The 1,153,433-nt window shown below is 43.7% G+C and overlaps 3 protein-coding genes and 1 non-coding gene across 4 annotated transcripts; all 4 read right to left on the bottom strand.

The window, feature by feature from the left end:
* Nucleotides 1-445,147: 445,147 nt before the first annotated feature.
* Nucleotides 445,148-689,225, bottom strand: LOC124787950 (collagen alpha-1(XV) chain-like). Its single transcript, XM_047254949.1, has 10 exons — nucleotides 689,184-689,225; nucleotides 679,992-680,078; nucleotides 654,429-654,581; nucleotides 650,184-650,289; nucleotides 645,451-645,611; nucleotides 573,196-573,288; nucleotides 536,264-536,377; nucleotides 464,561-464,755; nucleotides 456,460-456,575; nucleotides 445,148-448,602 (listed from the first exon to the last, which is right to left on the bottom strand). The coding sequence occupies exons 4-10, from the start codon at nucleotides 650,266-650,268 to the stop codon at nucleotides 448,293-448,295; spliced, it is 1,074 nt and encodes a 357-aa protein (XP_047110905.1). The 5' UTR covers nucleotides 650,269-650,289; nucleotides 654,429-654,581; nucleotides 679,992-680,078; nucleotides 689,184-689,225; the 3' UTR covers nucleotides 445,148-448,292.
* LOC124788369 (collagen alpha-4(IV) chain-like) lies at nucleotides 654,366-683,513 on the bottom strand. The gene is made up of 3 exons (XM_047255634.1): nucleotides 683,400-683,513; nucleotides 679,992-680,078; nucleotides 654,366-654,581 (listed from the first exon to the last, which is right to left on the bottom strand). Exons 1-3 carry the CDS (start codon nucleotides 683,511-683,513, stop codon nucleotides 654,366-654,368), a joined length of 417 nt encoding a protein of 138 aa, XP_047111590.1.
* Nucleotides 689,076-995,009, bottom strand: LOC124788368 (collagen alpha-1(I) chain-like). Its single transcript, XM_047255632.1, has 14 exons — nucleotides 994,834-995,009; nucleotides 994,099-994,292; nucleotides 984,207-984,418; nucleotides 964,019-964,097; nucleotides 920,636-920,685; nucleotides 910,836-910,946; nucleotides 831,147-831,215; nucleotides 770,379-770,463; nucleotides 747,575-747,663; nucleotides 739,262-739,411; nucleotides 730,656-730,773; nucleotides 725,857-725,943; nucleotides 703,441-703,571; nucleotides 689,076-689,429 (listed from the first exon to the last, which is right to left on the bottom strand). Exons 1-14 carry the CDS (start codon nucleotides 995,007-995,009, stop codon nucleotides 689,076-689,078), a joined length of 1,905 nt encoding a protein of 634 aa, XP_047111588.1.
* Nucleotides 995,010-1,026,664: 31,655 nt separating this feature from the next.
* Trnas-cga lies at nucleotides 1,026,665-1,026,739 on the bottom strand. The gene has a single exon. It is a non-coding gene; the product is annotated as a tRNA-Ser (tRNA).
* Nucleotides 1,026,740-1,153,433: the final 126,694 nt, after the last annotated feature.

Here is a 1,153,433-nt window from a genome sequence, read left to right as displayed (position 1 = left end):
CCATGCGAATTAGTTACACAGTTCATAAATGGTCACCAGTGTTTCCAGTAAATCTAACTGAACTCTTAAGTGTTGCTATCACTGGCATCGTAATACAAGTTACAAAAATAATGTTATAAACGTTTTGGAACTAGTAGTATCACAGGGAAAACCGATTCAATCAGTATGCAGCTCAGACAGAAAAAATAATAAACAGTTGCTGCACAATATTAACTGAATATGAAAAGAAATCTATTACATTTATGAATAAACGGAAACCAGAACTGAGAGATTATCCAGACGTGCATAAACACTGATTTCTATACGCCCCATAATAAACAGCCCAACATACAATAAAACCAAAACATTTACAATCAAATATTATAGAATAAGAGCAAACAAGTAAAAGAACATAAAAATTTGAAACACTGCTATATTTGTATCCATCGACGTTAGAAATGTTACACCAACACCACTAGACAAGAGACAATAGGTGTCATACAACAAAATCTCCTAAAACACAGAAAGTCAACTAGCATAGGTACACAAGAAATAGCAGAGCTTAAAACAAATTTTTCAAATTTAAAAAAGAAACCTGTATATAAGCAGATGGTGGAATAGCCGGTGCTACTACAAGTTCTCACCATCTGTGCCGGCCAGTTTGTAATGCTGACGCAATAATGTGACTTATATTTTCAATTATTCTCTGAAATCAAATAAGATCTCTTACAGTCTCTTGCAAAGATAAGGTCCAAAGCATGTTGTTCGATACGTCAAATTCCATATAATAACTAGATTAACTGTTTCCCAAGTCTCTGAATTTATGAAATGCACCGTTAATGGATGTGTTTCAATTAACAGAATGTCATAAGCAGCATCCCATTCTGCAGATGAAACTTTCACTCTGTTAATTTCAGCAGCCACCGTAGCCTTCAGGCTATAATTGGTGCATCTCAGCTTCCTCTTCAATAGATTTTATTGGATCATCTTGCGAATTATTGCCATCCCTTAATGAATATATTTCAACTGACGGATGTTATAAGCAACATCCCATTCTGCAAATAAAACTGTTACTTTATTATTTTCAGTAGCCATAATAATTTTAAGGGGGCTAGAACGTCAAATGGGCCGACTTGGAGCTGGAGAGGCATGACAGGACATTTTAATTTCAACTGTCTATACCTTTACAAATAAATTCATACAATTTAGTCGGCATGACCAGGAAGGATTCACGATTCACACTCATAGGAGTGGAAGTTCAAAACCATAACTAAATAAATAAATTTCACCATTTTTTCACTTACTGTTGGCTGCATTTGTTGCTATAGGTACGCTTTTTTTCATAAGTAAGAAAGATTCTTAGTTAGATGAATTTTGCACAACATACAAACCATTCTTACTGGTATCCAGAATGAGATTTTCACTCTGCAGCGGAGTGTGCGCTGATATGAAACTTCCTGGCAGATTAAAACTGTGTGCCCGACCGAGACTCGAACTCGGGACCTTTGCCTTTCGCGGGCAAGTGCTCTACCAACTGAGCTACCGAAGCACGACTCACGCCCGGTACTCACAGCTTTACTTCTGCCAGTTTCATTCTTACTGGTGTTTGAAACTCTATAATTTATTAAATTTATGAAAAAATGATTTATCTGTTACATTTTAAACTTCATGTTTAGAAAAAACTCAAATTTTATAGTTAATTATTTCAATTTTTACCACTGTTTTTAACAGATTAGGATAGTTCTAGAGTTTGCGTTAAGGAGGTTGTGTTTAATAAGTATACCAAGTTTGAAAGTAGTAGTGTATTTATTCTGGATTTTACATGTACATAAGTACAGAAATTTGTGTTTTGCAAAAAATGGCCGTTAAAGTTTCTACTTGTATTTGGCATTCTTTTAGAACTGTCCAGCGCCATAAACAGGTTCTTTTTCATTTTCTAAATCAGTTTTCTTCCTTTTCACATCGCTACTATGCACTCTTCTTGTTTTTATCACCTCCAAACACTATTTATTTGCTTTCGCTACACGCTCTCTGTCTATGCAGTTCACCGTGGCCTTAATTCCCATTTTCTCAAAAACATACTTCCTGTTTTGCACACCATCATTAAAATATGAAATTGTATTATAAATACCAACAGTAAGTGCATTTCTTCGCACAAAACTAGTTTTTGGCAATCTTTCCCATACACATTGGTTAAAACTTTCGTTTGAATTTTGGGTACCACCATGAAGACATTTCTTCAGTATGTTTTCATTTGCAAACTCCCTCAATATAGGTTTGATGGTTTCCATTACAGCAGTTGGTAGAAAATTCCTGTGATAACATTTTTCACTTACGTATGATAGAAGAATGCTGTGCAAAGGGGAGTGATGCTGCATCTTCGTACACATAAGACCAATTAACAAGTCTTATAATCTCTCCAGTATATGTGTTTTATACATCAAATTATTCAGGGAGATGTGTGCCACAAAATAGGCATATTTTTCAAAAATCGAATTTTTTATAATTTTTTTACGTCCTACCACCTTAAAGCAATAATCGATGTACCTCACACATCCTCTTCAAAAGATTTTATCTGTATAGGCTGCGATTTATTGCCTATTGTTTTCAAAGGTAGCAAGGAAACGTACCATTCTACCCATTCATTTGCGTCATTCCAAGAGCCATAGTCGTCATCTGTTCGTGATCTTTTGGAGACCTTCTCCTGCTCCTCATCTTTCTCTTCTTCGTTATCATCATCATCGTATTCACTCTCTTCATCAACATCCTCATAGTAATTATTTTCCCTTTCTTCCCCTCTAACATCTCCACCTTATGCTTTAATAAACAGTTTGTGTGCTATGGCATCAATGTCTTCACCTGATTCCTCACAGTCTTTCTTCTTTTTCCTGTTTCACAATTTGCCGTCCTAAACTTTGTAGCTGTTCAGAAACTGATCTGGTGGGAAATTAAAGTGTATACTCCTTGACGAAAATCTGATGAGTTTTTATCTATCTTACTTCAGGCACAGCTGAATTAAGGACATCATTCCTCAACAACTAATTTGTCATTTTTGTCTAATGCAGGCCGAATGACTTGTGTTTAACTATAGCTTTGGTTCCAGATCAGTCCATGTATCTGCTATAATTTTCTTTAGCCACTCTTTACCTCCATGATGACGATGATGATGATGATGATCATCATCATCATCACCACCACCACCGCCGCCTCCACGACCATAACCACTTACCGCCACCACCACCACCACCATCATCACTATCATCTCACACGTTGTCATTCATCTTCTTCTTCTCCTCCTCTTTCCCATCCACATAAACCTCTGCCATCCGCCTTCGTAAATACATTGTTTTCTTTGCCTTGACTGTCTTCATTTTCTTTCTGAGTAGCTGTCCCACTCTGCATAGCGGTTGAGTATCGGATTTAAGTACGTTTTCCAGTGCAGAGTCAGCCTCGGTTAGCACGGCAGTGGTGCGTTTCCTCCGAATATTTTGTCGAGAATTTAACACCCGTCTTTTCAGAGTAAGCTTTCGTAAAATGGAACAGAGAGGCATGTGGACAGCTGGAATGCTCAATAACAGATGCACGGCTGAAACGTTTGTCAGCCGAAATATAACACGAGAATTAATAATATCGGGATGCACGACCTAGAAATGGTGGAACATGTGAACCAAATTGTAAAGCGATTTCCCGGACTTGTGATTAGGCTGAGGCGTAACAGTGCATCTTAGATTACTGTGAGTGATGTTTTCTCCCTTGATGAAGGCTGTACTACACACAGCTGGATTAAGGAATGAAACCGTGTTTCCTCCTGCATTGCTATTGGTAAAGGGTAAATGATATAAGGTAAGTGAAACAGTGCATCCCAAACCAGACAGAGTTGCCAGCTACCAGAAAATAGTCTTCTAACACCAGAATAACAACAAAAACAGTGTGCGTGTGTGTGTGTGTGTGTGTGTGTGTGTGTGTGTGTGTGTGTCGGCCAGTGAGTTTTAAATAGTGTTCTAACATCAGACGCTGACTCTATAATGTGCCGTGGGTGTTAGCTACTGGATTTTAAACCTATAAGATCACTCAATCAGATTTATTGTCACATGAAGAGATGCGTTACGTGGTGATTTAGTGGGGAGGGGGGGGGGGGAGGGACGTTACAGTGGAATAGGGTGTTTAAGCATTTCTATAGCTCCTGTTTGTTTGTAATACATCAAACGAGAAAACGTTAATTTCCATACATAAGTATCGCAAATATCTCATTATCGTTATGAAACTGGTAAGAGTAGTTTTATTTGTTGACCAATATCGACACGAAGGATTAATACCGTAGGGGAAACGCACGTGACTGTGTAGTCTTATACACTGGTGTCAGAAATTAAAGCAAAAATACTTAAATTTTGTAAGGTTGCTTTTATTTTGCCACAAAACAGTATCAACAGATAATAGGAAAGTAGAAACAATATAAATAACACAGATCGTAAGCAACTGCAACGTGCATAACAGTAGATAAAAGTGTTCTTCGTTTTTTCCAAGTTAACGGATTTTGCACTCACATTCTGAAACTGGTTAATATCCTTAGTATGGGGTGCAACCACCTCTGGCAGTTGATATGAGCATACAGCATTGTGGGCCGGAAGGCCCCCATTCGGGGAAGTTCGGCCGCCGCATGTACTTACTGCATTCGACTCCACATTGGGCGACTTGCACGTCGGAGTTGGGGATGAATGATGATGAGGGCAACAAAACACCCGGTCCCTGAGCGGAGAAAATCTCCTGCCCCAGACGGGAATCGAACCCTGGCCCATTGGCGTGGCATTCTGCGGCGATGACCACTCCGCAAACGGGAGCGGACACCTCTTGCAGTGATAAGGCCTGACAACAACGGGGCACGTTGTGAATGCTGTCATGAGTCTCCTGTTGAGGCAATAATGCCCCTTCTTCCTGCAGAGCTGCTCGCAGTCAGAGTGGATGGTGGATGCTGACTTGATGTAAGCCGTCTCCCTACTGCATCCCAGACATGCTCTATGGGATTTAAATCGGCAGGGGGAGCAGGTCGCGCCATGCATGCAATATTTTCCGTTTCCAAGAAAACATCAGTACCAGTGGTCTATGAGATCGAGCGTTATCGTCCATCAGTACGAAGTCCCGGCCCACGACACCTCGTAACAATCGCCAATGAAGTCCCAAGACCTCGTCACCACACCTGACAGCAATTGAACCTTGCTAATTCACCCGTACAATTTTATCCGAGAGGTTCGGGTGGTTAACATAATTCATGCCCACACTATAAGAAATTCTCCTCGATATCGGTCTCTTTCCACAATGATTTTGTCCCAAAATCGTTTTCCACGTTCCCTCCACATGCCATTCCGAAGACAATCACAATTCCGACGAAATACTGATTCATATGTAAGAACAACATTCGCCTACTGTTCGACTGTTCAGGTGGCATCTTCGTGACTTCACTCTAGACGTTCCCTTCTGTGAAGATGCGTTAGGGCTAGACATACAGCAGGTCTCCGGCAGTGAAAGCCACCCTGCCGAAGCACACCGTTTGCCTCGGTGCAACACGTCCAGTGGATGCTGCGAGCTCACATGCCAGTTGCTGTGCTGTACGAAGGCGGTACTGTCGTGCCCTTACAGCCAAATAACGGACCTCTTCTGAAGTCACACGTGGTCAGCCCTGCCCTGGTCTTCGGGATACGGTTTCGGTCTTTGTAAACTGTCGCCACACCCAAGAAACAACAGAACGATTCACATTAACCCATCGGGCCACATCAGTCTGGGACTCTCCTGCTTCCTTTCTTTCTTTCTATGGCCCTTCACCGTAGAGAGTCTGGTAGGCATCTTCTCTGTGTCGTACTGCACCGTCTGTGACTGTGTCATAGCGATTGTCGATGTGGGGCTACCCGGCAAACATTACGTCTTTTCATAGGTGTCTTGACGTCATCGTTCGCATGGTTGTCCGTTGCCCGGAATGCCATCTTCCGTGCAGAAGACAATCATACTGATACATTGTTGACAGTTTGTATGAGTAAATCGTGACTCAGACACAGGAAGGAGAAACAGCGGTTTGTTGCCTTAATTTTAGGCACCAGTGTATTTTTACGACAGCTGGTGTCTAGACAAATTTGCGAATCAACGCATTATATGTATACACTTTTCGAGCAGTTTTCAACTGAAGCAAAGATTTACATATGACAGTGCAAGGCGTGTCCTCAAGATTATATACATCATCAAATCATAATACTTATTTGAAAGTAGCAGCGATAGGAAACTTTACGCCTAGTCGCTATGATGTCGAGAATGGTTATATACAAATGATATTTTTTTGGCTACAACCGTACATAATAAACAAATGCATCAGAAAATAAGAAAATGGATTGATGTCACCTCTGAAAAATATTCCAAAGTGTAGTAAATCACAAATTTGTTTCGACGTCGTAGATCCAAGTACATTTTCGAAGGTGCTTTCACTATGACATATTGTGAAGCTTTATTGCAATATAGTCCGCATCAGAGTTTAGTGACACGGAAACTCGGCAAAATGATTTAGTGCAATACAACACTAAATCTATCTATTCTTATCCTGTATCATAAAAATACGTTATACTTAATTACGCTTACAGTCAGCTGTACTTCACTACGGTCTTGTGGTGTTCTCACCTTCCTACAGATAACAGTTTTAGACCATCAAGGAAATGTTCCCCATGTTTCGTTATTTGCAGCTACCACGTTTCAAAATGGGGATTATATCTTCCGTGTACATAAAGAATATCATAATTAATTTAATAGGAACAGACTGACACGAACGAAAGGTTAAAACAAAACAAGTTTCCAGTAATATGTGTCCGTAAACTTGATGTTACTGATATGACTGCCAACGCAACGTTAGGAGGCGCCACTGATTTCAGTATGTAGTATTGTCCTAACTAGTACAGATGAATGTGAAATGTAGGCTTTTCTATCTATTTGCTATCGAACTGTGACCTACCTAAGAGAAAAAATACACTGCTGCTTCTTCCGATTAAGATCCATATGCAGTCAGTGAAATGATTTTATGAGGTACTCTTGACAAAAATTTTCTTACATCAGTAGCATTTTCGGTGTACGTGAAAGACTGCACGAGGTGCATGCCTGTTGGTGGCTTTCAAACGAGAGAACTGACATGCTCAATTCAGATTATGCATGTTGCAATCATACAGAGACCACCGCTGCAGATAAGCCAACAAGGAGTTAGTGACTTTACTTTATTTAACGAAATGAACGACAGTACAAAGGATGTAGGTTAACGATTTGATTGGTATCTGACAAAATAAAGCTTAATGTTTCTATAAACAACTTCATTTCGTTACAAGGCTAGCACTTTTCCGCCGACGCATTTGACTCTCACGTTGGAATAATATGACATGCATGCCGATTCTTGCGAACAGTAATTGACAGGCCAGAACTGAATGAAAAAATATTTTCTGTGATTCACGTTTTATCTGAGAAAGCAGACATGCATTTCTGTCATGTCGACGACATGTGTCGTACTTAGAGGTTCCAGAAGTTTTGATTTGCCTTTTGCTTGTTGGAAAAAGTCCTAACGTGTCTGAACAACTGTTCTGAAAATCAGCAAAAGTGTGTGTAAAATTAATAGTTCACAGGTGCTATAGCAGGCCAAAAATATGCGCCAGAAATACAACCAAAATCACAAGTGTTGTTTCATCTAAAACTAGATTTAGAATTACACCTACAAAAAGATATAGCTCAGAAGTACAGTGTGAATAGGAAATTAAGCAGTCAATTGCTATTACTACTACTGCTACTTCTACTACTTCGATATCAGATTAAGAACGAGTTCTTAGTGAGAAGAAACTTAAAACTAGGATTGAAGGCAGAACGTGATTGTAAATAATGTGACTGTCACTAATGCATATAAAGGAAGGGTAGTAGTGCTGATAAGAAAAACAAATTGTACAATCAGAGTAGGAGAAGAATTCTTCCAGACAATTCAGACGACGAGGACAACAAAAAGATCAATGTGCTAAATATAATTATCAAATTAAGTAATTAGATTTTTTCTGAATATGTTGCTAAGAATGTCATTCAAATGTATCGTAGCGCTCCGCAGCTGTATGTCTTACTCAAACTCCACAAACCACAAGGGCCAGTCCGACTAGTGGGATCTGCGATATAGCCGCCAGTGGACAATATTGCCAGGAGGATTAACATTGAAATGAAAAAAAAACAAAAAAACGAATTCCATATGGAAATACAGCGTTAAGTACATTTTAGATTAGGTAAACAGATCTTCAGATTTCAACAATAGCAAAATAAGTTTATTTTAATAAACAAAGCTTGCTCTCAAGCATTCCTTTGAGAGATTGTGTAGATATTGTGGCACAATCGTTGTATTTACAAAATATAAATCCAAGAGAATGGCTGACCATCGTTAGTACAGAAGAGTGTTACTTAAAACAAAATAATTATTTGTACTTACAAGGGAGCTTTTACAAGCAGGTAGTTGCTCCAGCGATGGTGTCATTCCTATGCCCCTTGCTAACAGAATTGTTACTGGAAGTTGTACACTTAGGAATGAACCACAGGCATGACATGTTGTGTATTGGCACAGTCATGTCGATGATACTCTCTGTGTGTGGGAAAGCTCCAACTGACAATTCCAGAACTTCTTGGAGAATATGAATCAGTGGCATACTCCCGAAAAATTCAGTATTGAGCTATGTGGCTCCACCATTAATTTCCTTGACATCAACTTCTGCATAGAAAATAGCAACCATAAATTTAAAAACTATCAGGAAGGCTCATAACCGACACATCCATCCCAGTTCCCATTAAGATATGCAGCATTCCACAACATTATTTGTTGTCTTCGTGTACAAGAAGATTATGACCAGGACTTTAATAGAATAATCACGATTGCTACAAAAAATGAAAATTCAATCTCATATCATTGCCAACAGTCTCAATTTAAAGCTGAAGAAGCTAGCCGGTTCCCTACCGTATGCAGTGTACAATGTAGATAGGTTGGAAAGCAAAGGGAACAGCTTACCTTTTACACGTAAAAAAACTTATAGAATAGGTAACATTTCAAAATCGAAGTGTTCCTCTGTAATTTTGCAAGTTCCGCACACTTTAGGCAGATGCTGCTTCAATTCGAAAGATATCCAATAAGCCATCATAAAAAAGTGGATTAATATATTTATGTACAAAGAGTGTCAGTCATCAGTACGGGAAAGGCTGCGAGGTTAGTATATACTAGGCACAAAAAGCACCATAGAAGCTGAGATTAAGGAAGCAAGATTCATCCTTTTCTGGACACTGCTTAAACAAAAACCACAGACATGAAATAGATGTATATGTCCTACACCCAAACTGAAAGGGTGAAAAACATATGCAACTAAAAAGGAAATGTGTACATCCCCACATCTGCTTTTGAGCAAACAGCCTCTACATAGGAGAAAAACATGGGTGCCTTCGTTTGTAAACAGTGAATGACACAAATTCCTGTGCATTCAGCTCTACTCCAGTGCATGTTACTCATAGTTACTGTAAATGATGTTATAACAAACATTTTAGACAACAGCAGTAACTGTTTCAAAACTGTCATCAGAGATAACCTTAACACACATCAAAAAAAGATTTGCATCTCCATAGTTTCCAGAACTCCTGAAGATAGCCGTTGATTGTGAATATCGTATCATAGACACAGTTCCTTTGACCGTTCAGAGATGTCACTAAACCGGCCCAAAGAGGTTGACAACCATCCAAGAGCAGCGCCTATTAGACGTAGGGGGTGCATCAGCCGATCAGCTCCAGTCATTCCACCAGCAAAAGGTACACGGCTCGTGTTGTCTGTAGGTCACCTATGCATAGACGGTCAATACCGCGGTTCGATAGTGTCCGCATTATTTCTACGTGCCAGGAAGGGCTCTCAACAAGAGAAGTGTCCTGGCGTCTCGGAGTGAACCAAAGCGATGTTGTTCGGACATGGAGAGATACAGAGGGACAGGGAACAGTCGATGACATGCGTTGCTCAGGCTGCTGTAGGGCTACTACTGCAGCGGATGACCGCTACCTACGGATTATGGCTTGGAGGAACCCTGACAGCAACGCCACCATGTTGAATAATGCTTTTTGTGCAGCCACAGGACGTCGTGTTACGACTCGAACCGTGCGCAATAGGCTGCATGATGCGCAACTTCACTCCGGACGTCCACGGCGAGGCCCATCTTTGCAACCACGACACGATGCAGCGCGGTACAGATGGGACCAACAACATGCCGAATGGACCGCTCAGGATTGGCATCACTTTCTCTTCACCGATGTGTGTCGCATGTGCCTTTAAACAGATAAACGATGGTGACATGTTTGGAGGCAATCCAGTCAGGCTGAACGCGATTGCAGCGAGGCCAAGGTTCCCTGCTGTTTAAGGGTGGCATTATGTGGAGCCGATGTACACCGCTGGTTGTTATGGAATGCCCCGTAACGCCTGTAAGATTCGTAAATGCCATCCTCCGACCGATAGTGCGACCGCATCGGCAGTATATTGGCGACGCATTCTTCTTAATGGACGACAATTCACGCCCCCCTCGTGCATTTCTTGCGAATGACTTGCTGGACCAACAGTGCTTTGATGAACTTGTGGATAGTATGCCACGACGAATACAGGCACGCATAAATGCAACAGGACGTACTATTGGGTATTAGAGGTACTGGTGTGTACAGCAATCTGGACCACCACCTCTGAAGATCTCGCTGTATGGTGCTACAACACGCAATCCGTGGTTTTCATGACCAATAAAAAGGGTGGAAATGATGTTTATGTTGATCCCTATTGCAGTTTTCTGTGAAGGTTCCAGAACTCTCGGTAGCGAGGTGATGCAAAACTTTTTTTGATTCGTGTACTTTAAGTCAGTAATCGATAAATTAAAAAGTTTATGTGTTTATCTTTGCTTGGTTGTTATCTTTGCGATCATTGCGTACTACACAATGGCTTATAATCAGAATCCTCCGTTGCATAATGCCAATGAAGTTTGTGAAATTAGGCTAAGTCATTGTTTCCTTTAGTGAACATATTACGCAATATTTCACCAGAAATCCACATTAGAATAAATTAAAAATATAAAATTAACATTCACCTCACGCTCCTCGTAGTGGTGTCCTCTCTGTACATCAAATTGCGTCAAATTATAAAAAGTGTAATTTGCATACCACCACTACGATTAGATTGTTCATCGCTATTTTTCTTTTCTTCCTGAACCATGTATAACACCCTCTTTGACTTCATACGTTTCTACACCACACACAACTGATTTGTTCCAAACGACCTTACATTTCGATGTTGTGTGTTACTTAAAGTAGAATAATTGCATATGAGAATTTCATGCTGGAGTAGACAATGCGGTACTGTGATCTGGATACAACTTCAGCAAAGTGGTTGATGGAAAATAATATCACAGTAGTGACTTAACTGGTGTGTCATTGGAAGTGGTGCTGAATGGTATATGCTCAGTTATTCCATGGAAGTTAGGTGTCTTTATGAAAGGTTAGGAGACAGTGAAGTGAATCAACGACTTTTTGCCAGAACATTACTGACCGAAAATGTGTGTTCCTAAATGCAGACCATTGCTGCTAAACTGAATGTGAAGTTGTTTGATCAAGGATTGTGTGATAGTCATTTGCTAGATTTTCTGCATGACACAAATGAACGGAACGGACTTTCTTACTGAACAAAAACTGTTATTTTTTTATAATAAAACTTTTGTCTAAAGTACTTTTGTTTCTTTATTAGGTTTTCCTCCCTCCCTTCTCGAATATATTTTATTATACTAAACAGTATTTAAACTGAAGAAGTGAACAATAATAATTGGTATATACTCCTAATATGCACGAGTCATTGATGTAAAAACGACTGAAACTGTTACCCAGATAGAAAACGCACATACAAGGGTATATGAAAACAGCAGTACTAGGATTGTGAATCATTTACAAACGGAATTAGACAAGGATCATCTTCTTCAGTTGAATAGGACGTGGATCATTAATCTAACAATGGAATTTAATGATTTGGCAGTACAGAATTTGAACATAAACTTTTTCGTTGTCTGTAAAACAGAGAAATAAAGATAAAATAACTTGCTGATGAGACAGAATATTAGGTGCTTGCATTGGAAATATTGTTAAACACAGTACCTTTGAACACGGAATAGAAATTAGCGGTGTGGGTGCGTAAAAGGCTGTAGTTTAATTGTATATTTCTGAAAGTGGCATGCTGCATATCGATTGGCTGTTCCATTTACGCAAAAGAATACTGTTTTATTACTGGTGATTTCCGTGTTATGTATGCTACTTTTTTAATTTTTCCCTCAGCACAGTCTTTATTTCGTTTTAATATCTAACAAAAGTACTGTATCTTACTGATTGTTTCATTTACAAAGATGTTAAAAATATACATTTTCAAAAATTTTCCCACTACTGCGATCATGCGTGTAAGAGGCTGTGACTTATTGTTTTACTTTCAATGGATGAAAAAGTCCGGTAAATGCCACATAGAAATCTTTAAATTTGCCACCATCTTGGATTTTTAAGTGAAGTGGCGTGCTTGCCTTTTTAAATATCCCACCATCTGCCATCTTCATTTTTTTTTAATTTCCCGCTCTCTCCCATTTTCATCTTTTAAATTTCCTGTCATCAATCACCTTCAATTTTTAAATTTGCCTCTAACGTAACACCTCTGAAAAAAGGGCCGTGGCTTGTGATGTAATGATGATGACCTCGTTGTAACGTGGGTGTGGCTTGTGACGTCAGAGATTTAAGCAGCTTAAAACTTCTTGTCTTGTGGGCAAAGTGTTCCATGTTCCTCATAGATATACCGCTATTATACGTGCAACATTAACAAGAAGAACGCTTTAAGGTGGTGGTTGGTGGTTGTTGGGATGTTTAAGGGGGACTAAACTGCTAAGGTCATCAGTCCCCCATTCCAAAAACAGGCGTGACATAAGTGCACGAAGCAGGTAAAACCCCAAGGGGAAGGAGACACCCCCCCAGGCCCTAAAAGAACACAAATGCGGTAACGAACACTACAGACACGAAGAGTACAGATGAACACCAGACAAAGGGAAACAGAAGAAAAGAAGATGGCCGGAGACTGGTTGACTGACCACGACAACAAAAAAGGGAAAGAGTCAACCAACCGACTACACACTAAAATCTGCAACCAAATATGAGAGACTCGAGGACAAGAGACACACAAAGGGAAAGGAGCAGGACCTCCCTAAATGGAACCATAAAAAGGACTACCACGGATAAAATGTAAAACATTGTCAGCCATGGAGGCATCGTCGCATAAAATCAAAGGCAAAGTGCCCAGGAGATTAAAAGACTGCCGGAGGGTGCGCAGTCGGGGACACTCCAATAAAATGTGGGCGACCGTCAGCCGGGACCCACACCAACACTGGGGGGGATCCTCCTGACGCAAAAGATAGCCGTGCGTCAGGTAGGTATGGCCGATGCGCAGCCGACACAGGATTACAGAGTCCCTGCCAGAAGACTGCAGGGAGGAGCGCCACACATCGGTCGTCTCCTTGACAGCCCGCAGTTTATTCGGGGCTGTCATGCCACGCCACTCAACAGACCACATCCCAAGCACCTTACGGCGCAACACCAGCTGCTGATCGCGAGCCGTAAGGCCGATCTCCAAAGCTGGGGCGTCGATCGCCCCTTTGGCCAGCCTGTCAACACGTTCGTTCCCCGGGATGCCAACGTGACCTGGCGTCCAAACAAAGACCACCGAACGACCAGAGCGGATAATGGTGGAAACAGACTCCCGAATAGAGGACACCAGAGGAGAAGAGGGATAGCAGCGGTCGATGGCCTGGAGGCTGCTCAGGGAGTCACTGCAGATGACGATGGATGGACCTGAGCAGGAACGCATATGCAATATGGCCACCAGCTCTGCAGTAAAAGTACCGCAGCCAGCCGGCAAGGAGCGCTGTTCAACATGGGCAGCGTGAGCAAAAGCGTAGGCAGTGCGACCATCAACCAGGGAACCATTAGTGTAGACAGGCTCACAGCCCGGAAATGAGGCGAGGAGCGCAAGAAAACGGCGATGGAGGGCCACAGGCGGAACCGAGTCCTTGGGTCCCTGTGCCAAGTCCAGACGGATGGACGACTTGGGCAAACACCAGGGAGGCGTAGGTGCACAGACCCGGAAGGGAGGCAGAAGAGGGAATGAGCCCAGTTCCGACAGCAGGGACTGGACGCGGACAGCTATGGAAAGCCCAGACCTAGGTCGCCGTTTGGGCAGATGGAGGACCACGGCAGAGAAAAGCAGGTGATGATTGGGATGGCGAGGCGAGCAATGCACGTGGACAGCATAGTCGGCGAGCAGTCGATGGCGGCGAATCCACAGTGGGGGAACCCCGGCCTCCACCAGTAGACTATCCACAGGGCTCGTACGGAAGGCGCCAGTTGCAAGCCGAACCCCACAGTGGTGTATGGGGTCTAACAACTTCAACACTGAGGGTGATGCAGACCCATAGGCCAGGCTCCCATAATCAAGCCGGGACTGCACAAGGGCTCTGTACAATCGCAGCAGCGTGCAGCGATCTGCACCCCAAGACGTGTGGCTAAGGCAGCGGAGGGCGTTGAGGTGCCGCCAGCATTTTTGCTTCAGCTGAGTAATATGAGGAACCTATGTGAGCCGGGCATCAAACACGAGTCCCAAGAAGCGGCAAGTGTCCACCACTTCAAGCATGTGGCCGTTGAGGTAAAGTTCAGGATGAGGGTGGACCGTCCGACGCCTGCAGAAGTGCATAACTCGAGTCTTGGCAGCAGAGAACTGAAAACTATGAGTCAGAGCCCATGATGCTGCCTTGCGAACGGCGACTTGCAGCCTGCGTTCGGCGACTCCCGTAGTCGTGGAGCTAAATGAGATGCAGAAGTCGTCAGCATACAAAGAAGGAGACACCGACGACCCCACGGCTGCAGCCAGACCATTAATGGCCACTAGAAATAAGGAGACGCTCAACACCGAGCCCTGCGGGACCCCATTTTCCTGTATATAAAATGAACTAGAGGCGGCACCGACTTGCACCCGGAAAGAGCCGTGCAATAAAAAGGTTTGAAGGAAAGCCGGGAGCCGACCACGAAGACCCCACTCATGCAACGTGGCGAGGATGTGATGCCTCCATGTCGTGTCATACGCCTTCCGCAGATCGAAAAATACAGCAACGAGATGCTGACGTTGGGCAAAGGCCATACGAATAGCAGATTCCAGCCACACCAAATTGTCCGTGGCAGACCGGCCCCAACGGAAGCCACCCTGGGATGGAGCGAGGAGACCGCACGACTCAAGGACCCAACACAAACGCCGCCCCACCATACGTTCGAGCAATTTGCACAAAACGTTGGTGAGGGTAATGGGACGATAGCTGTCCACTGCCAGTGGGTCCGCACCGGGCTTCAAGATGGGGACAATAACACCCTCTCGCCATTGCGATGGGAACACGCCCTCGCTCCAAATGCGGTTAAAGATGGTGAGGATGTGTCTCTGGCAGTCCCTGGGGAGATGCTTCAGCATCTGCGCGTGGATGCAGTCTGATCCTGGTGCTGTATCAGGGCAATCGGCAAGGGCAGTGAGGAATTCCCTCTCGCTGAAAGGAGCATTGTATTTTTCATAACGATGCGTGTGGAAAGAGAACGACGTCCGCTCGGCTCGCTCCTTTAGAGAGCGAAAGGCGGGGGGATAAGATGCAGTCGCAGAGCTCTTAGCAAAGTGCGTGGCAAGCCGTTCAGCAATGGCGGCAGCGTCCGTGCAGAGAGCGCCGTCCAAGGAGACCCCAGGGACACCCATAGGGGTCTGGTATCCATAAATCCGCCGGATCCGGGACCACACGAGCGAGGGGGATACATGGGAGCCCAAGGATGAGACATACCCCTCCCAGCACTCCTGCATACGCCGTGCAATAAGACGACGGGCCAAGGCACGGAGCCTCTTAAAGGCGATGAGGGTCTCGAGAGACGGGTGCCGCCTGTGACGCTGGAGAGCCCGCCGACGGTTGCGAATAGCCTCAGCAATCTCCAGCGACCACCAGGGTACAGCCTTCCTCCGAGGGAGGCCCAAAGAACGGGGAATGGTAGCCTCGGCCGCTGAAATGATGGACGTGGTTAAAACACGGACCACCTCGTCAATGTCACCCTGTGGGGGAGATTCAATGGTAGCAGCGGAAGTAAAAGCCGGCCAGTCAGCCCTGTGGAGAGCCCAGCGGGGCAGGCGCCCAGAAGAATGACACTGGGGCAGTGACAAATAGATGGGAAAATGGTCACTACCACACAGGTCAGGATGCACACTCCAGTGGAGGGATGGGACAAGTCCAGGGCTGCAAATAGAGAGATCGATGGCCGAGAACGAGCCATGGGCCACACTGAAATGCGTGGGAGCACCGGTGTTCAAGAGGCTAAGGTCGAGCTGAGCCAACACATTCTCCATGGCCCGACCGCGGTCATCGGACACAGTCCCACCCCAGAGAGGGTTGTGGGCATTGAAATCGCCCAGCAACAAGAAGGGTGGCGGCAGTTGGGATATCAGAGCAGCCAGGACATGCTGTGCGACAGCACCATCCGGTGGAAGGTAAATACTGCAGATGGTAACAGCCTGTGGCGTCCACACCCGAACAGCGACAGCCTCTAAAGCTGTTTGTAGAGGTACAAACTCGCTGTGAAGAGAGTTAAGGACATATATGCAGACGCCACCGGACACCCTTTCAATAGCTGCCCAGTTCTTATAATAACCCCGATAGCCACGGAGGGTGGGGGTTCGCATTGCTGGAAACCAAGTTTCCTGCAGAGCAATGCAAAGGAAAGGATGAAGGCTGATAAGTTGGCGGAGCTCAGCTAGATGGTGGAAGAAACCGCTGCAGTTCCACTGGAGGATGGTATTGGCCATGGATGGGAAAGGCGTGAATGGACTGGGGAGGCAGATTACGCCTCCGTTGCCCCTGCTGCTATTGAATCACCACCTGTACAACAGCCATCCATCGCTTCCGAGGGACTGGCGAGATCCAGGTCCTCAGTGGACGCCAGAATCTCCACCTCATCTTCGGACGCAGAGGGAGAAGGTTGCGGTGGGACAGGTGCCACCGCAATTTCAGGATGCTTGAGAGCCTTGTTCTTCGACTGCTTTGCGCGCTGTGCCTTAGGTGGGTCTGGCTGGGAGGGCCTCACTGGTTCAGTCTCAGGGACTGAAGACGACCGTGACGCCCTATGACCAGCGACCGGTGGTTGTTTGACAAACTTGCGGGTGTCCGCTTTGGCACTGGGCAAAGCCTGGGATGGGAGGGCCCCAAGGGACCCCTTCCGGGCGAGAGGAGCCGAAGAAGGCTCTCACTTCTCCGGCTGTGAAGGGGGAACTGATGTCCCCGGTGGTTGGGGTGGTGTTGCTCCTGAAGTAGATAGAGCAGGAGCAACAGGGAGTGAAGTGCCCCCGCAACCAAGGGGGTCGGTGAATTCTGACAGAGCTGAGAGCGAACTGGTTTTGCAGCAGCGGCATAGGTAGACGTCATGGGCACAGGATGTAGCCGCTCATATTTCCGCCTTGCCTCGGTGTAGGTCATGCGGTCCAGGGTCTTATATTCCATTATCCTCCTTTCCTTCTGGAAGATCCGACAGTCTGGTGAGCAGGGGGAATGGTGTTCTCCACAGTTAACACAGATGGGAGGCGGAGCACATGGAGTATCAGGATGCGAAGGACGTCCACAATCCCGACACGTGATGCTGGAAGTACAGCGAGATGACATGTGCCCGAACTTCCAGCATTTAAAACACCGCATCGGAGGAGGGATATATGGTTTCACATCACAACGGTAAACCATCACCTTAACCTTTTCGGGTAAGACATCACCCTCAAAGGCCAAGATGAAGGCACTGGTGGCTACCTGATTATCCCTCGGACCCCGATGGACGCGCCGGACGAAGTGAACACCTCGTCGTTCGAGGTTGGCGCGTAATTCATCGTCGGACTGCAGAAGAAGATCCCTGTGGAATATAACACCCTGGACCATGTTGAGACTCTTATGCGGCGTGATGCTAACTGAAACATCCCCCAACTTGTCACAATTGAGCAACCTGCGTGACTGGGCAGAGGATGCCGTTTTGATGAGCACAGAACCAGAGCACATCTTGGACAAACCCTCCACCTCCCCGAACTTGTCCTCTAAATGCTCCACAAAAAACTGGGGCTTGGTTGACATAAACGATTCCCCATCAACTCGCGTACACACAAGGAACCGGTGGGAATATTCTCCACCACCTTCTTTTGCCATACGTTCCTCCCATGGAGTGGCCAGGGAGGGAAATGAACGTGGTTCGTATTTCCTGCCGTTGAGGTTAGATCTCGATCGCTTAGAGACTGCTGGTGGAGGCCCACCAGCGAGAGATGATGTACCACGCTTCATTGCGGGTCATCTGCCCTGATGCCACCTACTCCGACCAAGGGCCCTCCCCACAGGCGCCACCCAGCCACAGCAATAGCCACCTGGCAGGATGGCCATTGCCGGGAGTCCCGATGCCCCAGGGAGATGGGCATCTACTCCTTGGCATACGTGGGGAGTTAACGGCGCAGGCATCAGTAGAGCGATCCCTGTGTTGTCAGGGGGCTACAACCAAAAGGGTACATGGCGGCCCCACCACAACGGACTGGCTACCGTGCTGGATCTTAGGTGCAAAAATGTCCAAGGTCGTCGTCGCAGTTAAAAGCAACACTGCAGAGTGCAGCGTGGTAATCGCACCCAGGGACGTTTCCTCGCCCAAGAGATGGAAAACGAGCGGGACACCATTGCAACGACAAAAAAGCCTGCTGAAGGTCGTAATGCACGACGGATTCAGTGCACCATGTAAGGCGCCCTTCCCCAATTGGCTCGCTCTTCGGAATAATTTAGAAAGATGGAGGTCAAACCCGAGAGGGGACCATCATATAAGGCCGAAACATTTGAGACTCCTTTTCGTCGCCTCTTACGACAGGCAGGACTACCGCGGGCCTATTCTAACCCCCGAACCCGCAGGGGGGAACGCTTTAAGCAACATCATTCCGCAGTTATGTGGCGTGAAAATTCTTTATGGAATGTTTAGTATTTTAAAATGAACTAACCGTTTATTTGGGATTATTGTAGCAAGTATGTGGCGTCGCAGTGTGTAAAACTAGCAGTCTAGAAAAAGAAATCGAGAGATGACTTTCATTATGCGATAAGCCTAGTGTTCTCGAGGGTAGAAGAGGAACTTCTATATAGATTGTAGTGCACTGACAAAGAAATAATACGTCAGGCTTATGGGCCAGTTTTACGAGAAACGTAATTATGTTACAAAAGGTACGAAATTAAAAAAAGGAGAGCTTTAATCAGAACAATGCAAGGAAACAGTCGTTTGCTAGGGTAGGCATTAGCATGTAAAACAAAGAAAAGAAGGACTCTAAGATAAAACCATGGGTAGAGTTCCAGCTGAACAGAGAAGGCTGCTAGAACGTCGAAAGAATTCTGTATAACATGTGACATTCCTCAGATACATGTATAGAAGGAATAAAAATACACAACCTGAACAGATATTCCGCAGTCTCTGAAGGAAAGAAAAAAAAAGTAAAATAAACACACTGAGGGAACACAGAATACTAAATATTAGAGCGAAGCATATTTTGGAACAAAGTGGAAAATCTGAAAGGGGTTGTGAGTACCTAAGAGAAGTGGACTAACTTGGACGAAAAGAAATAAAGGAAGCCTGCGAGTGAAACCACAAAAGACGACTGCAATGGATAAAAAAGTTGTACCATGACCAGAAGATGTGAACTCGCATGTAATATAACCAATAATAACAGAGGTACTTTGAGAAATGGATGATCCGGTATTCGAATTTCCGTAACATACTCTATGTTTACCTGATGTGGACTTTTCAGACTTTCTTTTATTCCCATACCGTTGCAGCTTTGATACCAGAAGATTTATTGAGTCCAGTGAAAAAGCTCTGGCTGCCGTACGTGAATATTTAGCAGACATTGTAAAATGGTGAAACTTCCTGGCAGATTAAAACTGTGTGCTCGACCGAGGCTCGAACTCGGGTAAAATGGTAGTGTACTAATGGAATTTAGACACTGATAAGTCGTTGGACATAGTAATTAGAACTAAATGCGTGTTTGCGCTAACATCGTTTTTGGCTAACGAACACAGTGTTTCACTGCCAAGTCGAGAAATTATCGTCTCACTCTCGTGTGTACAGAAGAAGGAACATGCAAATTCAACAACACAGACGCAGCAATAGTAGTAGATGTAATATACACACTGAGAGGAATATTTTTTAGCGACTAATGGCACTCAATTATCTTGTACCCTAATAAATGTCAGCGTATTTTAATTATTTTAATCTGTATCATGCGTGACACACAGTTCATAATAAATAATGATTTATCCATATTTCCTCATTTTCGAATGTCTGCTGAAACGTATGAAACGTTCCTCATCAAATGGATGCGTATTTTTAATTAGGAATTTCACTGAAGCATGTATGACACTTCCACGAACATTACAAGGGGTGTCCTACTTTAATAAATCAATTATATTGACGCTAAAAGCTTTTCTGAGGACAAAGTATGTAACATGTAATTGCATTTGGAATGTCTGGTTCCATTACAAAGACCCAGTGTAATGACATTAGGACAAATGAATCCCCCGATTGTTAAGGCAGACGCACGTAGATGAGACGGAAAATACAATTATAAAACTCTGCAGCTGTAGTTGTAGGGGAGCATGTGAACAAACCGGTTTGTGCGTAATTCGGCAGCGTACGACGTTTGGTGCATCACAGAGGTACATTGACGTTGTTAAGAGGTGTGGCAAGAAATCGATAATTAAAGAATATCTGGCGATCAAGCCATAACAACGGCCTCAAATATAGTGGAAAACATGTAGTAAATAATTCCTTGTGGAGCGTAAAATAAAGATATTCAACATAATCTCAAGCAATTTCGTGCGTTAATTCCAGCTAGGTGACAGTCTTCTGATTGGCCCACGGAATAGATTTGACACTGGATAATACATACTAATCAGCCGGAACATTATGCCCACGTATGTAATGGCCTGAATAACCACCTTTAGCATGGGTAACAGCGACGACCCGTCGTGGAATGAAAGCAATGAGGCCTTCGTAGGTCGCTGGAGGGACGTAACACGACATCTCCACACACAAGTCACCTAATTCCCGTAAATTTCGGTGCGAGGGGCAATGAGTTCTAATGCCATGTTCAATCACAACCCAGATGTTTTTGATCCGAATCGGATCAGGCGCGTTGCAGGGGAGAGCACATGAACTGGCCACTGTGTTCCTCGGACCACTCCGTCACAGTCCTGGCCCTCTAACACTGCGCATTACCTTGCTGAAAGATGCCACTGCCGTCGAGAGGGATGATCGTCATGAAGTGGTGTACGTGGTGTGCAGCCAGTGTACGATACTCCTTGGCCGTCATGGTGCTTTGTACGATGTCCACAGTACCTTTGCCGCTTCCAGAGTAAAATGGAGTCGCCGCCAGCTTGTCTCCGGCCCGCAGTAAAGATGTCTGGGAACTGTTCTCCTGGAAAACCACAGGTTCGCGCCCTCTTATCGGCATGATGCAGAAGGTATCGGGATTCATCAGACCGTGCAACGCTCCGACAATGCGCCAACGACCATTGGCGACGGTCACCCGCCCAGATCAGTCGTAAGTCTCTTCGGGTTTGCTGACGGATCCTAAAATCAACTTCACTCGATATTTCGGCGATCTAACTGGTGGCCATCTTCAGGAAAATGCTGCTTCTGCTGATGAGTCCCGCTGAGAACTGACGCCAGGTTGCAAATCGACGTCCTATATAGGCCACCGTTCATTACACGGCGCATGCGTCGCCCATCACGGTTTCTGCCTTCCAAAACAGGGAGGTGGCGCCGCCCTTAGTGAAACACTGCTCAGTGCTGGCAACGATATATCGCAATCAAGGCCGCACCGAAGAACGTTCAGTTTTGATCCGAGATAATAGAGGATTCCACGTCTTGCTAAGAGGAAACCCATTGTCTCTGTTGATTAAATTATCAGCCAACTTAATTTCAATCTCCTCTTTGTAGACACTGTTCCAAAAACCGGAAATGTTGGCAACCACCACAGCACAGTTTCCTCAAATTTCGTATTGTGTCCCTCATTTAGGCAGTGTTCTGCTACCGCCGATTTTTCCGGCTGTTGTAGCCTCGTATGACGGTGATGTTCCACACACCTGTCATGCATTGTGCGAATAGAACGGACAATGTAAGCTTTCCCACAATGGCACGGAATTTTTTACACCCCGGGTTTCCTAAGCCCCAAATCATCCTTCACAGAGCCGAACAGAGCCCTAATCCTAGAAGGTGGACGGAACACGCTCTTAATGTTAAAATTCCTCAAAATTCGTCCAATCTTAAACGATAAGCCTCCAGCATAAGGAAGAAAGGCCACAGATCTATGTTCCTCTTCGTACTCCATAGCCCGACGAATCTGCTTCTCGATGTATGCATTTTCCTTAAAAACAGTCATCAAATGCTCAAGTTTTTGGGTTAAGCTGTCTGCGTCGGAAATGGCATATGTTCTCCGTACCAAAGTCCTAAGGACGCCATTGCGTTGGAGTGGTGGATGACAAGTCTTAGGATGCAGATATGTGTGTGTGTCGGCTTTCGGTGTACACTGTGTCCCAAAGTTCCATCTGGTTTTTTATAAACCATTACGTCTAAAAATGGAAGCATCCCATCATTTTCAACCTCCGTAGTAAATTAAATTTGATACGGGGATGAAGGCAGTTGAAGCGGTCCAAAAATCTGTTAAGAACATCACGTCCATGCGGCCAGACGAAGAAGGTATCGTGCACGTTGGTTGCAAAGCTGAAGTCGTCGGAGCCATGTCCTCGAAGTCCTCTGCGGGACTTATCAGCAGAAGCAGCATTTTCCTGAAGATGGCGACCAGTTGGATCGCCGAAATATCGAGTCAAGTTGATTTTCGGATCCGGCAGCAAACCCGAAGAGACTTTCAAGACTTATTACGCCGGGAAAGCCTACGTAATCACAGATCAGTCGTAGTTTCCGATGTCGTGGTGTTAACATTAGCACATGGTTGAGTTGTCGGCTGCGGAGTCCCATCTTTAGGAGTGTTCACTGTGTGTTCAGACACATTTGTACTGTGACCAGCATTAATCACAGATGTTAGTTCCACTACAGTTCGCCGCCTGTCCTGTTTTGCCAGTCTGCCCTGCCTACGACGGCCGACATCGGTTACGAGGGGTGGCCACCCAACCCCACGGCGTCTCGACACGGTTGCACCTTAATGTCGCCACGTGTTGAAGACACTCACCACAGCGCTCTTGAGACACCAGAAAAGGAATGCACTTTCCGAACTACTAGTGCCGAGCGTCTGGGAGATCACTATCTGCCCTCCGTCAGGTAGATCGAGCGCCTTCCCATTCTATGCACGGACAGATCACTCACTGGTACTACATCCATCGTCCGTCTGTCTCACTAGCGGTCATTCCTTGCCAGCAGACGCGGCTATTGTCTGGATGGATGTATATAGTGGTATAGTAGGATGTATATAGTAGGTCGGTGGCCGTAACGTTCTGGCAGATCTGTGTAAATTTCTTCTTTGCCGACTTACATCACTTATTACAGAAAACGAAGAGAAAGCACTCATAAATGGCCTCCAGTATTGGGAACAAGATGGGTGACTGTTTCTCAGTTCAACCCGTGTGGTTTTACTACCGCAACAGCCAAGGTGTGCCATGACAGTACAGGGGCGGTTGCCTGTTACACGACAGATCATTTCTAATTTGTGTGATCTTTGCCGCTTTTGGTTGAGTTCATTATCAAATGGTTCAAATGGCTCTGAGCACTATGGGACTTAACATCTGAGGTCATCAGTCCCCTAGAACTTATAACTACTTAAACCTAACTAACCTAAGGACGTCACACACATCCATGCCCGGGTTGGATTCGAACCTGCGACCGTAGCTGTAGCTCGGTTCCAGACTGAAGCGCCTAGAACCGCTCGGCCACACCGGCCGGCAGTTCGTTATCAAACTGGATCAACACGTGTACGCAATAACAGTAAATAACTGTCGTACTTGTGACAATACTACCCCGGCAAGATGCGCACTGATTTCACAACTATAGACGTGGGCTGCGTGCGCCGTCCAAGTTGCCATATAGACTGTGGGCGCTGCGCGGAGGGAGGCTGCTGGCCGCAGGTGCGCCGACCTACTCTTCTGGGGTGAGCTGCGCGCCAGCAGACACCGACTGCTGTCCTAGCGGGTTCTCGGTAAGTTTCCGCCGCGGGCCGAGGGGTCGCGGAGTCGCACCGACAGGCTGGACTTGTTAAAATCAAGCCGCGTCCGGTCGGTATCGATCTGCGCCACATCGAAAATGTTGCATGAAGTCAGAGCTCTTGTGTCCTTGAGGGACCCGTGTTCGTTCGGTTGCTTATTAGTTCTGAAGGTGATTGCACTGGTGAGCCAAAACATTGTGACCACGTGCTTAATAGTTTCTTTGCCTTTCTTTGGAACGAAATACATCACTGATTCTGCGTATCGCGGATATGAAACTTTCTTGTTAGGTTTGTGGAGGTCTGTGACAAAAAAATGGTTGCAATGGCTCTGAGCACTATGGGACTTAACTTCTTAGGTCATCAGTCCGCTAGAACTTATAACTACTTAAATGTAATTAACCTAAGGACATCACACACATCCATGCCCGAGACAGGATTCGAATCTGCGACCGTGGCGGTCGCGCAGTTCCAGACTGTAGCGCCTAGAACCACTCGGCCACCCCCGCCGGCGAAGCGCAGGAGAATTGAGCCGTGGTACAAATTGCTGTTTTGAAGAGCGCGCTGCAGCAGGTAGTGTGAAGCAGTCGCCCTCCATTTCTGGCGGTGGCGCCGCTGTGGCAGTCGCAGCTTTGGTGTCTCCCTTTGGTGGGAAAGGGGAAAGGTTGCCTGTTCACGTGCAATCCATGGGCGCTATGAGCTCGCCAGTCGGTCAGTCTGGGTCAGTCTCTCATACCCAGCTTTGCCTCTCGTCCGCATTTGTTAGGCAGTTAGTGTCTGTCTATCGTTCGGAGTGCTAGTACGTCTGTCGTTCGGATAAACCTTTAAAGCCGGCAAAATGTCTTTCCACTCCGCCAGTAAGAGAACTCAGCGAGTGGTCGCCCGGTCGGGGCTTAGTTCCTGCATCTGAGTCTGCGCGTTAGGCCGCCAGTCTGCTCTAGTTTGCTCAGGCAATGGTAATTGGCGGTTGGATCGATCGGTTGGTCGGTCGCGCACTGAGACACAGGATAACTTGTCCGTCATGAGCGTCGGCGCGTGTGAGGTCACCACGTGAGTCCAGTGGGCCGCGCCGTATAGCGAGGGGTAGTGGCTTCGCGGTCGACACGAGAGCAACAGGAGTCAACCCACGACATCAGTTGGCCGGTGCGAGCTGCGACGCCGTGAGACGCGCCTTCCTTCGTCTGTTGAAGCAGCTGGCAGCGGACGGTTTGGAAGAGCGATTTAGGGTGCTGCGCCAGGTCTTCTCGAGAAATCTCAGTTTATTAGAAGTTAAGCGATTGGTGATATGTTGTTTGATTTACTCTTGTTAAAATCTACTTGTTTTCTTGGTGAGGTCACCAGCTGTTTTGCTTTGGGGTCGTCCCACCATTCTTCTCCGTTTGCCTACCCACGGGAAGGTGGTTGTTTATAAATTGGGTGGTCCGTTTTTCCCTTTTGGAGTAGGGTCGGGTTAGAGCAACCTGCGGTTCGGGTTGTTCGGTAATTTCCATATCAATCTACCGTACGTTAGTAGCTGCCTCTGTCATGTTTGTCAGATTTGGTGTGTTATTGCTTGGAGTTTAACGGCGTAATACCTGAAATATGTTTTGATCTTTGGAAACCTTGATATTACTGCCTATGATCTTGAGAGGCGGTATCTGTGTACTGTAGAGCATCTTAACTATCGTCAGGCCGACCTTGTAGAATTTTATATAAGAATACATTTCATGGGCTTTTATTTAAATGGTCAATCTAGTATATAAAGTTGCCACGCTCTCGCCGTAAGACTTTTCTTAGTAGTTAAAATCAAGTTGCACCTTCGGTGGCAAGGTTAATAGTTTAATTGTTAGTGTTTTGTACCATTTCGATACTTCATACGGGGGGTGCATAGTTTGAGTGCTTGTGTAAATTGTTAAAACTCTTAGTTTAAAGTTATCTGATGTGTTGCAGATTTGCACCAGTGTAGTCTTTCAGAGGCTGTTGTGAGCGGTCGTAACTACGACCGTGTCAAAAGGCAGCGGCAAGGTTCTCTGCCCAAAAGCTCATACAGTCAAAACTTATTTCTTTCTGCCTGTGGATAAATTGTAACTTTGATATTTAGAGGCTGCTCTCTGATTATAATTTTAAATCTGTTTCTTTCAAAAAATGCTTTTAAGCACTATTAAAGTGAATAAAATTCCCATTTGTTAAAATGAATTTGGTTATGATTTCATCAGTTACTCCCTGGCAACTACTTCCATGCTTACATTGTGTGATTAAATGTGTTAATGTTCTTGATGAATCGCTAGTAAATAAAATAAATTCTTAAGAACATTCTTTGAAAATAAATCACGGTTGAGGAATGTCTCCCGCAGTGTGATGCTGCTCCCACCAGCCTGAGTCTGTGCGCGTTGAACGTTTCGAGCAGCCGTTCACCTCCATGACTGCGTTTATGGAGTAGGAAGGAGGAGCGAATTACTGTTTAATGTCCCATCGAAAACGAGGTTTTTAGGGACAGACCACAGCCTCGGATTACGGAAGGATGGGGAAGGAAATCGGCCGCCCCGTTACGGCATTGGCCATCACGGAAAACCTAAATCAGAATGGCCGTACATGGGTTTGAAGCGACGTCCTCCTGAATGAGAGACCAGTGTGCTCACCACTGTGCTATCCCGTTCAATGGCGACGACCATCGACCTACTGTACCAAAAATGTGATTCATCCGAAGAGACGACACTTTTCCGTTGATGGAGGGTCGAATGCCGATGGTCTCGTGCCCACTGCAGTCGTAATTGACGATGTCGTTGGGTCAACATGTGATCCGGTAAGGGTGGTCTGCTGTGGAGCTCCGTTGCTCAAAAATGTACGACGAATTGTGTGCTCCAAAACACTTGTGCGTGAACCAGAATTGTGTTCCACACACAATGCCACAAATCACCGTCTATACCGCTTTACAGAGCATACAAGCCTCCGAACCCCACATTCTGTGAATAGTCGTGGAAGTGCAACAAATTAGCCCCTAGTGGTAGCTTCACTGACTTTCTTACTCTTTCCGTAGATGCTCACGACAATAAATAGCACTTAAACATTCGTCCCGCTTCGCCGCTTTCGAGATACTCGTTCACAGCCCCTACGTAATAATAACCCGTTGCAACAAGAAACGTGACTCATCCGTCCAGACGACAGCCTTCCATTTAGCTACTGTCCAATGCCGTGTTCACTGCAATCGTAACTGACGGTTCCGTTGGGTGAACGAGGTGTCGTCAGCTGTGGAGCCACAAGTTCAACACTGTGCTCCGAACTGCGTGCTCCGAAGTACTTGCGGCCGCGTCAGCACTGTGCTCTGTCGTCAGACCTACAACTGACGATCGCCTGTCGTGCTTTACAGAACGGTCAGCCCCACGTTCTCTGATGAGTCGCGGTCGTCCACAGTCTCGTCACCTACTCGCGACTTCACTGTGCATCGACTGCTTTCCACAACTGCTAACGACAGCTGCACGCCAACAGGGTATCAGCTTCATCACTTCCCTGATGCTCGTTTCAAAACGTCGGTACTTAACCATCAACCACACTGGCGTTAATATTTGGGCAATGTCTTTCAGATATTCGCTATAAAGTCTGTCAGTACGTTGTCGAAGTGCGTCTCTCATATTTTCATGTCTATGTAATGTGTTTTCTAGGTCGTAGCACAATATATGGGTCTTTTAAGGCTTCCTCCACTAGTTTATTTCCTTCTTGTGCCCTGAATGATCTCTTCTTTTCCTTTAGAGTTTTCTTATAGATGCTTCGTTTTTCGGCGTAATTCCTGAGGAGTATAGAGTTCTCTGCGCACTGTTTTAGTTGATGTACGCTTCCTAGTACATCTTTTCTTAGACTTTTTACTGTGTGTCGAACTATTTTTTCGCTGTTCTTATGTATCTGGGGTTGGCGGCTTGAGTTCTCCTATCGCTTCTGTTGCTTCTACTAGTCCCGAATTGTCTATTAACATTTCGATTTGTTATATATGATCGGATTCTGCTTCCACTTTCCCGACGTCCATTGTTTTCGAGAGTGCTTCCTCCTCCTTTTCTTGCGTTATTCGCCATGCTCCTTGAATATTTATTTCCAGAGGGATGTGTTTCCGAAGTGGTGTGTGGTCTGCAGTTCAGAGAGGTGATATATTACCCCTGATTGGTACCCTTATGAACACAATATCTATTGTACTTTTGCCGCTGTGGGAAATATATGTAGATATGTTGGGATTGTTTAACAGGATAAACCCTTCTTCCTGCAATGTTTCCAATGTTACTTTTGCTTTGTAATTTTGTACATCCATTGTGCAATTTAAGTCTCCAGCAATAATTAGTGGCTTATTATGTTATACTCTGCTGATCTCTGAGTGATCAGCTGGCCTGTTTCATCTATTATATCAATGCATGTTTTGTTCGGTTGGAAGTATGCTGATATTATGCAAGCAATAATGGCAATACATGAAATGCAATACATCAGATCCCTTAGCCTAGAGACAGCAATGGCACTATTCAGAATCAAAATCTTCCCAATACTGACGTACGGCATAGAAATTATTGAACCACATCTCACAGTCAACAACCTAACAACACTAGGAAGAGTGAAGGACACCTATATAAAGAAAGCAATAGGAGTGTCCAAAACAACACGATCAAGACTTGTATACCTGCTGGCGAGGGAACCCCTCCTCATTGAAGGCCTTCGGACAATCCTGATGCTACCCAATAGCAGCGCCTTAGAAAGTCTTCTTAAAACGTTGAAGAAAAAAAGGGAAGACATACCTCCAGAATTTTACAGCACAGGTGCCATGATTGACCGAACATGTACAAAGGGAAACTTCGAAATGAGACACGTGGGCGCCAGATTGTCAGTCCATGGTTTCCACCACCTTATTTGCAACAACACGTCATATCATGAACCAAACGAAATGTGTGAGTGAAACGTTACCATATAGAGCTCTGTACCAAAAGGACACGAACAATATGTGAAATTTCTAATTTATCTTATTATTATCACTGTACATTGAATTTGTATTTCTATTTGGCTGCAATAAACTTATTATTATTAACTATTATTATTAACTATCAACCGTTTTCCAAAGTCGCTTGTGTACGTAGGTTTCCTCATTTGCGGTCAGCGTTATTTCCATAATGATTCCATGTGAGCCATGTGCTTCCTTCACCACGTCACGTGCCTGCAACGTCGTTTTCAAAACAATAATGAGTATAATGTTTTGGCTTATTAGTGTAGACTATCCATATGAGAAGATATTATTACATTCAAAAGGTGATTTTCCTTTAAATTTTGTTGTGGTCTCATGTATGCACAAATGAAAGAGAAATGTATTCATTCATTTAAAACCTGTCTGGAGTTCCTGGTCTCCTTCCTATCTTTTCTCACTGTACGATGATCGTAAAATTTTACATCGAAGTGTGATATTCCTTTGTGAAATGCACGTCAAGGGGGCTATCGTTCGATTTGTGGCATTTGCTAAAGGCTGTTTCACTAATTACTAAAATGGGACTGCCAGAGTCAAGTACTGCCATAAATTTTACGTCATTTACTGTAATGTGAATCATAGGATACGCAATGTTGTTATGTTTTACGTCGTGCTCCTGTAGTAAGATGTCCCTAATTTCTTCCATTTTTACGTAATTACTAGCTACGGCAGCTGCGTCGTCAGTTTCAGAAGTACGTTTTGTGGCTGCCAGCGGTATGAGTCATTGCCTATTGTCTCTTTGTTGGCGCGCGTCGTTATTGGGATTTGGAGACCTAACTTCTACAAATTCACCTTGTCGAGAGGGCCCCGCCTTGCTTGAATCCCGCCAGTTCTGATGCAATTCAGGTCTGTCGTTACCATCATGTCGTCTGTCGTCATGTCGGTAGATTCCATAGTTTCTTTCTTGTCGGTCACGTGGTGGAGAATTTCTCCCTGAATCGTAACTCCGCGCTGGACCGTTGCGTCTAACGTTATTCTGTCTCCCTTGATAATAATTATTTTGGTTCACGTATTGTCTGTTTCTCTGATTGTCTCTGTGATAGTCACTACCGCGGAGAGGTGATCTTTCCCTGTAATTATTACTACTCTGCCAATGGTTGTCATATGCGTGGTGTCTGTTTTGGTCACGATTTGTGTTGTGAGAATAGCCTTGTCGTGTCCAGTTATTATTTCTTTCATCGCGGAATTGTGACGGATGTGACCTGTAATTGTTGTGTTCCTGTTTTCGCGTTCCGCGACTGTCTGTGTCAATTTCTATTTCTTGTAAGAGTCCCTCAAAAGCTCCAATGTCGTCTTTGCAACGTCCTGCCAAACTAATATTTCTTAAATGTTCAGGCAATTTCATTAAGTAAATGCAGATGAGTTCCGAAGGGCTGTATGGGTTTGAAAGATATTGATTCTTATGCAACATGTCTTCAAAATATTTGACAAGACTGGAAAATTCAGATTCTTCGAAATGTTTCATCATTATGATGCTATGTTTTACTCGGTCTTGTGTAGCTTGAGACCAATATGCTGAGAGGAAGGCATGATAAAATTCTCCTTCACTGTGACAATCGTGAATGACCGATCACATTCTTTCAGCTGGTTCATTCTCTAAGTAGCCACACATAAATTCTAATCTGTGCTCTAATGACCAGTTGCGAGGAAAACAATGAGAGAATTGCTGGAGCCACGCTTTTGGATGAATGTCGTTGCCAGAATTCTTAAATGTTTTGAATTTATGTGTAGTAAGGAACAGCTTATAGTCAAAATCATCGTGTCGGCGAGTAACATATCGGTCATTGTTACGTCGTGTCGGCGGTTCCATCTCAAAATTCGCTGCACTTTGCCAATTTCTTTTCATAATTTCCGAAATGCCCTGTGTTATTATTTTGTGCCTTTTCCGTATTTCTAAGTTCCTCTTCCCGTGTTGGAGCGCGAGTGTCCTCTGAAATATGTAATTTCTGTATTACTTGTGCCAACTGATCTTGTACTTCCCGGATTTCTCTTTTGTATTGCGTATTAATTTGATTCTGATTTTGTTTGAATTTCTTAGTTTGTTCATATTCTTCTGTGTCAGTGATGGCTACAGGTCTTGTGTCATTCAGATCATCGTCTTCCTTTGTAGATAAGTTAGTGAACTGATCTGAAAGTTCTGCTACTTTATCCGATAGTGAAATTATTTCCTCTGTGTGTTTTTCTGAACCAAGTTTCAGAGTGTCCATTTGTGCTGAAATCGTATCTACTGTGTCCTTTAAGTTTCCCTGAGTTTTTGCAAGTTGCGTAACAGAATCGGTAGATGCAACTGAGTTAATTTTAGCTTGCAAGGTGTCGTGATTTTCATGAACAATGGTTTGCAGTTCTTTTATGGCTGCTTCGTGATTCTGTACAGCATTTTCATGACGCGAAAAAATAGGTTGAAAATGCTCACAAATTTGTATTTTTACGTCATTACAGACTTTTTGACATTTCGATTCAATGTTATGTAACTCAGTAGTTAAATCTTCACGTGTTTGTTCAAGTGTGATGTCTAACTTCCGAAGATTTTGTTCCATTGCGTCTAACTTTTGAAGCTTTTGCTGTGTTTGTCTCTGATTTTGTTCCATTCTGTCTAACTGTTGCTGTGTTTGTCTCTGGTGTTGTTCCATTGTGTCTAACTTTTGAAGATTTTGTTCCATTGTGTCTAACTTTTGAAGATTTTGTTCCATTTGTTTCTGATTTTGTTAAAGCGTTGTGTCTAACTTTTGTAGCCTTTGTCCCATTTGTTGCATTAACTGTAATAACAGTGCACTGGTGTCTGAAACATGTTCCTCAGTGGTATTCGGGAGTGCATTTTAACCGGCAATATTCGCATTTTGAAAAGCAGAAAATGTGTCTTGACTTATTTGAGAAAACTGTGAGGACGCAAAACCTGAATGTACAGTATTTGCAAGATTGTGTCCTGTCATTTCGAAATCCTGAGGCAAGCTATTGCCGACCGATCGATCGATAATTCTTCCCTGTTCACTAATTGTTTCACTGCCTACACCATTATTTGCAGCCCGTTCCATTACCCTATGCACAATTACCAAATTACTACTTTGAACATTAGTTATTTCATTACATGGTGGCGCTGACACACTGCTTTCGTCTTCACTGTCATTTCTCAGTTACTTTGGAGCCTAGTATTACGTTTTTCACACGCCATTATTGTCACAATATTTCACACGACAACACAGAAAAACACAATTTGAAGAGCAAAAATAGGAGAACACATTAACATAGCACTGAAAATAATATCTAGTTAATTGCAAGCGCAGCAGCGAAATACTTGGTGCAAATCTACATGCATGCCACAACTGTTTTACTGTACAACAATAAAACACTACAACTACAAAGGAGATTCTCTCTACAATTACGCGCTAGCAATAAACAATAGCTACATTAATTACACAAACTACAAGAAAAAAATCAGAAGATTCCAGTGAGGTATCCTCGGCTAAGGGTCGACATATGTAACGTCCCCTTAGAAAAATTATACATGTCTGTGCTTAAACTGACATACAATTTTTTAGCGCAACGCAATCTGACTTTCAAAAAATCCCTACAAAAGAATGACCCTGACTAACATTAACCTATACGTTTCACAAATCACTTACCTCACAAAAATCTTGGTTACTCGAACTACTGCAATACAGCGAGCGCCACTACTGCCAGCTAAATAAAAGATTCAAACTAAGGAAGGCACTAACTACTGATAGGCATAGTTAGCAAATGAAAGATTTTGATAGAGAACAAACAATGTATTTACCTTAATAGTGTTCAAAGGTCATAATATATAGCAGTTGATGACATGCAGTCTTACAAATTTACTGTCTTTGATGGACACACGTCCAGATCATCCGCTCTCAAAACTCCGCCATCTCTCTCTCCACATCCACCACTGCTGGCGGCTTACCTCCAACTGCGCAACGCTACGCGCTGTTCACATCCAGCTGCCCAACACTACAATGGCAAACAACAATGCGAAGTAGCCACAGACTGCACACAGCGCAGCCAGTGATTTTCATACAGAGCGCTACGTAACGTTGCCAATAAGAAAACATAAACAGCCTACTTACAAAGTCTGTCGTAACCTTCAGCCTTTCCAACCTCCAAACAAATGAAAATCTATGACTCTGCCCGAGTGACTCACATATAATCTTCCTCACTACTTGCAGGTCACCTTGTACATCTCAGTTCGTGACAAGGCTTTCTTAATAAATTCACTCTCGAATAAGTTTCTACTTACGCTATTATTATTATGAAATGGAAAACTTTTATTTGTAAGAGTCTCTGAAATTTCGTCAAGAGTTTCCATACTATTGCCAAATTCATGTTTACTGACTTGTTTGACTTGTTAAGTCTTATCGCTCATAGAGCAGATATTGTGGCTGCTACGAGCCGATGTTCCATGAAGTTGCGTGTTTTGGAATTAGAGGGTGCTCGAAGCTTGCTGGGATAAAAATTGTAGTGAAAGTCACCTGTCTCAGGCATCTCCCATGCAAGGATTATCTTTTTAAACGAATATCTTTTCAAACAATCAATGAAATTCATTTCGTGATATGTAAAGCATTGTCCTAAATCTTATGTTCTCTTACCGACATCAGACGACATTGCACTCAGTGGAACTTACTAATAGAGGTGCATTACGTGCTCTTGATAAGAAACACAGTAGCTTCATAAAGCCCATTACACAGTATCGGAAGATCAAAAGCCTGACTGCATAAGATTATGGAAGGAACAGCGGACACATTTTAGTCGTATATTTTTGTTTTTTTCAAATATTGAAAGGGTGTTGTGTTCATTAAAGGCCAGGAATTAATAGAAGTGCCACACTGACACAGCACCTGGCAACCGCCGCTGACGCTGGACCAGATGGCGGAGATGACAGGGAGGCAGCAAGAACGGGAGTGGCAATGAACACCGCTGAGACGATTTCCGAAGCAAAGGAGGAACGGTTGGGAGACAGTGTTCCCTCAGTACCAGTACGTACCGACGTCATACTCGCTGCATTCTCTAACTAAGTCAGGCGGATTTGCAAAGCTGCGGTAACCCTTAACACTAACTGCGCTTCATTTGCTGGTATAATCTGGTTTTTTACGTTTCCGCTTCAGTAAGAGAAAAGTGATGGGACTTGTTAAGCTGAATTTCCAGCCCCTGCGTGAGCGTTTGTGCAAAGGACATAGCTACAGTGGCGAAGAGTCAGCGGCCGTATTCGGTTGTGTCTTCTTTTGTGCTGTATCGACTGCTGAAGAGCAATTTCTTAACAGCAAATATACATTAACAAAATGTTTGAATCACCTCTACATGCTGGGGAGGTGTGCCGCTACTGCGAATGTATAATACCCATCGGAAGGTCACCCCTGACCGTGTCTGTAAACGTGGATACAGTTATTATGAGCGCCGCCTGCATTTAGGATGCAGCATTCGAAAGGATTGCAGCATTTTAGTTGAAAGTAAAGCACCAGTAGGTATGCATTAGGGACGTCTATGGAACAGTAGCGTGAACATCGGCCGCGCCACGAAGGTCATTCGCGACTAGTGATCGGTTTCCCATCGTCTCGTTATGCGAACAAGGAGGCTTGTCCATCAGGGAAGTTGCTCCACGCGTACACCGGAGTCAAAACGATGTGGTGCAGACGTGGAATCGGTTCCAATTGACGGGTAGTATTGAGGCCTTACTCGCACAGGCTACCCTCGTTTGATAAGTGGACAGGAATATTTATATGAGTTGTGAAACAAAGAAATGATAGGATGAATATTCCACAACTGAATTCATCGTTCAAAGAGGCTACAGGACGTCACACATCGCACTAAACCGTTAGGAGACGATCACAGTAGGCGAATGTCCATTCTCGACGTACATGTCGAGCATTACAACGTACACCAAAACGCCATGGACTCCGTAACAGATAGTGGACGGCCTATGATTCGGGTCAGGTGTTGTTAATATATTGAAAAAACCCGCCTCAGTTGCGAAAATGTTCTGGTCTTTACCCAGGTTTCGGCTCGAATTATCTAGCCTTCATCAGAGGCATAAAATTACTGTAACATGCCAGAGTAAGGCACAGTTGCCGCTGCCAACCGCGTGGTGAAGTGATGTTGGGGCTCCAATTCAGTTAAGTAGCTTTAATTCGACATGGTACCACGTTGCTATAGGTCCTAATTTTAATGTTGACTGTGCCTTACTCAGGCATGTTATAGTAATTTTATGCTTCTAATGAAGGCTTGATTATTCGAGCCGAAACCTGGGTAAAGACCAGAACATTTTCGCAACTGAGGTGGATTTTTCAATATATTACTCTATCACAGATGCTGACGGGTCTGCAACATGCTCCGAACGAAACTCGGATCTATTTGTCCCCTGATAACCCCAGACAACATGAATGGAAACAATCTGGTAATTCGATTGCAGCCAACTCTGTCTTCCAGATGTACAACAAGGTGGGACGTTCTGGAATGGCATTACATAGGCCAGCATACACCTTGTAACGGAACTGAAATGATGGTGGGCTGACAGTAATTTGGAGCCCGTGCGTCGGAAACGGGCGCGCTGGTGTGAGACTGCCAGGGAGTGCACCCTGATGCCATCTATTGGCGAAACTGGGAATTAGCGCTGCCTCTCAGACAATGCACTAAGCTCTCGGAGTCAAATGTATTCTTTTTCTTGGTAATTATAAGCTACTACTGTATGATTTAATGTTATAAAGCGCTAGTAGTAAATTATTATGACTGGTATGAACTCCAGGGTAATAAATATAAATATTCTTAAATACTAAATGATTTCGGTGAAAAGGTAGTAGGGGAACGCCCCCACTCTTGGTGATACGAGCGTAGCTAGAGGTAGCTGGAGACACAGGGACTGAACAAGGAAATGGCCTGGGGAGTGTTGACGTGACCGGACGTGCGTAACTGTGCTCACGCAAAAGTGATTGTGCAACAGCGAAGAGGAGAATATCGTCGCCGTTTGTGGAGTAGAACGCGACGAATGGTTGTCGAAGCCGTCTCTATGCCACTGGGGCTGATTGTAAGAGTTCCTGCGCCCAGATTTTATGGCGGGCGTGCAGCAGCTTATACGAGTGCTACAGCTCGTAGTTCCAGCCGCCATTGAGGGCATGAGGCGTGAAGAGCTGCGGTAGCCACATGCATCTCACCACCAGCACCGACACGTCTACCCAAGGCAAGACTGCTTGCAATTGTTAAGTCGAACTTTGTATACATGTAAAAGGAGAATACCAGTTTCTTTTGTGCAAGTGCAGAAGACAGAATACAGTAATGAGTAAAATTACGACGCATGTTGTTCATTGTAAAGTGTAGTAACCTGAAACATAGTGTAGTGAAATCAGACTGAGGCCACCATCGCCTCTTTCATTTACAATTCTTTTGGGTGTAGAATACTTTAGCGTATAAGAATGTTGAAAAGAGCAATGGTCACACCAGAATGAGTCGCCTATTTATAGTTACTTAAATTTTTCTGAGTAACCTTTCAAGTAAAGTCACTTAACTAATTCTATATCAATTGTCCAAAGAGTAATATCCAAAATCATCAAATAAGTTGAAGGATAGAATTTTGTTAACCTAAGTTGCATAAGTTGTCTTGGTGGTAATTACCAAGCCAACTCACAGAAATTGAGAGAGTATTTGCTTTGTGGAATCACCTAGAATGATCAGAAATAGTAACATTCAGAATTAAGTTTAAATTCAACTCAAACCGTTTCACTTTGAAACGAACCAAAAAACTGATTTATTCTTTTGCTCCTTCAGAGCTGGCGACCGTAGTTATAAGTATTTTCAGGAAGATTCGACGGTAAGTCTGCTGCTCTCGTCGTGCTGATAGGATTACCCACTGCTGCTAGCAGTGGTGATTGGATACATAAGCTCACTACTAAGTTAAGCGGGTCAGGTAGGCAGTGTTACCGTGTGAACTGTGGGGCACTGTAGGCCGTGGATCGAACCCGTTCAATCATCACAGCTCTTTGGGAAATAGTCCGGTTAGGAGTGTACTAATCATTAGGTAAATACTGGCGAGTAACGGTCAAAAATGTATACGCAAGTGAATTTAGCAAGGTCCATGTAGCACCTAATTAATGTGGTGCAATGGCGAGGGTAGGAGTGGAGTAAAAGTGAGCTGAGCTTGTGGCAGCTGTGCTGTCTTCAAAGATTAATAACGTGAATTCACTACTACCTCTTACCATTAGGGCTGAGCTATTTACGGTTAAAATACGTAGCAGTAAGCGCAAAGGCGTGACAGCTACAAGTCCGTATTGGCTTTATACATACGGAAGTAGGAAGCGGGTCATTCCGTCAGTGGAGGGGTTAAAACAACCGAGTCAGTTGAGAACATACCCCATTTACTGATGGAAAGATTCGGCGGTTCGGTCGCAACCTCTCTTGATTGTTCAAGAAAATCTCAATGCTTAACGGTACAGGGAAGAGATTCTGCGAAGAACAGTGCCACTGTATCGTCAACATTTTAGGAGTAATATAACCTTGACGGACTCTAACTCGTGTGCTCATCGTGCTGCTCTCGTGACCACGATCCTTCACCATCCTAGGATCACCATAGTCGAGTCGTATCCTGTTGCCCCGAAATGAACCGTATCAAACATGTGTGGGATCGATTAAATGAGCTATTTTTGGACGTCGACGTGGTAACGTACTGTCCGCAAACTACGTACAATTCAAGTGGCCCAGCATTTGTTTGATGAGTATGGGCTTGCCGATCCCAGGATTCCTGAGCTGGGGACTAGTAAGTGCCGTCAGTCCTTTGTCACTGTAAACTCTGGGCTTGCTTTAGCGACCACCGTGCGGCATAGCGGTGTAACGTTGTGAGTCACACAGATCAGGGATCTTGGCTTGATCGGCTGGATCACGAAGATGGTAAAGACCTGTGTAAAAAGAAGCCTTCAGTCTCAAGCTGTGCTACTCGCCGATGAGACACGTGGCAGTAGAGGTGGAACAGTTATTAGCAGGCTAACTCTGCGCATCCTGCGACACCTCAGTTGTCTAACGCTTTCCTAGGCACAAGGGGCTCTGTGTATGTAACGTTTATGTGCCTAGCTGCTCGTGGGACCAAAATGGAACCCTAGAAATTCTCTCCTCCCTCCTATTGTAAAGAGTTGGCCGCTGCTAGGCACCAACACCCAACCAACGAGGGTAGCTTTGTGAAGGTTTCACCTGTTTATATTCAAAAAGGTTTAGAGGGCAACACAGATACACTGAAATCAGTCATGAGATTGAGAAATGGCATACTGGTGGTTTAAACGGCCTTTGAGGAATATTTCGCAGCAATGCAACTCCAAAACACCTTCACCTATGGCAAAGTTGTTGTCTTATGTAGTGATGTGATTCACACTCCCAAGGATGAAAGAAAAGATGAGTGGGCTCAGAAGAGATCGTTGATGTGCAAAATATATTGAAAAGGATGAAGGGGTTCCCATACTATCTTAGTCCTCCAGTCTTACCTTGAATAGCACAAAACATATCACGGCAGCTTGTTTTTCGTCTAGGACTTTGGTCATACCTATACAACCCAATGCATTAATTTAAATGTCAGCGCTTTGGGCAGACCAGCTTACGCTGTTTCGACGAAGGCACTTGCGGCAAACGTAGTGTGGCTGCCCATGACGGAGTTGGTTGCACCTCCCCTCCAAAGTGTGTAAATTTCTCCAGGGACAATACTGTCTGGAGTAGGGACTGCAGTGTATTCCTTCAAGGAAGGATGCTACAGAAGATTAAACAATGTATCCCATATAGTGAGGCTAAGAGGATCTATAACGCCTTGAAAACTCCCACATTCACTACATCATTCGCTTTGGTCCTTAAAAAGCCTATTTCGGCAGACAGTGCCTGTATCAAAATGAAGCTCTCTAATGTCAGCACAATGGCCTGCGTTTGTCAGGCACCCAGCAAGCTGCAACTGTTTCAGAGCCCATGGTCCTTCTGAGACTGTGATAAAGCGACAGTTTCCACCATTGTTGATCTCCCAGTAACTCCAAAGGCTGAGCCCAGTGAAAGATAAGGCACTGCCTCCATCACCCCTGCAGTAGTACCTACAAAGCTTTCCCAGACGAAAATAACGAATTGGAAGCTCCCACATTAGGCAAAAACAGGCGGTATCATCAGATATCTTTCGAGTTGACGGATCTGCTACTTCTGCTTCAGAGACAATGGACTCTGAAGTCAGCCCAGGACAATCATCTTCCCCAAAAGCTGAACCTCCACCTGCTGCAGCCTCCTAACTCTTACGGAGAGAAAGGGTGAAAGTGCGACCCCCACAACAAATGTTTCCCATACTACAGTGGAAAATAAATGGGCCCAGAATTCGTGAGTGGGAACTGAAGCCTCTGGCACGGGGAAACCTTTTTACTTTTATTTATACGAAACACATTTCAAAGCCAGTGGTATCCCACTGGTACAGGCATATGTTATAAAAAGGTTGACTTGACTGGGAAGAGAACCAAAAGAGGAGTTTCCATGTTTGTCGGTGGCTCTCCCGCTCTCATTAGAATACTGACCGATAAGCTGTAGCCATTGCTGTTCATGTCGAATATCACTGCTTTTTCTCTCTATTTACCTCCCCTGGATGCAATAGACTCTGAGGCTATTGTAGATTTTACAGCACAACTCCACCGCCTATTTATCCTACTGGCTGATTTCAGTGACCTAATGTATTGTGGGGAATGACCTATACTTTCCCAGGGGTCGAATCTTGGAGAACTTATAGTTTCTCAGGAGCTGTGTATCCTCCACTCGTTTCTCAGATGCTAATGGGTCTTCCTCAACCATTGACCTCTCTTTCCTGTCTCTAGCCATAGTAGACTCAGCAAAGTGGGAAGCAGATATTGAGCTTCAGTCCAGTGACCCATTTATACTCCCAAATCAAACATCTTTCGGCCTTCTGTTTTCAACCTTATTTTCTCAGGCAGCCAGTTTGAGTGCTTTATTATACCATCTTCATGCCCCTACCTCGCTTGTGATCGAAGCAAGGGCCAGCAATACTGGCCTTAGTAGATATCTACTTGCTACAGCGATCACTTCAAACATCAACCGCCGACTGTTAGATAAACAGTGAACTGTTTATTTAACAGTCCGCTGTATCTTATAGTCGTCGACAATATGTACTAAATTATCCACAACGAATTAAAATATGTTTTTCGCCATTTATAGTGAGTGTCCCATCTCTCAGCAAACACTTTAATACGTCAAAAAATTCCATGTATTAGTTTAAAATTGTGCCTGTGGATGGAAAGGATAATTTAGTCGCACCATTACATTAACCCCACGTAGACGAAAGGAAATAGAGCTCAATTTTATGAGTCAGTGGAACAGGCTAGCATGTTAGGTGGTCGTCAATAATTCACAATAGAACTCATTACCCCTGCCAGGCTGCAGTGAAATATCTGTACGTCTCTTCGAAAGTAGGCTCTGTTCCTCTGTATTTTTCTTTCACTGATGACGACAGTTGTTTCGGAGGTATTAGGCACTCGTTACTGTGTGACTGATACCCATTACGGAATTTTGTTAGGTAGAAACATATGTTTGACGTTCTTAAAGTGCAGTCAGCCACTGGCTGTAGAGCACCTTGCGTGACATCGCGCTGAGCCAACGCCTGATGCTTGACAGCACACGAGGGCAGCTCTGTGGCATCAGTTACTGTTGCAGAACAAGAATTCTGGTTTTCGTGTACTAAACAGGGTTCATTGAAACCATGCAGAGAAATTTTGAAAGTTTCTACAGTGCGTCGAAAGGCACAACTTGAGGATAGGAACTAATCCCCGGAAACGCCATCTGACAATGCCACACAGCATCGAAACTATACAAGGAAATGCCAACGTCCGCACCACTTCGGTAGCGAATTAAGTTAGTACAGAGTGACAATTGTTGAACTATATAAAAAAACGCTAATTAGTTACAAACTACGGCGTGCACACTCTTTATTCTTGATGTAAACGTCACTACAGATATTACGATTTAGGTTATGACATTTTCGATATGCCTGTCATTATTGGCGATGATGTGGTGCAGACGGATAGCGAAATTCTGCATGAGTAGCTGAAGTGTCGGAACATCGGTACTGACGATCTCCAGAATGGCTGTTTTCAGCTCAGCAGTGGTTTTGTGGTTTTGCTCTACACATTGTTTCTAATATAGCCCAACAAAAAAGGAGTCGCATATGTTGAGATACGGATAATATGCCGGCCAATCGAGACCCATGCTAGTTGGGTCTAGGTACCTCAGAATGCGGCCCCAAAGTGCTCCTTCAGGACATCACTCTCCTGCTTCAACGGGGTCGAGCACCGTCTTGCACGAATCACATCTATTCGAAATCAAGGTCACATTGGATAATGGGGAGTAAATCATCTTCCAAAACGCTCATGTACCGTTCGGTAATCACCGTGTCATCAAGGAATAATGCACCGATGTTCCGTGACTGGACACTGCACACCACACAGTCACCCGTTCAGGGTGAAGAGACTTCTTGATCGCGAAATGCTGATTCTCAGTCCACCAAATGTCTCAATTTTGCTTATTGTCGAACCCATCCAAATGAAAGTTGCCTTCGTCGCTAAACCAAACCATACAGCGCATACTAATTCCCATTATCCTCCCCGGCCAACCGTGCAGTTGAACGTTCTAACCCACCGTTCAGAAGTTATGACCATTTTATTTAATATAGTTTAATAGTTGTTACGCTGCATGTTCCAAAGCGCAAGCGGAAATTAGCGTTATATATCTGACAACATTTGGAAACTTAAACCTCGTTGAGAGGTGACTGCGTAAAGGGGGTGGGTGGTGGAGCGTAATCATGACGAAAAGGTTGAAAAAACAAACGGGAGAGGGGAGGGGGTTCTATAAGTAGCACGGTGGAACGTACCTTCAACACTGCGAAGGCTCAGTCTAGATATAGCGGCGTACCGTGGAGTGCAATGGAATGATGATATGTATCCCTTGTCACGCGAAAATAGGGTAATATCAACAGCAGCAGAAAGAGAGTAGGATTTGTTACGAACAGGAAGCTAGCGCAGATAGTGAGTTACTATGAACAGTTCAGTGATAGTGTCGGGCTGGCCGGAGTGGTCGTGCGGTTCTAGGCGCTATAGTCTGGAACCGCGCTACCGCTACGGTCGCAGGTTCGAGTCCTGCCTCGGGCATGGATGTGTGTGATGTCCTTAGGTTAGTTAGGTTTAATTAGTTCTAAGTTCTAGGCGACTGATGACCTCAGAAGTTAAGTCGCATAGTGCTCAGACCCATTTGATATTTTCTGAGACGCCTGCTAAACCCGCAGGACAGGACATGTAGTTTCAGTTGTGGAAAGGGGCCAAAATAAGCGGCTGTCAGCTATACTCGGACATACAACCTATTATTTAAACAAAAATTACAAGAACCAAGCGAAATTAAAAAAAAAAAAAAAAAAAAAAAACAGCAGACAGCTTTAGCTTTGGAACTTAACTAGCGGCTGAATGCGCCGTACAACCTCACACCTTAAGGGTAAGACCACTTTAATTTAAAAACGGCTGGAAGCCAATAACTTAAAGCTCAACCAAAATCTGGAATTTAAAAGGCAAAACCTTGTCTCAAAACAGTTCATTAATTAGGCTGAAGGCCTCAAGAATCTGACGGTTCAAGAACAAACAACTAAAATTCAAAATCGGCTGAAGGCCCAACACTTAAGACTCAATAACATTAATTTAAAAAAGTGCCAAATGCTTTACGAAAAACAATTCTTAAATTAGGCTGAAGACCTAAACCATCTGACGCCTTATAGGCAAAACAACTTTAATATAAGCAAACAACAAGAACCACCAAGAAAAGGGCACTCAGAAGTTCCGAGGGTCGGAGTCGAATTCAATCACTAACGCTCGCTTATTTGAGACAGGCAGTCGGCCCAACCATTGTCGATCCGACGACAACTCAACCGACAGACAGTCAACGGACGCACCAACAAGACAACCTCCGCTTCACCCGACCATAACACAGCAGGGAGTTCAACGGAATAACGTAGAAGGTATTGGCGCCCACAACCAATTATACATTTAGCTGTCAAAGTACACACCGTGCTGGACAATGATAACACAATGAGGAAAATACACTGCCTGAATTTATGTCAACGGCCAGGGCAGGTAACCGGAACGTTAACGGCCACAAGGAAGAAGATTGAACTGGTGTACTTCAATTACAATAACCAAGTACAGTTAATCTCCACCGGAGGGTGGCTATAATTTGCCAACTTGAAAACACACGTTGTTGCTCGCGGGAATATCCCAACAGCCGACAACGAACTCCAAACGACACAATGTGAACAGTCGTGACTTCCTGGTAGATTAAGTCGAAACTAAACTCTCATGTCCATGATCGGTAAGCCACGAACCTCGTAGCAATCAGAACAGCCCCACACCCTGCGACACCGCATAGAGGCCGCCATAGAGCCCGGCGAAACTACGCGCCGCGGAGATTTCCTCGCTACTCGAAGCCAACCGACCAACTGCCTGCACACAACCCAGCCGGAAACTATAAGCGCCAGGCCAAAGATAGTCCAAGGTGCGAATATCGATACACACTGCTGCTGCACCCGAGGAAAGAGAGGATAACAGCATAATTGCGATAACCCCCGGAGACTAAACAGAGAATAGCAACCAAAGTTTAATCCAACGCATAGCATGAGCCAGCGACGACTCAGTGTCGTTATGATGAAAATCGACAGCAAGTGTATGCTAACAGTAATAATTCAGGTGTATATCCTTGCATCGCAACCGGAAGATTAGCACATTGATAAGTATACGAGAATGTTGAACAGGTAATTCAGTATTTGAAGATCGATGGGAATCAAAGAATCATGGGAGATAGGAACTCGGTAGTGGAGGAAAAAATAGAAGAAAGAGTTATTGAAAAATATGAGCTTGGTTGTAGAAATGAGAGAGGAAGAAGATTAATCGAGTTCTGAAATACATTTCAGTTAGTAATTGAAAATACACTCTTCAAAAGTCACAACAGGAGGAGATATAATTGGAAAATGATATGGACTGAAAGGAAACCGAAGAAAGACGAACGTACCTTCAACACTGCGGACGAATAAGGTGAAGAACTGAAGCAATTCTGCTACTTCGGAAGCAGAACAACACATGACGGACAAGGCAACGAGAACAGGGAAAGTAGCACAGGCAAGAGCGTATTCCTGGCCAAAGAATGCGTACTTGTGTTAAATACCTGACGCAATCTGATAAAGTCTCTGGGACTGTACGTTTGGAGCACAGCATTGCAGGAAACTGAGTTAGGGACTGCGGTAAAAACGGAAAAGGAGAGAATCGAAGCGTTTGAGATAAGGCGTTGTAGACGGATGATAAAAATTATGTAGACCGATAAAATAAGTAAGGAAGACGTTCTCCGAAGAATCTTCAGAGAAAGGAAGATATGGATATTGGTGACAAGATGAATGGGTGATAGAACATGTGTTGAAACAAAGGTGAATAACTTCCATGGTACTATAGGGAAGCGCAGACTGTAAAAAATGTAGCGGCACGCAGACATGGGAGTACACCCATGAAATAAATAAGTACGTAGGGTGCAAGTGCTACTCTGAAATGAAGGGGGTGACATACGAGAGGAATTCGTCGAGCGCCACATCAAACACGTCGGAAGGCTGATGACTCAAAAAACAAAAAAAAAAAAAAACAAAAAAACAGAAAGTGGACTCGAACTCGTCCACGTATGTAACAACAGCACTGCAGATCGTACAATAACATGTTTGCTTCAAGGGACGACCGAGTGACAGGTGTTGGCTGCTACATCTTTGGTGCTCTGTGGAAGACGTTTCCAAACGTGTGTTCCCATCCTTAACTCATTCCCCATGACGTGTTTCACATAGCCCTCACAGTTGGTCTGTGTGCGCCTGTTCTCTCTCACCGTATTATTTTGACACCCAGACAAGATACACAATGGCGGCAGCAGAACACCGACACAAATTTCCTCCTAATACCGGTTCTCTTAATACGCCCTCCAGTTTTCTCCAAAGATTCCGATTTAACTTCTCCAAGCATCTCTGTTACACTTTCCATGCTACACATACCTGTCACGACGCTAGATTTGCGTTTACGTGTTCACTATATGCCGGACGTCGTGTCTATTGGATAACGAATCCAAACACTGCGGCAATATTTTAGCACTGCTCACACTAACATTCGCTGTCCAGTATGACGTAAAGTGTGGTACTGGTCAAGAATTCGTTGAGACCATTGCACACCCGCAAAATACTTCGGATTGCTCGAAGCAGGAACCGTTGTTGAATTACTTTCGGTAATCCAGGGAGACAGAATCTACTTGTTAGTGTGTGTGGCTAGTGTTAGCAGTGTTGGCTGCTGTCGTCTGAAGCTCTAGTGTCGTGGAAGGCAGCTCAAACCGGGAACCAGGTCGCAGCCACGGTCACAACACCCAACGCTGATGCCGCAGTTCAGTAGACGCCAACACTTCCGCTAATCGCCGCATCTGCGTGGCAGTCACCTGGGCATAGACCCCCATTCCAGAAGTTTACAGGTGACGCTGAAAAACGAATTTTCGGCAAATTTGGCGCTGGGCCGCGATGTTTAAGCCAGTCCTGGATCGATCCAGCTGAGCTCCGCTGTCACGCACATTCCGTGCCAGTCGTCGCCGAACGTGTGGCGACGTACACGAAACTACAGGGTGATTGTAATTAAACTTTCAAAATACTGTAGAAATAACACCACTGGTCAGAATGACGTCAAATTGCAACGGAATATTATCGGAGAAGGGAAAAACGTATGGCAGAAGAAAAAAAAATTGTGAAAATTGATAATAGATGGCGCTGTATGTGTCAGAATACGCGAAGGAAAACACCTGTGATCTGCACGCCCCTTTGAAACGTTATGGCGTAAACACGTCGGGTACACGGCTTCTCCTCCTTTCGCGCCTGTGACATTCGCCATGACTGTTCTAAATCCGGATCGCACTCTGCTTGTAAAGCTGTATTGGAAGAATGGCGACTGTGCACACGTCGCTCGGCAAAAGTTTCGGACACTGAAGAGTTTGAAAAAGGCGTTGGTCCGATGACTGCCGTGGGTCTGGAGAAAATGATTCGGAAATTCGAAAAGGTGGGTTCCTTTGGTGTGCAACTTGGTAGAAGGAAGAAATGAATTGATTCCACGTCAGTGGAAGCAGTGGCCACAGCAATGCAGGAGGAGACGAGTGGTGGTGTGCAAACGTGTAGTGCGCGGAGAATTCCCTGAACATTGGTCATTCCCGTGAGCACGGTGGGTAAAATCCTGCGAAACATCCTTTTTTGCTATCCATTCAAAATTACCCGTGCGTGCGAGTTGCGTCCTCTTGACATGCCAGCGAAACAGACCTTTGCTTTAGAATTTCATGCTCGACTGGAAGTGGACAGTGATCGGCAGTGGAAGATTTTGGGGACAGACGAAGCCCACTTAGATCTGACAGAATTGTCGAATATGGGCAACAACGGAAAATCCGTACGCACATCAACCAGTACCACTTCATGCTGAAAAGGTCACTGTGTGGTGCGTGTTTACGGCATTTTTTTCGAAGAGACAAGTGCTTCATATCCTGTTACCTGTAGCGTCACTGGTAAGCGCTATTAGTGTCATTTGCACAGCCGCGTCATTCCAGCTCCCCAACAGCGTGGATGTGATCACTTTTATGCAAGATGGAGCACCTCCACACAGTGCAAATACAGTAAAGCGGCTGCTGAAGTGCCATTTCCGAAATGCTAGAATTATCAGCCGCCATTTCCTTACAGCACGGCCGTCCCAATTACCTGATCTTATCCGTTTGACTTCTGCCAGTGAGACCAACTGAAAGATGTTGCGTTCAGTATTCCGACTGCAAACTTAGCCGCTTTGAAGGCAAGCATTCCGCAACACATTGTGAACGTCACCCCGGAAACACTTCGATTAATTGTGGAACATGCTGTTTCTCGATTTCAACTTGTTGCAGAAAACGGTGGAGAGCATACTGAACACGGTTTGCGCCAATCACACGGAAATTAATAATCCGATTTGATTTTGATTGATGCTTTTATGCGGTTTTTGGCCTCAGGATAATTAGAAACCGATTTTTCTCATCTGATGAGATACGGCTTCGCCGCGCTTGATTGGCTTACGTAACTGACAGTATCACATCTGTGCACCCACGCACCCTGAGTAGTACAGTTTGTTTAAAGTCAAACGTACACCTTAAGCGTTGTGGTACGATTCATTTGTCATTTGTCGTTGACCACAACTAAATTATGTTGCTTACAGCGCCATGTGTTGCTATATTTTCTTTTTCTTTTTCTTCGCCCGTACGTTTTCCCCCTTCTCCGACAATATTCCGTTGGAATTTGACATCATCTGACCAGTGCTGTTATTTCTACAGCCGTTTGAAAGTTTAATTATAACCAGCCTGTAGAACGGTGCAGTGGTGACGAGCCAGATGGTTGTCATTGTTAGGCAGGCGAGCTGACAAAAACTACCAGGGTGAAGAGCTCGGGACCGCAAGCTGGAGACCAGCCTCGGGCGACATCTGGACCATGAAGGTGTGACAGGCGGTTGTGGTAGCTGCTTCACGGCCCGAAGGCGGCAAATGCAGCGTCGCCACTGGTATACCGACGACGTCACTGTGGAGCCCGGCTGTGCCGATCCACGACTCTGGAGGTTTAAACACCGCGACCCAGCGCTGACTTTGCTGAAGAGCCGTGTTTCAGCGTCGGCTGTAAACCTCTGAAATAGAGGTCGATCCGGGAGGTCCAGGTGTTTTCATGCATCAGTCGCTCAAAGTGCAGAAGCATTCTGGTGGCTGTTCCATACCCAGGTGGCTGGCACGCAGACCCGGCGGTTAGAGAAGTGTTGACGTCTGTTGAAGGACAGCATCAGCTTTGGTGTTGTCTGGCAGGCTTACTGTGGCTGCAGGCTGGTTTCAGTTCTCGACTGATTTCGCGGGAAATATACAGGGTTATTACAAATGATTGAAGCGATTTCACAGCTCTACAATGACTTTACTATTTGAGATATTTTCACAATGCTTTGCACGCACATACAAAAACTCAAAAAGTTTTTTTAGGCATTCACAAATGTTCGATATGTGCCCCTTTAGTGATTCGGCAGACATCAAGCCGATAATCAAGTCTCTCCCACACTCGGCGCAGCATGTCCCCATCAATGAGTTCGAAAGCATTGTTGATGCGAGCTCTCAGTTCTGGCACGTTTCGTGGTAGAGGAGGTTTAAACACTGAATCTTTCACATCACTATGCGTGAAACTTGCCAGCACGCGTTCAACCGTTTCTTCGCTCACTGCAGGCCGACCCGTTGATTTCCCCTTACAGAGGCATCCAGAAGCTTTAAACTGCGCATACCATCGCCGAATGGAGTTAGCAGTTGGTGGATCTTTGTTGAACTTCGTCCTGAAGTGTCGTTGCACTGTTATGACTGACTGATGTGAGTGCATTTCAAGCACTACATACGCTTTCTCGGCTCCTGTCGCCATTTTGTCTCACTGCGCTCACGAGCGCTCTGGCAGCAGAAACCTGAAGTGCGGCTTCAGCCGAACAAAACTTTATGAGTTTTTCTACGTATCTGTAGTGTGTCGTGAGCGTATGTCAATGAATGGAGCTACAGTGAATTTATGAAATCGCTTTAATCATTTGTAATAGCCCTGTATTTTGGTGACAGTACGATTGTTCTCTAGTCTCTTGAAAATGCCGGTTCCCTACATTTTCTTGGTAATGTTTCATGAAATGAATATGTTCTTTCCTCCCTGGATTCGGATTAAAATTTAAGGATGCATGTCGATCGAACCAGTCTTTGACTTGCTTCGATGTGTTCCTTTCGTTCACTGTGAGGGATCCAAAACACTCGAGCAGTATTCAAGAATGGGTCGCACAACTGTTTTGTATGTGGTCTCTTTTATACATCAGCTACACTTTGCTAGAATTCTCGCAATAAAGCGAAATCGACAACTCACCATGCCTGTACTTACCTTATGTGATTGTTGCATTGCATGTCGCTTTGCTGTATTACGCCTAGATAATCAATAGACCTGGCCTACTCGACACAACGCTATACTTCGAAGTGAAATGTTCAAGTGTCGCAGGTGAGAGGGTCGCCACCACACATACACATAGACATATACATTTAAACACAAAATGTAACACGGTCAGAGTCAGAATCCGTAGTGCTTACAAGTTATGCGGTTCGTTAACAAGATGAATGGCAACTATAACAGATTGTCTGCTAATTGCATCTTTCTTCACCGCTGATTTTTAATAGGTTGACGCTGTGGGTAGTATTTTGACTTCCATGGAATGGCAAGCGGAAACACAGCATTCAGCCACTGCAGACTTTTTGGGCAGACGGAGGCAAGTACGTCGGTGGTGTTCTTGTACACTACCTATTGTACAGTACCTATTGTTTGTCTTCTGTCCCTCTTATCTCACTTGACAAAGGATTTCAACAATACCCGCTTATCGTGTCAGATCATTTTTCACAGATCCCAGAAAAGATGCGATGTTGAGCAGTGGGTGGAAGATAATGTGCACTTTTTGCTACATGTTTATTCTACCAGTTTTCTGATAAATATTTCCCACGTACAGAAGGAAGGCCCCAGACTTTAGAATTTTTTGAGAAGTATTTCCCACATACGGATGAAAGGCTCTCTACCTTTCCTCTCCGTCTCCCCTTGCCTGGTCTGTGGTTGTCGCGTGCAGTGCTTTTTAGTTTGATGTTTTGTACAACCATTTTTACTAAATATTTCTTCCAATTGTCTTACTTCACGGCAGGCTGCAAGTGTCACGCACTACTTTGGCCCAAGTACTAAGATTTACGTACTGTTATAGTCCGCGAAAGACGGTGGCAGCTCGACGCCTGCAGGTAGAATCTGGTACGTTTGGCATTTTGGTACACGTGATACACACGAAAAGAATCCTCCTTACGTCGAAATAGTTCATCGAAAACCTCCCGCTCCACGGAAGCGTGATATTCATAAACTAAGTTAAGATGCTCAAGAAACTTCATAAACTTATACTCGCAGTGACACCAAACTATGAATGTGTCATTTACTTAGCTCCAGAAAACTGTCGCTTTTAAAATTTCAGAGGTGCCTGCTGTTTGTTAAAAATTTGTCATAAACAAATTGCATACCAGGAGTGAGAGAGGTCTACCCATGGCGACATTGTCGACCTACTCAAAATATTAGTTATGATATAATAAGGAAGAACCACGTAAATAATGTTGTTGCGTCACTCTTAAACTTGCTACTGATCAATGGTAAAAGAGTCAACAGTACGTACTTTAAAAACAAAATAACATAAAGCCTTATCAGTGTATGAGAGTTGCTAAGTTTCTAAGACTATTACCTACTAATAGAACCTGTCGAATTGCACACAATATGGTCACACTTCATGATGTTTAAACAATGATGATAATTATTTGGCCTTCCGGTAAGTAGGTGTACCTTGTTACCCACTGTTGGACTAAAAATGGTTCAAATGGCACTGAGAACTATGGGACTTAACATCTCCGGTCATCAGTCCCCTCGAACTTAGAACTACTTGAACCTAACTAACCTAAGGACAGCACACAACACCCAGTCATCACGAGGCAGAGAAAATCCCTGACCCCGCCGGGAATCGAACGCAGGAACCCGGGCGTGGGAAGCGAGAACGCTACCGCACGACCACGAGCTGCGGACTGCTTATCGTATCTGCTCCAAGAATGCTTTACAACTTTCGTGTTCTTCAGAACCCACTTCTTGTTTCCGTATAAGACTGTGGATCTTGCGAAGGCCTCATAATTCTGGAAGCATAATGTTGTCCTGCATGCACGCAAGAAAAAGGAAAGGATGTTCTATCGGCGATGCTGATTACCTTGACTAACAGCGGAACAATAAAATATGAAAGAAATACAACAACAAAAAAACATGGAGAAAAGCCTGGAGACCTTCACGCAGTGGTGTTATTCACTCTGTCAATACAAGGAAGTGGTTGCGGCCGTAAGGTAGCTTACACCCACAGATGCGCCTGCGCCCTGGCAGTCTCATGAACACGAAGCTGTATTCCTACCAGAACTCATCTCGTGAACCGCTGAGCGTAGATACGGTCTGTGTGTTTAGTCCTCTCCTCCGGTGTACTCACGCAGAACTGGAGGCAAACATTCTAGACGCGGGTCGGAACTCGTTGTGCGGTCCGTGGTGCAGGCCTGCGCTCGCCGCCTCTGGCCTAGAGTCGGAGACTCGGCGGCTGCCCCCGCCACTGCCTTTGGATGGCTCGCTGCATTTTCCTGCGCCAACCACTGACGAGAGAGAGAGGGACAGAGAGAGAGAGAGACAGAGAGAGAGACAGAGAGAGAGAGAGAGAGGGAGGGAGAGAGAGAAACTTCACAACACCATGAAATAAAGTAATTAGTATTGGCCGCTCCCATGTCGCCTACGCCTCGAAACTTAATGAATTATTTTCGGCAATTCGTTAAAAGCGTCGTCGTGCGAAAAAAAGGCAGCACAGTTGGTAGGGAGCGCCCCTGGCGTGCCTGAATGGTGACAGAGTGACGATACGCCGCTGTTTTTGCGGTACATGCAAAATAGCCGCAGGCGCGACGTTAAAAAGTTAATAAGTGTTCGCACATCTGTAGCAAGCGAATTGGTAGGTTATACGAGTCATTCTCTGCAATCTGGTGGAACACCGACACTCCCCAAAAAGATACATAGGGTGTTGTACCACGTCTATCTTCTGTGAGCAATGGTAAGCACTTCATTATCCAATGTCTTTCAGCTAATGGTGATATATTAATCTGTTTCCTCAATTTCTTCTTCTTCTTGCGTCGAGCAGGATTTGTGCACAACCCGATACTTGGGAAGGAGTAGTTGTTCTGCTGGGTGCGCGGAAACGTGGGTAGTGTAGGGAATGAAAAGGCGGATGTAGCAGTCGAGCAGGCGCGTCGCGCTCTTCAGTTAGTGGGGTGTGCCGTCCCTCTTCACCCTATCGCCTCGCTTTTAACATACGAATTTTTGTGTCGATGGCAGGATGAGTGATTGGAAGTGACAGGCAATAATCCCCGTCTAGTGAAGCCCACAACGCGCCGTGGATTATCTCCTCCCAGCCACGTTGACGAGGTCCTTCTTACTCACCTTCGTATAGGTCACAGCTCTGTGACGCATGGCTTCTTGCTGCAGCCAGAGAATCCTCCAATGCGCGGTGTATGCGGCCTACAGATCACTGTGCACCACTTTTTATTAGAGAGTGTTTCATTTTCAGACTAGAGTTTAGCGTCAGATTTGCCGACATACCTGCCATCTATTTTAAGTGGGTCTCCAATGAGTGTCGTCACAGCTTTAAAGTTTTGTGATTTGTTCAACACTTTTCCCAAGATTTTAGGAATAAGGTCTTAACGTGTTAGTAGTATGACTAGCTCACCCATGTTTTCTGTAAGTGGTCAGCCGGTCACATTTACCTGTGCCGCTTTTTTAGCTCTCTGACGTTTTACTTGTGTTTTAATCCCTAGAATAGCACCTTTCATCCTTTCTCCGTTCTTTTATCGCGTGTGAGATGTTGTGACTGACTGCGAGTAAGGTGAAAGTGAGAGCGCGAGTCTCGTTTTCTGGGTTTCATCCTCAATGTGTGGAGCAATTTTGGCGATTTTATACACACTCGTTCCTTTAAAATGTGTCGGGCCGCTGATAACCTCGCCGTTGAGAGCCCGTACAGTCAAACCACACACATGCACACACACACACACACACACACACACACACACACACACACACACACACTATCTGACACTTGCTGAGAAACAATACATTGTACATGTTTTGTATATAGAGTGTCTTGCAGCCTTCACGCTGTTCATAAAGCAATTACTTCCATAAATATAAGGACTAGGTTGCTTGACGTTTATATCTTAATTTTCCGGACCGGTATTGACCCATACGTTCATCGTCAGCAGTTGTGTATTTAAATTTTGTGCACTCATGTAACTTTTTGCAGATGTTTATTGAGATATTGCATTAATTTCACGTGCTTTCCAGCATCTCTTGTACTGCACAAGACGAATTGGTGTACAAAAGTTAATGAACAAATGTTAGAAGACAACATAGGACAAACAAAGAAATTGTGTCGGGCAAAAGAGAGGTAGTCCCTTTGTCGACAAAATGTTGTTGTCACCTTTCCGACAAGTGGTTCTCGTGCCTGCTTAACATTTGAGCGCAGCCTACAAACCTGTGTACAAGCGAAGCGAATAAATGTGGTGGAAAGTCTAACCTGAGAAGAACAACTATTGTTGTCGATCGACAAGAAACTGGTGAAGACTCTGTTTAAAGGATGAATCAGATTACTGTTGTTTAATGCCTTTGAGAACGATTATGTTGACTAGACTAAACTGACAAACTTCGTAAAGGGCTCTACTGTATAAGTCTACTGGCAACGATGCGATAGTAAATTACCAGAGGGAATGACAATTACATATTGAAGTCAAGGAAAATCTGACAAGATGGTCTTTCTGTCCATTTATGTTGTCGTCAGTCCCAATGATTTTCCTGAATATCATGAAACCGGTACTCTATTCCCTTTGATAATTCTGGTTCTCGTGCATTACAGGGTAAATCTTGGTTCAAAGTTTCCACTGCAGCAGCTACATTCAAAGCACTTTTTTGTTTCATAATCGCTTTCACAATTACAAAACCATATTCGAATGAATATTCAACAAATATGCAGCGACTAACAAATTTCGGTGTACAATCGTTGTTGGTTAATGAAGCTACAGTTCGGAAGTCAGTAATGAAAGAAGGAAGCTTGTTTGAATGTAGCTTTGATGGAACCTACTAATTATGTTAAGCGTACAACGGAAAATTACACTTACATCTGCACAGACATCGGGCACACGTAGTCTTGTTCGACAGTGACGCACAATGGGCAATGACGTTTTAATAGGTGCTGACACACCTGTGTTCATATATTTCTACCACAACCCAGTACTAAACTCGTTTCTGCTATTCCACTAGGTAGACAGAAAAACATTAGCGAAGACAAAAATGAGAAGAAACTGCATTATGACAAACCGTCCTCAGTAGGGGATCAAGGAGAGAAAGAGCCCAGAATGTGCAGCAGCAGCAGCAGCAGCATTGCTGCATTTGACGAGATCAATATTCGGTACTCAGACAGTTGTGCTTGTTATATTTCGCTGATATCAGCATCAACATTTCGTGAATTCCTTCCTCCCCCTGGGCCAATAGTGTTGTGTGTGCATTTACATCATTGTGCTGTCTGCCAGTGATGTGCAGACTCGATCCTCCCCACCCCCCTCCGCACCATTTGAGCAATTTTAATTTTTCTAATTCAGTTACGTGAGTGCTGTGACTTTCTGCCGGCACTTTATCCTGTAATAAATGCAACCAGCAGCAGCAACGATCACCTGGTGAAAGTATGACTATCGGCAAGTATTTTGTCTTTCCATCTCTAATTATTACTATGTGTGTGTGTGTTTTGCTGAACCTAGGTTTTATTTTTGTTATAGACGAGCATATGCTGATGGTCCTGCCTGAAGCACCAGCTCAGAAGCAACATATGTAACTGGCCACAGGATGTATTCCCAAATTCCGGGACCTACTGTCATTCGACTATGTCTTAGCACAGCCACAGCAGCTACTAGAACTTTAGTCTTAGCTAAGTCCTGGTAGAATACTGCTATTAGCCATTACAGTAATTCGGCTGCCAGTAGCCTAAGAAGTGTGGGTGTTGGCCTACCATCCAACAGTGACTTTGATGCGATGTTTGAGACAGAGAACGTTCAACATTTTTATACTAGACTGCACAATGTATGGTATGAATTGGTCTACCTGTCTAGTATGATAGTGTTCATGCGGGGGAAGCTAATAACAGAATATAAAACACCACATATTCATATTAACATTAGCATGTTAAAGGGTGAGCTGTCAATTGTCGATGTCTGTGAACAGGCAGTGTTTGAGTTAACAACTGAAGGTCCAATCACATACATCAAATATTCAAATACAGTAAATTTAAATAACATGTAAAATACTTTACTGATTGCAGCAAACGGATCAAGATACTAGTATTCTAATAATAGAGATGCATACTGTGACTTTATTATTTGTGTGTACGCACTGTGAATATAAAACAATTAGAGCAGTGTATAAATCTCATTATTCATCCAATACCAAAATATGCATCTAAAAACCCTAAAAGCACAAAATCTCTGCAGGGTGAAATTAATGGAGGTTTGCCTTTGTATGTAATTGCAATTACAGGCTTGAATGCAGGCCAGATCAAGCAGTTTAGAAAATGATTATTTGGATAATACTGTAAAACTGAGTGATTGTGTGCTTGTAAATGTGTAAATACATAAATGTTCCACAAAAAATATTGGTTTTGTTTCTTTCTACACTAACATTCATGGTGAAAGGATTAAGATCCTTCATAAAGAATGACACGCTCAGAACAAATTAATTCGTGGTTTATTGTTATTAACAATCCATTTTCAAAGTTATTTATTTTAATAATTATTGTTTTCCCAAGAAAAAGATTTCTTATATTCAGAGACATGTGACACTAATAGAATTTAATGTTTTGAACATGACAGGCAGCAGCTGGTTGCTTATATACAATATACCAATGCTATGTGAGGATGAAAATGATTTTATATGCATTTCATCATTTTACACATGACCAGAACTACCTGAATGGCAGTATGCCAAGATATGTAACTCTATTTATACAATAATTACGTGAGTAACAACTGCAGCTTTACTTCTGCCAGTACCTCGCCTCCTACCTTCCAAACTTTACAGAAGCTCTCCTGCGGACCTTGCAGAACTAGCACTGCTGAAAGAAAGGATATTGCGGAGACATGGCTTAGCCACAGCCTGGGGGACGTTTCCAGAATGCGATTTTCACTCTGCAGCTGAGAGTGCGCAGATATGAAACTTCCTGGCAGATTAAAACTGTGTGCCGGACCGAGACTCGAACTTGGGAACTTTACCTTTCGCGGGCAAGTGCTCTACCAACTGAGCTACCCAAGCACGACTCACGCCCCGTCCTCACAGCTTTACTTCTGCCAGTACCTCGCCTCCTACGTTCCAAACTTTACAGAAGCTCTCCTGCGGACCATGCAGAACTAGCACTCCTGAAAGAAAGGATATTGCGGAGACACGGCTTAGCCACAGCCTGGGGGATGTTTCCAGAATGCTATTTTCACTCTGCAGCGGAGTGTGCGCCGATATGAAACTTCCTGGCAGATTAAAACTGTGTGCCGGACCGAGACTCGAACTCGGGAACTTTGCCTTTCGCGGGAAAGTGCTCTACCAACTCAGCCACCCAAGCACGACTCACGCCCCGTCCTCACAGCTTTACTCCTGCCAGTACCTCGCCTCCTACCTTCCAAACTTTACAGAAGCTCTCCTGTGGACCTTGCAGAACTAGCACTCCTGAAAGAAAGGATATTGCGGAGACATGGCTTAGCCACAGCCTGGGGGATGTTTCCAGAATGCGATTTTCACTCTGGCAGATTAAAACTGTGTGCCGGACCGAGACTCGAACTCGGGACCTTTGTCTTTCGAGGGATGTGCTCTACCAACTGAGCTACCCAAGCACGACCCACGCCCCTTCCTCACAGCTTTACTTCTGCCAGTACCTCGCCTCCTACCTTCCAAACTTTACAGAAGCTCTCCTGCGGACCTTGCAGAACTAGCACTCCTGAAAAAAAGGATATTGCGGAGACACGGCTTAGTCACAGCCTGGGGGATGTTTCCAGAATGCGATTTTCACTCTGCAGCGGAGTGTGCGCCGATATAAAACTTCCTGGCAGATTAAAACTGTGTGCCGGACCGAGATTCGAACTCGGGGACCTTTGCCTTTCACGGGCAAGTGCTCTACCAACTGAGCTACCCAAGCACGACTCACGCCCCGTCCTCACAGCATTGCTTCTGCCAGTACCTCGCCTCCTACCTTCCAAACTTTACAGAAGCTCTCCTCCAGACCTTGCAGAACTAGCACTCCTGAAAGAAAGGATATTGCGGAGACATGGCTTAGCCACAGCCTGCGGGATGTTTCCAGAATGCGATTTTCAATATGCAGTGGAGTGTGCGCCTATATGAAACTTCCTGGCAGATTAAAACTGTGTGCCGGACCGAGACTCGAACTCGGGACCTTTGCCTTTCGCGGGCGAGTGCTCTACCAACCTTTTTTTTTTTATTTTTTTTTTAAATATATTTTCCTGGACCTCTTCCACTTCAGGCGTTGGCCCCTATCATCCATATCACCCCCAAAATCCTATCTAACCTAAAAAATTTAAAAAAAGAAAATAATGATATAAAAAAAGAAATCTGTTGCCACCGCCACTTTCACCCTAATTTAACCTACTCTTTTTTATTGATTTTTTCCATTATTTTTTTTTAACTAATATATAAAGGAACTGAATAAATCTTCTTGCCGTGACAATCTGTCCAACACCCGTGAAACAGAAGAACACGAAATCAATCAAGCACTTCTGATATGTTTTATGTTACGGCTTCTGGCAAAGTTAATTTTCCTGAGGCACTTTCACCTGTTGTACTACAAAAATAAATAAATAAATAAATGCCAACTTAATTATAATGAAGCACAATTAGTATCGACTCGCTGTAGTGTTGTGTACCGACCAAAAAAAAAAAAATTACCGCTTCATTATGGCAAAGTGTGAAGTAAGAAATTTTGAAACAAAGCTTTGTATTTCCGACTCGTTTTAAGGTTGTGGTGCTCTTCCATTATATACTGTATGTACTCGTCTATACTCGCATGTGTATTCGTAACTGCAAAATATGCAAACTGGCCGATAATCCAAGCATAGCTATTGTGCTTTGTTGCAGGAAAGAAATGCCAGTCTGGTTGAAGTACATCTTTAAGTGTTATAGCAGAGTCTGTGGTTCTAGTAATTATTGCGAGTTTTTTCTAGTCCAGTTCCATATGTGGTATTGGTCGCGGCAGATGAGAATGTGTGCCAAGGTATCTACAGTATGGCAATGATCGCAGTAAGGACTCTGCTTCATTTTGATATTGTGCAACTTTTCACCTGTGGGGACCTTCTCGTTCACAATGCCATACCACGTGGACACTACTTTGGAGTGGAGGATGGGATTGTTAATGTTTTTCCAGACGTTACTCCAGTTGACCGCTGGATATTTTGCTTCAATTGGGTTTTGCCTATGGTGTCTCGTGAGGTGGTAATAGGTCCTTCTGGTGTTATGCAGCTGTGAAGTATCTTGAATATAGCTCATTTCCAGGTAGTAAGTCCGGACGTGATCGAGTTGAGCGCTGATGCGACCGACATCGACTGGGGCCTTTTTGCTCGTTGGGGCTAACCTGTTGAATAACGTTTTTGTAATTGTCGGATGGGGTGACTGCAGTATTTTGCGGATTCGGTCCATATATACGGCAGTGCATTGGTTCCTGATGTCTTTGACGCCCAAACCACCAGCGGCGCGGGTTAACACTATGGTTGGCATGGCGACTTTAAAGATGTTTCCGCTCCATATGAACCAATACGCTGCAGCTAAAAGCTTTTGCGCTGTATCCTTGGGTACTGGTAACACTGCTGCGATGTGATATATTTTGCTTAGCGCATAGCTGTTAATCAATAGAGCTCTCTGTATCCTATTGAGCGTTCTAGTTTTGTGTTCACGGAGAGTAGCCCTGAATATATGTAGTTTACGGTCCCAGTTGGCTACTGTCATCTCTCTTGGGTTGGCCATTAGAATCATACCTAAGTGGTTCGTCTTCTCTGTTCTTTGTAGCCATGTTCTTTGAATGGTCTCCATATGGGGTCCGACAGGTAAAATTTTCGATTTTTGTTCATTGAGTTTGGCTCCAGAAGAAGTGGCGTAAGCGTGGATTATTTGTTGAACGACTTCCATTTCTGAGTGCGTGTTAATTACTACACTGACGTCATCAGCATAAGCGTGACACACGGTTTTTGTACCCAACACCTGTAGACCTTGTAACCTGTGATGCAGGTTTAACAGTAACGGTTCTACGGCGATTGCGTATAGTGCCATAGAAAGAGGGCAGCCTTGTCTCACTGAATGCTTGATCGGGACTGGTGAACTTAGCTGACCATTAATTTTGATTCGAGAGGAAGTGCCGACTATACATTTGCGTATGATCTGAATAAAATGAGCACTGAATCCCATCCGTTGCATTACAGTTAGTAGAAAGTGGTGGTTGATGCGGTCAAAAGCCTTATCGAAGTCTAAAAACATGAGACCAACATTGCATTTGCATAGCCACGACAAATATATTATGTCTCTATATTCACATAATGCATTCGACATTGATCTCCCTGGGACAGCACTCATTTGATAAGGGCCAAGTACTTTCGGCAGTACCGTCTTCAGTCTACAGTTTATGAAGCGGGTGAAGGTTTTATAGTCGGAATTGAGGAGTGTTAGTGGTCGAAAATCCTTCAGCGTAGCGCTACGTGGTTTTTTGGGGATCAGTACAATCATTCCTTCGGTAAACTGAGATGGCATCTGCACGTCTCCCAATAATTCATTGCATATTTTGGTGAATTCCGGTCCTATGATGTGCCAAAAACAAGCATAAAATTCTATGGGTAGGCCATCTAAACCAGCAGATTTCTTTGTAGGCGAGTCTTTGATTATGGCACATACTTCTTCCTCAGTTATGTGGACTACAAGGTCGGCGTTGTCAGTCGGATGGACCGTGGATTGAATGTTGGATAAAAGCAGCTCACCTGCCGTCGCGTCAGTCGCCGATGCGGAGTAAAAATCTGTATAATGTTGCACCACGTAGTTTTTTACTGTGACCTGTTGATCGTATTCGTTCCCCTGTTCATCACTGAGAGTGTGGATTAACTTTTGTTTACCTCTCTTGGCTTCCCGTATCACGTGATATACGGACGTATTCTCCTGCGTCAGTTCAATCGGAGGACGCGATCGAACTTTTTTCCCCTCTAGTGATTGTCGTACCAACGCCGTTATTCTTGCTTTAGTGCGTTTTATTCTAGAGCTGTTTGCTACTAATCCCATGGGGTCATCATATAGGTCGCGGAGGCAAAGAAAGTGATACTCCAAGGTGCGTTTTCGCCAGTACGCTTTCATGCGACCATATCGTGCGATGCATTTTTTTATCTGCGGTTTCGCAGACTGTAGCCACCACATGATGCGTGTTGGATATCTGGATTGCATCCAAAGACAACGCTGCCATGTAGCATGGACCTCCTGTTTCAGTACTGCGTCCTCCAAAAGTGACACGTTTAGCTGCCATACGCCCCTTCCCAGGAATGTTTTTTGTTTAGTATGCTCCGCGGTTATATGAAATGCGCAGTGATCCGAGAAGTTAAGAGGCCAAATTTCACAGTCAGTTACATTATGGATAAAACCTTTCGTTGCATACAGCCTGTCTAGTCTGCTTGCTGAAGTACTGGAAACGTACGTGTATCCTCGGGTGTGCGGGCGAAGGTGGCACCAAGCATCTATCATATCTAGCCCGTTAATTAACAGCAACAGCTCCTCACAAAAGTTGAAGTTCGGGATTTGATCTTCTGGATGCAATACGCAGTTAAAATCTCCACCCAAAATTATGTGCAGTCGAGGATCCGTTATTAATGGGACAATTTCGTCCCGGAACAGGTTGTCCCTAGCTCGTTTTCCGCTGGATCCAGAGGGAGCATATATATTAACAAGAAGCAGATCATATATTTGTGCAGTTATGCCTCGTCCAGATTCAAGTATTGCTTTTGCTGTACATGGTATGCCGTGTTTGAACAGTATTCCTGTTCCACATTCATTGCCTATGTTTAAGATCGCCTCATATCCGTACACATCCGCTATTTTGGTCGTAACTACCTCTTGTAACATCGCTATGTCAATGTCGGCGGCATATAAGTAGTCCTTCACAGATTGTAACTTTACGTCCGAAACTATTCTGTTTACATTGAGCGTGGCGATTTTATACGCCTGCGTCATTCGGTAGTCCGAACTAAGCGCATTCAGTGTCGTCAGACCATGCTGTCCCCATATCAGTTCCGCAGCGGTCAACAGTGTCCATTGGTTCTTCAATTGGAGGGGCGAGGTTCATCTGTACGTCCTCATTCGGGTTGGGGATGTCTGGTTTTCCGATGTCTACCACGCCTTGCTTTCCGCTTCGATCTGTTTTAAGAATTTTTTTGGTACGAGAGAGTTTTTTCTCCAGTTCTTGAATCTCTTCAGGGCTCTGTTTTCGTGTTTGCCGTTTAGGTTTCACCGGCTGCTGTCTGATGTTGTCTTCCTCAGGATTCTTCAAATCTTCTAAGCGGGTGGTGTTTCGAGCTAAATTGTCGACCGTGCTCTTGGTGGATGATGGTGTCAATAGAGAAATCGGTTCACTATGAGGTTGCTCATTCCGGGATGGTTCTTGCATGTCATTCTCAACAGCGGAGAAATCGGAGAATTTGCTGTGGCTCCCAATATCTTTCGGTGTCTGTTGTGTTGAAACCGTTGCAGCTGTCACGATTTCCTTAGGTTCGGGTGGTCTAGCTTCTGTTGTGTCAGTAGTGGCAGTCTGGGCTTTTTCTCGGGTTGGATGGTTCTCCGAATTCACATCAGGGCTTGTGGTCAGGACTTGGCCGCGGGCAGCCGTAGCGTAAGTCGCCGGCAGCGCAGTCATAGCCGGCGGTCGCGGCGCCTCGCCAGCCGGCAGCTGCGCCACTCGCCGCTGTAAACACTCAGCGCGGACGTGGCCGGGAGAGTTGCACGCCGCGCACGTCCTCGGCTGGCCGTCGTATATAACGATGCCTCGGTATCCGCAGACGCTGATGTATGACGGTACATGTTTGTGCAAATCGACCTTTAATTGCCTCACTCCGTTGAGAACTTGGAATTTGCGCGCGTTGGACCTTGCAGAACTAGCACTCCTGAAAAAAAGGATATTGCGGAGACACGGCTTAGTCACAGCCTGGGGGATGTTTCCAGAATGCGATTTTCACTCTGCAGCGGAGTGTGCGCCGATATAAAACTTCCTGGCAGATTAAAACTGTGTGCCGGACCGAGATTCGAACTCGGGGACCTTTGCCTTTCACGGGCAAGTGCTCTACCAACTGAGCTACCCAAGCACGACTCACGCCCGGTCCTCACAACTTTACTTCTGCCAGTACCTCGCCTCCTACCTTCCAAACTTTACATCTCATTCTGGAAACACCCCCTATGCTGTGGCTAAGCCATGTCTCTGCAATATCCTTTCTTTCAGGAGTGCTAGTCCCGAAAGTTTCGCAGGAGAGCTTCTGTAAAATTTGTAAGGTAGGAGGCGAGGTACTGGCAGAAGTGAAGCTGTGAGGACGGGGCGTGAGTCGTGCTTGGGTAGTTCAGTTGGTAGAGCACTTGCCCGCGAAAGGCAAAGGTCCCGAGTTGGAGTCTCGGTCCGGCACACAGTTTTAATATGCCAGGAAGTTTCATATCGGCGCACACTCCGCTGCAGAGTGAAAATCTCATTCTGGAAGCAGCTAATTGCTCAGACAAATCACACTAATGCTACTCCTGTGGATTTTCGTACAGGGTGTTTACACTGTATAAAGGATAGAAGCCCACCGTGCAGAAGAAACAAACGCACATTCATATGTATACAAAACATACGTCAGCATATATAGTGTACAAAAAATGTATACATACTATACATATTAATAATATATACAATACGAAAGGCACGCATACTGTGCAGTCATCCACATGTATGCACACTCACCCACAAATATGCAAATGTTCCAACCACTGTTACACACACAGACGGACACACACACACACACACACACACACACACACACACACACACACACACACACACACATTCATTCTTGAGCAAATGGTGTGAGAATAGAAAGATCCCACATTCCATCTCTGCCGATGAAGCATCTGTGGGCCACACGTCCACATGAGTTCAGTTTGTCGTCCTTTTATCTAACTACTTCATATGGATTGCAGCCTTCTACCGAGAAAATGAAACTATTTTTGGCCATATAAAGTAACTTGGTATCAACGAAGTTTGATTTTGCAAACTCGTAGTTTAACCAGTGCATGTGGAGTCTTGAGAGAATGGAGGCGTGATACTGGCAGGCTTCATGAACTCCACCGAAACCTCGGCCATCTTCACAGTGACTAGTTCTTCACTGAAGAGCGTAGTCCACTTAAAAAATTTGACTTCGTTATGTAATCTCTTGCCCCATAATAGCTATTCCCACGGTAAAGTAAATGGGTTTAACGATAGTTTCTAACAATCTCCATAGTTTTGCCAAAAACTGAAGTACTCATTCATTTACAAATATCTTTTTCCAATTCACACATAATTAGAGCCTCCTTTTCAGTATAAACCCCAATGTACTACTTCAACCAGGAACACTGATTGAAGCAGATGCTGCCAGTGATTATAGTAGGTTGCATCCCAATCTGAAATGTTGCTGGACATCTCTACAGAGAAGAATCTATTTCTGATTGCTCGTCGGCGTTGTCATCATCTTGGGGAAGAAACCATGTAGCCGAACTACGCGCTTCCGACACAGCAGCAGGCCACTCTGCACATCACATGACTTGGCAGGATCTTCCGCGTCTGCCTCCACGACATAGCACACACCTGTGTCAGCTGCTACATCTTGTATCTCACATTCAGTTGACGGTTTCTTCTCTGGACAGCCATCAGAACCGTGCAAGCAGCAGAGACTGTTGGATGGCATGCTTGTAGACACTAAAGGATGTAGCTCAATCATTAAATGGCCTCTATTTCCCCTAACTCTCCTGCCGGTTATTTGCCTTGGCGTATTAGTGCACATATTCTCAAATTCCCTTGCCAATTCTGCACCAGAAAAAGAGCAACAAATCAAAATAATTCACCCATTTGATCTTTACACATGTTCTCGCCACTGCGTCCCATGAAAGTCCTGGTGCAATGCAGTAGAAGGCAGGACCCAGAGAGTATCTGTCTAGGCATACACTCTAGATTTTCTCAAAAACGTTTGTGTTATCATCCAGCACATTCCCTCAAAATCAGTGACGTCGATCTCCTACCAGTCATTCACCACATGCTTGTTCTCTGCATCCATTATAGCAGTGCCTGTATGTTTGCTAATAAATGCGGTTGTACAAGAAAATATGATTTTGTAGAGTCCCTCCATCTAATCAAGGTATTTATATAGGAAGCTCAAACTTTACATCAACTTCGTTTGCATCTCTGGTGATGTCCATAGGCCTCAGGAAGTTTCTCAAGAGGTGTGTGCTACCATCGTAATGAACCTAGAAAGTAAATGCTATTTTTGACACCATGAATTTTTCTAAGTTTTCGAGTATGACATTGACAAAGTCGTCAACAAGAAAGTGGGAAACATGTCTACTCAAATTATAGAAGAAGAGTGGGGTTTATCGTGGCAGTTAGTATTTCAAGTTACATGCATTGTGAGACATTCAACTGCCTGCTCTTGTAAGCCATCTTTCTCCTCCGATTTAGTCATTGTAACGTTTTTGTCGTTAAGAGCATAAACACGTAGTAAAACTTTTTCAAGCCCAAAGAATAGCTGTCAAGCAGTATTGTTCCTTAGGTTTATTGATATTGGCATCATATGAGCATACATCTTGATACATGTCACATGTGGTATGCACAGTTCTGTGAAAGTAGTGTACCACTTTGTGGGATGGTATTCACAATGCACGACACGAACTGGTAAGCACTCAGACTCGCCATGTACAACAAAGGAACAGCGTTTCTGGTGATGGGCATTCTTAACCCTTAGAACTTTTCATTCCCATTGGGTATTTCCACACATGCTGGCTCCTGGCTCATGTAACCAATTACAACGTTGTTGACTTCCTACATACTTGCTCATAATGAAAAAGTTGAGGCATCTGTAGCAAAAACGTCTTGTCCCACTTTTTTCTGATAATCTGGGGGAAAGTAGGTGACACATATTCTTGATCCTGACATAGCGATGCTTCTGTCCTTCGGAGAATAGTAGAAAACCTGTGTTTGAGACTCTGAGTGCCTGCTTTGGGAAATTAGATAGGTTCAACTGCTTTATACATCTCATCCCCTTGCTTGCTTTTTTCCTCATCTACAGCCAGGCCATAAATGTGAATCAAATAATATCTGTTTTTACATCTCAAATTTTAGTATGTTTGTGGTTAGAAATTATAATGGTTCCAGATGTTAGATGTCTTCTGTGTATCTGTACAATATGCAGTTTTCAGGTAATTTCTATCTCAAACCAGAAGCGACCATGTGAAGCTATACTCTCCATCTCATCTGAATGCTTGACATAAGTACATGCCTGACTAGTAGACTATTGTTTGGAAGAGGGGTAAAACTGGACCATGCATAAACACTTTGCAAATGAGTGACATTGATCCTACGTCGCACTGATTTACTTCCAATAAGGTGAACAATAAGAATCTATGTCAGACATTTCTCAGCTTTCTAAATGCATTCCAACTTTTGTTTTACGTTTATCGTCTGCATAAAAGTATTCTATTATGTTCGTACTACCGTGAGAAATACAGTTGACAGCATCTGTCACTCGTCTGGCAGGAAAGGCACGAGACTTTCCCTGTGGTGTTCTGATTCATCTCACAGCCATGCACAAGGTTACACGTCAAGCATAGGGTCTCTATTGTTGTGTGTGTTGTTAGCTTCATGCTTTGTATCTGTCCTCAAGATGGAGTTACGTGATAATGAAACAGAGTTAGTGCTGAATAATAGTAGTTCAGAGCTGGTGGGAAATATTTCGGTTTCCAAAGCAGTGATGATGAGCTGTTTGCTTCGTCACATAACTTGTGTGACTGTACATACTGCCAACCCTACATCAGAAAGCTGATGTGTCAGCGAGCCCTCAAGGTGAAGCTTTTGATGTTCGTACTGTATCAGAGATCCCTCTATCAATCTGTCTCTATAGACTGGGCAGTGGACGTATGAAGACACTTTCTCTTCACACCTTCCAATGTTTGATGAACCACACAGAATTCAAATTCAAATTGACCAGATCTCTTCTTTGTTTGAGTGTCCCACTAACACTCTTGAAAAAGAACTGCTGAAGATGGTAAAACGAGAGACAAACCGCTATGCTAGAACAACTATTGAGAAGCTAAAAGTCTGATACAACCCCCGAGCTCAGTGGTTGTAATATGTCTTAAGGAGCAAATTGAGCTCAAGCATAAAAATCTCCTGCATAACTTTGTACAAGCTTTCAACAGCCAGTCTGCCTTCTCTGCTTCTGTTTCATAACCATCGCATACCTCCTTAATCGGCGGCCTGTATCTCTAATAACATCAGATGGTCAGTTACTGTAAAATTGTTCATTTATTTTTCAGTCTTTAGCTTCTTGTAAAGTTTAAATTTTTTATCTTGTAAATGCAATAGCTTTCCATTTCACTGATTCACAAGCTGCCATTTGTTACGTTAGGTCTTGTCTGCGATTGGATATTAAGTTGGCCTTTCTGTATTTTAAATGTTTAAGCATTAATTTCACTGGTTTATAACCCATTATTTATTATGTTAGGACTTTTCTGCTATCTGATGCAGGTTTTGGCAGTTGTATGTGTTTCTGGATTTGGCTTATGCCATTATTTATGTTATCTTTCAGTGTCACGTGTGTGTTGCTTTGTTCCACTTACTCTGGTATTTAGTCATGCTGCTTTTTCTTATTTGTTTGTTAATGTGAACATTTAGCTTAATGGACTGCCATTACTTCCAGTTATTATCTATACTGAATCTGCATGTTTTCGGCCTTCGTACATGCTTGAACCTTAGTTCGTGTTCTGCGCCCCCTTCGTGGTGTTTAACACGAAAACGGACAACAGCTTTACTGCTCAGTCTAATTGCTATAACCACATGAGTCAGAAAGGTACCCTGTATCAGTGTTTGCTTAAGTGTTGGTTCCGAATGTAGGCGGTTTCGCGTTGTTCGTCATATCAGAATGAAAGCTGACAAGAGCTTCCAGCAGACGTCATTTAGCTTAACTTTGATTTAGCACATGACTTTCCCTAATATCCTTCGGTGACCACATCGTTATAGGCTGCATGATTTCCAGGTGCTAATTTTCGGACAAGAGTAAGGTACCCTGTATCAGTGTTTGCTTAAGTGTTGGTTCCGAATGTAGGCGGTTTCGCGTTGTTCGTCATATCAGAATGAAAGCTGACAAGAGCTTCCAGCAGACGTCATTTAGCTTAACTTTGGTTTAGCACATGACTTTCCCTAATATCCTTCGGTGACCACATCGTTATAGGCTGCATGATTTCCAGGTGCTAATTTTCGGACAAGAGTAAAGTTCCCAGGACACGATCGGAAGTTGGAGATCTTTGCAGCCACAATTTAACGGTAGTAATCTACCCCTCCTTTTTAATTCTTGTTATTGTCCATAATAAGGAAAGTTTTTTATGAAAAATTTGAGAGGTGCCAATATTATAATAAACTATCTAGTTTACTTAGCTTTTTGTGTAGAGTTGACTCCAGTTCTTCTTGTCTAGTGGTCTGAGTCCTGATGCTGAAATTCTCACATTTTAGGTCCTCATGGTTGAACTGATCTAAATAAATTTGAAACTTTTTCTCGCAGAATTTTTTTATTACGTTAATATATTTTCTCACATTTTAGTATATCATATAGTATTTTGAATTTTCACGTTAATAAAGCCGAAATTACATTGTACGCCCCAAATACAAATATACGTCCGACCACATTAGAGGCATGCTTACTACTACTTTACTCTGCTGTAATAACCATATTCGAAAGGGTTTACAATTTCTCTAGAGTAATGAATTTCTATTACTTTCGATTATTATTTCATAAATGAATCCAGAAATAAACATAGTAAACAGTACTAGATTTCTTGATGAATAATAGAAATTTTAAGTGTGCCAAATGTTCTAAAAAAATAATTTTAACTGTTCATTCAGAGCTAGTACATCGAAAATAAAGTAATTCCTTTTCATAAATCTTAGCTTGAAATATAACCTATTGTGTATGAAATTACATGAAAGTTTTCAGAAAAGCCGCTGAGATAATACTGACCTGTCCAAAATTTGAAAAATAATACTGGTATCGACAACTACTGTTGAGGGAAAGCAATACAAGATAATGATGTCCAGCTACACGGTCCACATACGGTAAATATTTGGTTATTAGTTGTTAGGACGTGGGCATGAGGTCCTATAACTGCTAGGTTGTTTAATTATTTCAGTTTCTAAATGTCAGTCTTCAATTGCTTAAATATTTCTTAATTGTTCCTAGGAATAGGCTACACTATTCTTTTACCTTAGGTTTCAGATATACATGATGATCGGGCTAAGACCCCGATACCACGTTAGTGTATAGTGACTTCAGTCGTGCAAGGCTTCAGTCAGTAGTCTTTTACAATTGCGTGCAGAGTTGCTTACCATGAACATACTTAACTAAAGCCTTGTTTCCTTGAAGTCTGGTAACATGATCTATGAGAGACGCATAAGGTTCAGAGATTTTCTGTAATTATGTAAAAACTTCCAACAGTTTGTCCACTGTCATTGACCTTTAAGGTATAAGTTACCGGGTTTGTGCATTGCAGTTTGGGAACTATGAATATCTTCATTGACCGGTTCAGCGGATAAGACTTCTTAAAAGCAGATTAATGTTTTGAAATACGTACCAAATCACCTACATTATATTTCTGCTTGTCAAGATTCACTAGCATAGTACGACTGTACTCTGTATGTAGGAGCCCATATTACATACCTCATTACGTTTCATTTTAATCGTACTGTGTCCAGTTTGATTATACTGCTCACGTATCTGTAGAACACTGTCTAACAATTTATAAGATCATCAAAGGTTACATTTCATCCCCTTCAGGTTGCATCTCTTATAATAATAGCGTTTTATTAGTCGTTTTAGGTTGTTCTCTTCTTATGTGAGTTAGTCATACCTAATATTTTAGCATGTGTTTGCTTCTGTTTTGGTAGATACTTGTCAGAATTTGAATTTTTCGAAATATTAGCTCAACTAAACACTGTGTTCTCTCAAATTTCGTATTCCCGCCCTGTAATACATACTTCATTAAATGCATAGAGTGTCTACCTAGCATATACCTTTCATTCTTGCTGACCACATATATACGGTCTAACTCTCTATCACTGTATTCATTAATGTAATCGGAAATAAGTTTTTTCATATTCTTCCAATTCTGCCTAGATCCATAGTTTACAAGAGCGTTTTTAGACATTTTGACTCTGGTTTAAATGTTTCTGAGACAGACTGTTCTCGCTAAAGCTGTCCTAATTTTAGGAATCTTAATTTCCAATGAATAGCTTTCTGCACTTCAGCAACTGTATTGTTTATCGTTGACATGCTGCTGCATACTGAGCCAGTTTTATAATGACACACAACTTTCTGAAATCGTTCATTCAGATTAATAATGGAGGCAAAGAATATTAAAAGAAATATATTTAGCTATGGTACATGCGGCACCCGTGTAGTGTCGGCAGAAGAGCCAACACTGTTTTTCTTGAGGAGGCCGAAATGCACGCGTTTAATTACACGCTGACTTGCGTGAGGTCTGGAACAGGACAATATCTTGAGAATTGTAAATAAAGTACGTAGATGATGTAATACTTAACTTTAATCCACAATTGTGGAACATCTCTCGTTACGGTACATGCTTCCTAATATTAATTATCAATTGAATACGGCGCCTTGCTAGGTCGTCGCAAATGTAGCTGAAGGCTATGCTAACTATCGTCTCGGCAAATGAGAGCATATTTGTCAGTAATCCATCTCTGGCAAAGTCGGCTGTACAACTGGGGCGAGTGACAGTACGTCTCTCTAGACCTGCCGTGTGGTGGCGCTCGGTCTGCTATCACTGACAGTGGCGACATGCGGGTCCGGCGTATACTAATGGACCGCGGCCGATTTAAAGGCTACCACCTATTAAGTGTGGTGTCTGGCGGTGACACCACAATCTGTTGACAATTTCTGATGTTACAGACGACTTCCACAGAAGGTAGTGCAGCACACTAATTACAGCAGTGGCATTCACAGAAACTGCTCGAATGCGTGACCATTAGCCAGTAATAGCGCAGTACATCATTGGTCGGACCATTCTTTATCATCTCTGATCGACGTTTCCAGGCATGTTCGCAACTGTAACAGCAATGATGGCATTTCTAGCGACGAGGTCTTCGTCTGTTTCTACACAATTTCTTGCATCAGCTCCGTCATATGACCCCAGAGGAAGACACCGAGGTACATGAGGTAAGGTAACCGGATTGACCAGGTTTAAGATCCGCCTTATCCAGCGCACCGTTTCCCAAACGTGGCTCTCAGATGGTTCCTCACAGCAACGCTTAATGGACTGGTGCCTATGTTTAGCACTGCTGCTATTGGAAAACAACGGTGTCTACCGGAAATCCTCTAGGTGGCATCCCGTACTTTTATAGAACAAAAGGAACGGTAAATGGAGTCCAGAAACGCTTGTCATGACCTTTTCTTGCTCCTCATAAATTTTGCGTCGAGCCTTGGCTCTCGTGATTCCTAAGGATGTGAAGTTGTCAGCTGTGATTGCAGACTTTCTCGGAGTATTCCATTGATGAACTTTTCTCAGGTGATCAGCCATCATCCTCGGCGAGGGTGATGGGTACGAAACTCATCGAAACGTTACGACAAGTCGACGCCACCACTCAGATGATAACCCGGGAAGCTGTTGGGTGGCATTAAACCCTTCAAGAGCGACAAGCCTGTCACTCATTGCTGAACGACACTCACGGGTCCCCCAAGGTACAGCCTGCCTCCTAACATTAGTTGAAGACTTCAGGATGGATGAGTGAGCGGCATGATGGATCACTCGCGTGATGTGGTCCACCCATTCCTGAACGCTGTCGATCCTTGGATCTCTGAACTCGAAACGCTGTGAGGCTGTGTGCTGTTCGGTCGTATTTAAACCGTTGAAGAGCTGTACAACTGCCTTGGATTGCTGAACAGTATTCATCAGTCCACCAAGGTGAAGGTCGCGTCCTAAGAGGGCCTGAAGACTTTGGGATCGAAAAGTCAGTAGCTTGATAGATCACTCACGTCATGTGGTTGGCCACTCCTGGACGCTGTCACAGTGTTTAAACACAGCCAGCTGCCTGAATAGCGTCCAGTTAGCCCTGCATACCACCTATTTCAGTGTATTCCATTCAGGTTATATTACATCCAGTAGGTTGATCTACAGTAGTGTCACTGGAATGAATGTCACCAGCTGTTTCCCACTAAGTTGAGTGAACCAGAGTGAGAGAGCATAAAGAGAGGTCAGTGGCTGAAGACGATCTAGTAGGATCCAAGAAATCAGTGACACTGACTGTTTTATGGATCACATCTCCTGAGACATCATTAGGTTCTCCAAGTTTCGACCCCTGGGGTAAGTGTAACTTGAACCCCAGGTATACTCAGGGCATTTAAATCACCTACTAGGAGAAATGGGCGGAGGAGTTATTCAGTAAGACCTGTGAGAGCCTATCACATCATGAGGAGATAAATATAGTGACCAGATAGTGTTCTACTGACCCACAAGAACTGCAACAGCTACTCGTACTGCTTGCAAGTCAGTAATCCAGGAAAGAGCAGAGGAGTAGTGTGTTATTGACAAACATGGGAATCACTCCCTTGGTTCTGTCCCCAGTCAGGTCGTTCTCTTGTTGAAACCAATATCCGCATAGAAAGGGTAGTTTGTGGCTTAAAAATGTATTTCTTGTAAACATAGGCACAGGAGGCTATCCTGTGGAACAGTTTCAGATCCTCTACATGTGTTCTGAACCCATTAATGTTCCATTGAAATATGGGAGCCATACAGCACAGGGCTTGCACTTTCAGCCTGTCTTTCTGCTGGGGAGGGGAGCTCGTAATGGGTGGAGGCTCAGTCTTGGTGCGAGATGATTGCCCCAGTCGGAAATCAAGGTCTATTACCTCTACAGAAGAATCTTAAAAGACATCGGAGAGGATGATGTTCACATCGTCAGACAGTTACTTCCTGACTTCGTCGATGGTGGGCGTTTGAACTTTTATGTTTTGCCCTGGGTAGGAGTTCGAGCCACAGTCCCAGCTGTGGCAGGTGCATCACTGGACGCCCGACCAGACTGCATTATTGTAGGGGCAATGTAATCTGCAGCATATTCCAGAATTTGAAACACGAAGAGCTGCTAGCATGAGTTTCTTAGAAGTAGATACCTTAGGGGTTGCGAAGCAACTCAAATCGCTTGATACGGGCAAGTCTTCAGGTCCAGATTGTATACCGATTAGGTTCCTTTCAGATTACGCTGATACAATAGCTCCCTACTTAGCAATCATATACAACCGCTCGCTCACCGATAGATCTGTACCTAGTGACTGGAAAATTGTGCAGGTCGCACCAGTGTTTAAGAAGGGTAGTAGGAGTAATCCATCGAACTACAGACCTATATCATTGACGTCGGTTTGCAGTAGGGTTTTGGAGCATATACTGTATTCAAACATTATGAATCACCTCGAAGAGAACGATCTATTGACACGTAATCAGCATGGTTTCAGAAAACATCGTTCTTGTGCAACGCAGGTTGCTCTTTATTCGCACGAAATAATGGCCGCTATCGACAGGGGATCTCAAGTTGATCCCGTATTTCTACATTTCCGGAAAGCTTTTGACACCGTTCCTCACAAGCTACTTCTAATCAAACTGCGGGCCTATGGGGTATCGTCTCAGTTGTGCGACTGGATTCGTGATTTCCTGTCAGAAAGGTCGCAGTTCCTAGTAATAGATGGCAAATCGTCGAGTAAAACTGAAGTTATATCAGGTGATCTCCAGGGAAGCGTCCTGGGACCTCTGCTGTTCCTGATCTATATAAATGACCTGGGTGACAATCTGAGCAGTTCTATTAGGTTGTTCGCAGATGTTGCAATAATTTACCGTCTAGTAAGGTCATCCGATAACCAGTATCGGTTGCAAAGCGATTTAGAAATGATTGCTGTATGGTGTGTCAGGTGGCAGTTGACGCTAAATAACGAAAAGTGTGATGTGATCCACATGAGTTCCAAAAGAAATCCGTTGGAATTCGATTACTCGATAAATAGTGCAATTCTCAAGGCTGTCAATTCAACTAAGTACCTGGGTGTTAAAATTACGAACAACTTCAGTTGGAAAGACCACATAGATAATATTGTGGGGAAGACTAGCCAAAGGTTGCGTTTCATTGGCAGGACACTTACAAGATGCAACAAGTCCACTAAAGAGACAGCTTACACTACACTCGTTGGTCCTCTGGTAGAATATTGCTGCGCGGTGTGGGATCCTTACCAGGTGGGATTGACGGGGAACATCGAAAGGGTGCTACAAAGGGCAGCTTGTTTTGTATTATCACGTAATAGGGGAGAGAGTGTGGCAGATATGATACGCGAGTTGGGATAGAAGTCATTAAAGCAAATACGTTTTTCGTCGCGGCGAGAGTATTTACGAAATTTCAGTCACCAATTTTCTCTTCAGAATGCGAAAATATTTTGTTGAGCCCAACCTACATAGGTAGGAATGATCATTAAAATAAAATAAGAGAAATCAGAGCTCGAACAGAAAGGTTTAGGTGTTCGTTTTTCCCGAGTGCTGTTCGGGAGTGGAATGGTAGAGAGATAGTATGATTGTGGTTCGACGAACCCTCTGCCAAGCACTTAAATGTGAATTGCAGAGTAATCATGTAGATGTAGATGTAGATGTAGATTGTCAACTACAACTTTCCCTGTTGTTCTTGTGGGAGGAAAGGCGTCGAAATAACTGCAGCAGCACAAGTGCATTAACAAACATGCATGCTAATGCTGACACAAGCAACCTCCATTTGTGTAGCATCACTGGCTTTTCGGAGTGGCTGTTTAAGAACTGAGGCAGAGGAGATAGCGAACGTTGGGGGTAGGATAGCTTTATATATCTTTTCGGCCCTTCCATTCTTCAAGATATATGTGGCAGTTCCAACTCCAGACAGGGTGAGCCCTTGAGCAATTCTAACACTCCAAAGGAGATTAAGAAGCGACTCTTTCATGCGTGGCCTTACCACATTTGCGACAAGTGCCATTGCATCCAAGAGTAGTATGTCCAAAGTACTGGCATTTGAAACAACGCATTGCGGTGGGATGATAAGGCTGCCTGCTCAGGCGAAGGTAACCTGCCATAAAGTGCTCTATAAGTATTATGCTGCTTAAAGTCAGTATAAACGAGTAGGGTTTGAAGAGGTCGCCATCCACCATTCTCATGACACTGTGCACATCAGCTGTTCCTTCTTTGGCCCACCCAACTTTCAGTTCTTCATGCACGTCACAACACCTCTGCTGCATTCACTGTGGTACGGAGACCAGTGACGGTAGCATAGTCCCCAAGGCACTTCGTTTTCTGCAGGTTCCTCGCCAGCTACTGATTAGATTTACCCAATATTATCCCATTACGCAACCGCCTGACTTATTTTAATGTACCTGTCATGCCCTCTAAACCCTTTCCAGCATAAAAACGAGAGACAGTCGCAAAAGTGCCCTCTGTTCTTTAGACTAACAGATTCTGACCTGCAGCATACATTCCGTTCCTAAATATCGAAGTACTCCTAACAACTCCAGAATCTGGTTGGCTCGTCAAACGACGCCTTTGTGGAGTTGGATGCTGGTACCTCCAAGTGTCCGCCCCCCCCCCCCCCCCCCCCATTTTCCGCTCCGAGGAGGAGAAGAAGATTTCGAGGGGCCCCATGAGGTAGCTAGGGAAATACTAGTCTACTTAGGGAGAGATCCATGTGCATGGGTAAGCCTTATGGAACTGAAGTGTGTCAGATTCCTCAGAAGTAACCCGCTGACGACTATTCCATCTCAGCAATCATGCATCTTATCAGTGTGCAATACACCTCGAAACTGAGGAGCTTTTATTGAATTTTTTACCATTCTCGCTAACCGGAAGGTCAAGCCAGGATTCCCATACTCTGTGACGCATAACGTTCCACTGCCGCGCCATACAGTGGTCGCTGGGGCATGCTGAGAGCTTACGATGATAAGGCGATGCTTACCGTTCCCCAGCTCAGGATCCACTGGATCGTCTAGCCCGAACTCAGCAAACGAATGCTGAGCCCCTGATCCCATTAGGCAACGGTAATGTAAAAATGGCTGTCAGATAAGCACACTCTTCTTTCTTGTGCAACAGATCCCTGAAACAACAATTTTTACCTAACATATTCTGTTCAGCGAACAGTACGTGAAATGAAATCTGCCGGCAGATGTGGAGATGCATAACGTCGTGCCCTTTCAAATGGAAATGGAACTGCTGTTGAAAGCTAATATTGGTTTCCTCTTTCACAACAATACAACTGCTAAATTAATACATTAATAAAGTAAACGTCTCTTTTAAGTTAATTCTCAAGTTTCAGACTGACCCAGTATTCTCCAAAATCTCTCTTTCCTCAAGAAAATTGTGCAGTCTCACTCACTGCGCGCTGCCAGTGTAACCAAAGATCATTTGTAGTTAATAATATGCCCATGGCGTGTTTCATTCTTTCCAACTACTGCTGATACTATTATTAACGTGATACAGTTACGTGAGAAATACTTTTTATATAAACATTGTACACTATATTCTGTTCTGCTGTTTCCATTGAAGTATTACTAATTCTACGTGCATGCCACATGTATCAGTGACCTGCTGCTACCCCTAATTTTCACAAATTCTCGCCTCTACCGTCTGGGAATTGATTATTCTATACAAAATCTATTTACCTGATTCGAAACACCTTTCTACAGAAACATGTTTACATAACTTTTGACATATTTCTTTCATTTTTAATCATCTTCCTTTTTCTGTCCTGTGGTTGAAGAGCTCTTCAGGTTTTTTTCTTCTCAAGAGATACGTGCTCCTTGTCAGACACACGACCATTTCTTTTAGAGGGTCATCTACTGAGATCCTTCGTATGACACAGTTCCACTCTCCCGCCACTTCTGCTCAGTGCTTGTAATAATGAAGATTCCGCTGCCACAGCAGTCCGTTCGATTCCGACCTTATTGATTCGTGTAGGCGCATGACAAATGCAAATACGTCACTTGAAACACAAATTTTCATTACACACCATGTCAGTAGATCCAGAATATGTACATACTGATGAGGAATTATTTCAACACGGCTCCCGTTTGCCCTAGTGGAAAATCTGTTCTCCGTCGCTGGGCCATATTGTTGTCGCTCTCAGCAAAACCACGTCTTGTAGATAGTCTATTTTGTGCTAGGGAAAAACTAAATACATATAGCTAAACTACATCATGATCGGCTGTTACCTAATTACTTCTTCTCCAATTTGGTTATTATTAAACAGTTTTTGAAACTTTGTAGAGTTTCAGATAGACCCAATATTCTATAAAATCTTTCTTTTCCCACGAAAATTGTACAGTCTTATTCTTTGCGCGGTCCCACTACGACCAATGATCTGTTGTACTTAATAATCTGCCGCTGACGTATTTCATTCTTTCCAGCTACTGCTGATTACTAATTAGGCTGCATTGTTAGGGTACGGTACATCCATTTGTTCCGGGAGGAAAAGTAGATATTGTGACCACGTGTTCATCACAAAAAGCGAATGTAGCTAGAGCTTGAAACGATACATCTGTTTCAAAGCACTCGTGTGGTACTGATTTAATGCGTTCTTCGGCAAAACACTGATTGAGCAAGGTAAATTCGATGTGTTTCAACACACACCCCTAAGTCTGCATTTGAACTTTTAAATATTTTTCCAAAGGAACTTCTAACCATCAGATAGTAAATTCAGATTTGCTTTACTTTATCGAATGGTTGGAGCGACCGATACTAGACGAAGGATTTAACCCGTGACCTACCGAAGTGTTGCGTGCCATAATGTGCTGCCGGAGATGGAGACAGAACAGAAAACTGAGAGTAATCGTGTTGCTTCTGCAATATTTTTTCAGATAGAGACAGACTGATTGGCAGCGTAGCCCGACGTCTACGTAGGTTGAGGGATGCCTGCGTTTGCATTAGCGTTTCGCACGTGCGTAGGATAGGTGATATCTCAAGATTCCGTGTAATGCTTCTTCTCTATATCTCGGTGTAATATGGAGTGAATGTACGAATGTAATTCTATATTCATAATAAACACGTGAGTGATTGTTATATAATATATTGTACGGCATCCTAGGTATCAAGCTACATGTAAGTTTCCGATAGACAGGCGAATTCTTCAAAAGTTTGTTGTTTCGTATTGTTCACTATTTCTGTTAGTGTTTGTTGTAAATAAAACAGACATGTGACTAACTGTACATCCCTCCTCCATGCTTATCTGATACCATGTAACTGTACATATTCTAATATCTGTAAATATAAAATAAAGCCTGGTCCTAGCATTACCAATAGCTGCAACATTGTAACTGCTCAGTTCAGTTTTACGGCACGTTATTACCACTAGTATCAGAAACAGACTGTAGTTATGTTCAAGTCTGAAAAGATATGCTACCATTTCTCCACGGAAAGCTGTGCTGCTTACATGAATGGAGCTTTTCCTGTGGAAAAGGGAATACGAAATAATAAAGAACAAGACACATACAGGTAAAGCAACAGACTGAAACGGCCTGCAGTAGATCGGTTACTAGTTAATGATATAATAAACCATATCACATTCAGAAAATGACTGATTTCACATTGCACATACGTAAAGGTTCATGTAAAACACAGTTGCACGAGTGCAGGGGATATTTATTGTTACAAGCATTCCACATTGTAACATTATAACGGTTTGAATAACAAGTTTCCTTGAGTTAATTATATTCTCCAAGAACCCTATGAAATATTCTGCAAGTGTCCAGAACAACTGCCATCTGTAGTTGGCATCAGGCAAGAGATGCAATAACAGTCACAACCGGTCGAAGTGAAAGAACATATAAACTGAACATAACAGTTTACTAAAACAGTAATAAGACATTTATTTGATCATTACATCACCAGTCCGTCCTCATTCCTTTCTCATTTATTGCAAACAATAACTTTCATGAAAATTACAGTCCTCAGAATAGTAATAATATTTTCAAAGATTATAATGTTTCAGAACTCAGTACTAACAATGAAGTTCATTTAAACAGCAAGTTTAAGGGTCTGTGCGTTGGTGACCTTTGTTAATCCATTTGCTGATTTAAATTTTAAAAACTGAATTTTCATATTTCAGTTAACAACTTTCAGTAATTACGAAGGCTGTTCGGAAAGTAACGAATGATAGGTCGTGAAATGGAAACCACAGTGAAAATCAAAACTGTTTTATTTGCAACGATTAGCTACATCTTCCAGCTACTTCTCTACACAGACGCCGCTCAGACTTAGACATCTGTCGTAGCGTTGTACCAAATTTTCAATTTTCTCGTTGTAGAAACCAGCAGCGAGTGCTTTTCTACAATTTTCTACTCTGCACTGCAGCTCGTTGTCTGCGTCAAAATATTGTCTTCATAGTCAGTGGTTCATTTGAGCAGAGATGAACCTCAGGGGCAGCCAATTATGGGCTGTATTGTGGGAGATGAAACACTTCCCATCGAAAACGCTGCAGGAGCATCTACATTGCCCCTGAAGAGTGCGGCCGAGAATCGTCGTGTAGAACGAACTGCATGACAGTTATGTGGATTGCACAGCTTCATGCGAAATCTTACATGAGGCCCTCATACTTGGTGGAAGACGCTAATTTCGAGCCATCTTTACGTTCTCACTGTGAGCTCAGGACTGAGAAGAGCATCATGATGCTATCGACGGGCGTACTAGACACAGTGCCCAACGTTTCTGGACAAAGCTTTATCAGATTTTTCACTGTATTTTCCATTTTGCGACCGATCGTTCCTTACTTTCCGAAGAACCCTCGTAATTACGTCAGACAGTTCGAATGTGGCTCCCAGAACATAGCATTAGAATCAGTTTGGCTTGCTTACATCTTAGACTTTCAAGAAGAAAATACGGTTAACAACTTCGCTTTTAATTCCACAGTAAATTCAAAATCAATTAAAATTATGTGAGCGTAGTGGCTTTACTAGATCACCTTTCTTTTTTTTAATTTTATTTATTTATTTTTTTACTTCCAGCCACTCGTCTTCAAGTTGGCGCATGCCTCTGTACCTCAACAGCGAGGAGATAAGGATGGCACTCTGAAATAACAGATAATCATGACATGCCTTTTTGGCTGCCCTGTCTGCCCTTTCGTTCCCCACAATGCTCTGTTACCCAGCAGACTGACAGTTCCTTTCCCAGAGGCTGTAGCTGAAGGAGGGTATCGTGGATATTCTAGAATACTTCGTATGAGAGTTGTGGAGTGTGAGGGGCACTTAGACCGGAACAGACAAGGAATTTAGCACCTAAATCGCATTTCACCTGCTCCAGTGCCCTCAAGACGGTATATAATTCTGCGTCGTAAACTGTAAAGTCGCAAGGCGGTTGGACTTGGACCTTGGAGACACATTCTGGTGAAACAACAGAGCAACCAAGAGAGTCTCAAATTAATAAAATAATGTATTAAAACAAGTGCAGTAGTCCAGTAGCTCTCGTACTACACCAAATCTAAAATTAAGCTGTGTCTTTCTAGTAACATGGTTGCAGGCGGTTAAAGCCCTGGACCTGGAGTTGTATGTGCTCCATACCAAGTACTCCAGAAACTGCCGAACGCGGATCCCAAATGACCTTGTTGATGGTGAACAATTGGAGAAAATACGTATGGTATGTAGATGAAGTCAGAGCTGCGAGGAACTTACAGGCCTGATGCACCATGAGGAGTTGCCGCTGTGTGGCGAGTGGTGGTTCACCAGCCTCAGCACAGACTCGGTATGGGGCTCGTCCTGTAAGCACCCTTGGCCAGCCTGATATCCTCATGGAGGATAACGGCAATAATCTTCAGATAGGAAGGCCTCATTGACCAGTACACTGTACATCCATATTCTAGCTACGAACGCAAGAAAGTCAAGCAGCCGCGCCATGTCTTCCCCCCCGAGGCCTGTGGCCTAACATATTCAGTGCCCTCTGAGTTCTGGCTTTCAGGTCTCTCAGGTGTGGTAACCATGAAAGACCGGAAGCCTAGTAACCTTACTGAGTCTTTAATTGTGGAATTGTAACCCTCATATGCAAGACAGGTAAATTATAAATATTACGAGAACATTTAAAATGAATTCACACGCACACCTATCTGTGGATGACTAAAAACATCTCAGCACACTCCTCTAACATCTGAACAGTATGATGCATCCGACAGGTCTCTGCTAGAATATTGGAGGGGGAATGGAAAATGGTAAAATCACAAAATTCAAATGGTTCAAATGGCTCTGAGCACTATGGGACTCAACTTCTGAGGTCGTTAGTCCCCGAGAACTTAGAACAACTTAAACCTAACTAACCTAAGGACATCACACACATCCATGCCCGAGGCAGGATTCGAACCTGCGACCGTAGCGGTCGCGCAGTTCCAGACTGTAGTGCCTAGAACCGCTCGGCCACTCTGGCCGGCAATAGTTCACAAATAAGGGGCATCGTACGAGATTCCTGACGGTAGATGTGATACCATTTAAAACACTTCCGTAAGGAACACCATCTTCCCGCTCAAAATGATCTGACGGCGTTTGATCAAGTTGTAACCTACAAAGCTGCTGAAACAAGAAGGACTCCATAAAGATGGCGAGATGGCCACGACAGCTCCATTGTGTTGCGCAAGAATACTGTATCTCCAAGTAGTATCGTGTCCCATGCTGATATCAAAGCATATTCCAAGATAGAGAATAGCCGCCCCTAGCAGGGTCAGGTTGTCAGCAGTGGAACGAAATCTCTGGAATCCATGCAGATAGGAGGTAAGCAGTGGGTGGGTCCCTAACAACCAGACCAGATGATCGTTAACCATTCACCCCAGGGTCGTTTCTACACAGCTCGTTAAGGCGAAGCTCTGATAACTGTGGGGACATGGGCAGTCCTTTCCTAGTTTGAATTACCTCTCTCTACGAGTTGTGAGTGCTGTCTGTCTGCCACATAAGATTACAACATTCGAGTATATTTCTTTTGACGCTACTGCAAATGTAGAAGCGTGCAGCACCAGATTTCATCATGTCTGGATGCAGTACCAATTCCAGCTCCCACATGGTGGAAAGACGGGTGTAAGACAGAGTTATATGATCTGAAGTTCCATTTGCCCCACCCTGTAATCACACAGTGGCGGCAAAACGCTGGCTCCTGGCTGGCATCGGCAGGCTTGCTGGAAAATGCTCTGTCATTGTCTGACCAATGTTTCTAGCCCTTGTTTGGAGACTCCCCTCTTTCAGTACTGCTGCTATTGTTAAACGACTTTGTTACTGGAAATCCAGATGGCTTCCCACATTTTTGTAGAGCAAATGGAACGGATGATGGCGTTCAGAAATGCTTGCCGTGACGTTTTCTCACTCTCTGTGATCAATCATTGAGCCTTCGCTCTTGTGACGTGAAATGATTTGAGGTTCACTGGTGTTGGGTGCTGCTTAAACCGTCAGAGAGCGACAAGTCTGTCCTGGATTGCTGAGTGGCACTCACTGGCCCACCAAGAAAGAGGTTGCCTCCTAAGATAACCTGATAATTGGGATGGATAAGTCAGCGGCATGTTGGATCACTCACGTAATGTGATCCACAGTCATGTTGTTTGGTGTTCAAACACAGCTAGCTGGGTGAACAACGTCCAGGTAGTGGTGCTGTCTACCGATTTTCATGGTTTTTCTTCAGATAGTGCTCCGCTCAGTAACTGAATGCGGAGTAGGAAATGGTGACTGGAATAAAGGCCGTTAGCGACATTCCACTGAATGGATCCTGCAGGCATTGGAGAGAAGAGAGTCGGTGGCTGAGAATGAACCAGTGGTAGCACAGATGTTAGTGGGAGTACCAGTGTTTAGGATGCACAGCTCGTAAGACATCATGATGCAGTCCAAGTCACGACCCCAATGGCAAACAGAGGTCGAGCTAGACTGAGGTCCCCCAGTGGGAGAAATCGTCGTGGGAGTTGTTCTATGAGATCTGTGAGAACCTCTGTTGCATCTTGCGGAGGCAGATACAGTGAGAAAACTGTGACACTCTGACACAAATGGATTTCAGCAGCAACTGCATGCAAATCAGTAACCAGGTGGAGAGCAGAGGAGAGGTGTTCACACTATTGACAAGCGATGACACCCTCCCTCGGCCTTTTCCCCAGTCAGATCATCCTTGTGATACAGCGTGCAGTAAAGGGCATCAGACGCTTTAAAATGCATTTCCTGTAAACAGAAGCACAGTGGGCGTGCCTTTCTTAGGAGTTAAAGTTCCATGTGTCCTGAAATTTTTAATAATTCAGTGTCGGATGGGATCCAACTATCATGGAGATAGTAGTTTCTGCCGGGAGAGAGCCAGCAATGGGTGGAGACATAGTTTTGTGGCGAGATGATTGCCCCAGTCTGACACCGACGTCCATCGCCTCTGAAGATGTTTCGAAACAGGTCAGAGAGGATGACATCGATTTCATCAGACCGTGTACTTCTCATCACCGTCAGTGGGCGATTTTTCGCCTTTGAGTTAGATTTTTTTGCTCTGAGGTGGATTAAGAGCCAAAACTGTGGAAGTGGTAGTAACATTGCTCAATGGTTGACGTGATTGGAAATTTAGAGGGTCAGGAGTTCCACGCTGTCAGCAACCATGGTTTTTCCTAATGTGCTGGAGGAAGTGACAGGCTCTGAATTAACTGTAGCAGCACGAGTCATTGACAAATGCAAATACTAGCGCTGAGATTAGCATCATCCGTTTGAGTAATGGTATTTGTTTTCTCGACTGGCTGTTTTGAGAACGGAAACAAAGTAGGCAGCGAACGTGGCTAGCTGCATTGTCTTGTATATCTTGTTGCCTTCACCATATGCACCTCAAAGGAAGACACTGCAGTCTCTATTCCAGATAGGGTGATCCCCAGAGCAGCCGACACACTTTGCAGGAAAGGAACAATAAACTTCATTGTAGGTGGCTTTACCACGTTTGCTACAAGCAACTTCTCCCTCACAACCAATAGTAGTGCGCGCAGTGTGCTGTGTGGTGTGCGTACTGTAAGAACTTCGGTACGCGCTGACTACGCAGAACTATGTACACAACATGCTGGCATTTAAACAGCACATTGGGGTCAGGAAATGGGCCATATGCTCAGGCGAAGGAAACCTGCCTTGAAATGCTCCTGAAATTGGTGCTGTTAAAAGGAAGGGTGCAAGACTCTGATTTGACAACGTCGCCATCCACCGTTTTCATAATATTTTGCACGTCCAGAATGCCTTTCTGGGAGCACTCAGCAATCTTCTTGAGGAACGTCAACCAGATCCTTGCAAGTCATAAAAGCTTTCCTATAATTCAAAGTCTGTGCAGGTAAGTTTCAGTTGTCTACTCCCCGAGGCATTGAGCTTTCTGGCTTTCTGGAGGTTTTTCACATGCAGGAAACTATACATTTCGTCCAACGAGGTCCCACTGCTCAAGTATTTGACAGATTTCAATGTTCCAAGAATGCCTTCTACATTTTTCTGTACCTAAAATGGGGAAACGTTACAATACTTGAAAGAAAAGAAGGCAGTATCGATAAACGCATTCTGACAAAAAATATGCATTCTGTCATCATTTACTGAGTCATAAGGACTGGTTACCCGATCCAGCAGCCTACCCTTTCCACGGGGAAAGAAAGGAAAAATCTCGAAGGCTCCATCTCTTTCCATGAGCAGCTAGGGAAATTAAAGTCCACCTAGGACGAGCCGTGTGCCTAAGTAAGCCTTATACAACTGAGATTCGGGAATTTCCCGAGAGGTTGAGGTTCCATAGTGATGAAGTAGTGCAAGCAGATTGTAACGGGCATTATTTCATTTTTCTAAATGGTTCAAATGGCTCTGAGCACTATGGGACTTATCTTCTAAGGTCATCAGTCCCCTAGAACTTAGAACTACTTAAACCTGACTAACCTAAGGACATCACACACATCCATGCCCGAGGCAGGATTCGAACCTGCGACCGTAGCGGAGGCGCGGTTCCAGACTGTAGCGCCTTTAACCGCTTGGTCACCACGGCCGGCTCATTTTTCTAACGTACATCCTCCAGCAGCAGGTGTGATATCCATGTGTTGAGGCGGAATAGAGGAAAGTACAGTCCAGTCAACCTATCACCGAGAATGCTGGCATACATGAACACAGAATCGATGTTGGTAAGTACGAGGTCGAGTCCTAGTCGATTCACATGCTCCCAAACATGTGAAATGTAGATGTTGAACAGAATTGGCGGTGTGCAGGACCTCAGCCACAAATGAGTGTAGGGCAGTCTGCTGTAGAAATCGTTGTGCGAACTGCACGTCGGTGGAGAAAATCTTTAGCTGTTAATACTAACAAATACGCATAATGGAAACTTTAACAGCAATGCATATCTGCGCACTGCACACCTTGAGGTTGAGAGGTTTTTTATAAATATTTTTATCATTCCCGCGATACGAGCTTTGAAGCAAGATCCCCATTCCCTGTGACAAACAAACTTCTCCCGATACCGTGTGTGCTTGGTTGGACCGTACTTTGCTCCATTCTCCCTCAACGCGTGGAGATATCACACCATCATGAAAAATGTGTTGCCAGAGCTGCTGGAACGTTAGACAAAATGAAACAACGTTAAGCTTTGCCTGTTACAATCTGTTTGCACTATTTCATCAACGTAGAAGTGAAATCCTAGAAGATGCTCTTTAAGGTTTGGAAACAGATGAAAACTAGATGAAGCCAACTCAGAACTCTACGGAAGATGAATGATCATAGTGAACCGAAGGTGTCGGATTGTTGTCCAACATCGCAGCACTCACAGCACTCGTGTGTCTTCTGGCACTGTGATACTGAAAATTCTTTGAATTCGATATTGCATTACAGAAAGCTGTTCCTTACGCACCGACAGTATCATGTTACGAACCGCCATCTTACATTCCACAATTCGGAGACCTGAAACGGCAGAGGGTTGCAACTTGCTTCAACGAGGCGGGAAAGTCAACTGAGTAACAATCATAACATATAATATGGTCCAAATGGCTCTGAGCACTATGGGACTTAACTGCTGAGGTCATCAGTCCCCTAAAAATTAGAACTACTTAAACCTAACTAACCTAAGGACATCACACACATCAATGCCCGAAGCAGGATTCGAACCTGCGACCGTAGCGGTCGCGCAGTTCCAGACTGTAGCCGCCAGAACCACTCGGCATTAATTTTCAGCACTGCCTCGTAATAACTGATATTTAATCCTTAAGATATAATAGTTACTGTGATCACATGTCGTACCTTTCGTGCAAGAATTCGTGGGTCTGCACGTGTGCAGTTCCCGATGTCGAGCCACCCACATGTCGGAATCCTAAGGGCACTTCCAGCACCTGCGAACACAATCACGGAGTGTTTTTCTTATCGTGTTAATGAAGTTTGAATTTACTTCCACAGGAACCGTCCTCCAATTGGGAGCCATCATGCTCCACACGTTTCACTAGTCTCTACGTTATTTTATCACGGAAGCAGCAAAATTGTGTTGTAAAGCAGCAAACTTTGATCACTAGCTCAGAATCTATTTATGTTCGCCGCTAATTACCTTTCTCACAGAATGTTAATGACTAGAAAAATCATCGTCACTTGGATCTTACTAAAGACGCATCATCATTTTAAAAGAGAAGAAGTAATAATTCAGATTGGATGCAGAATCATCAAGCGTTATTATAGAAAACTCACAGTCGATGCTGATACTTTGAAATGCTGTCCTGCACAGCATATTACATTTTCTCCACTGTGCAATGTGAAACCAAACCATAATGTCTTCTGTCCCCACGCCTTTCCCACCTCACCACCCACACGTATTTCACTTAGGCAGTCCAGCGTCCAATCAGGCTCTCTCCGCCTTCTGAAAACAGTTGATATGCTCACTGTTTTTATTTCTTAAACAAATATCGGTTCAGTTACGTCCATGTCCACCGACTTCGAGATTTTGTACCCATGTCAGAGTTAACTCACAGGTTTCCCGATCAACACATCCCTAATTTAACTGATACGAAATCCCTTTGTGTAAATGCGGTGAAATTTATAGAAAACAGATGTTATTACCTAGAGATTTGCAGTTTCCACTTTTTATTGTCAAGGAAAATTGTAGTTTTGTACCTGAAGTGTTCAAAGTACAACAAGTGATGATATGTTTTAGACGGAAATTCTCAAAACTACTATGTTTTATTGGTTGTTATAACGTGGATGTTATCATATCGCTTTGACAATGAGACGGGTTTGTAACACAAAGCCAGACAGTGGCTGCCAAATCCCAGCTAGTTGGCCGTGCGCGAGTTGGACTCACAGACAAACTTTGCTCTCCCAATTCCGGGCGTGTGTCCCGCTAGTTGAGAGTAGGTGCAGTTCGCGGCTGGAGGGCGGAGCCAGCCGGATAGTTTTCTGACAGCAGCGCCCGGGGCGGCCAACTGCGCCGGTCGCCCCACCTGCATTATTCAGCACCTCGCGCTGTGCTGTTGTGCTGCGGCCGTAGTTCGCCCTGTGGCGGGGACCTCCACACCGGGCAGCGCTTCATTCACTGCGACGGCCGCATGCAGATCTGAAAACTGACCAGGGAGGACAGCGCATTACGAACGGCACTCTACAGGTGCGCGGACAGCCTCAGTTCTGCTGGCGTTATCTGAAAGTAAAGATAAAAAACACTGAAGAAATTTCTAATAGGTATACTTTATCTAGCAATAAGATGTCTTTAGTTTCGTGTCTAATCCGAGCTCATTTTGGATCTACAGCCCAATGTGCACACTATGCAGGGTGTTACAAAAAGGTACGGCCAAACTTTCAGGAAACATTCCTCACACACAAAGAAAGAAAATATGTTATGTGGACATGTGTCCGGAAACGTTTACTTTAGATGTTAGAGCTCATGTTACAGGAAATGTTCAAAATGTCCTCCGTTAGCGAGGATACATGCATCCAGCCTCCGTCGCATGGAATCCCTGATGCGCTGGTGCAGGCGTATTGTATCACAGCCGTCCACAATACGAGTACGAAGAGTCTCCACATTTGGTACCGGGGTTGCGTAGACACGAGCTTTCAAATGCCCCCGTAAATGAAAGTCAAGAGGGTTGAGGTCAGGAGAGCGTGGAGGCCATGGAATTGGTCCACCTCTACCAATCCATTGATCACGGAATCTGTTGTTGAGAAGCGTATGAACACTTCGACTGAAATGTGCAGCAACTCCATCGTGCACCAACCACATGTTGTGTCTTGCTTGTAAAGCCACATGTTCTAGCAGCACAGGTAGAGTATCCTGTATGAAATCATGGCGGTGAATCGAGGAAGTACAGTACATACTGACGAAACTAAAATGAGCTCTAACATGGAAATTAAGCGTCTCCGGACATGTCCACATAACATCTTTTTGTGTGTGAGGAATGATTCCTGAACGTTTGGCTGTACCTTTTTGTAACACCCTGTATATTGTCCGCGGCATTGATCCCCCTCACCCTTTCCTCTCCACCCCAGCCCGTTGCCACATCTTTACCATTGTGTCCCATCCTCTCTCCATCTCCACACCCTCCACCTCCTTTCCCAACACAACTTCCACCATCTACCCCTCTCAGATGATGAGCTTCGCCCTGACATCTACCCTTCCTACCAACTCTAACCCCGTCTCCCTGCCTCCTCCTCAGGGCTCTCTATCCTCCCCCTCCCTTCCCCTGATCGGCTTCCCCCTCCGACTCCCCCTCCTTCTCTTGTGCCCCCTTTCAGTGTCTCTGCACTCCCTCCTGCCCTGTCTTCCCTCTTCTCCTACCCCACCAGTCTCTTGCCTCTTAGTGTACCCGCTGACGCCCTTACTCTCTTCATCCCGCCGACTCCCCTGCTGCCCCTTGCTCTCCCCTTTTCCATCCTCTCTGACCTCTCCCTCGCGGGTCCAACGTAGCAGTTTTATTCTTCATCGTGTGTGCTCCAAATGGGTTTTAAGTGTGTTGTTGTGTTTTTAATACTGTGGCCGACTTTTAACATGTGCATGTGCATTCAGTGTCTTCTTTGTGTTTTAAGAATGGCCAGCTGTGCTTTTTAACTTTCTGGTGACATTTTTAACTGTCCCCACATGAACGTCTCCATGTCAGTGTATTTTTACCTGCATTTTCTCCCCTAACTCTGTCTTACGTTCCCCTTTTTTATCGCCTTATATATGTAACATATATGTAACATTTTATTCTTGTCACTCGGCTGAAGAGCGGGGCAGGGGAATTAAATCACAATAAAGAAAAAGAAAAAAAATCACCTATCACGAAACGAATCACACAATTGTCTTTTCATTAGCAAAGCATTAAAGGGGACAAAAGAATTTTTAATGATTACCTTCATTTGAGCAGGAAATATTAATCATTCGAATCAGTCAAAGGGTTTCAGAAATTGAATAGATTGTAAAACGTGCTTTTGGCTATACGGCATTATATACATTGCCGTATTTAACATGTGTGTCTAGACTGTATTAAATAACCAGATTTATTTACATTTGCGTAAACTTATATGATAAAATAAAATAATTCAGAATGTAGGTTGTTAATGTATTATTACTTTCATACGTCCTTACACATTTTCACTGCACAAAATTTTACACGTTAATAAACTAGTATGAAGTCGAATGTCTTGGACAAACAAAATAAAAGAAATAGACTGAGGGCAGTGGTATTCCATATTCAGCAACGTCTACAAAAATTGGTACCGTTCGCAGTCAAATTTGAGACATCGTTTACATCAGCTTCCGTTTCAGAACTACACTAACATGCAGGATGACTGCAAATGTTTGTTCGATGTAGGTGCACAGGAAAAGATGCGTAGTCGAAGCGGAGTCGAATGATGGCAGGTGTTATTGATCGGTCCGTATGCGTTCCCATAAACTACGGCGCGAATTAATTCGTGGTTGTAACACCGTATAATTACCAAGCTTGATTTGTTGAGACAAATTACATATCAATTGCTCATGTTTTCCGTAGCTCCTGATCTCACATATCTAGTCTGTATATGGCACTTCGACATGAAGGAGAGACCTCCATAGGCGGCTTGCTTCACTAAGATATCAGCTTCCTCATTATGGCGGATGCAAACGTGGGAATACGCCTGCACTAAGTAGATAATTGGTTCCATCCGTTTACTGTGAAAATGTCCCAAGGCCACATCTAATATACACACATCAAAAAAAGTTTTGCATCACCTCGGTTCGCAAAACTCCTTTATATAAACGTTGACAGTTGGTATTGTATCACAGAGTCCGTTTTGACTGTTCAGAGATGTCCCTAAAACCGCCCAAAGATGTAAACAACCATGCAAGAGCAGCGCACATTAGACGTAGGGGGTCCGACAGCCGGTCAGTTCCAGTCATTCCACCAGGAAGGAGGTACACGACCTGTGCTGTCTGTAGTTCAACCATGCCTAGACGGTCAATACCGCGGTTCGATCGCGTCCGCATTATTACTTTGTGCCAGGAAGGGCTCTCAGCAACGGAAATGTCAAAGCGTCTCGGAGTGAAACAAAGCGATGTTGTTCAGACATGGAGGAGACACAGATAGACAGGATCTGCCGATGACATACCTCGCTTAGGCCGCCCAAGGGCTACTACTACTGTTGATGACCAATGCCTACGGATTATGGCTCCGAGGAACTCTGACAGCAACGCCACCATGTTGAATTATGCTTCTCGTGCAACCACAGGACGTCGTGTTACGACTCAATTTGTGCGCAGTAGGCTGCATAATGCGTAACTTCACTCCCGACGTCCACGGCGATGTCCATCTTTGCAACTACGACACCATACAGCGCGGTACAGATGGGCCAAACAGCATGCCGAATGGACCGCTCAGGACTGGTATCACGTTCTCTTCAACCAGACAATCGTTGGAGACGAGTTTGGAGGCAACCCGGTCCGTCTGAACGCCTTAGACACACTGTCCAGCGAGAATTGCAATGGGATGGCATTATGTAGAGCCGACGAATGCCGCTAGTGGTCGTGGAATGCACCGTAACGGCTGTACAACACGTGAATGTCATCCTCCGACAGACAGTACAACCATATCGGTAACATAATGGCTAGTCATTCGTCTTCATGGACGTAAATTCGCACCCCCATCTTGCACATCTTGTGAATGACTTCCTTGAGGATAACGACATCGCTCGACTAAAGTGCCAGCATGTTCTCCAGACATGACGCCTATCGAACGTGCCTGGGATATATTGAAAACGGCTGTTTATGGACGACGTGAACCACCAACCTCTGAGAGATCTACGCCGAATCGCCGTTGAGGAATGGGACAGTCTGGACAAACAGTGCCCTGATGAACTTGTGAAAGCATGCCACGACGAATACAGGCATGCATCAATGCAAGAGGACGTGCTACTGGGTACTAGGGGTCCCGATGTGTAAAGCAATCTGGACCACAACCTCTGGAGGTCTCGCTCTACTGTGGTACAACATGCAATGTGTGGTTTTCATGAGCAATAAAAAGGGCGGAAATAATGTTCATGTTGAACTCTATTCCACTTTTCTGTACAAGTTCCGGAACTCTGAAACCGAGGTGATGCGATTTTTGTGTGTGTGTGTGTGTGTGTATAACGCTTGGTTGTTTTATCCCGCCTCCGGTGTTGAATATTTTTAAGGAAGCTCGACGATATTTCTGGGAAAACAACTAAATAAACACACTTGGTTGCTTCCAAAAACTCCACTTTCTCCGCCGTATAAACAGAAGCGGTAGTCGGCAGTTTGAAGGCTCTTCTAACTTGTAGCTGAGGCCGCAGAAGAGCGCAACTGGCGTACTCATGGTGTGGAATCTTGGATCCATCGGTATAAATACATTGAAATGGGGTCACTGAGCTGGAACGAGATGATTGAAGCTTCAGTTGACTTCAGCACTGACCGTGTCAAAATAGCAGTGTGCAATCTGGCAGCCAAATGCGAAGAATATCAAATAGAACGTATTAAGGAGACCAGCTTTCAAAGCTGATCGGTAAAAGTTTATGTCATCTTTTGAGGGTAATCCATAATCCGTAAAGCAGTCTCCACTTTTAAGGACAGAACTGCCGTGAAAGCGATTCTTTGAATGTAAAATGTATCTGACAACATTTAGCGTCTAATACTAAATGGTATCTCCGCTGTCTCCACTAAAAGACCGTAAGATACCGTGATGTACTCCCCATGACATATGGCATATGGTTGAATTACATTCAAACCTTGTTAACGTTTAGTACTGGTACACCGAATGTGAGGCGCCCAGCCTGACCGAGAGTCAAATTTCATTCCTAGGAATCCAGCGTACTTTCCAAACGAGCCGCGGCAAGTAGTGTGAACAGCATGGATTTGTAAATTGGGCCGGTTATCGAGTTCTCAGATGGACCTTCAGTCCGTTACTAGACAGTCATTCGTCGATGCGTGCTGTAGCATCAGCGAGTAATGCCCCTTGTTCTTAATCTCCCTTATCGTCAAGAAAAGCGGCGACTACTATTTGTTTTACCGGAAAGGCAGAACTGATATGCGTAGCGGCACAATAAATTCAGAGTGTGTCTAGTCATTTTGCCTTTTCTGAATTCATTTTGACTCCGAGGTATTGCATTAGGATTTTCAATCCATCATTCAAGTCTCCATTTTACCATTGGGTCCAAAGTTTGTGCAACATATGCAATATATGACGACAATGCGATCGGTCGATTGTTAGAGGCCGTATTTGGATCCTTCCCACTTTTTTAGAATTTGAATCATGAGCTACGTCGCCGGCCGCGGTGGCCGTGCGGTTCTGGCGCTGCAGTCCGGAACCGCGGGACTGCTACGGTCGCAGGTTCGAATCCTGCCTCGGGCATGGATGTGTGTGATGTCCTTAGGTTAGTTAGGTTTAAGTAGTTCTAAGTTCTAGGGGACTGATGACCTAAGATGTTAAGTCCCATAGTGCTCAGAGCCATTTTTTTTTTTTTTTTTTGAGCTACGTCGTCCATGTCCCTACGTGCTCTTGCTACACCCAATACCCATTACAAACGTACAAGAATAATTATTTCGCTTCCATGGAGAAGTTCGCGAGCCTTGAGTAATAAATAAAATCAATAACACGACTGCTGTGTGTTATCGTAAATACAGACCTGGGAATGTTAACTGACAACCTAAGTGTGCTACTGAGCTCAATGGCACATCACTTACATGAAATTGAAAAGAATGCTATGTGTGTGAAAAACGATCTTATTCACAAGCAAATAAATAAGAAAACAACAATTTCACGCTCAGTACACTTGTTCAGTGCGAACTGTTGAAAAAAACGTAACTGCATAAAAAACCGAACTGTAATCTCGACCAGTATAAGAATGTGATCTGAAACAGAGGAAGAAGAAACTGACAGGACCTACATTGCCTAAAGGAAACGGAACAAACACGAATAATGAATCTCAACTGCAAAATGAAGTACTGGTGGAAGCAGCAACAGCTAAAAAGTACTGCTAAAAACTATGAGGGTCACTACAAAGAAATGCACGCTATTTTTGTAAAAATACAGTTTTCATTCTGCATGTGTGACAGTTTTACAGTGTGTAGATACATCTTTCCCGTTTGTTTTCAGACTTAGTTCAACCTGTTCCCACGAGTGGCGCCGTCACAGCATGTCTTCAAGGTGGCTGCTACACTTGACGTTCGTCAGAAGCAACTTGCTGTCATAGAATTCCTGTGCTGTAAAAACGAGACAGTGGGAAACATCCACAAGAGGTTGAAAAAGGTGTATGGAGATGCTGCTGTCGATCGCAGTACAGTTAGTCGGTGGGCAAGCAGGTTACGTGATGAACGCGGACACGGCAATATTGAGGATTGTCCTTGCAGCGGCAGGCCTCGTACTACCCACACTCCAGTCAATGCGCAGAGAGTTAACGAATTGGTGACTGCTGACAGACGCATCACAGTTAACGAATTGTCGCGCTACTTTGGGATAGGGGAAGGATGGGTTTGCAGAATACTGAAAGTGTTAGCTTTAAAAAAGGTTTGTGCCAGGTGGGTTCCAGGGATGCTGACAGTGGCTCACAAAGAAACAAGAGAAACGGTATGCAGCGAACTTTTGGAACCGTACGAGAATAGTGGAGATGAATTTGTTGGAAGAATTTTGACAGGGTATTCCACGGTCCTACTGCAATTGCTCAAGTCCGTCGGAATGCACAATGGACATGAATGGATGCACGTGATCAGAAAGGATACTTACGTTCGTGTCAACTGTCAGAGTCGTATCTAAACGTAGCAGGAGTCCCATATCACTCCAACTGCACACGCCCCACACCATAACCGAGTCTCCACCAGCTTGAATAGTCCCCTGTTGACATGCAGGGTCCATGGTTCAAAAGGCTCTGGGCACTATGGGACTTAACGTCTGAGGTCATCAGTCCCCTAGAACTTAGAACTACTTAAACATAACTAACTTAGGGACATCACACACATCCATGCCCGAGGCAGGATTCGAACCTGCGACCGTATCGGTCACGCGGTTCCAGACTGAAGCGTCTAGAACTGCACGGCCACACCGGCCGGCGCAGTGTCCATGAATTCAGGAGGTAGTCTCCACACCAGTGCACGTTCATCCGCTCGATACAATCCGAAACGAAACATGTCCGACCAGGCAACATGTTTCCAGTGATCAACAGTCCCTTGTCTGTGTTGACGGGCCCAGACGTGCCGTAAAGCTTTGTGTCGTGCAGTCATCAAGGGTACTCGAGTTGACCTTTCTCTACGAAAGCCCATGTCAATGATGTTTCGTTGAATGGTTCACACGCTGTCATTTGTTGATGGACCAACATTGAAATCTGAAGTAATTTGAGGAAGGGTTGCACTTCCTTCACCTTGAAAGATTCTCTTCAGCCCTGGTTGGTCCCGTTCTTGCAGAATCTTTTTCAGGCCGAAGCGTTGTTGAGAATGTGATGTTTTACCTGATTCCTGATATTCACGGTACGCACGTGAAATGGTCGCACGGGAAAATCCCCACTTCATTGCTTCGTCGGAGATGCTGTCTCCTCGCTCGTGCGACGACTAACGTTCAAGCTCACTTAAATCTTAATAACCCGTCATTGTAGCAGCAGTGGTCGATCTAACAACTCCTCCAGACACTTGTTGTCTTATACAGGCGTTGCCGACCTCAGCGCTGTGTTTCGCCTGTTTACATATCTCTGTATTTGAATACGCATGCCTATACCAATTTCATCGGCGCTTCAGTATATAAAACACGTCTTGGCTGAGACAGAAATACCAGTTGCATCTCGATACTCGCTGACAAGTATCTACCACACCTCTGCAGTGCCCTTTCTCAGAAATGAGATCGACTGCCCACCGTCTGCTGCCCCTAAAAACCCTGTAAAACACAGTATCATGTGACCCGAAGCTATACTTGTTTGTGACGTGAATAACACCGAGTGCATGACTTAATTCCGTTCGCCTGTGTAGCCGCTTGTTTATCGAACTGCTTATGCAGCGTAAAATTGTTTACGTGGCGTGGCATGCACAAGCTGTTGATTAATGAGCCGTTCGCGAGCAAGGTACGACTCCACCCGACAAATTGCTAACTGCTCAAAATTGTCGGTCAACAAGGTACCTGAATCTTACTGATCTAGGATTTGCACTACTTGCTGAAATGATGGATCGGACTGTTTCAAAAGCTGTTCTCTGAGCTTAACATCAGTTAAATTGTACTCGATCGCATCACGCAACATAACATCTGAATAAAAAGCACCACAAGCACATCTGAATATGTATTTTCTCGTCATACCCTGCTAGTCTGTTATCCATTCGCGATAACTTTGTTCTGTACTTTTCTCGCAATTAAAGAATTGGTACGTAGCCACTACCACATCCACTTGTTGGTCATAAAAGTGAGCGAATCCACAACCTGATCATACGAAAGTTCAGCCAGAGTGGCGTTAGGAAAGAGCTTTTGAATGAGGCAGAACACTGTCCTTCCTACCATGGACAATAAATAAGGCAATCTCACAGAATCTGGTACGTTGTGAGCAAGAGCATGGGCTTCAAACTGTTGCAACCACTCGAGCCTTCCTCTTCTTGTTCATGAAACTGGCGAAAAGGCGGTATAGGACTTGGAGCTGGTGCAGGTGTTACATCTGTTGCATTAGTAGTTTGGTTTGCCAGGATCTGCTGTACCGTGTTTAGCAGCGAGGTATTTGCCGCCTCTGAAACTGAAACATCTGCATTAGCTGCTTGCTTCTAATGCTTGCAGCTGTGGCGCCTGAGTAGGAGGTGGGATAGATGGGGTGGGTATGTTGAAAGAGAGAAATGCAATAAACAGACAAGGCAAGCAAGGAAATCAGTACAAAAGCAAAGAAAATATGTGCAACGCCCACCTAAAAACTCTGATTAGCAAAAAGACACTGTTTAACAAGAGAGAATTACGGCGCCAGAAAAGCAAACCCTATGAAAAGTCAAAACCCTGGAAGCGGTGGTGGCTCTCGGCTCGTGGTTCGGGTTACACCTAGTCTCCAACGTTGTGTTCTGCCCACTTGTGTAATACAGAGTGCCTGGGAAAGCTGCTTTCTCGGATCGCTAGACAACAATTCAAGCAAATCGTACTAATGGAGTTTATTACAAAAGGAAATGATTGCAATACTTAACTTTGTGAGACACAGGCATGTCGCAAGCAAGGGACGAGAGACAAACATCAGCAAGTTCTTCGGCGTATACAATTCGTAATACAAGTAAACCAATGCAGTTTCTAAGTGACTGGTGTAGCGTTCGTAGGTCGGATCGACTTCAACTCCGCCCGCCGGTAGGTGGCTCGGCGCTTATATTCTCTTCGTGTAGAGGCCGTTCCTGCCTCGGTATCGTCCTAGAGAGGGGTCCGTCAGCGTAGTATTGGCTGACATCGTCTCGCAGCCGTCTCTGCGTAACGTTCCTGGTCGACTTGCCGGCGTTTCACGTTACGCTGGAAGAGCTTTGGAGATCAGTCTCATAGAATGCGAGCGGTTATCACACTGGCCTCGCATTCGGGAGAACGACAGCTCAGACCCGCGCCTGCGATTTCCTTAAATTGGCCCAGGCGAGTGCCAGAATGGTTCCATTGAGAGGCCACCCCGATTTACTTTCCTGTTGTGGAAACAATTCAATCTTGCTAATGACATCTCTGTCCGCTGGCCGTTAACCCATAATTTTCCTTACTATCATCCTTCAAAGAATACGAAGTTGGTGCCTGCGAAAACTATGAGTAACGATTTTCCTGGTTAAATTTTTGTTGTTAAGAAAGAAATTTTATTTTATGTTACTTATTTTAATCTGCGCTGATACGCGAGAACGTTATGATCATATGCTTGATTGCATTTTGGTCGACTTTGGGAACATAGTCAGCAGCGTTTCTGGTTATCACCGTCTCATCAGGTATTTGGTTGGTGCGTGGCAGTGGATGACTATGTATAACTCACTGAATTACCGTAAATTACTGGTTGCAGGTTGGTGACTGTCGCTATGGCTGCCCGGTTGTGACACAGACGGGTTCAGGTGTTGCGAATGAGGTGTCCAAAGAAACGAGGCGGATTCACTATCCTGCTCCTCGCAGCACTACAGGACGAGTCGTGGATTCTGACTCGGAGAGCTATCCTGCTGGAAGGTGGCATCGCTGCTCGGAGAACATCAAGCTTGTATGGTGGCTACTGGCGGTCAGGAATAACGCTCAGGTGTTCCACAGCTTTCGCTGTGTCAACCGATGTTGACACCACGGGACACATCGCATCTCACAACATAATACAGACCCGACCGCCGTGCGTTAGTGGCGCGCAGTGCGTGCTCGAGCAGCTGTTCGCCTTAATGACGGCGTATCCGGGCACGACCATCGACCTGGTGTAACAACAAATATAATTCATCCCACCGGGCACCATATTTTTTTTTTATGACCTACTGTTCAAGCTCGATTATGCCGTGTTTACTGCAGTCGTAATTTGCTACGTTACTGAATTAACACGGGAAGACGTGAGGTTGACCCTTGCAGAGTCACTTGTTCTAAATGTGCTTTGAAAGTCGTGTGGTACCCCTGTGCCTGCAACAGCATTGTAAGTTTTCGTCAGATCTGCTCTTCCGTAGATCGCTGTCCATCCTGCTTCAAAGATCGGACAAGCCACTGACCCCGCAAGTTCTGTGATGTGTCGTGGACGTCCAACGGTATGTCGCCTTCTCGATGTTTCGACCGTTTTCCCCACTTGGGATACCCCCCACACCCAGGTGCCAGCCCATAACAACTTGTCACTCTGCGGCCCGTATCGTTGCCACGGTGAATCGCCTCTGCTTCGGTTATGTATCTGCCTCACCACGTCACTCGCCCTCAGCACCGCCAGGTGACGTTCGTTCTCGCAGTGGACTGTGGGGACAACGTTGTGTTCAGGACTGTTCGACTTACGTAACTTCAAATTGTTTTTACGTGAACTGTCTTGCAATTGACATATATCTTAGAATGTATGCATTCCTAAATCCTCGGAGAAACTATGATCCCATTTTATAATTAGGAAGGCCTATGGAACCTAGTGTACTTTTCCTTTATATTTTGATGCCTTAACCTATCTTAGAGTGTATGCTGTTAGTAGTCACCTATGTTTAGTTTCTACGGAGGATTCGAAAAATTACAGAAACATTCAAAGGCACTACTAAGTGTTAAGAGATAGGTTGCTGCACCAGCCCTGGAATTTTCAAACGGTGCAGGCTATGAGTTTGTTTCAATAAAACACACGGCTCTCGAATCAGGTTTAGTGCTGGACTTGGCCATTTGACAGCCCCTGTACTCTCTGAATATTCTTCAATGGTCTTCGTGAAATGTATTGTAACAGTGATGTTGGACTGTTCCGTTTACTACGTTAAATTCTGATTGTATACTGTGGAGCTCTGTGACGGACGTTCGACAGGTGTAGTTTCGTTTTGAGACCAGGCGAAATGTGACGCTGGCAGAAGCCGCAGTCGACCACCTGACCCTTACAAAGAACGTAACACCATCTTACTCCAAGACATAGTGCGTAGAGGCTTCGAATTTTTAACACAACGGACTTACTTTAAAAAACAATTGTCTGCCATTCCTTTGGCGGAAAATTGCAGGTTGTGAATTGCTTTACAGGCTACAAGTTCAAACTTTTATTCTGAAGTGGGTTCGCTGTTACAAAGGAAGTTACAATATGAAGTAACCGACAAACTTCCCTCGAATAGCTGGAAAATTTAGATGCACTTTACAAACGTATTCGTACAGGTGAAACAGCACGACTCTCGAGTACTAGAGGAAATCAATGGAGGGAAAGTCTAGTGACTGCTACTAAAAAGCCAAGTGATGGGGTGGTCGACCTTTCAGTTCGCGGTCGCTCTCCGACTGCAGGTAACTGCTGCGTCTTCCGTAGTCTTCCGTAGCGGTGTTGTATCTGCGCACATTACTGAGGTATTACCTGATATCTTGTACCTGAGTATTACCTCGCTTCTGTCAGTGATTGTGCGACTGTGGAATTTGGCTGCACTACAACTCAGTGTTTACCCACCGCTACATGCTGTACAGGAAGATGGTCACAAACTATATCCTTTACTTTTTGGTATATGGATATTACTTGGGGCCAAATCATAAAATGTGTTGTGGACTGACAAGACAGCCAGTCCACAGTGACGGGTAACCAAAAGGCACGCACTTAAACTCACGCAGGATGGCGTGAGGTCTGAAACAGGATACGTAATGAATGCTATAAAGAAAAGTACGTAGCTGCTGGAATACTTAACTTTAATCCATCATTTGTATACATCGTTCTTGATGAGACATGCTTCAGACGATAACTATCAATTGCTATGGCGCCTTGCTAGGTCCAAGCCATTGACTTAGCTGAAGGCTATTCTATCTTTTCTGCAAATAAACAAGGCTTCGTCACTGTTGCATCGCTAGCTAAGTCGTCCGTACAACTGGTGCGAGTGCTAGTAAGTCTCTCGAGACCTGCCTTGTGGTGGCGCTCGTTCTGCGATCACTGACAGTGGCGACACGCGGGTCTGACATGTACTAATGGACCGCGGCCGATTTAAAGCTACCACCTAGCAAGTGTGGTGTCTGGCGGTGACACCACATTCCTCCCCCGCAAATCGGCGAACGGTCGTGTTATAAGCCTTCCGCCCGCCGTGGGGAGGACCCCATGTTGGCGTATCGATGAGGTGGGGAGCCTAACAACAGGCGAGGCTGTGCCACCCGCACCCGGCCATTCGGTCCGAGGGGAGCTAGGAAACGCCTGAAAGCCTAGTCCAGGGTGCACGCCAATATGCGGTGTATGCGCGCGTAAAGAGACAGGAGGGGCCGAAGGGTCGACCTCCATCGCGTCGGGGTACCCGACGCGCGAAGACGCCATGTGGTCCGGAGCGGGCAAGAGTTCCATGGCGGAGGACTGCTGGTCGCGGGAAGCGATCGGCGGCGCTTGACCCAGGGAGGCGCTTGGCGGCTGCAGCGACGCGTCCACTGCGGGCGGCGCCGGCAGGAGAACAGGCGGCTGCGGCGGCGCGTCGCCATGTGGCAAAATGGAAGGCAGCGTCGGTAAAATCTGGGGATGAGGCGAGCCAGTAGATGGGTCCCCAGGGCGCTGACCGGACGGCACCGTCGCTGAAAGCAGATGGGAAGCGGCAGAACCCAGGCGACAACAGAGGCGCAGCTGATTGAGATGCCGACGCACCTCACCAGTGGCCCCCAAAACCAGATACATAGCGCGGCCGAGGCAGCGAAGAATGCGCCCTGCGAGCCAACGCTGTGAACCGCGATAGTTGCGATAGAATACAACGTCGCCTGGAGCAAAAGCAGGAGTCTGCCGCTGCACAGGAACCTGATGCGGCGGGTGCAGCATAGACACCAAGGTTCGATGAGGACGACCGTGGAGCAACTCAGCCGGCGAGCGACCATCTCGGGGCTGAGAGCGATACGATGACAAAAAGAGCAATAACGCGTCCTCCCGCGAATGCGACTCTTTCAACTTCAACATTTGTGACTTGAAAGTCCGGACCAATCGTTCAGCGGCACCGTTTGACTGAGGCGAAAACGGCGCGGATGTCAGATGTTGAATTCCATTGGCCTTGCAGAATGACTGAAATTCTGTGGACATGAATTGTGGGCCATTGTCGGAAACAATAGTCTGTGGAAGACCTTCAATGCAAAAGATAGCGGATAACGCTTGGATGGTGGCAGATGACGTCATGGAAGACATCCGCACAACAAAAGGAAAATTACTGAAAGAATCGACCACAACCAACCATCGAGCATTCCAGAATGGACCAGCAAAATCTATGTGCAAGCGTTGCCAAGGGGAAGTGGCTTTTGGCCACGCAAAGAATTTCCGCGGCGGTGCGGATTGTTGTTCGGCACACGCCATGCAAGAAGAACACATATTCGTAATCGCAGCATCGATTCCGAACCAAGTACAGTGCTGACGAGCAAGCTGTTTCGTTCGCACTATAATCCAATGTGCTTTGCACGCGTGTGTTCGAATCCCATCCTCGTCGCCAAAAATGTTGTGGACTGACAAGACAGCCAATCCACAGCGACGGGTAACCAAAAGGCACGTTTGCATTTCCACGCAGGATGGCGTGAGGTCTGAAACAGGATACGTAATGAATGCTATAAAGAAAAGTACGTAGCTTCTGGAATACTTAACTTTAATCTATCCTTGTTGTATACATCGTTCTTGATGAGACATGCTTCATACGATAACTATCAATTGCTATGGCGCCTTGCTAGGTCGTAGCCATTCACTTAGCTGAAGGCTATTCTAACTATCTTCTCTGCAAATAAACGAGGCTTCGTCAGTGTTGCATCGCTAGCTAAGTCGTCCGTACAACTGGGGCGAGTGCTAGTAAGTCTCTCGAGACCTGCCGTGTGGTGGCGCTCGGTTTGCGATCACTGACAGTGGCGACACGCGGGTCCGTCATGTACCAATGGACCGCGGCCGATTTAAAGCTACCACCTAGCAAGTGTGGTGTCTGGCGGTGACGCCACAAAATGTAATGGTAGTGCCGCACAGAAGCTCTCATCCGCACACGACGTCCTCGCGAAGACCACTTTCGACAAATAGGGGGCTACCTGAACGCGCAAGTGGTTTCAGCTCTTACTTCTTGTGTCAAAGTAGGCTTGCTTTCTCCTGTCAGAAAAATGAATCCCCAGTGATGTCTGCGCGAAGTGGAAGCACAAACATTTTATAAAATGGCTGAGCCACAAAACAGTGTTCGAATATTCTGACGACAACGTAACCGCTTACACAGAAAACATATAGGACAGTGGAGACTGTAAAAGAATTAATTTATACATGTAGCCTCTCCCATTTTATAGTTTATAGTGTTCAGTATTGTGACATCTTCTGAGAGTAAAGGCTAGACCGAAACTAGGGATCGATTGATAGAACATATCCTTGGGCATGAACGAACAGTCAGTTTGGCAACGGAAGGAGGTGTTTGAGATAAAAATCTAATAGAGAGACAAAGGCCTGAGTGAATTTAGGTTGCGGCAGTTCTGCAGACATAAGGCGGCTTGCACGGGATAGACTAGAAGCTGCATTAAAACTGTCTTCTGAATGGAGACCGCAAAAACAACAACATATTTAGCTAGCTTAACTATTTTTAACTTAGTTGCCATTCTGATTTAAACAACTCTCGTACTGCTCCACAATGCCTTTTGGATACAAAATTTTAGCCACATTTTGGGCCAGGTACTAACGTGGTCTTCCAGTTCGTTGTCACTTACATTCTGATTTCTCCCGAAAAATTTCTTCTATGTGCGAAAAAAATGTTAATCACTTCCGGCCCAGTAGCGTCTATAATACGGATGTTCAGAATCCCCCCATTTAAACTGTCTAAGCAAATCCAGCGTCAACGCAACAAACTGCGGACGAGTGTTATCGTGAAGAAACATACGCTTCCGCTGCAGAATCCACAGGGTTTCTTTTGATCGGTGTGGCGTCGTTCTTGAAGTATGCCGCCGCTTTTCCATAGGCTTAAAGTCGATGAGTAGCATGTCCATTCGATCCCAAAGAACTCCAGCCATAACCGGTTTGGTTTCTTTTGGGATGCATTCCACTGAATGGTGATTTGTTTCTGGACTTTTATGTGAGACATAAGTCTATTCGTAACTATGAATGATGTGCAGAGCTTCATCGCCATCCTTGTACCGACTGAGAAAAATCAGTTTGTGTTTTTTTTTTTATTCTTTTGTCAAAGGTCTAGGAAACTTATCGAAAAACTTGAGAAGAACAGAAGCTCAGTTAGTCAATATTGAAACGGTTATAGTTTTGAATTTTTCCTCAGTGCTTCCTTTGAGTTTTTCAGTGTCAACTGAAGTCGATCGGATCGTTCTTCACCATAAATATTCGTTCGTCTGCCATTAAACGTAATGAACCATATTCTAACTAAAATTTCATTTCGCACATTTTCACAAAATTTGCTAAGTTCACACAAAATTTAGTGATGGGGGACGTTTATTTTCACTTTATTTATCCGTTTTAATTTTTCCTTTCTTTCCATTGAGAATAGTATTCCTCTACGAACTAGGATCGTTAATTTTGTCACTTGTTTTCGAATAACACAAATAAGTAATAAACGACCATTTGTGCTCGTTTCTAGCGCCAAACTACCGCCGACTATTAAGGAGCTCTTTGATAGCCGTGATCTAGGGGTAGCGTCTTTGATTAATCAAAACGCCCACGCTCCCGGGTTCGAAACCCGCTACCACTTAAATTTTGAATAGTAATCAGCATTTGGCGCCCGAAGACTTCCAGCATAAGAAGTCACCCTCATTCTGCCAACGGCCTTGTCAGAGGGCGAAGGAGAGGACAGGTTCAGGGCACTCCTACTGTCCTTGGGATGGGAAAGTGCCCTTCATGGAAGAAGGATGAGCAACGGTCAACGGCATGTGGATACAGAAGGCAATGGAAACCACTGCACTGCAACCACATAACGTGTTTCAACTGGATGTGTGGCCAGTAAATGAAAAAGTCACATGATGATCCCATTGGCAAAAGGTTCCGGAATAGTCCGACAATCGGATCTCCTGGAGGGGACCGCCAAGGGAAGAAAACCATGAGAAAAAGATTGGATAATCAACTAAAGGATAACGTCGTGGCGTGAAATCTCAGAATCTCGAATGTGGTAGGGATGCTAGAAAATCTGAAAAGGAATATGCAAAGGCTCAATCTAGATGTAGTAGGAGTCAGTGAAGTTAAATGGAAAGAAGACAAGGATTTCTAGTCAGATGAGTACAAAGTAATATCAACAGTAGCAGAAAATGTTGTAGGATTCGTAATGAATAGCAGAGAGTGTGTTACTGCGAGCAGTTCAGTGATAGGATTATTCTTGTCAGAATCTGAGACAAACCAACAGCGACAACGATAGTTCATGTCACAAGCTGAAGATGAAGACGTAGAGAAAGTATATGGGGGTATTGAAAAGATAATACTTTACGTGAAGGGAGAAGAAAATCTAACAGTCATGGGGGACTGAAATGCAGGCTAAGTGAGTCCTGTAATAAATTTCAGCTCGTAAAAGCGAATACTCTGTTCAACAATCACAGGAGGAAGAGGTGATATGGGAAGATTTCAGTTAGATTACAGCATGCTCAGACATAGATTCCGAAATCAGAGGACTGTACGGCTTGCCAAGCGGCAGATACAGACTCAGATCACAATGTAGTAGTGATGAAGAGTAGGCTGAAGTTCAACTCATTAATCAGGAAGAACCAATACGCAGAGAAGTGGTATACAGATGTACTAAGGAATGACGAGACAAGCTCTAAATCCTCTAAGGCTAGATACAGCAGTAAGGAATAGTTCAGTAGGCAGTACAGTTGAAGAGGAATGGACATCTCTAAAAAGGGCAATCATAGAAGTTGGAAAGGAAAACTTAGGTACAAAGAAATTAACTGATAATGGACTATGGCTAACAGAAGAAATACTTCAGTTGATTAATGAACGAAGGAAATAGAAAAATATTCAGGGAAATTCAGGAATACAGAAATACAAGTGTCTGAGGAAGAAAATAAATAGAAAGTGCACGGAAGCGAAGACGAAATGACTGCATTAAAAATGTGTAGAAATCGAAAAAGAAATGACTGTCGGAAGGACTGACTCAGCATACAAGAAAGTCAAAAGAAACATCTGTGACACAAAAAGTAAGGGTGGTAACTTTAGGACTGCAACGGTAATTCCACTGTTAAATGCTGAGGAGAGAGCGGATAGGTGGAAAGAGTACACTGAAGGCCTCTATAAGGGGGAAGATTTATCTGATGTGATAGAAGAACAAACAGGAGTCGATATAGAAGAGATAGGGGATCCAATAGTAGAAGAAGATAGAGCATTGGAAGTCTTAAGATCAAATAAGGGATAGATAACATTCCATTAGAATGTCTATAATCATTGGGAGAAGTGGCAACAAAACGACATTCACGCTGGTGTGTAGAATGTATCAGTCTGGGGACATACCATCTGACTTTCGGAAAAATACCATCCACACAATTCCGAAGAATGCAAGATCCGACAAGTGCGAGAATTATCGCATAATCAGCGCAACAGCTCATGCATCCAAGTTGCTTACAAGACTAAGATACAAAAGAATGGAAAACAAAATTGAGGATGTGCTAAACGACGATCATTTGGCTTTAGAAAAGGTAAAGGCACCAGCGAGGCAATTCTGACGTTGCGGTTGATAACGGAAGCAAGATTAAAGAAAAATCAAGACACGTTCATAGGATTTATCTTCCTGGGAAAGTGTTCGACAGTGTAAATGGTGCAAGACGTTCGAAATTCTGAGAAAATAGGGGTAAGGTATAGAGAGAGACGGTTAATATACAGTATGTACAAGAGCCAAGAAGGAACAATAAGAGCGGACGACCAAGAACGAAGTGCTCGGATCGAAAAGGATGTAAGACAGGGATGTAGTTTTTCCCCCCTCCTGTTCAATCTGTACATTGAGGAAGCAATGATGGAAACAAAAATTCAGGAGTCGAATTAAAATTCAAGAAGAAAGGATGTCATTCATGCGATCCGTTGATGACATTGCTACCCTGAGTGAAACTGAAGAAGAATTACATAATTTGCTGAATTGGAATGAACAATCTAATGAGTACAGAATATGAATTGACATTAAATTGAAGAAAGACGTATGTAATGAGGAGTATAAGAAATGAGAACAGCGAGAAACATAGCAAATTAAGGAGTTCTGGTACCTGGACAGCAAAATACCCAAAGACAGATGGAGCAAGGAGGACATCAGAAACACAATATCCCTGGCAAACAGGATATTTCTAGCGACGAGAAATCTACTAATATCAAATATCTTCCTTAATTTGAGGAAGAAACTTAGGAGAATGTACATCTGGAGTACAGCATTGTATGGTAGTGAAACATGGACTGTGGGAAACCCGGAACAGAAGAGAATCGAAGCATTCGAGATGTGGTGCTACAGACGAATGTTGAAAATTAGGTGCACTGACAAGGTAAGGAGTGAGGAGGTTCTGCGCTGGATCGGAGAGGAAAGGAATATGTGGAAAACACTGACAAGGAGAAGGGACAGGATGATGGGGCATCTGTTATGACATCACGGAATGGCTTCCACGATGCTAGAGGGAGCTGTAGAGGGCAGAATCTGTAGAGGAAGTCAGAGATTGGAATGCATACAGCAAATAATTGATGACGTAGGTTGCCCGTGGTGGGCCGCAATAAACCAGTCAAAAGACTGATGAAAAAAAAAATACGACAATGGGCCTGGGGGAAGCGGCTCATCTGATCAAAACGTTCTTTACATTTGGAATGGCCCTCGCAGAAAATCAACTCCTAGGAGCATTTATCATTATTCAACAGATTCGATACATTAAATGTTTGTGGCTGCAAGTGTCGCTATATATATATGAAGATTACTAAACTACCATATATTAACACTTCAACACAACTTCCAGCATAATAAAACACAAATGACAATCATAGCTACACGCAGATGGCAAGGTCTTTTATGTAGTTATCAGACCAATCGTCACTGTCCAGAAACTTTTGAATGGGTTTTGGCAGTGCCCTCTTGCAATGTTTCGTGTCTTCTGGCTGGATGAGGAGAGGATGATGTAGGTGGATGGCCAGTTTCTTCCCACTACAACCCAAAATGCACACTTGGTTAAATTACACTTTACTACAGGAACCAACTGAGTACTGAACTTCAATGAGGTCCAGTCTGAAGTTCTGTAGTTAACAGCAATCAAATATGAGGTACTAATTCTTGAATCTTGGACATGTCCATATCACAACTACATACGATCATCAACGTACTCTCACAGCTGCCAAAGCTGCGGGGCAACGACTATCACTGTGGAAGACTAGAGCACAGTGCGACGTACTGAGGTGCAATGCGAATTGAGTCCCGAAGCGAATTGTTGAGATACTGAGATGGAGGGACTGAGCAGTTAGGTCGGGTGTGGCGGCCTATATGCGCGCTGCCCAGGGGTGTTATTGGCGCGTAGCCTGGGGGTGTGTCTTGGTCTCATACGGTCATAGGCGCCTTAGTTCACCGCCTGCTATACAATGTTTCCTAGTGCCGAGCTGTGGGCTGGCGAAGGTGTACGCCAGCAAAAAAAAAGAACCTTTGTAGCCACCTTCGGTATATGCTCATACAAGATGAGCAGCTGTCTCTCGTTCAGCACCACCATCATTAGGTTGCAAGACTGCACTGGACTTGCTATATGTTGTGAAATGCTACGGGCGACTATAAGCTTATGCCCTGACAGCAAGCACTTTAGCTAGTAACCCATTTGACTACCTGGCCCGTGTGTCTGCTAAATTGATGCTTCCCTTTGACTTTCTTTGCGAGTCGTTGATGGGTGATTAATTCATCAACATGGGATTCATCTTTTATGAAAGTTATGGCACCAGTTTATTGATTAAAAAAATATGACAAACAATACATGTTAGCATGATGACAAACCATGTACTTTTGGCAATACAAGTAGATGTAACAAATAGTAAACATTCCACTGGGTGGTCACTGGTTGGCAGAGACTAAGGATTGTCTGACTAAACTATTTACGCGAGCTCACAACCTGGATAAATCGTTAACACTGAATAGACTTTGAGGGATTTATACTACGCAGAAGTAATACTACGTTGGTACAGCTGAGAACAAGTGCCGAGACTGTGATCCTGTTTGCCCTAACAAGCCGGAACAGCAGTACTATACACTTTTCCCGGCGAGTGGCGCTGTTAGAGCAGCGATATGGGGTACCTGTAATTCGCTATCGCGGGCTCGAAATAAGCAAAATCGCTTCTGGCGATCTTCTAGACGGATCACAATTAGTCTCTAATGAAACCTTGAAATCTCCACAGATTCCGGCGTGTGACATTCCCGTTCGCCGGTCATACCATGGACCAATTTGACTCACTTATATGGCAGCGCCCACAAGGAGGTCAAACATCAAGGTGCCATACCTATCACGAATAAGACTGCCCTGGGCATAACGAGTTGTCCGAGATGACTGACGTCTAAACTGTTGGTACAGCTGAGTCCTCACCTCAGGCTACCCAGACAAGAGCATGCCAATGCGGAGTCTCCCTCAGGACAAATGTCAAGACTGGATCTTCTCCTGATTGAATTAGGAGACCAATCCAGACTGAAGTCTGAATCAGAAGACACTCCAGACTGGACTCTGAATCGGAAGACCCATTCCAGACCAGTTTCTTTACGAGTAATGTCCGGAATCACGTTACCATTCTGTGGATTTTTCAGCATTCTCTGCCTCCATGATTTACACCTGCTCAGTCACACACCAGGTTTCATTGATCCATAATGGAGAAATGAACAATAATTATAAATTAAAAACCAACTTCATTCTCAAAATCTAAAAAATTAAGTAACGTTTCTCATCTGTTTTTCTTATTTCTTACGGCTGCCTAATATTGTTTCTTCGGCCTACAAAATATTTGACAATTCACTCCCTTCAAGTCCAATCAACATAAATGCTTGACAAAGTATCTGCGCCTGATCTGTTGTATAAAAATATTAAATCAGCTCCACAAGAAAATATACAGGATTACATGAAAATCTGAATCATGAATCACCCTATCGCTCCCTCCACAATGGCCCCTGGGGAGACACTTAGGTAGTTACTTCGCACTAAAGACATACAGAATGGTTCTGGACTGGTTGAAGCATCGGAGGTTGCGCCAGACTGAGGTTCGATCTGCACTCAGTACTTAGCCGATAGCCCTGATCGCCCACGTTGTCCATGACTATGAGTAAGGCAGCTGGGCTGTTGGCATCTTCTAGTCCTGGTAGCTGTTGGCAATTTAGCCCGCTGCCAGGCGTGACAGACGTGACATCTGGTGGGAGGGAATGAGACACCTGTGTTCTTGCACAGCACACAACACCTATAGCTCAGTGACGACGCTGCCCTGTCTCTCGATCCAGTAGCTGAAAGAGTGGAGTCCTGCCTTGGATTATGTGGTGATACAGCTTTGCATTTGGTGTGCAACCCATCTTCCAGTGAGGATTTTCTCTCTCTCACTGTGCCAAGGGGTGACTCGTGATGTCTCTTCCATCGCCAGTGACAGTCAGCGTCATAGTACACGACTGCAGGAGCGACTCGTCCAGATCATGGCCACCTGGTTCTGCACACCGCACGTACATTCTCTAGGCCCTGCTGTTGTGCCTACTCATATGCTGGTCATTCCAAAGCGTGGCAAGATGTCAGGAATGATCCTCCAGTCTGGCGGTCCTGTTCACAGCCACTCAATGGGTGGTTGCTGTTGTCTGTCACTTATTCGGTGCCAGACCCGTGTGCCAGGCTGTCTAGGAAGTGACGTGGTATCAGTGGCGGTCCACCCTTCTACGACAGGTCGCTTCCATTCACAGCCGCCCGCGGCCAGCTGGTTTATCTCAGCCGCAGAACGTGGTGCAGTTCTCCCTCCGCTTTCACCTTCGCTGGGGTGCCATGGCGGCAGGCAGACCACCCCTGTAACACCAGTCATTGAGCGCTGACGACGAGCTCCCCACGCAGCAGATCTCTGGGCTGCCCACTGTGGGCCTTCTCCTTCAAGCTGCCTTGTGGTCGTTGTCGCCAGCTGCAGGGGCTTGACAGATCCCAAAATCTGCACTATCCTCGTACTATGTTTCAGTGTAATTTTTTATCACAACATAGATACATAGTTTCTTATGAACGAAACAACAACCCAAAAAATGATCTCTAAATAAATGCATTATGAGCACGTATACAATTACTTGAGTGATCATAAAATGAATGACATCTTTAACGTTTTGCTTGACTTTAAATATATGGTGTGAAGTGTCTCTGGTCTATTGGTTGGTCGGTTGGTTAGTTTGGAGAGAAAGGGACCAAATTATAGGGTCATCAGTCCTCTTTTCCACATTCAGACATGTCTCACAGTAAAACTAGTCCCAAAAAGAGTCTGGAAAGTAAAAAAAAGCGTGAAACGAACAGCGAAACACACTGAAAGACAAAACAAAAGAGGCAAGACAAAAGGAGTGAATGTGCACAAAAAAAGTAGTAGGAGGTATTAAAATAAGAGAGCAGGGGGCCGGGCCTGGATGGTCGCAAGAGGAAAAATGGATGAGCCAGCTGCTCTGCAACACACTTAAATCTCCAGGCTACAATACACAGCTGTAGGAACACAGATACGGGACAGACGAACATCAAGGCCGACAAACAGCAAAGAAAGAGTGAGGAAGAGTTCAAATGGAGGGAGGGTGGAGTCCTGGCAGAGGGGGCAGATGCCCGGATGATTGTGTGATAAAAAACTCCCCTCATGAATAAAAACGTAAAACTAAATCAGCTGTTGGGGCGTTGTCTCCCAATACCGTTTACATTGTGGTGGGGAAATTAAAAGTCCGCAACAGAGCGGCTAAACTTGGGCAGTCCAACAAAATGTGGATAACAGTCAAGTGGGAACCAGCGACACCTCGGTGGGTCCTTGTGATGGACAAGGTGACCATCAGTTAGCCAAGTATGGTCAATGCTGAGCCGGAAAGAACAACAGATTCCCTGTGAGAGGTTCACATGGATGTCTGCCACAAATTCATTGTCTCCTTGAAACATGTAGTTTATTTAGTGTACAGAGGGTGCACCATTCAGTATCACAGATCCTGAAGTCTTTACAGCATAAGACCAATCATAGATTAGTCTCTGGTGGGCTGATCTCCAGATATGGTTTACCGGTGGCCTGTTTGACCAATCCGCCAGAAAGTTCATTGCCGGGGGTCCCGATAAGTCCTGGAGTCCTAATGAAGGACACTGAATGTCCACTGTTTTCGAGGGCGTAAAGAGAGTCCTGGATAGTCATTACTATAGGATGGCGATGGTACCACTCGTCGAGTGCTTGTAGGCTGCTTAAGGTGTCACTGCAGATGACGAAGGGCTAACCTGTGCGAAGTGGATATGCTGAAGACCGCGAAAGATGGTAAGCAACTCTGTAGTGAAAACACTGCAGTCATACGGTAAGGAACACTGCTCAGTATGTCGAACGAGAGCATAAATGAAGCCAATGCAAACACCAACCACTGAGCTATGGGCGTAGACCATTTCTGAGCCCTGTAACTTGCCGAGGATAGAGAAAAATTGCTGGTGGATGGTTTCAGGTAGAATTGAGCCTTCTGGGCCTTGCGAGACGTCCAGATGAAGCCGTGGCTGGGATGTATGTTAGTGGACCGATAGCAAATGTGATAGAGGGAAAGTGTCGAGTTCAATAAGAAGCAGTCTGTTACGAACAGCAACTGGAATCCCCAATCTGTACCGCCGTTACATGGAAAATGAGACAGTAATTTGAATGGTGAGGCGAACTCTGAATGTGGGCGGTACAATTCGTGAGTAGTTGCTGTCGCCTGATCTGCGATGGAGGAATGCCAGCTTCTACAAGGAGGCTGTTCACTGGGCTCACTCGGAAAGCTCCAACCACAAGCCGAACTCCACAGTGGGGACAGGGTCCAGCAGCCGCAACGCTGAGGTCGACGCTGAACCATACACCAGATTCGCGTAGTCAAGACGGAACTGCACAAGGGCTTTGTACAGCTGCAGCAGGGTTACCCGCACCCTAGTCCAGGTGGCTTAGGCATCTGTTAAGATGCCGCCAGCACCTTTCCTTAAGCTGATGAAGATGTGGAAGCCAAGTTAATCGAAGACAAGTTACAAAAAGCAGTAGGTCTCCACCACGTGAAGGGGTTGGCCATTGACATAAAGCTCCGGATGTGGTGGACACTACGACGACAACAGAAGTGCATGACGCAGCTGAAATCTGAAAGTCATGAGTGAGGGCCCATTAATGCGGCTTTCTTACGGCTCCCTGCAGACGACGTTGAGCCACACCAATACAAGAGGAACAGAAGGAAATAAAAAAGTGCGAGACCATTAGCAGCAAGTAAAAAGAATGGGACGCTCAGGACGGAGCCCTGTGGGAAACCATTCTCTTGGATATGGATGAACTCATAGTCGTTCCGCACAACACTTAGTATTATTTTCTTTATTCATCACCTCTCAACCTTAGTTCTAAGCCCTGTCTTATATTGTGGCTATACTCCTCCTGTTCTTGGTATTTCTGGTGGCGTTGTCACCCAATGCCGAAGTGGTCTGATACCTTGCTGCCATTCGTCTGCATGGATGCTCCTGCACTCACAGTTCTGAAACTTACAAACGTCATTAGTGCCCTCCAACAATGTAGGTCGGTCCTCATCGTCACAAATGGTCTCCCTTACTGCTTCCGTTCTTTTTCTGAATCTGAGGTACGCCACACCACCGTGACTGTATGTCCTCATGCGTTATTTTATTCGATTATAGTGCTCAGATGTCGCTAGCAAAATACAAAGACCTCGAGGAAGGCTTCATCGCATGACTGGAGATGGCCCAAAATCCCGGAAGACTTAGCGTCACCGCCCACCTAATGTAGGCAGCTAATACCACTCATAACACACCCGGAAAACGAGACAAACATGCGCAGTGACAATCTCGTTATCGCTAAACAGCGGAAAGCAACGTACACTCGCCTCTTGGACATTGCATAAGATACCACGGAAAAGAAAAAGAAATACTCTCGCAGGCCATAGCGATGTTATAGAAGACAAAACTACGAATCTATGCAGCTGGATTTGGTGTTTGTGATACGATCGCTTCTTGACTAACGTTCTTATACTCCTTGGCACGTGGTAATGGACAGTCACAGTATAGTCCGAAGACATAGTAGACACTTGTCACAAAGATAAATGCTAGTTGGACCCTGAGCTCAGTTAAGTCAACGTGCAGAAATTATCAAACGACAGAAAGGTGTCAGTTTCTACGAAGAGCGGTCACTTGTGACGAATTTCTATTCGATTCTGACTGATTTTCAAGCAGGTAGTGAACGCTTTGATACAATGATGTAATAAACACGCCACTCACTTAACTACGTTACTGAGTCGTACAGTAGCATAATAAATGACAGTTACAAATATAACAATAACAGAAATTCAATGAATGGATAATGTAGAAAGCGGTACATAATATGACCTACAATTTGCTAATCCATTGAAGTTCTGTCTACTAACTGATTCTAACCTATTCCATAACTCTTGTGCCTCCGTAGTCTAGCACATTGATTATAAACAACTATTCCATAATTCTTGTGTCTTCGTATTCTAGCACACTGATGTTGCTCGTTCCGATAGTTTCTGCGGCCTTGTCTTGAGCTACGTCCACATCGGCTGAGCATCAGTTTATTTTTAGACTTCTGCTACGTTTCCTCTGTGACGGATTGAGGGTTTGGTGGCCTAATCTGGATATTATAATCTTGCTGGTTTCCTTGCGCCATTAATCGTTGTTCTCCCAGTTGCTTCTTTGGCACTGTTGTTCTTCATCACCCCATTCTGGAACTGGTTTGAATTTCGTTGTTCTCTCCAATTTCCGTTTTGCCATCCGTCGTAATTATTGTTATAATTGCCTCGTCTACCTCTGTTCTCCAACGGCTGCTGGCTACTCACTCTAGTTCGACCGGTTGTTTTCCAGTAATCGACAATGCCCCCAATTTCGTCTGCTGTCGTTCCTTCCTGACATAGTCTAATTCGCGTAGCGAGCTCTTGAATCGTTGCACTTTCCTATGAGGAGTTGTCGGTAATGCACAGTTAATTTGAACTAACAGTGCCTCATGATTTCCTTGGGACTGTACAGCTTGTCCAAAAACCGATTCTGCTTAATTGGCGACTCAAAGAACTTCACCGGACTACGGAATCCTGACGCTTGTATGTCTTTGGCCAGCATAATCTCCTGCTTGATTCTTTCTTGCGTGTCTAGCGATCAATATGTGTTAACGGACGCGTCCCTCAACTCCGTATATGAGCAACAGCTTTCAGCAGTGCTGCTCATAAGTACCGCGATCGACCCCTCTAAAAATCATCTGATAAATTCCGGTTTGCGTTTAAGTGGTCACGATTCCGGTAGCACTTTATCGCACTGGGCTGTCCAACTTTTCGGATGTAAGTTACTGTTATTCTTTTTGAACACTGTGAAATTGTGAATGGATAAGAAATGTTGAAACACGTATGTAACGCAGCAGCGATGGCGAGGCATTGCAGCGTCTCTGACCAGAGAGTATGCGCTTGACCGCGCGAGTGTTGCGAGCAGTTCGCTAGTTGTCGCTATGCAGAGCAGTACTCTGTCAGTAGTCGTTGCGAGTCTGTAGCTCGATTTAGTTACGAGCTGTTCGCTACTAGTAGTCGTGGCGTGCAGTACGCTAATAGTCGTCATGCAGAGCGGTCGGTCAGTAGTAGCAGCCCAGTGCGCTTGTGTGATGTAGGCGGTCGACAACACTGGTCAAGATGCTGAATGAGGTATACTGTTAATTAATATAATCATTAGATAATGTAAAAATTTATTTATTGTAATTAATTTCCAACAAATGCCCCAATAATAATTTTTATTTCAAAAGCATTTTTTTCAAAAATTTTATTTTTTATTGAACTAAAGATTTCGTTGCACTTCCCATTTCACTCCACTTTTTTTTAAAGAAAAATTTCAGTAAAATCACAAAAAAAAGGAATATTATTATTTGCAATGCAGTTCCTCCAAGCCGTGCGCACGAAAAAGAGCAGAAATTTGACATCCAGTTATTCATTGCGAATTTCACATTTTTGTTGCCATTGTCAGTACCTCTCATTGTGGGCAGGTTACGCTTAGCACAATGTCCATTAGGATTTCTAAATAATATTGACATTATATTTAAAATTTTTGTGGGGAGGTTACACTCGGCTCCCATTCATAATTAAATATTGTCATTACTTTAAAATTTCGGTGGGAAGGTTACACTCGGCTCCCATTTGTATTAAGTATTGTCTTTCATTTTCCTTTTAAATTCGGTGGGGAGGTTACACTTGGCGACACCCAGTCCAGGATCGTATTTCTTTGAGAGTCTTTTGAGGAACAGTCAGATATCTGCTCTTATTTGTTTAGATATAATTAGGATTTGGCGCAACGCTTTTATTAATCTTGTGACTTTCTTTCTACAGGTCAACGGCAATTCGTTGCTCTGTTGTATTTGTGTGTTGCTTTAGCATTGTGCTTATTTATTTTCTGAAAAATTGTGACTATTGTAAAAATGCCGCGAAAGACTGTGAATAGTGTATCGCGAGGTATTATGAACGAAATAAGCGAATTAAATAACTTCACCAATAGTACTAGTGACACGCAGTGTAATGATGACAATCCTGCGTTCACTGACAATCAGTGCGTTCCAACCATTAATAATGATGTAGACCTTAATGATGAACAAACGAACTCTATTGTGTCTTGTGTTGATTTGACGACAATTGATGACGCGGGTCGCACTATTGTAATGAGCGCTGCCCAGCATAATACACCCGGTTTGGAAAATTCAAGTAACGTACCGACAAATTTTTCGAATGAAAATGGTCAGTGTACTGAAAATTCGACGGATTCATTTAACGCGACAATTGTAGGTACGCAATCAAACAGCACAGATAATGGAGTAGGTAATGTTACTTTGGAACAATTTATGGCAATAATGCTACAGTTTAAGAACGAATTTAGTGTAAATTGCAAACAACAGAGTGAAGATCTCAAAAAACTTAGTGAGCAGTATAAACAACTTAATAAAAAACTTGATGAGCAGAACAAACGACTGGAAGAAGAAAACAAACAATTTAGAGAACGGAACAAACAATTTTCTGAAAGTATTAAACAGCCGAGAGAAAAACACGATAATGTTAATGAACAGAACAAACAAGTTAGGGAAGAGATTACAGCTGTTACCGTTCAATGTCAGGACAGTAAAGAACAATTACGTGAGGATACTAAGGCTTGTGCTAATAACAGTAATGAAGAAGTTGGCACTGTTGCACAAGAATTAAGTAGCACACGTGTAGGCACAACAGAATCACATAAAGACGAAGTTAATGCAGTCACTGAACAATGCCCTAAAAACGAAGTACAGATTCGCGACGAAATTAATTTAAAGTCAGTGGAAGTTTCACACACTCCGAATACGGAAGCTGACGAGAAATTTGAACGTCAGAACAACCAAATTGACGAAAGTAGTAAAGTAACAGAATTAACAATTATTTCAGTCACCAATACGTCACAGAACCCGTCACGTTGCGAAGATTTGTCAGACTTACGCAGCGCGTATAATGTGAGCAATTTAAAGCAACTACGCGACTTAAAATCCGAAAAGCCACGCGACTTAAAATCTGAAAAGCTACGCGACTTGAAGTACGAAATGACACAGACGAACAGATTCACTCACAAACCCGAACGTGTTTTCAAATTCAGTGGCGAGAACATAGATTACGAGCAATTTTTATCCGCCAGAAAATGTAAGGAATTTAATAATGGCAGAACACAGATATACAATTTGCACTGTATACGACAATTTATTTTTGTACTTTCACCGCTATTACCTGTAATGGAGAAACTAGCTTTGAACCTGAGGCGACAATTTATTTTTGTATTTTCATCAGCATTACGTATTATGCAGAAACTGGAATTAGCAAGAATACAGCGATTTACTTTTGGAATTTTACCGCCATTGTCTGTAACGCAAAAGCTAAAATTTATTTGCAGTGCGTAATTGACCTCAGGGGATTCATTTCGCTTTAATGAATATGTGCCGCAGCGAGCATAGGGCCCCGAGCTGTAGTAGTGCTGTTTCATCTTTAGTTTTCTGCACTGCTGCCTTTTCTTCTACTATCCTTTATATCTATCAAAACTGCTCTTTAACTATTGCTCTTTGTAGAATTAAGAAACGTTGTAATGAAAACCGGACATGACAAATATTTTACCGAATGTGACAATTTTCAGTAGGCACTCCAGAACCGCCGTAAATTTAATAACAGATAAAATTGTAATCATCAGTATCGTCAAAATTTTCAGCAATAGGAACCATATTTTTGTAACAATAGATGTTTTTCACCACAACAGCATGAAAGTCAGCCGCTTAGTATACGTAACCAACAATGGAATACACAAGGTCAACCAGGCTTTAATGTTTCGCCGCATGCACGTATAGTCCCAGCTCCAACAAATAGTAACGCATGGCAGCAAAGAAATAACTACGTACAGACAACACACTATTTCAACTCGTATCGCAATGCGCTGTATAGAAATTACTATCATGACAGACGTAAAAAAAAAAAATGATGAGCACAATTTTCAGCGTACATTTAATAACAGTCGATCTTATGAGCAGCAACAACATCAGCAACAACAAATAATCATGAATGAAACAGACAATAGGTGTCATCCACAGCGTAATACGTCAGGAAGAGTTAACAGAACAGTTCAAATAGTGGATATGCCACAACATTCTCCCGTAAATAATAACACGTACGATATATTTTAACCAGATGCAGCACAGATTGCATATTACAGTAACGCAAACATTACTTTTGACACGCAGAATTTTGTTTACAAGAATGTTATTTGAAACATGCTTTGTTGAATGCTCCACTTTTATCGCACCCAGATCTTACCAGAAATTTTTCCATTGCTACCGACAGTTCCAACACCGCTTTAGGCGTACACATTTTACAGGAAATTGAAGAAGATGGCTCTACAGTAATTAAAAACATCGCATTTGCCAGCCGCATTCTGTCACCTGCTGAACGAAATTATTCTGTTACAGAACTTGAAACATTATGTGTTGTATGGGCTTTTACGAGATTTCGGCATTTTCTTTATGGCAGACATACCACAGTTTACACAGACCACAGAGCCATACAATTTTTACTTTCGGCTAAATTTACTCACGATAGATTAAGTAGATGGAAACTGTATTTACAGGAGTTTAATTTTACAATAGTTCACATTCCCGGCACGCAAAATGTTATAGCAGACGCACTATCGCGTTCTCTCGGCAACAATCAGCAAGACGTAGCAACCAACTTCTGCAAAACAAATTTCAGTGTCATGTACATTCAGCAAGTTGCATTTGAAAACTTTATTTCATCGTCATTACAGGACATAGCACAAGAACAAAACAAAGACAACGTGTGGAAAGAAATTAAACAGCTTTGGCTAGATAAGAATAATGTTACGATTAGGAACCACTACACTGTACGCAATGACATTCTGTTTCGCCGCTCTCATCCAGACAGCAACAATTGGTTATTATGCATTCCTGACGAAGTGGTCAACAAATTAATTTGGTACACTCATTTAAGCTACGCACATTACGGAACACGAAAATGTTTTCTTATACTGAGACAGAACTGTTATTTTACCAACATGGAGAAACGTATACGACGAGTTTTAGCGTCTTGTAAAATTTGCCAGAAAGCTAAATCAGACACCACTTCACATATTCCTCCATTATATCCCATTATACCTGTTAAATTAAGACACATGGCCGCTGTAGACATTTTTGGTCCGATTCCGAGAACTAACAGAGGTTTTTGCTACATCTTTGTCGCTGTTGAACTCACTTCAAAATTTGTTACTTTCACTCCATTACGCAAAGCTACTGCTAAAACTGTTTCGAAAGCATTTGTAAAACATTTTCTATTTCATGTAGGGCATGTGATGAAAGTAATTTCTGACAATGGATCTCAATTTCGTAGTAGCGTATGGACACGCATGTTACGAGCCAGAAACATTTCTCCGATCTATATATCCAAGTACCACGCTTCTTCGAACCCCTGTGAACGGTTAATGAAAGAAATTGGTAAGCTGTGCCGAATATACTGCCACAAAAGACATATTGATTGGGATACATACATACTCTCATTCCAAGATGTAATTAATTCCATACCAAATGAATCCACTATGCTATCTCCGTCTGTTATATTGAAAAACGTTGAACCACCAAACAAAATTAAAGAATTAGTAAAATTCCCCAAAAGTCGTCGCGTACGACACCACGAAATAATTAACATTGCGCTGAACAACATCAAACGTGCCGCAGAGCGCCGGAGAAGACAGCAAAAACAAGTTTGTACACGCCGCGACTTTCACGTTGGACAGAAGATATTAATACGTACACACTATTTATCCAGTAAATTAAAAGGTAAGTGCAGTAAATTTGAACTTCTATACGCAGGTCCATATTGGATTCGCAGCATTCCTCACCCCAATGTTGTACACGTCGAAACTTTGAGAACCAGAAAATCGAAAGGCAATCACCGTATCTCAAACATTAAACCGTTTATTGAGTGAAACCACTGTATGATTCAACATACTATGATGCCATTTACTAATGCAATTATTTCACCTGACTAATTACTGATGATTATCGTATTTTTTCTTGGCAAGTGCCCGACAAGGTAAGGTTAGCAGGTCGCTTTTCTTGTCGTTACACATCAGACCGTGCATACTTTTCCAGACGAACTTACGTATTTTATGAATAATTATGCAATTCCATGTAATGACGTATTAATTTTATCAAATTCTCTCCCCATTAAAGACTTTAATTCTCGCCTCTATTAACTACACTACATACAAGCTGAACACAACGAACGTCACATTTGTCTTTTTATGTACGATTGTATTCCAGTTTTGTTTGTATGCACTGTGAAATGGTTAAGATATACCACACACCAGTCGACTTTGACATTTTTTTTGCCCTATGATATCTCAACATCGTGACTGTTTTACATTTTTTGCTGCTGCATTGTATTATTCTGTGTACATTTTGCATCTGAACACTGTCAATGTCTTTGACATATTACGTTTTCTGTCATGTTGTGCTGTATGCTTAATTGTGTAACCATAAACCAGTCAGTATTTAGTGGGTATAGGATTTAAATGCAAGACATTAATCTTTGTTCATGAATTTCAGAAAGAAATGATGCATGTAAGAAATAAATTCAACAGAAATGGGAATTTCACCTACGAAATAAACGAAAGAAGATGCAATAACTTTATGAGGAAGAGTAAATGGATCAGGATTAACAAACATTAACAAGAATATACTATACTCATCACAGAATAGCAGTCTTAGCTAATTTTTTTCTTTCAGAATACAAGGTGATTGATGCAGGCTGTCAGACTGAACTACACATCTTAGTTTTAGTGATGAAATATGCTAGAGATAAGGAATAGTTGTATAATGAGTAATGAAGTGATTTTCTTTTTTTGCAGATGATAATGAATGCTGATGAATAATGATGGAGGATATGATGTTATGAATAATGAAGTTTTCTTTACAGATGAGGATAATGTTGAAGTTATGTATTTATGCTACGTAGTTATTTAAGTATTTGTTGCAGTTTGTTTTGACAGCAGGTGTTACATTGCATAGTAGGATGACAGAAAGTTTTGGAAAGGACAGCTATGGAACACATTTTTATGCACATTTCACTACCTGTTAATTCGAAGTTCACTACTTTTCAGCATAGTGTGCGTTTCTTCTTTCAGGTCAATAATCCATTTTGTATTTTTCCCAGGAGAAGCTTTTCATGATACTTACTAAACCTGTTACTTATTATACCTGTTCTAGTACTTGCATTTTTATTATTTTTTAACCATTTGTGTTTATCATTTATAAATGTGATCACATATACTGCCTTGTTACATAATCTTGCTACAGCTGACTCATGACGAATGACGTTACCTATCCTCATTTGCAGCAATAGGTCAAAAACAAATAGTGTTATGCCTCAGCAATTAATTATCGATCCCAACACAATGCATTGCTAACAAAAAAAAAAAATGTATTACCAGTCCCACATAATGTCACTAGTTTATGATAATTCTGAATAATACTGATTAGCTCTGAATAGTATGTCACTTGAGTAATGACTTCTTAATGAGACAAAAAAAAAGGTATATATTTAAAATAATGCTTTGTCACTAGCCAATAACTGCCACTGTTTATTGTAATGAGACTACTTATAATGCCCATGATTATTAATGCTATGACTCTAATTAACTGATTTTTAATAATGACTTTGTAATGATCTGAATACTACTGAATGAGGAACACTGTTTATTGTAATGAGACTACTTAAAATGCCCATGATTATTAACGCTATGACTGTAATTAACTGATTTTTAATAATGACTTTGTAATGATCTAAATAATACTGAATGATGAACTATGTTTTATTCTATTCAATACTTGCTGGCCACTGAGTGCCAATAATTAATGTCACTCGATGAATTGTTATTAATTATGCCATTAATTAGCTCTTGTTTTCTATGTTCATACTTTGTAATTGGAAATGAATGTGACTGTATAATAATGCTTTGTAATTAGGAAAAGGCTAATGATTGTTACTATATTGGAATGACAAATGATTAATTAACTGTAATTAGGAAAAGGCTAATGATTATTATTGGAATGACAAATGATTAATTATCTGACAAATAATTAATTAACTATGCTATACTTTGTAACTGAAAAGAATGCGATTATTTCATAATGCTTTGTAACTAGGAAAAGAAGGCTACTGATTCTATGTAAAACAATTAATGAACATTTTTCTGTAATACTACATACTTGGTACAGGAATGTTCAATAACTGGGCTATGAATGCCACAAACTACTAATTAAGTCTGTAATTGTCAATATTATGTGACTTGATGTCCTTCACCTCATGAGCTAACTACCCTGAATTACTGCAATGTCCATTTGTCCTGTTTATCCTAGTGATCATAGAGCACTATATTTGGTTTTGCACTAATTCTACGTTGGTGTGCCTTGTAAGAGCGTGGTGTTGACACGACATGCTGTCCACCACCGTGAGCGATGAAGACGTTATTATGGTCCCACTGTTTGGTGTACCTAGTGTACTGCCAAAATGAAAACATGGAACATTACTACGACAGTTCAGTGTCTTGGCTACACTGATAAATTTGATGGGAAAAGAACTTCAAGTTGTGTCACTTGGTGTTGTACTTCTGTGGAAAGATATGGACTTTCAGAACAGCTGTGTGCAATCTAAAGTGCTACAACCATGATGCAATCCTTCCCTTTCCTATCCTAATTCTTGTCACATAGTGAAAATCATTTTTTGCTAACATTATTTATGTTCATGGCTATACATTTTTTTTCAATTCGCTGAACTCCAGTGCGAGTACACTTATGTCACTGGTCGACATGATTTTTTGCTATTATGTTTATTTATTGCCAAAATGCTAAAGACATTTTTTTCGATTTGTTCTGAAGTACGGTATATGTACCCTCTTGTCTTTTATATTGTATATACATTTTTATTTTAATGATATGTTCTGAACTACAGTACATGTGCACTTATGTTAGGTGTTAATATGTTTTCTATTGAACTTCAGTGCCTGTGCATTTTTCTCATTTTTCAATATGATTTGTACTCATTCTGTATAGTCAATACTTCAGTGCATATGCACTTATAACATTTGTTACTAATTGTATATACGTTTCATGATTTACTGATATGTTCTCAACTGCAGTGCATGTGCACTGCTGTCACTTGTCAACATAATATTTTTTGCCAGTCTGTTTATTTGTTCTGAATATGCTAAAGAATTTTTTCAGTGCCTGTGCACTTTGTTTTCTGTCAAATAATTTGTATATACATTTTTCTGATTTGCTACTATGTTTTGTACTCACATCTTGTCTTTGTCTTATATATATTTTGTACTTAGTGCGTGTGCACAACATTTAATTCATGTACTACATCTAAATATTCTGTAAATTGTAGAAGTTTATTAATTAATTAAAAATTTTGCCGCGATTGGCAAGTCCAAATGACTCACCATCGCTGCCAAATTTTTGCCCCCCCAGTGGAGGGTTATGAAACACGTATGTAACGCAGCAGCGATGGCGAGGCATTGCAGCGTCTCTGACCAGAGAGTATGCGCTTGACCGCGCGAGTGTTGCGAGCAGTTCGCTAGTTGTCGCTATGCAGAGCAGTACTCTGTCAGTAGTCGTTGCGAGTCTGTAGCTCGATTTAGTTACGAGCTGTTCGCTACTAGTAGTCGTGGCGTGCAGTACGCTAATAGTCGTCATGCAGAGCGGTCGGTCAGTTGTAGCAGCCCAGTGCGCTTGTGTGATGTAGGCGGTCGGCAACACTGGTCAAGATGCTGAATGAGGTATACTGTTAATTAATATAATCATTAGATAATGTAAAAATTTATTTATTGTAATTAATTTCCAACAAATGCCCCAATAATAATTTTTATTTCAAAAGCATTTTTTCAAAAATTTTATTTTTTATTGAACTAAAGATTTCATTGCACTTCCCATTTCACTCCACTTTTTTTTAAAGAAAAATTTCAGTAAAATCACAAAAAAAAGGAATATTATTATTTGCAATGCAGTTCCTCCAAGCCGTGCGCACGAAAAAGAGCAGAAATTTGACATCCAGTTATTCATTGCGAATTTCACATTTTTGTTGCCATTGTCAGTACATCTCATTGTGGGCAGGTTACGCTTAGCACAATGTCCATTAGGATTTCTAAATAATATTGATATTATGTTTAAAATTTTTGTGGTGAGGTTACACTCGGCTCCCATTCATAATTAAATATTGTCATTACTTTAAAATTTCGATGGGAAGGTTACACTCGGCTCCCATTTGTATTAAGTATTGTCTTTCATTTTCCTTTTAAATTCGGTGGGGAGGTTACAATGTTTGTGGTCGAATGGTGCGAGATTTCGTGCGAACGAATTTCCCCTTGTGTCTGCGCATGCGTCACCATAAATCGGTATCCAAACCATCGTTGTGCACTGTTGGGGCCTCCTATTGTGTCGTCAGATTCACGGAGTAATGTTTCCGTCCGCCTGAGTCGTACACAACTGTGTTCCGGTTCTGTTTCTGCCACACTTCGCGTCACCGACGGCGCACGCTCTGTCGTGCGCCCTACGGCGGCTGGTGTGCTCTCCTGGGGCATTCGCTGTTGATGTCGCATCGAGATGTCGTAATACGTGCTCTTCCCTCGTTCCCGGATCCTGCAGGAGTACAGACGTACAAGTCCGTGACTCTAACTGCGCAACCTGCTGACGAGCTTGTTGCACGTCTTTTGTGTGGTATCGATAGTTCCGATGCCACAGCTAGGCTGGTACTACGAGAGCGGAAGATCTTCGCCGACCGCAGCGCCCTCTAGCAGGCGCTGTGCAGCTCTACGAGCGCCGCTCCAATTTCGCCCAGTTCATGAAGAGCAGATGGCCGAGAACCATCGGTTTAGCTTAGCTTGCTATTGAGACTTTCTTATCTGGACTTTGGCTGCACACCTACGTGGTCGTATGTACAAAGATACATTTTCAGTTGTATATGGTCATACACCAGTAAGAAACCTCTTTTACTTTACCTCACCTGCTCCTACTCGCTTCCTTTCATTCGACTTCTTTGTCAGATTACAGGGGCAACCCACGTGCCGCCTTCCAGGCGGGATACAAAACATTTTGCAACTTTGTTATGCTGTGAAATTATCCGCCTCTGCTCTTCTATAACCTCTGATATTTCTATCTGTTCTCTATCTGTCCCATGTAATTTACGTCATCGCTACTTTCTTCTCGGAAGATTCTTTCTTCCCGTTTTTGGACCGTGCCAAGAACCTTTCTGGTTTCTACATTTCGTTTTTGGGCACGTTTTAGTTGTTCTTTAGCTAAGAGGGCGTCTTTGCGTGCGCCTTGGGCTACTAATCTTGCAGCCCTGACATCGCCTTTTGCCTCGTTCGCGAACTCTCACGTCTCCTGTTGATATTTTACTGACGCTTTCTACCTCTTCTTTAACACCCGCGACTTCCTTCTTAACATGCTCTACACTTTCAACAACCTCTTCAGCTACCATCCGTTTCTCATTCGTCTCCTTACCGATTAATTCACCAGCTGCTTCACGGGTATCTTCTCTCTCTCTCTCTCTCCTCCCTCTTTCTCTCTGCTTCTTGCATCTTCTTCACCGCATCTTGTCTCTTCCACTCCGCTTCCCGCTTGAATCGCATGAAGGCTTCGAATTGAGACCCTGCGCTAATATCGCCAGAGCAAGACGAACGCGATTTCAGTGCTGTGCGACGTTTTTTTCGACAGTCTGGTATGCCGCCCTCACTAAAGGTACATCTTACCATGCCTGCAAGTATCACATGGCGTTCTGCAGTGATTTCATCTTTATGCTTATTGTCCGACTGAATTACATCGTCATAATCAGAAAATTGTGCGTTTTACATGTCCGCCATGTCAGCTACTACATTTGACATTGAATTCTCAGCAACTTCCTCATGCTCAGTGCTACCAGTCTGAAACTGATCCATTTGTGACAAGATTCCAATATCTATTTTGGAGCAAACGTACTGAGCTGTGCACGGCTCGTGTTCATTCCATTAATAGTTGGTCATCCTCTATTACGGTAGTGCCGCCTCGATTTCTTATTCCATTTACTGGCGTCACTGACTTCCTGCCTTAGGTGGCCGTGAGTAGCAGCAACATCGCGTATCGGTATGCGCACTGTCGTACCATCTCTGGAGTGACCGATAGTATATCCCGGTCGTCGTGTGTCAGGTGATCGGTGAGTGGCAGACGCACCAGCAGTGCAGTCGATACGGAGCAGCAGTCTTGGACGGACGTGCAGTCCAGTCGGTCGGTTGGCGTGGAGCAGCAAGCAAGCCCCCGTCGCGTGGAATCGGGCTGGAGACTCTGGCGGCGTGCACACGCAGTTGGAGTGTGACGTGGTGCTTGCGAGTGCTACGAAATTCGTCGCCCACCGATCTTGGACATGAAAGTTGAGTCCTCACTTAACTTACTATGGAGCCTCAACTGTTTACATTTATTCGCTTGATCCTGGTCGTCGCTTCTGGGGCACTGAAGCGAGCAACAACGTGTGTGTATTTAAGTTGGCTAAGATTCCAGCCGTCTTCCTGTGAAATTTAACTTAATTTATTCTCTGTTATTGAGTGGCCGTTGATGCTCCGGTTACCTGCCCTCCTCGTTGACGTAATTTTAGGCAGTGTGTTTTACTCGTCGTGTTGTTGCTGCCCAGTGCGGCGTGTAGTTCGACAGCTGAGATGTTGCTGGTCGTTGTGGGTGCCAATGTTCTGTGTGTCGTGTATTGAAATCTTGTGGTCGTTTTGCTGGTTCCGTGGAGCGGAATCAATTTGGTTCATTGGTCGGTCATCTGCTGTCGTTTGGGTTGCCTTCCGATTTAGAACTTGTTGGTCAGGCTTCCTGTCTCGCCTAAACGGACGTTGGGCTTACAATTCCAGGCCGACCTTTCGAAACTTCTGGGCGCCATTCCATGTCTGTTGCATAGTAATTTCCCTGTTTGAGCTTTAATTATTTGGTTGGTGTGTGGCCTTCTGCCGAGTTTTTATGTATCCTGAATTAATGTTCCTGTCTTGCCCTTTAGACATAAGATTGTTATTCCTCATATGGGGCCTTCAGCCGAATTTTACGTCAAATCTTTTAAGGGATTAAGCCGTTAAGTTATTGTGTTGGTGTGTGGCCTTCAGCCTAGTTTTAATATCTCTCAAATTAATGTTCCTGTCTTGAACATGAAATGTTTTAAGATAAGGCCTTCTGCCTTTTAAATTGAAATTTTTCTTTCTAGGCCTAAGCCGTTAAATTATTGACCAATAGCCGGCTTTCAGCCAAGTTCCACTAAAATTAAATTGCTAAAGCCTTCAGCCTGTTTAGATTGAAGATTAAAAGAAATGTTTTTGGGCTTTAAAGGTAAAAGCTCCAGAAGAGCCTTGTATTTTAATTTCTTGCTTAGGCCTTGCGCCTTGGATTTTGAATGTGGCTTTCATCCCATCTAATGTCAATCAAAGGGGATCCATTAAAACTTTGAGTGTTTTGCATCCTTCTGTAATACTGTGTGTGGAAAAAGAAAGTTTGTATGTTGAGTGCAACTGACAGGAACTTATTTTGGCCGTTTTCACAACCTAATCCGCTCTGTCCTACTAGCCCAGGCATTTCACTGGTAACAGAGCGTAGTTAGATTTGTGTTTGGCATTCCAGTCGCTGTCAGTTTTACCTTGTTTCTGTTCTGTGCCACGGTATTGTTTTGGTGGTTGATTGTTGCAAGTGTATTGTAATGGCGGTCAGACAGTGTCCAGGGATCGGCCTGCTCAGGAAGGACCATCCAGTTTACGAGGTGGCAGTAAGGCACCAACCTATTGAGGGCAGTGTTCCGGATTTAGTGACTCGTTTGCGAGCAGCCGTTCTTCATCCGGTTGACGTCGGTAGTGGGTGAGACAGGAGTGGCCATCGAATTTTTGTTTAAGGCTCTTAGAGGCCTTGAGGACACTATTTGTGTTTTGGAAGGAACCCAACCTAGTGATAGTTCAAAAATGGTTCAAATGGTTCTGAGCACTATGGGACTTAACATCTGTGGTCATCAGTCCCCTAGAACTTAGAACTACTTAAACCTAACTAACCTAAGGACATCACACACATCCATGCCCGAGGCAGGATTCGAACCTGCGACCGTAGCAGTCGCGCGGTTCCGGACTGCGCGCCTAGAACCGCTAGACCACCGTGGCTGGCCTAGTGATAGTTAGCTGGATAGGGTGCGGGAGCAGTTAATGCATTTAACAGATCGGATAAGGGATCTGTGCATGTTAGCCTCGGAAGACCATCATAAAAAACTAGCAGTTGAATTGAGAGCTTTAGTTATACATTCCATTTTAAGCTTACGTGTTTAGAGTTGGATAGGGAGAGGATTGAAGAGCGGGGCTTGCTGTGTTAGGGATAGGGCGAGAGCCAGCCCGGGGGTGGTACTGTTACATCCTCTATCAAGTTAGACGCAATATTGCCAAGTTGCCTAATCCTCTGGCGTATGTCGTCCAAGATATTACTGAATTAGTTGTGGAGTGACTTGATCATATCGAGAAATTACTGTGGTTGTTGTTTCGCCTTGAACAACACGCGGCTGCTTATCACGTTCGGCACCATGTAATGTTGTCACTGTTGTGCCAGCTGGCTAGAGTTGAGCTGCAGAACCTCCTCTCGTGAGCCTTGGCCGAAGGGTTCTCCTTACAGCTATTTAGGGAGCTCGTGATTAGGCAGAGGATGACCACCGGAGGTCGAAAAACAGCTTGAGTGTCGTTACATTTGGGAAGTGCAGCGCGATAAGGAGCAGTTACATCAGTATGTCGATAGAGTTCAGACGGCCTCTTTGGCCTTGCCTGAACAAGAATCGGTGTCTATTGTTCTTAGGGGAATACGCGCGGCGGATAAGTCGCATTTTGTCTTCCATAAGCAGCGTTCAACCTGGGAAAAGCTCCGTAATGTGGTTGTAGCAGTGTCGGCATTGACACTTAGGAACGATGTACGACGCGAGGTTAAGGGGCACGCTGTCGGTACTGGTTCCCTAGTTCCTACATCCACTGAAGTCATTGGAAGGGAACCCCGACGTTGTTTCCGGTGCGGCAGTACGGATCATTTGGTGCGCTCTTGCGTCAGCCTCGCGCACCCAGAGCCAATAAAAGACGCCGAGCTACGCACTGACCCCGCGATAGAGCCATTAGACGCTGGCGTACCCGTGTTGCCGCTCCCTCGTCACCACCCTTGCCTTACGTTTGTTCTCGAGTAGGTGGCGAACCGATTTGTGCTCTTTTGGAATCTCGTTGCTCCTTTTCAATATTGAGCTTCGAGTGGTTTTTGGAATTTGGGCATCTTACGAAACATCTGTCGGTTCATTCTCCAGTGCAGAGATGTCGGGTCCCCAATGGCCAAGTGTTGCCTTTGAACGGTTGGATCCGAGGGAGTGTTTCGGTGGAGGATTTTTCCTGGCCTATGGCTTTGGTTAAGGAACTGACGGTTGATCTAATTTTGGGGTGTGATTTCATCAACAAGACTGCGATTATACTTGGCACACATTTCTCTTTAGCGTCACTCCTGTAGAGAAGTTTGGTCTCTGTGGGTGCGCTAAACATATCGGAATGTCGGTGCATTGGCCTTTGAGACGCTTTCAAATGAGTTTGATCTTACCCATCTCTCGCCGCATCAGGCTTCTCAATTACGGGATTTGTTACACGGTTTTCCTAAGCTTCTTAGTGATAACTTTGGGGTAACTAATGTTCTTAATTATCATAACGGTCAATCTGACGATTTTCTGGTCTGGCAGTCCCCATATCGCCTCTCAACCCCTAAGGAGAAGATACTCAAGGCTAAAATATCGCAAATGCTCCAACAAGGAGACATTAGGCCTTCTACATCTGCTTATTCTTCCTCCTTGTTCATAAGGATCAGGGACTACCGCCGTTTGAACACTAAGGTGGTCCACGACTGATCTGCATTATTCTTTCACTTTATTTGCTGGCACTAATTAGTTTACTATTCTTGATTTGATCCAGGCTTACTATCAGATTCCATTAGCTGAAGAGCTGAAGTGTTACTGAGCCGTGTATCGACTCGCGCTACACCTTGTGTTTAGATTGCATTGGTTTTCCTTTTCTTCCCCTGACATGTTTGTTTGATATGTTGTCTGTCATTAAGTGGCTGCTTCTTTGTGTTTTCTCTCTGCTATCGATATCTGCGTTTTTGCGTCCGGGAAACTGCTATGGAGGAATTGAGATCTCTGACCGGTGGTAACCTCGTGTGGTGGCGCGGAAGTAGAGGTGGTGCGGTCAGAGAGTGTGGTGGAGACGGGAGGGCAGTGTGGCTCGCCAGCGCGGACCAGGCGTGGTCGGTTGTACCGAGTCGCCACGTGATGTATATCGGTTATGTGTAACGAGCGGGTCGGGTTGACGGAAGAGCTCATCGCGGGTTGGTTGTATGCAAAATCGCCCCACGAGTAGTTGCTGTTCATTTAACTTTGGTGGGACGTTAACAAGCTTCTTTAAGCCCTCCGTTTCAACACTGGAGTTTAAAAAGGAGGCACTTAACATGAAGGAGCGGTCACTACCCGTCAACGTTGCAAAGAAGACGTGAACTCCGGTGACAGAGCGTGTTGTCGCGTGAACGTGGCGTGTTGACGGGTTCACTGGCGACGCGTGCGCGGTCGGATGTGTGGATCCTTGCCGTCGGAGGTCGTGTACTGCCTGTTCGAGCATAATTGCAAGTTAAGTTATTGGAAGGTTTAATCATCAAGTAATAAGTCTGCGTAACCAGTGTCTCTTCTGCCTTGTGGCCTCCGGCGATCGGGTTTCCTGTCCCCGCCACCGGTGTAATTGAAGACAGTGATCTTTACTCCTCCTCTCGTTACTGCCCGATGGGAGGTGTAGTTTTGACAATTTAATTGTTTCGCTATTCTGTTTTGTGTTATGAGTAAATTCATGCTTCTTGTTGGTTGATCATGTGGTCGCTCATTCAGGACTGCGTGGTGTAATGGTTCCCTGCACGAGGTTAGCTCTAATTCTGTCAGCAAGTTAAGCCATCTTATTTCAATTTTTCGCTGGCGAAAAGTCGGTGCAGTGACCAGCCTGTGAGTGGCAATTGCGTTTTACGGGCGTATTTAAGTTGGTCAGTATTCTGCCTACCCTGAGCATCCCTGAGTGGGTGATTTGTGGCCGCCTTACACGTCCGTCATATCTGTTATGTTCTAATGATATTTCAGGACACTTTTGTTTAAAACCTTTTTTAAATTCCTCCATTCCTTTAATGCCAGTAATCATGTGTTTGCTGAGACTTTTAACTGTTGTATTGCTATAAATTACTCGATTGCCGTTAGTGGCGTGTTTTGAAAGACTGTTATTGCCGTACTGCTAGCTTGTGTGTTTTTTTAAAAAGAAATTTTTAAATTGTGGTATTGCTCTAAATTACTTAATTGCCGTTATCGGCGTGTTTTGAAAGGCTGTTATTGCAGTACTGTTAGCTTCTGTGTGTGTGTGTGTGTGTGTGTGTGTGTTTTTTTTTTAATTTTAATTTTTAAGTTGCTGTATTGCTATAAAGTACTTGGTGACGTTTTTAAAAGAAATTTTTGAACTGTTGCATTGCTGTAAATTACTTGATTGCCGTTAGCGGCGTGTTTAAAAGGCTCCTTATTGCCGTACTGCTAGTTTCTATAAGATATACACTCCTGGAAATGGAAAAAAGAACACATTGACACCGGTGTGTCAGACCCACCATACTTGCTCCGGACACTGCGAGAGGGCTGTACAAGCAATGATCACACGCACGGCACAGCGGACACACCAGGAACCGCGGTGTTGGCCGTCGAATGGCGCTAGCTGCGCAGCATTTGTGCACCGCCGCCGTCAGTGTCAGCCAGTTTGCCGTGGCATACGGAGCTCCATCGCAGTCTTTAACACTGGTAGCATGCCGCGACAGCGTGGACGTGAACCGTATGTGCAGTTGACGGACTTTGAGCGAGGGCGTATAGTGGGCATGCGGGAGGCCGGGTGGACGTACCGCCGAATTGCTCAACACGTGGGGCGTGAGGTCTCCACAGTACATCGATGTTGTCGCCAGTGGTCGGCGGAAGGTGCACGTGCCCGTCAACCTGGGTCCGGACCGCAGCGACGCACGGATGCACGCCAAGACCGTAGGATCCTACGCAGTGCCGTAGGGGACCGCACCGCCACATCCCAGCCAATTAGGGACACTGTTGCTCCTGGGGTATCGGCGAGGACCATTCGCAACCGTCTCCATGAAGCTGGGCTACGGTCCCGCACACCGTTAGGCCGTCTTCCGCTCACGCCCCAACATCTTGCAGCCCGCCTCCAGTGGTGTCGCGACAGGCGTGAATGGAGGGACGAATGGAGACGTGTCGTCTTCAGCGATGAGAGTCGCTTCTGCCTTGGTGCCAATGATGGTCGTATGCGTGTTTGGCGCCGTGCAGGTGAGCGCCACAATCAGGACTGCATACGACCGAGGCACACAGGGCCAACACCCGGCATCATGGTGAGGGGAGCGATCTCCTACACTGGCCGTACACCATTGGTGATCGTCGAGGGGACACTGAATAGTGCACGGTACATCCAAACCGTCATCGAACCCATCGTTCTACCATTCCTAGACCGGGAAGGGAACTTGCTGTTCCAACAGGACAATGCACGTCCGCATGTATCCCGTACCACCCAACGTGCTCTAGAAGGTGTAAGTCAACTACCCTGGCCAGCAAGATCTCCGGATCTGTCCCCCATTGAGCATGTTTGGGACTGGATGAAGCGTCGTCTCACGCTGTCTGCACGTCCAGCACGAACGCTGGTCCAACTGAGGCGCCAGGTGGAAATGGCATGGCAAGCCGTTCCACAGGACTACATCCAGCATCTCTACGATCGTCTCCATGGGAGAATAGCAGCCTGCATTGCTGCGAAAGGTGGACATACACTGTACTAGTGCCGACATTGTGCATGCTCTGTTGCCTGTGTCTATGTGCCTGTGGTTCTGTCAATGTGATCATGTGATGTATCTGACCCCAGGAATGTGTCAATAAAGTTTCCCCTTCCTGGGACAATGAATTCACGGTGTTCTTATTTCAATTTCCAGGAGTGTAAATAAAACATTTGTGTGTGAAAATGTCAATTCGACAGTAAACTACTAGAAATTTGGCCCCGTTTCCAAACTTGTCGTATGGCTTGTAGTAACCGTAACCACTGTGTGTCTCAGTTACCGCATTTTGTACTGATTGGAATTTGTTTAACAGAGTTCCCATTGTCTAGCGATCGATGCTGCTGTTCTCACTCTTTTGCTGGATAATATTCTTGGCGACTTGAAGTTAATTTGTGTGTGACGACTTACTTGTCTATAGCCGTTCGTTTTAGGACCATTTGGATCACATCCAGACGGCCGGGTTGGCCGAGCGGTTCGCGGTCGCGGGTTGCGGTCGCGGGTTCGAATCCTGCCTCGGGCATGGATGTGTGTGCTGTCCTTAGGTTAGTCAGGTTGAAGTAGTTCTAAGTTCTAGGAGACTGAAGACCTCCGATGTTAAGTTCCATAGTGCTCAGAGCCATTTGAAACATTTGTATCATATCCAGCAAGTTCTTGTGAGATTACAGGGAGCCGGGTTGACTGTTAAACCTAGTAAGATGACGTTAGCCAGGCAGCAGGTCACATAGTGTCGGATCAGAGTATTCGCATCGACCAAGAGCGCACTAAGACCTTATGTGCTTTGCCTCCACCAACTGACAAGCGCGGAGTTGCTAGGTTCATGGGCATGGCGAAATATTTTAGGCGTTTTGTCCCAAATTTTGCTCAGCTGACAGCACCCTTGAACGAATTGCGCCGGAAGGGCGTGCGTTTTGAATGGGGACCCGCCCAGGAAGCTGCGTTCCGGCACATTAAGGCAGCCATATCCAGTCCTCCGGTTTTCGGAGTACCAGACTTTAATAAAAGATTTATTGTCCAATCTGACGCATCTAATCCTGGTATTTAAGGAGTTCGAAGGACAGAGGCAGCCATTAGCTTACGCGTCTCGTCGGTTAACTGGTGCCGAACATAAGTACTCCGTATACGAGTGCGAGGCGCTGGTCATTTTATTCGTATTGGAGAAGTAACCGCCTCTACCTTGAACATCGGGTTTTTCAGCTAGAAACCGACAATCAGGCTTTGAGCTGGGTGTTGGCTAGGCTACGTAAAACTGGCCGCATTGCCAGCTGGGCGGTATGCATTTCAGCTTTGAATTGGAAGTTAAACACGTGAGAGGCTCTGAAAACATGCTTGCGGATGTCCTCAGTCGGATATTCGCCGAATCGACTCCTAGTGAGGGAACCCGGCAGATAGAAGGAGACAGTCTAAATTGTATTGTGTTGGGTAAAATTCACCTCTTGTTCTATGATGTCGCTCATCATCAGGATCAGGGTCCTATTTGGGGCCCGATTAAGCAAAGCCTGTTTGCGGAGAGTTGTCGGATGAGTATGTTGTTAGGAGTTGTATTCTCTGTAAGAGGGTGGGGGATGCTAAGGAGTGCAAGATCTGTTTGCCAGTAGCTTTGGCGCGGCCTGGTCTTCCGTTACTTTCATGATTCGTTGGTGGGAGGGCACTTAGGAACTTAAAACACTCTCCAAAAATCAAGGAGCATTTAACTTGGCCCTTTATGAACCGGGATGTGAGAGAGGTGGTATCCCAATGTCCTGAATTACTGTTCCTGTCCTGCCCTTTCACCCGAATTTTACATCGAATCCTTTAAGGCCTTAAGCCGTTAAATTATTGTGCTGATGTGTGGCCTTCAGCCGATTTTTAATATCTCTTAAATTAATGTTCCTGTCTTGAACATGAAATGTTTTAAGATAAGGCCTTCTGCCTTTTAAATTGAAATTCTTCTTTCTAGGCTTAAGCCATTAAATTATTGATTAATAGCCGGCCTTGAGCCACTAAAATTAAATTTCTAAGGCCTGTTTAGATTGAAGAATTTAAAAAAAAAATTGGGCTTTAAAGGTGAAACCTCCAGAAGAACATTTTATTTTAATTTCTTGCGTAGGCCTCGTGCCTTGGATTTTGTATGTGGCTGAACTGTGATTTTACTTTCAAAACCTTTTCTTAAAGAATTTACTTTATTTACTATCGATTCATCAAGAACATTAACACAAAATCACACTAGGTGAGCGTGGAAGTAGTTTCCAGGGAGTGAATGATGAAAATGAAATTACCTTTAACAAATGGGAATTTTATTCATAAAAACCATTTCAAAAACAGATTTAAAATGTATAAGCAGAAAAGCACCCTCGACATATCAAGTTACAATTTTATTTAGAGGCAGAAATAACAGTATTGATAGTAGGAGCCTTCGGGCTGAGAAGCTTGCCCCTCCCTTTGAACACGGCCGTAGTCACGACCGCTCACAACAACCTCTGAAAGACTACACTGGTGCAAATCTGCAGCACACCAGAATACTTCAAACTAAAAATTTTAACAACTCACACAAACACATTAACTATGCACCCCTTAACAAGAATGGAAATGGTACAAACACTCACACTTAGAAATTATTTGCCACCGAAACTGCAATTTGTTTTTAAAAGGACTCTTACGGTGGACAGGTGCAACTTTATAAATTTATAAAAATGACTATTTAAATAAAACCCATGAAATTCAGACTTACATAAAATGTACAACACGCTCTACATTACAAATATGATGTATGATAGGCAAAATAAAAAACATATTTCAGGAATTCGGCCTTTACACTTTAATTCTATAAATTCGTTAGCAACGAATCCGACAAACATGACAGAGGCAACTATTAACGTATAGCAGATTGACAGAGGGATTACGGAACATCCCGAACCGCAGATTGCTCTAACCCTCCCCAACTCCACAGGTAGGAAACTGAGTACCCAATTCACAAATAACGACCTCCCCGGGGGTGGGAAAATGGAGAAGAATGGTGGGACGACCCCCCCCCCCCCCAAAAAAAAAGCGGCTGTTGACCTCACCAAGAAAACTAGTAGAATTTAACAAGTAAATGAAACAACATATCTCTAATCACTTAACTGCTAATAAACTGCTATTTCTGGCGAAGACCTGGCGCAGCACCCCCAACGCGCTCCCGAACCGACCGCTGCCAGCCGCTTCAACGGACGCAGTAAGGCGCGCCGATCTCCCGTCTCACGGCGTCGCAGCTAGCCCCGGACAGCCCGATGTCGTGGTTTCACTCCTGTTGCTCTCGTGTGAACCGCGAAGCCACTACCCCTTTCTATACGGCGCGGCCCACTGGAGTCACGTGGGGACCTCACATACACCGACGCTCAAGGTGGCAAGTCATCTTGTGTCTCAGTGCGCGACCGACCAACCGATCGATCCAACCGCCAATGACCGTTGCCCGAGAACTCGAGCAGACTGGCGGCCTAACGCGCAGACTCAGATGCAGGAACTCGGCCCCGACCGGGCGACCACTAGCTGAGTTCTGTTACTGGAGGAGTGGCAAGACTCTCATTTTCTGGCTTAAAGTTTGATCCAAACGACAGACTCGGACGACAGACAGACACTAACTGCCGCACAAATGCAAACGAGAGACAGACCAGCAACTGGTGACGCGAGACTGACCTAGCCTCACTCCGACTGACCAACTGACCAGACTCGCCCGACTGACGGACTGACCCCTTTGCCGAGCTCATAGCGCCCCTTAAATGCACGTGAACAGGCAACCTTTCTCCTTTCCCACCAGAGGGAGACACCAAAGCTGCGATTGCCACAGCGGCGCCCCCGCCAGAAACGGAAGGCCACTGCTTTACACTACGCGCTGCGGCGCGCTCTTCGAAACAGCAAATTTTACCACGGCTCAGTGGCCTTTAACCAATCTAAAATTAATCAAAGGAGATCGATTATAACTTCGAGTGTTTTGCATCTTTGTGTAATACCATGTGTGGACAAATAAAGTTTGCATGTTGAGTGCAACTGACAACTCCACCAACACAAAAGCAAGGGTGAGATTCAGAGGAGCACTGTCAGAAGAATTTGAGATCAAGACTGGTGTTAAACAGGGAGATGGATTGTCAGCATTGTTGTTCAGTATGGCACTGGACGAAGTGATCAGGCAGTGGAGAGCAATAAACAAGGAAATGGGAATACCAAAGACCCAAGTCGGGGACAAAGAGGACAACAGGGCTCAAGTGGACTGCCTTGTCTTTGCAGACGACATAGCAATAGTAAGTGAGACGGAAGAAGACGCAAAGACACAACTCAACAACTTAAGTAAGGTAGCCATAGTAGTGGGACTGAGGATAGCCCATAACAAGACAAAGACATTAAATACCACTACAGACTGGGAAACACTGGAAGGCACTCCGTAAACGGTGGACAAATTTAAATACCTAGGAGAATTTATAACAGGAAGGAACAGGAGCAAGGAGGAAATAACAGAGAGGATAAAGAAGATGAGGTCAGCCTTCTGCATGACGAGAGAGATATGCAATAAAAAGAATCTATCCATAGAGACAAAGATAAGCCTCCACAAGGCAACGGTGAGGAATGCATTATTATATGCTGCTGAGACGATGACACTAGGAAGAAATGGGGCAGAACAACTAGAGAAAGAAGAGAGAAAAATACTAGGCCCAAAAAGAGGTGGAGAGAGGTGGATGTGAAGACCTAGGGAAGAATTGTACCGGAACAAGAGAACAAACTGGGGAAATCAGACTCAAAAGGGCAAGGTTTGCTGTACATGTAGTTAGGATGGGTATAGACAGAATGACGAAGAGAGTGTGGGGAACAACAGGAAGGACAAGGGGAAAGACAGGAACCAAGTGGGTTGTTGAACTCCGGAAGGACTGGTTGGAATTGGAGATCAAGGTCGAAGGAAAGGAAAATTGGAGAAACGAATATACACAGACCAATATGACGGAGATCAATGACAGAGAAGAATACAGGAAAATATTAGAGTGTCACCAGTGGAGCCAATAGGAGAAACGGAAACTGAAGACCTCGGAAGAAAAGCGGGAGAGAAGAAGAGAAAGAATGAACAGGTCCTGGGAGAAGAAGAGGAAAACACAGTCTACGAAGGGGCTACCCATGGTCCTACAGAGGCCGTAACGCAAGAACAAGAAGAGCAACTGACAGGAACTTATTTCGGCCCCTTTCCACAACCTAATCCGCTTTGTCCTGCTATCCCAGGCATTTCAATGTTTTGCTTGTATTGAGTATGCATTCAGGTTTCTACTCCCGAAAGGATTCTAATGCTCCATCTTGCAATGACACACAATTCTACCCTGGAATTTGCTCTGGCGAGCTACTAATTCTAAATCTCTGATGGTGCATATGAAATAAAAACAACCCTAATCTACGATAAAATGCAAGAGCCACAGATAATATACCATCCCACTCGTTGACACAACGCAGTTCCACGTGAAGTACAGTTAACAAGTGAAACAGGAATGACAACAACAAATGAATAAAAATTCAAACAACCAACACACACAGATTTACGTATCATCAATGCACTTAGCGGTAGCAGTTCTTATGGCTACACTAAACAAATCTACCTCAGTGCACCAACTGAATTTTTGCATGGGAAAACAGAAAACTTATAATGGAAATCGCGTTTGACGGTCACAGAAGATGTCATCAACTCATCGCCAAATTGCAAGACTAGACTGAACTTGCAGTATGTTTTGAAAGGCTACAGGTGACTATGAGCTTACACTCTGACAGCAGTCACTTCAATTAGTCAGCCTTCCACTTGACTACCTAGCCCTTGCGCCTGCTGAACCATATTTTCCTCTTGAATTTGTTTGTTGTTGTTAGCTTGCATTTGAGATTATCACATTTAGCAGAATCTATATGAGCTTGAGTGGTGAAATGATATCAATGACATGGTGGCCCTGCCACCATAATAATAGGACAAACAATACTTGTTGACGAATAAAACATGAACCCTTGGCAACACAAATATGCGCAAAAAATAGTTAACACTCCACTGGGTGGTAACTGGTTGACAAAGACTAAGGTTTGTCTGAGTTAACTATTTTCTTTGGCTCAAAATACGGATAACGCAATCTGAAATTACCTAACAATGAGTAGGCTTTGACAGATTTGTTCTACACAGAAGTTGTACGGTACGTTGGTGCAACTCAGAAAAAGTGGCGAGACACTGACACTTTTTGTCCTAACATGCCGAGGCACCAACATGACACCCCTTTTTCGGTATGTAGCGCTGTCTCACGTGTCGGTCGTGGTTCAAGCGTCTGCACAGCAGGGACGTGGGCGCCTGTAATTCGCTGTCGTTGGCACGAAATATGCAAAGTCGCGACTGAAAATCCGTTAGACGGGTCGCAATTACTCTCTAATGGAGTCCTAAAATCTCGACAGAGTCCAGCTTGTGACGATCCCGTTCGCCGGCCATACCGTGGACCAATTTGACTCACTTGTACGGCACTGCACACAAGGAAATCAAACATCAAGGCGGCAGACCTGTCACTAATAGATTTCCCTCATCACAGCGAGTCATCTGAGGTGACTGAGGTCTAAACTGTCGGTACACCTAAGTCCTCAGCACAGGCTCTCCAGTCAAGACCAGTTATAGTGGCAGAGCATGCTCAGGACAAGTGTTCAAAGTGCAGCAGAATTCTGTCAAGACTGGACTCTGATTCAGAAGACCAGAACGAAGTCTCAATCTAAAGACCCACTCCAGACCAGCGTCTGAATCAGAAGACCTAGTTCTCCTCTCCTCACTTTCCATCAAGTCCAAAAGGAATCCCGCAACTGCCTCCGCATGGGTTTCGTGCGAATTGCAAGGCTCTATAAGCTCCATGTCACCTCTCTAACTCGTCTCCTCTACCCATTGGCCAATCGTAATCAAAGTTAACAAGTTACTCCTGTTTTCTGGAGAAGCAGCCAACCCGCGACTCGCAAAAATTCCCGCGAAGGTAGGAGAAGATGCTGTGCTCCCGAGTTGTTTCCTCTCGTGGCCACTTTAAACAGTGTGTTTTGAGTTTCCGTATAGCAAGACATTTATCACAGAGATCATTATCTGAACTGCCAGAGCCGGCCGGAGTGGCCGAGCGGTTCTTGGCGCTACAGTCTGGAACCGCGTGACCGCTACGGTCGCAGGTTCGAATCCTGCCTCGGGCATGGCTGTGTTTGATGTCCCTAGGTCAGTTAGGTTTAAGGAGTTCTAAGTTCTAGGGGACTGATGACCCCAGAAGTTAAGTCCCATAGTGCTCAGAACCATTTGAATCATTTTTTGAACTGCCAGAACATTACGGCATGTCCGTCCAGGGGACTCGGCTAAACTAACAGATGTACTTTAGCGTCCCCATATAGATTATTTCATTGCCGCCTTAAACGCGTTCCTTCACAGAGGGCATTATGATGCTGTCCAAATACTTTGGCTGGGTGACCTAAGTTTCTCTCGCGCCCCTGGCCCATCTGTGGCTAGAGACTCCTAACAGGTATCTACAGCAGGTAGGCAGTTTTATCGCCTCTTTGTCCGAACGCATTGTCTACACGACGATGGGAGAAATTCTTGGGACCAGCATTCTGTCTCTGGTAAGTGCTTCAAGATATTCCTTTCCCTAATAGCTGCATGTGGCTTCCAATCCCCAAACGTCCACTGCAGTATTTACTGTTAGATGGTAAAACTATATGCACGTTCTCAACTCCATAAAATAAAAATAAAAATGAGAGCCAGTATGCATTAACAATGTACATATTATCATCAATGCTGCTCATGCTTATAACTTTCTGTCATCTCACAAAAACGATATTTTGGGTGTAAAATCAATAGTAAAGAGTAGCCTAGAATATGGAGAACAGTGAGAGAGTGACTCGTCCTCTCTCGAGGTGGTAATGAGGATTTGCCCCATTTGTGGGGAATGTCTGCACATCTTCCAAGGCTCATTCGAATGGGGTTCAGAGTAGTCCAAATTGACTGAGGCTGGTCAAATCTAGGGGCTTCTCGTTTATGTAGAGCAATTTCACTCATTGTGGAGGACACTTCTGCTGCCAGCATCGTTTCCACTCATCTACGGTATTGAATTCAATAGTCTTTTGATATTCACGTGACACTGCACTTTTCCGTCAGATACGAGGAGGTGGAGTGTGGCTCAAGATGGGTAACCAGTATGTGGGAATAGAACATAGTCAAACACTAATAGGGCGAACGGACTCAGTACATTCTGCAGATATCTTCACACATATACACTGATCAGCCAGAACACTATGACCACCGAACTACTATCGATATATACCTTTCAAGTCGATAGCTACGTCACTGCTAATCAGATACATGCAAGCAACATGTAGCGTCAGTGAGCTTGCCGTCCGTGTGCAGAATGCGGAAGGTGGGCTATCTATATGAGTTAGACTGACGACAGACTGTGATGGGCCAGATTCTCGGCCTGAGCATGAAAACTGTGTCATGTTGGGTGTTCGAGGAGTGCTGTGGTGAGTGTCCTCAACATGTGGCGAAACCAACGTGAAACAATATCCAGACATCATGGGTTTGGGTGGACATCCCTCATTACAGATGTCAGATGGTAGACTGGGCAGACTGGTAAGGCAGCGAACTGTGGCGGAACGAACATCAAACTTTAGTGCTGGACAAAGTACATGTGTGTCTGAAGACACAGTGAACCGAACACTCCTAAGCAGCCCATTGACACATGTACTGTGGCATGTGGAGAAGCTGGCGGCGGCTCCAGTATGCTCTGGGGAACATTCAAGTGGGCGTTCATGGGTGCTGCGGAGCTCGTGCAAGGCACCATGACGGCCAAGGAGTATCGCACACTGGTTCCAGACCACGTACACCCCTTCATGACGACCATGTTTCCCGACGGCAGTGCTATTTTTGAGCAACATAGTGCGCCATGACACAAGCCCAGGAATGTGACGGAGTGATTCGAGGAACACTGTGGCCATTTCCACGAGATGCGCTGCCCCCTCCACCCCAACTCGCTAGATGTGGACCCTATCAAAAGCATCTGGGACGTGACTGAACGTGGCGTCAGAACGCATCGCCCCCTATCTGAAATTTGCGGAAATTAGCTGACGTCTGTGTGCAGATGTGGTTCTCCCTCCAGCGACATACCAACTCCTCATAGCTTCCATGCCACGACGCGTCGCTGCTGTTATACGTCCTGACAGATCAAACTGCTGAGGTCATCGGTCCCTAAACTTACACGCTGCTTAAACTAACTTAAACTACCATATGCTGTGAACAATACAAACACCCATGCCCGAGGGAGGACTCGAACCTCCGGCGGCAGAGGCCGCCCAATCCGTGACATGGCGTCTCAAACCCCGCGGCCACTCTGCCAAAGTAGACGTAGCGGCTATTACAAACGGTAGGCAAAATAATGTGAACGGTGGTAGTAATGGGATGGCTGTGTTTGATGGTCAACAATGCTGGTAAGGCATGTGTCGCACTGGACTGTGGGTGTTCAGTACCTGCTAGGCATAAGTGCATGTTGTTTATGAGTAGTGCACACTTCGTATTTGCATTCAGAAGCCGAAGATGACACGCAATGAAAGATCTAGCGGGGCAGATTATGAGGGCCCAATTAGCTGATCATGAGGCCTAGTGCATAGGGAAAGGCAGGATTCGCTGTGGGCAGGGGCCGTAATCGGTTACCGTTGGTTGCTGAGTATTTCTTTTTTAACCACGTACACTTTATTTGGAAACAATTGCAAATAAAGTTGACAATAAGGAACAACTATCAAATTTGACTGTTAAGAGACAAGGTCTAATTAAAAAAATTCTTAAGCATGTTGCACTCACGGCTGAAAGCCTTATTCAACAGAAATTGAAATTATTTGTCGGGTGAAGGCCCCAACAGTAATAATTCAAAAAACAATTTGACGGATGAAGGCAAGGATAGCAAATTCTTAAGAAACAGTTAAGCTTCTCCAAGAGATACTAAAAGATTTTTAAAAAGGACAATCATCATAATTTCACTGTTAAGAGACAATATCTAAATAAAAATTGCATTCACAGCTGAAGGCCTTAATGACAGGAAATTCAAATTATTTGTCAGCTGAAGGCCCCAGTAGTAATGACTCAGAAAAGAGTTGGACGGCTGAAGGCCTGGATAGCAAATTTTTGGGAAGCAACTGAACTTCTTCGAGAGATATTTAAAGAAAAGTCATCAACATTTCAGTGTTAAGATACTTTGTCTAATTATAATTCTTGAGACATGTTACACTCACGGCTGAAGGCCTTATCAACAAGAAATCCAAACTCTTTGTCGGCTTAATGACCAAACAGTAATATTTCAAAATTAAAATATTTAAGAGAAATCATCAGTATCTGACCAAATCAAGAGAGAAGTTGGCCTCGGACAGTGCTCCAAGGATCGACCTGGGAAAGTCGCTCAAATTCGTAAACGATGTGACAGGCAGCCAAGAGTTGTATTCACTTAACCGGATGGCAACTCAAACTAGTGACGGTTTAGACCCACACCAATACTCTTGCAAAATCTGCCTAACGTCTGATAACCAATACAACGATGGAACAGCTTGGGCAAGACGGAATCGGCTGCCAGCACAGCGTCTTCAGAATCCGGTGTCAAGAACATCCTGAAGCAGAAGGAACCACTACAACCAAGGTAGTCCAGAAGAACAAAATATCTGAACCACAATCAAGGAGGCTTTGCTTTCGAACTACACGTCTTACCGGACAGCAGTGGCAAGGCGAGGAAAGGTACACCCCCGCGAAAATACGCTAACCTCCAAGGCAGGTAACTGTGGCAAGGCAGAAAAATACCGCTGGTTGAACTTCGCCAATAATAACACAAGGAATCCAATTGGTACGTGGCCCTTTTAATACGACATTGCACAACCGAGACCACAGCTATTATCAGAACGGGAACGGGATGCCGAATCATGGGTGGTAGTCATACTTTGATTTACAAATACTTAACTTCTTAACATAAGGTTCCTTCAGATAATTCCCCACAATCTTCAGTACGATGGAGCAGTTACATAGTATAAATTCTTATTGAAACAAGACAGTTATGAGAACCCAACAAGAAATATGATATCAATTAAGAAACAACTAGCAAACAAAGTATTGCTGTGGCTTCGCCACACTTAACAAAGGCTTACAATTGTCAGTATAGTTCCTATCAGAGTGGGCCAGCCACTTAATTGCGTTTGATTACTACGCAATTCACTAGAATATGGATGTGTAATAGAAGCAAGAAAGATTGCCATGAAACAAACCCAGATTACACTTTACGTGACTACACTATGTAACTTAAATAGACATGTGACATCGACTCAACAAGCACAGTGGACTGTCTATTACTACAGAGACAGATCGCAGCAATTAGCCCAAAATTACATGACAATCGATAGAATTTAATTACTTTTCACCTGCTCCAATTGCTAACGTTTACTTAGTTGTAGGTCTATCTTTATGTAACCCAAAGAACATTTGTTCAAACATCAGAAAATCACAATCAAATTACAAAACGCTTTTTACCGCTTTGGCGGAAAAGAAAGATATACTAAACTTTTGGTATGGGTCTTCACTCAAAGCAACCCAGTCAAGTCAGGGTTACGTAAACACAGCAGGACCTAGGCTGCAGGTTACACGTCACTCCCCGCCAAGGCGTTGGCACTTACAGCGGCTTTTGACAAAGCTCAATTGCAACTCTATGAAACACACAAAAACTACAAGGCAGAACCCTAGCACCAGACATATGTGCATCAGTCTACAAAATGTTCCGTCCACAGCAATCACTGACCTTTAAATTGAAACCATTTAAGGACGGTTCACTGATAATAGAAACATCAGGTGCAGTTTTCAGTCACTTAATACCCTTAATAATCAATTAGAGAGTAACCAGAACAGTTATAACTAAGATTTCACTGCGAAGCCAATAGTTAACCAGCTCTCACGGAGCTCTTCCACATACTTTTCGATTAAGGACTGTGTAAGTTCTACATACTTTTCGATTAAGGGCTGTGTAAGTTCTACAATCATATAGCTAGTGAAATGCCTCTTAACTGTGGCTCAGCCACATACACTAACGGCCAACTTACTTGATGTTTGCACAAAGCCCAACTCAGCGGCTCAAGCAGCTTAACCACTTTACTTCAAGGACCTTTCTCTTGATAGAAATAACGAAACTTGGATCTGGATATCACGCCAATAGGGCACACCCGGTTGCAGTCGACACTCCTTTCTCCAGAGACGTCCCAAGTCTCTCAACGTTTTCCTTTCGAAAGCTGATTCCCGACCCTTGAAACCCGTCAACCTGGAAGAAGGCCACACGATATCCAAAGATCACATATAACCTCCAAAATCGATCTCAACGATGTAACGAGAGTATCCAGTGCTGGCGCCAGTCCGGCACAGCACACCAATGATTAATAATAAGAAGTGGATAAGGACTAATTAATTTCGTCAACTCCAAACACTCAACTCGTTGCTCTTCATCTAAGCGACCCTGAGTGCAGCAACACGTGAACTAAAGGCTTCATCTCAAAATAGTGGAGGTTTCAATACTGGGTTAATGTTCACTCAACTCAAACGTCCTGGGTCTGGTGGACAACAAGGTTTGTGGGCCTCGCAAGAACAGCCCCTCGATCCGGCAGTGCCTGCGTGCCGCCAGCGGTCCTGGCATGCCCTCACGCTGCAGTGCCTCCCTGCTGCTCCGTCCCAACCGAACTCTCCAACACACTCTGACCCGGAAAACCCTTGACCTCCCTACCAATGTACTAGATATCGATAACTGCTGCTTCTGCCATTTGCAGACAGACAATGCTAGCAAACGTAGTGGTACCAGTAAACACAAGAAAACGAGACGCCACTATCCCTATAACACGATGCCAATCTGCCAACGGCTCCAATACGAGCCGCAAAACGGCTCAACCTTCCGCCCTCAATCACATACCTGGGGTAACCCAACAAGTGCCCTAGTGAAACCTAATTTGATTAAGATGGACCCGGTATTGCTTACTGGTGCGGTTGTCCTTAACCATAAATTTAACTGGGCCTAAAACTCATAATAGTATAGGGACCCAGGAAACGGGGAGTGAACTTACCAAGGTTTCCAACACGCACCTCCCTCCCTGGAGAACTACGGACATACACCTGGTCTCCTGGCTTACCCCTAAAGACTCGTCGATTATGGTCGTAACGGTCAGCTTGTTTGTTCTGGGCCCTGAAAACATTGCGCCTGGCACGATTCCAGTTTTCTTTGACGATCTGAGGGGTAATGTCAGCAGGGATTAGATCTTAAATGCCCCATAAGTTCGAAAGGGGGAAAATAAAAGAATAAGCAAAGATCGAGGTAACTGGAGTACCCTTCAAAGCCTCATGGCTGGCGGAATTGAAGGAAAAACTAAGCCAAGGGACACTAGATTCCCAGTTACTGGGCGTCTTCTGATGGAAGATTTGAGATTACGATTGACCCTCTCCGTGAAAGAGCCCGCGGGTAATACAGGTTGGTAGTCACGTGCTTCACACCGCTTTGAAAACAGAAAGCCCTGAAGGGAGCCGGAAGAAAGGCCTGCGCATTATCACTAACGATTTGCTTAGGCGGCCCAAATCACTAAATACGTTAGTTAAACGCGCAATAGTAGTAGCAGCGCTCACGTTACGACTTGAAAAAAGCCAGGTAATCCTCGGAAACGCGTCAATAATAATCAATACTTACCGATGGCCCCTTTTGGTGCGAGATAAGGGCCCCACATAATCGGTATAGAGTTTGTCCATGAGGCAAGATTCGCGCTGGGGATTCAAGTAGCCCTGTTGAAGAGCTTTCTTAGGCTTGGCCACACGACACACCCGACACCGAGAAACGACCTCTCTAACGTCTCTGTCCATAGACGGCCAATTCCTTAATTTTCTGCAAGGTCTTATAGGTTTCTTAATGCCCGCCAGTCAACGAGATGTGAAAGTAATTGAAAACGGGCCGTACCAGGGTGGCTGGTAGACAGATCTTCAACTCCTTGGCGCGTCTCACCCTTTTATGAAAAATGCCTTTCCTGATGACGTATCCATACCAGGGTTTCCGCGCCAACAGCCGTTCCTTAACCGGTACCCAAGTGGGGTCCTGATACTGATGGTCGTCAACGCAACTAAACAAATGAGGAATACCACTTTTTTTTTTTTTTTTTTTTTTTTTTTTTGTCATCAGTCTACTGACTGGTTTGATGTGGCCCGCCACGAATTCCTTTCCTGTGCTAACCTCTTCATCTCAGAGTAGCACTTGCAACCTACGTCCTCAATTATTTGCTTGACGTATTCCAGTCTCTGTCTTCCTGTACAGTTTTTGCCCTCTACAGCTCCCTCTAGTACCACGGAAGTCATTCCCTCATGTCTTAGCAGATGTCCTATCATCCTGTCCGTTCTCCTTATCAGTGTTTTCCACATATTCCTTTCCTCTCCGATTCTGCGTAGAACCTCCTCGTTCCTTACCTTATCAGTCCACCTGATTTTCAACATTCGTCTATAACACCACATCTCAAATGCTTCGATTCTCTTCTGTTCCGGTTTTCCCACAGTCCATGTTTCACTACCATACGATGCTATACTCCAGACATACATCCTCAGAAATTTCTTCCTCAAATTAAGGCCGGTATTTGATATTAGTAGACTTCTCTTGGCTAGAAATGCCTTTTTTGCCATAGCGAGACTGCTTTTGATGTCCTCCTTACTCCGTCCGTCATTGGTTATTTTACTGCCTAGGTAGCAGAATTCCTTAACTTCATTGACTTCGTGACCATCAATCCTGATGTTAAGTTTCTCGCTGTTCTCATTTCTACTACTTCTCATTACCTTCGTCTTTCTCCGATTTACTCTCAAACCATACTGTGTACTCATTAGACTGTTCATTCCGTTCAGCAGATCATTTAATTCTTCTTCACTTTCACTCAGGATAGCAATGTCATCAGCGAATCGTATCATTGATATCCTTTCACCTTGCATTTTAATTCCACTCCTGAACCCTTCTTTTATTTCCATCATTGCTTCCTCGATGTACAGATTGAAGAGTAGGGGCGAAAGGCTACAGCCTTGTCTTACACCCTTCTTAATACGAGAACTTCGTTCTTGATCGTCCACTCTTATTATTCCCTCTTGGTTGTTGTACATATTGTATATGACCCGTCTCTCCCTATAGCTTACCCCTACTTTTTTCAGAATCTCGAACAGCTTGCACCATTTTATATTGTCGAACGCTTTTTCCAGGTCGACAAATCCTATGAAAGTGTCTTGATTTTTCTTTAGCCTTGCTTCCATTATTAGCCGTAACATCAGAATTGCCTCTATCGTCCCTTTAGTTTTCCTAAAGCCAAACTGATCGTCACCTAGCGCATTCTCAATTTTCTTTTCCATTCTTCTGTATATTATTCTTGTAAGCAGCTTCGATGCATGAGCTGTTAAGCTGATTGTGCGATAATTCTCGCAATTGTCAGCTCTTGCCGTCTTCGGAATTGTGTGGATGATGCTTCTTCCGAAAGTCAGATGGTATGTCGCCAGACTCATATATTCTACACACCAACGTGAATAGTCGTTTTGTTGCCACTTCCCCCAATGATTTTAGAAATTCTGATGGAATGTTATGTATCCCTTCTGCCTTATTTGACCGTAAGTCCTCCAAAGCTCTTTCAAATTCCGATTCTAATACTAGATCCCCATCCTCTTCTAAATCGACTCCTGTTTCTTCTTCTATCACATCAGACAAATCTTCACCCTCATAGAGGCTTTCAATGTATTCTTTCCACCTATCTGCTCTCTCCTCTGCATTTAACAGTGGAATTCCCGTTGCACTCTTAATGTTACCACCGTTGCTTTTAATGTCACAAAGGTTGTTTTGACTTTCCTGTATGCTGAGTCTGTCCTTCCGACAATCGTATCTTTTTCGATGTCTTCACATTTTTCCTGCAGCCATTTCGTCTTAGCTTCCCTGCACTTCCTATTTATTTCATTCCTCAGCGACTTGTATTTCTGTATTCCTGATTTTCCCGGAACGTGTTTGTACTTCCTCCTTTCATCAATCAACTGAAGTATTTCTTCTGTTACCCATGGTTTCTTCGCAGCTATCTTCTTTGTACCTATGTTTTCCTTCCCAACTTCTGTGATGGCCCTTTTTAGAGATGTCCATTCCTCTTCAACTGTACTGCCTACTGCGCTATTCCTTATTGCTGTATCTATAGCGTTAGAGAACTTCAAACGTATCTCGTCATTCCTTAGTACTACCGTATCCCACCTCTTTGCGTTTTGATTCTTCCTGACTAATGTCTTGAACTTCAGCCTACTCTTCATCACTACTATATTATGATCTGAGTCTATATCTGCTCCTGGGTACGCCTTACAATCCAGTATCTGATTTCGGAATCTCTGTCTGACCATGATGTAATCTAATTGAAATCTTCCCGTATCTGCCGGCCTTTTCCAAGTATACCTCCTCCTCTTGTGATTCTTGAACAGGGTATTCGCTATTACTAGCTGAAACTTGTTACAGAACTCAATTAGTCTTTCTCCTCTTTCATTCCTCGTCCCAAGCCCATATTCTCCTGTAACCTTTTCTTCAACTCCTTCACCTACAACTGCAGTCGCCCATTACTATTAGATTTTCGTCCCCCTTTACATACTGCATTACCCTTTCAATATCCTCATCCACTTTCTCTATCTGTTCATCTTCAGCTTGCGACGTCGGCATGTATACCTGAACTATCGTTGTCGGTGTTGGTCTGCTGTCGATTCTGATTAGAACAACCCGGTCACTGAACTGTTCACAGTAACACACCCTCTGCCCTACCTTCCTATTCATAACGAATCCTACACCTGTTATAGTATTTTCGGCTGCTGTTGATATTATCCGATACTCATCTGACCAGAAATCCTTCGTTGCACTTCACTTCACTGACCCCTACTATATCTAGATTGAGCCTTTGCATTTCCCTTTTCAGATTTTCTAGTTTCCCTACCACGTTCAAGCTTCTGACATTCCACGCCCCGACTCGTAGAACGTTATCCTTTCGTTGATTATTCAATCTTTTTCTCATGGTAACCTCCCCCTTGGCAGTCCCCTCCCGGAGATCCGAATGGGGGACTATTCCGGAATCTTTTGCCAATGGAGAGATCATCATGACACTTCTTCAATTACAGGCCATACGTCCTGTGGATACACGTTACGTGTCTTTAATGCAGTGGTTTCCATTGGCTTCTGCATCCTCATGTCGTTGATCATTGCTGATTCTTCCGCCTTTCGGGGCAATTTCCCACCCCTAGGACAAGAGAGTGCCTTGAACCTCTATCCGCTTCTCCTCCCTCTTTGACAAGACCGTTGGCAGAATGAGGCTGACTTCTTATGCCGGAAGTCTTCGGCCGCCAATGCTGATTATTTATCAAAATTTAGGCAGTGGTGGGGATCGAACCCCGGACCGAAGACGTTTTGATTATGAGTCAAAGACGCTACCCCTAGACCACCTAATACGACACAACTAAGATATCCTTCCTCCGTTTGTTGGGTACGCTCACTAGATGGATGTTCAGTGAACATACAACTGAGGACGTCCGCAAGCACATTCTCAGTCCTCTTAACGTGTTTAAATTCGAATTGAAACGCTTACTGCCCACCTGGCGATACGGCCAGTTTTACGCGGCCTGGCTAGCACCCTGATTAATGCTTGAGTGTCGGTTTCTAGCTGAACTACTCTATGCTCGAGATAAAAGCGATACTCCTCCAGTGCGAACAAGACGGCCATTTTCTCAAATTCGTTAACGGAATTTTTAAGTACGGCACTGATTAACCGACGAGAAGCGTACGCTGATGGCTGCTTTTGACCCTCGAAGGACGGCCGAAATTCCCGCATTAGATGCGTCGGTTTGTAGAATAATTTGTTTATTAAAATCAGGCACTCGGAGAAACGGAGGGTTGGCTATAGCTGCTTTAATGTGCTCAAACGCGGCCTCTTGGGCAGGTACCCATTCTAAACGCACCCCTTTTCGATGCAATTCATTTAAAGGAGCCGCCAACTGAGCGAAATTAGGGACAAAGCACCTAAAATAATTCACCATGCCTATGAACCTGGCAATCCCGCGTTTATCAGCAAGCAGCGGGAGAGCTGTCAGTGCCTTAGTCCGCTTCTGGACAATGCGAATGCTCCCGCCTGATACTAGGTGACCTAAGAAGGATACCTGCTGCCTGGCTAGTGTCACCTTCCTGGGTTTAACAGTCAAACCGGCCCCCTGCAACCTAGCAGAAACTTGCTGGACATGTTCCAAATGCTCCTGAAACGAACGGCTATAAATCACCAAGTCGTCCAAGTAATTATAAATACAGAGTAATTTCAAGTCTCCAATAATATTATCCAGCTAACGAGTAAGAACGGCTGCACCAGTAGGCAAACCAAAGCGAATCCTGTTAAACTCAGATTCTAATCAGTACGAAATACTGTAACGTGTTTACATTCTTCGGCTAAGGGAATATGATAATAGGCTTGATTCAGATCGAGCACAGTGAACCAGTTAGCCCCGGCAAACCAAGTAAAAGTGTTACAAACATCAGGTAAAGGAACTGATTCGAGGACAACCTTGGTGTTCAGATGCCGGTAACAACAGGTGAAAATCCCGCCCCTGATCCTTAGGAACAAGCAATATGGAGGAAGTATAAGCAGATGTAGAAGGCCTTGCTCGAGCATTTTAGAGATCTTTCCTCATAGTATCTTCATCTTAGGCGGTGAGAGACGATATGGGGACTGCCTGACCGGAATAAGGTCAGATAGACGAATATGGTAGCCAAGAACATTAGTAGTCCCCAGTCTATCAGAGAGAAGCTCGGGGAACCTCTACAACAAATGCCCTAGTTCAGAGGCCTTCTGTGAAGACAGATGGGTGAGATAAAACTCATTAACCTTAGCATCAACAGCCAGCATGCCGGCATTTCGATGCATCTTACGCTTAGCACATTCACAGAACGCAAACTTCTGAGCAGAAGCGAACTTAAAGAAGAAGATGTACACAGAAAAATACAAGACAAGACCAGTTTTACTGATAAAATCACATCCCAAAATCAAATCGACCGGCAGCTTCTTAACCAAGGCCAAAGACAAGGGCCAGGAGAAATCACCAACCGAGATACTCCGTCGGACCCAGTCATGCAGAGGCAACACCTGCCCATTGGCAACCCGACACCTCTGCACCGACGAAAGGACCGACCTAAGTCTCGTAAGATGACCAAATTCAAGAAACCATTCCAAGCTCAACAACGAAAACGAGCTACCAGAATCCAAAATGGCGCAAATAGTTTCGCCACCTACTCGAGAATAAATATAACGTTGGGGAGGTGATGATCGAGCAGCGACACGGGCACACCAAGGTTTAAAGGCTCGATCCCGAGGTCGTTGCCCAGCTCGGCAACATTTAATGACTCTGGGTGCGCGCGGTCGAACGCAAGAACGAACTAAATAACCTGTTCGACCGCACCTGAGGCAACGCGACGGTTCCCTTCTAGCAGACTCAGCCGATGTGGATAATACGGAGTTCTCCTGGATAACGCCCGCGGTTGGAACCTTAACTTCACGGCATGGATCGTCCGCGCGCAGTAACGCAGATATCGCTACAACGCTGGCACGAAATTCTTCCCAGATGGGGGGGGGGGGGGGGGGGGAACCAAGGAAAACAAGGTGCAACTTATCAGCCGCTCGCATTCCCCTCAGGGCAATAGAAACTAACTCCCGTTCTGGCAAGTCGACTAACAACGGCAAGCAGGCCGTCTTGACTCTGTCCACATATTGATGTAACTGCTCCTTATCTTGCTGCATCTGCCAAATATAGCGACACTCGAGCTGTTTGCGAACTCCCATGGCCAATCTTTCATTAATTACAAGCTCCTTCAACCTCTGGAAGGAAAACCCCTCTGCCATCGCGCTGGATACGAGGGTCCTCAATTCGCCTCTAGCTAACGGATACAATAGCAACAAAACTACTTGATGCGAAACGCTAAAGGCATCAGCGTGTTGCTCAGGGAGAAACAACAACCATAACAACCTTTCAATTTGCTCTATAACTAATTCTGTGATGTCCCGAAAGAGATGCACCAGAGGATTAGGCAATTTAGCAAACGCTGCGTCTAACCTGTCGGGGGACATAAGTGCATTATTACCGGGCTGGCTCGAGCGCCATCCTGAAGACAGCAAGTCCTGCTGCCTAATCTTCTACCCATCAAACTCTAAACATGTATTCTTAAACTGCAATTCATTAATCATGGGCCCCAATTCAGCGGTTGATTCCTTATAACGATCCTCCAACTTTAATGTCCTTAAATTCGCTATCCGGTTGGTTAAATGTATTATATGTGCCCACACTCTTGTCTAACTGACTGCCACTACGTTGAGTGCCCTCCAAAAATCCGATGGTGCCCTCAAGATTCCTAACAGCCTTAAACAAAAACTCAATGGCTGCTTCTGTCTCACGCACAACATCCGGTGTGACGTCAACTGGCTGAAGAACGATAGCAGGCAAACGCGAGGCTAAGTCCGGGACACTACCCTCAATAGGCTGGCGCCTTATCGCCAGCTCATAAATCAGGTGGTCCTTCCTCAACAGGCCGATCCCGGGGCACTGCCTGACCGCCATCAGAATTGATCACCTGAAATAACAATTCAAACCTACGGTAACAGTAATGGTAATATTACAAACGTAAACACGCTCTGCTACCACTGAGACCTGGTACTTAGGGAAACGCAGGATTCGCGCCGTAATCAGTTACCGTTCGTTTCTCAGTTTTTTTAATCACTTACACTTTATTTGGAAAGAATTGCAATTAAAGCTGACAATAAGGAACAATTATCAAATTAGACTGTTAAGATACAGTGTCTAATTAAAAAAATTCTTAAGCAAGTTGCACTCACTCCTGAAGACCTTGTTGACCAGAAATTCGAATTATTTGTTATCTAAAGGCCCCAATAGTAATAACTCAAAAACCAATTTGACGGCTCAAGGCCTAGATAGCAAATTTTTGAGAAGCAACTGAACTTCTTCGAGAGATATTTAAAGAACAATCATCAACATTTCAGTGTTAAGATACTTTGTCTGATTAAAATTCTTAAGACAATTTACACTCACGGCTGAAGGCCTTATTAACTAGAAATTCAGACTATTTGTCGGCTGACTCCCCAAACAGTAATAATTCAAATTTAAAGTATTTTTTGTTAAAAACCAATCATCACAATGTGACCAAATCAAGATAGAAGTGGGCGTTGGAGAGTGGTCCAAGGAACGACTTGGGAAAGTCGGTCAACTTCGTAAACGATGAGACAGGCAGCCAAGAGTTGCATTCACATAATCGGATGGCAACTCAAACTAGTGATAGTTTAAATGCAGACCAATACTCTTGCAAAATCGACCTAACATCTGATAACCAATACAACGATGGAATAACACAGGCAAGGAAGAACTGGCAGACAGCACTGCGTCCTCAGAATCCGGTGTTTAGAACATCCTGAAGTAGAAGGAACCACTACGACCAAAGAAGTCCAAAAGAAACAAAATATCCGAACTACAGCCAAGGAGGCTGTCGAACTACACGCCTTACCGGACAGCAGCAGCAAGACGAGGAAAGGTACACTGCCGCGAAAATACTCTAACCTCCAGGCCAGGTAACTAGGGCGTCAGTGGCCACTAGGCAGAAAAATAATCCTGGTTGAACTTCGCCAATACCAAGGAATACAATGATTGATAATAAGAAATGGAGGACGACGAATTAATTTCGCGAACTCCAAACACTCCACTCGTTGCTCTTAGTCTTAGCGACCCTGCGGGCAGCTATACACAAATGAATGGCGTCATATCAAAGTAGTGGGGGTTTCACTACTGGGTTAATGTTCAATCAACTCAAACATCCTGGGTCCGGTGGACAACAAGGTTGTGGCCCTCGCAACGATAGCCCCTCGATCCGGCAGCGCCTGCGTGCCGCCAGTGGTCTAGGCGTATCCTCGCGCTGTCGGCCGTCCCTGCTGCTCCGTCCCAACCGAACTTCCAACACACTCTGACCCGGAAAACTTTTGATGTCACTCCAAAGATAGTACCACCATAATAGATATCGATAACCGCTGCTTCTGTGATATGCAGACTGACAACGCTAGGAAACGTAGTGGCGCCACTAAACACAAGAAGAAAACGAGACGCCACTATCCCTATTACACGATGCCAACCTACCAATGTCACCAACGCGAGCAGCAACACGGCTCAGATCAGTAACCAAGACAGTCAACTTATTGAGTATTTCAAGAGCAACTGTTTCAAAAGTTGTGACAGTTACACAAAACTTGGAAAAACATTATCGTGTAAATGTAATAGTGGGAGCACATCGAAACTAAATATCAGAGATCGTCGTATGATAACACGATTTGTTTCGAAATAATACAAAACCAGCTTGGCTGAAGTGACTGCAAAGCTCGATAACCATCTTCGAGACCCCATATCTATCGACATTGTCTGTAGAGAACTCCGTAATGGGAATATTCCTGGGTGAGCTGGTATACCGAAATCACTAGTGACGACAACCAACGCAAAGTAAGTTAAAGTACGACGTCAGGGGCATAAATCCTGGACGGCTGATCAGTGGGTATGGTCCGACGAGTCAACGTTTTCGTTTATTTCCAACATCAGGCCATGTTTACGTCTGGCTCAAATGGCTCTGAGCACTATGGGACTTAACTTCTAAGGTCATCAGTCCCCTAGAACTTAGAACTACTTAAACCTAACTAACCTAAGGACGTCACACACATCCATGCCCCAGGCAGGATTCGAACCTGCGACCGTAGCGGTGGCGTGGTTCCAGACTGTAGCGCCTAGAACCGCTCGGCCACCCCGGCCGGCTTTAAGTCTGGAGAACGCCATAAAAAGCCTACAATCGTGTTTACTCGATTCGAATGGTTAAGAATGGAGGTAGATATGTGATGGTGTGGGCAGCCATATCATTGTATTCTGCTGGTCCCATCTTTATTCTCAAAGGCCGTGTTACAGCCAACGATTATGCGAACATTTTAGGTGATCAGGTGCACTCCATGATTCAAATGTTTCTCCGCTACAATGATGCTATATTTCAGGAGGATACTGCACCATTTCGCACAGCCAGGACAGTAAGATCGTGGTGAGAGGAGCATGCAACTACAGCGTCTTCGCTGGCCTGGACAGTCCCCAGACTTGAACATTATTGAACTCTTCTGGGCAGTATTGGAGTGCAGACTCTGTGGCAGATTTCCACCACCCTCGTCGCTACAGGAGTTAGCAGAGCTTCTCATCGAAGAGTGGCATAACATTCCACTATAGACTGTATAATCATCATATGCCAGTATTCCAAGAAGAATCGCAGCTGCATACCGGCAAGTGGGGGTCCAATCCCTTATTAATGAATCATTCCCAAGTAAGCAAAGGTGTTCACATTATTTTGCCTATCCCCTGGATGTAGGTGGCGATAATGTTCCAGCTAATCAGTATAGACTACTAAGCCAGACACACATTATCCTGGTATTCAGTACAGCAGCCAAGGGCTAGTTCTGCAGACGATCCTCAGCTAGTGCACAGAGCTTATGAAGAACTTTGCAAATGTTCGTGTCGAGTGCTCCTTAAAAGGAAGTGTCCTAGCTAACGAGGTCTCAAAGTACTTCGGAGCATGTTGTGATGAAATTTGCTTTAGTCAAAACAGAAGCCAAACTTTCTGTTTGCTAATCTATTGCACTAATGAAAATGTGCAGTGTCTCTTCTATTTGAGTTAGGATCTAAGCTCCATGTAAGGAACTACAGGCTTCAGATGTCTAGATCAGAAGTTAAGATTTCTTTAGGTGTTTCTAAGGTTTTGTGGTTTTGCCTGCCTGTGTGGCCGAGCGGTTCTAGGCGCTTCAGTCTGGAACCGCGTGACCGCTACGGTCGCAGGTTCGAATCCTGCCGCGGGCATGGATGTGTGAGATGTCCTTAGGTTAGTTAGGTTTAAGTAGTTCTACGTTCTAGGGGACTGATGACCTCAGAAGTTAAGTCCCATAGTGCTCAGAGCCATTTGAACCTTTTTTTTGTGGTTTTTTGTCCAGTCATTCAGGTAGCTAAAGCGTCTGGAGAGTTTTGGAGAAAAATAAATAAAGACGTATCCCTCCACAAGCCATTATTCAATACTGTAGCTACAATAAATGTAATATTCTATAATTTACGTCTATGGTCACAATCTTCTTTGTTTAACAGATTACCGGTTTCGGTCATTAATGACCATCATCAGATCTGCAGCAAAAATTGGAACAATATAAATACACTCGCAAAGTGTATACAGCTTAAGAACAATACATAGAGCAAATTGAAAAGTAATACTGACAAAATTTATATTTGTGCGCTTTAAATATGTAGAGGCATTCCTGTTTCATAAAAACAAAGTCCTAATGTACTGAAGCAACAGTGGCATCGTCAAATGTTAAATGCGGAATCAACACCAGCATCGTCAAATACATATAAATAATGTCACATGCACGAGTCATGTTGTCAGTAAAACTACTGTTTGAAACAAGCTGCCGTACAGTAGCCACAAGATGTTTGTGTTGCAAGTTGACCAGATGTCGCCAATGTTGGCATACACTAGTTTTCAATAATTAATTGAAACAGCGAAAATAAAAGGGGCATACAATAGCTAAAGTGTGTGATAAGCGAATAAAGTATAAAAGGTGTTATAGTAATAAAAAGCAATAAAAAGAAGAACACGACAAAAGTAGTATCGTTAAAAAGACGAAGAGTTAAAAAAACAGTGGTGTTAAACAAAAAAGTTTGTGACCATAGACGTAAATTAAAGAATCTTATTACATATACGGGTCACTGTGTTTTTTCGCGACTATGTCGCAGCTTGTGAAATGTAATCTTCTTGCATGGTTCCCACAACGCAGAAATAATGTGTGATTGATTCCACGGTGTCTTTTCAGATTTTAGAGTTTTAAGACCATCTGATATTTGAGATACAGGTGAAGTTCTTGAGAACTGTGATTGTTCATTAACGTTCTTATCGAGCAATGTAAGTTTGTGTCTTATGTATCTTGTGTGAGCTTTATCCCTCGGTGCTCTGCATTTGTGTCTACACCCAAAGGGTCAAGGGATACTGCTCACGCGAGATACGTAAGGCGCAAACTTACATTGCTCGATAAGAACGCTAATGAGCAATCCGAGTTCTCAAGAACTTTATGTGTATCTGGTCGTACGGGATGCTTAGAACTGTCACATGAAAGATCCGCCGCGCTGGCACACGTGTGCGGCAGAGGAAGATCGAGGCCCCGCCGCAGGGGTCCCCACGTGGTCCGTCTCGCCAGATGGACGCCTGATCCAGAGTGACCGGCAGACGGAGTGTCCCGCTATCGATTGCGGTCGCGCGGCCACAGACTGGTCCCGTCAGGGCAACCGTGGGCAGCCGGAGATGACGTCCCCACAGGTGGTGTCTGACCTCAGGGCTGCGGCCCGCGTCGGCGCCTACTGGGATCCAGCGGCAGCGGGCGACGCCAAAGCGTATCGGTGGCTGGGTTACCAGTAGTCAAGGTTTTCGGTTCTTTTCTTTGTATTCATTTCCATTTACCAGGAGTTCTAGGGTATGCAGCGGAAAACTCAGCTCTCGTATATCTACACCTACACTGATGAACAAAACTAACTTTCACCAGTGGCAAGTACACTACTGGTGATTAAAATTGCTACATCACGAAGATGTCGGGCTACAGACGCGAAAATTAACCGACAGGAAGAAGATGCTGTGTAATGCAAATGATTAGCTTTTCAGAGCATTCACACGAGGTTGGCGCCGGTGGCGACACCTACAACGTGCTGACATGGTAAAAGTTTCCATCCGATTTCTCATACAAACAGTAGTTGACCGGCGTCGCCTGGTGAAACGTTGTTGTGATGACTCCTGTAAGGAGGGGAAATGCTTACCATCACGTTTCCGACTTTGATAAAGGTCGGATTGTAGCCTATCGCCATTGCGGTTTATCGTATCGCGACATTGCTGGTCGAGATCCAATGACTGTCTGCAGAATATGGAATCGGTGTGTTCAGAAGGGTAATACGGAACGCCGTGCTGAATCCCAACGGCCTCGTATCACTAACAGTCGAGATGAAAGGCATCTTATACGATTCGCTGTAACGGATCGTGCAGCCACGTCTCGATCCCTGAGTCAACAGATGGGGACGTTTTCAAGACGGCAACCATCTGCACGAACAGTTCGATGACGTTTGCAAGCCAGCCGGTGTGGCCGTGCGGTTCTAGGCGCTTCAGTCTGGAACCGCGTGACCGCTACGGTCGCAGGTTCGAATCCTGCCTCGGGCATGGATGTGTGCGATGTCCTTGGGTTAGGTTTAAGTAGTTCTAAGTTCTAGGGGACTGATGACCACAGCAGTTAAGTCCCATAGTGCTCAGAGCTATTTGAACAGTTTGACGTTTGCAACAGAACGGACTATCATTCCGAGACCGTGGCTGTGGTTACCCTTTGATGCTGCATGACAGACAGGGGTGCCTGCGATGGTGTACTCGACGACGAACCTGGGTGCACGAATGGCAAAACGTCATTTTTTCGGACGAATCCAGGTTCTGTTTACAGCATCACGATGGTCGCATCCGTGTTTGGTGACATCGTGGTGAACGCACATTGGAAGCGTGTATTCGTCATTGCCATACTGGCGTATCACCCGACGTGGAGGTATAGCGTGCCATTGGTTACACGCTTTGGTCACCTCTGTCTGCAGAATATGGAATCGGTGTGTTCAGAAGGGTAATACGGAACGCCGTGCTGAATCCCAACGGCCTCGTATCACTAACAGTCGAGATGAAAGGCATCTTATACGATTCGCTGTAACGGATCGTGCAGCCACGTCTCGATCCCTGAGTCAACAGATGGGGACGTTTTCAAGACGGCAACCATCTGCACGAACAGTTCGATGACGTTTGCAAGCCAGCCGGTGTGGCCGTGCGGTTCTAGGCGCTTCAGTCTGGAACCGCGTGACCGCTACGGTCGCAGGTTCGAATCCTGCCTCGGGCATGGATGTGTGCGATGTCCTTGGGTTAGGTTTAAGTAGTTCTAAGTTCTAGGGGACTGATGACCACAGCAGTTAAGTCCCATAGTGCTCAGAGCCATTTGAACAGTTTGACGTTTGCAACAGAACGGACTATCATTCCGAGACCGTGGCTGTGGTTACCCTTTGATGCTGCATGACAGACAGGGGTGCCTGCGATGGTGTACTCGACGACGAACCTGGGTGCACGAATGGCAAAACGTCATTTTTTCGGACGAATCCAGGTTCTGTTTACAGTATCACGATGGTCGCATCCGTGTTTGGTGACATCGTGGTGAACGCACATTGGAAGCGTGTATTCGTCATTGCCATACTGGCGTATCACCCGACGTGGAGGTATAGCGTGCCATTGGTTACACGCTTTGGTCACCTCTGGTTCGCATTGACGGCACTTTGAAGAGTGGACGTTATATTTCAGATGTGTTACGACCGGTTACTCCACCCTTGATTCGATCCCTGTGAAACCCAACATTTTAGGAGTATAATGCACGACCGCATGTTGCAGGTCCTGTACGGGCCTTTCTGGATATAGAAAATGTTCGACTGCTACCCTGGGCAGCACATTCTCCAGATCTCTCACCAACTGAAAACGTCTGGTCAATGGTGGCCGAGAAACTGGCTCGTCACGATACGCCAGTCACTACTCTTGATGGACTGTGGTATTGTGTTGAAGCTGCATGGGCAGCTGTACCTGTACACGACATCCAAGCTCTGTTTGACTCAATTCCCAGGCGTATCAAGGCCGTTATTACGGCCAGAGGTGGTTGTTCTTGGTACTGATTTTTTTTAGGATCTATGCTCCAAAATTGCGTCAAAATGTAATCACATGTCAGTTCTAGTATAATATACTTGTCCAATGAGTACCCGTTTATCATCTGCATTTATTCTTGGTGTAGCAATTTTAATGGCCAGTAGTGTAAAATACCTCGATGATACTTGGACCATACATGGAAAGAACTGCTACAGTATAGTACAAACGAACAGAAACAATACTTTTATTCGAAGACAATAAATGCACTGAAGTCACCTGGATTTATGATGTACCCCAGGACACTAAAAGAAGTGGCGCGTTGTTCATAACAGGGACAGCAGTGCCGGCTCTGCAGCGTGGCCCCATACTGACGACGAGGTTGATGAGGAGTTCTCGTGGTAGGGCGTTACGTCCCTCCACCAGCGCGGGTGAGAGCTGCTGGTCGGTCGTTGTTGCACGTGGATCTGCTGCTGTACGTGTCCCCAACGTATCCCACACGTGCTCTGTGCTGCTTAAATCGTGGGAGCTGGCAGCCCAGTCCATTCGCAGAATATCCTCTCGTCCAGACAACTCCTCCATCTGTGCCGTTCGATCTGGTTACGTACTGTCGAGCACAAAAATGAAATCAGGGCCGAATGCACCCCTGAAAAGACTTACAGGGGTAAGGAGTAAGCAGTGACAATAATGTTGGCCGGGGAGTGTAACGTGTCTGATGGACATCACTACGGCCATGCAACATCGTGCCTCCCGATATCATAACCCCTCCATCATCAAGCACAAGGAATGAGCAAGAAATATATAGATCCGACACGTGGTATGGTGCACTGTATTACGGGACATTGACCATACCCACAACATCTCCATCGTGTTGGACTAAGTGACACAGACATATACACATGTGGAGAAACGGGCACAGCGGGACACATGATATTATACTGCGACATGTTTAGATAAATACGACCGCAGCAGCACGACAGTGACGACAAGTGATAAGGCAACCAGGTGACTGTTCAGAGCTTAACACCATCATTGTCAAAATTTGATTGACAAGCACTCCACACAGCATACAGATAGGAGGGACCGTACATGAGACAGAGAATAGGGGATCAGCCCACGAGACAACAAAACACATGGAACGATTCCGACAACAACACAACCACTGACTCTGTTGCCTCAAGAAACTCAGAAAAACACAACATGGATTTATAGAATAAAATAAAAAATAAGAATAACGAAAAAAGTATCTATTGAAGATTATTCTGCGATAGAAAATGTATAAAATGTATAATGTTTATAACTATAGGTAAGTAACACGTAAATAATTCCTAACTTCATGACGGCGTACATTACAGAAATACATTGAGAGCTGAAACTTTCTGGGTAGGCGAGGCATGACGAACTTCGAGGACTCTTTTCCGACAGGAGAAGCCATGACATTGCCAGTAATTAACATTAAAATTGATATAAGAGATGTATACTAATCTGTTATTTTTAATGAAACATTGTAAATAACATATAAATATCATCTGTACTTAGATGCAAGCAAATTGCTGCTCCATCTGGGACCGGCTCGAAGTTGTTCCGACGCCCTCCCACCGGGAACAGCCAGCTGGTGTGACACTTTCTTCCATCTCTGCTGTCATCTATCAGCTTCTTCTTAAATTTTTAAAATTTTCTGTTTCCTTTTCCTCAGTTTATGTTCATCTTTTCCCTGTACCAACTCATTATTGTTACTCTTGTTTTATTGCTCGAGACAATAAAAATAGTAGAAATGTAGAACAACGTATTGTAACATGCAAAATCGTAAAATAGAAGACCCGCTTTTTAAAACAGGTAGCAGGTCTTTCAATATGCAATAAATGAAATGAAACAAGCCGATCATGTTCGAAAATGTCAGATTTACTCTCATACGGCGACAGGTGGGAACATGTAGTGCACCGAGTGGCATTGTAGAACATGATCATTATGGCGGTCGAGGTGTTCTGGTGAGGGGAGCCAAAATGATGCACGGGTGTGCTGATGTCCGTCTCCCTGAACACGGCACACTCACTGGTCAACGCTGTCGCGTCACACTTCCTCGTATGTGTTTGTCTGGGGTGCGTTCTGGCCGGACTTCCTCTTTAGGAATGGCAACACGCGACCACACCACACAGCAGAGACGGAGGAGCAGTTGGGACGAGAGGGCAAAAGGGCCGGCCTATCTGTTCTTCGCAGTGAATTCCATCTCATGCAGGTGTGGAATGTATTGAGGAGACGTACTCCAGCACGTCAACACGCACAGAAGACCACCCAGAAGTTCTCAACAGTGTTAGTGGAGGAATGGAACAACTCCTCAACAACATTGTCGCCAACTTGGGAAAACTCTGCAGAAGATGCAATGGTGTTCGTGCTGATCACATGCCCCATTAAGAACATATCCCTCCGGCGTAATGTCCAGGGGACCATCACGAATCGCGGTAGCTTCACTGTAATTATAGTCTTTGAATGAACATTTCATTTTTATTCGTCTGATTTCGTATTTCTTTGAGTTACCTCCTGTTCTGTATTGTAGCACTGCTTTTTATGTGTTGTCCAAGTTACTTGCGCGTGATACATCATGTGTTTGTCCTAACTACACAAATCACTGTGAAGTGCATGGCAGTAATGCTGTCTCTTGCCATAACATTTTGTTGCGGAGTGGGACTAGATGACTGCTTAAATGTCACTAGGCTCGCTGTTCTTGGTGTAGCCTATGGCTTTGCGGCTGGCGGAGGAACGATACGTAGGGAGAGATACACAGTATGTTCCTGACCCTTCAGTCAACGATTTTGCGTTTAAAACTGATGCAGATTTGAAAAATAAAGCGAGCGCTGTAAGGCGCTGCAGTCATGGAATGTGCGACTGGTCCCAGGGGAGGTTCGAGTCCTCCCTCGGGCATGGATGTGTGTGTTTGTACTTAGGAAAATTTACGTTAAGTAGTGTGTAAGCTTAGGGACTGATGACCTTAGCAGTTAAGTCCCATAAGATTTCACACACATTTGAACATTATTTTTTGAAAAATAAAGGGTCGAAAATAGTCTTCCTTCATGATTAATAATTACGTATTGACTGTCAAAATAGTTCAGAACCATGCCACCGAAATTAACTGATCAGGGGACGTACGAAAACACCGACAGAACATGAGACCAACTACGGACTAAATAAAATGGAAACATAGAATTATGGAAGTGGCCCAACTCTATAGTCATTTGGGAACAGGGAAGTATTCCCATTCCTTTGTTTCACTAAATCGAAGAAAATAAACTACCGTCTCAGTATGCAAAGAAAGAGAGAAAATCAGCACCTTACTGGTTATAGCGAGTTTTGTACGTGAAAGAGCACATATTTACAACCTTATCTGTACCCTGCAGATCGCCCCACAGTATGCGTATGGCGACGGGGAAGGTCTTGTAGCACTGGCGTTTCCCACTTTCCTCTTCAATTCGCGAATTGTGTGTGCAACGTATCACTATCGGGAAACCTAAATATAACATCCGATTTTCCTGATTTTCACGTCGTTGAAGTTTTTTGAGACGTATGTGGGAGGAAGTAATATGTTGCCTGATTCTTCGTTGAAACAACGCTATCGGAAACTGAATGCTAAAAATCTTTTGTAGCGTCTGCCTCTTGCATTTGTTGAGCAAGCCGATAACGTACTCATATTTACCGTACGGTCCAGCGAACGAATGCGTCGCTCTTCATTGGATCTTCTTTAGCTTTTGTGTTAATCTGACCCGGTAACTGTCCCAAACTGATGGTCAGTGCTCAAGACTTGTTTCGTAAGCCACGTCTTTCGTAGGTTCCTCGAATAAATCTCAGCCTGGCCTCTTATTTTCGTAACATTTCTCTTACGTTCATAGTTCTCTTTAGGTCGCTCCTCATGGTTACTGCTCGAACTTTTACGATTGTTATTATTTCCAATGACTTACTGTCGACATTTTAGTTCACTATCGCAAGAAAATGAAACGACTACAGCCATATGATCTTATTTATTGTGTAGCTGCCAGCTCCGGCGCATCAATGAGCCATCTTCACGCCTATATGCGTAAACAGTACTGATAGGATTATCAACTTATTATCACATAAGTATACAATACTAATTTCTATTCTATACATTGTAAAATTATATTATTTATAAATAACGTATTACTAAATAATATAATTGTACAATGTATAAACTGGAAACTCGTTATGTTTTGCTTCAGGTATGTGACAATGGGTGTATCTGTTCGTTCTATCAATTGATTAATCAAAATTCACTTGTAGAGTCTTATCCTTGTTCTCATTCCGTTTCCAATCTTTGTGTTGCGTGATTGGTAAGTTCATAATGATGTAATTACCGTTTATGCATACGGGCCTGAATACAGCGCATTGAAACACTTGATACTGGTAGCTAAACGATAAATAAGATCATGGCGTTTCGTTTTCTTTCAATAGTCAAAGGCCTTGGTCCTCAAGGCCTCCAGTCAAACGGATGGACGTACAAAAACTTTTAGTTCAACAGTGACGGATCTCTTCGGCTTTATATCCCGAATAAGTTACATTCATTGATGTTCATTTCCACTAATCGTGTGTTGGTTATCACGCAAGTCACCAAAGATTCCAGCTTAAATGTGCCGTTAGAGATAGTTCATTTCTAGACTTTTTTTCCATGTGTACATCAGTTTATTCGCATTTCTTTTATTTTTTAGATGCCTGTCCTCAGTATACGAGTGACTATCAGAGCAGTAACTATCAATTGTTGTCATTGCTGAGGTACTTACTACGTATTTTGGAAGCTTCTGTAAGATTAGTAGAATTATTTCCCAGTTCACATATTAATTGGACTTTGACGAAAATAAAGAAAAAATCACGCAAATACTCGTAACATACAACGGTAATTACTTAATACAACTGTCGTATTTATGGCTCTGTGTCCCGCGGAGAATCTGTATGCATAAATGATCCGAATAATAATACCAGTGAATCGAAGAGAGCAAATAATTTATTCACCATAAGCAGGGAAAACCGTCCAGGAGATCAAGAATTATTTACGAGTAGCTCCTAATGGCAGCAGAAAGAAACAGCTACCAGTACAATTGCCGCTAATGACACAGACAATTCCAGTCACTCTTATGAATACCGAGGGCAGTGTGTTTCTAAGCTAATCACTGATGAGGGATCAGTCTGAGTATACCTCCTACAGTAAAATGAGTTTGCTATTTTGGGCGTTGTTTTTCCGGCACGATAATGGTAACTAAATATTGTTGGTAATAAGCCTCGTTTCTCTGAAGTTGGTGACATAGGAAAACGTGTAACGGATGAAACTATAGTTTTGTTGGTGTCTTATGACAAGGAATGTAACGCCACACTCGAATTACCATTATTCTTCGAGTTTAAACGTGTCACTCTCAACACATGTCTCAGAGGCGTTTCGTGCGTGACAGAAACCAGACCATCTTGCTGTAAGCGTATTTCTACTTTCAGAAAACCGACTTTCCGAATTCTCTAACTTCAGAGGAGCTCTGCCTGAACTTGGACAGCAACGACCTGTGAATTAACCCTTAAATTCACGATTTTTTATTTCAAGCTGTAAAAATTACCACGTTTAGTTTATAGTGCCTACATTACGAAAAAAATATTGAAAACACTTTTTAATATAATTAATTAAGCATTATTGTTGACAATCGATACAAACACAAAAACAGACCTAATTTCAAATCTATCGTAAAGACACTCGAATTAACCGCCTACACCATATCTACTTACGTTTTCAAAATAAAAAAGTAGTTTTCAAACACACAAATCAGTGCACAAACACCAAAAAAAGTCTCTACTTCCCGAAAAAACACACGCGCAGCAGTACATCCACACAGCTGATTGTCGAACTGATTCAGTTCATCCTGTAATTTACAGTCGCTATGAAGAATTACTAGCAGCTTAGCAGCTGCAGTAGAGCGTATACACTTAACTACATAACGAATGCTGGCCTGTGTGACCGAGCGGATCTAGGCGCTTCAGTCTGGAACCGCGCGACCGCTACGGTCGCAGGTTCGAACACTGCCTCGGCCGTGGATGTGTATGATGTCCTTAGGTTAGTTAGGTTTAAGTAGTTATAAGTTCTAGGGGACCAATAACCTCAGATGTTAAGTCCCATAGGGCTCAGAGCCATTTGAACATAACGAATCTGTTAAAAATGTTTCTCAGTATAGGATACATCGAAGAAATGAAGTCTGTAGTTGATCAGCTACAGTATGCATTAAAGGGTTAATTACGTATCACAATTTTAAACAAAAAAACTGGATAATCTGCCGTAAATTCGTCTTCTCTTGCTCCTCCTTTACATCTACATCTACACAGATACCCCGCAAGCCATCTAACGATGCTTGGCGGACGATTCCCTTTACCACAGCTAGTCATCTCCTTTCCTGTTCCACTCGCAGAAAGAGCGAGGGAAAAACGACTATCTACATGCCTCCATAAGAGACCTAATTTCTCTTACCTTACCGTCGCACTTCCTACGTGAAATGTATGTTGGCGCCAGTATGATCTCTCTGCAGTCAGCTTCTGATGTCGGTTCTCTAAACTTTCTCCGTAGTGGTTTTCGAAATGAATGTCTTCTCCCCTCCATGGATTCCCACTTGAGCTTCCGAAGCATATCCGTAACACTTACATGCTGATTGAACCTACCGGTAACAAATCTAGCAGCTCGCGTCGAAATTGCTTCGATGTCTTCTTTCAATCCGAACTGGTGCGGATCCCAAATACTCGAGCAGTACTCAAGAACAGCTCGCACTAGCGTGCTATATGAGGCCTCCTTTACGGATGAAACATACTTTCCTAAAATTCTCCTTATAAACCGAGTCTAACATTCGCCTTCTCTACCACAATCCTCACAAGCTTGTTCCATTTCATATCGCTTCGTAGCGCTACCCCCAGGTATTTAAACGACTTGACGCTGTCAAGCAGGATATTACTAATGCTACATCTGAACGTTACGGGTTAGTTTTTCCTACTCATCCGGATTACCTTACATTTTTCTACATTAAGAGGTAGCTGCCATTCGTTACACCAACTAGAAATTTAGTTTACGGCATCTTGTATCAACTTACAGCCACTAATCTTCGACGCCTTCCTATATACCACAGCATCATCAGCGACCAACCGCAGATTGCTGCCACCGTGTCTGACAGATCATTTATATCTATGTAAAATAGCAACTGTCCTAACACCCTTCCCTGAGACACTCCTGATCTACAGCTACATATATACTCCGATTGCCACCAAGCGGTGTGTGACGGAGGGCACAATTCGCGCCAAAGTCATATTTACCCCCCACCCCCTGTTCCACTCGCGGATCATGGGAGGGAAAAACGATTGTCTGAACGCCTCAGTACGAGGTCCAATTTCCCTTATCTTTGAATTGTGATTATAGCGCAATTTGAAAGTTGGAGGTAGTAATATATGCTCTACATCCTCCGTGAAGATCGGATTTCGGAATTTAGTGAGCAGCCCCTTCTGTTTTGCGCGCTGTCTATCTGCAAGTGTGTCCCACTTCAAACTTTCTATGAGATTTTTAACGCTCTCGCGATGGTTAAATGTACCAGTCACGAATCTTGCAGCTCTTCTTTGGACCTACTCAATCTCTTGAATCATACCCAACTTGTAAGGGTCCCATACAGACGAACAATACTCTAAAACTGGACGAACTAACGTATTGTAAGCTATTTCCTTTGTTGAAGAACTGCATCGCTCCATGATTCTACCGGTAAACCGCAATCTAGAGTTTGCGTCACCAGTTACTTGTGTAATCTGATCATTACATTTGAGATCATTTCGAATAGTCACACCCAGATACTTGACGGATGTTACCGCTTCCAAAGACTGGGCATTTATTTTGTACTCGTAAATTAATGTTATTATTGGTATACGCAGTAGGTTACACTTACTAATATTGAGAGATAACTGCCAGTCATTACACCACACATTTATTTTCTGCAAATCCTCATTGATTTGTTCACAAATTTCGTGTGATACTACTTTCCTGTAGACTACAGCATCATCGGGAAACAGTCTATTGCCGGTGTCAATACCATCAACCAGATCGTTTATGTAAATCGTAAAAAGCAGTGGATCTACTACGCTGCCCTGGGGCACACTTGAATTTACGCTTGTTTCTGTCGAAGTCAACCCGTTTAGGTCGACATACTGTTCCCTGTCAGTTATAAAACTTTCTATCCAACCGCATATGTCATCGGATAGACCGTAAGGGCGCACTTTTTGGAGGAAGCGACAGTGCGTAACTGAGTCGGAAGCCTTTCGAAAGTCGAGAAATATGGCATCAACCTGGGAGCCGGTATCTGGAGCCTGTTGTATATCATGCAGAAAGAACGCAAGCTGTGTTTCGCATGACCGCTGTTTCCTAAAATCGTGCTGGTTTCTGCAGATGACCTTCTCAGAGTCTAAGAAGGTTATTATGTCTGAACTCAAAATATGTTCCATGATTTTACAACAGATCAATGTCAGTGAAATTGCCCAGTAATTATGTGCATCCTTTTTATAGATTGCTATGAGCTGGGCCTCATTTGACCAGTGTCTCCGATGAGCACTTGCCATCGGTGACAACATAACGGATTCTATCACTTAAGAAGTCTTCGAGTCAGTCACATATCTGGGAGCCTGTTCCGTTAACAGTCTGCAGTGCGATCCATGTCGAATGATTTTCGAAAATCTAAAAATGTGGAATCTGCCTGTTGCCCTTCATCCATACTTCGCAGTATATTAGGTGAGAAAAGAGCGAACTGTATGTCCCATGAGCGATGCTTTCTAAAGCATGAGCTTCTCGATCTTCAGGACTTCCTGTCGTCGCAGAGATATTTGTGACTTAGCAAGTGGGGTGAGGGGTACACCTAGGATGGAAGGTCAAGGCCCCTGTAATGTCACTCCTTAAACAACAACTACCAAATTCATTGTTTATTCAAAACCGGCAAGAGACAATCAACGTGGACATCTATTATAAAATACTACAGATATCTAGCAGGTAACGATTACGAACAGACTTAAAGAGATGACCCGCAGAGATTTCAAATAAATTGTAGTCTGAAGCTGATACAAACAAATGGCACAGCACAAAATTAAAAAAAAAAGATTTACAATATTAAGCTGATTTCAGTTCGTTTAGAACCCCCAAAAACCCAACCAGCACAACACATGACTATAATTACAATTTACATTCAACAAATTTAAATTTTTTTTTTTTTTTTTTTTTTTTTTTTTTTTTTTTTTTTTTTTTTTTTAGAACAAAGCAATACAAGAAATAGGTTACGTTTGTCAACGGGCAGTGACCCCAGGCTGACCTGGGCACAGGTGACTTAACTTAAATGGCGGAAGCAGCAGACCAACCGTCCAAAAAACTCCCTAACGCCGGGGCCCAACCATAAGTCACTTCCAATTAGACACCACGTCACACCTTCTGTGCAACGAAGCGTGACGTGGCGCCGCTCCCACGCACCCCAACTCGCAGAAAACTGGAACACAAACAGACCACAGAACACACGGCAAACACCAACCAAACACCAATCAATATACGTTAAGAAATTGATGAACAATAAAATTCACAAACCAATTACTGTTGAGTGAGTGCATTCAATAAGTGTACATGTATAAGAAAGTACTTCGCTTGATGATAGTAACCCAATATCACACTCACGCCTTCGTGCTGATCTGCCTTTTAATAGTCATCCAACCAACGGATTTTAAGGCAAATAACAACTGCTGATCTGCATACAGTCACACAAACTCTGCCGGCTGCTCTTACTTCGACAACAGGAACATTAGATTCAACCGACCAACAAATACACTCGCTGCAACGCAAATTGTTTGGCGAAACGAAAGCACCAAAACCAGTTTCACGTACGATGGAGAGCGTTGTTGGAGATGGTCTCGAGGGATGGGTCTCTCAGAGAAAACAGACCCCAAAGCAATGCGACGAGCAGCGCCCGAAGTTGACACCGGACGGGTCCACCACAAACTCGCGACCGTCTTGCAAGGTAGACCGGCCGCGCCACCGCCCCGTCGTCCCCTCAAGCACGCCCTAGCGCCTCGTAGCAAGTGCGACGACCAACCTCCCTACCGCATATACCCGCCGGCAGCCCACAACAGGGGCAAAGATCGTAGTGCAGGCTGGTAATCTATATTCGTGCCAAAGAGCTGGTGTGCCAGAAAAGGTGCACCACTGCTCAATGTTATAATCATCTTATCTTATTTAATGCATTACTGTCTTCATTACTCTTTAATGCCACAGGTAATTAAATTATATCTGCGGTGTTGCTTCTATACGAACGGAATGAAATAACAGGATTCTAAAAGGGCAGTGTGCTTCAATATTATCTGGTAAGTACCAAACGTGCATTTCGGCGTAGTCATTTCTTACTTTTTAATAAGTATCTTTTTTGCCCATTTATTACCTTAATTTGAAGACGATACAGTATTGCAGTGGCTGTGTTATTGTGCTTACGAAGCAGAGTTCATTTGGACATGCATCGTAATCAGAATAACACAGGCGCTACAGTATTGTATTTATCTGCCGATACCGGGCAAGCGACTATCAAGTGCAGAGTCTGACCTGTACATAACGTATGTACGAGTACAGATCGTAGACTCTTGGCTGAAGACGTATGGAAGTTTGGGTATGGCTTTGAGTCGTGCACGGATAGCCAGATGGTAAGGCGACCGCTCGCCATAACAGCGAAATCCAGGTTCCAGTCCCTGTCCGGCACAAGTTTTCATTGTCGTCATTCAATTGCGAATTCATTTGCTATGTTAATTTGGACTGGACATTACAGTTAATAGTTCTTAATAATTCCACTAATATGTGGATTTAAATTTGTAGCTGCAAATTTTCGTGATGTTTTACTTTATATCAGCTTTTGTCGTAGGCCCGCTGGACGATGAGTTCACAGTGTTGGTGACGATTGGCTTAGGAATCCATCGAAAAACCTGACTGGTCAATTAACGCTGGGAGTGATATCTAACCTCTTGGTGGAAGATTTACGGGCAGTGAATGAGACACTCTATCGCGCAGTTAGGACATTAACTATTATGAGCTGTACGGAGGGCTTTCAAGGATCTATGAGTTCCGAGGATATTCTTCTGGAGTACCCTTTGTACTTTTCCGGCTGCAAAATGGTGGATTCCATAAAATATCGACAGCTGGGGGCAAGGAAAGTCTTTTGCGAGTCGTTAGTGAGCCGATTGGACACCCTCGGTAAGCGTGCCGCTGAGCAAACCGGCCACACCTGTCCAGCCGTTGGTTGTCGATGCACGAATAATGTTGCGACTTCATCAAACAGCTATTATAAAGCGTATTCCTTCCTTTCGTAATTCTAGAATCACTCCTTTTCCTGATCTAACCTAAGGAATCGTCACCTGCGGATACAACCATGGCACAACAAGAGAAAGAGCTGGAGAAAGCTAGTTGCTGATTGCGTAGTTGATGTCACCCACGTGTCGCTCGGTACAAACTGTGAGCGTCCTTACTTTTAATGACTTCGACAAGCATATCTCGCAGGCCATTACACAGCGCACGACAGGTGGTTCTTTATGCCAGTGTTAGTGACTATGCTTCCTGTTCTGTTCGCAAGGGCGAATGACTGCATATATCCCTCACTCAGCACTCTAAGAACGTGTTCTCGAGGTCTCTACATTAGTTGTGAGACAGTAATATCAGAATTGTAGTAGAGTCTTCCTGGATTATCGCTTTATAATTACCCAATAAGTTTTCTAAGCAAAAACGATTATACTTCGATGTGGAACAGCATAGCAGGACGTCTTTCAGTCCTGTTCGGTAAGGTCTCCCAGTTCCAAAAAATTGTTCGTATGTGTATACGAGTTCTGTTAGAAACAAGTCCGATGTAGTTTCCCAGAACTTTTTCCACAAATCCTTCATTTGCTTTTGTCTGTTCACTAAATTCCATATACACTACTGGTCATTAAAATTTCTGCACCACGAACATGACGTGCCACATACGCGAAATTTAACCGACAGGAAGAAGATGCTGTGAAATGTAAATGATCAGCTTTTCAGACCATTCACCCAAGATTGGCGCCGGTGGCGACACCTACAACGTGCTGACATGAGCAAAGGTTCCAATCGATTTCTCATACACAAACAGCAGTTAACCGGCGTTGGCTGGTGAAACGTTGTTATGATGCCTCGTGTAAAGAGGAGAAATGCGTACCATCACGTTTCCGACTTTTTGATAAAGGTCGGATTCTAGCCTATCGCGATTGCGGTTTATCGTATCGCGACATTGGTGCTCGCGTTGGTCGAGATCCAATGAGTGTTAGCAGAATATGCAATCTGTGGGTTCAGGAGGGTAATACGGAACGCCGTGCTGGATCCCAACGGCCTCCTATCACTAGCAGTCGAGATGACAGGCATCTTATCCGCATGGCTCTAATGGATCGTGCAGTCACGTTTCGATCCCTGAGTCAACAGATGGGGACGTTTGCAAGACAACAACCATCTGCACGAACAGTTCGACGACGTTTGCAGCAGCATGGACTATCAGCTCGTAAACCATTGCTGTGGTTGCCCTTGACGCTGCATCACAGACAGGAGCGCCTGCGATGGTGTACTCAACGACGAACCACGGTGCACGAATGGCAAAACGTCATTTTTTCGGATGAATCCAGGTTCTGTTTACACCATCATGATGGTCACATCCGTGTTTGGCGACATCGCGGTGAACACACATTGGAAGCGTGTATTCGTCATCGCCATACTGGCGTATCACCCGGCGTGATGGTATGGGGTGCCATTGGTTACATGTTTCGGTCACCTCTTGATCACATCGACGGCATTTTGAACAGTGGACGTTACATTTCAGATGTGTTGCGACCCATGGCTCTACCCTTCATTCGATCCCTGCGAAACCCTACATTTCAGCAGGATAATGCAAGACCGCATGTCGCAGGTCCTGTACGGGCCTTTCTGGCTACAGAAAATGTTCGACTGCTACCCTGGCCAGCGCATTCTCCAGATCTCTCACCGATTGAAAACGTCTGGTCAATGGTGGCCGAGCAACTGGCTCGTCGCAATACGCCAGTCACTACTCTTGATGAACTGTGGTATCGTGTTGAAGCTGCATGGGCAGCTGTACCTGTACACGCCATCCAAGCTCTGTTTGACTCAATGCCCAGGCGTATCAAGGCCGTTATTACGGCCAGAGGTGGTTGTTCTGGGTAGTGATTTCTCACGATCTATGCACCCAAATTGCGTGAAAATCACATATCAGTTCTAGTATAATAGTATATTTGTGGAATGAATACCCGTTTATCATCTGCATTTCTTCTTGGTGTACCAATTTTAATGGCCAGTAATGTAGTTTCGTACTGTTGCTCATAAGTACGCGAACGGTTTGTTGATTTAGAAAAAAATGTCTCCCACGTTTCTTGTAATCGGATACAGTTGAGTTCTTCCTCTTTGTTGTCGGCGTAACGCTGCACTCAGCAAACTTTTCAAGGCATCGGCCATCAGAGACGTGGGTTTGTCACCATGACCCGTCCGGGCAAGCCTGCGGTCGAACGCTCCTTTCTGTGGCACGCACTGCGGGTAGTCGAACTCGGAAGGAGACGAGGCTCTCTGAAGTGGGGTACTTGCGGAACGTCAGTTGCGCGGCAAACGGGCGCACTGCATCGGCGCACCTGCTGGATTCGGCAGTCCACATAGGGCGGAACGTCTGTGGCTGAGGAATTTCGCCGTATCGGCCGTAGATCGCGCGGCTGCAACCACAGTGCTTTGTGCCACGTGAATCAGTGGAGCGGTTCACTTGGGTGGTGCGGCAGATGCGAGAGTGGGGCCAGCCGACAACAGTCAGCCTGTGCTGGTAGCGGGGCGCGGTGGTCAGCTCACAGGGGCCGGGCAGTGCCTTGTTCTCGCCACACTGTGTGGAGCTGCAGAGTGTCTTCCATAATGTGCATTCTAGAGACTGACCAAATCGGCACCGATATTTCAAGAAAGGAAGGCTGATGAATACAAGGATAGAACCTAAAAAGACATGGCGTGGCATACTAGCTGACGATTTTTTCTAGATTTAGCAGAGACAATTTGAGGGAGACTATCTGTTGGTATTTATTTCATTTCATCCTTATTGTAATGATACTCTGGGTTACAACATTAGACGGAATGACAACAGAATTAGCGATCTAGTTACCACAATCGTTAGCCATTTATAAGTAGAACTTTGTCAACAGCGAGTAGTTTTGAGAAACTACTCTATATTTCTCTTATTGTTACCGTGTTACACAATGCTTGTTTCGACACAATACAGAAAAACATTGTGATTCAGCCGCAGTTATTATGAAGTCCAATTACGTCGTTAAATGATGTAAAATTACCTCGGCCAAGGTAGACCAAATAGTTACGAAAATTCACAATGATGTGACTTCTGAGGTACTGGTCGATGGTTAGATACAGGGAAGTTTGAATAATATACTTACTGTTTGCATGAACGAATAATATATTTATATATACTTTATATTATATCATATACTTTATATTACATCTTATACTTTATATTATATAATTATACTTAATATTATCTCGGGGTGGTTAGTAGACCCGCAACCGAGCGGCTCCCCAGGTGGCGGATAGGGGAATGCCCCCTAGATATAGGTGGTACCGAGGAAATGATATACTCGGTGTGGGCGGACCAAAACTACTAGTAGCGTCTGTTCCCACAGTGGGTGGCTACAAAAGGCGTCTACTCCACATGTCAGTGGAGGCCTCAACCAACCTCCTGATCTGGAAAGTCAGGTTCTACTCCGCAGCATGCCGTATATCCAGCTACTAAACATCATGATGGTACAACGAGAAAAATCTCACTACCCCGGGCCGCAGTCAATAGACTGGGATCGTCGTGAGCATCGGATTCCGGGGGCTCACGGACATCATGAGACCCCCCAGGGGCTCAGCATTCATTTGCTGAGTACGGGCTTGGCGACCCCGGGGTCCTGAGCTGGGGACTGGTCTGCGCCGCCAGTCTCCTGTCACCGTAACCCCCGGACATGCTTCAGCGACCACCGTGTGGCGCGGCGGTGGAATGTTGTGTGCTGCGGGGAATGGTAATCTTGGCTTGACCGCCTGGATTGCGAGGAAGGCCTACCTCTATAAAAACCCCTCAATCTTACGGTGTGCTCCGCGCCTATGAGATGCATGGCTGCTGGGGTGGAACAGTCGCAAGCAGGCAACCTCTGAGGCACCTGCCGCATCCCAGTTGTATAAGGCTTACTCAGGCACGCGGGGCTCTGTCTGAGCGGACCTTTAGTTCCCTAACTCTTCGTGGGACCGCAATGGACCCTTCGACCTCTACATTTCCCCCTACCAGTGGATTGGGTGGGCCACTGGTAGGAAAACACACCCCATCGAAAAAACGACTTCGTGCTGCGAGTCCTCCAGCTCCTGGTGTTGCTAGAGATTTATCAGACTGTCGTAAAGGAGCACATGCTGATAATCAGATTGTGTTTTTGATTATTAAACGGAAGGAGGGTAGCTTTGAGAGGGTTTCTCCCTTTTACATCCACAGAGGTCTTGAGGGAATTGCAGGTACACTGAAATCTGTTAAGCGACTGCGCAATGGTATTCTGTTAGTTGAGACTTCTAGTTCCCGTCAAGTCGCTTCTTTTCTGAAAGCAACCTGTCTCGGAGAGTACACTATCGAGACTGAGCTCCACTCCACTTTGAACTATAGTAAGGGTGTTGTGACATGTAGAGACTTGGTGGATATCCCCACAGACGAGTTAAAATCTGAGTGGGCTGACGAAGGTATTGTTGACATGCAGCATATTATGAAACGAGTCGATGGGGACCTAGTCAAATCCGACTCGTTTATTCTCACGTTCAGTTGCCCGAGACTCCCAGAGAATGTTAAAGCGGGGTTCTTACGTTTGCCAGTACGACCATATTTCCTCAACCCAATGCGCTGTTTTAAATGCCAGCGCTTTGGGCATACTACGTTGGGGTGCTATGTGATAGCCACTTGTGGTAAATGTGGTCAGCCTGCCCATGAAGGTGCCGATTGTTCATCGCCTTTGAAGTGCATGAATTGCTCTGAGAGTCACCCTGTCTGGAGCCGGGTCTGCCCCGTCTATCTCGACGAACGGAAGATCCAGGAAATCAAAACATCTAAGCGCATCCCCTATGGTGAGGCCAAGAAGCTCTTTACGGCCATGCAACCTCCTGTATTTACGACATCTTTCGCTTCCGCTCTGAAAAAACCGGTACAAATGGCCACTGTTGCTACGCAAACGGAGGTTGCTAGTGTTAGCACTAATACCTGCGTTTGCCAGTGCACTTGTGCTGCTGCGGTTGTTTTGAAACCTGCGGCTCTCCCCGCAACGTCGGACAAGGCCGTGGTTGCTGACATTGGGGTACTTCCTGCCTCTTCCCATATGGCGCCTTCTGCCCAGTCGAGTAAAGCTCCACCTGCTGACAAGGCTCTGCATTCTAAGCCCCCCAAGACAAAGACGCCGACGGTGAAGGTTTTGCCACCTGAGGAGACTGCTCAGGGTCGGTCCGATGACGAGGCCATCGTACTGTCTGACACCTCCCGTGGGTCGTCATCGGAGCTGATGGACATTGATGTCGACCGGGGGCGATCTTCTCGCCCCAGGAATAAATCTCCGGCCAGTACGGGCTCTCCTCCAAAACACAGAGGCAGGGTGAAAGTTCAGCCACCCTGATCACTGGCTCCCATATTACAGTGGAACCTGAATGGGTTCAGGACGCATGTGGCCGAATTACAACTCCTTGTACGAGAGTGCCCTTTGTGCTTATGTCTCCAAGAGACACATTTTCGGGCCACTGATGTTCCTTCTTTACGGGGCTGTACTGTATATCGGAAAGATGATCTGACGGGGGAAAGGGCAAAGGGTGGTGTTGCGGTTTTTGTCCGTGACATGCACCCCTCATCTGAGCTCCCTCTCGTTACAGATTTGCAAGCAGTTGCAGTTGACCTTCTTGTGGGTCGGAGGCTCACAGTCTGTTCACTTTACTTACCACCTCAGGATGCGATAGACTCTGAGGCTCTCACAGACCTTATTAGCCAACTCCCCCGCCCATTTCTTCTTCTGGGGGACTTCATTGCTCATAATGTCTTATGGGGCTCTTCGACTACTTGCCCCAGGGGTCGCATTCTGGAAAGCCTCATGATGTCTGAAGAACTGTGCATCCTCAACTCTGGTGCTTCCACTCATTTCTGTACTGCTTCTGGTTCTTCATCAGCTATTGACCTTTCCTTTTGCTCTCCAGCACTCGCGGATTCTGCTCTGTGGGAGGTTGCTGCTGACCTCCATTCTAGTGACCACTTCCCCCTTTGGATTCGCCTCCTGGATGAGGCTATGGCATTACCAGTGCCGCCCCGGTGGCACCTCTGCCGAGCTGACTGGACACTTTTCAGCCAACTGGCTGTTTTGGAACACCGTGCCAGCGTCCACGAATGGGTAGACCATGTTACAGCCGTGATCTCCCATGCTGCTGAATTGTCAATCTCACGGTCATCCGGTCATCCCAAGAGGCGTCCTGTCCCTTGGTGGACCACTGAGTGCTGCTCAGCCATCCGAGCCCGCCGTGCAGCTCTGCGCCGCTTCAAGTGCCGTCCCTCAGCTGACAATCTTGCGGCCTTTCCGGTGGCAAGGGCCAAAGCGCGGCGAGTCATTAAAGAGGGCAAACGACGGTCATGGCAATCGTTATTGAACTCCATCTCCCGCTCCACTAGTTCTACGAAAGTATGGGAAGCCATCAGGAGGATTTCCGGGAAACTCGGCCAGCTACCTGTCACGGCATTGCTCATCAGGGAAGTCTTCTCACGGTGACGAGAGACATTGCCCAGACACTGGCCATGCATTTTGTGGCATCTACCGCCACTATTAACTGTGATCCAGATTTCTGCCGCTACCGCAGTGCCATCGAGAGGGGTCACTTGAACTTCCGGTCTCCAAATTCTGAACCCTACAACTGCCCCTTCACAATGTGGGAACTGCGCCTGGTCATGATCAAATCCGGTACAGCATGCTGCAGCACTTGTTACTGCCTTCCAAAGAAGTTCTCCTGAATTGTTTTAATATGATGTGGTTATGCGGCACGTACCCTGAATCGTGGAGGGAGGCGATTTTGACTCCCCTCCTCAAACCGGGGAGGACCGAACGCATCCCAGTATTTATCGGAGTATTGCTTTGACGAGCTGTGTCGGGAAGACGTTGGAACGCATGGTCAACCGTCGCCTGGTTTGGCTGCTCGAGACCAGGCAGCTCCTTAGCCCCTCTCAGTGTGGCTTTCGGGGATGTCGTTCCACTATCGACAACTTGACCCTGCTTGAGGCGGCCATCCAGCAGGCCTTCCTACGTAACCAGCATTATCTAGGTGTATTCTTTGATATTAATAAGGCGTATGACACTACTTGGCGCCGCCTTATCCTCAATCAACTCCATCTGTGGGGCTTTCGTGGCCGTCTCCCCATCTTCATTCGGTCCTTTCTTTCCCACCGCCTCTTTCGATACCGGGTTGGTACTGTGCTTTCTGATTTGTACGTGCAGGAGATTGGTGTTCCTCAGGGAAGCGGTTTTTGTGTCACCCTCTTTGCCGTCGCCATTAACAGTATCGCGTCCACTATCCGGAGTCCTGCCCAATGCTCCTTGTTTGTGCACGATTTTGCTGTTTTCTGTTCTTCCTCCAGTCTTGTCACTGCTAGTCGGCAGTTGCAGCTTACGATACAGCAGTTAGAGGCATGGACTGCGAAGACGGGTTTTACCTTTTCTGCAGACAAATGTGTGTGTGTTCATTTTAATCGTTCTCGACGTCTTTTTACCTCCCCTGAATTGCGTCTGAGGGACACCATTCTTCCTTTTAGAGACACTGTGAGGTTCCTGGGCCTGACTTTTGATTCCAAGTTGTCGTGGTTGCCTCACCTTAAAGACCTCAAGGTGTGGGCCCTGAAGGCACTGAATATTTTGAAGTGTCTGAGCCATCGGTCCTGGGGAGCAGATCGGGCGTCTGCTGCAATTTTATAGGGCTTTCGTCCGATCGCGTCTTGACTATGGTTGCACCGTGTATGGGTGCGCAAGGCCTTCGTATCTGAAGATTCTTGACGCAGTACACCATGAGGGTATCAGGCTGGCCACTGGTGCCTTCCGTACTAGTCCCATCCCCAGCCTGTGTGCTGAGGCAGGGGAACTGCCGCTCGCCATCCGGCGGAAACTCCTCATGGTGCGACTGGTGTGTCAATTCCTTGCCTGTCCTACCTCCCCTGCGTACCCTACCGTTGCCCGACCACCTATGGAACGTCTCTTTTCCAGTCGTCCCAGGGCAACGAGAACATTTGGGATTCGTGCCAAGCATTTGCTTGCGTCCCTTGGTGTGGAGTGTGTGGCCCCCCAACGACTGGGTTTTACTCGTCTCCCTCCCTGGTTGCTCCAGAGGCCCAGCGTCCTTTTAGACTTGTCGGAGTACCGGAGGAGCTGCACTCCTGCGTTTGTTTTTACCTCCTTATTTTCCGATATTTTACACCAGCATCCGGGCCATGTACCAGTATTTACGGATGGCTCTAAACAGGGGGACTCTGTTGGGTGTGCTGTTGTTTTCCCTGATCGAGTCGTCAAGTTACGGCTTCCTGCAGCGTTTACCATCTATGATGCCGAATTGTTTGCGATCCTGCGGGCATTGGAGCAGATGAGATGTGTTCCCAGCCGTAAGTTCCTCATCTGTTCTGACTCCCTGAGTGCCCTTCAGACCATTCAACACTTGTACCCAGCGGATACGGTCGTCCAGAACATCCATGATGCCCTACTCCACCTGCAACGGCAGGGGAAGGAGGTTTCTTTCTGCTGGGTGCCGGGGCACGTGGGTATTAGGGGAAACGAACTGGCGGATGTGGCTGCCAAAGATGCATGTTCCTTCCCTCACGTTGTTGAATGTGTCGTCCCCCTCCATGCTGTTACCTCCCTCCTGCGTTTTCGTGTTATGCGTCAATGGGAAGAGGAGTGGCTGGCAGTCGGTGACAATAAGCTGCGTCTGGTCAAGGCCCCCACGCGGCCATGGCATACGTCCTACCAGTCATGCAGGCGGGATGAGGTTCTCCTCACTCGCCTCCGCATCGGGCACAGTCCCTTCACGCATGGGTTTTTAATCCGGCGGGAGGATCCCCCAATCTGCAGTGCTTGTGGCGTCCAGATTACTGTCCGCCACATTTTACTTGACTGTCTTTTTTTCTCTGACCAGAGGGCGGTGGTTTCTTTGCCACCGGATTTGCCCTCTATTTTGCAAGACGACGCAACGTCTGTGGTTAAGGTTTTACGGTTTTGTGTCCTGTCCAATTTGTTGCCTCGGATTTTAGGGAGAGGGTTTTAATGTGCTGCTGGATGACTGGCTCACCCAGATTTTAGGTAAGAGGACCGCCAGTCACGAATACCTCCTTGTTTCCCTTCGGTTTCTGTCCTCCCTTCCTTGTGTTTCCTTTCCTTTTTTAGTGCATTCCTTCTCCTCTTGTTTTGCCTCTGTATGTGAGGATTTGGGACTGCGTCAGGTCTGTGTCTTTTAGCTGTTCCCCTTGTTCGCTGTCCGTCTTAGTCCCTTCACTGCATGTGTTCCTGTTTTTATGCGTTTGGGCGCTGATGACCCCGCTGTTTAGCGCCCGTAAACCTCAAAAACACACACACACATTATGAGAAGAATCGGAGCTTCTCAAACTCCCTCAAGACCAAACGCAAACACTACATCGGCACACTCAACGAGAACACACTGATGAAGACAGAAAATATGAAACAACACACACTCTCGAAAAATTTCAAATCAAAATATGTGCACTGCAAGAAACATAATTCACAGACGAAGAGCATTTCAACATGGAGAACTTTAGAACATACCAAGAAAACCGTCTAGACAACTGAAAAACCTACAGCTATTTGGCACAGGATTTGCAGTACACAGGTCCATCATGGACAGCATAATCGACTTTTCGTCACCAAACGAAAAAATCAGCACCGCCACAGTGAAATCAGCCAACAAATCGTACACAATAATCAACGCACATTCACCGTCTAATGACTAAAACAGGAAAAACTCGGACGGAATCGATGACTTCTGGACGACAATGGAAGAAACTATCAGGAAAATTCTTGCACTTAGAGTCAAAAAAATACTGGGAGACTTTAACGCTAAACGTTCATTTAAAATATGACTTGATACCAACCACAATTTGTACTTCAGAAGACGGGATGTAACCCTAGAAACCAATACCAAAAATAATTGTGACATTCTGGCAAAGTACTTTGAAAACTCCTCAACACGGACACCCCTATGGAAGAAATGGTGATAGATACAAGAACGTCCAATCCAGATAGTGAACCTCCAACTCTAGAAGAAGTTAAAGTAATAATTAGTTCACTCAAGAGAATCGTAGAGCATCAGGAGAAGACGGCATCACCACGGAAATCTGGAATTTACAAGGCCCAGAACTCACCAAAGACATCCACAGGATCTTGGAAGGTATCTGGAAGACCATGAAAATTCCTGACGGTTGGAAAACTACCCTGATACACCCACTACACAAAAAAGGTGACAAGACTGACCCGAACAACTCTTGAGGAATATCCCTACTACCGGTCCCATACAAGATCTTCTCTAAAGCTTTATGTTGTGGATTGGCTGGAAAGCCAACCCACGGAGTTTGGAGGAAGCCGAAATGCACGCGTTTTAGCTCACGCAGGCTAGCGTGAGGTCTAGAACAGGACAAGGAATTTAGAAAAAAAAGGATGTAGCTGGTGGAATACTTAACTTTAATCCATTAATGTTGAACGTAGCTCTTGTCTGTACATTCTTTACAATATCAACAGCAACTGATAATGGCGCCTTGCTAGGTCGTAGCAAATGACGTAGCTGAAGGCTATGCTAACTATCGTCTCGGCAAATGACAGCGTAATTTGTCAGTGAACCATCGCTAGCAAATTCGGCTGTACAATTGGGGCGAGTGCTAGGAAGTCTCTCTAGACCTGCCGTGTGGCGGCGCTCGGTCTGCAATCACTGATAGTGGCGACACGCGGGTCCGACCCGAACAACTCTTGAGGAATATCCCTACTACCGGTCCCATACAAGATCTTCTCTAAAGCTTTATGTTGTGGATTGGCTGGAAAGCCAACCCACGGAGTTTGGAGGAAGCCGAAATGCACGCGTTTTAGCTCACGCAGGCTGGCGTGAGGTCTAGAACAGGACAAGGAATTTGGAAAAAAAAGGATGTAGCTGGTGGAATACTTAACTTTAATCCATTAATGTTGAACGTAGCTCTTGTCTGTACATTCTTTACAATATCAATAGCAACTGATAATGGCGCCTTGCTAGGTCGTAGCAAATGACGTAGCTGAAGGCTATGCTAACTATCGTCTCGGCAAATGAGAGCGTATTTTGTCAGTGAACCATCGCTAGCAAAGTCGGCTGTACAACTGGGGCGAGTGCTAGGAAGTCTCTCTAGACCTGCCGTGTGGCGGCGCTCGGTCTGCAATCACTGATAGTGGCGACACGCGGGTCCGACGTATACTAACGGACCGCGGCCGATTTAAAGGCTACCACCTAGCAAGTGTGGTGTCTGGCAGTGACACCACACTTTACTAAACAGACCAGAATGCCAGACCGACCACTTGATTGGGGAATACCAAGCAGGCTTCCGTAAAGGTCGGTCTTGTGCGGAACAAATTTGGAACCTGAAAATGATTTAACAACACAAACAGAACCTGATCATTACCTTTGTCGACTTCCAAAAGGAGTACGACTCTATCGACAGGAAAACTCTCTTCAAAATTCTACCAGAATACAAGGTAGATATCAAAACACGGAGTATCACAGAGCAAATCTTGACCAACACGACCTCCAAAATAAAGTTCTTTGGGGAACTATCAGAGCCCTTCGAAATTCGCACCGGTGTCTGACAAGGCGATGGCTTCTCACTTCTTCTTTTCAGTCTAGTATTATATATGGTAATAAAAGAATGGGAAACATCACAACAGGGGACAACCTTAGGAAACCTACAGATTAAATGCCTGGCTTTTGCAGACGATTTGGCGATTGTCACGAAAGGTATAAACGAAACAAAAAATGCTATTGAAAAACTACACGAAATCGCTTCCAAAATTGGACTACAGATCTCTTACGAAAAAACACAGTTTATGAGCACAAAGAAACTCTCATCTCTGAACACAAAGTACGGCACGATTTACAAAACGGCAAACTTCAAATACCTCGATGGAACACTACAAATGAGTGGACACAAGAAACTCAAACGAAGAAAGAAAAACTGAACTGGACAAGGCATACAAAGTAGTGTGGAATCATTACAACAAGACGTATATCTCACAAAAAGCCTAATTACGCCACTACGACACGGTGGTGCTCCCAGAGACACTATATGCAGCAGATACCACACTAATCCTAGGGCATACACGTATCAGACAACTAGAAAAAGTAGATCGGAAAATACTTAGGAAAATATTTGGCGCAACTAATAACAATGGAATATGGATCAAGAATCCTACAGAGGAACTATACAAACATACGGAGACAATCACAGGAAAGATGAGAAAAGGCAAACTACAATTCTATGGCCACCTATACAGAATGCCATCACACAGACTGACCAAACAAATGGCTCTGAGCACTATGGGACTCAACTGCTGTGGTCATAAGTCCCCTAGAACTTAGAACTACTTAAACCTAACTAACCTAAGGACATCACACACATCCATGCCTGAGGCACGATTCGAACCTGCGACCGTAGCGGTCGTGTGGTTCCAGACTGTAGCGCCTTTAACTGCTCGGCCACTCCGACCGGCTGACCAAACAGATCCACTGGGTAACCACTAGAAACTACAAATGGATGGCAGAGGTAAAAAACGACCTGAACCAACTCAATAGCAGACACAATAAACGACAGAATAAAATTCAGTAACATCATTAAGAAAAGTAAACTACATGAGATACACTGTAACAAACGAGCAGGAGTAAAATGGACCGAAGAACGCAAGCAAGATCACAGCCGGAAGATGAAAGAAATATGGGCAACCAGAAAGGCAATCAAGATGAAGCCGAAGACACGAAGCCGACGGGAAGCATGGACAGAGGACCGGAAACAGAAACACAGCGAGAGAATGAGGTAAGTTTAGGCAGCAAGGAAGGCAGCAAAAGGAATTGGCCATGTAGTTTAGTCCAACTGCGCTCTTTAAGGGCAAAACACCAATAATAATAATAATAATAATAATAATAATAATACTTCATATTATGTAATAAAATACTTAGTGAGAGATTATATATAAAATTCGTTAGTTATTTTGTTGTAAATATGCACACCATAGCAGTTCATGACCTACGAGAATAAGGCATGGACTGCGGTATGCATTACAATTCCTTACAAGGTGTACAATAGGATACTTTATCCACTCTCGGTTCGTCAAGAATCGGCAATAATGGTGCCGATTCCTTTGCATCTGGTGAATTGAGCCACAATTTAGTTTTGAACAACCACGCCATTGGAGAGACTGATACATCCCTAAAAACAGTACATTAAACATTCCACTTTCAGTAGGTACTGCTCTGAAACGAGGATGGTATGAGAGAGAGTCAGAAGTCTTAGATTAGTTTTTTTACTATATCTGATTCAAATTTGCAGGTACAACTACCTTGTTTTTTTTTAATTCCCATCACTGCCTCTCCGCTGTATAGCTTGAATAGCAGGGCAAAAGACTACATCGTTTTCTTACACTCATCCTACTCCGAGCACTTCGTTCTTGGTCTTCCACTCCTATTATTCCCTCTTGTTTCTTCACTGAGTTGTATTTTAAGAGTGGAATTCCTATTGCACTCTTAATGCTACCACTCCTACTTTTAATTTCTCCGCTGATTGTTTTGACTTTTCTATATGCTGGGTCAGTCCTCCTTACAATCATTTCTTTTTCGATCTCTTCACAATTTTCATCCACCTATTTCCTATTAACTTCCCTGCACTTCCTATTTATTTCATTCCTCAATGACTTTTATTACGTTATTCCTCAATTTCCCTGAACGTTTTCGTATTTCCTCCCTTCGTCGATCAACAAAATTATTTCTTCTGTTACCCATGGTTTCTTTGCAGTTACCTTCTTTGCATCTGTGTTTTAGTTTCCAACTTCAGTGATTGTCATTTTCAAAGATACCTCCGTACCTAACTTCTTTGTGCATTGATTCTGCCTGACTAATATCTTAAACATCAGCCTATTCTTTATCACTACTAAATTGTAAACTGTATCTGTTCTTGGGTATCAAATTTCGAAATATCTGCCTAACCATGAAGCATCTGACCGAAATGCTCCCGGATCTCACGTCCTTTTCTAAGTATACCACCTCCTCTTGTGATTCTTGAACTGAGTATTCGCTATTATTACGTGAAATATATAGCAGAACTCAATTAGTCTTTCTCCTCTGTCATTCCTAGTACCAAGCCCATACTCTCCAGTGAGCCTTTCTTCTACTTCTTTTCCTAACTGAGTTTCAGTCCCAAATGACTACTAGATTATCATCTCCCTTGACGTACTGAATTACGCGTTCAGTAACCTCGTATGGTTTCTCCACCTCTTCATTTTCAGCCTGCGGCGTTAGCTGACTAACAAATGAAAAAAGGAAAAAAACAGTTTACCTGAATAGACTCCTCGTGGGTACAAAGGGAACCACCATCGTAATTCTAAGAATGTTCCTTACTGTGCTAAAATGAACAGTGTATACTCCCTTTCATGTCTTCAGTACCTTTTGTCACTTATACTTTTTTAACACATTGTTAACAGTGACAGATACTACATGATTCGTTAATAAAACAATGATAACAAGAAAATGTATACATCATGTAGTTAACTCGGCCCCTGGATCTACGGATTTCTATCATATATTTTAAAATGAATGCGCCACTGGCTGGTTAGCATGCTGTTGGTATACTGAAGGGGAAAGTGGTCAGTGGATAGTGGAAAGGGCTTGATGGAGCTGAGGTGTGTATGTTTAAGTTAGCCTAATCCACATAAGCACTTGAAGACCCTGAGAATGTAATAAGAGCTTCTGATTTACACTTAAAATCATCAACGAGGACAACAGCGACGCAATGAATGCTCGGTTGTCGCCTTCCTCTTTTTCCTTGCTATCTTTTAATAATGTGAGCAAATTATCTTCAGATGTTGTGTTCTTGGTACTTCTCTCTCACTTGAAGGACTGTTTTTCGGGGTTTACATTCGGTCGGGTGTCATCAATTTGTTCTTCAGAGTTTTCGTGTCGACTGGTATCTCCGAGTACATCGTTGTTATAATTTTCATATTGCACGACCAATTGTGTGTCAAAGTTACTCTCTGTTGCTGCTTTACAGAGACGGTCATGAAAATGTACTTCATCACGGCAGATGTATTTTGGTCTATTAGTTGATCCTGATCCACACCGCCTATTATTTATTATTCGACGGCCTTTAAAACAGACATCCCGTGGAGTTTCCCTTCTCGTCTGGGCCTTGTCAACTGAAATAACAAGTACAAGGCGATAAAGCTTTTATTACTGAGAATACATACATCTCGTATTTTAAGGAAGATTACATCTAAGGTTTTATGTCAGCTTAGCCCATTTAACATCTAAAACGAAGTATACTTTCCTCTGTGAATGTACATAAGTATCAAATACGAGTATATGCTTTACACGTTATAGGTACCTTGGAAGCGGAAACACATTTAACCATCTGTACTACTCTCATTTAATGGGTGCATCAACAATTGAACAGATTACTTGGGAAGAGTGAGCCACTATTTGAACTACGCTAATGGACAGAGCCCTCAACAGACAAATGGAACAATATTAGCAATGGTTCCCTAAATGACGCCAGCTTTCCTTGTTGTATCAGAGCCCTTGATGGAAAACCTATCAAAAGTGGGTCACTCTTCTTCAGGTAAAAGAATTATTCCTGCACTGTTCTCAAGAAAATCTGTCTCTCTAACTACGATTTGACATTAATTGATGTAGGAGGATATGAAGGAGCCGTGCTTTAAATATATTTAAAACCAGATTTTGGGGGAAAATCGAACAAAGTACATTAGCAATACCCCCACCAAAGCCGCCACCTGATACATACGACTCCCCACTACCACATTTTCTTGTGGCCGATTGAAGCTTCGCATTAACACAACATGCATTCTGGCCGTATGTGCGAAAAATCATGACTCGCAAGTAGAAGGTTTCTAATTACCGCTTTACCCGAACCCGGAGGTTTACTGAATGAACTTTCGGAATGAGATGCTAGTCTTGATCTAGCAGTATCTGCCGTCAAAACGTGCTGCACTTCGCACAATTTTGTTGGAGTAGGAGACCCGTACAGCAGTGAGGACTCCTGTTTTGAAAATGTGGCAAAAACTGCACCTGTCAGTAGGTTGGGTAATACTGTACGAGATAAGTTTGCACAATATTTAGTTGGTACAGGAGCTGTGCCCTGGCAGGAATAAAGGATTCACTGAACAGACGACTCCTGTCTCAAAGACAGGCAATTGTGGATGTGTAAAACTCTTCTACATAATTATCCACTGTGCTGTGCAGAAACTGAACTTGTGAATGTAATTCTTTAATTGTAATACTTTGTATTTCCTATAGAAAGACAATAAAAATGCAAGGAAAATACCGGTTTCGGCTATTACGAACACAGTGTTAGCAGTAGAGATTCAAATTCCGCCTGTGTGCTTCCTTTTTCTGGAAACATCCCCCAGGCTGTGGCTAAGCCATGTCTCCGCAATATCCTTTCTTCCAGGAGTGCTAGTTCTGCAAGGTTCGGAGGAGAGCTTCTCTGAAGTTTGGAAAGTAGGAGACGAGGTACTAGCAGAAGTAAAGTTGTGAGGACGAGGCGTGAGTCATGCTTGGGTAGCTCTGATGGTAGAGCACTTGCCCGCGAAAGGCAAAGGTCCAGAGTTCGAGTCTCGGTCCGGCATACAGTTTTAATGTACCAGGAAGATTCATATCAGCGCACACTCCGCTGCAGGGTGAAAATCTCATTCTGGACTGAATGCTGCGTTGGCGGGTATAGGTCTACTGATAAAACCTTGCTTCCGCCACCAGTTGCCGTTTTCCTTTCCGCAAGAAAACGCCATGTCGGCAAGCTCTCGATTCGAATACGGAACCATTGTGTATGGCGCTGAATCACGTGAGCTCCAAGGTGAGTCAGCAAGAGAAGTGAATCGGACCCAACATTACCAATTATGCAGAAGAGGGCGCTAGAGCACGACGTATGAAGAGCAGTACCACCCTCTAGAAGGAAACAATTCATGAGCAACTGATATCACTCAACAGAGGAAAGTCCACTGGATCTGACGGGATACCAATTCGATTCAACACAGAGTACGCGAAGGCACTTGCCCCCCTTCTAATAGCCGTGTACCACAAGTATCTAGAGGAACGGAAGGTTCCAAATGATTTTGAAAAGAACACAGGTAGTTCCAGTTTTGAAGAAGGGTCATCGAGCAGATGAGCAAAACTATAGGCCTATAATTCTGACATCGATCTGTTCTAGAATTTTAGAACATGTTTTTTGCTCGCGTATCATGTCATTTTTGGAACCCCAGAATCTCCTCTGTACGAATCAACATGGATTCCGGAAACAGCGATCACGTGAGACCCAACTCGCTTTATTTGTTCATGAGACCCAGAAAATATTAGATACATTTTGCTAGGTAGATGCTATATTCCTTGACTTCCGGGAGGCGTTCGATACAGTTCCGCACTGTCGCCTGATAAACAAACTAAGAGCCTACGGAATATCAGACGAGCTGTGTGGCTGGATTGAAGAGTTTTTAGTAAACAGAACACATGTTGTTCTCAATGGAGAGACGTCTACAGACGTTAAAGTAACCTCTGGCGTGCCACAGGGAAGTGTTATAGGACCATTGCTTTTCACAACATATATAAATGACCTAGTAGATAGTGTCGGAAGTCCCATGCGGCTTTTCGCGGATGATGCTGGAGTATACAGAGACGTTGCAGCATTAGAAAATTGCTGTGCAATGCAGGAAGATCTGCAGCGGATAGGAACTTGGTGCAGGGAGTGGAAAATGACCCTAACATAGACAAATGTAATGTATTGCGAATACATAGAAAGAAGGAGCCTTTATTGTAAGATTATATGATAGCAGAACAAACACTGGTAGCATTTACTTCTGCAAAATATCTGCGAGTATGCGTACGGAACGATTTGAAGTGTAATGATCATATAAAATTAATTGCTGGTTAGGTGAGTGCCAGGTTGAGATTCATTGGGGAGTCCTTAGAAAATGTAGTCTATCAACAGAGGAGGTGGCTTACAAAACACTCGTTCTACCTATACTTGAGTATTGATCATCAGTGTGGGATCCGTACCAGGTTGGATTGACAGAGGAGATAGAGAAGATCCAAAGAAGAGCGGCGCGTTTCGTCACGGGGTTATCTGATAAGCGTGAGAGTGTTACGGAGATGTTTAGCAAACTCAAGTGGCAGACTCTGCAAGACAGGTTCTCTGCATCGCGGTGTAACTTGCTGTCCAGGTTTCGAGAGGGTGCGTTTCTGGATGAGGTGTCGAATATATTGCTTCCCCCTACTTATAGCTCCCGAGGAGATCACGAATGTAAAATTACACAGATTCGAGGGTGCACGGAGGCTTTCCGGCAGTCGTTCTTCCCGCCAACCATTCGCGACTGGAACAGGAAGTGGAGGTAGTGGCACGTAAAGTGCCCTCCGCCACACACCGTTGGGTGGCCTGCGGAATATAAATGTAGATGTAGATCTAGATGTAGATCTGTCTGTGGCTGCATGGTAAAACGCTTATTAGCTCAAAGTTTCTGTAACAAAGTACGATTGTATAAATTGTCTGTAGCATGGAAACCATACATTTCAAGACGTAAGTCCAATGGACCATGTGGCTTCGTGTTCTCTCATTGACCAGTCCCTAAAGATTGTACACGGTGGAAGAAATCACCCTATGTTTGTGTGTGTGATTTTCTGTGTGTGTGTTTGTGTGTGTGTGAAATACCCAAACGCACAATTAAATATTTCCTTATTTAAAAATATAACTTCACTCTACTGAGAAATGAATTAAAAGTTCTAATAGCTCTTTGCTAACAGAGCACAGCTCATACTAATAATATAACGTTCGTAAAGCAAACACATTGGAATGCTGGGTTTAATAACTTAGTAAGTCAAATGGCTTTCAATCTCTTTTGACGAATCCTACCTTTCTCCTACTACTTTACGTTTTATCAGAAATATATATATGTAGTCAACAATAATAAAAACGACGATCTGGAAGGATGGAATCGTTACTGGAAATGTAGGAAAAATGTCCTATGAACATGTGTCTGGAAATGCATCATTGCCGTTGTAGAGGCGATTATGAATGGCAGTTCCTCGGACCACGCGCCGTGTGTTCATTGTATCTCGCAGACTGTGTGATGGACTTAGCGTACTGTAAGTAGGAGAGCGGAAACGACCTGATATAATTTTTGTATCCGGGCAAGCAAATGGACATGCTCGAAAGGCAGCACAGTTATACCAAGACAAATACCCTCACAGACGCCCACCACATAAAAACATTTCAAGCTGGTGATAGGCGTTGTAGGATACATGTAATCGTACTTTGGCTTACGCTGTGTTGGTGGGCCACTTCGAAAGAGATTGTACTAGGGTTTTCCTCAATTCCACGTATAACCCGGCCCTTCAAATCTGGTGTACGCTCAACCCGCCATCTCCCTGCACGTTCGCCTGTCTGAAACGACCCACGCTCAGAAATGGGTATATATAAATGGCTCACTTTTATTATGAGGAAACCTTTCTTGCTTGATGGAATACTATTGGTATAAAGGCCTCCTGAAAAGAAAATTATGTACATGAAATTGAAAAATTAGTAAATGTGTATCCAGAACAAATGAAAATACGAGCCAATTTAAGGTCCTCTTTAAAAAATTTCGCCTACCCCCCCTTCTTTGACAAAATCTTGGCTACGTCTTTGGCCACGGAGACTTCGTTTCGTGCCGCAACAGTGTGGTGGCTGGTGGGCGGCCGATCTGGCGAGCGGCAGTGCCCAACCACACACCCGGCAACAGCGAACTCCGGCAGTGCGTGAGGCTGCGCCGCGGCCCCCCCCCCCCCCCCCCCCAGGCTGACCGGGCGGCGCGGCGGCACGCGAGCCCTCTAGGCACGAGCCGCGCAGGTTCGTTGCAGGCCTCCCTCTGCGTACGGCTGATCACATTCGGTGCAAATTCTCTGTATGTCTTCCTGCATTTCCTTACAACCACATAGTGCTGATACTGTCTAGTTACCACAGCGTCGACAGGAAGCCATCTGAGAGCGCTGCTGAAGGATTGCACAGTCAAAGAGCGTCAGCTTAATATGTAACGATAAAGCATACGATTCTCACTTTCATTCTTATCAGTCTCTTTAGTCACAGCTCTGCATATAAAATCATACTGGCAGGGAAATAGCAATGTGAAACTTGGAAACTATCTACTTCATTATGGTTCCTTTCAGAAGTAACCTGCCACCAAGTAATTTATAGATCGTCCGAGACAAAGACCCTAATGCCGCACGTGGCGGTACTGCTGGATAGCCAGCTGCAAAGAACATTTAGTGCGAAATTTTCACTAGGCTTTCATATTACGATGGCTATTCGGAAAGTAAGGAACGATAAGTCGCGAAATGGAAATAATAGTGAAAATCAAAGCTGTTTTATTAGCAACAGGTAGCTACAACTTCCAGCTACTTATCTCCACAGTCGCCTATCCGACTTAGACGTTTGTCGTAGTGTTGTACCAACATTCCAATACCCCTGTTTTAGAAGGCAGGCGCCAGTGCTTTCGGCTAATTCGGCCAACAGCTCGTTGTCTGTGCCAATGTGTTTTCATAGTCAGCGGTTCATGTGAGCAGAGATGAAACTCAGAGGGAGACAGTTAGGGGCTGTATTGTGGGTAATCAAACATTTTCAATTGAAAACGATGCAGGAATATCTTCATCCCCCCTGTAGAATGCGGCTAAGAATTGTCTTGAAGAAGAAAACGCATGACAGTTATGTAATGTAGGCTGCATAGCTCCAGGCGAAATTTCTCCCAACGCCCAAGTACTTGGCGGGAGACACTACTGTTCTAGGTATCTTTATGTGCTCCCTGTGAGCTCAGAACTAAAAGGAACGACGTAACGCGGTCGACGGCCACACTACAGACAGTGCCCAACACACCTGTGCAAAACTTCATCTGATTTTCACTGTGGTTTCCATTTCGTGACCGATCGGTCCTTACTTTCCGATTAACCCTCGTATTTATTCAATTGTTATTTTATTCCTTGTTTTTGTGTAGAAACGCAGGTGTACGTTACTTGTCAATAGTACTATCGGTTTCAAAGGCGTTTCGATGCATTCTGAGGCACACAGAGTGAGAATATGTGTATTAGACGCCCACAAATTCATCATTTGACCTCGAGGCACCATACATTAGCGAATGGGAGATGGGTTACAGAGTATATTCCCCGAATTGGTCATTCTTCTGACTGACGACAGGTACACGTTAGAAAACGCGAATCATCTAATGGGCATACTCTAAAATATCTGCAACGACTTCCAGATATTAAAATGTTACATGCGAAAATGAAAAAAAAAATGAGTTCACAAAAATCCCCCATGAGGACAGAATAACGGCAGAAATATTAAAGGTAGCAGGCCGAAAGCTGCGCAGAAAACTGTGTATTTGGTTTCAATGCATTTATCAGAACATTTGGAATCATCTGTTATTATCCCCATACACAACAAATGTTGTGAAGTGGACTGTGATAACTAGAGAGCGGACAAAATAAAACTGATGAAGTAAAGGTTACTGCGATTAACACGGAATAGACCCTTGCTAGAGAACAGAGGGAGACCATAGGAGCAATTCAGTATGTAGATTCAAATAAACATAGATTACTGTAGTTTTTAGAAAATGAAGAAGGATGCACAGTGCACAGCAGCGTACAGAGCTCCATCAAGCCTTTGGACTGAAGACCAAGCGTATTTGCGTGTTCACACAGTTTCAACTGACAAACTGTCCAACTCAGTACAGTGGCTTACCGCTGACGGTGGACACCTCGAATCTCCTTTCTGGACGAGCAGTGAGGGACGAGCCGCGGCAGACAGGGGCGGCGGCGCCGGCAGTGGCTGGCGCTGCCTGGTGACAGGCGGCCGCTCTGTACCCCTGGCAGCGATGCCGGGCCACCAGTCAGTCAGCGCTGCCGCCGACTGCAGCCCACCGGCCGCCAGCTGCTGCACGTGGGCGGCGCCGCCCCGATGGAAGTTCCGCGTCACGCTCCATAATGCAGCCGGCCGCGGTCGGCTGTCCGTCTGCCGCGAGACGAGTGGCCGGGCCCCGCCGGTGTAGGCCACCCGCGCCGCACACCTCTCCCGCTTGCCGTGTCAGCCCGCACGGAGCGATCCCTCCCCTGTTTACCGACCGGTACGGCGGGTAACAACGTTATAGCTCGCAAGCCCCTTTGCAGCCTTGAGCAGCGGTCAGTAGGCTGCAGTTATAAATTGCCGCATCAACGGCAGTAAATGTGGTAGAGCTTTTAGACGAGATAACTGTGAAAAATGCAAAGCTCTGATGAATCGGAAAAGTGGTTGTGAACACCGTAGGCGATTAGTCCTGATGTTGCAGTTGGTATACCATTGCGTTTTCCGAGCTTACTACTGACTTACATAGCCAGTTACAAGGGGAACTATACTTTATCGTGGCCCCTGGACATCCACGAACCTCGGCGTTTTACACATCAGGGAACATTGTCACAGGTAAAAAGGAACACATCAGTTTCATGTGATTCAGCGCGTACTGAACCCAAAACATTTAGATCTGGCGGCTGGAATTTTATCGCAACGTACTAAGCCACGCAGACCTGTGGATCTGTATCTAGTAAAGATATAATATTACAGAGGAAAGTTGCTACTCACCATATAGCAGAGATGCTGATTCGCAGATACGCACAACAAAACAACTGTCACAAATAAGCTCTCGGCCAGTAAGACCTTCGTCAAAATGAGGGCAGTGACACACACACAGACACACACTAACGCAAACGCAACTCACAAACACAAGATAAAAATAATAAAGAAACCTATTTCTGTGTGTACGTATGCATGTTCATTCAACATCTCCTCCTAAAGTACTGCGTCGATTTAATCCTAACTTGTTACACATACCATTTGCCATCTGGAAAGAAGAACCGTAGGGTTAAGTACGTCCAACACCCCACAGGGCTGGGAGTGAAAATTGGGTAACATTGAAATGTAACTCAGGAACCCCTGTAGCAATGTCAAACAAATTTGTTGGGTGCAGGACTTATTATTTGTACAAAATTACTGTGGGAGTAACATTCTTCACTATCATTAGAAAATGGGATGTGTATGAGAGAGAGTGACGTAAAAATGTTCAAAAGAAACCTATTGATACTTATTTCCTTATTTACTTGACTTGAAATGCAATTAAAATATGAAGTGCAATTACTCTCATTTGCGCTGTTCATTATGGCAACCAATTCCTGGGAATGTGCACTATAGACAGCCAATAATTTTGTCATCGTGTTTCGAGACCTAAGATCAAGGTACACAACTCAATACCGCAGATGAATTTTGTGGTTTCACGTATCAGTGTCACAACATGGGCATCATTACATTGGCCTGTACGTTTCTGTTCGACACCGATAGGTGTCGCGTGCTATCGGGTGGAGCAGATAAATGGTGCACACGCGCTGAGCCTCGCCTCCAGTGGAGTATAGGAGCCCAGCATCAGGGACTCAGCCCACTTCGGCTCGGAGCCACTTCGTCACGTGACACTACGCACATGCCAAATACAGCCTCCACTAGCCGAAGTCACCCTATCGCCACATCGTCCTAGGGATTCGTGTGAAACTAGATTTTTGGTGGTAAAGAAAGACCACTTGGGCTGTCTGTACTAACCTAACTCACCCAACAGCCACCTCCTCCTAGGGATTGGCGAGAAAATGACTCAGCTGCGCTGGACTGCTGGAGAGAGGAAGGAGTGTACTTTATTTATTTTGGAACATTTTATTTACAGATGGATTTTGAAAGATACTATATTTATCGCAATGATACGGAACACACGCTCTGACATGCCACACAGCCTACAGACTTACAAACCAATCATAAATAATGTAATCTGTTTACGTCCAGAGAGCCAAACAACTCGTAAATCGTCAAATTAATAATCCATCTAAGACTCTGCAAACATGCTTGCTAATTGTCAACTATCTAAATCAGGCACAAGTCTTTATTTAAACAATTTGAGGCACTGCCACCATCCAGTGTGTCCACCACAAGGTCGAGAGTCCAACTGACTTAGTACACATTACCACCACCAGAGGGAACTGTCCTCCGTTCTGTGATGTAATCCAAGATGGCAGCAATTATGTCAGCTGATGACACAAGTATCGTTATACAAGATGGCGGGAAACAGTGTGTCCACCACAAGGTCTGGACCTAGTACACAGTACTGCCACCAGAATGCACAGACTTTGATCCTGTGATGAAACCTAGGATGGTGGGAAAATGGCGGGAAACTGTGTGGTCGACACGAGGTCTGCACGTAGTAAGTAGTACTATCACGAGAGTGTGCTGTCGTCCATTCAATGACATAATCTAATATGATTGTCTGGAGGGGGAAATGACATAGCGTGCACTGGTCTGTTGGAGAGAGGAAGTAGTGTACTTTATTTATTTCGAAAGAATTTACTTAGGGAGCTGTTTGAGATAGTATATTTATCAAACTGATACAAAACATACGCTCTGACATGATTGCAGTGATTCCAGACAGCCCACAGACCTGTAAACAACTCTTAAATATCGCTCTGCAGACACGCAAACAACTCCTAAATTACCGAAATAATTTCAGTACAGACATGCAACCTCCTCCTAAATAAACAGTACACAGACGTGCAGACACGAAATCAACTGTCAAACTGTCCAAATAATGCATACCACAGCCTACAAACCTGCATGCAGAATAATGGAACAGACACACAAACAACATATGCAGGCACCACCTACCACCCCTGTCCACTGAACCGCACAGGATGCTAGTGCCAGCCGCAACGAAGTGTCACAGCTGTCAACTACCAAGCCTTGCACAGGTGGCCCATTTGGGGCCCTCATGCATGAGGTGGCGGCGTACTTGACACCTGAGACACTCTTCTCGAAGTACATGATCACCTAAGCAGCATTGATGACACAAGTGGACGGGAGTGGAGACCTATTTACAGACACTCCTAGGCGGGCATCGCGCATGTGTTCGCCACTGCTCTTGTGAACCCTCCCTCTACCTCAGTCCGGTGAAGAGCTAATCGCCGAGCGACGCAACAGAAATTCGTTACAGAATAGCATAAGCGATTCTAATGGACCATGCATGACATGTAGCTGATGCAGAGCTGCATGTAGCTACATACCATCACAAGTGCATCTAGCAAACTTTGTCATTGTTATAATGAAGCCACATGGCTATCTAAAATAATAACCAAGTCGAACTCTAGTAAATTGCATAGTGTCCCAGAAATACTTAATGTGCACTTTTGTAGGAGAATTCGTGATGTCTCAGCTTGTATGAACGGAAATTCTTGCCGTAACAAAACCTGTTTACGAAAATAGGGCAGAATAACATCAAACGCAGACTTCCTATCGGTCTTAACGTGATACCCCATCCATCATGTTTTATCCTTCCTGCTTTCAACACACAAAAACGTTGCCACCACCATGTAGAGACTCCTATATCCCAGCACAAAGGATGTCTTGTGAATGAATCGAGCATTGTGATTGGCTCTTATCGAATTTACCCGCCGAATTACTGATGACCCGGTATCGAAGCACCATCCACCGTTTCTTTCTTTCTGCAGATGAGACTTTCAGAGATAGTGCTATTTTACACAGATCGCAATATTGCACCGACAATTAAACCCTGCAAAGTGCCTTTACACATTGCCAAATATGGAAAGAATCTTTTCAATTACACAGCTCTCCCACCGAGGACAGGAGCTTGAATTTTAGAATGTGAAACCGACCTGTGACCCAACAATGTACCACCGTGTACCTTACATATCGTCAAATATGGAAAGACTCCTACTCAATTATACTGCTCTCCCACCGAGGACAGAGTTTGGATATTATAGTGTGAAACCTATTTCCAACCCAACAATATAACACAGCCTACCGTCTCAATGTAGTAAACATACAATTCGTATCCTGCACCATACAAAATCAGCCCTTTTACATCACTCGTACATATATCACGAAGGCAGACAGCGCTGTATATACCCCTCCCAGCACTAGATTATTTACCGTGAGGTCAGGTGAGCATCCACCCCCAATGTGTGACCAGAGCACCCTCAGCATATCGAAGTCACTCTCAGAACTGTTCTACAAATTCGGGCTCTATTCCCCTTGACACAGACGCATTACTGTTTCTGATCAGGACATGATTGCTTGCTTGCTTTTCTGCAACCATCCCCAGACTCTGGGATTACAAGAACAGATGTATTACCACATGGTTTGCAATAATATTAGACCATTTTCGCGGTACTTCAGGATATAAACCACACAGCACCACCCTACCGATCACTCATGCAACACAATTCCCAAGATATAGACTGGGCATTATTTCTCTACGAACTCCAAACTTTAGCGAGGTGAAGCGCGCTCTAGACCACTGAGAAACTAGAAACTTATTCCTTGTGCAAGGACCTTCACGTGAAAATTTCGACAATAGAAAAAAGGAGGAAACTGATTTTTCCACTCGCTAATACCGATGTCGGTGTTGTAACAGATTCTAAATCATCCCTTTAATTTACAAAGTCAAAAAAAGTGTTTCTGATGTCTACAGAACCAGCAAACATGTCTTCCACCTGCTAGATGGACACACCACAATCCATGTTTCCTCAACTAAATAAAGGTGTGAAATGCGCAGAAGCAACGAACTGAGCAATTTACATAGGCCGGAAGAATGGTCCAGCACAAACACACCTCCGTTTCCAATCTTCTCAATTTACCACTCGTTCACGAAAGCTATCCAACAAATACTAACTAATAGTTCGCTATTCGATCATCTACTGGATACCACAGTTAAGTCATTTACATTCGGATGGCTTCTACCATTAACGGGAAACGTGAATCATTCGCGCACAAGTCACCTACGCTGCACGCATAGACGGAATCATCATCCTAAGAAACCACCCTCGTACGTATTTTATGCCCGCACTTACAAGTGTCTCAATTGAATGAAATTCGACAATTATCGAAGTATCGGAAATACACCCTGCTGATAGCAGTGGCTCATGAAATAGAAATATCTGTACCATTCTTATGGCTTGACATACTCGTCCCTCTGCTATCACAGTATTCTACAGTCATCTCCTTTGACCATGTCGGAACACAAACCCGTACTTTATAAGCCTGATGCTCAAGGTGAACTTATCACGCATCCCCTACTACTACTAAATATAATACTTGGCTAATAAATGAATCCACACGAAAATAATACTGAGAGAAAATCTGCGATGGTTGGACATGTCTCATAAGTTTTTCTTGCAGGTGTTTCCACTGTGTCTTAGAAGGAGAGGTGTAATTGGCCAGATGTTAAGAAACCCGAATGCCACAACTACTGTATTTTACTGTCACAAGCGATCTTGCTTCTACAGGTGCACACAACTATCCATGTTAAACGCTATACTGGCTTTATAAACCGAGGTATGCCATTACCCCTGAATGAATTGGTTTCTCTGGAAAAGTACCGAGACGGTGGTCATAGGAGTGTGTATTATCAGACCAGCAGTCCAATTTCACGTAACCCACAATGCAAACTCGTCACAAAATCGCACAATTTTGAAAGTTTTTCGACTAAGGGACTTGGTACGAAACTGCTTTCTGCAACTCCCTCACGCCGCTAGATATTTCTCCAGTATGGGTAACGTGTTCGGTGATATATCCACTGAGTTATAGACTGTGACTTATTGAGAAGGATCACAAACAGTAGTAGATGGTGAGTCGATAGGGTTTGTAAGAAATGTACAGTAGCTTTTCAGATCTCTAGTGTTACGCTATCCGCTAGAAATGATGTCCGTGATTTGAAATTATGTCCTTCCTTTCACAAGATACTTGCGAAGGATCACAGCCTCAAGTGAATCATATTTCTGTCACTCTCATATCTCGAAACGAGCCACCTTTATCGAACCTATCTGGTGCTACAGTAAAATTCCAACGTGCTTTTAGTCACTGTACGCATCCTGCAGTTGCTCCCATTTCTGCAGCTTTGCGCATGTGATCGTTGCAAATTAAGGCGGAACTGAGAAGAAGTCGGAGAAAGCCTTATCCAGCACCTTTTGCAACTCGTGTAGAAACAGAACGACCATTCAGTGGAAATGCGCGCATTGTGGTACGTTGCGAACTAGATACCGATACTACAGTCTGAAGCAGATCTGCATCCATTCTCATCCATCCGCCCAACACGCAATCTTCGTTATTCTTTACCATCCAACAGAGAAAAATCAAGTACTATGAAAGCTCCACTGACTTCATCCGATATAGAACTCACCTAGGTGTCGTTGCAACAGTGATGACGCATAGCTGCGATGTGGATCTGCCGCAGAGAGAGGGTTGTTGCGATGCTTCCCAGAATAGTATTCCTAACGGGACACCCATCCGTCACCAAATTTACCTGTCAAACTGCTGCTGCTGCCGATGTGGGACGATCCTATTAAATATACAGCTTTTGATCAATTGCAGAGGACAGTTTAAGGTTTCATCGCTCATACTGTAGGAGGATGACCGTATCCCACAGACTATATTGTAAGTCGCAACAGATGCTCCCTGTGACCCTGTGTCATGGTTTGAAACATTGTTTTCTAACACGCTTTGTACACTGCCATACATTTTGTTTTTCTGCCATGACTTCAAGGTCTGTGTCACGTTCTAAACTGTGATTAAGACGTTCTGATCCACAGCATCTCGCAGAAAAATAAACGTCACCCCATGTAAATCGTTTTATTGCTGATGATGCCATAAAACGCTACACACACATAAACACCGGATGGCTTTCAATAAAAGAGAGTTACAACATAAACCAATTTGGGGAGTTTTTTCAGGGTTGTGGATGGTTTTCGAACCACAGTCCGAAAGTGATTCATGAGGTCTACATTTAAACTCGTCTGTCATACTCACGGAATAGCTGAGGACTCTATGGTCCGTGATACTGCAGTCATGTATGCGATCACTGTTTCGGTGCTATCCACCCCAGAAGGTGCTGTCCATCCACCAAAACTCTTTCTCCGTCTCAATCAAGCGATATCAGTCAATCATTATGTGGTAGCCACCAGTGTGCCTGTGCACAGATGGAATGGAAAAGACACCATGGATGCACTCTAATCCTAAGCATGACAGTTGATAGTGCGAACAATTTTACAGTAATTTCAACACCGACCAGTGATGTGACAGCATGTTTCTCAGTTTCAGTATCATAGCTAAACCACCCCTCCTCCACTTTGCGAGTATGATTGCGAATGTGGATCGATGACTGTGTACTATGTCCATTCATTGTTAATTCTGGAACACATACACCATCAAAGTATATGAGACAGCACTCTACATATTTCTAACACCTCGAGCATAGTGCTTATTTTACGATCTATCTCTCTGCATACGGGAGTCAGAGCATTCTCGCTGACTTAGGGTAAAATTAGAGAGAGAGAGAAAATTAGAGAGTGAAAGACCATCCTTCTCACAATGTCATTGACGAACCCGCCCTCCAGCACACTTACTGATTTAATCTGCAACCGACCAGGAGAAGACCGCTGCATTCCACATCTCGTAAATGAATGCAGCTTGCCAAGTGCTCAGCCATCCAAGTGCACAAGTTTTCTCGAGATGTCCCCATGCCGAGGACTTTAGCACTCATTATCGATGTATAGTAACAGACTGAAAGTGTCGTGATGTAATATCAGACGTATAAGAATAACAAGGAACGTATAATTTTTATGCTTGATGCAGCTCCAGACGGACAGAGTTCGAAGCATTTTTTACGTAAATCAAACAAGCTATCAATTTTATAGTATTATCCCAGAGTCTAGGTTCAGGACCTGGAAGGTATAAGTAAGAGAGAACATTAACACACACATTTATAAAGCTACAACGTTCTGCATTTAAAACGAGGTATAATGTTAATTGCTTGCGTTTACGATCTAACAGGCATATGGAGTGTAGCCTATTAATATTCCGATGTAAGAAATATATTTGAAGTGCACCACATACATCCTTCTTTCCGGTTTCTTTATGATAAACCGTGTTATCGAACAATAAAACGAAAAAACTACTTCTGTAAAATATTTGCTCTGCGTGATAAGAGCACAATATAGCTTTCCGGAGACGCATAGCATCCACTATTCACATCCGATCACGGTTCAGTAATTATATGATGTCTGCATCAGTCCTATATAAAATGATCGTTAGTAACGGGGGATACCTCTTACAACGATACAGATAAAGACACAGCAGCAGCGCTTTAATGTCAGTTTAGAACCTGACATAGACCTCAAAGTCGTGGCGACAAAACAAAATGTATGGCAGTGTACAAAGCGCGTTAGAAAATAATGTTTCAAACAATGACTGGGGGTCACAGTTAGCGTCTCTTGCAACTTACATTATAGTCTGTGAGATTCGGTCATCCCCCTATTGTCCGCAGCTCGTGTTCGTGCTGTAGCGTTCTCGCTTCCCACGCCCGGGTTCCCGGGTTCGATTCCCGGCAGGGTCAGGGATTTTCTCTGCCACGTGATGACTGGGTGTTGAGTGATGTCCTTAGGTTAGTTAGGTTTAAGTAGTTCTAAGTTCTAGGGGACTGATGATCATAGATGTTAAGTCCCATAGTGCTCAGAGCCATCCCCCTACAGTACGCATGATGAAACCGTAAACTGCCCTCTGCAATGGATTAAAAGCTGTACATTTAATAGGAGCATCCCACATGGGTAGCAGCAGCAGTTTGACAGGTAAATTATATGACGTGTCCCTTTAGGAATGCTATTCTGGGAAACATCGCAACAACACTCTCTCTGCACCAGATCAACATCGCAATAATGTGTCATCACACCTGCAACAACACCTAGGTGAGATCTATATCGCATGAAGTTAGTGAAGCTTACATAGTTCGTAAAGTTCCTGTGCTGGATGGTAAAGACTAACGATGATAGCATGTTGGGCGGATGGATGAGAATGGATGCAGATCTGCTTCGGACTGTAGTATCTGTATCTAGCTTGGAAGTATACCACAATGTGCGCATTTCCACCAAATGGTCGAAACACTGACCTGTTCCACAAACACACGTCGTTCTGTTGCTATACGGATTGCAGAGGGTGGTGGATATGTCTTTCTCCGACTTCTGCTCAGTTCTGACTTAATTTGGAAGGATTACATGCGCAAAGCTGCAGAAATGGGACTAGCTGCTGGATGCGTAGGGTCTGACTAAAAGCATGTTGGAATTTTACTTTAGTAGTTAGGTTCGATGAAGTGACAGAAATATGGTTCACTTATGGCTGTGATCCTATCCAACTATGTAGTGAATGGAAGGACTTGATTTCAGATCATAGACATCTTTCCTAGCGGATAGCGTAACACTAGAGATCTGAAAAGCTACTGTACATTTCTAAAGGACCTCAATTGGCACACCATCTACCACCGTTTGTGATCCTTCTCAATCAGTCATCGCCTATAACTCAGTGGATATATTGCAGAACTTCTGATATGGTACTGAGACAGGACATGTTATACGTGCTGGAGAAATATCTAGTGGCATGAGAGAGTTGCAGATAGCAGTTTCGTACCAAGTCCCTTAGCCGAAACACTTTCAAAAGTGTGCAATGTTATTACGAGGTTGCTTTGTGGGTTACTTGTAAGTGGACTGCTGATCTGATAATACACACTCCTATGATCACTGTCTCGGTATCTGTCCGGAAAAACCAATTCATTCGGGGATAATGCCATACCTCGATTTACAAAGCCAGTATAGCGTTTAACATGAATAGTTGTGTGCACCTGTAGAACCAAGACCGCATGTGACAATAAGATACAGTAGTTTTGGTGATCGGGTTTTTTAACATCTGGCCAATTACACCTCTCCTTCTAAGACACAATGGAAACACCTGCAAGAAAAACTTATGAGACATGTCCAACCATCGCTGTTTTCTCTCAGTACTATTTTGTATCGTATGGAATCATTTATTACGCAAGTATTATATTTAGTAGTAGTAGCGGATGTGTGCTGTCCTTGATGGGAGAGCAGTGTAATTGAGTAGGAGTCTTTCCGTATTTGACGATATGTAGGGTACATGGTGATATATTGATGGGTTGCACATCGGTTTCAGGTTCTAATACTCAATCTCCTCCCCTCAGTGGGAGAGCCACGTAACTGTGTAGGAGTCTTTCCGTGTTTGACGATATGTAGGGTACACAGTGGTACTTTGATGGATTGCAGGTTGGTTTCACATTCTAATATTCTAGATCCTGTCCACGGTGGGAGAGCAGTGTAATTGTGTAATATTCTTTCCGTATTTGACAATACGTAGGGGCACTTTGCAGGGTTTCATTGTCAGTGCAATATGGCAATTTGTTTAAAACCATTTTTACCCCTGAAAGTTTCATCTGCAGAAAGAAAGAAAATGTGGATGGTGCTTCAATATCGGCAGCGTCAGTAAGTCGGCGGGTAAATTCAGTAAGAGCCAATCATATGCTGGTCTCATTCACAAGACATTCTTTGTGCTGGGATACAGAAGACTTTATACAGCTGTGGGAACATTTGTGTGTGTTGGAAGCAGGAAGGGTAACAAGTGATGGACGGGGTATCACGTTAGGACCACTAGTAAGACTGCATTCGATATTATTTTGCGCTATTTTCGTAAACAGTTTCCGTTAGGGCATGGATTTCAGTGCCTACATGCTGAGACAATACGAAAACTCTTACAAAAGTGCACGTTAAGTATTTCTGGGACACTATGCAATTTACTAGAGTTCGACTTGGTTATTATTTTAGATAGCCATGTGGCTTCAGTATAACAATCACAAAGGTGCTAGAAGCGCTTGCGATGTTATGTAGCTACATGCTACTATGGGTCAGCCCCATGACTTGCATGGTCCGTTGGGCCGCGCAAATGTGTGTTCGCTGCTGCTGGTGTGAACCATCCTTCTAGATGCACTCCAGCGAAAAGCTAATTGCCGAGCGACGCAGTACAAGCGGCTTTCTCCCTAGCGAGCGTCTGTGCTCTGTAAAAAGGTTTTCACTCCCGTCCAGTAGCGTCATCAATGGCATGTAGGTGATCACGTATTTTGAGAGGAATTTCTCAGGTGTCAAGAATGAAGGGGATGCCGCCACCTCGTGCTTGACGGAACCAATTGCGCCACCTGTGCATGCCTTGGCAGTTGACATTTGCATTACTTCATGGAAGCTGCCGCTAGCCTCCTGTGTGGTCTAGTGGACAGTGGGCGATGGACCATACCTCTGTACATTGTTTGTGTGTCTGTTGCATCAATTTGTGTGCAGGTATGTACCCTGTGCTGTGCATAATTTGGACACTTTAAGAGCTGATTTCGTGTCTGCACATCTGTGCACTGCATTATTCAGGAGGAGGTTGCGCGACTGTACTGAAATTATTTCAGTAATTTAGGAGTTGTTCGTGTGTCTGCAGAGCGATTTTAGGGAGTAGTTTACAGGTCTGTGAGCTGTGTGGCGTGACCCCAAGCATTTCAGAGTTTTGTATCAATGTGATAAATATACTATCTCAGGTCGCTCCCTAAATAAATTCTTCCAAAATAAATAAAGTACACTCTTTCCTCTCTCCAACAGCCCAGACAGGCTGTGCAATTTTCCCTCGAGACTGTCATCTCTGATTATGTCACAGAACAGACGACTGCCCCCTCTGGTGACAGTTCTGTGTACTAGCTTGAGACCTCATGGCGACCACACAGATTCCTGCCATTTTCCCACCATCTTGGTTTACATCATGGGACAGATAACCGTGCTCTCTGGTGGCAGTACTGTGTGCTATGTTGAGACCTTATGACGGACACACTGTTTAGCGCCATCTTGGATAATGGTACTTGGGTCATCAGCTGACATCATTGCCGCCATCTTCGATTACATCACGGAATGTATGACAGCGCCTTGTGGTGGTGGTACTGTGTAGTAGGTCAGGTGGACTCTGGACCTTGTGGAAAACACAGTGGATCATGGTAGTGCCTCAAAGTGTTTAAATAAAGACTAGTGCATGTTTTCGATAGTTGATGATTGGAGAGCATGTTTGCAGAGTCTTTTAGATGGATTATTATTTTGATAATTTACTTGTTGTTTGGCTCTCTGGACATAAATTTAGTGCATTGTTTACGAGTGGTTTGCAGGTCTTTAGGCTGTGTGCAATGTCAGAGTCTGTGTTCTGTATCACTGTGATAAATATACTGTCTTTTAAAATCCATCCCTAAGTAAATTGTTCCAAAACAAATAAACTCCTTTCTCTCTCCAGCAGTCCAGCACAGCCTGAGTCATTTTTCCGCCCATCCCTAGGAAGAGGTTGTAGTTGGGTGACTTAGGTTAGTGGAGGTAGTCCAAATGGCCTTTCTTTCTCGCCATTTTCTTATGTTAGTAGAGATATTCATGGTATGATGCATTATCCTGTTGGAATCTGGTCTTCCTGTCATTTTTCTGGTTTAGATGAGGGGAGTTTGGTTAGTGGATGTAACCAAATTGACCTACTTTCCCGCCAAAATTCAAACTTCCCATCAAAATCCGCCATCTTTGATGATGTCACAGCTTCCATCTTGGATGACGTCATCACTGCCATCTTGGATTATGTCATCGTTGCAATCCTGGATAACAGTACTTTGGCGTAGAGCCCCCTTTGCTCCAGTACTGACAGCAACACAACCTTTCAGTCATGATCTCCAAGGTTCGCTGTGTGGTTAGGAAGAGTGAGAAAAGACCATGGAAAGTGTTCCTTGACTGTATCAACCGTTCCACTTGTTCTACAGAAGTATTGGAGGCCATCCAGAAGATTTCCAGTAAACGCAGTCGTTCAAAAGTAGCAACAGTGCTGAAACGGGTGTGTATCTATTTTTTGTAGACCAGGAAACTCCTTAGCCGCACTCAGTCTGAATTCTTGTGATTTCGGTCCACTGTTGACAACCCGACCCAGTTAGAGGGGGCTATTTATCGGACTTTCCTACTAAAACATCACTGTCTCAGCATATTATTTAATAGCAGTAAGATGTACCTTTACGATACTGTTTAGAGATACAGTATTCTTCCGCAACTCCATCAATGAGGTTTTCGCTGCCATCTCCCCATCTTCATACAGTCTCTCCTGTCTCAACGGTTTTATATGACCGGAACTGGTGTCAGCTCGTTTTGAGCAGGAGAATAGAGATCCTCAAGGCAGTGTTTCAAGTATTACCTTCCTTGCCATAGCCATAAACAGTACCACATCTATGGTAAGGATTTCTGTAGAATGCTCGTTTGTGGATGATTTTGCTGTTTCTCCTCGAGTGTTGCAACAGCGATCTGTCAATTGCAACTTATAGTGTGGAGGTTAGAGGAGTGGGTTGCAAAGACTTGCTTTTAGTTTTCTGCGGGTAAGTGTGTGTGTTTTCACCTTAATAATTCTCCTTGTATTTTTAATTTACCTGGTTCTCATGTGTGGGACACCATTCTATATTTTGGGGACTCGGTGAGACTTCTCGACCTCATTTTCGATTCCAAATTACCTTCGTTACCACACCTAAGGAACCTGAAAGCCAGAACCCTGAAAACACTGAACACCATAAAGTGCCCTAGCCACAGGTCCTAGGGATCGCACGTCTTCTCTGATTTTTGTAGGGCTTTCTTGCGTTCGCAGCTAGACTAGGGGTGCACAGTGTATGGACTGGTCCACCACGAGGGGCCATGGGTACTTATAGGACCAGCCCCATAACCAGTCTCTTTGCTGCGGCTAGTGATCCGCCACTTGCAATTGGACAGCAGCTCTTCATGTGCTCGAGGCATATAAGTTGTCCTCGGTTCCGACTTCACCTGCATGCCGTACTGTTGCTCGCCCACCTCTGAAAAACCGTTTCTCCAACCGTCCACGAGCAACAAGGCCATTCGCTATCTTTGTGTGGCGTGTGCTGAAGTCACTTGGAGTGGAGTAAGTACAGCCCCAAATCCACAGTTTTAGCTGTCTGCCTACCTGGTTACTGCAGAAGCGCTAATTTTCTATTTGATGCAGTACTGGAGAGATTGTGCTAATGAATATGCTTTTAAAATACTATTTTACGTAATTTTAAACGAGCGCTAGAACTCCGCTGTTTTCTTTACGAATGGGTCGAAACAGGGGCACTAACTCGATTTATCCTTCGTTTTCTTTGATCGTGTCCTCCGACTTCCTCCGGATTTTAATGTCTTTGACACCGAATTATATGCGCTCTTGTGTGCACTGGTGCAAATTAGATGTGCTCCTATCTCTTGCGAGTCTCTGAGTGACCTTGACTCTGTCCAACACTTGTGCCCAGCAAATAAAGTAGTCCATCTACAACGGTTGAGGAGGGAGGTGTCTTTCTACTGGGAACCAGGGCACATAGGGATTGTGAGGAATGGAAGGGGGGTCGTAGCAACCAATGTGGCGTGTTGTTATTCTCAATTGTTTCAGTGTGTCATCCCCCTGCATGCTATCACCTCGCTGCTGAGGTACAGTCATGCGTCGATGGGAGCCGAGTGGCTGGAAACGTCTCGTCACGTTCACTACACGGTCGTGGCGTACCTCCTTTCAGCCGCAATGACGGGATGAGATCCCCCTCACTCGTCTTCGCATAGGCCACCGCCCTCTGACGCACGGCTTTTAGCTCCGGCGAGAAGACCCTTCAATTTATAGTGTTTGAGACGTACTCATAACTGAACGCCACATTTTACCAGACTGTGTTTCCGTTTCGGGCGAGACAGCAGCGGCAGATTTGCCGGCGGACCTACCCTCTATTTTAAGTGATGATCAAACGCGTGTGGTGCAGGTTTTACGGTTTAATTGGCCTAATATGTCCAACTTGTTTCCCAAAATTTTCGGGAGAGGTTTTCAATGTGTTAACATGGCGGCAGGGTCATCCATGTTTTTCTGTGCTTTGCAGCTAGATACATTTCCCTGGGTATTCCTTTCAGCCCTTCTACAGTTTCCCACGTTTAGCACATTCCACCCTTTCTCAGTTGTCTTCAGGTGTGTAAGATAGATTGACTGTGTAGCTCAACGCGAGTGAGGTGAAAGTGAGTGAATGAATGTCCTTTTATAGATTTCATCCCCACTGCGTACAACACTCTAAAAGATTTTATCCATATTAGTTTGTTTAATGGATGTAATGACCCTAATAACCTCACTGTTGAGCTCCCATAAGCTCAAAACGCCCACCCACCCACCCAACCACCCACTCGCCCTAATACCCACCCATCCACCTACCCACACACACGCACACACACACACACACACACACACACACACACACACACACACACACACACACACTCACACATACACAACTTGTAGTCATTGATGAGCTATTCTCTGTATCTTGCTGCATTATTTGTACTGAATCTTCGCACAATTGGAGGAATACGAGTTAAGTAAACCTTTTGTTTGTTGTGTTGACTTTTCCACCCATCATTTCTGCTTCGCTCCAGCTCTTCTACAACGACAGCTGCCACACTACTCCTTTTCTTCCCGTCGCGTACGACGTCGTGCACAAAAAAACCTGGCGACGCGGAATGGATTCGAACGCATGCGTGAAAAGCACTGTGAATATCACTGTCTTCGTCAAATTTGATGAAGTTACAGGATAGCTAAAACAGGAATGGCTTGCCCATTGCAAACCGTCAGCGTGTGGCGCGATGTGCACAATTTAGATTGGCCAAGTAATTCGTAAATGCTATGGTTGAGCAAAGTCACTGAAGCTCCAGTGTCAAGTTGAAAATGAAACACCCTCTCTGGAGTCGTATGGTGTAAAACAAGTAATCAAACATTTGCGTGTAAAATAGGTGTCATTTATGTGTATGTTCCACATTTCTTTCGAAGTCCCTGGATTCACTTCAACCAAACTTCATACACAGCTACTCGCTCTCTGTAAATATTGTTGTGGGGGTAAAAAAAACTAACGTACCATTGGAGTGGGGGTGAGGGGGATAAAGTGATGATGGACAAAGAGGGTAGGAAGAGATGGACAGAGAAAGGGTGCAAGAGAAGTTGACAGAATGAGGTCAGAACGGGGTAGGTAGGGAGAGGCGGAGGGAGTGATGGACAGGGAAAGAGCGAAAGAAAATGGAGAGAGAGAGAGAGATGGGTAGGTGGAGATAAGATGGACATACAGAGGGAGGGGAGGAAGAGTTGGGCAGATACAGGGAGATGAACAGAGAGAAAGGTGAGGAAGAGATGGATGAGAATGTGGGAGAAGGACATCTAAACCTAGTGGAGGGGACAAGAGGGGAACAGGAAATCTCACATATGGCGATAGAGGGAGGTAAATGAAGGAGATAGAGGGTGGAGGAGGTGATGGGCTGAGAGAGATGGAAGAGGGATGGAGAGGGGAGGGAGAAGGTGATGGACTAATAACAGGTTGGAATAAATAAATGTCTGGGAAAAGCCAAGTTTCAGAGCTATAATCCGATTAATATTATGTGATAGTTGGAACTTGTCACTTGCTGCTGCAGTGTTGCCACATCAGCTGCCATTCAGTTAAAGGTGAGATGCAAACATGACGGGTCACTGCACAAGTGCTGTTACGCGTAACACGGAGGAGTGTTGGAAGAGGGTGCCGTTAGATATGACGGGATTGCAAGATGTTCTGTCTACAGTTGATATGAAGTAAATTACTGAGCTGCGCCAGAGGACCTGTTTCGTAGCCCTGAATGTACATTCGTCTCCTAAGCTAACCACAACCTCGAGATGTGAAATGTATCCAACAAAATGGCGTTTAGCAAACTGTAACAGATTTATTAATCTTTCTCGGTATGTTCATGGCGATTAGAGCTGTCCCTACAAGCATTCTGATGACAGAAAAACTTCAGATTTAGCACTAAATGTGAACTGTAATTTCCCGTTTTCATTTGTTACCTGAAACTATCCTCACACTGGCTATACGAGCTAACGTGGCACCAGCCGACGAGCAGTCCTGGTTGGCAGTCGGTTACAGATTGTAGGCGAAACAGGCCGATTGCAAGCGAAGAAAGGATGTTGGGAAGAGAAAAAAGGAGAATGATGAAAATCAAGTAACAGAGGATTAAGAACGAAAAAATACATTTAAAACAATTGATTGAATACAAATTAATAAATATTTAAGAAATCTGAGAAATATTTAAGAATGTACACACATCAAAAAAAGACTTGCATCATCTCGGTTCCGAGAGTTCCGGAACCTGTGCAGAAAATTGGAATAGAGATCAACATAAACATTATTTCCGCCCTGTTTATTGCTCATGAAAACCACACACTGCATACTGTACCACCATACAGTGAGACCTTCAGAGGTGGTGGTCCAGATTGCTGTACATACCGGTACCTCTAATGCCCTGCAGCACGTCCTCTTGCACTCATGCATGCCTGTATTCGTCGTGGCATACTATACACAGTTTCATCAAGGCACTTCTGGTCCAGATTGTCCCACTCCTCAACAGCGATTCTCCGTGGATCCCTCAGAGTGGTTTGTGGGTCACGTCGTCCATAAACAGCCCTTTTAATTCTATCCCAGGCGTATTCGATACGGTTCAGGTCTGGAGAACATGCTGCCCACTCTAGTCAAGCGATGTCGTTATCCTGAAGGATGTACACGATGGGGGCGTGAATTGTCGCCCATGAAGACGAATGCTTCGCCAATATGCTGCCGATATGGTTGCACTATCGGTCTGAGGATGGCATTCACTTATCGTACAGCCGCTACAGCACGTTTCAAGATCACCAGCGGAGTACGTCGGCCCCACATAATGCCACCCCCAAACAGCAGGGAACCTCCACCTTGCTGCACCCGCTGGACAGTGTGTCTAAGGTGTTCAGCCTAGCCGAGTTGCCTCCAAACACGTCTCCGACGTCTGCTTGATGTCATCTGCGACACACATCGCTGAAGAGAACCTGATGCCAAACCTGAGCGGTCCATTCGGCATGTTCCTGGGACCTTCTGTTCCGCGCTGCCTGGTGTCGTGGTTGCGCATCTCACAGTTTTAGTCGTAACACGACGTCCTGTGGGTGCACAAAAAGCATTATTCAACATTGTGGCGTTGCTGTCAGGGTTCCTCCGAACCGTAATCCGTAGGTAGCGGTTATCCAATGCAGTAGTAGCCCTTGGGAGGCCTGAGCGAGGCATGTCGTGGACAGGTCCTGTGTCTCTGAATCTCCTCTGTGTCCCAAAATCATCGCTTTGGTTCACTCCGAGACTCCTGGAAACCTCCCTTGTTGAGAGCCCTTCCTGGTACAAAGTAACAATGCGGACGCAATCGAACCGCGGTATTGATCGTCTAGGCATGAGTGAGCTGCCTGAATCTAGTAACACACACAACTGTTCATGCCCTCTAGCCACACAAACAAATGGTAAGGTACTCGTGGTGGGTGCCTGTATAGGACTACACCACCTCTGCCTCCGACGATGTGACCCCGCCCCGCCTGGCGTCGTTTCTCAGCGCGAGTCACCCTTGGAACCGTGCATCCTCGTACTAAATGGTTACGTGCTCCGCGTTTAAAACAAGCCCCTGATTTCATTGAACCGCGCGCTCTACCTATCATGTTACCCTCGGGACCGGATTTAAATAAGTTTTGATGTCCACCGATTAACTCATTTCGCTGGTTGCCGGCACAGGGCAAATTCATAACAGAGTTAACAAAATTCTCTAACCCACTAAGAGTGGGCGGACGAGGAAAGAGTGCCATCCGAGGGCTATCTTCAGGCCGGATCTCTTCCAAGACATTAGCAACTGAATTCGCCACGTAAACATCCCTACGTTGTGCCGATACTGCCTCCTGAACCCGTTCTACATTTTCAAACAACGATTCGTGGGAGACCCGCACGCGCCAATAATTTCTACACTGTATCATTGTGCATACGGTCCGATAACGTAACCTCCACGATCGATTGCCTCAGTTGGCCCATCATCTTACCCTGCTGTAAGGTTTCGGGTAGCAGATTACTTAAGCTATCGCGTGCTAACGGGAAGAGTGCCATAACTACTAGATGATGGGGGAGCCTTAATGCGCCAGCTTGCGACTCAAACGTAGCTAGCAGCCACAAGCCATTTTCTATGGTTTCAGTTGAGAATTCCCGAATACTATTTAAGAGACACGGCATTGGGTTAAGGAGGTGGGATAAATGTTCCTCAGGTTGATCACTTAGAGCTCGGACGACGGATCCACATCCGGCTATTGGATTGTCAGAAACACGTTCAATATTATTTTCATCAACCCTACTGAAATCTGGTTTCCCAGGGTAGAGCGGATCAGGTTATGGCTGTGGAGGGGGCAGTAATCAGTTACTGTCAGTTGCACAGAAAACAAAATCTTTATTTTCGTAGCAACCACTTAGTTACACATTGCCTTAAAAGGATCAAAATAAAACAATATGGCTGAAGGCCTTGTTAAGAAAACTTGAGATACCTCCTGGGCTGATGACCCAAAACCACACCAAAAACAAAAACAGCTGAAGGTCTGAAAACATAAAAAATGCTTTAAAGAATACACGTGGCTGAAGGGCTTACTTAAAAAATATTTCACTTAAATACTCGGCTGAAGGCCAAACACAAGATATTGAACAACTCAGAGCTTAGGGCCTGGATAACAAAAATTTAAGACACAGAAAATTTTTTAAAAAATTCGTTTTAAACAAATGAATCTACAACTTTTAATTTAAGACGGCTGAGGGCCTTACCTTAAAAATATTTCACGTAAAAGCTCGGCTGAAGGCCACACACTGAACAATGAACAACTCAGGGCTTAAGGCCTGGATAACAAGAATTTGAGATAGAAGAAACTTTCAAACAAATTAATCTTAAAATTTTAATCTAAGTCGGCTGAAGGCTTTATTTTAAAATTAAAACAAAATAAGTAAATAGACGGTTGAAAGCCTCTTACAGTACTTCAGACTAAAATGAAAATCACAATCTTAAACCAACAGAAGAGTGGTGCTCAGAAGTGTTCCAAGGGTCGGCCTGAGGAGGAAGCTTTAACGTAAGGTGAGGTGAGACAGGCAGCCAAGAGTAAGGTTAAATAATCGGATGGTAACCCTCCTAGGGACGGCCGAAGGACCGACCAACAACCTAATCAATTCCCTTCCGCCCGACCAACAGCATGACAACGGAAAGTATCAGCCGAGGACGAAGATACCAGCAGCACTACGTCTTCAAAATTGGCGTCTAAAAACAGCCAAGGCACAATAACCACTCTAAGAAAAAATATGAACAAACAGCTGAAAGTCTGTCAAACTACACGCCGTGCCGGACAGCATCAACACGACGAGGGAAAACGCACTGCCGGAAAACTACGCTAACGACCAGGGCAGGTAACTGGAGCGTTAACGGCCCAAAGGCAGAAAATACCGCTGGTGCACTTCACCGATAAGTAACAACAGCTTTAACAGTTAAAGACCATACAGGAACAAGGCTGCGAAATTTCGCCGACTCCAACATACCATACGTTGCTGCTAGCCGGAACGGCCCAGGAAACAACAACCGGCAAGTAACGAAGAGATGTCACAGCAGCTGAGGTTTCATTACAGATTAACTGATCACTCAGCTTCAGTGTCCAGGTTCGGTGGGCAACGAACTTTGCAGCTGTCGCAGCTAGCGCCTCACACTGTGACCGCGCATGCACTCCGCCAGTGTCTCGGCCTGAGCCCGCGATGCGGAGACTTCCTCGCTGCTCTGTCCCAACCGACCGACTGTCACACAAACCCCACCACACGGAAAAATAGCGGTCACACCAAAGAAGGTACAGCAATACTGGTATCGATAAGCACTGCTGCTGCCACTGATGGAGGCAAGTCAGCTTCTCATTATGGTAGTAACTGAGGGAGAAATGAGACGCCACTCGACTGTGACAAAATGCCAAAGAACAAACGGTATCAACGCGAGCCTGCCACGGATCACCCACTTCAAATGCTAAATCTGCCATTTGGATTTCAAATCAAACGAAAGAGTATTTAAATGAATGACAGGTGCTAACTGCTCAGGGCTCGGTTCTAGAAGTCGAAGATCCTTTACTCTGTTGCTCACGTTGACTGACTGTGCACGAATGCTCTTCACCTGCCTCCCGGTTGGCTTATTACTTTGGAGAAAAGACAGATTTTTCTTGTTAATGACTCATTCCTACTGTGATCGTCTATAAATTTTGGCTCACCTCGCCGACCGTGCTGACAGTAACGAAGAGTGGCTCCGAGAAAGACTCCCGTAGCCTGGACGCCAGCCCCCCCACCGTTCAGTAACCATTTTGTTGCCTAATAACCAGTTCATACTCGAGCCGATCCCGAAATGCCGGGGCACTGACATGGACGCATGGTGCGGCTGCGGACAAAAGAGAATAACTGCGTGAAATGAGACTCGTGACAACCGCCCGCTAACGGATCGGGAACCACGCTCTCGTACCAGTAAGACGTGGTATTTACTGGTATTAAGGGAAACGTCGAAGGGGGACCCACACAACCTGTTTGTTTAACAATATATAATAATAAATTTGTGTCCTTTACAAATTAACAAATTTGTGAAATGAATAACCTTTTGCAAGAGAAATCGAAACAAGAAAAGCATAACAAGAATTAAAAGGTTCCGGAGCTGCAGCCAGCCCGTTATCGGGTGAAACAGCGGTGTTTACTACCGCGCTGGACACAGTTTCTCTTATGAAATGCCCTTATGCAACACATGAAAACATATAAGTAATATTAATGACAAGAGTTTTTCAACAACTTGGTTCTTCTTTTTCTTTTTTTAATTTGGAAACTGTGTGTCGGGAGGTTCGGGGTTAAGGTGCGCACTTATCCTTAAAGATTAAACAAATTAGGAAACAATTATGGCAATGATAAGGCTTGCTTTAAAGCGAGCAGCGTTTTCATTTCAATCAGCAACGAAGGTGCGACTGGATCCCAACGCGTCCTTTTTCACAAACTTATTCTGACTAAAACTCGGGTGACAGTTGGTTGTTAATATGTCAAAAGTTAAACAGCTTGTCAGTTATGGAGGTAACTTTGGAGGAATGTTTTAAAACATCACGTATGAGCATATTACAAGAGAACTCACTCGGTGGAATCACAAAAGACAGGAACGCACAGCTTGTATTGTATATCGAACTGGGGACCTAGAAACGGAGGCTTTGTCCCAGCGTAGCCCTCAGTGGTTCACAACCCAACACCTGGCCGCAGCAGTCCACCCACTTCACCGCCGCCCCACTCAGAACCCAGGGTTATTGTGCCGCTCGGCCCCCGGTGCACCCCTCCCGGGGACGTCTCACACCAGACGAGTGTAACCCTAATGTTTGCGTGGTAGACTAATTATGCTGTACACGTGCGTGGAGACAGTGTTTGCTCAGCAATCGCCGACATAGTGTAACGGAAGCGGGATAAGGGGAATAGCGCGCACTCGCCGAGGCAGATGGAAAACCGCGTTAAAAGCAGGCTGGTCGGTAATCGGTACTACTCTTGAGCTAGAACAGTCTACTAACTTAATAGCGTCGCGTCTCACTGTCTCTACAATTTATTACCGCTACGCCGGACAACCAGTTCGGCCACAGCTAAGTACTCGCAGTAGCGCTATTCGCTCAAAGCCGGTGCGAGTCGCTAGCAGCTATATATCTTATTTAATATTCTCCTAAAACACTTATTTCAATGAAATTAATTTTCAAAATTTACTCTTTTAATTTAAAGTATTTTAATAACTTGCAGTCCGAAGCCCTACGCAAAAGAGTTTCGGCTAAGCAACGCCTTATACCTGTGAGACTTTCTCGAGTGGTGTTCCTAAATGGGCGTCCAGTTCGAAGACTGACAGCTGAGCGGTGCTACGAAGTCCACAATTTGCCAAGACACTGGATAACATACATTGAGACCTGCCGTGAAATTACATTCTTATCGGTGGTTCAGTGATGCAGAGAATTGACACCTGGAAACGCGAGGACAAGTTTCTAAGCAAAATCTGAAATTTTAAACACCATTCTTGTGTTGTTCTTGCAACAGGAAGGCGATGTGTTGTTCCAAGAGGACAATGCTCGCCCAGACACTGCCTGTGGTACTCAACGTGCTCTGAGAGACGTGCAGGAACTTTCCTGGCCAGCACGATCTCCACTCGAGCGCGTGTGGGATATGGTGCGTGCGGCTGGTACGACCCGTCAACCAACACGTCTTACAGAACTTCGTCAACAGGTAGCAGGAGTGGAATAACGTATCCCAGGACAGTATTTGCCATCTGTACGATCGAACTGATGCCATATTCAGCACCTTCACTACTACCTGTGGAGGCTACAACACCTACTAATATTGAAGTTTCAGCAAATTGCCTCATAACAACTTGTGCTATTGATCTGTAAATGTAATCATTCCATGCACTGTTGCAATCTTGAGTGAACTGGAAGGCTCTAAAAGGGTGTACTAATTTTTTTCCGGCAGTGTCTAAAAGTCACGTAAGTGTTTCAGTAGGTACACTTAGAAACAAAACCCCAAGAATTATCATGATGCTAGCTAGCAGTTACTACAGAGGGAGAAATCTGTCCTCCTCTACGCACCCCCCCCCCTCCCACACCCTCCCACCACCGTGTTATTATGAAGTTTAACACCTTGCCCCAAGAAAGTTTCGGTACAAGCTTAATGCATATTGTATTATATTATGTAGTTCCATGTGGGCACAACGGTTTCATTATGTAACTACGTAGATCTGCAGATGATGGAAACTAGTCATTTCACCCACAAAAGGTACGAATGACAAGGCATAATAAACCATATATATTTTAAATGTTACTGGTTTTCGCCCTTAATCAAGACAGAAGATCTGTTTTATCTGCTTGGTGAAATAATTCACACGGATACGCGTTTTTATAAGTAACTTAATAATTCATACATTGTTCCAAGTTCATGTGATTGAAACGTGTGGACAAGGTAGCAGTGCACAGTTAACACTCATCATTGATACGGTACAGGGTCGACACATGGGAACATTGTAATGTTGAGGTTACAGTTTATGCTCTCAGTTTCGCAATAATGAACGTACACTTCTTCTCTTATTCAGACCTATATGTCCATTGCAGAATTATGTTCAAACCGAGTTCTAGGATAGTTAACCGCAAGCGCAATCACACCGCAACCTCAGTTCCACTACGAAGGTACCCTTCTGCCCATTGCTACATGGTGACTCGTATTCGCATGCTGTGCATCAACGATGACTGATTTAAAATTTTTAATATTATTTGACTGCTTCTACAGATACAAAAATATGTACACAGCTTTCAGTGACATTAGAAGTATCTTGCATCGACATCTATAAGGACAATACAAATAGCGCATCTTTTGCAATTTACTATTCCAAACTGCCAGGCAGATTGAACCTGTATTCCAGACCGGGATTCGAACCTGGAAGCTATGACTCTTGTGGGCATGTGCTCTACGGACTGAGATGCCCAACCATGACTCAATAACGCCCCTTGACAGGTAAATTTCAGTCGGTACCACGTCTCCTACCTTCCAGTCTTCACGGAAGACGTCGTGCACACCTTCCATGTCTAGCAGCGCCCGAAGTAAAGCTGTGAGTGTTGGTCGTGGGTCGTGCTTGGATTGCTCAGGCGGTAGAGCACTTAGCCACGAATGGGAAACATTATAGGTACGACTCCGGTTCCATCACACAGTTTTAATACATCAGGAAGTTTGAAATCAGTACACAATCTGCTGCAACATGAAATTCACTGTGGAATTTACTACTTATTTAGAAACCAACAACTCCTTCATCAAAGAAATTAGAAATTATAAACAGTATAGAAGCTGGTAATGTATGGTAACTTTAGAACACTGCACTAAAAACCATATAAACAAAAGAGAAATTGATTGTCTGTAGCTTTTGTGTTAAAAACTCAGATTCCGACCACATACACTCCTTTTATCGCCTACTGACACTGCAGGTGATCGGCAACAACAGCAACATACATTGCCTCAGTGTTCAGGGACTTGTCAGAATCCTTTGACGAATGCTGTCATGTATTGATGACTTATGGACTTTCATTTTTGTTAAGCTTACGGCTGTTGGAAGCCAGCGTAGGGGCTTCGAGATAGGAAATCGGTCACACGATGCACAGAGCAAACAGAAGTGTTAGGTATAGATTTATTATAGTGCTGGTAGAAGCCTGCGAACTTGCAGATGCTCAGACCAGATGTCCCGGGCTAGAGCTTTCATTTCCGAGAATTAAGTGGTAACTTCACACACCGCCTAGGTGCTGATTTGAAGTGTCACAGTTGACAGTAGTCACAAACGGACACAGTTTAGCATAGATAACAAGAGTGATACTAGATGCTAAGAATCGAAACGTCATCGGATCTGCACAGGATAGAGTGAGGCAAATGGGCAAATCTGCTCGTACGGCGGTCCTGAGAAGGGGACGCTTCTGCTTGGGGTTGGCCAGAGGCATCCGGGAGTCACAGATCCAGAATCAGATTGGCCGATGCTCTTAAAGAACCGGTGGACTAGCGAACCGACCACAGGCAGAGACAAACAGACTTGCCACATTCATTAGAAAACCCTCGATTGTCGTATTCAGGAGGTTTCTTACTCATATCGTCGGGACACCCACTCTGCGTCCCTCGTCGTCAGACTTGGGTAAGCTCCATCAAGTCCATTTTGCTACTTCTGTCAGTGTTTACCCCAAGGATCAGATACTGACTTCTGTCGTGCGACCAGTTGCACCCCTTGGTATTTTAGTGCTTCGACTTATGCTTCAGTGTAGTAATTACTCTTTAGAAAATAAGTTCATTCCAATCCTTGAGTCCCATGTGCCCACTGCGAGAATCCTTACTGAACCCCAAACCCCTGCCTCTTTTACTGTCCTGCACAGAGTAAACTACTTATGTGTGAATTTTCTTCCACATGAGAAGAAGTAAGAACTATTTTGTTAGATAGTTACGCATGTAAACATGCTTTAGATTTCTGCACCTGTAGAATGTTCCCCAGAATGCAGTCAGTGGGAGATCTAATTCTATATTGGGACAATAAGGTAAGTTCGCTTCACAATCAATTCCGTGAAGCTGTCCACGGTGCAATATCCGCGACATAACTGGTGAGATCATTGACGTTAGTAGGAAAGTTAAGTTGAGCACTATTTATTCAGAGACGGTATGTTGAGTGCGTACAGACAACTGCGCATGCAAAGTATCTATTACGCAGCAATAGCCAATTATGCAGTTATGTTCACCAAAAAAATAAATTAAACATAAAAATCCTCAGGGCAAAATGGCAAAAGTTACCATTAAGTGTTTCTCATGCTGACGTTTAGGGAATACCTCTAAGGATCACAGAAAAATATTATGTGCAAAATGGGTGGTAAATTGCAGCATTCAACGTGAGACTGCCGACTTGAGAAAATAATTTGTAAGTTGTTGTTGTTGTTGTGGTCTTCAGTCCTAAGACTGGTTTGATGCAGCTCTCCATGCTACTCTATCCTGTGTAATCTTCTTCATCTCCCAGTACCTACTGCTGCCTACATCCTTCTGAATCTGCTTAGTGTATTCATCTGTTGGTCGCCCTCTACGATTTTTACCCTCCACCCTGCCCTCCAGTACTAAATTGGTGATCCCTTGATGCCTCAGAACATGTCCTACCAACCGATCCCTTCTTCTAGTCAAGTTGTGCCACAAACTCCTCTTCTCCCCAATTCTATTCAATACCTCCTCATTAGTTATGTGATCTACCCATGTGACCTTCAGCATTCTTCTGTAGCAGCACATTTCGAAAGCTTCTATTCTCTTCTTGTCCAAACTAGTTATCGTCCACGTTTCTCTTCCATACAGACTAAACTCCATACAAATACTTTCACAAACGACTTCGTGACACTTAAATCAATACCCTATATTAACAAATTTCTCTTCTTCAGAAACGCTTTCCTTGCCATTGCTAGTCTACAGTTTATATCTTCTCAACTTCGACCATCATCAGTTACTTTGCTCCCCAAATAGCAAAACTCCTTTACTACTTTAAGTGTCTCATTTCCTAATCTAATTCCCCCAGCATCACCCGACTTAATTCGACTACATTCCATTATCCTCGTTTTGCTTTTGTTGATGTTAATCTTATACCCTCCTTTCAAGACACTGTCCTTTCCGTTCAACTGCTCTTCCAAGTTCTTTGCTGTCTCTGACAGAATTAGAATGTCATCGGCGAACCTCGAAGATTTTATTTCTTCTCCATAGATTTTAATACCTACTCCGAACTTTTCTTTTGTTTCTTTTACTGCTTGCTCAGTATACAGTAAATTCGAAAAGCAGATTAACTGTGTCGAGGGTCAGATCTGAAAGTTGGAGCTTTGTGGGGCCTACATGTAACTGTAAGAAAGCGAAACAACTTGTATATTTCACGTGTCGTAAGCCAGAACACATGGCTAGAGACAGTACTGAGAACACAGCGTAGTCTATGAAAAATAAGAAGCAGGGAAATGACGGATAAGGAAAGATCACAGTTGCCGTAAGCTGAATTGGGAAAAATTTTCAAACACGAATGTGAAATTAAAAATGGGTTTGTAGAAGTGGTTTGCCCACAGAACACAGAAATTCAATTAAAATTGCTTCTAGGTAAAGGAACATAGATTAGGTTGTTTAATATGAGGTATTTGCGGAGCCAGGTCGGGTATAGCGCCGTAGAAAGTATAAAATTAATTACTAGTCCAGTCACACATACACGTCAGATGGCAGTTTTAGATCTTGGAATAAGTGTGATGTGGTAGTATGGGAGATGGATATTCCCTGTGCTGCCGTAATCGATAGAGGCATTTTTTTATGAAGCATAGTGTAGTAATCGATTATTCTGTGGATCCTACTCGGGCCCGTTAAACTGCAAAAGGTGAGAGGAGTGCAAGGTGCAAATGTACAGCGGCAGCAGCTCAGAAAGCCACAAACGGATTCTGAAACTGCAATATGTGAATGCAGTCACTGAGTTGCTCAGAGGAACCAGTAATAAAATTACACCGAAGAAATGGCATAGTAAACAAACTACTGGTAGGTGGGCGCTACACAGTTTAAGACAGATCAGGTAGCTAAAATAATGTTATTCTTCGCGACGAGAAGATTTTGAGGGTAAAGGTTGCTGACGTTAGACTAAAAGAAATTATTGTTGAGAAATAAGAGTTGCAGGAAGGTGTGTACGTCCAGAGGTGCTGGTGACAGAATGAAAAAGCTCTCCTTTAATTAACCTGTTACATAAACGAGAGGGTGCGGTTTCTATTGTGTTGCCACGACGTAAAGTGGAAGAGTTTCCGCAGTTTAGCACAAGGTCGAAGCAGAGTGCGCATAAAGTAGACAAAGTCTCTAATGAGAAAAAAATCTAGGCTCACTTTATTAAAAAGAATACTTACGGTTAGATGGTTTAAATATTGTAGCTAAGCAGTCCATAATAAAGGTGGATTGAGCGTATATATTTAAGAAGATAAATTGACATATAAAGATAGAATTTATATAAAATGAAATTGATTACCGGAGCAGAAGGACGAGTAATTTGTCTCACCCTTACAGAATACTCGAAGCACAGAAAGAAGTGTTACATAGGAGGTAATTTACATGTTGGACGATGATATTCAACTAGGTCCGTTAATAATGCTTTTCAAATAGATAGATACATCTGGTGAAATGAATGGAGGGTATTACCTGATAACAGGAAACTGAGTGATATTATTGTTACGAGTTGGCTTCCGCTTATCTCCCACAAGCGTCCGTGGCGGAAGCAGTGATTTGTTCCTGGCTGTGAGCTCCATCTAGACGATGACAGGTTGGAACTCTTCGTGGGGCAACTGCGTGAAGAACGTCATCCCGATGTCGCCGTCGCTGAGTACTGAACCGCAGTGGGTATAGCCGGATTCCAGCGATCTGCTGGTCATCATTTTATGTAATTTTGGTGATCTGCTGATTGAAAATTAATAATAGGCTGATCATCATCATCATGAGTAATGACACTAACAAAATATATAAATGTATAAATCGAATCCCAGGATGTTGTATGAAATTCATTTTAAAACTACTTGTAAATCTTTCTTCAATCTGCAAACGAACACTGATACGAAGAAGAATACTAACAAGAGCCGGAATGTAGGTCAGTAAGATAACGAGAAGTGACTCGGGGAATACCGCAAACGAGAACGAGAACGGCAGCAAACTTCCGCCCTAGACAGTTAATTAAGCTTTTAATGTAATTAGAGTCTTCCCTGGAAAGCGGTATAATGGGGATTAGCTTTTCTCCCGAGTTTCTGGAAACGAAACCCCACAATTTCGGAGAACCACTTCTTTTCTTGTCCGGCATACCCGCCACAACCTTGAGGAGGGTTTACCGCCCACATTCCACGACTGATGAGTGAGCGGAAGCAACTGTGTGACCCACATTGTTCTCTTACTTACGCTACAAAATGTGCTATAATCGGCCAGCAAAACACAAGATGCAATTTCATCCCATACTTTTTACCTTCAGCCGAAAACATTCTAGAGGCTGTCCCACTTAGCCACCAGTAGTTCCACTGCACTCGATCGAACGAACGACCACGTATGTGTTGGTGTACTCCTATTTACAACTGAATCCAGAGAATAGGCATTTGTGTTAGACCCGTCCGCTTGTGAACCATTTTTCAGATTAACATGCAGAGATATCTCTCGCGCATGAGACGATAATAGGATAACTGTTTAATCAGAACGGACTTTTGTCGAAACTCTACTGAAATAAGCAATACCGATATAACCCACCGGCGAAAAAATAACGAGACAATAGACTTCCAATTCTTTTCTGATTTCTACTCACTACTCTGGGATATTTAGAGAATGTGCGACGAACAGCGTTGAATATGAAGCCTTTTGTACTGCATTTCATTCGTTATCTGGTTATCTTCGCTTGAGAAGAACTCAAAATCAGAGAATTAACATGCAGAGTACAGTCAAATTATCTGCAACTGGTACTCCTTAATAGGAATGTCGCCATTTCGTCGTTACTGCACTATATTTGCGGTTGGGTAACAACACGCAATGTGCATGTGGCATAGGTAAATGTAGTACTCTCTTGTATGCATTATCAAATACTTTATAGCTCACAATAAAAATACTGTACTTTAAATTTCAAAGTTCAGTATCTAGATCTTAGGTTCATTATGGTAGGGATGGTATTATAAAAACAGCGCAAAGGAAAAGAAGAGCATTCTTACCTTTCGGATTTAAAAACTTCGAAATATCACTATTTAGTTTAATTTATATTATTAATATGAAGATTAATAAATGGTTGAAAAAACTGAACAGAGGTTGTTAATTCTGGTCACACAGACAACTGTGCAGTACATTACATCCCATTTACAACACCAACTTTAATAAGATAAATAAACGGGAAAAAGTGACACATGTGATTAAATTCCTCCAGTAGTATGAAGACAGATACGTTTAGAGGCTATAGGGATGATCTAACAATTTTTTTGTATTTTTTGAGAACGAAGTAGAGCGGGGAAGTGAAGAGAAAGAAAGTCAGCTGTAGTAATGACGGTAAAATAAATTGCTATAACACATATAATGTAGGACCATCCATGTCTAAATGATTTTGGTAATCATTTGACGTATGCAATCAAGTGTACGAAATTTTGTAGTCCCTATGCTGTCTCAGAATAAATTGACATAACTAAATTTCGGACATGGTTTCTATGTCAGTGAGCTTTCAGTGTTACTTGTAGCAGTTCACTCTAGCAGCACACCACGGCATAGTTCGCAGTAGATTCAACCAGATTAGAGCTGACGTAGTGACAGATTGCATAGACAAGTAATACTTGTATACTGGCCGCTAAGATAAAATTTCTGTCAGTTCTGTGTTTTTTCTTTTTCTTTGTGCTTCTGAAGTGTTTGAATTTGATTTGTTTTCCATGTGGGGTAGTTTTCTGTGATGCAATTTAACTACAGTTTACGCAAGTAAGAGGGAGATAGTGCATGTTGTTGTTGTGGTCTTCAGTGCTGAGACTGGTTTGATGCAGCTCTCCATGCTACTCTATCCTGTGCAAGCTTCTTCATCTCCCAGTACCTACTGCAACCTACATCCTTCTGAATCTGCTTAGTGTATTCATCTCTTGGTCTACCTCTACGAATTTTACCCTCCACGCTGCCCTCCAGTACTAAATAGGTGATCCTTTGATGCCTCAGAACATGTCCTACCAACCGATCCCTTCTTCTGGTCAAGTTGTGCCACAAACTTCCCTTCTACCCAATACTACTCAATACTTCCTCATTAGTTGTGTGATCTACCCATCTAATCTTCAGCATTCTTCTGTAGCACCACATTTCGAAAGCTTCTATTCTCTTCTTGTCCAAACTATTTATCGTCCATGTTTCACTTCCATACATGGCTATACTCCATACAAATACTTTCAGAAATGACTTCCTGACACTTAAATCTATACTCGATGTTAACAACTTTCTCTTCTTCAGAAACGCTTTCCTTTCCATTGCCAGTCTACATTTTATATCCTCTCTACTTCGACCATCATCAGTTATTTTGCTCCCCAAATGGCAAAACTCCTTTACTACTTTAAGTGTCTCATTTCCTAATCTAATTCCCTCAGCATCACTCGACTTAATTCGACTACATTCGATTATCCTCGTTTTGCTTTTGATGATATATCCTCCTTTCAAGACACTGTCCATTCCGTTCAACTGCCGTGCATAGCAAGGCCATATTTGCATTTTGTAGTTAACAAACCCACTTCGGTAACTTTTCACTTATTTCTTCTGACAAGAGACAGTGTAGCCCACTCTGATTATGAGCTACTTTATTTTTTCGATCAGATTATCAGTGCTTTGCCGATTTCATTTACTAAGCCCTATCATTATGTTTTGAATTTTATTTTATCATATCTATACACAGAGTGTTCTGCATGTCACTGAATTGCGGGTGTTGTTGGCTGCGATTTGTTTTGCCGCATACATGCGATCACTAACTGATACTGTGACGTCCTTAATTCAGTTATAGAACACCAAGTAAATAATTACATTCAAGATGCTAAATGAGAAAAGCAACTGAGAATTTTGCTTGTCTGACTGACACTAACTCAAACTGCGAACTGAGTATATGAGGCTTGTCTTTGGCAAATAAATATAGTCTGTATACCAAATTACCTAAACTTTGACCTTGTTACAGAATTAAGTCCGTATATTCCCTGTGAAGATAAACTCCAAGTCTTTACTCTCCTCTATCTCCTCCCCCTTTGCTGATTGTGCTGACTGTTGAGAGGATCAGGGTGAGTTGACCCTTGTGCAAAAATTAAACTGATCGGAGTAATAAAAACTGAATCATTTATGTTCTTTCATTTATTGGGCCGTAAATAATGAGGTATAATCGTATACTCTGTCGACATTAATCATAGCAATAAGTAAGAGGAAGCGAATGATCAAAGAACAAATAACTATCAGACTGCTATGCAATAAACAATTATTTGCCAATGAATACAATTAAAATTAATTTATTAAATAGAAGGTATTTCTGGTTAACAATTGTAAATTCGACGACGACCAATAAAATGGTAGGTTTGCAAAATCAGTACTTAATATTAACAATACCACCGATTCACTCCTGTTTCAGACGAACGCAGTAAGTGGAGAAAAATTTTTCCTGTTCCGACACTCTGCAGGTCGTGAATTGCTGAATTATCATAAATAATTTTATACTTCCGGTCATTACCTCTAAATTAATTTATTGTTATAAGAACATTAAAACAACCATTACGAATGGCGCTCAGATTTCATTACTCTCATTTTAATCAACTTCAATTAAAACGTTCTGAAAGCGATTACCAAGTGCTGTTATTTATTTATGCTTAGCAAGCAGGTGTACTGATGCAGGAATGTGCTCTTGTCACCTATGAAGCAACCGAACACTTAACGAAACTTAAATAAGGTCTAAGAAAAAAATAAAGACGCATCACGAAGGAATTATCCGAATGGGAAGGAAACCGACAGATGGGATTCACATGTACAAAGAACAAAGATTAAAATGTCAGAGAAGTTGGCTGACATATTCAAGAGAAAGGGTTTCACAAAATGAGTACGTCAGTCACGAGTTGGTCTAACTCGGTCCCTTATGCAACGAGTTATTGATAAACTGCTTGCAGAAACTCTTTACTGACTTGCTCAATTTGTGAAGTTGTTTCTCTCGAATATATCATCCGATTTTTCTTAAATTTTAATCATTTGTTTGTCTGTACATGTGCAGCACGCCTGCCGATTTGGATAATTCCGTCGTCGTACTTCTTTTTTTGTCTTGTTTTACACTGCATTTATCTTAAATTTGTCCAATGATATGTCAGATGCCAGTTATTTTCAAATTAATCATTTTTTAAGGATCTTCAAATTTTACTCAACAGTTCAATTTAAAAGTTATATACTTTTATTTTTTCCTACCTACCTATATCAATCGTTGACTATCTCTGTTAGAATACATTTTACTGTATTTCATTGTTCTTTTGACAGTGGTAAGTTAAATTCTATCAGAATATTAAGGAATTTGGGTTGGTGCGAGAAGGACTCGCACGTTGAAAGTTCCTTACAAACTTCTTTATGTCTGTAGGGAGTTTTTACATTCCGTGAATTGAGAATCTCGATTATTTTAGTTCGTTATCGAAGTTGGTACTGACATGGTCCCAGTGATTTCAAGATTTTCAGAATGTTTCTGTGATATAGATGTGACAAAGTTATGCAGGATGCAGGCGACTATTAATATAACAATCAGTAATTCTCCATTCAGGCTGACTGTATCGCAGTTATAAAAGTAAAATATAGGGCAAGGAATGACTTTGTTGCTCACACGAGACACACTAGTGTGCGAATGTTTGTTTCACATACAACTTGAAACTCTGTATCTACATGCAACAATCGATCCTGGATATCAGGTGATGGATAAATTCGGAAAGGAGTCATGAGCAATAAATTCGTTCCTTGCCTAATATCTTTCCCACCCTGTCAGCTTGAATGCAGAGCTGCTGATTGCTTTGATGCGTCGTGTATGAGATAAAGACACCTTGCTTCTTACACAAATTTCACGATTTTAGGTCATCGGGAAGTACCATATAGATTTTGGTGTACGAGTTTGCGAGTATCAATATATGAGACATAAATAGCCGTACCTTTCAACTGCAGTTAACGTTTGTCGTACTGCCAAAAGACCATAGATCTTAGTGCGTGCCATACTTGATATGTCTGCTCATTCCTAAGATAAAAGAATCTTAAAAAGACGGACGAATGGACAAACAGTCGGAAAAAATGAGAAAGAATTTTTTTATGTGATATGATTACGAGTTAACTGTTTCCGGATTTTGTTCTTCGACTGTACGGTGAGACCATTCTTATTGCCAAATTTCTTGATTTCTGACCAACGAGAAGTATAGTTTCTGATGAGTGAATAGCGGTTATTAAAATACGTGACATAAATTGCCGTATCTTTTGATCATATAGACTTAAAATCTTCAATTTCCAACAACGCCAAAGACCACAGACCTCAAAATGTGACATAAATTTCAACTGCATACATCTACCGATTCCTGAGCCAAAATTTGTTTTTAATTGTCGGATTGAACGACGCACAGACGGATGACAAAATTATCATATAAGGTTTTGCCTTTACCAATTGAGTTGTGGAACCAACAAAAACAAACAATATATGTTGGTCCATTAACTTTTGCAATTCTAATAAAACCAGTACTTTGACTGCTGGTGGTGATGGGGAGTTCTGCATCACTGTCGACGAGTAATGTGCACATATAAACACACCAGTTTCATGCCTCGCTGATGGCTATCCTTCCAGTTACCAGTTGCCATTAGGCATAATTTGGGCATTTCACGTCATTTATAAACGCATCCTTATGAGCCTCCAGCTTCAGTTTCACACTAGGTGACGAATGGGTTGATGCTGTGGACCAGGAGGTACTTTCTTCTCAGGTGCCACAATCTCTTACTTTCTTACCCTTCTTACTCTGGCATGAATTTTCCCTCCTTAACACAGAGTGATTATTGCCCACCCTTTCCTATTCTATCGCCACGATTCTAACTGTAGGCCCCATAATGGGACCGAGCGAGGTGGCGCAGCGGTTACACACTAGATTCGCATTCGGAAGGACGACGGTTCAATCCCGCGTCCGGCCATCCTGATTTAGGTTTTCCGTGATTTCCCTAAATCACTCCAGGCAAATGCCGGGATGGTTCCTCTGCAAGGGCACGGCCGACTTCCTTCCCCATCCTTCCTTAATCCGATGACACCGATGACCACGCTGTCTGGTCTCCTTCCCCAAACCAATCAACCAACCCCATAATGGACCAGTAAACTCCACCGCCTGACAAACAAGGGAAGTCCCAGAAGGAGAAGAGGAAACAGAATCAAACTTCACATACTGAGATGGTATGTGATGTTATTTCAGATATCACAAAATTGAAAAAAAAAAATATCAATAACTTGTCAATATTACCCCATCTGTCTGTTTGACAGTAGTGTCTTATTAAAGTAAGCACAGATAACAATCTTATATCAAGGTTACTAATAACGACTTTCGGTGTCAGGTTGCACACTTGGGAGACATTTGAGGCCACCCTCATTTTCCTCGTACGGGACATGAGCAGCACATGTTCGTGGTACACTGAAGTTGATCCACGGAGACCCCATACCCTCCTTACCTTTCGCTTGTGCTTGGTGACCGAGGGGTTTCTGCACTGGAGTCTGGTAAGCTCCGCCAGTCTTCTGTCATCGTTAGTCCAAGGCATGCTTCAGGGACCACCCTGCGACGTGGCGGTGAAACGTTGTGTGTCACAGGAAACGGGGATCTTGGCTTGACTGTCCAGATAACGAAGATGGTAAAAACCTCTATAAAATAAAATAAACTCAATCTCACAATGTGCTGTGTGCTGATGAGGTGCATGGTGTCGAGGTGGAGCACTCATTAGCGACTAACCCCTGGGGCCTGCCGCGCCTTAGTTGTGTAACAGTCCGCAGCTTGTGGCCTAGTAACTAGCGTTGCTGCCTCTGGATCACGGGGTCTCGGGTTCGACTCCCGGCCGTCACTCGTCCATGGAGTCTCATGTTTCATTAGTGGATGAAGTCTCATTTAAATAATTGTTCGTGAAAGGATGATGCTTAGTCAGTAGAGTCTTAGATATTTGCTAAATCACCATGTCTAACACACACATTATTATTATTTGAAAAAATACACTGAGTAGGAAAAATCGGTTATTATTTTCTGTTTTACAAACAACAGAGTGCAGTTTAATTGTAGGAGGCCCATAGTCTAGCGTCATGCATTCATATTACATTGTTATTGCAGGGTTCATAGATGGAAAGCAGATATTATTTTTAAGCCCTAGAACTAGCAACTTAAATGTGTGAAATGTCACATAGGAGAGTTATGAGTTGTGCTGGAAAGTAGTAATACTGTACTGCATTCGAATCGTTTAAGCTGTCTGTAAGTTTCCCATAAATGTCGAAAAGCACTTAACAAATGCTATGTTATTTCAGTCTTGAAACACACAGTAGCAGTAGTAACTTACCAGTCGTCTTTATGAAAGTCACAATCATCCAGATATACCGTAACATGTTCAGGAACATCCATAATGCCTGGATTAAGTCATTTTCTTTAACACGTCAAATGTACGCAGTCACTGTTCTTCCTGAATTGTTAAGTATTGGTCGATGCATCAGCGGACCTGACTCGCAGTATATATTCACAGTCCTCACTTAGGTTAACAATGAGCACAGTCATTCCACAGAGGAACACACCATTGTTCATTCTGGTAATGTACTGTCAGTAGAGGCCAGCGTATTCGTCCTTTTTACATTGATTTTTTTTGTAAAGTTGCTTACACTGCTGCAATTAATGCATACAAACAGCAATCAATGAATAGCTCATTGAGTCGTGAGAGAACTGGTAAAGGGATAAGATGGTGAGGTGCATAGCAGCAGGTGAGATGAAGAAGGATCAGTAATGTAATATGGTAATTATGTTGATTAATGTCAGATACAGTTGAAACAATACTGGTTGTACACGCTTCCGTGTCGGTTTGAGATCTGAGTGGGAGTTTCAGCCACTGCTTTCATTAGAAGTTTCTCAATTTTGTCAAACTGGTGTTATCCATATATAAATGGAATCGACTGTGTGGTACATCAATGCATATTTCTGCATTATTGCACAACCACGGCCAGTAATGTCTGGAGAGCATATTGTCAGAAGAGGTGACTTCCCAGGAAAAATTAATGTATTTAACAGCAGAGAGTACGTGCATCTACAGGAATACGCGTTTTAAGAATCTAACGTACGCAAGTTACTCCATAAAGTATACTGCAAAACTGTCAACAAAGGCGGCAATTGTACGTCCGCCAATACTACGAGACATTGTGGAGTAAACTGTTGGAGGCCTCTCGCTAAACTATGCACCCATCGAAATAAACTGTCACTAAGCTGTGTGATTCATATTGTGCCGGTATGGAACCAGAAACGTATCAGCTAAGTGTGTCAGATGCAGGGACAGAACTGCAATCATATTTTAAGTCTGTCAATGTACACTACAATGCGTGTTTATAAATAAAAAAATTTAGGAGTTATACATGTGTGTGTTCTCAATAAAAAAACACTGTGTGCCAATGTGAGTACTTAGTCATCATCAGGAACGAGAAGATGAAATATTATTACCACAAGAGTCTTGTGGCAACCGGCCAGTCCTGCAATGATTACGTTGGAAACTGATACAAGAAGAATGGCTTGTTAGTTCTCGATAACATACGTGCCTTAATTATAGGTCCTTATGATTGTGGGAAAACTAATCTTGTTCTAACATTTCACGGATCCCGAATGGGGCTTATTCGAAGAAGTATACACATATGGTATTAAAAAACACTGTTTTGGCCAAAATATCAACTCTTAGTTGAGATATTACATGACATTGATGGGATAATGTACCAGGTTTTCGAAAAGGAAATAAAAAGAATGTATTCATAGTTGATGATATTACTGTGGAAAACCAGGATGTAATCCACGAATACTATTGCCTTAGACGCCAAACGCAAGTCGACATATTTTATCTGTCTTTGACATACTCAAGAATCACAAAGCAGTTGACTTGGAATAATGCAAACCTTATTATCGCTTTCAAACAAGAGCCGGCCGGAGTGGCCGAGCGGTTAAGGGCGCTACAGTCTGGAACCGCACGACCGCTACGGTCGCAGGTTCGAATCCTGCCTCGGGCATGGATGTGTGTGATGTCCTTAGGTTAGTTAGGTTTAAGTAGTTCTAAGTTCTAGGGGACTTATGACCACAGCAGTTGAGTCCCATAGTGCTCAGAGCCATTTGAACCATTTTTTTCAAACAAGACGATCTGAACACAAAGAATTTCTACCAAGCACACGTAGGAATCAATGTAACATTCAACAAAATTTTTCACCACCAGGGATTACTGGAATAACTTAAAGTATCGCATTCTGGTTATTAAATGTAAATGTCGTGCGAGTAGGGCCTCCCGTCGGCTAAACAAGTTCACCGGGAGCGAGTCTTTCGATTTGACGCCACTTCGGCGACTTGCGCGTCTATGGGGATGGGATGATGATGATTACGATAACACAACACCCAGTCCCTGAGCGGAGAATATCTCCGACCCGGTCGGGAATCGAATCCGGACCGTTAGGATTGACATTCTGTCGCGCTGACCACTCAGCTACCGGGGCGGACTGTTCTGGTTATTGACAAAACCAAGAAACTGAATGGGGGCAATAAGGACGAAACTTTGATAATATTCTGTTCAAAAAGTAGTGTGCCAAAACGTAATTGTGTCAGAATATTGGTCTGTTGATAAATTCGCATGCATGAAATATCCTGATGAGAGGAAGCATAAGCCAAACATACACGACAGAAAAATCGAGATAATCAACGCAAGAGTAACAGAATTGGATAGTTGTATGGCTGCAAAAGGGAAATCTCAGCCAAATGATACAATCCAGTGAAGTGAGCAAGCAATCAACACAAAATTAACGGAATTGGATAGCTATTTCAAGGCAGCAGTTACAAAAAGTGAATATCAGCTGAATGACAAAATCTAGCTAGCTGAGCAAGCTATAAGCACATGGTTAAATGAATTGGATAGCATTATGAATACAGTAGTTACGAAAGTTGAACAGTTGAGTGAGAGAATCCAGCTACATGAGGCACATGTAAAGGTAGAAGCTGAAGCAGTCAATGGGCGTGCCAATGCACGGGTTTTCAACAGAATAGCTATACTGCACGAATCTCTGAGTTGGGAGACCAATTAAGGAGTCCACTGACATGAATCGGAGACAGAAGGTGAAACACCCATCACCAGAACTAGCCCCTGCCCCACACCTTTGCCTCCCATAGTATTTTCTGAAAGGAAAGGGATCATAAGCTTGAAGATTACATATGACAAACACGCACATGTGAGACAATGTTGCAACAGGAAGATTACACATCCAAAACAGTAGGATATACTTAAACATTACTAGATCAGTGTTAAGGTTTGAACATAGCGAAGACCAAGGCACTGGCACTAACCTTGTAAAGCTGAACACAGTAGCTCTGGAATTTACATATTATGATGACCCTAACAAAGTCCCCCACCAACGTTGGAAAGATATGATATAAGCCTGTCAGTAGGGAAGCAGTGACTAATTCATCCACTTCCAGCAATGTAGTGGAGAATGAGGAACATGCATAACTGTACACAATTGTCAAGCACATTTTGGAAAGTCATTAGGTGTGGACTAGGCACTAAAGCCCGAACAGCTGCCAACACAATACTTCATCAGATTTTCTTAAATCCCAGCGAAGGGCCCCATCCACCAACAGAAGGAAATACTATCAACTGGCTAAAAGAACACACAGTACTTTACATCCTACAGAGGGTTTCCACCTGTACTTCAACATACAGTGTTACATCATGAACATAAGAAGCTACAAAAATGTATATGTCAGCTTCCTAAGAAAGATAATTATGTGATATGTTGACATATGACAATGAATGAAAGTCAACCAGACTAAATGAAGAACGATAGAATCATTAAGAATATTTTTACATCATAATTTCAATTTCAAGTTCATGTCAGTGGGGAATTCAGACGTTACTTCCAATACAACAGAGAAGAGGTTCCTTTATTTGGTTGTAACGAATGAATGAAGGAAACATTCTCTTTTTACTAACGAACAATGAGTTAATTTGAATTTTATTCGTATATAAAAAGTCTATAAATATCTTTAATTTAATTTTTATCCAGGAAAAGCGATTTGTTTCCCATGACGCATTGAAGGTTTAATCATAAGAAGAATTCAGCTTATTTTCAAATTGTGAACCCCATGAATGGAAAGAAAAAACTCCTTGGAACGTAAATTAAAAGAAAAAAATTTACAAGTTATATGGCGGATAAAGCCACCGCCGATGAAGGCCAATGATAAAGAGTGGAAAGATCGGTTGTAGAGGGGAAAAAATTAGTCTGCTTGGCTCGATTCCCACTTCAATCATCATTCTTTCCTTCATTTTACTTCATTCCTCACAATGTTAACAGTTTAATTTTAAAATTTAAATGAAATAAGCAATGCAGCTTATGTACATAAAATCATTACTGTAAGATGGCAAGAACTATGCCCCTTACATGAAGTCATTAAAGATCACCTAACTCACGTTGCGCGAACAGTAGGGCTGAACAAAAATGACTGACAAGGCACAATGCATCTTGTAGAGGGTATAGTATGGACGTATTGGAATAATTAATGTCGGGTGATGGTTTTAAAGTAATTCACACAAACTGAAAAACTTTATGGAAACACGTCGATTTACTGGAGGCTAGTATATCCCAGGGAAGTATACACAGTTGACCGTGGTGCGCGGCTGGGGAGCGGAGAAAGGATGTGACAATAGGCAGCTTAGGTGGCTCAAGCTCTGAGAAAGCGGTAACAGGGCATGGCCTCCAGCTGCCTTAAGATGAGTGACAGTGAGTGGGTGGTTGACCCCATGCTGGTGTACTGGGAAGCAGACGGAGAACTTGTACGCCTGTTGATAAATTTCTGTCGTCCCGTTTTCAGTGGAACATGCGAGTAAGCCGTGAAAAGCTATGGTGGAGCGGTCAACAGAGGCCAAAATATGCGTGTTCGTGACTATAGCAACTTCACGCTGAATTCACAGACCGCAGAGTCTGAGGTAAATCAGGTGAAGAGTGACAGGATGAAAAACGCCTGCTTCCGATGGGAACATAGGACCAAGGAATTTGAAGTACTCTCCTGGGAGTCAGAATTCCGGAAAAATTTGTGTTTTGTGCAGACGTTAACCTTGATGGGTGGCCTGGGTGGAGCTAAACAGCAGAAGTTGAGAGGAAGGGAAATTTTGTGGGAATTCGTTCACTTCCCAGGCATTGGTCGGCACTGGGAAGCAACGCATAATTAACGCGACTTGCGCTGCAATTGGCATAAGTGATTTGGCTGGATGGGAAACTGAGGTGAAGAGCGGACTGTGAGAAGTCTCCATAGAGGTCTTCCGTTCCCAGCTTGCCTAGAGTGCGGACGTGGCGTTCTTTACTCAGCTTGCCTGAGAAAGAGTGAGCATCTCTGCAGTTTAGGACTTAGCAAATGGAACGATTGAGCTTGGAGATAGGAAGTTTTGGTTCAGCTATGTACTGAGCAAGATAGCTAGGAGTGAATAGACGAGCACAGCCTTGCAGCACCACGAGGTCGACATATGTCTGCACAACGACACCACTCTGCCACACTGAATTCAGTGATATTGTGCCCGATCCGGCCACTGATTAATTTGTTGGATCATGTCGGCAAAGTTTCCACAAGGGTTTCATGGGCCGTGTATTGCAGAATTCTTCTCGCACTTTGCATTATGCCTGGGTCAGTCGATAGGAATTACTTTTGATTTATCATGCCTTACTCTACGTAAACGCAATTTAATACCACTGCCTGTTAGGAGAGTCATGTGATGTGATGATTGAAGGTCTTTCTTTGCGTTACCTGACATTGCGGCAGTTTTGCACTCTCTGTTGATCTGTCAGTCAATTACCTGGGGTGAACACACACCAAAACCAGATAAGTGATGGGTGAGGTGTTACATTATATTAAATTAAGTTATGATTGCTACCCCAAGTTAAAATACCAGCTGCTGAGAAAAAAGAGTATATGAGGAAACTTATCATGAAAGTGTATGAAAAAAGATGGGTGTGTGGGTATGATGTCACCGTGCACTTTTTTGCTTTCCATGTTCCTCATTTGGGAACAGTGATGTGTGTAGTAGAGAATGAGTGAAAAATCTATGAGATATTAATGCATTAATAGAAAAAAATATAGCAAAACATACTTGATCTTAGGTGAAGCTAATCTGGCCTGTTATGACAACACAGTCAAACATTATTTCTGTGATACTGTAGCACATTGGTAAAATTTTCCACTAGCCACCACAGTATTTTATATTTGTTTTATTTGTGACTGAGTATGTGCATGTGGAATTAACTCACCAGCTATAGGCACGAGCAGAAGTGTGATTAGATGCGATCAGATTTTGTGAAGAAAATGTCTTGTATTCACTTATTTAGACGCAACAGCAACAGGCTTCGAGGAGACATTTTGAGGGTTGGTTACTGAGTGACAGCTAGCAGTCCTTCAATCATATCCTCAGATATTTGGGTATGAGAGAGAGGTATTCAGGCTTACTACAGTGGTAGTCCAGTGTTATTTTGGCAGCGGGTCAGGCGTATTAAATACGCTGAAGAGCCAAAGAAACTGGTAAACATACCTAATATTGTGTAGGGCCTCCTGGAGCACGCAGAACTGCCTCAGCACGACGTGGCATGGAGTCAACTAATGTCTGAAATAGTGTTGGAGGGAACTGACGCCATGAATCATGCAGGGCTTTCCATAAATCCATTAGAGTATGAGGGAGTGGAGATCTCTTCTGAACAACAACTTGCAAGTCATCCCAGATGTGCTCAATAATGTTCATGTATTGAGAGTTTGGAGGCCAGCGGGAAATTTTTAAACTCAGAAGAGTATTCCCGAAACCACTACGTAGCATTTCTGAACGTGTGATGTGTCGCATTGTCTTGCTAGAATTACCCAAGTCTGTCGGAATGCACAATGGAGATGAATGGATGCAGGTCATCAAACAAGGATTCTTACTTACGGGTCACCTGTCAGAGATCTATCTAGACGTATCAGCGGTCCCATATCAGTCCAACTGCACACGCCCCACACCATTACCGAGCCTCCACCAGCTTAAACAATCCCCTGCTGACATAAAGGGACCTTGGATTCCTGAGGCTGTCTCCACACACGTACACATCCATCCCCTCCATATAATTTGAAACGAGTCTCGTCCGACTAGGCAACACGTTTCCAGTCATCAACAGTCCAATGTCGGTGTTGACGAGCTCAGGTGAGGCGTAAAGCTTTGTGTCGTGTAATCATCAAGTGCACACGAGTTGGCCGTCGCCTCCGAAAGCCCATACCGATGATATTTAGTTGAAAGGTTAGCACCCTCACACTTGCTGATGGTCCAGCATTGAAATCTGCAGCAATTTGCGGAACGGCTGCAATACTGTCACGTTGAACGATTCTCTTCAGTCGTCGTTGGTCCCATTCTTGCAGGATCCTTTTCCGGACACATCGATGACGATGTTTTACCGGATTCCAGATATTCACGGTTGTTGTTGTTGTGTGCTTCATTCCAGAGACTGGTTTGATGCAGCTCTCCATGCTGCTCTATCGTGTGCAAGCTGCATCATCTCCCAGTACCTACTGCAACCTACATCCATCTGAATCTGTTTAGTGTATTCAGTTATTGGTCTCCCTCTACGATTTTTACCCTCTACGCTGCCCTCCAACACTAAATTGGCGATCCCTTGATGCCTCAGAATATGCCCTACCAACTGATCCCTTCTTCTAGCCAAGTTGTGCCACAAATTTCTCTTCTCACCAGTTCTATTCAATACCTCCTCATTAGTTATGTGATCTACCCATCTAATCTTCAGCATTCTTCTCTACCAGCACATTTTGAAAGCTTCTATTCTCTTCTTCTCTAAACTATTTATCGTCCACGTTTCACATCCATACATGACTACACGCCATACAACTACTTTCACGAACGACTTTCTCACACTCAAATCTACACTTAATGTCAACAAGTTTGTCTTCTTCAGAAATGCTTTCCTTGCCATTGACAGTCTACATTTTATATCGTCTCTACTTCGACCATCATCAGTTATTTTGCTCCCCAAATAGCAAAACTCATTTACTACTGTAAGCGTCACATTTCGTAATCTAATTCCCGCAGCATCAACCGATTTAATTCGACTACATTCCATTATCCTCGTTTTGCTTTTGTTGATGTTCATCTTATATTCTCCTTTCAAGACACTGCCCATTCCGTTCAACTGCTCTTCCAAGTCCTTTGCTGCCTCTGACAGAATTTCTCGTGAAATGGTCGCAGGGGGAAATCCTCACTCCATCGCTGCCTCAGAGATGCTGTGTCCCATCGCACATATCGAGAGACATAAATGTCAATATTGATCTCATGGGGAAACTGTCGGTTCGGAAGTGGAGAGAGCTCAAGTTATTTTTTAAAGAAATCACACTGTTAGCAGTGACAGCGTCTTGCTCTTTACGTTCCCCCTTCTGTGCCGCGCTCAGGAGGCGAGTAACCGAACCACCGCCTGCGGGCTCTCTACTCCGCAGCACAGAGCCACCCACCTCCAGGGATTTGCTGCAGGGGGCGGTCTGCCTCTCGACTCTCGACTCTCGGTGGCTCTCCAGATGACCCCCCTCGGGTCCCCCCGGCCGCGGTCGCGCCTCGCTGGGCAGCCAGAGCCCTGATTAACGACACTTGTCCGTACCGCTCGTGCGTTAATTAATAAAACGCGGAAGCCGCACTGACAGACGCTGGGCGCGGGGTCCCCCCTGAGTCCCGGAATAACGCATCAAGCTGGCCGCACTGTACTTGCCCCGGGGAAGCGCAGCCCGCTTCATTAATACTTGTCGTCTTGTGAGGCGCGGGAGTGCTCACAGTCCTGTGGCAGAGACTTCTAAAGGAGTGCTGAATTTGTGAGGTGTCTTAAACTGCATGACGAATGAGGCGCAGTTCCGACACCAGATGGACAGTAAATTATGTCCTCGCGTTAACATGCGGTCTGTTTCGATACGGGAAGTTGCAACCAAACAATCTCAGTGTCGCCGGCCGAAGTGGCCGAGCGGTTCTAGGAGCTGCAGTCTGGAACCGCGCGACCGCTACGGTCGCAGGTTCGAATCCTGCCTCGGGCATGGATGTGTGTGATGTCCTTAGGTTAGTTAGGTTTAAGTAGTTCTAAGTTCTAGGGGACTGATGACCTCCGCACTTAAGTCCCATAGTGCTCAGAGCCATTTGAACCAATCTGAGTGACGCTCCCAGTTCACACCACCTCGCACTGCTCCGCGTGTTGTGGCCACTATAGGAGAAAGTCGGGTGATTTCGGAAGAGTAAGCCTTTGCAAACCGGAATTTTTCTTATGGTTGTATTGGCGCATTCTTCACACTGAACAATACTATGATACGTTACTTAATGAGATTTATAAAACGAAATGTCATAAGAATATAAACGTTTTCCAGCCTTTGCATTTTGATCGTTTAAAGCCTTAGGGAGCTGCATCCAGCATGATATGGTAACGTGTAAAAAACTCATTTTTCGCATAAAAAACGTTTTAATTTGAGGTATATGGTTACAGACATAATTAAAGTAAGTAAGAGTTATTCACCTTAGTAATAACATTCATGCTGCGAGAGAGGTTAATCAAGTAAGTAAAAATTGATGATAAAGTTATTAAGTTTATGTTTTGAACAGACAGACCTTCATCAGGACATTACTTTTACTTTGCAGTGAAGCATTTGTCTCACGTATTGGAAACGTCAGTGAGCTGTGTATGGACATATTTCTCTTGAGACGACAGCTTAAAAAGGTGGCATTGATTTCAGCCTTCAACGGACGTTTCATTGATGTTAAAACACTATTTCCTGTTCAGCACTGACTGATCTCGGAAAAAACTTATTATTTCGTAAAACAGGTTTTAATACCATTCTTTGCTTCCCCGGTAAACCTTCAAGTTTATAACCTAACATACTTATTAGAAATCAGTATTTCTTCCTATTTGTGATTTCAAGCAGTTTGAGATTTCTTCGACTTTATCCATGTTATTTTCGTCCCACTTGTGGGTGACATCTCCTTATTTGTCCGCTAAAGAAGAAACAGCCGTACAAAATTTATATTTTTTTCGTATCCTTTTTTTCCGCTACTATCTGACGTTGTTTTGTACGATACAACCGTCGCGTACCACTGTGGTAGCCTAACGCTCCCATTGGTATCATTTGGAATGGACTTTGCCACATTCTACAACATAACTTGTATCTAAAGATACAATAAAAACATAGTGCTTCACTACTTACTTGAAAACAATACACAGCATTAAAAGGTCCGAAAGCAATCTTGTATTGACTCAGAATCGTGTGAGCGGTCTTATTACTGCGTAGCTGACTCTGCAGTCGTGCTTCGCGTGCTTACACCAGCGCTGTGGTTTAGAAATACCTTGTCTCCGATACAGTCCATTGTCCAATAGGACGCGAACGTTCTCTTAAAAGCGGTACGATGACTAGAGTATTGCACACTTACACATGTTTTATAAAATATAAGGCACTACAGACTCTGATGGTTATTCGCAAGTGATGAAATTTATTCATTAGTATCAACAATTCAATGTTAATTCATCATGAAATAATAACGTACAGTGGAATCGAATTAATGCGGAAGACTATAGCAACTGGCAGATTAACAAGACACGTGTACCAGGTATTACTTGGCAGAAAGCTAAACAGTTTCTTGAAACAGTGTATGTTAGCACATTTAGTACTTACAGAGCTAAGTCTACAAAACAGAAGTCACAGAACACAGCATATTGCAACAGTTCGTTGGAGATATCTAAAGAGCGATATACCCATGCATTACGTAGAAGTCTACACGCTACCTTTGACAGGTATCTATAATGTCACAGTCACCATGTTTTAATCATGTCACTGGAACTTCACAAGGACTCCTCGAATGACGGAAGAGTGTACGACAACATAGTAACTCCTAAGGTGCGAAATATAGCTCTGTAATTAGTTGCTGTCCTTAGTTTTTAGATGGATTAACATTCAAATATCGATTGTACAGAAATCCAGAGGTTCTTACACACATGAGGGTTTTAGGATACATGCACGAATTTCATGTGCTCGTTCCCATTTACGCGAGCTCATCACTTTATCCAGGTATAGTACACTGACAAGCCATTAAAATTAAGACTGCCAGCGTGTTCGCCCTGTTTTGAAACGCAATACAGGAGCGATCGTGGTGACATGGTTCAAATGGCTCTAAGCACTATGATGTCATCAGTCGTCTAGACTTAGAACTACTTAAACCTAACCAACCTAAGGACATCCCACACATCCATGCCGGAGTCAAGATTCGAACCTGCGACCTTAGCAGCAGCGCGGTTCCGTACTGAAGTGCCTAGAATCGCCCGGCCACAGCAGCCGGCTGTGGTGACACGGATTTGGCAAGGCTTTGGTAGGTTTTCTAACACTTGTGTCACAATATGTCAACGTACAGGTCACGCAATTCCCATAAGGAGCAGGTGGTTTGTGGGCGGGCGCGGGGATAGCGCCCGTTATCCTTCGGGGACGGATAAGGAGAATTTATTGGTCGTCAATGTGGGTTCACTGTCACGCTCCGTAGACTACTGTAGCACGGTTGTGGCCCTGTGACAGGGACATTTATCCTGCTAAAACCTGACATTTCCGTCAGGGAAAACAAGCATGACGGTATACAGGTGGTTCGGAGTTGTCAGTGTGTCTTCCATTACTACCACAGATCCTATGGAAGCACAGGAGAATGCCTCCCATACCAAAATACTGCCTCCACCAACCAGCGTCCGTGGCGCGCTACACGTTTCGAGCCGCCGTTCACCTCGATGACTTCATTTATTGAGACGACCATCGACCTAGTATAGCAGAAATGTGGTTCATCCGAATGCCGACACGGTTCCATTGATCGACGGTCGAATCCCAACGGTATCCTCCCACTGAAATAGTAACTGACGATGTCGCTGAGGCAACATGTGAACACGTAGGGGTGGTCTGTTGCGTAGCTCCCTGTTCAACAATGTACGATGAACGGTGCGTTTCGAAACACTTGAGCGTGCATCAGCATTCGGCTCTTTCGGCAGAGATGCCATAGATCGCATTCTGTTCTATTTTTCAGAGCAGACAAGCATCCGAACCACACGTTCTTGCCGGCCGCGGTGGTCTAGTGGTTCTGGCGCTGCAGTCCGGAACCGCGGGACTGCTACGGTCGCAGGTTCGAATCCTGCCTCGGGCATGGGTGTGTGTGATGTCCTTAGGTTAGTTAGGTTTAAGTAGTTCTAAGTTCTAGGGGACTTGTGACCTAAGATGTTGAGTCCCATAGTGCTCAGAGCCATTTGAACCAGCCACACGTTCTTTGAGTCTCGTGGATATCCAAACATTTCGCGCCTAGAGGTAGTTTCACTATCGTTCTACGTCTTTCCGTAGATGCTTACAAGAGTAGCACGTAAACTTTCCGTCAGCTTCGCCGTTTTGGATTTACCCGTTCACAGGCTCTACGTAATAACAGTCTGCCCTTTGTCAAAGTAGCTTATCTCAATGTATTTCCCCATTTGCAGCCCATATATTCGCTAGGGTGATCCCCCGTCCGTGTATGCTCCGCCCACATACTTTCGTTACAGCGTCACTTGCCAGCATCCACTTCGCAGTGAGCAGTGGTGCTAATGTTTTGGCTTATCAGTGTATCTACCGACAAGAATTGTGAGGGATGGAAAAGACCCATTGTGGTTTGGAAACAGCGTTAGGAACGTGTAACGAAAGCAAAAGGAGCTTCACTGTCGAAGGCTCACAGACATACAAAAACTTAACGAAGCCAAAACTAATGTTTGGAGGGCTACACGTGAAACGTTCAACGAGTACGCAGGTAAAACTCTATCAGCTTGACAGAAATTTCTAAGACGTTCTGGTCCTACTTTAAATCAATAAAACCGTCGAAGTCACCAGTCCAAGGCAGTAAACCAATGCATGATACAAAAAAGGCCGAAAGCGTTCTAATGGTTCAAATGGCTCTGAGCACTATGCGACTCAACTTCTGAGGTCATCAGTCGCCTAGAACTTAGACCTAATTAAACCTAACCAACCCAAGGACATCACACACATCCATGCCCGAGGCATGATTCGAACCTGCGACCGCAGCGGTCGCTCGGCTCCAGACTGTAGCGCCTAAAACCGCACGGCCACTCCGGCCGGAAAAGACCTAAATACTACACGTCTTTTTTCCAAAAGTGTTGCATAGGAGAAGATCACTCTTTGTTTTCTCGGTTAAATCGTTACACGAACGAGAGAATGACGGACATCGAAATAAGTGAGTACGGAACAGAAAATCAACTGAGGAAGGACAGCATAAAAAAAAAGTTAGATATGATGGGATGCCAGTTTGATTCTACACTGAGGACGCGAACGAAATTGTATACTAATTATTATTTCACTATGTTACAAGGAATTGTACATACATGTTAATTACTATGTGCAAGACTGTAAGGATAACAGAATGTGGTGATTAAGTCTACTGTCACCGCAACATCCGGCGATTCCCTCATCTACAGCTTCCGCCCATTCCAGGAATGGCCTTACATTGGAGATGTGGTGCAGACCTTTCAATTGTTTGAATCGAAGTGTTTCCTCTTCCAGTGCGTCGGGATGTGGAATGCCCCGCACCCGATATGGTCCACGAATAACACTGAGAAACTTTTTGCAGAGGGCATAACGTTTATTTGAGAGCTTGTGGTTTCTGACGAGGATCTTTTGTCAATCTGAAATGCAATCGTTCTAACACCCTTCTTATATGCCTTTTTTCTAGCCTCCCTTTTTGATGTTCTTTAATGCTAAGTCTATTATTACTTGAGTCACCGTTCGTTTGGCCAGGTGCCTCTTTTATCTTACATGGCCGTTCCTTGTGTTTTAGTACCAAGATCGGGGGTAACCTTATCGATGAATGCGGCAGTTCGTTTAGTATGTCCTGAAATGATTGAAGATGCTTGTCCCACGTTCTGTGGTTACTGTGGCCATAGACCTTGCATAACTTTACGAGTTCTCGTATCACGCCTTCCGCGGGATTACAGCTCGCTTGGTAGACTGAAATGAATGTGGGCATTGCTCTCCCACGCCTCAGCATTTGTAACCATTCTTAGAACAAAACTGCAGACCATCGTCGGACATCAACCTCTTCACAGGTCCCACTTGTAGCAAGAAGTTGTTTGCGAACGCCTTTGCCACAGTCTTGCCGGTTACTCTACTCAGTGGCGTGAGGGAAACAAAATTGTACGTTAGTTCCACAGCCTCTAGTACGCGGACAAAGCCTGATCTAGTACGGAGTACTGGTCCGAACAAGTCAACTGCGGCAATGTCACATAATTTCGTGGGGATTACTGGGTGGAGAGGTGCAGTGTACGTCATTGCGACTGGTTTAGCTCGCTGGTATGGTCCGCCTACTCTAAAGACGCGACGTATTCACCTGAGCCTGTCATTAAAGTAACAGGCCTCATGTAGCTTCTCGAAGAGTTTCCTCGCGCCAATATGCCCATACCTCAACTGTATGTACCACACTAATTTGTCCACAAGTACATTGGGAATTGCTAGCATCCAGCGCGTATCGTCTGGAACACGTCTTTTGAATAGAACACCGAATTTTATTAAACAAAACTGACGAATCGCCGGGTTATCGCGATCGCGCCATTTTTCTTTGATATCCCTCAACACCTCATCTCTGCCCTTCTCGTGTGCGATGTCCCTTAGCGAAGTTGTGGAATTTTCAGATATAGCACGCTGAAGTTGATCTCTCCATGATCACCATCTTCTGCTTGTACGAATCCTACAGGTACACTTGAGACAGCTTCTGCAGTGATGTTTTTATCCCCGGGGATGTACACCACCGTAAACCGGAGTTCTTGGAGGTACAACGCCCACCTTGTTAGTCTCTTGTGGGACAGTTTAGCGATCATCAGAAACTGCAGAACCCGGTGGTCGATTAACATCCTTGTCGTTCGACCAAAAAGGTAGTACCGGAATTTGGTAAACGACCACATGATAGCGATCGCCTCCAGTACTGTAACCGAATAATTTCTTTCAGTGCGAGTGAGCACCCGACGTGCGAAACAAATTGTTTTCCAAGAGGATAGGTCGTTGATATCCTCTGCTTTGCCTGCTGGTCCCAGACTCATAGAGCGTTCTTCCCAGTCAGGACACAAACTCGTGGTGTGGAGGTCAAGTTTACGTTCATAAAACGCTTGTAGAAATTTCAGAGTCCTAAAATACATCTGAATTGTTTTTTGCTAGTTGGAGTTACGCATTCCGCAATCGCACTAATTTTGTAATATTCCAGTAGCTCTACTGAAGCCACAGAACGAATCGTTTGCTTCGCTACCACTTTGGGAAGAGGGAATATTGTTTTCCGGTTCCCTAGGCGACATTTCTCCGGAAGGCACGGTATTTTCTGTTTCGTTGCGTCTCGAGTTTCTCTTAGAGCGGATACGCGCGTCCATTATTTATAGCTGACTAATTTCGTACGCCAGTCATTTACTACAAGAATACTGCTTGGTATGAGAAATTTCTCATATGCTCCTAGCACCAAAATTACCGTACGTTACGCGCGGACAAGAACGAGATTGCAACAGCCTAACACAAGTAATATCTTTCGCACGCAGGACAATAACAAATTACCTGTACTTACTTAAAATACGTCCCCGGAAATTGATACTGTCACACGATCCTACTATCGGACTATGAATTAACACACCAGAAACACACACATAAAATCAGAAATAAAACGAAAGGAACAACGGCGTATAGATCACAACGCTGTTTCCTCGCTGCCATTTGAATCAACTAAGAAAATGTTCAAGAGCTAAAGGAAAAAATTTCTGAATAGTTAGTGCAGTGACACATCCTACGAAACCTGAATTTTTTACAGAAAATTCCTAGGAAGAACGCACTCAGAGATCATGGTCGTCACATGACAGGTATCTTTACAGTTATGGAGTATCTTTACAATTAATATGAATGTGGGGGGAGGGGGTAAAGTGTAGGCTCAATGCAACTGTTGGGCAAACGGAATGCAGTAGGATGTGCCGTACATCAGAGGTGGATGAAGCATGGAGTCGAAATTTAGTGGTGGGAGCGTACACAAAAATTCTAGCGAAAGAACATTTATTAGATCGCTAAATTTAATTACACACATGAACGTGTAGAGTGATTAATATGATGGTTGCTGTTGCTTGCAATCTATTACGAAGCATAGAACTTTACGAGTACTTCGGAGTCCCCTGCAGGGCCTATCATCTATGGAAGAGGAAAGATCAAAGGACCACGAACACTTACATTCACACGTAAATGAGAGACTAACAGGAAGGAAAAGAGCTAAAAACCTTCACCACAACCACACGTGGGTAGCAAGAGGTTCGTCCAAGGCAAACAGAAACCTCTTCGCTACCTGGTACCTGTTTACTACAGCTGGCTGTTTTGACACATCGGCAAAATACTAAACTCCCATGGATATACGCACTGAAATCCTTCCACACTCTCATTCATACATTCAACTGATCGGACGAGAAGAGAAAAGAATAGATACATTGAAATATGGCACTTAAATGTATCAGATTTGCGTGTGGGCTCTAACAGTACCAATAACCTTAAAACGAAATTCGGATAATATACCGTGGCCACCACAAACACACTCAGGTGCTCAGTCTTTCCCTTTTCTTCTTTACACCTAGGGAAACAGATTATTTGCACCAACAATTAAGGTGCCAGAGGCAAACAGATGAAGCTGTGTAGTATGGCAAAATCATGAAGAGGCTCATGCAGAGGCCTTTCAACACATCTTTGGAGTACTGCGAAAATAAATTGGAGCAATAGACGTAGATTTTCTTTTGTAAAGGTATATTTGAAAGCGGAGTTCAGCGTTCTTGCTTTTGCTTTGCTACCCTCAATTTCAATATCTATCTCGTCAATAAGCGACTAGACACTACCTTTTGCACCACTAACACCTTGTACACGTGATCAGAATTCTATTGGGTTATGTGAGAGATCCCTGCATGACATTCTTTCAGTATCTCCTATCTATAGCCCTATGCTCTTTTTTTACACCTGTTACGCAGTAGTCTTCAGTAGAAGATTCTTTACAAAGACTTATCCTGCCGACGCTGTAACAGGACTCGACTAGGTTTCAGGAACGCCAGATTCACTAGGCTGTCCTAGTTACGTGTCTTCCGTAGTTACGAAAAGTGTGATTTTTTTTCTGTAGTAGCAATGACCTTTTGGTTAACCGTCTCTTGCACTTTGCCTTGTTGACAACGCCGGTCCGTGGCTTCGTGGGTCCTGCAGCACACCCGAAACCTGCCACCAGTTCAAATGGCTCTGAGCACTATGCGACTTAACTTCTGAGGTCATCAGTCGCCTAGAACTTAGAACTAATTAAACCCAACTAACCTAAGGACATCACACACATCCATGCCCGAGGCAGGATTCGAACCTGCGACCGTAGCGGTCGCTCGGCTCCAGACTGTAGCGCCTCCTGCCACCAGTTATTACCAACTAAAATCTGGACTGATCTGAGCATGACACGGATTTCCAGTCGTCTAGCGTCCAACCGACATGATCACAAACTCAGGATAGGCGCTGCAGGCGATGTCTGGCTGTTGGCAGCGGCAGTAGCGTCGTTCGTCTGCTGCCATAGCCCATTAACGCCGAATTTTGCCGTACTGACCTAGCCTGTATCTTCGTTTCACGTTGATTTCTGTGGTTATTTCACGCAATGTTGCTTGTGTGTTAGCACTGACAACTCTACACGTACGCCTCTGCTCTCGGTCGTTAAGTGAAAGCTGTAGGTCGCGCCATCATCTATGGTGAGAGACAATGACTAAAATTAGGTATTGTCGGCACACTTGACACTGTGGATTTCGGAATACTGAATTTCTTAACGATTTCCGAAATGAAATGTCCTATGCAAACCACCATTCGACGTTCGAAGTCTGTAAGTTTCCGTCGATAACCTTTTCACATGAATCACCTATGTACAAATTACAGCTCCGCCAACGCACGGTCTTTTTATACCCTGTGTACTCGATACTACCGCCATCTGTATAACTGCATATCGCTGTCCCATGACTTTCGTCACCTCAGTGTATACTTTAGGTGGCAAATGAATTTCCATATCCAATTTTTAATCCAGATTTTTTTTTGGGTCATCAGTCTTCTGACTGGTTTGATGTGCCAACGTCTTCATCTCAGAGTAGCACTTCCCCAGTCATTTGTTGGAAGTATTTCAATCTCTGTCTCCCTCTATAGTTTTTTTCCCCCTACAGTTCCCTCTAGTACCATGGAAGTAATGCCCTGATGTCTTAACAGATATCAGATCAACCTGTCACTTCTTCTTGTCAGTGTTTTCCACATATTTCTTTCCTCTCCGATTCTACATAGACCCTCCTCATTCTTTACCCTATCAGTCCACCTGATTTTCATCAATCGTATGTAGCACCACATGTCAAATGCTTCGATTCTCTCCTGTTCCGGTTTTCCTACAGTCCACGTTTTAATACCATACAATGCTGTGCTCCGAATGAACTTTTTCCGAAATTTCTTCCTCGAAGTATGGCCAATGTTTGATACTAGTAGACTTCTCTTGGCCATGAATGACCTTTTTGCCAATGATTGGATGTCCTCCTTGCTCTGTCCGTCATTGGTTATTTTGCTGGCTAGGTAGCAGAATTCCTTAACTTCATCTACTTCGTGATCATCGTTAATTTTATCGCTCATCTCATTTCTGCTACTTCTCGTTACTTTCGTCTTTTTTCGATTTACTCTCAATCCATACTCTTCACTTATTAGACTGTTCATTTCATTCAATACATCATGCAAATCTTTTCCACTTTTAGTCTGGATAGCAGCGTCTTCTGCGGATAGTATCATTGATAACCTCTAGCTGAGTGGCCAGTCTATCGCCGGCAGTGCTGCGAGGCGGTCACGCGCCAGAGCGCTGCAGGCGAGGCGCGCACCGTGTGTTTGTGTTTACTTCGGCCGCTGTAAGTCTTTTTCCTTCTAGACCACCATGGCGTACAACTATCGGAAGAAGACATTACAACTTTTGGTCAGACTTCGCCCGACCCATGGCCCTGGAAGTAGAAAGATCTAATTAGTATCCACCTGTCCATAATTAGCAGTACCGTATACTTCAAAATGATCAACGATGTGCGGCTGGTCCCGGCGGAGGTTAGATTCCTCTCTCGGGCATGAGTGTATGTGTTTGTCCTTAGGATAATTTAGGTTAAGTAGTGTGAAAGCTTAGGGACTGATGACCTTAGTACGTTTGAAGACTTTTTTGATCAACGATGCGGCGTGCAAGGTGCTTCAAGAGGCAAAACGTCGATTGCGTTTCTGTCATTCCTACGACAACGTCGGACCTGTTACCGTCGATCACGTAGGTCTCGGCACACGAACGGTAAGGATCTTCGAACTGCCGTTCGAACTACCTGCAGGCGTCGTCATAGCGGCGCTACGTCCCTGTGGTAACGTTCTGGAACATGTCGCCGAACGATGGGTACAATTTCAAACCTATCCCGCTTTAAACGGTGTCAGACAGGTCCGCATCGAGTTGCAGAAACATGTGCCTTCCTACCTACGTATCGGGGGCTGCCGTGCCATTATAATGTACGATGGACAACTTCGCACCTGTTCCGGTTGCGGGAAAGGTCATTTATGGTTTGAATGCATTCAACGGCGTGTCGCGCAGCTCCCGTTGTCGGAAGAGTCCGTCACACCCATGATGACCGCCCTACCGGTCACTTACGCAGCGGCTCTCACCAGGTCTACAGTTTCGTCCAGCCCTTCTCCCGGTCCCTCCGATCGGCACGTCCCACAGTCCCAGTCACCAACGGACGGTGCAGACGTCCCACCTGACAAACAGGCTTCCGCGCCGGACGCTGAGGAGACCAATATTTCTTCGTAACACCTGTTTTACAATGTCATTGTATCCACCGACGCCTTCGAACAAGGTCGACGCTCCTCCTTGCTGTCGTCCGACACTGAGAAACACGTGCGCAAACAGCGCTCGCCACGTAGGCGCAAACGCTGCCGCCGTTCACCCACGTGCTCTCAAAAGGTCGCCACCCCAGCCGACGAAGACGACAGCCAACCAGCCGACATTTCCACGCAGAGGTCGGCGGACACCTTTCGCGATGAACAAGACGTTCAGCAGATCGAGACCACCATGGAGGTAGCCACGCACAATGAAACTGTCGGCGAGCAGCTTGAGACGCCTGTCTCCCCGCCGACAGCTCCAGATCTCTCTTACTACGATGCCAGTCCCACGGACATTGAACAGACTCACGGCACCGGAGCATGGGCCGACGACGTTGAGGAAGGTACGCCCCCTCCTCCGGATGAGTTGCGTACCCTGGTCGAGGCTGCCTGTTAACATCAATGATTGGAGGCACTGCAGCAGACGGGACGGAACTTCCTGTCGGTGCCCTCCTCATATTCCCCCTATTGATAGTAGATGCACGTCCACCACCACTGAAACAAACGTACCGTTTCGCCACACTGAACGTCAACAGGATCGGCACTGCACCCAAGCTGCAGCTCCTATGTGACATGCTTCGGGCCTCTGACGTTAACGTCGCCCTTCTTCAGGAAGTTCGCGTTGCCACACTACCACCGGTCTACGGCTACGACTCATACACGTCCACATGTGATCAATCGCATCTCCGACACGCGCATCATCGATATCTACGCTCCGTCTGGCTCTACGAACCATCGGCAGCGGTCCACTTTTTTCGGACATGACGTGGCTACCCTGTTTTCTTGGCGGTATGATCACCTTATCATGGGAGCCGATTACAACTACGTCCTCTATCCGCAGCACGAAATGCCTGGTTATTCGCCATGCCCAGCGGTGCTCGCTTAATCGAATATTTTCGTCTAGTGGATGTTTGGGAGAAAACTCATGGCAATACCCCCGGTTTTATCCATTATACAGCACATTCTGCGAGCAGACTGGACCGGTTTTATGTCTCTGCCCACCTTGGCAACGAAGTCTCCCACGCAGAACGATGGCCCCTTGAATTTTCGGACCATTGTGCTGTCATTTGCTCCATGACTTTGCCACAGTCAGTATGGCGCAGAATACGTTACTGGAAGCTTAATACCTCCCTCCTTAATGATCCACACTGCCGACAATGTGTTGCCACTACAAGGGCGTCTAGCGAACGACGCCTCCCGCAGTACACATCCACGTTCCATTGGTGGCTCGAATGTGCCAAACTTGCTATCAGAAAGGTGTTCATACAGTGTGGCAAGGAAGCAGCAGCATGGCATCGAGACATCACAAATTTTCACTACGCCGTCCACCGTGAGCTCGATGCCCTCCCTCCACCACCTGACACCCACAGGGGACAACAGCGTATTAAAGCTCGTCCTCTCTCTCTGCAACCTGTACGACTGTATGGTGTTGTGGTGCGTTCCCGACGACAGGACCTCCTCCACGACGAAACGCAATCCATAATCCATGCCACATTCGATCATCGTCGTCGAAGTCGACTTTTCGTCCCCAGCATCACGAGCTCCGACGGTGTTCACCACACAACATAGGCGACAGTGGTGTCTGCCTTTGCTGAACATTTTATGACGACGAACCGATGGCAACACCGTTTCCTGATGATCTCCATCCTCCCCCTGATCGGACCCTCACCGTAACGGAGTCAACGTCCATAATGTCTGCAATCACCGCAGAATAGGTGGTAGATGCGATCAACAAGAGGGCCAGGAACAAATCACCAGGACCGTATGGTCTTACGGTGGAGTTTTACCGGGCGTTCACCACGTTAATGCTTCCTCGCTGGAAACTCCGTCCTTAACAATTCCACCTGAATTCGTCACTGGTATTCTTCTACTTGTGCCTAAGCCGAATGGAGGGTCTCATCTATCTGTATATCGCCCCCTTACGTTAATGAATACAGACTATAAAATCTATGCACGCCCCTTAGCAGCGCGCATACGCACTGTCTAACCTAAGGTCCTTTAACCGTAGCAGACTGCACGTGGTTGTGTTGCCACCCTACAAACAGCCCTAGGAGAAATGCCGTAACCTCATCGCGCTGGCAGCAGTTTGCCGCCTTCATGCAGCACTGGTATCCATCGATTTCATGAGTACCTTTGATCGCGTTCGACACCCATTCCTTCTCTTGGATTCCCATTACCCCTTGTCGACGCCACTCGTCGCTTACTACTTCCGGGGTTACTCCTTGTCGTTGCCATTCGTCGCTTACTACTTCCGCGGTTTTGATGTTACAAGTAAATGGGAGGCTTGTAGGACCGATTCCCATAAGTGCGTCAACGATGTCCTATGTCTACTTTACTATACGCCATTGCTCTTGAGCCCCTCATCACTCTCCTTACCTCTAGACTGCAGGGTCTCACATTACGTGACTGCACCTTTCACTGCAGGGCTTATGCGGACGACCTCCTCTTTCTCACCTGCTCTTCCGCGGAACTCAATGATGCCATCCAATGGATCCACCAGTATGGACGTATTCTTAGTGTCCGCAAATCGACTATGATGTACATTGGGCGTGGCCTCCTTGTTATGGTGCCGACCTCACTCCCAGTCCGTACCACTCTTCGTTACTTGGGTATCGAATTTACGAGGTCCTCACACCGCACAGTGGCCCTCGCTTACCGGCGGCTTTTGCAGTCGATTCGGTACCATGTTCGCCGTCAAGTGCACCGTAATTTAAAGCACTTCCAGCGTGTGTCCTATGTCAACAGGTATGTCGCCCCTAAGCTGGTAAACGTAACCCAGAGCCTCACAGTGCCATTACACTTTGGCTACCGCATACAAACAGCCTTTGGATATTTCGTGTCAGCAGGGACAGTTTTCAAAGTCCGCTACAACACTCTAACACTGCCTCCTGCTAAATGTGGCCTAGGACTCGTCAACGTGCGGGCACGATCTTCTGCACTCTTTGTCCATACTATTTTGCGCCACTGACAGGGGCCGGTCCCGTCCTTAACACGCAGTCTCTTAGATATCGTCCGACCAGCTCATCTCGATCCACCGATCACTGTGGCACCTATTTCTCCATTATTTTACGATGTCGCCAAGTGTTTCATAGAGAGCATTTTTCTTTCGTAGCTTACTGCAATCTTCTCAGGAACACGCGCTTTTGTTGGCGCAAATGAGGCTACCGGCGAGCCGTGGTCGGCCAGTTAGGTGGTAGGGGCAGGGCCTCCGGACAGCCTGGAACTTGTCAACCCGCTGCCGGGCAACAACAAGTCCGGCGCAGAATCATTGTGCCGCCGTGAGTCGAACGCCGATGCCACAGCCGGCCATTGCCGACGGCGTCGTCGACGGTGACGACGACGACGTCGACGACGTTGAAGCAGCCGTCAGAGCCGCACGAGGAGCCGGCTTACGCAGTCGCAGCGCGGGACACGCACGATGAGGCAACTGTCGCACGGGCCTCACCCCCGGTATTTACTCACGTAGATCCACAAAAAGAAAGCAATGATACGCAGACAGCTGTTGCCGCTGACGGGACGGAGACTATAATGAGTCAGTTGCTGGCCACAGTGAAAGCTGAAACTTATCCAATGAGAGTATCAAATTTCCGTGTTAGCAGAAAAACTTGGTCAACAGACGCAGGCTTTATATGCCCTTAAGGCACAGAGAGCCGAATTATTTAGTCGCCAAAAATTTTCAGAATTTAGATTTGCAGAGACAGGAAGAAGTGCTGAGTCAAGTGCTGTTGAATCTAAGCTGGGTACGGTGAACGAAATTTTCGAAGGAAAAAGCGAGCAAAAGGTTAAGCTGGATTTACTGAACGATCCAGTAGGAGAGACCAGCAGGGTTCTTTCAGGTCACACTGAGTTGTTTAGTGCCGTTCACACTCGGTTAGAAGAGACCGAAGAAAAGTGGAAGAAATTCAGGCTAGTGTGACTGAAAAGATTGCGGCGCAGTACACAGTTATTAGCCAATTGATATACTGTGTCGAAGATCAGAGGTTCGAATCTCGTCACATATCGTGAAAGTGTTTTATTTCTAAATCTAATCAAAAGAGTTTTATTATACTTTTTTAATTAATTGGTTTAAATGTAATTTTCTTATTTGTTATTCTTTGACACGTCATTTTCATCTATATATTGACCTTTGCTTGTGCACTTATTTTGCTTCCTATCATTCTTTTTTCATCTAATCCACAGAGTTATACTGGATGTTAAGGCTGGTGAAAAGTAGGATTGGGCAAGAAATCGCGCATCTGTTATAAATAACAGTGACTGAGAAGTCACAGACATCAAAACAACTACTTTACAAAATCTAACTGCAATTTCAGTCACAACTAGGAGTCGCAAGTAGCCTTTAACTTTCACCGTGTGCCATTTCTTTCTTCTTCCTGTGAACCTATTATCTGGCTGTGATTTCAGCGACAAGTCGCAAGTAGAAGTCGCAAGCAGCAACTAGAAATCGCAGTTAACATTAGATTCCGTATGCGATCTGTTGCTCTACATCCGTACTTTGTTCTGAGAGCATTGTGTCTCACGATGTGGATGTATTACTTGCTTATGGTCGATGAAATGAATGAAGAAGCTAATTTGCTCTGAGAACAATTTTATACTCGGTTGAGAACTGGTGCAGCCAAGTAATGTGAAGGCCAAGTAAAGGTTGTGCTAACAAGTCCTCTGTTAGGCCAGTGTTGCCTGGATCTCTGCACCCACCTGCTTTTACAATGCCCTCCATATCCTCGAACGCCATGCACTCCGCCTTGCGTTCTGTATCCGCCTTCCTTCCCCCACATGGCTCCTGTATGAACTCATCCCCTTCCCCCACCTCCTCCTGTTCCTCCAACATCTCCGCATCCTTTACATTGTCTGCAGGATTGATCCCCCCCCCCACCCCCTGGTTTCCTCCTTCCTCTCCACCCACCGCCAGTTGCCGCTCCTCGCTGTATTCCTCCCTCTCTCCATCTCCACACCCTCCATCTCCTTCATCAGGGCAATTTCTACTGCCTCCCACTCCCAGATGATCGCTCTGACATATACCCTACCTTCCAACTATAACCTGACGTTGTTCCCTCCCTCTCCAGGGCCCCCTTTTTCCTCTCCACTCCTTCTCCCAGAGCGGATTTTCCTCCTTCCCCCCCCCCCCCCCTGAGACCCTGCACCCCACCCTTGCCTCTTTCTCTCCCACATCCCTCCCTACCTGGCCCGCTTTAGCGTGCCCCCCCACCCATCTCCCCCCTGTCTTACCCTCCCTCCCCTCTTCCATTCTCCCTAATCTCCTTGCACCTGGCAGATCCTCCGATTTCATCATCATCAGTTTGCCATGTCAGTGTTGTGTTTAGTGCTGTCTCTCCTGTGCATCGAGAGGTGTGATTTTAATTGTGTGTGGCCTTGTACTTAGTGTTATTGTCAGTGTTTGTTATGTGCTACGCCATCCGTCGATACTTTTATGCTCCGGTCATACTGCGCCTTGTGTTCTTTTAATTGTCCCTGTGTGTGGTTTTTTTACGGTTTTATCTCCATTTTACAGTCGCTCCTTTTTTGTCTATTGTCTTCCATGATGTTCCTCCCTTTTTTATATCTCTGTTCACCATGTTTTCTCCTTTGTTATTTTTAAATGTCTTCTATTGTTTGTTCTATGTTTTTCGGGTGAAGAGCAGTGCATATGCTGCTGCCAGCCCACCCCGATTGGAAACTGAAGTACAATAAAGGAAAAAAAAAGTTATGCTAACAGAGATATTTATAGCTTAGCGTGAAATTTTCGTGACATATTTAAACACACTCTTCATCGTAAAAACTAAAACTTCATGGTAGTTTTAAAAACAGTTAGTGGATAAGTCTCCAATGAGTATTTTGATGCGTATTGCACAAACATACATCGTACAAAAACTACAAAAAATGCATTGTGGCTTCTATTATGTAATTTTTACCAAATGTTTAACAGCTGTATTCACAAGAGGGATATTTTTTCCGACAGCAGTACTATACACAGTTAAACTTTTGTCTGTATTTTAAAATTTTGCATTAGTACTACTCCAAATTTCAAATTGGAAATGTAAGATCAGTGCTTTTCACTGTTTTCCCTTGCACATTATTAATCTTAAGACACGCGACCTTCCACCCTAACCTTGACCATGGCCTACGCTACAGGTCTGTCTGTCATCACAGCCAACATTCAAGGTGGGAGGGACAGACGGATCAGTATCACACTCTAGCAAGTCTTCATCATGAAATACACGGCAGATAATTTTGGGCTATGGGATTAGAGGTGAGAATGGAATTTTCATTATTCACTCACAGTATAGTTCACATTTATTTATCATCCCTTTCAAATCACATAATAACTTCAATGACACACTGTACCAATACTCATTTTGCACACTTATGTCATCAATTATGGCTCTTTTACGCTGCGAACTCTTCAAGAGTCGTTTTGAGTCCTCACAGTTACCTCTTCTAGATGTTGATGGGTACATAGAGCAGTCAGTAATCGAAATGGGAACTGCGTCTGGAAAATGACAACAATTACTAAAATTGTATACTGCTGCTAATAACTAGCAATATAATTCACATTATACAATTGCTAATACTTCTGGTAAGGAAAGGACATGAGTGGGGGAAGGTTTCAAATTTTGTATAAACGATGCCCTGCGTTCATTCACATACTTAGAAACTAACGTTACTTCTGACGAAGACGGTGTGAAGACACTGTGGCAACTTTTCCAGTTCTGCTGTCGCTTATATTTTCAATTATCGCTGCATCGAGTGACTAATAATGTGGTTCAGATACTTGTGAACGTAACAACGTGGATAGCATCCGTATTGTAAACATGAACTCCTATGGTACTGTGTGGTGATTCGTATTATGATTCTCAACGTCACTATCAATATTTTAATACTGCATCCATTAATTTAAACTAAAGCCAAAGGAAGAACACAGGTAAAACATACTTAATAGTGATTGTTTCGTTGAGATGAAATGTTGTCTGTGGGCAAGCGTATCTTTCGTATATCATGTAATAACTCAAGAACAATCGTTAGAAATATTAATAATACCATTTCAGGTAATTTTTTGTCAGTTTGGTTGCTGAAACGTTACAGATAATCGCCTATACAGGCAAGAACATATTTGTGGGTTTAACTGACACAGTTCATTTCTCACTAGCGACTTGAGACAGTGTAACATCTATGGTGATATAACGCAGAAATCGTGTAAAGCGCAGAAGTCACAGAAATCTCAGATGTCACAGAAATTGCAGTAGTCCCAGAAATCGAGTAAATCGCAGTAGTAGCAAAAATCGCAGAAATAGAGGAGGGATACAAGTTGTGAATTCCTTAACTGCGATTTGTCGCAGTTTTCAAAAAGTAGCACTCACAGAACTCACTGGTATCGGGAAAGCGCAGTTTAGTCCATACCTAGTGACAACGGCTAGACTGCTACGGCTGCCCTGCGGCGTTATTAACGGTACAGGCGGTCAGTCAAAGGTCACGGCTCCACGCGCCACCCTTCTGCCAGTCGCCGACGTTTGTTCAGGGCCAATCCGGCTTGTGTCAGCAGCTGAGTCGGATAACTTGGGACACTCTGCCCTAGTAACTGGTGGAGTAGACAGGACAGTTCAAGAATGGACGTGCGCTGCGTCAGAGCCTCAACTGTTTCTGACGGAGCAAACTCACAAAATATTATCAAGAAAGAGTCGACCAGGTCATTAGTAGGGAATTAAGCACGGTAACCACCTGTTCCATTCACTCACCTTGACTGGGGACGGTTTAGAGGGATCAAGAGCAGACTCCACCTGACAGATTTTTTTCACAGAACAGTCAGTATCAGTCACAGGCAGCTAATAAGTGCTATCGGGTGACACCTCGTTTTCGAGGCGAGACTGTGGTGGCAGAGCAACGGACGCTACTTTGCACCCCTGAGCAGAGAATCCGTAACAAAGTACGGGCACGTCAGCAGAGAGTTAGACGCTCTCTAAGAACGGGCGCTTGGTGGAGGCCTTCGAGATTTTTTCTATTTTATTTTCTTATCTTTTTTTTTGTTGAAGTGCCCATCGCCTGACACTAGGAGCCATCTGTAGACCTCGCCGAGATGATCCCGCTAATTTATCACCGGGTACCGGAATGGGTGAGCAGACAATTGTTGACTGTATCTGTCGTCAGCATGGAGTACTCGCTACACAAACTGGCGATTTTAAGAAGAGAAACAGCGCGACTCCCACAACTTGAAGGATTTAGTCGCAGCAACGGCCAGATACAAAATACACTGATGAGTCAAAACAAGATGAGCACCCTCTTAAAATTGTTTTGCCGGCCGGAGTGGCCGTGCGGTTCTGGGCGCTTCAGTCTGGAACCGCGTGACCGCTACGGTCGCAGGTTCGAATCCTGCCTCGGGCATGGATGTGTGTGATGTCCTTATGTTAGTTAGGTTTAAGTAGTTCTAAGTTCTAGGGGACTGATGACCTCAGATGTTAAGTCCCATAGTGCTCAGAGTCATTTGAACGATTTAAAAGCGTTTTGGTCCACTTCTGGGAAGCAATTCAGCAGTGATTGTGCTCGTTTTGGATTCGACAAGTACTTGATAGGTTTAGAGAGGTTTGTGACACCAGATGCCTAAGCACAGGTCACACATTTCCCATAATTTATGGGCAGTTGGTTTGTTGGCACAGAGCTGGCGTCCGATAGCATCCCAGTTGGGTCCCATCGGATTCAGATCAGCAGAACTTTATGGACAAGACGTCAAAGTGAGTTCACTGTCATGGTCCTCAAGTCATGGCAGCACGTGTGTTGCCTTGTGACACTCGCACTTACCCTGCAGGAAGATGCCATCACTGTCGGGGAAGACATCAAGCATAACGGGTTACAGGTGGGCCCTAATAATGTATAGATATTCCACAGCTGTCATGGTGCCTTCGATTACTACCACAGGTCCCACGGAAAATCCAATGAATGTCCCCTATAACATAATGCTGCTCCCACCGGTCTGCGTCCGTGCGGCACTGCATGTTTCCAGCAGCAGTTCGCCTGGATGACAGCGTATCTGGACACAACCATCGACCTGGTTTTGCAATAAACGAAATTCATCCGACCAGGCGACACGGTTCCAATGATCTGAGGTTTAATCTCGATGACCCCGTGCCCACATCATAACTGACGATGTTGGTGAGCCAACACGGGTGCAAGTCGGAGCACATTGCTGCGAAACACCATGCTCAATACTGTGCACTAAACGGTGTGTTCCAGAACACCTGTGACAGCGCCAGCACTGTACACTGTCGTCAGATATGCCACAGAGCGCCACCTGTCTTGCTTCAGGGAGCAGGCAGGCCTCCAATCCCCGTTCTGTGATGAGGTATGGACGTCCATCTTCTTGCCATCCACTTGTGGTTTAGCGCTCTTCAGTGACTTTCCATAGATGCTCACGATTTTAGCAGGCGAACAGACGACCAGCTTCGCCGTTTCTGAAATTCTCGCTTCCAGACACTGGGCCACAGCAATCTGGCTTTTGTCAAAGGCTGCAACGTGGCAGAATAAATGAAGGTCAACTTCGCACCTTTCATAAGAGTTTTATACATCATAACGGGAAGGTGAATATGACACCTAACTTACCTCGGTGGTAATGAGCAGATTTGCCTATAAGTATGTAAAGCAAACGGGATGGCACTCAATCGACAATATTAACACACTATTCCTATATAATGCATCTCAATGACCAGAAGGTGAAACAAGCAGTGAGAGGAAACGTTTTGTGTGGAAGCAAGTGTGGGCAGAAGCAGAGGCTGCACCACGGGAGGCACCATGCAAACCTCTTAGGGGGCGTCCCGTGGATGGAACCAGTGACCAGACAGATGACGAATACTAGAGAGCAAGTAACGGGCCACCAGAAGTAGGACAGAGAGAAGCTTTAGAAAACTGCATTTCACAATTCTAAATGGATACAAACAAAACCAGTGATGCAGTTCATCACGTGAACAGCAAGTGGTACACACGTGATATACGCATGTAACTTTTAGGCGTCTGGAGCGGGCACAAAACGTCCGATTGGCGGAAACGAACTAGGGAGGAGTAAAGTGCTGAGATTTCGACGCAGTTTAATGGTAGGGCCATTGCAATTGGCAGAGAGAGTTTACACAAAATAAGAGGAACGCTCCTATTGGTCGAAAAAAGCCGTGACGTGGAGAACGAAAGAACCCAGGTGGGGAAACAGTTCGGCTACGAGAAAGACAAGAGCGAAAGTTTCGAGGACTTTTCTCTGAACTGGCGTCAAGTGCAGAAGGAGGCACATAACGCTCTAAACGACACAGACGAGAAATTTGTGTGAACACTGCGTTCACTGCAGCTGACATTCAGCTGGGTATTAGCTCTAGCGTCGTTGAGCTCCGACTGTGGAGAAACGAACCAGGCAGTTGGTTAATTGTTCTTGTCATGACTGAGAGGGCATTTTGATATACACGCTGCTCTAGCCATGTCTGCGACATGCGTCTTTTATCGTTCAAAAATGTTCAAATGTGTGTAAAATCTTATGGGACTTAACTGCTAAGGTCATCAGTCCCTAAGCTTACACACTACTTAACCTAAATTATCCTAAAGACTAACACACACACCAATGCCGGAGGGAGGACTAGAACCCCCGCCTGGACCAGCCATACAGTCCATGATTGCAGCGCCTCAGACCGCTCGGCTAATCTCCCTCGGCCCGCCAGAGTGTTCCCTCCATTCCCTCGCTGAGAAGACAGCTGGTCGCCCAGCGAGGCTCCACCGTGCAGAAAGTCAATCTCAAAACCCCGAAGCCCGGCCCAAGGACTACGCGAACACGCCCAGCGTGGCGTAGCCGGTAGTATGTAACACAAAAAGCCTCAAAGAGTAATCCCTTTTCAGTGGCTCCTGAAATTACAATAGTGTCAGCGTAGCTTAGTTATTATTTAAGGGTCCCTGCCGTTACCACCAGTGGCGGCTAGCCAGTATACGTTCTGTACGTACCAAAATTTTTAGATTCAGATAAATTTACGAATGTGAAATTAATAGCATCTGCTGTAAAGCAGTTATGATACGACTACAGCCACTGCCAATAATAATAACAACAGTAATAATAATAATAATAATAATAATAAACCCCGTGGAGGCCCGGGAAAAGAATAGGCCTCCGGTATGTTCTGCCAGTCGTAAAAGGCGACGTAAAGAACAAACCACTAATAGGGCTAACCCCCCTTTTAGTGTGATTAGTTGGTTCAGGACAGAACTAAAGAAGCCTCGGACAAGCGCCGTCATGGTCGGGGACGACGCTTGAACCCTATGCCCGCCCACAATGGTAACGACACTGCTAGCCAACTGGAAAATGATTTAAATCCAAATAGAGGTGTTTTGCAGGATATGCTTCCTGCAACCACCCTAGAAGGAAAACAAAGACGGTGGATGAGATGGTCAGATGAAGTTAATCGACACCTCATGTTCTGTTATTACCAAGCAACAAACCTAGGAACCAGATCACAAGTATACACAACATTTATTACCAGATACCCAGAATTAAAATTTTTAACAGAACGACGACTAGCTGATCAGATCTGTGTAGTAATCAAAAATAACAGGATACCCCAGTCAGAATTAGGAAACATCAAACAAGAAGTACAACAAATACTGGAACAAAATAATGTGCAATCAGAAGAAGAAGAAAATACAGTAATGGACTCAAACATCCCAAAGCAAACAAACAAAGAACAACACGCATCAATTAAACAATCAGAGCAAAACGAAATCTTAAGGCAGCCACCAGAACAAGCACAAATAGAACACGAAGTGACACACATGTTAGATATAGAAGAAAAATTTCAGCTGACATATATAGAATACAAAGATACAAATACAGACATTAGACCATTCTTGCATAGACCGCCAAATAACCCACAAGTCGAAACAACAATAAAAACTATCAACACAATCATACACAACAAAATAAATGAAAACACAACTATGGAAGAGTTACAACTACTGGTTTATATAGGAGCACTCACTACACACTAGGCATAGCTCAGAACCAACCAACACACAGAAGAAACCCACAAAACCAGCATGGCAACACAGGTTACAGATCAGAATAGAAAAACTGAGAAAAGACATCAGACAGCTAACACAATTTATAAGAAATGAAATGTCAGAAAAAAACGAAAAAGGTTAGGTAAAATCTCACAACAAGAAGCGATAGAGCAATTAGATGAAAAGAAGCAGAAATTACAAGCATTGGTCAAACGACTTAGAAGATACAAAAAAAGTGAAAATAGAAGAAAACAAAACCAAACATTCAACACAAACCTAAAGAAATGTTACCAGACAATAGATAACACACACATTAAAATAGACAATTCACCAAACATAACAGACATGGAACACTTCTGGAGCAACATATGGTCAAACCCGGTACAACATAACAGGCATGCACGGTGGATACAAGCAGAAACAGACACATACAAGATGATACCACAAATGCCTGAAGTGATAATTTGGCAACATGAAGTCACCCAAGCAATTAATTCTACTCACAATTGGAAAGCCCCTGGAAAAGATAAAATAGCAAATTTCTGGCTAAAGAAGTTAACCTCAACACATTCACATCTAACTAAATTATTTAACAGTTACATTGCAGACCCATACACATTCCCTGATACACTTACATATGGAATAACTTATCTGAAACCTAAAGATCAAGCAGGCACAGCAAACCCAGCTAAATATCGCCCTATAACATGCCTACCAACAATATACAAAATATTAACTTCAGTCATTACACAGAAATTAATGACACATACAACACAGAACAAAATTATAAATGAAGAAGAAAAAGGCTGTTGCAAAGGAGCACAAGGACGTAAAGAGCAACTGATAATAGATGCAGAGGTGACATATCAAGCTAAAACTAAACAAAGGTCGCTGCACTACGCATACATTGATTACCAAAAAGCTTTTGATAGTGTACCCCACTCATGGTTACTACAAATATGCGAAATATACAAAGTAGATCCTAAATTGATACAGTTCCTAAACATAGTAACGAAAAATTGGAAAACCACACTTAATATCCAAACAAATCCAAATAATATCACATCACAGCCAATACAGATTAAGCGTGGAATATACCAACGAGACTCATTAAGTCCTTTCTGGTTCTGCCTTGCTCTGAACCCACTATCCAACGTGCTAAATGATACAAATTATGGATACAATATTACTGGAACATACCCACACAAAACCACACATTTGCTATACATGGATGATCTAAAACTACTGGCAGCAACGAATCAACAACTCAACCAATTACTAAAGATAACAGAAATATTCAGCAATGATATAAATATGGCTTTTGGAACATACAAATGTAAGAAAAATAGCATTGTCAAGGGAAAACACACTAAACAAGAAGATTACATATTGGATAACCACAGCAACTGCATAGAAGCGATGGAAAAAACAGATGCCTATAAATATCTAGGATACAGACAAATAATAGGAATAGATAATACAAATATTAAAGAAGAACTAAAAGAAAAATATAGACAAAGACTAACAAAAATACTGAAAACAGAATTGACAGCAAGAAGCAAGACAAAAGCTATAAATACTTATGCTATACCAATACTGACCTACTCATTTGGAGTAGTGAAATGGAGTAACACAGGCCTAGAAGCACTCAATACACTTACACGATCACAATGCCACAAATATAGAATACATCACATACATTCAGCAACAGAAAGATTCACATTAAGCAGAAAGGAAGGAGGAAGGGGATTCATCGACATAAAAAACCTACATTATGGGCAGGTAGACAATTTAAGAAAATTCTTTCCAGAACGAGCAGAAACTAGCAAAATACACAAAGCAATCACTCATATAAATACATCGGCTACACCACTGCAACTTCATAACCACTTCTACAACCCTTTAGATCACATAACATCAACGGATACAAAGAAAGTAAATTGGAAAAAGAAAACACTACATGGCAAGCACCCGTATCATCTAACACAGCCACACATTGATCAAGACGCATCCAACACATGGCAAAGAAAAGGCAATATATACAGTGAGACGGAAGGATTCATGATTGCAATACAGGATCAAACAATAAACACCAGATATTACAGCAAGCATATTATTAAAGATCCCAATTCCACAACAGATAAATGCAGACTTTGCAAACAAAAAATAGAAACAGTAGATCACATCACAAGCGGATGTACAATATTAGCAAACGCAGAATACCCCAGAAGACATGACAATGTAGCAAAAATAATTCACCAACAACTTGCCATACAATACAAACTAATAAAACAACACGTTCCCACATACAAGTATGCACCACAAAATGTACTGGAGAATGATGAATACAAATTATACTGGAACAGAACCATTATAACAGATAAAACAACACCACATAACAAACCTGACATCATACTCACCAATAAAAAGAAGAAATTAACACAACTAATCGAAATATCCGTACCCAATACAACAAATATACAAAAGAAAACAGGAGAAAAAATTGAAAAATACATCCAACTGGCTGATGAAGTCAAGGACATGTGGCATCAGGATAAAGTTGACATTATACCAATTATACTATCAACTACAGGAGTCATACCACACAATATCCACCAGTACATCAATGCAATACAGCTACATCCAAACTTGTATATACAACTACAGAAATCCGTAATTATTGATACATGTTCAATTACCCAAAAGTTCCTAAATGCAATATAACATATACCGTACAGTTAAAAGGAAGTCACGCTTGATCAAGGTCCGCGTCACTTTCCATTTTTAACCAGACATAACGTCTGAGAAAAGGATGATAATAATAATAATAATAATGTTAAGTGTTTCGCTTTCGCAGATGACCTTGTAATCCTCCCAAATAATAGAAAAGAAGCCACTAACACCATAGAGAAGTTACATGAAATTGCACAAAGCACTGGCCTTCAAATTTCGTATGAGAAAACCCATTAGATAGAAAGAGTGCCACAAGACAAATTGCCTATTGTGACAACCCATGGGAAAATCGTACAAGTACCACATTTGAAGTACCTGGGAGAAATCATCCAGCCATCAGGGATCAACCTATTGGTCAATGAGGAAAGAATAAAAAAAACTACAGAAAGCATATAAACTCACGTGGAACTATTATAACAAAAAGTCCATATCCATTAAAGCAAAATTAAGGCACTACAACACTGTCGTACTTCCGGAGGCATTGTATACATCTGAAACAACACAAATAGGTGGGAAAACGAAAATCAAAGAAATAGAGAAACAAGAAAGGAAAATTCTCATGAAAATTTTTGGCCTGATACAAGAGCAAGGAATCTGGAAGAAGAGACCAACATCAGCTTTATATAAATACATATATAAGATTACGGATACAATAAGGAAAAGAAGAATGCAGTTCTACGGACATATCCACAGGATGAATGAAAACAGAATTTCAAAGCGAATTCTTAGAGTCATCAACTCAGGCAGGGGAAAAAGAAAATGAAAAAAAGAAGTTGAAGAGGATCTCAGACAGGCACACATAACAGTAAACGATACAGAAAATAGAACTGAATTCAGGCATATCATCAAAAAACATAAATTTGACACCACAACACAGAAGAGACCAGGATGCAAATGGAGAGCTGAGCGAAAGGAACAACTCAGTGAACACATGAAGAAAATTTGGGCTCAGAAAAAACACAAACAATCATCATAAAGGAATTCAAGTTCAAACGCTCTCTTTAAATGGGAATAATCGAAAATAATAATAATAATAAGATACATAATTTATATGGCGAAAGAAATAATTCATTTTGTGGAATTTTGTTGTTTTGTACATGATTAAGTACAGTTTAGGGCAATCAGGAAATAATGTGTAAACTTTTGCAACTCTCAGTTTCATATTTTTGTGGAAGTTGGAGTTTTCGTGCTTCTCCAATGTACAAGATCCTACCAGATATATTAGTTCACGAATTTACTTCCGGGCTGAAAATCAGGTATTCTTACGCTGCACCTGCACAACAAATTGTGATATCTGTACATGTCCCTTGTGAAATTTTCGCTTGTAGACACGCTTATTTGATTTCGTCACTCTATCAATCAAAGGATCTGTTCTCGGAGGCACTAGTTCCTTTGCGGCTAACTTTTCCTGATAATTTAGTTTTCACATTTTCACTCTGTATTTATGGACTGAGGTAGTTCTGAAAGACTCGTAGATTTTTGTTTATGTGGCTTGTGTATTTAAAATTTTGTGCCTGTTTGGATGTTGCCCGTGTATGACCTGTAGACAAGGATCTCGGTTTCCAGAGCGGACAGCAGTTTTCCCAAATCCGTAACCTTGAGGGGACTGTTGTAACACAGAGACTTTTTGAGGGCATACAACGACCAGGGCGCGTCCACAACGGCTGTACTGGCCAATTCCCATCAGAAAGAAAGAGAGCCATAGAGAATTTGGAAATTACAACCACAGAATACCCACAAAATTTCAAACTCAATGGTAATAATCGGAATCTCGACGGATCTTTAAGTAGCAATTCATAAGATTAAATAGCTCAGTTCGTGAAATTAGAGTAGCTTTCCACAGACAACATGCATCAGCGAATGATTGTTTACATGGACCACAGTCAAATGGAGGGGAAGGAGTGGGTTTCACAGTCCCCGTTTCGTTAAGGTACAAAATGCTCAAAATGGTGAATTTCCTTAACGATTCCTGGCCGTTACGTTTGAATGTAAGCTGAAGCCACGTGGCGGCGCAGGCATACCTGTTTTCCCTCGTTCGGAGATTCACGCACGTACAGTTACACCCCGAGGTGTTGTAGTGTAGATGTCGCGTGTGTGCTTGTGGCTGTCTCATGTTGCGTCTGCAAAGGAAATATCACCCCTATTAATGAGTCCGAAACAGTCCTGCCACTTACAACTTACATCTAGAGCAATACATTAGATGAGGTGTCTAGATCTACTGATGTTCTACCCCTAACTTAATTAGTAGCTCGACAAGGTAGAATAGTATCAAACTAGAATGACTATAATGAGATACCGTAAAATTATTTATTTTCAAATAACAAAAACATGCAGAAATACAGAATGTTAAATCCTACACCTACTTTATCTTTGAGATTGAAAGAACACCTGTGAATTTCCTCAAAAATCCCGCTCCCTTTAATTAGACGGGCACACTAACTTCGATGATACTGCTGATCCCAGCCGGCCGAAGTGGCCGCGCGGTTCTGGCGCTGCAGTCTGGAACCGCGAGACCGCTGCGGTCGCAGGTTCGAATCCTGCCTCGGGCATGGATGTGTGTGATGTCTTTAGGTTAGTTAGGTTTAACTAGTTCTAAGTTCTAGGGAACTAATGACCTCAGCAGTTGAGTCCCATAGTGCTCAGAACCATTTGAACTGATTATCCCAATGAAACAGAAGACGTCCACCCCGAATGGCACTGATAGTAAACAGCTCAGCGAACGAGCAAATGGAAGTCAAAACAACTGCTGTGATACTTTTCCGATCGGCATGTATCACCGATTACAGTGCTGTGATGAATTGTACATCAGCATCGATCTGCTTGGTGCAGTTTGTCGCAATGCAGAGCCTGTACGTGGCTTCTCGATAAACTCTCTCTATGCAGTGGATGTATAATACAACCTGTAAATCTCTAGAGCTGAAACTACTTCAGTACAACACAGAAAACGAATCAAGCTTTCTGTTTGAGCATAAGGCAGGAATGGAAACTCAGCTCAAACGTTAGTTCATACAGAAGCACTTCAGTACCCTCAGACTCCATAGAGAAGCAATGAATCATCACTCTGCTTACAGAGAGGATTCACAGTGTCAAGTGTGTGCTGAGAATACCAAATTTGAGACGTTATCTCTCACCACGCACAACGCAGTGGCCGGCGGAATTAATTTAACGACGGCGAGCAGCTGCATTTGCGTGGAGTTGTCATTGCTAACAGACAAGCAACACTAACTGAAATAACAGCAGAAATCAATGTGGGGCGCACGACGAACGTATACGTTAGCAGAGTGGTGCGGTTTGGCGTCGATGGGTGATGGCAGCAGGCGAACGACGCGAGTGCGTTTGCTAACAGCGGGACTACTGGGCTACTGAACATATCAGTTGGACCCCAAACGACTGGAGAACCGTGACTTGATCAGACGAGTCCCGATTTCAGCTGGTAAGACCCGATGGTGGGGTTCCAGTGTGGCTCAGACTTCACGAAGCCATGGATCCAAGTAGTCAACAAGGCACTGTGCAAGCTGGTGGTGGCTCCATAATGGAGATCATTTATAGCCATTCACGCAGTTCGTGTTCTCAAACAACAATGCGAGATGTCACCGGGCCACAGCTGCTCGAGACTGGTCTGAAGAACAGTCTGGACAGTTCGAGAGAATGTTTTGGCCAACCAGATCGAGCACCACGAATCGCGTCGAACATTAGTGAGACATAATCGAGAGGTCTGCTACGCACAAAATCCTGCACCTGTAACACTTCCGCAGTTATCTATGGCTGTAGAGGCAACACAATTGAACATTCCTGCATGAGAATTCCAACGACTTGTTGAGTTGCTGCACTACACCTGGGAAAAGAACGTATGACACAGTATTAGGTGGTATCCCGTAATTTTTGTCTAGTGAGGGTATACACACTCAGCAAATGATCAGCAGTCATGAGCACGTGTCAAATCAGAAAGCTACGTCATCATATTACCCTCCTTTTTTGGCAAGGCGAGAGGGGATAAATACGTCTCCGTTGGGGCACCCACATTGCGTATGTGCTATAAGATGTTCACTCAGCCTTAGCCATCTCGCTTGGCTGTGTAACGGCGGCGGTGTTGATTGTACAGCGGTAGCCCGGACTTATTAGTCTGTGCCAGCGTCGTGAACAGTGTGGTATGCCGCCTTACGGGACTTGTGCACCGTAGTCCGTTTGCAGATGTGCTTCTACACGGCATGTCAATCTGTAGCCTCTTCGACGAGGAGGTGGTGCTAGCTAACTTACGTAACTGTAATCTGCAATTGTAGCTCTTTCAGGTAACTGGTGTTTTTCTCGTTATAAGCGCCTAAGCGGCCATTTATTATGTAACACTGTGGTACCCCTTGTTTTAAAAGTATAATATGTTTTTTTTATTCTTTTTTTTTAAATTGGGCGAGTTTTTGTAATTTGTATGGGGAGCTATTCCTGTTGTAAACTATTCACACTTTTGGTTTCGTAATTTATGTAATGTGGCTAGAACGGCCCTGGCTTTGGACGCTTCGCAATTGGTTTGGGCACACTTGACTGTATTTAGTAGACGCGGTGCCTAGATGCAAACAAATTATTCTTAGTTATTCCTTACACTGCCAGGTTATCACCCTGTTGGGTTATACAGGGTGTTACAAAAAGGTACGGCCAAACTTTCAGGAAACATTCCTCACACACAAAGAAAGAAAATATGTGATGTGGACATGTGTCCGGAAACGCTTACTTTGCATGTTAGAGCTCATTTTATTACTTCTCATCAAATCACATTAATTATGGATTGCAAACACACAGCAACAGAACGTACCAGCGTGACTTCAAACACTTTGTTACAGGAAATGTTCAAAATGTCCTCCGTTAGCGAGGATACATGCATCCACCCTCCGTCGCATGGAATCCTTGATGCGCTGATGCAGCCCTGGAGAATGGCGTATTGTATCACAGCCGTCCACAATACGAGCACGAAGAGTCTCTACATTTGGTACCGGGGTTGCGTAGACAAGAGCTTTCAAATGCTCCCATAAATGAAAGTCAAGAGGGTTGAGGTCAGGAGAGCGTGGAGGCCATGGAATTGGTCCGCCTCTACCAATCCGTCAGTCACCGAATCTGTTGTTGAGAAGCGTACGAACACTTCGACTGAAATGTGCAGGAGCTCCATCGTGCATGAACCACATGTTGTGTCGTACTTGTAAAGGCACATGTTCAAGCAGCACAAATAGAGTATCCTGTATGAAATCATGATAACGTGCTCCATTGAGCGTAGGTGGAAGAACATGGGGCCCAATCAAGACATCACCAACAATGCCTGCCCAAACGTTCACAGAAAATCTGTGTTGATGACGTGATTGCACAATTGCGTGCGGATTCTCGTCAGCCCACACATGTTGATTGTGAAAATTTACAGTTTGATCACTTTGGAATGAAGCCTCATCCGTAAAGAGAACATTTGCACTGAAATGAGGATTGACACATTGTTGGATGAACCATTCGCAGAAGTGTACCCGTGGAGGCCAATCAGCTGCTGATAGTGCCTGCACACGGTGTACATGGCACGGAAACAACTGGTTCTCCCGTAGCACTCTCCATACAGTGACGTGGTCAACGTTACCTTGTTCAGCAGCAACTTCTCTGACGCTGGCATTAGGGTTATCGTCAACTGCACGAAGAATTGCCTCGTCCATTTGAGGTGTCCTCGTCGTTCTAGGTCTTCCCCAGTCGCAAGTCATAAGCTGGAATGTTCCGTGCTGCCTAAGACGCCGATCAATTGCTTCGAACGTCTTCCTGTCGGAACACCTTCCTTCTGGAAATCTGTCTCGACGCAAACGTACCGCGCCACGGCTATTGCCCCGTGCTAATCCATACATCAAATGGGCATCTGCCAACTCCGCATTTGTAAACATTGCACTGACTGCAAAACCACGTTCGTGATGAACACTAACCTGTTGATGCTACATACTGATGTGCTAGATGCTAGTACTGTAGAGCAATGAGTCGCATGTCAACACACAAGCACCGAAGTCAACATTGCCTTCCTTCAATTGGGCCAACTGGCGGGGAATCGAGGAAGTATACTACATACTGACGAAACTAAAATATTCTCTAACAGGGAAATTAAGCGTTTCCGGACACATGTCCACATAACATCTTTTCTTTATTTGTGTGTGAGGAATGTTTCCTAAAAGTTTGGCCGTACCTTTTTGTAACACCTTGTATTTACTGTGTTTCGTGTTGCCAGTCAAATCTTGTAAGAGGAGAAGGATTTAATTCGCATTACATGGTTTAAGCCTTGTGCTGAAGGGTTTTATCTCTGCTGGGTTTCCTTGATATTGAACGTTAAAGAAAATCGTGGTGGGGATGGGGGTGGGTGAGGGGGGAAGAGAGATCCAGCACCAAATATTAAATTTGTTTTGACACTCATTGAATTCTGAGGTTAGCTGAGGCGCTGGAATTTGTTTCTCAGTGGAGATATGGACGCAGCGTCTAGTCCTGACGTTTCGTATTTGTTATTTCTTTAAATTCTAAAATTCAGGCCGTTGTTCCTAAGTTTAATGGTTGTTAAGTATTGAATCAGCGCAGTGGGACAGGTGTGTAATGTCCTTGTGAAATATTATGGAAAATTGTATTTGACTCTGATGCGCCCGCTAACGTTCTAGTAAGCTGTATTCTTTGTTAAAGTGTATATAGTCCGATAGTAAAATTTGACATTAGAGGTTTCCAGGTTTAGGGGCTCGTCTATAAAGAGTTATAATTTGATAAATAGCACTGTGTCATTTTGTATCTGTTGCCGGTATCCAAACTCTCGATTAATGTTTTTGTAGCTGGTCTCAGAAATTTTCTCATGATATATATAGCGTCTTCTTAAATGGAAATAAAGTTTATCAAATGGTAAATGATGTGTACTTAAAATCCCGGCCCAATCCTTTCACGTGTTTGATTTAGTTAAGCCGCACTCTGAAAGGTCAGATTTCAATGGTCGTTCAGAGCGTCATTTTCTGGCTTAAGATTAGATGACTGTCCCTATGCATCGATGACCATTTCCTGGGTTTTTATTTTCAGTCACTGCAGTTTTTTTATTGTGTTATCTTATTGTTGTGATCAATTCTGTTCCATTTGCAGGAGTACTGCCAAGCATGGTGTCGTGCCTTTGTCCTGGTATTTTCCTTCATAAGGAAGATCACATAGCCCATGATGCCAGGATACGACGACTCCCGCCTGATGGAAGTGTCACCGAGTTAGTGGATCGTCTGCGTACGGCCTTGGACAGCCCGATGTCTCTCACCTTGACGCCGTAGGCGTGGTGGGCACCGCACTAGCTGACTGCGCCGCTGTCGCATCGGCCTTAAGGCAAAAATGTAGACCTTTCAGAAACTAGTCAACCTACCCGTGAATAATTTTATAGGATCCAAGCCGAAGTAATTCAATGGGGCAATCGTTCCTGCGCTGTTCGGCAGTTTAGTTCCGAAGAGGGTAGACTCGCTGAAATTTTGAATGCGCAGGTGCGGGATTTACAGGCTAGTGTATGCCGTCTTGGTTTAGATGACTTGGGAACGGCGAGTGGCGAGCGTTAATCCTCACCTGAACTAGTAACGCTCGAAACCTGTGATCAAGTCGTAGGGCGGTTACAGCAGCCAGCTGGGTGTACCTTTGGTAAATCGCCTCACTCTATGAGCTTTTTGCTCCAACTCTCAGTGAAGAATATCAGCGACGTAGAATCCGTTTCGTGTCTTACTGTTAAGTGTGAACTCCATGTTAACACTTCGATGGGTTACATGATACTGCACTTCAGTTATCGTATCCTTTGCCATGTGGTGTGTTAAGTGGTATATTTTACGAAATTTTGTAAGAGATATGGAGGCTGAAGGGTCTGCAAAAGCGTATTATTTAGTTTAAGTGTTCGTCCCGTATTAAAAATCAACTCGAACGAAAACACTTTCGAGAGTTCAGGCCACCAATGAGACTTGGATCATTATATTAAGCAAATTTGGACTGTAGTCTCAGCCTTGGAGTTCCAGGTTGCTGAAACACAAATAGTTAATAAAATGTTGGAGGTCGTGAGGTCGGCCGACCGCTCGCGCCTTCCCTTCGCTAAAAGCCTTCCTCCATCCTTGAATTGGGTGCCTTGGTTTCCGCGATTGAGGGTTAGGTTTCACATACCAGGAGCATTGTGGTATGGAGCGTCATTGTCTGGACGTCCATGTGTATTCTAAAGAATAACAAGGCGATTCCTTAAAAAGGGGCACGCTTAGGGCACGTTTTTAGCGCCATGAAACGGGGCATGTGGTACGTGAGGGTCCTGTCCAACACAGGGAAAGACCGAACAATTGACGCCATCGGAAATAGAAGGGAGTAGGATACCCGCACCCGGAATGCTATTGCCACAATAAAGCTGTGGTGGAGGAGCCCTTACCCCTTATATTTTCGCTCAGATTAACGAAGAGCCTATATTCGCAGTTTTTGATTCTGGCAGTTCAGTTTTCTTCCTTGACTAGCGGTGGTATTTACTGGACTATATATAAATTACGTTGCTTGCTCCCTTCCTCCCGGAAATGGGTTGCTGATGGCCAGGTGTTGACTCTGGTTGCGGAATTGTCAGGCAAGTTAATCGTTGGTAACTTTTCATTCCCGACCTATTTGCTGGTGGTCAAGAACTTACTTGTCAATTTAAATTTGGCATGCAATTTTATGCAGAATACTGGGTTAACTGTGAATTATCGGGATAGCGTAATTTATTTGAAATTTCGCCCTGTTGTGAGGATTACCTTGTGTTCCTCTCATAGCTCTTTGAAAGTTTGTAGTGTGTTGTGCCCCTTCGGAATATTTGAAGTCAGCCCCTGGTTCCGAACGAGGCTAATAAATTGTTGCAGATTCTTAGGCGTTTCGAACAGGCTTAACTGACAAGCTGCAAATAATGAATAAGTTTCAGTATGTTTGATCATCCGTTCTGATGAGGCGTCAGTTTGGCAAACTCCACATAGGCTACTCCTTCCAAAAATGAATAACTTACGTTCTTTTCTAGGTACGTGTTACGTGAAGCAGTGATCAGACCCTCTACACCGCCTTATATATCGCCCACATTCCCGGTACCTAATGGCAAATGTGGGGAGTTGAGTCCGGTGGTTGACTATAGATTAGTTAATCATATGGTTGTTTTAGATTCTGTGCTCTTGTCCGATTTACGTAATTGTTTTAGGTGGTTCGCTACGGAAAAGGTCTTTACGGTTCTTGATCTTACTCGGGCATATTATTAGATCCATTTATCAGAGTATTCTAAACATATTACCGCCTTCTGTACCGACTGGAGCCTTTAGAGTTCAACAGGGTCCCTTTTGGCTTGTCCACTGGTGCGGCTGTTTTGTCCCAACTTTTAGAGTGTCCCTTGGGTGTTCTGAAGTTTAAATGTGTGCGTAACTGTCTTCACGATATAGTGGCTTATGGCGCTACCATCGCTGATCATTTGCAACATCTGGCTGTTCCCGATTCTGAGCGCCCGTTTGTTGTCCAAACGGGTGGTTCTACTTGTAGAACAGCGGCCGTTCTTCTCCGAGAACAATACCGGAGCGGGGTTCCATAGCTTACGCTCCAAGGGAATTGTTATTCCCTGATACTAAATATTCCGTTTAGGAGTGGGAAGCATCGGCACTCCTCTTTACCTTCGAGAAACTTAAGTTTTACCTTAAGCGCAGGGAGTTTGTTCTAGAAACGTATAACCAGGCTCTGTGTTGGGTTCTGTTACATCCCAGGAAGACTAGGGGAACAGCGTGTTGGGAGATTCCAATTTCCGCCTTTCGTTTGAAAGTCAGATATGCTAGGGGCCCTTACAATTAGTTGGCAGTTGTCTTAAGCTGCATGTTAGAAGGCGGGGTCCAGGTTCACGAGGAGCAGGGGGTATTCCAAGGATGGGGCTACAGGGGTGTTGACGGAGGTCCCTGAACACGTTACTAACTTGAAGAGGAAGCAAAATTTTCACCCAAGAATTGCTGGGATCAAACGGAAGTTATTGAGAGGGGAACAAGTCTCTGGGTATAGCCTGCACAAATGTCCTACTTCACTATAGCCGACGCGGAGCACGCATACGTAAGATTTATTTATAGCGCTCAGAGCCATTTTACAAGGATATTCGGAGACTGGTGGGGGAGTGTGAAAACTGCCAGAGCGCTAAGCGCACGTCTCACTCATGTAAGGGGCTCTTGCAGTCCAATAGGGAGGCTTGTCCTATGAAGAAACTTTTTATGTCCTGGTGGTTATTGATGGCTTTCCCCGTTTCTGATGGTTGATTCCGAGCAGCGGGGCTAAGGCTCCTTCAACATTCAGCACCTTCTGTGAAATTTTCCCACTTTTGGTCCACCTAGGTCTGTTGTGAGTGACAATTCTCCATCTTTCACTTCCAAAGTGTTTAAAAGGTTTTGTTTTAAGAATGCCGTTAACCGTATCCCCACCACTCCGTACTATCAACGACAATCCTCTGCGGAGCGACTCAGCAGTAATTTGATGGCATCACTGATCATTTTTCTTGCGAGTTCTCAGAAGAAGTGGGATCTTTCCATACGCTGGCTCATTTTCGCGTCCAATTAGTGGCAGCATGAGTTTCTTATATTTTCTTATGAGGTGAATTCACCTTTAGCGAACTGCAGCAGATTTATCCGGAAATCATTCAGCGGAAATGGAGGAGGGCGAGACACAACATCCACAACGACGATCAGAAGTTACACTCATGCATGTAAGGAGTTTAAAGAAAAAGCACGGGGCCTAGTAAACGTCGCCTTAAAATAGGAGGCAGGTTACGCTAGTAAATTGGCTCTACAGATTCTCAGTCACTATTGGATAGTGAGCATAACAAGTTCTGTTAATTTTCTTTTGCGGAACATCCAAAAAGGAATATTGTTGCAGACTCAAGTGATCCTAGTCAAGTAGAAATAGTTAATTCTATCGAAAAGCAAAAAGAGGGTGCAGGATGCCCCCTTTTTCTGTTTTTTGTGGTGGTTGGGAGGGGGGGGGGGGAGGGAATTTGAGCCGTATAAGATCCCTTCCCTATTTCACCTCGTCCACATGAGATTGTGACCGTGGTATAAGTGCGCTGTTCATGTAGGGGACGTGGTGAGGGTCTCGCGATCGGGGAAGCGAGGCGTTGTCGCACGGAGTAGTGAGCTGGGACTCCTCTCTCGGTATGAAGGCGGTCACACGGCTCGAGAAACTTGCGGTGAAGTATACTGACTTTGAGCATTGGGAAGTTTATGTGTAATGACTTTCTGGGATAACGACCTTTCTTCGTGTAGAGCTCACTCAGTTCTTCCTCACTTGATTAATCTGCTGCGTATTAATGTAGTTTCACATGGTAGCTGATTCGTGACCGTGGCTTTATGCCCCCTTGCAGCTTGTTCGCCTAGTGTAGTCTCGTTACCAGTACCTTCGTAAATCGGAGAAGAACCGAGGTGAGTTGCAAATTTCTGGCTGTTTAGGTTTCTTAGTCCATACTCGGCAGTACTTCTGGAACTTTTTTTCTCTCCTACCAAGTTGTTTTACGATACGCACAGTGCATGGGTACTTTAACTTGTTTACTCACCTATAGTCATCAAATGGTTCAAATGTCTCGAAGCACTATGGGACTCTACGTCTCAGGTCATCAGTTGCCTAGACTTAGAACTACTTAGACCTAACGTGAGGACATCATACACATACACGCCCGAGGCAGGATTCGAACCTGCGTCCGTAGCAGGCTCGCGGTTCCAGACTGAAGCGCCTAGAACCGCTCGGCCACAGAGTCCGGGCTATAGCCATCTCGCTCATGGTGTAATTGCGGCAGTGTTAAGCATGCAGTGCTGGCATGAACATAGACGCACCGTTAGTCTGTTCCAGCATCACAGAAAGTGTGGTATGCCACCTTACGGGTCTCTTGGACCGTAGTCCCTTTGCAGCTGTACTTCTACATGTACGCCAGCCTGCACCATCTTCGTGGTTCTATTGTTTCATGTAAATATTTCTTTCTTCATTCTAAAGGCGTAAGCGACCAGTGGAGGTCGTGACTCGATAACTTATGTAACTGTAATCTAGTGTCTCCTTCCTGTACCTGCTGTTTTTCTCATTTTAAAGGTCTAAGCGGTCATTATTCTACGCCAGTTTTGTACCCCTTGTTTTAAAAGTGTAATTTTTATTTCGCGTTTATGGTCACAAACTTTTAGGTCCTCAGCAATGGGCATCTTCAGGTCTGTTTCATAAAAACATGTCGTGATGCAATGGAGCGATAGTGGCATCGTCAAACGCTAAACACAAATGAAATGAAATGATCGAATGGCATTGTTGGCCGGGAGGCGCCATGCGGGGAGTTCGGCCGCCATATTGCAAGTCCTTTTTAGTTGACGCCACTTCGGCGACTTGTGGGTGAATGATGATGAAAATGAAGATGTACACACAAAACACAGTCCTGCGCCGGGAATCGAACCCGGGCCTCCTGCGCGGCGAGCGGAAACGCTACCGCTACGCTACAGAGGCGGGCAATCAGCGTCAACCAGGCCTTTGTTTATTTCGCCATTCGACGATGCCACTATGACCCCAGATATTAGGACATGTTTCGATAAAACAGATGACCAAAACCAGTAGTTTGACAATCTACAAGCCGGTGACCATAGACGTAAAAACAAAGAAATATACTCTACATTTTCGGATCACTCTTGCATTCGAGACCATGTCGCTGCTTGCTAAATTGTAATATGTTTTCAAACGGCCAAGATTTTTTAAAATTAGTGTTGGAAGCTGCTCCAGTTGTAAAGTGCTTGTTCTTTTGGTTTATTAGTTCGTTTAATGTGGCAGTCTCATCTCTTTCTTTTAATGTCGAAGCTGAACGGCATTGGCTTTTGATGCCTCTCCTTTCGCTTGGCCACAATTAACGTATTTCGTAGACGCGGTGGCCAGATGCAAAAGCACTGTTTCTAGTTTTTTCTTATTTTGTCAGGTCATTGACCCGTTGTGGTCAATATTTTGTGTTTTGTGATACCAGTGCAATCTTGTAAAGAGAAAAGCACATCATCTGCATTACGTGGCTTAAGCCTTGTGCTAAGGGTCTTGCGCGGGGCAGACTTCCTTGATACTGAACTTTTTTTTTTTTTTTTGTAAGAAAACGGCATGTGGGGAAGTGGGCAAGAGAAAGCTGCATCGCCAAATTATTAAATCTGTTTTGCCATTCGTTGAATACTAAAGCTAGAAAAAGCGTCGGAATTTGCTTCTCGCTGCAGATATACGGTGGGTCCAACGCTAAGTCCTCACAAATTATGTTCTTCATCTTTTCTTTTTTAATTCTAAAATTCAAGACGTTGCGCCTTAGTTTCATTGTTGTTGAAATACTGAGTCAGCTCAGTGTGGCAAATCTGCAACGTTCTTTTCAAACGTTATGAAGTATGTATTTGACTTTTTTGCGCCTATTACTGTTCTCGCAAGCTGTGCCCTTTGTTAAAATAAATGCAGTCTGTGGTTTAAGTCATAACCACATTTGGTCGTAATGCAAGACGTCGTTCGATTTAATTATAAATATAGGACTGAATGAAGCTAAATGTTATTATCTTCATATAAAGAAATGTATTAGCTTATCACTAACCTACAAATCATATGATACTCACATGAGTGTCCCATATGAATTAGCGAATATACGCATGGAACTTTTGCTTCCCTGTGCGTGTAATCACTTTCATGAAGTCAAACTAATAATCAAATTAAGTAATTTAATAATACTGAAATTTCAATTGCTGAAGTACGCGCTTACTACCGCAATAAAATAGGAACAGTGGGTAGTAGAGGGAGTATGAATGAGAACAGTGGCATATTTCAGATTACAAAATAATGACAATTTCTTAAACCTTTAGTAACAATAAATTTATGGAGAACAATCTGATAAATCTTACACAGAAATGATAAAAGAATTCAGTTAAGGACTGGTGTTCGATAATCAAAGCATACATCGGGGTGGAAGCTACACAAATTCTCCCCTGAATTAATCCCTTTTACAACGCTGTCTGGCTAGGTTTACACGAGTCCACTGTGAGGCCTAACTGTATTAAAATGGAATCAACTACGACAGAAGTGTGCGACAAATTATGGTTCACCTGAGAACAGGGTGCTGTGGACATCATTTAACAACCCTACGCTACTGCCGCAGTACTTTACCCTTTCACTTTGACTCAGGCGGCAGCAGAAAACGGCGCGCTGTGGCCGAGGAGCGGTCGCTGCGGCAGCAGTGATGTTCTGACGCGTGACGAAAATTTTGCGAACTACGCGGCCTGGCGTTCTGAATATTAGAACGCGAGAAACTTCCCTATCAGAGCCCTGAAAACCCGGAAAATGTCAGTGTGACGTGCACCTGTTCGCTGATCTGGACAAACCAGTTTGACTCACAGTCACTAGAGTGCGTGCTCGAGGTATCAAATGTCAGAGGGCCAACTAAGGGCGAATAAGTTCACTCTTGTGGCACACGGTATATTCTAGATGACATGCAGTTCCACTATCAGTTCAACTCGAAACTCCCGCAGTCTCTTAGCCCACAGTAAGACACAGACCTTAAATCTCACCTACCTACGGAAAGACCTGAAGTTCTGCATCGGGTGAGGACCAGAAGACGAAGTTCCCGAAAAATCACAACCGAACTACACTCTTCTCATTGAATCTTCGCTCTTGATTTTTCGTTGGCCTGGTAGCCAATCCAGACACAGCACCTGGGTTCCCTCCCTGGGGGAGCGTGCCTCTAATTTGCTTATCTAGAGGGGAGCCATTCAGCACCTCCAAATCTCTCTTGTCCGAAAACATTTTAGACCAGGGAGGCGTCGTTCTCACGGTAAGCATGGCCATGTTTTCGCAAAAAACATGTTACCTATATTGGACCACCATCCCTAATTTACAGATTAGCTAACAGCTAGTACAGCTAGTACACGCCCCCCCCCCCCCCCCCTCGTCGGCTCTAACCCCCTCTCTCTCTCACACACTCATAGACACACACGGTATAAACATCACAAATAGAAGTTAGTCTCGAACATATACTTCGTTAGGTTGGCAACAAATAGGTAAACATACCAAAGAAGATGAAACACGTAATGGAGTCGCAATATTTACGTTGTGAAAAACAGTGTACGATGAAATAGTTGTATCAAGTGGAAAAAGAACAACAATCCATCACAAAGAAGAGTGAGAAACATGGTGAACAGTGTGTGGAAGACGAGAACACAATGAAGTGACTATATGGCAGTGATAAAAGTGGTAGTGCGACCTCCAGACCACATGTGAGGAAACGCACATCAGCAAATCGGAAGTAATTACTTTCTTACAAAAAAATCGCGAAGTGAACTGTTTGATAATCTAAAACTAACAATACTGTATATTTGTGGATCCCACTGTTGATTCCTTAGAACAGGAGAAGGCGAAAAACTTATGGCATAAATAAAGTAACTAGCAGCAGGAGAAGGCAATTTTATTTACAAAACAAATATTTATATGCTTGCTGCGGAGGATGGCCACACAAACAAACTTGTTATTTTGGAATTTGTTTTGATCTTCTGAAGAGTTTACTAAACGATAAACGACAGTATCATCTGGAACAACCTAACACGTTTGCTCAGATTGTCTCCTAAATTATTTATATAGGTAAGGAACAGCAGATGGCCTATAACACAATCTCTGAGAACGCCAGAAATCGCTTCTGTTTTACTCGATGACTTTCCCTCAGTTATCACCATCTGTGTGTAACCTCTCTGAAAGGAAATCACGAATCCCGTCACATAACTGAGGCAATATTCCATAAGCACTCAGTATCAACACAAGCCTTCTGGAGATCAATAAATACGGAATCAATTTGAAATCGCTTATCAATAGCACTCAACATTTCTTGTGTGTACAGCGTTACTTGTCCATCGTTTTTAATTTACAGCTCCTTATATTGGCCGTGTTTGCAGTTAAAATTTTTTTGGATTTGAGGTCCACCAGTTTTGCAAAATACCATTTTTTTCAGTACTCAAACACGTTTCGGCACCACCGTGCCATCACCAGTGGGTTTTAGTTTTTATTTATTCTGCAATGTTAACATTTTTGTTACATGATTATAAAATTATGTGTATTTTTTGTTCAAACAACGGATCGTTTCTTATCGTAAATACCTTTACATTTGGTGAGCATGAATTTTCTGGACAACTTGTGTGTTAATTATTACAGGTAGCTTGTCACTAGCAACCAAACGATGTTGATGAGAAGGTTTTTTTGTGAGAGTTAACCTATCTTCTAGAGAGTAATTTAGTTTTTCGCGATGTTTTCGCGCCGATTTTCGTATTTACTTACGTTTTCGTGTGGCAAGCACTTCCATTCTCCGCATCATGCTGAGATGTGATGCATACGTAGCTATAACAAGCATTTTCCACAAATAACGTAGTAAAACGATTTTCACTACACCAGAACACAGTGTGATTGTGGTTTGTTATGTGTCCCAGCCCAGTTAGTGTTCATTTGTTCACCAGAGAGTTCGGCGCCAAATTTGAATTTTATTTGCATTTTATCTTTGTGTGTGTGTGTGTGTGTGTGTGTGTGTGTTACACTGCCAAAGTAACAAGAGCAGACAAAGGGAATATTACTGTTATTATGGATGAAAAGAAATACATAGAGAAAACACTAGCTTTTCTCAAAGACAACAACATCGCAAAACTGATCAGTGACCCAACAGCAAGATACCAGAAAAACATTCAAGAGACACTGAAAAATATCAATAATATATTTTCAAAAGTCCAGATAAAGAGTATGACACAGAAAAGTGCAAAAGCACCCACCCTAAATGCCCTACCAAAGGTTCACAAGGATAAAATCCCATTAAGACCCGTCATTAACTTCCGAAATGCTCCATCCTACCATCTAGCCCAACAAACACACACACTACTGAAAAAACTGTACACTTTTGATAACAACAGGTATCTGGAAAACTCACAGCAATTAATAGACAGAACCAAGAACATACACATACCAGACACAGCAACTCTCATATCATTCGACGTCACATCAATGTACACTTGCATTCCGATAAATGAAACGATCAACATTATCACACAAATATTAAAACAACAAGGAAACATACCAGACACACAAATCAATGAAATAACAAACATACTCAAGACCATAACATCACAAAATTATTTTGTATTCAACAAATAATTTTATTCTCAACATGAAGGACTGCCAATGGGATCACCATCAGTGGCCTCCTAGCTAACATATTCATGAACAACCTGGAGAACATGATCTTCAGAAACATAATAAAACCTAAGAACTACAAAGTTATATACTGGTACCGTTATGTCGATGACATAATATGCTTGATTGATGATCCACATACACACACAGAAAGGCTACACAATGAAATAAACAACTTACACCCAAAAATTAGCGTCACGTTAGAAACAGAAACCAACAACACACTACACTTTCTAGAGCTCAACATACAAAAAACAAACAACACACACAACTTCACAATATTCAGGAAACCGACAACCACAAGCACCACCATTCACAACCCATCAAACCACCCATTCACACATAAGCATGCTAACTTTGGAATCATGCTCCACAGATGAAACAGAACACCCATGAACAAACAGAACTAAGCACAATAAAACAAAGAGCAGTATAAAATTATTATACTATCCATATGGTAGACGAGTTAAATACAAAAAATATGCAAACAGTACAAAAATGAACACACCATTCACACACAATCACCCAGCACAGAACAACTCAAAACACATGCAATGATCACACACAAGACACAACAGAGCAACAACACACACACAAAACGAAATGGTACATACTCACCTACAATAACAAGATTGCTCACAAAATAGGCAACATATTAAATAAACAGGGACTCCAAATAGTATACAGGATGGAGCATACACAGAAAAAGATCAGAGCAATACTTGCCAGTCAGTATGCGTAGGACAAACATGCAGAAACTTCAAAACAAGATATTCGTAACATATCAGAGCTTTAAAAAGCAACAGGTGCCACAGCACATTTGCTGAGCACCTTATAGCCAACAACCACCAGACTTGTTGTTGTTGTTGTGGTCTTCAGTCCTGAGACTGGTTTGATGCAGCTCTCCATGCTACCCCATCCTGTGCAAGCTTCTTCATCTCCCAGTACTTACTGCAACACACACTCTTCTGAATCTGCTTAGTGTATTCATCTCTTGATCTCCCTCTACGATTTTTTCCCTCCACACTGCCCTCCAATGCTAAATTTGTGATCCGTTGATGCCTCAGAACATGTCGTACTAACCGGTCCCTTCTTCTAGTCAAGTTGTGCCACAAACTCCTCTTCTCCGCAGTTCTATTCAATACTTCATCACTAGTTATGTGATCTACCCATCTAATCTTCAACATTCTTCTGTATCACCATATTTCGAAAGCTTCTATTCTCTTCTTGCCCAAACTATTTATCGTCCATGTTTCACTTCCATACATGGCTACACTCCATATGCATACTTTCAGAAACGACTTCCTTACACTTAAATCTATACTCGATGTTAACAAATATTTCTTCTTCAGAAACGCTTGCCTTTCCATTGCCAGTCTACATTTTATATCTTCTCTACTTCGACCATCATCAGTTATTTTGCTCCCCAAACAGCAAAACTCCTTTACTACTTTAAGTGTCTGATTTCCTAATCTAATTCTCTCACAGACTTAAGAATACTAAAACCCAGCCACTTCCTATACAGCAAACTGGCCATTGAGGAAAACTTCCATTATACAGAAGGCAATAGCGGAAGGAAAACAGGTCTTAAACGAATGCACTACACTCTGCAAGGGCACACTATTAAACACGTTAAAGGAACTTTACAATTAAAAACAGCACAAACAGCAGATAAAGTCTACACAGACACACACACACACACACACACACACACACACACACACACACAGACACACACGAAAAATAAATACACTATAATCTGCAAAGAAGCACCATTTACCCACAAATAGGAATACCATATAATAGACAACACACACAGCTAAGAAGCACACAGAAAACACACACCGATGCGCGCGCGCGGGCGCGCGCACACACACACACACACACACATAAAATTCATATTCGCCGCCGAACTCTCTCGTGAAGAAATGAACACTGTTTGGGCTGGGACACACAACAAACCACGATCACACTGTGTTCTGGTGTAGTGAAAATCGTTTTACTACGTTATTTGTGGATAATACTTGTTATAGCTACGTATGTATCACATCTTAGCATGATGCGGAGAATGGAAGTGCTTGTCACACGAAAACGTTAGTCAATACGAAAATAGGCGCGAAAACATCGCGAAAAGTTAAATTACACTCTAGAAGATAAGAAACTTCTCATCAACATCGTTTGGTTGCATATGAAATGCTACCTGTAGTAATTAACACACAAGTGGTCCAGCGAATACATGCTCACCAAATGTAATGGTATTTACAATAAGAAACGATCTATTGTTTGATAAAAATTCACATAATTTTATAATCATGTCACAAAAATGTTCACAATGCTGAATAAATAAAAACGAAAACCCACTGATGATGGCACAGTGGTGCTGAAACATGTTTGGATACTGAGAAAAACGGTGTTTCGTATAACTGGCGGACCTCAAATACAAAAAAGCGTTACTTGTGTTTAAGGAGGACGCTGTTTTCTACATATGCCTTGACTGTGTGTCAACAGACAGTTCTCTTCGAGATAATACCGGAGAACACTGATATCACGTCCTAAAATAATGGATTTTAATCTGGTTGACAATATTTTTAAGATGAGAGAATTGCTTTCCACCTCTAAGTAAATTGAAATTAGCGTCTTCCAGTTTAATGGGCTTGTCTATAAAGAGTTATAATTTGATAAATCACCAAGTGTCATTTTATACCTGTGGGTGGTATCAAAACTCCTTTTAATGTATGTGTCGCTGATTTCTGAAATGTTTCTCTTAGTACAAGCAGGGTGAACATTAATAAAACCGACAAAATGCAGAGAGAGATTCCTGAGTGGAAATGAAGGAAAAGATGGTCTTGTGAAAATATGTTCAGAAATGTATTGCTACCAGGGTAGATGGTGTTGATCAATGACAGCTCCTCTGACCACGTACCGCGTGTCCTTGTGCGTCGCAGGTGATAGGGATAGTAGCCGTTGTCATGCAGGATAAATGTAGTTGCACTTTGACTTTCACCGTGTTGGTGGGCCACTGGCCTGGACCATGTACGAGGGTTCGTCTCATTATCCTGTATAACTGGGACGTCCAAATCTGGGGTACGTACAGTCCGCCGCCTTCCAGCACATTCTGGAACGACCCATGACCACACAAACGCCCAAAAAGGACGTGACTTTGGTTGGTGTCTACGAAGATACTTGTTTAGCTATAGCTGTGCTGTCTCTCAACCGTTTCCATGTGCTTGTCCGTATACAGACTGTCTCTGCTTGTTCCCCGGCTGAATACCAGACCATTCTGTTGCATACAGTACGATGCGTCAATTACACGGCCTGCAACACACTAGGAACACAAGGGCCGTGGTCAACGGAACTGTCATTCGTTGGCGCCACCTGCCGTAGCAATGACACATTTCCGGTCATGTGTTCATAGGACCTTTTTTCGTTCAATTCCAGTCAGGAGTCCGTTCCTGCAGTGTGTCGGTTTTATTAATGTTCACCCTGAATGGCGTTTCTTTTTTTAATGCTAATGAAGTCTGTCAAATGGTGAATGATGTCTTCTTATAACCTTGTCCCAGTCCTTTCAAGTGTTTGATTTTGGTTCACCCACGCACTGTCCTCGTGTGACTAGGGCCGCCCGTCGGTAGACCTTCGGCCCGGTGCAAGTCTTTCGATTTGACGCCACTTCGGGTACTTGCGCATCGATAGGGACGAAATGATGATGATTAGGACAACACAACACCCAGCGGAGAAAATCTCCGACCCAACCGGGAATCGAACCCGGGCCCTTAGGATTGACATTCTGTCGCGCTCACCACTCAGATATCGGGGGCGGACTGCCACGCACTGAAAGGTCAGATGTCACACGCATATTCTTGCTGCCTGTGCCAAGGTGGAGGATCAAGGAGCTTGATTGTGGTTCTTTGACCATGAAGAGTTTCTTTTAATATTAGTTAAAGTGTTCGTGTCAGTTGTATTTGATGCTGCGGAACGAACTGAGTGGTCGAGCCACTGACACAGAAAGAAGCCAGTTTGCTTTTGCGTAGCAGGAGGAATAGTTCCTCTTCCATCTTTCATCCTCCGTGTTTGGAAAGGGGTACTTTTGGCAGATAGGATTTACTCTCAGAGTCCCAGCGCCCCAGAATAATACAAAATTACAACAGTAATTTGCGTAATAGAATAACACACTAAAATTATTAAAGCGCTCTCGTCGCACATTTCCGGGAGACTTCTCGTCAAGCTGTGGGACGCCAGCCATCTTGTTGCCAACGAGCGCCATTCGGACGTTGATTAAAGCCTGTGTTACCGTGGGAGTAAGCACTGCTATTTCTGTCGTATGCTGAATTTCATTTGTTCCTTTCTTCTTAATGACGTTGGTGAGGCGGTCTTTTAGTGATGCTGTGGTCTTTGATGTTTAAAGATTTTCTTTCTGGTCATTGGTTGTTGTCTGGGTTTCTTCGTTTTATGCATTTGTCTCCTAGACAAAAGGAGAAAAACCAGCTGTTATTAAGTCGTAGCCGTATCTGTAGAATACGGGAGTAGGAGATGTCTTACAAACAAGCCAAACAAACGTAACAGCTAATACTTCTGTTTTCTCGGATCGCTAGACAAACAAGCCAAACAAACGTAACAGCTAATACTAACCTTCAGCGTGTATACACGGTTAGGAAAATCCTCTACTTGATCCATTAAGATTTTCAAAATATCTTATGTTTATTTTAAGTATGTGATATAAAACCTTTCCTTTTTCCAAAAAACGAAAAGAAAGGAAAACAGCAGCTGTTATATTGTGCAACTCGTTTCACGTTTGCAGTTTATATTTTTAAATCTCAAAGGAAAATTAATTAGACAGAGTCGAAGAGTGTTTATATTTTAAGACTGTTTTGTTACATTAAAATCTCATAAGTTCGTTGCCACAGAAAGTGTAAATGCTAATAAAATTGTGTTAAACATCTGATATTAAGCTATTAAAGTTGTGTTAAAGGTCGGATATTATTTATTAAAACGGAGTTGGACACGGTAATACAGTTATTCTAAATTAGAAATTTTGCGTCTGCCCACTCGTTTAACATAGAGTGCCTAGGAAGCTGTTTTCTCGGGTCGCTAGACCACAATTCAAGCAAATCGCATTAATAGAGTTTATTACAGTAAGTCAAATTGACAATACTTAACTTTTCGTATTCACAAAGGTCTCTCGCAAGCAAATGGCGACATGCAAATAATCAATGTCCTTCGGTATATACAATTTCATTGCAAGCAAAACAACACAGTTGATAAGTCACTGCTGTGGTGTTGTATGACGGCTCGTCTTCCACTACGGCCTCGGCTAGACAGCGCGGCGCTTACATTCTCTTCGTGTAGAGGCCGCTCCTGTCTTCTTTTCGTCAGCGTACTGTTGGCTGACGTCGTCTCGCAGCCGCCTCTACATTTCCGTTCTTGATCGTCGTGCCGGCGCTTGTCGGTACGCCGGAAAATAAACTTTTGTCCAGCAAGTTCTACGAGGCCTATTCGGAAAGCAAGATCCCATCGGTCGCAAATTGAAAACAGCGTGAAAATCCAAAGTCTTTTACTTAACAACAGTTAGCTACACCTTCCAGCTACTTGTCTAAATAGTCGCCACTCCGACTTAGACACTTTCTGTAGCGTTGTACCAACTTCCCCAAATCCTTCGTCATAGAAGGAAGCCGTCTGTGCTTCTTGCCAATTCTCTAAGGTGGTCTACAGCTCGTTGTTTGTGCCAGAACGTTGTCTTCATATTCAGTGGTTCATATGAGCAGAGATGAAACAGAGGGAGAGTCAATTACGGGCTTCATTGTGGGTGATCAAACACTTCCCATCGAAAACGCTGCAGGAGCGTCTTCATTGTCCCTTTAGACTGCGGCCGAGAATTGTCGTGCAGAAGGAAACGTATGACAGCTATGTGTCCTCGGAGTCTTTCGCGACGGCATACATGAATAAAACGTTCTCGGTTTTCCAGCCGCGTCAATTCGAATAAAATGCTCGAGGTTTCGATGGCCATCTCCACCATCGTTGTCGGGAGTTCACTGACTGCCGAGGCTCTTACGGTCTCTCGCTTATACAGGGTGTTACAAAAAGGTACGGCCAAACTTTCAGGAAACATTCCTCACACACAAAGAAAGAAAATATGTTATGTGGACATGTGTCCGGAAACGCCTACTTTCCATGTTAGAGCTCATTTTTTTACTTCTTTTCAAATCACATTAATCATGGAATGGAAACACACAGCAACAGAACGTACCAGCGTGACTTCAAACACTTTGTTACAGGAAATGTTCAAAATGTCCTCCGTTAGCGAGGATACATGCATCCACCCTCCGTCGCATGGAATCCCTGATGCGCTGATGCAGCCCTGGGGGAATGGCGTATTTTATCACAGCCGTCCACAATACGAGCACGAAGAGTCTGCACATTTGGTACCGGGGTTGCGTAGACAAGAGCTTTCAAATGCCCACCGAGCGAGGTGGCGCAGTGGTTAGCACACTGGACTCGCAATCGGGGGGACGACGGTTCAATCCCGCGTCCGGCCATCCTGATTTAGGTTTTCCGTGATTTCCCTAGATCACTTCAGGCCAATGCCGGGATGGTTCCTTTGAAAGGGCACGGCCTATTTCCTTCCCCATCCTTCCCTAATTCGAGCTTGGCTCCGTCTTAATGACCTCGTTGTCGACGGGACGTTAAACACTAACTTCCTCCTCAAATGCCCCCGTAAATGAAAGTCAAGAGGGTTGAGGTCAGGAGAGCTTGGAGGCCATGGAATTGGTCCGCCTCTACCAATCCATCGGTCACCGAATCTTTTGTTGAGAAGCGTACGAACACTTCGACTGAAATGTGCAGGAGCTCCATCGTGCATGAACCACATGTTGTGTCGTACTTGTAAAGGCACATGTTCTAGCAGCACAGGTAGAGTATCCCGTATGAAATCATGATAACGTGCTCCATTGAGCGTAGGTGGTAGAACATGGGGCCCAATCAAGACATCACCAACAGTGCCTGACCAAACGTTCACAGAAAATCAGTGTTGATGACGTGATTGCACAATTGCGTGCGGATTCTCGACAGCCCACACATGTAGATTGTGAAAATTTAGAATTTGATTACGTTGGAATGAAGCCTCATCCGTAAAGAGAACATTTGCACTGAAATGAGGATTGACACATTGTTGGATGAACCATACGCAGAAATATACCCGTGGAGGCCAATCAGCTGCTGATAGTGCCTGCACACGCTGTTCATGGTACGGAAACAACTGGTTCTACCGTAGCACTCTCCATACAGTGACGTGGTCAACGTTACCTTGTACAGAAGCAACTTCTCTGACGCTGACATTAGGGTTATCGTCAACTGCACGAAGAATTGCCTCGTCCATTGCAGGTGTCCTCGTCGTTCTAGATCTTCCCCAGTCGCAAGTCATAAGCTGGAATGTTCCGTGCTCCCTAAGGCGCCGATCAACTGCTTCGAACGTCTTCCTGTCGGGACACCTTCGTTCTGGAAATCTGTCACGATACAAACGTACCGCGCCACCGCTATTGCCCCGTGCTAATCCATACATCAAATGGGTATCTGCCAACTCCGCATTTGTAAACATTGCACTGACTGCAAAACCACGTTCGTGATGAACACTAACCTGTTGATGCTACGTACTGATGTGTGTGAGGAATGTTTCCTAAAAGTTTGGCCCTAGCTTTTTGTAACACCCTGTATAGGCATGATGACATCATCAGCAGCCAATCAGATCGATCCAATGTGGCGCGAGCGCGTAAATCGTACCGGTGAGCTAGCGGAGCTATTGGCCGTGGCAACTTGCTTCTACGATACGTTGATGACACCTTCCTGATATGGCCTCATGGTGAAGATACACTACAGCAGTTCGGCGATCATATGAATGGTGTCCATCCCAACATTAAATTTACTGTCGAGATGGAGAAGCACGGCAAGCTACCATTCTTGGATGTTTTTGTTGAGCGGAAGGCAGGAGGCCACCAGCTTGGTCATCCAGTGTACCGGAAACCAACACATACTGATCGGTACTTGAACCCCAATATTTTCCACCACCCTGTACACAAGAAAGCTGTGATGAACACGTTGGTTCATAGAGCCAAGATTATCTCTGACGACGACCACCTACAGTCTGAATTGCAGAACTTAAGAATTGTTTTCGGTGAAAATGGATACAGCAAAAGAGACATCGCAAACGCTTTCAAGGGCCGCCGACGAAAGACACCTGGTGAATCTGAAGGACGCCAAACGGACTGTATTCTTGCTATACTGTGGAGCAAGTAGCAGTAAGTTAGGACGTCTGCTGCAGAAACATGGGCTGAGATCAGTGTTCCGGCCCGCCCCCAAGATACGAGATATGTTGCGCCCTGTTAAGGACGACGTTGCTCTTCGAGTGTCCCGTGTGTATGGTGTACCCTGTGAATGTGGCAGCATGTACATTGGACAGACAATTCGCACGGTTGCGGAGCGTTGTACTGAGCACAAGCGCCATATAAAACAAAGGGAGCTTGACAAGTCGGCCATAGAGGAGCATTGCCTACAAAACGGACATAAAGTACAGTTCGAAAATACAAAAGTGTCGGCTCATCCGTCCACATATTGGGACTCCGTTATAAAGGAAGCGGCCGAGATTCACTTAAACAACAACAATGTCAACAGAGACCAGGGCTACACACTCGGCAGGGCATGGGGACAGGCGTTGGACATCGAAACAGATGCGCGACGCGGGAGCGGCAGTTTCAAACGTGGCGCCTGCCTCTGGCGCCACCTAACGTCACCGGTGCCGCCATGCGCAATAGCTCCGCTAGCTGCCCGGGTCGACTTATGCGCGCGCGCCACATTGGATCGATCTGATTGGCTGCTGATGATGTCATCATGCCTATATAACCGGGAGACCGTAGCAGCCCCGGTCCCCGACGATCCCCAGTTCGATTACTCGCTCTTCCCGGATGTCCGCGATCGAACTGACACCTCTGTCCCTCCCCTCGCTCCTGGTTTCCAGTACTTGGACAACATTGCACACACGGAACTCAATGCCCCTATCACTACACAGGATCTCATTGCTACACTCCGCACGAAACGCAACACCGCTCCTGGTCACGGTAGTGTCTCCTACCGCCACCTCCGTGAGGCTCCTGTCTCTTTCCTCTCCACCCTGGCCAGGCTCTACAATGTAGTCCTGTCCACCGGATACTACCCCGACCTGTGGAAAACCTCCCATATCCTGATGTTCCTTAAACCCGGTAAACCGCCGACCGCCGTCTCCTCCCATCGTCCCATCAGTCTTACCTCGGTCTTCAGCAAGGTCCTGGAATCCATCCTCACCCGACGCATCCACCAGCATCTCCGCCAGCACCGCCTCCATCCCGTTACCCAGTGTGGCTTTCGACCGTCCTGCTCTTTGGATGACCTTCTCCTCCACCTCAATCATCTCCTTTCCGAATAGCTAAATTCCCGTCGCTCCGCAATCTTCCTCTCCCTGGACCTCGAACGTGCTTATGACCATGTATGGCATTCTGGTCTCCTCTTCAAGCTCCAAACCTTCGCCCTTCCCATTAACTACATCCGTCTGATTGGCTCCTTTCTTTCCCACCGTCCTTCCTACGTCACCATCCATAACACGGATTCCTACACCTTATTTCCCTCCGCCGGTGTGCCCCAAGGCTCCGTCTTCTCCCCCCTTCTGTACCTTTTGTGTATGGCGGACATGCCGCCGCCATCACCCCCTATCTCCAGTTTGGCGATGACACCGCCTTCCTTGCCCTCACTCCCACCCTGCAGCGTTCCCAACACCTTCTCCAATCCCATCTTGACCGGTTCACTGCTTGGTGCAACCAGTGGTTGCTCAAGGTCAATCCCTCCAAAACCTAGGCGATCATTGTAGGCAAAACCACCCCTTCCTTCCACCTCCTTGATTTCTATCTCACCATCTATGGCCGTCCTATCGCCCTCACCCCAAGCCTTAAGTATCTTGGCGTCACCTCTCCTGGACCCCCCATCTCCAGATGATCCAAGCCAAGGCACACTCCCGACTCCGTCTCCTCGAGCTCCTTTCCGGCCGTACGTGGGGTCTGGACCCCCTCCACCATACTCCACACCTATAAATCCCTCATCCGCCCTATCCTCTGTTACACCCATCCTGCCTGGATCTCCGCCCCCCTACCTTTTACATATCCTTTCAGATCCTTGAACGCCATGCTCTTTGCCTCGCCTATCGCATCCGTCTCCCCTCCCCCATGCGGATCCTGTACGACCTCATTCCATCCCCCCACCTCCTCCTTTTCCTTGAACAGATATGGATCCTGTACACCTCCCAAAAACTCGATCCTCCTCACCCACTTGTCTCCCCCAACCTCTCCCATCCCCACCCGCTGCTGCGCCTGTATTCCCACGTCCCACCCAGTCTCCATCTCTCCACCCTCCTTACCCTCTCCCAAGGTGGCTTCCGCCAGCTGCCTCTCCCTGATGATGCCCTGCTCTCCTCCATCTACCCTTCCTACCAACTTTGATCCTCCCTCCCTCTTCCTGTGTTTGCTCCTTTGGGCACCCTCCCTCCCTTCTCTCCCTCTTCCCTCCCCACTCCTCCCCCGGGCTTGCCCTCCCCTGTCCCTCTACTCCTCCCCCCATCTCCTCAGCCATTGGCATCTTTGTTCTCCCCTCTCCCCCCCCCCCTCACCCTTCTTCCCTTCTTGGCAGATCCCCAGACTCGCACACGCTACGTGGACACTCGTGCGTCGCAGATCATCGCCATCAGTGTCTCGTGCGTGCCGTCGTGTTTAGTGTTCAGTGTTCACCGTCGCACTCCATCTGTGCCATCGCCATCTTCAGTGTTTGTGCATAGTGGCAACAGTTTGTAGTGTGGATTATCGTCGAGTGTGAACGGCTCCATGTTTGTCTATATGTGTCTACTGTTTTATTATCCACTGTTATGTCACTTATGTGTCTTCTTTCTGTTGTTTATTTATCTATTCTATGGCTGAAGAGCGGCGTAACATGCTGCTGACAGCCTGCCTATTTGTACGGGTTTAAGAATAACAATAAAGAAAAAAAAAGCAGTCCCGGCAGTCAGTGAACTCCTAACGAAAGCTCGAGCATTTTTTTCAAACTGATGCGGCTGGAAAACCGAGAACATATTATGTATCACAGCTATGTTTTGTAGACTGCATGCCATCATGCGAAATCCCACACCAGACCGTCATACTTAGCGTCAGACTCTATTATTCTAATCATCTTTACTTGCTCACTGTGCGCTCAGAGCTGAAAAGAGTGACGTGCCGCGATCAACGGGCATACTAGAGACACTGCCCAACACATCTGTACAAAGCTTCATCGTATTTTCACTGTGGTTTCCATTTCGCTCCCCATCACATCTTACTTTCCGAATAGCCCTCGTATTTATTGTTGTAATAAATCGCTAGTGAAAAATGATAGTTAAATATTGTAACACAGGAACAGGAACAATTGTAGCAAGTTCCAATTCACAAACCGTTGTACCTGCCGCCGCTATATTCTCCATCTATGTGGCACGCACTAAAGAGACGAAACAGAGCGAGGCGACACCTGGCGACTTGGCAGACGGTGCTGCCTCGGCGAGGGGCGCGCAGGTCCCCGAACAGCGCGCATGCCGCGGGCGCAATCAGCGGGCGGGACGCTCGCGCGCTCACCACGATGACGTCGACGCGGCCCGCGGGGGCGCGAGGGCGGCCGAGCGGCGCCGACGCGCTCCGGGATGAGCCCTTTTTAAGTAATTGAATTACAGATGGCGGCCGCTATCTCGGTGGCTAGACCGGCGTCCGCCTTCCTCTCGCCAGCCTCTTTCTTTCTCCTCCGCTTCGCGCCACTTTTCTGCCGTCAGTCGCCACTTACCCTCCCCCCCCTTCTCTCTCTCTCTCTCTCTCTCGTTCCACCCCGTATTTCACGTGGAGGGGGTGGCGAGTGGTTCTCAGCGGCGACGCTCGCGCTATCTACCGGAACGCGCAAACAGGCGGGCGCAGCTAATCGCGTAATTTACGCCCCCCACTCGGTAAATGTCGCGGATTAACGCCGTAAAAAACGATTGCGTCTGGAGAGGAGAAGAGGGGGGGGGGCTTGGGAGAGCGGGGGTACAGAAATGTGTGGAGGGAGAGGGGGATGAAGAACAGTCCTCACCTGAAGGGGTTTAGGGGACGTCGGGTGGAACTCAGTCCGTACGCTACCCCAGGATCCGCCACCACACCGGTGTGACTGCTAATCCGGCGTATTCTTGCCGTCATATTCTGCACAGTATTCGTCGCTTATGAGTCGGTCAAACTCTGCCTACCTGGTTTTGTTATAAAAAAAGGAGAAGGAAAAATACGAGTGTGGAAGAGCTGCGGCGGAAACCGGAGAACAGGAAATTAAGCGGAGCGTGCTGCATAAAAATTAGCTGTCCCGCTGCGAATGTCCCCAAGTCGACGCGACGCGCGAATGAACACTGGCTGGGCGTGTGTACACAGCGCACTTGGTATCGTCTGCAGTTTACGCTCTGCTGAACGTGAAGCTACCACAAAAATGCGTTAATGCTTTCTGTCTGCTCTATTTTCCTGCGCAAGGACTGAGTGCTTTTTGTTTTGCGTACTCTATCCGTGCTGCAGTACCCTCAGTGTCCACGGTGCACCACAGTATTATAACGTTGTTCTGTGGATAACAAAAAAAGGGTACAAAGCAAACATAATGGACAATGACGTACCGATATCCACCAAAATTTTTTCCTAATCCAGGGCCGGCCGCGGTGGTCTCGCGGTTCTAGGCGCTCAGTCCGGAACAGCGCGACTGCTACGGTCGCAGGTTCGAATCCTGCCTCGGGCATGGATGTGTGTGATGTCCTTAGTTTGGTTTAAGTAGTTCTAAGTTGTAGGGGACTGATGACCTCAGCAGTTAAGTCCCATAGTGCTCAGAGCCATTTGAACCATTTCCTAATCCAAAACCCAAAAATAGGCAGTATACTGAAGTTAAAATCTTCTCGGTTATTAGGCCGCGTCATGTTTCTTCTAAAATGTTCGACTTTTCGACCCCTCTGCTGGGATCTTCCTCAGGATCTTTTGATTTATACTACTACTGTGTTCCAGCAGTAGTGGACACCAAAAGACCCTGAAACGTCCCTTAGAAAAAATTATGAATTACTGTGCTGATAAAACTCTTACGCTATTTGGTTTTCAAACAGCTGAGCACAACTGAACGTATTCAGACATTTCGCTCTTTACCTATTCCGATCAACACTAAACTGACACAATATTTTTAGCGAAACGCAATCTGACTTTCAGTAACCCCTACAACAGAATGGCCCTGACTAGTATTAACCTATACCTTTCACAAATCACTTACCTCACAAAAATCTTCGTTACTCGAACTACTGCAGTACAGCGAGCGCCACTACTGCCAGCTAAATAAAAGATTCAAACTACTGAAGGCACTAACTACTGATAGGCATAGTCAGCAAATGAGAGATTTTGATAGAGAACAAACAATGTATTTACCTTAATAGTGTTCAAAAGTCATAATATATATATCAGTTTATGACATACAGTCTTACAAATTTACTGTCTCTGATGGACACACGTCCAGATCATCCGCTCTCAAAACTCCGCTATCTCTCTCCCCACATCCACCACTGCCGGCGGCTCACCTCCAACTGCGCAACGCTACGCACTGTTAACAGCCAACTGCCCAACACTACAATAGCGACTGTTCCAACAATGCCACACAGCCACAGACTGCACACAGCACAGCCAGTGATTTTCATACAGAGCGCTACGTGGCATTGCCAATATAAAAACCTAAACAGCCTACTTACAACTCTGAGGAAGATCCCAGCAGAGGGGTCGAAAAGTCGAACATTTTAGAAGAAACATGACGCGACCTAATAACCCAGAAGATTTTAACTTCAGCGACAACGCCCACGAAAGCGTTACATAGGCAGTATACATCACAACATAGTGCACAAACGAGTATCTATATGCCATCGACAATGAAGTGCTAATTGATGCCATATTTCTAGATTTTCAGAAGGCGTTTGACGCCGCTCTGTACCAGCGACAACTAATCAGATTATGCGCCTATGGTGTACCCCCTCAGCTGTATGACTGGGATTGTGGTTTCCTGTCAGAAATGCCACAGTACGTAGTAATCGACGGAACGTCATGGAGTAAGACAGAAACAATATACGGTGTAAGTCAAGGTAGTGTTATAGTCTCTCTGTTCTTCTCAATTTTTATAAACGAATGAAGAGAAAATCTGAACAACCCTCTTAGATTCTTTGAGGAAATGCTATCATTTACCATCTACTGAAGTCATCAGAAGACCTAAAGCAGTTGCAAAATAGTTCACACACTGAATTTGTTTGGTGAGAAAAGTGGCGATTGACTCTAAATAAAGAAGAGACTAAGATCAACCACATGATTACTAAAAGAAATCAGTAACATTCCACTTACACGATACACACCACATATTTAAAGGCTGTCAATTCAACTAAATTTCCGGGCATTACAATCATGAAAAACTTAAACTGAATGGATCACATAATTAAGTTGTGGGGAAGGTTCAGGGAGACTTCTGGACCGAGAGTTGCTGGCATCAGCATCAGCATTTCTGGAATTGAGAACATTTGCTGACACTGGCATCCAGCTATCGGGCAGGAGCAGTTTTCCCAAACACCCCCGCCCCCTCCTCTTGTGGCCAACGACGTTACGCCGAAAGGCCCAGGGGCGCCAATGGACTGCAAGCTTGGTGCCCCAACACATCGGGCGATTGCAATTTTTATAATTCAGTTGCGAACACATCGTCTTTTCTTTTCTACCTCTATGTGTCTTGTGATGCGTTTAACCGAGGAGACGCTTATATTGAACGAAGAATACTTTAACAAGTGTTTTAGTTGTAAACATATATCAGAGAATGTGCTCACATCTTTCTTCATCAACAATGGAAAGGAATGGTAACAGAGGAGTCTGTGACTGTAGACAAGAGTAATATTGCCCAACAAATAATGGCAAAGTAACAGAATCATAAGAAGGTCTACAAAAACGACATGATGTTTTTGCTGTAATTACATACTCTTTTTAAAATATATATCCAGGTCCAGCCATGGAAGAAGCGGCTGTGAACTTTGTGTCCATCTCTAAAATATTATTATCATTACTATTGTGTGTGTGTGTGTGTGTGTGTGTGTGTGTGTGTGTGTGTGTGCGTGTGTGTGTGTGTGTGTAGCCTTATATACTTAGAGTTTTGTTATTACTATTATTATTATTGTTGTTATTATTACAGTTTTAGCTTAACTAGTATTACCTGAACCATAACAACAGTGGCAATTGACCACAGAGCGAAGGGTAATATCAGAGTGTTCCTGGTATTGGCCCTCTACATTTTGTTCATTTGAATTGTCAAGCATGACAAAGATTGGCTATTACTGTAATTGCTAGTTCTGGAAGAATGTATTCCACAAAAAGTGTTTTATTTTAAAATATGTGTGGTATATTATGAAGTGGAATTTTGTCAGCAGCAGCAGTCCGTCTCCACAAGGTGCGTTCCTGGCTTACCAGAACTGTTATCTCTCCCCTATGATACAGACCACAGCCCCAGCAGCAACTGCCTGCAGATGAAAAAGGACTTAATATAATGTTGGCAGGATTACTGTACCAGAACACAGAGGTGTTCCCTGAGGCACATCACCTATCTTCTACTTCGAGCCAGCCGAATTGGCCGTGCGGTTAAAGGCGCTGCAGTCTAGAACCGCAAGACCGCTACGGTCGCAGGTTCGAATCCTGCCTTGGACATGGGTGTTTGTGATGTCCTAGGTTAGTTAGGTTTAACTAGTTCTTAGTTCTAGGGGACTAATGACCTCAGCAGTTGAGTCCCATACTGCTCAGAGCCATTTGAACCATAGCCATTCTACTTGAACGTGGTGTTGTAGTCAGCCCACGAACGTTGGGACACAGCATCTCCGAGGTAGCGATAACATGGGGATTTTCCTGTACGACCCTTTTACGAGGGTACCGTGAATATCCGGAATCCTGTAAAACATCATATCTCCGACATCGCTGCGGCCGGAAAAAGATCCTGCAAGAACGAGGCCAACGGCGACAGAAGAGGATCGTTCAACGTGACAGAAGTGCAACCCTTCCTGCAGATTTCAATGCTGGGCCATCACAAGTGTCAGCCTGCGAACCATTCAACGATACATCATCGATGAGGGCTTTCAGAACCGAGAGCCCACTCGGGCACTCTTGATGACTGCGCTACACAAAACTTTACTCCTCGCCTGGTCCCGTAAACACCGACATTGGATTGTTGTTAACTGCAAACATGTTGCCAGGTCGGACGATTCTCGTTTCAAATTGTTTCTAGTGGATGGACGTGTACGGGTATGTCAGCAGGTGACTTTTTAAGCTGGTGGAGGTCCTGCGATGCTATGGGGCGTGTGCAGTAGGAGTGATATGGGCCCCTGATACCTCTAGATACGACAGGTATCACGTACATAAGCATCCTGTCTGATCACCTGCATCCGTTCATGCACACTGCGCATTCCGACAGACTTGAGAAATTCCGGCAAGACAATGCGACACCCCATACGTCCAGAATTGCTACAGAGTAGCTCCACGAACACTCTTCTGATTTTAAACAGGTCCGATATCCTACAAACTCCTCATTATTGAGCCTAGCTTTGACGCCCTGCAACGTGCTGTTGAGATGTCATCTCCACCCCCTCGTACTCTTACGGATTTATGGACAGTCGTGCAGTGTTCATGGTGTTAGCTCCCTCCAGCACTACTTCTGACATTAGTCGAGTCCATGCCACGTCATGTTGCGGCACTTTTGCATGCTCACAGGGTCCCTACAAGATGTTGGGCAGCTGTACCAGTTTCTTAGGTCCTTCAGTATAAGAAAAGCCATAAATAACGTAGTTTACAGAAAAAGTACATTTTTGTATTGGAGAAAAGACCTTTTCTGTACATATGAACTAACTGCCTGGAGAAAGAAATATATGATTGAGATGTAGATTTAAGTAACAAGTTAAAATTATCTTGAATGTTATTAAAATTACATCATTCATAGGTATATTATGGTTTGGTCTCTCTGTATAATTACAAATGGCAAAATTCAATCAATATTTTATACCAAAATATTTTCTTCCCTTTTCTCGCTACCACACCACATATCCTAGAATTTTACAACACGAATATCTGTAGTGTTTGTGCTGATCGGTGATTAGCAACCGCACATTGATTCTTCTGTATTATTACCACCAAGAAAGTAAAGTATCTCGTGAGGTATAGTTATTCTTGCAGTCCTCTACCGGATTATGTCGTTATTCTTAATGCTAGCAGAGAAAAACGCGCTTGGAAGGTGGTATTTTGTCAGCCACAGAAACACAAATAATAAACCTGTTCCTCCAGCTATATGGCATAAGAATTGGTAGCAGTCCACAGCAGCCTGCTGTCATATTCCAATGGGGAGCTTCTGTACATGCAGTAAAAGGAAAGGCTATGTATGGGTGTTGTTATGTAGTTTGTCTACAGGAGTAATAAGCATGAGTAATGTGTTATGTATAAGAAAAGAAAGCTAAAAGTGTTGACTAGTTACTTTTACAAGCCCCAGTTTGTCAACACGAACATTTGATCTGTTGTTCAAATCGGATGTCATGTGTGAATCAGTGCCTATGTCACAGCACAAGTATTATATTAAAGTAGCAGGAGAAATTTTTTTTTCACCACACCACTACCAAGCAATGTTATTTTGTAGATCTTAGGAAAACAGAAACAGTGTATCATATACAAATGATTATTTACCTGTCTATAGTTTTAATGATATTACTATGAAAAGTATAGACTGCCACTCACAATATAGCGCAGATTTTGAGTCACACAGATGCACAATAAAATGACTGCTAAATAAATAAGCTTTCTCCCAGATGGCCTTGTTCTGAAATAGACAACTTACACGCATACATTCACACAAACGCAGCTCACACAAACATGACTACTGTCTCTCGCTGTCGTGGCCACACTACTAGCAAATGTGCATAATAGTAGAAGCAGGCTGAGTGGTATGGAGAAAGTGGTGGTGGGGATGTGATGACCTCAACCCACAGGAAAAATAATTATCAAAATCTGAACTGTGAAGTCATCCAAAATTCTAGTTGGAAAACCACACTCTCTGTTATACTTCTCAATTGGTCACGATCCCACTTTGTTTATGAACTGAAAACTCTAATATTCACGAGAAATTGCTCTGAAATTAACCTGAACCGACAAAATTGTGTATATATTCTCTGAAACTTCAAAGACATCTATGACAATATCTGAAAGGAATTAGAAAAAGTGACAAAATTTCGTGAATCTCACACAATACTGTAAATAATTGCATGAACACTCGGGGGGTTCACCATCTACCCACTTTTGAGTATAACAAGTGTCTCTTAATACTGCGACTCGTAGCAATACAATTTCAAAAACTTTTATTACTGGGTAAACAGTCCCTACGTGATTTGACAGCTGACATTTATAATTCACGCTCACGTCAGGAAATGCACCAATACGGGAATAGCACCTTTCACGTTATTGATCAGAACGCAAGCAATTATGGCGGTCGCCGTAATTTTCGAGCGACTCCATATTTCGCGACAAAATACTCTTATTAGTCACTGCCATATATATATAGTTCCATAACAATACATAAAACTACATAAAATGACTACAATAATTTTGACATGCAAGGAGAATTAGTTCTAATGAGAGGAAGAAGTTTATATTTACTGGTGTTTCAACAATGACTACCAGACAACTTTTAATTCACTGATTGTAATTTTGTTTTCGTTAGCAGAAAGAAATCATAAACTAAACAAAGAATTTATTTGAATAGAGTCTCTGATTCTTATACTTTTAATAGAGAAAGAAAGTTTCTAGGTCAGGGTATAGCGTTCGGCGAAATCTCTTAACTTCTTGTTACATACGAAGCGTTGCGTTGGGCAGCACGATGTCGGCGGGTTACGATGAAGAGAGCAGGATACAGGCAGTTCCGCTGGTTAATCTTCTCCGGCGAAACGCAAATAAAGTTGCGGCACAGATGTATCATTAACCCCGAGGTGATTAACAAACCACAAGACTCCAGTATACGACCGTTGTTGACATGTCCTCTCTTTCAAAGTACATTACGTAGCCATCCCTCGTTTTTACACTTTATGCACTGTCCGTGACGCTATCGTCCATAATTACACAGTTCGTCACATTCATGCAGTCTTAGCCACAAATACACAGTTCATAGAATTGTGCTTGTGTGTGAAGCACACCGTAAACAATGTCCACTCTGTTCTCGGATTTCAAACTTCGACAACGTCACTTAAAGTCATTTATATTGCACAGTAATTAAAGTCTTCACTTCCACGGCTTGACAGAATGTGATAGACAACAGTTCCACCACCATAAACCAATACCAGTAAAGTTCATTCGCATAAAAGCACTGTTCTTGTCGGCCACAACAAAGTATTGTTAGCGACACTTTCACAGTCCGGTTTATTTGCTCTTAAAGTTCGCTGGCGATGGCATTATATACCGCAGTGGTAAAGAGAATTAATAATCTGATAGTTCGGTATAACTGTCCATACAATTACGTATGTTTTTCATAAAACACATAACTCTTTTTCCGCGCACGCTTCACAGACACACTATCCACCACCCCCTCTACTACACAACCTATCGACTATCGATACCACTATCGCTGTCCCCTGTCTATAGAAGTTACACCGTTATCGTAAATTACATACATCTTTATAAATGTTATTGACTGCATTTTTCACAATTAATGGCATTCCAAAAGAGAACTTTACAAACTTTACCACAGGTACAAAGCAAGAAACATATTTATCCATTGGCAAACGAAATAATCACAATTATATCCTTATATTTAATAACCACAGTAGAATGTTACATAATCACAATTAGAAATGGTCATATGAACAAAAGAAAAAGAATAGAAATCTAAAGAAAATCACGAAAAAAAATTTTATATGCGCAATCAGCAATGCTTGCACAGGGAGTGGTTGGGAAAGTAGAGTACGGTGGAGCCCAGTATGGTGCTGTTTGTGGGAGTATACAGGGATGAGGTGGAGAGAGTGTAGGGTAGCAAGGTCAGGTGGTTAAATAGCGGGTGTTAGGGGAGGAGGCAGAAATGGAGGTAAGTAATAGGCCGGTGAGAGCGTTTGTGAATAGAAGGCTGTGGAGGTGGAAGAGGGAAGGGGGATAGGTGGGTAAAAGGCAATCGCTAATGAAGGTAGAAGCCAGGAAGGCCACCGAACATAGCCTATATTGTAAGGAGAGTTCTCACTTGTGCAGTTCAGGAAAGGTGATATTGGTAGGAAGGATGCACTACCGCAGGTTGTGAAGCAGTCATTAAAATGAAGAACGTTGTTTTGGGCAGCATCCTTATCAACTGAGTGGTCCAGCTCTTTCTTGGCCATGGCAATTTTTCAAGAATATGTATTAGATGAGCTAATAGCGTACACCCAGGAGTATGTGGAGCGTTAACAGCGGCCTTATGCAGTAGATGCTCTGCATGGTGTGTTTAGTATGGACGCTGAGGAGTGACTGGGCCGCAGCCACTTGAGAGCACACTGTGAGAACTCAGTTCTGAGTGCTGTGTCACGATCGAGTTATCGAACTTGCGCATATGCATGTAGCTAGCAATACTGAATGCTCCGCACTTTTAATGATACGAGCCGGCCGGTGTGACCGTGCTGTTCTAGGCGCTTCACTTTGGAACTGCGTGACCGCTACGGTCGCAGGTTCTTATCTTACCTCGGGCATGGATGTGTGTGATGTCCTTAGACTAGTTAGGTATAAGTAGTTCTAAGTTCTAGGGGACTGATGACCACAGATGTTAAGTCCCATAGTGCTCAGAGCCATTTGAACCAATCTTAATGATACGAAAGTGGCGTGATTTGAGTTCCTAAAGTTTTGTGTATGTGTGCTGACTACTGCTGATGCCAGATATAAATAAGTTTGTCTGAGAAGGGTTTCTTCAGTCAATTATCGTTGTTGATTATTGTAGCGCAAATATGAAGTCTGGGAGCGAGGATGACAATGGTGTGGATAAATATCATCTTTTATTAAGTGATGACAACGTATGATCACTGCTCTTTAATGAACCAAGTATGGCTTTCCTGTATATACACTGTAAGTTTATATACTCATGAATTTTTTTAAATGCTTTAAGCAGTATATTCAAGATGCTTTTTCTCTCGGTTTTCTGAGCTCTGTCATACAAATGTGTGAGTAGGACAGTAACATGTCATCTCTATTGCTTTCCTAATGCATAATTTGAAGGAGGGCACATACAAATATACTCTTACCTATTCTATATATTTGTTTCTTACTTGTTTCTCATGTGCTCCTATTTTCTTCCGTAGCTGCTACCGACATGAACTGCCACAGGCCAAGATGACTTTTTGTATCGTGGGAAATGTCATCGACCACTTATGTCCAGATATATGAGTATTACTACTTATTCCGCCAATAATAATAGTAATAATAATAATAATAATAACAATAATTATTCACATTTGAATGAAGGGATTGTGTGCTTATTTTTCTTTTAGACACCCTTGGCAGTAACATAGCCACCAAGGTGGGTGTTTTACTGAATGAAAAAACAATCTGTTTATATGCCCACTATCCCAAATGCCGGAAATAGAAAATGGTTAAATTCACTTAGTAACAATGGAGAACCACAGCAAATGTATAATGTATTATTATTTATGGATGTCTATTACTTTTGAATGTCCGCATGCATAATACTTATCAGTCACAGCCGCGAGGGGTAGCCGCATGGTCTAAGGCACGTTGCCACAGTCCGCGCGGCTCCCCCGTCGGAGGTTCGAGTCCTCCCTCGAGCATGGGTGTGTGTGTTGTCCTTAGCGTAACTACTTCTTCTGTTGTTCCTTAGTGAGATATGGTGATAGTCCAACTAGGAGATCTTGTAGTGGTAGCGCTAATTTCTTCCACAGACTCGGCATGGGAGGTTTTTATGACACTCAGCTGTTCGACAATTAACGGCTGAGCGTTGCTACGCACTTACGTCTTGGAAGGATCTGCGGTTCTCGGCGACAGTTAACTATCCACAGTTCACCGAATCCATTCTTAAGTGAGAGGACGGAGGCTGGGATTCAGTAGTATGCTTCTCTTACATTCCCCTACAAGATCCATGGGTTGATTCGTGGCATGACATGTGACAGTTACCTTTCTCCACACACTCGGATGTGCATCTTCCTGTCCACAATACCTCATCTCGTCTAGCAGAATCTTCGAGCGACCACAATTTGTAATTGCCTGAGAATCTATCAGAAAGTCCCATCCGAGAATGAGGTCATGGCTAGAGTCTTGTAAGACGCTGAAGTCCAAGGGCTTCGTATGGCCCCTTATATCCACACGAAAGGTACATCTTTCCGTAGGTTTTACATATTTCTCATTATCCACCTTCAGCAGACATGTTTTGAGCGGTGCGCGACTCGTGTTCGCGCCGTTTATTACTTGACATCTTGTCTTTGCGGTACTGCCGTCCCGTTCCTTATTCGATTTACTGTCATCACTAAGTTGCTGGTCTGCCTGCCCGTGAGTGGCAGCAGCAACGCTATCGATAGAGCACTGTCGTACTACCTTTGGAGCGACCGCTAGTACTTCCGGGTCGTGGAGTGCGGTGAGTGAAGTCGGGGACGGAGCGCCAGTGAGGCGCGGACAGTCAGAACTTGCCGACCGCTGGCCACACACGTGGACTGTCCGACGGAAGGAATTGGAGCTTGAACGACCGCCGGTTGGCCGTTCGTTCGGTCGTCTCATCGGGCGACGTGTATCTGGTCTTTTGACCGTTCCTGGGCCTCGTCAGTTGGTCACCTTGCGGGACGGGGTGGGTTCCTTCCTCGTGCAGAGATGTAGTCACCGATGGGCAGGTGTTACCTCTGCATGGTTGGGTCCGAGCCAGTGTGCCCGGGTCGCCGTGTATCCGAGTTCCGAACGGACATAGAGTTGAGTCGGGGTGGAGCTGCAGTGAGCTCCAGACAGCCATGACACGCCCGACTGTTGCCGACACACATAATTTGAGTGGGAACGACCTTGGTTGGTCTTTCAGTCGGTCGTCACATCGGACGACGTGTATTTGGTCGCCGACCGCTTATGTTAACTCTGTGTGTGTCGACTGGTCATTTCTCCCTGTTGTTACACGGTGATTGGTTTTAGGATTGTCGGAGTTTTTGGTGCAAGTGTTTTTATGGAACTGTGTGTAGCTTCTTTTCGGTTATCGTGCCGTTGGTCGGGTGGAAGGGAATTGATTAGGTTGTTGTTTGGTTCGTCAGCCGTCCCTAGGTCGTGCTGCCACCCGATTATTTAGTGTTACGCTTGGCTGCCTGTCTCACCTAAACTGTTGTTAGAGTTTCCTTCCCAGGACGACTCTTGGAACACTTCTGAGCACCAATGTTCTGTTGTTAGTGATTGTGATTTTCCTTTGCCGCAAGTACTGTGCCAGGCCTTCAGCCGTGTATTAATTTTGTCTGTTCTATGTTCAATATTTGTCCTTCAGCCGAATCTTACGTGAGTTATTTTAAGATTAGGCCTTCAGCTGTGTTTTATTTAAAATTCTTGTTTGCTCAGTATTTAGCCTTCAGCGTCGTTTGTTTTAAAATTTGTGGCTTTCAGCCGTAATGTATAAATTCCTGTCTGCAAGGCTTCTCTTTAATTATCTTGGATTCTTAAAGTGGCCTTCATCTCTACTGTGTAAATGCTTATCTTAGGGTTTCTATTTGAATAATTGTTTTGGCCTTCAGCCGTCAAGATATTTCTAGTTTTCTTAAGATGGTTTTCTGTTGTACTGTGTAATTGCTTGACTTTAAAGGTTTCCTTTTATTATGTTGAAATATTATTGGGCTTTCAGCCGAGGAATTAATTTAAATTTTGCCAGCCGGAGTGGCCGAGAGGTGCTACGCGCAAAAGTCTGGAACCGCGCGACCGCTACGGGCATGGATGTGTGCGATGTCCTTAGGTTGGTTAGATTTAAGTAGTTCTAAGTTCTAGGGGACTGATAACCTCAGAAATTAAGTCCCATAGTGTTTAGATCCATTTTTTTAATTTAAATTTTCCTTAATATGGCTTTAAGCCGAAATTGGTAAATGCTTCCCTTTTAAAGAATTTCCTTTGCTCATATGAAATATTATTTGGGCCTTTAACGGAGAAGATATTTTAATTTAGTTACGTAAGGACTTCAGCCGTTTGTTTAAATTCTTGTGCCACAAAAGGAATTATTTAAGGATATTTAAATTTTACTTAAGTAAAGCCTTCAGCTGTTTCTCTAAATCCTGTTGTTGTAAAAGAAGTTATTTAAACTTTACTATTGAGAAGTTACTTGGGCCCTCAGCCGTGAGTTGATCCTTGTGTTTTGAATAGAAAACTATGCATTGGTTTTCGAGGAATAAAGTTGTGTGTATATCCATAAGGATATCGACGTAGTGCCCTATCATTTTTGTAGTTATCGACGGCGGAGAATTTTTCTCTTCGGCGACCTCACCTCCAAGGAAGGTCGACACTTTAGTTTTCCAGGTTGAGGTGGCTAGGTGATCGGATGGAGCTCCTAAAAGGCGATGGAGACTTTGATCGGCGTGTTGGGGAGCGTCCTCTCCAGCGGCTAGCTTGCGGCGATGGTGACCTACGTCGTCCTGCACCCACATGTTGTTCACCTTCGTCGTCGCGGAGTTGGCGTCGGCTAAGATCGGTCTGCTGTCTTTTGGCGCGGGCGTCATCAAATACCCGCCGCGTTTCTCGACAATAACGCATCACATGTCCCTGTCGTCCACAGTGGAAATATACTGGTTGGTTATCCCGGGTCCTCCAGACGTCAGTCCCCCTTCGTGTCCAAACAGATTCCTCATGCGGCATTGTAGGAACGTAACTCCGCCTGGGTTTGACCTACCGCCTGGGTTTCACAATTTTAGAGGGAAATATAGGACGATAGGTTAGGTTCAATGTCTGTTCCACTTCCTCCGTTATGACCTCTTGAAGCATCTTGGTTTTTTGCTTGCCGTGCAATCCAAGTGCCTTCTGAACTTCCTCCTTCACTATCTGACGAAGCGAAATCAGTTGCTTCCTCCATCAGAGACATGGATACGACGTTCGGAAGTCGTTCAAACTCCTTGCGTGTAATACTTTTTTGATGCATTGTCTCGATATACTGGCAGCAGTTTATGAAGTCGTCTGCTGTCGAAATCTCCCTTAGGAGTAGTGCTTGGTACATGTCCTCAGCAACACCCTTCATGAGATATGCAACCTTGTCTTCCTCCTTCATCCTAGGATCCACTCTTTTACACAGTTTCAGGACGTCTTGAATGTAGGATGCTGTAGTTTCTCCTGGACGCTGTGCCCTGCACTTTAATTTATCTTCAGCCTTCCACTTTTGTCGATGCGTGTCACCGAAATACTTGCGCTCTTCCGCCTGGAACACTTCCCAGCTTGTGAACTTCTCCTCGTCGTTCTCATACCATTGCATGGCCGTGCCCTCCAAGTAGAAAAATACGTTAACCAAGCACGGGGTGTCATCCCATTTGTTAAATTTGGTTATACGCTCATATATCTTCAGCCATTTGTTTAATCTTGGCCATCGTCACCAGAGAACCCGGGCGGATGTCTCATGTTGTGGCACACAGTCGCTGTCATCTTAGCGTCCTCTTCTTCTTCTGTCTCCGATAGATTGAGATCTGCTGCATACGGGTCGAACTCGGGTTTCTCGCCACGTAAACGGCGGCTCTGTCGTGGCCTGACGGGAGCCTCTGTGTCGTAGATAATGTGCGGGATCACAAGTTCCAATGCCCGGCGCCTCCACCAGAAAAAAAAGTTATTGTAGAAGAGGGTGTAATTAGATGGATGACGAACACTAACTTCACTTAACGAAGGTTTATTTAGCTCTTGCACATACAAGAGCGCGGAGCGAACTGCCTCCGTCCAGAAAACATACAGTATATACAGGGTGGTCCATTGACCGTGACTGGGATAAATATCTCACGAAATAAGCGTCATATATTAAAAAAACAAAGAACGAAACTTGTCTAGCTTGAATAGGGAAACCAGATGGTGCTTTTGTTGGCCCACTAGATGGCGCTGCTATAGGTCAAACGGATATCAACTGCGTTTTCTTTAAATATGTATTCGTGTAGTACGTAAATAAATATGAATGTTTTAGTTGGACCACTTTTTTCGCTTTGTGATAGATGGCGCTGTAATAGCCACAAACATATAGCTCACCATTTTAGATGAAAATTTGGTAACACGTAGGTTTTTTAAATTGAAATACAGAACATAGTTACGTTTGAACGTTTTATTTCGGTTGTTCCAATTTGATACATGTACCTTTGTGAACGTATCATTTCTGAGAACCCATGATGTTACAGCGTGATTACCTGAAAATACCACATTAATACAATAAATGTTCAAAATGATGTCCATCAACCTCAATGCATTTGACAATGCGTGTACCGACATTCCTCTCAACAGCGAGTAGTTCGCCTTTGGTAATGTTCGCACATGCATTGACAACGCGCTGACGCATGTTGTCAGGCGTTGTCGGTGGATCACGACATGAAATATCCTTCAACTTTCCCACAGAAAGAAATCCGTGGACGTCAGATCTGGCGAACGCGCGGGCTATGGTACGGTCCTTGGACGACCAATCCACCTGTCATGAAATATGCTATTCAGTACCGCTTCAACCGCACGCGAGCTATGCGCCGGACATCCATCATGTTGGAAGTACATCGCCATTCTGTAATGCAGTGAAACATCTTGTAGTAACATAGGTAGAACATTACTTAGGAAATCAGCATACATTGCACCATTTAGATTGCTATCGACAAGATGGAGGCCAATTATCCTTCCTCTCATAACGCTGCACCATACATTAACCCGCTGAGGTCGCTTATGTTCCACTTGTCGCGGCCATCGTGGATTTTCCGTTGCCCAATAGATCATGTTATGCCGGTTTACGTTACCGCCGTTGGTGAATGACGCTTCGTCCCATTATTTCTCTTATGCCCAGTGGCAGAACTGCACACGACGTTCAATGTCGTCGCCATGCAGTTCCTGGTGCAGAGAAATATGGTACGCGTGCAATCGATGTTGATGTAGCATTCTCAACACCGACGTTTTCGAGATTCCCGATTCTCGCGCAGTTTGTCTGCTACTGATGCTTGGATTAGCCTCGACAACAGCTAAAACACCTACTTTGGCATCATAATTTGTTGCAGTTCGTGGTTCACGTTTCACATGTGGCTCAACACTTCCTCTTTCCTTAAATAACGTAACTATCCGGCGAACGATCCAGACACTTGGATGATGTCGTCCAGGATACCGAGCAGCATACATAGCACACGCCCATTGGGCATTTTGATCACAATAGCCATACATCAACACGATGTCGACCTTTTCTGAAATTGGTAAACGGTCCATTTTAACACGGGTAATGTATCACGAAGCAAAGACCGTCCGCACTGGCGGAATGTTACGTGATACCATCTACTTAGACGTTTGTGACTATTACAGCGCCATCTATCACAAAGCGAAAAAAGTGGTCCAACTAAAACATTCATATTTCTTTACGAACTACACGAATATGTAATAAAAAATGGGGGTTCCTATTTTAAAAAACGCAGTTGATATCCGTTTGACCTATGGCAGCGCCATCTAGCGGGCGAACCATAGCGCCATCTGGTTTCCCCCTTCAAGCAAGTCGAGTTTCGTTCCTTGTAGTTTTTTCGTTTGATGATTATTTCGTGAGATATTTGGCCCGGTCACTATCATTGGACCACCCTGTATACAGCTACAGAACATTCCAGTACAATGATTCTTGACATTTGTGGATACTCCTAGAATGTACTCGAACCGAATACAGAAATTAGAATTGTACAGTCCAGGTGAGTTTAGTATCATAACCACTACACCGCAGTGCTACTCAGCTTCAAATGGCTCCGAGCAGTATGAGACAGAACATCTGAGGTCATCAGTCCCCTAGAGCTTAGAACTACTTAAACCTAACTGACATCACACACACCCATGCCAGAGGCAGGATTCGAACCTGCGATCGTAGCGGTCGCGCGGTACGAGACTGAAGCGTCTAGAACTGCTCGGCCACACCGGCCGGCTACTCAGCTTCTTCTGCGACAATATCATACCTGTATAATGACACTTGCTGTAGTTTCCATGTTGTTTTTGCTTTTTATTGCAGTTGTTTTCCTTCACAATTCGTCATCTACGACACCATATAGAACTTAATGTAGAACAGTTATTTACTTCGAAATTTCACGACTGGGTATGTTGTGGTTATGCCTCACTAACTAATTCTATGTGGACGATTATGTGAGTGTGTATGTGCATGTGTGTGTGTTTATGTGTGTGTGTTTCAGTATGTTTCACTTAGTTTTCCTGGTTGGAAATCACCTTTACACGAATTGTCAACTCAATAATACATTTTGATTACGCTCTTTTATGAACATGCTACAGAACTTCAGAAAGTAGTAGTAACCACAGATATTTTGCAACTGATGCAGTTACCGCCTGAAACAAGTTGATCAAACCTTACGAAACCAAGATCAGATTTCAGAGTGGTGCTAAGATTTCCAACATGCGTTAAATGTTCAGAAGTGTAAACTCGTAGATTTTACAAAACGTATTATCCTATGTCTACAGTCACAATGAGTCAGAAATGAAATCCGTCAGTTTATAGAAATATCATAGTATGACCATTTGTAGAGAGATATAATGGAAAGATGACATATGCTAAGTCGTAAACAAAGTAGGAGACATATTTCGCTTCATTAGTAAAATACTACAAAACTGAAATGATTTCGAAAAGGAAATTGCTTACAAGCCACTCGTGCGACAAATTCTAAAATACTGCGAGAGTAAGTTGAACCTGTGCCAGACAGGACTATCGATGGATATTGAACGTAAACAAAGGAAAAAAGCCTACATGGAAAGAAAAGAAGCATTTACGGGTGCAGATTTTCACGGAGATGCTGAGAAATTTCAACTGGTAGAAATTTAATGTTAGATGCGAACAACACCTACATCGATACCCAGCAATTCATCTTATGACGCTTGGCGGAGGGTACCGCGTACCACTACTTTTCATTTGCTTTCCTGTTCCACTCGCTTACAGAACGAGCGAAATTTGACTGTCTGTATATCTGCATATGAGCCCTGATCTCTCTAACCTTATCCTCGTGGTACTTAACGCTCTATGAACGTTTAAAGCAATAGAATCGTTCTGCAGTCAGCTTCAAATGCCAATTCTCTCAATTTTGCCAATAGTGTTCCTAGAAAAGAATGCCGCATTCCCTCCAGCGATTCTAGTTTGAGTTCCCGAACTATATACGTAGCACTTGCGGGTTGTTCGAAGCTACCAATGACGAATGTGCCACTCACCTCTGAATTGCTTCGATTCCTTCCTTTAATCCTATCTGGTACGGACCACAACCACTCGAGCAGTACTCAAGAATAGGTCGCACCAGCGTCCGATATGCGGTCTTCTTTACAGATGAGCGACACTTTCCTACAATTCTCACAATAAACCGAAGTCGACCATTCGCCTTTCCTACTACACTCTTTACATACTCGTCCCATTTCATGTCGCTTTGCAACGTTACCCCCAGGTAGTTAAACAACGTGATTATTTCAAGCAGTTCACTTGTAACGCTTTATCCGAATATTAAATGTGTTTTTATTTTCTGTTCATGCGAATTAACTTACATTTATGTACATGTGGTGCTAGCTGCCATTGATCACATTAATAAGAAATTCTGTCTAAGTCATCTAGTACACGTCTACAGTCGCTCAACTTCGACACCTCATCGAAAGCACAAAATCATCAGCAAACAAACTCAGATTGCTGCTCACCCTGTCCGCGAAATGATTTACGTATGTAGAGAATAAGAACGGTCCTATCACACTTCGCTGGGGCACTCCAGATGATACCCTTCTCTCTGATGAACACTCGCCATCGTGAACAACTGGGTTCTATAGCCAAAAAGTCTCCGAGACACCTATTCCATAAGCTTGTAGCTTGTTTAACAGTCTGCTGTGGATTTTCTCCAGAAGTCGAGAAATATGGAATCTGCCCGTTGCCCATGATCCATAGTTCGCCGAATTCATGAGAGAAAACGGCAAGATGATTTTCGCAAGAGCGATGTTTTTTGAAACCACACTGATTCTTTGACATAAGTTTCTCGATCTCAAGAAAATTTATTATATTCTAAGAAAGAATGTGTTCGAGGATTCTGCAGGAAAACGATGTCAGGGATATTGGTCTGTAATTATGCGAGTATGTTCTTTTAGCCTTTTTGGGACTTCGTGCTGTGCATGAGATTCGTTATGAATGGAAGCTGAGTAAGCGGCCAGTGCTGTAGAGTACTCTTTGAAAAATCAAATTGGGATTGCATTCGGACAGGGTGACTTATCTGTTTTCAACTCCTTTAGTTGTTCTCTACGCCGAGGATGCTTATTGCTTTATCGTCCATACGGTAGTCTGTTCGATAGTCGATATTTGTACGGTTGTCCTGCGTGAACGATTTCTTGTAATGAAATTTCAAGCTTCGTTTTGCTATCTTAACTGCCGCACCAGACTGGTCAACAAGCGACTGCGAAGCCTTAGCCCCACTTAGCGATTTCACACAGGACCAAAGTGAAAATGTGCAAAAATGTGCCAAGAAGTAGGAAAAAGTGATGAATCCGGGAGTACTGTACATCTTGACATGTGTCGCTCCCCTAGGGACGGCGAAGTCAAGATTAGAGTAATCGCAGCAAGGACAGAGACATCTGAGCTATCTTTCTGTCTACGCTCGATACGGGAACGGAGCGCTGAAACAACCCTACTACACGGTACAGCGGTAAGAACCCTGTGCACCGAGAGCCAGTACCGCGGGTGGGTCCTGAGTGAGCCCGGCAGTGCAGCAGATGCTATTGGATTGTGGCTGCGGCGCAGCGAGCACTCTGCTCGCCCTTTCATCTTCGCGAGAACTCCTCTGCAGGGAGGCCGGACTGTCGCCGGCTCCGCCTCCTGGCGGTTACTCCGCCACGCCCGCAAACCGCGTCCGACAGCGGATGCTTCATCTAGAAATCATTTGTGGAGGACCCTACCAGAAACCTAGTAGAGTGGGTTACAAATTAGAAAAGACTCGGGCCAGATTCCGGTGAGGAGGAGCATTCGTCAAGACACTAGATTCGTATTCTAAGGAAGCGAGGTGACGCAGAGGGACGAGGCAAAACATTATGAGCACTTGTCACGTGTTGATGACTTACTGAGAGAAAAACCGAGACAGGAAACCAGAGACACAAAGCAGGTAGCGTTTAGCTTCCAAGAGGTAAACAGTAACGGTAGAGGCCTGCCAACCGCAGACGCTGCGCGTATGTGTTTCAGGGTGGAAGGTTCACTTCAGAGAAATATCTGGCAACTCCAAATATCGCCTCGAGATTGTTGTAAGCTGGCGTAGTAGATGATGATTGCAAATAGACACGTCTTCCTATACGCAGCAAAACTTATACTTGTGCTCCTCAGAACACGAACGTCAGTAGAGTCATACAGGTTAGAGTGACATGGGAAACGAGTGAAAATGCTAGAACAGCCGTTCCCACTACCGAGAGAGAAGTCACATGTGCTGGAGGCAAAGTGACATAAGACTCTGTTGTCGCTGGTCGTGTAGGGAAGGGGCTGGCCAGAGGCTCAAGGGAGATACGCAGACGCACGTCAGGTTGGCCTACGCCTGTAAGTTGACGACTACAGTCGGAGACGATACGTGTGTCGGCACGATCGTAAAAAACCTAAGTTTCCCATTGAGAAGAGTTCTCTGTCAGATCCTTGGGACGCCCGCTGGGTGTCGCTCAACGCCGGCCTTGCCTAAGCTCCGATGCAAGTCTGCTTCCTCAGTTGACGTGCCGCTCTCAAATGTCAGTACTTTGCTATGCTGCTGCTAGTGATTGCTACTTCACCTAGCTCTCACTCCACTGACTCAGACACCGATTTCTTATGTGCCAACAGTCAAACTGTTTGCTTGTCCTAATGCTCAGAAACACCCTTCAAGGTAGTAGTAAGTCTGAAATCTCCCTGAACAAATGTGTTTCACACCCTTGAGGTCCTTGAGTCTCACCTCTCGTAGCTGTCAGTGTTCGGAGCTGATACAAGCAGTCACCTGCCATCATGTGTTTCTGCATTTGCTCCAAACAGATTGGAAACTGCAGACTGACCTACACTCCAATTTAAACCCTCATACGCATCCTCTGTCCGTTGCCAGGACACGACACACTGTCGATCGCGACACTGAATCCCGCATGGATGCACCACCGCCTTATGACGCTGTAAGGAAACTGTCAGAGTGGCGCAGAGATCATTGCTGAGCCATTCAAACAATAACAGCGCCCGCAAGTGCGGATGCTCACTGAGGGGAAGGGACTAGTAGGTGACAACGTGTCGGACGTCCACGCCTCGGCACAGAGCGCGGAGGTCGGAGCCCCGCCCGCTCTGTAAAGTGGCCTCGCCTGGCGTCAGAGCAAAGTGCTTGTGCAGCCAAAAGTGTTCCGGAGCTCGTCACTCAGTGCACACAGTCGAAGACTGAATTCGGCAGCAGACCACTCCTACGCGTTCCCATATTCAGCCGACGACACTGTCAGTTGCGACTGCAGATGGGCACGGGTTCATCGAGACAGGACCTTTGATCTATGGCCACGTGACGCCTAGGCGCCTCAGTCACGTTTCTTGTTACACCAGATCGATGGACATCTCATGATATTCCGATATCCAGGATAACTACTGCCCCAAACATGCACCGTTCCAGTAACATGCAGTGCCGACATTAAGCTGGGCTCAGAATGAAATTTTCACTCTGCAGCGGAGTGTGCGCTGATATGAAACTTCCTCTCAGATTAAAACTGTATGCCGGATCGAGACTCGAACTCGGGACCTTTGCCTTTCGCGGGCAAGTGCTCTACCAACTGAGCTACCCAAGCACGACTCACACCCTGTCCTCACAGCTTTACTTCTGCCAGTACTTCGTCTCCTACCTTCCAAACTTTACAGAAGCTCTCCCGCGAACCTTACAGAACTAGCACTCCTGAAAGAAAGCATATTGCGGGGACATGGTTTAGCCACAGCCTGAGGGATGTTTCCAGAATGGGATTTTCACTCTGCAGCGGAGTGTGAGCTGATATGAAACTTCCTGGCAGATTAAAACTGTGTGCCGGACCGATACTCGAACCCGGAAACCTTTGCCTTTCGCGGGCAAGTGCTCTTTGGAAGGTAGGAGACGAGGTACTGGCAGAAGTAAAGCTGTGAGGACGGGGTGTGAGTCGTGCTTGGGCAGCTCAGTTGGTAGAGAACTTGCTCGCGAAAGGCAAAGGTCCCGAGTTCGAGTCTCGGTCCGGCACACACTTTTATTCTGCCAGGAAGTTTCATTAACCTGGGCTTTTAACGGACCTGTGGCAGTAATCGAATGCGCCGTGACAGCTGGGGACTACCCTAGCGCTACTGACGACCGCCTGTGCCCCACCTCCTTGGGGTCTTCCCCAACGGCGATGGCGTCCTACAGCGGGGTAACGGTTGGTGACACAAAGCCATGATCAAGCTACAGTGGTTTGAGGCGAATCGTACTGCGTTCACACTGACGTCTTAGTCATAAAAATCACCTGATCTGAAGCTGATGGAAGACATCTGGAATGCTAACAGGTACCAACGACACGCCCACGAAGTACTGGGCCCCTATTTAAGGGAAATGTGTGCATTATGCGTAGAGATCTGGTACCACATACTCCTGAAACCACAACAGTTGTTGTATCCTTTCCGTGCAGATTCGTCGCTGTCCTGCTTTCCAAAGGTGCACGAAGAAGGTATTCAGCAGGTGGTCGTAATGTTTTGCTCCGGCAGTTTAACCCGCGACGCACTCGGTCGCTTACCGTCCTTCACTGTTTCTTGGGAACTTGTATGACTGGTCGCCTCTCGAAATATTTAAAGCTAGCGAAATTCAGTTGTTCAAGGAAGCAGGAAATATTTCAAAATCTTGTGCACTACATGGAATTTCATTCATCAATATCGCTAACTATATCTTCAATCAAGGTCCACTGTTTACATAGAGCTTTAGCCTCTTGGTACTCAACATTGAAACAATCACAATGAATTCTGGAATATTATTTAACGCTACAAAGGCGAACGAACTGAGAGATGATGGTTAGATTACAAGGGAATTCCTCTTTACTAAGTTGCTGCAACATTGATGGCACTCGGCCATCAAGCAATTACAAACGGCGTGATCGGTACGGGAAACGACGGCCGTACAGTCTGAGTCTACGGCAGACGGCCAGCTCTTTCCTGCGCTCTTCCCATCAGCAGGTGGGTGGCCTGGAACGGCGGTTAGCGGAGACAAGACGTGGCATGGACGACGACGATTCAGTAGTGCAATCAAAATCTTAGCTACTTAGATCGTTATCTCCCCAAGTAATATTTCGATTTCCCTGACTACCGTGCCGCAACAAAGAGACGTAGGAGGCACTATCTATGGGCACATAATGGAAACGTCCCCTTTGAACAATTATACAAGATTGTGCTTAAACTGACACACAATATTTTGTTAGCGCAACGCAATCTGACTTTCAAAATTCCCTACAAAAGAATGGCCCTGACTAACATTAAACTATACCTTTCACAAATCACTTACCTCACAAAAATTTTCGCTGCTCAAGCTACTGCAATACAGCGAGCGCCACTACTGCCAGCTAAATAAAAGATTCAAACTATGAAAGGCACTAACTACTGATAGGGATAGTTAGCAAATGAAAGATATTAATAGAGACAAACAATGTATTTACCTTGATATCATCATATATAAATATAGCAGTTCATGACAAATTTCAAAACTCCGCCATCTCTCTCTCCACATCCACAACTGCTGGCGGCTCACCTCCAACTGCGCAACGCTACGCGCTGTTCCAGCCAGCTGCCAAACACTACAATGGCGAGTATTACAACAATGCAAAGCAGACACAGACTGCCCACAGCACAGCCAGTGATTTTCATACAGAGGTGGCGTTACCAATAAAAAAACCTAAACAGCCTACTTACATAGAGAAAACATAAACAGCCTACTTACATAGAGAAAACATAAACAGCCTACTTACATAGAGAAAACATAAACTGCCTACTTACATAGAGAAAACATAAACAGCCTACTTACATAGCCCCCATGCTCCCCACAAAAAATTTTACAAAATATTTTTGGGCAGTGGCCAATAATGATTTGATAAAATTTTTTCATAATTACAATAACAAACATATCAAATGCACACACTTATTGATACAATGTTGGTCAAAAGCTAAAATTTTCTCACAGTCTATAAAGACAGTCCTGATTCATCACAGTAAAATAGTAGTGTTTTTCTCAAAGTCTGAGCAGTAGAAGAAAATGCACATGGTAGTAGTGGATTTCCATGCAGTCTTGACTCTTGACATGCTGACAGGTAATGGGCCACAACAGAGCAAACCCACAGCAGAGTCATTCAACGGTTTGAAGAAGATTGGTAGGTAGGTCATCACAGAGCAGACCCACCGTAGTCCTGGTAGAGAGTATGGTATTGGTGGGGCACCAGAGGTGCAGACCCACTGCAGTCCTTGTAGAAAGTGTGGACAGGCCCACTGTAGTCCTGGTAGAGATGACCAGCAGCCATCTGTTGTGATTGTGCAGGTGCACAATCACCAGTGAAGAGTCTTGCAGTTAATATAGCAAGTCCATAACCACCACTTGTGCACTCACAAAGTTTTTTGAAATTGTCCTTAGAACGAGCAATGCTGTTATCCAGTCCCTTGCTGAATTATCAACACACGTGCAAACACTAACAGTCCCTACTTCTTACATATTGTCCATATACTATGACCAACAGAAACGTGTGCAGTGAAATGGAACTAACAAGTTAATAATATCATGAACTGGTGACAATTACAATTTTATAACATAAGAATACAATAACAAAGGTACAAAATACATCATTAAAAACATAACAATACAGATAATATTTGTAGTACAGGCTTTACAAAAGAATCGAACTAACATATACATCAGTGGAATTATGACATGAGTACATACATAAAAGATCACAATAACTTTTGAAACATCACCTTCACATGTGAGCAACAAACCAGAATAAATAATGTCTAAGCATATTTACAAGGTAAATAACATATTATTAATGCAAATTATATTTGAGGATAACAGTATTCCTCATCATAGTGAATGTAGCTTAATATTAAAAGAAAAAAAATTCTATGAAACTACACAGAGACAGGAAGAAAACAAATACAGAAGGGTACACAAACATATAGTGGGATAACACAAAAGGGAAAGGACAGGGTTTGTTTTACTGCAGTATTTTGCATGGAGATCTCCCTTTGTTCATCATTATTCCCAAAAAGTCCTATCTAAGCCTGATTTCTGTATTCTGTTCATATTTCTTTCAAAATAATTATTTCTGATTGTACAATACTCATTTGGGTCCAAAACGTTTTCATATAACTTTCAAAACATTCTTTCCCTATTCTCCATAGTTAGGTTCTTATATAGTCTACCCCCTCTTAAGCTAACTTAAATCTACTGAGCTCAGATGCTAAACTAAGGGACGAGGCAATGCAGCAGCACATAAAACAGTTAATATAAACAGCAATAAAAAAAACGCAGATTTGCGAAGCAAGCAGCATTAAGAAATTAGCAAAAGTCAAATTCAATAACACTACGCCTGGCAAACAGCAGCAGCAGAAGTATTAACTTATATCTATACATGACATAGCTCAAGCAGGAAAAATATTACAATAAAAACAACAATGCAGACAAGAGAAATGTCTATTCACATCTTAATGTCTATGTAATTAAAGTGGAGCACCACAACAACTTATTGTAAAAAGAAATATTACCATGTACTTGAAAAGAAAATTATTTGTTACTGTTACTAGTTCCTTCTTATTGTTCTTTCCTCTCCAAGTGCTCATTTTTTAAAGAATGTGGATCATAACATAATTATTTAATAGATCTGTTGACAGAAAGTGTTCACATTAGCAAATGCATTTTATTTTATAAAAGCAATGCTGCAACACAGCTGGAAACCAGATATCAAATGAAATAAGCAATTACGCAAACCAAAGCATAAAAACATCATTCAATAGCTATGTGGCATTTCATAAGTTAGTAGAAAAATCTCTCAACTAGAGAGACAGTAGTCATAATCAGGTGTATAGACATAAAAATATTTCTCGTCATTTCATTAGGAATCCAGTGTAATCATATGTTTTCAAGTTCGACCGTGTCGTTTTTGCGATGCTTTCTACAAAGGAATGTCAGAAGCGAGGTTAATGGCGTCTTTTTTTTATTTATTTTTTTTCTACCTGTGCCGCTGAAAAGGGCTCGCAATAATGGCTTTCCCTCCAGGCAACTGGCACACCTGTCCGCTCGCAACGCATTACGTCAGGGTCACTTACCTTTCTTACCGACATATTTACGACAGCAGTTTCCGCTACAGTGACAGTCTCATATAAACATTTCACAGGTCGAAAATTTGCGTAACAAATGTGTAGAAAAAAATCCTGTAAATATAACAGTGTTCAAAAAATTTTCGCCAGCATTGTGATACATTCACGCATATACACACATTTCATAACTCTTAAAGTACGATTCTTGGTTTCCAACATCCAGTTTCACAAGTCAAGAGTCCCTACCCACTACTCATTACTCCTTACCTTATTACACATATATATATTCGTCGACACGTCAATCTTGCGACGACACTTCAATATTTCATCATAATAAATACATAGCATAACCAAATTCCTCATATAGCATCATCTTATTGATCATAAACATATCTCAACAGCATAATACACATTGTCATCGTAATAATAACATCATAACACCTCAGTCAACTCTCAAAATCGTCGTAGCTTCCTCCAATAATTTCAAAACCTAAAAAAATTCTCTGCTCATTTCAATAGTGTCATCTACCTCAAACGTACTTTAAAAATCATGATCTCACACCAAATACATCATTCAAAGCTCTCATAGCATCACAATGTGTCCGAAAAAATATGATCAGTTTACAAAGTACAGACAAAATACAGTTTCATAAGTGTGAAGTTACCCAACTGTGTAATTGCGTAAACATGTGTCACTGATGTAATAAAAAAAGTTTATCTCTCAGTTAAATGATCAGATAGCTGTGTAATTTGTGTGTTAGAGAAATATGGTACCGATGTCTAAAGTTGTATAAGCAAATACCATATTAGCTAGGGTTCCTTGTGGTTGTCACACACATGGTACACAAAGTAAGCGTGTACTCCCCTGAGGATTAATGTAATTATACCCTCAGGTGTTACAGATTACAGCAATAGAATGAAATATATCACGGAAAACTTTCTTTGTAATTCAAAAATCTTGAAAAATAAATGGCTTAAGTACAAAATCTCTCAAATGCGTGTCCTGTAGCGCTAAATGTGCGTCTTGCTGTAAGATAATTCTGTGGAAGTGTCGTACTTATCGTCCTCCGAAAGCCAAGTTCTGCAGAAGTCAATGTACTTACCTCATGATAAACAAAAGTGAAATGCGTTATGTATATATATCTTAGTTATTACGCTCATTGCCGTGATGAAGAAAGTACTGTGCTGTAACGTATTGTTGTGCTACAGAAAAGACAATCTCATTGTTGCTGTACCACAAAAGTTACTACTAAAACATGTTTTACTTTCCAGAAGAATTCAGAAAAACTGTGCAGATATAAAACAGAAACACTGCAAAAGCAACATTGTAAATTGTCACTCATTAGTAGCGTCGTGATAAAATCGTGTAGCTGTCACATAAACTAACCACTGTGCCATCTGGTATCTCACTGAAAGTACTTTAAATCCAGAATATATTTTCAAGTAAACCAAAATGTTGCATTAAAATCTCATTAGCAGTACTGGTAAATGTTCTAAGTATGTAAGCCTTATAGTCGTTCCATAATCGTGCAACTAACAAGCAAGAATGTACACACACAATAACACTGTGACGTCTGTTCACTATAACAATGCATTCGTCATTTCTGTTTAAGTAAGTTCTCTTGGTTCTTGATTGGATATTTAACTTCAAACATTGTTGTATGTTAACAGATTCTAAGTCTGACAATGCATATTAGTAATGTGAAGCGAAAAATTTTATGGCAAAGACTAAGTTAAAAAGCAGATTATCTTTCAATAAATGGTTTTACATGTGAAATGTGGTGTAAACCTTTACTCTTCCTAGTACGCAGAGTTTCAACTTCAACGCAATTATCATGTGGTATACGTTGGATTCTGTAAGGTCCATTGTAAACTAGAAAGAATTTGTGACTCAAGTGTTTCTTCTTATGTGACAATGAATGAGCTTTAATGAGAACTTTCTGACCAATATACAACTTCTTTGCATTTGCTTTACCGTGTAGTTTTCTCCTTTTGTCTACTGCAGATTTTATATTTTTAAGAGCCAAATCAAGTATGTCTTTGTGTCGAAGTTTACGTGTATTCGGGAAAGGTACAAGCTCTCTGATTCTGTTTGGTGGTTCTTCATTCTTCAGTACAAGAGTAGGTGGTAAAGTAGTGGAGTCGTGAGGCATTTCATTCAGCACGTTTTGAAATAAGTGTAAATATCTGTCCCAATGCTGATGCTTTCTGTGACAATAAAGTCTGCAAAGCTTATTGATTTCTTTCATAATCCGTTCAGACGGATTGCAATGTGGTGAGTACAATGAAATAAAAACGGGTTTGATTTTATGGTTGCGAAGCATGCGTGACCAAACAGCAGATCTGAATTGCGGTCCGTTATCTGAAATGACTTTACTAACGTGTCCAACTTCACGTAAGAAATTTTTAACAAAGGCGTTGGATACAGATCGTCCAGTGGCTTTACGTAACGGAGTGAAAGAAACAAATTTTGAAGTAAGTTCAACAGCGACTAGAACGTACGAAAATCCATTAGATGTTCTGACAAGCGGTCCCAAGAGATCAACAGCAGCAAATTCTTTTAATTTAGAAGGAATGATAGGAAACAACGGAGCACGATGTGAGACAGTAGATGGTTTCGCCTTTTGACAAAGTTTACAAATAGACAAGACTCTTCGAATTCGCTTTTCCATATTGTTAAAATAACAAGTCGTTCGAAGAATATGATAACATTTTCGTGGGCCAAAATGTTGGTAGCTGAAATGAATGTACCAAATGAGCTTATTAACAAAATCGTCTGGAATGCAAAGTACCCATAGCTTGTCATCAACAGTGCAGCGTTTGAAGAGTATGTTGTTTCTAACCAGGTAATAATGCCGAATCTGTGTGTGTGTTTTTTCATGCCATTTGCTCTTGATGTCTTTCCAAATCGGATCTTTATCTTGTTCATGAGCAATGTCTTTTAAAGATGTGGTGATGAAGTTTTCAAAGGCGACTTTCTGAATGTAAAGAATACTGAAATTTTTCTCAATGTTGCCTTCTGTGTTACTTTTCTCAAGCCCAGCCGGTGCGCGTGACAGTGCGTCCGCAACAATGTTCTCCTTGCCGGGAATGTAGACTATTGTGAAGCGGAATTCTTGCAGAAACAATGCCCAACGTTTTAACCTGTCATGATTTAATTTTGAAGACATAAGAAATTGTAATGCACGATGATCACTGTATACTTTTACGTGCTTACCAGAAAGAAAGAAACGGAATTTGTTAAATGCCCAAACGATTGCTAAAGCTTCTAATTCAGTAACGGAATAATTTTTTTCAGATTTTGTTAGCACTCGGCTAGCAAAAGCAATGGTTTTCTGAACAGTAATGTCATTTTCTATGGCTTCTTGAAATAAATGGGCACCAAGACCGACTTTAGAAGAATCCGTGCTAAGGCAGAAATCTTGTGATAGATCTGGATGAGCTAATATTGGCGCATGAAGTAACGCTTCTTTTAAAGAATCGAATTCCAACTGTGCTTGTTCGTCCCAGTTCCAAATAGTATTTTTTCCAGTGAGAGAACAAAGTTTTGGTGTAACAAGAATTTGAATATTCAGAAAACGACGGTAAAAATTTACGAGACCTAGAAAACTGCGGACTTGTCTTTTTGTGGATGGAACTGGAATGGCTCTGATTGCTTCTAACTTTTCAGGATCCGGCTGAATGCCTTTAGAAGAAATAATATGTCCCAAAAACTTCACCTTTGTCCGACCGAATTCAGACTTTTCCAAGTTAACTGTAATTCCAGATTCTGCAAAAATACGTAACAAACTGTTGAGGATGCGATTATGTTGTTCCCATGAAGCTTCTGCTATTAGAATATCGTCCACATATAAGGTGATGTGACGTTTTAAGAACTCATGAAACGTCCCCTTTGAACAATTTATACTGGACTGTGCTTAACCTGACACACAATATTTTGTTAGCGCAACGCAATCTGACTTTCAAAATTCCCTACAAAAGAATGGCCCTGACTAACATTAAACTATACCCTTCACAAATCACTTACCTCACAAAAATCTTCGCTGCTCAAGCTACTGCAATACAGCGAGCGCCACTACTGCCAGCTAAATAAAAGATTCAAACTATGGAAGGCACTAACTACTGATAGGGATAGTTAGCAAATGAAAGATATTAATAGAGAACAAACAATGTATTTACCTTGATATCATCATATATAAATATAGCAGTTCATGACAAATTTCAAAACTCCGCCATCTCTCTCCCCACATCCACAACTGCTGGCGGCTCACCTCCAACTGCGCAACGCTACACGCTGTTCACAGCCAGCTGCCTAACACTACAATGGCGAGTATTACAACAATGCAAAGCAGACACAGACTGCCCATAGCACAGCCAGTGATTTTCATACAGAGGTGGCGTTACCATAAAAAAACCTAAACAGCCTACTTACATAGATAAAACATAAACAGCCTACTTACATAGCCCCCATGCTCCCCACAAAAAATTTTACAAAATATTTTTGGGCAGTGGCCAATAATGATTTGAAAAAATTTTTCATAATTACAATAACAAAGATATCAAATGCACACACTTATTGATACAATGTTGGTCAAAAGCTAAAATTGTCTCACAGTCCATAAAGACAGTCCTAATCGTACATAACAGGAGAATAGCAGTGTTTTTCTCAAACTCTGAGCAGTAAAAGAAAATGCACACGGAAGTTGTGGATTTCCATGCAGTCTTGAAGAAGTAGTGTTGTCCTTCCAACGGAAAGACAGTGCTGACTCTCGACATGCAGACAAGTATTGGGTCACAACAGAGCAAACCCACTGCAGAGTCAGTCGAAGTTTTGATGAATATTGGTAGGTCATCACAGAGCAGACCCACTGTAGTCCTGGTAGAGATTACGATATTGGTGGGCCACCAGAGGTGCAGACCCACTGAGGCCTTGTAGAAATAATGGTACTGGTGAGTCAGCAAAGATGTAGATCCAGTGCAGTCCTTGTAGAGATAATGGTATTGGTGGGCCACCAGAGGTGCAGACCCACTGTAGTCCTTGTAAAGATGACCAGCAGCCATCTGTTGCGATTATGCAGGTGCACATTCACCATCGAAGAGTCTTGCGGAGAATATAGCAAGTCCATAAACCACCACTTGTGCACTCACAAAGTTTTTGGAATTGTCCTTAGAACCAGCAATGCTGTTATCCAGTCCCTTGCTGAATCATTAACACACGTGCAAACACTATCAGTCCCTACTTCTCACATATTGTCCATATACTATGACCAACAGAAACGTGTGCCGTGAAATGTAACTTAATTTGAAGAACTGGTGTCTGTACAATTATAAAATTACAACATGAAAATACAATTACAAAGGTACAAAATACATCATTAAAGAACATAACAATACAGATAACATTTGTAGTAACACATGCTTTACAAAAGAATAGAAATAAACATATACATCAGTGGAATTATGACATGAGTACATACATAAAGGATCACAATAACTTTTGAAACATCAACTTCACACATGAGCATTGAACAGAACAGAATTAATAATGTCTAACATCTTTACAAAGTAAATAACACAGTATCAGAAAAATTCTACAATGTAACTCATATCCGCTAAACACAGAAAGACAGGAAAAACACAAATATACAAGAGTACACAAACACATAGCAGAATAACACAAGAGGAAAGGGCAGGGTTTGTTTTCAGTGTAACATTTGGTACTGCAGTCCAACCTAAAACTTCATTCCATAGATCTTTCGTCTTATTTCAAAATTTGTTTCCACCAAAAAAATCCTATCAAATCATGCTTTCTGTATTTATATGTTCACATATTTCTTACCTCATTATTTATTTCCAAGAAAATCCTATGTAAACCTGTTGTCCCTAAACCCTACTTTTTTGCTCATATCCTCTTTCAAAATACTTTTTTTTTTGGCCAAACCATTTTCTTATAGCTTCTCAATGCATTTCTTCCAATTCATCACACCTCGTTCTCTTATATAGCCTACCCCATCTTAAGCTAACTTAAATCTACTGAGCTCAGATGCTAAACTAAGGGACGAGGCAATGCAGCAGCACAAAACAATTAACACAAGCAGCAATGACAAAAAATACAGATTGGCAAAGCTAGCAGCAGCAAATGTAATAACTTATATCAAAACATGACATAGCTCAAGCAGAAAAAAATATTACACTAAAAATGGCCGTGTCTAATACCTATGTCACATCTTAACACTAGAGTGATGCATCACAATTTATTCTACAAAAGAAATTACCAAGTACTTGAAAAGAAAATTATGAATGCAGTTCCTGTGAAGGTAAATGTCGCTTTGTGCTCCTTCATTTTTTGAAAAAAATTATTATATACTCGATCTGTAGACAGAAAATATTTATATTAGTACATCTATAAAATTTTATTTGAACCAATGCAGCAGTGCAGCTAGAAACTAGATATCAAATGAAATAAGCAACTATGTACACAGCAAAGCATAAGAACATCGTTCAATAGCCATGTGACATTTCATAAGTTAGTAGAAAAATCTCTCAACTAGAGAGACAGTAGTCATAATCAGGTGTATAGACATAAAAATATTTCTCGTCATTTCATTAGGCATTTCAGTAAATATCAGAAAGTACGATATGTTTCCAAGTAATTAGCGTGTCGGATTTGCGATGCTTTCTCTAAAGGAATGACAATGGCCAGGATAATGGCCTCCCTTTTTTTTCCCCTTCCTGTGCTCTGAAAGGCACGCGCCAATGGCCCTCTCTCCAGGCATCCGACACAGCTGGGTGCCCACGACGCATTACGTTCAGGTGGTCACTTAACTTTCTTACGGAAATATTTACGACAGCAGTTTCCGCTACAGTGACAGTCTCACATAAAAATATTTCACAGGTCAAGAATTAGCGTTGCAAATCTGTAGAAAGAAAATCCTATAAATATAAGTGTCCAAATAAAATATTCGTCAGCATTGTGATACAGTCACGCATTTACGCACATATTTCATAACTCTTAAAGTACGATTCTCGGTTTCCAACATCCTTTTTCACAAGTCAGCGTCCCTAACCACTATTCATTACTCCTTACCTTATTCGTCGACACTTCTTCAATATTGCATCATAACAGATAAGTATCATAATCAAATAACTCATATAGCATCAGCCTATTAATCATAAACATACCTCAGCAGCATAATACACATCGTCGTCGTAAAAATAACATCATAACACCACAGTCAAATCTCAAAATCGTCGTAGCTTCCTCCAATAATTAAAAAAATTCTCTGCTCATGTCAAAAGTGTCATCTGCCTCAAACGTACTTTAAAAATCATGAATCCATACCAAATACATCATTCAAAGCTCTCATAGTATCACAATGGTTCCAAAAAATATATGAACAGTTCACACAGTACAGACAAAATACAATTTCGTAAGTGTGAAGTAATCCAACTCCGTAATTGCGTAAACATATGTCACTGATGTAATAAAAAGTTTATCTCTCAGTTACATGATCAGATAGCTGTGTAATTTGTGTGTTAGAGAAATATGGTACCGATGTGTAAAATTGTATAAGCAAATACCATATTAGCTAGGGTTCCTTGTGGTTGCCACACACATGGTACACAAAGTAAGTGTGTACCCCCCTGAGGATAAATGTAATTATACTCCCAGGTGTTACAAATTACAGCAATGGAATGAAATGTATCACGGAAAACTTTCTTTGTAATTAAAAAAATATTTAAAAATAAGTGTTTTAAGTATAAGATTAATCACTCAAATGCGTGTACTGTAGCGCTAAACTGTGCATCTTGTCGCAACATAATCTCTGTGGAAGTGTCGTAGTTATCGTCCTCCGAAAGCTAAGTTCTGCAGAAGTCAATGTACTTACCTCATAATACACAAAAGTGAAATGCTTTGCGTATAAATGTCTTAGTTATTACGCTTATTGCCGTGATGAGGAAAGTACTGTGCTGTAATGTATTGTTGTGCTACGGAAAAGGCAGTCTCATTGTAGCTATACCACAAAAGTTACTACTAAAACCTGTTTTACTTTCCAGAATAAAACAGAAAACTGCGCAGATATAAAACAGAAACACTACAAAAGCAACATCGTAAATTGTCACTCATTAGTAGCGTCGTGATAAAATCGTGTAACTGTCACATAAACTAACACTGAGTCATCTGGTATCTCACAGAAAGTACTTTAAATCCAGAATATATTTTCAAGTCAACCAAAATGTTGCATTAAAGTCTCATTAGCAGCACTGGTAAATGTTCTAAATATGTAAGCCTGATAGTCGTTACGTAATCGTGCAACTAACAAGCAAGAATGTACACACACAATAACACTGTGACGTCTGTTCACTATAACAATGCATTTATAATTACTGTTTAAATAAGTTCTCTTGGTTCTTGATTGGATATTTAACTTCAAACATTGTTGCATGGTAACAGTTTCTAAGTCTGACAATGCATATTAGTAATGTGAAGCGAAAAATTTTATGACAAAGACTAAGTTAAAAAGCAGATTAACTTTCAATAAACGGTTTTACATGTGAAATGTGGTGTAAACCTTTACTCTTTCTAGTACGCAGAGTTTCAACTGAAAAGCAATTGTCATGTTTTATATGTCGGTAAGGAATGTTAAATCTTTTCTCTAGGTTAGCGTCTGTGTTATTTTTCTCTGAGCCAGCCGGCGCAGGTGGCTGCCTGCGGTGCGAGTCATTGTCTGTTCCTTTGTTGGCGCGCGTCGTTATTGGGATTAGGAGACCTAACTTCTACAAATTCACCGTGACGAGAGGGCCCTGCTCTGTTTGAATCCCGCCAGTTCTGATGCAATTCAGGTCTGTCGTTACGATCATATCGTCTGTCGTCATGTCGGTAGATTCCATAGTTTCTTTCTTGTCGGTCACATGGTGGAGAATTTCTCCTTGAATCGTAACTGCGCGCTGCTCCGTTGCGTCTAAAGTTATTCTGTCTCCCTTGATAGTATTTATTTTGGTTCCCATATTGTCTGTTTCTCTTATTGTCTTTATGATAGTCATTACCACGGAGAGGTGGTCTTTCCCTGTAGTTATTACTACTCTGCCAACGGTTGTCATACGGGTGGTGTCTGTTTTGGTCACGATTTGTGTTGTGAGAATAGCCTTGTCGCGTCCAGTTATCATTTCTGTCGTCACGGAATTGTGACGGATGTGACCTGTAGTGATTGTTTCCCTGTTTTCGCATCCCACGACTGTCTGAGTCAATTTCTAATTCTTGTAACAGTCCCTGAAAAGCTTCAATGTCGTCTTTGCAACGTCCTGCTAAAATAATATGTCGTAAATGTTCAGGTAATTTGAGTAAGCAAATGCGGATGAGTTCTGAGGGGCTGTATGGGTTTGCAAGATACTGATTCTTATGCAACATGTCTTCAAAATATTTCACAAGACTGGAAAATTCAGATTGTTCGAAACGTTTCATCATTATGATGCTATGTTTTACTCGATCTTGTGTGGCTTGAGACCAATATGCTGAGAGGAAGGCATGGTAAAACTCTCCTTCACTGTGGCAATCGTGAATGACCGACCGCATTCTTACAGCTGGTTCATTCTCCAAGTAGCCACGCATAAATTCTAACCTGTGCTCCAATGACCAGTTGGGAGGAAAACAATGAGAGAACTGATGGAGCCACGCTTATGGATGAATGTCGTTGCCGGAATTCTTAAATGTTTTGAATTTACGTGTAGTAATGAACAGCTTATAGTCAAAATCATCATGTCGGCGAGTCACATATCGGTCATTGTTACGTCGTGTCGGCTGTTCAATCTCAAAATTCGGTGCACATTGCCAATTTCTTTCATAATTTCCGAAATGCGCTGTGTTATTATTTTGTGGCTGTTCCGTATTTCTATGTCCCTCTTCCCGTATTGGGGCGCGAGTGTCCTCTGAAATACGTAGTTCTTGTACTACTTGTGCCAACTGATCTTGCACTTCCCGGATTTCTCTTTTGTACTGTGTATTGATTTGATTTTGATTTTGTTTGAATTTTCTAATTTCTACATACTCTTCAGTGTCAGTGAAGGCTACAGGTGTTGTGTTATTCAGATCATCATCTACCTTTGTAGATAAGTTAGTGAACTGATCTGAAAGTTCAGCTACTTTATCCGATAGTGAAATTATTTCCTCTGTATGTTTTTCTGAACCAAGTTTCAGAGTATCTACTGTGTCCTTTAAGTTTTCCTGAGTTTTTGCAAGTTGCGTAACCGAATCGATAGATGCAACTGAGTCAATTTTAGCTTGCAAGGTGTCGTGATTTTCATGAACAATGGTTTGCAGTTCTTTTATGGCTGCTTCGTGATTCTGTAATACATTTTCATGCCGCGAAAAAATAGGTTGAAAATGCTCACAAATTTGTGTTTTTACGTCATTACAGACCTTTTGACATTTCGATTCGATGTTATGTAACTCAGTGGTTAAATCTTCACGTGTTTGTTCAAGTGTAGTGTCTAACTTTTGAAGATTTTGTTCCATTGTGTCTAACTTTTTGAGATTTTGTTCCACTGTGTCTAACTTTTTGAGATTTTGTCCCATTTGTCTCTGATTTTGTTCAAGTGTTGTGTCTAACTTTTGTAGTTTTTGTCCCATTTGTTGCATTAACTGTAATAACAATGCACTGGTGTCTGAAACATGTTCCTCAGTGCTTTTCGGCAGTGAAGTTGCACCGGCAACATTCACATTTTGACAAGCGGAAAATGTGTCTTGACTCATTTGGGAAAACGGTGTGGACGCAAAACCTGAATCTACAGTATTTGCAAAATTGTGTCCTGTCATTTCGGATTCCTGAGGCGAGCTGTTGCCGACCGATCGATCGATAATGCTTCCCTGTTCACTACCTGTTTCACTGTCTACACCATTATTTGCAGCCCGCTCCATTTCCCTATGCACAATTACCAAATTACTACTTTGAACATCAGTTAATTCATTACTCGGTGGCGCTAACACACTGCTTTCATTTTCACTGTCATTTCTCAGTTTACTTTGGAGCCTAGTATTACGTTTTTCACACGCCATTATTGTCACAATATTTCACACGACAACACAGAAAAGCACAATTTGAAGAGCAAAAATAAGAGAACACATTAACATAACACTGAAAATAATATCTAGTTAATTGCAGCTGCGAAATACTTGGTGCAAATCTACATGCATGCCACAACTGTTTTACTGTACAACAATGAAAGACTGCAACTACAAAGGAGATTTTCTCTACAATTACGAGCTAGCAATAAACAAAATCTACACTAATTACACAAACTACAACAAAAAATCAGAAGATTCCAGTGAGGTATCCTCGTCTAAGGGTCGACATATGAAACGTCCCCTTTGAACAATTTATACTGGACTGTGCTTAACCTGACACACAATATTTTGTTAGCGCAACGCAATCTGACTTTCAAAATTCCCTACAAAAGAATGGCCCTGACTAACATTAAACTATACCCTTCACAAAACACTTACCTCACAAAAATCTTCGCTGCTCAAGCTACTGCAATACAGCGAGCGCCACTACTGCCAGCTAAATAAAAGATTCAAACTATGGATGGCACTAACTACTGATAGGGATAGTTAGCAAATGAAAGATATTAATAGAGAACAAACAATGTATTTACCTTGATATCATCATATATAAATATAGCAGTTCATGACAAATTTCAAAACTCCGCCATCTCTCTCCCCACATCCACCACTGCTGGCGGCTCACCTCCAACTGCGCAACGCTACGCGCTGTTCACAGCCAGCTGCCTAACACTACAATGGCGAGTATTACAACAATGCGAAGCAGACACAGACTGCCCATAGCACAGCCAGTGATTTTCATACAGAGGTGGCGTTACCATAAAAAAACCTAAACAGCCTACTTACATAGAGAAAACATAAACAGCCTACTTACAGCTACTTAGATCGTTATCTCCCCAAGTAATATTTCGATTTCCCTGACTACCGTGCCGCAACAAAGAGACGTAGGAGGCACTATCTATGGGCACATAATGGACTCATGTTTCCTAGAGCGTATCCTGGCAGAGAGACGACGCAGTATTTTCCTCTCCATCTCGTATCTTTCCGCTTCAGATGAAGCCTCCAGCGCCATAAATTTACCAACTTAACATGATTTTGTACCCTCGGACTGCTCTTCCATTGTTAATAATAAAGACTGATCCATAAAATAATACCTAAATATATCCACTTTGTCCACTAACGTGGTTATCTTCAGTACTGCACAATTTTAAAATTATAACAGTCCTCATATTTCAATTAACCTACTGGGCAAAAAGATCATACCGTAAGCTAGACTACAATAATAACGAATCACCTCAACATCTTTCATAATAACATTTAGTTGACTGTATAAATAAATTTGGCTGTATAAATAAAATTGACTGTATAAATAAAGTTCACTGTATAAATAAATAAAGATATTCGAGACATTTTCGTTGATGTTGAAAAGCACTAGAAGAATGTACAAACACAACTCACCTTTGTAAATGAGTACGGCTGTTGTTGAAAGGGGCAACTTGAAGACGTTAGGCAGCCAGGATACCCAAACGTACCACTAGATCACCAGGCTCGACAAGAAGAAGATAGATCAGTGGAGTGTAGGACAGGATTGCTCATTCCCAACAGTTAATTCGTACATTTATGAAACAATAAGGTACTGACTACCTAAATGTAAGGATTTGCGCAAAAGACTTTTGAAGAGGTGGATGAGCTGTTGTCTGGTAACTAGAAAAATAAGCAACGCAAATGCAAGAAAGTCGCAGTAGCACGGACTGAAAAAATTTTATCATGTTAAGAACCATGTAAGATGCTATTGTGTAAAGTCTTTCACCTTGAGATCAGAGGAGAAGGTGAGAGCTCGCATGTAGAGAACAGAGAGATGCACGAATGTGATGCATGGACTCTGGGGAAGAGAGATGAAACTGTTAGAATGTCATGTTACAAGATAATTCTGGCTATCTGAATGATAGAGTTAGGAACAAGGACGTCCTGTAACGAGTCACGCAGAATAAATTCCTAAGAATGTAATGAATCTTTGTGGCAGAATGGGTGGACAAAAATTATCTATAGTTGAGTGATTTGTGGCAAGAAAGAATTTCCAGAATATTTGTAGATATGAGTACGTACGACAGACTTTGGTAATGTACATCGCAGCAGTTTCATAGAAACTTACAAAAAGCGAGAGGAATGGAGAACTGCATTAAACCAACATTACAGTTGATGACGGAAACCACATCCTTGGGCAAAGAGGATTTGACTAGCAGTTAGAGTTTAACATTCGTTGTCCAGAATCAATACTGCGTATCATCCGATTTGCACAATAGGAAACATTTTGTTCCCAAAGATGGGTTTCAGATCAAATATGTATGAGAAGTTCGTGAAGTTTCCATTGCATAATGGCTGAAGTTCAGTTTTGCATTAATCTTGTCGTTCCTAATGTTTGTTAGATCACAGCGCGGAGATGGGAACCGTTTATTGAGCACAGTACAAATGACAGAATTCACCAGACGAACGACCCTCCCTCTTATGCAAACTCATTTCTTCACCCGAAACCACACTTCACTACATTAACGCACTCCCTGGTCCAATACTGATCGTACGCACACTGCGAAATGAGACAGTGAAACCGGCCGAAGCGACCGAGTGGTTCTAGGAGCTTCAGTCTGGAACCGCGCGGCCGCTACGGTCGCAGGTTCGAATCCTGCCTCCGGCATGAATGTGTGCGATGTCCTTACGTTAGTTTGGTGTGCTGTCCTCTGACATCCTGGAGGCGTGCAGAGTGATGGACCCCTTGGTGGGGCCGACTCCATCCCCGCCACAGTGATGTACTCTTCAACAGAGGCCTAACAGGGATTTCCCTGTGGTCCCCGTAATTGAATCGCCCATCCTCATGGTTACTGCAGTTTCCCAGACTTATCGCATAGCCACGGTCAGTGTCAATACCATTCGCGTACGCCACAAATTGGCCTTACTCCGTGATACGCTCCATGCTGCGGACGTTGACATTGCACTTGTTTAGGAGGTACACGTCACAACTGTATGTGCTCCTCATGGTTTTACAGCACATGTCTCGCATGCGTAACCTACTAGTAGTGGGGTGGCGATCCTCTTACGTGACGGTATCCTCGCGAATGCTGTTGCCTATCTCCCTGATGTCAGAGATATGGCTCTTACGTTTGGTAACGTCAGGATCGACAATATCTACGCGCAGCCGTGAGGGTTCCACCTTCTTCACAGAGACCATCATGCCTCTTTCCCAGTCATCTCAATCGTGCTTACGTCTCCCACAATATTGTCAGTGAATTGCTGCTGAAGTCTGGCTCGTTGACTCCTCTGACCATGACGCATATATCTGCTCCATCCACCTCTGCCGCCAGATGGTATGACGCGGCTGTGAACCATAGAAACTGAACGCGATCCACTTTACTTGACCCGACTGCCGGCAGCTCATCGAGAACACCATTATGCTTATCGGTCTGCCCTGTCTTGGTGAGTGGTCTGTGCAAGGCCTGCCCTCCGCATTAGCCGAGCGGACTGAGGCGCTGCAGTCATGGACTGTGCGGCTGGTCCCGGCGGAGGTTCGAGTCCTCCCTTGGGCATGTGTGTGTGTGTTTGTCCTTAGGATAATTTAGGTTAAGTAGTGTGTAAGCTTAGGGACTGATGACCTTAGCAGTTAAGTCCCGTAAGATTTCACACACATTTGAACATTTGCCCTCCGCAAGGCCTTGACTGGTTACGGAAGCGAGGCTGCTGCGTGGCGGCGAGGGCTCAGGAATTCGATTTTACCATTCACTGGGAATGTATTTGCCAGAGCGCCAGGCGGTAGTGAATCGTGGTAAGGCACAGCTCACGTCCCCCCCTCACCGTCACCCTCGAGGAGCTACGGTCAGGTCACACACACGACGGGTTAGTGCAGGAGCGTCCATCTATGTATCATGTCATAGCGGGACGACGTCACCGTCTTTAATTAGTGTTCTTACGACCGATGATGGGCGGCGTTTTGATACACAAAGCGATGTAGGGTCTGCCGTCCATGCATATTATATTAGGCTGTACTCTGAACAACGTCACAGCCCGGCTAACATTACGGCGGTTCCAGACTCTCCTTTGGCTCGGTTCCTGTGGACGCAGCGATGGATCTGCATGCTAACGCCACAGAGGACGAAATAGATGATGCTAACTTTGTGGGTTCTACGAGCAGGTCGCCCCTGACGGCCTCCCACTGGAGTTTTACCGGACATTTCGTCCCCTTCTGTCACCAGTGTGGACGGAAATCCGCCAGGACCTTATATCACCTTTCATGGATATTCCTCGATCGTTTCCTCATACCCATCCACAACACTCTTGACGCCTCACGGATATGCGATTACCGCCCCTTGATGTTACTCAACAGTGACACAGCGGCTGTGGGCTGCGTGGCTTAAACGGACGGCTCGGTACATGATTTCCTTCAATCAAACATCTTTCTGAGATGCCAATAACATTTCCACTGCCCTCTGTCGACATCGAGACATAATCGCTCTTTCTCACGCCCTTCGCATGCCTGGAAAATTGGCAGCCCTTGAACTCAGCCAGGCGTTCCGTCAGGTCGATTACGACTACCTGGAAGGAATATTCCGGAGATTGGGGTACCTGATATTACCGTCAACGTCGTAATGCGTCTCCTTCTTGGAGCTACGTTTCATGTATTCTACAACGGCCTCTCACTCCTCCTGTCTCGATCCGTCGATCAGTGCGTCAATGCTGCATTGATGTAAGCTTTCGCCTTGGAACAGTTGCTATGCGGCCTCCGACAACGTCTCCCTGGGATGTCTCTTTGTGACCACGTGTTCAGCTGCACTGCTTAATGCAGTCGATCTTTTCATTGTTCTTCGAAGCGGTGCTGAGGTAAGGGAGTCACTGGAATGGGTTACCACCGGCGGCGAAGCTTCTGGTATCTGCCTTTACGTCAGCAAATCTTCCGTCACGGCTGCAGGTGTGCGGCTTCTCGCGGACAGCGCTGCTCCTTTGCGTGCAGCTGATACTATCAGATGTTTAGGACACGATTTCTCAGGTGATCTGCGGCACACGATTGCCCTCAACTGCCGGCGCCTACTTTGCCAACTATTAGATCACATTAATATCACAAATTGAGTCCGCCTTGATGCAAAACAACATGTTATTTCTTTATTTCTTTATTATCCCAAACTAGCTTCGGCGACAAATATCACCATCATCAGTGGGGTTTTTAATCTAAACATGCAGGAAATGGTATGGTTGTACAAACACAATAAAACATTATTACATTTTTACAAATCGTCTCTTGAAATATAGTTTTACATTGATACTTTAATACTACCTTATTTATTGTATGCTGCAGCATGTTTTAAGCTATTATTGGCGCTGTTTGTGACATATTTTCAGTGCTCATTTTTTCTGTTGCCATCTTTTTACTTAGCGAACATCATGTCACCTGCAACCATGTGAGCGGCTGTTAGTAAACAAATACTCAAAGGTGAACTTCGTATGTCAGCAGTATGTACTTGGGGTTGTGGTAGTGTTGAGGAAGCCAGTTATTTTGGTGTGTATTTAGCTGTTGCTTAGCTATTCGTGCACACACGTTCGTTGGATGGCGTGTGGCTGCTTTTTACACAGAAAATCCAAACTTTAGCACTTTGTTTCTGCTCCAGAATGTTACGCCATCTTGCTGAACGCGTGTGTCGCGAGAGGCGTATCGCAAGTGGCGAGAAAGGGTATGAAAAACTGTAGCGCGAATTGTAACGACTTCTGTTCATTGTTTATGTCTCTGTGTGTGATGGGGAAGTGGTTCTTCTGCGTGTGTGTGCTTTCCGTTCTGTGTCCTTGGTCAGTTCTCTCAGAGCGGTAAAGAGTGTGTTGTTGCAGAGTGTTGTGGTTTCATTTATTACATTTTTCCCCTCGACAGTAGCCTTTTGTATGTGGTAATTTTCTTCTATCGTTAGTTGTCGGTATAGACTGTTGCTGTTTCTCAGAATGCGTAGATCGTTTTCGATATTAGTGTGGCTATGGTTTTTGTTCATTAGATGTTCTGCAAAAGTTGAATGTGTGCTGTCACTTCTTAGAGCTCTTATGTGCTCTGTGTACCTCGTTCGGGAATTTCTGCTTGTTTGTCCTATGTAGTGGGCCTGACAAGAGTTGCAGGTGAGTTGGTATATTCCAGCGTTGCTGAATTTGGTTCAAATGGCTCTGAGCACTATGCGACTTAACTTCTGAGGTTATCAGTCGCCTAGAACTTAGAACTACTTAAACCTAACTAACTTAAGGACATCACACACATCCATTCCCGAGGCAAAATTCGAACCTGCGACCGTAGCGGTCGCTCGGCTCCAGGCTGTAGCGCCTAGAACCGCACGTCCACTCCAGCTGGCGTTGCCGAATTTGTCTGAGGTTTTTCTGACTGGTCTTAGTCTTTTCTGAACTGTGTTGTTTGTTCTGAATGTTATTGGGATCCCTTGCTTCTTTAAGATGTTTCCTATTCTATGTGATATTTTGTTAATGTATGTTAGTGTGTACCATCTCTCTGTTTTTTCTGACGTAATGTGGTCTGCTGTGTTGTCTTTTTGTACTGCATGTTTCCGTTTTACCTTGTTGTTGAGTTTGTTTATGATGTCTGTTTTGTAGTCATTTTCAACAGCAATTTGTTTGATTATGTTTAGTTCCTGGGTGTAGTTTCCTGGTTTAAGAGGTGTTCTGTTTATCCTCTGGAGCATGTGTGTGAAACTGGCATATTTATGCACTGTTGGGCGGTTGGATGAGCTGTGGATAACAGTGCTTGTGGATGTGGGTTTTTTTGTAGATGGAGAATTCATGTTGGTGGTTGTTTCTTGTGATTATGAGACCCAAGAAATTTAGTTTCTTGTTGTTTTCCATTTCCACTGTGAACTCGATTTGTGGGTGTACTGTGTTGATGTTACTGTGGAGCTCTTCTATCCTGCTATGTGTTTCATCTACAATACAGATTATGTCATCCACATATCGGTACCAGTAGATTATTTTGTACCCTCCTTGTTTTACAATGTTATTGAATATTGTGTTCTCTATATGGTCCAAGAAAATGTTGGCTAAGATTCCACTGATGGGGGACCTCATGGGAAGCCCCGCTTGTTGCAAGTAGAAGTTGTTGTTGAAAGTGAAGTAGTTTTGTTCTGTGATTAGCCTAAGGATGGATGAGATTTCATTTATATCTACATCTGGGAATTTCTTGCATTTTAGCTGTTGTTCTATAATGTTTATAGTTTCTTCTGTGGGTATGTTTGTGTACATGGATGTTATGTCAAAAGATACCAGTTTTGCCGTTGGGGGGATGTTGACATTCCTAATTTTCTCTATCATGTCTCCTGTGTTTTTGATGCTTCTGTTGTTAGTGTATGTGTATGTCTTCTGTAGGTATGTGTGCATGTGTCTCCCTAGTAAGTAAGATGTGGCTTTTCTGAAGTCAATCACTGGTCTGACTGGGATGAGGGGTTTGTGGACCTTTGGTAGGCTTGTTAAGAGTGGAGCTGTAGGGTTCTTTCGTGTCATTCTTTTTGTCTGGTTCTGTGTCAAGGCGAGTGTGATGTTTTTAAAGAGGCTACGGTTTTTCTATGCAAACACAGACGAATTGGAAGAGTTCCAACATAATTAGATCACAGTTTACGAGCACTCAATCCTTTGCAATGGACACAACATGTAAATGTATATTTGGCGTCACGCGTCCGCCACTTCCTATTCCGCCATCCACTGCCCGCCGCACCCTGCTAGCGGCATTGGTTCCATTTGTTTGCTGTGGCTTGCTGATGAATGTAAGGTACGAGAGCCTCACCCTCCCGCGGTGCAGGGGCAGTTTAGGTCTGTGTCATGTGCCTGACAGAGCGATAGCCACTTTCATTAGCTCTGACAAGGCGCTGTGGCGCCGTTGTCCTACGTGCCTTACCAGCCTACTGCTGGAGGCCCTTGCACCACACTTTCTCTCAATACCTGTCCCACTTTCGGACGTCCCAACGCCTTTATGTTACTTCCGTTACTTTTTCCTCGAACTAGTCTACGTCCGTACTGTGATAATGCCAGCGCACATGACACCCACGAAGGCAATTTATGACTTTCTTCAGTAGCACAGGTTACAATTTGATTGAGGGTAAGGATCTCCACGTCGACCGGCGTGCCGTTTTGCGACCGGTGTTGTTGTTGTGGTCTTCAGTCCTGAGACTGGTTTGATGCAGCTCTCCATGCTACTCTATCCTGCGCAAGCTTCTTCATCTCCCAGTACCTACCGCAGCCTACATCCTTCTGAATCTGCTTAGTGTATTCATCTCTTGGTCTCCCTCTACGTATTTTACCCTCCACGCTGCCCTCCAATACTAATTTGGTGATCCCTTGATGCCTCAGAATATGTCCTACCAACCGATCCCTTCTTCTAGTCAAGTTGTGCCACAAACTCTTCTTCTCCCCAGTCCTATTCAACACCTCCTCATTAGTTATGTGATCTACCCATCTAATCTTCAGCATTGTTCTGCAGCAACACATTTCGAAAGCTTCTATTCTCTTCTTGTCTAAACTATTTATCGTCCATGTTTCACTTCCATACATGGCTACACTCCATACAAATACTTTCAGAAACGAATTCCTGACACTTAAATCTATACTCGCTGTTAACAAATTTCTCTTCTTCAGGAACGCTTTCCTTGCCATTGCTAGTCTACATTTTACAGTATATCCTCTCTACTTCGACCATCATCAGTTATTTTGCTCCCCAAATAGCAAAACTCCTTTACTACTTTAAGTGTCTCATTTCCTAATCTAATTCCCTCAGCATCACCCGACTTAATTCGACTACATTCCATTTTGCTTTTGTTGATGTTCATCTTATATCCTCCTTTCAAGACACTGTCCATTCCGTTCAACTGCTCTTCCAAGTCCTTTGCTATCTCTGACAGAATTACAATGTCATCGGCGAACCTCAAAGTTTTTATTTCTTCTTCATGGACTTTAATACCTACTCCGAATTTTTCTTTTGTTTCCTTCACTGCTTGCTCAATATACAAATTGAATAACATCGGGGAGAGGCTACAACCCTGTCTCACTCCCTTCCCAATCACAGCTTACCTTTCATGCCCCTCAACTCTTATAACTGCCATTTGGTTTCTATACAAATTGTAAATAGACTTTCGCTCCCTGTATTTTACCCCCACCACTTTCAGGATTTGAAAGAGAGTATTCCAGTCAACATTGCCAAAAGCTTTCTCTAAGTCTACAAATGCTAGAAACGTAGGTTTGTATTTTGGTTGGCAGGAGAGCCAACACCGGGTTACTAGAGGAGGCCGAAAGGCACGCGTTTTAGCTCACGCAGGCTGGCGTGAGGTCTGGAACAGCACAAGGAAATTAGAATTTGGAAAAACGGACGTAGCTGGTGGAATACTTAACTTTAATCCATTAATGGTGAACGTCGGTCTTGACGGTGTATGAATCAGTATCAATAGTAACCGATAATGGCGCCTTGCTAAGTCGGAGCAACTGACGTAGCTGAAGGCTATGCTAAACTATCGTCTCGGCAAATGAGAGCGTAGTTTGTCAGTGAACCATCGCTAGCAAAGTCGGCTGTACAACTGGGGCGAGTGCTAGGAAGTCTCTCTAGACCTGCCGTGTGGCGGCACTCGGTCTGCAATCACTGATAGTGGCGACACGCGGGTCCGACGTATACTAACGGACCGCGGCCGATTTAAAGGCTACCACCTAGCAAGTGTGGTGTCTGGCGGTGACACCACAGTTTGCCTTTCCTTAATCTAGCTTCTTTTGATAAGCCGTAGGGTCAGTATTGCCTCACGTGTTCCAATATTTCTACGGAATCCAAATTGATCTTCCCCAAGGTCGGCTTCTACTAGTTTTTCCAATCGTCTGTAAGGAATCCGCGTTAGTATTTTGCAGCCGTGACTTATTAAACTGATAGTTCGGTAATTTTCACATCTGTCAACACCTGCTTTCTTTGGGATTGGAGTTATTATATTCTCCTTGAAGTCTGAGGGTATTTCCCCTGTCTCATACATCATTTTCACCAGATGGTATTGTCAGGACTGGCTCTCCCGAGGCCGTCAGTAGTTCTAATGAAATGTAGTCTACTCCCGGGGTCTTGTTTCGACTCAAGTTTTTCAGTGCTTTGTCAAACTCTTCACGCAATATCGTACCTCCCATTTCATGTTCATCTACATCCTCTTCCATTTTCATAATATTGTCCTCAAGTACATCGCCCTTGTATAGACCCTCTATATACGCCTTGCACATTTCTGGTTTCCCTTCTTTGCTTAGAACTGGGTTTCCATCTGAGCTCTTGATATTCATAGAAGTGGTTCTCTTTTCTCCAAAGGTCTCTTTAATTTTCCTGTAGGCAGTATCTATCTTACCCCTAGTGAGATAAGCCTCTACATCCTCACATTTATCCTCTACCCATCTCTACTTAGCCATTTTGCACTTCCTGTCTATCTCATTTTTGAGACGTTTATATTCCTTTTTGCCTGCTTCATTTACTGCTTTTTTATATTTTCTCCTTTCATCAATTAAATTCAATATTTCTTCTGTTACCCAAGGATTTCTACTAGCCCTCGCCTTTGTACCTACTTGATCCTGTGCTGCCTTCACTACTTCATCCCTCAAAGCTACCCATTCTTCTTCTTCTGTATTTCTTTCCGTCATTCCTGCCATTTGTTCCCTTACGCTCTCCCTGAAACTCTGTACAACCTATGGTTTAGTCAGTTTATCCATGTCCCGGTATGCACTCCTTATCTTGCCACTGACGTCCGGTTTACACCATACTTTACTGTCAATGGGAAGCAAATATTCACGCTTTCAAGGGATTCGTCTTGCAATCACCCGATTGTGTGTCACCTGTGATGTTTTGGACGCTGACGAGCATTACCTGGTGTGCATAACTTCAAGAGCTGTCTAGTTATTGGTGCGACAGATATTGTCTCTAATTACCCGTACGACGTCTACTCAACGCTCCTCATTTGGGACGTCTGATATTTCCCGCAGTCGAAGACGATCTTTGTAAAGTGGGTTTGTAGACACGCAGCTCACTACTTGTTTTCTGATGGTGAGAAAATTATCCTTGATTTTTGGCAGTTCCTTAAAGAACGCCAACGTGCAGGTGTTCGCAATTTTTCTCCAATTTCCTTTTGCAGTGTCTTCCTTAATCCACCCCAGAATTGAGGTGTTCCTGTCATGAAACGTTGATCCTCACCTCTTCCCGACTTACAAACAACACATTCTCTGGTCATCGGAATGTTCTTCTCGCAAAAACTATACGTCGACAGTCTCAAGGATTCTGACGTCTTGCTGCGCCCTCCTCCTCGCGATGCCAATTTCCTGCTATTCTCGATAGTATTAATGTAAGAAAAAAATGGAATAAAAATACATAAACCATTGATGTCCATTGTATCTCTACTCCACGTTCCCTATGCTTTCCTTGGTTCCTCAAGGGCGGAACCGGATGTGATGGCTACGCCTCGGTTTGCGATCCCTGCCCACTTTACCTCGTAACTCCCTATGGGCGTTAGGAAGTTGCAGCCGTGACTTATTAAACTGACAGTTCGGTAATTTTCACATCTGTCAACACCTGCTTTCTTTGGGATTGGAGTTATTATATTCTTCTTGAAGTCTGAGGTACAGAATTTGCCCTGGAAAGTCCCTAGTTCGAATCTCGGTCAGGCACACAGCCTAAGAAAAAGAAAATGGCACAGGGGTTAACGCTACGGCTTACTAAGCAAGAAATTCCGGGTTCGAATCGCAGTCTGACACCCATCTTCGGTCGTCGCCGATGATGCCGCGCGACGTGCTGTTGCAGCCGACAGCAATAGTCCTGTCCCTTTTCGTTTCCCTCCCCATCCTCCTTTAGTTTACGTAATATGTATCACAGCTGCGGATTCCACGTGGGTGTCTCCTCTTTCGGACATGATCAAAACAGTACACACCAAGCATTCATACAAAGCAAGGGTTTTCTCGCTTCGTGGCTTGCAGTGCTTTTGCAGCCCCAGTCGCATTTCTATGATAGGTGGGTGGTTCTTACAAACATAGTGATTCTTTCCAGGCAGTGATGATACATGTACGAAGATTAGTTGAAATCATTCCAGTGATTTCGGATGAGATGTACAACATACATACATAATTTTTTTATATCTCGCATGGGCTCCTCTCCACAATAAACAAATTTTACTGTTTCCACATTAAACCATTAGAATTTAGCTAGGTAGGAGAGACTTCAGTGTGTTTCCCGAATTTCGGAGTCATATATTCTCGCGATCGGTTCTCTCACGTGTCCGCCACTAGCTGTAGGATATTAGGTTTGCTCAGCGCCACTTCCCACTTGTTGAATGTGGCTCGATATTTTTAATCCCTCTTCACAGACGAATGTAGTTCCACTAGATGAATGGGTTTACACGCTAGAACGGAACTTAACCCGTTAGTACCACTCTGATGTTTGAAACTTAGGGGAAAACTGCAAAAAATTCAGTGTCACACCATTTGCACATGAAATAGAAGAAAGGTAATGTGTGACTGGAACCGGCCCACGGAATACGTGACATTTGTCAGACGTGGTGTAAGATATCGACGGAACTCGACAGTCAGTAAGAGTATTACGTAGGCGCTGTATTGCGTTTATATGTTGCCTCTTGGACACCCAGTAGCTTTCCTCCTACTCGTCGTTTTACCGCCCTGCAACCGCTTTCCAGAGATGCCCAAGTTGGTGGCAGTTTTATATCCACTCAGCTTTGCCATTGTCGAGATTCTCGTTCGCATGCGTCGGGCTACAACTGTTGTATTCTCCAATAGTTTATTGAACGTAACTTCTACAATACAATAGCTGGCTGCACAACATATGTAGACGTCCGTCGATCTAGCCGGAGATGTGGTTCCTCTCGGTCGGCTGGTACTTCGATCGGCGGTGCAGTACAGCGGCTTCGGTGATATCTTCTGGGAGACTCTGGAATAGCGGTTGCCATTAGCAGCGGACGAAGACTGGTCTGCCTCCGACCGGACGGGCCTATACAGGGTGTTACAAAAAGGTACGGCCAAACTTTCAGGAGACATTTCTCACACACAAAGAAAGAAAATATGTGATGTGGACATGTGTCCGGAAACGCTTACTTTCCATGTTAGAGCTCATTTTATTACTTCTCTTGAAATCACATTAATCATGGAATGGAAACACACAGCAACAGAACGTATCAGCGTGACTTCAAACACTTTGTTACAGGAAATGTTCAAAATGTCCTCCGTTAGCGCTGGATACATGCGTCCACCCTCCGTCGCATGGAATCCCTGATGCGCTGATGCAGCCCTGGAGAATGGCGTATTGTATCACAGCCGTCCACAATACGAGCACGAAGAGTCTCTACATTTGGTACCGGGGTTGCGTAGACAAGAGCTTTCAAATGCCCCCATAAATGAAAGTCAAGAGGGTTGAGGTCAGGAGCGTGTCGAGGCCATGGAATTGGTCCGCCTCTACCAATCCATCGGTCACCGAATCTGTTGTTGAGAAGCGTACGAACACTTCGACTGAAATGTGCAGGAGCTGTATTGCGCATGAACCACATGTTGTGTTGTACTTGTAAAGGCACATGTTCTAGCAGCACAGGTAGAGTATCCCGTATGAAATCATGATAACGTGGCTCCATTGAGCGTAGATGAACGAAACTAAAATGAGCTCTAACATGGAAATTAAGCGTTTTGGGACGCATGTCCACATAATATCTTTTCTTTATTTGTGTGTGAGGAATGTTTCCTGAAAGTTTGGCCGTACCTTTTTGTAACACCCTGTATAGTGAGCTGGAGCCAATAGAAATCCGGCGTAGGAATGCTTGGCGGGATATGTCGCGGTGACCTCTGCTAGGAAAGGTTCCTATTAATCGACTGGAGTCTTCGGCGTGTTTACCTGATGTCTTCGCCTGTTTGGCTGTTGGTTTATTTCCCTCATAGCGTGGCTGTTTTGCGGTGCCGCCTGCCATTTAGGGGAACCCGATGGCAGACAGTACAATAGCCACCTGCTCTTTGTCAAAGTGAATTATGACCCTGGATCTCCGCATTTATCGTCCGTATAGTCGAAAGAATGTTCGCCGTCCACTTACACCGCCTCATGTACCTGAAACTCATCACACGGCATATGCTCTGTGGTGGTGGACATTGCTCCTAATGTCTTGGCTCACCATTGCGGGTGTGCTTCGTCAGCGGAAAGAGAAAGTCGAATACGAATCCGTTCACTTTTCTTAAAGTTTGGTGATCATGTATTTTCAATAGCCAGCAAATTTCTAGCACGTATACATACAAATAAATGAAACGTGTATATACTGATGAACCGAAACATTATGACAACCTGCTTAAGAAGTTATTTTTCTCTCTTTGGAACGAAGCTCATACTCTACGTATCAGAGATTATGTAATTCGCTTAAATAAAGGTCCGATGATTTACTTACGTGATGATGACGCCCGATAATGGTTCAAATGGCTCTGAGCACTATGGGACTTAACTTCTGAGGTGATCAGTCCCCTAGAACAGAACTACTTAAACCTAACTAACCTAAGGACATCACACACATCCACGCCCGAGGCAGGATTCGAACCTGCGACCGTAGCGATCGCGCGGATCCAGACTGTAGCGCCCGATAACTACCCAGATGCGTTTCATAGGATTTGTATCAGGCGAATTCGATCGCCGAGACATCAACGTGAGTTCACTATAATGCTCCTTAAACCACTGTAGCACGGTTCTGGCTCCGAAACACGGACAGTTGTACTGCTGAAACTGAAAGATGACGTCGCCATAGTGGAAGACATCAAGCATAAAGGAATACAGGTGGTTCCCAGCTGTCAGCGTATCTTCGGTTACTACGCCAGGTCTCATGAGACCGCAGAAGAATGTCTCCCATAGCTTAATACTGCTCTAACCAGCTTGTATCCTTCGCGCTGCGCGCTTCGAGCCGCCGTTCACCTCGATGGTGGCGTTTGTGGAGAAGACCATTGACCTAGTACAGCAAAAATATGGTGTACCCTAAGACCCGACGCTTTCCATTAATCGACGGTCGATTCCTATGGTCCCGTGCCCACTGCAATCGTAATTGACGATGTCTTTGGGTCAACACATAAACACGTAGGGGTGGTCTGCTGCGGAGCTCCGTGTTCAGCAATGGACGATAATTGGTGTGCTCTGAAACATTTACGCATGAACCAGCATTATTCTATTTTGGCAGAGATGCCACATGTCACCGTCCTTCTTTAGAAAGCAGACAAGTCTCCCCACATTCTGTGAAGAGTTGTCGACGTCCAACCATCCAGCGCCTAGTGGTAGTTTCACTGTCCTTGTAGCTCTTCCCGTAGATGCTCACGCCGGTTTCGGAAATGCTTCCAACCTTTGCCCTAACGCCAATGATCATGCCGGTTTGGCCTTCAGGTACATCCCTTCACTTCCGTATTACAACAACGACTGCACTTCTGGCTGCGTGCTTCTGGAGCGTGTATGTGTATGCACAAATGTCGCGTCACGGCACAGGTCCCGGATACCAATATAGAGTTGGTGGAGCCTGCGTGGCGCAATTGGGGCGTTGACGAAAATTATGGGTTTGTGGTTCCCTTTAACTGGCCTTTATTACGGAGGTGAGAGGGAGTAGAATCTCCTAGACTGTCTAAGGGCGTGCGGGAGGTGTAGATACATCAGATAATACTTTCAATAGGTAGCGGGTACAAGGGGGGAATTGGCAGCACTGAACTGTCAAAACAGTAAGGTGAGATTTCTCTTTTAACGCAATTTATTGAACTAATACCACAAAGGACATGTGAGATGTCAGACCCTACCCCTTACGCTGTACACTTCTATAGATTCAGCCAGAATCTCCACTTCTCACTCTATGTCGGAAACGACTATTCACGAGAACTACCACCTTTGAATTCACTCTTCGTTTAAATAATGGACCCTTGTCCTATCTCACAGGAGACAAGCACCAGCCAGTGGCTTGTACCTTCTATTGCCGAAACTAACTTTAGAGGCTACTTGAAACAGAGACAAACTGTCCCTGTTCAAAACTATTCCAATGCAAAACTTCTACAGTTGTAGTTGCGTCCACCAGAGCATCACCGTATTCTCGTAGTTGCGGTTCCTACAGACTCATCAGAAGCGGCTGCTACCTTCTCGATGCTGCCGGGCCTCGTCTGCTTGTGTCCTCTTTAACTTCTGCGGTGACTCTGCTTCTTGCTGCTTGTGGATGCCCTTTAATAGCCATCTTGAACGTGTGCCCTGCTCGGATGCAGCCCTCGCATCCGCTTTCTTGGTCTTCCCGGACATTTCGTCGCTGTGGACCTGTATTGGTTTCGATATTTCCGGCAGAGTCCCGGGGAAGCAAGTTCCTTCTCGCCCTTCAAGATCCGGGAGACGCACTGTCCGTATCCTCGACGTGTTTACTAGCTCAGGCTGTTTGTACTGTGTGACACTTTCCCTTCCGAGTCTGCGGTACTGCGTGGCGTCCGCGTAAGAAATACTGGCTGAACCTTTACATTATGAATAGCTATGTCATTTTGTTGAGTAATCTGTAACCGATATAAGCTAAATCTTAGGAAGATATGAGTTCAGTAACAGGAAATTTAACCAGCGGCTAATATTACATTATTTCACTTATCAAATATAACGTCCGTTGCACTGTTTCAGTGTGTGTGCCTAAGGGTGATAGCTGAGAACAGAAAGGCTGCGTTGTATAATAGGAACCGTATACATTTTTGTAGCATGCACAACCTTTATGTTGAAGTTAATGAACACCGAGTGTTGCGCTTTCAAATCAAGGAGAAATTTTCAAATTTTCAGTACACAGGAACTATACAAGGTTAAAAGTTCTTGTATTGTATGTGCTCTAAACAAAATAAAATTATTTTCGCCCAGGAAAGTTTTCTAGTTGTTAGGGAAAAGAAAGAGCCTCGTTTGTGTAGGGTGGAGCAGTTTATTGTGGAAGTTCCTCTAATATCCGCACGCCGCCCGTTATAGTCGGCGGGTCACGGCGGGCGGTCGCGTTGTTTTGTGCTCCCCTGAAAGGCCGCCCCTATCACCGACCTCGCTATTGTGTGGCGGCGGCCCGCGATAACAAACGAGAAACGGCGTTACGGCGTTTCGCATTCACCGGCGTCCACCTACTGTCCCCGTATTCTCCTTCCTCTTCGAACAACTACAATATCCTCTCATACAGGATCCCCGACCCAACCAACCCCTATCCCATCCTCGCTCTGTAGTCAGTTATATGCCTGGACGTGCGCCAGTACATGCGTCCGCATAAGTGTGTGTCTGTCTGTGTGCCTGGGTGAGAAAGAGAGAGTGAGAGAGAGAAAGAGAGACCCGTGTCCAAGGCGAAGCACATCTGCTTCCAACAAGACCGTGCCTACTTCTCACCACCTATTTCGTCCAAATTTATGGTATATTGGTGGCCTGACCAGAAGTGAAAGTGACAGACGTGGGACTTCAAATAGCCAGGCACTCAAAAGTAATAAAAATAAAATAAGACTTTTGACATGGGTCAGTGAGGTACGTTAGCGTGATTTCCAGGCTCGGTTGACGCAGAGGAAATACACACATCAAAAAAAGGTTTGCATGACCCTGGTTCCCAGAACTCCTGAAGATAGACCTTGACTGAGGATATTGTATCACAGACACAGCCCTTGGATTGTTCGGAGATGTCACTAAACCCGCCCAAAGGTGTAAACAACCATGCATGAGCAGCACCTATTAGACGGTGGGGGTCCGACAGCCGATCAGTTCCAGTCATTCCACCAGGAAGGAGGTACACGACTCGTGTTTTCTGTAGTTTAACCATGCCATACGGTAAATGAGAACAGCGAGAAACTTAACATCAGGATTGATGGTCACGAAGTCAATGAAGTTAAGGAATTCTGCTACCTAGGCAGTAAAATAACCAATGACGGACGGAGCAAGGAGGACATCAGAAGCAGACTCGCTATGGCAAAAAAGGCATTTCTGGCCAAGAGAAGTCTACTAATATCAAATTCCGGCCTTAATTTGAGGAAGAAATTTCTGAGGATGTATGTCTGGAGTACAGCATTGTATGGCAGTGAAACATGGACTGTGGGAAAACTGGAACAGAAGAGAATCGAAGCATTTGAGAAGTGGTGCTATAGACGAATGTTGAAAATTATGTGGACTGATAAGGTAAGAAATGAGGAGGTTCAGCGCAGAATTGGAGAGGAAAGGAATATGTGGAAAACACTGATAAGGAGAAGGGACAGGATGAGAGGACATCTGCTGAGACATGAGGGAATGACTTCCATAGTACTAGAGGGAGCTGTAGAGGGCAAAAACTGTAGAGGAAGAAAGGAGAAGGGACAGGATGATAGGACATCTGCTAAGACATGAGGGAATGACTTCCATAGTACCAGAGGGAGCTGTAGAGGGCAAAAACTGTAGAGGAAGACAGAGATTGGAATATGTCAAGCAAATAATTGAGGACGTAGGTTGCAAGTGCTACTCTGAGATGAAGAGGTTAGCACAGGAAAGGAATTCGTGGCGGGCCGCATCAAACCAGTCAGTAGACTGATGATCAAAAAAATAACGGTCAATACCGCGGTGCTATCGCGGCCGCATTGTTACTTTGTGCCAGGAAGGGCTCTCAACAAGGGAAGTGTCCAGGCTCCTTGGAGTGAACCAAAGCGATGCTGTTAGGACATGGAGGAGATACAGAGAGAGAGGAACCGTCGATGAAATGTCTCGCTCATGGCGCCAAAGAATTACAACTGCAGTGGATGACCGCTACCTACGGGTTATGACTCGGAAGAACCCTCTCAGCAACGCCACCATGTTGAAAGATGCTTTTCGTGCAGTCACGGGACGTCGTGTTACGACTCAAACTGTGTGCAATAAGCTGCATGAAGCGCAACTTCACTCCTGACGTCCGTGGCGAGGTGTATCTTTGCAATCACGACACCATGCAGCGCGGTACAGATGGGCCCAATAACATGCCGAATGGACCGCTCAGGATTAGCATCACGTTCTCTTCACTGATGAGTGGCGCATATGCCTTCAACCAGACAATCGTCGGAGACGTGTTTGGAAGCAGTCCAGTCAGGTTGAACGCCTTAGACACACTGTCCAGCGAGAGCACCAAGGTGGAGGTTCCCTGCTGTTTTGAGGTGGCATTATATGGGGCCGACGTACGCCGCTGGTGGTCATGGAAGGCGCCGTAACGGCTGTACCATAGGTGAGTGCCATCGTCCGGCCGATAGTGCAACCATAGCGGCAGCATATTGGCAAGGCATTCGTCTTCATGGACGACAATTTGCGCCGCCATATTGCACATCTTGTGAATTATTTCCTTCGGGATAACGAGATGACTCGGCTAGAGTGGGCAGCATGTTCTCCAAACGTGAACCCTATCGAACATGAATGGGATCGACTGAAAAGGGCTGTTTATGGACGACGTGACCCACCAACCACTCTGAAGGACCTACGCCGAATCGCTATTGAGGAGTGGGACAACCTGGACCAACAGTGCCTTGATGAACTTGTGGATAGTATGCCACGACGATTAGAGGCATGCATCAGTGCAAGAGGACATGCTACTGGGTGTTAGAGGCACCGGTTTGTACAGCAATCTGGACCACGATCTCTGAAGGTCTCGCTGTATAGTGGTACAATGACCAATTTGTGTTTTTCGTGAGCAATAAAAAGGGCGGAAATGATATGTATGTTGATCTCTATTCCAGTTTTTTTTTGTACAGGTTCCGGAATTCTCGGAAACGAGGTGATGCAAAACTTTTTTTGATGTGTGTAGTACAGAATAGTAATCTGAGGGTTGTAAAGTCGAATTCGTATTCAGAAACGTTTTTATTCTCAATTTTCGACAACAGTCGCTCTGTGAATAAACCGAAATAATTCTCAATACATCGTTTTTGTTGTGTACGACTTCATACACAACGGGAAGAAGAGTTGTCTACAGAGCGTGTTAACGTTTTAAAAGTAAAACGAATTGCTCATTTGACTTAGTATTAAGAAAACAGTCTCAATCGTGATTTGTTTTTATCTAGTGCCGACCAGTTTGAGCCCATCGCAGAGGCCATCTTCAGGGCGAGCATATGGTCCACTGTTGGTGGTGTCACGTCTACCGTGGTGTGGCAAGAAACTGCCAGGAGACTGAGTTAATTTATAGCAATCGCTGTTCCTCCACAAAAATGTTGTCCAAATCGCTCATTTGCTTAAAGTAAATTCAGTTCAATCTTTCATTAATCAAAAGTAATTTTTTTGCCATTTCCTAAATTTTGCATTACGTTACACTGACGGTACTGATAGTACATAGACACAACAGAGTTTAAGTTAAGCCAGTCTTTCATTTAACGCTACCTGCAAAATTTAGTATTTCAGAATAAGTAACTGCAAACTCAGCGGTTTCTGATTCATTTATTTTCCCGTGAACTGTTGCGCTGTGGAAAAGCGTGTAAATCTTCTGTTGTTACGATCTTCTCATATTTTTTAAAATAGACCTTGCTTCTGTTTTTGTTTCTGGTGTTGAGAATTTGTAAGTTTCAATTTTTTCCAGAGTGTTTACAACTTTATGAAAGTTGCTTTAATTTTCTTTGCCATTATCTTTGCCAAGATTGTGGAGAGTCATTGCCCTAGCTGGCTGGTGACCTTATAATTATCCCTTTTTGCCTAATCAATGTTTTCTTTGTGTTATCAGTGATTTTTGTAGTAAATATTACTTGGTACCATACCCCCCTCCCTCCTGCCCCCCCCCCCTCCCTGAGCGGTTCGTGAGCGATTGTACAAAATTCCACCCATTTCAAAATTATCATCTGAATTTACCTTAAGTGTAGAATACTTGGGAAGGCAGGGGAACCAGATCTATCATTGACTATATAATAACAGATCAGGAGTTCAGGAAGGCTTTGAGGGAGACACGTGTATTCAGGGGATTCTTTGATGACACTAATCACTATTTAATCTGCAGTGAAATTGGGATTGTGAGGCCGAAAGTGCAGGAGGTCAGGTCCATACGTAGGAGGATAAGAGTGGAGAAACTTCAGGATAAGGAAATCAGGGACAAGTACATAACAGCGATCTCAGAAAGGTACCAGTTAGTTGAATGTAGTCAATTACAGTCATTGGAAAAGGAATGGACAAGGTACAGGGACACTGTACTAGAAGTGGCCAAAGAATGTCTTGGAACAGCAGTGTGTAACGGTAGGATGAAGCAAACAGCTTGGTGGAATGACACAGTCAAGGCAGCCTGTAAAAGGAAAAAGAAGGCGTATCAAAAAGTCTACATACTAGAACTCAGGTAGACAGAGAAAGTTATGTTGAAGAAAGAAACAAAGCCAAACAGATAATTGCAGCATCCAAGAAGAAATCTTGGGAAGACTTTGGAAACAGGTTGGAGACTTTGGGTCAAGCTGCTGGAAAACCATTCTGGAGTGTAATTAGCAGTCTTCGCAAGGGAGGTAAGAAGAAAATGACAAGTATTTTGGACAGGTCAGGAAAACAGCTGGTGAATCCTGTTGATGCCTTGGGCAGATAGAGGGAATATTTTGAAGAGTTGCTCAATGTAGGTGAAAATACGATCAGTAATGTTTGCAATAAAGCGACCAGGGTGGATGAAATTAAGTCGGAACTCATCAAATACAGTGGAATGTCAGGTCTTACATGGCTACACAGGATAACTGAAATGGCGTGGGAATCGGGATAGGTTCCATCAGACCGGACGAAAGCAGTAATCACACCAATCTTTAAACATGGAAACAGAAAAGACTGTAACAACTACAGAGGTATCTCTTTAATCTGCGTTGTGGGTAAAATCTTCTCAGTTATTGTTGAAAGGAAAGTGTGAGTATTAGTTGAGGACAAATTGGATGAAGATCAGTGTGGGTTTAGGCCTCTTAGAGGTTGTCAGGACCAGATCTTTAGCTTACGGCAAATAATGGAGAAGTGTTACGAGTGGAACAGGGAATTGTATCTATGCTTTATAGATCTAGAGAAGGCATATGACCGGGTTCCTAGAAGGAAGTTATTGTCTGTTCTACGAGATTATGGGAGGCAAACTTTTGCAAGCAATTAAAGGTCTTTACATGGACAGTCAGGCAGCAGTTAGAGTTAACGGTAAATTGAGTTCATGGTTCAGAGTAGTTTCAGGGGCAAGACAAGGCTGCAACCTGTCTCCACTGTTGTTCATATTATTTATGGATCATATGTTGAAAACAATAGACTGGCTGGGTGAGATTAAGATATGTGAACACAAAATAAGCAGTCTTGCATATGCCGATGACTTAGTTGTGATGGCAGATTCGATTGAAAGTTTGCAAAGTAATATTTCAGAGCTAGATGAGAAATTAAAGGACTGTGGTATGAAGAGTAGCATCTCCAAAACAGAGGTAATGTCAGATGGAAAGAGATATAAATGAATTGAGCGCCAAATAGGAGGAACAAAGTTAGAACATGTGGACGGTTTCAAGTACTTAGGATGCGTATTCTCACAGGATGGCAACATAGTGAAAGAACTGAAAGCGAGGTGTAGAAAAGCTAATGCAGTGATCGCTCAGCTACGATCTACTCTCTTCTGCAAGAAGGAAGTCAGTACCAAGACTAAGTTATCTGTGCACCGTTCAATCTTTCGACCAACTTTGTTGTACGGGAGCGAAAGCTGGGTGGATCCAGGCTACCTTATCAATAAGGTTAAGGGTACAGATACGAAAGCAGTTAGGATGATTGCAGGTACTAGTAGATGGGAACAATGGCAGGAGGGTGTCCACAATGAGGAAATAAAAGAAAAACTGGGAATGAACTCTATAGATGTAGCAGTCAGGGCGAACAGGTTTAGATGGTGAGGTCATGTTACACGAATGGGAGTAGCAAGGTTACCCAAGAGACTCATGGGTTCAGCAGTAGAGGGTAGAAGGAGTCGGGGTAGACCAAGGAGAAGGTACCTGGATTCGGGTAAGAATGATTTTGAAGTAATAGGCTTAACATCAGAAGAGGCACCAATGTTAGCACTGAATAGGGGATCATGGAGGAATTTTATAAGGGGGACTATGCTCCAGACTGTACGCTGAAAGGCATAATCAGTCTTAAATGAGGATGATGATGATGATGATGATGTAAAATAGATTCTTCTTTCAGAATAGTCTGTTGTACACTTTCCTCCAACTAGCCGGCGTTATTTTCCTTCGGTAACGATAGCCTTACTAGCTGTAAAATTTCATTAGGCACATGCGATCACGGTCAGTTATATCGTAATGAAGTAGGCAAACAACGGAGGGGGAGGTTACACGCGGTGTGACAACTGTCATCGTAGGAAGCCTGGACAGGAGCAGAAATGTTAGCACACATGTTAATGCAGTAATGAGAAAGTTTATTTAACTTATATTTCTCCAAGCATACGAAGACTCATTACAATTAACGTAGCAAAAATTGGAGTAGAGGTGATAGAATAGCAACTAGGATGAGGCTCGCTGTACTGAGCACGTGTTATGGTATTGTAATGAAGGTCCAGATGCCGACCGTCCTATGCTGCGCCAACAGAGGGCGCTCGTGGTACCGAGCTGCTGGGAGCGTGGTTCCCCAGGTGTGCACCATTGGGTCTGCCACATACCGCGTGACTGTTGTCAGTGTCAGAAGGAAACTTGTTGCTATGAGACCTATGGGGTGGGATCGGTAAATGATACCACGTCCCTCTCTCCCCTATCTCCTCACCATTGTCGTGCAGTGTAGTTGAGAGAACGACGGTGAAGGCAGAGCTGAATTCGTGTGGCAGTGAGGAGATGGAAGCTGAGACCGCTGCCGAGTCCCCAGCCGCGCCACGAAATACTCTCTGAGTCCCCCCTGAGCACCAGCAAAATCCAGGCAGAGACGCAACAGAAAACGAAGACGGAGGCATCTCGATGACTTCAGAATGACCCGAAACAGCATGTAGGGTAGCCGCCGTTAAGAGAGACCCACCTCCAGACGACCTATGATGTCGAGGGGGCGGTGAATGTGGAAGGGCGCCGACTTCCATAGGCTCCAGGACTCGCGTCGACGGCACGGGGCCCACGGCAACGTATGCTAAGGGTGGAGCCGAGTCCAGGTAGGCACGGAATCTGAAAGCACCAAGTCTATGGCAGGATCATGCAACTAACAAAGACGAATCTAATTCTGATGGTGCCGCAGGAATCCTCTCAGTCCCATAGTGTGACGTGAAGCACGTCATACAGTGCTGCCTCACTCCCAGCGTCTCCATCCACCATACAATCTGTAAAAGGACCAGATCGTTAGTTTGATACTTTGCCTGTATGGGCAGAGTGGTCGCGGCCCACCGTGGCGGGTACAGCCACTGAGCAAGGTATGGTGACGCCGTCCGTTTAACAATTCCACTGGCGATGGTCCGTCAAGTGGCTAGGAGCGGTCGGAAAACAAGGATACCAACAGAGCTTGACACCGTGTGTTTGAACCACGAAGTTCGTCCATACAAGGAGCTCAGCTTCGCCATTGGATTGCGTATGATGCAAACTCGGCGGCAACAAATTGATGCCCATTGTCACCCTTTATCACTTCAAATCTCTGAGGCAAAATATCGACGACAAGGCATGAGTTGTGGAACGAGCTATAGTAGAGTGCGTAGGCATCAGAAGGGGAAATTTGCTGAAAGCTTACAACGACGATGTACAGTGAGGACCTAAGAAATCCAAATGCAAATGCTGCCAAGGTACCTGCTTTTTGGACCATGCAAAGAACTCCTGAGGTGGGGCTGACTGACGTTCAGGAGAGGCCTGGCACTGGGAAGACAACTGTTTTTTTTTTATTGTGGTAAGATCTTATGGGACCAAAATGGTCATCAGTCACTAAGCCTACACACTACGTGGTGCATTCAAGTTCTAAGGCCTCCGATTTTTTTTTCTCCAGACTGGAAAGAGATAGAAACATGAGCATTGTTTTAAAATGAGGCCGTGTTCATTGTCAATACGTCCCAGAGGTGACAGCACCGTACGGCAGATGGAATTTTACCGCCAGCGGCGAGAATGAGAACTGTTTTAAATACTTAAAATGGCGACGTTTTCCTTACTCGAACAGCGTGCAATCATTCGATTTCTGAATTTGCGTGGTGTGAAATCAATTGAAATTCATCGACAGTTGAAGGAGACATGTGGTGATGGAGTTATGGATGTGTCGAAAGTGCGTTCGTGGGTGCGACAGTTTAATGAAGGCAGAACATCATGTGACAACAAACCGAAACAACCTCGGGCTCACACAAGCCGGTCTGACGACATGATTGAGAAAGTGAATTGTTTTGGGGGATCGCCGAATGACTGTTGAACAGATCGCCTCCAGAATTGGCATTTCTGTGGGTTCTGTGCACAAAATCCTGCATGACGACCTGAAAATGCGAAAAGTGTCATCCAGGTGGGTGCCACGAATGCTGACGGACGACCACATGGCTGCCAATGTGGCATGTTGCCAAGAAATGTTGACGTGCAACGACAGCATGAATGGGACTTTCTTTTCGTCGGTTGGGACAATGGGTGAGACGTAGATGCCATTTTTCAATCCAGAAACAAAGCGCCAGTCAGCTCAATGGAAGCACACAGATTCACCGCCACCAAAAAAATTTCGGGTAACCGCCAGTGCTGAAAAAACGATGGTGTCCATGTTCTGGCACAGCGAGGGCGTAATCCTTACCCATTGCGTTCCAAAGGGCACTACGGTAACAGGTGCATCCTACGAAAATATTTTGAAGAACAAATTCCTTCCTGCACTGCAACAAAAACGTCCGGGAAGGGCTGCGCGTGTGCTGTTTCACCAAGACAACGCACCCGCACATCGAGCTAACGTTACACAACAGTTTCTTCGTGATAACAACTTTGAAGTGATTCCTCATGCTCCCTACTCACCTGACCTGGCTCCTAGTGACTTTTGGCTTTTTCCAACAATGAAAGACACTCTCCGTGGCCGCACATTCACCAGCCGTGCTGCTATTGCCTCAGCGATTTTCCAGTGGTCAAAACAGACTCCTAAAGAAGCATTCGCCGCTGCCATGGAATCATGGCGTCAGCGTTGTGAAAAATGTGTACGTCTGCAGGGTGATTACGTCGAGAAGTAACGCCAGTTTCATCGATTTCGGGTGAGTAGTTAATTAGAAAAAAAAATCGGAGGCCTTAGAACTTGAATGCACCTAACTTACACTATGGGCAACACAAACACCCACGCACGAGGGAGGACTCGAACCTCCGATGGGGGGGGGGGGGGGGGGAGCCGCAAGACAACGGTTCAGTTGGAACATCCAGGCTGTGGCAACCGTAATGACTATACACCAACTGCTAGTGCGAACGACGCCCCAGTGACCTTGGTGTAAAAAATGAAACATGTCATGCTGGAGATCCTGGAGAACGACAACAGTTTACAGGTCATTATCGGTGTGAATCAAAATGATCACTTGGTGAAAAGTAAGGGCATGCCGATAGGCAGTATATCAGCGAACCATAGAGCTACGAATGTGTCTGGCCGAATACAAACAACCAGTGGGGATGTAGCGCAATAAAATCTGCGAATCGGAATCCGCTGCTGTAGCCTAGGAAAGTTTTCGCTGATTAAATGAAAAGTCATTGAGCCGTGGTAAAAAACTGCTGATCGAAGAGCGCGCAGCAGCGCGTTGTGTGAAGTAGTCGCCCTCCGTTTCTGGCGGTGGCGTCGCTGTGGTAATCGCAGCTTTGGTGTTTGCCTCTGGTGAAAAAGCAGAAAGGTTGCCTGTTCACGTGCATTTAAGGGGCGCTATCAGGTCATCGGGGGTCAGTCGGAGTGAGGCTAGGTCAGTCTCGCGTCACCAGTTGCTGGCCTGTCTCTCGTTTGCATTTGTACAGCAGTTAGTGTCTGTCTGTCGTTGGAGTGCTAGTATGTCTGTCGTTTGGATCAAACTTTAAAGCCAGAAAATGAGAGTCTTGCCACTCCACCAGTAACAGAACTTAGCTAGTGGTCGCCTGGTCGGGGCCGAGTTCCTGCGTCTGTCTGCGCGTTAGGCCACCAGTCTGCTCGAGTTGCTCGGGCAACGGTCGTCGGCGGTTGGATCGATCGGTTGGTCGGTCGCGCACTGAGACACGAGATGTGAGGTCCACACGTGAGTCCAGTTGGCAGCGCCGAATAGAAAGGGGTAGTGGCTTCGCGGTCGACATGAGAGCAACAGGAGTGAAACCACGACATCGGGCTGGCCGGTGCGAGCTGCGATGCCGTAAGACGGGAGATCGGCGCGACATCCTGCGTCCGTTGAAGTGGCTGGCAGCGGACGGTTCGGGAGAGCATTGGGGGTGCTGCGTCAGGTCTTCGCCAGAAATGGCAGTTTATTAGAAGTTAAGTGATTGGAGATATGTTGTTTCGTTTACTAGTTAAATTCTACTTGTTTTCTTGGTGAGGTCACCAGCCGCTTCGTTGTGGGGTCGTCCCACCATTCTTCTCCGTTTTCCCAGCCACGGGAACGTGGTTATTGTGAATTGTGTGGTCCGTTTTCCCTTGTCGAATTGGGGAGGTGCAAAGCAATCTATGGTTCGGGTTGTTTAGTAACCCCCCCACCGTCAATCTGCCGTACGTTAATAGCTGCCTCTGTCATGGTTGTCGGATTCTGTGTTGACGAAGTTATTGCTTAAAGGCCGAATTCTTGAAATATGTTTCTATCTTGCTTATCATTTTGGTTCAAATGGTGCAAATGGCTCTGAGCACTATGGGACTTAACGCCTATGGCCATCAGTCCCCTAGAAGTTAGAACTACTTAAACCTAACTAACCAAAGGACAGCACACAACACCCAGTCATCACGAGGCAGAGAAAATCCCTGACCCCGCCGGGAATCGAACCCGGGAACCCGGGCGTGGCTTATGATTTTGCGAGGTGGTATATGTGTAATGTAGAGCATGTTGTACATTTTATGTAAGTCTGCATTTTATGGGTTTTATTTAAATAGTTATCTAAGGTTATAAGCTAGACACCCTTCCACCGCAAGAGTCCTTAAAAAAATGCGCTTTCGGTGGCAAATAATTTGAGGGTTGTAGCATTTCCATTCCTCTTACGGGGTGCATAGTTTACATGTTTGTGTGAGTTGTTGAAAATTTTTTGTTTAAAGTAATCTGATGAGTTGCAGATTTGCACCAGTGTACTCTTTCAGAGATTGTTGTGAGCGGTCATGACTACGGCCGTGTTGAAAGGGAGCAGGCAAGCTTCTCAGCCCGAAGGCTCCTACTGTTAATATTGTTTTTTGCCTCTAAATAAAACTGTAACTTGATATTTCGAAGGTGCTTTCTGCTTATAATTTTAAATCTTTTTTGAAAAGGCTTTTAGGGATAAAATTCACAATTGTGACTTGATATTTCGAGTGTGCTTTTCTGCTTATAATTTTAAATCTGTTTTGAAAAGGCTTTTAGGAATAAATTCGCATTTGATAAAAGTAATTTCCCATCAGTTACTTCCTGGCAACTACATCCACGCTCTCCTAGTGTGAAAATGTGTCAATGTTCTTGATGATTCGCCAGTAAATTAAGTAAGTTCTAAAAAAAAAAATTTGAAAGTAAATTCACGGTTCAGTCTTGAAAAGCATCAAGAAGCAGAATACTCATCAGATGTCGAATATTGGAACGTTGTTACTTAGCACCTGCTATGTTTAACCTTTAGATCTAAAGGGAGTGGAAGGGCTGACTGAATGAAGTGAACATTTCAATTCCAACGTGTTTATTAACTACCAAATACAATCTCACATAAAAAAATTGACATAAAAGATTATTTACGAAACACTCTTCACATAAAATCATAAGCAAGTTGATAAATCATTAACCAAAATCTCCCATAAACATTGAGAAACGTCACTCTCTCATTGCATAAAATCATTAATAAACTAATAAACCATTAGCAACGATCTCATACAAAAATTAACAGAAGCCACTAAGGCTGAATCTGGCCATTACTTTAACAAAATAACTCTAGTTAAGACACGTAATTTAAGACCCTTTCAATTCCAATATTTTTACATTACATATAAAATAACAGTGGACGCACAGCCTCAATTTTAACACGAATACTCAGAACATATTTATTAAAATGTAACTTGAGCAATCTTCCAAATTACTGAACCACAAAATTATTCAAATGCCCATTGGCTTGCAAGATGGGCTTTTAGGGCACAGAAAGTTAGACTTTGTACAATCACAAACGAGTAACAACAGAAGTAAGGCCCAAGCTTGTAAGGCCGAAGTTTAACTATAAACGGTGGAGCCGACTGAGGGAAGCAATACGTAACTTCGAAGCAAGACGTGGCTCAGTTTGCAACCCCACATCGAGTAGGCCACCGGAATGTGAACTCAGCAAACGCTACCGAAGAGGAACACACGAGCTCAGGCGAAGTCCATAACCCGTAATCCAAACTTGTAATCTAAACGGAAGCTCTGCAATTCGGTTGCCCCCGCCTTAGCTCACTGAAACACACACGACAACAGGAGGCCAAAAAACTTTCTTAACATTCAAGACTGACCAGTAAATTACCATTATAAAATCAAGGATAAACAACAACTAATTTTACTTGCAATTCTTTCTTTATGTGAAACAGTACGTGATAAACAAACGCTAGTAGTGGGAAATGAACTCGCTCACGAGAACCGACACTCACTAGAACTTAATGACACACATGTTTGCCACCTTAAGTGGCCCTGCAAAGCTCAACACGGTAGCCTTTAAAAATAAAAAGTCAGATCGCCCGCAGAGGACATATTGACATGGATAAACAGATGTCGTAAGCAAATTAAACACTTGCAAATAATAGCTAATGAACTAACATTCTGCAAATACATCAATATTACGTGGAAGCAGAGCACACGCTCAGTAAGAGGCATCAAATGAAATCGAACACACATAACATCACGAGTCCAGCAACGTGTTACTGTCGCAAGAGCGATCACAATCACAGTTACTCAGCACTCTTATTAATTAGAGCACTTAAATAGGTGTCCTGATGCTGGGCGTTTTCACCAAGATGTTAGACCATCACTTCGCAAGACCTTAATAAAGTATCCCTCCAAGAAAGCGGGCACATCCACAGCTCATGGGGTGGCCAGAGAATACACAGCGCTGGCCAACTCCCGCCGCCTTCAGTATAACCACGTGATAACCGCCGCCAGGCCTCAGGCACGCCGTCAGTATTGTGGCAATAGGGGTTCTGAGCCACTCTGCATTGTTGCAAGATGTATCCAAGACGGCCAGAATGACGTAATCATAGATGGCGGATTTTGGCAGGAAGATAGGTCAATTGAGCTACCCCCACTAACCTAACCCCCTCCCCCAGAAAATGGCGGGATGTTCAAATTCCAACAGGATAATGCATCACACCGCTGTTACCTCTACTAACCTAAGAAAATCATGGGAAGATAGGGCAATTGAGCTACCTCCACTAACCTAACCCCCCCCCTCCCCTTCCATACCCCTGAGAAATGGCTGGAAGTTCAAATTTCAACATTATAATGCATCACACCTCCACTAACCTAAGAAAACCGCAGGAAAAAAGATAACCTGGCCTACCTCCACTAACATAAGTCACCCGAAAACCACCTCTTCCTAGGAACTCGCGTCAAATTTGATTTTTTTCGGGAAAGAAAGGATACTAAGCTAAGAAAATTGCGGGAAACAAAGCTCACCTCCACTAACCTAAGTCACCTGACAGCCACCTCTTCCTAGGGATTGGTGGGAAAAGGACCCACACTGCACTGGGCTGTTGGAGAGGAAGGATTGTACTTTATTTAATTTGGAACAATTTAGTTAGGGGTGGGGTTTATTTATCACAGTGATATGGAACACATGCTCTGACATGTCACATAGCATACAGATCTGCAAACTACTCCTAAATAACTCATGTGTAATACTCGACACACGTTCCTGCTAATTTTAAACTGTCAAAATAATGCATTTCACAGTCTACAGACTTCAAACCACTCGTAAATAATGCAACACATTTACTTCCAGAGAGCCAAACCACTCGTAAATGGTCAAAATAATAATCCATCTAAAAGACTCTCCAAACATGCTTGCTAATTGTCAATTTAATTTAAACAATTAGAGGCAGGACCACCATCCAGTGTGTTCTCCAGGAGGTCTGCACTCTAACTGACCTAGCACACAGTACCACTACCAGAGGGCGCTGTCATCCATTCTGTGACATAACCCAAGCAGGCAGCCATGACGTCAGCTGATAACGTAAGTACCGTTATCCAAGATGGCGGCAAACAGTGTGTTCACCACGAGGTCTTGACCTAGTACTTACTACCACCACCAGAGGGTGCTGTCGTACGTTTCGTGATGTAATCCAAGATGGTGGGGGGAAATGGTGGGAAAATGACTCTGCGTGTACTGGACGTAAGTTTTTATTTTGCACACAATGTCTCCACCACGAGATCTAGACTCCAACTTACCTAGTATACAATTCTGCCACCAGAGGGTGCTGTCTTCCCTCCTGTGATGTAATCCAAGACGGTGGTCCGGAGGGGGAAAATGGTGCAAAATGACTCAGCCTGCACTGTGATGCTTTATAGAGTAGGGAAGGATTGTACTTTATTTATTTTGGAACAATTTATTTAGGGTTGGAGTATATTTATCACACAGATACAAAACATATGCTTGGGGTCACGACACACAGCCAACAGACCTGTAAACTACTCCTAAATAACACTTTGCAGACACAAAAACAACTCCTAATTTACCAAAATAATTTCAGTGCAGACATGCAGACTGTGTAGCATTACATGAGTATGTCCAATATAGTTGGATCTGCTTTGCATCACATGAGAGTAGGGGAGTCGAAACAAGTAGTGGCTTATGACATCATATGAACTTGAGATTTTTTTATACATGTAATTTATTTCTAAATTTTATTGATTATTTGTAGAGTAAAGAAATTAATTATGTACAACATTTAATAGGTAATGAGTTTTAATGAGATAGATATAAATAAGTTTTGACATAGCAAATCACCTTGTTGCATTATGCATGATATGTTTTCTCTTTGTAAGGAAAAAAAAAAAAACCTTCCGTGTTGCTTGAGTGTGCGTTCACGTAATCGTCGAGTGCGGATCTCCTGTAACTTTCATGAATGGGAATAGAATTGTTAATTTACAACCCAGAGTTGATTTAAAGATTATTCTAGGGAACCATGGCCCAACTTTGGTGCAAACAAATAGAGCGCGAATTCTCAAATATCGGCGCGGAATTTAAAATAGGCGGTTGGATAGCGGGCGTTATCGTCGCGTGTAGGATTCAGTAACATCAACCGCAATTTACGTACATTAGCTTGATAATAACAATCAAAGACTTATATGAGCGGCACAGTAATCGACTTGATGCTTAAAACAAGCGAGGAGCGATTTACTGTCGGGATACGACAAATATTAATCATTGCATAGTCGGCTTGTTGATACGTTGCTTAACAACTCATAAACGGACAGTGACAGAATTACTGAAACGATATTTTAAGTATGAATAACCACTACACACACATCAGAAATTAATTACTCTAGCTGTGAGTGACTCCTGGATTGGATGAGTTTTTCTTTTATTTCAGCTAATTGGTATTGAACTTTATAAATGCTGTCGCGCTCATTCAGTTTAGTAGAACGATAGATAAGACTTAATGCGCTACTATTTATAATTTTAAAAGAAAAGACAGCAAATACCTGTTTTTCTTTTGAGAAATGTTCGTACTTCAGTCCTCAGTCTTCTCAAACCAGAGGCACTAATGACGTTCCCTCACGGCACTAGAATATCGTGAACAGCCACACAAATGTCCCCCCTTCTCACTACATTCCTCCATTGAAAACCCTGAGATATAGCCGCGGTACGAAGAAGGAAGAAAGAAGAGGAAAGATCAGCGAAATAAACGGAGCAAAGAGAGAAGGGGAGGTCACATTTGGCGCCCAACAACTCGGCCTGAGTTCGACGCATCGCAGGAGACATCTGGCCGCAGCGTGTAACTTCGCACGGACCGACTGAATTAGTACTCGCTATTGAAATGCGAGACACGCAGGTATGAGTAGAGCAGCGAATTAAAACTTGTTATCGTTTCCTTTTGTGTGTGTCGTAACGACATCAGTAGCAGTAGTGTGTTGGGCGATTTAATACTCGAGGAAAAAGTGATTTTAATAAGAGTACGATAAATATGGAGGCAGGGAGTAGTGATAAGGAAAAAGAACCTGAGCCTCAGGGAGGGGCGTTTCAGGAATTAAATGTGGCACATACATTGCTTAGGCTAAGGGAGGAGAGCCATGAAATGTCACATGTGAGAGAGATAGAATCACAAACACCAGGTTTGGGTGAAAGTGATGTACACGTTACTGAAACAGATAGGGAGATAGGTGCCACAGCCCGTGGCCCAAGTGAGGTAGAGATGTCCACTAGCGTGATAACGGACAGAGACACCAAGATATTGGATTTGTTGGTGGCATTGAAAACAGACATACATTCACTGAACACAGACATGGGTTCAATGGAAACGGAAATGGGTCCCCTAAATGAGAAATTACAACTTAACTGGGAGGAACAATTGAATGCTAACAAGGGAACCTCCCTATCGCACCCCCCTCAGATTTAGTTATACGTTGGCACAGTGGATAGGCCTTGATAAACTGAACATAGATTAATCGAGAAAACAGGAAGAAGTAGTGTGGAACCGTGAAAAAAATTAGTAAAATATACAAACTGATTAGTCCATGTGCAAGATACGTAACATCAAGAACAATGTAACCTCAGGAGCGCCGTGGTCCCGTGGTTAGCGTGAGTAGCTACACAACGAGAGGTCCTTGGTTCAAGTCTTCCCTCGACTGAAAATTTTACTTTCTTTATTTTCGCAAAGTTATGGTCTGTCCGTTCGTTCATTGACGTCTCTGTTCACTGCAATAAGTTTAGTGTGTGTTTTGCGACCGCACCGCAAAACCGTGCGATTAGTAGACGAAAGGGGAACCGAAAACATTTGATCGCAAGGTCATAGGTCAACCGATTCCTCCACAGGAAAACACGTCTGATATATTCTATACGACACTGGCGATGGCATGTGCGTCACATGACAGGAATATGTTGTCGACCCACCATTAGCGAATGGGTAAAAAGGTTCTTCTAGCTTGCCCCATTTAGGTTTTCTTGTGGATGTGATAATCACTCCCAAAAAAGTGATGAAAACATATGAGTTTGTGATATAAACTGAAAATAAAAAATTAAGCCTTTCACTCGAGGGAGGACTTGAACCTAGGACCTCCCGTTCCGTAGCTGCTCTCGCAAACCACGGGACCACGGCGCTCCTTGACTCCCAGTGTCCTTGATGATGCCTATCTTGGCATGGACTACTCAGTTTGTATATTTTACTAATTTTTTTTCATAGTTCCACACAACTTCTTCCTGTTTCCTCGATTGATCTGCGTTCAGTTTTTCAAGGTCTATCCACTGTGCCAACTTATAACTAAATCTGAGGGGGGTGCGATGGGGAGGTTCCCTTGTAAGTTCGAAGAATTTGAAACAAAAGTATATAAGGATTTTAACATTTTACATTCTGAACTTACAAGAAAAATAAATGAAGCATACAGTAAACGTGATATTATTTCACAAGGGCATATCGATTTATCAAACAGACTCACTAGTTGTGAAAGTAGTTGTCTGAAAACCGGTGTGCAGATCGAGGATCTGTCCACAAAACTGACAGATTTCGAAATGGATACGTGTAAAGGTACTGAGAAGTATTTAAAGGAACAAACTTCAAAATTGGAGGAAGATCTTAACGAATGGTTTAAGGTTAAGAAGAAGAAGGTTGAGGAGAAATTTAATAACGCTCTCGAAGTGAAACGATCCGAAAATATCGGAAGGAAACTGTCGGAACACGACAAACTTGTCAAATTGTTTATTGATGAATTTCAGGCAATTGAAGAAACGATAACTGAAGAACTGCCGAAGTGGCAAAGCAACACGAATTTTAAAATGTCTGATGTAGGTCGGAGGTCATTGAAAAATGTTTTGACTGACGATAATCATTCAATGGACAAATCGGAAAACAGTAGACAATTTCCAAATGGTTCAAATGACTCTAAGCACTATGGGACTTAACATCTGAGGTCATCAGTCTCCTAGACTTAGAACTACTTAAACCTAAGTAACCTAAGGACATCACACACATCCAGGCAGGATTCGAACCTGCGACCGTAGCAGCAGCGCGGTGACGGACTGTAGCGCCTCGAGCCGCTCGGCCACCGTGGCCGGCGTAGACACTGTAGAGAGAGTAAATGTAACTACGGTACCACGTTACCTGATAAATCTTATGATCGTTCGGAGAATAAACATGATCCGTTTCTACTGAGAGGGTATCTATAGTCTCTAAAAGTTGAAACTAGCATATTTAAAAGGAGGCAATTTCCGACATTTTCGTCAGAGAAGTACAACATCCATCCCAAAATTTTCATAATAACTTCAAGCATATTTTTCCACATAGTTGGTCAGAACAAGGTAAGCTTCAGTTCATCGTATCCTAAATTACAGGTGAAGCAGCACTGTGGGATGTAGAAGCAAGTGGGAATTGTAGTACTTGTGCAGAATTTGAGCAGCTTTCTCTGTCAAGATACTGGTCTAAGAGCAAACAGGAACAGTTGCGTAAGGAACTCTACCACCCCGAAAATTATAACAGTAAGCGAAGTTCACTGCGACAGTATTTCGAAAAATTAATTAACGAAACGAGATACTGGAGCGAGCCCATTTCTCATCGGGAAGTAATGCGCATTCTAAAGGGAAGATTGCCAATTCATATTCGCGAAAAACTTATATATGTACCTGATTGTGATGTGGAGCAGTTCTTGTCTGTAGTTGATTCTATTGATCTGATTATGTAAGATGCCAGAATTTGGAATAACAATCAATGGTCTATCACACAGCGTAATGATGCGGATATTAATAATCGTGGTGGTGGTTCTAATGACGACAACAGAGATAGAAATATTAAACCTACACTAACAGAAGGAAAGGAAACGACGTACTATGAATATCATAAAACTAACAATGAAAGAGATCAATATAAACACGATGCTTATTATACTGAGAAAACCTAAGGGAATAATACTAATCGCGTAAATTGTGTCAACACGGGAAACCCTAATCGTAAACGCAAATATGATAGATATCCGGAAGAAGATCCTGTTAGGATACAACCGTGGGTAGATTATCCCCAAGGTAGAGCCCCAGCATTACAGCTGCAAGGACGGATACCACTGAGTGACAAACCAATACCGAACTCTGAACACAATATTCGTATAGTGGAAGTTCATGAACCAACGTTGAAGACATCCAATGAAAGGTTAAACTAAAAACCGTCTCCAACAGCCTTCGTAGGATGACCGGGGATGGAAAGGAGGGCAGGCGTCATTTTTCAGTAGATGTATTGAGATATAATAATGATGTGGACAAGGGAAGAGTTGAGTGAAGAAGTGCCGAATATTTCCGATAATGTGGACGAATTTTACAAGCTGTCGTGCAAGCAGTAGTAAATGGTATCGATATTGAGATCTTGATCGTCACAGGCACAAACATTAGCGTAATAACGCAAGATTGCTATAAACAGATCACGAAAGGAGGGAGAGTATTAATGATTCCTTTTACTGGGTGCACTGTATCCTGCCCATTTGGTGTGAAAGCACAGAGAATCTCAAAACATGCACGAGTCGACATTACAATGCGAGGGACTACTATAGATAGTACCTTCCTGATTGTTTCGAAAATGGCCGTACCCTGTGTTTGGGGTCTTGATTTTTTGTGTAGAGCCGGAGCAGTAATTAATTTGAAAGAAGGGACGTGCACTTTCAACTCCGGAAGCGAGGTTGTGACAAATTCCTACGATGAAGGGCCAAGTAGCCCCAGAACAATGTTGTGTAAAGCTAATGGTTAGCTATATTGGTGTTAAGTGCAGTTCAGGAAATGAAATTTATTTTATCGAATCTTCTGAAGAAGAGATAGATCAAGACACAATACGAGACAAAGTCTTTGAATCCGAATATATGACATCACATCAAAGGGAAGACTTACTATGTTTGTTAACTAATCATGCACCAGTATTTAGTAAACGTCCAGGAATCATCAAAGAGTTCGTTTAATATTCAGACCTATACTCGTGAACCCTTTTGTCGCACTTCATACTCTATTCCGTGGTCTACGAGATAGGCAGTGAAAAAAGAAATCACTTAGATGTTAGAGTGGGGAATAATAGAACACTCTAATTCTCAATATTCAAGCCCTATCTTGGCTGTCATAAAATCGAACGGTGATGTAAGACTAGTTTTTGACGCTAGGGAAATTAACAAAATTATTAATCGAGTACAAGCGAGACCCGAGAATTTAGGAGAACTTATTCTGAAGTTTAATTGTGCCCGCTTTTTGACATCCCTGGATATGAGGAGCTCCTATTGGCAGACGAGGATCTCACCCGAATCACGGAAGTACACTGCTTTCATCTTTCTTGGGAGAAGCTATCAATTCACGGTTACACCACTCGGCTTCAACATCAGCGGAGGAGTGTTTACTTCCGCATTACATATCGTACTAGGACGAGATCTCCTTGACAAAGTTACCTTGTGTGTAGACGACCTTTTGATCGTGACTACGACGTGGGAGGAGCATCTCGATTTGTTAGAGAGAGTATTAATGACATTCTCAGACTAGGGGTTGACAGTGAATCTGACGAAGTCAGAATCCGACAAGAATCAAATAAAGTTTCTTGGACACATAATTACGCCGAACGGAATTATGCCCAAGAAGATGAATGTCATCAAAACGTGCTCGTACCCTCGGTGTAAAAAAGAATTGAAGTCTTTATTGGGGCTTGCTTCATTCTTCCGTCGATTTCTACCTGACCAATTAATTAGTCAAGAGTGTTTACTGAAACTATTGCGAAAGAACATTACTTGGTAATGGACCCAGACATGCGGCCAAGCATTTGATAAAATCCGGCATTCTTTGATTAATGCGCAACTTCTGCAGCATCCGAATCTTGAACAAGACTTTTGCATTGCAATGGATGCTTCAGAAACTGGTTTAGGTGTCACATTGGTTCAAATAGATGATCCGCGTGACTTGAATACCATCAAAATTATTATAGGGTTTGCAAGCAGAACATTGTCTAAATGCGAGAGAGCATATTGTACCACTGAATTAGAGCTTTTATCTGTTATTAGAGGACTCAAGAAGTTCAGATATTTTGTTTATAGCAAGAGAATTACGATATACTGTGATCCTAAGGTTTTATCATATATCGTGACAGGTCGAATGTTTCATTCACGGTTAACCCAATGGGCCCTGTTGTTACAAGAATACAACGTTTCGATGTAATACATAAGGAGAAAAGACAACGTAATTCCTGATGAAGAGGATGAACACCTATCTTTAAATTTTAAAGTAAGACATATCAGTAAATTATTATTAAGAACAAGTTTCAGAGCTGTGTCAAAAGGTGCCACAGTTGCAAGAAGAATTTCTACATTGGAATCCTATTAGGGACGAGATTAAGCACAAAAATCCTCCTAATACTAAATATCAATATACTGTACAATATGAGGTATTATTTAGGACAGAAAGTACCAATACCAACTGGAAAGTTTTTGTCCCACAGGGTTATATAGAGCTATTACTTTGGTATACTCATTTGAAATGGGGACATTTTGGGCCTTCTAAATGTAAAGCCAAGTTGGGTGAATATTGCTACCATCCGAACCTAGAACGAGTAGCGAATAATATTCTGAAGAAATGCAAAATATGCCAACAGACTAAATCCATAAATTATTGTCGAAGAATCGAACTACATCCTAAAATTCCTCACCAACCTTTAACACTAATAGCTTGCGATGTGTGTGGTCCGTGTCCTACTGTATGAGGAAGATTGAGTATATACTGCCTGTTACGACATTTTTTCAAAATATGTCAAATTATATCCATTACGGAGTCTACATGTCCGACCAGTGTTAGAGAGATTTATCAAAAGTTACATTACTGATTATAGGAAACCGAAAATGATTCTGACAGACAATGCAGCATATTTTACTAGTGGATTGTGGAAAAGAACTATGATGGAACATAACATCAAATATGTATATACATATCCCGGTTTTATCCTTGTGGGAATCCGGTAGAGGGGCTATTTCGGGAATTAAAACGCTTCCTAAGGGCACATACACCACAGCGACGATACCAAGGGATTGATTGGTTGCCAGAATTCGAGAAGATCTACAATAACCTACCACATGGTTCTACTGGGTATTCACCGAATTAGATAATGCGTGGGAGAAACCAATTTCAAAACTGATTAGGGAATTGGCCCAGAATTCAAGAAGGTGATCGTACACAAGGGGATATTCCGCAAAAAGTTTACGAGAACGTACAACATCAGGCTAAACTACGGAAAGCAAAGTTTGCAAAAGTGTAAAGAAAGTCATCACATATACAGTTGGTGAGAAAATACTATTAAGAATCATCCAAAACTATCTATCAAGAAGAAACTTAACAAAAAGTGGCAGTGTTTGTATACTGGGCCTTACAACATAATTCAAATACCACATGAAGGAAGTTACATATTAGGTGATTGTGACTCACATATCATAAAGGTATTGTTTTGCCATACAGAAATTAAGAAATACTTTCAGTAAGAGGGGAAGGAGAATAATATGGAAATAAACTGCAAGGAAGGAAAACAAAGAAGAAATTTGATATTGAGACACCATTAATGGAATGAAGCCTTATGAATGATACAAAGGCATATCGTGAATGCTGTTGTGTGTTGGTAATATGCAGTTAAGAACAGTATTTTGTTTTGTTTTTGTTATGAAAATAGCAATGTGCATAGTAGAAAGTATTATGTGTGTGTGTGTGTGTGTGTGTGTGTGTGTGTGTGTGTGTGTGTGTGTATGTGTGTGTGTGCGTGTGTGTGTGTTAATAGGAGATGGATTGAAGAAAATCATAAGAAGCAAAAAGAGGTATTCGAATTGGAAAAATAATTGGATAACAGATTTTCAGTTAGAGAGGGAATGCTAACGGTTTCCAGAAGTGTTATTCAGGGAAATGAAGAATTCATTTAAGATTTGTAAATATTTTTCTTACATTTTTATATGTTATGAAGAATATATCATTAATAATAGTATTAAGATGAAAAATAATTTCAAGTGTGCGTGTGTAGTGGGTATGAGAAAGAAAAGGACAGGACTTGATGAGAAGGAACATGTATATGGAAAAGGAAAAGGAGATCATCATCGCCGAGAAGATGACCTGCAACAGATCACATCGGAGAATTCTTGTCAATTAGAGTCAATCTGAACACGAGATATATTAAAATAATTTTATGACTATTATCGCAAAATAATCATCAGTAAGGTACGAAATGGCAGAACGAATATCGTGTAAACACGAAAATGATCGAAACACTGGAATGGTTCACCGAAGTAGTTGAGAAACAACGACAGTAGCAAAGGATTTTAATATAAAATGGAAGAATGTTATGACACAAAGTAAAAACACAATATGAAGGATAAACCAATTAAACACTGGAGAGAACTCACAACAGATTCGTAGAATGCATCTCACGACAGTGAAGTCTGTATTCAACAATAAACAAATTGAGTATAGTAAATACTCACAAGTGCTAAGATGTATTATTAATCTTCATATCTCTTATTAAAGTAAAGTTTAAAATCATTCGCCGTATAATTGTAGCTGAAAGCTGAAACAGATTACGTTACCACATGCAACGTCGTGTTGATAAACATGAAATGTCAAGGATGCGATGCTGACACCAAAGAAACTCGGTAGACGCACTGCTGGGAAACAGAGATAACCCTATCAGCTGAACTATTAAATAATCCGGCAGTATGAGCGACCTGTTTAAAAGCTGCAATCGACAAGCAGCAGTACCGGGATCGTCGCACAACACAGAGCCGAAGAAGATGACCGAGCTGCCTTTAGCAGCCTGAACAGCTCGGTGGCAGCCACTGCCTGGTCATTTTTCCATCGGATCTGGCTGCAATCCCTGCTTTGTGCAGTCAGTTAAAGAAGGGTTTCTCAGCTAATAGTGTTGTGAAAAAGTGCTTAAAAATGTTGGAAAAATATTATGACATTTGTGGTCTATTTAATTAGCAGATCCTGTTAGGCCCCACGTCTAATCAATGCTGTAAAGATCGATGTACGATGTTCATTTTTTTTCGTTTTTCGGCCACGACTTTGAGGCCTGTGTCAGGTTCTAAACTGACATTAAGAAGTTCTGATCGACGGCCTTTCGCAGGAAACTAGACACTGCACAGTGTAAATCATGTTCTTACGGCGGGTGCCATAACACATCGGCTGATTTTAAATAAAAGACAGATACAAAATAAGGGAACCGGAAGAGTTTGCTCGCATTGTGTAGAGTCTCCAAACTACATTCCACGTCTCATCAATGAATGGAGGTTACCGAGTCCTCACCGATCCATGTGCACAAGACTTCTCGAGATGCGCCCATGTCGAGGAGCTTAGCACTCCTTATCGATGTATAGTAACAGATTTCAAAGTGTCGTGATGTTATGTCAGACGGTTAAGAAGAACAAGAAACGAATGACTTTTATGCGCGATGGAGCTCCAGATGGATGGAGTTCGACTCATTTTTACGTTAATCAACCAAGCTATCAACTCTAAGGTATTGCTCTAGTGAGTAGGATCGGTACCTGGAAGGTATTGGCAAGAGAGAACATAAACACACACACTCATAAGACTACAGTGTTCTGCACTTAAAACGGGCTTTAATGTTAGATCGCCTGTGCCTCCTACCTATGAGTCGTATGTAATGTAGCACTGTTAACATTCCAATGTGAGAAATATATTTCAAGCACATGACATACATCCTTCTTTCCAGTTTCTCTACGATAAACTGCGGTATATATACGTAAAACGAGAAAACTACTTCCTTAAAACACTGGCTATGCGTGATACGTCCACAATATAACTTTCCAGAGATGTATAGCATCCAGTGTTCACATCCGATCACGGTGCAGAAATTATATGATGCCTGCATCAGGTCCATATAAAACGATCATTGGTAGCAGGGCATACATCCTACAAGGAAACAGATAAACGCATAGCAGCAGCGTCCGACATGTGAAAATTACAAGTCATGCCTCTGTAAACGGCACTTCTGCCAGGAAGATGTGTACACGGGGATGGTAGCGCCTCACAACCACCTATCGCTAACTTTGTTATGACGCTGAAGTCTCGATTTTACACCCAAGATGCGACAGGGAGGATGGAGTACATGGCGTAATTCAATGTTCGTTTAGAGGAATGTGTCAAGTTTCATCACACATGAGATGGAAGTCCTCTGACGACCGACAAATTTACCGTTAACGATCGCAAGTAGACAGTGCTTTAAACCACATACAAAACACGTGGCTGTATACGAGTAAAACTTATGTCACGCGACTAATGCGTCCGGACAGAACAGTGGAAAAATTGACCTGCAGCAACTTCTCCATCTCCAGTCAACCATTAAATCGTACCTCGTTACAGCTCCATCTCAATCGATCACCCCGTCCACTCTCTGTTACCCTTTAACGCAGATGCAAGTAAGTTTAGCGGTGAATTGTCCTCTGTCTTCCTGAAAAGCATCAAAACCAGTAATCAACTCGCGTGTATCACTGGTACCTCAATAGACGGACAGTATAATGCTGCCTCCCTGATTCCCTTCGTTTCGATGTCGACGTTTTCTCGTATTCCTCTTGATGATGCATACTTATTCCCATGTACAAATAGTTCGGCGCGAACCAGAAGGTACGCAAGTACTTCCTCAATTTCCCCCCATTTCGGTGTACATTCTGTCAATTTATACCTATTCCCACGTCATTTTTCGCAGTTTTATCGATTTTATGTCAGATCCATCCATGTTATCATGAGACAACCTCTCGTTCTGTGTTCTAAAATTGCTTGTAAATGTAGCACAGCTGCCAACACCTAGCCCAAATGCACTGATCGGGAGGCTCAATATAGCATTGTACTCGACTGTGTCCAGTCACATCCACATTCGGAGAGCTTTTTCTCCGTTTTCTGTATGTCTGTGTATATGCATGCCTCACAGACAGCCCCCAGGACCTAGTGCACTGCCCCCCCCCCCCCCCCACAGCTGATGGACCAAACTTCGAACACAAAATACATGTGCAGATGTAACGCACGGTTGGTCCACCCGCGAACCCTATCGCAGATGTGACGTGTGGTGGATCCGTTTCCGAACATAGGTCCAGGTATATAGTATATGGCAGATCCACACCCGAACGCTACATCAGATGTCGTATATTGTGGATCTGCACTCCAACACCGCTTTGAAAATTGCGAGTGGCGGATTCACCTTCAAACCCTGTCCCGTGCGTGGCATATTGTGGATCCGCATCTCAACATCGAACCGGATATAATGCGCAGTGGATCCACATTCGGATGCTAACTTGGGTCTACTGAGGCTTGCATCGTCAATGCGCAGTGGATCCACATTCGGATGCTAACTTGGGTCTACTGAGGCTTGCATCGTCAATGTGAGGTTGCGAGGGTTACAGTAAACTGGCAGTGGTGCACGGGAAACAAGCTACTCGACTATGAGAAGAAGTTGCATATGCTGACCGTAGTTGCGTTAGTTGCCTGGAGAGAAATCCACATGGAGCCTGCAGCATTCAGTCAGGACGCAATGTCTGTGTTGCATAGTCTTTGTAACGTTCCGAGGGTTACAGTAAACTCCCAGTGGTGCATCGGAAACAAGCAATTTGACCTCCTGGAGATATTAAATACGGTTACGGTAACCCCGTTTGTCACTTGGTGAGCAGTCTGCATTCAGCCAGTAGTAGACAATCACGACGCAACTTCTATGTTGCACCTTAAATGTGAGAAAGCGAGCGTTCCAGTAAACTGGCTGTGGTTAGTCGGAAAACACCTACTTGACTACCAGGAGAAGTTCAATTCGGTGACCGCAGCCGCGTTAGTTGCCTGGAGTGAAGTGACATGGAGTCTACAGTATACAATCGCGACGCAACTTCTGTATTGCATCGTCAATGTAAAGGTGCGAGGGTTACAAAGAACCAGAAGTGATGCATTGAAAACAAGCTATTTGACTCCAAGGAGAAGTTCGATACGGTGATCCTATCTGCGGTTGTCTGTTGGAGAGAAGTCGACATGGGAAGCATCCAATCGCGACGCAATTCTGTTATCCATTGTCAATGTAAAGGTGCAAGAGTTACAAAAAACTGGAAGTGGTGCATCGGAATCAAGATATTTGACCCCGAGGAGAAGTTGCATAGAGCTACCGTATATGCGAAATGTTTCTAGGAGAGAAGTCGGCTTGGACCCAGTGGTATTGAATAGCATAACAACTTGTGAGTCACATCGTCAATGTGACGGTGCGAGGGTTACAGTAAACTAGCAGTGGTGCTCGGAAACAAGCTACTTGACTCCGAGGCAAAGTTACTTACCTTGACTGTTGCCACGTTAGTCGCTTGGAGAGAAGTCGGCATGGAGCCTGTAGTATTCAATCGAAGGCAGTTTCGGAGATGCATCGTCAATGTGAGGGTACGAGGGTTACAGTAAACTAATAGTGCTAGTAGTGATGCATCGGAAACAAGCTACTTGACTTTTTGGAGATGTTCCATACAGTTATAGTAACCCTATCCGTCGCTTGGAGAGAAACCAGCATGGAGTTTGTAGTTTTCAATCGCGTCGCAATTTGTGTGTGTTATACCCAATGTGAGGGTGTGAGTTCTACAGTAAACTGGCAGTGGTGCAACGGAAACAAGTTACTTGACCCCCAGGAGAAGCTCCATATGGTGGTAGCAGCCGAGTTAGTCGCCTCGAGAGAAGTCGAATGGGGCCGATAGATACAATTGCAGTGCAAATTCTGTGATGCATCGTCAATGTGGATGTGTGAGTTCTACAGTAAAATGGCAGTGGTGCATCGGAAACAAGTTACTTGTCTCCGACGAGTAGTTCCACACAGTGTTCTTACCCGCGTTAATCGCTTCGAAATAATACGGCATGGAGCCTGTAGTATTCAATCGCGAAACAATTTTTGTGTTACATCGTCACTTTGAATGTGCGATGGTTGCAGTAAACTAGTAGTGGTGTACCGGAAACCAGCTACTTGACTCCTAGGAGATGTTCTTTTTGGTGACCATGACCTTGTTAGTCTCTTGGCGTGAGGTTTGCATTCAGCCTGTAGTATAACATCGTAACGCAATTTCTGTGTTTCATCATCAATGTCAGGGTGTGGAGGTAACAGTAAACTAGCAGTGGTGCATCGGAAAGAAGCTATTTGACTCCGAGAAGAAGTTGCACACAGTGACCGTAGGCGTATTTGTCTCTTCAAGAGAAGCCAGTTTGGAGCCGGTGGTAATCAATCGCGTAGCAATTTGTGTATCGCATTGTCAATTTGACGGTGCGAGGGTTACAGTAAACTACCAATGGTGCTCCGAAAGAAGCTACTTTATTTTTTTTATTTTTTTATTTTTTATTTTTTTAATAAAAGAAATCTTTATTAATAACATCTATAATATTTATACAAAATCAACCCACCACCTTAGTGATTAGTCGGTCGTAATATTACTACAGTGTTATATATTTCAGCAGCTATTATTATTGTTATTACAATGATACAATGTTTATTATTATGAGCTACAAACAGCGTAACAGTACCGGTTAATAGGCAGACTACAGTTATTAATCTACACTACTAGCTAATTGTTAGTTTTCCTACCTACTTGTTAATTCCTAACTGACTGCAGCATTACAGGTGTGTCAGGCTACATATAACCCTACTTCAAGGCCCTGCTCATCGAGCCAATCCCGATGAGCGTGCCTCTGACACTGGGCAGGCCAAAATTGCTTGTCGCTGCAGGTTCCTAACATTATATCTAATGCTACAACTACTGTACTAACCTAAGTCAATTCCGGTGCTATTTTGCTCTAGATTAGTGTACCCCGGTCCCCCTAGTCCTGCACGTGGCGGATTGAAACTAAAAGTCGACCTGTCCACGCACAGGCGGTACAGGATCAGGGTAATAGGACGCGTTCAGTGTTTGTCTCTAGTCATGAAAGTCCCTCAAGTATGCTGTCAGTACTTTCCGTGATACCTCGTTTGCCAAACTATTTAGAGTTTCAAAAGTCTCTTCATGTCTTAATAGGTCATATGTATTCTTATGTGGAAGTTGTTGTAGGGGGCACTCGTAAGTCACATGGTCAGGAGTGCCCTCCGAAGCGCCTCAGTCACACTCGGGTGTAGCCTTTTTCCCAAACCGACAGAAGTATGTCGGGTAGGGCCCATGACCAGTGAGAAAGTGTATTAGACCCCGTGTTGGCTCGAAGTGCTTCATCCCTAACCTTTCTTTAACATTTGGCAGGAACCTAAAGGTTCTTCTGCCAGTTTCATCCGTTTCCCAAGATTCCTGCCAGAAGTCCTCACCCCTTCTGCGTATTTCTCCTTTGTCCCTCACTAGAGCTCCCAGGATATTTTCTGTTTTCATGTTGTTCCCCTTCTTAACCCAATACCATGCTGCTTGTTCTCGTATTTTTATATATAAACCCATTATTATTAATAGGGCACTTCCTGGGGATGTTCTGTACGCCCCTATAGATCTTAACAGCATGTTTCTCTGCACTCTTCTCACTGCCATGGCAGGCACCACCCTTGTGAGCCTGTGTGCCCAGACTCCCGATCTGTAACCCACTACTGAAGTTAGTATACTATTGTGATACAGCTTGATTAGGTGTGGTGAAAGGTGAAATCGTTTGTGCCCTATGGGAATAAGGTTGCTGAGTACTTGTAGTGCTTTTTGGGTTACGGGCTCAATGTGCCTTCCGAAGTTCCACCTTTCATCGATGATGACGCCCAAGTAGCGTGTCTCTTGTCCTCTTATAACTGGTGAGCCTCCGATTCTGACTGTAGGGTTCCTTACCAGCTGTCCCTTCAGCAATAAGTACGTTGATTTTGTTGGTGAAATCGACATCTTAGTATTTGTACACCACAGTTGCAATTTGGTCATAGCTCTGTCTATTTTTGGCTCGATGTCTTCGCGGCTCCGGCCGCCGATCAGCAGAAGGAGGTCATCTGCGTAGGCTATCACCTCTAACACTTCTTCACTCTGCTGCAAACTATCTAAAAGTGGTTCCATATGGATGTCCCAGGACAGGCGACCTAAGACGGAACCCTGGGGACATCCCTTAGTTATAGTTTTTCCAACTCTGCCGCTAAGGGATGAGAGCCAGACCTCCCGCCCTTCACAATAGCTCCTCAGGCAGGCAACCAAATAGCGACCCTGGCCAGTCTTTCTCCCGCAAGCAGGAGAAGAGCGAAGCCCACCACAGGTTGTCGAAGGCGCCACTGATGTCAACCATGATGCCAACAACGTACTTGTACGGGGTAGAGCTGCAGACCTAGGCCGCCAGAGCGATCGCATCGGTTGCCGACCGCCCAGGCCTGAAGCCGAACTGCCTGCCACTCATCCCACACAGCACTCGGTGTGCAGTCAGTCTGTCAGCTAGCAATTTCTCGAGTAATTTCCCAAAAATGTCTAATAGGCAGATCGGTCTATAGGACTTGACATCCGCTGGGTCCTTGTTGGGTCCTTTTTTGATGATCACTACATTTACCACTTTCCAAATTTTTGGGAATTTTTCCTGTCTTAGGCACTCGTTGTGTAGCTGAGTCAGTGGAGCTACCAGTTGGGGTGCCAGGAACTGCACCACCTCCGCCACAATGTCGTCTGGGCCGGGGGCTTTCCCTGGTTTTAATGCTTTGATGTGGCCAGCCACCTCCTCTTCGGAGAAGGGGTAGACCGCCCTGTTGTTTACTGTTCTGTCCGGATCTTCATTACGTAACTGGGACTGGTTTTTGGCGTCGCTAGCCACATCGTCATCAGGCAGCAGGGACCGGAGAAGGACCTCTTCAGTCTCCTGCCAGGAATCCGTCATCCCATCCCCGTGCCTGACCGTTGATAGCATCATTGGGGATCGCATCTTTTCCCTAACTAGTTTGTAGGGTACACCCACGGGTCCAAGGCCAACTGGTCCATTACAAATTTCCCAAGTTCGAATTCTAACTTCTTTTAGTTCTTTTTGGAATTCCTCCTTTGCCTCCAGGTACTGCAGTAACCATCTTTGCTTTTCCCACCAGACGGCACTGCGCTTGTAGTGCCTCCTCAGCCTTCTGACAGACTGACGCTTTTCCTCCAGTTCAGCTGACCATGGTGAGGGGGAGGCCGCCATGGCCCTCCTCCTGGTTGGAACAGCTGCCTTCACCGCTCTGGTAACTGCGCTCACCAGTTCTTCAGCCCACTTGTCTATGTCCAGGTCCTCTTGTGCGTCACCTTCTGGCAATGGAGGAATGTCGCACTCTCTCGCAAGTCTTTCCCAATCAGCTTTCTTGAAATTCAGTTGCAGCTCCGACCCCATGGCCCAGTGGCTAAAAGTAATAAGATTGTGGTCACTTGTTGTAGCGTTCTCTTTAACTTCCCAGTTCTGGATGATGTTGGCAGTATTTGGTGTAACTAGCGTCACGTCTATGTTGGTGCCAAGGCCCCCTCCCGCCGCATAGGTGGGAGGGTTTCCAGGTCTATTTGCCACTACAAGTTGTAACGCCATGATCATATCCTCCACTTTTCCGCCATTTTCATCTCTTGTGCCACTGTACCAGAGGGGGGATTTTGCATTTATGTCAGCTATTATGACCAGTTTTCGTCCCCGCAACGCCGTGGCTACTTTTGTCAGGGGATCTAAGTGTTGTTCTATGTTGTCTCCATATTGGAAGTACATATTTATGAGGGTTATAATTCCCGCGGGAGCGTGTATCTCCACGACGTTGCAGTAACTGGTGGAAAATTGTGTGAGTGTTGTTACTCGTAGAGACTGGTTCGCAATGACAGTTGCCGCTTTGGCGGCATCCCCACTACTAGCTACACTCCTGGAAATGGAAAAAAGAACACATTGACACCGGTGTGTCAGAGCCACCATACTTGCTCCGGACACTGCGAGAGGGCTGTACAAGCAATGATCACACGCACGGCACAGCGGACACACCAGGAACCGCGGTGTTGGCCGTCGAATGGTGCTAGCTGTGCAGCATTTGTGCACCGCCGCCGTCAGTGTCAGCCAGTTTGCCGTGGCATACGGAGCTCCATCGCAGTCTTTAACACTGGTAGCATGCCGCGACAGCCTGGACGTGAACCGTATGTGCAGTTGACGGACTTTGAGCGAGGGCGTATAGTGGGCATGCGGGAGGCCGGGTGGACGTACCGCCGAATTGCTCAACACGTGGGGCGTGAGGTCTCCACAGTACATTGATGTTGTCGCCAGTGGTCGGCGGAAGGTGCACGTGCCCGTCGACCTGGGACCGGACCGCAGCGACGCACGGATACACGCCAAGACCGTAGGATCCTACGCAGTGTCGTAGGGGACCGCATCGCCACTTCCCAGCAAATTAGGGACACTGTTGCTCCTGGGGTATCGGCGAGGACCATTCGCAACCGTCTCCATGAAGCTGGGCTACGGTCCCGCACACCGTTAGGCCGTCTTCCGCTCACGCCCCAACATCGTGCAGCCCGCCTCCAGTGGTGTCGCGACAGGCGTGAATGGAGGGACGAATGGAGACGTGTCGTCTTCAGCGATGAGAGTCGCTTCTGCCTTGGTGCCAATGATGGTCGTATGCGTGTTTGGCGCCGTGCAGGTGAGCGCCACAATCAGGACTGCATACGACCGAGGCACACAGGGCCAACACCCGGCATCATGGTGTGGGGAGCGATCTCCTACACTGGCCGTACACCACTGGTGATCGTCGAGGGGACACTGAATAGTGCACGGTACATCCAAACCATCATCGAACTCATCGTTCTACCATTCCTAGACCGGCAAGGGAACTTGCTGTTCCAACAGGACAATGCACGTCCGCATGTATCCCGTGCCACCCAACGTGCTCTAGAAGGTGTAAGTCAACTACCCTGGCCAGCAAGATCTCCGGATCTGTCCCCCATTGAGCATGTTTGGGACTGGATGAAGCGTCGTCTCACGCCGTCTGCACGTCCAGCACGAACGCTGGTCCAACTGAGGCGCCAGGTGGAAATGGCATGGCAAGCCGTTCCACAGGACTACATCCAGCATCTCTACGATCGTCTCCATGGGAGAATAGCAGCCTGCATTGCTGCGAAAGGTGGATATACACTGTAGTAGTGCCAACATTGTGCAAGCTCTGTTGCCTGTGTCTATGTGCCTGTGGTTCTGTCAGTGTGATCATGTGATGTATCTAACCCCAGGAATGTGTCAATAAAGTTTCCCCTTCCTGGGACAATGAATTCACGGTGTTCTTATTTCAATTTCCAGGAGTGTATTTGCCATGTAGCGGCTGCAAATGAAAGTTTCCCAGCTTGAGAGTACGGCTCCTGTAGGCAGAGTACGTCAAGCCTCCTCTCCTCCACCTCCCTTCGAAGCTCCTGCATCACAAGTCTGCTGATATGCGTGTTTAGTTGTCCGACAGTTAGTTTAGTCATTGTGGGAAGTAAGTATGCATTCTATCGTCAGGCCAGGTCTTACTCCAGTCAAAGGCGATTCGACCGTGAGCTAGGACTGACTGGGTGCAGATGTCGTCTAGGTAAAATTTCTCCCTACGTCTTTCAAATACTTTCTTGAGTAAGTCTCGCAGGGCTCCGAAGTCAGTGGGAAGGTTCACTGACTTTAGTTGTATTCTATCTACAGCCTCCATTACCTAGAAGGTGACCTTTCTTCCATTCTCATGTCCTACCCGGACCACATGTCGTAAGGCAGTGGTCAGGATAGTCGGCCGCTCCAATCTTGCCAATTGCATCGTATATTCAATGTTAGGATACACCCTAACCGGGTCTACAGGCGGTAGCCTGACTACTGGGGTATCTGCCACAGTTGGATGTGCACTGGTGCTAGTCACTATGCTCTCTTGGAGTGGCTGTCGTTCAGTTTGTTTAGGTTCTTGGGTCGGGGCCAGGGAGGCCGCCACCACCACAGGATGCTTTTGCCGCGGTTGACCTTTATTCGGCCTCATTCCCCGGTTTTGGGAGGGGGGAGCTGTGATCTTTTCCGGGAAATCAGTTTGTATGCATCTGTCCACCATAGGGGGATATGTTTGAATTTCTTTCTCTACTGTCATAACTTTTACGGTGCCCGAAAGCTGAGCAGCAAGTCGTATACTCCTAGCTCACTCATTTGTTACATAGTTTAATTCTTAATTTCTTTGCGTGTTTTTGGTACTTGCATTGTTTAATTCGTAAATTTCGGGCGTATTATAGTATTTGAGAGTGTAGCATCGCCTTTCAGTACCTGAATAGTGTAAATTCGCGTAGTCTCCTTCCGCCGCCGAGCAGTGTCAGCAGTGCGCAAGTAGCAGCATTACTGCATTTACTAGGCAATCTTGTATTTTAATAACCGTTTAAATTTTGTTGATTTGTTTGCGCTCTCTGTAGATTAGTTCAGACGTTCTTTGCAAAACAGTTTTTAGCATGGATAGGGACTGCAACTGCTGTGTTCGGATGCAGGCTGAGTTGGCATCCCTTCGCTCCCAGCTTCAGGCAGTGTTGGCTTCGGTCACACAGCTTGAGGCTGTTGCCAATGGGCATCACTGTGGGGGTCCGGATGGGGGTTTGTCGGGGACGGCCAGCTCGTCTCACGCATCCCCTGATCGGACTACGACTGTGGTTGCCCGGGATACTGCCCGCATTGAGGCTGATCCCTCACCTGTGGTAGAGTGGGAGGTCGTCTCAAGGTGTGGCAGGGGGCGAAAGACATTCCAGAGGGCTGAATGGAAAGCCTCTCCAGTTTGTCTGACGAACCGGTTCAGGCTCTGTCTCAGGCTGATACTGATCTTCGGCCTGACATGGCTGCTTGTCCTGTTCCAGAGGTTGCCCCTCAGTCTGCAAGATCCGGGCAGTCGCAGAGGGTGGGCTTACTGGTAGTTGGGAGCTCCAACGTCAGGCGCGTAATGGGGCCCCTTAGGGAAATGGCAGCAAGAGAGGGGAAGAAAACCAATGTGCACTCCGTGTGCATACCGGGGGGAGTCATTCCAGATGTGGAAAGGGTCTTTCCGGATGCAATGAAGGGTACAGGGTGCACCCATCTGAAGGTGGTCGCTCATGTCGGCACCAATGATGTGTGTCGCTATGGATCGGAGGAAATCCTCTATGGCTTCCGGCGGCTATCTGATTTGGTGAAGACTGTCAGTCTCGCTAGCGGGATGAAAGCAGAGCTCACCATCTGCAGCACCGTCGACAGGACTGACTGCGGACCTTTGGTACAGAGCCGAGTGGCGGGTCTGAATCAGAGGCTGAGACGGTTCTGCGACCGTGTGGGCTGCAGATTCCTCGACTTGCGCCATAGGGTGGTGGGGTTTCGGGTTCCGCTGGATAGATCAGGAGTCCACTACACGCAACAAGCGGCTACACGGGTAGCAGGGGTTGTGTGGCGTGGGCTGGGCGGTTTTTTAGGTTAGATGGCCTTGGGAAAGTACAGAAAGGGCAACAGCCTCAACGGGTGCGGGGCAAAGTCAGGACATGCGGGGACCAAGCAGCAATCGGTATTGTAATTGTCAACTGTCGAAGCTGCGTTGGTAAAGTACCAGAACTTCAAGCGCTGATAGAAAGCACCGAAGCTGAAATCGTTATAGGCACAGAAAGCTGGCTTAAGCCAGAGATAAATTCTGCCGAAATTTTTACAAAGGTACAGACGGTGTTTAGAAAGGATACATTGCATGCAACCGGTGGTGGAGTGTTCGTCGCTGTTAGTAGTAGTTTATCCTGTAGTGAAATAGAAGTGGATAGTTCCTGTGAATTATTATGGGTGGAGGTTACACTCAACAACCGAACTAGGTTAATAATTGGCTCCTTTTACCGACCTCCCGACTCAGCAGCATTAGTGGCAGAACAACTGAGAGAAAATTTGGAATACATTTCACATAAATTTTCTCAGCATGTTATAGTCTTAGATGGAGGTTTCAATTTACCAGATATAGACTGGGACACTCAGATGTTTGGGACGGGTGGTAGGGACAGAGCATCGAGTGACATTATACTGGGTGCACTATCCGAAAATTACCTCGAGCAATTAAACAGAGAACCGACTCGTGGAGATAACATCTAGGACCTACTGATAATAAACAGACCCGAACTTTTCGACTCTGTATGTACAGAACAGGGAATCAGTGACCATAAGGCCGTTGCAGCATACATGAATATGGAAGTTAATAGGAATATAAAAAAAGGGAGGAAGGTTTATCTGTTTGGCAAGAGTAATAGAAGGCAGATTTCAGACTACCTAACAGATCAAAACGAAAATTTCTGTTCCGACACTGACAATGTTGAGTGTCTATGGAAAAAGTTCAAGGCAATCATAAAATGCGTTTTACACAGGTACGTGCCGAGTAAAACTGTGAGGGACGGGAAAAACCCACCGTGGTACAACAACAAAGTTAGGAAACTACTGCGAAAGCAAAGAGAGCTCCACTCCAAGTTTAAACGCAGCCAAAACCTCTCAGACAAACAGAAGCTAAACGATGTCAAAGTTAGCGTGAGGAGGGCTATGCGTGAAGCGTGTAGTGAATTCGAAAGTAAAATTCTATGTACCGACTTGATAGAAAATCCTAGGAAGTTCTGGTCTTACGTTAAATCAGTAAGTGGCTCGAAACAGCATATCCAGACACTACGGGATGATGATGGCATTGAAACAGAGGATGACTCGCGTAAAGCTGAAATACTAAACACCTTTTTCCAAAGCTGTTTCACGGAGGAAGACCGCACTGCAGTTCCTTCTCTAAATCCTCGCACAAACGAAAAAATGGCTGACATCGAAATAAGTGTCCAAGGAATAGAGAAGCAAGTGGAATCACTCAATAGAGGAAAGTCCACTGGACCTGACGGGATACCAATTCGATTCTACACAGAGTTCGCGAAAGAACTTGCCCCCCTTCTAACAGCCGTGTACCGCAAGTCTCTAGAGGAACGGAGGGTTCCAAATGATTGGAAAAGAGCACAGATAGTCCCAGTCTTCAAGAAGGGTCGTCGAGCAGATGCGCAAAACTATAGACCTATATCTCTGACGTCGATCTGTTGTAGAATTTTAGAACATGTTTTTTGCTCGAGTATCATGTCGTTTTTGGAAACCCAGAATCTACTATGTAGGAATCAACATGGATTCCGGAAACAGCGATCGTGTGAGATCCAACTCGCTTTATTTGTTCATGAGACCCAGAAAATATTAGATACAGGCTCCCAGGTAGATGCTATTTTTCTTGACTTCCGGAAGGCGTTCGATACTGTTCCGCACTGTCGCCTGATAAACAAAGTAAGAGCCTACCGAATATCAGACCAGCTGTGTGGCTGGATTGAAGAGTTTTTAGCAAACAGAACACAGCATGTTGTTATCAATGGAGAGACGTCTACAGACGTTAATGTAACCTCTGGCGTGCCACAGGGAAGTGTTATGGGACCATTGCTTTTCACAATATATATAAATGGCCTAGTAGATAGTGTCGGAAGTTCCATGCGGCTTTTCGCGGATGATGCTGTAGTATACAGAGAAGTTGCAGCATTAGAAAATTGTAGCGAAATGCAGGAAGATCGGCAGCGGATAGGTACTTGGTGCAGGGAGTGGCAACTGACCCTTAACATAGACAAGTGTAATGTATTGCGAATACATAGAAAGAAGGATCCTTTATTGTATGATTATATGATAGCGGAACAAACACTGGTAGCAGTTACTTCTGTAAAATATCTGGGAGTATGCGTGCGGAACGATTTGAAGTGGAATGATCATATAAAATTAATTGTTTGTAAGGCGGGTACCAGGTTGAGATTCATTGGGAGAGTGCTTAGAAAATGTAGTCCATCAACAAAGGAGGTGGCTTACAAAACACTCGTTCGACCTATACTTGAGTATTGCTCATCAGTGTGGGATCCGTACCAGATTGGTCTGACGAAGAAGATAGAGAAGATCCAAAGAAGAGCGGCGCGTTTCGTCACAGGGTTATTTGGTAACCGTGATAGTGTTACGGAGATGTTTAATAAACTCAAGTGGCAGACTCTGCAAGAGAGGCGCTCTGCATCGTGGTGTAGCTTGCTCGCCAGGTTTCGAGAGGGTGCGTTTCTGGATGAGGTATCGAATATATTGCTTCCCCCTACTTATACCTCCCGAGGAGATCACGAATGTAAAATTAGAGAGATTAGAGCGCGCACGGAGGCTTTCAGACAGTCGTTCTTCCCGCGAACCATACGCGACTGGAACAGGAAAGGGAGGTAATGACAGTGGCACGTAAAGTGCCCCCCGCCACACACAGTTGGGTGGCTTGCGGAGTATAAATGTAGATGTAGATGTTAATTCTTAAAAATTCTTTGAATCTGTTGGCCCTCACAGCATCCCTCCTCCTTTTACTCGGGGACTTGCGTTTAAGCATCCTGTTAACTGAGCCGTGCTCAGCCATAGTCGATTCTAGAAATGATGTATTGTTCTAGAATCCGGTAAGAAATTACTTGCCTCCGATCAGATGTTCCATACGGGGACCGTACCCACGGCAGTCACCTGGAGAGAAGTCCTCATTGAGCCTGTAGTGTTCAATCGCGACGCGATTTCTGTGTGGCATCGTCAACGCGAGTGTGCGAGGGTTAAAGTAAAGCCGTGGATCGGAAACAAGCTACTTAACTCGTAGGAGAATTTCCAAATGGTGACTGCAGCCGCAACAGTCGTTTGGAGAGAAATCAGCATGGAGCTTCTAGTATTCAATCCCGACGAAATTTCTGTGTGGCATGCAGAATGAGAGGGTAGGAGTTTTACGGTAAACTGGCAGCGGTGCATCGGAAATCAGCTACTTGACTCCCAGGAGAAGTTCCATTCGGTGACCATAGCCGCGTTACTCCCTTGGAGAGAAGTGGGCATGGAGCCTGTAGTATTCAATCGCGACACAATTTCTGTGTGTCATCCCCAGTGTGAGGGTGCGAGTTTTACAGTAAACTGACAGCGGTGCGTCGGAAACAAGTTATTTGAGATGCCCTATAGTGTGACCATAGCTGCCTTAGTCACTTGGTGAGAAGTCTGCCTTCAGCCTGTAGTATTCAATCGCGACGCTATTTCTGTGTTGCATCGTAAATGGGAGGATGCGAGTGTTAAAGGAAACTGGCTGTGGTGCATTCGAAAATACCTACTTGACTCCCAGGAGAAGTTTCATTCGTTGACCGTAAACGCGTTAGTCCCTTGGGGAAAATTCAGCAAGGAGCTTATAGTATTCAATCGCGATGCTGTGTGGCACCTCCAGTCTGAGGGTGCGACTTTTACAGTAAACTGGCAGTGGTGCATCGGAAGCAAGCTACATGACTCCCAGGAGAAGTTCCATACTGTGAACAATAAAGATGGCAGAATAAATTAAGGTCAGATTTGCACCTTTATACATCGCAACGGGATAGTGAATACGACTCCTAACTTAATTCGGCGGTAATGAGCAAATTTTTGTAGCAGTACGTAATGCAAAAAGGGATGACACTCAATCGACGGCAATTAACACACCATTCGTATAACGCATGTTTCAGTGGAAGGTGAAACAACCAGCGAGATTCATCATAGATTGTACTTGACCGGGATGAGGGCCGAGGCAAGGCTGCGCTACAGTGGGTACAACGGACACTTCTTAAAGGGTTGTCCCAGGTGGAAAGTCGACAACCGACCAGGTGACTCAGACGTGGAGAGTGAGTATAATGGCCCATCTGAAAGAGGACAGGACAGAAAGCTTTTAAAAAACTGCATTTCGTAATTCCAATTGGATACGAAACAAGACCAAGGACACATTTTCGATCACGTTTCCAGCTAGTGGTACACACGTGTGAGTGCCAATGTACGTATTTAGGCGTCTGGAACGGGCAGAAAACTTCCGGTTGGCGGAAAAGCGCTCGGAAGGAGAAAAGAGCCAAACTTTCGACGCAATTTAATGGTAGGGCCTTGTGATTGGTAATGAGAGTTTCCAGAAAATAAGAGGAACGCTCCTATTGGTCGAAAAAAGCCGTGTTATGAAGAACGAAAGAACTGAGGTGGGGTTCGACTATGAGGAATACAAGATAGAAAGTTGGTGGACTCTTCTCTGAAGTGGTGTATAGTGCAGAACAGTGCGCATAATGCTTTGTATGACTCAGAGGAGTAATTTGTGTGAACACTGCGTTCACAACGGCTGATATCCAGCTAAAAATAAGCTGTAGCATCGTTTAGCTCAAACTGTGGGGAAGCGAACCAGCCAATTAGTCAACTGTTCTTGCGTGAACTGACAGGGTGTTATAATATGCACGCTGCTCCAACAATGCACGTGTATATAGCCACATTCTAAAACTAGAAATGAGTACATGTTCTGTCTCCTAACAAGAAACATTGGGAAAGTTTCTGCTCTAAAATTCAGTAAAGGTGTAATTAGGTTGATAAGAATTTCAGTGGAAGAAAGTGACCTATCAGATGACAGCTCATCTCAGCTTAAGGTTAATACCGCGTGCAGAGGCGTAAACTTTTTTCTTCACCAGCTTCCATCCACTGTAAACTCGAGCAGCCTTAGGTAATCTTTTGCTCAATTTGTCACGTAACTAACCATCCACTGTACACTTCATTTTCATCTTAAAACTAGTACCGAACTTTGAACCATTATCTGACGATTTTCGTAGTGCTGACCCACATCATAACTTAAGTGTAGGAACAATACTGTAAAGAATCTGCTAGTTAAACTTTAATATTGTTGTGTTTAAGAGAATTTAAACTTCTGACAGTTAGTATTTAATATTGTTGTGTTTAGGATTATTTCAGTTTCCGATTTTGACGAGACGCATTATCCTGACAACAGGATTTTTTTTTTTTTTTTACATTTGAAACTGTGCGAAAGCGTGTATTTTTGTGTTATTTCAACTTACACAGTTGTCTTCAGTCCTAGAATAAGTAAACCAAAAATATTGCACATTACAAATGGCGACCCTGCCAGGATGGCAGTTGGTGAAATTAGTAAGAAAATATTTTGAATCTTGGAAAAAAATTTTTGTTGTTGCTTTGTGACGAGGTTACCCAATGTATGTAAATGTATAGTGGGCAGAATGCAGGAAATGTGTGATCCAAAGTGTAGGAAAGTTGTATTAGCAAGTAGAAAAACATTTGTCATTGTGTAGAAATATCTTGTGTATGACCTCGCTGGCGTGCGCGAAGTTATTCACGGCGTTGTTGGGTTGGGTTTCAAAATACACATACAGCGAACTGTGTTGCTAATGATGTGTACATTATCTAAGAAACTCTCTATGATATTTTGGAAACTTGTAAGATCATATAACTTGATGCTGACGAGAGTGCAAGCTCGCGCAGTTCGAGAAAGGCAAAGGTTAGCGAGACGATTAGAGATGGCGGAAGAACGGAGAATGTCGCAGATAGGTCATACTGAAGATCTTGGCAAGACAGAGATAGACTTAGAACAAAAAGTATCGAGTGCGTGTCGCGGAAGGGAACGTAGTGATAGTGCAGATTGAATGGTGGAAGCTTAGCGATTGGTATCACAGTATGAGAATGCAAGAAAACAAACAAATGACGGATCTAGTGGGTCAGAAATAGAATCAGAGGATGAGCAACTTCGGTATGTTGAACCAAATACAGTAATTTTGAACCAAACGGCACAGTTTCCAACGGAAGGAATGTGTGTAAGTGCGTCCGCACTGTGCACAGAAGTCGGTGAAACGCCACGTGAAAGACGCGAACGGCAAAATTTACATCAAATAGTGACAGCTGTCGACGGCGAAGAGTCAGATAGTGTGTTTGCATTATTTAAGCAACTCACTATGGTCGTAAAGCAAACGGGTGAAACAACAAATGCAAGGTTAGAAGACTTAAAAATGGAAATGAAAATTTGAAAACAGCAACACATGCAGGGTTATCGGCAACCAATGGTACCTTAAGTATTCTCCAATTTGAATCTTACGCGGGGTTCGAAAAAGATGCCGAAGATCAGCAAAAACTAGGAACTGGGTTTAATGAACAGTTTATTGAAATCTGGGGAGATGCGAGAGACTCACGCTAGCTTATACAATCGTTAATGGCTGACCAGAAAAAGATGCGTTCTGACATTGACCAGGTGAAGGATGCAGTGTCTAACGTTAATCAAAGAATGGATAAGTTAGCACGTGAGACATGTGGTAAGGCGCAACAAATCGTGGAAGAGCTCAATCTCAGATGACGTGTAACGCGAGCCGCATTAAAGCGATTCGACACACGGGCTGAAAACATAGTCTCGAAAATTCAGAAACAGTATGAAGACCTTCGTACAGATTTGATACAGTGTATCGAGAATCGTATGGAAAACAGTGGTGAGGTGATGGGATCGGTAGTATCATGCGACATAGTGATGGACAGAAATCCAGAAATATACAAGTCAGTTGTGCAATCCTCCGTAGCAGTAGCGGAAACACAAAAACGTCATGAAAGTCCAGTCGTATATCCACAATAGGTTGCGTCCATAATTACGGAAGCAAAAGAAAAGCAAATAGGAAAAGAATAGTTAACACGGGTGAGCGAAGCAGTTAACGTGCGGTCACAGCAGACAAGGGAGCGAGAAACGGTAAACGCGCGCATTCCAACAGAGCAGCAGCCGACCCTCCGAATGTACGCGAGTGACGCGAGAACAGAGCAAGTTGCGGCGACACATGTACCAATTGCCCAATTTCCAAGTTACAGTACAACAGGTTATAGACCCAAGACAATATGAATATAATGCAAAGGCAAAACACTGAACCATTAAAGGGAAATGTAAACGAATCTTTCTGTCCGATACACGAGGAATAGCACGGTGTGGGTAACTGGACACCAATGCATACGTAAGATGCTAGATGGGACATAAATACGTCATATCAAGACCCAAATGTGGTAGAACTAGTACAAGAAAACATGACACAGTCGAAGGGGACGAGTAATGTTGTGAAAACACATACGCCGTATGGTGAAGAGAAAAATTTGACAATGATCACATTTCGACAGTCAAAAAATTCAAACATTACAAAGAAAGCGGGAACGGCTTACATCGACACACATTTATAAATCAATTTCAGATCGGTTCACCAGAGCATTGGCCACTTATCCATAAACTTGACTTCATTTGTGGGAATACGGACAGCGCAATAGCGGAATCCATGCAAAGAATAGCTGTAAACTGTCAATCGTATGAGCAATTTAAATCCTTATCTTGGAGTGATACTGGTCCACAGTACCACAAAATAGAATAAAGTATAGCAATTACAGAAATATTTGTTCGAAAATTCAGGTGAAAAAGCCTGTTAGATTTTTCGAGGAAATGACAAAAAAGGATCAGTGTTTAGGTAATCCATACAAAGATGGGGAACTGATATGGATGTGCACAATGAAGTTACCGTTACGTTATCAGCAGTCACTGGTTGGTAGGGCAGGAGATAATATACAAGCATTTAAAGGAATGTAAAGAGAACTTGGATTCATTTTCAGTGAAGATTACGCAAAGAAACAACGTGCAATCAGAGAAAACAGTAATTGGTGGCATAACAGCAACCTGTCAGGTTTAAATAATAATTCCAATGGCAGTAATAACGTAGAAAAAGGTTAATGGTTTTGGAAGGAGTGGTTGTCGCCCATGGGATAACAATAATAATTATGGTTTTGAAACGCATGGATTGCAAATAACAACTATGGTTTTGGTGGGCCGCGGAATTACAATGGTGGATTTGATCCTAGAAACTACGGTGGTAACTATGATCCGAGATACAGTCCCCGTGCAAGCGAAGATGGAATGTTTAGAGGTTTTCAGCAGCAAATTCCAGGTTATTCAGGTGGTAATGGAATGGCCAGAACGGAGAAAGGCTGGGAAAATCAAGCTTAACCGGGACAAAACACTTGAAATGAAACGGTAGAGGAGGTCGAGTTGAGGCCACCAAACCCAGGTAAAAGACAGAATTGAAGAAATGAACAGTACGGAGATCAATAGTAATACCCAAATTAGAAGTGAAGTCCTTCCAGTCCCTAAAGTAAAACATCGACATTTTGTAAAATTAGCACCAAGCAATAGGAAGGTTACAGCGTTGAAAACAAATTCTTTTCTATTTACAAAGGCCCCGTGGAAGTAAATAAAGTAGTACATGATAATGCAGTCGAAATGATTAATCCAAAAACAGGGAAATCATTAGATTTGCACCACATGAGTCATTTAAGAGTATATAAAGGTTAAACAAAAGAAAAACGAGTAGCTCCAGACTATAATTTAGTTGTGTTAAATGTCCAGAAATCAAAGAGTATGAAAGATACCAAAATGCACACAGATAACATTTTTTACTTGTGCTTATTTCAGTTAAATGGTTCAAATGGCTCTGAGCACTATGGGACTTAACATCTATGGTCATCAGTCCCCTAGAACTTAGAACTACTTAAACCTAACTAACCTAAGGACAGCACACAACACCCAGCCCTCACGAGGCAGAGAAAATCCCTGACCCCGCCGGGAATCGAACCCGGGAACCCGGGCGTGGGAAGCGAGAACGCTACCGCACGACCACGAGATGCGGGCTTTTAGTTAAATAAATAAAATAAATGTTGTTAGGAAGGTAAATGGAGAGTGATGAAGAAATGACAGGAAAATACAACTAAAGCAACTCTGCTACAAATGAAATGTTTCTGGGAAAGAGTTGAAAGTTAGGAGAAAAATAGAGATAAGCATGTGGACAGTTTGACGAAATAGTAGCAGATTCTCTCTTAAAGACGTAGAAGGAGGAGGAAACTGATTTTTGTAGACGAAAGGAAGTGAAGAAGTAGGAAGGAAATAGATAATTATGTGGGAAGGAGATAGGCATTTTTAATTTGTTCCATCGAGGACGGTGAACAAATAAATGAGGATATGTTTTGGGGGAATATGTGAAGCATATATGATTTGTGGAAAGTACCACAATCTCATACTAAAGGAGAGATATGAGGGAATAAATATAAGAAGTCGTTTGGAGGTAATAATTAGGAAAGAGAATTGAAGCATTCAGTTAAGCAAGAAACATGTTACCTCATGGAAGGAGGTAAACAGTAGGAAGGAAAACTAACCCAGAAAAGATTTCAATAAGTAAGAGTATGATGAGGGAAGAATGGAATATAAAAGTTTACTATCGAGAAGAAAGGAGAAAGGGATAAGTACAAATGAGAAGGATAAATTTTAAGCCTTAAAAAACAACGCAGTTGAACAATAGAGAAAATTTTTGAAAGGGAAAATATCAATAAGACAGAGATAAAGTGTACTTTGAAGTTCTGTTACAGCTACGGAAAAAAAGAAGAGATTGCTCAGAAAAGGACGCTGGAGTCGGAGTCATGGTGCGAAGTTTTCAAAATAACATAATATACATCTAGCTAGAAAACTAAAAAAGAACTAAAATTTGAAAGTCACTAACTTACTAACCGTCATCACCATCAATTTCACCCTTACTAAACATCGTGATGAAGATGAAACCATGACCTCTATATCAAGAAAAGAAAATGGGGAAATAATTGAAAAAAGTATAGGGATAAGAAAAACTGTTTTTGGATAGAGTAATACTACTTTTTGTAAAGTCATGAAGAGAAGTTTAATGTTTGTAAAGTTTTAACGTAATTCAAGAGAGAAAGATTGTATTAGATATGAAGTCAGCAGACAGCGTGCGGCATCATTGCGGCCAGATCGACGACAAGACTGAGGAGAGCGGTTAGGCGTGAGAGGAAGGGACACTGATTGTGAGTGCCTGGGACGTCAGCTACTAGGTGACGAAAGAAGAGGCCTTGGTAGAAGCAACGTTCCTAGAGAATAACTCCTCTTTGGAAAAGTTTGGAGAGCTACATCGCATCCTGGATACAATCAACATGTACCATGACATGAGCTTTATTCATATGAAAGCCACCAAAGATTTATAACAATGGTTTTGCGAAAGTATTCGATAGGTGGCACTTTTATCGCAGACTATTCAAAGCAGCATATGAAGAGGAAATGGATGGCCACCGAACCGGAACGGAGGCGGTCATATTACGATGAGGACGAGCGGAGGCTTAGATTCACCACAGGAAGAAGAAGAAACGTATTTCTGCAACTCAATGTGCAGAATTGCGGAAACTGTTATCTGACCATACGAAATTCGACAATTGAGAAACACTCTGTGGATGGGACAAGAAAACAATGGAAGGCTGTGCAACTTATCTAGATGAACAACCGATTACAATGAAGAATACACAACAATAGCAAAGAAGACGTCATAAAAACGGATTAAACGAGAATGAGGTTAAACAGGTCTTCAATCCTAATTCCCGGTCCAGAGAAGAGCGAAGATACAAGTGAGAAGACAGCAAAATGCACCAAGAACCGAAGATGCAACGCAGAAGATTTGGAAGAAGAAAGAGCCTGGACCAGAAGAGATCAGGAAACCTTTACAAATCCGTTCCCACACACGACCATTATTGCATTTAACTACCAAGAAGAATCCAATTTAACTGTTCTAGCGATATAAACGTCCGATATTCATTGCGGAAAATATCAACACCTTCAGATGTCATGCCGAAAAATGGGAGATAATACTTCGTATGGAAACCTAGAGACAAAGTGACCAATGATGAACCGGAAACGCGGCGAGACGCATACCAAGTGTCGTTCCATGCTCAACAGAGACACCACGAGGCACACGACCGACAGTCATCCATGTTCGACGGAGATACGGAGAGACACCCAAGAAAAACAAAAAGACAATTTTAATAAACCATGTTAGAGATGTAGGAGAAAGAACTGTCTGTGACAGACTACTATCCGAAAAATGGGGGATTTTTCATTGTGTTTAAAAATACGTGAATCTGAAGATTTTAGGTGTTAGCAATAGATCTTTATTAACAATGTTATTTTTATTTTATCTTGACTGTCAATAATATTTTCTTGTTGTTGTTGTGGTCTTCAGTCCTGAGACTGGTTTGATGCAGCTCTCCATGCCCCTCTATCCTGTGCAAGCTTTTTCATCTCCCAGTACCTACTGCAACCTACATCCTTCTGAATCTGCTTAGTGTATTCATCTCTTGGTCTCCCTCTACGATTTTTACCCTCCACGCTGCCCTCCAATACTAAATTGGTGATCCCTTGATGCCTAAGAACATGTCCTACCAACCGATCCCTTCTTCTGGTCAAGTTGTGCCACAAACTTCTCTTCTCCCTAATCCTATTCAATACTTCCTCATTAGTTATGTGATATACCCATCTAATCTTCAGCATTCTTCTGTAGCACCACATTTCGAAAGCTTCTATTCTCTTCTTGTCCAAACTATTTATCGTCCATGTTTCACTTCCATACATGGCTACACTCCATACGAATACTTTCAGAAATGACTTCCTGACACTTAAATCTATACTCGATGTTAACAAATTTCTCTTCTTCAGAAACGCTTTCCTTGCCATTGCCAGCCTACATTTTATATCCTCTCTACTTCGACCATCATCAGTTATTTTGCTCCCCAAATAGCAAAACTCCTTTACTACTTTAAGTGCCTCATTTCCTAATCTAATTCCCTCAGCATTACCTGACTTAATTAGACTACATTCCATTATCCTCGTTTTGCTTTTGTTGATGTTCATCTTATATCCTCCTTTCAAGACACTGTCCATTCCATTCAACTGCTCTTCCAAGTCCTTTGCTGTCTCTGACAGAATTACAATGTCATCGGCGAACCTCAAAGTTTTTATTTCTTCTCCATGAATTTTAATACCTACCCCGAATTTTTCTTTTGTTTCCTTTACTGCTTGCTCAATATACAGATTGAACAACATCGGGGAGAGGCTACAACCCTGTCTTACTCCCTTCCCAACCACTGCTTCCCTTTCATGTCCTTCGACTCTTATAACTGCCATCTGGTTTCTGTACAAATTGTAAATAGCCTTTCGCTCCCTGTATTTTACCCAAGCCACCTTCAGAATTTGAAAGAGAGTATTCCAGTCAACATTGTCAAAAGCTTTCTCTAAGTCTACAAATGCTAGAAACGTAGGTTTGCCTTTCCTTAATCTTTCTTCTAAGATAAGTCGTAAGGTCAATATTGCCTCACGTGTTCCAGTGTTTCTACGGAATCCAAACTGATCTTCCCCGAGGTTGGCTTCTACTAGTTTTTCCATTCGTCTGTAAAGAATTCGTGTTAGTATTTTGCAGCTGTGACTTATTAAGCTGATAGTTCGGTAATTTTCACATCTGTCAACACCTGCTTTCTTTGGGATTGGAATTATTATATTCTTCTTGAAGGCTGAGGGTATTTCGCCTGTTTCATACATCTTGCTCACCAGATGGTAGAGTTTTGTCAGGACTGGCTCTCCCACGGCCGTCAGTAGTTCCAATGGAATATTGTCTACTCCAGGGGCCTTGTTTCGACTCAGGTCTTTCAGTGCTCTGTCAAACTCTTCACGCAGTATCGTATCTCCCATTTCATCTTCATCTACATCCTCTTCCATTTCCATAATATTGTCCTCAAGTACATCGCCCTTGTATAGACCCTCTATATACTCCTTCCACCTTTCTGCTTTCCCTTCTTTGATTAGAACTGGGTTTCCATCTGAGCTCTTGATATTCATACCAGTCGTTCTCTTATCTCCAAAGGTCTCTTTAATTTTCCTGTAGGCGGTATCTATCTCACCCCTAGTGAGATAGGCCTCTACATCCTTACATTTGTCCTCTAGCCATCCCTGCTTAGTCATTTTGCACTTCCTGTCGATCTCATTTTTGAGACGTTTGTATTCCTTTTTGCCTGTTTCACTTACTGCATTTTTATATTTTCTCCTTTCATCAATTAAATTCAATATTTCTTCTGTTACCCAAGGATTTCTACTAGCCCTCGTCTTTTTACCTACTTGATCCTCTGCTGCCTTCACTACTTCATCCCTCAAAGCTACCCATTCTTCTTCTACTGTATTTATTTCCTCCATTCCTGTCAATTGCTCCCTTATGCTCTCCCTGAACCTCTGTACAACCTCTGGTTCTTTCAGTTTATCCAGGTCCCATCTCCTTAAATTCCCACTTTTTGCAGTTTCTTCAGTTTTAATCTACAGGTCATAACCAATAGATTGTGGTCAGAGTTCACATCTGCCCCTGGAAATGTCTTACAATTTAAAACCTGGTTCCTAAATCTCTGTCTTACCATTATATAATCTATCTGATACCTTTTAGTATCTCCAGGGTTCTTCCATGTATACAACCTTCTTTCATGATTCTTAAACCAAGTGTTAGTTATGATTATGTTGTGCTCTGTGCAAAATTCTACCAGGCGGCTTCCTCTTTCATTTCTGTCCCCCAATCCATATTCACCTACTATGTTTCCTTCTCTCCCTTTTCCTACACTCGAATTTCAGTCACCCATGACTATTAAATTTTCGTCTCCCTTCACAATCTGAATAATTTCTTTTATTTCATCATACATTTCTTCAATTTCTTCGTCATCTGCAGAGCTAGTTGGCATATAAACTTGTACTACTGTAGTATGTGTGAGCTTCGTATCTATCTTGGCCACAATAATGCGTTCACTATGCTGTTTGTAGTAGCTTACCCGCATTCCTATTTTCCTATTCATTATTAAACCTACTCCTGCATTCCCCCTATTTGATTTTGTGTTTATAACCCTGTAGTCACCTGACCAGAAGTCTTGTTCCTCCTGCCACCGAACTTCACTAATTCCCACTATATCTAACTTCAACCTATCCATTTCCCTTTTTAAATTTTCTAACCTACCTGCCCGATTAAGGGATCTGACATTCCACGCTCCGATCCGTAGAACGCCAGTTTTCTTTCTCCTGATAACGACATCCTCTTGAGTAGTCCCCGCCCGGAGATCCGAATGGGGGACTATTTTACCTCCGGAATATTTTACCCAAGAGGACGCCATCATCATGTAATCATACAGTAAAGCTGCATGCCCTCGGGAAAAATTACGGCTGTAGTATCCCCTTGCTTTCAGCCGTTCGCAGTGCCAGCACAGCAAGGCCGTTTTGGTTATTGTTACAAGGCCAGATCAGTCAATCATCCAGACTGTTGCCCTTGCAACTACTGAAAAGGCTGCTGCCCCTCTTCAGGAACCACACGTTTGTCTGGCCTCTCAACAGATACCCCTCCGTTGTGGTTGCACCTACGGTACGGCTATCTGTATCGCTGAGGCACACAAGCCTCCCCACCAACGGCAGGGTCCATTGCATATTTTTTTCAACATGTTTAAGAAAACGTAATGTTAACATTTTTGAAGGGTTAAGATTCTAGTGTAATGTGTTCATTAAAAATATAGGATAAATAAGTATGAAGGGGTTTAGCTATTCCATGATGCCAGTTTAAATTTTGTCAAGTAATTAGTAGTATTAAAAATTCTGTATGTTTGTAAAAGTCAAATCTGAAAATTTTTGTAAAGTCGTAATCCATAGAATTAAGACTTTTGGGGAATATAACAGTGTTAATGTATACAAGTATGCCTGTAAAGAAATCAATAGGTCTTCAGTTAGGATTAGTATGAAAGCTAGAGAACAGTAACACTTACTATAAAAGGGGACGATAATATTAAATGAAGGTTTCCGCAACTTCAATACATATCCATCATCATTTAACATAAGTAACATCAACAACAAAAAAATATGTCAGTGTCCGAAAGTGAAAAATTTTGAGATGATAGAAACTTTTAATTTTACAAAATATTAAAATAGGAAGTTTTTCAGTAAATACAATTGCCATAGTGAGCAGTTGCAACCAATTTTGTACTGACTTCAATCTATTTCTCAACCACTGATTGACCCAACACAAAATTCAACACAGAAGGAGGTGGATATGTAAAGTGGCTGAATAAATGGTCAGATTTGCACCTTACATGACAGCTTTATACATCACAATGGGAAGGTAAATATGACATCTAACTTAATTTGGCAGTAATGACAGATTTGCCTAGCAGTATGTAATGCAGAATGGGATGATACTCAATCAACAGTAAATGACAAACCGTTCTTATATTGCATGTTTGAGCAGAAAGTGAAACAACCAGCGAGAGGTATCTTAGTTTGAAACTCTGAGGGATGAAGGCAGAGGTAAGGCCGCACTACAGGGGGTACCATGGAAACCACTTAAAGGGCTGCCCAAATGGAGTGTCAACGACCGACCAAGTGACTCAGTCGGTGAGAGCGAGTATAATGGTCCATCTGAGGGAGGACAGGAAAGAAAGCTCTTAGAAAACTACATTTAGGAGTTCCAAATCAATACGAAACAAGACCAAGGACGCATTTTCCATCACGTGTCCAGCGAGTGAGACACACTTGAGAGAGATGAGGTACATATTTAGAAGCCTGAAACAGGCCCGAATGTGCGATTGGGGGAAAAGCGCTAGGAAGGAGGAAAGAGCCAAACTTTTGACGTAGTTTAAAGGTAGTGACCTGGCGATTGGTAGAGAGACTTTCCAGAAAAAAAGAGGAACGCCACTATTGGCGGAAAAAAGCCGTGACGGCAAGAACAAACCAACCCAAGTCAGGAGAGTGTTCGACTATGAGTAAGACAAGACGAAAATTTTGTGATAGAAGACATAAATTGCATCGCGATCAATACATTAGTCTCCAGCTGACTTCACACTAAGGGACTAACCCTTCCGTGGCCAATGGTTGGACGTGCTCCAGAGAGTCAAGTATCTTACTTCCGACGAAAACTGACACTTAATTGTAACCATCGCACTCTCGTACTGTACATCAGTCTGCACCCGACTTCCTTCCAGTAGCCATTGTCACAGGATGGACGTTATCCTGGGAGTCAAGTTTCTTCATTCCGACGCAGATTTGACAGATACTTGTAAGCCTCGCAGCGACGTAATGAGGATGAAACACACAAATTGCGTCGTTATAAATAAGTCAGTCTCCAGCCCACTTCTCACCAAGGGTTTACGGAGCGCGGTCAATGGTAGGAAGTTCTGCAGAGAGTCAAGTATGTTATATCCGACGCAAAACTGACACCTAATTGTAACCCTCGCAAACTCGTATTGTTGATGAAACGCACAAATTGCGTCGCGATTAAGTACATCAGTCTCCAACCGAATTCTCTCCAAGGATCTAACGCAGCCATTGTCACCAGAATGACGTTTTCCTCGGAGTCAAGTTTCTTGATTCCGACGTAAAACTGACACTTAATTGTCTCTCTGGCACTGTCGTATTGGCGGTGAAACACACATACTGCGTCGCGATTCAATACTTAAACTGCACCCGACGTCCCTCCAAGGATCTGAAGCAGCCATTGTCATAGGATGGACGTTCTCCTGGGAGTCACGTTTCTTCATTCTGACGCAAATTTGACAGATATTTCTAAGCCCCCAGCGTCGTAATGACAATGGAACACACAAATTGCGTCACGATCAATACATCAGTCCCCAGCCGACTTCTCACCAAATGTCTAAAACAGCCGCGGTCAACGGTTGGACGTTCTATAGGGATTCAACATCTTATTTACGACGCAAAACTGAAATTCGATTCTAAGCGTCGCAGTCTCGTATTGATGATGAAACCCACTAATTGCGTCGGGATTCAATACATCAGTCTGCACCCGACTTCCCTCAAAGGATCTAATGCAGCCATTGTCACATGGTGGACGGTGTCCTGGGAGTCAAGTTTCTTCATTCCGACGCAAAATTGACAGACGTTTGTAAGCCTCGCAGCGTCGTAAAGAGGATGAAACACACAAATTGCGTCGCGATCAATACATCAGCCTCCAGCCGACTTCTCACGAAAGGTTGACGATACCGCGGTCAATGGTTGCACGTTCTGCAGAGAGGCAAAATTGTTATATCCGACGCAAAGCCGGCCGCGGTTGTCTAGCGGTTCTAGGCGCTCAGTCCGGAGCCGCACGACTGCTACGGTCGCAGGTTCGAATCCTGCCTCGGGCATGGATGTGTGTGACGTCCTTAGGTTAGTTAGGTTTAAGTAATTCTAAGTTCTAGGTGACTGATGACCATAGATGTTAAGTCCCATAGTGCTCAGAGCCATTTGAACCATTTATCCGACGCAAAACTGACACCTAATTGTAATACGCGCACTCTCCTATTGACGATGAAACACACAAATTGCGTTGTGATTCAATACATCAGTCTCCAGCAGGCTTTTTTCTAAGGGACTAAGGCAGCCATTGTCAGCATATTAACATTTTCCTGGAAGGCAAGTCTCTTGATCCCGACCCGAAACTGACAATTGTATCTCTCGCACTCTCGTATTGGCGATGAAACACACATATTGCGTCATGATTCAATACATCAGTCTGCACACGACTTCCCTCCAAGGACCTCATGCAGCCATTGTCACAGTATGGACGTTCTCCCAGGAGTCAAGTTTCTTCATTCCGACGCAAAATTGGCAGATATTTGAAAGCATCGCAGAGTCGTAATAAGACTGAAACACGGAAATTGCGTCGCAGTAAATACATCAGTCCCCAGCCGACTTCTCACCAAGGGTCTAACACAGCCGCGGTCAACGGTTGGACGTTCTTTAGGGAGTCAATATCTTATTTGCGACGCAAAACTGAAATTTAATTGTAACAGTCGCAGTCTCCTATTGACGATGAAACCCGCAAATTACGTCGGGATTCAATACATCAGTCTCTAGCCGTCTTCTCTCCAAGGGTCTAACGAAGCCGTGGTCACTTGATGGACGTTCTCCTGGGAGTCAACTTTCTTCATTCTGACGTAAAAATGACATATATTTGTAAGCGTCGCTGCGTCGTAATGAGGATGAAACACACAAGTTGCGTTGTGATCAATGCATCAGGTTCCAGCCGACTTCTCACCAAACATTAACGGAGCCGGTGTCAATGGTTGGACGTTCTGCAGGGAGGCAAGTATGTTATATTCGACGCAAAACCGACACCTAATTGTAATCCTCGTACTCTCATATTAACGATGAAATACACAAATTGCGTTGCGATTGCATACATCAGTGTCCAGCAGACTCTTCTCCAAGCGTCTAACGAAGCCATTGTCAGCATATTGACATTTTCCTGGGAGGCAAGTTTCTTGATTCCGACCCGAAACTTACAATTGTACCTCTCGCACTCTCGTATTGGCGATGAAACACACATATTGCAAAGTATGGACGTTCTCCTGCAAGTCAACTTTCTTCATTCCGACGCAAAATTGACAGATAGCTGTAGGCCTCTCAGAGTCGTAATGAGGTTGTAACACACATATTGCGTCGCGATAAATACATGTCTCCAGCCTACTTCTCACCTAGGGTCTAACACAGCCGCGGTCAACGGTTGGACGTTCTTTCGGGAGTCAATATCTTAATTCTGACGCAAATCTGATATTTAATTGTAACCGTCACAGTGTCGTATTGACCATGACACCCACAAATTGCTACGGGATTCAATACATCAGCCTCCAGCCGACTTCTCTCCAAGGCTCTAACGCAGCCATGGTCACCGGATCGATCTTCTCCTGGGAGTTAAGTTTCTCATTCCGACACAAAATTGAAAGATATTTGTAATCCTTGAAGCGTCGTAATGAGGACGAAACATACAATTTGCGCCGCGATTAATACATTAGTCTCCAGCCAGCTTCTCACTAAGGGTCTGACGCAGCCATGGTCAACGTTTGGAAGTTCTATAGGGAGTCAATATCTTATTTGCGACGCAAAACTGAAATATAATTGTAAACGTTGCAGTGTCGTATTGACGATGTACCCACAAAATGCGTCGGGATACAATACATCAGTCCCCAGCCGACTTCTCTCCAAGGGTCTAAAGCAGCCATTGTGACCGGATGGACGTTCTCCTGGGAGTCACGTTTCTTCATTCCGACGCAAAAATGACAGATATTTCTAAGCCTTGAAGCGTCGTAATGAGGATGTAACACACAAATCGCGTCACGATCAATACATCAGTCTCCAGTCGACTTCTCTCCAACGGATGGACGTTCTCCTGGAAGTCAACTTTCTTCATTCCTACGGAAAATTGACAGACGCCTCGCAGCGTCGTAATGAGGATGAAACACACAATTTGCGTCGTGATCAATACATTAGTCGCCAGCCGCGGTCAACGTTTGGAAGTTCTATACGGAGTCAATATCTTATTTCCGAAATTTGTAAACGTCGCAGTGTCGTATTGACGATGTAACCCACAAATTGCGTCGGGATTCAATACATTAGTCTCCAGCCGACATCTCTCCAAGGGTCTAAAGCAGCCATTGTTACCGGATGGACGTTCTCCTCGGAGTCACATTTCTTCATTCCGACGAAAAAATGACACATATTATAAGCCTCGCAGTGTCATAATGAGGATGAAACCCACAAATTGCGTCGCAATCAATACGTTAGTCTCCAGCCGACTTCTCACTAAGGGTCTGACGCAGCCGCGGTCAGCGTTTGGAAGTTCCATAGGGAGTCAATATCTTATTTCCGATGCAAAACTGAAATTTAATTGTAAACGTTGCAGTGTCGTATTGACTTCTCTCCAAGGGTCTAACGCAGCTATGGTCACCGGATGGACGTTGTCCTGGGTGTCAACATTCCGACGCAAAATTGAAAGATATTTTTAAGCCTCGCAGGATGAAACACACAAATTGCGTCGCGATGAATACATCAGTATCCAGCCGACTTCTCACCAAGGGGCTATCACAGCCGCGGTCAACGGTTGGACGTTCTATAGGAATTCAATAACTTATTTTCGACGCAAAACTGTCACTTAATTGTAACCGTCGCAGTCTCGTATTGACGACAAAACCCACTAATTGCGTCGGCATTCAATACATCAGTCTCCACCCGACTTCCCTCCTAGGACCTAATGCAGCCATAGTTGCATGAAGGATGTTGTACTTGGAAGTCAAGTTTCTTCATTCCGACCCAAAATAGACATATTTGTAAGCCTCACAGCGTCGTAATAAGGATGAAACACACAAGTTTCGTTGCGATCAATACATCACGCTCCAGCCGACTTCTCACCAAGGGTTAACCGAGCCGCGGTCAATGGTTGGACGTTCTGTAGAGAGACAAGTATGTTATATCCGGCGCAAAACTGACACCTAATTGTAATACTCCTATTGACAATGAAACACAAAAATTGCGTCGCGGTTCAATACATCAGTCTCCAGCAGAATTTTCTCCAAGTGTCTAACGCAGCGATTGTCACCAGATGAACGTTTTCCTGGGAGGCAAGTTTCTTGATTCCGACCCAAAACTAACACTTAATTGTATCTTTCGCACTCTCGTATTGGCGATGAAACACACATATTGCGTCGCGATTCAATTAATCAGTCTGCACACGACTTCCATCGAAGGATCTCATGCAGCCATTGTCACAGGATGGACGTTCTCCTATTAGTTCAGTTTCTTCATACCGACGCAAAATTGACAGATACTTGTAAGCCTCGCAGAGTCGTAATGAGGATGTTGGACACAAATTGCGTCGCGATGAATACATCAGTCTCCAGCCGACTTCTCACCAAGAGTCTAACACAGACGCGGTCAACGGTTGGACGGTCTTTAGGGAGTCAACATCTCATTTCCGACGCAAAACTGAAATTTAATTGTAACCGTAACTGTGTCGTATTGACGATGAAACCCATAAATTGCGTCGGGATTGAATACATCACTCTCCAGCCGACTTCTAACTAATGGTCTGACGCAGCCGCGGTCAACGGTTGGGCGTTCTATAGGGAGTCCATATCTTATTTCCTACGCAAAACTGAAATTTAATTGTAACCGTGGCAGTGTCGTATTTACGATGAAACCCACAAATTGCGTAGGGATTCAATACATCAGTCTCCAGCCGACTTCTCTTCAAGGGTCTAACGCAGCCTTGGTCACTGGGTGGAGGTTCTCCTGGGAGTCACCTTCTTCATTCCGACGGAAAATTGACATATATTTGTAAGCCTCGCGGCGTCGTAATGAGGATGAAACACACAAATTGCATCGTGATTAATATATCAGTCTGCACCTGACTTCCCTCCAAGGATCAAATGCAGCCATTGTAACATGAGGGACGTTGTCCTGGGAGTCAAGTTTCTTCATTCCGATGCAAAATTGACAGGTATTTGTATGCCTCGCAGAGTCGTAATGAGGATGTAACACACAAATTGCGTTGCGTTTAATACTGCAGTCTCCAGCCGACTTCTCACCAAGGGTTTAACACAGCCGCGGTCAACGGTTAGACGTTCTATAGGGATAGTCCAGTGAAACTGTCAGAAAAAAGGCTGTACCTTGCAAAAGGTGGGGTAGAAGATTTTATTTTTTTAACTCGTTCATATTGTTGGAAATGTTAGAAAACCAAGTTTTGCCAAAAAATTTCTCTTGGGAAAACTTTCTGCAGTCAATAAACTTCGAAAATTTCGGCCTTTTTTCAGTTTTTTAAAAATACCTCAGTTTCATTTGCTCCTATCGCTTTGACGTCTATTTTCTTTTTTAGAGAGCAAAAAATTCTCTACAAATTTGAATCTTACCATTTTTTTCTACTCCCAGTATCTAAGGCGCTACAGCGCGTCAAAAAATGCCAATTTTTCAAATTTTGAACAAAGTGGCAAATTACCTAATTTTTAACACTGTTATTTCAGTTTCTATTTGTGTAGTGTAAATATATTACTTATCATGTTATTCATTGGAATTTACCATCTCACTCTGCTGCAGGGCCAGGACAAACAGCGTCATATTCAGTAACTACGAAACCATTCACGTCGGATTGCGTGAAGTTTATTTATGTCACAATATGTAATACGATTGCATGCTGGTGCGGTACATTTTCTACAGATGATTGACGTTAATGATCAGTTATAAGAAAAAGTATGTAGGAATTGTTCTTTAGCGGACAAAAGCGTATTTATTCTTTGGCGGGCGGAAGGCGATTATCTCTGGTGATGGTTCACAGCGCGCTGACAGCTATTAGCACACAACAATAAGGGTCCTACAGTTTGGAGTCGCTTCCATTCAGCATATGTTGTGGTGCTGCAAATGAGTATGTCTGACATGAATTTGTGTTTCATTTGCAAAAAAACTGTGGTGAGTGGTGGACGCAATGTGAAAAAGAAAGTCCGCAGCTGGTGGTCGAGCGGTAGCGTTCTCGCTTTCCAAGCTCGGGTTTTCGGGTTCGATTCCCGGCGGGGACAGGGATTTTCTCTGCCTCGTGATGACTGGGTGTTGTGTGATGTCCTTAGGTTAGTTAGGTTTAAGTAGTTCTACATTCTAGGGGACTGATGACATAGATTTTAAGTCCCATAGTGCTCAGAGCCATTTGATTTTTGAGAGAGAAAGGACTGAGCACACTTATCGATTGTAGTGCTAAACGCAGGGAGTCATCTCACACCCGTTTTTTGAAAACGCTCAGTGAAGTGATGGTGCATGAAGCATGCTACAAGAAGTACATTAATGAGAGAATGATAGCAGCTAGCCTTCGACATCCTCAGGAACCAACAGGCGTGCTACGTCTGTCGCAGGAAAAAGGTCAGTTCAATTTCAAAGAGAAATGCTTCTTATGTGCAAAAGGGAACTCTGATGGCTTTTTAACCAAGCAGTTAAGATATGCCAAACGAAATTTTGTTTACAAAGTAATGAAATTGGAAGTGAAATCGACAGTATTAGAACAGGCTAAACGACCTGGTGATGAATTTGGTCAACAAGTGATAGAGCGGATTCAAAATGTAAATGATTTGGTTGCTGCAGATGAGTGGTACCACAGATTTTGCTACAGAAAGTTCTTTCACCGTGTTTCAACTACTGGACAGAAACGAGGTTACCGACCTGCAACACAAGTAGATGAAGGCATGGGGGCTATATTTTTATTTATTTACATTTTATGTACGCTAAAAGTGGTTTTATCTCTATTAATGGATTTATCAGTATATGAGAAGTTCACAACGAAAGGACATTTTACAATCCTGCGGTCAGAAAAGTATTGGTCAGGGGTTCCTTCTGACGTGGCTATAGAACAAACATTGATGAGCACCATGAAGAGCTCTGGAGGACTTACTTCTGGCCGAGGAATTACGTATAGTGTACTAACCAGATGGACATTGGGTATGATTCACATGTAGAACATTTGTGAGGAAATTGAGTCGTATTGCGAAGTGAGCGCAGTAACATCAGAACAGCATGTAGATGCAAGAAGTTGTCGCATCGAACGAGACGGCATAGACTTGCGTAAGCTGCGTGATAGGTTTTCAGTGCACCCTCCCTTCCCTGAAAGTGATTTTATAATTTCTATCAGCAGTGGTGTTGTCGAAACGGAGGATGTTAATTGACATATGTGTCACGAAGAGGGGTAACAAGCCATGAAAAGAATAGTTGGTGACAATTTCCACGATGTAAAGTTCCGCAGAAAAGATAAAGTTGTGACTCTCCTTTCTGCATTCAATTCTGTAAATGCTGGGACACTAAAGTTACTCCTGTTGATCCTTTGACTCTTTTCCAAAGGATTTGTTTAATGAAACAAAGTGAAGAAGAGTTAAAAGCCTTTCTGAAATATGAACTTGCTCCTTACCCTATGTCTCTATTTTCAGAAAAACGCATGCGAAAAGGAACAAAATGATCATTCTACAATGCCTTCGTTCCAGTGGAAAATGTGAAGTCAGGCGGACCGAGTAAATTTTTTGTCATTGATAGAGGGTACCTTATCCACAAAGTGACTTGGACTCGAAATGTTTGCTTCAAGTCAATAGCCCATTGGATCTCAATTTGCTGTTGTATTTGATGGGTATCCATGTGAGGGAGACAAATGTAGCACAAATAGTGCTGAGAGGATTCGTAGGTCCAAAAAACATTCTTCGGTTGACGTTGTGGTTGAATCAGAGACGGTGAACCAAGTCCCACAGGACAAGTTCTTGTACAATGAACGAAACAGATGCGTTTGATCACACTTTTTAAAAAGGAATTTCTGGAGTGTAGCACTGAAGTGCAAGTGCACCAGGCACAAGAAGATGCTGACGTTATGATTGTAACATCTGCCATTTCAAGAACCAAAGATTTTGGAAGTATTGTCATTGTTGGAGAAGATGTTGACCTGCTTGTGCTCGTGACCTGTTTGGGGCAAGGCATTGAAAACTTATTTGTCTTAAAGCCAGGAAGAGGAATCGCAGAAAACAAGTGGTTTTCCACTGAATCTTACAAGTTTGACAGTAAATATATTCTGTCCACTCACACCTTTAGCGGATGTGATACAACATCTGCTTTTGTTGGTCAAGGAAAAATTAAGTGCTGCAGTATTGTTGCGAAAAATGAACACCTAACCTCAGCGCTTTGCACGTTCAATAAACCACATGCTACCCGTGAAGAAATAATAACAGCAGGAGAACAGGTTACTGTCGCATTGTATAGTGGAGGTGTCAGCAGTTTCCACACACTAGACCATTTGCGGTACCAGCTATTCGCCAAGTCTGCCACAAAAAGCAAACTGAATCTTGCACGGTTGCCACGTACACAAGATGCTGCACAACATCATTCGTTGCGGGCTTACCAACAAGACCAAAGTTGGATGGGAAACTGGAAACCTCCTGAGAAATGGGACTGGAATCACAGTGACCACGGTCCAATACCCGTTATAATGAGCCAAGATCCAGCATTGTTTCATGCTCATGCAAGCTGAACTGTGACGGAGCGTGCTCCTGCAGAAAAGCGGGTTTGAAACGTTCTTCAATTTGACAGAAATGTATTGGGGTCAACTGTGAAAACGTGCCAAAATTATTTATATGAAGACAGTGAAGAAGATGTTATGGAGGATGTTGAGGAAACCGCTGACGAAATCAACGAACTTGCTGAGGCTGACTCGCTGTTTAAAGAAGAGGTCAATCTGGGATCATGTACAGACCCTTAATCCGTAACTCAAGGTATTTCTGGTGACACTCAGGAACCTGGCACATCAAAACGTTGGAAGTGATGCTCATATCTGTCTCAAGTGCGCTGAGGTGCCATATTACGCGTATTACACAGCCAGAACTGTCAACATTTTTAGTAACTGACAATGCATTTTAATTGTAATAATGCTACTTATTTTTAATGTCAACTGTGTGGCTTTTATGAACAAGAATAATTACCTACCTAATTAGGTTGCCTATTGCAGCTAATAATAGTTCAGTTTCCTGAGACAATTTATTTTGTGTGTGCGCGCGCGTGTGTGTGTGTGTGCGTGCGTGCGTGTGTGTGTGTGTGTGTGTGTGTGTGTGTGTGTGTGTGTGTGTGTATGTCTCTTAATGAAGTTTTTTGATATTTATAGTTTTACAAATACCAGGGCTGAGGTGGCCTATAGTGAACTTCAGGTAGTGATGTTAGAATCACGATAGTTGGGTGCCCAGCAATCCTCATGTTGCATAAAGAGAGACTGAATACCTGAAAGTGAGGTGGTAAATTCCAACATATAACATGATGTATAATGTATTTATACTACACAAACAGAAACTGAAAAAATAGAGTTCAAAAATAAGGTATCATGCCACTATGCTCAAAATTAGAAAAATTGGTATTTTTTGAGGAGCTGTAGCGCCTTAGATATTGGGAGTAGAAAAAAATGGCAACAGTCGAATTAGAGAATTTTGTGCTCTTTAAAAAAGAAAATAGATGTTAAAGCGATAGGAGCAAAAAAAGAACTGGGATATTTTGAAAAAATTGAAAAAAGGCCGAAATTTTCCACGTTTTTCGACTGCAGCAAGTTTTCCCAAGCGAAATTTTGTTGGCAAAACTCGGTTTTCTAATCTCTCCAACCATATGAACGAATTGAAAAAAATAAACTCTTCTACCCCACCTTTTGCAAGGTATATCTACTGTTTGACTGGACTAGGAGTCAGTATCTTATTTCCGACGAATAACTGAAATTTAATTGTAACCGTCGCAGTGTCGTATTGACGATGAAACCCACAAATTGCGTCGGGAGTCAATACGTCAGTCTGCACCCGACTTCCCTCCTAGAATCTAATGCAGCCATTGTCACAGAATGGACTTTCTCCGGGAGTCAACTTTCTTTATTCCGACGCAAATTGACAGATATTTGTAAGCCTCGCAGCGTCGTAATGAGGATGAAACATACAAATTGCGTCGAAATTCAATACATCAGACTCCAGACGACTTCTATTCCAAGGGTCTAAGGCAGCCACAGTCATAGGATGGACGTTTTCCTGGGAGTCAAGTTTCTTTTATTTATGGTAATACTGACAGTTAACTATAACACTCGCACCCTCGTAATGAGGATGAAACACACGAATTGCAAAGCGATTCAATACATCAGCCTCCAGCCAACTCCTCTCCAAACGACTAACGCAACCACGGTCACCGGATGGACGAACTTCTGTGAATCAAGTCACTTGATTCCAACCCAAAACTGATAGTTAATTGTAACCCTAGCAACCTCATAATGACGAGGGAACATGCAATTTGTGTCGCGATTTAACACGTCAGTCTCCAGCCGACTTCTCTCAAAGGGTCTAACGCAACTATGGTCGACGGATGGACGAACTCCTGAAATTCAAGATTATTTGTTTCCGGTGCTAAACTGACAGTTAACTCTCACCCTGTAATGACAATGAAACACACAAATTGCGTCACCCATTCTGTGGCTCTGAGCACTATGGGACTCAACTTCTGAGGTCATTAGTCCTCTAGAACTTAGAACTAGTTAAACCTAACTAACCTAAGGACATCATACACATCCATGCCCGGTGCAGGATTCGAACCTGCGACCGTAGCTCCAGACTGCAGCGCCTAGAACCGCACAGCCACTTAGGCCGGCTACTGTGATCAAAGTCTCTTGTTTCCGACGCAAAATTGACAGTTAATTGAAACCCTCCCAGCATCCTAATGACGAGGGAACACTCAAATTGCGACGCGATTCAATAAATTAGTTCCAGCAGACTTCTCTCCAAGGGTCTAACGCTGCCACAGTCACTGGACGCACGTTCTCCTGGGAGTCTAGTTACTTGTTTCCAACGCAAAGTTGACAGTTAATTCTAATCGTCCCACCCTCGTAGTTACGAGGGAACACACATATTGCGTCGCAATTCAACACATCAACCTCCAGCCGACTTTTCTCCAAGAGACCAACACAGTAACTGTTACCGGCTGGTCGTTTTCCTGGGAGTAAAGTTTCTTGTTCCCGACGTAAAACTGATTTTTAATGGTAACCCTCCCACGCTCGTATTAACGATAGATCGCACAAATTGCGTCGCCATTCAATACATCAGACCTCACCCCACTTCTCTCCATTCGACCAACGAAGTCACGGTCACCGGATGGACGAACTCGTGGGATTCAAGTTTCTTACTTCCGACGCAAAACTGACAGTTAATTGTAGCCCTCCCTCCATCCCAATGACAAGAGAACACACAAATTGCGTCACGATTCAATACATCAGTCTCCAACGTATTTTCTCCAAGGGTCTAACGCCGCCACGGCCACCTAATGGACGTTCTCCTGGAAGTCAAGTTTATTGTGAGCGATGCAATTCTGACAGATAATTGTAGCCCTCCCACCCTCGTAATGTGATTGGAACATACACATTGCGTCGCGAATCAAGATATAACTCTCCAGCCGACTTTTCTCCAAGTGCCAAACGGGTGGACATTCCCCGGGAGTCAAGTTTCTGGTTTTCTACGCTAAACTGACAGTTATTTCTAACCGCCCCACCCTCGAATTGACGATGGAACACACAAATTGCGTCGAGAATCAATACATCAGTCTCCAGACGACTTCTCTCCAAGCGACTAACGTAGAAACGGGTACCTTATGGACGGACACCTGGGATTCTAGTTTATTGTATCCGACGCAAAACTGACAGTTAATTGTAACCCTCGCACCCTCGTAATAACAATGGGAAACACATCAGTTCTCAGCAGATTTCTCTCCAAGCGACTAACGCAGCAACGGTCACCGCATGGACGTGCTGCTGGGATCTAATTTCTTGTTTTCGATACAAAACTGACAGTTAATTGTAAACCTCATACCCTCGGAATGAGGATAGAAGACACAAACTGCGGAGCAATTCAATACATTAGTCTCTTACTGACATGTCTACAAACGACTAACGCAGCGGCGGTTACCTTATGGACTTGCTCCTGAGAGTCATGTTTCATGTTTCCAACAAAAAACCCAGATGTAATTGTTCCTCTCGCACCCAAGTATTGACGATTTAACACAGAAATAGCGTCGCGAATTAATACAACAGTCTCTAGCCGACTTCTTTCCACGAGACGGACGCGGCCACCGTCAACGTATGGATGTACTCGTGGAAGTTAACTTTCTTGTTTCCGACGCAAAACAGATATTTAATTGTAACCCTCGTAACTTCGTAATGAGGATGGAACACACAAATTACGTCGTGATTCTATACATCTGTCTCCAGCCGACTTTTCTCCAAGCGACTATCGCAGTCACTGTCACGGGATAGACTTCTGGGCGTCATGTTTCGAATGGCTCTGAGCGCTATGCGACTTAACTTCTGAGGTCATCAGTCCCCTAGAACTTAGAACTACTTAAACCTAACTAACCTAAGGACATCACACACATCCATGCCCGAGGCAGGGTTCGAACCTGCGACCGCAGCGGTCGCACGGTTCCGGGCTGCAGCGCCTAGAACCGCTCGGCCACTCCGGCCGGCTCAAGTTTCTTTATTCCGACGCAAAACTGACAGCTATTTGTAACACTCACAGCGTCGTAATGAGGACTGAACACACAAATTGTGTCGCGATCAAGACATCAGTCTCCAGCCGACTTCTCTCCAAGCGACTAATGCAGCAACGGTCAACGGATGGAGTTTCTCCTGGGAGTCAAGTATCTTGATTCCGACCAAAACTGACAGATATTTGTAACCCTCGTAATGGGGATGGAACACACAAATTACGTCGCAACTGTATACATCAATCTCCAGCCGAATTCTCTCCGAGCGACAAAGGCAGCCACGGACACCGTTTGGACGTTCTCCTGGGAGTCAAGTTTCTTGGTTCCAACGCAAACCTGACATTTAATTCTAACCCACACACCCTCTTAATGACGATGGAACATACAAATTGCGTCGCGATCTATACATAAGTCTCAAGCCGACTTCTCACCATGGGTCTACCACAGCCGCGGTAATCGGTTTGACGTTTTCGAGGTAGTCAAGTATCTTATTTCCGACGCAAAACTGTAACCTTCGTACTCTTGTGTTGACGATGAATCACACAAACTGTATCGTGATTCTATACATTAGTCTCCAGCCGACTTTTATATGAGCAACTATAGCAGCCACGGTCACCGGATGGACGTTCTCCTGGGAGTGAAGTTTCTTGATTCCGACGCAAAACTGACAGTTTGTTGTAAACCTCGTACCCTCGTAATGAGGATGGAAGACACAAATTGCGAAGCAGTTCAATACATAAGTCTCTAACAGACTTGTCTACAAACGACTAATGCAGCGGCGGTCACCGGATGGTCGTGCTCCTGAGAGTCATGTTTCTTGTTTCCAACAAAAAACCAGATGTAATGTATTGTCGATTTAACACAGAAATTGCGTCGCTAATTAATACAACAGTCTCCAGCCGACTTCTTTCCAAGAGGCGAACGCAGCCACCGTCAACGGATGGATGTACTCCTGGGGGTTAAGTTTCGTGTTGCCGACGCAAAACTGTTGATTATCTCCCTCCCACCCTCGTAATGACGAAGAAACACAAACTGCATCGCGACTTAATGAATAAGACTCCAGCCGATTTCTCTTCAAGCGACGAACGCAGCCACGGTAACCGTATGTACGTTCTTCTGAGAGTCAAGTTTCTTGATTCCGACGCAAAACTGACATTTAATTGTAACCCTCGTAACTTCTTAATGATGATGGAACACACATATTACGTCGTGATTCTATACATCTGTCTCCAGTCGAATTTTCTCCAAGCAAGTAATGCAGTCATGGTCACCGGATGGACGTTCTCCTGGGCGTCAAGTTTCTTTATTCCGACGAAAAATGGCAGTTACTTATAACACTCGCAGCGTCGTAATGAGGATTGAACACACAAATTGTGTCGAGATCAATACATCAGTCTCCAGCCGACTACTCTCCAAGGGTCTAACGCTGCCACGGTTATCTGATGTTCTCCTGGTTGTCAAGTTATTACGACGAAGACGAAGCCCTCGCACTCTCGTAATGACGACGGAACACAAACTGCCTCGCGATTCAGTACATATGCCTCCAGTCGAATTCTCTACAAACGACTAACGCAGCCACGCTCACCATATGGATGATTCAACTGGAGTCATGTTTCTTGATTCCGACACTAAACTGACATTTAATTGTATTCTGCGTACCCTCGTAATCAGAATGGAACACACAAATTACGTCGCGATTCTATACATTAGTCCCCAGCCGACTTCTCTCCAAGTGAGTAACACAGCTACTGTCACGGAATGAACGTTCTCCTTGGACTCGTGTTTCTTGTTCCCGGCGCAAAACTGACATATAATTGTAACCCTCACACTCTCGTAATGTGTATGAGACCAATTTCGTCACTATTCAATACATCAGTCTCCAGGAGACTTGTTTCCAAGCGTTTAACGCAGTCACGGTCACCGGATTGACGTTCTCTTGGAACTCAAGTTTCTTGTTTCCGATTTCTTGTTTCCGACGCAATACTGACAGTTAATTGTAACCCTCTATATTTTGGTCATCAGTCTACTGACTGATTTGATGCGGCCCGCCACGAATTCCTTTCCTGTGCTAACCTCTTCATCTCAGAGTAGCACTTGCAACCTACGTCCTCAATTATTTGTTTGACGTATTCCAATCTCTGTCTTCCTCTACAGTTTTTGCCCTCTACAGCTCCCTCTAGTACCATGGAAGTCATTCCCTCATGTCTTAGCAGATGTCCTATCATCCTATCCCTTCTCCTTATCAGTGTTTTCCACATATTCCTTTCCTCTCCGATTCTGCATAGAACCTCCTCATTCCTTACCTCATTAGTCCACCTAATTTTCAACATTCGTCTATAGCACCACATCTCAAATGCTTCGATTCTCTTCTGTTCCGGTTTTCCCACAGTCCATGTTTCACTACCATACAATACTGACTAAAGACGTACATCCTCAGAAATTTCTTCCTCAAATTAAGGCCGGTATTTGATATTAGTAGACTTCTCTTGGCCAGAAATGCCTTTTCTGCCATAGCGAGTCTGCTTTTGATGTCCTCCCTGCTCCGTCCGTTATTGGTTATTTTACTGCCTAGGATGCAGAATTCCTTAACTTCATTTACTTCGTGACCATCAATCCTAATGTTAAGTTTCTCGCTGTTCTCATTTCTACTACTTCTCATTACCTTCGTCTTTCTCCGATTTACTCTCAAACCATACTGTGTACTCATTAGACTGTTCATTCCGTTCAGCAGTTCATTTAATTCTTCTTCACTTTCACTCAGGATGGCAATGTCATCAGCGAATCGTATCATTGATATCCTTTCACCTTGTATTTTAATTCCACTCCTGAACCTTTCTTTTATTTCCATCATTGCTTCCTCGATATACAGAGCAGGGGCGAAAGGCTACAGCCTTATCTTACACCCTTCTTAATACGAGCACTTCGTTCTTGATCGTCCACTCTTATTATTCCCTCTTGGTTGTTGTACATATTGTATAAGACCCGTCTCTCCCTATAGCTTACCCCTACTTTTTTCAGAATCTCGAACAGCTTGCACCATTTTATATTGCCGAACGCTTTTTCCAGGTCGACAAATCCTATGAAAGTGTCTTGATCTTTCTTTAGCCTTGCTTCCATTATTATCCGTAACGTCAGAATTGCCTCTCTCGTCCCTTTACTTTTCCTAAAGCCAAACTGATCGTCACCTAGCGCATTCTCAATTTTCTTTTCCATTCTTCTGTATATTATTCTTGTAAGCAGCTTCAACGCATGATCTGTTAAGCTGATTGTGCGATAATTCTCGCACTTGTCAGCTCTTGCGTCTTCGGAATTGTGTGGATGATGCTTTTCCGAAAGTCAGATGGTATATCGCCAGACTCATATATTTTACACACCAACGTGAATAGTCGTTTTGTTGCCACTTCCCCCAATTATTTTAGAAAATCTGATGGAATGTTATCTATCCCTTCTGCCTTATTTGACCGTAAGTCCTCCAAAGCTCATTTAAATTCCGATTCTAATACTGGATGCCCTATCTCTTCTAAATCGACTCCTGTTTCTTCTTCTATCACATCAGACAAATCTTCACCCTCATAGAGGCTTTCAATGTGTTCTTCCCACCTATCTGCTCTCTCCTCTGCATTTAAAAGTGGAATTCCCGTTGCACTCTTAATGTTACCACCGTTGCTTTTAATGTCACCAAAGGTTGTTTTGACTTTCCTGTATGCTGGGTCTGTCCTTCCGACAATCACATCTTTTTCGATGTCTTCACATTTTTCCTGCAGCCATTTCGTCTTAGCTTCCCTGCACTTCCTATTTATTTCGTTCCTCAGCGACTTGTATTTCTGTATTCCTGATTTTCCCGGAACATGTTTGTACTTCCTCCTTCCATCAATCAACTGAAGTATTTCTTCTGTTACCCATGGATTCTTCGCAGCTACCTTCTTTGTACCTATGTTTTCCTTCCCAACTTCTGTGATGGCCCTTTTTAGAGATGTCCATTCCTCTTCAACTGTACTGCCTACTGCGCTATTCCTTATTGCTGTATCTATAGCGTTAGAGAACTTCAAACGTATCTCGTCATTCCTTAGTACTTCCGTATCCCACTTCTTTGCGTATTGATTCTTCCTGACTAATGTCTTGAACTTCAGCCTACTCTTCATCACTACTTTATTGTGATCTGAGTCTATATCTGCTCCTGGGTACGCCTTACAATGCAGAATCTGATTTCGGAATCTCTCTCTGACCATGATGTAATCTAATTGAAATCTTCCCGTATCTGCCGGCCTTTTCCAAGTATACCTCCTCCTCTTGTGATTCTTGAACAGGGTATTCGGTATTACTAGCTGAAACTTGTTACAGAACTCAATTAGTCTTTCTCCTCTTTCATTCCTTGTCCCAAGCCCATATTCTCCTGTAACCTTTTCTTCTACTTCTTCCCCTACAACTGCATTCCAGTCGCCCATGACTATTAGATTTTCTTCCCCCTTCACATACTGCATTATCCTTTCAGTATCCTCATACACTTCCTCTATCTGCTCATCTTCAGCTTGCGACCTCGGCATGTATACCTGAACTATCGTTGTCGGTGTTGGTCTGCTGTCGATTCTGATTAGAACAACCTGGTCATTGAACTGTTCACAGTAACACACCCTCTGCCCTACCTTCCTATTCATAACGAATCCTACATCTGTTATAGTATTTTCTGCTGCTGTTGATATTATCCGATACTCATCTGACCAGAAATCCTTCGTTGCACTTCACTTCACTGACCCCTACTATATCTAGATTGAGCCTTTGCATTTCCCTTTTCAGATTTTCTAGTTTCCCTACCACGTTCAAGCTTCTGACATTCCACGCCCCGACTCGTAGAACGTTATCCTTTCGTTGATTATTCAATCTTTTTCTCATGGTAACCTCCCCCTTGGCAGTCCTTTCCCGGAGATCCGAGTGGGGGACTATTCCGGAATCTTTTGCCAATGGAGAGATCATCATGACACTTCTTCAATTACAGGCCACATGTCCTGAGGATACACGTTACGTGTCTTTAATGCAGTGGTTTCCATTGCCTTCTGCATCCTCATGTCGTTGATCATTGCTGATTCTTCCGCCCTTAGGGGCAATTTCCCACCCCTAGGTCAAGAGAGTGCCCTAAACCTCTATCCGCTCCTCCGCCCTCTTTGACAAGGCCGTTGGCAGAATGAGGCTGACTTGTTATGCCGGAAGTCTTCGGCCGCCAAGCTGATCATTTATCAAAATTTAGGCATTGGCGGGGATCGAACCTGGGACCGAAGACGTTTTGAATCAAGGACGCTACCCCTAGACCACGGGTACTTGTAACCCTCACACCCTCGTAATGCGGATGGCATACACAAATTGCGTCGCGATTCAGTAAATCAGTCTTCAGCCGACTTTTCTCCAAGCGACTAACGCAATCTCGGTCACCGGTTCGTCGTGCTCCTGGGAGTTAAGTTAACTTCATCCGACGCAAACCTGAGATTTAATTGTAACCCTCGCACCATCGTCATGCGGATGGAACACACTAATTGCGTCGCGATTCAATACATCTGTCTCGAGCTGCCGTGTCACCAAGGTTCTAACGCAGCCACGGTCATCGGATTGTCGTGCTCCTGGGAGTTAAGTTTCTTAATTCCGTCGCAAAACTAACAGATAACTGTACCCCTCGCACCGTTGTATTGACGTTAGTTCACAAAATTTGAGACGCGATTCAATACATCAGCCTCTAGCCGACTTTTCTAGAAGCTACTAAAGCAGCCACGGTCACCGACATCTCTCCACGTGTCTAACGCAGCCGCCGTCACCTGATGGCCGTTCTCCTGGGAGTCAAGGTTGTAGTTTCAGGCGCAAAATTGATATTTAATTGTAACATTCGCACCCTCGTAATGAGGATAGAACACACAAATTAACTCGTGATTCAACCATCAATCTCCAGCCGACTTCTATCCAAAACTCTAACGCAGAAATGTTCACCGGATGGACGTCCCCCTGGGAGTCAAGTTTCTTGTTTCAGACGCAAAACTGACAGTTAATTGTACTCTAGCACCCTCGTCTTGGCAATGGAATACACTAATTGCATTGTCATTCAATACATCACTCTCTAGCCGACTTCAATCCGAGCGACGAAAACAGCCGCGGTCACCGAATGGACGTTCTCCTGTAAGTTAAGTTACTTGTTTCCGACGCAAAACTGACAGTTATTTGTAACCTTCGCACCCTCATAATGATTATGGAACACACAAACCGTGTCGCGATTGAATACATGACTCTCCAGCAACATCTCTCCAAGCGACTAACGCAGCCACTCTCACCAGATGGACGTTCTCCTGGGAGTCAAGTTGTTCCGACGTAAAACTGACTGTTAATTGTAACTCTCGCAGCGACGTAATGTGAATGGAACACAGAAATTGCGTCATGATTCAATGCATCGGGATCTACCCGACTTCTCTCCAGAAGACTGAAGAAGTCACGGTCACCGGATGGACGTTCTCCTTGGAGTCATGTTTCTTGGTTCCGACGCAAAAATGACATTTATTTGTAACCCTCGCACCCGCGTAATGACGATGGAACACACAAATTGCATCGTGTTTCATTACATCAGTTTCCAGACGACTTCTCTCCGACAGTGTAACGCAGCCACAGTCACCTGATGCGCGTCCTCCTGGTACAGAAGTGCCTTGTTTCCGGCACAGAACTGACATTTAATTGTTAACCTCGCACCTTCATAATTAGGATGAAACACACATATTGCGCCGCGACTCAATACATCATTCTCCAGCCAACTTCTCTCCTACCTAATAACGCAGCCACGGTCACCGGATTGGAGTGCTCCTGGGAGTCAATTTTCTTGTTTCCGACCCCAAAACTGACAGATAATTGTAACCCTCGCACCCTCGTAATGCGGACGGAATACACAAATTGCGTCGCGATTCAATACATCGGTCTCCTGCCGACTTCTCTCTAAGCGACTAACACAGCCACGGTCACTGGAGGGACGTTCTCCTGGGAGCCAAGTTTCTTGTTTCCGGCGCAAAACTGTGAGTTAATTGTAACCCTCGCAGCCTCGTATTGACTTTAGTTCACACAAAATGCGTCGTGATTCAGTACATCAGCCTCCAACAGAGTACTCTATAAGCGACTGAAGCAGCTACGGTCACAAAATGGACGTTCTACTGGGGGTCAAGTTTCATCTACATCTACATCTACATTGATACTCCGCAAGCCACCCAACGGTGTGTGGCGGAGGGCACTTTACGTGCCACTGTCATTACCTCCCTTTCCTGTTCCAGTCGCGTATGGTTCGCGGGAAGAACGACTGTCTGAAAGCCTCCGTGCGCGCTCTAATCTCTCTAATTTTACATTCGTGATCTCCTCGGGAGGTATAAGTAGGGGGAAGCAATATATTCGATACCTCATCCAGAAACGCACCCTCTCGAAACCTGGCGAGCAAGCTACACCGCGATGCAGAGCGCCTCTCTTGCAGAGTCTGCCACTTGAGTTTATTAAACGTCTCCGTAACGCTATCACGGTTACCAAATAACCCTGTGACGAAACGCGCGGCTCTTCTTTGGATCTTCTCTATCTCCTCCGTCAGACCGATCTGGTACGGATCCCACATTGATGAGCAATACTCAAGTATGGGTCGAACGAGTGTTTTGTAAGCCACCTCCTTTGTTGATGGACTACATTTTCTAAGCACTCTCCCAATGAATCTCAACCTGGTACCCGCCTTACCAACAATTAATTTTATATGATCATTCCACTTCAAATCGTTCCGCACGCATACTCCCAGATATTTTACAGAAGTAACTGCTACCAGTGTTTGTTCCGCTATCATATAATCATACAATAAAGGATCCTTCTTTCGATGTATTCGCAATACATTACATTTGTCTATGTTAAGGGTCAGTTGCCACTCCCTGCACCAAGTGCCTATCCGCTGCAGATCTTCCTGCATTTCGCTACAATTTTCTAATGCTGCAACTTCTCTGTATACTACAGCATCATCCGCGAAAAGCCGGATGGAACTTCCGACACTATCTACAAAGTCATTTATATATATTGTGAAAAGCAATGGTCCCATAACACTCCCCTGTGACACGCCAGAGGTTACTTTAACGCCTGTAGACGTCTCTCCATTGATAACAACATGCTGTGTTCTGCTTGCTAAAAACTCTTCAATCCAGCCACACAGCTGGTCTGATATTCCGTAGGCTCTTACTTTGTTTATCAGGCGACAGTGCGGAACTGTATCGAACGCCTTCCGGAAGTCAAGAAAAATAGCATCTACCTGGGAGCCTGTATCTAATATTTTCTGGGTCTCATGAACAAATAAGGCGAGTTGGGTCTCACACGATCGCTGTTTCCGGAATCCATGTTGATTCCTACATAGTAGATTCTGGGTTTCCAGAAATGACATGATACGCGAGCAAAAAACATGTTCTAAAATTCTACAACAGATCGACGTAAGAGATATAGGTCTATAGTTTTGCGCATCTGCCCGACGACCCTTCTTGAAGACTGGGACTATCTGCGCTCTTTTCCAATCATTTGGAACCCTCCGTTCCTCTAGAGACTTGCGGTACACGGCTGTTAGAAGGGGGGCAAGTTCTTTCGCGTACTCTGTGTAGAATCGAATTGGTATCCCGTCAGGTCCAGTGGACTTTCCTCTATTGAGTGATTCCAGTTGCTTTTCTATTCCTTGGACACTTATTTCGATGTCAGCCATTTTTTCGTTTGTGCGAGGATTTAGAGAAGGAACTGCAGTGCGGTCTTCCTCTGTGAAACAGCTTTGGAAAAAGGTGTTTAGTATTTCAGCTTTACGCGAGTCATCCTCTGTTTCAATGCCATCATCATCCCGTAGTGTCTGGATATGCTGTTTCGAGCCACTTACTGATTTAACGTAAGACCAGAACTTCCTAGGATTTTCTGTCAAGTCGGTACATAGAATTTTACTTTCGAATTCAATGAACGCTTCACGCATAGCCCTCCTTACGCTAACTTTGACATCGTTTAGCTTCTGTTTGTCTGAGAGGTTTTGGCTGCGTTTAAACTTGGAGTGGAACTCTCTTTGCTTTCGCAGTAGTTTCCTAACTTTGCTGTTGTACCACGGTGGGTTTTTCCCGTCCCTCACAGTTTTACTCGGCACGTACCTGTCTAAAACGCATTTTACGATTGCCTTGAACTTTTTCCATAAACACTCAGCATTGTCAGTGTCGGAACAGAAATTTTCGTTTTGATCTGTTAGGTAGTCTGAAATTGCCTTCTATTACTCTTGCTAAACAGATAAACCTTCCTCCCTTCTTTTATATTCCTATTAACTTCCATATTCAGGGATGCTGCAACGGCCTTATGATCACTGATTCCCTGTTCTGTACATACAGAGTCGAAAAGTTCGGGTCTGTTTGTTATCAGTAGGTCCAAGATGTTATTTCCACGAGTCGGTTCTCTGTTTAATTGCTCGAGGTAATTTTCGGATAGTGCACTCAGTATAATGTCACTCGATGCTCTGTCCCTACCACCCGTCCTAAACATCTGAGTGTCCCAGTCTATATCTGGTAAATTGAAATCTCCACCTAAGACTATAACATGCTGAGAAAATTTATGTGAAATGTATTCCAAATTTTCTCTCAGTTGTTCTGCCACTAATGCTGCTGAGTCGGGAGGTCGGTAAAAGGAGCCAATTATTAACCTAGTTCGGTTGTTTAGTGTAACCTCCACCCATAATAATTCACAGGAACTATCCACTTCTACTTCACTACAGGATAAACTACTACTAACAGCGACGAACACTCCACCACCGGTTGCATGCAATCTATCCTTTCTAAACACCGTCTGTACCTTTGTAAAAATTTCGGCAGAATTTATCTCTGGCTTAAGCCAGCTTTCTGTACCTATAACGATTTCAGCTTCGGTGCTTTCTATCAGCGCTTGAAGTTCCGGTACTTTACCAACGCAGCTTGGACAGTTGACATTTACAATACCGATTGCTGCTTGGTCCCCGCATGTCCTGACTTTGCCCCGCACCCGTTGAGGCTGTTGCCCTTTCTGTACTTTCCCAAGGCCATCTAACCTAAAAAACCGCCCAGCCCACGCCACACAACCCCTGCTACCCGTGTAGCCGCTTGTTGCGTGTAGTGGACTCCTGATCTATCCAGCGGAACCCGAAACCCCACCACCCTATGGCGCAAGTCGAGGAATCTGCAGCCCACACGGTCGCAGAACCGTCTCAGCCTCTGATTCAGACCCTCGGCTCTGTACCAAAGGTCCGCAGTCAGTCCTGTCGACGATGCTGCAGATGGTGAGCTCTGCTTTCATCCCGCTAGCGAGACTGGCAGTCTTCACCAAATCAGATAGCCGCAGGAAGCCAGAGAGGATTTCCTCCGATCCATAGCGACACACATCATTGGTGCCGACATGAGCGACCACCTGCAGATGGGTGCACCCTGTACCCATCATGGCATCAGGAAGGACCCTTTCCACATCTGGAATGACTCCCCCCGGTATGCACACGGAGTGCACATTGGTTTTCTTCCCCTCTCTTGCTGCCATTTCCCTAAGGGGCCCCATTAAGCAAAACTGTCAGTTAACTGTAACCCTCTTACCCTCGTAATGAGGTTGGTTAGAGGGTACGAGGTTAATAGTAAACAGGCAGGGATGCATCAGAAACAAGCCACTTGACTCCCAGGAGAACTTATAAACGGGGACGAGAGACGGGTTAGCCACATGCAGAGAATTCAGCCTGGAGTCTGTAATATTCAGTTACGACGCAATATGTGTGTTGGATTGTCAGTGTGAAGGGTTACAGTAAACTGGCAGTGGTACATTAAAAACAAGCTACTTGACTTCCACGAGCAGTTCCATACAGCGATAATTAACTCTTTAGACGCTTCGAGAAAAGTCGTCATAGAGCCTGTACCATTCAGTCGCGACATAACCTCTGTGAGGGTACCACGTTTATAGTAAGCAGCAGAGGTGCATCGGAAACAAACTACTTCACTCCCACGTCGCATACATTAACCGTAGGCGCGATAGTCACTTGCAGAGAAGTCAGCCTGGAGACTTTAATAAACAATGATGACGAAATATGTGTGTTGGATAGTGAATATGATGCTGCTAGGGTTACATCAAACTGGCAGTGGAGCATCGGAATCAAGCTACCTGACTCCCAGCAGAAGTTCCATGCGGTGACCGTAAACTCTTTAGACGCCTGAAAAAATTTGCCAAGCAGCCTGTGTCATTCAGTTACAACGGAACTTCTATGATTCATCGTCAATGTGAGGGTACTAGGTATATAGTAAACTTTCAGGGGTGCATCCGAAAGCTAGCTATCTCACTCCCAGGAGAAGTTCTATATGGTGGCCGTTGCCGCGTTAGTCACTTGGAGAGAAATAACCCTGGTGTCTGTAATTTTCAATGACGACGCAATATATGTGTTGGATCGTCAATGTGAAGCTGCGAGGGTTACAGAGAATTGCTAGCGGTGCATTGAGATCAAGCTACTTGACTCCCAGGAGAATTTCTATATGGTGACAGTGCTGCGAGGGTTACAGAGAACTGCTAGTGGTGCATTGAGATCAAGCTACTTGACTCCCAGGAGAATTTCTATATGGTGACAGTAGACTCTTTAGACCCCTGGAAAAAAATTCGGCATGGAGCCTGTAGCATACAGTCACGACCCAACTTCTGTATTTCATCGTCAGTGTGAGGGTACAAATTTTATAGTAAAGCGGCAGGCGTGCATGGGTTAGAACGTACTTGACATCCCCGGAGATGCTCCATTCTCTGACCGTAGATGCGTTAGACACTTGCAGAGAACTCATCCTGGAATCTGCAATATTCAGTGACGAAGGAATATATGTGTTGGAACATCATTGGGAAGCTGCGGGGGTACCGCAAACTGGAAGTGGTGCATCACAAGCTTGCTACTTGACTCCAAGGACAAGTTCAATACGGTGAGAGTAAACTACGTAGTTCCTTGGTAGAAAGTAGGCATGGAGCCTATGTGTGTTTCATCGTAAATGTGAGTTTCTGAGATTTCTACTTAACTATCAGGGTCTCATTGGAAAAAAACTACTTGACTTCAAGGAGAAGATGCATACGGTGACCGTAGCCGCGTTAGTCACTTGCAGAAAAGTGAGAGTGGCGTCTGTAATATTCAATGACGACGCAATATGTGTGATTGTGAAATGTGAAGCTGCGAGGTTACAGTTAACTGGCAGTGGTGCATCGGAAACAAGTTATTTTTCTCCTAAAAGAATTTCCGTACGGTGACAGGAAAACTCTTTAGATGTTTGGAAAAAAAGTCGGCATAGATCCTGCAGCATTCAGTCACGACGCAACTTCTGTGTTCCATCGTCAGTGTAATAGTACGAGGCTTATAGTAAACAATCAGACGTGCATCGGAGACATGCTACTTGACTCATAGGAGAAGTTTCATTCGGTGACTGTAGACGCGTTAGTCGCTTTCAGGGAAGTCAGCCTGGAGCCTGTAATGTTCAATGACTACGAAATATATGTGCTGCATCGTCAATGAGAAGCTGTGAGGGTTACAGTAAACTGGCAGTGGTGCATCGGAAAGAAGCTACTTTACTCCCAAGAGAAGTTCCATACGGTGACATTAAACTCTTTGGACGCTTGGAAGGATGTCGACATGGAGTCTGTATCATTCAGTCGCTACGCTAATTCTGTGTTTCGTCGTCAATGTGCTGGTACGAAGTTAATAATAATCTGGCAGTGGTGCAATGTATACAAGCTACTTGACTCCCAGGAGAAGTTCTTTTCGATGACCGTGGACCCGTTAGTCTCTTGGTGACAAGTCAGCCGGGAGTCATTAATATTCAATAACGAGGGAATGTATGTGTTGGATCGTTAATGGCAAGTTGCGAGTGATACAGTAAACTGGCAGTGGTGCACCGCAAACAAGCTAATAGGCTAACAAAAGAAGTTCCATACGGTGACAGTAATCTCTTTAGACGCTGGAAAAAAGGGTCGACATGGAGCCTGCAGCATTTAGTGACGACGCAGCGTCTGTGTTTCATCGTCAATGTGATGGTACAATGTTTATAGTAATCTGTCAGGGAAGCAGCGCAAGCAATATTTTAGACTTTCAGGAGAAGTTCCATACGGCAACCGTAACTGCGTTAGTCATTTGCAGAGAAGTGACCCTGGAGTCTGTAATAATCAATGATGACGCAATATGTATTTTGGATTGACAATGTGAAGTGTCGAGGGTTACAGTCAACATGCTGCGGTGCATCGGAAGTAAGCTACATGACTCCCAGGAGATATTCTGTGCAGTGTCAGTAAACTCTTAAAGCCCTTGCAAAAAAAGGTCAGTGTGGATCCTGTAGTATTCAGTCGCGATGCAACTTCAATGTTTCATCGTCAGTGTGAGAGTACTTGGCTTACAGTAAATTTGGAGGGGAGCATCGGAAACAAGCCACCTGACTCGTAGGAAGAACTACATTCGTTGACCATAGACACGTTATTCAATTACAGAATTTTTTACATGGAGAGTGTAGTAAACAAACGCGACACAATATCTGTGTCGGCTCATCAATGTGAGGGTATTAAAGACACAGTAAACTGCCAGTGGTGTCTCATAAACAAGTCGGTTGACTCCCAGGAGAAGTTCAATACGTTGACCATAGCGACGTCAGTCGCTTGCAGAGACGTCCGTCTGGAGACTGTAATGTTAAATTGTGACGCAGTATGAGTGTTTAATCGCGAATGCGAAGCTATGAGGTTTACAGTAAACAGACTGTTGAACATTAGAAACAAGTTACTTGACTCCCACGAGGAGTTCCATACGGTGACAATTAACTATTTAGTCCTTGAAAAGAAGTCAGCATGGATTCTGTAGGATTCAGACGCGACGCAAGTTCTGTGTTTCATCGTCAATGTTAGAGTACGAGGCTTATAGTAAACAATCAGGGTGCATCGGAAACAAGCCCCTCGACTCCCAGGAGAAGGTCCATTCGGTGACCGTAGACGCTTTAGTCGCTTGTAGGGAAGTCAGCCTGGAGTCTGTAATGTTCAATGATGATGGAATATATGTGATGGATCGTCAATGAGAAGGTTACAGTAAACTGGCAGTGTTGCATCGGAAACAAGCTACTTGACTCCCAGGAGCCGTTCCATGCAGTGTTAGTAAACTCTTTAGAAGCTTTAAAAGAGTCGACATAGAGCCCGTAGCATTCAGCAGTGACGCAACTTCTGTGTTTTTATCGTCCATGACAGGGTACGAGGATTGAAGTAAAATGTCATGGGTGCATCGGAAACAAGCTACTTGACTCCCAGGGAAGTTCCATACAGTTATTGTTTACGAGTTAGACGCGTGCAGAGAAGTCAGCCTTGAGTCTATGATATTCAATGACGGCGCAATATGTGTGTTGGATCGCCAATGTGAAGCTTCACGTGTTGACAGTAAACTGGTAGTGGTGCATCGGAAGCATGCTACGTGACTCCCACCGAGGTTTCATACAGTGGCAGTAAACTCTTTAGACGCTTGCAGAAAAGATGGAATGTAGCGAGTAGCATTCAGTTGCGACGCAACTTCTGTGTTTCATCATCAATGTGACGTTACGGTGATTGCAGGGGTGCACTGGAAACAAGTTACTTGAGTCCCAGGAAGGGTTGCATACACACACGGTAGCCGTGTTAGTCGTTTGAAGAGAGGGTCTGCAATATTCAATGACGACGGAATACTTATGTTGGATCGCAAATGAGGGGCGGCATGGGATACAGTAAGCTGGCTGTGGTGCATCGGAAGCAAGCTTCTTAATTCCCAGGAGATGTTCTACACGGTGGCAGTAAACTCTTGAGCCGCTTGGAAAATGGTCAGCATGGACCCTGATATTCAGTCTCATCAAATCTTTCTTTGATACATTGTTAATGTATGTGTGCGTGGTTTATAGTAAACTGTCATCTACTTGACTCCGCAAAGGGCGTCCCATAAGGTGGCCGTAGCCGCGATAGTTGAAATATTCAGACTACGCAATATATGCATTGGGTCGTCAATGTGAAGCTGCGAGAGTTACAATAAACTGGCAGTAGTGAATCGGAAACAAGCTACTTGACTCCCAGGAGTAGTGTCATACGGTGGGAGTACACTCTTTACATACTTGGAAGTGCGTATAGCATTCATTCACGAAGTAACTTCTGTGTTTCATCGTCAGTGTGAGGGTACTACTTTTAAAGTAAACTGGCAGGGATGCATCTGAAGCTAGCTACTTGACTCCCAGGAGAAGCTCCATACTGTGACAGTAAACTCTTTAGGCGCTGGAAAAGAAATCGACTTGAAGCCTGTAGCATTCAGTGGCGACGCAGCTTCTGTGTTTCATCGCCAATGTGAGAGTCCGATGTTTATAGTAAACTGGCAGGTATGCATCGGAAACAGTGTACTTGACTCTCAGGAGAAGTTCCATACGTCGACCGCAGCCGCGTTAGTCATTTTCAGAGAAGTGATCCTGGAGTCTGTAATATTCAATGATGTGGCAATAAGTATGTGTGATCGTCAATGTGAAGTTGCGAGGGTTACAGTAAACGTGCAGTGGTGCATCAGAATCAAGCTACTTACCTCCAAGGAGATATTCTGTACAGTGTCAGTAAACTCTTAAAACCTTTGGAAATAATTCGACATGGAGCCGGTAGCATTCAGTCGCGATGCAACTTCAGTGTTTCATCGTCTATGTTAGAGTACGAGGCTTATAGCAATCTTGCAGAGGTACATTGGAAACAATCTACTTCACTCCAGGAAAAATTACATTCAGTGACCTTGGCCCCGTTATTCAATTAGAGAGTATTTGTCATCAAGAGTGTAGTATTGAAACGCGAAACAATGGCTGTGTTGGATCATCAATGTGAGGGTGCGCTACAGGAAACTGGCAGTGGTGCTTCATAACCAAGTTAATAGACACCCAGGACAAGTTCAATACGGGAACCATAGTCGCGTTACTCGCTTGCAGAGAAGTCCATCTGGAGTCTGTAATTTTCAATGACAACGCAATATGTGTGTTTAACTGCGAAAGAGAGGCTGTGAGTTTTACAGTAAACATGTAGTGGTGCATCGGAAGCAAGCTACGTGACTCCCAGGAGATACTCTGCACAGTGTCAGTAAACTCTTAAAACCCTTGGAAAGAAGTCGGCACGGAGCCTCTAGCATTCAGTGGCGACGCAACTTCTGTGCTTCATCGTCAATCTGAGAGTACGAGGCTTATAGCAAGCAAACAGGTGTGCATCACAAATAAGCTACTTGACTCCCAGGACAAGTTCAGTTCGGTGACCATAGACACGTTAATCTCTTGCAGAAAAGTCAGCCTGGAGTCTGTAATATTCAACAAAGAAGCAATATATGTCTCGGATCGTCAGAGTGAAGCTGCGAGTGCTACAGTAAAGTGGTAGAGGTGCATCGGAAACAAACTACTTGAATCCCCGGATACAATCCTTTCGGTGACCATAGCCATATTTTTTAATTACAGAGAATTAATCATGGAGACTGTAGTATACAAACGTGATACAATGCCTGTGTCGGATGTTCATGTGAGGCTGCGTGGGTTACAATAAAACTGGCAGTGGTACACTTGAAACAAGTTACTTGATTCCCAGGGGAAGTTCTATACCGTGACAGTAAACTCTTTGGGCGCTTGGAAAAGCGTCGGCTCATGTAGTGAGACGCAAAATTGAAGCGTCACCCATCCACCAGTGTCAGCCCAGTTTGCAGTTAATTTAGTGTTTTCTGTTTATGTATTTTTGTAATATTTGTAATGGTTGGGAATTGTCTAAAGTTTTGTATTTATTTTTTATGTTTCATGTACGGAGAGGGCGGCGCAACGAACGGAGACAGCATCTTCACTGCCGGGACCAGAGAGAAATTTGCTGGCCACTACACGTCGCGGGTCGACAGCCAAAGAGCAACAGAAGATCCTGAAACCGAATTGTTGCGTCGTGCTTCTAAAAATTGAAAATTAAGAATTTGTAATGTTTCTACAACAATGACGTCATAGAAAGTTTGAATCATGTTGTAAATGTTCAGTTCTGTCTTGTCAAGGCTCAGGTTCTCGTCTATATGTAGGAAGATAATAAACTAGTGGATGCTACTAAAGTTTAAATATGTGTTCCGAAAATTTATTTATGAAGAATTATGTTACGTAATTTATTTGACAAGGTTATTAATTTTTGACAACGTTCATCGCGAGTGTGATTCTTCAAAGTTTATTCAATGTGGTTCTAATATTTATTAAAGCAGATCACTTGCATTAATATAATTTCTGAGGAGAAACAAACGACAGCTAAATTGAAAAAGTTTGCGCAAACCAATTGGCCTGAGTGACGTAATTCTGCGCATACGACTCAAATGATGTTTTACAGTTTCGTTCAAGAACCATTCAGAGACAATTTAAAAATGAATTTAAATAATTTTGAAGTGTGTTGTAACTGACGTAGGTGAGGAAGTCTGTACATGGTCATATGTCCAAAGAAGATCATTTATACAAAACTTACGTCGTTACACAACACCGTGGCGACTGTGACAGGACTTGTGTGCAACTAAGACACACAGGTACGAAACAAAACATCAAGAGTCCTTCGGAAGTCAACGCGAGTTTCGTGGAGCCTTCACCAGCCACCGGCAACTTCGCGGCTGTGGGCATCTAACGGAGCGCAGCCAAGCAGTACGGTCACGCAGTTGTTCCACGAGAAGGCGCATCTGTTGGGCAGCAGCTGAACGCTGCAAACCCCGACAACCTTTTTTCTTCCTAAACTAACAGGCCCAGTACGTCAGCTGGGGGGCGTTCCTCCGGCTGGTATTAGAGGTGTTGCTGAGGGCTTCGCCTGTCTACGGTGGGGCCGGGCGTGGTTGCAGCCAGTGACGTCTCCGGTATTAGACTCAGCGTCCTGCCGGTTGCGGAAGCGGGGTCGCAGCATCTCAGCGGCTGCATCGACGGCTGTTACTTCTGCAGCCCATAGCAGCACACTGATCATCGAGAACTACAAAGTAAAATAATAGTGTCCGGCGAGTCTGTTTTAAGTTGGAAGTGGAGTGTTGTACATAGGGAGCGTGCTTTAATAGGATTGTTGATTGCAAGTCTGCGTGTGTAACTAGTTAATATCTTACAATAATGTCGGGAAGTGAAATGTCAGACGAAGAGCAATCTGTGTCCGATAGGAGCATGAGATCCCTTTTTAGGGCGATCGCCAAATTAAAACAGTCTAACGAAGAATCCACTGCTAGATTGAAAGAGGAACTAAAACAGGAATTAAAACAGTCTAACGGAGAATCTACTACTAGATTAAAACAGTCTAACGAAGAATCTACTGCTAGATTAAAACAGGAATTAAAACAATCTAACGAAGAATGTACTGTTAGATTAAAAGAGGAACTAAAACAGGAATTAAAACAGTCTAACGAAGAATCTACTGCTAGATTAAAACAGGAATTAAAACAGTCTAACGAGGAATCTACCGCTAGATTAAAAGGGGAGCTAACAAAATCTACAGACAGGTTACAGGAACATCTTAATGAAACCAGTCGAGAGTTAAGTGATAAAATAGAGGCTTCTAAAGTTGAAATGCAGGAAAAACTAGTAGGACTTAGTAATAAGACTGCTGATAATCGTAAACGGTTAGAAGAACATATCCAGGAATCGCGTGAGGAAAAAGCTCGCATGCGAAATGATATTACTGACTTAACCGAGAGACAAGATAATGTCAATATCTTAGTTGTAAACGAAATAGAGAAAAACAACGATAAGTTACTAGATGAATTTTCTATGCAAACGGAAACTGTTCGTAGAGAATTATTAGAATCTATTAAAGAGGTTTCTACCAAACCTGTAGAGATTTCTTCAATAGATAATGTAGAATTAGAGACATTAACTCATCGAGTAGAAAAACATCATACCGAAATAAAAAACATGAAATTTTTAATTACTGAAATATGCAGTAACCTTGAGACTGCCAAAGATTATAACATTGACGAAGGTACAGAGCGTTCACATCGTGAACACAGTGAAGAATCGATGTTAGCTAATCGCGTATCCAATACAGAAATGCGAATACAGGAAATTACTAAACGGTTATCGGAATTAGATAATAATGAAAACATTTCATGTAGTAGAAGTAATAACGTAATCAGAGACAACAGTCGCATCGTGTTTGCTAGCTCGGACGACAACAATACGAATAAAGAAATCACGGCAAACCAATCCGATGTAACTCCGTCTCTGCAATCTAAACAAAATCCAACTATGTCTCTCGCAAAATGTTGGGATGATATAACGGCAAATTCAAATGTAGCAAGTCGATTTCCTGTATTCAAACCAGGAGGCGAACTTTACCTTATAATCTTTATAAAAGCGTTTGAAACTTCATTATATCCTAAATGGAGTAATGAAAAACGGATTCAATTTTTAATAGGACATTTAAAAGCAGAAGCTGCGGAATGGGCAGTACTGCATAGAACTGAATTTAGGGACTGGGATGATTCCGTTAAGCAGTTTAAACAAAATTATTGGTTAAGAGGAAAACAACAACACTTAACTTTAGAGTTGTTAGACCCTCCTCCTTATTCTAAACGGTGGAGAGGTTATAGGAATTATTTCAAATGGCATTTAAACCGTGATAAATTAGTTGAAGAACCAATTATTGAAAGTCAGCTAATACGAGTCCTAATTAGTAGGTTACCGTATTATGTAAAGGAAAGAGAAATGTTATTCTACGAATTGTCCATCCGAACAGGAAAAGGAAGACCTTGTATTAGTATGATCTCATCCTAAGAATTCGAAGATCAATAAGGAATGAAGAAAATTCTTCTTTATCTTTGAAGGTCCGTATGTTGTTCATAAGATTGTACATCCCAAAGCGTTACTTCTTATGGAACCTTCATCAGGTGTAATTAAAAGATTATATATTGTTGATCAAATGAAACCCTTCATTCCTAAATAAGTTAATATTTAGTATATGTTACATACGGAAGAGCGTTCATAGTTTATTCATGCGAAGTTTTTCGTGATAGTTACGTGTTATTTTAAAGAAATAACAGAAAGTTTAAACAAGTGTTCTACAATAATCTACCGGTACTTCAAAAGGAGAAAGATAACTAAAAGGGGATTTATATGGAAGAAATTTTGTTATTAGGTCAGAAGGAATTTTGTATATTTTATATTTACTCGGATAGTAGGAACCAAAGGGGATGGTTAATAATTTTAAGGACCATGCGCGTCCAGAGCTGAATGGCTGACGAGAACATAGCAGAGTGCCTTTAATAGAGATTTGTAATAGTGTTAATATAGAACACACCAAACGAGGCTCTCTCGCTTGTTTCTCCTAAATAAATCGCCATTACCCAATAAAGTGTCCGAAGGTAAAGAAAGCCGTGACGAGATTCTAAAGAAAGTTCTGCTTGATTTCTTCTTGACCTCAGGTATAAATAAAGCATTAGGGAAAGAAACGACGTAATGTAAATAGTACTATTAGTTATTGTGAGAAACTTATTAGTAATATATATACTGGAAAGAATGACTCTAGTAAATGAATAAAACGGACACTAACCTATCACAATTTGAAAGCTCTGTCCTAATGTAACAACGTTAATGAACGTACTAAATTATTATTTACTAGCAACTATTAAATGAAAAGGAGTAATCTCCATATATTCGGTTATGAATTACCATAATAGCACAATTAAAAGTAAATGACAAATAGTCACAACAATATCGTCATAAAAGGATTGAATCTATCTACGAGCAAGGACTTGAGATTACGGAAAATGTGAGAAACATGTATAATATTGACAGTTAAATATTGTATAAAGAAGAAGTTTTATTTTCGGTTAAAACCTGACAAACTGAGCTTGTGAGTGGGGTATGTAGCGGAACGCAAAATTGAAGCGTCACCCATCCACCAGTGTCAGCCCAGTTTGCAGGTGAATATAAGTTAATTTAGTGTTTTCTGTTTATGTATTTTTTGTAATATTTGTAATGGTTGGGAATTGTCTAAAGTTTTGTATTTATTTTTTATGTTTCATGTACGGAGAGGGCGGCGCAACGAACGGAGACAGCATCTCCACGGCCGGGACCAGAGAGAAATTTGCTGGCCACTACACGTCGCGGGTCGACAGCCAAAGAGCAACAGAAGATCCTGAAACCGAATTGTTGCGTCGTGATTCTAAAAATTGAAAAATTAAGAATTTGTAATGTTTCTGCAACAATGACGTCATAGAAAGTTTGGATCATGTTGTAAATGTTCAGTTCTGTCTTGTCAAGGCTCAGGTTCACGTCTATATGTAGGAAGATAATAAACTAGTGGATGCTACTAAAGTTTAAATATGTGTTAAGAGAATTTATTTATGAAGAACTATGTTACGTAATTTATTTGAGACGATTATTAATTTTTGACAACGTTCATCGCGAGTGTGAGTCTTGAAAGTTTATTCAATGTGGTTCTAATATTTATTAAAGCAGATCACTTGCATTAATATAATTTCTGAGGAGAAACAAACGACAGCTAAATTGAAAAAGTTTGCGCAAACCAATTGGACTGAGTGACGTAATTCTGCGCATACGACTCAAATGATGTTTTACAGTTTCGTTCAAGAACCATTCAGAGACATTTTAAAAAAGAATTTAAATAATTTTGAAGTGTGTTGTAACTGACGTAGGTGACGAAGTCTGCACATGGTCATATGTCCAAAGAAGACCATTTATACAAAACTTACGTCGTTACACAACACTTAGAGCCATTAGCATTCAGTCGCGACGCAACTTCTGTATTTCATCGTCAGTGTGACTTTACGAGGTTTATAGTAAACTGGCAAGAGTGCATCGGAAAAAATCAGGAATGCATCGGAATCAAGCTGCTTGAGTATAACCAGAAGTTCCGTTTATTGACCGTAGACGCGTTAGTCGCATGCTGAGAAGTCAGCCTGCAGTCCGTAATATTCAATGACGATGAAATATTTGTGTTGGATCGTCAAACCGAAGCTGCGAGTGTTACAGTAAAGGGCAGTGGTACATCGGCAACAAGCTACTTGACACCCAGGAGAAGTTCCATACGGTGACAGTAAACTCTATAGACCCTTGGAACAAAGTCGTCATGGGGCCTGTTGCATTCAGTCGCGGCGCAGCTTCTGTGTTTCATCTTCAATGTGAGGTTACGCTGTTTATAGTAAACTGGCATGGGTGCATTGGAAACAAGTTACTTGACTCCCGAAAGAGGTTCCATACGGTGACCGCAGCCGTGTTAGTTGCTTGCTGAAATGTTAGTCGTCAGTGTGACGGTACGATTTTTATAGTAAGCTGGCAGGGGTGCATTGGATACAAGCTACTTGAGTCCCAGGGGAAGTTCCATACGGTGACAGTAGGTGCGTTAGTCACTTGCAGTGAAGTGAGCCCAAATGTGTAATATTCAATGACGACGCAATATGTGTGTTGGATCGTCTATGTGAAGCTGTGGGGTTACCGTAAACTGGAAGTGGGGCTTCGGAAGCAAGGTACTTGACTCATAGGAGAAGTTCCATACGGTGACAGTAAACCCTTTAGACGCTTCGAGAAACGTCGTCATGGAGCTTGTAGCATTCAGTAACGGCGCAAAGTCCATGTTTCGTCGTCAATGTGAGGGTACGAGGTTTATAGTAACGTGTCAGGGTGCAGCAGAATCATGCTACTTGACTCCCTGGAGCAGTTGCATGCAGCTATGTTACACGCTTGGAGAGAAGACCGCCTGGAGTCCGTATATTCAATGACGACGCAATATGCGTATTCTATCGTCAATGTGAAGCTGCGAAGTTCACAGTAATCTGGCATTGGTGCACCGGAAACAAGCTACCTTACTCATAAGAGAAGTTCCATACGGTAGCAATCAATGAAACTCATGTATCAGAAATGTATTAAGTTTTTAAGGAATAAAGCATTCAATTAACAATTAACTATTTTCTGTTTCAATTACAAGTTTCAAACATAAGTGTATTTCTCATGTGAAGCTAAAATACATGTATTACATGTATGAAGTGCTCAATTAGCACTTAATCTGTATAATACGTGTAAACATACATTAGTGCAAACCATTTGAGACGAGACCTTCTCATCTGAAATGGATAGAAAAACGCCATTACTAACCAGCATGCTACTTAGACTGCATTACGCATCCTAATAAAGCACATCACTTCCCTTTATATATTACAAATTATCCTTAACCACAGTCATTGTGTAACATCGACTTTTTTCGTTTTTCATTGAATTATAAAATATAAATTAAATTATATTCTCATCAACTAGGTTGTAACAAATTATATGGAAACATTTCAACAATTGTTAAGCATTCAATTCGCTGTAACCTCAGAGAAATCTTTATATATTAGGTTCTTCATATTATTTTAAAAACTCATTAACAACTGTATACCAGTAAGACAGTAACAATGAGAAGTCTTTGCTATTAGATTCTGAAGCGTCGACCCACCTTACATATCAATGCAGTGAGTTACTCTGTACTGTTAATGACTTAATAAATAAATAAAATAAATAAATAAACTCATAGAAGAAGTTACATTCGGGAATGTAGACGCGTTAGTCGATTGTAGAGAGGTCAGAATGGAGTCTGTATTATTCAGTGACAACGCAATAAGTGTGTTGAATCGTCAATGTGAAGCTGCGCGTGTTACAGTAAACTGGCAGCGGTGCATCGGAAGAAAAGGTACTTCACTCCCGAGAGAATTTCCATACAGTGTCAGTAAACTTTTTAGACGTCTGGAAGAAAGTCGTCATGGAGTCTGTACCATTCAGTCGCGACGAAACTTCTATGTTTCATCGTAAATGTGAGGGTCCAGATTGATAGTAAACTGGCAGAGGTGCATCGGAAACAAGCTACTTGACTCCCACAGAAGATCCATTCCGTGAGCGTAGACGGGTTAGTTACCTACAGAGAAGTCAGCCTGAAGTCTGTAATATTCAAATACGACGCAATGTATGTGTTGCAACATCGGTATCAAGCTGCGGGGGGTACATTAAACTGGCAGTGGTGCATCAGAAACAAGGTACTTGTCTAACAGTAAAAAGTTCATTTGGTGACCATAGCCGCGTTACTCAATTACAGAGAATCGGAAATGGAGACTGTGGTATTCAAACGGTATGCAATGTCTGTGTCGGATCATCAATATGAGGGTGCGAGGGTTACAGTAAACTGGCCGCAGTACATCGGAATTAAGCTACTTGGCTCCCAGAAAAATTTCCATAAGGTGACTGATGTGGCATTGGACGCTTGGAGAGAAGTCGGCATAGGGCCTGTAGTATACAATCGCGACCCAATTTCAGTGTTGCAACCCAAACGTCAAGGTGCAAGGATTACAGTAAACTTGGTTTGGTACATCGGAATCTAGCTACTTTAGTCCTATGAAAAGATCCATATAGTTACAGTAGTCACTTTAGTCGCTCGCAGAGAAGTCGGCATGGATCCTGTAGTATTCAAATGCGATTCAATGTCTGTGTTTCACCCACAACGCGATGGTTACAGTGAACTAGCAGTGGTTCATCGGAAACAAGCTACTTGACTCCCAGGAGAAGTTCCAAATGGCGACCGTTCGCATTAGTCGCATGGGTAGAAGTTGGCATGGAGCGTGTGGTATTCAACCACGATGCAATTTCTGCATTGCATCTTCATTGTGAGGGTAAAAGGGTTACAGTAAAATGGTAATGTTGCATCGGAAACAAGCTACTTGACTCCCAGGAGAAGTTCCATTCAGTGACCGTAGACGCGATAGTCGCTTGCAGATAAGTCAGCCTGGAGTATGTAATGTTCAATGACGACACAATATGTGCGTTAAATCATCAATGTGAATCTGTGCGGCTCATAGTAAACTGCCAGTAATGCATTGGAAACAAGCTACTTGACTGATAGGAAAAATTCCCTTCGATTACCACAGCCTCGTAATTCAAATACAGAGAATTTGGCATGGAGCCTATGGTACTCAAACGCAACGCAGTGTCTGTGTCAGATCACCAATGTGAGGGTGCGAGGGTTACAGTTAACTGAGATTGGTGCACTGGCATCAAGCTACTTGAGTACCAGCAGAAGTTCCATATGGTGACCAGAGCCGCGTTAGTCACTTGGGGTGAAGTTGGTATGCGGCCTGTAGTGATTAATCGCAATGCAATATCTGTGTTGCATCGACAATGTGAGGGTGTGAAGGTTACAGTTAATTGGCAGTGGTGCATCGAAATAAAGCTTCTTGATACTCAGGAGAAGTTTCATATAGTGACAGTATCTGTGATTGTCACTACGAGAGAACTCGGCGTGGATCCTATAGTGTTCAATCGCGACACAATTTGTTTGTCGCATCGTTAATGTCAGAGAGCGATTCTTACAGTCTGAGGAGATATTCCATTCGGTGACCGTAGCAGTATGAGATGCTTGAAGAGAAGTTGGGATAGCCCCTGTAACATTCAATCGCCTCGCAGTTTAAGTGTTGCATCGTCGATGTTATAGTGTGAAGATTACAGTAAACAGGCAGTGGTGCATCGGAAACAAGCTACTTGAATACCAGTAGAAGTTCCATACAATGACCGTAGCAGCCTTAGTCACTTGGTGATAAGACAGTACGTTGATTGTTGTATAGTTGTACTAAATCGCGGCGCAATTTCGGTGTTGCGTCATGGATGTGAGGGTGCGTGGATTACAGTGAACAGGCGGTGGTACAACGGAAACAAGTTACTGGTCTCCCAGGAGATATTCCATATGGTGACCATTGCGACGTTAGTAGCTTCTTAGAGAAATCCGCATGGGGCCTGTAATATTCAATCATGAAGCTATTTGTGATCCATCATCCATGTAAGGGTGCGTTGGTAACAGGAAACGAGCAGTGGTGCATTGCAAACAAGCTATTTGACCCTCAGGAGAAAATCCATACTTCGACCATACCCGCAATATACGCTTGGACATCAGTCAGCATGCAGACTCTAGCCTTTAATAGAGACGCAATTTCTGAGTTGCATCGTCAACGTGAGGGTGCGAGAGTTGCAATAAACTGTCAGGGACACTTCGGTAACAAGGTACGCGACGACAAGTAGAAGTTCCACCCAATGACCGTAGCCGCGTTAGTCGCTTGCAGAGAAGTCAGCATGGAGTCTGTAGTATTGAATGGAGATGCAATTTGTGTGTTGGATCGTGAATGTGAAGGTGCGAGGGTTACAGTAAACTGGCAGTGGTGCATCAGAAACAAGCATCTTGACTCCCAGATGTTCCATACTTTGACAGTAGCCGCGTTAGTCACTTTCATAGAAGTAAGTATGGACTCTGTAGTATTCAATGGCGACGCAATTTCAGTCTTGCATCGCCAATGTGAGGGTGCAAGTATTATAGTGGACAGGCTGTGGTGCATCGAAAGCAAGCTACTTGTCTCGCAGGAGAAGTTCCATTCGGTGACCGTTGCCACATTAGTCGTTTGCAGATAAGTCAGCATGAAGTCTGTAGTGTTCAATGGTAACGCAATTTGATGGTGGATGGTCAATGTGAAGGTGCGAGGGTTACAGTAAACTGGCAGTATCGCATCGGAAACAAGATACTTGAATCTGAGGAGATATTCCATTCGGTGACAGTAGCGGTATTAGACGCTTGAAGAGAAGTTGGGACAGACCGTGTAACATTCAATCGCCCCCCATTTTAAGTGTGGCATCGACAATGTGACAAAGTGATGGTTATGGTAAACTTGTAGTGTTGCATCAGAAACAAGTTACGTGACTACCAGTAGAAGTTCCATGCGGTCACAGTAGCCGCATTAGTCAGTTAGAGATAAGTCATTACCGTGATTTTTGCATTGAATCGCGACGCCACTTCTGTGTTGCATCCTCGATGTGAGGGTGCGACTGTTGCAGTGAACAGGAAGTAGAACATCGGACGCAAGCTACTTCTCTCCCAGGAGAAGTTCCATATGATGACCATACACACCTTAGACACTTGCAGACAAGTCATCATGGAGTCTGTAGTAGAAAATGGCAACGCAATTTAATGGTGGACCATCAATGTGGATGTGTGAGCGTTGCAGAAGACTGGCAGTGATGCATTGGAAACAGGCTACAAATCTCCCAGGAGAAGTTCCATACGGTGACAGTAGCTAAGTTAGTCACTTGGAGATAAGTCAGCATGGAGTCTGCAGCATTCAATGGCAACGCTAATTGATGGTGGATCGTCAATGTGAAGGTGTGAGGGTGACAGTAAACTGGCAGCGGTGCATCGGAAACAACCTACTTCACTCCCAGAAGAAATTCCATATGGTGACCGTATCTGCACTTGCTTTGAGAGAAGGCGGTATGCAGCCTGCAGTGTTTAATCGTGACGCATTTTCTGTGTTGCATTTTCAAAGTGAGGGTGTGAGCGTTATAGTTAAATGTCTGTGGTGCATGAGAAACAAGATACTTGAGTCCGAGGAGAAATTCCATGTGGTGACCGTATTCTCGTTATTCGATTACAGAGAAGTTTGGATGCAGCCTTTCATATTCAATTGCGACGCAATGTCTGTGTTGGATTGTCAACGTGAGGGTCCGATTGTGACACTAAACTGGCAGTGGTGCATCGGAAACAAGCTTCTTGATTGCCAGGAGTGGTTCCATACAGTGACCGTAGTCAAGTTAGGCGCTTGGAGAGAAGTCAGTATCGAGCCTGTGGTATTCAAATGCGACACAATTTCAGCATTGCATCCCCAATGTTAGGATGCGAAGATTAAACTGACAGTGGATAATCGGAAACAAGCCGCTTGTGACCAAGAGAAATTCCATACAGTAACTGTATCTGCCCTTCGCTGCGAGGGAAGTCGACATGAGGCCTGTATTGTTTAATCGTGACGCAATTAGTGTGTTGCATCGACAATGTGAGGGTCCGAGGGTTACGGTAAACTGGCAGCGGTGCGTCGAAACAAGCTACTTTACTATTTGGAGAAGTTCCATACAGTGACCATAGCTGCGTTCGTCGGAGTCAAGTCGGCAAGAAGCATGTAGCATTGAACCGCGATGCAATTTTAGTGTTGCACCTTCAATGTGAGGGTTACAGTAAATCTGCAGTGGAGCATCGGAAACAACTACTTGACACACCGTAGAAGTTCCATACGGTGACCGTATCTGTGCTTGCTTCGAGAGAAGTCGGCATGGAGCCTATGGTATTCAATCGAGACAAAATTCCTGTGTTGTATCGTAATTGTGAGGGTACGAGGATTACAGCAACTGGGAATGGCGTATCGGAAACAGGCTGCTTGACTCTGACGAGAAGTTCCATTCGGTGACCAGTCGCTTGGAGAGAAGTCGTCATGGAGGCTGTAGTATTCAACTGCGACTCAATTTTTGCGTTGCATTGTCAATGGGAGGGTGCGAAGGTTCCAGTAAACAGGCAGTGGTGCATTGGAAATAAGCTACTTGACTCCCAGCAGAAGTTCCAGATGGACACCCTTGCCATATTAGACGCCTAGAGAGAAGATGGCGTGGAGCCTATTCCATTCAATCACGAAGCAATTTCTGTGGTACATCGCCAAGCTGTTGGTGCAAGGATTGCAGTGAACCTGCAGTGGTGCATCTGACATAAGGTACTTCTAGTGGATGTTCTATATGGTGACTGTAGTCGATTTAGTCGCTTGGAGAGAAGTCAGCGTGGATCCTGTAGTGTTCAATCGCGACGCAAATTGTGTGTTGCATCGTCAATGTGAGGGTGCGAGGGTTACAGAAAACTGGCCGTAGTACATCGGAAACCAACTACTTGGGTCCCCTAGAACTTAGAACTACTTAAACCTAACTAATCTAAGGACATCACACACATCCATGCCCGAGGCAGGATTCGAACCTGCGACCGTAGCGGTCGCGCGGTTCCAGACTGTAGCGCCTAGAACCGCTCGGCCCCCCCGGCCGGCCTGTGTGTCAATAGACAGTTTTCTTCGAGGTAATTCATAATGTTTGAACACAATATATGTTCCAAAATCTTGTTGCATATCGGCGTTATCGATAAAGGCCTGCAATTTAGTGGATTACTCCTACTACCTTTCTTTAATATTGGTATGACCAGTGCAACTTTCCAGTCGAGCGAACGGTTGTATACGACTGTTAAAAATGGAGATGATGCATCAGCATACTCCGAAAGGAACCTAATTGGTACACATTCTGGACCAGAAGACTTGCTTTTATTAAGTGATTTAAGTTGATTCACTACTCCGAGGATATTTACTTCTGCGTTAAGCATGTTGGCAGCTGTTCTCGTTTCGAATTCTGGAATATTTATTTCGTCTTCTTTTGTGAAGGCATTTCGGAAGGCTGTGTTTAGTAACTCTGCTTTGGCATAACTGTCTTCGATAGTATCTCCATTGCTATCGCGCAAGGAAGGCACTGATTGTTTCGACACAGAGATTCGTTGTGGAAACTGTTATAAGCATCTCGCATCGAAGTCCGCGCTAAATTTCGAGCTTCTATAAAGGATAGCCAATCTTGGGGATTTTGCGTGTTTAAATTTGGCATGTTTGTTTCTGCAACAGTGTTCTAACCCGTTTTGTGTACCAAGGAGGATCAGCTCCGTCGTTTGTTAATCTATTTGGTAAAAATTGCTGCCGATACTATTTCTTTGAATTCAAGCCACATCTGGTCTACACTTATATTACTAATTTGGAATGAGTGCAGATTGTCTCTCAGGAAGACGTCAAGTCTGCTTTTTGGAATAGGTATATTTTTCGGTTATTTTTGGAGAATTTCGGGATTACAATATTCAGTCTCTATCCCTGCGTCGGTTTTGATGCCTGTTATTAACTCAGGATTATTTGTTGCTTGGAAGTCAGGTGTGTTTTCACAACCGTTTACTATTCGCGTGGTCTCATGAACTAACTGCTCGAAATAATTTTTAGAGAATGCTTTTAGCACAATTTCGGATGATATTTTATGCATACCTCCGGAATTAAACATTTATTTTCGCCAACATTTCTAGGGTAAATTAAAGTCAAAAATGGCTCTGAGCACTATGGGACTTAACTTCTGAGGTCCTCAGTCCCCTAGAACTTAGAACTACTTAAACCTAACTAACCTAAGGACACCACACACACATCCATGCCCGAGGCAGGATTCGAACCTGCGACCGTAGCGGCCGCGCAGCTCCAGACTAAAGCGCCTAGAACCACTCGGCCACTCCGGTCGGCTATTAAAGTCACCACCAACTATTATCGTATGTGTTTGAAATCAAACTCAAGTTTTCTTTGAACCTTTCAGCAACTGTATCACCTGAATTGGGAGGTCGGTAAAAGGATCGTTTTATTGTTTTATTCCGGTTGCCATGAAGCACTCTATGAAGTACCGGGTGGTTATAATCAAAATTTCCCTACTTAACACGTTCTAATACGGAAACTAATCACTCTACGAGGACCAGGCTTGGTAACCTTAATGTCAAGGACGTGGGGAAGAGAAATAATGCAGAATAAATTCAACTGAAACACTTTTAATGTGCTGCTACGGTACATCATACCATTACATACTGGTACCATTTGTGCTACAAAAGTGGTTCAATATCGTGCCGCTCAGTGTCCAGAAGAGTCTGAAAGTGCAGGATTGCAACGAAGCATGTCCGTAAATATGCTGGCTACCTCTCTTGATATGCTGCGCTTCACATGTGTGAATGTTTCACTGGTAAACCCAATCCTTCAGGTAGCCCCACAACCAGAAATTACAGGGAGCGAGATCATATGATCGTGCCGGCCAAGCAATTGGAAACGATCGGTTGATAATTCGATTGTTTCCATATGTATTTCGGAGATGCAGATGAACTTCACGAGCGATGTGCGGTGGGGTCCCATCTTGCATATGAACTGTTGAATTCAACGCGTCTCTTTCCTGTAGAGCGGGTATGACATGCAAGCGAAGCATTCCAGTATCACTGGCAAGTCATCACTGCTCATCTTTGATCCTTCAGCACTAACCGGGGCCACGCCATACGGTGACACCTTCACCATACAGACTAACTTCATGCATAGTGACGGAAGATCCCCACACTCAGCAGTTCTTTGTGTTCACCTCAACCGTGTCCGCAGTTCGTGGTCTAGTGGCTAGCATTGCTCCCTCTGGGTCATAAGCTCCCAAGTTCGATCCCCGACCAGGTTGGGAATTTTTCTCTGCCTGGGGGCTGGGTGTCTGTGTTCTCCTCATCATTTCATCATCATCATTCGTAACGGTGGTTAGACTGGACAGTGCACAAAAATTGGGCTGTGTAAAAATTGGTACTTCGTGCAGGCGCTGGTTACCCCGCAGTTGACCGTCCCACGAACCTAACATCATCATCACCTCATCCATCAGGGAAAATGAGCTTCGTTTGTCCATAGGATGGTCTAGGGCCGGCGTTTGGTAACTTCAGTCCTTGCGAGAAAGTGGAGAGCGAAGTCAACACGTCGTTGTGCCTTCTGTGGTGCAAGCTGCTGTACGATATGGATCTTGTATGGACACCATTTGAGAATGGTTCAAAGCATCTTCTGCACAGAGGACCACGAGATGTTCAACTGTCGTGACGCAGCACGATCACTGCGTGGCCATCGGGAACTGCACACAGGACTGTCAGCCATAGCAACAGCGATTGCACCTGCGGTGCAACCTGTCATCGGCTTCTTCCCGGAGCGACGCCCAGTTCTCCAGATGATCCGAATTTCTTTCATAACTCCACACAGCAGGTGGAGAAATAAGACCCTTCTGTAATCATTTCAGCCGGCGATATTTTCGAATTGCAGCTGCAGCATTTCTGTAGTTTTGATAATAGAGCATTACCAATAATGCCCTGCTCCTCTCGCTGACACGTCAACAAGCGCACTGCGACTGGTCAGGTGTGTGAGACTATGAATCACGATGACTGATCACAGCACCTGGAGGCCATTATTGGAACTGGACGGTGGCGCTGTGTCGCATGGAAACCATGCACCACATACTCTGGACATTAAAGTTACTAAGTATGGTACTTGTACGGTAGTTAGTTTCTGTATTACAACGTGTTAAATAGGGAAAATTTAATTATAACCCCGGTATAAAGCAGAGGTTATTTTCCGTTGTACCGAGTATTGGCATGTTCCTCATCGCATTGTGTACGGAATGTGGAAGGCTGACGGCAGAAATGCCTCTGAGCGCCTTTTAATTAGGCTTAGCTTGCCTTCACAGCGCATATGTGAACGATAATTTGGGTTTTCCAGTATATTCTTATGTTACCATTTTAATACTGACGCCCTAGAGTTTGAAAATACACTCCTACTGAATTTTTGGTACCTATTTTCAAGTACATGACATTAGCGAGGGTCGAGCCTAACTTCCTCCATACGTGTAGCCTTCTTTGTATACACACCTTCAGTGTTTTCTGTTAATCCTGTTTAGGTCCCACACATTAGAGCAATATTCTAGTATGAGCCCCCCAGTGTTTCGTAAATAACGTCCCTTCAGGGACATCGTTTTTTCGGAATATTGTACCAATAGTCCCTAGTCTACATCCAGCTGATTCTTTGTGAGCATACCACTTCTTGTCACCACAAACTGTTACACCTAGGTGTTATCAAAAATCGACTGATTCTAATTATAACTCAGTGATACTGTAGCCTCATAGGATACTACTTTTTAGATTATGTGAAGTGCACTGTTTTAAGTTTCTCAACATTATTAGGAATTTTTCAATCCTTGCACCAGTTTGACAACTTATCAAAATTTGACTGTGTAATGCGTGCTCTTTCTTTCAGACAGCACTTCATTCTACATAAATGCATCATCTCCAAAATTGTCTTAGGTTACTGTTAATATTGACAGGCAGGCAAGTGAAAGCAGACAAGAGATGGCGGAGTGAATAATCATAGGCATTTGGACAAGAGTAATGACTAAATAATCACTCTTAAAACCATTCTATATATCTCACTTTTAGAGTGGAAACTGGGCGTTTTCTTTGGTCTCTTAAGCATCGACACCGGAAACGTCTTGGAGATTGAAGTACACTCCTACAGGTGTTGGAAGAAATATTATTCCCGCTCTCCACTGTTGACTGGAACGAAAATAACCGTAATAAATCCAGTTTTTTAAATATTTCGATGGGAACGTTAAACACTTCACATTCGATATGATCCCAGCGAGAAAAAAATTCCAGAGTATTGCGATCGGGTTGTCTTGGAGGCCAAGCTACAGGCTCATTTCGACCTGTTCACCTTGAACCACATTCGTGAGTTGAATATCGTTCAAAATATGGTGCAGTTAATTTTACAGCCTTGTTCAGCGTTACGAGGTGTTTTGGGGCCGTTAAGTATATGTAACTCACGGCAGAGTTAGTGTTGTATCCAAGTGAGAGGACGACATGTGAAAAACCTCCTCCAGCGGGCAAGAGGGTGCAGCAAATTGTAACACCTAACGTGCTGAAGGTGTATTTCATCCCTTTGTTAATGTTTGCCATAGGTGTAATTTGAGCCGTCAGATGGAACTTAATAGAAAATTTTACATTTTAAATGGTTTGTGCTAAGTGAGGCACTAATTCATAATGGATTCAGCGGCGTATCATGACCACACGTTAGCAGTTACCTCACAAGCAGCTACTTCGCGGACCTATGGTAACAGAGTGCTTATCCTGCTGTGTCGTGTATTTAGTTTCTGTGTTAACTATGATACAGTCTGTATAGATGGAATGCTCACAGTCTAGAAAACTCACCTTATTTCTCACAAAACTTCTGCAAACACCGTATCTCGAAGAAATTTCACCACTCCATGAGTTACATTACTGCTGAATAATGAGTATCACACACTTTGGAAAATGGAATGACTTATGATGGGAAGTAACGGGACTACTTGTAGGAACAATACCACACGTAAACACTCGACATAGATTTATTTCTCATACCAGTGTAACTGAAATCATAATTGATCTACACAGCTTCTAAACATCAACAATGTTATTCTTAACTAGACAAAAATGTATACGTTACGGAAGGAAGGATGTTGTTTAACAGTTAGACAACATTTAAGAACTTCCATTCTTACATGAAGTTTCAGACATTTTAAGTTTCCTAGGTTTTATCCGTGGTTTTAACGTCCCTTTTGCAAAAATGAGAAAGTAAGGTAGGCAGCCGAATGACTGCACACGCCAGAACGTATAACGATTTCAGTTGCATGAAAATGTTAAGTAACACTTTAGCTTCATTGTTCATTGAACAGATATGCATCACATTTCCACTTTTTTGAAACAATAATAAAATCTTTTGCAAATCTTTGAAGTACGAAGAAGAAATGTTAAATAGTCATGGATATGTAAAATTAATTAGAGAAAAAAATGTCTAACAGTTCGACTGTAAGTACACCTTATATTACGGCAAATATCAAACAATACATGGCAGTGGAATTGTTCGCCTTGTCAAGGGATATTTTATATCTGTTCTATAAGTAGAAAGTGATCCCTGAATAGAAACATTACTTGTCGACGCGAATAGTGTAAGAGAAGGAGAGGAATTAAACAGTATCAGTGAAACCATGGTCAGACATTTGCTCATTCACAACTTTACAAATATTCATGTTATGCAGACGGTAGATAGTATATCTGCAGTTATGGTACGTTTATAAGTAAGGAAGGCTCTCAAGTTTGTACAAAAATTAAAGCGGCCGGATTCTGAACAGGGCTCAGTATTGCATCGCCACATATAAGCTGGCTACCGCGCACAACACAGTCGATCTTCTACCTTAAAAATCACTCAACTCTTCCATTCCTACAGCTCTACATCTCTTACAGCGACTTTAAAATAGGTGTCTGGTGAAAGCACTAAACAACATTCTGTACACACATATGAACTTGCCAGTCTTTGGGAATATTTGTGCCAATATTGCCTCGTGTAGCACACTAACGCGTTGAAAAATAAAGTCACTCTTATTATTCTCTGTAAATGTAACACGTTTGTTATATACACTCCCAACTAATGTACAATCTATCTTCAGTGACACAAGTTAAAATTACACCTTTTTCTTCTTGAATTATTAAGTATTATAAACTCTTTTCAAGTTTAAGGTAGCTTTAATAGAGTCTGTCCTAACAAATATTAGGTTTAAATATACCCCAGGAAACTGAGAACCTGGTATTGTCCAATTAAGTAACATGTAGATGAGCATTCAGTGTAAGCTTATAAAATTAAGGACGGTAATTCTTGTTGTTGATAAATGCACTACATGTCTCAGAGTTGACAAATGTGTTGTCTCTGTCAGTACATTTAAGTATGTTTCGAAAATTAAATCATTTCATCATCATCCCTGAAATAGTAATCAAATGCAGAATGAAAATATTATTTTGACATTGTTTGATTAAAACGCTATATAAGTATAAACAGTTAATATTTAAGTAAAAAAGAATTTTTATGGGAAGTTATGTTGAAATAAATTTACTGTACATGTTATTTCTATTCAAAGGACAAATCGAACCTACATATTATTTTTGTTATGATGGGAAGTCTATCAAAATTATCCCAAGTAACATTTACTGTATTCTAAAACATTTAGGATGCGTTCCCAAGGTGAGGAAGTATAGTTCAAGAAATTTATGTTCTAAACATCACGTAACATTTTGTCATCTGGGAAAGTGCATTATATATCACTGCAGCATTCATACCATTGACAGTGATAGAAGAAAATATAGGAAGTACCAGTTCTAAAAATTCACATTGTATGTATATCAAACTTAATGGACAGATATAGGTAAACATATAGAGAGCAATTCTTGTTTTCACCACATTGACATAGAGCAGTATATATTAAAACTCTGCAAATTTTGTTGCAAGGAATGTCTATCAAAAACTGAATTCATTAGATAAAGAGATATTCATTAATATACAGTAGAATCGTAATAATAGAAAGATGAATCAAATATAATTCCTCTATCTGTGCAGACTTACAGCTGCTTGAGAAAAAGGGTAAGATATTTATGGTAGCAGATAGAACCATACCTGTAGTATTTCTACAGGTTAACAGTTTCATATGAACTTAACTGACAAGGTCTTGGATGACTAGTGATCACATACATTGTCATGAGATACATCTTATGACAGGTGAATTAGAAAAGTATCACACATACATCAACAAAGATAAAAAATGTATTGAGTATCCGTATGATACTTGAAGTACTGTTGTCCATATTATGTGTCATTAATTATCACTAGATATTACAAGTGTCATTAAGATGTATGGGCACAATTATTTGTCACTCTGTGAAGTGAGGGAATATTGCACACCATTTTGCCACAATCATAGTGCATGGATCCTTGTGGGATACATAGATAGGTAGATAACAATGTATATTAACTGCCTAGATTATAAAATCAAAACTGCAGTAATCATATTTACTGGAAAGAGACAAGTGAAGAACAACGTTGTTAACGAGTTTTTCAGTGTTAAGAGGTGTCATGTTCACATTTTTACCTCGCTCAGGGCACTTATGAAAAAAATAGAAACCACAACAAATTAGACGGAAGAGGGGATCTATCTTTCAAAAAGGGGAAGTCGGAAACGGAAAAGTGAAGAACAGTTTTCAGTTTTTTATGTAAGTTGTTAGTAGGTGTAATGTTCATAGTAATTTTTACCTCAGTCAGGGTACTTGTGAAAAAAATTGAAACATCAACTGATTAGATCGAAGGAGGGAATTACATGTAAGAAATAAAATGAAGATTTCATACTTTTTTCTATTTGTAGAGCGGTATCATGTGAGCCAGTCACAGAAAGGATCTGTAATAGTTTGTAAGTGCAATGGGCGTTTTATGCAAGAGTGTACGAAAGATGTTAAAATTGACTATTTCCGTGGTGAACACATACTATCTGATATTCACGGGTGGAAGCCTACGCAAGTACACAAGAGTCAGACGATTATGGGGGGTTGTGCTTCATCCGCAGTTGTCCAAAACTCCCAGCACACACTCTTGTCTGCTCTGTATTGACCGTTCATCTGCAGGTGAGACTCGGTGGACCAGCTCGCCACCCGCTCTCACTGGTGCTCGTCGTCCAGCGGCCGGTACTCTCCCGCGTCGTCGTCGTCTTCGTCGTCGTCGCCGCCACCGCCGCCGCCGCCGCCCCCGGCGCCGCGGCGCCGCCTCCTGGCCGGCAGCTGGCTGCTGGCCTCGATGCAGAGCACGGCGAGCCGCGCGCCGCACGCGAACCGCTCCTGCGCCAGCAGCCGTCCCGACGCTAAGGGCGACGCCAGGCCCTCGCCGCTCGTCGACTGCCACGCGTCGCAGTAGGCGTCCATCTTGCGCTCCCCCTCAGGTGTCGAGCCGTGCCACACCAGCTTCTTCGACCTGCAACAGCCGTCTCTGCGTCGGCCCGCTTCCTCGGTTCCTACCGCTCTCACAGCCTGTCACAGGAGGTACGCTCATCGCAAATATCGTCACGCATTTTGATGAGGATGGAGTGTCTATGCAACATACCGGGACGTAATGAATCTACCCTTTGTAATGTCCCTCTCAATGTGAACGGACGGTTCTTTTGTGTATATTAATATTCTACATCTACATCTACATCTACATGACTACTCTGCAATTCACATTTAAGTGCTTGGCAGAGGGTTCATCGAACCACAATCATACTATCTCTCTGCCATTCCACTCCCGAACAGCGCGCGGGAAAAACGAACACCTAAACCTTTCTGTTCGAGCTCTAATTTCTCTTATTTTATTTTGAAGATCATTCCTACCTATGTAGGTTCGGCTCAACAAAATATTTCCGCTTTCGGAAGATAAGGTTGGTGACTGAAATTTCGTAAATAGATCTCGCCGCGACGAAAACCGTATTTGCTATAATGACTTCCATCGCAACTCGCGTATCATATCTGCCACACTCTCTCCCCTATTACGTGACAATACAAAACGAGCTGCCCTTTTTTGCACCTTTTCGATGTCCTCCGTCAGTCCCACCAAGTAAGGATCCCACACCGCGCAGCAATATTCTAACAGAGGACCAACGAGTGTAGTGTAAGTTGTCTCTTTAGTGGACTTGTTGCATCTTCTAAGTGTCCTGCCAATGAAACGTAACCTTTGGCTCGCCTTCCCCACAATTTTATCTATGTGGTCTTTCCAAATGAAGTTGTTCGTAATTTTAACACCCAGGTACTCAGTTGAATTGACAGCTTTGAGAATTGTACTATTTATCGAGTAATCGAATTCCAACGGATTTCTTTTGGAACTCGCGTGGGTCACCTCACACTTTTCGTTATTTAGCGTCAACTGCCACCTAACACACCATCCTGCAATCTTTTCTAAATCGCTTAGGAACTGATACCGGACTTCGGGTGACCTTACTAGACGGTAAATTACAGCATCATATGCGAACAACCCAAGAGAACTGCTCAGATTGTCACCCAGGTCATTTACATACATCAGGAACAGCAGAGGTCGCAGGACGCTTCCCTGGGGAACACCTGATATCACTTCAGTTTTACTCGATGATTTGCCGTCTATTACTACGAACCGCGACCTTCCTGACAGGAAATCACGAATCCAGTCGCACAACTGAGACGATACCCCATAGGCCCGCATCTTCATTAGAAGTCGCTTGCGAGGAACGGTGTCAAAAGCTTTCCGGAAATCCAGAATGCTATTTGCGTCATATCTGTTACGTGAAGAGAAAAGGACGCTTGCTTTTATTGAATGTGCGTATGCAACACACTCATATTTTCTTAACTTTTGTGAGTGAAATAAAAACGTAAATAGTAATAACGTAGCGGAGCTCGTAACTAATACACTACTGGCCATTAAAATTTCTACATCAAGAAGAAATGCAGATGATAAACGGGTATCCATTGGGCAAATATATTATACTAGAACTGACATCTGATTACATTTTCACGCAATTTGGGTGCATGGACCCTGAGAAATCAGTGCCCTGAACAACCACCTCTGGCCGTAATAACGGCCTTGATACGCCTGGGCATTGAGTCAAACAGAGTATGGATGGCGGATATAGGTACAGCTGCCCATGCAGCTTCAACACGATACCACAGTTCATCACGAGTAGTGACTGACATATTGTGACGAGCCAGTTGCTCGGCCACTATTGACCAGACGTTTACAATTGATGAGATATCTGGAGAATGTGCTAGCCAGGGCAGCAGTCGAACATTTTCTGTATCCAGAAAGGCCTGTACAGGACTTGCAACATGCGATCGTGCATTATCCTGCTGAAATGTAGGGTTTCGCAGGGATCGAATGAAGTGTAGGGCCACGGGTCGTAACAAATCTGAAATGTAACGTCCACTGTTCAAAGTGCCGCCAATGCGAACAAGAGGTGACCGAGACGTGTAACCAATGGCACCCCATACCATCACGCCGGGTGATACGCCAGTATGGCGATGACGAATACACGCTCCCAATGGGCGTTCACCGCGATGTCGCCAAACACGGATGTGACCATCATGATGCTGTACACAGAACCTGGATTCATCCGCAAAAATGACGTTTTGCCATTCGTGCATCCAGGTTCGTCGTTGAGTACACCATCGCAGGGGCTCCTGTCTGTGATGCAACATCAAAGGTAACCGCATCCACGGTCTCCGAGCTCATAGTCCATGCTGCTCCAAACGTCGTCGAACTGTTCGTACAGATGGTTGTTGTCTTGCAAACGTCCCCACCTGCGCCCGTAGCGGTCGCGCGGCTCCATACTGTAGCGTCTAGAACCGCTCGGCTACCCGGCCCGCTGAGATGCAACATTCCACTGTCAGCTGGTGTGTTAAAGACGTTGCCTAAGCAACCAGTTTGTTAGTAAGAAGATATCATACTGACACTGTTGTTCAACCTTCTCATTCTGATAGTGTTTACAGAAAATCTTACTTCAGCTGCCACGAGAGACGGAGTTTTCACTGCGAGTTGTAACGGATTTCCCCGACTGGTGTTCAGTGAGAACCGGACAAAAAGGAAACCTCCGATCGCCATCTCATCCTGTACCTAACCCGTCCTCTCCTTACAGCAGCTACGGAGGTAACATATTCATCTATAGGCAATATTTTTTCACAAATTTTTATGTTATACAGGTCAAAATTTTAAAATCTCTGCACCTAGAAAAAAAAAGAGAGTTTAAACCCAGTAACTGTCTTATATGTGTCAAAGTCAAAAGTCAAGTTAATTAATTTTTCTTTACGACGTAGCAGTTCATTATACATACATAGGATTCCTTTTATAACTATGCTCTCTGATCGCAGTGAAATAGCAGAAGGAACGGGAATAATTATTACAAATGTGTCTCGGTTACTCAGTATTTCTATATAGACTGCAGAGTGGTATTCAGAAGACTGACGTGCTCTACACACAAAACTTATTAGAAAATCGAAGTGTGGCAGCACGCTATCTTTGAATGCATTCAACTTTGTGAAATGCGTCACTTCATTGCTAGACTGGCGCATCTCGTATTTCATTGTGTTTCACTCAGTTCATGTCAGTATGAGTCATAGTCCTGCCAGTTAACAATAATGACGGGCTCATAGCGCTTAATGGCAGTGGCTATAAGCATTAAGCCAATAACTGCTACCTAAATTAAGAATTAACTCGCAAAATGTGATTATGGTTCCGCTTTCGCTGTAGAATATCTCAGTACAAATGTAAATTTTTGACGGATCGGGACTAGAACCCGGACCGAGCGAGGTGGCGCAGTGGTTGGACACTGGACTCGCATTCGGGAGGACGACGGTTCAATCCCGCGTCCGGCCATCCTGATTTAGGTTTTCCGTGATTTCCCTAAATCACTCCAGGCAAATGCCGGGATGGTTCCTCTGAAAGGGCACGACCGACTTCCTTCCCCATCCTTCCCTAATCCGATGAGACCGATGACCACGCTGTCTGGTCTCCTTCCCCAAACCAACCAACCAACTAGAACCCGGATTTCCTATAAGTGGAGAGCGGTCACGTTAACCGCTTCGGCTATCGGAGCACACTTACAGATGCAGCCAAGGACGAACGGAAATTTGGACCCGGTAGCACATCACTTATTCCCTCGTATTTATACAGTAGTGCGCCGCTGCTGTTCCCTAATTTCAGCTGTCGCACAAGTCACAGTTACGTCCATTAAAATGAGTACGAACTAAGCAGATATACCTTTACGAGTCCAGTTTAAACAGAGGACTCCTTTATTACTGAATATTTTAAATAAACTTATTGTTTGGCCACAGTGGTCGTATTCTCTTTGGCAGCTGCCCCATTCTCACCGATGCGTCTCCTGCCCACTGCTATACAGATACAGACGAGGTCCGCATAGCGGGGCCGAGTTCCTGACATCGCTCTTCCTGCAACATTCTTTTCTCTTTTACTATCATCGGAGAGAGAAATTTCCGCCGGTATGGACCGTACTTATCTTCTCAGATGGCACTACATAAAACATCCGCAGATAACTAGGGCTGGGTAATGAAGTAAACTATAAGTGGGCCATTACTAAACACAGTATAAAACTATTCACCAAACAAAACAAAAAATGTAAATTAATTGAGAACAACATAAGTGAGACATGGAATAATACGAGGGACGCTCAGTAAGTAATGTAACACAATTTTTCCTCAAAGCAGTTTGGTTTTATTCAGGATTACAGTGCACCATGTTATTCCCCTTGCAGCTACAAAACCGAACATAATCTCCGTCCAATTCGACGGCCTTACGGTGAGGGCCTGTAATCCCGCACGCTACCATTCTAGTGGTCAACGTCAGAGCCACCGGGAACATAACCTCCCTGTCATCCACGTATTGCTTCCAGCTGAGGGCATCCTTCATTGCGCCAAACAGGTGGAAGTCGGAAGGTCGCGAGGTCCAGGCTGTAGGGAAAGTGAGCAGGAACAGTCCAGTGAAGTTTCGCTGTCTCTTTTCTGGTGCGCAGAATTGTAATAGATATTGAGTTCTCATGGGGAATTTCGCTTCCTTTTTGTGGTGACGAACACGCAGAAGTCGTTTCTTCAATTTTTTGAGCGTAGCACAATATACCGGGTGATCAAAAAGTCGGTATAAATTTGAAAACTGAATAAATCACGGAATAATGTAGATAGAGAGGTACAAATTGACACATACGCTTCGAATGACATTGGGTTTTATTAGAATCAAAAAAACACAAAAGTCCAAAAATTGTCCTACAGATGGCGCTTCATCTGGCCTGAATAGCAATAATTAGCATAACAAAATACGACAGAGCAAAGATGATGTTCTTTACAGGAAATGCTCAATATGCCAAATGGTTCAAATGGCTCTGACCACTATGAGACTTAACTTCTGAGGTCATCAGTCCCCTAGAATTTAGAACTACTTAAACCTAACTAACCTAAGGACAGCATACACATCCATGCCCGAGACAGGATTCCAACCTGCGACCGTAGCAGTCGTGCGGTTCCAGACTGTAGCGCCTAGAACCGCTCGACCACAGCGGCCGGCTCAATATGTCCACCATCATTCCTCAACAATAGCTGTAGTCGAGGAATAATGCTGTGAAGAGCACTGTAAAGCATGTCCGGAGTTATGGTGAGGCATTGGCGTCGGATGTCTTTCAGCATCTCTAGTGATGTCGGTCGATCACGATACACTTACGACTTCAGGTAACCCCAAAGCCAACAATCGCACGGACTGAAGTCTGGGGACCTGGGAGGCCGAGCATGACGAAAGTGGCGGCTGAGCACACGATCATCACTAAATGAGGCGCGCAGGAGAGCTTTCACGCGTTTAGCGATATCGGATGGGGCGCCATCCTGCATAAACACCGTACGTTCCAGCAGGTGTTTATCAGCCAGGCTGGGGATGATGCGATTCTGTAACATATCGGCGTACCTCTCACCCGTCACGGTAGCAGTTATAAAACCAGAATCACGCACGTTCTCGAAGAAGAAAGGCCCGATAACGATAGATGTGGTAGATCCAACCCATACCGTGACTTTCTCGTCTAAGATTTTCGGTAGCCCAAATTCTGCAGTTGTGGGCGTTGACAGACCCTCGGAGCGTGAATTGAGCTTCGTTGGTCCACGACACGTTACTCAACCAATCGTCTTCTTCCGCCATCTTTCGAAACGCCCACACCGCAAATGCCCTCCGCTTCACTAAATCGCCAGGTAGCAGTTCATGATGCCGATTGATTTTGTACGGATAGCATTGGAGGGTACGCCTCAGTGCCAACCAAACAGTAGTGTATGGAATGCCGGTGCGGCGTGCGACTGCACGAGCGCTGACTTCACCGTGCATAGACGAACCCGCTAGTCTCCATTTCTTCCTGAACTGTCTCAGCAACATTACGCCTTGCGCTCGGTCGGCCACTACGGGGTCTATCGTCTAAACAACCCGTGGCTTCGAACTTCGAAATCATTCTCTCCACAGTTGCATTTGTCAACGGACCTTTACCGTTCGAATCCCCTTCCTATGGCGATAGGATCGTTACGCTGAAGTAGCACATTCCCCATTCTGATAATACAGCTTCACTAAAAGCGCCTTTTCACGTAACGTCAACATGCTGCAACTGCTGGCGCATCTGATTCTCTTTTTTTTTTTTTTTTTACTTTATTGTTATTTTAAAGCCTGTACAACAGGCAGGCTGTCAGCAGCACACTACGCTGCTCTTCAGCCATAGAATATACACGCAGCAAAAACAGGAGAAGACACAGAAGTTACAGAACGGTGGGCAATAAAACAGGAGACACATAGAGACAAACACGGAGCCGTTCACACTCGTCGATAATCCACACTGCTAACTGATGAGACGACGCACAAACACTGAAGATGACGATGGCACTGGTGAACGAGGGAGTGTGACGGTGAACACTGAACACTAAATACGACGGCACACACGAAACACTGATGGCGGTGATCTCCGGTCTGATTCTCTCTCTCATTACAGCTCCTTTTATACACGACTGTCATGCGCAGTCACTGACGTTTTGCTGTCCAGCGCCATCTGTCGGACATTTTGTGGACTTTTTTTGGGTTCTTATAAAACCCCATGTCTTTCCAAGCATGTCTGTCAATTTTCACCTCTCTATCTACATTATTCCGTGGTTTATTATGTTTTCAAATGTTGCACCATGAGAGAGGTCATCAAACAGAATAACCCCTCCTGAGTTCCAGAAGACGGTCGTCACGCCTTTACCGTCTGAGGGTGCAACTTCGAACTTTTTCTTCAGACGAGAGGTGGTGCGGCGCCACACCATGGTTCACTGGTTTGTTTACGATCCGAAGTGATGGACCAACGTTCGACATAAAACTGCCACCATCAGTCTCGTAACGCGCAAGCAATTCCGCACAGATGGTCCTCCGTTGCTTTTTATGTTCTTCTGCGAGGAACACAGCGGGCACTTTTGAGTATCCCAAGTAATGGACGAGAGTGCCTAGCGACAGAGACGTCCAGCTGTGCAGCGATGTGTTTGATGGTGATAGTCAGTAACCTCCAGTGAGAGTGTCCTCACGTTCCAACATCGCAGGTGTCACAGATGTGTGCGGTCGGCCGGCACGCGGGAGATCGGATAGGTTTACGCGAACTTGTTGCCATGGTGTCACCCTCGCCCAACGACTCACCGTGCTTTTGTTCACAGTCTCGTCTCCGTAGTCACTCTGCAAGCGACTGCAATGCTCTTCTTTTCAACTAAAAGACAGCTCTCTGCTTGGGACGCACCTCCGTCAAGATGCCATTTTAAAGTCTATGTATAGCACCGCCACTTATAGGAAATTCGTGAAACTATAGGGGTTGAAGCAGGAATGCTGCACGACGTCCCACAACAAATTCTTCTTTTATCAATCGAAATTAGTCAAGAAGAAACATTTGTTGCGTTACTTATCGAGCGCCCGTCGTATGTGCAGAAGGCAAATGCTGCTATATAAGAAAAGAAAGAAACAAAAAAAAAAAACGTTCAAATGTGTGTGAAATCTTATGGGACGTAACTGCTAAGGTCATCAGTCCCTAAGCTTACACACTACTTAACCTAAACTATCCTAAGGACAAACACAAACACACGCATGCCTGAGAGAGGACTCGAACCTCCGCCGGGACCAGCCGCACAGTACACGACTGCAGCGCCTTCTATCGCTTGACTAATCCCGCTCGGCCAAAGAAAGAAGCAGCTTATCTAGGTGCCCACAGGCACTTAACGTCTGTCGCTTTCATAAAGCACAGCCAAAGAGCTGTGTTACCGATTAGACCTCAACAAATGGACTTACCAGCCGTAGTCGGTCATGATGTTCTTGCCGTTGAAGCTGAAAATTCTCGCTGCTCTCGGGAAGGGTGCTTCGTCGCCGTTGAACATATCTCTCCACGAAGTGAACAAGATTTCGCCCTGCAAACAGAGAAACATATTGTAAGTACAATGAGATACACAGCACAGATCGCTCGTCTGGGGAAGATTTATGACCCCTTCATTAAGCTCTTTATAGTATTTTCGTGGAGTAGAGTAAATCGTAACTTACCGAGTGAAAAACATAAATTACAGTCAGCTTAGAGGACGCAATTGTCGTCCTTTGCCGAGGTCGCTAACGCATTGTGGTGGCGCTCGCAGTTAGTTGCTTCGAATCCTACCCCCGCATGTAGAGGTGATGGCCTACACTACTGGCCATTAAAGTTGCTACACCACGAAGATGACGCGTCAGGCGCGAAATTTAACCGACAGGAAGAAGATGCTGTGTTATGCAAATGATTAGCTTTTCAGAGCATTCACACAAGATTGGAGCCGGTGGCGACACCTAAAACCTGCTGAAATGAGGAAAGTTTCCAACCGATTTCTCATACACAAACAGCATTTGACCGGTGTTGCCTGGTGAAACGTTGTTGTGATGCCTCGTGTAACGAGGAGAAATGCGTACCATCAGGTTTCCGACTTTGTTAAAGGTCGGATTGTAGCATATCGCGAATGCGGTTTATTGTATCGCGACACTGCTGCTCGCGTTGGTCGAAATCCAGTGACTGTTAGCAGAATATGGAAACGGTGGGTTCAGGAGGGTAATACGGAACGCTGTGCTGAATTCCAACGGCCCCGTATCACTAGCAGTCTAGATGACTGGCATCTTATCCACATGGCTGTAGCGGATCGTGCAGCCACGTCTCGATCCCTGAGTCAACAGCTGGGGACGTTTGCAAGACAACAACCATCTGTACGAACAGTTCGACGACGTTCGCAGCAGCATGGACTATCAGCGGTTACCCTTGACGCTGCACCACAGACAGGAGTGCCTACGAGGGTGTACTCAACAACGAACCTGGGTGCACGAATGGCAAAACGCCATTTCTTCGGATGAATCCAGGTTCTGTTTACAGCATCATGATGGTCGCATCCGTGTTGGGCGACATCGCGTTGAACGCACATTGGAAGCGTGTATTCGTCATCTCCATACTGGCGTATCACCCGGCGTGGTGGTATGGGGTGCCATTGGTTACACGTCTCGGTCACCTCTTGTTCGCATTGACGGCACTTTTAACGTGGAAGTTACATTTCAGATGTGTTACGACCTGTGGCTCTACCCTTCATTCGATCCCTGCGAAACCCTACACTTCAGCAGGATAATATACGACCGCATGTTGCAGTTCCTGTACGGGCCTTTCTAGATACAGAAAATTTTCGACTGCTGCCCTGGCCAGCACATTCTCCACATCTCTCACCAATTGGATACGTCTGGTCAATTGTGGCCTAGTAACTGGCTCGTCACAATACGCCAGTCACTACTCGTCATGAACTGTGGTATCGCGTTGAAGCTGCATGGGCAGCTGTACCTGTATCCGCCATCCATACTCTGTTTGAGTCAATGCCCAGGCGTATCTAGGCCGTTATTACGGCCAGAGCTGGTTGTTCTGGGTACTGATTTCTCAGGATCTATGCACCCAAATTGCGTGAAAATGTAATCACATGTCAGTTGTGGTATAACATATTTGTCCAATGAATACCCGTTTATCATCTGCATTTCTTCTTGGTGTAGCAATTTTAATGGCCAGTAGTGTGATTACCTGGCGGTGTGCCAGCGTCCTGGGTGGAATTCCAGGCGCCTAGACCACCCCCCCCCTCCCGTTTGTATTAATTAGAGAGGAGTCGGCTCTGTGCCGGCACACCGAGCTACAACCCCTCTCTCCCCTCTCTTTCTGTCTGATCGCAATAAATAGGACAAACACAATGCAAAAGTTACTATTCAGGCACAAATCACGCATCGCGAAGTAAGGATTTCATTATGCGCGAAGAGCAAAAACATTTCGAACTGCGTGGCCGAACCAACCGGTCGGGGCTTCTTAGTCAAGAATGCCATCCAACGCTCCCATTAGACGAGTTTTTCCTTCAGATGTTCGTTTGTCCTTTGTGCAGAAATCTTTCCCGGAAAACTGCGTTTATATGTTGACGGGATGGGCATCAGTTCTCAAACGTGAGCACTGCTCTTTAATGGGTGCTATTTATTCGTGAATTTGAGTTCACGCGGATGTAGTCGAGGGCTATGCGTAATTAAAGCAAAATTTTTTCTGCACCGGTAATTTTTCGCGCGAATATTGTAGGTGTATTTTCTCATGTTATAGTTACTGTTTTCTACTGAAAGCACCTTTCATATATTTAGCATGGACAATCTGCATCCACGTTTTTCATCATCACGGACTGATCCAAATAACCCTATGATTGCTTTTTTTTATTGAGCCTGCAAAGCATCGTAGGCTGTCTAAAGATATAGCACCTTAAAAAGTACTAAAGAGACTGGTGCAGTTTTTAATTCATCCATTAAATAACCGTAATGTGTCCAATGAACAGTGGGAGGGCCAGATAATAAGCATCGCAATGAAGGTAGAAGCTGGACTCAAAGTCACTGGAAGAGTACTCAGGAATCCTCCGCATAAGGGAAAAATCTAATTCGAGCGATTCCTGTCTCAACGTGTGTCCGCTACTGGGTACTGTTTACGGTAAACACAGAAGACTCAAAGAAGAGCAGTATATTTCGTCACGGATTCATTTAGTAAGAACGAGAAAGGAGTCAAGGATAGCAGCCCAAGTCAAGTGGCAAACGCTGCAAGATAGGTGCTCTATACCGCGATGTGGTCCACTGTCGACATTGCGAGAAGAACTACCTAACATATTTTTTCTCGTATATCTCACAAAGGACGGTGAAAGAAAATCATTTCTCGACTGGAACAAGGAAAGGAAGCGGGGTGGTTGCGGAGCCTGGTACGGGAAATGGGGGAGGTGAAGCGAAGACAGTACACAAAGTGGAAGCGAAGACAGTACACAAAGTTCCCTCTGCCACACAACTTAAAATGGATAGCGGAGATAAATCTAGATTTTTGCGTATGCTTCTACACAGTTATCGCAATGTTTAGCCCCTAATAAAATAAGGCAATAACACGCGTCGGTCGTGTTAACCGGTTCTCCTAATACCACACAGTGCTACCAATTTTGGTTACATACTATAAGTGTTTTCGTACTGAGGACGGGCCAAACTCCTCACGTACTCGAGGAACAACCTTTTACCCGTTTAGCAATGTCACAGAGGTCTGAATCTGCCGTTTATGCTCGATGCACGTGGTTTCGTTAAAGTCCGGCAGACGTCAAATTTTCGGTCGACTTGCATCACGCTCATTCAAGCGTTCCCTGCTCGAACGGTCCGACTGTCCACTCTGCGAAAGGAGGAAAACCCAATTTTCCGACTTTCACGCTGTGAAACTTGTCATAGCGTAAATACTCATTCCTAGATCGATATAAAAGTCGCACACTAATGCACGATGAGAAATAGTTCATCTGTATTGCAAGCAGTGTTTTACCACTTCTGTCAAAAGCTCACGATACATTATCTATGTTTACTTAACGTAATAGTTCATGAAAACGTGTAAACTTTCAGTGCTATAATAAATTCACGACTACTCAGTGGGGTATGAATGGTTGAAATTACTACTAGGGGTAGAAGAGTACACAAAACGATAAAGAAACCGTATGAAGTGGGAGAGGGAATTAGGCTGGGAATGAAAAGAAAAGGAGAAGGGAGAGGCATGTAGTCATGCGAACGAGTGTTATATCTACATCTACATCTACATCCATACTCCGCAAGCCACCTGACGGTTTGTGGCGGAGGGTACCCTGAGTACCTCTGTCGGTTCTCCCTTCTATTCCAGTCTCGTATTGCTCGTGGAAAGAAGGATTGTCGGTACGCCTCTGTGTGGGCTCTAATCTCTCTGATTCTATCCTCATGGTCTCTTCGCGAGATATACGTAGGAGGGAGCAATATACTGCTTGACTCCTCGGTGAAGGTATGTTCTCGAAACTTCAGCAAAAGCCCGTACCTAGCTACTGAGCGTCTCTCCCGCAGTCTTCCACTGGAGTTTATCTATCATCTCCGTAACGCTTTCGCGATTACTAAATGATCCTGTAACGAAGCGCGCTGCTCTCCGTTGGATCTTCTCAATCTCTTCTATCAACCCTATCTGGTACGGATCCCACACTGCTGAGCAGTATTCAAGCAGTGGGCGAACAAGCTTACTGTAACCTATTTCCTTTGTTTTCGGATGGCATTTCCTTAGGATTCTTCCAATGAATATCAGACTGGCATCTGCTTTACCGACGATCAACTTCATATGATCATTCCATTTTAAATCACTCCTAATGCGTACTCCCATATAATTTATGACATTAACTGCTTCCAGTTGCTGACCTGCTATATTGTAGCTAAATGATAAGGGATCTTTCTTTCTATATATTCGCAGCACATTACACTTGTCTACATTGAGATTCAATTGCCATTCCTTGCACCATGCGTCAATTCGCTGCAGATCATCCTGCATATCAGTACAATTTTCCATTGTTACAACCTCTCGATATATCACAGCATCATCCGCAAAAGCCTCAGTGAACTTCCGATGTCATCCACAAGGTCATTTATGTATATTTTGAATAGCAACAGTCCTACGACACTCCCCTGCGGCACACCTGAAATCACTCTTACTTCGGAAGACTTCTCTCCATTTAGAATGACATGCTGCGTTCTGTTAGCTAGGAACTCTTCAATCCAATCTCACAATTGATCTGATAGTCCATATGCTCTTACTTCGTTCATTAAACGACTGTGGGGAACTGTATCGAACGCCTTGTGGGAGTCAAGAAACACGGCATCTACCTGGGAGTCCGTGTCTACGGCCCTCTGAGTCTCGTGGACGAATAGCGCGAACTGGGTTTCACACGATCTTCTTTTTCGAAACTCATGCTGATTCCTACAGAGTAGATTTCTAGTCTCCAGAACATAATACGTGTTCCAAAATTCTACAACAGATCGACGTTAGAGATATAGGTGTATAATTCTGCACATCTGTTCGACGTCCCTTCTTGAAAACGGGAATGACCTGTGCCCTTTTCCAATCCTTTGGCACGCTACGCTCTTCTAGAGACCTACGGTACACCGCTGCAAGAAAGGGGGGCAAGTTCCTTCGCGTGCTCTGTGTAAAATCGAACTTGTATCCCATCAGGTCCAGCGGCCTTTCCTCTTTTGAGCGATTTTAATTGTTTCTCTATCCCTCTGTCATCTATTTCGATATCTACCATTTTGTCATCTGTGCGACAATCTAGAGAAGGAACTACAGTGCAGTCTTCCTCTGTGAAACAGCTTTGGAAAAATACATTTAGTATATCGGCCTTTAGTCTGTCATCCTCTGTTTCAGTACCATTTTGGTCACAGAATGTCTGGACATTTTGTTTTGATCCACCTACCGCTTTGACATAAGACCAAAATTTCTTAGGATTTTCTTCCGAGTCAGTACATACAACTTTACCTTCGAATTCATTGAACGCCTCTCGCATAGCCCTCCTCACACTACATTTTGTAAGTAGGCTGTTTAGGTTTTTATGTTGGTAACGCCACGTAGCCCTCTTATGAAAATCACTGACTGTGGTGTGTGCAGTCTATGGCTGATTTGCACTTTTGGAACATTGTTATTGTAGTGTTGGGCAGTTAGATTTGAACAGCGCGTAGCGTTGCGCAGTTGGAGGTGAGCCGCCAGCAGTGGTGGATGTGGGGAGAGAGATGGCAGAATTTTGAGAGCGGACGATCTGGACGTGTGTCCATCAGAAAGAGTAAATTTGCAAGACTGGATGTCATGAACTGATATATATATATTATGACTTTTGAACACTATTAAGGTAAATAAATTGTCCGTTCTCCATCAAAATCTTTCATTTGCTAACTATGCCTATGACTAGTTAGTGCCTTCAGTAGTTAGAATCTTTTATTCAGCTGGCAGTATTGGCGCACGCTGTATTGCAGTAGTTTGAGTAACGAAGATTTTTGTGAGGTAAGTGATTCATGAAAGGTATAGGTTATTGTAAGCCAGGGCCATTCGTTTGTAGGGATTTTTGAAAAACAGACAGCGTTGCGCTAAAAATATTGTGTGTCAGTTTAAGCAGAGTCATTTATAATTTTTCTAAGGGGACGTTTCAATTTCGCTTCGCGTAATTTTTGTTTGTCAGCAAGGCTTTGGCTATGTTTATGTTTGCTGTGAAGTTCCCTTTGCTTCCGCAGCAGTTTTCTAACTCGGTTGTTGTACCACGGTGGCTCTTTTCCATCTCTTACGATCTTGCTTGGCACATACTCATCTAACGCATATTGTAAGATGGTTTTGAACTTTGTCCACTGATCCTCAACACTATCTGTACTTGAGACAAAACTTTTGTGTTGAGCCGTCAGGTACTCTGAAATCTGTTTTTTGTCACTTTTGCTAAACAGAAAAATCTTCCTACCTCTTTTAATATTTCTATTTACAGCTGAAATCATCGACGCACTAACCGCTTTATGATCGGTGATACCCTGTTCTGCGTTAACTGTTTCAAATAGTTCGAGTCTATTTGTCACCAGAAGGTCTAATGTGTTATCGCCACAAGGAACGATTTACGAACTTATTTTTTCATCAGTAGATTTACGTTCATTGTTAGAAAAGAATAATGATAATTTTCATTTCGCTTGATTTGTGATTTATATAACGTTTCTCGGTTGATTTTGATCTAAATAGGCAGTTCAAAAATAATATTTTTTTAACACTGTAGTAGTGTGAAATCCTAGCTTCTCAATAAACCATTTACCTTTGCGTAAGTCGTAAAAGTCATAGTGAATAGACACTATTTGTCAGCAATGGACGGGGCAGGATTATTTCTCCGATTTTGTCGCTACAGTCATTTCGCGAAACGTGTGTGAACTGGTAGAATGTTGCTCCACAGTTCTTAGAGTATACGCTCCCACAAACCCAGTAGCAAACATTTCCCTAATGCACAACGCCTCTCTTTTAACGTCTGGCAGAAGAGTTTGTGAAGCATCTCTCTAACGGACTCGCGCTTACGATCAGGTGGAGAACATGCCGCTCTTCTTTGGTTCTTGTCTATGTCCTTTATTAATACAAGCAAGAATCTTTTAAAGTAACACTTATTAAGCCGCTATTTTTCGTGCATGGGTTACGTTACTTCGTTATTTTACCAGTGCATCTGAACCTGGGGTCTGCACTTCGTACAATACGTTTTATGTGGCCATTCCAATTTATGGCTCTCTGAAGTATTATTCCCAGATCCTTTACGATTGCTACTGTTTCCAGTGATTTATTGCGTACAGTAGACTCGAACGGTAATTGATCTCGTACGTTGTTCATACGCTATTTCTTGCGTTCTCTACGTTCGGTGTCAACTGCCTACCGCCGGTCCTCTACAAGACTTCCCAGACTTCGCTGTAGTTTTGTGGCATCTACCATTTTAGAAAAAACAGCATCGTTTGCTAACAGTCACACTGAGCTTCAGCTGTTACTCACTGGAAGACGTCTACATATACTGTGAACAGAAACGGCCCCATGACACTCCGCTGAACTACTCCCGGGAGAGATACATACTACACTTTAGTAATGCGGTCACACATTACGACTGTTTGTATTATTTTCACCAATCTCAGTTCTGATGACCATAGTTAGGCGATATGAGAGCTTTCCATCGCCAGCACTCTGCTACAGGCGCAATTAAGATAGTTAAATTAAACGTAAAAGGCTTTCCATTCTTGTTCACAGCACTTATCTGATTTTTGGTATGTTTATCAATCCATCCCTTGTGTTGCAATGATTAACAACAATTCGAAGCTAAAAATAAAATATTTTCCATGCTCTGTAACAATAGTGACAATGGGTTAATCAGATGCTTGTTAAATGTTAACTGCCAGTTGCATGAAGTCGACAATTTGTTTATAGCCGCTATAGGAAACACAGCTTCCAACAGCAATGTCATTTGATGAATATTATTAGATTTGCACGGCACGTTAGACCTGCTGTAACAGAGAGAGCAGAGCGCGGTACCTTGGTGTTGACGACGGGCAGCGAGCGGTCTGCGGGCCGCACTATGGAGTCTGCGTTCTGGACGCGCGACGCCAGCAGCGCCCGGAAGGTGCCCCGGAAGCCGGCCCTGCGCGCCTGCCGGTAGCACGCGTTGTCCGCGCCCCGGATGCCGTGCATGTCGCCCGACAGCGGCTCGTTCAGCGCCGCCAGCCGAAGCTGCGGGCACAGGAGAGCTCCGTTTTGGTGTCCCACAAGGTTCCATCTTAGGTCCATTATTTTTATCTATTTTTTCCATACGGTGTAAACTTCCAAACAAACGTTACTTTTCATTTTGGTATCCCACAAGGTTCAATCTTAGGTCCCTTGTGTTTATCTATTCTATCCGTACTGTGTCAACTACTACACAAACGTTACTCGGACCATAGAAACACATTTACTGATTCAGATAACAGCCAGCTGTGTTAGGTCCTGTCAAAAGCGTATCTTTATTCCTATTCTTAAAGTTGTTTGTGATACACTGTTCTATATCCTGACAAAATACAGGGACCCACACAAAGCCAGATCACCGCGGTTGCTGCAAACAGAGCGGAACCTCTTTTTGCATTAGAATCATCATTGACGAAACCTGCTTTGCTATAAGTTAAAATAACGGATGAACCTCACAAATGCTTAAGAGTCCACAGGAAAGTAAGGTGTACTAACTTCATCAGAATATTACAGGACTGAACAATTAAATAAAAAAGCTTTTTGTTCTCTGAAAAGGTAGATATTCTGTGCCTATTTCAACTCCACAAAACCACAGGTGATAGAGACATTAAATATGAAGGTTTTCACTCTAGCATCTTACCAATGTATAACTAATATGGGAAAAGGAGGAATCGTATTTCCTCGGGCATGGATGTGTGTGATGTCTTTAGGTTAGTTAGGTTTAAGTAGTTCTAAGTTCTAGGGAACTGACGACCACAGATGTTAAGTCCCATAGTGCTCGGAACCAAATAGATTTTGTGATGACCACTACAGAGAAGTGTGTGCTTGTAGGTTAGTGCTGAAAATTAGTTCGGTTTCGATTGTAACTCTATTTGCCCATTGGGAAATTTTGAACTGTTTGTCAGTAATTTGGATTCCTTAGCAAGCTATCTGCCAGACAGCAGTTAATAGTTTATGGTGATTTCAACGTAGATTTTCTAAAGGATTTACACAGGAAAAAAAATCTGGAAACCCTATTTGCATCCTAAATTTCAACTAAGTATCTCAGTAATAAACATTCCAACAAAGGTGGATAAAGACAGTATGATTGTGATTCACAATTTTTTTTATTTTGAAGCTGAAAGCAAGAAAATAATTGTATAACAACTGTATAAGGAGTAACAAACATTGTTTTTGATTATGATGCACAGTAAATAAGGTAGTCTTACAGTATTGATACTGCTACGCAAAAATCATCTGCAATAATTAGTCACCCTAGAACAAGTGTTTCTAAGAATAGTTTACAAGAGATGAAGTGGGATGAAATTTACAGTGAACCACATGCTCACATGAAATTTAATCTATTCCATGATAAATTCATACCATGTTTTGATAATACGTTTCTGCGTAAGCTAATCGGGAAGGACATTAAACTGCCATGTAAAAAATCTTGGCTCACTAGGGGATGTGAAGTATCAGTAGTATCTCGTCAAAGGAAAAGATACCTTCATCTGTTAGCAAGAACAAGCACACATCCTTAAGTATTGTACAGTACAAATAAAATTACTAAGAATTTAAAAAGAAAAGTTAAGACACATGCACATATATCACATATCAGTAATTCCGATCACATACTTAAAGACTACATAGAATGTACTGAAACGAAAGACAGGACAACTGGACACAGAACAGGGTAACCTCACTACCGAATTAAATGGAAAAGCTATAAATGATGAGTCACAGATAGCAAATACGTTCAATTATAATTTTAGAAATACAGTGGAAAATTATGAACAAACAGACAAACAGGAAAATCACAGCAGTATGCTGAAAATGCAAGTGTCATAAAATTCTGTTATATAATGTGTTACCAACTTTTTCTTTTGAAATTAAGAACATTGCATATTCTCTCAAAAATAAAAGCTCATTTCATTCAGATTACACTTCCAACAGAGTACTAAAGATATGTTCCTGTATAAGAAGCCGTCCCTTGTCTGAAAAAGGTAATTCATCACTTATCTCAAGCCATTTTTCCAAAGATATTGGAATTTGTCATTGTTGAAGCGCTCTGCAAAATACGTTAGAGATGTCAATAGCTTCTTGCCTCTCCTCAACAGACTGCATTTTATGCGATTGATGATATAGCCAACCAATATATAATGTCATATCGAACAAAAGAATACAGAAGCTGTATTAAGTAGCTCAAGCAACATAATCAGCGGAGATTCTATTGACTGGGGAGAAATAAGTTATGGTATTCCCACGGCTCAATTTTAGTTCTACTACTGTTCCTCATACATATAAACACTCTTCCATCTAACATACAAGCGTATACAGCAACAGAAGGTATGGTAAGCAATGGTCTTAAAAGTGCTGCTAACTGATTTATTGTGAATGACCTCACTTTCAATTTTAAAAATCATAAAATATTCTGTTCTCCACATAGAGACACACTACACAAATGATAAATGTAGCACATTATGAGAAAATATAATGAATACTTAGCTGCCCCTATTGATGAGAATTTGAAATGGAAAAACCACGTTTTGAAATTCCTAAAACTATTTAGTTCAGCCACATTTGCACTTCGGATCGTTGAAAATCTTGGAAAGAGACACACAGTAAGTTGACATATTTTGCATCTATTCATTCAGTTATGTGGGGTAACTCAGCTTAAAGAAAGAAAGTCTTCATTGTTCAAACACGTGCTATTACAATAATATATGGTGTTCACACACAATCACCTTCTAGACATGTTTAAGGAGTTAAGCATTTTGAATACTGCTTCGCAGCGCATTTATCCCCCCCCCCCCCCCGCCAATGAAGTATGTTGTAAATAATCCACAGCTGTGCAAAGGGAACAATGATGTACATAAATACAATACCACAAGAGAAATGACATTCATTACTCCACAATGGGATTTGTCGTTAGCGCGAAACAGGGGGCACAAAGCTGCAACCAAAAATTTTGATCACTTATGCGGTGATTTAAAATGTTTGATACACAGCAAAGCAAAATTAGTCAAACTGAAAAGTTTCTCCATCACAACATTCCATTCTGTAGAGGAATTTCTATTATTGGAACATGTAAAAGGTGGTGGGTTGCTATTACTATCTCACATCATCATATTAAAAAAATAAAATAAAAAAATTAAAATTTTGAATCAGCTTAGTCACATTTACAAATAAATTTGTGATGTGAATGTAAAATGACTCGCTCCACATCATTACCATTTATCGTGCAAATGAGCCATAGGACATTGAATTGATTACTTAACCAAATGTTAGTTGTAACTTCAGCTGAAACCATACTGAAATTATGAGTGTGGAAAGACTTCAAAATGGGGCAGTGCTTCTGATGGGAGCGAAACAAAGTTGTATCCTATACTCAGTTTATAGGTTGAGTAAGCAGTAAAGGAAACCAAAGATAATGTTCGAAACGTTATTGACGTTCAGGAAGAAGAAATAAAAACTTTAAGGTTTGTTGATGACATTGTAGTTCTTTCAGGGGAGAGAGAGCATCTGGAGTACCATTTGAGTGGAATGGACTGTATCTTAAAGACAGCATATAAAACGACCATCGACAAAAATAAAAGTAATAGAATGAAGTTGAATAAAACTATCGTTAAAAACCACTCAAAGCCAAGGTCGCACAAAAGGCAACCAGTTTCAAAGTCTTTACTGCCGTCTTCAGGTGTTAAATATTTTTTTGTAGTAAAAAAGTTCATTTTACGCTGAACCTGATGCACAAGATGTCAAGTGGAGAAAACTCAGCACATAATAAACTTCTGTCATTGCTGAAATGTTTAAAAACGCACAGCACCTAGTCTAAAAGGCCGTGTACCGTATTTGTTTCACGTAACAAGCGTCTGTGAACAATATGTAAATGAACAGTGCCTTTTGGACAAGATGCTGTTTGTTTTTAAATATTTCAGCGATGAGAAACGTTTGTAAGTGCTGAGTTCTAGCCAGTCGACATCTTGTACACGATGTTCAGCGTAAAATCAATATGTCACACAACAAAAAAACGCTTATGGCCTAAAAATGACAGCTAAGACTGAGAAAAATCGGTTGTCTCCAATAAAATATATTTTGTGCGATCTTGGCTTTTGAATGGTTTTTAACAATTAGAAGAGATCGCCCTTCAGTACTCTTGTAATAAAAAATTAGGTCTAATAAAAGGACATGATAAAGAAATGGAACATTGAACGCAGCAACTAATTTCGCTATTTGGGGATTTGAATAATATGATAGCAGAAATGAAGAACATACAAAATGCAGAGTTGAAACAAGAAGAAAAAAACGTTTGCTGGAAAAGATATATATACGCTGAATATAAATTTATATTGTAGGAAGATTTTCTGAAACTATTTGTGCGGAGCCTAGCCCTGTACCGAAACGAAACATGGAGGATAAACAGTACAATAGGAAGGGAACAGCATCTTTTTACAATTTATGCTACAGAAAACTGTTGAAAATGGGAGTGTAGATCTAAAGACATCCTCCTGAAACAAAGTGGAAATAAAAGAATTTTATGGAAGAAACTGATTTAAAAAAATCTGTTATTAGAACACATCCCAAGACATGAATATATAATTAATGTCGTCATGAATATAAGAATGAAGGCTCCACTACAATAAGCAGATTAAGTGTATGTAGGAAGCTACAGTTATGCAGAGATGGATAGGTATGCACAGGCGAGACTAAGGTGGAAAGCTGTATGTAACATGTCTGTGGACTAAAGACACCAGCAGCAAGATCTTTATTGTTATGTTTAAGTTATAAAGCTGCTCTAAAGGACGTAATTTTACAATTGTAGCCAGTACAACTATAGCAAAAGCAGAGCTGTGTCGAAGCATTCTACAAATCATAGAGGACCCCTGTCACGCCAAATTTTCAGTGTACGTAACTTGTGGAATGGTCCAGAGAGTAACAGAAGCAATTCGTCAGTCAGAAAGATGACGTAGTAATTCTCTATGTCTGACGGAAGGTTTCAGTTACTTAATGGTCGATACCACAACCAACGACGTGTTCGTAAGCATTGTCCGTGGAACCCAACATTCGACATGTCAGGCGCTCTGTGCCAACTTGGGAGCATGAAGGGTATTTGTGTTACAATGAACGTCTATTACTGCAAGATTTATGACTGAGTAAAATATTGTCAGTAGGAATACGTAGATACATCGTTGCTCCATCTACATTATCTGATCAAAAGTATACGGCCATTATTACCTGGGCAGACTACACTGTTTCAGGAATATTACTGTATTCAAAGAACTGCCTCACAGACGCTGCTTCATGACAGGGTAAATTGTTATTCTGATACAACCATCGTCTCCGAATTGTTCCTCTTCTCTACACATTGTATAACGCTGTGAAATGTGAACATGTCCTTCCTTATTTAGCATTTTCTTAAGCACTCTGTGGGGACCGCATTCTAACTACGAACACCACCCACACACCATAACATCACCTCTTCCCAATTTCACTGTCGACACAGTCGATGTGGGTAGCCTTAGAATTGCTGAAATGTCCGCGGTACATTTGTTACTCTGGGGACATCCAGTGCTTTGTTGACGTTCGAAGTCTCGAAGTTCTCCTGACCGATACGCTGTGCTTTTACTGCTAACCGTCGGACTGCCACAGGATACAGCGTGACTACCACTGCACTCACATCACTCTTTGCGCCATTTCAAGAGACTCATATCATTCACTGCAGGAATGTACGGTTTATGAGGACCTACTCGACCACTGCACGCCAGTCTTTTTAACTCCCTATGCACACTCATTGTGCTAGCTGTACTACTTACGGCACTGTGGAACTCATGAGTGATTCTTTCTGTTGATTTTTAGTATTTTGTACTTCAGTCCGTTAGAAGGGAACCATTGCATGTACCACTTTTTCTGAGGAACAGGTAGAGGAATCAAGTTGAAATTTATGTCACATACTAAGGTGTACATTTCCTTAGCAGTGTGAAATATTTAAACTCCTAAGTCAATGCAATCAAAAGATACGGCCCTTTATGTCCATATTTCGGTACCCGCAAGCTCACTCATCAAAAACTGTTGGTCGCATTGACAACAAGCAAGGTTTCACGGTACAAATAAAGGAAAAAAATCTGAAGATTGGTAATTTGTAACTATATCTCATGAAAAAACATTTTCTTGCCATTTGTTGCCCAACTGTCTGCCTGTCAGTCTGTTAATACCGCTTTCTCTCACGAACGAGTGTAGGCATCGAGTTGAAACTTATGTGAGATGCTAGGGTCAACGGTCCCCTGGCGGTGTAAGAAATTTTAAGCGTATTTTGATATGCGCTATCTACCTTCATAATGGGCCTGGCAGTCAGTTCTGCTTGGAGCGCCGAATGGGCCGGACATGTTTACTCTTCCATAGCGATTCGAGTTGTACCAGTTCGCTGTTTACGTGACGTGTTGTGACATTTGTGAGTGGTTATTCGTCATTGTATCACCTACTGTCTTAATTGTGTTTCTGGCAGCGATTCATACCGCTTTGTTGATGTCATGTTGTCCACTTTGATCCTATGTAAAAGTACTGTTAGTTTTGCTTTTGACGAGTCTACTCGTAATGCGCAGCCAAGTTCCCTCCAAATTCATGATTGGTTAGTGGAAACGTTTGATGTTACTTCAGATCAGTACTGCGTATTTTGACACTAAGCTTTATGTTCTCCTTGTAAAATTCGTGAACTCTCTCCAAGTACAACGGCTGTACTTAAAAACGGCAATCAGGTCTCTTTCCGTCATAGAGATGGGTGAGCCGGTGTTGTACTCCTTGCCGATGCTGATGTTGAGTATACCAATGTGCCGGTTTTCAGCTTCCCGTCTAAAGTTGATGATCAGCATCTTAAAAACGTGATGCTTAAATCTGGCGATGAAAGGGCATTTACTGGGTTCAAATGGCTCTGAGCACTGTGGGACTTAACATGTGATGTCATCAGTCCCTTAAAACTTAGAACTACTTAAACCGAACTAACCTAAGTACATCACACACATCCATGTCCTAGGCAGGATTCTAACCTGCGACCGTAGGGGCCGCGCGGTTCCAGACTGAAGCGCCTAGAACCCCTTGGCCACACCGGCCGGCCATTTGCTGGGAGAGCTTGTCGAGTAAACATTGCCTTCAATGGTATAGTGGTACATGTTACGTCGACATACAAGGTGAAAAGTATTTAACCCGACAAACTCTGGGAGGTTGTAGGGGACATCAAAACAAATATTTTTCCCTAATGTCATTTTTTTCCTATGAGGAGTATTTAAACTGGTAGAGGAACTGTGCTCTGGGTGGACAATCAACTGGTTCCAGATTGTGGACACACTGTAAGTGAAATGGACGTAACAATTGCTCTCGCAGGCCTGTTCTTACATCCGTGTGATTCGTCCTCATGTTACGTGCAATTGCACGAGTGCTAATTGAAGGATCCCGCTCCACATGCTGCAAGACAGCTCCCTCAAATTGCAGCGTTCTTATCGTGCGACGGCGTCCCTGTCCAGGTAATCTGCTAAATGACCCGGTCTCAAGCAGACGTTGATACACAGCAGCAAAGGTCGTATGAACCGGGATACGGCAATTAGGCTATTGTTGTTGATAAACCCGCTATGCAGATCGTTCGTTGTGGTGCGCTACGTAGTACGCACTAACCATATCAGCCGGCCGAAGTGGCCGTGCGGTTAAAGGCACTGCAGTCTGGAACCGCAAGACCGCTACGGTCGCAGGTTCGAATCCTGCCTCGGGCATGGATGTTTGTGATGTCCTTAGGTTAGTTAGATTTAACTAGTTCTAAGTTCTAGGGGACTAATGACGTCAGCAGTTGAGTCCCATAGTGCTCAGAGCCATTTTTGAACTAACCATATCAGTGTACTCATTCCAGGTGTATCGCTCCATTAGTAAACAGATACAATGCACTACTACATTGGTGGACAACAGTTGCCTACAACTGAAGAGCGTAATATGCCCTCTAACGACTGAACATCGTAATACGGCCTCTAAAAATTGAAGAGCGTAATACGCCCTCCACCCGTTTAAATAATCCTCATAGGAAAAAATGACATTAGGGAAAAATATTTGTTTTGATGTCCCCTGCAACCTCCCAGAGTTTGTCGGTTTAAATACTTTTCACCCTGTATACATTAAACAGAACATCCCACCACATCTCGAGATTTGAGGTTATCAGATCCATGTTACATGATCAGGTGGGAGCAAGCTTCTTATGTAATGAGAGTGGTCACCAACGTCTCAATTCCCCGAAGCGAGCTTTTGCTCTCAGAAATTCTATTCAACCGTGACATGAATTGACGGTAGTAGATTTCTCTCCACCTCGTGCTCTGATGCCGATTCTAGAGCAATCCATTGCCCGATTTCACTTTAGCCGCTGGCAGTTTTCCCCTGTTAAAATCTATGACGGAGTTTGCGCCCTCTGCTCCCAGTGCCGAAGCTCAGTTGCTGCAAGTGTTGCCCTGCTGCGTCGAGTGTCTGTCTCTTTGGTAGTAGCCTGCCGTCCTGCTCTGGAGGCTGTGGAGGGCGGCGGATTTGGGCGTTCGTTCGGCCAGTGGCGTGGATCTTCCTCCTCACCGCCTGTCCAGATGTCGCAGTCTGGCGAACACTGGAGCCTCCCCTTCCCGCGTCGACCGCCATCGACGCTGCTTCGGTTACGCAACGTTCGGAGCTCCGCCGTTGAGTCTTCCACTGCAAGAGTCGCCCCAGGTTGTTTCAGTCCTGCCGCCTGCTGCGCCTGTTGTTCAGTCCCTGTCTGTCATGCTAGACAGTTTCTCTGCGAAGTGGGTTACTTTTCCTGGTCCGCCACGGGCAGATTCAGACCTAATGCTTCATCTCCATACTCCTCAGGCGATTTTGCCTCACAGCGAGTCCAACCGTAGCGCGCTGTCTCGCGTCATAAGGGATCTGCCGGGCGTGTGACTAGTCGCCTTCCCTCGGAGTCGTCTGTGCACTCGGCAGTGGACTGATGGTCGGAATCTGGGATAGACGGATTTTGCTTTTGTCCGTCTTTCGTAGATGACTCAGGCATACACCTTTGATACTTTGAATGTCAATCGTATTGAATCTCAGTTACGTCTCGCTGTTCGCAGTCAGTTTGTTTACGATTGTAGTGCAGACATCCGGCCGCGGTGGCCGAGCGGTTCTAGGCGCTTCAGTCCGAAACAGCGCGACTACAACTGACGCAGGTTCGAATCCTGCCTCAGGCATGGATGTGTGTGATATCCTTAGGTTAGTTAGGTTTAAGTAGTTCTAAGTTCTAGGGGAGTGATGACCTCAGATGTTGTCCCATAGTGCTCAGAGCCATTTGAAGCATTTGTAGTGCAGACATTACGTCATTGCAGAAACTATTGTTTACTATCTTTTCTCTTCCCGGGTTTCAGATCTTTCTTAATACAGCACCTAAAGGTTCGACAAGTAGTGCTCTGTTTTATCGGAAAGGTATTTCCATCAATTCTCGAGTCTGGCCGCGGGACTAGTTCTCATCTCTTTGTCCTTATCCCGATTGTGCTTCATTCACCACCTGACACGTATCAAACGGTGGCACGGTTGAAATTTTGCAGAGAGGAGCTTCCTTATGTTTCTCACAGGAATTCCCTGAAGGATTTGCTTGTTCGTCATTTCAGCTGCGTGTTGCATCCCGTTGATCAGTCCTCATATTTTTAGTCATGATATCCATCAAGCGGTTCGTGCTAAGGGTTTGAGATGTATCAGAACATAAATTTCCACCGTTGGTGGAATGTAAGTTTCTTACTGCACCGTCTAGCAGAATTCACAGTTTTTATTGCTTCGAAGTTCACCCCCCGTAGCTGAGTGGTCAGCGCGACAGAATGTCAATTCTAAGGTCCCGGGTTCGATTCCCGGCTGGGCCGGAGATTTTCTCTGCTGAGGGCTGGGTGTTGTGTTGTCCTAATCATCATTATTTCATCCCCATCGACGCGCAAGTCGCCGAAGTGGCGTCAAATCGAAAGTCTCGCACCAGGCGAACGGTCTACCCAACAGGAGGCTCTAGCCACACAACATTTTTTTTATTGCTTTGATATTTTGCGTCATCATATTCTTGCAGTCGACACAATTCCTGAACCTTTCACTGATTACCACGCTGTTGCAGGGGCTATCAACCTCGCCCGACAACCCATGAAATACTGTCATGCTCAATGGATGGCCATAGTTTCCCACCTAGCTGATGCAGTGACTAGTCCTGAGTGGGAGTTTCGCGTCCGCTCGGTAGAGCGATACGTTTCGTTATTCGCATGGCGGTCTGAGTAGGCGAAGCCACGAATTCGAAAAACGCTGATAAGCTATTGTGCTGCAAGGCCCAGAGACATTCGGAGCACGTATGACTCTTATTATTGCGTTCTTCCTTAATTACGTGCACGACCAGGTGACGCCTCTATCAGGATCGCTGAAGTTCGGTGGGTCAAGGCCAAGTTGCTGCTGAGTAAGAAGCAACAGGTGGAAGGGTCGGCGGTGAAGTCTAAGACACGGCCTCTTGTTAACGAGAAGCAGACATCCTCGTATCACATGTTTCACCACTACACTCATCGTTGTCGCTGTCGTATTACCTGCCTCACCGCACATGATGGCCGTCAGCTGGCTCTCAGGGTGAGGTACCTGAAGCTTTACATCAATGTTACGCACAGTTGTAAGCAGCACATGATGCCTTAGACCCCCTTCCGATGCTAGTTTTGCTACCGTCTGTGAGATGACTACGCCCGATCACATTGTTGAGTTTCTTGCGGATTTTCAGCAGAATGATGTGTGTGGTTTTATTGCTGATTGCCCCTCTCATAAATCCCCTGTTCAGATCGGATTTCCGAAACAATTTTATTTACATTTTTGGCATCTCTTGGGTCCTACTTTAACTTACATTTTAAACAGGACGGATTTCCGATAGAATTTTATTTACATTTTTATCATCCCTTGCGTTCTACATTTACTTCGATTTTAGACTATATTTTGGGCCGCACTGTTGTGCCTACGTGCTTCAAGGTGGGGAAAATTGCTCTCATTCCGAATTAATTGTGGCCGTTTAACAGTGGCTGATTACCGTTCCTGCATGCTACGCAGTTCTGAGTACAAAACTGTTGCAGTGGCTCTGAACAGCTAATTGTCCATATTGATTGGATGTATGATTGGTGCACACCAACGTTGACTCCGGGAGCCGAATATAGGGATGTGGTTTCGGTTGCGGTGTTTCATCTATTCACTGTGCTTTTGCCTTCTTTTTCTAAGGTATCTCATCGCGTTAGTCAAGCTATCTCGATCGTATACTGGAGAATATTTGCCTCACAGCTTCTGCAGGCGTCATTCTTTCTAACTTGTATGAAGAACATTGCAACGTCACTGCAGATCAATGGACAGCTAACGCCGCCGGTTGTTCTCTGTACGGGAGTGCCTCAGGGCAGTCCCCTCTCTATGTATTTGTTTGCCCTGTATCTTGAATCGTTGTTGTGACAAGTTCGTGATCGGCGTGATCGGCCGACAGGTCTAAAACCGTGAGGGGAATACCTCACAGTTAAGGCGTACGCCGATGACGTATTGGTCCTCCTCCGTCGAAGAAAGCCAGTCCCTTTGTTAAAAGTAATAATTGATGGTTGTCGTACTTCAGGTGCGCGCATAAATGCAGATGAATGCCTACGCGTCATCGAGGATCCTGTCCTTCCTTGCGCACGTTTTGTGAATCGCGACACGTATTTGGTGGTTGTCGGTGATCGACATTATCCACCGTTCGGATTTTTCCTTTCTTATACATAATCCGTTTTTCTTTTCTCAGCATGGTTGTGTTGTTTCGTGTGTATGGTATCTGTGGTGTAGTCAAGGGAAAAAAAACTTAATAAGGCATCTGGGTAGAGACTTAAAGAACCGAATTCCGGCTGGGTCTCTTTTTCTTTTTTTGCACTCTGCCTCCAACCTAGCCAAAAAATGGTGATAAATCGCGTGCCTGGAAACCGAGAGGATGGTGCATAGAATTTCAGTCGGCCAACGGATTTCTCAGTATTGATTTTAAACCAGCCTTCATCTCTGTGAGGAGTCAACGTTATACCGCAGGTCCCCTTTCCTCCATCGCGTAACTGAGGTTGGCGACAAAATGGCGTCCAATAGAAAGATCAACACCAGGTCATTCATCCACAGGAAATAATTTTCTGTATACCCAACTATGTTTGTACAGAACACTGGGAGTGTGAGTGCTACTCAAACTTGGCCGATTCTTTTTTTTCATATCCACGCCATACAGTGCTCGATGGTCCCTTTTAGCGAACGTGTGGTAGCCGCTTGTAGTGAAATCTACGTAACAGTCGATTGGTAGTTCCAGTTGTATACAAGCTAATTCGGAAATTCTAGTCTCCTTTCTCCTTTATCATGCTATTTTGATTTTCGTTTAATTTTTGTTTCTTCTCATTTATTTACAAATTTTGAATGAATCACCCCTTTTAAGTGCTGTTGAGTAGCATTTGGGTACATGTCGGATTGAGAGCTTTATCGATTCACCGTTAGTGCACTGGACACTCACTGTACTTGCTGCTGTTTCTCAATAAACTGTTTCAAGCATGGTTCTCAGTGACTGATTAGTACAATGCAAGTACAACTTTTAACACTTCCCCGCAGACCATGAAGTCATAATTATAGCCTGTGGAGCAGATTGTGTACGATCTACATTGAAAAACACATAAATGTGTTTCAGCTGTTAAGGTAGGTGCTGTCTGAAGACAGATCCACGAGTAGCAGAACTCGTGAACAGAGGCGTTCCGTTGCGCAGAACGGTATCGTTGGCAGATTAGTAGAGTCACCCATTTCAGGGAGAATTTTCATTAACATAGGTTGCCAAGACACTCTTCTTATGGGGTTCATCCGCTGGTAAAGGTTAGCACCTACTTTCAGTAACATGCGGTATATTATCTAGGAAGTTTCTGCATGTATTTTGAACGCAAATAAGTATACGTACTTAAAAGTGCAGTCTCTCCCATGCAGCTGTGTGACTTCGATTCTAAAATTATGTCCAGTAAAACATCAGCACAAATAAAACTTAATACAATATTATGACGATACTTCACATGGCCAGCAGGGAGTTTAGTTTTTCTTTTGTGGAACACTGTGGCGGTGTGATATTATTGTTACGTGTCGCTGTGTGCCATGTATTCATATCACGCACAGTTTTCCGCCATAACGTTTTTGACACTAGGACGATGTATCAGAAGAGTAAGGTGTGCATCCTGCTGGCGTTTTCAGATTGGGTTGGGTGTCCTTCCCTTGGTCTAGAGCCCATAGGTAAGTCTCACTGTGTCTACCACGCCTCCGTGCGGGCAGGCTAAGTAGGGCATAAGTCACGTTGGCAAGCGAGCTGCGGAAGTCTGGGTGGTGGACATAGTGTCTGCGTCGCCGATCACTTTAGTACCAACAATGTGAGTACACAAAGAGGGGGAAGTTCTTCGTCTTTTCCTCGATTTTTCGAAAATTTTATATCAGTTCTCAGCTGTCACATTGACAATGGTGCAGAGCCTGCTGTCCCTCCCCCTCCCCCCCCTCCCACCACACCACTTGGTATTTTTTAGAAGTAAGTTGTGCAGGAAGAAGGAACTTTTGAGGGATTCGAGGACAGCTTCGAGGGAAGTGGTCGGTGATCGAGGGAGGTGACAGCTGACGACCGGCTGGGGCTGTTTCGCTGATCTGGAGCAGACGTAAGTTTTCTAGTTCACAGAAGCGCGACCCCTTCTCTGAGCAGTTCGCCTCTCGTATGTTTTGGATGTGCAACCTGAGGTGCTGACCTAATTTCGAGTCTGATCTTGGGTTCATTAATGTTGCATGACTAGGCTGCACAGATAAGATAATCTTGGTGCTGCAGCCCCCATACGGTTCCTCACACAGATTACGTTTGATCAAACTTTGTTTTATTCAAAACAGAAGAGAAATTCTGTTAAAGGCAAATAACTTTTGATCTATATTTGTTCACATTTAGAATAAATAAAAAATTATGTTAAAATCAGACTTTACTTCCACTACAAGACCATTAACTTGTCCTATAGCTTTACTGGTTAGCGAGTATTAAGACAACCTGGTACACTATCAAGCTGTGCGTTGTTAAGTTCCTGTTGTCCTTCGAATACAGTGATCAGATTAGATGATACGACAGTATTATATCACACGCCGTGAAAGAAGCAGCTTGAGCTCTCACGCTCTATCACAGATACAGAACCAAATTTAAGACTACCCCCCTGCCCTTCATGTGGAGTTGTAGAAAGTATTTTCGCCCATTCTGAGTGAGAACTATGCTGCAGCAGCAAAGTATGCTTACATTCTGCATGTGAATGTTGTGTTTTGCAACAAATTATTGTATTCTCGGTTTTGTATAGAAAATTAATGTGTGAGTGAAGATTTCACTTTGTGTATTTCATGTGACGATTCATTGTATTGCGGGTGACGTTACTTTTCGTGTCTAGGGTCATTAGTTTGAGCTGAATTTTGTGGGGTAGTTCTTTTAATTTCAGCTGTTGTATACATAGAGAGGCCCAGTCGGTCACAATCGAGACAAGACAGAAAGGTTTTAGGGCTAGAGGATTCTATGGAAACAGAACAGTCCGCTTCGGAATTTTCAGTAGGAAAGCGCCACCAACAACTTCCTTGCCTGAAACCAAGGATATCGAAGTTAGAGCTGAATTCGCGAGAGAGAATCGACTGTGGCACATGGCAGTACAAACTTTGAAAACGTGGGAGGCATTCTCTAGGGGAAAACAAATGCTAGATATAGCGAAAGCAGACAGAAGAAAGGCAGAAGAAGACAGGAAAAGGGCAGAAGAGAGAGGGAGGATAACAGACGAAGGCAGGAGAAAGGCGGCAGCAGATACAAGGAAGGCGCAGGTGAGAGAGGCAAAGGCCGAAGATGATGGGAGGTAAGCAGAAGCAGACAAAAAACTGTTAGACAAGAGATGCCAGCGCTGCACGGAGAAACTGATAAGAGAAGCAAGTCCTTTGACGAAAAGGTGGCAATAAGTAAGCAATGTGAGCAGTCTGGTCCAGGCTGAGACACGTCTCAAGAAAGTTAAGGAGGTAAATGCTTGCTTATACAGATAATACAGATTCTACAAGAGGCTTGCACCACATTTTCTGCGAGAATGCAAGTTCTGGAGGAACGAACTGATTCTCAAGGTAGAGAACCAGTGTGATTCTCCAAAACTGAGAAATCTGTGTCACTAAAACTAACTTTGGAGAATATATGAATAGAAATAGTGGTGCCACGAGCCATGGGCCATTAATGTTTCTAGCAGAGATTAGTATATAGATTGTTAATGAACGGCATAGTTGTACGAATTCAGAATCTAGTGGTGTGCAGTCAGCGACCAGCATGGGGTGATCACGAGAGAATCGTTTCGGTCATAGAGAACCGTGTTCGTCAACAGACAGGACTTTGATGAAAATCATTATTTCATTTATGCATAGGCAGACACTTCCACGTGGAAATCTGGTTAGGCCAATTTAGAGGTAGTCTGTTGAATTCTTGGCCAATACACAGATAATTAGAGGACATGATTAATAATATCAGTGAAGAGGTTATAGCGAAAGGTAAATCTACCACACTCGCATGACTTGGATAAGAAATTTTTGAAAATGTATTGGTCGGCCACAAAGTATAATAAGTATAATAAGAGCAGCACGGTGCCAATCTTATTCTCAATACCTTGACGAAACCTGGAAGAGGAATCAGTATGTCGACCATCTATACCATACAGTCGTGGAGAAATCATCCCACATTTCATTAGTCGGCTTTGCACTGAGAAGAGTGATCTGGAGGTGTTTAAGATGGTCGTAAACGATTTAGATGATTTCGTACAAGAAGAATTGAAAATCAGCTCTACTTCCAACAGGAATCAGTATGGAAAATCGCAGAAGAAGCACTGCACACTTGGGAACGGCAGCTGGCCCCAAGAACGGAATTCTAATGGAATAATCAGATGCCACAGCAGTACAAGGAGAGTCTCCATCAGGGAGGTGACGAGGAAAGACCATCGGATCATAGAAACAAGACGGTGGTACAAATTACTGAAATAAGGATGCATGTCACGGATCATTATCAATTAGTTTAATACTGTAACGAGCAGAAATGGGGTGCAGGTAAAAGCTATTCCTTCGGTCGAAGTTTAATTAAGTACTATTAGCAATTATCATTAAGCTTACTTTGTTTCTCTTTCTTGTTTATTAACCTGTCTTCTCGTAGTTACTATTTCTTATGCAGATGTGTGTAGCTTTCTTCGTGGCAAGTGATGAGTAGCTAGTTGCGTGGGGCATCGGAGATAGATGCACCTGCCTCAATTACCTCTCCTTATAAATTAAATGTAAAGATTGAAGTCTGCCCATCAAAACGGCATAGCACCACAATATACTGCGTAAGGATAACACCATTTTTTTATGTGATCTAGAGGTGTAGTGTTGTCATCATCAGCGAGAATTATGAGCAGATCCTCACGAAATACAAAGCTTTTTTTTTAAGATGTTTATGCAATGTAACAACGTACTGTATCGTTCCTGCAAGGGTGTTTCTTTTTCGGGATGCTTCGACTCATTGTCTTGACATCTGGCCAACGTCTTGTGCAATTCTAACTTAAATGGCGAGATAGTACATTTTCTACAGGGAAAAACTTCAGCTTCTGCCCTTGTCTTTGGGTTTAGGTGAGTGTAACGATCTGTTATGCGACATTGGAGGATTCTGAAGTGGGCAGGAGCAGCAAATGTAGTATTCTTGTATTCGCGCATGGACAGTATGCACTGCACGTGTGATTAAGAGTTATTCGACTTAGGAGAGCCCTGCAGTATTGCGTGGGATGCCAGTTTTCCAGTTCCGGCGCTGAGCGGTCCTAACTGTGTTTCTGTTAGATGTTGTGTTCTCCTCAGCGTATCTTTTTTATGTGTTTGCTTGCCTGAGAGACATCATAAAAGTGATAATCTGAGGCGGGAAACCCACTCTACTCCAAACAAATGGATAGCGCAAATCTCTCGTTCAGCCAGCGTATGGACAGATGTATAGTAGTGCACCAATGTAATTGTTTGGGTTAAGACCTTTAGTGGGTAACTAGACCGTTTAGTATGGGGACTTGAAATTAATTTTTTGCTGTGCGAAACATGTTTGTTTGAGATCATTCAAAACTAAAGAACTTAAGGAAAGCATACCATGGTCGTACAGCTCACTTCATGGGGCTATCTTGCACCGTGTTGAGCACGTTACACGGACGCAAAACTCACCGAAGCTTTCACCTGTTATAGAAAGACGACTAAGGAGAATATTACTTAATAATTTACAATGAACAGTTTTTCATCACAACTACGATTTGCCGCAATGATACGTCCATTCTAGTAATGATAATCTCAGAGTAACTTCCCACAGCGTTCATTCTGAGTTTTACATTGAACAGGACACGGGCTGGCGTCATTCTGCACACGCATCAGTGCGCCTCATAAGCAGGCAGTCTGTGATCGACGTGTCAGCAGCAAACGCTGCCACGCTTTTCGCGTGAGACTGGAGGAAGCAGCTGTTGTATGCATTGCTTCACCCTGGCGAGGCCTCACCGTAGTTCTGACACCACTGCCTGTGACATGGTCAGCGCTGCCACAACTACACTCGTCAGCTACCTTCCAACAGGTTACAGAGCAACGTCTTGCATATGAGATGTATTCTCTGCCTCTGATGGTCACACAGATTACTTGCTAACAGCTTTTGTAGCTTCATAGCAAGGAAACATACACTTTCCTAAAATGATCGATGTAAGAATATTTACTAGTAATGCTTAGCTTGTTCCCAGAATGTAGAAAACTCCACGTCCAAAAGCCCATAAAGTTTATAGCATCTAGTAAGTGATATGGTCCATTAAGTGAACTGCCGGGAACCTTACGTACCGTGAGATATCAACATGCTGTTATTTCTCACTATTTCCAGTTATTAAATTATCAATTCTTTAGGCATCATACTTCGACACAACCCTCACAGGCGTCTCAAAGTTGGCAACGGAAACGCATGTTTCCGCCAGCTGCGGGAGCAGTCGCACAGGACCCGGCGGATCCAGTGGTGAGTACCTGCTGAACCACACCTCTAGTGACACCGATTACGAGCGCCCTCTGCCGCCGCAATATACAGTAGGACGGCCGACGGCAGCCACACATCCAGACTCAGCCACCATTGGAAAGTCTGCTGTCGGTAACCTTCAACAGTTCGCTCATGCACTATTAGCAGCAGCCTCACACTGCACAATACTCTCTTGCTTCTTGTAACAGCTGGACTTTATTGCTCTTTGTTCTTTTGTAAAGTTTTTTGCAGCGCTTGGAGATACCTACAAGCTACGTAAAACTTCCGTTCATTATATTTACGTGTTCGCTGATCATTTCTGTGGTGTCACCGCCAGACACCACACTTGCTAGGTGGTAGTTTAAATCGGCCGCGGTCCATGTAGTACATGTCGGACCCGCGTGTCGCCACTGTGATCGCAGACCTAGCGCCACCACCAAGGCAGGTCTCGTGATACGAGAGTGGACTCGACCCCAGTTGTACGAGAACCAAGCTACCGCCCAGTTGTACGCGAACCTAGCTATCGCCCAGTGGTACGAAGCCTTTCTCTCTCATTAGCCGAGAGACAGAATAGCCATCAGAAGTTAATGGCTACGAACTAGCAAGGAGCCATTTGTATCAGTGCCTATAGCTTACGAGTATTCAAGAGAAATAAAAGTTAAGTAAAAAGCATCTACATACTTTTCTTCTTATTCATTCATAAGTTCTCATGTTCCAGACTTCACGCCCGTCTGCATAATGCCGAGCGTGCACTATCGGCTACCGCGTTAGTCTAGCTTTCTTTTTCAGCAATCCACTTCACAGTGTCGGTCCAGTTACCGACACTACATATGGCGACGAGTAAAAACTTCTTTCTGATTGCTTACATTTAATTGTGTCATGGCTTCGCCACATTCTCCAGATGTACTGTCCGAATTTTATCGCTTGCAGAATCAGCAGACGCAGGCGTTACTGGATGCCCTTGGACAGTTCGTCCAGGGTCAACGTGCGCTGCACACCGATGCGGCCGCAGCCGCTTCACCGCTACCGCAGCCACAACCTGCCGTTGCACCGCCTTTTAGGCACTACGACCCGAACCACGAGTCCTGGCAAGAGTGGTCTCGTCAGTTCGCCTTTCACATGGCTGCCTACAGAATTCAAGGTAATGAGCGGCAGCCGTTTTTGCTTTCTTGTGTCGGTGTGTCCACATACCGTGTGATAGTGAAATTGTTTCCCCGGCGCGACGTAGCAACTCTGTCCTACGAGGAAATTTTGTCTGCATTAGATGCCTATTTTAAAGAAACAGTTAATGTGGTTGCAAAACGGTATACGTTCTTTCGTACAAAACGTACGGCCGGTCAAACTAATAGGGAGTGGGTAGCAACATTGCAAGGACTTACTAGGGACTGTGCCTTTGAATGTGACTGTGGTCTTTCTTATTCAGATACAATGGTGCGTGATGCAATTGCACAGAACGTTTCTGATGTTCGCATACGGGAGCAAATTTTGAAACTAGTTAATCCCTCCCTTCAACAAGTGATAGACATATTGGATAGACAGGACACACTTGACTGTGCTCAGGAATCTTTTGAAACTTCGCCAGCTGTGTGTAACATTAACCGGCCCGCTGGACGCGCTACGCGGCCCGGTAACCGGGCCTCGCGCACGGACACACAGCGACCGCAGCGTGCTAAGCCAGGTGTGCCGCGCCAGCCCGCAAATGCAGTGAAATCATGCCCGCGGTGTGCTACTAGACATTCGCGTGAACATTGCCCGTCACGCCAAGCTATTTGCTTTTTCTGCAATAAGAAAGGACATGTTCAAAGTGTTTGCCAGAAAAAGCTCAGATCAGACAATCACAATCGTTCCAGGCCCTTTGCTTCGCGCCGGAATCGAACCAAGGACACTCAGGCTCGTGGACCTTCGCCTATGGACATTAATGTCGTTAATTCCACTTCGTCCAGTGACACTTTCTCTAACAGTGACTGTGATCGTCCCACAAAAACTGTGCGTCGACGTCGCCGGACATCACGTCAATTAGCAAGTGATTCTGTCCCAGTGTCTGTTCCAATTGCACAAAACAGTCGCTCTTGTCGTCCGCAGGACAATAAACTTTTTGTGGACTTAGACTTTGAAGGCAAAGTGATACCATTCCAGCTCGATACCGGAGCTGCAGTTTCATTGCTCAATCACGGCACGTACAAACAACTGGGCGCACCTCCGTTGCGTGCCGCAAATGTTAAGCTAACTACATATTCCGGACAGAAAATTCCTGTGTTAGGACAGTGCAGCCTGCTTGCAACATTCAAGGGACAATCAAAACTTGTGTCATTTTACGTTCTTCGTTCTTCTTCTGCAGTGAACTTATTTGGTCTAGATTTATTTAAGTTGTTTAACATGTCTATTGTAAATCAGGTCCTATCAGTGAATCAGACTGTGCCTACAGACAGTGTTTCTCGGCTGTGTGACGAATTTGCAGACATTTTTGCACCGGGCTTAGGTTGCGCTAAAAACTATGAAGCACATTTAGAACTGAAGGTAAACGCGCAACCGAAATTTTTCAGAGCGCGCAATGTTCCCCACGCATTGCGTCAGGAGGTCGCAAGAACATTGAACAATGTAGACTCACAAGGTGTGAGTGAATGTGCGCAATGCCTCTTTCATTTCAGCTCCGCTTCATCGCTTACGCCGTACAGGTGTTCCGTTTCTCTGGACGACGGAATGCGAACGCGCCTTTCGCCAGTTGCAATCGGCGTTGCTTTCTAATACTTGCCTTACGCCATTCGATCCCCAGCAACCCCTTTTGTTGATGGTAGATGCATCGGATTTCGGGATCGGTGCTGTGCTTGCGCACAAAGTTGGCTCCCATGATCGCCCTATTGCCTTTGCGTCCAAATTGCTCTCGTCTGCGCAAAGAAATTATTCACAGATAGAGAAAGAAGCTTTGGCTCTCGTGTTTGGTGTTACTAAGTTTCATGATTTCTTGTATGGTCGTCACTTTACCATCATCACAGACCACAAACCTTTGACATCGCTTTTTCATCCGACCAAGCCTGTACCTCCACGTACAGCGCAGAAATTCATTCGCTGGTCTATTTTCCTCTCGCAGTACCGCTACGATATCTTGTATCGGTCCACTGCTAAGCACGGAAACGCCGATGCGTTGTCCCGTTTGCCTGTTGCTGCGGATGAAGCATTCGATTCTTCCGAACTTGCTTGCATGTTCATTGATTCGGAAACCGATGAAGTGGTCGAATCGTTTCCGATTGATTTTCGTCGTGTCGCTACAGCCACAGCTGCTGACCCTGTCCTTGCTACTGTTTTACGTTTTGTTGCTACGCAATGGCCTTTGTCAAAGTCGGATCGAGGATCCGTTGGTTCGCCGCTTTTTTGCTCACAAGGAGAGACTTTTTGTTCGACGTGGTGTTTTGTTGTTGCGTTCTGATAATGATCAGTCCAGAGTCGTGGTCCCACGTTCGTTACAGTCCTCTGTTTTACGGCTTCTTCACCAAGGACATTGGGGTATAGTGCGAACGAAACAACTTGCTCGTCAGCACTGTACTTGGTTCGGAATCGATGCTGCGATTACGAATATGTGTTCTTCGTGCCCGGCGTGTGCCGAACAACAGTCCGCACCGCCGCGGAAAGTCTTTGCGTGGCCAAAAGCCACTTCCCCTTGGCAACGCTTGCACATTGATTTTGCTGGTCCATTCTGGAATGCTCGATGGTTGGTTCTGGTCGACGCCTTCAGTAATTTTCCTTTTGTTGTTCGGATGTCTTCCACGACGTCCTCCGCCACCATCCAAGCGTTGTCTGCTATCTTTTGCATTGAAGGTCTTCCGCAGACTATTGTTTCCGACAATGGCCCACAATTCATGTCCGCAGAATTTCAGTCATTCTGCCAGGCCAATGGTATTCAACATCTGACATCCGCGCCGTTTTCGCCTCAGTCCAACGGTGCCGCTGAACGATTGGTCCGGACTTTCAAGTCGCAGATGTTGAAATTGAAAGAGTCGCATTCTCGGGAGGACGCATTGTTGCTCTTTTTGTCTTCGTATCGCTCTCAGCCCCGAGATGGTCGCTCGCCGGCTGAGTTGCTCCACGGTCGTCCTCATCGCACCTTGATGTCTTTGCTGCATCCGCCACATCAGGTTCCTGCGCAGCGGCAGACTCCTGCTTTTGCTCCAGGCGACGTTGTATTTTATCGCAACTATCGAGGTTCACGGCGTTGGCTCGCAGGGCGCATTCTTCGCTGCCTCGGCCGCGCGATGTATTTGGTTTTGGGGGCCTCTGGTGAGGTGCGTCGGCATCTCAATCAGCTGCGCCTCTGTCGTCGCTCGGGTTCTGCCGCTCCCCGTCTGCTTTCAGCGACGGTGCCGTCCGGTCAGCGCCCTGGGGACCCATCTACTGGCTCGCCTCATCCCCAGGTGTTACCGACGATGCCTTCCATTTTGCCCCATGGCGACGCGCCGCCGCCGCCGCCGCCGCCGCCGCCGCAGCAGCAGCAGCAGCAGCCGCCGCCGCCGCCGACCGCATTCGACGCTTCGTTGCAGCCGCCAGGCGCCTCCCAGGGTCACGCGCCGCCGATCGCTTCCCGTGACCAGCTGTCCTCCGCCATGGACCTCCCGACCGCTCCGGACCACATGACGTCTTCGCGCGTCGGCTACCCCGACGCAATGGAGGTCGACCCTTCACTCCCTCCTGTCTCTTTACGGGCGCATACACCGCATGTTGGCGTGCACCCTGGACTAGTTTTGCAGGCGTTTCCTAGCTCCCCTCGGACCGGATGGCCGGGTGCGGGTGGCACAGCCTCGCCTGTTGTTAGGCTCCCCACCTCATCGCATACGTCAACATGTGGTCCTCCCCACGGCGGGCGGAAGCCTTATTACACGACCGTTCGCCGATTTGCGGGGGAGGAATGTGGTGTCACCGCCAGACACCACACTTGCTAGGTGGTAGTTTAAATCGGCCGCGGTCCATGTAGTACATGTCGGACCCGCGTGTCGCCACTGTGATCGCAGACCTAGCGCCACCACCAAGGCAGGTCTCGTGATACGAGAGTGGACTCGACCCCAGTTGTACGAGAACCAAGCTACCGCCCAGTTGTACGCGAACCTAGCTATCGCCCAGTGGTACGAAGCCTTTCTCTCTCATTAGCCGAGAGACAGAATAGCCATCAGAAGTTAATGGCTACGAACTAGCAAGGAGCCATTTGTATCAGTGCCTATAGCTTACGAGTATTCAAGAGAAATAAAAGTTAAGTAAAAAGCATCTACATACTTTTCTTCTTATTCATTCATAAGTTCTCATGTTCCAGACTTCACGCCCGTCTGCATAATGCCGAGCGTGCACTATCGGCTACCGCGTTAGTCTAGCTTTCTTTTTCAGCAATCCACTTCACAGTGTCGGTCCAGTTACCGACACTACAATTTCTGCTTCGGTGCAGCTTCCAAACGACAACAGCTGCTACACCACTCTATAGTCCAGCTCTCCTTACCATTACGTATGAAGGTGTACCCAACAATTCTTATCATTTCTGGAGCGATGTGCAACGCACGCGCAGCTTTGTTCATCTTAGGTAACACGTGCTTTCCAACAGCTGGTCCTACGCTTAGTCTCGATTTCACCCAGGTAATCTTTAAAGCAAGATACTCTCCCCATTTTCGGATGAGAACTAATGCGCGAATTGCACACGCTCATCAACGTGTTGTCTCGGTTGTGTTGTTTCTGTGGCTCTCTCCCCCTCCCCATGTATCAAAGCTTCTTTCCTGAATGTATTTGTCTGTCTGCAAAAATAAACGCTTGAACTGAAATTTTTTAGCAGCCCTAGTCTCTTTCATTTGAATCTTTCCACCCTCGTTGTGAAGTGCAATGAACATTGGCACGCACTGGTGGTTCATCAGAGTGTTCGGGTCGTGGAATGCATTACCATTACCCGTTGCGCACATCAGACAGTCCGCTTGTTTACTGAGCAAGAATAGGATTATTTCTGAATGGCAGTCAAAATTATACATTCGTGTTCTAACAGGACACCCTTCTCTAGCATTACGTTTCCTCAACTGTACTTATAGATACCAGTATTTTTTTCCGAGTGTTGGACAGGTCAATATTGCCTTAGTTGCTTTTTGGAAAACTTTCATATAATTTTATACACAGTATGTTATATTTCAAGCTAAAATTTATGAAGTGCAAGTTCTGAATGTACAAAAAACTTTTTTTTAGAAACATTTGATATTACGAATTACTTGCGCACTTAAAACTTCTTTTATTAATTTACGCAATCCTGTACCGTTTACTATATTTATTTCTGGATTCATTTATGAAATAATAATCGAAATTAACAACGCAACGAAAGCTAGTAGGAATTCGTTTGTTAAGAAAAATTGTAAACCCTTGGGAATATTGTTATTTCCGCAGGGTCATAAGCTTGCCTCCGATGTGATCGAACGTAGTTTTGTATAGTAAGTGCGAACAATGTCAATTGGTCTTTGTTAATGCAAAACATCAAAATGTTGTATGAGGTTCTAAAATGTAAGAAAATCAGTAGAAAATAAATTTATGTAAAAAATTCTGCAACAACAATCTTTCAGTTTATTTAGTTCGAACCAACCGTGAGGACCAGACGTTAGATTTTCATCTTCAAGAATCAGACCCCTAGACAAGAAGAACTGGAGCCATCTCAATATGACAAGCTAAGTAAACTCGAAGGAATACTGTAATATTCACGCCTCACTAATCTTCATGAAAGATTTTCTTTATTAATTACTTGGACTGGGCATTGTTTAATGTGGACAATAGATGGAAAAAGGAAGGCAGAGGGAGATTACAGTGCGCAAAACGTAAGGACGGAAGCGACTTTTGCATGATGTGTCATTCCCAAGCAACATAGCTCGAAGAAACTTGGACCTTACATAGAAAGAACTGCCACAGTGTACTACACAAAATGGTACTCAGTGTGTTGTGTGAGCACCAATGGCGGCAACAGATGCTCTGCAACCTGATTCCCGCTCCCAACTGGGGAGTTATTCGGGTACGGTGTTCCATTCCTCCGCCAGCCAATTTGACAATCGATGAGAGGTTGTTCATGCATGTGGAACTCCAACAATACGTCTGTATTGGAACAACACCGCTACTATTCCAAAGTGCCGTTATCCAAGATGGTGGCCATGACGTCACCCAAGATGGCGGCTATGACAGCATTCAAGATGGTGGATTTTGGTGGGAAGTTTGAATTTTGGCCAGGTAAGTGCCACGCCATCCTAGCCCAGAAAAGTGGCGGCAAATTCAAATTTCAGTAGATAATGGTGGGAAAAAAGGACTTTATTATTTAAGCAATTTGAAGCACATCTGTCCACCACTAGCAACAGAGCCCAACTGGCTTAGTTAATATCATCGTCACAAGGGAGCGTCACCGTGATGTCAGATCATGACGCAAGATGGCTGCACCCTGTGCATCCTACACAAGCTGCAGAGCCCAACTGGCTGAGTTCATATCGGTGCCACCAGAGGACGCCACTGCGACGTCGGGTGATGACACAATTACCGGTATTCTAGATGTCTGTATACAGTGTGTTCACCGTGAGCTCCAGAGACGAACTGGCTTAATTCATATCGTGGCCACCAGACATTGCTACCGTGACGTCAGCTGACGACACAAGATCATCTGCACTCTCTCACGCCGTGGAACCGGCCTGCGGGAGCCCGACCACTTACATCAAACACCCTCGGCCGCCACATCCATACACGCACCATACATAGCGTTCTGTAAATATGGTAACTAAAGTAACACCCACATCGCCCATCTAATCTATCAATTACCTAAGTACTTAATTCCATTTCAATTTTAATCATATTCAATAAATGAATTTAAAATTTCAATATTTACCACTATCAGCGCAGTTTTCACTCATTACGTAGCACCCCCACCCCAACCCCTAGAATGCTGCAATCCTATTGGCTGCTGCATTAGTCACGTGATTCAACTTCATAGAACCTAGGACTTTTAATCAATTTTCACCAATGCCACACCCACCTGGACTTGGAATCAAATAGTTAAACTCTCCACCACGATCCTCAACCCAGTACCACACCCCCTTACCGACCCATGTCGGCGGGCTAACGTGTACTAATGTGTTCTAATGTGCACAGCGCATGACGTCATCCAAGATGGTGGGGCGAAATGCCTAGAAAACAGATCTTAACACAAGTCTTTATTCTGCAGGCCGTGTCTCCACAACGAGATTTACTGCCCAACTGACATAGTGCACATTACTGCCATCAAATCACACTGTTATCCCTCCTAAGGCCTAATCCCAGATGGTGGTCTGTAGGGGCGAGAATTATGCTAAAATTACTCAGGCTGCACTACGTTACTGGGGAGAGTAAGGAAGGAGTCCACTCTATTTACTTTCGAACATTTTATTTACAGATCTAATATATTTATCACACTTCGGCAAAACACTCTCCATCTTATGCTTGCACCCATAATACACACTCTACAGACATGCAAACAACTCCTAATTTATGCAAATAATTTAATTACAGACATTCATACTACACCTAAATAATTCAGCACACTTATGTCTAGACACGCTTAGTATTCATAAACTGTCCTTATAACTCATAGCACAGCCTACACACCTGCTCGCAAAATAATTCAATCAACGCCTGCAAGCACCCTCAACCAACCCTGTCCACAGTCCTAACGAGGTAGCGCAGCTGTCAGCTGTCAAACCACGAACAGAACACTGCCTGGGTCCCGCAAGCGGCGACATCTCATTCATACTGCATTTCTGAGAAATTCCTATCCAAATACGTGTTCACCTAGACACACACGCTGACGAGATCTGGCGGCAGCGCAACCGCGAGTTGCAGCCGAACGCTGGCGAAAGTTGTACGTAGGCGCCGTCGAGGGCTGGGGGCTTATTTACGTAGTGTGCAGTCGAAGCAAGACCACGCTAGTGGAGCGTTCCTCGCTAACCTCACTCTAACTATCGTCAGGCGAAGACGCCGCAGAATTCCATTCCACAATATCAGAACCTGCTTTCCCCTTAGCGATTCTAACAGACAGTAAGTGACGTTTGACTGACGCATCACCGCGCATAGCTACATACCACCCCAAATACGTCTAGAAATGTTACCAATCTTATACAGAATTCACATTGCTATCTAAAATAATAACCTAATCTAACTCAAGTAAATTCCATAGCCCCCAGAAATACTTAACTTGCGCTTTAGTACTAGTTTTCGTCTTCTCTCAGGTTTTATGCATGGAAATCATGCATTAACAGAAGCTCGTTATGAAAATAACGCAGAATAACGTCGAATGCAGTCTTTCTCACGGGCTAACCCCATCACGTTATACCAGTGCTGCTCTCAACATACGCAAATGTTCGGACAACTACGTAGCGGCTCCCATATCCCAGCACAAAGCATGTTAATGAGTCCAACATTATCATTTGCTCTAATCCAATTTACTCGACGAATTACTGATGCCGCCGGTATTGAAGCACCATCCACCGACTCTTTCTTGGGCTTCCAGCAGTTATTTTACACAGATTGCTAAATAGCATTGACACTTAAACCCGCAAAATTCTCTCGACATTCTCAAATACATACCACACTCACAAGAATATTGGAAACCAGGAACATATTTACCAGTCTAACTACAATTATATATTACGATTGCTGCTACACTCTGACACCAATCAATGCACAGGTAACCTCTCCTCTTGACAACTGCGCTTCAGTATCTATAACGCATATAATTATCCACCTGTACGTCCCTCACGATAGAACACGCACTCATACTCTCTAGTCATCCCACAACATAAACCATACTATCTTTACAATGCAATAAATACACAGTTTACACACTGAAAGCCACATGAACTTTACAATACAATACATACACATACCAGACTCGCAAGAATATTTGAGTGTCAAGCCGCTCACCATCCCATCAACATATCACCGAGTACTGTGTCGATCTAGTAAACATACAGTTCACATCCCCCACCATACAAAATCACCCCTTTACATCAGCGATCAGAATTCACTCTCGGAACTGTTCTACAAATTCGCGATCGTTTCCCCGTGACACAAACGCATTATTGTCTCTGCTTCCTTGCCTGCTTGCTTTTCTATGCACATCTCCAGACTCGGGGATTACAAGACCACACGTATTTTCGCCATAATATTATACCATTTTCGCCGTACTTCTCGATGTCAAGTACGCAGCAGTAGCCTCCCGATAGCTAAAGCAACAGAATTCCCGACATACAGACTCGAAATCATTTCTCTACAAACACGAAACTTTAGCTACATGGAGCGTCCTCTAGACCACTGTCTAACTAGAAACAAACTCATGAAAAATGCTATTTCCACCCGCGAATACCGATCTCGCTGATCTAATATACTCCAAATCATCCATATAATTTACAAGCCAACTAAGGTCTTTCCCATGTCTAGAGAACAGGCAAACGCATCTTGCACACACCACATGCGATCTTCTCTCAGCTAAATAAAGACCCAAAATGTGCACAAACAGTCAACCGAACAATTTACATGGGACCGAATAACACTCCATCACAATCAGACCATCTTCTCAAAGTTCCACTTGATCACGAAAGCCGCCCAAGCCATACTAAGTATTACTTCGCTATCTGCCCGTCTAGACAAGGGCAAAGTTAATTCATATACATTCCTACAAACCAACAGGCCTCAGCATTCACACGGATGCTGCTGTTAACAGGATACGTCAGTTATTACCACCATGGACTTTGCAAACACGGAATCATACCGGAAAACCGGTCGTATGTGCGTTTATCATTATACTTACAATTAAACGTTACGATCGCGCTCTCAATTGAACAGCATTCGAGAATGAGCGAAGTATCGGAAATACACCCTCTTGTCGGCAGTGGCTCTGGAAATAGCTGCACCGTCCTTACAACTGTACATTCTCCCCACCCCCTCCCCACCCCACCACATTGCTATCACAGTACTCCAAGTCAAATCCTTACCTCCCCTACAACAGGGCATTCTCATCTCCTTCCCACAAGCACACATACTTTATAAACCTGATGCTCAAATGCGAAAATATCACGAACCCACTAAGTATGTTACTTCGTCAGTAACTGATTGCCTACCATACACATAATACTGATCGAAAATCAGCGATGGGCATGCTTGTCTGTTAAGTTCTTCTTTCGAGTCCTACCACTGTGTCCTACAAAGAGACACGTAATCGGCGAGATGTTAAAGAAAAAACCGATCCCAACAACTAGCGCATTTTACTTTCACAATCAGTCTTGGTTCTACAGGTGCACACAAGTATCAATGTTAAAACCTACACACTCATTACGAATCGATGTACGACGTTGCCTCTCAATGAGGTGGTTTCTTCTGGACAAATACCGTGACGGTGATCGTAGGAATACGTATTATCAGCCAACGATGCAGCCTAGGGATAAAATCACTGAACTTTGAAAGTGATTCGGCTAAGGAACGTGGTATGCAAGCGCTGTTTGCGACTCCATCACACCGCACCCAACTAGTTAATTCATTAGTTTTTGCAACGCATTCTGTCTCGAGACCCTATCAGAGGGTCCGCGCTTTATCTGCTGAGCTATAAGCAATGACAGACAGTAGTAGTAGATGATGTGGATTGATGTCGTAAGAAGAAAAGAAATATACACTAACTTCTCAGATCTCTAACGTTACGCTATATGTTAGAAATTACCTCCATTTAAGCACATACTTGCATAGGCTCACACCCACAAGTCAATCATATTTCACGCACTCTCGTACGTCTAAACGAGTCACCTTCCCCGAACCTGTCTGCTACAGTAAAATTACAACCTGGTTTTAATCACACCCTACACATCTTCCAGTCGAATGCATTTCTACAGCTTTCCACTAGTGGTTGTTCCAATTTAAGTCCGACCTGAGCAGAAGTCTGAGAAAGAAATATCCAACACCTTCTGCAACTTGTGTAGAACCAGATCGAGCTGAGTTACTGCAACAGGACCGTGTTTTGAGCAGTTGGTTGAAATGGGCGCAATGTGGTACGTCCCCAAACTAGATACAAGTACTACAGATCCCAAACATGCTATCTTCGTTATTCTGTACCCACCCCAACATAGAAAAATTACGAACTATAAAAGCTCGTTCTATTTACAAGTCACCTAGGCGTCGACGCGGGCGTAATGACGTATAGCTATAGTGGGCCTCAAGTGAGAAGAAAGAGATTTCACAATACTTCCCCAGAATAGAGTAGCGTGCAGCCATCCACACATTCCTAACGATTCACCAAGTCCGACACCTCAAACTGCAGCTGCCTATGTGGACACGATCATAATGTACATACACCGCAGAAACCACTTTAAAGTTTCATCACCTATACTCTAAGCGAATTATTGTATGAGACGCTCCCTCTGGTCCTGATTCAAAGACTGTTTTCTAAGAAGCTTTTGCACATTGCCAAACATTTCATTTTCTGCCACGACTTCGCGATCTGTGTCAGATTCTAAACTGATATTTGGACGCTCTGATCCACGACCTCTCACAGAAAACCAGACATCGCAGAGTGTAAATAATATTCCTACCGTTGATAGCATAACAATGGATTATTTTTTAAATAAAACACACTTACAACGTAAGGAAAATAGAAGAGTTTGGCAGCGTTGTGGAGAGTTTCCAAACTACCGTACGAAAGTGATTGCGACCTCTACAACTCATACGTCACAGTGACGGAATAGATGATGTCTCCGCGTTCCATTTCGACTCATTCCTCATATTGCACTCATGTACGCGATCAGTGTTTCGCTGCTAGCAACCCCCGGAATTTGCCGTCCATCCACAAAAACTTTTTCCCATACTCAAACAAACCATATAAGTCAATCATTATCTGCTAACCAATTCGCGGATGGTATGGAAAAGACACCATCCATGTACTCTAATAATAAACATGAAACTTGATAGCGCGAACAGTTCTACACTAACTTCAACACTGGTCAATCATGTGACAGCATGTTTTCTCAATTTTAGTATCATAGCTAAACCATCCGTTCTCTAGTCGGCGAGTATCATTGCGAATAACGGTACTTGCGTCATGATCTGACGTCACGGTGACGCTCTTTGGTGGCAATGATATGAACTAAGCCAGTTGGACTCTGGAGCTAGTGGTGGACACATGTGCTGCAAATTGGTTGAATAATAAAGTCCTTTATTCCCGCTATTATCATATTGGAATTTGAACTTGCCGCCACTTTTCTGGGCGAGGGGATCATGGCACTTTCCCACCAAAATTCAAACTGCCCGCCAAAATCCGCCATCTTGAATGACGTCATAGCCGCAATCTTGGATGACGTCAATGGCGCCATCTTGGATAACGGCACTTTGGAATGGTAGCTGTGTTGTTCAAATACTTACATCTCACAAACGATTCCCACAAGTGCTCGATGACATTTAAGCCAGGGGAACAGAGAGGCCATTCTGTTCGTCGAATATCCAAGAGCTTCTCGATCTGCGCTGTTTGATGTGGTCGCTCATTATCATTAATAAAAATGAAGTAATAGCCGAATTCCACCCTGAAAAGACGCAGTTGTTGAAGGAGTGCAGTGTTAAAATAACGTCCATCAATGTTCAAAGACTTGGAGGCCAGTGTGCCTATGCAACATTATGCCTCCCCACATCATAACAACTGGTCCCTCATATGGCGAGACGCAAACACGTAATGCACCCAGGAACACTACCGAACACGATCGTTTAGGTGGCGCAGATGTTACGTTGTAGGGATATATAATGTGGCTTGGGCGATCTGACTCCCAAATCCTTGTAAACGATTTTGTGATACTGTATTTCCTGGTACTTGAGCTCTTGAACGAATGAACTGGCTTTCGGGTTCCCCCAGCTGAAACATGGTCGAAAACGTGTGGGATAAGTTGGAGATTCATACTGCAGACACGTCTGCATGCACCAACGGCCATCCACCAGTGGTGAACGACGCTGGTGGAGGAAGAACTCCACACCAGGCTTGTGGGCGGCGTGGGAGCGCGCTGCTGAGCATGCACTGCCGTCCCTGGTGATCACACGCCCTATTAAGGACCATGCCCCGCCTTCTGTACTGTGAAACGGGCCATAAGGAATAGCGGAGACTTCAGTATAGTTACCATCTTTGAACAGAAGTATAATTTCTGTTCGTCTCACTGCGCATTTTTTTCAGTTATCTTTTGCACTATACTGTGGCAGCTCTTTCTATAGATGATCCAAGCTTCATCGACCTACGTTATTTGGGAGTGACATCTCATGCGAAAGTTACTTTCCCACTGAAGTTTTGCATACCAGTGTATTTAACTCCCCAATCATTGGATTGCTCAGTGAGCAGGAGCAAGTTTAACAACGAACTGTAATACAGAAAGTAGTCACTGACTATCGTTATAATTAACTCAAACTGAAAGCAAGTTGTTGTAACTATACTGTTTGAAATTATACGAAATTCTTGGAGTTAGTGTGCCTTACACAGGACCTTACGGAAAGTCCAAAATAGACCAGGCTTAGTTTCCTTTCTCCTTATTATTTTTCATGAGTTTTTAATAAACACTTCTTTTCACTACAATAAAGGCCACATACGGTCTGCTTCTCCACTGACGCGCCACAGAAACTGGTATACGCATGCGTATTCAGATACAGGCTGAATATGCCGCTGCGGTCGGCAACGTCTATATAAGACTGCAAGTGTCTGGCGCAGTTTTTAGATCGGTTACTGATGCGACAATGGAAGGTTATCACGATTTAATTGAGTCAGAACATCGTGTTATAGACAGCGCACAAGCGATGGGACACGGTATCTCCGGGGTAGCGATGAAGTGGGGATTTTCCCGTACGACCATTTCATGAGTGTGCCGTGAATATAAGGAATCCGGTAAAACATCAAATCTTGACATCACTGCCCCAGAAAAATATCCTGCAAGAACGGGACAAACGACGACTGAAGAGAATTGTTCAACGTGACAGAAGTGCAACCCTTCCGCAAATTGCTGCAGATTTCAATTCTGAGCCATCAACAAAACAGTTTCGATATGGGCTTTCAGAGCCGAAGGCCCACTCGTTTAGCCTTGATGACTGCAAAGCACAAAACTTTACGCCTTGGCTAGGCCCGTCAATACCGACATTGGACTGTTGATGACTGGAAACATGTTCCTTGGTCGGACGAGTCTCGTTTCGAATTGTATCGAGCGGATGGACATGTACGGCTTTGGGGACAACCTCATGGACCCTGCATGTCAGCAGAGGACTATTCAAACTGTTGGAGGGTTTGTAATTGTGTGGGGCGTGTGCAGTTGGAGTAATATGGGACCTCTAATACGTCTAGATATGAGTCTGATAGGTGATAGGTACGTAAGCATTGTGCATTCCGCCGGACTTTGGCAGTCCCAGCAGAACAATGCAACATTACATACGCCGAGAATTGCTACAGAGTGGTTCCAGGAACACTTCTGAGTTTAAATTCGTCAGTTGTCCACCAAACTCCCGACACGTGATCATTGGTGAGCATATCTGGATTGCCTTGCGTTGGTCGCGGTGGCCGTGCGGTTCTAGGCGCGTCAGTCCGGAACCACGCGACTTCTACGGTCGCAGGTTCGAATCCTGCCTCGGGCATGGATGTGTGTGATGTCTGTAGGTTAGTTAGGTTTAAGTAGTTTTAAGTTCAAGGGACTGATGACCATAGATGTTAAGTCCCAAAGTGCTCAGAGCCATTTGAACCATTTGATTGCCTTGCCACATGCTGTTCAGAAGCGATCTCCACCCCCTCTTAGTCTTATAGATTTATGGACAGCCCTACGGGTTTCATGGTGTCAATTTTCTCCAGCCCTACTTCAGATATTAGTCGAGTCCATGCAACGTCGTGTTGCGGCGCTTGTGCGTGCTCGCGGGGGTGCTACACGATATTACGTAGGTGCACCAGCTTCTTTGGCTCGTCAGTGCAGTTACTGTTAAAGATGGCTTATTTAATAAGGTTTTCGTGGACGCATCGTTACTTCGAACCATCACAAATCATTTTTTCGCCAGCAAGGAAACCAGCGGAATGTTAAACTGGGCCGGCCACGGTGGCCGAGCGGTTGTAGGCGCTTCAGTCCGGAACCGCGCGACTGCTACGGTCGTAGGTCCGAATCCTGCCTCGGGCATGGATGTATGTGATGTTCTTAGGTTAGTTTGGTTTAAGTAGTTCTAAGTTCTAGGGGACTGATGACCTCTGCTGTTAAGTCCCATAGTGACCAGAGCCATTTGAACCATTTTGTTAAACTGTGACGTAACCTCCCACACTACTGGTCAATGCGGCCATTCTCAGAACTGACACAAAATGTCGTAAAGTGCCAGCCGTCTCATACAACAGACATATTCTACGTCTCTGACAGATGCATAATCGAATTTCGCTGTGAGCGGCTGTAGCATTCAATTGCTGTGGTAAGGCACTTGTTTTCTGTATTACCGACCACTAAAGATTACGATTACCTGCCAGCTGTGACCTAGCAGGATGATAAGCTCATTTCCTGACAGTTGACACAGTTTTGTGATAAATGGCAAATTAACAACGATTTCCCCAAGGCAATTAAATTTCAAATACGTTTGGGGGCTGCAGCTGGTCGTTGTTTACTTGGCGGCGCAGTGTTTCAGCTGGACGTCTGTCACTCCGCGCCGTACATCAGTGACGGACATCGTTTACTGGAGTGCTCTGCGCATTTTTCGTGCATGTGTAAAGTAGTAGAGTAACGCTTAAAACTTAAGGACGAAAGAAACTTTCGCATTCCGTAAGTATTCGACGAGATTTAAGTCAGGGGGGACGGGCAGAGAGGTACATTCGCGGAACATCGAAAATCCTCTTATTGCAAGAGCTCTGATGGAAGACCTGCGCTGTTCAATGCGGTCGCACGTTGTCATCCATTAAAATGAAGTCAGCAGCGAATGCGCCATTAGAAACAGTGGAAGGAGTACAGTTTCATAACAGTGTTGACGGTGACGATGATGATGATGTTTGGTTTGTGGGGCGCTCAACTGCACGGTTATCAGCGCCTGTACAATTTCCCAACCTTTGCTCAGTCCAATTTCGCCACTTTCCTGGATGATGATGAAATGATGAGGACAACACAAACACCGAGTCATCTCGCGACAGGTGAAAATTCCTGACCCCGCCGGGAATCGTTGACGGTGAGTATATTCTTCAGGTGTTTGAAGGTCCGTACCGCAAACGGTCACGTCCGACATTGCTGGACGTACCCTCAGAGGCTTGAACGCGTAATACACTCTGTCAGACATGATTGGCTCGGTGAAGGAGGTGTTATGGTGTGGGGAGCCATAATGTTGCTTAGGCGTACTGAGTGCCAAATCTTGAAACACGGTACACTCAACGGCTAATTTTACTGTTGCTCCTTCCCCATGTGCGGTTTCTCAGGAGTGCATTAGCCCCTGACTTCATTTTTATGGATGGCAGTGCGCGGCCGAATCGTACAACGTTGGCGAAGGTGATTTGGGAATGAGAAACGAAAGAATATTCGACGACTAGACCGGTTGCCCGTTCCCGCGATTTAAACCCCATAGAGAACGTGTGGGAAGAGCTGGGCAAACGTACTGGAGTCCGTCCACATGCACCTACAACCATCCAGCAGCTGCCAGCCACACTGGGGGAGGACTGGAGAACCCCGCCACAGGAAGTCCTCAGCAGAATTGTGGCCGGGATCGGAGCACACAGGTATTGCCGTCTATTGTAATCACACTCCTATCGAAACTTCAAACGCCGACCGGGCATTTTCGTCCCACAGAAAAAGGTTTAAACACCCCCATGCTTCTAATTGTTTTAGAAGATGGACGAGGGTTCATTTGTTAGTCCTATAATTTTCGAGAAAATGTAATAAATAATTAAAACCGTTCGATACAACACTTTTTTCCCAGTGAATAAACTAAGTGCTGTTGATTGTTATACACTGTTGGTTGCCTTTATTGTGTCTGCTGCTGCACTACAGATATGAGACTGTAAGTGAGGTGACTTTGAAAAATAAAAATTTATATGAGCAGAATAAACAATCACTGTGATGGAGTGGAGCATGCTTCGTCGTTGTGGTCTCACAATGGAGAACTTGAACCAGAGGGAGAATATGCAGACGGTATTTCAACCGATTCTGATTATGATGCAGAAACTGCCGCGAAATTCAGGTACAGAGATCCTGATAGGACGGGATGGAAAGTAGTTCCCGCCAGTAGCGGAACACGTGGTAGGTTTCCACAGAATAATGCTCTGCGGGAGAACTATTATCCTCCTCCATACGTGAAAACTTGGGTGATGAGCGACTTTTCGTCCAGTTTTTGACGTTCTCTTATTGATGAATATATACCGAGCGAGGTGGCGCAGTGGTTAGACACTGGACTCGCATTCGGAAGGACGACGGTTCAATCCCGCGTCCGCCCATCCTGATTTAGGTTTTCCGTGATTTCCCTTAATCACTCCAGGCAAATGCGGGGATGGTTCCTCTGAAAGGGCACGGCCGACTTCCTTCCCCATCCTTCCCTAATCCGATGAGACCGATGACCACGCTGTATGGTCTCCTTCCCCAAACCATCCATCCATCCATTGATGAATATATTCTCAATTACATTAAAAAATGCATTGAAGCACAGAGCTTGATACATTTCTCCCTACTCTATGCGTCCGGCGTACCACTGAATCGAAAGGAATGGAAGTGGATGTTCTTTGGTCAAAGAAGTGGGGAATACAGTTTTTGCGAATCTGTGATGTCGCATAGCTGCTTCAGGAAAATCACGAGGTTCCTCGAATTTGATCAGAGGTCGATACGATCGGAGTGACCAAACAATGACAAGTTTGCTCTTACGTCAAACGTATGGGAGAGAAAAACAGCAAAGTGTCAATCGTGTACATTCCACGTCCACATATTTGTGTTGATGAGCAGTTGTTTCAGTTGGTGCACACACTTGAAGGCCTCAGAACTGGACAGCTATAGACAGAAGTACTGGACGGTTGTCGATTACGTTTCCCGTAACTTGGCGACAATGTAGTGAAGCAACTTGTAGATGCATACCTAAATAATGGAAGAAATGTATGGAATATTCCGTCGGTTCTTGGAGGAACGTAGACATATTAATGAATACAATCTATTGATGTTCCACAATAATATTTATTAGTTGGTTACGAACCAGCTTTCGGCTTCTTAGGCAATCGTCACATAAATTAATGATGAACAGATAGTCCAGACAACTTCAGCGAGAATTATAGCTTTACAAGGATATATGTCATTTTATGACGATGTCGAATCAAAATACAAGCGTGATGTAGTACCTAAACAGAGAAAGAAAAAAACAGGCTTATATTAATATTCAAGTATTGAAACTATGTGAGTGTATAAAACAGAAAAAATGAAATGAGCTTTTGGCGTCGTTGGCTGAGAGGGCCCTTACGGAACAGGTGCGGCCGCCTTGGTGCAGGTCTTACTACATTCGACGTCACACTGGGCGACCTGCGTGCAGGATGGGGATGAAGACAACACAACACCCAGTCCCTGAGAGGAGAAAATCCCCGACCCAGCCGGCAATCGAACCCGGGCCCGTAAGACGGCAATCCGTCACGCTGACCACATTTTTTTCTTTTCTTCACTTTGTTCGTTGCTGATCGTTGTCTTTGATCGTTTAGAACGTCACATGACAACCGTTAAAGTTCGTTTGTTGATCCTTCCACTCAGTTTTTTATTACAGATGCCAAACAGCTCTCTGACCGAACACGCTGAGCTACCGTGCCGGCGACCACTCAGCTATCGCGGCGGACTGTAAAAAGGAAACATTGTACAAGTGAGAAATGAGAGAGACTACTGTGTCATATGGACAAACTGGTGAATGTGATGAACAGACCGAATAAAGGGAGCGGAAGGAAGACGTCTATGGAAGGTGGGTAACGGTGAGACGAACAACGACTGGCTGCTACTTTAATAAGGGTGAGTAGTGGAACCGTGGTTGGTCATTAAGGACCAGATCACCATTCTTTGATTGGTGTTCATTAGTAGAAAGAATTTCAAGTAACGTTAGTTTTCTCGTTTGTGAAGAACATCACATTCACATCATTTGAATGACATTCATTCAGAGCATGTTCAGCAGAGGTCTAATCTTTGTCAGTCTGCAGCTCCTTTCACTCTCAATCAGTCTAGAAGTTATAGCCCTACCTGATTGACCTACATATAATTTGCCACATAAATTGCAAGAAATTCTGTAAATTTCACTCTGTTGTGAAGGTAGAATCTTATCTTAGCAGTAGGTGGGCAACAGTATTCCTAGTGTAAAACGTTGGGGTACATTTCTTGGATTTTAATTTACTGGCAAGTACCTGTTAGGTCCTACCCAGAAATAGCTTGGGGGCCCACTTGCTATCGCTGTCTGAGGTGGATAACGGAGAGCTGTTATCCTCTGTCTCTTCCTTTTGCTATGTATAGTACTATAACGATTACTCTATGCTATTTGTTTAGTTATTTTCAATTCATTTTCAAAATCTGGTTTGATTTGCGGCACAGATAGTAGGCGGTGCACCATCGAGTGGAAGGCTGCTCGTTTACGTGTTATTGGGTGCAGGGTACAGGCTGTCGAGGCTAATTTTCTGTATGTCTTAAATAAATGCTCTTACTTACAGTTGTCAATGGAGTGAGGCAAATTACACGTAGATTAATCAGGTAGGGCTGTAACTACTAGACTCACCAATTGACTAGACTGACTGAGAGTCTACCTGACCTATGAGGCATCAGTGGTTGGATATTTACAAAGGAGTAACAAAACCAGCTTTCCTTCTCAAGCTCCCGGAGAAACTTGCCGACGACTATTCAGAAGGCAGGGTCAGAGTCCTAGGCATTCACAATGAATCATCAGACGTAGGTGGAAGTCATAGCCTGTACTGCGTGTGAAAATCTTGCAGGGAAGGGAAAGGTTCACATAAATGTGCATCGCGTAACAAGCCAGTTTGCAGAATGTGCTTTTCTAGCGTCTGTGAAGATTGCAAAATCGTGTCTACAGACAACGACGATGTGAAGGTATCGAAAAATTTTGCTCTATAACAGACATAAGTAATATATTTACTGTGCATTATCGGTTCTTGCTTATTTGTAGAAAATGTCACTGTGTACTAAAACTTGTTGGATTTAATTTTTTTTTTAAATACAAGGTGTCTTCATGAGATTACGAATAGCTTTCAAGTATTTGCATATTTAAGTTGTTCTGGAAAAAAGATGAGGTAATATTCAATTTTTACTTCGTTACATGAAAATATTTTGTAAAAACTATGAATTTCTGGTATGACGGTACTTAATATTTAGAATTAAAGCAAAACAACGGATAATTAGTATGATTATTTGTTACAGAAGAACTCAACCCATAAAATAAACAGATTTAGAACAAGCTATTAGCGCACTGACTGGAGATGGTACATTTCTCTTTCGACGTCCGCCTCCGTATCGTAGCGGTATCGTTGCCGCCTACCACGCAGGGGGCCCGGGCTCGATTCCAGGCAGGGGACTGTGTGTTGTGTGTCCTTCATCGTCGCTGACTCGCAAGTCGCCGATGTGGTGTCAACTGAAGAGGACTTGCAATACCGCGGCCGAACTCCCCTGAATGGGGCCTCCCGACCAACAACGCAATACGATCATTTCCATTTTTTCTGTTTCGACGGCGATTTTAGAGGGTTCGCAAGCCACAGCGGTTGTAGTGTCTACAACCACGTCCCATCTTCTCCGGTGTCCAAGGGACCATCATAAATCTTGTGATTAGAGCGTAATTATTGTCTTGCGTATTTGTTTAACATGGCTTCTGCACTATAGTGTAGCAGTAATTTCGACGTGTGGTCCAAGTTTCATGGAGCTATATTATTTGGCATTGACAGATCAGCCGTAAGTTAGTTTCGTCCTTAAGTTCCCGACACTGGTGTATTAGCAAGACTGCACGCACTACCGTGTAAAACGGACAACGCCACTGATGATGAGAGTTCAGTGTGAGATGGAGACGCCTAGTGGCTTGCCGCTTGCCGTGGCAGTAGGCGTACTCCGCTGTCTTCGCTGACAGTGGGAACAGCTATTCGAAACGACGTGACCCGTCCGCGCATTATCCATTGATGCCTACTAGTACGTCCTCAGTTGCTGGGAGCATTACGTCAATCTTCGACACTTCACCTAGACGCTATCTCGTCGAAAGCAGGCACTGTGAGAACCGCGACTGTAGTGTAAATTTAAAATTCGTAGTTTGAAACAACAATAAATTAAAAATATGGTTCCAAAAAATTTATTTAAATCAATCCATTACTGGTTTCGGATTTCTTAATAATCTATCTTTATAAGCCATAATAGCAGGCCTAGTTACGGTACAGAATTTAACTTATTGTTCAGTATCAATACACAATTTTTTACAAACAAAACGAATACAATATTGTGCTCAGGTATTGCACACAGTTTAGGACCGTATATAATTTTAAAACTTTCAATAAATTTCATCATTTTAGGGAAGTCATATTTAACCGCGTCCGTGTATTCTACAAACCGTTTGAAACAACATATTTACTACTTTAGCACCACTGAAACCAACGCTTTTGTTACTTATGTGAAACACGGCCACGTTATGTAAACTTGGAGCGTGTTTACTGCCATAAAGAGTAGGATACTGTGCATTCGCCCGCATCTCGTGGTCGTGCGGTAGCGTTCTCGCTTCCCACGCCCGGGTTCCCGGGTTCGATTCCCGGCGGGGTCAGGGATTTTCTCTGCCTCGTGATGGCTGGGTGTTGTGTGCTGTCCTTAGGTTAGTTAGGTTTAAGTAGTTCTAAGTTCTAGGGGACTTATGACCACAGCAGTTGAGTCCCATAGTGCTCAGAGCCATTTGAACCATACTGTGCATTCAACCAGGTTTCCGATAATATAACAGCACTCACGTTGTGCACGTGCCAAAATGTGCAATTTTCAAAATGTGTAACAGAAACACACGAAGAAACAGAAATGTACGGCACAATAGTTGTCCCCCCATCTCACATTTTATTAACCTTAGGAGCTTTTCGCATATATTTTTCTGCATAGTACAAAAAGAACCTAATTCCTGGTACATTTACCGATTTTTGAACGAAGAACTTTTTTTTAATCTCTGTGTACAGAACCATAACACCTAACCAGCAAAAGTTCAGTAGGAAAACAGAAAAAACTGAACCAAATCTGAAACCCAAAACGATTTCATTCACATGCACTTCTCCAAACCGTACTCCTGGGTGATATGAACATTATAGTTCCTTTAAAGGCGGCCAGCAGGTGTCTAGTAGAGACCCAGTTCTGCGAAGTCAAGGACGGCCAGCTGTTCAATGAAATTTCCATTTAAATTAATACATGAGTAGTTGCCGATTGTTTGTTCTTAAATGTTGAAGAGATTCGTTACAGTCAGCCTTTGGCGGCCATATCGAACCATATTGAGGATAAAGGTACGAATAACGTATGACGGCTCGCTTATACAGGGTGCGGAGCATAAATCAGGACAAATGAACCTTTTTTTAAAGCAAATTTATTAAAACAAAATAAAAATAAAAACGAAAGTCAGCTGTTCAAATGTGTGTGAAGTCCTAAGGGACCAAACTGCTTAGGTCATCGGTCCCTAGACTTACACACTACTTTAACTTATGCTAAGAAGAGCACACACACCCATGCCCGAGGGAGGACTCGAATCCCCGGCGGGAGCGGTTGCGCAATCCGTGACACTGCACCTCAAACCACGTGGCCACTCCGCGCGGCAAATTGAAAATCCTTTTACATATAACTAGTGGTTCCTTTCAAGAGTAACGTTACTCGATGTAACCCCCTCCCCCCTCTCCTTCAGCCACAATGACCGCTTCCAATCTTGTCCTGAAGCGATCGCACGCACTCTTTAAAACAACGCTGTCCATAGCCGCCAATACTGCTTCGATAGCGGTGCGTAGATATGAGACATTACGGTGCCTCGTCTTACTGGTAACTCTTTCGACTACGCTCCAAACATAGTAGATAGTAGTCCTGTGGCCGAGCGGTTCTAGGCGCCTCAGTCTGGAACCACGCTGCTGCTGCGGTCGCAGGTTTGAATGCTGCCTCGGGCATGGATGTGTGTGATGTCCTTAGGTTAGTTAGGTTTAAGTAGTTCTAAGTCTAGGGCACTGATGACCTCAGCTGTTAAGTCTCATAGTGCTTAGAGCTATTTGAACTATTTGAGATAGTAGTCGAGCGGTTTGATATACGGGCTATTCGTGGGCCAGAATTCCTTTGACCCGAACATGTCAACGATATCCGAGAGCCATAACTGGACTAAATGGCTCGTCTGAGGTCCTAATCTGTCACCCGAAGCATTGTTCGCTCTCTGACACTCAATACTGACGCCAGTTTCCTCAGCGGTTCCCCGGGTCCTCCGAAATCAACGACGGAGCCTTTTCGAGGAGCGGCGCGGTTCGTGACACGCGTTTCCTCGAATGAGCTTTCCTCGCAGGGTCAGCGGAACCTGCCCCAGACTTCTCCGACGCATTGTACTTGGCGACAATATCGTAAACAGTTTCTCGGGTACCCGAATAATCAAACTATTTCAGTGGGAAAACGCCCAGCGCGAAGACTTTCGATAACCGCGGCTCTTCGGTTGTCTTGCACTATCTTGTCAAGAGAGATGTCCTGTATTCTTTTGTCAAGAGAGGTATCTTCTATTGCCTGTACGTGTCAGGTTAGGTTAACTGTCATTAAATTTGAACCGCAGTTGGGGAATAACGGCGCGATATATGTATAAGAATAAGATATACTGATTTAAAGAGAGTCTTGACTTGGTGTTTAGCGTAAGAAGGAAAAATCGAGATGAGAGGTTGTTTATTCCTTTAAACTGCAGTAGATTCAGCGGAAGTGGAAATTTTTTAGCAGTCGTGACAGTTCTGATTTCCTCTCACATTCAATAAGAAGGCAGAGAAGTGGGAAGGATATCCAGAGCTGGTTAGCTGGAATATTTAACAAATTACCAGGGGATGTCCCGTACTTATAGACCCCTTTGTGTAGCGTCCACATGGATCGATAACTCTGACTAGGCGCATCCAAGTTCGTACGGGCCATGGAGGTACAGCAAGGGGAGGTGGAGCCACACACTTAACGCTGTGCTTTGCTTTGAGCCCATGTTCGTAGGCTCTAAACATTAATGGACTACTGTTTACATTTGCTTCTTGTTCTTAACTTCTGTCGCGTCCGCGCAACGGTTGTTTTACAGTGAATTCGTGAATAACAATGTCTCAGGAAGGCATTTTTCAGACGTTTTTAAGATCGTAAAGGTATATTTGAACCGGTAATATGACGCTTTTGCCCTCTTGAAAAATAAATTCCTTGTTGTTACACGTTTCGTACAATCTGGAAGCGAAGTATGTGATGTGAAAAGGCTGATTTCGTAATCCAACGTTCTTCTTAATACGGAATGAGGAAAGTGGTGTTCTGTCTGTGTTCTCTTCCCGAAAATGCTGAGAACATATTTCACTATGTCTGGACGGTTTCTAACAGTTCCTCCTCGCAGCGTTCAACCAGAGCGCTCTTAGAATCGCGTTGATACGAAATCTAAAGTTAAATTACAGAAATCAAACTACTACAGCAAAAATAGGCAGGGCAACTGCAACTCATATGTATATACTGGGAAAGAAAATGTCGCTCGATCGAGTCCACTTTCGAATGAAATGCGATACCTTTTCGTTTTGGACAATCACGCCGGTTAATCATGCGAGCTGGCAAGTTTTTATCAAAAAACTTCAATCAAAAGCTAGTTGTTTGGGGTTACTAACGTGGTGAACGTCAGGTTAAAGTATGTGGCGCCATTATAACTGCGCGTATTATACCTCTATTGCGCGGGGAGTTAGAAAGTTAAGGTTCAAATGGCTCTGAGCACACTATGGGACTTAACATCTGTGGTCATCAGTCCCCTAGAACTTAGAACTACTTAAATCTAACTAAGCTAAGGACATCACACACATCCATGCCCGAGGCAGGATTCGAACCTGCGACCGTAGCAGTCGCGCGGTTCCGGACTGAGCGCCTAGAACCGCTAGACCACCGCGGCCGGCTAGAAAGTTAAGTTCGAAGCGCTAAGTATAGCTCCCAGCCTAACGATAGCTGGTACGGCACTAACCGTGAGCCGCACTGAAGTAACTCTCGAGAGCTTCGAGGCGCGTGAGTTCGTTGAAATGGCTCTATGTGTCTTCTGTCCACCTTCGTCATAAGACGACAATAGTGACCGGAACATCGATCCATTTCGACTAACTGACCCGCTTGGAAACGTGAGAGGCTTATATTAGTTCAGCTCGCAGAGAAAAACAACCATCTCACATAAACTGTGCTGTTTCTGGTACGAACTTGTTTGTTTTGAAATTACTTGATCATGATTCTCGCTTGTTTTTTTCTTCCACAATTTCACAAGACCCGCAAGATAATCGTGTACATAAAAGCTGTAATTGCAAGCTATGCCAGGCGTTCTGTTTCCTCCGCATTTTTGATAGTACACCTTGAGGAAGTAAGAATGGAATGTCGTGGAATACATCGTTGGCACAAATTTCTGTGAATGACGGCGCGTTTCGATTGCACTTACCGTAATCAGAGAAATTTTATTCGTTTCATGTAGCATCACCTGACGGCTTGATGTCGTCCGAACATCCTCCCGCGAGTTACATCAGACGGCGCTTGTATTAAACTTTTAATCTAAAGAAGATACAAACCGATGAGTACATTTTTATACATGTGGATGTGTGCTACGAGACATATAATAACAGGCAGCGCATTCAGAACAACGTTTCGCAGGGAAGTAGATAAGAAAAGGAGGTTTAAACAAGATGCAGCACTGAAAATGATTCTTTAACCGCAAAAAGGGCCTTAAAGAATCTGTTCATGTTTACAGTAATAGGTGTATCGTTTGTAGATTAAAGCCATTATATTGCCAGATTCTATCGTGATTGTTGAATAGATATACTGATACATCATCCATACTTCAGTAGTACAACAGCTTTTAGTTTATCTCACTGTAACCAGTTTCGTCCGTAAGATCGTGTGAAAACTGCGCTGTTCTCCATCTCCAACGACTCGTAAACCGTCAACAGATGTTGTCTAGAAAGGAATGACCGTGACGTAGATTTTCAGCACGAGATGGTGAACGTATTTGCCATTGTGACTGAAACTGCGGCTCCCACTCACTTCGGTAACAGCGAAATTTTAAATGGTTTCCAGTTGTCTGAAGAACTTACAATTGAGAATTATTGTTTACGGTGAAAAAAAATCGTTTTGATTCCACTGTGCCGTCCGTGCCAGGGAAAATCTCTTTCCCAGAACTCTGGAACTGCTGAAACAACGCAGCTTGTTTCCATTGCGCTTTTACACCAGCTGCTCTTTATCTGTTCTGCGCCGTCGCTCGCTGTTTGTGTCGTACGGGAAAGAAACAATGGTACTTCTTGGGTATACCTCATATTTTTGTTTTCTTCAAATAGAAAACATTTTGTTTTTCTCTTCTAACACATGATCTGCCAGTAGCAGGAATGAAGTAATTGTATGTTTTCAAGTTCCTTACCAATTTCAATCTCTCTCATTTGAGGATAAAATTCTTGTCCTGTATGCAGTCACCTTCCTTGTCCTTTGCTCCTCCCATCCTCATCTTTCCCCAAAGCTGACATATTCAGTTACGAAAAGTAGATTTCCATCATTTTAATCCTGTTGGAACGAAAGAGATAACTGCGACTTTAGCCACTCCTCGTAACTTCTGCGTCATCAGAAATCTTCTCTGCTTAACCACATAACACACACACACACACACACACACACACACACACACACACACACACATAAAACCACAAACACACACACACGGGGGAAGACAAGGAGCGCGCGAGAATTAGGTGAACAATCTGTGCGTATGTAAACATGTTTAGGACCTGTAAAATTATCTTCCAAAACAGTTTTAAGTGTTGTCCACGATGCCGACAATATACGACAGAAACAGAGAAATTTTATTTAAATTAATGATACCTAATTAACACTAATCCAGTTTTTCAAAAAAAATTTCGAGGGCAACATTTTTTACTGAACTGGAGTGTTAACGAGGGTGATGGCGTGAAGACCTTTCATAAGCCCAGTTAATGTGCGGTCCATTGCTGGCTGGCGTCTGGCGTGCAGACAGATACGCGGCCGAAATGCGGATCAGTGGTATCCCCCTCCCCCACCCAAAAAAGTAAAAAAAGTACTGGAAAAAGAAGGAAATAATAAAAAAAAGCGACGAGCAAAATGGGCTCTGTCTGTTTCGCAGCCGCGACTGACAATGGAAATGGAACTGAATAGTCAATTTCTTTGTTATTTGTGCCATTATCTGAGCATCGGCGGCCTAGAAAGCGCTAATTAAAATTAACGATTCATAAATATGCTAAAATCATAGCTAATTGTCGTTTTGTATGCGTCTCGCCCAACATATCTGCTGCGTGCAGTTTCATATTCATCGGACTCGACCACTGCTCCACCGTCGCTATAAAAGATCGCTTGCCCGCTGCAATTACTGCGCAGTTTTTGAGCGCGCTGCCATTCACCACTTCGTCCAATTCACGTCAACATAGACTCCGAAATGTCTGTGTGAATAAACCCGAAACAACCGCCTGTTTTAACTCCGCTGCTCAGTGCAAACGTGCTGAATGACAATCAAGCAACGCGTAGATCAGTCCTCGAAATTTGCATCCACATCGCCCGAACGCCGGAAACATTCGCAGATTGCTGAGCAAGATATTATCACTTTACTTAGATGTTTTAATCGAATAAGTGCGGTCCATAAACATTTTTACACCATGCTACAAAAGGAAAACATTGGAAAAACAATGGGAGAGAGTCTCTTACATCCAACATTTAAGGTTGGACATTATATGGGCTGTTAAAAACACATCTACATGATTAATCTTCAGTACACATTCAAGTGTTTGGCATAGCGTTCACAGAACGACTTTCAGACTATTTCTCGGGAGTTCAACTCTCGAACCGCAAGTGGGAGAAATAGACACCTAAATGTGTGGGCTCTGATTTTTCTTATTTTATTCCTGTGACAATTTCTCCCCGTGTAAGAGGGAGTCAATAAAATATTTTTGTGTCCAGAGGAAAATGTTGGCGTGGAAATTTCGTGAAAAAATCGCACCACAAAAAAAAAACGCCTTTCTTCTAGGCAATACCCTTTCTTGGCCTTCATACAAAACGAGCTGCCCTTCTTTTGAATTTTTCGAATGTTCTCCATCAATCCTTTTGCCGTGCACTAAGAGGACGGACATGCATAGTGTAGGCAGTCTCTTTAAAGATTTGTTGCATCGTCTCAGTATGCTCCCAATAAAACGCAGTCTGTGGCTCGCTTGCTGCACAACCTCTTCTGTCTCATGGTGCCAATTTCAGTTCTTAGTAATTGCAATCCCTAGCTATTTAGTTAAATCGACAACCTTTAAATTTGTGTTACATATCGTGTAACCTAGTACTCATGTGAAGGCCTTCACACCTCTTACTGTACTCTTGAAGGACAACAGCTACTGATATTTAAGGGCAACAGCTACATTTCTCACCATGCAGATATTTTGTCTAAATAACTCTGCAATTCGTTTTGATTTTTTGATGACAGATTCTCTCCTACATCTTTCATATAGAGTCTGAACAACATAGCGCCTATTACACTCCCATTCGGAACCGTGGACATCGATTTATGACTTCCCGTCAGCTATTATGAGCTCTCGACACTCTGGTAGAAAATAACAAATCGAGACTCGCACCTGACACAGTATTCCATAGCCAGCCGATATCATTGGACGCTACTTGTGAGGAACAATGTCAAGAACCTTCTGGAAATCTAGAAATATCAGATTAATATGAGACCCTTTGTCGGTAGCAATCGATACTTCGTGTGAATAAAGAACCATTTGTGTTTCATAAGGACCCTGTTTTCGAAATCCCTGCTGACAATGAGTCAACAAGTTGTTTCCGTCGAGGTATGTCATAATGTTTAACGCAGTATACATTCTAAAATCCTCCTGTAGACCAATGTTAAGGATTTCATTTTGTAATCCTGCGGTGGTAATTACATATCCTATCTCGCCTATAGGTTTCACCCGTGAATATTTCCAGTCTCGAGGTACTGAGGAACTGATTTTTCACCGAGCGAGTGATTGTATATGAGTGAGGATATAGAAACTGTTTCATCTGCATTTTCTGAAAGCAAACTAGTAAGTATAAAATGTGGCCCGGAAGATTTCCCTTTATTAAATGACTTTATTATGTAAACTGAATTTGTATAGTTGCGAGGGGGAAGGAAAGGAAAGGGAAGGAACTGGTGATATCATCTGCACCGCCGGGACTTTATGCGAAATCAGCCGCAACGACCGACACTGTGTGCCCGACCAATAGTAGAACCCGGGTTCTCCTGACCACTCTTTTTTTCCGCCATTGGACAGAAAAGGGAACTACAAAACAGAGATCTACTTGCCACCGCCACTTGTGTGATTAGAAAAGAAGAACTGCATCTCTTCACGCGTTGGTGCCTATCTACGCCTATCCTTAAACAACTGACCTGTTACTAAAAGGGGGGAGGGGTAGGAATGGAACAAAGTAAGGGGAGAGAACACACAGGGCGGCGATGAAAATAAGAGTAGTTGCGTAGGGACTTTCATATCATTTATTTTATTTTTTACAATGATTTATTTTTTATTTATTTTATTATGTACGAAGGTTCCGGGAGTCCTCGCGCCTTCAGATGGTGGAGCATTCACACGTCTTCTCGAAATTGTAATGGATATTCCGTTCCCAGTTCGTGCAGGGCATCAGGTCGGCAAAATAAGCATCAGCATTTATTTCACGGCTAGGACGTTTCAGCTGGAACGCGGGTCGTGAAACGCGCTCGATAGAAAATTTGAAAAAATTGCTTGTATCTGAGGTTGCGAACAAGTGCACAGTGTCGGTCATTAAGGTACGTCCAATAACCCAGATCTGATTCCTGATCAGGGCCAATACGGTAGCGGACCACAGGATAATGAATCACGTCCAGGAATAAAAGGGTCTGGAAAGTGACCTGATCAGTTGTCTGTCGGATAAGGGAATCTGCGCGAGTTTCGAGATTTCAGACTACGGATCTCATGAGAATCATTGAGCGTCTGTGCTGACCACACCACAGTGAACACATATGGGTGCGTCAGCGAGGAGGATGCAGTGCAAACGAAACTGGTTGCTCAGTTTTCCATTGATGGTGATACACGAGGCGGACTGGACTCTGGAGTCGAGAAAGCCCGTTTTCCATACACGACTCCATGTAATCTGGGGAAACTTGTGTTCGTTGGGATTGGGGGGCCGGTGCACTTGTAATACGTCATGTACAGCCTTTGTCCGGAGTATTTGTGGAAGTGGTAAGGTGTTCGTCAGGATAGAGGTCAGGAGCGGTGGTCGTTGTAAAATGAAAAGTAATGAATTTGGTTGGAATGGACCCAATTTATTCCTGTAACGATGGTACATGGGTGCATACGTAGGGCTGAGAAGCCCCAACAGGGGTTGCCGTCTGCTCATCAGGAGGGTTGAGGAGAGAGGCAGACGCTAGAGGAGCGACTACTCGGGGCCGAGGTCTGAAGCTAAGACGGCGCGGAGCTGTTTCCAAGCCGCCCTCGCCGCTCCCGGCCGCGTCCCCACGTGATCACACGACTAGTCTCTGATTGGAGGGTCGATTCCGCCAACGCGCCTTGCTAGTAGCGTACCCTCGTCAGCGCAACCAACCCGTGGGACTAGAGTCTGACCGAGGAGCACGTGGTGGGAATGTGGCGAGCACGGTCTTCCGGCGAGCACCTTCCACCACAGTGTACCCAAGCCGGCTACGGCCGTACATTATGAATGGAAAAATTATTTAATAAAATTTTGTCGGCAATGATCCCACTTGGGGGAGGGGGGGGGGTCTCCTCCCTGCACAAAGGCTTGGAGGACGCAACTCAGTTCTGCAAAGAAATGCCGGAAGTGATAAACGTGGGTGGCATGTGTGATAACATGACTGGGGCTGACATGGAGTTCAGTGCACATTCATGTAAAGGCAGACCAGTGAGGCTCGTCGGAAAACGGCGCAAGACTTTCAGTTGTGAGCTAACGAAACTGTAATAACTCTGGCCGGCAGGTGGACAAAGCCAACCCAACCATGCCGCCGTGGGAGGGTGAGGGAGGCACATTGAACTTTCAATAACATCCTGGTACAGACAAAGATCCCATCACCATAAACATACGACGGATGAGGGTAATCGGGACCAGGAACACTTCTGCTACATGAGGGATGCGAGTGGCATAGTACAATATCGAGGGGTCCAGGTCAGCTATCGACAAAGCCAACCCTGACCGTTTGGAGGAGGCATCTGCTGTTTGTTGCCACAGAACTTTTTCTTCTTCTTCTTCTTTATCGTCGCCTTGCCCCACGTCACGTAGGGTCAGCGTTGCTCTTCGGGATCCTTCTCCTCCATAGTACTCTATCCATTGCCTCTTCCTTCTTCCATCCTTTCTCCCTTAGTCCCCGGATATCTTATCCTTCCACCTCATCTTCGGTCTTCCTCTCCTTCTCGCTCCTTCAGTCTTTATATCTTCAACTCTGTTTCCGATATACTCTTCCCATTTTCTTTGTAAGTGTTCATACCACCTTAATCTGTTCTCTTGTATCTTTTTCCCCATGGGTCCCACTTTCACAGCTCCTCTAACAAATTCATTTCTAATCCTGTCCTTTCTTGTTACCCCACACATCCACCTCAGCATCCTCATTTCCGCCACTTCCATCTTCCTTTCCTGGGCTACTGTTATTGGCCATGTCTCTGCCCCGTATATCATAGCAGGCCTTACCACCGACTTGTACAATTTCCCTTTCAACCCAGTGCTCACCTTCTTGTCAAACAACACTCCACTCATTTTCCTCCAGTTGTTCCAACGGTAATTTATTCGGTGTTGTATCTCGCTTTCCAGTCCTCCGTCCATCTGCATGTACGAACCCAGGTATTTAAATTTGCAGACCGATTTCAGCTCGTCATCCTGGATCTTGCAAGACCTCATCTGTACATCCTTCAGTGCTAAATATTCTGACTTTGTCCTGCTAATTTTCATCCCTCTTTCTTCTAGTGCCTTCATCCAATCTTCCAGCTTTTCCTCAAGTCTGTCGATGCTCTGCTCACAAAGAACCACATCATCCGAAAACATCATATTCCACGGCGCTTCCTTCTTCACATCTTTCACCAGAACATCCATAATCAGGTCAAAGAGGTAGGGACTAAGCGTAGACCCTTGATGTAACCCTACTTTTACTGGGAACTCCTTTGTCATGCCCACACTACTTCTCACCTGTGTCATTGCTCCTCTGTACATTTCCTTTACTACCCTCACATACTTATTTGCCACGCACTGCTCTCTCATGCATCTCCATATTTCGTTCCTTGGGACTCTGTCATATGCTTTCTCCAAATCAATGAAAGCCACAGAACGACAGAGATTATTCATAAAAACAATGTCCAAGCAGCGGAAGGTGGCGATCACACTTACAGGAGCGGTACATCTCTCAGGTAGACCCTCACCAATAAGCAGAACCTGCACTTTGGAAACTTTACGAAAACTGCCCGGTGCCTCCCCCGTATGTGGCCACCCATGTCCTCTGAAGTTCGTAAGCCACGTCCTCCGGTATGGTGTTTACAGTCCCTCCTCTGTTAAAGTCACGTGATGAGGAACAGCAGCGAACATCCGCGCGAAATGGGAATGGAACGCTTTAGTAATGGCACACTGCGTACCACATCGTCGTCCTTACGCATCAGTGAGGTTATGTATATGAGCTGGACGATGACGCCGGCGTCTTTGTGGAGATGGTACGTCAAAAGCGTTTCGTGAGGCATATGGTCATGGGTGCAGGACCTGACACACATCCCTTCCAAGTGTCGTCGTTTGAGTGAAGCAATCCACGCTTTAGCATGATACACTATCACTGATGGAAGGGAGACAATGCCATCGAATTGCAGTTATGTAGTGTAACGGAAGTCCATGGTGCTCACATGCAAACATTGGCGTGTCTGCCATACCCATCAACGTCCTACCATAGAGCTGGTTTCATCCAGGATAGACACCAGAATGGTAGAAAGTCTAGGTGGGGTGACGTCGACGACAGAGGACCCATTCAGCCTCAACAATCCATAGGCAGTAACAGACAGTCAGGTGGCCAACATTTAATTTCCACAGGCCACGACTGTGTCACACCTGTCGGCGAGCGAGGGCGACATTGCATATGTAGGCCTCATGGATGGAGAAAGTCAATAAGGTGAACTCGGTCAGTGATGACAGCGGCACTTTGGGAAAATTAGGGGAGTTGATCAATGGGTCCTTGTGACTTGAAGTCCCCACTGAGGACCAGATCATTCTGGGAACATCTAAAAATTACGTTAACCCATCAGCAAAGGAGGTGTGTCGTTCGCGATGTTGACTGCAACTCGATGGTGCATTTACATTTAGGATGTGGATGCCAAAGGGCATGGTGGCCATACCGCCAGCAAGGTACACAATTCCAGCGAGGAGCCCCACACAGAGATGAATGGCCACTGGGCTACCATTTCAGAGGCATGAGAGATGTGGCCCATGTAGCTGGTTGGAGTATAGAAATCACTGATGATCACTACTTGGAGAAGGGCAGTGTCTGTATCAGCAGCATAAATGATATATCTGACGATTGCTAGCTCATATAAAGTCCGAATAGTAGCCAGATTCATTGTCACAAATGCCATAGTATTGTGGATGAGCTGCCCCTATTGGCATGGAGGGTCCTGTGGAGATGTCCGACTGGTATGAAACACCTCGTGCAAGCACTGTGGTTGCAATCACTGGGTGAAAGATGGGTTGAGCCAGCAACCTGATCTGTTCCGTTGGCAGCATCAACAGCCCTTGAGGCTGAAACAGGGGCAGGTGACTGTTGCACACATTGAGGGCTAGGGACGGTGATCTACAGAAACTTCTTCTACGCGATCCCTCATTGTTAGACAGGATCACAGCCAGAGGAAAGGCCAATTCTGTCATCAGGGCGCTCGAACAGAGATCACTGTTCAGTACTCGATCCACTAACCGTGATGCCATTTGAACGCATGTCTCATTGGAGGACGTTCTTCCGTTTTCAGGGCGACCACACATTCGGAGATGCTGTTCATGTCAGAATGTGGCAGTTCGGCGTCCAAAGTCATGCCCATCTGAAGGAAATCTGAGGTAGGCACCAGACTCGATCTCTATCGCGGTAGGCGGGTCATTCATTAAGCTCTGTAGGGTTGTTTGTCTCGTCGCCATCACAGGGGATGGTGCCAGTGAGGTCTCGATCGCAACATAGTTCCTGAGGGGAGTACCAGCAGAAGAACAGGCGCTTCCTGAAGTGATGTGTCCAGGTTGCGAATGGTCGGGACATAGGTGTCTGGTAAAGAAGTAACTTTGACAGCTGTGTCACTAATAGGAATCTGGAGCAAACAGCGGCAGAGACAACCGACCCTAACATGACCCTCTTGTCCACAGGCTGCACATGTCCTTGCTTGTCCACCATGCATGATGATGGCTCTATCAGAAGATAGAATGGTACATTTCTGGACTGTTCGATTCTGATCTGCCAGATACCATTTAACACGTGGTGCATCGTGAATGCTAATTTTCAGCTATGTGTCCCACAACGTTGCCATAGAGTTGGAAGGGTTCAGAGACCACCTCTTGTAGCACCTGAAAAGGGATCACAAACAGCCGAATTGTTCAAAGATTGAAACCAGCGTGGCATACCGTTACCTCCCGAATATGCCCGTCAGAATGTTTAATCTTTAGTCCAGCTACGTCAGCACACGATTCCTCCAATACTGCCGGTGACAAGTAAAAACCTTTCATTTGGAGTCCAGCCGTAGCTCTTTGCGAATGAGGTTTTCAATTTCATCAGCTCGTGTGCATGTCTGGCTTGGATTCTAACTTTAAATGTTGTTCGGCGGTAAGACCGCGCCATGGGATACAATACTGATAGACGCGATACAACACAAATATCGCGACGCAGAAGTAAACATCTCCGTTAGCGGAGCGCTGCTCAGTGATTGGAGCTCGTACGCACGTGACCACGGACGAAAGCCGATTGATCTCTAGGCAGCCGGGTTAACCACTGCGCCACTCAGACGCAATGTTAGTCGTGAATGCGCGGACCGTCTCGGCACACTCCTCTGCCGACTCACACTCCCATTACCTGCAGTCGCTGTCCGTGTCCTCCATGCTCGCTGAGTTTAGATTTCGGCATCTGACATGTCCAAAAGAACAGACAGGACGCATTCACATAAATGACTTAAACTGCATCAGTACACCAAGGTATCTAAGATTCCTCGTGTTGGTGGTTCTTCTTTATTCGAATTCTCGAATATTTACGGCATCTTCTTTGGTGAGGTGAAAGAAGTTCATAAAACCATTTTAGAAACTCCTCTTAAGTGGCCGTGTTGTCGGTAACATTACCATTGCCATTCAGAGGACGAAATGGTTGATTGTGCCATGCCTCCAGGGTACTTTACACTCTACCAGAATCTGTTCAGATTGTGTGCCAAAGGATGAGACAGAGTTTCGATGTAGTAGCTACTAAAAGCATACCGCACTGAAGCTCACAATCAGCTTCGAGCATTCTTTTAAGCCACCATGCTCTTTTTCGTTGCTTCTGCAACAGCAGTTGTTTTGTTTATCATGGCGGCCAGTTCCGTCTCTTATCAATTCACTAGGTATGAATGTCTCTATCGCTATTTCTTCCAATTCAATCTACATGTGGTCGACGCTTGCATAGTTAATAGTTATCATAATGCTAATTATGTTTATCAAGAGATTCGAATAATTAACGACACTGAGAAGTATAGCCGAGTGATTTATATTAATATATGCCACAACTTTCGACAGAATAATTTTGACACCCTCAGCCACTAATTAAATGGTTTATCCAATCAGTTTTTTTGTAGTTTCACAAGTAGAATGAAAATTTGTATCAGATGTTCTCGGTACACTTGTCACGTTAATTCTAAATGAAAATACGTGCTTTCGACAGTTCCTTTCACTGTCTAGTCACGAAAGCAACAGATTGTCGAAAAATTAACAGCATCACAGAGATGTAAAATTATTATTTATTTGTTTGGCCTTCGCTATTACTGCAGTGGACAAGCAAAGTATATACAGTAGTGGTGTGTAGAACCTCGAGTAGACCCTCCACGGATTGCACTGTCCTTTTCTGTTCCTAGTTCCCTTTGATGCCTTCTCTTCTTCTCTCCCGCTCTGCTTCCGATGTCTTCGGTAACCGTTTCTCTTGTCTGCTCGACTATGATTGCGTACCCTTTGTTACATCTTCCTCTGTCGTTGATCTCTGGCGTATTAGTGGGTGTATACTTCCTTCCCTTGCTTCGCATGCATCTCTTTTAGGGCAAAGTATTTTCTCTCTTCTACCTCTTGTTGTTCTGCACCCTTCTTCCCAATGTAATCGTCTCAACCGCATACACAGGGCGAACCAGAACTATACGGACAAAATTGTTCGTGGATATTTTCTAATTTGGAATAAGGGTCGCGCTGTCAGCCAGAACATTATGACCAACGACATACTATCCATCCAGATGATAGCAGCGTCAACTGGAGGGGAGTGAGTGCTAGTCAGACGCATGCACGGTGCATGTGGTATAAACGAGCGTGTTATCTATGTGTAGAATAGGAAAGGCGTGGGATCTATCTGAGTTTGACTGAGGGCAGGTTATGATGATTTGGGAAATTGCACGACTTGCCAGGTTCGAGAGCTAATGTGGTGAGTGTCCTCAACACGGGGCGAAACTAAGATGTACCCACGACCAGACGTCGTGGGGATGGGCGGCCACACCTCATTACAGACTGGTAAAAAAGAACAAGCAGCGAACTTTGGCGGCACTAACATCAGACTTTAATGCTGGGCAGAATACAAGTGCGTCTGAACACAGTGCACCGAACGCCTCTAACGATAAGCTCCCGCAGCTTATGACCCATGCACGTATCAATGTTAACACCACGACAGCAGCAACTACGGCTGAAATGGGCATGTGACCATCGTCACTGGACACTGGCGCAGTGGCAGAGTGTTGTATAGTCTGATGAATCCCGATAAATTCTTCACAATGCCGATGGAAGATCGCGAATCCGTAGTCTTCCAAGGGAACATCTCCTTGACACCTGTACTGCAGGAGGGAGACTAGCTGGTGGCGGCTTTGGGGAACATTCACGTGGGCATCCGTGAGCCCAGCGGACTCGTTTAAGGCACAATGACGGCCAAGGAGTACCGTGCACCAGTTGCAGACCGCCTTCACCCCTTTATGATGATCACGTTACCCATCAGTAGCGGCATTTTTCAGCAAGATAATGCCCCATGTCACAAGGCCAGGAGTGTGATGCAGTGCTTCGAGGAAAATAGTGTGGAGTTCCAATTTACCTAATGACCAAGATGATCGCCAGAGTGTGATTGAACATGGTATCAGAGTTCATCGCCCTCTCCCTGGAATTTATCGTAATTAGGTGAGTTGTGTAAGCAGATACGGTGCTAACATCCTCCGGCGACGTACCAAGGCCTCAATGCTTCCACGCCAACGGCACCTCGCCTGTGCCAAAGGTGGGTATACCGGCTAGTAGTTAGGTGGTCGTAATGTTCTGGCTGATCAGTGTAACAAGGTACTGTTTGACTGAGAGCAGTCTGCACCGACACAAGCACAAAACGACACACAGAGTCAGGAATGAAACAGAGAAGAACAATCGTAACTGCGAAAACACCTGAGAGAGACTGCTGAAACGACACACAGAGTCAGGAATGATCCAGAGAAGAACAATCGTAACTGCGAAAACACCTGAGAGAGACTGCTGAACCATGACAACCACGCTTTGCGTGAGATGTCCTTCCACAAAGCTGTGACTGCTGGTAGCCATACGCTGCAAGTCGGTACCCGTCTTCTCTTCAAATGGCTCTAAGCACTACGGGACTTAACATCTGATGTCATCAGCCCCCTAGAACTTAGAACTACTTAAACCCACATCCATGCCCGAGGCAGGATTCGAACCGTAGCAGCAGCGCGGTTCCGGACTGAAGAGCCTAGAACCGCTCGGCCACAACGGCCGGCCCCGTCTTCTCTATTCACGTCGTCGTGTCGCTTGGTTATTTCTATAGCCTCTCTAATCTTCCTCCTCAAACTAAACGGCTGTTTCGTCAGTACGCCGGCCTCTGGAAATTCGATCTTCATCCTGCACTGTTCCTGGTGTTCTGCCACCGCTGATTTGTTGTATTGTTTAAGACGGATATATCTCTCGTGTTGCTTATTGGACGCCTTGTGCTTATTGGACGCCCAGTCTCAGCTACATACACCAATCCACATTCGCACCCGGTTTCATAAACTACAGCGGCATGAAAGTTGTCAATTCTATCTTTCGTCTAGCCCAGAACGTCTTTTATTTTGTTGTTGCTACGAAAATTCGGCTTAATACCTACCCGGCAGAGAATTTCGCCCAGACATTCAGTAACCCATTGTACGGTGTTCCGTGCTTCGTTCTGTATCTCCCTATTGCCCTCCTCCCTTGGCTCCATAGTTTTATGTATCATCTTCACGTCGTAGCCTTTAGTTCCAAAAATGGGCCTGAGATTCTGTAGTTCATCTTTCAGATTGGGTTCGTCTCTGATGCTGTAGGATCTCTTACTGAAAGTTTGCAGGGCCGATTTCTTTGCATAGCATGGTGGTGGGAGGATGCATGCAGGTTCCTGTCCGTGTTGGTGGCTTCCTGTAAACTCTGTGTCCATGCTTACCGTCAGGCTTTAAAAAATAGTGTGGTGGGTCCGGGCCGGGAGGGGCCACAAACTTGTACTAACCTCACCGTACGGCTGTTGCTGCTGCTATGTCGTGGTACAGCGAAATACTCGCGATCGGCAGAAGACCGAAACGGCGAATGTATTCGAGCGACATTGCTAAACTCTGTCCAAAGTAATGAAGAGTTAATGCCCATTACAGCATCGCGGTGAGTACCGAGCGGGGGTAGCCGCGCGGTCTAGGGCGTCTAGTCACGGTCCGCACGGCTCCCGCAGGCGGAGGTTCGAGTCCTCCCTCGGGCATGTGTGTGTGTGTTGTCCTTAGAGTAAGTTAGTTTAAGCTAGATTAAGTAGTGCGTAAGCTTATGGACCGATGACCTAAGCAGTTTGGTCACATAGGAACTTACCACAAATTTCCAATTTCCAATTCCTTATTACGAAGACGTGGTTGCAAGCGAGATGGCAACTGCTGGTCCTCCCAAGGAATGAGCTGGAGCTATAAGCAGTTCTCGGCTGTTGTTGTTTTGGGAGGTAATAATTCGTTCTAGATGACGGCGACCGTTATAAAGATTCAGGTTTGAACAGATGTGGTAGTGGGAGGCGCAGGGATACAGAAAACCCCTCCGTTCTGGAGGTTGTGTCGGCGCCAGGACAGGCAACCCCTGTTGAAGAAAGGAAGCCGCCAGTTCTACGGCCCAGCACGCGAGAACCAGCCGTCGGCGCTCCCTACAAGTTGCCACAAATCCCATTTTTCGAAGGTGCAGGCGTATACCATCCACCCAGCTGGTGAAAGCTCCGACCGCCGCCATAGCGGCAAATTCCTGCAGCTGCCAAAACTAGTCATCTTACTTTTATTGTTCGCAAATGCTACACTTATGGACACTGATTATAATTAAAAAAATTTATTCACATACATTGGCTTCTAAAGCTAGGTAACGGAATAAATCCATCATTACATAAATATCTCCCTCAAGAGCAGTTAAAAAAATCAGTACCTACGACTCACAGTTTGTCGAAAACCATCGCATTCTGTATGGCATCACAAGACTCGTACCCATGTCACGAAGTGAGTAAGCCGGCCGGAGTGGCCGTGCGGTTCTAGGCGCTATAGTCTGGAGCCGAGCGACCTCTACGGTCGCAGGTTCGAATCCTGCCTCCGCCATGGATGTGTGTGATGTCCTTAGGTTAGTTAGGTTTAATTAGTTCTAAGTTATAGGCGACTGATGACCTCAGGAGTTAAGTCGCATAGTGCTCAGAGCCATTTGAACCACTTGAAGTGAGTAATTATTTTCTGTAAACAACATCTATTCTGCGGCGTTTGTACTTATGTGCATCCAACTCTTTAGCTGTCCCATAGGAAATAGATGAAGGGCCCTATATCAGAGGAACGTGACTGTACCACAAAAGGCCCTGTCCTACAGGTCATATCCAATTCCCCTTAAAGTGTAAAACTGCCTGTGTTCACAAATCAACAATATGCCGGAGGTCTTGCCCGTATTGCTCTAGGCGGTGCTCAGCAGTTCCACGAGTGTAGTGTCGGGAAACGGGTGTTTAACTGCACCCCGCGAGCCATATGACAACATCCTAGCTTGATGTTTGTATTGTGGGGCGCTCAACTGCGCGGACATCAGCGCCCGTACACATTCCCTATCTGTTCACAGATAAATCCACTCACTTTTCATGAATGATGATGGAATGATAAGGGCAACACAAAAACCCAGTCACCAGACAGAGAAAAATCCCCAACTCGGCCGGGAATCGGAACCGGGACCTTGTGATCCAGAACTAGCAACACTAGAACCTAGAGGACTCCTAGCTTCGACATTATCGCTATGTTATTAAGTTGCATAAAATTATGACGCTGTCGCCTAAATATTTGCAGTCAGATGAAAACTGTTTCTTTCGTATTCTGCTACATAACATCAGTATCCACGATTCTTTAAAAGCATCGGAAACTTGTGATCAAAACAGTTTCAAACGTCTTATTTCTTTAAAAATGTGTTACTGTGTTGAATGTTAGGCGATAGGGATATAATACCTTTATGACTGAAGTCGGAAAACCCCATTTGTCTTGGATTTATTAGTTTCGGGTCATCCAGTGGACGAATATGGTCTGGATAATTTGTGCTCCGTTTTAAGAAAAGCTGGTTTTCCACGTATATCTGTGGTGTCACCGCCAGACACCACACTTGCTAGGTGGTAGCCTTTAAATCGGCCGCGGTCCATTAGTATACGCCGGACCGGCGTGTCGCCACTGTCAGTGATAGCAGACCGAGCGCCACCACACGGCAGGTCTAGAGAGACGTACTAGCACTCGCCCCAGTTGTACAGCCGACGTTCTTAGCAATGGTTCACTGACAACTACGCTCTCATTTGCCGAGACGATAGTTAGCCTAGCCTTCAGCTACAATTGCTACGACCTAGCAAGGAGCCATAATCCTTTGCTATATATATTGTGGTTATAAATGTATCATCAAGAGCGATGTTCTACAAATGTGGATTAAAGTTAAGTATTCCAGAAGCTACGTACTTTTCTTTATAGCATTCATTACGTATCCTGTTCCAGACCTCACGCCAGCCTGCGTGAGTTTAAGCGCGTGCCTTTCGGCTTCGTCTCATTGTGTCTAGGCTGTCTTGTCTAGACACAACAATATCCATGTTTATGACATATCTGCTGATCTGTGTGCTGCACAATGATATAGTTTTTCAAGTACATTCGGTGCTGTATGTGGATACTGTCTGCAAAATATGTTTCGAATAGAGTTAGTGGTAACAAAGTAATAAATTAAAATGTCATGCCTGATGTTGAAGTTTTAGTAAATGACCAGAGAGAATGTAGCAAGGGCGTTCATTGTTTTGTGCGGAGCAGGGGTGGTGACAACGAGAAAAAGTTTTGAAACTATGTGTAAAGTTCTCTCTTCGTCAAGTGCTGGTTACGTAACTTGCGTGCGGCGAGTTACGCTGCCTCAGAACATGGTTCCTAACTTTAATACTGGGTTTATTGTTTCAAACCTGCAACGTAAGATTATATTTCTTAATCATAAGACCATGGCAGATTTTAAAGTTTTACATTCTATAAGTATTATAAATAAAGAAAAACTAATAATCAAACTTTTGTGGGCCCCGGCAGCCGTTAGAAGGGCAACCTGCAAGCAGGATTGGATGATTGTTTAGCTGATTAGAAATATACGAGGGTTGCCCAGAGAGTAATGTACCGCATTTTTTCCTTAGCCGAAAACAATGCTACGACTGCGAAACGTTACGTATGTTTCATTTGAAGTATCCTTACTGGCCGCGCCAAGTTCCCGTCGCCTCCGACAGTTGGCGTAGCTGCAGGACAGTTTCAAATTGGCGTCTGTAGGTGATGTACATTACAAGCAACGTGCCGTCACTGAATTTCTCACTGCAGAGAAGAAAACTGTGGGGGATATTCACATACGCTTGTGTACGGTCTACGGAGCATTTTCTGTCGACAGAAGTACAGTTAGTCGCTGAGCACGGAGGGCGAGATCATTAGAAGGCGGTTCGGTGGAGCTCCACGATTTGCAGCGGTCGTGGAGACCATACACGGCTGTCACACCTGACATGTTCCTGCGAGCTGATATCATCCGCGAAGAGACACGCATTACGACTCGGCTGTTTGTGCTGCATCTGTCACTCAGCGAAGGAAGTGTGGATGCAATTATCCGCACTCTTGGATATTCAAAAGTGTTTGCAACATCGGTCCCGGAGTGTCTACCGGTCGATCACAAATCACACAGAAAAAACATTTGTCTCGATTTGTTGCAACGTTATGAAACTGTGGGGGGAGGCCTTCTTGTCCTGGATTGTGACATGTGATGAAACCTGGGTTCAACATTTTGAGCCCGAAACAAAACGACAGTCGATGGAATGGCGCTTTCCCCACTCCTCACAGAAGAAAAAATTCAGAGCAACTGCTTCCGCCGGTAAGGTCAAGATAACCGTGAAGTGAAGGTGTGATTCTCATTGATGGGATGCCAAAAGACGGTATCATTAATTCAGAAGCATATGTCAACACATTAAGAAACTCTAGACGCGCTTCCGGCGACGTCGGCGTCACAGCAACCCAGGAGATGTTTTACTGCAACAAGACAATGCTCGGTCCCACGCAAGTTTGAGGTTGCTGAACACATCGAAAAACAGGGTTGGACAGTGTCATCCCATCCACCCTACAGCCCTGACCTAGCCCCTTCGGACTTCCTCTCGTTTGGGTGACTACAGGATGCCATTCGTGGAAGACGTTTTGAGGAGAATGAGGAGGTGATTCACACAGTGAAACACCAGCTCCGCCACCAGGAAAAGATTGGTACCGACAGGTCACACACGCCGTTGTTTCGTGCACACCGTTCTTGTGTGCGTTACTTGCGGTGCGTTACTTTCTGGGGAACCCTTGTAGCCAAGTGGCATGTAGTAACCAGAGCTCAAGAATGAACTACTTAGCCTGGTATCTCTTTTCAGACATCTTCTTCAATGATAATTAAATCATGAGCTTAAGCTGTCGACAGGCGTTGATATACATCAACGGGGCAGTTGAAAATTTGTGCCTCGACCGGAACTCGAACCCGGGATCTCCTGCTTACATGACAGACGCTCTATCCATCTGAGCCACCGAGGGCACAGACATATCAGAAAGAACAGATACCATCTTCATATATGAGCCGTGGTAGAATTTGCTGTTTTGAAGAGCGCGCCGCCGTTTCTGGCGGTGGCGCCGCCGTGGCAATCGCAGCTTTGGTGTCTCCCTCTGGTAGGAAAGGGGAAAAGTTGCCTGTTCTCGTGCATTTAAAGGGCGCTATAAGCTCGGCAAGTGGGCAGTCTTGAGTTTCGGCGAGTCTGGTCAGTTGGCCAGCCGGGTCAGTGTGGGTCAGTTAGTGTCTGTCTGTCGTCCGGAATGCTAGTGTGTGTCAGGCCGCCAATCTGCTCGAGTCTGTTCAGACAGTGGCGATTGGCAGCTGGATCGATCGGTTGGTCGGTCGCGCACTGAGACACAAGATGACTTGGCCGTCTGGAGCGTCGGCGCATGTGAGGTAGCCACGTCACTCCAGTGGCCGTGCCGTATAGCGAGGCGTAGTGGCTTCGCGGCCGACACGAGAGCAGCAGGAGTCAAACCACGACATCGGGCTGGCCGGTGCGAGCTGCGACGCCGTGAGACGGGAGAAGCGGCTGGCAGCGGACGGTTCGGAGAGCGTTTTGGGGATGCTGCACCAGGTCTTCGCCAGACATCGCAGTTTATTAGAAGTTAAGTGATTCGAGATATGTTGTTTCATTTCACTTCTTAAATTCCACTTGTTTTCTTGGTCAGTCTCTCGTCCCCAGCTTGCTTGTCTGTCTCTCGTCAGCATGTGTTAGGTAGTTAGTGTCTGTCTGTCTGTCGGTCTGCCGTACGTTAATAGCTGCCTCTGTCATGTTTGTCGGATTCGGTGTTAACGAATTTACTGGCTAAAGTGTAAAGGCCGAATTCCTGAAATATGTTTTTATCTTGCCTATCATCTTGAGAGGCGGTATATGTGTAATGTAGAGCATGTTTGCACATTTTATGTAAGACTGCATTTCATGGGTTTTTATTTAAAAGGGTCATTTTAGTATATAAAGTTGCCACCCTTCCATCGTAAGAGTTTTCTTTTAAAAACAAGTTGCACTTTCGGTGGCAAGTACCTTTTAATGTGAGTGTTTTGTAACATTTCCATCCCTCCTACCGGGTGCATAGTTTATGTGTTTTGTGAGTTGTTAAAAATTTTAGTTTAAAGTAGTCTGGTGTGTTGCAGATTTGCACCAATGTAGTCTTTCAGAGATTGTTGTGAGCGGTTGTGACTACGGCCGTGTCAAAAGGGAGCGGCAAGCTTCTCAGCCCGAAGGCTCCTACTGCCATAATAAAAAAATGGTTATTTCTGCCTCTGAATAATTGTAACTACCGTAACTTGATATTTGGAGGATGCTTTCTGATTGTAATTTTAAATCTGTTTCATTTACTGTTTCAAAAAAAAGAAAAAAAGGGGTTTTAGGAATAAAATTTCAATTTTTTGTAAGAAATGTGATTTTTTTTCCATCAGTTACTCCCTGGCAACTACTTCCACGCTCACATAGTGTGATGAAATGTGTTAATGTTCTACATGAATCGCTAGTAAATAAAGTAAATTCTTAAGAAAATGTTTTGAAACTAAGTTTACGGTTCAATATAGTTAAGGATAACCGGCCATTGACCTTCTTCTTCTGTGTGGATGCACACGCATTGCCCGAACTTTTACGGGAACCGGTAAGATTGTCTGCCACGAGTAATGAGTGTAATGGGCAGGGGAACTACGAAGGTAGTGTGTGGACGTTAAGATGGGAATGTGGGTCTCACGGGGAGCGTGTAAGGGATAAGTCCCTGCAGTCGCTCTGTGCCCTCATTGGCTCATATGGATAGAACATCTGCCATTTAAGCAGGAGATGACGGGTTCGAGTCCCGGTCAGACCACACATTTTTAGCTGTTCCCGTTGATGTATATAAACGCCTATCGACAGCTTAATGTCTTGATTTAATTATCATTTCATTTTAGAGAGCTGCACGGTCACCCATGGCATCTGTTCTTTCGGATATGAAAATGGTTTCTGTCCTTTCGGACATGTCCGAAAGAACAGATACCATTTTCATATCTTTTAACAATGTCTAGATCCGTTTTCTGTTGACCTGACGCTAGTTCAGTGGCCTCTGAGGAGTAAAATCAAATTTCCGTTATGGCTTGCAAAATATTTGATTCATTTTTTAAAAAATTACCTGCAAGTAGCATGAACATAAAAAGGATATTAAAATTTCCAAAGAAAGCCCACAACATACTGCACAAGAGCACTAAAATTCTGGAAAACCATAACCATACATTTATCTTAAGAAAACTACGAGTTCGTCGAGCTAAAAACTAGAAGTTACGTATTTTAAGCAGTTTCGTACCGATGAACACGACACTGCAGCTCTGCAGAAGGGCCAAAAAAATCCTCACGAAAATTCAGTATTAGTCTGGTAATTTCAGTGGTTCAAAAAAATAAGACTGCACAAAGTCAGCCCTCAAAAATCATACTACACTGGTAATTCTGGAAAAGTGCAAAACATTCCCACCAACGCGTGAGGTTTTCTGCGTCTCCTACCATGCCGTGCATAGTTCTGGCACGAACACCTGTCTCCGAACTGACAGAGCGCTCCATTGATTCGGGCTGAGACACGCATCCTTGCTGGACAGCTGGAAGACCCGCCATGGGCTGTACAGCGGCGAGGGTATACAGGCGGACGCCCACGCACGGAACAGTTTCTGTCAACCTGCAGGCTATAGAGCCCGTCATCATGCAGAATATTTCCAATCAACGTCTGGTGCTGGAAAATATTTGAAAACTCCTATATACCGGGTGATCAAAAAGGCAGTATAAATTTGAAAACTGAATAAATCATGGAATAATGTAGATAACAAAGGTACAAATTGACACACATGCTTGGAATGACATGGGGTTTTATTAGAACCAAAAAGTACAAGAGTTCATAAAATATCCTACAGATGGCGCTTCATCTGATCAGAATAGCAATAATTAGCATAAAAAAGTAAGGCGAAGCAAACATGACGTTCTCTACAGGAAATGCTCAATATGTCCACCATCATTCTTCAACAACAGCTATAGTCGAGGAATAATGTCGTGGACAGCACTGTAAGGCATGTCCGGAGTTATGGTGAAGCATTGGCGTCGGATGTTGTCTTTCAGCATCCCTATAAATGTCGGTCGATGACGATACACTTGCGACTTCAGGTAACCCCAAAGCCAATAATCGCACGGACTGAGGTCTGGGGACCTGGGCGGCCAAGCATGACGAAGGTGGCGGCTGAGCACACGATCATCACCAAACGACGCGAGCAAGAGATCTTTCATGCGTCTAGAAATACTTTTTTTTGGTTCTAATAAAACCCCATGTCATTCCAAGCCTGTGTGTCAATTTTTACCTCTCTATCTACATTATTCTGTGGTTTATTAAGTTTTCAAATTTACACTGACTTTTTGATCAGCCTATATATTCAAAGCTATGGTCGAGAACATTTCTCATATTTCTTTCACTTTTCTCTGTAAGCCAATGGAAATGTTAACAAACCTTCAGAAGTAACTTTCACACTAAACTGAATTGAATTCTGTGTGTTTTAAGAAAAGTGAGTTGGCACTATTTAGACCAGGCCTAGCCAAATAGCGTTCCGGCCGCGCTCCTGTCCAGCGCTCTGAGCGCTTTTTCCGTCGAGTGGTGCTGAGGGACGAGGAGGGACAGGAGAAGAAAAGCACGGCTCCAGCCGGAACGCCGCTGGAGCGAGGCAGTCGGATTGTCACAGTTTGCTGACAATAACAACCGTGTTAAATTAGAGTTCTGTTCTGAAGTAGGAACACCGTTGTCTCACGCAGTTGTTCAAAAACAAGGAAAAAGTGGAGAAAACACATCACTTAATGCTGAATGGGAATTGCTTTTCGAACACAATGCAAAAGTGCTTAATACACCATCACGCCGTTACGAGCTGTAGAAACATTCACTGGAACATTGTTACAACACTGGGCGCAGAGATGGCGTGATTAGGGAAGAAACTGAGTTGAGGAAAAGCAGAGAAGTGACATGCGCTGCTAGACGTGCAGTGTAACACTCCGCTATATGACCTATTAGCCGATCCAAGAATTTACAAAAATCTTATAGAATGTTGCCCCAAGAAACGTATCCTAGACTGAACGGACAAGTTGGTAAAGTTAGTTCAGTGTTTGTTTCAACGTATGAGTGTGAACCTTTTTTCTGTTATGAAACTGAAAACGTCATCCCAACTTTCGGGTTTAACAGATTTTAGTCTGCGTACTACTATCTATTTGTATCACGAACCGTAGTTCGGAATCTATTACATACTAGCTTAGCACTGCTGTTTTGCTTTCTTAGTCTGTATGCTCTGCAATTTTTTTCTTTCATAACACTTTTACGCTGTTCAAAAATTGCAAAGCTTTATAAGGCAACAGAGACATGGTCTTTCCGAATGTACTTCTCACCAAGAAGTAATTCTGGTAGATGGAATCCAAGGTTTTTGTAATTCATGCCTTTCGTGGTTTTGTGGTGATATTTCAGTAGGAACATTTATCCCCTAACACTCTATATCTAACTAACAAGTCAAATATCACTTTTCATAGACTTAGCTCTAAAAATTTTTTCACAATCAAATGCTTTCATAAAACATTTCACCTCCTATATCACCCCCCTAGGACTGAATTTCAAAAAACAGTTACATGTACAATATTTTTTGTTTTTACCAAAGAACCCAAATACAACTTTTCATAGCCGTAGCGTCAAAAATACTTGCATGACGAAAGATTTCCAGCAAGTATATCGTGCCCTATTTTACCCTCATAGGGGCTGAATTCCGATAAACAGTATTTCGTATCATAACTGAGAGGCCAAATACAAATTTTCATAGATTTAGCTTTGAAAAGGCGCTCGTAACGTAATATTTCATAAACCATTTCGTGTCCTACTTCACATCATTGTTGATCTTGCGTTCTTCAGTCCTGAGACTGGTTTGATGCAGCTCTCCATGCTACTCTATCCTGTGCAAGCTTCTTCATCTCCCAGTACCTGCTGCAGCCTACATCCTTCTGAATCTGCTTGGTGTATTCATCTCTTGGTCTCCCTCTACGATTTTTACCCTCCACGCTGCCCTCCAAAACAAAATTGGTGATCCCTCGATGTCTCACAACATGTCCTACCAACCGATCCCTTCTTCTAGTCAAGTTGTGCCACAAGTTCCCCTTCTCCCCAATTCTATTCAATACCTCCTCATTAGGTATGTGATCTACCCATCTAATCTTCAGCATTCTTCTGCAGCACCACATTTCGAAAGCTTCTATTCTCTTCTTGTCTATCGTCCACGTTTCACTTCCATACATGGCTACACTCCATACAAATGCTTTCAGAAACGACTTCCTGACACTTAAATCTATATTCGATGTTAACAAATTTCTCTTCTTCAGAAACGCTTTCCTTGCCATTGCCAGTCTACATTTTATATCCTCTCTACTTCGACCATCATCAGTTATTTTGCTCCCCAAATAGCAAAACTCCTTTACTACTTTAAGTGTCTCATTTCCTAATATAATTCCCTCAGCATCACCCGACTTAGTACGACTACATTCCATTATCCTCGTTTTGCTTTTGTTGATGTTCATCTTATACTCTCCTTTCAAGACACTGGCCATTCCTTTTCAACTGCTCTTCCAAGTCCTTTGCTGTCTCTGACAGAATTACAATGTCATCGGCTAACCTCAAAGTTTTTATTCCTTTCCCACGGATTTTAATACCTACTTCGAACTTTTCTTTTGTTTCCTTTATTGCTTGCCCAATATACAGATTGAATAACATCGTGGATAGGCTACAACCCTGTCTCACTCCCTTCCCAACCACTGCTTCCCTTTCATACCGCTCGACTCTTATAACTGCCATTTGGTTTCTGTACAAATTGTAAATAGCCTTTCGCTCCCTGTATTTTATCCATGCCATCTTTAGAATTTGAAAGAGAGTATTCCAGTCAACATTGTCAAATGCTTTCTCCAAGTCTACAAATGGTAGAAACGTAGGTTTGCCTTTCCTTAATCCAGCTTCTAAGGTAAGTCGTAGGGTCAGTATTGCCTCACGTGTTCCAGTATTTCTACGGAATCCAAACTGATCTTCCCCGAGGTCGGCCTCTATCAGTTTTTCCATTCGTCTGTAAAGAATTCGCGTTAGTATTTTGCAGCTGTGACTTATTAAACTGATAGTTCGGTAATTCTCACATCTGTCAACACCTGCTTTCTTTGGGATTGGAATTATTATATTTTTCTTGAAGTCTGAGGGTATTTCGCCTGTCTCATACATCTTGCTCGCCAGATGGTAGAGTTTTGTCAGCACTGGCTCTCCCAAGGCCGTCAGTAGTTCTAATGGAATGTTGTCTACTCCAGGGACCTTGTTTCGACTCAGGTCGTTCAGTGCTCTGTCAAACTCTTCACGCAGTATCACATTTCCCATTTCATCTTCATCTACATCCTCTTCCATTTCCATAATATTGTCTTCAAGTACATCGCCCTTGTATAGACCCTCTATATAGTCCTTCCACCTTTCTGCTTTCCCATCTTTACTTAGAACTAGGTTTCCCTGAAAGCTCTTGATATTCATGCAAGTGGTTCTCCTTTCTCCAAAGGTCTGTTTAATTTTCCTATACGCAGTATCTATCTTACCCCTAGTAAGATAAGCCTCTACATCCTTACATTTGTCCTCTAGCCAACCCCGCTTCGCCATTTTTCACTTCCTGTCGATCTCATTTTTGAGACGTTTGTATTCCCTTTTGCCTACTTTATTTACTGCATTTTTATATTTTCTCCTTTCATCAATTAAATTCAATATTTCTTCTGTTACCCAAGAGTTTCTACTAGCCCTCATCTTTTTGCCTATTTGATCCTCTGCTGCCTTCACTATTTCACCCCTCAAATTTACCCATTCTTCTTCTACTGTATTTCTTTCCCCCATTCCTGTCAATTGTTCCCTTATGCTCTTCCTGAATCTCTGTACAACCTCTGGTTCGTTCAGTTTATCATGGTCCCATCTCCTTAAATTCCCACCTTTTTGCAGTTTCTTCAGTTTTAATCTACAGTTCATAACCAATAGATTGTGGTCAGAGTCCACATCTGCCCCTGGAAATGTCTTACAATTTAAAATCTGGTTCCTAAATATCTGTATTACCATTATATAATCTATCTGAAACCTTTTAGTATCTCCAGGGTTCTTCCATGTATACAACCTTCTTTCATGATTCTTAAACCAAGTGTTAGCTATGATTAAGTTATGCTCTGCGTAAAATTCTACCAGGCGGCTTCCTCTTTCATTTCTTAGCCCCAATCCATATTCACCAACTATGTTTCCTTCTCTCCCTTTTCCTACGCTTGAATTCCAGTCACCCATGAGTATTAAATTACGTCTCCCTTCACTACCTGAATAATTTCTTTTATCTCATCATACATTTCATCCATTTCTTCGTCATCTGCAGAGCTAGTTGGCATATAAACTTGTACTACTGTAGTAGGCGCGGGCTTTGTATCTATCTTGGCCACAATAATGCGTTCACTATGCTGTTTGTAGTAGCTTACCCGTACTCCTATTTTTTTATTCATTATTAAACCCACTCCAGCATTACCCCTATTTGATTTTGTATTTATAACCCTCTATTCACATGACCAAAAATCTCGTTCCTCCTGCCACCGAACTTCACTAATTGCCACTATATCTAACTTTAACCTATCCATTTCCTTTTTAAATTTTCTAACATACCTGGCCGATTAAGGGATCTGGCATGCCACGCTCCGATCAGTAGAACGCCAGTTTTCTTTCTCCTGATAACATCGTCCTCCTGAGTATTCCCCGCCCGGAGATCCGAATGGGGGACTATTTTACCTCCGGAATATTTTACCCAAGAGGACGCCATCATCATTTAATCATACAGTAAAGCTGCATGCCCTCGGGAAAAATTACGGCTGTAGTTTCCCCTTGCTTTCAGCCGTTCGCAGTACCAGAACAGCAAGGCTATTTTGGTTGGTGTTAGAAGGCCAGATCAGTCAATCATCCAGACTGTTGCCCCTGCAACTACTGAAAAGGCTGCTGCCCCTCTTCAGGAACCACACGTTTGTCTGGCCTCTCAGCAGATACCCCTTCATTGTGGTTGCACCTACGGCACGGCTATTATTAGGGACTTAATATCCAAACATACTGAAACGTATTTCTTTATTTTTAACTGAAAAGTTAAGTATAATTATCAGAGATGTAGCTTAAAAATGTTTTAGAAGTTCTTTAATAACTATTTATTTTCAAAAAAGTGTCACCCACTATTTCACCCCCCATAGGGGTTAGATTTCCACACATGCTGAAACACGTATTTCTATATTTTTGATCGAGAAAACAAATACCAATTTTCCGTAGCTGTCGCTTAAAAATTGCCTTAACAAAGAAATATTTTCAAGAGATATTTCATCCCCATTTCAGCCCCTTAGGGGTGGAATTACGAAACATCACTTCTGAAAAGACTTCTTAAAAGATGCCTACAATATAAAATCAACATCCTACTCAACTTTCATGTCTCTATCCTTAGCTGTTCGGCCTGGGCGATGATGAGCCAGTGAGTGAGTGAGTCAGTCGGAACGTCGCCTTTTGTATGCAGAGATGGTGAAAATCAATATCACTGGGACCGTGTGAGAGCTTTACGCGTTTACTAGTGTGGGTACACCTGGCGGTCCAGACTGTTGCGGATGGTGTGCTGGCATTTCAATTTCGGGTGGTGTGCTGGCATTTCAGTCACAAAATATGTTTAGTATCCTCTATTACGTTCTCTATCCTTCGAACACGGTACTAAACACGTTATCGAGTTCTGTGTAGTGAGGTAAATCATAGTACAGGCTAAATTAACATAAAAGAACATGTACGGCGAGAATTGTTACTCACCATTCCGGGAAACCACTGTGGCAGCGTGAGGGGCAGAAAGGATTAATGCTGGTTAGTACGAGCAAGTTGGGCACGACACAGCAGAGGCAGTGCAGCAGGAGTGTGGTCGGAGTGTACTTACACTGGGCTCGTTGACGACGTTGAAGGCCTCGATGGGCAGGGCGCGCGTCGACGGGCGCTCCGTCGTCGTCGTGGTGGGCGGCGGCTGCGTCGACACCGCCATCAGCGACCCCAGCTGTGAGCACAGCAGCGCGGTGAGTGCGTGGCCGCCACAGTTCTGAGACTACAAAAACTTGCAACTCGCGATTCAACACAACACCAAACCCGGTGAAGATCTACAGCGTGGTCAAAATAAAAACGAGAAGGAAAATATTTCATGCACCATAAGGTAGGCAACCCAAGTTACATCGTCCATGCCCAGGGCTAATGGTGCAAAATGGGCTGCCTATCTTGGGGTGCGTGATATATTTTTCTGGGCAGTTTTATTTTGCCCACGCTCTACATCTAGATCTATATCCACACTCCTCAAACCACTGTGAAGAACATGGATGAGGCTGTTTCTCACTTATCTGTCATTATGGCCTTTTCTGGGTGTGTTCACGAATGGAGCACGGGAAGAATGATTACTTAAATGCTTCTGTACGAGTTGTGATTGTCATAGCCGTCCCTACAGCAGCGATGAGCAAAAGAGCTGTAATATATTCCTAGATGGATTACTTAAAAGTTAGACCTTCAAACTGAATAATTAGATTTCTCTCGGGAAAGTCGGCGATTGTCTTGAAGCGTCTTCCAATTCGGTTCTATCAGTATCTTTATGACACTCTTCTATTGTTCAAACAAACCTCTGATCATTCGTCCTATCTCCTGTCAAATCCTCACGGGTACAAGTCGCGCACACGTCAGTAATGTTCTAGGATGATTACGCTAATGTTTTGTAACCAAATTCCTTTATAGAATTACTGCGTTTCCCTTGCATACCATCAACTTCAATCTGCCACCTGCATTATCTACGACCAAGCCGATGTGATGGTTCCATTTTATGCCCCTATGAATGCTTACACCCAGACATTTGCGTGACTTGACCAATTCTGGCTGTAACTCATTGATTCTGTAGTCACAGTATACTTTTCATTTTCTGCAATGCAAAATTTTTATTACTGAACATTTAAAGCAAGATTCATGATTTGCTCCCCTCTGAAATCTTCTTTATCAAGAGCGAATATGTGTTTCAATACCAAGCCTGAATATTTGTGCAGTTTTTTTCCACATAGCGCTTCATCATACATAACTTTAGGATTCCCAAAGAGTCTAATGTTACTATTAATATTCTCTCAAAGGTCATTAACATGCAACATGAAAAACAAGAATCCCAACACCTCCTTCTGAACCACACAAGCTACTTCTACCTCTTTCGATGACTCTACATCCAAAATAACGTGCTGCGTCCTTCCTTGCCAAGATATCTCCTATCAACTAACAAATTTCCGCTGTCACTCATGTTTATAATAAGCTTACGTGTGGCGCTGAGTCAAATGTTTTACGGTAATTAAAAAAAAATACTGTACACGTAGGCTTCCGCGGCCGTTGACACAGTCAATGAAATTCTTCTGGGTTTCAGGCCTAATTGTCAACTATAAAATTTCGACGTTTCAGCGCCTATTGCAAAACGCCTTCATCAGGGCGTATGGCTAGTGGGTAGTATTAACTCACCGACCTACAAACCAGCGAAAGAATTGCCTCCGAAGCTTAGACGTCCAGTAAGCCACACAGATTCAAACGTCAAGGGCTCCGTCGGCTTTGTAGCACTTTTGTAAGTCTCGGGTACGGATCTGATGGTTAGTTTTGACGTGAAGTCTTTATTTACGCATGTACCTGTGACGGACACCACGAACATCTTAGAGGAACGCATGGCACTTGGTATACGCGAGCTAGTGCGCCACTGTTGGACGACCATCTCTTTCAGGTGGAAAGAGGATTTCTATGAGCAGACGGACGATGTAGTTATGGGTTTCCCTCTATCGCCTGTCGCAGCAGACATTTTTATGCAAGCGTTCGAAGAAACACTACTCCAGTCCGCACCATTACGCCCAGAATCCTGGCTACGAGACGCTGACGACAGCTTTGCCATCTGGCCACACGGATAAGAAGAGCTTCAGAACTTCCACCAACATCTCAATCAGCAGCACAGCAAAACTCACTTTAACACGGAGATAGAAAAGAACGGGATATTGCTTTTTCTCGACGTGGAAGTTTACTGTAGGCGTGACGGGAAGCTTAGAGTTTACAGGAATCCACCAACACGGACAAGAACCTGCATGCATCCTCCCACCACCATGCTATGCAAAGAAATCGGCCCTGCAAACTTTCAGTAAGAGAGCCTACAGGATCAGCGACCAACCCAATCTGAAAGTTGAACTACAGAACCTCAGCCTCATTTTTGGAGCTAAAGGCTACGACATGAAGATGATACATAAAACTATGGCGCGAAAGGAGGAGGGCAATAGGGACATACAGAACGAAGCACGGAACACCGTCCTGTTATCATACGTACAAGGAGTTACTGAATCTCTGGGCGAAATTCTCTGTACAATAAATCAGCGGTGCCAGAACACCAGGAACAGAGCAGGATGAAGATCGAATTTCGAGAGGCCCGTGTACTGACGAAACAGCCGTTTAGTTTGAGGCGGAACATTAGAGAGGCTAAAGAAATAATCAAGCCACCCGACAACGTGAATAGAGAAGACGGGGCCGGCCGGTGTTGCCGAGCGGTTCTAGGCGCTTCACTCCGGAACTGGGCTGCTGCTACGGTTCGAATCCTGCCTCGGGCATGGACGTGGGTGAGATGTTAAGTCCCGTACTGCTTAGAGCCATTTGAAGAGAAGACGGGTACCGACTTGCATCGTATGGCTACCAGCAGTCACAGCTTTGTGGAAGGACAGCTCTAGCAGAGCAACAGGCGCGCGGTAGGCCACAGCGGGGGAGTGTCTACACACAGAGTGCTGACGGTACTGGGCAGTTAGTATACAACGCTACGCTGCAGTTGCCGCTCTGTTTCCCATTCGCCGGTTTCTACCAATGGCAAGTAATAAAGGAAACTCCAATGGAAAATGCCTATTTCTGCCAATGATATCACGTAATGCAAAGACCAATAAATGAACACCTAATAGCCTTCCTCCTCACCCTCATATCCTATGACAGTCTCCTCCATAGTGTATAAGTAACCAAACTAGTGCTCATTCAGCAGTTAGCAGTGCACCCTGAGAAAGGCGTCTTGCAATGGTCGACGAAACGTCGGAATTTAATAGTTCACAATGCGGCCTTAAACCCAAAAGAATTTTATTGAATAAAAAAGTGCTGCATGAGAAACGATTTCCTTGATCCACGACTTATAGGATGTCATGTGAGAACAATGAGGGTAGAGTTTCAAATGATTCAGGTTTCCCTCATCCGTGGAGGAAATGACTCTCGTTCGAGACACCTTATTGTTACAATTTAGCTCAAAATATGTTCCTACATTCTCCAACAATTGCTTTTAGGGGAATTGTGAACTGGTGTAACATACGTTTTCATGCAACCACTGGGTGCGGTATTTTATTGAAGTAACGTACCGTATATTATGGTTATTAAGGAAGGGTCTAGTACAACAGCAAACTAGGAACAGAATCCGGTAGGGATACGACCGGACGTTGGAGCTTTGTTCAGTTTTAACGATATCAACACGACTGGCCCTGAAATGTGTTTCACTCATCTTTCGAGTAATATATGAACTGAACTGGGACAATATACAGAAACTTCCATTCAGTGATTTCTGTGCCTTTCGGGGGAAGTCATTTTGTCTCATCCAGAAGTCGTTCGTCCCCATATCATCCATACACTGACACACATTCGACATACAGTGATACGCCAAAATATTATGACCACTGCCGACGGCGACGGCGGATGCCGCCGGGTGACGTTTCGGGCACGGGACGCGCTATGAAAAGTATGTAAGCGCAGCAGAGGTGGATGGGAATCAACCCAACGAAGATATGGGCTCAAGGTAGGGAAGTCCTCTGAGGTAAGAGTTTTTGTCAAAGGACGGATTATTACCAGAATGAGATTTTCACTATGAAGCGAAGTATGCGCTGATATGAAACTTCGTGGCAGATTAAAACTGTGTGCCGGACCGAGACTCGAACTCGGGACCTTTACCTTCCGCGGGCAAGTGCTCTACCAACTGAGCTACCCAAGCACGACTCACGCCCCGTCATCACAGCTTTACTTCTGCCAGTGCCTCGTCTCCTACTTTCCAAATTTTACAGAAGCTCTGGCAAAGGTCACGAGTTCGAGTCTCGGTCCGGCACACAGTTTTAATCTGCCAGGAAGTTTGATTGGCAGATTATTAATACGATAATCTTCTGAACGAGTATCTAGAAAACGGCGAAGCTGGTCGAATGTTCACGTGCTACTGTCGTGTTCACCTATGCAAGAAGATAGGGGAGCGATACTACCACTACGCGCTAAATGGTTCGACGTCCAAATTCTTCAGAGGACGTGGTGTGCAGAGGCTTGTCTGCTCTGTGAAGTAGGATAGATGGCGATCTGTGGCATCTCTGCCGAAAGGGCACAACGCTGGGGCGTGCACCAGTGTTTCGGAAAAAGCGTTAATCGTACATTGGTGTACACGGACCTCCGCAGCAGACATGTACACATGTTGACCCAACGAAATCGTGAATAACGATTGTAGTGCACACGGAACCCTCGGGATTCGCCCGTCGAGCAATGGGAACTTGGCTCTTTTGATGAATCACATGGTTGTTTCACTAGGTCGCTGATCGTCACCACAAACGCCGTCATAGGGTGAACGGTGGCTTGAAACGTGCAGCGTGCCACGGTTGCAGGCTGCTGGGAGCAGTATTGCGCTGTGGCAGACATTCTTCTGCTTTTGCTTTGGACCTGTGGTAGTAATGGAAGACACATTGGCAGCTGTGAACCTCCTGCATCCCTTCTTGAGTGAAGTCTTCCCCGATGGCGACGTCATCTTTCATCAGTATAACTCTCCGTGTCGCGGAGCCAGAATCGAGCTACAGACGTTTTCGGTGCATTGTAGTGAACTCACGTCGATGTCTCGAGGACAAAATTTGCTTAATGCAAATGCTAGGGGAGCCATCTGGGTCACAATCTGTCGCAATATGCAAATCAACGGCGCTTTATTTACGGAAATTACGAGAGCTTTGCACAGACATGTAATGCCCAGTACCTTCACAAACCTAACAACGATCTTTCGGATCCTTGATACACAGAATCAGTGGTGTACGTCTTTCCAAGGACAGGCGAACAATTTGTTAAGCAGGTGGTCATAATGATTTGTTTCATCAGTGCATACTAGAAAGAGTTCGATAAAACTAGAGGTAAAGTGTAGCTTTATGTCGAATGCGCCATTAATCACAGGGATCGCGGAAACCAGGCATACTAACTGAAGCCGTCATTGTTTTGAAACGTCGCTTTCACTGCTTCACAGCGGTTAGAGGATTTTCTCTACACCCGGACTCAGTCACACTACGTACATAAGGTGATCAGAACGTGTAGGCAGTCTCAAATATTTCAAAGTGAACGTTTTTTTTAAACTATAATGTTATAGAAGAATTACATAAGGAAATCGTAATGTATTCGTATATTTGATGTTATATGTTTCCGAACTGAGTTATTCTTGTCAGATCATACAGCGCTATGAAACAATTAAGTCTACGGCTCCTGTACGTTTCCCATAGCAAGCAGAGCTCTAAGAGTTCGAATACATAACTGGAGGCCGTAGCTGAGAACGAAGTGGAACTAGATTGTAGCCTGTGCCCCTGTTATTCAATATGAACATCGAGTGAGCACCAAGGAAAGCAAGGATATATTTTGCAGAAGGAGTAAAGTCTCAGAAAGGGACGAAACGTTGGCTTTCACCAAGAAATTATTGTAATATTTTAATACGGTTGACTTCGCAGACGTTTACGTTTTACAACTTTCTGTTTCCGTCTGCGTGTCTAGATGAGTGTCTGTTTGGAGCTGTTTGGAACTGAAGGACAAGACGGCGTGGGTAACAAAGACAGATGACAGACTGAGAGCCGTAAGCAAATTAACTTCACCCAGGAAGGAGGCAGCTTACAAAACAGCGATTCGTCCTGTTAGTGAATGATACTCGCTATTCTGGGAGGCTTTCGAGGTGGAATTAACAGAGGATCCTAGCAAAATGAGCGCGTCGCGACGCTGTTTATTTTATTCTGAGGAAAGCAGAAAGAACCTCTCTCGAGCCCCTTCTGGTGCAGTTTCTGACTGAGTGTATATACCGAGAGTCACCGCGCTGCTGTCACCACCCTTTTTGTTGCAAGTCACTTTGGGAGGAACCTGGTGTTCACCGAGCTGCGATCTGTTCGCCACGGTTTGCTTTGGGAGGCGCGCCGCAGCTGCTGTGGATAGGACTGTGCTGCCACGAGGTATCGGCGTTGCACGTCCACATGTCGCGACGCGGTAATCTTTACAGTCCACCACCTGTATTATGTGATAGTATCCGTTACCAGTGGCTGCCTTCTTTCCTTACCGTGTTTCAGTTGGATTTACGTTTCGTATTTTCTTTCTACGGACTTGACTTTGTTCTGCTACTGTAAGTACTTACGGAACTACCTGTAACCCCTAACTTGTCCTACAGCAAGTCAGTTTCTCTCCGCGTGGCTATTACCTGCTTGAGTTAGCTTTTGACTGGGCTACCTCGTATTTGTGTTTCTTAATTTATGAAAATATGATTCCATTACGAGAATCTACAAACTTGCAGTAGTCTGTAGCTTTCCTGCTGTCCCTCCTGGCCGGCCGAAGTGGCCGTGCGGTTAAAGGCGCTGCAGTCTGGAACCGCCAGACCGCTACGGTCGCAGGTTCGAATCCTGCCTCGGGCATGGATGTTTGTGATGTCCTTAGGTTAGTTAGGTTTAACTAGTTCTAAGTTCTAGGGGACTAATGACCTCAGCAGTTGAGTCCCATAGTGCTCCGAGCCATTTGAACCATTTGTCCCTCCTGTCTTTAAGTCATTACTAGGTGATGGAACAATGTAGTAGGAGCGAACCACGCACGCTCCGGGACAGAACATTACCAAGTGGATGATCTGTTAGTCACCAATGACATTTAGTACATCTCTGAAAGCCATTTATTCCATATTTCCATAGTCTACGTAACAACAGACAGCTAGAAAACTGAAAGGCCGAGTGGAGACATGGACATGACTGAAACTTTTTACACTTTACAGAGCGTTTGGACCATGTGACAAAATCCTAGAGATTTGCGATGGTTGTCTTCGGCCTTGGAATGATGTGTGCGACTTACCGCCGAGGCAGTATAATATTACGACAATACTACACTTGCTAATTAAGAAAATGAAAGAAAGGAGGGAGCGAATCATGGTACTGGCACCTAAGTCAGCATCAAGGAGGCTGTCGGACATCACATTCGTGGAAGAGGTCTCAGTATTGCGAAGTGTGGAAAGCAGCTGTGAAGGAGAGTAATCGATCAGCATTTAGGGGCATTTTCCTCTACTGTCCGACAATGAGTCTCCGTCTTAACCTGCTAGGGCGGCTCACTATATCAAAATTCCTGTTGCTGAATGAATGGTTAATTCCAGAATCAACACTTAGACTGTGGAAGTTTGTCCCCAATATCCATTTTCCTATACTCCACTTCACTTTCTGGTGTTTAAGGTCCAACGTTGCAATGTTGTCATGACAAATACTGTATATAGGCAGCGGTAAAATCGCCTTGAAGTCCATGCTTTCTACAAAAATCAAGTGAAAAATCTGAAATTTACGTATGGATCTATAGGATCTGTAAACATGTCGAAAATCTGTTCTCAACTAAAGGATTTTCATCAGAATGAAAGTGTCGTAAAAAAAAACTGCGTCAAACGATTGATGTGGTTTGCTTAGGAGAACGATACGCGACAGTTTCATCAACAACAGACTGCTTTCCATTCGTGTCACGCGTTTTCGGTTCTGATAAAATTAAGAATGTATATAAGTAGAGGACAGACAGATACCGCATACAGGAAAATTAAAGAAACGTTTGGAAGAAAGCAGCTGTGTGATATTACGAGCTCAGATGAAAAACCAGTACTAAGCAAGGTTGAAGAAGTGTATATGTGGGCTATAGAAGGGAAATGGTATGTTATGGAAAGGGAAGAGGACGTAGTTGAAGTTGAGACAGGAGAATTTGTCAGACCACTGAAAGACCTAAGTCAAAACAAATTCCCTGGAGTAGACGACATCCCCTAAAAGCTATCCACATTTTTGGGACACCATGTCATGACGAAGCTATTCCGTCTGGTTTGCAAGATTTATGAGACAGGCAAAATACCCTGAGACTTCAAGAATAATGTAATAACTTCAACCCCAAGGAAAGCAGATGCTGACAGGTGTGAATGTTACCGAATAATCAGTTTGATAACTCGTAGTCGCAAAATGTTAATACGAATTATTTGCAGAAGAACGGAAACACTGGTAGAAGCCGATCTCGAGAAGAATCAGTTTGGATTCCGAAGAAATCTAGGAGCACTCGAGGCAATACTGACCGCGGGCTTGTTTCAGAAGACAGGTTAAGAGAAGGCAAATCTACGTTTGTAGCATTTGTAGACGTAGGAAAAAATATTTTGACTGGAAAACTCTCTTAAGTTAGCATGGGTAAAAAACAGGGATCGAAAGGTTATTTACAACTTGTACAGAAAACAAGACGGAAGTTATAAGACTCGAGGACCACGAAAGGGAACCAGGGACTGAGAAGGGAGTGAGAGAGGATTGTAGCCTATCGTCGATGTTATCCAATCGGGACACTCAGCAAGTAGTACAAGAAATCAAACAAAATTATGACGCATGAATTAAAGTTCAGGTAGAAGAAATAAAAAGTTTAAAGTCTGTCGATGGCATTGTAATTATGTCAGAGACAGAAAACGACCCGAATGGATAGTTGAATGTAACGGTTAGCGTCTCGAAAGGAGGACATGAGGTGAACATCAACAGAAGCATAACAACTCTAATGAAATATAGTCGAATTAAATCAGGCGATGCGGAGGAAATTACATTACGAAACGAGTGGCGGATGAGTTTTTCTATTTCAGCGGTAAAACAGTTTGTGATGGCCGAAGTAGAGAGCATATAAAATGTGGACTGGCTATGGCAAGAATAGTGCTTCAGAAGAAGAGAAATTTATTAATATCGAATACGTTAAGCGTTAGGAAGTCGTTTCTGAATGTGTTTTCCGGAGCATTGCCTTATGTGAATACTAACGTGGACGATAAACAATTCAAGCAAGAAGATATTAGAGGCTTTTGAAATGTGTTGCTGCAGAAAAATGCTGAAGATTGGATGGGTAGATCGCGTTACTAATGATAACATATTGGACAGAATTTGACAGAAAAGAAATCTGTTATACAGTTTGACTAAAAGAAGGGATCGGCTGATAGGGCACATTGTGAGACATAAAGGTACCATCAATGCAGTATCAGAGGAGAGTGCTGGTGGTAAAAACCGTAGAGGGAAATTGAGAGATGAATACGTAAATAGATTTACAAGAATGTAGGTTGCAGCAGTTATTCGGAGATGAAGTGGTTTGTACAGTATTGAGTAGCATTGAAAGCTGCATCAAACCACTCTTTGGACTGTAGGCCACAACATCAACAACAAAAATAACACAATTAAAAGAATTATGGATCTACTGATGGGGAAGAAGTAACTCCTAGCTACGATGGTGCAAACAGCAATCGTATTCCTGTTCAAAAAAGCGGCACGTTTTGAAACGTGTGACGAGGTAGAATGTGCAAATAGACGACGAAAGATTAAAAGCAAGGCGTACAAAACCGTAAGTGAAAAAGATGAACTGTGAATAGTTATTGTCTGCGCACGTTTAAGCAACAATGTTTCAGGTATGTGTGACTAACAGTGTTTCAGTAAAATTACTGCTCATAAAACGTGCGCCTAATACATTCTTTAAATGAAGTGTGTGAAGAGAAGAATGAGTAATTTCAACGCAGGTCTTCCCGCATAGTATATTTTTTGTGTCGTTGTAAAGAAGGACAAGTTTGGAAGACGTTTTTGAAAAATGTTGTTGAGCGCCTTGAGGTGCTGGTATGTTAGGCGAAACATAAAATTGTCAGATGATAAAATTATGAATACTCCACTGCCATCGTATCATAAAAACTGTGGTGTGGAGTGTACACATTCACGTTAAAACTATCATCGGCATTAACGATGTGAAAGATAAAGCGTTAACGTGAATGTGTACAGTCCATTACACAGTTTTTATAGACTGACGAGGTAAGTTGTATTAACACAGTTGAAAGAATTATGAATCCACTGATGGGGAAGAAATAACAGCTAGCTTAATGGTGCTAACAGTAATCGCATTTCTGTTCGAAAAAAGCGGCAAATGTATTTTTCATGGTTTTATCATCTGACGATAACGATCTTGCATTGACACTGTAAATACTTTGATGAACCTGACGTTGATCAGACGACTGAAACTGGTCATAGGAATAAAGTATTTTGCCAGCAGCTCAGGGCGGTAATATGACGTTTTTAAAGTATATAACTATGGCGCACACCCCTTCCGAAAATATATTTAAAAAAGTAATTTGAATTAGTTTATGGTATAAAATATTGTTACTAGATTATTTTATTTTATGAATTCTGTTCTATAAAAGTGGGCAGAAAAGCTGTTAAGGAGGAGAAAGACGTTCTGTCAAGAATGAGACCTGTGCCATAAAATCTGGAAGATACATCTTTGGGTAAAATTACTGAGCCTAATTTCTAACAACCATTACGGGAATCATTGGTGTTTTTTTCATATAAATTAGAGTTCTGGCTCATAAAAGAAGTTGTTTTCATTTTCTTCGCCACTGGAGCACCGTCTGCCGATACGGAACCTCATTCATTAATTGAGTATCGGATGCGAATATTAGTCCCACCAAGAATCTGGTTGAACTGGTACAGCACTGCCTAGCCTCACCAACCTCATATGTTATTAGCTTTTCCGTCCTGAGTCTTCTACCTGATTCAATGCAGCCCATCACGATTTCCTATCCTGTGCGAACACCCACATCTCTGAGTAGCAACGAATTTTCTTAGTTACATTCTGGGTATATGTCTTTTTTTCACTTCTGAGGTTCCTTCCCGTAACATGGAATTTATTCCCTGATGGCTTAATACAGATAGGGGTCATTGTATCCATTCTTCTTTTCCATACATTCTTTCCCCTGGCGGTGCTCCAGACGATTCAATCGCTTCTGATCGGACCAGACCACTTCATTTTCAGATTTTCGGCGACCATCTCGGGCACTTGGTTTGTCTTCTTTTCCTGTTTTCAAAATGGTTCAAATGGCTCTGAGCACTATGGGACTTGACTTCTGAGGCCATCAGTCCCCTAGAACGTAGAACTACTTAAACCTAACTAACCTAAGGACATCACACACAGCCATGTCCGAGGCAGGATTCGAACCCGCGACTGTAGCGGTCGCGCGGTTCCAGACTGTAGCGCCTAGAACAGCTCGGCCACTCCGGCCGGCTTCTGGTTTTCTCTGAGTCCATTGTACATTTGGTCCCTAAGTTTTATGTTAAGTTTATGACTAATATCGTTTATAGAATGAAATTTTCACTCTGGAACCGAGTTTGTGATGATATGAAATTTCGTGGTGGATTAAAATTGTGTGCCGTCCTCACAGCTTCACTTCTGCCAGGCAAATGTCCTGAGCTCGAGTCTCGGTCAAGCTCTCACTTTCAATCCTCCAGGAAGTTTCAATATTGTTTTTGATCTGATTACTTTCGCCTGTCTTTGGTCTACCGTCAATACACGTTCTGTGCACGTTAGTCTGTCCAATCTATTCAAAAAGTGATGTATTTCTTCCTCACTCTTTTAGAGGATAGCTGAGTCAACAACGAAACCTATCGCTCATCTACCTTACCCCTGAATTTTAGTCCCACTGCTGAACGTTTATTTTCTTCGTTGATCGATCGGTGCAGAGGTTGAACAGTAAGAGTGAACACTCCGTCTGTGTTTTAAGTCCTTTGAATCGGATCATCCTTTCTTCTCTCTCGGTTACTACGTATTCATCCCATTCATCCCGACTGATGAAGTGAGTTAAGGCGTAGTTGTGTACCAGTACACAGCGGATATTAGTAGGTATGCAGTATTCGAAGGTTACGATAAGCATGATGACTTCCGACTACCGCTGCACTCTTCTGATTCCAGTAACAAACAGGAACAAAAATACAGGCGCGATATCAGATGTAAAAGGTGTAAATGGGAGGCATTTACTTTTACCTGAACTTGTTATTAAAATCTGTAATTCATCGTACCATTGCGTGGACCTGCTTTGTAAATGTAACACATTCACACATATGACCGCGTTATTGTGCAACGGCAGACTGAAGAAAATATGCGCTAAAAGAGAACAGCAATGAAGCATGAACTGAGGCTTGAGAAGCAACAGACTGACCTGAAAACAGAACGGGAAGACTAAACGTGGGTGCTTTACTTGAGCAACTAAGAAACGAGAAATGGGGAACCAGGAGGAAGGAAGAAACGCCAAAGTCATTGGAGGTATCGGATGTTTCCAGTGTTTGTGATGATGACGATGTCTACGATAACCGGTTTACTAACACACTGAAATCACTGCCTACACGTACGTGTGATCCACCTGTGGAGAACTGACTGAAGACAAAGAACTGTGTAGTTGGGTGCTTTGTTAGGAATAATATTGCATGTACCAGAGAAAACTTCCGGAGAGAACTTCTGGGAGAATTGTTTAAGCACGAAATGAACATTCTAAAACTATTTTCACTGCTGAATATTCAATATACGAGCAGCCTCCCAATCGCAAGATTGCCCAACTGCAACAGGTAATTAGCGTATAGGGTGAGGAATCGCGTGCAGTGGCACCCTTGTGACTTTCCCAGTTTAGCTTCATTGAACCATTTCTTTACGTTTAAGCTCACTCAGTACAGTAAATGTAGAGAACCTACAGAAATCTTAAATACGGTTCATCTCAGGTTACTTATTACGGATGTGTTAAAAAAAAAACGATTTTAGCCTCATCACTACCATTAGGATGAGCGTGTATCCGACGATAGGTTATCAAAGGAACAGTGAGAATGTGCTGCATATTGTCGTTATTGAAGGGAGCATTATAACGGTCTCTTGAATTCTCGTAATTACATCTGGCACTGTAGGCTGTGCTGCTTCAGGTCTCACTGTTGACCCTCTGCTGCTGACTTCTCAGTTTCGCATCGGATTGCGCGCCTGCAGGTGGGTAACCAAATGAGCAGATTTCCAAAGCGAACCGCCGACGCGCACTTCCGGGACAAAGCGTGTCGACCAACTGCACGCACATACTGACGTTTGCCGCGCTGCAAATGGCGTGCTATTGAGCGCCTGTAATGTGAGTTAAAAACCAGGAGAAAGACTCTGTCCACAGATGTGTATCTGTTTTCTGTGCGTTTTGTAGTTTCTGCAGAGTGCTCTTCCCAAACCGCGATGGTACTTACGAATAACCTTTTATGTCCCACGTTGGAAAACGAAACTGTGTGAAACATTTTTTTCATATTGTTACTTCCGAGTAAGTCGTTTATTAAAATAGTAATACATTAACGTGTTTCACTCCAAAACTGTGTAAACTGCGCACTATTCCTGTACTTCGCTTTACACGTGGTCGAGTCACATTAGTGTGACCAGCGCCTACGTTCGACGTAAACGTGCATCAATAGCTTGGGGCAGCACTAGCAGTGGATGTGGGGGACAAGGAAAACAGTGCAGTCATTTATACAATGTAGGCTTTCACGGCCGGTGTTGTCATCAGTTAAAACTTTCCGGCTGAGAGGCCGTGTTCGATGTATAAAATTTCCACCTAACGTTTCGTCTCCATCTGCGGGAGACACCTTCTGAGGTCGTAGCCGGACGACCTCAGAAGATGTCTCCCGCAGATGGAGACGAAACGTTAGGTGGAAATTTTATACATCGACCACGGCCTCTGAGCCCGTAAGTTTTAACTTACGGAAAGCAGTCATTGCCGTTATACGGAAACGGAGTGAATTATCTGATGTCTAAGAGGAAATGATCATTGGCTTTTGCGGCAAGGATTGAAACATTTCCGAAAGATGAGGTTCTTAAACTGCTCGCGTCCGAGCATGGTTGAAATATACTGTGTGTGGCAGAATGATGAGATCGAAACCCAGCGCCGAGACAACTGAGGGCCATCACGGGCCGCTGATGACATGGACGAATGACGGCAACGGAGATGTGTGCTGTTGAGCAACTTGCGACCTAGCTAAACCGAGGGAGTACCAACAGTGCCACGACAACAATCGTTCAACGAATGTTGCTGCGTACGGGCCTCCGCAGTAGGCTGTAATTTGCGCACCAGTACACCAACTGGACGTCTGCTGAGTGCAAACAGGTGACTTTCGCAGATGTATCACGTTTTATTCTGGATCAGACACATGTCCGTTGGCGTGTAAGGCGAGAAACGTCTGAAACCAATCACCCTGCAATTAGGAGGGTACGTTAAGCATTGAGGAATGTTTTCGTCGCGTTCCGTGGGTGATCTCGTCATTCTGGAAGGCACAATGGACCAACAAAAGTATGCATCTAACCCTAGGGACGATGTCCACCCTATACATGCAGTTTGTTTTTCCTCCGCGCAGTGGCATCTACCAGCAGGACAATGAAACTTTCCACACAGCTTGCAGTGTAGATGTGTAGTTTGAAGATCACCAGGATGAGTTCCTGTAATATCTTGGCGGCTAAGCCACCCGGATTTAAGCCCAAGGAAGAACCTGGTGGGACGACCTCCACCGAGCTGCTCGCATCATGGATTCACAAATGAGAAACGTAGTTCACCTGGCCAGAGCACTAGAGTTAGCATGACTCCACATCACTGTGGGTACGTTGCATAACCTCGAGGAATCTCTTTGCTTCATGTCTCGCACTGCAAAATGTGATAGGTTGCCATATAAATCTGACTGGACAGTTTATCTGTACCGACACAAAAATTGAGATTTGCTGGATTCACTGACGGTACATTAGACACACATAGAGAAAGCGTTATAAGCGTCATTTAATACCATGCAATTCCGCCCCTGGATTGGCTACCGGCCTGAATTCGACTAGGAACTCAGTCCACAGGGCTGCGGAGTTGATAGGGCAGTTCCACAAAACGGTGGGGCTGCTGATTACCCGCTGATTCAACGTGTCACACAGATTGTCTATGGGATTCAGGTCAGTTGACATTGCAGACCATTCGAGATATAATTAGATAACGATGATCAAGTTCCATACTCCTTGATAGAGCGTAGGGGACGATTCGGGACACCCGCACCACTGTACTAGGCAAGGTCATGGTGGAGTCATGGTGGAGGTGGTTTGCCATTGCCTTCCTCCGACCGTAATGGTGATGAATGATGATGATGAAGACGACACAACAACACCCAGTCATCTCGACGCAGTAAAAATTTCTGACCCTGCCGGGAATCGAACACGAGACCCCGTGCGCGGGAAGCGAGAACGCTACCAAAGACCACGAGCTGCGGACTAATTAGACGAGGGAGTGTTCACAAAACCAGCGCACATATTGTTCCAGCCCGATCAATTTTGCTGTCGCGGTCTTTATGTGACTGCGTGATTAATGTCCACTTGGAGGTGACCGACCCCAAATGTTCATTTTTCGCCGTTCCCGTCGCAATGATCTGTCACTAACAGGAGGGACAGAGCTACATTCACTGCCTGCAGCTGCTGCTATCGTGTTTGGAAGCGATTTTGATTCACAAGGCGTGAAACGGGTCTCCGGTCCCTCTCAGTCAGGCTCTTTTTCCAAACACAATGTTGACGGAGTGGTTTGCGGTCAAGCTCTTCCAGACTTTTCGAACAGTCTGCCGTGGAATACCGACAAATCGATCAACTACACAACTCGTGTGGGTATGGGCACGGCCAAATACCATTGCCCCTATTCGCCATTCTGCCATGTAATTACGTTTCCCATGTTTACGTAGTTTGGCCGCTAAAGACCCAAAGAAACTGGTAACCTGCCTAATATACGGTATGGCCCCCGCGAGCAGGCAGAAATGCCGCAACACGAAGTGGAATGGACTCGACTAATGTCTGAAGTCGTGCTGGAGGCAACTGACACTGTGAATCGTGCTGGGCTCTGCGTAAATCGATAAGGCGTCTCAAGTATGCTACATAATGTTCATGTCTGGGGAGTTTGGTGGCCATCGGAAGTGTTTAAACTCAGAAGAGTGTTCCTGGAGCCGGTCCGTTGCAATTGCGTACGTGTATGGTGTCGCACTGTTCTGCTGCAATTGCCCAAGTTTGTCGGAATATACAATGGACATGAATGTATGCAAGTAATCAGACAGGACGTTTACGTACGTGCCACCTGTCAGACTCGAATCTAGACGTATCAGAAGATCAATATCACTCCAACTGCACACGCCCCACCCCATTTCAGAGCCTCCGCCAGCTTGAACAGTTCCCGGCTGACTTGCAGGGTAAATGGATTCATGAGGTTGTCTCCATACTCGTGCACGTCCATCCGCTCGATAAAATTTGGAACGAGATTCGTCCGACCAGGAAGCGTGTTTACAGTCGTAAACAGTACAATGTTGATGCTGACGAGCCTAGAAGAGGATTGGTTGGTTGGTTGGTTGTTTCGGGGAAGGAGACCAGACAGCGAGGTCATCGGTCTCATCGGATTAGGGAAGGAAGGGGAAGGAAGTCGGCCGTGCCCTTTGAAAGGAACCATCCCGGCATTTGCCTGGAGCGATTTAGGGAAATCACGGAAAACCTAAATCAGGATGGCCGGACGCGGCATTGAACCATCGTCCTCCCGAATGCGAGTCCCGGCCTAGGCGAGGAGTAAGGTTTTGTGTCGTGCAATTATCAAAGATGTTTCGTTCAATGGTTCGCACGCTGACACTTGTTGATGGCCCAGCATTGAAATCTGCAGTTATTGGCGGAAGTGTTGCACTTCTGTTACGTTGACGATACTCTTCAGTCGATGTTGGTCCCGTTCCTTTTCCGGCCGCAGCGATGTGGGAGTTTCGACATTTTACCAGATTCCTGATATTCACTGCACACTTGTGAAATGGTCGTACGGGAAAATTCCCACTTTTGGCTACCTCGCAGATGCTGTGTCCTATCGCCCGTGCGCCGGCTATAAACCACGTTCAAATTCAGTTAAATCTTGAAACCAGCTATTGTAGCAGCAGTAGCCGATCTGAACCAGACACTCGTTGTCTTACACCGATTGCTGTGGCGTATTGTGCCTGTTTCGATGTCTCTGTATTTGAATACGCATGCCTACACCAGTTTCTTTGGCGCTTCAGTGTACATGTAGTGCGCGGGAGGCCGTTCGCTGGTCCATCTGTAACGACTTATCGAGTCATCTGTCTGGGCGGACTGCGATGACAATTTTTTTGTCGTGTCGGCTTATTTATGAAGATGGCCTCTGAACATGACGTCGGGCTAGTTTATCGGAGGCGGCGATTTTTCCTGTCGAAAGCAAAGAGCAATAAACGTAAAACGCCAATCCTACCAACTGGGTCGCAGTGATACAGCTTGTGCTATACTCACATGCCGGCCCCGGGTCGCGTATTTCGCGACGTAACACTCGTAAAGAGTTATCGCGGGATCCGGGGCGTTCTGGAAGCCCCCGCGGCAGAGCGGCGGCGCCCCACTTGCCGCGGCGCAGCACAGTGGCCGCAGCGCCGGCACTCCATAACGCGGCGGTCGTAAAGCGGCCTGGAACGGGGGCACGTCTGTCTGCGAGGGCCCGGCGGCGTTTATTCGCTCGCTGAGCGCTTTATTCGGGCCGGCAAGAGGTTGCCGCCTACCCGGCGGTTCGCCGGCGCTGGCAGCTGGACCGGGCCGAGGCGAGGGCCGCTCGGCGGCAATCACAGTTTACGGCGGGCGGCCTGCGACCCGGGCCGGGGCCGCGACTGCGCCTCCAGTCCCGTCCAGCGGCGGCGCGGCGCGGCTGCGCCAGGTGGCGCGCAAAGCCTTGTTTACGACTCGCCGCCGCGCTAAATCTCGCGAGATGGCACCGTGAACGTTATCCCCTCAGAACGCTCTTCACACGGCCTCCGCCGCGACCGCGACGCTGTACCACTTTGCTGCGGCTACGACTCGCCCTCCGTTGTCCCGTGGTGGGATCTTCTCCAGGAGCAGGTCTTCCTGAGTGGTTGAACGACCTTCATTGCAATGTGTGAGGTTCCAGTGCTCCCATTCCGGCGATGATACGTTTTCATGAGTGCGTAATGTACAATGTAGAGATGGGCAAACTGAAACACGTAGCTGTTTCGAAACAAATGAAACAGTACAATGTAATGTTTCGATACGCTGTTTCGAAACGGACAGTTATAGCTTGATTTTGTACTGAATTTCGTATCAGGAGAGTCCTAAAACTGCACTGGACTTAAAGCACGTAATAAAACAAAACATCTACAGCTGCCTTATTGACGTTATTTTATTATATTGTAACTGGTTTCGGTGAATCAGTACTTCATCTTCAGGACTTAACTGAAGCTGAGGTGGTGAACTCCAATCGTATCCACGATTCCACCAGTGGCCAACATCTATGAACTGGCGCCGGCCGCGGTGATCTAGCGGTTCTAGGCGCTCAGTCCGGTGCCGCGCGACTGTTACGGTAGCAGGTTCGAATCCTGCCTCGGGCATGGATGTGTGTGATGTCCTTAGGTTAGTTAGGTTTAAGTAGTTCTAAGTTCTAGGGGACTGATGACCACAGATGTTAAGTCCCATAGTGCTCAGAGCCATCTATGAACTGGCTTTGTTGAGTATTGTAAAAGTGATGTGTCTGCAACTATCAACTACCAACTGACGTACTTGGTAGTTGATCCGTTGTCCCATGGTGGGATCTTCTCCAGGAGCAGGTCTTCCTGAGTGGTTGAACGATCTAAATTCCAATGTGTGAGGTTCCAGTGCTCCCATCCTGCCATGATACGTTTTCATGAATGCGTAATGTACAATGTAGAGATGGGCAAACTGAAACACGTAGCTGTTTCGAAACAAATGAAACAGTACAATGTAATGTTTCGATACGCTGTTTCGAAACAGTGAAACAGTTTGTGTTTTGTAATCTAATATCCCTACACATTTTACCATCTTGAATGTCTACCGTATAAGTATGTCTATATAAACACAAATGAGGTGCGAGAGCGCTAATCATATCGCAGGAAGTATGAAACTATCACTTAGGTGTCTTGGCAGTTTCGTATTTCCTGCAGCAAATGCGCTGCTTTCGTGTCGTGAGACTTTCATACTTTTCAATTGGTTGAGGACAGCCATAGCTGAAGACAGAAGAACCACCACGAACGTGAGGTGGGAGCAAACTGCAGAAACAACGGATATGCAGCTGGGATTCCCACATTCCGTTAGAATGGGCAATATACCCATCCCGCTAATTTCCATGCACACAAAGGTGTTTCGAACCGTTACTATAAATTCACCATGCTTCCCAGCCCTTCCCGTTCACCATTACACTATCAGTTATATATCAAACAGATTCCTTGCAATTATACATACATCAAATTTATGTATATGTCTAATAACTGTCACTCTACGCCTTTTTTTTATTCAAAATGTTGTAGGCTTACTTTCGTTCCTTAAGATGATTACTGCACATGAACAGAGAAGCGTATGTTATTAAAAAAGTTTAATTTAACTAAATGGTTTTCACATACTTATTATTTTGAATGTGAATAGTATACGTTGTTTTATTGTTTGGTTAGTGTTTATGAAGCAGATGTTATGCCATTTCTGTGTAGGACAGTCAGCTAGAAACGAAGCTTCATTTTCGGATATCTTAAGCCTCATGCTATTGCTTGTCAAAAAGATTTCGATACTCTTGAAAGTGTTTCATGAAGTGGTATGTTGTGCTTCAGTACCTGTGCCGAGCCCGAATCTCGTCCGACACAGAGCGGAATGAAACATCGCTGTTTCGATGCAATTAGTCCGTTCCAAGCACAGGTGGACTGAAACAGCCTTATTTTGAAACAACGATACAGCTTCTGTGTCTGGCTCGAGATCGAATCTGGTCCGGTTATCCGAGACAGGGGCGGAATGAAACACCACTGTTTCGAAACAGTGAACCATAGCCGTTCCGAAACGCTAACAGTTCCACGTATCGATACATTGTATCGAAACATAGAAACAGTGGCCAAGTCTAGTACAATGTGTATGACAACGAGGAGCGAAAAACAAGAACGGAAAACCGAGAACGAATTGCTCAGATTGGAAAGAACATAACACAGGACTGCAGTCTCTCATTCCTCACTGTTCAATATACGGGGTGATTCAAAACTGACGTCTGCCTACATGCTCTCAAATGCAACCTTAAGATCTACGATTTCTTACTGAGTAGGAGAGTCTGTTTCTCCGTAGTGAAGATAAAGAAAGGTTCATAGCTTATAACGTATGCAATTTACAGTTTACAAATGAAAAAGATCGGTTCAGTAGTGGGATTAAAATACAGGTTGAAAAGATATCAAAGATTCATTGACGACATTGCTATTGTCATGGCGTAAAGTCAACCACCTGCACGCCAGTAGGGAAAGTCAATGAATAGAAGGCTGTGAGAAGTGGGCCAGTCGCACGCAGATCGACCACCTTCCAGGATGACAACGTGACAGCAGCAGCCGCTATGTGAAAAGGACATAAGCCCAGTGCCCGACTGGTGGCGGTCCACTTCAATAGCGGCTTCAAGATGATCAACTTCGACAGCAGCATCAACGTTTGCGACTTCGTTAGGAATCTCTATGTAGCACAGACTTCAATTTGTCTATTCTGAAGAAGACGTTGTTTCCTATGTCGCCATTTGCCTGTGACACTTCTTTCAAGGATAGGTACTGTAGTTTTCTTATTGTACGTAATAAAACTCATTAATACGAGTAATTTGATTGTTTGTCTAGAGAACCGAGTAGGCAGGATTCCAAGACACAACAGCTATCATCGGTGAAACTGAGCAAGATGTTGAATGAAATGAACAGTCTAATCAGCACAGTAGTATCAGAGATCGTCTTTAATCTGTGGAAGAAATGTCAGGGAACGTATGTTTCGAGGACAGATTTGTATGCACGTGAATCATGGACAGTCGATGCTGCTTCAGACGGATGTTTAAAATTTGATGCACTGACAACATAAGGAATGTGAAGGTTCTCCGCTGAAACGAAGAGGGTGCAACATGGCGAAAACCCTGACAAAAAACAGCGGCAGGACCCTGGGACATGTGTCCCTGCATCAAGGAATAGTGACTGTGGCACTAGAGGGAGCTGTAGGTCACAAAAACTGCAGCCGAGGGTCGGAATGTGCGCGAAAGTAATTGATGACGTGCAAGTGCTACTCCGAGAATAAAGGATTGGCAGAGGAGAGGAACTCGTGGCGAGCCGAAAATGGTTCAAATGGCTCTGAGTACTATGGGATTTAACTTCTGAAGTCATGAGTCCCCTAGAACTTAGAACTAATTAAACCTAACTAACCTAAGGACATCACACACATCCACGCCCGAGGCAGGATTCGAACTTGCGACCGTAGCGGTCGCTCGGTTCCAGACTGTAGCGCCTAGAACCGAACGGCCACTACGGTCGGCGAGCCGAAAAAGAGGAGACAAAAGACTGATGATACGGACAGATCTACGCATAGTGTTAAACAATTGTAAATGAACGAAGTTAAATGCATCGTTATAGTCGTCCTCATAATAATGTAACCGAAAACCACAGCGCGTGTGCGAGAGTCAGTTTGGCTTGGAAGGTCGTAATTGTGAAGCGCATTCTCGCGTTATGCACTACAAGACCATTTCGTCCTTTGAGATAAACAAAGAGAAATATCGAAAAAGGTAAGATCAATGAACAGTTATGTCATATGAGTTTAGCTATATGAATGACTCGCGCGTCCCCCGTGTTTACCATGTTTTTGACAAATCGTCGTACTCATTGCTGACCTTCGTGACGGCACGAACCAAGCGTCTCCATTCCCGACGGTTACCACCAGCTTCTCTCAAGCCGTGCTGAGCAGGAAGAAGGGGAATCTTCGTGTGCTCACCCCTTCACCTGCTAGGCTCTCTCCCCCTCGCTGTCTTCCGCTGGATCTACCCACCCGGGATTATATTTTCTAGATTTTCTCCATCTCTTCTCACGATGTGGCCAAGGAACTGAAGAGTTATTTGCTTGCCAAGAGAAGAAACGTAGCTGGTGACGATGAATTTCTCAATGATACACTTACTACTTCTTCTTTCGACCCATTTTAGGTGCAGAATCCTGCGCAAGCACCAAAGCCCAAATATGGCAACAAACTCTGGCTTTCAGGATCCACGTTTCGCAACCGTAAAAGATGACAGGAAAGACCAGTGTTTCAACACGACTGATCCCTGTACTGTTCGTTGTCGCTCTGTTCCGCCAGATGTCGTTGATCTTCTTCACGGCCTCCCGCCCTAGCGTGACTCGTCTTCGATCTTATCTTCACACTTCACGTGTTCAGATGGTTGACTCAAGGTAGATGAAAGAATGCACGATTTCCCGTTCTTTTAATAGACCTGTGAGTTGGACCTGTGCTCCCGATCATTTATCATAAGTTTGGACTTGCCGAGACTCTTGTTAACCTGTGCTTTACTCAACAACTACACAAGTTCATCTTCGCTACTGACTAAGAGCGCGATGTCATCCGTAATTCAGAGATTGTTAATAGTTCTTTCAGCATTTCTGACGCCTTTACTCCAGCCACTAAGACATATGTTACATTCGAAACCAAGTAAACGGTATATACATGGACCGGTGATCCCAAAGTTAGTCACATTGCACCAGCCAACGAGGACCACCTTGGTTACATGGCGCGCAGTACCTGTAATTCTATTTGTTTACGCAACCGACTAGGTGGAAATGTGCCTCATGCAACATCAGCGCCTTGTTTCGCACCTAGGGTCGGTTACTAAAATTTCCAGAAAGTGCAAGGCGAAGGTTTGTCGGGCAATTTTGTGTTGTTCGTTTGATTGCTGTTCGACCCGCAATTTGTAGTGGTGAGAGTGCAACTTATCACTGATGATGCGCCGCGGGGAAGGATCTGAAACTGTTGGCGCCAGGACACGTCAGACAGCGGAATGGCGGGGGCTTCCGACACAGCTTCACGCGCCTCCTGCGCTCGCTCCGCTGTCCACTGTGTTCTCCATCGCTCTGGACTTCTCTTTCGGACAAAATGCAGTAGTCCTAAATCATCACACCCACCGTACAACCGTTAGTTGCAAAACCGGGACTGTCACATACTTTCAGCTCGAAATGGTAGCGAGAGAGTCGCTAAAGTGTGGTTGGGAGACCTTATTTCAGAAGTACGCTTCGACAGCGAATGTTCGATACGATGAACTCCACTATGCTGCAATTACAAATGGCAGTCCTGCCTCAATGCATCACGCGCATACTTATTTCGCGCAGTTAGAACAGCGGCGCTTCATTCTGCCGGACCCTGCACAGCGCTCCCGGTTTTCCGACATTCTCGTTGTATATGCGTTTGATGCATTTATCGTGATGTTGCCTGTTAGATGGTAAATTCAGCTCTTCACAATCAACACTCCCTCTAGCGTATCCATTATTATGCTGTCTCCTCTCATCCAGTCTTATAGCCCATTTCTTGTCCGCTATAACAGTTTCCAGTATTTGTCTTTTCTCGTTAATACAACCTCACTCATTACTTTATCTGTGCATTACACAACATCCGGTTTCTCTAGATTCACATATCAGAAGTCCTTTAGGATTTATCCTCTCTCAATGCTTCTGAACCATACGGGCCGACACTCCGTAGAAAACACTTCGCAAATCTTTCACTTAATTTTTAATCTGACAGACCAGAGAAAATACTCCTCCTTTTGTAATAGACACCCCTCTTTTTCTTTCTTGATTACATGTTACTGGCAATTTTGCAACCTAGGTGTCTAGATTTATTAACCTGTTACATTAACTTATCTTTAAGTGAGTAACCGAGAAATACGTAAGGGGAAAGCAGAAACTTTCGAGACTAGCTCTATTAACCCTCCAGCAGATCACAGTACAAGTCTGCCAGCAAAGGCACATGGAGCACCGACCTTGACAAGATGGTCACCTGACACGAGGCATCGAGTTGTAGCTGATGCTATTTTGACAACGTTTGTTAACACTCCTGTGATCTCAGAGTCGGCAGCAAGTTGTAACAAGGAGCGAACGTGATATTCTGTATTAAACTGGGGAAATCCGCTACAGAGGTGCATGTCACGATTCGGCAAGTACACATCGATTTCGTAACGTGTAGTACGAGGTTTCTTGAGCGGCACGCCCTCTTCTCGAGCGGAAGAACGTCTTCGGAAGATAACGAGACCTTGCACAAGCGAGATACGAGGAAATGTCGAAAGTAGTCAGCATCTTGTTCACGAGGACCGTCTGTGAACGATCCGTAACATTGCCGCCCATGTGGGCGTGTCGTACGGAACAGTGCACGCAATACATAAGCGGAATATCAAGATGCGGCGTATTGCCACGAAGTACGTCGCCACGACTAGGGTGATGAGGCCCTGAGCGAAAGCAACAGACTATACAGAGAAGGAGCCTATCTTCTTCACTACCGAAAGAGGCGAGGCATGTCTGCTGCGCGGCCAAGAATATGCTCATGATCTTTCTCGACAATGGGAGCGTTTCGCGTCACGAATTCATATCCAGAGGCCAGACTGTGAGTAGAGAGTTCTACCGGAGTTATGCCTCGCGAAAGAGTGGCTCCTCCACGACTACTACACGCCCTGTCACCGCGCACTCTTCACAGGCGAGGTTCTCGTCAGAAACAAGATTATCGCACTTCCGTTCCCACACTACTCGCCAGATTTGGCCCCTGCGGACTTGGCCACATTCGCGAAGCAAAGATACAGCACAAAGGTCGCCGTTTTGCTACCACTGTGCAAGTCCAGCTCGGCTTCCGGAGGGCGTTTGGTATAATATTTTGGGGTAAATCTTCAAGTCAAACAAAAGTTTTCAGAGTCCAAAAGCGTGCAATATTATTTGTGGAGTAAATTCACGGACGTCTTGTGGAAACCTCTTCAAAGAACTGGGTGTACTAACTACTGCCTCTCAGTATATTCACTCACTTCATACATACAATACCAGGAACAAAAATTATCTGCACAAGGACTTAAAAGCACTTACTTTAGTTCAAAAAGGGGTCCACTACTCTGGAACACTGATCTTCAATCATTTTCCAGCAAACATAAAAAATTTAGTTACAAATAAAGATCAGTTTAAAAGGAGCCTGAAAGACTTACTAGTGGCCAACTCCTTCTACTCTATTGACGAATTTTTTTAATAGAAACAAATTATATATTGTATATATTCATACTATTAGTATTGTTATTTCAGCTTTAAAAAATTTGACATGTTCCATATCCATGAGGATCTCCTTAGCGTGGATCTATGGAACGAAAAAGTAATCTAATCTAATCTAATCTAAACGCTTCGCAAAGGAGATTTCGAGGACAAGTTTCAGCTGAGAACTCTGTATTGCAGCACAAGGTGACCATTTGGAAGATGAGAGCGTGTAAACGTAGATATGTAAATGAAGTACTTTGTTATAAACGGAGACAGCCTAGAAAGTCCGTACGTATCACTCTCTTAACTGCCGCGAAAACAGGATTAGACTAAAGACAAATCGCACAGAAGCATCTGGGCAGTCAATTTTGACCGTGGAGGAACCCTAATATCCTGTACAGAGGCAAGTATATACTGCCACGCACATCACAACTGTTTGTGGCCGTAGTTGTTGAGAAACTTTCTGTAGTCTGAAGGAGACGGGAGTTTGAATAATATGTGTAATTATCATACAGAAGTACGTACGCCGCTGGACAGAGCGGAAGTGACAGTAGGATGTGAGAAATCTCACAGCTAGTAACACGAAGTAAAGAGCGAGAGCGACTGCAACAGAATGTACAGTGGCGGGATGCGCTGCAGCGGGTTAGGCTGCGAGAAACGGCGCCGACGGAATTTTTCCGCCGTCTCCCACCAGCTCAGTTATTAGTCGCAATTACGAGAGTATTAATTTCCCTCGCCGCCGAAAGCGGGCGAAATTCATTAGCGGCCGTTGGCACCCGGCTGAGCGCCTGCTAGCCCGAGTCGCCCGACAGTCGAGCTCCGCGGGTAAACTGTAATGGTGAATTATGGCCCTCAAAAGGCAAAAATTCAGTCGTTAATTTAATGGCCGCCCTGGTCCCCAAGGCGGCGCCGCAGACGGAGCGATACATTTTTTAAAAAGCCGCGTGCGATCTTGTATAATTATGCGTACGTACGCAATGCACTTGTCCCCTCTCCCTGTCTCGCCACCAGGCCGCCTCTTTCGCCATTTGTCTTCCTCATATTCTCTCTCTCTCTCTCCCTCAGCGTTGGTACTTTCGAGAGCATTCGACGTCGTTTGCGCGACGGCCACATTAAGCAGATACGCTCTCCAATGAGGACAGTAATTATGAGGCGAGGTCGTTGGCGTAACTTCGCACCTCGGTCAAAATTTTCTTTCCCTCTGTCGGCAATAATTTTGAGTGCTCAGCCACAGACCTACCTCGCAGAAAGAGTAAACCTTGTTCGTCGTCGATACACTTACAAACACTAACACACAGACACCCACATGCAGAAGACACGCATGTATACACACACACACACACACACACACACACACAGACACACACACACACAAACACACACACACGTATGCACTCTTGGAAATGGATGATCCGTCATCAGGTAACGGTCCTCATTTGCTGAAAGTGCTGGAGGATTTTTTTTTTTTTTTCGTCTACGGTGGTATTCCTCGGAGACCAAGATTCGCCGACGAGGAACTAGGTCACTAGTGGTGTGGCTGTCACATTACCGGCACGCGCAGTTTCTGACGTGTTGCACCGCTGGGACACCGACTCCCACGCGCGCCGGAACAGAAGTAACAGAATGTCTGCGCTCCGGAAGTGACTCTCTATTATGTAAGCCCAATCCTCAACGGAGATAATCTCGAAAAAATAATCCGGTACGTATTGAGATTGAGCAAAAATGAGTTTTTAGTGTAATTAAGGAGCTGCAGTGTAGCGCTGCTTCACAACTTCAGTGACCGATGAGATGGCACGCCTCAAACTGCTGCCAAGCGGTTAAAAGTGAGTACTTTGAACGTAGTCGGGAGGGAGTGCAGAAAGAGGTTTCTGCCAATTTCGGTACTGCTATGTTCCTGTTAGCAACGTGAGTGCAGCTTTGGATGAGTGTCTCAGCAGGGCACAAAACATCGTCGCGACTTGTGCTCGTCTCCATGCTCTCTTCATGCTTCCAAACATATTTACAGAAGATGTCAAGTGCAAATTTGTACAGTCGTTATCTCAGCATAATCTCTGCTCCTGCAATCGAACCCAACACGGAACGGGTAGTGAAAATTCTGGTCGGGTGGAACTGACTGTAAACGCTCGTGTGCGTTACACCTACAGCACTCTTTTGTTTGATATTCAGCGTACGTGACTGTCACACGGAACGCCTACTTCACCTCAGCGCGCGTGTGCCGCAGTACTTGTGACAGACAGCGCGTACCATTTCACTGAGCGCACCATAATCGCAACACAAGATAACGCTCGCTGTTACCTTTCTTAAAACAGAAACATACCGACTACCTGCTGCTGCTGCTCGCTCTCGAACAAGGTAATCCTGTACGCAGAATTATATTACATCTACATCATACTCCGCAAGCCACTTATTGGTGTGTGGAGGAGGGTACTTTCGGTACCACTGTCTGATCCCTCCACCCTGTTCCACTCGCGAATAGTGCGTGGGAAGAATGATTGCCGGTAAGCCTCTGTATTGGCTCTAATTCTCGAGTTTTCTCCTCATGATCAACACGCGAGATGTACGTGGGGGCAAGTATTATATTGTCCGACGCCTCCTGAAAAGTGCTGTCCCGAAATTTCAGTAGTAATCTCTCCCCAATGCACAACGCCTCTCTAGTAACGTCTGCCAGTGCAGTTTGTTTAGCGTCTCCGTAACACTCTCTCGCCAGCTAACCGATCCCGTGACGAAACGCCGCTCTTCGTTGGATCTTCTCTGTCTCCTAGATGAACAATACTCAATAATCGGGCGAACAAGCGCCTTATAAGCCACTTCTTTCGTGGATGAGTTCCTTAAGGTTCTTCGGATCTGCTTTTCCCACTATCTGTTTTATGTAGTCAATCCACTTAAGGTCGCTCTGGATAGTTACGCCTAGATATTTTGCGCCAGACGCCGTCTCTATTTCTACATCTACATCCATACTCCGCAAGCCAACTGACGGTGTGTGGCGGAGGGTACCTTGAGTACCTCTATCGGTTCTCCCTTCTATTCCAGTCTTGTATTGTTCGTGGAAAGAAAGATTGTCGGTATGCCTCTATGTGTACTCTAATATCTCTGATTTTATCCTCATGGTCTCTTCGCGAGAGATACGTAGGAGGGAGCAATATACTGCTTGACTCCTCGGTGAAGGTATGTTCTCGAAGCTTCAACAAAAGCCCGTACCGAGCTACTGAGCGTCTCTCTTGCAGAGTCTTCCACTGGAGTTTCTCTATCATCTCCGTAACGGTTTCGCGATTACTAAATGATCCTGTAACGAAGCTGGCAGCTCTCCGTTGGATCTTCTCTTTCTATCAACCCAACCTGATACGGATCCCATACTGGTGAGCAGTACTCAAGAAGTCTCCATTTGTTTAACATCAATACTGTAGCTGTACAGTAATGGATTTCTTTTCCTATGTATGCGCAATGCGTTACATTTATTTACGTTCAGGCTCAACTACCAGACCCTGTACCACTCATCGATTCTCTGCAGGTCGTTCTGTAAATTCTCACTAACTTCTGGCGTTGCTACTTTGGTATAGACAACTGCATCATCTACAACTAGCCTTATAGAGCGTCCTACGCATTCTACTAGAACCTTTTATTTATATATCGTAAACAGCAACGGTCCTATCACACTTCCCTGTGGTACTCCAGGTATTACCTTTACATCGGTCGATGTTTGTTTCCGTAAAGAGCGGCGTGTCGAGTGCTGTCTGCAAGAAAGTCTTGAATCCAATCGCAAGTCTGCTCCGATACTCCGTAAGCTCGTATTTTTTTCCCATTAAACGGCAATGTGGGACAGTGTCAAACGCCTTACTGAAATCAAGGAACAAGCACCAACATCAGAGCAGTTGTTTATTGTGCTCTGGGTCTCATGGAGGAACAGAGCGAGCTGAGTTTCGCAGGATCTCTTTTTGTGGAATCCATGTTGATTTTTGTAGTGGAGATGTTCATTTTCCAAGAATTTCATAATTCTTCCGCATAAAACATGTTCCATAATTCTGCAACAGATTGACTTCAACGATAGATCCCATACTGGTGAGCAGTACTCAAGAAGTCTCCATTTGTTTAACATCAATACTGTAGCTGTACAGTAATGGATTTCTTTTCCTATGTATGCGCAATGCGTTACATTTATTTACGTTCAGGCTCAACTACCAGACCCTGTACCACTCATCGATTCTCTGCAGGTCGTTCTGTAAATTCTCACTAACTTCTGGCGTTGCTACTTTGGTATAGACAACTGCATCATCTACAACTAGCCTTATAGAGCGTCCTACGCATTCTACTAGAACCTTTTATTTATATATCGTAAACAGCAACGGTCCTATCACACTTCCCTGTGGTACTCCAGGTATTACCTTTACATCGGTCGATGTTTGTTTCCGTAAAGAGCGGCGTGTCGAGTGCTGTCTGCAAGAAAGTCTTGAATCCAATCGCAAGTCTGCTCTGATACTCCGTAAGCTCGTATTTTTTTCCCATTAAACGGCAATGTGGGACAGTGTCAAACGCCTTACTGAAATCAAGGAACAAGCACCAACATCAGAGCAGTTGTTTATTGTGCTCTGGGTCTCATGGAGGAACAGAGCGAGCTGAGTTTCGCAGGATCTCTTTTTGTGGAATCCATGTTGATTTTTGTAGTGGAGATGTTCATTTTCCAAGAATTTCATAATTCTTCCGCATAAAACATGTTCCATAATTCTGCAACAGATTGACTTCAACGATAGAAGTCTATAATTGTGTGGATCTGTCTTACGGCCTTTCTTAAAGACGAGAATGACCTGCGCTTTTTTCCTATCGTTAGGTACCTTCTGTTGCTCAAGCGATCTACGATAAATTACTGCTAGAAGGGCTGCAAGTTATTTCGTATTATCTTTATAGAATTTTATAGGCATCTCATCTGGTCTTCACTACTTTCCACTACTAAGCGATTGTAGTTGCTTTTCAATTCCGCCATCGTTTATCTCAGTATGTACCATTTCGACGTTCATACGACGGTTGAGTAGGGATAGTGTTACGATCTTCCGCGGTGAAACAACTTCGGAGGACCGAATTCAGTATTTCGGCCTTCTCTCTGTTTCTTTGCCAGTGTGGTCGCTGAGAGAATGAATAGCTGATTTTGACCCACATACTGATTCTTTTTGGGTTTTTATTCGGGTCGGTTGACAACGTCTTACTTTCAAAATCATTGAACGCTTCTCTCACCGCTCTCCTTACGCTCATTTTCGCTTCGTTCAGGTTTAGTTTGGCAGCTAGGTTTTTACTTCTCTTGAATCTGAGATGAAGTGCTCTTTATTTACGTAGCGCTTTTCTAACACGGCTATCAAACCATGGTGGATATTTCCTATCCCTTAAAACCTTACCCGGAACATACTTGTCTAGGGCATATTGAACGATGTCTTTGTATTTTTTCCATTTGTTCTCCACATCTTTGTCCATATCACCGAATATCTGATGCTGACTGGTGAGATATTCAGAAATTGTATCCTATTATCCTTGCTAAGCAAATATATCTTTCCTGTCTTTCTTAACATTCCCTGTAAGACCTGTCGACATAGATACTGTCACAGCCTTACGATCACTGATACCTTCCTCTACGTCGACTGCTTCGTTAAGTTCAGGTGTGTTCGTTACCAGGATGTCTAAGACGTTACCGTCACGATTTGGTTGTCTAACTTCCTGTTCAAGTCAATTTTCGAACAAGACATCCAGAACAATGCCATACGAATCGCTGTTTCTGTCACCAGTTTTGGTGGCATAACACTCCCAGTCTGTACCTGGCAAGTTGAAGTCATCCCCTATTACAACGGTATGATCTGGAAAATTACTAATGATATTCTGCAAGTTCGCTCTACAACTACAGGTCCTGACCCAGGTAGTCTATAAAAGCATCCTATCACCATTTATGACCGTTCTTTGATACTCAGTTTCACCCAGATTAATTCACATTCGAAATCCGTGATAACGTCGCTAGATTTTATCGAATTTTTTACTGCCATAAATTAGGTGTTATGTTGATAAACACAAAGATGAAGTACTTTTGTCACCCTCGTAACTGTTTCCTTAAAACTTCTGTGAAAGAGTTAAGCATATTCCACCTTCTCCTAGGTGCAGTGATTTTTCTTTCCGTGTCTCGGTCACGGCCCTTTCTCTCCCCAACTCGTTATCATTACTGTTCTGTCACATAGCTCTTCTCCCACCCCCCCTTTCCTATTATATGTACAGTGTAGTCAGGAAGAGTGTTGCAGGGTAGCTTCGGATGAGAAATAACTGTTAAGAAAAAATTCGAATCATTGCCCCATTTCCGAGTTAATTAGCATTCAGGTTGGCCGATCTGCCCGTTGCGCGCGCATATTCCAGCGGCCCGCCGGAAATGGTGTTCGCCAAACGTGTTATTCCTTGGGTTCCCTACGACCAAACAATAGAGCGATACGAAAATTGGACATGGGACGATAGTAAGGAACGAACCCGAGGCAAATACTGGGCATTTGATCCTGCTTATTGTATTCGAGCCTTGGGCTCCCTCTACAATTCCTACCCTGTACATTTCGCTCCATTCACTGACGTCGTAGGAGGTGTCCTATCAACCGATCATTTCTCTTGGGTAATCTGTGTCACAAATCCCTCAACTCTTTTTTCCCCAGTTCAAATTAGTACCGCCTCCTCATTCTTCTGTAGCATAACTAACAAAAATTTATATTCTCTTCTCGTCTGAGATGCCTATCGTCCACGTTTCTGTTCCAGTCAGGGCTACACTCCATACAAGTACCTTCAGTAAAGATGACCTGACTTTTAAATTTATATTCATTGTTAAGAAATTTCTCTTTTTCATGAACCCTTGTCTTGCAGCCGCTAGTATGCATTTTACGCCTCCGTAATTCGGCTATTTTTAGCTATTTTGCTGTCCTAGTAGCAAAAGTTATCGACTGATTTTACTGTCTCACTTCATCTGATTTAAGCCGACTGTATTTCATTAGGTTTGTTTAACTTTTGTTGGTGTTAATCTCATAATCTCTTTTTCAAGCCGCTATAAGCTCCGTTCAACTGTTCTTGTAAGTCCTTCTCTGGCTCTGACAGAGTGACAATGCCATCAGCAGACCTCCAAATTTTTATACCGTATCCGTGAACTGCAATTCTCCTTCCAAATTTCCCCGTGGTTTCCATGCTGCTTGCACAATGTGCAGACTCAACAACATTAGAGAGAAGCTATAGCCCAGTCTCAATCGTTTCTCAACTACTACTTCCCTTTCACGTTCTTCGATTCTTGTAACTGCAGTCTTTTCTGATCAAGTTGTAGGTAACTTTTCGCTCCTTGTATTTTTCCTCTGCTACTTTCATAAATTTAAAAATTAAATTTTGGAAAAATAGTCAAATTTCTATGGAATGAATTTTTTGAAAGTAATAAATAAAAAGAATCATTGAAACATTTGACATACCTTTGAAATAGCTCGAGATCATGGAACAATTACCATATGCACCCTACAAAATTTTGCGGTTCTAGGTTAAACATTGACTTTCATAGTCTCAGCTGGCATCTCATTTGTTGTACATGTGCACATGATTTCGAGCATCATTCAAAGGCGTGTCAGATATTTCTCAAATGTATTTCATTATTTAAATGCAGATAAATCGTTTCATTATTATTAAGAGCATACAGATCAAGAGAAAGCGGAGAAGTGTCAGTTTGTGCTGTAATTTGACATCCATTTCATTTTTTTCAATACGAAAGAAAGAATTCCGCGATTTCTACACCAATACAACTTTTTATGTGTAATAAAGTTCTAGAAGAGATGAATTTCCTTAATATTTGATTTAAATAGCTAGTAGAATCTGTTAATGAGCTACTTCAATTTTCCCTTATACGCTGCTCAGTTTAGTTCTCCATTTGTCCGTTTGCGACTCTTCGTTCGTCTATGAAAATTCCTGTGGTAATTTTCCTTCTTATCACTAATTAAATTCTCCTCAGTTCCCTGACTGCTTCCAAGCAATTAAACGCACTTTGCGAAACTGGACCTCACACTGGTCAATGTGGTACCAAATTTATCGATTGCTGGCTATGAAAATTCCAAAAAAGTCCATTGTGTAATTTGTAGTGAGTCTTTTTCTCGCTCCGTTCAAACATTCAAAGAGAAAAGACATTATAGTACTAAGTCGTGATATATTATTTTGAAAACACTGTCTTATTTTATTACTTAGGAAACTATATGCTGCAATTAACATTTATTAAGGCAATGCACTTTTCATTTATTGAAAATTCATATGATTGCCACATGTATAGGATGTGGAAAAACCACTTATACACAACTTATTGTTTAGGAGAGATAAAAGGGAACACTTTACAACGTGATGAAAATGGCTCCCCGCTAGCGGCCGAGGAAGATCTTGACAGTGACGTTTACATTCGGTGTTCAAACTTCCGTGTGATGAACGATACTTTGAAGGTGTTGTTACTCTTTTCTGGTTTTCCATTAATGTTCAAATGGAATCTGCGTGGTAATGATTGTCTAACACGGTCAAAACACCTACATCTTCGTGGATACTCTGCAATTCACACTTAAGTGCCAGGCAGCGGGCTCATAGAATCGCTTTCGCGTGATTTGTTTCTGTTCCACTTTCGAACACCACACGGGGAAAACTATCACTCATATCTTTCCGAGCGAACTCTGATTTCTAAGATCATTTCTCGCTATGTTGTTGGGCATTAACAAAATATTTTCGCATTCTGGGAAAATGTCGGAGATTGAAATTTTGTGAAACGATCTCGTCGCAATACTGTTTTAGTAATTGCCGCCCCAAATCGCGTATTATATTCCTCACACTCTCTCCCCTATTCCGCGATAATACAATCCGAGCTTCACTTCTGTGAAGTTATTCGATGTACTGCGTTAATCCTAGCTGGTACGAAACCCATTCCGCACAGCAAAACTTTCGTAGAAAACGAATAAACGTAGTGTAGGCACCGTATTTAGCGGATTTGTTCCATTTTCTAAGTATTCTGCTAATGAAATGTAGTCTTCGTTTTTCCTTGTTCACAACGTTATCTATGTGATAGTTACAATCTAAGTCCCTCGTAATTGCTGAATTGATAGTCTTTAGATTCGTGTGATTTATCATGCAACAGAAATTTAAGAGATTCCTCTTAGCACTGATGCGAACGACCTGCTCTCTTCGTTATTTAGGGATAATTGTTAATTTATGTGAGATACAACTTTTGTTCTGCTCTATTATTTTCCGTCAGTTACTATGAAGAGTAACATTTCTGCAGGAAAGCACGAATCTAGTTGCACGCAGTGACTTGTGACTTGTGACGAACGATATCAACAGACGTCTGAAAATCTACAGAAATGTAATGAGTTTGAGTGCCCTGGCGATAGCACTCATTACTTCGTTGTGTTTCACAAGGGCGATATTTTCTGAATCCGTGCTATGTGTCAATAGATTGTTACTTTCGAGCTAATTCACAATGTTCGACCACAGAGTATGTTCCAAAATCCTACTGCAGGTCAACGTGGATGATAATGGTCTATAATTCAGCAACTCACTCATGTTTCATTGCTCGAGTATTGGTGTGACTTATGCCACTTTCCAGCCTTTAGGCACGGGTCTTCCGTCGAGTGAAGAATTTTCTATGATTCCTAAACAGGAGTCAAACATATGTTTCACGAATAACGGCTTCAGCTTCAGCCAAACGTGCAGGAATCTCTTCTGGAGTATATGTCAGTGACTAGTACACCAAGTGCTTCAGCTCACACCACACGAAGAAATCCTTACGATGTGAGCAACACATATGAAACAATAATCATCGTCAGCCTTTGATGGGGACACACTGCACGTGTAACTACAGTGTTACAAATAGGAAACCTCTCTTGTTGTCTTCTCTAAAAACTTTCAACTTCCGTTGTTGTTATTGTTGTGGTCTTCAGTCCTGAGACTGGTTTGATGCAGCTCTCCATGCTACTCTATCCTGTGCAAGCTTCTTCATCTCCCAGTACCTACTGCAGCCTACATCCTTCTGAATGTGCTTAGTGTATTCATCTCTTGGTCTCCCTCTACGATTTTTACCCTCCAGGCTGCCATCCAGTGCTAAATTGGTGATCCCTTGATGCCTCAGAACATGTCCTACCAACCGGTCCCTTCTTCTAGTCAAGTTGTGCCACAAAGTTCTCCCTAATCCTATTCAATACCTCCTCATTAGTTATATGATCTACCCATCTAATCTTCAGCATTCTTCTATAGTCCAACATTTCGAAAGCTTCTATTCTCTTCTTGTCCAAACTAGTTTTCGTCCATGTTTCACTTCCATACATGGCTACACTCCATACAAATACTTTCAGAAACGACTTACTGACACTTAAATCTATACTCGATGTTGACAAATTTCTCTGCTTCAGAAACGCTTCCCTTGCCATTGCCAGTCTGCATTTTCTATCCTCTCTACTTCGACCATCATCAGTTAATTTGTGCCGGCCGGAGTGGCCGTGCAGTTCTAGGCGCTACAGTCTGGAGCCGCGAGACCGCTACGGTCGCACGCATGGATGTGTGTGTTGTCCTTAGTTTAGTTGTGTTTAAGTAGTTCTAAGTTCTAGGGGACTGATGACCTCAGAAGTTGAGTCCCATAGTGCTCAGAGCCATTTGAACCATTTGTCAGTTAATCTGCTCCCCAAAATAGCAAAACTCCTTTACTACTTTAAGTATCTCATTTCCTAATCTAATTCCCTCAGCATCACCCAACTTAATTCGACTACATTCCATTATCCACGTTTTGCTTTTGTTGATGTTCGTCTTATATCCTCCTTTCAAGACACCATCCATTCCGTTCAACTGCTCTTCTACGTCCTTTGCTGTCTCTGACAGAATTACAATGTCATCGGCGAACCTTAAAGTTTTTATTTCTTCTCCATGGATTTTAATACCTACTCAGAATTTTTCTTTTGTTTCCTTTACTGTCTGCTCAATATACAGATTGAATAACATCGGGGAGAGGCTACAACCCTGTGTCACTCCATTCCCAACCACTGCTACCCTTTCATGCCCCTCGACTCTTATAACTGCCATTCGGTTTCTGTAAAATTGTAAATAGCCTTTCGCTCCCTGTATTTTATCCATGCCATCTTTAGAATTTGAAAGAGAGTATTCCAGTCAACATTGTCAAATGCTTTCTCTAAGTCTACAAATGGTAGAAACGTAGGTTTGCCTTTCCTTAATCCAGCTTCTAAGGTAAGTCGTAGGGTCAGTATTGCCTCAGGTGTTCCAATATTTCTACGGAATCCAAACTGATCAACTTTTGTATAAGTAACTTTTTTCCGCACTCTACATATTTGGCAGTAAAACATATTGTGATAGTAGGTAAGCTACTGTGTGGGCGGGGGCGGGGGGGGGGGCGGGGGGGGGCTGAACTTGGCTTAAACTGCTCTAGCAGTTCCAGAGCTGTGCTGGAGCGTATACGCACACACACATACTTACACACACACACACACACACACACACACACACACAAATACGTTATTTTGTGCATAGTATTGTAAACAAACATAAGGCAGAGTGAAGTGAAGTGTGTAGAGCGTAAGTGGTTGTGGGACATAGGAGAGATGGGAGACAATTGGTAGGGCGCGCGGCAGCAGATGGACAGCCGTGGAGTGCGGCGGCGCGCCAGCTGGGTACCGACCGCGACGTACTGCCAGCCTGCGGCGACGCGCACCAGCAGCGCCTGCTCGTCCATCACGTACGCCAGCGTGCCCACGGGGCTGGCCGCCGTCATCTGCAACACGGACACGGACACGCGGTCACCACACACTGCCCTTCTTTCGCGCCGCCACGATGTAAACACTGCACCCTGCAGTCCGCCGACTGCGTGTACACACAGAGTACAGAGCTGCTCTGCTATACCGCAACGTCCCTACACTGTATTACAACTCATCGTCCACTTTCCACGATTGCTGCGGAAAGGAAGCTCTGCAATAAGGAAAGGCATAAAATCCCCGAATTTTTTAAAAAGTGACAACAACGGAAAAACGCTAAATGTGAACATTTATTGTTAGCCCTTACCGAGAATTATCGAATGAAACAACAAGCTTAGTACGATAATGATGCAAAATAATGAAATGAATTAAAATTTGTATCACAGTCGAGACTCGAACCCGCATCCCCTCGTTTACCGAGCCAGAAATACTGACCACTACTCCACCAGATTACTACGGTTAGCATCGCCACACGAACTATCCAAGTCTAGTGCCGTCCCCAACACAAACTTCAATTCATATCTTCAGTTTATTTTCTTCCTGAATCGTCACTATTACCAGGGCTCTCCGGTATTGCAATCGCAATCCAACGTTGGACGTAATGGCGTAATGGGGAAGTCCTGTACCTTGGGTGATATAATAGATATACAGGGGTGAGTCGCGTAATACGTAACACCCCCTTTATTCCGGGGGCGATTGCACGTATCGGCATTCGGTTTTCGGCGAATCATAACGGGCTCTGCGGCACATACGCTGGCACATGCACAATAATCACAACGTTTATATTGACCGAGATAATGAGGCAAGTACATGTTTTTTTAATGGGACGCTATACTTTTTTTACCGTCATTCGAACGCTTTGGGAAAGGCGCGTATATTGATGTAATGCATGTTGCTATTGTGATTCAAACTTTCCTTAAAAGAGGGCGGATGAAGATGTACCTCCGTAGCGTAGGCCGTGCGTGCTGCACAGAGCACGGAAACTCGGCCTGCGGGTCGCCCGAGGCGTGTTTACAGTCTGCAGCCGCTTTCGACCGCCTCGACCTTCAATCGTACAATATTTCCCAGCGTCTTTTAAGCGAAGTTTGAATCACAATTGATGGGTTACATCGCTATACGCGCCTTTTTTTCCAGAGCGTTCGAATGATGGTAAAAAATGTATAGCGTCCCATTTAAAAAACATGTACTTGGCTCATTATCTCGGTCGATACAAACGTTGTGATTATTGTGCATGTACTAACGCATGTGCCCCATAGTCCGTTATGATTCGCGGAACACCGCTTGTCGATATGTGCAATCGCCCCCGGAATAATGGGGGGGGGGATGTTACGTCTTCCGCGAGTCACCCTGTATATAGATATATAGCGTCCAGTGCTGGGGTGCCATTCAAATGCCGGAGAGCCCTCGAAATTGTGACGATTTACGGGGAAAGTAAGCTGAAGATATGAAGCGAACTCTGAGTCGGAGTGGGAACCCCATAAGCAGGACTGTTACGCCTAGTGCTATGGTAGTGTAATGGTCAGCATTTCTGTCAAATAAGCAAAAGGAACCGGGTTTGAGTCCCGGCAGTCGCACAAATTTTAGTATATTTTTTCAGTTTCCATCAATATCCTAGATAAAGATGAGACTTAAATGTCTCGGGAAAAATTAATTCTAACAAGTTTACTGCTGCCTCTCACTTATTTCTATGACACGTTTCAGGGATTTAAGCTTCCATCATCAGGAGGATTAATGTGGCTTGCATTTGTCGTTTTGTAACTTTCGCGTTATCTCCGACAATGGTCTACGAAAAGTGTGATGGTACACGCGGTGTAGCACGACAGATAAATAATTCTGTGAGCACTGGAAACAGTGCAACATGTTACCCAAGGGTCATTTTATAACACAGACAAGGCACATTAATCCACAAGATGATGGAGGTTTAAACTTTCGAAATACATGACTAGTAACAGTAAACCTGTTTTATCATTCGATAAAATGTAATAACTAAATGTTTTGTCATATTATTGTATTGGCTAATACTAACTACAAAATAAACTTGAAGCATTAATTTGAAGAGTTTCTGCGCAGACACTCTTCAGTGGTATGGTGTAGAAGGTGGTGCACGAAAGGAGGTTCTTCATTTCCTTCTTGAACTGTAGTACATTACCTTCTAAATATTAATATATATATACAATTACTGAGCACATAATAAACACTTTAAATGATAAAATACCGTCAGTCACGATCTTCAGTGGCCGAGCGAAGGCATTTGACTTCATCTGTTGTAATTTTGTTTTAGAAAATTTAAGCTTTTTGTCGATTACATGCTTCAGCACACGCCAAATATAGTTCTTATTTGAGAAACAGAAAGCAGAAATCTGCTCTAGACCCTACTAACATGCAGAATAACATGTAGCACAATTAATTGCACCCTAATTGTTGGGAGTACCATACAAGCAACAGCCAGCATCAGCACGTGTACTGGGAGGAGGGCTCGGTCACGCAAGGTGGTGTGATGGTGTGCGTAATGCTGTCGATGCACGTTTAATGACGGCCACACACTATCATGGGCAATACAAGTGTCACAGTTAAAATTTAAAAAACAATTTCCAAAAGTGTCACAGTTAAAATTTGAAAAACAATTTCCAAAAGTGCGTCTAATATTAAGAAAGAGTGATGACCCAAAAACAGACAAATGTTATAAAAAATATTGTGCTATATTAAGGAAAGTTATTAAAGGTCCAGAAGTATGTGTATTATGTCTGAGATTAGCTACTGTGATGATAAAATTGAAACAAACTGGAATATTATTGAAAGAGAAACAAGCCAATGAAGAACACAGAAAGACCGTATGAAAACTTTATTAACGGAAATCAGAGGTTGAAAATAGTTTAACAATCATTTTTAAATGTTGTGTAGAGAATAGGATTCAGATGGTTATTAGAAAAGGCAAAGCTACATATGCAAGAGGCAATACCCATGGAATTTGATAAAACTGAAATTCTATCCACCTTCTGAAGTTAGGAAAATAATAAACTAAGTCAAAATTAAAACTTGCATACAATTATTGGCATCTCTGACAAAGTACTAAAAGCTTGTTCCTTACGGATAAGCAGGACTCCCAGCCACATGTGTAACAGTCCACTGAAGTACGTCATTTTTCCTGATAGATTGGAATATCCTATAGTTAAACCATTTTAGAATACGTAGGACAGGTCTGATGCCAACAGCTACTGCCCAATCTCACATCTGACAGCTTTGTCCAAAACTCTAGAATAAGTGATGTATTCAGGAGTAGCTTGACATACTTGTGTAAAAATATAGTATTAACAAAAAGCTAATTTGGTTTTCAGAAAGGCTTTTCAACAGAAAATGCTATATACGCCTTCACTGATCAAATACGAAATGTTCTGAATACTCGAATATCACTAGTCCGGATTTTCTGTGATCTTTCAAAGGGTTTTGGTTGGGTACGTCATGGAACCGATATCGACAAGCTTAGGTGTTGTGGTATGACTGGGACAGTGGACAAATGGTTCAATTCAAATTTAAGTAGAAGGGTACAGAAGTTTGAAATAGACAACTCATATAATGCGCAAAATCAGCAGATTTCTGAAATTAGGGATATACCGAGAATCGGGCCCCATAAACTTTAATCTTGGGTCTTAATATGTACACTATGAGATCAAAAGTGTCCGGACACAAGGCTGAAAGTGACTTACAAGTTCGTGGCGCCCTCCTTCGGTAATACTGGAATTCAGTATGATGTTGGCCCACCCTTAGCCTTGACGACAGCTTCCACTCTCGTAGGCTTACGTTTAATAAGGTGCTGGAAGGTTTCTTGTGGAATGGCAGCCCATTCTTCACGTAGCGCTGCACTGAGGAGAGGTATCGATGTCGGTCGGTGAGGCCTGGCACGAAGTCGGCGTTCCAAAACATCCCAAAGGTGTTCTATAGGATGCGGGTCAGGACTCTGTGCAGGCCAGTCATTACAGGGGTTTTATCGTTGTGCAACCACTCCGCCACAGGCCGTGCATTATGAAAAGGTGGTCGGTCTTGTAAAAAGATGTAATCGCCATCCTCGAACTTCTCTTCAACAATGGGAAGCAAGAACGTGCTTGAAACATCAATGTATGCCTGTGCCACTGCCATGCAAAGCAACAAGGGGTGAAAAACACGACCACACCATAACACCAACGTCTCCGAACTTTACTGTTGACACTACACGCGCTGGCAGATGACGTTCACCTGGCATTCGCCATACCCACACACTACCATAGGATCGCCACGTTGTGTAACGTGAAACGTCACTCCACACAGCGTTTTCCACTGTTCAGTCGTCCAATAATTATGCTTCTTACACCAGGCGAGGCGTCGTTTGGCATTTACCGTCGTGATGAGTGGCTTATGAGCGGCCGCTCGACCATAAAATGCGTTTCCTCACATGTCGCCTAACTGTCACAGTACTTGCAATGGATACTGATGGAGTTTGGAATTCCTGTGTGATGGTCTGGATGGATGTCTGCCTACTACACATTACGACCCTCTACAACTGTCGGCGGTCTCTCTCAGTCAACAGACGGGGTCGGCCTGTACGCTTTTGTGCTGTACGTGTCCCTTCACGTTTCCACATCGGAAACAGTGGACCTAGGAAGCTTTAGGAGTGTGGAAATCTCGCGTACAGGCGTATGACACAAGTGACACCCTATCACCTGACCACGTTCGAAGTCCGTGAGTTCCGCGGAGCGTTCCATTCTGCTCTCTCACGGTGTCTAATAAGTACCGAGGTCGCTGATGTGGAGTACTTACAGTACTCTTTTTTTACTAGTCCTGTAATCTGACACCTTATAATTTTTCTAGGTTGTTTTGAAAATAACATGCCAGTGTATGTTGGCAAGATGTGCATTTCCCCCTTCCATTTTGCTATGCGTTTTTAATGTACAATTTTCACGTGTCACATGTCACATAGTGGGCGTTCCAAGCCCCAGTCACACCGAGGTCTGCTTTATAGATGAATGTAAACAGCGGCTTCAGTTATTGTGATCGTTTCATAGCTTCTGTTACTGGTAATAACTAGACACCAGCGCCTACGAGCTTTAATTTGTATGCTACAGGTGTGTTCTTACCAACAGTTGGTTTATACACAGGTGTATTTGTGGTCTTTTGTTTCTTATTCACTGATCGCTGTGTGAAAATTTTTAACTTCCAGCACTGAAGATGATCATTATGTGATCGAAAATCGATTTTGCTGTTAGTAAATCATCAAAATTACGGCCAACACTGACTTTTCTTCTAATTTTATCTAACAAATATAGAGTTTGGACAGAAATTTGTAGTTAGGGCAGAATATTCCAAATTTTTGAGTGTGCTCTTTGATGAGAGACTGAATTGTAAGAAACACATTGATGATCTACTGAAGCCTACATTATTACTGTTATCGCAAATTTTGTCAATAAACATGAAAGAAAATTAGCTTACTATGCCTATTTTCATTCACTTCTTTTGTATGTCATCATATTCTGGCGTAATTCATCATTAATTAAAAAGTATTCATTGCACAAAAGTTTGTAATAAGAACAATAGCTGGTGCCTAGCCAAGATCATCTTGCAGAAACTTATTTCAGGATCTAGGGATATCAGTAATAGCTTTGCAGCATATATATTCGTTTATGAAATTTGTTATTAGTAACCCATCACAACTCAAATGCGATAGCAGTGTACATAGCTTCAAAACTAGGATAGAGGCTGATATTCACTAATCTCTCTAACTTTGGCACAGAAGATCTTTGTTCACTTAGCAAATAGCATAAAAAAATCTGACAGATAGCTAATTAATATTTAAACACAAATTGCAAGAACTTCTTAATGACAATAACTTCTACTCAACAGATGGATTCTTTGATATAAATGAGTAATATTAGAACTAAAAAACTTTGAATTATGCCATGTAAAGAAACTGTTCGTTAAACTGAGATAGTCAAAACGATTATGAAGCTCTGAGGATCCCTCCGAGCACATATGGTGGTGCTGGTCATTGCTTCTATGATACTTCAACAGTTAGGGGCTATCAGTGCTAATGATATTACCTGCTATTTCATATGTTAGTAATGACAGTATATTATATCTACATCAAAGTTTCATTTATTTGTATCTAAATTGGTATGTATTTGCGTCTAGATAACCATTTTGTTCTTGAATATTATTGGTATAGAACTGGCTTTTATAAGAAATTTGTGTTTCTATAAAACTTGCAATAAAATATTTGTTACCTTTGTGTGTTTGTAACAGGTCATCAGATGATGTATTAAACCCAAAGCATATTATGACACTTAATAAACAAGTTAAGAGAAAACTGTTTTTAAGCAACCACACAGCCTTAGTGGTTACATGCCTCTAATAGGAATTTCAGTCTCATTTAGAATTTAAACTGCATTATCCTACAATGAAGAATACTTTGCCACAGAAAGGGGTGACATATCTATGGAAGCAAATAAAATATATGAAAAAACACAGAAACGTTTCCAAATACAGATTAAAGATGTTTGTCCTTAACAGCTACTATACCATAGAGGAATTCTTGAACAGAAATAATTAGTCACTTACACAAAAAGGAAAAACCTGTAAAACCTGTAAAACGCCAGCATGTAGCACATAAATTTTGTGGAAAATTTAGTACATCTACCAGAGACAGCAAAAACAAGAAGACATGATGTGTTGCTGATTCGAATAGTGTGTTGCAATTTGCATGTTATAAAAATGGAATAAGATAAAACGCGTCAACATCTCACCTCTACTGTTCAACATTGTTTATGTTTTCCTTTTTCACCATGGTTTACACAGTCAGAAGTTTCAGTCAAGTCACATTTTATTTTCGCTAGCACTAATTCCTGATTAATTGACTACCATTTGCAGAGGTATCTATAGCACTTTTATCTGATACTTGTTTATCAAGGAAAATTGCCAAACACCAGTATCTTTTGAGAAGTTATTTTATTTAGATGACCAGCATCTCATTAACGCCTCTGCATGTTAAAAACGAGTGTATGTGCAGTGATTATCAAGGTATAGCACAGTTGACATTACAGAAAATGAAGCATAATAATAAAAGCCCTTAAGACCTACAAAACACCATTAGCTGCTTTAAGAAAAGTACCTGTACACACAGAGCACAACAAAGCACAATATGTGCACATACTGGTTAGCATCGAATCAATTTGGAATCACAAAGATAGAAAAGAACATGCCAAACATTACAAAAACCCAAAAATACACAATATACAAAATCAGAAGCAGAAACAAATAAAGCTTGCCTAGTTTCTTTTGTTTTTATTATTAGTTTTTACACTTTCTATTGTTTTATTTTTATTTTTTGCATACTTTTTAGTGTAAGAAACCTATGTTCTACCCTTAAATGATAAACACACTAGTTCTTAGGAAAACCTATACTTATTTATTTGACAGTTGCACTTAAAATTCAAGCTGATAATCACGAGGTTTTGAGGTATTACTTCCTTGTAAATTCTGTTATCAATGAATTTATCGATGGTTTTTTAAATACTGGAAATAATGAGATGTTAAAGTAATTACTAATAACTTCTTACCTCTCTTTTTGTTAAGTAGTTGTCAATATCATATTATCAGGAAATACATCTATGAATTACATAAGCACCAGTACATTAAAATGTGCACCTGAACAACATTTATGTCTTCCATGAATGATTTTCTCGTAATTAATTCAATACTCATCTTAAGAGAGCTGATAACTTTGAAAGCTTTCGAAGATGTAGGATGTAGGTGGGTTTAATAAAACTTCTTTTGAAACATTTGTTAGATTCTATAGGCACTCTACTAAGGAAATGTTCATATTAAATTATATGCTACTGGCAGAAAGACATCATTGAAAGTGTCAACGTTACTAAATTATATTTGACTAATAAAATTACATAAAAAGACCTATGACTGCATGAGAAAATGCTGAAAATGGTAACTGGCATCACGGAAGGCGTGAAGTGCATAGTGACGTGGTGAGAAGACGTTTATGTTTTCCATCAGCCTGTAAACAGGAATATAATGGTTGAAGTCACTTATAAGGCTGTCTGGTTGCTTATCGTACCCGTAATGTCACATATGAAGCAAACTTACCAGCAGTGTAGATGTTCAAGTTCGAAACCCAGTCTAACACTAAAGTCAAACTATCCACAGTGTATTTATTCCTTTTCAGTTTCTAAAAAGATATCACTCATGTCACTTCCTTCATTTAATTCACATGAATTCCCTTTATTTCAAAGAACTGAATTCAAATGTTTCCTATACATAATTCCTTAGGCAGAGCAAGCAGAATTTTTCCACAGAATCCGTTTCCCCAGCGGCACTGTTCCAATGCGTTCCGTGACTCAGGAAACGACGAGACGAAACGTCAGTGACAAGATTTTAGTTGTACGCAGAGACGAGCCCAGCAAATCGTCGTTTCATTACCTCCTGGACACAAAGTTAACGCAGGGCTTTACAGTTTATAAAGGTTCATGCTCGTCAATAAAAGACGATTGTTATGTTACTGAACCCCGAGGAAATCGGTACGAACTAAAAGAGAACAATTATGTAATTCCACCTGCATATCCAGAAGAAATCATTTGTTTTATTTTCCTCTCGTGGAATGAGTTCACACAATGAAGATGTGACAGGCAAGGCTAAATACGAAGAAGTGTCATGCAAATTCAAGGAATTTCAATTATATATTCCTAAATTTGTGATAACAGCATGCGATTTATAGTGCAAAATACTTTATTTACAATTTTACTAATTAAAAGTTAAAAAGTAATTTAATTTGTAACTCCACTTTCAAGACACGAATCAGTAAACCGTAGCTGAACTCGTTCTTCACCAAGCAAACGTGCTATGTTGCGGGTTGAATACGTCAGTCCAGACCCCACTCCACAGTACGTAACAGACCGCTCATGTGACTCGTTGGTCCTGATTGAAACGCTGTTATTAAACATAATAGCATAAACTTACGGATTTAAAAATTACTTCACTTTTGTTCATTGCGATTTCAGTTTCTAGAAAAACCCAGAAATTTCACACACAAATACGACGCTGGCACGGCCGATAGTCCAAACATCAAGCAAGTATGAAATGTCCAAGACATAGACTTCGCAGATAGACACAAAAACAGGGAAAACCAATGACAGTAACATATTTCTTACGTTCGTATGGTTCCGTTTGGATAACATTTGCTCTTCGCTAACAATATAATTAGTAATGATGTTATACTTACACACGGGGTGGATCAGGTACCATCTTTTTCATCTGATATTAAAGGGAAAAAAGATGATAGGGAGGTAATTTCATCGAAAAGAGAAGATGAATCAGAGACATGATGTGAAAGGAAACGGTTAAATATTAGTCAAGCATGGAAGGCTTACATGAAAATGATCCAGAGCGAAAGCCAAGTGAGAAGAAGAAAGTTTTTTCCTCCTTTCTTTTTTAGTTGAGAGGTGGAGGAATCAAGGAGGAAGAGAAAATCAAAGTGGACCTCGGACACTGTTGCAACTCTGGTGGAGCGAGGATACTGAGAGCGGGCGACAGCGAACGAAATATTCCTCATGAATCACAGACACCACGACCCGCTCGTGTGTCGTAAAGCGCATGCGGCTTGTTTGCAAGACTGCAAGTCTCAACCGGTCCCGATCCGCGTGGCGGATTAACGACTCCCGACCGCAACTGATGCATAGGCCGGTCTGTGAGCAATATCTAGACGGTTTCGCGCGCTCTTTTAAAGAAATTCTGCACTGGTTGCCAATACCCACATCAGAAAGTGCAATACATGGACAGTTAAAACACGATCGCAGGCAGAACAGAGTTCGTACAGTACAATGACAGGTCGTGCGCACGACTTCCCTGCCTTCGGAAACTGACAACTGCGGCTACAGGAAGGGCATTCGAAAAAAAAAAACAGTTAAAGAAATCATTTTGCCAAATGTTGAATACTAGAAGGATTTGACGCTAAGAAGAAGCAGAATCACACACTCGAAACACTTCATTTATGACAGCTACAATTAAAATACTTCGCACAGAATAAACATGTCAGTTCTTTTAATCTGTTGTGTTTACTTGCAGCAGCAACCTCCAAGCTCCTTCCATTGCAACGCAGCAGATGGGACTCGGGAGGCGAACATTCACATCGAGCCCATTATGGCATGGCGTCTGTGACACGACACTGATTACAGCTGCGCCGTGACAAGGCGCATCTGATACTGGATTTTTACACTGCTTCCCCGTCTCACAACCCTGCTGAGCATGAAATGAGATTCTGGAGCAGCGGCGGAGAGATGACGAGAAGAGACAGTGAGGGAGATGCAGTTGTCTCAGGGATGATGAACGAGGCGGTACGACGTGACGGTCGAGAGAACTAACGGCTTGACGAAACCATACTATCTACTGGGATGTAACGTCTTGCAACACCTGACAAATGTTTGCACATCATTATTTTATTACGTGGCATCTGGTGGCATAACATTTCCACCCACGCAGGTACTCTGCAGGCCACCGTACAGCAGGCGGTACCCTGTACCACTACTTGTCATTTCCCCTCTTGTTGCACTCGCAAATAGAGCGATGGGAAAACCACTGTCTACATGCCTCCGTATGAGACCTAATTTCTTGTATCGTGGTTTCTTTACGCGTAATGTATGTTAGCGGCGGCAGAATCGTTCGCCAGTCAGCTTCAAATGCCGGTTCTCAGGTAATAGTGTACCTCGAAAATAACGTCGCCTTCCCTCCAGGGATTCCTATTTGAGTTCCCGAATCATCACTGTAATACTCACATGTTGTTCGAGCCTACCGGTAGCAAATCTAGCAGCCCGTCTCTCAACTGCTTCTACATCCTGCTTCAATCTGACCCCATACGGGTCCCAAACACTCGAGCAGTACTCAAGAATAGGTCGCACTAGTGTCCTATATGTGACCTCTTTCACGAATGAACGAATCTTTCCTAAAATTCTCTCAATGAACAGAAGTCGACCATTTGCCTTACTTATCACAGTTTTCACGTGGTCGTTCCGTCTCGTATCGCTCTGGAACTTACGCCCATATATTTAAAAAAACTTGGCTATGTCAAGTAGGGCACTAGCAATACTGTATGGGAACAGCAGTGGATGACGAAGGGCTGAACCTGAGGATCACGGGCGATCTGAACTTACCTACCGTTAAAACTGAATGAAAACGCGATCTGCATGGGAAACTGACAGATTTTGTGACAGATTTGGACTTGAAGAGACGCGAAGGATACGTCAATAAATTATTTTGCCGTTGGGGACTCAGTTCAAAACGGGATAAAAATAGGCGCGGAGTGCCAAATACAAGAGGCAGAATGTAGTCTTTAAACAATATTTTTAAGGTTTATCTCTTTCATTTATTTATTTATTCATTTATCAGGTTTCGTGACACTGTGCAAACCTAAGTATCTTCGTGACGGAACGTATCGGTATATAGTACATAACGCTGATTAAAAAACTTATAAACAAAGAAGTAGCTAAAAAATAAATCTCGAAAAAACTGCGACTATGGCAATAAATAAGAAATTACAAAAAAACGTTCTCAGGTACTGCGAGGAAATCTACAGAATTGATGGGGTGTGCCACAAGAAAACCCTTCAACTCGGATCTGAATATTTGGGATTTATCCCTAATTTTTGTCAGTTCTGGTAGAAACCTGTTTAAAATAAAACCTGCTGAATACTTCAGACTTTTCAGTACAATGCTCAACGAAGTGTTAGCCACGTCTATATCGTTTAACCGTCCAGTGTTCACTGAATAAGTGTCTAAGTTTCTTCTGAATGCATCAGTATCGTCAGTAACAAATCCTGCCTTGGGATGTATGTACAGGGACGTCAGGGTCAGAATTCGAAGACACCGAAAGAGCTAAACAGCCTACACGAAATTCGCGAGCTGATGCCACAGTTCTATATCACCACACTTTTCTGGGACAAGAACATTCCTCGTGTGCACGCTCAGTTGCCCCAAAATACAACAGCATACGAGATAAAAGGAAGCAGCAGAGTTAAAACTGTATGTAGAGGAGACACAAATTTACACACTGTGTGGTGACATAAGCCTGCTAACACACTATGCCAACACGACAGTGGAAGCGCTACGTGGGCAACACGTTGTTTCACGTGACATACGTGTTTGATCACGTGACATACGTTGGTACAGCGATCGGACGAAATATGGAAACATGGCGAGAAATACATGTTAGCCAAGTATGCTGGTTGCGCTGTCGTATGTGACCACCTGTGCCATGTCCTGATTGGTGCTGGTATGGTGATTGGTTGCGAAGTCTTTGGTGTTTCATAAGGCACCGTATCGGAAATTTTTGCAGCATACAGGGAGAGCTGAAAACATCAACCAGTAAGTCACAACGAGAACGAAACAGTATGCTGAGTGATCGTGAAGGGCGGCCATTGAAGAGGATTGTGACGAAAGTTTACAGGAAGTCGCTGCAAAAGTCCCTGCAGAACTGTATCTCGCATTGGCGAACTCTGTCAGCGCCAAAACGACGGGAGTTCCATGAACAGGGAATTGTAGGAAAAGCTGGAATTCCAAAACCACCCATCACCGATGCAAATGCCTATAACAGGAAAGTGTGGAGTCGAAACCGTAAAACCCGCTCTATGGAGCAATGCAAAGCTCAAATGGCTCAGATGGCTCTGAACACTATGGGACTTAACTTCTGAGGTCATCAGTCCCCTAGAACTTAGAACTACTTAAACCTAACTACCTTAATGATATCACACGCATCCATGCCCGAGGCAGCATTCGAACCTGCGACCGTAGCGGTAGCGTGCTGCCAGACTGTAGCGCTTAAAGCCGCTCGGCCACTCCGGCCGGCGGAGCAATGCAACGAAGCCATTTTGTCGGATGTGTCTTCCTTCATATTGTTTACAAATTCTGCCAGAGTTTACGTCCTAAGACTTCAAAAAGCCAGGGTTTCCATGATGATTTGGGCAGCTACATCGTGATATACCAGGGGCGCCAAGATCGCATTACTGCCATTGCTTGTCAGGCCGATCCCGTGGTGTGACGTTTGTTCCCCAGTGGTGATTCTACGTTCCAAGACGACAAGGCCATTCCTCACACGGCTCACACAGTCAATGACTGGTTCAGTTAGTTTTTATCGCAACTCCCCAGGCCACCACAGCCAGTATCTTTGAACCTTTGGAGAGAACGCTGTGTGATCTTGCCCCCCCCCCCCCCCCGCCCCCCCGCCCCATCCCTGTTTCCTAAACGTATCACTATTTTGCAAGAAGAATGGTATGAGATTCCCTTTAAAACCATACAGGATCTTTAATTATACATTTAAAGACGACTAGAAAGTATTTTGGAAGGTCAAGGGTTGTTTCTACGAGTTATAGCAATGCATTTTGATTGTGGTGTTTCCATACATTGGCTACCCCTTGTAGGTTTTACAGCTCGTTACATGAAAGTGCTGTGGGTTGTATGTACACGTTCTGAGTTATTCGTGTAAAGCAGACCCTAAGGCTTATTATGTCAATCAAATGGTTTGTGTAGTTAAAGCTGAGGGAATTAGATTAGGAAATGAGACACTTAAAGTAGTAAAGGAGTTTTGCTATTTGGGAAGCAAAATAAATGATGATGATCGAAGTAGAGAGGATATAAAATGTAGACTGGCAATGACAAGGAAAGTGTTTCTGAAGAAGAGAAATGTGTTAACATCGAGTATTGATTTAAGTGTTAGGAAGTCGTTTCTGAAAGTATTTGTATGGAGTGTAGCCATGTATGGAAGTGAAACGTGGACGATAAATAGTTTAGACAATGTGGTGCTACAGAGGAATGCTGAAGATCAGATGGGTAGATCACATAACTAATGAGGAGGTATTGAATAGAATTGGGGAGAAGAGGAGTTTGTGGCACAACTTGACTAGAAGAAGGGATCGGTTGGTAGGACATGTTCTGAGGCATCAAGGTATCACCAATTTAGTACTGGAGGGCAGCGTGGAGGGTAAAAATCGTAGAGGGAGACCAAGAGATGAATACACTAAGCAGATTCAGAAGGATGTAAGCTGCAGTAGGTACTGGGAGATGAAGAAGCTTGCACAAGATAGAGTAGCATGGAGAGCTGCATCAAACCAGTCTCAGGACTGAAGACCACAACAACAACAGTTAAAGCTTGCATCTTCTTTCATTTGCGAAATTTTCCATGAGAAATTGCTAAAGTCCAGTGTTATAGCATAAAAGTAGTTCGGAATCTATTGCAAACATTTTGCACAAATCTGCTGCTACTCCGAAAAAAAATATGTCTGACTTTCGTGACAGGCGGATGTTCAATATTTGTCAATCTGTACTTAACTCTATAACTGAATCAACGTATTACTGACGAGGGATGTTTAATCTTGGACATACTGAATAAGAGCGTAATGTTATTGGACAGTAGAAGTGTCACTCAATGATCAGAACGAACACAGAAGAACTTACTTTGAACCTAACAGTTTGCTATCATGTCAACATTCTTACTTTTGCATTATAGAATAACTGCATACCTCAATTTCTCTTTTCATTATGTTAGACAAGCGAGAGATTAATTTTGTAGGGCATGAGCTGTAACGAGGAATGAAACAAATTATAGTGAAATCAATAGGCAGGTTGTGAAGCGAGGTCGCTATCATTCGGGAGTGGATCGCTCTAGAAATTTGTTGTTCCGGTACTGCCAGCCAAATACTACGAGTAGAAGCAGGAAAGTGACACTCTAGTAACAACATGTCAGTTACTTTACTACTGTGACGGACCCCTGCTCATAACGATTTGGCTATGGAAAACCTATGTAGTCGTTTCTTATATTTTGTTATATAATATTTTGTTGTTTGTGCAATCGTTGTTATAAACTGCAGATGTGTCTTTAAGACAATGGAATTTCCATGTATGGATAGCTAATATTTATTATGAGAGCTTGTGTGTAAGTGGAGAATCAACCACCAATAATGTAGAGACGCGCGAGTTCTTGACCATATCGAGTGGATGCTGGAGGCTATTTGTGTGCTAAACTGTCGAAAATGCCATGTGAACTGTGTTAATAGGGAGAGGAGGAAGTCAGTAAGTGACACTTAATAACCAGTGGGGAATCCACCAACACAATTACTCGAAAACCAGGGACTAACTTCACGTGTGGCGCGTGGGTGTGCATTGAAACTCTTTCTGTTCATGCTGTATGTTAATTACCTTGCAGACACTATCAACAGGCACGTCAGAACTTTCGTAAATAATGCGGTAATGTATAATGAAGTCTTATCTGAAAAATATTCGGCCGTATCTTGATAACATTTCAAAGTGTTGCAAAGATAAGCAACACGCTTAAAATATTCATGACTAAAACATAAATAGTCACAACAAACAACGTTCAAGTCACACAAGTACCCAGGTGTAACACTTCTGGAATTTGAAATGGAACAATCACACAGATTCAAACGTCAGTAAAGCAGGTGACAGACTGTTCATAGCTATGAAATTGGATAAACGGAGTTGGTCTACAAAGAAGGCTTACAAAATTCTTGTTCGAACACGAATGGTGCTCAACGTACAGTACATGACTAACAAGGGATACTGCACGGATACAAACAAGGGCAGCAGCAATGATCGCACGTTTGTTTGACCCACGGATTCGCGTAATGGAAATACTGAAGGCAATTGAAGTAGCAGACGCCTGAAGATCCGGTGAAGACGACTTTAAAAATTTCAAGAGCCATCTTTTACGTACTGAATCTAGCAGTACACTAGAATCCCGTGTGTGTTGCTCGTGTATGGATCGTGAAGAACAGTTTTAGGCTAATTACAGCGCACACACATGCGTTTCAGGAATCACTGTTATCGGCCTGCATGCATGACTGGTACTGGAGGAAGTCCTAACAACTGGTACATTGGGAAGTACTCTCTGCTGTGTGCGTGTGTATGTATGTGTGTGTGTGTGTGTGTGTGTGTGTATGTGTGTGTGTGTGTGTGTGTGTATGTGTGTGTGAGAGAGAGAGAGAGAGAGAGAGAGAGCGCACTCAGCGATGTATACTTGCAGTCAAAACCGTCTGCCCGGCATTGATATCAAGAGTACGAGAACGGTGAGAAGGTTTTCCTTCACACGCAAAAGTACGCAAAGGATTAAGTTTTGTGTTTGAGGATAAATTCTCATCTGTCTTACGTAAATGTACAAGCAAATTCAATTTAGTCAATAGTATGGAATAGGACCGTGTTCGTGTAATTACACTTCATAATTCATGACTTGGTGCGTGTTCACGATAAACACGTCTGATGATTACAACGCTACGATGTTTAAGCTTGGACGATAAAACCCAGAGGAAAGCAACGGGAAAACTGTTCAAAACGTACGGAGCCATTACCTTCGAATACAAGATCTCCGAATGCCAGCACCAGCAACCATTGTCGATCTAGAAGAATGGAATCCAGCAATGAAATCGTGTGAGACACAAACGGTGAAACTTTTGAGGCAGAGTGTTATCGTAAGTAGGTTCTCATACGCGCAAATCATGTATTAGCTGCTGTCTATTTAAAATTTAAAAATGTATATTTTTTATCAAATCGAAAGTAATGTATGCAGACGTTGATGGGTCCGTAATTAACAACATCCCTTTTATATTCCCTTTTCTGCACTAAGTATCTATTGCCACTGAAACTTACGTAATTTACCACTCAGCCATGTAGATAAATTTGGCTATAAAATTACTTCCTTTTTGTATAGTCAAACCGGCCAATATTAATTTTGCGAGTATGTCAACGTATTCCCATCAATAGTGAAAACGAATAAATGTTCAGAATTAACATGAGATTGTATCAAAACATTATTTAAAAATGATTCTATACCGCAAACAGATGCCAAACATCAACTGATAAATTGCGGTCGCAGTCATTAAAGTGCATATTATTGCGCACTTCATCAACAGAGCCCAACACAAAGCTCACATTTCCTCTCATTCGCATATTACAGTTATATCTGTAAATGATTATAGTAGTACACACACACACACGCACACACAAACCAAAAATCATTTCATGTATGTTACAAAACCGTTGAGCTATAATTCACCACATAATTTCTATTTTTTTTCAATTTCCAAGTGTCTCTGAAAAATAAAACTGATTATATCATCAAAAAGTAAAAAGGTAAAAAAACTTCATGCTGTTGCTGTCTTCAGTCAGAAGACAGGATTGATGCAGATCTCCATGCTACTCTATTGTTTTTGTAAGCCTCTTGATCTACGAATAATCTCTGCAACCTGCATCTTTTTGAATCTGCTTGCGGTGTTCATCTCTTGATCTCCCTCTGCGATTTTTACAGCCCCCAACATACACACATTTCTACTACATCTACATTTACATCCATACTACGCAAACCACCATGAAGTGCGTGGCAGAGAGTACGTCACATTGTACCAGTTACTGGGGTTTCTTCGCGTTCCTTTCACGTACGGAATGCGGGAAGATGATTGTATGAATGCCTCTGTGCGCGCAGTAATTATTCTAATCTCATCTTCACGATAGCTACGTGAGAGAGACGTAGGGGGTTGTAGTATATTTCTAGGGTCATCATTTAAAGCCGGTTCTTGAAACGTTCTTAACAGACTTACTCGGCATAGTTTAAGCCTATCTACAAGCAAATGAAGCAGTAAATGAAGCAGGCAAAAACAAATACAAACGTCTCAAAAATGAGATCAGCAGGAAGTGCAAAATGGCTAGAGGACAAATGTAAGGATGTAGAGGTTTATCTCACTACGGGTAAGATAGATACTGCCTACAGGAAAATTAAAGAGACCTATGAAGTAAACAGAACCACTTGTATGAATATCAAGAGCTCAGATGGAAACCCAGTTCCAAGCAAACAACGGAAAGCAGAAAGGTGGAAGAAGTATATAGAGGGTCTATACGGGGGCGATGTTGTTGAGGACAACATCATGGAAATGGAAGAGGATGTGGATGAAGATGAAATGGGAGATACGATACTGCGTGAAGAGTTTGACAGAGCACTGAAAAACCTGATTCGAAACAAGGCCCCGGTAGTAGACCAGCTGGTGAACAAGATGTATGAGACAGGCGAAATTCCCTCAGACTTCAAGAAGAATGCAATAATTCCAATCCCAAAGAAAGAAGGTGTTGACAGATGTGAAAATTACCAAACTATCAGTTTAGTAAGTCACAGCTGCAAAATACTTACGGGAATTCTTTACCGACGAATGGAAAAACTGGTAGAAGCCGACCTCGAGGAAGACCAGTTTGGATTCCGTAGAAATGTTGGAACACGTGAGGCAAAACTGACCATACGACTTATCTTAGAAAATAGGTTAAGGAAAGGCAAACCTACGTTTCTAGCATTTGTACACTTAGAGAAAGTTTTTGACAATGTTGACTGGAAATCCTCTCTTTCAAATTCTGAAGGCGGCAGGGGTAAAATACAGGGAGCGAAAGACTATTTACAATTTGTACAGAAACCATATGGCAGTTATAAGAGTCGAGGGACATGAAAGGGAATCAGTCGTTGGGAAGGGAGTAAGGGTTGTAGCCTCTCCCCGATGCTATTCAATTTGTATATTGAGCAAGCAGTAAAGGAAACAGAAAAATTCGGAGTAGGTATTAAAATCCATGGAGGAGAAATAAAAACTTTGGGGTTCGCCGATGACATTGTAATGCTGTCAGAGACAGCAAAGGACTTGGAAGAGCAGTTGAACGGAATGGACAGTGTCTTGAAAGGTGGGTATAAGATGAACATCAACAAAAGCAAAACGATGATAATGGAATTTAGTCGAATTAAGTCAGGTGATGCGGAGGGAATTAGATTAGGAAATGAGACACTTAACGTAGTAAAGTAGTTTTGCTATTTGGGGAGCAAAATAACTGATGATTGTCGAAGTAGAGAGGATATAAAATGTAGACTGGCAATGGCAAGGAAAGCGTTTCTGAAGAAGAAAAATTTGCTAACATCGAGTGTAGATTTAAATGTCAGGAAGTCGTTTCTGAAAGTATTTGTACAGAGTGTAGGCATGTATGGAAGTGAAACATGGACGATAAATAGTTTGGACAAGAAATGTGGTGCTACAGAAGAATGCTGAAGATTAGATGGGTAGATCACATAACTAATGAGGAGGTATTGAATAGAATTGGGGAGAAGAGGAGTTTGTGGCATAACATGTATAGAAGAAGGGACCGGTTGGTAGGACATGTTCTGAGGCATCAAGGGATCACCAATTTAGTATTGGAGGGCAGCGTGGAGGGTAAAAATCATAGAGGGAGACCAAGAAATGAATACACTAAGCAGATTCAGAAGGACGTAGGCTGCATTAGGTACTGGGAGATGAAGATGCTTGCACAGGATAGAGTAGCATGGAGAGCTGCATCAAACCAGTCTCAGGACTGAAGACCACAATAACAACAACAATCTACAAGTGTCTTCCTGTTCAGTTCCTCCAGTATGTCTGTGAGACTCTCGCATGGGTGAAACAAACCTACGACTATTCGAGCTCCCCTCCTCTGTATACATTCAATATCCCCTGTTAGTCATATCTGGTACGGGTACTACACACCTGAGCAATATTCTAGAACAGGTCCCACGAAAGATTTGCAAGCGATCTCCTTTGTAGAGTGATTGCGCTTCCCCAGTATTCAACAAATAAATCGAAGTCTACCACCCACCTTATCGACGACTCAGCTTACGTGATCACTTACATTTCCTATCCCTACAAAATGTGACACTTAGGTATTTGTATGCCTTGGCTGATTCCAACAGTGAATAACTGATATTATAGTCGTAGCATAGTACAAGTTTTCATTCTGCGAAGTGCACCATTTTACATTTCTAAGCACTTAAAACAGGTTTCTATTATTTGCACCACTAAGAAATCTTATCATGATCAGACGGAATATTTATGCAGCAGATAGTACTTCATTGCAGATAGCTCCATCACCGGTAAAAAGTCTGAGTTAACTATTAATATTGTGTGAAAGTCATTAATATACATCATGAACAACAAGGGTCCCAGCACACGTCCCTGGGCACACCCGAAGATACTTCTACATCTGACAATGACTCTCCATCCAAGATAACAGGCTGCGCGCTCCCTACCAAAAAGTCGTCAATCCATTCACAAGTTTCACTTGAGACCCCATGTGTTGGTACTTCTGGCAATAAGCGTAGGCGTGGCACTGAGTCAAATACTTATCGGAAATAAAAAAAAAATATTGCGACTACCTTGATCTAAAGTTTTCAGCATGTCATGTGAGGAAAGTACAAGTTGACATGATCGATGTTTCCGGAATCCATACCGGTTGGCACTGAGCATATCATTCTGTTCGAGAGACATTATGTTTGAGCTCAGAATATGTTCCAAGATTCTACGTAACAAATCGATGACAAGGCTTTTGGACGGTAGTATTGTGGATCACTTTTACTACCCTCCATGTAGACGGGTGGGACCTGCGCTTTTTTCCGAGAACTGGGCACATTTTTTGGATCGAGAGGTCCACGATAGATTTTAGAGGAGTGACTAGCTCAGCTACAAATTCAGTACAGAATCCAACAGGATTCCATCGGGACCTGAAGCTTTGTTCAGTTTTAATTATTTCAGCTGTTTCTAAACATAACTGACGCTTATACTGATTTCTTTCATCTTTTCAGTGGTACGGGGATTAAATTGGGGCAATTCTCCTGGGTTTTCGTCTGTACAGGAAAATTTTAAAACGTTCACCATTTCAACTTTTGCTTCGCTAGCCTCAATATCAGTTCTTGTCTCATTCGCTAGGTGCTGAACACTAACTTCGATGCCACTAACAGCCTTTACATATGCCCATAATTTCTTCGGATTTTGTGTAATATCTTTTGACAGTATTCTGTTACGGTGGTTATTGAAGGTTTCAAGCATTGCTCCTTTGACAGCCAAACGTGTTTCACTCAGCATGTTTCTACCTATAGCCCTACGCTCTGTTTTACATCTATTATGCAGTAATATCGGTTTCTTTAGACGTTTCTTTACAGTGACTGTATACCATGGAAGTTCCGTCCCATTATGAACTCTTCTACTGGGTACATATCTATTTATTGGATGATCAACAATTCTGTTGACCTTGACATAGTAAACTATTCTTTCAAACTTCAGCCATAGTTCATCCACATGCTCCTCTCCTGTGCTGAAAGTTTCAAGTTCCTTGTGTCTCTTCGTCTAGTCTACTGAACATATGTATCTTTCTGCTTGGTTTAGTTGTCCTTTGTACTTTAGTTATAATCAGTGTTGCCACAACCGTGTCATCGTCACTAAACCAGTATCGATATGGACGTCCTCCAAAAGATCAGGTCTATTTTTTCTCATTACATTCAATATATTTCCATCATGAGAGGGGTTGATAACTATCTGTTCTACACTCCTGGAAATGGAAAAAAGAACACATTCACACCGGTGTGTCAGACCCACCATACTTGCTCCGCACACTGCGAGAGGGCTGTACAAGCAATGATCACACGCACGGCACAGCGGACACACCAGGAACCGCGGTGTTGGCCGTCGAATGGCGCTAGCTGCGCAGCATTTGTGCACCGCCGCCGTCAGTGTCAGCCAGTTTGCCGTGGCATACGGAGCTCCATCGCAGTCTTTAACACTGGTAGCATGCCGCGACAGCGTGGACGTGAACCGTATGTGCAGTTGACGGACTTTGAGCGAGGGCGTATAGTGGGCATGCGGGAGGCCGGGTGGACGTACCGCCGAATTGCTCAACACGTGGGGCGTGAGGTCTCCACAGTACATCGATGTTGTCGCCAGTGGTCGGCGGAAGGTGCACGTGCCCGTCGACCTGGGACCGGACCGCAGCGACGCACGGATGCACGCCAAGACCGTAGGATCCTACGCAGTGCCGTAGGGGACCGCACCGCCACTTCCCAGCAAATTAGGGACACTGTTGCTCCTGGGGTTTCGGCGAGGACCATTCGCAACCGTCTCCATGAAGCTGGGCTACGGTCCCGCACGCCGTTAGGCCGTCTTCCGCTCACGCCCCAACATCGTGCAGCCCACTTCCAGTGGTGTCGCGACAGGCGTGAATGGAGGGACGAATGGAGACGTGTCGTCTTCAGCGATGAGAGTCGCTTCTGCCTTGGTGCCAATGATGGTCGTATGCGTGTTTGGCGCCGTGCAGGTGAGCGCCACAATCAGGACTGCATACGACCGAGGCACACAGGCCCAACACCCGGCATCATGGTGTGGGGAGCGATCTCCTACACTGGCCGTACACCACTGGTGATCGTCGAGGGGACACTGAATAGTGCACGGTACATCCAAACCGTCATCGAACCCATCGTTCTACCATTCCTAGACCGGCAAGGGAACTTGCTGTTCCAACAGGACAATGCACGTCCGCATGTATCCTGTGCCACCCAACGTGCTCTAGAAGGTGTAAGTCAACTACCCTGTCCAGCAAGATCTCCGGATCTGTCCCCCATTGAGCATGTTTGGGACTGGATGAAGCGTCGTCTCACGCGGTCTGCACGTCCAGCACGAACGCTGGTCCAACTGAGGCGCCAGGTGGAAATGGCATGGCAAGCCGTTCCACAGGACTACATCCAGCATCTCTACGATCGTCTCCATGGGAGAATAGCAGCCTGCATTGCTGCGAAAGGTGGATATACACTGTACTAGTGCCGACATTGTGCCTGCTCTGTTGCCTGTGTCTATGTGCCTGTGGTTCTGTCAGTGTGATCATGTGATGTATCTGACCCCAGGAATGTGTCAATAAAGTTTCCCCTTCCTGGGACAATGAATTCACGGTGTTCTTATTTCAATTTCCACGAGTGTAGGTAGCTTTCAGAGAAGGCGTTTACTCATGGTTTGCAGGATGCCTTAGCCACCACTAATAAAATTGTAATTTTCCCGATTAATTGTTGGATGTCTAAAGTCTCCAACGATGATTACAGTATGATTCTGGAATTTACATGCAAGTAAGCTAAGGATTTCACTTAAGTTTACGGTTTCATCAGGAGATGAGTTCCGTGGGTGATAGAATGATCCAGTTACTTTATGGTGAGACGTGCACAGACAACTGTACATGCAGCTTCAATTTCTGCCTTGATGGATCTGAGTTCCTTGTCTACTGCGACAAATGTACCATCTCCGTTTTTCATTTGCCTATCTTTTTGATATACACTTACATATTCCCCAAAAATGTCACTGCTATCAATTTCAACGAGCTCTGTGCACCTGGTGTTATGTGAGCTTCACTGCTTTTCAGAAGCTCTTTAAACTCGGGCGCTTTCTTGTGAATGTTTCGGCAGTTAACCATTAGAATTTTAATATTCTCTTCTTTGGGAGGACTATTAATCATATACAGATACTTTTGGGTTTCCTACAACTATAGTTATCTGGATTCGATGGAGATTCACCCTATCTATAAAACCTTCGTGTGCACCCCGCACTCAGGCCGCTACCTGATTAGCTGCCTCTGATGTGTAGTGCATACGCCCAGGAAGTCGCAGCCTCGCTTTTCACAGAACATTTGAAATCTCTTGTTCAGAACTTCCACTAGACTCAGAGCCAAAGGTCCATGCTCAATTCTGGGGACAATGCTGCAAACTGTCAGCTTCGTTGAATCTCCGTGCACAAGGCTGGTCTTCTCAACCCTGTCTACCAGTCGCTGGAATGACCCAAGTTTGAACTCGGAGCCCAGACGACAGGCATCATTTGGTCCAATGTGCGCCCCAATCTGCGATTGGTTGCACCCTCAATGGCCGTTGGAATGGCCTCTTCAACATGTTGGATGCGGCCCACACGCATACAAACTGAGTGCACCTGGTGTCCTTTCCCGTCCCTTGCTGCCATTTCTCTAAAATCTACCATCATTCGCCATACGTTTCAACTACTGACGATTCACGGGTCACCAGTGTTTTGCGTTTGGCTTGACACCAGACCGAACAGGATTCCCAAAAACAGGTGAGGTGAGTCACACTGGCTGAGTTTCAGTTTCAGTGAAGGACAGCACCCCAAACTTTTTGTGTTGGGCGATGAGTACAACGCCCTGAGTCCTCTGTGGTCCCCACCCAGCCTGTGCGGGACGCCTAGATCTACCATTGACAGGCCACTCGCAGTCAGTTGCACGAGTAATGACAGATGCTGTGCCTTTTGCAGAGGAGACCAGATCCACAGCAGAGCACAGTACTTGTGGTACCCCTGGTATCAGTATCACAGGTACACAACTCTCGGGAGCAACTCCAACACACCGACTCTTAGCAGCTGCCAACAGCTTGACAGTAGTCAGGTCGATTTCCAGCTGCTTACGAACATCAAAAACTTATCCCGTGTCCGAACACAGAATTCACATTGTATTACGAGTGAACAAATAACTTTAAATTAAACCTGCTGATTATCTTTTAATCTCTTGAGCTCATAATTCATTATAGGAATCGAAGCAAATATACAAAACGAGTTTTCTATTAAGGCAATACAAAAGACTGTGGCAAAAATTACTAGTTTCCTAAAACGTTTTGAGGTTAATAAAGTTGTTAGAAATTTGAAAACATTTATTTTACAATAAATTTAGATAATATAAGGAACCAATCGCATTTAAGGGACACTGGATGTAACACAATACGTTAGTTAGAATATCTGCTACAATAAGATAATGACAAAACGCCGAACTACTCGTAGATTCTGCAAAGGACAATTGTTGTCTCCGTAAATTCTCATTATCGGAAGTTTACTTGCGTTTATATACAACGAAATTCAGGAGTAATGTATTCTTTGAGAGTAATTGTGAACCACAAACTCTGATTTGCTACGAAATCCGTTACGTATCTAAAACACTCGTACTGGGGTAATCTACTCACGCTACGGTCGCAGGTTCGAATCCTGCCTCGAGCATGGATGTGTGTGGTGTCCTTAGGTTAGTTAGGTTAACTAGTTCTACGTTATAGGGGACTAATGAACTCAGAAGTTGAGTCCCATGTGCTCAGAGCCATTTGAACCATTTAATCTACGCAAATATAGTTTTGTAATCGTCCGAAAATTGTCAAAAATAACCTATTTCTCACATAATTTTATAGTGAAAGAAAGGACGATTCTTTCGAACGACGATAGGCCTAATGTTCTCAAAACTTTTAAAGAGCACAATTAAATTTAAGCCTACAACTGAAGATAAAGTGCGAGTTTAACGCGGCACACACGAATACACTAAATTTCACGATATATCACAAAAGAAACGCGCATTGATACAATCAATGAAATATTACGCAGTACCGACGATAACAGTAAAATATACGAATCTAGAACTTCATATCAGTATACTACTCTTGTATCCATGGTCTCACACAAAGGAAAATTCCGAAGTCGGCTTTTATATGTGAATAGTGCGTACTACACGTATTTTTCACTTAGCTGTTTCTGTGCACACTTCTACACTGGCGTGCCAAAGAAGAAGTCTGAAGTACTAAATTGGCGATCCCTTGATGTCACAGAATGTGTCCTACCAACCGATCCCTTATTTTTCTTATGTGGCTGTCTTTTAATGTAGTTTCGTCTGCTCCTCCAGCTTTAATGGAAGTAGAGAGGGAGAAAGATCTAGCTTGGTCATCAGAGTTGGTACAACAGCAAACAAAAGGTTTAGGTTGACAGGTACAAGTCTTTATCTTTAATGGATTCCCACCAGGGGGATAGCGGAAGATGCAGCCTGGGGTTTGGAGGGACTGTTCTGTTGGAGCATGGTGAGTACGGACTGATATGTGGGCAGCCCAAGGATGGAAGTGTTTGAATTAGGTAGTGCGTGAAATTCAATCACTTTTACTTCTGTTCCTTTGGTAGTCATGAGATTTTCAGTAAGAATACCTTGTGTTTAAGTGAGCAAGCCTCGTTATGTAAGACAGAATAAAAATGACTTTGGCTTCCCAGGCGGGAAGTGTAGCAGATTCGTTCTCAGTTCATAAAGTAAGTTCATTAAATGGAAATACGAGAGATGCGGGATTGCATTTTAGAATTTTTTTATTTATTTATTTGAAGGTCGGTGGTTTTGTGCAAGCACACTGCCTTAGGATCGATGGCAGAGTCTAAGCCCATTCTTTGTTATCCTACAGTAAATGTGTGCACTTTCAGTGCGTGAGTATTGTATGAAATGCATTCCCAATTTCTACCGAATTTTTCTGTTGCAAATCTATGCTTTGCAATGTGGTAATTTGAATTTCTCAACCACGCACGAGCAACAGTAAAGCGATTACATGCTGTGGTGTGGAATATGTATTTGCTTAACCAAGTCTCTTTGTAATTCAAGTATTGAGCACTTCAGAGCACTTCCGCTGTTTGTGGAACTTGATTGCATTTAGTTCGTCCTTTTATTATTTGTCTAACTACTGCTCACGCCTTCAGCATTCGTGTGTCGTTTGTACGATTTACTATATTTCTGTACATTTTTTCGAAGCTATAACCGGGGATTTTCTATGTATTGTACCACGTTCTATCTCACGACTCTAGTCAAGATACTCTCTGCTGAGTAGTCATTGTGTTTTGTGGTAGTTTTGGTAGTAATTGTAGTGGACTGACAAGGCAGCCAGTCCACAGTGACGGGGAGCCGAAAGAAAGGCACGCGTACACACACGCCGACTGGCGTGAAGTCTGGAACAGGCTAACTATTGAATGCTAATAAGAAAAGTATGCAGCTCCTCGAATACTTAACTTTTATTTATCCTTGTTGTATACATCGTTCTTCTTGTTGAGACATTTCATACGATAACTATCAAACTATGTAAGGCTAATGGCGCCTTGCGAGGTCGTAGCCATGGACTTAGCTGAAGACTATTCTAACTGTCTCTCGGCAAATGAGAGAAAGGCTTCGTCCGTATAGTCGCTAGCAAAGTCGTCGTACAACTGGAGCGAGTGCTCGTCCGTATCTCGAGACCTGCCTTGTGGTGGCGCTCGGCCTGCGATCACACAGTGGCGACACGCGGGTCCGACATGTACTAATGGACCGCGGCTGATTTAAGCTACCACCTAGCAAGTGTGGTGTCTGGCGGTGACACCACAGTAACAATACGGTGATTATTTCGATGTGTTGGTGCGTTGTGGTGTGAGTGAGTGCACGAGCACATTATTCCTAATTCCTGTTCTATTTGGTTTCCTAACCAATCTACATTATTGTTCGGTTTGGGGGCTGGTGTACTTCATTGAATCTTCACGTAAAGTAAGGAACTATACCAGCCCTTTCCTCTAAAGTACTTGTGGAAGAATGAACTGAGAACCTAATTATTTAATCAGAAGTTCTGCTCTGTCTCTTTGGATAACAGGTTAGATATAAAAGACATTTTTCCATATTGCTTTCTCTGTAAATGATTATGAGAAGAAAGCTGTGAGTGGGCCTACAGTTAGATCTTAAAGGTAAAGAGATCTCTCGAAACTGAAATAACTATTTTTATCTATCCTCGACTTGCAGGTTTTAATAGTACCAGATAAGTTTCAACTTGTAAAATGTCACAAAATTGGTTACTTCCCGACACAAAGGAAAACGCGAGGACTGTGTCTAGTAAATATTGTATTACCAAGGAAAATTCAAAAGCTAAACTATCAAAGCACACAGTTTAAGCGCTCGTGGTTTGAAACCGGCAAAATGTCACAAAATCGGTTTTCTTACCTGTTGCCGCTGTTCTCGGCCGGCGGCTGCTGTCAGATTGGAATCAGGGGACATGTCCGAAAGTCAAATGCTAACCAGTTTCATTGAGGGCGACTGAACGACGATGGCACATAGCAGAAGGATGTCGCAGACTGCGTTAGCAGCGGCGTGGAGGGGTCGGTCGGTGCTCCGTAAGTTAATGTAACTACGAGTCGCGATTGTACTTCCGAATCATCTTACTGTCATAGCCAGCGAGCAACAAGATTATTAACTGAATGAAATTTTCACTCTGCAGCGGAGTGTGCGCTGATATGAAACTTCCTGACACACTAAAACTGGGTGCCGGACCGTGTCTCGAAGAGAGAGTTTCTGTGAAATTTGGAATGTAGGAGACGAGCTACTGCCAGAATTGAAGCTGTTAGGGCGGGTCGTGAGTCCTGCTTGGGTAACTCAGACGGTGGAGCACTTGCCCGCGAAAGGAAAAGATCCCGAGGTTGAATCTCGGTTCGGCACACAGTTTGCCAGGAAGCTTCAAGATTATTAAACAGTTAGTCGGAGAAACAACTAATGGTCTTGTTGCTCGCTGGCTATGACAGCTAGCGAGGCAGAGCTCTTGCTGTGAGGGTTGTTCAAAATCCTCGATTTCAATGAGAAAGGGACACTGCGCAACGGCTCTGTTTCTGATATCAGACCTAACTGCACCAGCGTGCGGGATTCTCAGATATGTTATGGCGGCCGAAAGTGGCTTCTTCTGGCGGCTAGCCTCTCTATACTCATTCGTCACCATAGAGCATAGAAGTAAACAGAGGTGCTTCCGTGCCACGAGAGGTATGTCAAACACCCCCCCCCCAACCCCCCACCAACTCCCCCCCCCTGCATGTGGGCAACAGCCACAACTGAGACGCAGCTCGCTCCAAGCAGGATGCACGAGGGGTGAAATTTCAGGTTACTCCGATTTGCCTAGAAAACTTGTTTTATGCAGATGATGCAAAATTCATAGGCGTACGTCTTTGTAGTTAGTTTCACAGTAAATCTTTCAATTTTCGTAAAAAAAAAAATAAAAATCAGTATTTTTCGATTCGCGTCAGTTCTCCACTATGCAGTCGTTTTCATTCTATTTTGAGCAAACTACTCGGTAAGAAAATACTATTTTTCGTCATCTTATAGCCACAAATTGCATCTTGGTAATAATTCTTTCCGTTATGGCCCATAGTTATTGTGATACAAAACCGCGTACATTTTCAAAAGTTTGGAGCAGAAAATGTAGTCGCTAACCTGTTTACGTCTGGTGTGTCTTAGGTCATAGGCTGCTGTATACGAAATGTAGCTAAAATATCGAAATTGTTTTTAATCGTGGAGGGGAAGTTACATCTCTTTTCGTTATCGAGAAAATACTTGAGATATATTAGAGATTATTCGCGATGAGGTTGGCAGTTGCCGCTTGCTATGGCCTACTATACGAAGTGCGGAGCTGCCCTCTTCATGTACTATAGATACAAAACGATGCTGGAAAATGAAATAGAAACTTGGTTAAATAAAAAGACACAAGGGAATTATCAGCTCATGACGATGGCTGTATGTTTTTTCAGTCCATGCTGCCTGATTTCAGGAAAAAACCTGTATTTTTTTTCACGTTACCTATATCATTTTGTTCACAACGATACCTACATTATTGAATTTGTTCGTTCATTTATTTGTACAGGTTGTTCACATTACAACTGCCGTTTCAGCTAATCCCGCTGCGAACTGTCGACATTTTATGTATTGGTTGTTCCGGATGACGCACGAGGGATATAACTGCGCTCACTCATAATGTAACACGGTTCCTGAATTGCACTTGCTAAAGTGCAGAAAATAGATCAGTCATTCTGCTAACACAAGTTCACAGGAATATAATCGAAATTAACAATAGGAAAATAAAAAATTTTCGCAGTGGAAAATGCACCTGTGCGTGTAGGAGACAACGGTATTTTCGCTTTTAATATATTTTACAGGAAAGCGGGGAAATGAAAAAAGAAAAAACAAATAACATTAAGCTGGCGTTACAGTCTAATAAGTGAAGCGAATGTGGCATACAACTGCTATCAATACGTTCTTCTAGAAACAAATGTACGAAACTAAAATAAAACTGTTGTTTTACGATCTAATAACTACAGTTGTCGCTCAGCTCATAGTTTTAAGTTTCTTCGAACCTTTCTCGTTTTCTCTCATTGTTCTAAGAATGTGTGTAGGTCATGCTACAACGTCCTCCCTTTCAACCAGAAATATCCTACATCACTTTTTTTTAAGCGAAGAAAACCTTTCGGTTCTTCTTCTCGATAGAATTGAGCAACGTTACTTATCAACACTTTTCCATCTGGGCACATTATTCGATAACGTATATTTACGCTATAACTATCCATTTCAGCAGACGCTTACACAGATGTAGTAATGCACTGTGACTATAACAATAATATAACAGTAACTACGACTGTACAATGCCGAGATGAGTGCGTCAGCCGTGTACTGCCAAGTACTGCCGGACGACTTTGCTCCCGCCTATACGTAAGCAACGACTAGTTCCACGTTCTGCCGTCGGGCCGGCCTGAATGGCCGAGCGGTTCTAGGCGCTACAGTCTGGAACCGCGCGACCGCTACGGTCGCAGGTTCGAATCCTGCCTCGGGCATGGATGTGTGTCATGGCCTTAGGTTAGTTAGGTTTAAGTAGTTCTCAATTCTAGGGAACTGATGACCTCAGGAGTTAAGTCCCATGGTGCTCAGAGCCATTTCTGCTGTCGGCAGTTGTAAAATGAACAAGCTATAGTTAACTTGAAAACTAACAAATCAAAAGCAAATCCAACAGGATTGCGACAGAGTAAACAGCAGTGCGCTGTAGGTACCCAAGGGGTGGGGGCATGGGGCGCACGCCCTCAGATCCCTCGTCTCGGGGAAGACCCCTCTACTTACTTCTATCCTTAGATTAGATTAGATTAATACTAGTTCCATGGATCATGAATACGATATTTCGTAATGATGTGGAACGAGTCAAATTTTCCAATACATGACATAATTAAGTTAATTTAACAACATAATTAAGTTAATATAACAACTTTTTTATTTTTTTAAATTCTTTTATAATTTTTTGTTTGTTTTTTTTTCTTTTTTTCTTAATTTATATCTAAAAATTCCTCTACGGAGTAGAAGGAGTTGTCATTCAGAAATTATTTTAATTTCTTCTTAAATACTTGTTGGTTATCTGTCAGACTTTTGATACTATTTGGTAATTGACCCAAGACTTTAGTGGCAGTATAATTCACCCCTTTCTGTGCCAAAGTTAGATGTAATCTTGAATAGTGAAGATCATCCTTTCTCCTAGTATTGTAGTTATGCACACTGCTATTACTTTTGAATTGGGTTTGGCTGTTAATAACAAATTTCATAAGAGAGTATATATACTGAGAAGCTACTGTGAATATCCCTAGATCCTTAAATAAATGTCTGCAGGATGATCTTGGGTGGACTCCAGCTATTATTCTGATTACACGCTTTTGTGCAATAAATACTTTATTCCTCAGTGATGAATTACCCCAAAATATGATGCCATATGCAAGAAATGAGTGAAAATAGGCGTAGCAAGCTAATTTACTAAGATGTTTATCACCAAAATTTGCAATGACCCTTATTGCATAAGTAGCTGAACTCAAACGTTTCAGCAGATCATCAATGTGTTTCTTCCAGTTTAATCTCTCATCAATGGACACACCTAACAATTTTGAATATTCCACCTTAGCTATATTCTTCTGATTAAGGTCTATATTTAGTAATGGCGTCATACCATTTACTGTACGGAACTGTATGTACTGTGTCTTAACAAAATTCAGTGAGAGTCCGTTTACAAGGAACCACTTAGTAATTTTCTGAAAGACATTATGCGCGACTGCCGTATTGCTGTTCTTTGCCTAGAGTACGGATGTCCAAACCTCGGTCCGCGTGTCGCATGCTGCTCAAAGAAAGTATCAATGCTGCCCAAGAAGTGAGCATCAATCACACGATCATTAAAATCCATAATATTCGTTTATATAAAGTTATGTTAAACTCAATACTATCATTTAGAAAGTACCGGCACACGATGCCATTAGTCCGTCTCATTCCACCCCCTTCTCTCCCTCTCTCGTTTTTTTTCTCTCATTAGTTATTGTTAAGTATATTATGTGCGGCCAAAGACTGCTCGTCGTCTTCCAAGCTAAAAGCTTGGACACCCCTGGTCTAGAGAAAATTGGCCATGTTGATGAGACATAATTAATCATTCCCCTCCAAAATAATGAATAGGGTAGTCTTTAGCTAAGAAATTAGGCAGGAATCACAGTTAATCGAGTTTACTACATTGAAAGCGAGCGATAAAGAACAGCTGCAATGGGTGACAAATTAAATCTAATACCTTGGCAAGATTAACTAGAGCTGAGTCTAACAAACGTGCACCGGTACAAACCAATAATACTCGCGATGTTGTACCATGGTTGCGGAGATGTCTGTATTAAAATGGAGATATCCCGGAACATCCTAACTACACTTTCGCGGGGCAGTTAAGATCTATCATAAAGGGTCTACAAATTCAGTTTCTTCAGCATCTCTGTGACAGTCTGCCATGAATCAAAACAGACATAAACATTTGCGCCGTCCATGTTTGTCAACATTCAGTACCTTTCGTTAGTCCTACATGGTATGGCTCCGACACAACGGAGCAATATTCTATGATGTGTCGGACTAGCGTTTTGTAATAAATCTCCCTTGTAGACTAATTGCATTTTCTTAGTAACCTACCAGTCATCGCTCCATTTCCTACCTCTAAGCGTCAATACATCTAGACCTCTGCACGAGTTGAAAGATTCGATTTGGGACTAATAGGTAGTGTAGGTACCAACAGAATACTAGAATTATCGTTCTGCGAATTGCAGTGTGATACATTACTGAACATTTAAAGCAGAATCGCCGTCATTGCATCAATTAGAAATTTTATCAGTATCTGACTAAAAATTTGTCCTCCTTCCTTTTCACTTGATGTAGCAGGGGAACTGCATGTTACGAGAACTCACCTCTTGTATGGCCTTTTTACGTCCTTTCTTCCACTACGTTTGTAACTGCGAACCCTTACCGGGGGTCTTTCCCAATCCATAAGGTTTACATGTTCCAACCATTTCCTCCTATTTTCCTTGATTTTTCAGCTCAGGCTGTATATTCCTAACGCTTTCCTTCTATCCTGGTAGCTTTTACAATCTTCTCGTGCACATCCTTACAGTCTTTGTTCCGGCATAAAGTGAAGCGCCGGCACGCCAGTCAGGAAAGACAGAGCAGGGTGAGCTGTGAGAAGACGTCAGCCAATCGCACGCTGACCGACCCCTCTCCAGGACGACAACGCAACAGCAGCGGCCTCTAAGCGAAGAGACATAAGCGCCACTCCCGACTGGTCGCGGGGAGTTCTACAGAAGCGCCAAGACCAGCGACCTGGATAGAAGCATCCACTGTGTGACTTCATTTGTATTGGAAACGTTATACTGAAGGACATTGATTATATTGCATGTCACCCTTGCTTGCGACACATCTATGTATTTTTCAAAGCTAAGTATTGTAATTGATTCATTTCGTAATAAGACTCTTCTAGACTATTTGCCTGAATTGTTGTCTAGCGGTCAGAGAAGCAGGATTCCTAGACACCCAATCTTTGACAGCTAGGCAGGGTACAACACTCTCCTTGGAAAAATCATTCCTTGAGCCTAATTCTACTGTCATGACGTCTTCTTGTCACCCATGCCTAATTTCCAAGTTAGGATTAGTACCGCTTTGGTTCTTGGTAACTTTCCTGTCCTTAACCTGTAAATGTGATGCGATCGTTCCACATATCGAAGTTTAATTTTTAAATTTTTTATGCTAGTCATGAGTACATTGATATGTCTTATCCTAGTTATTCAAAATACTTAGCTCCCTCTAATCTTTTAGCATTGAAGACTTGATCTTACTGGTTGTATGCCCGGAAAGGCTGTAACCTTCGTTTTATCTACACACAATTTACGGTTGCAGCCTGAGGCTAGCAGCTGTAATTTGTGGGTCATCTTCGTTCTCTGCAAACAGAGTTAAGTCATCCGCATATACACTACAGACCATTAAAATTGCTACACGACGAATATGATGTGCTACAGACGCGAAATTTAACCAACAAGAAGAAGATGCTGTGATATGCAAATGATTAGCTTTTCAGAGCATTCACACAAGGTTGGCATCGGTGGCGACACCTACAAGATGCTGACATGAGGAAAGTTTCCAACCGATTTCTCATACAGAAACAGCAGTTGACCGGCGTTGCCTGGTGAAACGCTGTTGTGATGCCTCGTGTAATAGGGAGAAATGCGTACCATCACATTTCCGACTTTGATAAAGGTCGGATTGTTGCCTATCGCGACTGCGGTTTATCGCATCGCGACATTGCTGCTCGCGTTGTTCGAGGTCCAATGACTGTTAGCAGCTGCCCTTGCCAGCACATTCTCCAGATCTAGCACCAACTAAAAACGTCTGGTCAATTGTGGCCTAGCAACTGGCTCGTCACAATACGCCAGTCACTACTCGTGATGAACTATGGTATCGTGTTAAAGCTGCATGAGCAGCTGTACCTGTACACACCATCCAAGCTCTGTTTGACTCAATGCCCAGGCGTATCAAGGCCGTTATTACGACCAGAGGTGGTTGTTCTTGGTACTGATTTCTCGGGATTTATGCACCCAAATTGCGTGAAAAGGTAATCACATGTCAGTTCTAGTATAATATATTTGTCCAATGAATACCCGTGTATCATCTGCATTTGTTCTTGGTGTAGCAATTTTAATGGCCAGTAGTGTAAAACGGTCGAAAAGTGCTCCTTTTTTATTCAACATTTTGCATTTTCTGACCACTTCACCAACGGGTATACTAAAGAGCGTCGCAAAATACGGCATCTTTGTCTTCCCCTTTGTTTGCGTTCAATGGCTTTGTGATTGTATTTCCCTTATCTATAAGAAGTTTGGTGTTTGTGTAAAGCCTACGAGAAGCTGGATGTTCCTCCTGCGATATTGTAGAAACACTTGCAAAGAATGTAGCCACTGTACACGATTCTTGGCAGCGGAGACACGGAAATGTAAAGTAGCTGTGCTCTGGATGGCCATGTGGCTCCGCCGAGAGGGAGGGAGAGTGCGTTTGGCGTACGGCTCTGGTCCATCGTACTGCATCTCCAGCAGCTATGTGAGTAGCGGTTAACACCGCAGTGACACAACGAACTGTTACAAATCGGGTATTTCGAGGACAGCTCCGATCTACACTGCCTGTCTGATGAAATCTGTTTCTTCCTCGGTGACAGTGAAGGCCATGTGTCGGTTAGAAGAGGGCCAATTGAAGGCCTGCGAACAACCTGTCTACGTGCTACACACACTGCAGCTAAACCTGGAGTTACGGTCTGGGATGCGAGTTCCTACGACAGCAAAAACACTCTCGCGGCTATACGACGCACTGCAGCTTCCAATCTGTACGTCGGTCTAATAATTTGACTTGTTGCAATTCACGGATCGCGTTCCAGTTTTCCATCAGGATAACACTCGCCAAAGTACCGTTGTAATCCAACACGTTCTACCGAGGCCTACCAGAAAGACAGGCCGCGGCGCGTACGTCAGGAAAGTAGGCCTGAGCCAATGCCTTCTAGATACAAGGCCTACGCACAGCGGCCATATTGGCACGTGACGTCACAAACTGTTGGCCATCTTATCTTCAGTCGTCAGTCCTGTTGGCGTGTATGTTGTGTTGAAAGTGTGTGACACGTGAAAGTGATATATATTTCATACAGTATTCGCCTACAGTCCTGCGAAGTATGGGATACAAGTGCTGCGTTTCCTTTTGCCAGGGAAATTATAAATCCCAAAAAGGCATGAAAGTGCACATATTTCGATTTCCCAAAGGTGTGAAGTTGAGAAATCGCTGGATTGCAGCTATTCCCAGACAGGAATTTGTGTCTACGCATCATTCAAGCGTAAGTAAATAACAAAAAAATTGTAGCGTGTTATTTGTTTCCATTGCACCACACTTGCCAATTGCTTTTAAAAGCAGTCATTTATCATGTACCAGTATCATTTGTTTCTTAATTCTGGACCATTGTTGCGAGGTTAATACGAAGCTGGCTGTGAAATGTCTCTCATATTTGCAACTATTGTCACACAGAATAGTTATATTAATTAATATGACTCGAAAATGTTTAGTATTCCTATCATTCCTTCCAGATTATTGAGTTTCCAGTGCTTTTATTTGGAAGAGCTACAGAATGATTTTGTTCAGTTTTACATATACAACCTCGGAAATAATTTCAATTTGAGTAAACTACCTTAGAAAATTGCTTTAATGAATTCAGTGTTCGACAGATTAAGCAGTATAGAAAGCAGAATTTCGAGGTAAGTGCATTATGATTAAATTAACAGCACTCTGTGACACGAATTTCAATCAAGGATATAGGAGAAACAATCTTTTCATGTTTAACGTTCTAAAGTCCTGGAGAAACAGGGAAATAAAATATTTTTTCGGGTTTATTTTATTTATTGAACATTATGTCAGGAGGAGCCCCATTTCGTCGAATGATTTGAGTTTCGTGTGAGGTCGGCAAATTTTGAAGTGGAGGGGAAAATTTACGAAAAAACCAAGGAAACAAATTCTGAAATTCTGTAGGAGCTCCAGCTGCTTTATTTAAAACCGAAATTGTCTGCTTGTTGTTGCATATTGCCGATTTTTTACTGCAAGAAAGCATAGCTCCTGAGGTAAACGACAAAATTTAAAAGTACAGTTTGTATTCAAGCGTAGAAACACGTATTTAAGACAAATCGTCAAAATAATTTTACATCTTGAAATAACATAGGGCAGCTTTGTTCAGTTACTTTACACAATCATATAAATTTCCATACTTTCATTACAAGGACATGTAGAAGAGGAAAGCACGAGGATCGCTATGCGGTCTCAGCTCTGAAACTTGTAAAGTCCGTATAGTTGCAGATTGCTTATCAGGAGCGTTCCGATACAGACCCGGCCATCAGTATGTGACGTCACAAGTGTGCGCGCAGGCCTGCAGTCTAGGTGGTGTTGCCCGAGCTTGCTCGCTCGCTCAACTCAGCAGACAAAACGCGTTTTTACGCCTGTTAACTCGTAACTAGATTTTTACGTACAAACGAGAATTGCATCTACTACTGGAATCAGCCATTATGGAGTCTTACTCCTACGATGGAGTCTTAGTCCTACAATGATCGGAAGTAGATAGGCCTACTTGTAATTTGTTACGGCTGTACTTCGGTTCAAAAAAATTAAAATCATGTCAAAATAATTCTCATTTGCATAAGCCACCACTTCTTGTATGAAATGACGACTGCTAAGCAGAAGAGACTAAATGCTATAAACAAACCTTTATACCATTTAGATCGAGAATTGATCTTAGATTAAATTTTGTTGTAGCACTGTTAATCAGTAAGACCTCATAATAGCAGATTACCGTAGAAGATTCAACTCTCGTTAGAACGTACACGCCCAGCTGCGAGTTAACTGGTTAAAAACGAATTTTGTATGCCGAGCCGCGCGAGCGAGCAAGTCCAGGCCTACCTTGGTGACGTACGCGCAGCGGCCTCTCGTTCTCGTAGGCTTCGTTCAAATGGTACAGATGCCTCTGAGCACTATGGGACTTAACATCTGAGGTCATCAGTCCGCTAGACTTAGAACCACTTAAAACTAACTAACCTAAGGACATCACACACATCCATGCCCGAGGCAGGATTCGGACCTGCTACTGTAGCAGGCGCGCGGTTTCGGACTGAAGTGCCTAGAACCGCTCGGCCACAGCGGCGGGCTGTAGGCTTCGTGCTCTACGGGGTGACGTCATGTCGCCTTGGCTTGATCGATCAAGAAATGGCTCTGAGCACTATGGGACTTGACATCGAAGGTCATCAGTCCCCTAGAACTTAGAATTACTTAAACCTAACTAACCTAAAGACATCACACACATCCATGCCCGAGGCAGGATTCGAACCTGCGACCGTAGCGGTCGCGCGGTTCCGGACTGAAGCGTCTAGGACCGCTCGGTCACAACGGTCGGCTCGACATCTCAGCATGCCTCCAATGTCCCCCTTCATTTACCAGCAGGATGGGGCACCGCGAGACTGGCATCTGCAAGTGCGGGAATTTTTAAATCCAGGGAGTACTGAACGATGGATCGGTCTCACTGTACCAAATGATTCAGCCTTACATTACTGGCCTCCAAGCTCACCGGACTAGACTGCATGTGACTATTACTTGCGGGGGTCGATAAAAGACTACGTTTATGTGCGTCCGTTACAAACAACAGTGAATGAACTGAGACATCGCATAACAGCAGCTGTGGAAGCTGTCACTCAAGACATGCTCGCTGCAGTGTGGCAACAATCTGAATATCGCGTTTGCATATGCTGTGCATCTCAAGGGGGCGTATAGAACACCTAGGAAAAGGTATGAAAAAAAAAACTTTTTGAGTTCTCCGCTCATCAGAAAACAAATTTCATTGCGTATGTTTATTAGTTTCAGAAATACAGGGTGTTACAAAAAGGTACGGCCAAACTTTCAGGAAACATTCCTCACACACAAAGAAAGAAAATACGTTATGTGGACACGTGTCCGGAAACGCTTACTTTCCATGTAAGAGCTCATTTTATTACTTCTCTTCAAATCACATTAATCATGGAATGGGAACCCACAGCAACAGAACGTACCAACTTGACTTCAAACACTTTGTTACAGAAAATGTTCAAAATGTCCTCCGTTAGCGAGGATACATGCATCCACCCTCCGTCGCGTGGAATCCCTGATGCGCTGATGCAGCCCTGGAGACTGGCGTATTGTATCACGGCAGCCCACAATACGAGCACCAAGAGTCTCTACATTTGGTACCAGGGTTGCGTAGACAAGAGCTTTCAAATGCCCCCATAAATGAAAGTCAAGAGGGTTGAGGTCAGGAGATCGTGGAGGCCATGGAATTGGTCCGCCTCTACCAATCCATCGGTCACCGAATCTGTTGTTGAGAAGCGTACGAACACTTCGACTGAAATGTGCAGGAGCTCCATCGTGCATGAACCACATGTTGTGTCGTACTTGTAAAGGCACATGTTCTAGCAGCACAGGTAGAGTATCTTGTATGAAATCATGATAACGTGCTCCATTGAGCGTAGGTGGAAGAACATGGGGCCCAATCGAGACATCACCAACAATGCCTGCCCAAACGTTCACAGAAAATCCGTGTTGATGACGTGATTGCACAATTGCGTGCGGATTCTCGTCAGCCCACACATGATGATTGTGAAAATTTACAATTTGATCACGTTGGAATGAAGCCTCATCTGTAAAGAGAAAATTTGCACTGAAATCAGGATTGACACATTGTTGGATGAACCATTCGCAGAAGTGTACCCGTGGAGGCCAATCAGCTGCTGATAGTGCCTGCACACGCTGTACATGGTACGGAAACAACTGGTTCTCCCGTAGCACTCTCCATACAGTGACGTGGTCAACGTTACCTTCTACAGCACCAACTTCTCTGACACTGACATTAGGGTTATCGTCAACTGCCTCGTCCATTACAGGTGTCCTCGTCGTTCTAGGTCTTCCCCAGTCGCGAGTCATAGGCTGGAATGTTCCGTGCACCCTAAGACGCCGATCAATTGCTTCGAACGTCTTCCTGTCGGGACACCTTCGTTCTGGAAATCTGTCTCGATACAAACGTACAGCGCCACGGCTATTGCCCCGTGCTAATCCATACATCAAATGGACATCTGCCAACTCTGCCTTTGTAAAAACATTTCACTGACTGAAAAACCACGTTCGTGATGAACACTCACCTGTTGATGCTATGTACTGATGTGCATGATGCCAGTACTATAGAGCAATGAATCGCATGTCAACACAAGCACCGAAGTCAACATTACCTTCCTTCAATTGGGCCAACTGGCGGTGACTCGAGGAAGTACAGTACAAACTAACGAAACTAAAATGAGCTCTAACATGGAAATTAAGCGTTTCCGGACACATGTCCACATAACATCTTTTCTTTATTTGTGTGTGAGGAATATTTCATGAACGTTTGGCGGTACCTTTTTGTAACACCCTGTATAGGTGTGCAAAATGGGATGATTCTTTTTGACGCGCCCTGAAAGTGACGAGTAACACCGGTGATGGCGACGCCTGCCTGCCACGGTCACAGCGACGAGCGCGGCGCCTCCCCCGCCCCCGCCTCCCCCACCCGCGCCGCTACTGCCGGGCCACTTTGCGCCGCGGGCCGTGTCGCAGCTCTTGCGAACGGCGCGGCGCCCGCATCGGCCGGAAGCTCGTAGCGGGGCGGGATTGGCTGTTAACAGCGCCAGCGCCGCTCTCCCGCGTCCACTGTGCCGCCGGCAGCCACTCCGCCGGCCGATCACCGCGCAAAACCTGGCCGGCCCGTATCGCCGCGAGCGGGTCGAGTGCGGCGTGTTTTCCGACCCTCTGCTCTATCGCGCTCATAACACTGCTCTGTGCGCCCTTATCGTAGCAACGGCGCCCGTCTGACAGCTTGCGTCCTTACCGGCACCGACGCGATGGTAACGTCTGGGGGGGGGGGGGGGGGAGGATGACGGGCTGCTCTAGCACCGCAGTCCCTGTAAACGGGCCAACGCCCCGCGGATACGGCGCCAGCAGATACCTGGCGACATGTTGGTCGCCCATTGGCGTTGTTGTTGTTGAGGTCTTCAGTCCTGAGACTGGTTTGATGCAGCTCTCCATGCTACTCTCTCCTGTGCAAGCCTCTTCATCTCCCAGTACCTACTGCAGCCTACATCCTTCTGAATCTGCACAGTGTATTCATCTCTTCGTCTCCCTCTACGATTTTTACCCTCCATGCTGCCCTCCAATAATAAATTGGTGATCCGTCGATGGCTCAGAACATGTCCTACCAACCGATCCCTTCTTCTTGTCAAGTTGTGCCACAAACTTCTCTTCTCCCCAATTCTATTCAATACCACCTCATTAGTTATGTGATCTACCCATATAATCTTCAGCATTCTTCTGTAGTACCACGTTTCGAAAGCTTCTATTCTCTTCTTGTCCAAAGTATTTATCGTCCACGTTTCAGTTCCATACATGGCTACACTCCATCCAAATGCTTTCAGAAACGACTTCCTGACACTTAAATCTATACTCGTTGTTAACAAATTTTTCTTCTTCAGAAACGCTTTCCTTGCCATTGCCAGTCTACATTTATATCCTCTCTACTTCGAACATCATCAGTTATTTTGCTTCCCAAATAGCAAAACTCCTTTACTACTTTCAGTGTCTTATTTCCTAATCTAATTCCCTCAGCATCACCCGACTTAATTCGTCTACATTCCATTATCCTCCTCGTTTTGCTTTTGTTGATGTTCATCTTATACCCTCCTTTCAAGACGCTGTCCATTCCGTTCAACTGCTCTTCGAAGTCCTTTGCTGTCTCTGACAGAATTACAATGACATCGGCGAACCTCAAAGTTTTTTTTTATATATCTTCTCCATGTATTGTAACTTTTCTCTTGTTTCCTTTACTGCTTGCTCAATATACAGATTGAATAACATCGGAGAGAGACTACAACCCTGTCTTACTCCCTTCCCAACCACTGCTTCCCTTTCATACCCCTCGACACTTATAAATGCCATCTGGTTTCTGTACAAATTGTAAATAGCTTTTCGCTCCCTGTATTTTATTCCTGCCACCTGCAGAATTTGAAAGAGAGTATTCCAATCAATATTGTCAAAAGCTTTCTCTAAGTCTACAAATGCTAGAAACGTAGGTTTGCCTTTCCTTAATCTTTCTTCTAACATAAGTCGTAAGGTCAGTATTGCCTCACGTGTTCCAGTATTTCTACGGAATCCAAACTGATCTTCCCCGAGGCCGGCTTCTACGAGTTTTTCCATTCGTTTGTAAAGAATTCGCGTTAGTATTTTGCAGCTGTGACTTATTAAACTGATAGTTCGGTAATTTTCACATCTGTCAACACCTTCTTTCTTTGGGATTGGAATTATTATATTCTTCTTGAAGTCTGAGAGTGTTTCGCCTGTCTCATACATCTTGCTCACCAGACGGTAGAGTTTTGTGAGGACTGGCTCTCCCAAAGCTGTCAGTAGTTCTAATGGAATGTTGTCTACTCCCGGGGCCATGTTTCGACTCAGGTCTTTCAGTTCTCTTTCAAACTCTTCACGCGGTATCATATCTCCCATTGGCGTAGGGTTCGCAATATATTGCACTAGAATAGTTTCCAACAGTTTAAGAGGGTTTCCCACAAAGTAATGCACCGCATTTTTTGTTTCTCTGCCAAAAAAAAAAAGCTACGAATGAGAAACGTAACGTACGTGTTATTTGAAATCTTTTGTGTGAAAGCGCCAAGTTTCCGTCAGTACCGACAGATAGCGTACCTGCAGGACAGTTTCAAAATGGTGATGTATGTTACAAGCAACATGCCGTCACCGAATTTCTCACTGCAGCGGAAGAAATTGTGGGGAATATTCACAAACGCCCACTGCAGAGGAAGAAATTGTGGGTAATATTCACAAACGCTTGTGCAAAGTCCATGGAGCATCTGCTGTCGACAGTTAGTCGCTGGGCAAGGAGGGTGAGGTCATCAGAAGGCGGTTCGGTGGAGCTCCACGATTTGCAGCGGTCGGGCAGACCATCCGCGGCTGTCACACCTGACATACTGCAGCGAGCTGCTGTTGTCAGTCGCGAGGACAGACGCATTACGACACGGCAGTTGGCGCTGCATCTGTCAGTCAACAAATGGAGTGTGGCTGCAATCATCCACAGTCTTGGATATTCCAAAGTGTGTGCAAGATGGGTCCTACGGTGTCTAACGGTAGCTCACAAATCGCGCGGAAGAAACATTTGTCTTGATTGGTTGCAACGTTTGGAACCTAATGGAGAGACCATCTTGAACCGGATTGTTGACAGGTGATGAAAGCTGGGTTCACCACTTTGAACCTGAAACACGGCTGTCGATGGAATGGCGTCATTGTGATCACCGTGTTCTGGGACTCTGAAAGTGTGATTCTCATTCGTGTGATGTCGACAGACGGTACAAATAATTCATAAGCATATGTCAACACATTAACTAGACGCGCTTCCGGCGACTTCTGCGCCACGACAACCCAGGAGACGTGTTGCTGCAACATAATAACCCTTGGCCCTACACAAGTCTGAGGACTGCTGAACACATCGAAAAACAGGGATGAAGAGTGTTACACCATCCAGACCGATATGCCTGCGTAAGCAGAAGAAACTAACGATCAAAGTCCGAAAACAATTTATTGGACTTTTCAATTATCCAAAACAAATTCTCCACGTATAACACCAACACAAAATAGTGATCCGTCTTCGAATCACAACTACCTACAAGAATAATATAGAAAACAACTGAAATAATTTCCTACTTGATTTCTCCGATATACCAAGCCTAATCCAGAGATAAGCGAGATGATCCAAGCCGGACTGCCGGGGCGGCAGCTATCCACGTCTGCTGGCAGTCGATGAACTGCCGATGTGGAGCCGAGCACCGGCCATTATAGCGCTTCGGCGGATGAGTACCTCGGAACTATTCTTTATCACATGTTTTGACTTGTGACAATAGTTCCGGGATCTGCAGCGACTTCTTCCTTATGTTTATGTGGGCCGGTAGTGGCCCCTGGTGGCCGCTGGTGTCTTTGCTGTGTTGTTGTTGTTGTTGTTGTTGCGGCCGTTCATCAATATTGCCTGTCGGTTGTGTAGTGCTTCGGTGTGCCTGCGAAGCGGCAACCCGCGGCTGCAGGCTGTCAGTTTGGTTGCTGATACTCTAGGAGCCGTGATGTCTGGTGGAGAAGGCCACAGCACAGACCACAGCCTTGACCTAGCCCCTTGGACATCTGCTGGTTCGGGCCATTAAATAATGACCTTCGTGGAACACATTTTGATGAGGTAATTCATACAGTAAATCACTGGCTCCACCACCAGGACAAGGACTGGTACCGACAGGGCACACAAGCCGTTGTTTCGCACTGGAGGAAGGCCGTAGAACGGGATGCAGATTACGTGGAAAAATAGGGTGTATAGATAAAACACCATTCTTTTGTGTGTATAATTCTCATTATGATCAATAAAGAAGTGGAGAAAAAAAAATGCGGTGCATTACATACTGAGCAACACTCGTACATTAAACTGTAAAACGTGTGGCACTACAGGGACATAAGAAGCTTTCATGTAAGGCCTCAACTTGTAGCTCCTTACAGGGAGTGGACAAAAATACTAAAAACATAATACCTTACCGTGCCTAATAGTGTCTAGGAAAACCATTGGCATCCAAATCAGCTGCTAGTCGTTTCAGAATGGATAAGTATAGGTGCTGTATCGTTTAAATGGAATACTCTACCATTTTCCCTACAAAGACCTGATGAGAGAAAATGGTCATACAGTCATTGGAAGTAATGCTGTCTTGCTGAGTACCAATGGGACCCATGGAAAAACACGAGATCGCTGCCCAAATCATCACCGATGACCGCTACGTTTCACTCATGCGACGAAAAGTCGGCAAGAAATTGGAAAGAGTGCGAAACAAGACGCATTCGACTGAATGAAGTTCTTCCATTGCTCCCTGATCTAGGGTTTGTGACCTTGGCGTCCCTCGCTTCCCACGCCCGGGTTCCTGGGTTCGATTCCCGGCGGGGTCAGGGATTTTCTCTGCCTCGTGATGGCTGGGTGTTGTGTGATGTCCTTAAGTTAGTTAGGTTTAAGTAGTTCTAAGTTCTAGGGGACTGATGACCATAGATGTTAAGTCCCATAGTGCTCAGAGCCATTTGAACCATTTGAACCTTGGCGTCCTCCTGTGACAGTCATTTACCTCACTGATGAGTCGTTTAGGAAACTCATTAAGCAAATCATAGCGTGGTGCTGACGGGATTCGCGAGTGCCACATTGAGCTCTGCGGTTGCTTCTGCAGCTGATTTCCTCGTAATTTTCATCACAATCTTCTTCAATGACCATCCGTCACAATGACTCAACGTACAGTTTCGCAGTCGTTGTGACTTGGCAGATGATGTTTCCACCTTTCCTTGTATGCAAAATCAAATGGCTCTGAGCACTATGGGATTAACAACTGAGGTCATCAGTCCCCTAGAACGTAGAACTACTCAAACTAACCTAAGGACGTCACACACATCCCTGCCCGAGGCCTTTTCAGACACGAAACACTACTGTTCCCTTACTAACGGAAGCAACCACTATTTGGGTACCAACAGTTTGCCTGTTAGCTCCGACGTAACGGACGCGCAGTCACACAGGATACTGTTCTGACCACGGGAGACACTTCTGCCTTAGTGAGGACCATGCGCACACGATGTTCGTGGTCAACAACGGCGCCACTTGCCGCTGGCCAGCATCTGCATTCATGTTCAAGCACGCGTTTTCCAGAAAAATCGCATTCCAGTGAAGAGTGTTGCAGCCCACGCTCTCGTCGATGGACCATGTGTGTTTCTTGGATGTACTCTTAATTTTAGTTTGGACATTAACGACACCTTCTCTCAAGGTGAATGGATGGTTGACAGTTGCCATAGTAAGAGGTGGTAGCGGAGTTGCAAGTGTACCTGGACTCGAAAGTTTTTATGATAGAGACGTAATTTCTGTGGTGTCACCGCCAGACACCACACTTGCTAGGTGGTAGCTTTTAAATCGGCCGCGGTCCGTTAGTATACGTCGGACCCGCGTGTCGCCACTGTCAGTGATCGCAGACCGAGCGCCACCACACGGCAGGTCTAGAGAGACGTACTAGCACTCGCCCCAGTTGTACAGACGACTTTGTCAGAAGGGGATCACTGACAATTACGCTCTCAATTGCCGAGACGATAGTTGGCCTAGCCTTCAGCTACATTTGCTACGACCTAGCAAGGCGCCGTATTCAATTGCTAATTAATATTATGAAGCATGTATCATCAAGAGCGATGTTCTACAATTATGGATTAAAGTTAAGTATTCCAGAAGCTCCGTACTTTTCTTTATAGCATTCATTACGTATCCTGTTTCAGACCTCACGCCAGCCTGCGTGAGTTTAAGCGCGTGCCTTTCGGCTTCCTCTCATTGTGTCTAGGCTGTCTTGTCTAGACACAACAATTTCTTTTCGCACTTATCATATATTTGATATTGCCAATAAAGGCTTTGGTAAATCTGCTTATGACTCTACGTCTCCACTTGTATTGTATACACATCCTGAAGTAACCTACGCATATTGTCCCACGGTAAGACAACAGAACAACACGAGTAGCACATTGTCAGAAGAGAATAAATATTCAGGCTCTCCTGCAGACACAGTTGTGCCGCAGTGCTGATATCAGGTGCAGGACACCGTGCGCGGCGCTGGAAATATACTCGACACTTGAAGTTCGCAGGACAGTAAGATTGTGAGCGAAACGTCCGAATTGTACACAGATCCGCCACAAAATTGTGGCGGTATATGGACCCAATGCAGTGTCTCGTCCAGCCATAACGAAACGGCGCCATCAACTGGATCGCGGACGCACAGTCGTGGGCGATGCTAGTCGCGATAGAGGACATCGACATCGACCACAGGTGACAATGGGGGATGTGTTTCGCAGCATCGTACACGTCGTGCACAGTACAAGCTTTGCTCCAATGTATTCGATGTAAGGTATGGAAGCATGCGTCATACATTCCAGATCTCGCACCACCACGCAATTTCCATCTTCTCGGCAAGCTGAATGGCTCTGTGAGCGAAGAGTGGATTCCTGTTGTTCAGGAACTGAACGACTGGCAGAACCTTCCGACAGCTGTGTACAGACACTTGCTGGCTCTGTTGAGAAACGTACAGTCCGACGTGTCTGCGTCGCCTTGAAGCGTACTGCAGCATTCGGTGCAGTTTACTTGGCCTACAACACTGCGTAAGCATGGGCTGAAGCCGAGCGTGCAGCAGCGGTTGTCCGTCACGCAGCATCCACGCAGATACCTGTCACTAGCACGCCTTCACACGGACGAGCCCTCGCAGAGTGCCAACGTAAGAGGCGCGTGGGCCTTTCCACACTGCTGTCAGTCGAAAACTGGCAGTTAGCTACGTCACAACGCTGCTCGCGAGGCCCGCTCGAAAGACAGGTCGTCGCGCGTGCGTCACAGCACGCCGTACTGCAGGTCTTACGGAGGGACAGCAGCCGTCATCGGCGGGGAGCGAGTAACTGTTTCAGGAAAGTTTCATTATTCTCGGCTGCGTGTTTAAATGCATGCAAGTTTTCAATAGCACACGAAAAAATTCAATTAATTACTTATTTCCCGTGGGCCCTGCACGGAGCCGAACGTGCGCGAAGTGTGGCGGACAATCCGATTAGTGTAGCCGGCGGGGTCTGTATACCTCTTTCGCCCCAGCAGCACGGGTACTAGGGGATGGTTACACCCTTCGCGGTCTACGTGCACGCTCGTGATCTCCGAGTGCATATGCGAGCCGCGCAAGAGGGGATATCATCACGTGAACTAGGCTCGGACGTCCGTGGAAACTTCCGCCGAACGATACTAAGTTTACTATCCCTCTCTGTAGCAGACGGTAGCTGAGCGAATTCCTCGCGGATCGGGGCGTTATCCAACAGCGCCCGTCCTCCTCCACTCGTGATGGCAGCTTTGGAAAAACGACTGTCGATAAACTTCCGACCAACATCCGTTAGTCTGAGTAACGCATAACGGTAATTTCCTGAGGTCTATGACGGAGGAAGCAATACTTACCTCGATTCTTCTTAAAATGCACGCTTTCAAAATTTCAACAGCCAACGTTTCTGCGGTGCACAATGCCTCTGTATCTCTGTAACACCCTACTCCTACTAAACGATTGCATCCCGAAACGCTGCGTTCTTACAAGGGAACCTCCTCATCGCACCCCCCTCAGATTTAGTTATAAGTTGGCACAGGGATAGGCCTTGAAAAACTGTACACAGATCAATCGAGAAAACAGGAAGAAGTTGTGTGGAACTAGGAAAAAAATAAGCTAAATATACAAACTGAGTAGTCGATGTGTAAGCTAGGCAACATTAAGGAGCGTGTTAGCTTACGAGCGCCGTGGTCCCGTGGTTAGCGTGAGCAGCTGCGGAACGATAGATCCTAGGTTCAAATCTTCTCTCGACTGAGAAGTTTAATTTTTTATTTTCAGATAATTATCAAAGTTCAGGCACTCACACATAATCAACTTCGCTCTCCAAAATTCCAGGACATGTTCAGATTTGCTTGGACATATACAGGATTTGACGGTCTACGCACGGAAACATTTGAAAACGTAAAAAAACATATGTTTTGACAGAGCACAGGGAAAACTGTGCGACTGTGAAACTGTTGCATTCATTTGATGCAGTTTATGTGACAAACTCTTATGTTTTCATCACTTTTTTGGGAGTGATTATCACATCCACAAGAAAACCTAAATCGGGTAAGTTAGAAGAATCTTTTTACCCATTCGCCAAGTGTGCAAGTTAGGTGGGTCGACAACATGCCGTCACCAGTGTCGTAAAGAATATATCAGACGTGTTTTCCTGTGGAGGAATCGGTTGACCTATGACCTTGCGATCAAATGTTTTCGGTTCCTATTGGAGAGGCACGTCCTTTCGTCTACTAATCGCACGGTTTTGCGGTGCGGTCGCAAAACACAGACACTACACTTATTACAGTGAACAGAGACCTCAATGAATGAACGGACAGATCGTAACTTTGCGAAAATAAAGAAAGTAAAATTTTTACTCGAGGGAGGATTCGAACCAAGGACCTTGCGTTCCGCAGTTGTTCACTCTAACCACGAGACCACGGCGCTCATCAGCTAACTTCGTCCATATGTTGCCTATCTTGACCATGGACTACTCAGTTTGTATATTTTGCTGATTTTTTCGTAGTTCCACACAACTTCTTCCTGTTTTCTCGATTGATCTGTGTTCAATTTTTCAAGGCCTATCCACTGTGTCAATTTATAACTAAATCTGAGGGGGGTGCGATGGGGAGGTTCCCTTGTTAGTAAGATCCCCTCTACGTGTTCTACAGACTACGGCTAATAAGAGTGGCCTGGAGAACGGAGTTACTGGTTACAAAGAAACACAGCAAAGGAAATAAATAAGTACTATCCTGGCCATAGAAGTTGTTGAAACTGAGCACCATTCGTCTCTTGGCACGTTTGGGCCCTGGTGTGGAATGTTTTTCGACACGTTCAAAACTCATCTTGTGTGACGCCGTTTTCCGACTAAGCGTTGCATGAGACTCTTTGCTGGCACTTTGACAGGTTTAAAGTTCTCAGCAAACAACTGGCATCGCGTTTCCACGACTTTCTTGTCACGTAACTTTCCACAACGAACACCAGCCACTCCACAGTGAGAGACACCGTCTCCCCTGTCCTGCTCCACCCACACTGACGCAGCCCGCACTACGGTCTGAACTAGTGACGATCACGTGGCAGGCGCACACGTAGTGTGCGCGTCACGGTGTGTGGTTATACACAAACATTCACGTCCAATCGTATCTACTCGTCCGCGCCACTTTTATTTGCCCCATCCTGTATTAATATCACGTGCTAATACTCCCATAGTGATGAATAATATTCAGGATCTTAGAAGAGTTTTGCAAATAGCAGCAGAGAAATGACAGCACGTGAAAATCGACTGTTGTAACTTTAAAGTGGCTGCTCTAGTGGCGTATCACAGTACTATGGAGCGGCAGCTCCAGAGTGTACCACAAATATGGACAAGTATCCGCAAAAACAGTTGCGAAAGTTACAACTTTATGCCTGCCCAGTGAACCTCTTCTCTGCTCACCGTAGCGTATCCCACCTCCGTTTCAGTCTCAGTCTAACTACACTACGTGATCAAAAATATCCAGACTTCTGGCTGAAAATTACTTACAAATTCGTGGCGCCCCCCATCGGTAATGCTGGAATTAAGTACGGCATTAGCGCACCCTTAGCCTTGATGACAGCTTCCACTATCGCATTCATACATTGAATAAGGTGCTGCAAGATATCTTTGGGAATGCCGGCCTATTCTTAACGGAGTGCTGCACTGAGGAGAGGTATCGATGTCGTTCGGTGGGGCCTGTCACGAACTCGGCATTCCAAAACATCTCAAAGATGTTCTATAGGATTCAGGTCAGCACTCTGTGCAGACCATTTCATTACAGGGATGTTATTGTCGTGTAACCGCTCCGCCACAAGCCGTGCATTATCAACAGGTGATCGATCGTGTTGAAAGATGCAGTCGCCATCTCCGTATTCTCTTCAACAGTGGGAATCAAGAAGGTGCTTAAAACATTAATGTAGGCCTGTGCTGTGATAGTGCCACACAAAACAACAAGCCCCCTCCATGAAAAACACAGCCACATTATAACACCATCGCCTCCGAATTTTACTATTGGAACTACACACGCTGGCAGATGAAGTTCACCGGGCATTCGCCATACCTACAACTTGCCATCCGATCGCCACCTTGTGTGCCGTGATTCGTTACTCTACACAATGTTTTTCCACTGTTGAATCGTCCAATGTTTACGCTCTTTACACCAAGCGAGGTGTCGTTTGGCATTTACCGACGTGTTGTGTGGCTTATGAGCAGCCGATCAACCATGAAATCCAAGTTTTCTCACCTCCCACGTAACTGTCATAGTACTTGCAGTGGATCCTGATACAGTTTGGCATTCGTGTGTGATGGTTTGGACAGATGTCTGCCAATTACACATTAGGACCCTCTTCAACTGTCGGCGGTCTCTATCAGTCAACAGACGGGCTCGGCCTGTACGCTTTTGTGCTGTACTGGTCCCTTCACGTTTCCACTTCGCTATCACATGGGAAACAGTGAACCTAGGGATGTTTAGGAGTGTGGAAATCTCGCGTACAGACGTATGGCACAAGTGACGCCCAATCACCTGACCACGTTCGAATTCCTTGAGTTCCGCGGAGCGCCCCATTCTGCTATCTCGCGACGTCTAATAACTACTGAAGTCGCTGATATGAGGTACCTGGCAGTATGTTGTAGCACAATGCACATAATATGAAAAACGTATGTTTTTGGGGGTGTCCGGATACTTTTGATCACATAACATATGGGAGTGGGAGATGATTCCAGTACAAAGGGCGGGGGAGGGAACGGTTAATTTAGACTAAAATAAGCGCTTGAGAACGAGGTGCATACCCAGAATCGGGAGCGATTAAATAAAAAAAACATAAAATTAAAAACTGTAGGTGCTGAAATATTATTCCCAGGAAACTACCTTATGAGGTACAGACACACAGATAAAAATTCTTCTTGTAAATTATTGCAGAGGATTCACTGTGTTTTACTAAATCTGTGTGGCAAATGCTAGGATGCTACCTTTCAGTCAGGCAGCACCAGCCGGTCGAGACACAGGCAGCAACAAGGAAGTAACCGATTTTGTGATATTTTACGAGCTCCTAACCAGGAGCGAATTGTATAGTTTCACCTGTGCGATTTTGTAGTTTAGTTTCTTCAGTTTCTGCGTGTTACTTTAATATTTAATAGACACAGTTCTCACGTTTTCGATTGCGTCGGAAAGTAAACCGATTTTGTGACTTATTACAAATTTCTAATCAGGAGCGAATTATTTAGTCTCTCCAGTGTGCTTTGGTAGTTCAGTTTCTGAATCTCTGCGTGTTATTGGACACAGATATAGCGTTTTCTTCAATGTCCACAAAAGAGTTCCATAGTGCGTGTCGATGTTTGTCTATATCATGAATATTTCCATTGGATAGGGACTGTGACGGTTGTGTGTCAGTGCGAGCCGAGTTGGTGAAGCTTTGTTCTCAGCTCCAGGCTGTGGTGGCTTCGGTTACCCAACTTGAAACTGCAGTGGATTAGCATCGCTGTTGTAGCCAGCTGTGAGGATCCAACGGACGTTCAGGACGTCCGAGTACTCTGATCGGTCCCCACCGGTGGCCAGCCCAGTTACTGCTCGCACTGAGGTTGACCACTCACCTGTGATCGACTATGAGGTCGCCTCAGGATGTGGCAGGTGGTGAAGGCTTCCTAGGGGACCCCACGTAAAGCCTCTACCTTTGGTCTGATAAACAGCTTCAATGTGCTATCTGTGGCTGACACTGTCCCTCAGCCAGATATAGTCACTTGTCCTGTGTCAGTCTGCAAGATCCGGGCAATCACAGAGGGTGGAATTATTGATAGTTGGGAGCTCCAACACTAGGTGCGCTATGCGGCCCCTTGGGGTCATGGCTGCCAAAAAGGGGAGAAAGACAATGAGCACTCTGTGTGCATACTGGGTGGAGTCGTCCCAGACGTGGAGCAGGTCCTTCCAGATATCATGAAGAGCACCGGGTGCAGCCAGTTGCAGGTGGTGGCTCACGTTGGTATCAATGATGTGTGTCACTTTCGATCGGAAGCGATTCTCTCAGGTTTCAAGTGGCTAAATAGTGAAGGCTGCCAGTTTTGCTTGCGAGATGAAAGCTGGGCTCACCATTTGCAGCATAGTCGTCAGGACCGATTGAGCTGTGGAGGGTCTGAATTAGAGGCTCAGACGGTTCTGTGACCGTGTAGGCTGCAGATTCCTCCACTTGCGCAATAGAGTAGTTGGGTTTCGGGCCCCACTGAATAGGTCAGGAGTCCACTACACGCAGGACGTGGCTACACGGATAGCAGTTGCTGTGCGGCTTGGACTGGGCGATTTTTCGGGTTATAAGGTCTCGGGAAAATATAAAAAGAGCTTCAGTCTCAAAGGGAATTGGTCGAACAGAAGAATAACGTAGATACAGGAACCATCGGTATAACAGTTGTAAATTGTCCTAGCTGTGTTGAGAAAGTACCAGAGGTCACAGCACTAAGAGACAGCACTGATGATCAAACTGTTATAGGCCTAAGGGCGGAGATAAGATCAGTAGAAATTTTTGCGAAGAACCTAACGGTGTTCCGAAAGGATGGATAAAACACAGATGGCTGTGGCGTGTATGTTACTGTTAGCAGTAGTTCATCTTCCAGCGAAATTAAAGTAGTTAGTTCCTATAAGTTCGTATGGACAGAGGTCATTCTTGGCCATCGGAATATCATAATAATTTTGCGACCTCCCAACTCGGATGGTACAATTGCTGAAAGTTTTAAAGATAATTTGGATTTAATTTGAAACACATACCCGATTCAAATAATTATAGTTGGTGGTGACTTTAATTTACCCTCGATATTTTGGCGAAAATACATGTTTAAACCCGGAGGTACGCATAAAACATAATCCTAAATTGGGCTAAATGCAATTTCGGAAAATTATTTCAAGCAGTTAGTTCATGAGCCCACGCGAATAGTAGACGGTTCTGAAAACACACTTGACCTCGTAGCAAAAAATGATCCAGAGCTAATAACGAGCATCAAAATTGACACAGGGATTAGTGAATACAGGATTGTCGTAGCGAGACTGAATATTGTAACCAACAAATCCTGCAAAAATAAAGAAGAAATATACCTACTAAAAAGCAGAAAAAAATCAATTGACACCTTCTGAGAGACAACTTTCACTCCTTCCAAATTAACTGCGTAAGTGCACTATTCAAAGAAACAGCGTGGACAGCAGTTGAGAGATTTACACCAAAAAAATTACAAATGACGTAGCTGTTCCTCCATGATACACAAAAGGGGTTGGAACACTGTTGCAGAAACAACGAAATAAGCATGTCAAATTCAAACGATCTCAAAATCCCCAAGACTGGCGATCTTTTACAGAAGCTCGAAATTTAGCGCTGACTTGAATGCGAGATACTTATAATAGTTTCCACAAATGAAACTTTGTCTCGAAACTTGGCAGAAAATACAAAGAGATTGTGTCCTTATGTGAAGTAAGCTAGCGGCAAGACACAATCAATGCCTTCTCTGCACGATAGCAATGGAAGTGCCATCGACAATAGTGCTTCCAAAGTAGAGTTAGTAAACACAGCCTTCCAAAATTCCTTCACCGGAGAAGACGAAGTAAATATTCAGAAACAGAATCAAGAACAGCTGGCACACGAGTAACATAGAAGTAGATATCCTCGGAGTGGTGATGCAACTTAAATCACTTAATAAAAGCAAGTCTTCCGGTCAAGACTGTTCACCAATTAGGTTCCTTTCAGAGTATGCTCACGCAATAGCTCCATTACTTAACAATCATATACAACCGGTCGCGCAACGAAAGATCCGCACCCAAAGATTGGAAAGTTGTACAAGTCAAACGGATATTCATGGAAGGTAGGAGAAGTATGTCTAAATGACGAGCTCATATCATTATCGTCGATATGCAGTAGGATTTGGAGCAGATATTGTATTCGAACAATATGAATTACCCCGAAGAGAACAGTATACTGGCACACAGTCAACACGGATTGAGGAATTATCGGTCTTATGAAACACAAGTAGCCCTTTACACATGAAGTGTTGAGTGGTATTGACAAGGGATTTCAAACTGAATCCGCATTTCTAGTTTCCCAGAAGGCTTCTGACACTGTAGTACAAAAATAGCTTGTAGTGAAATTGCGTGCTTATGAAATATCGTCTCAATTATGTAGCTGTATTCGTGATTTCCTGTCAGAGAGATCACAGTTCGCAGTAATTGACGGAAAGTCATCGAAACAAAGTGAATCTAGCGTTCGCCAAGGTACTATTATAGCCCCTCTGCTTTTCGTTATATATATAAATGATTTGGGAGACAATCTGAGCAGCCGTCTTACAACGTTTTGCAGATGATACTGTCATTTACCGTCTAGTAAAGTCATGAGAAGATCAAAACAAATTGCATAATGCGCTACAAAAGATATCTGTATAGTGCGAAAATTGGCGATTGACCCTATATAATGAAAAATATGAAGTCATCCAGATCATTGTCTAAGAAATCCGCGAAACTTCGGTTACACGATAAATCAGTCAAATCTTGGGGCGATGAATTCAGCTAAATACATAGGAAATACAATTACGGACAACTTAAATTGTCGTGGGGAAGGCTAACCAAGGACTGCGCTTTATTGGCAGAACACTTAGAAAATGTAACAGGTCTACTAAAGAGACAGCCTACACTACGCTTGTCCGTCCTCTTCTCGAGCACGCCTTCGCAGAGTGGGATCTTCACCAAATGGGATTGACGGAGTACATCGAGAAAGTTCAAAGAAGAGCAGCACGTTTTGAACTATCGCGAAATAGGGGAGACATATTTCAGGATTTGAGGTGGACTTCAGTAAAACAACGGCGTTTTTCGTTGCGGCGGAATCCTCTCACGAAATCACAATCACCAACTTTCTCCTTCGAATACGAAAATATTTTGTTGACGCCGACCTAAATAGGGAGAAACAATCATAACAAAATAAGGCAAATCAGAGCTCGCACGGAAAGATGAAGGTGTTCGTTTTTTCCTCGAGCAATTCGTGATTGGAATGATAGATAATTTTGTGAAGGTGGTTCGATGAGTCATCTAGCAGGCATTTATATGTGATTTGCGGAGTATGCATGAAGATGTAGATGCAAAAGAATTCCGTGGTTAATACCACAGCAAGCTTTCTTCCTGTTCGAATTCGTAATCGACAGGACATTAAATCCTAAAAATTCTTCCTTCCATAGCCTTGAAAAACATTAAAGGGTGAAGCGATATAGACTGGATCATTTCCCACTATGTGTGTTTCCTTTGAATGTAACGTGTTTACTCTATGTCTAACTGACTGTGGAATGTTCTCATAAACGAAGAGTTGTGATCATGGGGTGAGACAGTTAGTGTCAATCCGGTTGCACTGCACAGCCTACTCGATTTGATTATCACCAAAGCAGCGGTACTCAGTTTCTGGATATCGTTGTACTGACGGCGTCTTGTTGTCACGTCTTCGAAGGACTTGTTTTCTATCTCCATAAATGATCTTTTGGATAGGGTGGATAGCAATGAGCAGCTGTTCGCTGATGATGCTGTGGTGTACTGGAAGGTGTCGTCGTTGAGTGACTGTAGGAGGATACAAGATGACGTGGACATGATTTGTGAGTGGTGTAAAGAACGGCAGCTTACTTATAAATATAGATAAATTAATGCAGATGAATAGGAAAAAGAATTATGTAATATTTGAATACTCGATTAGTAGTGTAGCGCTTGACACAGTCACGTCGATTAAATATTTGGGCGTAACATTGCAGAGCGATATGAAGTGGGACAAGAATGTAATGGCAGTTGTGGGGAAGGCGGATTGTCGTCTTTGGTTCATTGCTAGAATTTTGGGAAGATGTGGTTCATCTGTAAAGGAGACGCGTATAGAACGCTGGTGCGACCTATTCTTGAGTACTGCTCGTGCTTTTGAGATCCCTATCACGTCGGATTGAGGGAGGACATAGAAGCAAGAGGCGGTCTGCTAGATTTGTTACTGGTAGGTTTTATCATCACGCGAGTATTACGGAAATGCTTCAGGAACTCGGGTGGGTCTCTCTAGAGGAAAGGAGGCGTTCTTTTCGTGAATCGCTACTGAGGAAATTTAGAGAACCAGCATTTTAGGCTGACTGCAGTACAATTTTACTGCCGCCAACTTACATTTCGCGGACAGACCACAAATATAAGATAACAGAGATTAGGGCTCGTACATAGGCATGTAGGCAGTCATTTTTCCCTCGTTCTGTTTGGGAGTGGAACAGGGAGAGAAGATTCTAGTTGTGGTACGAGGTACCCTCCGCGACCCACCGTATGGTTGATTGCGGAGTATGTATGTAGTGGTAGATGTAGATGAAGCACTCGAATAACGAGTTCACGGTATCCAGACACTGTGGCTCCAGTATGACAATATCGATACATCTGAATGCCTATACATGAAGTGCATATAGGGTCTGAAATGGAGTACTGAAATACCGAAAATGGTTGTCAAAATAAAATAAACTATCTTCTCAAAACGTACGTTGAATTTCCGTTGAGGAAAACATATTGATCTCCTGTTTAAATATTTGTTACTAGCAGCTACACTTTTCCGATTGTTCGGGCTCGATGTCTTCAGAGGTATCTAAGATTTTTGAACTTTTGGGTCGAGCATTATTATTTGACTGTCTGAGGACGATTGCATTGCCTTGCGTGCGGCAGGACGCCGATCAATTTCCCGTCATCCTCTCGTCCTTGTGAGACAGGGAAGTCTGTAGTGGGGCCACAGCCTCGAGACGCCAGATGAGGAGCTGGTTGATTAAAGGAGGAACCTCAGGAATCAGCTACCGTCAATAGCAGCTGGAGGCCCAAGCCACACGCTGGTCACATGTTCCAGGATTAAAGAACGCTTCTCGTACTGCCTTGTAGCCAGCATTTGGTTTAATGGGTGAATGCTGTTCATGTGAAGTACGAATGGCTGCAAGCATTAAGCATTCTTCATTTAGGATTGAGCTTAGAAAATTAGCTACATCTCTTAGATAAGAAGTACTTAGGTTCGCAAAGCACCCCCTGTCTTTACTAACAAAACTTAACAACACAGCAAAGTAGTAAATTTGCCATGCCGACGCGATGTGCGCATTGGTAAAGCGAATTGGCCGTTCCTGCAGCCGCGTATTATCAAATGCACAGCAGAACCTATTTCGTACAGCTTCGTTGCTCTTTGCTGCAAGAGCATTGATTTTCCCTGGGCCCAAATTATGCCGACGGAAGCATTAATCCGGTTATTCGAAACCAGCTGAAATTGTGGCGGTGGGAACGGAGCGGCGAGACACGGCAGCGGCCGGTGCTGACAGCGAGGCAGCCGAGACTGGCCTAACGCGGGCGATATTTCGCTAATCGGATACGCGCGGCTGTCGGCCGCTCCCAAACAGCCGGATTAACGCTGAACGAGGACTTTCCCCCGCCAGAGGGAAATGGAAAACGCGCCAGCGCCCGGCCTCCGCGGGGGATCAAACGGCAGGTCCAGCGATGGCGCGTGCGCACTAAGAGGCTGGTGCCATTGCTACGAGCCCAGTGCAGTTTCGGGTCCTTCAGGTCGCCACATGCAACTTCTACCGACCACTCAGAATCTGCGCTGATGAGCCAAAATAATATCACCACCTGCTTAATAGCTTCTTTGTCCGTCATCATCGAGTCTGTGTATCAGGGATCCGACAGTTTGTTGGTAGCTATGTGGACGTATGTGACATTAGATGTCCATGAACAGGTCATGTGATTCGCGTAGATACCAGGCCACTGACTTGAGTATGCGGTGATGGGTCCTATAGCGCCACGCATGGGTTCCATAGGATTTACATCACGAGTATTTGGTCGCCGAGCCATCAAACAACTGTAGCACGGTTCTGGCTCCGAGAGACAGACAGCTCTAGTGCTGAAAGATGACGTCAGGCATGAAGGATCGAGGCCTACGAGAAAGACAGGTCGGGGCGCGTACGTCCCGAAGGTAGTCCTGCGTTCGCTCGCTCGCTCAAATCAGCATAAAAACCACTTTTTTACACGTGTTAACTCCTAACTAGGCGTGTCCGTACAAAACAAAACTGGATCTTCTACTGGAATCTGTTATTATGGAATCTTACTGTTATTAGTCGTATAATGATGGGAAGACCATGGGCCTGCTTATAATTTGTTACGGCTGTAGTGGCGGACAATAAAATAAAATCATGCTACAATCATAATCACTTCCAGCATGTAATCAGTGGTCTTAAGCAGAAGAGATTAAGTGCTATAAACAAGCCATTATGCCATTTATATCGAGTGTTGATCTTAAAATAAATTTTGCTGTAGTACTGTCAATCAGTAAGACTTCATAACAGCAGATTCCAGTGGAAGATGCAATTCTCTTTAGTACTTACACGCCCAGCTGCGAGTTGACGGGTTAAGAAACGCATTTTGTCTGCTGAGCTGAGCGAGCGAGCGAGTTCAGGACTACCTTCGTGACGTACGCGCCGCGGCCTTTCTTTCTCGTGGGCCTCGTGAAGGATGTAGGCGGTCCACAGCTGTCAGCGTGTATTCGATTATTACCACAGCCCAATGCAATCGCAGGAGAATGTCTTCCACAGAATAATACTGCTTCCACCAGCCTGCGCCCGTGGCGCGCTGCACGTTTCGAGCCACCGTTCACCTCGGTGACGGAGTTTGTGAAGATCACCAGCAACCTGGTGTAACAGACATGTGATTCCCCCGAAGAGGCGACACGTTTCCACCGATAGACGGTCGAATGCCAATGGTCCTGTACCCACTGCTGTCGTAACTGACGGTGTTGAGTCAACTTGTGGACACGTAGGGGTGGTCTGCAGCGAAGCTCCGTGTTCAACAGTGTGCAGTGAACGGTGTGCTACGAAAAACTAGTGGGTGCACCAGCGTTGTGCACTTTAGCAGGGCTGCCACAGATCACCATTTCTCCTACGTTACAGGGCACACAAGCCTCCAACTCCAGAATCTGTGAAGAGTCGTGGACGTCCAACCATTAAGCGCCTAGTTGTAGTTTCGCCGTCATCTACCTCTTTCCGTAAACGCTCCCTACAGTAGCACGTGAACATTCGATCAGCTTCGCCGTTTTCGAGACATTAGTTCACAGGCTCTGCGTAATAATAATCTTCCCGCTGTCAAAGTCCCTTACCTCAATGGATTCCCCATTTGCAGCCCAAGTCTACACCAGAGTGATACCTCGCCCATGTCCGTTCCGCTTGCATTCCGTTTGGTTATAATTAAACCTTCCGTATTTAACATGTTGTAACATAGAAAGTAATTACCGAGCGCGGCCCAAATTTGGTGGCATTATTGTCAAGGACATGGGGAAGAGAAACAATGCAGAATCAGTTTAGTAGAAGCTCTTTTAATGTTCAGCTACGGTATATCATACCATTACATATCTGTACCATTACTGCTACAAAAGGGGCACAATACTGCGCTCATCAGTGCTCAGAACAGTCTGAAAGCGCAGGACTGCATTATGCACAGCAGAACTAAGCATGTTCGCAGGTATATTGGCTAGCTAATTTGATATGCTGCGCTTCAGATCAGCACATGTGTGATTGTTCCCCTAATAAACCCTGCCCTTCAGGTAGTCCCACAACCAGAAATCACAGGGAGTGAGATCAGGTGATCGTGCCGGTCAAGCATTTGGAAGCGATAGGCTAATATTTCGATCGTTTTGAAGTGTCTTTCGGAGAAGCAAGTGAACTTCACTAGCCATGTGCGTAGGGACCCAAGCTGCATGAAAACTTTTCGAGTTCAATACGTCTCTCACCTTCGGGACGGGTATGATAATTTGGCGAAGCATATCGCAGTAACGCTGGCCAGTCACACTGCACGTCTTTTCGTACTTGAGCACCAAATTGTTCAATAAAGCATTGACCAATGACGAACGTAGCCGTGACGTGTTCACCATACAGAGAAATTCATGCAGAGCGACTGAAAGTGAAGATCCCAACACTCAGCAATTCTGTGCGTTCACGTTATACGTCAGTAAAACATGAGATTCATCTGTCCATAGGATGGTCCAGTCAACTTCAATACTTGCGAGAAAATGGAGAGCGAAGTTAACACGTCGCTGTGTGTCCCGTGCTGCAAGTGTCTTGTACGGATGCCATCTGAGATGCTTCTAAGTACCTTCCGTACAGTGGACCACTGGATGTTCAACTGTCGTGACACAGCGCGTGCACTGCCTGACGATAGGGGATTGCGCGCAGCGTTGTCTGCCATAGCAACAGCAATTTCATCAACCACCGGTCGTCGTCCTGTTCCCGGAGCGATGATTCTAACTTCTTCATCATTTTCTGCACAGCAGGAAGAGAAAGAGGACCCTTCAACAATTAATCCTTTCAGCCGGAGATATTGTCGAAGGGCAGCTGCTGCGCTACTGTTGTTTCGATAATAGAGGTTTGCCAATAATGCTCTATACGTTTTGTCCAAGCTCATGTTGACACCTCAACAAGTAGACTGCGACTGGTGAGGTGTGTGAGACCATGAATCACGATGACTCATCACGGCACCTGCTGGCCGTAGTTGGAACAGCTTCTCACAGTTTTGGCCCTTCCCACCCCTCAGTTCTGAAATATACGCTGCTGTCACGCTCACAGACGATTACAATAATAATTACAACTTTTTCAGGAAGCATTTCAGTCATCAGTTGCAAATATATTTTGTTGTGCTCTACAGCTTTCGACAAACTGATTTGTCATCTTCAGAAGCTTTAGACTTTGGCTATACATTTATGTGAAGTACGAAAAGTATATCACAGAAACCTACCACAACTGATATGGTGATTCATGCCTCTTCTTGTCACCTCTTTAAGCACAAACTGGCATTATTTCTCGCTATGATCGAACATATCACTGAGATGCCGCTGACCCCTTCTGCTATTGGTACAGAACTTAATAACTTAAAGTATATAGCGGTCAAAACGGATATGAAGCAAACCTTGTACAAAAACTTTACAATAATAAAAGAAACAAGAATATAAATTCCTCTACACTTAATAAGAATGGCCTTATTATTAGACATATACTACAATTCCATTTCTAGGTAACATTTGATATCGTATAGCCAATTTATTTAAAAAATATGACATCATCAATGCCACTAAGTTGCTCTTTATACATAATCAGAAACCTCCAGCTGACAAATTTTTCAAATCTGGAATATATAAAATACAGTGTTATATATATCCCAGTTTTATATGGGACAGACAAGGGGGGCATTTAAGACCCGCTTTCGTGAGCACTTGCTCAACAAAGATGCCGAGAATCCATGTAAGTCAAAACAAAGAAACAAGCACTCCCTCCTCGTCCTTGCTTAACATAGAAATTTTATATGTCATTGACAAGGCTTACAACATGAACCTTTTAGAAGAATTTAAAATACACAAACATTATCACCCAAATTCAAAACACTTGTTGAATAATCAGCTTGCATTAAAAAATAGACTCTAGTTTGATTGCATATCATCTCTTATAAAATGTAGAAATTGGCCCTTCTCTTCGATTTATTAGAATTATGCGTTATGTTTTTAGGTGTAATATATATAATTTCTTTATATGCCTTGGTTATATTTTTCATATGTGCTTTTATACATGTTCCTCTCTGCTAACATAACACATACATAGATGTGATTCAGTTATTGTTAACTGTCAAATTATGTTTAAAATAATCACGTACAGTAAGTAAATTTCCAATATGTAAATTTCTGAGCATATCATGCCATCATCCTTCTAAGAAGAACATACTGACCATCTGCTAAATTAAATGAGCTTCTGTAGTATACTTTTTATACTTCATGTAAATGTATAGCCGAGGTCTAAAGATTTATATCTCTAGATTTGTAGGCTTCTGAAGATAGCTAGATAGATATATAGAGTAATTTCTCGAAGCCGGTAAAAGATAATAAAATTTATTTGCAACTGATGACTGAAATTTGTTCTGAAAAAATAATACTATAGGTACTCGAAATTCCAGCCATGAATATAATAATAATAATAATAAAATCTAAGCGAAATAATAAACCGAAAGCTCTCGGCAAGAAGCAAACATTGCAATGGCAAGACAAATGGTAGCGGATTTTCAATTAGCAAAAAACTTCTACAACAAAAATTCCATATCCGTAATTGCAAAACTCTGGTGCTACTACACTGTTATGAGACCACAATGCCTTTATGCTGCAGATTGGCTTTCTTTAAAGGCAGCCAAACAATTTGGTGCAACAAAAGAAAAGAAGGAGAAGAGCCCAGAAACTACTGGGACCACAATCTGACAACAGGAAGTGAAGGTTAAAAAATAATAAAGAACTTTACGAAAAAACAGAATGAACTGAACAACATACTGTGGAAGAGAATAGTTGCATAAACATGTAAAATGGCTGCATGAGAACACTATAACAAAGGAATTTTTAACGTCTTGATAGAAACTCAGAGACATTAATAACGTGGATCAAATGAGTTAGAGCGGTCCCGAACGAAATGGAAATGACGGAAGAAGTAAAAAGAGAAGGACAAAAGTTCGCAGCAGAAGTATGAAGAGAAAAAGATAAGTGTCATGTGCATGAACAAAGGAAAGGACGGTGGTGTGAAAGAATGAAACACTAGTTACAGAAAGAAAAGAATATTGAGAACGCGTAAGCTGCTTTGCGTGGTTCTCAGTAGCACAAACCAGTACAAACTGTTTTAATGCCATAATAATAATCTGTTGAGACAGGTATACCGCATTAGTATAACATCCCAACAAATTGAAATTTCGAGAAACGCGCCATTTGAAATGCATTTGTCCGAAAATTTGAAGAGTGCCTATATATGTGTCATTCACTTGATTTAAGAACTATAACTGCAACAAACTCTCACATTTGTGGTAAAATTTAAATTCAAATAGTGCACAGTCGAACTGTGCACTGACGACTGTCGGTATTTTCTTGACCCGCTCCGGTTTTCAACACTGGTCTGCATGCTGCGGGTACGCGATCCTCTAAATATGAGCATTGTTATTTCTCACAGTCGCTTAAGCCTGCGTTCCGGAAGTCGGTGTTACTCTCCTCGCCGTTAAGCGGTCCTGCCTGAGGACTAAGAAACCATGACGGATTTGTCGTAGACAGCAAGTACGGCAGGACACAAGTCCTGCCACGTGGGCTGTAAGCTAACAAGTTTCTCGTGTCAAAGATGATTTGCACTTTACTACAGTTCCTCATCATTTTCGATATTCTCAGTTTTCGTGCTACTGTACCCACCCAAAATTTTCTGAGAAAATTGGAAACTGACGTAAGTACAAATGAAAACACTTCAACAAAAATGTTTTCTATTACGGGTGGCGGTCGGTCATGACCCCCTTTACACTTCTCCATTGAATCCACTGTTGCCAAGTAGGAAATCACATGTGTGCTGAAAACCGTGCCATGGACTCCCAAATACCCCCTCTTACAGGGGTGTTAAGTGTCTCAGACCAAAAATACTTTTCTAATTAGTAAGTCGTTATGTTCCAAATTGAGGTGTAACTTGTGCAATCATTCCATAGCAGTATGTGGTATCAAGTGCCGATGACAATGCAAAGTATATGAAAATAATATTATTATGTCTGTTATGTACTTCATATTGCCAAGTTTCTGCCACGGAATTAATGTGTCTCGTTTGAGACTAGTTCAGCCAAAATACACATACCGTCATTCCTACAGAGGAAAATAAATGTTGTGAATTAAATTTATATTGTAGTAAATTTAAAGTTTCCATTCTTCAATCTGCCGGCTGTTCTTATAGTTCTAACACACGCTAATGCAACTACTCTGAATTTATACAGTGGGTACTGCACAACAGAACACTGTGAAGTATAATCAACCTAACAACGCCAGACAGTACGGTGTAAGGGTATGTACGGCCCGTTTGTGCACCCAGCGACATTGCCTACTCTAGCAAACACCACGATCTGACAGAAGGAGGCGTGGTCGCCGGGCGCAGGCTTGGTCGGCAACAGTCTGTTCCACCTGCAGTCGACACAACTCGTCACGTGTCACTCCAAACAGGTTTGCCGATAGGGGTGTTTGCTGACGGAGAAGGGTAGGAGGTGGCTGAGTCTGACCAAAAACAAGCGGTGCGTGGTCCCTTGAGCCTCACTGTGAAAGCATGCGGCCGTCTAACGGATAATATGAAAAAAATGGTTCAAATGGCTCTGAGCACTATGGGACTTAACATCCGAGGTCATTAGTCCCCTAGAACTTAGAACTACTTAAACCTAACCTAAGGACATCACACACATCCATGCCCGAGGCAGGATTCGAACCTACGAGCGTAGCAGTCGCGCGGTTCCGGACTGAAGCGCCTAGAACCGCTCGGCCACCGTGGCCGGCAGATAATTTGAAACCACAGTCACAACAGAAAGTGCACTAAGCCACATAGCTATGTAAGCATACCGGATTGAAGGTCTCGGCGACACGAAACAGAACCCACGCAGAACCTTGTAATGCAATTTGTTTTAAGGAGCTGCAGAGCCATAAAGTAATACGAATTATTAGAATATGTTATCTTTTGTTGTACGTAACGATGGTTCAAAGTACGCGAAGTTCAAAATATTGTCACAGTTTCGATTTCACAAGGAATCACTTATCTACTCAGTTTCACGAGGATTTTTGAGTACGCCTTCTGTACTCTGCAGTGACATTGAGTTTGGTCCTGAGCTTGTTGAAGGAATGCAGACGTTTCTGCCATCATGAAACAACCCGATCCTTAGGTGGTTTGCAGATCTCTCCCACACAACAGCTTCTTGCAAACCTAGCGACTGGGAAGCCGCTGTACCAAAAGATGGGAAATTGTATTTTTTTTATTAGAACTTTCCCATATTTTGATCATAATTATAGAACAAACATTGTTAATGTTGATTTAAAAATAAAAGAACCAGTGCTACCTGATGAAGCAGAGCCAAAGGTGAGTCGACTGACATGTTGCGTCCTAAGGTGCACTCAATCTGACCCGAGAAACCGTCATTAAGGCGTTGAAAAAGCGCGACTGCTATCGTCCAAAACCTCACCAAAAGGTAGAAACCCCTTCCAAAAACAACGACCACGTGAAAGCTGGTGATTTACCCGTGATCAGCATACCACGCTGTAAAAACCACCTGTCTTTGTGTAAATTTTAAATTACGTAGAATTTTTTCGGTACTGTACAGATCATATAGGGGAGATATTACTCACAGAGAATTTGTGAACATCATACTATATGCACGCCTTAAAGATGTGAAACCGGACATGTATAACGCTTTTGCAACTAGAGAAACTTCTATTTAGAGAAGTAACTTGTAATTTCAGTGGCTACGATGAACGCTCCCTTCCACTGTAAATAGTCCAACACGGGCGCTTTTCCAGGCAGTCTTTTGCTGGCCAACGCTGAAAACGGCCATGATAGCGAGCGACGGTATGGAGGTGAGCGATGAAACGGCCTCATTTGGCACTTGGAGATGTTCTGCAGATTTCCTAAGGTGTGAAACTTAGAAATATTACGGCTAGTATTAGACTTTTTCGGCATTCTTTGGACGAAGAAGTTCTGCTAACTACGATGTTGTGGGACTTACAAAAATATTTCTACTGAGCTTTGAATATTGTCGAATATCGTCGGAATTTGATATATTTTTAGCAGTCATCGAACTTCGAGCCACTGAAAGTGGTGGGTATTTTCATTTTATCAAGGCACCTTTGGATTCTGGAATATTTCGGACGACGAACATGGCACGAATATAAACATTCAGGCTGTGATCAGAACCCATTCATATTACATATGACGCGCATTGTGTTCTCAACGCCTACGCCGAGGGACGGAAATAAAGACAGGGTTGAGGATAAGGATTAATACTACGGGTGAATAGGTCTTTATGATAAGACTTGCTAATGACGTTGCTACACTCTGTGAAAGTGAGAACTACAGGACCCATAAAAATACTCTTGCCTTTCAAGAAAAATAACACATGACGGGCGACGTAAGGACGATATAGGGAGCATACTGACGTCCACATAGTGGTCCTATGAACTATGTGTCTAATGCGTACAGCTGTCATGACCTAATCGTGATTCAGTGCACTGAAATGTCTAGTTAATCCAGTCATAATGACCTGATTGCGATCCAGTGAACTGATACATGTAATATGTCCAGCAACCATGACCAAATCATTATCCAGTAAGCAGATATGTCTAATACATTGGGCCAAATTGAGCAAATTGTGAACCAGTGCACTGACATATCTGATAACCCAATTATGATCCAAGCACTGATGTGTCTAATGTGTCCAGCCAATACGACCAGATCTTGATCCAGGACACTGATGTGGCTAACATGTAGGACCGCCACGACTTGTATGTGATGCAGTGCACTGACACCACGACTTTATCTTGATCCGCTACACTAACAAATCTAACATGTAGGGCCACAATGACCTGATAGTAATCCTTTGCACTAATATGCCTAATGTATCTTCCACCTATGTGATCGTGACCCACTGTGCTGATATTTCTGATGCATCAAGCCACCATGGCTTGATCATGATCCACTGTACTGATTCGTCTAATACGTCCAATCACACTCACCTGATGGTGATCCAGCACAGTGACATACCTAATGCATATGGCCATTAGGACCTGATCGTAGTTTAATGTGATGATACATCTAATGCATCTGGCCACCATGACTCGATTGTGATCCATTATGCTGATATGTCTAATGCATCCAGCTACCACAAACTGTTCATGATCCAACATGCTGATATGTCAAATGCATCCAGCCAACACAACCAGATCATGATCTGGTGCACTGATATGTCTAATGTGTAGGGTCACAGCGACCAGATAGTGATCTGATGCGCTACGTCTAATGCATCCAGCTACTATGACATTATTGTCGAGTACACTGATAGCATGGCTCGCACGACATGATCATAACCCAATGTGCCTATATTTCTAATGTGTCTGGCTGCCAAGACCTGATAATGATTTGATGGTCTGATATATCAAATGTATCCAGCCACCATACCCTGATCGTGATCGAATGCACTGATATGACTAATGCGTCTGGCCGCCACGTTCTGACCATGATGTAAAGCACTGATTTGCCTAACGCACTTGGCCACCAAGACATGATCATCTTGCAGTGCAGTTATATGTTTAACGTATCCAGTCACCACGATCTGATCGTGATACAATGGGCTTATGCTGTTGTCCTGTCAGTCCTGCTTCAAATTGTCTTGCTAGCGACTGACACCAAATCTGCTGACAAGTGACACCCTGTCATTAGCGGTTCTGCTCAAACATACCTGCGCCGGCTGGTGTGGCCGAGCGGTTCTAGGCGCTTCAGTCTGAACCGCGCGACTGCTACGTTCGCAGGTTCGAATCCTGTCTCGGGCATGGATGTGTGATGTCCTTAGGTTAGTTAGGTAGTTAGGTTTAAGTAGTTCTACGTTCAAGGGGACTGATCACCTCAGATGTTAAGTCCCATAGTGCTCAGAGCCATTTGAACCATTTTTCAAACATACATGCTGTCTCTAAAGTACAATGAGGTGACAAAAGTCATGGAATACCTCCAAACATCGGGTCAGACCGCCTTTTTTCCAGCGTAGTGCAGCAAATCTATGTGACTTGGACTCAACAAGTCGCTGGAAGCACCGTACAGAAATACACTACTGGTCATTAAAATTGCTACACCACGAAGATGACGAGCTACAGACGCGAAATTTAACCGACAGGAAGAAGATGCTGTGTATGCAAATGACTAGCTTTTCAGAGCATTCACACAAGGTTGGCGCCGGTGGCGACACCTACAACGTGCTAACATGAGGAAAGTTTCCAACCGATTTCTCATAGGTTTCCAACGGATTTATCATACACAAACGACAATTGACCGGCAATGCCTGGTGGAACGTTGTTGTGATGCCTCGTGTAAGGAGGAGAAATGCGTACCATCACGTTTCCGACTTTGCCTATCGCGATTGAGGTTTAGCATATCGCTACAGTGCTGCTCGCATTGGTCGAGATCCAATGACTGTTATCAGAATATGATATCGGTGGGTTCAGGAGGGTAATACGGAACTAGCAGTCGAGATGACAGGCATCTTATCCGCAGCCACGTCTCGATCCCTGAGTCAACAGATGGGGACGTTTGCAAGACAACCACCATCTGTACGAACAGTTCGTCTACGTTTGCAGCAGCATGGGCTATCAGCTCGGAGACCATGGCTGCGGTTACCCTTGATGCTGCATCACAGACAGGAGCGCCTGCGATGGTGTACTCAACGACGAACCTGGGTGCACAAATGGCAACACGTTCTTTTTTCGGATGAATCCAGGTTCTGTTTACAGCATCATGATGGTCGCATCCGTGTTTGGCGTCATCGGGGTGAACGCACATTGCAAGCGTGTATTCGTCATCGCCATAGTGGCGTATCACCCGGCGTGATGGTATGGGGTTCTTGTTCAAATGGCTCTGAGCACTATGGGACTCACCTGCTGAGGTCATTAGTCCCCTAGAACTTAGAACTAGTTAAACCTAACTAACCTAAGGACATCACAAACATCCATGCCCGAGGCAGGATTCGAACCTGCGACCGTAGCGGTCTTGCGGTTCCAGACTGCAGCGCCTTTAACCGCACGGCCACTTCGGCCAGCAGGGGTTCTTGTTCGCATTGACGGCACTTTGTACAGTGGACGTTACATTTCAGATGTGTTACGTTCCGTGGGTCTGCCCTTCATTCGATCCCTGCCAGACCCTACATTTCGGCAGGATAATGCACGACCGCATGTTGCAGGTCCTGTACGGGCCTTTCTGGATACAGAAAATGTTCGACTGCTGCCTTGGCCAGCACATTCTCCAAATCTCTCACCAATTGAAAACGTCTGTTCAACGGCGGCCGTGCAACTGGCTCCTCACAATACGCCAGTCATTACTCTTGATCAACAGTGGTATCATGTTGAAGCTGCATGGGCAGCTGTACATGTACACGCCATCCAAGCTCTGTCTGGCTCAATGCCCAGACTTATCAAGGCCGTCATTACGGCCAGAGGTGGTTGTTCTCGGTACTGATTTCTCAGGATCTATGCACCCAAATTGCGTGAAAATGTAATCACATGTGAGTTGTAGTGTAATTTATTTGTCCAATGAATACTCGTTTATAATCTGCATTTCTTCTTGGTGTATCAGTTTTAATGGCTAGTAGTGTATTAATCCATACTGAATCTATAGCTACCCATAGTTGCGAAAGTGTTGCCAGTGCAATATTTTGTGCAAGAGTTGACCTCTAGAATATGTCCCGTAATTGTTGCACGGGATTCACGTCGGGGAACTGTGTGGCCAAATCATTCGCACGAACTGTCCTGAATGTTCTTCAAACCAGTCGTGAACAGATGTGGTACAGTGACGTGGGCACTGTCATTGGTTCCTTCTGCCCATTACTGCCTACACTATTATGGAGCCACCACCAAGTTGCACAGTGCCTTGTTGACAATTGCGGTCCATGGCTTCGGGGGCGTCTGCGCCACACTCGAACACTGTCATCTGCTCTTACCGACTGCAATCGGGACTCATCTGACCAAGCCAGGTTTTTCTAGTCGCGTATTGTCCAACTGATACGGTCGCGAGCCCAGTAAAGGCGCTGAAGGCGATGTCGTGCTGTTAATGAAGGCACTCGCGTTGGTCGTCTGCTATCGGAGCCCATTAGCGTCAGATTTCGCCGCACTGACCTAACGGGTACATTCGTCGTACGACCCACACTGATTTTTGAGTTTATTGTTTCTTGACTGTTATCACTGACAACTTTACGCAAACGCCACTGCCCTAGGTCGTTATGTGACGGTCGTTGGACACTGCGTTGTCCGTGGTGAAAAGCAGTGCCTCAAATTTGGTGTTCTCGGCACAATATTGACACTGTGGATCTCGGAATATCGATTTCCCAAACGATTTGCGAAATGGAATGTCCCATTCGTCTAGCCCCAACGACCATTCCGCGTTCAGAGTATTCTAATTCCCTCCGTACGGCCGTAATGACGACGGAAATCTTCCCACATGAATCACCTGGATACAAATGACAGCTGCGACAATGCACTGCCCTCTTATACCTCCTGTACGCGATATTACCACCATCTGTATACATGGATATCGCTATCTCTGTCACCTGGGTGTAATTTCTTGTGGGTGTATATAAAAAGTAACAAACATACAAAAGTATATTACCGTGACTCCCCCTTTTGATCGTCATAATGATATGGGCGCCAGAACTAGATTGTGTATTGTCTTATCATTCCACAGTAACTCTTTTGAAGTAATTATTTGAATGGAGACCCAATGCTCTGTTGAGCTCTGAAGTCACAAGTAGGCACGCCGTGCAGTCCCCATTTGTATACATATGTCCTGGCCCATCAGTAAGGTTTCATTCACAAATTGGTGCCCAAACTCAGGTTCAATAGTGCATCGGGCTGGGGGATGGTGGACGGGGGGGAGGGGACGGGGATGAGGTGGACGGGCAGGGAGTTTGACACCTTGTTGATTAGTTGGTGAGTTCGATATCTGGCATATCTGGCATTGTCCTTGATACCTCGCCATATAGAACTGTTGGGTACAAGTAAGTTCACAGAAAAAGCCGTCTAAACCCTCATGGGTTGGAAAATGAGGTGTATAGTTAGTAATATTGAATCCATCGTCAAGATGGCGAACAAATTTAAAGTGAGACCTTGGTGTTCAGCAGCTTGATGCAACCCTTATGACTGAAAATTCTTGCTATGCAAAACTTACACGTATTTCTTAAATATCAAGTACAAATAATACCCATCTCGAGCTGTGGACATGCCTTGCATGTAGTTGTTTGGTGTGGGTGTCTGATACCTAATATAAACCCTACAATACGCATTATGCTTTATTCATATTAAAGTAGAAATGGTAATTTCATCTAACAATATATCTTCGGTTAAGTCCTCCACTAATCATTTGGATTTTCCTTGCCCATCTCGTTGGACAAAAGTACCCAAGATTCATCAACGGTTGTTGTTGTTGTTGTGGTCTTCAGTCCAGAGAATGGTTTGATGCAGCTCTCCATACTATATCCTGTGCAAGCTTTTTCATCTCCCAGTACCTACTGCAACCTACATCTTTCTGAATCTGCTTAGTGTATTCATCTCTTGGTCTCCCTCAACGATTTTTACTCTCTACGCTGCCCTCCAATGCTAAATTGGTGATCCCTTGATGCCTCAGAACATGTGCTACCAACCGATCACTTCTTCTAGTCAACTTGTGCCACCAACTCCTCTTCTCCCCAACTCTATTCAATACCTCCTCATTAGTCACGTGTTCTACCCATCTAATTTTCAGAATTCTTCTGTAGCACCACATTTAGAAAGCTTCTGTTCTCTTCTTGTCCAAACTATTTATCGTCCATGTTTCACTTCCATACATGGCTACACTCCATACAAATACTTCCAGAAACAACTTCATGACACTTAAATCTATACTCGATGTTAACAAATTTCTCATCTTCAGAAACGCTTTCCTTGCTATTGCCAGTCTACATTTTATATCTTTCCTACTTCGAGCATCATCAGTTATTTTGCTCCCCATATAGCAAAACTCCTATACTACTTTAACTGTAGTATGTAGCAAATGTATATATGATAATTTTCGATTCCTATTGTTTATTCGTAAATGGGCTACGCGTCCTGCTTCATTTTCAGTCCTGTAGGGAGACTATTCACACAAACGAGATCTGGAAGAGAAAGCATTGTCTGTTGTTGGTCGCTACTGCAGTTCCGTTTGGAATTAATTATTTTCCCAGAGGCTCACCATAGGTCTATAGGTCTATTTACACGATGACACACCAACGAAATAAGCCAGTTACTTGTCTGGGTGACGTTTGGCGGACCCAGGCCACTCTGACATACTAACACACACACACACACACACACACACACACACACACACACACACACACACTAGAGAATATGAACAATCAGTTATCTCGTTATACGTCTTGCAAAACACTGCCGCAACACACGAAACGTAACTTTGAAGTGTAACGTAAATAAAAGTTTGTTCTGTGATCTTCTGTTTAAAGTGTCAGCATGTCGTTGGGACAGTACGTACTATTAAGTTATCACCGAAATTTTGTGTCAGTCAGCGGCTACTGACCCTGGTCATGGCGTCTGTGGTGTCGAAGGTGACGGCGCCCGGGACGATCTTCACGTTCCGGTCCTCTTCCTCTTCGTAGCCGGCCTTCTCACCCCTGAAGCGCTCTTCGAACGCCGTCCGGTGGGTGTGGCCGCTCCCATTGTACTCCTGGGCCGCCGGACCTGCGAAAGTGCGATCATGTGTTACACGCTGCAATCACCGACACGAACGCGAAGCTATAGCTAACTACGGACAACGAAACGAACTTATCGACTGATGCACTTCTCATTAAGCGAAAGGATACTGTAGTATATTTCATTATGTTCAAATGTTTCTTTCCAAATTAGTTACTCTACATCTGCGGGTATATACATGTCTGCAGGCCACCGCGTGATACGTGGCGGAGAGTACACTGTAAACTTTCCTGTTCAACACATAAACAGAGCCGAAATTTCAACAGAAGGAAATGAAGTGAAAATTTTTCGTAACATAAATAGAAAAAGGAAAGGAAAAATGGTGTGCAGAGTTGTTAACACATCTGCAGTAATTTTCTCAGTAACGCATTTTTTCTGAACTCGTGACTGTGCACTTTTTTCTTCATAAAAGTCTTACAGCGAGAAACTAATACCTCTCTTTGTTACTCCACGCTTCCTGAAACGTAAACCACATGTCAAGTGCCAACAGTCAGAATACTGCTGCACCTTTTATAACGACATTAGTATGAAAAGTAAAGATACTGTGAGACGGAGATACAGCAGTGCGGTTCTAATGCGTAGTCATTTTGCATGTGAAAAAATTACGCAGTATTTGCGTTTTACGTAGAAACTATTTTTTCATTTTAGTAAAATAAACATCAAATTGTAAATACCTTTTAACAAGAATTGAAACACGTCTCATCAAAAAAATCGGAATATAATACGTTAAGATCAATTTTTTAGTAGGCCACTGGTTTCCCGGGTAGGACGTACAAATACAAAATTATCTCAATACTGATCAAAAACAGAAGTATTCGATTCACGGAGCTACACTCTCAGTATCAGATTTTGATCGACTACGGTCATTATCGTCCTCGATTAACTGAGGAGTCTACAAAAAGCCTAGAAACTAAGCTATAATTTTACAATATCGACCGTTGTCTTCTTCTAAAAACGTCTTCCTGCTCTTACGTTTCTTCTACGTCTATATCATCCGCTGTTCATCCACTCAGTTGCTTCCAGCGTAAACAAAATCTTCCACGTTGTGCGAAATGTCTCTTTCAGAAACACTGGTCTGGGATTGTCACCTCAATGCATACATCCACCCATAGAAAGAGATCCGTTTAACTAAAAAAACACTATTTTTTTCTTGTTTCACAATTTTATTTCTAATGTTACTGCACAACCCAGGATTCGGGTTATAAGCCCATTTACAAGAACATTACTGGTTCCCAAAGACTATAATGCACAGATGACAAGACAAAGATAATCATCTCAACTTCTTTAAGTATCAAACCATAGTTTAATGTAAAATTACGGCAAAGACCATTTTTAACAACTTACTTGATCATTGACGTGATTTTGCATTAAGCTATGGATCGATAACTTAAGAAGTTGAGATGATTATCTTTGCCTTGTCATCATGTTTATCTGTGCATTATAACCTTTTGTAAACAGTAATGTTCTTCAAAATGGGCTTATAACACGAAACATAGGTTGTGCAGTAACACCAATAACGAAATTGTGAAATAAGGCAAAAATACTGTTTGTTTAGATCATTTACAATGTTCCAACAAGAGCCCACAGTTGATTCAATTAAAATGAGATCGCTTTTTTTAATTTAAAAACTAAAAAGCAATTCTGAATTGAAAATATTTTACTTACAGTGCGTTAACAATGTAATGACATTAAAAATGTTGCAAAGTTACTAACACTACTTGTGATTTCGTTACAATTGAAAACAAACTTTTCAGGATTAAAGACAGTCACGTACCCGTATCCTCAAGGGAATGCCTGAGTTCCTCCAGGTATGCCAACTCTTCAAGTGCCCTAATCTCTTCCAAACGTCGTCGTCGTCCTTATGAGAATCCACAAGGGAGCAGCGTGTAACAAAATAAATTTCCTTTTTTTTTACCGTAAACAACTTGTGTAGAGTAGCTTTTCAGTTACGGGCTTCCACATTACGCTGTACGATAATACATTGCCTTTCATTAACTACACATAATTGAGACAAATACCGAATATTTTACTACAGTCGTAGTTGTGCAAAATGTTAACACTCAGTAAGATTTCGCTTGAGTCATATTTGTATACGAACAGTTGTGATTAAGAGGTGATGCAACTATCGCAGAAAGCTTTGTTGAAATAGTATCTCCGAAATTGTCTCACTGAGGAAGATTGTAACGACAAGATAGGAAATCAGGTCAAATCACTCAAAGGGGGAAAGGCCACTGGACTTCATGTGATACCAATTCGATTCTACATAGAGTACGTGAAAGAGCGTGCGTCTTTTCTAGCACCAGTCTACCGTAGATCGTTGGAGGAGCCAGTCTTTCTCAGCGGTTGCAATAACGTGCACGCAGTTACCGTCTACAAGAAGGGACGTCGAACAAACGAACAAAACTATGGGTTTATATCGCTGACGTCGGAGAACGAAAAAATCTCCTCCGTAGGAATCAAGACGGGTTCCGCAAACGACAGTCGCGCGGTAACAGCTTCCTCTGTCTGTCCACGAGACCCAGCAGGAAGCCTTATGTATTTTAAACTTCCAGAAGGCATTCGAAAGAGTTCAGCACTGCTGCGTAATGAATAAAATACGAGTGTACGGAAAACAAGACCAAATGTGGGACTGGGCTGAGCAGTTCCTAACAAACACACCGCAGCGTGTCATTCTTAACATCCTAAAACGTTAATGTAATTTCAGACCACTGGACGACTATTGGATGGCTAGATCGCTTTATATTCCAGTACGCTATATAATAGAGGAATTTGATTCCTACTGCCCTGTTTTCAAACTTCTGTGGGACATGGCAGATTTTCTATTCACAAATTGTTCCATTGCAAAATAGGTAGGCATAGATAGAGGCATACATGTGAGGACAGAAACGTTGCTGAAGAATTGACCGAGGTTTAATTGATGGTCAGACAAAAAAAAGGCTTTAAACTCAGGAACAGCAAGAGGCATCGACAGTAACCGTTGTGCTTCAACATTTGCGAAATATGAAATTATGGAGCTCCGCACAGAGTGGAAGTTTCTCTTGTGTCATTGGACAGCAAACTTTTGTTTCAATTCCTATTGCTACAGGTCTACGATGTTCATTCAACTCAAAGTACAAACAACTATCTGTGGAGGGCAACCACAGATCAGGACAATTGTGAATAACAATAACAAGACACAGCTCCCAAAAACCATTTAAATATCACAAAAATTACAACAATTAAAAAGTCAAGAATGAGGAGGTGTTTCCAAAAGCCGCATTGCTGTGTGAAGGTGCTTTATTCGCAGTTGCCGTTTTCTCGTTTTTGTAGACGCATCTGTAGGTTTATAATGGAAATACAGGGTGCTACAAAAAGGTACGGCCAAACTTTCAGGAAACATTCCTCGCACACAAATAAAGAAAAGATGTTATGTGGACATGTGTCCGGAAACGCTTAATTTCCATGTTAGAGCTCATTTTAGTTTCGTCACTATGTTCTTCCACCTACACTCAATGGAGCACGTTGTTATGATTTCATACGGGATACTCTACCTGTGCTGCTAGAACATGTGCCTTTACAAGTATGACACAACATGTGGTTCATGCACGATGGAGCTCCTACACATTTCAGTCGAAGTGTTCGTACGCTTCTTAGCAACAGATTCGGTGACCGATGGATTGGTAGAGGCGGACCAATTCCATAGCCTCCACGCTCTCCTGACCTCAACCTTCTCGACTGTCATTTATGGGGGCATTTGAAAGCTCTTGTCTACGCAACCCCGGTACCAAATGTAGAGACTCTTCGTGCTCGTATTGTGGACGGCTATGATACAATACGCCATTCTCCAGGGCTGCGTCAGCGCATCAGGGATTCCATGCGACGGAGGGTGGATGTATGTATCCTCGCTAACGGAGGACATTTTGAACATTTCCTGTAACAAAGTGTTTGAAGTCACGCTGGTACCTTCTGTTGCTGTGTGTTTCCATTCCATGATTAATGTGATTTGAAGAGAAGTAATAAAATGAGCTCTAACATGGAAAGTAAGCGTTTCCGGACACATGTCCACATATTTCCTTTCTTTGTGTGTGAGGAATATTTCCTGAAAGTTTGGCCGTACCTTTTTGTAACTCCCTGTATAACCATTGTAAAATTGAAGATGCGTCTATAATTGTGTGAAAGCGGTAGTTGCAAATAAAGCACTTTCATGCAGTTACGCAGCTTCTGGAAACACCTCACCGTTCTTGACTTTTTAGTTGTGATAACTTGAATGTTTATTGAGTGTCGTTATTGTTGTTCATAAACTCGAAGTTTCTCTAGTGGTGCAAACTTTTTCAATGTGACGGACAGCCACGAAATGGTTGCAAAAATAGCTTATAAATTAGACAGACTATATTCAAGAAGAAAAGGGTGCAGGCAGTGAGAGAGGCAATCATCAATTTTAAAAACGTTTTTCCTCAGACGTGACTATGACGCTAGAAACTTTAAACAGGTCAGTCATTAAAATTTTTGAAGGTAGCTTGTATACACTATGATGGAAGACGTGAAGTAAAAGAAGTTAAGTGACGGCATGTTGGCACGTACCTGTCCTGCCGGCGTTCGGGTCGTCGTACTGCAGGAAGCGGAAGCTGGCCGCCCCCGGCTGTCCGGGCTCGCCCTTCTGGCCCATCACGGACACACCCGGAGGACCCTGCAAAAGCCACGGTCGATGGCAGCTGCTTAGCAAAGTTCTGTGTCAGGCACATCAATACTTCAGATTAAAATTAATCAATAGTAGCAAGTTACTTATACTGTTCACGTCATATTACCAATATTTTGCTAACAGCGCTTCATTAGCTTTCTCTTGAACAGTAGCAAGCAAAACGTCTTGCTTCAGACACGAGTGCGAGACTAATAGGTTCACATGAATTCCTCAAAAATTATTTCTACAAAACAAACTATGATTAGACTAATCTCCTTGAAGGTCTACAGTTTTCCACAGTTCACAATTGACGTATGTCTTTCGCTCAACTCTTTAACATCGTAGTTCCTTTAACCCAAGTGGCACGCGGCACATTTTCGCCTACAGTGCACCGTGGATGCCAGGTGCAAATAGCTCTTTAGAGGGAATTTCCACCAGCGGTGAGTGTTCTGGTTCCTGGCTTTTGGCAGCCGTTATATGCGAGGAATCACTGGGAAATTTCCAATAACTGTGTGCTCGTGGATTCGTGCTGGTCAAAGCTGCGATGCTAGACGACCCAAAAATAGGTCAAGATACGATATTGCAGACCTGTGTTGCTGAGAAGAACAATGGAGTGTTCCTTCGAATGTCAGAAGGAACAGGCACTGTGGCGACTACAACCGTTACGAATTACACGAGGTACATTTGCAGTTGCGAATACGAAGAGGGAATGAGGGAATGACGACAATCAAAATTTACGCTGTATGTGTTTCATGACGGCTGTAGTCGTCGTAGTGCCTGTTCCTACGGACATGCATGCGTGCCGCAAGGTTCAAATGGTTCAAATGGCTCTGAGCACTATGGGACTTAACATCTATGCTCATCAGTCCCCTAGAACTACTTAAACCTAACTAACCTAAGGACAGCACACAACACGGGCCGCAAGGAACATTGCACTGTTCTTCTCAAGAATACAGGCACTGAAATGTCGTATTTATACAGCGATACCACGCACCGACTCTCAATTAAAATATCCTGTATGACAATTACGTACATAATGTGTGTAGGGAGTACAGGTTGTGACTCTGGAACGACGACATACGGGAGTTTGGTTCTGGCCGTGCGTCGCGCACGGACACCCAAAGCGGTTAACGCGATCGCTCGCTTTGAGCGGGAAATACACGTTCGAGTCCCAGCCAGGCACAGATTTTCACTGTCGTCATTTCCTCATACAGCAGATGCTTGTTCGCATTCGCAACTGCGATTATATTTCATGTGTAGCTCAAAGTGTAGTATGGTTTATGATTGTTATCAATATAATCCATACAGATTGTGTATTACGGAAAGGGACGACTGGGAGATTTGCGAAATAACTTGCAACTCAAATCTTAGTAATAATAACTACACAGGAAAGTGCTCTTAGGCATCTTTTTCGTAATCTGCTCACTGAAGGTATATAGAGGTCCCCAGATTTATAATCAGTGACACAAAATCCATGTTATTGACTAGCAGATAACATTCTCAGCAGGTTCTGTTCTGTGGACTGTTTTTATACAAAAACAAATGTGCAGAGAATTCTCGGTCAATTAACAGCATTACTGACGTTCTTGGATGGTACTGGGATTGGGCTGAACCATACCTAGCGCGGCTGAGTGGCTCAGTGATCGGTCATCCCCAGAGAGATTCAGCGATAGATTCGTTGTTAGCCACAAGCTGGGAAACTATTTTATATGACGACGGATTTATGATACTGTCCAGCATTATATTAACGGAATTTATAAACCATAGAAATTGGACCTGAGTGCAACATTCACAATATGTAATCAAATAGGGAGGTACGCCACGTGCAATGTACTTTACGTATACTATAATTGCTTTTCTTTCCAGAATGTCTATCGTATTCTGTATAAGAGCTAAAATGATTGCGGTTGCCTGCCGCGGTGGTCTCGCGGTTCTAGGCGCTCAGTCCGGAACCGCGAGACTGCTACGGTCGCAGGTTCGAATCCTGCTTCGGGCATGGATGTGTGTGATGTCCTTAGGCTAGTTAGGTTTAAGTAGTTCTAAGTTCTAGGGGACCGATGACCACAGATGTTAAGTCCCATAGTGCTCAGAGCCATTTTCTTGATTGCGGTTAACCGCAGTCAGCAATGCTTTATCGCACTCTGTGATTAAAATCCAAATGCTAATATGCCTATCGTATTGACGGAAATCTGAGGGAAGTTTGAGGCGAACTGCGGGAGCGTATGGCTGATGTGTTGACGTGGTAAGACTCCTGTACACGCGAGGCAGCTACACATCCTGGCGTCGGACGATGCGGTAGTGGCCGACGTGAACTGTGCCAGGAGTCTCGACCAGTTGCTCGCATTGCTCACTCTCTGAGCCAAAGCCTTCAGCGACATCTCAAACTACGCCACTGAGAGTACTGGGTTCTTACGACTTATCTAAGCAATTTCACAGTTATCTTCACACATTCTGTAAAAGAAAAATACTGCACTGAGAAACAAAGTGCAGAGAGTGGGCAAATATACTGGCCCAGAAAATGTTTCATACACATTATGAGAGACAAACCAATCACAAAGTCTACACGGATTGTGGAACATTGAAATTGGGTTGAATGTCTTAAGGTGCCAGTTCTGTTTTGTCTGCGGTGTACGATAACAAATCAGCTGTTGTATTACAGATCGAAACTGTCGTCGGCAGCTGACTGGTGACCGACACAGAACATAGAAGGATATAGAGCGGCCTTCGGCCGGCGCGGGATGTGCCAGGTAACCCCGCCTCCCTGGGCACCTACCGTGCTGGGGCCCTGCGCTGCCGTTCCCGCCTGGGTTCCGTTAATTCCTTCCTTTATGAGAACAGGTATGCAGTCTAGAGCTTTTCGTTGTTCAGTCCAGTGGTGGTTCGGTGTAGAGTCGGAGAAGAGTTGTTATTGTGTGAGATTTTGCTGTTGTGCGCGAAAATTTTCCTGCTTTTGAATGGGTATGTGTGTGGCGTACGGTTGTAATAACCGCAGAAAAAAAAAGAAAATATATATATGTATCGAGAGGAGAAGAATTTCTTTCACCGCTTTCCTAACAATCCAGAACTGAAGGAGAAATGGATTCGAGCGATCAGATGACACGAGTGGAAACCTTCAACTCACAGCCGTATCTGCAGCTGTCATTTCAGCGAGAAAGACTTCGAGAATTCTTCTCCTTTTCGAAGATATTTGAAAAAAGATGCAGTTCCATCGATATTTAGTTCACAACCACCACATCTACAGCCATCAACATCAGCTTCAAAGGTAAGAAGAGTTCTCAAACGTGTTACTTCGCCTATTCTATCGTCAGTGCCAGAAAAAGTACCAAAAACTGATTTAACGATAACTAAAGAAAAACTAGAAAAGACCCAACAAAAAGTAAATGAATCTAGAAAAAAACTGCGGAATATGACACTGAAACAAAAGAGACTGCAATTAAAAGTAACTAGTGTAATAAGACATTACAGCTGAATTATGCTAAGATTAAAAAAACAGCTTTCCCGTTATGATTTCTAGGAAGAGAATGGTGCAGAGAGACAATGAAAAAGAATTGTGCACAACCTATTTGCTTTTTCCGTTATTTCTTTTGTGAATATATTAAACATAACAATAATCTAAAGGTAATTTTGGAAACATATTGCCATGCGAAAGTAATAAAATTAGCAAGCAATTATAGTATGTCTTAAAAAAGGTAAGTTTTTCAGTGAAAGTAATGTCATGCAATTTGATTTTTTTTATTTTTTTTTAAGTTTTTTAATCTCGCCACCTATATTTTTTAGTTTATTTGTTCATCTCCATGAATACGTTAATAACTAACAACTAGAGACCAGAAAATCAGGTGAGCTAAGGTAGTAAGCAAAACATTAGGAAGGAAACTGGAGCGCGGGCTGTGCCCAGACGGCCAGGTAGGTGCCCAAAGGGGCGAGGGAGGCGAGCACATGCCGGCCGGGCCTCCGCCGTGGGGAAGGCCGCTCTATATCCTTCTGTGCTCTATGGTGACCGACATCTGAGACAGCAGAGCGATTAGCAGGTATGACTCAGAGCGTGCTCTCGCTGGTTGTTGCTGTGACAGCTGGTGGTTACTTTGTTATTCTGACCCAGGTACAGTGGGAGGGTTGAGTGGTGCTCTACTGTACTTTGGTGTACTCACCGGCGGCCCAGGTAGACCCGGCGGTCCCGGGACGGGTATGTAGCCGACGCGGCCCTGCGACGTGGGACCGGAGGGTCCCGGGGGGCCAGGGGCGCCGGGGGGGCCGGGGGGGCCGGGGGGGCCGACGGCAGGCTCGCCCTTCTCGCCCTTCAGCTGAAACACCAACATATACACACAACAGTCTTAAGAGTACACATGAACACAGTATATAAGTGGGTCAAGTACTAAATGTACAGCCATCACTTGCAAATAATGTTAGCTGAATATCAAGATTTCTGTCACTGTGGGCGCATCTTCTACAAATAAGTCATTAATTTACATTTACTGCTCCGGAGATGGTCATACAGTGACTGAACTCTGGATGTGCAATAAACATTAACTGCGACAGATAGCTGTACGATTCACTGTCTGAAATAAATACAGCCGCTGGGCACAACTGCTTCCCAAATGAATCAAGCCCGATAGTACATGCGTCTTTTCGACCTACACCAGTATCGTTATTCCGGTACCGCGCGCTGCGGAATTTGAATTCCCGCCAGACGTCATAGACGTCGAAGACCCATGGAGGTCTCTGTACCATTGCGCCGTAAGCTGTGGCGGCGCGCGCCTCCTGGCCCGCATTTAGTGTGAGGGCGCCACAGTGGAACACGTGGTTCCAGCGGCCTATAGCGGTGTCCCCGATCGAGTACTTAAGCGCCTGCCTGTTGCTCAGCCGCCCCATCCCCGCCCCCTGCCACGTCTTCACTGTTGTATCCCCCCTACCCTCCATCTCTACACCCTTCATCTCCTTCCCCAAGGTGGCTTCCATCAACTCCCCCTCCCGGATGATGCCCTCCCTCCCTCCATTTATCTATCCTATCAACTCTGATCCTCACTCCCCCTCCTTTCCTCTGTCCTTTTCCCGGGCTCCCTCTCCTCCCCCTTCCGTCCTCTTTTTCCCCCCTCTCTCTGCCCCCTTCCGAGTCCTTTTGCATTTCCCTCCTCTGCCTCTTCTCATTCCCTCTCGCGTCTGCCCTGCCCCTCTCCCCCCTTATGAGTCCTATACCTCCTCGGTTCCCCCCCCCCTTTTCGTTTTTTCCTCTCCTCCCTCCTTGTTTTTCCCCCTCCTCCAGGTGCCCCCCCCCCATCTGCCTTTGGCTCGGGAGTGTCATCTTTGTGCCGCCATTTTCGTACAGTGTTTTACAGTGAGTGTTCCGTGTTGTGTCTTTTGGGAAGTGTTGCGAACGGCCATCATATTGTCGCTGGGTGTGATTTTTTTATCTCTTGCGAACAGAAACCAGACTATCGCCATGTTTTTTATTTGTGTGTCTACTATATTACTGGTCTTATTCCTGTGTCTTTTATTAACATTGCCAATCCCTTTTGCTTTCTGTTTTAACTTTCCGCATTTTTCAGCCATTTTACACTTTAAGTCACCGTTTTATCGCCTGTTTCTCTTGTTTCTTTTCTTCTTCCGTTTTAAAAAAGTCTGTAGGCTGTAGAGCATAATACTACGCTGCTGCCAGCCCGCCCCCTTCGGGAGGAATTGAAAATCAATAAAGAAAAGAAAAAAGCTCACCCACCAGCCTAACCTCGCGTGTGTCTCAGGACATATCGCCTCAGACAGCGTATTGACTTTCGTGTTTCTATACGAGTGGACGTGGTAGTCTAGTTAGGTTTTCTCGACTCTGTTGTCTGTTCTTGCTGTGTCGTAAGGTCCTACGCTGGTCGTGTCCGTCCTCTCCCGTTGCGTTGTTGTTCGCGGGCCTCCCCGCGGGCGGGTCCCGCCACGTTTCCGTCACTTCAACCCCGCGACCGTTCCGGTCGCCATTACAACAATTACCATTATTATGACTTTGAAATCCCCAGCTAGATAGGCTCCCCATGTCAATTTGCCACAAACAGGAATTTTCAGATACACACATCGATTTACAGTGGTTCTCACATGTTTCGCTACAACTTCAATGCGTTATGGCACCCAAAATAATTAAGACATTCATACACATTTAGCTTATGTGACACACAAACTGACAAAATTTTTTTGTGTGTGTTCCAGATTATCGAGATTGGAGCATAATGACAACGATTCAAGAACAGGCTCCGTGTGTGGAATGGTTTAATCAGGCCGAGCAGGACATGTAGGTTCAAAGGAACTCCCAAAGATGGTATAGGAAGCATACGCGATCGAGGACGTCGATAAGCCATTGGTAAAAAAATTTCATGCAGACAGGAAGCGTGGATGTGAAACCGACACATAAAGATTTCATGAAATCTACGAGTATTTGAACTTGCGAGTATGGACAACCATTACCTGTATAAAGGAATGACGACAATGAAAATTAGTGTCGAACTGGGAATCGAACTCGGATTTTCGGCATGTCTGGAGAGGTCGCCTTACAATTTGGCAATCCGAACAGGATTCACGGCCATACCCAAACTTCCACATTTCGTCAACGATGTTGTCTCCAACCTGTACTCGTACGTCCATTATGTATACTTCCATATAGGGGAACAGATTTTCGCCGGCCGCTGTGGCCGAGGGGTTCTAGGCGCTTCAGTCCGGAACCGCGCTGCTGGTACAGTCGCAGGTTCGAATCCTGCCTAAGGCATGGATGTGTTTGATGTCCTTAGGTTAGTTAGGTTTAAGTAGTTCTAAGTCTAGGGGACTGATGACCTCAGATGTTAAGTCCCATAGTGCTCAGAGCCATCTGAACCATTTTCATCCATCTAGGGTACTGATGACCACAGATGTTAAGTCCCATAGTGCTTCGAGCCATTTGAACAATTTTGAATCGTTTTTCAAGTAAGGCACAGACGAGGGCTTCGGTTGCCACAAGATAGGGGAGAGCTACGAATGTGCTTTTGTGGTCTTTTCTTGCCAACTGATCAAGGACAGATAAACCTGATGTAAACATTGCACTGTGTATTCTTCTGCGTTTGTTGGAGCCCCGTTACATTTCCGTTCCACTTGGGACTGCAGCCATGCTGTCTCGAGTACTGTCACTGTCGACTTAGCGATAGTACGGGACAACAGCCGTACCGGCGCATTTAACTTGGACAGCAGTGGCCCGTCAGCTGGTACAGGTAGCCTGCAGTGACGTGGCTACCTGAAATTAACACGTAAAAGGAGAGCAGCAGAGGAGCAGTACAGCTTCGAATGTCATTTAATTTTTAAGCAGAATGAAATAATGCACTGCAAAAAAATGACTCTGAGCACTATGCCACTCAACTTCTGAGGTCATCAGTCCCCTAGAACTTAGAACTACTTAAACCTAACTAACCTAAGGACATCACACACATCCGTGCCCGAGGCAGGATTCGAACCTGCGACCGTTGCGGTCACGCGGTTCCAGACTGAAGCGCCTTTAACCGCACGGCCACACCGGCCGGCAATGCACTGTAAATCTCCCACAATACGCTCCTTAGACGACTACACGAAAACCGAAACACGTTATCGTTTTTAACTAACGTACTACTGTCATTAAAAACAAGAACCATGAAAATTCCTGACTTAACCACAGGTAATTTTTCAGCATACGCTGTGTGTAACGTAAGAGAGATTGAAGGATTTCACGGTGTACTTAAATACTGAAGCCACTGAAGGTATTACTTACAATCAGTCGTCTGGTAATCCCTTAGTTCCTTCCTTATCCGAATCCGAGAAATACATTTCAGTTCTGGAGGTGTCACCTGCTAAGTTGATAACGAGCCTAACAACAACAGAATCCACGAAGCAACCAGGAGCAGCATTTTCTCCTCTTCTTTTATGACGAGCCGTTCTATATCCCGCCAGCGTTCGGCAGTGACGTGTGAAAAAGCTGCATGCGTTAGTTCCAGTACGTCTGGCAGCGTTAACAGTCTTGTTACTCCACGCGCCAAATCCCACAGCTTGGCTCCAGATCAGTTCTGTTGGGTTCATATACAGGGTGAGGCAGTGAAACGGCACGATTTTGTAAAACCACCAAAGATTTATTTACAAGTTAAATCATAATAGTTGAACATGGATCTCAAGTGCAAGAGTGGAAATTAAAGATTTAACTTAAAAACAATCATTTTTTAAATATGGTGTCAGTGAGGTGTCGTCCTTGGTTTTGCACACATTGTCTAAGCCTGAGATGAAATTGTCCCATGACGTTTCGTAGCATCTGTACTGGAATGTTGTTAATTTCCTGTCGAATTCGCTCCTTCAGGTCTTCTTTTGTTCTTGGTGGATTTTTCTGGAAGACTTTGCACTTGAGGTAGCCCCAAAGAAAAACGTCTGGTGCCGTCAGATCTGGTGAACAGGCAGGCCAGGGGAAATCGCCATTCCTGCTGATTAGACATCGTGAAAATGCAAGTCTGAACAATTCCATTGAGACATTAGCAGTATGGCTTGTTGCACCATCTTGCTGGAAGAGTGTTTCAGCATCTGGATCATGTCGATCAATTCCAGGCAGACCAAAAATGGTCAACATGTCAGCATAACGTCCAGAGGTTACCGTCACTGTGTTGCCATCTTCATCTTCAAAAAAATAGGGCCCCACGATTCCACGAGATGACATTGCGCACCAGACTGTTACTTTTTCAGAATGGAGAGGTTTTTCATGAAGTTCGTGCGGGTTATCTGAGGACCAATATCTGAAGTTTTGCTTATTTACGTACCCACTAAGATGAAAGTGGGCTTCATCACTCATCCACAAGTTATGCACTCTTTCTTCATTTCGTTCAATAACGTTAAGCATTGAGTGGCAAAAGCGTATACGGTTATTGTAGTCATTAGGTTTAAGGGCTTGCACTACCTGAATTTTGTATGGATGATAGTGAAGGTCACTCTTCAAAATCCGTCTTACTGATCGATTGCTGAGACCAAGTTCTGCGCTGTGCCGTCTCGCGGATTTTCGCGGACTTCGTCCCAACGCTTCGCGCACACGATTAATGTTCTCGGGTGTCCGGATTGTTTTTGTGCTGCCGCCTCTTTTCTTTGTTGTGCTAGCAGTAGCTTCAAAGGTTTTAACCCAAAGGAGAATGGCTTTCCTTGATGGCACGGGAGCCCGTGGCGGCAGGTTGAATTCACGACGAAAGGCGCGTTGAGCACCAACCACACTATCCGCGTTTTTGTAATATGCCTTTACGGCATATGCACGTTGCGCACTCGACCAACGCTCCATGGCTACTGAAACTTCCACCACTCTAGACGCCCAAGGTCACTTCCCCCACACTCGCAACCCCTCTCCGCGCCCGACAACCACTATCGAAATCGTGCCGTTTCACTGCCTCACCCTGTAGTAATGGTACAGTAGCAAATGTAAAAATGCAGCATTCGTATGATGTACTCGATGCTGTGAAATGATTGTTTTTCATATTTCTAAGATACTTATCTACCTCTGTGGTATAAATCGAGAGACACAGTCCAAATAAAGAGGATCTGGTTCCTCATTTTCGCCTTAAAAACTAAATTGTTGTGTTTTCTTAATTTAAACAACTTTTATGAAGTCTTTCATGAAACATGTATACTTAAGAATTTGTTTTTGAAAAGAAAACAGGAAATTCGCCGTCAAATATGTAATTAGAAACAAGAAGACATGCATTACTGATAAAAGGGATGAATCGTTTCATAATTAAGAGATGTAGGTATTTCATACTGACCGAGAAAAAAATGACAATGTAGAGATTTGAACCAGCGCACGAAAAACCTCCGTTTTGTTTATGTTCCATTAGGCTACCAACTGCGCTACACGTTCAATCAAGTTCTGATAATCGACTGCAGTATACAAAGGATGGGAAAACTTCATATAAACGCTGAAACAACTTCAAAACCGATTATCTGCGAATTTATGAAAAACATTAAGGACAGCCCATTTCTCGACACTTTTTACCGTGTTTCACGCGCGAGTTACACCACGGAACAGCAAGCAGCCTCAGCCATTTTCATAATGCGCATTTACAGCGCGAGAATCAGAGCACAACGCTGCAAATGCTGTGACTGTACACGATTTTTTAAATAAAAACTACGTAGCTAAAGCGTGATCAAGAAAAACTTTGATGGCTTTACACGTCTTAAAGTTTCATTTAACGTAACTTAATAATGATATATCTAATACATAAGTAGGACCTACTTCAAAGAGTGTAACACCAGTGTACGTGTGCTGCAGATTCTGACCAATCATCGCGTTTGTGTTTGTTTACATGAGGTTTATTCTTAGGATGAACGGATTATAGTGATCGCACCTTGTAAGGGACGGTTCATGGCAGGTATAAGTCGGACAGCGTGGCTGTGAGTTCAGTATTGTGGTTTTAACTATTACTCTTCTTACAAACTGTAAATGTGTGATTGAGCACCTCGACACGAGAGGTCTGTGAAGCTTCGCATTGTGATTATTACGCTGTGAGCGTGGTTAAGATTGCACAAATATTTGCAAAGAGATTAGTGTGCTTTAATGTTGAGTAGGTGGAATACTAGGATTTTGAGAATATTGTTTTTGCCGTGAGTTAAGTCTTATGTATGGTTGAAACTGCACCGTACATTACATAGTCTGCTTCACAGCACCTAGTTGAAGAAGTGCTATTGTTATTGCCAGTGAATTGGTTTTTCTCCAGTCAGTACGTACGTCGTAACTCGTACGTCGTAACTCGTACGTCGTAACTGTACCAAGTTGATATTCAGCGAGTAATAAAATGAAACAGACCAGGTTCTAACAATTATAAAGGCCTCCCTGAGGAACAAATGGAGGACAGGTGCTCTTGCCGGCCGGGGTGGCCGAGCGGTTCTAGGCGCTACAGTCTGGAACCGCACGACTGCTACGGTCGCGGGTTCGAATCCTGCCTCGGGCATGGATGTGTGTGATGTCCTTAGGTTGGTTAGGAGTAAGTAGTTCTAAGTTCTAGGGGACTGATGACCGCAGATGTTAAGTTCCATAGTGCTCAGAGCCATTTGAACCATTTTTTGAGAATGAGGAGGGGGAAGAGGGGAAAACTGCGAATGTGCAACATGTAAATGGCATTGAAGTCACACTACGTACGACACGGGTTTATATTTCACATTTCTCAACAACATAAGTCACAAGCAAAACAAAATTCGATATTATCTGGTACAAACTTCCGGCATACGGAGAGAGGCAGAAAATTTCTCAGAGTTTCGCACTCCAATTGCCATATAATCGTGACTTACTTAGTTTCATAATAGAAAAAGTTTTTCACACAAATATGTAGCTCAAAGTTGTGTAAAAGTTTTGCAACCTCATTATGGAACTTGGAAACTACTTGAGGAAAGCAATGTAGACGTCCTGGCCTGTTTTAACATATAAGGATTTGTCATTAAAACTTTAATTATCTTATAAGTCAGTCAGCTTCACCTGCAGGTTCTCAGACGAACTTTCAACTGAAACGGCAAAAGATCTTAAAAATATATTCGCAAAAGGTGTATAATTGACAGTGTCTTCAAAATATTTAGGGAACTGCCCTTGCAATTCTTTCAAGGCCAGTGAATTCCTTGTAAGTAGGCTGTTTATGTTTTCTTATTGGCAACGTTACGTAGCGCTCTGTATGAAAATCACTGGCTGTGCTGTGTGCAGCTGGATGTGAACAGCGCATAGCGTTGCGCAGTTGGAGGTGAGCCACCAGCAGTGGGGAGAGAAATGGCGGAGTTTTGAAATTTGGAAGACTGGATGTCATGAACTGCTATGTATATTATGATTTTTCAACACTATTAAGGTAAATACATTGTTTGTTTAATATCAAAATCTTTCATTTGCTAACTATGCCTATTAGTAGTTAGTGCCTTCAGTAGTTTGAATCTTTTATTTAGCTGGCAGTAGTGGCGCTCGCTGTATTGCAGTAGTTCGAGTAACGAAGATTTTGGGTGAGGTAAGTGATTTGTGAAGGTATAGGTTAATGTTAGTCAGGGCCATTCTTTTGTAGGGATTTTTGAAAGATTGCGTTGCCCTAAAAATATTGTGTGTCAGTTTAAGCACAGTCTTGTATAATATTTCAAAGGGGACGTTTCATCCTGAAACTTTGCATTTCCTTTAATGGCAGTGGACGTAGGGAACTGGGCTTTGTCAAAATGTGTCCCTTGTACAACGCGATTTACTTTTTGAATGCATGCCCATCAAACCAGAAAGAAGTTATCTAGGAATGTCTTACTGTGGGTAGTGTGCAGTCAACTCCAATTAAAATGTGAAGTCTCCACTCCATTTCGGAAGTTTTAATTTTTGTTTGTGATCTCCTTTTTCGTTCAGGGATTCAAGAGTAGCGAGTTGTAAATAGCAAAATCATTCCAGGCATACCCTTTGAGTTAACCTACGGAGTTTACAGTAACATATCAAATCTCCATGCTCGTCATTCAGCTCCACTGAAAAATGTTGCAACTACCAATGGAATAACGTGTTCGAACCCTATCTGGTACAGATCCCACACTGCTGAGCAGTATTCAAGCAGCGGGCGAACAAGCGTACTGTAACCTACTTCCTTTGTTTTCGGATTGCATTTCCTTAGGATTCTTCCAATGAATCTCAGTGTGGCGCCTGCTTTACCGACGATCAACTTTATATGATCATTCCATTTTAAATCACTCCTAATGCGTACTCCCATATAATTCATGGCATTAACTGCTTCCAGTTGCTGACCTGCTATATTGTAGCTAAATGATAAGGGATCTTTCTTTCTATGTATTCGCAGCACATTACACTTGTCTACATTGAGATTCAATTGCCATTCCTTGCACAATGCGTCAATTCGCTGCAGATCATCCTGCATTTCAGTACAATTTTCCATTGTTACAACCTCTCGATATCATCCGCAAAAAGCCTCAGTGAACTTCCGATGTCATCCACAAGGTCATTTATGTATATTGTGAATAGCAACGGTCCTACGACACTCCCCTGCGGCACACCTGAAATCACTCTTACTTCGGAAGGCTTCTCTCCATTGAGAATGACATGCTGCGTTCTGTTATCTAGGAACTCTTCAATCCAATCACACAATTGGTCTGATAGTCCATATGCTCTTACTTTGTTCATTAAACGACTGTAGGGAACTGTATCGAACGCCTTGCGGAAGTCAAGAAACACGGCATCTACCTGTGAACCCGTGTCTATGGCCCTCTGAGTATCGTGGACGAATAGCGCGAGCTGAGTTTCACACGACCGTGTTTTTCGAAACCCATGCTGATTCCTACAGAGTATATTTCTAGTCTCCAGAAAAGTCATTGTACTCGAACATAATACGTGTTCCAAAATTCTACAACTGATCGACGTTTGAGATGTAGGTCTATAGTTTTGCACATCTGTTTGACGTCCGTTCTTGTAAACGGTGATGACCTGTGCCCCTTTCCAATCCTTTGGAACGCTACGCTCTTCTAGAGACCTACGGTGCACCGCTGCAAGAAGGGGGGCTATTTGTAATACCGATTTCTTCACGTGCCCCAGGCCTGCAAATTACGCACAAAAGGCACTTGTTCTTTCATTGTCAACTAAATCTTTAAATTCTTTCTGCACAGTATTGTAATACCGTTTCATAGCAACTACATTGATCGGCCAGAACATCACCGACTACCATCGATATAAACCAAGCTGTAGCAGCGCACATTGTGAGGAATGGCTGCTAGTCAGACACAGGCACAGTGAATGCAGTACCAAAAACTGGAAACGGTGTGCGGCTAGGGCCTCCTGTCGGGTACACCGGTCGCCTCGTGCAAGTCTTTTGAGCTGACGCCACTTCGGCGACTTGCCCGTCGTTGTGGATGAGATGATGATGATCAAGACAACATAACACCCATTCCTTGAGCGGAGAAAATCTCCGAGCCCGCCAGGTATCGAAACCGGGCCCATTGGCATGACAATCTGTCACACTGATCATTCAGCTACCGGGACGGACATGCAGTATCAATAAGCGTGCTGTCCGTGTGTAGAATGGGAAAGGCGCGCCATCTATCTGAGTTTGAGCGAGGTCAGATCCTGATGGCCCGGACGCTCGACAAGATCATTTAGGAAACTACACGATTTCTCAAGTGTTGGAGGAGTGTCGTGGTGCGTGTCTTGATCACGTGTAGAAACCGAGGTGAAACTACGTCCAAATATCGTGGTCTTGGGCGGCCACCCCTCATTACAGATGTCGGAAGTCGTGGAGTGGGCACACTAGTAAAAGAGGACTCAAGAGTCTGTGTCACCTGGCCACCAAGAACTGTTGCAGGACGATTTGATTCACGGATCCAATTATATGGCTACTTCCGTGTATTGCGATTTTACGACTATGACCAGTGGGGCCTGAAGATGGCATCAATGTAATGCCGAAACTGGTAGCACATAGAAGTTCATAAAATAAAATAAATTTCTACAATACATACGGCTGTTGGTAAATTATTGCATCAAGAATTTCGTATGGTGGTCTTGAGTACAAAGGCTGGTTTGGTGCAGTTCTTACCACTTGTCTAACGTATCCAGGACTCTCGATGTCTGCACAGTCTTTATCCATTAGAACCAGCTTAATGTAGTGAAGCCTTGAGCTGCTTCTGCAGGTTTCAATTCTTACCCATCATACAGCCTTGCAGCGCCAAAGTAACAATTTCTTGGTGCCCCAGGATGTGTCCCATCAAGCGCCCCCTTCGTTTAGCGAGGTTCAAGCATAAAGTTCCTTTCGCCAATTACATTCAGTAACTCTTCATTAGTTCCTCTGTCTACCAATCTCATCTTCAGCATTACTCTGTAACACCACATTTCAAAAGTTTCTGTTCTTACCCAGTCTGAACTGCTTATCCTTCACGTTTGACTTCCATACAGGAGTACACTATAGCCGCCCGGAGTGGCTGCGCGGTTCTAGGCGCTACAGTCTGAAACCGAGCGACCGCTACGGTCGCAGGTTCGAATCTTGCCTCGGGCATGGAGGTGTGTGATGTCCTTAGGTTAATTAGGTTTAATTAGCTCTAAGTTCTAGGCGACTGGTGACCTCAGAAGTTAAGTCGCATAGTGCTCAGACCCATTTGAAATTTTGAACTACACTATAGACAAATACGTTAAGAAAAGATTTCCTAACATTTAAATTTATATTAGATGTTAACAAATTCCTCCTTTCCATAAACGATTTTGATGCTGTTGCTAGTCTGCATTTTACATTCTTCATACATCTGACATCATTAGTTAGTTCGCTCTCCAAAAAGCAAAATTGATCGACTACTTTCAGACTCTCTTTCTAACAGCATCGCCTGACTTAATTCGACTAGACTGCATAACCTTTGCTTTACTTTTATTGATATCAGTCTTATAGACTGTTTTCAAGCCGGTATCAATTCTATTCCACTTATGTTCCACATCCTTCGATGCCCCTGACAGAAAATCAAATCATTAGGAAAGCTTAAAAATTTTATATTCTTCTCCCTGATCTTATATTTCCTTATTTATCCTTGGTTCGCATTACTGTTTGCTGAATGTGCAAATTGAATAATGTAGCTTACCTCTCGTTTATATTTTCCCATTAATGTCCTGAGTATACGGAAAGCTCCCTTGACAAGGGGTGTTATTTCTCGAAACTTGTCGCGAAGTAAATAAGTAACGTTGAATCGCAAGTGGTAGCAGCAATTGCCAGTGTACAAGAAACGAAAACATGATGAACAAGCTTGCACTTCAGAACAGAACAAGGAAAAAATTGTCACTTATTTCGTGTGGAGCGTTTTACGCTGTGACTGCGATTCGTGGACTTGGTAAACAGGGATGGAGAGAATCAGAAGTAGTAGTGATATGGATGTGGAGAAGAGCAAAAAACTTTGAAGTGCCGAAAAAGAGTGCTTGGTCGGTGGCTATTCACGTCGGAAACGAGGGTTTTGTGTGTGTGTGTGTGTGTGTGTGTGTGTGTGTGTGTGTGTGTCGCATACTGATTGCAGCTGCTTATACTTATTTCGTGAACGTTCATAGCCAGATCGGTTTCTTCCACCTGAACTAAATTTCCAACTCCAAACAATCCTCTTTCGATGGACAGTGGGCACTTATACAAGAATCATAATCGGAGTATACAATACAAGTAGCAGCTGCGAGCTGTAATGATCCCTAATTCTGATTCATATATTTCAACCAATATGAATACACGGAGTGACTGGCCATAGATAGTTTTTCGAGTAGCAAGGTAATCAACATTGCTGAAATTGAAGAAAAAAACTGGATGAACGTCGTTTATGTGGCGCAACAATCTGCCGAAGTGAAAGACATCGGACAGTTCGTAAAAGCCAGTGTTTAGGGCGGCAATTAAGGTCCATTAAGAGTCGCGGCGGTTTCGCAAGAGTCCAGCGGGAGGCAACGGCAAGCATACGGCTGCTCTGCCGGTTATTACGAGCGATCAGCAGCCGCGGCTCGGTACGCCCTGCCCAGGTGCTTCCGCGCAGGAATTACGCCGGTGCCGGCGGCGTCAGCGCGGCGAGCGAGCGAGCGCTAATCTGCAAGGCTGCAGGCGCCATAAAACCCGGCGGCCGCACCTGCAGGCGACGCGGACAAGGACGCCCTCCGCGCCGCGCCGCCGACGCACACGACGCCTGGCGTCGCGGCGCCGCCTTCTCCGCTACAGAGAGGCTCCTCTGCCTGGGGCCACTTCAGCCTTAGGCCCCAGCACAAATGAAACTCGTTATCGACGCGAGCTGACGATTGGTCTCTCACGTCGTAGTTCCTGTGTAGCTCGACAAGACTTCGCAGTCGGCGCGACTGCATAGCAACTCACCACTAAACAGTCCACAGTGTCGTACCGACCATCTGCAGCCCTATTCTGTATCTTGGTGTGGGGACATTTGCCACGCCGGACACTTGCCACGATTTTACCTGCTCCGGATGGTTGGGTCCCTTGTCTCCCCCTCCTCCTCCTCCTCCTCCTCCTCATCGCTCACTGAGCCTTTCCGCTGGCTTACTTAACATAGAACCAAAATCTCTTTGGACTTACCGCCACATGTCTAGAGAGAGTTTTGTTGAGGAAACTACTGAATGCATTTCGCATTGAAATCTGCACCAAATTTCGAGCCTCAGTAAAACTTCGCCAATCTTGGAGATTTTGCGTTCGTATAAATTATACTTGCCTTTTTCGGTTCTCCTGCAGCAGCTTTCTGTCGTGTTTTGTGTATATGGGGCATCAGTTCCGCCTCTTATTAATTTCTTTGGTATGAATCTCTCGAGTGCTGTTGATACTATTTCTTTGTACTTAAGCCACATATTCTCTTCACTTACGTTCACTTGTGTTAACGTGCCACAGCAATGCCTCGGCGACGTGCATGGCGACGTCGCGGGCGGCGCAGCTTTCCTGTGTATCACAGCTTGAAAGCTATTGACATTGATTTGGCTGGACAGTTCAATAAACAACAGTTGATTGGAGGTCCAAATGTCTTTCGTGGACTGCATTTAAACTTTACATGTGATGTACAAGCTGTTTTTGGAGGTAGTACATGGCTTACGCTTGCAGTCGTATGGGGCAACCATGCAGATTATGGTGGCCTTGAAGCCTTTCCAGATGGAAATATTTTAACATGGAAGACATGGAGTATAGCAGAGACATCAGTCTTAGAAAGACGTCAACCCAATTTTTAGTTGCTTTTATAAATAGGTAATACTTCGCGTTGAGTTTTGGTGAATTTCTTTGTTACGGAATTGAACCTCGCTACGACTGTATGTTCGCTGATCCCTGTATCCGTCGTGATGCTCAGGATTATTTGTGGCTAAGAGGTCAAGTATGTTTTCGTAACCATTTACAATTTGAATGGCCTCGTGAACTAATTCTTGAAAATAATTAAAAAAAAAAAGCATTTAGAACAATTACGGAAGCTGTTTTCTATCTACAATAGGGTCTGAAAATGTATTTTTGTCAACATACGGAGGGTAGACTCAAGTCACTGCCAGCTATAATTGTATGAGTAGGGGTACCTATTTGTGATGAGAGTCAAGTTTTCTTTCAACTGTTCAGCAACTGTTTCATCTGAGACTGGCGGTCGGTAAAAGCAGCCAGTTATTAATTTATTCCGGTTGTCGAATATAATCTCTGCCCATACTAAGTCACAGGAACTATCTGCTTCAATGTGGCTTGTGAGCTGGAACACACATTACATTATTTTTCATTAAGTTGTGCTTCCTATTTCTGTTGTAGTACAGATCATTACAATTACGGCTTTTCTCTATGAAACCTAGGATGCTTTCTCTGTGACCCTCCAAATACCAGAGCTAAACAATGTTTAACAACAACGTACGTTACAGGCATAGCATTCTGTATTACTTCATTTCCTTATTTCTAACATTTTAAAATTGTACGTCGACTTTAGATGACATGTCAGTCATAGATGTTCTTATCTCTATTTAGAGAACGTATTTTCAGTCATGTTTTGAACATTGTCCCGCTACACTTTATTAACTAATGTTTCGCCGCAAGGGATATCGCACGTTAGAGAGTAAATTAAAATGGAGTATGTCGTTCTTCTTTTCAAACATTCATATACCCATTTCTTCTTTCCTTGTTTTCTTTTGGGCATGCAGTTGTAGTAATTAAAGTAGACACAAATGTAGTGATCAAAAAGAAATGCTTAGCGTACATTCGCATTCTCATTACATCATTCCTTTCTTGTTGCTCCCATGGCGATGGACTGTTCCTATCGCAATCAGTAAACGTGAAAGGAAGCTACCATACAGACAGAGGAATCTATATTTATACTTGGCAGAGCTAATTACATACTGACATAATCGTCGGTATTGCTTTCGTTTCCCAAAAGTTATAAATATTTCGATTTCGGAAAAGAAGCTCCGTATTTGGCCAAGACGTCGAAGAAGAAGGTCCTTACGTACTGGTTGTATCGAGGAAGATGTGGAGACGGCGGTTTGAAAGGAGACAGAAGAACGAGGAAGGGCGTCCCTTACCCAAGGGTTCGCTACCTGACGAAGGGCCAAGTGTGGCAAATGTCCCGCATGGCAAATGTCCAGTGTGGCACATGTCCGGCATTCGTATCTCGGAGTTGCTTTGCCTATCGGTTCGGTATTTGAGCGCAAGGAGCGGTACAGTTACGGTGACAGAGCCTCCGTGTAATTCCCTAAGAAGTTCGGTAGCGAGTCCGTACGGAACCCGTGGCACTGAGGTGGGCCTGTGCCGTGTTGCCATCTCTTGTCGTGCCAGCCGATCAAAAACGAGTGAACACAGCTGCAGGCATGTTCATCTGACGACTGTACACCCGGCGTGGCGCACTGCAATGCGTTCAACGCCACACACCCGAAACTGCCAGCTGACAAAACTACGAGTCGCACTATTCTCATTATTGTTTTCGAAAATGTGTTAAGGAGCTCCGGAACGCCCTATACTTGCAATGTTAAAATAACGCTTATAAATTACATCTTTCCTCACAAAGTATTTGAGGTAGGAAGTTGAACTTTTTACAGATTATTTATTGGAATATGGGCTACAACTTAACACAGGGATTTTACAAAATTTTAGTTCAGTTATTAAAGATGATTTTTTTTCAATTGTAATGAAAATTCACAACATTTTTTTGCAATTCTTTATCTATATATTCAAAAATATACAGTTTTTTGGAAAAAGGCTGTGTTAAATTATGCAGAAGGTACTGTGTAACATTTACTGAAAGTTTGAAACAAATATGTTTGGAAGATCCTTAGAAAACATGTAATTAGTATGAGAAAATAAAAGTTTTGGGAATCGAGCGACAAAGATTGGATTAACTTTTTAGTGCATTCCAGGTCCATAGGATGGATTATCTTCATCCTCTGCAAACTCCTCCTCCAGCTTCCTCTTGTTCCTCCTCCTGTTTACTCTTGCTTGTATTTCTAGACTCTTTACAGCCCTGTCTGCAGCCCGAAGGCGTTCCTTGTCTAAAGCAAGCATCGCTCGTTGTTGTGTTCGTAGATTTTGCTACCATTTTCTTCAGTTGCAGTTACTGCAACACTGTTCCAAAAGGTGGTCATGTATGAACACTTATCACATTTCAGTTGTATTTCACTAGCAAGTCCTACGTGCTTTATTATGGAGAGTTCCAGACCAATTTCACTACAATGAATACATCTTACACAGTTTGAAAAAATTCCTTTGAGAACCGACATATCAAATATTTCATTCACATCCGATTCGCCCATAAAACATTCATAGTTTTCACTCATTGAACCAAGCTTCTTCTGTGAAGTATTTTCTTTCCCACTTTGACTGCTATGGGCAGGTGTACTTGAGAGGTTAGGTTCACTCACTTGGTTATCGTCTTTATTGTTTACAGTAATAACACATACCTTTGGCTTTCCAACATTTCTCCTTTTCTTAAAAGCCTTCAGGGGATTTCTAATAACTTCACTTTTACTCATTATTATACTTCAACAAAACAGAGACTCAAGAAACAGAATTAATTACGAATATTTTCGAGATAACGACAGAGTAAATAAACATGAAACAATCGACAATCACACCAGCGATATATATTGAACCATCACAGGTTAGCCACAACACATACTTTATCTCACATCACTAAAATGTACCTGATGAACACGGACGTTAATAATAACACCATTTGAGAGCAGTTTAACAGCGCCACAGTGGGTCACGCCCATGTAGAACACACTTCAAAAAAAAATTAAAAATAGTTGTAGTCTTCGGTATTGAATGAATTATATATCTATTAAAAGGTAATAGTCTGCAGATTCAGAAAACGAAAAAACGTAAAAATTGAACTTTTCATGATTTTGAGCCTTTCCGGAGCCCCTTAACAGTGAATAGTGGTGGTCATGTAAGATACCAGTGGGAAGAGTCAAAGAAAATGAAAAGGTTAGCACATTCAGGTGCGACGGGTTGGCTGTATCTCTATGATGGGCTTTCAAGTATGAACTTATTTCCTCAACCAAATAATGGGCCGCCTTCCTACTCACTCGGTACACAAGGATGCTCTCGTGCATTTCAAAAGAGTTCGTCTCGGCGGCGGTTCGAGAAAGGTAGTCTCTCTTCTCTCGTCATCATCATCATCATCATCATCATCATCACCGCACAACACAAAAAGAACACCACACTACACATACATCCAGTACACCCACGTTTTTTTTTTTTTGGTCATCAGTCTACTGACTGGTTTGATGCGGCCCGCCACGAATTCCTTTCCTGTGCTAACCTCTTCATCTCAGAGTAGCACTTGCAACCTATGTCCTCAATTATCTGCTTGACGTATTCCAATCTCTGTCTTCCTCTACAGTTTTTGCCCTCTACAGCTCCCTCTAGTACCGTGGAAGTCATTCCCTCATGTCTTAGCAGATGTCCTATCATCCTGTCCCTTCTCCTTATCAGTGTTTTCCACATATTCCTTTCCTCTCCGATTCTGCGTAGAACCTTCTCATTCCTTACCCTATCAGTCCACCTAATTTTCATCATTTGTCTATAGCACCACATCTCAAATGCTTCGATTCTCTTCTGCTCCGGTTTTCCCACAGTCCATGTATCACTACCATACAATGCTGTACTCCAGATGTACATCCTCAGACATTTCTTCCTCAAATTAAGGCCGGTATTTGATATTAGTAGACTTCTCTTGGCCAGAAATGCCTTTTTTTGCCATAGCGAGTCTGCTTTTGATGTTCTCCTTGCTCCGTCCGTCATTGGTTATTTTACTGCCTAGGTAGCAGAATTCCTTAACTTCATTGACTTCGTGACCATCAATCCTGATGTTAAGTTTCTCGCTGTTCTCATTTCTACTACTTCTCATTACCTTCGTCTTTCTCCGATTTACTCTCAAACCATACTGTGTACTAATTAGATTGTTCATTCCGTTCAGCAGATCATTTAATTCTTCTTCACTTTCACTCAGGATAGCAATGTCATCAGCGAATCGTATCATTGATATCCTTTCACCTTGTATTTTAATTCCACTCCTGAACCTTTCTTTTATTAACATCATTGCTTCCTCGACGTACAGATTGAAGAGTAGGGGCGAAAGGCTACAGCCTTGTCTTACACCCTTCTTAATACGAGCACTTTGTTCTTGATCGTCCACTCTTATTATTCCCTCTTGGTTGTTGTACATATTGTATATGACCTGTCTCTCCCTATAGCTTACTCTACTTTTTTCAGAATCTCGAACAGCTTGCACCATTTTATATTGTCGTACAGTCCACAAATACAGAGATGAAACAGCTCTCGTATGGCAGAACAGGAAGATTCTTCCCGATTCTCGTGGGATATCCCAGCCAACTATGCCATATGACTGTACTTCTGTTCTGGTAGAAAACTAGCTGCTTCACTCTCGTGGAATCTACGGTCTGCAAATATTTTTGTTTTGTTTTCTTGTTTTCTGCAATCGAATTTTGACGTTGTTACAAACTGCAACATCCTCTTCACTTTTAAAGCTATTTAAGGCCATAGAAGTATGGTCTTCCCCGAACGTACTTCTCACCAAAAGCGATTCTGGTAGCTGGAGTCCATCATTTATGTTAATCATGCCTTTTGGGTTCTTGTGGTGGTATTTTCACAGAAACTTTCACCCCGTACACGTATTTTTTATAACTAACCGAGAAAGGAAACACAGTTTTCACAGATGCAGCTTTAATTTTTTTAATACATGGAAATATTTTCTTAAGAATTTTATTCCAGTCTTTTACCACCTTACGGGTTGACTTACTAAGAACATTGAAATATGTATTTCTTTATTTGTGACAGAGAAGTTACAAATCTTCATAGATTTAACCTTTCATCCCCTATTTCATCCCCTTTACAGTTGAACTTCCAGAAACACTGAAACACGATGGTTTTTTATTTGTAACCGATAAGACAAAAACCAAATTTCATAGATGTAGCTTTAAAAAAACTTGTAGTTCATTAATAATTAATTATTTTCTATAAAGCTTTCACCCACAATTTCACCGCCACAGTAGTTACATGCTCCAACACGTATTTGTTTATTTCTGACAGAAAAACCAAATACCAGTTTTCGTAGTTTCAGCTTCAAAAATAACTTAATAGCGACATATTTTCAAAAAACCTCTTACCCACTATTTAAGTCTCTTATAAGTGCAATCCCGAAAAATCCTTTCTTAAACGGTATCTACAGCATAAGATCAACACCCTCTCCAAATTTCAAATTTCTGTCCTTATCTATATCTTGAAATGGCTCTGAGCACTATGGGACTTAACATCTGAGGTCATTAGTCCCCTATATCTTAGAACTACTTAAACCTAAGTAACCTAAGACATCACACACATCCATGCCCGAGGCAGGATTCGAACCTGCGACCGTAACGGTCTCGCGGTTCCAGACTGAAGCTCCTAGAACCGCTCGGTCACATCAGCCGGCTAGCGATATGTGCTGGCCGAAGATGAGTCATATACTCACGACACTGCCTCATATATACGAACACTGTTTCCTTACTATTTTGTTAGATATCACCAGTACCCTCGTTTCACAGTGCATCGGATTCCACACGGTTTCAACAGTCTGATTACTTTACATAAGAGTTAATTTGTTCAATATGAACAAAAGTGTATAACCCTGTTTGTGTGGGTCTTATTAGATTCGCATCATCCACTGTATGAGTCTAGTTTTCACGCATATCAGTGTTTTTGATGTATCTCCGGAACTCTATGTAATGCAGTGATATAATTTTTCATGTACATATTAGTGGTATATGTGGATGCTGTCTGCAAGATGTGTTCCAAATAGAGTTAGTACACTGAACCGCCAAAGAAACTGGTATAGGCATGCGTATTGCATACAGTGATTTGTAAACAGGCAGAATATGGTGCTGCGGTCGGCAACGCCTATATAAGGCAACAAGTGTCTGGCGCAGTTGAAAGATCGGTTACAGCTGCTACAAAGGCAGTTTGTCAGGATTCAAGAGAGTTTGAACGTGATGTTATAGTCGGTGCAGGACCGATGGGACACAACATTTCCGGGGTAGTGACGCAGTGGGGATTTCCCCGTACGACCATTTCACGAGTGTACCGTGAACATCAGGAATCCGGTGAAACAACATCAAATCTTCGACATCGTGGCAGCCGGAAAAAGATCCTGCAAGAACGGGACCAACAACGACAGAAGAGTATCGTTCAACGTGACAAAAGTGTAACCCTTCCGCAGATTGATGCAGATTTCAATGTTGGGCCATCAGCAAGTGTCACCGTGTGAACCGTTCAACGAAACACCACCGATATGGGTTTTCGGAGCGGAAGACCAATTCATGTACTCTTGATGACTTCACGACACAAATCTTTACGCCCCGTCTGAGCCCGTCAGTACTGACATTGGACTGCTGATGACCGGAAACATGTTGGCTTGTCGGACAAGTCTCGTTTCAAATTGTATCGAGCGGATGGATGTGAAGGGGTATGGAGACAAGTTCATCAATCCACGAACCCCGCATGTCACCAGAGGATTGTTGAAGCTGGTGGAGGCTCTGTAATGGTATGGGGCGCGTGCAGTTTGAGTGATATGAGACCCCTCATACGTCTAGATGCGACTCTGGCGGCTGACACGTACGTAAGTGCCCTATCTGACCACCTATATCCATTCATGTCCGCTGTGCATTCCGAAGGACTTGGGCAATTTCAGCATGGCAGTGCGACACCCCGCTCGTCCACAATTTCCGCAGATTGGCTCCAGGAACACTGTTCTGAGTTTAAACACTTCCGCTGGCCAACAAACTCCCCAGACATGAACACAGCATATCTGGGATGCCTTGCAACATGCTGTTCAGAAGAGAACTCTACCCCCTCGGATTTATGGACAGCCCTACAGGAGTCATGGTTTGTGTCCCCTCCAGTACCACTTGAGTCAATGCCACGTCGTGTTGCGGCACTTCTGAGTGCTAGCGGAGGCCCTACACTATTAGGCAGGTGTACCAGCTTCTTTGGCTGTTCAGTATAGTAGCAAAGTACTAAATTAAAACGTCATGCCTGATGTTGAAGTTATACTAAATGATCAGTGAAAATGTAGTAAGGGACTTCATTATTTTGTAGGGGGTGACAGGGAGAAAAGTGTTTTGAAGTTATTTGAAATTTTTTGTGAAGTTCTCTCATTGTTTGGGTAATTTGCACGCGGTGAGTTATGCTACCTCACGACATGTACATCGTTTCTAACTGTAATACTTCGCTTATTGAGTTCAGTATGTAATGCAAGATTATACCTCTTAATCTTTAGACTACGGTAGCATTTGCAGTTAAAAGGGATAACTGCTCGTTTTATCCGCTTAGAGTGGCTCGTAGTTGCTAGAACACGAGACTTCACATCTTAGTACTTATTGGACATCTTGCCTCAATATCTCGATCCGTTTTCTGTCTCTTTAACATTATTCCAGTGGTCTTTGAGAATTAATCTCGAAACTGGTTCCATTATGGCTCTAAGATATTTGACATTTTAAAAAATGATTTGCAAATAGCGTAAATACAAGAAGCATATTAACATTCACAAAATAGAGCCCACGCATGTTACGTAAGAGCACTCAAATGCTAAGAAAAACCTTCATCAATAGTTTACGCCGGGAAAGACTACAGACACATAAACGAGTTTTTAGTTTATGGAGCAATAACATAAAAAGTTATGCACTTAGTGCATTCCGGTACTGATGAAAATGAAAACGTCAGATGTGTAGAAGGACCAAAAAATTCTCATGAAAATTCAGTATTAGTCTGATAATTTCAATGGTTCAAAATAACAAGGCTGCACACAGTCACCCCTCAAAAACCATATTAGACTGGTAATTCTCGCAACAGCGGAAAACTTTAATTTCCATTCTCTGGAAAAGTACAAGACATCCCCAGCAACGCCTGAGGTTTCCTGGTCTTCCAACCGCGCCGTTCGTCAGCGCCGGAACGGACACCTGTCTCTCAATTAACAGGGCTCCCCATTGATTCGGGGTAAGCCCTGCCTCCTTGCTCTAGGACAGCTGCAAGATCCACCCGAGGCAGCCGACGAGTCTTACGGAGGTGAGGACGTGGATATTTTATAAAATAGGAGAGCCTCCACTGGCGGAACAGTTTCTGTCAACCTGCACACTATAGCGCTTCTCAAGATGCAAGATACATCCAGTCAGCGTTTTTTTTTTATCATAAGGAAAGTCTATTTGCATACCGCCACTTTCACCTTTAAGAAAGAAAAAAACAACTGCGCCATTTCAGACGTTTGCCCCTAACTACGCCTGTCCCAATAGTTCTACTTATACTATGAAAGGTTGAAATAAATGGGGCAGAGTATCACATTTATCACATGTATGTAACAGAGAAGAAATTTTTTCCAGGAGTACTTATGGTGTGTCTGCGAAGCCGCTCTAGGCAGTCGAGAAATCCATGCGTGTATTCTCGAAAATATAGAGGAATACCATTGCGGATCATAGCACGAAAATCCAAAAACAGTGCATCAGATCAAATCAACTGCTTATTGCAGGGACATTCCAACTACATGGCGGATCGTAGAAAGCACTCCAAAGTAAGTTGGAGATCTATTACCCGTATTTCGGATTACAGACATCAGGTATGGTGTAATTCTATCAGAAGTCGCACGAGTGAAGACGGCCAGAATTCGTTGGACCAACTGCCCGACATCTACTGCTGGGCCAAAGAAGAAGCGATAATCATCCGTGTCCGGCAGGTTGCATGCGAGGCAGAGTGGAGAATTAGCAACATAAAAAAAACAGCGTGTGACTAGGGTCTCCCGTTAGGTAGACGGTTCGCCGGGTACAAGTCTTTCGATTTGACGTCACTTCGGTGACTTCCGCGTCGATGGGGATGAAATGATGATGATTAAGACAGCACAACTCCCTGAGCAGAGAAAATCTCCGACTCAGCAGGGAATCGAACCCCGGCCCTGAGGATTGACATTCTGTCGCTCTGACCATCCAGCTACCGGGGGCGGACATTTGCAAGGTGAACTTGGTGGAGACATACCACATGGAGCGTGCAGTAGTGCGAAGAAAAGGAGCACTCATCGCCCGCCATATATTGTGCCCCTGCAGTGCAGGTACTTGCGTCACATTTTGGGTGAGAGACACTTGCATCTCCGTCGACAGAGAGCATACAGGCGGCAAAGCGGCAGAAAGACAGCTGTGCTCCAGGAAAAAAAAGAAGAGTTCAATATGATAAGAGCGCTGGGTTGTCCAACAACATCACCTGAGGGGCCAAAAGTGATTCTGATATTGGTTTGTGGGGCGCTCAACATCGTTGTCATCAGCGCTCGTACAACTTCCAAATATTTCCATTTCCGGTCTCGGCACTTCCCGAATGATGATGAGATGATGAGGACAACACAAACACCCAGTCCATCGGTGAAAATGCCCGACCCGATTGGGACTCGAACCCGGGACCCCGTGATCCTGAGGCAGCAATGCTAGCGACTAGACCACGAGCTGCGGGCAGGGCCAACGAGGCTGGGGCATATAACTAAAAAAATAAGCTGGTGAAGCACATCAGGCAGCACCGCCACATCACCGATACGGTGGCCTGATAAAAAGGGGCCCGTGCTCGATCCAGAATATGGTATAGACCCACACCCCCCGGAACCTGGGGAATAGTGAGGTTCTGACTAACATCATAGCTAACGTGTGGCGAGCCAGGGTGTGCAGAACTGGAAGGGTTTGCGCCATGTGAGTGATCAACGATGCCATGTGAATACTGACATAGCATTTACATTGCAGCACTCATCCGCAGTTGAGGGCCGCAGTGCGCTGCAGGTCAGCCATACCAAGACAACATAAAGTATCTATCAAGTTGAGTGCATCAACATTCCCCTCAGACAGGCCTGTACCGATAGACATTGCCTGTGATTTACCTACATTACGCGAGCTGTGTGAAACTTCGCCGGAGGTCGCCACCCACGGAAACGCTGCCTACTTTGGCACTTCGAAGGTAGAGGACCAAAACGTCCACATATTCGGTGCAGCAAAATCGACGTTCACCAGCGACCTCCTGCCAGTCATTGTTGTACGCCCCAAAACAACGATTCTAGAGTGAAGGTTGTAAGGTGAGTAGCATCTTGGAAAGTGTACAGCAGCGCCGACAGGGGTACTGCTGTCTCACCAAGCACCTGATCAGGATCGGTTGTGTGAGCCTATCACTACACAACACACTGTATTTCGCTCCATACAGGAGACGTATCACCGCCTAAACAATAGTTTCTGGGTATCCCTTACAGCGGAAGACAGCTGTAAGTAAAGAATGATTGAGCCTATCAAATGTCTGGAATAGTCTAAAGACGTCAAAGGGCTATCAGATCCCTATAGCGGCAGAGCACTGTCTGAATGTCGTACGGTCCGACTAGCGATACCTGATCAGAGCTCATGAGGTGATGGGCAGGCCTCATAAGTCGCACCGTCAAAAGACGAGTAAAGACTTCCATGTCTCTATTTAGCAGGGTCAAGGGGCGATAATCACTGATATGCAGACCTCGTGTTTAGAGCTGAAAAATCTTTGAAACTTCATATATACAGTCCATGTTCAAAATTATGTGTGAAAACATTAATAGTTTTTTCATTATTCTTTGTAAAACAAAGAAAATATTTACACCACTTTACGAAGTCATTTTTGCACTAAATTGAAGAAAGATGTTGACTGAATTCTGTATGTCCTAAGAGATGTGAGTAGGTTGGCGCTACTAAGACCAGGCGAGCGCTCCGAATGCCACGGCGAGTGTTGCCGATGGTGGGGGGGAAATAGCAGAGGAAAAGCGAGGCCGCAGCCGGACGCCGCTAGGGTGAGCAAGTCTGCCTGTCGCAGCTTGCCAGCAGTACTAGCTATGCTAAATCAGATCTACGTTCTGAACTAGGAACACGACTGTGAAGCCGCACCTGTTCAAAAAAAGAGAAATTAGGCAAGTCACATCATTCAATGCCGAATGGGAATTGCTATTTGAACACCAGGCAAAGTGATTAACACACCATCGCCCTAAAGAGCAGAATTTTCAAAAACAGTGACAAACGTGTCTTTTAATTTTTAATTGAGAAGCTAAATACAAACGCTCGTACATTTAGCTTTAAAATGTTTTTATAATGAAATAATTTCGTAAAACTTTTCATCCCCAATTCCACTCTCTTAGGGAGCTGAAGTTCCAAAAACATAGAACGATGTACTTTTCTTATGTCTAACTGAGAGGTCAACTACCAACTTTTATACACGTAGTTTTAAAACACTTTAGTAGTTCTTTAATAATGAATCATTTACAAAACAATTTTCACCCACTGTTTCACCCCCTTAAAGATTGAATTTCGAAAAATACTGAAACATATATTTTTTTTATTTGTGACTGAGAGGCTAAATATTAATTTTCGCAGATCTACCTTCGAAACTGCCTTAATAACGACAGATTTTTAAAAAGCCTTTCATCCTCTGTTTAGCCCCCTCAGGATGGTAAATTCCAAAAATCCCTCTCCAGTATTCACGTTCCTATCCTTAGCGGTTTGAGCTGGGCGTGAGGAGTCCGTGGCCGAATCAGTCAGTCAGGACATTCCCTTTTATATATGAATATTATGGTATTCCACTGCAGAATGATGGTTATTTCCGACTGCCATCTTTGCATCACGCCAAAACCGAGATACCCTACATATCTGAATGTTGTTATACATGTATCGGCTTTGCAAGCACATACCATGAGATCCTTGTGTATAAGGCCCTTTTGTACAGAAGAGTCATACGTAGACGTACCTTGGTGGCGTCACAGCAGTCTCCTTTCTCTCCTTTGAGCCCAGGTTTCCCAGGTGGCCCAGGTTCTCCAGGGAGACCAGGCAGACCCTGTAACAACAGCGCTTGGAATTACATTAATGCCCACAATGTGTTTTGTTGACATTAAAATTTTCAGTTCTGTGGAAGAGTCATTTATATAACCGTAGGCTGAACCTTTCTCAACGAACTTTGTAATCGCTTTGAGATAACTCTAAATAATCTTTTGCAATATTTATCAGTTAACTATGTTTTTAAGAACCTGCTTACACTGTACCATTAAGGATAATTAATTAACTGAAAGTTCTAAGAATCCTTCGAGCAAAATAGAACTACATCATATTTCATCATCAACCGCTGACAGCAATTAGAGGTGTTGTATATATGCAGACTGAAGCAATGAATGAAAATTTGTATCAAGCCCAGGATTCGAACCCTGTTCTTCTGCTCCCGAGGCAAATAGGCCAAACTACACCACCTTGGCATAACGTCTTTGCACAATTTCACGGACTGTCCTAGCACACATCCCTCCCCATCCAGATTCTCATTCATGCCTCAGCCCACATCGTATTCCTCTAGTCTGCACATCTATATCATAGTTATGTGGGGCTTGAAAACTTACCTGGAACCATACAGTTTGAATTGGATGTGTACCATATGACAAGAACAATATAAAAGGTATTCTGATCAAGAAAAGTTTAATTTTTTAAAGTAACAATTTATTTTATTTACTTTTCTTTGCCCCTCTTGTTTGAAGTCTGTCATCTTCAAAATCAATAATACGGAATAAAATATGGCTTAAATTAGTGTGAGAGCAACTCAAGTACTTGTAAACTACGGCAAAGATCCTGTTACAATATCTGTACAGTTACATGCTTCTGTTTTTACTTATGGTATATCGTGATAAGAAATATGGCCTTGTAGGTTCCTCAGTTTACTCAGGTTTCCTCAGTTTACTCAGGACTGAGTGTCGTTTGACAGCGCAAAAGTCACAATTTTACCTTAGTATACCAACAAGATCAAAAGACCCCGCGCGGTTTGGGCGTCCTGTCACGGTTCGCGCCACTCACCGCGTCGGAGGTGTGTGTTGTCCTTAGCGAAGGTTTGTTTAAGTTAGATTAATTAGAGTGTAAGTCTAGGGACCGTTGATCTCAGCAGTGTGGTCCCATAGAAGCTTACCACAAATTTCCAAATTTCATCGATTAATTCTGTTAATCAAGGAGCTAACGTTATGCTGATTCTGATAACACCCGGTACATGTTGTGTAACGAACAGTTTTAACGATCAAACTTTTACCAATGCCCCTGCCCTCGTTTGTAAGACTTTTGGCAAGGAGCATTCAACATTTCTTCACAACATTCAGCTTGAGCACAGTTCGCTGCTGGGCTACACAGACATATGATGCCTTTTAGTGCCAGTCTGTGCCGCTACTAGCTACATTCAGGAGGTTCACATGGACTACAGCAGAACTGTCAGACATACCACAACAATTGCGATTCGAGACTGCACCTTCTTGAAACTCTACAGGGACAGATTTGTACTTCATTGGAACACTGTTCCGTGTTCTCTCTCACAATGTGTGTCCAGGTCCACTGGAAGCCATAATTGGGTACTAGAATGTCACTGACCCTTCTATATGCAGTCTATCGCTTGTGGGCATCGACAAAGTGGCTGCTCAAAAATCGACTTCTCACAGATGAACTTCTGCATATACCTTGCTGGGAATTCTGCATCATAGCTGCTAAACATCTAAACCGACGTCATCTGATGGAATGTTAATTCTTTTGTTGTTATGCTACTATCTCTGGAGATCATTTTAGCATCCACAGGGCATAATATCCCAGTTCATCCTTCACACGTGGAATGAGACATATTTTCTCACAGGGGCCGTGCACTCCTCACACCTGCAGGATCTCACAGGCTGAAACTATGACAAGTATACTTTTCTGTTATCACTGACAGTCTTGGCTGAAGCCTCAGTTGTTGCTCTATAACGGCTTTGTCTGAGATTTGCACCCTTCGTCCTATCTCTTCATTCTATGTTTATTCAGTCTCCACGATCGTCTGCGCTGGTGCAAAATTCCACACTACTCACGATATCAAATATCATCGTTCTTCATCACTAACATCACACTTCCGTGATACTTTGAAGTTATTGGCTCCCATATGCACTCTCAGTGTAACCAGTAGTTTTAAACCACAGCTTGCAGATCCCAAACTTATCATTTCTTTAAAACACTTATCTACTCATTCTCTCCACATCGCTTCTACTCTCACACGACACACTTTCGCAACGGTGTTCTCTGGTTCATAGCCTAGATGTGAGCATTGCTCAACACTTCAAAGAACAAGTGAGACACTGATATTTCCTACTTAGCTGCAACCTGCTATTGACAAGCCAGTTCAGTACACATCACCATATGAGCTCACAGACTTTCTCGTGACGATTTCATCTTTTAAGCCATCACCCATTAGTCAGACAAGGACCATGCCATGCTGCTCCATCTCAACAACGCCACATTATTGTTTGCCACCTGCAATCATACACCCACGTTCATCCCCTGACAACAACTGTGTGTTCTTGGACTCAGTTCTCTCTCATCCATCTCCAGCAACACCAGCACTATCACCAACTTTCACTTTGATTTTTATTCAGAGTCTTCGCACGCCCAGTACCCAGACATTAAATGAACTTTCCTAAACGCAGTCGTTTTTGTCTTTGTCGTGCACCCCAGGACCATGGTGATGGTGCTGATGGAGATGACAGTCTACACATCATTTAGCATCAGACTTGCGGCATCCACGTCTCCACATGAGTGACAAGTGCCTGTGACTACTCTGGTTTCCAAGACAGCTGTTGTGTGTATAGATGCTTCCAAATTTGATAGGCCAGGAGCTCCCACAACAGGGAATCTCTGTGCAACCCCATGTTCCCAGGAGTTATCATGAGGTAAGCGATTTCTGTCATCACCTCACGATCTGTTTTCCCTAGAGACTTCCTGCCTCTGGTGAGGACCAGCTTGTCTGAAATCAACTCGTGACTTTACATTCGCCAGAGGCTGTACTTTGTACATACTATGTGGCTGGTCACAGCCAAGTCACCAAGTGGAAGATGTTCCCCAAGAAAACTCCAGCCCATCGTATTTACTGTGAGGCTAGATGATCCAGCACCACCAAACAATCCCAGCCTCCATGTCCCCCACACTTACTATGAAACCTGCTGCCACAACATTACCACATGGCACTAGTATCCCTGGATGTTCTGGTACTTACTATGACACCACCTGGCCCACGCCACCAAGTGGTCAATATTCCTATGATGTGCATTGGCTTTAGTCCAGTGCATCAGCGCCATGTGCTACCTGATTTACTCTAGGCCGCCTCTGTACATACCGTGGGGCCAATTGGTCCAACATCACCAGAGGACCTCGTCTTCCTCAGAAGCCTCCCTATGAAAGGCATAACAATGTGGGCCCATAAAGCTCCTAGAGGTTTCCAACACCTCATATTACTAAGTTTGCTGGGTGTCCTCTAAACACTCCCAGCCAATGAAACTTACTAGTATAAGGTTGAACATTTTTTTGTCATCACAGGTTTCTCACCTTCCTGGAGAATCCCAGCCTCCAGTTCTTACAGAAATGCTGAGTGTTGTGAAGGCATTGCTAATTATGCATGTTGTTGTTGTTGTTGTGGTCTTCAGTCCTGAGACTGGTTTGATGCAGCTCTCCATGCTACTCTATCCTGTGCAAGCTTTTTCATCTCCCAGTACCTACTGCAACCTACATCCTTCTGAATCTGCTTAGTGTATTCATCTCTTGGTCTCCCTCTACGATTTTTACCCTCCACGCTGCACTCCAATACTAAATTGGTGATCCCTTGATGCCTCAGAACATGTCCTACCAACCGATCCCTTCTTCTGGTCAAGTTGTGCCACAAACTTCTCTTCTCCCCAATCCTATTCAATACTTCCTCATTAGTTATGTGATCTACCCATCTAATCTTCAGCATTCTTCTGTAGCACAACATTTCGAAAGCTTCTATTCTCTTCTTGTCCAAACTATTTATCGTCCATGTTTCACTTCCATACATGGCTACACTCCATACGAATACTTTCAGAAATGACTTCCTGACACTTAAATCTATACTGGATGTTAACAAATTTCTCTTCTTCAGAAACGCTTTCCTTGCCATTGCCAGCCTACATTTTATATCCTCTCTACTTCGACCATCATCAGTTATTTTGCTCCCCAAATAGCAAAACTCCTTTACTACTTTAAGTGCCTCATTTCCTAATCTAATTCCCTCAGCATCACCCGAATTGATTAGACTACATTCCATTATCCTTGTTTTGCTTTTGTTGATGTTCATCTTATATCCTCCTTTCAAGACACTGTCCATTCCATTCAACTGCTCTTCCAAGTCCTTTGCTGTCTCTGACAGAATTACAATGTCATCGGCGAAATTCAATGTTTTTATTTCTTCTCCATGAATTTTAATACCTACTCCGAATTTTTCTTTTGTTTCCTTTACTGCTTGCTCAATATACAGATTGAACAACATCGGGGAGAGGCTACAACTCTGTCTCACACCCTTCCCAACCACTGCTTCCCTTTCGTGTCCCTCGACTCTTATAACTGCCATCTGGTTTCTGTACAAATTGTAAATAGCCTTTCGCTCCCTGTATTTTACCCCTGCCACCTTTAGAATTTGAAAGAGAGTATTCCAGTCAACATTGTCAAAAGCTTTCTCTAAGTCTACAAATGCTAGAAACGTAGGTTTGTCTTTCCTTAATCTTTCTTCTAAGATAAGTCGTAAGGTCAGTATTGCCTCACGTGTTCCAGTGTTTCTACGGAATCCAAACTGATCTTCCCCGAGGTTGGCTTCTACTAGTTTTTCCATTCGTCTGTAAAGAATTCGTGTTAGTATTTTGCAGCTGTGACTTATTAAGCTGATAGTTCGGTAATTTTCACATCTGTCAACACCTGCTTTCTTTGGGATTGGAATTATTATATTCTTCTTGAAGTCTGAGGGTATTTCGCCTGTTTCATACATCTTGCTCACCAGATGGTAGAGTTTTGTCAGGACTGGCTCTCCCACGGCCGTCAGTAGTTCCAATGGAATATTGTCTACTCCGGGAGCCTTGTTTCGACTCAGGTCTTTCAGTGCTCTGTCAAACTCTTCACGCAGTATCATATCTCCCATTTCATCTTCATCTACATCCTCTTCCATTTCCATAATATTGTCCTCAAGTACATCGCCCTTGTATAGACCCTCTATATACTCCTTCCACCTTTCTGCTTTCCCTTCTTTGCTTAGAACTGGGTTTCCATCTGAGCTCTTGATATTCATACAAGTCGTTCTCTTATCTCCAAAGGTCTCTTTAATTTTCCTGTAGGCGGTATCTATCTTACCCCTAGTGAGATAGGCCTCTACATCCTTACATTTGTCCTCTAGCCATCCCTGCTTAGCCATTTTGCACTTCCTGTCGATCTCATTTTTGAGACGTTTGTATTCCTTTTTGCCTGTTTCACTTACTGCATTTTTATATTTTCTCCTTTCATCAATTAAATTCAATATTTCTTCTGTTACCCAAGGATTTCTACTAGCCCTCGTCTTTTTACCTACTTGATCCTCTGCTGCCTTCACTACTTCATCCCTCAAAGCTACCCATTCTTCTTCTACTGTATTTATTTCCCCCATTCCTGTCAATTGCTCCCTTATGCTCTCCCTGAATCTCTGTACAACCTCTGGTTCTTTTAGTTTATCCAGGTCCCATCTCCTTAAATTCCCACCTTTTTGCAGTTTCTTCAGTTTTAATCTACAGGTCATAACCAATAGATTGTGGTCAGAGTCCACATCTGCCCCTGGAAATGTCTTACAATTTAAAACCTGGTTCCTAAATCTCTGTCTTACCATTATATAATCTATCTGATACCTTTTAGTATCTCCAGGGTTCTTCCATGTATACAACCTTCTTTCATGATTCTTAAACCAAGTGTTAGTTATGATTATGTTGTGCTCTGTGCAAAATTCGACCAGGCGGCTTCCTCTTTCATTTCTGTCCCCCAATCCATATTCACCTACTATGTTTCCTTCTCTCCCTTTTCCTACACTCGAATTCCAGTCACCCATGACTATTAAATTTTCGTCTCCCTTCACAATCTGAATAATTTCTTTTATTTCATCATACATTTCTTCAGTTTCTTCGTCATCTGCAGAGCTAGTTGGCATATAAACTTGTACTACTGTAGTAGGCGTGGGATTCGTATCTATCTTGGCCACAATAATGCGTTCACTATGCTGTTTGTAGTAGCTTACCCGCATTCCTATTTTCCTATTCATTATTAAACCTACTCCTGCATTACCCCTATTTGATTTTGTGTTTATAAGCCTGTAGTCACCTGACCAGAAGTCTTGTTCCTCCTGCCACCGAACTTCACTAATTCCCACTATATCTAACTTCAACCTATCCATTTCCCTTTTTAAATTTTCTAACCTACCTGCCCGATTAAGGGATCTGACATTCCACGCTCCGATCCGTAGTACACCAGTTTTCTGTCTCCTGATAACGACATCCTCCTGAGTAGTCCCCGCCCGGAGATCCGAATGGGGGACTATTTTACCTCCGGAATATTTTACCCAAGAGAACGCCATCATCATGTAATCATACAGTAAAGCTGCATGCCCTCGGGAAAAATTACGGCTGTAGTTTCCCCTTGCTTTCAGCCGTTCGCAGTACCAGCACAGCAAGGCCGTTTTGGTTATTGTTACAAGGCCAGATCAGTCAATCATCCAGACTGTTGCCCTTGCAACTACTGAAAAGGCTGCTGCCCCTCTTCAGGAACCACACGTTTGTCTGGCCTCTCAACAGATACCCCTCCGTTGTGGTTGCACCTACGGTACGGCTATCTGTATCGCTGAGGCACGCAAGCCTCCCCACCAACGGCAAGGTCCATGGTTCATGGTTTATGCATATAAAATTTTTTTCGTGATTTTGTTTAGATTTGTATTCTTTTTCTTTTGTTCATATGGGCATTTCCAATTGTGATTATGTAACATTCTACTGTGGGTCTTAAATGTAAACATGTAATTGTGATTATTTCGTTTGCCAATGGATAAATATGTTTCTTGCTTTGCACCTGTGGTAAAGTTTATAAAGTTCTCTTTTGGAATATTATTAATTGCGAAAAATGCAGTCAATAACATTTATAAAGATTTATGTAATTTACGATAACGATACAACATCCATAGACAGGGGACAGCGATAGTGATATCGATAGATGAAAGGTTGTTGTGTAGTAGAGGGGATGGTGGATGGTATGTCTGTGAAGCATGCGCGGAAAAATAGTATTGTGTTTTATGGAAAGCATACGTAATTGTATGGACAGTGATACCGAACTATCAGATTGTTAATTCTCTTTACCACTGCGGTATGTAATGCCATCGACAGCGAAGTTTAGGAGCAAATAAACCGGACTGTGAAAGTGTCGCTAACATTACTTTGTTGTGGCCGACAAGAACAGTGCTTTTATGCGAATGAACTTTACTGGTATTGGTTTTGGGTGGTGGAATTGTTGTCTATCACATTCTATCAGGCCGTGAAAGTTAATACTTTAAATAACTGTGCAATATAAATGACTTTCAGTGACGTTGTCGTAGTTTGAAATGCGAGAACAGAGAGGACATTGTTTACGGTGTGCTTCACACACAAGAACAATTCTATGAACTGTGTATTTGTGGCTAAGACTATATGAATGTGACAAACTGTGTAATTATGGTCGATAGCGTCACGGACAGTGCATAAAGTGTAAAAACGAGCGATGTCTACGTAATGTACTTTGAAAGAGAGGATATGTCAACAATGGTTGTATACTGGCGTCTTGTGGATTGTTAATCACCACGGGGTTAATGATACAGCTGTGCCGGAACTTTATTTGCGTTTCACCGGAGAAGATTAACCAGCGGAACTGCCTGTATCCTGCTCTCATCATCGTAACCCGCCGACATCGTGCTGCCCAACGCAACGCTTCGCATGCAACAAAAAGTTAAGAGAGTTCGCCGAACTCTATTCCCCTACCTAGAAACTTTATTTCTCTATTAAAAGTATAGGAATTGCAGACTCTATTCAAATATATTCTTTGTTTAGCTTGTGTTTGCTTTCTGCTAACGAAAATTAAAATTACGATCAGTGAATTAAAAGTTGCCTGATAGTCATTGTTGACAGACCAGTAAATATAAACTTCTTCCTCTCATTAGAACTAATTCTCCTTGCATGTCAAAATCATTGTAGTTATTTTATGTAGTTTTAGGTATTGTTATGAGATTAGATATATGACAGTGACTAATAAGAGTACTTTGTCGCAAAATATGGCGTCGCGCGAAAATTACGGCGACCGCCATAATTGCTTGCGTTGTGACCAATAACGTAAAAGCTGCTATTCCCGTATTGGTGCATTTCCTAACGTGAGAGTGAATTATAAATGTCAGCTGTCAAATCACGTAGGGGCTGTTTACCCAGTAATAAAAGTTTTTGATATTGTATTGCTACGAGTCGTAGTATTAAGAGACACTTGTTATACTCAAAAGTGGGTAGATGTATGGTGAACCCCCTCAGTGTTCATGCAATTATTAACAGTATTGTGTGTGATTCACGAAATTTTGTCGCATTTTCTAATTCCTTTCAGATATTGTCTTAGACGTTTTTGAAGTTTCGGAGAATATATACACAATTTTGTCGATTCAAGTTAATTTCAGAGCAGTTTCTCGTGAATGTTAGAGTTTTCAGTTCATAAACAAAGTGAGATCGTGACCAGTTGAGAAGTATAACAAAGAGTGTGGTTTTCCAACTAAAATTTTGGATGACTTCACAGTTCAGACTTTGATAATTATTTTTCCTGTTGGTTGAGGTCATCACAGTGTCCTCATGTTGCCAAATATTCTCATCTTCATTTCAGGCCATCTGCACCTAGCACATACCACGAATCTGGCTGGTGGCACATTCCCTAGTGGCCCAATCCGTGGGTACTTACTATGAGGCCAGCTGACCCGCACGGCCACAGGATACTGTCTTCACTGGAGACTCCCTGGATTTTCCTTGAGGCCAGCGTACGACACTGGCCCCTGAACGCCCCTTCCCCGCTGCCGTGATGCTGTCGCCCCCCACAGCCCCTTGCTCACCGTGAGGCCGGCCGCCCCCAGGTCGCCCCGCGGCCCCGGCTTGCCCGGCGGCCCCACGGGCCCCCGCGGCCCCCGCCGCCCCCGCCGCCCCGGGTCGCCCTTGTCGCCCTTCTGCAGCACCAGCGGCGTGCCGGCGCCCACCTCCACGCGGGGTCCTGGAGGACCGCGCTCTCCTTTCGGTCCCGGCGCCCCGGTAGCTCCAGGAAGGCCGCGCTCGCCGCGGTCGCCCTGTGGACCTCGTGGGCCCTGCAACAACAAAAAGGAATTAAGGCTGGAGTTAATCGAGGTCATTTGAGCACCAAATCAAAGTAACACACAGATGGCAAAGGAAACTGACAGAGGTACAATAACAGCTGTCGAAATGACTGATATCAAACATTAAAGCAAGCATAAAGGTGGATGATTTGATTTAGATTTCAATGGAATCCCAAGTTCTAGTCCAGTGATTTTATAAATATGTCCCCTCTCTTGGTCCTACAAGAAAGCTATGCTTCATACTTAAGAAATATTGTAATAGTTTTGTACTGTAGGTACCTGATCCACGTAGTATCCTCTGTAACGTTCTATGTAGAAATGATTGCAGATACACTTCACTTATCGTTATCATCGTCGTGCTTACGCCCTGAAATTAAAAGTTGTAGCCACATAGAACATTCCACAAACATAATTGTGTTTGGAAAGCCCATAGCGTGAACACCTTTTGGCTTGTATTTGACGCCATTTAACGAGAAGTCTTGGTAAATCCTTTTACAGAGATGGACACACTGACGTAACATTAAGCGCTTTTTTCTTTATTCCGCAACTCTGAGTTCCTTCTGTACGCTGATATTAAGCTAAAACTTTCTGCTGCAACTCCTGTTGCAGCCTTATTTGAAATTAGTCATGTCTCCCTTCCTTGAAGTAGTATGGATCACCCTAAGGAATTAAAGATATAGTTTCGAAAGACATCGGAAGTAGCAGTTTTTGAAGTTTTCGTAATGTATCGAGTATTACAGGGTGGCACACGAAATGTGGTACCAATTGTTTCTTCCACAATTTACGACGCACATTAGATATCCCGCTGGGATCTCTGCAGCAGTACCAGGAGACCTTGGAAAAACAAATGAGTTACGAAATGACGTGTAATTCACGATACTACCGGTAGGAGACTAGTAAGCTGACAATGGAAGACTGACGACACAGCAACGATCGGCAATTGTGCTACTTTTTCCTGGAACGAAAAGCCTTGTTGTGACTCAGGCGTTTTCGACAACAGTTTAACACACGATGGGTCCCTTGCGAGAAGGTCATCCACAGGTTGTACGATGAATTTGTACATGAAGGAACAGTACTGGAAGCGAAGCGACCTCGGATTAAGCCTGTTTGTTCCCGGAGAATAATGAAGTGGTACGAGTTGCTGTACAGAGAAGTCCCGGGAAATCGTGTAGAAAGGCAACAGTGCAACTGGGAATATCCAGACGCTCCATTCAACGCATTCTTAAATGTGACCTCCATACGTACCCATACAAGATGACCTGTGCACAGAAGCTCACTTGAAGAACACAACCAGCAGAGGCTACTGTTCGCTGAGTGGGCGGAGGATGGGGAAGAAACTCTTAACAACGTTTGGTTTTCAGACGAGGAGTATTTTCATTTAGACGGTGTGCTTAACAAACAAAATGTACCCTTTTGGGCCACTGAAAACCCACAAGTGCTTCATGAACGACAACATTATGCTCCGAGGATTACAGCGTGGGCAGAAATTTCCAGTCACGGACTTATTGGACCCCTTTTCTTTGAAGAAACTGTGAACAGCGAGCGTTATTTGAGCATGCTTCGCAATAGCTTCATTCCACAGCTTCTTGCTACTGCCTTGCCCTTCAACACGCAGTGGTTCATGCAAGATGGAGCAAGGCCACATACTGCAAAAACTGTGTTGGAGTTTTCACACGAGCATTTCGACAATCGGATCATTTCACTCAGGTTTCCAGGTCGCTTCAATGACGGACAAAATTGGCCCCCCAATAGTCCAGACCTCAATCCATGTGACTTTTTTCTTTGGGGGTACCTAAAGGAAAAAAATTTATCGAAACGTCTACGTGATTTAATGGAGCTCATAGGACTTGTTCTTCAATCTTGCAGTGAAATTACGGCAGACATGTGCCGTAGGGTAATCACTAACTTCAGTGTTCGTTCGAAGGAAGTCAGGACACGAAATGGTGGACGTATTGAGCATGTGCTGAGTTAGAACAAATCTGAATGGACGTCTCTTCATTGTACTATATGTTCCTTCCACATTGTATTGACAATAAATTTTATATTCAAAAACAAAATGATAACACATTTCGTGCGCCACCCTGTATATAACCCTTCGCGCGTGCTTTCAACACAATATTTGAACTTCTTAACTGTTCAGGTCAGTCAGCGACGGAATTAAAATCACTTGACGCAGACATTGCGGAATAAAATGCACCATAATTAAGACAGTCACCAGAACAGTGCCAGAAGTACAACTAATATTTCTATGAGTAAAATATAACAAAGTAAATCCAGGTGCTTGCAAATTCTGTGGATAATTGCTAAAATGCGTGCCAGTTGTTGGAATGCCAGGTGGCGAAACGTCAGAACAACAACGCCTCTGAGCTCACAGACGTGAAATGATTGGTTTCCATTAATTATAAAGCTGGAAATTCTCGTATTGTTTAAGTAGGTCGGCTGCTAGTCGCATTTCCACAGTTTCCTCGACCGCTGAATCCCAGAAGAATGAGGCTTCACGCAGTCCATTGAACGGCCAGTGAAAGTACAGTGTTCAGCCACTGCACTTCCGTTAGGCTGAGTTCGATGCAGCGGTCTTGTGGAGTAGTGTTGTTTGTTCCATACTATTTTTGACACACTAACTGGCTGTGTTGTGATAAATGTCTGTGACAAATGCGCACTGTACTCTACAGTGTGAGTTGGTTCTAACTCAGCCACCGACTCATCTTGAAGATTGTTGTGGGCTTCAAAGACGATATATAGGAAGGTAACATATTGCTGTTCGTCTCTGTTATCAACAGAAGACATTAAGCAAAATACCTACACTTAACGGTTTTACTTCAACAGCGCAATCGATATGCTCCACATTTCCTTAGTCATTTTGAGAACATTTCTCTTGGAGAACAGCGATTTTTTTAATACTTAAAAATGCACATGAACAGTCACAACAGCAAGAAACTTCTTATATCTATGAGGTTACCGGTTTCGGTCTGTTATGGACCACCTTCAGACGTATCACCATGATGGTAAACGGTGACGGTAAACGGAGCACGCGCTACGACTCCACGAGCGCTAATTCCTTAGTCGTCATATACAGTGGTATAAAACACTTATGCAACGGATTACTGACCTAGAAGCATATTAACGAGTACGCCACGTGGGTAATACCACAGTCAATGTGACTGACTCTTTTTGTCATTGTTGTTGTTGTTGTGGTCTTCAGTTCTGAGACTGGTTTGATGCAGCTCTCCATGCTACTCTATCCTGTGCAAGCTTCTTCATCTCCCAGTACCTACTGCTAATTACATCCTTCTGAATCTGCTTAGTGTACTCATCTCTTTGTCTCCCTCTACGACTTATACCCTCCACGGTGTCCTGCAATGCTAAATTTGTGATCTCTTTATGCCTCAGAACATGTTCTACCAACCGGACCCTTCTTCTTGTCAAGTTGTGCCACAAACTCCTCTTCTCCGCAATTATATTCAATACCTCCTCATTAGTTATGTGATCCATCCCCCATGAACCATGGACCTTGCCGTTGGTGGGGAGGCTTGCGTGCTTCAGCGATACACATAACCGTACCGTAGGTGCAACCACAACGGAGGGGTATCTGTTGAGAGGCCAGACAAACGTGTGGTTCCTGAAGAGGGGCAGCAGCTTTTTCAATAGATGCAGGGGCAACTGATGATTGACTGATCTGGCCTTGTAACACTAACCGAAAGGGCCTTGCTGTGCTGGTACTGCGAACGGTTGAAAGCAAGGGGAAACGACAGCCGTAATTTTTCCCGAGGGTATGCAGCTTTACTGTATGGTTAATGATGATGACGTCCGCTTGGATAAAATATTCCGGAATTAAAATAGTCCCCCATTCGAATCTCCGGGCGGGGACTACTCAAGAGGACGTGGTTATCAGGAGAAAGAAAACTGGCGTTCTACGGATCGGAGCGTGGAATGTCAGATCCCTTAATCGGGCAGGTAGGTTAGAAAATTTAAAGAGGGGAATGGATAGGTTAAAGTTAGATATAGTGGGAATTAGTGAAGTTCAGTGGCAGGTGGAAAAAGACTTCTGGTCAGGCGAATACACGGTTATAAATACAAAGTCAGATAGGGGTAATGCAGGAGTAGGTTTTATAATGAATAAAAAATAGGAGTGCGGGGTAAGCTACTACAAACAGCATATTGAACGCATTATTGTGGCCAAGATAGACACGAAGCCCACGCCTACTACAGTAGTACAGGTTTATATGCCAACTAGATCTGCAGATGACGAAGAAATTAAAGAAATGCATGGTGAAATAAAAGAAATTATTCAGATTGTGAAGGGAGACGAAAGATTGATAGTCATGGGTGACTGGAATTCGGTAGTAGGAAAAGGGAAGGAAGGAAACGTAGTAGGTGAATATGGATAGGGGATAAGAAATGAAAGAGGAAGCCGCCTGTTAGAATTTTGCACAGAGCACAACTTAATCATAGCTAACACTTGGTTCAAGGATCATAAAAGAAGGTTGTATACATGGAGGAAGCCTGGAGATACTGACAGGTTTCAGATAGATTATATAATGGTAAGACAGAGATTTAGGAACCAGGTTTCAAATTGTAAGACATTTCCAGGGGCAGATATGGACTCTGACCACAATCTATTGGTTATGAACTGTAGATTAAAACTGAAGAAACTGCAAAAAGGTGGGAATATAAGGAGATGGCACCTGGATAAACTGACTAGACCAGAGGTTGTACAGAGTTTCAGGTAGAGCATAAGGGACCAATTGACAGGAATGGGGGAAAGAAATGCAGTAGAAGAAGAATGGGTAGCTTTGAGGGATGAAGTAGTGAAGGCAGCAGTGGATCAAGTAGGTAAAAAGACGAGGGCTAGTACAAATCCTTGGGTAACAGAAGAAATATTGAATTTAATTGATGAAAGGAGAAAATATAAAAATGCAGTAAATGAAGCAGACAAAAAGGAATACAAACGTCTCAAAAATAAATCGACCGGAAGTGCAAAATGGCTAAGCAGGGATGGCTAGAGGACAAATGTAAGGATGTAGAGGCTTATCTCACTAGGGGTAAGATAGATACTGCCTACAGGAAAACTAAACATACTTTTGGAGAGAAGAGAACCACTTATAAGAATATCAAGAGCTCATATGGAAACCCAGTTCGAATCAAAGAAGGGAAAGCAGAAAGGTGGAAGGAGTATATAGAGGGTCTATACAAGGGCGATGTACTTGAGGACAATATTATGGAAATGAAAGAGGATGTAAATGAAGATGAAATGGGAGATATGATACTGCGTGAAGAGTTGGACAGAGCACTGAAAGACCTAAGTCGAAACAAGGCCCTGGGAATAGACAACATTCCATTAGAACTACTGACAGCCTTGGGAGAGCCAGTAATGACAAAACTCTATCATCTGGTGAGCAAGATGTATGAGACAGGCGAAATTCCCTCAGACTTCAAGAAGAATATAATAATTCCAATCCCAAAGAAAGCAGGTGTTGACAGATGTGAAAATTACCGAACTATCAGTTTAATAAGTCACAGCTGCAAAATACTAACACGAATTCTTTGCAGACGAATGGAAAAACTAGTAGAAGCCGACCTCGGGGAAGATCAGTTTGGATTCCGTAGAAATATTGGAACACGTGAGGCAAAACTGGCCCTACAACGTATCTTGGATGCTAGATTAAGGAAAGGCAAACCTACGTTTCTATCATTTGTAGAAATTCGAGAAAGCTTTTGAAAATGTTGACTGGAATACTCTCTTTCAGATTCTGAAGGTGGCAGGGGTAAAATACACGGAGCGAAAGGCTATTTACAATTTGTACAGAAACCAAACGGCAGTTATAACGAGTTGAGGGGCACGAAAGGGAAGCAGTGGTTGGGAAGGGTGTGAGACAGAGTTGTAGCTTCTCCCCGATGTTATTCAATCTGTATATTGAGTAACCAGTGAAGGAAACAAAAGAAAAATTTGGAGTAGGTATCAGAATCCATGGAGAAGAAATAAAACCTTGAGGTTCGCCAATGACATTGCAATTCTATCAGAGACAGCAAAGAACTTGGAAGAGCAGTTGAACGGAATGGATAGCGTCTTGAAAGGAGGATATAAGATGAACATCAACAAAAGCAAAACGAGGATCATGGAATGTAGTCGAATTAAGTCGGGAGATGCTGAGGGTTTTATATTAGGAAATGAGGCACTTAAAGTAGTAAAGGAGTTTTCCTATTTCGGGAGCAAAATAACTGAAGATGGTCGACATAGAGAGGATATGAAATCTAGACTGGCAATGGCAAGGAAAGCGTTTCTGAAGAAGAGAAATATGTTAACATCGAGTACAGATTTAAGTGTTAGCAAGTCGTTCCTGAATGTATTAGTATGTAGTATAGCCATGTATGGAAGTGAAACATGGACGGTAAATAGCTTAGACAAGAAGAGAATAGAAGCTTTCGAAATGTGGTGCTACAGAAGAACGCTGAAGATTAGATGCGTAGATCACATAACTAATGAGGAGGTATTGAATAGGATTGCGGAGAAGAGAAGTTTGTGGCACAACTTGACTGGAAGAAGGGATCGATTGGTAGGACATGTTCTGAGGCATCAAAAGATCACCAATTTAGCATTGGAGGGCAGCGTAGAGAGTAAAAATCGTAGAGGGAGACCAAGAGATGAATACACCAAGCAGATTCAGAAGGATGTAGGTTGCAGTAGGTACTGGGAGATGAAGAAGCTTGCACAGGATAGAGTAGCATGGAGAGCTGCATCAAATCCGTCTCAGGACTGAAGACCACAACAACAACAGTTATGTGATCTACCCATCTAATCTTTAGCATTCTTCTGTAGCACCACATTTCGAAAACTTCTATTCTTTTCTTGTCCAAACAAGTCATCGTCCATGTTTCACTTCCATACATGGCTACACTCCATACAAATACTTTCAGAAACGACTTCCTGACACTTAAATCTATACTCGATGTTAACAAATTTCTCTTCTTCAGAAACGGTTTCCTTGCCATTGAGAGTCTACAATTGATATCCTCCCTACTTCGACCATCATCTGTTATTTTGCTCCCCAAATAGCAAAACTCCTTTACTACTTTAAGTGTCTCATTTCCTAATCTAATTCCCTCAGCTTCACCCGACTTAATTCGACTACATTCCATTATCCTCGTTTTGCTTTTGTTGATGTTCATCTTATATCCTCCTTTCAAGACACTGTCCATGCCGTTCAACTACTCTTCCAAGTCCTTTGCTGTCTCTGACAGAATTACACTGTCATCGGCGAAATTCAATGTTTTTATTTCTTCTCCACGGATTTTAATACCTACTCCGTATTTTTCTTTTGTTTCCTTTAGTACTTGCTCAATATACAGATTGAATAACGTCGGGGAGAGGCTACAAACCTGTCTCACACCCTTCCCAACCGCTGCTTCTCTTTCATGTCCCTCGACTCTTATAACTGCCATCTGGTTTCTGTACAAATTGTAAATGGCCTTTCGCTTCCTGTATTTTACACCTGCCACCTTTAGAATTTGAAAGAGAGTATTCCAGTCAACATTGTCAAAAACTTTCTCTAAGTCTACAAAAGCTACAAACGTAGGTTTGCCTTTCCTTAATCTTTCTTCTAAGATAAGTCGTAGGGTCAGTATTGCCTCACGTGTTCCAACATTTTTACGGAATCCAAACTGATCCTACCCGAGATCGGCTTCCACTAGTTTTTCCATTCGTCTGTAAAGAATTCGTGTTAGTATTTTGCAGCTGTGACTTATTAAACTGATAGTTCGGTAATTTTCACATCTGTCAACACCTGCTTTCTTTGGGATTGGAATTATTATACTCTGAAGTCTGCGGGAATTTCGCCTGTTTCGTACATCTTGCTCACCAGGTGGTAGAGTTTTGTCAGGACTGGCTCTCCCAAGGCTGTCAGTAGTTCTAATGGAATGTTGTCTACTGCGGCGGTCTTGTTTCGACTCAGGTCTTTCAGTGCTCTGTCCAACTCTTCACGCAGTATCGTATCTCCCATTTCGTCTTCATTTACATTCTATTCCATTTCCAGAATATTATCCTAAAGTACATCGCCCTTGTACAGACACTCTGTATACTCCTTCCACCTTTCTGCTTTCCCTTCTATGCTTAAAACTGGGTTTCCATCTGAACTCTTGATATTCATACAAGTGGTTCTCTTTTCTCCAAAGGTCCCTTTAATTTTCCTGTAGGCAGTATCTGTCTTACCCTTAGTGAGATGAGCCTCTACATCCTTACATTTGTCCTCTAGCCATCCCTGCTTAGCCTTTTTGCACTTCCTGTCGATCTCATTTTTGAGACGTTTGTATTCCTTTTTGCCTGCTTCGTTTACTGCATTTTTATGTTTTCTCATTCCATCAATTAAATTCAATATTTCTTCTGTTACCCATTTTTTTCACATGAATACTTAAACCTAGGCTATCACGTACACCGATAACCCGAGACATTATGAACATTGCTCACCGCGACTCTGGACGCCGCCTGGTTGAGTTTCGGTCACGTGACACATTAACAAAAGATTGACATTAGCGGGTTTGGCAAAGGGCAGATTATTATTACGCAGAGGCTGTGAGCAAGTATCTCGAAAACGACGAAGTTGGTGGAATGTTCACGTGCTACTGTCGTAAGCACCTACGAATAGAGGTAGAAGGGCGGCGAAACGTTTACTAGGCGCTAAACGGTTGGACGTCGACGACTCTTTACAAAACGTGGGGTTCGGAGGCTTGTCTGTTCTGTAAAGTGGGATAGATGGTGATCTGTGACATCTCTGCAGAAAGAGCACAACGCTGGTGCACACACTAGCGTTTCGGAGCACACCGTTCGTCGCACATTATTGCACATGGAGCTCCACAGCAGACTACTCCTACGTCTTCACATGTTGACGCAACAACATAGTCAGTTATGACTGCAGTGGACACAGGACTATCGGAACTCGACCGTCGATGAATGGAAACCTGTCGGCTCTTCCGGTGAATCATATTTTTGCTACACTAGGTCGATGATCGTCTTCACACACGCCGTCATCGACGTGACAGGCAGTGCGCCAAGCACACAAGTTGGTGTGAGCAGTATTATGCTTTGGAAGAGATTCTTCTACGCCTGCATGGGGCCTGTGGTAGTAATAGAAGACACGCTGACAGCTGCGAACCACCTGCATGCCTTCATGGTTGTTGTCTTCCTCGACGGTGATGTCGTCTTTCAGCTCCATAATTGTCCGTGTCTCGGGACGAGAACGGTGCTACAGTGATTTAAAGCGTATTATAGTGAATCCGTGTTGATGTCTCGGCTAGCAAATTAGCCTGATGTAAGGCCCATTGAATCCATCTGGATCGCTATCGGGCGCCATCACCGCGTACGCACATCAGCGGCCCGTTATTTGCGCGAGTTACATGACCTGTGCGTAGACATCTAATGCCACATACCTCCACAAACCTACCAACAAATTATCGTGTCCCTGATGTGTAAAATCAGTAATGTAATTCGTTCCAGAGACTGACAAATAAGTTATTAAGCAGGTGGTCGTTACGTTTTCGTGTCATCAGTGAATTTATGTGATGGCAGTGATCTGGCGGTTTAATGATAAGAAATCTGTTCCGGAGCCTACCTTGATGTAGTCAGCTCACGACGTTACATTTTACACCTGTGCTACTTCCCTGCACGGAATACATTTAGCGCTACGTGGATTTTATATTTTCATCTTGTTAATTGTTGACAAACAGATGTGCTTACGCTGTACGAGTATTATGAGTACAGTGTGTCTGCACTTTAAATTTACGAAAAACAGATGATCACAGCAAGCTTCTGTCGAGACCGGTCACAGTGAAATAAGCAATATACAGCGATCTTGGCGTCAGAAAAAATTGCGTTCCATTAATTCCTACCCCAATCAAAAAGAAACTGGTCTATTGTTAGCCGTGAACGCATGCACGGTTTTAAATAAAGCGGAATGTTTATTCGGCACTGAAGAGGGTCGTCGTCTGTGTTTTCGAGCAAAACTTTGCTACGATCAACGTAAGCTATGCAGAGTGCTTGCAGTGAACTGTTCTTTCTATCTTTTCTTTTAATTTTCGTTGTATCCCTGAAGAGTGTCGCGAACCTTAAAACGTTCCCGTGCGACGGCGCGGGAGAATGAGATTCAACTAAGAAACTTTGTGTTGATAAGAAACCCAGCAAAAACAGGTAACGCGCGTAACGAAATTTCCTCAAGGGAAATGTGGGCGCCTCTACCAGTATACGATTATTAAATCTAAGAGTCGCTTTCGAAAGTTTGGCTTATCTTTTTCGCAGAATATTATGGCAATATATCTGGTAGTTAATTTGTTCTTTTCTCTGCTATCACTGTGCGATTTATTCATTATTCTCTACTGTTCTGCTACGCTCAATTTCTTACAAAGCCTTACTTGTTGCAGTGACTTCCATTATAGACTAGTAAAAATTATATCATTTGAGCATTTTAGCGTTCTTTCTTAAAATATGAGCGTGTTGTGGGTATCGAAGCTATATACCTATTTCCCAGTGTGTAACTTGCTTGTGTCTGTATCTTACTATTTGTAATCCTTACCCTCTCTATTTCGCATATTCATAGTGGAGAGTTTCACTGTAAACGTGTTTATTTTCGTCTTAATCCGCAAATGATAACAAAGTTACATCTTTAATTTTTTTCCCGTGTAGTGGCAAGTAATATTTTATCTCCATAAGTGCCAATATCTCGTACAATACGCATCGGTTCTGTTCTCTCGTGTGGAGAAGCAGCATTTGAAAGCGAACAAAGGAAACGATGTAAAGTTCAATTTTATGTTTCTGACGAAGACATTTGATCATTTTCCATACGTTTATTTTTGAAATCGTCACAAAGTCGCGCTTCTGACATCAGGGTTTTGTTAGTGATATAATACAGGTTCGAATGACCTGTGAAAAGCGAAGCAACTTTGTCTTTACGACACAAATAATTTACGATATGTAAATGAATCATTTAACTGATCGACAGTGTTGAGAGGCAGCCATTCCTGTGTAAATGGTATGTGATTACATGTATGAGGGAAAGAATCACTTCTTTATGTCGAACATAACAGCGTTATCTTTGAAATAAAACGTTAACGGCAGGGTATCTCTGCACAGTTAACTCATTACTGAAATGTAAGATATTCTTACTCCTTTTATGATGCAGGACATATCAAAAAGTCTGGACTCCTCACAACGTGAAGCTTATATTGCAAGAATTTTTTAACCAGAAGAAAACGATATGTAATGTTTTCCGAATCACAATTTCAGCACCTTTTAAAACCTAAAATCTTCATCTGACTTACTACATCAACATTTCAGGGGTCATATCATGATACACCGATCAACCAGAACATAATAAGCACCGACTTACCAACGTTATAAGCCCTTCCAGGCGATAGCAGCGACACCAGGCGAGGAATGCCTGCTACAGCCAGATACACGAACCGCTCATGTTGTAACAGTGAATGTGCTGTCCGTGTATAGAATGGGGGAAGGCGCACGTTGTACCTGAGTTTGATAGAGGGCAGATTGCGATGGCCCGGAGGCTCGACTCGAGCATTGCGGAAACAGGACGAATTGTGGGGTGTTCGATGAGTGCTGTGGTGCTCTTCAACACATAGCGAAACCAAGCTGAAACCACGTTCAGACATTGTGGGGTCGCGCGGTCACCGCTCAGTAGAGATGTCGGACGCCGAAGTCTGGTGTTAGCAGCACGACATTGGCTACTACTACTGAAATGGGCTCGTCACCATCGGCACTGGACGTTGGCGCAGTGGCAGAGTGTTGCGTGGTCTGACGAATCCCGATGCCATGGGAGGGTTCGGATCGGTCGCCTTCCTGGGGTACACCTGTACTGCAGGACAGTGACATGTTGGTGGCGGGTCCATTACGCTCTGGGGACCGTTCACGTTGGTATCCACGGGTCCAGAGCAACTCGTGTAAGGCGCCTTGACGGCCAAGGTGTATCGCACACTGGTTGCAGACCATGTGCACCCCTTCATGACGATCATGTTTCCTGATGGCAGTGGCATTCTTCAGCAAGATAATGCGCCATGTCACAAGGAAAGGTGTTTGATGGAGTGGTTCGAGGAACACAGTGGCGAGTTGCAGTTGATGTGCCGGCCACCAACTAGCCAGATGTGAACCCAGTCGAACACATCTGGAATGTGGCTGAACGTGGCGCCAGAGCTCACCACACCCCCCTACCCGGAATTTACGAGAATTAGGTGGCTTGCCTGTGCAGATGTGTTGCAAACTCCCTCCAGCGATCTACGCGTCGTCGGTGTTATCTGTGCCAAAGGATCGCTGTAGGTTTCTTTTATCTGCGCCTGAGCTTTGCGTATAGTTCACATTTTATAAGCGGTTTCTTTATTGGCATTGCCGTTTTTCCCTTTCTGTGACTTGTAGGCTGCTAACAACTACAACGAAAGTGAGAAATATTTTAAACTGACCAGTAACAAATCTGGTTATATACAGCTGTTGCAAGTTCCAATGAAATTTTCATATGAAGTACAATCAGTTTACTTCGGCATACGTTAATAACACAACAAAAACCAAAGAAGAAATCAGATTGATTGCACATGTCAGTCAATTGTTAGGTGTTAGGTTTACAATCAGGGTGTAAATCATTAAAGTTCTATTGTCATCTCGTCATTATCAGCGATGTGAGGCACTAGCTTCCATGCTATAGCAAGGTGAGGAGTCGGAAGAGGCGTGCTGAAAGTGACCACAGCAGTATGGGAAAATTGTGCAAACATTACGAAGGAGTATCTAGGTAGTGAGTTTAGTCCCTCCCGCTCAAAACCCCTTGTTTCACGTGACCATACATAACACCGGACTAGATCCACAGAACTGCTGCCAAGAAGAAAGCTCGGAAAGAAATACGATGAGACTTTAGTGTGACTGGAAATGAGGTCACTATCGACTGTCACAATTTTAGTAATTGAGTTCCCAAGATATCGGAGACATTTCAGATACTACGTTCAGCACGTGTGTAACGGTTTAAATGCAGAGCCCCAGAGTGTCATGAGCCACAAAACCATAGTCATCGACTTTCGGAAGCTCTTGCCTTCCGTGTGTTTTAAACTGACAAAAAGTGTATACAAGCAGTTCCTAGGGCCATATTTGATTGTAACAAAATTGCGACAGTGACAGAAGCCTGGATAGATGAAAATAATGGTTTAATTTCCCTTATTTGTCTTAGGAAGACAAATGTGTGGACACAGATCCGAAGCGCCGAGACGACAGCGCAAAAGGAGACTGGACTTGACGCGGCAAGGAAAGTATGTGAGGGAATCAGGGATGAGTGGAGAATCAGTACAGCGACAATACGGAGGATCCACTGCCACAGTTCCGCAAAGGGTAGGTTGTTACGGCCCAGTGCCTATCACGGAGCGTCTCGGAAATGGCGAAGGACGACGGCTGCTCGTGTGCTATTGTTGGGGGCTCCGATGGGAGGACAGTGAAACCACCAGCAGACGTAAATGTGGCGGATGTCACAGAACGTGAAGGTGGAAGGCTTGGCCGCTCTGTAAAGCGGTATAGACTGTGCTGTGTGGCAAATCAGATGACAGGGTACAATGCTGATGCAGGACAAGGTCTTTCGGAACACACCGTTCAGGACACGTTGTAGAACACGGGGATCGGCAGCGGAAGAACCTAACCCGCCAAGGATTAGCGGAATCAATCCATGACACGGAGAATCGCTCCTGTATCGTATTCCAAAGGTGGACCAACACGCTACTAAACAGGTAGTCATAATTTTTTGGCCCATCACTCTAAGTAACACAAAACGATGCCCCAAGTGCACAAGTTCTACAACTCTGAGAATGGGTCGCGTCCTGTTGACGCAATAGCTACTTCCATTAAGTAGTTTCCCATTTCTGGAAGCTCAGTCACGTCTGGATCATGTTGCTGACAAAAATGTCTATGCGCAGAGTCAAGAAGCCACAGTATTTTAACTGGTTGTTAGTTTGCAGGATGAGTTTGCTCTGAACTTACCTGCGGTCCTGGACCGCCGTCCTCCCCTGGAACTCCAGGTCGCCCAGGATCTCCCCTGTCGCCTTTGGGACCGGGCTCTCCAGGCGCGCCCTTTGGTCCAGCCTCTCCTCGATCGCCCTTCTGTCCTGGAACTGGAACACCGTCAACACTCTTAGTTGTGCACGAGTGAGTGTCGTCGACGTTCTTACAACAAAATATACAGCAATGACCTTGTTCTATATCTTGGTTTACAGAACCACACTGCCAACAGCTTGCTACAGATAAAGGATGGGCAAAATAAAACTGACTTGCAAAATATTTCACGCAGCTTAACGTAGGCAGCACAGCTTACTTAATTCGGTCTTGTTGCGCCTGATATAAGTTTGGTTGACTATCTTAAGCTGCGTGAAATATATTTTAGTTTTGTCACCCTGTAGAAAATGATACGTGGAGGAAATCGCAATGTAAATTATTTCAGATTTTCGTACAATATTCTCTTAAAGTACAATACTTACAGCAGTGGAATTTCGACATGTCTATTGTAGAAAAAAATTAGAATGTAACAAGAATTCGTCAATTATTGGCAAGCATAGGCTTGGAAATTAGTGTTAACGCAATCACAGATAGTAACGAAATGTCATAAACACACGTTACTGTCTCCTGTAAAGTGAAAGAGTGACTTCCATATTTGAGTATCTTCGAGACACAATGAAACTGAAAACAGATAATAACTAAATTTGATATACATACGTTACTCTCTCGTATAAAATAAAAGAAGGATTTTTACGTTTGACTATCTTCGTACACAATAAGAATGAAGCACTAGTTGGAGAGGCACCTTTAATCTCACAAGGTATGACTGTAAGCGGTCCTGCTGTGGTTCGAAAAAACTGCAGGAAAACAGCAAGTGGTTTAGATAACCTTCTTTTTGCTTCTGACAGTCGCAGCAAGGTTAACGTTTGATTCCTCTCCCATGTAAATAGCACCAGGGTACATGTATCTTAAATGGTGAAGACAAAAAATTCGCAGTCTTTACTTCTCTTTCAGTTTCCATGTCTTCTCTCCATATCCGACATTCTGATGAGATTATCATGAAATACAAAGGGTACTAGGAAAATTTTGCAATAGAGCTTTATTTATTGTATTGTTTCCAAATAATTTCCGCCATATTGAATACATCTCTCCATGCTCTGAAATCATACGTTAAACCCGTTCTCCCAAGTTTCTGTAGGGAGTAAGGCACACTCGTTGTCCCAGGCACTCAGAAGATTCTCATCACTTCCTCCAGCTTCATTTGCACGCGCGGGAACAGCGCAGAGTGACAAGGAGAAAGGACTGGACCGTAAGGAGTGTGCTCAAGAAGTTACAGGTCTCTACCCCGCTAATATTTGGCACACGTTTTGGCCCGGTGAGTTGGAGCGTTGTCGTGATGGAGGAAACAACTGTCCGTTCTTGACTACGGTCGCAGGGTCCTCAAAGGTTGGATGACTTTGGGAAGGCACTGCTCGGTCTACCATTTAGCTGTGACTGTCTTCTGTGTGTCTAAAATCACAAGCTCCATGCTTTCACTCGATGAAAAAAAAAAGCTATCTTTTGTTCTTTACTGATCGGGATTCTCTGACAGTTACGGGTGTGTCGTCACCCTCAAAGACCCAAAATTTGTTTTGAGCCTTGGTCGTCACGTCATGATGTACAGCCAAGTTTCGTCACCTGTCACTATGTTATTGACATACTGAGATTGTCCTTTAGAAAACTTCTTTAACATCTCCCTGCAAAAAGCCCCACCTCTCATCATCTGCTCTTCCGTCAGTCTATGCAGCACCCAGAGACGACAAAGTTTCTTTACTTGCAGAGGACCTTACAGAATCGAATTAATTGCTGGTTCTTTTAGCCCTAAGGTATCCCTTATCTGCTTATAGGTCACTCGCCTGTCTTTGTCTAGCATTTTCCTCACAGTATCAATGTTTTCCTCCGTAACTCATGATCGTAGCTTTCTCGTCCTCGCAGCGTGTTGTACGAAGTGGACATATATCACTGAGCGAAAGAGTCATTTCTTCAAAGCACTGGTCTATGTTTAAACCATGCGCGAAGTTGTATCGCAAAACTGCCAGAATCTCACTTCGTAACCACTATGCCATAGGAAGCACCTCAAACTGCGCCCACAGACTTTGCACAACGGCTACAGTGCAAGTATACAGTATTCTCAGAACGCAGTAACTTATTGTTGCGTCGTATTCCAAAAGTTTCCTGCACACAACTGGAAGCCGATACTGATGCAGTGACAGAATGGCACATACCGTCGCTGCTGCGAATGGAGAAGGTCTGCATGCCGTGGCCCTGGTTGCCTTTCCGACATCGGCGTGAAAGGCGAACACAAAATTAGCAACACGTTCCATATCAATGCTTCTGATGTTTTTCATATCACAATCTTATCACAGCCAACCCATCTACTAGAGTAAGCGGCCCTGCAGAAATATCGACACTCGTACGACACACCAACGCAAGAACCTGTTCAATCCTGATCTGTATTAGAGTGTGGTTTACAATCTAAGTATGCCCGGGTAGTCGCGCGGTCTAACGCGCTGCTTCCCCAGCGAGAAAGCGTGACGGCCCCGGCACGAATCCACCCGGCGGATTAGTGTCGAGGTCCGGTGGGCCGGCCAACCTGTGGATGGTTTTTCAGGCGGTTTTCCATCTACCTCGGCGAATGCGGGCTGGTTCACCTTATTCCGACTCAGTTACACTGTGTCAGCGACTGCTGCGAAAACACCGTTTTCAAGCACGCGTACACCATAATTATTCTACCACGCAAACATTTGGGACTATACTCGTCTAGTATGATAAGTTCCCAGTGGATCCACTGGGGGCCGAACCCCAGAATAAACCTGGGTTCGATGTGGGGCGGCGGTGGGGTTGGTGAACTGCTGTGGCCTGTTGTGAGGTTGTGAACCACTGAGGGCTGCGGCGGATCGAAGCTTCTAGGTCGTTTCTAGGTCTCCGGTCCAATACATATATACATACATGGTCTACTCTCTACAGCTCCAACAACAAGGGCAATAATCGTCACGCTCGGATCTGCCTATGTACAACAACAAGGTAAACGCGAATGCAGGCATACCACGCTGTGCAGCGGCGAATGCTTCAGTCCTCCCCACTGTCTGGGAGCTGTGCTGGAGCCCACACCATTTACTGCTCCACTCTGCTGCACACCTGTAGCCACATCGCCGGCCGCGGTGGTCTAGCGGTTCTAGGCGCTCAGTCCGGAGCCGCGAGACTGCTACGGTCGCAGGTTCGAATCCTGCCTCGGGCATGGATGTGTGTGTTGTCCTTAGGTTAGTTAGGTTTAAGTAGTTCTAGGGGACTGATGACCACAGATGTTGAGTCCCATAGTGCTCAGAGCCATTTGAACCATTTTTTTTTTTTTTGTAGCCACATCTAACATCTCGTACACTCAAAAATAAATTTTCTGCTCTGGCATCGTTCTGCCCTTCAGTAAGCACGTCGCGATATACCAGGAAGCCCAACGAAATTAATCGTACAGTTTCACTTGATTGGAAGTTTTTGTGTGACGATGACGTTACATCAATCACTGCTGAAAGTGTGCCGCATGACACTCTTAACATGTAATTTTAACCTGACATTACCTCCAACCGTTAAGCTATATTTTATTTTATTCAGTGATATTCTTTACAATAGCTGATACAAGTAGTCAATACACATCTATAATCACAGTTTCAGATTCAGGGCTACTGCTGATTACTGAAGAAATTTCATGGCAGAAAGCCATATTAGTGAGATGTCACGGTGAATCTTGACTCAGTAAATGCATAAGAAGCGCCGTTGGCAACAGGTCGTGTTCTAAAGGTTAGCGTCGCGAGGCGCAGGGTTCGATTTCTGGCCGCATCGGAGATTATCATCACTCTGGAACTGGGTGTTCGTGTTCTCTCCGTTTCATTACATCTTCACGATGTAGCGTCAAATAGAAAGACCTGCATGAGACAGCCGAACAGTTGTAGACGGGATCTCCCGGTCACTAACACCACACAGTGATGGGATGGCGAGGCGCGGCGAGGCGATTCGAGCGCACCGAGAATTTCTCGAGCCTCCAGTTCTCAAGCAGTCCTCGAGAAGCTCACGAGAAATGGCTCGGCGGCGTGTGCCGCTGCGACAACATACGCCGCTCCGCTGTTGTTTTATGAAATGAATGCCGCCGCTAGACAAACACGCTCGCTGTGCTCGTAACTAGTACGTCTCAGGTTTCATTCGAGTAAAGTTGCTATTCAAATCAATATGCACACTCGAAAACGAACGTCATGGTGCTGGCAATACTTTATGGAGGATGGAGATAACGTTACTTACAACATTTGTCGCAAAAATCTCCGTAACGTATCAAAAAATACAACGGGCATGATTCGACATCTTAAACTGCACAATTTATTGAGCAATAAAAGAGCGACGTTCGTCGATACATAGGCTCATTCTTCAAATAGTGCGAGATAGACAAAATATCCAGGTACGTGTGGTACAAAAGGTGAATTCCATGCAAAAGTTCGGATAGTGTCCGAAGTGGTCCGCCACGCATAAAAAAATTGATTTTTTAATCGTACTCCGATAATCTACAACATAACCCAAAATCAAACCTATACTACCCTAGCTTTTGCACGATGCGATATGTAATTTTATTGGACTAGTTGTCGAGCATAACGTATCCCCTCGCAGGTGCACTGATCAAAATCTTACGTTTCTCTTCACAGAGGGAAGTAAACGGCAACAACAGCTAGATGAAGCACTAGTGGCCATGATAACAGACGATTTTCAACCGCTTTCGCCGGCCGATGTGGCCAAGCGCTTCTAGGCGCTTCAGTCTGGGACCGCGCGACCGCTACGGTCGCAGGTTCGAATCGTGCCTCGGGCATGGATGTGTGTGATGTCCTTAGGTTAGTTAGGTTTAAGTAGTTCTAAGTTCTAGGGGACTGATGACCTCAGATGTTTAGTCCCATAGTGCTCAGAGCTATTTTTCAAACGCTTTCAGTCGTCGAGGACACTGGTTTTCGACGTTTTGTTTCACTGTTGGACCCACAGTACTCGATACCAAATCGAAAAAAGTTGCGCCTCATGATTGAGGACTATTACCATAAACAGAAAGAGGCTGTAAACTTGGCCGTGGAAGACTCTACTTGTGTTTCTTTAGCGACCGATATTTGGACCTCACTCAATAGTGAGGCATATATTGTTGTAACTGGTCATTTCATTAACACTAATTGGTGCCTGAAAGCTTTAGCTCTCGTGACATTCCGTTTCCCGGAAAAGCATACAGCTCTAAATATTAGTGAGGCGTTAGATAATGTGATTTCAAAATGGAACATTGAAAACAAAGTTGTAAGCATCACAACTGACAACGCCAGTAACATGACGCAGGCCGTACAACTTATTCACAGTGGCAACATAGATATGCAACACGTGCCTTGTTTAGCACACACTACCAATTTAGCTGTGAAAAGTTCTTTGAACAGCAACAGTGAGCTCTGCATAATGCGGGAAAAGACCAGAAAAAATGTTAGCTATTTTAAAACAAGTTGCAACGGTAATGAAAAACTCCATGAGATCCAGGATCTAATGAATAAACCTGTTCATAAATTGATTCAGGAAACCGAAACCCGATGGAACAGTACATTTTATATGCTACAACGTCTAGTGGAGCAAAAGGAATGCATTGCAGCCTGTTTATCAACTTTGTATTCAGGTGTAGAGAACCTCACAGCTGACGAGTGGCGAATTTTGAGCGAATGTTTATGTGTACTAGAGCCATTTGAAGTGGCAACAAGTGAAATCTCAACTGAAAACTACACCTCTCTTTCGAAAGCTATTCCAATAATCAGAGAGCTAATCATAACCGTATGCAATGGGAAGTGGGCTACCACGACGGCGCAAGAGCTACAGCAACATCTGCACAACTCGCTAATAGCCCGGCTAGGATTAATAGAAACAAACAAAGTACATGCCGTTGCCACAGTGCTCGACCCAAGATTCAAAACGTTACCATTTACGAATCCCATTCATTCAAAACATGCCGTTGCAAGCCTAATTGCAGAGTGCACAAACGTGGTAGAGACCGTACGATCTACTCATTCGACTGCTAACGACAATAGCCACGAGTACCATGTCGTACAAAACGCCAGTAGTTCCTTATGGGCTTCTTTCGATGAAGAGGTTTCCAATAAAAATCTAATGAGAAGCGGTTGTGATAGCATAGACCTGCAGGTACAACGATATTTGGAAGAACCTTACGCCGGCCGGTGTGGCCGTGCGGTTAAAGGCGCTTCAGTCTGGAACCGCGTGACCGCTACGGTCGCAGGTTCGAATCCTGCCTCGGGCATGGATGTGTGTGATGTCCTTAGGTTAGTTAGGTTTAAGTAGTTCTAAGTTCTAGGCGGCTGATGACCTCAGAAGTTAAGTCGCATAGTGCTCAGAGCCATTTTGAAGAACCGTACCTACAACGCACGGATAATCATTTACACTACTGGAAAAAAAATGAAAACAGTTACCCAGGTCTAGCTGTCGAGGCAAAAAAAAATATCTTGCAATACCTGCAACTTCTGTTCCCAGTGAAAGAATATTTCCGAACACATGACTACTTGTAAACAAACAAAGAAGCAGACTAAATGCCCAATTGGTTAATAAAATCATATTTCTAAACAAAAATCGACGGCAGTGTAGCAATGCAATGTAAAAATGCCTTCTGCTGAACAACTTTTGTTTCCTTTCTTTCTTCTGTAAGTAAACGCATGTACGCAGTTTCTGTATATAAAAGGCTATAGCACTTCTCTTTTACGTTTAAGCATGCATGCATACATGCAGAATGTACAAGGTAATTTATTTTGTAACAATAAAGCTTCTGTTTTACGCGAATTCTGTGCTTTATTTTAAACAACAATTCTATGATTTTTGACTTATGAGACATATACTAATACTTCAGTAAACATTTATAACGCTGGTACAGTTGATATCAATCATAGAATTTGAAAGTTTTCCGAGCACGTACGTACGACGAGTACGACCGCTGCGGCTCAGTGCTTCGTGTACCGAAGGTCTGCGCAATTTCTCAGAGAGCGCAGCACTGTCAACTTCTCGAGCGTACCCGAGAAATTCTCGAGAAATTGCCTTCGCGTCGCGCGTTTCTCGAGCGCGATCATAGCCCATCCCTAATACCATGCTCTGTCCACCTCGATGTCTGAGTGGTCAGCATGACGAATTGCCGTCCACCAGGCCCGGGTTCGATTCCCGGATGGGTTGTGGATTTTCTCCGCTCAGGGACTGGGTGTTGTGTTGTCTTCATCATCATTTCATCCCCATCCGATGCGCAGGTCTCCCAATGTGGCGTCGAATGTAATAAGACCTGCACCAAGGCGGCCGGACCTGCCCCGTAAGAGGCCTCCCGGCCAATGACGCCAAACGCTCATTTCCATTTTTCAGTGCCATACTATCACCATTCCACATACAGAAAATGTTAAAACGCATTAAGTACGCCACTAGATTTCTCTCTCATTTCGTTATCACCCTCTCTCACACGTATCCTCTCCCAATAATCCTGTTCGTAACACATGTTCCGATATGGGCTGAATCACTTGCACTGTAAATGTTGTGGAAACTGAAAATGCTATTGATGTGCGGTTTTCACAAAATGGATTGTTAGTTAGGGTCTCGTATCGTTAGCTAATTAACAGACTGTAATAATACTTAGAAATTGTATCTTTTGTGCAAACATACACTTTTTTAAATGGAACAATGACTATTGGCACTAACAAATTAAAAACATGGTAAATTGGAAGGCCAGTGAGTTTGTTGCAGGATTCTAGTGCGAATCGTTTACCAGACCGCATTTTGAAAAGTTCGCACACTGACGCTTGTATAATAACTTTGGCAGCACACACTAAGGAACAGCACAAGTGTGTACACGAGCTATGTGGATTCTGACCAGTAACGAGACAACTGGCTATCACAGGTTGTGTTCAAATTGACCGCCGGCTCAGCTACCGCCGTGCCAGTGTGTGTGGACGAGGGTTTGTAAACAATAGAATCCAGACAGGTGTGAAAACGAGTAATATGGGATGTGTAAAGAGTTATTTGTACATGGCGATGTATGCAGACAATGTAGTGCTTTTCCATGTTGGTTTTGCGGGTACTTCACAATGACAAGCAGTCGAAATTAGCTAATCGCACCGTTAAATAAAAATCACATAACAGACAGGCATAATAATACGTGTCTGGAGTACAAACGCTTCGAGAATGGTGTAAAAAAGGGATTTAGGTATCATTCCTTCGAAAAAGGAATAAATATTCAGTTCCCAGACTCACCAGTACACAGCGAAGTTTATTAAACATCTGGAGGCCGTGCATCCACAAAAATACAACATTTGAAACACACAAGAAAATTAGACTGACTCTGCACTCTACAAAGGGCTTTGTGCGCGCAGTGTTCGTGTTTATCCGAGCTTGGGAGTTCGTTTCTAGCAGCAGTTGTGGGAGAACGTTGAGATCTGTACGCATGCAGAATTCCTCCTGCAGTTTTATGGACACTTTATGATTCAGCACGAGATGTATACATTTGCGATCCACGGCCGAAGCAGTATATGCGAGTTGGGAAGTTTATTCAAATGTGATGGCAGATTGGAAGGTGAAGTTTTCTCGGTTGTAAAGAATACAAATAAATAATATCAACAGTGAATTTGGCTCTTCGTCAAGAATTCTGATCCTGTTAACGAACTGTAACTTCACGATATGCGAATCTTCAAGAACAAGGAATTTCCAGTCTTGAAGGGACATGGAGTTTGAGAGTAAGCAAGAATAGCTAGGAGGCTTAGGGGGTCAAATATGGTGAGACAGAACGAAACAACAATGAAAACCTTCAACAGTGAAACGTCTTGATGAAAGAACTCTTTTGAAACACTAAATATTTTACGAGCCCTAAAATATGTAAAACCTGGTTTTTGCCTTCATTCTTTACTTATAATCGTGTAACGAAATCATACAAAAGCAGGGGAGGACAACGGTTCAAACCTGCGTCCGGCCATCCTGATTTAGGTTTTCCTTGATTTCCCTAGATCGCTTTAGGTAAATACAGGGACGCTTCCTTTGGAAAGGGCACGGCCGAATCCCTTCCCCATCCTTCCCTAATCCGACGGAACCGATGACCTCTCTGTTTAGTTCCCTCTCGCAAATCAACCAACCATACAAAAGCAGGTACATTATACATAACTGACTTCTACAGCAATATGCAAAACAAGACATAATAATACGTGACTGATGTATAGGCGCTTCGAGAATAGGATAAAAAAGGGATTTGTGAGTCATTTCTCTGAAAAGGAAATAAGGAATCAGTTCCCAGACTCACCACTATGCAGCGTAGTTGGTGCAACGAACCAGTCGCTCTCGTCTCGTACTCATCTTGTGAATTCGTGTTCAGCTACATCTGCTCCAACGAATGAATGATGCGCACCCCGTCTTTTCAATGGAATTTATCATGCCATACCATTTGCGCTTCAATTATCTGGTGTTTGCAGGTCTGCATGTGTGTATGTGAGAGCGTTAGTTCGTTTCTTTGCTCGTTCTGTGAGCTTCTCAAAGAGTCCTTCGGCGTGGACTTTCTAGTTTACATTTTGTATCCAGAAGTCGTCGAAACCGATCTAACTCCGAGAAAGGTGTAGAGCACAGCATATTTCGCTATAAGGGACAAGTCGTTTCATATTCCTATAGCCCGCGAGACCAGATATTGCATGCATTTTCTCTTTTATCACCAATTTATATGCGGTACTGTTTGCTGTTCGACTGCTTCGTGCGCCATCACTACTGTCACTGCGTGTGTGTGTGTGTGTGTGTGTGTGTGTGTGTGTGTGTGTGCGTGCCAGCTACCTCTCGTGCTGAAATACTCCTTCACTGTCAAAGACAAGACAACCTGAGGTTCTAGTCTGCCTTTTATATGACAGAAATTCCAGTGGCGCACTGGTACAATTCACATCTTGCGTTCAGCAAAACCTGATTTTATCCTTCGAGGTATTTTTGAATGCTAATGATATTCGTTAAATTTTGTTGTTGTTCGCATGCTGCTGACAATGTTTCGTAAACATTATTTAAATATATTCGACGAACGTAGCGTTATAGATGTGACGAAATAATGTGCCAAGATAGAGTTTGTATCAAAAATCATTTAGATCTACGATCCCCGGAATTACGGGTATGCTCCAGAAACTAAGTAACTGTTTTCCATTTGTTTCATGACCACAATCAAGAAAACAATCTTGGTTCAAGTAAACCCGAAAAATTATATTGATCTGTAATTATTTTAATGGACGTTACAGTCCAGTATGAAGTTCGTCTCAAGTGTACCACAGTCACCCACGGCTACTGTATGCATGAACTGGAAAAGCAGCCTGGAGAACTGCGATCGCTGCCAAACAGCGCCGAGAAGCTTACACTTTTGAGCCAAAATCACTATTACACAGTTTTCAGATACGATGGTCACCAGATCTGGGCCTCCATGATTTTTCAAAACGAGAGCACTCTTCAGAATGTGGACGACACGCGACAAAAATTTGTGAACACGTGAAATAGTATTTACCGTAACAGGTACTCCGACGAAATTGGCAGTTCCACACGGGTGTGTATCACTAACTGAATCAGACCAATGCGCAGCAGAAACAGACTCCTAGCAGACAACTCCGCCGTTACAGCTCCTCTCCTTGCGAGAAATATGAGGTTTTTTTTTTCTTCGTTTAAAAAGCTGCAGAATGAGTAAATCGGTGTAGAGACCGTTACCGGTGTCTGCACCGTTCTGATTGAATGGGAACAGATTACAAGTGTCCTCTTCGTTATTTTTGTCATCCTGTTTGAAAAATGAAGACTTGAGATTTCTCTAAGTTGTAATAATAAGACACAAATCCGCTGTACTGCCTTTGATTTACAGATTTCGCTATCACTCGGTGGCGTTATACAATTTACAGCGTCCTGACGCAGAAAGCTAGCACACTATACACATAACCAAGACTATCTCACACACTTCATTAGTCATAGACCGTGTGAATTAAGCACGTAAAGCGCGATTTTCTATAGCTGTCAGAGTGGAACAATATCAACTACGCCTGATATGACGGGGGAACTTAGATTCTGATTTACACTGGTGCGTTTCCTCATAACGGTTTGAATCTTCGTTAATCCGTCAGTAAAGTACGTAGCTGCAATCAGGAAAGTCGTTCGCAGTTACACTTGATTTGGGACCCCTAGGGAGGTAGACTTAGTGTCAGTGAACACAAAACATGGCTCAAATCACTCCACCATGGGACTTAACTTCTAAGGTCATCAGTCCTCTAGAACTTAGAAATACTTAAACATAACTAACCTAAGGACATCGCACACATCCATGCCCTAGGCAGGATTCCAACTTGCGACCGTAGCGGTCGCGCGGTTGTAGACTGTAGCGCCTAGAACCGCTGGGCCACCCCGACAGGCCACAAAACATGTCTAAGATGTAATCATCAGCCAGAACTATATGACTACGTACCTAATGAGGAGGTATTGAATAGAATTGCGGAGAAGAGGAGTTTGTGGCACAATTTGACTAGAAGAAGGGATCGGTTGGTAGGACATGTTCTGAGGTATCAAGGGATCACCAATTTAGTACTGTAGGGCAGCGTGGAGGGTAAAATCGTAGAGGGAGACCAAGAGATGAATACACTAAACAGATTCAGAAGGGTGTAGGTAGCAGTCGGTACTGGGAGATGAAGAAGCTTGCACAGGATAGAGTAGCATGGAGAGCTGCATCAAACCAGTCTCAGGACTGAAGACCACAGTAACAACAACAACGTACCTAACAGACGGTATGTCCACCTTTGCCACGAATAACAGAGGCGACGCGTCGTGGTACGGAAGCAATGAGGCCCTGCTAGGTCGCTGGGGGGAGGAGGCACATCTGCAACATCTGCACCTAATTCCCACAAATGCCGCGCAGCGAGGGGGGCGGGGGTGTCGATGAGGTCTGAAGTCACGTTCAATCACATCCCAGATGTTCGATCGGCCTCAGATCTGGGAAATTGTGCGTCCAGCAGACCAATCGGGAATCTCCACTGTGTTCCTCGAACCACTTCATCACACTCATGGACTTGTGACATGGAGCATTATCTCGTCGAAAATTGCCACTGTTGTGGGGGATGATGTTCCCCAGAGCATAATTCAGCTGCCGTCATATTGTCTCTGTTCCGCTTTACAGATGTCAAGGAGCTGTTCCTCTGAAAGACGACGCATTCGCGCCCTCCAATCGGCATAATGAAGAAGGTATCGGGATTCATTAGACCATGCAACGCTCTACCACGGCGTCAACGTCTTTTGCCAACGGACACCCGTCCATTTCAGTCGTAGCTGCCCACGTCGCGGTGTTAACATTGGGACATGCGTTCGTCGTCGGCTGCAGAGGCCCATCGTCAGCAGTGTTGGCTGCACTGTGCGTGCGGACACACTTGTACTCTGCCCAGCGTTAAAATTCGATGTTACTAGCACCACAGTTCGCTGCCTGTCCTGTTTTGCCAGTCTGTGCAGCCTACAACATCCGACATCTGTAAGGAGGGGTGGCCGCCCAGAAGACTTTCACCACAGCACTTCTCCATCATCCGACAAGTCTTGCAGTTTCCGAAATGTTCGCGCCGAGCCTCCGGGTCGTCACAGTCTGCCCTTTGCAGGTCGCGCATCTTCCCCATTCTACACACGGACAGCACGCTCACCGATACTACACACACATCGTCCGTGTCTGAGTAGGAGTCTTTCCTCGCCAGATGGCGCTGCTATCGCCTGGACGAGTTTATACAGATAGCAGTAGGTCAGGGGTCATAATGTTCTACCTGATCAGTGTACGTCACGCCTCATGATCAAGAGTGTACTTCTTTGTATAACGGTGTAAACTGAAACTAAATTTTTAAAGGTCACAAGGAACTCGAGATGAAAGTTATACGGTGATCGGCGAATAAAACTGATTCCATTTATGTGAAAGATTGTTCTAAGTAAAATATATTCTAATTACACCATATTACAGGGGATTTTGAACCTATTCGACCCACAAACAAGAAAGTTCACTCTTCATTGCATCCATACTCAAAAACATTGTGAACAAGTCTTACGATTATTACTCAACGACGTTCCAGAAACATCTTTCAGCACAGATGTTAACATCGCAGATTAAAAGTGATTCAACTTCTACTTCCTGCAACTTATTGTGGTGTACCTTATTGCCATAAGTAGGCAAAAGAAATTATGAGGCTCATTGTCTTACCACTGTTACCGAAGGTCTCTCAGCTACTCACCTGGAAAAGCATTATGTTTTTAAAGACTCCTCGAAAATAGTGGAAGCCACATACAGATACTGAACTTCCTCTATATCTATGGTCTCGTATGGTTTAGACAACAGTTGAAGCTAAGACGACATGGATCAAAGTTAAATACATTCACACATTCTTTCTCTGTTTCCCACACAATGATCAAAGGCGTCAATTTACAAAGTTTTGATAGTACACTAACATTGTAAGGTGTCAGGCAAATCCGACACCTTCCATGAACACCCTGACATGATAAGCAAATCCAGTGGTATGTCACATAGCTCCGAATAAATCGTGACATTAAATTAACCAAAGTAATACGAGTAACGAGTGAGCAAATGGAATACCACAGACTAACACAAGAATTCCTAAATGCATGTCATACCTTCCCACCGTGAGATAGACGCAGTTCCGAGGGGAGAAACAAGAACAGAAGCCGAGAGCAGAACCGTGTTAAGCTGGAAGGCCCTACGATAAAGGACGGACGGACACCCACGTCGCCAGCCAACCGCTAGGACCACACCACCCGCAAGTTTTAGCGTGAGACTTTTTCGCGTCTCTGTTACGTTAGGACCACCCCCAGCCCATGTTAAAAGATAGAGCCCTCCAGAAGAACAGTATAGATCTTACGATAACACAAAAAGGGCCACACCACACGCAAGTTTTACCGTGAGACATTTTCGCGTCTCTGTTACATCAGGATCACCCCCCCAGCCCACGTTAAAAGATAGAGCCCTCCAGAAGAACAGTATAGATCTTACGATAACGCTAAAAGGACCACACCACACGCAAGTTTTAGCGTGAGACTTTTTCGCATCTCTGTTACATTGCAAACTTTAAAAACATTGCCCCACCACGAAAAGTATAACGTTTCTCATTGGATAGACAGAATTTTTGTAGGTGGAGCTTAAGGTTAACATTGAGACCCTGATTGGTCAGATGAAAACACAGCCAGATAGTTTTTTTTAAACCAACTTCGGTAAATTGTAGTAAGGAGAAGTTAGGGGAGAGTTGCTTCGGAGAGGGCGAGCTGGACGGAGCTGCGCCGGCCGCCGCCCCCTGACGAACACCGACAAGGTAATGAACGCACGCCATGCCGCATTTTTGAGTGCATAAGGCTTCACTCAGAACTGCAGAAGTCTCATCTGTTACATCCCCTTCACATAGTACTAGTGTCGATCGTCAATTAAAGCTCATGGTGTTCACATTTGCCACTTGAAGTAAAAATCTGAAACTCGATGATTTTTCTGTTATATAGTTATTGAGAAGCCACATCAGCCACTGTAATTTACGACAAGTTAGATAAGTAATTAAAGATAATTGAGGGTCACTGTAGACCATTTTGATAGTTTCCTCTTTTGTGAAAATTTAAAGCTAGATCATAGATGTGATATGGCATAGGACATCCTTCGATCCATTGTAGAACTTGGAAACCCATTCAGGGAATATTCGTTCACATTTTTGTTGAACGCAGTTGGTTTTTACCATCCTGTATTAAAACATTTCCTTTTATCAACAGTGCAATTTATAAACGATGTTTTGTGAGTAGAATAAAATTTCCAATGGTAAACTTAACTGCTTTTTCGACGTTATTTTACCAGCTAACTAAAAATAGGAAAGCCTTGAACCCCTTCCACTAAATTTAGTTAGTATTAAGATTCCTTTACAGGGAGTGCAGTGGAGCTGATGCTGAAATCATTAAGTATTTGGTTATATCATCGCTAGTCTCACTGAACTCTACTGAATTCTACATGTCATGTGTGGTCTGGCGTCTCCTTACCAGCAACAGGTCCCAGGTTCAAACTATCAATTCCCTAAAAAACACGCTCAGAGCGTCGTTGCGCGAAAGTGGTAGGGAGACACGATATAGAACAAACAGACACCATGCAGAATGTTTAGAACATAATATTGAGAAAAATTAATATGGTGGATTTAATGATTCAGATGTTCTACATAGTCGACTTCACTTGGGAATTACGCACAGAATGTTCAAACAACTAGGTGAAACAACCAAAAAAGTCCTTCATTGGAATGTTGTTTAATTCGCGCCTCACCTAAGCTAGAGCCCCGTTGAGCGTTGAGTCTTCATGTGAGTCAATGCACTTCGTCGTTTTGTGGTAGTTTCATACTGATGACACCAAATCTCGTTAATCGTCACTCTTTTTTCAGGAAAAATGTCGTTTTTTTACATTTCAATTTGGGGCATGTCCACGCACCGTTACTTTTGTTCGCGTGTAGAGATTTGCAGGAAAAACTTTGCACACACTTTTCTCTTCTTCAAAACATTCTGGGGAGTATTTTGCACAGTTGATTGAGAGATGTTGCTCCGATGTGATTTACGACGCAATAACGTTGACACACGACGGCCGCAAGTTCACTGCCTGCTCAAATGCTCATCTGTTGTTTACAGCTGTTAATTAAAGTTACTACACTGACGTCTGTCTTACGCCAACAATAAAATCAGTCTTAGAACTTTCTGGACGGACCGTATACAAGGGGAAATCAAATGAAAACTAGTGAGACGGAAAAATGTACGTAAAGCGTCTGTTATTTCAAAGTAATCGGCTTAACTCTTAATACATTTACCCCACTGTGAGACGTGATGGTCGAAGTCTTGAATGAAAAATATTTGCTGTTAACTACGGAACTATGATTGTACCGATGCGTGCACCTCTTCGTCCGAAGCAAACTGACGGCCACGAACGTCTTTCTTCGGGGCTCTAACAATTTGTAAATTGCATAAGTAGAGAACGGAAATGTGTGGAGGATGTGAAAGGCTTCCGAGGGAAATTTCTGCAGTAAGCTAGGCAAAATATTTTTGGAGGTCTGAAGAAAGATATTCGAGGCTGTCGATTTGCTTCGGATGGCGAGATGCACGCCAGGGTATAATCGTGGTACCGTAGGCCAACGCAAACATTTTCCCACCAAGGCACTGACCGTCTTGTCTCACGCTGGAAGGGATGTATAACTGCTGTGACGACCACATTTGGAATAATTGACAGTTTTGACTCTACAAGCTTTCCCGGCTGATTTGTTGTAAATAGTCTTCACGGGTTTCCCGCCGGATGAGGTTGTGCAATTTCCACAGTATTTAGTCGGAGCAACTGTCCGACATCTTCAGCTGGTTCAACTTTGCTGGTGGCCGTCCGGTGTGGCCGAGCGGCTCTAGGCCCTTCAGTCTGGAACCGCGCGACTGCTATTGCCGAAGGTTTGAATCTTGCCTTGGGCATGGATGTGTGTGATGTCCTTAGGTTAGTTAGGTTTAAGTAGTTCTAAGTTCTAGGGGAATGATGACCTCAGATGTTAATTCCCATAGTGCTCAGAGACATTTGAACAATTTGAAGCCTTTGCTGGTGGCTAGGTACGACGGTCAATCGTGCCTAGCCACCAGAAAGGTTGAACCAGTAGAAGATGCCTGATAGTTGCTTCAGGGAAATATAGTGGAATTTCCACAAAGTCGTCCGGCAGCAAACCCGTGAAGACTACTTACAATAAACACTTCACTTATTTCATTCCGCCTCGTTTTCTTTTGACTACTGCTTATATATCAATTACATACATGTCTTTAGAAGTATACAGAATTCATGTAACGCACAATTCACTCTTACAGGCAAATTGTTGTAATGTGCAGCGTGACCTGACTAGCTCATTACCGTCTCCGCTGCAGAAAACTATTTCTTCTGCCTATTTGGAAGTATTGGTTTCTGTCATTTGATGAAATACATTAAGCAACCATTTTTATATAGATTTAGTTATTTCAAGGGGCAGGTCTGGTTCTCACCCATCTTCAGTTACCATAATACAGATACGTTTTCATTAATTGTGCACTTTGTCGGCTACATTTTGATCTGTGGAGCTGCCTTTCATTCAGTAACCTGTAGCTCTTTTTCTACACTTACGTTTACAACACAAACACTTCAGCTTCAGTGAAGCACTGATATTGCAGACCACTCAATGGTTTTCTTTACATTGGAAATTACACTACAATCAAATTACAATTTTCTTCTACACTACGCAACATAATCTGCATGCACACGAGAGAGCAGATGCGAAGCACCACGCAGTTGACTGGGTGTCAGAGGCTCTGTGCAGGTACAAGGCCTGCAAGTGGCACCGAGAGTGCGGCTGAACTGGGGTTCTGTAGAGGGACCATTCGACATACGACTATTATTCACTAAAGTGCCAATGATGAATATGCCTGTGACCACACCACAGGAGGGCACGAAGAAGAGGGCTGAAAGTGAGTAAACACTCTATTTGCTGCATTGAATTACTTTCGGATTTCGTTGAATGGTTTTGAACGGTACTGAGTGGTTCCTTCCTGTATTCCACAGTAAAACTTGCGGTCGCACGACGCATAAAGCGGTCATATAATGATTAATGTGTTTGTGGCACCGCAATGTGCTTAGGCAAGGGATGAATCGTCTGGAGCGATGTCAGCGGTGTCGAGCGATGTCGTAAACATATTCTAGCTGCTCATCACATTACGAGCTGTCGGTTTAGAACGTGAGACTGGTGTAAATCGACGCTCTAAGGGAATGAGTGGTTTCAGTGATGCCCTTTATGCCATCTCTTGAAGCCTTTTAGTGTCAGTTCTGAGGGGGAGTGTGTCTGAAATATATTCGTCGGTCACCTGTAAGATTTCAATGCTGGACATCGTGGTACTGATTTCCGTTGCAGAGGTGTCAAAACATGAAGTGAAATGTGGACAAGAGGCGGGCTCAGGCACCTTCCCATCGTCTCAGTCATCCACGGCGATGTTGCGCAAAACTGAAGTTGAACTCTAGCGCCATTAACCCACCTTACACTTCATATGAACTTCTGAGCTCTGGCCTTTTTCTCGCATGTGTCGACAGCCGCTGTCTGAGGCGTATCCGAGCCCAAGGGTGACGTCGCAGGGTGCAACGCTTTTGCTTCATTACGCAGGACGGTGCCTTCCTTTGAGACAATTTTGAAACATCTCTATTGGAGTCACTTTCGAGGGCTTAAAAACGTGACCTTTTACTTGTACTGCACAGTGTGTATTCTAAAACTACTTCTGAGGTCAGCTGTGCTTATAGACTTAATATTGTCTATTTTAAAATTTGACAAATGGCTGTGTAGCCAGCCTGTGTGGTCGAGCAGTTCTAGGCGCTTCAGTCTGGACCCGCGCGACCGCTACGGTCGCAGGTTCGAATCCTGCCTCGGGGCATGGGTGTGTGTGACGTCCTTAGGCTAGTTAGGTTTAAGTAGTTCTAAGTTCTAGGGGACTGATGACCTCAGCTGTTAAGTCCCATCGTGCTCAGAGCCATTTGAACCATTTGAAACTCTATTGGACTGGAAAAATTATGAGTCTTATTCTTACTTAAGATACAACGTAGTTGTTCTAGCTTTTTTCGTAGATAGGTGCTTCTGTTTTTGTAGATGAATGATGTATAATGACTAAATTAGTAATTAATGTAAATGGTTATAGGTAAAGGGCTTTATACTATCATGGAAAATTAATGTTGTTTCCGCGTTCAAAGATTGACACATTATCTCATTCGGGAAATTTTGCAACAACAAATAATTAATGTCTCACTACGATCTCTGCTGGTTGTTGCTGCGAAATCAGACTTAATATATGTCAGCTAGAATGATTGTTTTACATATGACATAGCATAATTTTTGGGTGGAGCTCTTAAATGTAGAGAAAGCCACACTTTTTACACTGCAAACCCTTTTTTTTTGTCTCAGTTGGGGTTATGTGGATCGGGAAATGAGCTCATGTTTTTGCCGGCTTAGTCGCCCACTGCGCTGCTGTTAGTGTGCAAGCCTTGCCCTGAAATCGTCGTGCAAGGGTTTTTCTTCGTTCCACTGACCTTGTGATACACATCGAAGAATCTGAAGATACACATATCAGTAAGATAAAAAAATATATTTCTATAGCCCCTATTGTGCCTCGCGCGATTGGAAAGACAGTCTACTCCACACTTTCCCTTCTGATATCCAAGGGCACTTTGAATTACTTCTTCTGGTTCTTCGAAATATGAATCGCTGAAAGACGAATCACTTATGCTTTAGCAACCTCATGCGTTTACTGCACGTCATTGTATGAAAATGGAAGCAGTAATGCGATATAACATCGAGATGTACGTTTCAGCATATGAAAGGAAAGTCATTGTTATTGTTATTCCTTCCTTAGTAATACAAAAAGCAATTATGAGGAAGAAGGTGAAATAATGTTAGTGAGATGTGGATACGGAGGAAGATGGCGAAGACACGCTGAAAGGAAAGAGTCAATTACAAGTAAGTATTACCAAGTGTTGGCCGGAAAAAGACAAATATTGCAGGATATTTTAAAAAGAAAGAAGAAATCGTTAGGACACCATCAGAAGAGACTTCTTGATTGACAGATGCTTCAGAAGATTGTGAAAGGAATTAGAGTAAGAGAATTACAGTAAGAGACGATTATGATATGATATGCATTGGAAAAACCGGCAAGAATTACTACATTCTACTGAAAGAACACGTTACAGCTAACGAAAATAATAGACGAGCAGTCGCGATGCATCTCATACAGAAGACGCTGATGTCCCTAAACATTTTCTATAAATCCTCCATAATTCAAAGGAAGAGAAATAAATTCTGAAAGAAATGGAAAACTTTAGTCATTTTAAAGACGAATCAGGTACATTTAGCAACCTACATAACTGAAATACAAAACAGAATCCCACAATTTTATTGGTTCTCTGATTACGGCTAATCAAAACCAAATTAGCAATTCTATTTGCAGTTTCCACACTGACATGTAGGATTAGATGTATCGTCTGGATACCAATGGAAACTTTAAAATACTGGAATTTTCTTTTTTGATACATATTTTAATAATTTTATTTTTACTAGTTCTCTTTCTTCGGTATAGGCACAGGAACGTACCCTCTCCCCGCCACCGCTCCCGCCCCCACCAATACACACACACACACACACACAGACAGAGAGAGAGAGAGAGAGAAAGAGAGAGAGAGAGAGAGAGAGAGAGGGTGGCAGGGAGGGTGGGAGGGAGGGGGGGCGGGGTAGAGTGATATTTGAAACTCTTACAGCACCCTCACTTCTGGTTTTCGGTCAGAGCACGTTGACGCTTTAGGTGCACCAGCTAACTGTCAAAACATAACAACAGTTAAATTTATAATCTCTAACGATTGTAATCTCTTATCCGGAAAAAGACAAATATTACAGAATATTTTAGAAAGAAAGAAGAAATCGTTAGGACACCATCAGAAGAGTTGGGTTGGGTTGATATCGGAGGAAGAGACCAAACTGCGAGGTCATCGGTCTCATCACATTAGGGAAGGATCGGGAAGGAAGTCGGCCGTGCCCTTTCAAAGGAACCAACCTGGCATTTGCCTGGAGCGATCTAGGGAAATCACGGAAAACCTAAATTAGGATGGCCGGACGCGGGATTGAACCGTCGTCCTGCCGAATGCGAGTCCAGTGTGCTAACCATCAGAAGAGACTTCTTAATTGACACATGCTCCAGAAGAAGCCATTTTTATGCGTATGGTATGCAAGTGGCACCGAGGGTGCAGCAGAACTGGATTATCTTACAGGGACCCTTCGACATTTTATTCACTAAAGTGTTAATGATGAACATGCTCGTGACCACATCACAGGATGGCACGAATTTCCTTTGAGACCATTTTGCTCCTGGCCCTTAGCGGTCGTGTAATGTGCTTATCTACACACCTGAACACCGGTTAATGGTTTCCAAAAACAGAAATTTGTTGTGAAACAAAGAAAAAGTGTAAATACATAATAGCGTAAGTGGAAAATGCCGCAATGGTTTTGATATCCATAACCCTTTCGTGAGCCGTGGGAAACATGCTTCTCACTACAATGAACTCGCTCCTAGTCCCGTGGGATTCACAGTTCCCACCTCTGTACGATGCTACCACCTAGTGAACAGAATAGGGTACTACTTCCAATCGGAAATTCCCGCCGTTTTTGCTGTACCTTCGCGCAGAGGCATTGTATAGCTGAGTGTTGCTCCGTAGAGGAGCCTTTCAGTGCTGATTGCGTGACAGTTTGTGATTTTTTTGCCTCAAAGCTATAGTATAAGGTAAATACTTTTGATTTACCCAAATTTATGAAGGAAAACGTAAAATGTGAACGAGGAGAATTCCAGTTTGAAACAAAAGGAGCCATTTCTGCAGTAAAATGGATGGGTAACCGTCCAGTCACTTTCCTACCCTCAATTCATGACCCATGAGAAACAGCCACAGTGAAAAGGAAAAACAAGGATGGTGCTAGTACAGAGATTTCTTGTCCTGAAGTTGTGGCATAATACAACAAAATAATGGGTGGTGTCGATAAATTTGATCAATTACGAGAAAGGTATGCTATTGGCAGACGTTCTGTAAAACAGTGGCACAGAATATTTTATTTCCTGGTGGACGTTGCTGCAGTGAACAGTTTTGTTCTGTGGAAAATAAGTAAAAGAGAAAGTGGACAGCATGATCAGCTCACATACAGGACCCATCTAGCCAGAAAATTGGCAAAAAGGGGTAAAGTACTTGAAGATTTTCGTCATGTGACTGTAGGGGAGCATCAACCCATTTTAGAAGAAACCTACTGGACGTGCCGTCATTGTAGTACCAAAGCTGCGGATAAGAGCACTCGCTGTGTTTGTACATATTGTCAAATACCACTTTGCATAGACCCATGTTTCAGAAAATTTCATGGCAAGTAATTGTGAACAATCACTGTAACAAGAGAAGTAAATTTATCAAATAAATATTACATATATTGAAGAAGTTGTTTTTGTCATTTAACACCAAGGAAGGGCAGTGGGAAGAATACTTCCCACCTTGTTGTGTGACCTTACTTTCACAGTTGGAGCAAATTTGATATTCTGTATGATAAATATACCTATCTGTTAACTACTATCTGCTCTCCATTCATTAAAAAAAAAAAAACAGCTCAATAATTTTGCCCACGAAAGGGTTAAGTAAAGCAGCCGTTCAAACGGCTGTACCCGATCCGTCCATGCCTGAGAGCAACAATGATCTTTATAAGTGCACAGAAGCAGGTTTGCAGGGGCGATAAATGAAGTGAACACACTTACCTGGAGCAACCTCGTTGAGGATGGGCAGCTCCGGCGTCGGTCCTGGAGGACCGGGTGGCCCTTCTCTCCCTGGAATCCCTGGATCACCTGCGACACGACAGAGAGCACACCCACTCAGCTGGGCAGAGCTGCAGCAGGAAAACCCACTGAGTAGCACTGGCAGCGTAGCACAACAACGGAATCACTTTGTCTGCCTAGGAAGCAGCATTGTAAAAGATTGGCCTAAGCAAAGAAAATATCAGAGGTACATCGATGTAAAGAAATGCTGTCACTCAGCGAAACAGCTCTGCCACAACCAAACATACGCTTTAAACGGGGAAAAGTTTCCAGATCGTTTACTGCTGGAGCACAGAACTGTATGGTGATATAATATTAATCAGAGGGAAAAGGAAGAAGAAGGAACTGGAGGTATTTAAAACGTGATGTTATAGAAGATATTAATTGTAACACCCCACCCGTCACTTAGCTGGTTTTGGCGTGTGTTCACCCCAACTAATTGACTAACAGATCAACACGGAGTGCAAAACTGCCGCAATATCGGATAACGCAAAAACGTAATATGGCCCTGTGACTCCTGATTGAACTGCGGTGGCAGTGTTGACATTAATTTATTCAGAATCGATCACTTTTAATTAAAAAGGGGTGCACATTGATGTTATATTCAGCTATTGAACACCACATGCAAATGTTGAACATAAAATTAATTAAGAAAGTGACTTGGGACTTCAACTACTTGATTGAAAACAGATGCAGTCGATTAGCACAAATTTATTTTAACTCCCGACCTTCAATCATCACATTACAAGACTCTTCTATCAGGCAGTGGCAATAAATTGCGTTTGCGTGGTAAAGCGCGATAACTCAAAAGTAATTCCTATCGACTGACCCAGGCGTAATGCGAAGTGCGAGAAGAATTCTGCAATACACGGCCCATGAAACCCTCGTGGAAACTTTGCCGACGTGATCCAACAAATTAATCAGTGGCGCAATATCACCGAATACAGCGTGGCGGAGCAGCGTCGTTGTGTGGACGTCGGCCGGCCTCGTGGTGCTGCAAGGCTGCGCTCGTCTATTCACTCCTAGCTATCTCGCTCAGTACATAGCTGAACCAAAACTTCCTATCTCCAAGCTCAATCGTTCCATTTGCTGGGTCCTAAACTGCAGAGATGCTCACTCTTTCTCAGGCAAGCTCAGTAAAGAACGCCACGTCCGCACTCTAGGCAAGCTGGGAACGGAAGACCTCTACGGAGACTTCTCACAGTCCGCTCTTCGCCTCGGTTTCCTCTCCAGCAAAATCACTCACGCCAACTGCAGCGCAAGTCGCGTTAATTATGCGTAGCTTCCAAGCGCCGACCAGTGCTTGCTCTGGGAAGTGAACAAATTCCCACAAAATTTCCCTTCCTCTCAACTTCTTTTTTGCTCCTCCCAGGCCACCCACCAAGGTTAGCGTCTGCACAAAGACCAAGTTTCCCGGAATTCTGACTCCCTGGAGAGTACTTCAAATTCCTTGGTCCTACGTTCCCATCGGAGGCCGGCGTATTTCATTGTGTCGCTCTGCACCTGATTTGCTTCAGACTCTGCGGACCGTGAATTAAGCGTGAAGTAGCTATAGTCACGAACACGCATATTTTGACCTCTGTTGACCGCTCCACCATAGCTTCGCGCGGCTTTCTCGCATGTTTCACAGAAAATGGGATGACAGACATTTATCAACAGGCGTACAAGTTCTCCGTTTGCTTCCCGGTACACCAGCATGGGGTCAACCACCCACTCACTGTCACTCATCTTAATGCAGCTGGAGGCCGTGCCCCGTTACCGCTTTCTCAGAGCTTGAGCTGCCCTAAGCTGCCTATTGTCGCTTCCCTTAGCCGCTCCCCCGGCGGCCACGGTAAATTCTGAATACTTCCCTGGGGTAAACTAGCCTCCTGTAAATCGACGCGTTTCCACAAAGTTTTCATGTCGTGTGAGTTACTTTAAAACCATCACCCGACATTAATTATTCCAATACGCCCATACTATACCCTCTACAAGATGCATTGTGCCTTGTCAGTCATTTTTGTTCAGCCTTACTGTTCGCTCAACGTGAGTTCGGTGATCTTTAATGACTTCACGTAAGGGGCATAGTTCTTGCCATCTTACATAATAATACATGGGCAGATGGGGAACAAAATGAAGGGTGCTGGATATAGAACGTGGTGGTATAGCAGAGTTAAAAATAAGTGGGTAATACGGTAAAAAATGAAGGGTGAGTATGAAGACCAGGTGAGGCAAGAAGTCTACAGAAAACAGAATACAAAGGGGTAGCAGGAGGTAGTAGAAACAAAGGTGGTGGAGCAAATTTCAATAAAAACATAAAAATATTGGCAACGATATATAATAATACTATTATGGATGCTGAATTTACAGCGTGTGCAGAAATGAAAACATACGCTAAACGAATCTAAAGACATGGCGCACAGTGACAAACTAGCCATTCGATTACCAAACAGACATCAACCTGACACATTCACATCTTTTGCAACTTAACTACCTTTATAAAGTCCAGCTGCTTGTGGCCCATTGTGAGTGGACACGGATTCAATATCAAAAGGTAATAAAGGGATAAGCATTTAAAACTAAGAAAATAGTTCTGGTGACACTTAGAATGTGAATGATTTCGATTATGAAGACTTTTTTGTATATCTGTGAAATCAAGGTCTGTTTCTGGGCACCATTTAGTACCCTGTTGCTCCATGTAGTTCTCTGTAACATGTTCGGATCCTCCTTGAAAGGCTATCAACAAGATGGTAGAAGTGTTGCTGCTCAAGTGTCACCTCGCATGACCCTTCTGAAGTCATCAGAAGGGGTTATTAAAGGTGTTCGCAATGGACCACTAGAGCCAAAATTGATCACACAGACAGGTTTGTCTACAGTCAGAGTGGACACAGTGTTCCTTGTTATCTCCAGAAAGGTTGTGGAAACTTCTGTTACAATATAACCATGGGTTATAATGAGGGTTATTCAGCAATATCTCTGGGGCTACAGAAGATGACTGTGCGAAAGCTACAAGGCATACAGAACAATGATACACACCAGTGGGTACTGTCCTTCCAAGTTTCGACACACAGTACTCACCGTGGCATAGCCGCACAGCGGATCATTATGGGGCTAGTTTGTCAAAACATAGTGAAAATAACCCGTTTGACATAGTAGACAAGGTGAACAGAGTAGGGAGAGGTGTAATAGACGCATGGGTGCTAAATAAAATAGTAACAAGAGACATCCTTCGCCCACAGTGTGTGGGAGTAAAGTTATAGAAATTTAATAACACGCAATATGACCTACACTTGAAAGTTGTACACTAGGCAATACCACAAGTCCTGGTATCTTCCAAATATACAGTTTTTTGATTGCATTCAAGTGTTATCATTACCAAGCTATGCGATTCAGCTTAAGTACATGTCTTCCTGTAGTCACACGTGCCTTACATAATGTTGTTGAACCTTAGACGACGTTTTAACTAATATGTTGACTAGGTCTGGAACACTGCAAAACACTGAATAAATTTTATAAAGCTGATGAAGCAGGAACGATGACATTAAAACGGCGAAAATGGTGTTTCTCAAAAAGGAAAAAATAAATTTAGCATATATCTTAACTACTCGTGGTACTGGTAAGGATCCTGAAAAATTAAAAGTTATTAACAGTTGCCCAGCACCTGAGAAACGGAAAAAGTGCAAAATAGTTTAAGGATTGTGTGGTTTTACGGGAAGTTTGTAAATGGAAAGCCTTCCAGTAATCCTAACTTGAATAGTTTTGCAAGGAAAAACTCTGCTTTCATATGGACGGATGATTGCCTGTAAGCCTTTAGCTCCAAACACATGTTGACAGAGAATACCATGTTGTACTATTCCGAATTATCTTAAGCCTTCCATATGAGCGCTGAGATCAGCTTTTACAGTATGGGAGTAGAGATCCTCCAACGAATAAATAATTCCAAAGAAAAAATATATAAAATAACTGCGTTTATGGATAGGGCCTTGAACAAGTGATATAAAATTTTGGAAAAAGAAACTTTGCAGTAGTACTTGGTTTTAAGAAACTAGGAAATTATTTGTGGAGACACAACGTAGTCATAATATGTATCACAAACTTCTAACATTTGCAAAAGATTGCTGCCTTTTGCTTTGGAGGTTGTCTCATTGCAGGCTCATTGAACTTTTTTCATGTAGTAGCTTAATTATGACATTTATTAAATAAGAGGTATTGACACTTATGAGACTAATGTGTTGTCTAGATTATGGCAAAATTTAATGGAATTATGTGCAAAAAATGATGTTAACCGAAGCTTCCAGGAGAATTACTCAAAAGATATAAATGAGAAGAAAAATATGCACAAACATCAGCAATAAAAAGCAGAGATGAGTTTCTGAGATTAGTTAAAACCAATTTTGATGGTAGATATAATTTTATACTTTCTTAAAAGCATGGTGTGTAGAAGTATGGATCTCAACAGGGAAAATTAGTATGTTTGATATAGACCCCAATTTGAAAATGAAATTATATTTTTATCTCTCAGTGTGGACCCCAAAAATGATCTGAGGAAATCTCAAGTTGACCAGTATTTGATAATGTGCTGAAAAAGTTTGCCAATCGGTTGAAATGCTGTGACATATGCGAGGGGACTAAAATGATAATCACCATGAATAAAATATTCATGTAAACACTAAAAGTGAAATCGGTTTCAGTCATTTCCCCTGCCTTCAACCTGCAGACGTCAGACAGATTACCGATGTATTAAGGAGGAGTAACCAATTTACCTTTGAGGCCCTTGTCGCCGTCCCTGCCATCGGTTCCGGGCACGCCGGGCGCGCCGTCCAGTCCCGGAGGCCCTTGGCTGCCCTTCGGTCCAGGGACTCCAGGTAGACCCGGAGAACCCTGCCAGACAAGCCACACGGATGTCATGCAAGTGTGCGTGACCGCTGCCAAACCTCTCCAGGTAGCTGCCAGAGTGTGTATCTGTTGCACTTAAGGGAATTGTGTCTATCAGATGTAATTAAAGTAAATTAGTACCACAAACTGGAAGTATATTAAATCTGTGATTAGGTAAACGGTTTACCTAAAGTGTGCTTAACAAAGTACATCCCACGACCCCACAAAATGTCATATTACCGCGGGGCTTACAAATCGTACATAAAGTCTGGTGAAAACATAACGAGAAATTATATTCGCTTTCCTTTCTTCGAAATAATACTTTTTATTCGTCTATATCAATGTTCTGCTTATCAAGAGAGTCACCATTACACATTACACACGTATGCCAGAGATTTTCCAATCCACGAAACAATTCTGCAAATTGATCTTTAGGATAGCTTCTTGCTCTCTCAGCGATGCGTCTTTATCTGTTGTACGCTTGCAAAACGACGGCCATTCAAGGTTTTATTTATTTTTTGAGAACTGAAAAGAGTCACGTGATGCTGTGTCTGACGAATACGTAGGGCGGAATAATCAATACGTTCTGGGTTTTGGACAACATTCACGAACTAGCGACGGAATGTGAGCAGCTCCATTGTCGTGGTGCAAATGTTGTAACATACATCGTCACAGACGAACGGATTGCTTCACGTTAACTCCGTTGAACTTGTAGGTAGTGCTCCTTATCGATCGTTTGACCTTATAGCGAGAACTCATTGTGATCAGTGCCGTTAAAATCATAGAACGCAGAGAGCATGACCTTCACATTCGGCCGCATTTGTTGAGCTTTTTTCGGTCGTGGCGATCCAAAATGTTTGCACAGTGGAGCTTCCGTCGTATCATATTTGTAAGCCTATTTCGGAACAGATTTTACTGCCATAGGTTCCATGCCCTTACTACCCAAAAACCTCATGACTACAGTTACCTGGCCTGCCAACACCATCAGCGATTTTTCTGATGGTGATCGTTCACAATCATTTCTTTCACGTAATCCGCGATTTCATTCCTAATAACACGCTGTGGCATAGTTGCGCTACGGTGCAGGAGTGTCAGAACGTGGAAACATTCACCGGCTCGCTACGTCAATCGCGCCCGCAGTTAGGCAACACACAAAACCAGGTTTCGGAAGCAGGCTGGGTCGCGGTCGCACGTTCCCAGTCACATCGTGTCGGTGACTTCACACACATATTGGCGTTTGCCACGCTGCAGACGGTGCCAATATTGAGCACCTATAATGTGAGTTAAGAACCTCCAGAGGTGCTCAGTAAACTGATATGTGTCTACCCTCTGTATTCCTTACAGTCATGAATAATTCGGTACACATTCTCCAATTACCTTTCCTACAAAATAAATGACTGCCGAGTCTACCAAAACACATGCAACCTTTTACACGGGTAACAATAAACTAAACCTTCGATGAGGCTAATTTTGCACAGATATGAAATAGTTTTAACTGCATCAGTAACTCTATAGTAACAGCTATTAGTTCAAGACTTCTCGGCAGCATACTGCCATCAGACACACATGTTACTTGTAGTTTCTACATTCCAATAATGTAAAGAATAATAAGTATTATTTGTGGGGGTGTCAGTAAGGTTAACCCTGCACAGAAAGGTACGTTTACTTTAGTGTGTACCATAACTGAGTCGTATGTTTTTATCATTTTGTTAGCGTATTTACTTACATTTTTGCTGGAAATTTATTTCACTGCAACTCAGAGCACAGAAATGAATACACTCTACTCCGTTAATACTTTGACATCTAGATGTTTACACCATTCCAGAGTCTCTTAAATTCTAAGATAAACGTAATGCAATCGTAAAGATAGTAGAGACTATGAAGACTAAATCTTTTTTATACAAGCACTTTTATGTCACAGTAAGAACTCATTGATATGATTATTTGATAATTGTACGTTACACAGTAATGTCAAGACATCTCTTCTTATTATTACTGAAACAGGTATTCCACTTTGGAGAAATGTTTGAAGAAATTTACATAGGTCCTTTATAACTTATCATTTAGCAACCTTGTTCCCATGTATTGTGCCGTGAATGATAATTTCTACTTCTTGACAGAAGTCCATATGGTGTCCTTTAACCATTCTTATGTAACATATAAAGATCATTTGCGATGTCATGAACTGTGTTGCTAGTGTCCTTTACGTGGGCTGCTGCTGTCCATTTAATAGGATTGTTAGTGTGGTAAGCTCTTATGTGTTCATCGTATCTATTTCGTAAGTCTCTTGCAGTCTGGCTAACATAGACGGTTTTGTCTGCAGTACACACTGTTTTGATAGTATAGGTTGTGTGTGTTTATCTGTCCATGTGTTTATGTTCCGTTAGTGTGTGTCTTGTAGTTTGTTATCTGTAGTGAAAGTGAATAAAAATAAAGACTTCACGTTTCTGTGCAGCTAAAAAATACCAACTAACGGTAGAATTTAGTTTGTACTATATCATAAATATGCTTGTATAAAAACGATTCGATCTTCATTGTTTCTACTATATTTTCAACTGAAATTCGTTTATATACACAGTTAAGAGTGTATGGAGCGTTTTAGAAGTCTAAATGTGAACGTGATACCGAAACATGATGTCTTTATTGCTGTGCTCTGTGTGTGAGACATATACAATCCACCAAAAACTGTAAGTAATTACACTCAAGATAAGATTTAGACATATAGCTCACTTAAGGTTGTTGTTGTTGTTGTGGTCTTCAGTCCTGAGACTCGTTTGATGCAGCTCTCCATGCTACTCTATCCTGTGCAAGCCTTTTCACCTCCCAGTACTTACTGCAACCTACATCGTTCTGAATCTGCTTAGTGTATTCATCTCTTGGTCTCCCTCTACGATTTTTACCCTCCACGCTGCCCTCCAATGTTAAATTTGTGATGCCTCGATGCCTCAGAACATGCCCTACCAACCGGTCCCTACTTCTTGTCAAGTCGTGCCACAAACTAATCTTCTCCCCAATTCTATTCAATATCTCCTCATTAGTTATGTGATCTACCCATCTAATCTCCAGCATTCTTGTGTAGCACCACATTTCGAAAGCTTCTATTCTCTTTTTGTCCAAACTATTTATCTCCATGTTTCACTTCCATATATGGCTACACGCCATACAAATACTTTCAGAAACGACTTCCTGACACTTAAATCTATACTCGATGTTAACAAATTCCTCTTCTTCAGAAACGCTTTCCTTGCCATTGCCATGGGAACAAGGTTGCTAAATGATAAGTTATAAAGGACCTATGTAAATTTCTTCAAACATTTCTCCAAAGTGGAATACCTGTTTCAGTAATAATAAGAAGAGATGTCTTGACATTACTGTGTAACGTACAATTATCAAATACATTTTATATCCTCTCTACTTCAACTATCATCAGTTATTTTGCTCCCCAAATAGCAAAACTCCTTTACTACTTTAAGTGTCTCATTTCCTAATCTAATTCCCTCAGCATCACCCGACTTAATTCGATTACATTCCATGATCCTCGTTTTGCTTTTTGCTTGAGGTACACATTACAGTTGTTTGTTATGATTCTACAAAAGCTCATACTTTGCAAAAGTAGACACTAAATATCCTTTATTTTCAGAACAGGTTTTGGGTGTGGCCCGTCCTCAGATGACCTGCTAAATTAAAAACACCTTATTACATTACAAATGTGAACACATGCACAAACGTATTCATAGAAGCACAACGGTTTTAAAAAAATCATAAAATTGCTTTTAAAGAAATAACGGCCACAGTGCAATATGATTGGTTTGGGTTGTTTGGGGGAGAAGACCAGACAGCGAGGTCATTGCTCTCATCGCATTAGGGAAGGACGTGGAAGGAAGTCGGCCGTGCCCCTTCAGAGGAACCATCCTGGAATTTGCCTGGAGCGATTTAGGGAAATCACGGAAAACCTAAATCAGGATGGCCGAACGCGGGATTGAACCGTCGTCCTCCCAAATGCGAGTCCAGTGTGCTAGCCACTGCGCCACCTCGCTCGGTAGCGCAATATGAGTGTAATGCTGTGACAAAGAACTCTTTCGTCTTATGAGGCAGGAAGTTACTGTATTCACATAGGAAGAAAAATACTGATATTACATATAGACAGCTAACAGAACAAATGAGTACAGAGGCTCCCCACATGGCGTAAGTCAATTGGCTCGCACCGGATGGCGTGTGAGTTATAGTGCTGCAGCCCGCCAGTACAGGATAGCAAACTATTACTTTTTAATAAGATTAATTTTACAATAATATCAGATATTTACACAAATTTACAGTGGTTTGTATTTCGTCCCAAAATATAGGCAACGTAAATCATATTTAAGACATATGGTAAAAGGTAAAAATTAAAGTAAAAAGATTAAATCTACGCATAAACTCTTAGTTACAAAACTAACACTATGTGTATGTCACGAATAAAACGGAAATAGTACATCTACACTAGCAAAAAAATGTAAAAAAGAATTAATTAAGCTAGTAATCAAACACGCTCAAGAATAGTTACCTATTACATGTTACTTGGTCATTGGTTACATTATCTTAGTTGGTACGGCGATGGGCACGACTTTTAAGGTCCTCTAAACTACACAAAACCCTACCTTTGGGTTCCAAATTTAGAATGTTTAACCTACTCCGAATAGGACTAACTCGTGGTCATATCCCTTCAATTGATTTCTTAGACCACTGCCATTACTGGAATAATTGTGTTCACTGAATTTTGTTTTAAAATCCCGTCCAGTCTGGCATGTTTAAATAGTGTCACAAGACCCGGATCTAATTCTATAATTGCTTGTATGACTGAATTTATCTAATTTCTCATCCGAAATATAGCTAGAAAAAAATCCAAATTTTTTGTTTTTACAGAACCGAACCTTCACTTTAAGACTTCCTAGAAGCATTTGCAATTTGCCCCACCAGGGGTTAAAAAATGACATGGACGTGTGGCAGACCCTGTATTCAAGTGAAACTGTCTGCTTCTTTACACTATTAAAAGTCTTTTTACCCAAATATGTAATCGTTTTTTTCTACAAATCCGTTAGCTAAAGCAACCTGTATTATCAGATTAATATCTTCGTAAACTACGACACTGTCGAGTCCTAACATTGCATCCGATAAAACAGTGAAGAAAAATACGCACGTTTATGTGCAGCTGTGTGGCAGGACTCAATTGCAAGCCGGCCGTGTGGCCCAGCGGTTCTAGGCGCTTCTGTGTGGAACTGCGCGACCGCTCCGGTCGCAGGTTCGAATCCTGCCATGGGTATGGATGTGTGTGATGTTCTTAGGTTAGTTAGGTTTAAGTAGTTCTGTTCTAGGGGCTGATGACCTCAGATGTTAAGTCCCATAGTACTCAGAGCCATTTGAACCATTTTTGTCTCAACTGCAATTATTAGACCTATTGTAACTGGCTTAAAATAAATGTCGCTTTTGAAACAACCCTTGAAGTTTGTAAATCTAGAAACTTTAACGGAACCTCATTTGGATATTCTACGGAAAACTAATTTTTTCACATCCGTGCAATTAAAAGCTTGTACAGCTGCCGCAACGTCGTCAAAATTACCTAGATTAATAATGAAGATCTCAGCTGTTGTAAAAGAGAATTGTTTAGAAAGGTTTTTAAGGACACAAAACATTTGTTCTCTAAATTATTAATAAAAATATGTAAAAGACTGTCAGATAGACTATAGTCCATAGCGATCCCATCTTTCTGGTGATATGTTTTTCAAGTGAGTGGCTGTACTCAGTTTTCCCAAATTTGAAAAAAAAAGAGAGAGAGAGAGAGGGAGAGAGAGAGAGAGAGAGAGAGAGAGAATTGAGACAGTATTTAAAGTATCTTCAGCGGGAATATTTATATTGAAATTCTCGACATCGAACGAAGCTCAACTTGGAAGGTCTAAACTTTTCAAGGTGGGCACCATTTCGTAATTATTTTATATGCTGTAAACGACTCTTTTGTCTTGGTATTACAGGAGCTATTAAGTAGTTAGGGCTTCAACAAAGACTGACAATTCTACTGGTCGGATGGGAAGGGATTTTAAAACAAGATTCAGAGAGCACAATTATGCAACTAAAGGCAGTGACCGGCGGTTGAGGAAAAGTTCTACTTGAGATAGTTCAAACAGTCTACATTTGGAACCTAAAGGCAGAGATTTGGTCATTTTAGAAGATCCGGAAATTTAATGCTAACTGTTTAAGTAAACCAGAATATATAATTAATGACCAAGCAAAAACAAACAGAAAATGGTTCTCCAACATTTTTAATGAACTGTTTTCTTAATTTCACCTTTCCATTTTTCACTGGTATAGATGTAATACCTTCTGTATTACTTGCGACGTACGTATAGTGCCAAATAAAACGAGTAACTTTGTAACTATGGTTTTTCCACGTTTTTAATTTTATTACTTTCATTTTTTACCATTTAGCTTATGCCTTAAGTATGATTTAGTTTGCCTATATGTTGGCATGAGACACGCGCCATATTATTTCAATATGAAAGTCTGTTTTTAATGTAAAACTAATCTCATTAAAAAGTAATGGTTTACTGTCCTGTACTGACGAGCTGTAGGTCCAGCACTCACACCCCATCTAGTTGTTACAACCCTTCCCCCCCCCCTCCAGCTCAGGAGCTGTAATATATCACAATGGCCGATAGGTATGATTTGGGAGAGAGGGGTGACTCACGCCGAAGCGTGCAGAGAATCACAGGCGAGTGCGTCACTGACTTGATGACACCGACTGTACACGGCGATGGCGCGAGCCCAGCCGGAATCTGCAGTCGACGTCTGGTCGCCCAGCCTTGCGGACGTAGCTCTAGAATCCGTGGCAAAGTGGCCGCTGCCTGCGTTGGCTACGAATGTATCCACGAACACGGCTGACTGCTCCCTCCAGAGTGACCTCTGGTATCCAAGTAGAGCGCCGAAGGGAAAAAACCGGCAGCCGTCGTTGTAGCGAGCCATAGCGGCTCCGACCATTCACCCAGAGCAGCTCAGTCAGTGACCGCAGACAGCTCTGCAGAATAGCAACAAGACTGCCTGATTTGAACCTCCGGTTTCACTTATTTACGTCTTTTCTACGCCTCTGACGTAGTTCCTCTGGAGGGGGGCAACTGGAGTGCTCTTTAGTAATTCCAATGTCAGCTTTCCTCAGCTCGTTTCAGCACCTACACACAGGACAGTAGGCGCTTTTGTAACTACATTGTATGTATTCCTCACAGCACATCAGTGCCCTGTGCTGCAGTGAGCTATGTATGAAACCTGCCTCACAGAATCATTTGCTAAATATCGACATCGCCCGTGTCCGCGCCCCGCAGCTGGGCGGTCAGCGCGATAGAATGTCAATCCTAAGGGTCCGGGTTCGATTTCGGGCTGGGTGGGAGATTTTCTCCGCTCAGGGCCTGGGTGTTGTGTTGACCTAATCATCGTCGTTTCATCCCCATTGACGCGCAGGTCGCCGAAGTGGCGTCAAATCGAAAGACTTGCACCTGGCGAACGGTGTACCCGACGGGAGACCCTGGTCCCACGACATTTACATTCTAACATCGCCCGAGCCTGCTGTCCCATGTGTCAACCGGTCCCTTAACTACTACCTTACAGCCATAGCTGCTCGAAATTTACGGGAACTTTACAAATACTCACCTTTACCCATTCGTGGTGCACCATAGCGCACGCCATTTTACTTACGTGGTGTCGAGAGCCGCTATATTTATTCGTCTGCTAACTGTCTGTATGTCATATCGGTAATTCTGTCCTTATGTGAACACAGTAACTTCATGTCTTGTAAGTTCAAACACTTGTTTGTCATAGGGTTGTACTCGTATTGCAGTGTGGTACGTATTTCTCTAAAAAATTATGAAATTTGGTTTGATAATATTGCGCTGTAAAAATACGGTTTTGCATATGTTCACATTTGTAACGTAACAATGTGTTATTAATTTAGCAAGTGATCTGATGAGCCACAGCCGAAACGTGTCATGAAAGTTATGGTGTTCCCTCAAAGTCTAACGATTACTTTCGTCACCTATCAGTCTTTTTAGAATAATAATAATAGTCATTAAAATGGTGGCGCGTCTCACTCACGTCCTTCAGTCGTACTTAGAAAACTGCAGTTTATTAATGAGTCCCTAATGAGTTAAAATGCGATACATAACCTTACTGGCACTGCCAGGAAATAACACTCATCATACGGTAGATTAATATAATGTACATTAACTGCAGTGTACCTGAGGTTGACAGTATGCCACCGAAACGCTTTGAGCGGATAAATATTAGGAAAAAGTACCTGACGCAATTGAACTTATTTCATAAATTCGGAATACAGTTGCTTGCACAGAACAGTTCCGTAAATGCGGAGAAAATGAATCATCCTCAGTATTTTCAGATACGTTTACCTACAGATAAAGGCCGCACATGCCGCGACGCGGACAAGGTCAGCACGCGATTCGAGCGCAGCGCCGCCTACCTGGTGTCCGGCGGGGCCGGGCGCGCCTGCGGGGCCCGGGTCGCCCTTGGGACCTGCGGGGCCGGGCTCGCCCTGGCCTCCAGCCGCTCCAGGCAGTCCCGGGTCGCCCTTCTCGCCCACGGCTCCCGGGGGACCGGCCGTCGCCAGCGCCTGGACAGAAGCACGTCGTTACGCGCCGGCAAACGCCTCCGGCGCCGCCCGCAGCACTTACCTGGAGTCGTGCCCAACTGGTGCGTGGCCGCAGCCTGCCCTGGAACGCCGTGCCAATTGTCACACGTCTGCAGAACGAGACCGACCTTTTATTGACCAATTATGTCCCGCCGTCCTCATTTTCTTGATGCGAAGGAAAACTAGAGGTTATCGTAATGAAATTTTAAGCTCTGTTCCGGTGCATGTTGAAAATACACTACTGGCCATTAAAATTGCTACGTCAAGAAGAAATGCAGATGATAAACGGGTACCCATTGGACAAATATATTATACTAGAACTGACATGTGATTACATTTTCATGCAATTTGGATGCATAGATCCTGAGAAATCAGTACCCAGAACAACCACCTCTGGCCGTAGTAACGGCCTTGATACGCCTGGCCATTGAGTCAAACAGAGCTTGGATAGCGTGTACAGGTACAGCTGCCCATGCAGTTTCAACACGATACCACAGTTCATCAAGGGTAGCGACTGGCGTATTGTGACGAGCCAGTTGCCCGGCCACCACTGACCAGACGTTTTCAATTGGTGACAGATATGAAGAATGTGCTGGCCAGGGCAGCAGTCGAACATTTTCTGTATCCAGAAAGGCCCGTACAGGACCTGCAACGTGCGGTCGTACATTATCCTGCTCAAATGTAGCGTTTCGCAGGCATCGAATGAAGGGTAGAGCCACGGGTCGTAACACATCTCACATGTAACGTCCACTGTTCAAACTGCCGTCAATGCGAACAAGAGGTGACCGAGACGTGTAACCAATGGCACCCCATACCATCACGCCGGCTGATACGCCAGTATGACGATGACGAATACACGCTTCCAATGTGCGTTCACCGTGATGTCGCCAAACACGGATGCGACCATCATGATACTGCAGACAGAACCTGGATTCATCAGAAAAATGACGTTTTGCCATTCGTGTACCCAGGTTCGTCTTTGAGTACACGATCGCAGGTGCTGCTGTCTATGATGCAGCGTCAAGGGTAACCGCAGCCATGGTGTCCGAGCTGATAGTCCATGTTGCTGCAAACGTCGTCGAACTGTTCGTGCAGATGGTTGTCCTCTTGCAAACGTCCCCATCTGTTGACTCAGGGATCGAGACGTGGCTGCACGATCCGTTACAGCAATGCGGATAAGATGCCTATCTTGACTGCTAGTGATACGAGGCCGTTACGATCCAGCATGGCGTTCCATATTACCCTCCTCAACCCACCGATTCCATATTCTGCTAACAGTCATTGGATCTCGACAAACGCGAGCAGCAATGTCGCGATACGATAAACCGCAATCGCGATAGGCAATAATCCGACCTTTATCAAAGTCGGAAACGTGATGGTACGCCTTTCTCATCCTTACACGAGGCATCACAACAACGTTTCACCACGCAACGCCAGTCAACTGCTGTTTGTGTATGAGAAATCGGTTGGAAATTTTCCTCATATCAGCACATTGTAGGTGTCGCCACCGTCGCCAACCTTGTGTGAATGCTCTGAAAAGCTAGTCATTTGCACATCACAGCATCTTCTTCCTGTCGGTTACATTTCACGTCTGTAGTACGTCATCTTCGTGGTGTAGCAATTTTAATGGCCAGTAGTGTATAATGGAAGGAAAAAATGTCCGCCTTCCACCAACATAGATTTTCTTTTATTTAATCGCCAAACACGTTCCAGCAGAGTTATGGCATCCTCCGTGGTCACTGCACTACCATCTTGTGCGTATTTGCACAGGCGTGAAGTGTGCATTGTACAGACAACGCTTTGTAAAGCTTTACTGTCAGAGAACAAACAGGTTGGCGGCCTCAGCACCCTTGCGAAGTCTCCAGAACCCTTGGACCAGTCACTTACAACCACGTTTACACCTCATAGCGGGTATTACGTGCATATTTTAAGTGCAGAAGTACGCTAACTTTGAACCTCTGGGTCTCGGAAAAAACATAATGATATGGAGAAAAGTGTCGATGGTCCTTGAGAATATCATATGTAGAATATATTATATAAATTTCGACGCTATGCCAAGAATAGTAATTATAGAATTGCCTATCCTTATAACCTGTACATTTTGTACCAAACGTCATGGTTTTTCGGCGTTTTCGTTAGGAACAGCCATGAACAAATTGTGCTTTAATAAGCCGCCTGAGGTCCACCCTACAACACAGCCAGTGCAAAAGAACAAACCGATTCGTTTAATTATCCTGAGCTGGAGGAAGTATGTAATGTTCAGCTTTTGACCCTGTGTTGCAGGATAGCTACAGTAATGCCCGTTCGTCTGATAGATATAAGAATGGTCAGCAGGCCAAGGACTATGGAGATCAGTTGACCCCTTATCCATGTGATCAACACAACCCGAGATATAACCCCCTGAAAAATCGTATTTTCGCACTCGGCTTTTTAGGAAATAGTGGTATCGTGTGCTGTCGTGCACGGAGCGATTCCGATATCTTACAAGTATTCGACGACGCGACCTTACAGCCTTCAGATCGTACTTCACCAGGAGACAACCATCCCGTCCATCTACTCTCAAAGTTTACACCCTATCACGGGAACACTTGATACAGCACAGTGCGATGACATCGCTAATTCCACCTAATTTATTGACTATAACTTGCAACGTGTGACGGTGATTCATCATTGCAAATATTTTGAAAATATTTTTTTCCACACATTATATTTATACCCTGATGATATTTCGCTTCCACGCTCCATTTGGGATTAGGAGTAATACGAACATTTCTCAAACATAATACTACAAAGGTGAATTTTTCTGGGTTCCCCTGAGACGAATTAGCTTTGGAACAATTAAATGTGAAGTACACAGTCATTGACGTATACTCATGGAAATAAAATATGTGACAGGTAAGTGCAGAATAAAGAGTTCTCGTTTAATACGTTTTTCAGCGGTGATGAGTTCTTAAATAGAAGTAAAAGTTTATTTTATGCCTGCAAATGTTCAGTCTTCTGCTTCATTTAGTTCGTCGCGAGTTTGACTCAGACGTTTCAGTTCAATTCGTCCGTTCTCAGTGCCGTGTGCCGAAAGCCTGACAAGAGTCGCTTTTCGAACAAAATAAACTGCAGACAGTTTTGTGCCGCCCTCATTCACGCCTACACGTACTTATCACTTCCGAAAATCCTAACCAAACAGATTTTCTTTATTCTTTGTACATAGCATAGCTTCTCAGAGTGCGTACTGCGAAACATAGAATGTTCGAAATTTTAAGGACAATAGCAATTAAGTGAAGAGATAAAACTGTAATCTAAAGTAACTTTTAAAAAAGCAACAGTTATAAATTCCCAGCATCAAGAGAAAAAGCAGTATACGAATTGTGTACGCGAATAGAAGGAAAAGAGAGACAGCCTTTCAAACACATTTCTTCTTTGCAGGGAACACATAGTGCGTAGTGGGGCAATCACTCTGTTGTAGAACTAATTCAAATGCCAAGATCACTTAAATACTGTCTACTGGATGACCGGTTTCAACACACTAAAGGTGCCGTCATCGGATCTGAATGTAGATTAACATTTATATCCAAATGGTTTATACATGTTAATCTACCTTCTAAATGGTTTATAAATGTTAGGCTACATTCAGATCCGATGACGGCACCTTTAGTGTATTGAAACCGGTTATCCAGTAAACAGTATTTAAGTGATCTTGGCTTTTGAATTAGTTCTACATTTCTTCTTCTCCAGTCACCGAAAGGGTAAAGAACAAGGAAGAATTAAACGTAATGATATGAAAACGCCATAGAATACACTCGTAATCCATTTTCTATCGCAAGAACAATCAATCAGGAAGTAACAAAAGTGAATGTGGAAGTAATATATTTACAGGACGTGTAACCACTTTTAGATGGCTGGAAAACTTCGTCACTTCTACCTACCACAACATTTATTTGTGCTACTATCACAGCAATAAAAATTAGAACAGCAATAATAAAAGATACAATACAGCAGTGAAACGAGAAAGTCTCTACGCAAGCGGGTGTCTAGCATTCAACAATAAATTAAACAAATTAGAGTAAACAGTACAGTTACAAAGGAAAGTCCAATAGGAACGACAAAAGGCTTTGAATTAAGAGTCATAATACAACACGCCAGAACACAAAAAAAGACAAACGATATTGAAAGGAAGACATAAGTTTTTGACATATGACGAGAGTGAACGGCAAAGGGCTAACGAAAGAACACTTCACGTGTCTCTGGCACACAAATTCATAGCGAAATGGACCTCAAAAGTTCAAACTGATATAATACTACAGAGTATGAAAGTAACGGGAAAAGGAATAAACGGTTTCAGAAGGAATGTATTAAAATTAGAAGTATTCCAAGGTACAAACATTAAGGAAACAGGTGTGAATTGTTCTGAAGGAATAAAAAAGAGACGCAGCGAAGAGAGAATGCAAGAACTTTGGAACAAAAGGACTATAAGGGACGAGAAGGGATGCAGATTTTCGCTTTGTCCCTAGTTGGCCACAATGAAAAAAAAAAAAAAACATTTCCATATACAAAAGACCACACAAGAGGGGGAGAAGCAGAGAAAACAAATTTTCTCTTCGCTCAGTAACTACATGAAAAGCCGAAGTAGCTGAGGTGAAATACATTACCTCAACGTATGACCTGCTGTTCCACTCCCCCTTGAAAGCATGAAACATTCAACATAACATACTTAAGGAATATTAGCATACCAAAAGTAGCGTGAGAAGCTATGAATGTTTGAAATAATTTGCTGCAACACATAAGTAAATTGTCAGGAAGCATCCACAACTTTGCGAATAGAAATTGTAATTTAATCCAGAAAATGGTGGTGCAGATAATATGTTTAACACGCAGTTATGCAGTAATTCATATACATTTTTCATTTCAACTAACACACTTCGTCCTGTAACAAAGAACAAGATGGTATTCATTCCGAAGCTGCAGTTCATCAAATGACCGAAACGAACCCTGGTTTCAAGTACTAAACGTACAAGTAAATTATTGCGTACTTGAAACAAGAGCTAATGAAGATTATGTGATGTTTCTTGAACTGTTCTTGCACATATTCCCAAATTACTGTCGAAACTAGACGTCTGCGTTTCTTCGCGTGAGCCCGTTGCTTGTAAGACAATAACTTTTTTTAATTGTGAAATGCGGTTGAGAAAACGATAACACACTGGTGCTCAAAATCAAAGAAACAACCCGCTATTTCTTTGCCCTGTGTTTAATTCACGATATAATAATACAAACTTACAACAGACGTCCGTAAGATAGTGTTCTGCTCGGAAAATGGCATTCTAGTCAACGGACAACCACGCCAACTATGACATCAGGAGATACCTATCACACGGAATAGTGTTTGCCGGGTAGTCCCACCTCCACAATTTCTGTGTGGACACAGTCACAGACGGTGCAGTATGGCACAGAGACGACGACTACCACACTCTCTGCGCTGGAATTTAATAGGAAGAACTGAAGCAGGACAATCGCAAACTCATGTGGCACGATGGCTTAGCGTAAGTCGTTCAGTAAAAACGGAGAGACATGTCAGGTGTGGCGACAGTTTTCAGAGACCGAAACTGTATCACGAAGACCAGAGCAGGGCCGACCACGTGTGACATCAGAGAGATAGGATCGTCATTTGGCTGTAAGTGGCTGACATTACCACCTTAGTACAGCGCAGCAACCGGCAACTGTCCTCGCAGCATCCACTGGACATTGTGTTGTATCGAGGCAGATGATGCACGGAAGGCTTCAACAGAGTGGTCTTCACTGTCGGAGACCTGTTGTGTGTGTGTTCGGAAAAGGGAACCTGTAGAGTGAGTTGTCAACATGCCACCTGGACAGTCGAAGAGTGGGTCAATGTTTTTTTTCCACAGATGAGTCCCGATTTGTTCTAGACAGTGGTTCTCGACGCATTCGCATTTGAAGGGTATGTGGAACACGATTTCGAGAACCGAACATTGTAGAAAGATATCGATATTGAGGAGCACCGCTAATGGTGTGGGTAGTGATTATGTTGATCACTCGAACGTCTCTTCATAAGATTGTACGGGTGAATGGGAAAGGTTTAACTGCTGACATGTATCGTGATTAGGTACCTCATGTACGGTTGTTGCGATGTGCTGTGTGCCCAGACTTCGTACTGGTGGACGATAATGCTTGACCTCGTGGAGCACGAATGGTTGATGTTTTCTGGGAGACGGAAGATAATGCTCGCTCCCCCGATTTGAATCCCGTAGAGCAAGTTTGGTAAGCATTAGGGAGACGGGTTGCATCACAGCAGCACCCACCAACCACTCTCCAAGACTTGCGTGCAACTCCGCAGGAACAATGGGCGTTATTGCCTCGATATTGATGACTGTATTCGCAGCATATTCCGTCGTTGTCAGGCCTATACTGTTGCCATTGATGGTCACATCTCACAGTCAGCATATGAACCAGTTGTCAAAATGTGTGTACAAATCTGTTAAGTTTGGAAAAACGAAGAAAATTTTCGTCTACTATTATGCATGTTGTAATTGTTCACGTTCTGTATTCTTTACATTGCTTCTACTTTGCTTTGACCAGCAAAACAAACGCAACGTTGCAAAATTTCCTTTTGTTGCTTTAACTTTGAACACCAGTGTAGTTCAGAGACCAAGTAGTTTCACCTCTTTACCTCAGACAATACGAGTAATACAAAATCAGTTTTAAAAGCTATTACATCACAAATTCTTGAAAAAAAGTATAATACAAAAGCAGTTTTTTCTTAATATAACTTCTAATCCAGTGGAATTTCCATGTACATATCTTAATAAGCAGACGTCCCAATGGAAGGACAGTTAGTGTGTTTTCTATGTCACCTGTTTCAAACATGTGTGTTACACTCATATGTTTTATTTCAAGCATTTCATCTCTCATTTCATACTGAAATGCCATTAGACAGCTTGAATCACGTAATTAAATACCGTAAATTGTTAAATGAATGCTAACTTCTTACACGAAAGGTAGAATTTTATTAAGCAGCTTTTCTACAGGTAAGTCTTCGAGAAACACAACAGAGCGTACACACATGCCACTACGAGACGTAGACACGATGATACCAGGAACCCGTGTACTATGTGCGGCAGTCCACAGACTATTACAGTGACACTAGTCATAGATGAAAATTTAAAAAAAAAAGTTGTTCGGTCCTAAGCGAAAATTTACGAAACGCAAAAATTTATGGAATCCAGGGATGAGTACCAACATGTGTGTTTCATTTATTAACGAAATACCTCTCTACTACATTTTTTTCACATGTTAAGCAAGAAAAATGTTGCTTAAATATCTCCTGAAAATCATTTATACGATTATAAACGAAAAGGGAGCATTACACAACGTTCTATTCTACCTAAAGCTTCCACTCAGTGGCTAAAATTCTGGCAAGGGAAAGCATTCTAAATGTATTAAGAAACACACATTGTACACAAAGATTAACCATCTCCTATGACTACAAGCGGAAAGTTAACTGAGTTAATCTGCCACTTTTATTGTATTACCATGTGTTTCAGTTTAAACCGTCAGCGCATGAACGCTTCAAAGTATCTTTAGAATAAAATACGATGCATTCTTCAAGCTTTTATTTTTGTTTGTATTATGAGCATGTTACCCAGCCAAAGATTGGGAAAAAATACTCAACATTATCTTCTTTAAGATGAGCTTCTACGCTCTGATAAAAGTCATTATTACATCACCAAAAACGAACTGAGGGACTCAATTTTGTTGCTATAGTTCGACTATTTCGTCATCACCTAGCAGACGTTAAAGCTTAAAATGATGTATTGTGGAATAATACGCATGTGGTTTATACCATTATAAGCTTAGAAGTTCACCAGACAATAAATAACTTTAGAGACGGTTTTTGGAGGTACGTATAAATATTCTATAAACTCTTCATAACTTTCAGCCAGTTCATCTGAAGAAGATTTAGAAACCAGAACACTAAATAAAACTGTTTTATCAAATCTTTTCTATGTGAACTGAAATTCTGTAGCAAAGAAACGGTTTGGCATGCATTTTGAGAAAACATACGTAGATTTGGGGGCGACAGTCACAGCCGCAGAGTGATTGGTGGATATAACATCAGCAGCAGCAGCAAGCGCTTACCTTGAGTGTGTCTGGGTCCACTGTTCCAGGCGGACCGGGGCTTCCAGGCGGTCCAGGACTTCCAGGTGATCCATCTCTTCCAGGCTCGCCTGTAACAGCATAGCGCGTACTGTAATGGGGCTCGTATCAATCCCGCTTGTGCAGTCAACGTACAGAAAATTGTAACACAAGGGGCTACCAAAAGCTTCAGTGCGAAGGCCGTATAGTTAAAAAAGATATGCCAACTATGCGAATCCGCAGTGAGCACTGAAGCAATCATTCCACCAACACACTAGATTACCCGTTTGGTAACACACCACGTCATGCTGCGTGAAGTAGTCTGTAGCTGCCCGCAACACATCCTCGTCCGACAGGAACTGTCGCACCTTCAGGGTCTTTTTAAACGACGGAACGCGAGAGATAATTGCAGGGTGAGGAACCAGAACTATAGCGCTGTTGCTCGAATGTCTACCACTAGAGTCTTCGTAAATTCGTCTTTACGGCATTTGCGACATGCGATCTTGCTCACCATGAAGCAGCACCCCTTGGCGCAGATGGTTTTTGACAGACATGCTGCCCCATAGACAGTCTTCATTCTGCGGTGGTTGTTTACCTGTCTTAGACTCTCGGCAGCCAAGAAAACAATAACAATTAGCTGGTCCTGTTTGGATGCATTTGGTAACAACACCGCCATGGTTCACACCTCTGCATTTACAGCACGCACGTATTGAAGACACGAGCGCCAGACTAATGCCTTACCTGCATGTGGGTGCTTGTAGACCCGCAGCTGAGTCGCAGCGGTACCCTCTTAGACGGAAACTTTTTGATCGTCCCTTACACGGTCTGCAGTTTAGTGTAGCGTGAACTTAATATATCTAGTATTTTAATATGCTATAAGTCGTAATACATTCAATTTTTATTTTCATAAGATCCGATTGTTTATGTGGAGCGAACATGTGCCACCACCGGCGTGTTGTGTCGTGGCCTGACCGCTATTACTTCAGGGCGCAAGCTGCAAGATGCAACCTCTGCTTTCTGATTGTTAACAGTAATTTTGTTAATGATGGAAGCTGAAGAAAGGAATTAAAATCTGTGACACCGCCGGGACTCGAACCCAGGTCCTCTAACTTGACAGAAATGGTGGCCATTACACCACTGCAGCACGACGGTCAACATAGAGCCGGCCGTGGCACAAATTTTAATAGCTGTCTTCTGCTTCCATCATAATCGCAGATAAAGATGAGACCTAAATGTCTCAGGGAAAACTTTCGTTATCTCCTGCTTCGTTGTAAAATGAGTGAAGGAAGTGACTTTCAGTAGTCCCTGTTAGTAACGTAACACTGTTGAAAATATAGGCTACTACTATATCAACAGTATACACACATAAAAAAAAGTTCCCTGAACGTTGACTGTGGATAATGTATCACAGACACAGTCCCTTTGTTCAGAGATGTCACTAATCCCGCCTGAAGATGTAAACAACCACGTATGAGCAGCGACTATTAGACGGACGGGGTCCGACAGCCGATCAGTTCCAGTCATTTCAGCAGGTAGGAGGTAAACGGCTCGTGTTGTCTGTAGTTCAACCATGCCTATACGGTCAATACCACAGTTCGATCGCGTCCACACCGTTACCTTGTACCAGGAAGGGCTCTCAACGAGGAAAGTGTCCAGGCGTCTCGGAGTAAACCAATGCGACGTTGTTCGGACATGGAGAATATACAGAGAGACAGGAACTGTCGATGACATGCCTCGCTCAGGCCGCGCAAGGGCTACTACCGCAGTGGATGACTGCTACCTACCGATTATGGCGCGGAGGAACCCTGACAGCAACGCCACCATGTTGAATAATGCTTTTCGTGCAGTCACAGGACGTCGTGTTACGACTCAAACTGTGCGCAATAGGCTGCGAGCTACAGAACTTCACTCCCGACGTCCATGGCGAGGTTCATCTTTGCAACCACGACACCACGCAGCACGGTACAGATGGGCCCAACAACATGCCAAATGGACCGGATTGGAATCACGTTCTCATCACCGATGAGTGTCGCATATGCTTTCCATCAGACAATCGTCGGAGACGTGTTTGGAGGCAACCGGGTCAGGCTAAACGCCGTAGATACACCGTCCAGTGAGTGTAGCAATGTGGAGGTTCCCTGCTGTTTTGGGGTGGCAATATGTGGGGCCGACGTACGCCTCTGGTGGTTACGGAAGGCGCCGTAACGGCTGTACGATACGTGAATGCCATCCTCCGACCGACAGTGCAACCATGTCATCAGCATATTGGCGAGGTAGTCGCGCCCCCATCGTGAACGTTTTGTGAAAGACTTCCTCCACGTTAACGATACCGCTCGACTAGAGTGGCGCCGGCCGGAGTGGCCGAGTGGTTCTAGGCGCTACAGTCTGGAACCGCGCGGCCGCTACGGTCGCAGGTTCGAATCCTGCCTCGGGCATGGATGTGTGTGGTCTTTAGGTTAGTTAGGTTTAAGTAGTTCTGAGTTCTAGGGGACTGATGGCCTCAGAAGTTAAGTCCTATAGTGCTGAGAGCCATTTGAACCATCTGAGTGGCCTTCATGTTCTCCAGACATGAAACCTATCGAACACGCCTCGGATAGATTGAAAGGGGCTGTTTATGGATGACCCAACAACTACTCTGAGGGATCCACGCCGAATAGTCGTTGAGAAGTGGGACCAACAGTGCCTTGATGAACTTGTAGATAGTATGCCACGACGAATACAGGCATACATTAATGCAGGAGGACATGCTACTGGGTGAGCCGTGGTAAAAATTGCGGTTTCGGAGAGCGCGCCGCAGCGCGCAGTGTGTAGCAGCCGCCCTCCGTTTCTGGCGGTGGCGCCGTTGTGGCAGTCGCAGTTTTGGTGTCTCCCTATGGTGGGAACGGTTACCTGTTCACGTGCATTTAAGGGGCGCTATGAGCTCGCCAGAGAGTCAGTATGGGGTCAGTCTCTCGTCCCCAGCTTGCTGTCTCTCGTCCGCATTTGTTAGGCAGTTAGTGTCTGTCTGTCGTTCGGAGCTGCCTCTGTCATGTTTGTCGGATTTGGTGTGTTAACGAGTTTATTGCTTGGAGTGTAACGGCCTAATTCCTGAAATATGTTTTGATCTTGCCTATCATCTTGAGAGACGGTATCTGTAAACTGTAGAGCATCTTAACGTGTTTGGCCAACCTTGTAGAATTTCGTATAAGATTGCATTTCATGGGACTTTTCTTAGAAATTAAAATCAAGTTGCACCTTCAGTGGCAAAGATACTATTTTAATTTTTAGTGTTTTGTACCATTTCCATCCCTCCTCCGGGGGTGCATAGTTTGTGTGCTTGTGTAAATTGTTAAAACTTTTAGTTTAAAGTAATCTGTTGTGAGCGGTCTTGACTACGGCCGTGTTAAAAGGGAGCAGCAACGTTCTCTGTCCGAAAGCTCATACAGTCAAAATTTGTTTCTTTCTGCCTCTGAATAAATTGTAACTTGATATTCAGAGCGTCCTTTCTGATTATAATTTTGAATCTGTTTCTCTTAAAAAATGCTTTTAGGGACCACTAAAGTGAATAAAATTACCATTTGTTAAAAGGAATTTGGTTATGATTTCATCAGTTACTCCCTGGCAACTACTTCTATGCTTATATAGTGTTATCGAATGTGTGAATGTTCTTGATGAATCGCTAGTAAATAAAAGAAATTCTTAAGAATATTCTTTGAAAATAAATCATGGTTCACTGGGTATTAGAGGTACCGGTGTGTACAGCAATCTGAACCACCACCTTTGAAGGTGTCGCCGTATGGTGGTACAGCATTTCATGAGCAATAAAAAGGGCGGAAATTATGTTTATTTTGATCTCTACTCCAATTTTCTGTACAGGATCCGGAATTCTCGGGACCGAGGTAATGCAAATCTTTTTTTGGTGTGTGTATTTAACGTTGGCTGTATATGACGTCGGAGGGACAGGGAAAAGACCAATTTAGCATTTTCTGAATTTCCTGCATTTTTGAAAACTTTCACTGAAACTGAGCCGTGTGCGGCTCGCTTTTATGACGTTCATAGCTTGGCATCTTGTAATAGCAATAGTGGCGTCACATTTCCTTTGTGTGTTCACTGTCGCCACTACGTTTGCTCGCCTTGTCTCTCCGTGAGTGGCAGCACCAGCACTTATCGACAGCGCGTACTGTGGTACCATCTGTGGAACGGCCTCTAGTATTTCCTGGTCCTTATGTGTGGAGCGAGTTGAGTTGGGAAGGAGCAGTAGTAAAGTCCGGACAGCCAGTATTCACCCGACCGCTGGCGACACACATGCATTGTTCGACGGAATGATGTGGTGGCGAGAGTGTACGACCATGGCAAGGACCAGATTCAGCGAGTCTTAGTTGAATGGACCGTGATATTCGAGTGGCGCAACTTTCACCTATGTGTGTGTGTGTGTGTGTGTGTGTGTGTGTGTGTGTGTTTCCGCCCGTCGAAGTGACCTCATGGCAATAAGTTGTCGGTCGACGTTGTATACTGGGATCTTTCCCGTGCCTCACTTAAGTGGGGACTACCGTTGGTTGGTTGTTCGGTCGGTCGTTGCCGGCCGCGGTGGTCTAGCGGTTCTGGCGCTGCAGTCCGGAACCGCGGGACTACTACGGTCGCAGGTTCGAATCCTGCCTCGGGCATGGGTGTGTGTGATGTCCTTAGGTTTAAGTAGTTCTAAGTTCTAGGGGACTTATGACCTACGATGTTGAGTCCCATAGTGCTCAGAGCCAGAGCCGGTCGGTCGTCGCAGCGGACAACGTGCATTTGGTCTCCAGACCGCTTCTGGCTTTTCCGTGTTTGTGCCGACTTATAATTAGTCCGTGTTGTTTCACAGTGATTGGTTTTTGTATTGTGAGTTGTTGGTGGAATTGTTTTCCCGAGTCCGTGTGTATCTTGTGATTTTGAATGAGCAGTTATTTTAATGCTGTCCGCGTACTGGATTTAGTGGAGAGTTGCGAACGGACATCGGTTGGGGCGCAGCAGCGAGCAGGTCCGTGCAGCACGGGGGCAAGCCGGGAACGCTGGCGGCATGCTGCCACTGCCAGATCGAGGAGGCGAACTGTGGGAGCGACGACTTTGTTGCACACCGGACACTGGACGTTCAAGCTGAGTGAAGAGTTAACTGCTAATGCAACCCCGACTATTCTGAGATCTCGCCTTTGGTAGGCGGGTTGTTGCTCCCAGGGCCGCTGAACCTGGCGGCAACGAGTGAAGTGTTTCGAGGCAGTGAAATATTGCAGCCGTCTTTCTCTATTTGTTATTCATCATTGAATTAAGTATTATTCTTATTAGTGAAGTGCAATCAGCGGTATTTTCTGCCTTGTGGCCGCTAACGCCCCAGTTACCTGCCCTGGAGGTTACCATACTTTTCCGGCAGTCTACGTTTCCTCGTCGTGTTGATGCTATCCTACACGGCGTGTAGTTCGACAGCCTCTTGCATTGTACTGTGCCATTTTTTGGGAGGTCTACCTTGGTTCTAGTGTTTACTTCGGCCTTGGGTGTTTTCTGAAGATGTAGTGCTGTCTGTCTCTTCGCCCTTGCGTAAAAATATTCCATCGTTGTACCAGTGATCGGATGTTAGGCGGATTGGTTAGTCGGTCGGTCGGCGCTTCAGCTGCCCCTAGTCTGAGTTGCCATCCTTATCTTATGTTTGAATTACCTTGCCAGGCCGACCCTTGGAACACTTGCTGAGAACCGCTTGGGCTGATTCCTTAGATTGTGATGTTAATTTCCAGGATATTTGTAATTTTCTAATTATTGTTCGTGTGGCCTTCATCCAAGCAATAATACCACTTCTTTAAAAATAAGGCCTTCAGCCGTGTTGCAGTTTGTTATAAAACGAAGTATTTATCTTAATATGTGCTATTTGGAATTGTTCTTCAACCGTTTTTGATTTGAAGTTGCGTGTGGCCTTCAGCCGAGCAATAATTTCACTTCTTTTGTGATAAGGCATTCAACCGTGTTACAGTTTGTTTTAAAACGAAGTATTTATCTTAATATGTGCTATTTGGAATTGTTCTTCTGACTGCTAATTCTGGCCTTCGTTCAAAAATGGCTCTGTGCACTATGGGTCAACAGTCTCCTAGAACTGAGAACAAACCCAACTAACCTATGGACATCACACACATCCATGCCCGAGGCAGGATTCGAACCTGTGACCGTAGCGGTCGCGCGGTTCCAGACTGAAGCGCCTAGATCCGCTCGGCCACCACGGCCGCCAGCCGTCTGTTGTTTGAGGTTATTCCTGGTGGTCTTCGGCCCTAAAATTGCGGAATTTTTTTCTGTGATATAAGGCCTTCAGCCGTAATGCAGTAAATTATGTTTTTTGTTTTTTTAGAGATTGTTTTAAAGTTTAAAAATTTAATGAAGTAACGTATTTGTTGCGCAACCAAGAGTAATTGATTACGGCCCCGTCCACAACCGTTACCTTATCCTGCCCCATCTTGAGAAACGAGCTCCGACACACTGCAGTTAAAATGTCGAGAGACAAATACTACAGAATTAATTTCTTACAACTCATATCTACTAGCAACTTTTGCACTACTAAAAGAGCTAAGATAAACGCAGAGCAAGAATGAATGGGGCTTACGTTTCAGAACACTTTGTCTCCAGTGGCTTGCCGTAACATCTAAGCCCGCTATGGCACTCGAGGGAAATCCATGGAACGGGTCTGTTCAGTAAAATTCGGGACACAGTGACACTGTTGATGGAGCCTGCAGCGTCATTTCGGTATTCGGCGGCGCTTTCTGGTCGTCCTTCTGGTTCGCTTTGCTAATCCTCGTTTTAAGTCTGACATGTTTGCATCTCTCGCGGGATCACACAACCAGTCAGACGCGACAAGTAACCCACCGCCGCGTACCTCTACTTGTGAGGCGGGCGCTGACGCAACACCAGACGCCTGCGCGGTCGCCGTCACCGAGTTTTATTCCGTTGGTTCAGAGGACACCTGAGCCGTAGCGCCATATTTTACTTCACTTGGTTCTTTGGCGTCACTGGCTCGCGTTCGCTATCGATTTACTGTTTGTTCAGTAAGCGTCTTTGGTCGAAGTCGGACTTGGAGGAAGTGCTGGCGGTATGGTGTGTCTCTGGGTGGTAATACATTTGGTCCGAGACAGGAGAGTTGCACGTTAGAGCCATGTAGTGGCATCGGGTTCCTACGGGAGATCAGTTGGGCTGTTTGAGCCAAGTTGGTCTGCGAAAGCCGCCTCCGACCGACACAGGAAATCGGCTGTTGGACGAGTGGTGTGTAAGACATGCCGGTCGACTGGTGGTGTCTGCCCCCCTCGCTTCCGCCAGCTACTGCGGGCCCGCGGCTGTGGAAAGGGGCAACTTTGTGGCCGTCCGATCGTTGATTAGTGACACCGCAATTCATCGGCTCGTATAAACTGCCGCTTCACGTTGCTCGCAACCTCGCTCGTCTGCATCACCGTGGACCAATCTGCCGGATACGCCACCCGACTGATTGTTATTACCATCTCAATTCACCTCTTGCATCCATGCAGCGCCGACACCTTACGGCTTCGTTTGACTGCAATATCTACGAATGTATGTATTCGCAACCCCACAACACCCCATTGCCGCCCCACCCCGAACCCAGTGTTATTGTGCGGTTCGGCCGACAGTGGACACCCCCCCCCCACCCACGTCAACCCCCCTCCCCCCCCCCCTCCTCCGCGGGAACGTCTCATACCAGACAAGTGTAATCCCAAATGTTTGTGTGGTAGAATAATTATGGTGTACGCGTACCTGAAACGGTGTTTGCGCAGCAATCGCCGACGAAGTGTAACTGAGGCGGAATAAGGGGAACCAGCCCGCATTCGCCGAGGCAGATGAAAAATCGTCTTAAAAACATCCACAGGCCGGCTGGCACACCGGACCTCGACACTAACCCGCCGGGAGCCGGCACGCCTACCTGCCTGGGAAACAGCGCGTTAGCCGGGCAGACTTGACTACAGTGGTCTGAGAGGAGTGACCTTGTAGTCATATTTCTTCAGACTGTGGCCTTAACATTTAAATTGCAAATCTCGCCTGAATTTTTATTTAGATGGTTCCTTTTCCTGCTATTATTGTTATTAAATGCATGTTATACTTCTCCAAAATGTGGCCCTACATTGTAGTACACCACTGGCCATTAAAATAGCTACACCAAGAAGATGACGTGCTACAGACGCGAAATTCAACCGACAAGAAGACGATGCTGTGATATGCAAATGATTAGCTTTTCAGAGCATTCACACAACGTTGGCGCCGGTGGCGACATCTACAACGTGCTGACACGAGGAAAGTTTCCAACCGATTTCTCATAGCAGTTGACCGGCGTTGCCTGGTGAAACGTTGTTGTCATGCCTCGTGTAAGGAGGAGAAATGCGTACCATTGCGTTTCCGACTTTGATGAGGGTCGGATTATAGCCTATCGCGATTGCGGTTTATCGTATCGCGACATTGCTGCTCGCGTTGGTCGAGATCCAATGACTGTTAGCAGAATATGGAATCGGTGGGTTGAGGAGGGTAATACGGAGCGCCGTGCTGAATCCCAACGGCCTCGTATCACTAGCACTCGACATGACAGGCATGCGGATGGTTGTAACGGATCGTGCAGCCACGTCTCGATGCCTGAGTCAATAGATGGGGACGTTTGCAAGAGGTCAACCATCTGCACGAACATTGGAATGGCCAGTAGTGTATTTATGTTTTAGATCTTACGTTAAATTTTAACATATCAATAAATTGTTATTTGCATGAAATAATAACCAGTTGATTTGTATACCTGCTCCTTCCCGTTTTCCTTAACTCCATATTGTCTAAGCAGCTGAGGTTATCCAAGCGACTTCGTCCGGACTCATGTACAGAATTACGGTTTCAGACATCCGGATGCGTGTATCGTTGCAGAAAGAACTTATTAACAATGACATTAAGTTTCATTGTAAGGTGTCGTCATTCTGTTGTTCAGAAAGGCTGTTTGATTTAACCTAATTCATCACGCAAGAGCAGAAATAGTTAGTGTAGTGTACACAATTTCAGAGATTGCAGCATTGCTGGCCGTCTTCTTAAGACATGATGGAGGAGAAACTTCAATTGCGTGCACCTTTCAACATCAAAAAATACTGGCAGTAAAAGTAAATTATACATAGTGACGTGTCGGCCACACAACAAGAAACTACATACAGTTTAACGACTTCCTTTCTTTATTAGCAAAACCTAGTTACTTTATTAGGAGCGAACTTCCATCTGAAATTAACTGGACAACTGAGATATGTGTTTGAATGTGAAAATAGGAACAATGTAAATTAACTTCTCTCTGTAATCTTCATTTTTAGTAATATGTTAATACATAAAAATTTCGCCGGCCGCGGTGGTCTAGCGGTTCTGGCGCTGCAGTCCGGAACCGCGGGACTGCTACGGTCGCAGGTTCGAATCCTGCCTCGGGCATGGGTGTGTGTGATGTCCTTAGGTTAGTTAGGTTTAAGTAGTTCTAAGTTCTAGGGGATTTATGACCTAAGATGTTGAGTCCCATAGTGCTCAGAGCCATTTGAACCATCTGAACCATAAAAATTTCGGAAATCACAATAAAAAAGTTAATGACATACAGTGTTATAACTTCATCAAATACAAAGTGTCAAGTTTTGTAAAATCTTCACTGGTGTGAAAGCAATTTTGTTACTGAAATAAAAATAAGCAGCTGGAGCACAGTAAGTACACAATGTAAAAACAATACGGTCTACAGTTCCGCAATGCCCTTCACCCATTCGGTGAAGTCGGGTACATATTTCCAAAACCTGTTTCGATAGTTCCAATAATTCCGGAAAGATTGGCAATGACGGATCGTAAGTACCGTACAATATATCCCATTACTGACACTTCAGAAACACGGACGCAGATTCAGTCTTGGCTAATGGCAACTGCCGGACCCACATTATATTTTATACTATACTATATTATATTATATTATATTATATTATATATATTATATTATATGATATTATATTTTAATATCCAGAATAGAGGCTCCATGCGACCGGCGTCAATAGATATTTCAGTCGCTTAAATCCTTTCTGATCCTATAGTTACAGTACGTAAAACAAAGCTTCGGTTCTCAGTGTAGCTTGGATCTAAACTGACAGGACTTGTTCGATACGGCTGGCGATGAAAGCTGGCAAAGCTGGGAATTACGTCAATGTTGTTCCATTCTGAGCTGAGTGGGTGGCGATCCACGTTCAGCGGTTTCCGGGAAGCAGCGTGCAATTAACACCGATGGCAGCGCGTGACCTTTCTGGGCAGTCTGCCATTATAGCCAGTTCGCCAGCCGTAATATATCTGTTAATGGTTCCTAATGCTTGATGTGCAGTATCGTTAACTCAAGCAACCTATAGTATTCGCAACGGAGCCGCACAAATTCCAGGACCATTTCAGTTTGCCAACATTTCAGGGCTACAATCGGAAAGAAAATCAATACCCCACATGTATCACAGTAGTCAAGACAGACAAACTTGTTTGTTGTATCTTACGTTAGAATTAGTACCGTATTTTACGAACTAAAAGACGCTTCGAACTATGAGACGCACCTTAAGTTTTAAATAATTTTACCACTTTTATTACTAGAATTCAAATCCAAGCAAAGAAAATATAGATATATATATAACCAATCTTAAAATCCCTGAAAATCTTCATCCGATTCTTCTTCTTCTGCCTCTTCGTTGTCATCGTTGTCCCCTTCATATTTAAGATGCTCTTCACTGCTATCGAGAGCGATACTTTTGCCGCACATCTTGAAAGATTTAACAATAATGCCTTCTCTCACTCTACAAGTGTTTTATCCACTGACACAATTGTTTGATTGTAGGTCGTCTTAAAGCGTTGATGGGTTTCATTTATCAACCATTTGTTCCATTCCTCTCTCATATACACTTTAAATGGTTTACTTATCGAGACATCAATAGGTTGCAATTGTGAAGTGAGTCCACCCGGAATAACAGCAATCTGTATTTCTCTGTCTCATTTTCTTTTTCACAGAACTTTTAAAATAACTACTACATTGATTTAGCACAAGAAGAGAACTCTTCTCCAATGAAGCACCTTTTCTTCTCTCCCACGCTCTGGTAATCCATAATTTCATACCAGTCTCGTCTACGTACGTGAGCAACGCCACCTGGCGGTATTTTGGAAGGTTTTGGCATTCTTTGTTTTCAAAATAATTATTGAGTTAAATTTAATACCGTCAGCTTAGTGTATTTCTTCATTTCCACTTGTCTTTAAGGTTACAGTTTTAGCATCTCGGCACATCAAATATCAGTGGAGTTTCGTCCATATTTGCTGTTTGGCTTAGCTCCACAATAGTTTTCGTTCGATGTTGATTTCCTCTTCATATTGTTGTGGCATTTTCTGTGATATTTTGGTTTTGGTTCGCATGATAAGTCCATGACGCTTAATATACCTTTAAAGTCTGAAGTTCTATTGTAGCGCTAGCTTAGCAGCATGTATTTGTGTCATTTTCGTGTTAATTCCGATGCCATTTTCACGGTGTCTTTGAATCTATTTTAGAACGTCACTTCTAGTTTAGACCATTTTGCATCAGTCCTCTATTTGCACATTTAGTCTTCCTCATTTCTTTCCGTTCTTCTTTACTCTCCCGCCAATAGAGATTAGTTTTTTTTCCCTTGGTGGAGCGTCAAAATGCTGCTCAGCTGCTATTTCCATTTTCTTCTGCATATGTTATTACTTTCAATCTATAGCCAGCATGATATTAATACCTTACATCTTTCTCCATTACGAAACTACCTACTAACGAAAATATTGTACTGTTACCGATAACACAAATCATTGGCATCGTAGATTTTAATGACGCACCGTAGGCTAGACAGTTTCCTGGATTTCTGATGGTGAGATAGGAGAGAAAGAGCGTTAGTTGTCGTTGTTGTTGTCGTCTTCAGTCCAGAGACTGGTTTGATGCAGCTCTCCATGCTACTCTATCCTGTGCGTAGTTCTTCATCTCCCAGTACCTATTGCAACCTACATCCTTCTGAACCTGTTTAATCTGTTCATCTCTCGGTCTGTCTCTACAATTTTAACCTCCGCGCTGCTCTCCAATACTAAACTGGTGATACCTTGATGCCTCAGAATATGTCCTACCAAACGATCCTTTCCTTCTAATCAAGTTGTGCCACAAATTTCTCTTCTCTCCAATTCTATTCAATTCCTCCTGATTAGTTATGTGATCTACCCATCTAACCATCAGCATTCTTCTGTGGCACCACATTTCGAAAGCTTCAATTCTCTTCTTCTCTAAACTATTTATCGTCCACGTTTCCCTTCCGTACATGGCTACACTCCATACAAATACTTTCAGAAACGACTTCCTGACGCTTAAATCAATACTCGATGTTAACAAATTTCTCTTCTTCAGAAACGCTTTCCTCGCCATTGCCAGTCTACATTTTATATCCTCTCTACTTCGACCATTATCAGTTATTTTGCTCCCCAAATAGCATTACTCATTTACTACTTAAAAGGTCTCATTACCTAATCTAATTCCCGCAGCATCACCCGATTTAATTTGCCTACATTCCATTATTCTCGTTTTGCTTTTGTTGATGTTCATCTTATATTCCCCTTTCAAGACCATGTCCATTCCGTTCAGCTGCTCTTCCAGATCATTTCCTGTCTCTTACAGAATTACAATGTCATCGGCGAACACTAAAGTTTTTATTTCTTCTCTGTTGATTTTAATTCCTACTCCAAATTTTTCATTCGTTTCCTTTACTGCTTGGTCAATATACAGATTGAATAACATTGGAGAGAGGCTACAACCCTGTCTCACTCCCTTCCCAACCACTGCTTCCCCTTCATGTCCCTCGACTCTTATAACTGCCATCTGGTTTCTGTAAAAATTGTAAATAGCCTCTGCCACCTTCAGAGTTTTAAAGGGAGGTCTTCCCCGAGGTAGGCTTCTACCAGTTTTTCCATTCGTTTGTAAAGAATTCGCGTTAGTATTTTGCAGCTGTACTTATTAAACTGATAGTTCTATAATTTTCACATCTGTCAACACCTGCTTTCTTTGGGATTGGAATTATTATATTCTTCTTGAAGTCTGAGGGTATTTCGCCTGTCTCATACATCTTCCTCACCAGATGGTAGAGTTTTGTTAGACCTGGCCGCCCAAGGCTGTCAGTAGTTCTAATGGAATGTTGTCTACTCCCGGGGCCTCGTTTCGACTTAGTTCTTTCAGTGCTCTGTCAAACACTTCAAGCAGTATCATATCTCCTATTTCATTTTCATCTACATTCTCTTCCATTTCTATAATATTGTCCTTAAGAACATCGACTTTGTATAGAGCCTCCATATACTCCTTCCAGCTTTCTCCTTTCCCTTCTTTGCTTAGAACTGGGTTTCCATCTGAGCTCTTGATAATCATGCAGGTGGTTCTCATTTCTCCAAAGGACTCTAATTTTCTTGTAGGCAGTATCTATCTTACCCCTAGTGAGAAAAGCCTCTACATCCGTACATTTGTCCTCTATCCATCCCTGCTTAGACATTTTTCACTTCCTGTCCATCTCATTTCTGAGACGTTTGTATTCACTTTTGCCTGCATCATTTATTGTATTTTTATATTTTCTCCTTTCATCAATTAATTTCAATATGTCTTCTGTTACCCAAGGATTTCAATTATCCCTCATCTTTTTACCTACTTGATCCTCTGCTATCTTCACTATTTCGTCTCTCAAAGCTACCCATTCTACTTCTAGTGTATTTCTTTCCCTCATTCTCGTCTATCATTCCCTAATGCTCTCCCTGTAGCTCTCTACAACATCTGGTTTTTTTCAGTTTACCCAGGTCCCATCTCCTCAAATACCCACCTTTTTGAAGTTTCTTCAGTTTTAGTCTATAGTTCATAACCAATAGAATGTGGTCGGAGTCCACATCTGCCCCTGGAAAAGTCTTTCAATTTAAAATCTGGTTCCTGAATCTCTGTCTTACCATTATATAATCTATCTGAAACCTGTCAGTAAGGCCGGCCGCGGTGGTCTCGCAGTTCTAGGCGCGCAGTCCGGAACCGCGCGACTGCTACGGTCGCAGGTTCGAATCCTGCCTCGAGCATGGATGTGTATGATGTCCTTAGGTTAGTTAGGTTTCAGTAGTTCTAAGTTCTAGGGGACTGATGACCACAGCTGTTAAGACCCATAGTGCTCAGAGCCATTTGAACCGTTTGAACCTGTCAGTATCTGCAGGTTTCTTCCATGTATACAACCTTCTTTTATCATTCCTGAACCAAGTGTTAGCTATGATTAAGTTATGCTCTGTGCAAAATTATACCAGGTGGCATCGTCTTCCGTTTCTTCCCCCCAATCCATATTCACCTACGACGTTTCCTTCTCTCCCTTTTCCTACTACCGAATTCCATTCACCCATGACTATTAAATTTTCGTCTCCCTTCACTATCTGAATAATTTCTTTTATCTCATCATACATTTTCAATCTCTTCGTCATCTGCGGAGATAGTTGGCATATAAACTTCTACAACTGTGGTAGGCATGGGCTTCGTATCTATCTTGGCCACAATAATGCATTCACTAGGCTGTTTGTAGTAGCTTACCCGCATTCCTATTTTCCTATTCATTATTAAACCTACTCCTGCATTACCCCTATTTGATTTTGTATTTATAATCCTGTATTCACCTGACCAGAAGTCTTGTTCCTCCTGCTACCGAACTTCACTAATTCCCACTATATCTAACTTAAACGTATCCATTTACCTTTTTAAATTTTGTAACCTACCTGCCCGATTAAGGGATCTGACACTCCACGCTCCGATCCGTAGATTGCCAGTCTGCTTTCTCCTGATAACAACGTCCTCCTGAGTAGTCCCCGCCCGGAGGTCCGAATGGGGGACTATTTTAGATCCGGAATATTTTACCCAAGAGGACGCCATCATCATTTAACCACACAGTAAAGCTGCATGCCCTCGGGAAAAATTACGGCTGCATTTTCCCCTTGCTTTCAGCCGTTCGCAGTACCAGCACAGCAAGGCCGTTTTGGTTATTGTTACAAGGCCAGATCAGTCAATCATCCAGACTGTTGCCCTTGCAGCTACTGCAAAGGCTGCTGCCCCTCTTCAGGAACCATACGTTTGTCTGGCCTCTCAACAGATACCCCTCCGTTGTGGTTGCACCTACGGTACGGCTATCTGTATCGCTGAGGCACGCAAGCCTCCCCACCAACGGCAAGGTCCATGGTTCATCGGGGGGGCGGGGGGGGGGGCGTTAGTAAGCTTGTGAATCTTTGCAACACATGTTCGTCGTATCGATGCACTGATGCTGTCAGTTTAATGCATTGTTGGCAGATATAAGTTTCCCGCAGCATCGAATATATGGCCATTTTTAAGACTGGCGGGAATATTATATCAAACACTGGACATTTTTACATTATTTTCGAGTAAAGGCACATACAGTACATGGCACTGCTCTTTGAACACTTGACCGTCTATTGTTCTACCTTGACTAAACCCCACACAATCTGTCCGTTGTGCACTGCACTCATTGATTTCCCGCCTGCCTGCTTCTTGTACAGGGTGACAATTATCGAACTATATAAAAAAAGTAAATCAGTTACAAATTATGGTGTGCACACACTTTATTCAACATGTAAACGTCACTACAGATATTTTTGATTTTTGTTATGACATGTTCGATATGCCTGCCGTCATGGCGATGATGTGGTGCAGACGAATAGCGAAGTTCTGCATGACCCGCAGAAGTATCGGAACATCGATGCTGTTGATGACCTCCTGAACGGCTGTTTTCAGCTCAGCAATGGCGTTCGAGTTATTGCTGTACATCTTTTCTTTAATGTAGCATCACAAAAAGAAGTCGCTTGTGTTCAGAACCGGAGAATATGGCGGCCAATCGAGGCCCATTCCAGTGGCCTCTGGGTAACCTAGAGCCAGAATGTGGTCCCCAACGTGCTCCTCCAGGACATCAAATGGGGTCGAGCTCCTTGTATAGACCACATCTTGTCGAAATCAGGGTCACTTTGCACAATGAGGATGAAATCATCTTCCAAAACGTTCACGTACCCTTTGATAGTCACCGTGCCATCAAGCAATATGATTATTCCGTGACTGGACATTGCTCACACAGTCGCCCGTTGAGGATGAAGAGACTTCTCTATCGCGAAAGGCGAATTCTCAGTCCCCCAAATGCCGCACCTTTGCTTACTAACGAAGCCATACAATTGAAAGTGGGCTTCGTTGCTAAAGCAAATCATATATGTGCATAGAATTTCCCAACATTCCCCCTCCGCGAACCGTGCAGTTTGAATGTCCTACCGCAAACTGTTCAGAAGTTACGACGATTTTATTTCATACAGTTCAATACTTCTCACAATGTATGTTCCGTAGCGGACTTTCACTTTTCCCTTGCCTCCATATGTTGAACTCGGTGGAGGACAGCTAAAGATAGGCTTTTATTTCAGAATTTATCGACACTCTGTCCCTGAACATTCCCAAATAACCTTGTTGCGTAAATTGCATAAAGAACTTATTTATCCATTGATCCTTTTTAAAAAAAAATACAGTCTGAGAGGCTTCAGTGCATGCTGCGACGAATTTTGTCGGTTCTTCCATAAATTTAGAGAGATCTTTTCTAATCTCTTTATCATCCAGGGCCTTAAGGCTTAAACAATTCGCGAGTTCGTGCACGGACTGATAGCGGAATGTAGATAATTTCATGGGAATTTCTCGTGTGTTTTGATGCCATGACCGTGTAAGCACCTTTGTACCTTTGAAATGACAAGCACGCAATGTCGTCAGAGAAGCTGTGTCGCCTGGGGGCTTGCTCCGACCATCTCTACCAGGATATGAAGTCAACCGCGAGGTGAGGATACACAGTAGTCGACTGTGATGTGTCATGGGCCGAGCGGTATATCTGTGGAAGTGGAATATGTTGATTTACTGATTAATTATTTGAGATGAGATTTTGGTGAGACGATTTAATTTAAGGTAATTGATTTCAGTTTTGTGCTTTATTGCGGCAGCTTTTAGTTGTGCATTCTTTGTTCAGACATCCAGAGACCTGAGTATAAAGAAAGATAAACAGCCGTGCAAATTTTCCATTTGAATTTGAAGGTATTTAATGTCATTTTTACGAGTAGCATTTGTGAAAATATCTCATTTGATGTTAAAGACTAGTTACGTTTGTTCAGTCAAGAACTGTATTTTTAATTTTTAAAATTTTTTTGCATATTAATGTTTGTGAAACAAAAAAAGAGATAGTTTTTCGATATAGAACTTTCCAGAAAACTAATTACATTTGATGTTATGATTTATCCCTAGTCTCTGTCAGCATCCAGAGTTCATGCCAGAATATCAGTTATCATTTTTTTCTTCTTCAGATTTGTCAGGAACCAAGTTTGCTTTACTCTTCAACTTTTCTAGTCCTGTCTTCCTCAGTTGCGTGTAATATTACGGTATATTGATAAGTTTTACTTGTGGACTGTCTGTCAGACGGTCCACAAGCAAAAATTATCAATATACCGTAATGCTTTACTCTGTTTTAAAAAGAGTGCGCATTGCGCCAGACGCATCTCAGTAGTTCGTTGTAGCATAGTAAATCCGACGGGCTTTCAACACAAGAACAGTGATCCGGTGGGTCTCTGGCGCCAGGCGATATCTACTTCCGTCTTTGATCGTTGTCCCTGTACGTTGTTCTCTTAGCGTCTTTGAGGCAGGCTATTTATGGTGGCGCGCGTGCGCAAGTCGAGGAGAGTGGGTCCGCGCATGAGTCGAGTCTGTCTGTGGCGTGACGTGCTTGTGATGTTGTCGTTGTGGGGAGTTGGCGACACCAAATCACGTGGCACGGCCGTATGCCGTGAGGTCCAGTTGAGCTGGAGCAACGAAGAAACATGGGCCGCTGCCGGAAAGTATTAAAGTTGTATTGACACGAATGGCCAGTGGCGACCAGGATTTGCTATTACGGCGAGAGCTATGTGGCTGGATGGCGTGTGAATTTCACATGAAGAAGAAAAATTTAATCGACAAGCTTTCGTGGTGGGTTCCTCCTTCTATGTATAGTGAATATTATTGTGTACTTAAGGACTGTTGACTGTTGCAGTTGCTCGTGCTAGTGGCCAGCAAAACATTCACTGCAGTGGTGGTGAGGCGAGTTATGTTCTAGGACGGCCACGAAATAGCACCTCGCATTTGTAAGTTTGGATTTGGTGTTTAGTGGCACGCTGAAGGTAGCTCGTTCACTTGAATGTCATTTCTTAATATAGTTATAGATTTCGATTTTATGGTTTTACGAATCAGTGGTAGTTGTTGTTTCTTAATAATTTCTTGTGTGTATGGAAGGCAAGTGGCCATGATAAATACAGGTCACATTGTGTTTAATGGTCGGATGGAGGCCGTGTGTATTTTGGTCTGTGGCCACAGAGGCCGTGCTTATTGCATTAGCGACGTATTTGAAGTGACATTAGTTTTCTATTGCAATTTCAAGTACCTATCTCAAGGTTGATTGTCACATGAGGTACTGCACGTTTGATTTATAAGGTGTCAGCTATTTAGCAAAGACATTATCTTGTAAGGTGGACCTTAAGTCATTGGTTGTGAAGTGACACGGGTTATCTCGATTTTTTTATTTTATTCATAAAAAGAAACTATGCTCCTTAATTCTGTTCATGAGTGAACTTGTAATATGTTTATATTTAGGTATTGCTTTTCTCTCTCTCTCTCTCTCCCCCTATATATATATATATATATATATATATATATATATATATATATATATATATATATATATATATGTGTGTGTGTGTGTGTGTGTAACTTGTATATAATACAGTGTGTCTGCCGCTCATGTTTTCCTATTTTCAGAAAGGTGTATAGTGGTCGACGCGAGCAAACCTCGCCACGCGAGCTTGCAATGTGACGGAAATCTCAGGATTTGAACTCAGGGCCGTCCGGACCCCGTTAATGCGCGATTCCTCTATTCTATTCAACGAGAGGCTTGTTTTAGGCACAAGATTTCCTACTGCCCAATGTTAAGTTCACCCTTTGCATCGTGTGTTTGTGAAATCGTAACAGATTAACTTTTGCTCGCGTCCATCACATGTTCATCAAATTTGACGTTTTGCCTTAAGCTTGCATAAAGTCTAGAATCTTCCGGACGTTGAGTGTAGTAGAATGCTAAGTGTAAACAGAACAATTAATAGTACCCTTCAGGTCAGATAGCATCAAATTAATTTTACCTTTTAAGTAAGTGTAAAACTGAGTGAGAAAGGCGATAGCCTACATTCTAAACATTTGGTTACCTATTTCATCTATTATTTTCGTTTTTGCTACCGGCACGTAAAGGGGCCGTTGTCACAAGTGTGACGGTTAATGTTGTAAATACTAATTGTGGATAGGGCCTTAATATGCATATGTTGGTGATTGATTATTACTGCTGATGAATTCATGTGTATGAGTAATCAATAAAGAAGTGTTTCAACTACAAACTGGTTGTGTTACTGGTATAGAAGGTTAGAGTGTGCAATCGCAACACCAAACAGTGTCACGGTGTTTGCACTGTGTAACAGTTAAGCGAAAATTAAATAATAAGGGAAGGGAACAACGAGGTTTTCGATGGTCAGTTCATCAGTTTTAAAGTTTAGTGATTCACAGTGTTGAATTCACAGATAGTTTGCACTGCCAGCCAGCAAAACTTTTAATAAATATCAATAGTCGTATCACTTTAATTGTGATAAATTTCAAGGAATGGGCCGAAACATTACAACCACTGCCCAATCACACCATCACACATCACCACCATCTGGTGGTGCTGCAGGAATGTGGTGCGCAACTCGGACGCTATCGGAAGACAGCTCCGAGCTCGCAAACAGTGGCTCATAGTTAACGCGAATTGCCTGGCCTGTGCCTAGACACATCGGCCGGGGTGGCCGAGCGGTTCTAGGCGCTACAGTCTGGAACCACGCGACCGCTACGGTCGCAGGATCGAATCCTGCCTCGGGCGTGAGTGTGTGTGATGTCCTTAGGTAAGTTAGTTTTAAGTAGTTCTAAGTTCTAGGGGACTGATGACCTCAGTTTTTAAGTTCCATAGCACTCAGAGCCATTTGAATATATCTACACAAAACTACCAAAGTCTCTTCGAAACCGTGTCACGAAGAAAGTACTATATTGCCTTCAGAAGGTGAGCGAACACGATACTGAGCAGTTGGTCATGATGTTTTTGGCTCACGTATGTGCCAGTTGTAAATGATGATGAAACAAAAGTGGCTAAAAAGACGGCGACAGTATTAAGGTATTGATATAATGACAAAAATCTTATGAGGGCGAGCTCAAAAGTAATGCCTACGAATGCTTTTTCTGTGAAAACACTTAAAGGCATTTAAATGAATAAGCGTTATTAACATTCAACCTCCTTATTCTTCATATCTACATATTTACACTACTGGCCATTAAAATCGCTACAACAAGAAGAAATGCAGATGATAAACGGGTATTCATTAGACAAATATATTATACTAGAACTGACATGTGATTACATTTTCACGCAATTTGGCTGCATAGATCCTGAGACATCAGTACCAACAACAACCACCTCTGGCCGTAATAACGGCCTCGATACGCCTGGGCATTGAGTCAAACAGAGCTTGGATGGCGTGTACAGGTACAGCTGCACATGCAGCTTCAACACAATACCACAGTTCATCAAGAGCAGTGACTGGCGTATTGTGACGAGCCAGTCGCTCAGCCACCATTGGTGAGAGATCTGGAGAATGTGGTAGCCAAGTTAGCAGTCGAACATTTTCTGTATCCAGAAAGGCCCGCACAGAAACTGCAACATGCGGTCGTGCATTATCCTGCTGAAATGTAGGGTTTCGCAGGGATCGAATGAAGGGTAGAGCCACGGATCATAGCACATCTGAAATGTAACGTCCACTGTTCAAAGTGCCGTCAATGCAAACAAGAGGTGACCGAGACGTGTAACCAATGCCACCCCATGGTATAACGCCGGGTGATACGCCAGTATGGCGATGACCAAAACACGCTTCCAATGTGTGTTCACCGCGATGTCGCCAAACACGGATGCGACCATCATGATGCTGTGAACAGAACCTGGATTCATCCGAAAAAATGACGTTTTGCCATTCGTGCATCCAGGTTCCGAGCTAATAGTCCATGCTGCTGCAAACGTCGTGGAACTGTTCTTGCAGATGGTTGTTGTCTTGCAAACGGATAAGATGCCTGTCATCTCGACTGCTAGTGATACGAGGCCGTTGGGATCCAGCACGGCGTTCCGTATTACCCTCCTGAACCCACTGATTCCATATTCTGCTAACAGTCATTGGACCTCGACCAACGCGAGCAGCAATGTCGCGATACAATAAACCGCAATCGCGATAGGCTACGATGCGACCTTTATCAAAGTCGGAAATGTGATGGTACGAATTTCTGCTCCTTACAGGAGGCATCACAACAACGTTTCACCAGGCAACGCTGATCAACTGCTGTTTGTGTATGAGAAATCGGTTGGAAACTTTCCTCATGTCAGCACGTTGTAGGTGTCGCCACCGGCGCCAACCTTGTGTGAATGCTCTGAAAAGCTAATCATTTGCATATCACAGCATCTTCTTCCTGTCTGTTAAATTTCCCGTCTGTAGCACGTCATCTTCGTGGTGTAGCAATTTTAATGGCCACTAATGTATTTCCCAACAGTCACCCTGGCTACGGACACATTTCTCCCAAAGAGTGTTCGCACTGTTAATGCCGACGCTGTTGAGAGTCTGACTGTTGAAAAAGTCACAACCTCAACTCTGTTTTCACCGCTTCATCGCTATTAAGACGTAGTATTCGAAGGTGTCCTCTAAGTTCCGAAACAGATGAAAAATATACGGTGCCAAGTGGGTACTCTAGGCGGACGATCGATGGCAGTGGACCCAAAGTGTCGCATTGTTACAGAGGTCGCAGGGCTCGTGTGTGGTCTGCGATTGTCACGCTGAAAGAAACGCGCTCCAGGTGTGGACGAAATCTTCGATGTCGGAACGCGATTACATTTTCAAGGAAAACTGCAGCAAATAAGTGCTGTGCATGCGAATTTTAAACCTCGAAAATCCACAGAAACTCGGTAAAGACAACGATCGAACACACACACACACACACACACACACACACACACACACTCACACTAACACACACACACTGTACGGCACTAGTGTCTACAGTGTGTGTGTGTGTGTGTGTGTGTGTGTGTGTGTGTGTTATCTTTACTAAGTTTCTGCGAAAACCGGGGTTCAAAATTCGCTTGCACAACACTTACTTTGTGCAGTTTAGGCTTGAAAATGTTGAGGGGTTCTGCTGTCGAAATATCAGCAGTTTTCGATAAAGTAACTCGGTTCCAGTCCAATAAGTTATTTGAACATGGCTTTCCATTTATTATTACTTCTGGACTTCTGAGTCTATGTATTCTAATTATTTTTGATTGGTAATCAAATTATATTTCTACTGTGGTAGTCGTAACCACGTTCCTAAGCATTCTGTCAATTGCGGCCGACAAAGAGAATGACGTAACGTGCTAGTCTATGTGTCCCATCAAGACCTGTATCTGGTAACTGCCCCAAAACTGTCGCCACTGCCCGTACCAGCAACCATCTCTAAGTAGATATCAGCAGCAGGAAGCCGACTCTGGAATGATGTGCCTCAATACAGTAAATAAATGAATGCCTTCAGCAGACAGTAAATAACACGTCGGCAACGTCCTAGGTATGCGACTCGCAGACTGCAGTGCCTATTCGCTACGCGCTACTCGCTACTCACCTTTGAGTCCCGGCGGTCCCTGTGCTCCTGGAGTTCCAGCGTCCCCTTTGTCACCCTTTGGTCCCTGAGGGCCGGCTATGGCATCCTGTAACACACAGCACAAGAGATCCCTTATGTAGCAATAAGATAGAACGAAGAAACTATGTGAAAAGGTAGAGCAAGTGAGGACAAGACGCATAAAGAAAAGAACAACTTCCAATCGCAATTGCAAGATCCACAGGTACGTTGAGAGATAACTATCTATGATGAATCGAGGGTGGTCATTATAAACCGTTAAATCAGATGTTTCTGCGACATGATGGTTGTAAGAGGTCGTTCTGAAAGTAAAGATATAAACACAGTAAACAAAAAGCTTAGATTCGAAATAGAAAAACAACAACCAAATAAACTTCTTCGGTAAAACCATTAAGAAAGGAAAAATTCATCATAGCTCTGAAATTTGCTGTAAGTCAACAACAACTGATCCAACCGTACATCAGACTTTAAATCATCCACACTCACAGGAGAAACCAGCACTCAGGTACATGCTTCGTAATCTCAACACAGTACCACTTAGCACAGAAACTACTAGAAAGAACTGTATATCATTACGAAAATAGCAACAAAGAATGGCTACAATAGCAATATAGTCACAAAATTAAACAACAAATAAAGTTAATATACACTCAAGCACCAAAGGAACTGGTACAGGCATGCGTATTCAAATACAAAGATACGTAAACAGGCAGAATGTGATGCTGCAGGCTGCAAAGCCTACCCATATAAGACAAGTGTCTGACTCAATTGTTAGATCGGTTACTGCTGCTATAATGGCAGGTTGTCAAGATTTAAGTGAATTTGAACGTGGTGTTACAGTCGGCGCACAATCAATGGGACACAGCATCTCCGAGGTAGCGATGAAGTGTGAATTTTCCCGCAAGACCATTTCACCAGCGTACCCTGAATATCAGGAATTCAGTGAAACATCAAATCTCCGACATCGCTGCGGCCGGAAAAAGATCTTGCAAGAACGAGACTAATAACGGAGAGAATCGTTCACCGTGACAAAAGTGCAGATTTCAATGCTGGGCCATCAAAAAGTGTCAGCGTGCGAACCATTCAACGAAACATCATCGATTTGGATTTTCGGAGCCGATGGCCTTATGTGCCTTGATGCCAGCACGACACAAAGCCTTACACCTCGCCTGGGCCCGTCATCACCGACATTTTTTGGACTGTTGATGTCTGGAAACATGTTGTCTGGTCGGACAAGTTTCTTTTCAAGTTGTATAGAGCTGATGGACGTGTACGGGTATGGAGACAACCTCATGAATCCATGCTCCCTGCATGTCAGCAAAGGATTGTTCAAGCTGATGAAGGCTCTGTAATGGTGTGGGATGTGTGCAGTTTGTGTGATGTGGGGCCCCTGGTATGTGTAGATACGACTCTGACAGGTGACACGTACGTAAGCTTCCTTTTTGATCACCTGCATCAGTTAATGTCCATTGTGCATTCCGACGGACATTGGTAATTCCAACTGGACATTGCGACACCCCCCACGTGAAGAATTGTTATAGAGTGGCTCCAGTCTCCTGAGTTTAAAGACATTCGCTGGCCAGCAAACTCCTCAGATATCAGTATTACCTACCATATCTGTGATGCCTTGAAACATGCTGTTCAGAAGAGATCACCACCCACTCGTACTCCTACGGATTTACGGACAGCCCCGCAGCATTCATGGTGTCAGTTCCCTCCAGAACTACTTGAGACATTAGTCGAGTCCATGCCACGTCGTGTTGCAACACTTCTGCGTGCTCACGGGGCCCTACACCATATTGGACAGGTGTACCAGTCTCATTGGCTCTTCAGTGTATTAGACACATACACAGACAAAAACAACAGCACAACTAAACATCACCCACACACAAGCACACAAAACAATAGAACAACGAGACAAAGAATACGTGAGAACAAGAAAGATGATTCAAGATGGTACCTAATGACGTACAAGCCCAAACTTACGAGTAAGACAAGTAACAGTTTCAAAAGAAAAGGCATAAACATAGCATTCAAAACAGAGAGTTGAATCCAAAAGTACATTACAAAAATAACAAAAGCCAAAGACAGCTACCAGGAAGCATGAATATGCCAACTACAACGTAGCACATCTGATGGAAGATATGTAGAAAACCAGCAGAACATTTGACACCCGGTACAAAGAACATATCAGAGCACGAAATTTTGTGACAAGGAAAAGTTAGCCAACATGAAAAGACATAAAATAAATAATGAAAGACACCTTATGTGTTCACAAGCGAATTATCACGTATACAAAGCAAAGACTGAAAAGAAATTGCTACTGAATGATCTAGTGAATATGATTAACCACTCACTGTTTATACTGACTGATTATTTAACAGACATTATTCCCAGTAGATGTTAACAAATCCCATTTCTCTCCCAAGTATATAAATGAAAAATGAATAAGGAAAAGAAATGATAATAAACAGTCAAAAGAAAAAAAAAGTTTCAAATTAATAAGTAATACAATAGAAAATAGAAAAGTGACGGACACACACACACACACACACACACACACACACACACACAAACACAAACACACATACAGAGAGAGAGAGAGAGAGAGAGAACATACATCAGTACACATGTAGTCGAAGGAAAAAAGTTGAAAGCAGAATCTGAGATAGTTAGCAATACTTAACAGAAATGAATGACACTCTAGAGACAGAAAATAGCAGTTACAATGTTATATTTCGAAAACAGTGACCACAAGGAAAAACAGCAAACTTTCAACCAGTTTGCCACATGAGAGAGAGCTATCTGAATTGCAAATGATGAATTAAGACGCCGATCTGTACATTTTTTTTTTTATTTTATCATAAAAATTTCAGTGAACTCTTTTAACGCTATACACCACATGTGCAAACGGTAACTTGCATGTGCAAACAAAATATTCGTGTAAGATTTCGAAAGATTCACTGAAGAAGCCGTGCAACTACGGTGATACGCTTCCAGTTGCACAACTTAAATAAAAAAAACTTAATCTGCAGCATGAAAACGCTTTTTTTTCTTTTGGACTGTTTTCCCAAACATTTCTATTCAAGGAAATGGGAAAGAACATATATTTTTAATAGATTTTTTTGGTGTCTTAACTATTTTCTATATGGACACCACTCACATTTAAACGTTTGTCGTTGCTCTCGGCAAATTTACCACTGTCTTCTGCATACTCAGTTGCACTAAGTTCTTGGACCAGTCACCGTTTTGTTCCGGTTCGTTGTATTATCGTGAAACAGGCAACAGAGGGCCAGGGATATGAGTGCGAATTCCGATGCTAATCATTATAACAAGTTGTTAACTGCGGCACTAGCTTCTTATGAAACTTCAATCACCAACTCTCTCCTACATTTTGTTGGTGGCCATCTGCGTAAAGAAATATCATCACCGTAATAAAATAAGGAAAATCAGAGCTCGCATGAAAGGATTTAAGTACTGGTTTTTCCGCGCGCTTTTAGTGAGTGAAACGGTTAGAGATATAACTTAAAGATTGTTTGATGAAGCCTCTGAGAGGTATTTAAACTATAAATTGTAGATTTGTAGATTATTACATTAGTAGATGCAAGTTTTTCCTCCAAAAGAACTTAAAGTTCGGAAAAGACATGGTATCCACTCGAGACAAACCCGGGCTGTGAGGCGAAGTTTGAGAAACTTCCCGCTTAGTCTGCGGAGCCAAATCTTCTGTCAACGCAGCAGAATGCGGGCGAGCGTCATGGTGAAGAAGCACGAAACCGCTGGTGATCAGACCACGCTACGCGGCGCAGTCGGCGAGGCAACCCACACAGGGCCACTGCCCCTATGGTCTCTCCTGTAGGCAAAAAGTCGACAAGTAGGTCGAACTTCTGATCCCAAAACATTGCAGCCAAAACATTTTTGGTTCTCAAAATGTGTTCGACTTTTTTTGTTTTTGTTTTTGTTGGAATTCCTGAAAGATGCATAGCATTGATAGGCGTTTTGTCTTTGCACTTCGGTGTGAAACCCTGGTTCCGTCACCAGTAGCAACGGGTCAAAAACGTTAGTGCAGCTACCATTTGTTGCTTTTTTGTGTCCATGTGTCAAAAGCCGCGGAATTGATGAGGCATGCAAATTTCTATCTCCCAAATCACCGCCAGCATCTTGATAAAATCACTGTTAAGTTTCAACAAAACACCTCAATAGTGAAACTTCTGTCTTGTTAAATTTTTTCCTCGATTCTTGATTGGAGTTCGCCAGTCACAACATAAAACCCGTCGAAACGTTCTTATTCTTGCTCACCACTGAGCATGATGCACCACTTTCGAACTAAAGCTTCATTCGTCATATTTCTGTAGACATCGGATATCTGTCTGTAAACATCGACAGGGCGGTTAGCTGTTAGCGTCATACTGGTGCTAGAGGTTAAGAAGGCCTATGACACGGTTACGGGGTGCGGGGGACAACTACGTATCTCGTCATATCAAAACGATCGTCACTTCTAACATGATTGTCGTAAGACTTCGTGACTCTGAGAATCCACAGAGGAGGGGAAAGAATCAGCCCCGTCTCTAACAATGAAAACACGTGAATACGAATGGAATGTCTACATTATCGATGAATTGTAATAAGAATTCGTTAATTCGTACCTGGGTGAAGACACTGAGGAGTCGAAATGGAATGATCACAGAACATCAATCGTAGCTTTCAGTTCAGTGGTTGGGGACCGGGAAAGTGATAACAGCCGATAAAACTGACTGCTTACAGTAAAAACACATGCAATGTCATCGTAGATCACAGTGTTATCCATACCAAATGGGTCTGACAGGAGATACTGAACATATACAAAGAAGAGCAGCATGAATATTCACAGTTTTAACTGGCTCATAGGATTCCGTCACGGCAGTGCCGGAAATCCTCAGACGCGCTGCTTACAGGGCTTCTAGAAGACAGCGGACCCGTAGCATCGCTCCTGTACGGTCTGTGAAGTCAAGTTGGGACTTACCACAGGGTGAGCGCGGTGCTATTCTACCCGCGCAGCGTACGTGATCGAAACTCGAACACACATCGACATCTGACACATTGACAATGGTGTATACCTCCTGCGATGCACAGTACAGTGATTTTCACCTCTATGTGTATGTGAAGATATACACAGCCCCTGATATAGTTATTTCGGAAAAGATTATGGGTGGGTCCTGTTGCCGGTGGTAGTTATCACCTGACAAAGCGAAATTTTATGACAACATTTTGAACTGGCGGAACTTCCGACAGAAGGAAAAGAAGTAGTCGAAGACCCCAGACAGGCGTCTACTTCTAACTGGTGAACAGGAATGAAGACCACTTCTCGAGAAGAATTCAGCACCCTTGCTGAATACAACAGCTAGTTACTCCCATCTCACAACATTGCTTCTTCCAACTGTCAAAGCTTCTGATTCAATGGCACTGTTTGGCGTCTGCTTTCTGGACGTTCTGTGGCGCGGTCTGGGGCATGGGTGGATGACGTCAGCACCTTCCCTTTTCGCTCACTCTTGGTCTTCGCATTAGCAACCGAGCGAGGCGGCTACAGCATGCGACGTTTCTCTGGCTGGAAAAGAGTTCAGTTTCCAGTGCAGGCATACAATTTGGGGTTTCGTCTAATCCCCCAAATGTATTAAGGCGAATGTGTAATGGTTACTTTGAAAAGAACTTTCTGTTTCCTTGTTCATCGTTGTTCTCTCCGAGTGTGTTGTCCACATTAACACCCCATCATGGACAGCGTGTAGCGAACTCTGTTGCTTTCTACTGACGCCAAAGCTATCTACCACCTATCCACAGTAAAAGTGAAGGACTACATGAGCTAGTGAAGGGAGTGGATAGTCCCATGAGCATACAGTATGGAATGAGAGTAAACCAAAGAACGACGAATTTAACGAGGAGTTGCTGATATGAGGTTAGTTGTGAACTTAACATCGGAAATGGGGACCACGAAGTAGAGGAGAGAAGGAATTCCGTTACTGTGTAAGCAAAATAACTCGCGACAGTTGGAGCAAGCAGGAAGGTAGAAAACAAGCTAGCACAGGCATAGAGGGAATTTCTGGCCAAAGGGAGTTCAACCATCGGCCTTAGTTTGAGGAAGAAATTTGTGAGACTTTATCTTTGGATCACAGCGTTGTACGCAAATGAATCATGGATTCCTGGGAAACCGGAATCGAAGTGAGTAAGATGTGGTGCTACAGACGTACGCTGAAAATCAGGGGGACCGATTACATGTGAAATTAAATTCCTGCAGAAATTAACGGCGGAGTAACATGCGGAAAACGTTGACAAGAAGAAGAAGAGACAAGATGATGGCTCATCTGTCAAGACATCAAGGGATAATTTGGATGGTAGTTGAAAGATTTGTACAAGGTAAAAACTGTGGGGGAAGATTTGAGATTGAAATATATGAAACAAATAATGAAGGACGTTGGGTGGAAGTGCTCCTCTCAGAGGCAGAGGCTAGCACAGGTGAGGAATTCGTGAAGGGCCACATCAAAGTAATCACAAGATCGATGAATTAAGCACAGGTCTGCGGTTAATCGTGCCTGCCAGTAGGAATTGAGGGCCAAAGCCTAGATCAAGGTCATGACAGCAACTTACCAGGCATATCCCAGCTCAGCAGGAACTGACTGCACTTCAGAGTGATTCCTGCCCTTTAGCGACCGTAGCGAGGTCCAAGTTTGTAAGCCAGATGACCGACCGTGTGTAAATATTTAGTACAGGGTGGGCAAAGTAAAACTGGCCCAGAAAATACAGAGACGAGCCAAAACATTATGATAACTGCACACGACGAGATTGAATGCATCCTGGTGGTGTTACGGGCACATGACGTAGTAACAAAATAATGTAAGAGGAAAAGAGATTAATGGGTAGTCTTTATAGCGAAGATACGGGCCGCAAATGCGGACATCCGCTGATATAAGCGGTTTCGACGATGGACACATTGTAGTGGCGTTGCGGCTGATCCACGGAAATTGAAGGATGCTGAAATAACGTAGAGGCCGTATGTTACTGGACGACGACGAGTCATCACAAAGCGTAAGAGTCCGGTGGAACCCCCATTGTGTAATCCAGGACGGGAAACGATCTGTGGCACGTTAGCCGACAGGGTACGACGCTGGTGCAGGCACAAGTGTTTCGGAGCACACCGTTCAAAGACCATTGGAGCTGTGATAAAAAACTGCTGTTTTGAAGAGCGCGCAGTGTGAAGCAGTCGCCCTCCGTTTCTGGTGGTGGCGCCGCTGTGGCAATCGCAGCTTCGTTGTCTCCCTCTGGCGAAAAAGGGGAAAGGTTGCCTGTTCACGTGCATTTAAGGGGCGCTATCAGCTCGCCAGGGGCAGATGGTCAGTCGGGCGAGTCTGGTCAGTTGGTCAGCCGGCCCACTGTGGGGCAGTAGTGTCTGTCTGTCGTCCGGAGTGCTAGTGTGTGTTAGGCCGCCAGTCTGCTCGAGTTTGTTCAGGCAGTGGTCGTTGGCGGTTGGATCGATCGGTTGGTCGGTCACGCACTGAGACACAAGATGACTTGTCCGCCTGGAGCGTCGGCCTATGTGAGGTCTCCACGTGAGTCCAGTGGGCCGCGCCGTATAACGAGTGGTAGTGGCTTCGAGGCCGAGACGAGAGCAACAGGAGTCAAACCACGACATCGGTCTGGCCGGAGATCGGCGCGCCTTCCTGCGTCCGTTGAAGCGGCTGGCAGCGGACGGTTCGGGAGAGCGATTTGAGGGTGCTGCGCCAGGTCTTCGCCAGACATCGCAGTTTGTTAGAAGTTAAGTGATTCGTGATATGTAGTTTCATTTACTTGTTAAATTCTACTTGTTCTCTTGGCCAATCTCTCGCTCTCGTCCCCATCTTGCTCGTCTGAGTCCCGTCCGCATTTGTTAGACAGTTAGTGTCTGTCTGTCTGTCTGTCTGCCGTACGTTAATAGCCGTCTCTGTCATGTTTGTCTGACTCGGTGTTAATGAATTTATTGCTTGAAGTTTAACGGTCAAATTCCTGAAATATGTTTCTATCCTGCCTATCATTTTGAGAGGCGGTATATGTGTAAGGTGGAGCATGTTTGGCTAACCTTGTATATTATATGTAAGACTGCATTTCATGGGTTTTTATTTAAATGTCATTTTAGTGTATGAAGTTGCCACCCTTCCACCGTAACAGGTTTTTTTTTTTTTATCAAGTTGCATCTTCGGTGGCAAGTTCATCTATTAATGTTAGTGTTTTGTACCATTTCCATCCCTCCTACAGGGGTGCATAGTTTATGTGCTTGTGTGAGTTGGCCGGCCAGTGTGGCCGAGCGGTTCTAGGCGATTCAGTCTGGAACCGCGTGACCGCTACGGTCGCAGGTTCGAATCCTGCGTCGGGCACGGATGTGTGTTATATCCTTAGGTTAGTTAGGTTTAAGTAGTTCTAAGTTTTAGGGGACTGATGACCACAGAAGTTAAGTCCCATAGTGCTCAGAGCCATTTGTGTGAGTTGTTAAAAATTTTAGTTTAAAGCAATCTGGTGTGTTGCAGATTTAACCAGTGTAGTTGTTCAGAGGTTGTTGTGAGCGATCGTGACTACGGTCGTGTCAAAAGGAAGAGGCAAGGTTCTCAGCCCGAAAGCTCATAAAATCAAAATTTGTTCTTTCTGCCTCTGAATTAATTGTAACGTGGTATTCAGCGGGTGCTTTCTCATTATAATTTTAAATGTGTTTCAAAAAAACAAAAGGCTTTTAGGAAAAAAATTCCATTTATGAAAAGAAATTTGATATGTTTTCATCAGTTACCCACTGGCAACTACTTCCACGCTCACATAGTGTGATTAAATGTGTTAATGTTCTTGATGAATCGCTAGTAAATAAAGTAAATTCTTAAGGAAAAGTTTTGAAAGTAAATTCACAGTTCACCATTTTTGAACATAGTAATTCACATCACACGGCTCCTACGTTTTCCTGTACAGACCCAACGAATCGTCCTTATAATTGTAGTGAGCACAGCATACTGAGTTTTCGCCGTGGATCAATATAAACGTGTCGCCTCTCGAATGACGCATTTCTTGTCACACCAGGTCAATAGTTGGGTCGTTACACGCCGCCATCCAGGCTGCACAAAACACGCGCCGCTCCACATATGCAGACCAGCGAGGGCTGGGGTACATCGGGTTGGGCTCCCACGATATGTGTGGTGGTAATCGAAGGCATCATTACAGCTGTGAGCCACGTGAACATTATTGCGGACCACCTGCACGTTGGAAGTCTCCCCTTACGGCGATGACATCTTCCAGCAAGCTAAATGACCGTTTTGCAGGGTCAAAATCATGCTGCAGTGGTTTGAGAAGCATTGTAGCGAACTCACATTTACATCTTGGACAGCAAATGATCTGTACCTATTGGAACAGACATCGGCCACGAGTTGCGTACTCGTAAACCACCATCGTGTAATTTGCAGGAATTACTCGGCCTGTGCGTAGACATGCTGGTGCCACACACCTCTGGAATCCTGTCAAGGACTTATAGAATCCATTGCAAGTAGAAACGCAGGTGGATTGGGTTTGCATAGTTGATCAGGACGCTATTAGCATGTGGTCCCTACATGTTTCTGTAGGAACTCTGATTTCCCTTAGTTTATCATGGTGATCATTTCTCTCAATAGACCGTTTTCTTCGAGTAATTCATAATGCTGGAACACAATATACGTTCCAAAATCCTGTTGCATGTCGACCTTAATGATATGGGCCTGTAAGTTAGTGGATTACTCCTGCTGGTTCTCTTGTCCGTCCCAGGTAGCTGAGTTGTGAGCGCGACGGAAAGTCATACCGAACGGCCCGGGTTCGATCTCCGGCTGGTTCGGAGATTTTCTTTGCTCAGGGACTGGGTGTTGTGTTGTCGTTATCATTTCATCCCCATCGACATGCAAGTCGCCGAAACGGCGTCAACTCGAAAGACTTGCACCAGGCGAACGGTCTACCAGACGGGAGCCCCTAACCAATGTTCTGGCTCGTCGGCGTACATCATGCAACCTAAGACAGGCAACCAACCTTACATTGTCCGCTAGTGGAGCGGCTTGTCGTTTGCCTATCTCGAGATGGATGGCGCACTTACCGGGCCAGTTTTATTTTGTCCACCGCGTACAAGGTACCCTGAGACCACGCTCGGAGTAAGCCTCCCTATCGGTAGCTATTCGTAGCTGAGAGCAGGCGCGTTAGCCGGGCTCGGGAGGCGGCCGCAGGTGTGTGGCGAGCTACAGCAGGACTTTTTAATTAAGCGGTGGCAGGTGCGGCCGAGCGGGGCAGGAGGGCCCAGTAGGCGGCTAAGGAGAGCGCCTTCAGCACGCGCCTTCGCGCGCGCGCGGCAGGAAATTAAAGCGGAAACGCTAAAGAATGCCACCTTAATAACGCGACCGGCGCGGGCTGCGCACCCGGCCTCCGAGCCCTCTGCAGTCGGCGTAATTACTCCGTTGTTCTCTTGTTCGAGTGTGCAGCGAAATCTTATTTCCAGGGTCCCGGTAACTCACCTGAATTGCCGTTCCGTGCCACCTGCGCAGTGTCGGCTTACTTTCAGTGGACAATAACATCGGGTAGGATTACGGAATTTCCTACAGCGTGAAAGGATCCTTTCTGCTTAACAGATATTATAGTGACACAAGGAATATCGTGAGGACGAAACTTAACATTGACCTGAAGTACAATTAATCTGGACGTTTGCTCTAAGTCTGAAGTTCTGGAATCAAACCCTCCTCCACTCTATTTGGCGCTGATGTAGGCAGATGAGACGATGCAGTGTGACGGGAACGTGAAGCGCAGGTCTTCCACACGTTCCATTTCTTACTCGACCAAACTCTTAACATTCGTAACTGGTCTTGCTCTGTCATCTTCCACTGGATACATTCGTCTAGTCATGTAATAATTATACAAGGGCTATTCGGAAAAGTAGAGTGTGATGGCGTGCGAAATGGAAACCTCAGTGAAAATCCGATGAAGCTTCGCACAGATAGGTTGGGCAGTGCCTCTAATATGCCCGTCGATCGCGTCACATTGCTCTTTCCAGTTCTGAGTACACAGTGAGCACATAAAGACGCTTAGAGCAATAGTGTCTCCCGCCAAGTATAAGGCCCTGGTGTGAGATTTCGCCTGATGTCATGCAACCCACATAACACAGCTGTCATGCGCTTACTTCCGCATGAGAATTCTCGACCGTAGTCTGTAGGCTCAATGAGGATGCTCCTGCTGCGTTTTCGATGGCAAGTGTTTGATCACCCGCAGTAGAACCGATAACTGGCTCTCCCTGAGTTTCATCTCTGTCCACATTAACCTCTGGCTATGAAGACAACGTTCTCGTGCAGGCAACGTGCTGTAAACCAGCGTAGAGAATTGGCAGGAAGCTCAGGCTGACGAGAGTATTGATAAGTCGGTACAACGTTACGACAAATGTTTGAATCGGAGTGGTGACTATATAAAGAAGTAGCGGGAGTGTGTAGCTAACTGTTGCAAATAAAACATTTTTTTATTTCCACAGTGGTTTCCATTTTGCGACCGATCGGATCTTACTTTCGGTAGTAATCAAACAGAAATTTCACCTTCATTCAAGAACGTGGAGAAGATAAAATGTCGTTTCAGGTTACAAAATATTATGCAAATAAGGTTCATATTATGGAGGAACACACCCATTTGGGCACAATAATAAATATTTTGTATGTTTTAAAACATGTGAACAGGACACAACTGTGTAACAGATTGTATTACTTGTCTGTCTTCATCATCGTATTACAAAATAGAGACAGGAAAATTAGATTTCTCACACACGTACAGATATTCACTTGCAATATTGTTTTGAGATTAAGTGATTATATATAATAGGTGTATTTCGATATACACCTTCCAGTAGATGTACTTTCAGTGTATGCCCCACAGACTGGGAACCTTTCTCACAGTAAAGGTGTACCAAAGGCATAGCATCAAAGGCGTTGCATCAGCAGACGATAGAGATTCAACCGCGCTCACTGTCCTTTTCAACAATGGTTAATCGAGAGGATGAGGTAGGCCATTTTCCACTGAGTACGGCGCAACTGAATGTAAAATTGCAGCAGAACATACGGCGAATACGTCAGACGAACTGGGTATTTTGCGGATACGATTTATATTATTGCAAATTAAGGTCATTGCAGTGTCTTTGTAGAGACGACTGGTGGTTCTTTCTATCATTTCGATAGGAGCTTCACTTTCGCCTGTACACGATTGAATTAACATAATGTAGAAATATTCCAAAGCTTCCCTCCTTTCTGCGATAGCAGTGGTACACTCTTCATCCCACCAAACTGATGCAAGTTTCCTGCCCGGACGGAACGGGCTACAGCGCGGGATCTGTATCGGTTCCGTGTTCCATAATTTGAAGTAAACCATCACAGTCTTCGCGGGCGTTTTTGGGTTTAGCGTAGTTGGTCATTTCCTCCACAATCTTCGCTTGATATGCTTTCTAGTCAGCATTTCTAGTGTTCCATTTGTAAAGGGGAGAGTGCTTTTTATCGGCACTAGTGCAGTATGGTACTGTTTCAAAATAGGTAGGTGGTACGAACCGCTGGGTTCCTGCAGTACCTCCAACGCAGCGGCTTTAACAATGGTAGGCGATGAGAAAGAAGTGCCTACTGCACTCAGACGTTATCCTGGCCTGCTTAGCCGAGTAGGTGTACCACCGTTCAGTATTGTAAGATCGTCTTATTGTATTACCTTTGATTTCAGCCTTCCTGTTTTGTCGGTATGTTCCAGATCCCAAGGCGAATTATGCACACTGAGATCACCTGTGATTCTCATTGGGTGCTCAATACCAGCGATAAATTCACGCAGTTGTTTACAAGTTTTATTCCTGTCTGGTGCTCGGTATATTTGTAAGAGGTTTACAACCAATTACGTCCAGAAGATTTTAAACTCTCTCCCGCGTCATCGACAATCTCAGCACTGAGATTCAGTACAGGAATATGCAGTCGATTCCATGTTTAATCAAGATAGCAGCACCCCATAGACACCATAGCTATCTTTTCGCAGGAGCTGATAGCCCGGAAATGAAATATGCAGATTGGTATGTCTCGTGTTCTGAGAAAATCAGGCAAATTCTTTGCATTTGATCTCAGCGAGTGCGCATTCTACCGTAATATTCGGTGGGGTTCATGCAAATTTTCAAGGTATTCATGTACTGAAAAACTATTGAAGACAGAACCTTGAAACTTGGATATGCGATTTCCGGTAATCACTGCTTTGATCCAGTGCAGATTGAGGAGTATCGAATTTTTACAGTTCTGTAGACATTTCCTTAAAAAATTGGGTTACAATTAAAAAAAAATTTTTTTTTGAGCCTGAGTCAAACGAACTTACAAAGCCAAATGCGCATCTGTTTATTGTTTTCTTGGAACGACTGCAGAAAATTTCAAGTTTCTGTGAGACATAGTTCTGAAAATAATGGTATCTACAGGACAAAGATTTGTATATTACTTCTCCTCTTTCGTTCTTGCTCTTCTCTGTTTCCTCACTTGTTTTGTACAATTTAATGCGGATATGCCTACCTCACGAACTCTTGAAAAATCAATATTTTGTAACGCTAGTCTTGTGTTTGCACCTGAATTGACTCCTAGTCTCTCCAGTGCTTCAATTTTTCCTGATTCGCCATGACTAAAATATAAAACAGAATCTAATACGCCAAATTTTAAAGTTTCGCAGTGTACGAACACCGTTTTTGGCAGATAATTCCAAATTACAGAGTTTCATTGAGATTTCGAGTTTTAACATGCAAGCACTTCTTAAGTACATGTTTTATTGTGCTGATACCTGCTGGTGGTAAAAAGTGTTTATGCTCGTAATTTTCGCCAGAGCGTGATGTTTGTTTATATTTGGACGAACCGTCAGCACCACTTGAGCAAAGGTTGTGTTGTGGAACCTCATCACTTGATACCTTATGGAAACAAAAATGCCTATGCAGCTCTTCTCATACTTCCTGTATCATTACAGTTCCTTCATATGGCTAACCTACAATAACTATGCAGCTTGTCTATTTCATAATTTGTGTGTTGTTCTTTCCTTCAAATTTTTTTCTCTTTCTAATTTATTTCTTGCATTTTCCATTTGAAGGCTCTCAGCCTATGCCTTATGCATATGCCTTTGTATCTGAATGTCAAAGGTACATGGCTTCTCTTCACAAATTGTTGCAGAGGCCTTCGTGTAGCCATCACCGAGATATTTCGTGTACATGGCACCTCTAACAATGACAGAATGCTGACAAATTTTTCGTATTCCATCCACTTCCATACCTCCACTTGGTCCATTATAATTATTTTTACAGATGTGTCTTACTCCTGGATCACTGAGACAAATAAAGCAAACCTTACTCATTGCTTTTACACAAAAATCTTTTCCAGCGTCAAAACGTGAGACACGATGCGATTGAGAGATGTGTGCCCATGTGTAAACTCAGTGCTATTCAGGAACTTTCATGAAGTGTTACAATGATTAATTTTTCTCCAGCCGCGGAGTATCCTGGTCTATGTACTTTTCAATCAAAGTGTTCTACGTTGTTTTCCTGGGTTGTGCTCTCATTGCGCCTTAACTGCCACAAGACTTAGCATAACTGTCTGAGCAACTATGAACACAAAGCAAATGTTCTGTCATCGTCAAAAACAGTGTCGGTATACGCAAGTAACAGTAATAATCATGGGAGTTTCGCCGGAAAGTATTAATTCTAAGTCTATTAAGTACGTACATACTATCGTGTTTGCTCAAGTCTTTTGTAAGTTCTTATGTAAAACAGAAAAGATATCAGTCACTCTTTTGGAACAAAGTCACAAAAATACGGGCAGCATCATGGAGATCAAGTTTATCTCCTACCTTTTACACATTTTCGGTTTTTGGTTGCATAAACTGTGTCTGTTTCTTCTGTCATTGCAATAGCGTAACACAAAATTTTTATAAAAAACCTCCACATATGTGAACTTCCGTACGCAAGTGATATTTATTCTCAAATGCTACATCAAGAGCGTGTATTAAGGTCAAATCGAAGGGTTTAACAAGGACAGACAGGCTGAGAAATGAGACCATCCGGAAGAATATACGGATTCATCACTCAACTGCAATAATTACGGGCACTGAAAATAATGTTCTTTGCATGGCGTCTAATGCTTTCTAAAACAAATGCCCTCGCCGAAGAATAGACGTTAGCAATCCGAGGAGAAAGTGGAAAGATAAAGATTTCGCAACGGATTAACTTGTCTAATGCCTGATGGGGAAAAGAAAGACGAAGAAAGGGAAGAAGAAGAAGAAGAAGAAGAAGAAGGAGAAGGAGAAGAAGATGATGATGATGAAAGATATGGAAGAAAGGAAGCGATCAGCGGAGTAAAGCCACTGACAGAAAGGACGAACGCTAGTTTCGAAATTATCTTCCATATGGGATGGTCGAATATCGAATGTATGAAAATGTGGATTTGAAGGACCCAAGAGCTACCAGTTGGCAAAAAACTGTGTGAAGAAGTTTAATGTCGTGTGATTAAAACTGCTGAGCTTCTGCCAACGAATTTTGAAGGTAGAGGCGCTACTGTACGAGCTTTTAACACTGGATGGAAATGGCTGTGTATCGGTGCCTCTTGCTGAATAGCGGCATGAGTGTTTAATTACTGCGTGATATTTTTTCTGTTTAAAAACTTTTTTTCTCTATTGTAATTTCAGCCCCTCTTTTCAGAGGGGCGTGAATGGGCTGGCAACACTAATATTCTGCTGTTCATCCGATAGAAATTAAGAGATACATAGGTGGGATAAGAAATTTAAAAGGATAAACTATAGGCAGATGTGTAAATAGTTGTACATAAAAGGATGCTTTATACATATGACGTGTAAGTAATACGTAGGGAAACGTTCGATGAGACTTTAAAACAACACTATATGACATTTAAAAGCAATGAATTCTGATAAACTTAAAATAAACACCGCACTGTATTACACTTCACTACAACTTCGTTTGGAGGAGTAACGGGAAAAGGGGCAGTGGGTAGGTTCTTTGCGTCAGTTAATTTGTTTATGGATCTGCTGGGTTCAGGTGAGCTGGGGAACGGGGATAGGTCTAATGTGGGAGCACGGTTAGTGGGAAAACGTGTGACTCGGAATAGAGGTAGGCAAGATGGAGGCAACAAAATGGTCATGTGACGAAAGAAAACGGACCAGGAGAAGGTAAGGGCTAGCGAGGAGCAACGTAGATCTGATAGGGTGGTATCGCAATGAAGGAGTTAGAGTCTGTTAAGATCGCGCTGGTGCATTATACGGAGAGCCTGCAAGTATGGACTAACAGTGGGATGCAGCAGCACACCAGGTGTGTGAAGGGGACAAAGGTGAGATAATAGGGTTGTCTGAAGGGATTTTACGTGTAGTTTAGGACATACCAAGGTGAGAGTGTAGGTAGGGAAAAAAAGACGAGCTCGTAATGGATACCTAGAGGGCCGATAAGTGTATATGGGAACCTAGGCGAAGAGTGTGGCCTTCAGGATTTGCAAGGATTGATAGATTCTCAGTGGAGCAGACTTTCCAAGAAAATTTGCGTATGAGAAGATGGCCCAGATCAAGGCTTTACAGTGTGAAGATGGTAGAGGTGAGAAGCTTTAGTCTCTTGTTGGATAGTTACCAGGTAGGGTTTCCATCTTAGTTTGCGATCAGGGGGGCACTTTCGCCTTATAATTCCTAATTAGAGGTAAATTCATCATCTGCAATAAGGCTGTGAATAAAATTAATATTTTTTGCCATCGCATTAGCCCTTTCACTACGCATTAAGTACACTCTGTATGCAGATAACAAAAGAATGCTGTTCTGGCATATCAGTCGATAATGTACTTGTATGACACTTAGCAACGTAGCGTTCTAGTAAAGTAAGAGCAATGTTTCCAAGTATTGCAACATTTCCACCAAAATCAGTTTCTCTTTTTACGTCTGCTGCTGCACTCACATACAAAATAAAGTCAAGAATACATCTAGTTTCACAATCATATAGCACAAAAAAGTTTACGCGAGATCTGTGGCGTTTGGATGGAATGTATTGTTCTAATAAGGCATCACTTTTCTAATTAATCTTTTGTCAGTGTACAAATTTTTAAAAGGATGGAAATCGTCTGGTAATGCTTTTCTTACATGAATCATAATTCGTATTATTTTCCATATTTTGTCAACTCTATTATCTGCTCTGTTGCCAACAAAGTGTGACATTCTTAATTACAGAACGTACCTACTTCATTGCATGATTTCGCAAACATTGGAGTAGACTGTAGCGGACCGTTTGACGAAAAATTATTTATTTTACTTTATTTTCATTTGAGCCATCAGAAAATTTACGGCAAGGAAACGGTCAATTTCACCACTGTTTGTGTTTCTCCAACGTGGCAATCTTTATTTTTCACTGACGTCGTTGCAAAGGCACTCGTAAGGTAAATCACGTTGTTCAGCTAAGTAGTCTACTATTTCATGTTTAAAAAAAGAAAAAAACACTTTGAAGCACTCATATAAGGGAGACGAATTAGCTAAACAGGCGATTTTGCAACCGGAATGAGTGTTATCTAAGTTATAAACTATGAGGTCCAAATCAGAGTCCTTCCATCTAAAATCGCCTGTTTTCCGTCAGGCATGTGCTCAGGCTCTTCTTCGGAATCGGAGGTAGAATCGATGCTAACATCAAAATCCGGATCTGCAATCACTTGTTGAGCGTTTGCTGGTTCACCAATATTTTGAATATTTGTGGTGATGGGTTCACCTACAGGCTCATCGGCATCACTGTGTGTCCAGTCACAAGCAGCTCCATGGTGAAGTCCTCGACGTCGCTTCGGTTTGGAAGATTCAGCAGTTCATCTTCGCGAAACGGACGGCAACGTCATATTAATCGATAGCACGGAAAACGCAGGAGACAAAGTAGGTAAAGTAACGATACGAACGACCTCTAAAGAGAATTCAGTAGTCAGCAAGTCTTCGGATAAATCCCAGTATATTTATAGTCAGACCGCAGACTTGTGCACAAATCTTCTCCGACTTGCTGCCCGGGTACTGCAAAGAGTGGAATCTTTCTGCAGCGGGAAACAGCTGTAAATATTTTTCATAGCATTTACTACTCAGGATAAAACACCTAAAACTTGAACCGCAGATATTGTGCAAATGGAAAGTGTTATTAATTTCCAAAAGGGATGAGTAATTAGGGACTCTTATTGTTAGTCAATAAACACCTTGAACAATATTTAAAAACTGTATTTTTTGTTGAAACATACATTATTTTTTTGACAATGGGACAGTGCGTATTGACAGTAACAGATTACAAGTAGCGTCCATTAGAATGTCAGTGGCGTTTGTTACATAACTAGTGCCAGGAATTTACGAGGTATAGTATTTTGAGGAGTTTCCACACAGATTAGGTAGTGAGTGGACGATGGGGTTTACCAATGCAGAAATAGCCGACATGCTCATGGTGTATGGGCGACATGCTCATAGTGTATGGAAAGTGGAAGAAGAAAGCAGTTCGTTCTTGCACGGTGTATGCGGCAAGATATCTCAATAGACGACAACCATCCCATCAGTTATTAATCAGACTCTTCAACCATTTACTTGGAAGTGGTAGTGTAACACCTAGACACCGTAACAGAAGGTAGCAACTCACGACAGGAGAGGGGGAAATCAATGTTATTGCAGTTGTTGCAGTTATTACGCATCACATCTCTCTCCACCAAGAACGGCATGGAGACAATAATGGCATTCGTGTTAACTTCTGCACATGAGCATTAAGACGATGCTCCAGTTGTATCGTGTATCTTGTTTAGTGATCAAGACACAGTTACCAATAATAGCGAAGTAAACCGAGGAAACAGGCACTATTGGTCTGTTGACAATCCCCATTGGAACGTCTGCGTCCGTGGAGGGTAAGCGTGTGGTGTGGAATAGTGAACTATCGACTCACAGGCCTGTGATTCATAGACAGAACACTGAGCACGCACAAGTATCGCAGCCTCCTAACACACAATCTTCCATGGATGCTAGAATGCGTTCCTCTGCAGACTAGGAGGAACCTGTCGTACCAACATGACGGTTGTCCAGCCCATAGTGGACGTAGTTTGTCTCCACAACTTTTTTTCCAAATCGCTGGATTGGACACAGCGAACCTAACGTGTAACTTGTGTGGCCCGTTCCCCGGATTTGACGACTGTAGACCTTTTTCGGTGGGGATAGCTGGAAGACGTAAGGACAGACCAACTATGACGATATGAAACGACAGATTACTGCAGCCTGTTCGGACACCTCGGCTGAAATGCTAGCACGTGTGCAGCAGTCGTTCCGTACCAGAATGGAAGCGTGTATTTCCGCTGCCGGTGGTCGTATTGAACACCACCTGTCATGGTCAGTGGTCTCGTTACTGCTCAGAATTAAGTATGCACTTGTATTGGTCCTTAGGGTGTTCTAGCACAGATATTGCACAAGTGTCACTCCTAAACGAGTCACAGTAGAATCCTGCAAGAAAAACCACTGACATTCAAATTTACCCTATTGTAATCTGTTAATGTCAATAGGCATTGTTCCACTTTGTATGCTTATGCAAAAGATACACCTTCTAGATATTATTCCAATCTGTTGATTGGCTAACAATATGAACCCCTGCCAGCCAATCCATTCTGAGAAAACATATCAATAGTACTTTCCATTTCCGCAATATTTATTGCGCAAGTATTAGGTGGTTCACCTTGTATATACGCCTGGAGCATTGAAGCGGCTAGCGTATAAATACACTACTGGCCATTAAAAATGCTACACCAAGAAGAAATGCAGATGATGAACGGGTATTCATTGGACAAATATATTGTACTAGAACTGACAGGTGATTACATTTTCACGCAATTTGGGTGCATAAAACCCGAGAAATCAGTACCCAGGACAACCACCTCTGGCCGTAATAACGGCCTTGATACGCCTGGGCATTGAGTCAAACAGAGCTTGGATGGCGTGTACAGGTACAGCTGCCATGCAGCTTCAACACAATACCACAGTTCATCAAGACCACTTGCTAGCGTTTTGTGACGAGACAGTTGCTCGGCCACTATTGACCAGACGTTTTCAATTGGTCAGAGATCTGGAGAATGTGCTGGCCAGGGCAGCAGTCGAACATTTTCTGTGTCCAGAAAGGCCCGTATAGGACCTATAACATGCGGTCGTTCATTACCCTGCTGAAATGTAGATTTTCGCAGGGATTGAATAAAGGGTAGAGCCACGGGTCGTAAAACATCTGAACTGTAACGTCCACTGCTCAAAGTGCCGTCAGTGCCAACAACAGGTGACCGAGACGTGTAACCAACGGCACCCCATACCATCACGCCGGGTGATACGCCAGTATGGCGAATACACGCTTCCAATGTGCGTTCACCGTGATGTCGCCAGGCACGGATGCGACCATCATGATGCTGTAAACAGAACCTGGATTCATTCGAAAAAATTACGTTTTTGCCATTCGTGAATCCAGGTTCGTCGTTGAGTACACCATCGCACCCGCTCTTGTCTGTGATGCAGCGTCAAGGGTAACCGCAGCCATGGTCTCCGAGCTGATAGTCCATGCTGCTGCAAACGTCGTCGAACTGTTCGTGCAGTTGGTTGTTGTCTTGCAAACGTCCCCATCTGTTGACTCAGGGATCGAGACGTGGCTGCACGATCCGTTACAGCCATCCGGATAAAATGCCTGTCTTCTCGACTGCTAGTGATACGAGGACGTTGGGATCCAGCACGGCGTTCCGTATTACCCTCCTGAACCCACCGATTCCATATTCTGCTAACAGTCATTGGATCTCGAGCAACACGAGTAGCAATGTCGCAATACGATAAACTGCAATCGCGATAGGCTACAATCCGACCTCTATCAAAGTCGGAAACGTGATGGTACGGATTTCTCCTCCTTACACGAGGCATCACAACAACGTTTCACCAGGCAATGTACAGAATGAAGAGTAAGTGTCACCATAAATTTCTCGAGGTCACATAGAATTTGGTGACAGATCTTTCGACAGCTTTCCATCAAAAATTAACATGCTGTGTCCTCCCTACCAAGAGATACACAATCAAGAGACAAATTTCACTGGATACCGTTTACGATCGTACTTTGGTGCACTACTTTGATATTGAACTGAATAAAATGCATTCAGGGAGAAGTGGAATACTGCATCCACTTTGTTGAATACCTTCATCCACATCATTCAGTACATCATGTCATAAAAGCGCAAGCTGGATTTCGCATTCCAATGTTTTCAATACCCATACAAGCCGGCATGAAGGAGCTCATCTTCATAGAAATACCACCATTATGTTTGAGCCAAGAATATGGTCTAAGATCCTAAAACGATCTGTTGCCGGTAATACTGGATGTTACGGCGGAAGCTCGCGGAGTGAGAACATGAAGAAAGCGGCAATACATGGAACTATGCAGAGACCCGAAACCGGCTTTGTTTCTGGCGACGTGCGTCGGGCAGCTACAAATATTACTTAAGCTTATCTCTGGCATTGGCGTACTCTGACGCACTCGACCAATAGGTATAGCGACATGCGTGCCATAAATGGAGCTTCCACATGTCATGTCTCTCCTGACACTGGAGCCTACCATAATCTCCAAACAGACAGCAGACACGCACACGATACATTTGCGCTCACGTTCTCCGGAGAATCAGATCCCATCTTCTGAGCTGCTGCAAATCGAACATGCGTCGCATCGGCTCGGAAGTCAAGTCAGACGCAGCAACACTCTACTGGACCTCGAGAGTTGCAACGGCTACGGCCCACGGAACACCACGTCTGATCAACTCGCTTATTCCAGTGGGGCTACATACAATACCGCTCTCATCCATTCAGCGCCTGATCGGGTGAATGAATTTACGTTCCGGAAAATTCCAACTCCGCAGCTACAAACTGTTCACAATTTGGCTGACCTAAATGAGCATCTACGGGCCAATTATCGGTTCTCTATAAAAATACAATACGGGTTGTTGAGCAGCAAAAGTTACTGAAATGTAATTCATCCTCATTGCACAGTTCACTAGATGAAACAGTATTTAAAAATTCTTTCACCTCTGCTGCTAGCTTCTAACAACATCCATTGTCCTCTACACGTGATACGTTACGTATTGAAACATATTCACAATTCTGCGAAGGTAGTACCTAAATACGGTTGACGTATTACCTAACCGATTGGAATACGTGATTACCATTGAATGGGTTGCACTTGCTTTTGTACTTATCTTCGAGCAGAAAGGGCATCAGCCTCCCCTCAGAACGTTTCTGTGTTAGCAGCAGAGGTAGGCCGGCCGTTGTGGCCGAGCGATTCTTGGCGCTTCAGTCCGGAACCGCGCTGCTGCTACGGTTGCAGGATCGAATCCTGCCTCGGGTATGGATGTGTGTGATGTCCTTAGCTTAGTTCGATTTAACTGGTTCTAAGTCTAGGGGACTGATGACATCGGATATTAAGTCCCATAGAGCTCGAAGTCATTTGACTTTTTGAGCAGAGATAATGATCGTCATACGTAATAACATCCGTCTAATTCGTTATGTCAATTTCAGTGGTTATAGTAGAAATATCTGTCGCAACACGTTTCGAAGTGAGTGTTGTAAAGCAACTTTTCGGAAAATTGCTATCGCTGGAAGTAAACGTACGAAGCAATACAAACTACGGGTGTGTGTAGAACATTCTGCCAGCACTAAGTCACTAAAATTACAGAGAGATAAGAGACAACTAGGTCCAACACTCCGTTTCCATTGTGACGGAATAGGGGTCAGCGCTACATTAAGCTCAGTCACTGAAGTGCTATGAAACGTACAGGAAGAGCGGAGGTAAGCGCCGCTGTAGTCGTCGACAGCAAAGGGCACAATGTCACTGGATGAGTCCACGTCAGTTCCGCAGGTTTTGTGGTCCCACGAAAAGGCCTTCTGCTTTATATTTGGACTCAAAGGTGATTTTCTGTTTCAACCGTCATTTATTGCATGACCGCGTAAGTTCACAGTAGAATCATATACAGAGTGGGGGAGGGAAGGGGTGGGGGTGGTTCCATAGTTCAGGGGCAGCATTGATTCGTAAGTCAGACAGACTGGGTGTAAGCAATGTCCGTAAGGCAATCCGAGGCAGAGCCTGATGCACTGATATCATTCGTTAGTCAAAAGATCAGTCAGTAAACAAAGATGCCACTAGGAATCAGACGCGATATGCATGTGGCTTTTCTCTTCTCTCTCTCCCTCTCTCTCTCTCTCTCTCTCTCTCTCTCTCTCTCTCTCTCTCTCTCTCTCCCTTCCTCTCTATCTCCACATCTGTCTACCTCTCCGTGTTTGAAAGATGCTGATCTGACTGGAGTAGTGTCTGGATGCTGATTTTTGGGTTCGCTTTGATGATGTACTTTGGAAACACAACATGTGGAATTTTCTGTTACTTTCCACCATTCAACGGCGACATTTTAGTCCCTGGGATTATTTACAGTTTTCCCTGTGACGAAAAGTTGCCAACTGCCGTCATCATTTCTAAATTCTGCTCGCCTTCCAGTACGGTGGTACAGTGGAGTCTTGGGCTGCTGTTCCGACGATTTCAGACTGCTCATGATATCTCGTAGTAACTTCATTTTTCAGTGCTTAAACCTAACTAACCTAAGGACAGCACAGAACACCCAGCCATCACGAGGCAGAGAAAATCCCTGACCCCGCCGGGAATCGAACCCGGGAACCCGGGCGTGGGAAGCGGGAACGCTGCCGCACGACCACGAGATGCGGGCGATAAGCGAGTTGATTAGACGTGGTGTTCCGTGGGTCGTAGCCGCTGCAACTCTCGAGGTCCAGTAGAGTGGTGCTGCGTTTGACTTGACTTCCGAGCCGACGCGACGCATGTTCGATTTGCAGCAGCTCAGAAGATGGGATTTGAGGCTCTAGAGAACGTGAGCGCGCATGTATCGTGTCCGTGTCTGCTGTCTGTTTGGAGATTATGGTAGGCTCCAGTGTCAGGAGAGACATGACATGTGGAAGCTCCATTTATAGCACGCATGTCGCTATACCTATTGGTCGAGTGCGTGAAACGAACAGGAAGAGCGGAGGTAAGCGCCGCTGTAGTCGTCGACAGCAAAGGGCACAATGTCACTGGATGAGTCCACGTCAGTTCCGCAGGTTTTGTGGTCCCACGAAAAGGCCTTCTGCTTTATATTTGGACTCAAAGGTGATTTTCTGTTTCAACCGTCATTTATTGCATGACCGCTTAAGTTCACAGCAGAATCATATACAGAGTGGAGGGGGGGGGGGGGGGGGGAGGAGGTGGTTCCATAGTTCAGGGGCAGCATTGATTCGTAAGTCAGACAGACTGGGTGTAAGCAATGTCCGTAAGGCAATCCGAGGCAGAGCCTGATGCACTGATATCATTTGTTAGTCAAAAGATCAGTCAGTAAACAAAGATGCCACTAGGAATCAGACGCGATATGCATGTGGCTTTTCTCTTCTCTCTCTCCCTCTCTCTCTCTCTCTCTCTCTCTCTCTCTCTCTCTCTCTCTCTCCTCCCTCTCTATATCCATATCTGTCTACCTCTCCGTGTTTGAAAGATGCTGATCTGACTGGAGTAGTGTCTAGATGCTGATTTTTGGGTTCGCTTTGATGATGTACTTTGGAAACACAACATGTGAAATTTTCTGTTACTTTCCACCATTCAACGGCGACATTTTAGTCCCTGGGATTATTTACAGTTTTCCCTGTGACGAAATGTTGCCAACTGCCGTCATCATTTCTAAATTCTGCTCGCCTTCCAGTACGGTGGTACAGTGGAGTCTTGGGCTGCTGTTCCGACGATTTCAGACTGCTTATGATATCTCGTAGTAACTTCATTTTTCAGTGCTATTGCTGACATGGTGGTGGTGGTAAGTTCCTATGGGATCAAACTGCTGAGGTCATTGGTCCCTAGGCTTACCCACCACGTAATCTAACTTAAAATCCCTTACACTAAGGACAAACGCACCCCATGCCCGAGGGAGGACTCGAACCTCCGACGGAGGGATGCGCGCGAACTACGGCAAGGCGCCTCAGAAAGCACTGCAAGCCCGCGCGGTTGTGCAGTTTCTGAGTTGGCCCCTAGACTGTGGTTAAGTTCTTCATTTAATGAAATCCTAATTACTAGGATACTCGTGTAGTACAGCGTGGGACTCCATTCTGTATCCCTGGCAATACATGACTCCTCGTTTTGCTAGTCGTCGTCCATGTGGTGCAACCATATGTAAGTGATTCTAGGATCTCCTGCATGTGAGGTCACTGTTTTGTCTCCGTTTCTAAATGTTAACTGAGGGAGAACGGATATAGCGCTAAGGGCAGTTGTTTCTGGCCGGCCGGCAGATCGCTCGCCGATAGATCTGTACCTACAGATTGGAAAACTGCGGAGGTCGCACCAGTGTTTAAGAAGGGTAGTAGGAGTAATCCATCGAACTACAGACCTATATCACTGACGTCGGTTTGCAGTAGGGTTTTGGAGCATATACTGTATTCAAACATTATGAATCACCTCGAAGGGAACGATCTATTGATACGTAATCAGCATGGTTTCAGAAAACATCGTTCTTGTGAAACGCAGCTAGCTCTTTATTCGCACGAAGTAATGGCCGCTATCGACAGGGGATCTCAGGTTGATTCCGTATTTATGGATTTCCGGAAAGCTTTTGACACCGTTCCTCACAAGCGACTTCTAATCAAGCTGCGGGCCTATGGGATATCGTCTCCGTTGTGCGACTGCATTCCTGATTTCCTGTCAGGAAGGTCGCAGTTCGTAGTAATAGCCGGAAAATCATCGAGTAAAACAGAAGTGATATCAGGTGCTCCCCAGGGAAGCGTCCTGGGACCTCTGTTGTTCCTGATCTATATAAACGACCTGGGTGACAATCTGAGCAGTTCTCTTAGGTTCTTCGCAGATGTTGCTGTAATTTACCGTCTAGTAAGGTCATTCGAAGACCAGTATCGGTTGCAAAGCGATTTAGAAAAGATTGTTGTATGGTGTGGCAGGTGGCAGTTGACGATAAATAACGAAAAGTGCGAGGTGATCCACATGAGTTCCAAAAGAAACACGTTGGAATTCGATTACTCGATAAATAGTACAATTCTCAAGGCTGTCAATTCAACTCAGTACCTGGATGTTAAAATTATGAACAACTTCAGTTGGAAAGGCCACACAGATAGTATTGTGGGGAAGGCGAGCCAAAGGTTGCGTTTCATTGGCAGGACACTTAGAAGATGCAAAAGTCCACTCAAGAGACAGCTTACACTACACTCGTTCGTCCTCTGTTAGAATACTGCTGCGCGATGTGGGATCCTTACCAGGTGGGACTGACGGAGGACATCGAAACGGTGCAAAAAAGGGCAGCTCGTTTTGTATTATCACGTAATAGGAGAGAGAGTGTGGCAGATATGATACGCGAGTTAGGATGGAAGTCATTAAATCAAAGACGTTTTTCGTTTCGGCGAGATCTATTTACGAAATTTCAGTCGCCAACTTTCTCTTCCGAATGCGAAAATATTTTGTTGGGCCCAACCTACATAGGTAGGAATGATCATCAAAATAAAATAAGAGAAATCAGGGCTCGAACAGAAACGTTTAGGTGTTCATTTTTCCCGCGCGCTGTTCGGGAGTGGAATGGTAGAGAGATAGTATGATTGTGGTTCGATGAACCCTCTGCCAAGCACTTAAATGTGAATTGCAGAGTAGTCATGTAGATGTAGATGTAGCCCTGGACGGGCGGAACAGCGCAGGCCGCGTGACACCGACTGCGTGGCTTTGAGGTCACGTGCAGACAGCAGGCGTCCTCTCCGCTCAAAGGAACCGACGTCACAATGAAACTGTCCTCCGTATTGTCGCCGGAAACTTCCGTAATCAGCTCCATGTATACGTCTAATGACTACACCACTGCGTCAGAGGTGCCCTCTTTGTTATCGTGGTCTGTCTCCGGAAGTAGCTCCGTATTTACGTTTTATGTTGCAGGCCGAGACACAACGGGTAGCCTGTCCTTCTTCTGCTGTGATGTGTATATGGAATCAGCGTGTAGAAGACGGCCGCATGCAGATAGGCATCTTACTATCACGAAGTGTCCACGGAAACGGTTTATTGCCACCTTAACGGCCCGAGTTTCGTTCGCTGAGTTGCTTTGCCACTGGGATGCTGCTACGATTGAGAACCTGTCTGCGTCGACTGTCACACAAGCCTGCTACGTGGTCAATGCACGTCGCTGCCTCGGATTTCATTGCATAAAAATTACAACACGCGAAACCGCAAAAGTCAATAACATTGGCGGTATTTTGAGTGCCAAAGTGTAGAGATTTCAGACAAGTCGTGCTTGAACCTGAACCCCAGTAAGAGTCAAATACACTTCTGGTTCAAATGTGGCGCCTAGACCCGGCGGAGGTTCGAGTCCTCCCTCGAGCATGTGTGTGTGTTTGTCCTTAGGATAATTTAGGTTAAGTAGTGTGTAAGCTTAAGGACTGATGACCTTAGCAGTTAAGTCCAATAAGATTTCACACGCATTTGAACTTTTTTTTGTAGCGACTAGAAATCTAATAGAACGTATTATGTATTGATACAATGGATAAGCCACTCTCCCTGTCCACTCAACTTCATATGCTCCACTACAGCAGTAAAACAAGCAGACGCATATGTCGAACAGTGTGAAAGCCTTCTTTGTATAGCGACAGGTGTCAAACCACACGGGCAGCGTACGCGTCGATCAATAAACATGTCTGGCGTACGGTTGGTCACCAACTTCTTCCTATGGATTTTCCAGCAAGCACTACTGGTGCTTTGTGTTCCATCCTGAAATCTGTTCTCCTTACCGAAAACACAATGACGACTAGGCTTTCTAAATTTTCAGTTGGACTTCCGAAAAAAAGACAACAATATTGCATTATGGTTTGAAAGTAGATATTTACCAATGCCATGATGGGGAATATACCTACACAATGGAGACAACTACTAGTACATCAATATCGGTGAACATCCCATACATGCGAAAGAAATATGCTGTCTATGAAGCATTGCAGTCAAGAAGAGCATAAGTATTCTGTGGCGAAACTCTGTTAAGACAAATATTCAAACAGAAGTGTAGTAGTCCCTGTCGTTGTAGGACACAGTAATGTTGGGTTGGGTTGTTCGGGGAAGGGGACCAACAGCGAGGTCATCGGTCTCATCGGATTAGGGAAGGAAGTCGGCAGTGCCCTTTCAGAGGAACCATCCCAGCATTTGCCTGGAGTGATTTAGGGAAATCACGGAAAACCTAAATCAGGATGGCCGGACGCGGGACACAGTAATTTACTGTAGAAATAAACAGATTAGGAGTTCCGAAAATTACTAAACATTCTCGCACAGAAAGAAATTTAATACAAATTGACACATTAAGTACAAATGCTTTAAATGTAGACAAACATAAGCTAACACAAATGGGCAGGAAACAATCCTGTAATGTTCGAATCAGTGGTCTCCTGCTTGACATATTAAGTATGTATTCGTAACGTTTCAATGCGATACGAAATAAAACGACCACCGCAGGTCGTTTGTAGGGAATGCGAACGGTCGAAATTAGTTGATTAGGAGAATTTTAGGACATTTTACCTAATCTGTAAAGGAAGCCGAGGAAAGAGCACTTGTGCGACTTACTCTTGAGTACCGCCCAACTCTTTGCTATCCCCACCAGGTCGAATTAAAGGAAAACTTCGAAATAATTCGGAGGCGAGCTGTTACCGGTCGGTACGATCGACACTTGACTATTGTGGGATTCCTCAGCGAACTCTAATAGGAATCCCTGGAGGGAGGAAGACGTTCTTTTCGAGAAACACTTTAGACAACATGCATTTGCGGGTGGCTGCAGAAGAATTCTACAGCCAGTAACGTGCACCCCGCGTAAGGATTACGAAGACAAAACAAGAGAAAACAAGGCTCGTATGGAGCCATCTCGACAGTCGTTTTCCCTCGTTTTATTTCCACGTGGAACGGGAAATGGAGTAACTGGCACCAGTACAAGGTATCATCCGCCATAGCCGGTGTTCGTGGCATGCGGCGTGCTTAGTGTATGAGATGTATTGGAGAAAGACAAACAAGGTGTCGTGAGAAACTATGGCAGTAGAGTGATTTCCATGATAGTTTAAGTACTAAATAAGAGATGGTAACAGCATCTAGAAATTTTCATTGTGTTGGAAGAACAGTATGCTACTGATCTTTTTTCCAGATTCATTTTAATCCTCGCATACATCCTTACCCTCTTTCTTCCCTCATTTTTCTCCTGCTCCTCCTGGTTTATCTCATATTCTCCTCTTTCCACTTGTCTTTCTTCTCGTTATTTTCCCCTTGCCTTTCTACTCCTTCTCTTTGATATCTCTATCCCTCTTTGAGTTCTTCACAATTTTCCTTTTCTTCTGCTAGTCATCCTATGCCTCCGCCTCCTCGTCTTACCTGCTATTCGCAAATGATTTCCGTACTCAAACGTTTCACGTGAAGGAAAATAGCTTTACCAATTTTAATAATGTAACTGAAACAACTACACTCATGCTCATTAATTAAGGACAACGCTGATACATGCTGAAACAACGCTCTGGTGGGCGGTTTTCGGGTTTAAATCACCTCGGGGTATGATCACGCGGTGCATTTGACCTGTGGTAGTTGCACGGAGGCGCTGGCAGCAATCCACATACGCAGAGGAGTGTTGGTGCATGTCAGAGTAAGGTGCAGCGAGTAAGTGTGCAGACGTTTTCAGACGTGCTAGTGGGGTCTGTGTGTTGAAAATGGCTCAAAGAACACATATTGATGACGTTATGAGGGGTAGAATACTAGGAGGCATGTCAAATACAGCAGATCGTAGCACGGGCCCTCCGTGTGCCACAAAGTGTGATCTCAAGATTATGGCAACGATTCCAGCAGACAGGAAACGTGTCCAGGCGCTACAGTACGGGACGTCCACAGTGTACAACACCGCAAGAAGACCGATATCTCACCACCAGCGCCACGGAGTACTGCAGGTAGCCTTGCTCGGGACCTTACCGCAGCCACTGGAACATTTGTCTCCAGACACACAGCCTACAATGGACTGAACAGACATGGTTTATTCGCCCGGAGACCTTCAAGATGCATTCCACTGACCTCTGGTCACAGTAGAGCCCGTAAAGCCTGGTGTCAAGAACACAGTACATGCTCATGGAACAGTGATCCCAGGTTAAGTTCACGGACGAGTCCAGCTATAGTCTGAACAGTGATTCTCGCCGGGTTTTCATCTGGCATGAACCAGGAACCAGATACCTACCCCTTAATGTTCTTGAAAGGGACCTGTAAGGAGGTCGTGGTTTGATGGTTTGGGGTGGGATTATGATTGGTACACGTACACTCCTTCATGTCTTTGACAGAGGAACTGCAACAGGTCAGGTGTATCGGGACGTCATTTTCCAGCAGTATATCCGCTTTCTCAGGGGTGCAGTGGGTCCCATCTTCCTCCTGATGGATGATAACGCACGGCCCCATCGAGCTGCCATCGTGGAGGAATACATTGAAACAGAAGATATCAGGCGAATGGAGTGGCCTGCCTGTTCTCCAGACGTAAACCCCATCGAGCACTTCTGGGATGCTCTCGGTCGACGTATCGCTGCACGTCATCAGACCCCTAGGACACTTCAGGAGATCCGACCGGCACTGGTGCAAGAATGGGACGCTGTACACCAGCACCTGCTCGACCACCTGATCCAGAGTATGCCAACCCGTTGTGCGGCCTGTGTGCGTGTGCATGGTGATCATATCCTGCCGGCCGGAGTGGCCGTGCGGTTCTAGGCGCTACAGTCTGGAACCGAGCCACCGCTACGGTCGCAGGTTCGAATCCTGCCTCGGGCATGGATGCGTGTGGATGTCCTTAGGTTAGTTAGGTTTAATTAGTTCTAAGTTCTAGGCGACTGATGTGAAGTCGCATAGAGCTCAGAGCCATTTGAACCATTTTTTGATCGTATCCCATATTGATGTCGGGGTACATGCGCAGGAAACAGTGGCGTTTGTAGCACATGTTTTTCGGGACGGTTTTCTCAACTTATCATCGATACGGTGAACTTACAGATCTGTGTCGTGTGTGTTCCCTATGTGCCTATGCTATTAGCGCCAGTTTTGTGTAGTGCAACGTTGTGTGGTACCATATTCTGCAATTACCTTTAATTTATGAGTATGAGTGTATTATAATTATAATGAACGTAATTATCCATTACAAGTGTTTTAATTATCTGAAACCTTTCGTAACTTCATGTAGAAAACAGTTAAATTCGATTTGATTAATTATATACATATTTTTACAGCACTAAGGAAACAACAAAAGATGCCCCGGTAAAATAATGAAATATGCCTTGATAGACACAAGTAGACACAAGAGAATTTTGTTTACCTACTCATTTGTTTTTAATATGAGAATCAATGGCTCTTTCATTCTATCATACAAACGCAGTGGATCTTTCTTGTCGTACGTAAATTTGGAAATTTGTGGTAATGTCTATGGGACCAAACTCCTGAGGTCATCGGCCAATAAGCTTACACACTACTTAATCTAACTTAAACTAACTTACGCTAAGGACAACACACACATTCATGCCCGAGGGAGGACTCGAACCGTGACACGTCGCCCAAGACCGCACGGCTACCCTGCGTGACCTTATCGTATGTCAATGACGACATCCGTTATGATCCGTTATGACGTACGAATTTTAGTTCGCTTCTTGTGGTGGTGAGTCCAAAACTGTTCTGATGCAGCTCTCGACACTAGTCTATCTCTTACAAGCCTCTTCAACTTTGTGCAGCAACTGTGTGAACCTGCTTACCGTAGTCTGGAGCTGATGTGCCTCTACACTGACAAACTGATGAGACACGGATGATCCAGCATGTGTCTTATCTGCCGATCCGTTCTCGTAGTCAGTTTATACCATAATGTTTCTTTTCTTCCAAATTCAGTTTTTCACTTCTTCATCTGGTATTCGTTCTACTCATCTAATCTCAAGCGATCTTCTGTAGAAATATATAAAAACTAAAATGGTTCCCCGTTATATTAACAATATCGAACCCTTGCATATCTATAAAGTGAAAGCTGGACGTTCACATTTACTTTGTCCAACTGCCCCTCCATTCCTTAAGACAAACGCCTGATTTGATGAACCAGGACTTGTAGTCCCTCTCCGACGACGTCGTTATTAATGGGTCATCAATGCCAGGGAGCGAAGGCAGCAGAGTTAGCACAAGGCACGCTTTACAATGACTCTATACAGTATCGTCGAACATCAACTGAAGGAAAATGGTTTTTATGTTCCATAGACGGAAACAGGTCTCCATGTTCAGGAATGTCACCAAACTTTGATGAAAACCTTCTGAACTCATTAATCTATGATGGTCCGCATCATAAACCAGACAACTGACAGAGTTGGTGCTGGTCAGTTATAAAACAGTCGCGCATTGCCTCTTCAATTCCCGATGCCTAGTGAAAGTATTAACCATCGTTGCTCCTAGTAATGATAACCTGTCGTTTTAACTTATATTCTCTGCAACTTCCACCCCAGCTAACAGATCCTGTTTAATAACATAGATTTTCTTTTCTATTTCAAAATAACTCATAACATGAAGGATATAGAACACATGAAAACAAATTTATATTTTGCTGCCTTATAAAAATCGATATGTTCAGATATTCACGTTATGAAACATAAATAATTTACGCCTAAACTTTCCAATAAGATTCATTATCATGTACACCAAGCAGCTTTTTGGATCTTGAGTATGCGGTTATGGTTGGCAAGAAAAAACTGGAAACAATACAGCCAGCTACAGTATTAGTAAAGGCACTTAAAGCTAAAGTAACAGTTAACATGTATAAATTTAGGAATAATAGTATTTGATACATTCGATAGTTACGTCCGTTTCTTGTTGGTAAGTGGCTCTTATAGTAGTATTTAGAGATTTTTCTGATTCGTTAACGTCCCAATGCTTGTTAGCACGTGAATCCGCACATTCATGAGGCTAGCCCATAATTTTATTTAGCTGGGAGCGTGCTCAGTGTATCACAATACGATGTAGTTGAGATATCCGTCGTCTTCCACATGCCCAGTGTTTGTAAGAGAGTCTATCTGTCAACTGCCGTAGAAGTACGCAGTGAAACATGTTTGCTGCACACTTGTTCGAATAATGTGATGTCACACGTCCCCTCTGCCTCATAGCTTGCTGATACGCTTCGCTGAAGTGTATGGAAGGCCACGTTCCCACCGCTGATACACCCCTTTTCTTGAATACTGCAGAAAATACGAAAATGGTGGCTGTATCAGCAGCGGTTTCTTTCATTGACGATACATTCTGGACAGTCCATATGACACGTTATCAACATTCGAAGCTCCATCTGCCACCACTAGGACCAAGTAATTCGAGGGTGAATAAAAAAGCCTTTTACCTTATCTCCTTAGCCAAATTGCGACAGTAAAAGCGAGAGCAACATATCCGATCCCCGTGGTGGATCTTTCTTGGACCGCATCGGTCTTATTTTTCGGTAGCTCCGTGTCAAGGCGTAGCTGTCACTTGGCTGTTGTGCTTCATACGTCCACGGCGTACGAGAAATAAGGAGTGATTTGATTCCTAAGAAGCGAGGGACGAACGCCCATCGAAATCCACAGGGAAAAGGAGTCATCTATTCGGGAAAGTCTCGCTTTGAGAAGTGTGACTTGGTGGAGTTGTGAGTTCGTAAAAGGCCGTGAAGGATTGCTTGGCAACGGTCGGGGAGGTTGCGTTCGTCGCTGACAGACGACAAAATTTCGTGCGGGGATGGAATAGTGAAAGTAGATCGGCGTGTGCACCTCAAGGGCCTTTCCGGCGAGTTTGGCATTTTGTATGTGAGTGATTGCGACATCGTTCATGGATCCTTGTCGTGCCGGAAGGCTTCGTATCGATGGGTTAGATGACATGATGAACGACAAGTAAATGATTGCTTCACTGAGTCATCTGCAATGGTATGTCCGGAAGGATGACTTTCCTGGACCGCACTGTCATAGACGATGAGACATGGATACTGCACTTCACGCAGGAATCGAAGCAGTAGAGCAAGGTGTAGGAACACCTCAGTGCCATCTGTTGGGAAGGTGACGCTAACGCTTCTGCTCGAAACCATGCCACTAGATGCCACCATTAATGGCGACAGTTATTGTTGCACACTGTCAAGTCTGCGGGCTGCCATCACGAAGAAGCGTCAAAGGATACTTGATGTGGAGTTCGTTGTTATCCACGACGGCAGTACGAGGTCACATGTGTACGAAGCCACATGTGGCGAACAGGACCGCCGCGACGCTCTGGTCTTTTCACTGGGAGAGTCTCGGCGGCCGTTCGAGAAAGGTAGTCTCTCTTCTCTCGTCATCATCATCATCATCACCGCACAACACAAAAAGAACACCACACTACACATACATCCAGTACACCCACGTTTTTTTTTTTTTTTTTTTTTTTTGGTTATCACTCTACTGACTGGTTTGATGCGGCCCGCCACGAATTCCTTTCCTGTGCTAACCTCTTCATCTCAGAGTAGCACATGCAACCTACGTCCTCAATTATTTGCTTCACGTATTCCAATCTCTGTCTTCCTCTACAGTTTTTGCCCTCTACAGCTCCCTCTAGTACCATGGAAGTCATTCCCTCATGTCTTAGCAGATGTCCTATCATCCTGTCCCTTCTCCTTATCAGTGTTTTCCACATACTCCTTTCCTCTCCGATTCTGCGTAGAACCTCCTCATTCCTTACCTTATCAGTCCACCTAATTTTCAACATTCGTCTATAGCACCACATCTCAAATGCTTCGATTCTCTTCTGTTCCGGTTTTCCCACAGTCCATGTTTCACTACCATTCAATGCTGTACTCCACACGTACATCCTCAGAAATTTCTTCCTCAAATTAAGGCCGGTATTTGATATTAGTAGACTTCTCTTGGCCAGAAATGCCTTTCTTGCCATAGCGAGTCTGCTTTTGATGTCCTCCTTGCTCCGTCCGTCATTGGTTATTTTACTGCCTAGGTAGCAGAATTCCTTAACTTCATTGACTTCGTGACCATCAATCCTGATGTTAAGTTTCTCGCTGTTCTCATTTCTACTACTTCTTATTACCTTCGTCTTTCTCCGATTTACTCTCAAACCATACTGTGTACTCATTACACTGTTCATTCCGTTCAGCAGATCATTTAATTCTTCTTCACTTTCACTCAGGATAGCAATGTCATCAGCGATCAGGCGACTAAGCAAAAAATATGTAAGGTACGTAGAATAATACGCACATTTGTAATTTCTTGTATGTAGCTTATTTCAGTTAATAAAGAATAGGATCAAATACTTTCTGATTTACCCTTGTAGTAAACGTCGAATATCATGTACGAGGATGGTTCGATGTGATAAACTTTCATGAAAGAATGGAATATCTTTGTTGCTTCTTCATGGTTCGCAAGCCTGATTATTCCAAGGAACGTACAAAGGATTACACCGGTGTACAGCTTACAGTTCATTGTTGACAGCCGTCTTAACTGGTCAGTGGGTCGAATGAAATTGAAAATGGAGAACATGAGTTTCGTCCTTTTATTAAACATTCTTCATTATAAGGGCTGCACTGCAACAAAAATCAAAACAGAATTGGATGAAGTTCATGCGGTCTCTACACCATCATTGAAGGCCATTTAATTTTGTATTAATGAATTTAAACGTGCTCAGGTAAACACGGAAGACGAAGGGAATTCTGGTCGTTGAATTGAGGTCACTACAAAGGAGACCACTGACAAAATTCATGACGTGGTAATGCAAGGCGGCCGAATAAAAATTATTGAGACTGTAGGCATCTCAGCTGAGTGAACGTATAATATTTTCCATATAGAATTGGCAATGAAGCAGCTCTGTACGAGATGGGTAGCGCGATTGTTCACAGTGCACCAACTGCTCATCTTGCACATTTCCACACAATATCTGGCGATGTTTAATCGCAATCCTCAAGACTTCTTGCACCGATTTGTGACTTTTGAGGAAATCTGGATCCATCATTACAAACCAGAATCAAAATTTTAGTCAAAACAATGGACAAACGCTGGTGCAAATGCATCGAAAGAGGCTAAGATCATTTTGTCAGGTAGTAACGTCATGACTACTGTTTTTTTTTGGGATTCCCAAGGAATAATGCTCATATAGCACTTCGAAAATAGCAAAACCATACCTGGACTCTACTATGCTTCATTTTTGGATTGTCTGAAGCCTGTATAGGCTGTAAAAAGACCAGGGATGGCACGAAAAAGACTGCTCTTTCTCCAAGATAACGCGACATCTGACACATCAGCGAAAGCAGTGACAAAACGCATTAACTGGGCTCTGAACTGGTTCCTCGTCCACCCTATTCCCCAGACGTAGCCCCAAGAGACTTATTTTCTAACCTGAAACTTTGGATTTAGGGGTAGAAATTTACATCGACTGAAGAAGTAATAGTTGACTCAACGAGTATTTTGCAGACTGTGACCGAACCTATTTTTCCGATAGGATGAAAAAGCTGGAGGATTGATGGACCAGGTGTGTATCACTCAAAGGAGACTAAGTCGAGAACTAAGGTTAGTTGCTTATGCATTTTTTCTTACTTTTCTACCAGACTTATGAAACCATCCTCGTATATGAAAGAGTTTTGTTTTACATCAACTGTTCCATGGACTGGTGCTTACTACTTACAAACATATCTCTACAAATAAACTCCTACACCGCTCCTTTTTGACATACACCTACCGCGTTGATTTCTCTTTAAAGTATTTCCGTGACAGACACGCTGCTATTCTACGTTCGAAGCTATGAAAAAGTTGCCATTAATGCTCACAAAATAATGTCCCTGTAAACGAGTTTCGTCGAGACACATAAATGAATTTCAAATCTGAATAAATAAATGTTAAATTTAAAATATTCCTGATTTGCATTTCGTGATTAATATTTCGATTAATTATGCATAGAACGTAATTATTATAATTACTGATGAGATAGTGCTGTTTGTTCATGGAAAGAAGCTATGCAGAATATCGAAGTTGGGTCCATTATGGGAGAGCAAATTTTTGAGAGTGATGGAGGAGCAAAACAGGGATCCTTGGTCAGTAAACGCCCTAGTCATAACTTATAGCCGAAGGCTGCTGCCTTCTGCAGCTAACAGCTAACACACTGAAGTCACTCGTGGCTCTCCCTGCGAAAGGCTGATGCGTCGTCAACCGTGATACGGCATATCTGTACACATCATAGCGTATATGATTGTGTACAGCAAGCTGCAAGGAACACTGACAGATTTCTGTTTTATATATGCTGCCTGACTTAAAAATTTAAGCTACCAGAAGGGGATGAGGAAATGAAAAGAAACTTTACGGGGTATTATTTTAGTGGTTACAAAATGGAGACAAATCTGCAAAAAACTTGGTGGTATGGACTCACTTATCAGTGTGACGTTGCAGCACAATGGCCTGCCTGCTTGCACTCATTCGGTTGGGAAGGGTGTCGTGAATCAGTTCTTTTATGAGGTAATCTGGCACACCACCGTAGTAGCTGATCTCCATATAGTGGATGCTGGCACTGGGGTGGAGTTGACCTCCGAAGTGGCGCAGCACGTCCTACCGGCGGCTGATCTGGGTATTTTGCTAGCCACGGGACAACCTCAGTATCACAGTCACGTGACACTAGTTTACAAGTTGTGACCTGTTAGGAAAGTGGTACAACGATACAGTCGCATGAGGCGCAGCGTGAGGAAGCAGGAAGGCCATGATCCGCCACTGTGTCGTCTGGGTTCCTTCTAACGCAATCAGCCGTGATCTGAATTCACGTTTCCATGCAGTTCAGCATCTATGCACCGTCAGATGCGAGTACACGAGGAATCTAGATATCGCACGTTTCGACCAGTCAGCCAAATGGACCCAAGGTGCGGCACCTTTCAAAATGAGTCACGTGCTGAAAACGCTCTCTCACATAAGTACGCAACATCTCCGTGCCCTTAAGAGTGACGACTCAAAATCGGCCGCTCTTCATGCCCTACCAAACTTGGTAACAACATCATGCATGAATGACACCAATTCACTGAAGTGGCCGCGCTAGTTTTTAAAGAGGATTGTCCCTGTAATCGTTAACATACACGCAAATGGTACGTACATATTCAAAGTTACATTCAAGTCTTATTAGTACTCCACGTTTTTTGTCAGACATTATAAATAAGGATATACGTCTTCCTTAAAACGTAAGATACGATTAGAAACACAGAGTTTTCTCCGATGTTATTGCCTGCAGAAGGATATGGTCGGCGGTCGATTTTAAATAAATGTGGGGAGACAGTATTTCCTCCCGATGTCCTGAAGTGACTTTAATTGCGAACAGGTGTAAAGAAACTGACATAGCCAAGAGGATGTACCTGACAGAAGGAGAATAACAAGAGTAATGCTGAATTTCTGAAGTTTGTTATACTGTTTAAATACGTCGCAATAATATTAGCAAGTGGAGCGAAATAGGCGAAAATGTGAAAGTACTGTCAGGGAATGCGAACATAAGATCTATATTTGCTGAAAAAGTGCTGGGAAAGATGTGGCTCAACAACTAGTTCGACAGTATTGCTGCAACGTCCGCAGTTTTTATTAATCAGGAATGGCAGTAGCCAGCAAATACAGAGACGCACTGCTTGGTTTGTAACAAGTCGATGTGGCCTACACATACGTGCAACAGAGTTTCTTAGCGAGTGGATTTCTTGTGAAAGCCTGAAGGATAAATTAAGATAAGCGATATTCAGAGAACGTTACGAATTAAGTGGACAGATTAAATGCGAAATGAAGAAGTACAAAAGTGAACAAGTTAGGATGCCTGGGACCAGAGTTATAGGCGGAGCAAGTAAATGTATCCGCTGCATGTTTATAATCCTCCTGTCAAAATGTTTCGGAAGAGAAACTTTCACCCTAATGATCAAGAGTATGGATTTACGATTTGGCAGATTTAAGAGATCTGTTAGAAAAGTATTTGACTTTTTTCCGGACACCTGATGGATTTGTATCTAGCGCGCTTGCATAAGCCAGCCTTGCACCTTCGGCGTGCGTATGCAGTTGGGTGAGCTGCTATGTAGTGCTCGCGTCGGTTTTTCTTTTCAGTGGAAATGACGGACAGACTGGAGCAACACTGTTCAATCAAAACCTGCCAGGAACTGGGCGAGAGCCACGTGGAAACCATTAGGGAGATTCAGACGGGTTTGGGAGACAATGCTGTGGGCATCCGATAGATTGAGGTGTGGTATAACGAGTTTAAAGATGGTTGCACATCGGTGCAGAGTGAACCACGCTCGAGTCGGCAACCGACATGCTGAAATGACCCGTCATTGCCCAAGCGAACGCTGTGGTGATGCGGGATCGTCATGTGACTAGCAGAAAAAGTGCGGATAAGCTGGGCATCAGAACTTTTTCGGTACACTGTATTGTGACCGAAGTTATCCCATCGTCAAGTCTAAGCATTACTTGTCACCAAGACCGAAGAAAGCCCGCAAAGTGTGCAGTGATCTCAAAGTGATGCTGACTGTTTTCTTGTTCCCGTAATGTGCTGCACCACGAGTACTCACCATAGGGTCAAACAGTCACCAAAGAGTACGAGGAGGACGTCCTCTGCCGCCTACGTGATGTGTGTCTAAAGAGATCGGACTTGCGGTCAAGAGGAAATCGGCACCTCCATCACGACAATACTCCAACACATTGCTCGCACTTGATTTTTTTTTTATTTTTTATTTTTTGCGGAAAAGCAGGTTCCTTTGCTTCAACAGGCTCCTTACTTTCCTGATTTGGTCCCCTGCGACTTCTGGCTGTTCCTCAAACTCAAGAGACTATTCAAAGGAACGCATTTCCGGACAAGAGAGAACATTCTGGCAGCAACGATAGACTCGCTGACCTCCAGTCCGAAACAAGCTTCTGCGGCACTGCTGGAAGAAGTATGTGAAGCCCCATGGGAACTGCTTCAGTAGCTGGACAGAGACGATACAAGCACAGTTTGCATTGTTACCAAATTATCTCCTCCTGCCCTAGCCCGTTAAAGGTATATAGAAAAATCACAATTGAAGCATGCGAATTAATCAATTTAATTACGCGAATTAGCCATACGCATTCCCCCACCTGCCCTATTGGCGTGAATTGCGAGATTTGGAGGAAATTTCGAATTTTGGTGGGAAATTCGAAAACTGGTGGGAATTCCAAAAACTGCAGGAATTTCTTTGTCCCAAGGCTGTATCGACTTCCCACCCCAATTTCCATCGGGGAATTTGCGGGAGATTCACTACGGCGGGTGCCCTTTGCTGGGACTCGAACCCCAGTCCTTCTGTGTGAAAGCCCCAAGTGCACTCCCTACACATCATGACGGCCAGTCTCTGTCGAGCTGCAGGAGAGGAAGGTTAGATTAATGTACTTTATTCATTTTGGTTAGGGAAACTGAAGTAAAGATTGCGTCTAATTACATAGTTAATCATAAAGATTGGTCTTAATTATACATCTATAAATAGTGGCAACTGTTTATTCACAAACGATACAAAAGTGTTACAAGTCGACACCTGTTACTGTCCTTCAAAGAAGTCACCAGCGTTGTGTGGAAGCCGTCGCCAGCGATATGTAAGGCGTAGTATACTGTTAGCAGAGCCTGTTCTGTTGACGGTGCGAATGGAGCGATCTACTGCCTGTCGAATCTCAGTTCTCAAGCGAATGCCACTAAGTGGTTCCTTCATCTTCGGAATCAAATCAAAGTCACAATGACTTAAGCCCGGGGAGTATGGTGGACGGTACAGTACTTACCAGTCCCATCGACCGAACAGGGCAGCCACAGCTTGCTCTGTATGCGCTCGCGCATTGTCGTGCAAAATGATGGGTGGGTTACGCAGAAAGTGTCACCGCTTCTTTCGCGAAGCTGGTTGCAGGTGATGCTCCAAAAACGAACAGTAATACTGTGCACTGACGGTCTGTCGTGGAGGAACGTAATGCTTTGGGATAACACCATCACAGTCGTACACGAGAATCGCCGTAGCTTTCACCAGACTGGGGCTCTGACGCACTTTCGGCATTCGAGGCGACCCATAATGACACTATTCGTTGGATAGGCGTTTCAGTTTTGGCTCATACGATGTGGCTCATTTCTCATCCAGTGTTACGATACGGCGTAAGAAAGCCTCTCCTTCGCGCTCATAGTGCTCCAAGTGCTTCTGAGCAGCGTCGTAACGCGTCCATTTCTGCATTTCCATCATGATGCAGTTTAGCATGCCCACTCGTTCCTTCAGGATGCGAAGCACAATCGTATGCGATAATCCGGTTTCGTGGGCAAGCTCACGAATCGTATGGCGTCCATCACTAACGCGGCAACAGCATGCACTTCTTCTTGAGAGACGCTAGGACGACCTGCCCGATGTATGTCTGCCACAGTTTGCCGACCTTCGTTGAAAGCTTTTACCCAACGTGCCACTGTTCTGTACGGCAATGCCGATTCCCCGCACGCCTCTTGAAGACCTTGATGACACTGTCGTGCTGTACGACCTTTGGCACATTCAATCTTGATACAACTCCGTTGTTCCTGTTTCGAAAACATAGTGACACCGTTACGTTAGACCGCTCGCTCACAAGTGACTGTGTCTCCCTTGATTGTGCGCAAACCGGTGACGTGGGACGGACGTGAGTCCATTAGCTGGGAGGTAAGGTATTTATGTCAACAACGTTCGCTATCAGAGACAATAGTAGATTCCACTGCATAGTGTATCTACAGCATTGTTGCCACTGTTTAGTCCGCCCCAGTAGCTGAGTGGTCAGCGTGACGGATTCCCGTCCTCTGGGCCCGGGTTCGATTCCCGGCTGGGTCGGAGATTTTCTCCGCTCAGGGACTGGGTGTTGTGTTGTCTTCATCGTCATTTCATCCCCATCCGGCGTGCAGGTCGCCCAATGTGGCGCCGAATGTAATAAGACCTGCGATATGGCGGCCGGACCTGCCCCGCGAGGGGCCTCCCGGCCAATGACGCCAAACGCTCATTTCCATTTTGCCACTGTTTAAGTTCCAACCGACGTATATGCAGTGCTACACAGGAGAACCAATTCAGCTCAAAAATTGACGATTCATACTATTGATGTTATCCTACTCGATAAAAATTTCACAATACCACTCGAAACTCGTAGTAGGTGTATTCATAATAAATTGTAACTTTACCTTCAAGTCGAAAAAATCTCTCTGCTTCACTTGTGAATGGCGCGAAAAAAAGTTGGAGTGGAAGGTACTATCTTTATTTTTTGCGTGGAATGTGTTCGACTGACGAAACGTTCGTATTGGACAGACAGGAGTTTAATAAGTGCATTACGTTCAAGCATACAGCTGCGGTCTGTTTCTATAACCTTCTACATTACGAATGGGAGGAGGTGATAACGGACGAGCACAGGGGAAACACTTTTCATCAAAAAACAGTGATACTGAAGACGCATTTCACAACTGAAGCCCTTTTTGTGTTTTCCCGAGACCCTCTAACCTCAAGAAAGCGCCCAGTCCACGCCAGACAGGCCCCGCTGCTTGTGCAGCCGCCTCCTACGTGTAGTGGACTCCTCACCTATTGAGCAGTACCCGAAACCGAAACACCCTATGGTGCAAGTCGAGAAATATGAAACCTATACGTCATCTGGTTCAAATCCTCCACTTGGCTCTGTAGCAGAGGTCCGCAATCGGTCCACTCGACTATGCTGCACATGGTGAGCTCTGTTTTCATCTCACAGGAAAGACTGGCAGCCTTTAACTGTTCCGTTAGCCACTCGAAACTAGAGAAAATCTCTTCTGACCCAAAGTGACACACATTTGTACCAAGGTGTGCCACCATCTGCAGCTGACTGCAGCCTGTGCCCTTCATGGCATCGAGAAGGACCCGTTCCTCATCTGGAATGACTCCACCTGGTACACACATAGAGCGCACATTGGCTTTCTTCCCCTTCTTGGCAGCCATGTCCCTAAAGGGTCCCATAACGCGCCTAACGTTGGAACTGCCAACTATCAATAATCCTATACCCTGTGTTTGCCAGATTTAGCAGAGAGCTTTCCTCTGAAACAGGATAGGCGATGGCACCTGGCTGAGCGACAGAGTTAGCCACTGACAGTACCTAGAACCTGTCACGCTAACTATGGAGGCCTTACGTGCGGTCACCTGAGAAGTCTTCTCCGCTTGCTACGCCCCAGGGCGACTTCCCACTCGACCACAGGTGAGGGGTCAGCCTCAGTGCGAGCAGTAACTGGGCTGGCCACCGGTGAGGACCGATCGGAGGACTGTGACGTGCTGGACGACCGTTGGATCCCCACAGCTGGCCCACAACAGTGGTTCCCATCCATTGCAGCTTCAGGTTGTGTAACCGAAGCCAACACAGCCTGGAGCTGAGAGCTCGTAGCAGCACACAACAATCACAGTACCTAACCATACTAAAGACTGTGGAAAACTGAACTACCCAAATAAACGGACTATCGGCATGTGTTGCGGAACTCTATTGTAGACACTGATGAAAAAATGGTTCAAATGGCTCTGAGCAGTATGGGACTTAGCTGCTGAGGTCATCAGAACTACTTAAACCTAACTAACATAAGGACATCACATATTCATGCCCAAGGCAGGACTCGATCCTGCGACCATAGCGGTCGCGCGGCTCCATCTGTAGCGCCTAGAACCGCTCGGCCAACTCGGTCGGCGCTAACGAAAACATAGAAACTAATAAATTAGATTAACATGCAGAGATTCAAAAACCTAACTACAGAAGCACCCAGATGAAACTAAATAAATCGACTCTGATTAAGAATTTGTAATACGTCAGAAAATCGGTCTACTTTCCGAACGGAAATGCGAGAACTGTGGCTATTAGATATTACATTAACACGCAGAAACTCAAGAAACTAAGGTATGTGTTGTGTCGGTAGCTGGACCGACACCGTGAAGTTGATTGCTGAAAAGGAATGCTAGACTAACGCTGTAGCCGATAGGGCACGCAAGGCTAAAGCAGACGGGCGTGAAGTCTGGAACATGAGAACTTATAAATGAATAAGAAGAAAAGTATGTAGATGCTTATTACTTATCTTTTTAATAGTTCTTGGAATACATCTCTCTTGAATACTCGTAAGCTATAGGCACTGATACAAATGGCGCCTTGCTAGTTCGTTGCCATTAACTTAGCTGATGGCTATTCTGTCTCTCGGCTAATGAGAGAGAAAGGCTTCGTACAACTGGGCGGTAGCTAGGTTCTCGTACAACTGGGCGGTAGCTAGGTTCTCGTACAACTGGGGTTGAGTCCTCTCTCGTATCACGAGACCTGCCTTGGTGGTGGCGCTAGGTCTGCGATCACAGTGGCGACACGCGGGTCCGACATGTACTACATGGACCGCGGCCGATTTAAGCTACCACCTAGCAAGTGTGGTGTCTGGCGGTGACACCACATTCCTCCCCCGCAAATCGGCGAACGGTCGTGAGATAAGGCTTCCGCCCGCCGTGGGGAGGACCACATGTTGACGTATGCGATGAGGTGGGGAGCCTAACAACAGGCGAGGCTGTGCCACCCGCACCCGGCCATCCGGTCCGAGGGGAGCTAGGAAACGCCTGCAAAACTAGTCCAGGGTGCACGTCAACATGCGGTGTATGCGCCCGTAATAAGACAGGAGGGACCGAAGGGTCGATTTCCATGGCGTCGGGGTAGCCGACGCGCGATGACGTCATGTGGTCCGGAGCGGGCGGGAGTTCCATGGCGGAGGACAGCTGGTCACGGGAAGCGATCGGCGGCGCGTGACCCTGGGAGGCGCTTGGCGGCTGCAACGAAGCGTCGAACGCGGGCGGCGCCGGCGGGAGAACAAGCGGCGGCGGCGGCGGCTGCTGCTGCTGCTGCGGCGGCGGCGGCGCGTCGCCATGAGGCAAAATGGAAGGCATCGTCGGTAACACCTGGGGATGAGGCGAGCCAGTAGATGGGTCCCCAGGGCGCTGACCGGACGGCACCGTCGCTGAAAGCAGACGGGGAGCGGCAGAACCCGAGCGACGACAGAGGCGCAGCTGATTGAGATGCCGACGCACCTCACCAGAGGCCCCCAAAACCAAATACATCGCGCGGCCGAGGCAGCGAAGAATGCGCCCTGCGAGCCAACGCCGTGAACCTCGATAGTTGCGATAAAATACAACGTCGCCTGGAGCAAAAACAGGAGTCTGCCGCTGCACAGGAACCTGATGCGGCGGATGCAGCAAAGACATCAAGGTGCGATGAGGACGACCGTGGAGCAACTCAGCCGGCGAGCGACCATCTCGGGGCTGAGAGCGATACGAAGACAAAAAGAGCAACAATGCGTCCTCCCGAGAATGCGACTCTTTCAATTTCAACATCTGTGACTTGAAAGTCCGGACCAATCGTTCAGCGGCACCGTTGGACTGAGGCGAAAACGGCGCGGATGTCAGATGTTGAATACCATTGGCCTGGCAGAATGACTGAAATTCTGCGGACATGAATTGTGGGCCATTGTCGGAAACAATAGTCTGCGGAAGACCTTCAATGCAAAAGATAGCAGACAACGCTTGGATGGTGGCGGAGGACGTCGTGGAAGACATCCGGACAACAAAAGGAAAATTACTGAAGGCGTCGACCAGAACCAACCATCGAGCATTCCAGAATGGACCAGCAAAATCAATGTGCAAGCGTTGCCAAGGGGAAGTGGCTTTTGGCCAGGCAAAGACTTTCCGCGGCGGTGCGGATTGTTGTTCGGCACACGCCGGGCACGAAGAACACATATTCGTAATCGCAGCATCGATTCCGAACCAAGTACAGTGCTGACGAGCAAGTTGTTTCGTTCGCACTATACCCCAATGTCCTTGGTGAAGAAGCCGTAAAACAGAGGACTGTAACGAACGTGGGACCACGACTCTGGACTGATCATTATCAGAACGCAACAACAAAACACCACGTCGAACAAAAAGTCTCTCCTTGTGAGCAAAAAATCGGCGAACCAACGGATCCTCGATCCGAGACTTTGACAAAGGCCATTGCGTAGCAACAAAACGTAAAACAGTAGCAAGGACGGGGTCAGCAGCTGTGGCTGTAGCGACACGACGAAAATCAATCGGAAACGATTCGGCCACTTCATCGGTTTCCGAATCAATGAACATGCAAGCAAGTTCGGAAGAATCGAATGCTTTATCCTCAGCAACAGGCAAATGGGACAACGCATCGGCGTTTCCGTGCTTAGCAGTGGACCGATACAAGATATCGTAGCGGTACTGCGAGAGGAAAATAGACCAGCGAATGAATTTCTGCGCTGTACGTGGAGGTACAGGCTTGGTCGGATGAAAAAGCGATGTCAAAGGTTTGTGGTCTGTGATGATGGTAAAGTGACGACCATACAAGAAATCATGGAACTTAGTAACACCAAACACGAGAGCCAAAGCTTCTTTCTCTATCTGTGAATAATTTCTTTGCGCAGACGAGAGCAATTTGGACGCAAAGGCAATAGGGCGATCATGGGAGCCAACTTTGTGCGCAAGCACAGCACCGATCCCGAAATCCGATGCATCTACCATCAACAAAAGGGGTTTCTGGGGATCGAATGGCGTAAGGCAAGTGTTAGAAAGCAACGCCGATTTCAACTGGCGAAAGGCGCGTTCACATTCCGTCGTCCAGACGAACGGAACACCTTTACGGCGTAAGCGATGAAGCGGAGCTGAAATGGAAGAGGCATTGCGCACATATTTATGATAATAGTTAATTTTACCCAACACACTCTGTAGCTGTTTCAGATTTTGAGGGGAAGGCAAATCGTGTATGGCACGGAGGTGCTCTGGACTCGGATGTATGCCTTGGGCATTAATGACATGTCCCAGGTATGGTAAGTCACGAGCAAAAAACACACATTTGTCCTTCCTCAAGCGAAGACCTGAAATAATGTTCGTAAATTCGCAAGATGATCTTCTTCTGTCTGTCCGGAGATCACTATATCGTCCAGATAGTTTGCTGCAGTAGGGACCGACGCACAAATAGTTTGTAAATATTGCTGAAACAAGGCAGGGGCGGATGCACACCCGAATGGCAGTCTCTTGAAGCGGTACAATCCAAGATGCGTGTTAACCACCAATACGCGCTGGGATTCGTCGTCCACCGGTATTTGCAAGTACGCATCGGCTAGGTCCAACTTTGAAAAATATTTTCCCGGGCACAGTTTAGCAAAAAGATCTTCCGGGCGGGGCAAAGGAAAAGTAGCAGTCACTAGCTGTGGATTCACTGTGGCCTTGAAGTCCACGCAAAGTCTCAATTTTCCGGAAGGTTTTGGCAAAATTACTAAGGGTGAGGCCCAGAGAGAAGCTTGCACACGGTCAATTACACCCTGTGATTCGAGATCGTGTAACGTTCTTGCGACCTCATCACGCAATGCGTGGGGAACATTGCGCGCCCTGAAAAATTTCGGTTGCGCGTTTACCTTCAGTTCTAAATGTGCTTCATAGTTTTTAGCGCAACCTAAGCCCGGTGCAAAAATATCTGCAAATTCGTCACACAGCCGAGAAACACTGTCTGCAGGCACAGTCTGAGTCACTGATAGGACCTGATTTACAATAGACATGTTAAACAACTTAAATAAATCTAGACCAAATAAGTTCACTGCAGAAGAAGAACGAAGAACGTAAAATGACACAAGTTTTGTTTGTCCCTTGAATGTTGCAAGAAGGCTGCACTGTCCTAACACAGGAATTGTCTGTCCGGAATATGTAGTTAGCTTAACATTTGCGGCACGCAACGGAGGTGCGCCCAGTTGTTTGTATGTGTCGGGATTGAGCAATGAAACTGCAGCTCCGGTATCGAGCTGGAATGGTATCACTTTGCCTTCAAAGTCTAAGTCCACAAAAAGTTTATTGTCCTGCTGACGACAAGAGCGACTGTTTTGTGCAATTGGAACAGACACTGGTACAGAATCACTTGCTAATTGACGTGATTTCCGGCGACGTCGACGCACAGTTTTTGTGGGACGAACACAGTTACAGTTAGAGAAAGTGTCACTGGACGAAGTGGAATTAACGACATGAATGTCCATAGGCGAAGGTCCACGAGCCTGAGTGTCCTTGGTTCGATTCCGGCGCGAAGCAAAGGGCCTGGAATGATTGTGATTGTCTGATCTGAGCTTTTTCTGGCAAACACTTTGAACATGTCCTTTCTTATTGCAGAAAAAGCAAATAGCTTGGCGTGACGGGCAATGTTCACGCGAATGTCTAGTAGCACACCGCGGGCATGATTTCACTACATTTGTGGGCTGGCGCGGCACACCTGGCTTAGCACGCGGCGGTCGCTGTGCGTCCGTGCGCGAGGCCCGGTTACCGAGCCGCGCAGCGCGTCCAGCGGGCCGGTTAATGGTACACACGGCTGGCGAAGTTTCAAAAGATTCCTGAGCACAGTCAAGTGTGTCCTGTCTATCCAATATGTCTATCACTTGTTGAAGGGAGGGATTAACTAGTTTCAAAATTTGCTCCCGTATGCGAACATCAGAAACGTTCTGTGCAATTGCATCACGTACCATTGTATCTGAATAAGAAAGACCACAGTCACATTCAAAGGCACAGTCCCTAGTAAGTCCTTGCAATGTTGCTACCCACATCCCATCCTCGTCGCCAATAAATGTTGTGTCGGTAGCTGGACCGACACCGTGAAGTTGATTGCTGAAAAGGAATGCTAGACTAACGCTGTAGCCGATAGGGCACGCAAGGCTAAAGCAGACGGGCGTGAAGTCTGGAACATGAGAACTTATAAATGAATAAGAAGAAAAGTATGTAGATGCTTATTACTTATCTTTTTAATAGTTCTTGGAATACATCTCTCTTGAATACTCGTAAGCTATAGGCACTGATACAAATGGCGCCTTGCTAGTTCGTTGCCATTAACTTAGCTGATGGCTATTCTGTCTCTCGGCTAATGAGAGAGAAAGGCTTCGTACAACTGGGCGGTAGCTAGGTTCTCGTACAACTGGGCGGTAGCTAGGTTCTCGTACAACTGGGGTTGAGTCCTCTCTCGTATCACGAGACCTGCCTTGGTGGTGGCGCTAGGTCTGCGATCACAGTGGCGACACGCGGGTCCGACATGTACTACATGGACCGCGGCCGATTTAAGCTACCACCTAGCAAGTGTGGTGTCTGGCGGTGACACCACAGTATGAAAGCACAGAGATGAAATTATACAATTCGCTCCTGGTTAGGAAATCGTAAAAGTCACAAAAGCGGTTACTTCCCTGTTGCTGTGTCTGTGTCGGCCGGCTGCTACTGTCTGACTGACATGGAGACAACTGCCTTTGCTGGAGCTGTTTGTGTTTCTGAAATGGTCGGTCAGTCCACAACGCAGGAGACGGCTTCATATGCCCACCACCATACCTTTTTACCAGCTATGTGTCTGTATCACTGTTTGACATCAGGCTTTGCTACAGACTACTAATGCTGCATTGCTGCATGCCCTACACGACAAACACTCTAGTATTTGAAACTTAAATAAATGGTGCTCTCTTTATTTGTCCGCAACTTCGTCCTACTCCACTACGCCCGAGAGGTCACCTTGGTATAGCTACTGAGTAACTTCTATACAGACACGTACTAAGAAGGGATAGGGCAGCAAAGCATCACTGAAATGTAGGAATCCAATACACGGTGCCACAACTGATGGAAAATCTTTAGTGCTCTAATTACACACTGAAATTGTCATTAAAAAGTAAATACCAGTACTCATAAACAATGGACAGTAATGCGACACACGTAATGAGAATTGAGCAAATTTCCTGTAATTACTCGGCTACCACAAAAACCGACTCCAAACGATCGCACCAGGAGTGAGGGACAGCAGCTGCACGTGTGTCTTCCTCGATGTGCGGTCACGGACTAACCATCTTAAGCCAGTCTTGCCTCCCGGCCTGTTCTATCCTGTCGCTAATGTCACACAAACAGATCCATCTCGTAGCAGCGATGTCTGTCTCTGGCCCGTGTAAATCAGTCACAGATGGACAAACGACTCAAGAACAGGACGCTTCCTGGAAAGACTGACTTTCACTGGAACACCAATGAAATCCCAGAGAACTCTGCTGAACGATTTTTCTGACGACCACTGCCGCCCGCCACCGCCGTCCACCGTCTGCCATCGACTGCCGTAGCACACAGGGCATTGCCTCAGGCTGAGCACGCAGCTGGTACGCCCAGCGCTGTCAATGCAGACAAAAGCGACACATACACAACAGGCTGCGACTTCAGCAGGCCACAGGACAAAGCGAGATAAATAACCACTATACCGACAACGGTGTGTTGTTTGAAACTTCTGGTGTGTTGTTTGTCTAAAAGAAAGCTGCGGCTGCCTGCGAGACACGTTCTACGCCTGTAGCAGTGGCCTCCGAAAGTGCTCGCCTTTCTGAGAGACAAAACAAATCATTGTAAGTGATATGTCTGCGTAAGCAGAAGAAACTAACGATCAAAGACCGAAAACAATTTATTGGACTGTTCAGTTAACCAAAACAAATTCTCCATGTATTACACCAACACAAAACAGTGATCCGTCTTCGAATCACAAGTACATACACGAATATTATAGAAAACAACTGAAATAATTTCCTACTAGTCTCCGCCAGAGACTTCTCTGATATACCAAGCCTAATCCAGAGATCAGCGAGAAGATCCAAGCCGGGCTGCCGGGGCGGCAGCTATCCATGTCTGCTGGCGGTCGATGAACTACCGATGTGCGGCCGAGCGCCGGCCTTTATAGGGCATCGGCAGATGAGTACCTCGGAACTATTTTCCATCACGTGGTTTGACGTGTGAAATTAGTTCCGGGATCTGCAGCGACCCTTATGTTTATGTGGGCCGGTAGTGGCCCCTACTGGCCGCTGGTGTCTTTGCTGTGTTGTTGTTGTTGTTGTGGCCGTTCATCAATATTGCCTGTCGGTTGTGAAGTGCTTCGGTGGGCCCGCGAAGCGGGCAACCCGCAGGTGCAGGCTGTCAGTTTGGTTGCTGATACTCTAGGCGCCGTGATGTCTGGTGGAGAAGGCCACAGCAGTAACAGTTGTATCTAACATCAGTACACCTCTTATAAGGGAGCAATTACTAAAAAAACAGAATCGTGCCGATAATAAAAGCGTTGTTTCCACGAAAATAGGCGTTGTCCATTTACTTTTAGTTTTATAAGCAAAATTGGTATAGTTTTTATGTTCAGCTCACATATCTCTCTCGCTCTCTCTCCCCTCTCTCTCTATCTCTCTCTCCCTCTCTCTCTCTCTCCCCGCTTGTCCCACATTAGTTTCTTACATCCAATGACATGAACAAACTACGGCACTGACGCCAATTACAGATGAGCGAATTGCAGAGGTCGGAGCTCTGCAGTGATACATCTGATAGATGCTCTATACATGCTCTATACATGCTCACCCTGCATGAACTCGGATAAGCTACCACTGGTTTGCTGTGAAAGCTACTGATCACTGCAGGCTTTCCTTGTTATTCCGAACCTTTCAGAAACATCAATGTTAAGTGATTTCTTTCAGTCCGATGCGCAAAATTACATGGTTGGAGAGGGTTCCTGGCATTGAAATCAGTATCTCTAAATAAAGAATCATGCACATCTGTATTGCAAATATTTCAGACACGCGAAATACCGTTACAGAATTCAGCTTTTCGTTCTTTCTGGAAAAAACACAATCATTTTACGTCTGGCAACACCAAGTTATAGCTCAAGAGGAGGCTGTTCTTTTGTACACTATGGCAGGTCCTGTTTTGCCAGTACAATGGTGTGTCACACATGTATTTACAAAACATAAAGAACATGTGTGGGAGCATGCCTTCTAACAGAACATCCCAAGTCCACCCGATAAGATGTCACCAGTACATCGAAAATAAATACTGCCTGACATCTGACATATTTGCTCCGAACTTGCCTCTACTTACTTGTGAGTAAAGTTTGTGTCAACCTTACTTGATGAAGAAGACCACAATCAGCCGACCATCATTCGCAATAGCAGCAGATTTTTGTGTTGTAGTTTCATAGCCAATTTGGTCATCACAGAACCGCCTATTTCATCCAAACTACTCACGCTTTGGGAAAATCACCATCATTTCTAGATTCCACAATGAGTTTCAGTTCAATTGGTGGCTACTTTATAATTAAAGTTTATGAAGTATGAAATAATACAGGACTTGAAGAATATGCAATTTTAAACACACAATCGTGATGACAGTAATATAAGGGCTCATTATCCTATGACGACAGATACAGGCGATTTCTATTAGTTATGAGCAAAATCAATACATTTGAGAGCATTGAGAGCATTCTGCATGTTCAAATTACAAAATCTCATACACATGGCCATTACATTCATTTTATATGTATAAATACCGATACAGATCAGCATCAATATAGTCATTTACTACATTTGAGAGCATTTTTCTTCGCTATTTTCTAGCATCTGGAGGAGGTAAAAAGAAAACAATGAACTATCGTCATCCAAACATTAACCGGCCATACCTCTTCTTGTAATAGCATCTCCTAACATCACCCTACAACATTTTATAAATACTGTCAAGACGTTGACATCAACCATAATTGGTCAATAACTCGCTTTCATGGACCCATGTGCATGTATAAAGTGTTTTCAACTGTGCAGCAAAGAAGACGTATCCAGCAGGCTGTCACTGGCGATAGATAATTCTTTTGCTTCAGTAACAAGTATAGATATCCAGGTGTTTTGTCTCAAAGAGGCCAAAAGAACTACATCCTCAGATCAGACCTGTACATGGTCACTGTTCAGGCCTTTGCCATTCTTGGAAGGTGCTGTTCACGACACACGTCAGGTATCAGAAATAAAAGTAGATACTGTTTCGTTACTGGTTAAAACAATGTATTGCAGCATATGGAAACAGGAGAATTCTGCAGTGTTGAGGCATGTCTCCAAACAGCTCTCTGAACGTGATGACCTCTACTTTTATGATGGCCAGGGTGGCCGAGCGGTTCTAGGCGCTACAGTCTGGAACCGCGCGACCGCTACGGTCGCAGGTTCGAATCCTGCCTCGGGCATGGATGTTTGTGATATCCTTAGGTTAGTTAGGTTCAAGTAACTCTAAGTTCTAGGGGACTGATGATCTCAGAAGTCCCATAGTGCTAAGAGCCATTTGAACCATCTACATTTAATCTCATAATCCACAGTGACAAGTAGCAGATGTCCAGTATTCCGCCAAGGTCAGTCAATCATTATACGGTAATCAGTAGCATACACATGGCCTGATTGGATGGAAATGACACCATGAATATGGGGTGACCTACTGGAATAACCACCGCAGTTGATAGCATGAACAATTTTACGAATTTTACCACTTTTTCTGTAGTTTCAACGCCAGCCAGTGTCATAGCAGAATGCTACCGAATTTCTGTATCAACGCTAAATCGCCCCTCAACCACTTTGCGACTACCACATACTGGACTATGAATGTAGATAGACAGATAGATGACTCTGCAGTACATCCATTCGGTCACATACACCAAAGTATACCAAACAGCATCCTATGCCGATGCAGTTTCGTTATCTACATACTTCTAGCACATCGCCCATAGTGCGAAGTTTACGACTGGCCATCTTCCCATTTGTGGATGGGAGTCACAGAATGTTCTCGCATTCGTAGGACACAGTTGGAGATTGAAAGATCCCCCGCACTTTCCGCGATCAACCCTCCGTGTAACAAGGCCTCCGATTTAATTTGCAACTGAGCATAAGTACTCGTAGGAGGGTACTTATACCTGCTACATTCCGTATCTCCATAAATGCTGTCCAGCTAACTGGTCATCTATAAATTCCGCTACCGAGGAGACCCACGCTGTAGATAGGGAGACGAGAAACTCTTTCGGACCAGGATGCTAAGTACAGTCGACACACTGTCGGCTAATGAATAAGTTGTTACTTGAGTAAAACGAAATAGCCGAAATCTACACCTTTAAATGTCGTGACTGGGTTGTGTAGATGTATCAGAGTTGTAAGGTATATGAGGAAGTAGTGCTCTTGGCCTCTTCGAGACAGACGTGGATATTTGTTACCTGTCGCTGTAACACAAGAATGTGTGTGATTGTGAGTGATTTCCTGCACAGGTGACGAAACTTTACGCACACACTTATGTCCATGAAAGGGAGTTATGGAGCGATTATGGTTGATGTGAGCAAGTTGACAGTATTTGTTCTTTGATATATCTGAAGAGAGATGTTACAGGGCGATGTTAGGAGATGCTATTACAGGGAGAGGTATGGCTGGTTAAAGTTCGCATATAGAAGTAATATCATCTCAGTTATGTGACTGGATTCGTGATATCTTGTCAGAGAGGTCACACTACGTAGTAACTGACGGAAAGTCATCGAGTAAATCAGAAGTGATTTCAGGCGTTCTTCAAGGAAGTGTCATAGGGCCTTTGCTATTCCTTATCTATTCAAACGATTTGGGATATAATTTGAGCAGCCGTCTTAGGTTGTTTGCAGATGACGCTGTCGTTTATCGACTAGTAAAGTCATCAGAACATAAATACAAATTCCAAAACTATTTAGAGAAGATACCTGTATGGTGCGAAAATCAGCAGTTGACTATAAATAACGAGAAGTGTGAGGTCATCCACATGAGTGCTAAAAGGAATGTGTCAAGCTTCGATTACACGATAAATTAGTCAAATCTGAAGGCCGTAAATTCAACTAAATACCTAAGAATTATAATTGCGAACAATTTAAACTGGAAAGAACACAGAAAATGTTGTGGGAAGGCTAACCAAAGACTACGTTTCATTGCCAGGACACTTAGAAAATGTAACAGGTGTACCAAGGAGAATGCCTACACTACGTTTGTCCATCCTCTTATAGAAAACTCCTGCGAGATGTGGGATCCTTACCAGATAGGATTGACGGAGTACATTGAAAAAGTTCAAAGAAGGGCAGCACATTTTGTATTATCGCGAAATAGATGAGAGAGTGTCACTGAAATGATACAATATTTGGGATGGACAGCATTAAAATAAAGGCTTTTGCAAAGGAATCTTCTCACATAATTCCGATCACCAAATTTCTCCTCGTCAACTTTTGACGCCGATGTACATAGTGAGAAACTGTCATCCTGAGGGAAATCAGAGCTCACACAGAAAGATATAGGTGTTCGTCGTTTCTGCGCGCGCTATACTAGATTGGAATAACAGAGAATTGAGAAGGCACTTAAATGTAATTTTCAGAGTATCCATGTACATGTAGATGTATATGAATAGAGCTGGTGACAGTGCGCGACGACGGCGCGCTCGAGCGCTGAAGTGCTGCAAAATGGTTCAAGTCATACCTCGCTAACAGGAAACAAAGGGTGTCAGTGCAAGGCACTAGTGAAGAAATTACATGTGGTGTCCCATAAGGATCCATCTTAGGGCCATTGCTCTTTCTTTCTTTTGTGTACATTAATGATCTCTCATCAGTTACACCGCCAGAAGCAGAGTTCGTTTTGTTTGCAGATGACACAAGTACTGCAATAAATAGTATGTCGAGTGTAGTTCTAGAAAGATCTGCTAATGATATTTTCATGGATATTAATAAATGGTTTAAAGCCAACTCACTGACATTAAACTTCGAAAAGACTTACTATATGCAATTCAGAACCTGTAAGAGGTTTCCAACCAGCATATGCATAAAGTATGAAGAGGAGCAGATAGAAGCGGTTGACAGTCTTAAATTCCTGGGATTACAACTTGATAATAAATTCAGTTGGGAGGAGCACACCACAGAACTGCAGAAACGCCTTAACAAATTTGTATTTGCAATTCGAGTGTTAGCAGACATAGGCGACATAAAAATGAAAAAGCTTGCATACTTTGTCTACTTTCATTCCATAATGTCATATGGTGCAATATTTTGGGGTAACTCTTCAAGTCAAACAAAAGCTTTCAGAGTCCAAAAGCGTGTAATACGTATTATTTGTGGAGTAAATTCACGGACGTCCTGTAGAAACCTCTTCAAGGAACTGGGTATACTAATTACTGCCTCTCAATATATTTACTTCTTAACGAAATTTGTCCTAAGTAATATATCTCCTTTTCCAACAAATAGCTCAGTTCATACATACAATACCAGTAAAAAAACCATGTGACAAGGGCTTAAAAGCACTTAGAACTAGTTCAAAAAGGGGTTCACTACTCAGGAACACTCATCTTCAATAATTTGCCAGCAAACATAAAAAATTTAGTTACAAATAAAGATCAGTTTAAAAGGAGCCTGAAAGACTTACTAGTGGCCAACTCCTTCTACTCCACTGACGAAATTTTTAATACAAACAAATGATTTATTGTATATATTCATACTATTAGTATTGTTATTTCAGCTTTAAAAAGAATTGATATGTTCCACATCCACGAGGATCTCCTCAGCACGGATCTATGGAACGAAAAACTAATCTAATCTAATCTAGGCCGAGGTTGCAGCCGGGACTCGAACCCACGGCTGCTGCTGGGGACGCTCCATCATCCCGCGTCCCGGCGCCGACCCGGCGTCGTGGTGCTACTGCAGGATTCGGTGGCTATGTCGAGCAGACTACTGGATGAAGAGTCAGTGACGAATTTCACGTTCCTCAAGTTACAGAACTCTTTGTATCTCTCTCCAGCGGTTTTGTTTCCTTAAAACTCGCGGATAGTGACGTCGTTCTTATAGGGACCATCCCAGGTGTAGTGACATCACTCGCCCTTTGCGGCGGCTAATGGTGAGCTGTGCTGTGTTCTGTTGCTTTGATCGAGCAACCCGCTTGCCTTTCTGTTTATACTGTCCCACATGTTTCCACATAGCCGGCTTCAAGCCCGTGGCGGCTACTGCAAGCCGTGTGGTGGCTAGCTACCTACTTCTTACTACTTTTTCGCTAAAACTTCGCCGTCACAGCAGGTGTTCCGTTGACGGTCCAACGGATTAGCGGAATCAAATATTTACATCACGTCTATCGCTTGTTCGTGCCTGATGCTGCGATTTGTATTTGTTTATCAAGCTGCGTACTGCCGCAGTCAAATTCACAATCAGAATAGAGTAGTGACTTGCGTATTGTGACGAGCCAGTTGCTCGGCAACCATCGACCACACGTTTCCAATTGGTGAGAGATCTGGAGAATGTGCTGGCCAGGGCAGCAGTCGAACATTTTATGTATCCAGAAAGGCCCGTACAGGATCTGCAACATGCGGTCGTGCTTTATCCTGCTGAAATGTACGTTTCGCAGGGATCGAATGAAGGGTATAGCCACGGGTCGTAACACGTCTGAAATGTAATGTCCACTGTTCAAAGTGCCGTCAGTGCGAACAAGAGGTGACCGAGACGTGTAACCAGTGGCACCTCATACCATCACGCCTTTTGATACGCCAGTATGGCGATGACGATTACACGCTTCCAATGTGCGTTCACCGCGATGTCACCAAACACGGATGCGACCATCATGATGCTGTAAACAGAACCTGGATTCATCCGAAAAAATGACGTTTTGCCATTCGTGCACACAGGTTCGTCGTTGAGTATACCATAGAAGGCGCTCCTGTCTGTGATGCAGCGTCACGGGTAACCGCAGCCATGGTCTCCGAGCTGATAGTCCATGCTGCTGCAAACGTCGTCGAACTGTTCGTGCAGATGGTTGTTGTCTTGCAAATGTCCCCATCTGTTGACTCAGGGATCGAGACGTGGCTGCACGATCCCTTACAGCCATGCGGATAAGATGCCTGTCATCTGGACTGCTAGTGATACGAGGCCGTTGGGATCCAGCACGGCGTTCCGTATTACTCTCCTGAACCCACCGATTCCATATTCTCGTAACAGTCTTTGGATCTCGACCAACGCGAGCAGCAATGTCGCGATACGATAAACCGCAATCGCGATAGGCTACAATCCGACCTTTATCAAAGTCGGAAACGTGATGGTACGCATTTCTCCTCCTTACACGAGGCATGACAACAACTTTTCACCAAGCAACGTCGGTCAACTTCTGCTTGTGTATGAGAACTGGGTAGGAAACTTTCCTCATGTCAGAACTTTGTAGGTGTCGCCACCGGCGCCAACCTTGTGTGAATGCTCTGAAAAGCTAATCGTCTGCATATTACAGCATCTTCTTCCTATCGGCTAAATTTCGCGTCTGTAGCACGTCATCTTCGTGGTGTAGCAATTTTAATGGCCAGAAGTGTAATATTACACGCATTTTGAACGTAATTTATCACTTAGAAGAAGCAGTATCTGACTGGTGCTTCATGGTGTGACACTTTCTTTTTCCGTCAGGGTGTAAGGAAGGTACTAAGATCGTAGCACTAAATATTGGGGGACTACTACGATATCAGTGGGACCGCTACAATGTAACGTCCCTGTGTGACTGTTAACAGAAATCTCGTGGGAGTGCTAGTTTATAACGTGAATCTCCACAAGTTAAAACCAAAACTTGAATTCAAATTGTGCCTTCATTAATAGTCCGGAATGACTGAGCCTACTGGAGCGATACAGCATGAGTGCTTCTATTTGTCATTGCCAGTCATGAGATGTAAAACTAGACACTGTGGCTATCAAACCACTTCTAAAAATACAATAAAATATAAAAAGCAAAGTCAGCATTTCTACAAACACATCATTTAATAGCCCTGAAAAACAATCTAATACAAAAACAAACGATGTACCACGAAGGAATTATCCGAATGCAATGGAAATTTATAGATTTTATGTACAAATACAAACAGCATTACATTTTAGAAAAATTGGGTTATGTATTGAAGACGAAGAGCTTCACAAATTGAGCAAGTCAATAACGCGTTGGTCCACTTATGGCCCTCATACGAGCATTCTTTCGGCTTGTCAATGACCGACAGAGTTGTTGGATGTCGTCCTGAGGGATATCGTGCGAAAGTCTCTCTAACTGGTACGTTAGATCGTACCTTGCTGGCCAAGATAGGGTTTGGTAAGCACAAAGAGAAGCAATAGAAACCCTCTCCGTGTGCTGAAATGTAAGTCCATGATGGCTTGCCATGGACGGTAACAAAACGGGCCGTAGGATACCGCTGGCGTACCACTGTGCTGTGATTGGGCTGCCGATAACAGCCAAAGGGGTCGTGGTATGAGAACAAACGCCGCTGCCGGTTGTCGGGCTGTATGAATGGAGGCAGTCACGTTGGCGTCCTACCCCTGTGTCTGGAGACAGGCAGCAGTGGGTTACCAATGCGACTGTCGTCTGAAATTGTAATCATTTGTTTGTCCGTATATGTAAATCACATCCACCGACTTCCGTCCCATTCGGATAATTCCTTCGTGGCACTTTTTTTCACTTTCTCTTTTTTTCTTAGAGTCAGTGCAGTCAGCTGATCATAATAAGTTGGCAGTTGCTTTAATTTTAGTATAAATAACGTTCACGCTAAGCAGGACGCATGAATGGGATCATTGTCGCCAACGAAGTATGTCCTGTCTTGGCAAGATTTACAGAACTTGCCCGCATGAAGATCACGGCGAAACTAAAACTCTTCCTTAGTCATCCTTGCGCAGCAACCAACTTCTGCGTACATTAAGCTTACCCTTACAGGTTTAAGCATGTGTAATACACGTGTTCGTGCGGTGTGTAATTATTAACCTTTCGTAAGTAAATTCATGAGAGGCTGCAGCACAGGACTGCGCAGTGAGACACAGAAAATGATCGAGGCTGGCGACTGGATCCGGCATCACTGTCTTACCTCATTGAGCTAGAAGGACAATTTTTGCCCCAAAGAAAACACGTTCAGCGGTGGAGAAAGTCGAACATGAGAAAATAAAAACTATTAACACTAATTTGGAGCAAACTAACGTAACTTTTGACTGTGGTGACTGTGGAAGAACGGCGCTTTAAGCATTTTATTACAATGTGTAAAAATAAGAAATTATCAGATTATTTGTGCACTGAAGGTGGTCTCATGGTAATACAATGATCCACATGATGTATAACGGAGCGACCAAGCCACGTGGACAGGAGTTACATCAACCTCCAGTAAATACAGAAGTTAAATGTGTATGCTATAAAGTATGGCTTGTATTTCCCTAGCATAAGGTCTCTACTTTGAAAGAGTTAGTATGAGCTTGATAGTCATGTTAAATTTCGAGAATGTCTTTGATTTCACCACCCATGCAGACGTTAGAGACATTCGTGAAGGAAACAAGTGTGTACCCTAGACGGGATCGGAATAGAACACTACGTTATTTTACTTTAGGGCCACTAAAAGCATGAACCCAAGTGCGATAAACATAGGAAGCGTGTTACGATCTCATAATTGTAACCTGCGGCCGCGACTCCGAAGATGACCGGCTCTCTCCGAGCTCAGACGAACGGTGGAAAGTCTGAGTGGGAACACATATTTCTTCGCGTATCTCGAGAGAAGGCACGAAGACACAGTACAGCGCCCGCGAAACATGCTACGGGCGCAGCGTGCAGAAAGTGAGTCGCAGCTCACATATATTTGTCAGATAACATGCGCAGTGCACGTTTTATGAAACGAGGCAAAGTAGTCGACCGTTTTAACGTTATTATATCCATGAAGGAATTTCTACGTTAACGGTCCAAATTATCGATATTTCCGATACATCGATGTGTAAGTTGGCATCTTTAAGCACGCAGACGGGTGCGCTTGAGGCGACACTAGAACAGCAGGTCGTAGCCAGGCAAGTAGTGTGTGTGTGTGTGTGTGTGTGTGTGTGTGTGTGTGTGTGTGTGTGTGTACTCACCTCGACTTTAGGCTGTGGCCGGTCTTCACACGAGCACACCCCAGGCGGTCCCGGCGGACCTCTCCAAAGCTGCAACACAACAAGCAAGTGGTCTTATAACGAGGAACCGACTCGTAGGATGTATATGTTCAAATGTTCAAATGTGTGTGAGATCATATGGGACTTAACTGCTAAGGTCATCAGTCCCTAAGCTTACACACTACTTAATCTAAATTATCCTACGGACAAACACGCACACACCCATGCCCGAGGGAGGACTCGAACCTCGGCCGTGACCAGCCGCACAGTCCACGATTGCAGCACCCTAGACCGTTCGGCTAATCCCGCGCGGCAACATATGAGGTGCATGAAGTAATACGAACTTGTAAGACCATCTGGTTTCACATATACACTTTACAAGTAGATGAAAAGCTGCTGCCTTTGAAATTAAATTTTGTGAATAAATATTTACTTGGCAATTTGGTAATTAATACGAGGCTGTGTGTAGATCTGTTGTAATAAAGGAAGAATGATATCTGATGCACACATAGTAAGTTTTGACAGGAACGTTGACGCTGTTTCGAAATAGAAACGAAGATGGAACGAGTACTCCTGCAGTAGAAAAATCTGGGGATGAGAAAGGAAAAGATGGCAGTGTGGGTTCAAACACAGGGGACAGCCAAACGAGAACGTGTGGCAAAAACATTTGGTGGTACGCCAGTGTCCACGAACAAATTAGTCAGACCGATAAAAGTAGTTGAATGAAATTGCTGTGTCTTCTGAACAAGACACAGCAAGGCCAAAAACACCACAGGCGCAAAGATGCTAGCTGGTACCACTACCATAGAGACTCGCCCCTTGCGAGATTTCCGCCAGCGACACTGGGGTAAAGATATTGACTTTGCCTCGGTCAGTTGAAGGCCAAGTACAGTCCGCCAATGACCGGACGAAAACGGACAGAAATCTACTCGGAAGATAGAAGAAGAGCAACTCTCGCCCACTTGGTTGACTTACACAGGGAAAGTCATTTAATGAACTTTTAGAAGTGAACAGACAGTTGTGAATTTCATTTGCTACACTGTGTGAAGTTTACCTACGATTAATTTCACTTAGCCATTGAGGGCCTTTTTTGTATTATATTGAAAGCAGCGTTGCAGACTTCATTGTTCAACTAGTCACAAAGATAAGTAAACCTTTTGACTCATTTGTGTGAATTCTTTACTAATTTGTTGAAGTGTTCTAGAACCTTCGTTCTCCTGTCGTGTTACCTGAGCCTGGAGCACAGTTGTGTAATAGTGGCAGAAATTGTCTTAGCGGTGTACTGCACCAGGAGCCGTTTCACGAACTCACAAACTCGGTCGACAACAACTGTGGGACCTCGGCCTCACAGCAGTAGCGAAACTGGCGACGGGGGTTTACGAAAGTAATAGTTTAAGAACATGAAGAATTTCAAAATATGAAATCTGGCTCTAGGCAACGTTTTGTATGCCTGCCCAGCCCGGATATCGAAGTGGGGGAAAGGTCAGGCTTGCGATCGCTCCCAGCACGCCATGGGGGCTCGTCGTGTAACGCGAGAGCGTCCGTGAGCACAGGTGCTTCGCACTCTGTCCGGTACTGTTCACTACTCCACGTAGCATTCCATATGTGGCATTGATAGCAAAGTGATTCACGTTGCCTGTGTTTGTGTTTTCCTGTTCGCATCCCTCCCTGGGCTGTTTGTACACCCTTACGATAACTTCTGATATTCTGTGGACTTCGCTTCTGGCTACATGTTCACTGTGTGAACTCTACCGTCATGGACCACAGCAACAACCTTCTTATTCCACCGGTTCCTGCTTCAATGCCAGTGAGAGTGATGATAAACTGTGCCCTACCTACCTCCAGTAGGATACAAAAATTTTCACATGCTGTTTCGACAGATTTCTGTTAATTGATTATTAGCTACTGAAATGTCATGATTCTGAATCAGACCTTAACTAAACACTTAACTACAAGATCTGTGCAAATAGATCAGAGACTGATTTTATTCCCGGCATATAACCGACAGAGCCGGCCGGTGTGGCCGAGCGGCTCTAGGCGCCTCAGTCTGGAACCGCGCGACCGCTACGGTCGCAAGTTCGAATCCTGCCTTGGGTATGGATGTGTGCGATGTCCTTAGGTTAGTAGTTCTAAGTTCTAGGGGACTGATGACCTCAGAAGTTAAGTCTCATAGCTCTCAGAGCTATTTGAACCATATAATCGACAGCAGTGCAATAACTACAGTAATAACTTAAACTAACAAATGTAAATAACAGATATGCATTCATCTAGGGCTGGCAGTGTTAAGTAGTCGACGTGCAGACATAGTGTATCGAAGTTGCTGTGTCGTGCATCACAGAGGCAAACTTGTTGTGTCACATAATCCAGTGGAGCAACATTTATAATTTTTTTGTAAATTTGTGGTAAGGTACTATGGGACCAAACTGCTGAGGTCATCAGTCCCTAGTCTGACGCACTACATAGTCTAACTTAAAGTGACTTACGCGAAGGACAACACACACACACACCCATGCCCGAGGGAGGACTCGAACCTCCGACGGGATGATCCGCGCGACCCGTGACAAGGCGGCTGAGACCGCACGGCTACCACGCGCGACCAACGTTTATAAATTAAGTATTCGAGACATTCTGCCGAATGGTTTGAAAACGACGTAACCGTGTGCAGAGTCTGCCCTCCACACCTGGACTCCAGCGTGTGGACGACTGCCGCGATTTGACTGAAGTGCAAAACACAAGAAGTTTTTTTCTGGCAAAATCATCATGGGTGACAAGATTTTGCGTTAACAGAATGAAACAACAATGGAACGACCTCGTTGTCGACGAGACGTTACACATTAATCTCCTCCTCTTGTCAGTGGATCCCAGTTGCAGGTTGCCTACTCAGTGGCTCCCAGCAGCGGCAAAAATTTTATTTTCTGTGCTTCATATAATTAGTGACCGTATTCAAAAATTTAAAATGCTGCTCACAATCTACTAATAGGAGATATAATCTTTCGTTAAAGTTTTAATGGAGTAACGCAAGTATTTAAGTTAGAAAGAGTGTACATGCCTCGGGGTTGTGTAGGTCGCTGTGCACAAGCGATCTAGATTGGTTTCAACCAGGATTTAAGAATGATTACTTAGTGACCTGCAACAATTTTTCAGGCATTACTTCAATTCTTGCATAACCTTACGTCGGTGACACCTTCCAGAAAATCGTGAGAGAAGAAGATTTCATCGCTTACTACCTTTTGACTGTTCATGCACTTATACTTCAGCATCAGCGGTGGCGTTCTCGTTTATTACTTCTTGATTACTTAACCTATTCTCAGCACATGTTGCAGACATTAGTCACAAATGCCACTGATCGTACTTACAGTACTACATAACTGTATAACACACAGTGCAGAAGATATGTCATCATAAACATTTAGACGCATAGAAATTAGTATTGTCCGTAAAATAGAGCGTTCTCTTTATTGTTGTCCCGATAACCGAGAGGCAATGTTATACAGGATGGGGCAAATAAAAGTGGCCCGGAGAACAGAGTTCCAGGATGCAAAGAAACAAAGCAGAGGAAAGGAATCCGGACTATACTAAATGTTGAAATTGGGCCCTGGTCAGCAATTTGCTGAGGGCGGATCGAAGCTGGACTGCTGGAATTGCTGCAGTCCCATCAAATATATTCTACTGAAGTTCTTGAAGACTAATAGGGTTGTTGTGGTACACCTCAGACCTGAGAGTTCCCCACACAAAGTAATCTCACACTGATAGGTCAGGTGACCTGGGTGGCCAGCTAGGTCCGCGACAAATCGAACCTCTGCTAACAGCTCTGTTGGGTGTGAAGATTGTGTAAATGTTGTCCAAGGTTTGGCCGGCAGTATTGGCAATTGCCCCATCCTGTTTTGAATAACTGTAACTATTTTCCTCCAACGTAAATGCTGCCACAAATGGTCTCCATTAGTCCGAGTCACTTTTAACTGGCCCACTCTGTACAAGGTAGTTCGTTCTTTTAAAGAATCTGAACTGCGGGTTACTGTATGGATAGAGTGCAAAATGATGTAATGGAAAGGCAGATAACGAGAGAAGTTTACGAACGTGGGGGGTGAGTCAGGGATCAGTATTGGCGCCGCTCCTGTTCCTTATTTATATAAATGTTATGCCCTCTAGTATTATGGGTAACTCTAAAATATTTCTGTTTGCTGATGACACTAAAGGATGTTGTGTGCAACATTGACTCGGTTTCAAATGGTGCAGTACATGACTTCAATTCATGGCTTGTAGAAAATAAACTAACGTTAAATCACAGTAAGACTCAGTTTTTACAGTTTCTAACACACAATTCAACAAAACCCGACGTTTTAATCTCATAGAACGGGGATATGATTAGTGAAACTGAACAGTTCAAATTTCTAGGTTTTCAGATAGATAGTAAGCTGTCGTGGAAAGCCCATGTTCAGGATCTTGTTCAAAGACTTAATACTGCCATTTTTACTATTCGAACGGTATCAAAAGTGAGTGATACTTCGACAAGTAAATTAGTCCACTTTGCTTATTTTCATTCACTTATGTCGTATGGTATTATGTTTTTGCGTAACTCTTCCCATTCTAGAAGGATAATTTTGGCTCAGAAACGGGCGGTTCGGGCAATAAGTGGTGTCTGTTCACGAGTCTGGGTATTTTGACATTGGCCTCTCAATATGTATATTCCCTATTGTCGTTCCTTGTTACCAATATTAGTTTATTCCCAAGAATAAGGAGCTTTTACTCGGTTAATACTCGGCAGAAATCAAACTTCCATTTGGATCGGACTTGTGCAAAAAGGTGTGCAGTATACTGCTGCATCCATTTTAAATAAGCTGCCACTCGAATTCAAAAATCTTAGCAGTAATCCACGCGCTTTCAAATAGAAACTGAAGAGTTTCCTCATGGGTCACTTCTTTTATTCTGTCGAGGAGTTCCTTGAAAAATTAAGTTGATTTTTATTGTATTGCTGATAGCGTTTACTTAAACTTATGGACAGACTTTTTTTCAGATTCATGAACATTTATTTTTGTGTGTTATTACTTTTATGTTGTAAGTTCATGTACTGACACGTTCCATGACCTTGGAGATTTGCTACTCGATTTGGTCCTACGGAACTTGACGAGTAAATAAATAAATATATAAATAAAATAAAAACAGCCCTTACAGAACCGGAATTGGTTGACAGGACATGCCACAAGACTTTGAAGCGTATCTAATCAATGTACACGAGAATAATTTAAAGAAAATGGTCGGTATGTAGCAATGGTGATATCATGTACTAGAATGACAGAGAAAATAATAAAACAATAACGAGGTAATGCAAGACTGATCAATGTATGAAAATAAAACGAAAGGTGGCATTTCTTGTAGCTGGCAGTGTTGTTGTTGTTGTTGTGGCCTTCAGTCCTGAGACTGGTTTGATGCAGCTCTCCATGCTACTCTATCCTGTGCAAGCTTCTTCATCTCCCAGTACCTACTGCTCCCTACATCCTTCTGACTCTTCTTGGTGTATTCATCTCTTGGTCTCCCTCTACGATTTTTACGCTCCACGCTGCCCTCCAATGCTAAACTGGAGATCCCTTGATGCCTCAGAACATGTCCTACGATCGATCCCTTCTTCTAGTCAAGTTGTGCCACAAAGTTCTCTTCTCCCCAATCCTGTTCAATACCTCCTCATTAGTTATGTGATCTACCCACCTAAACTTCAGCATTCTTCTGTAGCACCACATTTCCAAAGCTTCTATTCTCTTCTTGTCCAAACTATTTATCGTCCATGTTTCACTTCCATACATGGCTACACTCCATACAAATACTTTCAGAAATGACTTCCTGACAGTTAAATCTATACTCGATGTTAACAAATTTCTCTTCTTCAGAAATGCTTTCCTTGCCATTGCCAGTCTACATTTTATATACTCTCAACTTCGACCATCATCAGTTATTTTGCTCCCCAAATAGCAAAACTCCTTTACTACTTTAAGTGTCTCATTTCCTAATCTAATACGCTCAGCATCTCCCGACTTAATTCGGCTACATTCCATTATCCTCGTTTTACTTTTGATGATGTTCATCTAATATCCGCCTTTCAAGACGCTATCCATTCCGTTCAACTGCTCTTCCAAGTCCTTTTCTGTCTCTGACAGAATTACAATGTCATCGCCGAACCTCAAGGTTTTTATTTCTTCTCCATGGGTTTTAATACCTACTCCGAATTTTTCTTTTGTTTCCTTCACTGCTTGCTCAATATACAGATCGAATAACATCGGGGAGAGGCTACAACCCTGTCTCACTCCATTTCAAACCACTGCTTCCCTTTCATGCCCCTCAACTCTTATAACTGCTATCTGGTTTCTGTACAAATTGTAAATAGCCTTTCGCTTCCTGTATTTTACCCCTGCCACCTTCAGAATCTGAAGATAGTATTCCAGTCAGTGTATTGTATCTGTTGTCCCCGGTGAGTTATCTGGACGTCTCCGGACTGGAGCCACGTGTACGTGCAGCCGCCGCAGTCATAAACTCCCGCCGCCGTACAAAGAGGAATAAAAATTCAGCGCAGCCCGAATATCAGCACGGGTAACGAGGCGTGACACGGCTCCTAATGTCAAGCGATTTGATCACGAGCGCCAGGCGTGCCATTGTGTGTTAAAACGTACGCCGTCGCCACACGTCACGTTACGGCGACTCAGGCTGTATTACGGGCGCTCCGCCGAATAATAACACCCAATCTGTCCCTACGGCGACAACTTGTTGGACCTTCCCCTGGTTACGAAGTGCCGCTCTGCTGTAGTGATCTCCACCGCGCTACGAAATTTCCATCCCATTGTGGGTACTCAGTCGTGAATAGCGGCGCGGAGGACAAACCCATTACGTGAGAGGGACAAGTGCTCGCCGTCGATCCTCAAGACAGTAACTACGTGACTCACAAGCTTGAATAACAGTACAAGAATATTTCGTGACTTATTAAAAATTGTGCCAGACTGCGACTCGAACTGGCATTACCTTCTTTCCCGTGGTTAAGTTCTACGTGCGTCTGTCTTAGACAATCCTTAAGCTATCATCAGTTTGTCTTCAGGAAAGGTAAGGGCACCACACAGACCGTTCTGACTGTGCGACTGGTCAGAGAAGCAAAACTCTAGAAAAAAAAATCAACATTCTTTCATATGATTTGTCGGTAGGGATAAATGTTCGAAAAAAAATGGTGCAAGATTTTGGAAATTCTGAGGAAAGGAGTAAGTTATAGGGAAAGCCATAAAGTATAACATGTACAAGAAACAAGAGGGAGAAACAAGAAAAGGTGATTAAGAACGAAACCTTTGGATTAAAAAGGATGCAAGACACGAATTTAGTTTTTCATTACTGCTGTTCATTCCACATGACGAAGGAGCAATGACGCGAATAAAAGAGTGGGATTAAATTCACCCTGACTGCAGTGCCGTCAACGAATCTTATCATTGCCACAATGTAGCAGTGATATGATTAGCTGATTGCACTGCTATCCTTAGTGAAAGTTAGGAAAAATCACAGGAACGAAATAAGCGGTCTAATCAGCACAGCGAATGGATTGACAGCGAACCAAGGAATGACGAAAGTGATAAGGAGCAGCAGACATGAGGTAACTGATAAAATTAACACTAAACCTGGGGACGACAAACTAAACGGATTAAAGGGATTCTGCTGCCTTGAAAGCAAAGTAACACATGACTGATGAAGCGAGGGGGACAAATAAAAGCATAGTAGCACAGGCAGAAGGCATCCCTGGCCCAAAGAAATCTGCTAGTGTGGCCGGCACAGAAGTAGAGTCCTCAAGGTCACGACCGCTGCCTGCCTCCATCAGGGGCTGTGGGGTGTTTTTCGCCCGCCTCTCAGCTTTTTTGCCATGTAGTTAACGTTGGCGGTCCGGTAGGTCATTGTTACCGTGCTATACCGAGTGTGCATGCCTGATCTCAGTGTCTTACTGTCTTTATAAAGGTGCTCTGACGTGTGTTCAGTGGTGAACAATAATGCAGGAGCAACGGCCTACTTGTAGTAATCCTCCGGTCGGCGTGCGTAAAGGACGGAAAGACATTAGTAAACAATCGAAAATTATCATACCGAATGTACTCAAGTTTTCTACTGATCTGGCCGACAATGGAAAAAGCGAGGAATAACTTAAATTTTGCGCAGATTCATCAACTTACTTCTAAAGCGTGTGATGTCTCCAAGTCAACTGTAGGCCGTATTAACAAATCTGTGTCATTGGCAGAATCTTCAGACATGATTGAGTGTTTCGATTCTCTAAGAAAGGGATACGAACGAGAACAGAAATCAACCGACTTTGACGACTTTAACAAAGAGCTCATGTGTAGACCTTTACTTGGATATTACGACAGAGGAGTGGGTCCAACGGCTAAAAAACCACAGGCAGACCTCTGTGAAAAAATTAATTACTCGGGCTCAGAGACCTCCGTTCTTCTTCTTCTCCGCTCCCTTGGTTTCCGATTCAAGAAGTGTAATGACAGACGGAAATTCTTAATGGAACGCAGAGACATTGCAGCAGCAAGAGAGAAGTTTTTGCGTACAATGGAGTTCTTGCTTGCTGAAGACACCAGGACTATAGTGTACTTGGATGAAATTTGGGTTTCACAGAACCACACCAATGAGTGTATATGGCACGAATCTAAAGGAAACGGCTGTTTTAAGGTGCCTACTGGTAGAGATGGTCGATTAATCATCGCCCATGCTGGTTCATTAACCACAGGCTTCACACCAGATGCCAAACTTGTTTTTCGTGGTGGGAAAAGTTCTTGCCAATCCAATTAACATTCAGAAATGTATGTAGAAGTTTTTAAGAATCAGTTTAATCGACTGTTGTCTGCGCTGGAAGAAGGGTCAATTAACGCCAGCTACCACTCCATTCAGACAGAAAAGCTGCCACGATGAAATTAGCGCAAGGCAGATATTATGGAGTGGTTAAAGAGAAAGAATGTTTCATTTTCAGTCGATAAAACGAAGGCTGAAGTCTAAGGAAGAAATCGTAGGTGCCAAAAAAACTTAGCAATTAGATCAATTAGCAAACGCAATGGGACACCAAGTGGTATGTCTACCAACGTATCATTGCCAATATAATCCCACTGGACTGATATGGGCACAAGTAAAGCGAGAGGTAGAGAAAAGAAATACTATTTTTAAACTTGCTGATGTCGAGAAGCTAACACACGAAGCTCTGTTGACAATACTACTCAGCAGGACTGGGAGAGGTGCGTAAAACACGCTGAAGCATTGCAGGAAACTGATTTCTTGAACCAGGGTTTAAGAGACACCACATTGGAATCTGTGATGATACACCTGCCTGAAATAATCGACAGTGAATCTGAAGACACAGAGTTAGAAGATCCTCCAGTTTAGGTAAATGCTGTCTACGGAAAATGCTGACTTGATTTAAATGTTTGTCTATTCATTTCAGTTATAGAGGACATACTGCGAACGTTTCTCCCTCACAGTAGACGTCTGATAAATTTATCACAGGTGGTGGCGATTAGTTTACTAGATAGTAACTGTCAGTTAAAATAAGATTGTCAATTCTGCATTAATTAATAACAAACATTCGAAATTTAACTCCTTTTTTTCATAGAAGGATTTACTGGCTGTTTTGTAGTAAGGGTAATGCAGTGCGTAAAATAACACATCGTTTTGGTGCTTCTGTATCGACTGTATATATAAACAGTGCAGTAACATCGGAGCAGTCCCAGAACCTATTCTGATTCTCCGAGAAGAGCATAGAAATCTATGATAATTGGCGACTTTTACAAAAAGCTAGAACGTAGAGTTTAGAACTTCAGTATGACACAGGATAGTATCCGATGGCTAGAGAAATACGGGGTAACGTCCGTGATAAAATTGATTATTATAGCCAATCACTTCAGTGCACTGTCTCATCCGCCCACTTGGTTTTTAATTCAGAAACTGTAATGATGGACGAAATTTGTAACACAAGACAGGGGCATGGCAGTAGTAAGAACGAGGTTTCTGTGTATCAAGCACGTATTGCGTGCTGAGAATAATGGGCTTGCAGCAAATTTAGATAAATCGTGGGTTTCACAAAACCTTTCGAACAAATATTTTGCTCGAATTTAGTGAAAATATTGGCTTCAAAATAACCACAATTACTTTTGCGCAGCGTATATTTGCGTTTTCAGTGATGGACGCAATGAGGAAAGATATGTATTAGCAGCCACTAAAATATTTTCGGGAAGTAGGGAATTTTATCGGTCATATTCAAGCGAGCCGTCCGAACAAAACGCTTGGCGACGGCCTACAACGACTCGCGAGCGGCTGCGCACAGAATATAACGGAAGTAATTTCCCTCTGTAAGTGATACGATAAAATAATGATGTCTGAAATCTTACCAAAAATTATTTTGTAGTTTTCTTAAAACCTTTCTCGTGGGGAGTTTCTTCACAGACCTACGGAACAAAAATTCATCAGCGATTACATTTTTCGCTACGCAGTCGGCACAGTTTTATTTTTACTCAGAATATTTTTATGTATCCGAAATAAAAGACGTAGCACGCATCTGTAAACTTTGAGGATGTTCATAGTTTTTTCATAAGTTTCCTTCAATTTAGGTCTATGGTCACAATTTTTTCTGTTTAACAGATTTCCGGTTTCGATCTTTTTTCAGTCCAATTACATTAGTGATTCTGTTACTACCACAGGTTAAGGTAAAAAAAATATTTTCCTCCAAAATTTCTAGTAATTTAGTTTTCATTTTTTTTCCTGGCAGCTAGTGAGAATTTTCTTTTGGAAAGTACTCCATCATATTCTGGACTAAAAAACAGAGTTGCCCAATATATATTATTTTTTAATTTTTACGAACATTTGAAATTATCACTATAAAAAACTGGCAATTCTGTAATATTGCGAGATGACCTTGACTCCCTATTTTCGTACCGGTCACTATACTATCAAACTGAAAGGTGTCAGTCAATCCAGCTTTCATATAATTTTGTGGCTTTACCAATTTCTACAGAGTCATTTCTCTGCCTTTGTGTTCTCATATTCTTTGCGCACCATGGAGAAAGAACACAGTGGGAATCAAAACTGGAGTGTTTTATTTTCATTCTGATTACATTTGATATTCAGCACACCAGGTACCTGTGGCCACCTTTCCCAAGCATAGTTGATAGCTGCATCGAATGAATACAAGTGTAATTCCAAATATATGCAACTTGGAGAATTTACCTGTAGTTTCTTGATCCAGTTTTGCAGCAGAGGCCTGAGAATGGCAGTTGCGTTCAACTTTCAGAGCTGAACTGAGGCGCCACATAGGCCGAGCGTTATGTGAGAAAGTTTCACAGTGAGTGCCCTCATGATTGGCTGCTTCTAAACCTAGAGCGAGGGGTGCGTTTCTTCATATTTTAGACTCTGAATTTTGAGGACCTGTAAGCAGGCGCCTCTTCTGTTGACAGGACGTGTCTGACATTACTGACAAATTAGAATTGTTCATTGGTCAGTTCGCCCCCTCCATGCTTGTTCGGTCTATATCCACGGAAGGTTGGAATTTGTAGAGAAGTTAGATGTATTACAGGGGGTGATTGTCAGAAGTACCGCTGAGCTGGTCTGTGGCAAGTGTGATGTGCCGCACCTGTGCACACTTGTGCGCCGAGTTTGGATGGAAGTTGGTTCAGAAGTTTCCGTACCTGTAAAATCATTTCTTAGAAATGTTATGGGATTCCTATGAGTGATAATTCAGATGGGGCAGTACGTGCTCCTTACTCGGCCATGTGCATGCCATGCATGGTGTTTCTGTTCTTGAGTTCCGTATTTCTTTCCGTTGCGAGAAACAATCCAATTTTGACAACTCAACTTGCGCTAGAGAATGGTGAATACTGTATTCGGTTATTCTGTGAATGTCTTAGTCTTAACGTGTGAGCATAAGTGCATTCATGTTGCGCCCCTGCCCCTATCAAATCCCTGGTGAGTAATGGCAATTAATGCAGTTTGCTCGAATGAAACCATAGTGTAAGAGTTTATACACGTTAATTGTACAGGAATACATTCCACTTTGTTAATAAAAGTGCTTTATCAGTTTAGTTCGTCAAACTTTCCTCGAATGCGCATGCCTTCCCTCCTCCTGTCTTCACTAGCCTCACGTGCCCTGTAAGAGAAAGTTACTAGGAAGTATGTAGTGAAGTTCAAATCCTGATTCGTCGACATAAAGTCCTGGAGTAAGAATTCAGTTGCCCGTTTCCTTTGTGATTGATCTTACAGGTACAATGCAATTACGATTTGTGGGTCCTCAGACAACTTCTCACACAGGGGAAGGTAGCCATCATTAAGCACTATTTATTAAATATGAAACTCGCTACTACGAAAATCCATGGTATTGGGAGAAAGATCTTCCTACCAGAATCTCAAGTGCCGTTATTTAGACGTGTTTGAGACTCCAAAAACACAGGGCGTTTTTAAAACGTCGACTTTAATCCGAGAAATAAATTTATATGTACATTTCGAGCACAACACTGCGTGGTACTGATTCATCGATTATACAAAAAACAGAGAGAAAGCGAATCGAAGATTTCAAGTTGTAGTGCTATAGAAATATGTTGAAAATTACGTGGACTTATAAACAATAATGAGATTCTTTGTAGAATCGGCGAAAAGAGAAACACATATAAAATGCTAAAAACATGAAGCGCTCAGGATAATGTGACGTGAGTTAAAACATCATGGTAAAAAGTGTAGGGGAAAGGCACATTCGTTTAAATTCAGCTTCAATTGAGGACGTAGTGTTCAAGTCCCACTCCTACGGTGAAGAAGTTCACACTTGAGCGGAAATGAAGCCTTCGACGGCGTTGTCTTTTGCCGCCTTTGATTTTCGTGTCTCTAAATCCAGAAGTGTAGTAGGGCTTCTTCTTTCAACAAAGCGCTCTTGAGAAATTAAATTTCAAGAACAAAGGCGAAACTGAAATATTTGTCCTTGTCATGAACGCAGCTGAAAAGTAAATGAACAGGTATCTCCTTACTCAATTATTAAACAAATTTTACTTCACTTTTTCGTGTCCAGGGATGACTGTAACTCAGCCCGAAACTGAACTTCGTCGAATGCTTCCTTGCCTCCCTGCCACGATTAATCGAGAGTACCTTTACTGGGATAGGTCAGGGGATGTTGCATATCCTGACACTGGCAGCAATCATCTCTGTCGTCATATTCATCTATTATGTCCCACTTTATCTGGTTTGTCTTCAATCGTGTTATACCCGTCCTGCTGCGGTAGGGTCTCTTCCAAATCTTCCGTCCCCAGTTCCCCCAGCTGGTGTCCCCTGTAGTGTAGGGTAGTTGTTTGGAGTATCAGTAAGTCCTTTCTTCAAGTACCACTTGCGTGGTATAATTCTTACAGGATGGCAGGTAGCTGCAGATAAGGAGTGACGTTCATCGACGATGTCTCGCTCTTCGGCCGTCGCGGTCGGTAATGCCATCCGCCTTCCACAGTTTAACCAGCGGCGCTGATATCACGCAGCATGTTACTTTTAACCTTTAGTTGACCATTTAGACGTGTACACGTCTGCATGAGACTGAGGAGACAATGGAGCACCCTCCGCGGGTATATCCTACAAACGGAGAATGTCGGCGTCCTCTCGAAACGTTGGGATGGAAAGCAACACGAACCCTTCCACAAACGGAAATCAAAGTTAATTAAATTAAAAATTTACCTTTCTGGAGCGAGATCTAAAAAATTTTTAAAGTTCCTGGTTTAATGGTCACCTCACTTATATTAGCACTGAACTTCACTTGGAGTCCTAGAAGTGTTTACCGAACATTTATTGACTGCGTGCCGCGCAGGGTAGCCGCGTGGTCTAGGGCGCCTTGTATTGTTTCGAGCGGCTTCCCCCGTCGCTGGTTGGAGTCGTTCCTCGCGCATGTGTGTGTGTGTGTGCGCGCGCGCGCGCGTGTGTGTGTGTGTGTGTGTGTGTGTGTGTGTGTGTGTGTGTGTGTGTTTTATCCTCAGCGTAAGTTAGTTAAAGTTATATTAAGTACTGTGTAAGCTTAGGGATCGATGACCCCAGCAGTTTGGTCCCGTAGAAACTTACCACACATTTCCAAATTTTTCAACTCCTTGTCTTCCCGTTAGCAGTGAGTTGCTGCAGTATATTACCATTCCGGCTCTCATGTACGCCCAGCAGTTCAAAACGGTGGCAAGTCAGACGAATACGCTATGACAAGGGAAGTAGTGTTAGGTGTGTGTGCTACCGTTTCTCCATTCGCCGAACTTCATGAAGCAATTCAAACATTTTTACACGTGATTCTATACCCACTATAGGCAGTTCACAGCCTGTAAGAGATTTCCTCCCAACATGTGTGTAACATATGATGATATGCAGATAGAAGAGGTTAACAGTGTTAAATTTCTAGGATTACAAATCGATAATAAATTCATTTAGGAAGGGCATGCCACAGAATTGCTGAAGCATCTAAACCAGTCTGCATTGCGAATGATCTCACATGTAGGAGATATAAATATGAAATTTTAAAAACCTTGCATACTTTGCTTACTTTCATTCTACTATGAGTATAGATCCATGTTTTGGATTAGCTCATTAAACCGACCAAAATTTTTAGAATCTAAAGATGTGTAATAAGACTCATTCGTGGTGTACATTAAAGGACATCATGTAGAAACCTGTTCAAGGAACTGGTTAATCTAATCACAACTTCTCAGTACATTTATACCTTAATGAAATTTCTTGCAAATAATATGTCTCCATCTGTCACCAATAACGCAATAAGTAGAGTCAATACTAGGAATGAGAACAATCTACATATGGACCTAAAATCATTTATCTTGGTCCAAAAAGGGGTGAAATATAAAGGAAAAAACATTTCCAGTAAATTAAAAGTGCCAGTAACATTTGAAAGATAGCGCAGTTTAAACGGTGTTTGAAAGACGTTTTGGTAGGCAAATGATTCTACTCTTAGATGAAAGTCTTAATGGGGACTGTTAGACCAGCTTGATTAAAAATGTCTATTTCATTTCAGTTTTGACATCACTTGGTCACAACAGTCTATATTAGGTATTTTGTGTATGATAAAACTATTAAAATGCATGGTCATGTTTCATCCTGGCAGTGCATTAATTCAGTACACATTAGTAGTTCCAGTTTACTGTAATGTGTTTACATACAGGGTGATTCAAAAAGAATACCACAACTTTAGGAATTTAAAACTCTGCAACGACAAAAGGCAGAGCTAAGCACTATCTGTCGGCGAATTAAGGGAGCTATAAAGTTTCATTTAGTTGTACATTTGTTCGCTTGAGGCGCTGTTGACTAGGCGTCAGCGTCAGTTGATGCTAAGATGGCGACCGCTCAACAGGAAGCTTTTTGTGTTATTGAGTACGGCAGAAGTGAATCGACGACAGTTGTTCAGCGTGCATTTCGAACGAAGTATGGTGTTAAACCTCCTGATCGGTGGTGTATTAAACGTTGGTATAAACAGTTTACAGAGAATGGGTGTTTGTGCAAAGGGAAAAGTTCTGGACGGCCGAGAACGAGTGATGAAAATGTAGCACGCATCCAGCAAGCATTTGTTCGCAGCCCAGGAAAATCGACTCGGAGAGCTAGCAGAGAGCTGCAAATTCCACAATCAACTGTGGGGAGACTCCTACGAAAAAGGTTAGTTATGAAACCTGAACGTCAACTACCCGAGGCGATGGATCGGCCGCCAGGCAGCCTGTGACAGAGCACTTCATCACTGGCCTCCAAGAAGCCCTGATCTTACCCCCTGCGATTTTTTCTTATGGGGGTTTGTTAAGGATATGGTGTTTCGGCCACCTCTCCCAGCCACCATTGATGATTTGAAACGAGAAATAACAGCAGCTATCCAAACTGTTACGCCTGATATGCTACAGAGAGTGTGGAACGAGTTGGAGTATCGGGTTGATATTGCTCGAGTGTCTGGAGGGGGCCATATTGAACATCTCTCAACTTGTTTTTGAGTGAAAAAAAACCTTTTTAAATACTCTTTGTAATGATGTATAACAGAAGGTTATATAATGTTTCTTTCAATAAATACACATTTTTAAAGTTGTGGTATTCTTTTTGAATCACCCTGTATTTTAACAATCTCCTAAAAAATGATCAGGGAAGTGAGTATTATATTCTAGTGTCCTGTATTTTATGTTTCTGACATGCTCCACACCCACGAGAATCACCTTCTTTGTGGGTCTAAGGAACTAGAACTTAATCTGTCTCACCTAATCAAGCAGCAATCGGTATTGTAATTGTAAACTGTCGAAGCTGAGTTGGTAAAGTACCGGAACTTCAAGCGCTAATAGAAAGCACCGAAGCTGAAATCGTTGTAGGTACGGAAAACTGGCTGAAGCCAGAGATAAATTCTGCCGAAATTTGTACAAAGGCACAGACGGTGTTTAGAAAGGATAGATTGCAAGCAACCGGTGGTGGCGTGTTTGTCGCTGTTAGTAGTAGTTTATCCTGCAGTGAAATAGAAGTGGATAGTTCCTGTGAATTATTATGGGCGGAAGTTATACTCAACAACCGAGCTACGTTAATAATTGGCTCTTTTTACCGACCTCCCGACTCAGCAGCATTACTGGTAGAACAACTGAGAGAAAATCTGGAATAAATTTCACATAAATGTCCTCAGCATGTTATAGTCTTAGGTGGAGATTTCAGTTTACCAGATATAGACTGGGACACTCAGATGTTTAGGACGGGTGGTAGGGACAGAGCATCGAGTGACATTATACTGAGAGCACTATCCGAAAATTACCTCGAGCAATTAAACAGAGAACCGACTAGTGGAGATTACGTCTTGGACCTACTGATAACAAACAGACCCGAACTTTTCGACTCTGATCATAAGGCCGTCGCAGCATCTCTGAATATGGAAGTAAAAAGAATATAAAAAAGGGAGGAAGGTTTATCTGTTTCGCAAGAGTAATAGGAGACAGATTTCAGACTACCTAAAAGATCAAAACGAAAATTTCTGTTCCAACACTGACAATGTTGAGCGTTTGTGGAAAAAGTTCAAGGCAATCGTAAAATGCGTTTTAGACAGATACGTGTCGTATAAAACTGTGAGGGACGGGAAAAACCCACCGTGGTACAACAACAAAGTAAAGAAACTACTGCGAAAGCAAGGAGAGCTCCACTGTAAGTTTAAACGCAGCCAAAACCTCTCAGACAAACAGAAGCTAAACGATGTCAAAGTTAGCGTAAGGAGGGCTATGCGTGAAGCGTTCCGTGAATTCGAAAGTAAATTTCTATGTACCGACTTGACAGAAAGCCTACGAAGTTCTGGTCTAACGTTAAATCAATAAGTGGATCGAAACAGCATATCCAGACACTCTGGGATGATGACGGCATTGAAACAGAGGATGACAAGCGAAAAGCTGAAATACTAAACACCTTTTTCCAAAGCTGTTTCACAGAGGAAGACCGCACTGCACTTCATTTTCTAAATCCTCGCACGAACGAAAAAATGGCTGACATCGAAATAAGTGTCCAAGGAATAGAAAAGCAACTGAAATCACTCAGCAGAGGAAAGTCCACTGGACCTGATGGGATACCAATTCGATTCTACACAGAGTACGCGAAAGAAATTGAACCCCTTCTAACAGCCATGTACCGCAGGTCTCTAAAGGAACGGACGGTTCCAAATAATTGTAAAAGAGCACAGGTAGTTCCAGTTTTCAAGAAGTGTCGTCGAGCAGATGCGCAAAACTATGGGCCTATATCTCTGACATCGATCTGTTGCAGAATTTTAGAACATGTTTTTTGCTCGTGTACCGTATCATTTCTGGAAACCCAGAACCTATTCTGTAGGAATTAACATGGATTCCGGAAACAGCGATCGTGTGAGACCCAACTCGCTTTATTTGTTCATGAGACTCAGAAAATATTACATAGAGGCTCCCAGGTAGATGCCATTTTCCTTGACTTCCGGAGGGCGTTCGATACAGTTCCGCACTGTCGCCTGATAAACAAAGTATAAGAAGCTACGGAATATCAGACCAGCTGTGTGGCTGGATTGAGGAGTTTTTAGTAAACAGAACACAGCATGTTGTTCTCAATGGAGGGACGTCTACACACGTTAAAGTAACCTCTGGCGTGCCACAGGGGAGTGTTATGGGACCATTGCTTTTCACAATATATATATAAATCACCCAGTAGATAGTGTCGGAAGTTCCATGCGGCTTTTAGCGGATGATGCTGTTGTAAACAGAGAAGTTGCAGCATTAGAAAATTGCAGCGAAATGCAGGAAGATCTGCAGCGGATAGGCACTTGATACAGGGAGTGGCAAATAACCCTTAACATAGACAAATGTAATTTATTTCGAATACATAGAAAGAAGATTCCTTTATTGAATGATTATATGATAGCGTAACAAACAATGGTAGCAGTTTCGTCAGTAAAATATCTGGGAGTATGCGTACGGAACGATTTGAAGTGGAATGATCATATAAAATTAATTGTTGGTAAGGCGAGTGCAAGGTTGAGATTCATTGGGAGAGTCTATAGAAAATGTAGTCCATCAACAAAGGAGGTGGCTTAAAAAAACTCGTTTGGTTTATATTTGAGTATTGCTCATCAGTGTGGGATCCGTACCAGGTCGGGTTGACAGAGGAGATAGAGAAGATCCAAAGAAGAGCGGCGCCTTTCGTCACAGAGTTATTTGGTAAGCGTGATAGCGTTACGGAGATGTTTAGCAAATTCAAGTGGCAGACTCCGCAAAAGAGGCGCTATGCATCGCGGAGTAACTTGCTGTCCAGGTTTCGAGAGAGTGCGTTTCTGGATGAGGTATCGAATATATTGCTTCCCCCTACTTATACCTCCCGAGGAGATCACGAATGTAAAATTAGAGAGATTCGAGCGTGCACGAAGGCTTTCCGGCAGTCGTTCTTCCCGCGAACCATACGCGACTGGAACAGGAAAGGGAGGTAACGACAGTGGCACGTAAAGTGCCCTCCGCCACACAACGTTGGGTGGCTTGCGGAGTATAAATGTAGATGTAGAATCTAATCGAATCTTGGTATCCCCTAAACGAAGCTTTGGCTTCTAAAATTGATCCCTGAGAAATTATCTTATGAGTAGTTCATGGTTCAAGAAGTAAATATTTGTGTTTAATACTCAGCAAAGATATTATTAAATCTACAACCAGTATATATACAAGAAGTTTCAGTAGGAATATTAGTATTTAAGGAGATGTCAAATAACCTGAAAGGCTAGCACCTGGTACTCTCTGATAATTTAGTAATCCATGCGAGGATAAAGAGTCAGCAGGTGAGTGTGTCTTTATTGGCCACGATTTCATACATACTGAAATCATGACTGTTTCCAACAAGTCTGTTTTACATCCGTTTTACACGTATATCTGAAGATCCGTAAAGTATTTGTGTTTCCCCTACCTCCCCCACCATTGGTTACGATGTCTTAAAGTTGTATTCCTATGTTCCCTTCCGAGCCCTACCCTCTTTGAATGACAGAGTCAATGAAGGTGTCTGTGTACTGTGTTTTCACAGTGTTTTGTTGCGGATAAAATTCCCGTCTGTTGCTGCGACAGTTTAGCCAACTCATTTATGGGCTTAGAGTAAGACCAAGAGGTTTGGATTCTTCTGATCGAAACACTATTGTGCCTAAGTTGGTAGGATGTGGAAAGGGTTTTCTCTGGCCTCTTCCGCTACCTCTGAGGACTCCGTTTTCGCCAGAGTACTCTTCACTCGCTCCTGGGATTTTAAAGACATTGCTCCTGGTATCTCGCCCGCAATAGTTGAGTGAAGTAACTGAGATGGTGTAAGTTTCAGCCTAGCTGAAGAATTAATCCATTTCTTTTACAGCTTCAAAGCTTAGTGACCATTTGGTACAGTTTGTTCGTGTGTCTTCAAATTTTGTTTGCAACCAATAGATTTTTATAGCTAGTTACTTTGTTCAGTCTGCGAAGCAAATAAATCAATGATATGAATAAATTTAGTCGTAATAGCCATAATCTGCTGTTTTATTGAGTCATACCACGAACTAAGGCATATAAGAGTTCTATTTTACTTAATTTTGACCGATAATTTTGATTATTTAACCTCAAAAGAACCCGTTTTACTTCCTACGTTACCTAAAGCAATCATGTCAGAGTTTGGTAATAAACTCCGAAAGAACATAAAATACAAAAATCAATCCCGAAAACAATCGCGGAAGTCGTGACAGACAGACTGTAATTTGGTTCAATGAGGATGCTTTAATATGGCGTTCTATTGAATGTGAGGACAGTTAAAGTAGGTAAGAGCCATTACATTCGAAATTCCCAGCTGTAGTGTGCCTTGCACCAGGAGCAGACGAGCAGCCTAGCTGTGATTGGTCGACTCTCGGAATCTAATGGCGGACAACATAACTTACTCGAGTATCCACATATCACAATAAAATGTGTAAATTCACTTGGTGAAACACTCTCCGCATATCTAAAGGCACAACCTCTCAGACGATACGTTAAAACCCTTGGAATAAAAGTTACAATAAAATCCGGAGAAAGATGGACGTATCAAATAGTAAACACTATTGTTTATGGTGGAATCAATAATGTCAATGCTGACTGCGAATACACTTTACAGAAACCACATTTATTTAACAAAGCAAATGTTAAGAAAACGAAATTTCTTAGGAAACCATACAAAATGCTTTGAGTCCTTACAGGGGGAGGGAGCTTATCATTTTGTAGATGGTGCGTTCTGACTTCAGCAGCAGCTCGTTGGTGCTGGAGGCATAATTAAAGTTGCTTCATCAATTGTGAAACTGCAGCGAATATCCTCTCTTGTTTAGAGTATAATTCTTCTGGCGATAATATTGTCCTTCATCGCATTCCTCTTATCACCTATTGGTCGGACGTAATCGTTACTGTGTAAATCCGGCTTCGTAGGAGCACAACAAAAACGTCTCTTACACACGCGATTCCGTTATAAACATCCCATTCACAGTTTCAAAACAGTAAAGAATTCACTTTGACTCTCAGATCGCGAAATTACAATCCATCCGCAGCTTCGGTGTGTACTATAAACAACGTTGTATGTGCGACTGGATAGTGATTTTCAGTGTTAGAACTGAACGGTGTCAGATCGAACGGAGTCGCACGAACTAATTTACTTTAAAATACTTATCTCATGTGCGACATAATGACCTGGCACGCGCGTGGCAACATTAACTGCCGCCGTGGACAGCTTTAAACGGTTTGTTGCGTGTTGTACGGTTTTCGGCAGAGCAGTGAATTCGCAATCGTGTTAAAAGTGGCTAAGATTTTGTTTCAATACGTCCACGTCGAAACTTAGTTTGTAGCCTGGGCGAAAACCAAGAACGCAGCCATCAGATTTCGTGTTTGTGTATAGCACAATTGTAAAACATCGCGCATACACGCCACCACATGCAACTGTCATTGTTCGACTGCAACTAGAATCGATATCGCACTCGCATCACAGTTGATACAACAGTTCTACATACTTACTACATTTACTTTTACACAGTGCATTTATTAGAAGCATTATAAAGAAAATAAAATATATCTTGACATTTAGCTAACGTAATTTAAAAAAATTATGATAAATAAAGCACAAAACAGCTAAAATTCATACTCTACAACAAAACAAAAAATTTAGAACCTCAGAGACATTTGTAGATAGTAAATGAAACTAAAGAAAAGACAGAAGGAAACATTTCAACCATTGTAATTAGCAATCTCTTCACAAACCGAAACTTAGGAATGTGGGAACATGGTGCGCGAGCTATGTTCGATTTCACCTATAATTCTCATCACTCAATATGAATGTGGTCCGGAGCACAGAGTTCCAGGGTACGAAGAACACAGCAGAGGAAAGGAAACACGTTACTAACCTGACTATAGCAGGTGTTGAAAGTGACCACCATTAATCTCTTGGTACTTTGTGGCCCTGGTTAGCAACTTGCTGAAGGCGTATCGAAGCTGGAATGCTGGAATTGTAGCAATCTCATCCGAAATGTTCTGCTGCGGTTATGAAGACTACAAGGGTTGTGGCGATACACCTTAGAATTGAAGGCTCCCCACAGAAAGTAATCGTACACTTACAAATCAGGTGACTTGGGTGGCCTCTTGCGACACGCATCGGGCTGATTTGGAAGGACTCTGAAGCATTTTCTGGTGAACACAGCCACATGTCATGGTGTGCGGTCACGTTTTGGAATGTTGTTTCACGTAATCAAAACAGCTCCTGTCTAATGCCATTTTCGGAGTCAGCGTTGCACGACACAATTTTCCAGCAGTTTGATACTATTAGACTTCTCAGCAAACCATTGAGAACGCCGTTTCCACGACTTTGTTGCCACGTAAATTTCCACAAAGAACACCCGCTGCTCCACTGTGAGTACCATCGTCCACTTTGCACCGCCCCACTCACACTGACACAGCCCGTAACTTCGCTCTGAACCGGTATAGATGACACAGCGGGCGTACTCGTGGTGTGCAAGTGATAGGGTGTGGTTGTATGCATACATTCAAGTCCAGTCGTATCCACTCGTCCATGTCACTTTTATTTGCCCCACCCTGTATATGGTTTAGATAGCCTCCAGTTCTCCGAATCTTCTTGCAATCATTTTGCGCAATTTTTTTATGTGGGTAATTCTTTCACCGCAGAAAACTATTTTCAGAATTTTCTTTTTTTTCCTTCACCTGCTTGGACCGCATGCTCGGAAAAAAGTAAAAAATAATGAGTGAGCCTTCAGCTCGTCGTTCCCAAGTTTCTCTCTTTATCAGTAAGCTTCAGATACTTCCATTCAGGTGATTGTTATTCCTTATATGTACTTCTGTATATCTCGCAATTTTTCGTGATTCGTTTTCTCTTTGTGAGTGCTTTGGGCGATTGCACCAAATGGCTACAATGTGATTGAATTTGCGATTCTCTTAGGATCGCAGTTTATTTTAAATTTGCAGTCTCCTGTTTGTTTCCTCTGTAAGATAACTGGTTCGGCCACGTAGTTCTTTTCTGGTCCGTGTTATGTATATCTACATTTTTGTGCGTAATTGAGCCTCTATCTCCGATCTGAACACCGTTTCGTAACCTCATTTCCACGCAATTCTACGGTTGAATTTTCCGTGTTTATCATTGATGCGTTAGGCAGGTGCAGCAAACCCTTGCGGATCGTACATGCTCGTGGTCCATGCTCTGTTTAGTCTAGTTTCTTATCCTTCTTCTGCGAGGTGTTTGTGCGGGTGCGTAGGGCGCGTGTCCTTCCCTTAGCGTAAAATTATTCTTTGTTTATGATGATGAGTTACAATCCCGTGAGGCAAGGTGTCTGTTTAATTTTTGTACTAAGTGGGTCATCTAAAACAAGCACCAGCAACTATTGTATTTTTACTAATTTTCTACGTAGAGTAACTACTCAGCCCAGTTCACTCTTAGTGCTAGTGATTTAGCCCGCATATGGAGATCTCTCTTTCATGGGATGCGTCCTCCAGCGTTTTCTCTTATGCAAATTTATGCACACCCATTCATTTTTATTCTTATTATGTAATGATCCATCTTATAAAGTGCGCATCCTAGCAACAGATTGATTGTGTGAGTAATTATGTCTAAACTGTTAGTCGTCCACTGCACTTTCAGCCTGCCCTACGGCCAAAAGAACCATTATTTTGAATATGCACTATCCTTTGATGATAGAAGATTCCTCTGCTTGTTAAATTCAAGTCACTTATTGCTGAGTGAGAAAATTACGACGTACTGAAGACACTCATAACTGATCCTAAGACTTATCCAGCCATTGCACCACTGGCTCATTTAATCTATTACTTTTAAATAAAGTTAAAACCATATAACAACAACTATCTTGTAGCGATGACCTTGAATTTTATCTTCTTTAAGAATTAAATCTTTATTGAATACATCTTTAGATGAACAAGTAACCGATTACACAAGAAAAGAAAATACATATATGGACACATACCGTATACAACCACACAAACTGTACAAATCGATTCCGCGTAATACGTGTCCCCGTCTTGTTGATTACATAGACATAGATAGCTATATAGAACACTTTTCGTTTAGCATTTGGCTCTCCAGACGCAATGAATAGTTGAAGTTGTGGGAGAGTTTACAACTGGAATTGTGACTGATTAGAAAATTCGACTCTATCGTTTACACATGTACCACGTATTTACAAATGATGAGTATGCCGGTGTGGTATTTGTGTATGGGTTTTGTAGAAGAAACATCAAAAAATGTTCAAATGGCTCTGAGGACTATGGGACTTAACTGTTGAGGTCATCAGTCCCCTAGAACTTAGACCTACTTAAACCTAACTAACCTAAGGACATCACACACATCCATGCCCGAGGCAGGATTCGAACCTGCGACCGTAGCGGTCGCGCGGTTCCAGACTGTAGCGCCTAGAACAGCTCGGCCACACTGGCCGGCAGTAGAAACATCGCTGGTGCTTCTATAGAATATAGTGGACTGTTTCCTAGCCCCAAACATCTACCCAACCACGATATTTTTGGTCTTGGGCATCCGTGATCGTTAGCAGAAAGTAAAGACGTACAATAGTGACCAAGGAAAACGCATCGCACTATCAGTTCTTTCAGGTAAACTGCGGATATACCGTTAAAGGGTTTAGTGAGCTTCATGAATAGCCCTGAGAGTTGAAACCGGGTGAAGATATCAGGAAAGGCGACACATTCATGTGAAAAGAGATTATATTCAAAGTTGTATATTTTGTCAAAAAGAAAACAAGCAAACTCAGGTAATTACACTCCTACAGAAAGCAATTTTGCGGGTGGCGGAAATGGTAGAGTAGTCGGAAAGAACAGCAAAAGACTTTAAGAAGGGGGAAGAAACCGTGGAAAAGTCAAAACTCCCAGAGAACAAGAGTGTTCTAGAAAATTACTTTCTGTAAACGACTTCGATAAAGCACTAATTCGAAGAAAATTTTTGGAGTATTCCAACTTCGATAAAACTACTTTTTTTTTCAAGAACTAAGACAAATTTTCAGAAGAGAACGGAAATAGTTCAAAAAATTTCGAAAGATTTAGAATTTTGTTTCAAAAAATGTACGATCTGCAGCTAGAACTGACGTCCTTGACCGAGAGTTATACAAACATGGAATATTCCAAAATGATGATCTTCATACATACTGTAATGACTGGAGTTTTTATGACGCTGCTACAGTGATTGTGGGTGTAGTCACGTCAGTGGTGACTGAGATTGCGGCGAGTGAACCATGGCCTGAAACTCTCTTTCTATCAGAAGACGATAAAGGTCCGACCGAAATTCGATGACGCAACCTTTCGGTTTCCAGCCATGCGCTTTACCTCTACATCACCAGGCTCCACGTGTTTATATGTTGTTCTTATATAGGATTTGATGACTTTCATCAAAATGTGTCGTATACGACCGTTTTCGTTAACTGCATTGACTTAGTGTTAAATTATTTACACCACCAAGGGACCGTAGCCCTTAGTACCTGACAAATGGACAACAAATGGCAAAAAATACTTTTATGTGATACAATTGCAAATTAATAATTTTCGGATTTGTTCCTTTACTTGTCAAATTTCATGACCTTGCGTCAGCGGAACTAACCTACAGGTTTCTATGAGCGAGTATTCGGCTTTCAAAATATGTGTCGTAAATGTCCATATCTTTCGAGTTCATTGACTTAGAAGCTTAAAATTTTCACATTGTCAGACCGTTGACCCTAGTATGTGGTATAAACCTCATCTTCATTCGCCAACTCGTTCTTGAGAGAAAGGGGCCTTGACAGTCTGATAGATAGGCAGACGGACCACAAAATGACCCTATAAGCGTTCCGTTTTTACCTACTAAGGTATGGAACCATAAAAAATGGCAGGAGAATGCTACTATAAGTAAATGGTTTTCAGTGAAGTTAAATACGAAAACATATTGTAAACCAAAAGGATTATAAACTGAGGTAGACATGTCACGCAATTACCATCACGTATACATGACAGACACATCAAGAAGTTGAGCAAAGAGAATGATATCGAGAGTTAGAGAGAGATGGAGTCAACGGAGTACATAGAGAAAGTTCAAAGATGGGCAACACGTTTTGTATGGTCGAGCGAGAGCCACCGACATGACTTAGAATTTGGTGTGGACATCATTAATCTGCTCACGAAATTTCAATCACCAGCTTCCTCCTCCAAATTCGAAAATACTTTGTTGACACGGACCTTCATAGGGAGAAACGATCATCATTCATTGTAAAGCCAACAAACTGGTATAGACAACAAAAAAGTAAGTAAACAATCGGAATACGGCGCTGCAGTAGGCGACGTATATATACGACAACAAGCGTCTCGTACAGTTGTTAGATCGGTCACTGCTGCTACTATGGAAGCTTATCAAGATTTAAGTGAGTTTGAACGTGGTGTTATAGTCGGCACAAGACCGATGGAACACAGAATTCCGAGGTAGCGACGATGTGGGGATTTTCCCGTACGACCACATCACGAATGTACCGTGAATACCAGGAATCCGATAAAACATAAAATCTCCGACATCACTGCAGCCGGAAAAAGATCAAGCAAGACCAACGACGACTGAAGAGAATCGTTCAACGTGACAGAAGTTCAACCCTCCAACAAATTGCCGCAGATTTCAATGTCGGGCCATCAACAAGTGTCAGCATACCAACTATTCATCGAAACATCACCGGTATGGGCTTTTGAAGGCCCACTCGTGTACCTTGATGACTGCACGACAAAAAGCTTTACGCCACGCCTGGGTCCCGTCAACTCCGACATTGGACTGTTGATGACTGGAAACATGTTGCCTGGTCGGACGAGTCTTGTTTCAAATTGCATCGAGCGGATGGACCTGTACAGGTATGGAGGCAACCGCTTGAATCCATGGAACCTGTGCGTCAGCTGGGGACTGTTCAAGCTGGTGGAGGCTCTGTAATGGTGACACGTGCGTAAGCATCCTGTCTGATCACCTGTATCCATTCATGTCCGTCGTGCATTCCGAAGGACTTGCGCAATGACAACAGGACAATGCGACACCCCACACGTCTGGAATTGCTACTGAGTTGCTCCAGGAGCATTCTTCTGCGTTTAAACACTTCTGCTGGTCCCCAAACTCTCCAGACATGAACATTATTGAGAGCATCTGGGATGCCTTGAAACGTACTGTTCAGGAGAGATCCCCACCAATTCGTACTCTTACGGACTTATGGACGGCCCTGCAAGACTCGTGGTGTCAATTCCCTCTAGCACTACTTCAGACATTTGTCGAGTCAATGCCACGTCGTGCTGCGGCAGTTCTGCGTGTTCGCGGGGGACCTACACGATATTAGGTAGATGTATCAGTTTCTTTGGCTTTTCAGTGTAATAAAATAAGCCAGAACTTGCACGGATAGATATGGGTGTTCGTTTTCTCCGCGCCCTGTTGGAGAGTGGAATGGAAGAAAATTATTGTGAAGGTGGTTTGACGAAACCTCTGCGTGGCACTAAAGTGAGATTTTCAGTGTATCCATGTAGATGTAGATGTAGAAAACGAAAAATACGAGCCACAGGAATCGAAATACATTAGCAGTAACAGACGTGACATCTTTTCGCTAAATAGGTTTTATGATATCCATGACTGCTGCTCGGGTGGAATGTTTATGGCTGTTTGTGGCTAGCTGGGCATTGCGGTAATTGCACCATGAATCAGGTCCAGGATGGCAAAGGTGGCGTACTGGCTTTCCATCAGTTGACAGTCTGTGGAAGAAGGCATCCCATTCTGCCTCCTTCATTTTGAACAAATCCTTATTATTATTTCTAATGACCATCCCATAATAGTGCTGTAGTTCATCAATCATTTTGTCTTTCAGCCTGCCCCTTATTGTTTTCCCATCAGAAAGTTTCTTGTCTCTCAAAGTTTGTTTCAAATTCCTCAACCTGGTGCCCATCTTCTTCTAGGCATGACCAACACTGCTAACTTTTTTAACACAGCAATCCACAGCCTGCTATATAAAAAATTACCGATTTTATTAGATCTTGAAGTAATGCACGTAAAAATTTTTACGCTATCACCGGTGTAGATTATACTTAAAAAATAGAATAAAATACTTACTATGTGAGTTTATAAGTGATATATATATCATTTGGAAAATTGCAAATTTTGCGGTCTAATACGCGGTGTACCATGCAGCTACAGTTACAGTATGCGCAGTTTCCTCCTGATGATTCGATGTCAGTATAACAGGGGTGTTCTGCATACTAACCGACTCGTACTGTTGAATGCGAGCGAAGCATTCGGTCTGACTGCACCCTAGCAGCTACTGTGGCTCCTGCAACCTCTCAACTGCATCTCGTATTACTAGACGGCTATTTAGTGCCAACACGTTGCTGCTTCCAATATGACGGAGAGACATCCGTTTTCTAAGGTGGCGCAATCTCCACGTTGCGACGGGTCCAACATATTCAAGTGACTCCTTTCAGCTGAGAAATGGAGACTGGGTCTGCATGCTTTTGTTACGTCGGACAATAGACTTCAGCATGCTTCCCCGGGAGGTGAGGAGAGGAGCCCGATGCAATACAGTAAGCAAGGGTGAAGGCGCTAATAGCACCTGTGGTCTCAGAGCTGAGTTTCAGCTCGCCCGTTTGTAATTTGGGTCACGGGTCCTGTGTGGGTACCAGTTTCTTCGGACGAGTGGACAATTGGAGTGTAGGTAGCCCTGCACAAGGCCGCACGTACGGAGACAGAGCTCTCGTGAAAGATAAGTAATTTAGGTTGTAATTAATTGTAGACGAACACTTCTAACAAATTAAATACGTTCTTTAGTGTACTCGACTAGCTCACCATTAAAAGTTTTCTTTTATTTGCGTAGTGTTCTAGTAATTGCGAAAAGATCGTTTGTTTACTTACTGCTGCTTAGGCCTAATTTTTCGAGTGTGCATATTTAGCGTTATACCGCAATTGTACGTGCATTTGCTGCAGTTTAACTGATTAAATACGTTCATTCGGGTGCTTCACAAATTCACCATTAAAGGTTTTCCATTTATTTGCGTATTGTTGCAGTAATCGCGAAAAGTTCGTTTTGCTTATATCTCGCGGCTTTGCCTTACTTTCCGAGTGTGCATACTTAGCGTTATACCCCAATCTTAAGTGCATTTGGTATAGATTAACTAATTAAATACATTCATTAGTGTGTTCTTCAAGCTTGTCATTAAAGGTTTTTCTTTTATTTGCGTAATCTCCCAGTAATCTGAAAAAGTTCGTTTTGGTTACATTCGGATATTTAGGCCTAATTTTTCATCGTGCATATTTAGCGCTAAGCCACAAATTTAAGCGCATTTGGTAATACTTTACTTAGATATTAGTGTCTAAAACATATTTAGTGCCCTTTGGCATCTGTATTTAATATGATATCGTTTTCACTTAGTAAATCTCTTAACTACCATGGGTACTAAGTGCGTGAGTTGCAGTAGGAAAGTTAGTTCAGGGGTTTTGTGCAGCTGTTGTGACAGGTGGTTTCATTGGGGAAATTGTAGCGGCGTGGGAATTGAGGAAACCAACGAGACTCTTCCATTCTTTAGCAGGGTTTGCTCAAGAGATAGAATTATAGCTGAAAACGAGGAGAAAATTAGGGCCCTTCAGGCTGATTTGGACAGAGCGAGGGAGAAATTGAAGAGGTTAAGGGGGGAGGAAGGTAAACAGCGGTGGGAAGTGGTAGCTGGGAACAGGGGCCACAGAAAGAGGACAGTGTCTGACAGTTTCCCAATTGGCACAACCAAAAGATTTGCCTTGCTACCACAGTGAAGTAAGGAAGAGGCTCCAGTAGAAGTAGATGTAGTTAAGAAGCAACAGAATCTCAATAGGAAAGCAACTGTTTCAAAAAAACTAGAAAGTAAGAGGAAAGTTCTGTTGATAGGTAGCAGCCACGGAAGGGGTGTGGGCCAGATTTTGCAGGAAAAATTAGGTGACAGGTACCAGGTCACAAATTTTTCAAGCTAAGTGCATGTCTTAACTAGGTGGTAGAGGATGTAGGTTCCTTGTGCAAGGGCTTCACAAAGCAGGATCATGTGATGATAGTGGGTGGTGTGGGAAACAGTATTGATAGGGATCAGGGCTACAGTACTGAGTGTGACCTGGCGAAAATAGCCTCTTCAACGACCCATACCAATGTTGGGCTGGTGCTTGCTTTCGTGCGGCATGATCAGCCTCAGTTGAACCGCTCTGTCATGAGGGTAAACCTGGAGTTGGATCAGTTGCATAGGGCAGCCACTCTGTCAGACATTGGATTGGTTCCTGTCGAGGCTATTGATAGGGAGGATTTCACAAGGCATGACCTACGCCTCAGTAGGAAAGGGAAGGGTAAACTGGCAGGGTTGTTAGCGAAATCCGTAAGGGGGGACACTAGTACTCATGGATGTACCTCTTTTTTAGACTAATATCAGTGTCCAATGAGAAATTCAGGCAGGCAGGTGCTAAAGAAGTCCAAAACTCACAAAATTCTCACAACAGGAAAGTAAATAATAACGTTACCATATTTAACCAACATATTGGTGGATTAAAGAAAAAATTAGATTCTCACAAAGGTAAAGTAAAAAATAGTTACCATTTTTCACCAAAATATTCCGGGATTGAAGAATAAAGTAGATGAGCTCCTGGTTTGTTTGGATGACACTAAATCTGATAATGTAATAGATGAACTATGCCTGTCTGAGCATCACATTGGTCTGATATGGAAAAGGTAAATATCTGTGGTTATAAACTAGCTGCACATATGAGTAGAGAGAATAAGGTGACAGGAGGAGTTGCCATATTTGTCAAAAGTTATCACTGTGTAGGAAGCTTAGATACAAAAAAGTTTTGTCTAGAGCAACATATAGAGGCATGTGCCTGTCAACTTAAACTGAAGGAGGGCTCTTTTATAATTGTAAGAGTATATAGGTCCACTTCAGGAAACTTTCATTTATTCCTGGAAAACTTGTATGCCTTGTTGTGCTATCTATCAGATAGGGGAAAGCAAATTATTATTTGTGTGGACTTCAGTGTTCGTTGACTGAAAGAGTGTAATAGGAAGAATGACCTGGAAGTCTTGCTCGAGTCTTTCAATTTGACATCTGTCATAAATTCTCCTACTCGGGTAGTAACGGACAGCAGCACATTGACAGATAAAACTTTTACAGACCAAGATAAGTTTAAAAACATAAATTCTTTTCCTGTTAAGAATGGCCTTTCTGATCATGGTGCTCAGTTAGTTGCAGTATATGACATAGCTCCATTCAGTAATTGAAAACTACCCTCCAAAGTTGTGCATTAAATTAATGACTGAGCAATTAGAAATTTCAGAGAAAATCTTCAGCAGTTAGACTGGGATGAGGTGTACAAGCAACCTGATACTAATTTAAAATATAACTTATTTCATGATACACTTGTAAGAGAATTGGAAGACTGTTTCCCCAAGAAAGTAGTTAAATATAATTATAAGTAACCATGGAAAAACCTTGGCTACATTAAGAAAGGTTATTAAAAAGTCCAGAAGCATATGCATCATGTCTGAGATTAATACCTGTGATAACAAAATCCAAACAATTTGGAATATTATTACAAGGGAGACAGGGCTACCAAGAGTACAGAATGACGACATTACCATCAAAGCAAATGGAAACTTGACAAACAACAAGCCGGAAGTCGAAAACATTTTGAATAATAATTTTTTATATGTTGTGGAGAAAATAGGATCTAAATGTTCATTAGAAGAAGGAAGGCAGTTAATGGAAGAGGCCTTACCCACACCATTTGATACAACTGAAATTCCACCCCCTTCTCCTTCTGAAATTAGGAAGATAATAAACTCTCTCAAGAATAAAACCTCACATCGAATTGATGGCATTTCCAGCAGGATAATAAAAGCTTGTTCCCAAGAGATAAGTGGGATTCTTAGCCACATATGCAATAGCTCTCTGAAGCAGGCTATTTTCCCAGATTGACTAAAGTATGCCATTGTAAACCATTGCATAAAAAAGGGGATACGTGTGATGTCAACAACTACTGCCCACTCTCTCTTCTGACTGCTTTATCCAAAATTCTTGAAAAAGTAATGTATTGTAGAGTAGCTTCACACCTTTGTAAAAATAAAGTTTTAACAAAATGTCAGTTTGGTTTCCAGAAAGGTTTTTCAACAGTAAGATTAAGTGCTCTGAGTAACCGGAAATCCCCCGTTGGGACTTTTTGTGATCTCTCAAAGGCTTTTGATTGTGTAAATCATGGAATACTTGTAGATAAGCTCAAGTAGTGTGATATGAATGGGACAGCGCTCAAATGGTTTAAATCATACCAAACTGGAAGAGTGCAGAAAGTTGAAATAAGCAGTTCACCTAATATGCAAGAAACTGGTGATTTCTCAAACTGGGGAACAATCAAGAATGGGGTGCTGCAAGGTTCGGTCTTGGGTCCTTTGCTGTTCTTAATACATATTAATGACTTGCCATGCTATATTCCCGAAGATGCAAAGCTGGTACTTTTTGCCAATGATACAAGTATAGTTATCACACCCAACAGACAAGAATTAACTGGTGAAATTGTAAACGATGTTTTTCAGAAAATCATTAAGTGGTTCTCTGCAAATGGGCTCTCGTTAAACTTTGACAAAACACAGTACTTACAGTTCCACACAGTAAATGGAATGACACTATTAATAAATATAGACTTCGATCAGAAATCGGTAGCTAAGGTAGAATATTCAAAATTTCTAGGTGTATGCACTGATGAGGGGTTCAACTGGAAAAAACACACCGAGGATCTGCTGAAACGTTTGAGTTCAGCTACTTATGGTATTAGGGTCATTGAAAATTTTGGCAATATGCATCTCAGTAAATTAGCTTACCACGCCTATTTTCATTCTCTTCTTTCGTATGGCATCATATTCTGGGGTAACTCATCATTGAGTATAGGAGAGTTCATTGCACAAAAGCGTGTAATCAGAATAATCGCTGGAGCTCATCCAAGATCATCCTGCAGACACTTATTTAAAGAGCTAGGGATCTTCACTGTAACCTCACAATATATATATATATATATATTTACTTATGAATTTTGTTGTTAACAATCCGAACGAATTCAAAAGTAATAGCAGTGTACATGGCTACCACACTAGGAGAAAGGATGATCTTCACTACTCTAGATTAAATCTAACTTTGGCTCAGAAGGGGGTAAATTATGCTGCCACAAAAGTCTTTGGTCACTTACCTAATAGCATCAAAAGCCTGACAGTTAGCCATATAGCATTTAAAAGGAAATTAAAGGAATCTCTTAATGGCATCTCCTTCTACTCATTAGATGAATTTTTGGATATAGTAAGTGGGTAATTTCCGCAACCCTCACAAAAAAACCACAAAAAAATTATTTTTAACTTTTTTTTTAAGTGTCATGTAATATTTCGTGTAATGTAATACCTTGTATAGACACCTTTTATTAACCTGACACGTTCCACATCATTACGAAGTGTCGCATTCATGATCTATGGAACAAATACTACTCTAATCTGACTGCGCACCTGCGTGCTCTCTGGAAACGTTTGAAAGGACGCATCCAAGTTTCAGAAAACTTGCTGTGTCTAGCGATGTTATTAATAATTGAATCTTCTTCATTACGTAGTTAATAGGTACGTACTCAATACCAACCAATTCGTCATCTCATCAGCAACATCAATTTGTAATCAGATTTCTTGGATTAACTTTTCTGTTTGTTTTCTGGTACGGGAAAGGGCAGTCTTGGCGGCTTCGCCACTTGCTGTGTCAGTGGTTCAAATGGCTCTGAGCACTATGGGATTTAACAGCTATGGGCATCAGTCCCCTGGAACTTAGAACTACTTAAACCTAACTAACCTAAGGACACCACATAACACCCAGTCATCACGAGGCAGAGAAAATCCCTGACCCCGCCGGGAATCGAACTCGGGAACCCGGGCGCGGGAAGCGAGAACGCTACCGCACGACCAGCTGTGTCAGTGCACGAAAAGTATGTGGATTATAAAATATCGACTATTCCAGAATGTAAGAGTACTTCAAGAACTTTCCAAAAACGATAAATACCAAATAACAAATAAACTTGGGGATCGGGTTTGAACTGGGGACCCACAGCATGCAAGCCTGCACGCAGCACAGCTCGCAGCAGTATCCAATGTTTTATTCGAATTAGTCTGCAGTACCCTCCGCTAAAATATTTACTATAGCTCCCGAAATACCTAGTATAACAAAAAACATTATCACTGGACCATATAAGAAAGGAAACGACGAGACTCCTTGAACTACCCACTCGGATGAATACAAATGGTCTAACAATATCACTACACATATGATAAATGAGCCGTACTATATATGTAGAAACGACAGGTTGGCAGCAGAAACTGAAATGGCTGAGAATATGGATAGATAATGTGGTGTCACCGCTAGGCACCACACTTGCTGGGTGGTAGCCTTTAAATCGGCCGCGGTCCGTTGGTATACGTCGGACCCGCGTGTCGCCACTGTCAGTGATTGCAGACCGAGCGCCGCTACACGGCAGGTCTAGAGAGACTTCCTAGCACTCGCCCAGTTGTACAGCCGACTTTGCTAGCGATGGTTCACTGACAAATTATGCTCTCATTTGCCGAGATGATAGTTAGCATAGCCTTCAGCTACGTCATTTGCTACGACCTAGCAAGGCGCCATTGTCAATTGCTATTTATCTTGTGATGCATGTACCGTCAGACCGATGTTCACCAATTATGGCTTAAAGTTAAGTATTCCAACAGCTACGTACTTTATTTGCTAGACTCAAATCCTTTACCTGTTCCAGACCTCACGCCAGCCTGTGTGAGCTTAAACGCATGCCTTTCGGCTTCACCTCCTAGTGGCTTGGCTGTCTTGCCAAGTCACAACAGATAATATACTGAAACGGACTGCAGGTATAAAAATAAATGCTGAAAAAAAATCAAAAGTGTTGCTACATTCATCTTGCCATGTACATTATGCTACGATCATGATGATGTATAGAACAGTCACTTAATTCGAATGCAGTCGACGTGTACTTGTTATGTACATACTTAAAACTTCCGTTTGTCGCACTCTAAATAAGTATGTATGAAGTACCTCGATTAAGAACGTGAAGGATCTATCGCATTTTAATAATAACATTCAGAAAATCGTTTGGAAACAAAGATTATTGCAGTCTTGTATCAGAAAATGGGGCAGAAATGTTGAAAGCCGAAAAGTCAGTATAAATATATATGTTTCTAAGGATAGCTATGTGCGCTGCATGTAACTGCTTACATTACTGAAAGTTCTTTCCGAGAATAGTCAAGTCTTACTTAAAAACTGTAAGTTTGTGGAAGAGGCTATTCAGTAACTCGTCAATCAGTCTTTTCAGGGAATAGAAAGCAAAAGAAACGTCGACGTATTAAACTTCGCATTTAAAAATCATTCACTCAGGGGAATTGTTCAGAGTTACTTTCCCTGGACTGCCGCACAAACTCTCAAATGGATGACTTAAATCGAATCAGACCCCGGTCGTTGATGGAATTCCAATTCGGTTTCACAGAGAGCATTCTGCGGCATTTGCGCCTTCCTTAGTTCGCATTTCCGTGAATCTCCCGCACAGCGGCCAGACCCAAGAGATTGGGGGAAGAAAGCGCAGGTTACTTCGATATACTCGTATAAGAAGCGCACGGTAGCGGACGTGAAAAATTACAGACCAGCATCCTTATCATCGATTCACTCCGGTAATCCTTAGCGTATTCTAAGTTCGAATACAATGAGTTTCCTAGAACGATGGATTTAGAAACCATCTATCTATCTCGTTAAACAGTTCAACATTTCACAACCGTTATCCTTCGCACAATCGATGCAGCACAAGAGGTACATCCTGTATTACTAGATTTCCAGACAGCGTTCGATAACATATAGCGTTAAGAATGGTCGGAGGACACGGAATGGAGTTTCAAATATCTGACCACACATAATATGTAGGTGTAGCTTCAGACGTTAACACGCTTGGGCTATAGAAGTGAATTTTAACCATCTACATAAAAAACCTCTATTTGCGCAATTTAATAAAATAGAATTCAAAGTGCTAAACCGAGCGAGGTGGGGCAGTGGTTAGCACACTGGACTCGCATTCGGGAGGACGACGGTTCATTCCCGCGTCCTGCCATCCTGATTTAAGTTTTCCGTGATTTCCCTAAATCGCTCCACGCAAATGCCGGGATGGTTCCTTTGAAAGGGCGCGGCCGACTTCCTTCCCCATCCTTGTCTAATCCGATGAGACCGATGACCTCGCAGTTTGGTCTCTTCCCCCAAACAACCCAACCCAACCCAAAGCGTTACGAGTACTTACTGGAGCGATTAATTCGACTTCCAGGCGTTAAAATCAACGTTATATTATCGTCGCCGATATAGGTCTGGTAAATATGCGATCACGCATTAAAGAATATCTTGCATCTGCGTAAAGAAAGAACTTCTAGTGACAATACATGAACAGACACTGCCTGACAAAACGAGAAGTGCAGCACCTTGAAGAAGAAGCGCAAACTGAATGAAACTTCAGAAGTTGAGACGATATGTTTTGCGATTTCAGTGATCACAAAATCGAGTCCAATCCACAAAGAGTTCGGTCTATGAGCACATTTAACCAGCACGACGTCGCTCCTCGCCTAACCTGCATTCGGTGGACGCAGCTCACTGGGACGCGTGTCCTGTGAGCATCAGAGTTATCTGGAGCGCCATCAGTCGTGGCGTGAAGTCACACCCGATGGTTCTTGGCTGGCTGATTTGGAGAAGGAAACCAAACTGCGGGGTCATGGGTCGCATCGGATTAGGAGATGATGCGGAAGGAAATCGGCCGTACCCTCTCAAAGGAACCAGCCCGGCATTTGCCTGAAGCATGTAACGACACAAGTATACGTCAGTGTAGGAATTGTTCCATTTCATTTCGTAGAAGTTATTTCGTTATTCTCTGTCATAACCAAAAAAATAAGAGCAGTAGCAGGGCAGTTGTAAAGACCTGTTATTATTTAGCGTATGGCTAATACAGGCATATCATGAAATCAAATTACATACACATATGTACATATTGACACACAAGAAGCTTAAGTTTGTCTTTTTTCTGGACGAAGTGTCAGGTGGATCAGGTAGATATAGATTGAACATTAAGGGTGAGGGAACTGATCCTTGAGGCAATCCGTTGCTCAGCTTCCTCTCCATACTTACATTGCTTCCAGTAATCACCTGGAGCTTCTGATCATTTAGCATGCTGTTAATCAGTCGAGCCATTGTTCTGCAGGGCATGATGCGGAAGAATTTGTAGATGAGGCCTTCCTTCCACACAGTGTCGAAGGTGGCAGTTAGATCAACAAATGCTACAGATGTTTTCTGCTTCATTTGGTATCCTGACTATATGAAGGATGTGAGAGACAATACTTGGTCGCAGCAGCTACGCCCTGGTCTGAAGCCTGTCTGATCAACTGGAACGTTCTCTAGCATAGCGCTACTTATTCTGTTATATATTAGCCTTCCAAAAAGTTTGTAGTAGCAGCTAAGTAGGGCAATGGGGCGATAGCTTTCTACCCTGTTGCTGGGTTTGCCAGGTTTCAGGACAGATATTATCTTCGCCTTTTTAAGCTCCAATGGAAGTTGACCAGTGAGCAGGATGTCAGTGAAGAATTCTGCCAGCCATTTCTTAGCTTTTCCTCCCATATGGATCAGGAATTCTGGGTGGATACCATCGAATCCAGGTGCCTTAAGAGATTTGAGGTCCTTCAGTCCAGAGTCAATGTCTGAAACTGTGAAGGGATGGGTATGCTCAGATGATGGAGATGCCTTCTTTCTCATGTCACAAAGCTGTCGTCTGATATGTCTTGTATGTTTCTTGTCAGGAGGTACTCTTGAGGTGGTAATGATGTGGGAAGCAATTTGGTCTGGTGTTACTTCGGAATTTTTTCTGCCTGCTGGTGGAATTCCTCCCAGTTTTCTCAGACGACTCCATGCTTTCCTGCTCGAGTGGATAAAGTCCATATTTTCGACTGCTTCTGCCCATTTCTGCCTCCGAGACATGTCCAAGCTGGACAATAGTTCCGTAGCTATCTCTGGGTCACCACTTTGCTGGAAGTGTTGGTACAGTGTTTCATTTCCATCAGTCCATCCTGGAACACATTCTTTTCGGTATCCTCATGGCATACACTTTTTAGCTAAAGACCTGTATAAAGTAAGCAGTGAGATGAGGGCGCATATGGTATCTAACAGCAGCACGATAAAGTAAGGCAGCTCGCCGCTAAGTTGCTGCCAGCAGTCTGCGAAGTACGCAACCAATAATCGGTAACTGTGTTTTAATCATATAGCCGTCAATTATGTTTCTTTGCACTAATCTCTATGTACTGTTAAGTAAACCTTAGTTTTAAAAGTATTATGAACCTTTGTAATTAAAGCTGTAATGAGTCACGGCTTTAGGCTTAAGTTAAAACCAAAAGGGAATTCCCCGTGAATGGGTAAGGCGGGAGAAACGTTGCGACAAAAAGTTCCACAACGGTTGTGAAGTGGCGTGTGGTGCGATGCCCAAGTACTGTGTTGCACGGTGATCGAAAGGAGCACAGCCATTGTTAAACGGCCTCGAATGGACGGGAAATTATTGCTACACATAATTCTACAGTATTAAGTAGCTATTTGTCAATCGAGCAGAACTGGCAATGTTATTACAAGGGCCAGTGGGAAGTCGTTGTTCGCTGTGAAGGAGGCAGACATTATGTTGCAAGCATTACCCAGTGCACAGGCCAAATATGACGATGGGAATCACGACATTGAAGCCACTGTGTATAAGCTGCTAAACCATCCAGTGGTAGCAAAAATCTCGTCAGAGGCTGTAATACGTTGCTCGGTACCAGAAAAGGACTGGTCCCGGCGGAGGTTCGAGTCCTCTCTCGGGCATGGGTGTGTGTTTGTCCTTAGGATAATTTAGGTTAAGTAGTGTGTAAGCTTAGGGACTGATGACCTTAGCAGTTAAGTCCCATAAGGTTTCACACACATATGACCATTTGAAACAGAAAAAGACTGAAGTATTTATTTCTATGGTGAAGTTTAGTACAGCGGCGAACACAATTGTAAAAGTCATCATTCGTCGTCCTCTTGTACAAATAATACAAGTGAAGTGCTTAAAAGCTAATAGCTTTATCACAGTGTTTTTACATCAGTAGATGTTTAGTGCGTCCTTTTCAAATACTATGATATTTAATCAGCAACATTTTCAGATTGTGAGCTGGATATACGTTGGCCCATATAAAGTGCTTAAAATTGTTGTTGTTGTAGTGGTCTTCAGTCCTGAGACTGGTTTGATGCAGCTCGCCATGCTACTCTATCCTGTGCAAGCTTCTTCATCTCCCAGTACCTACTGCAACCTACATCCTTCTGAATCTGCTTAGTGTATCGATCTCTTGGTCTCCCTCTACGATTTTTACCCTCCACGCTGCCCTCCAATGCTAAACTGGGGATCCCTTGATGCCTCAAAACATGTACTACCACCCGATCCCTTCTTCTAGTCAAGTTGTGCCACAAACCTCTTCTCCCCAATCCTATTCAATACCTCCTCATTAGTTATGTGATCTGCCCACCTTATCTTCAGCATTCTTCTGTAGCACCACATTTCGAAAGCTCCTATTCTCTTCTTGTCCAAAGTGGTTATCGTCCATGTTTCACTTCCATACATGGCTACACTCCATACAAAAAATTTCAGAAATGACTTCCTGACACTTAAATCTATATTCGATGTTAACAAATTTCTCTTCTTCAGAAACGATTTCCTTGCCATTGCCAGTCTACATTTTATATCCTCTCTACTTCGACCATCATCAGTTATTTTACTCCCTAAATAGCAAAACTCCTTTACTACTTTAAGTGTCTCATTTCCTAATCTAATTCCCTCAGCGTCACCCGATTTAATTTGACTACATTCCATTATCCTCGTTTTGCTTTTGTTGATGTTCATCTTAGATCCTCCTTTCAAGACACTGTCCATTCCGTTCAACTGCTCTTCCAAGTCCTTTGCTGTCTCTGACAGAATTACAATGTCATCGGCGAACCTCAAAGTTTTTACTACTTCTCCATGAATTTTAATACCTACTCCGAATTTTTCTTTTGTTTCCTTTACTGCTTGCTCAATATACAAATTGAATAACATCGGGGAGAGGCTACAACCCTGTCTCACTCCTTTCCCAACCACTGCTTCCCTTTCATGCCCCTCGACTCTTATAACTGCCCTCTGGTTTCTGGAGAAATTGTAAATAGCCTTTCGCTCCTTGTACTTTACCCCTGCCACCTTCAGAATTTGAAAGAGAGTATTCCAGTTAACGTTGTCAAAAGCTTTCTCTAAGTCTACAAATGCTAGAAACGTAGGTTTGCCTTTTCTTAATCTTTCTTCTAAGATAAGTCGTAAGGTTAGTATTGCCTCACGTGTTCCAACATTTCTACGAAATCCAATCTGATCTTCCCCGAGGTCCGCTTCTACCAGTTTTTCCATTCGTCTGTAAAGAATTCGCGTTAGTATTTTGCAGCTATGACTTGTTAAACTGATAGTTCGGTAATTTTCACATCTGTCAACACCTGCTTTCTTTGGGATTGGAATTATTATATTCTTCTTGAAGTCTGTGGGTATTTCGCCTGTCTCATACATCTTGCTCACCAGATGGTAGAGTTTTGTCATGACTGGCTCTCCCAAGGCCATCAGTAGTTCTAATGGCATGTTGTCTACTCCCGGGATGTTGTTTCGACTCAGGTCTTTCAGTGCTCTGTCAAACTCTTCACGCAGTATCTTATCTCCCATTTCATCTTCATCTACATCCTCTTCCATTTCCATAATACTTCGCCCTTGTATAAACCCTCTATATACTCCTTCCACCTTTCTGCCTTCCCTTCTTTGCTTAGAACTGGGTTGCCATCTGAGCTCTTGATATTCATACAAGTGGTTCTCTTCTCTCCAAAGGTCTCTTTAATTTTCCTGTAGGCAGTATCTATCTTACCCCTAGTGAGACAAGCCTCTACATCCTTACATTTGTCCTCTAGCCATCCCTGCTTAGCCATTTTGCACTTCCTGTCGATCTCATTTTTGAGACGTTTGTATTCCTTTTTGCCTGCTTCATTTACTGCATTTTTATATTTTCTCCTTTCATAAATTAAATTCAATATTTCTTCTGTTACCCAAGGTTTTCTATTAGCCCTCGTCTTTTTACCTACTTGATCCTCTGCTGCCTTCACTACTTCATCCCTCAGAGCTACCCATTCTTCTTCTACTGTATTTCTTTCCCACAGTCCTATCAATTGTTCCCTTATGCTCTCCCTGAAACTCTCTACAACCTCTAGTTCTTTCAGTTTATCCAGGTCCCATCTCCTTAAATTCCCACCTTTTTGCAGTTTCTTCAGTTTCAATCTGCAGTTCATAACCAATAGATTGTGGTCAGAATCCACATCTGTCCCTCGAAATGTCTTACAATTTAAAACCTGGTTCCTAAATCTCTGTCTTACCATTATCTAATCTATCTGATACCTTTTAGTATCTCCAGGATTCTTCCAGGTATACAACCTCCTTTTATGATTCTTGAACCAAGTGTTAGCTATGATTAAGTTATGCTCTGTGCAAAATTCTACAAGGCGGCTTCCTCTTTCATTTCTTCCCCCCAATCCATATTCACCTTCTATGTTTCCTTCTCTCCCTTTTCCTACTGACGAATTCCAGTCACCCATGACTATTAAATTTTCGTCTCCCTTCACTACCTGAATAATTTCTTTTATCTCGCCATACATTTCATCTATTTCTTCATCATCTGCAGAGCTAGTTGGCATATAAACTTGTACTACTGTAGTAGGCATGGGCTTTGTGTCTACCTTGGCCACAATAATGCGTTCACTATGCTGTTTGTAGTAGCTAACCCGCACTCCTATTTTTTTATTCATTATTAAACCTACTCCTGCATTACCCCTATTTGATTTTGTATTTATAACCCGGTAATCACCTGTCCAAAAGTCTTGTTCCTCCTGCCACCGAACTTCACTAATTCCTACTATATCTAACTTTAACCTATCCATTTCCCTTTTTAAATTTTCTAACCTACCTGCCCGATTAAGGGATCTGACATTCCACGCTCCGATCCGTAGAATACCAGTTTTCTTTCTCCTGATAACGACGTCCTCTTGAGTAGTCCCCGCCCGGAGATCCGAATGAGGGACTATTTTACCTCCGGAATATTTTACCCAAGAGGACGCCATCATCATTTAATCATACAGTAAAGCTGCATGTCCTCGGGAAAAATTACGGCTGTAGTTTCCCCTTGCTTTCAGCCGTTCGCAGTACCAGCACAGAAAGGCCGTTTTGGTTAATGTTACAAGGCCAGATCAGTCAATCATCCAGACTGTTGCCCCTGCAACTACTGAAAAGGCTGCTGCCCCTCTTCAGGAACCACATGTTTTTCTGGCCTCTCAACAGATACCCCTCTGTTGTGGTTACCCCTACGGTACGGCCATCTGTATCGCTGAGGCACGCAAGCCTCCCCACCAACGGCAAGGTCCATGGTTCCTGGGGGAAGTGCTTAAAATTATTATTGTCATATTACGCAAAGCAGCAGATTGTGTACAAAGTATCAGCTGTTTTACTACACAGACAAGCATAATAACTGCATTCGCAGAAGTAGACAACGAAAGGTACTGTGCACATTTTTATTACTACACAAAAAAATTATTACTGTAGTGTTCAGAACATACAATTTTACTGATTCATGGCGTTTGACAAACTAAATTTATGTTTCAACAAATGTGCAGGAAAGGGTTTTTGTCATGTTGCACTGAAGTACTATCAATCCAAAAATTCTTCACGTTCAAAATTATCAGGAAACATCAGTGTAAAAATACATTTTCAATCAGTGATGAGCTCTGTGTAAAGATAACGTTAAAGAAAGATGTTTATTAGTTCTAAAAATTACAAATAACACGACCACAGTAGGTACGCATCTTCAGTGCTTAGCAGGAAAATTTCACTCAACATTTCAGTTTTACTTTACATAAAAGTGTCTCGAGTTTAAAATAGATTTATTCCGTACCTATGAAAGTGTCCTTTGCTGCGATAACGAAAGTAACACTTGTGTAGGATCCGTATTGTCCATATGCAGTGTATGTCACTATTTCAGAGTAGTTATCAGTTATATTGTCTGCTCTCCTCCCCCTCGTTTGCTTGTCGAGTTACTATATCGGTTCCAATTATTCAAAATTAAGGACTATGTGGTCAGAGCTGAGCTCTGCAATGCAACCGTCACTGAGGTCTTACTGTACGCGAGTGTCCGCCCACTATAATGACGACTCCGATCGCCAACGACGGTCATTTATAGGTGAAAACTGAGCCATATGAGAACAGAAGTGGGTGTGACGTCGCAAGCGGTTCAGGGAAACCACGGAAAACCTGAATCAGGATGGCCGGACTCGAGTTCGAACGTTCGTCTTCCAGAACGCGAAACCAGTGTGTTAGCCATTGCGACACCAGATAGTAGTGGTGGCTTCAGTATTAATTTTGTATGTGATTGTGCAAGAAAAAGGATGTTGGCAGATCTCCTAAATTCATATGATATGATGCAAACTGTGTTTTTTCCAGCTAGGGTGCAAGGGAACAGTAGCACAGTCATAGACAATATTTTTATTCATTCTTCATTACTAGATGGGCATTCTGTTAGTAAATGGGTGATTTGCCTTTCAGATCATGATGCACAAATTTTAACACTAAACGGTTTTTGTACTCAAACCAATGTGATATTTAATTACAAACTATGTAGGAAAGTTAATGCAACAGCAATAGAGCGTTTTCTAAAACTTGCCAAGGAACAAGAGTGGCAAGATGTTTATAGTGACGAATTATAGATGATAAATAAAATGCTTTCCATAACACATTACTCATGCTCTTTGAGAGTTGCTTTCCATTAGAACATTCTAAACAGGGCACTAGCAGTAATGGACAGCCAGGTTGGCTGACTAGGGGGATATGGATATCACGTAGAACAAAGCGGGAATTATATCAAAATGTTAGAAGTAGTCACAATCAAGCTACAGTAGCCTATTACAAACAGTATTGTAAGGTGCTTAAAAATGTTATTAGCAAGGCAAAGAGTGCAAAGAGTATGTGGTATGCAAATAGAATAGCTAATTCACAGGATAAAATTAAAGCCATATGGTCAGTTGTGAAGGAAGTGTCTGGTCAGCAGCACAAGGTCGATGATATAAAGTCAGTTGGCAGTAATAATACTTCTGTTACTGATAAATCATATATATGTAAAGTATGTAACAATCATTTTCTGAGCATTGCTGGTGAATTAAATACAAATTTAGTTTCTACACGAAATCGTATAAATTTCTTAGCAAATGCCTTTCCGAGATTGATGTCTGAAATACCCCTCTGTGATACAGACAAGAGGGAGATTGAGTTAATAATTAAATCACTGAAGACTAAGGACTCTCATGGTTATGATGGAGTGTCTAGCAGAATACTAAAGTACTGTGCTGCACATGTTAGTCCTGTATTTAGCCATATTTGTAATTTTTCCTTTAGGAATGGTCAGTTTCCTGAGCAATTAAAGTACTCAGTAGTAAAGCAGCTTTATAAAAAGGGAGAAAGGGATAATGTAGATAAAAGTTATCGAAAAGGCTTTGTATGTAAGGTTAATTGATCATTTTATATCACACGCTTTTGCTATCAAATGTGCAGTTCGGCTTTAGAAGTCGTTTGACAACTGAAAATGCTATATTCTCTTTTCTCTGTGAGGTACTGGATGGGCTGAACAAAAAGTTTCGAACGCTTGGCCTATTGTTTGATTTAACTAAGGCATTTGACTGTGTTGATCTCACAATATTGCTCCAGAAGTTGGACCATTACGGAATAAGGGGAGTAGCTCGCAATCGGTTCACCTCTTACTTTAGCAACAGGCAGCAAAAGGTCATTATTCACAATGTTGATAACGGCTGTGATGTGGGATCTGAGTGGGGTACTGTCAAGTGGGGGGTGCCCCAGGGATCAGTGTTGGGGCCGCTCCTGTTCCTTATTTATATAAATGATGTGCCCTCTAGTATTATGGGTAACTCTAAAATATTTCTGTTTGCTGATAACACTAGCTTGGTAGTAAAGGATGTTGTGTGCAACATTGACTCGGTTTCATAGAGTGCAGTACATGACCTCAGTTCATGGCTTGTAGAAAATAAACTAACGTTAAATCACAGTAAGACTCAGTTTTTACAGTTTCTAACGCACAATTCAACAAAACCTGACGTTTTAATCTTACAGAACGGGCATATGATTAGTGAAACTGAACAGTTCAAATTTCTAGGTGTTCACATAGATAGTAACCTGTCGTGGAAAGCCCACATTCAGGATATTGTTCAAAGACTTAATACTGCCATTTTTACTATTTGAACGGTATCAAAAGTGAGTGATACTTCGACATGTAAATCAGTCTACTTTGCTTATTTTCATTGAGTTATGTCGTATGGTATTATGTTTTGGGGTAACTCTTCCCATTTTAGAAGGATATTTTTGGCTCAGAAACAGGCGGTTCGGGCAATAAGTGGTGTGAGTTCACGAACCTCTTGTCGACCTCTGTTCACGAGTCTGGGTATTTTGACATTGGCCTCTCAATATGTATATTCCTTATTATCGTTTGTTGTTAGCAATATTAGTTTATTCCCAAGAATAAGCAGCTTTCACTCGGTTAATACTCGGCAGAAATCAAACCTCCATTTGGATCGGACTTCCTTATCTCTTGTGCAAAAAGGTGTGCAGTATACTGCTGCATCCATTTTCAATCAGCTGCCACTCGAATTCAAAAATCTTAGCGGTAATCCACTCGCTTTCAAATCGAAACTGAAGAGTTTCCTCATGGGTCACTCCTCCTATTCGGGGACTCAACATCTTAGGTCATAAGTCCCCTAGAACTTAGAACTACTTAAACCTAACTAATCTAAGGACATCACACACACCCATGCCCGAGGCAGGATTCGAACCTGCCACCGTAGCAGTCCCGCGGTTCCGGACTGCAGCGCCAGAACCGCATGGCCACCGCGGCCGGCGTCGAGGAGTTCCTTGAAAAATTAAGCTGATTCTTAATTAAGCTGATTCTTATTGTATTGCTGAGAGCGTTTACTTAAACTTACGGACTGACATTTTTTCAGGTCCATGAACATTTATTGTTAACTGTTATTACTTTTATGCTGTAAGTTTCATGTATTTACACGTTCCATGACCTTGGAGATTTTCTCCTCAATTTGGTCCTACGGAACTGGACGTGTAAATAAAAATAAAAAACCTCGCTCGGTACCCGATGGCTCCCATCACCGTGCCGCTATGGGCGTCACCGTTGTGGCTCCCCGAAACAATGCAAGAGCGGAACCTCTACGCAGGCCGCCGCCGTTCACGCAGAGGACTGTCGCCCGGGCCGGTGCAAACCGCGACTCATCGCCGAACACCATGCGACGCCAGTCACTCGCAACCCGCACTTCTCAGGCACATCTCTGCTCGCAACGCAGCTGTTCGTGTTGCGGTATTAACAGAAGGTTACGCATGGGATGGTAATTCAGTAATCCAGCTGCTGCTAGTATCCCACCGATGGTTCGAGATTCCACTGAATGTTGCAGGAAGTCCGTTACTTGTTCGCTGATAGCAGGCGCTGCTGATACGTGGTTTCGGTGTGTTTCGTGTACACACGGTGATTCTCTCTTGTGGTGGTCACACGTGATCTACTGGGGCACTGTCGGTGAGTATGCCATCCTTCACCTTCCCATGGAGTCCAACAACAGACCACTGTCATATCTGAATGACCCACAATGAGACATCTTCCGACTCTGTAAGGCATTGGTAAAACTGTCTCGCTTGAGTACGAACCATGTCCGCATACTTCATAAGGATTCCTCAGCTGTTCAGGACAGTACTATAGTAGTGACAGTTCACAAAGTTATGAATGACGTCATCGATGATTCATGGGTTTACCCCAGTCCATCCCACTCCCCGTCTAAAAAAGACCATTTGATCTACGCATAAATGGCGACAAGCTCACATTTGCCCGGGAAGTTAAAAATAGCACAGTTGATCTAGTGTGTTTCCTATGCAAGGAGGATTGCTGTGTTAAGTATAAATTTACAGCGGGAAATCCAAGATCACGCATTGTCATGGTAGCCGACTTGGAATACTTGGATAAGCTCTTTGATGTCACAATCCATTATGGCTTAACTGGACGGCAAAACGGCGATCGAACATGTCGGCTGGGGGGAGGGGGAATGGTTTAGGGGGCCGGTGTACTGCCGCAGCTCTGTGACGTCACAACCCCCCTTGAACTTGTCAGGCCGCTTACTGCGGACCAGAATTCTGGGACACTGGCCGAGACTTGAAATAGTGGGACAGCTTCTGTGTCGTCATTAGAATCCAGGTTCTGGAATACTGGCACCACGGCGTCTAGACAGTAGATGGTTGTGACAGTCCCAGCCTGTCTGCTGACCTACTTGACACGTTATCCCCACACCCTATTAACTCAGATATGTATCGTCACTGCTTCTCCTAACTCTCTGAATCTGGATCTCCCCTTGCGTCTTTATTTTTATGATGTACTAGAAACTGAAATATTCTAGAAACTGGTAGAGGTATACCATGTATAGTGTTACGGCAATATGAATAGCTCCTGAGGCTCGTAAAATAGGAATAGTAACAAGAAATCTGAAATCAATACACTGGATGCAGCGTCAGCGGGATGCAGAACTTGTTCGTGGCAAGTTCTGTGATACACTGGAACAGGACTGTTTTCAGATTTCACTTTGATGAAACATTTTGTTTCCAGCCTACCTTCCCCCGTATCAATACAGCACTCCTCTATATCATTATTTTACATGTAGTGACCTTCATGACCATGTCCAATCCAGAAGCACTATCCATCTGTCATCGGATAGACCATCAGAAAGAGAGAACCTCGTGTTCCTGCTGCTAATAAGGCGAGTACACCGTTCATTTGTTATACATTTTTACGAGCTTCCAACAGGAGAGACTTACTTGCAGATACCTGTGTACTTACTAGATTATTTTTGTAATTTCCTGCATGTTGAGTACTTACTAGGCACGACCTTTTATTTTAATAACAGCGTAGCACAAAGTACCGTTGCTGTTATCGACCCTCATATCGTGTAGGCTTTTATTTTTTCTGGTCAGTGTAGCTCAGTGTCGGTTAGACCATCAGTGAGAGAGTACTTCGAATTCCTGCTGCTAATATACCAAGTACACCATTCATTTGTTAGATATTTTTACGGGCTACAAACAGAAGCGACTGCAGTAATGAATAGGAACTTTGTTTTCTGTGTACAGATACAAGATGAGTTGGCGACCTATCACTCACAGCTCAAGGCTGCGTTGGCTTCCGTTACACAGCTTGAGGCTGCGGCCGAGGGGCATCAGTGTAGGGGGTCAGACGCGAGGATGCGAGGGACGTCGAACATGTCCCACGTGTGCCCCGATTGGTCCACTACTGTGGCCGCCCCAGGTACGGCCGGCACTGAGATTCACCCCTTACCCGTGGTCGAGAGAAAATATCAAAAAAATGGTTCAAATGGCTCGGAGCACTATAGGACTGAACATCTGGGATCATCAGTCCCATAGACTTAGAACTACTTAAACCTAACTAACCTAAGGACATCACACACACCCATGTCCGAGGCAGGATTCGAACCTGCGACCGTAGCAGCAGCGCGGTTCCGGACTGATGCGCCTAGAACCGCTCGGTCACAAAGGCTGGCTAGTGGCAGATCATTCCAAAGTCTGGCACTCAAAAACTTCCCGAGTGGCCGATCGCAGGGCCTCCCCAGTTCGTTTGACGAAGTGGATTCGGGCGTTATCTGTGTCTGACCATGTCTCTTAGCCGGATGCATTCGCCCACCCTGTTACAGAGGAAGATTCTCGGCCCACAAGGTCTGGGCATTCACAGAGGGTGGGTTTGCTGGTAGTTTTGAGCTCGACTGTTAGGCACGTAATGGGGCCCCTTAGGAACATGGCTGCCAAGGAGGGGAAAGAAGCCAGTGTGCACTCCATACCAGGGGGGGGGGGGGTCATTCTGGATGTGCGAAGGGTGCTTCCGGATGTCATGAAGAGTACAGGGTGCACCCAACTTCAGGTGGTGACTCATGTCGATACCAATGACTTGTGTCGCTTTGTATCGGAGGAGATTCTCACTGGCTTCGGGAGACCAGCGGAAATGGTAAAGACTGCCAGTCTTGCTTCCGAGATTAAGGCGGAGCTCACCATCTGCAGCATCGTCGATAGAACCGACAGTGATCCTTTGGTGCAGTGCCGGGTAGAGGGTCTGAATCAGAGGCTCAGGCGGTTCTGTGGCCGTGTAGACAGCAGATTTCTTGACTTGTGCCATCGGGTGGTGGGTTTCCGTGTTCCGCTTAATAGGTCAGGAGTCCACTACACACAGGAGGCGGTTACACGGGTATCGGGGGCTGTGTGGAAGGGACTGGATTGTTTTTTTAGGTTAGAGGGTCTCAGGGAACCACAGAAAGTCCGTCCGTCTCAAAGGGGGCAGGAAAAACAGAGTAAGGTGGTTGCAGAAACGATCGTTATTGTGGCAGTAAATTCTCGTAGCTGTATTGGGAATGAACCAGAGCTCCAAACCCTAATAGAAAGCGCTGAGTTATATGTACGGAAAACTGGCTAAACGATCTAACAGTGTTCGAAAAGGATACATTAAATATAGTTCGTGGTGGAGTATTTATTGCTGTCAGAAATTGTTTGCCTTGTAGTGAAATTGAAGTAGATGGTTTCTGCGAAATTGTACGGGTAGAGGTTATACCTGGCAATCGGACTAAACTGTTAATTGGAACGTTCTACCGGCTCTACCGACTCAGAAGATACAGTTGCTGAACAGTTCAAAGAAAACTTGAGTCTCATATCACATAGATACCCCACACATACTTCAATCTAACCTCGATATGCTGGAAAAATTATACGTTTAAAGCCGGCTGCAGGCATAAAGTTCATCAGAAATTGTACTATATACTTCCTCAGAAAATTATTTTGAACAAATAGTTCATGAGCCCACTCGAAACGTAAATGGTTGCGAAACCATACTTGACCTAATAGCAACAAATAACCCTGGACAAATAGTGAGTATCGTGACGAATACAGGGCTTAGCGTCAACAGGGCAGTTGCTGCTAGGCTGAATACCGTAACACCTACAACCATCAAAGATTATCTTTTAAAGAAAGCTGATAAAAATGCTATTAAATCCTTAAATTCTTTTTAAGAAACTGTTCACTCCTTCCGATCTGATCATGAAAGAGTAGAAGAGTTGTGCAATGATTTCAGAGAGATAGTATCTACGGCAATTGAGACATGTATACCACATAAATTAATAAGTGATGGTACTGATCCCCTATTGTACACAAAACGGGCCAGATCGCTGTTGCAGAAGTAGCGAAAAAAGCAGGCCACATCTACAAGAACACAAAATCCCCAAGACTGGCAAAGTTTTGCAGAAGTTCGAAATATAGCGCGTACATTAATGAGAGATGCTTTTAATAATTTCCACAACGAAATTCTGTCTCGAAATCTGGCAGAATACCCAAAGAGATTCTGGTCATACATAAAGTACACCAGTGGCAAGACACAATCGATACCTTCACTCCGCGATAACAACGGTGAAGTCCCTGATGGTAGTGGGACTAAAGCAGAGTTTAATAACACAGTTTTCCGAAACTCCTTCACCAAAGAAGACGAAGTAAATATTCCTGAATTCCAATCAAGAACAACTGTCAGGATGAGAAACATAGAAGTAGATGTCCTCGGTGTAACAAAGCAGCTTAAATCACTTAATAAAGCCAAGGCCTCCGGTCCAGATTGTGTACCGGTCAGGTATCTCTCCGAGTATACTGATACAATAGCTCCATATTTAGCAATTATATACGACCGCTCGCTCACAGAAAGATTCGTTCCTAAGGACTGGAAAATTGCTCAAGTCACACCAATACCCAAAAAGGGAAGTAGGAGTAATCCGATGAATTACAGGCCCATATCACTAACGTCAAATTGCAGTAGGGTTTTGGAACATATACTGTATTCGAACATTATGAAGTACCTCGAAAAAAAAACGATTTATTGGCACATAGCACGGATTCAGAAAATATTGTTCTTGTGAAACACAACTATCTCTTTATAATCATTAATGATTGCTATCAACAAGAGATGTCTGATTCGATATTTTTAGATTTCCAGAAGGCTTTAGACACCGTTCTTCACAAGCGTCTTCTAACCAAACTGCATGCCTATGGAATATCGCCTCAGCTTGTGGCTGGATTAGTGATTTCCTGTCAGAAAGGTCACAATTCGAAGTTATAGATGGAAAGTCATCGAGTAGAACAGCAGAAATATCTGGCGTTCCCCAAGGAAGTGTTATAGGCCCTTTATTGTTCCTGATCTACATTAACGACTAGGAGAATATCTGAGTTGCCATCTTAAATTGCTTGCAGATGATTCTGTCATTTACCGTATTGTAAAGTCATCAAATGACCAAAACGAATTGTAAAATTATTTAAATATGATATCTGTATGGTGCGAAAAGTGGCAATTGACCCTGAATAAAGAAAAGTGTGAAGTTTTTCACATGAGTACTGAAAGAAATCCGCTAAATTTCGATTATGCGATAAGTCACACAAATCTGAAGGCTATATATACTTAGGGATTATAATTACAATTAAATTGGAACGATCACATACATAATGTTGAGGGTAGAGCAAACCAAAGACTGCGATTCATTGGCAGAACACTTAGAAGGTGCAACAGGTCTACTAAAGAGACTGCTTACACCACGCCTGTCCGCCCTATTATAAAGTATTGCTGTGCGGTGTGGGATCCGCGCCACGTGGGGCTGACGAATGACATCGTAAAAGTGCAAAGAAGGGCAGCTCGTTTTGTATTATCGCGAAATAGGAAAGATAGTGCCACAGACATGATACGTGATTTGGAGTGGCAGTCATTAAAACAAAGGCGTTTTTCTTTGTGACGAGATCTTCTCATGAAATTTCAATTTCCAGTTTTCTCCTCAGATTGCGAAAACATTATGTTGGCACTCACGTACGTAGGGAGAAATGATCATCAAGATGAGATAAAAGAAAGCAGGGCTCGCACAGAAAAGTTTTTCCGCCCGCCGTTCGAGAGAGGAACGATAGGGAGACAGATTGGAGGTGGTTCATTGAACCCTCTGCCAGGCACTTTTTTTTAATAGCAGAGTAATCACGTAGATGTAGATGTGTACAGCTGCCGTGCTCCCCTACAATACAGTTTCATGTCTACAAACACGTTTTTTACTCACCTGGAATGTAGCACAATATCCCACGTAGTGGAGTAATGGTATTTAAATGACGTTACCGTACAGGTACTAACCTGTTTCATCATAGTCCATACTGTAAGTACAACATAAATCAGTTAGCGAAAAGTACACTATATGCCGAAAGATCAGTAGTAGTCTAACGTGTGCGTATTGTAACGCTGTAGAAACAAATCTTCACATATTTCCAGAAGCCGTCTCGGTATATGTGCTGCCACGACGTGAAAAGTCTAAGAGTTATATTTTCAGTTGCAGCTTCCCGCTATGCCGTCCCAACCCCGGTGCATCATCGTGCAAGTGATCAGGAAGGAGGAGGTGGAGGAGAAAAAGAACCAGATCTCACGTGGCTCAGGTGCTAGGACTACGGTGAAAACTTTAGCGGTAGTGAAGGGGAAAAGAATGGATCTTCGATAGGCGGAACTAGAGGAAGAAGCAGTACAAGAAAGAAGGGCTAACGTGGGTCTCACTTGCAACAAGCAGCCCAGTGGTCAGCGTCTTTTCGCCAGATATGAGGTTGGAAACATAGTCCTCAGAGCTAATAATACTGAGTAGTATCTTAAGGGGTCTCCTTCCTCTTACTCAGCAGGCAATGAACAATGCAGACGCATTTTGTGAGGGATTTTACCCCAGGAAACACCAATCTCCCATTCGGATTCTGGGTCCTACAACACCGTTGAAAGGATGAGTTGGGGCGTTCTGAATCCTGCTTTAAACAACACAGCTATAAAATCAAATACAGAAACATAAATTATCGCCAATTTTAACGTGAACTCACACTTCAAAATAGAAAAACTTAAAACCTTTAAAAACTCTCCAAAGAAAAAGAAATATATAACGATAACAGTACAGCAAGAAACAAAATTTGCTTATGAACGTCATTTCGAGATTTGAGGGAAACAAAGAGAGTTGTGAAAAATGTACCCCAATTTGGAACACGTTTTGCTAAACAAAAACAAATTATATTCAATAATAGAATTTGCTTCAATTAATGAATGATTTTCCACACTAACATTTGAATCATCAAACAAAGTTTGATTTTACGTACACACAGAGACACAAATGAGTAAGAGAGATACAGAATGGGCAAACAGAAAATTTTTGGCAAAATGTGTCAAGCACTCTAGATCACATTCAGTCTAACAAAATGTTATTACTGCCTCAAGACTAATGCACAAATTGGCAGAAAATGTGAGTACAGATCAACAGTAGGAAAATTCCCTGCATATAAAGAGTCAAAGCAAACACAAAAAAACCCTTAAGCCTGTGCAGGCAGCATAACATAGTAATGAAATCTACCATCAAAAAACTTCCTAGAGAACAAACTACGTGGGTGTCACCAAATCCGATCTGTGATAAAACTCAACTTGATCACGTTGCTATAAGCATATGCTCCGCCATGGAGGTACACTATGTAAAATCCGCCAAGAGAGCCGGCTTAGATAAATTAAATTCAAGGTTAGATCAACATTTAGGAAGAAGAACCAATGCCAGCGCAGAACGTTTGACATACGTAAGGTACCGTATCTAGAGAAAATTATTACAAAATGCAGTTGGAAAAGTGAATTCCTAAATGTTGGGAATAACTTCAAAACACTTTATTGAGACTGCAGAAGATATTACCCCCCAAAAAGAAATGCAAACATGCTTAGCAGAATGATCATTCTGATGAGTTAGATATAAAGAGACAAAGAGCTTGGTATATCTGGAACGCAAATAAAAATGATAAGAACAGGAAAAATTTTATGGAAGCAAGGAAACATGCATCAAAAGATCTCCAAAGGATCAGAGTACAACATATGAAAGATCAACTAACGTCAACTGAGTCATATTTTAAGCAGAACCGCACAAGGAACTTTCACAAAACATTTAAAAGTAATTTAAAGAAATGCAACCACCAAGTTTACAATTTGTAGATCCACTTGCGGACTACTTCAAAGTACTATACAACTGCAATCTACCAAAAGAAGAATTTGATTGTGATAATTTAATCCAAATTTAATCAGACTCAAAGCCACCAACAATAGACTAATTCAGAGTAATCATAAAACAACTTAAAGGTAAAGCATCAGGACAAGACAACATCGTTGCCTAGTTGTGAATACACTCCAGTGATAACATAATTCCAAGTCTAACAGAAATCATTAATGAAATTTGGACAAAAAACACAATACTATCAGAACAGACTTTGTCATTAACACATTACCTTCATGAAAAAGAACGAAAACTGATCCTAACAATTGTAAGATGAATTCCATGCACTTTCAAAGGGAGCTGAAGGAATACTCGACCCACAACTAGGAGAGTATCAAGCAGGATTTAGAAAAGGCAGGTACTGCACGGAGCAAACATCAAATCTAAAGAACAAAACAGAAATGAAGGGAATCGAAAACGTTAAATACGTGATACGTTTGGTGGGATCTAAAAGGGCACACGACTCAATTGACAAAATTGCACCAATCAAAATTTTAAAGGAATTCTGAATCGACAATAAAGAACAGAAATGATTAAAGGCACTTTAACAAACACAACATCAAAAGTAGTATTATTGGGAAACTGCCAAAACGTTTCGAAATTAAATCGGGAGTAAGACAAGAAGATGGTTTATCATCCCTACTTTTTAACTGCGCATTAGAGAAGATAGTGAGTGAGTAGAGTAGTGTGGACTAGAAACAGAATGCTTCGGCAAAGCGAAGACTGGATACAGTTCTGCACGTCGTGCTCCAGTTTATTATAGAGCTTGCCACATACAAGTTCAGCGTCCCGCTGACGCAGCATCTTCTGTGTTGATTTCAGATTTGTGGTTATTCTTCCTATATTACGAGCCTCAGGAACTATGTGTGTTGCCGGAAGACTATATATGGAACCTCTTTTAGCTTCTAGCAGATTTGTGATGCTCCCATTTTACCTTCATTCAAGTAAGTTAGTTGTGATATTACGCATTAGTAACGACAACAAAAGAACTGACAGTTGCAAGACGAAGTATGTCCCTAACTATTGACGTGAAATTACACTCCAGAGAAGAGGTTGACGATAGTCAGCTGTTATAATACACTGTGTTCGGTTAGTTAAATGTTTCTCAAGTAATGACGTAGAGTGTTTCGAATAGGATCGTTCAGAATGCCTCAAATTACTTCCATGCGCTCCACAAAAGGACTTAGGTGTTGTATACCATACCCAAAGATTTGTGTCAGCCTTATGTAAGATTTATCCGGTTCATATACAATTCTGCTGGCGTGTATAACAATCATTCTCAAGTCTACGATGTGGGTACGTCTTCTAGAGACAGAAGCCTCCATCAGCGACGTTCACTAGGATAGGATGACTCTGCCTTCTGGCATCATACTGCTCGCTCTAGTATTTTCATGAGAAATGCACATCTCGAGAGGTACGTATGTGCAATCTGCATGTCTTCCCGCATCACAGACCTATGGCACTTATCTATGTTCATCTAGTGTGCAGCAAGGCAAGAGTTTCATCACCAAAAAAGGTTGCTCTGTCACGTCTAGACCTATTTGCAACGTATAAATATAGACCTTCCGGCCTCTTCTGCTAAGCTACAAACGCACCCTTCAGAAAATTGAGTATACTTACTGAAATTGCATCTTCCCTAAAGAAAACGGCAGACATTTTTTCCATGCTAAATTCCCTGATTTTCAACACAAAATTCAAACATTTAATTGCGATCCCGATTGAAGTTTAAGACTGCCAACGAGGAAACGAGTGGGAGTTTGTGAACTCTACCGTTTCTCTATCACATCCGGTATACTTGCGCAGTGAATTTCTCCGAGTCCACAAGCACGATCGTTTCACTTTAAATCTCCCGATGCGCATATCACTGCAGTTACAGTGGGAACAGAATAAAATTTCGTAAAATATACTTCCCTCTACAAAACAGCATTTTCACAGAACCATCCTTTAGTGCTGTTGATCCAGTCTGCTAAATCATTTACACATGTCAATACGAGTGACATTCGCAATTCAGTATAGCGCACGATATTCCATTAGTTAAGTATCCCTGGACTAAAGACGTAAAATGTTTAAAATTGGATGGTACTAGGGCGCCTAAAGCTCGTTCCATTTACTACAAATCAAATGCAAAATTTACCCAGCAAGGTTGTGTTGTACTGACACGTATGACAATTACTCTTAGTATTAATAGCCGCTAGTGGGTAGCATTCGAGACGTGAAAGTGGGTCAGACGGTCATGGCAGTGGAGAGTTTGTGCACTAAAAATAGCCTTAGTCAAGGGTACAGCGTGTTTCTCCTAGCACGAGCAGAACTAGGCAGCGTGCAGTTCTTCGTCTGCGTTATTAGCTTACTTCAGCCGGCGGCCTCGGTTTATAGACGAATTTATAATGTACCATCCATAGAACAGAATGTTATTACGCTGCTGTTTACAATTCCATGGTCCTCCTACGATAATTCACGCTAAGGTATGGTATTTGTATTGTGTGCTATGTCATATGGCGCATCAGTGCATTTCTTAGTGCAGGTTGCCTACATCAGGGGCAGGTATTCACTCAGGGACAAACCTATTGCTCTCCTTCAATTGACAGGTACCAATCCTACTGTTTTCCTTAGATTGACAGGTACTTAACATATTGATCTCCTTTGATTGACAGGTACTTAACTTGTTGTTCTGCTAAAAGGATCCTTCGTCTTGATTGACATGTACTTTACCTATTGCTCTGCTAAAAGGATTCTTCCTTTTGATTGATGGGTCCTTAACCTATTGTTCCCCCACCTCCTCCATACTCGCTGCTACAGGTAAACATTCAGGTCTGAGTTATTGGAACAGCACCTCTTACCAATTTGACTGACTACTTAATTAAATTGATCAATTAATTAACCTCTGCCCCTCTGGTAAACCCCCCTCCCCTCCCACTATCCCTTATCGGAAATTGGCTGGAAAAAGACACAGTTGATAGGTCATTTAGAAGGAAATCGATTGCTGTGTATGGAATATTGTTTAAACAATTTAGACAATATGTGGGATATTGTTTATTTCAACAATTTAGAGGATACAAGGAAGTGTATAGAATATATTGAAATTGGTGAAGAGGAAGGATCTCATAACATGAAACATAAGCGTATACTGTTTCTTTATAAAAAAAATTCAGTTTCTGGAGGATTGGATTTCTCTTGCTCATCATTCTCTGCTGTTTGGAAACATGTAGGTCTTGTAAGAAGCAATTACATGGGCAAACACGTTGCATAACCTAATGTTCGGCGCTGTACTATGGGTGTCTTAACCTAATGTTTATTCTTTTGTCAGCACTTAACCTATTGATCTGTTAAGTGGTTTTCCATGTCACCCCCATTTACTTTAACTATTGTACCGTCTTTTATACCAAATTAAATAATCAGTTATGTCCTCTTACTATTTTTTGGTACACTTATCGAATTACAAATGGTTTTGAACGCAATTTCTGGCGCATTCTTCTTTGTCACCCACCCCCTAAAATTATTGCACTGCGTTTTACATAAAAATTGCGCAGATTAACGTAGTGTTCTGCACTTAACCTGCTGTTCTGCTCCCACTCATGCATACCCTCCCCTCAACTGTTGTGCCACTAACACCACATTGATATAAAAATTTTATGAAACGTCCCCTTAGAAAAATTATACATGACTGTGCTTAAACTGACACACAATACTTTTTTAGCGCAACGCAATCTGACTTTCAGTAATCCCTACAAGAGAATGGCCCTGACTAAATTAACCTATACGTTTGACAAATCACGTACCTCACAAAAATCTTCGTTACTCGAACTACTGCAATACGGCGAGCGCCACTACTGCCAGTTAAATAAAAGATTCAAACTACGGAAGGCACTAACTACTGATAGGCATAGTTAGCAAATGAATAGAGAACAAACAATGTTTTTACCTTAATAGTCATAATATATATAGCAGTTCATGATAGCCATTCTTACAAATGTATTGTCTCTGATGGACACACGTCCAGATCATCGGCTCTCAAATTTCCGCCATCTCTCTCCTCACATCCACCACTGCTGGCGGCTCACTTCCAACTGCGCAACACTACGCGCTGTTAACATCCAGCTGCCCAACACTACAATGGCAGACAACAATGCAAACTAGCCACAGACTGCACACAGCACAGCCAGTGATTTTCATACAAAGCGCTACGTGGCGTTACCAATAAGAAAACCTAAACAGCCTACTTACAATTTATGCAATTTAATTAAGTCGATATTCTTCACATGTATGGGTTGTATTTTTTTTAATTCACGGCATCCTATTGGTCGGTCAAATCGATGGAATATAGTTTAAACAAAGGATCGCTAGTGAACGACACATTCCGCCACTTGGCGCCCGACGCCGATGGTGCCGACTCCGCACACATTTCCAGGAGTCGGAATGCACTGGTGGCCCCCACGAAATGACAATAGGGTCACCAGCGGCCATGCGACACGTTGGTGTCAGTTCGGGTACCGCAAGGATGAAGCAGCAGCATCTCTTTCATACTTGACACCTGAGAAATTCCTGTCGAAGTTTGTGTCCACCTAGGCACCGCTGCTGGCGCGATGACACATAATTGCGGTGCTGGTCCAGCGCCAAGAGAGATGTCCCAATGCTTCCCAGAATGTCACAGGGTGCGTTGTTCCTGGCAATCCTTATGGGATAGCCCATTCGTCACTGAATTTACGCATCAAACTCCTGCTGCTGCCGGTGTGGGAGCACCGCCCATCATTGTTTTCTGCAGACGCGACTTTCAGCAGCAACATAATTTTGACCAAATCGTTACATTGCACTGACAGTTAAACCCCGCAAAAGTTGCCTACAGTTCATCAAACACATACAAGTCACACAAGAACATTGGGAGACAGGAACATTTTTACCAGTGTAACTAGAATTAAATATTACGATTGCTGCTGGAGTTTGACACCGATTAATGTACAGATAATATCACCTCTTGACAGCTGTGGTTCTGGAACGATTCTCAGTATCTATAGCACACATAATTTTCCACATAAAAATCTCTCTCATGCCCATGTGGTTATCAATGTTCTGAATATATAAGTCCCTCACGATAGGACACACAGTCATCTTCTCTGGTCATACCACAACATCAGCCACAGCAGTTTTACACTGCAATGTACACACACTTTAAACAAACAGTGAAGTTATCTTTTACAACTGTACAGCGCCTGGAAAAATTATGGTATGCCTACACTCAAACCGGGTATATGTCACGATTCTCCTCAGTCTCAGGAAATTATCTGACAAAGTCTTCGAATTAGTGCTTCTGGAAGGTGCTGCATCCTGCCAAGATTCTCTGAAACAAGTGTTATGAAGGACAGGTTTCCGGTACTATGCGTGATAATGAATACCGCGCTGCGGACGTAATACTTGGAAAGACATCACCGACGTGAGTTGGTGTACTGTAATCATCACTTTCGATAGAACAACAAGGAAAATGCGAAGGTACACTTAGGGGTGCCGATGAGGGGACGTATTGTTATTGCCCGTCCTGTTTGTACACTATAGGAGGTCCAGTTGACCACTTGCATTGCTATAATGTGCAGCTGTTTACGAAATGAATCTGGCACCACTTACGTTTCGATATACTTCTCACTGCACTGAAATCACAATTCCCCTTGTCCAATCTATCCTTCCATTACGAGTAGACATACACAATTTTTACTGTTTTTACGTGATTAGTAATTTGATTAATTCCCACAAACATATGTCAGAGCATAAGCCATGGTACCTTGACGTTCAAGTAGCAGCATAACAATTATGACTATCAATTATAGGTGTATAAAAAAATTATTATACATCCACACTTGCACCAGCTGGATGTCGTTTTTCACACTGCGAAAAAGCTTCACTACATATCGTCAAATACGGAAAGACTATTACTCAATTACACAGCTCTCCTACAGAGCACAGGAGCTTGAATATTAGACTGTGAAACCGATTTCCAACCCAGCAATAGATCACCACCTGCCGTGTCTATGTAGTAAACATACAATTCGTATCTTGTGCCATACAAAATCACACCTCTTCCAAAATTCGTACATAAACCCCGAAGACATACAGCATAAGCACATGCACCATAGGTATAATCGCGGCACTAGATATTTGCTGCGAGGTCAGGTGGTCATCCACTCCCAATGCGTCACCAGAGCGACCTCAGTGGATGGAAGTCACTCTCAGAATTGTTCTGCAAAGACAGGCTCGTTTCCCCCTTGGCACAAATGTGTTACTGTTCTTGGTAGGGACCTGCTTTGCTTGCTTGCCTTTCTACACACATCTCCAGACACTGGGATTACAAAAACATATGAAATTTTGCATGCTTTGCTACAACATCATATAATTTTCGCAGTACTTCTCTAAATCAAGCACATAGCAATATTGCTTGCACAACAGTATCTCTTGCACGACATAATTCCAAAGATATAGGCTGGAAATTATTTCTCTAGAAACTTTAAACTTTAGCTAGGTGGAGCGTGCTGTAAACCATAGAGTAACTAGAAGCTTACCCCATCTACAAAGACCTTTATGTGAAAACTCGGAAAAAGAAAACAGAGCAATCCGATACTTCCACTCGCAAATAATGATGTCGGTGATGTAAGAGATTCCGAATCATCCCTATAATTTACAAAGTCAAATATCGTGTTCCTCATATCTAGAGATCTGGCAAACATGTCTTCCACCAGCTAGATCCACACACTACAATCGATTTCCTCTCAACTAAATAAAGAAGTCAAATGCGAAGAAGCAGTCAAAGGAACAATTTACATGGGAGGGAATAATGGTCGTGCGCAAACACACGTCCATATTCAATCTTGTGAAATTTCCACTTGATCACGCAAGTTGTCCAAGATATAATAAGTACAGCTTCGTTATTCCGCCGTCTAGAGGACTACACGGTTAAGTCAACTACATTCCCGCATTGCAATAGCCCTTTCCATTCGGATAGTCCATGCCATTAGTGGCAAATGTGAATCATTCCCACCACACATAGACAAAATCATTCTACAAAATCGGTCACATATGCGGGGTGGTCCATTGAGCGGTACCGGGCCAAATATCTCACGAAATAAGCGTCAAACGAAAAATCAGCAAAGAACGAAACTTCTCTAGCTGGAAGGGGAAAACCAGATGGTGCTATGGTTAGCCCGCTAGATGGCGCTGACATAGGTCAAACGGATATCAACTGCGTTTTTTCAAATAGGAACCCCCAATTGTTATTTCATATTCGTGTAGTACATAAATAAATATAAATGTTTCAGTTGGACCACTTTTTTCGTTTTGTGAGAGATGCCGCTGTAATAGTCACTTACATATGGCTCACAATTTTAGATGAACAGTTGGTAACAGATAGGTTTTTTAAATTAAAATGCAGAACGTAGGTACGTTTGAACATTTTACTTCGGTTGTTTCAATATATGTACCATTGTGAAAGTGTAACGACATTCCTCTCAACAGAGAGTAGCTCACCTTCGGTAATGTTCGCACATGCATTGACAATGCGCTGACGCATGTTGTCAGCAGCTGCCTGCACTGCTGTGACCTGGGGTTGCTGATAGCACCGTATGTGTGCGATCAGCACGTCAGCGCAGCTGGTGTGTCGTGATGTGATCAAGGTCTACTTGCAGGGAATACCCCACTGTGAAAGGCTTTGTCAAACAACTATATACGAGGGATGTCTGAAGCTCGGTGTGTCCTGTAGACCAATGCAGTGCTGTTCTATTGATATGGATCTAATGGGTGTTGGGTGGCGTTAAGTCACCATCGACACACTAAGAAAACAGAACCACAGGAAATCTGCTGCATATTTTGGAATTCCTATGTATAACGCAAAAAATTATCGTTTTGTTGAGATTCTGCCTGTTCTATGCATACGTTTCTCACGCTATTTACTTCACAATTATTGTGCGTGTGTGAGATGTTGCGGTGATGTGGTGCTCTGTTCTTGTTCTTAACGTTACTACAGCACACTGTTAAGTTCAGGTGTCAAACTCTTCTGTCCAGCACACAACCGATTCTGTCAAAGAGATCGCCTATAGCTTTCGCAGAACGATAGCCACTTTTTTTTAAATGTGGCTACGGTACGTGCTTTATTCTTCGGATGGTGCGGAAATATCTGAGCATACCTCTGTCCCGTGCACTAGAGGAGAGGGCGTAGCCAGCGGCCTATAGTGTCCTGCTAACCGATCAGGATGGCAGCTGACGCTATCTCCAGTTGTGAAGGGGCTCGTCCACCTCATACAGCTGATGCCTGAGAATATAAGCTGCAACATTGTCAAGTAAGGGAAGTCCGTGGGAAAATGACGAGGAACTCTAAATAATAACCGTGACCGAAAAACGAAGTAGGGCTGGAAATTAATGTCGAATCCTACAGCACACATTGACTACTCAGTGCAATCCTGAATGAAGCCTGTGCAGCTAAGTGACACGAGGAACTAAGTATAGTCCCGAGGGAAGAGTAGCGCAGGTCGAGTGTCTGATGCAGAGGGAGATCGGAGTCAGAACCTTCCAGCAGCACCAGCGGCGCCGCTTATACAGGCTCGCAGGACGCGCCTCCCACGCGATTACGCGCTGTCGTCGCCTCCTTCCAGAAGCTTCAACGCTGCTGGTCACGTAGCCCACGCTACGCTTACCACAAAAACGCTGTCCCCCTCCTCCCTGGTGTCTCTGCTGACCTTATGTTGCTCCTTTACTGGCACGCCTTGCGCAACATTATACCCTCAGCTATGCAAACACATTAGTTCACTCAAACTGTCACACACATGTGATGACGCAGTTTTGGTTACGATGCTTGGTTTTGCGGTCGTCGGCGTGCATGATCCATATGGACTACACCAGTGGGCTATTCAGTTTTAAAGTCAGGGTGTGTGCTCTGTAGTTTGACAGCCATCAGACTTCCCCTCATTTTAAACTTGGGGCAAGTGGATTTTCTCACCATCTCAACTTAAGGTAGCTGTTGTGGAGGGGTAAACCGTTTAAACTCTAATATCGCAGGGAGTGTAGAGGGCTGCTGGAGCACAGCACAAGTGAACTTGCGGTGGGGGAAGCGAGCGGGCACTGGGCGAGAGATCAAAAGAAGCAGTATGCAGGAACAGTACATCTCTGAGGGGGGAGTATTTCGGGATTTTACACTGTTACAAATAACCTGGCAGGTCGGAACTGGATTGCGACGTCATAGAGCCAGTGGCAGTATTCCAAGTCATGGAGTCTGACGCCGGAGAATTTCGGCACTATGCCGCGGTCGCCATGTTCGGTAGCCATGTCGTACTCTGATGTCATAGACCCTGTCGCAGTATCCCATCTCCTGCCGCAGAGCAAGTATTCCAGAAGAGCCCTCTTGCATCGCCATCTTCGAGTATGACATCATAGAGCCTGTCTCGATATTTTAAGTCAAGAAGCGTTAGATGAGCACGCTAGTAAGAAGTCATTTCTATTTTTGAAGAACTGTCATCGAATTGAAACACATAATGAACATATATACACCTACCACAAATTGGCTGTCCAGTTTGGAACACGTCTTGTGCTCTAACTGGGGACGGAATAACATGAGAGACACTGACTGTGTACACAACTCAGCTCACTCCGTTTGTCAGTGAGACACAGAATAGTGAGATGGGCCTCCTAGATGTGAAATTCAATTACGTGGTTGCTGTCACGTGTCATTTTCTGGGTGGATAATTTAATTTGATTTTTCGGCGTATATTTCCAACCATAGCGGAGAGGTAGATCTGACGCGGAAATTCTCAGATATATGTGAAATATTCATTACTTTCTAGTATGTCGCTGCTTTAGACATGTTAAATACAGTTCCGATGTGTTACAACACGAGCAGAAATCCGTTAGACTACACCTTCTATAGGTGGAAATTTCATGGATTTCGATACCTTATGCGTTGATTTCATCGTACAATTGACGTTAAAATTAAATGATTTGCTGTTTGTAAGTCACCTAAAGTCATTTAGAAATCCTATGAAGAGCTTTGATTTTAAGTATGCACTCTAAAACACGGGTGGATTCAACAGACTGATTTTCCAAGACATGACAGAAAGTCTCTTACGTTTTATGACTTCCGTATAAGTTATCCCGGCTTGCTATCGTTATTTCAACGATCGACGTGGAATACAGTGGAAACGTCTGATGTCATTGTATTCTGCAAGTCTTTATGCAGCGCATGTGGACTGTATCGTATACTGCCGTTATTGTTAGTGGCGAGCTGATTGCGCTACAGACAGAACCTCACCACGCAGGATTAATCGTATAACACTCCTGTGTATTTATGGCAGCGCACGGTATTGTTCATACTCAGAGAGCGTGCAGGAGGGCAGCCATTTCGAGCGCCCTGTTTTTGGCACGGCTCATGGATCATATAGGGTGAAAATGCTGGCGTGCATTTCTCACTGTAGGATGTGGCGTCCAAGTCCCTAAGAGTGCATAGCATGACAGCGCTATGACTTGCGGCACCCCTTTGTTGAACTTTTGTTTAAATAGAGACGCAAGTGGAGAGATCAAATCTCAGAGTTAGGACAAGCAGCAATAGTGCTCCTCTGAGAGAAGAGTTTTTGGGTAGAACGTGTTAGGTAGGTCAGCAGATAGGCCTGGACCTTGTCCCAGTCATCGTAGTGGCAGGCTTCCGTTACTTGGATTCTGACATCATAGAAGACATAGAACCTGTCCCAGTATCACACGTCTGGTCCAGTATGCCAGAATTCTACGGGTCTGAACTGGACTGTGACACAGTAGAGCTGCACCAGTATGCCCTCCCCCCCCCCCCCCCCCCCACCGTCATCTTAGATCGCCATCTTGTATTCCCGGTCAGCCATCGTGATTTTAGACGTCACAGAGCCTGTTCCAGTGCTCCAAGTTTTGGATTCTGACGACATAGAACCTGTCCCAGTAGTCCAAGTCAGTCAGCATTACAATGCATCATTTTGGATTTCCTGCCAGTTTACACTTAGGACAACAATCCTTGCTCCGTTGGAAGCACACTAGCCCAGTTGGGCTATTTCTTGAATATCCAACAAAAACTTTGAACTTCTCGCCTTTTCATGATGGCCAATTGGCCATCGTTGGGCAGGGAAGGGGGTGCGGGTAGGAGAAACCCCCGACACCGATGCCGCCATCCACGACGCCCCACCAGGCCTGGTAACAACACTGAACGCGAACGTCACTAACGCTTTGTGGTGGCCACCCGACCCGACACAGAGAACTGCAGCTCTGATCATTTACACACCTACAGATGTTGCGTGTCAGCACAAAGTTACCCTGGCATGTGACCATGTGTTATAGGTGCTCCCCTTTTTTTATCAGGAGGTTTTTTAATACCAAACACGCTTCCCACGGATGTAGAGGCACTGTAGAGCAGCTCACGGGGAGGTGCACAACCCTAAGCTTATTACCTGCTGGCGATTCATAATCTTGCCAAGCTACCACCAGCGTCCACACGAATGCAGTAAGCGCAATGAGCAGTGGTAAAAATTGCTGTTTTAAAGAGTGTGAAACAGTCGCCCTCCGTTTCTGGCGGTGGCGCCTCTGTGGCAGTCGCAGCTTTGGTGTCTCCCTCTGGTGGGAAAGGGGAAAGGTAGCCTGTTCACGTGCATTTAAGGGGCGCTATGAGCTCACTAGGCGACGAGTCTAGTCAGTTGGTCAGCCGGGTCAGTGTGGGGCAGTCTGTGCCTGTCTGTCGTCCGGAGTGCTAGTATGTGTTAGGTAGCCAGGCTTTTCGAGTTTGTTCAGGCAATGGTCATTGGCGATTGGATCGATCGGTTGGTCGGTCGCGCACTGGGACACAAGATGACTTGCCGTCTTGAGCGTCGGAGCATGTGAGGTTCAAATGGTTCAAATGGCTCTCAGCACTATGGGACTTCTGAGGTCATCAGTCCCCTAGAACTTAGAACTACTTAAACCTAACTAACCTAAGGACATCACACACATCCATGCCCGAAGCAGGATTCGAACCTGCGACCGTAACGGACACGCGGTTCCAAACTGAAGCGCTTAGAACCGCTCGGCCACACCGGCCGGCGCATGTGAGGTCGGCACGTGAGTCCAGTGGGCCGCGCCGTATAGCGAGGAGTAGTGGCTTCGCGGCCGACACGAGAGCAACAGGAGTCAACCCAAGTCACCAGTCTGGCCGGTGCGAGCTGCGACGACGTGAGACGGGAGATCGGCGCGCCTTCCTGCGTCCGTTGAAGCGGCTGGCAGCGGACGGTTCGGGAGAGCGATTTGGCGGCGCTGCGCCAGGTCTTTGCCAGAAATCGCAACTTATTAGAAGTTAAGTGATTCGTGATATGTTGTTTCATTTACTTGTTCTACTTGCTTTCTTTGTCAGTCTCACGTCCCCAGCTTGCCCGTCTGTCTCCTGTCCGCATTTGTTAGGCAGTTGGTGTCTGTCTGTCTGTCTGTCGGTCGGTCGGTCTACCGTACGTTAATAGCTGCCTCTGTCATGTTTGGCGGATTCGGTGTTAACGAATTTATTGCTTGAAGTGTAACGGCCGAATTCCTGAAATATGTTTTTATCTTGCCTATCATCTTGAGAGGCGGTATATGTGTAATGTAGATCATGTTTCGCCAACCTTGTATATTTTATGTAAGACTGCATTTCATTGATTTTTATTTAAATGGTCATTTTAGTATATAAAGTTGCCACCCTTCCACCGTAAGAGTTTTTTTTTTTTAAAAAAAAAGAAATCAAGTTTTACCTTCGGTGGCAAGTTAATCTTTAATGTTAGTGTTTTGTAACATTTCCATCCCTCCTACGGGGTGCATAGTTTATGTGCTTGTGTGAGTTGTTAAAATTTTTAGTTTAAAGTAATCTGGTGTTTGCACCTGTCTAGTCTTTCAGAGGTTGCTGTGAGCGGTCGTGACCACGGCCGTGTCAAAAGGGAGCGGCAAGATCCTCAGCCCAAAAGCTCGTAGAGTAAAAAAAAATTTGTTCTTTCTGCCTCTGAATTAATTGTAACTTGATACTTAGAGGGTGCGTTATGATTATTACCTTAAATCAGTTTAAAGAAAAAAAAGAGAGAGAGAGAGAGATTTTAGGAATAAAATTTCCATTTGTTGAAAGAAATTTTATTTGTTTTCATCAGTTACCCACTGGCAACTACTTCCACACTCACATAGTGTGATTAAATGTGTCAATGTTCTTGATGAATCGCTAGTAAATAAAGTAAATTCTTAAGAAAAGTTTTGAAAGTAAATTCGCGGTTCACGCAAAAGAAACTAGTGCTCCCATAAAGTGCTGATATTTAACGCATAATATGAAGAAGCTCTAACAGGAATAGGTGCGGTAACGTGTCGCTGAAGGGAGAAGGTGAAACACTATAGCAGCAGACAAAGACGGGATTAGAGGATACTGATTACAGTAGTTCAATTGAGATATAAAAATAACGCAACATAGGAAAAGATGAACAGAATCTGTTACGGCGTAAAGTCAAGCGCTGATACGCCAGCCGGGAACGACGGGGAAGGAAAGGCTGTTGTGAAGAAGTCAGCCAATCACACGCTGACCGGACCTCCCTCCAGGACGACAACATGACAGCAGCGGCCCCTGTATGAAGAGGATGTAAGAGCCGCGAGCGAGTGGCGACGCCCAGTTCAACAGCAATGTAACTCTAGTTACTTCGCTTGTACTCTCTATTGTCTGTACTGAAGAGGATTGCTTATTTTGCGTGTCGCTCTTAGCTTGCGAAACATCTGTGTAATCGTCAAAGTTATGTATTGCTTTTTCATTTTGTAATAAAACTCATTAACACTACTTGTTTGAATGTTTGTCTAGCGAATTGAGTAATCAGGCTTCCTAGACACCACATATGTGACGACGAGCATGGAAACATAACAGAAGCAAAGCAGTCGAAAGATCAACCGGTATTTCCAGTGCTAGAAAGAACATAAAATACGAAACTTAAGACACATTTTCTTAAATGTTTTGAGAATTGAAAGAGGACTTCTTTGAAATGAAGGAGGAGGCTCATAGAAACACTAAAGTTAGCGATAAGGCGTACCTATCGTCGAAAAGAGCGGTGAATGAACGGCGCAAGTATGCTAATAACGCATTGACACGAGCCATAGTGAGAAACATAATCAAAAGGCACAGTGAAACGTGATCACAAGAAAGGAAAAAACATAGTCTAGCTAAAAGACAGACGGTAACGGTACTCTACAAATGATCCAGAGAGCTTTATAGAGCTACTGTGACACTGAAAATGTTATAAAAGATCGTGTTCCAGATAGGCGTGATAGTTACGCCGCATTGGTGCTGTAGGTACAAATCTTGTCTCTTTTGTATGTAAACAGTTGTCTGTTGGGAATTAGTAAATTCATAAAAACGTTCCTGTGCATTTATAGATTTTGGAACAAACTTTTGATATTGTAAGCAAAGAAATTCTATGAAATGTAATGACTGAAGGAGTTCGACCAATTCATTCCATAAATACAATCAAGGAAGTATACACAAAAATCTAAATTTTTGTAGGCTTGGAGAATAAAATGACAAAGCCAGCGACACAAACAAAGAGGTAAGACAAGAATGCTGTATTTCTCCGACACTCTTCAGTATATATATCACTGAGGTACTCAGGAAATGCAAAATGGTCAATAAAATATGAGTGTTTTTTATAGTGACATCAGAAAAAATGCAGTTCTCAATGAGAATGACGTAAGATGTAATACCGAGAATGAAGATGACCTCCAAATGTGAGTTTATAAGTTGCATCAGGCGGACTCAGAATACAATCCAAAAGTGTCTGTAGATAAAATGAAAGTGATGACATATACAGATAAACAACCGGTAAGATCAAACGTAGTCTTGAATAATAAACTCTTGGAGCAAGTAAAACATTTTGAATATCTACAATTTGTCATCACATTTGAGTACAAACACGACGTGGACAAAAAATTGAATAACTTCTCTTGCCTGGCTGAAAAAATTGCAAAAATTACGCAGAACAGAGCCAGAAAAGAAACCAAGCTGAAGTTTTATAAACCATAGCAGTAACAACTTACGCAGAACAGAGCCGGAAAAGAAACCAAGCTGAAGTTTTATAAACCATAGCAGTAACAACCCTTTCGTATGGAAATGAAGCGTGTGTGACAAGAAGACAACAAGAGAATAGAATACAGGTCCAAGAAATCATGCTTCTAAGTAGATTGGACCATTGTACGAGAAGAGTTCGTAGTAGAAACGAGGATGCAAGGAAAGATGTAAGTTTGTATAACTTACGTGACTGTTTGGGTAGAGAAAGACTGCAGTGAACACCCTCTCTCTCTCTCTCTCTCTCTCTCTCTCTCTCTCTCTCTCTCTAATGTGGCAGCTTACTGCCCAGCGAGCGTCTGTCGTGTACCACACTAACCACGTCTTTCTCCTGAACAAAGTAGTAGACACCTGGTAAATTCGTAGCTGTAGAACCTTCGGGAATATTTCCTCATTCTACCAGACTGACTGACTAATTCATTAAGTAAATCAATACACTTTATGTCCAGGCAGTTTTTCCTTGCATTCTGGGACTGGATTATGTGGCTGGATTCGATCGGGCAACTTCCTGGTTACCAAGCCCTTCCGGATTTCTTTTTTTTTCTCTTGCTTCCTGTTGGTGGATAATGGCACAGTTGGGTCATTTGGTAAGAGCTCCACTAGGTTAGAAGTAGAAGAGAATTTCAAATTTTTGCTCAGTTGCATGCTCTGCCCTTAACCAATATGCAGATGAGGTTGGATTAATGAGTTTTCTCTCAGTACCATTACTGGTAGCAATAAACTGTCCAGTCGAGGATTTGATGTCTCGATTGGTGGCGATGCTGTATAAAATGATAGTTTCAAATTTCGGTGTGAATTTATACTGTCATTGTTATGGAATTCGCAACCACTACGGGTCTTCTATGTGTATTTTATAAGTCACTCAGTTTCTAAGTTTGTTCTCCCAGCTAAACCAGGCCAAAGAAGGAGGAGTAAAGGGTCAGCCACATGACAGGATAGATACAACAACCAATACCACTGCAAGGCAGAGTGCGTTGCGATGTATTGAGAAGCACTAAACATGACACACTTAAACCACGATCCAAACGGTAGTAGTAGTTGTTGTTGTTGTCATGGTTAGATGTCAGAGATCACTGAAACAGTCGCACATCCCGAGTGGTCATGCACTGATGTCCACCTACCGTATGACCACCCCATCATCCACTGCTAGCACCAATGCTCAGAGGTCGGAGAAAACTACCACCGTGATTGCATCCGCAGTGGTGAATGTGTGACTATGCCAGTGTGTACCACTCTAGCCATGGAGGGCATACGGGGATGATTGGAGTGGTAGGAACTCCGATGTTATCTTACGTACAGTGCCAACACTTGACAGTGATAGATATTGTATCGATCACTTCCGTGCAACATATGCAATGTTTGAGACAGCCCAACGCATACTGAGTATCAGGTCACTATTCCACTATCCAAAGAGCATTGAGAGGGCTGCCGATGGGACCTGTCCCCGCTATTGGAGCCAAGAATCGACTATCCAGCTGGCAGAAACTTCTCTTTGTACGGTTTGCTCACGAGAGCCATAAGCCGGAAACGTCAATTCGTTCTGCTATGTGCCCAGCACCTCAAGCAGTGTCATCCTTGGAAACCACTCAAATATTTATCACTGTAATTACAGTTATATATAATGTTTGTGGGCCCAATCTGCTAGCATTCGACAGTGATGAAAGATATTTGAAGTACAACCTCCGGGGACAGTCGCTCTGGGACGAATCTCACGTTGAAACATCAATATCTGTAGCATCATTATTATTGGACACCATTTTCCACATAAAATCTTTCACTCCCATTATGGTATGCATAGAAATCGCAAATTTACAATCAAATCCATACGTTCCTTACTTCTGAACATAGTAATTTTCTTTGCACAAATCAGGTCACTGACAAAAGAAACTTTAGATTATCTTATAAGCGAAAACCTATTACAAACACAGTTGCAATGACCATGTTACTGTCGCTCTGCATAATAAGTGATCTTGGTTCCACAGCCGCAAATAACTGTCGCTTATGATATCCATGTTAAAGACTATACACGCTCTACAATTCGAGGTATTGCTTTCGAATGAAGTAGTCTTCCACACAAATAACGTGACAATGAATACAGACAGTGGCGACACGGTGTGTATTAATAGACCGAAAGTGCAGGTACACGTCACCAGCAGTGTAAGCTCATAATAAAATCAATCTTGTCGCTGTCTGCGATTTGAAATAAAGTCTCTCCATTCAGATGTCTGTTAATGATTACAGCCACTGTTGAATCATATTCATGGCCCCCTAATGTCTCAGAACGAGTCACCTGTTTCGAAATTATCTGCTCTGGACCCCACACAGAAAATCTCCAGCATGCTTTTAGACAATCCCTCTGCATTTTGTCACTGTTCCTCTGTCTATGCCTCGTCCTCCATGCAGTTAGCCCACGTGATTCGAATATGTGTCAGAACTGCGCGAAAGCCACAGAGAAACTGTTAAAATTGCTAAAAATGTACCCACCTTCGGCACCCCATGGAGAAACTAAGCGAGCTGACTTAATGCAACAGGACTGTGGTTTGACCACTTGGTGGAAATGGGAAAATGTTTTTGGAGCTACAACAACAGTGTATCTGTACAATGAGTAAGGCCAGTGCCAAACGAAGTTCTCGCCCACAACATGAGATAGTATAAAGGACAGTACAAGTAGCTACAGTGGTGTTTCTTACGGGAAGAATTTGGAAGACTCCACATCATACAAGAACTGGAAGAAGATAAGGATTTTGCTACTGCATTGTGGTGTGCTTCCAAACCACATTCAGGTATTCCAGTCTAAAGGAGATCTGTGTCCCTCAAGGTGCATCCATGTCTGTCGCCCAAGCATTTTCTCTATCCTCCATATTTTACACCATATAACAGAGAAATTACGAACTATAAGAACTTCACTAAAGTCAGATAGTAGACAGATCTATAAAATATTATCACATCCCTCTCTTCCAACATTGAAAACAAAATACCAACTGTGTGCTGACATCAAGCATATGTGGCGAACCTATTAAATATAAAGCTCCCAGCTCATTGTAGTGATCGAATTTGTTTGTACAGATCACTGAAAATTTCTTCACTCACACTGTAGGAGGACTATCAGTCACAAGGGATGGTCATAGTGTTGTTCTTCCATATGCAGTTTTTACACTGTTTTTCTGCTGTAACACATCCAAGCACTGTATGATTACATCCTTCTGCACCAACATAGATTTTGTTTTCCCACCATGACTTCGAGGTCTGTGTCAGATGCTAAACTGCCATCAATACATTTCAATGCAGTAGCTCTCACAGAAAGCAGTATTTCACATGGCTTTAATTATGCTGCACTCACAACATAAATTATGGTTGAAATAAAAGACAGGCAGTGTTTCTTATAGACAAAAATATGGAGAACATTGCAACCTATGAAAATTGAACGGTTTTGTGGCACTGAAGGCGTTCCAGACAGCTGCCCAAAGGTGCTGACCTCTAAATTTAATTTCATCCTTCACTGTGACATGGTAGCCAGTTTACAGGTGTTCTATTTTGAAGAGAACAACAGCACTGATTCCCCATATTGCTGGTATGTACATGACCACTGTTCTGGTGCTGGCTGCCCTATAAGGTACTGCTCCGAATAATGCTCTCCATCTCAAACAAGTGCTGTCAGTCAACGATTATGTGGTAATCAAAGGCATACCTGTGGATGGATGGAAAGGGAAAGACACCATCGCTATGGGACAATGTACTGTAATAAGCATGACAGTTGAGAGTGTGATCATTTTCAGCAATTTTAACAAATTCTCTGCAATTTCAGTGCCAACTGGTAACACAGCAGCATGCTTCGCAATATCTGTATCATCGCTAAGCCATTCCCCCACTACTTTGCATGTACCATATACTAGACAGTGAATGTTGATAGATTCATGGTTAACTCTTCAACATATACATCATAGTATACTAAATAGCATCCAATACTGATGTAGCTATGTTGTCAACAATTTCTTGCACTTCCATCATAGTCCATAATTTACGATTACAAGAGCCAATCTTTCCTTATGCAGATGGCAGTCACATTATTCCCCATTCATTTGATAAAGTTGGAAACAGGGAGACCTCATCGTATTGCATTTGACCAACCCTCTCTGCAACACAGTCACCAATTTAATTTGCAGCTCACCAAAAGTGGAAGGGTACTATACCCACTACATTCAATGTCTTGTATAGGAAAGGAACAAGCTGAGTTTATAACCGCTATTTAGCGAAGAGTGTTCCACACCAGTCTGAATAATGGCACCCACACCCATCTAAGTGTACAAAATCTCTCCAGAAACACGTGTGTCGAGGAGTTTAGCACCCCTTATCAGTGTGTAGTATATATGAGAGTGTTGTAATGATACAAATGGAAGGTTAAGAAGAAAACTGTGGTTTATGCATAATGAGGCTCCAGACAGACGAAGTTTGGACCATTTTACGTAATTGAACTGTGTCATTATTTCTAAAGTATTGTTCTAGTGTATGGAGTCAGTACCAAGAAGGTACTGACAAGAGAGAAACGATCGTGTAACATAAACACATGCAGCCCTAAGGCTACACGGATCTGCACTTCAACATGCTATAATGTTAAAGCCCTGTGATTTCCAAAATATTATAATGCGGGGCATATGTGTCGAACATATGACATTAGTCCACATTGCAAGTTTGCTCTCCCACTCACTACGATAACAAACTCTATGACAATACAACTACTTCCTTCTACATTAAAGAAAAACATACATTCTTTCTGATCAATGCACAATATAGCTTTCTGGAGATGTATAGTGCCCACTGTTCACATACGTTTATGGTTCATAAATTATACTATTCTCGCATTACTCCCATAACTAAATAATGAATTAAGAAGGGAGACAGAAAGAGCAAAGGAGAAATGGATGACAGAAATGTGTGACAACATAGAGAAATTAGAGAATGTAGGAAAAAATGAACTGATGTACAAAGAAGCAATGGATTTGACATTCAGGGAAAAGAGAAACAACTGTGGACTAAAGGAAGTAGAGGCAGCAGATGGTAAAATGGTGAGAGAACCCCAAGAAATAATGATAAGATGCGAAGAATATATAGAATGGCTATATGCTGCAGACAGCCAACCAAGTGAAGAAGAGCTTGGGATAGAAGAAGAAGATAAAGTTGGAGATGATGACAAAGTAAATGCAGTACTAACTAGTGAGATTGAAGCATCTATGAAGGAGATGAAAAATGGAAAGTCAATGAGAATAGAGTAGATTCCTGCGGAACTGTTAAAGTCAAAGGAGAAAGAAGGGAAAAGGAGGTTGATTGAATTGCATAATCAAATATACACGACAGGAAAATGGCCAAAGGACTTTACAGAAAGCATCTTAACACCTACAGAAAAGAAAAAGAACAGCAAACAGTGTGAGGAACGTAGAGCGTGCCTGATATCGCATGCAGCCAAAGTCTTGTTGAGGACGCTGAACAGAAGGCTATACAGAAAGCTGAATTGCGTAGTAGGAGATGAACAATCTGGCTTCAGGCGAGGAGTGGTAACTAGAGATGATAGGGGAGAGGTACATGGAGAAGAAAAGGAAGGTTTATGTTGTGTTCATTGATCTTGAGAAGGCTTTTGACTGTGTCAGATGGGAAAAACTGATGGAAATCCTTAGGAAACATGGAGTTGACTGGAGGGATAGACAGCTAATTTGAAATTTATATTTGAACCAGAGAGCAAGAGTAAGAACAGGAGGTCTCATGAGTGAAAAAATTGAACTAGGAAGATGTGTAAGACTAGGTTGATGCTTATAACCAACACTGTTCAATATCTGGAGGAAATTATTAATGAAAGTTTTGATGGAAGGAGTTTGTATAGGGGGTCGGAGAGTGGAGTGTATAAGATCTGCAAACAACATGGTTGTGATGGCAGAGAAAGCAAGAGATATCGAACAAATGTTAGGTAATCTAAAAACAAAATTAGAAGAAAGTGGAATGAAGATCAACAAGAAGAAAATGAAAAGCATGGTAATTGGAGGAAAGGGGAGAAAATGCCGCATGAAAATGTGAGGGGAAGAAATAGAGCAAGTGAATAACTTCAATTACGTGGGAAGTGTAATAATGGATGATATGTATTGCTCAGCAGAAATTAGGAAAAGAATTGCAATGGCAAAAGAAGGTTTCAAGAAGAAACAGAAATTACTTTGCGGATCACTAAACAAAGCTCTCAGGAAAATATTTGCCAAATGTTACATCTTGAGCATAGTGCGGAGACCTGGACGTGGAGGAACGAAGATGAAAGAAGATTGGAGACACTAGAGATGTGGATATGGTGAAGAACGGAAAAAGTGAAATTGGAAGACCGAGTAAGGGATGAAAAAGTATTAAGAAGAGTTTGAGAAGAAAGAAACATGCTGAAAGTCATCAGAAAGAGAAAATGGAACTGGATTGGACTTCCTGGACTTCGTTTGAGGTGGGACTGTTTATTGAAGGAAGGAATAGAAGAAATGGTGGAGGGACAAAGAGAAAAGAGAAGACATCAAATGCTGGGCAATATCAAAAGAGACACATATTCAGAAATGAAAAGACAGGCTATAGACAGACAAGACCTGCCTTAAAGCAATATACCATACTACTACTCGCATCAATCCTATAAAATCCAAAATGAGATTTTCACTCTGCAGCGGAGTGTGCGCTGATCTGAAACTTCCTGGCAGATTAAAACTGTGTGCCCGACCGAGACTCGAACTCGGGACCTTTGCCTTTCGCGGGCAAGTGCTCTACCATCTAAACTACCGAAGCACGACTCACGCACGCTCCTCACAGCTTTCCTTCTGCCAGTATCTCGTTTGGAAGGAGGGAGACGAGATACTGGCAGAAGTAAAGCTGTGAGGACCGGGCGTGAGTCGTGCTTCGGTAGTTTAGATGGTAGAGCACTTGCCAGCGAAAGGCAAAGGTCCCGAGTTCGAGTGTCGGTCGGGCACACAGTTTTAATCTGCCAGGAAGTTTCAATCCCATAAAATGATCATCAGCAAAGGAGAATATCTTTTGCAAGGAAAAAGACAAATGCATAGCACCGGCCTTTAACATGTGAAATAACACACCATGCTGCACTAATTCCGTTAACAGGACAACTGTCAAGCAAGTGCATACGTAGGAATTGCAGTGCCTCACAAACACCATTTACTAACTTAGAATCACTGTAGTTATGAACCTGAAGACTCAATTTATGTCCAAGATGGGGCAGAGAAATGGAGTAGATCATATACATCTTTGTTCGTATAGAGGAGGATGTTAAAATAACGAAGTTTAGTAAGTACTTACACTTTTTATATAAAAATGGTCTTTTCCTACAAATTTGTAACAGTGTTATAGGCCATTTGTTTTAGTTCTGATGAAGCCAATCTTAGAAGTGTTGAAAGCTGGTCAATAAGATTAAAAATATTAGTGACTGAGGGCTCATTTGTTTCGATTTTTATTTTGTATTGAAATAAGTTTTCCACTGAAGGACATGATTCATCACACATATGTTCGAAGTCCTCTGCTATCAGTGGTATTCGGCGGAGGTTCGAGTCCTCCTTTGGGCATGGGTGTACGTGCTTGCCCTTATTATAATTTAGGTTAAGTAGTGTGTAAGATTAGGGCCTCATGACCTTAGCAGTTAAGTCCCATAAGATTTCACACATATTTGAACATTTTTTTTTGTCAGTGGTATGGAGACATTTGCTGTTAAAGGTTATAGGTAGAGAGTGCTCTAAGTCATACACAGGACATGGAAATATATACGAGTCGATCGCAAGTTATACCACATAACTGATACACCCTGAGAAAAAATGGTTCAATGCGTGATAAATGCCCTGCAGCAACATCTCTGTCCTTCTAGAATGCAACTTCAGTCTACCATTAAATCATACCTCGTTAGAACACCTCTCAACCGTGCACCCCATTTCCTTTTTGTCATCGTTTAACGCAGATCCACGTCAGTTTAGAGGCAGATGGTTCTCTTGTCCAGGAAAGCATCAAAACAGCAGTCTGCTTACATGTATCACTATTACCTCAACAGGCATGCAATAGAATTCTGTTACAAAACCATGAGGTAACTGTTCTACAAGGTGTTTGGTAGCTGACGCCACAAGGTTGTGATTGGTGTAGAGTAATGAGCAGTATATTGTAAATACTCTTCGTTAATGTTTAAAACACTTTAACAGTCTTGCATTCTGTAGCTGGGAATACATTGCTCTTTAGCTAAGGACGCTTTTGAAAACCTATATGGTTTTGGGGTCACACCTCGTCTTGTGATCTGACATTCCAAGTTAATCATTCAGTCCCAGCCATCTTATCGCTGGCGATGAATATTGACTGTTTGCCTGGTTCCCAGTGCTTCAACGTCAACTTTAAGCTTTTCCTGCACCATGCAGAAAACATACAAGCACTCCCTCATTCACCCAGAATTTTCCTGCATTTTGTCGTATTTTATCTCAATTAATACGTATTTTCCGCCAATTTTCGTAATTTATCGATTTGTATCACTGCTGACCATGCGATCAGGACATCAATTCTTGGCACGTATTCTAAAATTGCTTGTGGATGTAGAACAGTAGTCAACTCCTGCGCAAATGCACTATTTTTCTGGTCAGATGGTATAGCATATGGATGTGTGTGATGTCCTTAGGTTAGTTAGGTTTAAGTAGTCCTAAGTTCTAGGGGACTGATGACCTCCGATGTTAAGTCCCATAGTGCTCAGAGCTACTTGGAGCATTTAGTATAGCATACCACTCTACTCAAATGCATCCAGTCACTTCCAACCTCATAGTCTATTGCTGCAAGGCATTTGCTCTGTTTGCTGTCTGTGTCTGTGTGTGTGTCATGGATGGCTCCCATGACCCAGACTGGATCTAAGTTAGTGTTCGAGTGTGGATCCATCCGGAGCGATGTTTGGATGCAGATCGATAATACGCCACGTCAGAGATAAAGTTTCAAGGTGGACAGTTTTTAGAATAGCGATGTCACCTGCACTTGGGCAGAAGTGACGTAAAATCGATAAAATGACGAAAATTAACGGAAAACAAGTATAAATTAAGGGAAAATACTCCTAACTGCGGGGAAACTGAGCGTAAATGAAGGAGCACCTGAATGTCTTCAGCTTGGTGCGGGAAAATTCTTGTACATGTGGGCGAGAATCTCACTGCAAGAGGAATACAATAAAAAGTTGTTATGGAGACACCGGGAACCAGCGAAATAACCATTTTTCGTCGACAGCTATAAGACGGCTGGAACAGAATGTTTTGAGTGCATGATCATCGAATGGTAGAGTAACAAATTTGTATATGTCGGATCGCAAGTTCAGGTGTGACCTAAAACCAACTTTTAGGTTTTTATAAAGTGTACTTAGCTAAAGAACGTTGTATTACCAACTGGAGCCTGCCGCTGTGGCCGAGCGGTTCTAGGTGCTTCAGTCAGGAACCGCGCGACTGCTAAGGCCGCAAGTTCAAATCTGCCTTAGGCATAGATGTTTGTGATGTCCTTAGCTTAGTTAGGTTTAAGTAGTTCTAAGTTCTAGGGGACTGATGACCACAGCAGTCAATGCCACAATTGAGATACTCTTTGAAACTAAACACATATATGTCTTGTAAGTCCATCCTTTTTGCTGGAGGTCTTGGGGACCACGGCCATTCACTGTTGTAAGAAAATGAAATTCCTACAGCCCTTCTCACGATCTTATTTGTTGGGTAGCCACCAGTTTCTGCGCTTCAGTGGGCCATCTTCAAGTCTTAGGTAATGCTGCATGGGTTATCACGAACCATATATACGCTACATCAGTAGCCAACATAAACTGGTTTATACAGACTCTTTGTAGCCCTGATGTTAACACACCAACCATCAACTGCTAACTAATTGAGGTTACAGACAGTTTGTGTAAACCAGTTACGTTGTCCATTAATGCAGCCTATATATGGTTCGTGATAACTCCTTCAGCATCAATCAAGGCCTGAAGATGGGGCACTGGAGCGCCGAAACTGCTAGCTACACAGTAAATAAGGGCGGCTGTAGGCGTTTCATTTTCATACATGTACATAACTTTGGACCACTGGACACTGTGAGAAATCTCCATCCATTAATGAAGCGTCACTGAGAATCTGGCTTCACACCTGGAGAGTCTGCTGTGACTGTGCCCATGAATATTCCCTGTCGATTCCGCCTTACAGTTTCTTCCGTCTTGTTTTCCTGTACTACGCGCTTTGTAGCATGTGTGAAGTGTACGTCGGGACCACTCACCTCGTACTTGGGGTCGCCTGGATGGATGGCCAGAGGCTCCCCAGGAGGTCCAGGTGGTCCCTGAGGACCCGGGAGGCCTGGCGGACCCTCTACACTGTCTCCAGGAGGACCCTGGAACAAGCCAAACGGAACATTACAGCTCCTCCTCTAGTGGCACGAATGAAACTACACTAACAGTGCATACACAAAAGCCATCCACCGTTAGCAATTTTACAATTTCTTTTAGTTTCATGCAGAATATAGTTTCAAAAAGCAGTAGACGATACTAATAAAACAGAAGGACGGAATTTCTGCACGAGAAATACTCTTCTTTGCTTTTCATGAGTCGTATAGCCGGTCTGGTTGGGTGCAGCATGATTTTTTCTAATATGACAACCTCTTCAGCTCAGAGTATCAGTTACACTCAACGTCTTCAGTTATTTTTACTTATTTTATTTACACGTCAAGTTCCGAAGGACCAATTTGCGGAGCAAATGTACAAGGTCATGGATCGTGTCAGTACATGAAATTACAACATAAAAGTAATAACAGATAAAAATAAAATGTTTATGAACCCGAAAAAAGTCAAGCCGTAAGTTTAAGTAAACGCAATCAACAATACAACAAGAAACCAGCTTAATTTTTTAAGGAACTGCTCGACAGAACAGAAGGATTGACCCATGAGGAAACTCTTCAGGAAGCGCGTGGGTAATTCTAAGATCTTTGAATTCGAGTGGTAGCTTATTGAAAATGGATGCAGCAGTACAGTGCACACCCTTCTGCACAATAGTTAAAGAAGTCCGATCCAAATGCAGATTTGATTTCTGTCGAGTATTAACCGAGTGAAAGCTGCTTATTCTTGGGAATAAGCTAATATTTGCTATTTGGGAATAGGCAAATATTTGTTGAATATACGCCAATATCTGTCCCCTTCCACAATTCTTGGCCTATACGACTCCCTCTAGTTCCACGGACACTATTACCTATTGCCTTAACGCTCTGTTCTATTGTCATGTCCCTCCTAATTAGTATTTCCAAAATACCAGTTTCGTATCCAGTTCTGCGGACAAAGAAATGTTTAATTGTACGTGTACTTCTTTAGAACGTAATAAATACTACGGAATGAGCAAACCTAAGTAATCTATACTAGCATTTTCTTTTATGGGGGGGGGGGGGGGGGAGGGGGAGGTTCTTCTCAGTGCTTCGACGTGGCCCGCCACGAATGTCTCTCCTGTGCCAACCTCTTCATCTCAGAGTAGCACTTGCAACCTACGTCCTCAATTATTTGCTTAACGTATTCCAATCTCTGTCTTCCTCTACAGTTTTTGCCCTCTACAGCTCCCTCTAGTACCATGGAAGTCATTCCCTCATGTCTTAGCAGATGTCCTATCATCCTGTCCCTTCTCCTTATCAGTTTTTTCCACATATTCCTTTCCTCTCCGATTCTGCGTAGAACCTCCTCATTCCTTACCTTATCAGTCCACCTAATTTTCAACATTCTATAGCACCACATCTCAAATGCTTCGATTCTCTTCTGTTACCATTTTCCCACAGTCCATGTTTCACTATCATACAAAGTTATACTCCAGACGTACATTCTCAGAAATTTGTTCCTCAAATTAAGGCCTTTTCTTCTGGTAGATTTCTCTTAGCCAGGAACGCCCTTTTTGCCATTGCTAGTCTGCTTTTGATGTCCTCCTTACTCGTCATTGGTTATTTTATTGTATAGGTAGCAGAATTCCTTGACTTCATCTACGTCGTAACAACAAGTCCTGATGTTATGCATCTCACTGTTCTCATTTCTACTACTTCTTTTTACTTTCGTCTTTCTTCGATTTACTCTTAATCCATATTATGTACTCATTACATTGTTCATTCCATTCAACAGATCACGTAATTCTTCTTCACTTTCATTCAGGACAGCAATGCCATCAGCGAATCGTATCTTTGATAGATATCCTTTTACCTTGAATTTTATTTCCATTCCTGAACCTTTCTTTTATTTCCATCATTGGTTCTTCGATGTACAAACTGGACAGTAGGAGCGAAAGACTACATCCCTGTCTTACACCCTTTTTAATCCGAGCACTTCGTTCTTGGTCGCCAATCTTAATATTCGGTCTTGGCTCTTGTACATATTGTGTATTACCCGTCTCTCCCTATAGCTTAGCCCTCCTTTTCTCAGAATTTCGAACATATTGCACCATTTTACTACCCTATAAAGACAAAACGTTGTTTCCAAAAATATCTGATTTGCGTCAAATTCTTACACGATACTCTGATAAACATTCAGGTGGTCATAGGTTTTATATGTGTAGGAGAAACATCGTTAATAAAAATTTCAAGGGGTTCTTGACCGATTTACTTCAGATTTTTGCACGATAATTTAGTAAACGAAACTTGGTTAGCGAATATCACTAAAAATTCTCGACTGACTTACTTCAAATTTGTACTATAACACACATTTAGAGGGAGATAGGCTACATACTTTTTGAAACATCAGTGTAATGGTTTACTATAACAGCTGACAGCGGGGAAGAGAATGTAGCGCTGTGCCGTGCTAAGATAACGTGCGTTTACTTCCTTCTCGCAGCTACTTTTAATAGCGATAGCACGCAATTATTTGAGATTGAGCACACGAACCACCGCTATACCGTTGCGGGCGGAAGAGATGTGCACGGCGTCCTGTACAGTGGACGCAGTGACGTCTGCACCCAGAAAAGGTTGAGGAATCCCCATTCCCCACCTCTGCCGCTTGCCCACCACACACAAGAGGTCGGGGCCGGCAACCACCCCCTAGAATGTAATACGCTGGTGACGAGGGCTGCAGATGATCGAGCAAGAGTGGTAACTCAAAATAAAAAATTTTAAAATTTTCTGATGGACCTAGTATTTTTTTTTTTTTAATTACGGAAAGATCTTCAGGAAAGAGAGCTGAAAACGTTAAAACCGGGGTTTTAAAAAACGTACTCTTCCAATCGCCAAAGCATGCTTTAAAATAAAATATGATCTATACCCTCGCCTCAGCATAGGGTACATGTAATCTACATACGATGCTTTGTCATTCTAACGAAAAAGCCTTTATGCATGTACACAGGCTGAATCAGAACTCCGGCGACAAAACTGCAAAAGCTGTCAAGGGCTATTTTTCGAGTATTTTTCTACAGTGCACACGCGGTTTTCAGCGGCTCATTACAGAGTAATTACATATCGCTTGATTTATTACTCCCTAGACCGCTACTGAGGAGCCAAAGAAACTGGCACACCTTCTCAATATCGTGAAGCGCCCCCGCGAGCACTCAGAACTGTCGCAACACGACGTGTCATGAACTCAACTAATGTCTGAAGTAGTGCTGGAGAGAACTGACATCATGAAACGTGCAAATCTGTCCATTAAATCTGTAATAGTACGATGAGGTGGAGATCTCTTCTGGACAACACGTTGCATGGCATCCCAGATATGCTCGATAATGTTCATGTCTCGGGAGTTTAGTGGCCAGCGGAGGTGTTTCAACTCAGAAGAGTGTTCTTCGAGGCACTATGTAGCAATTCTGGACGTGTGGGGTGTCGCGTTGTCCTGCTGGAATTTCCTGTCGGAATGTAAAATGTACGTGAATGGATGCAGGTGATCAGTCAGGATGCCTGAAAGCGTGTCACTGTCAGAGTGGTATCTAGACGTATCAAGGGTCCCATATCACACCAACTGGACACTCCCCACACCATTACAGAGCCTTCACCACCTTGATCATTCCCCTGCTGACATGCAGGGTCCATGGATTCATGAAGTTACCTCCATACCCCTAAACGTCCATCCGCTCGATACAATTTGAAACGAGACTCGTCCGACCAGGCAACATGTTTCTAGTCATTAACAGTTCATTGTCGATATTGACGGGCCCAGGCGAGGCGTAAAGCTTTTCGTCGTGTTATCAAGGGTACAAGAGTGGACCTTCGGCTTCGAAAGCCCATATCGATGACGTTTCGTTGAATTGAAATTTGCAGCAGTTTTGCGGACGGGTGCACTTCTGCCACTCTGAACGAGTATCTTCAGTCGTCGTTCGTCCCGTTCTTGCAGGATCATTTTCCGGTCGCAGCAATTTCAGAGATTTTATGTTTTACTGGATTCCTGATATTCTCGGTACACTCGTGAAATAGTCGTACGGGAAAATCCCCACTTCATCGCTACCTCGGATATGTTGTGTCCCACCGCTCGCGCGGACTATAAAATCGCGTTCAAACTTACTTAAATCTTGATAACCTGCAGAAACCGATCTAACAATTGTGATAGACACTTGCTGCCTTATATAAGACTTGCGATAGCAGCACCGTCTAGTGCCTGTATATTAATACGTTTGCTTGTACCAGTTTCTTTTGCTCTCCGGTGTAGCTGCACAACTGTTAAAATTTAGACGTCGTACGCTGCATGTCTTGATCGAAAACAAACTCGTTCCGTTCACTTGCTGTTGACATGAGTATTTCCCGCTTTCCTCTTCGCCCCGTAGTAGTGTTCACTACTGCTCGGTCCTACCCCGGGTTGGTTTTCCCGGCAGTGTTAGTTGTACGATAACATTGGTACATCAGTGTGGTTTGGTTTACTGAGGAATCGGGCGATGTGCATCTGCTCCATTGGTTCAGTGAATAAATCGGAAAAGCGGCAGAACGACAATATGCTCAACTGTTCCCGCAGTGACGCAAACGACATAACAGTTATGTGTGTTTACGTGGGCGTGCAAGACTAACAGAATCGTTTCGTGTTATTGCGCTTTGTTGATTCGATATTACAGTGTTCCTCATTGTTGTGTATTTTCACTGAAACGAAGGTAACTCTGGTAACAAACACAAATAAGTCTCCATTACATTATTATTTTCTAACCGTCCACCTGAGACCACAGGTCCCCCGCAGCAAGATACTCAGAAAATATGTCCTATAAACATTCTAAACTTTTGTCGGTGGAGGTCACCCTATAGGTGACATGAGTTTCACTCAGCCACTTCTCCCATTCCTAGCGCTACCTATACGCATCCTCTTTGTTGTTGTGGTCTTCAGTCCAATAACTGGTTTGATGCAGTTCCCCATGCTACTCTATCCTGTGCAAGCTTCTTAATCTCCCAGCACCTACTGCAACCAACATCCTTCTCAATCTGCTTAGTGTATTCATCTCTTGGTCTCCCTCTACAATTTTTACCCTCCACGCTGCCCTCCAATACTAAATTGGTGATCCCTTTGTGCCTCAGAACATGTCCTACCAACCGATCCCTTCTTCTAGTCAAGCTGTGCCACAAACTCGTCTTCTCCCCAATATCATTCAATACCTCTTCATTAGTTACATGATCTACCCATCTAAGCTTCAGCATTCTTCTGTAGCACCACATTTACAAAGCTTCTATTCTCTTCATGTCTAAACTATTTATCCATGTTTCACTTCCATACACGCTACACTCCTGACACATAAATCTACACCCGATGTTAACTAATTTCTCTTCTTCAGAAACGCTATCCTTCTCATTGCCAGTCTATATTTTATATCATCTCTACTTCGACCATCATCAGTTATTTTGGTCCCCAAATAGCAAAACTCCTTTACTATTTTAAGTGTCTCATTTCCTAATCTAATTGCCACAGCATCATCTGATTTAATTACACTTCATTCCATTATACTCATTTTGCTTTTGTTGATGTTCATCTTATATCCTCCTTTCAAGACACTGTCCATTCCGTTCAACTGCTCTTCCAGGTCCTTTGCTGTCTCTGACAGAATTACAATGTCATCGGCGAACCTCAAAGTTTTTATTTTTTCTCCATGGATTTTAATTCCTAGTCCTAATTTTTCTTTTGTTTCCTTCAATGATTGCTCAATATATAGATTGAGTAACATGGCGATCGGCTTCAAACCTGCCTCACTCCCTTCCCTACCACTTCTTCTCTTTCGTGCCCCTCGACTTTTATAACTGCCATCAGGTTTCTGTACAAATTGTAAATAGCCTTTCGCTCCTTGTATTTCACCCCTGTCACCTTCAGAATTTGAAAGAGAGTATTCCATTCAACATTGTCAAAAGCTTTCTCTAAGTCTACAAATGGTAGAAACGTAGGTTTGCCTTTCCTTAGTCTACCATCTAAGATAAGTAGTAGAGTCAGTATTGCCTCGTGTGTTCAAACATTTCTGCGGAATCCAAACTGATCTTCCCCATGGTCAGGCGTGACTTATTAAGCTGATAGTTCGGTAATTTTCACACTTGTCAACACTTGCCTTCATTGCGATTGCCATTATTATATTCTTCTTGAAGCCTGAATGTATTTCACCTGTCTCATACGTCTTACTCACCAGATGGAAGAGTTTTGTCATCGCTGGCTCTCCCAAGGCCGTCAGTAGTTCCAATGGAATGTTGTCTACTCCCGGGGCCTTGTTTCGACTTCGGCCTTACAGTGCTCTGGCACACTCTTCACGCAGTATCGTATCTCCCATTTCATTCTCAACTACGTCCTCTTCCATTTACATAATATTGCCCTCAAATACAATTTACTTGTATAAACCGTCTATATCCTCTTTTCACCATTCTGGTTTCCCTTCTTTGATTAGAACTGGTTTTCCATTTGAGCTCCTGATATTCATACAAGTGGTTCTCTTGTCCTCTAGCCATCCCTGCTTAGCTATATTGAACTTCCTTCTGATCTCATTTTTGAGACGTTCGTACTCCTTTTTTCCTGTTTTATTTACTGCATTTTTATATTTTCTCCTTCCATCAATTAAATTCAATATATCATCTGTTACCGAAGGATTTCTAGTAGTCTTCGGCTTTTTAGCTACTTTCATATCATACATTGCAGTAAAATCAACGAAATGAAGCAGAATCTCACACATCGACATCACATAGGAATGACATAACATACTTAAATAATTCGATTGAAAAGGGGAATAATTTCCCGAAAGGTCTCGTGCGAAAAATAAAATATAAAAAAATCGTGACTGGTGGCAGATGAGTTATTTATAAACAAACCTATAACCTTCCATGATTCTTAAGCCAAATTTTAGCTATGATTATGTTATGCTCAGTGCAAAATTCTACCAGGCGGCCTCCTGTTTCTTCCTTACCCCCATTCCATACTCACCCACTACGTTGCTTCTCTTCCTTTTTCTACTATCGAATTCCAGTCCCCCATAATTATTAAATTTTCTTCTCCCTTCAGTAATTTCTCTCAGCTCATCATATATTTCTTCAATCTCATCATCTACGGAGCCAGTTGGCCTATAAACTTGTGCTACTGTGGTAGGCATGAGCTTCGTCTCTATCTTGGCCACAATAATGCTTTCACTATGCTGTTTGTAGTAGCTTACCCGCACTCCTATTTTTTTATTCATTATTAAACCTACCCCCGCATTACCCCTGTTTGATTTTGTATTTATAATCCTGTATTCACCTGACCAGAAGTCTTGTTCCTCCTGCCACCAAATTTCCCTAATTCCCACTATATCTAACTTTAACCTATCCATTTCCCTTTTTAAATTTTCTAACCTACCTGCCCGATTAAGGGATCTGACATTCCACGCTCCGTTCAGTAGAACGCCAGTTTTCTTTCTCCTGATAACGACGTCCTCTTGAGTAGTCCCCGCCCGGAGATCCGAATGGGGGACTATTTTCCTTCGGAATATTTTACCCAAGAGGACGCCATCATTATTTAACCATACAGTAAAGCTGTATGCCCTCGGGAAGAATTACGGCTGTAGTTTCCCCTTCCTTTCAGCCGTTCGCAGTACCAGCACAGCAAGGCCGTTTTGGTTAATGTTACAAGGCCAGATCAGTCAATCATCCAGACTGTTGCCCCTGCAACTACTGAAAAGGCTGCTGCCCCTCTTCAGGAACCACTCGCTTGTCTGGCCTCTCAACAGACACCCTCCGTTGTACCTGCGGTACGGCTATCTGTATCGCTGAGGCACGCAAGCCTCCCCATCAACGTGAAGGTCCGTGGTTCATGTGACTTAAAGATATGAAATCAGTTTCCTATATAACAATAATTCTACATCTACTCCCATACTGCACAAACCACTGTGAAGCGAGTACCAGAGGGTACTTCTGATTGTACCATTTTTTATAGTTTCTTAACATTTCATTCACATATGGAGCGAGGGAAAAATTATTGCTTAGTCGCTTCACTGTGCGCTATAATCAGTTTAAACTGTCCTCGCCATCCCTATGGGACCGGTAAATAGGGGTTGTACTACATTCCCAGATTCATCCTTTAAGGCTGGTTCTCGAAAATCGCTAACCAGCCTACCTCGGAAATAGTTTGCCTTGACCTCAAAGCGGCTGCCAGTTCTGTTTCATCAGAATCTCCGTGACACTATCCCATTGCTCAAACTGGTCTGTGACCACTCGGGCTGACCTTGTCTGTATACGTTCAGTATTCCCTCTTAGTCCTATTAGGGACTAAAAATGGTTCAAATGGCTCTGAGCACTATGGGACTCAACATCTTAGGTCACAAGTCCCCTAGAACTTAGAACTACTTAAACCTAATTAACCTAAGGACATCACACACACCCATGCCCGAGGCAGGATTCGAACCTGCGACCGTAGCAGCCCCGCGGTTCCGGACTGCAGCGCCAGAACCGCTAGACCACCGCGGCCGGCTATTAGGGACTGATCCTACACACTTGAACGATGTTGTAGGATAGCTCGCACGAGTCTTTGATAAGCAGTCTCCTCTGTAAACTGACAGAATGTCCCTAGTAATCTACCGGTGAACCGAAGTTTACCACCTGCTTTTTTTACGGCTGAGCCTATGTGATCGTCCATTTCATACTGCTTCGCCCAGGTATTTATATGAGTTGACCGTTTCCACTTGTGGCTCGTTGCTGTAGTAGTCGCAGGAAAAATCGCTGTTTTAGTTTTGTGATGTGCACAATTTTACATTGTTAAACATGTGAAGCAAGTTGCCAATCTTGGCATTACTTTGGAATCTTATTAAGATATAAATGAACATTTATGTGTTTTTTCTCACATAGTACTTCATAATAGATAACTACATCACCTCCGTAAAGTCTGAGGTTACTAAAATATTGTTGCAAGATCATTACGATAAAACATTAACAACAGGCGTCCCAACACACTTCCCTCAGGCACATTAGAAGTTCATGTCAACCCTCAGCACTATAATTGTCCATGTGTCGATGCCAGAACCGTGCTACACTGGTTTGAGGAGCACAATAGTGAACTCACGCTGCTATCTCGGCGACCAAATTCGCCTGATGGAAATCCAATGGAAACCGGGTGCGATCACCTAGTACGCAGATGAGCGGGCCCTTATTCACGTGTGTTACAAGACTGGTGCGTGGACATCTCATACGAAAGACCTCCACAAACCTACCAACAAAGTATCGGATCCTTGATACGCAGAATTAGTGACGTATTTCGACCAGAGACGGAGAAACGAGCTACTGTGTAGGTGGTCAGTATATTCTGGTTCACCAGTGTACAGTACAATGAATACTCAGACGCTACGTGTTCAGCTGCCACATTTTTCACCCTATGAACTACCTCTATTGGCCAGCGGCCGATGCGTTGCCAGCTGACTGCCATAACGACCAGCGGTAAAGACCACCGGTTAGCGCGGGAGAAAAGGAGCAGGTGCGTGTTCACACGCTCTCTATCGTCACTGGATTAATTTTCCTTATGTACGTTCTTATCCTTCAAGTATTTCTCTAGGAGTTCTCTAAAGTAACTCGTTTTGGAGTTTAGATTTTAAAATCGTGTGTAGAGGCGAAGTAGATATGCTACTGTTGCTGTTGAACAGCTGTATAAAACCTATAAAAATCGTTTTACTTACCGGAGAGCCAGGGTCCCCCTTCTCGCCCTTTGGTCCCGGTAACGGGAAACCTGAAACACAGAGAAGGTTGTTTGGTGCAGTGTCACTTCATACGTCTATGCAGAGTACAAGAATAGTGAAAAGCAGCTCTGTAATGAAAATGCAGTTACAGAGATCCAGTGTGGGATGCAATTATGGTATGGCAGCGAAACTTGATAGATATGCTAAGGCATTAATGCGGAATCTATTTAAGCTAGTAAAAGTTAGTTCCAATTTTAGTCACCAGGTGCAAGTCTGACACTGCGTATGCCAGGAAGACGAACAGAAATATTTCCATACGTAATGGATTTCTAACGGGATGTAGGCAGAACATGCCAAATTAGCGGGAATCACGTAATATTGACTTTGCATAAGACGTCGCTAACACAATTTGTTCAACGTGAGCACAGGAGACATCTACAAGATGCTGCATCCGTAAAACGATATGATCCACAGTTGCTCGCAGGAGTTCTGCTGGAACCTGATCAACATGTTCCTGTATGTCAGGTAGGGAGCGAACGCGACCCTGGTAAACTCGTTCTGTTAAGTGGTCTCAGAACCAAAAGTGGCATGGATTCAGATAAAGTGATCTTGCAGACTGTGCATCTGGAAAACTTGTGGAGGTAACACATTCGTGGAAGGTTGCATTAAGGAGATGTCCCACTTTGCGAGTGAATGAAAACAGTGGTTACCACACAGCTGCGCTCTTCCAAAGCAGGCATCAAATGGTATACAGGGAGATCCTGATAACATTGTAAGACGTTGTGGTCCCCTGACCTTCACTGCTTACATATTCCGCCCTCCCAATCATATTCCGCACATCAAGACGCTTCATTCGAACCCAAACTCGATAAGATAAAGTCAATGTTGTATGAATTCATGTAAACGATATGCAAATACCAAGTAAGCGCACTGTGGTTGAAATACTCAAGGCTGGCGTACACACACACATTCCAGTCACGGCGGTCACAGGAGCTTCCAGTTTGGGAGAGCAACCGCACGCCAGGAGGCCAGTCCCCCACCTATCTACGTCGGCCGGTGACCGCCCGTAGAGCAGACAGCGTTTGCCCGAGTGAAAGGACGACCCCGTGTTCGACTTAAAAGCAAATTCCACTACATTCTGTGGGAGCGCCCAACGTAAGCATTCTTTACAAATATAGCACGTAGTTTCAGAGATTTTCACAGGGAGACAGCAAACACCAAACGCCGATTCTACAGATTTCCGGATTGGTCGCCTTAAACGAAACGTCATTCTCCCGTTTTAGAAGAGCAATGCTGATTGGCAGACGATATTTCTGTCTCCTTGAGCTGAAGGAGTAATGGAACAGACCGAAAGATATACCTCTTCACGTCTGGCGTGGAGAGGGGCGGTTTCGTTGTCGCTCTTGGAGCGATAACACGTAACGAGTGTGTGCGCGCTCGTATGTGTACCCAAAAAGTGAGGAACAAGTCTCTCCTCGGTACTTCACTGGGAGAGCACCTCTGTCGAAAGCAAATCGGAGTGCCACTCTATACTGATTCCTTGCGATCGTCGTTCACTGTGTTGGCCGCCACACTTACTGTGCGGTGTGAACGGACGAAGCTATAGTTAAACGTCTGCGAGCGAATTTTGAGTGGCATCGCGGTGGACTGGTTATCTGACCGGTGTACCACGCCAATAGTTAGACTAGGGGCGAATAGGAGTCCTTGACGTCATCAAGGCGTTGGGAGAGTTTGATTGGCGAATGTCAATCCAGATAGAACGAGAGTTATCTTATTTGTCAGCAGCGAGCGGCGCAGACAGCTGTCATCGCAGCTTACAGTATTGTGCGCTACAGCTCTCGCGAGCCCCTTATTTCCTCCACAACAGTACACTTCACTGCATTTCACACGTGACAGCCTCGACCGTACCTAGCAACATTCTAACAGATAATTATTCAAGTTGAGTAGGCGCGGCTCTCAGCCATTCTGCCAAGTCAATAATAATCTTAAACTTTGTATAGAAATTTCATTAGCGAATCCTATCCTTAAGAGGTAACTTCACATTCCGAAAAGAACCCGGAAACAACGTGTTCGGTTCATAATTAAAAGTGCCATTATGATTTTCTCAGAATTTTTGCAAAATAAATAATAATTTTCGTTAGTTTCATGTTTTTCTTACACTAACTAGCACTACTCCAGTACCCAAGTATCCCAATAGTTACGTAAGAAATTTTGTGAATTTTTGTGTCGTTTCCTTACAGCGGACGACTCCAGAAGATATTTATTGCTGAAATTTTTTCAGGCGTTTCTCTTCAGAACGTTAGGAGCGTCTGTCTGACTTCTGTAGTAGTGTAAGGGTGGAAATTGCATCTTGCAGGAGCCACAGGGAAAAGGGTACATCTCAGATTAATCCGTTGTGCAGAATGACGGAATAGCAACCCCACGCCGCTCACAACATGCAGACTTCACCGTGCACCTGACGGGTCGCCTAGGCGTAGTCTCTGCAAAGAAGACAGGACTGAGAATGCACACCACACAGGTGGTTTAACAGTACCCTAAACTCTGCAGTCCTGTGTATTCACTGCACCCTGTAGTGTAAAATGTGCCTTGCCAATCCACAGAATATCGCCCGACCACAAGTCGTCAACCTCTATCGGTGCCAGAAACCTAAGAGCAAATTCAGAACGTTGCTGCTGATCGTGAGGTATCAGTTGCTGAACCCTCTGGATGAAGTACAGATGGCAAAACTTCCCGTGCTGTTGAAATGGGACTGATAATTGACGTGACACAGCACGTGCTGTAGCACTACCCGGGCCACCTAGTACAGGGTCAGCTGCGCAACAGCGAACTCGTCAATAGATTTTACCGGCATAGGGCGGACTCCTCTTCCGCGGCGTACACCAAGTTCACCTGTGTTTTCGAATTTAATTACCATCTTCTTTACACCATTTAACGAGTCAGATGTCCCCTCAGACTCTGAGTCGGCGATACTGTCTTAATGACGCACTGTAATTGCTGCCGTTCACATACAACAGTTTCACTAACAGCGCACGGTCTCACCTGTAGGCAACCATACTGTTCGCCCACGTTATGGCTTGTCAAACGACAGCGTGGATGTCATACTATGATACAATCGGGCATAGTGCTAGATTTGCACCAAGTAGCAAAAATTGGATTTTTTGTTAACAGCGTAAATCCGTTCCGCATTAGCTCATCACCAAATCCACTACATTTCCCTTCCATACGATGATTACAGCAGACGCTGGAACTCCATGAATAACTACATTTAAATTATAACCACCCAGTATGTATGGTCATATTATGCGAACAGGCAGAAATTTTCCGAACTGAAAAGCGCCACAAAGTGCAAAGAACAACATAAATTTAGTGCATTACGGTTCTAGGCGCTTCAGTCTGGAATCGCACGACCGCTACGGTCGCAGGTTCGAATCCTGCCTTGGGCATGGATGTGTGTGATGTCCTTAGGTTAGTTAGGTTTAAGTATTTCTACGTTCTAGGGGACTGATGACCTCCGCTGTTAAGTCCCATAGAGCTCAGAGCCATTTTTCTAATGCATTTAACACTGAAAGAGACACCAGTCAGTAATACTAACATCATACAATAATGATACACTGAGATTTGCACAATGAAAAAGCGTCGTGGAATCATGGTGCTAGGCCTAGTACACTAAACTTTCTACTTGATTCAACAGTTTTTCCTTTCAGTTTTATAGTTTATAGTAACTAATTTAATAATTTCCCCTTCTCTCTCCTCGTTCCTTACTCCGTGTTAGGCATTTGCAAGCTACGACCTCTTCTTCAGTGCTCCTATTGTCTGTCGTTAGTTTCTGTTTGATCTCTTCGCCAGTTTCTTTGCCTGCTTATTGTTCTTTTCCCTATCGTTCGATAGTTAATTATTGTTTTAGGCGTTCCATTTTGATCCTTTTCGTCAAATTATTTCACCATTTATTTTCATAGTCCTTGATCTGTTCATGCATGGTTTTCTAATTTCTGTCTAATTCCTTTACACCTTCTCGTACCAGACAGTTCTTAGTTTCTCTTCTCAAAAGCCTCATTCACGCAGCATGTGTAGTTCATTAAATTTACATCAACAACATAGATATTGAAACATATCGTAGTTAACCTCCAATTTCACCATGAGCCTGTATTTATTATTATATTAACATTCTCTTTTACTTATGAACAGCTTCTCGTTGGTGACAATGATGACACCAGTCAAAAATCCGTCTATAAATTAAATATTTTACTCAAGAACTACAGCTTGACAATCTAGCCCCAAAAAATTAAACTAACAGTTTGTAAATGCCCAACTAGGTCTATAGGAAAATGGTAATAAATGACCAAAGAAAAGAGAGAGTGATTGAATTCGAGTTCTCCGATAACAAGGAAAGGACAAACCAAAGAAACTGCAAAATTAAATTGCATTAATGCGATTGTGTAGAGAATACTGAATAAATAAGTGAGGAAACAAAACCCAGGAAAGTTGTACGGAACAATGGTAACGGCATCTGTATTTACGTCATAGCAAGCCGTTGACTCACAGATTGGTGCGGATCTCCTGCCTGGATCACGGAACTATGCTGGTCCAGGCTGTTTTGTTTGATGTAGACATCAGAAAAATCGCCGGCCGTTGTGGCCGAGCGGTTCTAGGTGCTTCAGTCTGGAACCGCGCGACCGCTACGGTCGCAGGTTCGAATCCTGCCTCGGGCATGGATGTGTGTCATGTCCTTAGGTTAGTTTGGTTTAAGTAGTTCTAAGTTCTAGGGGACTGATGACCTCAGATGTTAAGTCCCATAGTGCTCAGAGCCATTTCAATCACAAAAATCAACGGTTTCGGATCGGGACTCCATATCTCCATAAAACAGAACATTTAATTACGATTATGCAGCAACAATTTTGAATTGTGAAAGGTCACTAACTAGGCGCAAGAACTTGAATACAAATTTTTCTTAATCATTATTCACCAAACATCAAGTATTTTCCTGTTGCGTAGCTGCAGGGGCCGTGCAGGCACAGCCATAGAACGAGAGGCGCCCATAAAAGTGGAGTTCGGAAGTTTTCCCGGAGAGACACTTCCGCGAAATTAGTTTAATACCTGAGGAGCCTGAGTCTCTTGCTCGGATAGGTGGCTTATCTCTGGTAGCACACAGGCACAGTAACAAATTGTGCAACGTAACACACGTGTTACTTGGAGTTGGTTTTAATATCTGTTGAACGGTTGGAAAAATTGCGATAATCACTTTATAAGCCAGTTTATTTTGCATTTACTAATTTCAAGCTGTTATGCCCACAATCAGACGAGCTCTAGGATATGCTGACATGTGGCAGTTTGGTTATGATTTAGCGAATCCAACGAATGTGAAAGCAAAACAACCTGCTTGTGGCCACAGACTGATCTGTAGCTTAGGATGAGGTCTAGGTTAGATTGGAAGGTGACAGAGAGTCTGGTTAAGAGTTCGCGAAGCCACGAATGTGGCTGTCCATCCGTACAGCTGTCACTAACACCACGTGAGAAAGGTAACAGCAGGAACTCCATCTCTGTCTCCAACGAAACTGACACGGCAAATGATTCGTGAGATAAAAATTGGAAAGTTATTTGAGGTAAGGCGATTGGATAAGACATGCTCCAATATTAATAGCTACTACTACTGATAATAATTTGATTAACTGGCTTAAGTGTACACAATCCAATATCAAAAAATGAAATTTACTGAAGCGCCAAAGAAACTGATATAGGCATGCGTACTCAGATACAGAGATACGTAAACAGGCAGAATGCGGCGCTGCGGTCTACAACTCCTATATAAGACAACAAGATTTTGGCACAGTTGTTAGATCAGATACTGCTGCTACAATGGCAGGTTATCAAGATTTAAGTGAATTTGAACGTGGTGTTATAGTCGGCGCACGAGCGATGAGAGACAGCATCTCCGAGGTAGCCTTGGTGGGGATTTTTCCGTACGAGCATTTCACGAGTGTACCGCGAATATAAGAAATAGGGTGAAAGATCAAATCTCCGACATCGCTGCGGTCGAAAAAAGATGCTGCAAGAACGGAACCAATGATGTCCGAAGAGAATCCTTCAGCGAGACAGAAGCGTAACCCTTTCGCAAATTGCTGCAGTTTTCAATGCCGGTCATCAACAAGTGTCAGGGTGCGAACCATTCAACGAAACATCATCGATATGGGCTTCCGGAGCCGAAGGCCCATTCGTGTACCCTTGATGACTGCACGACACAAAGTTATACGCCTCCCCAGGGCCCGTCAACACCGACACTGGAGTGTTAATGACTGGAAACATGTTGCGTGGTCGGAAAAGTCCAGTTTCAAATCTTATCGAGTGGATGGACGTGTTAGGGTATGGAGACAATGAAACTATGGACCCTGCTTGTCAGCAGGGTACTGCTCAAGATGGTGGAGAGTCTGCAGTGGTGTGGGACGTGTGCAGTTGGAGTGATAAGGGACGTCTAGATACGACTCTGATCGGTGACACGTTTGTAAGCAGCCTATCTGATCACCTGCATCCTTTCATGTCCATTGTGCATTCCGACGGACTTGGGCAAGTCCACCAGAACAATGCGACATCCCACGCGCCCGAACTTGCTACAAAGTGGCTCCAGGTACACTCATCTGAGTTTAAACACATCAGCTGACCAGCAGACAACCCAGACATGAACATTATTTAGCATGTTTCCGATGCCTTGCAACGTGCTGTTCAGAAGACATCTCCAACCCCTCGTACTCTTACGGATTTATGGACAGCCCTGCAGGATTCATGGTGACAGTTCCCCCCAGCATTACTTCAGACATTAGTCGAGTCCATGCCACGTCGTGTTGCGGCAGTTCTGCGTGCTCGCGGGGGCCCTATGCGATATTAGGCAGGTATACCTGATTCTTTGACTGGTCAGTGTATAAGAAATGATGAAGCCACATTATATTAACGGCACAATATGCCATGGACTACTGTGTGCTGATAGTAGGATTCTTAGGCAATCATTTTTTGTATTATGTGACGAGCGTAACTTAACAGAGATGCACAAATTCACAATGGAATCTTACATAGCAAACAGAATCTCCTTTCAGCAACAGAGAACACGTCTCCATTACTATCGGGTAGTAAGCACCTCTTTCCCTGTAGCTCAACCAGAGGATTAGACGCCTGAAGAGGTTTTCTCGAATCGGTTAACATCCGCCGGACCTCAGACCCAAGGACTACTCTAGCATCCACGCCAGAAGAGGGTGTAAAATTGTAAACAGGTAAATCGGTAACAGGCGTATGATAAGCAAGTATTGCGGGCTAACTAAGTGAAAAAAAGAGAGAGAGTGCTTCGAGTCAAAACAGTGCGCACACACTACGGAAGCACCCACCACAGGAGCACAAACAATTTAGCCACGTTCGAATGCACACAACACTGATCCGACAGCGGCCGACTCTTGCAACGTCAATACGGACATTGCACGGGTGCCGCTCCTAGTCAAATACAACGGCACAACCTGCAGGCTTGGCTACAATTTGCATTCATGTTGAAGCATGCATTCCTCGCGACGTTTCCGTATTTTTCTCCGACCCCTTGTACCTTTGAAAGTAAGCGCTGTGTGACTTTCTGCCAGTCTGATAAATTTTCTCCCAGACGTCATACCTGCTGTAAAATTTCGCTTATGAAATCCCCAGACTTCTACAACCATGCCCACTACAACTCACTTACTTCTCTCTGTTGATTAACTCAAAACGGGATACGGGTGTATGGGAGGTCTTCCCGAAATACACTCCTGGAAATGGAAAAAGAACACATTGACACCGGTGTGTCAGACCCACCATACTTGCTCCGGACACTGCGAGAGGGCTGTACAAGCAATGATCACACGCACGGCACAGCGGACACACCAGGAACCGCGGTGTTGGCCGTCGAATGGCGCTAGCTGCGCAGCATTTGTGCACCGCCGCCGTCAGTGTCAGCCAGTTTGCCGTGGCATACGGAGCTCCATCGCAGTCTTTAACACTGGTAGCATGCCACGACAGCGTGGACGTGAACCGTATGTGCAGTTGACGGACTTTGAGCGAGGGCGTATAGTGGGCATGCGGGAGGCCGGGTGGACGTACCGCCGAATTGCTCAACACGTGGGGCGTGAGGTCTCCACAGTACATCGATGTTGTCGCCAGTGGTCGGCGGAAGGTGCACGTGCCCGTCGACCTGGGACCGGACCGCAGCGACGCACGGATGCACGCCAAGACCGTAGGATCCTACGCAGTGCCGTAGGGGACCGCACCGCCACTTCCCAGCAAATTAGGGACACTGTTGCTCCTGGGGTATCGGCGAGGACCATTCGCAACCGTCTCCATGAAGCTGGGCTACGGTCCCGCACACCGTTAGGCCGTCTTCCGCTCACGCCCCAACATCGTGCAGCCCGCCTCCAGTGGTGTCGCGACAGGCGTGAATGGAGGGACGAATGGAGACGTGTCGTCTTCAGCGATGAGAGTCGCTTCTGCCTTGTTGCCAATGATGGTCGTATGCGTGTTTGGCGCCGTGCAGGTGAGCGCCACAATCAGGACTGCGTACGACCAAGGCACACAGGGCCAACACCCGGCAACATGGTGCGGGGAGCGATCTCCTACACTGGCCGTACACCACTGGTGATCGTCGAGGGGACACTGAATAGTGCACGGTACATCCAAACCGTCATCGAACCCATCGTTCTACCATTCCTAGACCGGCAAGGGAACTTGCTGTTCCAACAGGACAATGCACGTCCGCGTGTATCCCGTGCCACCCAACGTGCTCTAGAAGGTGTAAGTCAACTACCCTGGCCAGTAAGATCTCCGGATCTGTCCCCCATTGAGCATGTTTGGGACTGGATGAAGCGTCGTCTCACGCGGTCTGCACGTCCAGCACGAACGCTGGTCCAACTGAGGCGCCAGGTGGAAATGGCATGGCAAGCCGTTCCACAGGACTACATCCAGCATCTCTACGATCGTCTCCATGGGAGAATAGCAGCCTGCATTGCTGCGAAAGGTGGATATACACTGTACTAGTGCCGACATTGTGCATGCTCTGTTGCCTGTGTCTATGTGCCTGTGGTTCTGTCAGTGTGATCATGTGATGTATCTGACCCCAGGAACGTGTCAATAAAGTTTCCCCTTCCTGTGACAATGAATTCACGGTGTTCTTATTTCAATTTCCAGGAGTGTAAATGCTTTTGGAGGTCACTCAAAGATAAGGAAGAAAAAACTATTTCCACAACTGTGCTAACACTATTTATCGTGCTAACGTTTAACTGGTGGGGTGCTGGGACCTCCCATCAGGCTAGGCCCACCGACTAGCTGTTTTGAGATTGTGCAGAAACTGTTAGTAGCAGCTGGGAATAGGCATTGTTCGGTCATCTAGCAAGCTGCTCAGCCTGTCACGGCACGAATCTGGTAAGAAGTTTGTCGCACGACGATAACGCAATCCTGTGTTTCTACCACGATTCGGAGTGCAGAGTGGGAAACTGTCGAGTGAGTGGTGTCGAAGTGTCGGCTCGAATTGTTTCGATCCGAACCTAATGAACAGTAGATATCTTAGTAACAGATACGAGGTTAAATCTCTCGAAGCAAAGACAGTAGAGAGCGCTGTAGCCACAGATTGTTCTGTACCGGGACCGTCCATGTATACGACGTGTGTGCAGACAGATAAAACTTCAGACATTGCGCCTTCTCAGCAAAAAAGACAAAATATAACGAAACGTTTCTACAACATGGGTTTGCTTTTATTTCCATAAATACTAATGTCAGACCTAAATGCCTGCTTTCTAATGCATGTGTTTACAAGTTAAAGCCTGAAACCTGGTACATTAAAAGATATCCCTATGAATTTCCTTGAACGGTTTCCTGTTCCAGTAAACCTGTTAACCTGTTTAAACGGCTTTTGGAATCCCGGAAAATTTAAAGAGTGTCTATAGAAATTCTGCAAACAGGTCTAAAAGTAGCCCTTAGAAACATTCTGAGAAATCTCTCACTTAAATATAACACCTAAGAAGCGATGTACCAAAGGCGAAGACCTTGAGTTAGCAGCATCTTTTCTTCTATGCCAGGAAATACTAGACGTATTAAGAAAGATTCTAAACACAAGTTTTACATGCCCTTCGAAAATTAGTAGTGACTAGTACGAGGGATGATAATAAAGTTTTCATTCTCGCCTCCAAACTCCATCTACTTCTACAGTTGCAGTTGATCACATACCTTCTCTCAAGCTTTACCTGACCTAATCAACCTATGACTCACTCACTCACTCACTCACTCACTCACACACACACACACACACACACACACACACACACACATACACATACACTTGTTGTTGTTGTCGTGGTCTTCAGTCCTGAGACTGGTTTGATGCAGCTCTCCATGTTATTCTATCCTGTGCAAACTGCTTCATCTCCCAGTACGTACGGCAGCCTATATCCTTCTGAATCTGCTTAGTGTATTCATCTCTTGGTCTCCCTCTACGATTTTTACCCGTCACGCTGCCCTCCAATACTAAATTGGTGATCCCTTGATGCCTCAGAACATGCCCTACCAACCGATCCCTTCTTCTAGTCAAGTTGTGCCACAAACTTCTCTTCTCCCCAGCCCTATTCAATACTTCCTCACTAGTTATGTTATCTACCCATCTAATCTTCAGCATTCTTCTGTAGCACCACATTTCGAAAGCATCTACTCTCTTCTTGTCCAAACTATTTATCGTCCATGTTTCACTTCCATACACGCTACACTCCATACAAATACTTTCAGAAACGACTTCCTGACACTTAAATCTATACTCGATGTTAACAAATCCCTCTTCTTCAGAAATGCTTTCCTTGTCATTGTCAGTCTGCATTTTATATCCTCTCTACTTCGACCATCATCAGTTATGTTGCTCCCCAAATAGCAAAACTCCTTTACTACTTTAAGTGTCTCATTTCCTAATCTAATTCCCTCAGCATCACCCGAGTTAACTCGACTACATTCCATTATCCTCGTTTTGCTTTTGTTGATGTTCATCTTATATCCTCCTTTCAAGACACTGTCCATTCCGTTCAACTCCTCTACCAAGTCCTTTGCTGTCTCTGACAGAATTACAACGTCATCGGCGAACCTTAAAGTTTTTATTTCTTCTCCATGGACTTTAATACCTACTCCGAATTTTTCTTTTGTTTCCTTTACTGCTACACATACACTTAACCCATCTCAAATGATACATATTCGTCTTCACAGAGTACAAACTTGTACTATAATTTTGCGGTCATTTACGCTTTGTATTGATGTAAGTGTAGTCCCTTTTCGTACATTTTATATCTTCTCCCCTTTACTCAAATTCAACATTTTCTCTGTACTACAATCTCTCAACCTGATTTCCTTAATCCTCGCAACTTCAAGGGTGAGGGGCAGGGTAAGTAAGTCACATACACAGTTTGAAAATATTGTAATCTAGTCATGTATTTTCCATTTTAAAATTATGAAAAAATATTTATGTTTTTAGTGTCAGCTGCATTGGGACATTATATAGAATCAGCAGTGACGAGTGAGAACATGTACAGGATAAAGATTCAAAGCCGGGATCTCCTATTTATTCAGCATGTGCGTTAACCACTGCACCATCCGGGACTCGGTGTTAGCGCAGCTGTGCGGACTGTCTGGGCACGCCTGACGGCCGACCCGCATTCCCACGCAGCGCTACCTGTCCGCTGTCCCTGTCCATTTCTCACATACTAGCTACTCTGGGACTCCGACAGCAGATCGAACGTACTTGTGCATCCACATTGAAAAAGGTGGATCCATTGCCCATCTAGGCGAATCAGTTATCTGAAGGTGTGGTATCTGTTCTTTTGGACGTGTCCGAAAGGACAGACACCACACATTCATATAAAAGTTAAGAACACTTAATGACATTCACTTGTTTTAATTTTTTGTTGTTGGGCATGATGTGTCCCCTATCCCCCATCCCGTCTCCCACCCCCACCTCCCTTGGTAGGACACATTAATGCACAATGCTTTCGTATTGGTAGGGTTAATACAGAAGATATTCACTTTCAACTGGTTTATTATCATTCCTTGTGTAAACTCTAGGCCAATGCTGTTGTGTCTTCAAACAGTGGTCTCCCTCACCCCCTTTTCATAATGTAAGAAGACAAACAACAATAACCTTCTGAAGACATGATCTTTGTATCAGAATTTAGAGACCCTGTAGTATTTGTACTGAAACAACTCCCTCAACATCAAAAGGTAATATTTTTCTCAATGCAGATGTATAACCAAATAGTAATTAGAAGCCACTAATTTATACTATCATGTTTGGAACATAGCATGAATTACGAGTCTTAAATCTTGTGCACTGCTGTCTTTATCGACGGAATTGTTACTTAACAACGGTCTAATAGGCCAACAACCAAGGCAACCAATCAGACTGATTAAATATTACCGCAAAAAACTCAATTTTTTACACTTTACTGTCAGAAACTTTTATGCAACGTAGGCAGTTGATGTACAGAAAATAATAATTAGATAAATTAGACCAACATGTATATGATTTACCTTCACCATGGAACCATGACGCCATGACTGAGTTCAGTTTTGTATTTTGTGACTTTAAGCCTCGTAAAATCGTAAAATACAGGAAATTCTTTCTTTCTCTCTCTCTCTCTCTCTCTCTCTCTTTTTCTCTCCAGGCTTAACTTTGTACATTGTGAGGCACCTAATCTACAACTGACTCATCCATTTTGAATATCACTGACCCCACATTGTTCTAATCTGTCAGTCAGTTTAGATTCATAGGCAAAAGAAACATTAGGTCATTAGAACCAGTCTTGTTCTCTGGACTGAACATTAGAGAAGTAAATCTAAAGTGTCCTATTCAAACAGCCAACCACAGGTAACTAAACTTGAATACCCAGCAAGCATTTTAAACTCTGCTCCCCTCCAATGCAAATCCAGTGTGCCAATCTCAGAGGAACCTCTAGAAGTGCAAGAAGGAGAGGAAGAGAGGCAGTTTGGAATTAACACAGCCTCTGGACTATGGAAGCTGCAACCCTGCCTCCACTGCACTTGTTCATCTCCTGCCCTCTACCACAGTTACCCAGGCCTGAAAAGTGTGCCTGCTTCTACTCCAGTACCTGACCTGTGCTGAAGTTACCACATATTGGGAGGACCTCCACACCTCCAACATGCCTGCCCCTGCTCCAGTATCTGCCCCATACTGCAGTCACCGCAGACAGGAAAGCCCCTACACATCCAGTGCGCCAGTTCCTACTGCAGCTCCTGCCCTGTCCACAGTCACCACAGGCTGGGAAACCCCACCCCCCTCCAGCGTGCCTGCTCATTTTCCAGCACCTGCCCTGTACACCTCCCTCCATCATGCCTGCTCCTACTCCAGTACCTGCCCTGTAACACAGTCACCACGGGCTGGGGTGGCCCCACAGTTCACCCAGCTAAACAGCAGCCAGCACCAGATGCAGGAAGCATTGAAAAATTCACAAATTAGAATCAGCAGACACCATGAGTCGTTCTAAACGCCCGGAGTCCTCCACTTATCCCTACATCCCTGGCAGTACAGATTGCATGCCAACTGGATTTGTCATTTGTTAGTGCAGACCTTATTGACAATTTATACGGAATTTGTATGCCCATGGCTCATTCAGATAAAGCCTCAAAAGAGTTGAGAAAAACGTATTGACAGAGCGTTTGATGCACAGTCCGTTAAACTTATACAAAGTAGCCATCCTCTGGACAGTTACTTTTTATGTTTTGAAACATCAGGTGGCCTCTTCTTACAAAGAAAATTTCTGTCATTTCTTGAAGGATCAGAAAATTAATTCTGTGGACTTTGCAGAAACTTGGTCATGGAATGAGGAGAACTTCTACATGCCAAGACAAAAAATGCCCCATGAAGACAGAGATGGCGGATATGGAGGAGCTGCTGTTCTAATAATAAAAAAAAACAGGTGAAATTTAACCAGCTGTCTATGGATATCGGAAATAATGTATTGCGACATGAAAAAAAAACATTGAAACACTTGGTTTTGCATGGTTAAGCTTCAGAATGGGCCAGGTGGGTGCACTTGTGTTTAGTGCAGTGCACGATACTAACTTGGTAATTCTGAATGACGGTTCCACCACTAGAATACCAAGAGCAGGCGAAATTCGGTCCGCGGTAGATGTGGTTCTAGCGTTAGCTCAGTTGACGTCTTCTGACATATAGGAGGCTCTGAAAGGCACTGGGTGGTTTGGCTCACTTTCTGATACATATACCGTGGCAATTACTGTCAATTACAGTCCAAGGCAACAAGGTGGTGGCACATGTTGGCACTAATGACGTGTGTCGCTTTGGATCTGAGGAAATTCTCTCTGGATTCCAGCAGCTATCTGATTTGGTGAAGGCTGCCGGTCCTGCTTACGAGATGAAGGCAGAGCTCACCATCTGCAGCGTCGTTGACAGAACCGACTGCGGACCCTTGGTGCAGAGCCGGGTGGAGGGTCTGAATCAGAGGCTCAGACGGTTTTGCGACCGTGTTGGCTGCAGATTCCTTGACTTGCGCCATAGGGTGGTGGGGTTTCGGGTTCCGCTGAATAGGTCAGGAGTTCACTACACTCAGCTGGCGGCTACACGGGTAGCGGAGGCTGTGTGGCGTGGACTGGGCGGCTTTTTAGGTTAGAAGGCCTCGGGAAAGTACGGGGTGGGGTGCAATCTCAAAGGGTGCATGGCAAATACAGTACGTGCTTGGATCAAGGAACGGACGGAATTGTAGTTGTAAGTTGTTGTAGTTGTGCTGGAAAAGTCCCTGAGCTTCAAGCGCTAATAGAAAGCACAGAAGCTGAAATCGTTATAGGTACAGAAAGCTGGCTAAAGCCTGAAATAAGTTCTGCAGAAATTTTTACGAAGTCTCAGACGGTGTTCAGGAAAGATAGATTAGGCAGAATTGGTGGTGGAGTGTTTGTGTCTGTCAGTAGTGGTTTATCTTGTAGTGAAGTCGAAGTAGATACTCCGTGCGAATTGGTATGGGTGGAGGTTATACTTGACAGCCGAACTAAGTTAATAATTGGCTCCTTCTGCCGACCCCCAGACTCCGATGATATAGTTGCTAAACAGTTCAGAGAAAATTTGAGTCTCGTAACAAATAAATACCCCACTCATACGGTTATAGTTGGTGGGGACTTCAACCTTCCCTCGATATGTTGGCAAAAATACTTGCTCAAAACCGGTGGTAGGTAGAAAACATCTTCCGAGATTGTCCTAAATGCTTTCTCCGAAAATTATTTCGAGCAGTTAGTACATGAACCCACGCGAATTGTAAATGGTTGCGAAAACACACTTGATCTCTTAGCCACAAACAATCCAGAGCTAATAGAGAGCATCACGACTGATACAGGGATTAGTGATCACAAGGTCGTTGTAGCTAGGCTCAATACCGTTTCTTCCAAATCCACCAGAAACAAACGCAAAATAATTTTATTTGAAAAAGCGGATAAAGTGTCACTAGAAGCCTTCCTAAGAGACAGTCTCCATTCCTTCCGAACTAACTATGCAAATGTAGACGAGATGTGGCTCAAATTCAAAAATATAGTAGTAACAGCAATTGAGAGATTCATACCTCATAAATTGGTAAGAGATGGAACTGATCCTCCATGGTACACAAAACAGGTCCGAACGCTGTTGCAAAGGCAACGGAAAAAGCATGCGAAGTTCAGAAGAATGCGAAATCCCAAAGATTGGCTAAAATTTACAGACGCGCGAAATTTTGCACGGACTTCAATGTGAGATGCCTTTAATAGGTTCCACAACGAAACATTGTCTCGAAATTTGGTAGAAAATCCGAAGAAATTCTGGTCGTATGTAAAGTACACAAGCGGCAAGACGCAGTCAATACCTTCGCTGCGCAGTGCCGATGGTACTGTTACCGACGACTGTGTCGCTAAAGCGGAGTTATTGAACGCAGTTTTCCGAAATTCCTTCACCATGGAAGACGAATGGAATATTCCAGAATTTGAAACACGAACAGCTGTCAGCATGAGTTTCTTAGAAGTAGATACCTTAGGGGTTGCGAAGCAACTCAAATCGCTTGATACGGGCAAGTCTTCAGGTCCAGGTTGTATACCGATTAGGTTCCTTTCAGATTACTCTGATACAATAGCTCCCTACTTAGCAATCATATACAACCGCTCGCTCACCGATAGATCTGTACCTACAGATTGGAAAATTGCGGAGGTCGCACCAGTGTTTAAGAAGGGTAGTAGGAGTAATCCATCGAACCACAGACCTATATCATTGACGTCGGTTTGCAGTAGGGTTTTGGAGCATATACTGTATTCAAACATTATGAATCACCTCGAAGGGAGCGATCTATTGATACGTAATCAGCATGGTTTCAGAAAACATAGTTCTTGTGCAACGCAGGTAGCTCTTTATTCGCACGAAGTAATGGCCGCTATCGAAAGGGGATCTGGATTTCCGGAAAGCTTTTGACACCGTTCCTCACACGCGACTTCTAATCAAGCTGCGGGCCTATGGGGTATCGTCTGAGTTGTGCGACTGGATTCGTGATTTCCTGTCAGGAAGGTCGCAGTTCGTAGTAATAGAGGGCAAATCATCAAGTAAAACTGAAGTGATATCAGATGTTCCCCAGGGAAGCGTCCTGGGACCTCTGCTGTTCCTGATCTATATAAATGGCCTGGGTGACAATCTGAGCAGTTCTCTTATGTTGTTCGCAGATGATGCTGTAATTTACCGTCTAGTAAGGTCATCCGAAGACCAGTATCAGTTGCAAAGCGATTTAGAAAAGATTGCTATATGGTGTGGCAGGTAGCAGTTGACTCTAAATAATGAAAAGTGTGAGGTGATGCACATGAGTTCCAAAAGAAATCCGTTGGAATTCGATTACTCGATAAATAGTACAATTCTCAAGGCTGTCAATTCAACTAAGTACCTGGGTGTTAAAATCAGTAGAACTTCAGCTGGAAAGACCACATAGATGATATTGTGGGACGGCGAGCCAAAGGTTGCGTTTCATTGGCAGGGCACTTGGAAGATGCAACAGGTCCACTAAAGAGACAGCTTACACTACACTCGTTCGTCCTCTGATAGAATATTGCTGCGCGATGTGGGATCCTTACCAGGTGGGATTGACGGAGGACATCGAAAGGGTGCAAAAAAGGGCAGCTCGTTTTGTATTATCACATAATAGCGGAGAGAGTGTGGCAGATATGATACGCGAGTTGGAGTTGGGATGGAAGTCATTAAAGCACCGTCGCGGCGAGATGTATTTACGAAATTTCAGTCACCAACTTTCTCTTCCGAATGCGAAAATATTTTGTTGAGCCCAACCTGCGTAGGTAGGAATGATCATCAAAATAAAATAGAGAAATCAGAGCTCGAACAGAAAGGTTTAGGTGTTCGTTTTTCCCGCGCACTGTTCGGGAGTGGAATGGTAGAGAGACAGTATGATTGTGGTTCGATGAACCCTCTGCCAAGCACTTAAATGTGAATTGCAGAGTAGTCATGTAGATGTAGATGAATATAGTACGATACAAAAATAGAAGCTTTCTTCTCACACATCATCTCCGAAGACGATTACAAAGGATTCAGCGGCATTAACGAAAGAAAGGCAGTCCAATGCTGGGATGAGAAATGCCAAGCGGAGGTTTCATAAACTAAATGTGCGCTACAACCTCACAAGAAGGCGAGAATTGAGGAACACTTCATTCCGCTTAAAGCATGTCACGCACAAGGGAAAAGAAAACTTTAACTACAGAACTTGCAACTGGGCAGTAATCCGGAAGCAAATTTGACAGCTCCATACAGTTTTCGATGTGCGACTGAACTCACTGACGACCTACCTAGTGATGGAACACATACTGATTGAGCTAACTGCGTCAGTGACAGAGAGCGTGACTGACACCAACCAAGCCGAAAACGATGACCGTCAACCTATGCAAACTTTCAGATTAACTGAGCTGTAAATAGCGGTCGAATCATCCAAAAGTACAGCCCACAGACTGGATAGTATCTGCTATCCCATCATTTAGTTCTTGTCCTCGCGGAGCATACAGACGTTATTACGCATTTCAACCAAAGTATGCAGAGGTTTAATTAAGATCGCTGACACAGATTTTAAAGAAAGGGAAAGACATAACACGATAGACTCACATCATTGTTATCTTGTGTGCATAAAATTTTGGAATTTCAGTCAGTTTAAATAGTAAAGAGAACTTACATACAGTTTTGAAATAGATTTCCGACTGGAACAGGGGACGACACACATGTTATCGCACCTGATAATGGACATCCATGAATAAATATTGAATGGCATTCTATACGGATTTAAGTCTTGTTTACAACAAAGTCCAGTTATCTATCCTGGCTCAAAAACTCATACACTTGCACCTACTACAGTTTTGATTACAGCCTTCTGTAACTGTTTCAGGAAAAAATTGTTAGTAATGTTTTCGGATCAGGACACTGTAGGACCGAGGACGACTAGTACGGAGCTGCCACAAGCGTAAGTTTCTCGCCCTTGTTGTTCAGCATTTGAACCAGTGAGCACAGATATATTCTGTCAGACAGAATTAACATAGGCTACTTCATTAAGCAGAAGTTCTGATGATTCATTGGAGGCCGTTACAATTAACTTTAACGAAAGAATATGCCACTTCGGATACTGGTTACCATTATACCTACTAAGTCGAAATTCAACGTTTACTCACGAAGCAGATTCAAACTGAATGCAGCTCCTGTGGTCCCAGCATACAGCCTACCTCAGAGCTAAGTGTGAAACCAATCGGGACATACTTTGTGCCAAGGTGGAAAAGACATGGGGTATGGATAACGTAATAACGTTACATAGGTACCGCACTCTGCTGCGACCTCACCTCGACTGCGCCTGCGTGTTGTGTGGCACAGCCTGCAGGCACCTGCTGGAAACACTCGAGAGGTATTAATGCAAAGATCTAAGACCGTGCACCGTAGCTCTCGGATTTACCCTGACAAGCACGCTGTTAGCCGCAACAATGGAAACCAATGGAGACCCCCTTCTTGTTAAGTAGAAAAAATCTCACACAGCATAAAATTTATTCTGAAACAACAACAACGCTTTGGGGATGAGTTGACAAACAAAAACTGAGACCTTGCAGCGAGATGCTACGCCAACTGTTACTGAACCCATAAAGCAACATCAGCACTTGCGGATGCATTTTCAAAGCTAAGCAACTACCGGAATCTCCTTCGGCGAACGCGATGCCCACTCCACCTTGAGCAAGAGCACAAACATAACAACCACGTACTAAACGAACTCAGAGCTCTAGACTACTTTGAGAATCCAGTAATCGATAACAGCAATTTAGATAGATTTCTCAATAAATGGGCATTTGTTACTTGTATGTATGCCGATGGGTCAAAACACAAGGATTTCGTCGGTTGTCCCTAGATAGACGTTAAAAATAGCAACAAAGAACTATTTCGGCTACTGAAAGAGGTGTCGTTTTACATGGCAGAACTCATAGCGATTCAATGGGCGCTAAGGTACGTCACGACCATAGCAGCTAACCATATCGTTAACACTCATGGACCCGCGATCCACGGTTCAGAGACTGACATCAGTTGGTAACGACAAAGGGAGTAGCTACCTAACGGATCTGACTTATCAAATAGCTGAAGCCGTATGAAAGGTGCACAGAATCGGTATGGAGGTATCATTTGTGTGGATCAAGAGCCATGTTGGGATTGTGGGGAATGGGAAAGCTGACCAATTAGCTAAGGACGCAACGATGACTGGCAGAAAAATGCATTCCAGCAAACAATCCCAGCGTTGGAGTTACAGATATGGCCAAAAGGGGATGGAACGAGGCGTGGGAGACCGAAGATCTGCGCAGTGGAACCTGGTACAGGCAATCCACCAGCATTCATCTAGGGCTGCTACCGACAACACCTATATAAACCTCCACATCATACTATCGCCATATTGCTACTGTTGGAAGCTTCAGGACGTCAAAATATCAGCTTTGGCTGCCCATGATACAGAAGAGAATCGGACATATATATGTTATCCACTACGTCATTGAAACTTTTTTTAAATTTCTCAGCTGTTGCAGCAACCATAGATTGATGCCTTCAAATCATAGCCGCCACGGAAAGTTTGGACTGATTGTACTGGTGCAGACAAGGGGCATAAAATAAATTTGTGGAATCCCTGTGAACGACTAGCATAAAGAACAGCCTCTGTGGTACACAGATTGTATTCTTAGTGTGACGATAGATGCGGTAAGATGGGAGTAAAGCGTCAAACTCTGTTGTCAATCCTCGATAACACATAAAGTATACCTAATCATCAGCTCAGCTATTCGTAAATGCGTGACATATTATGATGCATTATTTTTCACAATAACACTGTCCATAACTAACACTTTTGAGTAATGTACTTTACTCGAAACTAGTAACATTTTCTTAGGTTTGCAACCAAGTCAGTGGTAAATTATCACGAGCTTTCCGTTGGGGGGGGGGGGGGGGGGGAGTTACGAGAGACGGTGCAGTGAGGCAGTGATGCAGCAAATTCAAGCCTGGCCGCACTGATGTGCATGATGAAAGTGGTTGAGGAAGACATTGAAATGTGACTGATGAACTACTGGGATAGGTCGACAAAATTGCGCGTGGGAGTCGTCGGTTCAAAATCTCCGAACTTAATGAATATATGTCTCAGATTTATTTGGGCTTATTGAGAAAAAAAGGGTGTGCATTCATTGTTTGGGCTATTTCTTAGCTTCAGGGTCATGCTCTACACCCATGTCTGGTCCCCAGCCACTATTCTGTTTAGAAATTCCTCCCTCTCTTCATGGCACCACTGAAGGAATGTCAAGGCCGTACTCACTTTCTTTAACATTGTGGGTGGCAAAGTGTGTGACCGATGTCCATAAAATTGAAAGAATGAGTTCGGCGTTGACATTCCTTCAGTGGTACCATGAAGAGAGGGAGGAATTTATGAATAGAACCTTGACAGGGAGCGAGACATAGGTGCAGAGCATGAGCCGTCAAGTTAAGAAACAGTCCACGCAGTGAGTGCACACGCTTTATCTCAAAATAATAAAGGATGCTGTCATACCGTAAAATGATGGTAATTCATTTCTTTTTAACATCGCAAAGGATTTTGGAGCAGATTTCATAAGAGTAACGCCTAAGACAACTGTGACGTGACAGGTTTATTGTGAGACTATTATGAAACTCCAATGACCAGTCCAAGAGGAACGCCGCAGAATGATTGTCGAAGGAATAATTCTCTTTGACGATAGTGTGCGACCCCATACTGCGAATAGAAGGGAAAAAGGCAGACTTTTTGGCTGGGACATCTTTCGACATCGTACCTGTAGTCCGGTCTTTTAAACAAACGAGTTTCGTTTCTTTCCCAAGACGAAAGCATTGCTGGCTACTTAGAACTTCACGACCCACCATAACCTCAAGGATGCCGTCAACAACTGGCTAAAGCACCAGGTGACCCGTTCTTTGATGAAGGGACAAAGAACCTGTTGTCACGATACGGGAAATGTTGGATTTTTGGTAGTTACTATGAGGAGGAGTAATGTTAACATGCTAGTACAGATTTTATATAAAAATATATATAAATCTTTATGTTCTTCTTCTTTGTAACCAATCGGAGGTTAATTTATGACAAGTGAGCGAACCGTGTTCAAAGACAATGGAGGTCACTGCGGCCATCCAGCGTTGTGCCTCACTACACCACAACACCTGGGCCACCGAAACGATCCTGTTCGACAATGTTGCTGGCTCTATCACGTGTTCCCACTTCTCATCTTATAAGGATACGTCCGGAATCGTCCGAGAAGAGCACGCTATCCAGTTCCTCGTTGGTCCAGCCCCTGTGATTTCGACACAATCGCAAACTGTACCGCCGACCTGTGGAGGTTACCAGAACACAATGTACTAGTAGTCGGGCAAAAAGACGACCTCCATGCGGTCGCCGTGGCACTGCAAAGCGTGAGGTAGCGTGCCTAGCAGTTAGTTAGCTATTTAGTTAGTTTCATGTTCAATAGATAATTTTTCACGAAAAAAGTAATCATATGGATTTTTATTTCATTATTTGCAGTGTTGTTATTTTATTTTTTTAGTATGCAGGCTGTGTCAGTAATTCTTGCCCAGGGTTTTCCAAACATAAAAATAATAGAAATTCTTGTACGGAATAGAAAGAATTGTCAAGTAGAGGCTTTACCCATTGGTTTTTACATTTTTCTTTGCTAACTGTCAGACATTTTATATCCCTTGGTAAGCGACCAAACATTTTTATTGCGGCTCTTTGTACCCATTTGGTGCTAAAGACAACCCTAATGTGCAGTAATAAATCTCATTTTTCCTTCGGATATAATATTAATGTACATCATTGTTCCGTTTGAACTATAGCGTATTGTTTACAACAAATTTCATGGAGGAATAAATATACTATAAAGCGGTAGTCATAACGCCCAACACCTTAAACAGATATCTACAAGATGATTGTGGTTGAGCACCACATACTATTCTTACAGCTTGTTCTTGAGCAACTAAGCTTTCCTTTCGTAAAGATGATTTACCCCAGAAAAGAAATATACAAGGTATATCAAATCACTGACTTGCCTCTTCTCTAGACTTGCAGTGATTCGAAGTACAACTGTGGCTGAACTATGTTCTTTTATCAGTTCCAAAACGTGCTTTTCCAGTTTAAATTCACATCGATATGGACACTTAAGAATTCTGTAGTTCCCGCCCTATTTATTATTTCCTCAACGTGTCTTACTCTGATCATTAGTAGTCCTAGATGTGCAGAACTCAGCATGTTGTGTCTCTTTAAAACTCAGAGTGACACCATTCGCAGAAAACCAGTAAACGATTCTTTTAAGAACACTGGTTACAATTTCTGCTGTTTCTGTATGTGTGCTTACACTAATTACAATAATTGCGTCATCTGCAAAAAGATCAAGTTGGGCCTGTATTGAACTATATACGGGAGATATGGGGTATATGTGATTCCTCCCCAGTTAGAACTACGTCCCTGGATTACAGTAGTTGAATTACTATGTACAACTTTCTGCAGTGTTTAGGTCAGATATGACATTATCCTTTCGTTTGCTGTATCACCAGACATCAATTTATACACGATAATACTACGATTCACACAGTCAAATGACTTAGATAGGTCGCACAAAATATCAACCGGCGCTATTTTATTATTTAACACTTGTAAAATTTGGTGAGTGAGCATGTAAATGTCATTCTTGGTAGAGCAACTCTTCTGAAACCCAAACTGTGGTTTTCTGAGGATATTACTGTTGCTAAGGTGAGATACTATTCCAGAATACATCATCTCCAAACTTTTGGAAAATTATGACGGCACTGAAGCAGGTTGTTACTTACTGACATCTCTCTTATCACCTTCCTTAAAGGGTATATTTCAGTCTCTCTGGAAAACTTCCATGAGTTAGTGATACATTACATATTTCAGATAAGATTGGGGTTATTATATGGGAACTAATCTTTTGTACTCTATTTTAAACACCATCAAAACCAGATGAGCTTCTATTTTTCAGAGACTGTGTAAGTTTCATAATTCCAGGAGGATAAGTTAGTGATACATTATTCATGGACTTGAATTCAATAAGAGTTACTTTTTCAGCACGCTGCTGTGATTTTTCTTTGAACTATTTGTCCCTACACCTTCTACTATATCTCAGAAAAGATTTTTAAATGGAGGTGCTACCTGTGATTCACCATTAGCTCTTCCATCCAGTTCAGTAGTGATGTTATCATGGTATGTGGCAGGCTGTCCTCTCTCTCTCGTTTCACTACATCCCATATAGCCATAAGTCTGTTGTCAGAATTAAAGATTTCTGACATTATGTACATGTTCCTTGATTTTTAATAACCTTTCTTAGTAATTTTGAGTAGCTTTTGTAATTTCCCACCACGCAGGATCTCTACCCGTTTTTCCCAACAGATACATATCCTTCTTCCTTTCATGAGGTACCTCAATGCCCCTAACGATCCACGGAATTTTTTACATTGTTGTTTACTGCCCCATCCAAGTAGCTCCTGCATAAAACTATTCTCAAATATTTCTACGAATTATCATGGGGTGTATTAAATTTTATGTTAGCCTTTGGTTCAAAATAAATTTCATTGCAGGTCATGTGTTGCAAACTCTTCTTAAAAATGAAACGTTTGATATCAGCACTCATTCCATTCTTAAAAAAATTTGTCCTGAAGTCATTAATCATTCTAACTGATCCACTGAGGAGTATACACATTGTAAGGCACTGTTTTATATACCCTAACTTGAAGTATATCGTGATCAGACAATGCAAGTTACTGTGTAAACAGTTATTATTTTTCCTTTGTCCCTAAGCAAGAAAACATTACCTGTTAGGTCCCTATTGTCTTCATCCACTTGTGGTGAAAAGTCAATTACTGAGATCAGATTATAGAATTTAAATAAGGCTTCCAGATAATTTTACCTACGTTTTAGAAAATCGATACTGAATTCGCCGATGACTATTAAGTTCTTGCTGTTGTCCGACAGATAGCACAGTAAGGAACCCAGATTCTTCATAAACAGTTCACAGTTTCCCATTGGGGAGCTATATACAGTTACAATAGAAAGTGAACCATTTTTCATTTTTACTTCACAAGTACACACTTCTATGTGCTGAGCACTGCAAAATTTGCTTGTCTCATTTTTAAACATATTCGTTCTGCATGAATAAGCTGTAAAGATGTAATGTTTTATATGTAACATATGTAACCTTGTAGTCATGTGGTGCTCAGATAGGCACAGGATGTGTCTTTTTCCCAAACAGACAAGACACTTAGCCCTCTAATACCTGTATTTTGATTAAGTAAATTAACCTTACTTTTCTGTGCATTCTTAAGCAGTTTTGGTGCTCTTCTGTTATTCTGGCTTCTTTCAGAACAGGGCTCGTAAATCCTGATTCTAATCCAAAAAAGTGCCTCTTTGACACCAGTAACCACGCAGGACTACACTGGCCAGGCGGTATGATTTCAAAGGCTACAGGTGACTAAGAGTTTACGCCCTGACAGCAGCCACTTTAGCAAGCAAGCCTCCCACTTACAAACCCTGACCAGGCATCTGCCAAACTGATTTTGCTCTTTAACTGTGCTTGTTGTTGTTAACCTTTATTAGAGCTTATCGCTTTTATCAGAATCCAAATAATCGTGAATGCTGAAATAATTTAATGAAACGGTAGCCCTATCATTATTGTGGTCATTTGTTGATGGGTGATTAATATATCCACATGGGATTCATCTTTTACAAAAATTACGCCACAGGTTTTTTTGATCATAAAATAGGACAAACAATACTATTTAAGTGTGGTGACACATAAGTCATAATCTATTGGCAAGGCAAACAGATGCAACAAATAGTTACAACTCCACTGGGGACAGTTACTTGGCAAAGAATAAAGTTTGTTTGATGAAACTCTGGCTGAAAACAAGGATAACACAATCTGAAATTATCTAACGTTGAATAGACTTTGATGGATTTATTCTACACAGAATACAACGTCGGTGCAGCTGAGAACAAGTGGCGAGACTGTGTTTCTCTTTACGCTAACAAGCCAGAGCGGCAATACTGGACCCGTTTCTCGGTGTGTAGTGCTGTCTCAGGTGACGGTCGTGGTTCAAACGTCTGCAGAGCAGCCGCGTGCAGCGCCTGTAATTCGTTATCATGGACACGAAAAATACAAAGTCATGGCTGGCGATCTGTTAGATGGACCGCAATCACTCTCTACTGGTTCCCTGAAATCTCGGTAGATTTCAGCCTGTGACACATCTGTTCGGCAGTCACACCATGGACCAATTTGACTCATTTACACGGCAGTGCGCGCAAGGACATAAGTCGTCAAGGTGGCTGACCTGACACTAATAAGACTGCCTTTGCTCAGCGAGTTGTCCAAGATGAATGAGACCTAAACTGTCACTACAGCTAAATCCTCGCCACAGGCTCTCCAGTGAAGACCAATGCAAGTCACACTTAGGACAACTGTCCCAACTGCAGCCCACTCTAGTTATGAGTCAAGGCCAGAAACCTCACCAGACCGGAGTCTGAATCAGAAGACCAAGTTTCTCCTCTCTTCACTTTCCATAAAACTTCGGTAAACTTCACCAAAACGCTCACACAACCGCCCCTATTACGGTTTCATGCCAATCAGAAGACTCCATGACCTCCATGCTCCCCTCTGTCCGCTCTACCCATCACGCAATCCTAATCAAAGTTAACAATATTCTTATCTTTTCTTGGGGAGCAGCCAATCACTGACTCAGAAATTCCCATAGAGGCAGGAGAAGACATAGTGCTTCCAACTCCTTTTTTCCTGTGGCCACTTTAGGCAGCATGTTTTGAGACTCTGTTTAGCCCTAAAATGGACATAACATTTATCACAGAGATCATTATCTGGTCAGGCTGAACGTTAGAGCATGTCTGACCAGGGGCATCAGCTAAACTAAGATAAGTACTTTTGTGTTCCAACATAGACCGTTTAGAGCCGCCATAAATGTTGTGTTCCATTCTAAAGTTCTCTTGAAGACAGGATTCCCAAAAACTCAGCTGGCAAAGGGAAGACACCGACAGCTCCATTGATAGTGTGTTATCCGCGGTGAACATGGAAACGAAGTTTTATGGCCACCATCCCTGTTCAGAAACGCCTTGGCCTGGCGTCTTAAATCTCTTTCATGCCACTGCCACTGCCGTTGCTAGAGGTGCCTAACACGTAGGTCCAGGTAGCCAGTATTTCCACCTCTTCCGCCAAAGGCATTGTTTGCGCACTGATGCGAGAAATTCTTGGGGCAAGCCGTTCACTGCAAGACTTACTGTTAAATGACCAACCTGCCTTCTTGTTCTCAACGCCAGAAAATACTATTCGAAGTAAAGACACCATAAAGATCCTACATGCATTACCAATGCATACGTTCCTATCAGTGTCGGCTCATGTTGATAACTTCCTGTCATTTCACAAAAATGATGTCTTTGGCGTAAAATCAACTTTAACGACTAACCCCAAATATGGCGAAATAGTGAGACAGTGGCTCAGCCAGACCATCTTTCCCCCTCCTATTCAGGTGTAGACCACATCTAGTATATCCCCTTCTCCCAAATGTAGCAACACCCCTGCACCCATGTCTAGTACCTAGCAGCAACACTCTTTTAGTCCTACTCTCTCCTGTTACCGACACACACTGAGTTCCTTTGGTAGAAGTTGGCTTCACCCCACCGTGACCTACAGCTGGATGAGGGTTTTCTCCTCCTGCTTCAGGTGACAAGTCAAATTTACTCGGTAGTGTAAGCTCAGTGCAGCTAAATGTGGTTGCAATAGCGCCCGTTGTTTGACGTGATGTCTTTCTTGCCTGTTGCGCAATGTAGGGATTATATGCTACCCTGGTTGACTGTGTTCGGCCACCTCCTCTCTTTTGTGGAGCAGTGCCGGTGGTTCAGAATGATCTCCAAGCATGTGTAGCAATGCTGTGGGCAATACCAATTCATTGGGCTACATTTCTCTCATTTCGTTCTCCTTCCAGTTTCCCGATGACTCTTCCCCACGTGAAATCATCCAGATGTTGTCTGTGGATCATTTCGTAATAAAGAAGACCACCATTGTGCACCCTAACTGATTAATGATTGACACAGACTATCATCTCCAGTTTTTTCAACTGCCTCATGTTCTGGGACCATGCCCAATTGGCACCATAATCACCCTGACCTCAAGCATGTAACGTCTAGAGTCCTGTGCACGACGGGGAGACTTCGGGCAACATGCTACTGCAGTTTAGTTCATTTCCACTGGGTAGTTAATTTATTATGTTACTCTATCTGTTTCCTTCAGTTTTGCTCAACAGTGCATTAGTTTAACTAATCTACACATCAGTGCTATAGCTCTCACTAAAACTCATCACAATAGTCAATTGAAAGTACATGTTTATTGTTACCAGTCGCCATTTATTTCATTGAAGTGAAAGTAAAAAAAAATTGTGAGTGGTAACAGTCGACTAGTAGTTGCAATTGATATCAATAAAAGCCACTTCAAAGTCTAACAACAAAGGCGACACTGAAAGCCCCCACATTAGAGATAAATTCAATATTGAAAGAGGTATCAGATAAGGTGACTCCATAATGCAAAAATTATTGTCAACAGTTACAGAGGAAGTTTTCAGGATCTTTAACAGGGATATCATAGCAGGAATGTGTTAATGGAACATATCTTACATTGTGTTTTTCACCTATCACACAGAAAAAGTTGAGCAATGGATAGGACAATGTAGTTGACGGTTTGAAAGCTGAATTTAAAATCTATCACAAAAAGTCGAAATTATGGAAAACGCACACGTCAAAGAGATACTGGTATAAACTAACAATAATGTCCTCAAATAAGTGCACTTATTTTTACACTTAAGGGAGTTGAAGAGAACTACTGGGTAGACAGGAAAAGAAGGAAACAGAATAGTAAAAATTGTATTAGGTCTTTTTGGCAAACGAAATGGGGTTTGAAAACTATGCTCATGATGGGTTTGGAAAGGAAAACTATGAATCACTGTGTGTGACAAAAGGTACTAAACATGGATTTCTTTAGAAGAACTGAGAACTACTCTGCGAACATCGAAAGGGGGGTAAGAAAGAAAGCATTTTACCTCCCGTCGACAACGAGGTCGTTAGAGACAAAGCATAGGGCTCGGATCAGGGAAGGGTGGGAAAGGAAATCGACTGTGTCCTTTGAAAGGAGCCATCCCGACATTCGCCTTGACATTTCGAGACATCAGTGGAAGCCAAATTGAAACTGGCCAGATGGGTATTTGACCACAGTCCTCCTGAATGCCGGCCGGTGTGACCGAGCGGTTCTAGGCGCTCCAGTCTGGAACCGCGCGGCCGCAACGGTCGCAGGTTCGAATCCTGCCTCGGGTAAGGATGTGTGTAATGCCCTTAGGTTAGCTAGGTTTCAGTAGATCTAAGTTCTAGGGGACATGGCCTCAGATGTTAAGTCCCATAGTGCTCAGAGCCATCTGATTCATTTTTTCTTCCAAGTCCCATAGCGTTCAGAGCCATTTGAACCATTTTTTCTTCCTGAATACAAGTCTGGTGCCAAATCACTGCTCCACGCCGCTCAGTGCGAGGCTGGAAGGGTTATTTCAGATAATTAGCAAGGCAGGTACGGAGATCTGGGTATAGGCAGGGTCGAAAGACGCAGCTACCACCGTAATGAAAATAAAATAATTGTTAGGAGAGTGAATGGTAGATAGAGCAAGAAATTTATGTGATGCTTAGGAAGAGATAAGGAACTATCGAGACGATGACTTAATGGCGGGTAGATTTATGACAGTAGAATACTGGGATATAACTCAAGACAGCAGTGCAAAAGTTTAGAAAAAGTTTGTATCCAAGAGTATATGTGAAATGTCTGATGATGTTGATAATGTAGACTCAACAACTTTCAATAGAATAGAGTAGTACAATAATAAAGATTAATGTTTGTTGTGACACATCCTGTGCTAAAAAAAAAGTCAATTCCACAAGAAAGTGTATGCAGTCAGCTACACAAGAAAGTGTACACCGTTATGTATATGAAATAAAAGACGCTACCATAAATGTATGTTCACATAAAAATACGTGTTAATATTACCTGCAGTATCGCCTGATAGTTAACCCAATTGCCTCCATTATCGATTATAGCTTTTCACTTTAGCCCTCTCTCCGGTAAATCATCCAAGTTTTCAACCTCTAAATATTGTTTGTTCCACTTCGCAATGAATTTGTTCGACTTTCTAAGAATTTTAGCAGGAGTTCCACGTGAAAGGTTTGGTCCCTTTTGATGATTTAGAAGGAATACTGCCTCGTGACGTTTCAGATATTTTGCTCTCATTTTGAACTTCAACCGACAAAACAAAACATTTAACTCTCACAATGTTTATCTGCATTCTGTGCAAAAGCGCATTGATTGCAGATTCGAGACCACTACCAGAGATGTCGCTGCGGACGTTGCATTTAAATTTATGGTGTACCTTCTTATGGTACTCACTGTATGTAATATATCGGGAGGAATCGAATGAAAACGAGTCAGACAGAAAAATTTAAGTTAACTGTTCAGTATTTCAAAAGTAATCACCATAACTGTTAATACATTTATCCCACTGTGAGGCAAGACCGTCAATGACTTCAGGGGAAAATATTTGCGGTGGCCTACGGAACCATGATTGTACCGAGGCGTGTACCTCTTCGTTTGAAGAAAATCGACGGCCACCAGTGTCTTTCTGTAGGGCTCTAAAGACACAGAAATCACCCGGGGAGGGATCGGAACAGTGCAGATGATGTGTCAGGGTCCCAACACAAGTTCTGCAGAGCAGTCGAAACAACCTTGGCAACACGCGGGGCAGCTGACGTCCTCCACACAGTACCGATGTCTTCCCACGCACTTTCCATTTCTGGGGACCCTCAAGAAAGACATTCGTGGCCGCCGATTTGTTTCGGACAAACAGGTGGTTCCCTGAGTACAATCATAGCTCGGTAGCCAGTTGCAAACAATTTTCGCGGAAGGTCTTCTCCATCTTGTCTTACTGTGAGATAAACGTATTAACAGTTAAAGCGATTACTTATGAAATAATAAAGAGTTTACTTGCTTTTTGTTGCACCTCTCTCATTTTCATTTGACTGTCCCTTATACATTCATAACATTTACATAGATACATATTTACGCAAGCATAAACAAATACAAGATCTATAAAATGAAGGGACGGATGCCGCCAGACAGTAAGTACACTTGCGCCAAATATGAACGACCAATAGATTTGAGCATGAATTCTCAGTCGAATGCGGTGTCTCCAGTGACAGACAAATCTGTGCAGCCGTGGCCTTCGTTTGTAATAACTGTTATTTTGTTTTGCCGAAAAATTATAAGTATAATAAGAAAGCAACGAAACGTCTTCAAGTTTCAGATGAAATTTGGAAAAATCGCTACTGAGACCTGTCTTTTAATAGACGAAGTGTGTGGTGAAGAGTGTTTATCACATACTCGACTTTTTGAGTGGTTCAAGCAATTTCAAGATGGCCGAGAAGACTTTGCAAGTTATTCGCGCTTGGGACGCTGTTCAATATTACAGACAGATAAAAATCTCTAAAAAAATAGGTAATGTGATTAGATAACACCATCGGTTGAATATTCGCTCGATTGCTGAAACTATAGGAATCGATAAAAATGTAAAAGGCAAATTTTACGCAACGAATTTAACATGAGAAAAGCGAGTGCGAACAGAAAGAAGTGGTACCAACGCTTTGAATACCATTGGAAATGATCCTAGTTTCTTCGAAAGAGTGATCACATGTGATGAATCTTGATTTTTCACTTATGATCCACAAACTAAGGGCCATTTCATACAATACATGGGCCCAACTTCACCGAGTCTGAAAAAGGCTCACGTACATACCAGTCAATACACAGAAATACGTACACAAACACACACACACACACACACACACACACACACACATACACACACAAACACACACACACTGGGTATAACTGCAGATATATAACATCCACACACATCAGTGTGTTTGTTGTTTCCTTTTTTATGCATCGGACAGTCGTCCCAGAAACACGTCACATTAATTTACTACCTGATGTTAACTTTATGGTTGTAGTTGCTGCACTAAGTGGACAATGCATGTCAGTACGGACTATAGGCTTTGAGTCCGTGTGTCGTCGTTTTTAAAACTGATTTGCTGCCCAGAGGAAAGTAACGTCGAATTGTTTGCTCATGTCGGATATACTTGGAGGTACTACCCAACCTAAAAATATACTACTCCTAATAGCTGTAGTTGTTGTAGTCTTCAGTCCAGAGACTGGTTTGATGCAGCTGCCTACGCTACTCTACACTGTGCAAGCTTCTTCATCTCCCAGTACCTACTGCAACCTACATCCCTCTGGTTTTGCTTAGTGTATTCATCTCTTGGTCTCCCTCTACGATTTTTACACTCCACACTGCCCTCCAGTACTAAATTGGTGATCCCTTGATGCCTCAGAACATGTCCTACCAACCGATCCCTTCTTCTGGTCAAGTTGTGCCACAAACTTCTCTTCTCCCCAATCCTATTCAATACTTCCCCATTAGTTATGTGATCTACCCATCTAATCTTCAGCATTCTTCTGTAGCACCACATTTCGAAAGCTTCTATTCTCTTCTTGTCCAAACTATTTTTCGTCCATGTTTCACTTCCATACATGGCCACACTCCATACAAATACTTTCAGAAATGACTTCCTGACGCTTAAATCTATACTCGATGTTAACAAATTTCTCTTCTTCAAAAACTCTTTCCTTGCCATTGCCAATCTACATTTTATATCCTCTCTACTTCGACCGTCATCAGTTATTTTGCTCCCCAAATAGCAAAACTCATTTACTTCTTTAAGAGACCCATTTCCTAATTACCTCAGCACCACCCGCCTTAATTCGACTACATTCCATTATCGTCGTTTTGCTTTTGTTGATGTTCATCTTATAGCAACCTTCCAACACACTGTCCATTCCGTTCAGCTGCTCTTCCAGGTCCACTGCTGTCTATGACAGAATTACTATCTCATCGGCGAACCTCAAAGTATTTATTTCTTCTTCATGGATTTCAGTTCCTACTCTGAATTTTTCTTTTGTTTCCTTTACTGCCTGTTCCCTCCCCCCATGAACCATGGACCTTGCCGTTGGTGGGGAGGCTTGTGTGCCTCAGCGATACAGATGGCCGTACCGTAGGTGCAACCACAACGGAGGGGTATCTGTTGAGAGGCCAGACAAACGTGTGGTTCCTGAAGAGGGGCAGCAGCCTTTTCAGTAGTTGCAGGGGCAACAGTCTGGATGATTGACTGATCTGGCCTTGTAACACTAACCAAAACGAACTTGGTGTGCTGGTACTGCGAACGGCTGAAAGCAAGGGGAAACTACGGTCGTAATTTTTCCCGAGGGCATGCAGCTTTACTGTATGGTTAAATGATGATGGCGTCCTCTTGGTTAAAATATTCCGGAGGTAAAATAGTCCCCCATTCGGATCTCCGGGCGGGGACTACTCAAGAGGACGTCATTATCAGGAAAAATAAAACTGGCGTTCTACGGATCGGATCGTAGAATGTCAGGTCCCTTAATAGGGCAGGTAGGTTAGAAAATTTAAAAAGGGAAATGGATAGGTTGAAGTTAGATATAGTGGGAATTAGTGAAGTTCGGTGGCAGGAGGAACAAGACTTTGGGTCAGGTGAATACAGGGTTATAAATACAAAATCAAATAGGGGTAATGCAGGAGTAGGTTTAATAATGAATAAAAAAATAGGGGTGCGGGTGAGCTACTACGAACAGCATAGTGAACGCATTATTGTGGCCACGATAGACACGTAGCCCATCCCTACTACAGTAGTACAAGTTTATATGCCAACTACCTCTGCAGATAATGAAGAAATTGATGAAATGTATGACGAGATAAAAGAAATTATTCAGGTAGTGAAGGGAGACGAAAATTTAATAGTCATGGGTGACTGGAATTCGACAGTAGGAAAAGGGAGAGAAGGAAACATAGTAGGTGAATATGGGTTGGGGCTAAGAATTGAAAGAGGAAGCCGCCTGGTGGAGTTTTGCACAGAGCATAACGTAATCATAGCTAACACTTGGTTTAAGAATCATGAAAGAAGGTTGTATACATGGAAAAATCCTGGAGATACTAGAAGGTATCAGATAGATTATATAATGGCAAGACGGAGCTTTAGGAACCAGGTTTTAAATTGTAAGACATTTCCAGGGGCAGATGTGGACTCTGACCACAATCTATTGGTTATGAACTGTAGGTTAAAACTGAAGAAACTGCAAAAAGGTGGCGCGACTGCTACGGTCGCAGGTTCGAATCCTGCCTCGGGCATGGATGTGTGTGATGTCCTTAGGTTAGTTAGGTTTAAGTAGTTTTAAGTTCTAGGGGACTGATGACCACAACTGTTAAGTCCCATAGTGCTCAGAGCCATTTGACCCATTTTTTTGCAAAAAGGTGGGAATTTAAGGAGATGGGACCTCGATAAACTGACTAAACCAGAGGTGGTACAGAGTTTCAGGGACAGCATAAGGAAACAATTGACAGTAATGGGGGAAAGAAGTACAATAGAAGAAGAATGGGTAGCTCTGAGGGATGAAGTAGTGAAGGGAGCAGAGGATCAAGTACGTAAGAAGACGAGGGCTAGTAGGAATCCTTAGGGAACAGAAGAAATATTGAATTTAATTGATGAAAGGAGAAAATATAAAAATGCAGTAAATGAAGCAGGCAAAAAGGAATACAAACGTCTCAAAAATGAGAGCGACAGGAAGTGCAAAATGGCTAAGCAGGCATGGATAGAGGACAAATGTAAGGATGTAGAGGCTTATCTCACTAGGGGTAAGATAGATACTACCTACAGGAAAATTAAAGAGACCTTAGGAGAAAAGAGAGCCACTTGTATGAATATCAAGAGCTCAGATGGAAACACAGTTCTAAGCAAAGAGGGGAAAGCAGAAAGGTGGAAGGAGTATATAGAGGGTCTATACAAGGGCGATGTACTTGAGGACAATATTATGGAAATGGAAGAGGATGTAGATGAAGATGAAAGGGGAGATATGATACTGCGTGAAGAGTCTGACAGAGCACTGAAAGACCTGAGTCGAAACAAGGCCCTGGGAGTAGACAACATTCCATTAGAACTACTGACGGCCTTGGGACAGCCAGCCCTGACAAATCTCTACCGTCTGGTAAGCAAGATGTATGATACAGGCGAAATACCCTCAGGCTTCAAGAAGAATATAATAATTCCAATCCCAAAGAAAGCAGGTGTTGACACATGTGAAAATTACCGAACTATCAGTTTAATGAGTCACAGCTGCAAAATACTAACACGAATTCTTTACAGACGAATGGAAAAACTGGTAGAAGCCGACCTCGGGGAAGATCAGCTTGGATTCCGTAGAAATACTGGAACACGTGAGGCAATACTGACCTTACGACTTATCTTAGAAGAAAGATTAAGGAAAGGCAAACCTACGTTTCTAGCATTTGTAGACTTAGAGAAAGCTTTCGCCAATGTTGACTGGAATATTCTCTTTCAAATTCTAAAGGTGGTTGGGGTACAATACAGGGAGCGAAAGGCTATTTACAATATGTACAGAAACCAGATGGGAGTTATAAGAGTTGAGGGGCAAGAAAGGGAAGCAGTGGTTGGGAAGGGAGTGAGACAGGGTTGTAATCTCTCCCCGATGTTATTCAATCTGTATATTGAGCAAACAGTAAAGGAAACAAAAGAAAAATTCGGAGTAGGTATTAAAATCCATGGAGAAGAAATAAAAACTTTGAGGTTCGCCGATGACACTGAAATTCTGTCAGAGACAGCAAAGGACTTGGAAGAGCAGTTGAACGGAATTGACAGGGTCTTGAAAGGAGGATATAAGATGAACATCAACAAAAGCAAAACGAGAGTAATGGAATGTAGTCGAATTACGTCGGGTGATGCTGACGGAATTAGATTAGGAAATGAGACACTTACAGTAGTAAAGGAGTTTTGCTATTTGGGGAGCAAAATAACTGATGATGGTCGAAGTAGTGAGGATATAAAATGTAGACTTGGAATGGCAAGAAAAGCGTTTCTGAAGAAGAGAAATTTGTTAACATCGAGTATAGATTTAAACGTCAGGAAGTCGTTTCTGAAAGTATTTGTATAGAGTGTATACATGTATGGAAGTGAAACATGGACGAAAAATAGTTTGGACAAGAAGAAAATAGAAGCTTTCGAAATGTGGTGCTACAGAGAACGCTGAAGATTAGATGGGTAGATCACATAACTAATGATGAAATATTGAATAGAATTGGGGAGAAGAGGTGTTTGTGGCACAACTTGACTACAAGAAGGGATCGGTTGGTAGGACATGTTTTGAGGCATCAATGGATCACAAATTTAGCATTCTAGGGCAGCATGGAGGGTAAAAATCATAGAGGGAGACCAAGAGACGAATACACTAAGCAGATTCAGAAAGATGTAGGTTGCAGTAAGTACTGGGAGATGAAGAAGCTTGCATAGGATAGGGTAGCATGGAGAGCTGCATCAAACCAGTCTCAGCACTGAAGACCACAACAACAACAACTGCCTGTTCAATATATGGATTGAATAACATCGGGGATAGGCTACAACCCTGTCTTACTCCCTTCCCAACCACTGATCCCTTTCACGCCCCTGACACTTATAACTGCCATCTTCTTTCTGTACAAATTGTAAATAGCCTTTCGCTCCCTGTATTTTACCCCTGCCACCTTCAGAATTTGAAAGAGAGTATTCCAGTCAACATTGTCAAAAGTTTTCTCTAAATCTGCAAATGCTAGAAATGTAGATTTGCCTTTCCTTAATCTATTTTCTAAGATAAGTCGTAGGGTCAGTATTGCCTCACGTGTTCCAACATTTCTGGGGAATCCAAACTGATCTTCCCCAACGTCGACTACTACAAGTTTTTCCATTCGTTTGTATAGAATTCGTGTTAGTATTTTGCAGCCGTGTCGTATTAAACTGATAGTTCGGTAATTTTCACATCTGTCTAAACTTCCTTTCTTTGGGATAGGAATTATTATATTTTGCAAAAACAGACATAATGTCTCATGGGATAACAGCAATCAGTGATTTTATAATGTTACTTTAAATCCGTCTTGATTGCAATTTTTTTTTATTATTCATATGACCGGTTTCGGTTCATTCAGAACCATCTTCAGATCTGTAAAAATAATTATACTAATTTACTATTTCACGAAAGCAAATCTTTTTCATCCTATCTAATCAACATCAAATGTACCAGAACGTACCTGATATTTAAGTTACAGGAGTAACCCGTCCAATTCAGCAACTTTCACATGCTACGTCACATAAAATTGGTTGGCAGAGTGCACGTCATTTATATTAATTATAACACTATTACCGACAGGTGGCGTCTGGTACATTTGTTACATTCCATTTGCACATACTGTATTCAGTAGATCTTTTTTATATTAAAATATTTAATTAAAATACGTAGATGTCAAAGCTAAAATGTCGAAATATACACCCACAAAAATAAAGACCCGGATTTAATCCTCAACGAACAAAGCGAATTCAATCATAACGCCTATTTTAGCATTTATGACGACCTACTAAGATGACAACTGTTGCGTATGGAGATCCAGGCCGAGGGATGAGAGATGGTGCGCGGTGGAGAAGCCGGAAGACGCGTGCAACGCCTGGCGTCGTTGACGTGGCCCTCCTGTGCGGCCCTCTTGCCCGCGGCGATGGACAGCAGACGACTGAGCGGACCGCGGCACAACACCAAAGTGACGGGAACCACGGAAGCAGACCGTAGAAGAAAACAAGTTCACACCAGCACCTTAGATATATAAATCGCCCTATGCCTTTTAGATCGTATAAAAATGATAATTTTACTGTTTTTTAATCCTGAAAAGTACAGATTTTAGCTTTGACATCTACATATTTTAATTAAATATTTTTAATATAAAAAAGATCTACTGAATACAGTATGTGCAAATGGAATGTAATAAATGTACCAGACGCCACCTGTCGGTAATAGTGTTATAATTAATATAAACGACGTACACTCTGCCAACCAGTTTTATGTGACGTAGCATGTGAAAGTTGCTGAATTGGACGGGTTACTCCTGTAACTTAAATATCAGGAACGTTCTGGTACATTTGATGTTGATTAGATAGGATGAAAAAGATTTGCTTTCGTGAAATAGTAAATTAGTATAATTATTTTTACAGATCTGTAGATGGTTCTGAATGAACCGAAACCGGTCATATGAATAACAAAAAAAATTTGCAATCAAGACGGATTTAAAGTAACATTATAATTATTATATTATTCTTGAAGTCTGAGGGTATTTCGCCTGTCTCATACATCTTGCTCACCAGATGGTAGAGTTTTGTCAGGACTGGCTCTCCCAATGCTCTCAGTAGTTCTAATGGAATGTTGTCTACTCCCGGGGCCTTGTTTTAGCTTAGGTCTTTCAGTGCTCTGGCGAACTACGCAGTATCATATCTCCCATTTCATCTTCATCTTCATCCTCTTCAATTTCCATAATATTGTCCTCAAGTACATCACCCTTGTATAGACCCTCTCTGTTCTCCTTGCACCTTTCTGCTTCTCTTCTTTGCTTAGAACTGGGTTTCCATCTGAGTTCTTGATATTCATTCAAGTGGTTCTCGTTTCTCCAAAAGTCTCTTTAATTTTTCTGTAGGCAGTATCTATCTTCCCCTAGTGAGATTTGCCTCTACATTCTTACATTTGTCCTCTAGCCATCCCTGCTTAACCATTTTGCACTTCCTGTCGATTTCGTTTTTGAGATGTTTGTATTCCTTTTTCCCTGCTTCATTAACTGCATTTTTATATTTTCTCCTTTCGTCAATTAAATTCAATATCTCTTCTGTTACCCGAGGATTTCTACTAGCCCTCGTCTTTTTACCTACTTCATGCTGTGCTGCCTTCTTTATTTGTCCCTCCAAGCTACCCATTCTTCGTCTACTGTATTTCTTTCCCCCGTTCCTGTCAATCGTTCCGTGATGCTCTCCCCGAAACTCTCTACAAACTCCGGTTCTGTCATTTTATCCAGATCCCATCTCCTTAAATTCCCACCTTTTTGCAGTTTCTTCAGTTTTATTCTGCAGTTCATAACCAATAGATTGTGGTCAGAGTCCATATCTGCCCCTGGAAATGTCTTACAATTTAAAATCTGGTTCCTAAATCTCTGTCTTTCTTAACTATCTGAATAATTTCTTTTATCTCATCATACATTTCATCACATGTAGTTATTAGCCTGGAAATGACATAAATGCTGAAGTAATGTTGTTCGATACACTGTCCTCAGTCATATATCTGCACTTACACCCACGACACCCTATAATAAGTCATATCCTGCATCCATCATGTTATCACCACATCATGGACAAACTGAACTAATGAAAGAAAAAGAGTCCATAGTGGAAAGAGTGAGAGCTGCTTGGAAATATTGAAGACTGAAACATAACAGGTTTGTGTGATGTGACAGGATTCAATCATATATATTCACTGTGTTGGCATATAATAATCGTCATGCCCAGCATTTTACTAACGTAGCAGCAATGTTCAAATGTGTGTGAAATCTTATGAGACTTAGCTGCTAAGGTCATCAGTCCCTAAGATTACACACTACTTAACCTAAATTATCCCAAGGACAAACACACACACCCATTCACGAGGGAGGACTCGAACCTCCGCCGGGACCAGCCGCACAGTCCATGACTGCAGTGCCTGAAACCGCTCGGCTAATTCCGCGCGGCGTAGCAGCAACGCTGCAAGTCCTCAGTTATACTTGTGATTTCATGCAGCCGTTCCACTTACTATACTGGTAGAGTCCACCTGTATATGACAGGACTCTAGCGATGAGATAATGGTTAAATGTGTAGTGGCAGAGACTTACGAGTCGTGTCTCCAAGAGCATGGGGACTGTGAGTTTGCGTATAACGTAAGACGACCCTCTGACAAGTTTAAGGTGGTATTATGGTCACTTCTGATTTCTGCTAGGCAGTCGGTCGCGTAGGATGGCGAACAGAGATGTCTTCCCCAGCGGATGGTGGCTGAACGACGATGTTTCCACGGCCTCAAGGTGTTAACCTGCTCCACAGCAGTCGCTGATTCGACCCGACTTGCAGGCTGGGTGGCGTGGCTGTGCCCACCAGGTTTGGGTGCAGATGCTCCTTTTGTTTTGTAGACTCCTTACTGCAACACTGCGGAAGCGTCCTGGATGTCAGTGAGCTACTGGTCTTCGACGAAACGGTCATACCAGTGTGTGTGCTCTGCTAGTTTTCTTCCTGCAAGCAGGGTGGTTATGGCAACAAATGCTCACACTGGGGAGTGCTTACGTAACAACAATCCACCACTCTAAATCAACCCCTTCACTCCTCCGACTACAAAGATAAAATTTACTTTGTTTAAAATAGAATACATAGTGAGACAATAGAGTGTTACATAAAAGCTTTATTAATCAGCAGCGTTATCACTCTAAGGGCAGATACCTGTAGAGCAACTGTGGCTCCTTACTGATCCTTGCAAGTTTTCCTGGGGCATCTCTCTTCATCGACCTACTGGTTAATAATGCCGAGCTGTCTGTTGTTAATACTAATAATAACATTATTACTAGTGCAATGCTTTTCAGCTCGAATACTAGTTTGATGCAGTTATCCACAATATAGTGTATCCTGGGCTGGCCTCTTCATCTTTGCAACTTACATGCATTTGAACCTCGTTACTATAGTCAAGATTTGATCTCTCTGTATGTTTTATAGCCCCTGCATTTAAATCCACGACCTATCTGAAAATTACTTGATCAATCAGGATGTGCCCTGTTCGCCAGTCTCTTCTTTCTGACAACTTGGGCCGTAAAATTTCTTAATATTCATCATTCTTCTGTAGCATCACATTTCAAAAGCTTCTATTCTATTCATGCCTTAACTATTCATTGTCCCTGTTTCACTCCCTTACTAGCCTCCAGTCCAGACCAGTAGCTTCAGAAAATCTCCGTAACATTATAATGTTTAGTGGGTACATTAAATTTCGGTTTTTCAGATGCGCTTTTCTAGGTACTGCCAGTCTCAGTTTGATAGTATCTTTACTCTGGTGATCGTCAGTTATTTTAAAAACTGGCATGTTTGGAAAAGCTTATATCAATATCTTTAACTATGTATAATTTACCAGTCTTGCGCAACAATACACTGACAAGCTACTCACTTCAGTACCCCACATTTTTACACGATTTAATTTTAATAATTTTTTTAGTGGCTATGCAATATTTATGATACACTGAAGCGCTTACAAGCCATCAACTTATCCTCAGTATTAACAGTTATGTAAGTTCCATTGTATACTTCTAAAACATGATGGTTATGCTATTGTGGGGAATACAGCAGGTCAGAATCGTCGATGAGAGGAACATGTGAAGACAGTGGCTAGAGGAGAGGACATGGTGAAGTGACACTTGGTAATACTTGATGGGGAAACATTGAATATATGCGGAAAGTAACTGAAGATTTGGTCGTAAGTGCCACTCTGAGATTAAGAGTTTCACGCAGTAGAGAAAATGGTGGCGAAACGCACTAAATCAAGAAGAAAGCTGATGCAAAATGTCGGCACGGGGACGTTCCTACAAAGGTTTAAAGGCAGAGGGCTCTCGAAGGAACTGTTCAGGTCTGTTTCCGTTGCACATAAGAAGTTAAGCAAATTTTGTAACAATAAGAGAAACGTACTGCAGTAGTTGTAGAAAAGGGATTCTACGGTTGTAATACGTGCTGACTAGCTCAGATAAACTGAATCTAGGTTTGGGGTTAACGCCCGCAAGATCACGATAGACGGAGCTAACGTTAGCAACGGACGTGGACGTGTCGGGAAGCAGCGTCTGCTCTTCTGCAGGAACAATTCTCGCACTCGACTTGTGCGAGTTATGGAAGCACAATAAACTGGGAAGATATCTGTCCATATCTACATCTAGATGCGTATTCATCAAACTACGTTAAACTGCATGGCACTTACCAATGTTACTTTTTGATCCTCTCGCGTGTGGAGCACAGGAAGAATGACTGCTTAAATGTTTCCATATATGCTGAAACGGGGTGAAGTTTGTCTACACGATCCCTACGGGTGGGATTCGTAGGTCTCAAGAATACCTTTAGATTCTTTACTAACACTTGAAGTTTGGTAATCAGGAATTTAAGGGATAGCTGGACGCCACAGGGTAGCTGGCATTCTCAGACGGTTTCCTCTTTTACTCTGTTCTCAGTCCATCTTCTCCTACTACCTTTCCTTGTCATCCTTCTCCCATAATCGAATTTCAGTCCCACATTGCATTTAAATTTTCGTCCTCCTTAACTATGTGAGTAATTTATTTCATCTGATGATATGTTCTTCTAATTTCTTTACCATACGCGGAGGTAGTTGTCATTTAAACTTGCAGTGCTTTAGTTGGTACTGGCTTTATATTTATATTGGCTGTTCAAATAACCTACCCTATTACTTCTTTATTACTCATACTCAGATCTACTCCTCATTATCCATACTTGATTTTGTGTTCATAACCATATCCTGACGTGAGCAAAACTCTGGTTCTTCCAAACACTGTGCTTTACTAATTCTCACTACATATAACTTCAACACACCCGTCTCAGTTTCTAAGTTCTCTAAACTACCTACACAGTTGATGGACCTAACATTGCGCTCTACGATCTGTTTTGTGTCTCCTCATGACAAAAAGGTCGTGAGCGGTCCCCGTCTGGAGACCGGAACCGGAGACTATTTTACGACTGGAATATTCTATACAAAAGAGTGACTCCATCATTAAGCAGTACAGTTGAGCTGCAAGCCTTCGGGAAATATAACCATACAACCGACATAAGTGAAGGAACGTTATAGATTGTTTGTGCAGCCACCTACTCCAGTGTATCCTGTGCAGCATTTCTGATCTCCGCGTAGCTGTTACAACCTCTCATTCACTTGCTAACCTGATTACTATAATCTCTTGTCACAACTATATCCCCAACCGCAACCCAGACCTCCCTACTTCAATCAATTTACTGTTCGTTGATACCAATTCTTTTTTTAGTGAAATTGTGCCACAAATTACTTCTCTCCCCAGTCCCATTCAGTACCTCTGTATTAGTTACCCAACCTATCCATCCAATTTTTTACCCTTCTTCTGCAGCACCAGCTTTCAAAAGCTTAAAAATTTCTTCTTACGCGTACTGTTTATTCTCAAAGTTTCACTTCCACATAAGGCTACAAACCATACCAATAGTTTCAGAAAAAAATATACTAACAGTTAAATTTTTATTGGATATTGAAATATTTCTCGTTTCCAGAAACACTTATCTTGCCAGTCTGCGTGTCATGTCATGTCTACTTCGAACGTCGACAGTTATCTTTATGCCCAAATATCAAAACTAATCTATTATCTTTAGTGTTTCATTCCTGAATGTAATGACATGCGGTAGCGCCTGACTTACTCGACTACTATGCACTACGCATGTTTTAACTTTTACTGAAATTCGTCTTGTAGACTATTTCCAGGATGCTATTCAGCTCAAATGTTATCATTTGTACGAGAAAGCTTGCCAATAAAGGACAAGCCCGCTACATACAGAAAGTTGGAAGACCAGACGCTTATCCTCCATAAACATATGTGCACGTCTGTAAGTCAACCGAGTGTACACAGCTGGTATGCAGGCTTCACTTTTCAGTACGAGCTACTTGTGAGTGAGCACTAAGTCAGTGTGAGTGATTAAGGCAGAAGCTTACCGTGCGGGTTGGGAGGCGGCGGAGGGGGCAGTGGTGGACCACCGCGGCCGCTGCCGTCGATGTCATCGTCTTCCCGGTCCTGCAACATACGGCACTCGCTTTAGTGTCTTGCGTATCGCCTATTTCGCAATTTTTTGATGTAACCTGTGATGACGAAACAAGTAGCCTGTAACAACATTACAATTTTTAACAGTACATGTCGTAAATGTAATGTTTTTTTTACTTTCTTACTAGGGTTAAGTGACAAATAGTATAAAAAATCTCTGTTTCTGTGAGTTCTTACTTGTCATAAGCTTCACCTGACGCTGAGCGTCTTTCGTGCAACAAATTAAACTGATTGCAGCGCGCCACGAGTCCGTCTATAGACAATCATTGGCTATGGCTCTGAACACTATGGGACTCAACTGCTGAGGTCATTAGTCCCCTAGAACTTAGAACTAGTTAAACCTAACTAACCTAAGGACATCACAAACATCCATGCCCGAGGCAGGATTCGAACCTGCGACCGTAGCGGTCTCGCGGTTGCAGACTGCAGCGCCTGTAGCCGCACGGCCACTTCGGCCGGCTAGACAATCATTAACCATTTTAAGCTAACTGATATATCTTGTGCACTGATATTCAGAATCTATAACATCTAATTTCTACTAAGTAACAAGAAAAAATGATTAAGTACAGGCATTTCCAGTTTCATCTCCACAGTGTATATGTCAATGCCACTATAGTTACAACGATGCATACATCAATTTATTATTCATGGTTTATGTCATACCAAACAGGTGATATTAAGCTATATCAACTCGCAAATAAGTTTACTTGCTCTGCTGCTCACTGCTTTATATTTTTGTTTTTTCCAACTACATGTTGATATTACTGTCATCTCTCAACTTGTTGATCCTTTGGTGCCTTCTTTGCGAAAGTACGATTTTCATTTCATGGAAGAATGTGACTGACTAGAATGTTAACTTTCTTTAATATCACACAAGCAAAAGTCTTTTACCAGCCTACAAGTCTTAACAGCAACTCGAACCCCTATCTGACGTAAAGTAAGCAATGTATACTTGATATCTAGCGCTCTGCGTTTCATCCGTGTTTGTGAGAAAAGGTGACATTATCTCCGATCAGACCGTTTAGAGTACAAGTGTTAGTGGTGGCATATTCTTTCGAAATATTCCTGACTGCGCCGGGAAAAATGGGCACCACGCTCATAGCAACGGAAAAATCGACATTCGTTGAAAGGTTTTGACGTTTGTGATGTATAGCTTCTCTCTCTCACACACTCTCTCTCTCTCTTTGTGAGTGTGTGTGTGTGTGTGTGTGTGTGTGTGTGTGTGTGTGTGTGTGTGTGTCCAAGACAGAGAACATTCGCAAGATGACGACTAACCAGATTGCGTGCCTACAGGTTACCGTATCAATTGTGCGACTGCACTCTTGGTTTCTTGTTAGAAAGGGCACAGTTCGTAGTAACTGATGGAAAGTCGTCGAGTAAGACAGAAGTAAAATCTGGCGTTCCCCAACGAAGCGCTATACGCCCTCTGCTGTTCCTGATCTATCCTTCACATATAAACAACTTACGACACAATCTGAGCAGCCTTTTAGATTGCTTGCACATGATGCTGTCATTTACCGTCTTGTAAAGTCAGCCGATGCGCAAAATCAATTGAAACATGATTTAAACAAGATATCGGTATGGTGCGAAAAGTTGTAATTGACTGTATGTAATGAAAAGTGTCAAGTCATGAGAACTAAAAGGAGTCCGCTAAATTTCGGCTACACGATAAATCACACAAATCTCAAAGCTGTAGATTCAACTAAATACTTAGTGAATACAATCACGAATAACTTAATTTGCAACGATTACATAGATAATGTTGCGGGGAAAGAAAACAAAAAACACTCAGAAAATGCAACAGGTCTACTAAAGAGAGTCCTTACACTTCTCTTGTTTGCCCTGCGCGGAGTGCCATCCGCATCAGGGCGAATTGACGGAGGACGTCGATAAAAATCACAGAATATCTGCTTGTTCTGTACTGTCGCGAAATAGGGGAGAGCGTCCCACGGACATTATGCACGAATGGTAGTGGTGCTCTTTAAACAAAGGCGTTTCTCGTTGCATCAGGATGCTTCAGTCACCAACGTCCAGCTGCGAATGTGAAAATACTTTATCGGCGCTCACCTACAGAGAGAAAAATGATTATCATAACAAAATAAGGTCAGAGATCGCACGGAAATATTTTTCTCGCGCGCTCATCGAGGGTGGAACGGTACAGAAACAGCTTGACGGTGGTTCCATGAACCCTCTGTCAGGCATGTAACTGTTAATTGCAGAGTCGTCATGTAGATGTAGATGTAGTGAATGCAAAGTTAAAAGTCAGTATCAAGTGCTAATAATTCACAATGACTGCAGCTGCCTTCTGTGGTGACGGAACTACAAATGTAGCTGATTAACGTGTGTTCTGCCACAGTCAAGATTAACATGCACCCCACAAGATTATTACTACTGATGGAAATTCACGCGCTCAACATGCAACATTGCAGTTGTTTAAAAGCCACCAATATGTAAATTCGGCATTCAGCTACTACAGTTAGGTGGCAGTCAACTTTTAAATAATTATTAAGGTTGCCCTCCGTCAAAATATTACATTTAACCTAAACATTGTGTGTCTTCTGAACTTCTGTTAGTGATGGAGTATTCTCTGCTGTCAGTGAGGAACAATCCACTTTATTTGTGTATTTGTAAGACTAACGGCATCGCTGCAAGCATAGTTATTGCACACTTATCAGTGGGTATGTACTGTGTGGCAAATGCATTTATAAAATTCTTAAATTCAAACTCCCCCTCTTCCCAGGCACCAAATATTTTTATTCTGTAACTTTTATTCTCCTGCTTACTTTGAGAGCTGACAGGAAACATTCAGTTGCCATATATACGAGGGCTATCCACAAAGTACATTACGTTTTGGAATTAAAAATAAATAAAGTATTGGAAATTTTTTTTATTATATACAGATGAAAGCCACACTTAAATACTACTTTTCTACATAGTTGCCATTTAAATTAAGGCACTTATCGTAGCGATGGACGAGCTTGGAAATTACTTCGTCGCAAAATTCGGCCGCCTGCGCCTTCAACCACGTGGTTAACTCTTCTTGAAGCTGTGCGTCGTCATCAAAACGCTGCATAGTCAACCACTTCTTCATTGCTGGGAATAAGTGGAAGTCACTCGGTGCCAGGTCGGGACTGTACGGCGGATGAGGAAACAACTCCCACTTAAAAGATTCGAGAACTTCACGAGTGGCATTTGCCGTGTGGGCCCGGACGTTGTCGTGAATCAGCAAGATCTTTGAGCCCGACTTTCCCCTGCGCTTGTTTTGTATTGCTCTTCCGAGGTTGTGCAGAGTTTGGCAATACCTTTGAGAGTTTATTGTGGTGCCTCTTTCCAGGAAATCCACAAAAATCGTATTTCTACCGGGTTGCTGATTAACCACGTGGTTGAAGGCGCAGGCGGCCGAATTTTACGAAGCTCGTCCATCGCTACGATAAGTGCCTTAATTTAAATGGCAACTATGTGGAAAAGTAGTATTTAAGTGTGGCTTTCATCTGTATATAATAAAAAAATAATTCCAATACTTTATTTATTTTTAATTCCAAAACGTAATATACTTTGTGGATAGCCCTCGTAATTAAACTACTGAGACCCTGTTCATTTTTCATAAAATATACAGAAATCGAAAAATTGTTGATGAACTGCAAGAATAAATAACGCTCCCAGGTGCCTTTTAACACTCTTTTCCCGGTCCGACACACAATGATTAAATGCAATTGATGGGCGAGGAAGAAAGGGGGGGGGGGGAGAATTTGCTCTCATATCGCTGTTGCGTGCGCCTTCGGCAGGCCCATAAATATTGTGGTGTGAGCAGACCTCTGGAATGCCGTGGCGTTAAGATGAACTAATAAATAAGAGAACTATTATCTTTCAATGAGTAGGGCTTCTAATAAGGAGGCTGCCGGGGGGAATAAAAATAAATCTCCGTGAACTATTGTGCAGGTACGAGCGCGAGCACGCTAAGCGGACACGGCGGTTAGGCAGGCCCCGTAATAGGGGCGGCAGCGACTGCTAATAATTGCCGGTTTCGCTCCTACGAGGCGTGGCTGCAAGTGTCCTGGGGGGGGGGGGGGGGGGGCGGCGAAGGGCTTGTTCCCCACGAGCGGCTGCAGCGCCTCACCTCAGCAGACCGGAGTGACGGTCGAAGAACGCTGCACCACTCACCATCGTGATGCCAAGCGCTGTTCTGCATGGCCACTCAAGCACGACCGGAATTTACGAGCAATAACTTGCTGCATGACGTTGCGGAAAACACCGGACTCTTAATGGAACGAGCAGAATCAAATTCCGCAGCCGCCACAATGAAGCATGCTGTAGCTTAAAAAACCACTTGCACATCTGCAGCTTCATCTACATACTGCAACGCGTCAGGAATACGCCAAATTTCTAATATGAAGAGGCCGGTGCCGACTGCAAGTTGTACCATATGATGCAGGCATCTATTAGCAGCTCTAGGCACATGTTTACATATAAACTATGAGATACATTTGGGCTAATGCACAATGAACCTCTATTTTATCTTATCAGTAAATAACTTGACCATTCCTTTCAGTTATGATTTTTCAGAATACCCAAACATAGTATTTCTAAAGTAACGTCACTCACTCATTTTCATTTAAAACAGAAAGATCATTAGTAGCAATGACAGTGTCATATTTAACTATTTAACGCTTTACTTTTGTGCAACAAGTAATGTGCAAATTTCGAAGTTCTAGACATTTAATTGAAACAAAATTCCAGATACAATTGAATTATCGACAAAGTATATATTTATTAGTTTCTATGAAAAACATGTTATTAAAAGGAAACTCAAAAAGTTGTAACGTCAAGGACGTAAGACCTAGAATTTTCAACCGGTAATATGAAATACAGTTAAACATTAACAACTTCTGTCTTTCAGCATTAAAATTAACATTACCAAAACTTTATTATTTGTTACAACAGAAGTCCTAACCAAAAAGTGATTGTAATTAGAAAAGAGTGTTGTACCAGAACTTTCTTGCGGAACCGTAGCTATAAATGGTCAGAATGTGCGTCCCCCAGAGGTATTTTGTGGCTTATCTTTGACATGCGCAGAAAGTAGGTCTTTTGTTATTTAGACTGAAGACACACGAAGTATGTGATTATTTCTTTCCATTTGGTTTGTGACAAGTTCTACGGTAGTTCTTACGGAAATAATTTCTGTAGAGTGTTTTACAAAAAGATACCAGAGGAAAAACTTAAATGGAATACCTGGAAAGTAGTGTTTTAACTAACAGTTTAATCAGCCTGGAAAATCTGGACTTCAAGAATATAATAGTATGTGCAAATGTGGCTCGAACTGCAAACATTGACCATAAGAACTAAAATTGAATAGCGTTTATAGCTGACACTTCCCACAACAACTTATTATGTGCTCGGATAACAGTCAGTAACGCTAAAACAGCAGTAAAAAAAAATTATCCCAAAAGGTGGATACCGAAGCAGTATTAAATTTCATGCAACTACACTGAAGCGCCAAAGAAACTAGTACAAGCACGCGTATCCAAATACAGAGATATGTAAACAAGCAGAATTCGGTGCTGCGGTCGGCAACTCCTAAATAAAACAAGTGTCTGCCACAGTTGTTAGATCTGTTACTGCTGCTACAATGGCAGGGTATCAAGATTTAAGTGACTTTGCACGTGGTGTTATAGTCGACGCACGAGCGATGGGACACAGCACCTCCGAGGTAGCGATGAAGTGAATATCAGGAATCCGGTATAACAACTCAAATCTTCGACATGGCTGCAGCCGGAAAAGATCCTGCAAGAACGGGACCAACGACGACTGCAGATAATCGTTCAACGTGACAGTAGTACAACACTTCCGCAACTTGCTGCAGATTTCAATGCCGAGCGATCAACAAGTGTCAATGTGTTACCATTCTACGAAACATCGTCGATATGAGCTTTCTGAACCGAAGGCCCACTCGTGCACCCTTAATGATTAAGATTTACGTTTCGCCTGGGCCCTTCAACACCGACATTGGACTGTTGATCTCTGGAAACATGTTTCCTGGTAGGACGAGTCTCGTTTCAAATTGTATCGGTCGGATGGACGTGTACGTCTGTGGAGACAAGCTCATAAATCCGTGGACCCTGCATGTCAGCAGGGGACTGTTCAAGCTGGTGGAGGCTCTGTAATGGTGTCGGGCGTGTGCAGTTGGAACTCCCGATACGTCTGGATACGACTCTGGAATGAGATACGTACGTAAGTATCCTGTCTGGTCGTTTGCATCCATTCATGTCCATTATGCATTCCGATGGACTTGGGTAGTTCCAGCGGGAGAATGCGATACCCCACACATCCAGAATTGCTACAGAGTGGTTCCAGGAACACTCTTCTTAGTCTAAACACTTCCGCTGGCCACCAAATTCCGCAGACATGAACATTATTGAGCTATCTGGGAAGCCTTGCAACGTGCTGTTCAGAAGGGATCTGTACCACCTCGTTCTCTTACGGATTTATGGTCAGCCCTGCAGGATTCATGGTGCCAGTTCGCTCCAGCACCACTTCAGACATTTGTGAAGTCCATGCCACGTCTTGTTGCGATACTTCCGCGTGCTCGCGGGGGCCCTACTCGGTATTAGACAGCAGTACCACTTTCTTCGGCTCTTCACTGTATATGGCATTATTTGTGCTGTTTTCCTGTGCTGGAGTGCAACTTACAGAAACTAGGTACGCAGGTGAAACTGCAGCATTGCGTCGTGTATCGCTATTTGCTGCCTCATTGTTTCCGGCAGTTCTGTGGAGTAGATTTACTCTTAAGTCAAACTCTTCCGAAATGTTCGCGTCGTACTGCTTAAGTAAGATAACGCTGTATAGTATTATGGTGGATGTTACGGGAAATATTTATGGGAATCTTGGACCCCACCATATAGTTGGGTCGTAAATATGATTGCAAATGTGAATCTATGAAACTTTCAGACAGTCGAAAAGTGTGGTTACAATGTTGTTGTGGTATTCAGTACGAACTGCTCTGATGCCAATGTCCGTGCTGTGTTGAATGTGCCGAGTTTCTGAAGTCATAGCGTGGAACGACACGTTGTGGGGTCATTGCGGAAGTGCAGAGCAATATCTAGCACGTCAGGTATTCTGAATGTGCGTTTGAACGTTGACCAATATGATGGAAGAACCCCACTTACGTCACATGCACGCTATCACCCTTAGGTGCTGAGTTGTGGGGCGCCATATTGGCTTCTAATTGAAGCCAGTATGTATATATCACGTTTCTGACCATCATCAAATTGGGGTGCGCTCGAAAACCCTCGTTGTAACAAATGACAAGAAACGTCATATTCGTGTTAAAAGAATTATTGTAACTTGAGTATGCCATTTGAAAGCAACAGCATATTGAGAATCCATTAAAAATGCATTTTTCTTTTTAAAGCTTTCAGGACACTGCAACTAACTAGATACTCTCTCTTAACATGCGTGGGCGCGGTAGCGCACTGCCCAGCGTAGCAGGATAATAGTGGTGTTTAGAAGTGTTGCTGGTTTGCGTCCCTCTGTAACCAATTTTTTTGTTTAACCTTCGATTTCATAATAGGTTCTCATACTTTCTTATTAGTTTAATATAATTATATATTATAACATTCGATATAATGTAAATGTACGCTCTTTTTGAGGCGTGAGTTTGATCGATTGGCCTAATCAGCAGGACACGTTGCACTACTTGCAGTAAGACATTTTGTCCTTCTTTTTTAAGTTTTGTAATTCAGATGCAGATACTATGCTGCTGAATAGGAATAGTGATCAAGTTAGAATGACTTAAGGGCTGTACTAAAAAGTGAGAATGATGAAATAACTTTTATCTTATGTGGAAAACTATTGTAAGATTTTAATGGACTGTTTGTAATGGACCTTTTATAAGCCAATGTCATCACTGACTGGACATGGCACTTTACTTTTTGGCTTATAATACAGCGCTATTACGAATGATTGAAGCGATTTCATAAATTCACTGTAGCTCCATTGATTGACGTATGGTCACGACACACTACAGATACGTAGAAAAACTCATAAAGTTTTGTTTGGCTGAAGCCGCACATCAGGTTTCTGCCGCCAGAGCGCTCGAGAGCGCAGTGAGACAAAATGGCGACAGGAGCCGAGAAAGCGTATGTCGTGCTTGAAATGCACTCACATCAGTCAGTCACAACAGTGCAACGACACTTCAGGACGAAGTTCAACAAAGATCCACCAACTGCTAACTCCATTCGGTGATGGTATGCGCAGTTTAAAGCTTCTGGATGCCTCTGTAAGGGGAAATCAACGGGTCGGCCTGCAGTGAGCGAAGAAACGGTTGAACGCGTGCGGGCAAGTTTCACGCGTAGCCTGCGGACGTCGACGAATAAAGCAAGCAGGGAGCTAAACGTACCACAGCCGACGGTTTGGAAAATCTTACGGAAAATGCTAAAGCAGAAGCCTTACCGTTTACAATTGCTACAAGCCCTGACACCCGATGACAAAGTCAAACGCTTTGAATTTTCGGCGCGGTTGCAACAGCTCATGGAAGAGGATGCGTTCAGTGCGAAACTTGTTTTCAGTGAAGAAGCAACATTTTTTCTTAATGGTGAAGCGAACAGACACAATGTACGAATCTGGGCGGTAGAGAATCCTCACGCATTCGTGCAGCAAATTCGCAATTCACCAAAAGTTAACGTGTTTTGTGCAATCTCACGGTTTAAAGTTTACGGCCCCTTTTTCTTCTGCGAAAAAAACATTACAGGACACGTGTATCTGGACATGCTGGAAAATTGGCTCATGCCACACCTTGAGACCGACAGCGCCGACTTCATCTTTCAACAGAATGGTGCTACTCCGCACTTCCATCATGATGTTCCGCATTTCTTAAACAGGAGATTGGAAAACCAATGGATCGGTCGTGGTGGAGATCATGATCGTGTCATGGCCTCCACGCTCTCCCGACTTAAACCCATGCAATTTCTTTCTGTGGGGTTATTTGAAAGATTCAGTGTTTAAACCTCCTCTACCAAGAAACGTGCCAGAACTGCGAGCTCGCATCAACGATGCTTTCGAACTCATTGATGGGGACATGCTGCGCCGAGTGTGGGAGGAAGTTGATTCGCTTGATGTCTGCCGAATCACTAAAGGGGCACATATCGAACATTTGTGAATGCCTAAAAAAACTTTTTGAGTTTTTGTATGTGTGTGCAAAGCATTGTGAAAATATCTTAAATAATAAAGTTATTGTAGAGCTGTGAAATCGCTGCAATCATTTGTAATAACCCTGTATTTTGAGGGCTGTTGAAGTTCTTATTTATGTACACTACATGTAAACAACCTTACATGCATATGGACAAGGGACAAAAGTACGTATTAATAGAGCTAACATGGGAACTTCACGTCCGTACATTTCATAAACAGATTTGCGAACCAGATACACCCTACAACTGCCGCTGGAGCACATTGCGATCGCGTGTATAACGTTGGGGCACACGTGCCGCATGCACATGTCGCATCGTCTCTGAGCGTTCAGTAACACCTTGAGTTCTTCACGCTGAACGTTCACGTTCCATAGCACGATCCGTGTGCCTACGACTTTACTGTGTTTACGCCTGGTACTTCCTACAATAGCGGCATTGACGGTGCCTTGATGCCTAAAGACAGGTCGAGTTGTGCCACAAATTCCTTTTCACTCCAGGTCGAGTCAGTATCTCCTCATCTATTATTCCATCTACTCATCCAATCTTGAGCATTCTCCAGCAACAGAACTCTTCACAAGCTTATTTTCTGTTATCGTCTGAGCCATTTGCATAGCTTACGGAAAGACAAACTTTTCAGTTTATACCCGATGTTAATAAATTTCGCTTTTTCAGACAAGCCAAATGCCAGTGTGCATCTGATATCCTCTCTGCCTCGGCCATCGTTAGGTGTTTGCCGCCCAAATAATAAAGATTACTTGTATATACTACATTTCAGTGTCTCATTCCCTCTTCAATTCCCTATGCATCCTTTGATTTACATCGACTGTACCAAAGTGCCCCTGTTTTACTTTTGTTGATATTCATTCTATAACCTGTTTTCGAGACAGTATTTTGTTCTGGTGATCTTCAAATTCCTTTGGCGTCACGGGCGTATTTACAGTTTCACTTTCAAATCTGAAAGTTCGGATCCTTACCGATGAACTTCAATTCCTATTCCAAATATCTACTAGCGTATCCTCCACAGATTGCTCCATGTATATCGGGACAGGCTCCGTAACGTTTCCTGTGTCATCGTTACTTTCTGCCACGAGGTGTTTATGCGATCTTGGAACATGTCTCCTGTAGCCGGGACGAGTGTTCAAAGGCTCGGCATGGGAGCACGCGAATCACACTCGCTATCAATCTGACGCACTAACTCTTATCCAGTTTATTTCGTACTTCACATAAATTCTTGCGTTGCTAGTAAAATTATACTGTTAGAATTTCATGCCATTAGCTATGATACCTTCAGAAATATTTAAAAAACATAACAAATTCTCTTGTAGTACGAAACAGAGTTAAGGATTTCCATCTGAAGCTATGATTAGAACATGAATTTATATAGGGTGTTTCCGTAAGAGCGTGCAAAAAAGTAACAGGACATAGAGAACACTCTACTGAACAACATAAGATAGGGAACAAATGTTCAAATGCGTGTGAAATCTTATGGGACTTAACTGCTGAGGTCATCAGTTCCTAAACTTACATACTACTTAACCTAAATTATCCTAAGGACAAACACCCACATCCATGCCCGAGGGAGGACTCGAACCTCCGCGGGGATCAGCCGCACAGTCCATGTCTGCAGCGCCTCAGACCGCTCGGCTAATCCCGCGCGGCTAAGATAAGGAACCTTGGGTCGAAGAAGCCAGCTTATGGAGATAGGGAGGTAAACTTGTCTACCGCTTTGTCCAGCATTACTGTTTTCCAGCTTATTTACAACTAATACGCGTGCAAGTTTACAATTTCTGTGCTGTTTACTTACATGTACATTCTTTATTTCCTGCAAGGAAACAAGAAGGACGAGCCTAATTATTAGGCTTCGTTGTATCGTATTTACATTGTCCCACGACACAATCTGCTATGAATCAACGACCCATTCGTAACTTAGTGCTAGTCAGAGACGTACAATGTAATACGATGGAGCAGTATTGGTACAATATTTCCTGGCCGCTGGATTGGAAGGTAAGGTCCTATTCCATAGCCTGCGAGGTCACCTGATATGAATCCCCTTCATTATTTCCTACGGTGATACTGAAAGCCACTTGTGTGTGAGACCCCAGCGGATGCGGGGATGGTATTAGTTGCCAGAATTGTAGCTGGCTGTGACGTGATTCGAAACACCCGAGGGATATTTGTCAGGGTGCGTCAGAACCTTGTTCGCCGATGTCATGCTTACATTGAGGTTTATGGCTGTCAGTTTCAGCACATTTTGTAAGATACAGTACAAATGGTAAGTTCATTGTGTCAATGATAGTATTTGCAGCCAACTACTGTTTTATTTACAGTAATCTGATTTTATTTCTCTTATCTCCTTAAGCTGGCTTCTCCGTCCTCAGGTTCCCTACATCAAATTGTTCAGTGAAGCATCCTCTATGTCCTGTTAAATTTTTGCGCGGCCTTATGGAAACATGTTGTAGCAATTGCTTATCTATGATTTTTTGTGGATTTGACTAAATTAACGTGTTGACGTAAATTAAATAATTTCAAAATTATTGTTTAGTTTAACTTTATTGTGTGAGACCTTCGGAAAGAGTAGCATAATGTGTAGAGGGCACACCTGAAGTGAGATGTTTATTTAATTGGAAATTGTACAAAAGTATGCGTGGGAAAATTTCGCTCAATCGTGAGCTAGTGGAGGGTGATGTACCTGCAGTATAGTGTAGCTAGGAACACACACGGTGTGTTTTGGTAGGAACTTCAGTCTGGTGACTGATCTAGAATCGCCTGAAGGAATGCTCACTGCACATCGGCATAAGAATTTTGGCCACTTTCTAGAGTTTCTGTTGTTTTGGACATGAGATTGGCCTTTCTAAATCATTTGTAGATGTTTCTAATTCCACGTATTTAAGTACTTTATATTATATGAAAGATATATGGGATATGTTTTCAATCCTTAATTTACTGAAGTAAAATTCTGAACATTTTTTAAACTAGTTATACACCGTATGTACAGTTAAGCCTTACTTCGTTGGTTGTGCATCATCGTGTACCTTGAGCCAAAATGAGGCCTTTTACCACATAAGATAAGTTCTCTGCAAATGAGCTGTGATCGTCAATGTTAACAGTTCTGTCTGTCTTGGAAATGGAAATTTGTGTCGGTTTCCAATAGATTAAATTTCAGAATGTATATAACTTGTAAATGGGTTTTGTTAATACTTTTCCCCAATATGATTTCACTTACTGATTATTGCTGTGTGGTTGAGTAATAATCTAACAAACATGTGATTAAATACAGTACTGACAAGATTTCCTCGATTGCAATGGTACATTACCATTTGGTACCCAGGACCATTCTTTCACATTTGGAAAAACCTCAGTTTTCCGGAGTCATTTTGGAAAAGGACGAAAGCCGAAAAAAATGAATGCCATCATTTAAAAATGAAAAAAATAAGTTAAATTTCTATTAAAGGGCTGGCTAGAGGTGAAAGTGTGAAATCGTGACACAGTACAACAGTCTCCCCTGTATGCCAGGAATGTTCCCGTCCGAATGCTTTGTGTAACAGCAGCCAGAATGAGAGGTAGGAGCAAAATGATGTAATATCTTATTTCAGGGGATGGTTTTGATTTTGTTTTGTGTTCTTGTTTAGATACGGCTTTCTTTCGTCCTTACTTTCTATGATCCTACTGTTTGGGTTGGTTATTACCATTAGCATTTTAGACCAAGAGCCTTTCTTACTGACGTTCAATTTATCACCTAATGAGAATTACGCGTTTTTTGCACTTATAGAGCGGTTTTATGCTTCTAATTAGGGAACGAAACGCTCAGTTGGCAGCCGCCTCAAAGGGTAGTGAAACGTTCGAGTTACGTAAGATTTTTCCCTTGGTGTTTTGGCACACTATCCCATCTCTGAAGTGAGGCAGACACATTGCATGTAAACTTAGTTTGAGCTGTGGGGTAATGCAAGACTTCAGACCCTCTATCCTCTTCATAGACTTATTAAGGCCCATTATAACCATCGTTTCTTGCATTTCTATAATCTGAATTTGCGTGCATGCAGATTAATATTATTTCGCAACCGTATACACTGGCATGCAAAGTAGGTTATAGCATCCTTTGCATCAGAATGTAAATGACTGTTAGTAAGATGTATGTCAGAAGTCTATTAATTTCACAATAGCAGAGAACGATGGGTTGGCGGAGGGGAATGGAGGGACACTCAGTCGCTGGGCATTCCGGAGGTGTCTGATCCCATGGCTGGGGGCTTTCTCTTTCGACGTTGGATTTCAGGAGGCAGGCCGATAAACGCTCGCTGTTTTTACAATGGCTGAGGGCAGTTTTCTCGTGAAAGACTCAAATTTCGACCAAGAAAGCGCCAGCTCGGCGCCAAGGCTCTGCTGTTGTTTAGGACGTTTCAGAGAAACGGTCTCCGCGCTCCACGGGAGCGACACACGTAGGATTCCAGTTATCATATTCCGTTAGTGCTGGTCGCTGGAAAACTTCCTTCGTAAAGTACTGGTGGAGGCTGTGATAGGCAGTTCGACTGTCGCATCACCACACATTTACAGTCACCATCGGGGACTGGTGGCAAGGAATGGTATTGGCGCATAGGTTGACGAGGTATGGTACTGGGAGTGTAGGCGGATTTGTTCTAGGGGCACAATTGGTGAAAGATTTGGCAATCGGGTCACGATTGTTCGAGTTTTGGAGCAGCCGAGCAATCGCTCTGTTGCCGCGGGGCAGAAAGGTATTTGAGGTGTTGTTCGTTCCTGAAACTTCTGCTGCTTTGCCACCCTTGCTGCAAAGTAATTTAATTCACAGTTTACTTGACTGGTCATCAAAACAAACACTAGCAGTTTTTTCGCGCAAGATCTTCGATCGGCCTCCAAGGCGAAGCCTACCTCCGTACAGTGCACCTGACCACGAGTAGCAGCCGTTATCAGCAGGCCGCTTCGCGCCGTATGAGTCGGTCACGCGCGTAGCTCCGGCCTGTAGGGTTTCAGCTGATTTTTCAGCTGCCCAGAATTCGAACTGAGGTTCCTCAATGGTTGCGCCTGTAGAACTACTTTGCTTCTTTAAATGATACCAAGGGCCGGCCGTTGTGGCCGAGCTATTCTGGGCGCTTCAGTCCCGAACCGCGCTGCTGCTACGGTCGCAGATTCGAATCCTGCCTTGGGCATGGATGTGTGTGATGTCCTTAGGTTAGTTAGATACCTCTAGGGGACTGATGACCTCAGATGTTGAGTCCCATAGAGGTTATAGGCATTTGAACCATTTGACACCAATGTACTACATCCAATTACCCCTTGTTTATCGATATTGTTTATACATTTCAGTTGCTCTATTTGCTCCACATCTTGTAGTAGACAAGCGCACTAGATTCCAGGCACTGTCGTTTGCACTGGTCCTTGCCAACACCTTTATCAGATGGGGATTATTTACATGTTTGGTTTACTTTCATATACATGATTGTTTCTTGTAAAAATTCATGGATCAATTTTGTGTTCCATTTAAAAAAGTAAACACACTTGAATTATTTAGGACGGCATTTATCTGTTAAACAGTCACACTCACCTGATTTATTTCTCATGATCATTTTTGGAAAGGAACTTCGATCATTTAATTCTTACACACTCAAATTACTGACAAGGGTGTCCTGTATTGCTTCTCTCGTCCGTACGGGACAGATGTCAGAGTGCAAATCGCTCATGTCTCTGTTCGGATTGTCCGGACCACCTCTTCAACCGGAACCCGCCTGTAATGTTTGAATTGACGGTTTCCCACATAACCATACATGCTCCTGTACATTTTACCTTGCTGTGCTTGTTCTGAACGCTTGCTCAAGGTGAGCCACTCGACAATAAATTTTTTTAAAACTTCATTCAAGAAACGCTCGACCATGACCTCACCTTCTCCTAGTCCACTGGTGAGGGTCTTCCGATTCGATTATTCGCGTGCTCAGCCCCCACGGTTGCAGCAACAGCTACCTTCTTGGCTCCCGCCGCTTCTAATTTAGCCAAACGCACACCACTTTTCGCGCCAATTGCAGTTTGTTTTGCTTGTGCACATGTTTCCTACAGGGTGACAATTATTGAACTCTATAAAAAAAACGTAAATTACGAACTTCGGGAGGACGACGAATTCCGTGTCTGGACATCCTGATTTAGGTTTTCCGTGATTTCCCTAAACCGCTCCAGGCAAATGCTGTGATGGTTCCTCCGAAAGGGCACGGCCGACTTCCTTTCCTAATCCGATGAGACCGATGACCTCGCTATCTGGTCTCCTCCTCTCTCCCTCCCCCCCCCCCCCCCCAAAAAAAAAACAAACCCAACGAACTTCGGCGAGCACACATTTTGTCCAACATGTAAACGTCACTACAGATATTCCGATTCAGTTCTATGTTCCTGCCATCTTTGGCGATGATATGGCGCAGACGAATAGCGAAATTCGGAATGACCCGCTGAAGTGTCGGAACATCGATGTTGTCGATGACCACTTGAATAGCTGTTTTCAGCTCAGCTGTGGTTTTGGGGCTAATGCTCTGCACCTTGTTTTTAATATACCCCACAAAAACAAGTAACATGTGTTCAGATACGGAGAATAGGGCTGCCAATCGAGGCCCACGCCAGTGACTTCTGGGTACCCCACAGCCAAAATGCGGTCAAAATGGCTCTGAGCACTATTGGACTTATCTATGGTCATCAGTCCCCTAGAACTTATAACTACTTAAACCTAACTAACCTAAGGACATCACACAACACCCAGTCATCACGAGGCAGAGAAAATCCTGACCCCGCCGGGAATAGAACCCTGGAACCCGGGCGCTGGAAGCGAGAACGCTACCGCACGACCACGAGCTGCGGACAGTACAGAATGCGGTCCCCAAAGTGCTCCTCCAGGACACCAAACATTCTCCTGCATCGATCGCGTCGATCTCTGTCTTGCATGAACCACATCTTGTAGAAATCAGGGCCACTTTGGATAATGGCAGAGGGCGTGACGTCTTGCAAGTCACATATGGAACCACTCTACACAAATTTAGGATAACATGTGGAAATTTGTGAATTCTTTCAGTTGTTTTCCCATAACAGTGCCGCGCGACTGAAGTTTTTGATCATTTCGGAAATTCTGGAATTTTCATGTTCCGTTGTTTGAAATTTACTTGCGTATGGAATTTCCAGTTGATTATCAACTATACGTGGCGTGTTACGTAAAATTTACAGCTCATTATAGCTAGCGCTTCTTTCCAAGAAGGCCACTGAACGACTAGATGTAGTGACTCGTGAATGGCAACAGGTCAGTAACTGTTCAGACCAAAGAACATCGTCTGGTTGAATGTGTAGTTCTGGCTGCTTTACTAGTGTAAAACTGCAGCAGAACAGTGCAAAAGTGAAATTCCATTGATAATAGTTTCTGCTACTATTACAGGACTCGATAGCCATTGATTTTATCTGATAATCAGTCAGAAGCATTTGAAAGTACAATAGAGAAGCCACAGAAAAAAGGGGCTTACATTACCGGTTCCAGGGAACTACGTCTTCATGTTCAAACGTAAAACATCAGTTGGAGAATACAGAATGGGAATTGTGATCATACATCTGACAACGATTACGAACAATAATGAGAACAGGCAACCGACCCAATTGTGTCACAACCAAGTCACTATGAGTTATGCCCATGCTTGCCCAACATTCATTCCATGTCCTAATGTAGAATAGATAAAACTAGCCCAGGGTAGAAATTGAGAAGGATTCTTGCAATGTGTCCTGCTGTGACACGACGATCGTATAGCTGATATAAATTACTTATAGCGAGACATGTGAATTTATATCAGAATACGATCGTCGTGTCACAGCCGGACACATTGCATGAATCCTTGGCAATTTCTACCCTGGTGTAGTTTTATCTATTCTGCATTAGGACATGGACTGAATGGTTGGGCAAGCATGGGCATAACTTGTAGTGACTTGTTGTGACACAATTGGGTCGGTTACCTGGTCTCATAATTTTTGCTAGATGTATGCTCACAGTTCCCATTATATGTTCTCCAACTGATTTTTTAAATTTGAAAATGACGACATAGTTCGTTGAAACCGGTAATGTACGCCCCTTCACAAAGAAAAATTTTATGTACTGTGCTTCACTATTGTAGTGTCAAATAAAGATTTAACTTATATTATAGACACAATTGTGTCGGAATGTAGAAGTTAGAAGTAAAAGAAGTTTAATAGTTTTACCCTAACTATATAAAATCCAGAAAGCTCGATATTTTCTTACGAACTTGCGGATACTGTCACCCAGCTGGAGTCACACGACCTCTGCTTGCTAGGTGTTAGTTGGTGTTTCTTCAACGCTACTTTTCATCAACTGAATCGATGTCCAGCCTCACTGTGTGAAGAAGATGTGGGTCAAGAAGTCTATCGACATAGGTGGGCTGAATTTTCTACACTGAAATTAAAAATTGAACTTGTTTGGACGAAGTAGTAGTAGGTGAGTGGGAGAAATGAACACGCCCCGGCACAGCCACAACCCTGTCCAACTCTCTTCTAAATTACTGTTTTCCTTTAATATCCTTCGGCTATTGTACCTGCAATCCTTTCGCTAGCTGTGTTTTGTCCATGCTACCTTGAGAATTTCGGGCGGAGTATTACGAGGCATAACGAGGCAGAGTCACACAGAGAGAGAGAGAGAGAGAGAGAGAGAGAGAGAAAGAGAGTGGGAGAGAGGGCAGAAAGAAAGCGGGGGAGGGAGAGACAGAGAGAAAGAGAGAGTGAGAGAAGGTCAGAGAGCAGGTGAGAGAAAGAAAGAAAGAGAGAGACAGAAAGAGAGACGAGAGAGTGAGGGGAAGGGAGGGAGAGAGAGAAGACTATACAATACCCAACACATCAGAACATTCTCCGGTGCAAGATGAAGACGTTTGTGGAAACCGTATCGAAAGACGTTCGTGTCGAATGATCGTTCCACTGTGAGCGGGAAGAAGAGGCTGTTCTGTGGGAACAGATGATGTGTGGAAAATCGCAGGGCACAGTGTAGAGTGTTCACCAGTCCGAAACGAAATAGTCGCGGCCATTGAAATTCCGGCGATCGCGCCGGTCGGTGCGGTAATTGCGGTGTGCGGCGTGACGTAAAAGGCAGCCGCGCTGCATCCCGAGCGCTGAAGCCGTCCTCTCACGGGACGTGAAAACTCACGTGGTCGGGGCGCTGGTGGCGCCTCAGCGTGGAATTCCGCGTTCCACTTCACGGCGAAGAGTGAAACAAAGAATGTGGCACGTCAGGTATTTACCTCCTTGAGAGGACCGCTGAGATACAACATCGTTTCTAGGTCACGAGCTGAACTTAGGAGCCCTTGAGTTTTCCCGACCACAGGGTACGCGGTGTGAATATAAGCTCTTTCAAAGCTTCAGCAAATTGAGGATCCCACAAAAACGTGCCGTTTTAGCTAACTCTTTGTTGTGATAAAATGACAGGAGACTACACATAGGTAAATAAAGGCTTTCTATTTCTGTTCTTTTCAATATAATAACTTGCGTACAGTGAAAGTATACCGGTTATATGGTAAATCAGAATGACTTTCTATCGTCTTGATACAATTAGTCGTAGGTAAACATAAAACAATGACATTCCTAGGTACATTCAAATGGCTCAAATGCCTGCAATTGTGCAGTGGAAAGTGATCACAGACATTTCTTGCTATAATCTACCGTATTTGTTGATTCCTGCACATCTTCAACCTGGTAAGTTTCAAATGGTTCAAATGGCTCTGAGCACTATGGGACTTAACTTCTGAGGTCATCAGTCCCCTAGAACTTAGAACTACTTAAACCTAACTAACCTAAGGACATCACACACATCCATGCCCCAGGCAGGATTGGAACCTGCGACCGTAGCGGTCGCGCGGTTCCAGACTGTGGCGCCTAGAACCGCTCGGCTACTACTGCCGGCACGTACAGTCTTTAGACAAAGTATACCTCGCTGCAGTGTTGACAACGACGTGAGCCGTCAAGAGGATGGCAGTAGCTTCATATCCACTTCCTTCCTTTTATTTTCTAAGAGATTCTGAGCCTTTCTCTTTTTTAATTGAAGTATCAACAGTAGTGGTCGACATTATTTCTTATAAATAATCTATTTGCTGCAATTCTTGTTACAAAGGCCAACGACTGGAATGTTTCCTCAGTGGCCAGAAAACTTACCTGTCAGACTACTTCAAGAAGTATACACAAGTAACACATTAGAAGTCTATGAAATTATGGAACTTTCTGTGAAATATATAGGGTGAACACTAATGAAACCGACAACTGACTGGAAGCGGAGGAAAAACGCGCCACGAACATTTTTCCGGAAATGCATCGTTACCACGGAAGATGCCGCTGAGAATGACAGTCGCTTTGACTTGGTGCCGTGTGTTCGTTTCGTGTTGCAGGCTGTGTGACTGAGGTTCTGTACTGTAAGCAGCAGAATGGCCCGGTATTCATGTTGGGAACAAGCTGAGGTGGTGTTTGTTTACGGCCAAGCAGACGGAAACGGCCGAGAGACGGCACGGCTATACCAAAACAAGTATCCTCGCAGAACGATACAGATCACACAGCAAATCAGGCCTATTTTGGGCGATCATAGGTCCTTTCAGACAGACAAACGTGCAGGGAGGCAGCGGACTGTCAGCACACCACACTTGGAGGACGGGTTCTGCGTTCCCATCTGCGTGGCCGTACACATACACAGTATCGGCTCGTTGCTGACGTGGATAGCGCACCATTCTGCTGCTTACAGTACGCTGCGTAAATCACACAGCCTCGGCGCGCTCGACGTCGGCGTCGGAAAGCACGGTCCGCGTGTCGACGCCTTACGTGTGGCAGGTCGTTCCAGAACGCGCGGCAACAGCGACGCGCAGCACGCCCGGCACGCTTCGCGATGACAAACACGTCCCGTCCACTGCGAGGACGTCTGGACGGCTGCAAGACGGGCTGGCGACTCGCTGGCGCCGGACTGCGCGCTGCGCATGCGCAGGCATCCCGCCCCGTCCACTTTGCCAGCCACTTTGCGCCGTGGAGAATCGCAAGGCACGACGAGAGCGGCCAGCGGGCAGACGCCGGACCCCGGCTCTCTACGAAGTGAACAGAGCGCCGCGCCGGCTGCGCAGTCGAATCGCGCGGCACGCAGGGGACCGGAGTGTCAGTACTACGCCTGTAAAACTAGCGGCTTCAACTGGAGCAGTCCAGCCGTTACGGCCCCCGTAAATGAGCAAACTTGTTTGTCAAACGCGCGGATTTGTCAAACAAGCCCGTACACGTTCAAACGAAGTTTGTCAGTTTGACCTCACTTTGAAACAGACGCTGTTCTTAAAAGACATCATAGTCGCCGTTGACTGTATGAAATATTTATCATTACGATTGCAATTTCGGCCTTATGGCCATTTTCAAGTAACACTGCAAAAGTTACATTCTGTAAGAATATAAGACCGTCTGACATGAGTACTGTAATATTTCTGGGTTAGTCAGCCATCATATTAGGCTCCAGGCAGCTGTTCCCAGAGCAGTGGAGATGCAAGAAGTAAATAGATCACGAAATGTGCTGTGAGGTACCTGTGACATATTCGGTACCATTCCCGTGAGAAAGACCGCCTGCATAATACTACTACTCTGTGATTGGCTGCTGTGTTCGGAGCAAGGGCGCCAAAACGTTAAAGTATACTTATTATTGTTAGTTAATTTACACAATGGAATGACTTCACTTTTTAATATTAATATCTCTCAACAGCTGACTATCAATCAGTCATTTTAGAATTATTAAAAACAATTTAAATCAAAAACAAAAGACTGACGAAATTGCAGACGAAGCACTTCGGAAGCGTTCGGGTCACGCCTTTTCTGGTATGGCGCGCGAAGTGTTTCGGGCTGTTCGTCACTCTGGATTAGGCAGTTGAGAAGAACAGACATGTTGACTGTCGTAGGAAGTGTTTCCAATTTTTATTTAAGTTCCTGTTCGACGCTCTGGATTAGGCAGTAGGATGTTTCCAATTTTTATTTAAGTTCGTCACTCTGGATTAGGCAGTCGAGATGCACAGCCATGTTGTCTGTGGCTGGATGTGTTTGCCAGCATTCAGTATTAAAAGATTCACTCCGGTAGTCATGATGCACAGACACGTGTTACAAATAGTGTAAAGATACATTTTCGTAAACATTGTGTTTGATCATGTACTTTGGTGTATCAGAAGGTGTTAAAATCATGTAGTCTTCTCGTGTGGGTATATTAAAATATGCGAGTGGCATCCCAAAGAAGTGATACATTATTTCAGAACAGAACCTCGCTAAAAGTCAGTTTCAGCCTCAAGATACAGAACCTACGACCTGAGTGCTGTTTTCTGCGCTGGGAACATTTAATTTGCTATGAAAGCGGTACTGATAGTCAATAAAAGGAGGTTAAAGCTGTGAGCTGTCTGGGGAAGTTAACCTTGCATTACTGAGCAACTGTTTCACCAAGTATCCAGTCTAGCTTACCAAATTCCCAACCAGACTAACATTAATTATAATCTTTTAATAGTCATACAACAACTGGTGATATATATATATATATATATATATATATATATATATATATATAAAAGAGAATTTAAATAAAAAGAAATAAATCAATTTACATTTGGAAATTTATTTTAACATTGATCATTGAAATTTCAGCATATTAAACTTGATTTCTAACTAAACCGGTGCCTTATTTAGGATTGTGAAAATGTGAGATTGTAATCTTACGGAACACATCAAATATGGAGCCAAGATTGGGAGACTGCATACAACACTGCATTCATAAAACAACACACAAAGAACGTTGAAACATATGCAACAGAAAATTAACCACTACCAACCGATTCAATTTTCACCCAGAGAAGTTACGTTCGTAGCACAATCCTGTCCGTCATTTAATTACCACACACTGCTATACTAAATTCATATTAACTCTTTGTGAAATCTTCCCGAAAAGAATAGCTGAGGGCTACTTTGATGATTACACCACATGCTTCACGTGGTCAACTTGGTTTACACAAAGAGTGTAACTCCACAATAATTTTGATAATTACAATAAATTAGATCGAAAAGCAATTTACAAAAGAAAAACCTCGAACTGGTTACTATCGTCTTACTATTAACCTGATGGGTCAAACAATTGTATAAGCACGTGGCACTGGTTTCACAAAGTACACCCCATGTGGGTTGAACATAAAGAAAAGTTGCTATATTGAAAATTATTATCAAGACGAGACCTTATAATCTCACGCACATTCGCATTTAAGATTGATGAACTTAGTTAGAGTTACTGATCAACACGTGGTTCCACTTTACTCACAAAGTAGCGACAAAGCAACTATCGGAATATATTCTGAACTTCACACGAGTATTACACTGCGCTGCAATTTAAGATAATATTAGATATTTTAGAGCTAAACCTGAAATAAAGGTGATTAAATTTTCAGTTAGGCTGAACTTAAGAAATCCATTGTGCTACGGACTTAGCAGAGACGCGCTTAGCCGGAGATCTTACCACTTCAGACGCTCGCCACGGACAGACTGCCCTGGTCCCTTCCTGAGGGTGGCTCACAAATACAAACGGAAGTGGCGAGAGAGGCAGCTTCCTATACCAACATGACAAGGGACGGACAGAACCATACTAAGGATAGAAACCTCTTTGCTTTTAGAAAGCGTAGCTACCTGTTCCGACGTTGGTCCTACTGTTCTCTAGCAGACAGGCTTGTCTGCTACCCTCAAGCATGCAACTAGAAATACATTTGCTCATTCATCCTCTCACACAGAAGGGAAGGGGGATGACAATATCTTATCATATACAGTATATAAAAGAAAGCGGATGTAGGTTCCGTATGAGACTGTGTGACATGAATTACATATAAACTGTGTTTTAAAGTGTAGTAGTGCGACAGATCGTTCTTTTTTATGTGTAAAAGTAACACGTTCCACTACTCAGTCTCCTCCCAGATAGTCAGAAACGCCACAGTAAATTTAGAAGAGGAATTTATGCCGTAAATGACAACAGATTTAAGAAATTAAACATGAAAGGAATCCAACAGAGACCTTTCAACATCAACTTGAAGACAGCAGGTTAGTGAACTATAACAGAACCTTCGTATTCCACACAGTGCAGTGGAAACAACTAGGCGCCTCACGTGTACTGCATGCACAGAATAAAGGTGCTCAGTGACACGTCATCTGCAGTAATGCAGAGAAGGTAGAGGAGGATGATCGTTATTATCACCAACAATCAATTAATTCTTCCTTTCTTGCCGTAGTACGAGCCTTGGTCGAAATTCAGCCTTTGGAAGGCCGAAGTCCCACAAGATCCGATGAATAAGACACTTATTACATCATAAAATGTTGTTAAATATGTGCTGAATTGTCAATGTTACCATCGTTCTAATAATCTATCACAAAGCTCAGGCAGTATTTTTAGTGAATGTGTTTTCGCGCCGACAGACTTAGCTCCACATGTTGTCACTGCATTTCGTATCGCTTTGCAACGTTATGCTCAGATATATAAATGATGTAAGTGTGTCAAGAAAGACACTTCCGTTTAGCACTCCCGACGATACCCTTGTCTCTGATGAACATTCGCTGTCCAGGATAAGATACTGGGTTCTATAAAGTTTTCCAGCCATTCAAATATCTGTGAACTTATTCCATATGCTCGTACCTTCTTTAACAACCTGCAATGGAGCACCGTGTCAAACGTTCTCTGGAAGTCCAGAAATATGGACTCTGCCTGTTGCCCTTCATCCATAGTTCACAGTGTGTGATGAGAGAAAAGGGCAAGCTGGGTTTTGCACGAGCGATGCTTTCTTAACTATGCTGATTCGTGTACCTAAGCTTCTCGGTCACCTCCCTCAGAAAAGGTGTGCTGGGCGCCTTCTGTTGCAAGCATCGGACCATCATGGGTATCAGCGAGCAGTGGCGCGGTGCTGTAGTGATGGGATCACCGGTCACCACGCACAGACCTCGGCAGCTGCTGAAGCTCAGATCGCTCCTTCCCCTCCCCCGCCCCCCCCGCCCCGCCGCTGCTCCGCGAGTGGCGCAGTCAGCGAGCCGTGTGGACAGGGGGTGGGGTGGTGGGGGTGAGGTGATGTGCTGCTCGATGGAGCGAGTCCAGGGCTGTTCCCGCCGCCAGTTCTGGCACGGAGGCCCTCGCCCCGCCGGCCGCAAAGTGGCTAACCACGTCCGAACCTCGCTCTCCCTCTACCCCGAGGCCCCGGCGCCGGAACAAACCGCGTTAATACCGCACGGACGGAGGTCTTTTGTCTTCAGCCACAGGGCTTCCCAGAGGCTACAAATCTCGCTAGCAGCGTGTGATTCATAGCCTCCCATGACTCAGTCAGGCAATAAAATGTTCTCACCCCATAGATATCTGTATGCGTCGAATTTAAATTGACAGCATACTTGCTGCTTTGGCAATGTTATGAACAAAGCACAGTCTAGATCAGGGGTTCCCAACCTGTGGTCCGCGGACCCCTTAGGGGTTCGCCGGCTCTTTTCAGGGGGTCCGAGGCCACCTTTCACCAAATCGTGTAAAATAATGAGTAAAATTATGGAATAAAAATGTGAAAATCAAATTCATCACTATTTTTTTTTCGGGTGAAAAACACGTGTACTTTTACTTCAGGTCGTATCCGCAAGCAGCCTTTGCGGTTCCTAAGTGAGGACGTATACACAGTTTAGTGCCGGAGAATGCGGCTTCTCTGATCGACTGTTTAGCAATAATACGGGGGTCGTTTATGCGACTGCTCACGGCGCTAGATGCGCTGAAACCTTTTACGCATGCACGGAGCGAGCTCTGTCGACCAATCACAGCACTCGCTGCCACGTATGCGGTCCCAGGCATCATTAAATGTTAAACTTGCCTTGTCATTGCACTACCTATTTCATAAGTCGATTTTTTACCAGTTTATTACTTCTAACATGGGTCGGCGGCTGAAGTCAGGATCATTGAAGAAGGCTGCAGTTTCTCCATCGCCTTCACGACAAGGGAAGTTTCCAGTTGAAATGTATGAGGAGGGAGGACGACCAAAGGAAGACTTTACATACATTTGAACATTTTTCTTCGGATTTCACGAAAAAACCACACACACACACACACACACACACGCACACACACACACACACACACACACACGACTGTTACGAAATATGCATGCTCCTTACACATCAGTACCCAAATAGTGGAAGTGAACAGCAAACAGTTTGGACGTGACGTTGATTGCTCTTGGTGGATGACAGTTCCATCGTGTGAAATTTCAGTTACCAAATAATTTTAATCAGGCTATAGTGTTTTGAACAAAGTGAGAAAATGCACTAGTAAGTGTCTGGATACAGTGCGAATTCAAATTGGATCGTTAATTTCAAGTTGTTTTCATTCATCTCTAAACCAAAGACTATTCATACTTCGGCGGAGCAGGGGGGGGGGGGCGAAGGGGGTCATTGGGAACATGGGACCGCCATTAAGAAGCTTTCAGTTCCCATGGGTTTCGCTCTGAAATATAAAGTTACTGTGCTCTTGACTGACTAGAGGTCCGCCATGGATTTTCGACTGAAGAAGGGGTCCGCCAGCTGAAAAGGTTGGGAAGCCCTGGTCTAGATCATACGTTTATTGCTTTTGTATTCACCAAATGGCCATGTGAAACGTATGAATACGTTGTGAACGGAATCTCCAACCACGGAAAGCAGTTGCTCCTATGGTGTGGTTTGCTTGTGAGTGTTATGTTCTTTAGTGAATACAGGAAAGAGAAACAGATGCTGTTCATGAACAGAGAATTCAGGTATATTACTTATTCTACTTCTAATATCAAATAGTAATAATAGTACATAACTTTTTTGCTGTGTTTGCAGCGTCCATTGCTAACAGTAGATCTGAATGTGGGAATACATAAAGATACAAGAGACTTATAGTGAATGTTATCCATAGTGGATGCTGTTGGACTCCGTGACTGTTCCTTTATATGGTATAGAAAAATTTCCGCTACCAGTCACAATAAAAGATTATTTATTTGTCACACGACTGGTTTCGGTCTTGTATATCATTCTCAGGTATTTATACATTCATGTACATGTTTATATTGCTGGAGATCACTGTATAAACACACAAAAAAAAAATTACTAGTGACTAAACAGATACAAATGCAACGACTGTAAGTGGCAGGGAGGATCTTGTTGAAAATATATCTGTGCTTACATGAAGATGAAGCATCATTACGCTGTGCTGACAGTTTTCCACTTAGTTGCACACTTTCTATCATTTTCACGTCCATATTTCAGTTTCATACACTTTAGCTACAGATTTCACTACTAAGACGTGCACTCATGAAGTACACTGTGTTTATGTACAAACATGTAGGTTATGGTCAAAGAACGTAGGCGCAACAGGTGTAAAGATGTTGCTCACACAGAAACATGTAGCTTATGGTCAAAGAACTTAGCCATCGGAAGTGCACATATAAAAACTTAAAAAGCTATTATAAACTGATCCACATTATGAATTTTTTTTAATCCACATTTTGTCATAGAACTTAGATCTAGGAAGTACAGTGATGTTATATAAATGAAATTATTAAAAGCTATTACAAATTAAAATATGACAGAACCGTTCTCTGGCAACAGTGTGGCTCAGAACAGAAACATGCAGCTAAACTTTACAAAACTGAAATATGGACGTGAAAATGGTAAAAAGTGTGGAACAAAGTGGTGTTATCACAGCGTAATTATAATAATGATGCTTCATCTTGTTTAAGTACGACGAGGTGAAAGAAGAGGTTCATAACTTTCTAAACAGCATGGCGGCGAGCTGGTATGACATGGGCATACAAAAACTGACACAGTTGAAACGTCCCCTTAGAAAAATTATACATGACTGTGTTTAAACTGACACACAATACTTTTTAGCGTAACGCAATCTGACTTTCAATAATCCCTACAAAAGAATGGCCCTGACTAACATTAACCTATACCTTTCACAAATCACTTACCTCACAAAAATCTTCGTTACTCCAACTACTGCAATACAGCGAGCGCCACTAGGCCAGCTAAATAAAAGATTCAAACTACGGAAGCCACTAACTACTGATAGGCATAGTTAGCAAATGAAAGATTTTAATAGAGAACAAACAATGTATTTACCTTAATAGTGTTGAAAAATCATAATATACATAGCAGTTCATGACATCCAGTCTTACAAATTTCAAAACTCCGCCATTTCTCTCCCCATATCCACCACTGCTGGCGGCTCACCTCCAACTGCGCAACGCTAAGCGCTGCTAACAGCCGACAGCCCAACACTACAATAGCGAATATTACAACAATGCCACCCAGCCACAAACTGCACACAGCACAGCCAGTGATTTTCATACAGAGCGCTACGTGGCGTTACCAATATAAAAACCTAAACAGCGTACTTACACAGTGTCTACTAAAATGCATCGACAGAAATGGTGATTACGTCGAAAAATAGCTAAATGTTCAAGGTGTACACTGATGTAAGCCATTGTAGAAATAAACAGGTCTATGTACTTATAAAAAAATAGGAGACCTTACTTTTGGGATTACTCTCGTATTTTCGACAAATGGCGGCTTGCCACTTACAATTGTTCCACTTGTACCTGTTTAGTCACCCGCAAATAATTTCTTTGGCATTTATACACTGATCTCCAGCAATATAAACATGTACATGAAGGTATAAGCACCTGAGAATGGGCGCAAGCCCGAAACCGTTCGTGTGACAAATAAATAATCTTTTATTGTGACTGGTAGCGGAAATTGTTCTACACCGTATAAGAGATTTATAAATGTGTAACTATTCAGTACAATGTCTATTCAGGAAATGTCGAGCCCTGGCCAGTATGAATATTTGTAAATGTTATTCAACTGACAAACCCACAAAATGGCGCTCACTGTGTAAATGTTCGAACACCTGCCTCTGGAGCTCGCGACAGGCAGGACTTCCATCTCATTGAGAGCGGCGTAACGGTTCGTGGCAGAGTTCTCGTACCGCGGTGGCTGAATAGCTCGCTGCCCATATTTGAAAGTTCGTTCGACTGGATCGCCACCCATACCGCAGTGCGCAGCAGCTGTACAGCTTTGTCTCGGGGCAAAATAGGATTAGGCATCAGTTGTGGCAACGTACACTGACTGTCATAAAAAGACCTGCACCCAGGAGGATAAGGCGGATTGCGATGTTGGCAGGCAGGCAGGCAGGTGGTGCCACACGTGCAAAATTACTACAAACTGTTAAATACCAACATTTAAGCGTCCAAACGTCGTAGTTGTACAGATCTGGGATGGAGGCCTGCGATACTGTCTCGTGTGGCTTGTACCTGGGCCCGTACATCCCACAGACCAGTGGGTGGAGTTGGACTCCTGATGACATGCACCGTGACACACTTTCGATCTGGGAGGGATCGGCGACGCCGCTAGCAATGGCAGAGTATCCTCTGCTGCTGGAAGGGTCCGGTCGGGTGGCAGCCGTACGAGGTCGAAAGTTGTCCTGTTGAAATGGGGCATGGGCGTGGACATTCACGAACAACAGACCTGCTAGTCGCACCTCGCCATATGTGTATCTTGCGGCTGTCACGGGGCCCGTTAGGAACACTACCCCGGCGCATGAGCACAGTGAGATATTCATCCCTACCCACCACAACAAGTCGCCGGGACCTGTGACAGGATACCTGTAGCCGATCCTCGTGCCGCTTGTAATGTCCCCACAGAAAATACCCTCTACCACGCACCAATTAATCATTGTCAATCAAACCATTCACATTCAATCACTTTGTAAAAGTATCTGATCTGATTTTCTCGTAACATATGCGGCGACAGCTCGACGACGCCAAAGTATTTTCTAGTGCGTTTATTCTTTGAAATAACAGAGATGCATATATGCATTCTCCATGGTTGTTAGAGTGGTAACTAGGACAGCTTCTGGAGTAGGGATTGAGGGATTGACGTGTTTCTGAGAGATACGTATTCTGATTTTCTTCTCGCTAAATCCAGCGAATTAACTTTTGTGCCACTAGCGGTTTGTTTGAATAGAAAGAGAGTGTAAACGGAAAATAATTAAGACGTGGATTCACCGGAGATCTGTACATGTAATGGAGATGGATTTAATACACAATTTCCTTCATAAATAAGGTCTGTGACTTTTTGTTCCGGAGTGAATGAACGAATGAGTTTTTCTGAACCATTTGATGTTCACGTTGGCCCTGTAATTGGTGGGGAAGTTTCAGCTGTGTCGAAGAGAGCCTGCAATCGCTGAGTCTGTGTTAAATCGTCCAAAAAGGCTTCGTACACATCTGGAATTCGCAATCTTTCGTAAAAGGAACAAATTGTCCACACGATTGATTCTCCCGACTGAATACAGTGTTAAACAGTAATAATAAATGTAAAGATCTCTTACAGCAAGCTAGCCGCTGATTACCAAGACGAAGGACTCCACCAAAGATCCTATTTGGCTGATTTCACGTAATGAAATATTATAATAAAACCTGTACATAGATAAAGGAGAGAAAGAGAGAGAGCGAATGAAAATAGAGATAATACTAATAATCCTCCGTTAGTCTAACTTTTCGCCTGTCTTATCACGGATCAGCCAAGACACGGGAGGCCCTTACATTACTGCATCGATTTATGTGTGAAGGTGAAAGGGTCTTAAAGGCAACAGATACACGTCTATACAGACAAGACATTACACGAAGTTAGCGGCTATCTATTCATAGAGGAAGAGACGACAACTTATTATGTTGTTAAACGCTCTCCGACACCTCTCCAGCCACGGAGCCGGTGGTCGTCGCCTCCGACGGATAAGCGCGACTCGTCCGAATAAAGAGCCACAGGGAGTCTGCAGGGCGGCACCTCCGCTGTTGCCGACACTGGGCGAGTGGGGCGGGACGGCGCGCCGCGCCGCGGGCAGGTGGGTGGCGGCCGCCGACGCCATCGGCAAGTGGCGACCGGGGCGTCGTGCGACCGCCTGCAAACAATCCATCTGTGCTCACACATGCAGATGCTAAACGTTGCTCGTGTATGCCTTTCCCTATTCATGGCCGCCAGTAACAGGTAACGGTGGTGTCCGTTTTCTGCCTGACTACATACCTCTGTATTTGAATACGCATGCCTATACAAAATTGTTGGCGCTTCAGTGTATGTACCTGATGATGGAGATTGAAACGTGTATCGGAAATAAAATAAATGTGGAGTGGTTAGAGTAAACCTACAGTTTCGACTTCAGTCCTTTTACCTACGACAACAAATTGTTGTGTGCGACGTACATTCAATGGTACGTGGCCACCGTACAGTTATAGAACTTGACTCTGTAGAACGTGATCGTAATAGCTTGTCACGAACGCATTCGTTTCGCTGTGTAAGATGGGCGGCTTTTATGTGGTGTTGGAGTAGCTGCTCGCCTTTTCCCTTGCTGTTTTATTTTTCCTGTTCCTTGACGCCGACATGTCCTTGTCAGTGGAGATCAGATGCTGGAGATCTCATTGTTTCTCGCCGCATCCTTGGAATACCGCGGGGCGTTTGCAGCTCGCATCGAGCCGGCCGCGGCCTGCACGATCCATGAAATCTGATAGCGGCGCGGCCGGCCGCCACAATGGGCAGGGCAGCCTCCATAATGCATGCGGGCGCGGCGGCGAGGCCCCACCAGCATGTGACGAGTCTGTACCGCCTTCGACACGACCCGCATCTGCGACACGCGCTATCAGCTCCGCCGACGCTCCCTCCGATACCGCACCACTGGACACAGCTGTACGTCGCAGCCGCCGCGCTGCGTACCGGCAAGTGGAAGTGCCACAGCTCTGTCACTATAGCACACGTACAGGGAATAGACAAAATAATGCGAACACTGTGGGATGGCTATGTTTGACGGTCAACAACGCAGGTAATGCACGTGTCGCGCTGGGCATCAGTGGACGTTGTTTACGAGTGGCGCACACTTCGTATTTGCATTCAGAGGACGAGGTCGACGTGCAGTGAAAGACGTGACAGGGTTCCAGAGAGGAGACTGTAGGGTCCCGATTAGCAGGAGCATCAGTAACCAAGACAGCCAACTTATTGAATGGTTCAAGAGTAACTGTTTCAACAGTCATGACAAACTACACAAAACGTGGGAAGACATCATTGTGTAAACGTAATAGTGGGCGCAAACCAAAACTAAATGACGGAGATCTGCGTACGGTAACACTAATTGCGTCAAAACAACACAAAACTACGGCGCTAAAAAGATTGCAGAGCTCAATTGCCACCTTCGAGACCCCATATCTATCGACACTGTCCGTCCAGAACTCCACAAAGCGAATATTCGAGGACCGAAACCATTACTGGGACAACCAACGCAAAGAAGAGTAATATGCGTTGTCAGGAGCATAAATCCTGGACCGCTGATCAGTGGAAACACGTCGTATGGTCGAAGAGTCAACGTTTTTGTCATTTACAACATCGGGCCGGGTTTGCATCTGGGGAACGCCAAAAGAAGCCTACAATCCTGATTGCTCGATTCCAACGGCTAAGCATGGAGGTGGAAGTCTGATGCTGTGGACAGCCATATCTGCTGGTCCATCATTACTCTCAAAGGCCGTTTACAGCCAACGATTATGTGAACATTTTAGGTGATCAGTTGTACCCCATGATTCAAATGTTGTTCCCCAACAATAAAGCAATATTTCAAGACGATAATGCACCCATTCATACAGCCAGGACAGTAAATTTGTGGTATGAGGAGCACGCAGCTAGACTGCAGCATCTTCCCTGGCCAGCACCCTTTTGGGTGGTATTGGAGCGAAGACTCTAGATTTCCGCCTCCCTCGTCACTACAGGAGCTAGAAGATGTTTGATCGAAGAGTGGCATAAAATTCCACTGAAAATTACAAAATCATTATATGCCAGAATTCCAAGAAGAATTGCAGCTGTATTACGCGCAAATGGGCGTCCAGTCTCTTATTAATAAACCATTTCCAAGTAAGTACAGGTATTCACATTATTTTGGCTACCCCTGTATATTTCTCTTAATGCAGAAGGCGAGAGCTTATTGTTACTGGCTAATCTTTTGATTGGACAGACAGCACCTTCCCTTTCTTTTCTCTCTCACTAGTTTCATCTTGGTAGGTAGTTATATTATTAAAAGGAAAGCTGGGTTCCCAGCAGTATTTCTCTGAACTTAGCATCCACTACCTCACTCTCTACCCTGGCTCTGCCTAGGACATCGGATTCATCTTATGCTACGGGTATTATTGGACCGTTTCTCGACACGCACAGTGGAGCTGGCATGATGAGGGGTTAGATACGGATCGGGACAGCGCAACTCTATTTCAGGAAGCTTCATTCACAGACAGTTACATATTTATGTCTTGGTAAAAGACTCAGAAATACTCTAAGAAAGAAACTCGCACGATTGAACAAGATGAAAAGGCAGTGCAACTGTTGGCCAAAGTTCCTGGATACGAGACCGTTATTACTGGAGCTGCAGAAAACGCTCTACAAGTCGAGAAAATCACAAACATGCGTTATGAGAGGGCGTGAGGAAAATAAAGAAATAAGACACGTAATTGAGCGCAAGCGATAGAGGGGTAGTGTCTAATGGTGGCACACGACAGTAGAAAGTGTGAGATTGCCTTAGCAGCGTCGTCCAGATGCGTTCGCAGTTACGAGTTAGCACCGTAATTCCAGGCCATTTTGTCGGCGAGCAACAAGGTCGTTAACTGTTTCTCTGACTAACCGGCAATCTTATATCGACCTTACGATACCTGTAGTCGTTCACCTGTATCAAAATGGCGCCTGAACAGCAGGATGACGTGGTATGGAGATTGACTGCACCAGACACGTAGACGTGTCATGACGGCGGAGGAACTGGATCCCAGGAGGGCAGAAGCGACAGTTCCCAACAGAATGGCCGAGTGCACACAGGGCTCTACTGTTCACGGCTAACCTAACAGTGCAGACCTGCTGTGATAAGTCAGGATGTTCCGACGCTGGCTTCTTCGGATAGGCAGAATCCCTTCTCTGACGCTTCTGTGGTCTACTCGTGTGTCAAGAAGCGTTCAAGCTCACTACAACGGAATACCCCGTACTGGTTAAAATCACTAACGTAATTCCAATTAGCACTAGAAAAAAATTATAGACAAGAAGATAACAGAAACTTTCCAAATGTGATGCTGCAGAAGAATGCTGAAGATTAGATTGGTAGATCACATAACTAATGAGGAGGTATTGAATAGAATTGGGGAGAAGAGGAGATTGTTGCACAACTTAACAAGAAGAAGGAACTGGTAGGACATGTTCTGAGGCATCAAGGGATCACAAATTTAGTATTGGAGGGCAGCGTGGAGAATAAAAGTCGTAGAGGGAGACCAAGAGATGAATACACTAAGCAGATTCAGAAGGATGTAGATTGCAGTAAGTACTGGGAGATGAAGAAGCTTGCACAGGATAGAGTAGCATGGAGAGCTGCATCAAACCAGCCTCAGGACTGAAGACCACAAAAACAACAATCTCTATACTAGATCACCGTTACTGTCTATTTGGCATCTGTCGTCCGCTTTGACAACACCCGTAATATCACGAATCAAAGTAAAGTCAACATTAATCATTTCATGTAGGTCTATCATTGCTACGCTCAGAAAATTGTTAATCTCTGATGAGGACCCAATATAGGGGCGAGCGAGCCGGGCATTTGTCCGGGGCTCCAAAATTTAGGGCCGCCACTTCGGCTGTAGGTGTGCGAAAAATATTGGTGTGTTATATATTCAGCAATAGAAAAATATTACTACAGGCAAATATAAAATCCATGTTGCAGTCAAACGAGTGCTTTCCTTTGCGTCGGTTACCTAAGTTTTCGTTATTACGGCGACGTCTCTGACTGCCCGGCCTGTTGCTGCGCGATGGAGCCCGTCTGATTTCCGTCCCCTCTGCGGGACACCATTTTCTCTGTTGTGTGACTTGGTGTTGTGTGGCTCGCGGTAAGTCGAACAGCAGCCGTGCACCATTCGAATATGGCAATAAAAGGGAACTTCTCATACGAACCATCAAAGGTCCAAAAGAACAATATAAAATACTTTTCTTTTTATTAATTTTTCCAATCGAACAATCACTAAATGCACTAGATGACACCGGTATATTTCAATCAAGTTAGTAACCATAGTGAATATTTTCAAATCATACGCAATATACATGAATTGAACACAATGTCCAAAGAAATGCTACTAAAATCTATCGTATTTCAACTGATGGTGGTTCTTTTCGCATAAATAGGGTAGATTTAGCAGTGGAAATTTCAGCAGTACGTGCGGGTTTGGACAGAAAAGAACGCATAAGCAATGTACTGAGTTTAATTACAAACATAAATTTTATCCGAAATCTTGCTAGTCTTTTAAGAAAACTGCTAACGAAACCACTATGTACCAACCAAGTGACGAAAGGAGTTACTCTAAATCAAAATTAATTAACGACTTTTTCAGTTCAACTACAGACAATTGTCTCATTTATTTCAGAATTCTGGCAACTGAGCATGAAATTGCTGATTAACGAAGTTTAAAAGATATATTAAGAATGTTTGCGGAACTTAATGTAAGAAAAAAATACGATTTTGTGATTTCAGCGTACTTGATGTTACCTTGTTTTATATTCAAAATAATGGTATTTAAAACTGTAAAATGTATATGATTAACAATTCGTCGCTAGTTATTGATATTGTTTTATATTGTTTATATATAAGTGGTAGCTTATATGTTTCTCTCTAAAAATACGTTTTTATTAAAATTTAAACAAAATTATATATATATATATATATATATATATATATATATTGTGATATTGTGTCACGAAATTTTAATGCTGGATAACTGATGTCAGTAGGAACTAAAATTATTAATGTTGTGTAGGTCGACAGCGCACCACTTTTAAACTACGGCAACTTGGCGCCACGCGCTCCTACTGGGCGTGCGATTGCCCTGTTGCCGTTCGTCGGTTGAGGTGCAGTGCTGTGGCATATATAGGGGGCGACAACTTCTCTTTTGTCTGGAGCGACGTAACCGCCAGATCGGTCTCTATGTGTAATTAACGTAATAGTAATGTGGCGGCAGCAGTTTGCCACACCCGGAGACTGTGAAACCACACTATCTCCTCCTGATGAATATTTAATGTGCACTGTGCTGCACCTAACTCTTTCACCGTCAAGTGCCTCCTTGCAGTGTGTAAACTGCTGGTAATCTGAGCTCACCAAAAACAAACAGGGTGCACAAACAATTCGCCAGCGTGGTATTCCGCGCCTCTTCATCAGTAAAAAGAAACCTTGATACTTCTTTTGTTTCGTTCTCCTTTTATTTCATGTAAACGCACGTCGCTTTATTGCAGCAGTTACTGTGATACAATTACCCAGAAAGTTTGCCTAGAAAAATGCACGGATGGAAATTTATTTATCTGCAACCTTTGTGCCCAGTTGAATCGCACATAACAAGGAAACTCGAGCACCTTTAAATAAAAAAACAAAAAACAAAAAAGTGGCTCTGAGCACTATGGGACTTAACATCTATGGTCATCAGTCCCATAGAACTTAGAACTACTTAAATCTAAGGACATCACACAACACCCAGTCATCACGAGGCAGAGAAAATCCCTGACCCGCCGGGAATCGAACCCGGGAACCCTGGCTCGGGAAACGAGAACGCTACCGCACGACCACGAGCTGCGGACGTTACTTTATACTGTGCTGATAACATCAGCCATAAACATAGTACACTAGTACTATCTGGACAGAAACTAGGCCAGACTATTCGCACTTCTAAACCACTAAACGCTGTGGCATTGTGTGCATATTTGTTGATATTGACTCTGTTTGCAGCGGACGATCAGGCTGCCATTAAAGCGTTTCTTAAACGCAGACCGAAGAAGCGAATTATGTGTAGCTTCTAATGGAACATTTGACTAATCCCTGAGTCAATAATTCGAAAAAAAAATTGTGTTATCGTATTGTATCAAAGCGGCGAGAGACCCTATAAAAATCCTTACATTTTCGAATAGAGGGTGTGAAGTCAATGTCTGACACTTGTCTCACTCTCATTCAGGTTGCTATATATCATAATTTTTTTTTTTTTGTATTCGCTTTTCCCTGTGTTTCCTACTCTATGACGAAAAATTGGCAGCAAAAGAAATTTGATGCCAGTTGATTACTTATCCTTCCAGTAGAATCGATTTAAATTTAGCGTTTTGTTGTCTATATTTCCGTTATTTGCCGTCGATGATCAAGTGAGCCGTTGCGCCTCAGGATCGAACAGGTCCAAGCAAAGATCTGTGGAAGGGCGTCACTGTAGATTTTGATGTTAGTCCATTATTTAGAACCCCCACATATTTCCCTCGCCACGTGTGCGTACACTTCCATTCCGCTGTGCCTTAATCACTTGAATGCAACTCCGCAACGTCCTACGGTATAGTCACACCTGTCTACATCTGCATCTACAAATGGAAACACCAAGAAGGAGCTGTGTGACATACAAGAAAGTTGTAGGGGTGTTTTTATATCTGAAAGACGATGTCTTATCAAATGTCGCGCCAGCCGCATATGAATGTCGCTAGTAGCGCCATTATGAGGATTCAAACCAGGTTTGCTTTAAAAACACGCTATAATGGTGGTGAGCGTTAATTAATTTTGAGATTGGACATGGTGAGCTTATGTTAGTCAAGAATGCCTTTAATGCGACAAAGATGCCATTATCAAAACTTCACTGAGTTTAGACGAGGTCGTCTAACATGCCTACGAGAAGATGGATCTTCCTTCTGGGGGGAGCTTCCTTCTGCGATACTGCAGAGAAGTTTGGGAGGAATGTACCCACTGTACACGACTGTTGGCGTCGCTGATGTCGACAACGTACGGTGACAAGAAGACCGGACTTTGGAGCGCCACGTGGCACCACCGAGAGGGAAGAACACTGTGTCAGCCACACGGCTGCAGCACCAATTGGATCAACAACCGGCACCACAGTGGCCCAGCCAGTTGTTACCAATCGGTTACTTCGACGACAGCTCCGAGCCAGATGCCCTTTAACGTGTATTCTGCTTACCCAAACTACCGTCGTTTGCGACTGCCGTGTTGTCAAGGGAGAGCTCATTGGACGGCAGGGTGGAAGTCTTTTGTCTTCTCTGATGCAATATGGTCCTGCCTCGGTGCCAGAGATGGCCATGATTTGTTTAGAAAGGGACCAGTTGAGGACATGCATCCAGCTGTCTGCGTGAAAACCAGACTGGACCCACACCTGAAGCTATGGTCTGGGACATGATTTCGTATGACAGCAGGAGCACATTTGTGACTATCCCTGACGGCAAATTTGTACGTCAGTTTGTAGATTGGATCCGTTGTACTGCCATTAATGAACAGAATTCCAGGGGGTGTTTCCCAACAGTATAACGCTCTCCCACATACACTTGTCGTATCCCAAAACACTCTACAGAGTGTCGACACGTTGCCCTGGTCTACTCGGTCACAAGGTCTGTCTCCAATCGAGCAGGTACAGACAGAACATCATCGGACGGCGACTCCGGTGTCTTCCACAACCATCATTAAGCGTCCGTGCACTGAAGGACCAGTAGCAACTCCAGCCCACAAATTGACATCAAGTATTACAACGGAATGGACTGTGTCTTGAAAGGAGGATATAGGATGAACATCAACAAAACCAAAATGAGGTTAGTGGAATGTAGTAGAATTCAATCAGATGATGCTGCGGGAATTAGATTAGGAAATGAGAAGCTTAAAGTAGTAAATGAGTTTTGCTATTTCGGGAGCAAAATAACTGATGATGGTCGAAGTAGAGAGGATATAAAATGTAGACTGGCAATGGCAAGGAAAGCGTTTCTGAAGAAGAGAAATTTGTTAACATCGAGTATAGATTTAACTGTCAGGAAGTCGTTTCTGAAAGAATTTGTATGAAGTGTAGCCGTGTATGGAAGTGAAACGTGGACGATAAATAGTTTGGATAAGAAGAGAATAGAAGCTTTCGAAATGTGGTCCTATAGAAGAATGCTGAAGATTAGATGTGTAGATCACATAACTAATGAGGAGGTATTGAATAGAATTGGGGAGAAGAGAAGTTTGTGGCACAACTTGACTAGAAGAAGGGATCGGTTGGTAGGACATGTTCTGAGGCATCAAGGGATAACCAGTTTAGTATTGGAGGGAAGCGTGGAGGGTAAAAATCGTAGAGGGAGACCAAGAGATGAATACACTAAGCAAGTTCAGAAGGATGTAGGCCGCAGTAGGTACTGGGAGATGAAGAAGCTTGCACAGGATAGAGTAGCATGGAGAGCTGCATCAAACCAGTCTCTGGACTGGAGACCACAACAACAACATCTGTACAACATGTAAGTTTGCATGCTTGCATTCATCATTGTGCCTATTACGTCGTTTACTAATGTACCGGCATTTCACATTTGCAGTGGCTTATCCCGTGCTTACGTATTCCTATGATATTGCAATGTTAATCACTTAAAGATGTTACCGAGAGAAATGTATTCACGAAATTTCATTGCTCTACGTTAATTATTTTTGGTATTGCATTTTTTTCCCGTCAGTGTGTATACCGAAAGTCACCTAACGGTGCTTGGCTGAGGGTGCCTCCGGTATCACAACTTTACCGATTCCCAGTTCCAGTCAATAATGACGCACGGGGAGGAGGACTGTGAATATGAGAATTAGCTCTGATTTCTCAGAATTTCCCGCAGTGCTCATTTCATGAAACGTATAAGGCACGAAGGACTGAAGTGTTGCCCCGCTCTTCCTGCAACGTACTCCAGCCGAATATGAACGGTAATCTTATCAGTGAAGCTGAACACCTGTCTTGTAATGGCTCCCACTGGAGTTCTTTGAAGATCTCCACAACGTTCTCGCGCCGACTAAACGGTCGCAGGACGAAAGGCGTTGCTCTTAGCTGGATCTTGTCTGTCTCTCTTATTATCCAACCTGATTGACGAGTAATGGCCAAGGATCTACCGAACGAGTGTTTTGTAGGCCACATCTTTCGTGTATGAATTGTATTTCGTTAAGACTCTCCTTATTAGTCAGAACTTACAGTTGGTTTTGTGTGATCATTCCTCTTTATGTCGGTCTGAATGGATACTTGTAGGTGTTTTACAGTAGTTGCTATTTGTAGTTATTTTTTACAAACAATGCAGTCGTACATCAGTGAGTTTCTTCGCTCATTTACGCGCAGTGTGTCACATTTAGGGTCCAGGCCAGTCCCTGGATCTGTCGACTGTGCCCTGCAGGTCTTGTAACCTCCCCCTCACTTACCGACCTTAATGACAGTGAAAAATGAAACCGCGTGTACCTAATGGGAGTTTTGGAAAAGCAATCGTCACCGAAGTTAACCTGTCGGTAAAGAGGGAGGAAAGGGTTACATCTAAATGAAAGGAAAAATGCAAATGAAACTGGTGGAAATTAATTTTGAAAAGGGGTAAAGTTAATAAAGAAAGTAAATGTGCGGCCGTTACGTTAACAATTAACTAGCGGTAATTAGATATTTGAGATTTGGGGGAAATCACGGTCGCCAGTCCTAAGGACAATTACTATAGTAACTGAAAAAGAAAGGTTATTACACATATAATTAACACTAGAAGCGTGGCAACTGAAGGTTGACACGTGTAGTGTGAAAACTGAAAGTTTGTCAGAAGTAATAAATTTCGCTACACTCTGACTTAATTTAGCAAAAGAATTAATAAAACCGGAAAATCGAAAGTTAATTTAGTGACTGAAGTTAATAGTGAGCTTTCTTTCTGAAGCACATCGAAATCCAGTAAAATACGGTTAGTCTTGGACTACCTCAACAATCATTTCAAAAGCAACTTGACTCTACGCAATTTAGAAACAAGAGATTTAACTTTGAACTTGAATTAAATGATTCTGAACTATTAACAATAGTAAAATTTAGTACGTACCAAGCTGAGCTGCAGTCACAGGTAAGCTAAAATATGCTAACAAAACTCGCACTCTAAATTTGTGCTCGTGTAACCTAAATATTGTAGCCAGCTACTGAACTTTGAAATTAAAGCAGTGAAATCTAATCATATTATTTTAATGCTGGCGTTTGAATTTCAACGACACTCGGGTTCATTTCGGAAAAGGAAGGGACCCTGCTTGGCAATGCAATTGGGACAATGAGCAACAAAGGTTCATGCTAAGTTGCTGTAATTTTGCGAGGCAAATGGAACAATTTGAAAAGCTGAGGTCTGCCATACAGTTCTGAAACTTTACGTGCTTTTAGTCTTCCTTGTTGGTTGATTGAAGGTTTGAAGCCGTCGATCGAGGAGGTGGCGACAGTCACTCATTGTCGGCCGTCGCTGTTGCAGAAGCTGGATGTTGGCGCGCCTTCTTCTCGACACGGTCACCAGGCGAAACGGGCTCTTGATGTGCGCCAGCTAATGCTTCCCGTCCGCGACACCATGTCAGAAAGTATCATCGCGAGTCGAGCGCAATTACATGCTGCCAAACCCCGAAAGCGCGGCAACTCGCGGGAGCGTCACACAACACCTGCTCCACTCGCTACTCACGCCAGACTCTCACTGTTCTGCCCGCGCTCCACGCGGCAGAGTTAACACTACCAAAGATCCTACCCACTTTGATTCTTCACACGACCTATCGACGTAATCGTTCGATAGCAGTTTTCCCTAGGCAAGACCCAGCGAAAAATACAAATAATATTTACGAAACAAACCAATTATACATCGACATGAGTGCATAAATATATATATACAAACAGTAAAACAATTACAATATATAAAGAGACAGAAATGTCATATCTTGAGGTAACAAAACAAGGAAAAAAAATAATAGTACAATAGATGGAAATAGGAGGATATGCATTTCCGGCGTTACACGTGCCCCACATTGTCTGAGGATGTTCGTGTAACGTAAACGACTCAGAAAATGTCCCAAAAAAGAAACAGCGGAAATGCATATGCTCAAAACATCAAAAAAATTTAGCATTCGTCTAATTAACCATAAACCAATTTGTAGACAATAATAATTGAGTGGAGAAACTCCTAATCTTATTCCACTCTGTCATCTTGAACAAAATAAAACAGGTTGACAACATATTAAAATTCATAGAAAACATAGAAAATGGTTTAGCTATTCTAAAATTGTCAAAATTCCCAACAGTATCAAGAAATGGAATACTATTTACAAAATTAATCAGAGTACATGGTCATAAAAACAGGTAGATCAAAATACGCAAATTAATAATTAATTACATAGAATACACATTTTTACATAACCCTTTTTATAATTAATATTCTCGTCATGGGAGTCCATTAAACGCTAAACAAGAAAATAACACACATCAGATCGAAAAAAACATAAATATTGACAGTAGAATTCTTTCAGCTGTCCAGGAAGAAAAACAATTCCGCCTTCCGTACTCGCAAGTACAAAGAATGCCGACAGCGGCCCAAGAGCCAACAGCGGCACAAGAGCCGACAGCGGCTCGCCTCGCCAGTATTGTTGCGCCCGCGTGTGCGGCACGCTTGATCTCACTCGCCCTTGTGACGGCGTTACCAGAACGTCCGCTTCACTGAATTCTTTAGGAAAAACTCACTCCCGAGTAATCTCAAGGAGTCCCTTAATACTATCACAGTGGATAACTCAACACTGTCCATCATCACACGCATGTACTAGCCTGAAACTTAAAACAGCGTCTAAGTACATCGGCAATGACTAGTAAATCACATATTTATGAAATCTTACAGCTATTTACAAAATCATATTTACATTCCTTAATCTACTGTGACTCAGCTGAAACTTAAACTAGCAGCTTGGATTTTTCAGTTGATTAGATCATGATTAAATTGATTAAAATTAAATTGATTAATCAAAATTAATTACTTATTAATTACAACTTCTTTAATGACCTTGGTCAGTCAAAAGCATGGCAATCTAGCAAATCGTTAAATCTTACACTCTATTTTACATACTGTATAAATTACCCATTGTGTGGTATTAATCGATCCTAGGTTGGTACAATTTCAAGTCTACAATATTCCGAAAGCATTTGTGTGAGGCATACCAATGACTTTATATGGTCCATTATAAACAAACTTAAATTTAGAGTTTTCATGGTCTATCTCGCTCGATTTCTCATGAGCTTTTACAAGTACTAAGTCTCCGATTGCAAACTTAGCAAAACGCGCTTTAGCGTCATGACGACGTATGCGAGCATCGGCTTTTAGCTTCATTACTTCTCGCAAACGATCTTTTTTCACACCAATACTAATGTTAATCCGTGGAGGGAATTTGATTATCTCTTCCACTAAACTTTCTACACTTTTGTCAATGCCGAGATTCCTCACTTTACGGCAGTTCAAATTCATACCTACATCAATACCATCCGGCCAGTTAACAATGTGTATAGGCTGGTATTGCCTATGCACACCGTCTCCTGCCTCGTCAAAACTAACTACTATTGTTTTATCTTGGGACGTACATGTCAAAGTTTTGCTTTCGCAATTAATCACTGCACGGTACTTTAATAGCCAATCTAACCCGATAATTACTTCCGCAGTTAAGTCTGGCACGACGACAAACTCTTGTTCAAATCGTGCCCCACATATCTCGAAGTTGACAAAAATCTGTTTTGTGACCGGTTTACTGGCCTTCCCAGTAGCACCGATAATTTTCACTCCTGTTACTGGCATAACTACGATGCCAGGTCTGTCTTTCAGTAACTCAAATATTTTCCCAGATACAGCACTCAATTCTGCACCGGTGTCAATCAACACGTTTAGTTGTAGGTCGTGCATATTAACAGACACTACTACCCGTCTACACTTGTCCTCGACTGTTTCTTTATTTTCCCACAGTAAATCCTCGTCTATATCCAGGTCATTCCAGAAAAAACCATCCGGCTTTGATCCCAAATCCGGTTTATCTGGCGGCTTTTTCAGCCTCTGTTCACATACAGTTTTAATTTCAACACGTTTGTCCTGAGGCTTAGTCTCTAGCTTCGCCTCCAATACCGAAACCTTTTCCTGTAACTCGTCAACTAGTGAGTGTTGCTTTGCTATCAATTCACTAATTGTCACCTTCGTTGATTCCACTTTGGTCAGATTGATCTCATCTGCCAATCTACCTGGAGGAATGTGCCCAGTAGCATCTGGAATTACTTCCTCTGGATCTGCGCAACCCACACTGCTATCGTCTGACTGTATAATGTCAGCTCTAACCTCATACACGCTGTAATCTATGTGCTTTTCTACCAATCGTGTCCGGCTATCACTAAAATTTTCGTAATCTTTCTCCTTAATACTCTCGCAATGTTTAAACTGGAGGTTTGCGTCGGATGGGTCGGCTATTTCTACCACTATAACTTTCGGTAAAGTCTGCCGGTTAGGGCCAGAACTTTCCGTTACTACTTCAACATCTAACTCCTGCGGGACGAAACACGACGAATCTTGCTCGTGCTCCCCATTAACATCAACTATTTCTGGTAAAGTCTGCCGGTTAGGGCCAGAACTTTCCATCACTTCACAAATACTATCTTCCTGTGGGACGAGACGCGGCAAATACTGCACGCGCTCCCCATAAACACTTCTCCCATACAGACCCCTATAATCTCTTAGTTCGTCGTATAAGCGACCGAACTGCCTTAACCAGACCTCATCCCTCTCTGCATCCCCTCGCTCAATGACGGACGTTTTATCCGACATCTGATCTTCTCTCAACAATTGCGAATCATTCTTAAACTCAATCTCCAGTTCCGCTGTGGGTATTACAGCTGCCACTTTATGATCGATTTCCGGAACACTACTTAAATTGTTCTCACTGACAGCGAATGTATTTTCTACTGCCGTGGATACAGCTGATCTACTACTTGTGGGCGCACTCTTTTCTCTTAACACTGGCACACTCTCCCGCCGTTGATTATTCCACACGGAATTTTCATAATGACGATACCTGGGTTTTCTCCTGTTATTGGGCCGCCAAAATTTCTCCACGCCCGCTCGGCCCCTCACCGGCGCGGCTAATGGTTTCCCTGTCTCGTCCCAGCAGATACGCTCCCCGGATACTGCTGAGGCGGCTGGTCACACCCTCTGGCGTTATTACTATTCTGCGCAGCCCGTATCACGCTAGTATGATACTGGTTTCCGTCATTCCGGTTATTATTTGCATTGTACCGATTGTTATTACGGTCCGAACCATTATAGTCATTGCTGCGGTATGCATTATTCCCATGGTTATCGTTGTTATGGTTGGGGTGGTACCCGTTGTTGTTACCACGGCCTCTACCACTGTCGCGATTATTGCGCCAATTGTCCTCGTCCTCAACTCTTTCCAGGAAATCATTGATTGTCCTGTAATTGCTTCCTACGTAGCGTTTTGTATCATCTGGAAGCTTCTTGTAGAGTTCCCAGACTATTTCGGATTCCGTGCGGCGATCACGCAAATATTCCAACTTGCGGATCCAGCCCTCACAAAACTCCCTCATCGAACCGCGCGAATTCGCATCGAAAGGCCTCGATACGACAAATTCGCGCCAGACACTTTGCTGTTTTGGCTCTGACCAGTATTCAGCCAGAAACAAATTTTTAAACTCGTCAAAAGTCAGGTTCGTAATGTCGAGGTTTAAGCCCCAACGCTTGGTATCACCAGCCAGCACATCAATAACCGCATTAATTTTTCTCTCATTAGTCCATGATCTGGGTAAAACTCTTTCACAATTTTTAATGAAATCCGTAGCGTGTATACCGCCTTTTTTCAAGGGGTCGAACCGCTCCTCTTTCGTCAACAATTCCGAACTATGTGCACAGATTGGCACATAGCTCTGTTTTTCGTCAAGTTTCTTTTCTAATTCCGACACTCTCGTAATTACTTGGCAAGTGGTTGTCGCAAGCGTTTCCACTTCCCTCTTTTTCTCTTCGCAGGTATTAGCCTGCTCCCTCACTTTAGTGTCTACTTCGGACACTAAAGCCTTTAAAGTTTCCACCTTCTGTTGATCCTCTTTTTTCACTAATTGAATTTGTTCCGTCACCTTATTCTCGATGATCGGAGCAACTGCTTCTCCTACACTTTTCTCGATTCTGCTAATTTCGGAATCAAAACGAGTATTTATGCTCGCAATTTCCGCCTGAACGCCTATCATTTCCTGTTTAAGATTACCGATTTCGGTATTAATTACAACAATATCTTCTTTGATTTTATCAACTTTTGTATTAACAACTCCAACATTGTTGTTAACAACATTAATAGCTTTGTTCTGATTGTCTAGCTTTCGTTCAATCTTTTCAGACTGAGCTTCTTGCTTGGCAGACAGAGCTATAATTTCTGCCGATTGACTCTTGATTTCATTAATCAAAACATTCAATAAATCAGTTAAATTCCCGGAGACTACCGGTTTTACTTCCGTAGCTGGTTCCTCTATACATGTTCCCCCGTATTCATCATCAAGGGGTACAGATTTGATTTTCGCTTCCGATTCCGAAACATTTTCTAAAGTTTGGAATTCCATTTCTGCTCTTTGTTGCGTTTCGGCGGTCGCGTCTTTCATGCTAGCCGCCTGCCCCTGAACAATGGGAACCGCCGTGCGCGTTTCCCACTGTTCGACCGATTGTTCCGTATCCAAGTCTACCAAATTTTGGTAATTGTTGCCTTCACTCATTTCAATAATTTTCAATATAAATGACAAATCTCAAATGTAATTAGGATTACTCCCACTACTTATTCTCGCTGACGTAACGGCCTGTACGTAACCAGTACTTTGTTACGACATTTGCACCAAAGAAAATTCGTGTCCAGAACAACCTCAAATCTGAAGATTGTCCTGTCACCAGGTCGCCACGTGTAACCTCCCCCTCACTTACCGACCTTAATGACAGTGAAAAATGAAACCGCGTGTACCTAATGGGAGTTTTGGAAAAGCAATCGTCACCGAAGTTAACCTGTCGGTAAAGAGGGAGGAAAGGGTTACATCTAAATGAAAGGAAAAATGCAAATGAAACTGGTGGAAATTAATTTTGAAAAGGGGTATAGTTAATAAAGAAAGTAAATGTGCGGCCGTTACGTTAACAATTAACTAGCGGTAATTAGATATTTGAGATTTGGGGGAAATCACGGTCGCCAGTCCTAAGGACAATTACTATAGTAACTGAAAAAGAAAGGTTATTACACATATAATTAACACTAGAAGCGTGGCAACTGAAGGTTGACACGTGTAGTGTGAAAACTGAAAGTTTGTCAGAAGTAATAAATTTCGCTACACTCTGACTTAATTTAGCAAAAGAATTAATAAAACCGGAAAATCGAAAGTTAATTTAGTGACTGAAGTTAATAGTGAGCTTTCTTTCTGAAGCACATCGAAATCCAGTAAAATACGGTTAGTCTTGGACTACCTCAACAATCATTTCAAAAGCAACTTGACTCTACGCAATTTAGAAACAAGAGATTTAACTTTGAACTTGAATTAAATGATTCTGAACTATTAACAATAGTAAAATTTAGTACGTACCAAGCTGAGCTGCAGTCACAGGTAAGCTAAAATATGCTAACAAAACTCGCACTCTAAATTTGTGCTCGTGTAACCTAAATATTGTAGCCAGCTACTGAACTTTGAAATTAAAGCAGTGAAATCTAATCATATTATTTTAATGCTGGCGTTTGAATTTCAACGACACTCGGGTTCATTTCGGAAAAGGAAGGGACCCTGCTTGGCAATGCAATTGGGACAATGAGCAACAAAGGTTCATGCTAAGTTGCTGTAATTTTGCGAGGCAAATGGAACAATTTGAAAAGCTGAGGTCTGCCATACAGTTCTGAAACTTTACGTGCTTTTAGTCTTCCTTGTTGGTTGATTGAAGGTTTGAAGCCGTCGATCGAGGAGGTGGCGACAGTCACTCATTGTCGGCCGTCGCTGTTGCAGAAGCTGGATGTTGGCGCGCCTTCTTCTCGACACGGTCACCAGGCGAAACGGGCTCTTGATGTGCGCCAGCTAATGCTTCCCGTCCGCGACACCATGTCAGAAAGTATCATCGCGAGTCGAGCGCAATTACATGCTGCCAAACCCCGAAAGCGCGGCAACTCGCGGGAGCGTCACACAACACCTGCTCCACTCGCTACTCACGCCAGACTCTCACTGTTCTGCCCGCGCTCCACGCGGCAGAGTTAACACTACCAAAGATCCTACCCACTTTGATTCTTCACACGACCTATCGACGTAATCGTTCGATAGCAGTTTTCCCTAGGCAAGACCCAGCGAAAAATACAAATAATATTTACGAAACAAACCAATTATACATCGACATGAGTGCATAAATATATATATACAAACAGTAAAACAATTACAATATATAAAGAGACAGAAATGTCATATCTTGAGGTAACAAAACAAGGAAAAAAAATAATAGTACAATAGATGGAAATAGGAGGATATGCATTTCCGGCGTTACAGTCTTCCTGTGATTGGGTTCAATCTTCTGGCCTTGCCACTTTGTTATAAACAACTGAATCGTCTACGAATATCGTGATGGCGCTTCAGACGTCTTCCAGTATGTTTATGCACATATTTTAAAGAGTAATTGGCTTGTCTCTCTTCCTGCTGAAATTAGCTTTACAGCAGACGATTTCGTTGCGTTAAGAGCGATGTGTTGAGTTCTAAGTGGAAGTAAGTCCTGCTTCGATTCCCAGTAACTTCGACTTTCGTTTGCTAAACGACAGTGGCAAACTATATGAAATGCCTCGAAAATAATTTTTCAGTGGGCTGGCGCAAGTGTTTTAATTGGACAACACTTCAGCGAGGTGCACGTGCGTAGCGTACCCCCGTTATCCAACTGGGGCAACGAGGCCTAAAGCTTAAACTGGAATCCTAACTGTGTCTGTCGTTTCTGGCGAATCTCCACATAGCTGAGAAATGAAAGCTAGGTTTAAACTTAAATTGAAAACTCCACAATCCGGCTGAGATTCGATCAGTTGAAATCTCGTTTTCCAGTCACACGGTTTGCCACAGAACAACCATGAACGACGGGGGCTCTTCTGCATTACATTAACCTTGCTGACATAGTTTATCTTTGGATGTACGACTGCGTAATTACTGCACGCTCTAACTCATTTCGTTTCGGGAAATGTACAGCATCTTACCAAATAATGCCTCAGTTATGATTCTTGTCAGTCCGCTGATCTTGGTTGTCTGTTAGACGCTACTGTATCCTTGCACACAGAAGCAAAGTGTTACACATAAATGCCGGCCGGAGTGGCCGAGAGTTTCTAGGCGCTACAGTCTGAAACCGCACGACAGCTACGGTCGCAGGTTCGAATTCTGCCTCGGGCATGGATGTGTGTGATGTCCTTAGGTTAGTTAGGTTTAAGTAGTTCTAAGTTCTAGGGGACTGATGACCTCCGACGTTGAGCGCCACAGTGCTCAGAGCCATTTGAACCATTTTTTTGAACACGTAAATAATCCCGATGTGTGGTACAACGGGCGCATCTCCATATCTGTGAATGACTTGTGTTCGGTGTTAGGCGCTCCAGCCGTGGTACCTGGCTGCAGAGTGGTTGACGCGCGGTCTCCCCCGGCCCTCTAGAAGAGTGATTCTATGATGCGAGCGTTAACCTGTTGCTGGCCGGCCGGCTGGCATTTACATAATGGGAGTGGACGGGTCGCGAGATGGATGGCGCCGGAGGCTAATAACGGGTCAATAAGGAGCCCGCCTAATTGGCACCGCCTGCTGGCGCTGAAGGGCGCAGATTTACGGCCTCCAGGGGTTACCGGGGGCGCGGGAACCCAGCCTGCGGCCCAGCACGGCAAGGGGGCTGGCTGCCACCGAACCCCCCTGTGTACGCCCTCAGCAAGTCAGTCTCGGTAAGCCTTCCAGCAGCTAGCAGTGGTGTTAAGCGATGAACGTGGCATTCTGTCTAGTCACTGATACCGAACTATTTAAAAAAACGGAAGGTGCACACGTAGCAGCAGTGGCATACACTAGTGAGACAAAGCATGATCACCACCTGCTTAATAGCTTGTTTGTATGTCTTTGGAACGAAATGCGTCACAGATTCTGCGTATCAGGAATCCGATAGTTAGCTGGTAGCCTTGTGGAGGTTTGTGGCATTAGATGTCTATGTACAGGTAATGGCGTAAAGAACGGGCCGCTAATTTGCGCACGCGGTGATGGCGCCCGATAGCGACCGAAATGGGTTGGGTTGGGTCGTTTCTGGGAGAAGACCAGACAGCGAGGTCATCTGCCTCATCGGATTATGGAAGGACGGGGAAGGAAGTCGGCCGTGCCCTTTCAAAGGAACCATCCTGGCATTTGCCTTGAGCGATTGAGGGAAATCACGGAAAACCTAAATCAAGATGGCCGGACGCCGGATTGAACCGTCGTCCTCCCGAAGGCGAGTCCACTGTGACCGATATGGTTCCGTACGATCTACAGAAGGCGAATTTGGTCGCCGGGACATCAACGCAAGTTCATTGTAATGCCTTTCAAACCACTGTAGCACGGTTATGGCAACAAAACGGACTATGACTTCACCGTCAGGCTAGACATCAAACATGAAGGGATGCAGGTGGTTCGCAGCTGTAAGTGTGTCATCGATCACTACCACAGGTCACACGTGCAAGAGCAGGAGAATGTCTCCCAAAGCCTAATACTGCTCCCACCAGCTTGCGTCCGTGGCGCGCTGCGCGTTTCGAGGCGCCGTCCAGCTCGATGACGGCGTTTGTCGAGACGATTGTCGACCTAGCGTATCAAAAATGTGATTCACCAGAAGAATCGACCTGTTTCCATTGACCGACGGTCGAATCCCGATGGTCTCGTGTCCACTGCGATCGCAACTGACAATCGTCGGTAAAGCAGATGCCAGACTGAGATTCACTGGAAGAATCATAAGGTAATGCAGTCCGAAAACAAAGGAAGTAGGTTACAGTACACTTGTTCCCCCACTGCTTGAATACTGCTCACCGGTGTGGGATCCGTACCAGATAGGGTTCATCGAAGAGACAGAGAAGAGCCAACAGAGAGCAGGGCGCTTCGTTACAGGATCATTTAGTAATCGCGAAAGCGTTACGGAGATGACAGATAAACTCCAGTGGAAGACTGTGCAAGAGAGACGCTCAGTAGCTCGGTACGGGCTTTTGTTGAAGTGTCGAGAACATACCTTCATCGAGGAGTCAAGCAGTATATTGCTCGCTCCTACGTATATCTCGCGAAGAGACCGTGAGGATAAAATCAGAGCCCACAGAGAGGCATACCGAAATCTTTCTTTCCACGAACGAGACTGGAATAGAAGGGAGAACTGACAGAGGTACTCAAGGTACCCTCCGCCACACACCGTTATGTGGCTTGCGGAGTATGGATGTATATGTAGATGTAGATGCAGATCACCATACACACATCAAAAAAAGTTTTGAATCACCTCGGTTCCGAGAGTTCCGGAACCTCTACAGAAAATTGGAATAGAGATCAGTATAAAAATAGTTTCCGTCCTTTTTATTGCTCATGAAAACCACACATTGCATGTTGTACCACCATACTGCCAGGGCTTGAGAGGTGATAGTCCAGACTGCTGCACACACCGGTACCTCTAATACCCAGTAACACGTCGTCTTGGACTGACACATGCCTGTATTCGTCGTGACATACTATCCACAAGTTCAGCGAGGCGCTGTTCGTCCATATTGTGCCACTCCTAAACGGCTATTCGAAGTAGATCCCTCGCAGTGGTTGATGGGTCACGTAGTCCATAAACAGCCATTTTCAACCTATAGCAGGCACGTTCAATAGGGTTCATGTCTAGAGAACATGTTGGCCTTTCTAGTCGATTGATCACGTTACCCTGAAAGAAGACATTCACGAAATTTGCCTCGCCAATATCCTACCGGTATGGTTGCACTATCGGTCAGACGGTGGCATTCACATATCGTACAGCCGTTACGGCGCCTTCCATAACCACAATCGGCCTACGACGGCCCCGCATAATGCCACCCCAAAACAGCAGGGAAACTCCACCTTGCTGCACTCGCTGGACAGTGCGCTCACCCTGACCGGGTTGCCTCCAAACACGCCTCCGACAATTGTCTGGTAGAAGACTTATGCGTCACTCATCGGTGAAGAGAACATGATGCCAATCCTGAACGGTCCATTCGGCATGTTGTGGGGCCCACATGCGTGGTGTCGTGGTTGGAAAGCTGGACCTCGTCATGAACGACGGGAGTGAAGGTGCGCATCATGCAGCCTATTGCGCGCAGTTTGAGTCGTAACCGACGTCCTGTGGCTGCACGAAGCATTATTCAACATGGTGGTGTTGCTGTCAGGGTTCCTCCGAGCCATAATCCGTAGGTAGCGGTCATACAATGCAGTAGTAGCCGTTAGGCGGCCTGAGCGAGGCATGTCATCTACAGTTCCTGTCTCTCTGTGTCTCCTCCATGTCCGAACAACATCGCTTTGGCCCACTATGAGACGCCTGGAAACTTCCCTTGCATGAGCCCTTCTTGGCACAAAGTAACAATGCGGACGAGATGGAACCGCGGTATTGACCGTCTAGGCATGGTTAACTACAGACAACACGAGCCGTGTACCTCCTTCCTGGTGGAATGACTGGAACTGATCAGCTGTCGGACCCCCTCCGTCTAACAGGCACTGCTCATGCATGGTTGTTTACATCTTTGGGCAGGTTTAGTGACGTCTCTAAACAGACGAAGGGACTGTGTCTGTGGTACAATATCCACAGTCCACGTCTATCTTCAGACATTGGAACCAGCGTGAAGTAAAACTTGTTTATGTGTGTGTCTGAACAGGTGAGGGTGGTCTGCTGGGAGCTCTATGTACAACATTGTACGATGAACGGTGTACTCCGAAACACTTGTGCATGCACCAGCATTGTGCTCTTTCGGGAGAGATGCCACAGGTCCCCATCTATCCTACTCTACAGAACAGATAAGCCTTCAGACCCAACGTTCTGTGAAGAGTCGTGGACGTACAAACATTTAGCACCTTGTTTTAGTTTGTCTTCCGTCTACCCCTTTCTATAGATGCTCACCAAAGCAGCACGTTAAAATTCGACCAGCTTCGACGTTTTTTAGATACTCGTTCACAGGATCTGCGTAGCAACAATCTGCCCTTTGTCAACGTCGCTTATCTAAATGAATTTCCGCATTTTCAGTCCATGCCTTCGCTTACATAGTACTGCGTCCGCAACGTCATCAGCTGGCATCCAGCGTCGCAGTGGCCTGTGGTCATAATGTTTTGGCTTATCAGTGTAATTTCAAGGCGTGACTGGTTATGCCTCTAACCAAACTTCGGCGTTGAGTGCTTCTCTTCATCGTCACACTGCATGAATGATCAATCGGTTCGGAGAAACGAAGATTAGACACTTACGGTCCCCACGCAATGAGATTGTTAGACACAGAGCACAAATACGAACTTCATTTTTGTTGCTGTCTCCAGTTCGCAGACCGGTTTAATGGAACCCTCCACGCTGGTCTGTCCTGTGTAAGTGTCTTCATCTCAGTACAACGACGGCAACCTGCATCCCTTGGAACCTTTCTCCACGCATTGGCAATCATCTACAATTTTTATCCTCCACACTTCCCATAGTGGCCAAAATGAATATTTCTTGATGCATCAGGATTTGTCCTGTCAACGAATTCCTTCCTTTGCCACGAATTTCTTTTTTTTCCCTAATTCGATTCAGTGCCTCCTAATTACGTATTCAGTCTAACCATCTGATCTTCAGTATTCTTCTGTGGCGTCATACTCCAAACACTTCTATCTACTTCTCATCTTAACTGTTTATTGTCCAGGTTTTCACTTCCATACAAGACTACACTCCACACTTCCCAAACAGCTAAATTTAATTTTCCTGAGGTCGGCTGGCCCTCCCAAGGATTTCACTAATTTTGACGGAACGCTATAACTGCCAAGAAACAGGAGAAAACAACGAAAAAGAGGGAATGGGCCCGACAGTGGCTGAAATTGAGAACGGTCGTTTCGCATGTTAATTTACTGACTACAATAAGAACGACGGACCCGAAAAATTTCTAAATTTCTTTTCGGATGAATATTGTATCGTAAGATAGATTATTAATGTATGGCACGAAATATAGTAGCAAAATTCGTTAATTAGTGAGACAGAGTTTGTCGACTAGAGACTGGCTGTGACCCTCAATTACTGGCGACAGGCTGGTCGGTCCACTGCGTCAAGTGTACTGCTGTGACGTCAGCGAACAGAATTAGGAAAATCTTTGTGGAAGGCTCTAATAATAATAATGGCGCGGTGCAAGTCTATTCCACAGCAGTTACTAACGCGGGTGACCGGTAACTAATGTTTAACGTGGAATCAGAACTGTGTTCCTGGTGCATCCTCACATTATTGAGAGGTTAAGGTAAAATTAAAGAGATGCTGAAAATTATCGTGGTCCAACCTGGAATCGAACCCGCGACCTCCAGTTACGGAAGCCTTTTAAGCAATTTTTTCTCTCTGCAAGGATAATTCATGTAACTAACGTAAAATATTATTTTTTAAGGTTTTGTTATAAGCTTATGAGAGTAGCACACGTTTCACAGACACCTGACTGTTCGTTACACATCTTTCGAAGTAGAAACGTTTTTCCTCATTGGTGTGTAATTCAATAATCTAAGAGTATATTTTGAAAGTAATAAAGAAACCAGTACCTCAGTGAATCCTCTAGTGACCATTCCAAAATCACAAACACCACGTCTGTACCTATATAGGCCTGTAAAAGTGTTTTGTGCGTGTGTTCATTAATTCTTCATAGGTGGCATTTTATTTTATTTTATTTTTGCCGTATATTCCCTTGAAAACTGATTTCATACTGACCATTTTTGTCTGCATGATTCTATTAACTGGGTCAGTACTTCTTTGTTTATTTTGGGAAGTAAAGAAGGGAACTGTGGGCATCTACTAAGAGGAAGAAGGACGAACTGAAGACATAAACACTGCACGCTAACGCCCCGCGGCTTGTTCATGAAGCTCTGTCAACAACCGAATGGTGAATACTGTCTAACACTCAATACTCGTCCTCACATGACATCAATACTGCTCGTCAATATTTCTGGTAACGACAATACGTGAATATGTGCCTTCATACGATGAATATGTTGACAGTTTAAGTAGTTCTAAGTTCTAGGGGACTGTTGTCCTCAGATGTTAAGTCCCATAGTGCTCAGAGTCATTTGAACCATTTTTGAAATAATTTCTTTTTTGTGTTATAGACGACTGATGTTACTAATATGAATAGGCCAAACACATTTGGTTAAAAATAAAACAAGTCATCTGAGAGAGACAGAACTACTCTTATCTACAGGGTAAACATAACTGAAAAAGCAAGTGAGGAAGAACCGTTATAAATATTAACAGTACTAAACGGTGTAGTTCAACACATCAGAGCCGGACGTGGTGGCCGAGCGGTTCTAGGCGCTACAGTCCGGAGCCGTGCTCCCGCTACGGTCGCAGGTTCGAATCCTGCATCGGGCATGGGTGTGTGTGATGTCCTTAGGTTAGTTAGGTTTAAGTAGTTCTAAGTTCTAGGGGACTGATGACCACAGCAGTTGAGTCCCATAGTGCTCAGAGCCATTTGAACCATTTTTGAACACATCAGACTGGTGGCACAACGGCTGGTGCGGAAATTGCGCTAGGCGTATTTAATGTTTATTGTGATTTATGACAGGTTCAGTTACGTAAAAATGTCTGAATGTTTACTGCCTTATTTTTATGTGCTCTAAATATCCAGTGGTTTTTGAACAGAATGAAAACCAGTCGTAATACGTAAAGAACCCATTGTAATTCAGGCGGTGAAAAGAAATGTTACAAATCGTATAGCGAATCTCAAAACATTATCTTAGGGTTTATTTACAATAATTTACTTCAGCCGTTCTACTAAAGTGTCTAATTGGATGCATAAGGAAGGTTATCGCATTTTAGTGCAGCTTATCGTATTAGTATGTCGGGAAAAAAGCTCTCGCTTCTGAGAGCAAGTGGAGGAATGTAGTCACAGACACAAGTTGAACGGAAAGCTTTCCCCCGAGGAAGCTGAGGGTGGGCGACTCGCGCCGAAACTTCCCAGAGGGGCCTAACGACACTTGTGCAACAAACTTCGCGGCCCTACCACAGGATTAGCGCGCGCTTGCCGCCGTTCTCGCAGATTTCATCACAGAAAAAGGCCGCGGATCTTTCTCGATACTTTCTCTCAAAGGCTGATAACAAATTGCTCCTCCCGACTTATCCCTTACTTCTGTAAGCCAGTGGCAATATCGCGACCACCGAGGGACTCGAAGACTCCTCCCTGTCCGTTATCCGCGCTCTGAGAGCGTACTTACAAGTCAGGTCTCGACCTCTGCCGTCGCGCCTGTAGGAGGTCTCGCTAGGTCAGGGTGAGGTGCAGCTGGTCGATTACAAAACTGGCGTTATGCCCAGAGGCAGCGAGGAATATCGTCTGTGGAGTGGCGTGAGGTGTACTCTACCGCTAATTCCCTCTTAGCAGTCACTGTCGTGACACTGTCAGTCAGTGAATTCCAGCACTCGTTGCAGTAACGACCGAGACACTGGGGCCTGAAGCGTAACGCGCGTCGCAGCAGTGCCTCTGGACACGCATTTGGTCCAGCGGACGCTAAAAGAGGCTCGCTCCGTAAGCGAGGCATACATGAGGATGTGTGGGCCACGTTGTGGAGCGTTAACGGAGGTCCGAGCGTACAGACTAGATTTTCAGAAACATTAGTGCCTCGAAGACTTCTCGAGTAACAGAACATAATACAGTGACTAGGATGAGGAATGTCGATAATTGGCAAAAGGTATCGCGAGGAGAGCCCCATGGAAGTGTGGAGACAGCGCTCCTGTTGTCTGTATACACAAACGATATGACGCACAGGGCGAGCAGCGAACTGCGACTGTTTGCTGATGAAGCTCTAGTCTACGGAAAAGTGTCGTCTTCGAGCGGCTATACGAGAATGCAGGATTACGTCAATAGAATTTATATTTCGGGCGAGGAATGGGCGCTTGCTATGAACGAGGGCAAGAGTAAGGTAAGATATGTGACTAGGGAAAGTAATCATGTAATGTGTGAATACAGTGTTACCGGCGCGCTGCTTGACTCAGACACTTAGGGTAAACATATGGCCGGAACGCTGCAAAGCAACGAGAAAGTGAGGACGGTAGTAGGGAGGCCTAATGGTCGGCTACTTTTTGCTGTGAGAAATCTAGGGAAGCGTCTATAAAGGATGGTTCAAATGGCTCTGAGCACTATGGGACTTATCATCTGAGGTCATCACTCCCCTAGAACTTAGAACTACTTAAACCTAACTAACCTAAGGACATCACACACATCCATACCCGAGGCGGGATTCGAACCTGCGACCTTAGCGGTCGCTCGGTTCCAAACTGTAGCGCCTAGAACCGCACGGTCACTCCGGCCGACATCTATAAAGGAGACCACATCTGGGACACTAAGGCGACTGGTCCTTGACTATTGATCGACTGTTCGTGATTCCACAAAAAAGGATCGAAGGGTAACATAGAAACAATTCAGAAGCGAACTTCTACATTTGTTACCGGAAGGTTCGATAAACACGCGTGTATTACGGAAATGCTATATCACTTCAAGTGGAAATCTTCAGAGTGAGGATGACTTGCTTTTCGCGAAACGCTATCGGGAAAGTTTAGATAACAGGCATTTGCGACGGACTAAAGGCAGATCCTACTGGCACCGGCATACCCTGAAGAGCTAAAGAAACTTGTATAGGCATGCGTATCCAAATACAGAAATATGTAAACAGTCAGAAGACGGCGCTGCGATGCGATTCTTGTATAACACTAAAAGTGTCTGACGCAGTTGTTAAATCGGTACTGCTGCTACAATTGCTGGTTATCAAGATCTAAGTGAGTTTGAACGTTGTGTTACGGTCGGCGCACGAGCCAAAGGACACAGCACCTTCGAGGAAGCGATGAAGTGGGGATTTTCACGTATAACCATTTCATGAGTGTACCGTGAATATTAGGAATCCGGTAAAACATCAGACATCCGATATGGCTGCGTCCGGAGAAAGATCCTGCAAGAAGGAGACCAACGACGATCGTATCGTTCAACGTGGCAGAAGTGCAACCGTTCCGCAAAATTCTGCAGATTTCAATGCCAGGCCATCAACAGGTGTCAGCGTGCGAACCTTTCAACTAAATAGCGTCGATACGAGCGCGATAAATGGAAATGTCGTGGGCCTCCCGTCGGGTAGACCGTTCGCCTGGTGCAGGTCTTTCGATTTGACGCCACTTCGGTGACCTGCGCGTCGATGGGGATGAAATGATGATGATTAGGACAACACAACACCCAGTCCCTGAGCGGAGAAAATTTCCGACCCAGCCAGGAATCGAACCCGGGCCCTTAGGATTGACAATCTGCCACGCTGACCACTCAGCTACCGGGCCGGACTACGTGCGCGATACAAAGCGTTATTCCTCGCCTGGGCCCGTCAACGCTGACTGACATTGGAGTGTTGACGACTGGAAACATGTTGCCAGGTCGGAAGAATCTCGTTTCAATCCGTACCGAGCGATGGATGTGTACGGGTATAGAGTCAACCTCATGAATCTATGGACCCTGCATGACAGCAGGGGACTGTTCAAGCTGGCCGGCCGGAGTGGCCGTGCGGTTCTAGGCGTTACAGTCTGGAACCGAGCTACCGCTACGGTCGCAGGTTCGAATCCTGCCTCGGGCATGGATGTGTGTGATGTCCTTAGGGTAGTTAGGTTTAATTAGTTCTAAGTTCTAGGCGACTGATGACCTCAGAAGTTAAGTCACATAGTGCTCAGAGCCATTTGAACCATTTGTTGAAGCTGGTGGAGGCTCTGTAATTCGGTGGGGCGTGTGCAGCTGGAGTGATTGGGACCCCTGATATGTCTACCTACGACTCCAACCTCCGACAGGTGACACGTGCGTAAGCGTCCTGTGTGATTAACTGCATCCATCCATGTCCGTTGTACACTCTGACGGACTTGGGCTTTTGCAGCAGGACAATGCGACACCCCACACTTCTAGAACTGCTTCAGAGTGGCTTCAGGAATACTCTTCTGAGCTGAAACACGTCCGCTGCCCACCAAACTCCCCAGACATGAACAGTATTGTGCATATCTGGGGTGCCTTGCAAAGTGCTCTTCAGAAGAGGCCTCCAGCCCGTCGTACTTTTGTGGATTAATGGACAGCTCTGCAGAACTAATGGTGTCAATTCCCTCCAGCTGTACTCAGACATTATTCGAGTCCACGCCACGTCGTCTTCCGGCACTTCTGCGTGCTCGCGGTGATCCTACATGATATTAGGCGGGTGTAGCATTTTCTTTGGCTCTTCAGTGGACCTCTCGCATAAGGACCCCGATGGCAAGGAAACGAAAGTCAAAGCTCGACGGGAAGCGTATAGACAGTTGTGTTTCTCTCGTTCCAAGAAACGACATATACTGGTATTTGGTATGTATGTAGATGTAGATGCAGATGTGCATTAAACTTGTTGTTTCCTGCGATGCGCAATAAACTTGCTGTTTCCTGTGAGGCGCATTACACTTGTTGTTTCCTATGATACGCAATGCAGGGTTACACGAGACGTTAACAGGTCTATAAGCCTAGGACAGCATTCAACACACAAATGCCACTGTACACACTTTGGTTCAGAAATAATAGTACCTGCTTATAAAACATGGTAGTATAAATGCTCTAGACGATCGAGATATCGTAGGTCGAGTTGAGGACCTATGTGGTCAGGAAAATAGCGCGGTACAATGAGGTAACACATGAGGTTGAAGCCCACTTTTGTACTGCAACATCAATAAGCGACAAGACCTACTTCCGAAGGTTTTAATTGAAACCAATAAATAAATTTAATTCATTTCTGTGGAAATTTGAGTGTCGTGTATTTTGTGACTTTTTCTGTATTGACTGTATTGTAAGGCTGCTCTTTTTTTATTTTATTGCGGAAGTTATTACCGGTACCTGCCAAGAGTTAGCTGAAGTGTTAGCGGTGAAAATATTCCAGTGGCGTGACCGGATCTCAGAGTTTTCTCGAGAGTAATTAAAGATCTGCAGATCCTTCATCTACCGACTGTGGAACTGTGGGTTAAAGGCTGTCTCGCGGGTCAAAGCGACGCAGACCTCCCTCCTTTGGACTGATTTTACAAGTTTAACAATGCAGGCAGTTAGTCCGCGTCCGTCAAATCAGCTCCGCCCCTCACTTCAAATAATACGAAAGTATGAAATTTAATTTTCACAGTAACATTTCTTCATGTATTTAACCAATACGTAAATGTTAGTAAGCATGTGTTGGATGACGGTACTGTAGAACCTGTTCCAAAATTAGTTGTTGCGTAGCTTAGAAGACAGTGAGAATGCTGGCCCGGAAAATTGGGTGAAATTCGTGGCTCAGCTCGTAGTCCAGTACATTTTAGAAGATACTTCGTGATAAAACCCAGGTTTTTTTTACGTTTCCGAAAATATATTAATTTGTTCAAAATAAATTACGACAGTAGATTTTTGCAGATTTAATACCCACTTCTCATTATAAACGTACAACAGAGTGGATATAAAAGATCACTTTCAAAATAGACGCTGATGAATTTGTATTTCTCCACAAAAATGATAACTGAAAAAAGTTGACATTTACGTTACATGCTGTACTGATGACAATCAATACACAAGAAAAAATTTCGCTTCGTCTTATGTAGAGCCATGTAGACTCTTACTACCAAAATGAAACAAAGATCTCACAACCCTTTGACCCAAAGGGTTAGCAATGGTTTTTACAGTAAGTGAAAGAGAAGGTTTATCACGAAATCGATGTTCGGAATAGAAACAATTTATAGAACGTCGAATTTCTTAAACGTAATTTTATAATGAGGATTTGAGTATTTAAAAATCTAAATGGATAACCTTGGAGCTACTGGCAAAAGAAACAATTGGAATATCATAGGACAATTAACGTTCTTAAAAATCAAAAAATGAAAGAAATGTATTTCAAAGTATGGTAGAACAAATGTAGAAAGAGGAAAGTAATTTCAAATAAACGTCTCCAAACAACAAATATATCCCAAACGCTCCCTTCATGAACTTAAGATCCGGAAATTTTGCAAAAAACATAGTTAAAAAGATTGGGATCGGAAAATTCGTTAAACAGAATATGTATCGTAATCTACTACTGAACACAAGTCGCTGTCTACGGATTGGCATAATTTGTCTTGCGCGCCGCTCAACGCCAGGAATACGCGACCTCTGAAAGCCGCCGTCAGTAGGACGTCGCCTTTTGCTGTGGAACCTCCGAGTAACCGGCGAAAGTGACGTCACACCCAGGGCGTAAGGCGCCACAGGTGCGAGACTTCTGTACGGCGCGTGGACCAGGAGCGGCCGCTTGGTGCGGGGCGACAAGGGTGTCCAAATCCGGGGTTTACGTACAACGCCTACGACAATTAATAGAGAAAACGCACTGGTAAGCATGTACGAGGTAAAATGGTCGGTGGCGGGGGGAGGGGGGGGGGGAGGATGGGTGCTAAAAGACAATTCGCTTGCTTGGAAAAATGTTCCCGAACTGGCCCGGTTTGCACCACTTCTCAGAGGGACATGTGGTTTGGTAAGCTGTATTACAGCGCCGTCCAAGTCTTGCCCCTCTACGTTAATGGCTTGACACACACACACACACACACACACACACACACACACCACAAGATAGCGTTACATATCCTAACAGATCCTTTTTTTACATTAATAATTACTATACTCGCAACGTTAATTAGATCGTACCAGATTGCACTGATGAGATCGGGCGTTCGTATTGTTTTCCAGTTTTCCACTGTTGTTGCGGTCAGAACTCCCATGATTCGACTCCACTCTAGTCCATCCTGTGGCGTACCTACTGCAACATACACCCAGTTCAAGCTGCTTTCCGTGCTGAGTCCTTACTCCCCATTTACATTTTTATCTGCCCAGATTTCCCTCCATTAACATACTGAATATTCCTTAATGTCTTAGGACGTGTTCCATCTGCCGATGTCTTCTTGTAGTCAACTTGTGCCACAAATTTCCTTTCTACTGCACCACATTTCAAAAGTTTCTATTTCTTTATTGTCTGAGCTGAATGTTAGGTATGTTTCTCTTGCGTACAGGGATACACTCCTACTTTCAGTAAAGATCCCCTGACAGTTAAATTTACGTTAGGCGTTAATAACTTCCACTTTTTCGTAACTACTTTTTGTGGTGCCACCGCAAGGCACCACACTTGATGGGTTGTAGGCTTCAAATCGGCCCGCGGTCCCTCAGTACAAACCGGACCCGCGAGTCGCCACTGTCGACGCTAGCAGACCGAGCGCCGCCACCCGGCTGGTCTCACGAGACAAGCTGGCGCACTGGCCACTCCTACGGCCGACTTTAATAGGAATGGTTCACTTGTTATAGCTTCAGAGATCTCATTTGTAGAGACACTAGTTAGTTAGCATAGCCTTCAGCTAAGTCAGTAGCTACGACCTAGCCAGGCGCCACATGCGGTTTATGCATTGACAATTGATCTATAAGTGTGAAGCAATCAGAATTGTAAAGAAGTATTCGCAGTTCAGTCTATAACTGCACTTGTAAATATTATTGTACAAAGTCAAGATCGACGTTCATCGCTGATGCTGAATTAAAGTTAAGTATTTAATCGTATTCTTGTCTACTAACTTTCTAATCACCTAAGATGTTCCAGATACATCCCGTCAAGTATAGTTCATTGATCCGTACGTCAGCCTACGTGATCAACGCGGGCAATAATGGCCACCCATTGTGATCAGACTAAGAGTCAAATTGCCTGCCTCAGCCGCCTCACAGTTTCTCCATGAGGCCCAAAGTTCCGCTTCATCATTAACACTTTTCTTGTTGTTTGCACTCTGCTTCTTTTCCTTTGCTTTGGCTATAGTCAGTAATTTTTCTGCCCAGCACGAAAATCTATCGACTACCGTTAGAATCTTTCTGTAACATCGTCATTTCATTTACTAGTCTACATTCATTTACCGTTGTTTCCCCTTTGTGTTCGTCTTTTAACCTCTTTGTGAAACGCGATCCAACGGCTCTTCCAAGTCAAGTCCCTTGCTTGATTTAAAATGTCATCGGGACACCTCAAAGTTTATATTTCTTCTGCTTTAACTTTAATTCTCTTCCTAAATTTCTGCTCGGTTTCCTTCGCTAGTTGCTCGACGTACATACTGAATTGCATCGGGGATTGACTATAACACTGTCTCACTGCCTTCTCAACAACTACATCTATTTCACGACCTTCGACTCTTGTAGGTACAGTGATGAATGAGATTTTCACTCTGCAGCGGAGTGTGCGCTGATATGAAACTTCCTGGCAGATTAAAACTGTTTGCCCGACCGAGGCTCGAACTCGGGACCTTTGCCTTTCGCGGGCAAGTGCTCTACCAACTGAGCTACCGAAGCACGACTCACGCGCGGTACTCACAGCTGTACTTCTGCCAGTACTTCGTCTCCAACCTTCCAAACTTTACAGAAGCTCTCCTGCGAACCTTGCAGGTACAGTACCTTTTAGGTACAGTCATGTTTCCGTACAAGTTGCACATAAACTTCTCCACCCTGTAGTTTATCCCTGCTGCTTTCAAAATTTCAAAATTTGTCATTAGTTACTCTTAAAATAACTGGAGCTCACAAACTGGCCGAATATTGTGTTTACAGAATTGGAGTATTTCGTTCGATGATTTTCTGCGTTCGGGGACAGTCTGTATTGTCCAGATCAATGAACTCCTCCTCACGAGTTTGCAAAGTGGGATACAGCACAGAGACTTGCAGCGCGCAGCCCACAATGAAGTACGCTAATTTCCATGTTTTATGATTTTCGGAAAACCCCTATCACTACAACAGTGCCGCAAGTATTTTCAGTCTACTTTTGGTAATCAATCACACCCGGAAGACACTGTTTACAATTGGTTTGCAAACATTTTATTGATGTCAGCGTCATTGAAGAGGGTCAGCGCGTCACTTACTATCGTGAGATGAAGACAGCCTGAAGCATATAGAAGACTGCAGTACAGTTCATATTGCGTGGATACCTATCTGTGAGGAAGATTTGGTACCAGTGCATTCCCCACAATGGAACCGAAGCGCAAAAACAGAATACTGTCAACCGTTGTAAGGAAATGATCAAAGTATTCCACTTAAAAAGCGCAAAACATGTGTACGTTACAAGAGCACTAAACTTTGATGAATATTCTTACGAGCCGCAGGCTAAGTAGCAGGCCATTGTTTCGCTGTTCCAATACCAACCAGCATAAACAAAAATTTTTCCTTCGCGAAGCACTTGCGAGACACGAATCGCTTGTTTCTTTGCTTACATTCGACATATCACAACCATTACTTCAGATGATCAAAAATTTTATTTGCGTCAAGTCGTCGATGAAATCAGGAAAAACAGCTGACAGCGTCGCGTCATCTCTCACCATGACCATGACAGCTGTCGCACAAAGCGTCTAGCAGTTCGTTACTTGACGGAGAAAAATATATAATTAATGTCGCTTTGCCCCTATTTATCTGAGCTATGGCCTATGAACTTCTTGTGCCATTAAATGATGCCATAAAACGTGTAGATAGTGACTTTTAATACATCAATAAACAGACGCATTAAAAAAGCGTAATTGGGAGAAAAGTGGATAATTAACGAACTGATTGACTTTTGCAGTCGATTTTGCCATATTATCTGACTCTATAGAGCGTCCTACGACGCAGATAAATATTCTACAAGAGACAGCTTCAAAAGCAGGCCTACGTAAACTGTACGTTTTGAAGAAATTCTTATACCTTTTCAAGAACACAGTGAATGACAGATGGAAAGGAGGCAGATGGAAACTCACTATGGGTGTATCACAAATGTTACAAAATTTAAATATCTAGCTGAAATAGGCTGCCAAATAGTTCGGACGAGTACCTGTCTCAGTAAAAATGTATTCGTAAACGCAGGGCTGCGGTAATACGACACTGTAACTACCCCAGACTCTCTTTACGCATCTGAATGGCTTTCGTTACATACAGCCAAACAATTAGGTGAAATGGGAAAGAAGGAAACCGAAATAGTCTGCAAAAGTTTGGGATCAGAATACGAAAATGGGAAATGAAATGAAGGAGTAACGCAGAAATTTATAAAAGAATAGCTCGAATATCAGATACAATGAGGATGACAAGAGATGTATTCTGTGGACACCTAAAAATGCTAGATGCGGAAACAACAAAATAAATTTAACTTCTTGGCATAAATAAAAAAATCAATGACGTGGATCAAAGAATTTAAAACAGAGCTGAAAGAAACGGAAATAACGGAGCAAGAAATAGGAAAAAGGCAAAATTTAAGTGCAACAGTAAAAAGCTTCTGGTGTTTCCGCGAGGAAACAAAGAAAAAAAAGGGCGCTATGCAGACAGAAGACAGAAGGGAACAAAGAAAGCAAGGAGAAAAGAAATGAATCATAACTCGCCTCATGTGGTCCTCTCTAGGCCAAATCAGTAAAAAAAGTACCATTTGTACATGAAAAATGTTTTTGTAAATATTTTTTTGATCTCTGGGTTCACTCAGTATATCGATGGTTATTCATGTACAATGTGGATCGCTTTATAGGCGTCTAAATAATTCAGATCAAACGTCACATCAAAGCAACAGTTCAACATGAGCGTCAGCTACAACACTGATGAGTGCATCATCTATCTATTTAATGGCTTTTCGACTTGATCTCTCCTAGAGAACACCTGACCGCTTGTTTTACAGTAGCTATCTACAACACATCAACATTTATGTTATTACTGATAGCATTCATGTGTCCCAACAGGGAGGACTGCTACGGATGAAAACAGACACGTCTTCAATTCATTTGAGCCCTGAGGGTACCTTAAAGCAGAGAGCTCTTCAAGTGTTCCTCCGATGAGAACCACAACCATTTTTCAGTGCACCGGAAAATTAATTTCACGTCAGTCAATGTATATAATAGCAGCTCGAATATCATTACCAGTCCATCTTTTTTTGGAAGCGATCTAACGACCTGTACGGGAAGAAAAAGAATGAGGAAGATGAAGGGAGAGGAAATAAGGGACCAGGGGTCTCAAAACAAGAGTTGGCCGTTGCTTCGGCCGCTGGCACTTTTGCTCGCGTGTCGTCGTTTGAACACGGGCTCCTGCGGGCGCACTGCGACGACAGTACGTTGAGAATTCGGCGGTGTCGACAGCGAATTATTTCGCAGGAGGTAAATTAGAAAAATGGCAAACAGGACGGCACTGTGCAAGAAGCAACAAATTTTTCCCCACGATATCAGATTGCTTTGTATACAGCGTACTACGAGTCACCAGACATTTGCAATTAATTCCAGTGCTGACGGCTGTCAGTAGTTAGGGACAGCGTGCTGCCTTGTTAGGTGAACAGTGAACGCGTTGATGACCAGTGGGAGGAGATAGGCTACGGGAAGCGTCACCCACTGCTTGCGTATTCCACACTGGGACGGCTGCGAGTGAGGTGAAGTACTCGAATTCCGAGGAGTCCTACAAAAATTTTTGTCCCCTTCAATTATGTCGCAAAATACAGATTTTCGTCAGTTCCACCTAAAACACGCGTGTTGAGAAAACCGCCAAGTTTCACATAAAGCAGCGGCAGTAAAAACTGGCTCGAACAGCTCACTTTATCAAGCAAACTCCGTTAGCAAGGAATAAACTTGTTATTAATTGAAACTAAAGACACGTGGGCGGGTTCTGTAGGTACAAAATTCCAATTGCTCAGGAGTTAGCTGCGTATTTCCGGAGTAAACTAGGTTCAAATGGTTCAAACGGCTCTGAGCACTATGCGACTTAACTTCTGAGGTCATCAGTCGCCCGAGGCAGGGTTCGAACCTGCGACCGTAGTGGTCGCTCGGCTCCAGACTGTAGCGCCTAGAACCGCACGGCCACTCCGGCCGGCAGTAAACTAGGTGACGGCAATAACTTACAAATATTAACTTTGTATCACACTGTTTAAGTTTATCGTTAAAAGTCTTTAACTACTTCAAAATTAAACATGTGAAAATGATTCTCTCAAAAATGATTTCGGAGGGGGTCTGAGTTTAAATAACAATTGACAACCTGCTCAAAAAAACTTAATTGTTATTAATTGTCAAAGGATATTAAGGAAAAGGAAAACTGAAAAACTGAAAATGAAAATTCCGACAGTGACTTTATTTTGATGTTGGCGTGGTTTCATCAAATTGTTCGTCACTGTTTCCATGACCAAACTTATAAACTAATAATGCTGGCAAAGCGTTATAAAATTATAAAGGTTTCGCTAATTCTGTTCTCAGCTTCCGTGACGAGTTTTCGGTCAGAGGGAGCAAAGCTCACTGACAGGCGCCCAGTCCTGCCTCCAGAAGCGCGATCTTCCCTCAGATCAAAGTGCTGGAATTCAGCCATGTCATTCAGCGTTTATTTGCATATAAAAAACACGTGTTCCTTGCTTTTTATCTGAGTTTGTGTGACGCATTTTCCACCCGTTTCTCTCATTACCAGCAATTTCTTCTTCTTTTTTCTTTCGTGACACTGTAGAGGGTCTTTGTTTGAGAATCTGCCCTTTGCATCTCATAAAATACAAACCCATTGGCTAGCAAGCAGTGGTAGCAGACTTGACTCTCCTGAGGGTTTCTCGATTGCCAGGCCGCTCCAGTTTTGTTCAATGTGAGCGAACTACTGAATTATAGTGCCTTTCATACGTTTTGGGACAAACAGAAAAGTTGTTTATTTACTTTGAGAAATAATAGATAAACAAGTACACGTATTATGTTTGTTATTCCGACAGACAGAACGATACTCACAGAGCAATAAACTGAACATTTTACTTCATTTAATGACTCACAAAATACAAATAAATCTGAAATAACATAGATGTGGCTCTGCAGAAGTTTTGGGACAAAGTGCAGAAATAAATCAAAAACTAGGAAATAGTGAGGAATTAGTACTTTGTACTTCTATCGCACCGTTTTAACACTTGTGTCAACCCCTTTGGCATACAAGCTTTTGTGAGTACGAAATTCTTAGATTTTCCCATTGTTCTCCTGACGTCTTGTTTGGACTGTACGGGGACTTTTCGAGTATTTCTTTCTAACGGATCCCATAAATTCTCTGTGAGGTTCCTGTCCGGAATTTATGGAGGGGCATTGACAACTTCTGGACAGTTCTACAGGAGCCTTAACCGTACAATGTAGGCGGTATGTTTGGTGTCGTTGTCCTGATAAAATTTGAAGCACTCCCCAATCCCCGTAATTTCTGTGCTCTTCTTCAAATTGTTCTTTAGAATCTATAGGTTTACATTTTTACCCATAGTTTCGTCAATGAAGATCAGCACACCCACTACTTGGGCCGACATACAACCCCAAACCATAACACGACCCCTGCCATGTTTCACTGTAGCTTAAATATTTCTTTTCTTCCAGCTCTTTGTTGGGCTGCCGCCAGCCCATTATTCGTCCATTCGGTCCTGATATGTCAAATTTTGTTTCATGCGAAAAACATTGATTCTGCAACTCCATGTTCTTGCTTATGTGTTCCCTCGCAAACAGCAGCCTCTTCTTCCTATTGGCAGGACTGGTGTAAGGCTTCCTTCTTGCAGTTCGCCCATGGTAACTTTCTCTGTACAGTACTCGTCTCATTGTGCTAGGACTGGGCCTTCTTCCCAAACTCTTTCTCGGCTGTGATTCGTGGACGTTTCTTGACCTTTTGTACTATTGCCGTCTCTTCTCTCCTCACAAATACCTTTGGACGGCCTGTCTGTGGCTGATTTTCTATCCTGTCTTCATATTTACATGGACGGACGATGTTCCCTACAGTATTTTTGTTCATATTCAGTAACGTTGCTATTTCTCGGCTTGTTCTTCCCTTTTCGTGGTGGAATATTACTAACTGCCTCTGTTCGGAAGTGCTATTTTTACCTCTACGTACCACTGTGCGCAAACACACTTGCGTTTCCTTTGAGTTCTCGACAGGTAATGACTGACATCGCAGGAACTAACGAATAACAGAGAAAAGGACACTGGCACTGTTGGCAACATTTCTCTCAAAACTTTTGAAGTGCAGAGTTTCATATCTCGCAACAAGGAATGGGTCCTGTTCTGCTGTAAACAAGCAAACATACGTTCATCGCCCATAATTACATGTACAACTTGCAGATGTATATCTTTATTTCTGTATTAACCAACATAAATTCTTTGATACCGAGACATAATCTGTGCAATGTTTGTCGCAGAACTTACGAGAGGAACTGTACGATCCAAGTGACTTGTCACATACAAAGATCTGCCTGCTGTAACATTATAGATTAAGGGTCGACCTGCGACAGCAATCGCACAACTTGCGTACGGGCCTCTAGACGCCGCCGCGAGCGCTAAGAGTGCATTGCGGTCGCAGGCGCGCGTGTTGCGTACGGGCCGCGAGGTGCCGCCACGGGCGCAACCGTATGTAAGTGCCGACGGAGTTCGGCCAGCTCTCATTTTGTTGCCATCTCATTTTTGCCTGTTCTCTTATTTGCTTAGTTGCCTAGCTCTTATTCGTTTATGCCTCATGTTATTGTGCTCTCTTTCAGCCATTCTGATTGTTTTGATTTACTCCCAATTGAGAAGCGTTCATTTTGGCATTTCACTTTTGCATATTTCTCATTTTGCTAATAATATGCTCCTTAGCTTTTTACGGTTGAGTCGATTAACATAGTCTCATGTACTGTTTGTCCATTTCAGCCTGTTCATATTTTGATGTTCTTTAAATACTGTAATAATTATCGGAAGCATTTCTTACCTTAAACTAGTGTAAAGTATTCTCGATGTAGGATTTGTTCCGTGACACAGGTGGAAGGTTTTGAATATAAATAATATACGAAACTGTGATTTAAAAGGAATTTATTTTTTCAGTTTGTACTACATCAGACGACAATTTTGTGATATGAGGGAGAAATCTGAGGGGCGAACCCATGGAAATAGTCTTAAGTGATCCCCTTTAAAAATAAAAACTTGTGTGACACTGAAAGACATGACACTGTAGCGACCGGAAATTTATATACATCAAAAAATATACGTCAGACTGCCTAGTAAGGATAAGTGGTATCAGGCCATTTTTCAGTTAAAATCCTTAAAATTAAACAATTAGCAACAGTATAATATCAAAATACAAGAAGAGGAAATTGTGTGTTACCTTACCACCACTGCTCTGATTCTCCTTCACTGTAAGCAGAAGAAGATGAATATCATGTCGATCTTCGTACGACTCTTTGGGGCTCAGCTTCCCGAGCATTACAGACCTGGATGCCCATATGGGCGCTACTCCATAGAAGCCACGCCCCAAACCTCTGCCTCTTTCAACACAAAGCCTGAAGACTACCTGATACCCAACTTAAAAACTGCGGTATCGTCCAGAGATCCCAGTGCCACACCAAAGTCAGCAACGTTAATCGATACCACAGACATTACTAGAGCTCACTCTGAGTTGCAACAACCAATGAGGGACAGCATAGAAGACACCCGCTCTCGGTACAGCAGCGCACGCATGCTGACGTCAATTCAGTGTCGAGAATGCAAGAAATCTGCCGCAGTTCGCGACCTCGTCTGAACGAGTCAGTATCATAGTGTAGAACCAACGAGATGTTAAAATTCAGCTGAAGTTGTGCCGTTGCAAATGAGGAACTTTTACCTCAAGAGAACAGTTTGAAAATTAGTGCATCAAGTGAGTCTGTCACAGTCAATGACGGTTGTAAATTATCCAGTACTCCGGTGGTAAATAAATCTGTCAAATTTAAGTACCTCTTTTATTCGATTACGTACTAAAGTGAAATAATATTTCATGTCTTCCAATTTGATGAGCCTTCTCCCAGGCAATCAAAAACCCACAGTTACGACAGGACGGAAATAGTTACTTCTTCTCACAACAAAAACATGACTCGATATCGACAATTATAAAAAGGCGGACGCTCATTATGTAAATACAAGTCGGATTTTTGTACAGATCTGCTGATTTACTAAAATTTATATTTTTACCTATCGCTAGGCGCGGCGCCGTCTCAGAGCTTGAGCAGATGTTGGTAAACGCTGTTATTCCGAAGTCTTCACAGAGAATTGTATTCCCCACCGAAACGTCACTTTTCGTAGATATGGCGTACGCTGTGGTATCGTTTCTGGAGTCTGCTGCTCTAGTCCGTCGTAGGTAACGCATAACTCTTTGTGTAATCTCCAAACGGCGCTGAAATGCGCAGCAGTCCCCTCAGCTATGAACTCAGACCGCAAATGGTCCAGAGAAAAAGCCAGAGCTCTGTCGTAACATAGGCGCTCGTTAAGAGGCGCGACGGCGCAAAAAAGCCGTGTGGCTGGCTCACTGAGCGCCGCTCTGCTAGCGCTGGCTCGGGCCCAACGTCTGCGCTGTTGTGCCATCACGACCGGCCGTGTCCAGCGAGGTGAGCGGCTGGCGGGTGCTTCCCGCGAAGGTGTTGCGTAGCCGCTCGGTGCGGACGTTGTCCCCTGCCATCCGGGGAGTCCTGTACAACAAGTAGTCGCCCGCGTTCGTTGCCGACAGTCACACCGCTCCTCAGTCTGAAGCGTTACGTATCACGGCTGATATACGGTAAAGGGTCAGCTGGTACCTGACAGCTAGCAAGTCATTTAATTTTGAGTCAGTCTTCTGCTATTCTGTAAATTCCTACATTCTCGGGGCACGAAGAACATGATAATATACAAACATAATTTTTACTATCCCATTTAGATTTTGCCTTCTACTGATTCGACGTTGTGGACAAGGCGGGTAAGCGACGTTGGATGCCGTCTGGTAGCACTGCGGGCACGAGACATGGTAGCCAATGTTTGTAAGCGGAGCAGACACGGACGGGGGATCGCCCTAACGAAGATATGGGCTGCAACTGGCGAAATCCATTGAGGAAAGCGACTTTTACAAAGATCAGTTTATTACTACGCAGAGCCTGTGTATTAATGTCTCGAAAATGGCGAAGCTGATCGAATGGTCACGTGTTACTGTCGTGAGCATTCTACGGAACGAGTTAGGAAGGAGAGGGAATCTACCACCAGGCGCTAAATGGTTGGGCGTCCACGGCTCTTCACAGAACGTGGGGCTCGGAGAGTTGTCTGTTCTGTAATATAGGACAGATGGTGTTCTGTGGACGAGTTAGGAAGGTGAGTGAAACTACCACCAGACGCTAAATGGTTGGGCGTCCACGGCTCTTCACACAACGTGGGGCTCAGAGAGTTGTCTGTTCTGTAATATAGGGTAGATGGTGTTCCGTGGTAATTCTACGGGACGAGTTAGGAAGGTGAGTGAAACTACCGCCAGACGCTAAATGGTTGGACGTCCACGGCTCTTCACAGAACGTGGGGCTCGGAGAGTTGTCTGTTCGCCGGCCGGTGTGGCCGTACGGTTCTAGGCGTTTCAGTCTGGAACCGCGTGACCGCTACGGTCGCAGGTTCGAATCCTCCCTCGGGCATGGATGTGTGTGATGTCCTTAGGTTAGTTAGGTTCAAGTAGTTCTAAGTTCTAGGGAACTGATGGCCCCAGATGTTAAGTCCCATAATGGTCAGAGCCATTTGAACCATTTTAAACCAGTTGTCTGTTCTGTAATACAGGCTAGATGGTGATCTGTGGCATCTCTGCTGAAAGAGCACAATGCTGGTACACACGCAAGTATTGCAGAGCTCGCCGTGCAACACACATTGTTGAACATGGAGTTCCATAGCCGACCACGCTTACCGTTCAGATAACGACACTGTACATTACGATTCTAGTGGGCGCGGTACCATCGGGATTAGACCGTCGATGAATAGAAACGTCGGGTCATCTCCACAAACACCGTCGTCCAGGTGAACAGCGGTTCGAAACGTGCAGCACGCCGCGGACGCACGCTGGTGGTATTTTATCGCGGCAGACATTCTCCTCCGCTTGCACGGGACGTGCGGTAGCATTCGAAGACCCGCTGACAGCTGCGAGCCACGTGCGTTTATTCATGCGGTGTCTCCTCCGACGACTATGTCGTCCCTCAGCAGCACAACTGTCCGTCTCTCGGAGCCTGAACTGTGCAATATTTCCCCGAGGAGCAGTATAGTGAACTTACGTTGATGTCTCGGTCACCAGATTCGCATGATATAAATCCTATGAAACAAAGCTGGGTCGCCGCCGGCCGGTGTGGCCGAGTGGTTCTAGGCGCTTCAGTTTGGAACTGCGCGACCGCTACGGTCGCAGGTTCGAATGCTGCCTCGGGCATGGATGTGTGTGATGTCCTTAGCTTAGTTAGGTTTAAGTAGTTGTAAGTTCTATGGGACTGATGACCTCAGATGTTAAGTCCCATAGTGATCAGAGGCATTTGAACAGCTGGGTCGCTATCGGGTACGATCACTGCGTACGCATATTAGAGGCCCCTTTATTTAGGCAAATTACATGTAACGCCACATACCTCCACAAACCTGCCAACAAATTTTCGGATGCCTTATATGCAGAATAAGTGATGTATTTTGTTTTAAAGAAGGACAAACAAACTATTGACCAGGTGGTCACAATGTTTGGTCATCAATGCATATAACATAATTTGTATTTATTTAAGACGTTACTTTTCAAATATTAAACTAATTACCAACAATTATTTCTAAGAGTATCTCTATGAAAACTCTTTTTCCTTGTTCACAATAAGGTTAAGGATCTTGTGATTTAACGCTTTCGGAATATTCTTGACTCCCTGACACTACAGTCTTGTTACCCAGCTTAATATAAATAAATGATAGTCTTACGGTATTGCTCACTGAGATAGACACTAGGGGTTCAGCCACGCAGGCCATAAAGACTTTCTACGCCCGCCCTGGCTGGATTTTGTTCATTTGCTAGGCGCTAGCGTCACGTCTGTAAATGTGTTTCTTCGGGCCGCGTGCGACGTGTCCTGCTGACGGTGACAAATTAAAAAGGAGAGGAGTAAACTCAGTCCTGGCCCACAGACTGTTTCTCTCATTAACTGATCAGCCAGAACCTTGTGCCCTCCGACACACATTGGATACAAACACCGTCCAGGTGACAGCAGCGTTACCTGGCGAGGAACAACTGCCAGTCTGACGTAGCCACGGTGAGGGTGCTGTCTGTGTGTGTGGGACGGGGAAGGCGTGCGAGATATCTGACTCTGAGGGCAGACTTCCGTAGCCCAGAGTCACGGCACGAGTATTTCGAAAACTGCGTGACTCGTCTGGTGTTAGGGGAGTGCTGTGGTGAGTGCAACACGTGGCGAAACCAAAGCGACACCAACGTCCAGACGTCGTGTAGACCACTCTACACAGGTTGTCGTCCTACGCTCGGCAGACTCATAAAACCGCACGTGTGGCGAACTGTTGTGGAACTGACATCAGACTTTAGTGCTGGTCAGAGTACAAATGTGTCTGAACACACAGTGAACCGAACACTCCTAACGATGTCCCCCGCAGCCGACGACTCATGCATGTGCCAGTGTCAACACCATGACACCGGCAAATACAACTGATATGGGCAGGCGACCAGCGACAACGGACATTGGCGCAGTGGAAGAGCCTTGCATTGTCTGATGAATCCCAATACCTTCTACATCACGCTGATGGAAGGGCGCTGGCCAGTGTTGCCGAGCGGTTCTAGGCGCTTCAGTCTGGAACTGCGCGACCGCTACGGTGGCAGGTTCGAATCCTGCCTCGGGCATGGATGTGTGTGATGTCCTTAGTGTTGTGGACTGGCAAGACAGCCAATCCACTATGAGGAAGCCGAAAGGCACGCGTTTAAGCTCACGCAGGCTGGCGTGAGGTCTGGAACAGGACAAGGAATTTATAGTAGCAAAGAACGTACGTCACTACTGGAATACTTAACTTTAATTCATAATTGATGAACATCGCTCTTGACGGTACATGTTTTACAGCATCAGTAGTAACTGGTAATGGCGCCTTGCTAGGTCGTAGCAAATGACGTAGCTGAAGGCTATCCTAACTATCGTCTCGGCAAATGAGAGCGTAATTTGTCAGTGAACCATCGCTAGCAAAGTCGGCTGTCTAACTGGGGCGAGTGCTAGGAAGTCTCTCTAGACCTGCCGTGTGGCGGCGCTCGGTCTGCAATCCTGATAGTGGCGACACGCGGGTCCGACGTATACTAAGGGACCGCGGCAGATTTAAAGGCTACCACCTAGCAAGTGTGGTGTCTGGCGGTGACACCACACTTAGCTTAGTTAGGTTTAAGTAGTTCTAAGTTCTAGGGGACTGATGACCTCAGAAGTCCCATAGTGCTCAGATCATTTTTGATGGGAGGGCGCGAAATTGTCATCTTCAGGTCAACAGCTACTGGACACCTGTACTGCAGGACTGAGAAAATCTGACAGCGCTGCAATATGCTCTGGGGAACGTTCATGTGGGCATCCATGGGTTCAATGGAGCTCGTGCAAGGCACCGAGACAGCCAAGGAGTATCGTACACTGGTTGCAGACCACGCACACCCTTTCATGACGATCATGTTTCCCGATGGCAGTGGCATTTTTCGGCAGGAGTGTGACGAGCTGGTTCGAGGAACAAAGTGGCGAGTTCCAATTAATGTGATGCCCCCCTCCCCCCAACTCACCAGATCCTAAACCGATCGAACTCCTCTTGGATGTGACTGAACGTGGCATCACAGCTCTTTGGCACCCTCCGCGGAATTTACGGGAAGTAGGTGACTTGGGTGTGCAGGTGTAACGCCAACTCCCTCCAGCGACCTGCCAAGGCCTCGTGGGTACCACACCACAGTCCGTCGCCGCTGTTGTCCGTGCCAAGGGTGCACACACCGGCTGTTATTTAGGTAGGTGCACACGTTCTCGCTGATCAGAGCACAGCACCAAGGGGCCGCCGAGATTAACATCCCGATCCAACTGAAGAACCGACATCACACGCCCTCGGTCCATCAGACACCCCAGAGGGTCTCTGTACGCTGCGCTGGTCACTAGAGTTAAATGCGAAACCCTGCTCCACCACATCTCCTTTGCTAGCGGATACTTCATCCACCACCATAAGGATCGAATCCGTTATCCTGCAGCGGGCGTCACGTCAGAAGCGAACTATGTTCCAAAATAAACGGTGGAAACCCTCAGGTAGGTTGTAGAGACGAAAAGATGTAAGCTTTCACTTTAATGTCGGTCGAAGTTAGCGTCATTAGAGATGATGCCTTAGTTAGATTACACATTAAGGGCGACGAAAATCGTCGTTGTTTCAGGTAGCATGCGGCTCCTTTCACGATAGATCCCATGTTAAAGGTACTCTGAGTGTCTCAATTTGTAAACTGCTGTCAGTCATGAAACTGATGAAATACTGATACCAGTCTACAGTTTCTTTCACTCTTGTTATTGTCACGGTCTTCAACCCTCTGTTGATGCAGCTCTACGCTAGTCTCACCTAAGCAAATATATTCACTCCTGCTTATATTTGAACCTCCTTACACTGTTGAAGTCTTGATCAGCCTGTACAATTTTTACTACTCACAGTTCCGTCAACTGCCAATTTGTTACCTCAGGAAGGATCCGGTCTACCTACCCTTTCCTTTAGACAGGTTGTACCACGAAGCTCTTCTCTTCCCCGTTCGATTTAGAGGCTACTTGACCTACCCATCCAATCTTCAGCACACTTCTCTAATCCACATTCCAAAAACTTCTATCTCTTCTCGTCTGAACTGTTATTTACCCATTTTTCGCTCTCATGGAAGATACTTTCAGCACTTTCAGTACTTACTTTCAGTAAGTACTTTCAGAAAGGACTCGCTAACACTTACATTTACGTTCGATCTTAACCATTTTCTATTTATTTAGGTAGGATTTTGTTGTTGTTGCCACCCTACATCTTACATTGTCTTTCTTCGTCTGATGTTATTAGTTCCACCACAGTTTGGCGCATGTCCTGTTTTACCAGTCTGCCCAGCCTACGACGTCCGATATATGTAATGAGGGGTGGCAAGCCAGTCTTGTGACGTTTGAACGTGGTTTCCCTTTGGTTTGGCCACGTGTTCAATAGACTCACCACAGCACTCCTCTAACACCCGACAAATGTAACGTATTGCGAATACATAGAAAGAAGGATCCTTTATTGTATGATTATATGATAGCGGAACAAACACTGGTAGCAGTTACTTCTGTAAAATATCTGGGAATATGCGTGCGGAACGATTTGAAGTGGAATGATCATATAAAATTAATTGTTGATAAGGCGGGTACCAGGTTGAGATTCATTGGGAGAGTCCTTAGAAAATGTAGTCCATCAACAAAGGAGGTGGCTTACAAAACACTCGTTCCATCTATACTTGAGTATTGCTCATCAGTGTGGGATTCGTACGAGGTCGGGTTGACGGAGGAGATAGAGAAGATCCAAAGGTGAGCGGCGCGTTTCGTCACAGGCTTATTTGGAAAGCGTGATAGCGTCACGGAGATGTTTAGCAAACTCAAGTGGCAGACTCTGCAAGAGAGGCGCTCTGCATCGCGGTGTAGCTTGCTGTCCAGGTTTCGAGAGGGTGCGTTTCTGGATGAGGTATCGAATATATTGCTTCCCCCTACTTATACCTCCAGAGGAGATCACGAGTGTAAAATTAGAGAGATTCGAGTGCGCACGGAGGTTTTCCGGCAGTCGTTCTTCCTGCGAACCATACGCGACTGGAACAGGAAAGAGAGGTAATGACAGTGGCACGTACAGTGCCCTCCGCCACACACCGTTGGTTGCTTGCGGAGTATAAATGTAGATGTAGATGTAGATGAAGCCGTACAATTTCCGAAATACTCGTGCCGAGCCTCCGGGCGATCATAATCAGCCCTCGGTCAAGCTCAGGTAAATCGCGCTGCTTCCCATTTCACATACAGACAGCACGCTCACTTATCGAGTTTACGTCGATATTTGGTCGGTGGTCAAAATGTTCTGGCTGATCAGTGTGATTTGGAGCTCACTGACAAATTATTTAAAAAGAAATAGTCTACTGTGTACTTTACCGGTATATTTTGGAGATCTCTGACAATTTATTTAAAAAGAAATAATCTACTGATTGCTTCACCTGGGAGGATCTGGAGACCACCTGCGCTGACGACCGGAATGCGACTCGTTTGTGCGGAGGTAACTGCTGCCGGCATTGTCTGCCTGCTCGCGTTCCAGTTGATTCACACTCTGCTTCCCCTCGCCACAGAGGCCGGCCGGCGTGTTTACTGTGTGCGCTCGTCTGCGCCGGCACCGGCGTCCCCCTAGTACCAGCGGCCTGTGTGGTCCCCGCAGCACAGCGACGCCGCCCCTGACCCCGCTCACGCGATGGCCCCTCCTTCCCCCCACAACAACACAGGCGGCCGCTTTAATTACATCTCCAGACGGAGTGCCTTAGGGGATCTCCGAGACTATACACTGGCGCTCGGCTGCGCTGCGCCCAGCCGCAGACGTCTTCATCCGCCGTCGCCGCGTCTTCACCCACGCCCTCTCCGACCCATTCCAGGAGACCAGTGTTGTCACTCCCTGAAACGAATTAAGGCGATACGCGCCGCACGCGGTCCTTTACCACGGAGGAACCGGGCTGGCAGGTTTCAACACAGGGTACCGGCCCGCCCGTTACTTACGTCCTTTATCTCGCTCGTGTGTTACGACGAGGCACGTCCACCGGTGTATCTCGGGCCCGACAAAGCTTGGCTTTCGAAAAGCGTCGTAGGCTTTATGGAATATGAGGAAATAAGAAACTTCACGTGGTGGAAGACAATAAACTTGTTAGAAGCAAATTATTTTCCATGGAAGTAGATATCTTGTTCCCAGACAAGGCAGTAAGGATCTGGCTTTTCATCAACGACAACAGCGGACATTTCGGTTTGGTCGTTGGAGTGTAATAAATACGTAATGTACCAAATCGACTGTGAGAAAGCCAAGTGGTAAATTCGTTGTCTCAGAGACTCTATGATAATTATATCGTTGACTCGGAATATTACTCTCTCTGTGGTTTACTCGTAACTAAGGGTAACTAGAGTTTTCTGTTCGCTTCTTTTGATGTTATGTGGAGAATTGTACAAGATACACAATAAACCGTTATTATTTCATGAGAACAAAGGTGAGCGTCACGGCCGTTATTAGTATTTTCGGAAGTATTGAAATAGCAGAATTGTTTCAGATTGAATGCGACGTGTACGGGAAGAGACATGGACAACAGCACTCGAACCTGCAATCTCATGTATTAATAGTTGCTAAAAATATCCAGCCGTCTCTCCCAAGACTCTTCATACGCGCAACAAACAGTAATTCTTTTAACAGCACTATCAGAGACAATTTTATCACGTTGTTGCGACCTTTTACTGCGAGCATAATACATCGACAACAGACAAACAAAAAATAGACAAACACATAAAAGAAGCTACCACAACGTAGAAGCTTTACACTGACGCCTACGACATACAGTCGTTTCTGCGATGGGACATGTGTATCTGTTCGTAACGGTGTACCGTTTAACACTCGTAGGTGAAGAACGTACGTTTATTCAGTACCGAAAATCCTACTGAAATTGTGGTCTCGAATGGAAAACTCCCGAAGGAAACGGGTAGACCAGAAGGCCATACCGATGCAACACTGAAGCTACAAAAATTGCTTAGAACATGATTAAAAAATAAAACATACTTTAACTGCAGCTGTAGATTTAAGGTAAGCTTTACACGCTGTTGACTAGGAAAGATTTATTCAAAATTATGAAGGTAGCAGGGAGAAAATACAAGGAGTGAAAGGTTTTCTTCAACTTGTGCAGAAAATACACTGAGTTTACGAGAATCAAAGGGCATGAAAAGCTGGTTGTGGTTAAGAAGGGATTCATGCAGGGTTGTTGTCTTCCCACGTGTTAGCCATTCTGTACACTGAACAGACGGCAAAGGAAAGCAAGGACAAATGTGGAAAAGGAATTAGTGGGCAATGAGATTAATAGAAAATTTGGGGTTTCACGACGGCCTGTAACTCTGCCAGAGACGACTTCAAGGCTCAGTACCGGCTAATAAGAGACAAAAAATTAACATCTAATGTAGAGCGTTAGACTCTCTTTTATGAAAGCACTTGTCAGGATTTTAGCGTTACACAGAAGTGGGAGATGGACGATCGAAGTCTCTGAAATTTGGTGCTTCAGAAGAACTTAGTGGTTAGATGACGAAGTCGAATAAGAAACGAAGAAATACTGACCCTGATCGGGGGGGGGGGGGGGGGGGAGGGGGGGGGGGAAGTAATTTATGGCACAAATGGCCTGAAAGAACCGATTCAGTTTCTCAGTGGAGGGACGTGGGCGAAACAAGAACCGTTGGAGACGAACGACTGACTCGACTAAGCAGTTTCCAGTAATCAGGCAGAAAATATGAGACTTACATAGGATGGACTATCTAGGGCTATCCTCCAGTAATTTCAGCAAAACACGAGAAACCAGAATCACGTTATCCAGGTGAGGATTCGAACACTTCTGCTCCTCACAACCAGCAAAATATTCTTTGTCTTTTCTGTGGCATGATGTTACGTGGTATCTGCAAACCGGCGCCTATCATTTTCTCTTAATTTGCGTCTGACTTCCCTTCTGCGCAGGCTGTCCAACAGGAGTAAAATTTCTGAGGGATTGAAATTGTGTGGAGGTCGGGCATTCGAACATAGATCTTCAGCAACTGCGGGCTGTGCACTGGCAGTCTGCAGAGAAGGATAGAGCGTTTGCCATGTAAGCAGGAGATCCCTGGTTCGAGTCCCGGTCGGTGCACACATTTTCAACTGTCGCCGTCGACATGTCAACGCCTGTCTGCAGCTAAGGGTATTCATTCCATTGTAATTTCATTCTAACGACCTGCATGGTCACCGATGGTATATGTTCTTTCGGACATGTCCGAAAGAACAGATACCATCTTCATATATAAACTATTATTGGCTTGCTTAATCCAATGCAAGGATATGAAAACAGGCAGAATTCGGCGCTGCGGTCGGCAAAGATTATATAACACAACAAGTGTCTGGCGCAGTTGTTACATTGGTTATTACTGCTACAATGGCAGTTTATGAAAAGTCAAATGAGTTTGAAGTTGTTGTTATAGTCGGCGCACGAGCAATGGGCCACAGCGTATCCAAGCTAACGATGAAGGGATTTTCTCGTACGAACATTTCCCGACTGTGCCGTTAGTATCAGGAATGCGGTGAGACATCAAATCTCCGACGTCGCTGCGGCCGGAAAAAGATGCTGCAAAAACGGGACCAACGACGACTGAAGAGAATCGTTCAACGCGACAGGAATGCAACACTTCCGATAATTGCTGCAGATTTCAGTGCTGAGCCACCAACAAGTGTCAGCGTGCGAACCATTCAACAACGAAACACCATCGATAAGGGCTTTGGCAGCCTTAAGGCCCACTCACGTACTCTTGATGACTGCAGGACACAAAGCCTTACGCCTCGTCTGGACCCGCCAACACCGACACTGGACTGCTAATGAGTGGAAACATGCTGCCTGGTCGCAAGAGTTTCCTTTTAAATTGTGCGGATGGACGTGTACGGGTATGGAGACAACCTCATGAATCCATGGACGCTTCATGACAGCAGGGGACTTCGGTGGAGGTTCTGTAACGGCGTGGGGCGTGTGCAGTTGTAGTGATATGGACCCCTTATACATCCAGATACGACTCTGACAGTTGACACGTACGTAAGTATCCTTTCTGATCACCTGCAGCCATTCATGTCCATGGTGGATTCCGACGGACTTGGGAAATTCCACCAGGACAATGCGTCACCCCACATGTCCCGAGCTGCTGCAGAGTGGCTCCCGGAACGTTCTTCTGAGTTTAAGCACTGCTGCTGTACACCAAACTGCTGACGTCATCGATCCCTAAGCTTACACACTACTTAGGCTGGCCGCAAGATGAGACCCAGGTCCGTGAGGTGACGCAGGGTGACTCACGGTGAGGTTTTGCGAACCACACAACTGAATGGTCCTGCGCACGTTAGAGCGCAGCGTGACGTGACGCAGTTCCTGCGCCTGGTGACCCTGCGGACCGCAGTCTCCTGTACGCAGTTTACTGCGAGGCTCACCGTGGTTCTGGCTGTTGGTAGTTCGAAATGGAGGAAAAGCTAAGTGACGCCGTACGTGTTCGCAAAGTTCTGTATGATACAAGCCTTGTAGCGTTGCATCCCTGACTGTCAATTTCATTTTTGATGAGACCATGCACTTCTTGGAATTGATCACGGTTTAATCTAAAATAGTTCGTGAATTTTTCATCATCAAATTCCTTAGTTAAAGCGAATTCCCCATGACTTAGTCTTCTTTTCATGTACGCACTTTTTTATGCTTTTTGTTTCATGAAAGCGATGTAATGCACAGTTTCGAACTCAAACTCAGAATCAGAATCCGATTCTGAACTTATATCTATTAACATAGCAGAAGTAGTCGCCATCTCTGCCAGAGCCAAAGTTCCTCAGCAAACTGCGTATTGAAACTGCGATCCAACTTGCGATGATTGTCGCCGTCACTCCCGCTGCCGTGAGGAATTTGGCGTGAGCCACCCTGCGTCACCTCGCGGGCCTACGTCTCATCTTGCGGCCCGCCTTAATCCAACTTAAACTAACTTACGCTAAATACAACACACACACCATTGCCCGAGGGAGCGGCCGGGCGAACCGTGACAAGACGCCCTGTTTTTCATTTTGTTCTATATTGTTCGTTGAATTTGTTCAAGGCGAACGTCCGATTACAGCCGTTCAGGTTCTTCGTTGGTCCGTTCTCTCAGTCTTTTTTATTACAGAGGGTAGCTAAACCTCTGATCGCACACGCTGAGCTACCGTGCCGGCAAGCCCCAGACCGAACGGCTACACCGCGAGGCTCTCTTTTTCTTTACTTTCAACGTTATGGTTATGCCGTTATCCTCTGCAGAGCTACGACGATTCAGAAGATAACCGTTACTGTCTGTGACTGTTTCAGCCAACAAAATACGCGGACAACGTTTGGAGCATTTGTTTTCGATCGCCACACGGTCCATGAATCATATTCGTCGTCAATACTTCGCACCACTCTGGATCTGTTTCGAGATCAGGAACTTCTGCGCAAATGATGGTGTCAGTTTCATCCGGTCTTATTTTATCCACCATCCAAATTTCTGATCTTTCCGGTGGTTTTTCCAAAAATTTTATTTCATACGAACCTTGTTCTGGCAACTGTGAACAGACACAAAGAAAGTCAACCCAAATGGCCGAACCGTTCTCAAGTGATAGTCTTTCGTAGGGCACTGATGACCTCCAATTTTAAGTCCCATATTGCTCAGAGTCATTTTGAACCCGTCTTTCACATTGCGGCAACTGACTTTTATTTATATAGATTTTAGCTGCATGTAGTTGGCTATTTTGTCCTTTTTTATACAGGGTGTTACAAAAAGGTACGGCCAAATTTCAGGAAACATTACTCACACACAAATAAAGAAAAGATGTTACGTGGACATGTGTCCGGAAACGCTTAATTTTCATGTTAGAGCTCATTTTAGTTTCGTCAGTATGTACTGTACTTCCTCGATTCACCGCCAGTTGGCCCAATTGAACGGAGGTAATGTTCACTCCGGTGCTTGTGTTGACATGCGACTCATTGCTCTACAGTACTAGCATCAAGCACACCAGTACGTAGCATCAACAGGTTAGTGTTCATCACGAACGTGGTTTTGCAGTCAGTGCAATGTTTACAAATGCGGAGTTGGCAGATGCCCATTTGATGTATGGATTAGCACGGGGCAATAGCCGTGGCGCGGTACGTTTGCATCGAGACAGATTTCCAGAACGAAGGTGTCCCGACAGGAAGACGTTCGAAGCAATTGATCGGCGTCTTAGGGAGCACGGAACATTCCAGCCTATGACTCGCGACTGGGGAAGACCTAGAACGACGAGGACAGCTGCAATGGACCAGGCAATTCTTCATGCAGTTGACGATAACTCTAACGTCAGCGTCAGAGAAGTTGCTGCTGTACAAGGTAACGTTGACCACGTCACTGTATGGAGAGTGCTACGGGAGAACCAGTTGTTTCCGTACTATGTACAGCGTGTGCAGGCACTATCAGCAGCTGATGGCCTCCACTGGTACACTTCTGCGAATGGTTCATCAAACAATGTGTCAATCCTCATTTCAGTGCAAATGTTCTCTTTACGGATGAGGCTTCATTCCAACGTGATCAAATTGTAAATTTTCACAATCAACATGCGTGGGCTGACGAGGATCCGCACGCCAATAGTGCAATTACGTCATCAACACAGATTTTCTGTGAATGTTTGGGCAGGCATTGTTGGTGATGTCTCGATTGGGCCCCATGTTCTTCCACCTACGCTCAATGGAGCACGTTAGCACGATTTCATACGGGATACTCTACCTGTGCTGCTAGAACATGTGCCTTTACAAGTACGACACAACATGTGGTCCATGCACGACGGAGCTCCTGCACATTTCAGTCGAAGTGTTCGTACGCTTCTCAACAACAGATTCGGTGACCGATGGATTGGTAGAGTCGGACCAATTCCATGGCCTCCACGCTCTCCTGACCTCAACCCTCTTGACTTTCATTTATGGGGGCATTTGAAAGCTCTTGTCTACGCAACCCCGGTACCAAATGTAGAGACTCTGCGTGCTCGTATTGTGGACGGCTGTGATACAATACGCCATTCTCCAGGGTTGCATCAGCGCATCAGGGATTCCATGCGACGGAGGGTGGATGCATGTATCCTCGCTAACGGAGGACATTTTGAACATTTCCTGTAACAAATTGTTTGAAGTCACGCTGGTACGTTCTGTTGCTCTGTGTTTCCATTCCATGATTAATGTGATTTGAAGAGAAGTAATAAAATGAGCTCTAACATGGAAAGTAAGCGTTTCGGGACACATGTCCACATAACATATTTTCTTTCTTTGTGTGTGAGGAATGTTTCCTGAAAGTTTGGCCGTACCTTTTTGTAACACCCTGTAGAAGTATTGTATTTATGTATGTTCTTTGTGCTAGTATTAGAACAGGAGCAATCCGTAAAAACTTATGCAGCGGCTAAGCCGAGATACGTAACAAGCAGTGAGTACCGAGCAGATTAAACTTATTAGTGTAGCTACTTACGTAAAGTATATATGACAACGGAGTCGCAAGTAGTGAAGACTTTCCGAGACAGCTACGTGCGCAGAAGAGTTACAAAACAGTAGTAAAAACTTCGGCTTTACCTTTCTTAGTGGTCGGTTTATACATAATTCATACTACGTCATTTTATTTTTTGCGCTCATTTTGTTAAAACATTCTTATGCTTGCAATATGAACAATAAAGGGCTGAAATGCACTGTCACTCGTGTGTGAATGACAGAAATTGAAAACGCCGTGACTGGGGGAAACGGCAATAAATAAATAATTAAAAAATCTATATACCGAAACTGTTGGAACTGTTTCTTTGAAAAAGATGTGTCAAATTTCTTTCCACATCTATCCAGTACGAAGTTGGATTCTCTTTCTAGTTACCTCATTATTGACGGTACTCTAATGCCCAATAATGCAGCCTTTATTCAGAAACTCCGTAGTATACGAACCGGACGACTCTTAGGAGAGACGCCCGATATTTTTTAACAAAATGAAATTATTTATTACCCGTAACTGTTTTTTGTTAATCTTCATGCGCTCGCGTGGGCGGTCGGCCGACCGCCCGAGAGTTTTCAGCAGTCTCTTGAGGTTTTCCGTTTTTGAAGGTCATATTTCCATAAAATATCGGCGTGGGATATCTCACACAATATTGCAAACACATTTGTGATCAAAATTATTTATTTAACAATAAAATATACAATGGAATACAAAAAGGAAGCCAAATACCCAAGTGAAATATAAGAACATTTTTTTAATTGTAATGTTTTGGGACTATATGATGTAATACTTAAGACTAGAATTATTCACTGTCTTAACTCGTCACAAGAAAAGCTAATTTTGCTTTGAAAAAAGAATGTTTGATTGAAAACGTCACAAACATTTCTGTCAAATGAAAAATGCTGATCAGTCTGTATGCATTTCATTTTCGTTTTGAGGCTGACAACAATTATTGCACGTAACTGTCGTGGTTGAATGTCGTAGACAGACGTTTCTTCCACATTCACCGCATTCTCGCTTTCTTTTTATATTCTTTTTTTAGCCACACAAATATTATATTCCTCTCCTTGTAGGGGTTGATACAGCTGGCTAAACTACGTCACTCTCTCTGTAATTTTCCAAAAATACTAACAAATCTGTTGGTAAATGCTTCAATTTAGATCTTTCTTTCTGGTTTTCGCTCATCAGTTCCAAAGATAACGCATGTAAGAATTGTCTTCTCGTTTTTTCTTTCATATTACCTGTGTTGAATTGAAAAATGCGTAACGAATTTATTCCTGCCCAAGTAAGCGGAAAAATATACATGCAGGCCACCTTTGTGTTCTTCTTGATGTTGAAATTCTGGAGCACATGCACATTCACTAGAGAATTGGAAGAGTCTATAAAATTGAGGAATTATAGGGCAATTACAAAAAGAAATACTTACATTCCGAAGTAGACGAGTAGAACAAAGTCTTGTAAGCGCTCGCAAGGCGGTAACTGACCGTTTTTGTAAGTGCCGTAAGCGCTCGCAAGGCGGTAAACTGACTGCCGAACGTGTTTGGACCTATTTGAACTTGTCCTGAGAGGCAGAGAGGTGCGGCCTAGACGAAGTTTGAGCAGCATCTGTCGGAAAAAGGTGCAGCTAGAGAATATGTGTCCCTCCCGCCGCCTCGTTACCTTTGTGGAATAAGTATGGCGCGAAATTGCAAAAAGGACGTCACTTCACCGCCCGCGCGAACGCGTGAAGGTTAATGAACCGTTATGGAATCAGCCAGAAAGCGAAACATGAAGAAGGGGAAAACGTTACATCGAGACGTTGAGAGAGATGTATCCCCGTTTTTGATAAAAGTGGGTTAAGAATCCCCCGAAATCTAATTCCTTTGTTAATTCGCGTCACACGCTGTACTGGGACACACCGCGGACGCGTACGTACAGCGGCCCGTCCCGTCCCGTCCCTTGTGACGACACAGCGCCTCTTGGATTTCCACGGGAGACCAGACGGGTGAGTCAGCAGGTCGCCGGCTAATGGACAGACACATCAAAGCCCGCCAGCTGATCACGGCTCCGAAGCGCAAAGAAACCTACAAAGTCGTCACGGCCAAAGCGAATCGTTTGCCCTTCACGGAATGGAAATCTCGAACTTGTAGGCAACCGTACGAAATCGCTCAGTAGGCAGCTGCCCAGACTTAATGACTCAGTCAGCGCCACGACGTAAATCAGACGGTTAGTTTTTTGTTTCAATCACTGACACGATACAGTAGCAAAGGAGAAACACCGCATTAAAAAGGAAAGCACGAAGGTCAGCGTTTGACCTCCAGACGACAAAGATAAAGGGCCACGGTAGGTCGTGGTGTTGTTAAAGGAACCGTTAGCACATAACACACACGTAACACATCCACCGAAACTCCTCATCTCGGTAGATGTACTCCGTAAAGTCGATTTAGTAGCTTAACATTCCGTCTACATGTAGTTCATTACATGACGGAGCACAGGTACAACTTGGACAAGATGACGAAAGGAATCGGCCGCTGTTTCGCAACCCAGAATTCGCATGAAATTACCTAGGGAAAATGACCCCAGGTAAACGCTAGATCGGCGTTTTAGGAGGGAGATATGACTTCCAGTTTGTAATGGTTCTTTATTTACGTGACCATTACGGCACTACAACCCCAGTTCTCGATACCAGTAAAATCGAACTACTTTTCTGCGAAGTAACAGACATATTTTTGGGACAATATTCACATTTGGTTTTATTAATCTATAGGTACTCCGATGTATCGATATATTACAGTGATATGGTTCTTGTGTGTATGCATTTCTGTGAAACTGTCATAAGCTTTGACTTACTTGTAATCGTTTTGGCGTGAATGCGCACACAGCAGTCTTTGTTTCACTTTGGCAGAAGTTATGTTGTTATTTCGCTTAGTAAAAGAACAATCAAGTCTTGTGTTTGGTCGAAGTTGAAATTAAATATGTGAAGATTGATACAAATTGTTTTCTTGATGATGTGAATTTACAAGAAGTTTATTAAAAATGTGGATCGTGAACACCAAGTCCAAAATTATTTCTACCATGGCATTGTTCCGATCTAGGATTGTTGGATCATTAAGATTTCCTGAAAAACGCATTTGTTAGGTCTTCAAATATTGCTAAAATACAGATCCGGACCTTCTAGCAGTGAAAGTGGAATCACCCTAGAATCAACAAGATGAGCCATAGCAACTTCGACGAAATCTACGTGGGAATCCATTCAAGATAAGTGCCAAATTAATGACTTTTTTACAGCGACCTCATTATTTCTATTCTGACGACACCATCCACAGTCAATAACTTAATTGTTGCCCGATAATGCGAACATATGCTGGGTGAGCAACATTATTAATCTGATTTCTAACCTACTTTGCAAGTGGTGGTATTGTTAGAAGTTGTCCTGAAATCGAGTGAGCCGGCCGCGGTGGTCTAGCGGTTCTAGGCGCGTAGTCCGGAACCGCGCGACTGCTACGGTCGCAGGTTCGAATCCTGCCTCGGGCATGGATGTGTGTGATGTCCTTAGGTTAGTTAGGTTTAAGTAGTTCTAGGGGACTGATGACCACAGATGTTAAGTCCCATAGTGCTCAGAGCCATTTGAACCATTTGAAATCGAGTGAGCGCAGCGCGACCATCGTGAATTACTTTCTGTCTCATATATCTAAAATAGCTTATAATGTTTAATAAGGTATCGATTCATTCGTATATTTTTATCCTATAAAATGTCTTATCAGTGTTTGGATGATAATATATATCTCGCAAAAATAATCAAGAAAGATTTTCATTTAATTCTGAAATTAAATATACTGTCTTGTAATAGAGAGGTCAAAACTAATGTTAACAAATGTAGACGATAATTTTAAATAATCCGTCACAAGAGGTTCGTTATGTTATTATTTGAACACGATCAACTAATTGTGGTGATAATTTTCATGAAAGTCTGAAATGAAATTGTTGAAGAACTATAAATATGTTCACGCCTGTGATCGCATGGCTCAGCGGCTTTTTGCATTAGTCAGGCGGAGTATAATGTATTGCTTAGGTGTCAGTGCTCTGATGATCTGGTGACAAACGTTTGAAGTCATGTGAAGCAGTAATGATTTTAGAATGAGGTTTTCACTCTGCAGAGGAGTGTGCGGTGATATGAAACGAGGTACTCGCGGGATTATAGCTCTGAGGACGGGTCGTGAGTCGTGCTTGGGTAGCTCGGTTGGTTTATTTGAAGGTGATGTCATAGAACTCATGGATTTTTGCATCTATTTAAACTGCCATCATTCTGCTATTGCGAAGAACCCTAAGTACAGTCAATACTTTTCGAACTTGTCGCGGAGCATCTACCATTCTCATCCCCGTAGCTGGATTCTTCATCACAGGACATAAATTTTATACATTCACAGAAGGAGACGAACAGATAACGGTAACTACATTACAAGAAGACATGCCATGAAAATGGTGCATCGGCATCCGTGTATATCGACGAAGTGAAGCTTTGTGTTTATATAGTTGTAGAGCACTTGCCCGCGAAAGACAAAGGTCCCGAGTTCGAGTCTCGTTCCGGCACACAGTTTTAATTTGCCATGAAGTTTCTCTAATGTTTTTATTTGTTTCTTACTCACGCAGCAAGATTCCAGGGCCGAAAATCATCCCCTGAACGAGCTAAATTACCTACATAGTTTTCGTTTTTATTTTACAACGTGTTGCTTCACAAATAATTTTCATGCACTAGATAAGCAGTTACATGTACCTCGGCAAAAGTGCAGTGGTTTTAGAGTTATTGAAATAAGAAAGACGCGTTTACGGCAGAAATTGACAACTTATAATGGCTTCTCTAAATCTTTCAGGGTGGATAGACGGAGAATTCATGGAAGTACACCATGACCCATTTCATTCACTTTTCAAGAAAGAAAAAAAAAACGGAATTGTGTTCCATCTCTGCTAACACTACCGGCAACACACACTGAACGCTAACTTTCTTTTTACTATAAAACAAATTGTGCATCATACTTGTAAACGCTGTACCCTTTACTATGCGCTCAAAACAATAGCACTTCAGAAGATGTGGCTGTCGTGGAATGTACTAGCAATGCATTCGTTTCGACACTTCTAACATAAGTACAGCCCCTACAGTCAATAGATCGAACCACCTCACCAGGACCACTACGTCTGTCGTTGTCATATTGTGCAGCTCATAGAATTATCAAACTTTGTGAACATCAGGAAAAATTTGTTCGACAAATGACAGCCGGAAAGCCACAGGAAAGAGCAGGCGAGAGGGCTGAATGACTTCAGGGTCTTAGTCATTCCTCCGAGAAAACATTTTGTGACAACTGAGAATCTGTGTACCAGGAACTGCACGCATAACTATAAATGGTGGGGTAACGTGCCATGTTCCGACGGGAAAATCAAAAATTTTCTCATGTCCCAAAAATTTTTTTGTCATTTATAAGCTCTAATTCATCTTATAAAACTCCAGTTTGCTGCTGTGGGATTAAGGATGCTCTTAACAAAACTTTTTTCTAGGTGCACAAGGCGTTCTTTATGTGGGGGACACAGTCTGTATCGAACAGTACAGAAATACAGAAGGTAGAACCAAAAATGACATTTGTGCAAATGTAGGCAGGGAAATTCGTTACCGTGGCTGATATTTTAAATGATGTGCACTCATTGTTTTTGTACGTCGCTGCTCTAACTGTCCATCTGAAGAGATCCTTTCCTTTCATACACAGAAACTGGGGCAGAAAAAAGGGCGAGGTAATGGGTGGATGATTTTATGTAACAAGTAGAGCGATATTTTGGCAAATGGTCCTGAGGCTGAGATGTATTAAAATACATTGCCACGTATCTTCAAAATTGTGCAACATTTTTTTTCACATTTAATCGCACAAAAAGCTACAGTAAATATGGGATAAGGGATAAACTCATGTTAATCTGCAGAAGAGTGAAAAATATTTCGCCAGTCCAGAGAGCGAACCGAGTCGTGATAAAATTAAAAGCTCTCGTTTGGACTGAATGCGAAATTCTGGAATTATCACCGCAATTAGCAACAGTTAATTAAAAGAACGCAATCGGAAACACGCAGTTAATTCCGGCTACAGCGCGCGCTGCAGCCACGCTCCAGTCCTTGCCTCTTCATAAGGTTTTACGTGAATCTGGTTTGTGACTGAAAAGTAAACCCCAACTCACACAATTCCGTTCCTATCTGCATCCCATAAGTATAGAAATGTTTTCCGTGCACACGTACACAGTCTTTGAAAATGCCAATGCATTGCTTTATTACCTTTCCCCACGTTCTTGACGACTTCGTCACTTTCATTATCGAGCGTTTCAGGAGTGCTGCAACAGTATACCTGTTTTGTTGATGCTTTTTCCGACATTTCACCAGGACGAGTGACTGGCGTTGTTAAAACTTCAGCCTCCATAACTGGTGGTGGACTGGATTCGAGCTCGTGGCCAAACATTACACATACTTGGCACTCCCAACGTCCGAGAGGGTATGTGTGGTGGTTTCCGCTGCGATTCTCCCCTTGTTTCCAGCAACAGTAGTTGCCTGCGAGTTTGTGATACTTGCGAGGAGTGACACTTGTACGAAGAGGGAGTGTGTTCTCATTTGCACGGAACCGAGGACAGTGTAGGCAGCAGACAGGGGGTTCCAGAAGTAGGACACACCGACCTGTCCGCCGATACCTGCGACGGACGTATTCTGGAGAAGACCGAAGCCCATTTCGTGCACAGAGTTCTCTGTCCCCGCACCGGTTCGTAGTGTGCGTGGCTTTCTCCCAGAGTTCACTACTGCTGTTGACCACTGACTGGCAAGTAGTCTTCCGTGTTTTAATGCTTAGATAACTGAGTTCACCGAGACCACCAGAGGGAAGTCTTAACTGATTTACGATATGCGTCAGTATGTAGTGGACTAGACAAACAAACATGAAGTGAGTTCACGGAGTTGAGTAAATTTAAAAAAAATCAAAGAACAACTATCCACAAGAAATAATAAATTTTAGGGTAGGCACGTTTGTATTCGAGATGAAGTGCGCAAACATTTTGTCAGCGCAAAGAGGAAGGCATATGAAACAGACATTGTAGTCTCATCGGTTTATATTTAAAGAACTAGGCCAGCTCTTCAATTGAGGCTACGTCTCGTAACATCGCGAAGAAGTACGAAACAAGCGTTACATTGCGTTAGGCGAAAATACATGGGAACTACACAAGATCCCACCGATTCTGGAGGAAATTTCTTCCAAGAAAATAGCTTACTGATGATGGGGGGAGGGACGACAAACAAGATTCCAATTGTTTACGCTTTGCTCCCAAATAAAAAACGAGGAACATATAAACATTTTTAAAGCTATTATAACTATCGTGCCTGGATTGAATCCTGTATCTGTGATGATGGACTTCGAAATCGCTTTCGTCCAAGCAGCTAACAGTTTGTTTACTGGAACGGAGACTACAGATTGCAAATATCATTTTAATCAGTGTTTGCGGAAACAAGTTCATTGTGGCGACCTTATTGCAGCCTATAAGGAAAACGAGGAAACTTGCTGTGTTCAGCTCTAGCACATCTTCGTTGGGAATGTTGGACGATGGTTGGCGGTGTGTTCAGAAGAGCACGCCCTGGAAACCAAAATCTACAGAACTTTTCTTTTAAGACTATTTTTTGGACCGTGGGTTGATACGGAACATACGCAAGAGAGGTGTGAGGCTGCAGCAGAAGGAGCCATTGTACTAATAATGTCTCACAAGGATGGAACCGAAGAATAATTACATTAATATCAAAAGTTCATCCGAATGTTAAGTCATTAGTGAAAATTTTTTAAATTTTTTGAGAAGATGTAGAGTACCTCAGCCACTAGACTGACCGACTAATTTTAAACTTTGATAGGAAAAGAAAAAAAAAAAAAAAGAGTCAGTAGTGAAGATTGACGAAATGGGACTAAGGTTTTAAAGAAACTCCAAAATCATGATAAATTAAAATCTTGTCTGACTTGTGTGGCCTACGCGCAGACGCTACCATGAAGAAGAAAACGTCAGATTCACTGAGAAATTCGTAAATTCTTAAAGTTAGCTCAATGAAATCATCGTCAATCTTGTAAATACTGTAAATAAATTTAACAGTTAACTGAAAGATCTGTTCCCTGCAAACGACACAAAATCGGCTAAATGTCTCTTGAAATTTGTTATATATTCCCTAATGAAGACTGCCAAGACTATCTCAAAGGCCAGTGCGCACCATTTGTCTTGAAAGGTTCTTAGAATCAAAATGTTTATGGGCGGATACCCAATACAAAATTTTTACAGCGGAAAAGCAGGCAAATTACAAGAAATTAAATCCATACTTCCTTCTCCGTTAGAAGATGAGCAAACCAGCACGAAATTGGCAAACGCAAAATAAATTATCATAAATTAGTGACTGTTTGCAGTTTCGAAACCTTTCAGCAGTTCTTAAAACTAACTGCTAGTAATACATGTCGTAGACTATTGCAGGCCTGTTGAGGATGCAGCTAGGCGGGCAAGAATGCTCACGCTCGCTCGCCGCCTGTGTTGTGGGCGCTCGCAGTCAAATGGGGCGGTCAACGTAGCGCAGCTCGGACGACTGGTAGCGTAGCAGAAGTGAAAACAGTGTGATGCCTTCAGAGGAATGACCGTTATTAGCTTCGGCGTAGCCATAGATACGAACGTACAGGGCGGTCTATTGATCGTGACCGGACCAAATATCTCACGAAATAAGCGTCAAACGAAAAAACTACAAAGAACGAAACTTGTCTAGCTTGAAGGGGGAAACCAGATGGCGCTACGGTTGGCCCGCTAGATGGCTCTGCCATAGCTCAAATGGATATCAACTGCGTTTTTTAAAATAGGAGCACTCATTTTTTGTTAGATATTCGTGTAGTACGTAAAGAAATATTAATGTTTTAGTTGGACCACTTTTTTCGCTTTGTGATAGATGGCGCTGTAATAGTCACAAACATATGGCTCACAATTTTAGAAGAACAGTTGGTAACAGGTGGGTTCTTTAAATTAAAATACAGAACGTAGGTACAATTGAACACTTTATTTCGGTTGTTCCAATTTGATACATGTATCTTTCTGAACTTATCATTTCTCAGAACGCATGCTGTTACAGCGTGATTACCTGTAAATACCACATTAATGCAATAAATGCTCAAAATGATGTCCGTCAACCTCAATGCATTTGGCAATACGTGTAACGACATTCCTCTTAACAGCGAGTAGTTCACCTTCCGTAATGTAAGCACATGCATTGACAATGCGCTGAAGCATGTAGTCAGGCGTTGACGGTGGATCACGATAGCAAATATCCTTCAACTTTCTCCACAGAAAGAAATCCGGGGACGTCAGATCCGGTGAACGTGCGGGCCATGGTATGGTGCTTCGACGACCGATCCACCTGTCATGAAATATGCTATTCGATACCGCTTCAACCGCACGCGAGCTATGTGCGGAACATCCATCATGTTGGAAGTACATCGCCATTCTGTCATGCAGTTGTAGTAACATCGGTAGAACATTACGTTGGAAATCAGCATACACTGCACCATCGATTGCCATCGATAAAATGGGGGCCAGTTATCCTTCCACCACACATTAACCCCCAAAGGTCGCTTATGTTCCACTTGTCGCCGCCATCGTGGATTTTCCGTTGCCCAATAGTGCATATTATGCTGGTTTACGTTACCGCTGTTGGTGAATAACGGTTCGTCGCTAAATTGTCGCGTGCAAAAAGCCTGTCATCGTCCCGTAATTTCCCTTGTGCCCAGTGGCAGAACTATACATGACGTTCAAAGTCGTCGCCATGCAATTCCTGTTGCATAGAAATATGGTACGGGTGCAATCGATATTGATGTAACATTCTCAACACCGACGTTTTTGAGATTCCAGATTCTCGCGCAATTTGTCTGCTACTGATGTGCGGATTAGCCGCGACAGGAGCTAAAACACCTACTTGAGCATCATCATTTGTTACAGGTCGTGGTTGACGTTTCACATGTGGCTGAACAGTTCCTGTTTCCTTAAATAACATAACTATCCGGCGAACGGTCCGGACACTTGTCGTCCAGGACACCGAGCAGCATACCTAGCACACGTCGGTTGGGCATTTCGATCACAATAGGCATACATCAACACAATATCGACCTTTTCCGCAATTGTTAAACGGTCCACTTTATCACGGGTAATGTATCACGAAGCAAATACCGTCCGCAGTGGCGGAATGTTACGTGATACCACGTACTTACACGTTTGTGATTATTACAGCGCAATCTATCACAAAGCGAAAAAAGTGGTCCAACTAAAAAATGCATATTTATTTACGTACTACACGAATATGTAATAAAAAAATGGTGGTTCCTATTTTAAAAAAAAAGCAGTTGATATCCGTTTGACCCATGGCAGCGCCATCTAGCGGGACAACCATAGCGCCATCTGGTTTCCCCCTTCATGCTAGACGAGTTTCGTTCTTTGTAGTTTTTTCGTTTGGCGCTTATTTCGGGAGATATTTGGCCCGGTCACTAACAATGGACCACCCTGTATAGTTCATACGGTGATTGGCTAAGAGACCACTAAAATATTTAACTGTTCTACTTTACCGACAGAAATCAAAATTTAAAATCGTATCCATTATGTAAACATGTAGCAACACGCTAGTTTTGAAGTCCATAACTTCAATGGTTTTCGAATTTTGAATTTTTAGTAATGATTTTAACGGTATTCTTGAAAACTAACTTACTCACGCCATAGTTTCATATGCCAGATTTTATAGGTACATCCACACGACATATTTCAACGGTTCTCTGTATTCATTTCATGAGAAATATTAATAAATTGTTTTCAATGTTTATTTACAACGTCAGCCCTAAAATTTTCTTTACTTATCGGTACATAAATGTGATGATAAAATAAACAAATTACATTTTAGATAATATTAATGCGCAGAAGTGTGCAAACATATCAAAAATTTCATTCAAGCTGCTTAATATTTACGATAAGAAAGCAATGAGCTTTGAAAAACATGGTAAAATGGATTTTAACACTTTATCGAAAAATGAATGTTACTACAAGACACTTACCCATTAAAATTCAATAGCACCATAACATTTTCCCTTCCTGCTTATATGAGGCTTCTTCTTGTAACTTCAAGATCAGGGTACCGTCTTTCGTGAATTTTCTAAATAAAAATCTACTCTCTCTTTTGATGAGGAGATGCAGTGGTAGGGATATATGATTATAAGCCAATTCCTGTTTCCCTGGAGCGTCTTGACTGTACTCACCAGGACTTCAGTGTATTCCCTGAATATACAGGGCTATTACAAATGATTGAAGCGATTTCATAAATTCACTGTAGCTCCATTCATTGACACACTACAGATACGTAGAAAAACTTATAAAGTTTTGTTCGGCTGAAGCCGCACTTCAGGTTTCTGCCGCCAGAGCGCTCGAGAGCGCAGTGAGACAAAATGGCGACAGGAACCGAGAAAGCGTATGTCGTGCTTGAAATGCACTCACATCAGTCTGTCATAACAGTGCAACGACACTTCAGGACGAAGTTTAACAAAGATCCACCAACTGCTAACTCCATTCGGCGATGGTATGCGCAGTTTAAAGCCTCTGGATGCCTCTGTAAGGGGAAAACCGATGGATCGGTCGTGGTGGAGATCATGATCAGCAATTCATGTCATGGCCTCCACGCTCTCCCGACTTAACCCTATGCGATTTCTTTCTGTGGGGTTATGTGAAAGATTCAGTGTTTAAACCTCCTCCACCAAGAAACGTGCCAGAACTGCGAGCTCGGTTCAACGATGCTTTCGAATTCATTGAAGGGGACACGCTGTGCCGAGTGTGGGAGGAACTTGATTATCGGCTTGATGTCTGTCGAATCACTAAAGGGGCACATATCGAACATTTGTGAATGCCTAAAAAAACTTATTGAGTTTTTGTACGTGTGTGCAAAGCATTGTGAAAATATCTCAAATAATAAAGTTATTGTAGAGCTGTGAAATCGCTTTAATCATTTGTAATATCCCTGTATATTCACACGGTCAACAGGCAAAGCAATTGATTTCCAACGAGTGAAGTAAAGATGGTTCTGTATGATGGTGGTACAAATAAAAAATTATCTGTGGCATATTTCGGTGTGCCACAGTCCCTTATACAATTCGTGTTTCAAATATTTCTTAAATGTACTTTTTAATTCGAAAACAGCCAAATTGTTTTAGGATTTAAGAGAAAACGTCGGAAGAAGGATCTGAGACAGAAGCCATCAGGCAGTCTGTCAACAAATGGCAACGAAAGAATTATCAGCTTTGCGCTGTAGCTATCGTGGCACTTCTCGTAATTATTCTTCGTACATCATCTAAGAAAGCGTCTTTGTTACTCATGAAAATACATTTTTAAAACAGTTAAAAATCCTTAAGCAACTGTTAAAAAATATTTAACGCAAGCTTTCGCTTGGTTTGAACCCCACAGTGATCTATCAGGTATGGTCGTATTGGATCTAACATGCCGTTGCGTTGCTTTCCACTTAACGAGTCAGTTGCCGGGTATTGACAGTTGAACGAGAACGAGTCACTGTGGAACTTCATCTTCTTCACTTACAGACAGCGTTTCAAGAGGTGAAACCCGTCACTACACTCACCACTGAGTCACAGACCACAGCACGGAAACTCACCCTCTGTGGAATGTTCTTTGGCTTGTTTAACAGAGAAATAACTTCTTTGTAACGATTATTCGATAACAGGCCGCTTACCATTATCGTATTATGCAAAGATCGCATTTCACATTTTCTGTAAAATATTTGTTGGCTGTTCTGTATCACTGTGTCTTATTTCAGTGTGGTTGATGACTCTGCCAATGAACTGAGCTCCACTTGTCAGTTCTCTGATTTTACACACTCGTGGTACAGCGTCAGTGGATAACTGGTTGATGTTACTGATTAGTAGGAGAAAGTTAAAGTAATATCGTAATCGAAGATACTATTAGCAGGCAGAATTTTAAAGTAAAGTCTCAGATGCAGCAGGGTATTCTGCTGAAGCGACGACCTTACATTAATTTCAAAATAATACAATCGTCTGCTGAATGAATTGAATAAAGTATGTTATGAATGGAACCTCAATATTTCAACGCATAAAAACCAAAAGCGTAGCGTTCATTAGTAAATGCTCAATTCGACCTATCTTTCGGTTAATAATAAACATATCAAATACCTTAGATATGAAATGTAGTAAGATACGAACGCATAAGGTAAAGTGAATAAATTTAACAAAATTTGTTGAGTAATCAGCAGGTATCTGGAAAACAAAGGTGTCAGTCGTACGCGATTAAAGGTTTATAAGAATGTTGTCCTACCATCATTATTAGACGGAAGTGAATAATGCGTTTCACAAGCAGCAAGAAAGTCATATCGAGCATACGGAGATGATGTTTCTAAGAAATGTCAAGGGACCAGACTCTATCAGAACTGAGAAATGAGCTAAACAGATATCTACACCTACATACATACTCCGCAATCCACCATACGGTGCGTGGAGGAGGGTACCACGTACCACAACTAGCATCTTCTCTCCCTGTTCCACTCCCAAACAGAACGAGGGAAAAATGACTGCCTATATGCCTCTGTACGAGCCCTAATCTCTCTTATCTTATCTTTGTGGTCTTTCCGCGAAATATAAGTTGGCGGCAGTAAAATTGTACTGCAGTCAGCCTCAAATGCTGGTTCTCTAAATTTCCTCAGTAGCGATTCACGAAAAGAACGCCTCCTTTCCTCTAGAGATTCCCACCCGATTTCCTGAAGCATTTCTGTAACACTCGGGCGATGATCAAACCTACCAGTAACAAATCTAGCAGCCCGCCTCTGAATTGCTTCTATGTCCTCCCTTAATCCGACCTGATAGGGATCCCAAACGCTCGAGCAGTACTAAAGAATAGCTCGTATTACTGTTTTATAAGCGATCTCCTTTACAGATGAACCACATCTTCCCAAAATTCTACCAATGAACCAAAGACGACTATCCGCCGTCCCCTGAACTGCCATTACATGCTTGTCCCACTGCATATCGCTCTGTAATGTTACATCCAAATATTTAATCGACGTGACTGTGTCAAGCACTACACTACTAATGGAGTATTCAAACATTACGGGATTCTTTTTCCTATTCATCTGCATTAATTTACAAATAGAGTGTAATAAGAAGGAGAAACTGGCAAGAAGATAATGGACAGTGGAAAGAACTGGTACAAATAATGGAGTCTGAAGGAATACCGGCAGAAGTAAGGAAATATAATACAAAAGGAAAACTGAAGTCACAGAAGACTGAGAAAAACAAGGGAAAGAGGCAGCAACGTGGTTGAGTGCCGTTTCACGCAAGCGTGACGTCGCGGTGGGCACAACGCTCTCGTCAACCGTCCCCCTCAGCCAGCGAGGAAGTCCCAAGGTCACGTCGGGCCTCAGGCAGCGCCCGGGCTTGTCCAGCTGGAGACCGCCTTCTCACAGCTGAGCACAAACCTGCTCCGCGGCCGCGCTCTGCGTCCTTTCGTCCAGCTGGAACCACTCTGCCTTACTGGATTTACCGCCTGTACGTGCACTCTGCCGAATGCCCTTGTAGTGGTGAGCTTTGCTGCCCACACGCATCGCTACTGAGCCATCAGGCGTCCAAATGATTGCTGGACAACGTATCTCTGAGTGTTAACCAGCAACAGTAAAAATGTATACGCGGCTCGGAACACATTAACCGAGGGAACTTCTACATTAAAAGAAGCAAATGGCTTTTAGTAAGAATTTTCAAAGAAATAAGGAAATCGTGGGACAGACTGTGTGAAGATCACAGGTGGCGTATATATTTCAGCGAAACTAGACGAGCTATTTTCGGCCTTCACTAGGGACCACCGCTCTAAGCCAGTCACGTACTATGCAACAATGAAGCGCGCGAAGTTAGGAGAACATCAGACAGAATATAGAGTTTCATCCCGAACGACACAGTCGATAGTTTGGTAACAGGTCCATCCATACTTGACTGTGTCAAACACTTGGTCCGAACTCCAGTTTGTCAGACGTAGCAGCTTTCCCCACTTCACAGATGGTGACTGACGTGGCATGTAGTGCAGACAACGATTTAATAGCAGTCAGTAAACACAAATATTACTACATATACGTTATGTAAGATGTCCAGTAAATCATCAACCATTGCACATAACGGCATCATTTTTGAACAGACAGGCCATAACGATCGTAAACTGACATAGCCTCCAAACATTTCGTACTCTCAGTTGCCTACAAATAGTATACAATATTTCTCGTCGGGTAAAAATTTCATTATGAAAAGTAACTTATGTTATTTTTGTTCGATTACAAATGAAGTAGGTGAAACGTAATACAAACGTTTAAGAAAATGAGATTGCAGTGAATGCAAAATGCATCAGCTATAAATATAAAGAGTTGAAATCATATAAGGCTGTGGGAAAGATCCTACGACGGGACGAAGCCTCTCCGTCGTTTCTAGGTCCCCGGTACAACACACAATACACAATGGGAAAAATACAGTAGATACCGCCTACAGGAAAACTGAAGACGCCTTTGGAGAAAATAGAAGCAACTTTATGAATATCAGGAGCTCAGATGAAAAACCAGTCCTCAGCAAAGAACGAAAAGTTGAAAGGTGCGAGGAGTTTATGAAGGGTACATACAAGGGAAATGTACTTGAAGGCTCTGTTACAGGAATGGAAGAGGACGCTAATGGAGATGAGATAGGACATATGACATTGCGACGACGATTTGACAGAGCACTGACAGGTCTTAGTCGAATCAAGACCTCGAGAGTAGACGTCATTTCGTAGCAGTGGTTCACAGTGGAATGAGACAGGGCTGTAACCCATCGCCGATCTTATTCAGTCTGTGCACTGAGCAAATAGTAAAGGAAACCAAAGAACAATTTGTGGTAAGAATTAAAGTTCAGAGTGAAAGTAATAAAGATGACATTGTAATTCTGTCAGAGATAGCAGAGGAGTTGAAAGTGCAATGGAAAGGAATGGACAGGGTTTTGAAGGAGGATAATTGACATCAACAAAATCAAAAGGAGGACAATGGAATGTAGTCACATTAAATCAGGTGATGCTGAGGGAATTAGATTAGAAAATCAGACACACGAAGTAGTAGATGAGTTTTGTTATTTCGGCAGCAAATTAACTGATAATGACCGAAATAGGGAAGATGTAAAATGTGAACTGAGAATGGCAAGGAAAACGTTTCTGAAGAAGAGAAATTTGTTAACGACGAATATAGAGTTAAGTGTTAGGAAGTCGTTTCTGAAAGTATTTGTGTGGAGTGCACGCATGTGGGGGAGTGAGTCATGGATTATAAGTAATTGGAAGAAGAAGAAAATAGAAGCTATCGAAACGTGGTGCCACAGAAGAATACTGAAGATTAGACGAGTAGATCACGTAACTAATGAGAAGCTACTGAACAGAACTGGGGGGAAAAGAAATTTGCAGCGCAGTCCGAATAGAAGAACGTGTTAGTTGATAGGACACATTTTGAGAAATAAAGGGAGCACGGCTAAAAATTTTAGAGGGAGGCCAAGAGAGGAATACATTAAGCAGATTCAGAAGGATGTAGGTTGCAGTAGTTACACTGAGATGAAGAGGCTTGCAAAGAATAAAGTAGCATGGAGAGCTGCATCAAACTAGTTTCCGGAGTGATGCAAGCAATCATAACAGTACTATCTGATTATCAGTTTCACTATATTGTGATGATATCCAGGAAAGCCCGTTCACGAATATTGCGTTTAATGGCGTGATTTTACACCTTTGATGTAGTCTTGGTGGGATTTAATTTCAAATGCAGCCTCGTCCAATGTGTCTCTGCCACCTTATCCAATGGAATTTTTCGTAGTAGGTTCAATAAGTTGAAATGGTTCAAATGGCTCTGAGCACTATGCGACTTAACTTCTGAGGTCGTCAGTCGCCTAGAACTTAGAACTAATTAAACCTAACTAACCTAAGGACATCACACACATCCATACCCGAAGCAGGATTCGAACCTCGACCGTAGCGGTCGCTCGCTTCCAGACTGTAGCGCCTAGAACCGCTCGACCACTCCGGCCGGCGTTGAATAAGTGATGCAGTCTTTCCGACTGTTTATGTTGTTTCACATCAGGGAGCACACTTAAATCAACGTAGGCAAATTGTTATTAGACTTATAAAGAGTAGTATATGCGATTCTTTCATTACGTATAGTGTCATGTAATTAGATGATGTTCAAAATCGTGCTTCACCCAATACCGTTTCGGCCTTAATAAAAACATTATTTTACCAGATTTGGTCGATTTCTTACTCAAAAAAATGTTTCAACGTAATTAACCGTGTTTGATGATAGAAGCAGGGTTGTTTTTTTTTACTGTGAAGCAACACTTCTCTTTAAAGAGGAGAAGATCAAGAGAGTACCACGCTATTAGGATAAAACTCTGCTCCTAGTATCGACTGCCATTATCGATATGTGTAAATGATAGGACGGGTCGTCGGCGATATAACAGACACCTCACCAACGCAGTGCTGTACTGCAGCATTTGAGCACCGTGGAAGAGACGGAGCACCTGTCCACTACAAGGCAAGCGGAAGAGAGGAACTGTGGGAAGTTGTTTCCAACGTATGAAGGGGCTTATATTGGTGGAAGAGACGCCGAACTCCATGTTTTCCACCATCCATCAATCACTGCGTTTGCCTAAGAACATCCGATCTGGTCAGGGCCAAGAGAGAGTGAACAAGAACAGTATTCCTGGATACTGGAAAAGCTTTTCATCACCTATGGCACAATGACATTATCTCCAAACTTGATCAATTAGACTGTCTACAGAAAACTTAATCTTCATCATTCAATCATTTCTTGCACCACCTCAGTTTTTCATAAGAAACGGAACGCTATCCAGCCAGGCACATCCTTCTGCGGGAGGAGTTGCGAGGGGTTCGGACTCAGGCCCAAGCAAGTCGGTGGTGAAATAATCATTGTGCTGCTACTGCTACATTAAATCTATGAGAATAGCCAAGAAATATATGCAGGAACCTATGGTACATAAATGTAGCCTTATTGAAAAATTCGAAAGTGAAAGAGGGTGTTACAAAAATTTACGAATTCGAAAAGGGCTTAATTCTGACTTGAACTGCTGGACTACGGTAGCCAACTGCCGAAACACTGTCAGCATTTACTATAAAATAAAATTCTGGGGCACTAAAAATACTGTGGAATTTTATTATGTCATTTTAAGGGACTTGCAAAGTTGAGACAATAGAGTGCACACATCCTTGCAAGAAATAGAAAAGATCAAAGCAGAAATGCAATACACAGACGACAATTAGGACTGAAGATGAAAGAAAAATCTGGAACTATGGTCACAGAAGATACGACATCATTCTGTCAGCTAAAAATTGCAAAAAGAGTAGAAAAAGAATTCATGTAGGGAAACTTGAAGAGGATAGCGCAAGTATATTAACAAAACAATTGGTGATCATGCAGGAAACATATAAGTACACTGAAAGGCCCTATTCACAGTTCTAAACATACAAAACTACGATTGGGGAAGAACTAACTGGAGTAGCTGCAGAGCTAATTGTAGAAGACAATAACCGGCCGGTGTGGCCGTGCGGTTCTAGGCGCTACAGTCTGGAACCGTGCTACCGCTACGGTCGCAGGTTCGAATCCTGCCTCGGGCATGGATGTGTGTGATGTCCTTAGGTTAGTTAGGTTTAAGTAGTTCTAAGTTCTAGGGAACTGATGACCACAGATGTTAAGTCTCATAGTGCTCAGAGCCGTTTGAACCTTTTGCAGAAGACAATATTCGTCTCCTCTCTGTTTTAGTAATAAGGAGGTATACGATCTCGTCACCAGATTGGGGCCAAACGTATCACCTGGGCCCACTGACTTACCATCATAATTTTATAGTACATACTGGGAAGTTATCGGGACTACTACAACACAGTGAGTGAACTACAGAGGAGAATGAAACTAATTAAGGAGTTCAAGGGGGGTAAAAGATGCACATTCCAAAAGAAAAGAAAATACACAGCTAAGAAGCCTAGGACCTAGAACGAAGCAAGAGAGAAAAAAAAAACAGTGAGTGCAGAAAGATTCTTCTGGAAAGGGAAAGTATTCAAGGTAAAGAAAACAACAAGCACATTATCCAATGAAAGCGGAGGTCCCTGATTCGTGAACATCAGACAGAAACGCTCACGCTCGTCCCTGTACACTACGTGAATTAATGACGCTGTAAAGGACAATGAACAGAGCACCACTGAATAGTGCTTCGTGCTATTGCTCCAGAAGATTGATGGCCTCTGCAGATGTGGGGAGAACCCATTACATGCTAGACATATCAGAGTTTATTATACAGAAATAGGTTATCTCCAGCTCAGTGCAACAACTAAGGAGGGAATTAAGGATATGCAGAACAATGAAAGAAAGAATGGGACTGAAGAGGAAACTGCAAGGAGAAAGCGTAAGATTGTTGGATGTGAGGTCCGCCAGTTATGCAAAACACTGTTTTTTCTCAGTACCCAAACATGTTTCGGCACCACTGTTTTCGTTTTTATTATTCTGTAATGTGAACATTTTTGTTAAATGGTTATAAAATTATGTGGATGTTTAGTTCAAACAAAGACCGTTTCTTTTTGTAAACACCTTTACATTTGGTGTGCCTGAATTTTCCGGATCACTTGTGTGTTGCCGGCCGGGGTGGCCGAGTGGTTCTAGCCGCTGCAGTCGGGAACCGCGCGCCCGCTACGGTCGCAGATTCGAATCCTGCCTTGCGCATGGATCTGTGTGATGTCCTTGGGTTAGTTAGGTTTAAGTAGTTCTAAGTTCCAGGGGACTGATGACCTCAGCAGTTAAGTCTTATAGTGCTCAGAGCCATTTGAACCATTTTTGAACTTGTGTGTTAATTACTAAAGGTAGCTTGTCATCTGCAACCAAACGATGTTGATGAGAAAGTTTTTTTCTGGGATTTAACCTATCTTCTAGAACGTAATTTAATTTGTCGCGATGTTTTCACGCGTATATTCGTTTTTACTTACGTTTTCTTGTGGCAACCACTTTCATTCTCCACATCATGGTGAGGTGTTGGGTTTGGTTGCAGATGACAAGCTACCTGGGGTAATTAACACACAAGGGATTCGGAAAATTCATGCACACCAAATGTAAAGGTATTTACAAAAAGAAACGATCTATTGTTTGAACTAAACATCCGCATAATTTTATAACCATTTAACAAAAATGTTCACATTACAGAAGGAATAAAAACGAAAACCCACTGATGATGGCACAGTGGTGCCGAAACATGTTTGGGTACTGAGAAAAAACTGTGTTTTGCATACCTGGCGGACCTTACATCCAACTTTTTAACTACAAACATGTCCAACACAAGGAGCTGCAAATCAAAATGATGAATAAAACGCAAGTATCAATATACACAAAAGTAAAACTAAAAAGTCGTGGTATAAGGCCTCAGTAACACAATCAGCACAAATGTATTTTGCTTCTGATCTGACTACTCGTTTCCCATCTGTGCCAAAAATGCAACTTAACCGACAACATGCTTCAAAGACTAACTGACGCTAACCATATGACAAGTGGGAAATGACCCAGGACTAATATCACTCTTTTAACTGGACAGCATAACACACAGATACAGCTGCCTAATTCTCCTCATCACAAAAGTGTAAACGAACTGCTTCATGACAACGTATGGCTTCACCCAAGTCCGCGTAACCGAGAGGAGCTCAGAAAAGGTCACTGGACTGTTCTTCCTGGTTCACTCTACAGCCTGAATCTGGCACTTTCCGACTTCCATCTGTTTCTCCCAATGACGGATGCGCTCATCTGGAAGTAGAACGTGCATAATGGGGAAATTATTGATGCAGCGTTACGTTGGCTTGACGTCGGCCACTAGAGTAGTACAATAAGGGTACATAGGACTCCCAGTAAGCTGGCGTACTGAACGGTGAATATGACGAAAAATAGGGTTTTGTAGCCAAAGACGTGGGGAATAATATGGTGTATTCGAATCCTATATAAAACCAACCTGCTTTCAGAAAAAAGTGTTCCATTACTTATCGAACTTCCCTTGTACTAAGTACATTAAAAATTAAGTCGTTTCTCGAATTTCCTGGGGTAGTAAAAGACACTTCGGCGATGATCGTTGCACAAAGAAGGACAACAAACAGAACAACCCCTTCCTAGTCTCAGAGGACGGTCGCCATGAGATAAGGCCGGGGGTGTGGCTTTGAACTATTTCTTCCGACGACAGGTGGTATGGCGCCACTCCATGGATTGCCGTTTTGTCACGATCAGCCTCGTAACACGCAAGCAGTTCCCCACAGATGGTCCATCGCTGCTCTTTATAGTCTTCTGTTAGGCGGCGAGGGCCCCAGAGGGCACATATCTTTGAGTACCACAGCAGGTGGACGAGTGTGTCGCCACTACCAACGAAGACGTCCCGTTGAGCAGGAGGTGTGTCACTGTGTTCCAACGATCACCTAGAATGAGAGTGTCCGCACGTTCCAGCGTTTCAAGAGTCACAACTGTGTGCGGCAGGCTGGTATGCCCAACGACCCGCCGTGCTTTTGTCCACTGCCAGCTCGTCGTGGACATTCTGCAAGAGCCTATGACTATCTGCAATGCTCTGATTTCCCGCCAAAGGCAACTCAATGACACCTCTGTGCTTGGAACGCATCTCCGGGACAGACGCCGTTTGGAAGGCTACCTCTGGCGCCACCGCCTATCGGTACTTTATTAAATTGCGGATATTCCACGGTGTACCACAAGAAATTATGAATTTTTTTCAGACGAAATTATCCGAGAAAAAAAATTGTGTTGCATTCCTTATTCAACGCCCCTCGTATTTGTCACTATTGGTCCAGTGTGGCTGCAGTGAGACACTTAGTCTGCGTATCTTACCACTAAAGTAGAATATAATAATATCAATACCAAGCAATATGATAAAGTAGCTGTTAAAGTGACCAGATACTTTTCCATCCAAATGAGCAACATGGATTGGTAGTTAGATGGTGTTTTTTGCATTCAAAGGTCACCACTACAGACACCTGTCAGCCGTCTTCGTAACAAAATAATACAGTTTTATTCCGCCACGAAGATTAAATCATTGCACACTCCTCCGCAGTCAAAATTTATTTTGGAAACTGTCCCCTAACTGTGCCTTTCTCAACCAGTGCGTCCTCACACATTGGCGTGTCGCGAATAGATGCCACGAACGACCCGAGATTTTTAATCTGCACATCAGCACATAAAATACACAGAAGATAATGAATTCTTCGCCATATCTTTTCTCGGAGTAGCGCAATTTTCAAGAAATCGTCAACCACGGTACGTTATTATAAGCATAACAATAAAAAAATCTACTGAATGTGTTTTGTGTCTTTGCGTTTTTGCATTTAGGACAAAAATTATATACAGATGCGTCGAGCATTTTTGAAATGTGGTGGGAAACATCTCCACAATATACTGCAAGGTATGCTTGAGAAATTCTGTGAAGATCGCAGTGTAGGACATGAGGTATCAGCAGAAGTAGCGGGCCAACATGGGCGCAGGTGCGTTTTGTTTGTGCAGGTTGTGTACATTTAGAAGCAGGCAAACATTCAGGGGCAAGCCTATTGTTATGCTAGTTGATTTATTACCCTCTGGGGATAATCCATACTTCTGAGAAACAACCCACCCCTCCCCCTCCCCACTGGGAAATCCCCAAACCTTCATCCTCCTCCTCATTGATAAAAGAACACTTTTGATATCAAATTGATTCACAATTAAATTGATCATTTAATTAACCCCTTCCCCTCCTGGGAAATCCCCTAACCTCCCTTACCATCCTCAACTCTATCCTCCATCACCTGGAAACTGATGGGAAGACTCACTCTCTGCTGAGCTACTGGAGAGTAAGGACAAAGGCTGCTTTATTTGCTTTTATTTTGGGTTCTGCCCTGTTGGTAGTTGGAAATATGAGCTCAGCTTCTGCCCTCCAATCCTGTCTCTCGTTACCCCCCTCCCTCTGTCTCCATGCTCATATGAGTGCACTTTTTCAATTTTAAGCGATTTTGAAACAGGTATCTGATTTATTTTCTTCATCATTCCCCCTGAATCTATTGTTCTTATTCCATGTCACCACTTTTGTTATCAAATTAATTGATTAATCAATTAAATTGAGTGAAAATAATTGGTGGCAAATAGCTCAGTTCAAGTACCCATCCTCCAATTACCCTATTGCGCTACTTTTGGTATTCCGTGTTTAGACATGAGCTGCTTGAGGTCAGGCCTTGTTATTTGAATGGCCTCACTCCCACTCTATCAATTTGATTGATTACTAAATTTAACTGATATCTTTTTTGTATGGGACTGTTATTCTTGGTGGATACAGCCCCCTTCTGGAAATATTGACTGATTGGTGGGAAATCGGTTGCAGTGTGTGGAATATTGTTTATTTAAACAACTTATGCGATGCAGTGTGTGTGGAATATTTAAACAAATGCAGCGCTTATTTTTCCCGATCATGTAAGAAATACCTTCATGAAGCACTCACCGCATGTAATTACACTGTCACAGATTGCACTAAGTATGTCCATCGAGTGCAAAGCTGCACCATGCGCAGGCGTCTGAGCTCCAGCAACGAGGCTGCACTATGCCCTCGCCAATGTAAGCAGCGGCCTGCCCGGGCCCAAATCACCAAACACACCATGAGCGTTGCTGGCTATCTGCCGTTAATCACATATCTCCTGGTATTAACATGTTGACCATACAGAACATGTTGATCAATATTGAAATTACATGATGCGTACTCAGCAACCAAAGACATCTACTGCCCATGACAGTAGATGCAAGTTTTTTTTCTTGTTTTTTTTCCGGTCTGGGAGCCAGGTCACCTCATGGCCACAGTCCCCTTTGCCACGATGGCGTCCTTTGCTGTGGAATTACCACCACAAAAAGCCACTTCCGTTTGCATCTGCTGCACAATCTGCTTCCAAATACAGACATTCTGCACCAGATCAGTGCAAATAGCTGCTGTATGTGTTCCCTCTGCTGCGCAGATACTTAGTTCACAACACCATTTGCAAGAGATGCTGGGAGAAGCAACCTCCCACCACTAATCCCTCTAATCACACACATCCTCCCCCTCACTCCTGTGTCTGCTTCCTTTCGAACAAAGCATCAGGTGGTGGCAAATCTTTGATATTGGTACGTGAGAAATTACTGTCAAAACACATGTTGTCTCTCTCACTCTCTCCCTCCCTCCCTCTCTCTCTCGTGTTCTCTGTCTCTCACCCCCCCCCCCCCCCCCCGTCTCACTCTCTCTCTGAGTGGTGGGGAGGTTGCATCTAGCAACTTCTATCTGTGTTATTACGCACAGAGCCTGTGAATGACTATCTCGTAAACAACGACGCTGGTCGAATGTTCATCTCCTACTGTTGTGAGGATCCACAGAATGAGGTAGCAGGACAGTGTGATTACCACTAGGGGCTAAATGGTTGGACGTCCACGGCTCTTCACAATACGTGGTGTTTGGAGGCTTATCGGCTCTGTAAAGTAGGATAGATGGTCTTCTGTGGCATCCATGCGAAGGAGCGCAATGTCGGTGCACGTGTTGGCTCTTCATGTTTCTGCTTTACTAGGTCGATTGTGGTCTCAACAAACGCCGTCATCGAGGCGTTCAGCGCACCACAGATGCAGGCTGGTGTGAGCAGTGTTATGCTTTTGGAGACATTCTCCTGCGCTTGCATGGGACCTTTGGTACTAATCGAAGACACGGTGGCAGCTGCGAACCACCTGCATCCGTTCCAGTTTGATGTCTTCCCCGATGGCTACTTCATCTTTCAGTAGTATAACTGCCCATGTCTCGGAGCCAGAACCGTGCCACTGCTGTTTGAGGAGCATTGTAGTGTACTCGTGTTGATTTTTCGATGACAAAATTTGATGTTAGTCCTATTGAAAACACTTGGGTCGCTATCGGGCGCAATCACCGCGTACGTAAATCAGCGGCCTGTTTTACGCGAATTACATGACCTGTGTGTAGACATCTAATGCCACATACCTCCCAAACTTACCAACAGTATGTGGGATCCCTGATAGGCTGAATCAGTGATCTATTTCGTTCCAAGGACGGGCAGTTAAGCTACTGAGTAGATGATCATGTTTTGGCTCATCAGTGTATGAGGTCTAGTCTCTGAGCACTATGGGACTTAACTTCTGAGGTCATCAGTCCCCTAGAACTTACAACTACTTAAACCTAACTAACCTAATCACCCACATCCATGCCAGAGGCAGGATTCGAACCTGTGACCGTAGCGGGCGCGCGGTTCCAGACTGTAGTGCCTAGAACCGCTCGGCCACTTCGACCTGCGGCGGCATTGAAACTCTGTTTCTCGACGACAGGCCGTAAGAATGCTGACACTGTATTATTTTTTAATCTTCTTAAATAAGTACAATACACGTTTTGGTGCAGGCGCCCAGATGGAATTGTCTGTCCTGTAAGTGACGATTTTGAACATTACGCTATATTTCTACCAAATTCTGCGTTTGTGTTTTCATTGAATTGAAGGGTTTTCTTTGTTTGACGCATAGAAACGTAGTTTTATATATTTGCATCTGTTGTGGGTTTACTCACGATATAACGGTTCTCCTTCAGTGAGAAATGCACCCGCCTTACCTCGTTAAACGCTCGTCTGCTGTCTTTGGTAAAACTTAACAGCTACCAGCTACATCGACGTGCTGCGATCTGCTGATGTTCGCAGGTCGGAGCAGCGACGTCATAACATCGGTCTCATTACACAAATTTCTCCATTAATCATCATAATTCAGTAGATCTTGCCCCCGTTTCTCATTCTTAGATCGTACAAATAGGAAACACATTTGCCTTGCTCGAGTTCCGTTTACACTCGATTACACGTCTATTCATTAATGCAGCAGCATTAATCATTCAGAAACCTGTACGGAAACTGGCTGGAATCGAGGTAAAACTTGTTTCGAAATTTTATTTCGACATTTAAGACGGTTTTTAAGACGACGGAAGACCTTCAACGTCGTATAATACCTTCAGAAGTTGATTCAGCCTGTGAATTGAGTGCCAGTGGGAATTAGAGGAACAGGTGTTTTATTATTGGAATCACAACTGCCACTCGGTCTGGCCGTTACCTGATCCTCAGCCCCCGGCTGCCGACCACCTGCCACCCCCCCCCCCCCCCCACCCCCCCTGACACGACGCCAGCCTGCCGCGCAGCCTTTCACAGTGATCCCTCCTTCCGACGCGCCCGAGCAGCGGGTACCATTCAGCAGGCGGCTTCTCGGAAAATGGCTTTCTGATACACGGCCGCACCGTGTGAGGGACGCCCACGTCCGACGATGCGTGGAAAATTAATTCCCGGTTACGACGGAGCGCTGGAGCCCGCACGACAGAAAGCCTGCGAGGGCAGAAAGCCTGCGAGGCGGCGACGGCCCGGGACCTGTCGCACCGCTGCCACGCTTTGGAACTGGAAAGGAGAAGGGACGCCGGCATCTCATCTCGCGGCTGGCTGCCGATCCCACGCAATTCTTCCCGCCATTGGCGGGCGCTCCGCCACACCTGGCAGCCGCATTGATGCCGTGGGTCCGCCTTGTACACTGAAGCGCCAAAGAAACTGGTACGGGCATGCGTATTCAAATACAGAGATATGTAAACAGGCAGAAGACGGCACTACGGTCGGTAGCACCTGCATAAGACAACAAGCATCTGGTGCAGTTGTTAGATCGGTTACGACTGCTACAATGGCAGGTTATCAAGATTTGAGTGAGTTTAACCGTGGTGTTATAGTCGACGCACGAGCAATGGGACACAGCATCTCCGAGGTAGCGATGAAGTGGGGGTTCTCCTGTACGATCATTCCACGAGCGTACTGCGAAATCAGGAATCCGGTAAAACATTAAATCGCCCTTATCGTTACGGCCGGAAAAAGATCTTGCAAGAATTGGAGCAACGACGACTGTAGAGAATCGTTCAACGTGACAGGAGTGCAACCCTTCCGAAAACTGCTGCAGATTTCAATGCTGGCCCATCAACAAGTGTCAACGTGCGAACTATCCGACGAAGCATCATCGATATGGGCTTTCCGAGCCGAAGGTCCACTCGTGAACCCTTGATGACTGCACGACACAAAGCTTTACAGCTCGCCTGGGCCCGTCAATACCGACATTGGACTGTTGATGACGGTAAGCATGTTGTGTGATCGGACGAATCTCGTTTCAAATTGAATCGAGCGATTAGACGTGTGCCGACCGGGGTTGCCGAGCGGTTCTAGGAGCTGCAGTCTGGAACCGCGCGACCGCTACGGCCGCAGGTTCGAATCCTACCTCGGGAATGGATGTGTGTGATGTCCTTAGATTAGTTAGGTTTAAGTTGTTCTTAGTTCTAGGGGACTGATGACCTCAGAAGTCCCATAGTGCTTAGAGCCATTTGATTAGACGTGTGCGCTTATGGAGACAACCTCATGAATCCGCAGGGGATTGTTCAAGCTGGTGGAGACTTTGTAATGGTGTGGCGCGTGTGGTGTTGGACGGACATGGAACCCCTGATACGTCAAGATACGACTCTGACAGATGATACATACGTAAGCATCCTGTCTGATCACATGCAACCATTCGTGACCATTGTGCATTCTGACGGACTTGGGAAATTCCAACACGACAAGGCGATACAGCGCACGTTCAGAATTGCTACACAGTGTCTGCAAGATCACTCTGCTGGGTTTAAACGCTTTCGCTGGCCACCAAACTCCCCAGACATGAATGTTATTGAGCATTTCTGGGATGTCTTGGAATGTGCTGTTGAGAAGAGATCTCCACCCCTTGTACACTTGCGGATTTATGGACAGCCCTGCAGGATTCATGGTGTCAGTTCCCTCCGGCAATACTTCAAACATTAGTCGAGTCCATGGGACGTTGTGCTGCGGCACTTCTGCGTGCTCGTGGGGGCCCTACACGATATTAGGCAGGTACACCAGGCACCGGTTTATTTAGCTCTTCTTTGTAGTTGCATTCTCACGTACGATACTGCAAAGACAGTTGTGTCACAATGCTCTGTGACGACTAAAATAACAGCACCTTGTTCTAAATGTTATAGATCTATATCTCTTCAATGTAGACAAGCTGACAGTGTGTGGTCCTGGATCTTGTGATATCACTGCAACTCCTCCTTCAATGTTTGATTTCTGGAGGCGCATGGGAAGAACTAAGTCCATAAACCTCCGTTTGAGTTCTAAGTTATTTGACTTCCTCGTCTCGGCCATATACATATAGTATCTCATCCTCGTCGCCACTGTAGAGTCTAGTACCGTAAGGAAACAAGGGAGAGCATGCTGTTTGGGTGGTCACTACCCTCTTTCGACAACGCAAATGCACATATGGATTAATACGTTTCTTTAGCTCATCAGCAATACTCCTCTTGCAGACACTATCGGAAATCTCGCTATTACAAACTAATCTGGTCGCCGTGTACTGTCATATCCTGACGTGAACTGAGCCCGCTCTGCAATGAACCGACAGGCGCCAACTGAAGGGAGGGTCAGTGAGGCCCTCCGATCAGCGGCGGCATAAACACTTGCTGTCGAGAGGGCGTTGGCGGCCTGTTGCTTATCCGTGTGTCTCAGGTCTCTGACTTGATTCAGGGGTCCACTAATCGATCTTCGCTTCATCTCTGCTGACCGGTGTGCCGGGGCCAGCTTACATCAACACAATACGAGATGTATGTGGGAGATATTAGACTGCAGTTATACATAATGGTTCATAATTCACATTAAACACTTCTAGATGTTGTAGAGAAGACTTCGTAGATCAAGTTTTACATAGGAACCCACGAACGGAAAAGTCATCCAAGTACGTTACAGAATGTCGAAGTTATAGGCGCCAGCGCCTGTAAATGCGCCGTGATACCGTGATGATGCTGCAGATTTTTTAGAACGATGGAGAAAGATAAATGCATTAATTTGAGCTAAGGGTCCCTCTACAGGAAACGAACTGGTCGACAGTACGAGCGAAAACTGTTATGATGCTTCTGACAGTGTAATACACTTACTAGTACTGTTGTTGCGAAGACTGTAGGATAGACAACTTTCAGATCTGATAGTATGGACCAGAATAAGAAAAAAAATGTATGGTAAACATAAGCTTGAAGATGCATACTTAAGAACCAAAAATGGCTCTGAGCACTATGTGACTTAACATCTGAGGTCATCAGCCCCGTAGACTTAGGACTATTTAAACCTAACTAACCTAAGGACATCGCACACTTCCATGCCCGAGGCTGGATTCGAACCAGTGACCGTAGCGGTCGCGCGGTTCCAGACTGTAGCGCCTAGAACTGCTCGGCTACTCCGGCCGGCATACCTTAAGAACCATGAGCACTTGTTGAATAGAGGAGATGTGCTTCACAGTAGCGAAGAGGAACACGTGCTCATAGCTCCTCATGTACGCATTTAAGGGCTCATGTTTACTGGATACTTCTTCATGGTTCGGGTTCATACTATCAACTCTGAAAGTTGCCTACCCTACAATATTAGCAACAAGAGTACCAGTTCATACATTGCACTGTCAGATAACCAGAACGGTTTTTGCTTATAACTTACGACTCGTTCGTTTCCGATACAAGAACTCTTACCTCAAATTGATAAGTTTATCCGTATGCATCACTGTAGAAAGTTTGTAACATTATCACAGAATCAGCCTGTATGTAGATACAGCGTCTGTAACTTAGATGGCACGTGGCTTCATTGGATGACGTTTGCGGTCGTGGGTTCCTACGTAAGTTCCCATCTTCAACCCCTAAACATATTTAACATGAATTATGAAACACCCTCCAATAGCGACAGCGCATTAAAGACAAGCCACAGTTAAGAAGGGGCCGAGAAAGGGTTGTAGCCTATCCTCTACGTATTTCAGTCTTTACAATGAGCTATCTGTGAACGAAACCAACGACAAATTTGCAAAGGGAATTCAAGTTCAGAGAGAAGAAATAAAAACTTTAAGGTTACGTGATAACATGGTTATCCTGTCAGAGATGGTAAATCGTTTGGAAGTGCACTTGGATAGAATGCATAGGTCTTGCAAAGAAGTTACATGATGAACATCAACAAAAGCATAACAGTGGTAATAGAATGTACTCAAGTTAAATTAGACTGTACTGAGGCAATCAGATTGTGAAATGAGGCACTAACATTGCTGAGTAGACCCAGAAGAAGGCCGCTGCAACCGTGGCCGAAACGTTGGATTCTCTCCAGTATCAGTAATTTTCTACATTAGGACACCCAGAAAAATTTTATGTCGACTGACTCTGGCGTCGGAAGCCCACGCAATTATATTTCTCACTACGTTTTGATATTTGGACAACAAAAAATCTGACGATGACCGAATTAGAGAGGATATAAAGCGCAGACTGGCAATAGCAAGAAAAGAATTCCTGAAAAAGTTGAATTTGCTAACTTCTAACTTAAATTTGAATGTTGAGAAGCATTTTAGTAAGGAATTTCAAATGTCGCCTTGTACGGTGGTGAATATTTGACGATAAGGCAGTTCGAACAAAACGACGACACACTCGAGTGATAGGACACTGCCTGAAGCAGTGAGGAATTCTGAAATAGGTGGTGAAACGGGAGTGTGCGGAATAAAAATTGCAGACGATGTCCTGTGCTTGAATTCAGTTAGCAAGTCCCAATGCATGCAGGTCACAATAATTATGCAGAGTTGAAGCGGCATGCACAGCACAGACTACGTTGGTGAGCCGCATCAGTCCACTCTTCATATTGAAGACCACACAACAATAACAACAACGGCAGCACCAACAATGTGAGAGAAAGTGAAATGTTCCCAACTCTTGTAAAAACATAGGCCTACGCTCTCGGAATCTCTGCCCGCCTTGCAGAGTACGTTACTGGTGGTTGCAGGCCACCTCACGCGCTTCCTTAACGCTATCGAGACGACACGAAGCGCGCTTCGTGCAATCTACTGTGTCTCTTGTACGAGTCCAGTCTCGTAGGAGTTCTTGACTGCTGAGCGATAGTAAGGAATCGTCTGCGCTTCCGGTATCATCTACTACACTCCTGGAAATGGAAAAAAGAACACATTGACACCGGTGTGTCAGACCCACCATACTTGCTCCGGACACTGCGAGAGGGCTGTACAAGCAATGATCACACGCACGGCATAGCGGACACACCAGGAACCGCGGTGTTGGCCGTCGAATGGCGCTAGCTGCGCAGCATTTGTGCACCGCCGCCGTCAGTGTCAGCCAGTTTGCCGTGGCATACAGAGCTCCATCGCAGTCTTTAACACTGGTAGCATGCCGCGACAGCGTGGACGTGAACCGTATGTGCAGTTGACGGACTTTGAGCGAGGGCGTATAGTGGGCATGCGGGAGGCCGGGTGGACATACTGCCGAATTGCTCAACACGTGGGGCGTGAGGTCTCCACAGTACATCGATGCTGTCGCCAGTGGTCGGCGGAAGGTGCACGTCCCCGTCGACCTGGGACCGGACCGCAGCGACGCACGGATGCAGCAGACCTCAGCAGTTACGGTGGCTAGGACAGTTGCAAAGTCTAAGAGAAAGAAGAAGGTTCTGCTGTTAGGTAGTTCTCATGGTAGAGGTGTAGGCCAGCAGTTGCAGGAAGTTTTGGGGAGTGAGTACCAGGTCACCAGCATTGTGAAGCCTAATGCAGGATTGGCTCAGGTGACTTTTAACATAGGGGGGTTATGTAGGGATTTTACTAAAGAGGATCAGGTAGTGATTGTGGGTGGGGCTGGTAATAGTATTGATAGGGATGGGAAGTATGACATAGATGGTGACCTGGAAAAGATAGCCACTCAGACTGGCAACACGAATGTGCATTTCGTGGAACTGTTTCAGCGTCACGATCGGCCTCATCTTAATATAGCCGTCAGGCGTAATAACATGAGACTTGGGGGTGCGCTGATGACAGAAGGCATGAGTCACATTTCAGTGGTGTCGGTGGAGTCTATCAGTAGGACGGGTTTCACTAGACATGGCCTGCACCTCAACAGGTATGGGAAGGGGAGGTTGGCAAAACTTATAGGTGACAGCATAGGTGGGGGTGGTGGGATCACTCATGGGAAAATTCCGGTAGTTGTGGGTGTTAGAGCTGTACCTTTTTTAGATTGAAGTCAGCTGATAGGTATTCCTGCTTAAGGGAAGTCTCTCTAACAAAGAAACCACTTTCTACAAAGCTTGGGTATCCGATTAATGAGGGAATTAGTATATTTCATCAAAATATACAAGGTATTCGAGATAAAGTTAGTGAACTGCTTATAGATGTTGACTCTGAAATTATTGGTATATCTGAACACTTCTTAAATAAGGAGATAATTCAGAGGCTTCCTTTACCAGGATACAGGTTGGCTGGCAGCTTTTCTAGGAGCTCTTTGCGGTGTGGGGGAGTAGCCATGTATGTGAGAAACGGTATCCCATTTGAGTCAATTGATGTTTCAAAGTACTGCACTGAAAAGGTGTTTGAATGTTGTGCAGGTGTGGTTAAATTTAGTGGAGCTAAACTTCTTACTGTTGTTATTTATAGATCCCCAGACTCCGATTTCACAACATTTTTGCTAAAGCTAGAGGAGGTTCTTGGTTCACTTTATAGGAAATACAAAAAGTTAGTTATATGTGGTGACTTCAATATTAATTGTATAAGTGATTGTGCAAGGAAAAGGATGCTGGTAGACCTCCTTAATTCATATAATCTTATGCAAACCGTATTCTTTCCAACGAGAGTGCAAGGGAACAGTAGAACAACCATAGACAATATTTTTGTTCATTCGTCATTATTAGAAGGGCATTCTGTTAGCAAAAAGGTGAATGGCCTTTCAGATCATGATGCACAAATTTTAAGTCTAAAAGATTTTTGTGCTTCAACACATGTTAAATATAGTTACCAACTTTTTAGGAAAGCTGATCCAGTTGCTGTACAGACTTTTGTAAACCTTATCAAGGAACAAGATTGGCAAGATGTTTATAGTGCTGATACAGTAGACGATAAATATAATGCTTTCCTCAAGACTTTTCTCGTGCTCTTTGAAAGTTGCTTTCCGTTAGAACGTTTAAAACAGGGTACTAGCACAAACAGGCAGCCTGGGTGGCTGACTAAAGGGATAAGAATATCTTGTAGAACAAAGTGGCAATTATATCAAAACGTTAGAAACAGTCAAAATCTAAATGCAGCAGCCCATTACAAACAGTATTGTAAGGTGCTTAAAAAAGTTATTAGGAAGGCAAAAAGTATGTGGTATGCAGATAGAATAGCTAAGTCTCAGGATAAAATTAAAACCATATGGTCAGTCGTAAAGGAAGTGGCTGGTCTGCAGAGACAGGTCGAGGATATAGAATCAGTGCGTAGTGGGGATGTCCGTGTTGCTGATAAGTCGCATATATGTACAGTACTTAATAATCACTTTCTGAATATAGCAGGTGAACTAAATAGAAACCTAGTCCCAACAGGGAATCATATAGCGCTCTTAGAAAAAAGTGTTCCGAGACTGTTACCTGAAATGCTCCTCCATGATACTGACAAGAGGGAGATTGAGTTAATAATTAAATCACTAAAGACCAAGAACTCTCATGGATATGACGGGGTATCTAGCAGAATACTGAAGTATTGTTCCACGTATATTAGCTCAGTACTTAGCCATATCTGTAACTTTTCCTTTAGCAGTGGTCGGTTTCCTGACCGATTAAAGTACTCGGTAGTGAAGCCACTTTATAAAAAGGGAGACAGGGATAATGTTGACAATTATAGACCTATTTCTATGCCATCGGTGTTTGCTAAAGTTATCGAGAGGCTTGTATATACAAGGTTACTGCAGCATTTAAATTCACATAATTTGCTGTCAAATGTACAGTTTGGTTTTAGAAATGGCTTAACAACTGAAAATGCTATATTCTCTTTTCTCTGTGAGGTTTTGGACGGATTAAATAAAAGGTTGACAACGTTAGGTGTTTTCTTTGATTTAACGAAGGCTTTTGACTGTGTTGACCACAAAATATTACTGCAGAAGTTGGAACATTATGGAGTAAGGGGAGTAGCTTACAATTGGTTCGCCTCCTACTTTAAGAACAGAAAGCAGAAGGTAATCCTCCGCAATATTGAGAGTGGTAATGATGTTCAGTCCCAATGGGGCACTGTTAAATGGGGCGTTCCCCAAGGGTCGGTGCTGGGGCCACTGCTGTTCCTTATTTATGTAAATGATATGCCTTCTAGTATTACAGGTGATTCAAAAATATTTCTGTTTGCTGATGACACCACCTTGGTAGTGAAGGATCTTGTGTGTAATATTGAAACATTATCAAATAATGTAGTTCATGAAGTAAGTTCGTGGCTTGTGGAAAATAATTTGATGCTAAATCACAGTAAGACTCAGTTTTTACAGTTTCTAACCCACAATTCAACAAGAACTGACATTTTAATCAGACAGAATGGGCATGTTATAAGCGAGACGGAACAGTTCAAGTTCCTAGGCGTACGGATAGATAGTAAGCTGTTGTGGAAAGCCCATGTTCAGGATCTTGTTCAGAAACTAAATGCCGCTTTATTTACCATTAGAACAGTATCTGGAATAAGTGACATTTCAACACGAAAAGTAGTATACTTCGCATATTTTCATACGCTTATGTCATATGGTATTATTTTTTGGGGTAATTCTTCTGATTCAAAAAGGGTATTTTTGGCTCAAAAACGGGCTGTTCGAGCTATGTATGGTGTAAGTTCGAAAACCTCTTGTCGACCCCTATTCAATAGTCTGGGAATTTTGACATTGCCCTCACAGTATGTATTTTCTTTAATGTCGTTTGTTGTTAGCAATATTAGCTTATTCCCAAGAGTTAGCAGCTTTCACTCAGTTAATACTAGGCAGAAATCAAATCTGCATGTGGAATGCACTTCCTTGACTCTTGTGCAGAAAGGAGTGCAGTATTCTGCTGCATCCATTTTCAATAAGCTACCACAAGAACTCAAAAATCTTAGCAGTAGCCCAAACACTTTTAAGTCTAAACTGAAGAGTTTCCTCATGGCTCACTCCTTCTATTCTGTCGAGGAGCTCCTGGAAGAGATAAAAAATTAAGCAAATTCCAGTGTTACATTCTTGATTTTCTTTATTTAAACTAACGACTTGTTTCATTTTATGTGTTTCTACAATCGTGTTATAATTTCATGTATTGACTCGTTCCATGACCATGGAGACTTCTCCTAAATGTGGTCCCACGGAACAATAAATAAATAAATAAATAAAATAAGACCGTAGGATCCTACGCAGTGCCGTAGGGGACCGCACCGCCACTTCCCAGCAAATTAGGGACACTGTTGCTCCTGGGATATCGGCGAGGACCATTCGCAACCGTCTCCATGAAGCTGGGCTACGGTCCCGCACACCGTTAGGCCGTCTTCCGCTCACGCCCCAACATCGTGCAGCCCGCCTCCAGTGGTGTCGCGACAGGCGTGAATGGAGGGACGAATGGAGACGTGTCGTCTTCAGCGATGAGAGTCGCTTCTGCCTTGGTGCCAATGATGGTCGTATGCGTGTTTGGCGCCGTGCAGGTGAGCGCCACAATCAGGACTGCATACGACCGAGGCACACAGGGCCAACACCCGGCATCATGGTGTGGGGAGCGATCTCCTACACTGGCCGTACACCACTGGTGATCGTCGAGGGGACACTGAATAGTGCACGGTACATCCAAACCGTCATCGAACCCATCGTTCTACCATTCCTAGACCGGCAAGGGAACTTGCTGTTCCAACAGGACAATGCACGTCCGCATGTATCCCGTGCCACCCAACGTGCTCTAGAAGGTGTAAGTCAACTACCCTGGCCAGCAAGATCTCCGGATCTGTCCCCCATTGAGCATGTTTGGGACTGGATGAAGCGTCGTCTCACGCGGTCTGCACGTCCAGCACGAACGCTGGTCCAACTGAGGCGCCAGGTGGAAATGGCATGGCAAGCCGTTCCACAGGACTACATCCAGCATCTCTACGATCGTCTCCATGGGAGAATAGCAGACTGCATTGCTGCGAAAGGTGGATATACACTGTACTAGTGCCGACATTGTGCATGCTCTGTTGCCTGTGTCTATGTGCCTGTGGTTCTGTCAGTGTGATCATGTGATGTATCTGGCCCCAGGAATGTGTCAATAAAGTTTCCCCTTCCTGGAACAATGAATTCACGGTGTTCTTATTTCAATTTCCAGGAGTGTAGATCAGTGGTACTGAACGGGGCCCCTACTACACACTAGAGTGCCTCGCACCTTTCGTGGTGGGCGGTAGGCAGCAGATGTTGCAAAAACATTTTCATCAGGTCTTTATAAAACTTTTATATAAAATGTTTGGTAAGTAATTGTTATTATATGCTTTGTCTTGTCGTAATTCTGCTTCATAAATGTTATAGAGTAAAATGACTTCTCTATATCATCAATCATCATCACCGGTGGATCAGAAAATGTTAAAAAAAAAATGTTCAAATGTGTGTGAAATCTTACGGGACTTAACTGCTAAGGTCATCAGCCCCTAAGTTTACACACTACTTAACCTAAATTATAATTGTGGTGTCACCGCCAGACACAACACTTGCTAGGTGGAAGCCTTTAAATCGGCCGCGGCCCGTTAGTATACGTCGGACCCGCGTGTCGCCACTGTCAGTGATTGCAGACCGAGCGCCTCCACACGGCAGGTCTAGAGAGACTTCCTAACACTCTCCCCAGTTGTACAGCCGACTTTGTTAGCGATGCTACACTGACAATTACGCTCTCATTTGCCGAGACGATAGTTAGCATAGCCTTCAGCTACGTCATTTGCTACGACCTAGCAAGGCGCCATTACCAGTTAATATTGAAATTATAAAACATGTACCGTCAACAGCGATGTTCTCCAATTGTGGATTAAAGTTAAGTATTCCAAGAACTACGTTCTTTTCTTGATAGAATAACTCCTTTAACTGTTCCAGACCTCACGCCAATCTGCGTGAGCTTAAAAGCGTGCATTTTGGCCTCCTCTAGCAACACGGTGTTGGCTCTTCAGCCAACACTTCAATAATAAGGACAAACACACACACCCATGCCCGAGGGAGGACTCGAACCTCCGCCGAGACCAGCCGCACAGTCCAAGACTGCAGCGCCTGAGACCTCTCGGCTAATTCCGCGCGGCTCAGAAAATACAACTGTTAGCAGATGTACAAAAGTGATCGCTATGTGAAAAAGTTTGACTGTCACTGCAGTAGATCATCTACACAAGGGCGTGATGAAATGTAATGTCTCCGAATTTTTAATATCAGAACTCTTCAGGCTTTTACAATAAAACAAACGTTATTATAAACATTGTACATTTTTATTCCTAACATCTCCAGATACATTTCTTAGCAGAATGGTACTGGCGACGAATGCATCTACGTCTACATGATTACTTTGTAATTCACAATTAAGTGTCTGGCAGAGCTATTTTTCTACCGTTGCACTCTCGAACGGCGCGCGGGAATACCGAGCACTTAAATTTTTCCGTGCGAGCTCTGATTTATCTTATTTTATCATACTCATCATTTCTCGCTGCGAAGTTAGGCGCCAACAAAACATTTTCCCAATCGAAGGAAGATCCTGCCGCAACGAAAAACGCTTTTGTTTTAGTGTCTGCCACCCCAGTTCACTTATCATATCCGTGATCCTCTCCTATTTTGCGTTAGCACAAAACGAGATGCCCTTCTTTGAACATTTTCGATGACCTCCGTCAATCCCATCTGATACGTTTCCCACTGTTGTTGTTGTTGTTGTGGTCTTCAGTCCTGAGACTGGTTTGACGCAGCTCTCCATGCTACTATATCCTGCGCAAGCTTCTTCATCTCCCAGTACCTACTGCAACCTACATCCTTCTGAATCTGCTTGGTGTATTCATCTCTTGGTCTCCCTCTACGATGTTTACCCTCCACGCTGCCCTCCAATACTAAATTGGTGATCCGTGGATGCCTCAGAACATGTCCTACCAACCTGTCCCTTCTTCTTGTCAAGTTGTGCCACAAACTTCTCTTCTCCCAAATCCTATTCAACACCTCCTCATTAGTTACGTGATCTACCCATCTAATCTTCAGCATTCTTCTGCAGCACCACATTTCGAAAGCTTCTATTCTCTTCTTGTCTCACATAGTAATACTCCAGAGGCGACGACGCAAGCGTAGCGTAGGCAGCCTCTTTAGAATTACTGTTCCTTTTTCTCAGTATTCGGCCAGTAAATCGTAGTCTTTGGTTTGCTTTACCCACGACAATACCTATGTGATCGTTCCAACTTAAGTTATTCGTAATTGTGATTCCTAGTGTTTTGTTGAATTTACTGCCTTTGGATTTGTATGATTTATCGTGTAACCCGAATCTGGCGGAGTTCTTTTAGTACCGATTTGGATGATTTCACACTTTTGATTAATTAGAATCAACTGCCACTTTGTACACCAAACAAATATCGTGTCTGAATCATTTTACAGTTAGTTTTGATCGTATGATGGCCTTAGAAGACGGTAAATGACAGCATCACCTTCAAACTATCTAAGTGGGCTGCTCAGATTGCCTCCTACATTGTTTATGTAGACCTGGAACAGCAGAGGGCCTACAACACTTCCTTGGGGAACGCCAGATTTTACTTCTTTTTTCATCAATTACTTCTCGTCACTTACTCTCTGACAGGAAGTTACGAATCCAATCACACAAATGAGGTGACACTCCATAGTCAAGCAATTTGATTAGAAGTCGCTTGTGAGGAACGCTGTCAAGACTCTAAAAATATAAAACCAGTTTGACATCCCCGTCAATAGTACTCATTGCCCCGTGAGAATAAAAAGCTGACTGTGTTTCACAAGAACGACATTTTCTGATTCCATGCTATTTCTCAATAATTCGTTTTCTTCGATGTAATTCAGAATGTTCGAACACAGTATTCGTTCCAAAATACTATTGCAAAATTCCTCCCAACGAGAGACCAGTTTGTTGATACCGTCACTATAGAATGTTTGTCTCTTTTGACGGGCTCACAGCCTCACCTGTTTATATTGCATCATCAGAATCAAACTGAAGTCCCCGAATGTGTTCTTTAAGATTCGGAAACAGACGGAAAACGGTTGGGACCAAATCGGGATGGTACGGATGGAGGTCGATGACACCCAGGGTGTCGCATTGTTGCAGGTGTTGCAGCACTCTTGTGTGTTCTGGCACAGGTATGGTGAAGAAGAGGTCTGCTCCACGTGTGGACGAACTCTTCCATTTCGAAACTCGATTACAGCACGCTGTTTCCCACACACCAATATAGTTACGTTGCACATTGCCATGTTACACGACACATGTCAGAGTCCACCAGCGGCAGGAGGCTGAAGATATGTGCACATGAAGAGTGAAGATGTAGAATGTTAATTACGTTTGTTTTATTTATAAAGCTTTAAGAGTCTTCACGTACAAAATTCGGAGGCATTACTTTTCAGTATACACATCGTATATATAGTGAAGAGTTGCGGCGCTGTGACGTATCCTCGGTGTACTGCCGACATAATGCGTACATCTGTTGAATTCGGCCCTTCAACAACGCCTCGTTGAGTTCTGTCTGCTAGAAAGTGCAGAAACCGGTCACAGATTTGGTTCCATTTTTATTAAGTTCGAATTTCGTTAACTTTAATATTTCAATAGTTATACATTTGCTACTATTTGCACAATGATAAGTAATTGGTATCAGGCTAAGTCAGTACATTTTACTCGGTGAAAAGTACTCAACAGAAACAAAACTAGCGTCCAGTATACGTGAAGAAACTGTGAAAAGGCAGCATGATTTGTAAGGGGGAGTTAAATGAAAACGAGACAGTAGGAAAAAGAAATGTGTAACCTGTTTATCACTTATGAACTAATCACCATAATATAACCTGCTGTTCAGAAAATCGTCAATGCTTTCACGAAAAAGTATTTGCGATTGCCTAGGAAACCATGATTCTTCGTCCGAAGTGAACTGACAGATCTAATGTCTTTCGTCAGGGCTCCAGGAATAAGGAAATCGCACGGGGAGAGATAGAGACTGTGTGGAGGACATTTAATGGCGTCTCAACAAAAAACAGTCTTGGCAACATGTGAATGGGCTCATACCCACGGCGATTACTTTTTGAATATTAAAAAGTCTACTTATTTTTATTTTCATTTGTCTCATTTTCATTTGAGTGCCCCTTAAACATAAACGATTCATCAGGTACGGTGAGGTGTACAGTAAAACCGTTCAGGTAGAAAGCAGTTATCAGCTGGGAAGTATCGTCACTGGGAAGACGAAAATGACAATTTAACTTATCCGTCCGCTCTGATGGAGATGTTTCGCTGTTGCCTTCCTCCGTCTTCTTATGAAGCACACGATTTGTCGTGTGGATGACAATGGTGAGTGCTTGTACAGTAGAGTGCTGTGTTTCTTATGATGTGAATGAATGGAAGGGAGAGAGAAAGAGAAATATAGAACCAGCAAACAGAGTGTGCCGCCAGTTTTAACGCCTCCATCTGAAAGGCAGTCACTACAGTGTAGCATTTCTTCGCTCCACGAGGAACTGCGGAAAGATTTGGAACTTAATGCAGAACGCTGGAGCAGGGGTGATCTTCAGAAACTTAACGCCTTTCCCTCCCCCTCCCCCCTTCCCGGTCAAATGCTGGCCGTAAAATTTCTTCCACAACCGAGATTCGAACCAAGTATCTAGAAGTCGAGTGCCACCACACAGGCGCGCGTTCGTGGCGTCGACTACACGGAGGGGAACTGAATGTGAGTTTCCTGTAAATGTGACGTAAATGGAATAGAAAGTCCACACCTAAGAGAAATTTTTGGTGGGAAACGTCTGGCAATGGTCGCACTGCACAAATGCAATAGTTGACAAAAAATGTGACGCACCAGGAGACGTGATCGGCTGCTGATGTGACTTCATATACGTACACACCATCGGCAGCTACGTATTTGATCAGTGTGACAGATGAATAACCACCGGAGTGTCTTCTAATCATACAATGAAGGCTTTCAAGACCGGATGGTAATGTTGTTCATAGTTATTGCCGGTTATATGGCCGTGGTCCATGGAATACTTCTATTCCTAACGTTTCGTCCAATACTACGTTGGATATTCTCAGAGGTATGGCTGGTCCTGTTGAGTCCTGCCGACTGGGTTGGGGTGTCTCCCACTGTAAGCTGTATTTTGGAAATTCCTGGCTCCCCTCCCTGGCCAAGATCCTCTTTTCTTTCCCTTTTACTCTTTCTTTATCACTTTTTTGGTTTGGTTAGTCTCCTTTTACAATACGCTCCTTTACATTCTAGTGGTTGAACGCTTTTGAATAGCAGGTGATCTTGCCTGTACTGCATCAGAGGTGGGATATTTCCTGCCTCTAGCAAAGCCTTGAGGTTGTCCACTTGCTGACTTCCTTCCTTTTGTTTTCACCATTGACAACACGACTGCACTTTTACGTTTTTTTGGTCTTTTACCTTTTATCATTATGACTCTTCTCAGATGTGAATCAATTCGAGTGGATCACCTTTGAAACAAGAGGCTGATGACCTTGCTGTTTGGTCCCTTCAACACGAATCAACCAACCAACCAACTTTCTCTATACCTGTTAAATGTAAAACGCCAAATAGTGCCATAATTTCACACCTATCTGTAACATTACAATCTATGATGAATTTGTAGTTTGTTCTAAGGTTGTCAGCATATTTGTTAGTATGGGATACTATCATACCTGTAATATTAATGTCAAAAAGAATGAAAAACACACAAATTTCATAGAGATATCTTTTTAATAGCTTGTGAGACCCTGATTTCCGCTACTGTGAAGTGGACCATCTCCTCCCCACTACTGTGGCCAATGTAGTAAGCAGAGATCCAAAGTTGTGGCGATCTGCTGGAACAATGCTGTTGTCTCACCTAACTCAAATCTTGTAATTTTTTCACCAAAATAGAGATCAGTCAGTCCACCAATGAAATCAAAGTGACACGGCAGACTTTACAGGTCTATGTATGCAGATAATGAGCTCAGGTAACTTTGCATAAACTCACATTGTATGGAAATTTCTGGATTGAACTGACATTTAGATGTGCGAAAACGTGATATAAATTTGTCCTTAGTTGTTTCATTGCCATATTTCTGTACTGATGTGTTCCTGGCCGCATTAACCAAAGCATTGACCAAATTATCTGAATAGGCTGGAAGGTGAAGCTTAAGATTGTAATGAAATCTGTTGTCCATAGCATTTGTGTGTATCAGCTGATCAAATGACAGAGCAGAGTAATAAATGAACAGGAGATATGTTGGCAATATTGAGGTATCAAATAAGATCATAGGGTCACCTCACCAGTCTGCAGAACTAGTGTAAAGACACAACCTTTTTTCCTTACACCAAATGGTGTAATTGTTATAAAAATTACACAGTTCCCACATGCAAAAACAAAAAACAAGCTAGCGTGATTTAGTTTACAATTTAATATGTAACTGATGTATATACACTACTGGTCATTAAAATTGCTACACCACAAAGATGACGTGCTACAGATGTGAAATTTAACTGACAGGAAGAAGATGCTGTGATATGCAAATGATTAGCTATTCAGAGCATTCACACAAGGTTGGTGCCAGTGGTGACACCTACAACGTGCTGACATGAAGAAAGTTTCCAACCGATTTCTCATACACAAACAGCAGTTGACTGGCATTGTCTGGTGAAACATTGCTGTGATGCCTCATATAAGGAGGAGAAAAGTGTACCATCACGTTTCCGACTTTGATAAAGGTCGGATTGTAGCCTATCACAAATGTGGTTTATCGTATCGCGACATTGCTGCTTGCATTGGTTGAGATCCAATAACTGTTGGCACAATATGGAATCGATGGGTTCAGGAGGGTAATACGGAATGCTGTGCTGGATCCCAATGGCCTCGTATCACTAGCAGTCGAGATGACAGGCATCTTATCTGCATGGCTTTAACGGATCGTGCAGTCACGGCCATATAACCCGCAAGAATTATGAACAACAATAACCACCGGAGTGCATTAGTGTTGTTCTAGGTTGGTGTTGTTACAACGCTTGGTGTGGCAGATCAGAGCGTGAACAGCTTCATATGTTGAGTCATGACTGTGGAGGGCACGGACATTCCATGTACTCGTGTAAGGCAGCGTTATCAGCATCTGTCAGAGTTTTAATATGACATCGTGGGTGTCCATTTCGTCAGCTAGTCGAATCGTGCAATGGGGTGTTCTGATGTGACTGTACCCATTTTCGACTTCGTGGGAACATAAGGGAAGGCACACTTGCGTCTAAGTTCCGGGAGACTACGTCTGACCAACACGAGGGAGCATCGCCATATTCTGCACCATGCATGTCGTAGGCGTATCACATCTGAGCCTATCATCCGAAAACAGGTAATGCAACATCCCGTGTAAACCCACATCATTGGTCGGAGGCCAGCAGCAGCCCGACTATGGAATTTCCATCCCATGCGTAGGCTGCTGTTACCGCCATAAGAAAGCGGCTGCGTTCTGAGCAGTGCCGTGGCCGTGAAGCACTGGCTGCCGAGGAATGACGTCATCAGTGAGCATGGTGGCGATCCGAGGAGGGATCCCAGTCCACTAACGTTCTGGAGAGTCACAGCGACGTTACTTCTGGTGTGACGGTGTGACGACCTATCGTGCACAGCTTCACATTACGACTGATATGACTGAGGGAACTCGGATGGGTCAACGGTGAGCCGCGGACCTGCTGCGTCCTCCTGTGCTGCCTCATGGGACAGTATGGTGACGCCATTTTTCTACAGGACACTCATGAAACGTGTGACTATGAACAGTCTGCGTGATGTTGAGGTAATCCTGTGGTTGTGAGTTCTGCAGATCTTATGCCAATACAAGATGCGAGGGATGTGCTCAACGTAACTTCATCCCATTCAGGGAGTAGTTGCAACAACTGTGGATCAGCTTCCCTCAGGACAACTGCTTTATGACACTCTTCCCAATCGGATCAGTGCACGGTTCCGGGGATCCTATGGCCAAGTTGTCGGCAAATTTTGATCGATTTCGTAATCACCAAAATGAAATTATATATCCTGAATGAAATTTGACTCTACAGTGGGATGTGCGTTGCTCTGAAACTTCCTGTCAGATTAAAACTGCGTGCTGGACCGGGTCACCATCCCGGGACCTTTGCCTTCTGCGGGAATGTGCCCTACCGACTGTGTAAAGAAAGCAACTATTGCTGACTTCCTTTCAGCACTCGATGAAGTGATAGCTTCATCTCTGTCGATGCAGTACTGGCGTGAGTAAGCACACGTGCTTCAGAGCGCGCTATTTTGCTAATGGCACGCCCATGTTTGAGCAACGACGATGGCTAATGTTATTACTAGTTTATACTTTGAACATTATTTGAGCGAATAAAGGGAGTGGAAGTTCGGAGTACACACTAAGGATACCAGTGCGGGAATGTGATGTCGCTAAAGTAACGGGGTGCACATATTTACCAAACACACGACATACAACGTGCAAATGGAAAAAGACCGAGTGTAGACCACTCCTACCAGTCACACGGACATACCACTGCGCGCTCTTCGAATCAGCACTCATCTTCGCAAGTAGCGCGTGGGCACACCGACTCAACCTGGTCGACCAACAAAGCATCAATCAGACGAGGGCAGAGAGGTGTCCTACTTAGGCTCTCTGGAGCCTTCGGCACCAACTCAGCGGTTGCACTGTCTGTAGTGCTCGTAATATCCCCCATAGATACCACGATCAAAAACAGAGCTGTAAGGTACTGGTTACAGATGGGGACACTAAATAAAGCGCACACAGTAACTGGTGTACCGATAAGGATGACAAGTCACTTTAAGAGTTGGTATTTAGATATATGGCAAAGTGAGTGGGATGTAAGTAATAAGGGAGTACACTGCACGACTTATTTCCTGACATAAGGGAGCGGTTGAGAATGAAATACATCGACCCCAGCTGCGGTAAATTTCTTAACTGGACGTGGACCTTATTCCACGCAATTACACGGTGTGAGTGTGAGACAGACACCTACATGCACAAGCGGGGAAGAAGATTCCCCATACAGACTGTCTTCTTCTGCGGGCAATACGAGAACAACAGGCATACACTTAGACTACACAGAAACAGACATACGTATGTACACAGCAATAAGAGACGAAGAACACTGGGCACAGTTAAATGCATTGACAAACAAAATTTCAGAAACAACACATGAAGAGTACCTGCAAAAACGACTACAGACACGCCTAAATGCACCGTAACAACAACCTCCAGAGGGCGAATGGCGACACTCAGAATGACAGCGAAAACAGTGACAATGAGGAGGAACAGGAGGAAGAAGAAGCTGAGATGTAATAGTAAATAAGTGTAAGGTACCGGTGATCCAGCCAAAAAAGCACCCAATGAAACTTCCTGGCAGATTAAAACCGTGTGCCGGACCGAGACTCGAACTCGGGACCTTTGCCTTTCGCGTGTAAGTGCACTACCAACTGAGCTACCCTAGCACGACTCATGCCCCGTCCTCACAGCTTTACTTCCTCCAGTACCTCGCCTCCTACCTTCCAAACTTTACAGAAGCTCTCCTGCGAACCTTGCAGAACTAGCACTCCTGAAAGAAAGGATGTTGCGGAGACATGGCTTAGCCACAGCGTAGGGGATGTTTCCAGAGTTAGATTTTCACTCTGCAGCGGAGTGTGCGCTGATATGAAACGTCCTGGCAGATTAAAACTGTGTGCCGGACCGAGTCTCGAACTCGGGACCCTTGCCTTTCGCGGGCAAGTGCTCTACGAACTGAGCTACCCAAGCACGACTCACGCCCCGTCCTCATAGCTTTACTTCTGCCAGTACCTCGTCTCCTACCTTCCAAGCTGTGAGGACGGGGCCTGAGTCGTGCTTAGGTAGCTCAGTTGGTAGAGCACTTGCCCCCGAAAGGCAAAGGTCCTGAGTTCGAGTCACGGTCCGGCACACAGTTTTAATCTGCCAGGAAGCTTCATATCAGCGCACACTCCGCTGCAGAGTGAAAATCTCATTCTGAAAGCACCGAATGTTGCACGTGGATGAGCACCTATTGTTAATACTTTTTCTCTGCCACTAATCAAACTTTTTTGTTGTGACAGGTGGTCAACAGCTCGAGGAAACCATTCCAATCACAATCGGTGATGGCACTAATAAATTTTGCTCTGTCCTACGTCTTTGTAAATTCTTCTTGAAACAATCAAATTTTATTGATATATCAATCTTTAATTATTGTTATTTTGAAAAATTATTATTCTGTATCAAATTTTGCAGATAAGAACAAAACAAAAATAGTACAAAAAAGATGACAAACGAAAACTGTAAGCTGTATGACGTGTTTTAAGACATCGGGTGAAAGGTCGTTAATTTTGCAACAAATGAAAAAAAAATGGAATGATATAAGCAGGTGCTGCTGCTCTCGAAGGGAGCAGGAAGGCAAGAACAGTCAAAGGCGACGGAACGCGATGTGAATCGAGGGTCTGAATCTTCCGGGTTGCGATTCTAAGTCGCAATCGTCTTTGGCAAGCAGAGGAGTGAAGTGCTCTTGTAGGAAGCAGCTGTCTTCCGCCCCGCCGGGAATAAAGGCGTGATTGTCCCGGGAGGCTGCGGGGATTAGCGCCTCAGCTCAGCTCAGCTCAGCTCGCCTCGCCTCACCTCGACGGCAGCCATTATCCGCCGAGAACTGGAGCCAGGTGCTGGCTCTTCATTTGCCGCCGGTGTCGCTCGTCTTCATCGACCTGCCGGCGATCAAAAGGGGACCTCCGCCTCCTCCTAAACCAACAATTCTCCTCCGTGCCGAGTGTTTGAGCGGCATCTCAACGACGAGTGTCACAGTTACTACTCGCGGCATATGTTCCCGGAAAACGGCAGTCGGCGCTTTCGTGGAATAGCTGCAGTTCTTTCTCTGGTGCTCGGCTGATGTCTGCTAAAAACGGGAATCCGTATCACTGCGTGGAGCTGTAAAACTGCCACAAAGATATTGCTGTCAGTGCTACATTTGGCGACCGTGACAGGATACGAATCTGCAATCTTCGGAATGACAATAACAATAATTCACAATCCATTGTCAGCTAGCAAATATTATTTTTTACTGTTGGATACGGCCTAACCGGCTGTTGCTGCATAACTATCAGCAAAGAATATGTAGAGAATCTAAACAATAAGCTTATAAAGTGATAAGAATAGTAAATAATACAGTTCTCAATGATTTCGGATCCTTACACAGCTCTCTCCATGACCTAAGCATCAGATGTCATTCTACTGGCAGACTGCAACTGGGCTCGGGCACAAGTGGCGTGATTAATGCTGGAGGACAGAGTGAGTGCTTGAAACACTTGTCAGAAGAGAGTTCTACACATACTCTAATAAATAATATTTTCACGTCTGTTGAACAGCTCGGTGCCTACTTCGAAGAACTTGAATACAAGAATATATCCAACCTCTACTGCACAGATAAATCGATAATGGAAATCACAGGTAAATACAAGCCTTAGATAATGACACGACTGAGAGAAATATATTGTCAAGCAGTATACAACAAAATGTTCAAATGTGTGTGAAATCTTATGGGACTTAACTACTAAGGTCATCAGTCCCCAAGCTTACACACCACTTAAGCTAAATTATCCTAAGGACAAACACACACACATATGCCCGAGGGAAGGCTCGAACCTCCGCCGGGACCAGCCGCACAGTCCACGACGGCAGCGCCCAAGACCGCTCGGCTAATCCCGCGCGGCAGTATACAACAACAGCAGAACTTTTTTGTGAGAAGGGCGCTAGCAGCGATGGTCTCGTAACTCGGTCGTAAATTCGTGCTGCCATCGCTAAATTACCCAATGAGCTACCATGTCTCAGCGAGTAACTATACAACAGAAATAACTGCTCGCAGAGACTGTAGCCTTCCCTAATCTTGTGATGCTTCAACACTTGAGTGAACTTGACGTCTAAACTGTTGATCCATATGGTCTGCTGGCTAACAACGCTGACTGTGGACACACGTGCTGCTGCTTCTAAGTCCAGTTAAAAGGTGAGGGCGGTTGTTCCTTGTACCTTCTCTTTCAAAGCTACTTGAAGGAGAAAAACAGTTAGGTGATCAGACTGGCACCACTTTCTATGAGACAGGTAAGCGGATATTTGCAGCAAATTTTGAGAGAACGACTCTTGCAACCTAACACGTGGGTAGTTTCGCAGGATAATAGTCTCTTGTTCACGAAGAAAATATCTTACCGAAAACTGCCACCTTGGTGATAATTTGTAGCCAGTTACTCAATTAGTTAATATGTCGTAAAATTCCCATCTGGCGCCCCGATCGTCAGCGTAGTTGCCTCTTGATCCTAGGGTCCCGGGTTCGATTTCCGGCCGCGTCGAGGATTTTCCCCTCTCAGGATCTGTTTGTGTTATGTTCATCATTCCATCTCATCATCAGCGACGCACAAGTTACCTAAGAAACCTCATCAGAAAGACTGGCACGAGGCAGCGTAAAAATTGGGGGAGGAATATCTCTGTACTTAAGGAACGTCATTATGTTCTCGTCACACATCACTGATTTCCAGAATACACGTAGAACTAATATTAAATTGCTACTGCTTAACAATCAAAAATGGTTCAAATAGCTCTGAGCACTATGGGATTTAACTGCTGAGGTCATCAGTCCCCTAGAACTTAGAACTACTTAAATCTAAGTAACCTAAGGACAACACACACATCCATGCCCGAGGCAGGATTCGAACCTGCTTAACAATCAATAAAGTTTATTATTTGCCCTACTCAATTCTATGTGTACCTTAATTTCCAACACAACATCTTCACCCCTGAAGCTGTGACACCACTTTACTACTAGCGCAGTACCTTGAAACGTGTTAACACATGTGATTAGAGGCCCAGCTGCACAACAACTGCCATTTGTTACACTGGTGAGAGTCCACCATTTCGTATACACTGATCAGCCAGAACATGACGCCCATCGACCTACTGTCGACATAAGCCCCTCCAGGCAGTAGCAGCGTCATCTGCCGAGGAATGACTGCTAGTCCAGCACATGCAAGGTGCATGTAGTATAAGTGAGCGTCCTGCCCGTGAGTAGAATGGGAAAAGCGCCATCTATCTGAGTCTGACAGAGGGCAGACTGTGATGACCAGGGGGCTCGGCGGCTCGGCACGACTTGTCGCGCATTCTAGGAGTGCCGTGATGAGTGTCTTCAACAGGTGGCGAAACCAAGGTAGAACACTGTCGAGACGTCTTGCAGTTGGGCGGCTTTCCCTCGTTACAGATGTCGAAGGTCGTAGGCTGGGCAAACTGGTAATACTGTCAAGGCCGCGAACTGTGGTGTAACTAACACAAGACTTTAATACTGGGCAGAGTACGACTGAATACACAGTGCACCGAACGCTCGTAACGATCGCCCCCTGCAGCCGATGACCCATGCACGTGCCAATGTTAACACCACGGCATCGGCAATTACGACTGGAATGGGCACGTGACAATCGGCACTGGACGTTGATGCTGTGGCAGAGCGTTACATTGGCTGACGAAGCCCGATACCTTCTTCACTGCTTTGATGGCAGGGCGCGAATCCGTCGCACTCCAGGGTAACACCCGTACTGCGGGACGGACTCAAGCTGGCGGCGGCTCCACTAGCCTTTGGGGAACATTTACGTGGGCATCGACGGGTGCTGCGGAGTTAGTGCAAGGCGTCACGACGGCCAAGGAGGGCCAGGACGGCGCGCAGTCGCTGCTGAAGAGCTGGTTGTTCTTCATGTTTAAACGTCCCTCTCATTACAGGTAGATACAACGAATATCGCACTAGACTACTTTTCGACTGCTCTGTCGAACTGGCAGCTAAAACTGCGCTTTAAAATCGTTTAGTCCGTAACGGGAAACAAACCAACGGATTCCGTGGACACTGGTCGTCGTATAAAAGACGTCGCCAGCAGTATTTGTTTGGAGTGACTCCAGTAACACTTTCAAAAAACGAAATTGCGAACATCCGCCGAAACATCAGAGAAAATGCTTCTGATGACTCTTAGGAAGGGCCAGCGGGAGTGGCCGAGCGGTTCTAGGCGCTACAGTGTGAAACCGCGCGACCGCTACGGTCGCAGGTTCGAATCCTGCCTCCGGCATGGATGTGCGTGATGTCCTTAAGTTAGTTAGGTTTACGTTGTTCTAAGTTCTAGGGGACTGATGACCTCAAAGTTTAAGTCCCATAGTGCTCAAAGCCATTTTTGAACTCTTAGGATGGACAGCCGGTACATGTAGCCCCGACGCTTCTACGTCGGGTTTCCCTAATTTCACCAAGCTCCCGAACATCCCACCTGACGTGTCCCGGCCAAAAGAGTCATACGCACATCTCATTTCATTTTACTGATACGCGAGCGCAGCTGTGGGTAACAGCTAGAATACAAAGATTATACGATCCTCCACGCGTTTAATCCATACTTCCATACTAACATCAGTCACAAACCGATCACATTTTCGCTGCTGAGCGTCATGCGTCACTTATCACATTTTTGTTGCGTTCAAACTTCCGTAAACAGCTCGTGGTCAGGCGGTTAGCGCTACTGTTTCATTATCATGGGATTCTGGGTTCAGTTTCCGCACGTGGTGTTGTTTTTCTTGCTGACGTCTGCATGTGTTCGTTATCCTCATCATTATTTTATCATGATAGACATGTAAGTCACCGAAGTGGCGTCAAATAAAAATACTTGCACTAAGTTCCTGAATACACCAAATGAGATCTACCGGCCAATAAACCCACAGGCACATTACATTTCATTTCACTGACAAGCGAGCGCGGTCATGGGTAATAGCTGAAATACAACGCTTATACACGAGGTGGCGCAGTGGTTAGCACACTGGACTCGCATTCGGGAGGAGGACGGTTCAATCCCGTCTCCTGCCATCCTGATTTAGGTTTTCCGTGATTTCCCTAAATCGTTTCATGCAAATGCCGGGATGGTTCCTTTGAAAGGGCACGGCCGATTTCCTTCCCCATCCTTCCCTAGCCCGAGCTTGCGTTCCGTCTCTAATGACCTCGTTGTCGACGGGACGTTAAACAACACTAACCACCACCACCAACGCTTATACAGTCCTCCATTTGTTCAATACTGCCATACTAATATCATAAATACGAAAAAGTAACTCTGTGTGTTACGTTTTCAAGACTGATGACCGAGCGAGTTGGCGCAGTGGTTAGTCACTGGACTCGCATTCGGGAGGACGACGGTTCAATCCCGCGTCCGGCCAGCCTGACTTAGGTTTTCCGTGACTTCCCTAAATCACTCCAGGCAAATACCAGGATGGTTCCTTTGAAAGGGCACGGCCGACTTCCTTCCCATTCCTTGCCTAATCCAATGAGACCGATGACCTCGCTGTCTGGTCTCCTTCCCCAAACAACCCAACCCCCAAGACTGATGAACCGATGTCAAGTAAGTCTGTGTGTAACGTTTTCAATACTGATGAACCGATATCGAAGAAATTGGGCGTGAGGTAGGTTGAACCCTGGAGAAGAGACTTGGCTACTTTACGAACTTTGCAGTACAAGCTATTTATTGATTTCAAGAATCTTACACAAATTAAATAAAAATATTTTCTCTTTGAAGAAGCTATTTACGCTTTCACTTTTGAACACCATCATATTTGTGAAAATGCTTTTATTGGTTGATATGTTCCACGTTACATCATTCAATGTATTCAACACGGCGCTTATTCAATTCTCAACCTGTTTAATGGTTCAAATGGCTCTGAGCACTATGGGACTCAACTGCTGAGGTCATTAGTCCCCTAGAACTTAGAACTAGTTAAACCTAACCAACCTAAGGACATCACAAATATCCATGCCCGAGGCAGGATTCGAACCTGCGACCGTAGCGGTCTTGCGGTTCCAGACTGCAGCGCCTTTAACCGCACGGCCACTTCGGCCGGCACCTGTTTAATCCTTACTTCCTTACTAATACCAGTATTAAAGTAACTCACTCGGTTATGTTTTCATGACTCTACCACTGAACCGATTCCCATGGTATTTTGTGTGGCGAAAGTTTTATCTTTTAGAGTATTATTAACATTTTTAAATGTGCTGTAACGCGAGCGGCATAGGGAAGACGCTGGCGCGATGCTTAGTGTCTGTAGATTATTCGAACGGTATTGCGCTCGTTTCTTATTATATTGAGTTCCTACACCGTATGGCGTAGCTGGCCAGTTTTCGTGGAGAGACAATAGTAAAATCGGATGGTAAGTCCCGAGAAGCCTCGCAAACGTAAGTCTGATATAGCGCGTAGTTCCAAGAGAGTTGAAACTGCGAAAATTACACGAAACGGACAAACCTCAGAACAACCTCATGGCCGGAGGAACTTGGATACAGAACGCCAGGCGGCCTTAAGGATAAGGACCACAGAGACATTAGAACAGTCACAAACCCGTCGCGTTTTAGACGCTGAGCGCCACGCATCTCTTGCAGCTTCCAAGACACACTAAGGCTCAAACGATGTCATTTAAAGGCTGTACTACAAACGGAGTTGTACCTGTACGTGTGGAACGTGGCAGTCGTTTGGTGAGGCTGCATTTTATTGTGATCTATTAACTGACTGTGTTATTCATAAATTAGTCATCGTTGGGGGACGGATCTGAAATGTGGGCAAAACGACGCATTAAAATGGATGGAAGAAACAGTTGGTATGTGTTGATCTCGTAGTTGATCTGGAAGCGAATTCTCACCAGTACTTGGTGAGCCAGAGAGCCTAAAACCATCTTCTGCACGAATGTAATGAATCGAGGCATATTTTTGATACAATTAGAAAATATAATGTTTGCTTTCAGATTCGACATACAAAAAAAAATAATTGAAACACATTCATTATGTAATCAAGTATCGTGACCGTAAACATTTTGTGTACACACGTCTCTACACCGTTAAATACACAGGCTTCTCGTGAAATTACTAGCTCACTTAGCATCACTCAACGTACCAAAGCTGCTCAAAGGCGGGCTAAGCAGCGACTAACAGTTACTTTACCTATATAAATAAAAATACAAACGTCCGAAATTAAACTTTTTTCGCCGATTCCTTTGAAATTTTGACACAACGTTACGTTCAATACTCGCATGATTTTGTGTTTGTACTGGAGCGTCATCTCAGAAAGTATAAATGGACTGTTCAATAAGTAATGCAAAACATTTTTTTTCTTGGCCAATTTCTGTTGAAAAAACGTGGAATCTGCTGTGGCACTTCGTGGAATATTCCCGACTCGGCTGCTACAGTTTCCTATAGTTTCATGAAGATAGGTGGTGGCGCTTACGTAGGCTTCAAAATGGCGTCTGTAACGGAGGTGAGCTCCAAGCAGAGGGCTGTCATTGAGCTCCGTTCAGTGGAACACCGGAGCATCACAGGTATTCATAGGCACCTGCAGAATGTCTACGGAGACCTGACAGCGAACAAAAGCAAGGCGAGTCGTCGGACGAGGCGTCTGTCGTCGTCGCAACCAGGCCGCGCAAACCCGTCCCACCTCCCGCGTGCCGGGCCATCTTCAGGAAATTGAAGAAACGACTGCTGCGTGGTCGTCGCCGAAAAAACGCGAACGAACTTCTCCATCTCCAAGAAAACCCAAGACATCACACAATGGTCGCACCCAAGAGGAGCTCACAAATCTTCATTGGACTCTTCTTCCTCGTTTGCCTTCTCGCACCGCCCGACTCCATCAGTTTGTTCCACCGAAGGATGCACTCCGTGGGAAGTAGTACGTGGATTATGGGGATGTTACTAATACGGAAAGACACAGCCTCCGACGTCGACGGTTAGAGTGGTACCCTGTGGGGATACAAGTCCTCCCAGTAACTGAACGCAGACTATGTTAAAAGGTAGAGCTTTGTACCTCGGAGAGTGGGGTATAGTATGGTGTATTGGTTATTGGTGTATCTAGTTTTAATGTATATAATATAATATGTATATGTGATATATAAAGGGTAAACGTTGTTAAAATCTCGAAAAGTTTTTGATCGACTTACTTTAAATTTTTAGACGCCTCCCTAATAAACGTCTGGAAAGAAAGTTTATATATTCTTTAAGGAACTAAAATAAATATGCATATATAATATATGCCCGCCCGGCTAGCGGTGTGGTCTAACGCGCTGTTTCCCGAACGGGAAGGCGTGTCAGTCCCCGGCACGAATCCTCCCTGCGGATTAGTGTCGAGGTCTGGTGTGCCGGCCAGCCTGTGCATGGCTTCTAAGGCAGTTTTCCATTTGCCTCAGCGAATGCGGGCTGGTTACTCTTATTCTGCCTCAGTTCCACTACGTCGGCGATTAATGCGCAAACACTGTGTCCACGTACGCGTACACCATCAGTACTCTACCATGCAAACAGTGGGGTTACACTCGTCTGGTGTGAGACGTTCCCGGGGGATCCACTAGGGGTCGAACAGCACAATTACCCTGGCTTCGCTATGGGGTGGCGGTGGGGTGAGTGGACTGCTGTAGCCTGTTGAGGGATTGTGTACCACTGAGGGCTACGGCGGGGACGAAGCCTCTCCGTCGTTTCTAGGTCCCCAGTTCAATACATACACACACATATATATATATAATATATATTAAGGTAAATATATTAGTAAATATCTCGGACCGTTCTTCATCAGTTTTTTTCATATTTTTACAGGTGACTCTAAACGGTACGCATATTATAGTATGCGCTACTTAATATGTTCCAAAACGCCCCACATAAAAACGGGATTCTTCCGGGGCTCATACCTAAGGGTTCTGTTGGTGGCAGAAATATAGGATCAAGTGTTCTTTCTGGGTAGCGCTTTGTATACCTAAAAGAAGGAGCGTCTTAGTGCCACTATCCTATAGAACACAGTGAAATTATGAATATTACACGCTTCCTCTTGCTTAGGTAAATGGAGCCAACCGGTTCAAAGTTTCTGCATTTCTTATGCTCTTCGGTGGGCATTCATGGGCTTATGGTACCATTAGCTCTCCGGCCATTCCTTAGAAAAATTCCGAAATATTTTTTTACCATTTCCTTGGTACTAAAACTGAGCCGCGGATTTCAAGGCGGCTAAGCATAGCAAATCACTGAAATTTTTACGATATGTTTGCAGGATCCCATATCGAGCAATCTTGCAATTTTCTTCATATCTTTATCCAGTTCCGAGATACAGAGGTTCAAAGTTGCCCTTACAAGTAAAATACACACGTAAAGTCTGGTGTGAGGTGAAACCAAAATATTAAATATCCGCAGAAAATTGATCAAATTGAAACAATATATTCCTTAGGCATTTATCTAGAAGCAGCATCTTCCAGTTTTCAAAAATCTTTACTCTTTCAGAGAATCATCGGAAAAACATGGTTTTTGGGTAGAGAAACTGAGCCGCAGATTCCAAGACGGCTATACAGAGCAGATGAGTGTAATTTTTACAATATCTTCCCAAGTACCGACCTCGAATAAGCTTGTAACGTTTTAAAATATCTTTATCCGTTTCCGAATTACAGAGACAAAAATTTACTCTATCTGTACAAATAAAATACATATTTGGGTCTCCATTATCATCAGTAGAGTCTTGGTAGGCGGAACCCCATGTTGTAGTTCTAAAATATATGGAAATTTTTCTGTATGTAAAATCCGGTCTGATGTGTAAAATTTATTTTTACGGTATCTCTATTTCACATCGTAAACTATCAAAATTTTACTGCTTCATAAGGCTATTTTCATATAAGTGAATGCCCTGTTGTGGTAGATAAAAGAAGGGAAACAGTGGAAAAATAAAACCATCATAGCACAAAAATGACGGATAAGTTCCTGTTTAAAAGTCTAAATGAAAAGTGGGGTACCAGTTTCCTCATTCTACTTTCATCTACACCGTTAAAAATTTTCCCAAAACTTTTGACATAAAAAGATATTCGCGCTTTTCTATGTTGTGATAGAAGTAGACAGTGGCAGTGGGAATGAGACGGTAAAGTAATACACACCGGACGATAGCAGGCAACGGTTGCGGTATTGAAAAAGCCAAGGAGATAGTAGCATTGTGAGAGAATCAGAGGCACACAGTGGTAGTGGAACATAGTAGACAGTGACAGAACAGTGCTAAGTAAAGGAGGCAGTGCCAGTGAAAGAAGGATAAGGAGAAGGAGATAGTGGAACTGGTGAAAGTCAGTGATGAGAGACAGTCTATGACAGTGACAACGTGGAAGAGAGAGTGACACAGACAAGGGACAGCAGCAGTGGAAAAGAATGAATGAAGTAGTAGGACAGGGCGAGAGAGAATGTGGCTGTGAGACAGGAGACAGAGAGACATAAAGAGATAATGAGTGAGCCAGAGTGGGGCAAGTGAATGTGGAGGGTATGTTCGACGTACAACAATAGACTGGCAGGTGGGAGCGAGTTACAGTTAGAGGCGCCTGTGGCGTTCAGAGGTGAGTTGCATCTTAACAAGAGCGCAAATATTTTCACATGCCATACGTTTGTGAAAATTTTAAGTGTACCGAGGAAGGCAGAATTAAGCAGCTTGTACCCAACTCCTTGTTGTTGTTGAGGTCTTCAGCCCGGAGACTGGTTTGACGCAGCTCTCCGTGCTGTTCTATCCTGTGCAAGCTTCTTTATCTCCCAGTACCTACTGCAACCGACATCCTCCTGAATCTGCTTAATGTATCCATCTCTTGGTCTTCCTCTACGACTTTTACCCTCCATACCCTTAACTGCCATACATATTTAGCATTGGGAAGCATTATCAGGTTCTCTTGTTCTTAATTAAATGCTTCACTGACATCCTGTCGTGTCAGATGTGTCTCGAGTTTAAACGATCCCTTCCATCGTCATCGTCAGGAGACATTTCATGAGGCTGTCAAGTACTTTAGTGGACCGAATTGTGTCATGGAGACGTCATGAAGTCAGGGAACTTCCATACGCTACCGGAGATTGTGTCGATGTCTGTGACTGAAGCACATGCTGATTTCGTCAGATGACGGATGACTCAGCTAATTTCTTGGTTGCCTTTCAGCAACAAACCCCAGTTTCTATGCACCGCAAAGGCTGTTGCTACTTCTCTGTGTAGCATAGAGAGTGCTTTCGTGATGGTGTAACAAACTTTCAGGGACGACGCAGAAGGGCGATATCTATCAACTTTAGCTAAGTGACCATGGTCCGGAAACGGTGGAGTAAAAAGATATAAGCGAAACCTACCCAGGTTTTGCCTTAGCCTCACGCAGCAATAAAACTAAGGACCCGAACATCCGAGCAATGATCATGAAGTACAGAATTCTCTTTGTAATCCAGACAAAACGCAGTTAGCTCTTTATTCGCACGAAGTAATGGCCGCTATCGACAGGGGATCTCAAGTTGATTCCGTATTTCTACATTTCCGGAAAGCTTTTGACACCGTTCCTCACAGGCGACTTCTAATCAAGCTGCGGGCCTATGGGGTATGGTCTCAGTTGTGCGACTGGATTCGTGATTTCCTGTCAGGAAGATCGCAGTTCGTAGTAATAGACGGCAAATCATCGAGTAAAACTGAAGTGATATCAGGTGTTCCCCAGGGAAGCGTCCTGGCACCTCCGTTGTTCCTGATGTATGTAAATGACCTGGGTGACAATCTGAGCAGTTCTCTTAGGTTGTTCGCAGATGATGCTGTAATTTACCGTCTAGTAAGGTCATCCGAAGACCAGTATCAGTTGCAAAGCGATTTGGAAAAGATTGCTGTAAGGTGTGGCAGGTGGCAGTTGACGCTAAATAACGAAAAGTGTGAGCTGATCCACATGAGTTCCAAAAGAAATCCCTTGGAATCCGATTACTCGATAAATAGTACAGTTCTCAAGGCTGTCAATTCAACTAAGTACCTGGGTGTTAAAATTACGGACAACTTCAGTTGGAAAGACCACATAAATAATATTCTGGGGGAGGCGAGCCAAAGGTTGGGTTTCATTGGCAGGACACTTAGAAGATGCAACAAGTCCACTAAAGAGACAGCTTACACAACACTCGTTCGTTCTCTGTTAGAATATTGCTGCGCGGTGTGGGATTCTTACCAGGTGGGATTGACGGAGGACATCGAAAGGGTGCAAAAAAGGGCAGCTCGTTTTGTATTATAACGTGATAGGGGAGAGAGTGTGGCAGATACGATACGCGAGTTGGGATGGAAGTCATTAAAGCAAAGACATTTTTCGTCGCGGCGAGATCTATTTACGAAATTTCAGTCACCAACTATCTCTTTCAAATGCGAAAATATTTTGTTGAGCCCAACCTACGTAGGTAGGAATGATCATCAAAATAAAAGAGAGAAATCAGAGTTCGAACAGAAAGGTTTAGGTGTTCGTTTTTCCCGCGCACTGTTCGGGAGTGAAATGGTAGAGAGACAGTATGATTGCGGTTTGATGAACCCTCTGCCAAGCACTTAAATGTGAATTGCAGAGTTATCGTGTAGATGTAGATGTAGATGTGGATGCTGATGGACAAGTAGCAGCGCACGTAACTTGATGTCATAAATACCAAAAGTCCTGAGTCTACCGTACCGTAATAATGAGTCCGTTTACACGCACAAGTTTCACATGGTGCCCGCCACCCAGTGTCAGTGCAGGCACGGCATCGTCTTACCAGTTTTCACACGGCCGCACAAGAAGAAATTACGTGGAGTGAGATCAGGTGAACCTGCTGGCCACCTCTTCTGGCTATCCATTTTCAGGAAGAGTCTGATCAATGTGCTCATGAACCCTAGTGCAAAGTTAGGTGGAGCTCCATCATGTTACAACATCCGTTGATGATTAACCAGTGGAATTGCCTACCCTAAAGTCTTAGCAACAACAGTCCCGGTACATGTACTGCACTGTCAGAACGATATTCGCTTGTAACATTCGACTCGTTGGTCGTTTGCGAACCAGCGTACCTTATTCCGAATTGATACATTTATCATTCTCCGTCATCTGTGAAATACTGTAACATCATCATGGAATCACCCTGTTTGTGTACATGTGGATAAGGTAAAATATGGACAACAGTTTACTTCCGTCAGATCCTTAGAAAAATTTTCCATTAACTATATGATGAAGTCGAGTAACTTTCTTGCACAACATTTCAAAATATTCTACAATATCCACTTTGTTGTTATTGGTGCATACTTAACACGTTTTTAGTATTGTCATCGTTGTGTCATGGCTTAAGTTTATGGGCAGCTTCTATCGATTTATTTGGTTGTTTGAATCCTGGTTACAAAAAATGGTTCAAATGGCTCTGAGCACTATGAGACTTAACATCTGTGGTCATCAGTCCCCTAGAACTTAGAACTACTTAAACCTAACTAACCTAAGGACATCACACACATCCATGCCCGAGGCAGGATTCGAACCTGCGACCGTAGCAGTCGCGCGGTTCCGGACTGAGCGCCTAGAACCGCTAGACCACCGCGGCCGGCCTGAGGTTACAACATGTTCATTAGACCTCGGGATGAAATTCCTCCCCACTGAACAGAGAGTAACGGCTGCAGACTTCACAGCGGGTCTGTTTCACCAGATGACTGAAACGTTGACATAGTCACCAGGCCCTAGGTGACGGTTTCGGCCATCTTGTAAACAGACCCGCTGTGAAGCCTGCAGCCATTACTGTCTGCTCCATGTGGGAGGAATTTTATCCCGAGGTCTGGTGCTGAGTGGTGTCAGTCACGCTGTCTGGAGTTATTATAGCTGATAAGCCAAATGGCCTATTTAATGAGACTCCAGGGATCATCAGTCAGTACGAGCAATTACGTTTTATCTTCATTACTGACGAACAGACAGGCTGATGGAGTTCGTAAAATATGTAGAGACAACAGACATGTAAAATAACTAACAATACTGAGATCTGGGAAACAGCAGATGAAAATGTCAGTTAATGGACGACACAGTATGAATTAGTCGTTTCCCTATCCCTCTGCGAAGTCACACAAATGTCGGACGTTTATATTCGGAAGCAGTACTGATAGTGGGTAAGACTGCGCAGACGTATGTAGATAACGGCAGTGTGTTGTGGCTCGCCGGCGTCTGGTAATGCAGTAAGAAAAAAACGACCGTTACCTGTTACTGACAGCATTGGTGTACCACGAAACGCAACGAGATTCTGCCGCTGACGCTTTCTGTGTTGGCGACTCAATAACAGTAGCTGTAGTTTTCTTCGAGCATTTGGTGAACGGACAGGAAGAGCGTGTATTCCAGTGGCGACTTTTGGCGAATACTAGCGGGGGTGCTGCTTAAAAAAATTATTAGTCTTGATTTAAAATTGTGTTAAAGGAAACAAGAATGAAAATTTATTCATCTACTTGACAAAATACTAAGAGAACAACATAAAATACTTGTTACTTAATTTAGCATGAACTGCTAGAGTTCATTTACAAATGAAATCCAATCTTTTAATTTGTGCAGAAAGATGAACAATTTTCTCCTCGACCTCTGGATGACGACTGAGGATGTTTCTCTCCAGTGAAATTAACGCAAGCGCCTTCAACCTGTCTGAGTTCAATGTGCTTCTTAGAAAAGGTTTTAATTCTTTCCTTATTGTTGAAAAGCACCATCCCGCTTCTGATGTAGGCATTGGAATCGTGGAGAGATTTTTTATCAGTACCATAATTTCACTAAGAACATTTTGGCGTTGATGTCACATCCCCGCCCACGTTTCGTGGAGTAATTGTTTAGTAGTCTCGAAAAATATATTTATCCGTAACTTTTATTATGAATAATAACAGGTAAAACAAAGCGAGTAAGTCAAAAAATGGTTCAAATGGCTCTGAATACTATAGGACTTAACATCGGAGGTCATCAGTCCCCTAGAACTTAGAACTACTTAAACGTAACCAACCTAAGGACATCACACACATCCATGCCCGTGGTACGACTCGAACCTGCGCCGGCCGGAGTGGCCGTGCGGTTCTAGGCGCTACAGTCGGGAACCGAGCGACCGCTACGGTCGCAGGTTCGAATCCTGCCTCGGGCATGGATGTGTTTGATGTCCTTAGGTTAGTTAGGTTTAATTAGTTCTAAGTTCTAGGCGACTGACGATCTCAGAAGTTAAGTCGCATAGTGCTCAGAGCCATTTTCGAACCTGCGACCGTAGCGGTCGCGCGGTTCCAGACTGAAGCGCCTAGAACCGCTCGGCCACAACGGCCGATATATTAAATGATTTGAAGAGTGGACCAGAAAAATTTGGAAGAGATATAAGAGTTAATAAATGGGAAGAGCATAATGTTTGACAAAAAATATTTGGAAGAAATGCATACCATCTGGAAAAAAAAAACTAAAATTGTATATCATAGTAGGAAGAGCAGAATGTTTCTATTTATGTGAACGCTTACCGATGAAGCTGGACAGAGCAGAGGTACTTGAAACATGGAGTATTACAAAAATAACATGTGCAAGACAAACTACAGATGATTACAAAATGAGAAGTAATGAGATCTATGAAAATTTGCAAAAAAAGTTAGAAGTAGTAGCAAAGCGAAGACTGACCTTCTTTGGATAACTCTAAGTGACTGAGGACGGACTAACGAAAAAAAATATTGCTGCGTTTCTAGAAAACAACAGAGACAATAGTGTTGTTCGCAAAAAGAAGAAAAGAACTAGTAAGAAACTTCAGCTAACAAACGGAAATAACAGAGTCGTTTTTTAAGAAAGAATGGAAAGCTTTCAAGCCACAAGGAATACGAAATCGGGGGAGAGGGAAAGACCGCATGCATACATGATGGAGGGGTCATAGAAAAGTGGGAAACAACAAAGAGAGAAGAAGAACTTGTTACGTGATCGCAGGTGGTCAGTGTGAAGATAGGAACATGTCAGAATATGTGACTGTCTTTGAAAACAGACGTTTGCTATTCGTCTCTTTGGTCCTACGCTTGTGTGTGTGTGTGTGTGTGTGTGTGTGTGTGTGCGCGCGCGAAGATAAAAGAGAGCGGAAAGTAAAAAAGACAATCGAGGGACGCAAGAGGAGTAGGATAGCCGTCCTACGCCACTGAATGCGGCAGTTCTCAGTCCGGCCGGGCCCGTGCAGTGGATCTCTGAATACTAAAACGCAGGCGAGCCGAACCGCTCCGCACTGCGCCTCACCCCTGCGGTGTCGTTAGAGCTGTTTGTTGCTTAGGCAAAGTCCCGCGCCGCCCTCTTATTGGCAATAAGGCTGGCAGCAGTGCAGCTTCGCGGTGCGGCCCAGTTTTTAAGAGAGGCTAATCCACGGGAGTCTCCGGAAAGAAAATGGGATTGCATCATCAGAGGCGCGCCGGCGCTGCCGCGCGGCAGAGTAACGGGTCCCGTCTTCCGTAAGAGGGCGGTGGCGAGCTGCTCATCACCGAGGGACGGGCTGCGGCCGCGGGCCGTGGCTGGGCCTGCCTCTAACCCTACACCGTTCGGTTGCGTAGGACAGCCTCGGTAGTGACGTAATTTTCGGTTCGGTAGCCGAATTTGCTATTCTGTACGCTACTGAGACTATTAACGATCGGTCCACCTGCTGTACTGAGAGTAGAGGTTGAAAAGAGTAGGTGATAGACAGCATCCTTGTCTTACTCCTTTTCCTAGTCTGATCCAGTTTGTACTTTCTCCTCTCACTTTAATTGAAACTTTTTGATTAAGATATAGTGAGTTTACAAGTCTTCTGGTTTTCCTGTCCACTCTCTTTTCCCTCATTATAGTCGCCAGCTTGTCCCAAACTACATTGTCAAATGCCTTTTCAACCTCTACTTGGAAAATACGATTGACCAACGCTCATTACATGACAAAGGCGTAGAAATTGGAGGAAGAAGAGTAGGGTGTTTGAGGTTTGCTGATGACATGGTCCTCAGCCACAGGGGAAAAAGAATTACAGGATTTCGTGGACACTATTAAAACTAATGGAAAAAAAATATGGAATGAAAATTAACACAAATAAAACAAAAGTATTGGCACTAGGAGGAAATTATGCTGAATGGAGAAATACTAGAACAGGTGCAAAATTTTAAGTATCTTGGAAGCAGGATAGACACCGACTGGAAGCGCACAACAGAAATTAAAACAAGGATAGCATAGGCAAAATAGGCGTTTTATGAGAAAAGGAGAATTTTCTGCAGCGGTCTGGACAGAGAACTCAGGACGAGACTGATAAAATGTCTTGTATGGAGTGTTCTTCTATATGGCGCTGAAAGATGGACTATGAGGAAGAAAGAGAAAGGCTGGAGGCTTTTGAGATCTGGACATGGCGGAGGATGGAAAGAATAAGTTGGACGGACAGAATAAAAAATGAAGAGGTACTGAGAAGAGTGGGAGAGAAAAGACAGTTACTAAATGTAACAAAGAGAAGAAAAAGAAATTGGATTGGGCATATATTAAGAAAGAATGACGGACAGATAAAAACAGTTTTAGGAGGTTATGTACAAGGGAAAAGGAAGCGAGGAAGGAAGAGATTCCAGATATTGGATGACATGATGCACGGTACAACATACAGCAGCCTTAAGATGGAAGTAATGGATCGCAGAAAATGGAGAGGCAAAGGACCTGATAATATAGCAGATAACTGGTGATGATGTACTGAGAGATGGTGAGACGACGGTAACGCCGTTCGTTTAGTGTGCTTCGATTGTGGAGACAGTTTGTTATTTTAGAAATATTGAGTGATTATTAATTTTGGAAGGAGTGATTACGTTTTATTGAAGAACCAACAGCATGCATCCACGTGGGAAGTGAGTTCATAAATGTTATAATGCATGCATTACAGCTGGGAATCATGTGGACATGGTGTGGATGGTACTGTTATGAAGACAAGAGTAACGAAGGTAGGAAGGCAGCTCCAGAAAATGTGTTCAAAAAATGGTTCAAATGGCTCTGAGCACTATGAGACTTAACATCTGTGGTCATCAGTCCCCTTGAAATTAGAACTACTTAAACCTAACTAACCTAAGGACATCACACACATCCATGCCTGAGGCAGGATTCGAACCTGCAACCGTAGCGGTCACGCGGTTCCAGACTGAAGCATCCAGAACCCCACGGCCACTCTGGCCGGCAAACCGCTCCTAAAGTTCACGATGTACAATCGACTCAAAATTAACAAGATCGACAGATAATTTAAAATATCATACATGGGGGCTGCGAACGCGTACTTTCCTAGAACTCGAGGAAGAAAACTTTTCTGAATGCCACTTGTTTATCCACAATGTGAACGCTAGGGAACGAAAGCTCCACTCGTGCATCTGCTACGACATGGAAGTGTGGAGCGGATATCCCATGTTTGATTCCCAAACAAAGTTCCCATCCGATTTATCAACATAATCTGTGGGACAAGTCGAACCCTTCTGAAATGCTCGATAGCATCTTTGTGGAGGGAGGGGGGGAGGGGGAGTGTACCAACTGAGAAGGAAGGAGGCCCATAATTTGGCAGAGGAACAGCAGCTGTATATGAAGCCCATCAAAAAACTACGGCACCTGAATGTACTTACACTTTCATTTTCTCCCACCATTCCCACTTATACGACCAACACTATTCAATGTACACACATTTTTCGAAATCAATAATGGGAATAGCGTCTCTGGAAGTTGCGCCAGCTGGCCGCTTTGGACATGGGCTGCTGCGCGCACTGCAGTGCGCCGTGTCAAGTGCGCAGTTGTCGAGTGAACGTGCCTGCAGCTGTGGTCAATTGCCTTCGATTGCCCGGCAAGTGGAGAGATGGCAACACGGCTCGAGCCCACCTCGGGAACTCTGATGCCTCACTGAGTCGAGCCGAATGCCTTACGGAATTGCGCGGAGGCGCAGTTGCAGTAACCACACCACTGCCTGTGGTCACCGACCGCCAAAGTGACTGAACGATACAGAAAAGGGCTGCTGCCCACATACTGGAGCTGAGTCCAGTCTAGTGCAGCACAGCCCAGCCTAGGCTGCTTCCGCAACCGCAATGGGCCAGTTCAGTGGAAGTGGCGGATGCCGACGACTGCGGGTCGAGTCGCTATGGCCGCCCCGCCAGTGGCAACCAGCACTGACATCTCGCACTCGGTCTCTGCTTGCGCAACGACCAGTCTGCATCCCTGATTTGATTTGGTTTTATCTCATTTTACTTTTCCTGCTGTTCATACTGCAAGCGAACACGTGAAGTATTTTGCCTAGGGATATGTTGATTTGCCCTAATTAACTATTGTCCCCCAAAATAATGAGTAAGGAATCACAATTAATTCTCTTCATTAACTTCAAGTACGTATTAAATCACCTGACAAACATTGACAATTCAGAACTAATACCACGGCAGTGCTGGCTAAATGAAACGTAGCACTACAAGACAATTATATTCGTGAAGGGATATCGTGATTGCAGGTATGTTAGTATTAAAAGGTAGATAGCAGAACAGAATGGTATACATTTGTATCTCTGGCTGAAGTTGATAGCATATAGTTCATAAAAAGTGTTCCGATTGAAGCTCAAAGTTAATGAAACTCAGTAAAAATGATTTGACTGTACCTATGTCTCATCTCACTGCTGCAGCTATGTCTCATCATCTTAATCTGCAGGTGGAAGCTGAAGTAGATGCGAAATCAGCCGTTGGTCGGGTCTGCTACTAAGTTCAACTCGGCTGAAAATCTTTCAAAGTCCCTTGGTCATCTGCTCTGAGAGGCACTCATCTACTGGGCTGATGAAGTGTGGAGCAGAAGTCTGGCACAGAAGGACGTTGGTGTTAAAAAACCCTGGCTGCGAATTCATTTTGTACCAACTGCTTCTTAAAAGGGAGACTCGTATTTTCGCGTTTTCATTCGTCACGTCAGTTCTGTTGACTAACCTACAGATATTACAAGCGGCGACCATTAACAAGATACCTTAAAAGAAACTTGTCCTCTTCTCTGACTCTTTTTTCTGGTTGATAACCTTTAGTACACCCCATAACACATGGTGCTAAAAAACTGTGTCCTGTTCTCTTTCTGTCTTTGTCTACAGCCAGTGGGGTTGGACCTCCCCAGGACAGTCGAGTTGCTCTCGCTAACTTTTATATTATTTATGTTAGTCAGTCTTTGCTAATCTTTCACTGCGTAAACCATTTGGTTTTTCTAGTGTCTGAGTATGGTGGCGTCTCACGTCAGCAAGGTGGCCGAACTGTTGGATTCCACCTCCACTTTTTTTATCTTATCTGCAGGGGGCAGTGTATTTCAACCAAGTTCTAAACAGCCTCTGCTGGTGGCCCTACACTATTGGGGGGTCGTACCTGTATTGCTGCTCCAATTTCTGCGTCCAGCGGCGGCTCCACAAATAAAAGCCCATTGACTGAGTGGCATTGACCCGTGCATCTGCGAGGTAATGACTTCTGAGGATTCTCCTGATGTGGGCCCCCTGTCCAGGAAACATAATCCACTTTGCACCGGTTTACTTGCAGCACATCTTAATGCGCTTCCAGACTGGTCTCTTATTTAAGTGACTTAATTGAACCACACAGTTAAGTATGTAAATGCGAACTACATTAATTGAGTACTGGCACCCACTGGTACTGATACACATCTCATTTATTGGTGTGGATTAATTATTTCAAATTGGCAGATCTTTTAAACTCTTATTTATATCAAGTATGGGTTGGAAAAAAATGGTCGTGTAACATTATGTCTTGTATGGAGAGTTCTTCTATACGGCGCTGAAACATGGACTATGAGGAAAAAAGACAGAGAAAGGCTGGAGGCTTTTGAGATCTGGACATGGCGGAAGATGGAAGGAATAAGTTGGATGGACAGAGTAAAAAATGAAGAGGTACTGAGAAGAGGGGGAGAGAAAAGGCAGTTACTAGATGTAATAAAGAGAAGAAAAAGAAATTGGATTGGGCGTATATTAAGAAAGAATGACGGACTGATAAAAACAGTTTTAGAAGGTTATGTAGAAGGGAAAAGGAAGCGAGGAAGGAAGAGATTCCTACTGGATGACATGATGGACGGTACAACATACAGCAGCCTCAAGAAGGAAGCAATGGATCGCAGAAAATGGAGAGGCAAAGGACCTGCTAATATAGCAGATAACTGATGATGATGAACATTATAAGCAACAAACCGGACAGTTTCTACACCTTCACTTAAAAACTTCCGCTGTACCTCCGAGGATGTCTCCCGCAGTCGGAGACGAAACGTCAGCGGAGAGTTTTATACTTCGACCACGGCCTATCATCCCGGAAGTCTTAAGTGAAGACAATACCGGCCGTGAAAGCTTACATTGTATGAGTTTCTACACCGTTTTACCACAAAAGCGGCGTACAATTTGGTTCTCCCTACGCTCTCTTCCTTCAGACGTCAATTGCCTCTCCTTGGGCTTTATGGTTAAATAATGCCCACTTATTGACATTATCCGCAGGTAAAATACTTGACACCATTGTTTTTAGATATATATTAAACAGCCAGCATGAAAAATCTTTGCCGGTTGGAGTGGCCGAGCGGTTCTGGGCGCTACAGTCTGGAACCGCGTGACCGCTACGGTCGCAGGTTCGAACCCTGCCTCGGGCATGGATGTATGTGATGTCCTTAGATTAGTCAGGTTTAAGTAGTTCTAAGTCCTAGGGGACTGATGACCTCATATGTTAGGTCCCATAGTGCTCAGAGCCATTTGAACCATTTTTTGAAAGAACTTTTAAATCAAGCTACTATTTGACAAGTACAGTCCAGCAGATAAAGGAATGCCAACCAAAGTAAAGGCATAGAACAAAACGAGGAGACATCAGAATACATCAGAAAATACTTCAAAAACAGCTATATTTTGGAAAACACTTCTTTCATTTATCAATTGATGAATTTTTTTTTAATTGGTGTAAATTTCAAGCTTTTCAAAAGTATTCAAATGTATTTATGTTGTTAAAGGCCATAAATCTTTTAGCCCATCGTCTAAGTTTGGCGTGTTAGTGATACGCAACGAGGGTTAACAGGGCAGGCATGTGAGGGGGAAGCGGTCCTCTTACCTTCTGTTGCCCTGCACAAAAAGCTATGATGTTCCTCAACTGAACTCAATCCCTATACCGCAATACACACGTCAAAGAAGTCAGAACATGTACTGCACACTGAAGAACAGCAAGAGCTACCACAATTATACATACTTAAACTCTTAAGCCATTCCCCTCTATTCTCCTTGCAACTTCAAATGCAAACATGTTCTAGGTTTTAGAACCTTCCAGTACCGTAGTATAAAAAATCTTGAAGCATTAAGTAAATGCGAAACATTCTGCTTACGAAGGGAAATCATGCGACTGCTGTGAGTTAGTTCCTCGGTTGCCTGGGCGTGGTTGTCTTTGGTCAGAGTCAACAGCTTCCCTGCATTATCAGCGTCAGTCAAGCTGTGCAGCTCTGATCAAATTGCTGGGGTCTGGGACGCTATGCCACGGTACGCGCGGCTCCCCCCGTCGGAGGTTCGAGGCTTGCCTGGGGCATGTGTGTGTGTGTTGTCCTTAGCGTAAGGTTAGGGGCCGGTGACCTCAGCAGTGTGGTCCCAAAGGATCTTACCACAAATTTCCAAAATTTCCAAATTTCTCTGCAGCTGCATGCGACACTGGATTTGGTTCACACAGGTATGCCGCCAGTTTCACGGTTTATCTCTGCCGGACTTAGACGTTTGCCGGCAAGAACCGGACTGTTAGCTTTCGAGTACGTTTCCAGTTGTGGCGCCGTTTCATTTCCACAGTGTGTCGCACCTGTTATCCGAAACGCAGCGGACCTGCGTCTGCAGGTAGCCCGTAACATGTGCTCTCGGATGTATTTGACATATGTTAAGGAATATAAGTGGCCATCACAGAAGTTGGGAAGGAAAACATAGGTACAAAGAAGGTAGCTGCGAAGAAACCTTGGGTAACAGAAGAAATACTTCAGTTGATAGATGAAAGGAGGAAGTACAAACATGTTCCGGGAAAATCAGGAATACAGAAATACAAGTCGCTGAGGAATGAAATAAACAGGAAGTGCAGGGAGGCTAAGACGAAATGGCTGCAAGAAAAATGTGAAGACATCGAAAAAGATATGATTGTCGGAAGGACAGACTCAGCATACAGGAAAGTCAAAACAACCTTTGGTGACATTTAAAGCAGCGGTGGTAACATTAAGAGTACAACGGGAATTCCACTGTTAAATGCAGAGGAGAGGGCAGATAGGTGGAAAGAATACATTGAAAGCCTCTATGAGGGTGAAGATTTGTCTGATGTTATAGAATAAGAAACAGGAGTCGATTTAGAAGAGATAGGGAATAAAGTATTAGAATCGGAATTTAAAAGAGCTTTGGAGGACTTACGGTCAAATAAGGCAGAAGGGATAGATAACATTCCATCAAAATTTCTATAATCATTGGGGGAAGTGGCAACAAAACGACTATTCACGTTGGTGTGTAGAATATATGAGTCTGGCGATATACCATCTGACTTTCGGAAAAGCATCATCCACACAATTCCGAAGACGGCACGAGCTGACAAGTGTGAGAATTATCGCACAATCAGCTTAACAGCTCATGCATCGAAGCTGCTTACAAGAATGATACACAGAAGAATGGAAAAGAAAATTGAGAATGCGCTAGGTAACGATCAGTTTGGCTTTAGGAAAAGTAAAGGGACGAGAGAGGCAATTCTGACGTTACAGCTAATAATGGAAGCAAGGCTAAAGAAAAATCAAGACACTTTCATAGGATTTGTCGACCTGGAAAAAGCTTTCGACAATATAAAATGGTGCAAGCTGTTCGAGATTCTGAAAAAAGTAGGGGTAAGCTATAGGGAGAGACGGGTCATATACAATATGTACAACAACCAAGAGGGAATAATAAGAGTGGACGATCAAGAACGAAGTGCTCGTATTAAGAAGGGTGTAAGACAAGGCTGTAGCCTTTCGCCCCTACTCTTCAATCTGTACATCGAGGAAGCAATAATGGAAATAAAAGAAGGGTTCAGGAGTGGAATTAAAATACAAGGTGAAAGGATATCAATGATACGATTCGCTGATGACCTTGCTATCCTGAGTGAAAGTGAAGAAGAATTAAATGGTCTGCTGAACGGAATGAACAGTCTAATGAGTACACAGTATGGTTTGAGAGTAAATCGGAGAAAGACGAAGGTAATGAGAAGTAGTAGAAATGAGAACAGCGAGAAACTTAACATCAGGATTGATGGTCACGAAGTCAATGAAGTTAAGGAATTCTGCTACCTAGGCAGTAAAATAACCAACGACGGACGGAGCAAGGAGGACATCAAAAGCAGACTCGCTATGGCAAGAAAGGCATTTCTGGCCAAGAGAAGTCTACTAATATCAAATACCGGCCTTAATTTGAGGAAGAAATTTCTGAGGATGTACGTCTGGAGTACAGCATTGTATGGTAGTGAAACATGGACTGTGGGAAAACGGGAACAGAAGAGAATCGAAGCATTTGAGATGTGGTGCTATAGACGAATGTTGAAAATTAGGTGGACTGATAAGGTAAGGAATGAGGAGGTTCTACGCAGAATCGGAGAGTTATGGAATATGTGGAAAACACTGATAAGGAGAAGGGACAGGATGATAGGACATCTGCTAAGACATGAGGGAATGACTTCCATGGTACTAGAGGGAGCTGTAGAGGGCAAAAACTGTAGAGGAAGACAGAGATTGGAATACGTCAAGCAGATAATTGAGGACGTAGGTTGCAAGTGCTACTCTGAGATGAAGAGGTTAGCACAGGAAAGGAATTCGTGGCGGGCCGCATCAAACCAGTCAGTCGACTGATGTCCAAAAAAAAAAAAAAAAAAAAAAAAAAGGAATATAATTTAATTTTCAATAAAATTTAATCTTTTGCTAACTCTAAAGCAGGCACGCAATTATATTCGCTAATCCTCGCCTCGTATTTATTGTACTTATACTGACAATGTGGCACCTTCGTAATTAATTATCTGCAGGAATGTGCACCTGTCGACAGCTTATCTAAGCAACAAAAACCTGTAATTATCCCCTCCCCCATCTTCCCCCCTCCTCCCCCCCCATGTTACCACTCATGTTTCATGTTGAGTTGCTATCCGAAAAGGTGCCACCACAGAAAATAAATGGCAAAGCTCGAATAATACGCTGCGTTTATTTAGACATATATGTCACATTTCACAAATAAACATATCCAACGGGACAGGCGATAAAAAATAGTCCTCTGTGAGAAAGGTAAATATAACGCAAATGTCAGTTTTTCCACTTCAGTCGTCTCGTTTCGTGACTTCAGGACGCTAAAAGCAGATAACATACGTTTGAAAATGAGGTTACGACATGTTTGAATTAGAAGATATGCTTCGATTAATATGTTTTACAAACTGGCAGTGTGTTCCTTTCTGCTGATGACGGTGCACGGGAAACTGGAAGAAGTTGTTTATTTGTCGTTGTGCGTTTTGTTGTGTAAACCGAAGCACGTTGCGCTCCTGCCGACTTCACATCACAGAGAGGTGAAGGTTTCAGCAGAAGGAGACCGAAAGTTTCCGTGCTCCGGCTCAGATCTGGGGTCCAACCTCACCGCTGTCAGTCACTCGCTCCAGAGACTGCCAGGACTGACTTTTTATGACATGACTAGTTTCCATTAAATCTGATCATTGATGATCTACAGGTCTAAAAATAAAACGGCAGCAGAAAAATGAATTAAATGTAAATGACATGTTCCGTCCCCTGTTATTAGCGTTACTGTCATTACATTATATTCGGCTGTCAACTATTGTTATTTTGTTCTGTAACCTTCGTTTGTTAGATTTAAGTAACAGTTATCGGAAATATGTGTGTGTGTGTGTGTGTGTGTGTGTGTGTGTGTGTGTGTGTGTGTGTTATGTGGGTTAATGTTCTGGTAGTGCTTTTAGAACTGAGAACAGGGCTCCATTCCAGAGTGCAGCGCATTCATATTTTTTTTTCAGCTGTAAGGGGCAATAAAAAAATTCCCGTTTGAGGACGCTGCTGCAGCGTATAGTGAACACGCTGCGACTCCAGTGGGGATATGTAAACACCAACATCTAGGCGAAGAATTAGTGTGGCATTTGTGTCTTTCCTACCGGATGCCGTAAATGAGGAAACATGAACCATGGCGACGTCATTACCAAGTGTATGCAAATAGATGACCAAGGGGCTGTTATTCTTTTCTTGGCCGCCGAAGGACGAACACCGGTGGACACTGAAGTGTGTGGGGAAGCACGTCTGTCGAAGACCACCGTCGCGGAGTGGTGTGCCCAAACCCCGCGCCGGTCGCGGTTTGACGCGAGGCCCGCTCGATTTCGTAATGAGAAACTTGCGCCAACTCAAGACGGAAACACTCGATCATCCTCCTTGTAGTCCTCATCTCGTCCCACGCGATTGTCACGCCTTCGGTCCTTAAAAAAATGGCCCTTGAAGGATCGACGATTCCTACCGGACGAGCATGTGCACCACGCAGTTACTGACTACTTCACGGTGGTTTACCAAACAGGTATCATCAGCCATGTGTGTCGGTGAGATTATTGCCTCCGTGGTCACGGCGATTTTTCCTGATTGGCGTACCGCCTTCGAACGGGAACTTCATGATCGCTTCTTATACTACATCTTTTCGTACATAGTAAACTTCTTCATTTATTATTTTTTATTATGTATAGTATATAATAATTACTACTACTCTGAGTTTCTATGGAGTGTTATTGTTACATTTAAGGATTTTTACGTGTGTATTCATGTCTGTTGCTCTGTGGGTCATGTCCATCAGATTCTCTGCAAATGTTGGATGACTTCTGTTACTTTTAGTTTCTTAGTTTTTTAAGAATTGTTTCATGTTGAGATCTCAAGATGATCATTTTCGAAACTAATTATGTCCTAAAAATATAATGCGGTTAGAACAGCAAAAAAAAGGAAAAACATAAATTGCAAACACTGAACAGTATTCGAAACTTGGAGTCTTGATACCAAACCCGTAAGTCTACATCTACAGCTACATTTATACTCCGCAAGCCACCTAACGGTGTGTGGCGGAGGGCACTTTACGTGCCACTGTCATTACCTCCCTTTCCTGTTCCAGTCGCATATGGTTCGCGGGAAGAACGACTGTCTGAAAGCCTCCGTGCGCGCTCTAATCTCTCTAATTTTACATTCGTGATCTCCTCGGGAGGTATAAGCAGTGGGAAGCAATATATTCGATACCTCATCCAGAAACGCACCCTCTCGAAACCTGGCGAGCAAGCTACACCGCGATGCAGAGCGCCTCTCTTGCAGAGCCTGCCACTTGAGTTTGCTAAACATCCCCGTAACACTATCACGGTTACCAAATAACCCGGTGACGAAACGCACCGCACTTCTTTGGATCTTCTCTATCTCCTCCGTCAACCCGATCTGGTACGGATCCCACACTGATGAGCAATACTCAAGTATAGGTCGAACGAGTGTTTTGTAAGCCACCTCCTTTGTTGATGGACTACATTTTCTAAGGACTCTCCAAATGAATCTCATCCTGGTACCCGCCTTACCAACAATTAATTTTATATGGTCATTCCACTTCAAATCGTTCCGTACGCATACTCCCAAACATTTTACAGAAGTAACTGCTACCAGTGTTTATTCCGCTATTATATAATCATACAATAAAGGATCCTTCTTTCTATGTATTCGCAATACATTACATTTGTCTATGTTAAGGGTCAGTTGCCACTCCCTGCACCACGTGCCTATCCGCTGCAGATCTTCCTGCATTTCGCTGCCATTTTCTAATGCTGCAACTTCTCTGTATACTACAGTATCATCCACGAAAAGCCGCATGCAACTTTCGACACAATCTACTAGGTCATTTATATGGTCCCATAACACTCCCCTGTGGCACGCCAGAGGTTACTTTAACGTCTGTAGACGTCTCTCCATTGCGAACAACATGCTGTGTTCTGTTTGCTAAAAACTCTTGTTTCCAGCCGCACAGCTGTTCTGATATTCCGTAGGCTCTTACTTTGTTTATCAGGTGACAGTGCGGAACTGTATCGAACGCTTTCCGGAAGTCAAGTAAAATGGCATCTACCTGGGAGCCTGTATCTAATATTTTCTGTGTCTCATGAACAAATAAAGCGAGTTGCATCTGACACGATCGCTCTTTCCGGAATCCATGCTGACTCCTACAGAGTAGATTCTGGGTTTCCAGAAATGACATGATACGCGAGCAAAAAACATGTTCTAAAATCAAAGTCTGTAATAATTTTTTGTCCATTTCTTCTTGTGTGTTTGACACGCATTTGTGAAAAATGTAACTATAGATAGCTGTTGTGCCGCAGAGAGAGTTGCCTGCAGGTCCTGCGGTGATTTCGCCGGCCGGGGTGGCCGGGCGGTTCCAGGCGCTACAGGCTGTAACCGCGACCGCTACGGTCGGAGGTTCGAATCCTGCCTCGGGCATGGATGTGTGTGATGTCCTTAGTTTGGTTAGGTTTAAGTAGTTCTTAGTTCTAGGGGACTGATGACCTCAGAAGTTAAGTCCTATAGTGCTCAGAGCCATGTGAACTAATTCTTTGCGGTGTTTGCAGTCAGCATTCCACGTGGTTGGAATGTCGTCGCAAACTGGAGTGCTCCCCTAGGCGATAGTCGAACTAACCGTGAGCATTACACGTGTGTCACTGCATTTGATCGGGGCCAGATCGTAGGAGCTCGAGGCATTGGACGCTCCACTTCTGACGTATAACACGATATCTTCTTTTAAACCACTTACTACTCATATCACTCACCGGGCTAACCAACAATTCGCAATTGGAGTTAACAATAGTCTCTTGCTAAGATTTCGCTCTTCTTTCAGTTTGCCTCCTCTCGAGGATCGGGGGGATGGAGGGCGAAGAGAGGTGCCGAGTCCGTAACAGCTCCTAGGGAAGAAATGGAAAGCAGGAAAGAAGCACCTCTTGGCAACTGGAATGTGCCATGCCTGGTGGCACGACTGGGTCTGGCCGCTTAAAGAGCAGCCCCAGGTTACAGAACTTGCCTGGCAGACTGTCGACGTCGGGCTGTCTTAGAAGGGCAGAGAGGCCGGCTTGGGAGCAGCAACAGCGCTACGGGGCTCCCGGATTGTAAAAGAAGGCCGCCTGGCCTAACGTTCCACACTTGGGGGACACACGAAACTACCGCGCGGCCACCAGCTTCTGCGCACCTACAGCAATCCACTGTCAAACTCCACTTTCTGGGCTGCAGTTTTGCATCGAGTGGTTCCCGAAGGAGGGAGTGGTAGACTAGGATTTAGTGTCCCATCCGTGTCGACGTTATTAGAAACGAAGCATTCTCTTGGATGAGGGAAGCATGAGGGAGGCATTTATCGCAAATCTCTAGCCCAACGTAAAGTCTCGAGCGACTGGAAAAAACCGCAGGTGACGCCTGTATATAAGAAGGGCAGAAGGACGGATCCTCAAAATTACAGACCAATATCCTTAACATCGGTTTGTTGCAGGATTCTCAAACATATTCTCAGTTCGAATATAATGAATTTCCTTGAGACAGAGAAGTTGCTGTCCATGCATCATCACGGTTTTAGAAAGCATCGCTCCTGGGAAACGCAACTCGCCCTTTTTTCACATGATATCTTGCGAACCATGGATGAAGGGTATCAGACGGATGCGATATTCCTTCCGAAAAGCGTTTGACTCGGTGCGCCACTGCAGACTCCTAACTAAGGTACGAGCATATGGGATTAATTCCCAAATATGTGAGTGGCTCGAAGACTCCTTAAGTAATAGAACCCAGTACGTTGTCCCCGATGGTGAGTGTTCATCGGAGGTGAGGGTATCATCTGGAGTGCCCCAGGGAAGTGTGGTAGGTCCGCTGTTGTTTTCTATCTACATAAATGATCTTTTGGATAGGGTCGATAGCAATGTGCGGCTGTTTGCTGATGATGCTGTGGTGTACGGGAAGGTGTCGTCGTTGAGTGACTATAGGAGGATACAAAATGACTTGTACAGGATTTGTGATTGGTGTAAAGAATGGCAGCTAACTCTAAATATAGATAAATGTAAATTAATGCAGATGAATAGGAAAAAGAATCCTGGAATGTTTGAATACTCCATTAGTAGTGTAGCGCTTGACACAGTCACGTCGATTAAATATTTGGGCGTAACATTGCAGAGCGATATGAAGTGGGACAAGCATGTAATGGAAGTTGTGGGGAAGGCGGATAGTCGTGTTCGGTTCATTGGTAAAATTTTGGGAAAATGTGGTTCACCCGTAAAGGAGACCGCTTATAAAACACTAATACGACCTAATCTTGAGTACTGCTAGAGCGTTTGGGGTCACTATGAGGTCTGATTGAGGGAGGACATAGAGGTAATTCAGAGGCGGCGGCCGGCCGCAGTGGCCGTGCTATTCTAGGCGCTACAGTCTGGAACCGAGCGATCGCTACGGTCGCAGGTTCGAATCCTGCCTCGGGCATGGATGTGTGTGATGTCCTTAGGTTAGTTAGGTTTAATTAGTTTTAGATTCTAGGCGACTGATGACCTCAGAAGTTAAGTCGCATAGTGCTCAGAGCCAATCAGAGGCGGGCTGCTAGATTTGTTACTGGTAGGTTTGATCATCACGCGAGTGTTACGGAAATGCTAAAGGAACTCGGGAGGGAGTCTCTAGAGGAAAGGAGGCGTTCTTTTCGAGAATCGCTACGGAGGAAATTTAGAGAACCAGCATTTGAGGCTGACTGCAGTACAATTTTACTGCCGCCAACTTATATTTCGCGGAAAGACCACAAAGATAAGATAAGGGAGATTAGGGCTCGTACAGAGGCATTTAGGTAGTCATTTTTCCCTCTTTCTGTTTGGGAGTGGAACTGGGAGAGAAGATGCTAGTTGTGGTACGAGGTACCCTCCGCCACGCACCGTTCGAAAATGGTTCAAATCGCTCTGAGCATTATGGGACTTATCATCTACGGTCATCAGTCCCCTAGAACTTAGAACTACTTAAACCTAACTAACCTAAGGACATCACACAACACTCAGTCATCACGAGGCAGAGAAAATCCCTGACCCCGCCGGGAATCGAACCCGGGAACCCGGGCGTGGGAAGCGAGAACGCTAACGCACGACCACGAACTGCGGACGCCACGCACAGTATGGTGGATTGCGGAGTACGTATGTAGATAGATTTAGATGAGCCGGATTGGCCTTCTGAAAGGAATCTTACCGGAATTCGCCTTAAGGAGTTAAAAAAGATGGAGTAACACGTCGCTCGGTTATAGTATCACCAGTGTTTTTCTTTTTCCAGGTTTCCCTTCCACTGTATTCGAGTCCCTGTGGCGTTGCAGGTTACGCGGTCAGTACCCAGCCTGTCTGTGGCACGAGTCCGCCCCCACCGGCCGCCTCTATTAGGGGCGCTGTTCTCCTACAGGGCTGTAGGCGGCTGGGCGGGCGGGGGTGGGCAATACGGCGATTACGCGCCGCCGCCCCCGGGGCTTTGTCGCTGGCCGCCGCCGGGCTCTGCGCTAATTGCTATTAACGGCCTCCGCATCGGTTGCGCCGCCTGGGCAAGTGTCCGGCGCTCCTCTCGCTGTCGCTATTACGTAAGCATTCAACGTTACGGCACGCCTACAACAGGGCTAGCGCGCCGCCGAGCTCGCACGGGCGTAATAACGTTCCGTTCCTCAGTACGGGACAGGCTAAGCGTGTAATTCTCGTAGCTCGTCTCAGCGTTCAGAATGATTTCCGATACGGTAGCCTAATCGATTTCATAGCTTTATGTGGTTTTCCGCGACCTGTAGTTACCTAAGAAAACGTGTAGAAGAACATCGGCAGTAGTGAATAAGGCATCCATAATACTGAACATACTAACAAGTACAGGAGGTACTAAACTCAGTCACTAGAGCGTACCGAAGTGTGGTACTCACAGCAATTTCTACTTCTGGAGTCAGCACACTTTCACGTCGCGCAGCGCGGAACAGCTGCGCCTCGACAGCGCTAGTGAGAATACCTGCGTCGTTTCCACCCACTTCAGTCGAGTCGTTACACAAGATGCCCCACGAGGAATGATCAATATTGAGGAATACCACAGGAACGATTACTCAAAGCTAAAGAGTCTAATAAACATGAACTCTAAAATGCACACTGTAAGAGCTGTGACCACTTCTTCATCTTCAATGCTGTGTGACAAATTTCTTCTATTGGAAGCTCTTCGCTTTCTACAGGGTGTTTCAAAAATGACCGGTATATTTGGAACGGCAATAAAAACTAAACGAGCAGCCATAGAAATACACCGTTTGTTGCAATATGCTTGGGACAACTGTAGATTTTCAGGCAGACAAAATTTCGAAATTACAATAGTTACAATTTTCAGCAACAGATGGCGCTGCGGTCTGAGAAACTCTATAGTACGATATTTTCCACATATCCACCATGCGTAGCAATAATATGGCGTAGTCTCTGAATGAAATTACCCGAAACCTTTGACAACGTGTCTGGCGGAATGGCTTCACATGCAGATGAGATGTACTGCTTCAGCTGTTCAATTGTTTATGGATTCTGGCGGTACACCTGGTCCTTCAAGTGTCCTCACAGAAAGAAGTCACAGGGGTTCATGACTGGCGAATACGGACGCCAATCCACGCCGCCTCCTGTATGTTTCGGATAGCCCTAAGCAATCACACGATCATCGAAATATTCATTCAGGAAATTAAAGACGTCGGCCGTGCGATGTGGCCTGGCACCATCTTGCATAAACCACGAGGTGTTCGCAGTGTCGTCTAAGGCAGTTTGTACCGCCACAAATTCACGAAGAATGTCCAGATAGCGTGATGCAGTAATCGTTTCGGATCTGAAAAATGGGCCAATGATTCCTTTGGAAGAAATGGCGGCCCAGACCAGTACTTTTTGAGGATGCAGGGACGATGGGACTGCAACATGGGGCTTTTCGGTTCCCCATATGCGCCATTTCTGTTTATTGAAGAAGCCGTCCAGGTAAAAATAAGCTTCGTCAGTAAACCAAATGCTGCCCACATGCATATCGCCGTCATCAATCCTGTACACTATATCGTTAGCGAATGTCTCTCGTGCAGCAATGGTAGCGGCTCTGAGGGGTTGCCGCGTTTGAATTTTGTATGGATAGAGGTGTAAACTCTGGCGCATGAGACGATACGTGGACGTTGGCGTCATTTGGACCGCAGCTGCAACACGGCGAACGGAAACCCGAGGCCGCTGTTGGATCACCTGCTGCACCAGCTGCGCGTTGCCCTCTGTGGTTGCCGTACACGGTCGCCCTACCTTTCCAGCACGTCCATCCGTCACGTTCCCAGTCCGTTGATATTTTTCAAACAGATCCTTCATTGTATCGCTTTTCGGTCCTTTGGTTACATTAAACCTCCGTTGAAAACTTCGTCTTGTTGCAACAACACTGTGTTCTAGGCGGTGGAATTCCAACACCAGAAAAATCCTCTGTTCTAAGGAATAATCCATGTTGTCTACAGAACACTTGCACGTTGTGAACAGCACACGCTTACAGCAGAAAGACGACGTACAGAATGGCGCACCCACAGACTGCGTTGTGTTCTATATCTTTCACATCACTTGCAGCGCCATCTGTTGTTGAAAATTGTAACTCCTGTAATTTCGAAAGTTTGTCCGCCTGAAAATGTACTGTTGTCCCAAGCATATTGCAACAAATGGTGTATTTCTATCGCTGCTCGTTTAGTTTTTATTGCCGTTTCAAATATACCGGTCATTTTTGAAACACCCTGTATGTTTTCAGAGGAGCTGGTACGGACCGAAAGAAGAAAATTTGTCTAGCACAGACGGGCTCTAAAATGTATACTTTAAGAGCTACAAGCGCTTGTTCAGTACACGAGATGGTTCCACATAAGCGAAGATGCTAATAGCTCTTAAGGTATCAGGTTAACAGCGCGTACCAACTGAAAGACGACTTTCAGTAGGCGTCTAGCATGTCTCAAAATACGGAAAGCAAAGAGCCTCCAACACTAGACATTTGTTTCACAGTAACTTATAAGTGCTCATGCCTTCAAGGCATGCATTTTAGAGTCTGTGTATAGTGTACGTTTGTGCTTTGAATGATCGTTCCTTTCATATCCCTCAATACCTCCATCCCACTACTACACCCTGTACCTGGTTCTCGGAATGTGCCCGGTAGACATCGCTGTAAGCTGCAATGCTGCTTCATACTGGCTAAAAGACGGAAGTGTTGAGAGTGGCCACCAGATAACTACTGTTATGATCATCAATAAACTCCACTTAAAAATCTGTAGGATAAGTACCTGGCAGAGTCTCACGGCACTACTCATAAGAGCCGACGCCTTTACTCTCTGTTCTTCGATCCCACTAGGGACACGGTACATCTTTTGGCATACGACAGACCATATCCCTCTCACCTCGAACTACTGAAACACAGGCCGGGCAGTGAGGCGTCTGCGAGTGCAGAGACAGAGGAATTCAGCATCATGCTTTCTTCCACTGCACGTTTACAACTTAATAGATTTGTAAGCAGCTGTAAGAGACCCTGAAAACTACATATAACTAATCATATTGAAAAACGTAATCTCATACTCTTATCAGAATTTAAGATAAGGTTTCACCGCGCACTTCCCAGGTTGCCGCGTGTGTAAACAAGGAAGTACGACCGTACAGAGAGTGTGAATGAACTGGAAGTGATCAGTCACACTGTTACGGTTGTGGAGCTCGCACGTTAAACGTGAGGTGTCCAAATCATCTCCCACGCCCGGGTTCCCGGGTTCGATTCCCGGCGGGGTCAGGGATTTTCTCTGCCTCGTGATGGCTGGGTGTTGTGTGTTGTCCTTAGGTTAGTTAGGTTTAAGTAGTTCTCAGTTCTAGGGGACTGATGACCATAGATGTTAAGTCCCATAGTGCTCAGAGCCATTTGAACCATTCCAAATCATCGGCAAAACCTAACATATAAACAAAAAAGTGGAAAATTGGCGTAGGTGATACACTTACGGTCTGGTACTCTGTGAGATAGGCGTACTTGTGCTACAGTAGGAGACGTTCATTATGTCGGACAATGGTATAAACCTTTGGGGTTTGCTAGAATTTACCATTAAACTCTTGACTTCGTCAGTTTTCCCCATAGCAGGGACTTAGGATATCACGCACGAGTGAGAGTATCCTGCAACACTAGCTATTGTGAAGTCTAGTTATCTCTCAAACATGTTTCACCTTCGTGTGGCTTGATGGTAATTGCGACTGTCAGACAAGTTTGTCCGTTTGATGAGTTGAACTATGCAGTCTCTTGAAATTGGTTGCACAGCAGAAACTGTGCAGTCTTCAGTGCAAAGTAAAGGGATGTTTTAAAACAATTAATGACAGCCAGTGTGCCAGAACGCTATCAACCTGAAAATTGTTGATGGCTATGCACCTTTTTGCAACTAAAATATTCGAGTGTTTTAGACAGAAGCATTATGGTATCTGCTCATCGTTTTGGAGACTTCTTCTATAGCCAGCTTGTCTGTTAAGCTTTCTAATTTTAGTATAATAATTATAGAACGTTCTGTGTCTGCAAATGATCTGAAAGTGGTAGATTTCGGTATATTCACTAATTCTGTTTTAGTGACCAGTCAAACAACTGCCTTTATTATTTAGTACACTGGCCGTTACATGAAGAACGAAATGTAGGCAAAATTTCTGTACCAACAACATGTATAGGTCGGTACAAAGTTCGCAAACATGGCCGAACCATCTACTGCGGAGAGAGTATGGCTGCCCAGGGGTTTCCTTCCCTACTGCTGGCTGTTAACACGGCCTGCCCAACACGCAGCGGCCTAACCCAATCACCAGGAAGACAAGACCGCGGTTGGAAACTCGCCAACGAGCTGGCGCCAGGAACGTGGCGCGCGCCAGTCGGGGCTAAATTGTAGCAAGCAATGCGTTGCTAGTCTGTTGATTGCAAAACACGGAAAGAAAACGACGTTGAATATGCAGATGGCACATTTTAAATAACGACGATTTAAAATTCTTTTACTAAACGTCTATGGTCACAAATTTTTGTGTCATCAGACTACCGGTTTCGGTCTACAACGACCATCTTCAGATCTGTTTTGTAAAACAATGTTTTTATAAAACATATCTGAAGACGGTCATTATAGGCCGAAACCGGTACTCTAATGCCAAAAATTTATTCTATATTCGGGTCACTGTTCCATACGCGACCATGTCGCAGCCTGTGTAACGACGATTTGACAAATACTTCAAATAATTCTACCCTTACCCGAAAGAATACTAATTAACGAACAATGTATGTGTTTTAGAGTATAAAGAAGACAAGTGCGACTCAGCGAAAGTGATATCTCACTGCACATACCCATCATTCACAGGAAACAGCAAAATTGCCGTATCACTTTCATTTTACACCCTGGAGTTCAGCTTCTATTATTAGTGAAAACGTACTGAGGTACAAGAAGTTACAGGACGTGTTCAGTGGAATGAACAGTCTAATGCGCACAGAACGTAGACCAGAAATACACCGAAGAAAGACGGAAGTAAAGAGGAGTACCAGAAATGAGAGTACAGATAAACTTAGCAGCAAATGTGGGCACCACGAAGTAGACGAAGTTACGGAATGCTGATATTTTGGAAGTAAAATAACACATGATGGACCGAGCAAAAAGGACGTAAAAACAATCACAGGCGAAGAGGGCATTCATGGCCAAGAAGAGTCCGCTAGTATCAGACATCGGCCTTAATCTGAACCGGCCGGTGTGGCCGTGCGATTCTAGGCACTTCAGTCTGGATCCGCGTGACCGCTACGGTCGCAGGTTCGAATCCTGCCTCGGGCATGGACGTGTGTGATGTCCTTAGGTTAGTTAGGTTTAAGTAGTTCTAAGTTCTAGGAGACTGATGACCACAGATGTTAAGTCCCAAAGTGCTCAGAACCATTTGAACCATTTTTAACCTTAATCTGAGGAAGAAATTTCCAAGAGTGTATGTATGGAGTACAAAATTGTGTCTTTCTGAATCATTGTTTATGGGAAAACAGGAAGAGAACATCACACAAGTGTTTGAGACGTCTTGCTATGGCAGGGTTTTGAAAATTATGTAGGCTGAAGTTCAGGAAAGGAGAGGAGAAACGCAAGGAAAATACAGACAAGATAACAATCCTGACAAGATGATAGGACATATCTTAAGACACCAGGGTGTTACTGCACTGGTAGTAGAGGGAATTGTATGGTGTAAAAGCTATAGTGCAAGACGGACACTGGAACACACCCAACAAATAATTGAGGGCGTAGGGTGCAAGTATTTTTGGCAGATGAGGTGCTTGGCACAAGAGAAGAATTTGGGACTGGTCTTTAGAAGACAGCTGAAGAAAAAATAGCAGAAGCTCCCTTTCGATTCTCAGTAAAGCAGACAGAATGGAAAAACACTAGTTTTGAATGAAGAATCACGCCGCAAATGACGTGAAGTAGAAGCACCGTTTTCGCATTGGGGTACTGAAAGAAAACAGTACAAAAAATGATTAAAAGTGTCGCTCAGGAGGTGGTCGATGAAGGACGGAAGACGACCAGTTTGGCTGTCTCAGACTTGAAATGCAGTCTTTCGTGACCGGTACCCATATCCTTGGTCGATGCTTTTCTGAGTACATTTTTCTGCCTAACCTTTCGTCTCCACTGCTGGAGCCATTCTCGGATATTGTGGAGACGTAGTTAATCAATACCATTTGATTTTTCATTCTTCGTGGCAATGCAAACAACGAAATCTTTCAGCCCAGTTATGTTTCGCCAGATGCATTCCACCATCAGCTTGTCATATTTCACTGAATTCTCAATAATACAACTTGTTTAACAGAACAAATAATGAGCGAAAAACTAGATTTAGAAACATTTCATAATTTACGGTATTCTTTATCTTAGTCTCCAAAAGGTTCTTCTTTGTAGCACATTCATTAAGTGGCCAGTTGCAGCAACATTATGTTGAATTTAATTTTGGTAAACAGCTCCAGCAAGTGTGCGTGGTCCGATTTGACGTTCGAGTGTTTTCCTGTTGGTTCTAGCGTCTCATTTGGGCCGTGTTCCTTACTTTTCTTTTCGCAAGTGCTTCCTGCCTTCCTCCCTGTGAAACGGCGAAACAACGACGGAAATAAAAGTTAAGTTCAGGAGTGGCATTTAAAATTGAGGATGGAAGGATATCAACGATGATATTCGCTGACGACAGTGCTCCCCTCACACAGGGAGGCTCCATACAAGGCCTACGAATTAGGATCATATTTGGCAGGTAGCTCGTGTACAACTTAAAATTAGGATGTTTCAGCTCAACAGCCCTCCCCCCTCCCCCTTTCTGAGAAAACCGCTCCTAAAGTTTACGATGTGCAATCGACTCAAAATTGACAATATCGACAGATAATTGGAAATATCATACATGGGGGCCGCGAACGCGTACTTTCCTTGAGGAAGAAAATTTTTCTGAATGCCGGTTGTTCATCCACAAGGTGAACGCTGGGGGACGAAAGCTCCGCTGGAGCAGCTGCTACGACTTGTAAGTGTGGAGCGGATAACCCATGTTCGATTCCTAAACAAAGCTTTTTTTTTCGTTTGTGCTTTTTCCATTTAGAAATTGATAGGAATGGGAGGTATAATAAAGTAAGTAAATCAATAAGAAATGAAAACGATGTGGACGAACAAATTTCTCAGATGAGTTGCATTAGTAAAGAATTCAAATTTTGTTGTCAGACACACGAAAATAGCTGCGAGTAGAGTGCTGAGAAGACGAGCATTCGAGGAACGTTTATCGCATAAGGGAGAAAAGTGAACCTTTGTTGCAGTTGGTAGCATAATGACGCATTCGTACACGAGACGTTACTGCGTCTGGATAATTGTTGCCTAAAAGTTTCCTTTGCTTGTAAGAAACTAACGATTAATCTAGTCCACGCGGTATAGAAGAGGTGAATCGTTTAATCGCCTCGTTAAGAAATGTTTGCCGGCCGAAGTGGCCGTGCGGTTCTAGGCGCTGCAGTCTAGAACCGCGAGACCGCTACGGTCGCAGGTTCGAATCCTGCCTCGGGCATGGATGTGTGTGATGTCCATAGGTTAGTTAGTTTTAACTAGTTCTAAGTTATAGGGGACTAATGACCTCACAAGTTGAGTTACATAGTGCTCAAGAGACATTTGAACCACTTGAACCAAGAAATATTTACGTCATTTGCTCCAAACCCTGTGAATTGACAAACAAAATTTACAAAACGTATTTTGGGAATACTTTAAAACCTTCCGTTGCTGATAAGAAGTTTTGTCTCATAGTAGATTCCTGCGGTGGACGAACCAATAACGCTATATGTAGTAGTATGTTTATAGACAACGAGGGTCAACCCATTTGCACGGTAGAAGTAATACCGTCAAATGGCGCATCTGTGTGCCAGCCGTGCGATGTTTGTTCTTACCACCAAGTTAAAAGTGTTATTTCATGGCTTCTTCAAAATTGCAATCAGCTTCTGGAAAACCAGCGTGCGATGTTTGTTCTTACCACCAAGTTAAAAGTTTTATTTCGTGGTTTCAAAATTGCAATCAGCTTCTGGAAAACCAGCCTCAATTGCACAACGCCGCGGATGAAATAATGATTCAGTGATCCATTTTCAGCACCGATTACTCAGTAAATGTCATTGTATGCGTGGTTGGCATCAAAATAAATTCCCGAAAAAGAAATATTTCAAAATGTAAACCAAGTCTTTTACGCACTGAACCTTCGAGGGGAACTACACAATTGCGCGAAGATTGGATTACTTAGACTTTCTTGGTGCGGCGAGTTGATTTTCTTCGAATGTTTATATGAAAGTACCATCAATCTAGTTGTTCGAAACAGATCGAGGACATGAAACAGGATGAATGTGAGAAGCGTTGTAAAGCGACCAGGGTTACATTTTAATTCCTTAGCAATCCATGTCGTTTAGAGGACATGCAACAGAGTGACTGAAAGAGCCGTTCTAAAGGGACGAGGATTACATTTCTAATTCTATAGTAATACATGTCGTTTGAGAAATTTGTTTGCCTACCTTGTGAGTACTTCTAACTGATTTACTTACCTTATTAACTTCTCTATTTCTAACAATTTCGAAACGGAACAAATACAAATCGAAAATAAATGTTCTTGGGAGTCGAAAACATGTTCCCTCCTCCCAGCCGGATGCCTTGTTCACGACGCCAGCGTTTACACGCATGCACTAGAGGCAAACAAAAAAAGTTTCCTTCATCGATATGTAGGGAAAAAAATTCGTTCCTGAATACAATATGTGTGGTATCGATAGCTACGATGTCATGGCGTAGGTGCAAGGTCGTAGGTTGGCACTACGACACCGACACCGACGACAGCGCCCTCTAGCTGGCGCTGTGCAGCTCCACGAGCGCCGCTCCGGATTTTGTCCATTTGATGCCGAGCAGACGACCAATCAACATTGTTTCTATTTCATAGTGGACGAGCCACTACTTGTAATTTTGTAGCTTGATGTACAGCTTCGCACCTACGTGCTCATCTGTCAGCCAAAGTTAAGTACAATTGATGTATTCAAGTTATTGTTTGGCGATATAGTAAAACCACTTTTAATAGCCGTACCAAGTGTTCTACCTCACCTGCTCCTCCTAGCTTCCTAAATTCGGCCTGCCCTTCAGTTTTCGGGAACAGACCCACGCGCCGCCTATCCAGGCGGGATACGAAAATATTTTATGAAGAAATATGCTTCATTTTCAATTATCTATCGATGCCGTCAACGACTGCGCCTCATGAATTTTAGAGGCGGTTTTCTGACAAAACTGTGGCTGGGGGAGGGGGGGAGAGGAGGGGGGGGGTTTGTGTCATGTATGAGGCCCACATCATCCTATCCGTAACGTAAACTGGTCGTTCAACCAGTGTCAAACAGGAGTCCAACAGGAGCACTATCCTATTGCACAACATACGCTGTTCGGCAGGCCAGAATCGTCGAGTTCGCTAGCAGCCAGTGAGATCACCTCTGCGGGTACGAGGCACCTGTCATAGACCCATGGGAGAAACATGGCTCGCTGGTAAGGCTACTGGTAACACCAGACACCGGGCGGCAGCGTAATGCGAGGTGGGTGTTGATTAATTTCATTACAATGAGGGTTGTCTTTCGACAAGATATAAACATTTCGAGACCTAGAGCTAAGATACACAGCACATTCGTCTGTCATCATAAACTTACGACGAGCCACTAATGTTATAAAATCTGCAAGTAACTGTCAACACGAATCAATTATTATGATCACCTAATTCACTGGCACTGCCGGGTCAAAATGAACGGTAACCTTGTTTCTTTATTCAACGACGCATGTAGGTTCTGAGAATGTTGACTTCCGCCTACCGTTTCCTTGTCGATTTTGCTGTTGAACAAAGTAAAGATGCACTTAAGCGTTCAGTGACTTCATTATAGTTGTTATATTTACTGGGTCTTCACCTGCGTGGTGCATCTGTTACAGACGCAAGTGCAAAGACTTTCCTTTTCAGTTTTCGAAGATTAGCCTCCGTTGGGGCTTCTTTGCTGAAGCGATTAAAAAATTTTTCCCTAGTTTCATCACATGTCTCAGCCGTCCGTTCCTTTTGATGCACTCATACTCTGAGAAAAAAGGGTTGTGAATCTAGTTGTACCCCCATTATAGCACAAATTCTTACAACAGTGTCACCTTGCTAGGGAAACAGAGCGCGATTACATGCCGTGGCATTTGCCTGCATCTTTGTAATATGAGTGAATTCTACGAGAACACAGAGACGTACTACGGGCAGGGAACACTATTTTCAGCCTAGAATACATTTCTAAAGCCATTTAACCGAGAAACTATACGTTAAGTTACTTGAAGATTTTCCGATCTTGACTTGTGGTCCGCCCTCCACACTACTGTTCTGAAGAACACGTACCGTTTAGCAACACACAACACAATCAGCACCGTACCAATTCAGGACTTCAGACGTGGGAAGGCAAGTGAAGTCATAAGGTGTATTCTAGAGTACAACAACAATAAGAAATACCCGCCTAGAGCAGACCATGCTGCAGTGGCTTCGTAGTTCAGTGGCTTAATTTGTATACTACTAGGCACCTGCGGGGGGTTAGGATTCGTATCAAATTACACTATCGGACGGTATTTTTCCTGTTTTTGTTTTATTGTAGCAAATAAGATTCTTCGGCTTTCAAACGACCACGGCATGTGTTTACTTTCCACTTGATATCCTGTCCAAAGGACGTTTCAGTGGTCATCTGAGGTCGAGAGTCAGGGTGGTGGGAAATAAACCTCTCATTTTCTGCCACCTGCTTCCATGACACTAGGGCGACGTTCCGAAAGACATCCGAGATATCTCGACGATGATTCAGGATAGGTTCTCGCACGATCCGTTCCATCACCGCCCACGTGTTTACGACGGGGAGGAGGTCTGCTGCAGGAGGAGCTCAATCGAGAACAGAAGTGTCATTCCGTTCTGCAAACCACTCCTGCACGGTGGCTCACATATGTATCCTAGACTGAGCCTGCGGGAAACAGATTCATCCCTCAGGATGTTGTTCTCGCACTGACTGGGTTACAACATTAGCTACAACATGAGCGTACCAGGCAGCGTCAAGTCGGCCATGTACCCTGCGAAGAATCTCAGCTCCATACAACCCACATCTGGCCCAACGCTTGCCCAGATACAAGGCCAATGTGATATTACACGGTACATGTTGAATCCAAACGGACACCGCTTGACGTATACACCGATCAGCCAGAACATTATTGTGGTGTCACCGACAGACACCACACTTCCTAGTCGGCCGCGGTCCGTTAGTATACGTCGGACCCGCGTGTCGCCACTATGAGTGATTCCAGACCGAGCGCCGCCACACGGCAGGTCTAGAGAGACTTCCTAGCACTCGCCCCAGTTGTAAAACCGACTTTGCTAGCGATGCTTCACTGACAAAATACGCTCTCAATTGCCGAGACGATAGTTTAGCATAGCCTTCAGCTACGTCATTTGCTACGACCTAGCAAGGCGCCATTATCAGTTACTATTGATATTGAATCATGTATCGTCAAGACCGACGTTCTTCATTAACAGATTAAAGCATTCCACCAGCTACGTCCGTTTTTCTAAATTCTAATTTCCTTGTCCTGTTCCAGACCTCACGCCAGCCTGCGTGAGCTAAAACGCGTGCCTTTCGCCCTCCTCTAGTAAAACGGTGTTGGCTCTCCTGCCAACCAAAACAATTATGACCACAAACGTACTATCAATATAAAACCGTCCAGGCGACAGCAGCGTCACCTGGAGAAGAATTGCTGCTAGTCAGACACACGAACAGTAAATGATGTACCAGTGAGTGTTCTGTCCGGTGGGGAAGGAGCACAATTCATCTATCTGAGTTGGACCGATGGCAGATTGAGATGGCCCAGAGGCTCGGCACGAGCATTTCGGAAAGTGCACCACTTGCCGGATGTTCCAGAAGTGCTGTGGTGAGTGTCTTCAACACGTGGCGAAAGCAAGGTGACGTGGTGCGGTTGGGCGGCTACCCCTCGTTACTGATGTCAGACGTTGCAGGCTGGGCAGACTGGTAAAACGGGGCAGCTGGCGAACTGTGGTGGAACTAACGTCGTACTTTAATACTAGGCAGAGTACAAGTGTGGCGCAGTGGTGGATCGTTGCAAGGCCTGGCGAGCCCCCAATTCCTTTTTCATTATGCCGGCGGGAGGGCACGAAACCGTCGTCTTCCAGGAACATTGCTCGTTGACACATGTACTGCGGAACGGAGTCAAGCTAGCGGCGGCTGCGTTATGCTCTGGGGAACAAACATGTGGGCAATCATGGGTCTACTGAAACTGGTGCAAGGCACCATGACGGCCAAGGAGTGTCGTACACTTGTTGCAGACGATGTGCGCCACGTCATGACAATCATGTTTCCCGACGACAGTGGCAATTTTCACCAGATAATGCGCCATGTCACTAGGCCGAAAGTGTGATGGAATGGTGTGTCCCAGTTGATTTGCTTGTCCCCCATCGCGCCAGATCTGAACCCGATCGAACACAACTGGGTTGCGACTGAAGGTAGCTTCAGAGCTCATCACCCCCTCACCGCTATTAACGGGAATTAGGTGACCTGTGTGTGCGTTTGTGGTTCCAGTTCCCTCCAGCCGCCTATCAAGGTCCCATACCTTGCATGCCGCGACGTGTCGCCACTATTACTAGTGCCAAACGTGGGCATTCCGGCTATTAGGTATGTAATCATAGTGTACTAGTTGATCAGTGTATACTCGTACCGGGCCATCATTCACCAGTATTGGTTTTCGTTCTTCACGGTAAAGTTTTGCTATGGTTTTTCTATGTCCATTACCTTGCAAGAGCGTTGATACCAGTCAGTGTCCAGCTCCACACGCCATCTAGATTTTAGGTATGGCATCTTCCATCTGGAGTTTGGGTTGCTGCGTAAAATTTTTTATTAGTTCCCAATGACACGTCCCAGATGTATTTATGGATCTTGTAACCTCCCCACCGAAATTTTAAAGAAAATGACAATACTTAATAGAAATGGGACCCAAACGTAACCTCTCTAGCAATTAAATTTAATGACAATAAAACTGATAATCGCAATCTGACTCAAATATAAGTTCTTCAGAAAAAATTAAGGTCAATTCAGTGATAAGAAAATTCAATTAAACAGAAATATCGGTCTTTGGCCCTGTGCAAAAATCAGAATTAGATTTTTACCTCAGAATAACTGGATGTCAAATTTCTGCTCTTATTCTTCGCCACGGCTTGGGGGAACTGCATTGCAAATAATAATATTCCCTTTTTTTTGTAATTTTACTGAAATTTTTCTTTAAAAGAAGTGGAATGAAATGGGAAGTGCAACGAAATAAATTTTGTTTTGTAAAAATTGCTTTTGAAATAAAAATTATTATTGGAGGACTTGTTGGAGATTAATTACAATAAATAAATTTTACATTATCTAATGATTATATTAATTAACAGTATACCTCATTCAGCATCTTGACCAGTGTTGCCGACCGCCTACATCACACAACCGCACTGGGCTGCTACTACTGACCGACCGCTCTGCATGACGACTACTAGCGTACTGCACTGCACGACTACTACTAGCGAACTGCACTGCACGACTACTACTCGCGAACTGCTCGCAACACTCGCGCGGTCAAGCGCATACTCTCTGGTCAGAGACGCTGCAATGCCTCGCCATCGCTGCTACGTTACATACGTGTTTCAATCTTCGGATTGGCCTACGGAAATAGTACAAAATTTCATAAGAGTGGCCTGACTCCATTTAGTGAAGGTGAATTACCAAGGAAGTATTCAACAACACACTGATATTTGGTAGCGATGGTTGCAAAGGAAACTGCACGGTGTCCTACAAAACAGAATAAAACAGAGGACGAGAGGAAAGTATTTTTGTTTTAAGTGTAGGTAACCTGCTTTGTTCCTAAATTCACAGTCTACACTGGAAATAAGAAAGAAGCAGTCGATTACATTATTACGGCATGTGGCGCAATCCAATGCAAACCAAACGGAATCAGTCCTACAGTGAAACTTTACACCATACACACGCCGGAAGTTTACTGCATATTCTGGTTGCACACACCACACTACGAAAACAATTAAAGCCCCTAAGACTGGTGCACGCAGGAATCGGCAGGTGGTGCCTGCTGGCTTTGAGGTACGAAAGTGTACAGCTGTTAAATCCTATCAGAACAAAAAAAACCATGACAGGTATTACAGAAGTATACATAAATACATTGCTATAGGGGGAAGCATAAAAGTACATAGGGGAGCTACGAATACCATTTTTGATGTCCCAGGTCGTATTATAGCTAATAACAACATTGTACATACGAAGATCTCTCCTCCTCCACCCAAAGCACGAGACCTGTCACTACTGACTGACTGTCAATATTGTGTCCGGAAGCCGAGAAAGTGCGGAATCTCAATCATAAAACACACTTAAGTAGGACTCTATAAAAGCAGACATTAACATAAAGTAGTTGTATATTATATAGACACAGCAAGAAAAAGTAAGAAAAAGACGCGGGCAAACGCATGCACCCGCCTTGGGGAATTCCAGCAATCAGCTGCACAAACTTCGGAAGGACTGGATGGAATTGGGGATCAAGATGGAAGGAAAAGAAAATTGGAGGAACAAATATATACCGACAAATATGCCGGAGATCAACGACAGAGAAGAATACAGGAAAAAATTAGAGTGTCACCAGTGGAGCCGACAGGAGAAACGGAAACTGAAGATCTCGGAAGAAGAGCGGGACAGAAGAAGAGAAAGAATGTTCTGGGAGAAGAAGAGGAAAATGCAGTCAACGAAGGGGCTACCCGTGGTCCTACAGAGGCCGTAACGCAAGAAGAAGAAGAAGAAGACATAGCAACGTTAAATACTGCCAGTGTTAACTATATGGCACACAAGCAGAACACTAAGATCCTTCACTGCAGAAGCCAATAGCAAGAATCAAAATTAAAAACATACTTTCTGATAATAATAAACCTTTTTGGTAAAAACATAGAATTTCATCAGCGCATAAGCGCCAGTGGCAGCTATATGTTACAGGATGCGTAGTAAGAATCCATAAACTTAAAAAAAATTTATTCCCCTAGCCATAAGGGGCCTTCTTGCTAAAAATTTGAGCATATATATACTAAGATGGTATCTGTTCTTTCGGACATGTCCGAAAGAACAGATACCATCTTAGGATATATATAGTTAATGCTCACCGGCCACTTGACCATTTTCTTCTTCTGTGCGAATGCACAAACAGTGCCGGAACTCTTATGGGAATCGGCAACGAGTAATGAGTATAATGGGCGGGGGCACTACGAATACAGTGCGGGACAATACGTTGAGAATGTGGGTTTCGCGGGAGGCGTGCCAGAGATAAATCCCTGCAGTCGCGCCATCCTAAAGGTCCTTGGTTCAAATCTTCCATCGAGTGAAAAGTTTAATTTTTTATTTTCAGTTTATGTGACAAACTCTTATGTTTTCATCACTTTTTTGGGAGTGATTATCACATCCACAAGAAAACCTAAATCGGGCAAGGTAGAAGAATCTTTTTACCCATTCGCCAAGTGTACAAGTTAGGTGGGTCGACAACATATTCCTGTCACGTGACGCACATGCCGTCACCAGTGTCGTATAGAATATATCAGATGTGTTTTCCTGTGGAGGAATCGGTTGACCTATGACCTTGCGATCAAATGTTTTCGGTTCCTATAGGAGAGGCACGTCCTTTCGTCTACTAATCGCACGGTTTTGCGATGCGGTCGCAAAATACAGACACTAAACTTATTACAGTGAACAGAGACGTCAATGAACGAACGGACAGATAATAACTATGCAAAAATAAAGGAAATAAAATTTTCACTCGAGGGAAGACTTGAACCAAGGACCTCTACTTCTACAGCTGCTCACGCTACCACAGGACCACAGCACTCCTGAGCTCACGATTTCCTTGATGTTGCCTATGTGGCCCATGGACTACTCAGTTTCTATATTTTGCTTATTTTTTCGCAGTTCCACACAACTTCTTGCTGTTTTCTCAATTGATCTGTGTTCAGTTTATCAAGGCCTATCCACTGTGCCAAGTTATAACTAAATCTGAGGGGGGTGCGATGGGGAGGTTCCCTTGTCAGTACAGAGCTCCCACTGAGCGTAAAAACTAAAAAATACGAATCAGTAAACTTTAAAAATAGAAATTTAAAGAGACAGCCTTTTGTATAATGTAGTAGGCGGCACGATTCAGTTACCGGCGGAGAATTCCTCATTTGTGGTTCTGCCGCTCAGATGCCTGCCTGTAGCTGGCTACAGTTCTTTGCCACTTCACGTCCGTCCCGTGCCAGCGGAGCTTCGCCAACCACGCGGCCAGCAGCTGCCTCTGCCCCTCTGTTAAGGCTGGGTCAAAACGATGTGCGGCCGGGCAGTGGCGGCAGAATGCGGCGTCGCCGGCCGGCCACAGTCGGCGATGTGCAAACAGACCGCGGGCCGCGACCCTGCGCTCCAGCTGTTGAGCGATGCTCGCTTGTTGCGGACTGCTGGCAGCGGCTGCCGCTTTGTTGTTCCGTATAGGCAGAGGCATGCGTCACCTCGCAACCACATACTGGAGCAACGCAGCTCCGAGGCGTGAACCATTAACCGACGATTGCTTTTAATCCGACTGTATCCCGAACATCCGCTCGCAGTGCACTGTGGCGGTAGCAAAGCGGGAGATGAACAAAGCGCGAGGGTCATTTTCTTCTCCACCGTGGGCTGCTTCCAATCGTGAACAGTTGACGACGGAGTGATGGCAACTGTCACAAGGTCGCACAGCTATTTTTCAGGAGCTCTAACTGCATTTAAAATACTATGTAATTTAATTTATTTTGTGTACCACAATAAACACCACTGCGCTTTGCACTGGCTTATGCAGACAATTAATGGGCACCTACAGTTCACCGTGGACCGTCAAGCACGATGAACGGTTCCCAGTGGTGTAAGAAGCTCGAGTGACAGAAACAACGGAATGAATTTTGAAACGAAATAAGCACGAGTTAAAGTAGAACAGGGTCTAAATAGCTCGAAGCACTACGGGACTCAACATCTGACGTGATCACTCCCCTAGACTTAGAACGACTTAAACCTAACTAACCTAAGGACATCACACACATCCATGCCCAATGCAGGATTCGAATCTACGATCATAGCAGCAGCGCGGTTCCGGACTGAAGAGCCTAAAACCGCTCGGCCACAGCAGCCGGCAGAACAGGGTTTCCGCTCCTGACAATTTACTACTGTGAAACGCAGTCCTGAAATCCTTTTGATAGATAAAACCCACATCCTCTTGAAAACAAGTATCTTCCTGTGCTAATTCGATTAATAACTAACTTTTGAAACGAAAATTTCCCTTAAAACTACAGAACTGGAGGCGTAACGAAATTCTCTTAGTATGCTACCGGCCTTAAACCGATAAAAAAAGTACTTGCCATAGACGTTACTGAAAAAGTAGACCGGCACATATTTCCTCGTAAGCTACGTTCTCATCCTGAGTTTCTCCTCGATTTAGGACTATACCCAAGGGTGGAAAAATTTTCAGTTGAAACCTCCCACTTGCGACCAACACAAAAGAGCCCGTATGTTCAGCTACAATCCTGCAAATCACATACATCGTTTCAAAAAAATTATCAGGCACAGATGTTTATCCTATTATTACTTAGAATTACGTAAACTAGCACATATGCATTAAATTAACAACTCCAATGTAACTGATTTCAATAGGCTATATATTCCAAATCTTCCCGACTCTAGGATTAATCGCTTTGAAGTTATTTTAATGATTACTCCGAATCACTGCCTACGATGATTTAAGAATCCCAGAAACTGCTCTGCATCCATTGCATTTACCATCAACGGCCGTACGGGGGTTATCTTTGATCTCCTTAGAGCTACAATTCAGGGAGCGAAACGTTATTCAGAATCTGAACGGAAACGGGGCTGTCGAACGGCATGGAACTAATTGAGAAGGAAGAGAGACGGGTTTGTAGGCTATCCCCGATGTTATTCAATCTGCACATTGAGTAAGTAGTAAAGGAAACCGAAGAAAAACTTGCAAAAGATATTAAAGCTCAGGAAGAAGAAATAGAAAATTTAAGTTTGCCGATGACATTGTAATTCTGTCATAGATAGCAAAGGGCTTGGAGAAAAAATTCAACGAAATGAAGAGTGTCGTGAAACGCTTTAACATGAACCTCAACAAAAGCAAAATAATGGTAATCGAATGTAGTCAAATTATCTTAGAAAACGAAACACTGAACGCAGCACATGAGATTTTGTATTTTGGAGCAAAATAAGTTACGACAATCGAGTTAGAGAGAATATAAAATGCAGGATGGCTACAGGAGGAAAATAATTTGATAGTGTGGTGTCACCGCCAGACACCACACTTGCTAGGTGGTAGCCTTTAAATCGGCCGCCGACCGTTAGTATACGTCGGACCCGCGTGTCGCCACTATCAGTGATTGCAGACCGAGCGCCGCCACACGGCAGATCTAGAGAGACGTCCTAGCACTCGCCCCAGTTGTACAGCCGACTTTGCTAGCGATGGTTCACTGACAAATTACGCTCTCATTTGCCGAGACGATAGTTAGCATAGCCTTCAGCTACGTCATTTGCTACGACCCAGCAAGGCGCCATTATTATTTGCTATTTATCTTGTGATGCATGTACCGTCAGACCGATGTTCACCAATTATGGATTAAAGTTAAGTATTCCAGCAGCTACGTACTTTTCCTGCTAGTATAACTCCTTTAACTGTTCCAGACTCACGCCAGCCTGCGTGAGCTTAAACGCGTGCCTTTCGGCTACCCATCACTGTGGATTGGCTGTCTTGCCAGTCCACAACAGTTAGCATCTAAGATACGTCTGTTCTGAAGACATTTGTCTGGGGTGTAACACTGAACGGACGTCAATCATGGATGATAAGTATTTCAAAGAAGGACAGAATAGTAACCTTTAAGTGTGGTGGTACAGAGGAATGCTGTTAATTAGATGGGTAGATCGAGTAACTAATAAGGAGGTACTGAATCGAATTCCGGAGAAAAGAAATTTATGCCACAACGTGACGATTTCTGAGACATTAACACACCATCAGTTTAGTACCGGGAGGGAGTGTGGCGGACAGAAATTGCAGAGGGAAGCCAAGAGTACGTTACAGTAGTTAGGCAGGGGAAGAGGCTGGCACAGATCTTCGGACTGAGGACGACAACCACAAAAACAGCATGCCTCTTGCTTAGCTCCTCACCGTTTACGACCTGACAACTGGTAATCCTTTTTAAATGCGATGTATCTACGTTTTTCATGATATGCTTTGTCATTATTGCGTTATTCTATGTTTTGAACTTTTATTTCCAGTGACGAATCCGTGATTTTGTTATGTGACGTCACTGACATTATATCGCCTAATACGATGCTACAAACGTTTTTTCTGTGACCATATTACATTTTTACATGACTTTCTTCGTTAACACTCACATTAGTTAGCAGGATGGTGACAGTTTAACTTTCTAATTCTCTTTATATGTTATTGCAATTGGTATACAGGAACATGGTGATGGTCCGTGGACAAAAATAAAGTTTATGAGCAGCTCTTGGCGGAAATCAAGACTTTCTTCAAATGTTTATGAGCAGTTTGACACCAGCTTCTGAAAATACATTACAGCTTTATGTCACAATTCCACTAACACTAAGGCAGTAGTTAAACTAAGGAATTTTTTAGAATATTTGCTACAGATATTCCCACACCTCTCAGAAACTGACTGATGTGGTCGAGTGACTCATCTAAATCTGGAGGTCATCCTCTGCGGTGAAAGCTACATAGTGTCACACTACCTAGGTAATACATTTTTTGGCATAGAGTTTAAAACGCATTCGCCCCTGGGGAGACATAAACCACCACCCTTTCGCTGGGCTGAAGTTACACTTACGTTCTACTGTGACCGAGAAGATCTGGAAGGAAGCCGGAACCCAAGCACATATTCACGTGGGGCAAGATTTCTATTCTGTTTGCCGCAAACAGTCTGCGAACGTGAAGCCCTTGCCTCCTCCCCCCCCCCCCCCCCCCTCCCGCCTTCACCACCGTCCCACCTAGAGTCAGGGGGAGGTCACATGTCTTCAAAATCTGCAGGATATTTCCCGCTGACCTAGAATCATGAAATCTGTTTCCCGCTGACCTAGAATCATGAAATCTGGAAAGAAGCAAGGCTTCGCACTACAATCAAAAGAAAAATTCTGAAACTTTTTAATTTGTAACTGAATCACATGAAATAAAATATTTTTCGTTATATGCTATCGGACTTTAAACCTGAAATTAAAATATTCTCGAAAGTATTGGAATCCCTGGAACCGATATGTTGCCAGTATCAATATCGATAACATGGAAAAATTATCGAGATCATTGATTCCCGTGATGGATGAACTGTCTACACATAACTGAATTTGCACGGAACCCTTAATGCGGAAGTCCTATTCGCAGTCTGACATCAGTTATATGGTATCATTTACTGGCTTTACAAAAACAAATGTTGTACTTTTTGGATCATTTTCTCAATTCGCAGCTACGTCGCAGCCTGTGTTTTCTATTTCTTTACCGTAACTATATCTTATATATAGGGGATGGGCGAAAATACAGGAACACCAAAACCACAACACATTACCGTGCCTAATACGGTGTAGGAAAACCGTTGGCATCCAAAACAGCTTCCGGTCGCCTCGGAATGGGTAAACACAGGTGCCGTATGCTTATTACGAGATTCTTGTACCATTCTTCCTGCAAGATAATGGAGGTGAATAGCAATCACGCACCCGTCTCTCCACGGTGGATCAGAAATGCTCAACAATGTTGAGACACCTACATCTACATCTACATTTATACTCCGCAAACCACCCAACGGTGTGTGGCGGAGGGCACTTTACGTGCCACTGTCATTACCTCCCTTTTCTGTTCCAGTCGCGTGTGGTTCGCGGGAAGAACGACTGTCTGAAAGCCTCCGTGCGCGCTCGAATCTCTCTAATTTTACATTCGTGATCTCCTCGGGAGGTCTATGTAGGGGGAAGCAATATATTCGATACCTCATCCAAAAACGCACCCTCTCGAAACCTGGCGAGCAAGCTACACCGCGATGCAGAGCGCCTCTCTTGTAGAGTCTGCCACTTGAGTTTGCTAAACATCCCCGTAACGCTATCACGGTTACCAAATAACTCTGTGACGAAACGCGCCGCTCTTCTTTGGATCTTCTCTATCTCCTCCGTCAACCCGATCTGGTACGGATCCCACACTGATGAGCAATACTCAAGTACAGGTCGAACGAGTGTTTTGTAAGCCACCTCCTTTATCGATGGACTACATTTTCTAAGGACTCTCCCAATGAATCTCAACCTGGTACCCGCCTTACCAACAATTAATTTTATATGATCATTCCACTCCAAATCGTTCCGCACGCATACTCCCAGACATTTTACAGAAGTAACTGCTACCAGTGTTTGTTCCGCTATCATATAATCATATAATAAAGGATCCTTCTTTCTATGTATTCGCAATACATTACATTTGTCTATGTTAAGGGTCAGTTGCCACTCCCTGCACCAAGTGCCTATCCGCTGCAGATCTTCCTGCATTTCGCTACAATTTTCTAATGCTGCAACTTCTCTGTATACTACAGCATCATCGGCGAAAAGCCGCATGGAACTTCCGACACTATCTACTAGGTCATTTATATATATTGTGAAAAGCAATGGTCCCGTAACACTCCCCTGTGGCACGCCAGAGGTTACTTTAACGTCTGTAGACGTCTCTCCATTGATAACAACATGCTGTGTTCTGTTTGCTAAAAACTCTTGTTTCCAGCCACACAGCTGTTCTGATATTCCGTAGGCTCTTACTTTGTTAATCAGGCGACAGTGTGGAACTGTATCGAACGCCTTCCGGAAGTCAAGGAAAATAGCATCTACCTGGGAGCCTGTATCTAATATTTTCTGGGTCTCATGAACAAATAAAGCGAGTTGGGTCTGACACGATCGCTGTTTCCGGAATCCATGTTGATTCATACAGAGTAGATTCTGGGATTCGAAAAACGACATGATACGCGAGCAAAAAACATGTTCTAAAATTCTACAACAGATCGACGTCAGAGATATAGGTCTATAGTTTTGCGCATCTGCTCGACGACCCATCTTGAAGACTGCGACATTATACGTCGTACCACGCGAAAGACTACGGAAGTGGAAAATGTGATGGACCAGATCGTGCACAGGAAGTTGTTAAACTTAAAAGGAAGCTATCCGAAGAAGATCTGGACGACAAAGAAAAATCAACTGAGGCAGCTCTCAGAGTGAGTTACAAAATTGCTTTGCTTTTAGCGAAATCTCTGCGCTCCTTCACTGATGGCGATTTAATAAAAGAATGTTTGGTAGTTGCAGCGGAACATTTGTGTCCATCTCAAGTTGAACAGTTTCGGATTGTGCCATTATCTAACATGACCATTATGCGTCGCATGCAGGACATGGCAACGACGTCCAGAGACAGCTTGCAAATATCTGTAAAGATTTTATGGCGTATTCTCTAGCTCTGGATGAAAGTGTTGATATTACTGGAACAGCTCATCTTGCCATATTTATTAGAGGTGTTAATAGAGATCTTCAGGTGAGGGACGAGCTCTTCGATGTAGTAGCCATGAATAACACTACAACCGGAGGTGATATTTTAAGGAGTGTTGAAGAAAGTGTTGAAAATATAGGATTGTCGTGGAATTCTTTAGTTTCAGTGTCTACAGACGGTGCACCGGCGATGACAGGGGAAAACCATATTTCGTTGCGCTGTTGAAGGGGAAAATGCAAAAAACTGACCGTGCCGAATGAAATAAGGGGCGTTCACTGTGTGATCCACCAGGAAAACTTTTGTGCAAAGAGTATCACTCTAAAAGATGTGATGAGTGTTGTTGTTCGTACAACCAATTATATAAGAAAGCATGGGCTACGACACAGGCAATTTAAAAGCTTTCTTGAGGATGTAGAAAGCCAGTATGGTAGCCTGCCTTATTACAGCGAGGTCCGCTGGCTTAGTCGTGGCGAATTATTAAATCGATTTTTTTGCCTATTGTATGAGATAAATATGTTCATGGAAATAAATAACATGTGTGTTCCTGAATTGAAGAGCCGGAGTGGCCGAGCGGTTACAGGCGCTCCAGTCTGGAACCGCACGACCGCTACGGTCGCAGGTTCGAATCCTGCCTCGGGCATGGATGTGTGTGATGTCCTTAGGTTAGTTACGTTTAAGTAGTTCTAAGTTCTAGGGGACTTATGACCACAGCAGTTGAGTCCCATAGTGCTCAGAGCCATTTGAACCATTTGAAATGTGATCTCGCGTTCTTAGCAGATTTAACTAGCCATCTGAATGCTTTGAACATTTCACTACAAGGTAAAGATCTGCTAATTACTCATTTCATAGATCGAATACGAGCTTTTAAAATGAAACTGACACTTTTGGTGAGTCAGCTGGAAACAGGAAATCTAGCTCATTTTCTTAAATTATCATCCACGCAAGATGTTCACAAAGACTGTGAACGTTATTCACATAGTTTAGTTGCCCTTAAGGAAGAATTTGATCAACGCTTTCAAGATCTGACAGCACTAGACAGTGATTTTGATCTGTTCTCCTCTCCATATTCAGCGAATATTGAAGAGATTCGTCCTGAGCTTCAACTAGAAATTATTGACCTGCAGTGTGACAGAGAATACAATTATCAGAACAAGAAAAACATTTTGGAATTCTACAGACACTTCCCTCAGGATAGATTTCCTCGTTTGCACAAACTGGCGGCTACAATAATATGAATGTTCGGTTCCACGTATGTTTGTGAACAACTATTCTCTGCGATGAAATGTAACAAGACGCGCCTGAGAAACGCATTGTCTGATCGAAATTTAAACTGCACGCTGCGCCTACAATGCACAAGAACAATTACACCGAACATAGACGCAATTGTAAAGGGCAAAAAGTACAAGATAACCGAGAATCCCATACTTCAGTGACACCTGCGAATGTAGAGGCATACACTAAGCTAATAAAATTATGTGGCACGTGTACATTCTCCTTTATTTGTTTCATTTGTCGCAGTAATAATTCGTGAGTGATATCCTTGCAGGTGGCCACGGATTTACATTGACTGGCGGCAGCTGTTGTGTGCCCCACGTGACTCTCCCCACTCTCCGCTCTGGTCCGGTAGTGGGGGTAGCGTGCTCGCGCTGCTCCGTGCTCGCGCCTTGCTGCTCACAGCTTGCTCCGCGAGCACGTATGTTGTGAAGCCCTGTCTTAGCTGAAAGCGAGGTGACGCAGTGGTTAGCACCCTGGACTCGCATTCGGGAGGACGAGGTTTCAAACCTGCCTCCGGCTATTCTGATTTAGGTTTTCCGTGATTTCCTTAAGTCGCTTTAAGCAAATTCCGGTATGGTTCCTTGGCATGACTGACTTCCTTCCCCGTCCTTCCCTAATGAGATAGGACCGATGACCTCGCTGTTGTCCGCAGCTCGTGGTCTTGCGGTAGCATTCTCGCTTCCCGCGCACGGGGTCCCGGGTTCGATTCACGGCGGGGTCAGAGATTTTCTCTGGCTCGTGATGACTGGGTGTTGTGTGTTCTTCATCATCATTTCATCGTCACCGACGCGCAAGTCACCGAAGTGGCGTCAACTAACTTCCCCACATGAGGCCTCCCGGCAAACAATGCCATACGATCATTTAATTTAATTTCACCTCCCTGTGTGGTTCCCTCCCACAAATCAACCGACCAATCAGCTGGAAGTCAGCTGAACTGTCCGAGATCATGTTACTCAGCAGTAACAGTTTCAGACAGCGTAATCGATACTGGAACCACTCTACTCCGTTTGATTCGGGGCTGGCCCATTTCTATCACACATCATAGTGCTAACACCTGTAAGTGTGACGCGAACATCCTTATGACTTGATAAGGTCTGGAACATTATTTCCTTGTGCATTTTGTAAGTATTTCTCTGAGACCTACGGCCGGTTGCTATACGACTTTTGCCTCGTCGCAGAACTTGGTACATATCAATTACATGTTAGCTCGGATTCAACAACACGTTCCTGTCTGCCGTCAGTAAAAGCTACTCTTAGTTGCCTTATGCCAGCTTCGTTCAAGAAAGTAGTGTGCGTTAATACTGTACATGATACACATGAATACAAGGCTGCAGGCATAATCAGTTTAATTGTATATGATACACTGGAATAGTTGGTAGTGGTAAAGCAACGATTAAAGGTTGTTGAGGGGGGGGGGGGGGTTGTAATTTCGTAACTTCTTGGCACATACCACAGCAGCAAACGACATATCAATGAAATCTTCTAGTACGTAACACTCTTTGGAGTACACAAATTATGATAATAAGGATTTCGAAACCAGGGGTACTTTAACTATTTATTCATTCCATTCATCATTCATCTGACATATCATTTCGAAATTATCTTGCAGGGAACGAAGGCGAGTCTCAAGGTGCGAACGCGACTGTCAGGCTGCCCTGGTCTCGTCATGCTTTTCCCAGAACGGCCCTGGAATTTGACTTAAGCGATTTTCAGAAACCACAGGAAAACGAAATCTAGACTGCCGGACGGGGAACTGAAACCCATGCTCCATTCCCGTGAGCATGTGAGACTAACGTCTTTTCTGTAGCTCATGCACGTAAGGAACCCTGACTGACCTGCCTAGTTCTTCAGCCGTAGACCTCGCCTGGGATATGAGGGGGAGACGCATACTTTCGTATCAGCCTCGGGCCCGCAGTCTTTGTGAAGCGGAACAACATGTGCATCAGAGGCGGCAAGAAATTCCCCGAGATGACGCTAAAACCAATCCAAGATTGTTTTCGTAACCTTCGCAATCGTACCTCATAATGATGTTGATAATGGGCGTCAGTTACAAATAGCACGAAACTAAATTTTAACACGCACAACGTGATATACATCTCCACACAATTTGAGAAATTTGGGGCACGTTCTTCATCGTGTGACACTCTCCTTTTCATAGATGTATGACTGTATATCGTGATAAGACTGTCGTTGCTTTGCTTCTGTTGTGGTGGTTTTCATTTCGAGAGATGCAGCTGCTGAACACACGCATCTACTGAATTCAAGCCTTAGTCTTCCTCAAACACATTTCCCTCCCCCAACCCCACTTCCCCACACACACATACATTTCCGTCACTAACAAATCAACAATTCCCTTATGCCACATGATATGTTCCAACAAACAGTCCCTTCTTTTGTCAAGTTCCGCCATAAATACGTTTTTGCCCTAGTTCGATTCAGCACCTCCTCATCTATCATGGAGTTACTCATACAGTTCTCAACGTACCTCTGTAACTCGACATTTAAGAAGCATCTATTCCCTTTTTTCTGAGCTGCTTATCGTCCACGATTCTCTTCCGTACAAGGCTACACTCCACACAAACACCTTCATAAAAGACTTTCTAACACTTACATTGATATTACATTCCTGTTTTTCAGAACGCTTTTCTTGATGTTGCCAGTTATATCCTCTCTACTTTAGGCGACATCAGCGAACAGCGAAACTCTTGTACTACTTTCAGTGTCTCATTTCCTGATCTCATTCCCTCACCATTGTCTCATTTAATTCGATTACATTGTCTTGTCCTTGTTTTTATGCTGCTGTTTATCTCTGAATGTTTTTCAGGACGCTATTAATTCCGTTCAACTGCTCTTCTAAGTCCTTAGTCGTCTCTGACAGAATTATAGTCTCATCTGCAAACGTCGAAAGTTTTATTTCTTCTCCGTGAGCTTTAATTCCATTCCGAAAGTTCTCCTTGGTTTCCTGCGCAGCTTACTCATAGTTCTGACTGAATAACATCAGGCAGACGGTACAACTCTCTCTCACTCCATTCTTGACCATTGTTTCAACTCATGACTGCAGTTTCATTCCCGTACAAACTGTTAATAATTTTTCGCTTCCTGTATTTTCTCCCTGTTATCTTCAAAATTTCAGGGAGTTTCTCCCACTCAGTACTGTCAAAAGCCTTCTCTAAATCTACAAATGCTACACACATAAATTACCCATTCTCCAATCCATCTTATAAGTCGTAAGATAATTACTGCATCCCGTGTTTCTACACTTCTGCGCAACGCAACCTAGTCTTCCCCGATGTCGGCTTCAAACAGTTTTCCCATTTTTATGCAAATAATTAAATCGTTTCTATTGCAGCTATGACTTATTAAAATAGTGCTTCACAGCTGTGTGTGGGTATTTCGCCTGTCTCATATATCTCCTATAAAGGGTGGAGTAGTTTTGCTATGGATCACTCTCCCAGTAATCTCAATAATTCCAAGACAAACTCGTCTACTCTAGACGCCTGATTTCGACTTAAGTCTTTCACTGTGTATTAAATCCTTCTCATCTTTATTTACTTGGTCTTCTGTTTCTATAATAGTGTGGTTACGTTTGTATCCTTTGTGTACACTCTCCATGTATTCTAGGCCTTTTAATTTTCCTGTAGCCGGCCGTAGTGGCCGTGCGGTTCTAGGCGCTACAGTCTGGAACCGAGCGACCGCTACGGTCGCAGGTTCGAATCCTGC

This window comes from Schistocerca piceifrons, chromosome 3 (genome assembly GCF_021461385.2).
Source record: "Schistocerca piceifrons isolate TAMUIC-IGC-003096 chromosome 3, iqSchPice1.1, whole genome shotgun sequence".
Taxonomy (NCBI): domain Eukaryota; kingdom Metazoa; phylum Arthropoda; class Insecta; order Orthoptera; family Acrididae; genus Schistocerca; species Schistocerca piceifrons.
Note: the sequence above shows the minus strand (reverse complement) of the source record. Positions and strands in the feature narration are given on the sequence as shown.

Coding starts and splice junctions, on each gene's coding strand:
- LOC124787950 (XM_047254949.1), bottom strand. CDS start 650,268: ATGGGCCAGAAGGGCGAGCCCGGACAGCCGGGGGCGGCCAGCTTCCGC. Junction 645,612..650,183: donor CCCGAACGCCGGCAGGACAG/GTACGTGCCAAC, acceptor GCACTTTCGCAG/GTCCGGCGGCCCAGGAGTAC. Junction 573,289..645,450: donor CCACAGACGCCATGACCAGG/GTCAGTAGCCGC, acceptor TCCGTGTTGCAG/ATGACGGCGGCCAGCCCCGT.
- LOC124788369 (XM_047255634.1), bottom strand. CDS start 683,513: ATGAGGTGTTGGAAACCTCTAGGAGCTTTATGGGCCCACATTGTTATG. Junction 680,079..683,399: donor TTGGACCAATTGGCCCCACG/GTATGTACAGAG, acceptor CTGTTGTTACAG/GGTCTGCCTGGTCTCCCTGG. Junction 654,582..679,991: donor ACTGCTGTGACGCCACCAAG/GTACGTCTACGT, acceptor TTGGTGTTTCAG/CTGAAGGGCGAGAAGGGCGA.
- LOC124788368 (XM_047255632.1), bottom strand. CDS start 995,009: ATGCGGGTCGTGTCGAAGGCGGTACAGACTCGTCACATGCTGGTGGGG. Junction 831,216..910,835: donor CAGGCGACCCCAAGTACGAG/GTGAGTGGTCCC, acceptor GTTGTGTTGCAG/CTTTGGAGAGGTCCGCCGGG. Junction 703,572..725,856: donor CCTCAACGAGGTTGCTCCAG/GTAAGTGTGTTC, acceptor ACGGTGTTCCAG/TTCCAGGACAGAAGGGCGAT.